At 38.1% G+C, this 920,086-nt stretch overlaps 1 protein-coding gene and 1 pseudogene across 2 annotated transcripts; one reads left to right on the forward strand and one right to left on the reverse strand.

The window, feature by feature from the left end:
• The first annotated feature begins 80,350 nt into the window (after nucleotides 1-80,350).
• On the forward strand, nucleotides 80,351-843,813 carry GRM8 (glutamate metabotropic receptor 8). 2 transcript variants are annotated; one of them, XM_086691127.1, is made up of 10 exons: nucleotides 80,351-81,165; nucleotides 235,853-236,069; nucleotides 435,373-435,508; nucleotides 435,963-436,117; nucleotides 437,214-437,351; nucleotides 564,163-564,363; nucleotides 704,443-704,579; nucleotides 760,801-761,736; nucleotides 836,219-836,520; nucleotides 843,239-843,813. In XM_086691127.1, exons 1-9 carry the CDS (start codon nucleotides 80,656-80,658, stop codon nucleotides 836,513-836,515), a joined length of 2,727 nt encoding a protein of 908 aa, XP_086547253.1. In that variant the 5' UTR covers nucleotides 80,351-80,655; the 3' UTR covers nucleotides 836,516-836,520; nucleotides 843,239-843,813. The 2 variants fall into 2 exon arrangements, with proteins under 2 accessions (XP_086547253.1, XP_025785562.1); XM_025929777.2 differs by having other exon boundaries at nucleotides 836,219-836,465.
• LOC112866800 (ATP synthase F(0) complex subunit C2, mitochondrial pseudogene) lies at nucleotides 815,239-818,081 on the reverse strand (annotated as a pseudogene).
• Nucleotides 843,814-920,086: the final 76,273 nt, after the last annotated feature.

A 920,086-nucleotide genomic window follows, 5' to 3' on the forward strand; every position in this document is an offset into this window, starting at 1 on the left:
GCCAGCATAATCTATCAACTTCATCTCCAAAATACACCTTTAATCTGTCTGCTTCTTTCCATTTTCAATGCTAGTATTTAATCCTGATGAGTATTTTTTCTCGATTACTGTGATAGCCAGTCATACCTATTCTCTCTGCTTCTACTCTTGACCCACCACCCACTTCGGCACATTCTTGGTAGAGTGGAAACAATGATCATAACTTGAGTAAATTGTTGCTCACAGGATAAAAGCTAAACCCCCTGCCATGGCTTACAGAGTGCTGTGTGAACTGACCCTTACTGTTCTCTCCACCCCCAACCATGCTCCCCTCTTTATTGCCCACTGTGATGCAGCTGCACTGGTTCCTCCCACATGCCAAGATCTATTTTGCACCTCAGGGGCTTAGGAAATGCTGGTATCTCTGCTTAAGCTGCTCTCCTTGGCTATCCTTTATGTGACACTTAAATACATCCTGAGAAAGCCCTGCCCACAGCATTGCTTGAAAGTAGTCCTCACCACTCTTCCCCCATTTTTTTATTTGTTTCCTTCATTACTCAATCCCTTTTCTCAATTTGTAACTTTATTTATTTGTTTATTTACTTTTTGTATGTGTGTCTGTTTCTCATTCTGGAATGAATGAGGGAAGAGACTGTGTCTGGATGTCTAGATTCTTCAACACTGTATGTCCAGCCCCTAGCACAACTTGGCACATATCAGATGCACAATAAGTACCTGTTGAAGGAACAAATAAACACCTTTGCTAATTTTTTGGTTGGGAGTTCACTTTTTATTGATTTCTAAGAGCTCTTTATATATTAAAATAATCAACTATTTGTTCAATATGCTGCAGACATTTTGCCCCTTGTCATATATGTACCAATTTAATTCATGATGTCTTTGATATATAGAAATACTACATTTTCCATTTAGATAAATCTATCTTTTCTTTCATGATTTCTGCTCTTGGTGATATGTTTTAAAAAAGTCTTCTCCATCTCAATGTTATATAAATATTTGTTTATGTTTTCTTTTCTCTTAATTTTTAAAGATTGAAATCTTTACTCCAAATGGAATTTATTTTTGATATAGATGTGATTAAGGTTCTAACTATTTATTTAGTTGTTGCATCATCGTTTATTGAAAACTCCCTCTTCCATTGTTTTAAACCACATTTACCAAATATTAAATTCTTAAATACACTTGGAGTGTTTTCTGGATTTATTGTTTGTTTGTTGGTTGCCTGGTAGTCTTCTCTATTCCCGAGCCATGCTGTTTTAATTACTGTCATTTCATAATTTGCCTTATTATGTGATTAACTTTTTAATGGGGCAAACGTTACTCTGGGGCAAACATTACTCTTCTTTTTCAGCTCTATTTGTGCATTTATTCTTTCAGATAAACTTTAGCTGTCTTTCAGTCAAGTTCCAAGAGAAATTCTATTAGCATTTTGTTTAGAATTGCTTTAATGTTATAAATTAATTGGAGGAAAATTGCCATCTTTGTAATATAAATTTCTCCATTCAGGAACTTGTCACATGTCAAGGTTGTTGAAGGCTTCCAAGGTATATACCAAGGTATACCAATATACCAATATACAATATACCAAGGTATATCCCTTGGTAATTTTGTAGGTCCTCCATATTTCTTGTTAATCATTAGATATGCCATATCTTTGTTGGGGTCATTTTCTCTTTATGTTTTATAACTGGTTGCTCCTTGGAGGCTCAAGCTATTGATTTTTGGTAATTCTTTTGAACTCTCCCATTAATCCTCCTAGTTGATTCTCTTCTAAGTAGACAATCATTTGAAGTGTAATTAATGATAATTTTCTCTCTTCCTTTACAATATTTATACCTCATATATTAAATAAATGATGGTATTAATTTTGCTTTTATTCCTGACTTTTGAGGAATGTCATTAGTATTTCACCACTTTTAATGTTAGCTGTTGGATTGAAATAGTGGTCTCCATTAGGTTAAGGAAATGGTTTCCTGGCTCACGTATGCTAAGCATTTTATTGAAAGTTGTTGAATTATATTAAACATATCCTGGGAAACTAGAGATGATCATATGGTTTTACTTCCTTGACCTATTATTATAATAAATCATATTAATAGATTTCTTAATGTTGGATTATTTCTGCATGAGATGCTTCCTATTTCATTATGGTGGGCTTTTTCCTCTTTCAGTATAATATAATAATGTTGAATTCAGCTTCTTACATTCTATGTAGGATAATTGCATTTATATTCATGGATAAGATTGGATGGTAGTTTTACATTTTTTAATTCTATTTTTATCAGCTTCAAAAAATCATCTTCTCTGCTCTAGATTAGTATAGAGTATAGGAATAGCTTATTCTTTGAGGATTTGGAAGAACTCACCCATAGTACTGTTTAGACTCCAAACTTTTTTTCAGGGTAGGTGAGTGGAAGATTACTCTGAAAACATTGAAGTTTTTCTTCCATAACTTTGGCCTAGGGAGGTTAACTACTATTTCTTGAGTATCAATTTAAAAAATAATATTTTTAGAGAAAATAATGCATTTTCATAGAATTTTAAAATCAGCAGACTTTTATATATAATTATTGCAATTAAAAATATTTTTCTCTATATTTATAGTTAGAGCTCCTTTCTCATTTCTAATTTTTTAGCTGCATTTTTCTTTTTTTTATTAGACTTGCCAGTCTTTTAAGTGAACCAACATGTAGCTATGTCATAAATTCTATTTTGACTATTTTTTACATCAGTAATGTAACTTTTACTCTTAATTAATTCCTTCTTTATTATTTTCTTAAGTTTGTTTTGTTTTCTTAATGTTTCTTTGTAATTGATGACTTAGTTCATTTATTTTTATTTCTTTCTTATTTAATAATAGGATATATAAGGCTATAAATTTACCTGTGAGAACAGCTTTGACTGCATCTCAAAAGTTTTGGTATGTAGTCTCTTAATTGTTGCTGTTTTAAAATAATGGATTATAATTGCTGTTTTTATTTCATTTTTGACTGGTGTTATTTAGGATAGTGTTGTCAGGTTTTGTTTTTGTGAATCCTGATTTCTTTTTAATAAAGAATAAATTTATTAATATTTATGTTGCTATTTTAATAAAGAGCTAACTTTGTTTGGAAAAAGTGAAGCTATCTGTGAAGTGGTCTTATCTGAAGTTATATGCAAGCATTACCTAGAGTTCCTTCTTACAAGATCCTCCCCAAAGCTCCCAACTAGTGGTGTCTATACTAATTATTGACAAGAGGGATTTTGCATACTAATACCAATAATTTACTGGAATTGTGATTTCTCTATAATGTCCTAGTTACTCACATAAAAGGCAAGAAAGAGCTTTCAAAATATTTATTTAACCCCAAATCCCATAATATGGAACTTAAATGATCATTTAATAATTAGAAAAACTCATTATCAAAGTATATGAACTCAAGAAGGATTTGAAAACTGTGAGTATGGAATCTGTCACAAAATTTTGGCATTAAGAACAATTTTCCTTTGGACTTGGAAAAAGTAATTTAAAAAACATTTATTTTATAATTACAAATGAGATATATGTACATAAATAAAAATTATCTGTAACTCTATCACTCAGAAAAAAACACTGTTAACATTTTTTATATTTTTTTCTAGGACTGTTTCTGTACATTGCTCTTTCTTTCTTTTTGATAGAACTGGGATCATATTCTTTTGCATCTTGGTTTTGTGTCTTCACTTGTTTTTTGTGAGAACTTTCCTATGCTCTTGGAAGTGTAGATGATTGGGAATTAATTTATTTCACTATTAGCAGTATAAGGATTGGGGTCTTCCTGCTGTGGTTTCCACTGCCCAGACTGCTTGCTTTTCCAACCTGGTCTTTGAAGACTCTCCTGGTAGTCTTCTATGTAATTTCTTTGTTTTTTAAACTGGAATGAGTAGTTTCTGTCACTTGCACTCAAGAACTCTGACTGATAATAAGGTTTTGTTTTGATTGATAGCATTTTCAACATTCTTGTGCTGAAAGAAATCTCATGCACATGTGTGCAGGCATGTGCATGTGCGTGTATGCATACACCCACACCCACACACCCATACTAATTTGGGGAATATTGCCTACTTTATTGGTGTATCTGGAGGTTCACGGCCATATTCTTATACTGAAGGCTCTGAGAAGTTCTGCATTAAAGTAAAAGGTTTGCTTTAAAAGTATGTATTTCAAACATTTCATTATAGAATACTTTTTTTTAAATAGAACTGTTAATATTTTTTATAAAACTTCAGGAAATACTGATTTTGTTTATTAGCTAACAACATTTTGATGGCACTTTCTCTTGGCTTCCACACAGCAGTAATAATTGAATTAGTATGGATAGTGTAAGTCTCAATTGAGTTAGAAAATAGGACAAGTTTATTTTCTGGTGCCTTTATTGTTGTGTATGAAGGAGGTAGTCCCAGCTAGGCCTGCGGATCTGATCTCAGGATTGCCCTCAGATCCAGGTAAGAGAGGCCTCTGTTTTGGGACTCATGCTTTACAGGGCCCTTGTTCAGTTACTCTTACTTTGCCAGGACAAATGAGTCTGGGGAGCCAAGGGAATATGCCCACCTGGACTCGGAGTCCTCTTCTGTAGAGTATATTCTGGGTGCCCAGAACTCCAAAGTCTCAATCCACACAGCTATCTGGAGCTTCTTCAGGTCCATCCTGTTGTGCCATCAGTTAAACACTCATAGGGCCCAAAAGTGGCCAAAGGATGGCATTTGCAGGGGTGTGGACACAGCTTGGTTCTGCAGGCTGGAGAGTCCATACAGGTGCATGTGAGGCCCCACACAGTGTGGGATGCAGCTGGGACTGTGGGATAGGGACCGGTTATGACTAGGCCACCGTGCCCCAGCATGGGACTCTGAGGAATCCAAGAATTCTTGATTTAAATGTGGTCTTCTAGGAAATTATGAAGATATATGTGTGAGCATAGAACAACAGAACTCATTTCATAGTTTTTCTTGGTGTGTAACTTTAAAATATTTGGATGTCTGAGACATAAGTCTCCATTTTACTCTTGCCCCCGCAAATATTAGGGGTCAGACTGGTGCTTGGGGGGCTAGAAGCAAAAGTTGCAATCCTGGGAGCAGTGGCACACTGGGAAGTCTTAGGGCCTCAGAGGAAAGTGGCCTCTGGTGCCACTTGGGTGATAGAACCTGGGTGCCATGACATTCAGCCTGATGCAGCCCTAAAGCTTGGCATGAAGCACTGGAGCCTTTTGTCTTGGAATGAACCACAACCTGGCCAGTATCTCAGTAGTGACCATAGACCTCAGTGGGTTAGCCTAGAGGCCCTTGCTCCACTTAAGGGTCTTAAGCACTCCAGAAGCATCCAGAATTCTGGGTTCCAAAAGCCTTCCCAAAACATGATTCCCCTCCCCGCACCCCCGTTGAGTGAGAAGTTCAGAATCAGATTCAATTTTACTTGGAAATTAAAGAAATAGCCCATCTTTTATGCCTGACTGTGGTGGCACGAGAGCCACACTTTGTAACAAGTGAAAAATGGTGCGAAAAGAAACACAGAGTGTCTTGGAAGAGTGAATCAGAGGGGCCTCCCTTGGTCTGGAAGTTCGGGTGAAGTTCTTGGAAGAAGTGCCATTTAGCTGAGAGGTGGACAATGAGCAGAGTTTCCAGGGACAGCATTCAAGGCAGGATAAGAGGAAGGACATTGCAAAGAGGAGAGGAGACCGTATGGGGAGGTTGGATGTGGGAGACAACGTGATGGATTAGAACTGAATGGAGGTCTGTGTGGTGTGGGAGTTGGAAGCAAGATGGACACTGTGGCAGGATAAGATCGGGGAAGGATTCAGAGGCCTGATCACATAGGGGTCTGTAAACCATGCCATGAGCTTCTTCAGGAAAACAACCAGACTGTTTTTTTTGGTTTTTTTTTTTTTTTTTTTTTTTATCTTCAGTGAGCTCGTGGTCTAGTGGAGAAAAAAAAATCCAGTAAGAAGATTATTATTATTATGTTTAATGTCTTTTTATTATTTGTTTTTGACAGAGGGTGAGCAGGAGAGGGGCAGAGAAGAGAGGGAGACACAGAATCCTTAGCAGGCTCCAGGCTCTGAGCTGTCAGCACAGAGCCCGACGTGGGGCTCAAACCCACAAACTGTGAAATTATGACCTGAGCCAAAGTCAGACACTTAACCGACTGAGCCACCCACGTGCCCTATCCAGTAAGAAAATTATTAAATACCGAGAGGAAACTGCTACGCTAAAGATACACGCACTGTTATCTGGGATCATGGAAAAAGGAGCACTTAAATATTGCTGAGGGACTCAGAGAAAAGTTTATTTTCAAGGACATAAGTGCTTGAATAGAACCAGAAGGACTGAGTGGGAGTTTCCCAGTGAACAAAGGGTTGGTGAAAGAAAGAGAAAGGAAATAGCCAAGGGCACAAAGACTTGGGGTACTTAAATTATTCCCCATGGATGGAATTAGGGTGTGTGCCTTATTACATTGCTTGGATGTTTTTCTCTGGGTGATGGCAGGTATTTACAGACCTCCAAGTAAGGACATGGCATGATTAGAAAGATCATTCCGAGGACAATGTGAAGGGTGGGTTTGCGGGACATGTAAGTGGTGCTGGAGGATATAGCAAAAACTTACGTCCGTAATACAGGTGTGAGGTGAGATTCCTGAAAGAGAGGGTTGGTAGTACAGGTGGGAAGAAGATGGGGAGAAGAGATGATTTGGAAATGGAAGGAACCAACAGGTTTTCTCAGATCTTTGTGTCTTACTCATCTCATCTCGACTTTAGACAACAGGCCATGAAAAAGAGGCCATTCTGGGGTCGCCTTGGTGGCTCAGTTGGTTGAGTGTCTGACTTGATTTTGGTTCCAGTCATGATCTCACAGTTAGTGGGTTCAAGCCCCGCATGAACTGCTTGGGATTCTCTCTCTCCCTCCCTTTCTACCCCTCCCCCACTCATTCTCTCTCAGTCTCCGTCTCAAAATAAATCAATATTTAAAATAAAAATAGATCATTCTGTGATGACCCCATTCACAGTAATGTTTCAGTGACTGATGACAGTTAGCTGTCCTTTCTCAGAGGACTTTGGATTTAAAAGAGTATGCCTGGAATGGGCAAGGAATGTGTCGAATGATGCGATTTCAGGTGCTTTGAATCTTGGCAGAAAGGTAATTATTGGATGGGGAAAGGAAGAAGAACCTATTGCTTCCTTTAGTTCAGTGGCTCTTAACTGGGGACACCTTTGCCCAGCCAGCAGACATTTGGCAGTACCTGGAGACATTTTTGGTTGTCACAACTTGGGTTAGGAGTGCTGGTGTTTAGAGGTGGGGGATGCTGCTAAACATCCCATGATGCATAGGGCTTCCCCCACCCCCCACCAAAATTTATCCGGCCCCGTAGGCAATATTGCTGAGGTTGAGAAACCTGCCTTAAATCATTACAAAGATGGCTCTATATTAAGACTTGTCCTATATCCAAGAATTACATAATTATTAGGTCGAACAATTATGACTTGAGGGATGAAACGATAAAGTGACTTCTGTTCTTGTCAGCTCTCCCTTTAGAGTGGTTCTGTGGGGCTTATTCTTGTCCTGGCCTTGGATAAAAACTTGGGCAGCTGTCATGAATTTTCTGTTCACCGTTACACAACGAAAACAGTCCTATATTCATTTTAAACCACAAAGTACGTTCTCAAGTCAGTAATCAAAATGTCTAGTCTCCTGTAATAATCAATAATCCAAGCTTGATTCAAAGTTGAGCCTTCCCCTAGTCTCTTCCCCAAAGGCTGTGGTGGAGGAAGAGGATGAGGAGGCTTCTCCCCACTTTCCAGGTTTACTGCTCCTACCTTCTCCTAGCTTGCCCAGCCTCTAGGGTCAGAGCACAGGGAGTGAGGAAGCGAAGGGGGCCAGGAAAGTTCTTAATGAGTTGAGAGCATCTTGAGTTGGTGTGGAATTTACTGGGCCTGGCAGGTGTTGACAGTTGATTCTAGCTCCTTGGATATTTCTAGGGGCCTCTCACCTAGAATTCCCTTCTGTGAGTCATGCACTCTCCCCTAGCACAGGGCTTCTTAAAAAGCCATCTGTGGTGAAGAGCCAGGATTTTTGGGTCTGTGAAAGAAAGAGAAAGGGAACAATAGTTTCCAATTATTTCCGATCTGCTGTGGACAGATTGTTTTGAAATATACAATAAAAATGAATTGCAGGTAAAATAAAATGAACAGACAAAAGACATACAAAATGAAACAAAGACAGAGAAAATATAAACACTCCTTTTAAATGACCACATTCTACAGACATTAAATTACTCGGTCAAAGTGCTATACAATTTTCTGAAAGCTTGCTTTCGATTTCTGTACTTTTTCAACATCATAGACCAATAACAAGCAGTCTATGGACCAGCACCAGTTCTCAGACTGAAGAGCACTGATGTAGCTCGTTGTTGACTGTTTCCCTAGTTGCCTGAGAGATGGCGACATTTGGCTTCTCTCCTCTGCAGCATGTCTGCTCCCTACACTGTCTGACTATCCTTCCTCCATTATTCCCATTGTCCCTGTCATTTGGTCAACAGAAAACATTAAGGCATCCTTTGCTATGACGTGGCCTCAGGGCACAGATTACCCAACGGGGCTGCCTCCTTTGGCTCACGCTCCCAGCTGCTGGCCAACAATTACTCTTTGGGTGTGGTCAGCAGAATAATGCGCCTCCTCACCCACCAAGGTGTCCACATCTGGTCCCCAGAATTCATACATGTTACTTTACATGGCGAAAAGGGTTGGGCAAAACAGACGTGATTAAGTTAATGGTTTTAAAATGGGGAGCGTAGCTTGGATTCTCCAGGTGTGCCCAGTGTAATCCTAGCTGTCCTTATAAGTGGGGGCGGGGGGGGGGGTGCAGGAAAACGGGAGAAGATGTGATGGCAGAAGCAGAGGCTGGAGTAATACACCAAAATAGGTGAGCAGCCTCCAGAAGCTGGAAAAGGAAGGACATTGATTCTCCTGTAGAGCCTCCAGAAGGAATACAGCTGCACTGACACTTTGATTTTAGCCTGCTGAGACTTCTTATCAGCAGAAAGGTAAGATAATCCATTTGTGTCATTTGAATCCACTAAATTTGTGATAATTTGTTACAGTAGCAACAAAAACAAACAAGAGTCAGACCCCAGCTCACTATAGCGCGGAACTTGGGTGCTGTGCTCAAAGTACCTCTACTTTGACCTGCCTGAAGTCAGACTGCAGTTTCATTTGTAAACAGCCCAGTGCTTAGATGCTTGGCGGAACTCCCCTGTGAACAGCGTCATTGCTTGTTTGTGAAAGAAATAAAAAAAAAAGCAAAACAAAAAAAATTTGAAGTCTGAACTGTGGTGGCAGTGCTTAATGACCAGTTTATCGGTTTTGAGCTGAATGAAAACTATTCCCCAAATTATAAACCTTAAATCTGCAATTTTACTTCTATGCCAACTCTTTAACGGCATTGTTTCTGTCTAAAAGGGATATGCAATTAGCAATTTAATTTATTTGATTGCTTGATAATTTTCTCTTATACTATTCTTTCATTAAAATACTGTCAAGTGTGGGGCGCCTGGGTGGCTCAGTTGGTTAAGCATCCGACTTCAGCTCAGGTCATGATCTCATGGTCCATGGGTTCGAGCCCTGCGTCGGGCTCTGTGCTGACAGCTCAGAGCCTGGAGCCTGCTAAGGATTCTGTGTGTCCCTCTCTCCCTGACCCTCCCCCGTTCATGCTCTGTCTCTCTCTGTCTCAAAAATAAATAAACATTAAAAAAAAAAAACAAAAAAAAATACTGTCAAGTGCTTTGTAGAAATCAGATTTAATGCAAATAATATAATTAATTCTCCTCTGTTGGCTTTTGCTTGTAGTGTTAGCAGAAATCTGAAAATGATATATGCAAACCCAAGTTTCTCAGGATAAAGCAACACTTAAAAGTAGTTTGCTATCGTTTTACTTACCCGACTTCTCACTATTCTATGCTATAATGATTATTAATCATTGTGCACAAGAAATCAATCGCAATGGCCTAATGCTAATCTTTCAAAAGCACTTTGGCTACTACATGGTTCCATTTTTTAAGTCAGTAGAAGGTCTGTGTTTAATAAAGGTAGACTGAGGCTCAGAAAGAACAGTGAGGCTAAGACTTCAAGTTCACAGCCCTCAGAAATATTCCTATTCATGCTTCATAATTTAGATATTTGCTGACTACTTAGAATGTAAGTCAGTGCATTAAATTCAATAGAATGTCAGAAATTATTTTTCTTGATTAATTGCCCAGGAGATATCTTTAGGTAATTGGGTGATCATCCTCTCACATGTGACTATTTCCAGGAGATGTCCACCTGAGCACTATATCATATATATAAAGTCAAGAAACCAAAGGGAGAAGTAGAGATATGTAAGTTGAGAAAATCCATCATGAAAGAACTGATCTCCTGGCTGATGCAAATGCTTTAGAATAATCAAACTGTTAAAAAAATGTCATGCTTTCTTTAAAAAAGATTTTTTTTTTTGATACTCTGGGTTCCCGTGTAAGTTGAAAAGATGATAAAGGAACTAAAAGAGAAATGGTTTGCTTTTGAGCTGTCACTGTTCTCGGGCCCCCATCAAAGAAACTCAGTTCATTTTGATTGAGCAAGTTAATAGAAATGAATGAAGAGAATGGAATTGAAAATGGAAAGAGAGTGTGGTTCAATAGGATAAGCAAAAGGGGTCGCCTGGGTGGCTCAGTCGGTTGAACATCTGACCTCGGTTCAGGTCATGATCTCACGGTCTGTGAGTTCAAGCCCCGCATCGGGCTCTGCGCTGACAGCTCAGACCTGGAGCCTGTTTCAGATTCTGCGTCTCCCTCTCTCTCTGCCTCTTCCCTGCTCATGCTCTGTCTCTCTCTCTGTCAAAAATAAATAAACATAAATTTTTTTTTAAAAAAAAAATTGGATAAGCAAAAGACTGGGACATATCTGACATCTAATAGTTTTGGCCACAGACACTACCTTTATCTTTTGATGCTGACTCCTTGATTATGAATAAAATGGAATCCGTGGGACTCCTTTAACTCTGTGTTCTTGGAGAACATAAGTTAATAAAAGCAAAATACTTACAATATAATGGGGCATTGAAAGTCCCACTACATTATATATTATGGTTAAAGACAGAAAGAGGGCCAATGTTGACAGAGAAAACAAACTGGACCTATCAGTTAGGGTCCTGTTTGAACTTCTATTATTCAAGGCTAATCTTTTACTGGTTTTCAGTACGAGTTTTTCCTTTAATTAATTAGAAACTTGGAGTAATTCATAATCTATTGAAATATCTACTCATAGACTAGAGCTTCACATGCTTTTATTGCAGAAATGCAAGTTATCAATACTTCTCTAGGCTGTGACCAGAAGCCACATTTTAAGTTGTCCCTTAAACAAAAATTCTCATTAAATGACGAAACATAAGGCCAATTAAGACCCACTGTTCTTTTCAGCAGTATACACTGCTACTACTCTTTAAGCTTCCACTTACATTAAATTTATTCCCGTTATTTTAGCCATATAGCAGAAAAGGGAATTTTATTTTATTTTATTTTATTTTATTTTATTTTATTTTATTTTATTATTTATTTTTTTTTTATTTTATTTTTTTTCAATATATGAAATTTATTGTCAAATTGGTTTCCATACAACACCCAGTGCTCATCCCAAAAGGTGCCCTCCTCAATACCCATCACCCACCCTCCCCTCCCTCTCACCCCCCATCAACCCTCAGTTTGTTCTCAGTTTTTAAGAGTCTCTTATGCTTTGGCTCTCTCCCACTCTAACCTCTTTTTTTTTTTTTGTTCCTTCCCCTCCTCCATGGGTTTCTGTTAAGTTTCTCAGGATCCACATAAGAGTGAAACCATATGGTATCTGTCTTTCTCTGTATGGCTTATTTCACTTAGCATCACACTCTCCAGTTCCATCCACGTTGCTACAAAGGGCCATATTTCGTTCTTTCTCATTGCCACATAGTACTCCATTGTGTATATAAACCATAATTTCTTTATCCATTCATCAGTTGATGGACATTTAGGCTCTTTCCACAATTTGGCTATTATTGTGAGTGCTGCTATAAACATTGGGGTACAAGTGCCCCTATGCATCAGTACTCCTGTATCCCTTGGGTAAATTCCTAGCAGGCTATTGCTGGGTCATAAGAAAAGGGAATTTTAAAGATCACTTTCACTTAGGTGTAGAAGTGATCCCTGAAATGACAGTGGAACCGACTCTTTTCAGACAGCCTGTAGGCTCCGAGGAGATAAACCCTGGACTTCCTGGAGTCCTCCACGGTTCATTCCTTTCCAGATGAGTTTTTTGTTTGTTTTACATTTTACACCCCGACATGAGTGGCAGTGGTGACATGGTGTCATTGGCTTTCAGCACACACACGGTCACAGTTTCTCATCCAGTCCTCTCGACAATCAAGTGATGTACATTGTTGGCACGACACGTTGAGTTTGATTAAAATTTTTTTTAATGTTTATTTATTTATTTTTATTTATTTATTTATTTATTTATTTTTTTTATTTATATATGAAATTTATTGTCAAATTGGTTTCCATACAACACCCAGTGCTCATCCCAAAAGGTGCCCTCCTCAGTACCCATCACCCACCCTCTCCTCCCTCCCACCCCCCATCAACCCTTAGTTTGTTCTCAGTTCTCAACAGTCTCTTATGCTTTGGCTCTCTCCCACTCTAACCTCTTTTTTTTTTTTTTTTTTGTTCCCCTCCCCCATGGGTTTCTCTTAAGTTTCTCAGGATCCACATAAGAGTGAAACCATATGGTATCTGTCTTTCTCTGTATGGCTTATTTCACTTAGCATCACACTCTCCAGTTCCATCCACGTTGCTACAAAAGGCCATATTTCATTTTTTCTCATTGCCACGTAGTACTCCATTGTGTATATAAACCACAATTTCTTTATCCATTCATCAGTTGATGGACATTTAGGCTCTTTCCATAATTTGGCTATTGTTGAGAGTGCTGCTATGAACATTGGGGTACAAGTGCCCCTATGCATCAGTACTCCTGTGTCCCTTGGATAAATTCCTAGCAGTGCTATTGCTGGGTCATAGGGTAGGTCTATTTTTAATTTTCTGAGGAACCTCCACACTGCTTTCCAGAGCGGCTGCACCAATTTGCATTCCCACCAACAGTGCAAGAGCGTTCCCGTTTCTCCACATCCTCTCCAGCATCTATAGTCTCCTGATTTGTTCATTTTGGCCACTCTGACTGGCGTGAGGTGATATCTGAGTGTGGTTTTGATTTGTATTTCCCTGATAAGGAGCGACGCTGAACATCTTTTCATGTGCCTGTTGGCCATCCGGATGTCTTCTTTAGAGAAGTGTCTATTCATGTTTTCTGCCCATTTCTTCACTGGGTTATTTGCTTTTCGGGTGTGGAGTTTGGTGAGCTCTTTATAGATTTTGGAGACTAGCCCTTTGTCCGATATGTCATTTGCAAATATCTTTTCCCATTCCGTTGGTTGCCTTTTAGTTTTGTTGGTTGTTTCCTTTGCTGTGCAGAAGCTTTTTATCTTCATAAGGTCCCAGGAATTCACTTTTGCTTTTAATTCCCTTGCCTTTGGGGATGTGTCGAGTAAGAGATTGCTACGGCTGAGGTCAGAGAGGTCTTTTCCTGCTTTCTCCTCTAAGGTTTTGATGGTTTCCTGTCTCACATTCAGGTCCTTTATCCATTTGGAGTTTATTTTTGTGAATGGTGTGAGAAAGTGGTCTAGTTTCAACCTTCTGCATGTTGCTGTCCAGTTCTCCCAGCACCATTTGTTGAAGAGACTGTCTTTTTTCCATTGGATGTTCTTTCCTGCTTTGTCAAAGATGAGTTGGCCGTACGTTTGTGGGTCTAGTTCCGGGGTTTCTATTCTATTCCATTGGTCTATGTGTCTGTTTTGGTGCCAATACCATGCTGTCTTGATGATGACAGCTTTGTAGTAGAGGCTAAAGTCTGGGATTGTGATGCCTCCTGCTTTGGTCTTCTTCTTCAAAATTACTTTGGCTATTCGGGGCCTTTTGTGGTTCCAAATGAATTTTAGGATTGCTTGTTCTAGTTTCGAGAAGAATGCTGGTACAATTTTGATTGGGATTGCATTGAATGTGTAGATAGCTTTGGGTAGTATTGACATTTTGACAATATTTATTCTTCCAATCCATGAGCAGGGAATGTCTTTCCATTTCTTTAAATCTTCTTCAATTACCTTCATAAGCTTTCTATAGTTTTCAGCATACAGATCCTTTACATCTTTGGTTAGATTGATTCCTAGGTATTTTATGCTTCTTGGTGCAATTGTGAATGGGATCAGTTTCTTTATTTGTCTTTCTGTTGCTTCATTGTTAGTGTATAAGAATGCAACTGATTTCTGTACATTGATTTTGTATCCTGCAACTTTGCTGAATTCATGTATCAGTTCTAGCAGACTTTTGGTGGAGTCTATCGGATTTTCCATGTATAATATCATGTCATCTGCAAAGAGCGAAAGCTTGACTTCATCTTTGCCAATTTTGACGCCTTTGATTTCCTTTTGTTGTCTGATTGCTGATGCTAGAACTTCCAGCACTATGTTAAACAACAGCGGTGAGAGTGGGCATCCCTGTCGTGTTCCTGATCTCAGGGAAAAAGCTCTCAGTTTTTCCCCGTTGAGGATGATGTTAGCTGTGGGCTTTTCATAAATGGCTTTTATGATCTTTAAGTATGTTCCTTCTATCCCGACTTTCTCAAGAGTTTTTATTAAGAAAGGGTGCTGGATTTTGTCAAAGGCCTTTTCTGCATCGATTGACAGGATCATATGGTTTTTCTCTTTTTTTTTGTTAATGTGATGTATCACGTTGATTGATTTGCGAATGTTGAACCAGCCCTGCATCCCAGGAATGAATCCCACTTGATCATGGTGAATAATTCTTTTTATATGCCGTTGAATTCGATTTGCTAGTATCTTATTGAGAATTTTTGCATCCATATTCATCAGGGATATTGGCCGGTAGTTCTCTTTTTTTACTGGGTCTCTGTCTGGTTTAGGAATCAAAGTAATACTGGATTCATAGAATGAGTCTGGAAGTTTTCCTTCCCTTTCTATTTCTTGGAATAGCTTGAGAAGGATAGGTATTATCTCTGCTTTAAACGTCTGGTAGAACTCCCCTGGGAAGCCATCTGGTCCTGGACTCTTATTTGTTGGGAGATTTTTGATAACCGATTCAATTTCTTCGCTGGTGATGGGTCTGTTCAAGCTTTCTATTTCCTCCTGATTGAGTTTTGGAAGAGTGTGGGTGTTCAGGAATTTGTCCATTTCTTCTAGGTTGTCCAATTTGTTGGCATATAATTTTTCATAGTATTCCCTGATAATTGTTTGTATCTCTGAGGGATTGGTTGTAATAATTCCATTTTCATTCATGATTTTATCTATTTGGGTCATCTCCCTTTTCTTTTTGAGAAGCCTGGCTAGAGGTTTGTCAATTTTGTTTATTTTTTCAAAAAACCAACTCTTGGTTTCGTTGATCTGCTCTACAGTTTTTTTAGATTCTATATTGTTTATTTCTGCTCTGATCTTTATTATTTCTCTTCTTCTGCTGGGTTTAGGCTGCCTTTGCTGTTCTGCTTCTATTTCCTTTAGGTGTGCTGTTAGATTTTGTATTTGGGATTTTTCTTGTTTCTTGAGATAGGCCTGGATTGCAATGTATTTTCCTCTCAGGACTGCCTTCGCTGCGTCCCAAAGCGTTTGGATTGTTGTATTTTCATTTTCGTTTGTTTCCATATATTTTTTAATTTCTTCTCTAATTGCCTGGTTGACCCACTCATTCGTTAGTAGGGTGTTCTTTAACCTCCATGCTTTTGGAGGTTTTCCAGACTTTTTTCTGTGGTTGATTTCAAGCTTCATAGCGTTGTGATCTGAAAGTATGCATGGTATGATTTCAATTCTTGTAAACTTATGAAGGGCTGTTTTGTGACCCAGTTTATGATCTATCTTGGAGAATGTTCCATGTGCACTCGAGAAGAAAGTATATTCTGTTGCTTTGGGATGCAGAGTTCTAAATATATCTGTCAAGTCCATCTGATCCAATGTCTCATTCAGGGCCCTTGTTTCTTTATTGACCGTGTGTCTAGATGATCTATCCATTTCTGTAAGTGGGGTGTTAAAGTCCCCTGCAATTACCACATTCTTATCAATAAGGTTGCTTGTGTTTATGAGTAATTGTTTTATATATTTGGGCGCTCCGGTATTCGGCGCATAGACATTTATAATTGTTAGCTCTTCCTGATGGATAGACCCTGTCACTATTATATAATGTCCTTCTTCATCTCTTGTTACAGCCTTTAATTTAAAGTCTAGTTTGTCTGATATAAGGATGGCTACTCCAGCTTTCTTTTGGCTTCCAGTAGCATGATAAATAGTTCTCCATCCCCTCACTCTCAATCTAAAGGTGTCCTCAGGTCTAAAATGAGTCTCTTGTAGACAGCAAATAGATGGGTCTTGTTTTTTTATCCATTCTGATACCCTATGTCTTTTGGTTGGCGCATTTAGTCCATTTACATTCAGTGTTATTATAGAAAGATATGGGTTTAGAGTCATTGTGATGTCTGTATGTTTTATGCTTGTAGTGATGTCTCTGGTACTTTGTCTCACAGGGTCCCCCTTAGGATCTCTTGTAGGGCTGGTTTAGTGGTGACAAATTCCTTCAGTTTTTGTTTGTTTGGGAAGACCTTTATCTCTCCTTCTATTCTAAATGACAGACTTGCTGGATAAAGGATTCTCGGCTGCATATTTTTTCTGTCTAGCACACTGAAAATCTCGTGCCAATTCTTTCTGGCCTGCCAAGTTTCAAAAGAGAGATCAGTCACGAGTCTTATAGGTCTCCCTTTATATGTGAGGGCACGTTTACCCCTTGCTGCTTTCAGAATTTTCTCTTTATCCTTGTATTTTGCCAGTTTCACTATGATATGTCGTGCAGAAGATCGATTCAAGTTACGTCTGAAGGGAGTTCTCTGTGCCTCTTGGATTTCAATGCCTTTTTCCTTCCCCAGTTCAGGGAAGTTCTCAGCTATTATTTCTTCAAGTACCCCTTCAGCACCTTTCCCTCTCTCTTCCTCCTCTGGGATACCAATGATGCGTATATTATTTCTTTTTAGTGTATCACTTAGTTCTCTAATTTTCCCCTCATATTCCTGGATTTTTTTATCCCTCTTTTTCTCAGCTTCCTCTTTTTCCATAACTTTATCTTCTAGTTCACCTATTCTCTCCTCTGCCTCTTCAATCCGAGCCGTGGTGGTTTCCATTTTGTTATGCATTTCGTTTAAAGCGTTTTTCAGCTCCTCGTGACTGTTCCTTAGTCCCTTGATCTCTGTAGCAAGAGATTCTCTGCTGTCAGCTATACTGTTTTCAAGCCCAGCGATTAATTTTATGACTATTATTCTAAATTCACTTTCTGTTATATTATTTAAATCCTTTTTGATCAGCTCATTAGCTGTTGTTATTTCCTGGAGATTCTTCTGAGGGGAATTCTTCCGCTTGGTCATTTTGGATAGTCCCTGGCGTGGTGAGGACCTGCAGGGCACTTCCCCTGTGCTGTGGTGTATAACTGGAGTTGGTGGGCGGAGCCGCAGTCAGACCTGATGTCTGCTCCCAGCCCACCGCTGGGGCCACAGTCAGACTGGTGCGTGCCTTCTCTTCCCCTCTCCTAGGGGCGGGATTCACTGTGGGGTGGGGTGGTCTGTCTGGGCTACTTGCACACTGCCAGGCTTGTGATGCTGGGGATCTGGCGTCTTAGCTGGGGTGGGTAGGCAAGGTGCACAGGGGCAGGAGGGGCAGGCTTAGCTTGCTTCTCCTTAGGTGATCCACTTCAGGAGGGGCCCCTCTTCCGTGGGCCTCTCGTCTGCGCTTGGCTCCGGCGACTCCGTTCTGCTAATCCTCTGGTGGTTTTCTGGGTTATTTAGGCAGGTGTAGGTGGAATCTAAGTGATCAGCAGGACGCGCGGTGAGCCCAGCGTCCTCCTACGCCGCCATCTTCCTCAAGGTCAGTAGCAGCTCTAATGTTTATTTTTGAAGGAGAGAGAGACAGAGCATGAGCGGGGGAGGGGTAGAGAGAGAGGGAGACGCAGAATCTGAAGTAGGCTCTAGGCTCTGTCAGCACAAAGCCCAACTGGGGGCTCAATGCGGGGCTGGAACTCACGAGCCGTGAGATCATGACCTAAGCTGAAGTCAGACGCTTAACTGACTGAGCTTAACCGACTTGCCGAGGTGAGACCACGGGCACCTCACCCGCATGCAGGACAGCAGTTTGTGGGCCCCGCGGAGGCTCACTCTGCCTGGATACGAGGATGTGGTAGTCCGTGGCCTCCACTTGCAAACCTTTCAGCACGTGAAGGTTGGCTTCGAAGCCATGCTGCAGCAGGACATGTGGTGTGGACAAGTTCTGTGAAGGCCGAGTGAGGTGCTGGTGACTGGAGACAGATGGAATGTGGGAAGCACAGATTGTCAGCCTGCTGCCTTCACGTGCTGCTCAGGTGTGGACCTTTGCCTGACTCCTTTAGGGACAAAGTTTTTGGGCCTTTGAGGGGGCTGTGGTTGGGGAGGTGTTCTGTCCTTCCCAATCACCAAATGATTCCCTGGTTACAATTCGGAAGGAAATAAATTTCATGCAGAAGTACATGGTCAACATATTATGGGTTGGGTGCTTAGAAGAGATAATGATTTCCACACTTGAAGAAAAATGTAAGCCCAGGCTTGATGAAGAGCTGTATTAGAAAGCTCATGCTGCTACATCAGAGAATCCTGTCTCTAAGACGAAACTTAACAGAGTTTAAAAGAAAAGATAGAATTCTCTTAAAATGTGTCTTGTCTGGAAGAAAGATCAGGTTGCTCAGAAGGTAGCCAGCATCCTCAGGGTTCAGGAATAGGCCTAAACTGACCAGTAAAATCTCAATTCTTCGTGAAAAATTCTTTGGCTAAGAATAAGTTTATTGGTCAAGAAAAAAGAATTCTTCAAAAACATTTCTCTATGATTCAGCGTTGAAAAGTTATGTACAAAGAAAAGCACACAAAGCAATAGGACCTACATTTGGAATTAGGGAATCAAGTATTCATTTTTAGGGAATAACTGCAATTCTACCCTTTCATACCAAGTAAAACCAAATGCTCTAAGGTACCCAAGAAGAATCCTTAAGAAAGCAAGCAGATGAAGCCATGGTATGTTTCTTCTTTTGGTATGTGCAAAATGACTACCTCTTGTAAGCCAAGCAAAGTCCCTGAAGGCAGAATTTGTCACATCCCCTGGACTAGGTGACAGATTTTTTTTTTTTTAATTTTTTTTTTCAACGTTTATTTATTTTTGGGACAGAGAGAGACAGAGCATGAACGGGGGAGGGTCAGAGAGAGAGGGAGACACAGAATCAGAAATAGGCTCCAGGCTCTGAGCCATCAGCCCAGAGCCTGACGCGGGGCTCGAACTCCCGGACCGCGAGATCGTGACCTGGCTGAAGTCAGACGCTTAACCGACTGCGCCACCCAGGCACCCCTGTGACAGATTTTTAAAGCAGTGAGGGAAGCTGGTGGGGACAGTCAGGCCTGGTGCAGGCCTGCCGTGAAGACATCACACATGAACTCATCAGAAGCTTTCTGCTACCTTTGAGTAGAAACTCCTTAAGTTCCAGTAGCTTCTGATTTTATGGAGGGAGACAATTATAGTGTGAGTTTAGCCAAAGTGGTTCGTAAATTCTAGTCAAACCCAGGTGTTCTTTGACCTGTCTTGAAATTATTCCATCATTGAAACAGTGCTAGAAAAGATCAAGATCAGGTGGGCACAGGTTTCTTGACACCTGTCTCTGAGTATAAAAGGAATTCTTTCAATAAGTATAAAATACAAATTCCACCTGATAAGAAAGCAGTGTTACTTATTTTTCTGTAGTCCCTACAAGGGTGGCATTTTAGGTTCCATGAAACGCGTTAGTTTCTCTGGAATTCTGAGTCTCACACAGCATCAGGCACCCTGGGGGAGGTGACTCTCTGACTGGAAGAATGAATGGTGCCGTGGCCCCTGGAACCGGTGGCATTTTTCATGGGCACGCAGGTGGATTAGCTGTGTCTCTTTGAGTCCCATTAAGTCTTGAATTTGTTCCAGTTATTGCACATACTAACCAAAGCGGGCTTGTATGCCTCATGGGAGAAGACTTAGTGATGCAGAAGAAAGGAGACACAATAGCTCCGAATGTGAAATCTTTCTCTGTTCTAGCACTAGTCCCGGGATGTGCTATTGTAGAGGACGTTAAAACCATGGGCTTGGGGTACCTGTGTGGCTCGGACGGTCAAGCGTCTGACTCTTGATTTAGGTTCAGGCCGTGATCTCATGGTTCGTGAGTCCAAGCCCCACACTGGGCTTTGGACTGACAGTGTGTAGAATCCCAGTGCTTGGGATTCTCTCTCCCTACCTCTCTCTCTGTTCCTCCCCCTGATTGTGCTCTGTCTCTAAAAATAAATAAATAAACTGAAAAAAGTGAAACCATGGGCGTTAGAGTCAGGCAAGTACAGGTGGTACCACTGGCTTGATGTGTGGCCTTGACAGAGTTACTAAGTAGCAGTAGTTTCACGAATAAAACAATAATAATAATAATAAAGGAAGCCCTATACACTGGGGCCATGTGCTTAGCACAGCATCTGGCAAATACTAAGTGCCCAAGGAATGCTATTATGAGTGTTAAGGTAAAGACAGAAGGAATTATTGTTTCCCCTCTGTAAATTAGGGAGAAGAAAATGGATGGAACACGAAAGGCTGGTGAGCACATGGAGCAAACAGAACTCTCTTACATTCGTGGTTGCTGGGGGTGTATAGTGGTACGATTACTTTGGAAGAGAGTCTGTCAGTTTCTCATAAGATTATATAGATATCTGCCCTGTGACCCAGAAATTTCACTTCCAGGTGAAATTCTAAGGGGAATTAATATGGCTACCCAAAGACTTGCAGAAGTGTATTCACGTCAGCTTTCTTCATAATAGCTAAATATTGGAAATATTTGAGGTGTTCTTAAGAGGAGGGTGGTGGTACTAACTGTGGTCAGCAACATACATATATTATCTATGGTATCTAACTGTGGCAGCTGCATCCATACATATGACATGCAACGGAACACTACTTAGCAGTAAAAAGGAATGGACTTCCAGTACTCACAAAAACATGCGTGAATCTCAAAAAACGCTATACTGAGTAAAAGAAGCTTTACACAAAGGAACACGGAAAGTATGATTCCATTTTGAAAAAGTTTTAGAATAGGCAAAACTGATCTATTGTGAAAAAAAATCAGAATAGTTGTGGCCTCTGGTGTGGGGCTGGGCATTGACTGGAGGGAAGCCCCAGGGCACTTTCTGGGATGATGTTTCTGTCCTAGACCTTGACAGGGGTTTGGGTTAGCCAGGTGTGTGCATTTGTTGATAAACAATAAATGAATTAAAATTTGTGCATTTTGGGGCACCTGGGTAGCTCAGTCAGTTGAGTGTCCGATTTCGGCTCAGGTCATGATCTCACAGTTTGTGGGTTTGAGCCCCGTGTCAGGCTCTGTGCTGACAGCTCAGAGCCTGGAACCTGCTTCAGATTCTGTCTGTCTGTCTCTCTCTCTGCCCCTCCCCTCCTCCTGGTCTGTCTCTCTCTCTCAAAAATAAATAAACGTTAAAAAATGCAAAAAAAAATTGTGCATTTCACTGTATGTAAACCGTATACCAAAAGGAGAAAAGAGTTATAAACAAATACTGAAGTCTAACTGACACTATGCAGGCTGACGTGCTCAGGAATGTACTAGTTACAAGTGTACTAATGCCTGCAATTTTGACACGCATCAAAAATAGGACAGGTTGATGGATGGGTAGAAGGATGGAGAGATGGATTGGTATGTTATAACACAAATATAGATAAAATGTTCATTGTTGGATTGGGGGGGGAGTGTACAGGTACAGTGTACAATGATTTCACAATTATTTCAACTTTTCTCTATATTTGAAAAGTTTCATAACAATATGACGGGAAAACATGGCATATTTACACTTGTATAGTGATCATGTTCCTCTTCCTGGAGTTGGGAGATCAGGGCATTCATCCTCCAGTTAGACCTGGTACTCTTTAGCTTTTCTTCTTCCCACAAAGTTCTGTTCTACTTGCAGTTCCCTCTTATCGGGGTTTGATTTCTGGATATTTCCTATGCTCTCTGAAGCACTTGAATGCTCTGGATGTTTCAGCCTCTCGGCTTCTCAGCTGTTACTGATGGCGGTTCCTTGGGCCCCTCCAATTCCTGTCCTTCGTTGATCTCACCTGTTTCCTTGAGTCTACTGAATTCTCCCACTGCTGCCCTGCAACCTGGTTCTGTCTCCACAGCCCGCAGACCTCACCTAAGAGGGCAGGGGAGGGAAGAACCCAGTCCTCCCGGCTGCTCGGTTTATCCAATCCCACTTCCTATTGAACGTGTGTCGTGTGTGCTTGAGGATGTTAGGCACCGGGGCAGCTCTTCTTTTACTCTAGGAGTTGGAATACGAGACCCACTGCACAAGGAAGGGGCTGTTACACTGGTGTGGTGTTGTGTAAGGGACACCCATCTGGAAGGGGGAACACCTGACTTCTTGCCTTGCTCTTTCTTCCATTAACTCATCATGCAACCCTGGATCAGTTACACTCTAGGCCTCGGCCCCTTAATCTGTAAGATGAGGGATGAGAGGAGAGACCCTGCAAAGGCTGCTTCAACACCGAAATTCCGAGTCCAGGCGGTCAGATCAATGCCCAGTTCGAACTTTGCCCTACGTGACCTTGGGAAAGCTCCTCATATTTTTTGTTGTTTCAATAAAACTTTATTTACAAAATAGGCAGTGGGCATAATACTGTGAATGTCCCTTTTTTTTTTTTTTAAGTTAACATATTTGTTGAAGTCTTATTCTCCTTATTTGCAAAGTAGGAGCAATAATTACAATAATTATTTATCGCTCAGAAATCTCCTTACAGATTGAAGTAAGTAAGCATGGAGAGACCTTGCACAAGTCCGGGCACACAGTACACGCCTCAGTGCTACTGGCTCCCGCTGCTACTACCTTTGCTACTGGTTCTCCTCCGGCTCCTGTTCCTCCTCCCACTCAGGAAAACCGGAAAGCTACCACCAATGCAGGTAGCTGCAAACAGCTTCCAAAGGCTTCCTGTTTCTTTTCCTCTGTTGGAGAGAACATTATTGTTATTTTTTTCCGTTTGAATAAAGTTAACGGAGATATCCTCTCTCTGATTTATGTTTGCTAGCTTTATATTTGCAGTGACTTTAGTGGGGGGGTGTGTTCTTTTATTGTTTGGCCATGTTGATTTTTCAGAAGGAGTATCATATTAAAACTAAGTACCCGTTTTAATTCCACATTCTCTTCGTAATCTTTCATCTTCTAAAGGCAAAAATCTTCATATTCTTTCTTCAGCAAATCATAAGGAGTAAACTGAAAAATCAATTCTTCTGAAGAAAGGAGAAAAAGAAGTGTTATTAAGAAGTAAAGAATAGTCTAAGGATGACTGAGGAGATCAATGGAACCATCGGAGATATTGTTAGTTTCTAACTAAAAACTAAACCATCCCCTCAGGCTGCTGCTGCTGAACATCTGTCCCCATTGGAATCAGTCCGCAGAAATTAGGCAGTGCCCATTAGCCTCAGCTCTCGGGGTCTCTGCCTTTTACCTTTCACTCTGTTTTTTGTTTGTTTGTTTTTTTAATGTTTATTTTTGAGAGAGGGAGCATGGGGGAGGGCCAGAAAGACAGGGGTCAGAGGATCTGAAGCAGGAGCCCCCTGTGGTGCTGAACTCACAAACCATGAGATCATGACCTGAGTCAGATGATTAACAAACAGCCACCCAGGTGCCCCAACAAGAACAACAACTGAGACCATTAATCCAGTTAGGTGAATGCAATTAAAAAAATAATTCTAGGGGCGCTTGAGTGGCTCAGTTGGTTAAGCATCCAACTTCAGCGTAGGTCATGATCTCATGGTTTGTGGGTTCGAATCCCACGTTGGGGTCTCTGCTGTCAGCATACAGCCCACTTCAGATCCTCTGTTCCCTTCTCGCTTTGCCCCTCCCCCACTTGCACGTGCTCTCTCTCTCAAAAACAAATAAAACATTAATGAAATAATTCTAGCGTAAGAAATGAGCTACTTTTAGCCATCCAATATTCTATACTATTTAGAAGCATTTGAGTAGAAATTTTAGAAGCCAGAGAGTACAACTTTTAACCCAAAAGATGAATTATACTTCTAAAATAAATAATAAAATTTCCAGAATGCTAGGAGTGTAGAATCATGAGTGAAAATAAGGTGGTAGTATTTGATCAGAAGTCCCTGATATACATAACCTTTGTCTTGGGGCAATCTGCCGTCTCTTCAAAGGGCTTGTGGGAAATGTGGGCACAGAGGACAGAAAACTGCAGGTGTCCACTTATAACGTTGGTGCCAAACCCTCCAGTGCAGGATCCCCTTGGCCGCCACCAGAGGCAACCGTGTATCTAGTACAAGGCAGGCTGAAAGCCTACTCTTTATCTGAAGCTCATTTCCAAGTCTCAGTCTCACCACCACTGGCAAGGAAAGGCCAGTTTAGAGCAAGCCAGCCACTGACCCCTCCTTAGGCCCTGTCAGGCTGGCACAGAAGTTCCCTGGCTGGGAGGTAGGGTGTATTTCAACTTGGGAGATACCAGACCCCAGGTTTCCCCCAGCACACTAGAGCCAGTTGGAAGTAAAGAAAGCATGGGGTGGGGGTGGAGATAAAGATGTAGCCAAGAACCCTACAGCTGTTGCTGGGCTTCTGAATCTTGAATGAGACTGAATCGCATCCTCCAGTGAGGAAGAAGAGTTGCAGCTAACGCTATTATTAACACAGCTCTGGACACTTCCTGAACTTACAGGTGAAGGCTCTCAGTGAGTCAGCTGTGGGAAGGGGAGAGGGAAAGTGAAGCAGGCATGAATCCTTTCCAGGGATGAATCTTTCTCTTCATTTTCATGACTCCCCCAGGAACTTGAGGGTGATGATGGCAGTATTCTGCAAGGGACCCCAAGAAGAGCCTCATAGAAAAAACACCGCAGGATTTCTCTGACAATCAGTCTGAGGAGGTATTGTCTCAGCCAAAGAGACCTTACTGACATCAGAAGGCTAAAAAGGGCCACCTGATTACATGACTCCTAGGGCTAGTGGGTCAGATTGGGAGCATCAGCACCTTTTCTGAGGAGACTGACACGGGTATAACATATAAGTTTGCAAAAGTAACAAAAAAATGAGATTTTTTTCTTTTTTAAAAGATTTAATACAGGATATCTTTCAGAATGAAATCTCCTAAGTGCAGATGAAATTTGAGTCGGTGTATCATCCAGCGTTTTAGGAATGAATGTATATCACTATGGTGGGAAGTATTCCTATGAGATACTTGTTTTAAAAGCAGACTGTAGGTCTTGTGAAAAACAACAATGACTAATGAATCAAAATATGGTACATATATGTCTCAGAGAGGTCAAATGAAAGCTTTGGCTCTAACCACAGATATACTAACTAGACCAATTCTCCTGGAGACATAATCCACCAGGAAATCAGAATATGGGGATCCCTGGTGAGAGACTTTTGTCAAACTAGTTATAAAATGAGAGGGTTTGTGTTAAATCTACAAAGAGGAGAGGTGACAGGAATTCCCATATTATTCCCACGCTATTTCTGAAAGCTAAGTCCATCAATCTTTTTTTTTAATTTTTAATATTAGAGAGAGAGACAGAGAGAGAAAGAGTGAACAGGGGAGGGGTACAGAGAGAGAGAATCTCAGATGGGTTCCACGCTCAGCACAGGGCCTGACACGGAGCTCGATTCTACAACCCTGAGATCATGATCTGAGTCAAAATCAAGAGTAAGATGTCACCCAGGTGCCCCAAGTTGTTATGATTAAATATAAGCTTGTAAAATGAAGCATTTCCTATTTTTAAATATTTATTTTTGAGAGAGAGACAGAGTGTGAGTGGGGGAGGGACAGAGAGAGTGGGAGACAGAATCTGAAGCAGGCTCCAGGTTCTGAGCTGTGAGCACAGAGCCCAATGGAGGGCTTGAACCCACAAGCTGTGAGATCATGACCTGAGCCAAAGTCAGACACTTAACCCACTGAGCCACCCAGGTGTCCCAAAGCGTTTCCTCTCGTATTTCTCAAGTTAAAGAGTACACACTAGAGACTCTGTACTTTACCCAGCCACTCTCACTGTGGGAAAGGACATTCAAGAGAGAAGAACCTTGTCCTTCCACCATGAATATCTCAGGGTGCTCAGGGTGAAGCCCCCAAGACTGTCGTGATGAAGAAGCCATCTGCCCCCCCCCCCCCCCCCCCCCACTGGCTGCTCCCTCACTGTCACGTTGGACACCTGTGGCTGGCAGAAGGTCCTCTGTTGTTTATGGCACATTGGGAGCACAGCTTGGTTACTAATCCCTTTTATTCCAATTTTCTCAGTAACGCTTTGTGATTAGGGTTTTCTAAAAATTGTACCACTAGTTACTATATGAGAACAGGCAGGATAAAAGAAATGGGGAAAGTCCACAGTTAGAAAGAAAAGTCTGAAGTTTTTCAAGGTGAAATGTTCATCTTGGCGCTATGAAATCTGAATTCCTAGCCTGCAGCTGAGAGGCGGGTGGGAAACAGGGAGAAAGAGACATCTGAGAAATACATAGTGAGGGTTTTGTTTGTGGCAGCCATGATATTCAGATAGTTACAAACTTCAAGTGGTCAAAAACATATACATAGCAGTCTTGAGAATCAAACAAATCCGTTCAAGGTAACTCAGTCACTGTCAGAGTCCTCCTTCCTCCACTCTTCCCCTTCTTCCCCACTGTTTACCTCAAGGGGCTTATCCACCATCCTGGCATCGGGGGAAGGCTTCTGGGCTTTCTCAATTCTCTGTGGGCATCTACATTTTTATGGCTCATCATCTGTTCTCTTAGGCACAAGCCATACATGGCAAGTTCCCCAGAAACTCAGTATCTCCCTCTCCAGATCTGGTCCCAACCAGGGCTCTTTTTGGGACTTGCTATTCTGAGTGTCGGCAACATCCTCCTGGTCCCTCCTGGTTAATCTGTGGCCTCAGCTAGGAGTCAGCTTGCCTGGAACACAGTTACTCCTCAGTAGCTTTGCTGACTTTCAATCCTCAGCTGCCTTTAGTGCCTCTCTGGGTTTCTTGGAGGCCCCCGGAATTGAGGTAGGGGAGTGGTATTTATCTCAGTCTAGCTCTGGTTCAGATGGCCACCTGCTGCTTCCACTCCACTGCAGCTGCAGGCTAGTGAAGGGTATACTGAGCCCCACCCTCCATCCAAAGACGATGGCAAGCAGGGCCCACCTCTGACTCTGGTCTCAGATCCCCAGCCTACTGGCTAATTTCTACAGCTCGTCCCTACGGTGTTTACCGAGGGAGCAGGCAGAGACAGCGTATGTCCTCTAGGCCTCTGTGAAATGGTTATGTACTGCACAATGGTGTCACATCTAAGAGAGCTCTATTCACATCATAGACATCACTGATTTGTACATTTATTATGACAATCTTCTGGAAAATAAAAGCCATGTGTCTTGAGGAATGAGCACTTTTTTCTAATTCACGCAGGCATCACATGGACACATGGTGGTTGTAAGTACCCAGCCCAATATGGAAACCCTCCTTCTCTCTCCAGAGTGCTTTCCCTGACCCGTATCTCCCCTGCATGTGGTAGCAAATTGGCTCTTAAATCAGTACACACCCTTTCCCATTCTCTGGCTTACTGTTACACCTAGAGTCTCTCAGCCTAGCTCTTGGTATTCAAACTAAGATCTTGAAATCCACCCCCATCAACCCCTTCCCTCTAAACATTCTTTCTCACCAATGCCTGGCTTTCAAAATGAAAAGTCAGAGCTTTCAAAGCTCTATTTGGAATTCAAAGCTGGGGATTTGAATTTGTTCATGCTGGATTTCATGACGGATAAAGAGAAAAATTTCTTGGTGGATGAAAGACAGGGAAGCACAGGTCTTGGCTAAGGAGAGATAACGAAACCATCACGGCTCTCTGTGCTTGTTGAGCTAACAGTACAGAAGGGGTGGGAGAGACATGGTCCAGTGACAATGGCAAGGTGCCGGTGGCCTTGGGATGGCAAGGGGGTGGGGGTCCTCTGTGCTGTTCTCACAAGACTTCATTCAGAGCGGGATAGATTTGGACCAAGGATGGAGAGCCACCACAACGATCCCATCTCAGTTCAAGTTCTGTTTATACCGCTCAGGTTTGAGACATGGCTTCTGGGAAACAGCCCCGTATGAGAGACATGGCCACAAGAAGCAGGCTCTTTCTGAGCACAGGGATGAGTGGTGTGAGACCATAGAGGAACAGCCATGAACAGAAACGGATGGAGCTTGTAATAGCCTCCGAGGCTCGCCGAGGGGCACATCAAATGCGCACCCAGGGTAGAACAGGCAGCAGGCTACTATGACTTGGATTCCTTCTAGCCCATCAGAAACCACATCGCCGGAAGTTTCTTTCGCCAGAGGAGGAGGATGTGCTATAATCACCTCTCCGTGGTACCTCCGCACAAGCGCTCCGCTCCCGCACCCGCCGCTGGGCTGGCCTCCTTGGTTTCTGAAAAGCACAGTCCTGCTTCCTGCCTCTCTGTTTTCTCTGCTTTGTTCCTACCCAACCAGCTACCGAGGCTCACAACTGAACTGCATTTCCTGGCCTCCCTGCCCTCACGCCAGCCTGGGAGGGAAGTGAAGTGTGAGAGCCTCATTATTACCTGTAATTCCAGAGAACTACAAAACCCTGCTGTGTTGCCACTAGGTTTGCTGTCTGGTTAGAACAGTCTTTTTAAGAACGTGAGATTTAGAAAAGAAAAAGGCGAAACAGCAGAAAACCTGTAATATTTTTACTATTGTTGCTGCAAATTTTACTCTACAATCTATGGAAACAAGCTCTTAACCACAGGACTTTTAAAGGTATGTTTTTTCAAGAGCAGCTAGCTAGAAGGTCAAGGTTAATTTTCTACCTTATTTAGGAATGCTAAGTATATAATGAACCTTTGCAAGTACAACTTCCATATATGGCTGTCATCTGAGTTCATGTCAGTGAAGTCCCTTATTGGTAAGTGTCCTCATGTGGGCCTGATTTTATTATCCTGGTTAACTGTGTCGGCCAGCTTCCGTGGGGAGGAGAGAAGGGAGGAGAACAGATAGGTATGGCGTGCCTAATGTGTGTGAGCTGCTGTGCTAGGTGCTTAACGTTTGTGATCTCATTTATCATCCCCAACAGTTTTGTGAAGTATGGATTACTCTGCCCGTTTTATAGGGGAGGAAAAGGAGGCTCCTCCGAGAACTGATGTGACTGGATCAAGGTAACACAGCTAGGAAGTAGGATTTGAATCCAGGACTGTCTGGCTCCAAAGCCTGGGATCACTTGGTCAGTATGTGGCCCTGGGTAGTCCAAAGAGGCCAACCTATTCCAGATTCTAGCATGTCATGATGTTTTAGCACAACTTTGGAAAAACACTAGTCCCCCCCCCCCCCCCCGTTTTACTTGGTTCCTAACGTTTACGCCAGCCCTGTTCTAGTAAGTGGTGTTACCCATACATCTTCCTAGACCCTCCCACCAACTCTTTTAAATACTAACCTAAGCCCCTATTTACAGCAGACACAATGTCACATCAAATAGCTTTAAGGGATTATCTAGAAAACGTCATTAAAGAAACCTATTACTTCTTTTTCAGTTTGTTTTATAATGAGGTCACTTATCTTTCTATATTAACAGGTGGACTTACTTCACTAATATTTTTTTTTCATTTCTTTCTTTTTTTAATTAAGTTTATAAGTTTTAATTCCAATATAGTTAATATACAGTGCTATATTAGTTTCAGGCGTACCTTCACTAATATTTCTTACACAGTAGAAACATTTTTAGGTTTCTTCAATACATTTATAGTGATTCTCCCACAACTCACCTCTCAATCCTGTTCATCTGTATCACCAGCAAATGGTCAGCTTTGAAACATTACATCACAAAGGACACACATGTATATTGCTCAGGGGACAAATACTACCCACTTAAGTGAACTTTGATAACACCTTAAAAAAATTTTTTTTAATGTTTACTTTTGAGAGAGAATGTGAGGGGGGAGGGGCAGAGAGTGAGGGAGACACAGAATCTGAAGCAGGCTCCAGGCTCTGAACGGTCAGGGTCAGCACAGAGCCTGAGGTGGGGCTCGAACCCATAAACCGCGAGATCATGACCTGAGCCAAATTTGGGTGCTTAACCGACTGAGCTACCCAGGTGCCCCAATAATACCTTTTTAAATATATTAATAATGATTTGTTATTTGTTAAATTATCAAAAAGCAAATGGACTTTGATAATAACTTTGATAGCATTTATATTTGATCCATGTAAATGAACTTTGATAGTATCTTTTAATATGGATAATGTCACTTGTAGGTGGCAGTGCCTCCAGAGAGATTTGCTAAGTCAAATGGTAAATTGTGAGTTATTTCTGTGTATGACTTGTACATTTTATTTGCTTGTTCTTTCTTTCATTCACCCAGTTAGCTATTTTATTTTCAAAGGCAAACATGGTCTGGAATACTGGCCAGTACAGTATAAACTTCAGTTAAATAAGCAAGCAAAAGATTAGAGCTTTTCTAATCAAGTGGTTACTATTTAATGGCTGGTTCATGTGATGGGATTAGAATACCACTATTAATATCCTGGACTAAAACTCAAAAGAGCCAGACTGAAAGGAAACACCTGTGTACATAGCCTTCCCACAGTACCTCTTTCTAGAACCCTTGCTTCAGGGAGCCATACTCACGTGCTGGCTCTGATTGTCACTTATATGGGTTGGAATGACAAGGGTCCCACTGGACTAGCAAGAAGGGCCTGTGTGTGTGACTTATTGCTGCTCAGAAATCAGTGTGTTTTTCTTGTAGGAGCTGACACATGGTGTAAGTCAGTAAGTTTCCAGCTTTGATGCACACAAAAATCACCTGGGATGCTTGTTGAAAATATGGATTCCTAGATCCTACCATAGAATTTGGATTTGACAATGTTGGGGTGGACCCAGGAACCAGCTTTATAACCAGCATTCATGATCACAAAGCAAATACCCTGGACTAACCTCAAAAACCAGCATTTTAAGCCAGAGATGACTCGAGGTTGGATTACTGAGATCTAGATCATGGTTCTTCCACTTACTCTATGACTTTGGGTGAGTTACACAACCATTCTATGCCTCAGTTTTCCAAATAAAAAGGGTGGAGGTAATTCATGGGGTATAAATTAAGTGTGTTAATCTACTTAAAGCTCTTAGGGATATGCAGGTATACAATTGATGCTAAATAAGTTTTTTTTTTAAATTTAATTTTAATTTTTTAAAAATTTACCTCCAAATTAGTTAGTATAGATGCTAAATAAATATTAATTGTTGTTAAGAACTGGAGGAAGATTTCATTGCTCTGGGACTTTTTTGAAATTTCTTTGAACTTATATTCTGAGATTTCTCAGCCCAGAATAGACCAGAGATCTGGTCATACGGTGCTCATACCTGCCGTAATTGGACCACCACTTGGGTGCTTTTGCTAAGGTATTTTTCCTTAGCTCAAGATTATCAGGGAGAGGGGCAACAGGGGGTCCATGGGGAAGCACATACCTCTGAGCTATCTGATGATGAGATACTTCCCAAATACATTATTTAGGCAAAGCAAAACCATGTGAACTATGTACAGAGCAAGATACTGCAAAGTGAATCTTGAAACAGGGGTCAGGTTAACAATCTCTTTACCTTTCAGTGTCTTTTTGTGTTGATTTCATATATAATGTCTAGGTTCCTCATAGCACCCTTTGGAGGACTAGAGAAATATTCCTACAAGCAGAAATCTTCTAAAATTATTATTTTTTAAAATTATTGTATGTTTAATGCACTGAGTGACTAACATGCTCCTTAAAGCATCACTAAGGAGTGAAAGGTCCCAGTTTCTGGCAAGAAGGCCAGTAGCTACGCAGCTTTCTACAGAGCAGAAGCATCTCCACCATAAACCATTTCATTAAAAATGCTACATACTTACATTGCCTGTTGCTTAGTTTAAATAAGAACATACGGCCATAGTCCATCTTGAACATACTGCTAGTAACTAATTTTAACATTATTATTCATGTATTTTTCTTGTGACAGAAAGAAAGAGTTTCTGCTCTTCAGGTTTCCTAAACGTGAAGACTTAGAATAGGACAGAGTCCCCATACATGCTTCTCTGCAACTTCCTCACTCATGCTCTGTACTCTGACTCTTGAATAGCAAGGCCCCATAACACATAGGGTTTCCTCTTCAGCTGACCACACAAGAAACAAGGATTAAAAAAAACAAAACCCAAACCCATGGTTCTTGGCCTTCCTGTCCATCTGCATGGCGGTGGTCCTGCATCAGTAGTGAATTTGCAGTGTTCTGGACAGAAACCTCACCACTCTTCATTTCTCACAAAAATAAAAGTTAGGGGATGTGGTGAAATTTTTCTGCAAACCTCTCAGAATACAGGATAGAGTTCATAACTTGTAAAGGATATGTTAACCTTTTTTTTTTTTTTAAATAATGGTTAATTTGAAATGTACTATTGATGTGTCTCCTGTTCTTTCTTTCATATAGCAAGTAAATTATTTGCTATCTTGGTTTATCAGTGATTATACCTCAGATTGTATCTCTGGAATAGAGTTCATCCAATAGTGTAGTCTTTTAAGATTGTAAACTAGGCAAATCTTATGGTACAGTTTAATCACTAGGCATTTATCCATGATCTACAATGTGTTACAGGGTGAGGGGATAAGAGAACAGGGTGTATTCTTTAAAAAAATTTTTTTAATGTTTATTTATTTTTGAGAGAGAGAGAACGCAAGCAGGGGAGGGGCAGAGTGAAAGGCAGACACAGAATCTGAAGTAGGCTTCAGGCTCTGAGCTGTCAGCACAGAGCCCAACGCAGGACTCGAACTCACAAACCTTGAAATCGTGACCTGAACTGAAGTTGGACACTTAACCAGCTGAGCCACCCAGGTGCCCCATAAGAACAGGGTGTATTCTTGCCTTCCAGGGGCTCCTAGTGTGGTAGGCAAGATAATGTGAAACTACTCAAATAATTCTGAGACAAGGAAAGTTTTGATAAATGCCATAATAGAGGTAAAAAATTATAATAGAAACATGATTACAGTATATGCTTTACTGTAACAACGAGCGTTTCCAATTAATTTAAGGTTTTGTAGTCTCAAAATTATAAAGCTAGAAGGATGTTTAGAAATTATCTAGTTTAAATCCTTCTTGTACAGGGTGGGTCTAGAATATCTTGTCATACCAAACAGTAAGACGGTTCTCAAAGGCTACTTTGGTAGTGTCAAAAGGACTCAGGAGTCAACTTGAAGAGGAATCCATTGGCCAAAGATGGGACAATTTGAGGTTTATTAAAGACAATAAACTCCATGGATTGAAACCATATGTTTCAATATGTTTAAATAATATGTTAAACTAATGAGTTCATGATGATATAAAATTATTGGTAATATTCAGAAGATGACAGGGAGGTAATTATCTTAGAACTTTTTTTTAAAAGGAAAGAATAAAGCATTTCTCATACAAACTATATCAGTGGGTACACTGGGTAACTAAATAGTAGATGCACTAAGCATCTGTTTATAAAAATATGCCAGCTGATAAATGAAGATGAAATGTAGAAGTTAGAATATCACCATTCTACTACTCCCAATGAATTAATGGATTTGGCAATGAGTGTCAATGGCTGCTAACATCACAAAAAGAGAGACAACAGGACCACCTACAGACTGACCAAAGGGATTGAGCCCAAGTCTGATCAAGTATTTGGATCCAGTTGCCATATGCAGGACATAGGACAGAAGCACATGTTGAACTGCACCAGACTGTGGGAAACCAGACTAACTGGTATGACTTCTCCATCAGATAACATGTGAGGGGGGAGAAAAACCCAGAAGGGAAAATCTATAGACTGAAAGACAATTTAAAAGACATTTAAAGTTTTTGAAAATGGGCAAGACTAAATTATTGAGTCTAAAAAAAAAAAAAAGGTATCTAAGGCAGTGCTAACTATCTAAGGGAAGATAGAGGTTACTTTTGGAGGGAAGGAGGAGGCTGTGATTGGGATAGGGAATATGGATAAGCTACTGGAGTGGTTGGCAAAGGGCAATTTCTTGACCTAGATGATAGTTACAAGAGTGTTTACTTTCTAATATTCATTAAACAATGCACTTGTGTGAGGTTTTATGTATCTGTGTTTCATTTTATAATAACAAGGTAAAAGAAAAGTCTAAAAAGCCTAAAGACTAAGCCTGCCCATCAATCACAGAGTGTTACTTTTCTCCCTAAATTTCATTCTGTGCCTATTTTTCAACATCTCAGCTCACTCGTAAGCTCTAATGAACAGGGTGATCACGTACCCAGTTTGCCAGGGACAAGTCCCAATTTGTTTATAGTCTGGAGTAATTATTAAATAGTGTTTTCTTTCTCAGAAGTGTCTCAGTGTGAACAGTAAAGTATATGGTCACTCTACTAATAAATAGCACTATCTCTTTTCTGTCCAGGTTCAGATCTATTGAGAATAATGCAGGAATAAGACTGATAGCAAAATGTCAGCTTAATAACTGATAAAGCTATTGGAGAATATAGCTCTAGGTCTTGCTAATGGTTTTGTTCAGGATTAGGCAGATTTACCACCTAGCTACAGGCAGCACAGAACAACCTTGCTGCCACTGTTCTTGCCTCCCATCCACAGCGGGGTGGGGGGGGGGCTGCCCACACCATGGACAAGCAGAGGAATTAAGAAAGGCCAGTAGTGTTGCTCCCATGGTGCATCCTCTAGTTTCTTTGGTCTTTGTCTTTTTACCTTTCATTGACTTGAACACTTTTGAAGAATATTGACCTGTTATTTTGTAGGATGTAATTCAATTTACATTTTTCTGATTTTTCCTCATTATTAAATTTAGATTATGCATTTTTGGCAAGAATACCACAGAAATGATATTGTATCCTTTTCAGTGCATCATATTGTGAGGCACAGAGTTAATCTGCCCCATTACTGGTGATGTCAACTTTAATCACTTGTTGAAAGAGATGTCTGTCAGGTTTCTCCAAAAAGTTACTCTTATTGCCATTATAAGTAATACAAATCATATGGAAAGATAGATACTTTGAGACTCTGTAATTATCCTGTCTCTCATAAAATTTTCACTCACAAATTTTAGCATTTGTCAAAATGCTATATTACTGTGGTGTTTGCCAACTAGATTTTCTTTCTTTCTTTCTTTCTTTCTTTCTTTCTTTCTTTCTTTCTTTCTTTCTTTCTTTCTTTCTTTCTTTCTTTCTTTCTTTCTTTCTTTCTTTTTAAAGATTTTACTTTTAAGTAATTTCTACACCTATCTAACCCATGACCCCAAGATCAAGAGTTGCATGCTCCACTCATTGAGCCAGCCAGGCACCCCTCCAAATAGATTTTCTATTTTCACGATCCCTGCACCCAATATTTGCTAGTTGAAAATCCATTGTACAGAAGAGATTTCATTTTACGTACATTCATATGTATGTATTTAATTTATTTATATTGCTCTGAACTCTGGACCTTTATTTTAGTCCATGGTTATAACCAATTACTCTCCTTTTTTGTTGTTGCTCTAATTGTCTCAGATCTGACTATTGGGAGCCCCTTCAAGTTGGGTACTGTGACCTTTTAACATATTTGAAGTTATTGCTATTTGAGACTAAAATGCTAAAAATATTCATTCAAATCCAAAGGGGCTCATGCCTGCTTTTTGGGACGCTGACTCTGTGGTCCAAGACGGCTCCTTAACAGAGTAGGCTATGCCAGCAGCTGAACCCAGGAGAGTCCCCATTTCTGACAGGCCATCTCACCTACCATAGCATTCCCATCGTTTCACAGGTATTTAGATCTTTCCTGGCCCCTTTCAATGACTCTATAGCTGTGCCAAGTGGCAGAAGCACAGGGTCCTTCCTTCGGTGCACTTCCCATGGCTGGTCTGGCTATGTGTAACCTAAGATAGCTTTCTTGGCAGGATAGCAAGAGGATGAAGCTTCTATAACCTCTGCTACTTCTTTGCCTATAAGTTGTTCCTAAAAACTTCATTTTGCACTTACATCATGCAGTGTCTATGCCCTGTCCATGCCAACTCATCCCCTAATGCAATCCTATCATTTAGATATATTCATGTAATAATTTTAAAGAATATCAAAAGTTGCCCCCTGGTGAAATTAATTATTATAAGTACCTCACTAGACTTAAGCTGTGGATGTTTTCACAATATTATATGTGACATTTTATACTGGTTTATAGTGTTTCTACATTTTAATGGCATAAAAATGAACACTACCCAAACACAATATTATGAAAGAGTAAAAAATGGATGAAAGCAACAGTAAGTCAACACTGAATCCAAGTACAATGTACAATAAAAAAATCACCCAGTCCAGGGGCGCCTGGCTGGCTCAGTCAGTTACAGCATGCAGCTCTTGATCTCTGGGTTGTGAGTTTGGGCCCCACATTGGGTGTAGAGATTACTTAAAATTAAAAAAAAATTACCTAGTCCAAATTAAGTTTTGGGAAACTCTAAAAATTAGATTATTTCAAGCATGGGCTATTAAGCAAATATTAACTGTACAAAATTAACTGTTTTTATGACAATGTTTTGTTTAATTTGGTTTTAATTTTTTGTTGTTTATATAATGGAACTTCACTTTTTATAAAAGAATTTTTTAAGAATTGAGAAGTAAGGATTACTTACAATATTCTTTTATAATGATTTTCATATTTTGTAAAGACTTGCTTTAATTTTTTAAATGCCTTACAGACCCTAATGGATATGTTATATTATGTTGGAGGTGTTCTGTGATGAAGGAGATTGAGACTCTTGACATCTTTTCAAGGAGGAAAATATAACACCTATTCAGAGTCAAAATCATATTTGGTTTTGTAGGGACTAAAAGCATAAAATGCAGTGTCCACTTTTGATTCAATTATGTAGTCTATGTGGAGGTATAGCCGGGTGGGGTTGAGCAGAGGCTCTGAAATGAGACCTGAATTTAGTCCTAAATCCCACAATCATGAGCTGCGTGACCTTAGACTACGTTCCCAACTTTCATGAAGCTTGTGTAAAATGGCAATGTTTGTAGGACCAAATTGGATAATATTCATAAACAGCTTAGCACAGTGAGTAGACCATAATGAGCCCTCTGTAAGTGTGAGCTGTTACCATGATCTGAAACCAAACAATTGGGCAGGCGTTTAATTATACATTTAATATGGAAGTGATGCCAATGAAAATGATCAATAGTTTAGTGGTTTTACAGAAACCTGGGGCCAGCTCCCTTTACATACATCAATGAATCTGAGATTTTAAAAGCTCCGTGCCTGGGGCATTCTCAAGGATCTCGACTCTCATCTATCATAATTAACTCCGTTGTAACCACTGAACTGACACAGTGGATTCATCAGTGCCTGGAAAGCTGATATAAAAAACACGTCATGGAGGCGTTCAGAAGGTGGAAGAACGTTATCCTGAGGTAGAGCAGAACTGTTGAGAAAAAGGTGTTATCTTTTCTCACACACGGTTTGACCACTTCAAGTTCGAATGCATGCGGGTTGATTTAAAATGCCTGGTAGTGTCATTTAGGTGTTTCTTAAAAAGGCTTTTGAAGACTTTACTTTAAGCTGTAACTTTAAAGCATGTGGAGCCAAACAGATGTTTTCGTGGACTCAGGGTGAGTAATGTCCTCCTGTGGCCTGAGTCATAACTCATCAAATATTGCTCTAGTGGCCTGGAAGAGGCCATATATCTCTGAGTATGCACTGGGGATGTACTTTAATGCCACAGGATCTGGTTCACTATCCAAAAACATATTTAGAGCTTAAAATGAAAACCCCAATGGGAAACCCATGCTTTAAATACATTTCTAGAGGATCTTCCTTAAATCAGCCAACCATTAACTCTCAAGGTGTCGATGCCATTTGTGCTCAGAACAAAGCTCTTGTGGGAACAGAATTGTTACTAATTTTAATTTTTCAGTAAATCCATTAGCACCTTTGTCCTAACGGTAGTGATAGCAGCTGAATCTTGGTGGTATGGGTTGTTTTTGTGTTGTTGCATATGGCTCCAGAGCACTTGTTTTGGTGTGTTTTTGCATTTTTCCATGAATTGCCTCAAGTAATTAGTTTAGTGGGATATTGCCTTGGCTAGTTTAACTGCTCTCGTAATTCTTGGAAATATTTGAAGCATGGAATAGGTATGGCCAGTCTAGCCTCCTTGTTGTTATTCTTCCCACAAAATGATCAGATTAGCAGGTCAATGAAGAGAAATGCTAACTTTTTAGCTTCCCATTTTTCCATCAGATATCCTTGATCACGGGGCTCAGGGTTATTATCTTAGGGGAGAGAAAAGTGCAGAAACAAATTCTTGACTTTGAACTCACAAACACACAATAGTTCCTTGATGTCTACAAAAGAGTGAAGGATTTAAATTGCAGAAGCCCAGGTTTTTGAAAGAGAAAATGTATTTTGAGTTCCAGAAGGCTAAGCGATGGAAGGATTCAGAGTATCAAGTTTATATAATAGACAATAGATTTGGAAAGACAGCATGAGAGTGAGAGCTAGTTCTTCTCCTAAAGGGCTGGGTGGGGATGCTGATATGGCTCTAGGAGCAGGGATGCCCCATCCCAGCCTCCATCATGGACTACCAGTGACACCATTACCTAATGCATCTAGTAGTTACTAGGTGGCAAGCGTCATTCTAAGTGCATTACATATTTAAGTTCATTTACTCTTCTCATCAAACTTATGAGATAGATCCCATTTTCAGGTGAAAAAACTGAGGTACAGAGTGTTCACAGTTTGTGTAGATAGACCCAAAGTCACAGTTTGTGTCAGAGCCAGTGTTTGTATTCAGGCGGTCTGGTTCTGGGGTCCTTGTTTAGCAATGACCAGTCCCTGGGGGAGGATGATAGCAGCTCAGTGTGTTGTGGAGGGTTCCAGGAGAAGGGAACACCTGTGCCTTGCTTCCTGGGCAAAGCCTGAGTGTGCAGCAAACCTCATGAACTCACTGTGAAGCAGCAGCAAAGCAGAGACAGCAGCTGGGCCAGTCTCGGTGAGAAAGGTTCTGATAGTTTGGAGTCTCCTGAAGTCCAGAGAACAGCCCACAATAATTTTCAGTGTCCCTGAGAGGGTTGTGGACGTGGCTGAGAGAGGTTAGTGGTAAGGGTTCAGTGTAAGCAGGAGCAGTGCAGAAAAGCTGGAGGCCATAATGCACACTTGCACAAGGGCAGGGGATGCTGTGGAAAGAGGCCAATTACCAAAGACCAGCAGGTGGCGGTCGTCCTCATCGGGTGCCGGTGGAGGAGCTGCCTCAGTCCTCAATGCCTGCCTCAGGCAAACTCACAGAACTTCACTGCCATTTCAAGAGAATGAAAGGGAGATGGTGAAATCCTGAGTTTGTCTGATTTTATCCATGAAATGACTGAAGAATTAATAATTTCAATGAAATTAGGAAGATTAACTTTCCTGTTGCAGAGAAGGCTAGGAGCTTGAGATAGAAGTTCAACTACAGGAAAAGTAAAGGCTATATTTTTGCACCCCTGATCATTGGCTTCTAAAAGCCGTAGTCAGTATGATTCCACTGAAATCATACGCATTCAACACAAGAAGCTACCAGGTGAACTTTCTGTCATGTTTTCAAGTGGAAAGTGCTTGGTGTTGGGCCTCGTTTGATGAGATGGACGCTCAGTCCCTGGCTTCACATTTCTTGTGCAGACACAACTCCTTGAAAAGCAATTTCCACTCAATTGCATTTGCTTTTCTACGGGCCGGAAGCAGTTAAGGGAAATGAAGGACATTTTGATGCCAATGTTATGTTGGTTACTGATACCAAATGATTTCTGTATTAGGAACACTGTGGTCCATATTGTGGCAGTAAAACTACGTCACACCCGGCTATGGATGAGGCTAATGTGTCAGTTTATAGACCTTGTATTCCCCAGAGTGCCTTGTAACTCTGTGAGCTGTTCCCAAGTGCTCTTGTTTAGATTTGGATCCCTGAGAGAGCTGGAAAATCAAATGAATAAGCACACAAGCATGTGAAGAGGTACCTGGTTAATTATGCGTCTCAGGAACTAGACGTGCTCCATTTCTTTTTTCTGTTTCTTTCATAAAGTTGTTTTTTTTTTTCTCTTGGTTGCATTTTTGTCAGAGAAACAAAAGGGGCTTCTATTTTCTGAATAGAGGAGAACAAATTACTTCAGTAGGAATTTATTGGCCTTGGAAAGAAGGTTAAATGGCCAAAGTGGGTCTGGGATGGACTCCTAAGTGAAGAACAGGCAGATTCTTATTGTTACCACAGCCATTTAATGTTTGCTGAGAGTCAGCAACGCAGAGAACTCTGTTCTGGGTTTAACACACAATTATGTCTTCGTTTTGTTGCTAGTAAATCATCGCATTTGAAGTCTTTTCTGTCAAAAAGCTCTTCTCTGAACTTACATGCGTGGTCCTTTGCTAAATCAACATGCTGCCTTGGAGCCAGGAGAGGCTCCGAGTTGTTCCATCATTCTATACTTCAATTTCTTCCTCCTTGCTAAAATGGAGATAATATCTGCCGCAGACACATATCACAAAGATGTTAGAGTAATTTGTGAGTTATTACCTGAAAAGTACTTTAAGTATCTTAGGAGAAAAGAATCATAAAATGTCGAGCAGCCTTACTTTCACACTGCCAACTAGGAGAGATTTCACCACCTAACAGGTCTCCCCAGGAACAGGATCGGAAGTTGTGATTTACAGGTCTCTGAATACACCTCCCACCCCCAATACACCTCATCCTGACGCATGGAGCCGCAAGACCCAGGAGTGCAGGCCCTTCCACCTGTGACATAATCTGTTTCAGTTCTCTTGTCTGTCCATTTAGAAAATGTAATTCACAGGATTGCCATATGGACTAAGTAATCAGGGTGCTTGCAAAGCCTTTTGCAAATAAAAAGTGCTACATATAAGTGAAGAATAATACTCAAGCACATGCATTTTGAATGCAGAGATATGGGTATTTGTCTGTTCAACCCTTTATTTGCAGGAAATGAATATGTTGGTTGAACTAAAGCCGACTACAGCTTTTAAGACGACAGCTGTGAGATACTTAAAAACATATGCTGCTTCACATTTTGTCTGCTTGACACCACCAGATTGAAGATTTAAAATGAGTTGCAAAGAAGTTCCAAGGTATTACATATTTTGAAGGCTTTTTCATAAAGGACACATCTTTGGGAAGTATAATTGACATATAACATTATATTAGTTTTAAGTACAACATAATGATTTGACATTTGTATACACTGAAATGATCACCAACAATAAATCTAGCTACCATCTGTCACTATACAAAGTTATACATATTTTTAAAGGGCACAATTATTAATAGTCTATTTTGCCAAGCTACCTCTGTGATGTGCCTGCCACGGAAGGTCCTACCAAACAGTGTGTCTGGTGGGTGACCAGACTTCCCTGGACATGTAAGGAAGTCTTCAGTCTACAGCAGGGACCGTTGTAATCCCAGATCAGCAACAGGGCCCCAAAAGTCGCACAAATCTGAATGCTGTTAGTTTGGTAGGACATGGTTCATTTTTAATCCCTTTATGGTGTTATAAACACAATATTTTTCTGTTATTTTTCTTAAGAGTTGGGGGCATACATTGTTTGCATTCTGGAGAGCTAATCAATGCCTGAATGTTATGGTTGCCTAGTAAATCCTGAAGAGAAGACCATCGTTGATAAAGAGTAGATACAGACAGGTGTTTCTTTCCTTGTGTGCTTTCCAACTTCCCTTCAAAACCCAGTGTCACTGAGGAAGATATTTTTACTCCCTAACTCTGAATTAGGAATATGTCTGACATATCATTGGAGCTCCAGAAGAGTTATTTTTTTGGTTATGTGTAGGGGGAGGTTCCCTGGCAGCAGACTCTGAAGAGCCAAAGTTCCAGGCCATTCCCTGTAGGTTCCAGGCCATTCCTACCAGTGTTCTTCTTGTTGGAGGACCACAGCCCTGAGCTTAGGAGAGGAGGTACTAACCAGTCATCGTGGCAATATTAAATCAGCAGGGAATAAAGGGAATGAAATAGCAAGTGAGGAGGCAGAGGGGCAGGTAAACTGGGGTGTCAAAGCTGACATCAAGGTGTGATCAAATGTGGGGATGGGAGAAGACCCTGGAGACTTGGTGCTGAGATTGGGAGGAGGTGTGGGTACAGGGTAGGAGTGGTCCAGTGAAAAAAACAGACACCAAATGCATTAGAAACATGGCCAGTGGTGGGAGAGGGAGATGGAAACAGGAATAGGCAACAGGGACAAAGTTCAGAAGTAAAATAAAAGTGAGACCTTTCTTGGAGCCAGGGAAAATGATGTGCCATGAACTCTGGAGTATAATTAATTCAATCCTCTGCTCCTGCATGTCACCAAGGACAGACAAAACAACCGTGAGGCTCTGGGATTTTGGCCCCTGAATCTTAGTATATGAATCTAGTAGTGTTCCCCAAGAATGGGGATTTAGCATTCTGGATTCTGCTGTACCAGATGTGTCTTGAACTCTTCTATCAGTTTCTGGCCTTTTCTCCCTCAAAGCATGGAGAGAAGGAGTGAGAGGCAGAGGCAGAATAGATCCCTTACCCTTTGCTCCTTCCTCCTTTTAAAACTTCTCCTCTCCTACTACTCCTGCCAACAGTCTCTCCCAAGTAGAAAACATAAATTCTATGCATAATATATACAATGGAAACAGGTATTGAATGGGGAGACAGTTTAAGAGAAGGGGGAGTAGAGAGGTGTCTATGTGGCTTTGTTGGTTAAACCTCTGACTTCGGCTCAGGTCATGATCTCACAGTTCACAAGTTCGAGCCCTGTATTGGGCTCTGTGCTGACAGCTCAGAGCCTGGGGCCTGCTTTGGATTTTGTGTCTCCCTCTCTCTCTGCCTCTGCCCTGCTCACACTCTGTCTCTCTCTGTCTCAAAAATAAATAAACATTTATAAAAAGAAAGAAAAGAAAAGGAAAGAAAGAAAGAAAGAAAGAAAGAAAGGAGGGGAAGTAGAGATTTGACTGCACTCCATATTGGAGGCTCCACTAGGCCAAGAGAGAATATTATTGAAATTAATTGGCACATAGATGGACAATTGCTGGATTCCATCATGCTTCTCTTTCTCTCTGTTTTTTCTTATTTTATAGACTGTGACCTCTGTGTTAAGATGGGTCTGCAGGTGCCCCTTGCTTTGGTCCCCTTAAAATTTTGAAGCTGAGGGAAACCAGTCTGGCAGATTGAATCATCCATCTCCTTACCAGACTCAAGAAAAGAAGTTCTGTATCGCTTCTGCTCAGGCCCAGGCCTTGAGTGACAGGGAGAATTTCTGAGATACTAACACAGTCCAGGGCAGCCCAAAAGGAAGCTCCTAAAATTGGGCTTTTGAGAAAATAGGGTGGACATTTGGCTTTTGGGTCTTTGGCAGCACTTTACCCAGAGGCTGGTGGCTGCCATAGTGTCCAAGATCCCTTGATGAGATCTGGCAGGCACAAATAATATTTCAGAGAGTATGTTGAAACTACTTAAATAAACTTCTCTAGCATTGAAGAAATGCTCATTCACAGAAAGTCAATAGGCTAATTATCCTTAGCTGTATATAGAAAGGCTCCCAAGGGCAGATTTGTAATTGACAGCACTTTGTCAGTTATTGTATTTATTTAACGGTAAGGAAACAAAATTTCTTTTAAAAATATCTTACAACTTTAATGGTCCCTCCCTGAATGAGAGAAAAACTGTATAGCTGGGATTAACAGCCCATCTTCACTTCTATGGAAATTTATAGTTGGCAAAGAATTGTCCAATATACCATCTTGTTTAGTCTTTACAACCACCCTGTTCAATGATAAGAAAAAGGGCTGTTAAGGGCTTTGTCCAGGGTCACGCAGCCAGCATGGAGCAGAGTAGGTAGGATCGTCAGCTTTCAAATCTTATTTCCTGGTTCTTTGGTGCATCTTACACTTAGAATGAACTTGAACAAGGTGAATGTCAAGTCCTCAGCTCTCCCTAGGCTCCTCAAGCTGTTACATGCACAAACTGTGACAGTTTGAGCTCCTTGAATTTCCTTTGGGAAACTCCCCAACATTTTTCTCTCTCATTATTCCTCTCTCCCTTTCTCTTTTTGTAAGAGTCTTGAGAGATTTTTAGAATTTTGTTTTGAGTTATTTGGCTATGAATAACTTGTTTAATTTAAAGGCTGGCTGTGATGTCTTAGCAAGCACAGTGAATGTACTCAGGAATCCCTGTAAGTGAGAATAATCTATCCTACGAGTTTTCAGATATAATAAAGATTTTAAGTATATTGGATTCAATAATTAATAGAACCCATGTAATGCTATATATGGTAGCATTATATGTTTGTTTATATTTATATAGCTACATACTAAGCGTTTGTTTTCATTTTGCAGTTTCCTTTCCCTATATTTTTAGGGATCACATATTTTCATAGGTCTTCAGAAAGCATATTTTCAGTTTTCTCATCCATAAATTGGATATAACAATGGTACTTTACTCATAGAGTTGTGATGATGACATCAATTTCAGTTAATAAGCTTGAAGTTCTCAGAACAATACCTAGCACGTGAGAATAATGATTAGCTGCTATTATTATTATTACTCCTAGCAGACAAAGGAGCTTCCATTATATACCTCACCACAGAACATATTTGTAGGGAGCCATTAATTCGACAATTTGAATCCTAAAATAATCCGTGACTACCAGTTTATGCTGCATATCCAAATAATTTTGGAATATAGCTCTGAAGAAGTGACATGATTAAAGAGAAGAGACTGTATAAGGTAATTATAGTCAAATATAGCAAGGGTATTAATGGGAATGTTTTAAGGAGAGGCAAAAATCCTCTCTTCCCGGTAGAGTAAGAGGATTAAAAGTATGGATATCCCGTTTAAAATATTGGCTTTGTGTTCACTCTCTGTGTGATCTTGGGTAAGTTATTGGAGCCCATCCATGGCTTTTATCTATCAATGGAGATATGAGTAGTGTGTACATTGAGGGCCAGGAAGGAATAAATGAGATGGTGCCATAATGCTTCGCCCAGCACCTGGCACAGAGTGATGGTCAAAATATTGGTTGTTAGAATTATGATTGTAAGCTCAGGGTAGGAGCCCCAACAGCTGTGATTTTAATATCTTTATATCTTGCTTATGCCAGTGTTTTGCAACCCTTAAAATCCTTGCCCATGCATGACTGATTCTTTGTCTTCCTGTTTTTTGAGATTCCCATACCGACTTAGGGGTGAACCTCCATTTGAGAATCAGTGTACAGTATATTCTTCATATTTCTTCCAGCCAAGCAAATGTTGTCAAGTATTGATATGCCCTTCGTAGCTTCTATTATGCAAATATATATACATATATACATGATATATTTATAGTTTCTGTAATATAGAAATATAATATTGAATAAATTTAAAAAACCTAAGTCACATTTTCTGATTTCTCTATCCAGTTTGTCTGAAATATAACCTATGTGTAAATAGGAGACAAAGTACAGCAGTTACTGTTTGTACTTTGTGTAAGAAATATGTAGTTGGTCTTCATCCCCATTCTAGTGCAGAGCATTTAAAATACTTGGAATTTTTTAAGTGATGACAGCCATAAAGGTGTCTTTTTTTATGTTAATTAGGTGACCTTGGGAACCCCACTTAAGGATGAGGGCTGGTTGCCTGTGGAACCAACCTTGTTATTAGAGGATTGGAACTTTCAGGCCTACCCCCAGAGGGGGTTGGAGATTTAGTTTGATGGCCAATGGCCAATGATTTCATCACTCATGACCATGTACTGAAGCCTTCATAAGAACCCAAAATGATGGGGTGTGAGAGCTTTCGGGCTGGTGAAAGCATGGGAATTAGGAGAGAGTGGAACACTTGGAGAGGGCATGGAAGTTTTGTGCCCTTGCCCCATACTGTGCCCATACCTTCTTCCATCTGGCTGTTCCTGATTTATGTCTGTTTATAATAAACCACTGATTTTTTAAGTAAAATGTTTCTTTGAGTTTTGTGAGCTGTTCTAGCAAATTAATTGAACCCAAGGAAAGGGTTATGGGAACCTCTGATTTTATAGCCAGTCAGTCGCAAGCACAGGTAACAACCTGGGTTTTCAACTGGCTTCTGAAGGGAGTGGGAAGTGGGCACTGTTGTAGGACTCAGACCTTAACCTGTGGAATCAGCTGCTATCTCTGGGTAGATAGTGTCAGAATTGAGTTCAACTGTAGGACATCCTGCTGGTGTTCAAGGTGCATATGTGGAAAACTCCCTTGTCTACATTAAAATTGGGTCCCAAAACACCTTTTAGAGTTCAGTTCAGTTTGCCACATCTTGGGAAAAAGCCCAAGTTTTCCAAGACAATTTACTAGTTGTCTATGCCTGTGTGTGTGTGTGTGTGTGTGATATTTAATGCATAATACTGTTGTAAGTCTCTTGTTTGAAAACTTTTGTCAAAAGTTATCTATTTTCCTTTTAAGAGAAATATACCTGTCCTTGATAATTGATGTAATTTCTATTATTTTTTTTCATCATGTAATAGTTTTCTATTTTAGCCCGAACTTCTTTTGTTTAAATGTGAAATTTGTGAGTCAAATATGGAAAATGGTATAAAAAGCAAAATTATCTTTAATTCATTACTCTTCAGTTATATTCATTTCCATAATAGGCTTCATGGTGAGAAAGTATTGACTTTAAGTCAGTTAATTTAGAAAGTTTTGTAAGAACTGAAAATCTGAAAATGGGGATAAAAGAAACAGGTAGAGAGAGCTGTACTGGGTAGGGATTGGTCCACCACCATGGGAAGAGCATATAGGACAGGTAAAAGCAAGTGCTCTGGAAAGGAGGAAAAAGTAAGTCATGGTTTCATGCAGTTGAGTGGGTAGAAATAAAGGAATGTTGGCATTAGAGGCCCCAAAAAGCATCACTAGATCTCAGTCACACAGACATGGAGATTTTTAATCCATGTCAGTAATTCCAGGAAACAATCAAAAGTGGCTACCTGGTTCCAAAAAGCTCTCTCTGCTTAAAAATCACTTTTGTACTGGGGCACCTGGGTGGCTCAGTTGATTAAGTGTCCAACTCAGCTCAGGTCATGATCTCATGGCTCTTCATGAGTCTGAGCCTCATGTCGGGCTCTGTGCTCACAGCTGAGAGCCTTGGAGCCTGCTAAGGATTCTGTGTGTGTCTCTCTCACTTTCTCTCTCTCTGCCCCTCCCCCACTCATGCTCTGTCTTTCTTTCCTTCAAAAATAAATAAATGAATACTAAAAAGATTAAAAAAATCACTTTTGCACTGATGTTAAATATAAAAATATCCCACAGCTCTACATAGGTGTGTTTCTGAGCCTCTCTGTAATATCTCAGACCATATAAAGATTATCTGCTCCTGAACTTATCTACAGATTTTTGCATTTATTTGCCTTACACAACAGTTTTCTGAAATGAGTTGCAAAGTAAGTTTTTATTATTTATTTATTTTTAATATGAAATTTATTGTCAAATTGGTTTCCATACAACACCCAGTGCTCATCCCAATAGGTGCCCTCCTCAATGCCCATCACTCCCCCCTTTCCACCCCCCCCCATCAACCCTCAGTTTGTTCTCAGTTTTTAAGAGCCTCTTATGGTTTGGCTCTCTCCCTGTCTTTTTTTTTCCTTCCCCTCCCCCATGGTTTTCTGTTTTGTAGCAACGTGGATGGAACTGGAGAGTGTTATGCTAAGTGAAATACAGATACCATATGTTTTCACTCTTATGTGGATCCCGAGAAACTTAACAAAATAAGTTTTTATAAACAAAATTATATATTTTTTAAATACTAGAGGAGCTCTCAATTTAAAAGAGCTCCAATAATTATTCTTTGATTTGATCACACCATAAGTTCAACTATATTAGGTTTTAAAAACAGGCAAAACACAAAGCAATTACAAGAGCTCTGGGAAGAGAGGATGAGAACAGAAGATTGTCTAAAATGGTTATAAATGGAGGGGGTGATGGCAGATTATATACATATTGGTTGGCAAATGCAAAATATCTCTGAAGGATTCACAAGAAACTGGTAACATTAGCTGCTTCTGGGAGAACGGGGTGGATGGGGGATAAAGACAAAGAAGATTTTTTTCACTGTAAATGCTTTTGTATAACTTGAATTTTGAAACTTGTGGGTATGTTAATTATTTCCTCCTCTCAAGAAAAGATGATAAATACTGTAAATTGGCTTTGTGAAAAGATCAGTCATTCATTTATGTATAACTACTTTTTAGGCCTTTTTTTTAAGAGAGAGAGAGAGAGAGAATAAGAGCAGGGTAGGGGCAGAGAGAGTGACAGAGAATGTTAAGCAGACTCTACGCTCAGCATGGAACCCGATGCAGGGTTCTATCTCACAACCCCAAGATCATGACCTGAATGAAAATCAAGAGTGGGATGCTTAACCGACTGAGCCGCCCAGGTGCCCCTTGGTGTCTATCTTGTGCCAGCCATTTTTCCAGGCACTAGATTAATCACAGAAGACTTTTCTGAAGAGGTAGTGTGAAAGCTGGACCAGATTGTGCCAGGCAGAGGGAGTAAGTACAGAACTCCCAGGAGGGAATGGAATTCAACCATTTTTGAGTTTGTGGTCACTATGTGTGTATTTACAAGCATGTGTGTCTGTATATACAGACACACATGCATGCACACACACACACATACATATACATACACACACTCATGGCTCTGACTCTGGTCCGGTCACTGGGATGGCAGGATCAGCATTTCACCATGGTGTTAGAGAACTGTGGAACTATAAAACCACTTCTGGATTCTATTTTTCATACCTCCAGAGTTTGGCCCTCCATAGCCTCCATAAATACCACAGATAACACTTGGAGGAGCATACTAAGTCTCCTCTCAAGAGGCAAGCCTGAGGTTCCTTTCCCGGTAGTCAGAGAGAACATTCAAAAAGGAAGAAGAAATGAGAGTTTTGGCCTTGTGCTTGGAATCACCTCTATGGATGCTCCCTTTGCATGGGCAAGGCATGGTCCCCATGAACAGGAGGATTTTGGAGAGATTTAATGAGACCAGGTAGGCTATGAAAGTAGCTTGTATAATAATGCTTGAAGTAGTGATTTTATTGTCTCCTCCAACCACCAATTTTTCTTCTTTAGGGTAGGTCATAAAGAGGGCCATGTGATTTTTGATTTTTTTTTTCTGTTTATTTAGCAACTTACCACAGGTCAGGTACTGCTCTAAGCACTTTATATATTAATTTGTTTTATCCTCTTAACATCTTTATTGGTAGTCCCATTTCACTGACAATGAAACTGAGTCCTAGAGAGGTTAAACAGTTTGCTCTCGATCCACACAGCTGGGGGGCACAGAGTTGGGTTTCAAACCCAGGCAGGTTGGCCTCAAAGTTGATGCCATTATTGACTATTTTGGCAAAGGAATACATTTAAACTTCCATATTTTCCATCTCAAATGATTTCCACTCAATTTTAGTACTGATGTAAACACTCTTAGAAAAATAATTTCACCATAGTGAGTACCAGCATTTAGATTATATGGCAATTAGAAGGGAGATGAAGAAGGAAGCGTATTAGCTTGTATGTTCAAGCAGAAGATTTGACCCAGCTTAGTTCAATTTTCCAGATGAATCAAAAATAAAAGGAATTAACACAGGGTAACATTTTATTGCGCTCATTTCTCATTAGATAAACATGTTAATATAGTGCAGTTTTGTCCTTTTTGGATATGAAGGTTTAATATTTAAAGGACCCATCAACCTCATACAAGTATAATAGCACAGCAGACAAAGGGTCTCCATTCAATAGCCTGGCATTTGTCTATTGCATGGGAGAAATTTTACCTTATTGCACCATTACACTTTATTCAGGCAATATTAGCAAGTACAATGGCCCGTAAAGAAAAATTAACTTTCAATAAAAATATCAGGAATGTAGTAAAATATGAGAAGTTAACACCCTTGCTGCTAGGATCTCTAAAATGTACCACAAAGTTCTAGTAGTAAAACTTCTTTGAAATACGTGGTACCCAATGAGAGAGTTTTGTGGAAAAATAAAATGTGACAGATACCTTTGTGCCCTTACTAGCTGTTCCTGAACCACTGAAGATTATGTGGTTCCTCCTAAATGCCTACCCATTTCCTTCATGCTCATATCTAACATTGTATCATTTCTCATTTAACTACGCAGAATTGAGAAAATGCATAATTTATAAAATCTTTCACTAGAATGTCAAGTGGCCTGAGCTGTGTGTTTCTAGAGCTGAATTTTCATTTCATGCACGGGTATAATGGCCTGTTACTGGAGGTCTAGGGCTCCTGCTTTTTCTTCAGACCCTGGTCCACATCCAGCAACACAGTTTTGCACCTAGATGTCAGTAGGGTGGGACTTGGCCTACGATCCAGTTAGGGCTGCATTCAGGTGTTAGCTTGGGAGTGTGTGTGCACACACCCATTCTCACACACACACACAGAGCACACACAGTGACCTCCAGAGAGATCATGCTGAGAGATGGTTACACAAATGTAGTAGAGCCCTTTGGCAAATTTTGTCCTGTTTTAAACCTCTATTGTAAAGAATAATCACTATAAGCCCAAGAAGAATCTATTCCTCTTGAAAATGATTAATCTGTTAACGTGTTTTTGGACTTAAGGTAATATCTTAGAATGTGCAATTGAAGCATATCGTTTCTAGTGATAGGTAAGGAAACATGATGCTGTGTCACTCCTCTGTTCAGAATCCTGCAACTACTCTCCATTTCACCCAGAATAGAAGCCAAGTCCTCAAGACGGCTTACAAGGCATCCCATCTTCATTTCCCCATCTTACAACCTTTGCTCTGGTTGTTCCCTGCTTGGAATGTTCTTCCCCTTGCTCACTCCTTTCCATCAAATCTGTTGAAATCCTTCTTTCTCAAAGAAGCCTACCTTGACCCACTTCCCCACCCCTGCTATCCTGATCCCATTTATCCTGCCTTTTTAAATGTTATATTTGACACTTTTACCCTAATGTATAATTCACTTATTTATTTTATTTATTGTTTACCACTTAGCTCCTTTTTCTAAAATGCAAGCCCCATGAGGACAGGGATCTTTTCTTTTTCTCACGGATGGATCTCAAGGGCCTAGAAGGACTGCCAGGTGCACAGCTGTTGCTCAGTAAATATTTGTTGAGTGCATGATTAAATTAATTGAACGATATCACAACAACAATCCTAAACACTATGATACCCATTTTCTAGATGAGAAAGCTAGGTCTCAGATTAAGTAATGTATCCAAAATAAAAGGAGTTACCAAGAGCCAGTGACAGGATCATGACAGGTCTGCCTGCCACCAAAGCCAGTGTGCTTTCTTCAGCACCAGCTTCACATCCTTTGTCATAATAGAACTATACTTGATAAAAACAGACTGAGTTATGGTTCGTCATGACATGACAGAGGCAATTCCACACAAACTGAGAGAAATTAGTGGTTTTTGTGATTCTAGTTTTGAACATGACCTTTTATGTAGTTTTGAAGTCTTGGGGGACCATGTGATTGAGGATCAGAAAGAGGGGATGATTCCAGAAAGCTGCATTATAATATTCTTGAATTTGCATATAAAATAAACTAACCTAGAGAAGAAGGGAGAGAGATTAAGTAGATGTAATCAAAAGGGATCTGAAGTTAGCAATATGGTGTTCAATTTGGATTTTATTTTTAGGGTCCTATTCACCCAACACGTGTTAGAAATTTCCTGGGGAGTATACTAAAAATACAGATTCCTAGGCTCCATTCTGGAAACACTGGTTTAGTAAATCTATAGGCCTAGAAATCTGCATTTTCATCAAGCTCTTCTGTGGTTTGGAAGCAGGTAGCCCAGATCACAGCCAGAAATCTGTCTTTAAGGCTTGTAAGTGAAAAAAAAAAAGTAACTTTAGAGATTTAGCAAGTCCCTAAAATATTCAGTATTTCAATTTTAATCCCTTTCTTTAAAAAAATGGAGGAGTCTGTCATATTAAGATACTCAAATTGGCTTAACTGCTCCCTTAAGGAGCCTTTGCCATTTGGTGGGTTAGTGATTGGAAGCTACTGACAGGGGTGGTGATTGAAATGCATAGTTCTCGTGTGCAACATGCCTTATGAAAATATTTGTTGACTTGAAATATAAGTGCTCTGCAACCTCTCTTGAAGAGCTCTCTAGAAATAAAATATAACAATTATTTTCACTACTGTAGTTAAGTTGAAATGTTAATGTCTTAAGCATCTATATCCCTAGGCTGCTCTCCCAAGTTCTACAACTTATGAAGGCCCTAGAAGGGTAGGAGTATTGAATCCATGCCTTTCACCATATAGAAAATTCTTCCTTTTTCTTGAACTCTTTGTTGTCACCATGGAGCTGAGAGATGTGCTTCAATGAAGACATGATTAAAATGAAGGCTAATCAATGAGTTTCCTAATAGTATCCTCCTATTTACAGTGACGTTCTGGTCAAAGCCCTCACACATGCACTCTCATTGCAGGTAAGGGTATGGTTGGCTCCCTGTTTTAAGTAGAACCTCATGGGTTTCAGTTTTGGAATTATATTACTGTAGCCCAGAGTGAGATTTTTATTTTAAAGCCATGAAATTTAATTTGTCACTTCATGAAGCTTAAGTGATCTTGGGGCTGATTAAATCAAACTAGATTCATAGGATGTTTTATTAACAAATAGGAATCCCAGTTCACCAAATTGCAGTGGAGGGACCACCACCCCTCGCTTGTTGAATGAGTAGTATGTCATCTTGGTGAGCACAGAGTTAAAGGGAGGAAATAGGGTGCTGCCGAAATGACATTTGATTTAGGTTAATATTAATTGCTGTGTTAGCTTTCTCCAGGTTAGGAGTTTTTGGTCCAAGTAAGTCCTGACTATATTTAGGGCACTCTCTGCTTTCTTCTGAGCTGGTACCTGTATTTATTTTGATGACTCCCTTTATCAGTTACTCCAAACTTTTTTACAACACCACTTCTTAACAACATTTAACAACTTATTTACTGCTATATTTTGGTGATTTACTTTCTGACCTTTAATTTTATTGGGAAACTCTGTCTAAATCATTCATAGTAATAATGACAGCACATGACCTCATAAAGGACCTCATCTTGACATGATCCCGAGGATCAGAGTGGACACTTGAAGATATCTAGCTGTTAGTGGTAGACTCTAGACTAAAACCCAGTCCTCTGATTCCTAGTTATGAACTCTTTAATTCATACTCTCCCATACTCCTATGTCTAACTGAAGATATGGAACCAGTTTTCAGCTGTGGAATTAAGTACAACTAAGTAGCTCACCTAGGAAGAGAACTACCATCCCGATCTCGTTAACAGTATTTTAACCAACGTAACCAAGTCTGAATGGGTTATCTCAGATTACAAGTTCATTGTAATTATTAGAGGGATGAGGAAGCAATATGTTCTTTGTGTAGACGTCAATCTAATTACTATAGCTGCAGAGATTTGTCTAAGAATTTTCAAAAGTTTTTATTGCCCATTTTCTTGAAATTTTCAAATATTAGTAATTGGCTTGGGTTTGGGAATTATTTCCTTCTTCAGTCTTAGAAAAGCACTGGCCCCTTTGAAGGCATATTTTTAGTATAGGTATAGAATTTCCAAGTTTAGTTTCCTTCAAACAGAAAGAGAACCATTACATTTCTTTTTTTTTAAATTGGTAAAAAGGTGTACAAAGGCTTTTCATGTCCCTAGAATTTGAAAACAACGGAATTGTCCAAAACAGTATATTTCCTCATATTTCCTAGTACAGAGAATATATAATATAGGCACTTAATAAATATTGTTGAATGAATGAAAAAATATTTACTTTGGCCACTGGAAAGAAGTACATGAATTATATTACTTCCCACTTCTTTGGTAGCACAGGATGAAAATAATGAGTCTCACAGATGAGAAGCCAGATATCAAAGTGGCTGGTTGTATTCTAGAGCCTGAGAACCAGGCAGAACTGTAGGTATTCTAGTCCCTAAATCACGAATGTTTCCCTAATGATGTATCATGAAGATCTTTGATACTTTTTTAAAGAGAAAATCAGGACTCTCATGCATATATAAAATCACCATTTACCAAAGATTTTATTTAATTCATTAATGAGGGAACCAGTAAGATGTTAAAACTGGTTCAAAGAACATTTGAGTAGCTAGGCATTTATAGGCAATACTAAGATAAGATTAAGGGGTTATATACAAAACTGGTTAATATCCAACAGAACCATAAACCATAGCCTCTCTGGTTATCTATTTTACCAAACAAATATCTACAAGTTAACCTCTGCATCTGCAGAGTTGTAAACTGGCCTAGACAATAAACAGCCAAGCCCAGCACTTTACTAAATGGGTTCCTAGTAATCTCTTTTTGCCTATTTCCAAGTTTCAGATACATTTCTGACACCCAGTACACCAAAAGTTTCTTACCATCACCGCTCTCTTACTGCCCATGCTGCTTCTTGCAATGATCCTTTCTTCCTCCTTTTCTCCTCTTTTCTGTTGCCAATATATATATTTCCTTCTAACTGAAACTCTATGTAAGTTTTGTCTTGAGTGACAGTGAATTGTGGCATTTATCTGTGCCTCCCCTTCTAGTCCATTGATACTCTTTTCTTTCATTCATCCCTCCATCTATCCATCCACTCATCCTTCCATCCTTCTATTCATCTGTTTTCCTATCTCATTTTTATTCATCGGTTCTCATATTTATTCAGCAAGCATCTGCTGAACTCCAATTATAGGTAAGGCATGTGTCAGGAGCTGAGAATGAGTCCTTAAGATATCATACCTATGTCTTCTCTGAATTCAAGTTTATAAACTAGTTGGTGAGACAAGCCATCCACTAAAATTATTTCACAAGAGTTATTTTGTTTGCCAAGACTAAAACAACGATATTTTAATCAAACATTTTTTCAAATGACTACATGGTCAACCCCAACTCTAGTGCTCTCCTATATGAACCTTTATCAATAGAAAGTTGTCACTTTGAAAGCAATGCTATAATGAAGACAGAGCTTGATTTGAAAATATATTTCCCACTGAGCTATATATATCAATTGAACAAAAAGAGAGTCTATTATGCCCTGGAAACAGGATGGGTATTGGGTATATATCTTCACATAACTTTGCTAAAATGCAAATCCTTCCCTGAGAAATGTACCTTTTTAAGCTGTGGGTAGTCATTTCAATTTTAGTGTAAGGGTTTTCAATCTTTTCTTAAGAGTAGATTGAGATAGAGAAGGTAAGATTATTTGAGCACCCAAGAGATAAAAAGAGACTCCCCTTGAAACAATGTAATGGACAAAATGGATGATAGAATTTCAATCATTAAAAGATTAATTAATTAAATAATAAATAAATTTATTTTTTAATTCCAGTATAGTTAACATATAGTTTTCAGGTGGACAATATAATGATTCAGCAATTCTACACATTACTTAGTGCTCACCATGATAAATATACTTTTAATCCCCTTCACCTGCTTCACCCATCTCCCCACCCACATCCCTTACGATAACCAACACTTTGTTTTCTATAGTTTAGGGTCTGTTTCTTGGTTTGCCTTTTTTTCCTTTGCTTGTTTGCTTTGTTTCTTAAATTTCACATATGAGTGAAATCATATATTTGTCTTTCTCTGACTGACTTATTTCATTTAGCATTGTACTCTCTAGATTCATCCATCTTCTTGCAGATGGCAAGATTTCATTCTATTTTATGGCTGAGTACTATCTCATTATATATAACATCTGTCTATCTATCTATTTATCTATCTATCTATCTATCTATCTATCTATCCCACATCCATTATATATATACTACATCTTTATCCATTTATCTATTGATGGATACTTGGGATGCTTCTATAATGTGGCTATTGTAAATAATGTTGCAATAAACAGAGGGGTGCATGTATCTTTTCAAATTAGTGTTTTCATATTCTTTGGGTAAATACCCAGTAGTGGAATTACTGGATCATATGGTAATTCTAGTTTCACCTTTTTGAGGAACCGCCATACTGTTTTCCACATTGGCTGCAGCAGTTTTCATTCCCATTAATAGTGCATCAGTGTTCCTTTATCTCCAAATCCTTGCTGACACAGTTTCTTATTTTTGATTTTTGCCATTCTGACAGGTATGAGGTGATATCTCATTGTGTTTTTGATTTGTATTTCCCTGATGATGAGTGATGTTGAGTATCTTTTCATATGTCTGTTGTCCATCTGTATATCTTTGGAGAAATGTCTGTTCATATCTTCACCCACTTTTTTTTTAACATTTATTTATTTTTGAGAGACAGAGAGAGGCAGAGTGTGAGCAGGAGAGGGGCAGAGAGAGAGGGAGACACAGAATCTGAAGCTGGCTCCAGGTTCTGAGCTGCCAGCTTATGGCCCAAGGTGGATCTCGAACTCACGAACTGCAAGATGATGATCTGAGCCGAAGTTGGATGCTTAACTGACTGAGCCACCCAGGCTCCCCTCTAAATTTTTTTAAAATTTTAATCTTCTGCCCACTTTTTAATTGGATCATTTGCTTTTATTTTTTGGTGTTGAGTTCTGTAAGTTCCTTATATATTTTGGATACTAACTCTTTATTGGATATGTCATTTACAAATATCTTCTCTCATTCAGTAGGTTGTCTTTTAGTTTTGTTGATTGTTTCCTTTGCTGTGCAGAAGTTTTTTATTTTTACGTAGCCCCAATAGTTTACTTTTGCTTTTGTTTCTCCTGCCTTGGGAGTCATGTCTAGAAAAACATTGGTAGAGCTGATGTCAGTTACATTACTGTCTGTGCTCTCTTCTAGGATTTTGATGACTTCAGGTCTCACATTTAGGTCTTTAGTCTACTTTGAGTTTATTTTTGTGTATGGTGTAAGAAAGTGGTCCACTTTCATTCTTTTGTATGTCGCTTTACAGTTTACCCAACACCATTTTTTATAGAGACTTTTTCCCATTGGATATTCTTTCCTGCTTTGTCAAAGTTTAATTGATTATATAATCATGGGTTTATTTTTGGGATCTCTATTCCATTCTGTTGATCTACGTGTGTATTATTGTGCCAGTACCGTACTATTTTGATGTTGCAAAAAGCTGATGTTACAGCTTTGTAGTATATCTTGAAATCTCGGATTGTCATACCTCCAGTTTTATTCTTTTTCAAGATTATTTTGGCTATTTGGGATCTTTTGTGGTTCTATGCAAATGTTAGGATTATTTGTTCTAGTTCTGTGAAAAATGCTTTTGGTATTTTGATAGAGATTGTATTAAATCTGATCTGTAAATTGCTTTGTGTAGTATGGACATTTTAACAATACTTGTTCTTCCAATCCATGAGCGTGGAATATCTTTCCATTTGTTTGTGTTGCCTTCACTTTCTTTCACCAATGTTTTATAGTTTCCAGAATACAGACAGGTCTTTCACCTCCTTGGTTAAGTTTATTCCTAGGTATTTTATTATTTTTGGTGCAATTGTAAATGAAGATTGTTTTCTTAATTTCTCTTTCTGCTACTTAATTATTGGTGTATAGAAATGCAATGGATTTCTGTATATTAATTTACTGAATTCATTTATCAGTTCTAGTAGTTTTTTGGTGGAGTCTTTAGAGTTTTCTATATATAGTATCATGCCATCTGCAAATAGTGAATTTTAATTCTTCCTTACCAACATGGCTGCCTTTTAGTTCTTTTTGTTGTCTGATTGCTGTGGCCAGGACTTCCATTACTATGTTGAATAGAAGTGATGAGAGTGGATATCCTTGACTTGTTCCTGATCTTAAGGGAAAAGCTATTAGTTTTTCACCATTGAGTATGAGGTTAGCTGAGTGTTTTTCATAAATGGCCTTTATTATGTTGAGATATGTTCCCTCTAAAATGACTTTGTTGAGGGTTTAAAAATTTTTGAATGTTTATTTTTGAGAGAGAGAGAGAGAGAGAGAGAGAGAGAGAGAGAGAGGGAGAGAGGCAGGCAGAGAGCGAGGGAGACAAAGAATCCAAAGCAAGCTCTAGGCTCTGACCTTTCAGCACAGAGCCTGACACAGGGCTCGAACCCATGAACCAGGAAATCACGACCTGAGCTGAAGTCGGATGCTTAACTGACTGAGCCACCCAGGAGCCCCTTGAGGGTTTTTATCATGAGTAAATGTTGTACTTTGTCAAATGCTTTTTCTGCATCTATTGAGATAATCATATGGTTTTTATCTTTTCTCTTGTTGATGTGATGCATCATGTTGATTGATTTGTGAATATTGAACCACTCTTGTATCCTAGGAATAAATCCCACTTGATTGTGGTGAATGATTTTTAAAATGTATTGTTAGATTCAGTTTGCTAATATTTTGTTGAGGCGAAATTTCAGTCATTCTTCAGAATGTGTGGGAGGGTTGAGGGAGTTAGTGTGGAGTTATTTTTTGGAGAGATAAGGATTGGTTAGTTATTTGTTGTCTGGTTGGTTGGTTGGTTAAAGAAAAAGAGAAAGGGACAGAATTGAGAGAAGGACACTGCAGAAATTCTACTCATACCATAGCTATCTGGGCCCTGGTTGAGGAAGGGAGTAGGGCAGGTAGAGAAAACAAGTTCTAGAAATGCAGAGGGTCTCATTGTCTTAATACAAACAGGTACTAACCTAAATATATCAAGGAGGTTGTAAAATAAGTCACTTAGGAGCCATCCTTGAGAAGCAGGTAGCTTAATCCTAGTTGAGGACAAAATCTAGGAAATCATATTTTCTTGTCTCTCTAATTAACATATAGCTGCTTTCAGCCCTGACTTATTTGGTTTGATGCAGCTTAGTGATTTGAACAGTTCTACAGAAGTAGACTGCATCTATTAAGCATTAAGAGTTTCCATTATTGTCCCTCCATTAAAATGTTCCCAATTTTGCTCCTGGAGGAGAGTATGTTGGAGGCCTGGGAGTAGGAAGACTGGGATTAAGGTCAGGTTAGCTTGGGAAGATGAGCTTTAGAGCAATCTTTGTCAGTTTGTTGGCATTGCCAAGAATTAATCCTATTCTCAAGGAGGAGTCTAGGTTGTTACAGGCTCCAAACCTTTTATTCATGTGTCTTGAAAATAAGATTGAATATAGGAGGCTGTAGCTAGGATAACTCTGTGCTCAAGAATAATACTTGATAAATGCTTTTGGGAAATGTAAATAAATTGCAATATTTACTTTATCTTCTTCATTCAAGTGTACTTATGGTTAAGACTTTGGGTCAGGTAAATTTAAATACTCAGTAAATGATAGAGTGTGATTTAGTAGAAAACATATTACCTTATATTTACCCAAAGGATACAAAAATACAGATTCCAAGGGGATGGGCTAGATGGCTGATGGCTATTAAGGGGGGCACTTGTTATAATGAGCATTGGGTGTTGTATATAAGTAATGAATCACTGAATTCTACTCCTGAAACTGATATTGCATCGTATGCTAACTCACTGGAATGTACACATTTCTTTGAAAAGAAAAAAAAAGAAAATATATTACCTTAATTTGAAAAGAACATTGCATAGAATAATTTACAAATGCAGAGAAAGAAATCTACAACACACACACACACACACACACACACATCTTATATACATCTTTAAAAATGTAAATGTTCTGGGGTGCTGCACAAAGAACTGGGCCATTGTCAGCAGACCAGTCTTCTACCTCTTTCTCTAACTCACTAGGGGACTTTGGGCAAGTCCTTGCCCTGCCCTGGACATTAGTCTCCTCACTATGGTTTGAAGGGTTTGAACAAGACAACCTCAACAGCTTTTTCTATCTTGGTGATTCTAGGTTTGGCTGAAATTTAAGTACTTTAGAAACAATGCTACTGTGTTTTGGGTGACTTTAATTCTTTTCCTTCATATTGAAGTATCCGTATGGATTCCCTCCCTGCCTTCTTACCCACTTCTTTCCTCTTCCTTTTTTGTTTTCTTACCCCTTTGTCTCTTCTCAAAGTCCAAGGTGAGAGTGGTTGTCCTCACTGATAGAGGAAAGACTCAAATTTCTTCCCCCAACAATTATGCATCTTTATAAAAGAAAGTCTTAGACTTTATACACTTAATTTTAGCTTCAGAGGTGAATGTGTGAGTGTATTCTTCTGAAAACAGTTCCTCAGAAGGAGCCACACTGGCAAAATGGCTGGTCTTATCAGATGGTAAGATGACCACCTACACACACTGCTGGTTGGGCAGAGCACCATCCCCAAGACATGCTACTCTTGTCTATTTCCTAAGGAGTTTACAAAATCCTCACCTGATTAACTTGGACTTGAGCACAGTGAACTCTCTAAATGTCTTAATGGTAGGACACTGAGTGTGCCTGAAATGTTTTCTGACTAGAGGGGATGTTTTGGCCTTGGAGGGTGTGGGGAGGTGTGAGCCCTTCCTTCACTTGTGGCTGCCAGAGCACCGTTCAGTGACATTCAGGTATCTCTGGGAGTTTTCCTAGTCAAGGCACTGCCGTGACATAGTCCTCCTTAAGCTGTGAGTGATAGGATCACACTTCAGAGTTTAGCAGCTGGAGGCCCTACACATGCTGCCAAAACAGTATCAGAATTGAGGTGAAAAGCTTAATTTTAGGCTTTTGAGAACTAGGCCTTTTTCTTTTCTTCAAAGTCTGAGATCAAACCGTTGCTTATCATCTTTTGTTTTTTTCACTGCTGCCAATAAAACTCTTTACTGCCATTCAACAGGATGTAACAATATATTTGCAATATAGATTACTGGAAACAGTTTAACCTAAGTCTCTCTTTGTACTGACTTTATAGTGTAAGATATTTTGAATCCACAGGTCACATGCAAAGATTTTAAATTTAGTTCAGATTTGATGGTCATGCTAATGTCCAGTTGGGAATCTTAGACTTAAAAAAAAAGACCCCTTTCCTCTCAACTGTGCTATTTTATACTCAAGCATAACCATAGAGATTCAACCCAACTATTATGTATGGTTTGATGTAGGGACTTGAAAACTTTTTTTTTTTTTTTTTTTTTATCAAGGGTCAGAGAAAGTAGTAAAAAGTCTATAGAAGGTTACACAAATTAAAAATAGTAGAAACAGGGGTTTTTAAAAAATAACCATCTGTTAAGGTTTTTAACTTAGAGCAAGGAACAGGAAGTTCTATTCTTGAAGTATTAATATATAATAAATATCCTTTTCTTCTGTAATAAGGTCACTTAAAGAGTAAGGACTGAAAGAGAGAAAAAGAAAGACAAGAAGAAAGGAAGTGGACAGAGAAAGGGTAGAATTAAGAGGTAAAGGTAGAGAAGGCTGGGAAAGGAGGGAAAAATGAGCAAGTCCTGGATACAGGGATGGAGATTTTGAATATGGGAATACGGATCCCTGTTCTGATCAACCGTTAACATGTCCTTGGGGAAAGATTACTCCTTCTCCACCTCTTGTTTAAGTTCTTGTTTTCATATCCCCTTATTGGGACCCGGCCCTGCTCACCAGCTATTATTCTGCACACAGTTCCCTCTCCTGCCCTTCCCCAGGCCCAATACCCTGTCTCACTGCTCCCCTTGGCTGTTGGACAGCCCTCCCTGTCTGCAGCCTGCATACCTGCCTGTGCCACCACTTACTTCCCCACTGGAAAAACTGCACCCAGAACTTGCCCCTGGAAATGCTCCTGGATTCTGCTTTTCTATCTCCACCTGGGAAATCCTCCCTCACTTCTAATTTAAGGCAATAAAACCCCAGATGGCTAGAGTCTTTCCCAGAGCTTCATTTTCCCTCCTCTCTCGCCTTCCCTCTTTGATTCCTTTTCTGCTTGCTTTCCTGCTTCCCTCTTAGTTTGAAATGGGAAAAAAGTTGAAGAAGTGCAATAATTCTTCCAAACGATGAACATGTTTTTCACTCTTCTTCCCTCCAATGAAGCTACCAGTAGGTATCAGAAAATGGAAGAAGTGAGAAGGAAGGAAGAAAAGGAGAAAATAGAAAGTAAGACTGCTGTTGGGTACAGGGGTACAGGCAGGAGAAATCCGTTAGTTTTGTGACAATCCAGAAGAAAAATAATAAAATTAAAGCTGTTACAAAGCAGTGGAATCTCTGCCCACTGTTGTTTCTCTACTTCAAAAACATATTCCCTCCCCACCGGGCATTAAATACAACAATGTATTAACACTGTCAGTTGCAGAGTTTATACAGTTATAAATGGTAGATGCTGTCCCTTGCTTAACAACTGCTCTGAATGCCTCATGGCGCCATGGAGGCACGGGCAGGCATATTCAAAGCTCTGCAAGCCTCACTGTAATAAGATCTTCAAAGCAACAATGCCTGTAGCAGGCAGACTTCTAAGATGGCTGGCTCCTGGAAGATTCCTGCTTCCTGGAGTTTGTGCCTTTGTGCAATCACCCCCTTTGAGTGGGGGTTGAGTCACCTAGTGACTCACTTCTAATGAACAGAAGAATAATGGCAAATGTGATGGGATGACACTTCTAAGATTAGGTTACAGAAGACTGTTTCTTCTATCTTGCTGGCATTCTCCCGATTTCTCTCTCACTTGCTCACTCTGATGAACTACTTGCCAAGTTGTCATCTGCTTTGTGGAGAAGTTCATGCGGCAAGGAATTTAGGGGTAGCCTCTGGCCAACAGCCAGCAAGGAACTGAAGCTCTCAGTCCAACATCCCACAAGGAACTAAATCCTGCCAACAACCACTGAGTAAGCTTGGAATGCAGATCCTGTCCCAGTCAAGTCTTGAGATGGCTAAGGTCTCAGCCAACACTTTGCAGCCTTGTGAAGGAGTCTGAGCTGGAGACTTATGTAAGCCAGGCTTGGATTCCTGAGCAGTAGGAATTGTGAGATAATACATATGTGCTGTTTAAAGCTGCTAACTTTTAGGGTAATTTGCCATACAGTTGTAGATACCTACTATGCTGCCTTGTAAAACTGGGTTCTTATGGTATCTCTGTACACCTGAGTGAGGTTCATGATTTGCTTACCTAATAAGCCACATTTTTGTACTTGAAAATAATGTTTTAGTAAGATTCTTTTGGACAATGGGAAAAGGAAGGCCGCATTTCCTAGAAGCTCTGGAACATACTCTTTTCTTCTCTACCCATCCTTCCTAGACCAGCTTGGTCCTATCTTCTCAAACTCTTAGAGCAGCCTGTTTTGACCTATATAGTTTAGCTGTTGGTTGTTTTCCTACATTTTCTCTCTATTACATAGGCTAAACTATGTCATTTTATGATGTAGTGGCTGTAACTTTGTAGTTTCCTGGGTCAAGTAGTTAATCATGAGTTACTTGATTATTAGCCTTGGAAAGAATCAAATAGCTTATCTGGATGCATTATTGTATAATTTTATTTGGTTATTACTTCCCGGTCAGTTGGTAAGTAGCAAAACAAGCCAAAACATCCTGTCACTGGGAGTCTCACGAAACTAATGCTCATTTCTGACATCAAATTGTCACAAGAAGTTTTTGTTACAAATTTAAAGCCATATGAAATGTAATACAAGTTGTTTCTTGGACAGCAGCATCCAGTAGCTAACATTTATGTTCTTTCTGTTTGCCAATCATTGTTTTAAGTGTTTTTCTTATCAGAACATAGGTTTCTGAGATTCAGATCAAAAATTTAATGAATAATTAAAGAGTAAGGTTTCAATAGTTTTTAAACCTAACAAACTGAAATAGAAGACTCAAAGTCACATTAGGGATTGAGTTACAGCCAGCAATTTTTACAGAGTGATTTGAAAATATGGTCTATATTAAGCTTTCCCTATAGAGCCTTGGAGGGAGCTAAGGTGTGTGTGTGAGGAGTGATGGTAGAGGACTGGGAGACAGAGGTGGTGCAGGTGGTGGCGTAGTCAGTGCTGGTGGTAGTGATGCAGGTGGAGGAGGCCATGGCGGGGTAGGTGGCAGTGATGGAGGAGGAGGCAGGGGGTGGTGTGGCTGGTAGTGGTGGTGGGGCAGTGGTGGTGGTATGAATATTTGATTCTTTCCAAGGTTAACAGCCAAGTAACTCATGTTCACTTACTGTATGCCCAGGGACCCAAATGAAGATACTGCTACTACACCATGAGAGAAAACAGTCCAGCTTGATAGAGGTGCGATAAGAGAAAAATGCATTAGGAGCACTTGGGTGGCTCTGTTAGGTAAGTGTCTGACTCCTGATTTTGGCTCAGGCCTTGATCTCATGGTTTGTGAGTTTGTGCCCCATGTTAGGCTCTATGCTGGCAGTGTGGAGCCTGCTTGGGATTCTCTCTTTACCTCTCTCTCTCTGTCAAAATAAAGAAACAAACATTTTTTAAAAAGAGAAAAAAAACGCATTAATATAAACAACAGCTAAATTGTGCGGGTCATATTAGGGTGTTCTAGAAATTTGGGAAAGGTTTTTGAGGAAAAGATAGGTCCAAGAAGGTCATCTCGCTGGTCCAAGAAGGATGAGTGGAGATGAAACACTGAGCATGTTTCCGTGCCAGGAAATATGGATCCCTTTCCTCAGCAAGTTCAAAAGAATATATATTTTTTGATACTTGAAGGAGATCATATAAGAGGAAGTGAAAAGCAACTCTCTTATCAGTAATAGTCTCCTTGGCTTGAAGATGTCTCTGGACCCAGTAAGTGGCTATTCAGGGAGGAGGCAAACACTGCAGTGTGCTACCTTTTCCTTCTCTCAGGTCAGGCTATGCCAGAGATAGGGAGGATTGGGCTTGGGAAGGACATGGATGTGGCCCTATGCCTCTGAGTGCACAAATGTTACTAAGGAGGGGCATGTAATCACGCTGAAGTGGTTCTTGGAGAAGCAAGGATATTGCTCTCTTGTGTCTCCTAGGTTAGTGGGGACACACTGCCACGTCCCCTTATTGGTTCATAAGCTTGGGAGTTCCCTGGGTGAAATCTGAAAGTGGTCCCCATTAGCAGGGGGCAAGGAAGCCTAAGAAAGAGGCAGAGCACTCCAGATTGTAGGTGGGAGGTGTAACAAGCAAGAGAACTTATGAGGCTTGTCTTGGGTGGTTACAAGTAGATCTCTGTGCCCGCATGCCAGAATCTTAAAATTTATACAGTGGCCTTAATGGGGTTCCGTCACGTATCCAGTCCAGATGGTCTCAACAACACATTACTCTCTCAAGGCTGTGTCCTTGAAACAGCTGCCAGCACGGAAATAGTAGGCAGAATGAACATTCCAAGGATAGGGGAAAGGGTAAGGAACCATGATTGCCTGGGTCCAGCTCATGGGTCAAAAGCAGTCATGTTCTTCCAATGACCTCCTCCAATACCACTTTATTAGTTAGAATAACAGCTAAGCGCTACAACAAACAAATCCTCAAATTTCAGTGACTCGACACAGTGAAAGTTTCTCACTCACCTGACAATTCAGTGTGGCTGTTTTCTGGTAGGCAGGCAGCATTCCTCAACTTGGCAATTTGAGGCCTCAGGGCGCTTCCATCTTGAGCTGCCAATCTTAGAACCATGGAGGTCTCTGCCTCTACCTGGAAGAAGGGGAAAGAGAGGCTATGGAAGCATCCGCTTGTTAATTTCCTCAGCCTAGAACTGGCACACATCACTTCAGTTCAATGTACAATGAGATACCTAACACAACAACTAGGTGCAAGGGAGGTGGGGAATGCTGTGCCTGTGAGTGGTGTGTGTGTGTGTGTGTGTGTGTGTGGTAGCTCCTTTCTGGTGACAACACTACACTATTGATAGAGGAGCATGAATCTTAGTTGAACAGGTGGCTGTCTTTCCATCCCCACATTACAGGTAAAAATTGATATATAGAAATGTTAAAAGTTCAAGATGTTATGACTTCTCTATCAGCAGAGTTAGGGCTGAAACTTAGCCTCTTTTCCTCAGAAAACACTGATGGAACCACCTCAGTTTAAAAGGAGTTTTAAAAGACAGGACAAGGAGCTTCTGTGACCATGGACAGATGTGGACAGCACTAAGGTCTGCCTCCTTAGGCCTTGCAAGTAGCTTTTTATATATTTAAACACTGCCTGCTGATTGTGTGGAGAATGCTTTCCTAAAAGCGGTAGATTTCAAATTCTAGTAAAAACATCAGAATCACCTGGAATGTTTGCAAAACATACACATCCTCTGGCCTTATCTCAGTGAGTCTGATGCCTACAGCTCTGGATTGGGCCCAGGAATCTGTACTTCTCCCTGGCTCCCTGGTGATTCTGAGGCAGGTGGTCCCTGGACCTCATGTGGGGAGACATTGCCTTGATCCATGTAAGCTTTGTGTGGTTTTCCTAATAGCAGATGTTGCAGATGCTGTCACCTGCTATATTTTCTCAGACTTCTGGATTACACGCTGCCTGCCTGCTAACTGCCAGCACCTGCATTTCTTTGCCGGCGGGCTTTACCTGGCCTCTGGAGGCTGGCTGCCACCCATGTAGTAGGCTGAAATTGCTGGAAATTAATACCATCTGTGAGCGGTTCTTAGCAACAAAGGACAGGAGTGGGTGTATAGCCTCTTTACCCCTTGGTTGGGCAACTCAGGGGTGTGTTCTACCCTGGCTTCCAGAGTTCTCCACTGGTGTTAAGTTCCATGGGCCCACGGTGGTCACTGGCTCAATAATGCACCCTTTATTGGCTCACTTCCCCACCTGATTACTGGGGCTTCCTTCACCTCTTCAATAAACTACTTGCCCTTGAATCCTTGTCCCAGGTTGTGCTTCTGGGGGAACCCAAATGAAGCCAGTTAGGGACTCATGTGCACTGGGCCATAGGTATCATTTCAGGAAATCCCTCCCATGACTCCTGCACACAGGTGTGAGCTGACTGTGAGGGTGAGGGGCACATCACTGTCATGGAGCTCATTGGCCTGATCAGTGTCACATGTCTGATCTTGCTTCCATAGCCAGTGCTTTAATAAACTGAGCAAAACCAACACGATACACTTACCACCACCTGCAGATGGTTTAGCAAGAAAAATATCGTCTTAATTTCCGAAAGAAACAAATCCCATTCCCACTTTCCCCTGTCAGTTTTGCTCCATGTGGGAGCTTCATGCTGTCAGTATTCCTCCTGGGTGAGTAGCCTGCAAAGGTTCCGAGTCTTAATGATTACCCCAAAGCAGAAATTGTGGCATAAATCTCCATGTGTGGAATACATATCACAGCTTGAGTTAAATGGACCCCAAACATATGGCATTGTTTTTTGCATTTTCTAACACATGGGCAGTTTCTCACATTTTAAATCAACTGAAAATGAGAAGATTATAGGCAAATCTTCTTGGAGGATTAACCACCAGGAAATATATTTGGCTTGCATAAATATTTGGGGTGGGATGGATGATGAGGTCAGACACCTTCTGAAGATACATTTCATATCCTATGTGATAGCCCAAGGAGAGACCAGGTGGATGACTCTGGAATTACCTGCCGTCTGGACTGCCCGGGCTTTAGACACTTTCCTCGTACACAGGCTGCAGCAGAGGGCAAGCAGAGCCATGGGGTTTGAGCTTGATGAATGGGGGTTGGACAGTCTAGTGCCTTTTTTGTGTGAATGTAACTGACAGGGACCAATGACTCGTGGAGATGCCCTCTCTTCCTCTGCACTGATGCTGCTGTCAGTCTGGGTAGATTATAACCTGTGTATGAGCTTATGTACTTGCTCTGGGGCCACCAGATAAACTCATTGAAAACACTCCGGAAGATGTACAATGGATCCGTTGTCTATTGATCAGATACCATGTAGAATTGGGATGATGGTCCCATTCTGAGTTTCAAGAATTAAATGTGGTGCAAAACAAATGTTCCCTAGGGGAGATCAATTCTGCTCATCTCTCAGAGGGCTGCACCATAAGAGGCAGCGAGGGGCACTTGGGTGACTCAGTTGGTTAAGTGACTGACACTTGAAGAGGCTCAGGTCATGAGCTCATGGTTTGTGAGATCGAGCTCCGAGTGGGGCTCTGCTGACAGCATGGAGCCTGCTTAAGATTGTCTCTGTCTCTGTCTCTCTTTCTCTTCCTGCCCCTGTCCCCGCTCATGCTTTCTCTCTCTCTCAAGATAGATAAACATAAAAAAAGCAACTTAGTTGTGCTTATTAAAAAAATAGAGGCAGTGATGTGCCTGTAGGACAGCAGTTCTCCGCAGGTGACAATCAATAGGCAAAGGAGCAAAGTAGGCTCATTAGGCATTTCTCCCCTGAGCAGCTCACTTAGCCTTGCCAGGCCTCCAAAGCCACAACCAGCTGTGCTCGCCTCATTTCTGAAATGGGCCCGCCAGAGTGCCAGGGTGCTGTCCTCCCTGCCTGCCCTGGCACAACAATCTGCTGGGCCCACAGCTGGCCTTTAGCAGACCCTGGAGATCATGGTGTGGTCAGCCCCTCCGTGGGCTCAGAACATCTTTAGGCTTGCTCTCCCTGCCCGCTCCTTGATGTCTCCATCCTCCAAGTGTATTAACGCACACATAGTAAAGGGTTTAGAGACAGACTCCTACACCCGCGTTACCTGTGATAACTGCTAAGACGTACATCACTGGTCTGCGGTTTGGGGTGGGGTGGCCTGTCTACTACAGAAATCAGGCTGCTGAGAAGGCACACTTCTGGAAGAGAAGGAGGGAGTCCTGCCTGTTGCTAAGAAAGTCTCCCCAGATTCATGTGCCGACATGTGACTGATGAGCCTAGCCAGCCCCTAATCTGATCTTTGTATCAGGGCTTCTCCCAACACCTCCTCTGCTCCAGGCCGCACAGCCTGCTGGTCACTCCCTTCAAGGCTGTGCTATACATTCATAGTGAATTGAGGCTCCCTGTATAGCAACTTGAGGACGGGGACCCAGCCTGCTTTCTCCACAGCCGCCTTCTTCCCTCCAGGTGTTTGTGATCATAAATTAATGGTTCTACAATCACATCGTCCTCATGTGAAGATGGGAGAGGGATGGGAAGGGAAGGCAGTGAAAGGGGAAAGAGTTCTGAGCTGGAAACCTGTAGACTTTTCATAAAGCCACAAAGAGGGTGGCTTTATGAAACAGGGAGGGACAGCTGTCTCCTCAGTGGAAACTTCACACGCCGATGCAAGTTTTGGGAAAAGCAACAACCCCCTGGAGGAAGTGTGTGTGGGGTTTGGAAGCCAGGCGGCTTTGATTTCTGGCTCTAGTACTTTCCAGCTGCGTCTCTAAGCCTTGGCTCCCTTCTTCGTCTGTAGAGTGGACTTAATAGATTATCTGGATCACCTCACGGAGTCGGTGTGAGAATGAAAAGAAGCCGGGACAGGATAAGCAACATAACAGGATACTGCAAGGTACTTGCGTTGCTCATGAAGTTCCTTACGCTCGGGAAGTTGAAATTCCTTGCAGGGGTGCCGAACGGGGGAAGCGGGGCTGCCTCGCACGGGTCTGTGCTCCCCTTCTCCTTCCTCCCTATCGCCCGCCGGCGGGTCTCCCGTCCCGGAGCGTTGCCACGCCGCCCGCTGGGCGGCGGGGAGAGGCTCACCTGGCGGCCTGGGCGCGAGCCCCGGCCTGGGGTGTCGGCTGCAGTGGCGCGCGGCCGCCTCTAGATGGAACTTTCTCACCAACACAAGGCGGCGCCGACCGCCGCTCCCCCGGCGCCCGGCGGCCAGGGGCTCCCGCTCGCGCGCGCCTGGGCGATAACTCCGGGGAGGGCCGCCGGACTGTGCACGTAGAGCCCGCGGGTTTCCCTCGGCTGGAGGCGAAGGGAATCCCGAGGTTCCCCCTCAGAAGCCGAGGAGCCGCGCGGCGCGGCGCCTCAGGAGTTTCCCGCCCCGTATCTGCGGCTGCTAGAATCGGCTCCATAGCACGACGGTCCCCGTGACCGCCCGCGCCCCCCTCCTGCGCAGTGCCCGCAGCGGGACCGTCTTATGTCCATGCTCGAGCTCCTGGGGCTCGGTAGAAGGCGGCCCCCGAAACCCTCGGGGGCGGGGGTGGGGGAGACGATCGCCGGAGCTGCGGGCAGGACAAATGGCCGAACGGCAGCGCCGCGTGAGGTAAACTTTGCAGGGGAACCGCGCGGCTGGCGGGCTTTACTTTGAGCATCCCCGAAAAGAAAGCGTGTGGCGGGACACTCGCCATCGACCACGTATTCTTCCCGGTGACCCTTTTCGGAGCTGTGCTCCTCGAGGCGGACCCCAGGCTCGCGGTCCTGACTCCAGGCTCCGCGTGGCCGTCGTGCGGCGCCTTCCCGCGCGGGTCCGGGCTCGCCAGGCAGTCGGAGCTGCTCAGCTCCCTCACAGCCATATTCCTCCTTCCATCCGCCCGCACTCCCACCCTCCCCGCCACCCCCCACCCCGTCTTTGAGTCCTCCCTTTTTTTGTTGGGGGCGGGGCGGGTGGGGGTGGGTTTTTTATGAGAACTATTGACATTTCTGGTCCCGGCGTCTCTGCGGGCTGAGGTGATGTAGCGCGGAGGGGAATCCGTCGGCCGAGCGTCCCTCTCCCTGCCGGCGCCGGGGCCGCTCGGAGGCGCCGAATTCCAGGGGGCTCCCGCCCCTCGGGGTTCCTCCTCCTGCCTCTGGAGGTGACTGGTTGGCGCGAAGCGATTGGCGATCCCGGACGCGATCCCGGCCTTGGCTCCCCGCGCCGCGCCGGGTGAATGGCCGCGGGCGGAGGATCGGGAGGCGCCGGGCGCAGACCAATCGCGGCCGCCGGTGGGAGTATCTGTTATTCACATGGAAGACACTTGGCGCCGGCCGGGCCAGCTCAGCCCCCTCAGCCCAGAGACCAGCCACAAGTGCGGCCGCGGTGCTCGCCTCACGCGGCGGCGGTGGCGGCGCTGACATGGAGCTGCGGGCCCCCCGCGGGCTTCCTCACCGCGCCCTCTGCGGGCAGCAGGGTAAGACGCGCCGAGCGGCAGAAAGAGGAAAAAGCGGAGCAAGTGCCGAACCACGGGAAGAAACGCCCCCCACCCCCGAACTCCCCCCAGAGATGGTGCTGGCGGAAAGAGGGGATCCCCGCTGCTTTATTCCCCTTTCCGTTTTCTCCTTTAAAACCGTTCAGTGCACAGCCAGCCAGGTGCACCGTTTCTTCTCCGATCACTTTGGTGATTTGTTTTTCCTGGGCACAAGTACATGGCCTTGCACACCGGAGTCTGGGAGAGAAGTGGCGGGCGGAGGTGACGGGAACTGGGGGCGAGGGAGACTGGGCGCCAGGGGGCGAGGGGCTGGCCGGGCATTGGAGCTTGATTGGGTATCTGTGGAGTTTACGTTGCAAAGAACCAGGCAGCTACTACCCCTCTAGTCCGCCCATGATGACATTCCAGTGAAGAGGTTCAGGAAAGAGGAAGGCTTAGCTGGGAACTCCCAAGGCTTGCAGATGTGATCCCCCAAAAGTTTAGTCGGCGAACGAGAGACTGAAGGGTGTCGGTGAGGGGGCAGGAGCGTCTCGGGTGCTCTGCTGGGGCGCGCGGCGGCAGGATTTTAAAGCGCTCTTCCTCGGCTTGCCTGCCCTGGGTGACCTCCTGGACCTGCCCTGGCGGAATCCGGACTTGCCCCGCCGAGATGACGAGGTACCTCCGTTCTGCAAATCTGGCGGGAGGGATTTCCGAAGTTAGAGGCTTCCGGGATGAGTTGGGGTAACCCCCGCCTTCTTGAGAGTGGGGCTGGACGAATGTCTACCCATCATCTAGGGAAGACGCGACTCGCGGGAGAAGCCGGGTGGTTTGGGGTTCTCCAGAGCCCCTCCATCCCCGCACTTCTGCCTTGACTTCGTGTTCTCCGAGTTAGCCCGACGAGGTTGGGATTTCCGCGGGCCCCCTTTTGTGGCTTTTGGGAAAACACTGGAGTTCCCTGTCCTGTGGGGGGGGGGGGGTGGTGGCGGTGAAGGAGGAATGGTCTCTAGGATCTTGAGTTTAAAAAGCGAAGGCAAATGCGCCCGACAGCTCCTCCGAAGCACCTGAAGCCAGCGTGGCCCCAGTTTCGCGCGGGCCCGCGCGGGCGTGGGCGCTCGGGGCAAGCCAGGTGGGGCGTGGGGTGGGGGGAGGCGCTCCCGGCCGAGCCGCGCGCGGAGGCTGGATCCCCCCGGCGCGCCCGGGGGCTGGGGCGGCGCCGGAATACCCCGGCGGCGCGGGAAAGGCAAGAGAAACCCGGTACTTCTAAGGCCCTGGGCTCTACCGGGAGCCCGGGTTCAACAGCCTAAGGAACTGAGAAGAAAGAGGAAGATGCAGCTGGAAGTGGCGAGCGGGGGCGGGGTGAGTGGCTGCAGGCTGAGATCTAGGTAGAGACAGAGTCGGAGGTAGAGAACCCTCTGAGCCACGCCAGTAGCGAGCCCATCTGCTCTGCCAAGCAGCTCAGAGATCCCTTGAGGTTCGTACAGTTGGTGAAAATGTAACAGAATCACACACACACACACACACACAACCAAAAGCAAACAAAAAACCCGTCTGTATGACAGGCTCCCTAGGTGCACATGAAATGCAGAGGGGTGTGAGAGTTGCCCAATTGCGCAAGACGGCACCCCCACGCTTCCCTGAAGAATTGTTTCCCTAGTGGCCCAAACTGCAGGGCCTGGGGTCAGACAGTGTCTGTGCTCCCGGGATGGTGGGGGTGAAAATAGACCCACCAGCCAGCTACAGTAGACCAAACCCCTCAGTCCCCGAAGCTAGTCCTGCTTGGGAAGGGAATGCCCTGTTTGCCATTTGAGGGTGATCCTTTCCCGCAGACCTGATGGCAAGGGAGTCTCTTGGACACCCAGGAGGACGCTACGATCTGGGCCACTACCGCGATTGAGTACAAAGCCAGAACTGGAAAACAGGGTTGGTGGTGGAGATATTGACAAGAAGTATCATAAACAGTAGAAATGCGTTCTGATAATAGCTTGTATTTTGCTGGAAAGAAAAAAAAAATAAAAAGAGAAAAGAGCCACCAGCAGGTAGATCTTGGATAAACAGCTTATTGCACTTGACTGTAATTTCCATTTTCCGTTATGAAATTGTTTGTCAATAATTGCAAATGGCTACAGAAACCACTTTAGTTTACCTTGGTCACTTGCTTGTGAATAATGTCTTGAAAAATCTCTGTAGGAGACAGAATCAGCTGTGTGAAATTCATTGCTTGGTTCTTGAAAATATGTGGTTTGATAATTTTGAAGAGAAAAGCCTTATCCATCAGGGAAAATGAAGTAAGGGTTTTAAATGTCATTTTCCTATTTCAGAGTCAACTACAGGTTGCATCATACCTGAGATAAAGAGAGAGCTTTCTTGCTTTTGAATCGGGAATATGGGAAGCAATAGCTCAGGAGCAGCTTTCTTGGAGATTTACCCAGAATAAAAAAAAAAAGATGCTGAGAACACAGGTCTTTGCTGTTATTTAGGCTCTATTTGTTCTGTTTGGTTTGTGCTGGCTAGTTCTGCCCTACCATGCTTCCTTTGCAAATTATGACTACTTGAATAATTCTAAAAACATCTAAATACAAAAGGAATAGATAAAAGGAAGAGTTGAACTCTAATGAGTGCAAGAGAAAGTTAGAGGTGTGGAGAGATTGTACTCTTTTCAAAGTTAGCTGAGCAGGTTGGAGCTGCTATGGGGCTCGTTTAATTGGTATTTATGCAGCAAACAACAGGCTGGCATTCATTTTGGCAACACTGTGTGCCAATCTTTGTGTAACAATGTTCCATTGTCTTCAGGCATGAGGCACAGTATACTCACTGTACACACAGGTTCTGGCTCACCACTAGTGGTAGCAATGATGTTTTCCCTTCTAAGTTTCTTTCTTACCATCTTCCTCGTGTAGTTAGAATGCCCAACATAAAGAGGACCTTGGACTTTAATCTGGGAAGTGGAGTTGCTCTGTCTCAGTATCTTAAAAAGAAGATGCTGCTTGGATTTATCTTTTAACTGAACCCATAGCAAAAACCTGGCCACATCTCCATGCCTGCAGAATAGGCTAGCTTTCAAAGGTTCAGGAAACTTTCTGCTTTCTTGATAGAATCTGATTGTACAGCATCAGACTCACACATGTAGTTTTCTCAGGAGGGACAGTCATGCCATGTTGTTCCAGGAGAAGATGTGAACAGAGAGTCAGCTGGATCACATTGTTTCTATCACAAGAACAGGTTTTCTGTCTGCTAGGAATTGAATTTAGATTTGATTTCCTTTTCCTTTCCTTTCCATCCCCCCCTTCCTTTTTTCCTTCCTTCCCCTCTCCCTCCTTCCTTTTTTCTTCTTGGCTCAGAGAGATGTTTTGATTTTCATTTCTACTTGGTGCTTTGACAAGTTGTGATAAATTCACTGACTAAGAACCTTGAGCATGATGTATTCTTATCCCAGGACCTGCCTTCTGAGTGGTAGGTACTGCTAATGGAGTGATGTGAGGGACACTGCTGAGAGGCTCCTGGTTCATGATAACTCCTGACTTTGGTTTGTTACATTACCTATTTTAACCACTATTAGATATGTTACTTTGGTAAAGAAATTATGGATCTCTTGGAAATTGTCTTATAAATGTAGATGTTCCAGTTGCGGGATGACACTAATGTATCTTTAGGTTTTGATACCTGTTAATGAATCAACTCACTCCCTGGGGAGGGCCAAGGTAACGGGAGAACCAGGTCTTAAGAGTGTAATCTGTAGGACACATCAGTCCTGAGGGAGGGAGGAGATACGTCTGGGAGAGGAAGGAACAGGTGAGCACAAGTGGGAAGATATAGGAGAGCCCAAGAAGAGTATGTGGAGATTATTCACGTGTGTTGCCAATTTCACATTTTCCAGGCATGACTATGTCTAAAGATGGAAATCTGGCTGTTTTCTGGCTAACTTTTCCAGTGATAATGACCTTCATGTTAGAAGCTGGGCATTATATCCTATATACAACTTAGGAAGGTTTCCTATTGTCCTCTTTTCACTGCTGAAGAATATCTTGTCACCACTTCCTTCAGAATAGCCCTTTTGATGCTTCAAGTGTCCACGACCTTCAGTTCTCTAGGTCAGATACTGCACTTCCATTGACTTTCCCTCTTGGGTCTTTCCAGTTTTCCTTTGGTCTCCTTTGACTCCTTAGACACATGACTTGTTAGGGTCTGGCCAGCTCTGAGTGTGATGGCAAAGTGGTTTTCCAGGTCTTCTAACATAAAACACAAGTAAAATATTTAAGTTCTAGGACTGATTGTTAAACTAATAGTATCCATGTACATTCTTAATGGCACTTGGCAGTTTATGAAATACTTTTATGTACATTATTATGTCATTTGACTTCACAGTCTTGGGAGGTGGCCGGGAATCATTCCTCAGTTTAGAAACAAACTAGTCCCAGGTTAAGTGACTTGCCCAATGCCGTATAGCAAGTACAGGGGGAGAGGGATTAGAATCAGGGACCTCTGGGACCCCAGGATACCACTCTCATGTCCACAGTATCCATCATGGTCTCCTGAACCCAAGGGGCATGAAGTAAGGGAAAGAACATAGCAGCAGTTCTGCACTTGAATTCTGGCCCAAGATTTTGGACACATTCATATCATCTTTCTGTTTTTAGGTTCCTCATATCCCAAATGGGGGCCGTGATACCAGTCTTACAGGTGTATTTTGTGAAGGAAATGAGATCATGTGTGTGAGGCTCCAGGTGTACTGTGGGCATTCCATAAGTGTTGGTTTCACTCCCTTTCCCTCTTCTTATAAGATACATACTATAAAAGTGGCTTCTCATTAGTTTAACTGTGGTCTTTTTATGCGATAGCTGTGTTATTGAAAAAACCTGCACAAATTGAATTCTGCTAAATCAGATTGCATTTTAAATGCATGGGGGATTTAGCTATTTAAGGGAAACCTGTGGTGAATTCTTTTGTAATGCAAATAATCACCTTCTAATTTATCTGTTTAGTAAGTTGAGCTGCTCATGTATCAGATTTTCTTAATATGGGGCTTGCTTGTACAGAAGAGCTTTCACAACCCTCTCTCACTGATGGGAAAAAGTCACTCAGCTTGCAAACAAAATCAGTTATTGTGTTCAGCTGGCAAAGCCTTGCTCTGGTGTTTGAGCGTAATCTCATTCCCTTATTATTAAATAATAGAATCTCAGAACGGGAAGCTGGAAGATACCTTAGAGATCACATGGTCCATCTCACTCATTTCACAGATGAGGAAATGGAAGCACACAGAGGTGAAGTGACATATTCAGTGTCGCCAGCCGGTGACCGTCAAACAAGGATCTAATTCCAGGCCTCTGTTGCCAGGGGAGGGCTCTGCCTGGCCCATCCGTGCTCTGGGGCACCCCCAAGATTCCAGGGCCACACACACATGCCGTAGCATGGGAGACGATAGACAAATGTGATGCATTTTCTAAAGCAACCTAAGAGAGCTTGCAAGTGTGGGCAGTTTCAATTGAAACTGCTAGATTTGCCATTTTGAGTTGATGACAATATTCAGCTTAACCTTTTTGTTAAAGAGCTGAATGGAATCCAGCATAGGGATGCTGTTTGGCCTTTTTAGGAGTAAAAAATCACAATTCTTGGCTAATGATATTCCTCAGTGAGGATTTTACCATACCGTGTCTTAAAAGCACTTGCCAAGTGCTGGAGGAGGATGTGCTGACAGACCTGATGGGTCCCATGTGGGAGGGTGGGTTTGTTCTCACCCTGGCGTCAGGCTCGCCAGGAACCCTGGTTGGAAGCAGAGGTTTGGACAAACTATACTTGATATTCTCAACCCTTTGAGAGATTTGGAAATCACCCTGCCCTGAAAATGCCCCCAGATTGTCTCCTCCTAATTAGCACATTATTTTTCTTCAAGGGCTACCCGTTGAAGATCTACACATTTCTGTAAGCTTTCAGTGGAGGGGAAGCACCTTCATCCTCACCGGTGCTTTCACAGCCAGTCTCTGCAGCACTGAGGGCTTTCTGAAGGACAGGACCCGTCCTGGGGGCCTGAGGATTTTGACTGTGGTGCCATTTACTAGCTCAGGGCTTTGGGTCATACTCAACCTTTCTTTTCTCATTTCTACCAGAGCTAATGGTGGGTGTATGAAAATTCATGAGCCACTGTGTTACACACTTGGGACTTTGGTAGAAGAGAAGGTGTGTAGACAATAAAGAGAAGCAGAATTCAGGGTCCTGGCCCTTGAGGAGCTGTCCTTATTGCTGGCCTTTCAGGAAACAGAGCACTCTTAGGAAGTCACAGACTCAAGTTCCAGCCAGAGGTCTTCTCCCCGGGCCAGCAGGGACTTTTGGTGAAGTGCTAATGATGTATGATGGTGTTCCTTATACTTAAGACTGGCTGGAAGGGAGTGAACAGAAAGGGCTTCGGGGGTTAATGGTTCAGCCTTCTCAAAGATCTTGAAGCCCTTCCTGTGGGCTCAGAAATAGTGCAAGGCATCTGCTCCCCTCAGAGGTTGATTTCAGGATTGCAGACCTCACACCTCCTTGAAGAAGTCCGTCAGCCCAGGTGAAGTTTGTACCCATTCCCAGAGGAAGGTCTGTTTGAGAGAAAAACTGTTTTATTCTAAATCTAGCACAAAGCATGAAGTAGAACTATTTAGTTTTATAGTACAAAAAGGTCATTATTTCTTTAAAACTCATGGAGCCCAAGTAGGATGAGTTTAGATTGAAGCTCACAAGAATTGCATAAGAGTAAGATTAGGCAATGTAAGATTATATAATGAAACTGAATTTATGTGGTTTTTCCACAAACTTTGAAATAGATTTTTTCCTTAGAATTTAAAAGGGAAACTAAACCTTTTCAGCTGTCGAGAGTCTGATTTTTATGACAACGTATCAGATTTTGATATAACTGCAATATTTCAGTATTTTGTAAGTAGTTCTGATTTTAATTTTAAAGTGACAAAATTCAGTAAAAACCTCACCAACTAGGCAAATATAGAAAAAGTTGCTCTCCATTGTGGAAAATGAGTTACAGACTAAATCAGCAATGACAACTCCTGTTTACTGAGCACGTACCCTGTGCCAGGTACTGTGTCTTCTGTGTGTGCTGCGTGACAGGTTCTGTCATCCCCTTACAGACAAGAAAGCCAAGCTTTAGAGAGGTCATGTACTAATAATTCTATGCTGCAGAGGAGGGAACTTAAGCAAAAATTCAAGTGAGCTGTCCAATAAATAATAACCAAGATGGAACCTCTTGTTTTCCATGTAAGTGCATTCATCCACTAAATAAAATGAATTCTTGCCTCACTGCTGCTCATCCTCAACCTCTCCTTAACTTAAATCTCTAAACAGACCGATGAGATGCTGAAAAGACTAGAAATTATTACAAACACAAATACTTTTATAAGAAACCCGATTTTATTAATTCCAGGACTGTACAGCCAGTGGAACTGGGTTAATGCCACAGGAGCAGGGAAGGATGTTTTGTAATTAACAGATGGACTGTTTTTATGTTTGTGTAATTGAAAACCGTTTATTCTCTTAAGTACTTAGGAGTGGCTTGGTGTACTGAAGAAAGGCTGGTCTTTGGAGAACAACAGGTGCCCTTCCCCTTCTTTTTCCCTTTAAACATTTATCCTTCACATATCCATTTACTCTGTGCTCTGTCAGAAGGGGTACGTTAAGGGTCAGCCTAGCCATGTGGACTTGGTCTCAATCTCTGAATTAGTGATCAGAGTTAATGAGGTTTTATTGTCTTACAACGGGTCTTCCTTGTGAAACTGTAAAACATAATCCTACATCTCTTAATGGGTGGCTGATGTAATTTATGGTCCCTCACTTAAATGGTTTTATCCAGGAAGTCAAGCTAACTTTCTAAGTGTTTCCTTTTGTGGAATGCCTGAGGTCAGGCTATTGTCAAATCACAGAATTTCTGAGGGAGAAGCAGCTGCTAGGAGAATGGAGCATGAGGGAGTATCATTCAAGTGGTGAGAAAAATCAGAAAAGGACTAAGTATTTTGGGGCAGGATGGAGGGAATCTAGGGCTTAGCCTGAGCCAGGAGGCAGGGGATGCTTGTCATAGGCAGAATAGAACCCTATCAGCAGAATGGGCCATTGGCTGTATTTCTGAGTGTACTCCAGGTATATGCTCAGAAATCCAGGGCAGTGGGCTATGGCGAACCCCCCTTTTCTAATCTGAAATTGAAGAAAAGTACAGCTTTCTCTGAAAGCTTTTGGACATATGTTCAGTTATCCTCTAGGGAGGCAGTATACTTTCCTTTGGGACAGGGAGTGTGGAATGAAAATTTTATGAACTGGAAATTAAACAAGTGAATGGAAAATACAACCAGATGTTGGTTGGCTAGGTTAGAGGAGAGTTGTCCAAATTTCAGGCTTCAAACATATATACATCAGAAACGAGCCTTCAATTAACCATCCTGCCAAAACAAGTTAGTGTTGTTTATTCTCTTAATTATACATGTGTTTCAAATATCAGATTCCCTTATGTTAAGTCAGTTTTTGCTTTCAGTTAAACCTCCTCAAAAGTCCTTTGAAAGAATCTCGTGGAATTCTTTAGGATTGAAGGTCCTAGAACAAACTTTTTCTATAGATTTGCTGGTAGATGTTTTCACTTTAGGTTATTTCTAATCTTGATGAAATAACTGTTTTCCCCACTGAGTCAGACAAAATTAAGAAGCTCTTCAATGGATCTCCAGCTCTGATTTGCTCCTAGTGATTCTAGGATCAAAGAGTGTTTACTTCAGAACTATAAGCATACCCATTGCTTCCACCCCAACAAATTCATAGGAATATCTTCACACATAACCCTCCCCATGTATTTCATTTTCAAGTCTTTGTTTTGTTATTAGAGAACAATGAGATAATTTATATGAAATAGCTGACGTTCTATGTTAAATCTTTTCACAAGCTATAAAACTTATACATTTTGGACTCCTCGGGTGGATTTCTTTCTTTCTTTTCTTTTGTGTTTGAGTAACCGCTTTTTCCCACTGGGCAATCTGAGGCACCAAAAAAATGAAATTAACAGATGACTGGCTTGTTGAATACATCACAGAAAATAAACTTTCATTATGATTTTGTGGACAGCATTTAAATGCTAAATTCAGACAGCTGTAAAAAGTAAAAGCAGATTTGAAAAGAAATAGTGCCATCAATCACAGGATTTTTACCCTCATGGAAATTGGATTTATTGAAATAAAATGGTAAATAAAAATACTTTCTGGCTTGGGAGAATCAACCTAGTTTCTGATACTTTTCTGTTTCCCTTGCTCCAAAAGTGTCATCAATCTCTCTGTTTAGATGCAGTGCAGCCAGGTGTTCAGAATCATAGGGGGACAAAAAAAAAAAAATTAGTTTCTCACTGAATAGGGGAAATGAAACAACAAACAAAAAAAGAGGTTGGTGTAAACAGAACTTAAACATATGAAAAATGTAGACCCGTTGAACTGAACCCTGTTTTTCCCTCCCCCTGCCCCCCAGGAATAATTCTACAGGGCTGACTTCAAGGACGTGAATTGTTGACCTCATCCCACCTTCAGAACCTCAGCTGTTATTCTAATTTTTGCACCATTCCAGGCAAGTTGACTTTATATGGAAATAAAATTGAACCTTAGGGGTCTGATGGAAATTCACTGTGACATTGAAATCAAGAAAACTTGCTGAAACCCACAGAGCCTTTTCCCCCATGGGCCCTGATGGTAGCCTCCAGAAGGTGCAGTCTCTGGTGGTGCCCCTTCTTCTGTGGCAAGAATAAACTCTGGGTCTTGGGTTGCAACACCACCTGTGGAGAAAATGGTATGCGAGGGAAAGCGATCAGCCTCTTGCCCTTGTTTCTTCCTCCTGACGGCCAAGTTCTACTGGATCCTCACAATGATGCAAAGAACTCACAGCCAGGAGTATGCCCATTCCATACGAGTGGATGGGGACATCATTTTGGGGGGTCTCTTCCCTGTCCACGCAAAGGGAGAGAGAGGGGTACCTTGTGGGGAGCTGAAGAAGGAAAAGGGGATCCACAGACTGGAGGCCATGCTTTATGCAATCGACCAGATTAATAAGGACCCTGATCTCCTCTCCAATATTACTCTGGGTGTCCGGATCCTTGACACGTGCTCCAGGGACACGTATGCTTTGGAGCAGTCATTAACATTCGTGCAGGCATTGATAGAGAAAGACGCTTCCGACGTGAAGTGTGCTAATGGAGATCCACCCATTTTCACGAAGCCTGACAAGATTTCTGGTGTCATAGGTGCTGCAGCAAGCTCCGTGTCCATCATGGTTGCTAACATTTTAAGACTTTTTAAGGTAGGTGAAGGCATTGTCTTTCTGATCATTGTGACAAGACAATAAACTGTTCTGGCTCCAACCACAGGTGTAAGAAGAACGTGAACATGGTGAAGATGCTCATAGACCCTCTCAGGGTCACCAGGTTACTCAACTAGAGGGTTCTGTGTCTGGGTTTATACATGTGTTGATTTAGCTCCATTACTTAATTGGATTAATTATGACTCTTTTTTCTTCCCTGAACAAACAGGTAATAATTTCTGTGACATGTTGAGTCCTTAACATCTTGGGATATCCTCCTTATTGATTCTCATTTTAAGTCAAAGCAAGTATTTTTAGAGAGTATAATGAAATCTTAGCACATTTTTCGTAAAACATTTCTATGGTGTTTGAGATATTATTAGATAATTTACTTGGTGAAGCTTCTTTAAAGTGGAATGCTCTGTTATGACAAAAGTTCCTGTATGAAGAAACAGTATTTATTACTAATGTGTGGATGGAAATGACACCCTGGGATATAAGATGGCCATAAAATTGTCAGGTTTATAATAGCTACAATAGAGCAGAACCTCATTAATTCAGACTGCTCTGATGCAGACTTGGAATAATTATATATAATTCATATTGAGTTAAAAGTTCAAGTTTAGCAGAATAATTCAAGCCTTTCTGATATAGGTTTGATGATCTATTACCTATAAATTGCATTTATATACTGAGTAAAATTGGCAAAATAAGATGGAATAATACTTTGAAAAGTATAAAGTGCCATAAAAATAAAGTTGTTGTAACTCACCACCTTTCATTAACTTTATCATTTTGTTTATCAATATCTATTATGTAGTGTTCTATAGGAGACAATTGTTTGAATTGAAAATACTTTTTACTGGTTTCTTAGTGGGACATGACTTTTCCAACTTATTCTGAATTAATGAGGCTTTGTTTTATATTGTGAGAAACTGTTCCTGTGCATATTATATTTAAAGATATTAAAAGAATATGGAGAAATTGGACAGGTGACTGATACAGTGACAAAAATGAACAAATTGATGGAAAACTTACTTCACAAAAAAGATGACAGGAATTGAATCGAAAGCTCTTGGTTTGGGAAATATCTTGGGGGACCATCTAGTCTGGTTCACTTTGTAGGCTGGAATCTTCTTTGTAACCTCCCCCTAAGTGGCCGTCCAGCTTTTGTATTAATCGCTTTAGTTTAGAAGACAGAATGCTAAGAGGCAGCCTAATGACCATTTTCAGGCTGATGAAATTTTCTGAAATGAGGATGCTGAGCAGAAGCTCTCTGTGTCTAAGGAGTATTGAAGAGGCACAAACCAGGCTTCAAGGAATGCTGGAGACATTTCGAAGGACATTGGGAAGAGCCTTTTGGCAATGATAAGGACACAAGATTAAAATAGGCAGCCAAAGGTGCTCGAATTTGTCATTTCTAGAATAATTTCTCTTGGGCTAGCTGACCCCTTGCCTGTACAGGATTTTCCAGATTTCTCACCACATCCGGGGATCTAGAATTTCTCCTCAAAGTCTCAATTCTGAGCTGCATGCCATTTTGTGCTCTGTGATGGTATCCAGTTTTAGCTACTTTCCCAGCATCTTTTTCCTTTCTAATTTGATTTGTCTTCCCAGTTGCTCCTAAGCATCTTTTTTCTGTTCTTAACTCAGCAGTTGTGGCTCAACAACACCCACATGTTACATTATGTTATGTTATGTTATGGTGTTACGTTTGTTATTTTGTTTTGTTTTTATTTTGTATTTTGTTTTATTCTGTTTAGTTTTTAGAAGTTTTAAATTTTAATCCCAGTGTAGTTAATATATAGTGTTATGTTAGTTTCAGGGGTAAAATATAGTGATTCAACAATTCTGTATGGTACTCAGGGCTCATCATGATAAGTGTACTACTCTTAAATCCCCATCACCAATTTCAACCTCCCTCCACCCTCTGGTAGCCATCAGTTTGTTTGCTATAGTTAAGAGTCTTTTTCTTGGTTTTTCTCTCTCTCTCTCTTTCTCTCTTTCTCACTCACTATTTCCTTAACAACACCCACTTTTTGAGAAGAGGGAAACCTTCATGAGCATCTTTTCCCTGCCTTCTGTTACCCTCCCCTTATATACTAAATTCTGGTTCCCAGCAATCCCATCATAATTCCTATGAATCCTGTCTCCTTCCTATAGTCTGATGGCCAGCCAAAAGTAGACAAGGATTTGAGAAGTGGGGTATTGGTGATAATTGCTTATTTGAACCTTCTAAAGATTGTAAACATTAATTTTACTATAGAATCAGCTTATCTATAAAATGGGGATAATAACATCGTGTTAGGTTTTGGGATGGATTTAATGAGAAAATACAGGTGAAGGGTTCCACCGGTACCCATGTCCTTTGCCTCCTTGAGCTGCCAAAGGGACCTTCAGGCCATCTGAAGGTTTTGTTTTTATGCGGTCTCAACCTAACTTCCCTCTGCTCCATTCTTCTTCATTGGCTGGCCAATTCTCTCCTTACTGTCTTGAATAATTCCGGAGGGACTTTATTTGACCAGGTGGGAGAATTACCATTGATTCCCTGGGCAGAGTCCAGTACTCCAGGTCAACTCTTAAGATAGTGGTCAGCACAATAGAGGACTGTTCTTGCCACCCTTGACCAAATCCTAGGGAGTGGGTGACTTTTAGCCACGAGGGGTGTTAGCTATGGTAAGTATCATAACTAAAATGAGTACACTGGCACAGAGTGAGCATTTATTATGTGGAAGCAAATGTACTTATCAATCAAATTACTGGGGCCTAAAAATTGTATCTTTCAAAAGTAAGTGACAGAATGTAGGTACTTAGCTTATCTTCCAGCTGAACCTAGAACCACATGAATGGGAACTTGATAATTGCAACTTATATTGTTTTGCTACTTTAATTTGCTTTGATGATTTATGTGAGACCTCCAGTCAGCACTCTACACTGATATTAATCATGAAATGATGAAGTCATCGGAATAGAAAATGTCTCACTTTATGTGTGAATGCATTCTGTTTAAACACGTATGTTGGGACTGCCATGAAATGTTAGAATAGTTAGCAAAGGAATGGTTAACAAATTAATGCATTGGAGATTGGCTTACAATTTCTTTTTGAAAAATAATAGTGTGATTAAGCCAAATGCTATGACTTGAATAAAAGTGAACATTTGGGACAGTTTTATGGCTCTTGGGCCGCTTCAGGACAGCGTAAGGCCCACAGAATCTAAAAAGATGTACAGATATCAATATATTGCCACTTATTCCTAGATTAATGGAGTTAAAAAAAGGTAGAGCATCATGGTTTGAAAACACACAAAAGTGATGATAAGGATGCAAAGGCCTTAATTAATGAATTCACTCACTGTCCTGTTTAACAATAAACATTAGTTGAAGGTTTTAGAGTGCAGCCAGAACCTGTTTTAAAATTGTATAGAAAATACTTGTGCTAAAAGTGGAAGTAATATCCAGATGTTTTAGTTGTCTTTTTTTTCGGACAACCCTGGAATAGCCTTGTCTTCACCTGCTGTATCTGCCTGGGCTAAGTCACGTGGGAGATAAAGGCCTCCAGGCATCTCCCTCTTACTTCAGCCTTGCTCCTCCTGTGGCAGCTTCTCCTGTACCCTGTATCCTTCTACGTTCTAATCAAAGCCTGGTTGCAAGAAAGGAGCTATGTATCATCAGTCATCTGCATATAGTATGTCTGTGTTTAAGCCAGGAAGATTCTATTTTCCGCAGGATCGCTAACAGCGGGATGAGATAAATTGTCTTTGTGAAGGGGGTTCAGGCAACTGTTGGAGAGGTTCATTTAGCTCCTCCACCAGAGACTATACCTCGTGGGTGGCCACCTCCTTTGCCCAGGAGCACAGCTGGCCCTACTCCTTTCTGGAGGGAAGAGATGTTGTTCTATTTTTGCTTGTCTTCCTACCAAAACCCAGAGACTAATGAAAAAAAAAGAGCCTTCTTAACTTCAGAGGTGAGTTGGACAGGGGGCTGGAGCTAGAAGCTGTCCTGTGGTCTCTGCCCACAGGACAATGAATGCTCTGCCAAACCAGTGATTTTCATCCTCCTGAGGTGAGGTTTACATGGCTCTCTCTCCTTATTGCCCTCTCGGGGTGTGTTGACTTATCAAAACCAACTCAGAGGCTTCTCAAATGACAGGACCCAGTGTGTGAGTATACGCCTCCCCTTCACCCCCAGGATCATTTCTACGGATTGAAGCGTTTCACATTTCTTAGGTGTGTTGGGAGTGAAAACAAGTTTGATAGCCACAGATGAAGACTTCAATGATCTGAACTTTTTGGAAGCACTGCTGTGCCTTAAAACACACACATGTCATATATGGGTTAATATGGGGGCAGAGTGGTCACTTCAGTGATTGTTTAATCCTTACAGCAAGTTAATGGTTTTAGATAATAGCAGTATCAATTAGGATAATGTGACATGTAACTGCAGAATAGCAAACCCAGAACTGCTTCACCCCATGTATCTAGAGGTGAAAATGCCACCCTAGTGGCTCTTGTATTGCAGAGACACCGATGAAAAGAGGGGCCGGGCTCTCGGAGATTATGTAGTTTGGAAAGAATTAAAAAAGAATTAGGGGGCCTTTTGGAAATGTCGACTGAGAAGCCCATAATTTAAATTATTTTTTAAAAAGCAATTTTGAGGAATTTTCATATGTTTTATAAAGAGCTTAGATTTCCCCCCTTTTCTAGAACATTTTCCAGCCTTTGCCTTTAAATTAGAGCAATTCTGTTCCTCAAAACACTAATCACATACTTACTTTGAGCAAAGATTGAACATTCTAAGTTAAAAATAACATCGATGCTTGGAGGTAACCATTCACATTAATGTCCATGTAGATGCAGCTGGGTAATAAAAGGACAATGTTAGATACAATTTCTCTTCCTTTTGTTTTTCTTTTTTTTAAAAAATTTTTTTTTCAATGTTTATTTATTTTTGGGACAGAGAGAGACAGAGCATGAACGGGGGAGGGGCAGAGAGAGAGGGAGACACAGAATCGGAAACAGGCTCCAGGCTCCGAGCCATCAGCCCAAAGCCTGACGTGGGGCTTGAACTCACGGACCGTGAGATCGTGACCTGGCTGAAGTCGGACGCTTAACCGACTGCGCCACCCAGGCGCCCCTCTTTTTGTTTTTCTAGTTAACTTTACCTAGAGAATGAACTTTCTACTCTTGAAGGATAGTTAAGTAGTCTTTAGTATCTACTTCCCAAAGCAATAAAATGAGACTTAAATAGAAATCCTCTTGTGGGTGGGATAATTTCTTTCCATGAGCAAGTGTTCTGGTTATAAATGGCTAAAACTGACTTTAATGTTAAGTAAATGAAGTGCAGTGAAATATCCCATTACCCTGGGAGTCTTCACCTACCTTGCTCTGTTTACAAAGGTGTTTTCTTCCAAGAGACTCTATGAATGGTAGCAACCACTTCCATAAAGACAAGCATTTTGCAAGTTTTTTTATTGCATATAATGGACTTTATTAACTGTAAACTCAGACGAAATAAATCTGCCATAGTTGGGCTCATCTTAGTTAGATGGACAGATATATGTGTCCAGTCAGTAAACTCAGCAGGAGGTAACATTTCATGTTAAATATTACTTGATGGCAAATAAATTGAAAGATGAACTCTTTAAGCCAATCCTTTGCTACTGTAGGAAGCTCTAATTTAACTTTGTAAGGAGCCCACTCACCTCAAATGAGAGATGATGGGTACTCTCTCTTACAGTGGCTCTAAGTGAGAGTGTTGGGGGAAGTGAGCATTGCCCCTGGTCACTGGCACTTCAACTTGGAGTCAGATAATAAATATTTATAAATATAAATGTAATACAGACTTGGTAATATCAGTTCCCTTCTTAAAACCCCTTAATGCCTACCATTAACTCCAGGATGAAGGTCTACATCTACTTTGGGAAGTCTTTTCTCACCTCTCTTGACTAGATTAAATTTCCTTGTTTACGTGTAACAAAGCTCCAGTAGGGCAGGATATATCTATGATATATATGAAGGCATGGATCTCTTGTTTGTTGCTATATTTCCAGCACCTAGCATGGACCTGTCTGGGAATCAGTAAATGTTTGCGAATGAATGAATGAATGAATGAACTGTATCTCTCTACCTCCTCCATCTACACTCTCTCCCTCACCCCACGCCCAAACATTGGAAATAATCTGTGTTGGGTAGATAGGACAGAAATGGAATTTTATTTGTTTTACTTTTATACTCTTCGAGAGAAAGGAACAGAAGGAGGAAGCAGTGCGGAAAGTAGGAGACATAGTATATTTTGGGAGTTACTATTTTCATGTGCTTCCTCATATTCCTACAAATCCACATTTTCCCTAAACAGTTTTTTAAAATTAAAAATTTAATAAGCAAAAGACATTAGCACATTCTCATTTTGAAAAGTTTAAGCAATGGATAAGTAAATAGTGTAAAATGGAAGGAGATCACATCTAAACCCATATCTATTAGTAAAATTATATACACAGACACATAATTTTATTAAAAGATATATGTTTTATGACTTTTTTCATGGAATAATAATCTGGGAGACATTTCCATTTTGTTAGTATAGTTCTGTGTCAGTAATTTTCAACCGTGGCTGCACATTAGCATTACCTGGATAGCTTAAAAAAAAAAAAAAAAAAAAAGGATGCTCACACTCTATCCGAGACCAGTGAAATTGGGGTGGGGCCCTGGCATTGGTATACTTTAAATAACTGCTAGGTGATTCTAATACTTGTGTAGGATTGAGAACTAGGAACCCCCCCCCCCCTTTTTTTTAACAGCTGCTTGGGTTTTGATTATATGAATAGACCATAATTTATTTAAAAAATCCCTTAGGGATAGGTTACTTCCCTTTGATTTCTTAAGATTATTTGTCATTTGAAAAAAAGTTAAAACAGTACTAGAGGCTCATGTCAACACAATAGCTCAAGTGAATTTTGGAACCATAGGGCCCCTTTATGGAACAACAAAGGGGCTGAATTAATGACTTACCAAAACACCTTGCTATAAGACAGACTCACAGGCACACATCACAGACTGTGGGTATTGATGACATTAAGTAAGAGAGTCAGTGTAGGGGGTCATGTGCTTGAAATGCTGAAGGAGCATGATGACTCTTGTTGGGTGCAGCAGATTTTAAACTTGGTGAATTTAAGTTAATCTTACTTTCCTTTTTTCTAGCTGTGTAGGGTCTGAAATCCTACAGTGAATTCTGAAGATATCTTAAGAGCTTGCTTAGTGATTAATGCCTAAATTTTGAGTATTTTAAATAATGAGGTTGTTTTGAAAGTAGTGAGGAATCTTTCTAAGAGAATGGCTTGTGACTGGATGCTGTCTGTCTGTCTATCTATCTATTCATTCTGCTCATGAATATTTGTTGAGCGGCTATGATAGGCCAGGTTAAGGTTAATCTTCACTGTGGGGCTAGAGAAGGAACAAGAAAAATCTATGTCCTCACGGGAGTTTACATTCTGGTGGGTGTAGAAAATATGAGGTGTACAAATAAATGTAGACAGAGAGTGACCATGTCATAAAGAAAATAAAGGAGGTGGGCAAAACAGGGCATGAGCTTGGGTGGCAGGGAGGGCCCCTCTGTGAGGTCACCATGGAATGATAGGACAAAGCCAGTCAGTTAACAACTAGGAGAAAAGCATCCAGTTAAATCTTTCTTTTTCTCCAAGCTGCCCCTCAACCCAGGCCCTGGTCTGAGAGTATCTCAAAGGAAACCAAGTCTTGGAGAATGAAGCCCCTGTCCCACCCCCTCTCTCCCCACCTTTATTGTCTAGGTATTCAGAGCCAGGATAGACGGATACAGGAGACCGTGATGGGAAGGGATCTACAGGGCCTCTTCTTTTCTGACTGTGACACCAGGGACACAGGTCTGATACCCTGCCTTTTTTTTTTTTAATATTTATTTATTTATCTTTGAGACAGAGATAGAGCACAAGCAGGGGAGGGACAGAGAGAGAAGGAGAGAGGGAATCTCAAGCAGGCTCCACACAGCGCAGAGCTGGATGCTGGGTGGGATCTCACAACCCTGGGATCATGACCTAAGCCGAAATCAAGAGTCAGATGCTTAACTGACTGAGCCACCCAGGTGTGATTCCCTGACTTTTGAGAAACCTGGCCCCTACCCCATCTCCCTCACTCAACTGTCCCTAAAGCCTCAGGCCAAGCCAGACCCCAGGGCTAAGTCAGCAGGTGCCACCATGTCGGGTCCTTAGGCCTCTTGGTGTCTCAGGAGCACTGCCTATGTGGGTGAGGTCTCCTGAGCATCCTTATTGATTTGAAGTCCAGGTCCTTGGGAATCCCAAGGGTGGGACCAGTCCTCAGGATTTTGGAGAACATGACATCACCAAAGAGGCTGACCCTTCTCCTAGCAGGCTGGACAACACCGTAGGAAGAAGGGAGCCTGGGACCTCGCAGGAGGGAGAGGGGAGCTGTGTGGGCACAGTGAGACTTCCAGGGTAGGTGGGCAGTCAGGGGTTGGAGGTTTCCAGGTCACTTCTTCCTGTCACCATCCCCTGTGTCTAGGCCAGCCATGTTGTGTGCGGCTGTGACCAGATGGACAACACTGATAAGAGACTTGAGCACAGCTATAGGGGCGGTGATCCAGAGGCCCACTTGGAAAAACCCACAGAGCCAACTCAAGGTCCCTCGGAGAAATTGAACAGGTGGAGGGAGCAGTAGAAGAGCTCATTTCCAGCACAAGGGATAAACAGAGCAGGCTTGAGGCTTGATTAAGGGTTCGAGAAGCGTGTCTGTGGAAATCATCCAGAAGTCCGCTGAGTGAGTAGAAGGAGGAGGTCGTGAGGGGACAGCAGGGCATTAAGTAGAAAGAAACGATGGCTAAGGCAATCCTGCATAGCCTTGGGATGGACAGGGCAGACGGGGTGGAATCAGGAAGCCTGCCCAAGGCACCTTGCCCTCCCGTTTGGTCTGGAGCCACCGGCAGCACTCACGGATGAAGTTAGGCACAAACAGGAAGATATTTTCACCTGGTGTCGTGGCAGCCCCCTTGCCGCCCCTGGGCCGCATCTGGAGGTGGCATCCGAGTCCCGGCCCCGCTGCGCCCTCACCCTCCAGCCCGGTGCCTCAGGCCAAGCCAACAAACAGTGCACAGGCCTCCATTGTCCCTGCCCTGGCTGCTATTTATTAAGAAGTTGTCTGAAAACCTCTCTAGAGCAAGTCAGGATACACACACACACACAAGGAAAGTCCTATGCTCTTCTTTCTACCTACCCATTCAACCTAATTATTGCAGTGGTTGGTTTAAAAACAATTATTGGCATTATTTTTTTAGGAAGTTTTAGGTTTACACCAGAATTGAAGATGGCAGTGGTTTTATTTGGTTTCAGAACAGGTTCTTCCCAGACTCTCGTCAAGATAACTTTTTGCAACCAAAGGTGTACCTTCCTAGGAAGACTTACAATCCAAAAGCTGTCCCCTGGCTCCTGCCCAGTAGTTCTCAAACTTTAGCATGCATCAAAATCACCCAGACGGCTTGTTAAAATACAGATTGCTGAGCCCCACCTTTCGAATTTCTGAGTCAGTAGGTCTGGGTTGGGGTCTAAGATTTTGCATTTCTAACAGTTCCCGGTGATGCTGATGCCGCTGTTTCACAGACCACACTTTGAGAACCACTGCTCCATATAAATCACTTGCTGGCTGACTTAGCAAGTAAAAGTACACAAAACAAAAATGAGATTTAACAATGTTCTGTCTGGCAGCAGACTTTTTTCTTTTGACTCATGCCTGGTTGGATTTCTGTTCATATTGGTCATAATCACAGCAGCTGCTATATGGATCCACTTTTAATTGTGTGCCCTTTTGGAAGTTGTGTTCCTTATTAAATAATGCATAGCTCAGGAGTAATGATCAGCATAATGGTCACTTGAACATGATTCCTAAAGCAGGGTCACTGAGATTACCACTTTTACTCATTTTTACTACCTGTGACAGTAGAGCAGACTGATTTAAGAAACTTAGACTGTAAGATACACATTAACTGGGAATTGAGAACAGTAAAAGAAGAAAGAGACTATGATTTGTCTCAGCTACCAGCAATTTGTCTTCAGAAACCATGACAGCTACCTCCTGATTCCCATTATGCAATGAGATTGCAAATAACATTCCACAGCAGTCTTAATCAATAGAGGGTCACAAGAGGCCCTTCTTTCCCCATGGTGGGAAAAAAATGGCCTTTTTACCAATTTAAGTGATAGAATACACTCTCTGGCAAAAGACAGAGACATCTCTTTTAGCTGTAATTGGGGATTTTCCTTATCTCTAAGCACTCTTCCTAACATAAAACATACACATAATCTTTGTGTATTTTAAGTACATGGTGAGCACCAGGCTGGTGGGGTGGGAAGGAGTCCAGGTGTAGCATCATCCAAAGCCACCTTTATCTGTTTCCAGAATGAGGCCAAACTCTGCTGCTTTACTCCATTAGGCCCAGCAAGCTAATAGGCATGTGTTCTCCACGTTGGTCATTAGTCTCCTTCCAAGACTCTCCTAGGCTTCCCTCTGTGCTTGGGGGGCGGGGTTCCTTGGTGTAACATAACCCCAGATCTATTGGTTATGTCCAGCTTCTGAGAATTCATGGGTCTGTCTCTGTGTCCCCCATAGTGCCACACTGGGCTTCCTTGGGATGTGAGGATGGTGATGTATTTTTGCTCCGGCTTCTCACCTTTGCTTCCTTTCAGGTAGACTGAGAGTAAACTCTAGCTTTGATTAGTGCTTGTACTATTTCTTACGCTTTAAGTATTTACATTGTGACAATTCTGTAAAAGTTCTCAAAGTAGTTTATTATCTTCACTCTGAGAACGTTTGAATTTATATTGTTTATAAAGTAAATGGCATTTCATACTTATGCAGATTTGTTGTGCAGATATTTGTGGCTTATAGATATTTATTACAAGGGGCTGTCTATTCACATTATAGATTATTATAATATGCTTATCTAGTGGTGCTGATACTCTTGAGTAAAACAGATTAATATGAATTATATAAAATAGATCAGGCTCTGAAGTCAGATTGCCTGGGTTCAAATTCTGATGTAATGCTTATTAGCTATATTACCTTAAGCAAGCTGGTTAATCTCTCTATCTGTAAAGACTAGATAATAATACTAATTCCTTCATAAGTTTTTAAATGAAGATAAACAAGATAAAGTGCATGGAGTCCTAAGCAAGATGCTTGGAAAATAGCACCATAAATGTTTGCTATAATGATAATGAGGAGGAAGATACTGATGTCCACCATCAGTAGGATATTCATTTTGAGTTATACCCTTTTTTCCAATTTCTCAACCGTTTGTCCTGACTTGCCTTATTTTGTGAACAATGGGAGGTTAGCATTAGAGGTGTAGTCATTGACCAAGAAACAACACAATTAATAGGTCCAAATAGGCTCTGGCATGGAGCAAGGCTATCTAGTTTTTCTGAAGGCTAGACATGAGACTGGGACCTTGCCAACTCCATGCTCCAGCCAATTGAGCTAAAAAAGTAGTGGTACTGTTATTCTTTGCAAATCCACGTGTTAGGTGGTAGGAGTCAGTTTTATTTAATAATCAGAAAACCAAGGGAAAGATTGGATGACCCAAAGATAAGCTGTGCTAATTTTGCTGTTGTTCCAGCACTCAAACAAAAATGCTACTAGGTTTCAATAAAAAAAAAAAAAATGAATTTTTCTCCTTTGGATTCTTTCCTGGTACCCCACTTTGAAAGTACAAGAGGTGGAGTTGTGGTTGAGGAGAAGCAGCTGGCTATGCTAGAGCTGGGTGGCAGCCTTTAAATCTGTCTTTCCGTTGGGGCGCCTGGGTGGCGCAGTCGGTTAAGCGTCCGACTTCAGCCAGGTCACGATCTCGCGCTCCGTGAGTTCGAGCCCCGCGTCGGGCTCTGGGCTGATGGCTCAGAGCCTGGAGCCTGTTTCCGATTCTGTGTCTCCCTCTCTCTCTGCCCCTCCCCCGTTCATGCTCTGTCTCTCTCTGTCCCAAAAATAAAAAAAAAAAAAAAACAAAAAAAAACGTTGAAAAAAATCTGTCTTTCCGGTTAGAATTCCCTTTCTTTTCTGTGTTTGATACAATGTCCCAACATAGAAGCACAGGCTCACTCTGGACCAAGAACGCTACCTTTTTATTGAGAGAGTAATTTTTCTTTCTCCTAGGGATGAATTGCATAGCATTTGTACCTATCACTTTCTGATACAAATGTCAGAAATGTAAGCACTGAAAGAATTCAGAGGTACTTTCTTTCGAAGTCGTATTCATTTTTGGATAACCAGAAAAATAGAGTGGAACTAAATATATTAAATTTGGACTCACACTATGACCTGTCTTTTTCCACCTATTTAAAATGTGAATAATTCAGTCAAACACCTATCAATTATGCCCCGGTAAATTTTCACTTCAAACATGGATAATTTACTCACATGTGAAAGGACTTCATAGGGAAAAAGAACTGAAATTTTCATAATGCAGAATTCTAGTGAGGTCTTGTTAGGAAGGACAGAATCCTGTCAGAGTGTTGGGAGATAATACCAAATAGTTCTTGGTTTAGTTCTTTAAACTTGGTAAGCGCTAAATCTCCTGTTTTCCGCCAAGAGAAGCAGAATAAGATGAAGAAATGCCAGCACAGTATTCACTTATTCACCTCCTTTAACAGGTGAAACAGGTAATAGTAAATCAATCCCCCAGCAGGTGTTTATTCATGTATTTATCTTGTAGGTGTATGCATCATGTTTGATACTCTAGGGAACAGCTATGAAAGTAGGTTTTAAGCTTTTACATTGCTTAGATCTAGTTGGGGAGAAATATATAAAATAACAACAAACGACATAAAACAATATTGTAAGGGCTATAGTGTGGTTCCAGGGTTTCAAAGAAAGGCTGACCTCACCTGAAGAATTCGCAGTTATCCGTCAAGGGTTCCTGTGGTAATGTGGGGTTTGGCTGGACCGAGAGGGATGAGTAGGAGCCTCTCAACCAAGAGACTAGGAGCGGAGGAAGGCTCTTCCAGGCGTGGGAAATCCCATGAACCTTTGACCTGATGCTGTTCAACTAAATGAAGACGGAAGTAAATGAAAACCATGTTCCTTCCTCATAGCATGTCTCTCCTATGATGATAAAACCTGAAAGGATTACTTTAAGAGTCTTCTGGGAGGATTCAAAATGAGGAAAGTTGAAGGGCTATTTTCCCTGCTCCCACTGAATACAAAATTTGGGACCTCTATTAAAATCCAAGCAAGTGTGTATAGAGCATCCAGAGAGCAGAATGCCCAGCCCCCAGTCAGGGGTAGGCAGAGATAAAGGGGCGAGTTGCTGTGGGATTCAAGGAGGGGGCTAGTGGACCCAGGAAAACCCTTACCCCCACCCCCATTCTTTGTACTTTGGAAATCCATGAAACATAAGATCAAAAAAATTTTTTTTTCATTTGTCACATGCATATCTTTTTTTTTTTAATCTTTATTCACTTTTGAGAGACAGAGATAGAGCATGAGTGGGGGAGGGGCAGAGAGGGGGACACAGGCTCCAGGCAGGCTCTGAAGCAGGCTCTAGGCTCCGAGCACTCAGCACAGAGCGCACTCAGCACAGAGCCCGACCCAGGACTGGAACCCACGAACTCTGAGATCATGACCTGAGCCGAAGTCGGATGCTCAACCGACTGAGCCACCTAGGCACCCCTGTCACGTGCATATCTTGACTGTTTATATTCTTATTAAGCATAGATATATAATTAATTGTTGAGAGAGAAATTAAATACAGTATCAGTGAATCAATTTTATTTGCCGCATTCCAATAAGGAAAGCCACCATCCTTGAGAGGCTCATAGTTTCTTATTTCTATCTTCTTGATCCCTCACTAAACTGAGAGTAATCATATCTGTACTTCCTCTGTTTCACAAAGTGGTCATAGATCTTGACAATGCAAAAATTTGGGGAATTTACAGTATTCTAAGTGTTAAGTGTTTTGAATGATTTGGATGTAGGTTCTAAATTGAAAATGGCGTAAGTGATTATTTTTCTTCTTAATGCTGCAGTACTTTAACTCGTAATTTCTACTCTTGTAACCCCACTGATTTAAATGGGAGCTAGATGTGAGATGTTGTGTTGTCTTTGAAACCACTGGGATAGAATTTTAAATCCTTGGATTTTTTTCCCCCTCTGCCCGAGGAAATGAAGATACTGGAAATTCCATTTTTTAGTTTGGATTACTTTATTTCATTTATATTCATGCAGCTAAAGTACCTAGTGAAGTATTGCATGTGTATAAATTAGTATTTACAGGTAACACCTTGCTGAAAATAAAATAGATTAAGTGGAGAATATTTTTCCCACAGCTTCCTTCTCTAACGAAAATAAAATAACCCAGCACCACTTCTTTTTTTTTTTTTTTTAATTTTTTTTTTTTCTTCAACGTTTATTTATTTTTGGGACAGAGAGAGACAGAGCATGAACGGGGGAGGGGCAGAGAGAGAGGGAGACACAGAATCGGAAACAGGCTCCAGGCTCTGAGCCATCAACCCAGAGCCCGATGCGGGGCTCGAACTCACGGACCGCGAGATCGTGACCTGGCTGAAGTCGGACGCTTAACCGACTGCGCCACCCAGGCGCCCCAGCCCAGCACCACTTCTTAACTGAATGCCCCATCTGTCACCTCATGCTGCTCTGAGCCAACACTGTCCTGGGAGTAGCGTGGGGCCAAGGGTCTACATGCGAATCAGGGTGGGTTTAAACACATGCTGGGAGAATTGGGATTTGAAGCTTCAGGCTTATATTTACTTTTATGTATTTCTCTGACTTATGGGGAACTAAAAGGAAAACCTGTATTTTTGGACTGTAATTACAGTTAAATTTCAGCCTGTACCAATCAGTATTAGGCCTAGCATATGATAAAAAAGCGGATATTAAATTAGTGATCTAACATACAGTAGTGGTCCAAGGTTGATGAAGAAATATTATTTTAACCCCTTATTTTTAAAATTTCACGATGTTTAAACTAATAACCTTAATATTTCATTCTAGTAAAGTGGTACAAGTTTAGGATTTTGAAGTTAAATAAATGTAAAACCTATAAATATGCTGATCACATCTACATGATGAGAATTATCCTTAAAGAATCTATTTTCTGTTAGAAAGTGATTCTTATTGGGGCACCTGGGTGGCTTAGTCGGTTAAGCATCTGACTTTGGCTCAGGTCATCTCATGGTTCGTGGGTTCAGGCCCTGTGTTGGGCTCTGTGCTGACAGCTTAGAGCCTGGAGTCTGCTTTGGATTCTATGTCTCCCTCTCTCTCTGGCCTTTCGCTGCTTGTACTCTCTCTCTCTCTCTCTCTCTCTCTCTCTCAAAAAATAAGTAAACATACAATAATTAAAAGGAAAATGACTCTTATGAAGGAAAAAGGATAGTTTTGCATTGTGCTTTGTTTTACGTAACTCAGTTAAATTCATTAGTGGGGTTCCACTGTTTTCAAATATCGTACTCACTAACCAACATTTAAAACATGTTAGGAAACTTGGTGCAAAATATTTTTTTCTGAAGTTGTTTTTCCTAGTTCTCCTTTAAAAAATTTTTTTTTTAGTTTATTTTTTGAGAGAGAGAGAGAGAGAGAGAGAGAGTGCAAGCAGGGGAGGGGCAGAGAGAGAGGGAGAGAATCCCAAGCAGGCTCCACATTGTCAGCACAGAGCCGGATTGCAGGGCTCGAACTCATGAACTTGTGAGATCATGACCTGAGCTGTAATCAAGAGTCGGGATGCTTAACTGACTGAGCCACCCAGATGCCCCTTCCTATTCTCCTAATACTTGCCATTATGGAACCTTAGAGATGGAAGTGATTTCTGAGATCTTCTATTACAGCTTTTCATTCAAAGCAGAATCTAATCTATTAAGATCCTTGGTACATAGTCATTCAGTGCTGCTTTTTGCTCCTCTTAACTGTGTCACATATGTCTCCACCCAACCCCCTCTAGAATATAATGTTCTTGACAGTAAGAAAGATGCCGGACTCATCTTTATGTTCCTGAGGGTGCCTGGCATGGTCCTTGGCACATAGTAGGTACCAAATGAATGCATCCTTAACTGACTTAACAATGTCAGTGAGGGGATGCAATATTCTCACCAACTGTCCACTCCATTTTGTAATGGAATAATTTTTTTCTTTATTCTGACCTGAATTTCTTCTCCCCTGTGAATAGTTTTCAGAATGATTTAATTCCATAAAGCATGGGGAAGCCTATCTAGCCAGTTGGACCAGATGAAGCAATCCTGGTGCTTAAGAGGGGGGCAGATGTCATGGTCAATCACTTCTACCCATTGGTCCTGCTCCTGTCTTCTGATACATCTCTTTTTCATGAGACATACAGTCCTTCAAATGTTTGCAGATCCCTGTTGTTCCTGAGTCTTGAGTTCTTTAGGTTCAAAGTTCCTATTGTTTACCTGCTCCTACTAGTAACAGCATAAAAGCTAACGTTTGAAAGCTTCCTATATACCAGGTGCTGTGCTAAACACTTAGCATGCCTGATCATATTTGATCCTTATCACAATTCCATCAGATAGCTATGGTTTTCAGATGAGGAAATGAGGCTTATTAAGGTTCCTTAGATAACTGACTTAGAAAGTAAGTGGCCATGCCATACTCAAACAGTGGTCTGACAAATGCAAAAGCTCATGATTTTAACCACTGTTTTGTATAGCCTTTCATACAGTATGATTTTAAATCCTTTCTGTTATGGCTTCCTTCCCCCTGAACACAATCCTGCTGGTAGTTTAACTCTGTTCTAAGTTAAATCCATTTTTCCTTGCTATTCTAAAAGATTGCTTTTGAGCAGAAGAGTTAACACACAGAACCTCAGCTCTGTAAGCCTTACACTTGTAAGCCTCAGTGTGGAGTGGCTGGAATGGCAGATGGGCTGGCCAGCACATCCTCAGTGGGCAGTGACCTCAATACAAGGATCAAGTCTGACTACCCATGGCCTCATATGGCCTCCCTGCTCCTGGAGTGGTCACACAGCTCCTTGGGAAATGTTGGGAAGTGTGTACTCCTTTAGCAGTGTTGATGGGAGCTTTCTATTGTTCCAGATGTTTTCCAAGGAGGATACTGGATGGGAAGAATTTATATTATTACAGATGGCCATAGCACTTTATGTATCAGGAAGTTTTCCATGGAAGGATGAATGTATACAAAATTATTCTTTGAAGTTAATGGCAGGATGTGGTAAAACTACTTGGACTTCAGGAAAACACTGAGAACATTAAAATAAATACATGGTTTGCACCTACTCCTTTCCCAAACTAAAATATGACGCACAACAGCATTTCCTCAACATGTGGGATCAAGTTCTAGATCAAATGCAGAGATGATTAAATGAACGTATTTGTATTAAGGTTCTTTGATTTACTCCTCATTTCCATTGAGTCTAGCTTTGAATGGTTGGGTAGAGATATTGGGACCAAAGTTTATGATACTATCAACATCAGAATAACAGACGATACATTTTCATAGATGTGGGGAGAGAACAGAGTTCCCATCCTATTTCCTGTACCTTGGCAGAAGAAGAGAATTGTTTTTTTTTCAGCCACTTTTGGGGGTAGACTTGGTCAGCAGCCCCTCTTGTCCATCAGGTAACCAGCCCCAGAGCCTCCTGATACTGCTGCTGTGTATTCATGGCTGCCCCCACCCCCTTTCTTCTTCTGTTAACCTGCCTTATTATTCTACCTCAAGGCTTCTTTAACCATGGTAGGATGTATTTGGTTATACGTTTACTTTGAAAACACGTTTGCTCTTTTTAGAGTTCCTCTAGATTTTCCTATCAGATAAAAACAGATTTTTATACCTTTTGTTTCCATGGTAATGGATTCCAGGACTACTTTAGAAAACGACTAGCTTCGTGTGCCAGTGGAAAGTTGGAGCATTATGGCCTAACACGATAAATACTAGCCCACCTGTAAGAGGAGAGCAAACTAGATAGAAACACTTAGAACCATGGTCGTGAGATAATGTGAGCATATTTTAAATGAAATCAGTGGAATTTGGAAAGCGAGTCTTGGCATTGCAGGCAAATGGTTTGGGAGCATTAGCATGAAATTTAGTGTTACTAATCAGCTCAAGGCAGAAAGAGCTTAATTAACTTGAGGCATTAGTTTTAAATTAACAGTTTAGAAGAAGCCGTAGAACCCCATTTCTAAATTTTCAGAAACTTTCCCAAGTTTTTACAAGGGTCAGTTCTGCTCTTGGGAAGTTGGAGGAGGATGTAGGCAGAGAAGAGCCTTCCTTGGGCTGTTTGCCTTTTGGTGAAAGGAAGATTGTTTCCAAAACCTCAAGGGAGACTACCTGGTATTGTCGGCAAATGTACCTTTTAGGAATCTGGGGTACAGACTATAACTCAATAGAAAATCTATTAGAGTTGGCTAAAGACAGGGCAAACATAAAAAGCAGATATTTTTCCTGGGAAAAATAGAGCTACTTTTATAAAGAGTCTTAGGTTTCTGAGCATGTGGAAGGGAAAGGAATAATAAGATTTTTGAGGTCAACCCTGACTGCCCCTACAAGCCTGCTTGTTGTTATAAGGAGGAAGAATGAGAGGGAAGAGGAAAGGCAGAGGGAAGAAAAGAGGAAGGGAGAGTGGAGAGGAAGATCAGAGGTGTGCACCAAGCTGACTGTGCTTATTTGGAAGGAGAGAATGAAAGTCCCTTTTGTCCTAATGCGGACTTTAATATTTAAAATTACCCTTGCCATTATTGAGGATATTAAGATGCTTTTATGTTGAACTGATTAAAATTACATTTGGAATAATAAATGGCATGTAATGTACAAATACCTTCCCCAGACACCTTTAAAAAGTTTTTTTTTAAGCATAAAAATCATAAACAGCTGTAATGGAAAGTTTCCAGAAGCATTCTTCTAGGAGACATAGAGTTGGGGGGCCGGGAACACGGGGACAGCAGATCTTATGAAATGTTTTACTATAAGACTGGGGGCTCTCCACCTGCCTGGAAGGATTCAGGACATTGCTTCTAATGAAATTAAAGGGAGGTTGAACTACTCTGGAACTCTATTCATTTTCTTCTTAATATTTCTAAGATTGAAGATGCCTGTTAATACAGGTCTTTTATGTATCTGGTAGGGAGAGTTTACGAAGGCTGATTGATTTTGATCTAGCTCATTTCTTTCAGCATTTGCAGCAGTGATCCAAATGATCACACTTGTTTTTCCCCTTGTCCACACTGCATTAGACCTTTTTCAAACCCACTTTATTTCCATTTCTCCTCCCCAGCAGCATGGGTTGCACACAAATGGCTTTTGTAATTGGAATGTAAATGTACCATCCTCTCCAAGGAGGGAGGCTCCACTTTGCTGAAGGTTAACTGAGACCCAAGGCTTGGCAAGGAGTTCTTTAGGGTATGCTGGCAGGTCAGCCTGTTGGCTTTGAAAAGAGCCTTCCATGAGTACCACTGCAAGCATTTACCAACCCACTGTAATTCCCAAGGGAAAGCTCTGTGGCTTCCTGGAGGGTTCCTTTCTTTATCTCCAGCCCAAATGGGTACCCAAATGGCAGACAGACTGCTCCCTCGTGAAAAGGTCTAGTTAACTCCAGATGACCCTGGTGTAAGAGAGGGAGTTGCCTCCACCCACTCCCACTTCTCCTCCGCAATCTCTCCTTTGCCCTTTTCCTGCTTTCCTGTGGGTTGCTTGAACATTTTATGGAATTCCATTTTAATTTAGAGTGGTGTTATTTTGATTTCTATTTTAGGGTATGTCTCTTTAAATAGCTTTTTTTTTGGTGGTTCTCCATATAACATTTATTTATACATAATTTTTCATAGTCTACTGGTGTTGATATTTTACCAGTTCCATTGAAGTGTAGGAACTTATGTCCCTTTACCCTCCCCCTTTTATCATTGTTTTAAATATGTCCTCTGCATACTTGAGAACCATAATAGATAGTATTATGATTTTTGCTTTATTCTTAAACCATATTTAGAAAACTGAAGAGAAATAAAATCTTGTATTTATCCATACTTTTGCTCTGTTGTTCTTTCTTCTTTCCTGATGTTCAAAGATTCCTTTTTTAATCTTTTCCTTTGTTTAGAGAACTGTCTTTAGCCATTCTTTTGGGTAGGCCTGTTACTTTTCCTTCTGAGAATGTCCTTCCTGAAGCATATTTTCTCTGGACATAGAATCCTGGATTGATTATTCTTTTCTTCCTTTCTTGAAAGCTATTGCACCATTTCCTTCAGGCCTCCTTGATTTCTTATGAGAAATCCTCTATAGTTAATGTATCGTTTCTCATTGGCTACTTTCCAGATTTTGTCTTTGTCTTTAGTTTTCAGAAGTGTAATGATAATGTGTCTTGGTATGGATTTCTGGGTTTATCCTGTTTGGTCTTTACTGAGATTCTTGGGTCTTCTTTTGCCAAGTTTGTGAAGTTTTCAGCCATTATTTCTTTAAATACTTGTTCAGCTCTACCCTCTTTTTCCCTGTTCTTCTGGGAGTCAGATGATCTATATTTTAGGACTGTTTTTGATAATCCTACAGTCTCTGAGTCTCTGTTCTTTTTCTTTTTTTTAAACTGGTCTACTTTCTCGCTATTCGATTGGGTAATTTCTATTTTTCTATCCTCAGTTCACTGATTCTTTCCTCTCTCCTCTCCATTTTGCTGTTGAGCCTGTCAATTAACATTTTTAAAAAAATTTCAGTTATGGTATATTTTAGTATCAAACTATTATTTGGTTCTTCTTTATATCTTCTCTCTCTTTGCTGATAATTCTTATTTCTTTGCCAAATCTTTCTAGTTTTTCCATTTGTGTGAAGAATGTTTATAATTATTTATTGATACCATTCTGGCTCTGGAGGGGGGTGCCTTGATACTGCTCCATGTGACCTCCACTTACATTGCTGGGCATTGGCACTGCAGAATGGTGATGGTAAAGTCCTGACTCTCCACTAGGCTCAACTAATACCCAACAAAGATGAAAATCCAGTCTCCCCATTCAAACTTCTCTAAGATCATCCTGGTCAGGGTATTGGGATACTTTGCTATAGTCTTGGCCTTTGCTGGTGTGGGACTAAAGTCTTTTCTGCAGTGTTTAGAGGTAGTAAAATGTTTATTACCTAAAAGTTTTCTATCTAAAGCATCTAGGCTGCTCCTTTCCTGGTTCTTTGGAGAGAGGGCCTTTTTATTTTATTTTTTTCTATATGTGTTAGAATTTCCACGTTCCTGGATTCTCTAGTATTTAGTCTAAAATATATGAGGAAAAAAAGAAAATCTAGGAACTCATCGCCATGTTATTCCTTGGGTCCTGAGGTCCTTAACCTTCTTTAAAAAGATTTTTTTTTAATGTTTATTTATTTTTGAGAGAGAGAGAGAGAGAGAGAGAGAGCGAGCATGAGCAGGGGAGGGGCAGAGAGAGAGGGAAACACAGAATCCGAAGCAGGCTCCAGGCTCTGAGCTGTCAGCACAGAGCCCGACGCGGGGCTCGAGCTCACAAACCATGAGATCATGACCTGAGCTGAAGTCGGATACTTAACCAACTGAGCCACCCAGGTGCCCCAAGTTAACCTTCTTGACTTCTCTTTACCTTTCAGAGTATTCTTATGTTTGTTCTAGATGTAATGTCCATGTTTTTAGCTATATCTAAGGGAGGAATAGGGAATGGTATGTTTACTACTTCTTCCTGTCAAAGGTCCTTTTGATCCTTTTGATCTGTATCCATGCCAGAAAGTCTTTGTATTGTTGCACTCTCTCAAGGCCAGGCAACATGGTATAGTTTTGAGAACACCCAATAATTCTGGTGTTCTCAAATTCAAGGAAACTTGGCTTGGAACAAGAATTGCTTCAGGATAGAACCAGCCTCAAGCACTACAGCAATGGCAAGGACATTTTGGTGAAGAGGCCCAATCACATGTTTTGTGGTTAGATGAACCTGGGTTCAAATCCTGTTTCTACCATGTAATTATATTATATATAATTATATAATTATATAACATTGATATGTTTTTTACTCTCCCTGAGCTTCATTGTGTCTACGTGTTGGGAGTAGAAGTGGCATATTTCTGGTGCCTGGTACACATCAGCTGCTATAAAAGAATAGCTACTATTGCTACAAAGCAGGTTATAAATTTTCTGGGTATTTTGTCAATAATCTGACCTCTACCAGAAGAGAAAAAGCTGAAAACCCAGTGAGGATGCTGTTTTATGTAAACAAGTCATAGTTAAATGATCTCCAGAAATGATGTCTTCCTGTACCAAATACTGTGTCCAATAAGAACTTGGAGAAAGCACAGTGGTTCCTCTAAGGAAGTGGAGTAGAATCATTTCAAAAGCAATGGGTGGCTTGTTGTTAAAGTTAATGCTGTGATGTATCCCCATGCTCTGTTTAAAAGATTTTACAATGCAAGAAGCAAATTAAGGGAACTTGGGGAAGGTTCCTCTGCTCCCTAAGGAGCAGAGCTGGAAGAATGAGTCATTGATAGTATTTTTAGACAATGTTCTGTTGCTGATAACTTCAGCTTGATTGTTTACTGACTTCAGAATGTGTCTTTTAGCTCCTAACTACAAGTCAGGTGAGAGCTGAGGGGCAGGAAGGAGGGTCTTAGTGCTTTTCCCAGGGGAAGGGTAGATTTCTAAGCTGGAAGGGACAAGGAGGCTATTCTTGGCTTTCTGAGTCAGTGGATTTAATGTTGATGGGCTCTAGATAAAGACAGTCCATGGAGACCTTTTGACCATTGTGGACGCTGAGCCAGTATGGCAGCTTGGAACACTCATGGAGGAGTGCAGCATCTGGTCAGTGTCCCAGACAGGAGATTCTTATATAAGTGATTTCTTAAAGAGCCTTCTCAGGAGAAAGGATGTGGTTTCAGGTGAACCTAGTGTCAACCTGATCCCATGAGATGCTCTGTAACATTAATCACATCAGAATCTAATCTGTCTTGAGGCACAGGAGTGAGGATTTAATATCCTTGCACCAATCAGTTCTTAGCTAGGGACAGCCTTGCCCTGAGTTAGGGATGATTCCCAGGCACCTTTGGGCAAAGTGGCTCTATTACCTAAGGTCAGTTCTCTGGAGAAGGTTACAGGTATGAGGATAGAAGTAGCACTAGCAGCTGCTGGAAGAGGGATCCCTAGGAATATGGGCGTGACTCAACAGAGCTTATCATGGCACCAGGTAAAAACCGTTGACTTGGGTAACAGAAGGTTTGGTTTCTCCCTAATTTGCAGTGTGACCTTGAGCGAATCATTCAATCTCTCTGCTTTATGTGTGAAAAAGAATTGGCAGAGGTGGACTCTTAAGGTCTTGTTTACTCAGGTGAGTTGATTGAGAACATTGGATTTAGTAAGACCTGGGCCTTCTGGCCTGTGGTCCATGGAAATAAAACCTTCAAGAAGACAAAGCAGGCAACTGTGATATTATTGCCACATAGCCTGAAACCCAGGGAGGCATCTTTGGGGACCTGGAAGGGAAGAGGCTTCCTTGCTTTGGAGGCTGGGACCCACACAAGCTTAGGGTCAGGGGCAGAAGAGGGGTATGGCTGGTGACCAAGGGGACAGCAAGGATGTATACATTAGAGACTTAGTCTGGAAAGCAGATTCTGGGTGGAACCAAGGCTCCTTGCTCCCTAAGTGGTTGCAGTGGGAATCTACTCTAGTTAGAAGTTTAAATAAACATATTTATCCTTGTATTTTGTAAACCTTTTTTTTTTTTTTTTGGTGTGTGATTTTAATTCCAGCCCTCTAATAAGAGCGCTTTTCATAATTTGAGTACATTATTAGCAACATTTTGCAATAATTCTTTGACTTATTACTGAAGTTTGTACGTTGGTCAGGGGAAAAGGCAGATGTTTCTGGATTTGCATATGTGTCCATATGCAGAAACTGGACAGCTGTAGGGAGCAGCAGGAGCAGGTGAGGTTGGGGTTGGGGTGGAGTGAAATCTCAGTAGTGTTAAGTTCTCAGGCTCTCTCTGGACAGTGGAGCTCCTACCTGTAATGCAGACAGTTTCCTTCTCTAGGATAGAGGTTTCTAATGAGGATATGTTATTGTAATATGACACAAGTGGTTGATACTTTGCCGTTACTCTTGCTGAAATATGGCATAGATTCTGCGTTGGTCTCTGAAACTGGTGGTTTCAGGAAATTATGTCAACATCCAACCAAATAAATTTCTGGGGAGGCTTGTTTTTTTCATGCAGGTCCTTTGATTACAAACCTTTTACCACTCTCAAACTTTAGCTTACCCTGCATACCCTCTCAGGCTGGAAACACCTTCACTGTGGAGTTGAATCTCAAACCAAATTGATTGGCTTCATAGTAGGTTATGGAAGAAGCCTTCAGCTGGCATTTTTTGGGGGGCATAGTCAGCTATGTTGGCTTTCACCCAAAGCCAAGCATTTATTGTCTGGAGTTGGATGTTTCTAAGAACTTTTCAAGCTTGGGTATTTATTAATAAAAAGACTGCATTGTTATGGGACCAGTATCTTTTCTCCATTTTTCAAAGGGTTCTGCAATCTGAGAAAGCTTCAGTCCCTTTCAGAGGGAGGAAGGTCTCAGCTTGATGCAGCAAAAGGAAATTCTGCCAAGGAGTGAGCTGCCTATTTGCATGGGTCCTGCCAAATTTGGGAGTTGCTTAGTAGATTGGCTTTTCCAAAGGAGAAGTCAGTTTACAGCCTGGTCAGCAGATCTGTGGTCTGCTGGGGCTTGTGAACCTCAGATGTCTCATCTCCTGTGGGTGGAGGTTTTGGGATGGACTTGGAAGCTCACAGGCATATTATTGGAATTTGTGAGGATGGTGTGGCAATGCTGCCTTTTCTGCTGACTCTCCTTTCTCTGGGCTCTTGAAATATCTGTGTTCATAAATAGTGGCTTACTTAAAATTCAAGGCACAACTGTAAAAATCGTTTCATTTAGAAAGAAAAATTAATTATTTTAAGTACCTCCTTAGGAGATTTGGTAAAAACATGACTTATGAAATAATTTTTGCCACAGAAGAAAAAGTCTTTACTGTATTTCTATATTTCAGTCTTGCTGTAGTTGACATTTTAAGGATGAAACTTCCTTGGCTGAGATGTCACCTGGACAGATATCACCATTTGCTACTAATGATGATTGATAGTAGTCAAAAAAGTTCTTCTGTGTCAAGAGGGCACTTGGAAGGCAGGTTATAAAGAGCAGTTCTCACCATCTAAAAGCATTTGTTATCACTCATGCTTTGATGCAGCAACACATTGCAGTTCTTGGCATAATGAGAGCCGGGTTTCAGGAGTTACTGCTGCCACCAAGTCTTACCTGCCAAACTATAAAGACAAACTATTTTGAGGATTAAAGGATGGAATCCCTTTGTGCTTTGTTGAAGCAGAACTGAAAGGTTTATAATGACAGACTGAATCATTAGGAGGCATGAAAGAAAAAGAAGCAGCAAGGCTGAAAGTATTCTGTGCTAGAAAAGAGTTGACGCCCTTTGAACATTTAAGTTCAAATAATGTGCCGTCCTTTATCTCCAGAGAGCACACTACTGACCCACTGTTGGTGGAGCATGTGCTATGGGTTGTTTTCCAGCAGAGAGGATATATTTTCTTCAGATCTGCCTCCGCATACTTGCCAGAGATCTCCTGTGGGACCAGCGCCAGGCACTGAGGAGCATGAAGGCATGAGAAAGTGGGGGGGGGGGTGCTGGATCATAATGGCTAATGCTTATTGAGTGCTTGTGATGTGCCAGTTTCCTTCTAAACAGTTTACATGGATCCCCTCAATTATTTTTCACAACTGACCATCTTATGGGGTAGGACTGCTTAATAGTCCCTCCTTACAAATGGGGAAATTGAGGCTAAAGAACTTGTCCAAGGGCAGCTAGTAATCAGTGCAGCTGGGATTTGAACTCATTGTGGATCATGCCAGGGCAGCAGCTCCTAAGCAGCATAACCTGCTACAGTCTAGTGAGCATTTGAGGACATGGATTCTGGGGTCAGAGAAACATGGGCTCAAATCCTGACTCCCTCAACTGGTTGGTCTGTGAACTTGGGTAGGTTATGTAACACAGTGAGGGCAAGAAAGGAGGTCAGAGAAACCTGCTACAGATCATGGCATATAATAAGCACTCAATAAATGCTAACCACTATTAGTGTTAGAGTTTCGTTTTTGCTACAGAACAGAGTGAAGCTAAGGGGTGGTGTTTCTGTACTTGAGAGTGCCTAAGAGAGAATTACCTGGGCATTCTTATTAATGGATTTCTGGGCTCCACTCACAACAGATCCTTAAGTCAGTCGGGTCTGAGGGAGTGGTGGGTGGTTTGACCCAGGGACCTGAATTTGTTTTTCTTCTCTTTCTTTGTTTCTTTTTGTTTGTTTGTTTATTTTTCTTTCCTTTCCTTTCCTCTTCTCTTTCTTTCTGTTTTTTCTTTCACTTTTTAATTTTAATTCCATTGTTAACATATAGTGTTATATTAGTTACAGGTATATGATATAGTGATTTAACAGTTCTATACATTAGTCAGTGCTCATGATAAGTGTACTCTTTAATCTCCATCACTTGTTTCACTCATCTTCCCACCCACCTCATCTCTGGTAACCATCAGTTCTCTATCGTTAAGAGTCTGTTGGTTTCTCTCTCTCTCTTTTTCCCTTTGCTCATTTGTTTTGTTTCTTAAGTTCCACATATGAGTGAAATCATATGGTATTTGTCTTATTCTGACTTATTTTGCTTAACATTTATACTCTCTAGCTCCATCCATGTTGTTGCAAATGGAAAGACTTCATTCTTTTTTATGGCCCAATAATATGCCGTTGTGTATATACACCACATCTTCTTTATCCATTCATCTATTGATAGACACTTGGGCTGCTTCCATAATTTGGCTATTGTGAATAATGCTGCAATAAACATAGGGGTGCATGTATCCCTTTGAATTAGTGTTTTTCTATTTTTTGACTAAATACCCAGTATCACGATTCCCAGTAGTGTGACTATTGGATTGTAGGGTAGTTCTGTTTTTAACTTTTTGAGGAATCTCCAAACTGTTTTTCACAGTGGCTGTACCAGTTTGCATTCCCACCGACAGTGCACGAGGGTTCCTTTTTCTCCACATCCTTGCCAAGCCTTGTTTCTTGTATTTTTTATTTTAGCCATTCTGACAGGTGTGAGGTGATATCTCATTGTGGTTTTGATTTGCATGCAGGAACCTGAATTTTTCAAAAGACCACTTGATATGGAACAAGTGGTCTGCAAATCTCATGTTGTGAAGCCCTGTCGTGTGGGAGTCACAGACCTGAGTCAGCTTCCTGCTCTGTGCCCATCCTGGCAAGGCTGACTGGCCACAGGCAGTGTGCACAACAAGGCCTCAGAATTGACCAAAATCCAGAGCTGCATTTTATCATTGATTTATGCATTGAGCCATAATCCAGCAATGGACTGGAACACAGATATTCTGTGGACTCTCTTAATCGTTAAAAACCAAAAATAAACCACACACACAAAATGTAACCATCAAAAGGATTTTGTGTTTCACAGTTTCAGTACTGGCCATGTTATAACGTGTCCTGGAGCAAACAGAGGAGTAACTGATGGATTTTGACAGCTGAGAGGGATCTTGGAGACTCGAGTCAAACTCTGATTACCCCGATGCTGAAACTGAGGACTGGAGGGAAAAGCAGCTAACTGACAGATCTCAAAGTTAGTTGGCAGCAAAGTCTACAATAGGACACTCTGGCCACCTCTGGATGAGGGGGTCACACTTGAACCCTTTGGGAAGTTCTACATTCTCTGAATTTAGGGTGACAGCATAAAGGAAGGAGGAGTATGTCATCTGCTTGCCACTGCATGTGGTCTTTTCCTGTCTGGATGCTTTTTTCCACCATGTCTAGCCAGCACCTGCCTACTCATTCTTTAGGATCTTTTGCATGCTGTCTTTTCTGGGACAGTTTCTCTGATGTCTCCCACACTTGCTCCCAATAGAGTTCATTAATTTCCCTTTAGCTACTACTGAACCTTATGGCATTTACTGCACTAACTGGAATTTTTTTTGCTACTTGTCTTATTTCCTGGGATGTAATTAAGTGGCACAAATGGAAGGAACTCTCCAATTCTTCACACTTGCAGACATCCCTGATCATTTATTCACTCATTCTCATCTATGAATGGAGCCCCCACTATATGTACCAGGTTCATGTAGAGAATACAGAGAAAAGCAAAGAATGGGCTTCATAAATGAGAAGATGCATAAAAAGTTAGATAATGTAAAATACCACTATGTACTATGAGAAAACTAGAACAAGGATGATGTAATAGATGAATGATACTGGGTGGTCAGGGAAGGAACTTCTCAAAGGGTCTCTCATTTGAGCTGAGACCGAGATGATGGGACTTGGGGTCCATATAAAGATCTGAGAGAAGAGTCAGTATTCTAGAGGAAAGGAAGAGTGTGTGCAAATGAGTTAAAGTAAGAATGCCCTAGGCATCTTTGAAGAAAAGAAGGAAGCCAGTGTAGAGAGAATGGAGTGTGCAAGAAGAGTAGTATAAGATGAAGAGTGGGACATAAGTAGGGGCACATCCCATAGGGCCTTGTAGGCCACAGTGGAGTGTGGTTTATAGTTCAGAGACAATGAGAAGCTGTTAGAGGTATTTAAGCAGTAATGTGGCATGGTGCAATTCACATTTTTAACAAGTCACTTTTATCTGCCAAACTTTGACTTGTCCTTAGACTCTTAATACTATATGCAGGGCAGTCTGTACTTATTGATCAGGAATTTTTAAGGAAAATTAAAAAAAAAACTCTTTAAAACACTGTTGCTAAATTCTTTGAGGGCCTCCTTCATGTTTTAATCATTTTTGTGTGCTGAGTACTTTGTACTGTGCCTGGCAAAGAGTAGATTCTTGGTGAATATTGGTTGTATGAATGAATGGTTTCTGAATTATTTTATGCCTTGGAATAAAAAAGGAGCAAGTTTCTATTCGGTGATTAAAAAAATTTTTTTTTAATGTTTATTTATTTTTGAGAGAGACAGAGACAGAATGCAAGTGGGTTGGGGCAGAGAGAGAGGGAGACCCAGAATCCGAAGCAGGCTCCAGGCTCTCAACTGTCAGCACAGAGCCCGACGCCGGGCTCAAATTCACAAGCTGCGAGATCATGACCTGAGCTGAAGTCGGACGCTCAACCAACTGAGCCACCCAGGCGCCCCTGTTGGGTGATTTTTTAAAGTAAGTCCACTAAGTGGTAGGTGGTAACATAATGTGAACATTAATTGGCATCCCAGCTTATCTCAGTTCACGTCAAACATTTTTTAGTTCTATAAAATTCAGGTATAGTTAAGCTGGAAGGTGACCAAGAGGAGGCTTCCAAAGCCCTGGAAATCACAACCAGATTGTCCCAGTAGCTTTTAAGTATCAGATAGAGAAGGCCTGGTGTACTTCTGCCTCTGGTATTATGACAGACTGAATGTTTTGTGAAACTCTCCTGATTACACACACTGAGGAATGCCGGGTATCATATAAAAATGTGTAGCTAAGCTCATAGAAATTTCAGATAAATTCACAGGGGCTAGAAATGGAGAGCTGATATCAGGGTTGGCTGCCTTGGGGGTGGGTGAAGATAAAAGGAACCTGCAGACTTGGTTTTGAACTGTCACACAACAGGGGGTGATTGAGGTAGATGGTAGAATAGGAGACAGAGTCTTGGATGCTACAGAGTAGTGAGTCAGGGCTGATTAAGAGCCTACAAAACTTGGAAGGCTTGAAGATCTGTATCTTTAGTGAAAAGAAGGACTGAAAGATCCATCTGGCAAAGAAATTTGCTGTGAGAAGTTGCTTGTTCCAGCCTTGGCTGGAAATGGGGTAATAAAAAGAGTTTCTCCTGACAATTCTGACCTCATGAGGATTTGGGGTTTAAATTTACATAATCTTCATATGCTGTCCAGGAAACCTCAAATGAAAGAATTGGGTTAAGATGATTTCTAGTGTGAGAGTGACTCAGAAGGCCTGGCAAAATCAGATGAGGCTCCTCTTTGGAGGAATATACCCATAGTTGAGGCTCTTTAGGAACCCCACAGACTGAGATCAGCCATGTATGAGTTCACAGTAAAAAGCTACTAATTATAGAGTGCACAAGCTATAAGTAGAAACAAAAAACAATAGAATTAGACTTCCCAAGGGCTTCAATATAAGAATTATCAGAGTTAGAATATAAATTAAGTATCCTTAAAATATTTATAGAAATAAAATACATTTAAAACATGAGCAAGAAACAAGAGGCTGTTAAAAATGATTAATCAAGGGGTGCCTGGGTGACTCAGTCGGCTAAGCATCTGACTTCAGCTTAGGTCATGATCTCACGGTTCATGAGTTCGAGCCCCGCATTGGGCTCTGTGCTGACCGCTCAGAGCCTGGAGCCTGCTTTGGATTCTGTTTCTCTCTCTCTCTCTGCCTCTCCCCTGCTCACACTCTGTCTCTCTCTCTCAAAATTAAATAAACATTAAAAAAATTTTTTAAAAAATGATTAGTCAGAATTTGAAAAAGAACCCAAATGAAATTCTGGAAATAAAGAATATTATATTTTAAATTGCAAACTGAAAGGGAAAAAAAAGATTTCACCACCAAGTTTTTTTGAAATCTGACTGATAAGGAGTTTGAATTTATAATACTGTTTAAAAGGTCTTACACATAGGGGCGCCAGGGTGGCTCAGTCAGTTAAGTGTCCGACTTCAGCTCAGGTCATGATCTCACAGTTCCTGAGTTCGAGCCGCGTTTCAGGCTCTGTGCTGACAGCTCAGAGCCTGGAGCCTGCTTTGGATTCTGTGTCTCCCTCTCTCTCTGCCCCTCCCATGCTCACACTCTGTCTCTCTCTCTCAAAAATAAATAAACATTAAAACAATTTTTAAAGGTCTTACACATAGAAAAGTATAAAAGCCATCATTATATAGCCTGATGAATTTTCACAAATTAAATGCACCATGTAACTAGTATTCAGTTTAAGAAAAAGAAACTCATCAGCATCTTAGAAGCCTTCTTCATGTGCTCTTCCAGATAATCTCCCTACTCCAAGGGCAACCACTGACCTGAATTCTAATACCATAGTTGGTCTCCCTGTATTTTTAAATGTTTGTTTGTTTATTTTGAGAGAGAGAGAGAGAAAATGTTCAGAGGAGGGGCAGAGAGAGAAGGAGAGAAAGAATCCATCAGGCAGATTCTGTGCTGTCAGCGCAGAGCCCAGTGCGGGGGCTTCATCCTACAACCACAAGATCATGACCTGAGCCGATGTCAAGAGTTGGATGCTTAACTGACTGAGCCACCCAGAGTCCTCTTGCCTTTTTTTTTTTTTTAACATTTTATAAATTTATATAGGATATACTCTTTTGGATATGACCTTTATCTGTCAACATATGAAAATAATAAAAAATATAAAATTCATTCATATTTTTCTATATAAAATATTACACTGTGTAAATATACCACAATCTGTTTACCCATTCTACTGCTCATGGGAATTTGGGTAATTTCCAGTTATTATTTATCCATTCCTGTTGGTTTATACCTAGGAAGGAAATTGCCAGGTCACAGAGTATGCATGTGTTCAGCATTAGTAGAAACTGCCTAACAATTTCCAACTTTTTTCTAACCCTGGTGAACTCTTGTGTGGAAATGCAACAAATAAAACCATGTTCAAAATGTCAAAACGAACATACAAAACCTGATGGAATGGATGGATTAACAACAGATTACACCCAGTGAAGAAAGAATCAGTGATTTGGAAGATAAAAATGAAAAATACCCAGTATGCAACTCAGAAAGACAAAAGGATCAAAAAAGAGATTAAGAGACATAAAAGGTAAAATTAGAAGACTAACATATCTAATTGAGGAAGGCTCAATGGAATTGAGTCAGAGAGAGGCTAAACATCTCTAATTCACCGTTATCAAACAAATGTACTACAGGAATGTAAATTTAAAAAATTTTTAGTATATATGTTTTATTTAACCTAATATATACAAAATAGTCATATTTCAATGGGAAATCAATATAAAAATTATTATTGAGACATTTTAAATTCTTTTTTTCCTACTAAGTCTTCAAGATCTGGTGTGTGACTTTGTACTTAGGAACATCTCAGTTTAGACCAGCCACATTTCAGGTGCTCAGTAGCCGCACGGGGCTAGTGACTACCAGGTTAGACAATGCAGGTCTAACTAATGAAGGTGTATAGGGAAGTGAAATTGACCACAGGCCACTAGGTATTTGGAGGAATGAGCCAGTTGAAGCAGAGTGATGTTTTGTGAAGGTGGGGGAATGTGGCTTAGTGTAACATCAGAGTGCTGGCATCAGGCTTTGAGTTTACACACATTCAGAGCCCTCTGTACACTTATTCTACCTTTCAACATCTAGTGAATTGCAAAATTACAGCTGTTGAGTAATTCAGAGCAATAGTAAACAATAGCTTAGTACAAGAAAAGAAATATATCATATCTGTTGAATTTACAGGGGGGATTTGGAAACTTGGAATTTAATTATCCTCATGCAGATTTGACCAGAAGCCTAAAGTGAGCATGTCTGACATTTACATCAAAGTTCACTGTATGTATTAATAGAAGCAGGCAATTGGATGTGCTTTTCATTTCTTTAGCTGTAATGATACAAAAACTTGACAATGAATACAAGTTTTTGTTGTTACCTTGGTTTTTGTGTCTCAGTTAAAATATAGCTCCATGACCTGGTGTGCTCATACCACACAAAAGCTGTATTATCAGGCTCTGAATCAAATACCTTATGAACTTGACCCAAATAACCTCAGACTTCCTGGGAAATTCTATGTTTGGGAAGATACGTGGTTGTAGTTAGTCAGTTGGGTCACTGTTGAAACAGCTTCAAAAGCAGTGAAGCAAGGTGCTTAGAACATCTGTCTAGCCCCTGGTATTTGAAAAGTAGTAATAAAATTGAAAATGTATTTTTGTCTTTAAAAACACCTTTAATGTGGTATATTTATTTGTGTAATAATAACACTTTTTATGCTGGCTCTGCCAGTCCAAAAATAGGGGTATGACTGTTATGCAAGGGACACCATTATATAAGGTTGTGATCTGTATGATAGAAAAAAATCCTTGTTTTTCCCATAGTCTGAGACCGACTCAGCCAAATAAGTGATGCCATATGTTTGATTACGAGGCTCACAGTAAAATTATTACTTTAGTCCAATTATCTAGAATGTTCGGTACTGACTTTGAGATTCTCTTTACATTGTTTTCAGAAGTTTATGAAACAGTTTCAGTCTAATGTAGAACCTATACTAAGTTGATCATTTTACAAAATATGTGAAAGCATAGCCATCAGATGTTGAACCTTCTGTTTGTGCCCATTATCTATGCAAAGGGAACTTTTCATAGCCAGTGTCCTCTTGAGGTATGAGGTTGAGTTTACTGGTGGTGCCGAAGATCGTCTAGTGGAAAGTATACTAGGAGTTAGAGTATCCGATTGTGTGACTGGAGGAAAGTCACTGATCATTTTACTTTTGGGTGCTTTTGCAATAAAAAAAGATTCCTCATATACATTAGGATTGGTAGAAATCATAGGGGTCATTTATTCTTACCTCACACCTAAATTGTTAGAACTCTCTAAAGCATCTGTGGCAGATGACCATCCAGCTTTGGCTTGAATGCTGGACTGGTGTTTACTCCCTTATAACACAGTTTGCTCCATCACTTGATATTTCACAAGTCTAGATCATTCTCCTTTGTATTGAGAGCTAAAACCATTTTAGCAAATGTCCAACTCATAACATGCTTGGGAGGTAAAGCGTTATACACTTTGAAGTTTTTTTTTTTTTTTGAACTTAGTTAAAAGACAGTATATCAATCAGCAGATCTATGTGTCTCTATGTTTACAGATGTGAGCCTATGTGAATTGAGCTAGTCTCATTCATGATGCCTAAATTCTTGCTGCTCCTTCAGCATCTCCCCAAACTGAAAGAATCAACATCTTTGTGGTGTGGCTTCATAATTTAGGCATTGAGCTACTTGGGGTTGTCTTGAACGTAGGGAAAAGAATTCTGACTCTCTAAAGTTGACCAGGAACCTTCATATTTTTTTAAAGCTGTTTACCTGCTTATCTTCAGGATCTAACATCTGAACTCTTAACAGGGTCAGGAATTCTCTCACTTCTGTTGAAGGACTTGCCAGGATTCCAGAGCCTTGTAGTTTTTTTTCCAGAGTAGAGATAGTGGGTGAATTACATGTGTGGGATCTCCTTGGTTCATTCTACACTTTCCACCCTGGCAACTCTGAGTCTAGCTCTGAAGGTTTGGAATTTAGACTCGGGCAGGATGGGACATAGCAAATAACAGAGCTGCAGAACCAGACAGAGGATACTGACTTCTCAGGGTTTCTGGTGGGGGAGGGTACCCTTCTGTGTCTGCTCAGTGTTCCTCTTTCACTGAACGTTCAACAGCTGAGATTGAGGCTGGGCTTCATACTGGACAACGTATTCTTGACTTTGGAAAAGGTGGTGGGATTTTAGCAAGCTTCCCTTCTGATTTGACACTTAGTGCTGGTTCTAGGATAATTTCTTCCTAACAGCTGCTATGTATCCCTGCTCCTTTTCAAATGAAGTTTCCAGGTAGATTTACTTCCTTGGCAGTCCCAGAGTGCAAACTGAAGACACAGTGTTTTGTTCTAGGTGCTAAATCTTGTGGGAGTGGAGAGAGGGGAGAAGCCTGAACTATATTTAAATACACATGGTAAATTCCTTGGCTCATGGTTGGCTGGCCCTTGGTTTCTTGAAGCACCAAGCAAAACCTCCATTTTAAGTATTTATATCCCTGATGTTGAAACAGACACACTCTATTAGATATTCCAGGATTAAAACTTCTGTGGGAAATAGAATTGGGAACTATGTATCCCCAAGGAAAAGTTAGGCATTCAAGGCAAAAACTCAACAGGAAAAAGAAAAGAAATTCAGGCGGCTTACAAGCTGGAAAACTCTGTGAAATGACTGAAAACCAGTGACTGCTACTATTATAGGCAGAGTGGGGCTCAGGAGAGGCTGGTGATTATAGATCATGTCAGGTGTACTGACTCCAGTGGCTATTAGAGGCCTGGAGAATGACAGAACTGTGCGGTTGGAAGTGAATAAGCAAGGTGATAATTATAAAAGCTTTATAATCACTTACTTCTGGGTCTGCCTCCTGAACGGGTCTTGAGTTCTGTGAGGGAGGTGGTATAGCAGGGTCGCAGTGTTGGGTACAGATCCTGGCTGTCTACTTGTTGCTCAAGTTAGTCTACATGTCACCATCTTAGTTTCATTATCTATAAAACAGCTATTCCATTAGCATCTTCCTTGCGGGGTCATAGCAGGGGCAGTTTGTTAATGGCAGGTCAAGTGATAGTATGGTGGCTGGTGCTTCTTACATGTCAGGCATTATTATTATCTATGTTTCTGTATCTCAGGACAGTATTTGGCTCATAGCTGGAATTCAATAAATGTTTTTTGAATAAATGAGTGAGCTTTTATGATTAGTGTTTTAATACAAGTTTCATCTAATTTAATTACTTCATTTAATTACTTCCATCTCCTGCTGGTTACTATTATTTGGTGTCCTATTAAGGCAAATAGAAAACTTTGGAATATGTTTTCTGAAAATAGGTCGAAATGCATAGACAGTAAATACAAACATTTTCTCTTAAATAAGAATATAAGCATTTTATAGAAAATGTATGCTCTTCTATGTGCTTCATCATTTTGCAAATATAAATTAGTATGCAGTTAACCATATTTCTCTCCAGCTCTGCTTCTCATCCTATTGTTGAATAAAAAATGGCAGCATTCTCTCTGGCATGTAAGCCAGAAATCTGGGTGTCATCACTGCCTTCTCTCCTTTCCTCATTGCCCATACCCATGCATGTTTGTGGACATATGAGCCATTTTATCTCCTGGTTAGCTTCTGAATTTGTCCCTTGTGTTTATCTCTGTTATCTTTGCTATTATTAGTCCAGCTATTGTCATCTCTTGTCTAAATTAATGTCATAGTGCCCTGAAGGATAATTAAGAAAAAGTCTTCTAGGAATGTCCAAGGCAACCAGTGTTTGAACTTCCTGCTGGCAAGCTCTCCAGTGTTCGTGCACACAGGATTTATGAAACTCGAGCAGCTTGGATTTCTGTGGGCTTGCAGAATGTTGGAGGTGCTTGCTTTCTCTCCTATTGAATTATGTACAAGATGACTGCTGCTGAAGCTAGTTGGACATGGATTTGAGGTGCACATGCCTTGAAGTTTTTCTGAAGTTTGCTGTTGTTGTGCCATATTAATTCCAAGGAAATCAAAAGGCTTCTCAGGATTACAGAAGATCTGGCTGTGAAAAAATTCACAAAGATAGGAAAATAATTTTTATGTGTATTAGAAAAACACAACTTATTTAATCCAAATTTAGTTAGCAAAGCCCATAGGTATCTTGAGGCTACTCTACTTAGGGCAGTTGATAGGCAGGGAAAGTCATATAGGACTATAGAACCCATCTATCAGAATTCAGAGGCTCAAAGTTTCTATATTGACTAGGAAAACCCATGTTAAATGGATCAGTAGTCTCAAGTAAGTTGTTTTAGGGGATTACTTTACTACATTTGGGCAAGATTATTGATAGCCTTACCAGAATGGTTAGAGAGTCTAGCTTTGCAAGGAATCATAAAGCATCTTGGTGGATCGCCATGACTGCACCTCACTCATGAGATCCAATTATTCTAACTCTGTAGGTGGCAATAGGAAGATGCTAGGATCTAGCAGTTGGGTGGAGAAATAAATTTGTCAGGAAATCAAATTGAGTGGTTTAAAGACTGGTTCTGGTGCTGATGTCCTTGATGCCAATGGCTCTCAGTTTTCTCATGTATCTGTAGCTGGCAGAATTTCCTAACAGAGTCCAGCATGGATTATGGCTTTTGGAGCATCGAGTTAGTCACTCCTATGGGGATGTGGTGGTCTAAAATGATGGTCACAAAATGACTGTTCTGATGGAAGAAGAGGCACCTGTTTTGTGCATGAGTGCCTGGAGAGAGGTAGGGAAAGATACGAGAATAAAGATGACCATAGGGAGTCTAGCTAGCTGGAAATGGGTAAAGGTCAGAAGGGGAAGGAGTAGTGTTTGTGAAAGACCATGTGAAAGTGGGCAGGAATGAACTGTAGTGCCCAGGTGACCAACTGTAACATTAGCAGGTGGGTGAGCCTTCATCTTTTTCTCCTCACCTGCCATAGACCCCAGGCAAGATTTGACACCCTGGATGCTCCTGGTGCCCCCAGCAGAGCACACTGGATTGCTGTATAGCAGCAGTGGAGAGGATAGCTCCAGAAAGTCAGTGATCTCATGGCGACCCTGGAGACATGGCAGTGTGCCAGCTCTCTTACTTCCTCACAAGAAGAGGACTAGCAAAAAAGGCCAGGGTGGAAGAACATAAGTGGTTGGTTTTGTGCTTATTGAATGTAAAATGACATCTGATACTACCCCCAAAAATAACTGAGGGAGACTTCAAAGGAAGCCTGAGCCCTAATAATTCACGGAGTAATGGAAATGTGACTACATTCATGTTCATGGACATGGTGAAACTTGAAATGTTTGGAATATAGACAGTGCATTAGTTATTTTACTATATTTTTTATTTCTGTTTTTGTTTGAGAGAGAGAGAATGAGAGAGAGTGCAAGTGGAGGAAAGGGGCAGAGGGAGAGAGAGAATCCCAAGTAGGCTCTGCACTGTCAGCACAGAGCCTGATGCAGAGCTCCATCCCACGACCCTAGGGCCATGACCTGAGCCCAAATCAAGAGATGGATGCTCAACCAACTGAGCCACCCAGGAGCCCCTACAATGTATTAATTCTAAAATGCTATGAATATGCTATGTTTACTAACATTCAAATATATGGGACAAAAAATTAGCACTAATTTACAAATGGATCACAGAATTTTTATCCTGAAGGAACTTTAGGAATCATCTGCTTCAACTTCCATATTATACAAATTAGAGCCAGAGAACAAAGGATGGGAAGTGGGTGAGCTCTGTGATGTTGGGCATGGGAGGGGTGGAGATAGCACCATATCCAGAGTTCCTGGGTCCTAGTACCCCTTGGTTTCAAATCAAGTTAGAATTCCAAAAAATTACTTAAAAATTTTTTTTAAGTTTATTTATTTAATTTTGAGAGAGAGCACAAGTTGGGGAGGGACAGAGAAAGAAGGAAACACAGAATCTGAAGCAGGTTCCAGACTCTGGGCTGTCAGCGCAGAACTCCACATGGGGCTTGAACCCGCAAACCATGAGATCATGACCTGAGCCAAAGTCGGATGCTTAACCGGTTGAGCCACCCAGGGCTCTCCCCCGCAAAAAATTACTTTTTAACTATAGTTTTATACCAGAGACATCAGTCGTTCTCTGGATAATAGTGTATATTTAAGAAAAACATTCTGAAATTTCGGTTCTATAATTAGGTATCAACATAAATTGTGTGTTTGATCACTTTATGTTTGGCATCTCCTTCCTGGTTGGTTTTTGTTATGAGAGAAATTTAGTGGTGGTTTTGCTGCAGAAGGGGACGCAGGCCTCAAATGTGCCAGCTCACTCCCATCTAGAGCCTTGCTGTGGTTATTTCCTCTATCTCAAATACTCTTCCTCTAAGTCATCTTAAAACTGTCTCCTCATCTTTTGTGGTTCAGCTCAAGAGTCATCTCTCCTTAGAGACTGTCCTTCATCACCCTCCCCTCCCCAGGCTGGTCATATCAATCCCAGTGGTTCTTAACTGAGGGTGATTTTGTCCCCCAAGAAACATTGACCAGTGTCTGGAGACATTTTTGACTATCATGACTTCATTGTGGGGTGCTAGTAGGTGGAAGCCAATGATGATGCTAAACATCCTATATTGTACAAGATAGCTCCTCACAACGAAGGATTACCTGGTCAAAAATGTCAGTAGTGCCAAGGTTGAGAAACCTTGCTCTAACCCATTCTCTTAGCTTTGTTTTTTTCAAGGTTGTACCACAATCTTACCTTCTTTGTTTACATGCTTTTCTATCTGTCTCCTCTCATCCCACCCCCTTGAATGAAAGCTCTACAAGTCCAGGAACTGGGTTTCATTCATTACTGTATATGCTTCCAGAACAGTACCTGGCACATAGTAGGTGCTCCATGAATATGAGTTATATTGATTGAATGAATGAATGACTCTGTTGCTACTCCTGGAAAAAGAATACACAGGGCCAGCTGCACTAGTGATGCAGCCTTTTCATTGAAGAAAGAAACCAAGGCAAAGCACCAGGTAAAATGAAATGGCTTTTTCTTTTTGGCTTCATACAATCAGGATCAGCACAGTTTTGTCTTTCAGAATGCCAACAAATGAAAAAATGGCAAAGGTTATTGAAAGCCAGTGGGTACTGCCTGTGTGACAGCTGTCAGTGCAATCCTGTAGCTCCTATAACTGGTTATCTAGGCTCAGACTGCAAAGAGGAATGGAAATGAAGCCGTTAGTACATGAGCTACATTTGGCAAAGAGTAACAACTTATTGATTCAGGCTGTCCAGGAAGGCCATGTTTCTTCTCTATGCCTTTTCATTCCTAGTCTGGGTTGAATTGAGAACACAAATTCTACTCAAATGTAGTAAAAGCCTTGTAATGTAAGCTTCTGGTCATGAAGAAATGAAAAGAATTATTTGAGGTACTCACAATAGGCCAAAGTTTCAAGATGATTTATTTTACCTGATATGTTACACACATACACACACACACACACCCATAAGACAAAAGAGCAACCCTGAGCTAATGCCAAATTAGAGCTGCATCAGTACAATTTTCTCAATAGAACTGAGTAACATTGAGTGCATCTAACTAGCAAATGTGATCAGGAGCATCATGGAAATAAAGACTGAAAAGTGCCTTAACAGCTTTAAAATTCACAGATGGCAAATCAAGTAAAAGATCTGTTTATCACCCTCTGAGCACTCTGTAAAATGCACATTCGAGGGCTAGGAAGTTTCTAATGGCAACTGCTGCACTTTTAGAAACCTCAGTGGAACCCTTGGCTCTCCAATATTAAGCTCTTCTAGTGTCTTGCTGCAGAACGAGGAAGCTGCTTTCCTGACCACACAGCTTCTGTATGACAAAACCACAAAGCCTTTGTGCTTTTCTAGGAGTGTCTGAAGGCAAAAATGAGAGTCAGATATGTATCATAATGCATTGGTGGTATTTGTGCCATGTACTATGTTTCATGAAGTCTTGCACAAACAGCTTGATATAGAATATTCCAGACCAGTGAGAGCTGCTTTCCAGTGTTTGCTTTTTCTGTCTGCAATTCAGTGGACGTTATGTACATTATCTGCACAGCTTGGCTACCACATTTTTTTTATGCCATGAAAATACAAATTAATTAATGAACTCCATAATCAATTAGAACTCTAGTACATTTTGACAATGACTCATTTAGCTATTTTACGTTTAAAAATTATTTCAATTTAACTCATCTTTATTTGTTATTACATATATTTAAATAATTTTATAAAGATAAAAATTTAAAAATTCTGCAGTTAGGACATTCCTCTTCTAGTCATGAGAAGTTTCTTCTGTTCTTTATCATTCTCTCCCTCTTCTGCCTTCCGTACTCTCCTTTGCCTCCTTTCTTAAATCTTCATGCATGGTTCAACCCTTTAAAATCCCAAACTTAAGCACCTGCTTTCTTAAATATTTGTTATCTAATATAAAAGTGTCCAATGTACTTGATAATATTTACCAATTTATAAAAGAAATATAATTTCATTTATAACATGGATCTCTATTAGATGTCCAGTTACAATACAGATCAAACCACATCTCCTGAAATAAAATTTATAGTGAAAATCCAATATGAAGCAGACCTCTAAGACAGGTCTGTCTTCTAACTGAATATATGAGGAAATTATCTAAAGAGTATAGGCCCAAAAAGCTTAGGCTTCTTTGAGCTAAAAAGACAAAGATATACTGAAGATAAGGATTCTTGATCCTACCTCTGTTCACCTCCATTAGGTCAGAGCGGATCTCAAAAGAAGGGAATGGGTGATTAATTTTTCATAAGCCTAGGATGAAAGGGCATACTTGAAGAGGTTCACGATCTTATATAAATGAAGGAGTGAACACTTTATTTGTGTGGAGGCAGGCTTCAGAGTCATGTGAACTTGAGTCCAAATTCTGGCTCATCCATTCATTAGGACTTGAATGACTACCCACTTGAATTTCTTGGAGTCTGTATTGGTAAAATGGGGATTAGTAACTAATGATTGCATGATGATTGTAAGGGAAAGGAATATGTACAGAAAGTGCTTACTTTTCTGACACCCAATAGGCATTAACAGTAGCGATTAGCAATATTTATTTGTAAACAAGTAAAATAGAGTGCATTAAGAATCCAGAAAGTTCTGTTTTTGTGGTGATGTCTATAATATTTGTGAGATAGAATTGATGATTAAGTATAATATACACACACAACGCACATGCACAATCACATACATCACATTCCCAGTCAGAGTTTGTTCCTGAGACGTCAGATTCAAGAAGCCATCTTTCAGCAACTGATTTTGGCTTCCCAGTGAAGGTACAACTTTTTATTAAAAAAAATTTTTTTTTCTAATGTTTATTTATGAGACAGTGACAGAGCATGAGTGGGGGAGGGGCAGAGAGAGAGGGAGACACTGAATCAGAAGCAGGCTCCAGGCTCTGAGCTGTCAGCACAGAGCCCAATGCTGGGCTCAAACTCATGGACTGCGAGATCATGACCTGAGCCGAAGTCGGATGCTTAACTGACTGAGCCACCCAGGCGCCCCCCCCCCGACCTTTTTTAAAAAATTTTTGTTTTTTAATGTTGAAGGTACAACTTTTTAAAGTCAGTGTCCAGGGGCGCCTGGGTGGCGCAGTCGGTTAAGCGTCCGACTTCAGCCAGGTCACGATCTCGCGGTCCGTGAGTTCGAGCCCCGCATCGGGCTCTGGGTTGATGGCTCAGAGCCTGGAGCCTGTTTCCGATTCTGTGTCTCCCTCTCTCTCTGCCCCTCCCCCGTTCATGCTCTGTCTCTCTCTGTCCCAAAAATAAATAAACGTTGAAAAAAAAAAATTAAAGTCAGTGTCCAAATGGCACATTTTTCTCTAATCCTTCATTAGATAAAAAGGATATACTTAACAAGTACTGGAAGATTAAAATATGTTCCCAATGGGGTGCCTGGGTGGCTCAGTCGGTTGAGCGTCCGACTTCGGCTCAGGTCATGATCTCACAGCTCGTGAGTTCAAACCCCGGGTCAGGCTCTGTGCTGACAGCTCAGAGCCTGGAGCCTGCTTTGCTTCTCTGTCTCCCTCTCTCTCTGCCCCTAACCCACTCGCATTCTGTGTCTGTCTCTCTCAAAAATAAATAAACATTAAAAAAAAAGTTCCCAAATAGTGTACATTTGGGACAATGTTCATTCCCCTTTTTATTTTTTAAGGTGATGACAACTCCCTTTTCATCCTTCTTATAAGTTGGGATACAAAGAGAGATGTGCCTAGGACAGTCTTTATAGCCTCTTTCACACATACACGGAGCAGAAGATGAAGGGGAAGATGAGTTCCTGGGTGGCCTTTTTTGCATTCCCAGTTTGCTTTTCTTCCAGGGGAGATGGACTTATTTCCTGATTCCACCCTCTTGGCACTCATGGAGAAGAAAGAATGAAAATTCCAAAGGGTTACTGTTTTGGAGGCTGTTTAAAAATGTGTAAATGTTTGACTGTTCTTACCACCATAATGCTTCCTCTATTTTCACTGTTGGGAAAATATGTATATTTTATTTGAACACAATAACTACAAAAGGAAATAAAACAATGGTCCCCTACATGTGTCATGATAAGTGGCTCTGGGTTCCTCTGTGTCAATCCTCTCATCAGATCATGGAGTTTATCAATAGAATCATGTTAAGATCACTGAACATATTTTAGCAAATCCTGACTCTGAATAAAGTCAAAGACTTGCTAGAAAGGCTTAATTAAGAGGGAAGCATTGAAAAGTATAGATTTGGAACACACACTCACTTGAGGTACAGTTCCAGACTAGCCACTTAACTAGCTATATGGCCTTGGTTAAGTTATTTAGTGCTGTTTTCCTCATCCTTTTTTTTTTTTTAAATTTTTTATGTTTATTTAGTTTTGAGAGACTGAGAGAGACAGATCATGAGCAGGGGAGGGGCAGAGAGAGAAGGAGACACAGAATCTGAAGCAGGCTCCAGGCTCTGAGCTGTCAGCACAGAGCCCGATGCGGGGCTCGAACTCACAAACCGTGAGATAAAGTCGGATGCTCAACTGACTGAGTCACCCAGGCACCCATTCCTCATCCTTATAATGGGAATGATACCACTTACACTTACCTTAGAGTTTTTATATGGATTAAATGAGATAACCCATGAAACACCAAGAACAATATTTCACAGAGTAGTTGTTTGATGAAAGGTTAACTTACTCTACTCTCCCTCATTATATCTGTAAAAAGAGACTGTTTCAGGGTGAATATTTGTATTTGTCACTGTCAAATGAGACAATATTAAAGCAATTTGTAAATATAAAACATCAACATAATTAATAGAGATGACAGGTTTTATGATCTTAGATAAGACAAAACTGCATATGTTGAGAACTTGTTGAAGATTCCAAATTAACTTTGACTCCCTTTGGAATTCATTAGTGATGGAGAGGTGAGTAGCTTTTTTGCACCCCTATATCCTGGGTCTGTTGCAGACTCTGAGCCTGGCATTCTCTCTTGTCCAACAAGAGAGCGGATGCAGAATTAAATACAAGAGAGGCTAATGTTTGGGAGGAGACAAGAACCCTGAATAAGGGTCCTTGCTCCGTGTTTATTAGCATCAGAAGGCTTACACATGTGATGGACGTGCAGAAAGAGACAAACAGTGATCATTAACTCAAGTCTGTGAGAGAAAGGAAGTTTTGAAGGTATGCGGTGTCGGGGGTTTGGGTTAATACAAAACAAAATCCCAGCTCCGAGCAGATGGCTGTTTACAGCAGGCACCAGGCACTGCATTGGTTTATCTTAACTTGCCTAGGGGATAAGACAGACAGAGCATGCTACCTCAGAGTCAATAAGGTACCTTTCTTTTGCTAATTAGCTCTGGGCAGTTTCACCTTGCTGCGGTGGTCTATCACCCTGTTTACCTGTGTACCTATTCTGGACACTTTCATCCTGTGGAAGCATCTCTGTGCTTTTGTTCTATGCTGGGGGCACTTTCACCCTGTTTACCTATTCTGGATGCTTTCATTCTATGGAAGCAGCTCTACACTTTTGTTCTATGCTGGGGCGCTTTCGCCTTGTTTACCTATTCTGGACACTTTTCCTCTAAGCCTTGTTAACGCATAAGTGCAAGCTCAGGGAATTCCTAAACTTATTCACCACATGGGTCAAATAGTGTTCCCTAAATTAAAGTCCACTTGGAACCTCAGAATGTGGCTTTGTTTGGAAATAGGGCCTTTATGGATATAATTGGTGAGGTGAAGATGAAGTCATGCTGGATTAGAATGGGCTCTAATCCAATGACTTCTATTCTTAAGAGAAAACAGAGACACAGACACACACAGCGGGGAGGGCCATTTGAATATGGAGACAGAGATTGGAGTAATCCATCTGAAAGCTAAGGAGTGCCAAGAATTGCCAGCAACCAATAGAGGCTGCAAGAAGTAAGGAAGAATCTCCTCCCAGAGCCTTCAGAGAAAGTGTAGTCCTGTTGACGCCTTGATTTCAGACTTCCAGCCTCCAGATCTGTGAGAGAATCAATTTCTGTTGTTTTAAGACACTGAGTTTATGGCACTTTTTTGCATCACCTCTAGGAAACGAATCCACTATACCTCCTCTCCTTTTATTGGTTTGAATTTTTCAAAATTTAAAATGATGTAGAGAGTATTGCTTTAACTTGCACATAAAGATTGGTAAAAGGTCTTAGAACTTTACTGAAATTCTTCTGTGGTGGAAATTAAATCCGAAATTATCCTCCTGTGAAAGCTCCCAAAGGATTTATTATTTTCAGGATGAACTCTGAGTTGGGGCAAATCTTTGAACTTCCAGATGGTCAGTCCTATCCCATTTGCTAAACAGGTACACTTACATAGATCAGAAATGGTGGTGGTGCTTGTGGGGTGTCTAATGAAACTTGACAGGGGGATATTCATAATGGGATTCTCCTTTTTAAAATTAAAATCATGCTCAGTGTATTGGCCATGGCCACAGAACTAATCTGAAAGTTCTATTTTACATCCCAAACAATTTTGAGCTATCATGTAAGTTGTAGAAGGTAGGGAACTTAGGCAAGTTTAGCCCATGACTGTGCTGGCACTTCCAGGGAGGGATTCTATTTTCTTCGTAGTATACCCCCCAAACCAAGTGCAGGGCCTCCCCCGGGCCTCTGGTAAACAGTTGTTAAGTCAGTGTGTGGTTGGATATAGGGAATGGCAATTGAATTGCATTGATACTTCCTGTGGGAATTGAATCACACATCCAGAACATCTCAATTACTACTCAATTTTAAATTGCTATAGAAGACCAAATAAATGCACAAATTTTGGTGAGATTTACATTTGTGTAGTCTTTCTAGGTTTCCCCAAGCTCTGGCTCACAGTATCTGTGATTAGTTGCTACCAAAGCTGTTTCTTTCTCTTAAGAAAAGTGTACATTTGCTAGAACCTCTACATGTAACTTAAAGCATTCCTGGTTATTTGACCTATATCTACGAAAAAGCAAAGCTGAAGTTAAATATTCTAAAAATCTCAGTTGTATAATGAACTGAGTAATATTTTATCTGAAGCCTTTTTTGTTTTTTTGTTTAGAGGATCTTTCTGCTTAATGTAGGCATTGCCACCATCATCATATTCCTCTGGCTAATTAAGATCCTGTGCAGAGCTTGGACTCAGGGAAAACAGGGGAATGGTTTGTGTTTTTCTAAATAGAGGCACAATTTATATCTTTTTTTTTTTAATTTTTATTTTTGAGAGAGAGAGAGAGAGAGAGAGAGAATGAGCGAGAGCAGGGGAGGGGCAGAAAGAGGTAGACACAGAATCTGAAGCAAGCTCCAGGTTCTGAGCTGTCAGCACAGAGCCCAGTGTGGGGCTCGAACTCAAGAACGGCGAGATCATGACCTGAGCCAAAGTCGGAGGCTTAACTAACTGAACCACTCAGGCCCCCCACCATTTATTTCCTTTTAAACAGTAGGTGGTTTCAGACAAGGCTGCTACAAGGTGGAAGGATGGTTTCAGGATGGAATAGGAAGAAATCCTATCCTCATGTGCCTCTATTCTCTCATAATGTGGCACAATATTTGGGAAACCAAGGCCTGGAACTGCCAGCAGTTGTGATACTGAAGGGCAGATCAACATTTAAAGGAGCAGAGCCTGACCTTTTTTATGCACAAGTCTCTGTGGAGACTTTATGAAAAGGCCTTGTTTCTCATGTTGCATAGAGGTGTCCATCTGTAAAAAAGGGACTGTCTAACTATTAGAAGGGTTTCAAGGTACTTTGTCACTTTCGTAAACTTGAAACAGGCCAAACTTTCTTCAAAGATGTCATATATTCTCATATTTTTAAAGCAAGTTTAATTTATACTTCATAAGCATTGAACAGGTTATCCATCAGCTATCATCTTTTTTAAAAAAGTTTTTTTTTTTTTTAAATTTTTTTTTTTTTCAACGTTTATTTATTTTTGGGACAGAGAGAGACAGAGCATGAACGGGGGAGGGGCATAGAGGGAGGGAGACACAGAATCGGAAACAGGCTCCAGGCTCCGAGCCATCAGCCCAGAGCCTGACGCGGGGCTCGAACTCACAGACTGCGAGATCGTGACCCGGCTGAAGTCGGACGCTTAACCGGCTGAAGTCGGACGCTTAACCGACTGCGCCACCCAGGCGCCCCTAAAAAAGTTTTTATTTCCAGTTAATATACACAGTTATGTTAGTTTCAGGTGTACAATACTGTGGTTCAATACATCCATTCAGCACCTGGTCCTCATCACAACAAGTGTATTCTTAATCCCCATTACCTATTTCACCCTTTCTCCCACCTACCACCCCTCTGGTAACCATCAGTTTATACTTAAGAGTCTGTTTCTTGGTTTGCCTCTCTCTCTCCTTTTATTCCCTTTGCTCATTTGTTTTGTTTCTTAAATTTCACATATGAGTGACATAAATCATATGGTATTTGTCTTTCTCTGACTGACTTATTTCATTCAGCATTATACCTTTTAGCTCTATCCATGTCCTTGCAAATAGTGAGATTGCATTCTTTATATGGCCAAGTAATACTCCATTGTGTGTGTGTGTGTGTGTGTGTGTGTGTGTGTGTGTGTGTGTACCTGTGTGTAGACACCACATCTTTATCCATTCATCAATTGATGGATGCTTGGGCTGCTTCCACATCTTGGCTATTAGAAATAATGCTGCTGTAAACTTAAGGGTGCATGTATCCCTTTGGATTAGTGTTTTTGTATTCTTTGGGTGAATACCCAGTAATGCGATTGCTACATTGTAGTGTAGTTTTATTTTTAATCTCCATACTGTTTTCCACAGTGGCTGCACCAGTTTGCATTCCCACCAGCAGTGCAAGAGGGTTCCTCTTTCTCCACATCCTCGTCAACACTTGTTGTTTCTTGTGGTTTTGGTTTTAGCTATTCTGACAGGTATGAGGTTTTATAGTTTTGATTTGCATTTGCCTGATAAGTGGTGATGATCATCTTTTCATATATCTGTTGGCTATCTGTGTGTCTTTTTTGGAGAAATGTCTATTCATGTCTTCTGTCTACTTTTAAATTGGATTGTTTTTTGGGTGTTAAGTTTTATAAGTTCTTTATATATATTGGATACTAACCCTTCACTGGATAGGTCATTTATAAGTATCTTCTCTCATTCTGTAGGTTTCCTTTTAGTTTTATTGATTGTTTCCTTTTCTGTGCAGAAGGTTTTTATTTTGATATCGTCCAATAGTTTATTTTTGCTTTTGTTGCCCTTTCCTCAGGGGACCTATCTAGAAAAAAAGTTGCTATGGCCAACGTCAGAGAAGTTACTGCCTGTGTTCTCTTTTAAGATCTTTATGTTTTCAGGTCTCACATTCAGGTCTTTAATCCATTTTGAATTTATTTATTTAGTTATTTGTTTTTTATTTGAGAGAAAGAGTGAGCAGGGGGGAGAGACAGAGAGAGAGAGAGGGAGGGAGAATATCTTAAGCAGGCTCCATGCTCAGTGCAAAGCAGTGTTTTGACCTGAGCCAAAATAGAGTCTGGTACTCAACCAACTGAGCCACCCATGTGCCCCCTATTTATTTATTTATTCTTCCAAGATTTTATTTAAATTCAAGTTAGTTAATATATGGTGTAGTATTTGTTTCAGGAGTAGAATTTAGTGATTCATTACTTACATGTAACACCCAGTGTTCATCACAAGTGTCCTCCTTGATGCTCATCACCCACTTAGCCCATCCCCCACCCACCTCCCTTCCAGCAACCCTTAGTTCTCTGTGGTTAAGAGTCTCTTATGATTTGCCTCCCTCTCTGTTTTTACCTTATTTTTCCTTCCCTTCCTTATGTTCATCTGTTTTTTTTTAATTCCACATATAAGTGAAATCATATGGTATTTGCCTTTCTCTGACTGACTTATTTCGCTTAGCATAATACACTCTAGTTCCATCCACATTGTTGCAAATGGCAAGATTTCATTCTTATTGATGGCTGAGTACTATTCTATTGTAAATATACCACATCTTCTTTACCCATTCATCAGTTGATGGACATTTGGTCTCTTCCCATTGTTTGGCTACTGTTGATAGTGCTGCTATAAACATTGAGGTGTATGTGCTTCTTCGAATCAGCATTTTTATACCCTTTGGACAAATACCTAGTAGTGCAATTGTTGGGTCATAGGGTAGTTCTGTCTTTAACTTTCTGAAGAACCTCCACACTTTCCAGACTTTCTTACACAATACATAAAAATAAATTAAAAAGGGGGCACCACTTTGAATTTATTTTTGTGTATGGTATAAGAAAGTGGTACAGTTTCATTCTTTTGCATGTTGCTGCCCAGTTTTTCCAACTCCGTTTGTTGAAGAGACTGTCTTTTTCCCATTGGATCTTATTTCCTGCTTTGTCAAAGATTAACTGACCATATAATTGTGGGTTTATTTCTGGATTTTCTATTTTGTTCCATTGATCTATGTGTCTGTTTTTGTGCCAGTACCACACTGTTTTGATTACTACAGCTTTGTAATATAACTTGAAGTGTGGAATTGTGATGCCTACAGGTTTGCTTTTCTTTTTCAAGATTACTTTAGGTATTTGGGGTCTTTGTGCTTCCGTGCAAATTTTAGAATTGTTCGTTCTAGTTCTTTGAAAAATGCTGTTGGTACTTTGATAATAATTGCATTACATCTGTAGATTGCTTTGGGAAAAGTAGACATTTTAATGGTATTTGTTCTTCCAGTCCGTAAGCATGGAATGTCTTTCCATTTCTTCATGTTGTCTTCAATTTCTTTCCTCAGTGCTTTACAGTTTTCAGAGTATAGGTCTTTCACCTCTTTGGTTATGTTTATTCTTAGGTATCTTATTATTTTTGGTGCATTTGTAAATGGGATTGTTTTCTTAATTTCTGCTGCCTCATTATAGGTGTATAGAAATGCAAAATATTTCTGTACATTGATTTTGTATACTGAGAATTTACTGAATTTATCAGCTCTAGTAGTTTTTGGTGGAATCCTAGGGTTTTCTATATATAGTATCATGTCAGCTACAAATAGTGAGTGTTTTAATTCTTGGGTATCTTAAGAGAACATGAAATGAAAACGAAAATATATCTTTAACACTGGACAATATAAGTCAGATGTCAAAACCTGGAATAGGATAATATACCAAAAAGCAACAGCAACAACTGAACAATGATGACAACAACAACAACAAACAACAAACAAAAAATTCAAAACCCAAAAGCTCCATATAGTATCTGACTGAAAAAAAAAAAAAAAACCTAATAACAATAGCTAGCATTTATTAAGGGCTTGCTCTGCACCTGTTCCCTGAGTACTTTACATGGATCAGCTCATTTAGCCTTCCCAGAAGCTATTGAGGACATATACTACAATTGCTATTGTTTTTATTTGATGGGAAGCTGTTACTCAAATTGGTTCAGAAATTTGACTAAGGCCACAGAGCATTTTTCAAATTCGGCACTGACTGCACACAGTTGTGTTCATAACGATCGATTGACTTTTGTCCAGTTTGCATGAATCATGTTGTGACCTATGCCTGAAACTGCATAAATATTGATGAAACAAACTAGCTTTTTTAAAAAAATCAAGAATCAAGGAAAACCTCGTAAGGCCCAGATAAACAAAAATATCCCTTTAGGTGATTCCACATCTAGAAAGCAAAAGATATATAGTATGCGTATAGTTCAGAGTTTGGATTTCAAATGCTTTCTGCTAAAGAAATAGTGCTGAACCTACACGTGTTATTGCCTGGAGGAAATGGATTTGTCAGTGTTTCCTTTGCCCACTTTCAGTACCCCAAATCTTTTAATATTAGATGCAATGACAAGTCATGTTGTCGTCTTTAGTTATGCCAACTTTTTATTCTATTCTCCCTAAGTGCTCAAAACTTTGTTTCCACAAATAAATGGGCAATATCAAAAAAGTACCTGGCATATTTTACTGTTTTCCTTCCTATTGTTTGCTTCTTTCTCTGAGAGATGCTTTACTTTTGCTATTTTTCTCCTTTTCTTTTTCTGACAGGCATGTTTCCTTTCTCACTGAGGGAGTTAAACTGTTTTGTTTAGTGACAGCAAAAAAAAACAAAAACAAAAACAAAAAAAACAAACCAAACAAAAAAAAAAAACTAAAGAAAGCAAAACAAAATACATACATAAATCCATGAATTTTGAGTTGTCAAGCATGTTAGGAAAAAAAATATTATTTCTTTGTTCACACCCTCTCTCTCACTAGGATGCATAGAGATGGTTAATTCACAACTTCTCTGAGATGCAAAGCTTGAAATAAACCAAAAGTTTGGGGCCTTTGCAATTTCTTTGACAATTGTCTATCTGCACAGGTTGTTGAGGTTTTGTGAAATTATCTTCTTAAAAAGTAGCTTATAAGTAAACATAAAGTTAAGTAATTTTACACTTGAGCATTTAAAAATTGAATTAAAAGTCTTTTTGGAAATGGGCTAGAAATCCTGGGAATTTGTTCTAAGGAAGTAATTCTATTGAGGCAAAACCAATGAACTAACCAAATGACCATCCTCAAATCCATATGTTTAAGGTGCTGCTGGGATAGAGATAAGCAATCTAGGAACAACCTAAATGACCATCATACATGAATTTATGATTACAATGATAATATTATCAAGCAGATACTTTTTTTATTGAATGCTTCCCATATATCAAGCACTCTTCTAGTCACTTTATATTAACTCATTTAGCTTTCACAAAAACCTTGTACAATGGGTACTACTATTACCATCCCTATGTTGTAGATGAACAAATGGAGGCACAGAGAAGTGAAGTGACTTGTCCAAGGTCAAACAGCTGCAAATGCTAGGATTCAAACCCAGGCTGTCTTTCTTGAGGCTGTGCTCTGAAGCACTTACTTTATTGCCTTCAAATGATGATAAATTAATACACAGGTTATTAGCAACACTAAAGATGGTAATCCTGAAAAAGTGTAATAATGTGGACCATATACAAAATCCTATGTTAATAGCCAAAGGATAATTGGCTGTTGTGTACATACACAGGCTCTTGATAAACAATATCTGTATGGACAGGGACTGAAAAGTATTATGCGATAATAAAGTGGTGGTTTCAGGAGATGAGAATTGCCTCTCAAGTTAAATGTCATATTCTTCATAAATAATAAAATTATATTAAAGCATATTTTTGTAGTTTTTATTTTTTGTATTTGTATTTGTATTTATTTTGCTGCCAATCCTATTGGTGATAACATTGCATATGTTTCCCACTAAGTAAACATTTCTAATAATATATAGAGATTTAGAAAGTGAATATCTTTTTTAATTTAAGGGTTTTTGGGGGAACCTGGGTGGCTTGGTCGTTTATACCTCTGACTCTTGATTTCGGCTCAGGACATGATCTCAGGGTTTGTAGGTTTGAGACCCGCCTCAGGCTTCCTGCTGGCAGTGCAGAGCCTGGTTGGGATTCTCTCTCTCTCTCTTTCTCTCTTTCTCTCTTTCTCTCTTTCTCTCTTTCTCTCTTTCTCTTTCCCTTCCCCTCCCTAGCTCACTGGCTTTCTGTCTCAAAATAAATGAATAAACTTTAAAAAAGAGTTTAAGGTTTTTTGTTTTTGTCCATTTGCCATTCACTCATTTATTCAACATTTATTGAATATTGGGTTTTTTGTACCAGGTCCCATTTAGGTGCTGGGAAGACAAAGATGCATAAAAAAACCACACATATGTGCTTTCAAGAACAGTCACTGTTTTGGAGGGAGGAGTGGACAGGCAAGTACATGAATAACCTCAAAAGAGTAGCATGAAATATTAGGAAGAGTGAGGTCTAGAGTTAGGCAGGAGCCTAGAGAAGTGTTTTTCACCTTTTCTGGTTGGGTTTATAGAAGGGATCCCAGAGGAGACAGTTCGAGTTAAGTGTGGAAGGAGTAGAGTAGGAAGTGGTCACAGGAAGATGGCAGGGAACGGCATTTTAGGTAGACGAGAGAGGGAGGTGAAAGTGCAAATATCCGTGAGAGAGAGAACTCACTACATTGAGGACTGTTTAAGTAATTCAGTGACTCCAAAGTGAATAAAGAGGATTGCTGAATCCAAAATGGTTTGTCTCCACAGAGTAGAATTCTGTTTTAATTTTAAGGTTAACTAATTTTATCCAATCTGAGCATGGGAATCTTGACTAACAATTAGTTATTAGATTTCCTTCAGTCCATATCTAGATTGTAGAATTTCTGAGGATGACAGAATTATTATTGTTTTGCATCACTGATGTCACGCTCCATAAAGAAGACTACATATAAAATGACATTTTTGAAGTTTATTTTGGATTCATAAGCAATAGACAATGGAACTGTTAATGAGTTCTGTTGAACATACTGTGCTAGGCAGAACAGTGGCCTCCCAAAGATATCTATGCCCTAATCCTTGGAGATTGTGAATATGTTACCTTTCATGCCAAAAGGGACTTTGAAGATTTAATTTAGATTAAAGACTTTGAGATGGGGAGGTAATCTGGTGGGCCCAGTGTAATCACAGGAGTCTTTAAAAGCAGAGAAATTTTCCTGGCTGTAGTCAGAGAGAGATTGATGGAATAAGAGATGCAATGTTGCTGGCTTCGAAAATGGGCCATGAACCAAGGAATGTGGGCTCCTGGAAGCTGGAAAAAACAAGGAAATATATTGTCTTCCCAGAGAGGAACGCAGCCTTGCTAATACTTTGATTTAATCCCAATGAGATCCATTTTGGATTTCTGGTACAGAACTGTAAGGTAATAAATTGTGTTGTTTTAAGCTACTAAATTTGTGGTAATCTGTTACAGCAGCATAGAAAACTAATATGTATGCTGAAAAAGAATATCATAGAGATATGTTTAGAATCCTGTCTTCTCAAGAGAAATACTTCATTGATTATCTATAGTTGATCAGATTACATAATTTACAATTAATTTTGTCAATGAAACAGATCAATCTCCTGCCCTAGTACCTTACATATTAATTTAAAAGTTGCCACTTTCTTTTTTTAAAGCACTGATAATTATTTATCATTGAAGTATAATTGTAATACAATGTTCTATTAGTTTCAGGTGTACAACATAGTGATTCAACAATTCTATACATTAATCAATGCTCACCATAAGTATAGTCACCATCTATCATCATTCATTGTTATTATAATATTATTGACTATATTCTCTATGCTGTACTTTTCATCTCCATGACTTATTTATTATAATTGGAAGTTTGTACCTCTTAACCCCCTTCACTTATTTTGCCAAGCCCTACCTCACACCTCCCCTGTGGCAAACACCAGTTTGTCCTCTGTATTTAAGAGTCTGTTTTTTGGTTTGTTCATTTGTTTTTTAGATTCCACATGTAAGTGAAATTGTATGGTATTTTCTTTCTCTGACTTATTTCACATAGCATAATACCCTCTAGATTTATCCATGTTGTCACAAATGCTGAGATTTTATTTTTTAAATGGTTAAGTAGTATTCCACTGTGTATGTATACCCCATCTTCTTTATTCATCTTTTGATGGATACTTGGGGGCACCTGGGTGGCTCAGTTGGTCAAGCATCCGACTTTGGCTCAGGTCATGATCTTGCAGTTTGTGAGTTTGGGTCCTGGGTTGGGCTCTGTGCTGATAGCTTGGAGCCTGTAGCCTGCTTCGGATTCTGCGTCTCCCTCTCTCTTTGCCCCTCCCCTGCTCATGCTTTGTCTCTCTCTGTCTCTTAAAAATAAATAAACGTTCAAAAATATTATTAATGGACACTTGGGTTGCTTCTATAACTTGGCTCTTGCAAATAATGCTGCAATAAACATAGGAATGAGTATATTTTTTTGATTTAGTGTTTTGTTTTCTTCGGGTAAATACCCAGTATTGGAATTACTGGATCATATAGTATTTTTATTTTTAATTTTTTGGGAAGCCTCCATACTGTTTTCTACAGTGGTTGCACCAGTTTACATTCCCACCAACAGTGCACAAGGGCTCCCTTTTCTCCACACCTCCACCAACTCTTGTTATATTTTGTCTTTTCCATACTAGCTATTCTGACTGCTATGAGGTGATATCTCATTCTGGTTTTGATTTGCATTTCCCTGATCATGAGTGGTATTGATCATCTTTTTATGTGTCTTTTGGTCATCTGTCTTCTCAGGAAAAATATCTATTCAATTCTTCTGCCCATTTTTATTTTTTTTTATTTTTTATTTTTATTTTTTTTTCAACGTTTTTTTTTTATTTATTTTTGGGACAGAGAGAGACAGAGCATGAACGGGGGAGGGGCAGAGAGAGAGGGAGACACAGAATCGGAAACAGGCTCCAGGCTCCGAGCCATCAGCCCAGAGCCTGACGTGGGGCTCGAACTCACGGACCGCGAGATCGTGACCTGGCTGAAGTCGGACGCTTAACCGACTGCGCCACCCAGGCGCCCCTCTTCTGCCCATTTTTAAATCAGATTTTTTTTTGGTTGGTGTTGAGTTGTATAAGTTTTTAAATTTATTTTGGGTATTAACCCCTATTGGATATATCATTTACAAATAGCTTCCCATTCACTAGGTTGCCTTCTTATTTTGTTGATAGTTTCCTTTGATATACAAAAGCTTTTCATTTTGTTGTAGTCCCAATAATTTATTTTTGCTTTTGTGTCCCTTGATTGAGGAGACATGTTCATAAATATATTGGTGAGGCTGATGTCTAAGATATTAGTGCGTATGTTTTCTTTTATGAGTTTTATGGTTTCAGTTCTCATTTAAGTCTTTAATCCATTTTGAGGTTTTTTTTGTTTTGTTTTGTTTTGTTTTGCATAGTATAAGAAAATGGCCCAGTTTCATTCTTTTGCATGTAGCTGTCCAGTTTCCCTAACACCATGTATTGAAAAGACTGTCTTTCCCCCATTGTATATTCTTTCCTCTTGATCATACAAGTGTGGGTTTATTTCTGGGCTCTCTGTCCTGTTCTGTTGATCTATGTGTCTATTTTTCCCAGTACCATACTGTTTTGATTACTATAGCTTTGTTGCTTAAAATCTGTATTGTGATCTCTCCAGCTTTGTTCTTCTTTCTCAAGATTACTTTGGCTATTTGAGGTCTTTTGTGGTTTCATACAAATTTTAGGATTATCTGTTCTAGTTGTGTGAAAAATGTTATTAGTTGTCTGATAGGGATTGCATTGAAAATGTAGATTGCTTTTGTTAGTATGGGCATTTTAACGATATTTGTTTGTCCAATCCATGAGCATGGTATAGCTTTCCATTCATTTGTGTCATCTTCAATTTCTTTCATCATTATCTTACAATTTTCTTTTTTTTAATGTTTGTTTATTTTTGAGAGAGAGAGAGAGAGAGAGAACACTCAAGTGGGGGAGAGGCAGAGAGGGAGGGAGTCTCTGGACAGAATCCAAAGCAGTCTCCAGGCTCTGAACTGTCAGCACAGAGCCTGATGCGGGGTTTGAACCCAAGAACCATGAGATCATGACCTGAGCTGAAGGCGGACGCTTAACTGAGACACCCAGGTGCCCCTCTTATAATTTTCAAAATACAGATCTTTGCCTCCTTGATTAAATTTATTCCTAGGTATTTTATTCTTTTTTGGTGCAATTGTAAATGGTTTTTTTTTCTTAATTTCTCTTTCTGCTACTTTATTAGTGTATAGAAACATAACAGATTTCTATCTGTTAATTTTGTATACTGCAACTTTACTGAGTTCATTTATTAGTTCAGAGTTTCTTGGTGATCTTTGGGGTTTTCTATATATAGTATTATGTCATCAGCAAATGGTGAGTTTTACCTCTTCCTTGCCCATTTGGATAGTTTTTATTTCTTTTTCTTGTCTGATTGCTGCAGCTAGGACTTCAAGTTCTATGTTGAATAAAAGTGGTGAGAGTGGGAATCCTAGTCTTCTTCCTGATCTTAGAGGGAACACTTTCAGTTTTTCACCATTGAGTATGATATTAGCTATGAATTCTTCACATATGGGCTTTATTACATTGAGGTATATTTCCTCTAAACCCACTTTGTTGAGAGTTTTTATTATGAATGGATGTTGTATTTTGTCAAATGCTTTAACTGTATCTAATCATTTACCTGTTATACTTTTATTTGTTAATGTGATGTTTCATATTGATTGATTTGTGAATATTGAATCATCCTTGCATCCCTGGAATAAATCCCACTTGATCATGGTGAGTGATCCTTTTAATATTATCATTGAATTTGGTTTGCTAATATTTGTTAAGAATTCTTACATCTGTGTTTATCAGGGAAATTAGCATTTGTCTCTTAAATCATCTATACCAACAAAATCTAACAATACATCATTAAAAGACTATTTCTCAGCATCACTATTTCCCAATTTAAAATACTTTTACCTTTTGACCCCTTTCACCCTTTTCTTGAACCTCCATTTCCACCTCTGGCAACCACCAATCTGTTCTTTGTATGAGCTTGTTTTGTTATTGTTGTTTTAAGATTCCACATATAGGAGAGAAAATAGAGTAATTGTCTCTCTCTGACATATTTCACTTAGCATAATGCCCTCAAGATTAATAGAGAAGTTACACACTACGAGTTTGGATGAGATGAAATATAATCTTAAGCAATAGTTTGCCTTCACTCTTACCCATTTGCAAATATAAATATGACTTTTTTCTCTTTAAAATTTGATTAATTGGGGCACCTAGGTGGCTCACTTGGTTGGGCATCTGACTCTTGATTTCAGCTCAGGTCATGATCGCAAGGTTGTGGGATTGAGCCCCACGTCTGGCTCTGCACTGAGTGTGGAGTCTGCTTGAGATTCTCTCTGTCTCCTTCTATCCCTCTCCCCTACTTGCACGTGGTCTGTTTGTCTAAAATAAAACTTCAAAAAAATTTTAAAAATTGATTAATTTACTTTTTCTCTTTAAGAGATTATTCTTTTTCTCCTTAAGAGGTAATGTTAGTTTGGAAACTATATTCTTTCATATTTATCTCAGCGCATTGACCATTTCAGTTTTTTGGGTGGATTGCCATAAACTCAAAAACATCTACCTCTAAAGGGAACATGTCTTTTTTGGCTGGTTACCTCAATTCCACATGGTCTTTAGTGATGGCTTTAGGACCCACCATAGCCCAGAGCCCTAGATACCCTCTCTAATGGTTTTGGCTTCTGGGCAGTCAAGATTAATTCAGGCACTGGGATATGGTATGTGGTTGATTTAATAATCATAGTGTTGACCTCATTTCTGGTACTATTCGTTAATACATAGAGTCTGATCTATCACAGCTCAGAATGTATTTTTTTCCCCAAAATAACCACACATGATAGGATCGCATTTTAACATAGTTCTACTACAAGGCAGGTGTTAATTCTGAATCCTGATGTTAGCATCACAAAAGGTTTTTGTTGATTTTTCTTTTCCAGAGACCATTATTTTGCCTGAAGCTTGTCTTAATTATTTCAAAATTTTTGATTTTTTGACACTACAACGTACCGAGAATAATGGTGTTTTCTGGGTTTGAGATGCAAAATTAATAGAATGTCAACTACAAAGTAAATCTCCTTTGAGAGGACTTTGTCATTATCATAATGATCATAATTGGCCATTATTGAGAAGAAAAATGTAGCCCTCTCATCTATTAATTAATTAATTATTAATTTCTTTATTCAGGAAGAACTCAAAGGAACATTGAAAGCATTGTGGTGGTTTCAAAGAAGCAACAAACAGTTTTTACCTTGACGGTATATTTCTGTTGGAGGAGAAAAATCACATTGAAATAGAATATAAATGAAATAATGTATGAGCAAAATCACTGATACGAAATTTCACTGTTGTGAAATTAGAAAACTGGAGACAGTATTGTAGGACAATAAAGCTAAGTGGGCAGAGGTAGCAAGACAAGGATTTTTACAGGCAAAAATCTTGAAGTAGGTCTTAAAGAAAGTGATGTATTATGAAATCAGGAAGTACATTGTGTTTTCTGATTTTAAAACATATTACAAAGCTACAGTAGTTAAAACAATATGGTACTGGCATAAAGACAAACAGAATATAAAGCCCAGAAATAAACCCTTGCATACATGAGCAACTGAACTTCAACAAGAATGCAAATGATACACAATGGGGACAAGATAGTCTTTTCAACAACTAGTGTTGGGAAAACTGGATATCCATGTGCCAAAGGATGAAATTGGACTTCTATCTTACTTCATACATAAAAATCAACTCAAAGTGGATGAAAGACTTAAACAAAGGACCTGAAACTGTAAAAATCCTACAAGCATATATAAGGTAAAAGCTTCATGACATTGGCCTTGGCAATCATATCATGGATATGACACCAAAAGCACAGGCAATACAGGAAAATATAGACAAGTGGGATTATATAAAACTAAAAATCTTCTTCACAGCAAAGGAAACAATCAACAGAGTGAAAGGCAACCTATAGATAGGGAGAAATATTTGTAAACCATAGACCTGATAAGAGGCTAATCTCCAAAATATATAAGAAACTTCTACAACTCAATAGCAAATCCTCCCCAACCCCCCCCCCCCAACCATGACAACAAACAAACAAAAAATACCTCAATTTAAAAATATGGGCAAAGGACTTGAATAGACATTTCTCCAAGGAAGACATTCACATGGCCAAGAGGTATATGAAAAGGTGCTTCAACATCACCAATCATCAGAGAAATTGAAATCAGAACCATGATGGGTTATCACCACACACCATTTAGGATGGCTATTATCAAAATAAGATATAACAAGTGTTGCAGGATATGGAGAAATTAGAACCCTTTACATTGTTGGTGGGTAAAATGGTACAGATACTATGAGAAACTGAGTGGAGGTTCTTCAGAAATTAAAAATAGAACTACCAGGGGTGCCTGGGTGGCTCAGTCGGTTAAATGTCTGATCCTTTCAGCTCAGGTCATAATTTCATAGTTCATGAGATTGAGCCCTACATTGGGCTCTATGTTGACAGCACAGAGCCTGATTGGGATTCTCTCTCCCCACCTCTCTCTGCTCTTCCCCTGTGTGTTCTCTCTCTCTCTCTCTCTCTCTCTCAAAGTAAATAAATATTAAAAAAATAGAACTACCATTTGGTAGTTGGGAAACAACCCGAATGTCCATCAGCAGACATAGGCATAAAGAATATGTGGTATATATGTGTGATGGAATATTATTCAGCCTTAAAAAGGAAAGAAATCTTGCCATTTGTTACAACCTGGAAAACATTGTACTAGGTGAAATAAGTCAGTTACAAAAGGTCAAATACCACGATTCCACTTACATAAGCTATCTAGACTCCTAGAAGCAGAGAACAGACTCCTAGAAGCAGAGAACAGATGTTTGATGCCAGGGTATGAGGGAAGAGTGAAATGGGAGTTGTTCAATCAGTATAAAATTATAGTAACACAAGGTGAATAAGATAAAAAGATCTGTACAACATAGTGCTATGATATAGTGCCCAAGTATTGCTACTTAAAAACGTGTCAAGTGCGTAGATCTCATGCTCAGTGTTCATAACACACACACACACACACACAACACACACACACACACACACACACACAAGGAGACACAAGAAATCTTTTGGAGGTGATGGATATGTTTATTACCTAGTTTGTGGTGATCATAACACAGGTATATATATGCATTTGTCTACACTCATCAAAATGTATACATTAAAGATGTGCAACTTTTTGTATATTAAGTTTACATCAATAAAGTGGAAAAAAAAGTGATAAACATGAATGAATAGAATGGAGATTGTGGAGACGGACAGCAAAGAGATATAGACAAGGAGAACCAAGGTCAATGTGGGGTTTATGTGCCAAAGACAAAACTGGGAACTATCTACAAGGAGATCACTGTTTGATCCCAATAACTGGAATGCCTAAAAAGATTAGGGAAGTCAAAAGTGAAGCTTTATTTTGAAATTTTTATATTCCATTTATCATTTCAATTGGGATATGGGAGGGAAGGAGATTTAGACACTTGTGTATAAATCACCATGTTACATGGAAATCCCTGGAAAACATAGCTTGACTTGTGTTTATTAATTCTTTTGACATAAAGTCTCTAAAAATGATTTTTCTTATGTGTGATAAGGAGTAATTTATAGTGACTTCCCTGGACGTCTTTCTAAAATCAGTCTCAATGCTTGGTATTTGCATTTTCTATATCCTATAATCAGTCTATCAGGAAAGCTAGTTAGATGAGGGAGTTAAGATTACTTCTTGTATATTAACCATCAAGAACTTTGTTGAAATGAGACTATTTTCGAAGTGTTATTTATGTTCTTAATTTTACAAATGTAATGTATTTGATGCTTGAGCTGGGATGCCCCAAAGTCAACTAGGGGTCTTGCATTTTCATTATGGTGCAAAGGAGCATTAAGGAACAAATTAATCTTACGGCAATGAAAGCTACAGGCTGAATGGGGGCTTTCTCTGAAGTCTTCAACTATTATTACATAAACTGTTAGGGGTGGAAGATAACCTGATCTAACTCCTTTATAGTAACTGATAATGATGATGATAACAGCTGAAGTTTACTGCCACCCATACATTAACTTATTAATTTTCACCATAATCCCATGAACATTACTCTCATTTTACAGATGAAGAAACCAAAGCTTAGACTGATAAAACTGTCAAGGTAATATAGGAAAGCAATGTCAGAGAGGATGTTTGAACTTACGTTTGTCGAACCACCAGTCTGAAGCCCACATTCTTCACTGTTATCCTCTACTGCTACATGATACCCTGAGGAGATTGAGGCAGAGAAAAGCTAATTACATTACTAAAAGCATAGGACTAGTGGTTTGCAGAGCTGGGGTAGAAGCTGCAACTTTGGACTAAGAGTCCTTGGAGGAACTCTGAGCCTGGGAATCAGCTGGTGGTAAAAGCTGGTCTTGCTCCTCCCTGGGTACCCTCTCACACCAGTGGGGACTGCTCATCTTGAGATGGGGGCTCATGTGACTTGATCATACTTCAAGTATAATTCATATTATGACAGAGATAGGATGTTAATGCTTTTAGGATTTTAATTACATTGAATTCTTTCTCTGTTTTTGTTTTATGATGCTTGGATTGATGATTAAAATCCCGAATATCCTAATGTCCTGAAAACAGATATTGAAGAAGAGCTTTTTGGATGGGCTGGGCTCTGACTTTAGAGATGCAGAAGCTTATAGAGGCAGCTTCCTAAACTATGGCAGTATTTTTTTTTCTCCTGTCTTCTCTACAAAGACTCTGTAATATTTGAGAAGGTGATTATGAGGATATATTCCATAACCACTGTTCTTGACCGTAAATATTAACAATTGCTCAGGAAAAGCCACAACCTCACTCTTTAAGCCTCCGGAAAACTTGGAGCCTTTTGAAATGTCCTGGGAGTATGACTTCAAATTAAAGTTGACATGGGGTCATATAGTACTCCATCTCACACTCTGGAGTCTTAGTCTGTGGAGTTAACCCACTCAGGGATCCACCACTATAAAGGAAAGTAGGTTTTGACTGAGTTGGGTTCTCCAGAAAATGATATGAAAATTTTAAGTTTCACTATAGCCTGAGTAAATAGTCAAACTCTTCCTCTTCAATCAATTAACACTTTTAAATGGACATTGATGGGGGTTATGCCTTACACATTTTCATTTACATTTGAAGGTTGTATATATTATGACCTTGTATTATTTTTGTAAGACAAAAATATTAAAAATTGAAATATAAAAATATATTGAAAGCACACAAATTTATGTTACATATTTCCTTCAAGGAAGGCTCAATGTTAGCCATTTAGGGGCATAGTTACACATTCTGACATGGTTTTATTCTTACAAAATATATAACCTGGGCTGAATGGGGAAGATGGCGGCGTAGGAGGACGCTGGGCTCACCGCGCGTCCTGCTGATCACTTAGATTCCACCTACACCTGCCTAAATAACCCAGAAAACCGCCAGAGGATTAGCAGAACGGAGTCGCCGGAGCCAAGCGCAGACGAGAGGCCCACGGAAGAGGGTAGGAAGGGCGGCGAGGCGGTGCGCGCTCCACGGACTGGCGGGAGGGAGCCGGGGCAGAGGGGCTGCTCGCCGGCCAAGCAGAGCCCCCGAGTCTGGCTTGCAAAAAGCGGAGGGGCCTGACGGACTGTGTTCCAACAGCAAGCGCGACTTAGCGTCTGGGAAGTCATAAGTTAACAGCTCTGCTCAGAAAGCGGGAAGGCTGGAGGACAAAGGGAAGGAGAGCTGCTGAGCCCCCGGACGACAGAGCTCAGTTTGGTGGGGAACAAAGGCGCTCGCCAGCGCCATCTTCCCCGCCCATCCCCCAGCCAAAATCCCAAAGAGAACCAGTTCCTGCCAGGGAACTTGCTCGCTCCGCGCAAACAACCAACTCTGCGCTTCTGCGGAGCCAAACCTCCGGCAGCGGATCTGACTCCCTCCTGCTGCCACAGGGCCCCTCCTGAAGTGGATCACCTAAGGAGAAGCAAGCTAAGCCTGCCCCTCCTGCCCCTGTGCACCTTGCCTACCCACCCCAGCTAAGACGCCAGATCCCCAGCATCACAAGCCTGGCAGTGTGCAAGTAGCCCAGACAGACCACCCCACCCCACAGTGAATCCCGCCCCTAGGAGAGGGGAAGAGAAGGCACGCACCAGTCTGACTGTGGCCCCAGCGGTGGGCTGGGGGCAGACATCAGGTCCGACTGCGGCTCCGCCCACCAACTCCAGTTATACACCACAACACAGGGGAAGTGCCCTGCAGGTCCTCACCACGCCAGGGACTATCCAAAATGACCAAGCGGAAGAATTCCCCTCAGAAGAATCTCCAGGAAATAACAACAGCTAATGAGCTGATCAAAAAGGATTTAAATAATATAACAGAAAGTGAATTTAGAATAATAGTCATCAAATTAATCGCTGGGCTTGAAAACAGTATAGCTGACAGCAGAGAATCTCTTGCTACAGAGATCAAGGGACTAAGGAACAGTCACGAGGAGCTGAAAAACGCTTTAAACGAAATGCATAACAAAATGGAAACCACCACGGCTCGGATTGAAGAGGCAGAGGAGAGAATAGGTGAACTAGAAGATAAAGTTATGGAAAAAGAGGAAGCTGAGAAAAAGAGGGATAAAAAAATCCAGGAATATGAGGGGAAAATTAGAGAACTAAGTGATACACTAAAAAGAAATAATATACGCATCATTGGTATCCCAGAGGAGGAAGAGAGAGGGAAAGGTGCTGAAGGGGTACTTGAAGAAATAATAGCTGAGAACTTCCCTGAACTGGGGAAGGAAAAAGGCATTGAAATCCAAGAGGCACAGAGAACTCCCTTCAGACGTAACTTGAATCGATCTTCTGCACGACATATCATAGTGAAACTGGCAAAATACAAGGATAAAGAGAAAATTCTGAAAGCAGCAAGGGGTAAACGTGCCCTCACATATAAAGGGAGACCTATAAGACTCGTGACTGATCTCTCTTTTGAAACTTGGCAGGCCAGAAAGAATTGGCACGAGATTTTCAGTGTGCTAGACAGAAAAAATATGCAGCCGAGAATCCTTTATCCGGCAAGTCTGTCATTTAGAATAGAAGGAGAGATAAAGGTCTTCCCAAACAAACAAAAACTGAAGGAATTTGTCACCACTAAACCAGCCCTACAAGAGATCCTAAGGGGGACCCTGTGAGACAAAGTACCAGAGACATCACTACAAGCATAAAACATACAGACATCACAATGACTCTAAACCCATATCTTTCTATAATAACACTGAATGTAAATGGATTAAATGCACCAACCAAAAGACATAGGGTATCAGAATGGATAAAAAAACAAGACCCATCTATTTGCTGTCTACAAGAGACTCATTTTAGACCTGAGGACACCTTTAGATTGAGAGTGAGGGGATGGAGAACTATTTATCATGCTACTGGAAGCCAAAAGAAAGCTGGAGTAGCCATACTTCTATCAGACAAACTAGACTTTAAATTAAAGGCTGTAACAAGAGATGAAGAAGGACATTATATAATAGTGACAGGGTCTATCCATCAGGAAGAGCTAACAATTATAAATGTCTATGCGCCAAATACCGGAGCGCCCAAATATATAAAACAATTACTCATAAACACAAGCAACCTTATTGATAAGAATGTGGTAATTGCAGGGGACTTTAACACCCCACTTACAGAAATGGATAGATCATCTAGACACACGGTCAATAAAGAAACAAGGGCCCTGAATGAGACATTGGATCAGATGGACTTGACAGATATATTTAGAACTCTGCATCCCAAAGCAACAGAATATACTTTCTTCTCGAGTGCACATGGAACATTCTCCAAGATAGATCATATACTGGGTCACAAAACAGCCCTTCATAAGTTTACAAGAATTGAAATCATACCATGCATACTTTCAGACCACAATGCTATGAAGCTTGAAATCAACCACAGAAAAAAGTCTGGAAAACCTCCAAAAGCATGGAGGTTAAAGAACACCCTACTAACGAATGAGTGGGTCAACCAGGCAATTAGAGAAGAAATTAAAAAATATATGGAAACAAACGAAAATGAAAATACAACAATCCAAACGCTTTGGGACGCAGCAAAGGCAGTCCTGAGAGGAAAATACATTGCAATCCAGGCCTATCTCAAGAAACAAGAAAAATCCCAAATACAAAATCTAACAGCACACCTAAAGGAACTAGAAGCAGAACAGCAAAGGCAGCCTAAACCCAGCAGAAGAAGAGAAATAATAAAGATCAGAGCAGAAATAAACAATATAGAATCTAAAAAAACTGTAGAGCACATCAACGAAACCAAGAGTTGGTTTTTTGAAAAAATAAACAAAATTGACAAACCTCTAGCCAGGCTTCTCAAAAAGAAAAGGGAGATGACCCAAATAGATAAAATCATGAATGAAAATGGAATAATTACAACCAATCCCTCAGAGATACAAACAATTATCAGGGAATACTATGAAAAATTATATGCCAACAAATTGGACAACCTGGAAGAAATGGACAAATTCCTGAACACCCACACTCTTCCAAAACTCAATCAGGAGGAAATAGAAAGCTTGAACAGACCCATCACCAGCGAAGAAATTGAATCGGTTATCAAAAATCTCCCAACAAATAAGAGTCCAGGACCAGATGGCTTCCCAGGAGAGTTCTACCAGACGTTTAAAGCAGAGATAATACCTATCCTTCTCAAGCTATTCCAAGAAATAGAAAGGGAAGGAAAACTTCCAGACTCATTCTATGAAGCCAGTATTACTTTGATTCCTAAACCAGACAGAGACCCAGTAAAAAAAGAGAACTACAGGCCAATATCCCTGATGAATATGGATGCCAAAATTCTCAATAAGATACTAGCAAATCGAATTCAACGGCATATAAAAAGAATTATTCACCATGATCAAGTGGGATTCATTCCTGGGATGCAGGGCTGGTTCAACATTCGCAAATCAATCAACGTGATACATCACATTAACAAAAAAAAAGAGAAGAACCATATGATCCTGTCAATCGATGCAGAAAAGGCCTTTGACAAAATCCAGCACCCTTTCTTAATAAAAACTCTTGAGAAAGTCGGGATAGAAGGAACATACTTAAAGATCATAAAAGCCATTTATGAAAAGCCCACAGCTAACATCATCCTCAACGGGGAAAAACTGAGAGCTTTTTCCCTGAGATCAGGAACACGACAGGGATGCCCACTCTCACCGCTGTTGTTTAACATAGTGCTGGAAGTTCTAGCATCAGCAATCAGACAACAAAAGGAAATCAAAGGCGTCAAAATTGGCAAAGATGAAGTCAAGCTTTCGCTCTTTGCAGATGACATGATATTATACATGGAAAATCCGATAGACTCCACCAAAAGTCTGCTAGAACTGATCCATGAATTCAGCAAAGTTGCAGGATACAAAATCAATGTACAGAAATCAGTTGCATTCTTATACACTAACAATGAAGCAACAGAAAGACAAATAAAGAAACTGATCCCATTCACAATTGCACCAAGAAGCATAAAATACCTAGGAATTAATCTAACCAAAGATGTAAAGGATCTGTATGCTGAAAACTATAGAAAGCTTATGAAGGTAATTGAAGAAGATTTAAAGAAATGGAAAGACATTCCCTGCTCATGGATTGGAAGAATAAATATTATCAAAATGTCAATACTACCCAAAGCTATCTACACATTCAATGCAATCCCAATCAAAATTGCACCAGCATTCTTCTCGAAACTAGAACAAGCAATCCTAAAATTCATATGGAACCACAAAAGGCCCCGAATAGCCAAAGTAATTTTGAAGAAGAAGACCAAAGCAGGAGGCATCACAATCCCAGACTTTAGCCTCTACTACAAAGCTGTCATCATCAAGACAGCATGGTATTGGCAGAAAAACAGACACATAGACCAATGGAATAGAATAGAAACCCCAGAACTAGACCCACAAACGTATGGCCAACTCATCTTTGACAAAGCAGGAAAGAACATCCAATGGAAAAAAGACAGTCTCTTTAACAAATGGTGCTGGGAGAACTGGACAGCAACATGCAGAAGGTTGAAACTAGACCACTTTCTCACACCACTCACAAAAATAAACTCAAAATGGATAAAGGACCTGAATGTGAGACAGGAAACCATCAAAACCTTAGAGGAGAAAGCAGGAAAAGACCTCTCTGACCTCAGCCGTAGCAATCTCTTACTCGACACATCCCCAAAGGCAAGGGAATTAAAAGCAAAAGTGAATTACTGGGACCTTATGAAGATAAAAAGCTTCTGCACAGCAAAGGAAACAACCAACAAAACTAAAAGGCAACCAACGGAATGGGAAAAGATATTTGCAAATGACATATCGGACAAAGGGCTAGTATCCAAAATCTATAAAGAGCTCACCAAACTCCACACCCGAAAAGCAAATAATCCAGTGAAGAAATGGGCAGAAAACATGAATAGACACTTCTCTAAAGAAGACATCCGGATGGCCAACAGGCACATGAAAAGATGTTCAGCGTCGCTCCTTATCAGGGAAATACAAATCAAAACCACACTCAGATATCACCTCACGCCAGTCAGAGTGGCCAAAATGAACAAATCAGGAGACTATAGATGCTGGAGAGGATGTGGAGAAACGGGAACCCTCTTGCACTGTTGGTGGGAATGCAAATTGGTGCAGCCGCTCTGGAAAGCAGTGTGGAGGTTCCTCAGAAAATTAAAAATAGACCTACCCTATGACCCAGCAATAGCACTGCTAGGAATTTATCCAAGGGACACAGGAGTACTGATGCATAGGGGCACTTGTACCCCAATGTTCATAGCAGCACTCTCAACAATAGCCAAATTATGGAAAGAGCCTAAATGTCCATCAACTGATGAATGGATAAAGAAATTGTGGTTTATATACACAATGGAGTACTACGTGGCAATGAGAAAAAATGAAATATGGCCTTTTGTAGCAACGTGGATGGAACTGGAGAGTGTGATGCTAAGTGAAATAAGCCATACAGAGAAAGACAGATACCATATGGTTTCACTCTTATGTGGATCCTGAGAAACTTAAGAGAAACCCATGGGGGAGGGGAACAAAAAAAAAAAAAAAAAAAGAGGTTAGAGTGGGAGAGAGCCAAAGCATAAGAGACTGTTGAGAACTGAGAACAAACTAAGGGTTGATGGGGGGTGGGAGGGAGGAGAGGGTGGGTGATGGGTACTGAGGAGGGCACCTTTTGGGATGAGCACTGGGTGTTGTATGGAAACCAATTTGACAATAAATTTCATATATAAATAAAAATAAAAAAAAAAAAATATATAACCTGTTAGGGAAATAGTATTTGCATAAGTATATATAGGTATGTGGATGGTAGGGAAAAATAAAACCTGTATTTTTTCTAAAGAGAGAGCACTGACTTCGGATGGGAGTACTCAGGGAAGTGGGAAATGAGTTGGACTCTAAAATATGGCTAAAATTTAGGTATGAAAGGCTTGAAGGTGGGAAGCACAAGATATATTCAGGGAATACGTAGGTCAGTCTGGCCAGAGCAGGGTCAGTGTTAAATGTTCACAGGGGAGGTAGAAGTGAAAGTGGGAGGTGTATACCGCCTGGGCTCGCCTCATACCTCTCCTCCAACACAGGGCTTTGGGAAACTTCAAGAATGAGGAGACGTTTTGTTTTAATAACATGAAGAATGTGAGGATGGCAACCCAGTCCCCATACTTGTTCAGACCATGACCTTCATTTTCAGCACTTCCAGGGGTTCTTCCCATGCTGTAAATAATATAAAATGCTCCCTGTCTTGGTGTCAGTATTTTTTATGTCTCTCAGACTTCCTTTCCTTTGTAAGCCCTGATGGGCTCCCTGAGACTGGTGATAAAGCGCAAACCTAGCAGGTGAAAGCAGATATGTCATAAATTAGTGTACGGGAGCTCAGAGAGCTTTGTTTGGAACAGTCTGGAATCTGAGACCACAGTTTGCAGTATCTCCCAGGAACAGATTTTAGAGTTCAGCTCCCTTGAGAAGTCATTCCACCCCACCCCATCTGCCTTGGGAATTTGAAAAAAACTGCAAATGGACTAAAATTTAAATGTAGCTTTAGTACCTATAACACACTTTGGTTAGCTATTCAAAATAACGATGCATAATTTGGTAGCATAAAACATATGTTCCTCTTTTATGCATTTGTTCTATTTACTTCCTCTGAGTTTTTATTTGAAAAGGTACTTCATATATATTCTGTGCCCTGCTAGTATTTTCTGATCAGAATATTGTGCAGATCTTTTCATGTTGAGTTTACCTATGATGTGGCAATACATTAATGGTAGCAGCAGTTGTTAAACACTATTTTACAAAAAAGGGGAGAAATGCGTTTCATCATTCTGCTACCACAAATTGAAACATACATGCAAAACCATGAGTTTTAATAAATGTGACATAAGTTAACAGAGCATGGAAGACAGAAGAATGGAAAATGGTGTCCTTAAATCAATTTAATGTGGTAACAACCCCAAACAAACAACAGATTGGGCTTCTTCAGCAAAACACACTAGAAGAACGAAGGTTGTCAGAAATTGTTCACAGTACATTCTTCATCAAATTGCAGATGAGATTATCTGACAGAATTAAGTACAGAGTCAGTTATGAGAAATTTGTCCTCTTGGTAGCTAATGTGGAAAATATTATTTATATTAACAGGCAAAATAGGCTGGCAGTACACAAGCAATTATCTAAATTTTATGGATGTGGTTCTGCCCATAAATCTGGGTAATGATGGCATATCTCTTATGGGACTACATTAACTTATGGGTTACCATAATTGTGTTGAATCAAGGGAATGTCCACTTGAAGATTAAGGCATTAGAGTGATAGCCAATAGCTGATGGACAGGCAAAAAGGCTCTGGTCATCAACAACAAAAGAAACTTTCCAATTAGCTATAAAGGAATGTAATTTGAACACTGACCCCTTTTATATTCATTATATTCTCTAGAACTATTTCATTGCTAGAAGGTTAAAGGATGTGAAATTAAAGTGGTCTCCTTTTTCATATGATAAAAAACAATGTAGGTAGTTAAACTGTCAAGTGCACTGAACCCAGAAATAGAGATTCTGATTTTTGCAAAGATGTAATGTTATTTCAACCTTCTTTCAGTTTGAAGCTTCTGATATTGCAGAATGATTTAGTCTGGGTCCTGATGTGAGTGAGTTGGTAGTTCCAAAATATAAACGTACATAACTGAATCAGATGAAAAATACATATCTAGGAATCAGATAGATTTTTGCCTTTGTTTTGTCAAAACTGTGAAAATATTTATTAATTAAAAAAAATTTTTTTTAACATTTATTTATTTTTGAGACAGAGAGAGACAGAGCATGAATGGGGGGAGGGCCAGAGAGAGAGGGAGACACAGAATCTGAAGCAGGCTCCAGGCTCTGAGCTGTCAGCACAGAGCCTGATGCGGGGCTCGAACTCACGGACCATGAGATCGTGACCTGAGCGAAGTCGGACGCTCAACCGACTGAGCCACCCAGGCGCCCCAATATTTATTAATTTTAAAATACTGAAATAAAATTTTAATTTACTCATAATCTTTGTTATATCATATGGTTATTTCAATTCTCCTTTTCTCGAAAAGTTAGGAAAATTTATCATTGCCATAGACTTACAAGAATGTTTAAAGTTTTTTATTAGTTCATAAAAATGTTTTACCAGGCCCCTTGAATAAAGAATACCCAGAGAGGAAAGAAATCAATTCATTCTCAGCATAAATGTTACTTACCTCAAGTGAATATTTAGCTAATTGTAATAACAAGATTGGAGTTAAAAAAATAATGACTGAACTAGATATTTATTAGAAAAAATAAGCACCTTCTTTCAATTGGTTTCCTAGTTCAATACTTGCAAATATGCCTGGCTTCCATCTTTGTAATTAGAAATGCTGTGGTTTTTATTTTTATATAAACATACCTGTCCTAGACTGCATCAGGTGGCCTCATGTCCTCATCTCTCCTTGCACTACTCCCTTTGCCATGCATGTAACCTTATAGTCCATTTCTACTGAAGGTGGGACATAATTCCCTGTCTTTGGTTTCAGCCATATGGCTTGCTTTGGCCAGTAGAATGAGATAGAAGTGAGGACCAAGATTTGAGCTTAGGCCTTAAGAGCCCTTGTGTTTCTGGGGGCAAGCTCCTCTTCCACTGCCATGAGCCTGTGACTAGGATAGCCCACTGGAGGACAGTAGACATGTGGAACAGGGCTGAGTAGTCCAAGTTGTCCAAGCCAAGGCCAGCTTATAACAGCCAACAGCCAGCGACTGTAGATACTGTAGGCATATGAGCAAACCTGGCTAAGACTAGCAGAGCTATCTGGCCAACCCCAGCTGACTGGGACATAAACAATAAATGCCTATTGCTGAATGCTATGGAGGTGTTTGTGGCTGTTTATTATGCAGTAGTATTATGACAGTAGATAACTGCTGTATTACATTACTTAAGCCAACCTTCAGAGGTCAAAATGTGTTGACTTGTATTTTTCTAGCAGTGCGGATGAATTGCTCTAAACTGTTGCTTTCTCCCTTCCTTCCTTCCTTCCTTCCTTCCTTCCTTCCTTCCTTCCTTCCTTCCTTCCTTCCTTCCTTTCTCTCTTTTTCTTTCTTTCAAGTTTATTTATTTTGGAAAGGGGAGAGGGGCAGACAGGGTGAGAGAATCTCAAGTGGGCTCTGCACTGATAGCACAGAGCCCAGTGCAGGGCCTGACTTCATGAACTGTGAGATCATGACCTAAACTGAAATCAAGAGTCGGACGCTCAACCGACTGAGCCATCCAGGTGCCCCTGGTTGCTCTCTTTCTAAAGGTTCTCCTAGTAGTAAAATTCAAGAGGGGGTTGTTTAACCCTTGGGGTCACAGAAAGGTGTTAAACCCTACAGGGCTCAGTTGCACATGAACCAGACAGGTGTAGTCTATGACCTTGTCTTCTTTTCACCTACAATTATCACCTTCACCTCCCTCCCTTTTTTGCTTCTATTTTTTAACTTTGCTTTTATTGCTTATAAATATTAATTAAACATTTATTTAATATCTCCTATGTGTCAGGCAGCCGTTGTGGGGCCTCACAAACTAGACTGAGGGAGGGTATGCAAAGTGCACTTTTTTTGAACCAATTAAGAAGAAATAATTTGGGTAAAGCATCAATCTGGGGATATTTGCTTAATATTTAGGCATGTGATTCTTATAGCAGGTTAAAAGAAAAGGGATAAACTGGACCTGGTACACAGGGCAAATGGGACAGAATTCTGCAGATCCTCTAGCAAATGGAATATAATGATGCCCCTCCTCCACTGGCCAATTCTAAATAAAGCCACTTCTCTGTGCTGGAGATGAATCACTGCATTCATGATAAGGCCCTTGAGAATTACTGTTGTTTACTGAAAGCATCACTAGCAGAAAGGTTTAAGAATACTCCACAGTTAAAACACAAACACATTTACAATGATGAGTGATGGAAAATAGCTTAAATCTGCTTAGGTCTGCAGGTCTTCCCAGCACATCCAATGTACTTGTGTTAGGTAGTTGGGGAGGGAATTCTACCGCTAGTAAGAGAACACTGAAGGTAAATGTTTGACCACAGTCCAAATTCCTATAAAGGCACTTTGAAGCTTCTAACTTTTATGGCAGTTTTGGATTTACAATATCATATAAAAACCTGGGCAGTGGAACCATGAGAAAATAAAAGTTTCTTTCACTACTTTGGAGGCTCAGTGTTTATATTATCATTTAAGACAAGATACAATTCAAGGGGATAGGAGTGTGGAGTGTTGATTGGAACATTGTTGTCAATTTAGCCCTGGTGGATTGATGGGGGAGGCTCTGCCAGGTCAAGGTGAGTGAGTGTCCTCAGACTGATCTGGATGATTTTGATTTGACTCCCTTGATAAAGTGAATTATTTGATTTATTAACAAACTTTGCTTGCTATTTGATAAGCACTGTACCAGGCTTGGCTGGAGGTGCCCTTGATAGATTGGTTGGAGAGATTAAACATGGCAATGAGAACAAGTTAGAAAAAAATGATGTCAGATATAGTATATGTACAAACTAACAATCTCATCATGTACAAAATAATAAAGCACAAATAGGAGTCAATTCAATGACTCCGGATGGCTCTTTGGAGGTGAAAGTTGGGCCTTCTGACAATGCTGGCTGGAGATTGAGATTAGTTGGCTGAGAGTATGTAATGAAGACTCCAAATGGGACCATGACACTGGCACAAGAGGAGGTGGTGAAAAGCATCTTGGAGCTTATGTCACCTCTCATGCTGGAAATCTTAGCAGAGCTAAGATCTTCTTATTCAGTATTTTATTCATATTTTTAAATACAAAGTTTTCACTATTACTGTTTAAGAGGCAGTATCATATAGGATCAAATTATCTAGGTTTCATTCTTGGTTCTGTCACTTACTAGTTATATGTCTTGGGCCATGATAACCAATGTGTCTCAGTTTTCTCATATATAAAATGGGGTTGTCAGTTGTGCCTTGTCATGTGGTTGTTGTGAGTATATAATGAGCCCTGCTTAAATACCCTATGTAGAAGTGCTCAGAAATGGTAACTGCTATTACATGTCAAGGGCCTGGACAATCACTGTGCTCTTCCTATTTTAGGCACTCAGTAAATGCTACTAGATATGAGAGGGCTGACACCAAGAAGCCTAGTGACAGGGGGTTATTACATGAGATCAGATAAGTTCAGGGGAAGAATGATAAAATCAGAGCTAAGGGAGCCTGGCGGTTTTGCTTAGCCCCATTCTATTATCATTTTTACAGATGAGCCACAAGTCTAAGGATATTTGTGTTAATCTGAGCCATTTGGATATTAAAGATAGGAGAAGGATGTGAAGCTATTGCACTGGAGAAAAATTGGGCTTGAGTGTAAAGATGAAAGGTGTCAAGGTAGTGAGAGCAGAAGCTGCGGGTTCCAAGGCCTGTAACAGGGAGGCCTGACACAGAAGGGGCTCTCAGGGAGTGGCATGTTGAAGAATCACACAGAGGAAGGTCCAGGTAAGAGAGAGAGAGAGGGAGAACGAGAGAGGTGTGCATGACGCAGAGGAGAAAAAATAACACCAAATGAGGATTTTAACAAAGGAGTTGGTGCCAGTAATGGTTCCTTAGCTGATGGCTTTGGAGGTCACCTGGGTGTACTGCTATTTGCTATTTGTATGGAAAACCCTAAATTTAATGTTATGACTTTAGGGGCTGGAGACACACTTTGATTTTATGGATAGACATGCAGTTCCTCTTTGAAATCAGATGGAAAAAAAACACTCCTGCTTGCTTTGACATGAGCATTCTTCTTTAAAAAATAGATCCTCGCTCAGAATAGTTTGGTATCAGCAATGGAAAATACAAGCTTGTATGTATAACATCTCAAGGTACATGATGTTGGCGTTAGTATAACCTAGATGCTTTGATATTAAATGGTGTTTATTTATTTATTTATTTATATATTTTTTAATATATGAAATTTATTGTCAAATTGGTTTCCATACAACACCTAGTGCTCATCCCAAAAGATGCCCTCTTCAATACCCATCACCTACCCTCCCCTCCCTCCCACCCCCCATCAACCCTCAGTTTTAAGAGTCTCCTATGCTTTGGCTCTCTCCCACTCTAACCTCTTTTTTTTTTTTTCCTTCCCCTCCCCCATGGGTTTCTGTTAAGTTTCTCAGGATCCACATAAGAGTGAAAACATATGGTATCTGTCTTTCTCTGTATGGCTTATTTTGCTTAGCATCACACTCTCCAGTTCCATCCACGTTGCTACAAAGGGCCATATTTCATTCTTTCTCATTGCCACGTGGTACTCCATTGTGTATATAAACCACAATTTCTTTATCCATTCATCAGTTGATTGACATTTAGGCTCTTTCCACAATTTGGCTATTATTGTGAGTGCTGCTATAAACATTGGGGTACAAGTGCCCCTATGCATCAGTACTCCTGTATCCCTTGGGTAAATTCCTAGCAGTGCTACTGCTGGGTCATTGGGTAGGTCTATTTTCAATTTTCTGAGAAACCTCCACACTGTTTTCCAGAGTGGCTGCACCAGTTTGCATTCCCACCAACAGTGCAAGAGGGTTCCCGTTTCTCCACATGCTCTCCAGCATCTATAGTCCCCTGATTTGTTCTAAATGATGTTCTTTTAAACAGCTTATATTTATCAGGAATTCAATGTGGAAGGAAGGTAGTTCTGAGTTCATTAATAAACACTGATTGTGTCCTCATTGTGTGTTCTTAGTGAGAGTAGGAGATCAACAAATGTTTATTAAGCAATGGGCTGGAAATGGGACTAAAAAGGCTATGAAAACTATGTTCTTGATCTCACTCTCTGAGTGAAAAGACAGATATATTAAGAGAGGCCTCACTGAATTGTGCAACACTTGACATTTCTTGGTTGTGCACAGACATGGAAACCAACTAGAGGGTCTTGAGTTGACATAACTCCATGGGTCAGACCTCTTGGCATTCTTGTACTTCTCAGATTGCTCACTTCGTGAAGTTCTCCCCAAATGAAGCCCCCTTGTGTAAGCTTCTTTCATGCCCAGCACAATCTCATGATAATTATAGGCTGTGCATGAAGCAAGGCCTAATCAACTCTTGAGTTGATAACTCCACAGAGGAGGTCAATCCTATTTACATTTCTTCTGTGTAAGATCTATTCTGTTAAAACTAAAGTCTTTGTCAGCAAATATATATGTACATATAAGAAAATATAAAATATATATACATACATATATTTATATATGTGTATATTGCATATTCTCATGTGTACATATTTTATACCTGTATCAATAAGGATCTAGGCAGGTAGCAGATGGGGAGAAATAAATAAAGGGACTCTTTCAAGGATGTGGGCAGGCTTCCTTGAGGGAAGCCAATAAGGGATGCTGTAAAAGTATAAAATGATATCACTCCTATTACGGAAGGTGCCTGGAGAGGGCCTATAGGAGATGACTGATTGCCGGGAACTATGAACTTTGGTAGAGGAATATGGCCATTGTTCACCCACAGCATAGTAGAGAGTTAAAAAAATAAATACTCTTGTTTTGCTCTCTTCTTGCCTTCTTATCTCCTGTGACTTGGACTTCACAGAAAGACACAGTGAAGTTACCCTTTAATGTAGACCATAAAGGTCATACCTCTGGAGCAGAGTGGAGAAGGTGGACAGTGTATCTGGAGAGGCAATGGAGAATATCTAGCACAATACTTGTTATATTTCTTGGTTTCAAATTTCATATGTGGCCATGTCTAATTAAGACATAGGGTCATTTCCCCAGAAGACAATAATAATTTGACATATTTCTGATTTATAACTTATCTAATTGGTTTTTTTTTTGCCAAGATATCTGCTCCAGTTATCTCTTTAGCCATGGTTTATCCAATTTCCATGTTTCTGTTCCTCACATCATCCCTTCTCGTCTGGCCCAGAGTTCTTTTCATTTTATGCTGTTACAGCATATTTATCATGATATTATATTCTCTATAGTACCAATATATACATAAAGCATATTCTTTAGTTTCCCCCCTCAAGGCTCAAATCAGTGCACATTATTAATTAAGCCTCAATATGCCCCAGTGAGATAGATAGTAATGCATACATAATAAGAAAGATGACAAGAGACAGAAATTTTATTAAGATGATTAAATGGGTAATAATTTCCATGTGTGCAGGCATAAAAGATTAAAACACCCACACCACACTGTATACATAGATTCTTGTTGTGGTCACTTATTGCTTAGACGCTACATTGCCAGGGATCTCGGATCTTCTCCTTCTTGGTCCTTCCATTACAGCAAGGTCTCTTGAATATTTTCAGTAACTGAGCTAATCAACTTGCCTAAGCTCAATGCATGGGTGGTTCTTTGGATAATGGAATGGGATGGGGAATTCCTCAGAGGTCTGGCTTGCACAAGTATGTAGTTTTATTTCATACTTTTTTTCTCTTTGCATATCAGTTTGGGAAGTTTTTATTTACGTATCTTCAAGCTCACTGATGCTTTCCTCAGTCATGTCTTGTCTACTGATGCAACTATCAAAGGGATTCTTTATTTCCATAATGGTGTTTTGATTTCTGACATTCCTTTTTGATTATTTCTCAGAGTTTCCATAGCTTTGCTTACATTACCCACCTGTTCTTGCATGTTGTCTAACGTTTTCATTATAACCCTTAGCACATTAATCATAATTATTTTTAGATTCCCTGTGTGGTAATTCCAAAATCTGTGCCATATCTGAATATGGTTCTGATGCTTGTTTTATGTCTTCAGACTGTTTTTTTTCTTGCCTTGTAGGATGCCTTGCAATTTTTTGTAAGCCAGACATGATATATCGGGCAATAGGAACTAAAGTAAATAGGCTTTTAGTGTGAGGTTTTATGTCAATCTGGCTAGGAATTGGGCTATTTTTAATGTTTTCTGTAGACATAGGTGCTAGATATATAGAGGAAGGAAAAGTCCATCCAGACAGATGAATCATGAAAGGCATTAGGAAGTATTAGGGTAGTTTTGTAAGGTGAATAGGATTTTGACATGTGGATTTAGGGTTAGATACTCTGGAATAAAGAATTATAACAAAGGTCAAGAATTAAGAAAGGGGAAGATTTAAATACCCCCAAATGTTCCCATTTGGCTACGTAGGGGAGTAGTGGGAATAGTAGGGCAGAGTAGGATTGCAGGGGGAGTTATGGCTAGAGTCAAATTAGACTGAGGGCTCAATTTATAAAGGGTCTTGAAACACAGGCTGAGGAATCTCTATGCTGCACCCATGCCTCCTTGAACAGTTACTAGGAAGGTTATACTTGGGTAGTTGAAAGAGCTTGGGGTTGGGCTAATGTCAGAGAACACACCCAACGTCAGCCAGCAAGGAAAACTAGAGGTACCACCAGGCCTGACATTTCTGTTATAGTGAATGTTAATATGTATAAGGTGGCCACTGCCTTATCTTCTTTCACAATGAATTTTTTTTTTTTTTTTGCTATTGGCTACATTTCTGATTTTTAGTAGAAATTATGAAAACAAGATTTTTTTCTCTTTACTAATATTTAGAAGTTTGTAATATAGTTAACACCATAGAAATACCCCATCCTTTAGAAAGTTTGAATAGGAATGAGGATGAGATGGCAAGTATTTTAGCATTTAAGTGCTGATTGTGGTGACAAAGGGTATCCTTAGGAGATACCCTCAGAAGGGTTCTATTTTACCTTTCCCAGTGGGTCTTAGGCTACCAGGGGCTTGTGATCTTACTTGACAATGTTCTTCCCTTTCAGAATCTGCATCTCCTGGGCTCTTTCTCCTCTGCTCTCACAAACCTGTTTTAAGGAAAGTGTAGGACATTAGTCATTTACAGTAACATGTAAACTAATTTTCCTTCTGGCTACATTACTTTTACATTTTAAGGGTCAACTCTCATTGTACAATTTTTGCTCCATGTTAATGATGTCAAGGCATTAGTGTTCAGGTGGAGACATTTAGTGGGTGATGGAGTCAAGGCAAGCTTTGCAGTGTCCTTAAATAATATCAAATAGGGATTTGCCATCTCTTATGAGACTTCCTTGGATGGAAGCCGTCAAGTGTGGTAAAGAGGCTAATCTATCACACGCAGTACAGAGCTCCCTGTGTGCCCATAGCTGACTGTCCTAATGGAAAGAAGGCATCAGTAATACAAGTATTCAAATCTGGGTTTCTGGAATATGAGTTGATGACACTGGAAAGTTGTTAGCTCAGAACTGTGGGCACTGGCAAGATACCTGGTGCTAGCAAACATCAGAGAAAGCTTTTGAAAATTAACATACAATGTCATATCAGTTTCAGGTGTATAACATATTGACTTGACAATTCTATACATTACTCAGTGCTCCCCATGAATGTGTAGTCACCATCTGTCACCATACATTATGACAGTATTACCGACTACATTCTCTATGCTGTACTTTTCATTTCCATTGCTTATTTATTTTATAAGTGGGAGTTTGTACACCTTGATCCCCTTTATATATTTTGCCCGTCCTTCCCCTTGCCTTCTCTGGCAACCACCAGTTTGTTCTGTGTATTTAAGAGTCTTTTGTTTGTTTATTAACTTGTTTTTTAGGTTCTACATATAAGTGAAATCATATGGTATTTGTCTTTCTCTGACTTATTTCACTTAGCATCCATGTTGTCACAAATGGCAAGTCTCTAAGTCCATCCAGTTGTCACAAATGGCAAGATTTCATTCTTTTTTATGGCTGAGTAACAATCTATCATATGTATGTATATATATACGCACACCACATTTACTTTATCCATTCATCTATCAATGGACATTTGATGTTAGAAAATAGCAGGGAAACCATTTTCTATACTGTTAAGAAATAATATTTCTTGTATTTGCTCAATCCTAGCCTCAAAGTCAACTTTCCATGGGAAACATGGGTAAAAATTGGTACCCATCTGATGTTTTTTGTCTTGTTTCTGACAGTCCTATGTTTGGAGGAGACATTAAAAAACAGTTGAGAAGTTAAAAGCCTTCCATTGTGATAAAGAAATGTTAAGAAATTTTACTGACAAAAGATGGAAGTGGAATGAATGTAATAATAGTCTCAAAAAAAAAAAAAAATCAACCAAAAAACAAGCATGGACCAAGAGGAGCAATTAGGCTACAAAGAGACATTGTTTAGTCATCTCTTCTGAAGGTGAGGTTAGGGTTAAGGGCAGGGCCTGAGGGCAAAGTTTTTCCTTTTATATTCAGAGTGGGTTGACTAGAGGTAGGAGCTGGCTGTGGCTGAAATTTTAGGCAGACAGATCTTTGTCCAGGAATCACCTTGCCTCTGCATTTCCCACTCCAGAGCATGGCTGCCATGCACATCTTCTGGCATTCCCTTTTCTCTCTCTCCCCTCATATCATCCTTATTCTGTACTAAAATACAAAATAAGACAAATCAATGGAAAAGATATTATAGCAGGACAGTCTACATACCTTCAGGAATATACATTCAGGACCTATTATCATTATAGTCAATTGTGGATAGAATGTGAGTTAATAATGAATATCTAAGTATTGAGGAGTGTGTGTGTCTGTGCATGTTTTTGACATTAATTCCTGCCTTATTGTCAGCTGGTTAATTGTCAGTTAACAAGGGATAAGTTGATTTAAAAAAATTTTTTTTAGTTTATTTATTTATTTTGACAGAGAGAGACAGCACAAGTGGGGAGCGGCAGAGAGAGAGAGAGGGAGAGAAACAATCCCAAGGAGGCTCACAGAGCCTGACACGGAGCTTGAACTCACGAAACTGTGAGATTATGACCTGAGTTGAAACCAAGAATCATATGCTTAACTGACTGAGCCACCCAAGTGCTCCAGGGATAAGTTGATTTGTATCAAAAAGTTAATTTTCTTAGATTAAACGTCTGAGAGCAATTCATAGTTTTAGAAAGAAGACTCTTAAAGATAATCAAAGAATGCAAAATAATCTCAAATGGTAAAAATCTCAGCATCAGGGCGGCATCTCTAGATTCTTAACCTCAAGAATGCCCCCTTTTTTTTAAATTTGTTTTTAACGTTTATTTATCTTTGAGAGAGAGCGTGAGCCAGAGCATGAGCAGAGAGAGAGGGAGACACAGAATCTGAAGCAGGCTCCAGGCTCTGAGCTGTCAGCACAGAGCCTGACATGGGGCTCGAACCCACAAACTGTGAGATCATGATCTGAGCTGAAATCAGACGCTTAACTGACCGAGCCACCCAGGCGCCCCTCAAGAATGCCCTTTCTAAATCCAAGAAACTTGATGTGGTGTTCACCTTCAGGAGGGCTGCAAGATAAGAACTAAGGGAAGAAAGGAACTCTTAGCCAGTTAAATTGGGTGGATTCATCTTGGAGGTGAATGTGGGACAGATGTCTTAGCTGGATCACCCCCATATCTTTCCAGGCTGCCTGAGGTGGTTGTTTCACTTATTTTAAGACTATGTGTTTACAGATTGTAAACTGGATTGTGTCATTCCTCTGCTTAGAGCCCTGAAATCCCCTGTTTTACCCAGAGTAAAAGACAAAGTCCTTTTAAAGGCTTACAAAGCTCTCTACAGTCTGACCCTCCTGCCTCTTTGGTATCATCTCCTACTACCTTCCCTTTTACTCTGCTTCGGCCACACTTGGCCTCATTGCTCTTCCTGGAGCAAACCAGGCATGTTCCTTTCCCATGGCCTTTGCACTGGCTGTTTTCTTTGCCCAGGTTGCTCTTTTCCCAGATGACCACACAGCTAATTCTCGTGTCCTTCATGTCATCTTCCCAATGACAAATAACTAAACCACCCTATTTATAATTGCAACTTCCTGGTGCTCCTGATCTATACTATGTGACATTTATTATTTTCTATAGAATGCTCAATCACCTTCTAACACACTACATAATTTACCTGTTTGTTATGTTTTTTTGTTGTCTGTGTTTTCCCATTACAATATAAGCTAATAGGGAGCACGAAGCTCACCCCAGCTGTATTCCTAGTACCTAGACCAGTGCTTGGTGCAATTCTGGGTGTTTAGTAGCCACTGGTTGAATGTATTTGCTGAATATATGAATGCAGATCTAGGTTGTTATTTTCCCTCTTTTCTATACCTTTCTAGAGGTTGTTTTCTTCTAGCTTCCATAGAATCTACCACCCTAGGCCAACTCACAATTTTGATGTAAATTGTGTTACAACTGAGACTCAGACAAAAAATTAGAAAGTCAGAAAGAATGTAAAAAAATCTCCAGAAAGCCTGTGGTGTATACAGCGTGTTTGCACTCAGAGTACCTAATTTTTAACCCTTTCTGCCTCTATGTGACAACATTATTATTCAAAATTATTTCATATGAAATGAAATGCATGATAATAATGGCTATCAAAGACATACAGGTGGTGGGTATATTTTTATTAGACTTCATGTGTATAATTGTGCTGGTAAAAAGTAAAAAATAGAACATAAAAAAGGGTTATATATGAAAAGGGGAAAATAATGGATTTTAATTACATTAATATACATTTAAAAGAGGGAAGTAACTTTACTTATTCATTGGTCTATGACAGTAATGAGTAATAGTAGAGTTGAATATCAAGTAAGTGACAAATCATAATAAAAAAGAAATTTTGACTTAAAAGATAGTATTGAAATTTAGTAAAATAATTTGTTTATGAACTAAAATTTGCACTTAACCAAAGATATTACATCTCATATTTTGCACTCTGTTTGAATTTGTTTTGAATAAAACTTAAATTCCAGTGATCCCTTGAAGTGATGAATTAATGTAAACTTTTTTTTTTTAACTCGGATGCTATCATTTTTATTTCTAATCTGTTTGAGTGTAAGAATATGGAGTATCTCAAGGGTTGGAGGGTTGGAGACACAAATTGTGCCCAAAGTGAGCCAGAGTGGTTCCTGAATCTTTATGAATTTACTTATGGAATGAATGTGTGTATCTGGACTGCATGTGTTTGGAGTCACCTATGTAATTGGGAGTTATCTGAATATCTTGCTTGTACATTATAACGTATATTAAGAGATGAGTAATAAAAATATGTTAATGTAAAGTTTGCATACATATTATGAAAATCCAGCAATAGCCATAGCAAACGTTAGAATGTATATAAGCAATTTTTGTTTGTTTGCTTTTTTTTTTGTGGAGAGGAATATTTTATCACTTACATTATTTAGAATTGCTGGCATGTGGTGATAATAACAAAGCAGACCAGTGTTTGGTCAGTTTTAATGTTTTTAAATTTTCACACCCATTTTTGCCTTCAACCCACGTTGTTCCCTTTTTTCCACCTTTGGTGTGCCACTGGAAAAAACATCTTTTTTTAAACATTCAGTCCCCACATTTATAAAAGATATTTAGGGGCGCCTGGGTGGCTCAGTCAGTTAAGTGTCTGACTTCAGCTCAGGTCATGATCTCACCATTTGTGAGTTTGAGCCCGGGTCGGGCTCTGTGCTGACAGCTCAGAGCCTAGAGGCTGCTTCGGATTCTGTGTCTCCCTCTCTCTCTGTCCCTCTCCTGCTCATGTTCTGTCTCTCTTTCTCTCAAAAATAAATAAACATTAAAAAAATTTATAAAAAAGAGTCAGTGATTTCCTTCTTTTAGTAAACTTTCAATTTTGTTCAACTCATGGCTGCAGATCATAATTTTTAATTTAAACACCAAAGGAGAAAAAAATCCTTTCTTTTCATCAGAGTGTTGTCCAGAAGATTAAAATGTGTCACACCAGGGGCGCCTGGGTGGCTCAGTCGGTTGAACGTCTGACTTCGGCTCAGGTCATGATCTCGCAGTTTGTGAGTTGGAGCCCCACGTTGGGCTCTGTGCTGACAGCCCAGAGCCTGGAACCTGCTTCAGATTCTGTGTCTCCCTCTCTCTCTGCCCCTCCCCTGCTCACGCTCTGTCTCTCTCTGTCTCAAAAATGAAGAAAAAACATTAAAAAAAAATTAAAAAAAAAATGTGTCACACCAGAGGGCACTTAAAGGTGAACCAATATTAATTTTAACATGTCATTTTAGAAGAAATATAAAGATCCTTTTTATGCAAAGAACTTAAACTAGGACAACACAGGATATTTTTATGAGGGAAATCTGTGTATGAGGTTGTGAGAGAGAAGAAGGCTGGAACTCTCAGGTATCTTTTCTCTGTGGTGTTTCAACTTGTGAGATTATGAAACTGTATTTTTGTCATTACTGAAAAGAAAACAGTGTTTCTCTCATATTGCTTTTTTTTTCACATTTAGAATATTCAGTATTGCATATGCTAGAGTGCCACCAGCACAGACGGTTACGTTGCCTCCTTTTCTGGCATCTGAGAATGTTCTGGGCATAAGCCAGTGTTTGGACGGCAGCTCAGTTCTAGAGCTCGTGTGGAACATGCAACAAAATGAAAAACAGTCCGATTTTGTGTGGACCTCATTTATCACAACTTTAGCAAGCAGTAACATTAATCTGAGTTGCTGAGTTTCTGGCGAAGAAAGGCTCTATACATTTATGTGGTCTTAGGTGAATTCCTTAGAAGTCCATCTTAAGAATTTAATTTCTAAGCTTTTCATGTTTCCTAATCTTGAGTGACTTTGGACCCTGTGTATGATGAAGAAGAAGGAAAAAGAAATCATAGCAAAGGAACAGGAAGTAAAGAGGAATTTTGGATAGCCAAGATGGTTGCCTGTGTTTATTACTTCACAAGGGAAAAGCCCAGGGACTCAGAGTTAACTGTCCACTATTATTTTATATAGGTAGAAATATGTACATTTTAAAATTCATTCCATTAACCCACTTACAAAGGACTCACAAGGTGACAATTTTCATCACCAGAGATTTTTTTCCCCCTTGGTGGAAATAAGCATCACATTTATCTTCCTAAACCTTCTGGCATTTTCTAACACAAACCCTTATTGTATTGATTCTTAGAATCTGAAATTGTCAGGAAAATGATAGTAAGGCTCTTATTACTTCTCACCCACATCTTGTTTCTCTGAGTCCTCCATTCCCACCAGTGAAGCCACTTACCTCCTTCCAGACACACACCTCCCCCCAGATTAGCAGTTTGTTTGGAATCTCCTCTCCCTTTGGCTATTTGTGGGAGAGAAGAGATCAAGGAAGAAAGAATGCAGAAGTGAAAGATGATAGAATTCAGTGACAGTGACTGATATAGAAGGAAAACGGGAACAGTAGCAGGAAAGCAGTTTAAAAGTGTGATTCAGACTGAAGGCAATTTCTTAGGGAACAATTAAAGGTGAAGGAATTAAAAGGCCAAGTCTGTGAAATAGCAGCAAGAGAAGAACCTGTCAACAGTGTGTAGAAGAAGTTGTGATGACAAAACACTGTGTTTGAAAAATTAGGTCAGTATGAAAAAGACAGTGTAGGGGACATGATAATATTTAAAATGGTAGCAAAATACAGCTTTGGAATGGATAGTTAGGTTTATAATGCAAATTTCTCTATTGACAGGTTGATAATCCAAGTTGGGATTCTAGATTATCTAGCTGGAAAACATGTAGTTCCCAAGTATTCGCAGTGTTTTGATATTTAAGAGTTCTTCCTTAGGCAGTGAAACTGGTTTAAAAACTAATTTCAGTATGTTCCTTTTCATCAAAATGTCACCTTCTTGGAGAGGACATTCCAGACCCCCTTATCTAAAAATGATGCCTTCCTCATTTTTACTGTTTTAGTTTCTTCAAGTACTTAGCACTATTTGAAACTTTAATATTTATCTTTATGTGTTTATTATCTATCTCTCCTGCTAAAAGGAAGCTCCATGAGGTCAAGAACTTACTTTTGTTTATTGTTGTACCCCCAGCACTTGGAAAAAGCCATAGTGGAAGCTCAATACATATTTTTTGAATAAATAATAATGTTAGCTAACATGACTGAATGCTTACTATCAGCCAATACCAAATAAACTCACTTAATGTTCTTATAAATCCCAATAAATACATACTTTTACAAATGCCATTTTACAGATGCTAAAACTGAGGCACTGAGAGGTTAAATACTTGCCCAAAGTTACCCAGTGACTGGTGAAGCAGAGAGAGTGATCCCTGAGAAGGAGAGGTCAATATGGTCAAGACAGACTTTACAGAAGAGATAGAACACACTGAGTTTTGAGATGGCTGAGTTGTTAAGTGGAAAGGGCCAGTTGTTGTTAGTATGAGGAAGAGCATGTGTAAGGCAGCTATAAAAGAAGTTTTCCATAAAGATTTGCCAAAAGGTACATTGTGAGATAAGATTGAGAGTCCATGAAGACCAGTTTGAAGTTGAAATAAATTGTTTAATTTTTAAAAAAATTACAAAATAATTTATTACATAGATCTTTTCTGAGTCGGGTTGACTGGTTCTCCTCGTTAATGAAGGTGAATTGGTGAGGTTTTACTATCTATTCCCAGTTTAGAAAGGACTGCAAACACATTATTTGAAAACTGCTTTTTAGAGATAGTTCTAGGCAAAATTACATAATAGGTGATGCTCATCTTGCTGATGTTCTCTGCTCCTCCTCTTCTCCTGTATCAGACCAGGTACATATGGGAAGCAGATAGCATACCCAAAAGGGGTGGTTAGAAAGAGGTTTTCCATTAAAAATCTTTTTACAATGTAAAAATTTAAACATGTACAATGGATAGAGAAAATTATAAAGAAGACCCATTGACCAATCTCTTAGCTTTGCCAGTTATCAACTCATGGTCAAATATGCTTTATTTCAGTATCATTTTATTCCTAAATATTTCAGGCTGTATCTCTAAAAGATAAAGACCACTTTTTTTTCTTGTCACATTAAATATGGCTTGTACATTATTACTAAAATTGATTGCTATTAAACATGGCTTTTTTAAAAAATATAATTTATTGTCAAGGTGGCTAACATACAGTGTATACACTGTGCTCTTGGTTTTGGGGGTAGATTCCTGTGATTCATTGCTTGCATACAACACCCAGTGCTCATCCCAACAAGTGCCCTCCTCAGTGCCCATCACCCATTTCCCCATCTCCTCCCCCTCCCCATCAACTCTCAGTTTATTCTTTGTATTTAAGAGTCTCTTATGGTTTGCCTCCCTCCCTCTCTGTAACTATTTCTCCCCCTTCCCTTCCCCCATGGTCTTCTGTGAAGTTTCTCAAGTTCCACACATTAGTGAAAACATATGATATCTGTCTTTCTCTGACTTACTTCACTTAGCATAATACCCTCCAGTTCCATCCACGTAGCTGCAAATGGCAGGATTTCATTCTTTCTCATTGCCAAGTAGTATTCCATTGTATATATAAACCACATCTTCTTTATCCATTCATCAGTTGAGGGACATTTAGGCTGGTAAAGACCACTTTAAAAAGCAGTCACAATATTACTATCACACATGAAGAAATGAATAATTCTGCAGGGCATTCTGACTGAAGGGCCCATTAACAAACAGTTAGATGTTGAGGGAATTCAACAAGGGATGGTGAAGCACCCAAGGGTTAGCAGGAGGAAGCTGGTACTACTTCCCTGTAGGCTTGAAGAGATTACTGAAATCCACGGAGCCCTGTAGCTGTAGAAGAGGTCTTTCTGGCAGAAGCTTTGGCTTTCGGTAGAGAGACAACTACTGACTACCCAGCAGAGAGTGGGGGCTGTGAACGTCTCAGTTCTACTCTGTCTTGCCTTCTCACTCCTGGAAGTCCTTTCCATTGACTAAACACAACAGGAAGCCAGAGGGTAGGCTAGTATGGTTTCTAGAAGTCAGCCTCCCAGGCACACAGCATGTTGGAGAAGGGTAGAGAGTGGATCCATAGCTGCATTTCATTGCCACCTAGCATTATCCATCTCTTTCTCTGTCACACACCTTCTTCTAAGGATGCCTTTTGAGGCTTGCCTTTGACTCACTACACAACAGACCCAGAATCTGTCACTTTGGGCCCTACCCTCCACCCACATAACTAAGGAAAATAATCTACTCTCTCATTCTGGATAAGCTAGCAGGGTTAGGTATTTTGGTAAAGAAAGTTCTTTCCTGTCCTCTTTTAAAGGCATTCCTATTTTCAAGCTGATCTTGATGCTGTGAAACAAGAGATCTATTTCAATATACCACCCTCAGCCATTGATAAATCAAGGCATAAGGGAGCTAGCTACTCTCTTTTGAACTTGCTTTTCTTTGCTGTGTTCCAACTAGGTTTAAAATATTTAGATGAGAAAAAGTAGTTCTGGTTCATTTAAGACAAGCCTCTAGTAAGAAGCAGTTTGGGGTTTGTTGTTGGAAGCCAGCAGGGGTTGTAAAATGCAGAGTCTAGTTAAATAAATCCTTTTACTATTAACTCCCTAGTAAGACAGGAGGTAGGGACCAGAAGAATGGCTAGTCTAGCAAAAGGAGAGAATAGGAATTACTTTAGTTAATTCTTGGTTACCCAGGCAACCATTCCCTGACTGGCAGAAAGCCATCTGGAGTCTTTTTCTGTTTGTTCGTTTGTTTGTTTATTGAGAGAGAGGGAGATACTGCATGTGCATGCAAGCGGAGGGAGGGGCAGTAGAGAGGGAGAGAGTTAATCCCAAGCAGGCTCCACACTGTCAGCTCAGAACCTGACACAGGGCTCGATCTCATGACCCTGAGATCATGACCTGAGCCAAAACCAAGAGTCTGCTGCTTAACTGACTGGGCCACCCAGGCACCTCTGGAGTCTTGATTAGATAAAAGAAAGAGATCTCAGGTCTTCCTTTCTGAGTCTTTATCTTCTGGCCTGGGAGAAAAGGGAGCAGGGGATAGATAATAGGAGAAAGCAAGTGGGGACCACCCCTGAATGGAGGTGCTGGTGAAAGAAGGGCAGTGGCTGAGGGAGGATGGCTACCTTCTCACCAGCACCTCCTTGTTGGGGCTGAGGGGGGATGCCAAAAAGGCTCGGAGCTCCTTGAGGCTGTCCAAGCAGCAAATGCCACCCAGAGCTCCTGTTCTTCACAGCTCAGAAGGTCTCAGGGCCTGAGAATATTCTAGTTCTGGGGGAAAACCAGGGATGTGGAACCACAGAATTTTTACACCATAAGGGAATCCTACAAACAATAAAAGTCCAACACGTTTCTAGTTGAAGAAACAGACCAGGAGGCTTAGGGACTCTTCAAGAATCATAGTTAGTGACGGTGTGTGAATGATGAGAGGTATTGATTTCACTGACTCTAGGATACACATTTGAACATCCCTGTGCCCAGAACTGTCTGCAGTTGATATGATAAGAAAGAATTGAGTTACAGTTTGCTTGGTAGCACTCTTTGTTTTCCTTTTATAATAGCACATAAAGTAATGGTGCATCATTTACTCAGTGATACCTTAGATCCCCTGAAATACGGTAAGTAATGACAGAAGAGTGCACCATTCTGCTGGATTCCCTTTAAATCTGGCTCATCATTATGATTGTCTTGTTTATTCACATCTTGGAGATTAGTCATTTAAGTTATTAACAGATTTTTTATTGGTAGAGAAAGTACATTCAAGTAAAGACTATGTTTTCTTTCAGATATCAGCTGTTCATGTTTGGAATACATCTCTTCTGCTGAAGTAGCACTACCACACACACACGCACACACACTCTCATAATGAGCTCACGCGTGCACACCCACATGCATTTCATAGTATCTTAATTGTCACTTCAACCCCCTTCCACTTCTGCCCTGACCGTAGATGACTGAAACTGGATGTCAGGATTTGGCGATGATTGGGGTGATGGAGGGATTGTGGACCATCTCCCTCAACTACTCCAGGGTTGTCCTGGCTGTCTTGATCTTTTTCTCCTCTTTTCTTTCTTGTCTCTTCTGCTCTCAAAGGTCAAAGACCAAATGGGTTGGGCTTATTTTATGAAGATGGGAACATTGTATGGTTTGTTATACCCCTACCTCAGGCTCATGGTTCTTCAAATTCTGTGTGGGGAGCTAAGTGCCACAATCATATTTCTTGCTTTCATTATTTTTTAAAGAAAAAAAGCATTTTTTTTTGTTTTATACAAACATGTTTTATACAAAGTATAAAAACTAAGCCAATCAGCAGAGAAGAAAATGAAAACAATTACCCTAATCCCATTATCCAGAGAGAACTACCATATTTGATTGGCTTTCCCCCATGTCTGACACCTGCTTGTTTCTTTCTACTAAGGAAACACAGATTGGGCTTTGCTTTTTGGGGGTTGGATCTGTTTGATTCCTGAGAACATGGTGGAGAGCAGGCAGGCTCAGTGAGGTGGGTGCGGTAGTAGGTTGTCTAGACCTCATTCTCACCTCATGTCTACCTGATTGGGAGGTGACCTCCATTCCCATGAGGGGGTCCCCACATGCTTCAAATCTCTCTCTAATTCATCCTGTAACCAGAGGCTCCTCTTTCACCAGATCACTGGTATTTCTAGCCCAGCAGCCTTTCCATAGCTCCCCTGGGGGGTGAGGGGGAAGACTAGCCCATTAACCTTGCCTCTCTCCAGATATATTATTGATGTGAAAGCTCAGAATTTTGCAGCTCCCCAGTGTAACTTGTGAGGGCTGTGTGGGAGTGTGTGTGTGTGTGTGTGTGTGTGTGTGTGTATGTGTGTATGTGGGGGTGGTGGTCGTGGCTGAACCTCCTTACACAGTGCCATTCAACTCCACTCCAGAATCTTCTCTTTCTTTCTTCATGTACTATTTTCTGAGGTCATGGCCTTGGGTTGTAGACTTTTGTTTGTTTGCCATGTTTTGGTCAATTTTTGTTTTTCATTTTTTGGGGCTAGTTTTTGTTTCATTAAGTTTGAGTAGAAGGAGATAGATGAGCCAGTTTATTCTGTTGTCCAGACCTGGGAGTCCTGTTGGCTGGTTTCCGTGCCCCGTTTAGTGTGAGTTTGGAGAACTCACCAACCACCCTTTTCCTGTAAGGATGAGCTCTAAGTATCTGAGAGCATTTAATGTTGGCTGGCAAGAAGTGTATATATGCTGCTTCTCCTTTGCTCTAGTATTACAGTAGTATTTTCTTGGAAGAAATATATGTTAATAAGCTTTAAAATGCCATTTTCTAGTTTTCTCATGCTTAGCCATTGCTTTTATAAGATCTCTTTATTAAATAGTTCTTTTACATTCCATTGGAGTATTTGTTCTTTAGCTTTGCTTTCCAACTGTGGAAGTAAAGTCAATTTTCAGAATCATCTTTTATTTGCAAAAATAACAAATTAGTATGCTTTAGCCTTTCAAGCATACTACAATATCTGTACATTATCAGTCCTTCTGGGGGGAATCTAGCATTTGGATTATTTTGTTTAAATTTTAGAATGTGCTAATTTAATAAAAAGGCCGGTCTTCTTTATCTTTGATCTATTTGACATTTAAATAGTTTTAACTTTCTTGAAAAAAACAGTGTGAAGATCAATGAATGGCCCTATACACAGGTACAGTCGGGGAGGGGGGAAAGCATGTGGTAAAATCACTACAATCTGATTTACTAAATGAGGAGTATGTTAAGGAGATACACATGGATTAATAATTATTAAAAAAGTTTTAAGGTCACTTTCAATCCCATCCTCTGCCCCCACCCTAGCCCAGAGACTTAAATGGTTTTCTACCCTCATGTATTCATCCTGGCATGTTTGACAACTATATTAAAATCGTGCCATAAGCTTTTATAGAACTGTTTTAACAATGCCATACGTTTAAAGGCAGTGGTGGGTTTGTCTAAAAGCTTTGCCAGTGTTTCTTTTTCTTCCCCCCATATTCTATGTAACAATTAATTCGCTCATGTTTAAAAATAGATGCTGGTGACTAAACTCAGCATACACTCAGACAGTGTTTCCTTTCCATTAATTTTTTGTGTTCACAAGTACTTTATCTTGCATCTAGATATTACCAAACAGTGACTAAATGGCTGAACTTAGATAAGTAATTTTAGACAAGAGTACGTGTATATAGATTAGATCTGTTATTATTAGTTTACAAAAAATGACTTGAAGAATACCCAGGAGAGCTGAAAGCAACGGCTGCAGTTTCCTTCTGCATGGTTTGCTACAGCTAAGCAGCTATATGCTCACAGTCTACCGTCTCTTCTTACCAAACCTAAATGTAGGAAAAGCATGTGTCGGCAGTATTGCCATATGACCTTTCTATTATGAAGTTTGCTTTATGGCATGTTTGGACACCAAGAGGACTTGTTTACAGAGTTTCGTATGCTGTCATTCTAGTTTTGGTTAGAACCCTTCAGAGAGGTTGTGACAAAGTTAACAGAAAGAGAGGAGAGAGTGTCAACTAGCTTTTTATTGCTGCCACTAGGGGATGGTGACAAGACCAGAACAGTACACTCAGCCATCTCTTGGGTCTGCACCCAAATGTCTGGACAGTCACTGGATTCCTGAGCCTGCCCTGGGTTCTACTGATAAGAGAGTGGACAGTGGGTTGCCATATATCTGAGCTGGAAAGGACGTCTGTGACTAGTCTTTCAGAGACTGGTCTCAGATTCTGTCTTATGTCCTTTCCAGTCTGGCAGGCTGTTAGCCCTGACCTGGCTTCATCAGTATCCTGAGATGGGGTAAGGGCATTAAATTTTTTTTTTAATGTTTATTTATTTTTGAGAGACAGAGCATGAGTGGGGGTAGAGGGAGAGGGCGAGGGAGATACAGAATCCAAAGCAGGTCTAGGCTCTGAGCTGTCAGCACAGAGCCTGATGCGGGTCTCAAACCCACGAACCATGAGATCGTGAGCTGAGCTGAAGTTGGACGCTTAACCGGCTGAGCCACCGAGGCGAGGGCATTTCTGAAAACAGCAATTTTAGGGCTATTAGACCTTACGAAGTCTGTGTTTATTTGTACAAACTCTTTAATTGCTGTCTTAGAGTTGTTTCCTATCTATTCCAATAAATACCAATTACTTCTTACTTTCAGCCTCTAATCATCTGTAATGGTGGTGTTTGTTTGTTTTGACTAGATCTCAGGTACAGAAAGTTAAGTTAACCATTCTCCTTAGTTCATAGCACATTGTCATCATTTATTGGTGCAAAGCCCTCTTTTTGTTGTATTTTCTTTCTCTTTCATCCTCCATGATCGCTGCTCCAATTGCCTTCTCTCTCTTGGCATTCACTCTGGTGCCCTTGCTCTATGTCTTAAATGTGAGGCGTCTTAACTGTGTGTGTATCCTTGTTAAGTCTCCATGTTGTTTTGCATGTGAGTGTGTTTTTAGTTTTCATCACTGTTATTGTACTATAAATCTTGCTCTGTTTTCTACTTTATCACTCAGCTCTATCCATGTAGCTGTGTGTTTCATTAATGTTTGGTTAGGCTGCAGTTACAACCAGTCTCCTAAATTTTAGTGTCAGTAACAGCACAGGTTTTCTTACTCATGTTACATGCTTATTGTGGATTGGCTGTGGATCTCTTCAAAATTACAGTAGATTTTAGACCTTCCACTAAATATTGTTATGCAACACATTAATAAAGGAGAATATGCATTACTGGCCAAAGCCAGATCCTACCCTGTGTCATTCCTGGTGGGCTTGAGGAGGGGAAGTTAATGATGTGCCCCAAGCTATAGAGGGGGTTCATAGCACCAAGGCCTGGACTTGAGCTTCACATTTGCTCTCTCACTAAAACGTTGCCCCTGAGTGAACCTGCCTATGCTTCTGCTCTGAGCCTTCCGTCTTCCTAGATCTTTTCTATTTTTAGCTACCTAGTTCTAAGCTAGGGCTGTGGAGGGGACAGGCAGGTGGAGGGACCACTCAGGTGCGGGATAATCAGCCAGATTCCAGTTTTGCCCTGAAGTTACCCCATGACTGCTGCAGGGTGGGGTGGTGCTGCTGTTCATCTGCCTCAGTAGTAAGAGACAAGTAAAGTTCTATAGAATAAAGAGAACACAACTCACAGGCACAGCGCCAGCCTATCTGTTCATACACTGCCCCTCCCTCCTCTGTAACAGCTGCCATTTTCTTCCACACCGGGTCACTATTAATCTTTTTCTTCCCAGAGTTTCCTCACAGTCTTTATTTGAGGTATGCAGATTCATATACTTTTCTTTTTCTTTGTGGCTTCTCTAAGGTTGGGCTAGGGGAGGAATTCAGTAGCTCTTGCATTCTGGAAGAAAAACCTTTAATGTTTACACATAGTAGTCATTGTGTGGTATTTCATGGAATTTCTGACTGTGTGTGCCAATACATGATTTTGTCAATGAGAGGTGAAAGATCTTTTTCTTTTAAATGTTTGTTTATTTATTTATTTTGAGAGAGAGTACGTGCATACATGTGTGTGCACATGCGTGCAAGTGTGGGGAGTAGAGAGACAGGGAGGGAGAATCCCAAGAAGGCTCCACGCTCAGCGTGGAACCCAACGTGGGCTCAGTCTCACGACTGGGAGATCATGATCTGAGCTGATATGGAGAGTCAGAGGCTTAACTGAGATACCCAGGTGCCTTGAGAGGTGAAAGATCTTAAAAAATGGTTACTTTTTCTGAGAAATTCCTCTTATGACATGGCAACCCTATAAACATAAGTAACCCCTGCTAGCATTAGCCACATGGTATAACAATGGTCACTGGTGGTTATTAAACATTATTCAGCCATCAAGAAAGGCTCAGCCCCCCATTTTCTACTACCTTCCTCTCCTGTGCTGAGCCCCAAGTCCCCCATGTTATCAAGCTAAGAGATCCCTTGATTTTCTTTCAATTGCACAGATCCCACATTAAATTAAAATGAGCATAAGAAGGACAGGACTAATTTCATTGTCTTTCTCTACTTTCAGACATGTGATTCTGGTCCATTCGTATGCATGCTTTATAAACATTATGTTTATTGAGTGGAATTTTGAAGACTCTACATGACAAAATTTGTGAATAAAACTTTTGTGAACCAAACTTGCCATTTGGTTCTAGATAATTTCTTTGTTTTTTTTTTTTTTTTTTTTTCTTTTACTTCCTACATAGGTCAATAGGGCTCAGCATACCAAATATCTACTTTAGTGCATTTTGTAACTCAGTATTACCTTGCTTAAGTACAGATGGTTTAGAAAGACATTCAGCTCATGACTGGGGTACACCCTTCTTTGATTCCCCTTGTGTACTTATTCAATGGATTAACTATTTTGGGAGGTATTTTTTTTTAAATGGTTCAGGAGAGTTAATTTATATATGACAAATCAAAGAAAGAACTATATCCCATTTCAAGAAAGCAAATTTTCCCAAACAATAGAGCTGAGATTTTAGAGTATAAAAACACCAGAAATTCCATGCTGGGTTAGATCAGACCAAACTAGATGTATCCTGTTCAATGCTACAACTATGACAAGGATGCAAGTGGCACTTTGTGGGTAAGTGAGGGGTGGCTGTGCCCTGCTGACAAGGTAAGTAGCTCTAATTTCTGCTCAATGATATGTTGGAACCATCGTCCTAGGTTATAGCCAAGTCCTTCTTGGAACCTACTTATACTTTCAAGTCTGTACCAATTCTCAGAATAAAGTTTCATGTTTGCCACCTGCTGTGTAAAGTGGCACTCTCTTTTATTTATTTTAAAGCCACTTTCTTCAGGCTTCGAGGGGTGCCTCTAATTCCAATATTTCTGAATTTGGAGAATGATCAGAGTCGTATTTCTTTTGTAATACTTTTAGGCATCTTTAAATGCTTATGTCTTTAAATCTTTCAATGCCTGTGTCTTTAAATCCTCATGTCTTTTGTAATGTTTTAGGCATTTAAAAATCAATACCAACCATCATGTTTCTAGATTGTTTGAGTTTTTAAAATGTGATAGAAAAAGTAAAGAAATCAGTGTTCATTTAAAATGTTTCTTTCTATCAGAAGTTTTATTCAAAGCCCAAATAGGGAATATATACAGTATGAGGTCCTGAAATCAGTGTACAAGAAAAAAGATTTAGTTCATGGATTGGAAAATGGAAATGTCAAAATGAATTGATACCCAAGAAATAGCCATTTCTCTGCAAGGTGAACGGTACACTCAATTCAACAAATATGCACTGAGCATTTTACTATGTGCCAGTCACTTTTCAAGTCACTGGGAGCAAAGGTTAAATCAAATGTGGTTTCTTTCAGGCCTTCGAGTGAGAGGAGACAGCCCATACAAAGCTGGGAACTTAAAACCTGTGGTGTTTCAAACCAGGAAATAAGGTGGAATAGCAGGAACATAAAGTACCAGGATGCAAGCAGCAAGAAGGAGCTAGAAGGGTTGCAGGTGGGGGAAGGAGCTGGATCCTGAGAGAGAGAGCAAGGCATGCGGTAGTATTTTTGAGTTCCAGGGAAGAGTATTCTCTGCAAAACTAGAAGTCTGGACTAGCTGAGTATTGGTTTCCTACAAAGCTTTTCTTCAAATTCCAGCCTGCAAAGCATAGAACCAGGGTCATGTAGTGGCACTGTTGATTCCCTTGATCCTGTTTCTGGAATCCTGCTGCCTTCACGAAGGCATTGAACAGAGGTGACTGGGAAGCCATCTGATCTTCACACCCATGCTCCCCAGGTCCCCTGCACTTGGAGCTCTCCTCACCTGACCTCCCCTGTATCACTGACTGGCCTTGAATGCAAAGTTCAGGCCTTGGGTTTTCCTTTCATATATACATTGGACTTCACTAACAAATCAATTGTATTTTTAAACTTTAAAAAAATTACAGTATTTAAAGTTTATTTGTACTCAGGTAATTCAGATGTTTGTCAGATCTAATTGAATTCAGGTAATATTTATACATAACTTTGTGCCAGGGGCTATGCTCGGTGCTGTGACACAAAATCAGGTAAGGCCTTCAGGAGTCTAGTTGAGTGGGAGAAATGGACATAAGTGGCTTGAGAAGTTTGAAACTCCTCTTAGTTCATGCTCACCAGTTTCAGATTGACTAATAGTACTCCGTGTCCCAGTTAACTTGCTCTGCAACATCCACAGTGACTGTTTCAAGTCACTACTCTCCCCACTTCCTATCATTTAACAAATGACTTTCTATTACTTTGCAGAGAAAATAGAAGATATCTTTCCAGAACCATCTCAGCGTCTACCAAACCTTTAAATCAGCCTACAGCCAAACCCACCTTTGCTCTTTTCCTCCTGTTATGGTGGCAAAGGTGTCCCTCCTAGGAAAGTTCCAGCTGTCATCTGGATTTGACCTTCTCCCACATTCTCATAGTCTCTCTGCTATCAATTTTTAAAAAGTGAATTTCTCTCTCCTTTACTATGTTTCTGATTGGCAGGAACACCAGGATTGGACTTACACTAGCTTCGCATGGCACTTGGGTTAACTGGGACTTCTTGCCTACAGAAGTGCTTCTGATGGCTGTGAAATATGCCTTTCCCATGGACTATAAATAAAATGAACCTCACAGTTCATTAATGAATTCTTCCTTTTCGGTGTCCCAAGCGATCCAAATGCTAAAGATACAGTATTTCACAGCAGGTTGTGTGACCTTTTATGTAATATACCCTTTAAGTAAGTGGGTTATGGTCTTGTGATTAATGTGAATTGATGTTCACATTGAGAAAATGGGAGGTGTTAAACTCCTTAAGAAACCCAAGAGCTTTAAGAGGATTTTTGTGATTCATGCTAATAAGACTGACTAATTTGTTATTCTACAAATGGAATGCCTGTAATTTAATTTTGATTGACAAATGTTGTCCAAACTGTTAAGAACATAAGTATCATACAGCATTTGAACTCTAGTTCTATAAAGAATGTCTGAAAAATTATTTTATTCATGGTTTTCTTCTTTACAAAATTTCTTCAGGGATCTTTTCATTGTTTTCTCTAAGTGTCATCAGCTATGCTCCCAATTGAAAGAAATAATTTCCGTCTCATAATACCTACACCCACAAAAAGAACTCAAAAATGTCTTGGAAAGGGAAAGGACACCTAAAAACACTTCAGGCCAACCTTCCCCTGGGATCAGTTATTGAGTACCATGGAGTCTGAATGTGGAGTTAAACTGAAATCAGATTAGGTTATATGTGGGTCTCAGTGGAATTTATAATCTGGCTCAAGCATCTTTCAAAACAGAATGAAGTTGTGGTTGATTAGGTTGGTAGAATATTACTTTTTTTTATAGGTACTCAATCATGATCATTTCTTGATTTTAGGGTAAATTGTATCCAGTGTTATTTTCTCACTTTACCCTCTCTGTCTTGTCACTTTTGCCCATTATCATCATTATCAGCATCACTACCACCATCATCATCGTCATCACCACCACTGATGCCATCTTCACCACCATTACCGCCACCACCACCACCATCACCACCACTGCCATCACCACTACCATTACCATCACCACCATCATCACCATCACTATCACCACTACCACAATCACTTTTGTCATGGTTTGAATTTCTGCATTCTTCCCAGTGTTTGTTGTCTGTTACCCTTAGACCAGCTCTGCAGGATGAGTTTTGTGCTTATTTAACAAGTGAAGAAAATAGGGTTCATAGGGGTTGATAAACTTGTTCAAGCTAGTTGATAACTGCTAACACCTGCATGGGAACATGGGCCTGAATGACTTTAACTGTCTAGTTTGTTTCCTTCCTGTTGCTTCCATTGTATCCCACCAGTCTTTCCTCTTCCTTCCTGTAGTTTTTACACTATATTTGTTAACTTTTCTCCTAAGGTAATGGGAAGTGGAGAAGAGATAGCAGTTTCCTTATTTTAAAGATTAAAAATAAACATGAAAATTCAACAATTAGCAAGTGAGAAGTAGTAAGACTAATTTAAAAGTGGCCTAGAAACATGTGATATTAAAACTTTTTTTAAATCTGCTTTGGGATACAGATGAGAAATGATAAACCTTCAGAATATAAAATAAAATTTACATTTAATACTGCCAACCAAAGAAAAGGGTAGCATGTAAACTTTTTTTTTTTTAATTTTTTTTTTTCAACGTTTATTTATTTTTGGGACAGAGAGAGACAGAGCATGAACGGGGGAGGGGCAGAGAGAGAGGGAGACACAGAATTGGAAACAGGCTCCAGGCTCTGAGCCATCAGCCCAGAGCCTGACGCGGGGCTTGAACTCACGGACCGCGAGATCGTGACCTGGCTGAAGTCAGACGCTTAACCGACTGCGCCACCCAGGCGCCCCTAGCATGTAAACTTTTATTGACACCTCCCAAGGTGCACACCTACCCTTACTTCAGGTTTATCATCCATAAACTAAGTGGAAGCAGTCTTTCCCCCTTATGTGCTTCCAGACTTCTTACCATGATGAAGAGTCTTTTCTTCTCTGTAAATACACAAGCTCAACTTTTGATGCATATCTATTTGTATTCCTTTTTTTTTTTTAAGTAGATTCAATGTAGATCTTGAACTCATGGCCCTGAGGTCAAGAGTCAGGTGCTCTACCAACTGAGCCACCCAGGCAGTGATCTATTTGCATTTCTTAAAAGCACAATAGAGAGCTATAAACTCAGAGAGTCAAGGAATATGGGATGATGATGATGATGATGATGATGAATGGCAGAAGTTGCAATGAGATTGAACACCTTTCAGAAGATCACCCGAGGTGTTTACTATGGAAGATGTTGATGGCCACTTAGTTTCATGTGCCTTTTCACAACCACCCATAGTTGGGTTTTTAGGTGTTTTTCTTTTGTGATATGTGCAGATCTTTAGAAGGGAGAGCTTACTTCTTACCAGGGTGCTGTAGTGGAGAATTTCTGGAAGCATATGGTCTGTATACTCAGAGGTGACCAGAATCCTTGGGTAATTGAGTTTATTGTAGAGGCATATAAGATAAAATTTTTTCTAGGCAGGCCATGGCTGGAGAAAAGTCTGGGACAGCACAGACTCTGAGGACTAAAATAGATCCCACAGGTCAGGCTGAGAGACCTTCAGAATATGGAGTCTGCAGTGCTGCCCTAATGAGACCTGACCTCCCACAAAGTCCTTCTGCACTAAGGGAGCAGGTGACCACACACTTAGTCATGCCAGCATATGTTATTCCCCAAGGAAGGAAAAGTGCTTCATTTTTGCTAAAACCTGATGTTCATTGTGATGCATAGCACATACCAACTGGGAAAGAAAAAAAACCCCACCTTGTTAAGAGGGCATTTCATAATGCCAGGCTCCTTACTTACTCTCACTATGAAGGCTGTCTTGTTTTTAAGGTAGGATCTACCTATTTTGGACATGCGTGTGTAGTAATATCTGGAAGGCTACTTCAATTCTGGACTTTATGAAACCCATCAGTGTTAACTGGGAATGATTGAGTTCACACTATGTAATAAAAACTGTATCTACTTTATTCACCTTGAATAGAAGGAGGCAGTAGGGCACACGTAGTTGCAGAGCAGGCTGGGGAGCCAGACTGCTTTAGAATCCCATGTGGTCACTTTCAGTGGTGTGTGTTAGATGACCTACACAACCTTTCTGGTTTTTCAGTTACCTCATCTGTGAAATGGAATAATAACACTTAGTGTCCATTATACTTGAGCTTGAATGAATGTAGTATAGGTGGAGTCCTTAGTTTCTGGCATACCAGTGCTAGGCACAAAAGAGCCAGTGGGGCTGTCAGTTAAATTTCTAGTTCTTCCACATTAAGACCAGGGATACTCTGTGCTTTTGTTTTCCTTACGCTCCCAGCCTCTGCTGGGCATACTGTGTATCCATGTTCTACTGTCTGAGGACACTCCCTGGTTTCATGGACCTGCCTACCTTTGAGGTTCCTGCTATTGCAATGCCTCCCATGTCAAACACCAAGTCTTTATTGGTTGTTTTCCAGGAGGTGATGTGTTCTTTCTCATCTGAGCCCTTTGCTCTATGTCTATCTTCTTTTCCATTTCACTGAGGCAATGCGAAGTAGATTTTAAACTCCTGTGACAGAAGAGTTTCTTTCTAACTGGTTGGTTTGATTGGGTAGAAATAGAGACACTTGAATTGACTCCTTGGTTATAGCCACTCAAGAGATATTCCTTGTAGATTACTTCGTGGCTGATATGGCAAAAGTCAGTGCTTCTCAAATTTCATTGTGCATTCTAATTACTTGGGGAATCTTATTAAAATGCAGATTCTGGGTCAGTGGGTCTGGGTGAAGCTTAAGACTGCATTTTCAACAGGTTTCCAGGTGATGCTGGTTCAGGGACCATACTTTGAGTAGCTAGTGGATGGGGACCTTAATGTATTGAACAATTGAGTTCCAAGATGGGTAAGAGTAGACACATTATGTCTTCTAGAAACAGAATTTTCGGTAAGTTTAATTTATTTAACCACTTTTTAAAGCTATGTTTTGGGAGCCAATAATATGTAAAGCTCTGACATTCTTTCTCAGAGTAAATAAAAAATATATGCTAGGAGCGCCTGGGTGGCTCAGTTGGCTGAGCATCCAATTTCGGCTCAGGTCATGATCTCACAGTTCCTGAATTCCAGCACCACATAGGGCTCTCTGCTGTCAGCGCAGAGCCAACTTTGCTTTGGATCCTCTGTCCTCTTCTGTCTCTGCCCCTCCCCTGCTCATGCTGTTTCTTTCTCTCTCTCAAAAAATAAAACATTAAAAAAATATGCTAAAGTCTTGACATGTAAATGTGTAGGGGTTCAGCATTACAGATAAAAAGAAAAAAAACCCTGTAGAGTTAACTGTGTGAGTTAGTTCAGAAGTACTTTTAAAGAGATGTGTTTTTAGCCCGTCTTGAAAGATACAGTAAATGTGGATTGAAGGACATAGGAAATGTGCTAAGTTAGGGCACTTGTAGGAGGCAGAGGGTGGACTTAATCCCTAGGGACAGCTGAAGAAAGGCAGGGGTGGGCTGGAGGGGACTTGTCCAAATAATAGACCAAGAGAGAACTGCAGCTCATCTGTTCTTAACAGAGAAGTTGCCCACCAAGCTAGCAGAGAACATTATGAGAGAGTTTAACAATAAGAATTAGGAAACAAGATCTCTAAAGTAAATCTAACCTTTCTACCCTTTTAGTGGGGCCTATCAGAGGATGCTCATCCACAACAGTAGGAAAGCAGCATCCTTACTCTCTGCACTTCTGCCAGGACACTTCAACTTTCAGTTTTGCCTGGTACCAGAGGGGGGCCTTCAGACCACAGACCACTTGAGCAGCATTGATTAGCTCTTTCTGAGGGCTTCTGTGGGCTGTCCATCTTTAATTCATTGGTCTGTTCATTTTACATTTAATATTGTTGAATTGTGTGACTATTATATTTGAACTTCATACTAAGGGTGTGCTGATTACATGTTTGTAATTAAATAGCAACAATAACAAAGAAAAAAAATAGCATCTATCTAACTTAGGGACAGATGCTTTCTCCTTGCCTGCCAAAGACCTTCATATATTGCAGGTAGAGAGTGGTGTTAGGTGATTAGTTTCTGTTCCCCTTTTGTCTTCCCAAGCAACCTCTCTTTTAATCTGGAGGCTGTTTCTCTGAGTTGAAGACAGTCAGGGACCTTCTTTTAGGCCATGGAATATTCTTCCAAGAGATGTGGGGACTGCAGAGATGGGGTGGGGTAGAAAATTACTATACATTGAGTAAACCCTCAAATGATGATGGGATTTTTGAATAACTGGAGGTTAACAGAGGGATGCTTTCTGAAAGGGAGGGGTTTAGTAGCCCTAGCTGTGTCCTCCTATAACTTGTCTTTGGTGAACTACCTGGATAATTGAATTCAATTTTTTTTTTTTAATTTTTTTTTTCAACATTTTTTTTTTTATTTATTTTTGGGACAGAGAGAGACAGAGCATGAACGGGGGAGGGGCAGAGAGAGAGGGAGACACAGAATCGGAAACAGGCTCCAGGCTCCGAGCCATCAGCCCAGAGCCTGACGCGGGGCTCGAACTCACGAACCGCGAGATCGTGACCTGGCTGAAGTCGGACGCTTAACCGACTGCGCCACCCAGGCGCCCCTTGAATTCAATTTTAATCTTGCCAATTAAAAGATAGGGATTTCGAGGAAGCCACATGTCCTGATCATCATATCCCTTCTGAATTCTCAACTAGGAAGAAACACCAGCATTTCCAAAAACTTGTTCTTCTTCCTCTCCCTAGTCTTGGTCTCTCAGTCTGTGGATGTCTGTCTCCTTGTTCTGCCTCCCTGAGCCAAGAGACCCCCCACTCTTTAATCTGATGCTCACTTTTCCACTGGAAAGCAGTTGTGAGTCTTGTCAAGTCAAATCTCTGGGAACTACATTGTCTTCCAGGGATTTGATTTCCCTGCAAGAAATTGTAGAGTGCTCCAAGCGTCTCCAGCACTCTCTTCAGTGACAAACACCCCCAGGCTACTCACTGTCCTCAGAGACCTATTTATTACTCAGAATTAAAAAAACAATTAAAGCAGAGCAGATTAAACAATAGATCAATAACTTTTAAACTCCAGATGTGACTTACTAAATAAACAGGGTGTTTGTCTCCCGGACATGCTCTCTGATGCTGGGTAGGGGCCTATCCTAGGACCCTCCCAGGGCCCTGTGTACCGGGGTGTTGTCTACCACCAGATTTCTCCTCTTTTATTCATAGCTCACCCTGTATCAGACAGTGTAAAATTGTTTCTCAAAGTCAATTTATCTTACAGATACTCCTTATTTAAAAGTAAAGTTGCCAGATAAAATAGAGGATACCCAGTTAAATTTGAATTTCAGATAAATAATGCATAATCTTTGGGTATAAGGATGTTCCATGCAATATGGGATAAAAAACAAAACAAAACAAAAAACAAAAACAAATTTATTTATTTATTTACTCATTTATTTATTATTTACTTATTTATTTGAAATCTGGCAACACTGAGAACAGGGCTTACTCTATTTTCTTGACGAGCCAATGTCTGTCGATACCTTATGTGTATCCTTTTCCATGGTATCACTCTACTTTGCTTCAAACTGTTGAATGGCTCATATTTATTTTTAAAAATAAGATGAATTAAATCTTATTTTGATTTGAGAAATTAATAATGCCACTTGGCACAATTAGCTACTCCTACTATGTTGCAAAACCAGGACAAGTCTCATTAACCTGTGGCAATATGAAAGCTGGAAATCACAGAACTGGGTTGTTAAGCTTGGAAAAATGGCTTATCTGGATTTAACAACCAAGCATAAATCTTTAACTGTTGAATCCAGTGTATAATTACTTTATATTATGTTTCTACACAAGACATAAACTACCATCTTGAAACATGTAATTGTTACATGACTATGCTGCTGCTTGCATACCACATGAAGAGAATATGGTTCATGACACTGAGAAACTTTACATGGAAGCTTATTTATGAATATTACATGACTATATATAAATACAGAAAAGGGAAATATTTCTGATTATGAGTAGCTTTTCAACTTTTTTCAAGGAGAAATATTTAAATCAGATTTAATAATTTCCATCAAGCTATTTACAGTTGAGAAAATTAAATAAAATGTCATCTGTTTAATTATTATTTGTTAACCTTAATTAAAATGTTAATTGAGTACACTTGTATGTGCAACATATTTAATGTGTTGACTTTTTGACAAAGGCAATGACAATGTTTTCTACCTTCTATATTCAAATGCTTAATTGTTCACTTAAGTATATTGGAGAAAAGACAAATATATTTCAGCAACAGAGCAGCATAGATTGAAAGGTCATTTTCCTGCTAGATCTGTAGATAGCAGTTCTGTAGGAAATCAGCACTTTAATCACCAGAAAGGAAATCTACCAGAAGTATGCATTTTGGTCTTTTATTTGCATATGAGAAAAAAAGGACAAAAATTAATCAGCCATAAAATGTCCATCCAGAATGACATTTTTAAGTAAAGAAATTGATTATGAGGAGATGCATTTTAAACATATTCTTGCCTCACCAACAGTCAGAGCAGGCTAAAGGATGATGAGGACCTTTATATTCTTTTATATTGACGTACACTTGACCTTTTCATTTGACAACATTTGAGACATTTGTTTAAAACAACATATAGACCTATGCTGCAAAATGGGTTTGAATTTTCTTTTAGCAATGGTTATGATTTCTCTTTTCTATGCAAATCTATGGTACTGACCTCTGTTCAGTAAATAAACATGCTGGTTGTGTTTTGCAAAGCAAAGGTTTCTTGTATATCAGCATAAAAACAAAATGGTTCCTTTTCAAATAATTTATGAAGTGCAATGCTTTCCAAAAAGAACATCAGTTAGGCAGTAACATCCACTGTGCGCCTATCAGCAACCCAAGCAATTTGGGGATTAAAGAAACAGATGATGGAATAGACATAACTCTCTGTTCTTATAGAATTTAGAGTTTCAAGATTTCTTCTCCCTTGCTCCCCACCCCCAAAAAACTTACTCTTTTTTTCTTGATAAACTGTAAGACTTTTATACCTAGTAGAATGAGATGAGTTAGTGCTTTTTAGGAAGGAATAACCATAAGAATAACAAATAGTGTTTATTTAGTACCTACACTTCTAAATGCATTACTTATAATATCTCATTTAATCTTCAAAACAATCCTCTTTGTAAGTACTATCATTATTCCCATTTTACAACAAATAACTGAGGCACAGCTTTCCCAAGGCTGTATAGCTATTAAGAGATGGGGTTGGGAGTTGGGACCAGATATTCTGGACCTAGAGTCTATTCTTTTATCTCCCCACTATCCTTATGGATATTAAAAGGGTTTAGTGCAAAGGGGTACCTGGGTGGCTCAGTCAGTTAAGCCTCTGACTTCGGCTCAGGTCATGATCTTGCAGTTTGTGAGTTCAAGCCCTGCATCAGGCTCTGTGCTGACAGCTCAGAGCCTGGAGTCTGCTTCAGGTTCTGTCTCCCTCTCTCTGTTACCCTCTCTCTCTCTCAAAAATAAATAAACATTAAAAAAATATTTAAAAGGGTTTAGTGCAAGAAATACCAAAATGTTTTGTGCAATCAGATGTTTAAACTTATTGAAGTAGGAGAAGGTACTTGTGTGGACACTTGAGTGTTAAACTCAATGGTTTGTTTTATAATCTTCATCAATGATCATTAAAATATTAAAGTATTATAAAGAGCAAACAAGGGGAAGCATAAGTTATAAGGTAAGTTTTCTAAGAGTTCATCATTTTTTCATACATAATGAACCTTCTGCTGTTAATGAGGATACAATTAGGAATTTTGTGGACCTCCCTAGCATTTGTTAAAATTTCACCTTTGCCATTTACTAGGCAAATGATCATGGACAAATTATTTAACCCTGTATGTTTTAATATCTTCTTTTACAAAATGCAGACACGAATTCTTCCCTCACAGAGTCATTGTGAAAATTAAAGACAAGCACATAACCCAACATTGGGCTCATAGTGGAGACCCACTAAACGTGAGTTACAGCTGCTACAAATTAAATAAGCAAGTCATTATGTTGAGAAGTGCCAAATTGGACATGACTTAGTACCTACTAGGATAGCTCTGAAGAGATTTAAGAAGAATATATATAGATATGTTGTTTAACTGACCTAAGAGAATAAGCTATCACAATTTTGACAGTTTGCCTGTTACTAGCAGTGAATATTTATCAAAAATTAAAGTGAAACTTCTTTGTCTGTTTAGGAAATATACCCAAAGAGCTGGTTCATTTTGCTGTTTTCCTTCCCTTGCAACCACTTTATCTATTAAAATTGTGGGAAAGAGACACAATTAAAGCAGGAGATGCAAAATGGAGCAAAGAGAGGATGGCTTCAGGAAGCCATGCTTGACCTCGAAGGCAAGCTTGGAAGGTGCAAGGGGGAATGATTTGGACTATTCTTTCCACTTCAGCCTGTCTAGGACTTCCCAGTGTGGTGGGGTGATTATTGGGTGCATCTGCCCTTAGGGAGTGGTGGAGGGAATGCTTGGGCATCTCTGTACTATAAATGGTGGCTTTCAAACTTAAAAAAAATTCCAGGATGCACTAAGAAATACATTTTACATTTCTATCTAGTCTACTAGTATGTAAGCATCACGATTACAGGGATCTTTATCTTTTGTAGTCAGTGACGTATTTAAGTGTCTAGAAAAGTACGTGGTGTATTGTAGGTGTTCAATGAATAGTTGTTGAGTACCTCTCTGTTGATCATCTGTTCACCACTTATCTACCTAGGCAAAGAAGTTTTATGGAACATTCTTACACTTACTATTTGCTTATAACATATTCTGAAGTTTTCTATTCCATAAAAAGAAAAAAGTGAATTCAAGACCTACTAAGTTAATTTCAGTACATTTCCTGGGGAGAGAACCTTAATAGGTCTTCTTTCCAGTTCTCTGGATTATGATCGGTAATTGGAAAAGCACTCTCATTGGAGCAATTGGCTTTGTGTGTAAATTGACTTGTGTCATTTAGACTTACATTTCTACCTTTCTTGCTGTCACAATGCTTCATTTAGCTTGGGTATTTCCCCTGTCCATACACTAGTGTGGGTACTTAACCCTAATCACGCTGCAGGGTAGTAGAATAAGTCAAGTAGCATTAAAGGTTGTTGCCCAACTTCTGGGAAGTTCTGAAAGTATTTGCTGCTCTCTAGTGGGTTTCGTTTTTGTGAAGTCTCCATGTAATTATTAATTGTGTAAGTGCTACAGCCCAGCCAGGGCCAGTGGCTGACTAGAATGGTTTGGATGCAGCTGTCCATAGAAGCAGAGGATTGGAAAGAGTGACCTAGTAAGATTCTCTCCACAGTGAACATTCTTTCTGTCCATGCAGTTGCTGAAATTAAAATTAATTGTTGGGTGGATTTTGACACTTTTAAAGTCTTTATTTTTGATTCTCTTTCTGAATTGTCTATACTTAAATTTTATACTCACTGTAATTATGAAGAAGGGAGGAGAATGAGGTAGAAAAATTGATTCATTTAAGTGTTTTGCTAGGAGTGAGACTCGCATGTCTTTCATTTCTTGAGAAAATATGTGGAAGTAAAAAAGATACTGTATTCAAATATTACATTCATTGTGAGAGGGGCACTGGAGATCTTATTTCTGTTAGTTTTCTTCACCCCTAGAAAACCAATCTAACTAGATAAGGAATATTCTGTCTTTTTTTAAGCATCTGTTTATTTATTTCTATTATTATTTTTTAATATAAATTTATTGTCAAATTGGTTTCCATACAACACCCAGTGCTCCTTCCAACAGGTGCCCTCCTCAATGCCCATCACCCACCCTCCCTTCCCTCCCACCCCCCATCAACCCTCAGTTTATTCTCAGTTTTTAAGAGTCTCTTATGGTTTGGCTCTCTCCCTTTCTAACTTTTTTTTTTCCTTCCCCCTCCCCCATGGTCTTCTGTTAAGTTTCTCAGGATTCAAATAAGAGTGAAAACATATGGTATCTGTCTTTCTCTGTATGACTTATTTCACTCAGCATAACACTCTCCAGTTCCATCCACATTGCTACAAAAGGCCATATTTCATTCTTTCTCATTGCCAAGTAGTATTCCATTGTGTATATAAACTACAATTTCTTTATCCATTCATCAGTTGATGGACATTTAGGCTCTGCTAGGAATTTACCCAAGGGATACAGGAGTGCACTTGTACCCCAATGTTTATAGCAGCACTTTCAACAATAGCCAAATTATGGCAAGAGCCTAAGTGTCCAGCAATATTCTGTCTTAAGGTTTAAATAAAATTTGAGTGAACTAATTAGAAGAGCTAACTGGATATTCTAGTGTCTACCCTAGGTTTGAGTGTCATGGCCTACTTAAGGTAACTATAATGTTGTGGGGAAAAAACCTAGATCTGGAAATCCTCCAATTGCATGTGTAGGATGGACACTGGGGAGGGGGCAGGGTTGCAGAATGACCGGCTGAGGATGACATTTAGAGGGGTTGGTGAAATCACAGGTGGTAGCAGCCTAGTGCTGCTACTGGCATCGTGTAGGTATAACAAGGTATAATGGGCATTGTTGGCTGGTTGTGGAAGCTCAGTGATAGCCAACTCTAAAGTAGATGATATATGTGATTCTAGGAACAGACAAAATAATATTAGACTGACAATTCCATATGCATACAGGTAGTCACAAATTTTAAGTCAGAACTGGTAAAAATAAATTCAGGATCCTGATCATAGAGGATCATGGCTTCTGAGACCAATTATAAAAGTATAGGAATAAGGCAGAACTTAAATTATCAACACTGCATGGTGAGTGGGGACTTGTTTTCCCCCAGTTCAAGGCATATGCCTCATTTTCAAAGCTGAGTTACAAGGATGTGGTTTAGTGAGACATAGTAGGAGTGAGAAGACACTGACTATGAGAACATTAGGTTAATGTCCATCCTTGAACAAGATCAGTCCTTGAGAGATGAGGTTGGTGGTGAGTCCATAGCTGGGTAGAGTTCAAGGGTACCAGGTGTTCAGAAAAGGAAGATGGAAAGATAGGAACTAGACAGGGCCTGGTACTTCATTCAAGGACACTTAGTACACCACCACCAGAATAAGAAAGGGCACTTGATGTCTGAATGAGTAAAAAACACAGAGACCTACAGTAACATGAAATATCTTTTAAATAGTTGCAATTGTATTACATTTGTACATGTAAGTATTACATTTGCCTCTTAAAGACCCTTGATATGGGACAAATTGATCAAATAGAGCAGTGATTCTCCACTAAGGGTGATTTGCTCATCAGGGACATTTGATTGTGTCTGGAGATGTTTTTTTTTTTTTATTTTTTTTTATTTTTTTATTTTTTTTATTTTTTTATTTTTGGGACAGAGAGAGACAGAGCATGAACGGGGGAGGGGCAGAGAGAGAGGGAGACACAGAATCGGAAACAGGCTCCAGGCTCTTAGCCATCAGCCCAGAGCCTGACGCGGGGCTCGAACTCACAGACCGCGAGATCGTGACCTGGCTGAAGTCGGACGCTTAACCGACTGCGCCACCCAGGCGCCCCTGGAGATGTTTTTTGATGGTCACTACTTAGGGAAGGAGATTGCTATTGGCATCAAGTGATGTTGCTAGACATCCCACGGTGCACAGAGTAGTCCGTTACAATAAAGAACTACTGAGTCCAAAATGTCAGCAGTGCTGAGACTAAGAAAACCTGAAATAGAGTAAGATTACTACTATGAAGTCTTAGTCGAGTATTGAATTTTTATGAGCAATACAATATTATAGGTACAAATAAATTAGTTCTAACTTTGTTGTTGGCAAACCATGACTCTATCAGAGAGTGAGTCTGACTAAGTATATTGCCTTGAGGTGCAGAACCACCCAAGCAGCCAGCAGAGTGGCACTAGCCTAGCATTTGAACATTTATTTATCTAGGGGTCTGTGAGGGAACCTGCACTTCTAGCACGAGTGGTGAACTGTCTCCAATTGTAGCCTTGTGTCTATGGGATTTTGTGTAGTGTTTACCAGAGGTCACTCAAATCACTTGACCTTTCCAGATGCTCTGACTTTTGCTTTCTTTGTAACTTTTGATGGAAAGAGACTGAGGTTAAGGACTTGTGCCTTTCTTTTTTTCCACAAACCTCTGCCCAGTGCCTCAATCTTCATCTACTCTGACATGGGCTTTCCATGAACTGCAGACAAGGGAAAATAATAGTGGATGGTGCTGATGAGGGGTTGATAGTGATGTCCAGTATGGTAAGTTTAAAACAAGCAACTGATTCCAAAGCTGAAACTTAAATTCATTGTCCGGAGTGAGTGACTATTGCTTGAAGAATATGTGCCAGGATTATTTCTTAACCAGTAAGTCTATTTAGCCTTGATTTTTAGGTAGTTTGCTCATTACTGTTACCTTGCTGATATTGTTGCTTTCATGGCCCCATTGTTCAAGATGGTACCACACAGATGTGACAATTGCAAATTACAGTGACCAGTAAAGTTCGCCTTGTACCTGATGTCCTCATGTCACATTTTGTAAGTTTTCTCCTGCGGAACTAAAAATGAGCCCCTCAATAGGTTTGTGAGACATTCAAGGCACTGACAAACTTAGCATTCAAACTGTAGTGTCCTGTTTCATAGGAAATGTTTCTAGATAACTCACAATCATGAAAGTACAAGAACACATTACTTTCTCACTGCCCGCCAAATCTGGGCTGATGGGCTGGAAAACAGCATGGCAAAGTAGTTTGAGTTTGTGGTTTTGGAGGGAGACACATATAACCTCGAGTCCCAACCCTGCCATTAAAGATCTATAAGAACATGGGCATGTTGCATCACATCTCTGTGCCTCAGTTTCCTTATCTGTGAAATGGGGGAAGTTGTTGTGAGGATTAAATAATATATGTGGCTCAGCTGGCACAGTGCCTGTGTCATTAAGAAACAAATAAGTGTGGTTTTTGTCATCACTGCTGTTATCGTTAATTGTGTTGAGCCATTCGCAATGGCCATTCTGATTTTCTTACTGTTAAAGACACTGTGATCTGAATTGGGTTTTTAGGTGGGGCTGTTGGACACTCTTCTGTGCTTTCCTTGCTAAAGATGTTTTGCCTTTTTCCTTTGGGTTTTCCCTTCAGACTGTCTTGATGTGTAAAGGTGTGTGTGATACAAATAAAATTTAAAAATGTATAGTGAGGTAGTTCAGATTCCAAGAAACAACTGCTTTATTCATGTAAATATTAGTTATGACATGGAAGTGTTATGACTCCATTCAGAATTGTGCTTAACCACAAAGTCATTCAAATCCTGGCCTGGGGATCAGCAGATGATTGAGGATCTAAAGCATGTTTATAGAAATGAAAGGCCATGAAGATTTGCCTGTCTGGGCTCCACATTGTAGGGCTGGGGCAGAGGTTCTCAGCCTCAAGTGCACATACAGCAGAAGTTCTCAGCCTCAAGTGCACATACAGCCAGTTCGCCTGGAAGGCTTGTGAAAACTCAGGTGTCTGGGCCCCCTGTAGGGAAAATAAAGGTTCTGCAGGTTGCTAACTGATGTGGCTCTTTCACAGATGTGAGTTGAAAGTATTCAAGTCTCTGGATGGATGGGCCTCCTTATATAAAAAACAAAACCAAACAGAGAGAGAGAGAGAGAGAGAGAGAGAGAGAGAGAGAGAGAGAGAAATATTTCAGAAGGAGAATGAGTGGGAGTAGGGGATGGAGGTTAGATTACATGCCTTATTTGTTTGGAAAAAGTAAGTTGGAGAAGGGCTTTGCAGCTCTGGACTGAAGGTATCATAGAGGTTCAAACTAAGGGTGTTGAAACCTCGTCTATGCTACCTGTTTTGTGCACACTTTGTGGTGAGGAGACTGAAGGTGCTGATTATACTTTTGTATGAGATTGGGCCACCAGTTTGGAGAAGGGAGAGAGAGAGAAGGAAGGAGGAAATACAGAAATAATCTGATTTGTGCCAAATAGCTGCTCTTATTTGGCAAGTGTTTAAAAATTAGGATCTCATTTTTCAAAAAGGAACGAACTTGAACGGTCAGTGAAAACTCTTAACTTCCTATAGGTTTACAATCTGGCAAAAATATTTTCATTTCTTTACTTTTTAATAAAGAATCGTAAATGGGGAATCAGTTATCTAAATTTTTACTCAGAAAATTTATTGCATTTTGAATAAGAAAAGAAGCTCATCTGGTATTCAGGACCACAATTCCATTACTATTATCTTTTTTTAATAGCAAAGAAAATTAAATTTTTGGAAAGGTACCCAGATGAACCAAGAGAGTAAAACAATAGGGGAATTTTAAATTTCAAATTTTAAGTAGAAAAACAACAACTGATTGTCACAGCTCAGTAAGTTTCCACCTACATAAATTCAACAAAAACAGAGGGAGAAAATTTAACAGGTTAAGAATGAGCAGTCATCATTTTATTTGGTCTACTTAATAAAATATGTTAATATTTAGGAGAAGCCAGCTGCTGTCACCAAATATAAGTAGCAGTTGGCTGGGTTCTAGAAGATGCCAGGTATGTGTTAGGTCCTGAAGTTATAGAATTGAATATGACACAGCCTCTGCCTCTAATGGCCCGTAACGTAGAGAGGAGGAGAGAACATGAGTAAATAATGCCTATATAATGTGGGAGATGGGGCTGTGGAGATGTCTGCATGTTATTATGCATGATTAGCTGCAATTCAGAGTGCCTGATCTGTGCATTGTAACAGAACCCAAATTCTTCTGCCTGATGCACAGCAAAGCCAATCACTGAGACACTGAATATGCAGCAAGGAAAAGGTACAAATATGAAAGGCAGCCAAATGAGGAGATGGGAAGGCAAGCCTTAAATCTGCCTTCTTGAAGGAGGAGATGACAAGTTTTTCTTTTAATCATAGGGGTTGGGATTATATACATATTGATGAAAATGGTGGGGAAATTATAACTATTCATGAGGAAATATGGAACATGTGCATTGAGCAAACAGGTATGTAACATACATCCCATGTTCACTTTGGGGTGGAGGCAACACATTGAAATGAGGCAAAATGAGGCTCCTGACATTAGTCAGAAGATCATCTTAGGAGAAGGAGAGAGACTATGCACATGCTCGGAAGAGCTGGTACAAACTGGATGGGGTCTTGGGTTCATTATCTCCGGTAAGGAATGCAGGGCCTTTCTTGTTCATAGACTGAAATCATGTCAGTGACCTTCAGTCCAGGCTTCTGCAGAAAGAGCGAGCAGATTTGTTAGTGGGGCCTGAAAATAAACAATAGCTGATTAGGGAGAAATAGGTCTCTGAAAAACAAGCTTTAAATTTCCTGTAGTTGCAACCTCATTAACCCCATGGGGCAGGGTTTCAGGATCGTGCTGAAGATGATCTATGTGGTGTGTATATGTGTGTGTGTAAACTCCAACTCCCACAAAGGTCTTACTTTTATCCCCATTTTACACATGAGGGAGTCAAGGCTGAGAGACATTAAGCTGTCCAAAAACATAGTTAGTCTTGTCAGAATCAAGATTTGAACTTGGATTTCAGAATGACCTTGAAACCTCTTTGCATTGTAATGCTGTATATTTTACCCTCTGATCTAATTCTATATACCTTCTGTCAAGCTAATATGCAATTATTCATTTTTCCAGGTAGATCTGGAAACCTCCTTAGATTGCAGATATTTTAGAAATTGCTTACATGTGATGGGGAATTTACTCAGGAGCGAAATATTAAAAAGGAGAGCTAGAACACATAGCATTTGCAACCCAAACTTCATTGCCTAGTACACGTTTCCCTGGAAGAAGAGATGTGAACGTCCATTACATTCTCAAATGCAGATACATCCTCCACATTAAATGAATGATATATTTTCTCTTTTAGAAATGTTCATTGCCTGTGCACATACATGTTTGTAGAAATAGTGAGTTGAGACTCAGACACAGCAGAGGTTGACATATTTTCACACAGTTCTGGGTAAGTTTTGTAGCTGATCTCAGGTACTAGGATTTGAAAGATTTGAATCAAAAATATATCCCTTTAGTGGAAAGAGAGAAGTCTCTGGTCTGCCACAACCTACTAAATTTATGTTTTAAATATCTTCACATTTTATATTATAAAAGTTCTGCTGGGCTGTACTTTATAACACATAGTTGAATGCTACTATTATGGATGCTAGCTTCTTTCCTGGAGGTGGAATGAATACAATATAATCCATTCTGCCATAACATGAGCTATTAGAAGTGATGCTTCTGGCTATTAGGGGTAAATCATATCTGTGGAATGAATTAAGAGTTGAGCTGTTTGCAGTAGATTGGATTTGCCCATTTCACAACTGCATTCATTAAATCCAAATTTGATGAAAGCTGTTCATATTAAATTTGATAACCCCAATTCTAGCAAGTTACACAAATTATAAAGCTCTTTGAAAATTCTGTGACATTTGTGTTATTTTTGTCCTTTAATAACTAAGTCATTTTAAAATTAGGTACCCATACTTAACCACATGTTGGTGGAAACACTTCATAATTTATGACTGTTATTGAATTAGTTCAGAATTCAGTGCTCTTTTCTGATTCTATCTTTATGCTTTGACATTGAAGAATCTAAGATTAGTGAGTAATTTGTTTTTCAGTGGAATTTACTGAACTGTTGAAGAATTCCTACGATGTGCACAGCACTGTGCAAGGTGTAGTTTGAAGAGGAAAAAGAACTAATCCTCACTTTCTAGAAATTATTGTCCACTGAGATAATAATAAACAAGAGATTGATTCTGGATATTTCCTCTGTTATTTGTCAGAGAGAGGCAACCTCTTTGGATCTCACCACGTGCGGAAAATGGCCTATTTTTATCATATTTAAATTCTCCTGGAGAATAAGAATAACAATTCTAGATGAACAGAGTTCACTGTGCCCAACTACTTCTAACAACACCCTTGTCCCTGGTTCTTGTTTAAAAAAAAGTAAATTACCCATTAAAGTCTTTATCTCTCAACTCTGACTCTTTTTTTTTTTTTAATTTTTTTTAACATTTATTTATTTTTGAGACAGAGAGAGACAGAGCATGAACAGGGGAGGAGCAGAGAGAGAGGGAGACACAGAATCTGAAACAGGCTCCAGGCTCAGAGCTGTCAGCACAGAGCCCGATGCGGGGCTCGAACTCACGGACCGTGAGATCATGACCTGAGCCAAAGTTGGACGCTTAACCGACCAAGCCACCCAGGCGCCCCAACTCTGACTCTTAAAGTGAATTCTTCTCATCTATTTCCCTGATCCAGTCCCATCCTGAACTGCAGAACAAAATTACTTCTAGAGGGAAGGTTAGGGAAAACTTAGTTGAAATTAGTAAAAAGTTTTTATTATGAATATTTCAAAACTTAGTTTCATTATTTTCAGAATTCTATAACAGCTTAAATAATACCTTGAAAGAATTGCTTGACATATTTTCAGTTAGAGGTTTCTGTAGATCTGCTTTCATGAATAGTTAAAAAAATTGACTTGTAATTAGTTTACCTAGTATTCACATTTATTTATATGAAAATCGGCATGCTAGATGCCTCAAAATAATTTTTCTTCCTTTGAATGGGTTAAATACTATTTTCTAAAAATGTTTCCATCCCATTAATTTACTGAGTAAACTTCTCCATTAGAAATGGGTGATAAAAGCATAAACCCCAATTCTGCTAGCCCAACATCTTATCTGATTCAGTGATTTTCTTTAATACAACTGGTAGTATCATTGGTAAGTTAGATATAAAAATCCCTCTGCCTATTAAATTTTCATCATGTTAACTTTCTCCATTGGTCATCCGTTTAATGTTTTTTTTTTTTAAATTATTTCTGAAGTTTGCAGAAATATTAGCCTATTACAACATCTTTGTGAAAGTTCAGACCCATGTTTAATGGGCCCAGAGGAAAGCTAGCTGAAATTTGGATAGACCTTTTACTTAGCTGAACATTTTATGCACTTAGAAGATACATCTTTTGCCTACATTTTATAGTTAAGAGCTTAAAGTTTTTTTCATATGTAAGGAAATGCTCATCAGTTAACAGTCCAGGAAATGTCACAAGCATTTCTTTGACAGTTACAATGTTTCAAAATATTATGGTAGCAAGTAAACAATATTCATTTTATTTTTTATTTCTTCTCTTTAAAATTGTTTTGACTTTCTTTTTTTGAAAAAATGTTTATTTATTTTGAGAGAGAGAGAGAAAGTGCATGAGTGGGGAGGGGCAGAGGGAGAGAGAGAGAGAGAGAGAGAGAGAGAGAGAGAGAGAGAGAGAGATTGAGAGAGAGAATCCCAAGCAGGCTCCAGGACATCAGTGCAGTCAGATACAGGGCTCTATCCCACGAACCCGGCACGACCTGAGCCAAAATCAAGAGTCTGATGCTCAACGAACTGAGCCACCCAGGTGCTCCCTGACCTTATTATAATTCAGATTCTATTTTGGCTGCATTTGCTTTTGACAGCAACATGTTTTAGTTCATTCTTGAAATAATCCCACTTGATTCTCATACCTCCTTCACTGAATCATAGCAGATTTAATGGCCAAATTAGGTTCATTGGAATTTGTGTAATGGGAGTTTATCAAGTTGAGGTGATATTTTATGGAGTGAGATCTGTAGCAAGGTATGACTATGTTTCATATTGATCTTTGAAGTGTTGAATAAGTTCATTGGAACATTGTAGGTATTTTTTCACCCATTTTTCCTCAGTAATGTCTGTCAGTTTTTCTTTTTTAAAAAAGTTTGTTTATTTTGAGAGAGAGAGAGAGAGAGAGAGAGAGAGAACACACACGAGCAGAGGAGGGGCAGAGAGCGAGAATCCCAAGCAGGCTCTGGGCTATCAGCGCAGAGCCCAATGTAGGGCTTGATCCCATGAACTGTGAGATCATGACCTGAGCCAAAATCAAGAGTCAGATGCTTAACTGAATGAGCTACCCAGGCACCCCATGTCTGTCATTTTTTCTTAAGGAATGAAACTTTCTGAGTAGAATGTCTTTAGCAGTGAGTTCCTAATTTGCCCACGAGTTAAATCATTAATAAAATGTAATTATAGTAGCAGCTAATGTCCAGTTGGTACTTTTATGTACCTGGTTCTGTTTGAAATACCTCACATATATTATTTCATTTGCTCTTCATAGTTAACCCTGCTTTCTGGAAAAATGGGAAGCTAAGGGTTAATACTGTGAAGATGAATGGAGAAAATATCCAAGTCACATAGATGATATGAAACAGAAGTAGGATACAAACCCAGAATTTGCCTGATGCCAGAGTTCATGTGCTTCATGATCATACCTCAGTGAAACTACTTTCCTTGGAAATCCTTCTTCTTAGCTGGAAATTATAGGGGGTCCTACGTCCTAATAAATCTCTGCAAAATGATTTCAATATAGACTGCAAAATGGTTTCACTTCTTTGAAGCATTAGAAGGTAATGATTATTTTTTGACTAGGTTATTATTCATTAGCATATACATCAAAGACAAGAAAAGGCAAAAATGATTTTAAAAAGGTCAGTTTTTAAATTTTTTTTAAGTTGGCAGGGGTTTATGGAGTAAATTATATTTTTAAGATATGCCAGTATTACTCTAACAAGGGTCTTTCTTTGGATATGTGGGTCTGGGGACAAATCATGCTGTGTGTCTTGCTTTCTTCAATAAACATTTAGGACTCATCTTGTCAATCTGTTTACTGCAGTCATAGAGGAGTTTCCTGTAGGATCTACACCCTGTCCTTCCTCAGGGCCTTTGTACTGGCTTTTTCCTGCACTTGGAAACCTCTTCTGCTGGTACTTGCAAAGCCAGGCTCCTTCTTGTCCTTGAAATCTCAGCTTAAACGCTATCCCCTCAGAAAGTCCCTTTCTGACCCTCAACTGAAGTGTGACTCCTCATTATTACCTATCCCACATTCTCTTTATTTGTTTGTTATGTTTTCTTTAGCTGTTGTCAGTTTGCTGATTCTAAGCTTCTTGAACCAGGTCTGGCTTATCATTGTATCTCCAGCATTGAGCAAGAAGCATGTAATAATAGGTGCTCAGTAAATATTTGAGGAATGAATGAATGAAAGAACAAACGAATAGAGTTTGAGAAGGAAAAGAAATAGGTAAAAGGAATAAAAATGTAGTGAAATTAACTTTTTAATTTATAGACTGAGCAGAGTGAGTAGCACCAAAACGTGTGGTGGGGGACTCTTCCTTACCATGTGAAGTACAGACTTGCCTTTTTCCTTTGAAACTGAACAAGGAGTTACAACATTATCCTCTGAGAAATAGCTGTGTCCCTGGTCGCTTCCTTTAACAAGGCAAGACCTTGATCCAAATTCCAGGCTTCAGATTTGCTGTATCCCAGAGAAGGCTGGTTGTATCTTGTCATAGATAATGAAGATTGGTCCAAAGTGTGTAATATAGATTCTACTTTGCCCCTATTTTTTTCCAAAGACTATAGATTTTGAAATCAATGACATGTCATAAAGTGCCATTCTTTATTTTGAAAAAAGCCATTATTATAGTTAAAAATTAAATTCACATTGCTCATTCTTTTGCATTTAAGAGTTCAGAGCTGCATAGTTTTAGGGAGGAAAACATAATTAAACATAAGTAACAGATGACAGGAGCAAAGGATAAAAGGAGGAAATGTTAAGTTATAGTAGTAATATGGCAAGAAATAGGCAATACATGTCTTTTTACCGTAAAGTCACTGTGGATGGGGCCAATCCATTCCATCTTTAAATTCTGGATTGGAGAAAACACAGAGATGAGAATTATGGCGGTACTGATTGGATAAAAATATGTAAGTCATACTATTACTTTAAGAAAACGGTGTAAGGAGAAAGTTGGGAATTTGAGGTGGTGAGATTCATTAAACTAGAGTCCTTGCAGGTGGGTAAGAATGGAGAAAGTGACAGGAAGGAGACCCTCACTAACTGAAGGTCTCTGGCCCTTACCTGTGAATCTATTTAAAACGGGAAGCAACTTTTTAAGGTAAACAGTAGAAAAAAATTGATTGGGGCTTTATCTGAAAAATAAAAACAAAAATTATGAGAATAATTTTCCCTGAGACCTAGATATTGTGTACAGTTGTCTACACTTGGCCTAACTGTCCCAGAGGTCAAAAGCCAATATTAGTGGTATTTTCATGTTATGACAACCTTGCTTCTCCATGCAACACCTTTGTGGAGGGAACTTGGATAACACATGCTCAGTTAATTAAGAACTCTTGTAATTCTCCTAAGTCCAAACTTGCTGTCCTCCTTGTTACTAAGAAATGACTAGAAGACCAGGGATCTTCAAAATTATCCTGACTGGTGACAAGAGCATTGCAAATTCAGAAAATTGCAAAAAACAGAAAATTGTTTAAGCCATGTATTAGTCTGACAGGGCTGCTGTAACCAAGTACCACAAACTGGGTGGCTTAAATAACAGAAGTGTGTTGTTTCACAGTTCTGGAGTTTAGAAGCCTGACATCAAGGTCCTGGACAGAGTTGGGTCCTTCTGAGAGCTGTGAGGGGTCTGCTCTGGGCTTCTCTCCTTAGCTTATAGATGGTCATCTTCTCCCTGGGTGTATGTCTCTCCTTCTTTGGATGTCTGTCTCTGCGTCCACATTTCCCCTTTTTATAAGGACACCAGTCATATTGGATTAGGGCTCAGCTCGTTTTAATTTGATCACCTTTGTAAAGACCCTGTCTCTAAATATAGTCCCATTTTGAGGGACTAGGGCTCAGAACCTGGGAGTTTGGACTCCAATATATCTTCTTTGGGAGTACACAATTCAACTTATAATAATACACTGTTCTTTTTTTTCCTGCATAAAGGCTGTGTCTATAGAACTCAAAATCAATTTGAAAGGAGTTAAATACAGTGAATTGCTAATGTAATGATTTATGAGTGAAATGAATGCTTGTTGTTGTTTTAAGCCACTGAGCATTGAGGTGATTGGTTATACAGCAGTGGATAACCGATACCATGATCACAGTAAAGATTCCTCTAGAGATTTCTCAGAGTTTGGAGAAAAGGGATCAATGTTTCTGTGCTATTATATGTTACAAAGAAGGGTTTTGGAAAAAAACAGCATTATTGAGGTATAATTGATATACAGGGAATTACACATATTTAATGTGTGCAGTTTGATGAGCTTGGGCATGCGCAACCTCCTATGATACCATCACAATTAAAGTAATAGACCCATCTAATGCCTTCCCACAAAAACAAGGACAAAAGCAAACAAGGGCGTTTTCACAGGCTGAGTTGGAGCTCAGATGTTGCTAGTGTTACAGCCTTCTTTCCAAATCAATTTCCAGTCATTATTATTTTGAGAAATCTTGTTTTGAATATGGGAGAGGGTTCTGATTAGAGGTAGTGCTTTGTAGAAAAGAAGAGAGTAGAATTAATGAAGGTATGGCATTATATCTTTTGCTTCCGGTCCCTTGCTTGAGTTTGAGCTGACAGAATGCAAGTCTTTATGTAAGACTTTGCAAGATTCCGAGCATCGGTATATCTTTTTGGGACCCTAGCTAACACAGGGGGGGCCCTGAGTTGGTCCTAGAAATTTGGAGGATAGTGGTTTGGCAGTATTGGGAGAACAAAGGCATTGGTTTTCTCGAGGTGGGCACTGCTTCAGGGGCATGAATGGTGGTATTGTGTGTTCATAAGTGGGAGCCAGGACAGAAGGAAAGACATGGCAGTTGCCTTGGGCTACTTCAAAGACTGGTTTGTGAGTGTATATGAGACATTTCTCTGGGGACTTCTCCAAGTCTGGTCCCAGGAACAGCAGGAACTTGTTAAGAATATAAATTCTTAGTACTTTCCACAAAGCCATGGGAACATGGTCTAGTATAGAATCTGGGAGAATGGGAGAGTCAATGCCTTGTTGGAGACCTTCAACCAATGAAGTAGGGAGTTGGCAAATAAGTGTCCTAGGCTTCTGTCATTTAGAAGGATAATTATGAGGTAGGTCCCTTGCAGAGTGGAGTCCCAGATCCCCACAGTTCTAATCAGGTAATAATATATCCTTTAACTTCTTCATCTCACCTTCCCAACTAATTTATTCTTGCTTTCTGGACTCACCTCTTGAAAAAGCCACCTGCACCCAAGTTCTTGTCTCAGGCTGTACTTGAGGGATAATAATAATCTGACAACAGTAAAGATACCCACAAACACTTGCATTGATCTGTGAGAATATTCTGATTTGTGCTAAGTATATGGATTCCAAAACAATGTTTAGGTTCCATGCCAAACTGAGCAGCTCTATGGGAGGAAAGTGGGCTCTCTTTCACCTTAGTGGATGTCCAGAGTGTTCCTTAAGGAAGAGAAAAAACTCTCTACCAAGTTTCTGGCACAGGGGAAAATAACTACATCCATGGCTTCCAAGGCTAATCTTCAGATTGATTCTTTCATTGGTTTAGCTTCTTGTGGCTTGGGAATTAATTTCCCCACTGTGTGCAATTTTCACTTATTGAGAAAGTTAGTCTCTTAGCAAACTGTTCCTTGGTGTGTCTGGATAAGGTTGAGAATTGAAATCTTTAGCAGTTTAGCGAAAGTGTTTAGGAGTTTGATCTTTGGTTCTTTTGAATATTTAATCTGCATGAGTGTTGTAGGAGGTCATTGAGAGGACATGACTGTCGGTTGATCTGGGAGCTAGACTGGGGCTTGTCACCCTGTCCCCTGTCCTTGAAATGTACATTCTTCTCACCATTCCCACACTAGGAACTGTTTCAAGGACAAGTCTTGAGAGAATAGTGTGTTACTGACGCATCTTGACTGAATATATGATAAACCCCATTTAGGCCCCTGTCTCAACTTTAAAGATTCTGGAAACAGGAGTGGAGATCTACTCGTCTATGGCTGCCAAAGACGAGCCTCCTATATAAGTTCCCTTGCTTATTTAAACCTGCTGATATGGAGTGGATAACCTCTTTCTTTGGTCTCTCCTTGACCTCCATGTACTTGGGCCAGTTTCAAATTTCACCCGGGGAGCTTCCAAGGTTGTGAACCAACAACAAGTGTATATATTTTTCAGTGTATAATAAATTGGTGGTTAAAATTATTCTAAAGAACATGGAGTTTGATTTTATGTCCAGTAATTTAGCTCCTCAAAGATATTAAATACTTCTGTTTTGATATGGGTGAAAACAGTTCAAGGGAAATGAATATCTTTTTTACAAAGTAAGGATATTAGCTAATAGCTGCAGCAGGGAATGGTAAATGAAATTCTTAAGCCTTGTTTATGCTTCAACTAAAAGAATATTTTTTGTTTGTACCTATGATTCTATAGATTTATTAAAGATGTCAGGATTTGAAAATGTTGACTTTACCTGTGCTCCTGTTATGAAATGCATCATGCATGAAGTTATGGCATACTTATGGACATTTTTACATGTCATTTCTTTCTAGGAAGAAACAATTCCAATTTATCAAGTTGGATTTGGTGAAGAAGGAGTCATTATATATAACTATATTATTATAGGACCTAAGTTCCTATGGGTATTTTTCCTTTTTTCCAGTTTCCCCCCTTCATTCAGATTTTAACAATTGTTCAGGTCTTTTCTGGGTGTTCTGCTATGGCAGCTGCCATTGATAATCTGATTGGGAAAGAAAAAATTCTGAATGTAAATATAAATGATGCAGTGCATATGGCAGGAAATATTTTTTCCTACTTGTTCCTAAGAAAGTTATATAGTATAATGGAAAGAATGTAGTCTTTGGAACCCAACAGATTCTAGCTTAAACATTAACCCTTCATCATTAGCTGTATATGATCAAAGGACAATTATTTAAATTTCAGTTTTCTTACCTATAAATTAGAGATGATATCTACCTTATAGGATTGTTATAAGACATAATATATATAAAGTGCCTAGAAGACCTACAACAAATGGCAAACACTATTATTGTTACTAACTGCATTGAAAGGAGCTTTCAGATAAAGACCGTTCACTTGGTAAGAGTGAGTGATAAACCCTGTGCTTGGCCAGCAGGTTTCCAGGCTGTATAGAAACAGTGGAATAAACAAAACGACTCAGTTTGAAGGTCTTGACATCGGACTTTCCTCCAAAGAACTCTACTACTAACTTTATAGTATGATAGTCAAACCTGGATGTTTTTAGGATGCTTGGAGGAACTGTTTAGTGTCATCCTAGAACAGGGAATATGAAGTTTTAAAAGTTGCCTAGGTAATTCTGATAATCAGAAAACTTTGGGGACCACTTCTTAAGATTCAGACCCAGCTCTTCCAGACTAACTTTAGACATCACTGGGTGAGCGGCTACTAATTCTTCTTAAGACTTTTTATCTTTTGGGGCATCTGGTTGGCTCAGTCAATTAAGCCTTCGACTTCTGCTCAGGTCATGATCTTGTGGTTTGTGAGTTTGAGCCCTGCATCAGGCTCTCTGCTGTCAGCACAGAGCCCTCTTCGGATCCTCTGTCCAACACCCCTCCCCGACCCCGTCCCTCCCCTACTTGCGTGCACTCTCTCTCAAAAATAAATACACAGACTTATCTTTTCTAACTATGTTAACATGATTCCTTAATATCATCTAAAGCCCAATTCATATTCAAGTTGTCTAAATTGTCTCAAAAATGTTTTTTGCAGTTGGTTTATTTGAATCAATACTCAAATGAGGTCCACATATTGCGTTTGGTTAATATGACCCTTAAGTCTTTCTTCTTTTTTTATACCATTGATTTGTTAGAGACTCTGTGTCATTTACACTATAGAGTATTTCACATTTTGAATTTCTGATTCCTTCTCATGTGTTCTAAAATGCGGAACTTTTGCTCTATCTTAATATTTAACATAAGCTGGTAGTTTGATATAGAGGCTTGATTAAAGTTCAATTTATTTTTGGATTATTATATTTTTAGTGTGTTCCAATTTATTGCAGTTATTATTCTTTTTGATGAAAATTATCACATATTAGGTCAGTAAGAACTCCTTCATATTGGCTCCAGTGTCTTTTCATACAACTCAATTAATTCTTGATAATATCCTTACTTTGTGACACAATATGTTGTTCCAGGTTTATCTTGTTGTATATCAGTGATTCAGTGGTTCCTAGAAGGACCCTTCTTCATTTCCGTGAGGAATGGTAGTTAGAGACCACAATCTGAGTGGCCAGGAGAGTTCATTGCTACTTCATTGTCATTTCATTTAGCATTTTCAGTAGACATAATTAGGAAATACATATTTAAAAAGAACTCATCAGTGTAGATCAACATTTCCAATTCAAATTTAAGATTATAGAATATTTACTTAATATCCTTGATTTTATACTTGTACCTCTAGTCTTAGGCTGGAAATTTGAAAGCTTTCACCCTAAGCTGTATAGTTGTGCTGGCTCTCAGTTTATCTGCTTTTATATCCATGCTTCACCCCTCCTTAGGTTTGCCCCATGTTACAGGAGGTTGATCCCTGCAGTCTGTATTTCTGTGGTTCCCTGTCAGGTAGCTTCCAGTTGATTTTTGTTAGTGGGGGCACTTGTAGGAGATTGGCATGTGGGAAGGAGAAAGAGTTCTAATTATTTGTCTCTTTCCATATCTGCCTTGAAGTCAAATGATTAATGTTGATATAAGGGTCTCCTCTGAAGGCTCAGCTTCTCCTGACTAGCTTGCTGAAGGTTCACCTTTTATTGGCTGACCCTGGCCACTGGCTCTTCTCCCTCTCTGTCTCGCTTTGGCATGGTAGTAGCTTCCTCTTGGTGCCAATCTTTGGGTAGTCTCACTGTCCTCTGGGTTTTTACCTCTCCTGTCACCTATGTAATGAATTTCCTTCAGTATAGTCTTTCTGTTTTAAATACTCAAGTGGTTTCTAGTACTTGGTTAGTTTCTGATGCAGTAGTGTTGCTGAATTATTTAACACTTTATTTTACCAACACAGTGCTGTGAATTTTTGACTGCTTGGAGCTTGCAAACCAAATCCTGACAGTCATTATTATCATTATCAGAAGTCATTCATTAATCATAACACTGTGGGTATCATTTTATACATTTATGATTTTCCTTTTTAATCACAACTGTTAGCCTTTGTCTAATTATACTTCCCCTCTGGCTCCTGAATCTGCCATTCCCACTGCTATCACCCCACCACAGGCCATTATGACAGACTCCTTAAATTTTGCAATAGCTTCACAACTCTCTCCCCACCTTCAGTTGGTGTATTCTCCAGTCTATTTTAAAATATGCTGCCGGATTTATTTTTATAAAGCACATCTCTGATAATGTCACACCATCACTAAGAAAGAAAATCTCTTGTGGCTCCCCATCAACTACCAAATTAAGCACAAAGTCTTTGTGCTGGCCTTCAACACTCTCCATAAAATATTCCAAAACTTACTTTTATATTGAGTCTCTTATCATACAAACCATGCTTCAGCTTATCAATCCATTGTCATAGAAGATCCTTGGAAGTAAGAAAGATATCCCTGATTTTGCCATATTGAATGGGCTGTTTGAAATGTCTTATAGAGCAACCAAGTCAAAGTGGGATTAAGGGTAGTAAACAAATTTGGGAGTCACCATTTAGAAATGATTCCTTCTGCATTTATTAGTTGTAATTCTTCTATATAAAGGACTTTCCTTAGTTCACTATGTAATTGCTCTGAAAATGAAGATTAAATATTTGATTTCTATACCATTTATTATCAAATTTCAGTGTAGTGATTTGGTGGCCAAGCAACTTCCAATGGTGACCAATGTTTCTGAGTATTATTAGGAATTCATGCATCACTAATATTTTATATATTTACATTAACTTTAGTTATTCTTCTTCTTGATGCACATTGTCACATCCTAGGTAATGAGTCCATCTCTTTTAAATTTTAAAACATAGAGACTACAGTGAATAGGTCCTTAAAGATAGAATGACATTCACCTTTTATAGGTTTGTTTATTCTATTCTGATTTCTGGGTCCCTCTGGACTCATTTAGAAACAAAATGTCAGTGATTAGAGAAGCTGCTTACTCTTAGAGAAGGTCATCATTGACACTTTATTTTATCATTACTATGGGCTCACTTGGTCTAATTTTGTTCTTTATTGTAGACTATATTCATTCACTTATTCATATTTGTTGAACTTTTTATTACTAGGTACTAGGGATATGGTGGTAAACAAGATGGACAGGGCTACTGTTCTTGTGAACCTTAAATTCTACAGGGGATATACAAATTAAGCAGTAAATTATAGAAATAATAATATAATTCTAATAGAAGTAGCTACTATTGAGGAGAAATGTAGAATGTCCTGAGGCTTTCCTGAAGAAGTGATGCTTGAACAGAGATTTGAAGGATGAGCAAGGATTTAGATGACGGGAGTATATGAGCACAGAACACAGAAAGTAACAAGGCCTTAAAGAGGGAAGTAACAGTCCCTTCAAGGACTGAAAGAAAGGCCACTGTGGCCAAAGTGTGGAGATGTACAGGATGACTGAAATAGCTTGGAGAGGAATGCAGGGACCAGGCCATGCAAGGTCTTCTAGATCATGGTAAGGACTGTATAACTTTTTAAAAACCTATCATTATCAGATCTGTATTTGGCTGGAGCATGGAAAATACACCAGAAGGACACAGGAGTGCAGAGATGCCATACAGATTTGGATGAGGGATAATGAAGTGTAGGACCAGAGAAGTGCCAGTGGAGATAAGATATATCAAGACGCTGAGATATTTTGAAAGTAAACATAACATGGTGATTATATGAATATGAGTGTGGAGGGAGATGGAAGTGGGAAAGTATGATACCAAGGTTTCAAATAACTTGGAAAGGACTCAATTTTGAAGGGTATGGACTAGGGCGGAAGGAGAAACTGGGCACTGATTTAAGAAAAATCAACTTTATTAAAGAGTAGTATGCATTTGCTTTAAGTGGATAGTTTGGTGCTTGCTTCGGCAGCACATGTTCTAAATGTATAGTTGGATGAGTTTTGACACAAATCTGTATACCTGTTTAATCACCACCACAATTAAGATAGAGAATTTTTCCATCAATTAGTAAGTTTCCTCTTGCCCTTCACAGTACCCCCACTCTGCTAGGGTCCTGGCCAATCACTGATGTGCTTTCTTACTAGAGATTCGATACGTCTTTCTAAAATTTCAAAAATAGGAACCATAGCATATGCAGTCTTTTGGGGCTGTCTTCATTTTCTCAGTATAAAGGTTTTGAGATTTGTCTAGGTTATGATATATATGAATAATTTGTTTCTTTGTATAACTGACTTGTATTCTATTCTGCTATACCACTATGCATTTATCCATTCATCTGTTGATAGACATTTAGGTTGTTTTCAATTTTTGGCTATTCAGAATAAAGCTACAATGAACATTTGAGTCCAAACCTTTATGTGAACATATATAATTTTTTTTAAATTTTAATTCCACTATAATTGCAATACAGTGTTATATTAGCTTCAGGTGTATAATGTAGTGATTCAATAATTCTAAATGTTACTCAGTGCTCATCAAGGTAAGTGTACTCTTAATCCCATTCACCTATTTCACCCATTTCCCTACCCGCCTCCTCTCTGGTAACCATCTGTTTGTTCTTCACAGTTAAAGGTCTATTTCTTTGTTTGTCTCTTTTTTTTTCTTTGTTTGTTTTTTTTCTTAAAGTCCACATATGAATGAAATCATATGGTATTTGTCTTCTCTGGCTGACTTATTTCAATTTAGAATTATACTCTCTAGATCCACCCATGTTGTTGCAAATGGCAAGATTTCATTCTTTTTTATGGCTGAGTAATATTCCAATTGTGTGTGTGTGTGTGTGTGTGTGTGTGTGTGTGTGTGTGTGTAGTATTTTGTTTTTTCATGTTTATTAATTTTTCATGTTTATAATTTTAGCCATTCTGACAAGTTGGGGAGGGGCAGAGAGAGAGGGGGACACAGAATCTGAAGCAGGCTCTAGGCTCTGGGCTGTCAGCAGGGAACCCATCATGGGCCTCAAACTCACAAAGCACAAGATCATGACCTGAGCCAAAGTCAGATGCTTAACCCACTGAGCCACCCAGGTACCCCTAGTATTTTCTTTATCCATTCATCTATTTATGGACACTTGGGTGCTTCCATAATGAACATATATTTTTATATCTCCTGGATAAATATATTTAGTAGCAGAATTCCTGAGTTGTATGGTATGTGCATATATTTAATTTTTATAAATATATATTATACAAGTATATATACACATATTTACATACATTTATTAAAGAAACTACCAAATTATTGTCAAGAATGCTTCTATCATTTTGCACTCCCACCAGCAACATTTGAGAATTCTAATTGCCTACATCATTGACTACACTTGGTATTGTTGATTTCTAACATTAGCCATTCTAGTGGCTATGTAGTGGTATCTCATTGCTTGTAATTTTAATTTTTATCTCCCTGAAGATTTTTCCATTTGTATAGCTTCTTTTCTGAGTTTCTGTTCAAATCTTTTTCATTTCAAAATTAAGGCTGTGTTCTTATTGAGTTATAAGAGTTTTTAAAATTTCTGTGTAAAGTTTTTTTCCCCTTTTTTTTTTAAACTTAAATTTTAGTATGTAAGATACAGTGCAATATTGGTTTCAGGAGTAGAAATTCAGTGATTCATCACTTACATACGACACCCAGTGCTCATCACAACAAGTGCCCTCCTTAGTACCCATCACCTTTCTACCCCATCTGCCGCCCACCTCCCTCTATCAACCCTCAGTTTGTTCTCCATCATTAAGAGTCTCTTGTGGTTTGTTTCCCTCTCTTCTCTTTCTCCCTTTTCCCATATGTTCATCTACTTTGTTTCTTAATTTTCACATATTAGTGAAATCATATGATGTTTGCCTTTCTCTGACTTATTTCACTTAGTATAATACATTTTAGCTCCATTCATGCCATTGCAAATGGCAAGATTTCATTCTTTTTGATGGCTGAATAATATCACTCTGTGTGTGTGTGTGTGTGTGTGTGTGTGTGTGTGTGTGTGTGTATACACCACCTCTTCATCTATTCATCAGTTTATGGACATTTGGGCTCTCTCCATAGTTTGGCTATTGTTGAAAATGCTGCTATAAATATTGAAGTGCATGTACCCCTTCAAATCTGTATTTTTGTATCCTTTGGGTAAATGCCTAATATTCCAATTGTTGGATTATAGGGTGGTTCTATTTTTAGTGCTTGAGGAACCTCCATACTGTTCTCCAGAGTGGCTGCACCAGTTTGCATTCCCACCACTAGTGCAAGAGTGTTCCCTATTCTCCACATGCTTGCTAACATCTGTTGTTTCTCATTTTGTTAATTTTAGCCATTCTGACAGGTGTGAGGTCATCATGGTTTTGATCTATTTCCCTGATGATGAGTAATGTTGAGCATCTTTCCATGTGTTTGTTAGCCATCTGGATGTCTTCTTTGGAAAAGTGTCTTTTCATGTCTTCTGACCATTTCTTAACTGAATTATGTGTTTTTTGGGCATTGAGTTTGGTAAATTCTTTGCAGATTTTGGATACTTATCCTTTATCAGATATGTCATTTGCAAATATCTTCTCCCATTTGGTAGGCTGCTTTTAGTTTTCTTGATTGTTCCCTTCACTGTGCAAAAGGTTTTTATCTTGATGAAGTCCCAATAGCTTATGTTTTCTTTTGTTTCCCTTGCCTTTGGTGACATGTATGGTAAGAGATTTCTCCAGCCAAGGTCAAAGAGGTTGCTGCCTGTGTTCTTCTCTAGAATTTTGATGGTTTCCTGGTCACATTTAGGTCTTTCATCCACTTTGAATTTATTTTTGTGTATGGTGTAAGAAAGTGGTCCAGGTTCATTTTTCTGCATGTCGCTGTCCAGTTTTCCCAACACCATTTGTTGAAGAGACGGTCTTTTTTCTTTCTTTCTTTTTTTTTTTTTTTTGAGACTGTCTTTTTTCTATTGGATATTCTTTACTGCTTTGTTGAAGATGAGTTGACCATAGTTGTGGGTTCATTTCTGGGTTTTCTATTCTGTTCCATTGATCTATGTGTCTGTTTTTGTGCCAGTACCATACTGTCTTAATGACTACAGCTCTGTAATATAGGTTGAAATCTGGCATCTTGATGTCTCCAGTTTTGTTTTCTTTTTCGGGATTGCTTTGGCTAGTCAGGGTCTTTTGTGGTTCCATGTAAGTTTTAGAATTGTTTTTTCTAGCTCTGCAAAAATTGCTGGTGTTATTTTGATAGGGATTGCATTAAATATGTAGATTTATGTGGATTACTTTGGGTAGTTTAGATGTTTATAAATGTTTGTTTTTCCAATCCATGAGCATGGAATGCTTTTCTATTTCTTTGCATCCACTTCAATTTCTTTCAGAAGTGTTCTGTAGTTTTCAGAGTATACATCTTTTAACTCTTTAGTTAGGTTTATTCCTAGGTATCTTACTATTTTTGATGCAATTGTAAATGGGATTACTTGATTTATTTTTCTGATGTTTTATTATTGGTAAATAGAAATGCAACAGATTTCTGCATGTTGATTTTATATCCTGCAACTTTGCTGAATTCATGTATTAGTTCTAACAATTATTTTTGGCGGAGTCTTTTGGGTTTTCTACATACTATATCATGTTATCTGCAAATAGTGAAAGTTTTACTTCTTCCTTGTCAATGTGGATGCCCTTTATTTCTTTTTGTTGTCTGATTGCTGAGGCTAAGACTTCCAGTACTATGTTAAATAGTAATGGTAAGAATTGACATTCTTGTCTTGTTCCTGACCATAGGGGAAAGGCTCTCAGTTTTTCCCCATCAAGGATGATATTGGTTGTGGGTCTTTCATATATGGCTTTTATGATATTGGGGTATGTTCCATCTATCCCTACTTTGTTGAAGGTTTTTATAAAGAATGGGTGCTATATTTTGTCAAGTCTGTGTAAAGTTTTATGTCAGATATCTATTGCAAATGTTTTTCCCCAATCTGTGATTTACCTTTTAATTTAATTTAATTTTTAATTTTTAAAAAAAAAATTTTTTTTTTCAACGTTTTTATTTATTTTTGGGACAGAGAGAGACAGAGCATGAACGGGGGAGGAGCAGAGAGAGAGGGAGACACAGAATCGGAAACAGGCTCCAGGCTCCGAGCCATCAGCCCAGAGCCCGACGCGGGGCTCGAACTCACGGACCGCGAGATCGTGACCTGGCTGAAGTCGGACGCTTAACCGACTGCGCCACCCAGGCGCCCCTAATTTTTAATTTTTTTAAGTTTATTTATTTATTAAAAAAATTTTTTTTTCAACGTTTATTTATTTTTGGGACAGAGAGAGACAGAGCATGAACGGGGGAGGGGCAGAGAGAAAGGGAGACACAGAATCGGAAACAGGCTCCAGGCTCTGAGCCATCAGCCCAGGGCCTGACGCGGGGCTCGAACTCACAGACCACGAGATCGTGACCTGGCTGAAGTCGGACGCTTAACCGACTGCGCCACCCAGGCGCCCCAAAGTTTATTTATTTATTTTGAGAGAGAGAGAGAAAGAGAGAGAGAGAGAGTGCATGAGCAGGAGAGAGGCAGAGAGAGAGAGAATCCTAAGCAGGCTCTGCACTGCAAGCATGGAGCCTGACATGGGGCTGAACCCACAAACCGCGAGATCATGACCTGAGCCAAAACCAGGAGTTGGATGCTTAACTACCTGAGCTATCCAGGTACCCTGCCTTTTAATTTTATTAATGATACTTTGTGAAGAGCAGAATTTTTTACTTTTGATGAAGTCCTTCTTAGTCCTTTTGGGTGCAATAACAAAAATACCATGAACTGAGTATGGGTGCTTTATAAATAACAAACATTTATTTCATATAGTCATGGAGGCTGGGAGGTCCAAGATCATTGTGCTGGCAGATTCAGTGTCTGGTGAGGCTGCTTCCTAGACAGTAATATTGCATGGCAGAAGGGATGAGTTAGCTTTCTGGGGTCTTTCTTATAATCCCAATCATGAGGGCTCTGCCTATGACCTAATCACCTCCCAATGGCCTTAGCTACTAAATAACATCATGTTGGGATTGACATTTCAACATATGAAATTTGGGAGGACAGAAACATTCAGACCATAATAAAGTCTAACATAATTTTTTTTAATGGACTATGCTTTTTGTGTCTTATGTAAACATCTTTGCTTAACCCAAATTTATGAAGATTTTCTGTTGTTTTATTCTAGTAGTTTTATAGTTTTATTTTGTATGTTTAAGTGTATTATAAACTTTGAGTTAATTTTTATGGATGGTGTGACAGTGAGGTTTATTTTCTTCTCAGTGAGGGATATTCAGTTGGTCTAGAACCATTTGTTGAGAAGATTATCCTTTCTCTTTTTGGTCTTGTCACCTTTTTAGAAACTCAACCTACTATTTCTGGACTCTGTATTTTATTCCATTCATGAAAAGACATGATGTATTCACTTTGTTGATCATTGCTGTCTTATAGTAAGTCTTGCAATTCTTCAAGTATGTTCCTGTTTTTCAAAATTATTTTAATAATTGTAGATCCTTTACATTTCCATGTAAATTTAATTTTTTAAAAAAATTTTTATTTATTTTCGGAGAGAGTGAGAGAGAGAGCGAGCAAGCAGGGGAGGGGCAGAGAAAGGGACAGAGAGAGAGAGAGAGAGAGAGAGAGAGAGAGAGAGAGAGATTGAGATTGAGATTGAGGGAGGGAATCCCAAGCAGGCTCTGTGCTGTCAGTGTAGAGCCCGATGTGTGGCTCAAACTCAAACTGTGAGATCATGACCTGAGCTGAAACCAAGAGTCAGACGCTTAACTCACTGGGCCACTCAGGTGCCCAATCTCCTAGACTTTTGATTGAGATTGCATTGAGTCTCTATATCAATTTGGGGATAATTGACATAATTATCAATTATTGACTAGTATTTAGTTTTCTAGTCAACGAATACATCATGTCTTTTCATTTACTTCTTTAAATTTCCTCAGCAATATTTGTAGTTTTCAATGTTCATGTTTTGTATATATTTTGTCAAATTTATCCCTAAGTATTTATTTTTCAATGGTATCACAAATGATATTTTTTAAAAATTTCATTTTTCAATGTTTTTTCGTGGTGTATAGGAATTTAATTTATTTTTCTATAATGACCTCATGTTCTGTGATATTGCTAAGTTTACCTACTCATTTTTTAAGCTTTGTTGTAGATTCTTTATGATTTCTGTGTAGATGATTATGTTGTCTGCAAGTAAACACATGTGTTACTTCTTTCTTTTCTCTCTCTATATCATCTATCTATCTATCTATCTATCTATCTATCTATCTATCTATCCATTCTTTGCTTATTCTATTGTGTTGGTTAGACTCTCACATAATGTTGAATAGAAGTGGTGAGATAGACATTTTCCCCTCCTCTTAGGGGAAAAGCATTGAGTCTTTCAACACTAGGTATGATGGAGATATATTTTTCCAATTGACATCTCTTAGCATGTTGAGAAGATTTATGTCTAGTCATAATTTGCTGAAAGTTTATGATATATTTATTTAATCACATATTTATTTTTCTTTGTATCCTGAACAGGTATTAAAATGCTTTTACTACATCAATTGAGATGATTATATGGTTTAATGTTTATCCTGTTACTATGGTAAATTGATTACATTCTTGGGATAAACCCTGTTGGTCATTGTTTATTATCCTTTGTATATATTCCTGATTTAGTTTGCTAATATTTTATTAAGGAATTTTACATAAATATTTATAAAGAGTATTATACAGTAATTGTAGTTTTCTTGATGTGTTTAGTTTTGGTATAAAGATAATGCTGTCCTCATAAAATGAGTGCCATCTCTTTCCATTTTTTGAAAAACTTTGTGTAGAATTGTTTTATTTCTTTCTTAAATATTTAAAAGAATTTACCAATGAAGCCATCTGGGTCTGAAATTTTCTTCATGGCAAAAGTTTTAATTATAAATCCAATTTCTTTAATATTATGGTGCTATTCAAGTTTTCTATTAAAATTAAAAAAATAATTTGTGTCTTCAAGTTATAAATTTGTCCATTTCATCTAAGTTGTTGAATTTATTTGTATGACATTGTTAATAGTTAATAGTAACCCTCACTATGTAGAATCTATAGTGACATTCTCTTATTTATTCCTGACACTGGTAATTGATGTTTTTTTTTCTTAATTAGTGTAGCTAGAGTTTATCAACTTTGAGGGGATTTAAAAAGCAATATGTTTTTTTCTTTTTAAAAGTATAACTTATTGTCAAATTGGCTAACATACAGTGTATACAGTGTGCTCTTGGTTTTGGGGGTAGATTCCCGTGATTCATTGCTAAGAAATAGGTTTTGATTTTATTGATCTTTATTGTTTGCTTTCTATTTTTATACACAAAGACATGATTTATGCTCATATCATTGTTCTTTCTTTCTTTCCTTTTTCTTCCTTCCTTCCTTCCTTCCTTCCTTCCTTCCTTCCTTCCTCTCTCTTTCTTTCTTTCTTTCTTTCTTTCTTTCTTTCTTTCTTTCACTTTGGTTTTAATTTTGTTTCTGTGGCAACTTAAGGCCAAAATTTATTTAATTGATTTAAGTCCTTTATTTTTTTCTAATTTTTTAATCATTTAAAGCTATAAATTTCCTTTAAGGACTACTATATCTGTATCCCCCAAATTATGATCTGTGGTGTTATCATTTTTATTCAATTCAAAATGTTTTCTTTTTTTGTTTAGATTTCTTCTTGACCTATGAGCTCTTTTTGTGTTTAAATATCCAATTATTTGAGGGATTTAACAGATATCTGCTCATTATTGATTTCTAATTTAATATCATCATGGCCACACAATAGATTGGATATAATGTCAGCCCTTTAATAATTTTTTTTTTGTTTTTTTTTTTTTTTCAACGTTTATTTATTTTTGGGACAGAGAGAGACAGAGCATGAACGGGGGAGGGGCAGAGAGAGAGGGAGACACAGAATCGGAAACAGGCTCCAGGCTCTGAGCCATCAGCCCAGAGCCCGACGCGGGGCTCGAACTCACGGACCGCGAGATCGTGACCTGGCTGAAGTCGGATGCTTAACCGACTGCGCCACCCAGGCGCCCCCCTTTAATAATTTTTGAAAGGTGTTTGCGACCCAGAATATGGTCTATTTTAGTGAATATTTCATGCACACTTCAAAAGAATGTGTATTGTGCTATTTGTTGGGCAGAGTGTTTTATAAATGTATTTTAAGTAAACTTGGTTGATAGTATTATTAAAATCTTCTGTACCCTAACTGATTTTCTGTCTTCTTGTTCTATCAATTCCTGAAAGAGGAGTGATAAAATCTCCAATTGTAATTTTAGATTTATTTACTTTTCCTTTGAGGTCTGTCGGATTTTGCTTCATACATTTTATAACATGTACTTAGTTTCATATAAATGTAGGATTGTTATTTTTTTATTATGTTTCTGTCATTATGAAATGTCCTTCTTTATCAGAACATATTCCTTGTTCTGGTCTTCTTTGTCTAGTTATAGCTATTTTAGCTTTCTTATGATTAGTGTTTCTATGGTATATATTTTTAATTTTTTTTTTTTTTTTTTTTTACTTTTAACCTCTCTGTGTTTTTGTATTAAAGTGAATTCCTGTGTTTTCTTCAGCTTTATTGAGGTATTATTGACAAATAAAATTGTAATGTATTTAAAGTGTACAGTGTATTTAGTACTTAGCAAAAGAGTCCAGGGGAAAGCTATGCAGATTTCTGGAGCCATTTCTCTGCATAGCTTCCTCTTCTCTGGTTCTTTGACCTACAAATTTCTGTCACGTTAGCTTATTTGAACTCTATTTACTCAATTCAGTGTGATCACCTTGTCCTGCCTGACATATCCCTTCTGACTCCACAGTGTAGAAGGTGGCTCCTGACAGAAAGCCAGGGCAATCATATGGCTCAACTCATTTTTTTCCCTTTCTCAGAGATTATAGTTTTGAATGGCCTATTGTCTAAAAGTAGTTATTTCATATATTTTGTTCAGTTTTCTAGTTGTTTACAGTAGTGGTGGGGTACAGCTGGTCCCAGTTATTTCATCATGCCCAGAAGCATGAGTCTATGCATTCAATTTTGATCATATTGAATTTAAGTTAAGTTTGAAATTTCTAAGTGGAGGTCCATTATCCGTTGGTGCTAAGCTTTGCAATTTAGAGAAGAAATCTGGGCTGAAGAGATAATCATTAGGATGATATCACCTTGTAAGAATGCAAAGATGTGAAGAAAATTGAGCTTTGGGTCAGGCTTCAAGGAACTTAACTTTTAAATTCCAGGCAGAGAAAGATGAATTAGTGGACGTGAGAAAGAAGGAACATCTAAAGAGGTAGGAGAAAACTGGGAGAACATGTTACAGAGGCCAGGAGGGAATTGTCAAGATTTTCATGATGCTGGTTCAAGTGAAATGAGACTGAAAATTGGCCATTCAGTTTTGTGACGTAAAAAGTTTTAGTGACCTTATCCACAGCAGTTTCAGGAGAGCACTGGGACATCCCGGAGCCAGATTTAATGTCGAGAGGAGAGTGGGAAGTAAGACAATGGAGAGGGTAAGTTTAGATAATTTTTAAAAATTTAGTTGTCAAGGGACACAAAAGTTAGCTTGAGAACTCTAGCTAGATGAGAATTTCAGAAAAGGTTACTTTTTTTTTTCTTTTAAAAAATGTTTTCTTTTTAGATAGAGAGCTTTGAGTAAATAGAAATGTAGGCGGGAAGGACCCTGTTGAGAGTATGAAGTTAATGATTTGAGAGAGAGGTGATATTCTCTACTGTTAACAGCAGAAAGCCTGAGCACAAGTTGAAACTTGATATTAGATAGAAAAAGTGACATGTCATTTTGTAACAGAAGGAGGGGAGAGGGAATAGGTGCCCATTAAGTCAGGTTTGTAGGTTTGGTGGTGGGAAATTTATCTTTAACTTCTGGCTTTTATTTGTTATGAGAAAGAAAAAAGATGTATTCTAAAAAAATATTTGAAAAATACTTGACCCATATTGACATAGAACAGAAGAACTTTTGAAGAAAAATTGATAATGTTTAGTCAGAAACCATGGGCAGAATAATGCAGGTAAGTTTGTATAAGTCTCGATTTGTTGATTACAACATATGCCTGATGGTTAGTCAAGAAAGGACTCAGCAATCCAGGAGACTGGTTGGGTGGAATGAAACTACCCTGAACCAAGTCTGTACCAGTCTAGAAAGGTGATCACCACATAAGTAGGTCAATGGTAGCCTCTTAGCAAGAATGGAAGATTGGAGAGAAAACAATGGCTTCTTTGACTGTTCCTTCCCTTTCTAAAGGCTCCCACTTCTGTCTCTCCTCTTTTCAGGTTTCTTTTCCTGTTTCTGGTGTTTAATCCTCAAGCCCCACTGCTGTCTCCACCCACCCTCTTCTCCTCAGTCTCTAGCCTTATTACTTTAATTATGGTTTGTAATCCAGTATTTAACTTTCTTCTCACTCTTCTTTTTTTTTTTTTAATTTTTTTTAACGTTTATTTATTTTTGAGACAGAGAGAGACAGAGCATGAACGGGGGGAGGGTCAGAGAGAGGGAGACACAGAATCTGAAACAGGCTCCAGGCTCTGAGCTGTCAGCACAGAGCCCGACGCGGGGCTCGAACTCACGGACCGTGAGATCATGACCTGAGCCGAGGTCGGCCACTTAACCGACTGAACCACCCAGGCGCCCCATCTTCTCACTCTTCTTGACCCCTCTCCTGAAAATAGTCTCTTCACTACTTAATTGAAAAATCTTTTTCCCCCCATCTTTCAGCATTTCCAATTCTTTCTCTTCTTGTGTGTTTTTCCTCCTTTTTTTTTTTTTTTAAAAGTCACCTTGAATCTGACTTGTTGTTTCACTCTTTGTATGTTTAAGAAAAAAAAAAAGTCTACATTTTCAGTATTCCCAGTCCTAATTTAAGGTAGATTATATTCCTTTTTTTTTTTTTAACATTTATTTATTATTTTTGAGAGAGAGAGAAAGAGAGCAGAGGGACACACAGAATCCGAAGCAGGCTCCAGGCTTTGAGCTGTCAACGCAGAGCCCGATGCGGAGCTTGAACCCACAAACAGTGAGCTCATGACCTGAGCTGAAGTTGGATGCCAGTCAGGTGCCCCAAAGTAGATCATATTCTTAAATGTCATTATGAACTGCTTTAAATGTTCCCAAATTTTATTCCTTAAAAATAAAAAAAAAATTAAAGGGCAACTAAAAATCAATGTATAAATCTCATCTAGTTTGAGTTTGAAATAGTATTATTTTTAAAGAAAGAAATGCCTGAAAGGTTTTTTGTTTTCTTTCTTGCTTCTTTTAAAAAAATGAGAACCCAATGATATTTACATACAGTCTCTGGCAAACCATTATGAAAACATTTACATATTTAGATTATTTAGAAAATTAGAGAGAATTGGAAAGGCAATAAATGTCTTCATATATCTAAGTTATGGTCTATGAAAAAGGAGTTAGCTCTTCATAAAAAAAATGAAAGTGTATTTTCATTTAAGCACCAAAAATGTGGGAAGCTTTTGAAAAGCAATGTTACCAGGTAGGCTGCAGATATTAAAAATCAGGCATCCTGAGTTGTTTTACTGTCACTACTAGGCAATTAAGCAACAACATATATAGATCATCTACTGTGTACAAAGTACTTTCCTAGAATCTGCTAAAGAATAACAGTGTATCCCAGAGTCTTAGCTCTCAAGTCCATCCTCTGATAGGGTAGTGGTTGTAAGGAATAAATTTGTTCTTTAAAACTCAAGTGCAAGAAACTTTTTTCTTCTATATTAAATATCCAGCACTGAGCCACATTGACTAGTATGTCTAGAAATTCAATCATTGTCATATTTGGGGCCTATAGTTCAGTTTCCAGTGCTATAAGGATGTTCACTGTGGAGATGCTCAGTGTAGCCCCCATGGGCTATTCAAAGGCAGTGACTCTGTTCCTTCCATGGCAAGCATAGGTAGAGGGCTTCTTTGATGAGGTTCCTGGGTTCCCAGACACTGGAAGGGAGCAGAATGAAGATCTCCATCATTCCCAGTCCCTGATAAGGCACTACTCTCTCCCTCCATTTCCAATTCCTTCTCTTCAAACCTTGGGTGATCCTCCTTCTCTAGATAATTCAGATATACAGTCTCTATAAGCTAAGGCTTCTGAAAACAAAGCCTGTTCATCTCTAGGGAACACAGGCTTGATTGCTTTTGTGGAAGGCACAAAAGGAGAAAAAAAAAAAAGAAAAAAATTCTTTCATGGTTCTCCTAGAGCTACAAGAATCAGATAAAAATGAATGTCACTAAATTATCCTGCTGCATGTGAATGCTATGGGAAGTTCATTGATGACAAGGTACATTGCATCTTATATTTGACTTTCAATCATGCAGCCTTTGTCAAATTTTTATTTTTCAAAAACCTATCTGTTATTTTCAAATAAGTAAGAAATATATTTAAAAACTTCTTACTGACTCAACATTTGACATGATGTATTCACTGGTCTATAGATTTACCATGGCACTAAAAAAATAAGCTTCATGCCAGCATTTGATGCAAGAATTGAAATATAATACTCTTAAAATATGATTATCACAAAATACGATATTATGATAGCATATCATATATTATGATATCACAAAATAATTTGTGAGTAGTGGGATATTGTGAAAAGACATTTCTAGCTTGTTAGGAGATGTTGTTCACCTTAGGGTAAGTGAACATCATGTTCAATGCACCAACTTCTTCATGAAGTGAGCTTAGAGGGAGCTTTTATATCTCCTCATGATGATAGCATTAAGAAATACCAAAATAATCCTTGCAATGAATGCATTTAAATCCCTTTGAGTATGATGTGGAAAATTTTCAAAAGAAAATACAGTGCTCCTGAGTACACATTCAATGCTTTAGATTAGAGCAGTGCTTCTCCAACTTTATTGTGCACACAAAACACCTGGAGATCTTGTTAAAGTGCAGATTCTCTTTCAGTAGGTCTGGGATGTGGCCTGCAGTTCTGCATTTCTAAGCAGATCCCAGGTGATAGTGGTGCTGTGCTGACAGGACTGAGCAGCAAGATTGTAGAGAAAACTTCATTGACTACAGATACTTTAGTCAATGCTGGTAAATCAGCCTTTTGCAATGTGGATATATCTTTCATACCAAAGCACATGGGTATTTGTTTTTCCTCTCAAGGAAATTAGGACCTTAATTAATAAACATTTTTTAGGACCTAAATTTATTTTTTAAAAATTTTCATTAATGGTGGCTAACCTGACCACTGAAAGACACAGGAAAGATGAGGGCCAGAGAAGGCATATCAAAGTCACACATTGTATGCTATAGGAGGAAAACATTCAGTACTGCATTGTTAGAAATTGTTACATACAATAAAGTATGTAGCACTACATAAATTTGGAGCCAGGCTGATTGGCTCAATTGGCTGAAGTCATGATGTGATTTGAGATCTTTGGTGTACCAGTTGGTTTCCAGTTTATGCTGGTAAAGATGTGGTAAGTTTTGGACATGTTTTGACATACCAGTTGGACACTCAAGAAATTTCAAGGACATGGGTCTGGAGCTCAGAAAAGAGATTTATACTGAATGTATAGATTTGGAGTGGGTGTGAAGTGAAAGGAAAACGGGATAGGTCATATTCTAAAGAAGACTAACATTTAGAGGAAGAAACAAAGGAATAATAGCCAACAAAGGAGATAGAGATTCGGGAGAGTGATTTTTCATAGAAGCCAAGTGATGATATTGGCAAATAGTAGGTACTTAACAAATGCTTGTTGGAATGAAAACAAAAACCAAGAAAAAACCAAACAAACAGAAAACCAGACTTAACTGGGCTCATGAGCACCTTGTACAAAGACCACTGAATTGTTTGCTTTTCCTAAGCATATTCTTTCATATGTTTGTTTTCATCAAATACTGTTCTCTCTGCCTGGAATGCCCTTCAGTCTTCTACCCTTCCTGATTTCTGACTCTGCTAACCACCCCCTGTTGTTCTGTACATGTTTTCTCTGGCCTTTGGGCCTCAACTATCCCCTTTGCTCCTGACTGCCCTTGTGGACCTGGATGATTGCTGCCCAAACTGCTCAAACTTTACATGTGCCCACATTCTCTGGCCAATTTGCTGGTACCTAACTGGGCTATAAGCACCCCCGCCCCCCACATAAGGGACTATAGCAACTGAAAGAAACCAAAGGAGGGATCATACTTACTGATAGTAAATGTTAGTATTTCCTTTTCACTATGATGCCCTATGTGGTGATGTTTGGTGGTGTCCAAACTCTACCTGAGGCCCTGAGAGACTTGTGTATGTGACCAGAAGAGGTGAGAACAAGAAGCTGTGGTTGCATTTTTAGGAACTTGAGCAGTCATGGAAAGCAGAGCTACTGAAGAATCAACATTTTAAAATAGATCTGAGGTAGTAGAGGGTAGAGGTGTTCGAAAGATGAGTCAAGATTCACACTGCCTAGGTATGAATCCCATTCTACCATTTACAAATTATGCAGCCTCAGGCAAGTTACTTAACTTCTCCAGATCTCAGTTTTCTTATCTCTAAAATTGGGATAGAACACTTAGCAAGTTCTTGGCTGCACAATATGTTAAATAAATGTTGGCAAAACCAGCCAAACACATACACATGTATTGGTGTGCGTGCATACATGCACATACACAGAGTTTCATTAGTTAGGTGTGCGGGTGGGATAGGACACGTAAAGGAGGTTTATCAACAGCAGTAAGCTAGCCTCCTCAAAAGAGAATTGTGGATGGAGCAGAGATGTAAAGAAAAGGGCTAATCAGTATACTTTGAAGAAACTTAATGTGTTGCCCTTTGGATACTAAGATGATAATGATCTTGCTTGGCAGAGGAACATGTGCTTGGCACATTCTCCAATATGTAGTGGAATAATAGAATATGAGTCATTTACATTCTTTCACCTATTTGCTATTTTCCAATGATGGCCATTTATGAAATCAACTATTAGGACTTTGGAATGTGGTAGGTTTTTTCCCTATGTAAATGGAACTACACTTAAGACCTTTAACCTCTTTTGCACCCTCTTCTGACATACTGAATTGACCAGCTTAGACAGCATAAAGGAAATGAAAATTTCCAGTCATACTTGGTGTTCAGAATCAGTACTTGAATGCCAACTGGGGGATAAATAATCAGTTGAAAACCTGATATCAGTGAACGTGGGTAATCACTGAAAATATAAGAAATTGTCTACTGGGAAGCTTATTTGCACAGACAAATGTCCTTTTCAACATTCTACATTATGTTCAGAATTCAAATCATATATTATTGAGTGATAAAATGCCAGTCTAAATGGAATATTTGCCAGCGTAAGGTTTATTGACTTCAATTTGTTGGTTATAATTACTAACTTTTAATTTTTTTTTTTAATGTTTTACTGCTGATATGCTTGGGGGAAAATTTGAACCACAGTGGTGATTGCATAGCAAAGAAATCAGCAGAAGAGGAAAATTAAATCCTAGGTGATAGTTTAAAGTCAACAGTGATGGGAACAAGTAGGCGGGAGAGTTAAATTTTTAAGTGAGTTAGAAAATGAAGCTAAGAACGTGCCATGGCATTATTTTGGTTTTTCTAATGTAACAAATCATAACATCAATTTTCATACTCACATAAAAAAAACTTCTTTACAAAAATTTTTACTGTCCTAAGGAACTGATTGAGAAGTTTTCCCTATCTTTTGTTTAAAAGGATACTTAGAAATAGATTTCATTTCAAAATCCCAAACTGTTTGAAAACTTTTTCGAGAGGTATGTTTTACTCTGGAATACAGTGGAATCATGGCAGTAGTAGTAAGATATAATGAAATCAGAGAATGATATTCTCTTTGTCTCCCTAGGATGCTGGGTCACTGAGCAGAGTTTTCAGAGGTGGACAGATCCATTTATTTCTTTTTCCTCCTCCTGAGAGGTGCTGAAAATGTATATTATCTTGTAAGAAAAAAAAGCCCAAATTATTCTCCTCCTGGGTTATTTCTAACCTATTTCTCAGGTCTTTTGAAATCCTATCCCAAAGACTTCACTGCCTAAGTAAAAATGAAGTGTTTCTTTTACTTTTCAATCACTTATTTTCTTTCCTAAAGGAAACAAATATTAGAGCTTATAACTAATATAAAGTATGCATTTATTTTTTCCTGGGCCCTTCCTTGCCTTAAAGTTGTTTATTTTTCCTGTGTGCTTAGCTTGTGCTGGATTTATCCATTCTTTCATCTCCCATCTATCCATTACTTTGTTTATTCATTCCTGACCCTAATAAGCCTCAGAGTCTATGAGAACATAACGCAGTTTCCTGCTAATAATTACATAGTTATTTTCTTAAATAGTTCTGATATACAAACCCAAATTATGCATATACTGGTTGAAATAGTATGTGTAAAAAGCATGGGGAGTAGTGGTCTTTGTTATAATGTTATTCAGCTTGTGGCAAGTTTCTAAATTGAAGTACCTGTTAGTTGACTGCCGCGCATTGCCCCCCTCTCCCCACCTCCTCACTATACGAATTGGGTGGTTTACACAGCTGAAAGAAGGCTGAAGTGAGAGACAATCTGTGGCCAGTGTTCAGCGTTTCTTCCCTTTGCTCCCTCACTTTTCATGTGTCAACTTACTGGCATTTCCTCAGGGAAGCCTTCCCAGTCTCCCTCAGAGCAGATGAGCTACCCTGTTACTCTTCGCAGCCTGTACTTCTCATTCGCAGTGCTCATTACAGTTGCCGTTAAGTGCTTTATTTGGGTGATTGTTTCTTTAAAGCCTGTCTTTTTCATCTGACCGTATGCTTCGTGGGGGTGGAAGGACCATGTGTTATTTACTGCCCTATACCCAGAGCCTGTCATGGTGTCAGGCATGTAGTGGGAGCTAGTTTACTGAATGGACTAATCAAAAAGTAACCATTAAAAAGACATTGTATTTAATTTAACCACTAATCAGAAAAAGTGCGTGTCTGAATTAACCTTTTTAATTTGCAATTTTGCGTATGGTTATCATTTTCTAGAAATTACAGTGTGCTGAAATGTATGGAAATAAGAAAAAAACAGTGTTCACTTATTTTTTGAGTAAGGAGAAACTGAAGGTCAGGGGAAGTCATAAATTAAGGGAACTATAGAACTAGTTGGAATATTAAAGTCCCTTCCTTAAAAAGTGAAGGTTTTAAATCCAACTTGCTGTTAGAACTTTTGGATGAATATATGCAGGGTGGTTAGGCTTAAAAATTCCCACACTACTAGTGACTTGATAGATTATAACAACTCTTTCCCTTAGGAGCTACTGTGCTTTCTCATTGTAAAATGTAATTAGCAGATGTAGAAAAAGTTTATTAATCTTATAGGGTATAATTATGGTTGTTTATATGTAAATTCTTTCATGTTCACGGATTGCTTGTCTTTCATTTTAAATAAACAGGTTAGAAGTCAAATGTCATTACCAATTTGATTAACATCATTACAGTTCTTTTTCAAACAAGGAATTTCTTCTTTTTCTTTTAGCATCTTTTTTGTTTTTTTAATTTTATTTATTTATTTTTGAGAGAGTGCGAGCAGGGGAGGGGCAGAGAGGGAGAGAGAGAAAGAGAATCCCAAGCACTGACAGTGCAGATCCCAGTGTGGAGCTCGAAGTCAGGAACTGTGAGATCATGACCTGGGTTGAAATCGAGAGTGGGATGCTCAACCGACTGAGTTACCCAGGCGCCCCTACTTATTTTTCAAAAGAAATTCTAACTTAACTGGCTAGTTTTAGGGTTGGAATTTCCAATAGCCAAACCAAAATGTCTTAGTAGAGATGTTCTGCCAAAACTATTTGAAATCATCAAGTTATAAAAAAACAACATAATATAGGAAACTGGAAATCTGCACAGTTGTATGTAAATGTACTTAAAGTGTATAATGATCAATGATGAATGATACCTGGCATGGATAGCATCTGCTTGCCCCTCATATCCACCTTCTTTCTCTCTTTTGCCTTCTGTTCACTGTCTTGGGAGAAAATTCTATCCAGACAGGATCAACAGGTTCTTTTTCCCCTTGATTTTCAGTGAGTTTGGTCAAGGAGAGGGCCAGCAGGAGGTCAGAATATAATTCTTTTGAATCTCTTTCTGTGGAATTATCAGGGACTGGCTGTGTCTCCCCTGGGAAGCCACTGTTTTTGTCGAGATGGCTTTCATTCCTGACTCCTTCTGGTTTCTGTAGCTCGTCGTGCCCAGAGGTAGCAACTGCTACCTGACTTCTCACTTTTACTGGATTATGGCATTAACTGCCATTGTCTATATACTGCCCCTGCCTTGAAAATTGTCCCTTTATGAACCCTCCTGGAGTTACCCCAATTTGAATGTGTCACTTCCCTGACTCATACAATACCTTTGAAAAAGTGGGGAGAAAAATGTACCCTATTACAATTAGTAGGATATCTAAATGGATTATCTGAAACCAAGAAATGACTTTGTAAGTGTAATATATATATATATATATATATATATATACATATATATATGTATATATATATGTATATTTTCAAGTATACATATGTACAAAAATGCACTCTTTTTGTTTTGAAGAAAGTGTGCCTCCTATGACTAGCTCTTCATATATGCCTCTGAAATTTCAGATTCACATCAGTAGCAAGCCATCTTTGAATTATTTATCTAGGACTGAAAATGAATTGACTTTGTCTCTCCTCTCTCCGGTTGGCTTTATTATCGATGCTGTACATTTGTGAGGAGGAAGGTTCTGGTAAGGGGTACAGTCTGCATCCTGGCCCATAATGGAATTAAACTTGTGACCTTAAACCTACCAGCAGCATGCTATACTCAGCTATGTTAATTAACCACAGGCCCTGTCAGTGTGGTGTGTAGGTAGAGTTTGCTTATTCTGGAAGAGCTGATATTGTGGAGAAGTATAAAGATAGAATACAGTGAAATCTCTCTCCTTGTCTCTTTCTTTCTCTCTCTCTCTCTCCATGGCCTCCACAATTTCCTATTTCAATAGACTTCCTCTCCTTTTGCTAAGCTCCACTGTGTATCAAAACACAAAATTTGTGTCCTTCTTTGAATTGACTGGGAATTCAACTGAGAAGAAAGCCAGGAACTGAATTTCACATTTGGCACTAACTTATACAAATAGGAAGATTACTGTCTGTCTACTGTGGAGGCAGGATTGCTTTGAGTGGGTCTTGGTTTGGGAGAGAAATAGTACTTCTTCATGTTTTGGGAAAAGCAAATAGAGGGTGGTCATCACTCTTCACTATTATTCCACTCTTTGGCTCTACTTTTCTTTTCTCCTTTTCCTTCTCCTTATTCATTTTTGTGAAGTTGAGAGGAGCAAGACAGCTCAGGACAGTGTGAGGAAAGGAGGGTCAATGCTAGACATTGACTTCTAGCTTCAGCTTCTTATTTTTATGTAATTTCTGATTATAAATTCATGTTTTGTCACAAGGAGCTAGTGACTTTAATACCAGCAAAGTAGTCACATCTGAAATGACAAAGTTAAATGGCCGTAATCATTATACTTTCCTGGACCTAGTTCTGTAAAACAATAAATCCATCCCAAGGCCAGGTGGCAGGAAGCTCTCATAGTGATGGCTGCTGTTGCTAAGGCCAGCATCACTGAAGAAGTGCTCAGACAAGCACTACCCCCTGAGGAAAGAGCATAGCTTCAAGCTGATCTTTCACTGGAGAAAACCAATGATGCTATTGAACAGCACGAGGAACCCACCCCACTAACCTTCTCCACTATTAAGTTCAATAATCAATGGGCAAGGTTGTTTGTAGAGATAAACAAGAACAAAAACCTTTTTGGCAGGAATTGATGATAAAGAGGTGTGTGACTCAGCTCTTAAATTGTCTTCTGTCTACAAACCTGTTTTTAGATGTATATGAGTGTCTTATAGGAAGACTTAAATTTACCAGGATTCTGAGGGACTTCCTCTGAACTGTGCTTCAGGTGGTTCATTGCTAGTCTTGTTGGGGTTGTCTTGGCCCTTTAGGGATCTTTGATGAACCAGGAAATGAGAGATATAGATGCAAGATTCATAGTGTTTTGAACAGACAAGGCAAGTTTTATGCTAATCCACAGTATTTTGATATGTGAACAATGGGAAACACCCATAAGGCAGCTGGAGTGGAACTGTAAGCTTCTTGGAGCATGAATGAGTATTTATGGTGTCTTAAAGTTCCTCAGCCCCTTTGCATCTCGACAATACCCCATCATACCCTCTCAGTCATGTATAGTAAGACTCAGTGATGACAACAGGGAGAGTCACAGGCCTTTAAGGGAGATAGAATCATTTGCAGCCCTGTCTAGAATGTCCATCTTACAGATGAAGATAAGCAAGAAGGGGCAAATGATTTTAAAATCTCTGACTTTGGTCCTTGATTAGAAGTGTGATTTTTATGCTTCTTTAATGACAGATTGAAATGTTAGCCAAGATAGTTATGAAATTTTCATGGCCATTTTCAGCATTTCAAAAAGCTTGGTAGCAGTAGCCTGCCTCCCTATGATGAGCCTGCACACCTACAGCTGAAATGGCACTTGGTTGATTTGACCTGGAATTTTATCACCTCAGCTTGGTAACAACAAATATTTCATGCTGATCAGAAGCTTTAGCAAATGAATAGATCTTTAAGTAATAAGGAAAATGGGAAATGGATGAATTTTTCCTTAAATAGTTTTATAGAAAAATCTTTCAAAATCATAATACTTGGAGAAAAATAATAAAAGTAGTCCTTGATTGATAGATGGATGGGTTAGTTTTTTCAATATATATTTATTGAACTTCTACTATGGGATAGAAGCTCATGTTACAGTTGTAAACAACACAAAGAACACCCGTATAGAATCTACATTTTAGTAGAGGAAACAGTATACACAAATTAACACAAGTTGTGATCAGTATAATACAGGAAATAAATAGGGTAGTGAGGTACTAGTGGGGGTGGGGAGATCACCATGGAAGTGGGGGGTCAAGGGAGGTTCATTTGGGTATGCGACATTGGAGCTAAGGCTGAATGAAGGATGAGGAAAGCCTGGAAAGACTTGAGAAAAGCATATGGAGCAATAAGCATGAAGTTTGGAGAGCAAAAAGGGCTTGGCTGGGTCAGGGAACAGAGAGGAAGCTCCTGTGGCTGGATCAGGGGAGTGAGGGGAAAGATGTCAGATGCTAAATCTACAAGGATTCTGTAGCAAGAATTTTAGGCTTTATTATAAGAGCAATGGGAAGATATTGAAGGATTCTGAGCAAGATTTTGATATTATGTGATTTTTTTTAAAGATCAGTTTCATTACTGGTGTAGAGTAGATTTAAGAGGGTTAAGGAAGGAAGCAGGAAAAGTAGTCCTGTAGTTTTAGGAATCCAGATGTTGTAATTCCTTGGACTAGGGTGTGGCTTTTTAAAAATATTTATTTTGAGAGTGGAGGGGAAGGAAGGCAGAGGTGGGTGGAGGGGGAGGAAGGAGAGAGATTCCCAAGCAGGCTTTCACTCTACAGGGGCTTGATCTGTGAGATCATGACTCGAGCCTAAGTCAAGAGTTGGATGCTTGGATGCTTAACCGACTGAGCCACCCAGACGTTCCAAGAGGTGTGGCTTTTTGCTTTGCCATCACTGGGGCATGACTTGAAATGGCTAATGGAATTTTAGAGGTCCTGTCCAAATTCTGGCCAACAGGAAAGAGGGAGGTTCATGAGAAAGACATGCCTTTTTCCTTCAAGTCCATTTTTCAAAAGTTACCCTGAACCACTGCTAATGATCATAGCAAAGAAGGCTGGAAAAATGTTGTCTTCTGAGCAGCCAAGTCCTAGGCAAAAATCTGAGATTCTGTCTAGAAATAGAGAACAGTCATGAGAAGACCAAAATCTCTGCTGACTTTCATTTAAAATATGTACTTTCTATATATATTTGTTTATTTTTATCAAAATATCCAAGAGGCTGTAACTGAATTTCTTTTTTCTAGAGTAGAACTTTTGTTTCCTTGAGTTCTAAGTCAGACTTTTGGTCTTTCTTAGGGTTTATAAGGCCAAGATTCTTAGAATGACTAGCTTAACGTGGACTGAGTAACTAGTTTTATTAACAGCTGGGCAAACATCACATAACTTCCTCAGACACATGGCTGTCTGTTAAGAACTGGACTGGAAAACATTTAGTGTGGACTTGAGGCTAAAATGGTGCCTCCTAATTACACACTACATCTCAACCTTAGGACTCATTTCTACCTGCACAGAAATCTTATTAACCAGTGACATGGGCTTTGGGCCTCCTGCTCTGCCAAACAGCTGGTTGTCTGTGGAATATGGAGAGGAGGGGTGGGCTTCTTTCCCAGAAAGGGAGGCCTAGCCTGGTCTCCTTGCCGTACAGAGAAAAGAAACCTGGGATGTGTGTGGGCAGGTCAAAGAATGAAGGCAGAGCCTGTTCATGACTCTTGCCCCACTAAGTGTAGAATCTGACCTCTTGTTCTGTCTTCTCTCTCCTTTGGGGAGAGTAAGTAAGAGGTAGAGATCTAGGTAGAAATATGCATTTTATAATTCCCCAAGGGTGAGGTTAGGGGTAGGAATCTCCTCTTCTTTTTCTTTTTTAAAATGTTTATTTATTTTTGAGAGAGAGAGAGAGAGAGAGCACACGTGTGAGTGGGGGAATGGCAGAGAGAAAGGGAGACAGAGGATCTGAAGCGGGCTCTTTAGTGACAGCAGACAGTTTGATGCAGGGCTTGAACTCACAAACCATGAAATCATGACCTGAGCTGAAGTCAGACACTTAACTCACTCAGCCACCCAGGTGCCCCAGGAAATCTCTTCTTCTGTGGGCTCAAGTGAAAATGTAGTGGAAAAAGAAGAGGTTTTTTTCTAACTAAACCAATGTTCCTAACAAACAAATCTTGAGTTGTGCAATTAATTGCCCCAGATATCCTTTATTTGAGTAATGGAAATATGGCCTTAATTTAAGTGCTACATATTCTTATGAAAACTCATCGCAAGGAAAATAAATGATAAAAAGCAAAATGAAAAAAAAAATGAAAATGATAGTTGTTTTCAAGCGATGCAATTTCATGTGATGAGGCACTGAAAGATAAAGGAAATAATTGTGTAAGGACAGTGATAGAGAAGGCTGGAAGGGACAATGGATGGAGAAGGGCTGAGAAGTTAGGGCAGGGCTGAGGGTAGGGAAGCATGAGAGTGGATGTCTCTTCTACAGAGACCTGGAAGTGTGGGTGTATTAGTCAGGCTTCTGGCACACTGAAGGGGTCATGGAAGAAAGGTTAATAACAATACTAATTATAAGGTGTGGGCACAATTAAAGGATCCAACACTGGATAGGAAGTACTCAGAAACTAGCAACACTGGGAAGATCTAAAGGGGCAAGAGTACATAATGGTCACTAAAACTTTGCAAGAGCTTTAGCTGTAGATGAAGGCTTAGGTAGAGAAACACCAAGTTGGTGGGGAAGGAGTTGGGGGAATCAATACTCTCACTTCTGTCCCCTGCCCTCCCATCTCTGTTGGTGTCTCCTAATGACCATACTCAGATGGAAGCCTGAGGTGAAGGAACTCAAGTGAGATAGTCACAGAGCAGATTCCTAGGACACATTGCAGGAAGGAGAAGGAACAAGAAGGACGAATGGAGAATAGCCTATCCAATATTTTGATGGGATTCAGGGTAGAAGGCTGTGGGGGAAGAGTCTGCACCAAAATTCTGCCACAGTTCAATTAACTAATTGTCTCCAAGCATTCGTTAAGTATTTTCTCTGTAAGATGCTAGGGATACCAAATTAAGCAATAGAGAATTTGTCCGCGGGAGGCTTCTAAGCCAGCACACAGTCATGGTTGTATTGTCAGATGATGGAGGCTATGAGAGTGAGGAACAGCAAAAGACAGCTCTGCCTGAGAGAATTAGCAAAAGTTTCCCAAGGAAGAGGTGACTTTTGAGCTGGATATTGCATCTGGGCAGAATGGGCTATAGAGGGAACAGCATGGGCAGAAGTGCAGACACTGTCAGGGCATGACAGGGAAGGTAAGAGGTTGGGAAGAGGATAGGACAGAGTCTGATATCAGGGCTTGGTGATCCAGAAGAGTTTGGATAGTATCTTTTGAATGGGCAAGTGAGAGTTAACAGAGGCTCATGAAGGATGTTTTTCTTCCAAAGAATGAGCTGATGCAGAATGCTTTCCCTCACACCCTGTTTTCTTGGTACATTCTCCTTGTTTTGTTTCTCATTTATCTCTCTACTTCTGTCCCTCACCCACCACTTGTTTTTTACTGTTTTTTTTTTTTTCTAGTAGATGAAACTCCAGGGTGAAGGGATTCATTAGGATAGATTTAGTGTAGGGAAAAGAAAAAGTAACATTCCAGGTTTTAAAAAAAGTTTTCACTTCAGTTGTCAATAGGGGGTTAATTTGAGAATAATGCACAGAAATTAAAATGTTTAATGAGCCAATGCTTAGTGGTCAACCACAATAAAATTAAAATGAGATGTGACTTCATGACAACATGAAAAGCTATCTTAAAATATGATCAGTATGTCCTGATGTCTATTATTGTAGACTGCAACCTAGCCAAAATTGAACAAGTGGAAAATCAAACATGTACTCTCACATTACTTTTACACACATTGATCTGCAAGGAGAAAACTCCTCAAGACTTTGGGGAGACAGTCCTTTACCTAATTATTCAAACAACCATTTTCTATCTGCACTTTTATTTTATATACCCTTTACACCTGTTTAATTAATCCTAAACATGATGCTGACTGCTAATTAAACAGCCCCGAAAGTGACTGACTGAAGGTAGTAATTTGAGATAATTAGTTTTGGTTTCAAACACTCAATTTTCACACTTTGTGCTCATTTTTAGAAAGGGGTGGCTCATTCTTATAGGCCAGGTGGGGGTTGTGTAAGTCATTTTACTGCTGGACTCTGAGTAGCTGAGGAAGTGGGAGGATTATTATATACCCAACTAGGGTATATATCCAAATAGGACAAGGAAATGGTATAGTGCTATAGAATTTGCTATAGAATGCTCCCCTATGTCCTCCTACACACACACACACACACACACACACACACACACACACACACACACTCTCACACACACTCTCACACATGCACAGAATTCCTTCTAAAGTGAAAGTCAGGCTGCCGAATCTCTTTCATTAGAACATAGAAATGCACATGCTCCTGATCTTGCGAAAGTTTTATTCAGTAAAAGATAGATCTCACCGAGTCATTCATTGTCTCTTTCCAAGGTTATTTATAAGCAGGCAATAAAAGGTGAAAAGGGCCCAGATTTGGTGTTCAGTTTGAGATTTGAAGGGGTGTCCTTGCTGAGTAGTCACGTACTAGAAAGGCACAAAGTCTAATCAAGGGAACAGTCTGCCAAGATAGGGCCAGTGTATCTAGCAGAGAAAGCAAAGGGGCAGGAGGAAGGCAGGTCAGACTGTTTTTTATGGTCTCACGATGTTAATAAGCAAGTTAACATAATCCCACCAGAACAGGATTGGACAGAATTGGGAGTTAAATAGGCTAAATCATTGTTACAGTCAGTATAGATAGATACAGGTTACACAGAAGCTGATTGGATCTTGCAGCACCCTGGAGAGCTCCAAGCACATTGTTCTAACTGCTCCCTGGGTAACTGAGGCTTTTATATCTTGGAAAGTTTAGTTTTACTTAACTGGCCATTGGTATGGAGTAGGACTCTCTAGACCTATGAAAGGTTTTTCAAATGTTGAGGGCTTTTCAAGGATGTCAAGAGGAGAGTCAAAACCTCCATGTGGACTGGGAATTATCTGGCCAGGGTGTGGTGGGTGACAGATTCCAGACTATGCAACCCTATGTGGGAAGATGGAACTGCAGCCTTTTTGATATCTTAGCACTCACGTTAATTATGGGATCTGATGGATAGCACAGTTAATTGCTTTATGTACTAGTCAAACCTGAGTCTTTAACCAAACAACCTGAATTGGGCACCTTGGAGTCATTTTGATCTCTGAATTTTCTCACTACGGTGTGGCAGCAGAGGGGTGGTGAGATGCACTGTTACATAGCTCATGCTCCCAAATAACCCTTCTTTCACCCTTTGTACTTTCATTGGGTGATCCCATGCACTGTCATGGCTTTCACTACCTCCTTCACTACGCCCCCACCGTTCTTTACCTCCAGTCTTGAAGACTCTTGAACTCCATATCCTCAATATTATTGCCTACTTTTTAGTTGCTTTCATTCATACCATAGGAGGATCCAAAAAAGCAAACACAAAATTAAACTCATCATTTTTGTCTTCTAAATCTCCTCTTCTTCTGTGTAGCTTGGTAAATAGCAAACATCATCTGCCCAGTTACCAAAGCCATGGAACTAAGAGTCATTCCACATTTCTCCTCATTACCTACACTTTTACTTGATTTTTAGATACTTACAGGTTCTACACCCTCCCCCTTCCCCACCCCTCTCCATCATTGCCTTAGTTCAGTTTTCATACTTTCTTTCGTACTTACATACTTTCTAACTGGTTGTCCTGCATTTAGCATGGCTTTCCTTTAACTTATCTCTAAGCACAGTGTAGGCTCACCTGCATTAGATTGTTCTGGAGAGCATAGTAAAGTGCAGATTTCTAAACCTCTAGACATACCAAGTCAGAATTTGCTGGAATGTGACTACCTAGGTATACACTGAAGTTTGAGGGCCGCCACTCTCTCCACTGCTGCCAGGTGAACTTTCTAAAACAAAAATCTGATTCTGCCACTAGCTTAGTTACAGTCATTCTGTGCTTCCCCATGCCTTTGTGATAAAATCCACACTTTTTGTCATACCTGACTAGCACTTTATCTGTCCAGCTTTGCTGTTTTATTTCCTGGTGTTTCTCCCTTGCTATCCTGCATTCCCACCGTGTGAAACGCTGCAATTCCTGGAATCTACCATGCCCCTTCTTGACTCTATGCCTCTGGACATGTGGTTCCTTGTGGCTAAAATGTCCTTCCCTTCATTGTCTGCCAGATTTCTTGTGTCATCTGTGCCCCATCTAGCCTGAATGTCCTTCCACTGTGCTGCTTTAGCGTCCATGTGCTCTTCTATACTAGCACTTTTCATTGGTAGAGTAGAAGTCCTCACTTGGATATATGAGTAAATGTTATATTTTACAAGTTTTTTTGGGGGGGAGATTTGTGGCATGTAGTTAATTTGTTACTCACTTTGAATTTATGTGGGATGAATGACACAGGATTCCTAATTTTGAAAATCTGGCAGTTCACCCTGTGTATGTCAGAAAACATTCTCTTTTCCTAAAGCAATTACAGTATAGATTCCTGTTTTGTGATTTTGTTTGGGTGGGGAACTGGAAAGATTTTTCTATTAGAAAATACACAGTTGGTATTCCCAAATCTTTTTGTGATACTCAATGATTATATCAGTAAATAGTGAATAAACTTGCAAAACTATATATTTAAAATAATTTACCAAAAGCAATAATCTTAAGACTGAAATGGTATCACGTGTAAAAAAAAGTCTATTAAATTCTCTGTTTGTAGTCATGTAACCTTCATGACCTAAAGCCAAAGACAATTTCAGAGGTGACCTTTCAGATATGTGTATGTATTATACCTTCATTTTGACCGCATTTCTGTACCAGAACTTGTCATTTATGATGTAAAAAAGAAGCAGCAAAAAGCACACAAATGTTTTGCTTTGGCTTCAGAACCTGAAGCAAAACTAAATTCATTCTTGCTGTTTAGAAATGTGTTGTGAAAGAAAGTGATCCTACAGACATTTATATAATACTTTCTAATTAAATCGGTGGTCACAAAACCGTATTTTGGCTTCCAGCTGGTATGTTTAGGTTATTGGCTATTTAGTCTGTTGTGTCTTATTTAGTCTCATTGTTTGACAAGGTTCCTCATGGGTTGAAATGATCTGTCATTTGTTTTGCAGATACCTCAAATCAGCTATGCATCCACAGCCCCAGAGCTAAGTGATAACACCAGGTATGACTTCTTCTCTCGGGTAGTCCCGCCTGACTCCTACCAAGCGCAAGCCATGGTGGACATTGTTACAGCACTGGGGTGGAATTATGTGTCAACACTGGCTTCTGAGGGCAACTATGGAGAGAGTGGTGTGGAGGCCTTCACTCAGATCTCAAGGGAGATTGGTAAGCATATATTTATCAGATGATTATATTTGGAGGTGACAGACTGTGGAAGTCTGAGCATCTTTAAGTGCTCTCTGATCTGTATGAAATAATTAGAGCTCCTATAGATGCATGGCCTAGGCTGTCCACTGTCAGGGGAAGTTGGGTTTATTATAAATGATTTTGTTGTTCATGGTCTATCAAGGTGACACTTTGGTGCTAATTTAGGAAGTAGAGCTCCTGACTCAGGCGAACATTTTTAAAAGTTGTCTGTTTTGACGAGGGAGTTTGCTGGCACATTAGAGCCACTGTAAATTTGAATAAATGACATACTATTTGATTGTTCTAGATGGAAGTTTACATTAGCAAGTCATTAAATTAAAAAAAAAAAAGGCAGTGGAATTTAACATCCAACACTAGAGGGATTAAGACTGGTAATCATCTTAAAACAATACTGAAGTAGCCCCCAAGGCTATACTTCAGCAATATTCTTATTGTCATATTTGACTTTGTGCATTTTTATTCCTACCTTATACTCTGTAGCTTACATTGGAATGAAGAGCAGTATGTAAAACGTTGGTTAGAACAAGGTGCTGAAGAGCTCTGTCCTGGGCTTTTTTCAAGGTGCTTATCCAAATCTCTATAGGCATTTAACTACGTGTGTGTTTAGCCACGAGGTTGTAAATCCATTCCATTATGTGAAAAAACTGGAACCAAACAAAAAACAACTTAGAGCACAAACCTTATCGCTCACTGGTCAACAATATAACTTTGTGGGTGAAAGGAGACATATTGTTACTTAAAAATACTATCATTCTTAAGAGACTAAATGTCCATCAACTGATGAATGGATAAAGAAATTGTGGTTTATATACACAATGGAGTACTACATGGCAATGAGAAAGAATGAAATATGGCCCTTTGTAGCAACCTGGATGGAACTGGAGAGTGTTATGCTAAGTGAAATAAGCCATACAGAGAAAGACAGATACCATATGTTTTCACTCTTATGTGGATCCTGAGAAAATTAACAGAAACCCATGGGGGAGGGGAAGGAAAAAAAAAGAGGTTAGAGTGGGAGAGAGCCAAAGCATAAGAGACTCTTAAAAACTGAGAACAAACTGAGGGTTGATAGGGGGTGGGAGGGAGGGGAGGGTGGGTGATGGGTATTGAGGAGGGCACCTTTTGGGATGAGCACTGGGTGTTTTATGGAAACCAATTTGACAATAAATTTCATATATTGAAAAAAAATACTATCATTCTTATTGAGAATTGCTGAATAAAATGTAGGTGTTTTTCTATGAGAGTACTAACAAAATTTTGTGGAAAAATTAAAGTGCCCCCAGCTGTTTTTGAGTAACTGTTTTTGAGAGTTTGAAGGAAGAAATTATATTGATAATTTGTTGTCTTTCTTGGAGACTTCAGCTCAGGAAAAGACCATGGAAGTTATTTGGGCTTATCTAGATTAGTAAGGACAGAGTCTAAAGTTATATTATTGGAATAAGGTTTCTCTGGAAAGACGTGAAGATAGCTGGGATCTGTTCTTCTGCATATAATAAGGCATGAGAGTTTATTATACACAATGGTTAGTGTGTTTAACAGTTCTCCCAGAGTTGTGCTATTGAAGAAAATGTAGAAAAGGCCTGGTGCTGTTGGACAGATTGGGTTAATTGATTTAATCAGAGAACTGTCCACACCTCTTGTTAGTGTCCATGATACCATAATCTTTTTCTGTGAAATTTTAAATTATGTTGTTATTGCTATAAAAATGATTCAAGCATTCAATTGAACTTCAAATGATGACAAATTATATTATCTTCTTGGACTAGAATCCCAAGTTTATCTTTAGAGGAAATGCCCACTCAAATGAAAACAACAGCTTCTGGAAGCAGGGTTAATGCATTAGTTAAGCAGCTGATTTCAGTACGACCAGAGTGATAATTCTACAAGAGAAGGAAACTAATAGAGTATGTATTGGAATGATATATTTTTTGCAATGATCCTGTACATTCTTCAACTACAGGTCACATTTTCTGTGCATGAAACAGATTGCTATGAAAAATTCAATACAGGACATAATTTGCCAGTTGTTGCAGAATCTGATAAAATGCATTGTTCCAAAAGTTAAGTGAGATCGCAGTTTTATTCTTTTGACTAAAAAAAGAAATACTTAGTTTTCACTTTTGGGGAGCATTGCTATACTTTGGTAATACTGTCACATAAAAGGATTCAGATGGTACGTTCATTATTCCTGTTTCTATCTTAGTCATTAGTATGGGAGAAAATAATTTTAGTGCCTTGTGTATGCTCCTGATTAGAACAACACATTTCTTCTATATCGATCCTTTCAGTATTCTGTGACTTGATTGGTTGTCCATTCTATTTCAACACTCACTTATCTGGGGAATGGAGGAGGGCTGGATTGTCAATTAATATGCAGAATACTGAAAAGGCCAAATTAGTACCACACTAGAGTATGCCATGGAATATATTAAATATCAAAATCATCCCTCATTTTAATGACAAAGATTTTTATCTAGAACAAAAATAGCTGAAAATTAAACCTTTTACATGACAATGATATTAATGGGAATAGCAAATGGTAGCAACTTAACCCATTCTGAAATGATCTGATGACTCTGATGGAAATTCATTAGTTCTGTAACATTCACTTCTCTTACTACAACATTGGTGACATTTCTGTCACCATGTTAGTAGTGTGTTTTAAAAAATCTTAGTATCTTGACTGAGAAGGAGATGTATAAATTCATTTGGTGGAGTGTCTGCCTATTAGTAAAATTATATATTTTCCCAACTCATAAATTTTCCTTTACTCTGCTGTTCAGAATTTCTCTCTTTAGAAACATTGATTGCTAAGAAATTTCAGTGTAAATTGGGGCTTCCAGTGTTTCCTATCTTATTAATTCAGACAGATCATAATGGACTGATAGTGAAATGAAAATCTGTTTAGTGATAAATTGCTTGTATGGTTTGATTAGAATATTTTTCATTTTAACAAATCGGAGACTTGGGGGAGGTATCTGTGAATCTCCAAGAGTGAAGAAAATGAGTGAATGATGGTCATGAACACAGACATCTGTGATGGCTCTTATCTAGCCAAGATCCTTCTAAGGGGAGTGTGACAGGAGTTACTTAATAAAATAAAGACAAGTAGTCCGTTGATGTCCTAGCTGTTATAGTGTCAGCCCAAGGCATTCCTGACTGTAGGATTTTTTTGTGGAGAGGGGAAGGCAAAAAACATTTGAGATCAGCAAGTAGCACAATTTGATTGGAGTGTAGTTTTTATCATGAAGTATGGGATACAAAATTGGAAAACTTGACATGGACACATAATTGAGTATTTCACCTCATAGGTAATTTTATTCTTTATTTTCTAGACAATGAAGGAAACTGCTAAGGAGAGAGTGATGTATCAGAATGTGTATTTAAGATTGTATTAATGGGAAATGGAAGATGGGGAGACCAGTTGAGAGGACTGTGCAATATCAGTCTTGACTTGATATAGGGCAATGATAATGGAAATGGAAGAGACAACAGACTGGGAGACATTTGTGACATAGGGTCTATGGAACTTAGCCATTGATTGGAAGTAGAGCTTGAGGGTAAGAAAAAATTAAAGTCGAACTTGAAATTCTGAACCTGGGCAATTGGGAGAATGCAAATGCCACAAATAGAAAAGAATCAGTAAAATGGAGAAGTTGATTTGGGATAGGATGGGAATAAATACAATAAATTGTAGGCACAACACATATCTTTTTGGAGAAAAACAACAAAGAACATTTGTCTAGAGCTTAGGAAGGAACTGAGATGTAGGCCCAGAGCTCATTCTCACAACATTTATTATTAAAAATTTTTTTAATCTTTATTTTTGAGAGAGAGAGAGAGAGGTATGTGATACTAAGAGTTGGTAAAGATGCAGAGAAAAGGGAACCCTTGTACATTATTGGTAGGAGTGTATATTAGTGCAGTTGTTATGGAAAATAATCCAAAATTAAAAATAGGACTACTATATGATCTAAAACTCCTACTTCTGGATATATATCTGAAAAAAAAAAAAAGAAATCAGTATGTCAAAGAGGTACCTACTCTCATAGTCATTGTAGCACTAGTCATAATAACCAAGATATGGAGAAACCTGAGTTGTCTATTGATGGATGAAGGGATAAAGAAAAAAAATATAAGGGTCATATTATTGAGCCTTAAAAAAGAAAGAAAGCTTGCCATTTGGCACAACGTAGATGAACTTAGAGGACACTATGCTAAGTGAAATAGTCAGATACAGAAAGACAAACAGTGCTTGATCTCACTTATATGTGGAATCAGAAAAAGTCAAATTCATAAAAGCAGAGAGTAGAATAGTGGTTGCTAGGGGTTGGAGAGTAGGAAAAATGGGAGGATGTTGGCCAAAGGGTACAAACTTTCATTTGTGCCAGATGAGTAAGCTCTGGAGATGTAGTGTATAGAATGGTAACTATAGTTAACAATACTGGTTTGTATACTTGCTAAGAGAGTTGATCTTAAGTGTTTTCACCATACATACACACACACACACACACACACGTGCGCGCGCACACATTCACACACACACACACACACACATAAATAGTAACCATATGAGGTAATGGACATGTTAATTAGCTTGACTGTGGTAATCACTTCGCAGTATATACATATTTCAAAATTTTCATTTGTCAATTACATTCAGTAAAGCTAGGGAATTGGTATAAATGGGGAAAAAAAGTATGGGAATAATGGCCTAGACTTAGCAAATCTAAGAGTATGACAGAGTCTCTTCTCTTGTTAGGTTTGTAGCTATTGGGGGGACTCTCAGTCTCCTTTGAAAAAGATTTCCATGATGGGAGATGGTAGGGATTCTTGAGGAAAAATTCAAGGATATTGGACAGATTTTCATACGAGAATAAGAACTTTTGCCAGTGGGCATAGCTGAACACGTATGGTACAATGACAGAGAATCAAGGAGTGTCCTTGAGAGGGGGGTGCATGAGTTCCTTAGGGCTGCCATAACAAATTACCATGAACTAGATGGCTTAAAACAACAGGAATGTATTGTCTCACAGTTCTGGAGACTAGAAATCTGAAATCAAAATGTTAGCAGGGCCATGCTACTTCTGAAAACTGTAGGGGAGAATCCTGCCTTACCTCTTGTAGCTTCTAGGTTTTGCTGGTAATCCTTGGTGTTCATTGGCTCATAGAGGCATCATTCCAATCTCTGCCTCCATCATCATATCACAAGCTTCCCCTTTCTTGTTCCTGTCTCTATGTCTTATCTTTTTATAAGGATGCCCATCATATTGGATTAAAGGTCCACCCTACTCCAGTATGGCTTCATCTTAATTGCATTTGGGATCACCCTATTTCCATTTTGAGCTCACTTTCCATTCCAGTTAACATTCTGAGGTACTGGGTTTAGGATTTCATCATATGTTGTTGGGAGACACAATTTAAAACCCATAACAGGAGGGTAATAGTGTAGATGGGTATACTTAGGGAGATAACTTGCAGTAAAAGGAATGGGAGGTAGACCAAGAGGTCAGTAGGTTAGAAATGAGGATGTGAGGGGTGCTAAGTAGACAGAATTTGGTTAATGGAGTAGCCCATAATAAAACCAGTTCAGAAGTTCCTTTTGGAATGTTATATACAATTTTACTCTCCCTATCCCAACTACTTGGATGGATAGAATGATCTAACGGATAATTCAGGGTTCCAGAATGGGGTAGGTGGTAGCATCTAAGAGTGTGGCTTTCCTAGGCTTCTAGGTAGTTAAGAACTTTCTAGTAGGATCACAGGGGGCACTCCCTGTACAGTGGTGTACTGGCTGTTCAACCTCCCTGCTGTGTAATTCCAAGGTACTGTCCTTTTGGTGGCACCTAGAAAATTGTGGACATCTAGAGGGTCCTTTTAGGCCTAATTGATTTCTATTTTCTCCTTTGGGCTCTTGTGACCTGAGGGAAGGGAATAGCTCAACTGCTGCTGGTTGTTAAGACTTATCCATCACCCGTGTTACACACCCTTAGTTGTTAAGACCACAGTTTTCAGCTTTTGTCTTATTTTAATTATTTGATATGATGTTTTCATTGATATTGTAATAAAGACTTTCAGAATATATTCTTACATTTTTCCATCATAAACTTTGGGAGTTGCAGGTTGTGACTTCATAAATGACTTCCTTGAGTCTTTAGACAGGCTTTCACTTGTCTTATTATATTATTTTAAAAAAGAAGACAGGATAATAAATGTTAATGCTACCACTATCATTATAAGGGGCAAGAAAGCTAAAGCTTTATCTTTGAAGATAAAAGGAATTTGTGAAAGCATTATATCTTTTCACTGTGGATTTTTACAGTATGGCAAAACCCCTCCTTTAATCAGTCATGTTTATGAATGGCTTATTGAAGGTGACAGGCTAGTGAGTCGTCATCACACACATTACAAGGGGCAGAATAGACCTGATTCTGTCAAATCTTTTACCATACGTGACTTTTTTTTTTTTTTTTTAATTTGCAAATGCTGGAAGCTTCTGACTATTGTCTGACATGTGTTTGGAATCTTAAAATCTCAGAATTGGAAGGGGTTGCAGAGGTTGTTGGACTGGCACAATCTGAAATGTTAATGCAATAAACCAATTTAATTAATTTTTTTTGTATATAAAATGACTGACACTTGCCAATAGTGATTTATTTTTTGGCAGAGGTCAAGCAATAAATTCAGGGAGACTTCGTTCCTAGTATACAATTGAAAAGTGCTGATCATATTTTTAAAGTAACTCAGTAGTGTTTTAAAAGAAAGCATTTTTTTCCTCTTGGGTTATAAACAAGAACCAAGTTTCTATTAGCTGAAATGGATTCACTTCAAGATTAAAACAAAGTATTTTCAATGACAGAAAGAAAGGAATACATAAAGAGCAGCTTTTTTCCCTCAGATGTTCATTGCTTTGGAAAAATGACTTCCAGCAGGCAAAAATCAATTTGACAGAAGTATTAATGTTGTAAAATACTATGAATGAAAGGAAACATTTAAATTCAATTGAAAACTTTACTTTATATTCCTACAGCTGAGTTCCATTGATAACACCACATTTCAAGTTGCAAATCATATTTAATTAATATTAACACCAGGTAATTGGCAAGAATAACTTCAAAGGAGGGCTGAGGAAATTGTAAATTGGAACTGCAGGTGCAGTGATCCTGCAGAAGCTTTATAGGGATCCAGAGAAAGTGTATATGATTTTAACAATTACTGCAAAACCTGATCAAATAGAGCATCATTTCAAAGCTGTTCTTCACCCTGGCCTTTCTTAATATTTAGGGCTTAGGAACTGCTAACTAGCAGCAGCTGCTGTTAATGTGAAATAGCAAATAACATTCAATAAGCGCTTTCAAACCTCTGGTTCTGACGCTGTAGTTGAGTGTTTAGTAAACACTGGCAGTTTTATGTAGTGGAACCCACCTTGGAGTTAAGAACTTGTTTAAATCTGTCTTTTTCAATTATGAGATTTCGTTTGAGGATTAATTTTCTTGTCTGAAAAATGGTTGCCCTCTTCTCAGTGGTCATCAAATGATATAATACTTGTGAATGTTATTCATAAACTCTAACACGCTATTTGATATCAGGTGTTACTGGTGAAAGGAATGGGGATAATATGGATTTTTTTTCCCCAATGTGTGGCAAACCTATATATTATGAGAGTGGTAGATGTATGGCCTGGTGTGTGGGATAAATAGCCAGAGAGGGCTTGGCTTGATTGGTTAATCACCCTCAAGCTTATTCATATGCTTCCTGAAAGACCAGGAAGATCAGAAAGGAGGATTTTATTGGGGTGCCTGGCTGGCTCAGTCAGTAGAGCATTAAGAGATTCTTAATCTGAGGGTTGTAAGCTCAAGCCCTGCATAGGTGTGGAGCGTACTTAAAAAAAAAAAAAAAAAAAAAAAAGAGGGGCGCCTGGGTGGCGCAGTCGGTTGAGCGTCCGACTTCAGCCAGGTCACGATCTCGCGGTCCGTGAGTTCGAGCCCCGCGTCGGGCTCTGGGCTGATGGCTCGGAGCCTGGAGCCTGTTTCTGATTCTGTGTCTCCCTCTCTCTCTCTGCCCCTCCCCCGTTCATGCTCTGTCTCTCTCTGTCCCAAAAAAAAAAAAAAAAAAAAAAAAAAAAAAAAGTTGAAAAAAAAAAAAGAAATATAGGAGGCTTTTGTGTAGCTTTTCCTCTCTGTTCTCTTTATTAGTTCCTCACAACCACCATGTAAGTCTTCTACCTTGAGTCTTATTCTTGCTACTCCTGTCACAGTATTAATTATTGTGTCACCTGGCAGTTGTCTTTGCTTGGGTCTGGTTGTTTAGTTGCCACTTAGAAGGGTTGAGATATCAGGATAAGTTTGGAATATCTTGCCTCGTCCTCAGCAATTTGCTCCTGTGGGTCCCTGTGGCACCACTTGGCACTCTGACCATAATGCCAGTTTCTCTGTTGATTTGCCCCTGTGGGCCCCTATGGCATCACTTGGCGCTCTGACCATAATGGCAATTTCTCTGTTTGTCTTCTGCTAAATTGCGCTTTTCTCAGGGGAAGGACCACCCTCCCCCACCCCTCCATATCCAGCAGAGGGCCTGGAACATAACTGATGCTTCAGGAATTCCTGTTGAGTGGCCATGTTACCATATTCATTGTTGTGTTGGTTTTGTGAGCCTAGAGGTCAGACTTGCTCAGGCTCTGGGAACTGAAAGGCAGAGATGTTTCCAATAATGGCTTATACGTTTTCTTTGCTGATGTGTAACCTATACGGGAAACTTAAGGGGCTTCCATACTGTTAAGCCACTCAGAATTTAATATTTTCTTATTGGCAAATACCAAAGCCTATAATTTGTAGGTACAGACCACACCCAGTCCCTTAGGACAGACAGTGCTAGGGAGTGATTAAATGCTTCTTTCACTCTTGGTTTGAGTTCCAGATTTTTCACATCTTAGCTGTGAGACCTTGGGTAACTTAATCTTGTTGTGCCCCAATTTTTCATCTGTGGAATGGGTTTAACAACTGTACAAGATGTGAATGAGATCATAACAACGTGTGGCACATGGTAAATGCTCAATAACTGTCAGCTTGTATTGTGTTAGGAACTCATTATCAACAGTAGGTGACCTGGGAGTGGTCTTATTGCCCTGAGCCTATGTCCTTTTTGCTCAATGAACAAATACGAAGGCACAGTGAGGTCCAAATAAGTGTTCAATTAAAGGCAACCAGTACTCCTTATTCTTGAATCTTGCTTTGTACCTCCTGGCAGTGACCAATCTTACTATTATTTTTTGGCCTAATATGTTACTTACAATAGTGTTGGCACTAGTTGAATGCATGAATTAATTAAATACCAGCATTGGAACACTGCTCATTCCTCTTCCTTTTTCAACCTACACATTAGTCTCTTCAGCCTGTATTTATTGTGCACACACCCTGTGTCAGGTCACACTTGCGCTAAGCTTTCAGGATACAGAGATGAATCATGGCTTCTGCTTCCATGCTGGGCACTGTGTATCAGAGGATTCAGACAAGCAAACAAACAATTACAAATGGATGTGATCATTGCCTTCACAGAGGCATCATTTACAGGCATTGCCCAAGAACACAGGGCCCAAAAGAGGGTGTCCTGCAGTTCATGTAACAAAAAGAACTTGTGTAACATAGCAGAGGGTGGCAGTCTGTGGACCCCAAGCTCCAAGAAAGTTAGGACACCATGTGATGTGAAGTGAAATGAAGTTAGATAACTTCAGCAGAAGCATAGTTTCCCATGAAAGAGGCAGCACAAAAAATTGAATGTAGACTATGATACCAACTTTGTAATGAATGTTGTGTGTATTTGTGAGATGTTTAATATGTATAAAATGCATATAGTTTTTGACAATTTTTATTTCTTGATCTACTGATGATTACTTAGATGTATCCATTGATGACTTGCCTTCTCCTGTTAGCTCTTCTTCTCCCTGATCTCTCCTACCCAGCATCACCTATGCCTTTGGTAGTGTTTTCATTTTTGTTCAGTTCCTGAGTCTGAACCGAAGGGCCAACAGTTTGTCCTCAGCCTCAGCCCACAAGCATACAGGCTTTATAATCTTTTGGCCATGATGGACACTGGTGGTGGCCCTGGGGTGAGCCCTGAGCCTGTCTCTAGGTCACTGCAAACTTATAGTGTTGTCCTATCCTTGATTCACGCTCTGGATCCTTGGGACTGGGGCTCTGCCCCAGACTCTGGACTCTGAGGTTTGGGTCATGACACACTGCCAACTCCTTGTCAACTCTTTCATATGACTGGTTGGAGGTGTTCAGTCCTGCCTGTATTCTCGCCCAGCTGCTGAGGTCTGATTCTGCACAAAGCCATTGAGGATAGCCCTGCCTATGGAGTGGGCCCCTGCTATGTGCTGGGGTCCTGACCCTCTCTAGCTTGTTACTTTTACATTTCTCACATCCTTTTAGTGTCACATCACTAGAATAAGGGAACTTAGCCTCAAATGATGGTTTAAGGTTCTTTTTCAGAGACTCCCAGGCAAATGATTGAAAAGGGCCAGAATCTGTCATATCAACAGTGTGGTCCCTCTTTTGAGTTATTTTTTCCTGCTACCTAACTCTCATCACCGATTATATTAGTTTTCTGGAGCTACTGCAGCAAAGTATAACAGACTGGGTGGCTTAAACAACATCAATCTATTGTCTTCTGGTCTGGAGGCTAGAAGTCCTAGATCAAGGTATCTGCAGGGGTGGTTCCTTTAGAGTATCGGAAAGGAGTATTTGGTCCATCCCTCTCCCCTAGCTTCTGATGGTTTGCTAGCAATCCTTACTGTTCCTTAGCATGTTGGCATATCATTCTGATCTTTGCTTGCATCTTCATATGGCATACACTCTGTGTGTGTGTGTGTGTGTGTGTGTGTGTGTGTGTGTGTGTCCAAATTTCCCCTTTCTATAAGGACACCAGTTGTATAGGATTAGGGGCCCACCCTAATCCAATATGACTTCATATTGGGTGACCTCATATGATTATGATCTCATCTTAACCACATTTGCAATGACCCTTACTTAATTACAACTGCAATGAAAATAAATGAAAATTGGGAGACACAATTCAATTCATAACACCAACGATAGCTGCTGAATTTACGGAGTTCTTTCTGAATTGAGCCCACATTTGACCTGGTCCTTTGGATGGATACTGCGCTTTGGGCTACTCAAGTTTCTCCTGAGGCATCAGCTTCTATAATCAGGTTAGCTAGCCTTGTTTCCCCTTGTCCTTGCCAGCTGGTCTCTACATGGCTCAAAACTGAATGCCCAAGTCATGGCAAGAGTGTGCTTCTCCTCCTTTGCCTAGCCCTAACAAAATCACATTCTTTTGTTTCCTTTTCCAAAGTCATTTTCTCATTAAAGCCATTCTGCTTGGAAACTCCAGCACTAGATGGGAGCTTTAAGATGCAATTTGCACTTTACTGTGTCGATAGAAGAACATAATATAAAAACACCCTTCTGCAGATATGAAACAACATCAGAATCTATTTATGTCATTTTTGAAGGCCTGAAAGAGTTAGCCTGAGAATTAGGAGTGTGTTTTCCCAGTTTACTTTATAACTTATCAACTAAGCAATAATTATGGTTTCCTTGAAAATAAATGGCTCAAGAATAGTACAATCAGAAGGCTATGAAATGAATAGTTTATTGAAATAGGTGCCAATTATTTCAGGGGTTGTGTCCCTTGGCAAAACTGTGCTGCACAGTCTTTGTTCTCTAACATCTGCATGGTTGACAGATACTGGGCTTCTTTCTTCGCTTCTTTCAATGTTACCTGACCAGAGCCATTTCATGACTCACTGGGGGCCCCACAAGGGGAAGGCAGGGGAAAAGAGAGAAAGTAAAACTCAAGTCAGCACATTTTGTTTCTTGTTAACAGCTCTGGGAAGAGGCTTGGTCAGGAAAGGAATTTTAAGTAATGATTTAAACATATCTTCTGGCATTGTGGCATTGAGAGAGGAAAAAAAAAGCCTCTTGTAGCAGTTCAGATACACTTCCAAGACTGTGGTACTCAGGGCCATGTGACTCTGGGGCCACATTTGCATCATGTATCATGGCTGGCATGCGCATAATGGACTATTAAGGGAAAATGGGATGTACAGAGTACATTGCCAGCCTTTTGTGTTTGATATCGTGAAGGGCAACCACTGTGTTCTGTTTCAAAATGATGCGTGATGCTATTGCCAGAAGGAATCCTACGTTAGATGGAACTATTTATGTAAGCTGATCTGGCAATTTATTCAATAAATACTTGGGCACCTACTATGTGTGTGGGCCCTGTTCTAGGAGGTTAGGGATATGGCCCTGGACCAGTCAGACCTGGTTCCTGCCTTTGTAGGACTTCTAGTCAAGATTACTGTCTTTACATTTCTCATGTCCTTTTAGTCCCCTATCTCTAGGCTCTGGGAACTCAGCCTAAGCCAAAAACAGTGTGAGATGCTTGGGACTGGGGGTCCATGAAAATGATGAGAACGGGCCTGAGTCTGTTATATCAATAACTAGATCCCTTCAGTGTTCTTCAGGTTTCCATAGCATGCTGGGAGGGAAGGGACATGTGTTTGGAGGAAAAAACACACATGTGTATGTTTGTGTAGGTAGGAAGAGGGATAGACCTGGACAAAGGAAGGAGACAGGCCCGTTCACTGGGGACAGATGTTCAGGAGTAACACCAGATGTGGGTAGGGTGAATGCCATTCAGGCATGCAGAACATGGATCAAGAAAATTATGGTTCCAGATGAGTAATGTGAACTTCCTGCTGTGTGGCATGCCTGGGATTCCTGCCTTCCTTACATTGGTCTGGTTAATGTTTCCTTGTTCTGACAATGTTCTCAGATTCTTTCCTGGAAGTCTTCTCTGGTCTCCCTCTCCTCCTCCCAGTGAAGTTTGGGTTCTTTTCTCTGTATTCTGTGGAATAAAAATGAATCCAGACATAGATAAGGAGAGACTTCAGAAGAAAGACTATTGCAATAGAGAATGACCCTATTTTAAAAGTAGAAAAAGTCTTTGCTTTTACAGGGTAGAGAGGAATAAGCAAAAGCTTAATGGAAAATTTTAAAGGGAAGTTTGGGTAAGCAAAGGAGAAATGACCAGTGAGGGCTGATGGGAAAGGGTCCTGCTGTGGTCAGCTGATTCCCAGGAGAAGCTAATGAGGGGACATGTTCCATTTTTCAGTGCTTGCTCAGATTTGGGGGCAGATAGAGCTCAGGGGGTATGTAGGAAGGAGAGAAGCCTGGCCTATGTTTTGTCAAGACAAAGTAGAAGGTGAGAAGTGGGCAACTATGAACACTTGGTCAGTTTCTAGATACCTAACAGATAGATATCATACCACTTTGTATTTTAATTACTTCTTTGCCTTCCTTCAGAGGTAGAGAGTATACCTTATTTATCTTTGTATAGTACTATAGTTGCAGGGTCTAGAAGATACTCTGAGAATCCTTGTTGAATGAACAGATAAATGAGCACATGTCAGGTGAGTGTATCCTGGTGATAGGATATCAGGAAGGAGGTAGTTTGGAGGACATAGGTATATGGACAGGCTAGCCGTCCACATGGGAGGGGATGGGCCTTCCCCAAGGTCAGGATTCAGCATCACATCCTATCTGCTGGCACTTGGGAGACTTGGAGTCTGGGGCTCAGGATTAGGTCTACAACAGGAAATTTCATGGGAAGGAAGGAGAACTAGGAAGCCAGAGTTAAAGCCAGTTTTAAGTTGGGAAACTGAAGCAGTAGCTTAGGTAGATGACAGCAGGTCTGATGCCAAGATTGATAAATTTGATTCTGAGAACCAGAACCGGACAGCGGTTCTGGTGGGGCAAAGTTGAGTTAAGGCCCAAAGCTCTGTGAGGTATGACAAATAGGGCAGATGCAACATCAGAATATGTTGAATATATTACTCCTCTTTCAACTGCCTTTGAGTGTTCTAGGTATGTAAGTGTATGGCATAATTTATGACTGTAAGATGTCCTAAATATGAATTCTAGTATTTAGAGCCATGACTTTGGGCCCTGGGGAGCTTGTTTATTCATGATTCATTTTACAAATGGTTGGAGCCAATATGAGGTTTCAAGGACTATGCTAGGTCCTGGGAATTCACATATCTGGTCTCTGGCTTTAAGGGGCTTAGATTCTAGTAAAGAGATTGATCTTAAAAGGAAACCAGTAAACAAGCTAATAATTATAAATTCAAGATAATAATTATAAATTGTGTCTTATTAAGAAAGAAGCAAATGCACATTTATAGTTTATTTGTGAGATATCTGGGAAGCTGGTGTAGCTAGAACCCAGCAAGGAAAAGAGTAGCAGCTCATGAAATAAACATCAGTCAAGGGTGTGGTTGACTGGTTTTGGAGACCATGGCAGGATATGTGGATTTTATTCTCAAGCATTGGAAAACCTTTGAAGGCATGATTTGGAGAACGGCATGGTATAATTGAAATTTTAAGGGGATCATGTGTAGAAACTGGATTGCAGGGCAAGACAGAAGCCAAAGATGAATTAGAAATTTATTGCAGGCAAGGCCTGAGGTTGGCTTGGACTAAAGTGGTGGGGGTAAAGGCAGGGATATGTGTGAAATGGCTTAGGTACCAGTAGAGTCGAAGTCCCAGGCCTGGGGGGAATGAGGTGGCTTGCTGCTATAGGGAATTAAGCCATTGAAACAGAAGTCCTTTGAGACATGTTGGCCAGCATCAAGGTGTGTTCTGGAGAACTGAAATTGGGATGGGTGTCCCAGATGACCTTGTGGCTCCCTTAAAAGGATATTTCTGTGGCGGGAAGTCAAGTGAATTATTTCCTGACAAAATTTCACTTCAACTAATACTTAAGTGAAAAAGAACAAAAAGGCAAGTGTCCCTCAGGTTGCTATTATCTTTAAAAAAACAAAAACAAAATCCATTTAGAGATCTTTATTGCTATTTTTCCTGAGTGCTAGAAGAACCTGAAATTTAGAATGTTCTTGTTAATAGTTTCAAACATTTTCCTCTTAATTCATATTTCTTGTTGCTCTTTTACTCATATTACTGATTCATTTTAAGACTCATTAATCATTATGCAGTTTTCTGAACATTTTTATGCTCTTGTAATACAGTGGTGATTCTGGAAACACTCCTGGGTCCACATAGTCAAGGGTCATAGTAATGGGTGATTTGACAATTTGGTCTCGAAAATTAGGCTTAGTCCATCTTTTATTTAGAGTATACAAAATTATGATTTGACCCAATGACTTTTTATTTGCAAATTCCAACATGCATCATATATATTAAATGTGAATATTTGCTTACCAAAGTCTCAATAAAGCTTCAATGGAAAGTGGAGCCTCTCTTGCACACTGCCTCCACCCCATCTTATTGTCCCCAAATCCAAGACTCTCCTTAGATAATTCACTGAAAGGAGAAGGAACTAATATTTATGAGTGCTTACTTTACATGTCATTTAATTGAATTTTCACTATGCCACAAAGCGTATTTATACCTATTTCATAGATGGGAAAACCAAGGCTCAGAGAAGTATGTAATAGCCCAAGATAGCCTAGTTAGTAAGTGGTAGCACAGGATATAAACCCAGGGTTCTCTGACTCCGAAGTTCATGTTCTTTTTACTACCACTTGCTATTTCTTTTTTGAGGTTGCAGACTTTGATTTCTGTAGTTGTGTCTCCCATATTTGCCTTGCCAAGCTGCAGGGAGAACAAAGGGCCAATGATCTTCAAATGGCCTAATTTCTTACCTTTTCTTCTCTCTCCTCTCACTCACTGTGTTTCATGCCACACCTTATGACCTGAACATTTTCTAATGTCCCTGTGTGGATTCTCTTCTATTTTCTGGAAATGCTGTATCCCCAGTGTCTTCCTGCAGCTATTTTCATTCTTTAGGACCCAGCATTAAGATACTTAGGGAAACCTTCCTGGATTCCCTTAAGCAGTGTTAGTTCAGCTCTTTTCTGAAATTGCAACCCTTTGTACACATCTTTAGTGAAGAGAGAATTTATTTCACTGTCTCAATCTAGACTCAAACTTAAACCAATGAGAGAATTTGGGGTTCAGAAACTTAAAAAGTCTAGGAGTAAATCTGACTTCAGGTAGGCTTAGCTCCACATTTTAAAATGAAGTCAACAGGAACGAGTTCCAGCTCTGGGCTCTGCTTTCTTTTGTGTTGGCTTTATCTTCAGGTTTCTTCCACGTGGTGGGAAGATGGCCACCAGCAGCTGTGGGCTTACATACTGCCAGCTTAGCAATTGTATTAGTTTCCTAGAGCTGCCTTAACAAATTACCATACACTATATGGCTTAAAACAACAGAAATTTATTCTCCTACAGTTGTGGATCCAGAAGTTGGAAATCAAGGTGTTGGCAGAGTTGGCTCCTTCTGGAGGCTCTGAGGGATAATCCATTCCATGCCACTCTCCAAGCTTTTGGTGGCTGCCAGCAATTCTTGGCTTTCCTTGGCTTGTGGCTGCATAACTGTAATCTCTGTCTCCCTTGTTACATTGCCTTTCTATGTGTTTGTGTCTTCTTTTCTATTTCTTATAACAACACTTGTCATTGGATATAGGGCTCACTTTAATCCATAATGATCTCATCTTGAGTTTCCTTTCTTAATTAGATATGCAAGGATACTTAATCCTAATAAGGCCACATCCTAAGTTCCAGATGGACATATCTTCTGGGAGGATACCATTCAACCCATTCTGGCAATGCTAGTGGAAATGGTGTACTTCCCTCCCATTAGTTTCAGCAGAGGTCCAGGCTTGGCCCCACCATGTTGGGTTATAGTACATCACTCTAGCAACCACTGTAGTCTAGGGGAGGCACTATTCACCTTGGCCAGACATAAGTGGCATGCCCATCTGGAGCTGGGGAGAGAAAGGTGGGGTAAGCTCCACTTGAAACATATGGTCAAAGCCAGAGAGAGGGGTCATTCCTCAAAGCTAAATTGAGGTGCTCTCCTAGAACAAGGAGAAAAGGCTGCCAGGCAAGGGAATCCCACAGATGTTTGCTGCACACACTGTGTGGTGCCAGTCTGTTGACATCTTTGCCTCCCACCTAGACTGTGACCTTCTCAGGGGAATCAGCAACCTGGTCTGATTCATCAGTGCCTGGGGCATGATAAAACTCTATCAACAAATGTTAAATTAAATTACAGTAGCTAAAATTTCCCTGAAAAATAGGACTTAAATGTAACCATGAATCATAATATTTGTCAATAATAGGTTTGGCCTCCATCTAAATGAAAACAAACAAAACAGCTTCAAGGACAAGAAAAGGCTTCTGTTGAGGTGTTCTCCTCTACTTAGAAAAAAGATCTGCATTTTGTCCTGCCTCTCTTGGCTCTATTATATTGGGAACTAAAGGTTTAACCTGGGGGTACCATGCTCATTGATGGGAGTCATGTCTACCTACCCAGAAGTTGTCTGTGGCAAGATATAGACTGCCCACCACTATCACTAATGTATTACAATCTGTGAAAATAGCACAAATCATATAACAGCCAGAGAGCTGCCCTAATAGTGCCTCTTAGCTATAGGCCAGTTGTGAACACCAACTAATTAGACAGAAATCAGAGGAGCTCAGGTCAGAAGGAAAGAACTAGAACATTTTGTCCGGCTATTATAAACATGGCTCAATCCCCTATTTTCAAAGAAGATATTTTAGTTCTTTTTATGGTTTATAAATCAATGACTTTTTAGTTTCTTCCTTAAAAAAATGGAATTTTCTGTGGAACTGTCTAGAAGTATGGAAGCCTTTTGCGTTCTAGAAGTCTTGAGGAGAGAAAGGCACTCTGGGAAAGCCCTATTATTGAGATCTGACTTAAAACATGTAAATATAATTGGCATATTAAATATGATCCATTATGCACTTGTTTTAAAATCGCAACTTCTTTATTTTTATCAACTCCCTTATTTTTCTTCTTCCTACTAGTTCTTTAGATGTGATGGTCTAGTTCCCCCTGCACTACCCTTTGGAGGGTATCTTGGCCTCATACTCTTAGTTCTGTAGTCACTACTAAATATATGAAAAGTCTCATTTCAGTTATTGAAATGTCCAGTCCAATGGAATAAAACTCTGAAATTCAGCCAAACTGAAAGTTTCTCCCCTCCAAAAGCTTGGAACTGCTTTAGGCTAGACCCCTGCAGTAGAGAAGGTGGTGGGGCTGTGGTTGGCTTCTTCTCTGCTGCCCTTCTGTACTTTTTCTCCCTGTGCCCCAGCTTTGAAATCCTGGAGTGGTTAATAAAGCACCAGCAGAGGTAGGTGTTCCTGGCTTGGGATGGCTATAGTACCTGCCCTTAATTCATGGTGTTTTTTCCCCTTTTCCCTATTTATATTTTCCTTGGAGAAACCTTGTTTCTCCCTGGCTTTTGGTATAGAGCCCTCTATGTGGGCCACCATATGCTTTGGACCTTGATCTGAGCAGCATGAACTTGTGAGTTCAGCTTTTCTCTCCCTTGCTTGTAAACAAAAATCTGGAGGTAGGACTTGATTAATGAAGGTGGAACAGGAAACCCCAGTATCTTTTATGTATGCTACAACAGGAGATGTCCCTTGGTCGCATTGGATAAGATGTACTGGGCACTGGCTGTGGGTAAGGCACTGGGACAGGCACTGAGGAGGGACACAGAGATGGATGTGATATGAGGTAAGATTCCAAGAACTTAGAGCCAAGATGAGAGAAAAATGTTTTCTGGAGAGAGATACAGGTCATGAGCTGTGTAAGTGCAGAGGATGAGGTGGCTGTTTCCAATCAGGAATGTTACGGGAGGGTCTTATGGAGGGGATGCGTTGGGCTGGGTACTGAAGGAAGAAGACATACGTGTAGATGGAGACCAGAGGGCAGACATTAACATTTCAAGCAATATGTGTTTCATAGAGTTAAAGATTTCCATTGATAAACATACAAGATTGTGTTGGAATTCTCACTTATAAAAATAAAGTTTACTTTCCTTCCTCTGGCATACATACTGTTGTTTTTTCCTCACTTCATTTTTATGATCAAGAAGAACCTGGTCCATCAATGGGATTTGTGTTTCTGATTTCCCAACATTCCTGGTATGCATTGTTTTATCTTATACCTTTTCCATGTTTGTTGTAATAAAGACTTGTTATTCTGTTCTTACTTTGAAACATTCAGTAGTCTGAATGTCATTGTCACTGGAACTGTGGTGTTTCCTTCACTAGCCTTCAGTAACAGCGATTCCCAAACAGGGACCAGGATGGGTGGGTGTTAGTGATGGAACAAAAACACTTAATGTCTTCAGAATTGGCCATGGTGATTAGGGCCTGCAATCACTGTTTTCCTCAGTAATTACCTTCTCATCCTTTCTGTAGCTGTGACACAACTATGTCATTTTTTTATTTTAATGACTTACAGAATCTAAGGCTTATTACAACAACTTCATGTCCCCAGATTATCAGTGGCTTTGTGTTTACAGAGAACTATAAAGCTATCTCCTCTATATTGAAGGTGACTGGTGGTTTCATGTGTTCTTATAACTAACATGGTCTAGAGTATACCTAAGCTCCCCAGCCTACTCCCACAGCTCAAGTGCTCCAGTGCATAGTTGTTGGAGACAGCAAGAAGACCACAGTTCAGCCTATTTCTTTAAAAGAATCTACCCCCTAACCTGTTTTGTCTGACGATCCTTGTCTTTGCAAGTGCAGCCAGTACTAGCTCTGTACATTTTCATTGTTCTGGGAATCATTTCTTTTTTGGATAGTGACTCTCCTTGGAGGTTGGGAAACATTTTTTTTTAATTAACTCCTGAAAGATAAAAAATATAATCCTTTCCAAGGAAAAAAGGGCTACTTGCTGTATCTAGATACCTTCAATGATTTTTAAGCTCTGTATTACATTATGAGATTATAGGCTTTTTTTTTTTTTTTTTTTTTTTTTTGCTAAGAGGTGAGGGGACCACAAATGTGATCTGCAGAAGGTGATATTTCTACTAAGGACTCCCATTACTTTTATAATAGTCTCATATATCCAGGTACTGTGTTGTCAGGTGTGGAGGTTACCAACAGAACACAACACTGTCTTCTAGGGATTTATATTCTAGAGGAGGAGTTACTTTCAGTGGTTGGCAAAGTGTGTATTGAGGCTCTGGGAGGGCATGTATGAAAGTACTTTATTTTGCCCATAGATCTCAGGAAACTCTTTCATGGAATGATGATATTTGAACTGATTTGGGGATAAAAGGGGCTGGCATTTGAAGCAGAGGGAAAGAGCATTTGCAAAAGTGTAGAACCAGGGAAGAATTTGGCAATTTTAATGAAGTGCAAATGCTTTTGCAAAGCAGGGTGTAAGGAATATGGGGGTTTATGGGTGGATGACGGGAGATGAGCCTGGAAAATAAATTAGAACAGATTGTAAGAGAGCTGTTTACCAAACCAAGGAGATAGTGCCATTGAAGGATTTAAAACAGGGCAGCAACATGGCGAGATTTGTGTTTTAGGGAGGCCCCTCTGACAGCAGGTTGAAAGATGGACAGGGAGACACAATCCATCTGTAGGCAGCAAGATGAGTTAGTAGGTTATTGTAATAGTCCAGGCAACAAGTGACAAGGCTTTAAATAAGGTTGTGGTAGCAAGGAGGGAGGTGAGGTGACAAATAGGAGTCCTGTTAGGAAGTAGAATCAGTAGGTTTTTACAAACAATTGAATGTACAGAGTGAGAGAAGAAAGATTCAGAGATAACTTTCAAACTTCTAACAATTATGTGGATAATTGTTATTAACTAAAGTGAGAAAAACAAAAGGAAATGTTTTAGACTAAACTAGTATTTTTAAAAACATTATTGAATAACTCACTTTAGTAAATGCACAGATATAATGGCCAATTTTATCTGTCACCTTGGCTAGGCCATGGTGCCCAGATATATGGTCAAACATTACTCTGGATGTTTCTACAGGGGAGTTTTGGATGGGATTAACATTTAAATCAGTGGATTTTGAGTAAAGCGGATAGCTTTCCCTAATGTGGGTAGACCTCATCCAATCAGTTGAGGGCCTGAATAGAACAAAAGATGGGCTTCCCCCAAGCTAGAGGGAGTTCTGCAGTAGTCTTCAGACTTGAATTGCACCGTTGGCAGCTTTTCTGTGGCCAGCCTGCTGGCCCACCCTGTAGAATTTGGACTTGCTGGCTTCCATAACTGCATAAGTCAGTTCCTTAAAATAAATCTCTATCTAGCTACCTGCCTGCCTGCTTGCTTACTTACCTACCTATCTACAAATCCTATTGATTCTGTTTGTCTGAAGAACCTTGACTAATACAACAGGCTTTGTGTGCATTGGTCTGGCAATGCTCAGTGATACCACTATGTGATGACATTAGGCAAGTGACTTCTTTAAGACTCACTTGCCTTATCTGTAAACTGAGAATAACAAAAACCTATGGTTTTTGTGATTATTAAGAAAGGTAATCCATGTAAAATTTTTTAAACTTAGGGTCTAGCATGCAGTAAGCTCTTAATAAATGTTTGCCATTATTATTATAATCAAGGAAACATTTCCACATTAGTGTTAATGATAATAACAGCTCAGATTGTTACCTTTCCCAGGAGGGATTTATGTGATAATAGGGATCAGAATTTCCCATTAGAAGAATTAGCCTCTTAGCTTAATGCTTTGCACATTAAACTAATAGGTAAATATCCATAGAAGGGTTGAATTATTTCCTGGTACCAATGAGAGGGATCAGAGAACCACAGCAGATTCAAAAGGGAGAAACTGAGGGCCAGAGAGATGAATGACTTAGTAAAGGCCATAGTGTGAGTTAGTGGAAAATTTAGTACTGGGACTCAGGTGTTCTGTCTCCTGTCTAGTGCCCTTTCTCCTGGAGCAAGGGTCCCACCCTTGAAACCAGACCATGTAGCTAATATCCAGGCTGCCAAGCCAGCCCAATTTAGAGAGAGGACTGCATTTTATTTTCTCCTTTGTGTAGACAGGATAGGCAGGATAGGTACCTGATGGCTCATTTGATAAAATCCTTAAAGGGCCTATTCCTGAATGGACCAAAATGTATAAAGGCATTAGTATTTTTTTTTTTAATTAAATAAAAATGTTCTCAGGCCTGTCAGCCTGTATAAGTATTGATCAAAAAAGGGCAAAGAGTCATTTTTTTTTTTCTCTTCCTTTTCTGGTGAAACACTTGCACACACACTGTGTGCTTACCATGGGCACACCAAGTCAATGTTTACTCTCACTTTAAAGTTTATTTATTTATTTTTGAGGAGCAGGGGAAGGGAAGGGGAAGGGCAGAGAGAGAGGGAGACAGAGAATCCCAAGCAGGCTCCATGCTATCAGTGCAGAGCCTGATATGGGTCTGGAACTCATGAACGAACCATGAGATCATGACCTGAGCTGAGTTAAGAGTCAGAGGCTTAACTGACTGAGCCACCCAGGTGCCCCCTACTCTCCCTATAATTTCCTGCCATTTGTCCTCTTCTCTACTCATTCTAGTGAGATTACTTTGCTGAAGATTATCTCTCAGAGGCCAAGTCCAAGGCCTTTACTCAGCTCCTTTCCTTCTTGAGCCCTCTGTATCACCTACCAATGCCAATCCCTTCTTCTGGAAACTGGCTCCTTTAACAGCATGCAGAACTCCCTCCTGACACCTTTACCTGACACTCCCTACCCTAATGGTAAATGTTTCTGAGGGATCTCTTCTTGGCAATCTTGTCCAAGCTTTCACTTTCAGCTATCATCTGTGTGTGGATGACTCCCCAAATGGTATCTTCATTTCTTTTTCTTTTTTCTTTTTTAATTATATGGTTAAAAAATTAGTTTTACTATGAAATTTATTGTTAAATTGGTTTCCATACAACACCCAGTGCTCATCCCAACAGGTGCCCTCCTCAATGCCCATCACCCACTTTCCCCTCCCTCCCTCCTTCCCCTTATTCTCAGTTTTTAAGAGTCTCTATGGTTTTCCTCCTTCCCTCTCTGTAACTTTTCATTTCTCATGTCTCATCCAAGCTGTAGACTCATGCTTTTTCATTCATATTCATCTTCCTTTTCCCTCCTCCCTCCCATTCTGTGCCAGGCACAGTACTAGAGGCAGGTGTTGCATACGAATGCTGTGTTTTTTTTTGTCTTCGGAGCCCAGGTTAGCAAGGGGACAGTCAGATGTTGGTTCATGCAATCACAGCAGTTCTAACAGTTTGAAAAGTGCAGATGAAGATGTGCCTGGGACTCTGTGGGAACATAGATAAAGTAAGATTGTGAATGATTAATTCTGTCTGGGCAGGAGTGATGGCAGGATTGGTTCCATAAAGCCAATATAAGTTGAATTATGAAGAATGGGAAAGTATTAGCCAGGTAAGAAGGGCTCTAGGGACCATTCAGTTGCACAGGGATTGAGAGGCATGTATTTGCCTGACAAGTTGTTCAGTGTGACTGGGCTTCAGGAATTCAGGATGGGGGCTGGGGAGATGGGTAAACAAGAGAGAATAGGCTGGGAATATGGGTAAAGGCCAGCTCAAAAAGGACCTTCTGTGCTGTTCAAGGGATTTTTAAGTGTCTTTCAATGTCTGTAATTAGCATTTTATTCTTAGCTCTCAGACTGAAGTGATACTTTACTTCAAATATTTCTGTTGACCATATTAAATTTCAGCTAATGAGAGGATACCTACTGGTGAGTATTTTGTTTTACATACTGAGTTCATTTCTGGTAAAAGGAAGAAAGGCTGCTTTTGATAGCAAGCCTTGGACCAAATCCAAAGTTGGCTTAAATAATAAGTGCATCAGTCTTCCTACCTAACAAGAAGGCAGGAGGTAGGTCAATTCCAGGGTTTGTTATGTCAATGCCCAATGAAAGTAGCGAGGATTTAGCTTCTTCCATTTTTGTGCTCCACTATCCTTAGCATATGGGCTTTCTCTTCTTCCTTCTGTCCTCATTGTCTCATTGTAACAGATCAAGGTATTTCATGTAAATGGCAACATCTATAGAGAAACAAAGGGAAATTATGGATATTTCCTTCTATTTCTTTTTCAAGAGCAAAAAAATCTTTCCCAGAAACCTCCAGAAGAATTCCTATCATGCCTTTTTGACCAGAATTCTGTCACATGCTTCTTTACAATTCAGTACTTAAGTAGGAAAATAGAAATACAATGATAGAATTAGATCATGCGTTTTCAGTGGTGGCAGAATTGCCACAATTGGGACAAAAATTGGTGTGGGTTGTGGAGGGGTTTTGTTTTCTGTGCTATTACAAATCACCACAAACTTAGTGACTTAAAAACAACACAGACCTATCTTACAGTTCGGGAGGTCAGGAGCTTAAAACCTGTCTCACTGAGCTATAATTAAGGTGTGCACAGGGCTGTGTTCCTTCTGGAGGCTCTAGGAAAGAATCAATTTTCTTGCCTTTTCCTCCTTCTAGAGACTGCCTGCATTCCTTGGTTCATGGCTCCCTCTGTCCATCTTCAAAGCCAGCAATGACCAGCTGAGTCTTTTTTATGATCCCCTCTTTCTCTTTTCTGATCTTCTGCTTCCCTTTTCCCCATTTAAGGACTCTGTGATTGCATTGGAGGCACCAAGATAATCCAAGATAATCTCCCCAACTAAATTTCAGCAAAACAGCAATCTCGATTCCATCTGCAGCCTTAATTCCCCTTTGGCATATAACCTAACATATCCACAAGTTCCAGAGATTAGGGCATGGAAATATTTGGGGAACCATTATTCTGCCTACCACAGGGACAAAAAAAAATTCTTATATTTTACAATGTTTTGTTGTCTGCAAAGGCCACAGTATATAAATAGGTGTACAGTAGATCTGTGGTATTAACATTTCCTGTGGAGGGAGTTGGGGAATATTTGAGGAAAAAAATGTCTACAGAAGGTTCTGTGGGTGGGCAATGAGGGAACGAAGGCTGAGAAATATTGAGTAAGACTAACTAAACCAAGATTTCCAGCAGGGCTCAGGAGGGGCTAGTGTGCTCTGAAGTCAGTGCTACCTGAACAATCTATCAGCAAAGAGGAAAGGGAAATAGCTTTTGGGTATACAAGTAAGGAAGAGCTGCTTCAGGGGCATGGTCTAAAGCTGAGGCAAGAAAAAGGGTAATTAGTAACCAGGTAATCAGCAGAAAGCCATTAACTTTGGCAGGGATGAAGTCATGCAAAATCCAGATGGTTTCTGCCACTGTTTATTCTTTCTCCTCACTATTTTTGATTTACTTTTATTTTTATTTATTTTAAAGTGTATTTATCATTTATTTTTTGAGAGAGAGAAAGAGCATGTGTTTGTGAACAGGGGAGGGGCAGAGAGAGAGAGACAGAATTCCCAGCAGGCTTCACATTGTCTGCACAAAGCCTGATGCAAGGCTCGATCCTACAAACATGAGATCATGACCTGTGCTGAAATCAAGAGTCAGATGCTTAAAAACTGGGCCAACCAGGTACTCCTGTTCTTATTTTATTTTTAATTAATATTTATGTATGTATGTATGTATGTATGTATGTATGTATGTATGTATGTATTTATTTATTTATTTATTATTTAAATCCAAGTTAGTTAACGTATGGTGTAATAATGATTTCAGGAATAGAATTTGATGATTCATCCCTTAGTTATAACATCCAGTGCTCATCCCAACAAGTGTCCTTAATGCCCCTTGCTCATTTAGCCCATCCCCCCATGCAACACCCCTCTGGCAACCCTCAGTTGGTTCTCTGTATTTAAGAGTCTGTTATGGTTTGTCTCCCTCACTGTTTTTATATTATTTTTGCTTCCCTTCCTTATGTTCATCTGTTTTGTATCTTAAATTCCACATATGAGTGTAATCATAAGATATTTGTCTTTCTCTGACTGACTTATTTCGCTTAGCATAATACTCTCTAGTTCCATCTGCATTGCTGCAAATGGCAAGATTTCATTCTTTTTGATTGCCAGGTAATATTCCATTGTGTATATATATACCACATCTTCTTTATCCATTCATCTGTCAATGGACATTTGGGATCTTTCCATAATTTGTCTATTGTTGGTAGTGCTGCTATAAACATTGGGGTGCACATGCTGCTTTGAAACAGCACTCCTGTATTCTTTGGATAAATACCTAGTAGTGCAATTGCTGGGTCATAGGTTAGTTTCTATTTCTAATTTTTTTGAGAAACCTCCATACTGTTTTCCAGAGTGGCTGTACCAGTTTGTATTCCCACTATCAGTGCAAAAGGGTTCCTCTTTCTCTCCATCCTCACCAATATCTCTTGCCTGAGTTGTTAATTTCCCTGATGATGAGTGATGTTGAGCAGTTTTTCACATATCTGTTAGCCATCTGGATGTCTTCTTTGGAAAAGTGTCTTTTCATGTCTTTTGCCCATTTCTTCACTGGATTATTTGGTTTTTTGGTGTTGAGTTTGATAATTTCTTTACAGATTTTGGATACTAACCCTTTATATGATATGTCATTTGCAAATATCTTCTTCCCAATGGAATGTCAGTTGCCTTTAAGTTTTGCTGATTGTTTCTTTTGCCATACAGAAGTTTTTTATCTTGACCAGGTCCCAGTAGTTCATTTTTGTTTTTGTTTCTCTTGACTCTGGAGACATGTCAAGTAAGAAGTTGCTGTGCCGAGGTCAAAAAGGTTGTTGCCTGTTTTCTATTGGATTTTGATGGCTTCCTGTATTACATTTAGATATTTCATCCATTTTGAGTTTATTTTTGTGTATGGTGTAAGAAAGTGGTCCAGGTTCATTCTTCTGCTTGTCACTGTCCAGTTTTCCCAATACCCTTTGCTGAGGACACGGTCTTTTTTCTATTGGATATTCCTTCCTGCTTTGTCAAAGATTAGTTGGTCATACGTTTGTGGTCCATTTCTGGGTTCTCTATTCTCCACTGATCTATGTATCTGTTTTTGTGCCACTACCCTACTCTCTTGATGATTACAGCTTTGTAATACAGTTTGAAGTCCAGAATTGTGATGCCTCCAGCTTTGTTTTACTTTTTCAGGATTGCTTTGGCTATTTGGGGTCTTTTCTGGTTCCATACAAATTTTAGGATTGTTTGTTTTAGCTCTGTGAAGAATGCTGATGTTGTTTTGATAGAGATTGCATTGAATATGTAGATTGCTTTGGGTAGTATCGACATTTTAACAATATTTGTTCTTTCAATCCATGAGCATGGAATGGTTTTCTATTGTTTTCTATCTTCTTCAGTTTCTTTCATCAGCTTTCTATAGTTTTCAGTGTGTAGATTTTCCATCTTTTTGGTTAGGTTTATTCCTAGGTATTTTATGGTTTTGGTATAATTGGAAATGGGATCGATTCCTTGATTTCTCTTTCTACCGCTTCATGATTGGTGTATAGAAATGCATCTGATTTCTGTACATTGATTTTATATCCTGCGACTTTGCTGAATTCATAGATCAGTTCTAGCAGTTTTTTGGTGGTGTCTTTTGGGTTTTCCACATAGAGTTTCAGGTCATTTGCAAAGAGTGAAAATTTGATTTCCTCCCTGCCTATTTGGATGCCTTTTATTTCTTTTTGTTGTCTGATAGCTGAGGCTAGGACTTCTAACACTAGTTGAATAACAGTGGTGAGAGTGGACATTCTTGTAATGTTCCTGATCTTAGGGGGAAAGATCTCAGTTTTTCCCCAGGGAGCATGATATTAGTGGTGGGTCTTTCATATGTGGCCTTCATGATCTTGAGGTATGATCCTTTTATTCCTACCTTTTTGAGGTTTTCATAAAGAAAGGATGCTGTATTTTGTCAAGTGCTTTTTCAGTGTCTATTGAGAGTACCATATGGTTCTTATCCTTTCTCTTATCAATTAATCACGTTGATTGATTTGTGGATATTGAACCAGCACTGGATCCCAGGAATAAATCCCACTTGATCGTGGTGAATAATTCTTTTAATGTATTATTGGATCTGGTTGGCTAGTATCTTGTTGAGAATTTTTGCATCCATGTTCATCAGGGAAATTGGTCTTTAGTTCTCTTTTTTAGTGAGGTCTTTGTCTGTTTTTGGAATCAAGGTAATGCTGGCCTTGTAGAATGAATTTGGAAGTTTTCCTTCCATTTCTATTTTTTGGAACAGCTTCAAAAGCATAAGTGTTAACTCTTCTTTAATGTTTTGTAGAATTCCCCTGGAAAGCCACCTGGCTCTGGACTCTTGTTTGTTTGGAGATTTTTGATTACTGATTCAGTTTCTTTACAGGTTATGGATCTGTTCAAACTTTCTAGTTCTTCCTTTTTCAGTTTTGGTAGTTCATATGTTTCTAGGAATTTTTCTGTTTCTTCCAGATTGCCCAATTTGTTGGCATATAATTGCTCATAACTTTCTCTTATTGTTTGTATTTCTGCAGTGTTAGTTGTGATCTCTCCCCTTTCATTTGTGATTTTATTTATTTGGGTGCTTTCCTTTTTCTTTTTGATCAATCTGGCTAGGGATTTATCAATTTTGTTAATTCTTTCGAGGAATCGTCTCCTGCTTTCATTGATCCGTTCTACTGGTTTTTTGAGTTTGATATTATTGATTTCTGCTCTAATCTTTATTATTTCCCTTTTTCTTCTGGTTTTGGGCTTTCTTTGCTGTTCTTTTTCCAGGTCTTTTAGGTGTAAGGTTAGGTTGTGTATCTAAGACCTTTCTTCCTTCTTTAGGAAGGCCTGGATTGCTATATACTTCCCTCTTATGACTATCTTTGCTGCATCCCAGAGGTTTTGGGCTGCCGTGTTTTCATTTCATTGGCTTCCATGTACTTTTTAATTTCTTCTTTAATTTCGTGGTTAAATCATTCATTCTTCAGTAGGGTGTTCTTTAATCTCCAAGTATTCATGGTCTTTCCAAATTTTTTCTTGTGGTTGATGTTGAGTTTCATAGTGTTGTGGTCTGAAAATATGCAAGTTATGATCTAGATCTTTTTGTACTTGTTGAGGACTTATTTGTGTCTCAGTATGTGATCTATTCTGGAGAATGTTCCATGTGCACTTGAGAAGAATGTGTATTTTTCTGCTTTAGAATGAAATGTTCTGAATATATCTGTTAGGTCCATCTGGTCCAGTGTGTCATTCAAAGCCATTTTTTCCTTATTGATTTTCTGTTTAGATGATCTGTCCATTGTTGTAAGTGGGGTTTGAGGTCCCCTACTATTATGGTATTATTATCAATGAGTTTCTTCATGTTTGTGATTAATTGATTTTTATATTTGGGTGCTATCACATTGGGGGCATAAATATTAACAATTGTTAGATCTTGGTGGATAGACCCCTTAATTGTGATAAAACACCCTTCATTTCTTGTTACCATCTTTATTTTAAAATTCAGTTTGTGTGATATAAGTATTGCTACTCCAGCTTTCTTTTGACAACCATTAGCATGATAGATGGTTCTCCATCCCCTTACTTTCAATCTGAAGGTATCTTTAGGTCTAAAGTGAGTCTTTTGTTTTTTTTTAAAATTTTTTTTTTCAACGTTTATTTATTTTTGGGACAGAGAGAGACAGAGCATGAACGGGAGAGGGGCAGAGAGAGAGGGAGACACAGAATCGGAAACAGGCTCCAGGCTCTGAGCCATCAGCCCAGAGCCCGACGCGGGGCTCGAACTCACGGACTGTGAGATCGTGACCTGGCTGAAGTCGGACGCTCAACCGACTGCGCCACCCAGGCGCCCCTAAAGTGAGTCTTTTGTAAGCAGCCTATATATGGGTCTTGTTTTCTTATCCTTTCTGATACCTTATGTGTTTTGATTGGAGTGTTTAGTGCACTGACATTTAAAGTGAATACTGAAAGATATGAATTTTGTGCCATTGTGTTGCCTGTATTGTTGGTGTTGTCTTGTCCTTTCTAGTCCTTTTGACCTTTTGTTTTTTTTTGTTTTGTTTCATCTTTTCTCCCATCAGAGAGTCCCCCTTAAAATTTCTTGTAGGGTTAGTTTAGTGGTCATGAACTCTTTTAGATTTTGTTTTTCTGGGAAACTCTTTATCTCTCCTTCTATCTTGAATGACAGTCTTCCTGGATAAAGAATTCTTGGTTGCATATTTTTGTGATTCAGCATGTTGAATATGTCCTGCCACTCCTTTCTGACCTGCCAAGTTACTGTGGATAGGTCTGCTGCAAACCTGATCTGTCTTCTCTTCTAGGTTAGGGACTTTTTTTCTCTTTCTGTTTTCATAATTCTTTCCTTGTCTGTGTATTTTGTGAATGTGACTATGATATGCCTTGGTGATGGTCAGTTTTTGTTGACTCTAATGGGAGTTCTGTATGCTTCTTGGGCTTTGATATTTGTATTCTTCCCTAGATTAGGAAAATTTTCTGCTATAATTTGCTCACATAAACCTCTGCCCCCTTTTTTCTCTCTTCATCTTCTGGGACTCCTATAATTTGGATCCTTTTTAATAAGTCACTGAGTTCTCTTAGTCTTATGTCATACCCATTTGCTTTTGTTTCCCTCTTTTTTTCTGCTTCATTATTCTCCATAATTTTGTCTTCTGTATCACTTATTTGCTGCTTTGCTTCATCTACCCTTTCTGTCATGTCATCTATTCATCCAACCATTTTTAATTTAGTCCTGACTAGATTTTACTTCTTTTGTCTCCCCAGAACGGGATTCTATGTTTTTTTTTCAACCCAAGCTGGTATTCTTATCATGGTTGTAAATTCCAATTCAGACATCTTCCTTATATCTGTGTTAATTAAGCCCCTGGCTCTCATTTCTTCCTGTTCTTTCTTTTGGGGTGAATTCCTTCATTTTGTCATTTTGGAGGAAGAAAGAAATTAATAAAATAAAAAGTTAAAATTAAAAAATTAAAGACAAAACAAAAACTCAAATAAAGGAAGCTAAATCCTAGGTGTGATTTGGTCTGTTTGTTGAAAGAAGCTTGACAGAATAGAGAAAAAAGTGAAAGAAAAAGAAAAAAAAGGTAAGAAAAAATTTAAAAATTAAAAAATATGTACAGTAAAATAGAATAAAATGAAATAGAATAAAGTTAAAAAAATAGAAAATAAAGTAAAAAATGAAAAAAGTAATTAAAAAATATTTCTCTTTCTGTATCCAAGAAAAGGAAAAGAAAATAAAAACCCAATTTATTTTTTATTTATTTATTTTTTTAATGTTTATTTATTTTTGAGACAGAGAGAGACAGAGCATGAATGGGGGAGGGTCAGAGAGAGAAGGAGACACAGAATCTGAAACAGGCTCCAGGCTCTGAGCTGGTAGCACAGAGCCTGACACGGGGCTCGAACCCATGAAATGTGGGATCGTGACCTGAGCTGAAGTCAGTCGCTCAGCCAACTGAGCCACCCAGGCACCCCTAAAAACCCAATTTAAACAAAAACAGAAGGAAGAAAATGAACTAATAAATGAACCAACAAACAGAATGAAACCTGAATGAACTTACATCCAGTTTACCCCAGAACTGAAACTATGAAGTACTTTATAGTCTGTACACTAAGCAGGGGAGGGATTTCTGCTGGTCTTCTAGGTGATACACTTGGAGGGCACAGTTGGGAGGGACTTGGTGTAATGGATCCATTCTCCACTAGGTGGTGTTGCTTAGCTTACTGGCCAGGTGGATCAGTGTGTGCATGCATATGCACGGAAGAGGTGGAAATGGCTTCACCCAGCTTCCTAGTCTCTGGCACAAGAACTCCGTGCTCTTACTGACTTGTGATCAAGCACCCTTACTTTGTCTCAGGCCTCTGTCCACTCTCCACCTCTACCCTGTCCATGTCCAAGCCATCCACCTGCAGGTGGCACCTTGCTCCAGAGTATCTTAGATGGGGTTGTGTTTCAAAACCCCACACTTCAGAGACGCTGCAGCTTGGACCCACATCAACTCTCTGGGGGAGGGTCTTGCTGAGAAATGGCCCATGCTGGCATGCCCCAGAAAACATTCCTGTGGTCGTGCAGTGGCAGACGTTTAGAGATTATGGCAAATCACAACACACATAGCCAGTGCCAGATTTCACAGCACTTAGGTGTCTTTGCCTCAAATTCCATCAAATGTGGTGGCTCTCTGGAATCCACTGGGACCTTTGCCTGTGGGGAGGCCATGTGGCCTCTACCAAATGCTCTCCAAGTAGGGTAACTGCTTCTCCCTGTGTGGCACACGGACCCCTTGTACGCTACTGCCTGCTCCTGGGTTTTCTCCTTACTTCCTTACCAGAACACTGCCAGACACTCTGGAACTTCAGATTCTGTGCCCCACTATTTATAGAATCCTGATGGTATTGAAACCCTCTCCTGTCTTCCCGCCAGTGGTTTTGAGGAACAGATTTCTTGTTCAGTCTCCTGCAAGTGTTTTCTCTCTCTCTCTCTCTCTCTCTCCATCTACCTTTGGGGGAGTATTTTTCCTGCACTCTCCCGATGTGCCACACTCACCTCCTTTCTCCCCACAACAGCTCCATACTCACCATGGCTTTTCTCTCTCCCAGTTCACCTCTCCTTCCAAGTTCTGTGGCTCAACTTATACAGATTGTTGTGTTTTTCCTCAAATCAGTTTCCTAGGTGTGCAAAATGGTTTGATGCTAATATAGCTGCATTTCAGGGAGGGGACAAGCTGAGGCTCTCCATGTTGCTCCGCCATCTTGATTACAGTCTATTTTTATTTTTAAATAAACAGAATGATGAAGTATCTATCTTTAGAAAGCATCAAAGTTTGATTGTCAGTGATTTTCTTAAAATATAAATGATATTTCATAATACTTCAGTTGTGCTTACATATGTCATGGTTGGATGGCTTGATATAACAATACTTGGTAGATGGTATCAAAATGGTTGATTAGACATGTTTTAACAATTTTATTTTTAAATAAGTGCTCTTCTTTCTATATGGGCATAATTCCTTTTTTCCATTTTACTGATTATTTATCTAAAAGTTACCATTTGAAATTCTATTACTTCATGAACTGCTCACAAAGCTTTGGAAAATTACTGCTAATTCTAAAATAATTGTACCACTTATCATTACTCAGTCAAGAAAAATGGGCATTTATGTATGCTTTAGCAATATTTAGATAGGCTGTTACACCTCTTTCTTTAAAATAGTCCTGATTGCAATGCAAATTGCAAGCTGTGATACTGTCACTGAAAATTGGAATAGCAACAATCTCGTCTGGTAGATATTCTCTGTTGACAGTGGTACTTCTGATAGCTGTGCTTAGTCATCTTTGGATCTCTTTACTAAGACCACCAGTGAGTGGTCTTTTCAACTAAAGCCATATCCTGCAGTGTCATATAGTCATTCCCATTGCATGTGTGCCTTCTCTGTTTAACAGGAATTATGGTTGTTCTCTGCTGCCAATGCAGTCTCTACCATTTAGTCAGTCTTGGTGCTGAGATTGGGGGAGCTTCTCTTTGAGCATTGAACCCAATTCCACAAACATTATTAAATGCATATTCTATGCCAGGGTATATACTGGTGGGACTAATAGGGAATGATCTATACTGCTAAGCAACTATGGTCTGACAAAATGGACAAATAGAATGGTGGTATGAAAGCCCAGATGGAGGAGTGAAAAGAGAGATTAAGGAAAGCTGCAAGAGGAAGTGATGTTTGATCTGGATCTCATTAGGGAAACTGAAATAAAACATGCTATTTTAAACTATAGCCACTTTTGGGGCGCCTGGGTGGCGCAGTCGGTTAAGCGTCCGACTTCAGCCAGGTCACGATCTCGCGGTCCGTGAGTTCGAGCCCCGTGTCAGGCTCTGGGCTGATGGCTCGGAGCCTGGAGCCTGTTTCCGATTCTGTGTCTCCCTCTCTCTCTGCCCCTCCCCCGTTCATGCTCTGTCTCTCTCTGTCCCCCCCAAAAAATAAATAAACGTTGAAAAAAAAAATAAACTATAGCCACTTTCTAAGGAGGGTGGAAAAAATTTGGATAAGCCTAGAACTGCATTTGGGAATAGAACTGGCTACAGCCAAGTTCTCTAGCTAAGAATTTCTCAACCCTCAGGATTCTCAGTCCCATGGCATTTTGGGCTGGATAATTCCTTATTGTGGGAGTCTGTCCTGTGTACTGTGGGATATTTAGCAGCATCCCTGGTTTCCACCTACTAGATTTTAGTACAGGCACCTCAGTGCGACAACCAAAAATTTCTCTAGTCATTTTCAAATGTCCCTTGGGGGTCAAAATCACCCCCAGTTGAGAATCACTGTTTTAGATAGCAGAATGAGAAGAATACAGAATCCCAAGCAATCCTAAAAGGAGGAGGAAGGGAGAACAATGGAATGGGAGAGAGGAGTAAAAGAGTCAGGGAGATGGTGAAAAGTTAGGTTACCAAGGAGGGTTACCTGACAGTAAAAAATTTCTGGGGGAGGAAAATCAGAAAAAAAACAAAAGCAAAGCAGGCATGTCTACTGGCCTGTTTGAAGTGGTTTGCATTGTTTGATGTAAATGGCCTCCCTGAAAGCTTCTTGTACACATGTCAGTGTTGGGAGGGTGGTTTCGTTTGGTGGGAATATTCAGAAGGGACTTGATTTCCATGTATGGTGTAGAACAGGGAATGTCACATTTCCCCCGTAGCTAACCCATAACTGGAAGTATTTGTTAGAAAAGAAGCTAGAACCATAGACAACCTCAAGGCTGGAAACTGCTCTAGAAATCACAGCAATCTAGGGGAAGTCCAGGAATGTACATAGAGAATCAAATGGAAGTTTAGGCTAAAACAGTTTAGATCTCAAGGAGGGAGGAGCACCTCTGTTTGAAGTCTGGGTTATATGGGAGAACACATGAGTTAGAGGAATATTACTTATGATAAACTCTGGCATTTTCCTGGTGGAACACCGGAGGGCCAGAGTGAGCACACAGACACTCCCCAGGCCTCTGTATGTTCTTCTTCTAACACAGGTGCCCTGCTGAACACAAACACACACATACACAGGCACATACACACACTCCATTAAAGGTTTGGCCTGGGAAAAATAGCATGGATAGAGAACAATTCAGAATAACAAAGGCTATTTAAAGGGAGAACAGCACATGCGTATGATGTGTATGAATAGTGGTTGGAGCATTAGATGGGGAGTCAGGAGACAGGACTTCTGTCCTGGTTCACTCTAATTCTCTGTGTGACTTTAGGAATCACCTCTCTGGATTTTAGTTTCTTCCTCTTCAAAGACCTTGGCTGGACTAAATAGTTTAACTATAGATCTTTCCTGCTCTAGCATCCTATGAAACCATGAGAAACTTAAAGCATAACTGATGTGACCCCTGTTCTCCACTTGGACGGGATGCTTGTTTATAGTGCCTGAGCCAGACCAGATCAATTAATGCCAAACTCAGATTTGGGATGGACACAATGGCCAAGAATGGAGTAAAGAGTCCTGTTATGGCCTGAACCTTCAGTCAGCTACCAGATGCCTGGAGGATCCCTATCAGATACTGTTCTTTAGGGACTCCTTAAAGGACATTAAAATCTGAGTGTTTTCATGGGAGAAAATAGGAGAAACAGAAGAGAAGAATAAAAGCTGCTTCGTCAGCAGGCACTAAACTTCCTGAGATGGGTGTCTCAGAAGCTTCCTAAAGCTGCTCCTGCCTACTCTCAATCTTGTGGATGCTCTCTCTTCCTTATGCTTTCCTGGGCTTGAAACCTCACTCCTTTCAGTGTTTATTCATTGTTGATAATGATGACTCAAAAACTGGCCTTGTCTTGATTCTCTGACCGTTTGCTGTGCTTTCAAGATGGGTCTGAATGTGGGACAGAAGTAGAGGGTTTCTGTTCCTGTTACATATTAAAGTATTAAAAATCTATGCTCAGAACACAAAGTATTTTTAAGGCAGTGAAAGTACTCTGTATGATATTTTAATGGTGGATACATATCAGTATAAATTTGTCCAAACCCATAGAATGTACAACACCAAGAGTGAACCCTAATGTAAACTATGGACTTTGGGTGATAATGGTGTGCCAGTGTAGGTGTATTAAGTATAACAAGTATACTGGTGGGAGATGTTGATAATGGGGGAGGCTGCACATGTCAGGGGGTGGGCAGGGGTTATATGGAAAATCTCTGTACCCTCTGCTCAATTTTGATGTGAGCCTAAAACTCTAAAACTCTCTGAAAAAATAAGATTTATTTTGTGAAAGTCCATTTGCCTCCTCCTTTGGTTTTTCTCAGCTTTTTCATCCCTCTTTGGGACTCAGAGCTGCCTTAATGAAGCTTTTACCATACTATGGGAAGTTGTTTACCAATTTATGCTTTTAATGCAGCTGTCAGACGCTCAAACTGTCTGTTAGCCAAACTGGCTTTCTACCAACCACCTTTTCCAAGCTTCTGTCTCTTAAATACAATGTTTTTGACTAGATTAAGCATATCAAACAGTCTTTTAACACTTTTAAAGCATGGTATTTGCCACCACATATTTCAGTTCAATAAATGTCTTAGCACTTCTTTGCATAAGGCCTTCTGCTGGATACTATTGGGTTGTATAAAGATGAGTAGGGTGCTATGCCCTTTTTAATTTGATCTCCAGTAGGAGCTTGGGAGGTATGTATGGGTGAGTGAGTTGTTTTGCTCTTGTTTCATGAGCACTGGCACAACCAGTTAGTCAGTACTGACTATTCACATGTCCTGGTCCCCTGCTCCCTCTCTGAATAATGGGGGGAGTTCGCTTGGCTACTGCCTCAAAAACAGGGCAGGATTATATTCATTAAGTAAATTCAACAATTCTTTAAAGGCTCTGTATGTCATTGGTACCCACTTTACCTTATTCCATCCCCAAACCAAGAAGGTGGATTTATCTCATAGATGATGAGACAAACAACCTCATTTGTTTTTAATTTCTCTGTTGTTATCATACATACTCCCTATCCCATTGATTTCCAACTAAAACAACACATGAATGCATTTATCAGGTAAATGCATTACTGTATTCACACCAATTTTCTTTTAATCACTTAATTTCATTTTACTAAACTAGTACAGCTACATTTTCTGCATTGTGATCCACTGGCTACATTATTGGGCTATCTAATTCTAATGCACTTAAGACTTAAGTTGAAGTAATGCTACATTTTATTGTGGAAAACAATACTTGTTGCCCATGATTTTACTGTGTTAGGGATCATGCAACTATTGAATGAAGTTACAGTGTCACCTGGTAGAAATGTAAGATGCTGGCTCCCACCATTCCATCTCCCACCTCTACTACTTAGGGCTTTACGAAGAACTTGACTGTGGTCAACATTTCCTAACCTAGAAATCTTTAGAAAGATAAAGTAAGCCCTTCCTACAAAATGGGCAGGGGACCATACTTTAGGTGTGGCTATCTGGGGGTAGAAAATACACCGATAATGCTGAGAGTGAAATGAATTTTAAGAATACACTAAGGGTGAGTTTGAGTGTTTGTTAAAACATCCCACCCAGAGAGTATTTATAAATGGACACTGACAAGCACCTGAAAAGTATCTGAAACTTCAAAGTTTCTAATCAAGAGGTCAGGGTGTGGCCCTAGACAGAGCTTGACTGTGTCAGTTATTCAAAACTATGGCAGGGTTGAAGATGCTAACATCCAAGAGAAGAAGGTGCTGAGAGAAGATGGAATTAATGTAACATTTAAAAGGAGGGGGAGAGCATATAGAAGGCAGTAGTGTATATCCAATGTTGTTAGGAGAGGACCAGTTGACTGGATGGAATCTTATAGCCCCATAAGCAAGGCAACTGTATAATGAGGAAAGATGCTTTATGGTGTTTAAAAAATTTGCTGGATGTACAAAGCTCAGGATCATCACCCAGAGAAGGGCAAGTGGGGACATCCCAGAAGCTTTGTCCCCAGAGGAGGAGTAACACCCTGCCTCATTTCCTTCCAATATTCACATCTGTGACTCTCTGCTGTCCTTGTCCTCTGCCTATATTGTACAATTTCATGCTCAGATGTGATGCATGAATGAAAATTGGAAATGTAAAAAAAATGGACTATGTGGAATTAAATTTTCATAAATGGCAAAAAGACTGAGTTTTACATTAAAGTCCCCAAAACCTCCCTCCTACTCCACCACTGGTGCCTGTACTCTAGATTATAATTAATCAGAATACTATTTTATTGCTACGTTCTATTATTCTATAAGTCCAATATTGTTGAATATCAGATTAATTCAGCATACCATTGTATTGCCATCTGGGCTTATCAGTAGCAACTACTTCCATTTCCAAGTCTTATTAAACCAAACACATTACAGCAATTTGTATGTGAAACTTTCCAGCATTACTAAAACTTTCATAGTACTGGAAACACAAGTTACATCAAAGTATACTCCTTTGGTTACCTAAGGTTTTACTAATGTTACAGTCCTATCTGCAGAAGACTTTTCAAGGACAAAAGTTTGTTACAGAAACTTCAAATTATTTAAGAGCTAGTTACTTATACTCAATAGGATTTTCTGTCTAGTTGGAGGAACACAGTCTAGCACATGCATGAAAAATGTGTGAGGGAAGACTTTGTACTCAAGAATCTGGGCTGGTGTTTCCTCTGGTCCCTGATCTGGTGGATTTTCCCCTCCTCATGACTACTGAGAGACTGGGTGGCTCATAAAACTTGAACTCCAAAATGCTTTCCTGCTGATTCTACTGAAACCAGTTTTTGCTGGGTCTGCTTTAGTTTCATAGACTTCAAGGAAACCAAGCCATGCAGCCTATACAATCAGACAAAATAAGATCCCCTGGCCTATATTTATACCTCTTACGGAAGAATAAGTAGAAACTTCTAAGCTAATAGCAACCTCTGAGCCCCTTTGAAAGTGTTCATCTTCTCAAAGTCCATATCCATCTTAAAAGTATCTTGAATAGCCATCTTTGGGGTTTTACTGATGGAATGAAGACTCTTTTTTCTGTACTTACTCATCTGCCCCCTTTGGAGTTATGGTCCATTACTCTGTTCTTCTTGTTTATGTAGTCAGACTGACCCAGAGGCATTTGGGTTTCCACCCTGAAAAGCTTTTGTGTGGCTGACCCTCATCAGCTGTCAAGTGACTTCTCCCCTAGTAGGTCCTTTCACCTCTAGAAGCTCTGTTCCTTGCAAAGGTTTGCTCAGTGGCCTGGAATGAGTGATATTTGTTCCTGCCTTCTGGGCAGAGGAAGCCTGCTTTCCTCCAGCTGTGGCAGTGATGAATGACTGACTTCTCTCTCCTTATTTTTCTTTCACCTTGCCTCCTCTCCTCTAGAAGTTGTCTCTCTAGAATACTACTTTTTCAGAGAAAATGAAGGAGGTAGCTTATTTGTAAGCAGTTGGTGGGCTTACTTAACCTCCTTTGGTCCCCTGCCAAAATAAAGTAAGGGAACTAGAATAGCATCTAACCTTATCTCACCCAGCTTTAAGAACTGGCTAAAAATAATACTTAAGATTTATCATGTGGGCTGGGAAAACACCGAGAATTTTCTATCCTAAATTGTGCTTTTTACCTCTCTATGAACACTTTGTGTTTTTTTTTTAATGTTTTAAGATAGCACTATATTTTTATTCTTCCATTGATTTATTCAATCTTGCTGAATTAATAATCATCTCCTAGGTATCTATGAAATGTGTGGTGGTAAGGCAGATGCTACAAAAGAAATATAATATGAAGGTTCAGGATTTAGTTGCTGATAGTATGGAGCAAACACACATAAACCTGTTTTGAAATAGTACAGGGATTCAGCTCAAGGACAAATGATACAGATATAAATGCTAAAAAGTTTCAGAAAAAAGGAGATCAATATAATCTGGAGTGATTGGAGAAAAAAAATCCACTAACACAGTGAGACCTTTGAAAGCCTTAAATGTCAGGCTCAGGGGATTGCACTTTATTCTATAGATAATGGGAAACTTTTTGGAAATATGTTAGCACTCTCAAAGCATCTTGCTGGGAGGGGTGAGCACACAAGTACACTGTGGCTAGGAAGGAAGTGGCTCAGTAAAATGTGAATGAAGACCCTATCCAGACAGGGACAGGCTTTTGAGATTCTCAAATACAAGTGTGATGAAAATGAAGGAAGGGAAAATGCTTGTCTAGCTGAGATTAGAGGGTTCATTGGGTAGACATAGATTATATACAGTGATGGTTGAGTGAATCAGGTATTGACTAGGTGAGCATGTTCAGGGAGGCATGGATACATCAAGCAGAATGGGGGAAGCCAGGTGAAAGCCCTGGAAACAGAGCAGAAGCCTCACTATGTTTCAAGGGGCAAAGTGGCAGCTTGAGTAAGAACTGGGTGATCAATGGGAATGGACAGAAATTGATGAATTCAGGAGATAATTTATCAGCAGTATCAGTGGAATCCAACTCAAGGCAAAGCTGGGCATGTGGAAACAGAAAGGAAAAATCCTGAATGAAAAGACAAGTGTTTCTATTTTTGCCATACTTTGTTTCACTTGCGGGTCTGATATTCAATTTGAAAAATCTTTAATAGAGAGGAGGCCAAGGTGATTTATTTCTGCCAAAAGAAAAAAAGAAGTCTAGAAAAAGTCATCTGTGAATCTCAGCTGTGTCACCATATTTTAAATCTATTAATTTGATTTACATTCAGAGACAGCATTCTCTTTTGAATTACAGTGTTTTCCATTGTTTCTGAACTGAGTTCCACAAATTAGAAGAGGAATAGGAAAGACGTCTGAGTTGCCAGGCAGGGTTATTTCCACCTCACTTTTGATCGCTTCCAACTAATGAAGGCCCCGTCAGGGGCTAATAAAGGAGGCTTGTTGTGGGTGATGCAGAGTATGTAGCTCTAAATGGTCTTAAATTAATATCTGTTCACCTTCATGCTTGACTTTAAGCCTAATGACATCAACATACAAAGAAGGCAGAATGAGATGGTCTTAAATCATTATCTGAAAACCAAGTCTGTAAGAAAAAAGTCCAGTTTTAAGCTAATTAAGGGATACTGCTGAATACTCTAGGATATCAAATTAACCATTAAAAACCTTTGAAAGTTGAGTTGAAAATGAGAACTTTTTTCCCAAATCTTTTGAGATTCAGTTTTTGAAGTGAATAAAACTCAGAGCTTTTTAGTTTTTTCCCTAGTCATGATGAAGAGAACATTAAAAGACATTTGCTTAAACTACTTACATCAAATCTAAGAAGTTAGTTTGGAGAAAGAACTTCTTTGGCAGCGTTGTTATTTTCTGTAGGAGAGTTAAGTGTGGTCCAGAGCCTGAAACTTGTAGAAAACACAACCTACAGATCTTGGTATATGGATAATCTGGAGGGTAAAGTCAAAGTACTTATTATGATGCATCATTTAATGCTTTTAGAGCCTTAAGACAAATTTAACTGGTTCATCATATTTCTTGGTTAGAATTATAAAGTTACTGAAAAGGACAAAAATTCCCTTTTTTCTCTTATACAGCTTAATGGCTAAGAGTATGGGATTTGAAGTCAGGTAGACACAGGTTCAAGTCTTATCTCTGCTGTTGCCACCCACTCTGGGACCCCGGGCTATTTTCCAAGTCTTAGTTTTTTCATCTGTAACATGGGGATAATCCCAGGCCCCATAGCACAGAATTATTGTGAGTGTTGCACAAATTTATCTGATCTATCTATCTATTGATCTATTGACCTATCTATACAAGTATAATATATATCTAATAGATTAGATTAGATTAGATCTAATATATATTAGATAAATTTGATATGTATTTGATATATATTAGATGTAGTATATATATACATATATACATATATATACATATACATAAACATATATAAAATATGCTTGGGTCAGTCCCTGGTATATGGTAATAGCTCTTAATTTTCAGTAGTAATAAACATCAAAATTAAAAATAATCCGTCTGCTAAATTGCATTTTTTTCAGCAAGTTCTGATGATGCATTCTGGTTAATGGTGACTTGGAAAGTTGTTACATGGACAAGATATGGGGAGAATTATTGACTGTATTGACTTTTATACATTATTACAGAAGGAACTGATTTCTGTCATTTTTATTGTTATTCAGAAATGGTGAATCTGTCATCTTCTGCTTGATGCTTGTATTAATGATAAAAATAAAAATCAACTTCAGAGGTGTTTAAGTATAGTATTCATCCTTCTATCTGACAAATCATGATTTTGTTTAGAGGATAATCAAATCCAGTGAGGTGCTCAGAATGGGGCTTGTTGTATATAATGATTCTTGTGTAGAAACAAGCTTATTTATAGACACACACACACACACACACACACACACACACACATAAGTGAGTAAATGGATTCATTGTCCAAGTGCCTTTTAAAACTTTTCAAGTACAAACATCAGGTTGCCTCTACCAGCTATCCACTTATTTTGATAAACGGAATTTTAAAAATTTAGATTTTGAAGGTTAAGGTAAATGTAAAAGACAGAGAAAATGAACAGAATTAGTTCCCTGATGCTGCTACTGAGATTAGTAATCGATGGTGATAATGAACATTTTTTTCCAAATTTGAGTGACCTATTTTTTCATTTGCAGACAGGATATTGGAAGGGGAAAATGAAAGGGAAATAACTAACATTTATTGAACATCTACTAGTAACAGATATATTACCCTACATTTGTTATCTTATGTAATTCTCATAAACATCCTATGACTTCTGAGCTATCCTGCCCATTTTTCAGATGAGGAAAGTTGGTCTCAGGTTGCAAAACAAGTCAAGATCCTATATTTAGCACATGGAATAAATGGGTGCTTCTAACCATGATATCATACTGATGCTCATTTGTGAAGGAATATCATCTCCTTTAGTGAAATGAATCAGTGTATTAAGTATCACTAATGTTGAGTTCTGAGAGAAGAACCTTCTGATGGAAAGAGGTGAATATCAACAGCTCTACGTCTCTCCTGGGGTTTTCTCATCTGCTTATGCTGATTGTACAACTACTACCTGGGCAAGTCATATTCTCAGCTTCCTTCCTTACAAAGCAAAAGGATTTCCTAAGTACAAGGGGATGTTTCTTAATATTTGTTATACTAGATGTAGCAGTGTGGACCGGCTGCCTGTGGATGATATTTGCCTTCCAATGAAAAGTGCTTCAGTGTTAACAGAAACTCAACTGAGTGCTACGTTTATATGTTTTTAGTAAAAGGCGAAAGATTTATGTGATCTGAAGAGAAACCGGAGTATTAAGTTTATATGTTTTTAATAACACATAGAGATGTGTCCCTCTCAAAAGCAGGAAAGCCCTGTAACTCTGGTGATCCTTCACTCCTTATGCCAGTGTTGCAGTGGGAGCTCTACTCTACCCACACATGTTCAAGTATAAAGTGGTGCATTCCAGCTTAAATGAAAGCAAGGGAACAGCTGATCACTCAGGCTAGCAGAAGAGCACAAAGACAAGACAGGTGAGGAGGCAAGGTCTTTTGGGTGTCTTCTTCCCATATTGCTCCAAACTCTTGTTGTGTGGCCATCTGTGCCCCAACTGCAGACTCATCCGGTCTCCTGCTCTGGGGCCAATCTTATCCTCAGTAGAGGGTCAGTAAAAGCTTTAATTTAGTACTCCTGGGTTGCACATCACAGCCTCTAGTCTAGTTTTGACCTTGTGTTCTGACTCCAGTGATGCAGCTTTTGCTCTGTTCCCGGGAGCAAGTCCTCCTCCATATGTGCCCCATTTCCAGTGAGAGGGAAACCTCAACCCAAACCTAGGGAAACCAACCTGATTTGTCCAAGACTGTCCTGGTTTTAGCACCAGAAGTCCCGTGTCCTGGGAAATCTTGCAGTCCCAGGCATCTGAATGGCCAGTCACCTTGCAAGCCCCCATCTGGATAACAGGGCTAGAATCCCCTCGGCACTAGACCTGTCACTCTTATTGTTTCTTGTTAAGTTTGAAACCTCAGACTGAATTGCTAAAATGCTCTTTAGTTATTGGTGAGTACATTAATAAATTGGATTTGGGATTCTGGCTGCAAGTTCCTTTAAAGAATGTGATTTTGAATATCAAACCACCAATGTCTTTTGAACATGAATTCTAAGTGATTAAAATTTCAATTCATAAAAGAGTGGTGTTAGTACCAGTTTTTTTTGGAACTTATTCTTGATGAATATGAGGAGGTGGAAGGGATGGGGAAAACTCACGTTTGACCATATTAGGGTAAATGTTTCATTTAGTTAAAAAGCATGCTGCTCTGTTGTTTGCTTTCACTGGTCTAAAGGGATCATGCATGTACAGTTATCTAAATATGTACAATTATAAATCATATCTCCTCTTGTTCTCCCTAAATCACAAGGCACTTTTGCTGGAGCTTTGTCTAAGAGCATGTTTTATGTGGTCCCTAGAGTGTTGTTATTTGTAAGCAACAAAATTAAATAATAACGATTGAGATGAAAATAAAGATTATTTTAACAAGATGATTTATTATGTAACTGGTAAAGAAGGGACCTGACATACATTCTAAATTGAATGGAGTTTACTTTTGCTGTAAAAGAAGTGTCAGCTTTATCTAATGACATGTTTAATTGCTTGCATCTAATGCAGGATAATGTCCTTTAAAACAAAGGGGAAATATTTAAGCATAATGAAGAACTCTGAAGAGCAGATTATAGAACTCAAGCATTGCTTTTATCCATCATAGGCAGTCATGGTTAGAGGAAGAGAGGGAGTGGGGGATGGGGGGGGAGAGACGGAGAGACAGAAAGAGAGAGAGGAAACTAATAAAGAATATTCCAGATAGTTTCTCAAATCAAGCTAAATATTGAGTGGGCAAAACTAACTCTCACAAAATTAGCTTACAGTGAGACAAGGCTCTTTTAAGAATTTGAAATAAAGAGCAATTCTTGATTGGGTAGAATTCTGTTTGCTGTTTACATGAACTGTCACATGGCAAGAATCATCTTAAACAGAATAAGTACAGCACCTGTTACTACCAGATGTGTGGCTTCATTGGCTACAGAGATGATGGGTATACATTGCAGAAATGCTTGCATGTGCTTTGGTTCATAAGAAAATGAGCATTTTTGCTCTAGAAATGGTAGCCTATGATCCTCCTCTAGCAAGGGCTTACATGGGAAGCCTTGGCCACCAGTGAAGGGTGGCCAAGAAAGATGGAGAGGGGAGCAGAGCCATAGCAAAGGAGAAAGCCTGCTTGAAAAAGCCTAAGGTGGCATCAGTATTTATGACGCCACAAGAGAACTGTGGGTGTGGAAGACTACAGATTTGGGGGGGAGAATCTCAACTCCATTTAATAGTTAGGCAGCTTTAGGCAAATCACTTCCCCTCTTTGTGCCTTGTTGTCTTCACCTATCAAATAGGTGGGGTCAATAATACCTCTCTCACGGGGTTGTTTTGAGCATCAGATGAGATAATGTCTGAGAAAGTACTTTGTAAATTCTTAAATGCTATACAAAGGTTAACTATTTTCCCATAATGTGGTTTATAATTGCATGTATTTAGTTATTCCATGAGTCACTATGTTACCTCCAAAAGCTAAGGCCTGATATAAGTTATTCTGTGACACAGATATTAGTCCTCTCCCTGGGTAGAAGCATTATAAAAGGTTAGCACTATATTAAGTAATAGATCTATTGCTCCACTAAATTATTCATGATTATGTGTTCAGTGAATGATCAGTTTGATTGAAATAATTGTCAGGTGTTCTCAGGGCTCTGGAGAGGAAGCTGGTAAATGACATAAGGTTTCTTCATCGTGATGACTTTGCTTCTATTAAACATTAAGAAAAACCAATTAATGAAATCTGTGAAAAAAAAGTTACAGTCTGGAATGTTAAAGGAACTATCCTTTCTTTAAAGTATTTTTTTTTCAACAAATCAAAGCTTTTCAGTAAAAGTTTTAGAGTGGTGAATGATTTCAACCACTTTCTGAAGATTAGTTTTTGAGTGAGAAAGAGAAAAACCCATTCCTTTTTCACAAGAAAAGATGTGTTAATTTTGTTGTTGTTAAATGAATGAATGAATGAATGAATGGATGGATGGATTTGAGTCATTTTGGCTAGGAATTTCAATAGTTGTTGAAAAGGCTCTGTTGATCCTTTTCTCAGAAAATAGGTGCCCTCCATTTCTATCTCTGACTTCTCCTGTGGGCTCCAGAATCATGACAGTGACAACCAACATTTCTACTTGGATATTCTGTTGTTGTCTCAAACTGCTCACGTCTAAAATGAAAGTAATTTTCCCCTCTACTATCTCCATCAGCACAAACACCTGACATCCCCATTTGTGTTGGTAGCCTAACATTCTGCCCATGTCTCATGCAAACATTCTTTGGAGTTGTTCTCATCTTCCAATACCCTCTAATATTTCTTATATGCAATATGTTCACAAGTCCCAACTTTTATCCTGCTGAAAATATCTCTAGTTGGACCCACATTCCCCTGCCCACATCCCTTGCTATCAGCCTAACTCCAGCTTTCATGCTTATAATGTCAAGACAGCTTGGACTCCAATTGCTGGCTTCCTCAAATTCCTCCTGAATCTTTCCATAATACCACTTTCATCACACCATTACTTCTTGTATAAATAGCAATGACCCTCTATTGTGCACTGTGTCAAACTCAACTCCTCTCTTGGGGTAGCTTTCTTTGTCATGTGTTTCACTGGATTTGCTAGGACTCTGCTCACACCCGGGCTTAGCCAGTTTCATACATTGCCTGTTCTCCCTTGCAGCTCTGATTATCTAAACTCCTTGGGATTGGCCTTTCCCCTACAGGGACCTTGGGAAAAGCCCCATACAGGGGGCAATATGGTGTTTCAAATATTGAGGTTCATCAAGCCCCCTAACTTCAATTTGTGCTTCTTTCCTCAGTTTGTCCTAGTCTGGGACACTTCCTCCCTATTGTGAAAAAGCAATTACATCCTGTATGGAAGTGCAGTGTGCCATTTCCATTATGGTGATGAAAACATTTTCTTCAGCAGTGACATATGCAGCCCTGGATCTCTGCAGACCAGGTGGGAGCCAGGATAACATTGGTAAAGTCCTAGTCATCAGTAAAGGTATCAGACAATTGGCAGTGAACACCCCAGATGGCAGAGTAAAGTCTGGGGGACACAGCAGAATTTGAGTGTCCACAATCATTAGCACAAGGAAGAAGGGTGTTGGGAAAGTAAGATGGAGTTGGGGCTAAGTATTCCCCTGGAGAGGGTCCCAAAGCCAGAGATTATTAATCATGTTGGTAACTTGATCCATACCCACTCACCTAGAAACTACAGGAAAATGATAGTAAGTTGGGTTAATTAAAACAAACAAACAAACAAACAAACAAACAACACAAAAAGACAGAAAACAACCAGTGCCCAGCTCATAGAAACACCTAAGATTAGTAATATTTCTATTGTTTAAAAATGATGCTTTATTGGCTTAATTCAAACAGCTGAATTTTGTGATTTGTGTTGGTTAACAATCACGTTCCTCTTCAAGATCATTAAAGATGTTACTGAATTAAATAACATATGTAAAGCACCTAGCTGTTCTAGTAGCTAGCAGGTCTATAATAAATGAAAGTGCTCTTACCCTTCCCTCTCTCTGAATTAAATAATTTAAAGAAAATTATTCACATAGCTAGTTAAAATTAAAAAATCTCCCTGTTGACTATTTTGTTCCAATTTACATTAATCTGAAAGATCCTCAATAATTAGAAGAAAAGATATAGGTAGGAAGATATAAGGGTATAGAAAAGATATAGGGATAGGAAGAATGAGTACAAGTGTTTGTTATACCTGTCTCAGATATAGGTGCAGAATACATATCTCAATGTAGGTATAAAATATGGAGGTAGATAGGTTCCATGTTAACACTTCCAGCCCCCACTCCCAGGCTTGCTCCATTGCTATATAACTGAGGCATATTTGCACAAATGAGCCCCAACTTGAGAAAACTAGTATGTGGAACTCTGAACTTGTAAAACAGACAAGTACTACAAAAGATTCTTTGCACTGAAAGGTATAAACTTAGTGTAAGGTTTCTGCCACATATATCCGTTACCTAAAATGATTTTTATCTGAATGAAAATGCATTAATATCCATCTGAATAAATCTGCAAAAACAAAGAATTTCTGCTCTTGCTCTTCTTGCTTTTCTTCTGGATTTGGAATTTTTAAAAAAGGTATACTTGGGATTCTTAGAGAAACAGATCTTAGGTTCATTAGCTCCATAGACTACTATTGTATTCCATTGGGTTCTCATTCCATTGGGTTCTGCAGATCTTGTCCCCCATATTCTCTATATTTTATTTTCTAAACTGTATCATTTATCTAAATAAACTTCTCATTACATCTTGTTTCTTTACTATCCTAGTATGATAAAATTTTGTATGTTTTATACATGAGAATGAATTGGTATTTGGAAATTTTCTTCTCTCTCACCACTTACTCTTTATTGCATGTCTTTGGGAGTCTAGGTGCTAATCCTCTGCTTTTAATCATTGTATAAAATAGGCATGTTAATAAATATATATTATATATGTATATTTGACATGGTTTAAAAACTACATGTTAAAGCCTTTATCAAATTTTAATTAAACAATTGCTGATTTCCAAAAGGATATGTGTATATCTAGCTTAGAAATGACATTTTAGAAATGTGTTTGAAAACTTGCCTCTTAGCATCATGCAATTGTCAGAAAAATAAAAAGGCAAGTCTTTGGGGGCTGAAATCCCCTAGAGTTTTTATTGTCTTATCATATCTTGTTTTTAAAAACCTTTGGAGGATTATGGTAGCAGGAGAAAATACTTACCAGTGGCTTTCATGTGGGACCAAACATCTACTTACCATTGACTGGGGTAAGGTATTTCTTCCATAGTGTATTAAAAAACAAATATTCTTCAATGCTTATTTTAAAAAGGTGAATCATCAGTAGGGATTTTTCCAATCCATCTTTATGTACATACCAGAAAAGAAGTTACCAAGATCTTTGTGGCTAGTCAAATGCTTTCAAGAAAACACAAGTGACTTTGATTTCCAATTTTTATTTGGTTATGAAAAGAGAATAACATATTTAGCCTCATGGATAGAAAACTCTCCTAAAAGATAACTCTACTGCATTGATGTAGTGTGTTTAACAGTCATCTAGAAGCTGTTTGTAATTATGATGAAAGATTATGGTAATGTTAGTGTGTGAGTCAGTACCCCTCAAAATATCATTTATATGAATGGATCATTTTGAGAAAATATATACAAAAGGATGAATCAGTCTAATACTTTAGGGTCTCTCATATGCCCAATTTTTTGCATGTGAATCAGAATTTTTTTCTCCTCTGCCTACTCATTTTTCAAAATTCAAAAATGTTACCTCCTTTGTAGGATCCTCTTGGCAACTCCGGATATTCCTTTTCCTTTCTGAGTCTCCAGAATACTCTGTCTTACAATCATTACAGCCCTTAGCAGATTGTCTTGAAATCTTGTTGCTTACCTGTCTCCATTATTGCTCTGTAGACTCTTCAAGGTGACACTTTATTCTGCTTGCCTTGAGCTCTTGTACCTAGAACAGTATCTGGCACTTAAGGACTGAGTTAATGAAAGAGAGGCATTGAGATTATGCACACAAACTGCATGTGATATTTAATGAACTGGTAACTACATCTTTTTGGAAGAGTTTATAAGTAAATTCAGATAATGTTCGGATATAGTCTGGATATGTCTCATTCAACTGCCCCATGTTTATAATGGATGCTAACACTGAGACTCCCCTTGTCATCAGGCTGTGTCTTCCAACCTTACAGAAATGTTCCTAGTCAAAACTACTGGTTCCATTTGCCTCCTGTCCTCCGATTACTTGCTATTTCAGAATGTTATAGAAGAAGAATGTGGGGAAGGAGGAAAGAGAATTGGAAGAAGGTGGATGATGAGTGCAAGAAATGAGGAGCCAAAGAATTAGTTTTCTTTTTTCATCAGCCCATATGTTATCCTATCTTATGACCTGAAAAAAAAGAAGAGACTAACATATGCAAATATTTATCTCTAAAATGTGATTCATGTGTTTCTAGTTATGGGCCAAAACAAGTTAACAACCCATGAAAACCAATGGCTCGTAACTTTCGTATACTTTCAAATGCTTCTATGGTAGGATCCAGTAGGTTTTAGGAGACCAGAAAATGATTTGTGAAGTCTGCTGTTTTCTGCTACAGACCAGGAGTGTTGACAAGAGCAAAGAAAATCTTTTGCTCTCTCTCGCCCTTCCTGGGGCCAGGCTGAGGGAGTGCTGATGAATTTAATTTGATGATATTATGCCATGACATTGTGTCAATATGCGATGATGTGTGTGATGGCACAGCGTCATCACGTGGTGACGCAACATCATGACATAAGACATCACAACGCCAATTAAAGACATGACTCCAGGAGGGTTTTTTAATTGAGCAACAGATCTACAGTTATTTGACTGAGGACTTGAGGTACTATAAGACAGTGAGGAAGCTGAACTGTGAATTATAGACTAGAAAATGTTTCTTTGCATGAACCATGGCTCTTTTTTTTATTTGTATATGGCTCCTTCCAGAAGTTGTAACCCCTGTTCTTGCAAGGCAGTTTTAGAAATCAAAATATAATTTTGTTTAATGGACTGCTTCTATCATAGGTTGTCCCTATATTAGTTTTCTTTTGTCTGTAGAATATGAGCTGGTGCTAAATTTAAATATAATTTCAGAATGAGATAAAAAAAATAAAAATCTAGTCTTCATTTGCATATTTGTTAAAAGTTTTTTTAGTACTTCATAGAGCTCCAGGTAAAATGATTTATAATTGAAATTACTTTGTAACTAATATCTTTTGTAGGCATACATTTCATAATAATCTTTCACTGAGATTCTCATGGTATGAAAATACTAAAGAGAAGAAATAACTGGCAAAATATGGTTTACTTTGCGTGTCTGTGTGTGTGCACGCACGCACATGCGTGCATATGTGTGTGAGCATGCATGCATGCATGTATGTGTGAGATCTTTGGCAAGCGTTTATCTATTTTGTACCTCAGTTCTACCATTTTTAAAATGAGGATAATGTATTTTTTCCCTGATTTTAATAGGGTTATTGTATAGACAAGTTATATGCTCTATGTGAATGTTCTTTGTGCTCTTTGGAACAAATGTTGTTATATAAATCTTGGGTATTATGAAATACTTTCTCTAGAGCTACATAGACTCTACTTATGAAGTTGAAATTAAATGGGGAAACATTTGTTAAGTTAAAACTGAGATGGGTTTTACATTTGATACTTCATCTTGACTTTTTTCCTGATTGTTTCATTTCTAGATTTATGTGTTCAGAAATGAATCGGATTCTGAAGTAGAGGTGATAGTGATATACACAGTTTTATTTGTGATATTTAAAGTGTTGGGTCACTCGCTGTGTCTGTAAATGTGGATATAAAGGTGTCTGTTTCTCACTGGTGAAAGGAACTTTACACCCACATCAGGGAGAATTAGTTCCAACAGAGGTTCACAATTCCCTCATTCACGTGTGTTTTGGCAGTTTACAATCCACAGAATACTGAAAAAGCTGAAGGTACTACAGTGGTTCTTTGCTACTTCTCATTTTACGTGGTAAAGTGAAGAGATTGTTTGTTGTCTTAAAATTCACACTAGCTTCATCACTCCTCTGTAACTCCAGTAAAAATGTACTAAAATTTCATGCCTTCTGAAAAATGATACATGACTTTTAGATGGAGTTTGAAATGGTAGCTGATTACTTTTGAATACTCCAGCTCCACTGGTTGCCAGCTCACATCTGCAGCAGAGGAAAACAATTAGCAAATTTGTGAATTAGCTTTAGTTTACACATTAAACAAGCAAAGTAATTCTTTATAACTTTAACCAACAGTCTGTGTCTTGATTACAGGATATTGTTGCTCATTAATAAATGGACCTATATTTAGATTTTGCCAGTGTGTATGCATTTCATTTGCTTGCATTTTGTATCTTAGTCACCATTTTGTACCAGTCTCCAGGACTACCTACATAATTTGTAGGGTCCAGTGTTCAAAAATTATTGACTTTCAAGACATTGACAGTAGAACATTAAACCAAGTGTGTAACCAGTCTGGATATAGAGCCTTGAGTGAACTACGCAGATCACATGCCCATGTGGCCCTGCCAGTCATGCATTTGACAACATTGAGTTCTATGGGCTGACCCGGTTTTTGTCATTTATGGCCAGTTTGTGTGATTCTCTAGCTTTGGTTAGATTTTTTAAAATGTTTATTTATTTGTTTTGAGAGAGTAAGTGGGGGAGGGGCAGAAAGTGAGGAAGAGAGAGGATCCCAAGCAGACCCCAGCACTATCAGTGCAGAGCCCAAAGTGGGGCTCTACTTCATGAACCATGAGGTTATGACCTGAGCATTAGGAGTCAGACGGCTGAGCCACCCAGCCACCACTGGTTGGATTTTTTAAAGATTACTTTTGGACTATTCATAATACTCACTTTTGTTTCTCTCTAGATTGTAATTACTTTGTTATGGTTAGTAAATCTCTATTGTAATTTATTGCTTATCTGTAATCAAGAATTCAAAGCAACATGTTACCAAAGAAGTTCCTTAATAACTTGAATTAGTGTGGCCTAATTTAAACTTGGGAAATGCCCAGGTCACATGAAAGCTGGATTTGTCAACATTAAAACAAAAACTATTATGCTCAATAGTTTGTACAATACAACTATGCACTGAACAATGTGAGGTTACGGGTGCCAATGCCCTGCACAGTCAAAATCTGTGTAACTTTTGACTCCCCCAAAACTTAATTACTAATAGCCTATTGTTGATTGGAAGCCTTACCAATAACAGTCAATTAACACATATTTTGTATGTTATATAAGAATATATATGTATTCTTACAATAAAGTAAGCTAGAGAAAAGAAAATGTTGTTAAGAAAATCATAAAGAAGAGATGAGGAGCCTGGGTGGCTTGTTTGGTTAGGCATCCGAGTGGACTGTTGATTTTGGCTCAGGTCATGATCTCATGGTTTGTGGGATTGAGCCCCATGTTGAGCTCTGCATTGACAGCACAGAGACTGCTTGGGATTCTCTCTCTCCCTCTCTCTCTGCCCCTCCCTTGTGTTCATGTGCTCTCTCTCTCTCTCTCTCTCTCTCTGTCTCTTAGTAAATAAAGTTAAAAAAATAAAGTCATAAGAGAAAAATTATAGTACTGAACTGTATTTATCAAAAAACCTCTATGTATAAGTGGACCTGCACAGTTCAAATCCATGTTGTTCAAGTATCAGCTGTATTCAGAATAAATGCTGCTAACAAGTACTTATAACTGTTAAATCCTACCTGACTTAAGGTAAAGAATGGATCATTCAGAAGTTGGAAAGGTTTATTTGTACAGAAATCCCAGACTAATTGTTTTATTTTATTTAAAAATTTTTTAAAAATGTTTTTATTTATTTTTGAGGCAGAGAGAGACAGAGCATGAGCAGGGGAGGGGCAGAGAGACGGGGAGACACAGAACCTGAAGTGGGCTCCAGGCTCTGAGCTGTCAGCACAGAGCCCGATGTGGGGCTCGAGCTCACAGAGTGTGAGATCATGACCTGAGCTAAAGTTGGATGTTTAACCAACTGAGCACCCAGGTGCCTCCCAGACTAATTATTTTTAATGGTATTTTCCTGACTTTTGATATAAGGACAAGCTTTCCTCCCAGAATTTTTTTTATATTAATAATTTACTTCACAAACATTATTTTCCTTGGAGATCGCAAACTGATCCTATTCCCCTCTGAATTACTTCAAATTTCAAAGAGTAAAAACCTGAAGTAATGAGGCTTTGGTGTTTATTCCTCTTTGAAAAAAAAATCATGTTTGTTTTCTATATGTGTGTACATGTATTGGGGAGGGGGTGGGTAGTAGATTTAACTTCAAACCATATCTTGCCAAGACTCATTAGTAATATGAGTATTTTTTTAAAAAAAAATTTTTTTTTCAACGTTTATTTATTTTTGGGACAGAGAGAGACAGAGCATGAGCGGGGGAGGGGCAGAGAGAGCGAGACACAGAATCGGAAACAGGCTCCAGGCTCTGAGCCATCAGCCCAGAGCCCGACGCGGGGCTCGAACTCACGGACCGCGAGATCGTGACCTGGCTGAAGTTGGAAGCTTAACCGACTGCGCCACCCAGGCACCCCAGTAATATGAGTCTTTAAATAGTCACCTTCTTTTTAGGCAACTTGTAGATGGTGAATTTATTTTTCCTTCAGGTTTATAAGGGGCTTCAAAATTCATTGAGACAAAACTCCCACTGATGTTTTAATCCCCTATGCAATATCCCACAAATAGATGGTTCAGTCTATTCTCCCTTTATCTAACATGGAGGAAACTCACAATCTCATAATCCTATCCCATAAATGTCCTTGTTATGCCAAGTTGCAACCTGTTTTCTTTGGACCTATTGATTTTCGTTTGACGTCTCGGGGTCTTTCAGAGTAAGAGTATTTTCATTCCACATACCACTTTAAAAATCTTAAAAAATAGCTATCATATCCTTCTTTAGTCTTCTTTCCTCCAGATTAAACATACCTTTTCTAAAAAAAATTATTTTATATGTTGAAATGTCTCTTCATCTGCCGTGGGGCCCTTCTGGTGTGAGAAACTGAATGTCCAGTTGCCTGCATCTTAAAAAAATTTTTTTTAAATACTTATTTATTTTTCAGAGAGAAAGTGTGTGAGTGGGGGAGGGGCAGAGACAGAGGGAGACAGAATCCCAAGCAGGCTCCAGGCTCTGAGCTGTCAGCAGAGCCTGACGTCGGGGCTCGAACCCACGGACTGCAAGATCATGATCTGAGCCGAAGTTGGATGGTTAACAGACTGAGCCACCCGGGTGCACCCAGTTTGTCTGCATCCTTAAGGTTCAGTGCCACTTTGTCTGTTATCTTTGAGGTTCAACACCAAAAGCATATACAATGTGGAAATACATCACCAGTGTCAAGAAGAACAGGCCCATGGCCTCACTTCTTTTAAATACTTTCTTTTCTGTTATTGCAGAAATTTCATATTTCTAATATTGCCAAAGGTGGTACCAGCATTCAGGTAGTCATACTGTATTGCTGATTCATACTGAATTTACTGTCAGCTAAATTTCCTATGTCTCTTTTAAGGGAGTTGCTAAACCATTTTTTAAAAATTCTGTACTTAGGAAGTTTCTTTTTGGATCTTAAACTTATCTAAACCATTTTTTAAAAATTCTGTACTTAGGAAGTTTCTTTTTGGATCTTAAACTTACCTTTGTTAAATTTCAATTTGCTTGACTTGACTCATCTCTTCATCCTGTCAAGTCTATTTTGATTTATAGAATCCATTTATTATCCCAGTATATTTTTTGTCTCTTCACATTTTAGAGCCTTTCTGTCTGTTTGTATAAACCATTGGTAATACTTGGGAACAGAAGAAGGTCAAGAAGAGAACCCTGTGGCTCAATTCTTTGTCCAGGTTGAGAATCCTTTCTTAATCACTAGCCTTTTGAGTACAGTTGTTCCACTAGTTCCTAGGTGTCCTAGCATCCAGCCTACATTTCTCCATCTTTTCCATTTGAGTATGAGAGACCCTTTCAGGTCTCCCAACACACATTATTGACTGTGCTTTCTGACCAGATTAATAGACCCTCAAAGGATGTTATGAAGTTGGTGTATGTAACTTAATATATTAAGAAGTTTGGTGAAGATAAAATGGTACCACAGGTAATTCTAGGTACCACAAGGTGGTAAAATTAAAGTGTGTTTATCTAAGTGAGAATAAGGTCTGGATAGATCCCACTAATTATCATTCCAGACCCCATTATTTTAGCTTTGTTTTTAATCACCTGAGAGGCACATCAAAACAATGAATAATACAAAATGTCAGGGGAGTACTGAAGTAAGAGGTATAAAGTTGTAGGTAAATGTTAAACGAAGGCTAGAAGTTGTTAGAGTGATACACAAGGGTGAAGCTCTTGAAAAGTTTATTTAAAAAGCATGTGTCTATCTTTTGGGTATTAATATTGTCACTGAGATGCACCATGACAGACTTAGAATCCTAACTAGTATTTATAGTACTATGATCCATACCAGGTAGGAAGTATATGCCTTTCAGTAAGAATTAAATAAGAAATTGTTGTAAGTACCGAGCATAGGCTCTGACATAGTATGAACTTAATAATTAACCCTATTAATTAATTCAGCAAGCATTAATTATATGCTATTATGTATAATAATAGAATGCTGGGCACTTATTTATTGCATGACAAATGTGCAGTGTGTATTGTTTCTTTCTGTTAAAATATATTATTATATACAAATAAGTAAATATGTATACATGCACTACATTGAATATAGCTGGAATCTACATGATTCATGAAAGAATTTTTCATTTTTCCACCAAAAATTTGAAGATTTGGACTGAGACTACTTATGTAAGTTTAGAACAATTGGTTTATTTGGCCATTCCATAGAACCAAAGGATTTCAGAGGTTGGAGGGATCTTATAATTAACAAAGTCTCATTTATACATACCATAAATTAGTAAACCAAGGCCAAGAGATGATTTCTTAAGACTATTTAGTACATGTTAGGACTAAAACTAGATTTGCTTATTTTTGACTTACATTACTTATCAGTCAACATGAGGTATGTTTCCTACCATATCACACTAATCAAATGCTTCAAAAGAGTCCTGGAACTACACTTGTGAGTGATAAGGGTCACAAACCACAGGGCAGAAAATGCCATCCTTACCTGGCCTGCTGATTTGAATATGCAAATTAGCAAACTTAAAAAACATGACAAATCTTGGTGGTGAGTATAGTTGTGTATTTGAAATATATTGTAGTAAATAGTAAATTAGTAAAATTGGTCACCCTTTGTAGGCATAGTTCATCAATATTATGATATTCATGTTACTGGAATGACTGATCACATTCAAAGGCTCAATAAACAAACCTAGTTGGACATGGAATTAATTGCCCTTGTAAGGCATAACTTGAGGGAAGCTCAGGTGAATCAATGGACAATGAGAAGCTAAGCTCTCCTTCATGTAAAAAGTCAGCTAATTGGTTGTGTTGAATTGTATCTGATGTTGAGGTGGGGAGACGAAGTGGGGATGATGCTCAAAGAATAGGGATAAAGTAGTGTCTGTTGTGAAGTTGATTCAGAATTCTCCTCCACTTGGTAAAATCCACTACTTAGGAAATCTTAGGGAAGATTCTCCTTCAAGGAAAGGTTACTTACAAATTCAAGGTCATTTTCTAAATCCCACACAGCTTGTCTGTGTGCCAAACTTTTCTGGTTTTATTTTTATTCTTTTTGCCTTAAGATATATCTTAGAACACGGGTTTTCTGAGTCCTGCTTTGTCGTATGTTATTAGCTCCCATCCCAGTTGCTGAGGCCATTGTAAATGAGGGGGCTATTAGTGGGGACAGATGGACAAGGAACAAGGGCTGAAGAGGCGAGGCTGCAGCCTGTGTGTGGAGAGGAAGAAGGCAAGGGGCTTGAGCTTTTTCTATCTGAGCACCAAAATAGATTAGAGAGGGTAAAAGAGGCAAATAGATTTCAGAGGTCACAGAATTCAACTTCCTCTGTTTTGCAAATGAGGAAACAGAGGGCCTGAGAGAGAAAACAATCTGCCTGATACCAAAGATCTGGTGTTAGAGTTGGTCTTAAAACTCTAAGTAAAAACATTAAAAAAAAAAAAAAAACAAAACCTCAGGTAGTTTAAATAGCATATTCCAACTGATTTTTAAATAAAAAAATTTAATGAAATATTTCATTTATACAGACAAATATAAGAATATGAGAAATGTCTGTGTACCCATCTCTCCTCATGTCAAATCTTAACTCACTACTATATTTTGTTTAAATAGTTTAAGAAATATTAAGCCCTGTTAATACCCTGATTCCCTTTCCTCTTGCCATGTTGCTCCAGAGCTAACTACTGCCCCAAATAGGCTGCTTATCATGTCTTTTATCTCATTATTATGATTTCACTGCATGCAGACATGACACAAACAATACCAATATTTTACAGCATGTTGTAAACATTATATAAACATCAAACTATATGTATTCTTCTAGAACCTGCTTTTTTGCTCAGCATAATTTTTTTTTTTTGAGATTTCTTTGTGTTGAAACATGTAGCTTCAATGAATTCATTTTAACTCTGAGTTTGCAAGCATACTACAACTTATCCATTCTTCTCCATTGCTGGGCATTCAGGTGAGTCCTGATTTTTTGTTATTAGAGACAAAACCACAGTGAACATTCATATACATTTCCTTTTGCACTGGTGTGAGTATCTCCAGGTCAGTGTCCCTGCTGGTGGACTGTGAAAGGGTTATAGTAGGTGCTCAGGCCAACACTACTGAACAGAACCTAGGGCAGCTGGAGCTCTGGGCTGATGGCTTCAAGCCTCTAGCAGTTTCATCCTCTTAATATGGGGCATTGTACAAATACCATCACTTTTAAATGTGAAAAGATTAGGAAGAACTGTTCTAAGACAGTGGTTCTCAGACATTCGCATGTGTCAGAATCATGTGGAAAACTCATTAAAAAGTACTGGGCTCCACCTCCAGAATTTCTGATTCAGTAGGTCTATAGTAGGGCCCATGCATTTGCATTCTTAACAAAATTCCAAGTGATGTTAATGCTCCTAGTTTGGGGACCACATTTGAGAGCTACTAGGGTATATATATTTAGGAGTTGAATAGGAAATTCCAATTGATTATTCAAATGTCTTTGCATTATTGCAAAATATTTTACCATAATTAGCATATAATATGATCTAGAATATAATTTAAAAATAGATATGATATGATTCTGTAATTGAATAGCTTGGTATTTGCAAGCTTTTTTGTGAAGAAAGATAAAAAGTGTTTACTCATGCTCAGAAGCAACTTCCCCCATAACTGTAAATTTTGCATTTCGAGTGTTTGGAACCAGGGAGAGGGCTCTAAAAAGACAATTGAATGAGAAAAGCAATCCTCCCTTCCTTCTCCTGTTATCTTTATGGTGTAATCAATAGGGTACATCACCATTCACCAAGGAAGGAAACACAAAGGGAAATGTTACCATTAAAACATTGTCAGTCCTCAGCAAAGTTATAAAGTACCAGAATGTTCTTTGATGTGTTACCTCCTATGGGTCAGTCATGTCTCTCTTGAGGTCCACTCCAGTTCCTACCTCTTTTGATGTTCTGAGCACCCAATTTCAATATGAGGGTTGTGGGGGTTTCCCACACAGCACCAAGCAATTTTAGGGATACCAGCTGGGTGTCCTACAATTCAGCTCAATTCAGACACTACTCTGAGATAGCGTCAGATCCCACAGGTTAAGGGCTTAGTCCCATAAGACTGCCTCCCTACTCCCACTTCAGAAACCAGTGGCAAGCCCAGATTATTATCTGTACTTCTGACTGACTAGCTATAGATTAGAGGTCCAAAGACCCCTCCTCTGGTTTGATTAATTTGCTGGAGTGGCTCACAGAACTCACAGATTTGTTTACTCCCTAGATCACAGGTTTATTATAAAATAACTCAGGAACAGCCAGATAAGAAGGAATGCACAGGGCAAAACATGATGCTTCCATGCCCTCTCCAAGAGCATCACTCTTTCCAAATCTCCACGTGTTTACCAACCCAGAAGCTCTCTGAACCCCATCCTTTTTGTTTTTTTTAATGGAGGCTTCATTATATAAGCATGATTGATTAAATCATTGGCCACTGGTGATTGAACTTAATCTCCAGCCCCTTTTCCTTCCTTTGGAGGTTGGGGAGTGGAACTGGAAGTTTCAACCCTCCACTCACATGGTTGAAGGTCCTGGCAACCAACCCCCATGTGTAAGCCTGGGTCCAAAAGTCACCTCATTAACATAACAAAAGACACCTTCATAGTTCTCATTGCTTGGGCAATTCCCAGGGTTTCATTTCAGAAATGGGGATGACGATCAAATATAGATTTCATATCTTAAATTATAATATCACACTGTTCCTCCCAATTCACCCCATCCCAGTGTTCAGGCTTCTCTGGAAAGCTATCTGCAAAACTTTTCTCCCTCTTCCCCCTGTGTTCCTTAAGAGACATTTGTTTCCCTCTTATAACTTCAGTAAAAAGAGACCAATGAAATAAAATTTTTTGCAACCAATAATTTAGATTGATAGGCAGAAGTGGTATGGAAGGGATCTCTACCCTTATCTCCAACCCTCATACATACTTGAAATGGAGTCATATTGTGACTTTCATGGTTCCCCATCTTAGTGAATGACTGTTATATCTAGCCAGTCAGAAAATGAGGGTTCATTGTCGGCTCTTGCTTCTCACTCATCCGCTACACTGTCCCTATTGATTTGAATCTGTTCACCGTTGCCCACCCCACAGCCCATACTTCTGCCTACATCGCCCTGTCCTCTGCAGGATTACAACAGCCTCCTAAGTGTGCTTCATTCTTGTTCCCTTCTGATCCAGTCTTCACATAGCAGCCCTACTGACCTCTATAAAATGAAAACTAGATGTCACTCCACTACTAAAAATCCCCCCTAGTGGTTTCTCTTTGCTCTTAGAGTTAAATGGAAACTTTTAGCCAGACCTGACCCAGCCCCTGACTGTCTCCAGCTTCATCTCACACTGGTACCCACTTTGTCCTGCTTTCCGTCAGGCACACCAAACTTTTTTCTTTCCCCAAAGCATTAGATTCACTTCTGTATCAAGCCCTTTGCTGTTTTTTCTCTTGAAAGGGTCTTTCCTTCTCCACCTATTTGCTGTTCTTGCTAACTAGCTTGTATACATCCTTCAAGTTGAGCTGAAACATCCCTTCCACAGGGCAGGCTTCTCTGACTATCCTCTCCCTCCCACACTGGGTTTAGTTCTTGTTAAGAGCAGCCCTGCACCTTCCCTTTTCCTTCATGGCTCTCCTAATACTTCTAATTATGTATTTATTATTTGGTTTTCCTACTAGGCTGTAAGCTTAATGAAGGCAGGGGTCTTGACCTTTTTATTCTCAGCACGGAATCCCCAGGGCCTAAGATAATGCCTAAGGGCCACTCAATACATGCAATAAATGTCTGTGGCTGATTGATTTAAATTCTTTACTGGTATATTGATTACATACTGTTAAAGAGCAAAAGTCAACTGAGTAAATTTGAAGATCTAATTGACTTTATTAAATGATTCATAAATTGGGGAGTATCCCATCTAGCCAATAGAGGGTAGCTCCCAGGAGTTGTGCAAAATGGAAGGTTTTTATAGGAAGTAGGGTAGGGCAAGGAAGTTTTTAGCAAAAAAAGAGAAAGGATTGTTCCGGGCAAGGTCACTTTTCCTTAGGGGAAGAGCAGTGGGTCCTATCATGCAGATTACCTCATCTTCTTTTGGGCAATGGAGAGGGCCCATATGACAGAGTAGTTCATTGGTACTTATCAGAAAATTCCTGAATGGCCAGTGGTAAGACTTATATTTCTGGGGAGGTTAAAATAGCAGTTAGGGTGGGTATTAAGCCTTGGTTTCATGACTTGGTCTAAGACCTCTTTTTGGGCTTGTGGTTTTCTTTTTAACAATAAACACATATATATTTAAATTTCTCAAGATTATGTACTTATAAACCTGGGTCAAAGTGGCTGGTTTAAAAGCTCAACATCTGGGGTGCCTGGGCGGCTCAGTTGGGTAGGCATCCGACTTCGGCTCAGGTCATGATCTCACAGCTTGTGAATTGGAGCCCTGTGTTGGGCTCTGTGCTGACAGCTGGGAGCCTGGAGCCTGCTTCAGATTCTGTGTCTCCTTCTCTCTCTGTCCTTCCCCCACTTGTGCTCTGTCTCTCTCTCTCTCAAAAGAAATAAATGTAAAAAATTAAAAAAAAAAAAAAGCTCAACATCCATAGAATAGAGATCAAATTTGTAGGACCTATTTTTATGTTGTTTATGTTTTATGTTGAATGTCTGGAGCCACTCAATTTGTTACTGAAGAATAAATAGAAACATTTCTATAGCAAACCCTTCTCTGGCTGTCTTTCTTACCAGTAATACTACAGAAGACAACATTTCAGTATGTAAGACAGGATTTGAACTTGGGAATGTGCCTATCAGTCAGGAGATTTTAAAAAGAAAACAACACTCAAGTGGTAAAGTGACTTTTAGAGAATACAATCTGAGATTTTATAGGAGAGTGGGAACATGATGTTGGCTTCTAATTTCTAGGGCTAAAGTAAGTAAATCTCCAGGTCCTCAGGTTTATTTGAAGCAAACCTAATATTTGATAATCTAGGTTTAACCTTCTTTAAAATAAGTAATTCAAGAACAAAATGTAGGAGTCTGGATCTATAGCATCTAAGTAGTTCTCATTAAAAAGAAATATGATTTATCTAAAAATCTATGAAATATATAATAAATATAGAGGCTGTTTATAGAATAGTCTTGAGCAATGGAAACTTGATCAAGGCAGAAGGGCCCAAGGTCACACCAAACCCCTGGCTGAATATAGACAGACCCATCAGGCAACCCACCTCAAAATATCGGGGGAAGGGAAGGGGAAAAAATAGTTTCAAACAGAGAGGGAGGCAATTTAAGGGACTCTTAAATACAGACAATTCACTGAGGATTGATGAGGGTAGAGGGGGAAAATGGGTGATAGGCACTGAGGAGGGCACATATTGGAACAAGCTCTGGGTGTTGTATGTAAGTGATGAATTATAGGAATCTACTCCCAAAGGCAAGAGCACACTGTTTATACTGCATGTTAGCTAACTTGACAATAAATTATATATTAAAAAATATATATCCATAGGCCCTAACTGACCAATGGGCTATTTACAACCAGTCGCAGTTACCAAAGAAGGGAAGATTCCATGTCTGTCACCATACCTCCTCATCTTCCCCCTTTAAAAATAGCCCCCATGCACTGCCTCCTGGCAGATAGCCTCTCCTCTGCTGTCTGCAGCTGCTCCCTTGTGGTGTATTCAGTAAACTTCTGTGGCCTTTGTTCTGCCTCAGGTGAATTGTTTCACTGCACTGCCACTGGCTTCCACCCATCGTTGCCCCACATTTGAGGGCTCGTGGGAGAGACACCACATTTAGATCCTACGTATGTGATTAATTTAAAATCATGCAACTCTTGAAATAATTATGATATAATATCATACATTAAATAATGATTATTTACAAAGCACATTCCCATAGTGAAATCCATGCTGATCTTGTAACCGAACTTTGAGGCGTTTGTGGCTTAGGGTGCATTAAATTGAACACAACGCAAGGAAATGTTGAAAGCAACAGACTTTGTATTACTTCTTACAAGTAAGGGGACAGAGAGCTGCCAAAGCACTGTCTTTGGTGGGGTTAGTACAGGAAGCTTTTATTCAGTGTATTAGGTAGCAAGGGCAGGGAACTTGGCTTGGACACTAATGTTCATCTGTGCATGCCTTGTGTTTTTTAAAAAAAATAGTGGAGGGGCTCCTGGGTGGCTCAGTCAGTTGAGTGTCCGACTCTTGATTTCAGCTCAAGTCATGATCCCAGGGTCATGGGATTGGGCCTGCCTCAGGCATGGAGCCTCCTTGGGATATTTTCTCTCTCTCTCTTCCTCTCTCTCTTTCTCTCTCTCTCTCTCTCTCTCCCTCTCTCCCTTCTGCCCCTCTCCCCCACTCACGTGTGCATTCTCTCTCTCTCTCTCTCTCTCTCTCTCTCTCTCTCGCTCAAATTAAAAAAAAATGGAGGAAAATTCTGCCCATAGGAGATTTTAGTATTATAATAAGCTAAAGGTAACTTCAGGACAACTCAGGGGGGCTTCTGCACAGGTCGTTTGCTCCAGTCCTTCTCAAATTGGCTTACATAAGAGGCTATCAAGCCAGGCACACCTAGCAAGGGGTTATCAGGTAGAACACAGAGTTAGACACCTCCTTGGCTGGAACTGTTGGTTCTGCAAAGCAAAACACATTCCTTGCCTGCTTTTGTACCTTCTCCCCCGTCTCTTTCTGCTGATGGCTTCCAGCTGTCTTATTTGAATAACTTCCCCTAGCAGCCTAGCTGACAATCTGACTCTGGATAACACCCATTGACCTTGGACAGACTCTAGGTTTGAACCAGCTTGCTTTATAGTAGCTGTGTGACCTGTCAAGTTATCCATTTGCAGCCTTAGTTTCTGCATGTACAAAAAGGATATAATACCATCCATCTCATCCAGATGTTGGGGCATTGAATGATATGAACTCTCCCTCAATTTTGCAGTGGCTCCCTGAATGGCCTTGTAGCTTCTACAGCTGGTTGTCACCATAATAGTCAGAATGATCCTTTTTAAAATTTGCCAAATCACTTAACAACTCTGCTCAAAACTCTTCAGTGGCTCCTCATTTCCATTAGAATAAAGCCTACAAGGACCTCCTCCATCATCCAGCCCCTGTAGTGTTTTTGATGTTATCTATTCTTTCTGCTCCATCTGTCCCAACCATGCTGGCTTCCTTGCCTGAACACCCCAGGAACACTCCTGCCATGGGCATTTTGGGTTTCCTCCCTCACCTCCTTCAAATCTTTGCTCAGATGTCACCTTCTCAATAAAACCTGCTGACTGCCCTGTACCACATTGTACTCCTACCTCTCACCAACCTCCTTTCTTACACCTCCTCTATCTGCTCTTTCTCTATCATTTATTATTTGTTTATCTTTTATTATTTGTTTCCCTCCATTCAGTTGTAAGCTTCATGACATCAGGAATCTTTGTTTAGTTCACCTTTGCATTTCAAGCTCCTAGAATAGTACCTGGCATATAATGTTGAATATGTACTAGTTGAGTGAATGAATTTTGAATGAAAGTAATTTAGTATAGCACTTGGCATATAATAGATATTGAAGAAATACTGTCCCATTTTCTTTTGATTTAATCAGAGGAAGAGATTTTTGTATTGCTTTTTTAAAAAAATATAGAAGAGTAAGGTGAAAAAGAATAAGGGAAGAAGAAAGGAAAAAAGAAAAGGGGGAAAGAGAAAAAAGAACTATTGACAGGAGAGGAGGTGGAAGGAATGGAGATTAGGGAGCTAGAAAATATACTTTTTCAAAAAGCCTCTTTGTCCTGCTTCTCTGCTTGTTGCTCAGCCCCCCAATATAGAACGTAACTTGTAGGAAGAGGGATTTAATACGGTGTATACTAGGGTGGGCAGACTTTTTCTCGAAAGGGCCAGATAGTGAATATTTCAGGCTTTGTGGGCCATTTGGTCTCTGTCAAATACTCATTCCTGTCTTTATTATTTGAAAGCAACCCTGGGTAATATGTAAATAAACAGGTGTGGCTGTGTTCCAGTAAGCTTTTTAAAAATTGCATTTAACTTTTTTTTTTTTTTTTTTACAAAACAGGCTGTGTAGGCTGTAGTTTGCTAACTTCTACCCAAAGTATATTGTTGCTAAATGTTTAGTGTAAACTACAATGTAGGGATTAAGTTAAGGAAAATCTAAATATCTACATCAAAACCCATTTACAATAAAAACTCCCATCAAATTGGGAATGCAACGGGCCTTCCTTAACCTGATAAAGAGCATCTAACAAAAAATTGTGGCAACGTAAATCTTAAAGGTGAAAATTTAGCATATATATTTTAAAGGGAGTTAGACAGGAATGTTCTTAATTCCTGCTCTAATTATCATGATACTGTAAGTCTTGGATAATATAGTAAGACAAGAAAGAGAAATATTTATAGGAATAGGAAATAAGAATGAAGAAACTAAGTTCTTACTTGCAGATTGTATCATTATTAAAAAGAAAATCTAAAGTAATGTACAAACTATTTGAACTAACAAGAGAGTTTGCAAGGCTGCTGGACATAAAATCAATTTACACAAATTGATTTTTCTTATAATAATGAAAACTAACATTTACATTTGATTACTATGTGCCAGGCACTTTGCATATATGTTAAATTATTTTCCTCTCATAACCACCTCATGAGGTAGCATAGTTATTATTCCCATTTGGAATTTGAGAAAACTGAGTCACGGAGAGATTAAAGAATTTGCCCATGGTGACAGTATGTGATGAAATTGGGGTGAACTGACTCCAGATTTGGTAGCATTGCTTTTCTTCCTCTTATACACCAGAAATAGCCCATTAAAAATGTAATAGAGAAAATGCTTTTCATGCTATCAACGAAAGCTATATGGTCCTTAGGAATAAATGTAAGAAAGATCTATATAACCTTATGGAAAAAAAATATATATTGAGAGACAGAAGCAGACCTGAAAATTAGCAAGATAATACTATTTATTTAAATGCATATATGGATGTTTCAGTATCACAATGTTGTATAGTGTGTGTGTGGCATTGTAAGAATGCCAATTTTGAAGTATACAAGTAAAAAAGCAAAAAGCAAGGATTTGCCTATATATTGATTTATAAACATTTTCAGTACATGGCACAATTTAGAATTTGGAGTTAGCACAATGATAGACAAATAGATCAAATAGAACTGAATAACCAATCTGTACAGAAAGGACTCTTCATTGAATTTTTTCTATTAAAAAAATGAAATTAGGCCACTACCTTACAACATTTATAAAACTACATTTAAGATGGATTAGAAGACAAATGTAAGAGTGTTATAACTGTATATAGAAAATATAAGATAGATAAATAGATAGTAGGAAATACACTTATAGTAGGAAATACACTTATAAGATGATGGATAGAATATCTTTATGACATCAGGGTAAAGAAAAACTAATGGATTGGACTACATAAAATTAGAAATCTTCTGAATGACTAAGACCTGAAAACAAAGGTAAAGCTGGACTATATCCTGGTAGAAGCTATTAGTATATATGTCAGCCTAAAGACTCCTATAAGTTATTTTTTAAAAGGCAAATAATAAGTTAAATAGAAAAATGAGTAAAGAATATGGATAGGTCCTCCATAGAAGAGGAAATCCAGAGAGCCAGGACATGTATGAAGATACACTCAATCACGCTATAGTCAGGAAAATGTAAATTAATAGAAAACTGAGATACGTGTAACTTTTATGTGATTGGGAAAAGGAAAAACAAATCTGATAATGCCAAGTGTTAATGAGCAAGTAGGAAAGCAGTAAGAGTGAAAAGTGGCAAACCTCTTTGGAGAGTAATTTGATAATATCTAGTAACGTTTAAAGTACACGTATCCCATGACCCGGTAATTCTGCTCTAGGTAAATGCCTTAGAGGGACTCCTGGATGTATACATAGGGTTTCATGCGATGTTGTTTACAATATCAAAAAATGAGGAATAGCTCAAATAAACCCTAGTGCAGAAATAGATAAATAAATTCTGAAGCATGCATAAAAAAGAATATTCTAGAAGTTAAATTAACTGAATTCTATTACTCATTCAACAAATATTTGTTATGCATCAGCTATATGGCCGACACTGTTTACGTGCTCAGGATACATTATTGAATAAAACAGAAAAAAATTCCTTTGTTTCTTTCGTAGTCTAATGGTAAGAAAGCAACATATTATAAACAAAACAACTGAGTGAACTTAATAGCGTGCGCAAAGTTGATAAGTGCAGTGGAACAAACTGATCAACGCTTATAGATTTTGAAGCCATATATTTGAGTTGATAAAAGAAGATTTTGGGAAATAAAACAAAAATCTAAAGCAATCCTCTGTAACATTTACAGGTATGTATAAATGTGGTAAAATGAAAATGTACTGAATATGCATGAGATTCATGGTGTAGTGTCTGACTCCGAGGAGAGAGAAGAGGGAATGGGATTTAGGAAATATAAATGACTCCATCTGTAACTGTTTTAAAATTTAAAAAATCTGAAGCAAATATGACAAAATGTCATTTGTTAACTTTGGATGCTGGGTACATAGGTGTTACTATATTTTCCTTTGTACTTTTTTGTACATTAAAATAAATGATCGAATATAAAATGCCCCCAACTCACAGAAGCAGTCAGTAAAAATCTAGCCATCGCTGGGGCACCTGGGTGGGTCAGTAGGTTAAGCCGCCGACTTCGGCTCAGGTCATGATCTCGCGGTCCATGAGTTCAAGCCCCGCATCGGGCTCTGTGCTGACAGCTCAGAGCCTGGAGCCTGTTTCAGATTCTGTGTCTCCCTCTCTCTGACCCTCCCCCGTTCATGCTTTGTTTCTCTCTGTCTCAAAAATAAATAAACGTTAAAAAAAAAAAATCTAGCCATTGCTGCTGTCATTGCTATAGTGGTTCTCTTTCCCTCATTGCCCACAGCAGCCTTAGACCTCAGCCTGCCTGACTCCAGTCCTGGCTGGATTTGGCCACTGCATTAGCTCTGCTGTGCTACTTGACAGGGAGGGATTTGGAGTTTTGAGCCTAACTTTGTTACTTAAATTAAATTCCATGACAACTGCTTGGTTTTTAGCTAAATTCTAGTTCTCATGCATAATTTAGGTAAATTGCTAGTAAAGAATTTCTTTTAATTACTTTTAATATCTAAATTGTACTAGGACTTTTAAATAGACTCCATGTAAAGTCCCACATGGAGAGGTAAATATGTCTTTCTAAGCTTGCTTACTCTAGGGCAAGGCTTGTCAAACCATCCAGATTGATCTCTTGTAGGCAGGTGGAGTTGAATGGAGGGTAGGCTGCCCTCTGGATACTGGGGAATGGGAAATCTTCAACTCTTGAGCTTGCTTCTGCTTCAGAGATGTAGTTGTGTGTGTGTGTGTGTGTGTGTCTGTGTGTGTGTGTGTGTGTGTGTGTGTGTGTGTCATTGTGAGCATGACTTCTGCTTCAGAGATGTAGTTGTGTGTGTGTGTGTGTGTGTGTGTGTGTGTGTGTGTGAGTGAGCATGGCAACCCAGGAGGTAATTTCAGAGGCGTGTCAATGACTCTGGGAACAGATGCCCTCCTCTGCAGGTGCTGTTGGTGAGTTCTGAATTTCCCCTCCCCACAATGCCATCACGTCATCACAGAACCACTGTGTGCCTCTCCATGCCTGAACAAGGGGTTGGGCCTGGCTTGAGAAACTTAGGTTTTAAGAAGAGAGTTAAAAAAATAAATTTAACATGACATATGAAAAAGGTAATGAAAGGAAATCAAGTTTGTCTTTCATATCTTCCAACTCCCCTTTCAGAATGCTGTGCCCCTTCTCTTGCAGCTTTTGGCCACTGTTCTTCCAGAATCCCAGTGCCTCACTGTGCCCCACATTACCTGGAGTCTTTTCGAAATGACTCCAGAGCCACCTATTTGTAATAGATTTTATCTTTAAAATTATTTTCTTCTTTCCCTTTCCACAACCCTATTGCCCCTTGTACCTTTGCATTTTATCTCAATCAAACCTGTTGCCCCTGTGTCTTTGCACTTGCTATTTCTTTGCTCTTCCGTCTGGATAGAATATGCTTCCTTGCTTTCTGGTGCTTCACTTGGCCAGGCTCCAACTTGTTGTGATCCCATTACTTACCCTGCAGCCACTTATTCTTCTCTGGCTCTGCTCTGGAAGCTCTTTATACATAACCTCTATTACTACATCTCACACATTGTGCTATGATTGCCTGTTGATGCATTTAACTTCCTCTTCAATAGTAGAGAATATGTTTTATGAATTTGTGTTTCTCCAGCAGGTGGCATAGTGCCCAACTTTGGGCACTGAATGAATGAATGAGTGAATGAATGAATAATGAGAGAACAGAAGCTTCCATTTTATCAGTATCAGGTAAACAGTGATAAATTCTGAACTGAGATGATGCTGGTTTGGGGGAGTCTGTATGTCATATATTTCAGCCCTCTCTTTCTAAATACTGCACTGTACTGGTATTGTAAATGGAAGTGAAATGAAATGCCTCACACTTCTCCTTCTTACAGAGCAACCTTGTCCTGAAACCTGCTGATCCCAGCCCTCTGTGCCCCATTTCCTTTCCCTGCTTTTGGGGTTCACTCTGGATTCTGGGGACTTCAGAAGAGCCTCATTGTGACTTTCTCCTCTGGGTAACTTACTCCCTCCTTATGTGAGCATAGACATGCTAACTACAGTCATTTACAGGAACTACTTCCATTTATTATTAACCACCATGAAACTCTATAATTCAATACGTGTGCAATTATTTATTTCTGTAACATGAACTGAACATCTACTCTCAGTCACTATGCTTGGTAATGAAGATGCAAAGGTTGGGTTTGCATGGCAGATTAATTTGGTTGCATTTTGGTTTTGATTTGAATCTGACAAATTCTGTATTCATGCACACTTGTTTTTTTGTGTTCTGTTTCTCACATAGACATCTCATAGCTTTAAACAAGCAAACAAACAAACAGGCATTTTGATCCTCTTTCCAGAGGAAGGCAAGCTCAAAAGGTATGGGCTGAGTGAGTCTATGTAATCTTGGGTCCAAAGCCCAAAGAAACACCTTTGATCTCCCCACTCCAGGGTCAGCCTAACTAGGTTGTACCACCTGTAGCTCCTTCCTTTGGAAGCTTCTTAGCAGGATCATCATGATCTTTTTTTAACATTTTTAACTTGGGTAGTTGACATGTTTTTTCTTTCCACAAAAACTTCAGTAGTAATTTGCAGGACAGTTCTCTTCCATGTGACCAGAATTCTTCAGTCAATGGGGTCTGACTTCATTGATTTTTACTTTACAGAGCATAGAACAATATTTGTGTCTGAGGGGGAACAAGAATGTCCTAGAGCTTCACACAGTAACCAAACTGCAAAACTGGTTCATTCAGTGGAAATTCCTGTGGGCATTTATGTTGTCTGAAGTAAAGTCCTTCCGGAACTGTCTAGAGCTGTGGAGGTCTTCCAGTGTGGACAGCCATGAAATTCACTTCACAGATTTCCAGATATAAGGAATGTAATAAACTGACAAATCCAACTGCTGTGCTGTGAAATCCAACACTAATGCTCTCATGAGCAGTTCTCAGCCAGTGACTGAAGATGGCAGGGGTACCAAAGCATCCCATTTTGGGGGGGATATAGTACTCTTCTATGACCTTGCCAAACTTGCCTTAGACTTGTACTACTGTTTCAGATTTTCCATCCTTCCTCTCTCCTTCCTTCCTTCCTTCCTTCCTTCCTTCCTTCCTTCCTTCCTTCCTTCCTTCCTTCCCTTTATCCTTTACTCAGGATCAGACCAGTTTTGTGGGTTCATGGTTCTCCCAGCTCCCTCTTCATTTCCTTTTATAGGAGTTTCCTAGAATGTATGAGTTTGCTAGGGCTGCCATAACCAATACTACAGACTGAGTGGCTTAAATGACAGCAATTTATTTTCTCATAATTTGGTGGCTGGCAGTCTAAGACCAAGGTCTAGGAAAGGTTGCTTTTACTTGAACCCTCTCTCCTTGGCTAGGAGATGGCCATCTTCTCCCTGGGTCTTCATATGGTCTTCTGTGTCTGTGTTCTGGTTTCCTCTTTAAAAAAATTTTTTTTTAATGTTTATTATTTTTGAGAGAGAGAGAGAGAGAGAGAGAGAGAGAGAGAGAGCGCCCGCGCGAGTGGGGGAGGGACAGAGAGAGAGGGAGACACAAAATGTGAAGCAGTCTCCAGGCTCTGAGCTGTCAGCACAAAGCCCAAAGCAGGGCTCCAACTCACAAGCAGTGAGATTATGAACTGAGTTGAAGTCTGACATTTAACCGACTGAGCCACCCAGGTGCCCCTGGTTTCCCCTTTTTATAAGGACATTGCTCACATTGGATTAGGACCCACCCTGATGACCCCATTTTAACTGAAAGAACCTCTAACCTCTTTACAACTTTTTAACATCTTTAAAGACCCTATCTCCAAATGCATTCACATTGTGAGGTAATAAACATTAGGACTTTAATATATGAACTTGGTGGTGGGGGGAACACAATTCAGCCCTCAACACCTAATAAATGTCTTTCACTTTTAATCCTACTTTGGTGTTTGGGGGCATGGACCAACACACCCAGACTCCCTATCTGGTCTCACAGAGTTCAGATTGCAATGCAGTGAGTTTGTTAATCCTGTGGAGCACTGAAGCAAGTGCAGTGAGGGCTTTCCTTGCCCAGTAGCTGTTTGGGTGAGTTCCCAAGGTCTTTACCTTTAACTCAGACTTTCAAACATTTCACTTGCTTTCACCATATGCAATATGGCAAGTTTCACCTATGGTGATTGTAATTATATGAATTTACTAACAACTGTCACTATTTTAGTTGTCATCTGATCAAGTATAGTCATTATTTTAGTAGGCTCAAACCAAGAAGGTGAAGAAATACCTCTCCTTAACTTAAGTACTCTATTTGAGCAAGGAATATAAAGTTTGGTTGTGTCATCCACTGTTGGTGATTTCATTGTTCTATTTTTACAATAAATCATTTTTATTACTTAAGCTGTATATGCAGCTTTATGGTTTCTGAATTTTTCCTTTGCTTTCTTAAAAACCAACAGTCAAGATATGAATATATATTTCTGTAGGTAAATAAATAAAAATAATGTTTTAAAGTTCTTTTTTGTAAGAGTTCATTCAAAGCTTGTCTTATTTCATTATAATGTAATAGGTACATTAATATGAAATAAAGAGTTCTTTAAAAACTTGAATATCTTCTATATCACAGAAAACCATTTTTCTGCCTGGACTGGAATGCCCTTCCACCAAATTCATATTCTAAATTTTCTTTAAGGCCAAGTTCAAAACCCACTTTCTTAATTTAGCCTTCTTATTTTGGCTTATTGTTGTTGCAAATCCCCTCATCTTTCTATAAATCATGTGTACTGTAATCTTCTTACATATTGTCTTGGATTTTTTTCAAGTGGTTTCAGATATGTGTGCAAACTCTGGTCCTCATAGTGAGATTATCAATTTCCAGGCATCTCTTGCTTTGTTATTTAGATGATAAGGAAAAAACAAAAGGAGTATAAGATATGGTTCCTGTCAATGTCTCCCTTAATGTTGGAAATTGTGAGCAGCAAATCTTGAGGCCCAACTGACAGGAACCAATTTTTAGCATGCAAATCAAATGCAATTTATAATAAAGTTATATATATATATATGTATAATACCATGCTAGTTATTTTGCATATGGTAATTAGTCATAAATGGTAAATATATTTCATATATAACTGTAATAGCCATTTCTTTTATATAGTCAAACCATGTTTTCAGTTTTTCTTTTCTTCATTAATTCTTAGGTCTATATTAAAAGCATCAAGAGTTGGCAGGGTTTCTTTTGCTGATATTATATATAGTGCAATTTTAAACACACACACACACACACACACACACACACACACAAAGCTGGAATTCAGCATCTGTCTATCCGTGGTTCCTTGGGATATTTGTGCCCTGATGGGCTGAAGTACTACTGCTTCAGACCTTGCTTCTGGAAGCTCCTCAGTCTGCCTTTCTGTCCCCTCATTTGCAAGGTCCTGATTGTCCCTGCTCCTTGATCACTTCTGCCCACTATTGAAGTTGTGGGGCATAAAACCTTGAAGCTGAGGCTTGGGCTGGTGGATGCAGCAGAAAGTTATACTTTGAAAAAAAAGGAGGTGGGGGTAGGAGTGGGGGGGTTGATTAGGATGCCAGTTAAGGTTGTGGCATGAAGTGGGGCACAGACATAGCAAGGGGGACTGAAAAGACCATTATTTCACAGTCTTTGGGCAGAGAGGGAAGAAGTGGGGGTGTGGGTGGGGGGACTCAGATGGGCACGAGGCCTGGGCTTCTGCCTTCATGACAGGGGCTTGGAAAACTCAGTGACTTCTCATTCTGCTGGGCTTGCAGCAAGTCCTGGGATGCAGCTCCAGGGGCCTTGTGCATTTACTCGAGCAAGGGTTTGTTCCCTGTAATCCATGGACCGTAGTCCATCTTCAGATATTTAAGAGCTCCTAGATATGTACTCAAACATGTTGGATGGGAGTGTACATTTTTCTGGAGAGAAGATCTATGCATTTACCAAAGGGGGTCTACGACCTAAGAAATGCTTAAGAATCATTTCACTATCATGTAAAATGAGTTTTCAAAATCCATTTTTGAGCAGATGATGCTGGGGGAGGGGTGGGGGAAGATATGAAAGCACAAATATTTGGAATGGAGAGGTTGAGAGAAGCTCCTCTCTGTCGGTTTATCCTTTCATTTATCTATTTTAAATTAAAAGCAGGGGGAGGGGCACCTGGGTGGCTCAGTCAGTTAAACGTCTGACTTCGGCTCAGGTCATGATCTCACAGTTCGTGGGTTCGAGTCCCACATTGGCCTCTGTGCTGACAGCTCAGAGCCTGAAGCCTGCTTTGGGTTCTGTATTTCCCTCTCTCTCTGCTCCTCCCTCATTCATACTTTGTCTCTCAAAAATAAATAAAAGTTAAAAAAAGTTTTTAAAAAGGAGGGGGAAAATAATATAGTAAATGTGGGTCATTAAGTAGGATCTGGAACAAGATAAAGATGACTATAAAATTTGTCACTCAGGATAGGTCACAAATTCAGCTCTAATCCAAAAAAAAAAAAAAAAGCTTGTTAGCTAAAAATGCCATAGGGTCCATAGGAAAAGATAGAACAATTGCTTTGGAAAAATTCTGTCCTTGGTACTAAGACCAGACAGGATTCTCCCCCAAGAATCTTCAATGAAGGGAACTTGGCAACGTAACAGTGTCTTCACCTCTTCTTAACTGTGGACCCATAGTTGAATCCCACAGATCTGGCTATTTGTCAAGTTCCCATTTGGCTTGATCAATAAGAGAGCCAACTTTGTGGCTCTATAGTGGGCCAGTACGATGGGGGGGTCCAACTGCCCAGTTCTTTGCTGCTCTTGCTTGTACAGTGGGAGTATATTTTCTAGCATATAAAGTGTATATATGCTTCAAGCAGTCCTGTCAGATAAAGGATTCCTTCCACCTGGTTGATGGATGGCTACCCTATTGGGTAGCTATAGATTCACATTAAGATTATAGATTCTATGTTAAGACTCACATACTTTAACAATAATGCTGGGAAAAAGGTAAACATCTTCTTAGGAAAACCGAGGAGGCTTTGTTAGAATATGTGCCTAGACAGAAATCTAAACCGCTCTGAGGGATCCAAGAAAGACTTTCTGTTTGTATCATCATCAGTAAGTTCCTTAACTTCTCTAGGCCTGAGGTTTCTAATATGTTAGATGTAGGTATTAGAACTGTTGCTATACTGAGTGAAACAAAGCATAGAACACTGGACAACTGGTAGAAATCATTTCTTATTTAATTGATCACAAAAAAACCCAGTTGGACACAGCTTAACAAATGTATTGGCTGAAATCTCAAAGAGTTTAATAATCTTTGTAGTAGGTGATACAAAATATATACTGATAAATACAGAGCAAGCCAGCAGTTTGTAATTTAATGCTCCAATATCTGGCATAAACCACAGAGGAAGTTAGAAGAGGGAAATAACTGTCAAGTTGTCAGGGAATGCTTCATGGAAGGTGTGGCATATGAATTGGAAGTGGAAAAGGCTCCAGTGGAGAGAGCAGAGTAGAGAAGCTGTCTGATAGGTAGGCATAGCAGTGTAGACATGGGAAACTGGCTCCTTTGGGGGAGTCACTTAACTAACCTTATTTATAGGGCCCTCCAGACAGGATGAAACAAGTAACATTTAGAAATTAAGAAATGTGACAAATTCCCATCACACCACAAAGGCAACTTGCCAGGAACCATGCCGTTAACTGATTGCCCACACTATCCAGACCTTGAGACTGAACAAAGTGGAAGATGGGTAGGAGGCTGCCCCTCCCTTTTGAGAAGCTTGGTGTTTAGTGAGAGAGAATAGATTTCTAAATAAGTAATTATCCTGCAGAGTATAGAAATGGGAAGTGAGTGCTGTGGATGACTGCTCCAGGTGGCCAAAGAGGATATGGGAATGCAGTGTCCAGCAAAGTGACCAGCCAATCAAACAAGTCAGTCAATCACTTGGTTAATGTAGGCAAACAACGTGGGCTTGAGTAAATGTTTCACTAAATTGACTGACTACTTGAGCGCATCAACCTAATCAAATGTTTGCTGGCATCATATAGACATAGCCTTAACAATGCAAATGTTATTATAATCCCTTGCCTTTGAAATAATTTGATAGGACTTTCCAAAGAATCTGAGCTCCTAGAGTTGTCTGGTCTTATTTTGACTTTCTGCCCCATGGTGAGAAGAGAATTATTTTTTATGGAGTATCATACACTGTCTAAAATACAGCTCTGCAAATATTTCCAACACTGACATTATTTCTATGATTTAAAAAGTTGGAGTTGAAATCTTTTTTTGAAGGCAAAAATTCTTTGCCTGGTTGTTCATTGGGAACTGATCTAAACCGAGCTGCTTTAGTTTATGACCGTAACCACCTTCCTAGGTTCTGCTTTTAAAGCTCAGCAGATATATTTTTTTTCCATGTCCACCCTAACCAAGGACTTTTAAAATGACTTGAGTGAAAGCTCCGAGTTTTATGGGCTTTCCTACAGTAGTGCTATTTTTAGGATGGAAAGCAGGATATTCAGTTCTTTTCTTTATCAAAAAACAAACAAACAAAAAAACAAAAAACAATTTTGTCTCCATGATCCACTCTACAGCAGTGTGCAAGGTTATTTGAGGGATAGAATGAGTGCAATTTTGTTTTATTCCCTGGAGCTTGTACCATACAGTGAAAACAGTGGATTTGTAGAAGGTCACAAGTGTACCCCTATGATGTAGATTGTGTAACCGATTTTGTAATCTGACTGTGCAGCCTCCTAGTCACTCCGGAGTGAACAACAAGCACAACTAGACAGCTTATCATTTAGGGTTGGGATGGAAAGGGAAAGAAGGCACAGGGAGAATGAGGGTTAGGATAGCAGAGTGACTGTTGGTTGATTGTACAGTAGGATAGTGGCTTTATCTCTTAAGTTTCTTTGGGGGGCAATGTGTGGTAGGCTCAGGTTATAGGGTCTCTACTAGGGGCTTTTGTCTTACTGTCTTTGTGATCACACTAGATCTATTAAGGGACCGTAAACTCAAATGCCTATAGAGGCGGGGCCAGATTACATAAATGTATCACATCAGGCCAGGTGTGACACAGTACAACAGGGAATAGTATTGCCTTTGGCAAACTGGGGAGCAGATACTCATTTGTGTGGAACAGTGAAGACTTTTCTGCAGGCTGATTTTGGCCACTGAGCATTACCAGTTTGCAAGTCCTGAATTAAAGTGCGTGACAAGAAAATATATTTATATTTCACTGGTGAGGAGATGTGCAAATTAATTATGCAGTGGTGTTCATGTGTAGTTTGCCTTCTGTGTCCATCTCTAATTTGATTAACGAAATGAGGAAACAGTGGATAGGGATATTCCATCTTGGAGATTCAGAATTTTCATTCTCTCAGAAAACTATTCCATTAGACCATGGCAATGAATCTTCCAAGCTGTAAGTTTTGTTGTATGTCTTCTAGACAGCATAATTTGTGATGCACAGTTAGTGCTTATGGGGAAATAATTGAATAGATTAAAAGCAATGTGTTTATACATGTGATCTTAGCTTTCATTATTAATGAGTCTATTCTTTTTAATGTATGTGTACAGAATTTATATCAGAGAGGATTGTTCTGTGGGTCATCATTGCTATATATTTTAAAACCTAGAGGTTGTGATTTAATGTTTAGGAAGTCCCTTGTAGCTAGAGGTCTGTGGGAGAAATGTGCATAATTTTTTTTATAGTCAATAAAATGCCATGATTATGCATATGGGATTTAGAGCAGAAAACCCAACTTCCCAAGTTTGAATTCTGCTTCTAGCATTTCTGACTTAGAATACTGTGAACAAATTATTTAACCTCCTTAATCTTCAGCTTCCTTATCTATAATTTGGTGTTTTTGTAAGGCTTAAATGAGATCGTACAGATAAATAACTAGATCAGTCCATGGTCCATAAGAATTCAATAAATATTTAGATATTGCTATTATTACAATTATAATTAATATTATTAGTGATATAGCTGTTGAAATCTAATAAAAGCCCATGGAGACTATTTGGAGTAAGTCTCAAGGGTATATAAGTCTTAAAATATAGAACCTTGGGAAAAACTGGAAAAAAAATGTAAGATTTTTAGACCAGAGAAGATAAGGCTGAAGAAAGAGAACATGCTTTTCAATCTGACCAAAGCATATGGTATTCTATGGGCTAAAAGAATTAGAAGTTGACATAAATATTTTTACAATTTTTGGGTAGGGAAGACATCATAAAAAATCAAAAGACAAGCCAATAGACTAGGAGACAAAAAGCATAACACATAAACCAAACAGAGGATACTGTACATAAATAAACTATCTTTACATTCAATTAATAAACAATATCCAATGAATAAAAGCACAAAAATATATTGAGGCAGTTCATACGTAAAAAGATGTTTAACCTCACTGTGGTCAAGAAAATATAATTACAAGATACCATCTTGGCAAAAATCGGGGCGCCTGTATGGCTCAGTTGGTTAAGCATCTGACTCTTGATTTTGGCTCAGGTCACGATCTCACGGCTTGTAGGTTCGAGCCCCACATTGGGCTCTGCTGACAGCTCAGAGCCTGGAGCCTGCTTCAGATTCTATGTCTCTCTCTCTCTCTCTCTGCCCCTGCCCTGCTTGTGCTCTCTCTCTCTCTCTGTCAAAAATAAACGTTAATTTTTTTTAATTAAAAAAAGGATACCATATTGGCAAAAATCAAGTGAAGGAAGGCTTAAGGTAATTTCTAGAAACCCACTGATACTTAGAATGGCCTTTGAGAGAAATTTTGAATAAAACTCTCCAGATTGCATAGCAAAGGATCTTCCCCAATTCAGCTTTCAGTAGAAATAAAACAACAATAAAAAAGAAAAAAATCAAAATTTGAAAATAGAAAACTCTTATCTTCCTTATCTTATAAAAAAAAAAAAAAAAAAAAAAAACAAGCTCTTTCTCTCATCCTCTCTCATTCCCAAATCTGGATGCCATCCAGATTGGGAAAAGTGGAGTTCTAAGAAGGGAACAGATGATTTGAAGGCTAAACAGTCTTTTTATATTTTCTTAAATTTCCTATGTTCATGCATAGTTAAAGATTTGGGCTATTTATCTCCAGTGGGAATTAAGATTGCTATTGATTTTTTTAAGTACCCCAAATTGAGGCAGTAAATGAACCTTTGCAAAGTACAGGGCTTCAGTTTTCTTTAAGGAGTGTTGCTAGAAAGATGGTACGGACAGTCTTTTTTTGGCGGTAGCTTACAGAACTCAGGTGTCCCGGAAAGTATATCCTGGGTGGGTGAAGGGCAGAGGTGAAGCATTGCCCTTTCTGAAGTGCTGCTAGCAGCCAGACAGCCACCAGTGGAAATGAGCTGAATGTGACAGAGTTGCAGGGCAGAAATTCTGGGGTAAATAGTGATACATGATTAGGGAAAATGCCAAAGCAGAAAGTGTGAGACCTGTTGAAGAATAAATGATAACTCTTTTATTTTAAGTTTATTTATTTATTTTAAGAGAGAGAGTATGAAAGAGAGCGAGAATGAGCAGGGGAGGGGGCAGAGAGAGAGAGAGAGAGAGAAGAGGCTGATGCAGGGCTCCATCTCGAGAATGCTGAGATTATGACCTGAGCCTAGCTCAAGAGTGGGACACTTCACCAAGCTATCTAGGTGCCCCAAGGTGATCTTACTGATAGATCATGGAACTGTTGTAGGTGTACCATTTTTTAAATTTCTCTAGAGCATTTCTAAAAGCTCCAGTTTTGCAACAACAGAGAGGGGGAGGGGAGAGAGAGAGAGAGAGAATGAATTAGAATGTGGGCTGCATGAGGGTACCATTAGGCAGATTTAGGTAGATTTGCAGTTGGATAAGCAGCCATATTCACAAAGTGCCAGTTCTGAAAGGGAAGAACCCCCTAGGGCTCTCTGATTGACTCCCTTCTCTGTAAATCGCTGGGGGAAAATGTGGCTTAAATGAAGATAGAAAATATGTTTGTCAGATTTGCAAATAATGACAAATTGAATATCTCAATATACTTTCAAGGTTTTAAAAACCTCTAGGGGCGCCTGGGTGGCTCAGTTGGTTAAGCATCTGACTCCGGCTCAGGTCATGACCTCAGGGTTCATAGGTTTGAGCCCCGCATCATGCTCTGTGTGGACAGCTCAGGGCCTGGAGCCTGCTTCGGATTCTGTGTCTCCCTCTCTTTGTCTACCCCTCCCCCACTCATGCTCTGTCTCTCTCTGTCTCTCAAAAATACATAAACATTAAAAAAATTTAAAAACCTCTAGAAACTAGAACAAAAGGACAAAAACAAAAGGAAGAAATGTAATAGAGCTAAATGTAAGTTTCAACATTTATGTTTGAAAAAGCCACTTAAGCCAGTGTAGGAGGTGAAGGCCTGACTTGACAGCAGTACATATAAAGAAAATCTGAAGTTTGTTGGCTGCACATTTAATGTGAGCCAACTATGTTGTTCCTTCACTGAAAAAATTAACCCCATACAACAAGTGCCCAGATCTCAATGCAAGTGTAAGCTGTTTTAACAGAAAAAGAGTATCTGGCTCTCAGGAAGCTATAGTCCCACTGCTTGTCACTGCTAGACCACATCCTAAAAGTAACATTAGTGCTTTGAAGAAGGGCAGCCAAGATGGTTAAGGGGTCTGGAAACCATGTGTCTGTCATGAGAATCCTGGAGAAGGAAAGGAAGGAGTCAGGGTCATCATCTCTATCAGGGAACATTTAAAAAGGATGCCATGTAGAAAAAAAATAGTTGTCTGTTGTATTGGGGAGCAATACAGTAAAATGGATATATATTTTAACTAAAAATGAGATTCTTTGATTTTGAACTACTAAGGCTATGCAGCCTGCTGTGGGCTTCATTATGATATAGTTAAGTTCTCATTTAGTAGGTTTCAAAACAGGATTCATTTAACAAATTTTTAATGAGCACCTATTATGTGTCAAACACTTCTATAGGTGCTGAAGGTAGACTGGGATGGTGGAGATTAAGAAAAGAATGAGTGGAGCTTGACAGAGAGTAAACCAATACATGGCAATGTTGTTTTCCCCCTTAGCCTTGGAATTAGGGTTTCAGCTCAAAGCTGAGGACCTGAAGAACTAAGTGCACCTCCAAGTTCAAGGTGCTGCTGACCACTGCAACAGCCCCTCTGCAGTAAGTCCTGAGAGGCATCAAGTGAATGAGCTTGGCCACTAAACCCAGTCAACATAAGAAGATGACTGAAAGGATGGGAGTCAGCATTTTGGGGAGTGCATATTCAGAGCCTGGCTATTCCCTTTTTCCTCGTGTGATGAGAAAAGTCCTTTGCCCTCCTTGGAGCCAAGTGAGTGGGACGTGAACCAATATTGGGGGTGCTGCCAGAATCATAGACTAGCATCTCATTTCCTGGAAGAATCTGTAAACCTTTCTTTGCTGCCACTGGAGTAGAGTGGCAGAGGAGAAGAATTTTGGAGAGTAGTTTTGGAGCCTAGTAGTAAAGCTTGCTGTTCTTTTCCACCCCTGATCCCTCGCTAAAGAGAAGAAAAAGTGGGTATTTGTCACACACTTCTGAAGATTAAGGGGGGGGGCTATGTCTAAAGATAGACTCTGGAAGTCCACTGGCAGAACCCAGGACAGGGGTGAGTGATGTGCCTGGAAAGATGGAGCAGTGTTTACTCCATCCTCGTTAGTGGTAACCTTCTAGGTAGCAGGGTGGTGGTGGTGTGTGTGCAAGAGGACTGCAGGTGTTAGGGTGGCTCCACTTATAGTCATCTGGAGAGTAGCCAAATGCAGGATCTGGACCATGTCTCGGGGCTCTTAACTTGGAGAAAGACAAGGTGTCAGGGCTGCTATCTTGGAAAGGTAAAGGAGAGGGTGCTTCCCTCAAAAATATCACACCCCTTTTCAGCAGGTTCATAGATTCACCTTAAATAAGAAAAAGACACAAAACTTTTTTACCACCAGTGTGTGTTCAGACACATAAAAAGATTTTGTGAAAATAGTGGGGAAGGTTGTGCATGTGTGTGGGCAGGGGCGTATGGGAACTCTGTTCTTTCCGCTCAATTTTGCTGTGAACCTAAAACTGCTCTAAGAAATAAAGTCTATTAAAAAATGATAGCTTATCTGACAAGGAGGCTTCCTCTCTCTCAAGGTTGTCTAGAATTGATATGATTTTAATTGTTAAACGAAAGCAGCTATAGCTGTTTCTACTGGAGCAAGGCTAGCTCCTGTATTTTTCAGAATGATAAAGATTTAGCTAAACAGAGATAACAGAGTTCGCTTCTGGCCAACTATCTTGTGGACTGTCTTTGAACAGGATATTGACTGCTAGTGAGTCATACATGACTTGCAAGAGAAAAAATAAGTAAATGTTGCAGATAAAAGAACTCCAAGAAATGCACAAACATGTGCCTCCATAGTGCCTGGCATGTACTGAGCTCCTAGTGCATGGCGGCTCATATGAATGAATGTGCAAATGAAGTAGTGAACTAAAAGGGGCAGCTCTTGATCCCTAAACCAGCTCATGATGGAACTAAAACACCACACTTTAGTGGGGAGGAGGTTGGAAGAAAAACATGGTCATATCCCAATAGTCAACCGGAATAGAATAAAGGAGAGAGAGAGTCTCTTTATTTGTACAGAAGCTCTTGTCCTGGGTGTAGAGGGTGAGACTGAGGTTCCAGGAGAGTCCAGTGTCTGAGGGGAGAAGGAGGGAAGAAGTGGAGAAATGTGTAAAAAGAATGGATTTCACTCTATTTTCCACTGTAAGACACTATGTCTAGCCTGTGATGGGGAAGGGGAAGAGAGTGGCTTTGAATTAACTTTGTGGTGGATATTTGAAGTGAAGAGATTTGAGTCTTAAATACTGGAATGAGACTGCTCTTAGTCACAAGTGGCTGAAAAGTGGAGTTTGAAAAGTGGCACAAGTGGAGTTTGGCTAAGATGCCATATGGTACCAGTTTCCTCTCAAGAAAGGAAGACTGACATGGTATTGTTAGGGGCAGTGTTTCATGTTTGTGTCCCAGTAAGTGGTGATTTCTCCACAAATAGGTTACATAAAAATGAAGTCATAGGGAGAAGTGAAGGAAATGAAATAGAATGGGTAATAGAGTATAATGAGGGAACAATGGATGGAAAGATGGAGCTTTCTAGGGAAAGGTATGGGAGAGATTTCCCTGAGGAAGTAGTCTCTGGGCTGAAATCTTTGTGGAAACAAGGACCCAGACCTGTGAAGACGCAAGTGGTGAGCTCTATAGACAGAGGCGCCAAGGCCCTTAGGTGGGAACAGGTTCGGCCAAGGGCAGAGAACATAAACAAGACTGGTGTGATGAGGAGGAGGGAAGACATCCCATAGAAAGATATGATGGATTGGTTCCTGGGAGGCCTCGAAGGCCATAAGACGAAGTTGGACTTCCTTTTCAGTGTGAAGTTAAGTCTCTGGAGGGTTCACTCAGGAGAGGGACATGGTCTGATGTACGTGGTAGATGATTTGAGTGCTGTGTGGAGAACAGAGAGAATGAGGGCAAGAGTAGAAATAGGGAGACTAATTCGACAGCCACTAGCTCTATTGTCTCAATTAAAATAGAGAAAAAAGTATTAAATCTCAATTGCTAGTGTCATCATTAATGATGAATAGAGAAGAGCCCCAGGAAAACAGTGGAAACTCCTGCTGGCTACTGATGGATAGATAATTTTCTCTGTCCCTCTGTTTAACTGTAAAATAACTGCTATTAAAATAATAACACCTGCCACATTTTGAGTGCTTACTATGTGCCACACCTTGTGCTCGGCATGTTAATTCATCTTACCTTATTGAATCCTCACAAGAATATGCACCAGAAATGCTGTAGAGGAGGTGGCAGCTGTTAATAATCAAATATAAGACTTGACAAGCTATCAATTTAGTCAAGCAAATGATTAACCATGCAGTGATTTGAAACCAATTCCATATTTGACTAAATTCCATCTTTTCTAAAAATGACTTTATTTACAGGCTTAGCCTTGGAGAAAAGACTTTCATATCAAAAGGAACACTTGAAATATTCTTCTCTAGATGCAGAGATATTTTGAAGTCACAGGCATTGTCAGGAATACATCTCAGAAAAATTACCAAATCATTTTCTAAAATGCCCTTCAGATGTTATGGTTTTTAATATTCTGAAATTTTGTATGTAGAAAACCCACATTGAAACTCACTATTTATAGAGGGTCTCACTTTAATGAACAAACAAGATCTCATGGAGCTGTGCAAACACTGAATGAAGGATGACCATGGATTTAAAATTGGAAATTTTTGTCAGTCAAGGAGATTTTTTTTTTTTTGGTCTGTCTCTATGAATTCAATTTTACAGTTTTTACTTGATGAAATGATCAAAGCCTTTTGCTTCTGAGCTAACATCCCTTTGAAATGTAAAATTAATAGTTTAAAACTTAAAGGAGAAATAATCATAGTTTTAGGTTTCAGAATATAGCCAGTTGTGAATATTTGGAAAAAGCAATTCCTCCTTAAAAACAAGTTTCCAGGTTTAGAAATTAACCTCTTTTCTCTACAGGTGAAAGTCTTCCTGTTTGTTCCTTTTGCATAGATCTGTGTGGTTCAACCGACAGTGTGAAGGTTGTTGGCACTAATTGATAATGAAAACTTAAGAAATACGTTATGCCATAATAAGAAACTATAAATAATGGATGAATAAACAAAATTCATAAACATTTTGATTTCATTCTAAATAAAGAAAGAACATCATGATAAAAGCATAGAAAGCCTGTTATGAAGGAAATGGCTTGGAAAGCCAATGCACTACTGAAAACATAAAGAAGTATTCCTTCTGAGTATTAGAGAGAAAACGTACCCTTGAAGCAGAGGGGTGCAGTCACGTATAAATGGTAGCACATTCAAGAGCAAGGGACACAGATGCGTTTCTAGAAAGTCAGTGAGTATTTTTATATCTAATATGTTATTACCATAAATTGAGTGCCTACCTTGTGGTGGGCTTTTTTCCAGGTACTGCAAAATATGTTATCATAATATAGATATTATTATCCCCAGTGTATAGATGAAACATTAAGTGGGAGACTTAGGTTTTGAACTCAGGTCACTATACTGCACTGCTTTTTAGGTGCTGTAAAAAGCTATGAAATTTGGGTGGTTGGTGAAATAAAATGTATAGAGAGGTATAATATTCTGCCGTTAAAATCAATGGGATTTTATTAACTAATAAAAAAGATTCTTAGTCACTGATATCTTCTTTCTTTCCTGGTTTACATGCTTCCTTTTAGAAGAAATGATCTTAAAAACCAGGCTCGTTCTGTTCTTAGTTGCCTTTTTGTCAATGACTGAATCTTTTGCTCTCCCTCTATCTCTCTCACTCCGCAAAGCCTCTTCATCTCTCTTCTCCTGCCAAGGAAGGATGCAGGGAGCAGTCTGAAGAGATTTGGGTTGGATAGCCATGATGGTCATTAGAATTTAAAAAAATTTTGTATTTTATATTAGAAATTGACATTTGCAGTAGAAACTTTATTATATACTTGACTATCCATTTTTTAATGAATTAAAGTTTGGACTGATCCCCCAAACATCTAGACAATCCTTATAATATACAGTGGAACTGTATAGTAGTTTGAAGAACTACTACTTCAAAGATTGCTTAAAATTTTTTTTTTCAACTTTTTTTTTTTTTTTTTTTTTTTTTGGGACAGAGACAGAGCATGAACGGGGGAGGGGCAGAGAAAGAGGGAGACACAGAATCGGAAACAGGCTCCAGGCCCTGAGCCATCAGCCCAGAGCCTGATGCGGGGCTCGAACTCACGGACCGCGAGATCGTGACCTGGCTGAAGTCGGACGCTTAACCGACTGCGCCACCCAGGCGCCCCAAAGATTGCTTAAAATTTTGATATTTACCATGCAGTAATCCATACAGCCACAAAAAAATTTGTTGAAAAAAAAGAAATACCATCAAAACAGAGAAAGATAATAAGTGATACTCTTCCAAGAAGATCCAAACATAGTATTATCTATGAATTACTATCATGTTTGGGCTGTGAGCCAGCTAGTTCTTGGACAAAAAAAGTTGGAACTGATAAGTACAATTTTAATATTGTTGTCACTTATTAAAGGCCTAAAGCATAGGACTTAGGTTCGGATGACATATTGTTTCACCAAAATTCAACTCAATTATAAAGCTGGTATAGAAGGAAACAAGGTATATAAAAACCAGAGAGTTTTATAAAAATTGCCCATATTTTTTCGTTGTATTTTGAAGTGTTCTTTTTAATCTGAATCTAATCTTGTAATGTATTTACAACGTCAAATGGTCGAATTTGGTTCAACAAACTTAATAAGTAGGAATTAATGTGGCTAAATTCATCTATTTTCTAAAAATGTTTTTGTGTGACTGAGGTCCCTGTGTTATAATACCTGCAAAGTGGTAGGTTTTCTAGTGACATTATGGATGAGTATTGCCTTTTTCATTTATTAAAAAAAATTTTTTTTAAAGTTTATTTATTTATTTTGAGAGAGAGAGCAAGAGGGAGGGGGGAAGAAAGATAGGGAGAGAAAGAATCCTAAGCAGGCTCCATGCTTCAGTGTAGAGCCCAGTGCAGGCTCAAACTCATGAACCATGCGATCATGACCTGAGCAGAAACCAAGAGTTGGACTCTTAACTGAATGAACCACCCAGGTGCCCCAATATTGCCTTTCTCTAAGTAAATTCTACTTAGGGATATTTAATTTTGGTATAATTTCACAGATTTAGAAGATCTACCACTTTGACTTGTTGATTGAACTGGATTGTTAACAATTAGATTGATTCGCTTTTTTCTTTTATACCACCACTATATAGCTATAGTGACTAAATTGACCAATAGTATTTAGTTGACACTCTGGAGGTTTGCCTCACTTTGTTTTCACCTTTATTAGTAGAAAAATTGCCAAGGAGAGGAAATAATTTAATAGTTTAGGTCTGAGCTTATTATATTTCTTAGAAGTTCATTTCTGTTAAAAAAAAAAAAAAAAAACCAAAAACACCTAAACCTGTCTTTGTAGTACTTCTCTGCTTTCAGGTCCTTGAAGGAAGTAGTTGGTGAGGTGTAGGGCTTTTAGACCGGTGATGAGGGCAGGGTTTTGTTGGAAAACATTCCTGGCCATGGTGCTCTACAGTGTGGAAGCCAAGACTTCAGTCTCTCTATTTCTCTTAGTCTCTGGCTTTGGCTCTGTCTCTGTCTCTCTTCTTTAAATAATAACTGCTGCATTTGCAATACTTGTGAATGTAAGTGAGGGTAAGTGGCTTTTGCCTATAGCAGCCTTTTGAAAAATATGAAGATATTATTCCTTGTAAGCATTTAGAACTGAAGTTGAAAGACTAGAAAGTGTTGGCAATTGTACATCACACAATTGCTTATCTCTTTTTCGATAATGTACTGTTCAGCACAGCATACATTCCCTTAGGAAGCTCAGTGGAATTGCCCTTTCTTCCACTTAGAAAGGGAGCTTTAATTTCCTTCCTGTATCCTCTGAATGGTAATTGGACATTGAGATTGTTTCCTGATTTATAATGATGATTAGGGCAACAGAGGAATAATACAAATTTGGCCACTCTAACATAAAATAAAATGAAACATCCTCTGAATAATTACAAGGCGATAATGATGGTTCTCCTCTCTCTCCCTGCCACCTTCTTAGGAGAGAACCAAAGAAGCAGCACGTTTAGACTAACAAATGGATTGATGTTTTGAGACTGACCAAGGAAGTGCTACCATTCATAGTTATTTCCAGAAAAAAAATTCTCAGTATCCATAAATAGTATTACTGTTTCAGCACTAGGATCCTACTTACAATTGTTTTACTCTCACTGTCCCTTATCTGCCAGATTGCCCTGAAAGGAGTGAGATAATCAGAGAGACAGCCCATCAGACTCATCAGGGAGGTGATGCTTGGTAAGGGACTCCCCTCTGGTCTCCCAGGGGAGATTTTTGCAGTGCTGGTTCAAGCAGAGGGAGACAGAGAGCTGAGGGGCAGACAGCTGTGAATGTAAGGGTCACAGGAAGATGAGAGCAGGGGGATTCGTCAGGAAGTATCGATACCCTCATCCTTAGCATTCTCTGTTCAGGGCTGTGCCCAGAAATATCCTCCACCCCATGTCTACAGGACAAAGAAAGTGAGTCCTCAAATTTCTTTTCTGTGAACTGTGCTTTACGCTTTATGATTATGTAATACTGGCTTAGCCTTTTGAAAATGGGAACAGTCCTTAAAATATTTTTTATATAGTCTGCATGATGTTCCAATAATGGCTGCAATTGATTTTTTACCATCCTCTCTATGTTTATAAGCCTTGCTTTGGAATTTAAGTAGAAACCTTCTCTTCATGTTGCACTTAATTAGGTCAGGATCTTTTCTGTAGAACAGATTTTACTAGCTTTTGCTTCTGTTCCCTTTAATGAAAATTCCTCAAATGCAGTTCACTATAGGATGTGGGCAAAAGAGAAAGGAGGTAATGTTTGTAGAGAGCTTACAGCAGTGAAGGCCTTTGTGTACACTGTGTTTGTTTATAAAGGATCTCGCATAATACACAATGTAGGTATTCAGGAAACTAAAGCTTAGACAGATTGGGTAACTTGCTTTAGGTAATACAATTAGCATGTGATAGAGCAGGATTCAAATCCTAGACTGGACACACTTTACAGTGAATTCTGTGCTATAGTGGACAACACTGTAGAATGTGCCAGTGTAATGATTCTTGGTCAAGCTGGCCAGAGCTGACTTCACATATGCTTCAAAGTGGGAGTCTCATGACAAATCAATGTGTATAATTAGGAAAAGGAAAATGTTCAAAACCAATCCATGCTTTAATAACTAAAAAAGCACTGGTCTTCTGCCAAATTGACATACATTTTTGGAACCAGAGACTCTAAGATCCTCCTTTATATGCTACTTATGATAAATAATGCCATTTAAATGTCCACCACCTGCTACAGCACATGGCTGAGTTGTCAGAACAACACTTCCATTACTTCCTCAGATGGTCTTGATTAAAGTACAACGATGGAGAAAAAAATTTTTTTCAAGAAAATGTTATGATGTGACAACTAGATGTCTTTAAATATACCAGTTTTCTGTGGTTTACAGAAACAACTTCCAGGGGATAATTTTTACAGTTCCAAAGCATTATCCTAAATCATGCAGCACTTATTTCTTTGTATAGCTTGATTATCCCACCTATTTGTGGCAATAACAATATCCATTCTGTAAAAAGGGACTAGAAATGGTCTTATATCCCTATTTCTGTCTATGTCATCTCTACTTTGATCATCCTTGACGTTGATAACTTCCCTCTCCTCCACTCCATTCCTGTACCTATTAGGGATTACATTTGACTGCAAGTAACTGAAACTAGTCTACACTAGCTTAATCGTATGGGATGTAGCTTTCTCTCATAATACAACGCCCACAGGTAGAGGGTCTGGAATGGGTGCAGTGGCTCCAGGATGTCATTGAAGTTCCAGGCACCCTCTGGCTTTTGGTTCTGTCACCCTTAGTATGTGGCTTTCATTCTTATGGTCGCCCTACATTACAAGATGACATGGCTGCTTCACTTCTGGCCTCACAGTGCCAGTCAAGGTAGGGAAGAGAAAACCAGGTGCCCACATGAAGAAGCTGTGCTGCTAATTGGAAACCAAAACTTTCCAGAAAGCCCCAGCAGCATTCTGCTTATGTCAGAATTGTCGTAAAGTTACCCCTAGCTGCAAGGCAGGCTGGCAAAGTTAGTATTTTAGCTGGACTCATTGCTATCCTAAAAAACTTAAGGTTCTATTTAGTAAGGCAGAAGTGGTGAATGGATATTGGGTAAACCATTCATTAGCAGAGTCTCCAACCCCAAATCCCACCCTGAACTGCCTGCTTACACTTGGCTTTGGGATTCGAGTGGAAAGAGCAGGAGAGAAGGAAAGGAGTCTCCTCTCCAGATTTCCAGGGTGTCTTATTGCCCCGCACTGTGTGTCTTATTCTTCTCTTCCTTAGTGTGTGACATCTTCACTCCCTCTGACTTAGGTGATCACTTTTCTTTCTTTTTTTATTACTCATTTGCCAGGTAATGTCATTTTCTCAGGGCAACCTTCCCTAACACTTCATACAACATTACACAGCTCCTTTTTTTTTTTTTTTTTTGTATATTCCCAGCATCTGGACCTTGTTGTTTTCTTCTTTTTGGAGCTTTATCACAATTATTTGTATTTGTGGAGTTGGAGGGGGGGGTGTAGGGTAAGAGAGGATCATGCTATCTGTCCAATGTCTTGTTCTTCTCTCTACTAGACTGTAAACTCCATGAGGGCACAGGCCAAATTTATTTTCTACCTGGATACCCCCTTCCCCTCCTTCAATGTCTAGCACAGAGTAGATGCTCAATAAATATTCATTACATTAATACAATAAATTAGTAACAAATGAATAGATTTCAAGGCCCTTCTTTGACCTGCTGCTGTTCCTTTTTTTAAATGCATCTTTTTTTTGTCGTCATCCTCCAGTTCTAATTTTAAGTGTACTATAACTACTCTCATTCACATTTACCCATTCATCGATACTTCTTTTTGTCTGTCCCTGCCTCTGTCTCTGGATTCTTCTCCCTCTCTCTCAGGGATGTTCTCTTTACTCACAACTCTGCATGTGTGCCAGTCCTTTTACTCAGATCTCAGTATCCCACATCCAATTGCCTACTACTATTTAACTGGAATGCCTCTCCGTCACCGCACACTCAACAAATTCCAAATGACACTCATCAGCTCCCCATCTCAATTTTCTACATTTGGAAAGTGATGACCCCTTCATCTAGTTACTGAAGCTTGAAATCTTGGTGTCACTTGTGACATCATTTATTTATATCATTAAGTTGCTGTTTTCTTTACCTGGGCAAATAGCTCTAGCTGTTCTCTATTCTCACTGCTGCTGCCCTGGTGCACATTGTGTAGGCTTGTGGTTACTAGTACATGTGAGAGGGCATGTCAAAGGTGACAGGAGTCAATTGACCAAATGCTCCCCACCAAGCATGGGGCAGAGTGGAGGCTTTTGCCAGCTCACATTGCAGTGTATGCATTTAAGCACCGTGTTCTGGTACTCATGCCTCATGGCACAAACAATTTGATAACCTGAGATTACTCTGAAATAAAATTTGAGTGGATTTAGCTACTTAAAGTAGGTGGTACATTTTAGGATGATAGGTATAGACAACTTCAGCAGTATTGATGAAAGATCACAAAATGATATTAAAAAGCTGCAGAAGTGTAGTTGTGGTAAAAGGATTTTGTAAAGACAGATTAGATGTTCCCACTCAATCAATTTCATAATGCAGAAATTAGTGGAAATTTATTGAAATTAATAGGTATGAAATTTAGAAAAGTTAGCACAATTGCTTTACAGATTATCTCATTAATCAAGATGTGCATTTTTCTTTTACAGAAAAGTAGTGAATCATGTGGATGGACTGGATGAATGAATGAATATATATGGCAGTGTTTCTATGATGCCAAAATAATTGGTTCAAACGGAAGAATTTTGACAAAATTTTTATTTAGCCTTTGCAGTCTAAAACTGTGACTGTTGTTGGGGAGCAAAAATAGTATATGAAACACCAATGAGAAAACAAAGCCACAGGTTAACATGAAACTTGGGAAAGCATTTTGCTAAACTTTCATGGCTTTAGATTGATTACTCATGCAGTATTTTAGAAATTTAGTGAACACTTTCCACATTACCCTACCAATTTCCTTGAGAATGTAAGTTTCTTTAGGATTTTTTTCCAGTTTGGATTGAGAAAGAGCAATGGTTTATGATATGGTTCATTTTTTAGTTCGCTGCATTTGTCAGATTGAAATTCATCTCTGTCACCATGTTGTTCTTTAGGATATGTTCTTTTGATAGATAGAGGTGTAGATATATAGGGCATGGAGGCAAAGAGGCATAGCTGGTATCAATAACAGGCTCACATCACTCTTAATTTCCCTGACTTTATACCTTTTCCCTTGCTTTGCCATTCAAGTATCCATCTGATTATAGGGATTTCATGTCGAGAAATGTATTATACATGGGATCCATGAAACATTTGTTTTCTTTAAGATTTATTTCAGCTGATTCTGGTTCTTTTCAAGAAACTAGCATTGGAATGTACGAATTAAAACCATGCGCAGATTCCTGCCATAGTCTTACTCCCATCGGAGGAGTAGTACTTGAAAAGGAGACCAGGGACCAAGATTCTATTCCCCTTTATTGGTGAATGTATTTCATTTATTACTTTTAGAGATTTTTGTCCTCTGGACATTTTCATGTTTTTTTCCAATAGGATAGAGTAAATATTATTTGGAGTTTCATCCATCATAATAATAGAAAGCTACTGTCATAAGGAGAAGCTTGCTGTTTGAGAACTGGGCAGTGTTAAGTCAAAATCTAAGCTTGTTTGTATGACAAAAAACAGTGAATAAAAGCCTTGTAAGAGGTGCCTAATTTTTTTCTTTGGACCTCACCTTCATGAATGTCTCAAAACAACTGGTTATAATTCAGTCAGTCAATTCAACTACAGTCATGCAAATTGGTTGTCATTATTTGGCAATAAAATTGCTTGAGTAAATTCTTCCCTTTTTAGCTTGTTGGGCTGTTTTTTTTTTTTATATTCACAGCTAACCTTCTCTACCTTGATATATGTCACCATAGGAAATCTATAAATATTTCCTACGTGAAACAGGAAAATTGGCTCTATCAAAAAAAATACAGTAGCAACCAATACTGAAGCTAGTAAAACATTCTGTTTATAAAGGGTTTTCCCTACTGTTTTTATGGAGGTGGAATATCCAAGGGTAAGAGTAAATAGCAGCCAATATGATCTTTGAAATGTAATATGGTACTTACCAGTGCCAGAATTATAAGCAATCAAAATTTAAATCATGTCTATTGCTGAATAACCCATTTCTTATAGTTTGAGGTCAACAGATGAGAGGAAATTGTTTTTGAAACTATAGGGTCCATTTGTAGGTTACCCACCTAGTATCTACCTCCTTTCTTCTCACCCAGATCTCTAATTCCCCAAACATCCCAGCGCCATCCAATCAGCATATCCCAATCCTCTGGCCACAGTAATTGGTGTGAGGATGATCATGTGACTTGATAGGAGACATGATCTCTCCTCTGGTTTCTCTCTCCCTCTCTCTCCCTCTGTCCAGCTCTCCCTCTGTCCAGCTCTCCCTCTCTCTATCCATTTCCATCCTTCCCTTCCATGTTGGATGTATATGAGGTATTTAACAGCTTTCTTATACTGTTCAATGGACTTTGAATCATAAGAAGGCCAGTCATAAGGTGAAGTTGACACTTAAGTGGTCAAAAAAAAAAGCATTTAGCTGATTTAAAAATCATCTTATTTAAAAACAGGTGGTAAAACTAATTTAATGGCCTATAATTTCTTTTCTTTTAACATAATTTATTCTCAGGTTAGCTAACATACAGTGTATACAGTGTGCTCTTGGCTTCAGGAATAGATTCCCATGCTTCATTGCTTACATACAATACCCAGTGCTCATCCCAACAAATGCCCTCCTCAATACCCATCACCCATTTTCTCCTTTCCCCTGTCTCCCCCATCAACCCTCAATTTGTTCTCTGTATTTAAGAGTCTCTTACAGTTTGCCTCCCTCTCTGTTTGAAACTATTTTTCCCCCATCACTTCCCCCATGGTCCTCTGTTAAATTTCTCAAATTCCACATATGAGTGAAAACATATGGTATCTGTCTTCCTCTGACTGACTTATTTCACTTAGCATAATACCTTCCAGTTGCAAATGGAAGGATTTCATTCTTTCTCATTGCCAAGTAGTATTCCATTGTATATATAAATCACATCTTTAGTCATTCATCAGTTGATGGGCATTTGGGTTCTTTCCATAATTTGGCTATTGTTGATAGCACTGCTATAAACATTGGGGTACATGGGCCCCTATTAATCAACACTCCTCTATCCTTTGGATAAATTCCTATTAGTGCTGTTGCTAGGTTGTAGGATAATTCTATTTTTAATTTTTTGAGGAAACTTCACACTGTTTTCCAGAGTGGCTACACCAGTTTGCATTCCCACCAATAGTGCAAGAGCATTCCCATTTCTCCACATCCTCACCAACATATGTTGTTTCCTGAGTTGTTGATTTTAGCCACTCTGACCATTGTGAGGTGGCACAGCAAAGGAAACAATCAACAAAACTAAAAGGCAACCAATGAAATGGAAGAAGATATTTGCAAATGACGTATCGGATAAAGGATTAGTATCCAAAATCTATGAAGAACTTACTAAACTCAACACCCCAAAACCAAATAATCCAGTTAAGAAATGAGCAGAAGACATGAATGAACACATTTCCAAAGACATCCATATGGCCAACAGACACATGAAAAGATGCTTAACATCACTCATCATCAGGGAAATATATTTCTTTACTATATATTTAAGAAGACTTAAAAAAAAATTTTTTTAATGTTTATTTCTGAGACAGACAGAGCATGAGTGGGGGAGGGGCAGAGAGTGAGGGAGACACAGAATCAGAAGCAGGCTCCAGGCTCTGAGCTGTCAGCACAGAGCCCGATGCTGGGCTCGAACTTTCTGACTGCGAGATCATGACCTGAGCTGAAGTTGGATGCTCAACCAACTGAGCCACCCAGGTGCCCTTAAGACTTTTAATCCAAATTTTGAATGGAAAACTTTTCAAATTAATAATAATAACATCATCAGCTATTGAGTTATAACTACGTGCCAGGCATTGTACTAAATAGTTTATATGTTTTAATTTATTTAATCTGAAAAATCATATTATAAATTAATATGCAGATGAGAAACTAAGGCATTTCAATTTGCAGATGAGGAAACTGAGGCATGACATTTAAAATTTTTTAAAGTTTATTTATTTATTTTGAAAGAAAGAGTACAAGTCAGGGAGGGCCAGAGAGAAGGAGAGACAGAATCCTAAGCAGGCTCCACACCATCAGTGTAGAGCCCAATGCGGGGCTTGAACTTACGAACTGTGAGATCATGACCTGAGCCAAGATCAAGAGTTGGATGCTTAACCAGCTGTGTCACCCAGGCACTCCAAAGACATGAAGCATTTAAATTACTTGTATAAGGCATAGAGCTACCAAGTGTTCAAGTCAGAATTCTGTCCCAGAGGCCATACTTTTAACCTACTAAGTCATACTAGACCTTGAATTTGGGGGATCCTATTCTGAAGACCATTTAGGTCTTTGTCCTGAATATCCTAAAAACAATGCTTAGAGGATAGTTTTGCAGATGCAGCTTTTGAGACACTAGAGGAATTACAACTGTACTAATGGTTGTATAATAAATGGGATGAAAAAGGTAGTGGTGGTGTAGTAAAAAATAATTTGGCCATGTGAACAAAATTCACTCCACTGTCTTGAGGTCAGTGGTCTCTGTTTGCTGTTCTCTCTTCTAGTATCCCTAGGCATCGTGTCTTTCCATTTTTGACCTTGTCATTATCAATTACCATGTTCTGAGAATCCAGATGTTGCCTTGTCTGATTAGCCTCACTCCACTCTATGAAGAATGATCCTTTACATTTCTGTAGAGGCCTATAACTCACCAAAAGTCTTCTCATCCATGATCTCATTTGGGCCTTTAAACCACCCTATGTGATGGCTACTGTACTCATTTTCCTTATGTCTTAGGTACTTAGATGTCAATTTGCTTTAGGTTAATTTGCATTTGTAAGTGTGTTGCCCTAGGAGTGATTTTTGGTTCTATGTTGCAAAGGCTCCTGAACTTACCACAGGAGTACAAGCTCCATGAAGAGAAGAGTTGATTATGAATTTTATGTGCTTGACTTTCCTTTAGCAATGTGTCCTATTGGTACAAAAAAGATAACTTTATTAAGTTAATATCTGAAACAAGGAAACATATAGTTACTTTTAGTGATGTGGAACTGGCACTGGCTTTCCAGAGGTTTTTTTTTTTTTTTAATTTTTAGGTTTATTTATTTATTTTGAGAGAGAGAGAGCAAGCGGGAGAGGGGCAGAGAAGGAGGGAGAGAGAGAATCCCAAGCAGACTCCATGCTGATTCTGCAGAGCCCAGTGCAGGGCTCGAACCCATGAACTGTGAGATCAGGACCTGAGCTGAAACCAAGAATTGGACACTTAACCAACTGAGCCACCCAGCCACCCCCTGAGTTGATTGTTAAATACTGAGGAATTTTGTTAGCCAGTTGTTAAATTGTTAGTAGTTTGAAATCTATGGTGAGATTATTTATACTATGAAAATTGGCAGACTGCGTATTAGGGCTTCTCTCCATCCACTCTCACCTGCAAGAGAGCCCATTTACCTTGAGACCTCTGTGTACAACCATTCCTTTGGTCCACAGGCAGCTGTCCCAATTTCTGCTTTGTGGATTAAGCTAATGGCCATGGCCCCTGGGGAGAAGGTAGAGGTGAAGTCACATGGAGATTGGTCTCCACATCTTTGCTTTCCTGAGACTCTGAGCAGAAGATGACAGTTTATGTTCACTGTAGAAAATCAAACTATAGGAAACTGTCAGAGAAAACTTGGTCAGGAAGCTCAGAATAGGCTTCACCAGAGGTCTGTCTCCTTCCCTGCTCCAGCCTGTGACTCTCTCCATTCATCTTTGATTGAACCAGTAAACTGATCTAGCTGTGGTAATAGGGGTCTCAGAGACTGTAACAGAATGCTTTGCGTTGTAGGTAAAAGAATTCCTGATTAAAAGTGGTCTAAACCACAGGGATTGTTATTCTTTACTTAGTAGAAAGTCTGGAAATAAGAGGCCCAGTCTTATCAATGGCCTTGATTTGTTTTGTTTTCCTTGTTTTGTTTTCCTTCTCTGCCACCCTCAGTGTGAATAATGTTCTCCTTTTGTCTACAAGGAGGCTTTGATAGATCTGAACAATAGGAAACTAATTAACCACCCAAACCTTCAAGAACATCCTGGATTTGTGATAGAAAGTCCCCCTTTCTTCTGCTTTTGCCTTAAATAAAGGGTTTAAGGAATAAGAAGGAAATGGCACATCTTATGGAATATTAAAAAGAGCCTAACAGTAAAAATAATTTTGAGGTATTCATTTCCAATTAGCAAGAAATTCTAGTGATTCTATGTGATGAGAAGTTAATTAAGGAAGCCAGCAACCCAAGACCATCATAGAAGCTGTAGTAAGAACTCAAGGAAATACACTGCAAGAAGAATAAGCAAAAGCTTTCATTATAACATTTGAGACAGTAAAATGCTATTTAAGTGGAATTGATGACTCAAATGGCTGCAATTATGTAATATTGCAAGTTTTTTCACATTAAAAAGGTTTTTACTTTTATGGGAAGCAAAATCAGATGAAGCTGCCACATGGGACAGGATATCTAAAATCATAGGAATTAGTGAGCACCCCTGCCCTAAGGGATTTGTTCTTTTTTGTTTTCCATTGCTAACACAGTGCCTGACATACCATTTCAGTGTTGACTGAGAAGAAAAGACAAGGAAGGATGTAGATAGTAACTATGGTACTAAGTGGGGATTGGCCATGGCAGAAGGAGACCAGGCACTGATTATCAGAGCTGAGGTAGATAGACTTCAGATGGAGTTGGGGGGTTGCAGTTGTTTGGACCTGTATTTGCCTCATTTGCTGCAGGAGGAGCTGGATTGGCCCCAGAATTTGGTGAAATAACCATGAAGGCAGAGGATGTCAGGGATGGATCACTATCCCCACTTCCTTTGTAGGGCCAGCTTTCTGGCTTTATCTCTTTGACACCAAATATTACTTTTCCTCCCCTACTACTGGTGGAAATGAAGTAATGAACCAATTAAAGTTGATTCCCAGGGTCTGGGAAGCCTGGGTGGCTCAGCTGGTTGAGCACCTGGCTCTTGGTTTTGGCTCAGGTCATGATCCCAGGGTTGTGGGATCAAGCCCCACATCGGGCTCCATGCTGAGCCTGGAGCCTGCTTACGACCTCCCCCACTTCTCTTTCTCTCTCTCTCTCTCCTCCTCCCTCTGCCCCTCTCCCCTGAATACGCACCCTCTCTCTAAAATAAAAATGAAAATAAAAATAAAAAAAAGAAGTTGATTCCTGGGTGACTGATATTTGTATTTCCTGGCCTGATCAGCTATTTCGTAATCCTTTTGAGAAGAGGGAGCAGTCCATACAAGTGGAAGGCTGAGTTAGAGGGCTGCCATAGTGTTTATGCCCACTGTACCATCAGCTTCAAATGCATTGGGGAGGCCTCCCATGCCAAGGTGGTACAGAAAATGCCACTACATAGGATGTAGAGTACAAAGAAAGTCTTGTAATCTTTCTGTAAGATTTTTGGTTTTTTAAATGAAAAATGATATGGGATGTGTGAGTACATATGGTACAAAACTTTTTTTGGAAATCAGCCTTCAGTGTATCAGAAATGAAGTGTTGAACATCAAAATCCATTTTCATATCAAGAAATGACCCTTTCTTGGAACACAATAGATTTTGTCTTTTTCTGTAGAAGTCCTCCTAGACTTCAGTCATAGAGTAAAGAGGAAGAAGAATATAAATGCAGGTCGTTTACTAAGTATATTACAGTTTCACTACTCTACTCATCCTAAGGAAGATATACACATCTAGTAAAGATAAGAGGCACCATCTATGTGAAGGATTGCAGCTTCCTTCCAACAATTTTAATTTATATAATTAAACTTCAAGTTATGTTTTGTGTGTGGGCTTTTATATTAAATGCAAGTGTTCAAGTTAGTACTGTGGTAGTACTGTGACTTTATTTTACAGATTTGGAATTCTTTCCTTTCTGGAGCAGCATCACCTCTATCACAAAGAATATGTGAGAGGCCAAGTCTGCAGAATTTTATAAACATTGCTATGGGTTTAAGGTTGTGCTGTTTTGTATTCCATGAATTTGTTATTGAGTTTCATAGAACCTGACACTCAAAGGAAATGTCTCTTAAATATTACCTCTTACTGAATAATACATTGCCTTTTCCTGAAAAGGCAATATATGAGAAAATGAAACAGTATCTAGGACTGTAAGTAAAACTCAAGGACAATATTAAGTAATAATAACCAGAGGATAATCTCCTTCAGTTCAGAATCTTTGTTTAATAATTATTTCCCTCCCTATCTTTCTCTTCCTCCTCCTATTCATCTTCCTTTTTCTCCTTCTTCTCTTCCTTTAATTAAATCCTACACAGCAAGTGGCTTTGCATATCATAGCTACTCAAGAAATAGCTTTTGAATAATGAGTGGATACTTAGGTCTTTTTATCCTTTTCCAAATCTGGCTCACCATGGCGGATGTACAGAATGATTGATAAGCATTTGTTGAATGAAGTTTTTGAATTATGGACTTTTTTTTCTCTAAGGGATTTAGTCTTATAACTTCCAGGCTTGTATTGTACTGAACAAGAAGCTGTCAAAATATTGTTGAGTTAAGGTTTCGATGGAATCACCTCAATAAATAAAGAGGAGTCATTTAGAATTGACACAATGATATGCAAATAAATACTAGGAAAGGGATTGAAACTAATTTGTTCACCCAAGTAGATGGTTTTCCTATTATAGTTTTGTATTTAATTTTTTATGTATTGGTTTTATATATATTTACTTCCCAACACCTAGCCATTTTTACCACTGTCATGATTTTTAGACATACTTGCTTACCACCTGTACAGTTATTACTCAATATTTTCTTTAAATTGGTTCACTTTGTATTCTAAATTTACTTAAAGAGAAAACTTTATATTAGTGCTGTGAATAGAAAACCAGCATTCTCTGCTGAAAACAGAAGGCAACTATAAAAATAAATATAATGTGATGAAAATTACATTATTAAATTATGGTCAGCTCCTGTTGCCTGGAGAAAGCGCCTGTTGCTTGGGATAAATTTTCTTAAAAAGAGAGTTGTCAAATGTTAGAGAAGTGTTAGAGACATATAGGCACTGAACTGAGACTTTGTCTGTGGCCATGTTATTTATAAGGATTGAAAAACAATCCAGAGAAGAATAACTTCTCTCTACATTGGGTCAAATATAAACTTCAAGAAATAAAAAAAGTCAGATTTTTCATAATTCCAAATTAGTGGGGCTGTAATTTGTGAAATTTTAGTACAATACAATTTCTGTGATAAAGTTAAAATATTCTCTTCATTTTAAATTTCTTTTAAAACATTTGACTTAATACAAAAAAAATTAAGGATATAATTTTATAGTGAAGCTTCCATTTTCCTTCCATGATTTTTTTCCTGGTCATATTAGTAATGTTTAGGTTTTCTATGAAGGTACCATGTGCTGAGTTAGGTTTATGCTTCCTGTATCATTGGTATTTCATAGGCAATGCCATTCTAGGTAGTGCCCATGAAATTATGATGTTTGGGAGAGTAAATTTTTATCAATACTTTAGTATCACATGGAACTCGCCCAGCAGAGAATAGGTCTAACTGACCAAAATTCCAAATTAATGCAGTCATCGGTAATGAATTTTAATATATAGGTTTTGAAATACTTTATTCTTTAGTGATTGCTTTGGACTGGTTATCTCAACATTGATAAAGATCATTTTAGGTTGTATCTAAAAAACAATCAGATTGCCCTCTGGATTGAATGAATTGATTTCTTAACAGGTAAAGTAATAGTCTGTCAATTCAGTCAACCCCCTGGTGGTCAGTCACTTTAATCAAAGTCAAAATGATTTTGTGCAGAGATGGAAAAGAAAACTTGTAAGTTCTGTGTTGTTGATCTCTCCTGTCACTTCAAGAAAAGCTATGTGGCTCAAAACTCGGCTTGGAAAATTTAAATAAGGAAGAAGGCAAATGAAAGATGTGATTTAGAAATCTCAGATATGATGGTGACGTGTTATGTAATGCTTTCTAATGAGAGTTGCATAAATGATTTATCTGATGCATGTAGAAATATGTTTGGAATTCTGAAAAAGTCAAAACAGTTGATTTTCAATTGCTTTTTTTTGGATGAGCGATAAAATACTCTACCTATGCTACATGAAAGATATCCTACAAATGTATGGGAAATACTCTCATGACCAATGATTGATGCTTTATAGTAACTGGTAACAGAGGCTGTTTTTAAAGTGGTCTTGGAATTTTTAAGTATTATTTTACACTATTAACAGACTGAAAACTAACAAATGAAATTTATATCAAGCACAAATGCTATTATAAGACAAAAACAAGGGTTAGGTAAATGTTTTACTTTTAAGAGTTAATCAGAGCAAACACTGAGAAATTAAATTTCATCATAAAATGTAAATAGTTTTAAATAATTTAGAGAACAGCAGCACATAGTTTTCACAAACAGGGCGCCTGGGTGGCTCAGTCAGCTACACATTTGACTTTAGCTCAGGTCATGATCTCATGGTTTGTGGGTTCGAGCCCTGCATCAGGCTCTGTGCTAACAGCTCAGACCCTGGAGCCTGGGTCAGATTCTGTGTCTCCCTTTATTTTTCTTTTTTTCTCTTTTTTTTTTTGACGTTTATTCATTTTTGAGACAGAGAGAGACAAAGCATGAACGGGGGAGGGTCAGAGAGAGAGGGAGACACAGAATCCTTAGCAGGCTCCAGGCTCTGAGCTGTCAGCACAGAGCCCGACGCGGGGCTCAAACCCAGGGACCACGAGATCATGACCTGAGCCAAAATCGGAGGGTTAACCGACTGAGCCACCCAGGCGCCCCCTGTGTCTCCCTTTCTATCTGCCCCTCCTCTGCTCATACTCAGTCTCGCTCTTTCTCAAAAATAAATAAACCTTAAAAAATTTAAAAAAATACATCACAATTTAGTACCCAGTTCCTGAGAAATGAGGGAGAATTTTAATAATGCCAAAACTGTAAGCATGAATTTGTTTTAGTATGTAGATAGTTGAAATTTTGGCCCGTTTATCTTCTTCCTTCATATCCTCATGTCCAGTGTTTCTAAGAGTTTCTAGAAGGAAGCTTATTATTTGAATCAGTCAGATGTAACGTGGAGCAAGATGAGGTTTACAGTTAAAATTCTTCTTATCTGTCATTTTAATGTTAACAGGTTATGTTTAACCCTACCTAGATATTTGTGCCTATGTGAGTAGTTCCAGAAAGAAGCCATTTACTCTTTATACCATACAATCAAATGCATCTTTAAAGCCTCTGCCTGAAAGATAAAAATGGAAAACATAGTAGAAACTGTACCTCTTAGTTTGACTTTCTTTGCTTGCTTGTCTTTCTTTGCTTCTTTGTCTTTATATTTCAGATAAAATCCAAAGAAACAATTAATCTTGACAAGCAGTGTGGGTGATCTTCAAAAATTGGTTGCCTACTATAAATTTAAAAGAATTTGGTGAAGTCACTCTTTTAGGTATAAAAACATGTTTTATGGCAATGTAGAAGCCTGGCAATGCTCTGAAAATTCTTTGTTAAATCTGCAGAAGCTACTGGAAGTTAGAAACTTTAACAATAGCTCTGTTACAATGAATTCTCTATTGGGACATCTTTGACTTGAGTCCTGTATTCTTTTTGGAGTTGCTTGAGCAATAGCTTATGTGTATGGATTTCTGTTAAGGAGATATTTGATAACATATTTTAAGATATAGTTTCATTTGGCATCTTTATAAAAACCATAAGAAAGCTTTTCTGAACTATGATTATAAGAAAATTATCTTGGCCTGGAACTTCCTAAGAATGCAAAAAAAGTTATTCTCCTTTATTAAGATGTTAATCCTTACCATATTACCCTGTGGTTGTCTGAAAGAATTCACTAGTGATAAAACATTGCTAGAAGTCAAAAATTAATAGTAAAATTAATGAAAAAAGTTATTAATATAAGTAAAGCAGAGTGATGGGAGGAATCATGGATTCTTCCTTAAGGGATAAAATGTTTTCTTGTGGGAGGATTAACATTTTTTTTTTAAGAAATAAAGCATAAAATAGCACTAGAAACCTTCATATTTTTACCACCCATATTGAGATAAAATCTCTCTTATAGTCATGAGTGATCACTGTATTCTGTGTTTTTTAAAAAGTGTGAGCGATAATTAAAAATGGCAATCCATTCTCTTAAGTGAAAACAATTGCTATATCTACCACATAAACCCATAATTTATATTAATTTCATATACAAATAGTTTTGAGATCATTTGGGGAAAGTGATAGTCCTTAAATAAGAGGATAAAGAAAAAAAGAAGATAAAGAATTTACAGCTCTCCATATTTGCTAGAAAAAGGAGTTGGAATTGTTTCTGTCTGAGATAAAATCTTAGGGATCTACCTGATACCAAAGATCCTACTCTACTTGACTTAAGCTGGCCAAACACAATGAAATGGTAGATAGAGAGACATATAGGTAGATAGATTTAATGTAAGGGATTGGCTCACAAAATGATTATGGAAGCTGAGAAGTCCCAAGATTTGCAGTCTCAAAGTCTGCAAGAGAACAGCTGCAGTCTGAGAAGCATGAGAGTCTTATGGTGTAACTTCCAGCTCAAGTATGCCAGGCAGAGAGAAAATTCTCTCTTGCCCAGTCTTTTGATGCTTTCAGGCCTTCAGTGCACTGGATGAGGCTTACCCTCATTGGGATGGGCAATCTGTGTTACTCAGTCTATCAATTAAAATGTCAGTTTAATTCAGAAATACCTTCACAGTCACACCCAGAATCATGTTTAACTAAATAGACACCCTGTGACACAGTCAAGTTGACATGTAAATTTAACCATTGGAAATGATGATAAATATTGGATTTGCAATATTTTGAAGGTAAAACCCATAGGACTTTCTCATAATTCAGATCAGGTTGAAGAAAAGGGATAATTAAAGCTATTTGATAATCAAAATTATAAGTAATCAAAAATTACACTTAAATTTTTGTTCTGAAAAACAGTAAATGGTACTACTTGTAACTGTGATGAGGGTGATTGGGAGACGTTCAAATTTATTGAAGATAGAAATACAGTTTTTCTTTGGCCATTAGTTTAAGAAATCTATTAGACAACTACTAGAAATATTAAATTGCCAGTAGTAGGATATCAAGAGTTATGAGCTTAGGGCACAGATGAGAGCCTGGAAATGGAATACAAAGATTAGAATATGGACTCTAAAGACTATATAATATCTATATGGTTTGGGAATAATCAGCATATTGTTAATTATATAATACCATGGAACTAGGTAAGATTATCCAGGAAGAAATAAACATAAAGAAGATAGGGCAGCCAAGGACTGAACTCCAGAGAATGCTAACTTTGGGAGCAGGAGGAGTTAGCAATGGAAACTGAGAAAAAGTGCCAAAGAATTAAGAGGAAAGCCAGTAAAGTGCTCTTCACTCTGAAGTGAAGTAAGTAAAGTAATACTTACAAGTGAAGTATTTCAAGAACAAGGCTATTATCCAGTAAGTTAATACTTTTGAGAGGTTGAGTAATCTGGAGACAGATGGGGCAAGAAGAAGGTTGTGGATGATCATGATTTGAGCAGTTTCATGGGAGTGGTGGAGACAGAGCTTGATTGGAGTAAATTAAGAGTGAACAGGAACAAGTAAGACATTCTTTTCCCAAAGGAGAAGCAGAGAAGTAGGGAGAAGTTGAAGGGACAAATCAAGGAAGTTTTTTTGTTTGTTTGCTTTTCAAGTTAAGAGACTTTTTAAATAGCATGTTTACATGCTAATGAAAATGATCCAGTTGAGAGGGTAAAACTGAGGAGGGAGTGGAAAAAGAGAAGAATTCCAGGAGCAAAATTCTGAGTGGGTAAGAAGGACAGAATCTGGTGCACTGTGGAGGGTTGGTTTAAATGGGCCAAAGAAAGGTTGGCTGTTGAATCTGGGGGAAAGACAAAGTGGATGGGCCAGATGCAGTTTGGTTAGAAGATTCAGTGATGGGAAAATGAGCACTTTTTTTCCTGATTGTTCTTAGTTTTTAGTAAAATAGAAGTCAAGGTCATCAGCCAAGACTGAGAATCAGAGGGAGGAGGGAGTTTTGAGGGTTTGAGGTGAGAGGAAAATATGTAAGGCAAAATTTTGGCAGAGTGGAAAAATGAATTTACCATGGAAAGATATAAAACTGCTCGGTGGTGATGAGATCTTTCTTGAGATTTGTGATCATAAGTTTACTTTAAGAAAATGAAGAATTTTCTTAAAATTCTTCCTTAAAACGTTTATATGAGATTGGGTAACTCAGGTGAGTGTTCTTCTCCAGCCACTTTGGCTGTCAGGGTGAAGCAGGAAGTAGATAGAAACTTGGGTTTTAAACAGTTTGGGTTTTGCTAGGTGAATACAGTGGAGAAAAAGAACAAGGAGTATTTGAGTTGCTAAAAATAGTGCCTGGAGTAGTGGCTGAGAAGTTTACAGTGAGCCAGTTGCTAAAATCCTAATGAAATGCAAGGGAGTGATTGAGAAGAGAGTAGATAATTGTAAGAGACTCATTGCAGATACGATTGTACTTGGCAAAGTCACTTAGATCTGCAACTTAGTGGAAATTATGTCTGGTCAAGAGAGTTCACAGCCTGGCCTTAGGGGGTTTAAAGCAATATCATTATAACCATCAATTAGCTTACAGTTTCATTGTTTATTATTAGTACTTACACCGTGCAAAGCCACACATTATCTGGAGGAAAGAGAAAGTACAGTCTATGTCTTTGGGGAATTGACATTCTACTAACAGTGTTCTGGCAGAAAAGATAATTATATGTAGAAAATGATCCACAATTGTTTTGTTGAGTAAAGTATATTTGTTGAGTAGAGTATATTTAAGTGGGAAAGCAACAGGCACACTAAGTTATTTCCCTGCTCTTGTGGAGCAGGATGTAAATATTTATGGAACACAGACCTTTTTTAATCAGTAGCACAGTTGGGCCTCTGCAAATATGAAGTTCTCTTTCAAATACTTCAAATTAGAGACAAATATCAGGCAAAATCACTGACAGTAAAATTCCCATATATCAGGTATTAGCAAATATACTCAAGAATTCATGTATCTGATTTGTGATCAATACAAATGGATAGTGATTTTTCTCTCTCTTCTTCCTCTTCCTTCTTCTTTTGTAATGATTAGGTCACTAGGAAAATGATAAAATAGTATCTTGGCATATCCATAGTCCCTTTCTCCTTCCCTCTGTCCCTTCCTTTTTTTTCTTCATATTAATGAAGCTGTATTGCTTTTGTGAAAATAAAATGTGAGAAAATGTGTTTACCTTTTTTTATTTCATGTGCTCTTTATTTTCTTAATACAAGAGAAGTTTGTACTATATCCTTGAATACTGTTTTGGTGCATTTATTGTGTTATCTACCTTTTCTAAGCCTTCTATTTATGTTACTTCTCTTATAATTGGTTTAGTTTCTGTATTTTTTTCCTCTGCATTCACTGTGATTTTCTCAAATGTTTCCTCTAGTGAGTAATTCAGTTTTCAACTTTGTCTATTCAGCTCTTTGATCTTACTAATTTATTTGTTATTTTGTTAGCCGTGTTCTTTTGACCCTCACTTTGTTTCCTTACTTCTGCAATCTTTTTGTTTCATTTTGTTGTTCCATCGTTCGGTTCTTGAGCTTGTTTAATTGAATTCATATTAAGATAATTTATTTTATAGCATAAAGTACTCACAGTGAATTTTCTGAAAAATCTTTCTTAAAAATTAAGAGCCACTAATAAAAAGAGGTGCTCATATTGTAATTGCAATTGTTGATTGGATTCACCTAGTTTGAATACCTTTTAAATCCCTAAAAATATTTACTGAGAATGAGGAGTCATACCCTCAAAACAAATTGTTTAAACTCAACTAAATAGTTAATTAACTTTGACATATATAGAGAGAAAAAGCTATAAATAAACATTATACAGATCTAACCACAATGTATTCTGGGATTAACTGTCAGTTCCACTCATTAAGGCATTGGTGAAACCCTTAATCAAGAGAAGCTAAGAGGGTATTTCTGGCTGGTTGTGGTTGACCCTCGTGTTAGTCTCCCAGTTCCCTAGCAAAGACTGATCCTTTCTTGCATCTCATGCTGACCCATACAAACTTATGTTAGATTGGTCATTTTCAAGACCAAAACCAGATACAGTTGTGAAAAATTGTCAGTCTGTCTACCATTGTTGAACGTTTAGACTCTGATATGTTACTTCTCCATCAGCTCAATTTCTGTAGTTCAGTTATCTGTTCTATTTGACACTATGCCGTTCCACACATTAGGGATTGCTCCCAAGATTTGCAGTACTCTTTCAATGTACAAGTTGCAAGGTTTCTTGCCACAAAATGTCTTCCCTTTCTTTACATTGTGGGAGAGTTTTAAAGACCTTCTTTGCGTGGGTGGGAAGGGACTAATTTTCCATCTGGATGCCACCTGTAAGAGTTTACACCTTTTCTCAGAAGAAATTTAATCTATAACAGCAAACTATTTCATGTTCTTTTAAGCAATCTGAGTCTCCATTCTCCAGGAGTTAAGTGTAAAGATTCTTTATGGGTTGCTTTTCTTGAATGTTAACTGTTTATAGAATCAATGCCACTTATATTTAAAATGTATTTAACAGAAGCAAGGTCAACAACCAGTTATAAATTGTCCCATACTCATGAGGGACAGTTTGAAGAACGTATATAGTGACTAAGTTGAATTTGATTATGTATTTTATTATTATCAGCCTGTCTGTCAACCCACTTCAAACTAATTGGAGAACTAAAAAAAAAGTGTCTCTGGCAGAGCAATGAAACAATGAATCCATTAGAGCAGTATTTCTCAAACCATGTTTGAAAGTTATCTGTACTGGAATCATCAGGAAGGTGTTAAAAGGCATATCCTTAGACTCTAATTCCAAGCCCATCCAGGATTTGGGCTAAGATCATGAAGTGTTTGAGAACCATAGCGAGATTATCCGAGAAAATGGACTTTATTAAGACATTTAGAAAAGTTTTGGGATGAATTTTTATCTGCACAAAGAACAAAACATAAACCACCACTTTAGTTATGCTTTTTCTATGTTTTCAAATCATTTCTGGTTAAAACCCAAGGTTTTGAACAAATTCCTAAGGGACTATCTTGGAGGGGGTTATTAAGAATTAGTACGCTGTCCTGGTTAGGGAAGCAATGCAAGTGACAAAAATACACAAACATCTTATCACCCACAGATGATAATTTATACTAAATAATGTAGCTTCTGGAGAGCTGTCCATGGTATCGGCTTTCTGAGTCCTGTTTCAAGGACCACCTGCAAAGAATACCCGTCTTCTTTCAGGAGGAAGATACTGCATAGATATTCTCCTGGCTGTTGAGCTCTTTACCTGGAATACGTACACTGATGGTAGGAAAAAAATGTGAATATTTCCCAGCTGGGCATGAGGAAGAGATTGCCCCTGGTGCTGCCAGTGACTCAGAATTCTGTTTATCCTCACACTGAATTTACACCCACACTTCAGCTTACCTGTGGGTGTGCTTGGCTATGTTGCTTTGACAGTCCATTTTGTCACAGCCTTGGCAAGTACATGCTGTGGGTTTAACAATGGTTGTAGGTATTTATTTCCACTTTTCAGACTTTTATTGAGGTGTGATTTACAATAAAATGCACCTATTCTAAGTATAGAATTAGATGGGTTTTGACAAGTGAATACATTTATGTAACTACCACCACAATCAAGACATGGAATATTTTCATTACCCAAAAAGGTTCCCTCATGCCACTTTGCAGTCACCCCCCTCTTTTACCAGCCACAGCCTTGGGCAACCACTGATCAGTTTTCTGTCATTATAGATTTTTTTCAGATTTCCATGTAAATGGAACAATACAGTATGCATATATTCTTTTGCTCAGTAAAATGTTTTTGATATTTATCCATTTAATTGCATGTATCAATGGTAAAATGGCCTATTTCTTCTTATTGCTGAGTAGTAGCCCATTGAACGGATATATCACAATTTGGTTATGTATTCCCTTATTGCTGGGTAGTTAGCTTGTTTTCCAGGGCTTTGGGCTATTATGAATAAATCAGCTATAATTATGGGATTTAATTCCTCTTGGGATTGTGGGGTAATATGGCAGATACATGTTTAACTTTATAAGAATCTACCAAACTGCCTTAAAAAGCCATTACAACATTTTGCTTTCACACCAGTATGATGTAAGATTTTCACCTGCTCTAGTATTTTTATTTTTAGTCATTCTAGTGGGTTTGTAATGATATCTTACTGTGATTTAAATTTGCATTTTCCCGTTGACTAGTGTAGTTTTATATTCTTTGTTGTAGTTAGTGGACATTTGTGGATCTTCTTTTACAAAGTGTGTTCAAATCACTTGACAATTTTTATGTTTTTAATTTTAGAAAAATATTTATTTTGAGAGAGAGAAAGAGAGAGAGAGTGTGAGTGAGAGAGAGAGTGCATGAAGGAGGGGACAGACAGAGAGTAAGGAGAGAGAGAATCCCAAGCAGTGTCTATAGTTAACACAGAGTCTGATGCGGGGCTCAAACTCACCAACCAAGAAATCATGACCTGAGACAAAATCAAGAATCAGACGCTTAATCGACTTAGCTGCCCAGGTGCCCTTCATTTGACAATTTTTAAAAAAAGTTTATTTATTTACTTTGGGAGAGAGTAAGAGAGTGTGCATGAGTGGTGGAGGGGCAGAGAGAGGGAGAGAGAAATCTCAAGCAGGCTCTGTGTGCTGTCAGTGTGGAGCCCTACGTGGGGCTCCAACACACAAACCATGAGATCATGACCTGAGCTAAAACCAACACTCAGACGCTTAACTGACTGAGTCACCTAGGTGCCCCAACAATTTTTAAAATGAATTTTTGTCTTCTTGTTAGGTTGTAGGTTATTAAATTCTGGATACAAGTTCTTGTATCCCCACATACACATACTCCACACCACTTTATATATGTGTATGTATTCATATGTGTGTGCATATGTATATTATATATATAATATGAGCTATAATAAAATAAAAATATGTATTAAATATGGATAAATTATATATGTATATATGTAAATATATAAAAATATAGATAAATGTTTAATCCCAGTTCCTCCTGGTTTGTGGCTTTTCATTTTCTTAATTGTGAAGATCATATTTTAATTTATGTGTAGTTCAACTACTCAATTTTTGAGTTTTGCAAATTATTCTATTTAGGAGACTTACAGTTTTTGTTTTTACAGTTTTTACAACCATAGGTCTATGATCCATTTTGAGTTAATTTTGTGTGTGATGTGAGGAAAGATCAAAGTTCATATACAGATGTTTTACACCATTCATTGAAAGATTTCTCTCCCTATTGAATTACCTTGGCACTTTGTTGAAAATTAATTGATAAAATATGACTCTATTTCTGTACACTTTGTTCTCTTCCACTGTTCCCATATCCACTCTTACAGAAATACTACACTGTCTTAACTGTTGGAGCATTATAGTGAATCTTTAGGTCAGGTAATGTAAGCTCTCCAACTTCTTCTTTTCAAAATGATTCTGGCTATTCTAGGTCTTTTTTTTTTTTTTTACATTTTTATGTATATTTTATAATCAACTTGTAGATTTCTATGGAAAATCTTCCTAGAATTCTTTTGGGAAATAGTTTTCTTTATAATAGTAGATATATATATAACATAAAGTTTGCCATTTTTCCCATTTAAAAAAAAATTAAGTGTTTATTTTTGAGAGAGATAGAGACACAGAGTGTGAGCAGGGGAGGGGCAGAGAGAGAGGGAGACACAGAATCTGAAGCACGCTCCAGGCTCTGAGCTGTCAGCATAGAACCCAACGCGGGGCTCAAACTCACAAACCGCGAGATCATGACCTGAGCTGAAGTCGGATACTTAACTGACTGAACCACCCAGGTGCCCCCATCTTGCCCATTTTTAAGTATTTAATTTGGTGGCATTAGTTATATTTACAGTGTTGTACAGCCATCACCAGTATTTCCAAAAATTTCCGTGACTTCAAACAAAAACTCTGTGTACCCACTAAGCAGTAATACCCAATACTTCCCAGCTCCTGGTAATCTCTAATCTACTTTCTGTCTCTATGAATTTGCTTACCCTAAATATTTCATATAAATGTAATCATACCATATTTGTCCTTTTGTGTCTGGTTTATTTTACTTAGTAATAGTGTTTTCAAGATTCATTCATATTGTAGCATGTGTCAGAATTTCATTCATTTTATGGCCGAATAGTATTCCATTGTATGTATACAGCTTATTTTGTTCATCCATTCATCTGTTGAAGGACACTTAACTTGTTTCTACCTTTTGACTGTTCTTAATAATGCTGCAGTAGACATTGGCATACACATATCTGTCTGAATCCCTGTTTTCAATTATTTTAGGTCTATATCTAGGAGTGGAATTTCTGGGCCATGTGGGCCTGCTGGGATTTTAATTGAAATTATGCTGAATTTGTAGAACAATTTGGAATGAATTGATATCTTAATCTTAACAGCTTTGAGTCTTCTGATCCAGGAACATGGTATATCTCTGTCTTGGCTTGGACTGTCATAACAAAATATCATAGACTAGATGGCTTAAAAAAAGAAATGAATTTTCTTACACTTCTGGAGGCTGGGGAGTTCAAGGCCAAGGTGCTAGCAGAGTATATTTCATGGTGAGGCTTCTTCTCTCTTGACTTGAAGGCAGCCACCATCTTACTGTGTGCTCACATGACCTCTTCTTTGTGTATGGAGAGAAACAAGCTCTCTTATGTACCCTCTTTTAAGGGCACCAATTTCATCAGGAGAGTCCCACATGCATGATTTCATATAACCTAGTAGCCTCTCAAAGGTCACATCTTCAAATACCATTACTTTGGGAATTAGGGCTTCAACACATGAATTCTAGTGAGATACAATTCAGTCTTCAGCAATCTCTGCATCTAAATCTTGTTTAATTTTCCTCAGTAATATTTTGTAGTTTTACGTGTACTACCTATGCACACATTTTGTTAAATTTGTTTCTTAGTATGTCATGGTTTTTAGGTGCTGTTTTAAATGTATTTTTTTGTCTTATTTTCGATTGTTTGTTGTTTGTATATAAAAACAAATCAAGTTGTCAGTTGATCTGATATGCTGCAATCTTACTGAATTAACTTACTTGTTTTGGTGGCTTTTTAAAAAATTATTATTCTTAAGATTTTCTATATAGCCAATCAGGTTGTTTGTGAATAAAGATAGCTTTGCTTTTTCCTTTCTTATCTGTTTGCTTTATATTCCTTCCCCACCCCTGTGCTTTATTGCACTGGCTGAGACCTGATGTGAGTAGATAGATATCTTTGTCTTGTCCCCAGTCTTATGGAAAGACCATGCAGTCTTTTACTATTAAGTGTTATATTAGCTGTAGGACATTGATTTGCATTTTTATATTTGTAGCTAATACGATCAGCTTATTGGCTACATAAGGCCTTTTCCTTACCCAGATTCTGTAATCAGTGATTATGGTAGCTTCAGGCCCCTTAACTCAGTTTCAGTTAGAGAAATTCTTATTTATGTATTTTATATATTGAGCTGCTGTATAATATTTTATTTTCCAGGTTTCACGGCTAAAAATAATTTTAAAATTACTGGCATAATGTCGTGCTATTGACTTTTATTGAAGTTCAAAGCAGCCACTGAACCTCATTGATGAAAATACTGTGTATTATGAAACTCAATTTTCCTTGAAGAAAGGCTCAAAAGATAAATTCCTACTGGAATTTAGTACCAAGACCACACTTAGAATTAGTATATAAAAATATTACAGATCTGCTTTATAAAGTAATGAAAATTGCTTAATCAATTATATTTTCATTTTTGCCTTAGTCTCATGGAAGCTCAGGGATAAATTTTGTGCATAATCACAGTGATTTTTATATTTGCATCATCTCTTCCAGGGCTTTGATATGTTTTGATTTTTTTAACAATCTTAATCTATTTATGTCTTTTGTTGTAGGTCAACCCAAATCCTATTAGAAAGGATTTCGAAGTATAAATAATTATCTCTTTTTGAATTAACGAAAAAGCCATTTCATAAAAGAACCTACCTTTTAAATATTTAATTAGAATAAATACCTACCTTTAAGAGGCTTAATGGAAAGCTATAAATGGAAAGTCTCTAGGCTTGGGAACACAGTCTTTTACTGGCTTGGCAAGATAAGCTTCCAAAGAAACAGTTGGAATGATGATCATGTTGAAGTGAAGCTAAAAATGTTTATGACTAAAACAAAACAAAGCAAACACCAGAGACCTGCTGTTTTCTTCAGTGATCCCAGACACATGGTTGAATGTCCTGAAAATAACCGAATAATGAGACACTAAAGATTCACAATGCCTCAGGTTTCTGGGTGATGTGGTAAGAGAAAGTTATGGGGGAACTGCAGGCCATTTCAATCTATCCTTGTCCTGAGGAAAATAGTTTACTTTTCTGTGACAAAAATTTAAATTATAATTATTATTAGTTGATATTTGTACCACTTACTTTAATCACACATGAGTATTATTTGTGCATTTTAATGCTAATTGTAGATGTCTTGACCTAAGAGATATAACCGAATGAGGATTATAAAGAATTGAATTCTCTGACTCCCTAAATATTTAATTTTTGTATGCAATTATTTGGGAGAAAACAAGCAACTTTTACTTTTAAAATTTTTTTAAAAGTAATCCTACACCCAGTGTGGGGCTCAAACTCACAACCCTGAGATTGAGAGTTGCACAGTCTACCACCTGAGCCAGCCAGCCAGGTGCCCCACAACTTTTATTTTAAAAACATTCCTGGGGGCTGATGGGGGGTGGGAGGGAGGGGAGGGTGGGTGATGGGTATTGAGGAGGGCATCTGTTGGGATGAGCACTGGGTGTTATATGGAAACCAATTTGACAATAAATTTCATATATTTAAAATAAATAAATAAATAAAAATTCCTGGGTATGTATATTATAGTATTACAGTGTGCTTTTAATGTTTGAGAGTAAGACTGTGTGCCAAGTGCAATCCAGTTACTTTACATGCATTGTTTCATATTTTTTAAAACCATAATTCACAGCAGTTCTGTGGGAGCAATTATACTTATGCCCATTTTACAGATGAGAAACTGAGCTTAGAGATACTTAGAAAATTGACAAAGGTTGTTATTAGAAAAGGGCAGAATGAGGATTTCAACCATTTCAACCAGAATTGTAGTTGGAAGGCATTTAACAAAACCTTTTTTTTTTTTACCCCCCTCACATCAAGCTATATGAAGGTAGGTGATTGCTTGCATTGGTTTAGTTGCTCAATAATGCTATTATTTATCCTCTGTTGCACTGTCCTTGGTAAGTTGACTTTTCGTGTTCATACTTTTTGCTTCACAAAATGTACCATGCAGTTCCAGGCATCATATGTTCAGGATAGGAAAAAGGGGGACGTGGCAATGCTAGCCACATTGTGTCACATGGACACCCTCGGCTCCAAGAGAGGCAGGAAAAGTAACCTTTAGTATTCCTAACTGCAGAAGAAGGTGGCTGGGGCCTGAGAATGCCTCTTTGGTTGGCCAAACAACAGTGTCTGACACAATGAATATTACATGATGCCAGTGCTGTCAGATTAGCACTAGTGGAATTTGATTATGTATACATTTTAAAGAGATAAAGAGAGTATTTCACTGGAAGTTTTAATTCAATTTTCCAGCAGAGGGCTTTGGGATACTTTTCTCTGCCTCCTGTCCCCCATTTTTACAGTATTATATTATCTCTCCTAAACATGCCCTTCCAGTAGATATAGAAGTGGGTATCCTGCCAGGGTATGAGAGCAGCAAGAAAGGGGTGGGAACCTGGCCCCTGCTCTGGCTTATAGTTTGTTTGTTTGTTTGTTTATTTATTTAAAAATTATATCACATTTTATTTTTACAGATTAGTTGAAACCTATTTAAATGTAGTAAGTTCTTTTTTAAAAAAAAGTTTTTATTTTCATTCCAGTTAATTGACATATACGTGTTATATTAGTTTCAGGCATATAATACATTGATTCAACAATTCCATATATCACCCAGTACTTATCATGACAAGTGCACTCCTTAATCCCCATCACCTGTTTCACCCATTCCCCCCTACCAACTCTCCTCTGGTAACCATTAGTTTGTTCCCTGTAGTTAAGAGGCTGTTTCTTGGTTTCTCTCTCTCTTTTTCCCTTTGCTCATTGGTTTTGTTCTTTTTTTTTTTTTTTTTTTTTTAAAAAATTTTTTTTTTCAACGTTTATTTATTTTGGGGACAGAGAGAGACAGAGCATGAACGGGGGAGGGGCAGAGAGAGAGGGAGACACAGAATCGGAAACAGGCTCCAGGCTCTGAGCCATCAACCCAGAGCCTGACGCGGGGCTCGAACTCACGGACCGCGAGATCGTGACCTGGCTGAAGTCGGACGCTTAACCGACTGCGCCACCCAGGCGCCCCTCATTGGTTTTGTTCTTAAATTCCACAAGTGAGTGAAATCAGATGGTATTTGTCTTTCTCTAACTGTCTTATTTAGCTTAGCATTATACTTTCTAGCTGTATCCATCCATTGCAAATGGCAAGATTCCATTCTTTTTTATGGCTGAATAATATACCATTATATGTGTGTGTGTATATATATATGTGTGTGTGTATATGTATATATATGTATACACACACACACACACACACACACACACACATATATATATATATAATCTCACATCTTCTTTATCCATTCATCAGTCAATGGACACTTGGGCTACTTCCATATCTTGGCTATTGTAAATAATGTTACCATAAACATAGGGGTGAGCATATCCCTTTGAATTAGTATTTTTTAATTTTTTGGGTAAATACCCAGTAGTGTGATTACTAGATCCCAGGGTAGTTCTATTTTTAATTTTTTGAGGAACCTCCATACTGTTTTCCAATTTGCATTCCCACCGGCAGTGCAAGAGGGTTCCTTTTTCTCTACATCCTTGCCAACACTTGTTGGTTCTTGTGTTTTTGATTTTAGCCATTCTGATGTGTGTGAGGTGGTATCTCATTGTAGTTTTGATTTGCATTTTCCTGACAATAAGTGATGATGGGCATCTTTTCATATGTTTGTTGGCTATCCGTATATCTTCTTTGAAGAAATGTTCATGTCTTCTATCCATTTTTAAATACAATTATTTGGTTTGGGGGGGGGTATTGAGTTGTATCAACTCTTTATATATTTTGGATACTAACCCTTTATTTGATATTTTGTTTAAAAATATCTTCTTCCATTCCGTAGGTTGCCTTTTAGTTTTGTGGACTGTTTCTGTCACTGTGCAGAAGCTTTTAATCTTGATTTAGTCACAATAGTTTATTTTTGCTTTTGTTTCCCTTGCCTCAGGGGATCTATCTAGAAAAAAGTTGCTATAACCGATGACAGAGAAGTTATTGCCTGTACTTTCTTCTTGGATTTTATGGTTTCAGGTCTCACATTTAGGTCTTTAATACTGGCTTACAATATGGTTGGGAGATGAGGCAGACATGTATTATAGTAGAAAGGATACCATGCAGCATGATTGGAGGTGGAGATCTCATTTTAATATTATCAAAGGTATAAATAGGGAATAAGCTTGAATAAGCATACATTGTTAATAGAATTTAAGATGGTAACAAAGAAGCAGAGTTGTAATTTATCATTTTGTTAACCTCTAACTTAATCATCAGAATAGCCTACGGGCACCTGGGTGGCTCAATTGATTAAGTGTCCAACTTTGGCTCAGGTCATGATTTCACAGTTTGTGAGTTTGAGCCCCATATCTGGCTCTGTGCCTACAGCTACCTCAGAGCCTGGAGACTGTCCTCAGATTCTGTGTCTCCCTCTCTCAGTGTCTCCCCTGCTCTTTCCCTCTCTCTCTCTCTCTCTCTCTCTCTCTCTCTCTCTGTCTCCCTCTCCCTCTCTCAAAAACAAATAAAAAAACATAAAAAATTTAAAAAAAAATCAGAATAGCCTAAAAGATAACAAAATGTAAAAACAAAAAAACAGAATCAGTCAGAAAAGACAAATACCATATGATTTCACTCCTATGTGGAATTTAAGAAACAAAACCAATGAGCAAAAGAAAAAAAAAGGGGTGGAGCAGGGACGAGAGAGAGGAGAGAGAGAGAGAGAGAGAGAGAGAGAGAAAGAGAAAGAGAAAGAGAAAGAGAAAGAAACTCTTAACTATAGAGAACAAACCTCTGGTTACCAGAGGGGTGGTGGGTGGTAGGATGGGTGAAATAGGTGATGGGGATTAAAGAGTGTACTTATCATAATGAGCACTGAGTAATGTATAGAATTGTCAAATCACTATATTATATACTTGAAACTAATATAGCACTGTATGTTAACTATACTGGAATTAAAATAAAAACTTCGTAAATAAAAAATTGTTAAAAAAAGAATCAGTCAGGAAAAGTTAAGGCAGTTAAGGAAATCTCACTGAAATTAATAGCTATTAGTAAAGTTATAGCCTCTCTTGGTTAATTGATCTAGTTAGCTTTAAATTTTTTGCCTTAAGATCCTCAATATAATCCCTTCATTTAAGAAATTCACTTAATATTATAAGGGTAGTAACCAAATGCCTATCTTCATGTCTATACCTCTGGAAATTTTTATAAATGAGATATAAGATATAGTTTTATGTGTTACAGAGAGTTACCTGGGGTCATTCATTCATCAAACAATCATACATTGATGCAAAGTCAATGCAAGGAAATATATCAGCCCCAGAGCTACAGGATTCATGGTTCTTTTCTTTAGGAGCTTGTAGTTTAGGAAGGAGTTGGTCTTCTAATGACTATGCAGCTTCTCATTTTATGGACCTATGGCCAGCCCTATGCCAAAGTCCATTTGACTATTTCAGTGAATTGATGCTCAAATTAGGCAAAAAATGAAAAATGAACAGTTAATCAGAACATTCATACTGCATGTTTAAACTGACATATACCTATGTATGCTCTTGCTATCCAAGCTAAGATATAGAATTATTTATGTCAACTCCAATTCTGTTCTTCCTTCCCATGCATACATTACTGCCTAATGCTGTTAAACTTGGCAAAAATATCTGGAAATTACTAACTCAATTTAAAAAATTCAGTTTTATTGCCAGAAAAAGGACTCATATAAGTATAATCAATAGAGTACCTAGCACATAATAGGTAAATAATTAACAATTTGTCAAGTAAATGTTGCTGAATGAAAATACATCATTGTTTCTCTGTAGAACTGTATTTTCCAAGAGTAGTAGGACTTTTCTAAGAAATTCACCCACTTATAAAGAGGTAAACATTTTAGAAAAGTTATAGTTTGTGTTCATTAATAAGGCTAGTTAGGTTCAAATTATTGTACCTTGAGAACTTCTAAGGCAATTTTCCTGGAAACAAAGTGGTATGTGAAAGGTTTCTCATGGTGTATCGAAATCCTGTTAAACTGACAAGGTGTTTTGAGGTCCTTTGCACAAAATGACATAACGTCATTCCTCATGGAGAGCAATGTGCTAGCTGGCCGTTGTTTTCTTGCTGCCAGGTTTTGATGGAAGTGTTTTGTTATAGTAGCTTGGCATATAGTCTTTGCCTTTGAGCTTGACATGCTCAGTGCAGTTGTTCTGGCAGTTGTTCAGATGAGGGACCTTAGTGTCTTTAAGTTTCAAACACCCCAAATTTTGAAAGCTCTATGCCAACATGGGGGTGAACCATCCATTAACTTATTTTTCTTTAATCATTCCCTTTAAATCACAAGCCAATTTCAACACACTTGTCTATTTTGAAATTGGAATGTATGCCTACTCCCATGGGTAAAGAGAAGAAATTTATTATAGGTGCCATAACTTGATAAGAAATCAATTTAACTCTTTGTCTGCTGGAGGATTTATAACAATGCTTTATCAGCTCAAGGTACACATTGGAGCTGCAACTGTGAACAAGACATATTCCTTGCCCTTAAAGAACTTAATATTTAACATACAGAAATCATGGTAGGTACAGCCATAGAAGGCTCAAAGCTGGGTGGGTACACAGTAGGAAGGTACCTTCAATCCAGGGCGTGGGGGATCAAGGAGACCTTTGGTGTTTGCGTGGGAACAGCCACAATATTTCTAGGTTCAAATTCTGACTTTGCCATTTACTAGCTCTAGGGACTTGAGCAAGACACTTAACGTCTCTTATGTTGAATTTCCCCGTTTGTAAAATGGGGATAATGGCGTTACTTAATTCACAAGGTGTTGATGAGGATTAAATGAATTAGCATTTATAAAAGACTTAGAACAGTGCCTGGCATAGCAAGTGTTATATGTGTTTGTTAAATAAATACTGTCATACAGATACAGAAGCGTTTAAGCACAATTAAGGCTTTGCCTGTGACCTGTGATAGAACATACGTTTTCTTTGTTCTCCTAAGTCAATGCAATTAATTCCGGTGACCTGAAGCTCCTGTAAAATGGTATTGGGAAATGGGTGAAACATTGCTTTGCTCTGATCTAGTATTGTTTAGGAAAATTGTTTATATTAATTTATATTATGTTGTATATACATGTGTGTATATTAATAATTTTGAACATTTTTCAAGGGATCTGCGTAGCAAATATGAAAGTCTATGTAGCTTCTCAGGGACTAGTACATTTATGATAACAGGAACAGTAATTGTTATGCAGAAAAAAGTAAAAAGAAAGGGTTTTAGTAACTTTATTTTTAAAATATGTTTATTTATTTATTTTGAGAGAGACTGCACATGTGGTGGGGAGGGGCAGAGAGAGGGAGAGAGAATCCCAAGCAGGCTCTGTGCTGTCTCGTGGTATATTACATGAGCCTGACATGGCACTTGATCTTGTGAGATCATGACCTGGACTGAAATCAAGAGTCAGATGCTTAACCAACTAAGCCACCCAGGTGCCCAGAGTTTTAGTAACTTTAAGCATCAGTTAGCTAGCATGGTTAACTATAGTATAGTTGTAAGGACATACTATATATAACTATAAGAATTATTCAACTGCAATAACATATGACAGAAACATAAGATAGAAAGATTAAAAAAAACACTTCCTTTTCCTTGATTGCTAGAGCAGGTTATGATAATAATAAATGAGACTTGACTTTTCTTTTACACATTTAACCCTCATAAAAAAGGAAATAGGTATTTCTGAAAGGTGACTAGAACATTCTAATAAGGAATCTTTCTTTCTACTCAAATCCCAGTTTTGCTGTTTGGAAGTTTAAAATACATAGAAGATAAGTATTTCATTTGAGATTACAATAAAGTAGTGGGTTAAAGACTCGAATGTGAGACCTGAAACCATAAAATTCCTAGAAGAAAACATAGGAGATAAATTCCATTATATTGGTCTTGGCAGTGATTTTTTGGACCTGGCTGCAAAAGCAAAAAGAGCAAAAATAAACAAATGAAACTAACAAGCTTCTGTACAGCAAAGAAAATCATCAACAAAATAAAAAGTCAACCTATTGAATGGGAGAAAATATTTGCAAGTCAAATATCTGAAAAGGGGTTAACATCCAAAATATATAAAGAACTCATATAACTCAATAACAAAAAATCAAAGAATCCAGTTCAAAATGGCAAAGGACCTGAGTAGACCTTTTTCCAAAGTAGACCTATGGATGTCCAATAGGCACATGAAAAGATGCTGAGTATCACTAATTATAGGAAAATGCAAGTCAAAATACAATAAGATACCACCTCATGCTTGTTACAATGACTGTCATCAAAAAGACAAGTAACAGGTGTTGGCAAGGATGTGGAGAAAAGGGGACTCCTGTGCACTGCTGGTAGAAATGTAAATTGAAGCAGCTACTATGAAAATGGTATGGAGGTTTCTAAAAAGAATGGAACTGCCAGATGATCCAGCAATTCTACTACTAGGTATTTATCTGAAGAAAATGAAAACACTGATTTGCAAAGATATATGTACCCCTATGCTCACTGTAACATTATTTAAAATAGCCAAGATATGAAAACAACCTAAATGTCCATTGATAGATGAATGGATAAGGAAGATGTCATACTTATATACAAAGGAATGCTACTCAGCCATATAAAAGAAGGAAATCTTGCCATTTGCAACAACATGGATGGACCTTGAGGGAATTATGCTAAATGAAATAAGTCAGAGAAAGACAAATGCTGTATGATTTTACTTATATGTGGAATATAAAAAAGAAAACAAATGGACAAACAAAACAAAACAGAACTTATCTCACAGGTACAGAGAACAGAATAGAGGTTGCTAGAGGGAAGAGAGGCTGGGGAATGGTCAGGATGGGTGCAGGGGGTCTAGAGGTAAAAACTTCAAACTATAAAATAAGCAGGTTGTGGGTGTGTAATGCTAAGCACAGTAACTACAGTTAATAATAGTGTACTGCATATTTGAAAGTTGCCAAAAGAATAAATTAAAAAAAATTTTTAACGTTTATTCATTTTTGAGAGAGAGAGAGAGAGAGAGAGAGAGAGAGCAAGCAGGGCAGGGACAGAGAGAGGGAATCACAGAATCCAAAGCAGACTCCACGCTCTGAACTGTCAGCACGGAGGCTGACATGGGGCTCAAACCCATGAACTGTGAGATCATGATCTGAGCTGAAGTTGGACACTTAACCAACTGAGGCACCCAGGTGCGCTGCAAAAGTTCTCACCATAAGAAAAAAAAATTGTAGCTTTGTATGGTGACAGATAGTAACTAGACTTATTGTGGTGATCATTTCCCAGTGTATATAATTATTGAATCATTATGTTGTACACCTGAAATGAATATAATGTTATATGTCAATTATACCTCTTTATTATAAAGAGTTTGATCTTTCTATTTTATATCATCCTAGCTAATGGTGAAATTACTAATCACCACTAGATCCTTTGGTTAAAAGCTGAGATGATTTTGGTTTGTGGATGTTGATCCAAAATTTGCCTGCAGAAAGTCATTCAGTGACTTACTCAAGCTTTGAGCTTGGGACCTGATGGAAAAAGACACAGTGTAGACTTTACTTCATGTGGGTGGCAAGGATATGAGAAAGGTATATGAAATTGGCCAAAATAATGCTGAAATAGTTTGCTTGTGCTTCTTAAAACTACCATTTGTTCAGTGAACTCAGTAAATTATCTCTAAAAGCTTCCTCCGCTCCCCGCGTTGTGTGTGTGTGTGTGTGTGTGTGTGTGTGTGTGTGTGTGTGTGTGTGTGGTGAAAGAAGAGTTTGTGGGTACTGCGAGAGGAAAATGATTAGGAAAGTTTTAAGTAGGTAAAACAAAGAGACATAGGCAGGAATGTAATATGTCATAGGAGCTGAGTGGTATGTCAGCCTAAAAAACCTAATATCATTTTCAGAGATTAAACAGGTTACGATTCTTATTCCCAAATGAATCTTCAGTTTTAGCCTTATCTTTTCAAAGTAATAAGTTCATGAAAAAGAAACTTGATTCTACAGCCAATAGGGAACCAGTGTGTATTCTTGTGGAGTAATTACCGGTCATTATTTTTGTTATTCATATAGTATTTATTTGTCTTTCTTCTATTGAACGCTGAGCCAACCACTTTTCCTAGGCTGGTTGGGGAGGTATAGGAAAAAGAATTCACATGGCATGGGAGATGTGGAAGAAAGAAGTATGGGAGGTAGAGATGGCTTCTCCAATGGCAAAGAGGATGAGAAATGCTACGAAAAGACCCTCAGGGCCTCCAGAATGGCATAGGAGAGAAACTGTTGCTTCAGAGAAGGGTTCTGGGCATAACCAATGGTGAAGCTCTCAGACACAGCCCCAATCCCAGCCCTATATCCAGCACCTCTGACCATGGCAGCTCCAACCCCAGTATATTTAGCTGCTGGGTCAGTGTCCCTTGAAATGGTGCCATTTTGGAAGTTGCTACTGGAGATAAGTGAGATTGGGGAAGATGGGGCTGCCAGGCTGCGGAGGCTCTCATTTGTCGTTGTTAGTTCTTTTAGCACCAGGAGTAGGTAGTCTCAGCAACTGGGAGATGATCCCAACCAGGGAGGAGAAGAAGATGAACTTGGCATAGGCATACATTTTCAGAGGTGGGGGCCATGGCAAGAGAGCTGTTATCCAGTGCAGAGAAAACAGAGAGGGGAAATCACAGGCTATTTTATGATTAATCATGATTTAGTGTGAATGATTAATTGCAAGGAAGGGAAATTGAGACATATTTTGGCGAGGCTGTTTTAGTAATTCAGGTATGAGTAATGGCAGTTTAGATTGTATGTCCCACTGGAAATAGAAGAGATACATTAATTCAAGAGAAATTCTGAAGATCTAATGACAAGATTTAGGAAGTTGGGAGTGGAGTCTTCCAAGAGGGGATATGTAGTAGTTTGTTGTACTATTTGGGAATATAAATAGTTAAGAGCAGTCACACCAAAAATGTGGTAACTGAAAGTATAAAGCCTGGAGAACCCTTGGTGAGGGAATCAAGGACATGGGCAAGAATTAAGCTGTGGGCAGAAATTCTACAGAAAAAAAGACCAAAACAAACAAACAAACCCACTAGACTTAAGTATATCCTAAAACCATCAGTGTTTGCCATCTGAAGAATGTGAAGAGAAAGGCCAACTGCTGAAGGGATGGGCTCACTTCAATGAAACAAAAGCACCTTGTTACTTTGAGGCTAAAAGAGAGATACACTAGCACTGAAATTCATAACAAATAATCTTTTCTATTTGCTGTTTACTTGTTTATTATTGGTTTTCCCACTAGAACATAAGCTCCATGAGAGCAGTACCATGTCTGTTTGTTCAGGATTATATACCAAGCAGCTAGGAAAGGAATGATAAATATTCGTTGAATGAATAAATGAGTAAACAATTACACACTCAGACCTTTAGCAGAAGATAAAGTCTGCTTAATTTCAAAACCAAGGTTTGCCTAAGAACAAAATGGGATCCTAGAGTAGCGCTGTCCAATACAGCATGATGAAAATGTTCTATACACTAACCACTGGCCACATGTGGCAGTACAATAAGGAGCTGAATTTTAAATTTTATTTAACTTTAACTTAATGTGTTAAGTGAATAGTGGCTATTGTTTTAGATAGTACAGGTGTCTAGAAAGCCATATATGAACAGTGACTATTGTTTTGGACAACACAGGTGTATAGAAAGACTTTACCAGCTAGGAAAACCTGCCACCTGCCAGAACAGAGGCTTTGTCAGGGGCTAGAATCAGACTGAGACTTGGAAAAAGAATCAAGAACTAGCTGTTGGGGCTATTTTTATTAATCTGTAGCCCAAGGGACAAGAGGAGTCTTCCAAGCTCATATGAGGTCCAGGCCAGTTCACCAGGGAAGGAGACCAGGTGGGTATTTAGGGCCAAAGCCCTAGTTAATAATAAAGTTGGGTTTACTGTAACGATCTTTATGAATGCATCTGTTAGGGAACATGCTGTGCATGGTAGAGACTTCTGTATATGGCTGAAAAGAATTCAGGATTTAGGGATTTTGGTCATCTTTCTTTGTACCACAGTAAACATTAATGTCATTTGATCATTAAAATATGGGCTAGGTGTATATAATAAACTCAAAGCAAACACTCAGACATTCAAGAACTCACAGTATGGAAAGCAACATTAAAAAAAATTATATTCAAGTTAGTTAACATACAGTGTAGTCTTGGCTTCAGGAGTAGAACCCAGTGATTCATCTCTTACATATGACACCCAGTACTCATTCTGGAAAGTGCCCTTCACTCGTTTAACCCAACCCTTGCCCCCTCCAGCAACCCTAATTTTGTTCTCTGTATTTAAGAGTCTCTTATGGTTTGCCTCCCCTCTCTGCTTTCATCTTGTTTTTCCTTCCTTTACTCTATGTTCATATGTTGAGTTTCTCAAATACCACATATGAGTGAAAGCACAGGATGGCTAACGGACACATGAAAAAATGCTCAACATCACTCATCATCAGGGAAATACAAATCAAAACCACAATGAGATATCACCTCTCACCTGTTAGAATGGCAAAAATTAACAACTTAGGGAAAGCAACATTTCTGAATATTAAGGTACAACAGATACTAAAAAATACTTATATATTTTAAAATATTTATTAAATCAGAGAAATATTTATTATACTATATCTAATTTATATTAGATTTTTGAATGTTCTGTGGTTTTTGTTTTAGTGGATCTACCTGGTTAGTTACAGCTTGCTTAGGCAAGTATTAGAATTATTCTGATTTCCTTGAGCTTCCTGTGACTGGGCTGTGGGAGGAGGAAGGATTTGTTCAGGAATGTGTTAAATTTGCCTTGTATTCAGAATTCACCCAATAATAATACATATCAATATCATGTATTGAACTGTGTGTAGGAGCAGATGTTTGGCATGTTTTCAGGCTACTTTTGGGAATAGTTTCTATTGAAGAAAGGAGAGTACACTTCAGATCCATTCACATAATTTATGAAAGTGAATAGGGATTTCTCATAAAGGAAGAATGCTGGGCATACTATTATATTTAGTAAGATAAAGTGTGCTGTGCACAAATTCCCAAAAAGTCAGCCAGTATCACAGAGGACAAACAGATATTAATACATTCCTGGGGAAGGAGATTAGTTCTCTAAAGAGCAAACATGCAACGAAATAGAAGATTCTCTTAGCATTTCCTGAAAACTTGGATCACCTCCTGAGGCTAACCATTTGTTTTCATTGTTTTTATAAGGGAAAATCTTTTGCAAGAACCTACTTTGCACCACAGAAAAATGTTTGAATATTGGAATCTTGAGGTTGAGAAGGACTTTCAAAGATTATCTAGTCCTATCACCTATTTATGCGTGAGTTAATTTTGTACAAGCTGCGCCATGGTCTTCCAGTCAGGGCTTTAACATCTCCTGGAGAAGGTGGTCAGTAGCTCCATCCTTTGAGAATTGAGCCATTCCATCTCTGGGGAACTTTGACATTGAATTGCTTTTACAGAATCTATTCTGCTGCTGTGTTGCTATGTGCCTTCCCTTCATTTGTCCTACTTGTAACATTTTTCTTTTTTCTTTTCTTTTCTTTTCTTTTCTTTTCTTTTCTTTTCTTTTCTTTTCTTTTCTTTTCTCTTCTTTTCTTTTCTTTTCTTTTCTTTCTTTCTTTTTTTTTTTTAAGAGAGAGAATCTTAAGCATCTCCAAGCTCAGTGTGGAGCCCAATGTGGGGCTTGCTCCCACAACCCTGGGATCATGACCTGAGCTGAAATCAAGAGTCGGACACTCAATCGACTGGGCACACAAGTGTCCCCTATTTGTAACAAATTTTATGATGACCTCTCTATAGTCTCACCCAGGACGTTGAGTAAAATGTTAAAACAGAACGTAGGAAAGAATCTTTCTATGATGCTTAGAACTTAGAACCAGACTGATGTTGCTCCATTAGTTAGCACCGTCTCTCTGGGGATAGCAGTTGAAACTGTTTATGACTAATCTTCCTTAATATTCATGCACTCAGCTTATTTACTTACCTTCTAATATTTTTTCCCATTAAATTTCTCAGGATATTGAACATGATTATCAGATCTCCAAGGCTAAATATACCTGATTTCTTGAAGAATTTCTTAGCTGTTACTGATTTGTTGATTTGACTGTTTGTACATCTCAGGTCACCCCAGAATGTACCCAGTTTGTCCATACTTATACTGTAGTACTTCAGAAGTGGTCTGGACTGCACAGAGGCAAGTGGGGCTTTTGCTGCTTTTCATGCAGTATGTTCCCTCTTCTGTTCCCTCTTCATGTTCCCTCTTCTTCCCCTTCTTTCTTTTTCCCTCTCCTACCCTTCCCTACTTTCTTCTCCTTTCCCACTGATTCCGTACTACCTTTATTCATTCATTCAATAAACATTCCATCTACTGTTGATTCATATTAACCTTTCTATAGACTAAAATCTATAAGCAGGATTGCTACTAAACCATTGCTACTGTTCATTCTTTACAAAACAACTGTCCTCTTTGACTTAATCACCTCATTTAAAATTTATTTTGATTACTTTTCACCTTATTAGATTTAGTGCTTGTCTAACCTGTCAGCTTCTTTTTCTAGCCTATTTGAGTCATCTAATGTGGTCACTTTTGCTTCTACAAATTTTATGATGTTCTCTTTATATTCTCACCCAGGACATGCAGGAAAATGTCAAAACAGATGGAAACTAGGAAAGAATCCTATGATGCTCAAAACCTAGAACCAAATTGATGTTCCTCCATTAATTAACACCCTTCTAGATATAGCTATTGAAAATGTTTGTGACTAATCTGCCTTTTTATTCATGCACTCATTTTACCTACTCCATTCTGTCCACAAGGATAAGTTGAAAGATCTTCTAAAGGTCTGTCGAAAGGTGATGTGTGCTAAGTGCCTACATTTTCTGTAATCCTAGAAATTATACTAAAGAAGGAAAGGCCATTTGGCTGTTATTCTTTCCTTCTGAAATTGTTGTGTTGGCCTCTTTGTAGCATATTTTTCTTAGGCTAGCAATACCCTAACAGACACAAAAGACTGAGAGAAGGATATTGGGAAAAGTTGAACATTCAGATAATTATTAGAGATGGTAATGGCATTTTATGGGAGTGTAAAACATAATATCAAAATGCTTTGACGTATCAAGTGAGATCCTCTACTTTCTAATCAGCAGAGGATTTGAAATAATTGCTGTTTTTGTTAAAACAAATCAGAACCTCCAAGCCGTTGCCAATGCTTAGTTCTTAAGACTTTTCTTATGTCTTCCAAAGAACTGAAAATATTTAAAGTCAGCAAATACACCAATGACATGAAGCTTCAGGAAGTTTATACACGTTTTGAGAAAAATAGATGAGGTGCACAAAGATTCCCTCAGTAATGATAAATCCTGTGGAAAGGTCAAATGAGTCAGTTGGATATTACAGCTGGTAGATGGAATTGAAGAATTACAAGATCAATCTTTGTTTTCTTGTATGGAAAATAGGAGTTGCATTCATTGTGCAACTAAACCTTTAAGACAGAATCAGTTAAAAAGTACTGTCTTCTAGATTTATAGTAAAACAGAAACTAATCTCCTATAAAGATATTACTGCTTCCTCCCCTCTTACATTGACAGATATTCTCAATAACCAGTGTGACTTGTGTCTAAGATGTCATTATTCAGGTGGCTGAGTTTCATATTAAATTATATTTTACATGTGCAATTATTTAAATTATGTAGGCATTTTTGTTGTTTCATGATATCCTATTCTGTAACTAGAAACATGAAACTTTAAGAACATCACAGTTTTAAAAACATTATTTTGGTAAATCTTTAATGTATAACAATATGAGCCAGGGCCAACAGAGGCTTTCAAGGTACAAAAAAGTATTTTTGGAAATATAGATTTCATTGATTGTGTGTGTGTGTGTGTGTGTGTGTGGTTCCAATACAGTGAGAAAATGAGAAAAATCATCCAAACTCATGTATTTTTCAATTGCAGTTATGATTGCTGTAGTTTGTTACTATTTGGACCTTTAAAAAATGTCCTTTGTACTCCCTGACTTATACATCTTATGTACGTTTGTGTATCTGGATTGAGTCCTAATTAGAAAATTAATAGTTTTGTGATCCCATTCATTTAAGGAGACACTGGGTAGTCATAAGACAGGAAAGAGTTGAAATGAAATTTTCATGGTTGAAAATTTGCAAACACAGCTATGGTTTTATTTCAACATTTCATTAGAGATTTACATTCTTAGAATTTTCAGGAGCTAAATTAATACTATTTTATTTTATTGTTATAATTTACTTGTGCATGGAGACTACTAGAGACCATTTACTAAAGTTATTAGAAATTGTAAGCTCTCAGAGCACCTGGGTGGCTCAGTGGTTTGAACGTCCAACTCTTGATTTCAGCTCAGGTCATGGTCCCAGGGTTGTGAGATTGAGCCCTGCCCCGGGCTCTGTGCTGAGCATGGAGCCTGCCTAAGATTCTTTCTCTCTCTCCCTCTGCCCCTCTCCCCTGCTCTCTCTCTCTCTAAAATATATATAGAAAGAAAGAAATTGTAAGCTCCCAAATAAAAATGCCAGAAGATTTTTCCCTGTTCTATGTTATGTTACAGTATGAATGCATTTCCTGTGGGTGAGAGCATTAGTATAAAGTTGAAGGAGGTCATATGCTACTAATTTTTCATCCTAGGTTTTTAGAGTGAAGGGAAATTGCAATTACCATAAATATGATTAAATAATCAGATTATACAAAACCAGCCTCTTTTCCTCAATACTTTACAAAGTACAATTTAAAAATCAAGATGGAAAATAAAAACTTACTACAGCAAGTCTCAGTAATGTGTGGGACCTTGACCACCTTTCCTTCTCTCCCAAATGTGTGTCATGTTTTGTCTTTCTTGAAACTCTCCCCAATACTCCTTAAATCTCAGGAATGGAATTTATGTTTATGAAGAAAAGTCTCTCTTGGCCTGATACCTTCTTGCAGACTGTACTACAGTCTCTTCTGATCTGATTGGTCCTACCAATGGATTGCTTTGTTTTCATCATGTGAGTAACTGTTATTCAGTGGGAGAAGGAGGGTAATATCAAGTGGCAATATTTTTGTTTCATCAAACCAAGTGGCAATATTTTTGTTTCATTAATAGCCAATGGAATTATATGATGGGTCATGATATAACTGTGTTATAGATCCAGGGCTTCCAACTGTGGGGTCTCTTAGCTTTGAGGCATCTGAATTTTGAGTTTCCTCTGCAGCTATCACATTGACTAGGTCAGTGTTTTTTTGTTGTTTTTTTTTTTTTAAGTATTTATTTATTTATTCTTGAAAGAGAGAGAGCACAAGCGGGAGGGAGGGGGCAGAGAGAGAGGGGGACAGAGGATCTGAAGTGGGCTCTGCACACACAGCAGAGAGGACAATGTGGGGCTCAAACTCAGGAACTGTGAGATCATGACCTGAGCCAATGGTGAACACTTAACAGACTCAGCTACCCAGGTGCCCCAACTAGGTCAGTGTGTTTTAACCATAATCACACATCACGTAGTCTGGGAAGCAGCCCAAATTCACATCTGTACCTAATGTATTTTATCACTTCCAGGATGTACATTTTTCACATTTTCTCATTTCCATAATATGGATGTACTTTCTGTTATCTTAGTCATGGTATAATTGCAAAATTTCTTTCTTAGCAGTACATAAAATAATGGCCTATCTTACATTAGTGGTATCTTATATTCTGATATCAGAATCTCTGAGGGGGACAGTAGCTCATTGTGTGAATTTAAACAGAAATTTTACCTGTTTATCAGCTAAGTCTGATACACACTGTTAGCTATAAATACTTTGAACTAGCTCATAACATTTATCCAATAACAACAGCAATAATAATAATAATAATAATAATAATAATAATAATAAACTTATCATTGTCATGTATTGATTTTTCTTCCTGCCAGGCACTGGGCTAAGCACTTTCCATATTTTTATCACATTTAATTCTCACAATAAACCTATTGGATAGGTATTATTATGTCCACTAAGTGGATCAAGAAACTGAGGCTTAAAAAGATGAAATAAGCTGCCGAAGGACATAGAGATAATTAGTAAGAGAGCCATGATAGGAACCCAGGAGGGTTTGACTCCAAAGCTCTAACAAATACATTGTATGAGGTTCTTAAAGTGTGGTCTGCAGACCCGCATTATGAGCATGCCCTAGGGCCATATTAGACATGCAAAGTTTGGAGCCCTATCCCAGACTTAAGGAATGAGAAACTCTGGGAGCTGGTTCAGCGCTGTGTTTTAACAAGCCCTCTAGGTTATTCTGACACATCCTAACGTTTGAGAACCACTGTTATATAGTACAGAAGTCTCATACAAAAGGAGTAGGCATTGCTAATAAAGATAGGACCTAATAAAGTTTACTGGATAGCTGACTGGCTCATATTGTAATCCTAAGATAATGCCATATTTGCAAGGTTGACTAAGCTCTTAGTTGCTTAATAACAAATAAAATTGCATTTGCTTAAATGTGCTTTAATTATAGTTCCCAGTAGGCAGAACTATGGTAACAAAATATACTAGGCTCTAATGTTTTTTGCATAATGAGCATACTCAAAGCATTTAGCACTAATGGATTACAATTCCCCATATATGATGGGAAGACTGTAGAAGGACCACATGCCTTTTCTTTGGTCTGACATCCTCATGTCCTCAATCTTAGTCTAATCCTATTATTTCTTTTCTTCAAAAGTACAGAACACAGTATCTTGTTCCAGAGAGGAAAGGAGGAACTGACAAGATTCCTCCTTGTATTATCTTGGGTTGACAGATTGGTTAAATCTAGCATTTGTAATGCAGATAGAAATAAACAGTTTCTGAACAAAAGCTGATTAAAGAATTTAGTTGAAAAACAAAGAACTTGCTTGCATAGTGAAAAAAAATTGATTGACATTAAGGAATTAAGTATCCCGAAAGGATAAATAAATTTGATTCCAAGAAGCAAAGGCAGTTTAAAAAATAATATGCCAAAGCGACAAAGTATGGAGATGCCTGGTGAATATGATTATGTATGCCCAACATCAATACAACTATTTGAAAAGCACAACATTCAAATAGTAATTTTTTTTTTTTTTGCTCTGCATGATGCAAAATAAGCAATTTAATTTTTCTTTTTCCACTAAATTGACTGGCTCTTGAATGCATTGTTTGACCCATAATACTGTATTATCCATGGTATTTCCCAGATGACTGAACTAAGTAGATGTCTTACTGTTGTTGGTTTTGTTTTTTGTTGGTTTTTTTTTTTTTTTTGCTTTTGTATTTTTTTCCTCTGATATGGGGATGAGGATAATGATAATTGGAAAAGAGGAAAGAGAAAAGCACAGCATTTGTAACTTTGTAGTGGAGATTTTAGAAGCATGAGTGGTCCTCAGCCTAGAAGACCTGGTGTTTAGCTGCAGTGACCTGTTGCTGTCTCCACGGGCTGATATGCACTTAATTAGCATGGATTGGTGCCTTATAAGTAGGGCCAAAGGATCCAGAGCTTTGGTTCAGATTCTGAAATGTTTCCTTTTTTATATCTGTTTCTAACTTTTCTCTAATGTGAGACTTGAATCTCAACGTACACCCTGATTTAAACCCAAGAGCTGTTTCCTCCTGCTCATTGTGAGGTTCCTCCTTTTTCTGCCTTAAATCTCTAGATCCCTGCCCTGTATACCCTGATCCTGTGGCTGCCTGTGCTTCTGCTCAGTTTGGATCTCAGCACTGGCAGTCCAGAACACCTGTCCAAGCCTTGAATGTTGCCTACAACCTCCAGTTTGAGCAACCTCTTGGAAATTAGCCCTTTTCATAGACTTATGGGGGAGAGGGAGCAGTGTAGTATACTGGTTAGTGCATGTGCTACAGCTGGCCTGTAACTGAGGCTCCTATTGGCAATTTGCTAATTTTGAGATCTGGAGTAACTCCACTCTGGGCCTGTTTCCTCATCTACTTCATTGCCAGTAGTGTGTGTGTGTGTGTGTGTGTGTGTGTGTGTGTGTGTGTGTGTGTATTCATACATATGTGTATCTATGAATGCATTTAGATGAATGAATGCGGATGAAAATAGAATAATGTATTTAAGACATTTAGCAAAGACGAATACATCAATTAAGAGTTCAATGCATATTTCCCATTAGTATTATGGATTTTTTTGCCTACCCCTTGGTTATTTGTTTTTAGCATTGTTACCACCCAGTCCCCATGTATATAAACTGGTTGCTGGCCATGATTTCTATCCTGTTGTCTAGTCTTGGCTATCCCTATCCCACAACCTTCCACAATCTGCCATTGAGAGGCCAATGCAGATTTAGCATAGATCAAATAATTTTTTAGAAAAATTTATTGGTGGCAAGTAAGGGTTATCTGCATTGAGCCATTGAATCAAATGGTTTCCAGTCTGTACAATATGAAAAACATTTTAGGAGATTTTCTTCTAAAATTCTTTGAGAACCTTTGTGGGAGGAATTGCAACACAGTCCAAATGTTTAATTCCATTGTTCTGGCTTCCTGGGTTGAGTAAATAGTAGAACTCAGGAATACTAAAGCTTAACTATTTACTGTGGAGTCTTGCCTGCTTCTTAATTTGGGCAACTCTATTGATTTAATCATTGGTTTGGGTTTTCAAAGGTTGGCTTTGGCTTGATCTTGCAACAGCAGTCAGCCAATCTAAGCAATTTGTCATCATTATAAAAAGGATGCAGAGGACGACCCAAAAGTGGTAAATGGATTTGGAAGTCATTGCAACTAAAACTTAATGGAGTTGGATGATTAGATTATGATGGATACAGAACTGTTTTATTGAACATGATTTAATGGCTTCACAATTTTCTTTTTATTTCTAGAGCATTTACAAACTTCTGAGTTATCTAATAGATAAATCTTAGACAATGGTTTTATACCATGATGATGACACAATGGTAAACTCATATATTACATCTAATGGATATCAAAGTGGTAGTTTCTCCAAGACCAATATATGTCTATAAGACATTTTCATAAGCTGAAGTCATAAAACACATTTACATCTTCATATGTATCCTGTGCATTTATAGGTGCACATTTAACAGTACATGAATATTTATATATTCACACACATGAATTGGGATTTATTATGAGTGCTGAATATGAAATTGTAAAGTCATGGAGGCTTAAGGCAGTTTCTTCAAGACCTACTTTTGCTTGATTATGATTTATTAGTTTAACCTTAACCAGTTATATATTAACAGTACTGTTGTCTCTGAAGAGAAGACTATTATTTCAAAGCTTATTAGGACTATATGTGAATTTGGACCTATGTAAGACTATGCATTGGATTAAAGAAATAGTATATGAAATACTGTAAGTTTCTAAACATGAAGGTTGTTTTCTGTTTTGTGAATAAGCATGTTAAGATGCCTTTAGGCATTTTTAGGGATGCATTTGTATTTGGGAAAAGAGGAAGAAATGATTTTCTAAATAAAGAGAAAATGAAGAAGGCCCATGTAGTGTGTCTGAGATTGCTCTTTTTTATTTTTCCCAAGGAAGATAGATTTAAAAGGTTTGCAGATAACCTTAGCTTGTAGAGTTCTTACTCTGGCATAGGTTACTGTTATTTGTTGAATTTATAGAATTCATGTTTTATTGAACATGAATGGTTATATATGGGTTATATATGGGTTATACGTGTGTGTATGTGTGTGTGAGAGTGTGTGTGAAATCTCAAATATCTTGAGCATTGTGAATAAATGAGGCAATACCAATACCTCCCAGACATCTATCTCACCCATGGCCCCAGTGTAAGGTATGCTTATGGTCCAGACATTCTGTGTTTCAGGATGAATCAATCCAACAGCAAATGTAGTGTGAAGGAGTATCATGGAGCCGGGCTCCACTCTGTAAGCCCCAATTTTTTTCTGTCCTGGGGGAGATCAGAGTGGTAGGGTTGGACCGTAGAAGTGACATTAAAACATTACAATAGACACTTAACAGCTCTGGTTTGTGAACAATGGGTCCTTCACCACTACTTCCAACTCTTGTCCTTGCCCCATCACTCTTGTTCTTCAGAGCAGACCAGAGCCACACTGGTCTGTCTCTCCCAAAGGCAATTTATTTCTCGTCAATTTATTCTTTCTGAAGATCTAGGGAGGGCCTTGGGCAGCACATTATCATGTCTATTGGCCCAATTAGCTTGTTTTACTTAGGAAGATAAGTTTAGCAAATCAAAAGTTTCCTGGCTCGGTCAAATATATTAGTATCTCCAATTATTTTGCTATTTGAACAAAACACGTTCACTCCTAAATCCTCAGTGTAGCACTCATGATATATATGTTTCTCTCTTTCAAGGGGAGGTAATCATAATATTATTTTGTAGGAATATTTCCAGCATACAAGCAGATACCTGCTGTTTCCCTTTCTTTTAAGGTGAAGTAATCACAGTTTTAAGATATCTCTGTGCACCCTTACTTAATGCATAAATCTTCTTTCTTTCTTTTTTTAGTGCATTAATCTTTTCTTTTATTCTTGTGGAAATATATTTTGGCTCTTTGTTTGGTCCTACAAAGTGCCATTTCCTGTTTTAATTTAACTTGAAGATTATTTGGAGTACTTACTATGTGCCAAACATTGTGCTGGGTCTGGAGAGAGGAAACCAAAAGACATGAAGCTGCCTGAAAGCAGCTCACAGTACTGCAAGAAGAGGATTACCTTTTTGTGCTTAATTGTCTATAAGAGTAAGTGTAATGAGAAACATGTCCTCAATTCACCAGGTAACACTGACAGAAGACCCTTGGGGGATTGTCAGGAAGAGCTTCATGAAGGAGGACCATTCTGAGCTCATTTTGAGCAAATAAGGGAACGAGGATATATTAGTTAGAAAAACAACTTAAGATTTGGGGGTCCTGGAGGCCTATTCTTATTTTACAACTATAGTAGATAAGTAGGAAAAAACTTCCTCGAAAGTTTTCATACTAAGAAGTATATTCAACAGTAGAAAAACAGATTCAAGAACATTTGTACTCATATCACAAAAAGACTCATAAACTTGGAATAAGTCTGAATTACTACGCTTTTCTCCACAAATATAATTGAATAACTAGGAAAACATTTTAATATATACAGTGCATTAAGCTAACAGATTAAGAGAACTTCACTTATGAATATGTCAGTTATTTTTATTTATTTAGACAATGTATTAAGAATTTAAAATTTTCTGTTAAAATCTTCTTTTCTTTAGTAGACTCCCCCCTATACATAGAGCAAAAGCAAATTGTGGCTCAGCATCTATTAGAAATTCTAAATTCTGAATTAGGTTCTGATTAATGAGGTTTTCATGGTATCAACTAAAATACCTTTTGCTCAGGTCACTGAAAACTGCTTAATTGCCCCCACTCAAAAAATACTCTCCAGTCTTGATCTGACGATATTTAACAACCTCTACCAGCTAGCACATGAATAGTACCTCTTTATCAGGCTACTGATTGTTGTTCTTCCCATCTCTGTTATTCTGCTGCATTTTGTTCACATTTTTATTTGAGCACTTATCACAGCATTATGCATACTTGTTGTAATGTCTCTCCCTCTCTCATACAAGTTGTGAGCTTTGCGATGTTATTGTTGCATCCAACATTCAGATGAACAAATGGCAACATTTCATGTTTGTTAACATTCTCAGTACTGTTTTTGATAAGTTGTTGTCAACTTTGGCTGCTCATTGAGATCACCAGGGGGCTTTAAAAAATATTGATGTTTGGGTCTTACTCCCAGAGATTCTGAGTCATTGGTCTGGAGGTGTCCTGAGCATCCACACTTTTAAAAGCTACCTAGGTGACTCCACTGTGCAATGAGGTTAAGAACCACTGATCTAGTCCTGTGCTGTCCAATACAGTAGCCAGTAGCCACATGTGGCATTGAAAACTTGAAATGTGGCTTGTCTGAATTGAGTGTAAGTATAAATACATACACCAGATTTTGAAGATTGAATACAAAGGTATAAGATATATCAATTTTTATATGATGACATAATGGGATTGATAATATTTCAGATATGTTGGCTTAAATAAAATTCGTTTAATTTATATTAATAATATAAATATATATATATATAAAATAAATATATAAAAATAAATATATAAAAATAAATATATATATATATTTTTTTTCTTGAGAGAGAGAGCATGAGCAGAGGAGAGGGGCAGAGAGAGAGAGAGAGATAATCTTTAAAAAAATTTTTTTAATGTTTATTATTGAGACACAGAGAGAGACAGAGTGTGAGCAGGGGTGGGGCTGAGAGAGAGGGAGACACAGAATCTGAAGCAAGTTCCAGGCTCTGAGCTGTCAGCACAGAGCCCATCATGGGGCTCAAACTCACGAACTGCAAGATCATGACCTGAGTCGAAGTCTGATGCTTAACCGACTGAGCCACCAGGCACCCCAGAGAGATAATCTTAAACAGGCCCCATGCTCAGCGTGGAGCCCCATGCAAAGCTCAATCTCATGACCATGAGATCATCAAGCGTTGGACGCTTAACCAATAAAGCCACCCAAGGACCCCTAATTTATATTAACACTTTAATTAGTAATAATGATAACATTAATTTAATTTCACCTGTTTTTTTTACCTTTACTAGAAAATGTAAAATTACATATGTGACTTGTATCATTTTTCTATCGAGCAGTGCTGAGCTGTATGAGAAGTTTCTTTTTTTAAAAATTTTTTTAATGTTTATTTATTTTTGAGAGAGAGACAGTGTGAGCAGGGGAGGGGCAGAGAGAGAGGGAGACACAGAATCTGAAGCAGGCTCTAGGCTCTGAGCTGTCAACACAGAGCCCTACGCGGGGCTCAAACTCATGAATCTGAACTGAACTGAACTGAAGTGAACAGACCTGAACTGAAGTTGGACGCTTAACCGACTGAATCACCCAGGCACCCCTGTATGATAAGTTTTTTAAGTGGAAAGAACAGAGATGTTTAACAAAATACATAGTTAATAAATGGTTTCTGGCAAGTTAATTGATAGTGTTCATGGTTTGTACAATTTTTGGTACAACAGTTCCTCTTTCTAACTATATATATTTAAAGTAATTCAGTCAATTGATAGTATTGATTGTGTGAGTTGTAGAAATTACTGTGCTGAGAAGAGAAATAATGCTTGTGATTGAAATGGAAATAAACTAGGGATTCTATGGTATCATGGTGTAAAAATGAAACAGAGTTGTTGAAAATGAGATAGTCATTTGAAACTGAACAAAATTAGGGGGAATTGAGAATATAGAGTGCTATTTTTGTTATTACCATTGTGTCATTACACGTAAAACTATTCTTCCTAAACTGGAGTCTGTCTGATGTTTAAAATAAACAACAACAAAACCCTGAGTGAGTTATTTGGCTTACATACAGGAAAGATGAATAAATTATACATAAACATATGCAAACATTTATGTATGTTTACAAAGTTTTGAAAGCTGTATATGGGAAAAGAAGTTAAAGTCAGAGATGTCCAAAGTTTTCAGGAGTAGATAGATGGCTATAGAATTGAGACCTTAGACAACATAACTATCTTGAGTATTGGGCATGAAACTCAGTTTTGGGGGAGAGTACAAAGGGACAATTTGACCTATAGGGCAAACCACTGGACAGAGCAAACATGTGCGTTGTTGGAATAACACATTTACTGCAGGCTTAGATGATCGGGTTATCATGGTGGGCAACATTTGCTCTAGCCCCAGGTATTCAGAGTAAACTATGTTAAGTGTTTTGAGCAGGCTCTTATTGAAGGGGATTGGTTAAAATTGGAAATTGCTAACTGTGAGTTATTAAGAGACACAGTATTCATAAATCAATTGTGGTGCATTATATTCTAGTCCATTGCCAGCATTCATTTAAACATAAACTACTGTATGTTCTATTCACAGTAGTACAAATCAAAAGTTTAGACTACTTTAACTTGTTCTACAGTGTTTGTATTTTGTTGAAAGAAATTAAATACTTCTTTTGGTTTGGTTTTTGATAAGCTTGAAGGGTAACAAATTTGTATTCAACAAATTCCTAGGGCTATAATCTTATTTTTGCTTTGCTTCTCACATTCTGACCTTATGGAGCAGCATGGGGTGTTTTAAAAAGCCAGCCTTTGGCATCTAAAGTGACCTGGTTTGAATATTGTCTCTATCACTTGCTGTTTGACTTTGGTTAAATCATGGGTTGACCTACACAACCCTTAAATTCCTTGACCTTAATACCTACTTTACAGGGCCATTTAGGAGAGGTAATGTAAAATGCATCGCCTACCATATGGCAAGTCTTTATAAATACTATAGTTGTTATTGCAAGGTTGAAAACCATTTTGAGAAGGATAGTTTTTGTATAGTTAAAAATTGTAATTAAGGGGTGCCTGGGTGGTTCAGTTGGTTAAGGACCTGCTCCGACTTCAGCTCAGGTCATGATCTTGCAGTTCGTGAGTTTGAACCCTATGTCTGGCTCTATGCTGATAACTTGGAGCCTACTTCAGATTCTGTGTCTCCCCTCCCTCTCTCTCTGCCCCTCTCCTGCTTGCACTCTGTCTCTCTCTCAAAAATAGACATTAAAAATTATAATTAAAGTTAGTATTTTATATGTCAACAACCTTATTTCTACTTCTATCCCCCAGAGTTTGGAAGGAGGAGAGGAGGGGTGTAGAGAAGGGTTGAGAAGGGAGAAAGAAGGCACCTGGCATCAGCAAGAAAACTTCTCCATTTATAGTTGGACACTGGGGAGTTGAATATCCTCTATAGTGGATACAGAGGAATATTTAAGACCACAACAGTTGAGTGAGGAGGTAGAGCAGAGCTGGGTGATCCTCTGGTGACCAGGCAGCTGGTCACCAGAGGATCATACAGAGGAATATTTAAGACCACAACAGTTGAGTGAGGAGGTAGAGCAGAGCTGGGTGACCAGCTGCCTGGTCACCAGAGGATCACCCAGCTCTGCTCTACCTCCTCACTCAACTGTTGTGGTCTTAAATATTCCTCTGTATATTAGCAGATGCCCAAGCAAAAAGGGCTTGTAGCTGGGGGTACTTCTCCTTCCCCTCCCACCAGCCTAGGGACAAGTGTTTTCCTTCAGGTTCCTGGGATTCTATTAATGTGCTCCCTGATGGATAGTTTGTGAGCAAACATTACAAAGCATTCATCCTTGTGATTTTCAGAGTTTGAGACATGTCAGGAAGCACCTGCTGTGTGGTGTTCAGAGGCAGGGGTAAAGCCAACACCAGCCTGCTTACCCAGAGTCTGGCACGTAGTAGGGATGCCGTAAATGTTGATAGAATCTGAATGAATGCACACATCCTGCACTTTATAGCCCCCATGAGTTCTGAAGCATGAACAATTCAAGCTAAATTCTAGACAAATGAGAATCTTGTTGTATTCCCTTACACATGGTGATGGTGTAAGAGAGGAAAAGAGAATGGAAATCAATGATAAATTAAGCAAAGGGTATTAACTTCCAAAAGACAAGCCCTTTAAATGCCTCTCAAAATTCTGCATTTGCTTGTTTTACAAAATGCTTTGATCAATGAAATTCAGTAGGTGAGGAGTTTCACACTTAGCGATTCTTTCTCCAAAGCCTATTTAGGATGAACCAGAAAATCTTTCGCTTTTTTTTTCTGAGCTTAACCTTTTTACATAGAGAAAGGATTTCTGTTATCTTCATTTAAAGCAAGACTTAGATAACTAAGATCAATTGAGTTTTGAGAGCTATATACTTTGTCCTTTAGCTATGATAATATGGTCAGCACTGTCTTTATGAAAATGAGGAAAGAATTGTTTGATGTGTGAATATTTGCAAGAGAAGAACTGGCTCCAATTCTAGGCATCACATTTGTTTATGTGTCCGTCATCCATAATAATGAAGGAGAGGTATCTCCTGGAGGTGGGAATGTTCTTTGCTGAATTTTAAGTATTGCTAAACCATTTAACAGGGGGATTTGGAGTATCACTCAATTCATATAAAAAGTGGGAGCAGCAGGAAAAGAACAAAGTTAAATGGTACTATTTTCAAAATAAGAATAGTTTTGATTTTAAAATTTATCTGCTCAGAAGTGACATAGTCCAATGCATTTATATATTTCAATTCAATTTCTTTTTTTATATGTATCTGGGAAATATCATACACAAATAATTTTTCTGTGTCTAGAACAAAGCCAAATTTAGGTCCCAGTGTAAAGCTCTAACATTTTCTTGGGTCTTCCCAGAATATATTAAGATGATTGCTTCTAGTCATCTTAGGATATGTAACTTCAGTAACTATAAAATAATTTCACTTTTAATTCTGAACCAGCATTCTTTTTTAAATGTTTGTTTATTTTGAGAGAGAGAGAGAGAGAGAGAGAGAGAGAGCGTGCGCAGGATCAGGGGAGGGACAGAGAGAGAGAAGGAGAGAGAGAATTCCAAGCAGGCTCCATGCTCAGTGCAAAGCCCAACGCAGGGCTGGTTACCACCATGACCCTGAGGTCATGACCAGAGCCAAAATCAAGAGTCAGAGGCTTAACCGACTGAGCCACCCAGGTGCTCCCTAAACCAGCATTCTAAGAACAGTGTTGTCTTTGGACAAGAATACTGTTTTTAATTAATTATTTTTTTCCATTCCTAGTCTAATAAAAAATTGTTTACTTTTGATAGCTAAAGCTATGCTTTCTGGTTTATGTATGCGTTTCTTCAAAAGCTAAGGGATCTCAATTTTTTTAGGAGGAGTTTTTCATTTATTTATTTACTTTTTGCTTGAATCCTTGAAGAAGCTGAATGAAATAGCATTGTATTAGTAGAGTTGTCTTTATTTGTAAAGACTTCTGTTAACTGTGACACCATCTCACTCTGTTCTGAAAGCAAAGATGATGCATCCCTGCAGCAGATTTTTTTTCCTCACCACCGGTTGCCAGGTTCTTGTCAGGGTAGAAAAATTGGAAGATTGATTGGTGTCCTTTTCTTATTCATTGATTTACTTGGGTTTCTGGCTGACTGATGTATGTGTAGCATCAGATACCACGGATTATCTGTGTGAGAAGAAAAAATAAAGAGCTCAGTAATAAAAATTATAAGGACTATCATTTGTTAAATGCTCCAATTTTCTAGGTACTGTGGCAAGTGCTTTGGACACATTGTCGCTTTCAGTTTTCTTAACAATTGCATCTTACAGATGAAGAAGCTGAGTTTAGAAATAATTAATTTATTCAATGTCACTCAGCTAATGAGTGATGAAGTTGATTTCAACCTAGGTTTATCTGACTTTAGAACTCAGACCAGATGGCTTCTGATCAAATTATGATTTATGATCAAATTAAGCTCAAGATATTTGAGCCAAGTACTTTACTAGGCACCATGGAGTATGCAAAGACCACAAGTTTAGAGTCCCCTAGAGGAAAAAGATGTAACAATTGCAAGCAATTTTTAGGTTTTTCCCTTTTGCTGGAAATCTCTGGATCTTTCAGCCCCAGGAAGTATACCTTTTCCCTCCAGAATTTGGGTTCCATGCCCATTAGTTCAGATGGAATATAATGGAAATATAAGTTTCTATGACTTTCTCCCAAGCGCAGGACAGTGTTGTCATCTTTTAAACGAGGAATTGAAAATAGTCTTTAAATGATTTCCTTTGTTCTTCAAGTTCACTTTTGTCAAATTTTGCCTGTAAACACTCCATCATTCCTTCTCTTCCAGGCCTCTGAAATGGCTTTGCTTGGGAACTTTCCATCTCTGGTCTGGTCAGTTGTAGTTTTCCTTCTAGCAGCTGGCATCATTCTCTGTAGTCTGTCCTTATTGCTTCTTATCATTGTGGCATTTTTCTCTCAACTAAGATCAGATCAAGCCAGTCCTTACAGCTCTGTGAATTAGAGCCCACAGTCTCCACTCTCCTTCAAAGTCTCTTCCCAGGGTTATTCCTACAAGCTCACTGCCCCCATCACCTTTCATCTTCCAGCTTTCTCCTTCCATCTGCCCACGTTAAATTTCACCGTGTTTTGGAAGCTTTTGAGGAGTTGATAAAGTAAATTTTGAGTGTAAGTGTATTCTCCATGTAGGCCACTCCTTCACAGTTTTGATGACATTGTACAACTTTACTGAATGTACTTTGTGAAATAAACTGGGTCATATGCTAAATATTTGGTATTTTAGTGCATGGAGTTGAGGGTGGGGATAGGTAGAGAAAACCTTCAATGCTATAGACAATGGCTCTTCCCCATGTAGATTCTTCTTTAAGAGAAGAGATCCCATGGTTATCCAATTCTTTGCAGGAAGTGGAGGGGACTCTTCTATTCTAGGTTTTCTACTTTTTATTTTCAGCTCATATGTTTCAGTGCTTACTAATTTTGTTCAGCTCTCTAAGAACTTCCTTACCTTCTAGGCACAAGCTCCCTCTACATCAATGCGGTAGTCTAATCCTTCTTAGGCACCAGCATCATCTGTGGGATGTTTAAAAAGTGGCCACATAGGGGCGCCTGGGTGGCTCAGTCGGTTAAGCGTCCGACTTCGGCTCAGGTCACGATCTCACGGTCCGTGAGTTCGAGCCCCGTGTCGGGCTCTGGGCTGATGGCTCAGAGGCTGGAGCCTGCTTCCAATTCTGTGTCTCCCTCTCTCTCTGCCCCTCCCCCGTTCATGCTCTGTCTCTCTCTGTCTCAAAAATAAATAAAACGTTAAAAAAAAAAAAAGTGGCCACACAATAGTTCCTCCCCTGTGCCTCTGGTTCTATGATTTGTTACCCAGGATTGAGAGAGATGCATGTCTTCATTGGATGGTCTTCCATTGCATAGATTATTTTTCTTTTTCCAGATCTATCATCATGATTCATTTTCACAGTGATAGTAAACTCTGCCTTGAGTGAAGAATTCCATTATAAGAGAGAGGAAAAGATAAACTTTGCAAGTTTAGTTAAGCCTAAGAATATACTTTGCTCCTAGTATATTCTATGAAGATTTCTAACATGATTCATCTCTCCTCATCAGTTATTGATCCTTCCTATGACGTGCTTGTCATTTTCCCTGTGCAGGTTCCTGTAGGGTTTAATAAAGGAATCACGATGTGGCCTCTTCAGTTATATTTTCTTTTCAAAAGGGAATGAATGCTGAAGAGCACAATGGAAATTAGCATTTATTGAACATCTACTAACTGTCAGACACTATTTTTGGTAGTGTTATATACACTATTATGTTTAATCAAATAAGAAACTCTGGGGTAAGCATCATCTTTTGCCTTTTGTAGATGAAACTGAGACTCAGAGAGATAAAAAAATAGTAGAAGAGTGGAGTCCTCTTAACTCTACAATACATTGTTTTTTCTCTCATCATAGTTCCTTTTTAGAGACTTTGAGACCTCAAAGGTGGCTGTCCATGTATCTTTCTCCTCTTTCTTCTCTAAAACTAATAATACCCTAATTTTATAGTGATAAAGCTTAAATTTTATAAAGTATTTTCACATGCACATATTTGTTCCCATAGTTTTAAGGTGGCATTTTTGTTCTTAGATTATTGATAATATCACAAAATTGTCTGAACTTGCTTCTCTCTGCTGAGCAGATCACATATACATGTGCAAAGGCTGCTGTTTAATCTACTCAGCTCTCAACTTGACTGCCTCAGGTTCCTTTGAAAGATCATTATTAAAATGGGAGTGTGATGACTAGAACAGAGTTCCTATAGTTACTGGGAATCTCCTACAACAGACATTAGTGTATACTTTTGAAGTTGATGAAGTTGCCAGTCTGGTCTCTTATTAAGGAAACTAGGAGGGAAAATTGAAGACCCTACAGAGAGTCACATATTTTTTAGAGGTGGCACAATTAAGCAGCAATGTAATGCAGAAGAAAAAAGTCCTTAAAATGTTGGAATCTGGAGTTTATATGTTTGACTAGGGAAAAGGACCCACTGAGAGTTGGTAACGGGAAGACAGACTTGCATTGACAGGAATAATTAACCTCTGGAGGCCAGATAAAGAAAAAGAACTCATTTGAGTCTGGGAACACTCTCAAATACCTATGAATACCAGCTATAAAGACTATGAGTCATTTATGTTGATCCTGGCTCCAGGGAAAAAAGGGATGGTCTTTGGATAGTGCTGGTGTAACTGGAGACTTAAAGCCCCCTTTATTTATTAATTTTTTTACCCATCTAGTCAGCAGAATGAGTTGATAGTGATTCAAGCAATTTTTGTTGAGAACCTTTCTGCTGTTCTGGTTTTTGTATCCAGCCAAGAGGAAAATGTTATTTTACAGCCTTTGTATTGGTGTTGATGGGTTCTTAGGAGAGACTTCTGGAGAACATGAAGGTGGAAGGGGCAGATAGGACACTTTGAAGAGAAGAGCTTAAATATTGGCTGCTGTCCAGGCACAGGTAATCTTGGAAGTGATTGTAAACCAGCCTCTAGACAGAAATATTTCACTAGAGGTCCCTGTCAATTCTTTTTTTTTTTTTTTTTTTTTTTTAAGGACTAGTGATAAGTGTGTTCTTAATTTACATACTTTCCTTTTCCTCATTTTTGTTTGGGCTTATCTCACTTGTTTCACTCCAATTCTTTTGCCTTTTATTCTGAATTGAAATGAAAAATGAAATGTATAAAACATTGGAAGAAAATTCTGTAAGTGCTCCTCATTCTGAAACCTGACAGTAATTATTATTAAGGCATTACAGGAAAATCTTACAGTGTAATTTAGGGATTCTCAATTTATTCACAGACTCTTCTTCTCCCTCTACCTTGCTTAGCAAAGACATTTTCTATCTTTCTGATAAAACCAAACTTTGCTTTTTGACTTGTTTGCTCTTTCAACAAATACTTTACTCAATGTGAACATAATAATAAAGTATTACAATAATAAGAGTAAGCATTTATTGGATGCATAGTACTGTGCTAGGTACTGTATAGATATATTTACTTCCCACAACACCCCTATGAGAAAGTTATAATTATTATTATCCCATTATATAGATGAGGAAACAGAATTAGAGAAATTAAATAAATTGCTTGAGCACCACAGTGAGGAAGTGGTGTATCTATGGAAAAATCCAGGCCTGGAAATTAAATTATAGAATCATTTATTCATTTCTCAGAAGGGGGAGGGGGAGTTGGCAGATAAAATATAGGATACACAGTTAAATTTGAATTCCAGCTAAGCAATGAATAATTTTTAGGGTAGGTGTATCTCAAATATTGCATGGGCATGGACATCCTGTATTTTTATTTGTTAAATCTGGCAACACTAGGAACACATGACTGCAAAGTCATTTTTGAGCTGGAAAGTTCATTCAAGGCCATCTAGCTCTAGTGTCTTAGTATACAGGTCAAGATTTTCATATTCCCATGCCTGGCAACAAAGTGAGGTTTAGGACTTTGCCACGCTGCCTCTCTTAATTCCTTACAAGTTCTTAATTTGACTACCAAGGGAGATTTCCTCTGTTGTTTTGAAGAGTGTTTTATCTCCTGTCTTTTATTCTGAATTGTTGTCTGGAAAGCAAATCTTTGCAAACACTTTGCCAATAATAACATGAGCAAAAGTGAAGGCAAGGAAGGAGGAAGCAACAAGTAGAAGTTACTGGCTGCCCCTGTGTACCAGTAACACCCAAGATTCTTTCCATATGGTATCTGCTTCAGTAGAAACAAGAGGCATGAGTATAATGGCATATATTAAACATCTACTTGTCCTAGTCAAGTTTCTTTTAAGACCTTGGCCAGGGGGGTCCAATTTGAATGACTACTAGTGTTATCAGAGAATGAATAAATAGGAATGCATTTTATAAAGTAGTCTTCCTTTTAGCAGATAGTAAATTAAAATGTTGTATAATCCACTGGAGTTCAATATTGGGTCATTTTCTTCAAAGAAGAGAGAGGTATTAATTAGTCTGTTGCTTGGAGGCTTCATTATATATGCTTCATTCCCTTTGCTGTTGTAACAAACAGTTCCTGGGCACTTGGGCCCTGACTGATTAACTTGCATAGCTGCCTCTTGATAGCTCTCCTTCTGGCAGACACTGTTAAATAGGGGAGATGGGATAGAGGAGTAGAAAAAAGAAAAAAAAAAACAAAAATCAAACCTGGCTTTTTCATGATGTGAGAAAGCAAATAAGTGCAACATCTCAGCAGATGGAAGTGAAATGAGCTGCCCCTAGTTGTCCGTCTTAGCCATAAGATTCCTTTGGGCCCCAAATCAAATGTTAATAGGGGCTTTTCGTAGCTGGAGCTGTAAACAGCTAAGAGGTGACAAAGAGCTTCTTGAAGTCCCATATTTGGGAAGGGGAAAGATAACTCTGCTGAAACTGGAATATTAAGATTGATCATAGTTGAGGAATAAATCTCTTAAGCTTGTTGAATACAAGGGGCAGAATTGTTGATTAAGTTATAACTGCCAAAAAGTAGGAATTTTGGACCAAATGTAATTTTCCTGTTATTATTTTCACATTAGAGTGTCCCCCCACTCCCTGCAAATTTGGTCTTTCTCCTCAAAATAGATTTACTTCTTCAAAAGCATTTTCAATTCTGTTGGAGAAAAGACAGTATCTTTTCTTGTAACTTTTGATATTGAACTGTCTTTAAACTTACAGAAAAGTTGCAAAACTAGTACAGAGTTTCCATGTATCCCTGCCCTAGCCTCCCACAAAGTTAAAACCTTCCTTAACCATAGTCAGAATCAAGGAAGTAACACTGGTGTAACACCAATAGCTAAAATAAAGACCATATTCAAGTTTACCAGGTTTTTCACTAATGTTGTTTTTCTGGGATTCCATTCAGTATCCACATTGCATTTATTGCTTTTCTTCTCTATGGTCCCCTAAAATCTGTAACAGTACTTCACCTTTCCTTGACCTTTATTTTTTGATGAGTATAGTAGATCAGTTATTTTGCCAAATGTCCCTTGATTTGGATTTATATAGTGTTTTCACAAGATTGGTTTGAGATTATTTTTCTCAAGAATATCGCAGAAATGATGTTGTGTCCTTCTCAGTGCATTGTATCATGGGGTTCATGATGTCACTATGTCTTGTCATTGGTAGTGTTGACATTGATTACTTGGTTAAGATGGTTTCTGCTGGGTTTCTTCACTTGACAGTTACGACCTTTTCCCTTGTTATTAACAAATATCGTGGGGGAAATGCTTTGAGACTATGGAAATCCTTTTTTCTCTTCAAACTTTCACACACTGATTTTAGCATGCAATGGTGGATCTTGGTTCTGTATCCATTGTTACTATGCTATTTGCTTCATGGTTATTTTCCATTTCTCTCTTTACTTTGATATTTATTTATTGGAATTCTGTAGCAAGGAACAGCTTTCTCTCCCATCTATCTAGGTAACTGATTATTTATATACATGAATATTTCTATGGGCTATAATCCAATATTAACATGCATTTTTACTGTTACCTCAGGGTTCACTTTGTCTTCCCCCTTTATTTGTAACTTCTTTCTCCAATAGTGAGAAATCTGGTTCTTGTTTTCTATAATACATTTACTTATTTAATTCTAGTGCACACATAAAATCATTTCAAAACTGTTGAACTCTACCCATGTAAGAAACACACTTACTGACTACATTATGGTATTTATTTAGTTATTTTGTCTTTAGCCTTACAGTATCCAGCCAAGATACTGTTTTCCAGTTATTTAGATTAGTTTTATTATTCCGTACCCCTTGAGTGTGGTTTTGTGATTCATTTGTGATGGAGTTACATTCATTTGTTAAGTTTTGTATTTTTGCATTGCATTTTGCTCCTCATCCAAGTTTTAATTTTTATTGCTTCGGGGTTTGTGAAAAATATGAACCATAACTATGATTCTTGGAGCCAGAGCTTTAGAAAATGATATAACTAGAGAAGTGTCACTCTATCCTTGTTCCTGCTATCCTATACCCATTCTCCCTTCTTTCCAATCCTTTCATACTCCCTGTATACAACCAATCTCCTTACTTTCAGGTTAATCTTTTCCACATTTCCTTTGTACAAATGGGTACTTTCACATGTATTTTCTTATAATAACATTTCTTTCACAAAAGGTACTATAGTAGGGATATTCTCTTGTACTTTGATTTTTCATTTAACAGTATATCCTGGAAATTGCTCCATATCAATGCATAGAGGTCTTCCTTAATATTTTTTACAGCTGTGTTGTGCTTCATTGTATAGCTATATGACAATATCTTCTTCGTGTACCACTTTCTGTAGGAGAAAGGAATGCCAGTTAACAGGGTTAAGGAGGCTTAATATTATAACAACAAGACATGAAAAGGGAAAGCTTAAAAAAAAACTTTAAAATGGAGCAAACTGGGCAAAGTTGGTAAATATAACTGTTGTATTTATATCAACCCAAGTGGGACAAAGCAGAAGTAATAATAGTTTACTAGTTTAACATTATTATTAGAGGTGTCTTTGCATGTGTCTGTGACTTTTTGTTTGCACCTTAGCATGATGATTAAGAACAATCTCTGCCATTTTTGTTTGGACCATCAAAAGTTTTAGACTTTTACAATTAACTGGAGACATAAATTTGTTATGAAGTTTGGTATGAAGTTTGCTATGAACTTCATTTTGTATGAAGTTATTTAATATCCTCATATCTTATCTGTAGATATGTTTCTCTTATCTGTAGAATAAGAATATAAGAATGACCACCTCCCAGAGTTAAAGTTAAACCATGGGAAACAGTACAGCATATGGAGCATGGTGAGCCAAAAACTGGGAATGATAACCATTACTGTGTTGCTAATTGCTCTTATATGTTATACTGATTTATGCTCTAAGCCGAAGTTCTTAATGGTTTGGTTTATATACACAGCTGGTAACACTAGGTATCTTTTAGTAGTTAATAGCTATTTTTATGCCAAGAGAGGGCAAGAAAGAGGAGGGAAGGGAGAAGGAAAGGCAGAGAGAGAGAGAATACATTGGAAAAATGAAGTTATTCTTAATGCTACTAAACAGAGAAAATTACTGCTACAACTTTAGTATAAATGCCTCCAGATAATTGTCTATGCTTATGTACACAGTGTCTTTTGATAAAGATGTGTATATTTTAACCAAACTGGTATTGTACTCCATAGGAATACTTGTGTCTTTCATCATTTAAAATTTTATTGTGAATATTTTTCTGTAGTATTATTCTTCTTATCAGAAAATTTGACCAGATCATTCTGTCACTTCTTTCTAACATCTCGTCAATTGAATGTAAAACAAAATAGAACAAGTAGGGGGACAAACTAACCAGAAAATACATACATACATACATACATACATACATACATACATACATACATACATAAAAGCTCAGTAAATTTGGATGTCTGAAATACCTGGCCCTCAATTCAACCAAGTCTGTATTTTCATAAATGTAACATTTGCCAAATACTTACCTATAAAAGATATAGTTAAATTCAATGAATCAATCCCTTGCTTTTTAAATGTTTGTGATGTTAATTTTAGTGGTATTACATAGTGGAATTAACCTCAACTTTAAACCCACGCCTTTGATCTTAAAAGCTTGACCGAAGCCTCCAGGCTTCCTTTAAGGTTGCAGTTCTAAAAGAAGCACTTCCATCACAACTATAGTTTTTAAAAGTTGTAAGTCAAGTTTCAGAGTTTTGAGGAAGAATTATTTAGGTAAAAGTCCCTCCTTCCCTTAACTCCCTCTGCTCTGTTCCTCTTTTCCCACCCATCCTTATTTCTGTCTCCATTATATAAGAAGTATTGCAGGTGTATGAAGATTTCCAGCAATGTAGAAGATTTAGCTTTACTTTCATCTTTTTTTTTTATTTATGAAGACAAGAAATGAGTGGATAAAAATTCAGCAAAGTTCCCATCTAAAGGGACATTCGTAACCCCATCTCTTAGCTCTTTCAAAACCACCATGAGGTAGGAGGAATGGTGGCAGATATATTATTTTTTCCATATGAAATATAAGCCTGTAACATGTATTTTGATTCCAGTATTCCTTAACATTTTAAAAGAGGGTCTACTTGGTAGAAGGAAGAAAATAATTTTTTAAAATTTTATTAGCTACTCCAAGGGTAGATCTGACCCTTTATTGAGGTTAGACTAAATCTGCTTCATAAGAATGTAAGAAATGCTGCTATGGAGCAGAGGAGAGGGCCTTTAAGTTTAATATTTTATCATTTGAGGTCTCTAAGAGGGGAAGGAAGGGGGTGAGATACCAAGAAGAATGCTTCTAGGACCATCTGTCAGGTTCCAGACTTCTTTAGGAATAGACAAGGTGCTTGATTTCATGACACTAAATGATAATAATCATAGTTATGGATTGTTGAGTGCCTACCATGTGCCAGATCTGTGCTGGGTGCCTCACATGCATCATTTCATTTAATATATATCCATGACAGGAGGCAGTTACCTGAGTCTTGGAGAAGTCAAATAATCTTGTCAAAGTCACATGGCTATTAAATTAGTATAGCACTAGCTAAGATTTCACTCAGGCTTTTTGGACTCTTTACTATTTCAGTGCTACCTATGATTAGTCTTATGGGTCTCAGGGATTCCCTAGGCCATGCTTCTTTTAGGATCAGCACAGCTTTTCTTTACAGATCCAGCTGTGAGCGGCAGTGTGCTCTGGCCTTAGGCTTGGCCCTGCTGAGAACCCTGAGAATCTCCAACGCCTTCCCCATGGGGTCAGGTTTTGGATGGAAAATGGTACTTTGGGGCTTGAGGGAACAAAATCCAGCAGAGACAAGTGGAAAGAGCAGTAGGCGTGTGTTAGCCTCCCACTGCTCTCATTCCTTTCCTAATCAATTGTTTCTCTAACTCATTAGCTGGATCTGCTTGTCTCCTCTTCGTTAGGATCATGCTCTTGGTCGAAAGCAAGGATAACTATGTCCTTTACCTGTTTTCGTCTTTTATTGGCTCACTCCTTACCTCCTTAGGCAAAAGCCATAGCCTCTTTCCTTGGCATGATCTATTCTTGCCTATTTCTTCTCTCATGTCTCCTGACGTTACTGACTGGTATCTTAGGTTCAAGCTTATCCAGCTTACAGTCTCCCAAACGTGTGTGTGTGTGTGTGTGTGTGTGTGTGTGTGTGTGTGTGTGTGTGGTGTGTATGAGCATATGTGTGATGTATGTTGGTGTGTATATGTGTGTGGGTATGGGGTGTATGCGTGTGTGTGTTTAATTTTTTTAATGTTTTTATTTATTTTGAGAGACAGAGCAGGAGTGGGAGAGGAACAGAGAGAGAGGGAGACACAGAATCAGAATCAGGCTCCAGGCTCTGAGCTGTCAGAACAGAGCCTGATGCAGGACTCGAACCCACGAACTGTGAGATCATGACCCGAGCCAAAGTCAGATGCTTAGCTAACTGAGCCCTGTGCCCCTGTGTGTGTGTGTTTTAAATGCCTTTGCATATGCTATATTCTCCGCTCTATCCTTCTCTGCTCTGTATGCCTAAACTCTTTATTTTTAAAAATGCATCTTACTTGTCTCCTCCTCCATGAAGCTTTACATGTCTCTTCAAATAGATATTATTTTCTCTGGATTCTCAGAGCATCCCACAAACACCTTTGCCTTAGCACGTGTGACAGATTCTTTCATCCTTCACTTGCACCAGATGGTGGGCCCCATGAGGGCAATGAGTTTGTCTTAGGACTCCTTGGGTCCTTAGTGCCTAGCATAGTATCTAATGAGTGCTCAATAAGTCTTTTTTGAATGGATTCATGGATAGACCAGGAATTAGAAAACATAAAATTAGAACTTAGGCTGCCTGAGAAGACTTTGTATGGCTTTTGGTAAATTATAGGAGCTTTCAGGGCCTTAGTTTCCTCATCTATGAGGTGAAGATGTTGACCATAATTAAAACATCTCTTCCTTGGAGAACATACAATATTGCCAGTTTAACAATGAAGAATAAAGGAGCTTCTGATGGCAACTTCTTTTCAGTTTGCTTTTGGCTAAAATCTTCATCTCAGTCCAAATTTTTCAAATGAGTGATTTGGATTGAGAGAAAGGACACCAAAATCTATGGGGACTAAGGAGGAACGAAAAGGTTACTTTTATGATTGGAAGGCCTCAGGGTTTGTTTCACTGTCAGAGGATCATGGGACATTTAAATTGGGAGAAACCTAAAAGATAAGTCATTCAACCTCTTTATGTAGGAAGGAAGGAAGGAAGGAAGGAAGGAAGGAAGGAAGGAAGGAAGGAAGGAAGGAAAGAAGGAAGGAAGGAAAGAAGGAAGAAAGGAAGAAAGAAAGGAAGGAAAGAAGGAAGGATAGAGGAAAGGAGGAAGGAAAGAAAAAATTAAGACCTAGAGAGTTCAAATAACTTGCCCAAAGTCATAGCAGGAGTTTGTAACAGAATGTATCCTCTGGATTCTCAGGTACCCTCTGTCACACCAATCACTTGATCTATGTAGGCAAATAAGATGCAGAATAATACTGTTTGCTAAGAAGGGCTCTGTGCTGTAGTTGACTCAGTTTGGAGCAGACTTAATGACTTGATTTCTCTTTCTATTCATGTTGGCTCAGACTTTACTGCCAAAAACAGCACATGTTTATGAACAATCTGTTGTTTGCATCAGTTAGAGAAACTTCATGAAGGGCAAACGAAGGCATATAACACACTATGCTAGATGATATGCTACAAAATTCCACTTGAGGCTACATTGGTGGGGCTCCAGCTTCATGGAAGATAATGTGAACATCTTCTAAATAAGAAGCTGTATAGTTTGTGGGAAAAATAGAACAAATCCTGATGTCACACCCTAATAATGACATTAATAATATCATTGGAGTTGTTACATGTTGTGTCTAGATATGAATCAGCAGGTTACTTTTGCTAGAATGGATGGACCTTTATTCCATTCCTAAAAATCTCATATATAGTGAATGCATGTATTCACTATTAAGGCATGCCCAAACCACTGCAAATGTCAGTGGCTTAAGACAATAAACATTTATTATTGTTCATGAGTTTACGGGTCAGCTGGACATTTCTTCTGGTCTCAAGCTTCTGTATTCACTGTGAGTCCAGTAGGCAAATTTCTGATTTTGATTTGGTACTCTTATATGTTTGGGGAATTAACCATCTGTGGACAGGTGTAGAAAACTTTTGGTTGGAATAACTAGGCTCTCCTCCACCTGGTTAATCATCCTCCAACAGTCTAGTCAAGGCTTTTTACAAGAATGCAAGCCCAACCACACAAGAGTAAGATCAAGAAGTATGACAGTCTTGGGGCGCCTGGGTGGCTCAGTCAGTTGAGCGTCTGACTTCGGCTCAGGTCATGATCTCACAGTTCGTGAGTTCGAGTCCCAAGTTGGGCTCTGTGCTGACAGCTCGGAGCCTGGAGCCTGTTTCAGATACTGTGTCTCCCTCTCTCTCTGACCCTCCCCCATTCATGCTCTGTCTCAAAAATAAATAAACATTAAAAAAAAATTTAAAAAAGAAATGTGACAGTCTCTTGAGACCTAATCTTGTACTTGGCACGTCATCATTTCCTTTGCATTCTATAAGCCAAAGTGAGTCGCAAGCCCAGCCAGAGTCAGGTGGAAGGAAACCTCAAAGTTATAGGAAAAGGCTATGGATGAAGAAATATCATTAACTGGGAATTAATGCAATCAATATACTAGAACATGTGAGTACCTATTCATAAATATATGAACAGCACAAAATCCAGTAGAGTAATACAGAAAAAAATCCCTCTTGATCCTCTTTTTCCAGTCTATTTTCTCCCCAGGGTTAACACTATTAAAAATTCTCTGTATTCTTCCAGGCTTGTATGTGTGTATATCATATATAATATACTATATATACATATGCATACAGTGTGTGTACATATACATAGTGTAACACATAGTGTATATACCCTATACAAAATTATTAATAGTATAACTATTTTTTATATAATTTATTTGTTGGTCATAAGCTTGATTATGTTTTAGGGATATATATACTCCATTAACAGTATGTGTAGCTCTGAATAGACTTTATAATACACTTTTATTTAAAAGTTAATTGTAAGAGGGGCGCCTGGGTGGCTCAGTCAGTTAAGCGTCTGACTTTGGCTCAGGTCATGATCTCGTGGTTTGTGAGTTCGAGCCCCGTGTTGGGCTCTGTGCTCTTTTCTCATAAAGGGAAAGAAATAAAATACTGCAGATAGAACATACCAACATTTATTTATTGCTTTCTCCAACATTTAGGTTTTCTGTTTTTCACTGTTCACTGTTGCAAACATTTCTGCAGGGAACATCCTAGTCACATGTCCGTGTACATGTGTCAGAGTTTCTCTAGGGTCAACACCTGGGTGTGCAATTGCTGGCTTTTAGGTCATGTGCATCTTCATCTGTATTATATATTCTCAATTTGTTCCCCAAAGGGTTGGTACCAAATTTGTCTTTCACCAGCAGTGTATTAAAATTTTCCCTATCTTAACCCACAATTGGTATCAGACTTTTTAATATTTATCATCATGATAGATGTGAAATGTCATGTTGTTAGTCATTTTACCTTTTTTTAATTATTATTGAAGTTGAGCCAATTCCAATATACTTAATGGAATTTGGGGGTCTTACTTTTGGTGAAATACCAGCACGTATCTCATTTGGCTTTTTCTTATTGATTTTGTAAGTCCTTTGTATATTCTTGATACTGTCTGTATTTTAAATACATTCACTTATCCTCTTTCAGTCTGTGGTTTGTCTTTTAGCTTTGTTTGTGTTATCCTTTGGGTATCAAGATCATAAAAAGCTTGACTAATTTTTTGTTTTCTGTTTGCTGGAATAGTTGGAATTTAAGATAGTAATGGCAAATGTCACTTCTGAATTTCCTTTTCTATTGTTTTAACATCTTTAATAATTTAAATCTATTTAGAGTGGAAACTAAGCTTTACTTCGGCATGCATGGGCAGGGGTGCAGTTTTTCTTGTCTTTTCTTCAAGACAGGGGAAGACCTGGTGGGCCAGGTGCTCAGTTCTGGTTCCCCACTGGGTCAACATCCAAGGCCAGGACTCTAGGCCTGACCTTTCGAACCCAGGATACACTTTTCACCTTTCCAGCCACAGCTCTAGCTCACAGCCCTGAATTTGACTTCCCTATTTGTTTATGAGTCCTGAGAATCTTCTATCTTTCCTTCAAGTTCAGATGATGCTATAATATTCATTTAGGTTATGTCTGATACAACTCTCCATGTGTTTGTAATCAGAAGGTCCATGTCAGCTTAGTCTGTCATCATGTTGCTGGGTGTTCTCTGGAGAGGCTTCATGATTCTGATGGGGGCTTTTAGTGTTTTGTGGATACAATACTAACCTAAGGACCTCAGTTTTATTGGCATGCTAATAGTATTTAGCCCAGGAAGGGGATCCACTGAGCTAACCTGGAAAGATACAGAAAGCGGTAATGTACCTTTTCAGCTTAGATGTTTAATCTTTAAACTTTTGTTAAGCTCACCATTGAAACGAGTCCTTTAGAGAGAAAAGTGCCTTCCTTAGACAAGGGAAAAGCTCCTTTGGCAGATATTTGAGTAATGTCTAAATCAATGCATATGTGCGTGTGAATTTGTCTATTTACTCTGTTGAGCTCACAGTTGATGCACACTTGCTTGTGGCACTTCCTGTGAACATGACTCTGTAAGCCTAATTTCAGCTGCCCCACCACCTTTTATATAGAGACCTCAACTAGAGAGGGGAAAGGTGGATAAGATTTCACCTTGGATTTCCCCAAGAATGATTCCACCCTGTTAAAGTCAAATGCAGCCCAGGGCAATGGTTTAATGTATTTGAGATGGAGAAAACTGCAAAGCCATAAGTATCCAACAACTTTTGGGTAAAATGATCTGTAAGGTTTGTGACTGACTTTGACCAATAGCTGTATAATTCTGATCTTAGCCTTACAGCGGGGATCTGAGATTTGAGTACATTTTACTTCCTTGCCTCATCAATACCACCACACCTTTCTGCTTAAGATCAGTGGCAGTGACTTCTCTCTGCCAGTGCCCATGAGACCAGGCTCCTGCTCTGTAATACACAGCTTTTGGCTGCCTGCTCTAGAAGCAGAGACAGAGGAGCACCGGACTCAGAGCTTTCAGCATTTGTTGAGACTTACTTTTGACATTCCTTCTGAGTGGTTGTCAGTTGCCTGATATCTGGATTCCTGACAATTTGATGACCCTGACTGCTAGTATTTGTCAGTTTCTTCAAAACTTTCCTGACCATTTAAGTGTTCAAGGTTCAGGATTCCTATGCACATACCAACCTGAGAATCTCTCAAATCTTGCTACTTAAAGTGAGGACCAAGGACCCAGCATTGTTGACATAACTTGTGAGTTTATTGCCAATGCAGAATCTCAGGTCCCTCCCCAGACCTAGTGAATCAGAAATTGTATTTTAATGAGATCCAAAATGCATCATATACACTGTAACTTCAGTTGACTTAATTTCAGTTCAGTACCTGGGTATCATTATCTAAGAGGGTCCTTTTTTTCAAAATATGTACCCCACAAAATGATGGGGATAGCTCCCTTCACCTGCCCAGTGAGTGTACTCTCGGTTTGATGATCAATGTCACGAGTCCGTGTTCTTGATGGAAGCATGGCTCCCACCTGAATGTGTGAAAGAAACAGAAGTGAGAACTAAAGAGTCTGATCTTCACTGTATGTGTGTGCTTCTGACCTTTACCACAATCTGATTCTTCTGAGTTTAACAATATTTGATTGTACCTCCCCAGCTCTGATTACAATAGGGACTTGCACTAGAATATTCACATTCTCTTTGTGGTCCATACTCTTCACCCCTTCCTCCCAATATAATGGTTGAGCAACAGCACAGACCCAGGCATTTGGCTTATTGTCATAGAGCACAGCAAACATCCTCCTGTGTCAGGTCCAAGACCTTGGCCTTCTTAGTACTGACCTATAAACTAAGCTTGCTATTGCAATGTTCCTCATCAAGTAATGAGTGCCTAAGCACCTACTGCTTCCAATTAAAGTGAACTATTGGCAATATGGTCTCAGCCTTTAGGCGACTTTTGCAGTCTGAAATGGGGAAAGGATATAAGGAAGGAAGGACAAAAGGCATGTAGAATGAAAAAAAAAAAAAGCATATAGGCCTGCAAGGTGGTTATCTTGACCACATGGTGACTATTTCATTATCAAGAAATTTTGGATTTTTAAAAATAGACATATTCTAAATAGAATAATGATGGATCTCAAGGCTATTGTCCTCAGTTGGGAATGTGGATGTTTAAAGACTTGTTTGCTCATGTAATCAAGCTATCCAGAAAGTAGTTTTCCAACATAAAAAATTTTAAAAGTCTAGAGGGATCTCAATGTCACTACCTAGAAAACAATTCGTGAAATTAACAGGCTTTACTAATTGCCTCCATTTTTTACTCCAATCCAGATGAGAAGTATTGCAGAAAGATATGACAAAGTGCATTTTAATTGTAAATCAAATTTCAGTTTTTAAAGAAAGGGAAGTTTTTCACTTATCCTATGTATTTAGGAGAAAAATCTATGTCTTATCTGATATGAGGGAAGGAACTTAATAACTGTTTTTTTTAAATAAATGTTTCTAGGTAGATATAATTTTCATTTTTAATATTGATTATTTATAAATCCAACAAACTTTGGAGTTTATAACTTCTGTCACCACAGTCACATTTGAATGTTATCTTGTTTGCTACTTTTCTGGAAGTAAAAATTAATGATTTAAAAAAATTATATGAATTTGTCCTGGTAATAATACAGATTCATATAAACATAAATAAGGGCCCTTTCTAGGAAGGGCTTTAATTTACTTGTTTTGGTTATAGAAAGACTGTTTTTTTAGAGACTGAAGAATTAGAATTGGTCCTGCTCAGGTTGAAGAGATCCACTGAATCCCTATTGTGTGTCCTTTGGTCCAGTGTCTCCTGAGCATATGGTGAAGACAGTGCAGGGCCTGGGAAAGTTTCACCAGTGAATCAGGCAAAGAGGTTGTGAGTGAGTAAGGGAGACGTAACATGATGTGAACCATTTTAATACGGAAACAGGAGTGAGGGATTGAGGGAAGGCTCAGTGGAACAGGGACAAGTAGACTTGGTTTGGATGGATAGGTAGAATTTGAACATGGATCACATTCCTATATAAAAATCTCCTGCGGAGATGGTGAACTAAAATGTGTGAAACTCTGTGCCTCATTATCATTGCCTTTGTTTCAAGGTAAATGCAAACAAATAGCCTGAAAACTGGCCAAGCAAGCAAATAATGATATACAAAGCCCCCTTTCAATCACATAATCTGCAATGATTACACAGTGGGCACTGGCTCTAGCCTGGGCTCCTAGCCGTGACAACTAGCCAAGCAGCAAACAATCCAACTGGACAAAGTCGAAGACATCCTCAAAGGAAGAGAGAGGGAAAGAAAAAATAAGACCCCAAATGACAATCGTAGAAGACAGACGAGACTTTATAAGGGGATATTCCAGCATAGACAGAAGTCCTAGAATAAGACTGTGCCTACATAAGGCCACCCAGTAGAACACTTTAATTGAAGTTCTTCTTTAATTTCTGTTTTGATATACTGTGGATCAAGGGCTCTTGTCTGCATGGTGACAACAAAGATGATGGATTCTGGTCTTAATTTTTCTCCCACTAAGGAGTGTGACCTGGGTCCACACACTGCCCTGGGGTCTGAGTGAAGAAGGGCACCAGTATGGACCGTTTCATGAAGTGCCCACCACATGCAGCCAAGGTGGTTCTAGGGACAATGGCATTAGGAAACGGAAGCAGATGAACTGTGAAGCCACTCAGCAAGCAGCTCCACAGAGGAAGAAAATCAGCTTGGAAAATTGGGTCAGACTGAGTGGTGGCTATAATCAGAAACCTGCAAGAAGAAACACTATAAACATGTTTCCCTGGGCAAGATGGATTGTTTTAAAAATAAAGATGAAACAATGGATGAAAAGAAGTGATGCTAAATATCTTCTATGCTGATGGAAATGGGATGAGGAATTGGAATTATAGGTGGGTGAAGAAAGGTTCTATTTTAATCCAGAAAAGAAAAATCTCATTTTTTCTTCAAACATGCTTTGTAATTTTAGGTTTATCTCCATGTTACGGGTGGAAGATAAGGACCCCACTCCACCCTGGATGTTGGGTTGGCCGATGACACTAATTGTCCTATTTGGCTCTCTGAAGGCTAAGAGGCCATTTTCTCTGCAAACTTAATTTTAGTTTTGTGAAATCATTACGTCTTGGAGGCTGCTGGGTGACACAGACTGCTGTAATTACTACTTAGCCAAACTTGGAGTGGTCAGCTATAGACTGTGACACTAATAAGAAACAACATTGCAGATACAGTTTCATGTGAGGCATTTAGCTTTGCAGAGGGGAGAATCTGTGTTTCACAAATGCATCCCATCCCTGGACAAGAGACTTGCAAAAAAATGTTTTGGCATTGATGGAGATTGGGAGGGAACGTGCTTGGGTGATCAGTGTGACCCATTAACATGATAAAAACATAGCACGAAATGTGTGCCCCATAATCAGTGGGTCTCAAACTCATGTGAGGGTGCCATTGTTTTATGATATGGAAAGTATTTTTCTATTTTGTATATTGTAGCAATATGTAAACCAATAATAAAGTTTGCATTGCCTATGCTTCCTTTATGCTAGGCATTGTAGTGAACATCTTATGATTATTATCTCATTTAATACTCATAGCAATCCATGAGGTAGAAATTACTGTCTCCAGGTTACAGGTGGGAAAACCTAGACTCAAAGATGTCTGGGGACTTAGCCAATATCACACAAATAGGAAACAACAGTTCAAAGACCTGATGTTTCTTATTTAGGTGGTTGCAAACATAGAGAAATGAGAGTTTGCTTCTCAAACCTAGAAGCTGTTTTTAAGAAAACCTGTGAACCTGATTTTTTATCAGTATATTTATTTTAATACATTGATCATACATACCATGCTAAGATATAAAAACACTTGGTAAATAAATATAAGTAAAATATAATACAAATAAATTACTGATTGAATTACTGCTTTTCCTTGAAACCTAAGGCACATTTGTGGCTTGCCAACCTGAAAAGGAAGTCAGTCTCACAGAAGACCGAAGGTTAAGATGCCTGGCTTGTAATTGTGACCTTTTCACAATCAGGTGGTAATTAATTTAGACCATGTCTATTGCAGTCTTACAATGAACTGGGTATAAACAATGAACTGCATTGTTTCTTTTTATTCACAGGAAAGTGAGACACAGGCAGCTGAGGCTTGGGGAGTCTAGGTTAGAGCTCAAGGTCAGAGAGCTAGCTATTGGGGAGTTAGGATGCATAACTGATCTTTTTATCTTCAGGAGCAGACCTCTTAACTATAAAGGTTACTGCCTTCCTGGTATGTGATTTTCCTTTCTGATATTTTGTGCCAAATATTGGGACAAAATTCATTTTTTAAGTAAGTTACCTCCCCCTTTTTTTTGAATGGAATTTCTTCTTGAATAGATCAAATGGCCTTCTATTATTACCTTTAACTTATTGAAATAAAAACGAATGACTTAATTTTATAATTCCTTTTATTTCTGTAGGTAGAGTATTGCCAAACCGTGGTTTCACTTATTCACATGGATTTTGTTAGTTGTACTCTGATGAAGGCTACTAGGTTTCAGTATACTCCCTACTTCATCTTAGGACCTCCTCTTTTTAAAATAACAGTTACTATTTCTTGGCTCTTAGCTCATGCATATGGATACACAGTTTATACTTTGTACTCAAATCACTCTGATTCCCAATTTTCCACTAGATTAATTAGGATGCAGGCTTTGCTGCTATAAAAACAAGACTATTATTTTAACAGTGCCTCAACAGTATAGACATTGTTTAGGAAGGCAGTTCAGAAAGAGTAGAAGGCTCCACATGGCTCCAAAAAGTCACCCAGAGACCCAGATTCTGTCTTGCTGCTCTGCACCTCCAGGGCACTGTACTCCATTGGTCACAAGTCACATCCCATTAGCTGAAATCTAGTCATGTGGCCATGCCTTGTCAGCTACAAGAAGGTCTGGGGCAGTGTAGGCTCAGGCTGAGAGAGTTCACAGCTCTCTGGGAGTTCCCAACCTAAAAGGACAAGAAAAGAAGGGACACTGGAGGTAATTAATAGTCTCTGCCATAGTTTGCCTGCTAGCATCCAGGTACCCCTTCTCACTCTTCTTCCCATTGGAAGACATCCTTCCTTCCTTCCCAAAGGAGACAAACCAAAGTCCATCCAATTACTGTACTCAGCTGAGAATCCAGGAACTCTGGGATAGGTTCAGCCTCCCTGTCAGTTCAGATGTGGCTCTGGTGAGCCCTGCATTAAAAGATGAGTTATCTGCTACACAATCTTCAGTTGGAAAGGACAGAATGAGAAGTACCTAGCTGAGTCTAGTTCGTAGCAAGTACCACATTTAGCTTGGCAGTCCTTGTTAGGCCTTCTTGGCCACCCCCACCTTGCTCTTTGGGAGCAGCCCCTCTGTCCTTTGTTTTTGGTGGCCCTGTCTTTTGTGGCCACATCTGTGGTGAGTGTTGGAGAGTATCCCCTCATTGGGAGATGTTCTCGTTTTACAGCCTGCTTTCTATGGGTGCAGATTTGGGGACCTGAGATTTGATATAGTAAACAATCACTGGCTTTGTCAGGTAAGCTTTTGTTTTCTTTGGCAGTGCAGTTTCCTCAAATATTCCAGGCATTTGCTTCCAGTGTGTTCCATGTGAAAGCACCTTTGGCTGTAGCTCTTAAGCTTACAGATTCTACCTTTTTATTTACTGGCTCCAGTGCACAGCTCATTTTAGCTCTCCCCCTTAGTTTGGGGCTGCTGCTGTGAGATCATCTGATGCAATGGGCTTGAGTTGGAAAGCTACACCTACACCATTTGAATCTTTGTGGCTGGGTCAGCTCCCATTGTGTGGAGTTTCTTGAAGTAGACTTTGAATGACAATCTTATCTTCTACTACTTGGAGAAGAGAAGCAGTTGACTTTACTATCAGGGGTCGGTCACTAGCTTTTCAGCTTTCAGTATCTGTGTCCACACTACCTGCTGCCTGGTCACTAAGCCGCTGCCAGTTATTTTCAGTTTTGTTATGATAGTACCCCGTGTCTAGGTAGCAACTCTCTATTAGGGTACAAGCTAAGATACTATAATAAAGAGACCCAAAATATAGACAAGATACAAGTTTATTTCATTTTCACTTAATGGTCTCAAGGTTGGCAGGTAGTCCAGGATGGGTCAGTACTTCTGCTCTACAACATGGATTAGACACCTAGGTCATTCTGTTTGTTTCTCTGCTCTGTCCCAAGGGGTTGCTCTCAGCTACCACACTGAAGCTGGCACACACCATTCATCCCCATTTCAGACTTCAGGAGGTGGGAGAGTGGGACATAAAATGGAGGTAAACAATGTTCTTATGGAAACATGTACTGGAGTTACATGATCCTTCCCAGTTACAGCTCATTGGTCAAAAACTTAGTCCTGTGGCCATACCTAGATGCAAAGGAGGCTGGGGAGAGCAGGGTAGGGTGATAGTTTCTAGCAAGGCAGCTACTATTTTTTTTTATTTCTGGATTTTTTTTAAAGATTCTGACTTTTGAATACAAATACGTAATATGTATAAAATGAAATATACTTTTTAAAATTTCTTTATTGAGGTATAATTGACAAAGTTATAAGAGCTTTAAAGTGTACATTGTGGTAAATATATATATGTACATATATATATCCATATATGGATTCTTCCCATTAATTAGTATATCCCTTACCTCAAATATTTATCTTTATAAAAATCCTTATGTGAGAGCATTTAAGTTCTACTCTCTTAACAAATTTCAGTTATACAGTGCAGTGTTACCAACTGCGTAAAATGAAATACACTTTAAGCCCCTGTGTTGGTGCTGCTAGCCAGAATTAAAGTTCTACTCCTTTAAAATATGAGATGAGTTGAAATTTACTTTATGTTTTTTTTTTTTTTAATTTTTTGTAACCTTTATTTTTGAGACAGAGAGAGACAGAGCATGAACGGGGGAGGGGCAGAGAGAGAGGGAGACACAGAATCGGAGGCAGGCTCCGGGCTCTGAGCCATCAGCCCAGAGCCCGACATGGGGCTCAAACTCACGGACCGCGAGATCGTGACCTGAGTTGAAGTCGGCCGCTTAACGGACTGAGCCACCCAGGCGCCCCTGCTTTATGTTTTAAATGCATGCCTCTAGGATATGTAAAAATGGGAGAGGATTTGGAAACCTGGGCTAAGGAGGATGGGAAAAAAGATTCCCCTAAATAAAATTCAGAGGATTCTATAATGAGCAGGATAAGGAAAGAATGGATCCTAGAGAGTCAAAGAATCTCTACTAGGATCCTGGTAAATATGAAACAAAAATAAAATGTGGCCAAACTTCTGGCATGCTCTTAGATACTTTCTCCTTCATGAGGAATCTATCCATTGTGGAAAATGATAGGAAAGAAAAATGTCCTCCTGGTCTTCTTATTCATTCATATCTCTCTCTGTGTTTTTACAAATATTATGTGAATTGAGTGTTAAGGAAAAAATACCATAGGGTAGGTAATCAACTGTTTTCAGTTCAAATATCCATCATTTGTTGAATTCCTTCCAGCCAACCACATTATAATTCCATCACTGACACTTATTCATGTGTCTGGAAAGGTGCGGTCATAATTATAGTAGCATGATTTAGGTGTGTGTGTGTGTGTGTGTGTTTGCGTATGTTTTTTTCATCTTTTTTTAATGCTGACATTGTTGCCAACCCCCAAGGAGTGATTCAGACTTGTAGTAGTCATATGTGCACGAAAGCGAACATGCTTATATTCTGTTGCATGAAGATGTAAAAATAATGAGCTAGGTGGCCAGCTTACTCAGTCTGAATCTCTGTTGCCCCTGAAAACACTGAACCTATAGATAAAACTGCTTTCTAAGTTTATATTGGGGAACAAGATTTATTTAAGCTCAGAGGAAAAGGAAAGCACAGAAGACTCGTAGTACCTAGAAAGTTGTAAGTTATACACATGTATTGTTTTCTGATATGGTAAATCCATCTGGATGCCTGTAAGCAATTTTCTCTTTACTCTAGTGGAATTCTGTTTTCCTCCCCTACACACACAATTGTCAAGATTTGTTTCTGGATCTTTATGAGTGTGCATATATGAGCCTTTGCTTTCCTCTCTTCATTCACTGAGTCAACAAGTAATTGCACTTCTGATGCTCTGGCCCTTGTCCCACCCCAACCTGGAAATTAATCTCTTCTCTATTCCCACACCACATCTCCTTGGCTCTGATGATATACTTTGCTAATTTTTTGTCAGTTTTAGTTGCTGTCTTCTTGCTTGGGTGTTGAGGATTCCTTGTTCCAGTATGTCTGGGTTTCCGAGATTCCCTTGCTTCTGAGCAGGGATGGGTCTCAGCTAGATCGTGAACTGTGCCTTTAGGACCCCTCTTCCCTTTCCTCTTCTTTCTGAATCTTTCCCAGTCAAGTGTTCCTCTCCAGCACAAACTCCTGTGTGGTTTAAGATGATCTGCCATGAGCATAATACTTCTTTGTTGTTAAATGTTTTGTTTTTAACATGCATGCAAATCTTGCATTCTACATCTCAGTTTATCCATTTGTTTAAGTAAACAAATAATTTAAATTACTACCAGTTAAAACATTTGTCTCCCTCTGCCTCAAATGTTCAAGTAGAACTTAATTTGCAGGAAAATAAGCCATATTTATCCTATGGCTTTGCACAGTCTTTTGGCACATGGCTCCAAACCTCCATGGAATCAAAAAGTATTATAGTTTGAGGAGCACATATTTTCTTCATCAAAGAAATTTGATATGAGTTCAGGGATATAAGTTCAGGGATATATTTTTTTATTATATCTTATTTTTTATTTTTTCAGCTTTACTGACGTATGATCGATAAGTAAAAATTAAGTATAAATTAAAAATGAAAACTGTATATATTCAAGTATATGTTTTGATTATACACATACATTGTGAAATAGTTACCACAATCAAGCTAATTAACATATCATCTCACAGTTACTATTTTCTTTTTATTTCTTTCTATTTATTTATTTATGTTTTTGTTGTGAGAACATTTGAGATCTATCCTCTTAGCAAATTCCAAGTATATAGTATAGTATTATTACCTATACTCACATTGCTGTACATTAGATCTCCAGAACTTGCATAACTGAAACTTTGTACCCTTTGACCAACTTCTCCCTGTTTCCCCCTCCTCTCAGCCCCTGGCAACCACTGTTCTACTCTCTGTTTCTATGAGTTTGACGATATTAGTTCCATACATAACTGAGATCATTCAGAATTTGTCTTTCTGTAACTGGCTTATACCACTTAACATGATGTTCTTCCAGTTCATTCATGTATTCACAAATGGCAGGATTTATTCCTTTTATAAGGTTGAATAATATTCCATTGTGTGTGTGTGTGTGTGTGTGTGTGTGTGTGTGTGTGTGTGTGAGTGTGTGTATCTTTATTCATACTTGACAGATATTTAGGTCGCTTCCATATCTTGCCTATTGTGAAGGTCAAGGCTCTTTCAGAAGCCTAGGAATCATACCACAGAAAAGATGTCTCAGATTCAGTTCAACCAATTCTAGTCTCTTCCCATGTCTTGTGTGGCCCATGTAAGTGTAATTGCCTCCTTCCTGACCCTAACTACAGATACAAGGGACCTGAGATCTCTTTATCTAAGTCCCAAGAATAACCTCATATTATTTAGTGGTCTGTTGACTTTAATATATCCTGTCAATAGAAGATATATTTTATTTATTTACTTTTCAAAATTTTTGGTATTGCTACTTTCTCTGGCCTAGAAATTACTTGCACGTTCATTTTTAACTCAGTGGTTTAACCTCTGTGTATACCATTATAAAAATCAATTTTAAAAAGTCACAAGCATGCTGTGGAGACCCATCACTAAATATTTTTTATGAATGATTTAGAGAAGGGCTAAATAATTACATTTTGTGGCCCAAAGACCCTCAGTTGATTAGATAGAGGGATTGAACATTTCTATGCCTTTCTTAAATTATGAATTTGTTATACATTTATAATGTAAAAGCATTTTGATAGCATAGTTGAGACCTCTGGGGGATTTTGCCTCCACCCACAGTTCTCTAAATTTGGCTTCTTAAGTATTGGGAAGGTACCTGGTTAAGTGTAAGTATGATCATCAAACAAAGGGAATATGTCTTTCTCCTAGTACTTGAGAACAAGGGGACAGAATGAGCATGTGTTGACATATATATCAAGGGCTTAATGAGTAACAAGGGTTAGAGTGACTTTTTTTACTCATTCACTCCACATATATTCACCAAGCTCCTCCTGTATCTCAAACACCGTGCAGTGACCAGAAAAATGATAATGGATAAAATAGACAAGGTCCCTGCTCTCATGAACCTGGTGGGGGTTACTCCATATTTATCAAAGAGTTATTCCATGGCAGACATTGCTCTGCCACCTTCACATATACTAAGTATTAATCTTTTTTCTTTTAGGAATGTCTGTTATTTTTATTTATTAATATTTGTTTATTAATATAATTTATTGTCAAATTGGTTTCCGTACAACACCCAGTGCTCATCCCAACAGGTGCCCTCCTCAATGCCCATCACCCAGTTTCCCCTCTCCCCCACCCCCCATTACCCCTCAGTTTGTTCTCAGTATTTAAGAGTCTCTTATGGTTTGCCTCCCTCCCTCTCTGTAACTTTTTTTTCCCCTTCCCCTGCCCCATGGTCTTCTGTTAAGTTTCTCAAGGTCCACCTATGAGTGAAAACATATGGTATTTATCTTTCTCTGACTGACTTATTTCACTTAGCGTAATGCCCTCCAGTTCCATCCATGTTGCTGCAAATGGCCAGATTTCATTCTTTCTTATCTTTACGGTAACCTTTGTGAGGAATGGAATATATTTATTTATAGCTATTTAGTGTTGGAACCAAGGTTTGAACCATAGCAACTATCTCCATAGAGCAATGTCTTGGCTTCACACTGTCCTCTTACATAATCAGCCAGTATGGACAATGTTATCAGCCTATAAACTATGATAAGTGTTAAGAAAGAAGAGTACCAAATGCTAACTGGGAGTAGTAAGGGATGTAGATTTAGAGAAGAATACATGAAGAATGGTTAAAAGTTGCCACTGAGGTATGAATGGAAGAGAGACTGGCCAGGTAAGAGTATGGTATGTTCAGCTGTGCGTTCACCACTAGGGTCGTTCTCCAGATAACCTTGATCCAATCATTAATCTCTATGCTTTTAATTATTTTCAGGATGCACTACAGACAGTCCCTGACTTACAACAGTTTGACTTATAATTTTTGACTTTATGATGGTGCAAAAGCAATACACATTCAGTGGAAACCATGCTTTGAATCTTGAATTTTGATATTTTCCTGGACTGGCGATATGCCGTACTATACTCTCTCAAGATGCTGGGCAGTGGCAGTGAGCCACAACTCCCAGTAAGCAATGCAGTCATGAGGATAAACAACCAGTACCCTTATAATCATTCTGCTCCCAAACTGTTGTTTTTCATTTTCAGTACAGTATTTGATAAATTACATGAGATATTCAACACATTATTATAAAACAGGCGTTGTATTAGATGAGTTTGCTCAACTGTAGACTAATGTAAGTGTTCTCAGCACATTTAAGGTAGGCCTGGCTAAGCTACAGTGTTCAGCAGGTTAGGTCTATTAAATGCCTTTTTGACTTAGGATGTTTTCTTTTTTTTTTTTTTTTTTAAATTTTTTTAATGTTTATTTTCGAGAGAGGGAGAGAAAGAGAGCACAAGCAGGGGAGGGACAGAGAGAAAGGAGGACAAAGAATCTAAGGCAGGCTCCAGGCTCTGAGCTGTCAGCACAGAGCCCAACGTGGGGCGTGAACTCATGAGCTGTGAGATCATGACCTGAGCCCAAGTCAGATGCTTAACCAACTGAGCCACCTGGGTACCCCAGGATATTTTCAATATTTGATGTGTTTATTGAGATATAACTTTATTGTAAGTGAAGATGATCTGTATTTTCTTACATTGCCCTTAACACATATGATTACAACTCAACTGAGCCCACTACTTTCTTTCATTTAAAAGCTTTGCTGGGGTGCCTGGGTGGCTCAGTTGGTTAAGTGGCCGACTTCAACTCAGGTCATGGTCTCACGGTTCGCGAGTTCGAGCCCCATGTTGGGCTCTGTGCTGACAGCTCAGAGCCCGGTGCCTGCTTCATATTCTGTGTTTCTGTCTCTCTCTGCTCCTCCCCTGTTCTCTCTCTCTCTCTCTCTCAAAACAAACAAAACAAAAACCAAAAAAACCCCAGAAAAACACAAACCCCCCCCCAAAAAAAAACCACATTAAAAGCTTTTGAAGCCTGACTCCTTTACAGTGTTTTCTTGGGAAGAGGTAGAGAAGTATGTTTTCATTACTTGCATCCTGCTGGGAGTTAATCCATGTTGCAGCTGTACTGGTGTCCAACTTGCCGTCCAGGTTTGATTCTGAGGTTCTCATCCCTGTAACTGTGAGAGAATGGGTCTTTCTAAAGAGGTCACAGGACCTAGTTCCTTAGGGAAAGAACCTTGGGTTTTTCATGATCAGAACTGTCTTCACCCTGGTGGCAAACTCTTTTCTGGATAGAATTTGTTGTCACAATTGTGACAGACCTCTTCATTTATTGTTTTTTACGATTATACAACTCCAGTACCTGGACTCTTTCTTTAATTCATTTCATAGCAAATCTAGTTTTAATCAAATATTCATAGGATCCATCTCTTCCTCTTCTTGCCTCTCCAATCTCAATTGTAGGAATTCATTTTTGATAGTCCTTTTGAATTTTTCTCCATTATATGACCTTACAATATTCCCTCCTTTCTGGACACAGGGCATTGTCATTCTTTTAAAAAATATGTCCTAATATTTAAGGCTTATACCTCTTCAAGAAAATCTTCTTTGATTAACCCAATTCATTAAACTTCATTATGTCTCTAGGCACTCTTGTATGCTATTTACATAATATCCTTTGAACTCAGTAATCTACCTTTATACACATGCCTGTTATGCTCCCTAGCTGGATTATGTACTCTTCAAGGGTGAGAACTATGCCTTTTCTTTATAATTCTTCCACAGAGTACTGTGTGTTGACCAACTGTGAATACTGAAAAAGATTTCCTAACAACAGATATTATATTAATTCTTTATCAGTTGTCTGTGATTTGCTCTGCATGGTGCCAACCTTGACTTTAGTTTGTCAGCTAAAAATCACCCTTGATTTGGTATTAACTAAGAATAAGCAGTTTGTTCATTGATTGACTTTCTTACCTTCCAGTCTGTGGTGTTGGCATTGAAGAGTGTTAACCTTTACATACTTTGGATTTGCACTGCCTTTAAAAGTCCAAATGCTGCCATGAACAGAACAGATCCTTAAGAAAAGACTCACAATAAAGCCCAACCAAATAGCTGACCTAGTGCATCAGAGATGCTGAGGAAAATAGAAAAATCATTTATAGCTCTCTGTTGGAGATGCTAAAGAGATTCCTACATTGGGAGGGTTGACCCTAAATAACCCTGAAGTTTATTTCCAACTAAGATGCTATTTTAAAATTTAGAAGAGAAATTAAAGAAGAGGGTTAAAAGGAATGTTAACTAAGTGAGTATAAAAATGAGGTCTTTGGAATTTGTTGTGAGGAGGTCAATAGTTATTTTCTGTTGTGTTAGATGCTAAGTGCTGTGTGATGCTTTCAAAGCAACCATGATAAATTATTAAGTATCTGTAATTTATTACCCACATCAGGGAATAATATATTGCATTGTGAGCTGATGTCACTAAACAGTGCTGGCAGAAGCATTTGGCTACATATTGCACAAGATTGTCTGAAAAGCAGTGGACTCATTAGTATCTCAGATTGTTGCAGGAGTCTGTGTTTTCCTTTTTATGAGTTTTTCAATTTCAAACCGGAAAATGAAGAATTGTAAAGACATATTATTCAAGTATCCTGGTGAGACTTCTGCCCTCTGAAATTATTGGGATAATCACCAGTGTTTTCCAAGTGTAAAAAAAGAAGGACAGAACATGGCTCCTATTTAAGACAAATGTTTTATGAACTCTTGATAAATATATATTTGGGCTTTTGACTTTTCGGTTATCTATGGCTGACATGAAATGCTATTAATCTATTGTTTGTTAACCTGGTTACAAGCTGCATTTTCTATTCTCCTCAATATAATTTTACAAAGAATAATTCACACGGAGCATGCAAAAGCATGCCTCAGGTAAGGATTAATTCATAAAGCCCCTGGAGATGACCATTTTTCATAGCATCTTCACAACCTGAGTGTTTTCTTCTGCTGATTCAAAGCACATCATTGAATTTGTTATTTGGAGGAGAATAAAAAATATTCTTGCATTTTCCTTCCTAGCAATTATATAGGAACCCTTGTCATCTTCTGTGGCTTGTTACCTCTGTAATAACTTGGAAAATCTTTACTTTATTTCATATCACTCCCCAAAATTGTATGTATGTATGTATGTATGTATGTATTTATTTATTTATTTTTCATTTATTTATATTATTTTCCAGTTTAATGCTTTTCTTCCTATGTATTCTAAATTTCACCAGCATTCTAATGTGTTCAACATCAGCTCTACTTACAGACAAATTATTCTCTTGCTCTGGAGAGCTTTCCAGAAAACTTTAAAAGCTTCTAACAACCTCTTCAAGCAATGAGCTGGCAGGAGAGATGAGGAAGGAGAGGTGAGGGGTATATGAGTGACAGATAGAAGGGGACAGTGGAGGCTTAGAAGGGCAGAGAAGTTCAGAAACGGGCCAGAGTGTCACCAAGAGCAAGATTAGGAGTTTAAGACAAAGCCCAGTTGCCAGTTGAAAAGTAGGAGACCTTTAGGAATTCTGACTATGAATATCATTTATAATGCTCTGTTCACATGAAAACATTCAATAATTGTTAGTGATCAGCTCAGAATCTTTTTTTAAAAAAATGTTTATTCATTTTGGAGGGGGAGAGAGAAAGAGAGAGAGAGAGAGAATGAGCACATACACACGTTGGGGGGGCAGGGGCAGAGAGAGGAGGAGAGAGAGAATCCCAAGCTGACTCTGTGCTGTCAACACAGAGCCCTACACAGGGCCTCGATCTCACGAACTGTAAGATCATGACCTGAGCAGAAATCAAGCTGGATGCTCAACTGACTGAGCCACTCAGGCGCCTCTCAGCTCATAATCTCAACTATAGTTTGTAACCTGTTAGAATTTTGAAGGGAAAGTAGCCATGCAAACAAGATAGAATAACAATTAGGATGATAGGGTGATGGAATTGGCTTATCAGGATGGAGCGAAAACTTGGTTGAAGACCATCTATTATCATTTAATATTGCACTTTCCTAGTCTGGGACCTCATCTGAGACCTCATCTGATACTCATGAGGCAAAGACATATATCACAGTGATAAGAAGTACTGGTCAATACTAGAGCAGTGTGTCCTTTCAAAAGAGATTTCTCCATGTACTTGGAGACTGCTGATCCCTGGCTGAATTGCTAACCCATTATGAGCAAATTATTTTCTATATATGCCAGGCATTGTTCTAAATGTTTTGCCTATGTTAACTTGTATCAATTCTACGAGGTCAATACTGTAAGTTCCCATTAAGTTGAGAAGGAAAAATGAGACACAGAGAAGTTAAGTAATTTGACTAAGGTCAAACAGCCAGTAAATCATAACTGGGCAATTGGGCTGCAGAATCTGTATTCCTAATCACTGTTTTCTCTTGTCTGTCCAACATAGCCCAGTAGGGTCTTTGCTCCACACGAGTCACGTTCTAAGTAGGTGAGAACACAGGGCCCTGATTCCTTTCATACTGCTTCTGTCAACAGAGAGTCCACATTCATCTTTAGCTCTTATACTCTTGTTAAAATATATAAAAGTGTGTTATAAATTGTGAAGAACAATGACAGTATTATTTCATTATCTCCCAAACAGGTAAACTTGCTCCTTAAGTCCTCTTCTTCCTTAAATTTAAGTTTTATTTTTTTAAAGCTGTAGGGGTATAGAATCTGCCCAGCCCTGAAGGGCACTAGCCACATGTGGCTATTGAAATTGAAATTATACCCAATGAAAAATGGGGTTTCTCAGTCACACTAGCCACATCTCACATGCTCAGTTACACACGTTGCTAGTGGCAGCGCAGCAATAGAACGTGTCCATCAGTGAAGAAAGTTCTACTGGGTGGCACTAGACAGATTACAAAAGGTAGTGTTTCCTTTTCTAATGAAGCAACAGAGTACTTCTATCACTGTAATATTGGACCATCTTATTTTTGAATCGTTGTCTTCATGCTTATAGAATAAAGAGGATATGATATCTCTTCCCTTCACTTTTCTTGCTTACTTCTTCCCTTAAATAAATACACTTGGTCACTTTCCTCTTTTTCTCTGTGTCTCTTGTTTCAACTCATTCTTCCATTGTGAATATGTGTGAAAACAAGTGCCAGAGCCCATTAAGTGTGTCAACACCTTTGCCTCTGGGCAGCCTCCTTGCAGACTTGCTTCCTTCAGACAGCCTTTCCTGACCGCAGGAGGACCCTCTGAGATGGGCAGATTGGACCTGAGGCTCTGCACCACCCTCAAATTCAATTTTTCCTCGAAGGCATTCACACTTTTTTTTTTCTTTCTTTTTCTTGTTTTTTTTTTTATCTACTATGTATTTGTCTATTATTAGAATGGACCTCACATTTAATGTACACGACAGAGATAGTATCCAGTATTCTATTCAGTAAATCACTCAAAATCACCAGTTTCATGGATGTTTCAGGCCACCAAATACTTTAGCAGTATCTTAGATATTTAATAGGCCCTTTGCCCAGTCGTATGCAGCAGAAATTTCATAATAGTCTCTAGCTTTTAAAGGTCACAACAAACAGAATGGACTTTTTGATAGGTACTATCACTGGAAGACACTGAGCACAGACTGGACCATTCATTCATTTGTTTATTCGTCCAACAGACACAAATTCACCATCACTAACAACTAACTCCCTGTTGCAGGGCCCTGAGGATCACTTAAAGGCACATCTTTTTTTTTTTTTTTTAATGTTTATTTATTTTTGAGACAGAGAGAGACAGAGCATGAATGGGGGAGGGTCAGAGAGAGAGAGGGAGACACAGAATCTGAAACAGGCTCCAGGCTCCGCGCTGTCAGCACAGAGCCCGACGCGGGGCTTGATCTCACGGACCGTGAAATCACGACCTGAGCCGAAGTCGGACACTCAACTGACTGAGCCACCCAGGCGCCCCTTAAAGGCACATCTTAACCTTAAGGAGTCAATAGGCTACTTGGGAAAATCAGTAGCTAAATAGGTAATCATAATACAGTGGAATAAATGCTCTGACTTGAGGTTTCCAATCTGTTAATGAGATTATGAATGACCAACCAATACTGACAGGATGTGGGGTTAGGGAAGTGGTCCCCTTACATGAGTCTTACAAGATGGTAGATATCTAGGTAAAGACCTTCAACCGAATGACATTTGGGTGTTGAATGGGTGTGGGGTTAATGGTGAGACAGGAGACTAAAGGTTGAGCTAGATTGTGAAGAGCCTTGTTATGTGTGCTATGTCACCAAGTTCAAATTTTGTCTTGGAAAAAAAAATGGCACACTATTGGAGTATGTAGGCAGAGGAGTAACATCCATCATCAGATTGTTATTTTAGACATACACAATGCCAACCATTGAACTTGAGGCAGAGATACTGGAGAAGTTATTGTTGTCATCCAGGTAAGGTCTGCGGAGGGCTTGAACTAAGGCCATGCAGGGGAGACAGAGAAGAGTGGGCAGACTTAAGAAGGATTTGGGGTTTGAAAGGATTTGGGGCAGATTTAAGAAGGATTTGGGATTTGAAGGACTTAGTAAAACATTGAATGAGGGCAATTAAGCACAATGAGGAGTTGAGGATAATCAAAGATTTTGCAAAAAGTTCTTCATGGATGAAAAAAGAGGTGAAATTATATCGATAGTCCTTTATAGGACTATTGGTCATAATTTAAAAATTATTAACTTTCAGGACTCTGACAACTCTGACTAATTATCATAAAATATAAATATAACACTTCAGTAGTATGGTGGGATATTCTTTTTCAGGTATTTTGCTAGCAAAACATTAAATATAATATTTAATATTGGCAAGGCTGCTGTGCAATCATACAGTGCTGGTAACAGTATATGTTGGTATAAATCTTTTGGAAAACAACTTAGCCATATATACCAAAAGGTATAAAGCATATATAAATATGTCCACTTTGCCATGAAGTCATATCAAGAATATTCTTCAAAAGATGAAAAGAGCTATATCAAAGTAGCGTGTATTGCAGTGGTGTTTAGACTGTGAAATATTGGTCATGACCTAAATGTCCAGGAACAAGAAGAGTGAGTGAAATTGGTTTTGTCAATTCCGTGGGGAACTGGATAACTAAGAAAATAATGACTATCCTGACCACCCAAGAAACTAATGTGTGCTAACACCGAAACCACATCTTCTTGCTCAAAAACTGGTGTTCTTGCTGCCACTGGTTTCCATGGGAAACCAAACACAAGAAGTATAGGCACATTTGTAAAAAATGATGATTATGGATTTATGTGGATTAAGACTGAAATCAATCATGAGTTTTTATAATGCTAGGATGGTAAGGTGATGGGCAGTATTCCCTTGCATTTTTTTTCCTGTAAACTTTGCTCTTTTGGTTTTCATGCTATGATGCCACAATGATACTAGAACAGTAAAGAAAAATAACAAAACAGTTTTATTTTGGTTTCAGAATTGTACTGTTTAGGTCTTCAGCTTTTCCACAAGATTGCTTGTTATTATCCTTCCCAATTTAGAAGAGTTGGTATTTAATAATAGAACACATGTGCAGCAATTCTAGTACCGCACTCTGCTTTCTAAAAATTCATTCAGCACAAACTTCACAGAAGCCCACCTACACTTTTTGAGCTATTTAGTTTTTCACAGTTTTATGCCCATGTTGTGCTCTAGCACCCATGCAAAAATAAATGGAATGCTAACTGTTCTGCAGAAAAATAGACAAAATGTGTGCGATGAGCTCCAAAAATGACAAGCGAAGTGTTATTTTTGGATATTTTTCATGCTTGTTAATAAATGTAAAACAGAAAGAAAAATATTCCTGTATTTGAGGTCTTGCTGTTGTCCTATGTCGCATACCACCTGCAGTTATTAAGAACAATCTCCTTTTCCTTCAGATGCTTCCATGCCTCTTTTCTTTCCTTCTCTCTTCTTTGCCCACTTTTTCCCATTTCTCACATAAATTGTGATCTTGCCTGAGTCCAAAGACATTTGCTGGAGACTTATTTTCCTGGAGCACTGTGAAGTAGTATTTATTTGGATATGGATTTGGTCCTCATGAAAGGCATTGACCTCTTTTTCCTCATTAAACTTCTCACATAAATTGTAAGCTTTGAGAGGCTCCCGTGTTCATTAATTTCCTTTGCACAATGCTGTGTCCAATTAGAGCCTGATAAGAACCTGGTTCTACTAACACTATCAGTGTCTAAGAAGATTAGTGATTTTTTTTCTTAAAAAAAAAAAAAAAAGATACACAGATTCAATTCAATGGGACAAAAAAGAAGGAAGGAAGGAGGGAGGGAGAGAGGGAGGGAAGGAAGGAAGAAAAGAGGGAAGGAAGGAAGGAAGAGAGGGAGGGAGGGAGGAAGTAGTATGTGAGGGTTATGGATATTCCTTGGTAGAGTGAGAAAAGCCTGTTACTAGAAAACAGTGTAACAACCTGATTACACTAAATTACTGTATCTGGGACACCCAGGAGACCTGTAAGGATTCCATAGAATAATCCCCATTGTACAGTGACATAATGCAGGGAAAGAATTTCACATTTTTGAGTTACATGATGTTCCCAATTTTATGCCCAAGTCAGTTGGTACAAAATCCATGAGATTTAAAATGAATATTTATTATTTGATATTAAAATGAAAGAATGACTGATGAATCCAGTTCTTTTTATTTATTTCACCCCTTAGGTCTCAAATTCTCTGAAAATCAGGGTCTGGTTTCCCGTGCCCCATTCCCGGTGCACAGTACTCAACACCAGACGTTTCTCCCCATTGCTGATGTTTCATCTGCCTTCTTCCAGTGTGAGTGCTAGAGCGAGGGGCCTCTTCATGCACATGTAGTCTAAAGGTAGGCAACCCATTGCTGTTGGAAAAGAAATCACTGCAAATCTTTTCTGAAGAACTGAGATACAAATTAATTCCCAGTGCTTCAATGCCTAACATATATTTTAAAGACACACATACATGTATTTGAGTCACAGATTATTGAAATCTGTGACTTATTTCCCACATAGGATTCATAAAATTTCAATTCTGGATAGATTAGCTAAAATTTTGCCAGGAAGCTCCTTCATACCTTCTCATCTCTTCCCGAAAGCAACTTTTTGAGGGCTTCAAACCCTATTAGAGGAGTTTGGAGGACAGCCACTGGTATGATTTTTATTCCTACCCTCCTCTCTTATGAAATACTATTGAACAGCCACCAAAGTTATTATAAACCCATGTACCTGATAGCTGGAATACTAGTGGAACCCCCACCAATGCCCACAGCTACAAATAACAACCTCTGGGTCTTCCTGTGTTCCCCTCTACACTGTGGCCACTTTGCCCATAGAGTTTAATTCCTTTGTAGTCCTTGAAATAGTCAAATAAGATTAACTGCGTGATAATTATGTCCTTATTTGAGAGAATTCATTTTCTTTATCATAACAACAAACATATTAAATTGCTAATAGGATCCAGATAAAGTGTTAGTTGTGGTTTTGTTTATTTTTTAAAAAAATGTCTTATTTATTTTTTGGGGGGGGAGAAAGAGAGAGATCATGAGTGGGGGAGGGGCAGAGAAAGAGGGAGACAGAATCCCAAGCACAGAACCTGACGCGCGGCTCAAACTCAACAAACCATGAGATCATGACCTGAGCTGAAACCAAGAGTCAGACCCTTAACTGACTGAGCCACCCAGGTACCCCAGTTGTGGTTTTGTTTAAATGATAGGTCCTTTATGTCATTAAAAACAGCTAGTGCTGTATCTGAGAAGAATCTTTGGAATTTGGGTAGGAAACAGAACTTATGGACACGTTAGCTCTGACTGAGATGGAGGCTGATGCTTTAAACCCTGGCAGCGTGGCTTGTCATGTTCTCATTAGCTATTATTTTTGTCAATGTGCATTATTGCATAAGTTTTGGTCCTAAGAAGAGGAAACAAGCATCTGTTATGTCACCAAAAGCAAACAAAACACACAAACCAAACTCCAAGTAAGTAAGATGATGCAGGCATACGTATAAAGATGCAGAAACATTTTGAAGAGAAACCCAGTTACAGAGGATGCTTCCTTTAACAGGTATGATTAAAAGCATCTTGTCATCTTCAACCGTTTTTTCTTCCTACTTGATGACCTTAAAGAGCAGAGCCCCAAGCATGTATTTTATCTAAGTGATATCATATGTAGTGCAGCTAGGCTTAACAAAAATCAACAGCTACTCCCCTCCCACTTTTGAATCTTGATCTTGTAGAAGATTTGTTTTCGACTCCTTTGGTTGTTTCTCTTGTATTTGTCTCCATATTTCCATATGCTACTATCTTGATTTTTTAGTTTTCATTTTATTGTCTCCCTACTATGGAAGATGCTGACTCAACGCCCAGCCCCAACACATAGATTGCACGTGAATGTGCATGTAGACATACATACACTTCTCTAATTCTTCCAGTAGGATTGTGTCATAATTTTGGTCCAATTAATATTCAGTGTTTATGCCATCATGACTGTACACATGATGTCACAATTGATCTAGATAGGGTACTAAAATAACATGTCTCTTTTTCCACGTATGTTGTTTTTCCTGGAATTAATAATTCTTTGCTTTGCCATAAACATGGTTTTTTATATATTTATTATGAGTCCACCCTCAAACTCTAGCAGAGCTGTACATATTCTTTCTGTACAGTCAAACACATCTAGCAGTCCATCAATTATTTCTTTTTTCTTGGAGATACTTCTGGAGTCTTCCATCTTTCTGCTCTAATCTGGACTGGATGATCTATAGACCAGTTGATCTGAACAACTTCTTCATAACTTTGAGAAATCCTTTTAACTTTCCTGTGTTCGAGTACCTGTTACCTGGATTTGGAATCATCCTCTTTCTTGTTTCTTCCTTGTTTGGCTAGTGTACATCCTCCAGAAGCTTCCTTGAAAGGGTACACAGGAAGTAAAATTTTTTTGAGGTTTCTCCATGTCCAAAATAAGGTTTGTTTTACCAAAATATGGTTTCATTTATAGCTTGGGTCGTTCTATGTTCATCTTGAATAAAACTCATCTTCCTCATGATTCTGACAGTGTTGCTTTGTTTTCTTCTGACAAGTAGTACTGCCACGGGGAATCCAGAAGCCATTCTGAGCCTTAATCCTTTTTCTGCACTGTGTTTTTACTCATAAGTGCTTTAAAATTTGTGCTAATGTTCCTTTACGTAGGTTTTCTCCCTTTATCTTTCTTCTTTTTTCTTTTGGTTAAGTAGTTGGTGTTTTTAATTAAAAAACTCCTGTTCTTTAATTCTCAGAAACATTCTTTTATTTTTTTGGTAATGGCTTCCCTTTATTTCCTTTTTGAGACTTCAACATTTGAATGTTGACTCTTCTAAATGAATTCTCTTATGTCATGATTATTTTTTTCATTTGTTTTACTTTCTAAATATTTCCTCAACTTTCTCTTACATCTCATTTATTAAAATATTTCTATCTCACTTATCCTTTTAATTGCTAGGAGCTCCTTCTGACAACATTAATGTTCTTTTTTTTAATGTTTTTAACGTTTTTATTTATTATTGAGAGACAGAGAGACACAGAGCGTGAGCAGGCGACAGGTAGAGAGAGGGGGAGACATAGAATCTGAAGTAGGCTCCAAGCTCTGAGCTGTCAGCACAGAGCCCAACGCGGGGCTTGAACTCACCAACCGTGAGATCATGACCTGAACTGAAGTCGGTCGCTTAACCAACTGAGCCACCCAGGCACCCCTGATGACATTAATATTCTTGAAGTCATCTTCTGCTTGTGTTTTGTTTCTGTGTTCTCCGAGTTCTTCTGTTCTGTTTGGTGAGATGTTAAGAATGTGGTGCTGCCTTGCTGTTTGGAAGCTTAGGAAGTGTGGCAAGGTTTGCTGACTGGTGGCCTTACTGTAAAGTAAGCTGCTAGACATGGTTATTTGGTGGGAAGACATCCAAATGAGTGTCAGTGTGTTGTTACCTTTTGGCCAGTTTCACCAGAGAAGATTCCTCCAATTTTCTGCCTGGAGATGAACATTAAGCTTCTGAAGTCTGAGTGCCCAGCAAGGATAGAGGCCCAGGGGCTCCCCATTCAGCCTGCAGGCTTTCACTTTATAGCAACTTGCTCAGTCCTCAGCTGTGTCTGGTGTCCCTGAGTTCATCCTCTATAGAAAGTGACACTCTTATCTTCTGTGCAGAGGGACTGGAATTTAAAAAAAGGGTCTTACAACTATTTCACCTGATTTGATTTTCAACCCCACCTCTGGAGTCTCTGGACCCTCCATTTTCAGGGCCTTTCTCATGTTGGGTAGAGTGACAGCTTTGTTTCTGTTGGCATCGGCCCCATCCCCACGCATTGTGGGCTTTTGTTTCATTTTTTCTGCTTTGGTAAGTCAATTATGACTTGGCCATCATCTACTTTTTACTTTCATAACACTGATGACATTTGTTTTCCTCATTTTATACTCAAAAACTTAGTTGGATATTTGGAGTTGGAGGAAGTGGAGCTCAAACAAACGTGTTCTGTGTTCGTACTTAACCAGATGCCAGGCCACACAACAGTTCTGTGCTGCTACTGCTGTCCTTTAGTGAGTCGGGTTAGCAACAGTGGAAGGGCATATATCCACTGACCTGGCACAATTTTCTGGTTTTTGAAAGGGGAGAGGGTGGAGTAAGAGAAGAGAAAAGGAGAGAAAGGAAAGGAAAGTGGAGTATGGTAAAGAAATACGAGAGGAGAATGAAAACATGAGAGAAGAGTTAGCTATCACTAAATAGTGATAGGTGAATGGACAAATAGGCAGGAAGATGTCTCCATCTTCTTCATGACTAGGCCTAACCCCCACTCTGATTTCATTCTTATTGAACTGACAAGGAATTGTAGTGCTTCCATGAATGGCCTACAGACCCCAAGCACTTGACTAAGGCTCTAATACTTTTGTAAAATACTCAGTGTTTTGTTTTGTTTTGTTTTTTTGGCTTAGCATCTCTCTCTCTCTCTCTCTTTTTTAATATGAAATTCATCATCAAATTGGTTTCCATGCAACACCCAGTGCTCATCCCAACAGGTGCCCTCCTCAATACCCATCACCCACCCTCTCCTCCCTCCCACCCCCATCAACCCTCAGTTTGTTCTCAGTTTTTAGGAGTTTCTTATGGTTTGGCTCCCTCCCTCTCCAACTTTTTTTTTTTCTGCTTCCCCTCCCCCATGGTCTTCTGTTAAGTTTCTCCGGATCCACATAAGAGTGAAAACATATGGTATCTGTCTTTCTCTGTGTGACTTATTTCACTTAGCATAACACTCTCCAGTTCCATCCATGTTAAGTTACCCAGTCATGCCCTGACTCATAACGCTAGGCTTCATAGTTTTTATTTGAACAAGTTTTGTGTATCCTCTAGTCTTTCTCTTGTAGGCTTTTAACAAAGTGATTTATTGTATTTTACATGATGTTCTATTCCTGTATTGGAACTTACATAATTCACAGTACTTAGGAGAGGCAGTGTATGTGGTATATTCATAGAAACACAAAATATCAAAATTCAAAGGAATCTTGAGATCATCCTGTTGAGCACCTTTCTTTTTACGAATGAGGAAACTGATAGCCAGAGGGGCTAAGTGACTGCCCAGGGTCAACTACAGAGGGAATGTAGGCACGGTCCAATATAGGGATGGGAAAACTGTATCACGTCATGAGTGAACTTGTTATTATGATAGAATCAGGTCTTCTGTCATACTGTTCATATATCAGGACTTTCTGATCACAAGTCAAACTGCTTTTCATTTTATAGATTTCACATGCTATATATGGTTGAAAAATAATGCATTTGTAAAGAGCATGAGTTTTAGCTGGGAGTCATTGCCTGAACAGAAATTGTAGAAATTATATCACAGAAATTTATGAGGGAACAAATTGTTATCCTTTTGTCATTTATGGTTCTGATTGGTTTTCATTTTTGTGCTTGGAAGATGTTGGGACTATTGAAGGCTTAATGTTCTTTTCTAAGAACCCCCATAGATAAATGATATAATTTAATGCAAAATGTTATAACACCCCTGCCAAATTTTCTTTATAAGACTGAGGATATAGAAGTTTTTTAGTTTCAGTGAAAGACTGTTAGTGAATCCCTAAACGATATAACTTTGCCCTGGCTTGTACATTTTCATAGTTTGCAATAATAAGAATAAAATGTTTAGAAAACTATTCTCACAAGTTCTGACATGTTTTGACATTGAAATAAATAATGCCATGTATTTAGCAATTTGATTAGTTTTGATTAAAATTTATTGAACCCAGCTGAAATCCTTTGTTCTTAGGATTGAGGCTTTGCTATTTCCCCTTCAAGGGGCCATTTTAATTGTTATTTATTTATTTTTTGCTGTATTCTTTCCACCCCAAGATGAGTTGTCTGTTTCTTATTGTGGAAAAGTGAAATTAAATCCCCTTTTGTACACAAATATGGGGTGTTTATCACATCATATTTAAATTATTAACGACAATCACATTTTCATGGGAAATACCAAACTTTTCTGCTGATAGGTAGTGTTCATTAGAAATAGATTTTACTGGTTTCTGGGGAGCTAAATCAATCATAAGCTCACTTCTGAAATGTTTTCTGACTTGCTGATCCCGGTGTGTATCGATGTGCTATACAGCTACTCTTTACACTTCTCTGACCGTCTATTCCCATGGTCACTTGAAGGAGCCAGTGAATCTTATTCAGAGTTACTAGATTCCATTCTCTTGGTCCTGTGTCCCGAGGTTACCCTGTATTTATTTATATATATATATATATATATATATATATATATATAAAATATATTTTTATATAATATATATATATAATTATATATAATATATATGTTTATATATAATATATTTATATATATTATAGATTATATATTTATATTTTATAAATATATATTATATATTTAATATTTATATATTATATATATTTATATAATTATATAAACATATAAAAATATATATACACACACCCTGTATTTCTCAAATCAAATTGTAATTTTTGTTTTTATATTGTGTTATTTACTATAAGTATGTTAAGACCAGGGACCATGTCTTATTCATTTTTGTAACTCCAGATTCCAACAGATCACTCAGTACGTAGTAAGGGCTCAGTTAATTCTCTGTGAATGACAGCAGACATGGCTGGGTTTGTGGGGAATAGATGCATGAAGGATACTTTTTTGAGAGGGTGTTAATGAATGAAATTTCTGCCTGACCTAAACCAGACCAAATTCTAAATTACTCAGTCCTGATAGTATCAAACATTGGAATTTTCATTTTGATTATACTACCTTACCTATTGATGCTGTGTTTAGTTATATATATTGAGATTTAATGACCAAGAAGACAATTATTGAGAGAATTGCAAAGTACAGTAAGTATACTTAGCTATTAGAATTAGGTTTATGAGGTCTTCACTCGAGCTTCCTAGCTGTGTGATCTTAGGGACAGTTCCTTCAATATAAAAAGAAGTTTCTAATGTTTACCTTATTCAATAGCACTGGGATATTATGAGGGTGAAATGAAATATTAAAACATGGTGAACTAGTGTTCAGTGAGTCATTATTATTATTTTCTATACTAAAACGGATTTTTTGGGGCACCTGGGTGACTCAGTCAGTTAAGCATCTGACTCTTGATTTTGGTTCAGGTTATGATCTCATGGTTCCTGAGTTTGAGCCCCACATAGAGCTCTGTGCTGACAGCATGGAGCCTGCTTGGGATTCTGTCTCTCCCTCTCTCTGCCCCTCTCCCACTTGTGTACACGTGCGTGTGTACTCTCTCTCTCAAAATAAATAAACTTAAAAAATAAATAAAATGTATTTTTCATTAAGGAAAAAGTAGTAATTGATTTCATTTGTGTATGGGGGAATCTTGCATCGCAAGTTACTAATTGTCCTCTATTTTAGGAAAATCTAGTCCAAAATTTAACAAAAGTGCTTTAAGCTTTTACAACTCAATAGCAAAAACACCCAAATAACCCAATTTAAAGTCAAATAAGTTGAATAGATATTCCTCCCAAGAAAACATACAAATGGCTACTGTGTATATGAAAAGATGCTCAACATCGCTGATTATCAGAAAAATGCAAATCACTACTACAATGAAATATTAATTCACACCTGTTAGCATGGCAATTATCACAAAACAAAACAAACAACAAACAACAAAGTATAGCAAATGTTGGCAAGGATTTGGAGAAATTGGGAACTTGTACATTGTTAGTGGGAATGTAAAGTGGTACAGCCATTATTTAAAACTGTGTGTAGCTTCCTCAAAAATATTAAAACTAGAACTACCATATAATTGAGGAGTGTCATTTCTGGATATTTATCCAAGAGTTGAAATTAGGATCTCAGAGAGATGTCTGTCCCATGTTCATTGCAGCATTATTCACAATAGCCAAGGTATGGAAACAACCTGAATGCCTTTTGACAGATAAGTGAATCATCAAAATGTGTAATATACATGCAGTGGAATGTTATTCAGTCTTCAAACAGAAGGAAATTCTACTGTTTGTGACAACAGAGACTAACCTGGAGAATACCATGTTCAATGAAATAAGCCAGTCTCCGAAGGACAAATCCTATATGATTCTGCTTAAACGAAGTGTCTAAAATAGTCAAACTTGTAGAAGCAGAGAGTGGAATGGTGATTTCCAGGGGCTGGGTAGAAGAAGAAATAGGGAATTGTTCAATGGGTATAAAGTTTCAGTTATAAAAGATGAATACATTCTAGAGACCTGCTACACAATATAGTGCCTATAGTTAACAACACAGTATTGTGCACTTAAAACTTTGTTGAGACAGTAGATCTCATGTTACTTAAGTGTTCTAAGTACAAAAAAAGGTGTGTGTGTGGGGGGGACAAAAGGAAACATTTGAAGATAATGGATAAGTATTATTATCCTGATTTTGGTGATAGTATCACAGTTATATACTTATGTCTAGACTTATCAAATTGTGTGCATTAAACATATACAGTTCTTCTGTATACTGTGTATCAACTATACTTCAGTGATGCTGTTAAACTTTTTAAAAGAGAGTCCTTTAAAAAATTAAAATGTAAATGGCTTGCTATCAAGAACATGCATATTCCTTCTCCTCTCTTTGTAGTCCTATTTGAATCCAGGAAGTTAAATATATAACTATATTTTTAACCTTTTTATAACTCAAACACATAGATCAAATCCTGCTCTGGAAAATAGTCTTCTATTACCTAGAGAAACAATACAAGTTCTTGCATTTGCTTAAAGAGTGAGTTTCTAAATGCTTTTGGTGCTTATTTTTGTTCTCAGAAGGCCATTTCTTAGTTTAGTCACTACTGTACATTGGTTGTGGTAAAACTCTTGCTCTAAGGAGTTATTTAGCTAAAATAATGACAATAGAGCTTTCAGTTCCTTCTTCCTTAAGTAGAGAATGTTATCCCCCTTTGAATATTTGTTGAAAATGCTGCTTTGAGTAAAGACCACTGATTAAAAGCCAATACCAGGGATGCCTGGGTGGCTCAGTCAGTTAAGTGTCTGACTCCTGGTTTTGGCTCAGATCATGATTTCGTGGTTTCATGAGTTCGAAACTTGTGCACTAGCAGCGTGGATCCTGCTTGGGATTCTCTCTCTGCCCCTCCTCTACTCGTGCTGTCTCTGTCTCTCAAAATAAATAAATAAACTTAAAAAAAAAGCCAATATATAATACAATTCAAGTATGCTAATAAGTAGAATAGGATATTACTTGGGTACTTGATAGAAGAATGCTCATGGTTTGCAAGTTCTGATAGCTGCTCTTGAGATACTTTTGAGAGCGTACTATTGGCAGAAGCTATTTGGAAATGACTTTATGCTATATACACATATAGATGCAGAGATGTTTTGCAAATGATGGTATTTTTAATAAATATGATTATCTCTTTATTAGATCACTCCACTACCTTATGAAATAGGAGCTTCTTGTTCACTCACTTATTCAATCACGCATCCAATGAATGCCCACACATTTCAGGCTTTACTGGACCCTAGAGATATAATGAAATGTAAGCTCTGTGAAGTCAGGGGCCTTCTCTGTCTTGTTTACTACTGTGTACTCTATGTGTAAAAAGCATCTGACAAGTAACAAGTGTTCAATAAATATTTGTTGAATAATTGAAGAAGAGTGGATACCACTGATGTTCCTCCTCCCCCCTCAGTAATTAAATTTAATAGCTGTAATTCTGTAATGAATTCCTAATCTATAACTGAATGACTAGTTTCTAATTTAACTGTAATGGGCTTAATTCACAGTCCAATACTATTTTTTTTCCTAGTCCAGAATGGGTGAGAAATTTAAACAGTGCTCACTTTGATTCCAGTAATTTTGGCCTAAATGTTTTTCCAGGAAATGGCCTGGAAAATATGAAATTATCTTCTCTCATAGAGTCTGTTCGTATTGTACCTTTGAGCATTTACAGGGAGGTAGTTTTATCTTTTGAAACCTTCTTGTCATATTGTTGGCCCCAATATCTGGTCATCTACTTTAAAAAGCAAAAACAAACAGATAAAACAAAATAAAAATGCCCAAACACTCCAAAAATAGTACTAAGAAAATAATCCAAAGAAATACAAATGTGTACAACTCATTAGTAAAACTTATTTAAAACTAGTCAAGTCCTCCTTCTTCAACTGTTTCTAACCCTACATTTGCTTTTTTGACCCTACAAAAAATCCTTTTTTTGCCTAGCTCCAGAGATCCTTCCAGCCTGGAGGGTGTGCTGTCTGGTCTCCCTGGGTTCTTCTCCTGTTCTCTCTCTTCTTCCCTTCCCCCTCACCCCCCATGTCATTTCTCTTCTAACTGCCTCTACTTCCTGGTTCCTTCCTTCCTTCCTTCCTTCCTTCCTTCCTTCCTTCCTTCCTTCCTTCTTTCTTTCTTTCTTTCTTTCTTTCTTTCTTTCTTTCTTTCTTTCTTTCTTTCTTTCTTTCTTTCTTTCTTTCTTTCTTTCTTTCTTTCTTTCTTTCTTTCTCTGAATGTTTCCCACATACTGTACCTACATTGCCTTAGATATTTACAGCTTTTAGGAGTAGGAAAAGAACACATAAGAAGTTTAGGTCTAGCTTGTGATGGGCATGAGTTTCCTTTCTGACTGTAAGACTTTCTACAGTTCACAGCCCATCAACTAGAACCTCAGGTAAGAGTTATTATTCTGTGTACATTTGGGGAGTGAAGTTTGAGGTGTTTTGGAATAATGTTATAGGTAAATATTGCTTGATGAAAATGAGTTACCATTTCTGTTTGGGGTTTGTCAATTTTGATTTAAAAAATATAAAACTGATGTGTTTTCTGTGACAAAAATTAATCTGTTGAGTACTCATTCAATTCCTTATTTACTCATAGTAATGCATTTGGAAGATAGTAGCATCCCCACGATGTTCAGGTGAGGGACAGAGGCACAGAAATGTTACATAACTTACCCAGAATCACTAGTCAGTAAGAGATGTGCCAGGATTTAGAGCCAGGAAATCTAGCCCCAGAGAAGAGATTCATAACCACTGTACCACTGTGTTCCTTTGAGCAAATATTGGGATCTGTGATGAGTCGTGGCTGAGTTAGAAAGCCAAGTATGTATGGTCACTGACCGTGTGAGACTCCCTCAGCCCAGTCCTCCTGAACATCAGTGTCTCTGAGATACCATAGACAGGCAGGAGGTGGGCAGGAGATGGCTATCTGTGCCAGTCTTTTTCAGAGTGGCTTGTCCCTGTTGCTAACCTCGATGGGACACATAGGAAGTAGTATTTGGCTCATGCCTTTTTTGTACCAGAAGTTTCATTCCCTTATTTCATTGCTTCTCAGAGTCCCTTTAAGAGTCTACATGGCATTTGATATAGGAAAAGGGATAAAATGTTTTACAGAGAGAAAGAGAAGGAGAAAAAGATAGAATGAGCACAGATTTAAGTACAGTTTTGCTGTTTTAATCCATGTTGGTAAAAATAACACTTTTTCTTTACTGTGATGTGTGAGATAAATCTTCTCTTTCCCAAAGTGCACTTGAAGCTGACAAACGTACACACTCGGATCATACTGTGCACTTTTCTGCGAAGTCCCAGTTGTGCACCACATATGGAGGTGAAAATATTGTTACAAAAAGTGTGATTACACTTATTTGAACCTCAGAACAAATTTTAGTCAACTATCACTAAAGGACCAATTACATTAGACCAAGTTGCTATTTTACTTATATCTCCAGAAAGATGGAAAGAAATGATACCAAGGGTAATTAGGGTGGAGACTTGTGATAGTATGATTTATAATAAATATGTATTTGGTTTTTCTCCTATTTTGGGGACAGAACTCCTATGAATCATGGAATCTTCTAAGTGATGAAAGTAATAGAGGTGTCTTTCATTATGTTAATGAGGTAACTCTGGGAAAGCCCTTAGGTCACCTGAGGACTGGGGCTGGTTTCTGGGAGAACTAACAGTGTGATTAGTGGGTTGGAACTTTTAGTCACATTCCCCCGCCTCCAGGAAAGAGAGAGGGGCTGGAGATAGAACTCAATCATCAATGGCCAATGACTTAACCAATCAGGCCTATGTAATGAAGCCTCCAGAAAAACCCAAAAGGACAGGATTTGGAGAGCTTCTGGGTTGGTGAACACCTGCAGATTGGGGGAGAGTGGCACAGTCAGAGAGGGCATGGAAGCTTCGTGCTCTTTTTCCATATCTTGCCCTATGCATCTCCTTCATCTGGCTATAGTCTTACAAAACTGGTGATCTAGTAAGTGCAATGATTCTCTGAGTTCTGTAAATTGCTCAAGCAAATTAACTGAACCCAAGGAGGGGTCTTAGGGACCTCTGATTTATAGCCAGTTGGTCTGAAGTAGAAGTAACAATCCAGATTGTGACTGGTGCCTAAAGCGAGGTGGGAGAGCAGTCTTAGAGGACTGGATCTACACCTGTGGGATCTGATGCTGTCTCTGGGTAGATAGCATCAGAATTGGGTTGAACTGTCAGATAACCAGTTGGTTTCCAGAGAATGGATTCCAGAGAATGGAGACTCCTCCCCTCTCAGGAATTGAAACTGGGATCTGGACACTTTGGAGAGTTTATGTGTTTTTATTGTCTTTAAGGAAAAAACAAAAATTGGTTATTTGGTTTTGTTCATTGCCATTATCTGGAGGCACATTCATAAGAAATAATTATGTAATAGTTTACTATGTCACATTTTTATTTGACCCAAAATGGTCAATTACAGGCAATTTTTTATGCTCAATCAAAAATTTTGACCAGTCAATTTTTACCAAGAGTCTAGTCATTCTCTCTGACAGTTAATAAAATGGTAATTTTGTTGATTTGTTTATGCGCCAAACTGAAGTCTGTCATGCAGATCTAACAGGTTAGACAACCAGAGACTTGACCTAATTTGCTTAGAACTTGACAGAAATTGTGAACCAACCAACACTGGTAATAATCATGTTGTTTAAAAGAAATCACATTTTATATTCTGTACACAGCTTTGTAAGTAATTTCATTCCTAATAATTTAATCCTCCTCGATTTTCATCACAGTTGGAACTTAGTGCTGTGACATTGTTTCTTGTTTTATTTTTCTCCTTCCACATTATTAATAGAGATTTTGTTCTTAAAAATAAGCAACAACTGAAAATGTGATACTTTATCCTTTCAGATTGCTTTCACAAAACTTCTCTATTGAAATACCAGGGAGTTTTATGATCCTAGTTCTGTTGTCTAAGTTGGCCTATAATTCCAGTTTTGTGCTATTTATATAGATTGCCTTTGTGCAGTACATTTCTTTGTGCAATACAGTCTCTTTGAAGAGTTTTGAAATTAAACAATAACATTTATTAATTATTTGACATATACTATCATTTTAGAGATGCAATATCTTCATTTCTCTGTAAATTTTAATTTGTATAAATGGTGAATGCCCCTTCAAATCCCCACTTAGCAAAGGCCTGCTGACCTTGCCATTGGGAGGGCTATACTGGCCCTTGAAGATTGCCTGGCTGTAGAGAGCTGCCCTGCCCAATTTTCTAACCCTACCCCTACCTCCACCACTTCAGGACGGGGCCCACATTCAACGACTGATTCATGTGAAAGTATAATGCCTTGGCCTTCCTGCTCTAATTTAAAACAACCCTGGGAGCCATTCTAGCCTCGGAACTTCCTGTGATGTTGGGAGCTTGTCACTGGGCCATCGCCAGCTGGACTTCTCTGCTCAGTGCTGCTTCCTTGTTGGGCCCTCCATAGAGTGGAAGCCAAGAGCAAATATGCATTTCAAGCTCCTTCTAAGGGTCTGCTTCCTGGGGAATCCAACCTGTGAAAACACTGTCTCAGACACTTTAGATTCCAGCCTGTCAACAATCTATAGGCAAATGTTAAGTGAAAATGTGGCTGTTTCCATAGCAACCTTTGCTTCTTAATAGTTGCTACCACTAATAGTTACATAGTTTTTACTACTGTGTTATTCTTTTAAAGAGTTAAACTCTAATTTTCAACCCAGGTCTTCAAAATACTTATAGACTCTCTTTGAAAAGAGACTTGGATCAATAGGGTGGGAACTGGGGGTTTGAAAAGGAAAATGTGAGTAACTTTTCCCATTCTCTCATGTTGAAATTGCCCCAGTCACATCGTGTTGACCAATAATAGATGAAAGGTGAAATGTAGCCATCTTATCTATTGGCATAGACAAGTGGACAAGTAACATTTCTCAGAATTTAGGATATCTGATAATATTATACAAAGAGTGGAAAGGATTCAAGAATGTGATTGGTTGACAATCCCATATTTTAAGCCTGAATATCAACTGTCTCCACTGTCAGGTTCAGTGATGGTGCTTATCTGGTCATGATGATGAGGATTATTAACAACACTAATAATGTACCACATCTGTATAGACCCTTGTTAGATTGCCTTTTTAAATTTGGTTCTCTTGATATCTCTGGGAGATGGTTTTTATGAACCTTATTACAGAAATGAGGGAACTGAGAGATGAGAGCTTTGTCTCAGGTCACACAGAATCCACTCTTAGGCCTTCTGATGCTAAGTCTGTTTTCTTCCTCACTCCAATATCTTCCTGCACTGGTGAATCAACTCATGAATGTACCTTTCATCTCTCAGACCTGAGACATCAAGCTACTCACCCATGAAATAAAGAGATAAAACTTATGAAATGGAATTATTTACAAACTTGCCCTTGAATCAAGGAGAGCAAATTATTGTGCCACCCTACAGATGAATACACTAAAGTTAACATGGTATTCTAATTCTTGGAACCCTCATAAAAATGGTTTTGGGAAACGGACCCATTTCAGTGGCAACTTGCTCTGAATTATCATGGTCCACGTTTTTAACTTCTTTTATGTCACTTATTTTTAAACATATATTTACATGCATCCTTTTGTTTCCTGACTTGGCTGAGAGATGTTTGCAGGCAGAACTATCTCATTGTCTTTCTCTATACCATCAGTGCCTATTACAAATCTTCCATCTATTCATTGAACAAATATTTGTTGAAGTCTCTATGTACCAAACATAGTGATAGGTGATAAGGATATGGTGGTAAATGTGAAAGACAAGGTTCAGTATGCATGGAGTTTATAGTCTAAGATGAGAAAAAATACAAAATAAAAGAATACAATTACTGCAATGCAAAGGAGAAATGGAATACAAAGGACATCAGCAAAGTCTTTCTGAAGACAGGCATTTGCAGGGATAATTGGAAGGTTTTGAGGGTGGACTGGTTATATACTGAAGAAGATTAAGTCAGTTCTAAGAAATCTGTATAGATTCTAAGTATCTTAAGTCCTATTTTTTTTTTAATTTTTTTAACGTTTCTTATTGAAAGACAGAGAGAGACAGAGCGTGACCAGGGGAGGGGCAGAGAGAGAGGGAGACACAGAATCTGAAGCAGGCTCCAGGCTCTGAGCTGTCAGCACAGAGCCCGATGTGGGGCTCGAGCTCACAAACCACGAGATCATGACCTGAGCCCAAGTCGGATGCTTAACCGACTGAGCCACTCAGGCACCCCAGTATCTTAAGTTCTTAATACTCAATAGAAGTACTGCATTTATGTAGCTATAAATTGACTTATAAGGGGCAACCTGCTGGGTTTCTGGGTTTCTTAATGAGTCTTTAAATTTGCTTTATTTTATTCATCAATCATTTGTATCTACTAAACCATTAAGCAACATGTATAGTTAATTCTGGATAAGCAAGATGATGGGAAAAGTCTAGACTTGGATCAGACCAGGATCTGAACCTGCGCTCCAGCCTCTTACTGGCTGTTTACACCCCTGTTTCTCATTGTCCTCGTCAAAAATATGGTGATAATACCAACCTTAGAGTGCTGCCATTAGGACTAGTGAGGTATCAGTGAATGAGACTGAGAAAGAACGGTTGTGTATGTTACAAAGTGTATGTAAAGCGTTCAGTTCTACAAATGATCTTCCAATTATTATTAATAATCAAAAGAAAAAATTACACAGGCAAGGAAATCAAACAGCAAATTCCAGAAAACAACCAATTATAAATTCCTCCATGCAGCATTATTTTCCTACACTTCAGGAAAGTGCTAAGCTTTAGAAATTATTTCATGCAGAACTGGGCACACCTGCAGAACAGGAAAGTTGGTGTCCCTTGAATTGCATGCAGTCAGAATTCTCTCAGGGTAAGATATGGAAAAATAGATGTAATAGACATGTTCTTTGATGGAGGGCAACTCCTCTTCCTCCTGCTCATGCCAGGAGTCTAAGTCAAGTCTGAGAGTCTCTTTAAATATTAAAACATTAGATAATGTAGGAAAGGTATTGTAGGTATTATAGGTACAGGTATTGATTGTAGGAAAACATATCTTTCACTAAGCCTGAATGTTTGACTAAATTTCACTGGTAGTTGACCAAACTCTCAACAGTATATAATGACTTCTTATGAAATCATGGGCCTGTTTTGAGGGGTGACGATAATTACTACTGCCTTTTGATATAACCTATGCAATTGTTTTTCATCATTAGATAATTTTATATTCTTATCTGGCTTTTCTTATGTGTACATCTTGTCGTTCAATTATATTACAAGATGCTGAAGACACAATCTTTGAATGTCTGTAGCTCATGAAACATAGTAGACCTTGAGTGCTTATGAATGGATTAACTGTCGGGCTTTTTGACTGATGTGAAGATAGAAAGTGTGAATGAGTTTCAGAGCTAAGAAAAGAATCCCAATCTTCTAAATGCAATCACTTGGGAAGTAATACAGTCCACAATTTAATAAAATATCCATAAGGCATCAAACAGCAAAATGCCATGTGGAGCAGTTTCCTTATAAGTATTTGTTCAGCTGAAATAAATTAATTGTGTGGTCCCCTCTTTCCAGGAAAACAAATTGACCAGGCTGACAAATACGAGGCAGAGACATAAAAAATATGAAATGAATTTAGACTATGTAAGAATCCAACCTAACTCAGCTTTGTACGAACAAAAAGTTTAATAGATCCTTAGTGAATGAATAAATCAATGAATTCAGACTAAACTATGTCTGGATTGCCTGTTTGTCTCATCTGAAATAGTCATAATAAAATTTTTTTTCTGTCTTCATTTCTTCCGGCTATGGAGTCAGTAGTAATCTCAAATGATACTTAGGGTACGACATCTCTTTAATGGGATGCTTAAGTAATCACAGCAATTTAATTAAAAGGGCAGTCATGTTTTAAAACAGCTAGTGTTCCCTAGAGTGTTACAGTTTTGTTTTCACATTCCTACAGCTACCTAATCCTTCCATTCATCACAGTTTTCTGTTTATTTGTTTTTTTATTTTTAAAAACATTATGCAGTCTTCAACTTACCACTAGACTTTGTCCTAAAAGTTTTCTCCTCCAAATATGCGGTCACTCCTTTCCATTCACATTTGCTAGTTCCCTCTCCAATGCTAGTGGTTTTTCAGAGCTCCATCATTCACCTTTTCACCTGTTGTTGATTTAAATATTCCTTCTGAGTGACCTGTTCATTCCTGACACTTCAACTACCTACTGCATCAGCACCTGACAAAACTGTAATTACATTTTCCATCTCTCTTTAGTTCCAGACCAACGTCTTCAATTTGATGTTCCATGGGTACTTCAAAGACAACCTGTCCTGAATCAGAATCATTCTTTTCTCCTCTATGTACCTTCTCACCCTCCTGTATTGCCTGCTTGTTTAATGGTGGCATCACACAAACTGGTCACAAAGGCCAAAACCTTAGTGTCATGCTTAGTGGTTTCCCACAACCTCACTGCTTAGATAAAATCAGTACAGTCTAAATATATACAATTTTTATTTGTAAATCCTCCCTCAATAAAGCTGGAAAAAATAGTTTGAAGCTTCATTGATTCTAACTCAGATTCTAACATCTCTGTCTACTCCTCCTTGGCACCAGTAGCATTGTCTCAGGCATCATTCTCTGTGGCCTCTTCCAGTAACTTCTTAATGGGGCTCAATACCTCCTGTTCTTTCCACTCCGGTTTGTCCTCTGCATAAGTGACCCTCATCCATTTTTCCTCCATGAAAGGCAGTGTTCACAGATGAGACCTATTTCTATGGGCTTCTTAAAAGGTGAAGAAAGAATTACAACCAATCCCTCAGAGATACAAACAATTATCAGAGAATACTATGAAAAATTATATGCCAACAAATTGGACAACCTGGAAGAAATGGACAAATTCCTAAACACCCACACTCTTCCAAAACTCAATCAGGAGGAAATAGAAAGCTTGAACAGACCCATAACCAGCGAAGAAATTGAATCGGTTATCAAAAATCTCCCAACAAATAAGAGTCCAGGACCAGATGGCTTCCCAGGGGAGTTCTACCAGACGTTCAAAGCAGAGATAATACCTATCCTTCTCAAGCTATTCCAAGAAATAGAAGGGGAAGGAAAACTTCCAGACTCATTCTATGAAGCCAGTATGACTTTGATTCCTAAACCAGACAGAGACCCAGTAAAAAAAGAGAACTACAGGCCAATATCCCTGATGAATATGGATGCAAAAATTCTCAATAAGATACTAGCAAATCGAATTCAACAGCATATAAAAAGAATTATTCACCATGACCAAGTGGGATTCATTCCTGGGATGCAGGGCTGGTTCAACATTCACAAATCAATCAATGTGATACATCACATTAACAAAAAAAAAAGAGAAGAACCATATGATCCTGTCAATCGATGCAGAAAAGGCCTTTGACAAAATCCAGCACCCTTTCTTAATAAAAACGCTTGAGGGGAGCCTGGGTGGCGCAGTCGGTTAAGCGTCCGACTTCAGCCAGGTCACGGTCTCATGGTCCGTGAGTTCGAGCCCCGCGTCAGGCTCTGGGCTGATGGCTCAGAGCCTGGAGCCTGTTTCTGATTCTGTGTCTCCCTCTCTCTCTGCCCCTCACCCGTTCATGCTCTGTCTCTCTCTGTCCCAAAAATAAATAAACGTTGAAAAAAAAAATAAAAAAAATAAAAACCCTTGAGAAAGTCGGGATAGAAGGAACATACTTAAAGATCATAAAAGCCATTTATGAAAAGCCCACAGCTAACATCATCCTCAACGGGGAAAAACTGAGAGCTTTTTCCCTGAGATCAGGAACATGACAGGGATGCCCACTCTCACCGCTGTTGTTTAACATAGTGCTGGAAGTTCTAGCATCAGCAATCAGACAACAAAAGGAAATCAAAGGCATCAAAATTGGCAAGGATGAAGTCAAGCTTTCGCTTTTTGCAGATGACATGATATTATACATGGAAAATCCGATAGACTCCACCAAAAGTCTGCTAGAACTGATACTTGAATTCAGCAAAGTTGCAGGATACAAAATCAATGTACAGAAATCAGTTGCATCCTTATACACTAATAATGAAGCAACAGAAAGACAAATAAAGAAACTGATCCCATTCACAATTGCACCAAGAAGCATAAAATACCTAGGAATAAATCTAACCAAAGATGTAAAAGATCTGTATGCTGAAAACTATAGAAAACTTATGAAGGTAATTGAAGAAGATTTAAAGAAATGGAAAGACATTCCCTGCTCATGGATTGGAAGAATAAATATTGTCAAAATGTCAATACTACCCAAAGCTATCTACACATTCAATGCAATCCCAATCAAAATTGCACCAGCATTCTTCTCGAAACTAGAACAAGCAATCCTAAAATTCATATGGAACCACAAAAGGCCCCGAATAGCCAAAGTAATTTTGAAGACGAAGACCAAAGCAGGAGGCATCACAATCCCAGACTTTAGCCTCTAGTACAAAGCTGTCATCATCAAGACGGCATGGTATTGGCACAAAAACAGACACATAGACCAATGGAATAGAATAGGAACCCCAGAACTAGACCCACAAACGTGTGGCCAACTCATCTTTGACAAAGCAGGAAAGAACATCCAATGGAAAAAAGACAGTCTCTTTAACAAATGGTGCTGGGAGAACTGGACAGCAACATGCAGAAGGTTGAAACTAGACCACTTTCTCACACCATTCACAAAAATAAACTCAAAATGGATAAAGGACCTGAATGTGAGACAGGAAACCATCAAAACCTTAGAGGAGAAAGCAGGAAAAGACCTCTCTGACCTCAGCCGTAGCAATCTCTTACTCGACACACCCCCAAAGGCAAGGGAATTAAAAGCAAAAGTGAATTACTGGGACCTTATGAAGATAAAAAGCTTCTGCACAGCAAAGGAAACAACCAACAAAACTAAAAGGCAACCAACGGAATGGGAAAAGATATTTGCAAATGACATATCGGACAAAGGGCTAGTATCCAAAATCTATAAAGAGCTCACCAAACTCCACACCCGAAAAACAAATAACCCAGTGAAGAAATGGGCAGAAAACATGAATAGACACTTCTCTAAAGAAGACATCCGGATGGCCAAGAGGCACATGAAAAGATGTTCAACGTCGCTCCTTATCAGGGAAATACAAATCAAAACCACACTCAGATATCACCTCACGCCAGTCAGACTGGCCAAAATGAACAAATCAGGAGACTATAGATGCTGGAGAGGATGTGGAGAAACGGGAACCCTCTTGCACTGTTGGTGGGAATGCAAATTGGTGCAGCCACTCTGGAAAGCAGTGTGGAGGTTCCTCAGAAAATTAAAAATAGACCTACCCTATGACCCAGCAATAGCACTGCTAGGAATTTATCAAAGGGATACAGGAGTACTGATGCATAGGGGCACTTGTACCCCAATGTTTATAGCAGCACTCTCAACAATAGCCAAATTAAGGAAAGAACCTAAATGTCCATCAACTGATGAATGGATAAAGAAATTGTGGTTTATATACACAATGGAATACTACGTGGCAATGAGAAAAAATGAAATATGGCCTTTTGTAGCAACGTGGATGGAACTGGAGAGTGTGATGCTAAGTGAAATAAGCTATACAGAGAAAGACAGATACCATATGGTTTTACTCTTATGTGGATCCTGAGAAACTTAACAGAAACCCATGGGGGAGGGGAAGGAAAAAAAAAAAAAGAGGTTAGAGTGGGAGAGAGCCAAAGCATAAGAGACTTAAAAACTGAGAACAAACTGAGGGTTGATGGGGGGTGGGAGGGAGGGAGGGTGGGTGATGGGTATTGAGGAGGGCACCTTTTGGGATGAGCACTGGGTGTTGTATGGAAACCAATTTGACAATAAATTTCATATATTAAAAAAAAAAAGGTGAAGAAAGAGAAACATTAAGTTAGGTAGTTAATCACTTTAAGTATTCATAATCTTCCACAGCACCTGCACAAACTATGCATGACGTGGCCCCTGTCTACCTCTCATCTTTGTCTCACATTTCTCTCTCTCTCTGTCATTCATTAGCTCAGATGGCTCTTTCCTGCCCTTTCACATGCTGTTCTCACCCATTGTGTCTTCTTTCTGACTCCAACAACACTTTAGGGAGACTTTTCCTGAACACTCCTCCATGTAAATTAAATGCCCTTGGTCTTTCTCATAGAACTCACCATAATTTATAATTATATACTTACTTTTATTGTTGTTGTTGTTTGCATTCAAGCCTGTTTTACCCACAATGTTTCTATACTCTGAAGGCATAAACTGTGTCTATTATATTCACCATTTCATCCACAGCCCCTGTGCAGTAGGGGCGTGCAATGAATATTTAATGAAACAATGAATCAATCACCACAACTATTAATGGCATATTAGTAGGCTAGCTATCTACAGGCTCTGTCTGCGGATTATGGGCAATTCCTACTCCTGAAGAGTTTAATAAGAGCATTGCTGTCATAGGGATAACTTAGACCATGCTCTAACTTATAAGAAATATAACCTTCAGTACTCTAACACTGTTAGCATACATTATTGCTACACATGGTATGTCTGTCCACAATGGCCGTTGTCTGGCTACCAGACATTTCTTCTTTGTTTGGCTACCTGAGGTTTCTTCCCAAGGCATACAACTCATCATGTAATTCTCCTGCTTCTGAATATTCAGTGGGTTCCCATTGTTTTCAAGATAAAGTCCAAATTATTTGGCATGTCTAACAAAGTCATTCTCAAGCTGGGCCTGGCCATTCTTTCCAACCTCAGCCCCAGCCAGTCTTGACCATAGGCCATGATCAAACAAGGTTCTTTCATACTTTTGCCTATACCAGAAATGTCCCACTTTTGTTCCTAGATGGATGTCTTTTTGCTTTTTAAAATCTCTTAAGCACTTTAGTTACCTCTTCCTCTGTGTTCCCATTATGTAAGTATATCCTCTTAATTGTAAAATTTACCTCATATTCTATGATAATTTATTGGAATGACTATCTCCCAGACTAGATGGTATAACTCCTGGATTAGATTGTGTATCCCCAGTGTCCAGCCCAATACATAACCATATAGTGGAACATAATAATGTTTGGGTGACTGAATTATTGGCAATTGTTTGGAAGTAAAAATGTCATTACCTACTGAAGCAATGTTATAAATGGTGCTTTCTCATCTGACTCAAAAAAAGCCTATGTAAGCCATAATGCAACTGAACCATATTGCTAATATTCATTTTTCTTCTAATATTAGAATATGTTCACTTTCTACTCTACTGTAATTGAGGAACCCTGACAGGTGGCAGAGGTCATTTCTAAACTTTTTTCTTTGGTTTCTCATTGCCTTAGAAGGAGAGACCAAAGGAAGAACTCTTCTTTTCTTCCTTCCTCCCTCCCTTCCTTCCTTCCTTCCTTCCTTCCTTCCTTCCTTCCTTCCTTCCTTCCTTCCTCCTCGCCTCTCCTCACCTTCCCTGCCCTCCCCTTCCCTCCACTCCTCTCCCCTCCCCTCCCTGCCCTCCCTTCCTGTCCCCTTCCCCTGTTCGTTGGTTCCTTCCTTCCTTCCTTCCTTCCTTCCTTCCTTCCTTCCTTCCTTCCTTCTGTGATAGAGGGATGGGATTGCTGCCATTTTGATTTTCTTGGTGGAGACATAATGTCAACTGAGGGTCTGCATCTTTGGAACTTGCCTGTGTCTCAAATAGTTTTGAAGACTGCTTGTTTCATAACATATCATTTTGCTGATACATAAAACTTTCGCTGTAATACTATGAGCTGTAAAATGAAATTAACTTTAAAGCAGGTCTACAAATAGATAAAATAGCAAAAGGATCCTTTTACTTAATAGGTGGTCTCACCTATAAGACATTCACACTTTTTATTAATCCAGGCACTTGTTTTTCAACTTAACATCAAATGAATCAAAACAGCCATTCTTCTTTGCACTCCTTGACTGTCATTACACATTTTGTACACTTTAGCTTTATTATAGACATCCACAAAAATAATCTTTAAGCTTGGAAAATAAAGCAATAACCCTGATGTATGATTAAATGATTGATGTCATTTATTTGATATATATATTGTAATGCAACAAACATGATTGCTTTTAATAGGTGAGAATGAAAGTTTTGAAAAACATACTGCATTGAATCATTCGTTTTTATAAAATAGCTAACCTCATTAAATTGGTTAATTAAATAAGTGCCATTTCTGAGTCACTCTCTCTTTTTAAAATAGGTGGTGTTTGCATTGCTCAATCACAGAAAATCCCACGTGAACCAAGACCTGGAGAATTTGAAAAAATTATCAAACGCCTGCTAGAAACACCTAATGCTCGGGCAGTGATTATGTTTGCCAATGAAGATGACATCAGGTGCGGATTAATTTTCTTCTTGATGTTGGATCAGATGTGCAATCCACATCCTTTTTTTTTTTTTTTTAACATATTTCATGTTCAGTGTAAAATCTTGTGAGATTTCACAGGAATTGCAGCGTTCTCATGCAGTTACAGCCTTCTGCTGCACAGAGACACAACAGCCTTCTAGTTCCTAAGTCTGAAATGTCTATAAAGTAAAACTTGGGGGCTGAAAGAAATGAGACAAGTAAGGATGATAGACAGAATAATGTGAGTGAGGTTAAGGATAAGGCTAACTAGCAGGTGTCAATATGTTTCCTTTAGAAATGATAAGACTCAGGCAGTTAGTGATTGACTAATTGTTTAACACTGACCTACTGAGTGTATATAATTCAATATATCTGGTCTTATAACATTCATAAGTGTGTTTCTTGAGAAATATGGTATGTTTTATTTCTTTTTATTCCTGTAGGAGGATATTGGAAGCAGCGAAAAAATTAAACCAAAGTGGTCATTTTCTCTGGATTGGCTCAGATAGTTGGGGATCCAAAATAGCACCTGTTTATCAGCAGGAGGAGATTGCAGAAGGAGCGGTGACGATTCTGCCCAAAAGGGCATCAATTGATGGTAAGGACAAGCCATAGAAAATTTGTTTCATTCCAATTGAATCAAAACTCCAAGGCAAAACCAGAATACCAGCATATGATGAAATGTACCCGTGGTTGATGATTCTGGATAGAATTTGTAATTCTGATGGTAGAAATGCCAAGACAGTAACTATTTAACTCAATATATATTTTTCATTAGAAAAGAATACCCATTAGATTTTTTTCTTTAAAAAAGGGAGTTATAGTTGGCCTTAGATATTTCTATGATGTTAGCCCTTTCCGTGATGTTGCCCTCTAAGCTTGCGCATTTCCATGGCATAGATGATGGTTACTGCATTGTCATGGGGAGAGTATTTGCTTTCTATAAAATGGAGATGTGAGACTGGGCTGACCCTATAGATAAGTAAATGCAACAGCAAACATATGGAGCTTCCCTGAGAGGAAGTTTGTCTCCAAGATATCATTTCCAATCGTCTTAGCAGTGACTGAAATTCCTACCTTCCCCATTATCTTTTGGAGTAAAACATTAGTTCCAGGTGATCTCTCTTTTATGAGGTGTCACCCAAGCAGGCTAACACATTAGCCCGTTACCCATGACTGCATAAGACTACATCAGAGCTAGTTAGTTTATTGGATTAGCTGAAAAATGGAACATCTAGGACAGATACATTTTGGGTCAGGAAGAAGCATAGCAACCTGGAACATAGACTCCTCTGAGGAGAGAGAGAGAAGAATGAGAAAAGTCTGAGTTGGTTCTGAATATATAGCAGAATGTCGCTGGTCACTGTGATGTAGAGGAGAGGGGGAGGTTGTGATGATGACATTAACAGGCCCTCCTGTTATGTTCATCTATACAGCCAGGTGACTCAATGGTGAAGAGTGAGGGTGATGATATTATCTGTTGATTACCCTTGGCTTTTACCATATGGGAAGACTAATTTCTGGGCTATTGGTTCTTCCCCATTTGTTAATACGTTTTGGGTTTTTTTTTTTTCATGCAATAATCACAACATATTCATTCAAATGTCTGACATAATAGCCATTCAAAAGCTCTGACAGTATTTGGTTTTGATTTTGAAAGAATATTAAAATCATACCTTTTCTCTCTAAAATAGGGTTTGATCGCTACTTTAGAAGCCGAACTCTTGCCAATAATCGAAGAAATGTGTGGTTCGCAGAATTTTGGGAGGAGAATTTTGGATGCAAGTTAGGATCACATGGAAAAAGGAACACTCATATAAAGAAATGCACAGGTAACCAGTGAAATGTTTCCCTTCGTGCATTTGTTTTATCATTAACTGAAAAATGAAGTTTTTCTATATGGACAATGATCAAAGTATCTCCTATTTCTTCAAGTTTCTTATCAGTTTCTCAGCAGGATTGAGCATACACTGATCATTCAACAAACTTATGTGTATTCATTGGTTCTTACAGTCAACAAGTATTTCTTGATCACATGCAACGTGTCCAACACTGGTGTGTTTGAATTCTATTTAGAAACATTTATTGAGTTTCTACTATGGGCAAAGCACTTTAATAGGCTTGGTGGGATATAGACAAAAAAATCAAGAAACAATAGTGGTCTCCAGGAACTTAACATGTAGTTAAGATGAAGGATCATAATGCATTGCTCTAAGACAGCGGTTTTCTTGCACTATTTCAATGCATGTCCCCTGTAATATGATTGTCCCCCATATCCTGCATAGCTCTTGCAGCTATGATTTTTTTTATGCTTTACCTTCTGTATCTTGTGCTTAAAAATAATAGTGATATTAAATGCGCATATTTTGAATGTAAGAACGAAACATTTTTTTAAATTTTTAAATAACATGATTGTGTACATAGAACCACCTATGGAATTTTAAAAATTACTTAGAACTTAGTCAATTTAACCAAACCACAGATACAAGGTCAATATAAAAAACCTTTTTCTCTATCTCTATCTCTATCTCTATCTCTATCTCTATCTCTATCTCTATCTCTATCTATCTAGCTGTCTATAGTTTTTTTTATAGAAACTAATATGTGGAAAATGAAATTTAAATAATACTGTTAATAGCAGGATCAAAAACCATAAAAGATTAGGGATAATTTTAACAAAGATGCATAAATCTTCTGTACTGAATACTACAAAACTTGAGTGAGCATTTTATAACTATATACCCCTCCCTCACCTACTCCTTGTTCTCATGTTTTGATATATCCTCCTTTCCCTCTGATTATTTCATTTGGCAATAGCTGCTCAGTAGAAGACATAATATGATAAGTGCTAGAGCAGACATAGAATGAGGCTGGGGATGTGAAAAGTCGGCGGCATGCTGTGGAGAGTCTGACTTTAGGTTTCCTGTGTGCCAGGCCCCCTTCCAGGATCTGCAAACAGAGATGAGGTCTGTGCTCATGGGGCTTACATTCCAGTGTGAGGAGACAGACAGTAAAGAAGTAAACATATAAATGAAGAGATACTTCCAGATGCTGAGATGTGCTTATGGGAAATACAAGGGGGATAAATGCGAAGGGCTGACCAGGTGGTGTCGGCAGGGAGGGTGGCCATTAGGCTGTGCAGTCAGAGAATGCTTCTCTAAGGAGGTGACATTGAGATGAGACCTGAAGGGCAAGATGTTGTCAGCCATGTGAAGATATGATGGCAAGCCATTCCAGGATCTAGGGCAAGGCTCTTGTTCAAGCCATAGCGGGGGATAAAAATCCCCCACTGGAGTGGGGGCTGGAGTGAGTGAGGCGGCTGGAGTGAGTGAGGGAGGATAGTAAGTAAGAGGGAGAGTGGCTGGGGTTATGTCATGCAAGTTCTTCAAGTTCTTTCCAGAAACCCCAGAGCTGGGGATTTTGGGTTTTATTCTACCTGTAGAATAGAATTATTCGAGGCTTTTTGTCTAGGGCGTTGCTCAGATACCTGTTTCAAACAGATTTTTCTGGCATAAGTATGAGGAGGATTGCAGATCAGGAGAGAGGAAGGTGAAAGATTAGTCAGGGCCCTTCCAGTAGTCCTGGTGATAGGCAGTCACAGCCTAAACAGGGATGTGCAAATCAGGGCAGAACACAGAGGAAAAAAGTCCTGGAAAGTAGTATTTACAGCAAGTATATGGTGAGTGACTAGCAGTGGGGTGGGGGTAAGCAATGGAGATTCTGAATGTAAAATCTCTACCAGCTAGGACTAGGAAAAAGGTAATGTAATTAGTTCGCAGAGAAGACAATGAATGGTAGGTTGGGAGGGGACAAACTTGAATTTGTTTTTGAGATAGCCCCATGGAACTGCCCAGCAGGTGGCAGCATAAGGTCTGAGACCCCACAGAGAATTCAGCACTAATAATACAGGTTCGTGTGTGGCAGATGGAGACTTGGAAGTTAAAGGCAAGGGCAGGGATGCAGTTGCCAGAACTTTTTGGAGCAGAGCTGAGGGATGATAACTGAAGATTCTAGGAGAAGAATCAGGAAGGGCAGCAGAACATGATGGGTTTGGGGAAGGACATGCCCTCCCAGCGTGCAGGAGAAAAGATGGGGTGCGTGCAGTTTCAGTGCTGCGGAGAGGTATGGCTGAGGAATCAGGAGTGTGACAGACTCAGATCGTGAGGTTCTAAGATAGAGCTGGAATAGAGGAAGGGGAGGAAAGAAGGATTTTTTTAAAAAAGTTTGGCAAGGAAAGAAAGGTATGGTAAAACCCTTCAGAAAGAAAGAAGTGGGGTTACAGATGTTTCGTTTAGGGTAGGGCACATTTGAGCATCTTGTCAGATAAAAATAGCAATCAGAAGGAGTAAAAATTAGCTGTGGGATAGGATCTTGACAGAAACTTTAGGAGAGGCATCAAGAGGGAGGTGTTACCTTTAAATAATGTGATTTAGTTAGGGGGAAAAAAAGGTACATGTAAAATCGTATATGAGCAGAGGAGGAAAAATCCCATCATTAAAAGCTAAATTTGGACATAGATATTGTGGAACTTCAGAAGATGTATGACTGTAAGTTTAGGTTGGAAAATTCAAAACTTCACGGAAGAGGTGAGAGTTTGATAAGAAAGATTTAAGAGAGAACATCAAGATGAGGGAGAAGATGGGCCAGCAGCAGGGCAAAGGCACAGAGTAGCACAGGCCATGGAGATGTGTACGAAGGACAGTGAAGAGGTCCAGCTTACTGGAAAGAAGGGTGCATGTTAAGGAATAATGGGAAATAAAGAAGGTCCAGTTTATAGAAGGATTTGAAAGGGGAGTTTATGGAGTACCTTCTGTGTTTTCATTCAGGTATATTTTACACTGTGCTTAATTCTGACTTCTGAATGTTACTGTCTGTGTGCAGTCACATCCTATCATTTAGATCATACTAATGAAAGTCTACCATTCAATGAAGTAATGAAGTGGATGAACTTCGTTTTATGTATTTATAACTAATAACTAGGAAATTAGTTATAAAGTAATCATAACTTTTTAATAGACTTGTTTTCAGAATAACAAGTTTCTCTAAACTCTTATTAGGGGTTTGAGGGGTACCTGGGTGGCTCAGCCAGTTAAGCGTCCAACTTTGGCTCAGGTCATGATCTCAGTCTGTGGGTTCCAGCCCCAAGTCCGTCTCTGTGCTCAGAGCCGGGAGCCTGCTTCGGATTCTGTGTCTCCCTCTCTCTGCCCCTCCCCTGTTCTCTCTCTCTCTTAAAAATAAATAAACATTAAAAAAATAAAAATAAATAAAAAACAAAGTTGATGTATGTTGACATCCTTTTAGCATCTGTAGATGGTGTATATCTGATATATTATATCAGATTATATAAACAGATAAATATATCTGTATATATTTCAGGCATAATACTGACTGAGGTTGTGGTATAGTCCACACTTGATGGCATGTCTGCTTCATATTCCTTTTATTTATTTGGCTAAAATTGTAAAAGTCTGTCAGTAAGACCTATGTCCAGTTCCTTTAAAATGGTGTTTACTCCAAGTAATTGTGAGTGATACTGAAATAACTTGTCTCTGGGTGGGAAAGAAATAAATTATGCAATGTTCTAAGTTAATTTTCTTGAAGTGGTAACACGTGAATATTTCCAGATGTTGAGAGATGTTTGTGCCCCAAATTACCATCAAAACGCAGTTTTCATCTCTGTTTTGGGGGAGGAAAGATGATCTAACACGTCAGTGGTCAAATTAAGAAGGAAAATCTATGGGTATTCATGGAGTAGAGGTGTCCAGGGTTCGAAAATTATTTATATTTCCAATTTGTCCAATCCCACCAAATTCAGAAATGAATGTATACAGATATCTGTGTTTCAAAATTTGGACTTTACAGAGTTCGTGTTTAACCATCCACAGTGAGTCAAAAAGTTAGAGAACTGTGTGAAAGAGGATATCTATGAGGGACTTTTTGCTGCATTTAGGGTATCATTTGTGGGTTATATTCTGAGTAAAATTTTACATTAGGCGATGATAATCCGTGAACGTAATTATTCGCTTCCATTGGGGGTGATACTGGCAATGTATTTACATGGATAAAAGAGTGCTTCCCAGCAGGGTAGGGCTTCTGTCTTATCAATTTTCAGGAGATAGAATGTCTTCAAGCAGTGAGGAGCATCCTCTTCCTAAAATTAACTTGGTGCAAACAGTTTTCTGAGATGATTTCCCCCCCTAGAATCTCAGGAAAGCTTTCAGAAAGATGTGATATTACTGTTAACTTTGATATGCTGGCCAGATTCCAAAGTGAAGCGATTCCTACCATCCACTTAGCTATTTATGTGGTTATTATTGCTTCTGAGAGCTGCTGAGTTCGGAAAGCTACTACTACTTAATCCTACTTAAAATTCCCTTTGTCTTTCTCAAGAAGAAAAAAAGGATTCTTTTGTACTTGTTCTCAGTGGTGATGGGTGTTGTTTTATAGACGTTTATCTGACCTCTCTCTCCTTTTCCTCCTCCCTCTCTTCTTCTACTCTCAGCTTTAATGCCTCTTCACTCCTCACAACCCAGATGCCCACAGCCTCCCTGCAAAAATGTGGGTCTTCATCATCTCTGCCTGTCCTTGCACTGGGTTTCACATCCCCGTTACCCCACTCTGGCCTCTGCCTAAGCTCCTCTTCCACTTTCCCCTCCAACACCTCACTTTTTTCTTTTTCCTATCTTCTCTCTGCTTAGTCCCCAATCTACCTTTTTTTGGTCCAGCAAGAATTTCATGGGCAGTGGGAAGTTTTTCTTTTGAGGTCTTGCTTGACTTTTTTTTATGGCTGTCATTCTGATTTCTCATCTTCATAGTGAGGCCTGACAGTGGATATTGCAGGGACCGGGGTACGTACAGTCAAGCTGCTCCCCAAAGGCAGGCTCCCTCTTGGCTCATACTGTGTTCTGGCCTTCATTTCTTCACTGTGAATTGTGGATAGCTCTCTCTGCCCTTATCAAAACAACATCTGTGACCAGGCCAATAAATCCAGTGGGCTCCATGTAGCATCTTCAAACCTTCTTTTGCCTCACTCACCCCTTCATTCACTTGTTTATTCATTTTGGATGACCTGTCTTGTGCCAGACACTGTGCTACAGATACAGAGACAAAGAAAGGACCGCTTTTGCCCTCAAATTGCTCGCACAGACATTCACACTGTCTCCCGGCATTTGAAGTGCTTTCCTTGTCTGTTGGGTTTTAATCCTTAGCCAGGAGGTTGGGGCACTGCTGCCTAGCCTGCATATGGCTGACACTCCAATGCTAAATGGTGGTGAACATATGCTACTTGAAATGGCCTATTGATTCTTATTTATGATGATAGAAATAGTGGTAATGGAAAAAGCAATGCATAAATATGTTTCTTCCCACAAACAAGCAGTTCTGTCAGTGAACCAAATAGCAGGCTCAATAATTAGCTCCCTGAAAGGCCTGTCAATTTCTTTTCCTTTTTTTTTTCAATTTATTTTCTAGTGCCAGAATAACTAACTAGGTAACTTTTCAGGTGTAACTACCTCTCCACAGTCCTGTATTTGCTTTGAGAGGCTATAGAAGGTGGAAACTTTTACCCATTCACCCAGGACTCATGGAGACCATGTGAGTGAGTTGGGTGGTTAAGACAAAGGATGGATTTAGACAATTTGATTTGGTGACCCAGAGTGAAGGGAAACTAAGATAACTTTCCCTGTGTCAAAATATGTTCTGCCACCCTTGTATGCCCCTTGCTTAGAGGAAAACTCTTTGGGTGGCAATGTCTTTACATTAGCACCATGAGGTGGCTGTTAGCCCATATGCTCTTGTTCTTACTGAGTAAAATAGCAGAAATCCCAGAATGACTTATTTATACCACTTCTGAGCTTCCATATTAGAAGTGTGTGTGTGTGTGTGTGTGTGTGTGTGTGTGTGTGTGTCCTCATTAGGAAATTTGAAACTGGGAAGCTTAATTACTAAATTTAAAGAAATGTACACAGATGCACCTGTATCTCCAAAATCTGTAGTGTAGATTGCAAAGTTTGCCAAATCAGGAACCAAAAATACTCTGAAAACTTAAAGAAATTATACTGTCAGTTATAAATGCACATAGAGGAAAAGGAGTTGGAAAGGTCCATACAGATCATTTTGCCCAATTATTTTTTTTCAGAAAAGAGAAGGAAATTGAGGCCCATCTGGTCTAAGTGAGTTGTCCAAAGCCCTATAGCTACCTGTAGGTGATGGTAGGACTTAAATCCATTTGACACTTGTTTCTTTCCTCAATCCTCTCCTGCTCAGAACGCCTTTCCTAGTGAGGGTCTGGGTTGTACAGATCCAGTCCACTATTTTTCCTGGTATAGTAGCCTAAATGTTTCCCCAGTGATCACTGAAGCTTAAGTATTTCCTCTTTGTGAAGCTCCTTGACTACTAAGGAGCTCAGACTGATGCTCTTGGTCTGAGAAGCACCAATACTACTGGAATTTCTATACTTCTATAAAAGTGTAACAAGTACCCTCTGATTAGAGTAAACTTCAAGGGCACATCAACTCTCACATTTTTCAGGTAATAACTTAAGACAGAGAAACACCCATTCTACAGAGCCAAAATGAATTTAGAAGTCTAGGAAACCCTTTCTGCAAAGCATACAATGGACTCTGACCTTAGCTTGATCAGTTGAGAGTCACACAAATCTGGATGAACGTGATCTCTGGAATACTGCCCTGAAGGACTCAGAAATGGAAAAGAAAATATAAACAATCAAGGGACAGTTAAGCGCTTTTGAGAACCAATTATTTGAAACATTACAGTAAGACTTGGGTCAGTGAAGATGAGGGAGGGGGAGAAAAACACAGAAAACATTAGAAGAAACGATCTTTCCTTCAATGATTATTAAACTTCAATTGAGGGTCACTTAGGTGGCTCAGTTGGTTAAGCATCTGACTTCAGCTCAGGTCATGATCTCATGGTTTGTGGGTTCAAGCCCCGCATTGGGCTCTGTGCTGACAGCTCAGAGCCTGGAGCCTCTTTGGATTTTGTCACCTTCTCTCCCTGCCCCTCTCCCACTCACCTCTCTCTCTCTCTCTCTCTCTCTCTCTCTCTCTCTCTCTCTCTCAAAAATAAACCTAAAATTAAAAAAAAGAAACTTCAGTTGAGGGAAACAATTCATTACAACAAAACAAAAAAAGAAAGTATATACAGATGGCTCAACATTAGGAGAATTTAATATCTTTCCCCCTGCTCCCTGAAAAGAGTACAAAACAGTTACATGAAAGAGGCTAATTATTCGTATTACAAAAGGAATATTTTCCAAGAAGCTTTACCTTGGGATTCCTTTAAACCCATGGGATTTGAGGGAATCACATGGCTGTTATGACTTGATGAGATAGAAGAGATTTACCATAAACTCCTAGGAACACATCCAATCAAGAAGAACTATCTAGCTGAATAATAAATTGGATACATTAAGACAAAAGAGACATAAAATGAGGTGTGATCAGAGTTTACTAAGGCTCATTGAGAAGACTTCCTGGAGAGTCTTATTTTTGGTTAGTTGTGGCATTTATTAAAACTGTATCATACTAAAAATCTCCCTCCCTCTCCTCAAAGAGTTTATATCTTATAAAAAGATAATGAAAATATTAAGTGATTAATCTATAAATTTTTAGTAGACAGGGCCTGTATCCTCAGGACTAAGAATATGCTTAGCATTAAACATTTGTTAAATTAGTTAAATGGTCAGAAACAATGGTCAAATTGTTCTCTTGCTCTACATTCATGTAGACATATTGCTGAGGCCTAATTTGGCATACATTTGGCTGGCAAATATTTTAATTGTTGGAATTAATTTTTATGTATTTTTAATGAAACAAAAAATTCAATTCAAATGGATATATTAAAAGGGTCTTTACCATAATTTAAGAATAAAATTAACTCTCCATTCATGAGTTTGGGACCTATGTCTCAAAGAGCCTGCTTGGGATTCCCTGTCTTCCTCTCTCTGCCCCTCTTTCTCTCTCTCTCAAAAATAAATAATAAATAAATATGTTTAAAAACTACATTTATATTATGTGGGGGGAAATATCGTGTATGTGTATTACTTCCGATAAGGTAACAGAAAAAAGATAATTTGGAAAACACGATAGAGAATGTCAGTTGAGAATACATTTGTTTATTCAGTGTAATCATATTTATTAGTTTATTAGTGTGTTATTGGTTTTCTTTCTCCACAAGAACACAGGCTTCATGAAAGCAAGGACTTTGTTTTTTCTCTGTTGCATCCCAGTGCATAGGATGGCATCTGGAAAAAATAGGGCTTCCTTAAGGTATTTGTTGAATGAAGAATGAATTCAATTCAGCTTATGTATTATCTACTCTTTGTCAGACACTGTCTACTAGATGTCCAGGGCAGTTGGTGAACAACACAGAAATGGTCTTTGCCCTCATGGGGCTTACAATTTAATTGAAAAAGTAAATAATTGAGTCATGTCCCTGCAATGACATGTGTTGTGGTTGGTGAATGGAGTGGATATATCAGGGAGACCTAATGTAGTGTAGAGAAGATGGTGTCATTTAAGTTGAGAGTAGAACATGAGCAGAATTTAGACAAGATGAAGAGGTGATCAATAAGATTGTTGTTTCAAATTGAGGGAAGTACAAAGGTCAGCACACAAGAGAAAGGATAGTAGTCTGAGGAAATGACAAGTTCAGTATGGCTATGGTAGAAAGTAGGGTGGGAAAATAGTAAGAGAGGATAGGGACCTAGCCAAGGGACTGGTCAGGTAAGATTTTATATGCCTCATGAGGGAGTTGAGGTTTGTTTTGAGAAGCAATGAGTAGGCACTAAAAGTTTTTTTTTTAATTTTTTAAAGTTTATTTGTTTATTTTGATAGAGAGCAAGAGTGGGACAGGGGCAGAGAGAAAGGGAGACAGAGAATCCCAAGCAGGCTCTGCACTATCAGTGTGGAGCCTGATGCAGGGCTTGAAGTCGCAAACTATGAGATCATGACCTGAGCCAAACTTGGACACTTAACCAACTGAGCCATCCAGGTTCCCCATGGCACTAAAAGATTTAAATCATATCAGTGAAATAATCAGATTCCCACTTTATAAAGATTATTCTGGTTTTAGCCTAATGCTGGTGAAGCATAGCACTGAGCAAGGGAAACCAGTTAGATATTATAGTACTTCCTCTAGAGATGAGAATGGCCCAGGTTATGATGGCCACACTGCACTGGGGATGGAGAGAAGTGGATGGACATAAAAGATATCTAATTAGTTGGTTATGTGAGGCTGAAGGTGAAAAAAGAGGTCTTGTTGTAATGAGAAAGTTGGGACTATTAGCCTTTAAATAAGACTGGGTGAAACAGACCCAGCAAGTATCTGGAGAGCAAATTGTAGAAGGCTGGAGTTGGAAGTCAAAGGACTCGGCCTTTAGAGATGTGTTGAAGAAATGACCCTAAAATTCCAGGTTTTCTGGTAATTGTTCTCAGACTCTATAGGTAGACCCCCTTAGGACATATCTATGATCTACAACACTAATTCCTTCCCCAGTGTCTCTGTAGCTACAATTGATTGGTTTAAGGTTGGATACCTGACTCAATCTGGACCATCAGAGTCCTTCCAAGGGTTATTTAAAACTGGAACTGAAGGAAGAAGCTCAGTGCCTCTTGAGAGAATGGTAGGAGGCAGTGCTCTGAGATATGAAGCTGGGGAGATTGTCACCTTGAGGAGAAAGTTGTTCTGGGAGAATGATACTGGCATGTAGACAGAACAGAGATGACAAATGGAAAGAGTTCTGACTGTGATCAAGACTTTAACTGTGCCCTTCCTGCAGGTATGTGAGCTAGTTCAAGATGCCTCTAATTGAGTTTCCCCATCCCTACTTAGCAAAACCAGCATGCAGACTAGCATATGATAATAATATGGGGGAAGATATGAGGAGATCGTATGCATAAAGTTCACTACCTACTACATAGCGAGTGCAGCAGGTACTGTTGCTTACTTATCCAAGAGTAGTTTCCCTTTCTCCTAGGATAGCACCATCCAGTAGACCTTTCTGTGATGAGAGCAGTTTTCTATATCTGTGTTGTCCAAAGGGATAGCCACTAGCCACATGTGACCACTGGTTACTTGAAATATGGCTAGTGCAACTAAAAAAAATGAACTTTATACTTTATTTAATTTTATTTGATTTACATTTAAATGTCAATAGCCACCTGTGGCTAGTCTCTGTCATATCAGACAGTAGAGGTTTAGATTGACAGACGTATAGAGCAACAATTTTGTTTTAGTGTAACTCCATGTAGCCCAGTTAATTCTGACTGGCCTGGTCTAATTATGATGGTCCTATCTTGCTTGCCAGTGCTTGCTTGAAAGAGTAACTTGTAATATGATTTTGGTCAAGGAAATAGAAGGGGAAGTCTTCCAGGACCCTTCAGGGAGTAGGAGCAGAGAAGTCCTTTTGTTCTGGTTATTGTTATAACCAATTGGTGCCTGGGCGTGCAGAAGGAAAATCATGTTGATGATAGCACAGTAGGAAAATAGAGCCTCATCACTGCTGACATCTTTGAACATCTGAATTGGCCAGCCCTGGAATGCCCTTCCATTCTTGTGATAGGAGATAATAATAAATCCTTTCAATTTTAAAGCTATTTTGCATTGCATTTTCTATTATTTGCATCTGAAAGCATCCTAACAAATATAATGTATTATCAATAAGTGAAAATGATTTATTTAACATGACATGAACATCCCTCATTTGAAGAAGATATGAAAAAAATTAAAATGCTAAAATCAGGAGGTTAATATTTGTAATACAGACAAATTGTTTATATTAAGTGGATTCACCACAGGTTTCTTAAATACTAACTTCCCAGCCAGTGACTTGTGATTTGATTTATTAAAATTAAAATGATACACAGCTTTTCAGCAATATTTCACCAACATATTTCTATGAGAATGCTCCTTAATTTATCAAAATAATTCGCCTCTGAGTTCCTTTAAGCAACATGCTCTCTAGTCTACAAAAATATTATCTTACAGATGGTGGTGGTGTGCTACTTGCCATCCAGGCAGACAGTACTTTAGCAAAGATTTTTCTTTGCAGTGTAAGTGAAAACCTGTTCAAAGGGCTTGCAACTTTATCAACTAAATCATAAGACCTAAGAGGAAGTAGATGTTCTATTATGTTTTCTGTGTCCAGTAAAATTCTCAGCCCCATTGGTAGACACTCAAGCACTGCATCTTAGCTGTGTGATCTTGGGCAAGCAATTTAACCTCTAAAAATTCATGCTGAATGCTAATTTTTCCTGTCTCTAGATAGGAATTTTACCGTCTCTAGTGGTGGTTGTTATCAGTGGACCTTTTATGAAGTCCATTCCTATGGCTCTGGTTCTCTCTTACGTTACCAAAATGCTTTATAGCTAAAACATTGAGCTTACATGTAGAACTTGTATTGTTTTTAGAAAATTCTTTTCTTTATACACCTCTCCACTGTGTCCCAACAGTGAGCTGACTTGGCTGTTTGCTGGGAAGGGAGGTAGTATTCTAACCAACAGTGATGTCATTTCACCCCTGTATTACTTTCCATTAAACCATTGACCCATACAGAACCTTTCAGTTATGGGTTCATTTGCTTACATCACTGATCAATGGTTAGAATTGTAGATTTTCATTTGGGAAAATGATTAATATCTTTCATTAAGGGCATTAAAATGTTGGTTTGAATTTCCCTTTTGTTCATGGTTCATGAAACACCAAAGCTTTCCCTAGCTTTCTTTGCTATGGGAGGTTTTTTGATTTTTTTTTTTTTTTCCTTAAAAAAGTAGCTCTACATCTGTTTCTTACCCAGATCTTTTTCAGAAAGAATATAGGCAATATTAGCTAAGCAGTGAGACAGGAGCAATATTCAGTTCTTTGCCAAGAGAGATCCAGGATTCCAAACATGCCGATTCAGCAGACCACAGTGAGATTATCTAAAACAGAAGAAAGGCTCAGGAATCCATCAGAGTATGTGATAATTTAAATAAAATTCAAATCCCACCAGCCAACAGAGAATCAGGGGACCTTGGAGAAGGAAGGAAACTTAGAGGTCATTGTATCCAACATTTTGCTGAGCTTCACCTCTCATAGTGATGTAAAATGAGGACAGGGAGTGCATAGAAACACTTGGGTTTTACTGATTCAGTAGAACTCATGAAGGCTTTTATTGGTGCAAAATGAGGCTTTCTCAATGACTCTAAATAGGCTTATTAGCAGCACATAGAAGGATTTCCATCGTGATCTTCTCTTTGTCCCTAGTCAGAGTGAGGGTGCAGGTCTGAAGCAGCCTGATAGCTGTGAAAGTGAAATGTACCAGCAGATCGGAGTGCGGAGAATGGGCTGGTTGCCAGCTTTGGGTTCAGCACACTGAAGAGTGTCATTTGTCTGAGCTACTTTTATGGAAACAAAAGCCGTCTTTTGTGTATTTGTACCTATGAAAGGGAGCAGTGGTGTAGCTGATTCGCAGTAGCAGAAAAACAAATAATTCATATTGGTTTAGGATGTCCACCTACCCCCTCTTTCTTCAGGAGCATTAGTGTACATTTCAATACATGGCCAGCATTCTGGGAATTTAGGCTGCTTGCTTCCCAGAGGATTTTTATTAATTGGTATGAAGGTTTTATTCAGTGCAGTCCAGAAAACTGTTTAGCTTTTTCTCCTGGGCCTCCTGACAGAAAATGTCCCTGCTACCGATTTTTTTTTTTTTTTTTTTTTTTTTGGTGGGATCAGGCTACATCATCCCTAAGACTGACACAAAGCCCACTACAGCCCGCTATGCTGGCTGCATGACTCACATCCTTTCCTGAAGGGCCTCAGGTTTGATTAAATGTTTAAATGACCTTTTAGGACAGATGATTATGAGGAAGGGCAAACAATTTGTTCTTCCAACTCTTAATAACTTTACTATGTATTTGGGGTAAGTATAGACAGAGTTAGGAAGTGTGTGAATACTCAGGTATCATTGTAGATGAGGGTCACGATGATGATAATACTTTTTATTTGTTTATTTTTAATTTTTTTTACATTTATTCATTTTGAGAGATAGAGACAGAGTGCGAGCAGGGGAGAGGCAGAGAGAGAGGGAGACACAGAATCTGAAGCAGGCTCCAGGATCTGAACTGTCAGCACAGAGCCCGACGTGGGGCTTGAACCCACGAACAGCAAGATCACGATCTGAGCCAAAGTCAGACGCTTAACTGACTGAGCCATCCAGGCACTCCAATGATGATAATAGTTTTGATATATCAGCAGAGACTAAGATTTGTCAAAAGAGAGGCAAACTCAGCATAGTTTCTCATCGCCACCCCCTCCTCTCCCTCTCAAAGAACACACGGAGTGTGTTCTGTCATTGGTGACTTTCTACCCACACAAGAGCTCCAGTGTTCCTCAAGGACCACAACCCTGTGGCCAGGGAACTTTGCCCCCTGAGGATTCTCTGGGAAGCTCAGTACTTATTATCTTTCACATGGGGAGTGTAAGTCTAGAGTCAGTTTACCTCAAGGAGATCTCCAGGCAAACACTGTATATGTTTGTAAAGTACACATAATCCCATTATTCAGTCTGTCCTTATAGAATAAGTTGTAAGGCTACAGGTTTTACTTCCTAAGTTTTAGGTATCTATCTCCAGTTGATTTTTTTTTTCCTTAAAAAAGTAGTCTCTCTTGGATTGATTTTCAGGTATATCCCATCCTCATTTCAGGGTCCAGATTGAAAGCTTCTTTTTGGAGACACCCAAATAGTCTTAATCCACTAGGCTCTTAGCATCCAGATCTCTTGAATGTCTTTGGCCCTTTTCTCTACTTCTCTGGGACACTCATTCATTGCCACTCAGAATAAATGCTAGGCAAACATCAAAGTTTAACTTCACATTTTATGTATTTTATTACCTAGGAAACTGGCAGCATACAAACTGTAGTAACCTAGAGATGGGAGGGTGTTACTCAAGAAAGTCTCCATATGTAATGTATATGTATTTTTGGATAACAAACTTTTGACTCTATAAGACAAACTATGAAGTTTTTTTAGAAAAATAAATATTCAGTGACTTTGCACTTATGTTACCATGCTATCATTCTGTAGGCATTAATGAATTCATGTGGACTACTCAGAAATTAATGAAATCTGTTTATACTACATATTTTTCTCGAAGAAGTATAAAATTATACTTCTCTGAGAAGTATAATCTGGCATTTTACTGCTCTGTTTTCTTCATTTGTTGGTGTGAGTACTTAACTGATCTTAGGAGGAACTAATGGGTATCACAAAGGGTATATGTAATTCTTGTCAATAATGTGGAGAAGCTCAGATTTAATTTTACAATTTATGTTAACATGCAGCATGACCCTATCATCAATGTCTCTGTGTTACAACATCTGCTGTGGCTTCATGATAGATAGAGACCCTGTTTTGGAATGATACAACTTACGTAAAGCAGAACATCATTGTACCTGAACAGGGTTACTTGTGGTTATAAAGAGTAGGATGAAGACTGTACCATTATAATCACCCCATGCTATTTATAAAGCACCTTGAGAGAAATGATATTGTGCCAAGTGCCACAAAGGATAAGAAAATGCAGCCCCCTGCCCTTCAAAAGCTTACATTTCCAAGGGAAAAAAAAAACAAGCTTGCCTTTGGTTTCATATAAGAACCTTTATTATTATTACAAATTAGGTTTCCTCATTGTGTTTCAGAAAAGCTATATTTGAAGATAGATGATAGCTAGAAATGCCCCCACACCCCCATGCCACTCCTAATCCCTGAGGGTTTAAAACCATTCTTGAATTAGTAAATGTATTCTATAATTAAAAATTAAATCCAATTTGCTTATGAAATCATCACCTAATTTCTCTATTAAGGCTAAGTTTGCTCTCTGTTTCTTATGCTTAAATGTCCCATGATTTCCTGCTATGGAAGACAGCAACAGATTCCCCTGCTTATCTTGAAAGAGTTGGGCTCTTTTTCTAGCTCTTTATCTCCTAGATCTGTGAAAGGTATTTAAGTGCTGATTAAGACAGTTAGGGCTAGGGTACTTGCTCCTCTGGATATTCTAAGGGTACAGAGGACAGGAAGGAGCCGGGTGGGATTGGGGGGTAACCTAGGACTTATTTTGTACTCCTTTCCATGTTGATGGCTACCTCTTGTTAGGAACTTTTATTTTTATTTTAAATATTTTTAAAGTTTATTTATTTATTTTGAGAGAGAGAGAGAGAGAGAGAGAGAATATCCCAAGCAGGCTCTGCACTGTCAGCACAGAGCCCAAAGCGGGGTTCAAACTCACAAACTGTGAGATCATGACCTGAGCCAAAGTCAAGAGTCAGAAGTGTAACTGACTGAGTCACCCAGGCACCCTAATTTTAATTTTTTTTAAGTTTGTTTATTTTTGAGAGAAAGCAAACATGAGTGGGTGAGGGGCAGAGAGACAGGGAGAGAGAGAATCCCAAGCAGGGTCTGTACTGTCAGCACAGAGTGTGATGCAGGGCTCAGTCTCAGGAACCTCGAGATCATGACCTGAGCCGAAATCAGGTTGGAGAACTGGCCAACTGAGCCACCCAGGTGCCCCCATTTTCCTTTATTTAAAATGATGAAGAAAGACAAAAGAAAAAGTGAAACATTTATTTAGCTACTGATATCCAGTGGTTGGTTGAAAAAGTATTTAGGTTGCTTAGTTTTTATTTATTTATGAATTTCCTATATAAGTATTTCTATCTTTGACCGATCAATCTGCCTGTTCAGTTTTTTTTTCTTTAATTTTCTTTATTTAATCCACTGGTGAGTGGCATTCAGGGTTGGTTGTGCAAAGTGTTCCCACGTATCCATCTTTTAAGGACATATTCCTATATGACTCAGTCAATTTAGATACAGTTTTTGTGTATGTGCATTTTGTTCTTAATATATTGCATTAGTAAATGACTGCTTCCATATTGTTAACCAGTGCTTATGAGGTTGATGATTTTTAACCAAATTCTAGGGAGCGGAGTGTAAAAATCATAGCTTATTTTCTTGCTGTGTAGGATCTTATGACAGACACACTTGATCTTTCTTGCTAAAGTGTCTATATTGTCTTTAATCTGATTTTTATTTTTTCATTAGATATACATATTTTCATACAATTGGATTTTTAGAATATATGGTTGAAAAATGTCTTACCTTTCCATATCTCTATTGATTCTCTCTCTCTCTCTCTCTCTCAACCAAGTTTTTGGATATATATCCAACAGATAGGTGTGGAATTCATCAACAATATAATTTCAGACATGATTTATTTTTTGTCAAAGAATTTCTTTTGTTTCTCTGAGTTGGCTTCTTCGACTTGGCATGATTCTGGCTGAGTCCTTCTTTTATTTAGTGTTAGAATTTTTGTGTACTCATTTGGCTGCTGCAAATCCACCTGAAATGCAGCCTCATCAGAATATAGGTCTGCAATTATCCTTCTTGGTACATAAAACACTAACTTTTTTGTAGATTTGGAGGAAATATAACAGATTATTTATCCAGTATCCATTTTTTTACAGGTTAGGAAATTGGAATCAGTTGGAATAAGTAATTTGTCTAAGGGCCAGAGAAAGGAACCAGGACCAGAAATCCCATATATCTCCTTATCTTACTGTATATTGCTGTTAATGTGGTCTACTAGTCTGAATGATGTAGGCATACCATTCTATTTGTCTTTCTGCCTTCAAAATAAAAGAAGGCCCAGTTTGTTTACTTTCTTTTATCCATTCCACGGTTGAAGTGAGGCTCAATATTCTATTGTAAATTCAGAATATTTATCTCGGTTAGAATAATCACATCTAAGAAGATGAAGGGGACTTTGAATCATCTATCTAATCCAAACACCTAAATTAGCTGTGTAATTATTTGTCTATGAGGCCTCTTGAGTTTTGTTATGGTGTTTTGGATTCAGGCCAATCAGAAATGACCCTTGGGTTCTGATTCTATCTAGTCAGTCCCTTCTTGACCAAGGAGAACATTTGGGCATGACATGTAGTTTTTATTGCCCTGTGACTGACTCTCATTAGAAATAGCTACCTGAGGCCAGCCTTCGGGTCTATTTTGATCTAATTATCTTATGGATATAGTCTTTAGTGTTCTCTTTGACCTTTGAAGACTGCCCCAGGGCATAGAGAAACTACAAATACCATTGAGATTGGACAGTGTCTCAGTAATGAGGATACTATTTTATATTCTTAAGGATAGATGCTTTTTCTCTGTGGGATGCCTGAGTAGGAAATTTTTATTCCCAAACGTAGCCACAACATTCAAACATCAGGAAAGTCTCCTATTACAGAAATTCTCCTGAAATTGAACTCAGAAGGATCAAATTGTTCCCAGTACAGATATTTGACCTTCTAAGAATAAAACCTTTTCCTTCCTTCCTTCCTTCCTTCCTTCCTTCCTTCCTTCCTTCCTTCCTTCCATCTTCCCTTCCTTCCTCCCTCCCTCCCTTCCTGCCTTCCTGCCTTCCTGCATTCTTCCTTCCCTCCTTCCCTCCCTCCCTCCCTCTTTCTCTCCTTGTTTTTCTCTTTCCTTCTTTCCTAACTTCCTTTCTCCTTCTCTCCCTCTCTCTTTCTCTCTTTTCCTATTTATTTATTTATTTATTTATTTATTTATTTATTTATTTACTTGTTTGTTTATTAATACTTCTTATAGCAGAGATCAGTGTAGATTCTTGTTCCTTTCTACTAAATATAACATACAATCTTTATAAATGTTCTCCTCTCAGCTTTTAAGTTCCTTTTTCTAGTGGAGTCAAATTGCCCATAGATTTTTATAGGCTATCCTAGTATTCTTATATCTTATTATTTAAAATATTCAAATGCTAACAATTTGTAATCAGAAGAAGTTCAAAAAGCAGAATGGCTTCTTCCTAACATGTTTAGTGATACAGAAATGACAGCCAGAATACTTTTGCACATTTTCTTGTGCCTTTTTTTTTTTTTAAATCAAGGAGGTTGAATTAGAGACATAAAGCAAAATAAGCAAAAACCTAGAGCTGTAAATTTCTGGGTTAATCCAAATACATAAAGCATTAAAAATGTCAGATACAAAGCTAGATGCAAACTGACAGGGAGGAAAAAAAATCTGTTTGTGTACTTAAAGCCCCAAACCAAAAACAAAATTAAAATTTGTGCTGACCCTTCTCCCTTGGGGCTGCAGATGTCACTGCTGTCTTCTGTCCAGGGCACCGTCTGTTACTGAGCGGAGGAAAAGAAATGGCATCCAAGTCACTGGTGTAAAATAAAATAGTCTGCTTGCCAAGTTCTAAAGATGTCCTGCCATATTTTTTAAGGCAAGATAATGCAGGGTGGAGGTGAGCTACAAAGGTGACCACTAACATGCATTGATTCTTATCTTTGATAGTTCATTCTTTTATTATGAGAGGTTTTATGAGTCAGTTTTATTATACTGACTAGTTTTCATTTAGTCAGTAATAGTAGTTACCATTTATTTAGTGCTTATTGTACTCTGTATTTTTTATACATTTTTATTTTAATATTCAGAATAATTCTATAAATGGAGTATTATTCTCATATTAGAGATAAGGAAGCTGAACCTCTAAGTAAATGAAATTGCTCAAAGCAACACACAGCTGCAATTTCGATGAGGTTTGTAGCTGTTTCCTCACTCTGGATGCTGGTGATCTCAGAAATTGCCACCCTTCAGCAGGCGACAGCTTAGCTGGAGAGCGTGCAAGTTCTCCACCTGAATTGTTCCCACCCATTTGCCACCTTTCTGTGTCCTTTCTGAGTCCTGGGAAGCTGACCTTTGAAGACTGCATGACCAAGATTCTCTTTCCTTTGTCTTTATCTTGGGTTTGGCCAATGGAAGGCACTAGAAGGATATTGGAGGGTGAAAGGAGATAGATGTGGGATGTTTCCTATCTATGTCCTGCTTTGACCCTGTGCCCTGGCTGTGGTGGTGCCCTTTCAGGCTATCATTCTCTCTAGGCCACCCTTTTCCATGCTTCCTGCTTCCCCAGCTCCTGGGGAAATGCTACCTCCTTTCCTTGTCTCTCACCCCTGTCAGTAGTATTGTCATCTCACTGTTGCTGGTGTCTGGATGCTTCACCATCTTGTTTGTTCCTTAACTCTGTCTACAATTTGGTAAACAGCTCCTTCATTAATATCTCTTCATTTGAACCATCTGGGATGAATTTTGGCTCCTTCTGGGACCCTGACTAATACACAGACTGATAGTATACCCAGATGAAAATATGTCAAAGATAATTTGCAAAGCAGGTTTAGCAGCTCTAAATTAGGATCACTACCGTGCCAAAAGGCACAGATAAGAAATTTGATTTTTTTTCTTTTATTAACTAATGTAGAATCCACCCCAAGGAGACATGAGAGACTAGGGTGGTGCGAGGAGGAAGACTTTAAGAGTCTGTTTATATACCAGGCTTTAGGGAATTGTGATAGGTTTTGAACTTGTGATAAAAGCTGTCTTTGGGGAAGATTTTTCTAGCAGCCATTTGCAGGAAGAGTGGAAGTGGGGAGAAAAGTTGATGGCAAGGAGAAGAGTTACAAGTCTTTTAAAATAAGCCAGTGGTGAAGTGACTGGAGCTAGATTTGCATTGTGGCTGCAGGTATGGGAAACAAGGAACGAAAAATAGCAAAAGAAATATCACTAGTATTTGAGTTTGCATTCTTGTCCATATGATGCATTTGCTTTAAGTTAGTGTAAGCTCTTCACATGTGGAGGGCCCATATGCCTTGATGTAAAATTAGATCAAATTGCAGAAGTTAAATTTGGAATTAAGGTAATATTTTGTTGTAGTGAACATCATTCTTCTTTCTATCTCTTGGACTTTATGTGGAAGCACTTAAAGTCCTCAGAGGCTAATTTCAGTTCAATCTATTTATTTAAAAATATTTTAGATACTTAATTTTCTGTTTCCAGATAATCAGACTCCTCAACTTGAAATCCAAGGGCACTATAGGCTTCAAGCAAATTGCTTCTGCATTAAGACTATTGAACTTGGGAGAGTAATCCTATAAAAGCCCTATCATTGCTGAAATGTTTTCCTAATCGTGTATTCCTTCTGAATGTTTATTTGAAACTGTTCTCTTTTGGGGGGGGGTGGTAAATGAGCTAATATGTGTTAAATTCTAGCCATTCATTCATTCATTCACTTAATAAAAATTTTAGTGAATAGATATCAGGCACATTTATGTTTTACACAAGAGGACTTTCATTTAATATTCATCCATTCAATCATTTGGTCATTTATACTGAAAAGGTTATAGACTTTGGAATTAGGCAGGCCTGGATTTGAAACTGACCTTTGCCATTTTCTGGCAGGGTTGTCTTGGACAAATTATTTTTAAGACTCCTTTTTGGGTTATGTAAGAATTTTTATAAAGAATCTGCATCATGACAAAGAAAAGGCATTCAAAATAGGTGAATGTAATCCTTCTATATCTTACCCCTAATTTAACTTTATATATACACAAAAATACATGAGGTTCCAAGATAGATAAATTAATAAATAAATGGAAGTATGATACTCACTCTTAAGTGTAATTGCAAACACAAGACAAGATGGAAAACTGTTTAAGTATATTAGAAAATTAATATAATAAAGAAAATACAATGTAACTTTTTCTTCTGTTGTCTAACTGGTATAAAATTAATTCCTTGAATCTCACATTTTGTCAACAAATATGATACTGTATGTTGTGATATATTGCTTTGCCTTGAGAAGGAAAAAATAATTATAGCCATAAAACATTTAAGAAAATTCTGGAAAATAAGAGTAATAGAATTAATTTTTCAAACATTTCCCAAATGCACTTTAAATGGCTTTCCTGAAGGAAAGAGAGGGGGGAAAAAAGAACATGCAGATATAATTACAGATAAGACCCATGCATATTATTAGTGGACTTAAAAATAATCATGCATATTCATAGCTAAATTGCTAATTAACATTCCCAGAATTTTTGTTTAATACAAGCAAGTTATTTTAATGGGGTTAGGACAAAAACAATATGATAAATATCTAAATATGTGGCTATTTAACCAACACTGAAAACTTAACTAAACTGCCTCTCCCCCTCTCATAAACAATTAAGCCTCATTATCATGTTTTTTAAAGAATAAAAAGGGCAAGTAGAAAATAGTAGATTGAGATCTGATGCTTTGAATCTTTGGTGATTATTGGTGAGTTTTGAAACCTCAGGGGGTTCGAAAGAAAGGTTGATAGAACTTGGAGGCAGAAGGGTTCCAGATAGGGCTGAGGTCCTATCCCTGTCACTAAATAGCAATGTGAGCTTTAGGAAGTCTCTGAACTCTCTCAGCCTCTGTGAAATGGAGCTAATGTTTCCTGTAGAGCAGCCTCAGAGCTGTTGGGGGAAATCAGATGGAAATGAATTATGCCTATCAACAAGTTTTATGAACTATAAATTACCTTATACACTTAAGGCATTTATTCATGTATTCACTCACTCACCAATGGAGCTATGCCTAATATTAAGCATATGGGGTGGGCATTGATATGGTGAATGAGATGGAGGAAGCAGTGTGTCCCAGTGATCAAGGGTATGGACTTTGAAGTTAGACAGCATGGACATGGAGTGATTCAGAGCTCATCACCCTGTGACCTCCCGTCTGAAACTTTCATTTGGCCAATGACATCATCATCTTAAATCCAATTCCTTAACGTTAATATGGTAAACACTATCTATTTCACAGGGGAGTTGTAAGGATCTGAGAAACATCAAGCACTTAGCTTTAGTACATGGAAAGTACTCAGTGACAGTTGGCAGATATCAACTCTTCAGACATTTTAATCTTTAATCAGGGAGAGCAGACGTTCACACCAATAACAATAGAACAAAGCAACATGGGCAAGAGTGGTACAAAGAACGTTTGTAATAGAGCTGTAGCACCTTCAGCTGGAGTGATTGGTAAAGATTTTGGAGACAGGCAAATATTTAGCATGAATCTTAAAGAAGGGGTCTTATTTGACTAGGAAGTGATAGAGTGGGTGGACAGCATTCCAGGTAGAGGGAGAGGAATGAACTAAAACTTAGAGGTGAGAGAGACAAGTAGTCCAGCTGCCTAAATTAGCATTGCCAGATAGAACTTCTTGTCATAATGCAAATGTTCTATAAATGTGTCGTACGATATGGTAGCCACTGGCTATATATGGTTATTGAACACTTGACATGTGGATCATGTGGCTGAGAAATTGAATTTCTAATTTCTTTCAATATTTATTAATTTAAAATCTGCATGGAACTAGTGCTCATCTAGACCATAGGACACATGGAGAGGAGTATTGTGTGGGAAGATCCAAACAGCTTGCAAATTTGGAAGAACTTCCAGACAAACAAGTTTAGATTCTAAAATGGAATCAAACATATTTAGAAGCAGGAGAAGCAATGAATGAATGAATGAATGAATGAATGAATAGATAAATAAATAAATAAATAAATAAATAAAAAATAGCAAAGCAGATGCAAAAGTAGCTGAGTGGGAAAACCAGGAATGAATGTTGAAGAAAGACTTGCCTTGCACTGTTAGTTCAGAGGCAAACTGGTACTGCTAAGTTTGTTAGATTTGACAATTCAGAGATTATTAGTGATCTTTAAAAGAAAAGTTTCTTTTCAGTGGTGGAGGTGAAAAGATTATTACAAGGATTAAGGAGTTAAGTATGCTGAGTAGGTGGCAATATGGAGCATAGTCTTCTCTTTGAACAAGTTTATGTTCCTAGTGTTAAAGAGTAAAACATTGCACACTAAGTTAGTTTCAGCAAGTACTGTATAATCATCAAGTAAGTGGAGTTCATGCAGGCAAACTAGGTAGTTTCAATGCCAGGTGTGAAATTACAGTGGTTTAGATAAAATTTTAAAGCAATTCTACAAATAACTACTCTAAGTCATGACATTTTTAGGCCACATTGAAAACATTGGCTGAAAGAATACAAACAGTGTTGAAATCATAATCAAGCCCCTTGCTGAGCTTATATTTTGAACTAAGGATAGATTATTCTCATGCCCTTAATTTTGTATGATGAAAAACTTATTTTTTCAACTTGCCCAACACAGATAGGTACCAGGTAAATGGGGAGGTATGTTCCCATGGATATTTCAAAAAGAGGCAAACCAAGGACAGATCTATTTTGTGAAAGACATAGATTTTCTTATTTCTCATGATTAAATGACTACAATAATTCTCTCATTTCCTCATTTATCCTCATGAAAATCACTTGGAATACTTGATAAACATTCAAAATCTTTTGCCCCATTCCAAACTGATCAATATGAATCTCTAAGGGATTAGTTTAGGGATCTGCATTTTTAATTAGGACCCAAGTGATTCTTAAGTTCAGGCACTTTGGGGAAATACTAATGTATTTCATTTATTCACCATTTCAACAAACATTGATTGAGCATTTTCCATGTGCCAGGCATTGAGCCAGATACTGGGACATAAAGATGAATAAGACAATCTCTGGCCTTATGAAATTGTCCTGTTGGGGAGATAGCAAATGCTATTATAGACTAAGTGGTTTGGTAGTATTGCAAAGGGAGCACAGAGGGGAGCAACTCAGCCTGGGGAAGGAAGGTCATGGAAAGTTTTACTTGGGGGGGGAGGGTAGATAAAGTATGAGTTGAGTGTCAAAGGAGAAGTCCTCCAAATGGAGGAGGAAAGAGGAGCGTTCTGTTCAGGGGAAACATCACACAAAAAGGGAGGAGAGTGTGTTGGATCTGGGAGCATTCAATTCACATGGCTGGAAAGTAGGCCTCCCATGAGAGAGTGGCCAACGTAACTGGAGATGGAGGCAATGGCCAAGCACAGAAAGGAGTTTCTAGTTATTCTCAAGGTGATGAAAAGTCATTAAAGTGTAATGTGGGGTTGATGAGATTGGAGATAGGGAGACCCATTAAAATACAGTAATTGAGGTGAGAGGTGGCATTGTCTGACCTAGGGCAATAGCCACAGAGGAAAAGATGGAGACATTTTTGAGAAATAGTTGATGATTTATTATGCATGATATAACCAGACAGTAGTTGACCTAATTCTTTATTAATGCTGTCTTATTGAGATGAATTGGATTGCTGAACAATTGATTGTGTAGATGGCCCACATGATGCATTTTGGCCATGATGAGGAACATATAATTGTTTGTTCATAGCTATAGTCACTGCTTAAATTGGAGTGCTCTTGGGCAAGGTTTCTAATATTAGGGCTACATCAACATGGAGGAACTATCGAGGTTTACACAGCTGCCTCTGTGGTTATCTCAAATTCTTTGATTTTACGTAGGTGAGGAAGTTCTTATTGCTTACTACCTTTAAGTTCTTCCTAGTATTCTGGCCCTTTAATGCTTTTTCCTGTTGGTTTTACCCTCTGTGGTTACTTATAGTTGTAATACTATTCTATTTTAAAACTTACTTTACAGCTCTTTTTAACCCATCACAAATTTAAATTAATATACAGAACATGCAGATTTCCAAAATAAAAATGAAATAAATGAATTATTTTTGAGATTTTTTGACACCTACTAAAATATTTGAAACAAATTTTGAAAGGTGCTGGTTTATAGTGATAATATCTGTGGTGATTCAGGAAAAGAGGCACCGGACAACTTAATAAACAGTTTGATAGAATCCAAATACATGGAATCCAATTACTGACACATAGAACACAAAGCATAACAAAGTGCACGGCTACCTTATGATTTGTAGATATAGTTTACAAGTTGAAACTATTTAAGGATTCAAAGCATTTATGCAAAGTATGTGGTTGTTAAACATTTTAATACATTAATTCTATTGTGGAAAGCACTATAACATGAAGTATTTAATAGTTAAAATGGTCAAATGTATTTCTATGTTTATACAGTGTGCATTCATAGGAGGAAAGTGAGTGACATAGCAAGAGCATTGCTCTAGAGAAGCTGACTAAAACCAGGGAATTCAGAGTGAAGAAGGCATGTGTTGGGATTCTCACGCTTTCAGTGCATAAACCTAGATGAGTGGGTTTACCACCCTGAGCTTCACTTTCCTCATTTGTGGGATAATGCTTACCTTACAGGATTGTTTTGAGGATTAAATGAGATGATACAAGTAAAACACTTGCTATGGTGGCTGGCTCATAGTATGCTCAGTATAAAAATAACAGCAATTACAAAAAAATCAGGATTCAAGATTCTAGTTGGACAAGTCATGTTTTTTCTCAGGGTCTGAGCCTCTTTAATAGTAAAATTAAGCAGGTGGGTTGGGTGACTTCTAAATTTGATGATTGGGGTTAGGATTTGATGAGTAAAAGGAGTCACATCTGGATTTTTGTCAGAAAATGTATCATTTATTTTTAAATTGTTTAATGTTTATTTATTTATTTTGAGAGAGGGAGAGAGAGAGCGAGCAGGGGAGAGGCAGAGAGAGGGAGAAAGAGAGAATCCCAGGCAGGCTTTGCACAGTCAGCACAGAGCCCTATTCAGGGCTCAATCTCAGGAACCATGAGATCATGACCTGAGCCGAAATCAATAGTCAGAAATTTAACTGAGTGAGCCACCCAGGGACCCCAGAAAATGTATTATTTCAAAAGTTGTATTTTACCCTGAGTCACACATTCCTGTACGGGCACTGAAATGTATTTAATCTGAACAGATTTAAAAGCTTCAAGAATGGTGACATGTTAATTTTGAAAGCATGCTAGCTATCCAGCTAAAGAATTCCATGTGACTGTCAGAACTTAAAAGAAGATAATTTAACAATACAAATGATATTTAAGGAATGAAAGTGACTGACACTTCATCAGAAGCAAACAAACAAAAAAAGTATGCAGGCAAATTTTACATTTATATTTATTTATTCATTTATTTTCTAATTATCCTAACAGGGCTAACCCATTATAAATCAGTGCCCAAATAAGACTGTTTGTTAATTGCAGAATTTTTACAAACTATTGACTTAGAAGAAATGTAAAGCTTTGAAAACTATTTGAATTTTCATATATTTGTGATGATAGTTGGCAAATGTTTGACATATTTGGAATAGGTGAAGCCAATTATTTTTTGAGAGTATGGAAGAATTTTTTTTTGTCTCAGAGAGGTTGTTACGTTGAGAACCTGGACGTAGAGACAGCTGCTTAAGACAAAACACAGCTCTAGAAAAGGTGAGGTCAGGAACTGACATATTCACATTATTGGCTTATTTACCCTTAGCTACATCCCATTAGGTTGAATTAATGATAGTTCTCTGCTCATACTCATGTAAGTGTGTCTTAGGCCTAAGTGTGAATTACATTGGTTGGGCACTTGACTCTGGGTCTGGACTTCTGGCATTCAGATCCTAGCTTTGTAACTTTGAGAAAGTTACTTTACTCTCTGAATGTTAGTTTCCCCAAATGGGAAACAGAGATAATAGTACTACCTTATAAGGGTTTGTGGGAGTTAAGTAATATATACAAAACATTTGGGCTAATACTTGATAATGCAGTTTATAACCATCGGCTGGTTTTCCCGCTCAGTTATTAACGTCAGTTTTGCTTTTATTAAGCTAAGATATAGTAGAAGTTTCTCTGTCTTAAAGGAAACTAATATGCTCAGTAGATTTGCTCAGATAAAGGAAAAAAAATGCAGGTTGTTTTTGAATTGACTTGTCATTTTCATCAAAAAGCCAAATTAAGTGCACTATGCAGACACAATTTAGGTTGAAAGTGCTCCTCAATGAAAGTTATCACAGGTGAAACAATAGTAATATATGTCAGAAGAGGAAAAATTATCTCTCAAACCCTGTGTGCGTGTGTGTGTGTGTGTGTGTGTGTGTATGTGTGTGTATGTGTGTGTTTTAAACCATAGTAGAGAGTCTAAATATAGAGCATGATAGTAGGCACTTGGTAACTACTTGGTAGATTCTTTATATTACTCTGAAAATTTTTTATAATCTGAGTACTTTGTAATTGTGTTTAAAAAAAGAATTTTGGAAAAGTTATCTTAGTTTTCTCCCTCTAAAATCTCTGACATATGCCTGATGGATATAGATTTTCATTTTAAAAATTAAAGAGGGGCTCAAATGAGTTTAGTTATTTTCTTCGATGATGAAATGCTCCCCGGAGGTGGACCAAGAAGAGTTATAAATCTTTGATGCACCTATGTAATATATGCAGTGCACTGCTGAGAATATCTAGTTTTGAGGTTTCAGTGGCAGAAAACCAACTGCAGGGAATCTGGATATTCTAGCACAGTTCTGACCTTAAATGTTTTATCTGCTGAGAAGAATAATGCAGTTTCAAAATGTTAATGTGGTTTCAAAAGAAGATGAGGGTCTTCCTTTTTCTTTCCATATAACTTTAATAACACTGTACTAAACAGGTTTAGGCACTGGTATCCTTAATTTTAAAACAGAGGGTCCTTTACAGTACTGCTGCTTCGGGTGACCTAAACAGAGTCTTAGCAGTAAAAAGAGTCAATGCTCGTAATATTTCCTTTGGTGCTGAGAAACGGCCTCTGTGGAAGATAAGGTGGGTCTAGAGTAAAGAGACAACAGAATGGGAATGACTTTTGTCCTCCATGATCCTAACCATGTGATCTCTTCTTTCCGAAACCACTTTGACATTTCAGAATGAAAAGGGAAAGAAAAGGAAAGGAGGAAGAAGAAATGGGGCAGAACAACACTTAGAAGAGTTTGCTTGTCTTCAAACCTAAGGACAGGGAGTTGAAGTTTCCCAAAATAGCAGCACCACTTTTCTTCCCTCCATCCTATGCAAACAAACACCAAGACCATGAACAGAAGCAGGTTTTCATGCTAAGTCACAGACCAAGCACCCAGGTCACTTAAGACCTATACAAGTTTACCATATGAATGTCCTTTGGTCTGAGCTGACAGTGATGGTAAATGATTCATGCAAAGAATAGAGCGTAAAGGATAATGTGGATCCATGAATACATCTTATGAATCATATGTACGAGTGTTTTAGTTTATCATGATAAACTGCAAAATTGTCTCTTCTGTTTAACGCTTCCCCTTTTATTGAACACTTCTAGTGCTTACTGCATGGACAAGTGTTAAGTATCTATAATATTTAGAGATGAATTTAATTTCACTTTTACAAGTAGTTTTTAGAACCATCTTTCTTATAAACTGTAACACAGGGGCGCCTGGGTGGCGCAGTCGGTTAAGCGTCCGACTTCAACCAGGTCACGATCTCACGGTCCGTGAGTTTGAGCCCCGCGTCGGGCTCTGGGCTGATGGCTCGGAGCCTGGAGCCTGTTTCCGATTCTGTGTCTCCCTCTCTCTCTGCCCCTCGCCCGTTCATGCTCTGTCTCTCTCTGTCCCAAAAATAAATAAACGTTGAAAAAAAAATATAAACTGTAACACAAAACAAGCAAAATAATTTAGTAACTCTTCTTTTATCATATACTGGCAACATCTTTAACATCTAGAAAAACTAGATGTTGCAATATTAGGACTTGGTTGTCCATTATATACACCGCAAAGTGAAGCAAAATGGATAGAACATATAGAACAGTGGTTACTTGTCTTACCATAAAACCATTGGCACAGAGCCCTTTGCACTCGCTTCTCCTCCCTTGTCCGCTGAGTCAGTGCACACACACAGTACATACTGCTCAAAGAGCTGGTTTGGTCATTCCATTTTCAAAAGACACATTTCATACGAATTTTAACAAAAGGGTATTTATAAAATGCGTTATTTCATGATCTCTACTTTAAACATAAATCAGGCACTTCAGAACATCTAGAGTTATTAGTTGTTTCAAAAAAGTACTTAGTATTGTTAACTGGACAGGTGTGAGGAATAAAATGCACATGCAGAATGATGAGAAAAATATGAGAGTGCTTCCTAAGTATGACAAGAATGGCATAGTGAACTGTATTATTCCTCTCCATTGTCTTTGGCTTCATCACCTCTAACCTACTGAACAAATGTGGACCTGTGTGGCTCCTGGCATCTCTTGTAGAACTGGTCCAAAAATTCCATTTCCAAAAGTCAGTTTGAGAAGACATTGTTTTTCCATGATTTCTTCTTGCTTTTTATACTTTCAAAAGGGCATTTTTAAGATGTGGGATTTTTTTCTACCATCCATCAGAATATCTCTTTTTTTTAATTTTTTAAAGTTTGTTTATTTATTTTGAGAGAGACAGAGACAGTGTGAGTAGGGGAGGGATAGAGAGAGAGAGAGAGAGAGAGAGAGAGAGAGAATGCCAAGCAGGCTCTGCATTGCCAGGACAGAGTTCCACTCGGGGCTCTAACCGATGAAACTGTGAGACCATGACCTGAGCCAAAACAGAGGTAGAGGCTTAGCTCACTGAGTCACCCAGGTGCCCCGCCTTTTTTTTTAAACAAAACAAAACAAAACAAAAAACCCACCATTAAATTTTATTTGACAGTTACATATATCTTGGGCTGGGGAATATAATGCTTGTGTGTATAAATTTCTTTTTTGTTGTTGTTGTTTCAAGTTTTTATTTAAACTCTAGTTAGTTGACATATAGGGTACTACTTGTTTCAGGAGTAGAATTTAGTGATTCATCACTTACATATACATTTAAAGGCCCAGATGTTGCAAAATAAGGGTCTATAAAAAAAAATGTCAGCTTTATAGAGGTATAATTGACAAATAAAATTGTAAGATATTTAAAGTATATATAGTGATGGTTTGATATATCCATACATTGTTAAAGGGTTCCTCCCATTGAGTTAATTAACACATCCATCACTATACACACACACACACACTTACACACACACATATTGGTGAAAACACAAATTCTACTCTCTTAGCAAGTTTCAGTTATACATTACAGTGGGTTTTTTTTAATACAGGGGAAACCTGAGAACAGCTGTTTCATATTCATTTTATATATATATATAATGAATATATACAGACCATATATATATTATGTGGAATATTTTATAGATATAGAAATATACATAGACATAGACATAGACATAGATATAGATATAGATATAGATATAGATATAGATATAGATATAGATATAGATAGGTAGCCTGTAATTGTTCCCAAAGGGTGGTGGGTACCCCCTGTTGGCCAAATGTGGTTGGCTGTCTTACCACTTCTCTTTTCCTGTGTCAGGTCTAATGGAACAGTCTGGCTCTTGAGCTGTGCTTCTTCCCCTCCCCTTGTCTGGGGAGCTGGTCAGGGTGGCTTCTTCTTCACTAGGGACACTGGGATCACCCCAGGTACCGGATCTGCGTGCCTCTGTGGTCTGAGGCTGAGGAGGCTGAGCTCTCAAGGCCCAGTGGCCATTCCTCTTGGCCAGGCATGCCCCGTGAGGGAGGTGCCATTTCCTCAAGGCCGGTGGGGGGCTTGGGTGACCTGCGGCTGCAGGCAAAGCTAGGGCCCAGAAGGCAGAGGCTTCAGGTTCATAAAGGCTAGGTCCCAGGCAGGTCCCGGGAGGAGGGTGGGGTGCTGCTGCCTCAGGGCCTGGGCCTGCCCTCTGGCTGCACTGCACTAATTAACCACACTCTCTGCCAGAACACTTTTGTTTTCATATTGCCTTCTTTCTCTAATGAACATTTTTAGATGGTAAGTACCTGAGTCCTGATGGTAGGATTTTGTGCTGCAAACTGTTGCTAAGATTGAGACCCTTTATAAATACTTCCAGATGTATTGCTGATTGATTCCTACCCTTGAATTCCATTTAAGATTGTGTGCCTGGTTGGCAAACTGCATCCTTTTTAATACAGGGGCATAATAATATTTGTGTCTTGTGTGGTGCCCCCCCCACCCTGACCCGTTCCTTATCTTTGCTTCTTCCTTCACCTCAGTTTCCAAGTCCCCATATCTCTATTCTCTGGTTTTCTTCACTTCCTTTCTCTCCTTTCATTTCTCCATTAGCATTCTTACCATTTTTTGCCCCCGTTGACCTTTTAGAAAGGGTCTTTTGTCTCACCCCTTAAATCTCTCATTTCCCACCCCCCCATATTGCAATATAGAGAGAAATGCAAAGAAGAATTATGAGGATTTACCATGTTATGAAAAAATTTCATCCTTTCTCCTTTGCCAGGGATTCATTACTTGAAAATATTGACATCAATTTCCAGAAATTCATAAATGTCTCCAGTCAATACATCTAAATTTCAAATAAACCTCCAGTGGTTTTGGTAAGAAAGTGTCCAATTTATTAGTTTCCTTCATTTCTTGCAAATAATGTCAGTGAGTTTGGAACAAGGCTGCATCAGGACAGTGTAAGAAATCAGCCTATGTAAATGAGCTTTTTATTTCCTCAGGACCCATCTAGTGACTCAAGTTGGTTAAAGCTTATGGAACTTTGTAGTTCCTGGTGCTTCAGGACTGCCTCCTCATCTTGTCTCAAAATTGGAGTAATGATAGGTACTTTTAGTTCCGTTGACCATAGAAAAACATACACACCTGGAAATATGTAAAAGAATCAGTATTTCTGAACTAAGATTTTATAATTCCATGCTTTTTAGAGAGATCAAAATATCAAGGAGCCTGGTAATCACATCATCTAATATTGCTATGATAGCAATTATGAATAGTAACCCCAGATCTGTCTTTTTCTGTTTTTGTTTTGTTTTGTTTTGTTTTGTTTTGTTTTGTTTTGTCAGATCATTCATGCTCAGAGAAGAACTTTCCAGGTGGTAGCCGCCTTAATACTACTATGCCTATAACATATGAAAAAGTAATTCAAAATGATCAAGGACTTAAATGTAAGCTCTAGAACTGTAAAACTCTAAAGCAGGAGTTACAGAATGAGAGAATAGAAAAATATAGCTATATAGAACAAAATGGGCCCTTAGACTGAAGGAACAACCAGGTCCACTTAGACACATCACAGGAAAGCTATGAAATGCAAAGACAGAAGAAAATCTTTAAAGATACCAAAGAGAAAAGACATTATCCATGATGATACAGCAATAAAGTTACTGGCAGAGTTCTAATTAGTCAAATAGATGCAAGAAGACAGAAAAAAAACTTTTTAAATGTTGAGGGAAAAATAACAATAGTTATAAGTCTATTCTCAAACTATCATTTAAGAATAAAAAAATGAAGATATTTTATATCATATAAAGAGTTAGAGTTTGCCTCTTACAGACTCTTCCTGAAGGAACTACTAACTTTAAAAGAAGGAAATTGATTCTAGAAATAAGCAATAAATTGTAAGAACCAATGCTTTTCAAAAAGTGGCTAGCATTGGTTTTAAATAAAGTGGAAATAAAGCTGTAGACAACAAGGATGTATTTGAGTGCTTGGAATTATGTGGAATTAAGGATGTATTTGAGTGGCTTCCTAAATTCTTTGCATTGCTCAAAATAAATATAATAATAATAATTTACTTAACTTGTCATTATATAATTGTGTATGTTAAAAAATTAAGGTCAACAGTTAAAAGAATACAAGTACAATCCATAGCTCATAAATCACTAGAAGCAAAAAAGAGTGTGCTATACTAAAAAGTTGATCAAGCTGATGAAAAACAGAAAAGGAGAAAACCTAGAAACAACCAAAAGGATGGAAATAAAGAATACAAAATAAGTTGGTAGAAATAAGTATAAAATATCAATAGTTACAGTATAACTCAGCCATTAAAACATAGAAAATCTCAGATTGTGTAAAATGTAAAACCCAACAAAAAAGCAGTGTATTACAGAAATACATGCACACACATATATGTATATGTATGTACACATACATATACATGTATGAAAATGAAAAGTGATTTGCTACCAGTTTGAACAAAAAGAAAATGAAAGATGGTATAGTAAAAGCAAAAAAAGAGAATTTATTGGGGTGCCTCAGTGGCTCATTTGGTTAAGTGTTCGACTCTTGATCTCAGCTCAGGTCTTGATCTTAGGGTTATGAGTTCAAGCCCTACTTTGGGCTCCACGCTGGGTGTGAGGCCTACTTTAAAAAAAGTAGAATTTATTGTAAAGTATTAGTAGAGATAAAGAGAAATATAAATTAATAAAAAATAATTCATCAAAAGATAAGGCAATTTTGAACTGAAATGAACTTAGAAAGTAAAAAGCACAGTAAGATGAAATTAAAAAAAAAACTATAATCTAAGTAAGAGATGTTAACACATCTCTCAGAAGTTAATATATTAATTAGACCAAAGTATGTAGAAGATTTGAATAACTCAGTTAACAAGATTGATCTCATAGGTGTATATTTAATTGCACATTCAACTAATGTGAACATCTGTTCTCTTTGAACATGCTGCATTCAAGGCAATCTGTTTTGGAGGTTATAAGTGCAGATTCTGGAATTTGACTAAGTTTGAGTCTTAACACCACAACATACTAGGTGTGCAAGGTGGTTAAGTTACTTTGTTTTGCTATGGCTCAGATTCCTGATTTGCAAATTATAGGTAATAATAATACTTAGGACTTTTGCGAGCTTTAACAAGTTAAAACATGGTGAACTGTTTAGAATAGTGCCTAACACATGGTGAATATTTGACTAATGTTGTTGGTATTATTATTACACAAGGTCTCAAAAAACCCACAAAATTCCATGAAATAAATTCAGTAAAATTAGTCACCAACTATAAAAAAATAGCTCAAACTCTCTCATATAGCTGGAAATTGAAAAATAGACTTCTAAATAATTCATGAGTTAATGAAGAAAGTAAAGTAGATATCATACAATATTTATAATTGAATGACAGTGAACGTAGTACATATAATAACTCCTGGGATGCGGTAATCACTTAAAGGAAGGTTTCCGGTTATAAATGTATATATTAGAAAATAAGTCATTTGAAAATAAACAAATGCAGATTTAACTTAAGCAGTTAGAAAAGAAACAGCAGAGAACCTACAAAGAAATGGAAAGAGGGAAATCATATGAAAAGGAGCACAAAGTAATAAAATAGCAAACAAAAACACTACAGAAATCATTAGCAAAATCCAAAAGATGGTTTTAGAAAAGGGGGTTAAAATAGACAAGACCATGGCAAAATTGATCAATGAAAAAAAGAGCATACATAAACACATATAGCACTATGAGCATTAAAAATGATAAATTACCCATCTAGTAAAGATTTTTAAATCTTCAGAGAACATTCTGAACATGCTATGCCAAATAACTTAAATAACATGCTATCTTAGATTGACTGAACACTTTTCTAAGAAAGTATAAATTTTCAATATCAACAGAGGAAGAAAGAGAAAATCTGAATATACTAGTAACAGTTTAAAACATTGATGGTAAATATGCTGTCCTCTTCTTTAAGGATGCATGCTGTCAGTTATTTATTATAGCTAGGTCCTAGCCTATACAATGAGACAAAAGGAACAGATACAGATTAGAATATAAAAGAACATAGAGGGATTAGAAAATAAGTAATAAGATTATTGTTTACAGAATATAAGTGTATACGTAAGAAAATCCAAGAGCATTTACTGACAGATTTTAGAAGTAGTAATTTTGTTGGGTATAAGAATTATTTAAGAATCTTTTTATACTATAGAAACAAATATCATTACATTAAAAACTTCAAAATGGCAATGATAGATAGGAGTTGCTTATAAGATACCTACTTATTAATTTATTTTTTTATCTTTATTGTAGAACAGATTAGAGATCTCAGGAACTGACCATATGGGAAATTAAATGAATAGGATGGTATTAAAAATCAGTGAAGCAAGAATAGATTATTGATTATTTTGAAGTAATTTGATATATAAATGGACAAATAAAATTAATTAGGTTCATACCTCATATTTTAAAACTGAAATCCAGACAAATTTAGAGATATACATTTGGAAACAACATTTAAGCAAATTTTGTAGGAAAAAAAAGTACACACACACACACACACACACACATCCCTGCCTTGGAGTAGTAAGTGATTTATTTGAAAACATCTGTCACCCCCCCCCCCCAAAAAAGGACACAAACCAAAAGGGAGAAGATGCATGGATTTGAGAACGGCAAAACTACTTAAAAAGTACTGTGTATTAAAAGAAACAGGGATGCCTGGGTGGCTCAATCGGTTAAGTGTCAGAATCTTGATTTTGGCTCAGGTGGTGATCTCACGGACATCTCTCAGTCCTAAGATTGGACATGTGGAGCCTGCTTGGGGTTCTCTCTTTCCCTGTCTCTCTGCCTCTTCCTTGCTAGCTCTCTCTCTGAAAATAAATAAATATTTATAAAAAAATGAACAGTTAAAAGGCCAGCTACAGGCCAAGAAATGATAGTTGAATTATATATATTTGAATCTTTTTATACAATAAACGAAACAAAAAAAAAAAAAAAGAAAGAAACACTAGGTTCCAGTCTATATAAATAACTCCAAAAATCAGTAGGAAATGAAAAACAACTCACTCAGTAGAATAAAAAGACAAAAATAGGAGCCAGCAGTTAATAAACATGGATAAATAAGTGGCCAGTGAACATGTAAATGCTCAAGTTCACCAGTAATCAAGATAATACGGATTTTTAATAATCAAGGACATGTACTTCTGTACCCATCAGATAAGAATTTTTTTTTTAGTATTGGCAATAACAAAGACAGGAGAGGTTGTAGGGAATTGGAAACCCTCACACACCATTGGTGGGAGAATACATTGGCAAAACCACGTTAGAAGGCAATTTAGCAATATCCGGTAATGTTGAATATTTGCATTCCATACTAGCGCTAATAATTCTTCTAGGCATACAATATAGGGAAATTCTCATATAAGTGCCCATGGATATTCATTGCTACATTGATTTTAATAGTGAGAAATTAGAAACAAAATAAATGAGCATGTATAGGGGAAAGGAAAAATAACTTGCGGTATATTGCATAAGACTCAGGTAAATGAACTAGATCTTCATATATTGGCCAAATCTTGAAAGCATAATGGTGATAGGAAAAGTAAAAGTATGGCATGATACATACCATGTATCATGAGTATATATATTATGAGTAGATACATATGAAGGAAAATAAAAATACGGATGGGGAAGGATATATAGCAACTTCAATACTGTGCTTATATCTGGGGGAGGACAAAAGGGGATTGTAAATGCATGGTGGTGGGTATGTGAGTATTCATATAACCTTCTCTCTATATTTTTGCATGTTAAAAATTTTTTGCATTAGCGAAGTCCCAGCCAGTGTGGCGTCCTTATGAGCTGCTAAGATCAAACAGCAGGAAAATAGCTGGCTGGTGTGAAATGAGAAAGACATGTCTGAGCATGGCTGAAGGCCATGGAGGAAAATTCACCGATAAAAGATTTATAATAATTGCTGCAGTCACAAGCCATAGAGCAATCTTAACATGTCTACCATATCAAATGGATTCTTCATTATTTATAAGTCTTTTCAGTTATATACTAATATTCACAGGTCATGAAGACTATAAGTGATTTTATTTTCAGAAAAGCAAAAAGATATCAATATATTAAAAAAATATAGTTAAAAAAGCAAAAGAGCACCAATATATTTTTAAAAGTATAGCATTGTCCCAATATCCCCAACTTAAGTTACATGTTTTGGCCAGTAAATGTGTTCTGTAGAATGGAGTAGAATATTTGAACTCAGTATGCTTCTAATTTCCATAAATAAATCCGTTGCAGTTTAAAAGAATTGGAGTTAATATCTACAAACTGGATAAAATATTAGTACATTTTTTAATGAGGTTATGTTTATGCTTCTGTTATAACAATATTTGTTCTGTAGTCATTTTAGTCTGTGATTATTTATCCATAATTGATTATACACTTTAATTTCAGAACTACATCTATATTACAAGTATCTTAGTTGAAGTAATCCTCTTCTAAATAAAACTTTTACCAAAATACATGTCTTAAGAAGGAATAGATTCTTAATTATACATATAAATAATTATATTTCACAGTAGTACTACCAAGTCTATTAATTGCTTTCATAGCTGATTTTTATTTAAGGCACTTAGTTTAAAGAATAGCAAGAAAGCTCATTTGCCTTGCATGAAGCAAGCAAAGGAAGAGAACAGAAAATGAAGTTAGAGGGTTAAGGGAGTGTCCAGATCAGTAGTCAAATGAAATAGTGAGTGAACCGTTTTAAAAATAAGAATAGGGGCGCCTGGGTGGTGCAGTCGGTTAAGAGTCCGACTTCAACCAGGTCACGATCTCACGGTCTGTGAGTTCGAGCCCCGCGTCGGGCTCTGGGCTGATGGCTCAGAGCCTGGAGCCTGTTTCCGATTCTGTGTCTCCCTCTCTCTCTGCCCCTCGCCCGTTCATGCTCTGTCTCTCTCTGTCCCAAAAATAAATAAACGTTGAAAAAAAAAAATAAGAATAGATGGCACAATACAGAGAGATGGGAATTTATAATTTGGGTATGAATCTAGGCTTCATCATGGACTTCTTACATGGAAGTAACTTAACCTCATTTTTCCTGTTTCCAGTCTGCAGAAATGGAGCTCATTGACCTCACAGGGTTGTTTTGAGAATTCAGTGCAGTAATCCACAGAAAATATTTCAGAGTGCTGGTGTTAGGTGCCAGTCTCAGCCTGTGACCACCCAGTGTTGTGGCTGGACCAGCCCTTGTGGTTCTTACAATGAGTATAAGTCACCTTGTAGTAATCGCTCTTAGGAAACTTGGCACAAGTAAAAGGTTTTTATTACTTACAAGCCCTCTAAATCCATGGCACATCTGGGGCCACATAGGAAGGGGAGAGAGAGAGACCAAGAGAGAGGGAGGTGGCTGAGTTTGTGCTTTTATTGTGGTCAAGGTTGGGGCCTGGGGTTCCTCAGGCTCACTTTTTATTGGTAAATTTAAAACATAAGACTGGGAATTTAACGCTCAGGAAGAAAAAAACAAAACAAAACAAAACAAAACCCAAGGCCTAAACTGGTCAGTTATTGACACCAACCAAGATCAGTAAAACAAAGGAGTCTGGGGGTGAGGGGAGCAGTGTGGCCTGGCTCTTTATCTAGTGTGTGGCTGGCAGTGTGTTTATTTGAGAGACAGCTATCTTTGAAGTGGATGCCTGGCAATGGAAGCCTAGGTCATGTACTTGCATTACAAAAAAAGGGAAAGCCCATCTGTCAGGGCTTTATACCACAGCTGGACTTTAATAGTGTCCAATACATGTATTACTTCCTTTCGTTCCTCCCAGTTTACATATTCTTTTTCCTCAATTTGTAAGGGCAATGGGGAAATTCATATTACTTAAGGGAGAATTATAAGCAAAACCAACAATGATCCAGGATTTATGATGGGAGACAATAGAATCTTATTATCCATGTGGTAAATAAAGGATTTATGTATTTATTTTGGATCCATAGTCTTCAGAGTGCATAATGGGTAGACCTCACTCAAATTGTACAAAAAAATTTTTTTTGCATATATAATTTTTTTCCAGATGTTTCCATCCAAACGTGCTTCAGACTGTCAAAGAACCCATGATCTCCTAAAATATTAATGTGCACTGGCTCTTAAACATGAATGGAATGTCCTTTATAAAATAAAGAATGTTCTATTGAGGAAAATCTGTGATACCTTTCACATCAGGATAAATTCAGGTCTCCATTCCAAGATGTTAATTGCACATACATTAAAAAAAAAAAAAAACCCATTTCTCTGTCCTTCCCACCATTAAAGTGCAAGTATGACTTAGGCAGGTCAATTAGTCTTAAGCATGAGTTAATTCACTGGGAGTGTGATGTGACATGATAAAGCGCTTATGACATGGAACTGGTTTCATTTTGTCCAATTTTGTCAGGAGAAGCCCAGCTTTTATTCATTTATTTAATAAATTTTATTTAAAAACCCACTCTGTGCCAGACATCTGTTCTAGGCACTGGGGCTGCTGTGTATCAGAGAGAAAGGAAACCAACAAACCAAGAAGATTTTAAATCGTAGGTGTGGGGGAGTTGTTGGGTGGCAGAACTGTGTTTTTGGGAAAGGTGTGTGTGCCATGATGGAAACCAACTGAGCTGTTGTAGGAGAGGCTACTTATGATGTGGTGTCAGGGAGAGGGGGCCTTATATGCCATGTAAGAACAGGGAAGTACACCCAAGGCAGAGGACATGACAGAGGCCTTGACTAAGGGGGAAAGTATATGACACAAAGAATAGAAAGGAGCCAGTGTGTCTTAAGCATCCTGAGTGACAGAGAGACAGGGAAGAGGTGAGTTTTGAGGGGCAAGCCAGAGTCAGAGAATGCAGATACTTATAGGCCAGGATTAGGAATTTGGGTTTTGCTACATGGCTAATAGGAAAGAATTAAAGAATTCTTGATAGAGGAGTGACCTGATTTAAGTGTTGAAACTGTGACTTGTAGTGCTCTGTAGGAAATGGAGTAGCTATTATAAATAACCAATAGTAGGTGTAGGGAGACCAAGATATCATGTAAGATCTATCACCACCAAATATGTAACAGATCCAGCTTCATCTTTGACAGTGAGGGCTGAGGGAAAGTGTTAATTATCAGGTTTTTGGCTTTAATAGCTAGGCGATTGGGAGTACTATTTTCTTTAATGGAAAAGACTAGGAAGACTCAGATTTGAGTGTGTGGAGGGTGGGAAATTCTGTTTTGCATATATTAAGTTGTAGATACCTACTAAACATCCATGTAGTGACAGAGTTTAATATAGGAAACTAAGGTGCAGAGGAAATGTATGACCTGCAGATGAAAATTGAGAATCAACAATATACAGTTTGATTGAAAACATGGGACTAATAAGGCATAGAAGCAAAGAGGGCCTGCATAGTGCCTCTCACCTGATGAGTTTTGCTCTGAAGGAAAGTAGAAATGATGTTGTGGGTAGAAGTAGGTGTTAGGTCAAGCCTGGAAGGTGTTGTTGTTGTTGTTGTTGTTGTTGTTGTTGTTGTTGTTTAGGTGAACTGTGTAAGAACATTTTTGTAGGAGTATGGAAATGACCAGATTTTAGGGAGTAAATAATGGTGCTAAGGGAAAATGGCTCACTACTCTTATCAGAATTGAGGAATTTCTTTTATCAGTGGGTCATACATTACACCTCCTTTTTTTTTTTCCTGCTAAGTATCTTACAAACTCAACACCTTGACTCTCCTTACCTGGGTAACTAAGTAGAAATGGTGACTTATAAATTCAGCTGCCACCTCTGCCTGCAGAATCACAGGCAATAGCACCATTTGGTTCGGAGGCTATATAAAGCTTAGACACACTTCTCCAGGCACCAACAGAAGCAGATACCATCCCATGTGGTTGGGTTGTGGTAGCCAAAGAAGTTTTCCTATTATTTATATTCTCTCTTGTCTCTTGTAGAAAAGGCATAGTTTCTCTTTGGTGAATATTAGGTAAATTTTCAAGATCCTTTGAGTCAAGATCTCCCCGTTCAAGAAAGTTTACTTTGCTTTTGCCCGAGAGTAGATATACCATGCAATTACAAAGGACTAGCTTATCATTAAGACCTGTGCATCAGGAATCTAGTCAGAGAGAACTTTTCCAAAGGAGAGGAAAAAAGCATGCTTATTCCCCAAATACCATAAGACAAGAGCTAATTGACCCAACTAAGAATACCTCCTATAGGACAGAATGAAAGAATGCATGGATCTTATAGAAGCTAATATGTCATGTTTGATGGGTGTTTCCCATAACAAGAATCACACAGCAGTATGAAACTTTACAACTTCTCCCTGATCTGAGGGTTTTAGAATTTCATCACTGCCTGGTTTAGGTGGTGACCGAGCATTTGTATTTGCTCCTATTTCCAAATTTTTGCATAAAGAAACCCACCCTCCAATGAATTAACTAAAATGTTTCTAGTTTCATCTACATCATGGGGCTAGGCATAACGAGTTTATTCACTGTTGTGATTGACTTTCTACACTTAGTTGTATAAAGGAAGATATCATCACATAACAGAAGTCATCCCTGAAGCTACCCCAGACAAGATTAGGAGAATAACAAATAAATGCAAAAGAGAGGCAAGCAGAAATAGCACTATTTTCCTCTGAGTTCTGATCACTGAGCTCCAATTCCATATTTCAACTGCATCTACTCAGATTCATTAGAACGGATAGCTGAAAAAAATTGTGGCAATGTTATTTTCATTATTTGATTTTTTAATTTACAGGCATTCCCTACGGATATCACAGTGACAGCAAATTTATAGAGTGCTAATAAAAAGGATGCACTGGCTGAAAATATTTTAAGATATGATATTTCTTGAAGTAATTACTCAAACCAGTAAGGCCCATAGCTGTTACATTCTGTATATTAGCCTGATCTCTCATTAATTATTTGAGTTCAGAAAAAAAAAAAAAAAACAAAACTGAGAGGAAATTTACTTTTGGTAGATTTTAGTAATATTTAGGAACAAATTTAAAAAAAAACTGGAGAAAGTCCATGCTTCTTAATCTTTAAGACCATTTTTCTCATTTAAAGGAAGATTCTTCATTCTCTTGTTCTGAAATGTTTTAAATTTCTTGAGGTCATTGCATCTTTAATTCAATTAAAAATATGCACTATGGGAGATGCAAACATAAGGAATATTCTTAAGGAATATTCACTTAGAGATTAGCTCTAAGGCAATGGTCTGAGAGAACTCTGGCTAGCTTCAGAAGCCTAGAGGAGAGAGAAATTGCTTTTAGATTAACAACTAGGGAAGACTTCACAAGACAGCACTTAAGAATGAAATAAGTATGGCATTTGCATAAATATAGATGAATGAGTAGAAGAGCATTCCTGAAAGATTAAACCAGAGATTCTCCAAGTGTGACCCAGGACCAGCAACCTCAGCAGCAGCACCGGGGAATCTGTTATCAGTGTAAAATTTTGGTCTCTATCCCAGACCTACTAAATTACAAATTCTGGGAGTGGTTCCAGTGATCTGTGTTTTAATAAGTTTTTCAGATGATTCTGGTGCATGCTAAAATTGAAAACCATTGGATTAAACTACTCCGGTGAAAATAAGGTAGGAAAGATAAAGTGTAGGAGTGTTGACAATAGTGACTCCATCTTTGGCCCTCCATCTTATTCATTTCCTCAAAATGGCCTCCCTCAGGGCTATGTGTTCCAGGCCCCTTGGAGGTTAATGTATGCCCTGCCCAGAATGTAGTAAAGCTTGTTCTGATCTTTCCTATAATGGTTAGATAACTAGTAGAAGTAACATAATTTCTTCCCCTCCCTCTCCTCTGGCACACAGATGGGGCAACGGGTGTGTTAAATGTTAAATCCTTTGATCTCACCACAGTGACCTCTGCATATTCCCTCACCTCCTTGCTTTATAAAATCTGTGGATTAAGTTCTGGACTTTGCAGAGGGTATGTGCTTAGCACCTGGATCATCGTCCACATGATTCCCCTTGTCATTAAGTTACCCTGAATAAAACTCTGTGTATATGGTATGGAGTGGCTTGCTTTCTTCTTCTTCTTCTTCTTCTTCTTCTTCTTCTTCTTCTTCTTCTTCTTCTTCTTCTTCTTCTTCTTGGTCTCAAAGTGCCTTCTCAGCTTGGAGGATACTTTACTGTTCCTCTTCCACTTTCTAACATAAAGCCATTTCAGAGATGGGAGATACCTTTATTTTTCTGGGCTTTATGGTATAAGAGGGGCAATAGTGAAAGAAAAAGATAGATATAATGTAGATTAGAGTTATTTAGAACATTAGTGTTAATGCTTTGGAGTTCTGGCTTTATTAGCAGGGGGGAGCCATTGAGTACTGATAAGTAGAGTGACATCAAACTTGAAATCAAGAGTTTTTCCTGAAAGCAGAGGATAGGATGAAGAAGAGATTACAAATGGAGAGACCACTTGGGAGTTACCTGCATTTGTCCTGGTAGAGATGGATTATGGTGAGAACTAGTGTGAAAACAGAAATGGAAGGGACTCCAGGGAGAACCTGTTCTGACCCTTTTCACAATGGTGAATAATAGAGAGAGGGAAGTAAAATAGAAATTAAATGAATACAGTAAAGGGAACAGATATGAGTGGATATCATTAATTGGGTTTTGGAAAATTTTTTTTTTTTTTTTTTTTATTTTTTTTTTTTAAATTTTTTTTTTTTTAACGTTTATTTATTTTTGGGACAGAGAGAGACAGAGCATGAACGGGGGAGGGGCAGAGAGAGAGGGAGACACAGAATCGGAAACAGGCTCCAGGCTCTGAGCCATCAGCCCAGAGCCTGACGCGGGGCTCGAACTCAGGGACCGCGAGATCGTGACCTGGTTGAAGTCGGACGCTTAACCGACTGCGCCACCCAGGCGCCCCTGGAAAATTTTTTAAATGTTTATTTTATTTTTGAGAGAGAGATAGAGCACGAGTGGGGGAGGGGTAGAGAGAGGTGGACAGAAAATCTGTACAGAAGCCAGCTGATAGCAGAAAGCCCGATGTGAGGGTCAAATTCACGAACCGTGAGATCATGACCTGAGCCCAAGTCGGATGCTCAACTGACTGTGCCACCTAGGCGCTCCTGGTTTTGGAAATTTTAAGTTGTCCTTGCAGATATTGAGGTAGAGGTCTCCAGGGGTCAATTAAAAATGAGCCTAGAGCTGCTCTGTCCAATAAAACCACATATGACTTGAGCACTTGAAGTGTGGCTGTTAGTACGTGCTGCAAGTATAACATACACACTGAATGATGTGCTGTCAGTATAAAACTTTGAAGACTTAGCACCAAAAATGTAAAATATCTCAATGACTTTTACATTGTTTTTGAAATAATATTTTAGATATACTGGGTTAAATAAAGTATATTAAAATTAATTTTATCTCATGTCTTTTTACTTTTACTAATGGACTTCTAGAAAGCCTTCAGTGACACTTGTTTTTCTCATTATGATGCTACTGGTCAGTTGGTGCCCTGTTTCCGTGAGAGAGTATGTGTTTAGGGGTAGTTTACCCTAAGTCTGTAATGTACTTGAATGCATGTGATTGGATGACATCCCAAAGGAAGAGAATTTCAAGGGGTAAAGAAGGGCACCTGTGGAGAGAATCTTAGGGAATTCTCAATTACAGACAACAGGAGTAGGCAGTTAAGGGGCAGAGGCGTTCATAGCTTCCTCTCCTACATTTACTAATATGATATGTTATATTTATGTAACTTTTTTGCTGAAGGAATAAGTACATGGATAAATGAATGGATTAATGAATGTTTACTTACTTCAAGTGAACTCTTCATGCTGTTCAGCAATCATACTTTGTGTCCTTAGACCCTCATTAACTTTCATTCTTCTAGACAACTGTTCCTTCTCTCTCTCTCTTCAAACCTCTGACCTCCAAGTTTTTATGTCCCAGCCTCACTGTGAGCTGTCTGCTGATGATCTTTCTTCCCCTTTCAGTGAGAACCAGAAGTAATCAGAAGAGAAAGAATCCCTTCCCCCAGGCTTCATCCCCACTCACCTCCTTTGGTCTGCACACCCCAATAGCTGTCTCTTGTCCCTTTCCTGAGGAGGAATCGTCCATGCTCCTGCTAGCCAGCCTAGGCTCCAGCCTAGGCTGTACACGCAGGACATGGCTCCAGCAGTTCATTTGTCTCCTGCATCGTAATTTTCCCCTTTCTACTGAATCCTTCCCGGTAATGCAGAAAGAGTGGTATTTCTCCCATCTTAAAAGGTTTCCCTTTGGTCCCACCTTATTCTCCAGTTATTGCCCCTTTTTATCTTCTTCCCTTCACATCAGAATATCTTGAAAGTGTTGACTGTGCATGCTGCTTCCAATTTCCTTTCCTTATTGTCTCCCGAATCTGCAACAATCATGATTTCCACCATTCAGCTGCCCTTACCAAGGTCCCTGATAACTCTCAACTTGCCAGATCTGTTGGTCAGTTCTCAGTTCTCAGCTTACTCAAAAGTGCTTGACACAGCTGATCATTCTCATCTCTCCCCTCAGCTTCCAGGAGTAAATGGCAAGATCCTTTCTGTGACAGGCGTAATGTGGACCTTCTGTCTGACCTCATTTTCTCCTGCCCCCACTCTTACACCCTTCAGCTACACTGGCTTCCTTGCTGTCCTTTGAACACACTAGAGAATCACCCATTTATTGTTCAGGCCTTCACGATTGTCTCTTCTGCCTGGAATGTCCTTCTCCCAACTATCTCCATGTATTACTTCCTCATTTTTGTTTGTTTTGATTACTGCTGTATAGACAGTGCTCAATATTTATTGCATGACTGCTGTATTGACATCCCAGGGATGGTGGACACTGGGGGCAGCTAGAGAAAGGAGTATGGCAGGCTGGAAGATTCGGCTGAGCCACCCCTCCACAGGCTGGAGGTATTGATGTTAAATACTCACAGGTGTGATGCTGTGGGTGGCAACACATCCCCTTTCCGGTTTCGTCCTTGTTTGTGGATGCAGTTCCCTACCTCTAGTGTATGCTCAGGCCAGTGGAAGCCTATCCTTCTGAGTCACTCCTCCCCACCTGCTCTGGAAAGTGGCCTGCTCTGGCCATTCTGTGTGCTTGCTTTTGATTGTCACAGACCCTAGGCAGCATGGCTTTGCATGACCCATAATGTTTTCCTTTGAACTAGACATCAGCACATGGCATTTTGTGTTTCCTTTCCTAGACGTCATTAGACTGAAGTTGAACTGGGGAAATGGCAGAATGTACCATTGAGTGAGGGTGGGGCGAGGTGCATCTAACTAAGGTGGTAGTAGTTCCTCTGTCAGTAGCTTACAGGGCCGCAGGGGCAGGATGGCACCGAGTAAGTGCTACTCTCTGATCTCTTTTTTCCCCGCTCACACTAAATTGTCCTAGTTTCTCATTAACAAAAGGAAAAAAGTGAAAAGAGCTTAAAGTAAATAGATTTATAGAACCAAACTAGAAAGAGCAGGCCTTACTTTTGTTCTAAATTGTGACATTTAATAAAACTTTTTAGGGGTGCCTGAGTGGCTCAGTTGGTTAAGTGTCCGACTTTGGCTCAGGTCATGATCTCGCAGTTCGTGAGTTTGAGCCCTGCTTTGGGCTCTCTGCTGTCAGCACGGAGCCCCCTTCGGATCCTCTGTCTTCCTCTCTCTCCACCCCTCCCTGACTTGCTTGCATGCACTCTCTCAAAAATAAGTAAACATTTTTTAAAAACTAAAACTTTTTAGAAATCTAAAAGCGTACTGAGGGTACTTTCTTTAAAAGAATTTTCAGCTGTTGTGTTTGCAAAATCCAGTGTCATGTGATTTATCCCTCACACAGTCCAGCTACTTTACCTAATCTTTGAATCAGGCTATATGTGTGCTATGTGATCATACTTCTATATATTTCTATATTTATTTTATATATTTATATATCTGCATTTGTATATTTAAACATTTACGTTTATAAAAAATTAGATAAAATTCCACCTCAATGAGTATTTTTAAGCTTTGGATTGATCCCGATAATGATTGATCGGTTTTAAATTTAGTTCAGATGACCTAATGTTTCTCTAAACAGCTTAGAAGTAAACTGATTGACTTCGCTAACATCTGCATTTTTTTTCCAAGTCAAAATATCAAGAGGAAACTGCTCCAATAGTTGGAACATTTTGTGAGTGTAGGCCTCAAGTAGAGGTTTCTGAAAAAGAATGAATCACCTGGAGGAGTACCAATACTTCCTGCCACCTCTGTTTCCTTCAGCTGTTTTAGGTTAACAGTAATGTCACTTGACTGGCCTAAGAGGCCGTAAGGATCTGATCACTGCAGACAGTGCACTGCAGACCGGTGCATCGTTTGATCTATAATATGTAATAACAGATGGTTTTTTTTTTTTCCTTTTAACTCTGTTCCCTTTCCTTACCGTGGTCAGTTTTTACCTGCCTGGTGTGTATCTTAAGAGACCTCAGGTCACAGAAAGAAAAGGTGAGGTGTGCAGAGACCCACTTTCAAAGAAAGGAAGCCTGTTACTAACTGTTAGAACTCGTTCTGGATTCAGAAAAAACTTAAAAGGTGACCAGTCCCTTTAATGCATGGTCCGTCTACACAAGTAATCTTTGACACGAGATCATATATATTTAAATTGATATCATTGTGCCTTGGTGGGTCTCTAGTAGCTTCAACAAAAAAGGGAGTTTAGTGTAAGGATACAGTGGTGGTATATTGAGCTTAAGGAGGGCACTGGGCTCAGGAATGGGCAAGAACCAGAGGCAGTGCACCAGCAGGTGGTACTTCTGTTTTCTCTTATTCCCTTCTCTTTATCTGCGGTCTGTCATTTGCCTTTCCCCTTGCCCTTCTCTTCTTCACTTTGTCTCCTTTATAAAATGCTTTACCATGTTGTAATAAAAAAGAATGGATTTTTACTGGTTCTGGTTGAGCAGGCACCCATGCTTGTCCATAATCTGGGGCTGTGGCTGATTAGGCAAACAAACAGAACTGTCAGGGCCTTACAGCTGTTAAGATGTGTAGACATTGGTAAGAAGATTGGAGAAGGAGAGGTGGATACTTCTCAAGAAAGGAACTGGGAGACATTATGTCTGCTGTAATACCTTTCTGGTTTAGTGAGCATTATGGTGGGCAGGAAATGAGCAGTTCCCAGGTTTGACCACATCTCATTGTGCCTTTGTCCCTGTTCCCTAAGAGTTGCTGGAAGGATATCTGTCCAGGTTATAGTTTCCAAAGATGAGCCCACCAATATATCCTATCACACATGCTTTTCCTACAATGTAAATTTGATACTTCTCCATGGAGAGGTGAAGTCCACGTTCTCTCCCTTGAAATTGGGAAAGCTTATAAACACAACAGAAGCAAGGCATAGTTTTTGACCTAGGTAATAAAAGCGATATGGCTTCGTCCTACCTCTGTCTTGGACACATGTCTTGAAAGTCCTGAGCCAAAATGTAAAAAGTCCAGCTATCCTGAAGCAACTATGCAGGAGAGATCATGTGGAGAGACTGCACAGAGGTAGAGATGCCCAAGGATCCCAGCTGTTTCAGTCCTACTTTGAGGACTTCAGATAACACCAGCCCCACACCTCAGAGTGTCCTACCTCATGCCAAGTGAAACAGGGATGAGGCGTCCCCTTCAAGTTGTACACAGATTACAGACTCAAGCAGAATAAATTTTGCTGTTGCCTTTAACCTCTAAGTTTGGGGAGTTTGTTACAAAGCATTAGATATCTGGAACACTTTTCCTGTCACCTCTCACTTTTAACCTTTCTATATCACCAACCTACCTTAACAGTTGTCTGTCCCCGCCCCACCTCCCATTCTATTCCCTTACTTATACTGCATAGAAAATGAGAATTAGGGTATATTAGACAAAGCAAGGGAAGATTCTCCAGTGAATGCCAAGTGTGAAAGATATCATCAATTTTATATTATTGACTTCAACCAACCTTCTATCCTAAATAGAATCATGTTTTCTTTTTTTTTAATATGAAATTTATTATCAAATTGGTTTCCATACAACACCCAGTGCTCATCCCAAAAGGTACCCTCCTCAATACCCATCACCCACCCTCCCCCCCTCCGACCCCCCATAAACCCTCAGTTTGTTCTCAGTTTTTAAGAGTCTCTTATGCTTTGGCTCTCTCCCTCTCTAACCTCTTTTTTTTTTTTCTTCCCCTCCCCCATAGACTTCTGTTAAGTTTCTCAGGATCCACATAAGAGTGAAAACATATGGTATCTGTCTTTCTCTGTATGACTTATTTCACTTAATATAACACTCTCCAGTTCCATCCATGTTTCTACAAAAGGCCATATTTCATTCTTTCTCATTGCCACGTAGTATTCCATTGTGTATATAAACCACAATTTCTTTATCCATTCATCAGCTGATGGACATTTAGGCTCTTTCCATAATTTGGCTATTGTTGAGAGTGCTGCTATAAACATTGGGGTACAAGTGCCCCTATGCATCAGCACTCCTGTATCCCTTGGGTAAATTCCTAGCAGTGCTATTGCTGGGTCATAGGGTAGGTCTATTTTTAACTTTTTGAGGAACCTCCACACTGTTTTCCAGAGTGGCTGCACCAGTTTGTATTCCCGCCAACAATGCAAGAGGGTGCCCGTTTCTCCACATCCTCTCCAGCGTCTATAGTCTCCTGATTTGTTCATTTTGGCCACTCTGACTGGTGTGAGGTGATATCTGAGTGTGGTTTTGATTTGTATTTCCCTGATGAGGAGCGACGTTGAACATCTTTTCATGTGCCTCTTGGCCATCTGGATGTCTTCTTTAGAGAAGTGTCTATTCATGTTTTCTGCCCATTTCTTCACTGGATTATTTATTTTTCGGGTGTGGAGTTTGGTGAGCTCTTTATAGATTTTGGGTACTAGCCCTTTGTCCGATATGTCATTTGCAAATATCTTTTACCATTCCGTTGGTTGCCTTTTAGTTTTGTTGATTGTTTCCTTTGCTGTGCAGCAGATTTTTATCTTCATGAGGTCCCAATAGTTCATTTTTGCTTTTAATTCCCTTGCCTTTGGGGATGTGTCAAGTAAGAAATTGCTGCGGCTGAGGTCAGAGAGGTCTTTTCCTGCTTTCTCCTCTAGGGTTTTGATGGTTTCCTGTCTCACATTCAGGTCCTTTATCCATTTTGAGTTTGTTTTTGTGAATGATGTGAGAAAGTGGTCTAGTTTCAACCTTCTGCATGTTGCTGTCCAGTTCTCCCAGCACCATTTGTTGAAGAGACTGTCTTTTTTCCATTGGATATTCTTTCCTGCTTTGTCAAAGATTAGTTGGCCATACTTTTGTAGGTCTAGTTCTGGGGTTTCTATTCTATTCCATTGGTCTATGTGTCTGTTTTTGTGCCAATACCATGCTGTCTTGATGATTAAGCTTTGTAGTAGAGGCTAAAGTCTGGGATTACGATGCCTCCTGCTTTGGTCTTCTTCTTCCAAATTACTTTGGCTATTCGGGGCCTTTTGTGGTTCCATACAAATTTTAGAATTGCTTGTTCTAGCTTTGAGAAGAATGCTGGTGCAATTTTGATTGGGATTGCATTGAATGTGTAGATAGCTTTAGGTAGTATTGACATTTTAACAATATTTATTCTTCCAATCCATGAGCACGGAATGTTTTTCCATTTCTTTATATCTTCTTCAATTTCCTTCATAAGCTTTCTATAGTTTTCAGCATACAGATCTTGTACATCTTTGGTTAGATTTATTCCTAGGTATTTTATGCTTCTTGGTTCAATTGTGAATGGGATCAGTTTCTTTATTTGCCTTTCTGTTGCTTCATTATTAGTGTATAAGAATGCAACTGATTTCTGTACATTGATTTTGTATCCTGCGACTTTGCTGAATTCATGTATCAGTTCTAGCAGACTTTTGGTGGAGTCTATCAGATTTTCCATGTATAATATCATGTCATCTGCAAAAAGGGAAAGCTTAAATTCATCTTTGCCAATTTTGATGCCTTTGATTTCCTTTTGTCGTCTGATTGCTGATGCTAGAACTTCCAACACTATGTTAAACAACAGTGGTGAGAATGGACATCCCTGTCGTGTTCCTGATCTCAGGGAGAAAGCTCTCAGTTTTTCCCCGTTGAGGATCATATTAGCTGTGGGCTTTTCATAAATGGCTTTTATGATGTTTAAGTATGTTCCTTCTATCCCGACTTTCTCGAGGGTTTTTATTAAGAAAGGATGCTGAATTTTGTCAAATGCTTTTTCTGCATCGATTGACAGGATCATATGGTTCTTCTTTTATTAATGTGATGTATCACATTGATTGATTTGCTAATGTTGAACCAGCCCTGCATCCCAGGAATGAATCCCACTTGATCATGGTGAATAATTCTTTTTATATGCTGTTGAATTCGATTTGCTAGTATCTTATTGAGAATTTTTGCATCCATATTCATCAGGGATATTGGCCTATAGTTCTCTTTTTTTTACTGGGTCTCTGTCTGGTTTAGGAATCAAAGTAATGCTGGCTTTATAGAATGAGTCTGGAAGTTTTCCTTCCCTTTCTATTTTTTGGAATAGCTGGAGAAGGATAGGTATTATTTCTGCTTTAAATGTCTGGTCGAATTCCCCTGGGAAGCCATCTGGTCCTGGACTCTTATTTGTTGGGAGATTTTTGATAACTGATTCAATTTCTTCGCTGGTTATGGGTCTGTTCAAGCTTTCTATTTCTTCCTGTTTGAGTTTTGGGGGTGTGTGGGTGTTTAGGAATTTGTCCATTTCTTCCAGGTTGTCCAGTTTGTTAGCATATAATTTTTCATAGTATTCCCTGATAATTGCTTGTATTTCTGAGGGATTGGTTGTAATAATTCATTCATGATTTTATCTATTTGGGTCATCTCCCTTTTCTTTTTGAGAAGCCTGGCTGGAGGTTTATCAATTTTGTTTATTTTTTCAAAAAAACGACTCTTGGTTTCATTGATCTGCTCTACACTTTTTTTAGATTCTATATTGTTTATTTCTGCTCTGCTCTTTATTATTTATCTTCTTCTGCTGGGTTTGGGGTGTCTTTGCTGTTCTGCTTCTATTTCCTTTAGGTGTGCTGTTAGATTTTGTATTTGGGATTTTTCTTGTTTCTTGAGATAGGCCTGGATTGCAATGTATTTTCCTCTCAGGACTGCCTTTGCTGCATTCCAAAGCATTTGGATTGTTGTGTTTAATAGAATCATTTTTAAAAATGAAAGCAGTATGCTAGTTATATAAATATCATTTTGGGAATAGTTACAAACCATGCATTTATTTTTTTAGGTTAATATTTAATAAATAGAGAATATGGGTTTCTTGCATTTTAATATGTGGTGCAGTAAGAAAAAACATCAGAATAAGGATTGTGTTTTTGATACGTATGTGGTCCTGGCTTTGCCATGCATGGCCTTTGAGAGAATGGACTTAACAATGTATACAGCTCTCCCTCCCTTTATGACCTAAACTACTATGGCCCTTATCTTACTCTACTCTTTTTATTTTTTCCTTCCTCCTTTCTTTTTTTTTTCTTTCCCCTTTTTATGTCTCTATATAGCACACCTATGCTTTTGATGTTTTTGATTAAGAAATAATTGGGAAGTCAAATTTCTGATGTTGATGTTGATAAAATATGATCTCTGATTGAATTTATGAATGTCAAACATGTAAAAATGAGCCCGTTCAACCCCAGGATTATATAGGTCTATGCTCTATACCAGAAATTTTATTATAGAAAATTTTTGTTGTTTCCTTTGAAGAACATACTATTCTCCCTGTAGGCTATATATTTCAGTAGCCAAACTTTTCCTTCTGTTACGTTGCTTAGACACACAGTTTAAAGATAAGATGCCATTATGCTTAAGTTAACACTATGTGATTATTTGGAGGAGGAAATGATTTTGTCTGTCTGAGTGAGAATTTCAGTGAAATACTAGGAGAACACCTTTCTACATTTGATTTATTGGTAAATGTCCTTGTCTCTGAGTTATCTCTTATGTAGTTAAGTTCTTGAGTGAAGGAACTTCATGTGAAGTTTGAGTTTTAATAGGTTTGCAAAGTTTCCTTGATAAATTCCTGAATGTTAAATATCATGCCTCACTTCTCCATGGTTTTCTGTGATTCCTGGTTCCATATTTAATATCTATATGACTTGGGCAACTTAACTGATCTTCCTGAGCCCTAATTATCTATACAACAGTCAAGATTTTTATGGAGATATATAATACATATATAAAATATATATTTTATGTATCACATCTTTTATGTAGGGAATGTTTAAATATTATATTGAGCTGGCCATATATTAGGAGATAAAATTAATAATCTTTTTTTTTCATAGGAAGAATAGTAGAGTCAGTGATAATAATCTACCCTGCCCTATACCCATCCACTCTGCACTTTTTCTTCCCATCTCCCTCCCTATATGGGCCTCAACCCTCAGCATAAACCTCTATCCAATGCATGCCTACTCTTTCATTATATTTTGAAGTCTAAATGTTTTCCATGAGAACAGATACTTCACTAATGATAAATTAGCAGGAATAAAGTAGTCATGGCCAAAAGATACAACGTGGTCTTCAAAGCTTAATGAAATAATGTAGATTGTGTTAAAATCAACTTTCAGGTAATTGATATCTGATTATTCATCCTTGTTAGCCCCCATACTCCTATCGCTGAGAGGTCCAGTCACGATTTCTTGCCAATGGCCCAGATGGAAGGCAAAAGTGTCAAAGTTGGGTAGAAATGGTGTGGCCTGTGAAGTCAGGCCACTTTGGGTGCAAATTTTGGATCCCAGTTAATAGTTATAATAAGCAAGTGCTGTGGACTGAATTTTATCTCCTCTCTTAACCCCCCTTCCCACCAAATTTGCAAATTCTTATGTTGAAGTCCTAACCCCCAACATGACTTATTTGGAGATAGGGCTTTTAGTGAGATTATAAGGATAGGGTCTACATCTGATAGGATCAGTGGCCTTATTAGAAGAGGAAGAGAGAGAGATCCTTCTCTCTTCCTGAACACACTTGAGGGAAGGCCATTTGAGCACATAGTAAGAAAGCAGCTACCTGCAAGTCAGGAAGACAGCTCTAACCTGGTACTAAAAGCAGACTGTGCTGGCATCCCGATCTCTGGCCTCCAGCCTCCAGAACTGTGAGAAAATAGATTTCTGTCGTTAAGCCACCCAGTTCATGGTATTTTGAAATGGTAGCCTGAGTAGACTAATACAGCAAGTGACTTAACCATTTACCTCTTCATCAGAGTGGGGATAATAAAAATACCTAAATCACAAGATTATTATGAGAACTGTAAAAAGTAAGTACATAAGGGCTTGGAAGTTTAAAGGAAGGAAGAAAGGAGTTTGAGCAATAATATAATTGTACATATTTTTACACGATTGCAAAACAGATCTAGTTACATATACCCAATCTGGTGGATCAGAGTCACCCAGAATGCTTGTTAAAAAATATAGGTTCCTGAACCCCATACTGGACCTAGAGAATTAAAATCTCTGCGATGGGGCCCAGGAATCCAGAGTCCCGGGTGATCTTCTGTATACTAAACTTTAGGGCTATCAACTCAAAAGAGTGGTATGCTAATCAGAGTCTCAAGATGTTGTTCTACAAATGCTTAATGTCAGGAACTCAGATTAGAGGAATCTATGTCATAGATGCCAGTTGACAGAGAGAAGATTAACAGAAGTCATATTCTGGGAAAACTGCTATCAGAGTCTGCCTTTGCTATTGTTAATCTACTCGTGAATACTTTAGATAAGCCATGAAGGACAGTGGTTGAGTGCTGGTTATAAAATTAATTAAGATAATATAGCAAGATTACTATGTAATTTTACAAATTGTTACCCTATTTAATATCACATTTTTGATCAATATTATATGAGAACATAGTGTGTTCAAGAAAATGAACTGAAAGAAGTTATTGCTCATGTTTCTTTATCTGTGCTGTATTGAATAAATCACTAGCAGGTGAAGTTGACTTTTGGTAGGCTGAACAGAAGAAAAACATCAGTACTGTTCCCTCCCTGGCTCACAGAAATATTGACTTCTTTTTTAGTGATGCTGAGTCTCATCTAAATGATTAAATCTTTAAAAAGAATACCCAGCAAATGGTAATTACAATGCCTAATCCACCTCCTCACATCTTCATGCAAGACAATATTTACTCTGGGTTATGTGTTTGCCAGAACAATCATAGCCCAGCTTTAGCTGGTGGGTGTTCAGCTGTCTCTTTGCCATGCATTTTTGCAAGACATCGTGAAGACCCAACAGAAACTCAGAAGCTTTGTCAATGGTTAAAAATGTCTCACTAAGAATAAATTTCATATATTGAAAAAAAAAATGTCTCACTAAGAATGCATTAGCATTTCCACTTGGATTTCAATTTTACTTCTATTTTTATTCCAATTAATTTTAGCTTCCTTCTCTCTTCCTTCCTTTACTAATGTACCCAATCTCACATGCCATATGTGATAGTGAGCTTTGTTATTTTATAGCCCCATTTAGTTTATATAATATAATGGGTTTATTTTTTATTGAGCTTCTACTCTGTATCAGATGCTGTGCTAGTTACTGAAGTCCACATCTGCCAGAATCAACATTAACAAAATAGGAGGAGGGCTGATATTCCAAACAATACCTGGAGCATATTTGTTATGCACTTGACATGGTTATGTCAAGCATTATGTGTTATGGACAGTTACCTTCTTTTATAATATATCTGTAAGTTTCAATATCACTTTTGTCCTCCTTGAACAACTGTTTGCAAATTAAATGCTTTTATTTTTCTCTTTCAAGTTGCCCATCCATTTTTCATAATTGTATTAGTGTCCTATTGCTGCTGTAACACATTACCACTACTTGGTGACTTAAAACAGCACAAATGCATTATCTTACATTTCTAGGGTTCAGAAGTCTGAAATCAGTCTCATTGGGCTAAAATGTGCCATCAGGACTGCATTTCTTTTTGGAGGCTTCAAGGGAGAATCTAGTTTTTTACTTTCTTCTTCTTCTTCTTCTTCTTCTTCTTCTTCTTCTTCTTCTTTTTTTTTTGCCTTTTCCTACTTCTTATAGGCTGCTTGCATTCCTTTGTTCATGGCCCCCTTGCATCTTGCAATGACCAATCAAGTCTTTCTTATGATACCATCTGTTATGACTGAATGTTTATGGCACCCCAAATTCACATGTTGAAGACCTAGCCTCCAATGTGACTGTATTTAGAGATGGAGCCTCTTAGGAAATAAGGTTAAATGAAGTTGTAAGGGAGGGCCTTGATCTTATAGGTTTAGTGTCCCTATCAAAAAAGACACCAGAGAGCTTGCTTCTTCTCTCTCTCTTTCCTTCTCTCTCAATCTCTCTCTACTTGCATGCAAGGATGAAAGGCCATGTAAATACATAGCAAGAAGCTGGGTATCTGCAACCCAAAGAGAGAGCTCTCACGAGACACCAGCCATGCTGGCACCTTGATCTTGGACTGCAACCTCGAGAACTGTGAGAAATAAATCCCATCGAAGACACCCAGACTGTGGTGTTCTATTATGATAGCCTGAGTCGACTAATACACCATCTCCCTGGTTCTGGTTCTTCTGCTTCCCTCTTCCCCGCTTAAGGACACTTGTGATTATATTAGGTCCACCCAGATAATCCAGGATAATTTCCTTCTTAAAATTCAGCTGGTTAGCAATTTTAGTTCCATCTATGACCAAGTTTTCCTATGTAGTGTAATATATTCACAATTTCCAGGGATTGGGGTGTGGACATCTTTGGGGGGACCATTATTCTTCTAACCACAGTATGTGATTTACTTTCATCCTCTCTCTCTCTCTCTCTCTCTCTCTGTTTGCTTTCAGAGGTTAAGTGTTATTTACTAAGTCTTTTTCCTTTCATCGTATTGTTTTGGGTGGGAGTGCCTCTTCTCAGCAGTTTGTGACTTGAAATCATCTGCTTCCAGGGTTAGATAGATAGTTGGGATAAAGGCCCATCCTGGTTTTCAGTAACCTATAACCTCTTAAATACCTTTTTGATGACTCTCATCCTCATTTCTCTTTCTGCATGAGGCTGTCCTGGTTCCACACCCCCACCCCCACACTGGGTCTGTTGCTGTGCCTTTGTAGCCTCTCCTTGCCTTTTAGAACCTTTTGTTCTCTCTAGAGAGTGTTCTTTTCTCTATCCCATTTCAATATAGACATATAAAACTACATTTCCATTTTTTTCTTCAAATTATTGTGTTCTTTCTTTTTAGCAATAAATCACAAAAAGGTTTAATGGTTAAACAATTTGCTGGTCATACCTAAATTTTTCTGTCAACGTAGGTGTGTAAGCTTCCTTCTTATAGTAATTATCCATTCCCCCCAGCAACATTTCTTTTTAAACTAAAGGCCACATTTCATTCATAGTTCTTTGGTTTTACATAGTATCCATTTTCTGTCCTGACCTCTACATTAAATATAGTTGTCATGTCCTCTTCTAGATGGCAACAGTTTCTCAGACTTGACTTATTTTCGATGACCTTGACAATTTGATGAATACTGGTAAGGTATTTTGGAGAGTGTCCCTCAATTTGTGTTTTCCTGACGTTTCTTAAAAATTTTTTTTTTTTTTTTTTTTCAACGTTTATTTATTTTTGGGACAGAGAGAGACAGAGCATGAACAGGGGAGGGGCAGAGAGAGAGGGAGACACAGGATCGGAAACAGGCTCCAGGCTCTGAGCCATCAGCCCAGAGCCCGACGCGGGGCTCGAACTCACGGACCGCGAGATCGTGACCTGGCTGAAGTCGGACGCTTAACCGACTGCGCCACCCAGGCGCCCCTCCTGACGTTTCTTTATGATTAGTCTGGGGTTATGGGTTTTCGAGAGGGAGACCATGGAAGTTAAGTGCCATTCCCAACATCACTAGAATCAGTAATTTCTCTGAAGAGCTCTGGTTATTTTCATTGGAGAATGAAATTTAAAACCAAGTTCTGGTATTAGGGGTGCCCACTGCTACTGGGGGTATCGTTCTAACCCTCTTAGTCAGTGGACCGAGCTTGGAAATGTATGGATATATGCAAATCTCTGTACATACATGTATCTATAGTTATTTCTATATTTAGCCATCTGCATCTATATTAAACTGAACATGAGTTCATATTGATGTCTCAAACTTCAATCTATCATCACATGGATCATTCTAGCCTCCTCTCCTTGCTTATCTATAACTTTCTACTCCAACAGTGAGCTCATAACATCCATCATCCATGTATAATGATTTCAGAATTGTTAACCTGTACCCCATGAAAAACAACTTTATCACCTAGAATACAGTGTTTAGGTACAGTTCCTTTTTTCTTTAGTAATTTCCAAAGTTACTTTTATCACCATCAGTTAACCTCACCCTCTTCAGGGAGCCTATATAGTTGTAATACAATTAGATTCTCTTGTTACAGTCTGCATTCCATACTGGGATCCCCGACCTCCTTTTTTTTTTTTTCTTTTTTAATTCATACATTAAAGTTTACTCTTTAATGCTATAAAGTTCTGTGGGTTTTGACAAATGAATAGTGTCATGTGTCTGTCACCTCAATATCATACACAATAGTTTCACAGCACCAAAAATACCTCCTGTGTTTTGCTTATTGAACACTTCCTCCTCTCCAAACCTCTGGTAACCACTGATAGACTTTCCAAGTGTCATGTAAATTGAGTCATACAATACATAGCTTTTTCAGACTAGCATTTTTCATTTAGCAATGTGCATTTAACATTCATCAAGGTTGTTGTGTGGATTGATAATTCATTTCTTTTTATCTCTGGAGAGTAGTCCATTGTGTGGATGTACTAAAGTTTATTTACCCATTACCTTTTGAAAGACATCTTGGGTATTTCCAGTTTTGGGTGATTATGAATAAAGCTATTATAAACATATATTTGTATGTATGTTTTTATGTACATAGTTTTCAAATCATCATATTAAATCCAGCAATTGCCAAATCATATCCTTAGATTATTTTTAGCATTATAATAAAGCACAAAACTGTCTTCCAAAGTGATTTTATAATTTTGCATTCTCACTAGTAATGAATGAGAGTTTCTGTTACTTCACATCCTTGCCAACAATTGATATTGTAAGGTTTTGGGTTTTTTTAGCTATTCTAATAGATAGGGTATAGCATCTCATTGTTATCTTCCTTAGCAGCATCTGAAAGATGTGCTAAGCAGCTACAAATGGCCAAAAGAAGAGAAGTAAACTAAAAATGGATAGTGGTGGTGATATATATGCTTTTAACATGGATGATTAGTTTGGGGATAATCAATTTTCTATTCTGTATTACTTATTCAACTTATTTTCCTGGCCTGGACTCAATGAGGGACTTACATTTAGGAAAGTGGGGGCTACTTAATTTTTTTTTAATTAAAAAAAGGTTTTTTTTAAGTTTCTTTATTTTGAGAAGGAGAGAGAGAGGAAGAGAATGCACTAGCAAGAGGGGGAGGGGCAGAGAGAGAGGGAGACAGAAACCCAAGCAGTCTCCATGCTGTCAGCACAGAGCCTGATGAGGGGCTTGATTCCACGACTGTGAGATCACAACCTGAGCCTATATCAAGAGTGGGGCACTTAACAGACTGAGTCCCCCAGGTGCCCTGGGCCTACTTTAAATAATAATATATTAGAGATTTACTCTGTTATATGTGGGTGTATATCTGTATTTATATTTGTACTCCCCTTGTCTTTCTTTCTATATGTACTATGTATATATGTATGCATATATATAATATCTTCAGTTTTCTTTACTTAGCTACACATCCGACTCCACTTATTAAGTTCGACAAAGAAGGGCATAAAGATCTAAGTGGTAAATTAAAGACGTCTGCACAGGTGTTGCTACTCCTATTATTGAGGAGTGGAGTTTAAATTCATTCCCTTTGAATTTGACCTGACTTTAGTGACCTGTTTAACCAATAAATGTGGTGGAAATAGCATTCTGGGAATTCTGAGGCCATCAGAAGAAGCCTTACACTTTCTGTCCACTCTTAGGACATTTTATGTAGGCCACTCTTCTGTACACTCTTAGGACATTTTCTCTGGGAACCCTCGCCTGCTAAGTAAGACGCCTGATTACTCTGAGACCACCACATTGGAGAGGCCTCATGTAGATGCTGCAGTCAACTGTCCAGCTCAGCCTGCTCCTCTAGCCATTTCTACCAAGATTCCAGAAATGTACATGAAGCTGGTTTGACCTCTCTGGAGCAGGCCAGCCAACATCTGAATACCATCCAGTGACTTCTGTCTGTGTCTCATGGCACAGATGAATTGCTCAGATGGGCCCTTCCTAAATTCTATAAAAGTATAAGAGATGATAAAAAGATTGTTATAAGCCATGAGACTTTGGGAGTGGTTTGTTATGTAGTAGGGGATGACCAGAATAGTACCCAATGGCCTTCTGGGTCTGAAAGTTAACCACACAGTACATGCTAAGGCTCATGCTATGAGATTTTAAAGCAGTCATAATGCCAATCAATGCATGCGTTGTTCTATTACAGAAAATAAAGGACTTCATTTGCAGGCACTGCCAATGCCTTTAATCTTCACATACACAGATACTTACCCCAAATGAAATATATCGTATTTATTAAATTTTCAGATCTTCCTGATAGGAATGAGAGTGAATATTGATTATATAAACAGAAGCTCTAATCTCATCTGCTCTGATCTCATTTGTGACATAAAATTAGTGTATACTTTCCACTGTTAGAATGAAAGTATGGTGAAAAATTATAATTTTCCTTTCAAAAATGAGTTGCCCAGTATTCTGTTTCATTTATATTAAAAATATATGTGGTATTTGGAAAAATTTTCATAGTGAAAAGCTGTGTAACTGAAATTTCATTTTTAAATAAGCTCAAAGGTATAGATATTGATACAATACAGGTGTCTCTTTGAAACACGTGGTTACAATAACACAATGTAATGAACAAGAAAAATGCACTTAAAAATAGTACTAAATTCTCCTCCAAGAAAAAATAAAAATATTGTCTCATTAAAGTGTTAAAGAAATTAGGTACTATAAAAGTCACTAAATATTCTAGTTCAAGAGGAAGGAAAGATAATAGGGTCAAGTTTTTAATGAAAAGGCAATAGAAATAATGCTAATTATGATAACTTGAATTGTGGATGCCTACAATATACCTTTCTATTCTTGGAAATAAAAAGATTTGCTTAGAAAGTTTGCTAATATAAGACTATAGCAGAAATGCGTAACCAACTTAAGTTTAAGGGACATTTTTTTAAGAGCAGTTGCTAATTCACATAAAAATAACATATGTTGATTACTTCTTAGCCTTGAATTCCATCACAGCAGATCCCAGATGGATGCTTGATTGGTTCATATAGTTTGATTTATTATACATAGTGGAAAAACTAAAATTGCATTTTAAAAAATTTCCCGCTCATACAGATATTTCCATTTATCAGATATCATGAAGTAGTTGGTATCTCTAGAAAGCTCAATGTTGGACTGATTGTCTGATGTAAGAATCTGAAGAGTAAGTATGTACATTAAGCCAAGGAATGTCTCTGGATTCTTATGCACAGGCTATAGAGTGACTTGGTTCATGAGAAAGTGATCCTGTGCATAATTGAATTAAGGGCTGCTTGAGCTTCTTGTTAGAGTTATTCGATGTCAGAGATCACTTTAGGTGAGCTGGAAGTTTTACTAAAAGAGTCAGCCTTTAGTCCTTAGCCAAACTGTGAAATGGACAAAGTGTGCTTTTAGCCCAGTGAGCTTTCCCAGTGGTTCTCTTGTGCTCCCCTACCAAGGGTATCTACTGTCTCTATGATTTCCAGGTTATCCTTTTCTCCTCCAGAATTTATAATTCTCAGTATCAAGTTTTGTCAGCTAATGAAAATATCATGCCTAAGTGTAAATGTACTCCATGCTTTTAATCCTTTAGCTGTAACTGCATCATCAAGAAGAGACTACTTTAAATTTTTTGAGGGGGGGACGGGCAGAGCGAGATGGAGCGAGAGAATCTTAAGCAGGCTCCACACTCAGGGTGGAGCCCAATGGGGGGATTGATCTCATGACCCTGAGATCATGACCTGAGCCAAAATCAAGAGTCTGAGGCTTAACTGTCAGAGCCACCCAGATGCCTCAAGAGGAGACTATTTTAATATCTGGATTTTTGGGGGGCGCCTAGGTGGCTCAGTTGGTTAAGCCGCTGACTCTTGATATTGGCTCGGGGCACAATACCACAGATCATGAGTTTGAGCTCCACATCAGGCTCTGCACTGACAACATGGAGTCTACTTGGGGTATGTCTCCTTCTCTCTCTGTCCCTCCCCTACTTGCTTTCTGTATCTTTCAATCTCAGTGATTCTGTTTATCTAGAGAAATTCTTCTCAATATTCACATGCATATAAATTATCTGGAAAAACTTTTAAAATCCTATTCTCATTCAGTTTCTGGGTTGGACTGGAGATTCTGCTTTTCCAACAAGTTCAGAGGTGGTGGTATACCTGCTTTTCCATGGAGCATGGTTTAAGTTGCAAAAACCTAAGAGCACGTTCCCTGCCTCTGTTTTCCCATCTATCAATTGAAGATAATGTCAAACTCATATGGTTATTGCAGGTGTTATATGATTTGCTTTACATAATGTGCCTGGTACATTGTGCTTGGCCAAGACTTATGCAGTATATCAGGGTGGGGAGGAGTAGTGGTACTACTATGATGATTATAAGAGTTTTAATAATATGTTGGAGACATATTTCAGGCTGAAGGCCTTGGAAATAATTTTCAGATGTAGACGCTTACTTGGATGCTGAACACTGTCTTCAGGGCAGCCTGCCAAAAACACCTGAACCTTGGGCTTTTCCTGAGGGACAGAGCACCACCTGGGTAGTTGCTCAGTACTCCAATGACTCAAGACCATAGGGCTTTCTGAGAATCCATGTTTTAGGCTCTGTGGTCTAGTCAATACAAAATGCCAGCTGAGTCAACATTTTCTTTCACAGCTAGACTTAGATGTTTTGAGTGGAGATTTCAGAAGAGGGAAGCTTGGGAGAGGGTTTTGTTTTATTTTGTTTATTAGTATCTATAGGGTAGGAGCACTATTTTTTGAATATTTAAGGAAAGAGAGATATTTAAGGAAAGTGCATTATTGGCTCTGGTGTTAACACAATTGTATGTGGAAAATAGAAGTACAGTATGATGTTCATCTCACCTTTATCTCTAGCGATCTCTAAGAACTTGAAATGGAGCAGTTTCTTTCCCCTTGGTAAGAGATAGTGGCTGGGGAAGGTTATGAACCACTTCTTTAATGTCTTTGGTTGCTTCCATTACTCTGTAATTCCAGGAAACTCTTATAAGTGCAGAAAAAACTGGAGTTTCGGTGCCTCATTGCTGAACAAGCAAAGCAGAGAAACAAAAGAAGAGAGGTGATATTACCAATACTTGGCCGTGTCACTGGAGTCTTACTGCCCAGATTTTATTGGCTGATTTTTCAGGAAAACATTTTTTTCTCTTGGGCCTTTTTTCCAAGATGCTATTTCTAAAAGGTCAGTTATTTGGCATATCACTACTACTGCATTTTAGAATGCAGACTGCATCAAATTAGAATAAGCTAAAAATTACTCCAGCAATTCACTCAGTACATATTTTTAATGATATTATTTTTAAGATTGTCTGTTTAAGGGCACAGGTAGTATTTATGATTGAGCATCTATCAAAATTTTCACTTTTGCAGCAATGGTTATCTTTCATAATCCATTTGAAATAGCCTTCATGGTCCCTTTAACTTTAAGAGGATATGGTTTCCTTCTTGGATTTTTTTTTTTTAAGGAGGCAGTACAAGTCTTTGATTTTCTGCAGTCCTGCTTGAAAGATGAAGATGTCAAGACAGATGACAGCTAATGAACTGAATGCTCAATAGTTCATCACCTTGGTTTTTCCTGAAACCATTTCTTGTCCTTGCTTGGTAAATTGAAATCACTTGACTTTGTTGCAATACCTGACAGGAGTCAAATCCCCAAAATATCCAGGCAGGAGTAAATTCTTTTAGCATCACAAATCTTTTGCTGTCTGGGGCTATTAGGCCAGTGGGTTGAGGTATATAGAAAAGATGAGACCATGGTCATGTTCCGTCTGGCACTTGTTGGCTCCCTTCACTCTGATAGAAGTGCCCTAGGACCATAGATCCTCTTACCTTGCCATTTGAAGAGGGGATGAGGTGAGAATTGTGCATAGATCAGCATAAATCAATCTCCACTCTTAGAAAAATAGCACAGACTTATGATCGGCCAGTCATATCATTTTGATATGTAAAGTATATGTATAATTTTCATGTTCATTCAAATAGTTGTTCATGTAAAGGTTTATTTGAATTATAGAGCGGCATGCACCCTATATTGTTTTCTAAGCTGGTGAAATAATCCACATAAAAAGAATTGTATTAAGGGAAATAAAGTTAATCAAGGTTTTGAGATACCTAATGTGATATCAACTTTAGATATAAATTACAAAGAATCATTGGTTTTTATTCACAGTCTATAATATTCCTTAAATACCAAGCTTTATTAGTACTAAATATGAGGCCTTTCTGGATATGTCTATACAGTGTTTTAGCAGCTAAATGAAGACTATAATGGTCAATTAAACAGTTCTTTGGGTTATGATCTTAATGTCATAAAAGTAATAATGCCTTAAATTTGAATGGCACTTTCCAATTTTGCAAAGTGTCTGTGTAAATATAGCCCAGATAAAAGATGGAGAGGTTATGGTGTCATTGCCCATATTTATAGATAAGAAAACTGAAGCTCAGAGAAGTTAGATGACTTGTCTAAAATAACAACACTATTAAGTGTCAGACCTGGGATTTCATTAATTTAACATCATTTATTAAGTGTTTATGCTCCTCACCATACGTAAGCCCTCAGGAAGAGAAAAATTAAATAATTACACAAATGTATAATCACACATGTTAATAAATGTTTCAAAGGAGAAGTAAGGCATACTCTGAAAGAAAGTGGGTGCCTGATTATGTGGCTTAGGCAAGACTAAATTTAAGGAGTGACAGCTGCGTGGTCTGGGTCACATGATAGAGGGAGCCAATGGGTGCCCAGGCTGGGGAGGTGGCCTGCACAAGTTTGAGGTAGGAGAAGGGAGCAAAAAGCTCATGTAGGGCAATGTGGTACATGTCCTGGACTTTTAATTTCATTGTAAGTTACACAGGAAGCAGGTGGAATGCCATGATCAAACTTGAATTAGGAATTCTGCTTCAAAGTTTAGTGGATGTTTTCATCATACAACATCTTTCTTTTGTAGTGCCCCAATGGAATTCTTGTTTTCTTGTCTTTATTTGCCTAATGTTTATACTATTTTTTTTTATATACAATCAGTATATGGGAGTTTGATATATTGGCTCTCATTGGTGGTTTCTGCAGTTAAAAAAAAAAAAACTCTTGCAGGGACATAATTCTGGCTAGGAAATTAATATAAGGTTCTAGGGAGGCTATCTTTCATTCTCTGTGAACTTCAGTAATGTGGAATTCAGCTTAGATTTTGATATAATTCTTTCATTATATTAAACAAATGGTTGTATAATGCTTTGGATCAAAATGGAATAAGCTGACCAAAGAAGGAATGTTTTTAAAGCCATGGGATGATGCCCTTGAGTGGTTGTGAGCTTTATCTTTTGCCTCCACTCTCATTCATCAGTCTTAACAGCCTGTATCTAGATGTTGAACAAGTATTCTGGCCTGGAAGATGGCCCAATCCTTTTAGAAATGAGTTTATGTGTGTGTTTTAAAGCAGAGAAGTGCATTGTGTTCACTTTGAAGTTGTTTGCTTTAAAGTGACCAAATTTTTGTCCTTTGAATTAATTTCCTAAAGTTTTAAAGAGACATTTAGGACTCATAGATGGGATCATCCACCTAATTTTTGTTTTCCTGAAGGAATCTGTCTCTGTGCCTTATGACATTTTGAGACCAGTACTTACAAATAACCTGGGACCAAAATCCAAAATGAATCTAAATGTTTGGAAAACTTCACATTTTCAAAGAAATTAAATAAAAATTTAAAGATATAAATATTCAGTTTAATTTCAACAATAATTTATGATTGCAAACATTTTTTATGTTTATCAAACTTTTCCCCCCTCCCCGCCCCCGCCAATATGCCAGTGATAGCAAGTTCCTAGGCACCTACAACTTGCGTAATAAATTTTTATTGTATTACCTGAGTCCTACCTTTATCTTAGAATATTTTGCTAGAATCATCAATAGGAGCAATTTAGGTTGGTATTTAGGAGTACTTTACTTTTTTTCTAGTTTTATTGAAAAGTCATTGACATATATCATTGTATAGCTTTAAGGCATACAGAACGATGGTTTGATTTAAACGTTATTATGAAATGGTAAATACATACAATAGGTTTAGCTAACACCCATCTTCTTATATAGATACAATAAAAAGAAAAGAAGAAAAAAGGAAAACAAAATTTCTCCTTGTGATGAGAACTGTTAGGATTTACTCTTAACTTCCCTGTATATGCATAGTTTAGTAGTGTTAGCTATAGTCATCATGTTGTATATTACATCCCTAGTACTTATTTATCTTCTAACTGGAAGTTTGTATCTTTTGATAACCTTCTTCCATTTCCCCCTCCTCCCACCCTTTGCCTCTAATAACAAGTCTGATCTCTTTTTTTATAAGTTTGATTTTTTTTTTATGATTCCACATATAAGTTAGATCAGATCATACAGTATTTGTCTTTCTCTGTCGGACTTATTTTACTTAGTGTAATGCCTTCAAGGTGCATCCATGTTCTTGCAAATGGTAGGATTTCCTTGCTTTTTAATGGCTGAGTAATATTCCATTGTATTTATATACCACAACTTCTTTATCCATTCATCCACTGATGGACACCTATGTGGTTTCCATGTTTTGAATGTTGTAAATAATGCTTCTGTGAGTATGGGGTGCAGGTATCTTTTCAAATTAGTGTTTTTGTTTCCTTTGGCTATATTCTCAGAAGTGGAATTGCTGGATTATATAGTGGTTCTATTTTTAATTTTTTGAGGATCCTGCATACTGTTTTCCACAGTGGCTATACCAATTTATAATCCTACCAATGGTGCACAAGGATTCTCTTTTCTCCACATCCATACCAGTATTTCTTATCTCTTGTCTTTTTGATGATTGCCATTATAACAGATGTGAGGTGATATGTCATTGTGGTTTTAATTTGCATTTCCCTAGTGACTCGTGATGTTGAATATCTTTTCATGTATCTGTTGGCCTTTCATATATATTATTTGCAGACATGTCTAATCAGGTTCTCTGTCCATTTTTTAAACTGGGTTGTTTTTTTGCTATTGAATTGTAGGAGTTCTTTGTATATTTTAGATATTAATTCCTCATCAGATATATGGTTTGCAAATATTTGTTTTCATTCCATAGGTTGTCTTTTTACTTTTTTGATGATTTCTTTTGCTGTGCAGAAGTTTTTTAGTTTGATGTAGTTCTATTTGTTTATTTTTGATTTTGTTGTTTATGGTTTAGATGTCATCTCCAAAACATCATTACCAGGACCAAAGTCAAGGAGCTTTATTCCTGTGTTTTCTTCTAGGAGCTTCATGGTTTTAGCTTATATTTAAATCTTCAACTGTAAGACTTAATTTTGATTTAATTTTTGTGAGTGGTATAAGATATTGATCCAGTTTTATTCTTTTACATGTGAATACAATTATCCCAGCACCATTTACTGAAGAGATGATCTTTTCTCCATTGAGTATTTTTGGCTCCCTTCTGAAATATTAGTTGACCACATATGCTTGTGTTTATTTCTAGGCTCTGGATTCTGTTCAATTGGACTATTTGTCTGTTTTTGTGCTAGTATTGTACTGTTTTGATGACTATAGTTTTATAGTATCACCTGATAGCAGGAAGTGTGATGCCTCCTGCTTTGTTTTTCTTTCTCAGGATTTATTTGGCTATTCAGGGGTTTTGTGATTCCGTATATATTTTATGAGTGTTTTTTTACTTCTGTAAAAAAATGCCATCTTGATATGGATTGCATTGAATTTATATTTGGATTTTGGTAGTATTGACATTTAAAAATTAATTCTTCCAGTCTATGAACGTGAGATACCTTTCTATTTATATGTACCTTTTTCAATTTCTTTCATTAATTTCTTGTAGTTTTTAGTATAGATATCCTTCACCTCCTTAGCTGAATTTATTCCTATGTATTTAATTATTTTTGATGCTCTTGTAAATGGGATTGATTTCTTTATTTTTTTCAAAAAATTATGTTGTTTGTGTATAGAAATGCTACTGAATTTTGTGTGTTAATTTTGTATCTTGCAACTTTGCTGAATTTATTGTAGATTTAACAGTTTTTTTGGTTGGCTCCATAGGATTTGCTACATATAAAATTATGTCATCTATAGATAGATACAATTTTACTTCATCCTTTCCAATTCTGAGACCTTTTATTATTATTTTTTCTTGCTTGATTTCTCTAGCTAGGACTTCCAATACTGTATTTAATAGAAGTGGTAAGAATGGCACCCTTGTCTTGTTTCTGATCTTAGAGGAAAAACTTTTAACCTTTCACCATTAAGTATGATGTTACCTGTGGGCTTGTCAGAAATGCCCTTTATTATGTTGAGATATGTTTCTTTGTTTGGAGTTTTTATCACTAATGGATGTTAAAAGCAGGTCTTTACTTCTAAAGAGGAGTTGTCTGTAGGAATTATACTTCATTATTTTACTGGCTTGTTCTTTTACTAAACATAGCTTGAGTAGATCCAGTAAATGATTTAATAATAAGCAGCATTCCAAAGGCATTCATTTTCCTTTTACTTGAAACATCAATAAGGACAACTTGAACTTTTGTAGGGAAATATACAATAAACTAAAAGTAAATTTAATTTTCTCAGCATTATAATTCTGTTTTTTTTTTTTTTTTTTGGTCCTTCCCTCTTATGCTTGTGAACAATAATCATTTTAAAGATCATCATAATATGGGTGTTGCAAAATACTTTGAAGCTGTTAAGGTTATGATTTCAATGTTTTAAAAATTAAGCTCCAGCAGTTAAATCTTTTAAAGGCTTGTCTATTCAGGATTTTTACCTGATCATACCACATTATCTTTAGGACAGTTGAATCAGCAGTTCTCCTTGTGACTTTTTTTCTGCATGTTATCTTTTGTTTGTTTGTTTGTTTGTTTGTTTGAACCACTTATGACTATAGCTTTCCCTTCATGTTTAGCTGAGAAGACAAAGTAAATTAGTAAATAAAAAAATCACATGTTCTTAAATATAATCCTCACAAGTTTTTTATTGTTTCTCTTTTAAGAGAATTTTTCATGGTATCATACTGTAAAGGATATGATTTCTTGCTCAGAGTGAGCTCTTTGACTAGACTGACCCCATTAGCCTACACACAGCTGTATTTACCCAACTGGCAGTCAGTTCCCATCTACTGCTTCTCTTGAAATCCATCTTAAAAACTCATCTTTAGATTGGATATGAGGATATGATCTAAGTTTATTCTTTTTTATTTCCCTTGGCTCAAAAATAGTTTTCCAAAGGTCATGGAAATATAGGTGGTTGTGGAGATTGGACAATGAATACATATACTTTAATCAAATCAAACAGCATTTTGCATTTAAGCAGATGGGTCTATGTTGGTGTTTCCTGGCTCTGGCACTTAGCATCCATAAGACAGTCTGTCTGATCTCAGAACATTTCTGCTCACTCCTTGAGGCACGGCACAGGGACTTGTAAGCAATCCCTTCCATCTAAAGGTAACCACAGTGTGGTCAGTGGCCCCTTGCATCAGAATTCCTTGGCCTGCTTTTAAAAGTTTTCCTTGGTCACCTCCCAGATAGAATGAATCAGAACCTCAAGTGTTGTAGGACGGGTGATCTGAGTATTTCCCTCATATCCCATAGTAATTCTTAGGCACATTAAAGTTTGATGACCAGAATTACAGACTGAATATTTATGTCACACCCAAATTCATATATTGTACCCATAAACCCCAGTGTGATGGGTAAAGAGGTAAGATTTTTTGGGATGTAATTAGGTTTAGATGAGGTCATGAGGGTAGAGCCCCCATAGTGGCATTAGTACCCTTATAAGAGGCCTAGACACCAGAGCTTTCTCTCGCTGTCATGTGAGGATTCAACAAAAAGACAGCCATCTGCCAGCCAGGAAGAGGACCCTCTCCAGACTCAGATCATACTGGCACCCTGTCTCTAACTTCCCAGTCTCCAGAACTGTGAGAAATAAATGTCTGTTGTTTAAGCCACCCAGTCTATGGTATTTAGTAACAGTAGACCAAGCAAATGAAGACAACCCGTGTCCTAGGGGAAATTTCCTTTATCTGGACATTTGGGTAGCTTTATCCTTTAGGATGAGGATGAAGATTTGGAGTACAAAGAATGACTATTCAGAGATTAGTTTTTGCATATAGTAGTTGTGTCAAGTTTTCATGGTAGCTATTGTTATTATCAGGTGTCTTCATACCCCTCCTTTATTACCTCTTAAACTGCCCCTTTCACCAGCTGCCCTTGGTGTAAAATGTTTTCAAAGCACATCTCAGGTGGGATTTGAGCTCCTAAATGTTTCCTGATTCCTAATCTGTCTTTGGGCAGCCAAGAGACTAATTGTGTAAGAATCCTTATGTTTCTGCAGAGTTAACTGAATTTACTTTACCATTAAATTTGAGAATATCACATGACCTCCCAGTGTACATTAAAATTAACAACATTCCTTTAGTCTTCAACACAAAATTGTGGCATATTTTTTTTGAGATTCTGCAAAATTCATGAACTGTCATTGAATTTTCTAAAATTAAAGCAGCATGTTAACAAATGGCAGTAAATATGATTTATGGGGTGATATAGACATTCAACATATGCTGTAGCTTTTAATTTTTGGTTATTACCATTAGCTAGGGAATCACTGCAAAGTGAGAAGAAGCACTGCTAGAAGAAGGTTTTTTATAAAATGAAAGTACCAAAAGTGCATATTTTTTCCTAAGTTTTTTGTGAAGGATAGTTGTGTGGTTTAGGAAATTGAAAGTCCACAGCCACTTTCATATCCCTTTTTATAATAAAGGTTTCATATTGAATAGCTTTTTAGTTAATGTTATGGTTATATCTAATTACATGACATGTAAATCTAGGTGAAAAAATGAAAATATGTAGGCAAAACAGTTATTTAAGTGTCAGTAAAGAAAAATAGCTTGCTATTTCAAAAGCTTTATAATGTTTAGTATATATACAGTTATGTTTCTTTTTGCTTTAACCGAATAGGGATTGAATTTAGATACCGAATATACAAATAGGTTTTAGAATGACCTAAATAGGGGCACCTGGGTGGCTCACTTGGTTGAGCATCCGCTTCTTGATTTCAGCTTAGGTCACCATCTTAATGGTTTGTGAGTTTGAGCCCTGCGTCGGACTATGTGCTGACAGCACTGAGCATGTTTGGGATTCTCTCTCTCTGCCTCTCCCCTGTGCTCACTCCCTGTCTCTCAGAATGAATAAATAGACAATTAAAAAAAAAGAATGACCTAAATAAATTCAAGGAAAATGCCTTTATTACAAATTGTTAATGTAGGTGGAAGGTGTTTGGCTGCCTCTTCCTAGTTTTATAAGGTTGATAGGCTATGGCAATCATCCTTTCCAATGTGTACCATTATCATGACAGAACACAGGTCTGAGTGGGCCAGGGATATGATCCACTCACTATGGAAATTTTTGGGAAGACAGCACGGTGTGTGTACCAGCTTCTGGATAAAAGAGAAGCAATGATCTGGGTTCTAGTCGTGACTATGCCCCAGGCTTCAGGTTCACCAGGCTTTTGGCACATAAGAGGTACATGACAAATGCTTGAATATGAATTTGTGCAGTTATACAAATCTGCACTTACTGAGATGGCTTTCTCATCTGTAAATGAATATAGAACATTTAATCTACTAAACTTCCAGAGATATAGACTCTCAAAATGAAATAGAGGCTAAGTTCAACCAACCAAATGTGTAATAGCCAAGGGCTTATTTTATCTATGAACATTTCATTTCAGTGTAACAATTTCAAAGTTTTGAATTTTTAAATTAATGTTTATAAGTTGTCACTTAATGGTACAAAGTCAGAGTTTGTTTTTTAACATAGTTCTCTTATTTTACCAGGTCCTGTGTATTTAAGTAGACTTCTAAGAGCATAGCATTTTTGCAATCTTCTGAGGTCATTTGTGGCAAGAACTCTGGATTTGAATTGAGACATAGGATAATCTGCCAGTTATTAGCTGTTTGAGTCTGGACAGGTTGTTTAATATCTCTAAACCTTAGGTTTCCTATTTATTAGGCATAATAATAATAATAAAGAAAATAATAGCACCCTATTGAACTACTGTACATTTTAAAGAAAGTCCTGTTTAGGTAATCACTTTGTAAACTCTGATGCAGTAACACAGTGATCATCCTAAATTCTGCTGTTTTTTAAATGCTGTCCTGAGGAGGAAGGGCTTCTTTGAAAGTGTTCTGTAGCAGAAAAGTTTCTATGAATCTTTATTCCTAATGCTCATTCAGCCAGCTTTGCTATCTTCTTTAATTTAACTACATATGGTTTAGGGAGGAAGGATCCAATATAATGGGATTGCTAAGAGTTGATGAAGGCTGAAATATTTCAAAATATTTCTTACTATCCAAGAAAATAAAGAAAATAGAACACCTTGTATTCTTGTTTTTTTCCTAAAAAAGATACTCCCACTCGTATCTCAAGTTATAAAGGATCCTATGGGGCTCCTGGGTGGCTCAGTCAGTTAAGTGTTCGACTCTTGATTATGGCTCAGGTCATGATCTCATGTTTTGTGAGTTCGAGCCCTGTGTAGGGCCCACACTGACAGTGCACAGCCTGCTTGGGATTCTCTATCTCTCTCTCTCTCTCTCTCTCTCTCCCTCTCCCTCTCCCTCTCCCTCTCCCTCTCCCTCTCCCTCTCCCTCTCCCTCCTTCTCTTTCTGCCCCTCCCCTGCTTGCACATGCATATGTGTGCTCGAGTGCTCTTTCTCTCTCTCAAAATAAATTAAAAAAAAAAAAAAAGAATTCTATACATTTGGGACAGGTGCCATAGCAGTCATTATTGTGACATGCCAAACAGAAAGAGTAAATGAATGACCCACCCCTTCAAGCCTGTCAGAGGCTAAGCCACAATCTGTGGCTAATGTAGCCCTTTAATGAGACATATTGGGATGCCAATGAGTCCTCTCCTCCCATTTACATGGCACCTTTCTCCCAATCAACAAGGGGGAGGTAAAAGAGAGAGCTGCCATCTTTAGACAGCAGTGACTGTCTGGAAAATAAGTCAGTGAATTTTTAGAGTAGAGTATGTTTTATTTATTGATTTCTTATCTGCCCATTGACTTTGGCCACTGATTGATTGATTCTTTCTTTCTTTCTTTCTTTCTTTCTTTCTTTCTTTCTTTCTCTCTCTCTCTCTCTCTCTCTCTCTATATATATATATATATATATGTATATATCTATATATATCTATATATATATACATAGATATATATAGATATAGATATAGATGCAATGATTGAAACTAAGGCAATGATTGAAACAAACTCTGCAACATCTCTTGTTATTAACTCACATAGATTGTCTACCATTGGAAAATGTGAAGTGACTCACTGAGGGATGAGCACTGGCTATCCCAACCTAGAACATAATAATGGTAATAATGATAATATCATTTTAATGCAAATGGAATTTCTTGTCTTATGTAAAAATGAATGGAAGTATTTTTAGAAATCTTATTTTTTTATTTGTCAGATAGAACCTAAACAAAGAACTGTATTCTTTTTATGCAAATAGAGAGTTAAGACAGGTTCCCTTGTGTATCCCTTACACCCTGCTGTTTTACACTCTCCTTTCCTCTCTCTCTCTCTCTGTCTCACACACACACACACACATACACGACATAAATACATTCTACAGAAATCTTGGAAATCCACCAATCAGTAGTGATAAAAAAAAAACTGGCATTCTTAATTTCTGCCATACTGTAAGTAGTCATGACAGTGACTCAATTGTTTAGGCACTATTAGATTTTCTTAGATGAGGGCAGAAGGTACAATGTAATATCAAAAACACTGTCAAGGGATTTTTGGGCATTGATTCCTTAATAGGTGGCAGAATAAGCCCAGAAATGTTGGAGATGTACTAGAGAGGCTGTGGGTCCAAACAAAAATCTCCTAATTCCTCAGCCATTATGACAGGACAGAATGAACTGTAGGTTGGATGCAAAGACAATAAAGAAGATGAGTAACTAGTTGAATGACTGTACTAGCAGGCTGCTGACTAACGGATTGTTATAACCTATGTATGTAAGCTTCCAGTTGTGTGTCACAGAGCTCTATCCTGTTTTTTCCTACTTTTTCATTGTATTTGGGTCCCTGATGTAGATGAAGATTAAGAAAACATTCTCATTGAATTTGCATGTGGGAGGGATGCCAAACTCAGGGCCAAGATGTGGTTGCTTGTTCAAATCTTGTGTTTTTTAGGTAAAGGCTTAAGCTGCTGAACCAGAGACTCTGATATACAAGTCATTTTCTTTTAAGCAAATGAGTAAATTGCAAGTGCGACTTGTATTCACACTCCACTTACAGGAACATGGTTACACCTCTTCTACCTCTTGACTACCCAGTACAGTAGCGATGGCCATTCGAGGCTACTGAACTCTTGAAATGTGGCTGGTCTGAACTGAGATATGCTCTGAGGGTAGCATTCACATTGACTTCAAGAACTGAGAATGAGAAAAGGACACCTGCTATCTCATTAATACTCTTTATATTAATTACAGGTTAAAATTATGATACTTTAGATATATTGGGCTAAATAAAATATGTGATTAAAATGAATTTTACCTCTTTTTACTTCATTTAACATGGAAACTAAAAATCCAAAAATCACACACGTGGTCCTCATTGTATTTCCGTTGGGCAGTGTTGCATCCAGCTGATGGCCAGGAGCCCAGGTTAAACTGTAATACTGTGCAAGAATAGAAGAATGGATTGAGGTTACAACTAAAAGTCTGTCTCACTACTGCACTTCCAGTGTCTCACAAAATGTCTCACAAAATGTATTTAATGCTTGCTCAGTGTATCTTGATTTAAGGAATAATTGAATTACTGTGTTTGGATCCCAGAATATATCAGACTTGAGTGATGGGCCAGATTCAACAGAGTGACGTAGTGTGTCCTAAATTTTATCTGTACTACTATAGAACTGGGGAACGAGCCACAGCAGTATGTTTATATAAAAAACATGGAGATTTTTCTTTTGTAGTCAGCTCAATATATGTCAATTATGTGGTGTGGCCACCACAAAATCTAATGGCATCTTAGACTACATTAATAAAAATTTACTTCAAAGGACATATAACATTCTTGACCTACTCTCTACTTTTTTGAGTTTATATCAATAGTGGCTTAGTAGGTTTGAGGGGGTTTTCTGAAACGTAAAACAAATCATATTTCACGAGGCTAAGCTTTAGGATTGGTTGGGGGATATGTTCAGTTTATGGTTCCTGTAGGATATCCTATGGAGATATCTGGAACACAGTTGTATTTGTAGGAATGAAAATGAGGAGAGAGAAATGCGTTGAAGGTATAAATGTGGGAATTGTCTGTATAAGGATGGCAAGTAATACCAGAGACATAGATGCCTTCCTCCAGGGAAAGTGTCTAGTTATTACTAAGCACTCTGACATTGAGAGGAAGGGTAACAGCAGAGGAGCCAGGAAAGGGGACTGAGAAAAGCACTCAGGAAGGTCAGTGATAAATCAGGCAAGCGCGGCATTGTGGCAGCTGAATGCATGCGCTGAGAAGGAGAGAGCACTCGGCAATGTTGAGGCTACCGTGGGGCCTAAGAGTGAAGGACCGAGAAGTTTTTTTTTTTTTTAAATCAAACTGCTGAAGGGTTGTTGGTGTCCTTGATAAGAGTAGTTTCAACAGACTGATGGAGACTGAAGTCAGTGAACAGTGGATTGAGAAGCAGGTTAAAAGAGACGAAGTGGGAGCAGTGAGAGGAGATAATTCTTACAATTTTTTTCTCTGATGTACCAATATCATGAATCTCTTGATATGTCCTGAGAAGGACACTGTCAATTCTGTGGAATTTTACTAAAAATGCAAGAGTTTTTCAAATTGTAGCATTAGAAAACATCAGACATACCCAAACTGAAGGACACAAAATTCTACAAAGTAACTTAATTGTCTTCCAGAGTGTTAAGGTCATGACTCGCAAAGATAAAGGAAGATTCCAGGAGACCAAGGAAAAATACATCTAGTTGCATGGTGGGATCCCAGATTGGATCCTGGCGCAGAAAAACACCATTAGTGGAAAAACTGGCGAAACTTGTATAAAGGCTGTAGGTTAATAGTGTTGCACCAATAATAATTTCCCGGTTTTGATCATTGAGCTGTGGTTATGCAATGTGGCTGACATTAGGGGAAATTAGGCAGAGGTTACACGGGGGCTCTGTACTACCTCTGCAACTTCTCTGTAAGTCTAAAATTAGTTCAGAGAAAGAGTTTTAGAAGTTTTGCTCTAAATAGAAGGAGAGAGATGGGGGATGGCTGGAAAGAATATGATGCCAAGGAGAGTTAAAATGATTAGCAATGTGGTGAAAATAACTGATATTTTCTAAGAGCTTAGCATATGCTGAGCACCATGCTAAGTGCTTTGTGGAAATTTCTTTCATTCAGTGTTTATGACTATACTATCGATAGACTTTACAGGTAAGGAGAAAGAGACATGAATGAGTTTGATCATGATCATACAGCAGTGAGTGGCAGAGCTGAGATTTGGAGCTGATTTCATAAGCCAATGCATTATGTGTCCTCTACAAAATCAGAGTGAATTTGGTGTGTTTGAATGCGTCAGGGAGAGATGCTATTATATGGGGTGAAATAGAAAAGGCAAGAGAAAGAATGGATATAAAATAGAGGGTGAAATCCAGAATGTGGGTGGAATATAGACTGGGATCTTGAGGAATCCGTGGTAATAATAGTGGAAGCATAACGAATAGGTAGAAAAGGAGTAAATGTGTAGGTTATACTGACTGGGGATTGGGACAGTTATTGTTGGGTGGTCTTTAATTTCTTTTGTGAAGTAGGAGCTGAGACCAGAGGCTGATAGGTCAGAGATGGCAAGGTTGGAATTTGGAAATAGTGGAAAGTTTTTAAGACACCCAGTGTAGAAAGAAATAAGGGGGGGGGGGGACACTGGTAAAGGGCACAAGCAGGATGGCCAGGGTGTGCTGAGAATGAGCCAGTGAGACCCCACACCCAGGGGTCCACCTTCTCTGCAAGGGTCCAGCTTTCTGTGACATGTTCTGTAGTCTGTGCTGTGGACTGTTGAATTTATCCAAGACTGAGTTTTTAGCCAGGTGGGTGCCACAAAACTAATTGATCAAGGAAGAGGAAGATACATTAAAGTCAAATTTATCTGTGAGAAAAAAAAAAGGTACATTCATCTCGGGTCACCTGGGTGGCTCAGTCAATTGTGTCCAACTCTTGATTTCAGCTCAGGTCATGATCTCTTGGTCGTGAGATCAAGCCCCACATCCAGCTCCATGCTTTGTGTGGAGCCTGATCAAGATTCTCTCTCCCCCTCTCCCCAGCTCGTGCTGTCTTGCACTCCCTCTCTCTCTCTCTCTATCAAAATAAAAAAAAAAAAAGAGTACATTCATCTTGATGAGCACTGAGAAATGTATAGAATTGTTGAATCATTGTATTGTACACCTGAAACTAATATAACACTAATTTACACTGTATGTTAATTATACTCTAATAAAAACTTTTAAAAAGAAAAAAAAAGAAAGAATGAATATACACAAATCTGTCTAATGGGAATGAGGTGAAAATAGGAGAGGGCTGAGAGGGAGAATAGAGTTGTTGTCAGTATGTTTCAAACGTTTGCATTTTTCCAGTAACTAGTCAGTGATGAATGGCTTTCATATATTTATTGACTGTTTTTATTTCTTTTTGCATGTTATCTGAAACTCTACTTTTTTTTCCAATAGGGACTTTGTTTTTACTATTATGTAAGATCAATGTATGTTTTAAGAGTATAATGTAGTTATTCAATCGACAGATGTATTTCTTTCAATTTTGTGGCTTATATTTTTATTTTCGTTCTATAGGATTTTATTTAAACCTATAGATCCATGCTGCCCAAAATAGCAGCCAATAGCTACAAGTGACTACTAAATTTAAACTCAATTTGAATTTAAGTTAATTAAAATAAAAAAATTTAATCCTGTAGTCTCACTAGGTAAATTTTTAGTGTCCTTGTGTGCTGTAACTATGTGTGGCTGGTGGCTTCTGTATTGGACAGTGTAGCTATGGAACATTTCCATCAATGCTGAAAGTTATATTGAACAGCACTGCTATAGATTTTTTTAATTGGAAAAGCCAGCACTGCTTTCCTGATTGAGGCCTGCCTTTAGAGGTATACTTGGAAAAATCTTTTCTATCCTCCAATATAATATAAATGTCGATTTTTATTTTTGTCTCGTATTTCTATACTTTAAAAGTACATTGACATTGCTAATATGTTCTGCAATATATATTACTGTATTGTATGAAGTAAGGTCTAACCCATATTTTCTTCAAATTTTTGACTACAAATCCCAATAAAGTTAAATGAAGTTGAAATGACATCTGTATCATTTAATGAATACTTATATATTTGTGGTTTATTTATTGGATCTCTATTATATTACATTGATTTGTCTGTCAGAATCAATTTCACATCAGCGAATATTTATCAAGGAGATTAATATGATTAAGACTAGACATGATAAATAGTTTAACACAGAGGTAGTTGACAGAATAAATATTTATAATACTATGTGAGTTTGTTCATAGGAATGGGAAATAAAACTCAGTGTAGTTACAAAGGTTGTTAAAGTGGGCCATAATACTATTTATTAATAATAAATATTAATAGTACTATGATAATACTATCCAAGTGTAGTTGCAAAGGTAGTTAAAGTGGGCTATGTGTTTGGGAAGTTGGGAGGAGATTAGGATTAATGTGATGTGATGTGTGCGTGAGTAGGGAGGAGGAGGATGGGAAAGTGCAGGAAGACTAAGGGGAGAGAAGCTGGTAAAATGTGGGGAAACTAAATTGTGAAGTATTCTGTATGTGACACTAGCTTGTCAGCCATCCTGACATTTGTTCCCCAGGAGGATGGATCTCCTGGTTGTTCAGTGAAGGATCAGTTATTCGGTAGGTGGGCACAGAAGCAAGGGAACTCCCTCAGACCACTACTCCAGTTAAAATTCTGCTGAGAGTTGAGGAGGGCTCGAACTAAGGTGTTAGCAACAGGGCAGATTACAGAGACTTTTAGGAGGTTGAAGTGACAGGAGCTGGTAATAATTGGATGTGGAGGGAATCCCTGATTGAGTGATATTCCAAGATATACCTGTAGACTAGAGCAAAGCTTGCCTCAGATTCTGCCAAAAATGAGCCAGTTTCCTGACATGAGGAAGCTGAATATTAGGCAATATGCCATTCACCTTATTAGTGTCATTTCCTTGTCAGAGTTCTCAATACCTGAATATGATTTCCTTCAATTTGAATATAGTTGGAATTTAGCTTGTAAGAGTGAGTATCTTAATGCTAGAGAAAAATTTACTTACTTTGGTTCATCATAGTGCCAATATGAATTCTGATAAGAGTTATGAAAATTTACAACTTTTAACATTTTGGATGACCGAGAGAATCTTTTATAGAATTTATTTGAGGCAGACCAAATAAACTAAGAAGAATGGTATTGTTATAGTTCAAAGATTTGACATTTGATATTTTCCATTGTCAGTAAGGGTCTAAAAGTTAGTTTAATGACAACAAGCCAGAAAAGATTATCTTTTCAGCCTTCAGTTACATCTTCTGGTTTTTCTTCCTGGAAAATATTTAACAGAACAGTTGATGTTATTCACTTAAAGAAGATAATCAAATTCTAAGTCAGTAACCCAGAAATTTAAATTTAGATTTAACTGGTTTTAGGGCATGCTTACACTAAGGGTCTTAAATTATGTCTCCTAAGATTTGTGGGAGGAAAATATCTAGAAGCCAATTTTATTATTTTTCAGGTGAAAATAAGATATTTCTATTAGTAATTATATTTGACATTTGACTAATATATTTTCTATGAAGAAATTTAAAATGTCATAGTTTTGGGGAACAAAAAGATGGTTACCAGAGGTGAAATAGGTGATAGGGATTAAGGAGTGCACTTGTGATGAGCACTGGGTGATAGAATTAAAATAAACACTTTTTAAAAGTCACAGTTTTAGAACATTCTTCTCTTTTACTATCTTTTTATTTCTGAGAGGAAAACAAAATTTTCTTAAGGATTTTTTGTTTCATTTCATCATTGCTGTTATTTCCCAGAAAGAATTAGAGACTATGATTCACTAGTTGAATGACCTCTGGTTCTAAAGTGGGGTTTTTTTCCCCATAAGGCTTGTGAAGATTTTGGGATACTGTGGGATTTACTGTAGTTTGGGAGGAAAAAAAAAGGGGTGTCAAGAAGAACAGAGAGAAAAAAAATCTGATGAAATACGTATATAGAATGAATCTAAGATACTTTCTTTTTATCCTTTTAAAAGGACATTTTACTTACCTTGGTGAAATTAAATCTTTTTCATTGAGGTGAATTATTGACTCATAAAAACAGGAATGCTCAGACGAGTTCCCTTCATCCACTCCCCTCAAATGTTTGCTTCTGAAAATCAATTGCTCAAAACTGATGATGGCAAAAGTGGTCAGGATGTGTTTAGAGGATGATAAATGATAGGGAAGGACTTTTCGTAAATATGCAACCTACAGGATATTTTCTCAATTTACGGGTAACTGTACATCGATAATCTTCAGTAAATAAACTGAACCTTACAAATGAACCAGACAAGCAAAAATTCATCATCCCTTGGGTAAATTATTCTGAGGGAACTGGTAAATATTTTGAAAATATTTAAACGTATATTTACGGCACTGATTAAGTGAATCCTCATACATATTCTCTGTGGTATCATTTTGCTATAATTCTTTTACTGTATTAAAATGAACTAAATAGCAAATATTATACAGTCTACTCTGGGTTGTTTGGATATTAAGAAATTGTAAAGAAACTCACCTAAGGCAGTGAAGATAGGTATTAATAGAGACAAAATTCTGTCCTAGTTCAAATCTTCCCTCTTGACAAAAATATAGAATTCAATTACTGACCATCCATTTTTATGAACACCATTTTAAACAAAAGTAAAAATGAAAAAATGAGCCATAAACGTGTGGCAACAATTGAAGTGTGTATAAATCAATGTTGAACTTCTCACCATATTAGATTCGAAGTACAAGCAAGTAGTATTATATAATATTAAGGAATTCTTTAGCAGTGATAATGTTATTATGGTTATATTTTATAGAAGAGTCTTTACTCTTTAATGATGCATAATGGAATATTAAAAATGAAATGACAGATGTTTGGGATTTGCTTCAAGTAAAATAATATGGGAGGGAGAATTGTAGGACTATGGATGAAGAAGATTGTGCATGAGTTGATAGTTGGTGAAACTTGGTGATAAATACACGGATTCATCATACTCTGTATACGCTTGAAACTGTGTGTGTGTGTGTGTGTGTGTGTGTGTGTGTGTGTGTACACACTGATGTTAAGAAACGGCATTTGCAGTGGAGTGTGAATGTGTTATATATATTCCACTGTAGATGTAGTTTCTTAACATCAATGTGAGGTAGCAAATAGCAAGATATGATTACAGTCTGGATTGCAGAGTATAGCAAGTACAAAAGCCATCGTCTTCATTATCATCATATCAGTGCTCATTGGACACCCTTGTGCCAGACCATGGGACAGATATGTTCTGTTTTATCAGATTTAATCATCACACTATATCTATTTAGGTAATAATGTTATGCTCACTTTCCAGATGAGAAAACTGAGGCTTAAAGATATTTAACTCCTCCAAGGGTACAGATATCCTAAAGGGCTGAACAAATAGTTCCTAAGCTATTATTGCATTTTCTACATTGCAAGTATACTTGCTAAAGTTTGGGGTGCTGGATTGCCTGTGGACAGTGTACGAGTGTGTGAAAATAAATGAAAACCACCCAAATGAGAACAAACAGGCTATTTATTCAGAGCTGGTTATGGCTTGAGCCACCACCACTTGTCTTTGTCAGAGATTCAGAGATAGTCAGGAGAGTGGTTAAACTTTATACTGAAAAAAAGAAAAGCGAGGGCTCTAGGTAATTTCTGATTGGACATTGTTGGCATGGAGAAACTGGGAGTAGGGGAACTAGAAGTGGGGTATCTGATGTGATTGGTTTCAGGAGCAGATCTGGCTTTTTTCTGGTTGACCCTGAGTTGGAAGTGAGAACAAAAACAGGGAAGCTGGCTGAGGCTTGCTGCAGACATTGTAGGTCAGGGTTCTGTTGTCATTATGGTCTGATCATTGTCCATTTGTATATTCAGCCCTTCAGCCCCTGCTTTGGGTTATTCTCTCACATACAAATTTGTGGAGAGCTAGAGATCCAGATTTTCATCATTCAGGGATTGTTTGGACATTCCTATAGTCATTGTATCCCAAGATCTTTAACTTTTTGTTTCTGCATCATTATGAATATCATTTAATGATTTAATGCAGAGAAACATTTAAGACTCTAGGTAGAATGCAATAGACCAGCATCATGATCACTCTGACAAAAACAAAAACAATAATTCCTGTGAGATGTTTTGGGACTGGGAACTTTGATTGCCTAAGTCAGGCCATGAGAAAAGATTCTGTAAGACATTAGCATCACATTAGAGATCCAGGTACATATCCCTTAAGACGAAGTAGAGGCTGTCTACCTTGCCTGCTTCAGTGACCTATGTACAGCAAGAAGGATTAGCAATGGCTTAGAGACCACCGTGACTAGAAATAAGAAATCTAAAGCAATGAAATTGTTCATTATTACTTCTTCCAATGAGTTGAGACTGATGTGTATTCTATCTAGGGCAAAGGTGATATTGTAATAACTTCTTCTAGAGTTAATGTTAAGTTTCTTTCTTTGCTATTTGTAGAATTTCTACTTTGGGGAGCAATGCCCTGATTGTTCATCTAAACAGTGAGTCAGTGATTCTCCTAGGTAGAGTGCTTGAATAATCAAAGGTGGCCTCATTTTGGAGCTAGTGTTTGAGTTGGAGTTTTAAGCCTTAGTGGTTTTTAGAATTAGATCCTCCATGTACAGAAAAGCCTAGGCATACTGTTCTGAAAGTATACGAGGTGTTGGTCTGAGGCAAACAGAACCATGGTCACAAATGAAGTAGTAACAGCAGGAGTATGTGAAGAACCATGAAAAAAAATATTTTTTCATTGCATGAGGATGGAACCAAGACCTTATGTTAGCTGGGTTACAGCCCTGAATCCCTATTACTCTCTTCCAGGTAGCAAGTAGTTGGCTTATCATACAGTGAAGACTATGAGGTTCAAACTTAGACTTATCTAGGGTTTGATCAGCAGATGATAATGATTGGTTCCTTTTCTGGATAGAGGGACAATAGCCAAGTCATAGGTTGATTTAAGGTCATTTGTCCATGTGGGTACAAATGCAAGTGCCATCAGCTAGAATTCCTTATGGTCTCATTTAATTGCTCAGAGGTTTTTATCAGGGGATCTTATTATAGATGACTCATCTGGTAATCTGTAAGATTTAGGGTAGTGCCTACCGTTTGGGAGAATCTAAGAATGTCAATAAAATGATTATGTTTTACTTACCAAATTTCATTATAATTTTAATAGTAAGTTTAGTAAAGAGACAAAAAGGATATAGAGGGCCATTGTGAGTGGATGACAAACAGGGGACTATGAAAAATGAGAAGAAGAATGGTTATAGGCAAGAAGGTGAAACAAAACAAAACAAGAATTAGACAGAGTTCTTGGTCAGAAGAACTGTCTACTATTTGAGGTCATGTCCTTTTTATTAAGGTTTTGGGTCAGCTGTTTCCAACTCAAGACTGGCTGCTTCCATGAGATCTTTGAGAACCTTCAGATTAAGAACCCCCATTAGAGTAGCCTTCCAATTGTGTTGCTTAGAAGCACTAAGAACTGTTTCTTTTGTTGTTAAACATGAACCCAAAGATTGACTTCCTGGTGTTTCACTATTTTTTGTTAAGAGTATCTGATAAGATCCCTCCTGATGAGGATCAAGAGCATTTTCTTCTCATGTCTGTTCCAGTAGTCAGAATCTCCTGGCGGAAGATCATGAAGAGGCTGTTTAGAAAAATGTTGTAGGAAGACAGCTTTAACTTGTTGGTGATAAGGCTGGGTTTGTTGTCATGAGTCACCTGCAATGTTTTGTCCTTTCTTTGTGCAACAGGTCTTAGTATCATAGGCCCCTAAGTGAATGGGTCTTTAAGTTGTCAATTCACAGGTGGAAAGTGATATGTCCCTGAAGGGGCTGGACCATAAAGCCATAAATGCTAGTGGAAGTAACTTTGGCTTCCCAAAGGAGGCTCGTGGGTTCCTGAAAATTTTGTTAATTATAATTTAAAGATGTCATTTTTTCAACCTTTTTAGAAGTTTGTGGTGGTAAGGGCAATGCAATTTTTGAGTAAGGGGATAATGCCTTACAGATTTCTTTTAAAATGGTTCCCATCGGGGCGCCTGGGTGGCGCAGTCGGTTAAGCGTCCGACTTTAGCCAGGTCACGATCTCGCGGTCCGTGAGTTCGAGCCCCGCGTCGGGCTCTGGGCTGATGGCTCAGAGCCTGGAGCCTGTTTCCGATTCTGTGTCTCCCTCTCTCTCTGCCCCTCGCCCCTTCATGCTCTGTCTCTCTCTGTCCCATAAATAAGTAAACGTTGAAAAAAAACATTTTAAAAAATAAAATGGTTCCCATAAAGCATATGCCTTGGTCACTTATGTAAAAGTTGGTATGTTCCAGGTTATAAACACATAATAAAGGAGCTTTTCAGTGACTTTAAAGATTGTAGCTTTTTAGCAAGGACATGTTTTGGCCTATGCTAAAAATAAACGTACATTAACTACAATATATCCCAATCTCATGGAGGATGGATGGAGGATTAGTTGTATCCTACCTTTATAGTTTTTCCAGGATTGTGTTGTTAACAGGTGACACATGACCTGAAAATATCCTCAACTGCCTTTATAAATTTTCTCCAACAACGTTGATTTAAGATAGTAACCAATTTGTCTCTACCGTAATGAGTAGTTTCATACGGAAATTTAGCTAACATCCATTTGAAATTATTTTGTGCCTCCAAGCACCTATATGGGGAGTGCCAGAGATGATCTGAGTGAGAGGTACAACCAGATTTTTCCTTTCTTCTTTTTTAGGGACTTTTAACATTGATATTTCACAATGGCCTTTTTGAGTCCCTCGAGGGACTTATCCTTTGAGGGTTTAATTAGGATCATAGCCTTGGTGAAGGCTGCCTGTTTGGTAGAATGATCTATTACGGTATTTCCTTTAGCTTCCATAGTATCTGTCTTTGCATTGGCCTCAACTTTTATAATAGCCACCTCTCTAGGAAGCATCTAAAAGTTCCCTAACTTGTCCATTTTTGATGAAGTTCCAGCAGAAGTGAGAAACCCCTTTGGTCCAAAGCATTCAAAAGTCATATATTATTCCAAATTATTCTCTGTATATGTGTTTATTTTCTGGTCTTTGCCTGGATGACAGGCTCTAGTAAACATAACGAGTTCTACCACCACAGTTTATTTTATGTTGGTTGGAAGATTATATTCTAAAGGAGAATTTAAATTAGTCACAACATCTCCTTGATAACCTCCAGTTTTCGTTTTGAGATATAATCCATCAATAAATAATAATAGGTTAGGGTTCTCCATGGGAGTCTCTACTAAATTTGAGTAAGATATAGGAAGTTCCTTACCTTAGATAAGATAATCATAAAGTTTCTCTTCTGGTGGGTGCAAGAGAGTGTCAGGATTAGGCTATTATAGTGGTGAATAGTAATGTGAGAAAGAGTAACGGTCTCATCAGCAGTTAATTAGCTAAAAAGTATGGTTTGCTCTCTGTCAGTAGCAAGGCCTGTGTTGTGTCAGGAACCACAAGGTCAAGATAGAAACCTGGAAGTAATTCAGCGGAAGCATTGGCAAGTTCTGCACTGGCAGATATTGTCCTGAGACAAGGAGGTTAAGCCTTTGCCACCAGATCAAGGGTAAGCAATAGACTTTTGATGGTTCTCATAAAGTTGAGTTGAAGTCTCAACTTGTCCAGATCTCTCATGAACAAATAGATAAAAGATATTTTAGTAGTAAAGAATACCTAGGGAAAGAGGATTTTAAAGAGCCTTGTTTTAAGGCTTTTTTTTTAAATTTTTTTTTCAACGTTTATTTATTTTTGGGACAGAGAGAGACAGAGCATGAACAGGGGAGGGGCAGAGAGAGAGGGAGACACAGAATCGGAAACAGGCTCCAGGCTCTGAGCCATCAGCCCAGAGCCCGACGCAGGGCTCGAACTCACGGACCGCGAGATCGTGACCTGGCTGAAGTCGGACGCTTAACCGACTGCGCCACCCAGGCACCCCTGTTTTAAGGATTTTAAACAAGGCTTATTTGTGTTTGGCTTCTCAAAGGAGAGGATCTGTTTCAGAGGCCTTCATCAATTCATAGAGAGTTACTGCAATCCCAGAAAAATTTGAAACTTATTATCTGCAGCATCAGTTAAACCTAGAAATCTTCTAAATTGTCATTTTTGTGTGGGGGCTAATGTAAGCTTGCATAGTCTTTAGTCCATCAGGAGAGTTTTCCCTTCATAGGTAACTTATACCCTAAATAATGGACTCTGTTTTGACCAAACTGTAATTTATCTTTTGAAATGTTATGTCCTTTTCTGCTAAGACTGAGAGCAAGTAAAATGTATCCCTTTTTATAGACTTCATTGTCCTCTGAAAAAAGTAGGAGATCATCTACATACTGCGTCAGAACTGAATTACAAGAGGAATTTAGGTCTTTAAAGTCTTACTTGAGAATCTGGAAAAATAGGAGGGGGTTTGGTGAAGAACTGTCCAGGTGTTTTGTTATCCTCTGCATGTGAAGTCAGAAAAGTATTGACTTTACTGGTCTTGAGGCACACTAGAAAAGGTAGAGCAGAGAGCCACCCTGAGTGAAGCAAGTGTTTTCATTTGGAATTGATAATAGTATGGTATTTGGGTTATGTACTAATGGGAAGTAAAGGATAATAATTTTGTTGATGGCCCTGAGGTCTTGAACAGATCAATATCCTGTCTTGTTTTATTTCTTTACTGGCAGGACAAGTGTTACAAAGGCTAGTGCAGTATGTGAGAAGGCCTTTGTGTATAAGACTTTTGTCTGTAGACTTGAGGCCTGTCTTTGCTTCTGGCTCCAAGGGATATTGAGGAAATTCGGATAACTGTATGGTTGAGTCCGTCTGAGCTTCAGTAGGTTCCCCCCCAATAATTTTTCCTGTGTCAGTGGAAATTTTCACCCATACAGTGTCAGGCACCAGATTGTCATAGGTAGAATAATAGGTCCCCTAAGATGGCTGCATCCTCATCTCTGGCACCTGTGACTATGTTGCTCTATATGGCAATGGGGAGTTAAGTTTGGAGGTAGAATTAAGGTTGCTAATTATCTAGTCTGGCGATGAGGGTAGCTGAGATTATCCAGGTGCTACCAGTGTAATCACAAAAGTCCTTATGAGTAGAAGAAAGAGATTTGAAGATGCTGCATTTCTTCTTTTAAAGGTGGAGGAAGGGGCCATGAGCCAAGGAATTCAGGTAACCTCTAAAAGCTGGAAAATACAAGGCAATGGATTCTCCCCTAGGACCCTCTGCCAACACTTTGATTTGAAGGAAGACCCCTTTTGGAAAAAAAACAGAACTGTAAAATAATAAATGTATATTGTTTTAAGCTTGCGGTAATATGTTACAGCAGTAATTGGAAATTGAAATAATGCATGTGTCAAGACCTTTATCTGGAGCTGTGCATCAAATATAATGGAGGAGTCAAAGATACATCTAGAGTAGACACAGCTTGATTATAAATAGAGGAGTCCTCTGGAACCTCATGAAATAGCCACTCTGGTTTCCATTTAATATTATAATTTCATTTTCAAAGTAAGTCTCTTCTTTTAAATTTGGAGAGGTAGTTTTGCAAAGCAGGAAGAAATGTTATTCATTCAAAGGCCCAAGGGTTACAGTTAAAGACTGAAAGATAAGGAAAGCCTATGCATTTGTTGAAATATCTACCACCTGCGTGGTGTATTTACTCTGAGGAAGAGGTTGAGCAAAGGTGGTGGGGTTTTATAAAGAGTAGTTTGGGATACCTGGGTGGCTCCATCGGTTAAGCATCCAACTTCGGCTCAGGTCATGATCTCACGGTTCATGGGTTTGAGCCCCGTGTCGGGCTCTGTGCTGACAGCTCAGAGCCTGGAGCCTGCTTCAGATTCTGTGTGTCCTTATCTCTGCCTTTCCCCTGCTCACTCTCTGTCTTTCTCTTTCAAAAATAAATAAACATTAAAAAAATAAAAAAAATAGTAGCTCTTGTATCCACTGGGAGGTTGACCATACATATTTACAGTTAATTCATCTTGAGTGTTTAAAAGGTAAGGCAGAATGTTGGGTACTTTTTCCTTCTTCAGGGCATCCTCACTTATCTGAATTGAGGGATTATTCTTTGACTTGTTGTTTCTTTTAGAAGATGGGACAATCTTTTTCCCAGTGTCCTTGTCAGTGGGTGATCAATCAGAAAGTGGGCTACCTAGCTCTTTGATCTTCAGGACCATAAGTTTATTTGGATCTTGTCTCGTTTTTGCTCTTAACCCTTTCGAAGTGTTCTGTGGGATATTGTAATTCAGGTGTCTCTATCTCCAATTTCAGGTGTAACTCCATTGACAAAATTACATGAAAAGATTGATGTTATATCTGCATCTTTTTTTAAACTCTCAAATGTTGTCAAAGATATTTTCTAGTTTATCCTGAAAATGTCCTAAGTTTCATCTTTTCTCTGTTCACATGATTAAATTATGGTCCATCATATCTTATTGGAAATGTTCAGGTATGGCTCTCATGAGTCTTCGCCCTATTTTTTCATCCTTTTTGACTTTCAGGTTTACTGTGGAGAGAGAGATCCTCTTGGTTCCTTTTTGGGTCAGTCCAATCAGCTTTTGCCACTTAGGATTTAGCATCTGAGGGAGGTTCTGACTGACATGTTTTTAAAATGATATAGGTCAAATATCCATGGGTCATACTCAAAAAATTCTAAATTATTCTATGAATAATTTCTGGTCTTGTCTGGGTTTAGGGAACTCCTTAATGAAATTGCTTTTAATTCAGCTCCTATTTGACATAAAATTTCTAGGGTGGCCTGCATACCTAGCTCTGAAAGGGGTAGATCTTTAGAGGCAACCTGCATTTTAGGATCTTAGGTGAAGCATTGGGAAAGTGAGGGCCTCTGGATAAGGGGAACAGGAGGGAGGAGAGGACACAGGAATTGAAGGAGAGAGAAGAATAAGGAGGAAGAAGGAAACCTAGATATAGAGAGGCAATGAAGGACAAGGATTTACCAGGAAATGAGTCTAGCGTATTGCTTAAGTCTGTCAAATTACTCATTCATTCTCTCCAGAGAATCTTTTAAAGAAGCAGTTTTTGAAACAGAATTTTATTTGGAGGCTTCTGCACACCATCCAAGAAATCCTTCTCATTGGGCTTGAGAAATCTTAACTCCCTTTTTCCTAAATCACTTCTCAGATGAATTCTGTTCAAGTCAAAGTTTCCCTAGAAAGTCCTCTGAAGGCCCAAATAATCCTTGGTGAAGTTATGCCACTTAAAGAGATATGCCCAAGAATTAGGATCATAAAGAGAGCGCATGGATGAAGCAGAAGTTTTTCTTAGAGGAGAGGATTTAGATTTGCTCAAAAGCTAGGCTTGTGTACTTCATGTCTCAGGCCCCCGACCTGTTGGCTGCCTTTAAAAGCAGACCTGAAAGTCTTTGCCTCCTGGCAGTCAGAAAAGCAGACAGAACACCCTCTGCGGATGAAAGCCAAGCTCTCAGGACAAAAAACTGAAATGGAAGCAGGACCTCATCCAGTTTTATCAGTGACCCACAGCAAAGTTTGTCCTGATGGAAGCTGGTCTAATGAAAACCTAAAACTTTCTGGTCTATGATGCTTGCTCAAATAATAGACTTCTAAGGTGTATGCTTGTGTTCTGCCCTGTGATTCTCCTTGATGTAATGTTGTTAAGAGTTTATGATAAACAACACTTTTAGACAAACATTTTAAGATGGCACAACACAAGAAGCACAAAAGAAAGTAGAAAGGCATGAATAGTAATGACCTGCCAAAGATGTCAAACAAATGGGAACTAATAAAAAAAACTTGGATACCAAACATAACAAATAGCTGAGGAACTCAAAGCAAAGAGAGCAGAGTTCAGAGCTTGGGCTAACTTACCACATTTGTCTGTAGTCAATAAACCAGAAGCAGCAAGGCACAAGGGATATCCATGGGTACCGCCCCTGAAGAAAACCTAGGGTCAGCAGCAACAAGCAGTGCAGGTGGTATCTCAGTGGACCCTCCAGGAGTTCTGTGGAAATGACAAAAGACTGTCCAAATGTGAACAAACAGAAGTATTTATTCAGGATTTGCTCCAGCAAGGGTGGCAGCCATAATCACTTATATGTTTTTTTGTCAGAGACTCAAAGATAGGGAGGGGAATGAGAAAGCTTTATACAAAAAAAAAAAAAAAAAAAAAAAGGTGTTTCTAGTTAGGCCCTGATTGGGCATTATTAGCATGGAGAAGCTGAAAATAGGCTAACTAGAGGCAGGGCATTTTGTGTGCTTGGTTTAGGGAACATATTTGGCTTTCACTTGATTGGTCCTGAGTTGAAAGCAGAGCAGGGACAGAAAAATAAATAGGCACCCCAGTCATTAACTTGGTCAAGTTCTGACCTTTCTGGACCAATTCCTGCATAAGGTGTGGTTTAGCTTCCCAGGCTGATTGCTATAGGGCTTGTGGATCAGAGTTCTGTTGTCATTTATGGTCTGGCCATTGTCTGTTTGTGTACTCAGGTTCTCAGATTGAAGAGTACCAGAATAGGTTTATTGTAGAATAGCAATGAATCTTTGCCCATATTGCAAAGAATCCCCTCTTGTCATCTATCTATTTGGGGTGGGTCCTTATAGAATAATTTCTAGCAGAGCAGGATAGAGCTGGGTAAGTTTCCTAAAGACCTAAAAACTGTTAATAGACCTTAGCATATGTAGAGTAGATCTTGATGGAAACTTGACTAAGCCAATTCTGTCTTCTCTCCCTTGTATAAATACATGGAGGCAATTCAGCTACAACAGCCAGGTTGTTGCAGTGCTCCCCTGAAGAGAGAGGGTCACTGTTTCTAGTTCAGACTGTGATGTTGTTGGCTTCTAAAACAGAACAGCACATTTATAATGAAGATAAGATGCAGGCATTTTTGTTAAATGGATTGTGAAATGGAATTACATCTAAGTTTCCTGTAAGCTGGGACCATTACATAAAGGGGTGGATAGGGCACCAGGGTGGCTCAGTCAGTTAAACATCTAACTTTGGCTTAGGTCATGATCTCACAGTTCATGAGTTTAAACACATCAGACTCTGTGCTGACAGTGCAGAGCCTGCTTGGGATTCTCTCTCTCTCTCTCTCTCTCTCTCCCTCTCTCTCCACCCCTGTCCTGTTCATGATCTCTCTCTCTCACACGCAAGATAAATAAACTTTTTTTTTTTAAAAAGGGTGGTAGGGTTCTGAGAGCAGTAGGTTAATGATATAACTGTTACTTCAACTGGCTAACTAACCCAGCCATCTATGGTAGGACAGTAAATGGAGGAAGGAGGCAATGAAATGGAATAGAGTTGGAGAGGATTTGTAGAAAACAAAATGCTTGTGTACAGGCATTTCAGTATGTTTTGGTCATGTTTGGCATATGTTTGGAAAGATAACTAAAAGAGAAAATGACCCCACTAGGTAAGAATTTCCTTAAAGTATTAGATATGGAACGGGGGGAGAGGGGACACTAATCTGCCCAACAGTGCAGGAAAAGCCATGGGGTTGGTAAACCAGGCCAATGGAAAACGACACAGTCAAGAGCTGTAACTGCAGAGTGCTGACTGAGAGGGCAGGGATGAAGTTGAAATCAGTTGTAAAAGGGAGAAGGTGTCCCCTTGCTAATGGGATATAGCCTTGTCCTGCAAGGACACAGAGGTGTGATTAGGTTGGGAAGGTAAGGTGGGTCTGCTGCTGCCATTTTCCCATCTGAATGTTCACATGGAGGAAAAGGTGCCCAATCAAGGGCTTATTTTGAGTAATGACAATACATAGCATTCCTGAGGGCTTACTATGTGCTGAGCCCAGTGCTTTACATTTAGCGCTTCAAACACATATTCTCTCATTTAATCCTGAGTCAGGTATATTGTAAATACAATTTTACAGATGGAGATACTGTAGTTTAAAGACATTAAATAATCTGCCCAAGTAAATGGTAAACGATTTAAACCTGTGGCTTTTCAACTCCAAGAACATAGCTCTTGATCACAGTTGGTCGGCATCTTCACTGAGGGATAATTAAGGACATTGGCTTACATGGCTGTGGTGGCCATAGAATGATGCTTAAATATTAATAACTAGAACATGTGGGGTTGGAAGTAAGGTGATTAAAAAAGGCTGCATTTTAGGATGTAGAAGAATATAAATTCTGGTTATAGAATTTATAAAAAATATTAGTTGAAAATAAGGTATTGGGTAACTGGGAAACTCAAAAATACCTATAGATTTTTTTTCAACTTTGATTTTTATTTGAAAAATGCAACCTCACTTTTTTTATTGAAGAATAGTTTGACACACAATGTGATTTTAGTTTCAGGTGTACAACACAGTGATTTGACAAGTTGATGCATTATGTTGTACTCACCACAGGTGTACCTATTGTCTGTCACCATACAATGTTATTAAAATACCATTGACTGTATTCCTTATGCTGTACCTTTTACCCTCATGACTTATTCATTCCACAACTGGAAGCCTGTATCTCTTACTCCCCTTCCCCCATTTTGCCCATCCTCTCTGCCTTCCCCCATCTGGAAACCACCAATTTGGAACCTCACGTCTAATCAACTTCCTATGGTACTTATACGCACTTATTGTTAGAAGTCCCTTCTTTCCTCTAAGTGCTGGTATCTTCACAGATTGTTTTTGTGTTTAGAAAGAATTAAACTAGACGTCATAGGGAGAATATCTATGGGGGTACCTGCAGTCTGTCTAGGGACACTTACCTGCGAGATTACTCATTAAACCAATGTTGCCATCTGCTGGTAACTTCCCTGAACTGCAGACACAAGGTTCCAGGGTCCTTACTATTTAGTGGGCGCTCCAGGGATGGCATCTTAAAGAGAAGCAAATCATGACACCCCAAAAAATTCACAATGAAAAGCCAAAATAATTTTGGGCCTCCTGGGCACCAAGACAACCACCAACTTATTTGAAGAAGATTTTCATTTAGTAGCAGGGAATTGGCCATTTGGAAACCTGTCTCTTTGACCTGCCTCTATAAATATCTGTCTGGATCTCCTGTTCAAGGTCAGTAAATTCTGCCAAGAACTACCTGAAAATTTATTCCTGTTCACCAAGTTCATGGTCCACAGTCCATGAGTTTAATTCACATGATGCTTCGATTATGTGAACGAGCACTATTCTTCCTTGAAGGGAGTAGTTATAGTCACCATTATAGTCTCTGCACATTTTGACCTTTGTGATTTCAAATGACACAAGGTTTTTCTTTTATAATTAAAAATTTTAATTTTATGATTCTATCTTGGTTTGCAGCACGCCTTCCAGTGATGCTGTTGTTTCTGCTCCAGCTTTGGAGGAGAATGGCCACATTTAGGAGTAGCTGTAGTTTGAAGGGGTTCAGGTGCTCTGGCAGGCCAAGTGAAGAGGTTGGCCAGAGAAACCACAGGGGCGAGGCTCACTCAAAAGTTCTTCTAACATAACAAGGGAAACTCAGAAATATCATAGTCCTTTGAAACCTTACATAAATAGTATATTGACATATATTGCTTATGTTAGCCAAATAAACCATTAGGAAACTTACTTGCTAGAAGTCAGTTACAACCCATGTTGACATTTAATTGTCTATATTTCCTTGAATAGTTGAGAAAGTGGACCAAGCAATGGAATCAGAGTCAGAGCAAAGGAAATGATACCACTGTTGCCTGTCTTTCCTCCCTCTGTAGAGTGGGTCCTGTCTACCTAACAAAAAGACAGGGGGCCTCTTTTTAACATTTTGTATGCTGGCTCCCATTCCCCCCACCATGTAAATATTTATTGCTTTAAAAATTTAACTAACGTGTGTTATAATTACTAACACATATGTATTATTTGAAATTATATAATACAGACAAGAAAAATTTAATATCCCATTAAATGCCACCCAAATATTATGCTGAATATTCTAGTGTCCTATGCAAACATAAGCATGTTGTTATGTTCATTTTACATAAAACTATAAGAAAAATATTATGGGTTAACCTATTTTATTCTAATATAGCAATATATCATGAACTACCTTTAAGTTAATAATTATAGATGTAGCTCATAAATTTTCATGGCCACGAAGTATTCCATTATACTGTGTCCTCTATTTTTGGTTGCTTTAATAAACAACAACTTTATATCTGATTAAGATATATTTTTACAGGTGGCATTGCTAGGTGAAGCATATGAAACACCATTAGCATTGTATGGGATATTAATAGGGGAATAATATAGGTTTAAGTGTGGCTTTGAATTGTATTTGACATATGTGAGGTTGAGCACGTTTTGTAAACATATTGGGTGAATGTATTTCTTTTCGAACATCTTTTCATAACTTTTGCCATTAAATCTCTAAAAATTTATTTCAGACCTTTCTAATTTTTTTATTTCAGCTTTTTCCATAGATAATGTTATATCTTTTCCTCATCATATGTTGCAAATATTTACCCCAGATTTTTATTTGCCTTTTAATGCTGCTGATAAATGTGGCTTTTTTGCATTTTACAAGTTTTATATTCAGGTAAATATATCAATTATTCCTTTTAAAGTTTCTGACTTTGGCATAATGCTTTAAAATGTTCTCCCTGGGGCACCTGGGTGGCTCAGTTGGTTAAACATCTGACTTTGGCTCAGGTCATGATATCATGGCTTGTGAGTTCATGCCCCTCATTGAGCTCTGTGCTGACAGCTCAGAGCCTGGAGCCTGCTTCACATTCTGTGTCCCTCTCTCACTCTGGCTCTCCCCTGCTCATACTCTCTCTTTCTCTCTCTCTCTCTCTCAAGAATAAATAAACATTAAAAAAATTTTTTTTTAAAAAGGTTCTCCCTCAAGTCAAGGTTATATTAGCACTCTGTTTTTCTTAAATTTATTTTTTACATTAAAATCATTAATTCATCTAGAATTTATTTTGGTGTACATTTGAGAGAAGGATTTAACACTTTTTCTCCCTAAATCATTAGCTTGAACACCACTTAAATGATCCCAGAAAGCTGGATATTCTGTAAGGCTTCAGGCCCTCCAAGTATTAACTATACTCTGGTGGCAGATTAGGGATGATGCGAACAGCAAGCCCAGAGGCCAGCTAAAGCAACAAATCGGCATGTAGTGAGAGAGACAGAAACATTAACTCAGTATTTAATGTTCTACATTTCTCTGTCTTTAAATATAAGAGGAATTACTATTGATGAACCGGGGCATGGCTGCGTTACACTTATAAATATTTAAATAAGAAAAACAGGGGGGAAATCTAAAGGCAGTGATTTCATAGCAGAGGAGTGAGAAAGAAGCCTGCCCGGTGAGTAGATTGAGGGACTTCTAAGGGGAACCTCGAGTGCATTAGGAAGGACACTTTGATGAATGACAGAGGCTGGTCTCCTTCCTGGGTCTGTACAAAGCAATGCATTAGGATATGATGAGATCTGTAGAGCTTATGGTTTTTAAGGTACCACAAAGTAATTTGGTAAGGCAGAATATTTTCAGCAGCGTTAGTCATCGTTATCGTCATTGCCATCATGTACAAAAAAAAAAAAAAAAAAAAGAAAAATGAAAACAATTTGAAAGTTAGAGTTTGTATTTGAGGATGACCATGTCATTGAACCTAAAAAAGGAATATGACTTTATTTTCTGATTTTGTACCATATGAAATGATTCTTCCAATTCTGGGTATATCTTTGGAAGAGACATCAGGGTTCAATCTGCTCCTTACCTTGGCTTCTATTTCCCTGGGTTGGAAAGGAGGAGAAGACTGGCTTCTGCAGCTTTGGGCTGGTTTGTCTCAATTCTGATCTGCCTCACGCAGGTTCTTAAGTCTCATGGAGTTAAGGAAACCCAGCCTACAGGGAGCAGTTTGGATAGGTGAGGAGGCACGATGAAGGTATTAGTAATAATTATTCCTAATATAATAACAACAACCACAGTTATGGAATACCTACTAAATGACAATGTTCTATTCTACATAAGCAACAGTACAGTTCCTAGTAGCTGAGTCTCCTACCTGGGGAATATGCCTCCTGCAGTCCAGGAAGGAGGAAGAAGGGATGGAGGTACTACCTTTGGAATGCATTTCCTAAGTACAAAGAAGTCTCCTTGTTACTTTACCATCCTTTTTTCTTGTGTGCCAAACTGGGAATCAAAGAGGTACTTTTAATTAGGTTTGGATGACCCTACTGCATGGGTATAATCATGACTACATCATTGTTATTGTTACTGCTTCTTGTTCCTTTACGCTTATATCCATTTTACTCATTTTCATCAGATTAATGTTCCCACACCACTGCCTCAGTATTTGCCATCCTCTTATTTGTCTTATCTGGGATGTTTGTTGAAAATCGAGATTCCTGAGCTCACCTTCAGCTTTAGCATCCCAGGTGATTCAATTAAATACTGGGGCAGTACTTCTCCAACATCAGTGTCTACAAGAATCATAGAGTTTGTCAAAATGCAGATTCTGACATAAGAGGTCCGAGGAGGTCCTGAAACTGCATATCTGTGGGCTCCCGTATGGTGTTGCTGCTTCTGGTACCCCAATCACACTTTGGGTAGCAAACGGCTAAATTGTCTAAACTAGTTATTCTGGCATTTTGGGCCTTCTGTGTACTTGACCCCTTTTCAGCTCTCTTTATGACTTCTTCTTCCTCCCCACGTGGCATCTCTGAGGCAGTCAAATCAGTCTCTCAAATGTTCTCCAATAATACTAGACAGATTGAACTTTTGCTTCAAGTTCTCATCACTGCTGTTCTTTCTGATCTCCATCAAACAAAACCAGATCCTTCTTGGAAGACCTTCCCACTCTCACCTCATGGGTAAGGTTCTTTTCAATAGCCCCAGGCCTCTGAAGTTCCCCAGCCTTCTCTAGGAATGCCAATTGTCTGCTCTTGGGGCAACAATTATACAATTTCACACTCAGATAAATGAGGAATTCAGTTAGGTAAAGCTAGTCTTGTTGAAGTGAACTGCTTATTGTCTCCACACTGCTTGGTCTCCACACAGTTGCTACTAGGCAGGAGCCAAGGTTGACACAGAGCCAGTTCAGCCATATTTCTAAAGCCAAAGCTCTCTTTATCATCCCTGCTGATGCATAGGATGTCCATCTCTGTAGTTACCTCTAACTTGAACTTGTCATTCAAATTAATCCTAGGAGTGGGGCATGGAGGACATACAGAAATGACCTATCAATATGAGACAGGCATAACTAATGTGCCCCTCTCCCCAAAGTAAAGGAAAATATTCATACTTTTACCCAGTTTTCCTTTGTTTTATAGTTCCAGATCAACTAATCTGGATCTGTATTTTGTCCATCAGGACTTTTCTTCATGTCTTTGTTCTGTCTTGGTGAGAGGCAAACACCAAAGTCCTTTTTCTTAATCCCTTGTTATACACTTTGAATTTGTCCTTGGCCATTCCCTTTGCATCTATGAAGGTGATGAACACCACACAATGGGAGAAAATGCTCTAAAATATTAATCTCAATATAACGCATAACAAGTTGAACTTGGCACTATGTAAATCTGGAGAAAAATTCTGAGACATTCTTTAATGCAGAGCTTAGAGTATCATGATGTCATTTGTTCTCATAGAGGCATTTTCTTCTTATATTGTTTTTGGGGATGTAAACTTATCTCCAGATAAGGCAATCCTGAATCTCTTTCAAATGCTGTTAGTGTTTAGATATACTTTTAGGCATGAAATAGACTTGTCCAGTATTTGTTATCTCCTTATTCCTCCTTTAATGTGGACATAAAAATGTATCCTGAGATAGTATTGGGCTTAAGCAGACAAAAGTTCATGTTGGTGTTAAGGGAGAAGAGAAAGGGCAGTAAATTTTGAGTTGCTTTGTTGTTTTACACTATCTTAGTGCTAGTTATGGATTTTGGAATAATATTTCATGTTCTAGGAGTAGTTTTTATCCAATGATTAGACCTTCAATTTTTCAGCACTTTTCCCCAGAATCTCTTAAGGTCAAAAATCATGAATAAATCCATGCTTGATAGACTGAAAGGTTTTAGCTTCAGAGAGTTGTCAGTAGACTTCAAATTGGAGCAGTCTTTCAGTTCTGTTACTTGCGAGTTATTGATAAATTTTCACACCACTGGCTGCAGACCTCATGAATATATTCATGGACCATGGTGCATGGCTTGGTATTTAGAAGAATCCAAAATGTGATTCTTTAAAAAAAATTAAATTGAGCTGGGAATGTTATTTATGATTGAATATTTAAAATAAATAATTGCAAATTAAGAATATGTGCCATTGTCCTTTTAATTCCAGATTAAATGTGAAAATGTAAATAATAAATTATAAATCACGAATGATGTTCTTAGGCCATTCAGCTTAAGCCGTCTTTACTAATGCTAATCACAACACAGATGAAGTATTTATAAAAATTAAGAGGTTTAGCACGGTAACTCTGATTAAATTCTAACCTTTATACTGATAGAAAAGTTAGGGGAATTATAGACTGTGAATATCTAAAAATTAATGAACTATAATTCTGATAATAACTGATAGGATGGGGGATAGGAAACCTTCAGATTTAATGACCATTTCTGTAGTTTACAGTTCCATTTGAATTATTTTTTCAGCAGACAAATTGTAATTTTAAAATGTCCAAGTCATCTCTCCCACTAAGAGAGAACACAGCACTTCCTTTTATGAAGGTATGCCTTGAAGAGTGGCAAGATGGTGAACTCATGGCAGGACCAAGTCGAGATGAGCTATACCCCAACTGATCTTCCAAAAATGTTTGTTGGAATGTGAATTGAATGTTTATTTGCTACTAATGAATATAATGCCCATGAGAGGGGAGTTACTATTTTTGAAGAGCACTTTAAAAGGAGAATGTTAGCTAACTGGTTTTATGCTATGTATTCCCAGAGATCACCATGTTAATGCTCTCCTGGACCCAAAATGGAGAAAGGGGCACACTGTGAACCTGAAATGAGGTGGCATCTTACATATAGTTGTTGTTTGTTTATTTTTTTTTCAACTTAGTTGTTTGGTGTATAAACTAAGTCAGCAAGTTTCTATTAGACAGTGTGTTGTAATTATTAGTGGGAAATAGTTTACCAGGAGCTTTGATATGTAATCATCTTAAATACTACCATTATAAATACCACCAAATCCTGGGAGACATGTAGGTCAATGTGATGACTGGCTTGCCCAGTGTATTATTATTGTCACAGACCCAACTTAGCGAAGGGCATTTCAATCATCTTCTGGTCATTTATGTTTCCTCCTTTGGTAAACACTACATTTTGAAGACATGGGCAGATTATTACCAAATCTGGAGCTATTATAACAGATATAAAAATAACTTTAAAATTCCATTTTTGTTGTGGGAACTGAGATGACTGCTGATAAGTGTTTGCTGGACCTCTACTTTTTAATAACATTTCCATGAAATTTGATATATGGGGCAGTCTTTTATAAGGAAAAAAGCTTAAAATGATCATATGCCTTTCCACTCATCCATTTGGCAATTTCTTCCTTCATTTACAAAAGTATGTAACAAAGATATGGTCTGATAAAATTTACTTAGCCCCTGAAATCAGTTATTTGATTAGAATTCAGCTTTGTGTAAATTTCAGTCTTTACAATATTAACTCACTCATGTTGAGAAAACTTGCAACCTGAAATTATTTTTAAGATAATGTCATCAGATTAATGATGATATATTCATTATTTTATTTTATTTTATTTTATTTTAAATTATTGTTATTTGTGGATTATGTTGGCATTTTAAATTTAGAGTGACTGCAATGAGGGAATTCTACCTTTCCAGAAATTTTGGGATTGTTCTTTATCAGCCTTTATTGTTCCAACTTCACCAGCTATAGCAACATATATCATCAGTAACCTTCATCTTCCTCCTCACTCTGTAACCCTGTTACAAATACAGATAATTTGGTATCTGTGTTTATTCCATCTGGGTCCCCATTTATTTGGACAACTGGGAAATTCTGAAGGCTTCCAGCTCTTTTTTTTTTTTTTTTTGTGGAGCAAATGGCATTAATTTTTCTGCTACTTTATAAACGCTCCAAGTTAGAGTGGTATCAGTGAGAGATGTGGCTGTTATTTCTGACTTCCCTCCTGCTGGGAATCATGGGGATCCAGAGAGGAGTTTGTGACTTCAGAAAACAACTTACCAATTATGAAAGAGTTTAGCTGACCATGGAAACCAAGTTTTAGGGCCCCGTATTTTATTTAATATTTTCTAAGTGTTTTCTTACAGGAAATTCCATCTTAAAAATGTAGATTGTTCCATAAATAAAACCTAAGTTTTATGTTGATGCTTTTCATTTATTGTGTACCTAATTTAAAATTAGTCAATTCCTGTGAATTTTTTTGGGAAAACAAATGAGTCAGTGTGAAACAGATATGTCACTTAATGTGCCTGCTTTTGAGCTAGAGAATCTCAACTCTGCCCCTGTTGTCTGAGTGTTTCTATAGTTCCCTATTACAATGTCTTTTAAGCCTTCGTTTAGAATCCATTGTTTTTAACCTCAACTGCTCAATTGACTCAGAGGGGAGCTTTTTTTTTTTTAATATTTTTTTAATATTTATTTATTTTTGAGAGAGAGAGACAGAGTGTGAGCAGAGGAGGGGCAGAGAGAGAGGGAGGGAGACAGAATCAGAAGCAGGCTCCAGGCTCAGAGCTGTCAGCACAGAGTCCAATATGGGGCACAAACTCACAAACCTTGAGATCATGACCTGAGCCAGAGTCAGATGCTTAACCGACTGAGCCACCCGGGTGTCCCTCAAAGAAGGAAGCTTTTAAAAATTCTTATGCCTGGGCCTCATCCCTTGGACTGCCAGATTTAATAAACAAAAATACAAGATACCCAATTAAATTTAAATTTCAGATAAACAACAAATAGTTTAGTATAAGTTTGTTAAATAAGCATGTCCTGTATTTTATCTGGCAACCTTTCCCATAGCTCATACATGTTGGTTTAATGGGCTTGGGGTGAGGTCTGGCCATTGGTGTTTTTATACATTCTCCAACTGAACATAATTTACAGCCACCTTGGGAACTATTGGCTAAGGTAAACAGTGTTTCACAGACTGCAGTGGGAATAAGAGTCCACAGCAGTCTTTGTGAAAATGCAACTTCTCAATTCCCCTCCAGTCTGATTCACTAGGACGGAGTTGAGGTACTTTAACAAGTATCCTAGCTAGTTCTGTTGCAGGTGGTTTGTGGACCACACATTGAAAAACACTGTTTAAGGGCATATTAGCAAGCACTGTTATTTCTTTTTCTTAATATAAGAGTGTAACATTTTTTTAAAGAAAAATCTCATAATAACAAAGTTTCAGGGTACACATAATATACTGGTTACAAATGGACACTCTTTATATATTAGAATAAGTGATATGGATTAGAAAGATGTTTCTCAGAAGAAAAATAAAAATCAATGTGAATTGTGTTCTGTTTGCTATCATTTCTTATGTAACAAGTAAAAAACAATTATCTTCTAAATTGGAAAATAAGTCTTTGTGACGACAATATGTTAACCTTAAAGAGTCTGCTTTGCTGGGGCGCCTGGGTGGCGCAGTGGGTTAAGCCTCCGACTTCAGCCAGGTCACGATCTCGCGGTCCGTGAGTTCGAGCCCCGCGTCGGGCTCTGGGCTGATGGCTCAGAACCTGGAGCCTGTTTCTGATTCTGTGTCTCCCTCTCTCTCTGCCCCTCGCCCGTTCATGCTCTGTCTCTCTCTGTCCCAAAAATAAATAAATGTTGAAAAAAAAAAAAGAGTCTGCTTTGCTAAAGGACTCTAATCTTTGCTAACTGGAAAAAATGACCTTAGGAGACTCTGAACCCGAGGAACTGACACTAACAATTTGGGATTGGTTGTAAACTCATACTGAGCAAAATGTCTATGAAAATGCACTCTACAAGGTTAATAGGCTGATATTTTCAAGATTACATACAAGGAAAAATAATGTAGATAATTAACACTGCTGGTGCCAAGGGCTGTATTTTTCATTTCTTAGGTAGTTTCAGTAATAAAAGAGCAGAGACATTCTGCCTTATTTTACCTTCTTTGTTTTGGTGATTTCTGAGTTCCAAATTGATATTTTTTTCCTAAGACTTAAAGAAAACCCAGGGAAATAAATATCATGTTTTCAAGGACTATATAAACTGATGTAAATCTATGCTGCTGTTAATGATCCAAATTATTTCCTATGGGTGTGATTTTCCCCTCATAATCTCTTAATGCATTATTGATTAACCTCAAAACCTATTTTATATTAGTGAGCATTTTCATATAGGATTGACCCCCAGTCACTTTCCATGGTTCTTTTAAGTACTGTGGTCTTTGGTAGGTTGACTCCTTTTCCCCCCAGCTTTCTTCCAAATATGGAAATATCTTAGATTATATTTTCTAAGTTTCTCTACTTTGAACTATTTTAGCAAAACTGAACAGTTATTAGTTGCTTTTTATTGCAAACATTTACTAGCTACTCAGCTCAGCCTTTCTAAATTGTGGCATTCTGACTCTGCGGATTAAAAGGCTACTGTTATTCCTTTTGTTTGTTTGTTTGTTTATTTATTTTTGAGAGAGAGAGAGAGAGAGAGAAAGAGAATCCCAAGCAGGCTCCACACTGTCAGTGAAGAGCCTGATGTAGGGCTTGAACTCATGGATTGTGAGATCATGACCTGAGCCAAAATCAAGAGTCAGATGCTTAACTGACTGAGCCACCTAGGCACCCCTAAAGTCACTATTATTCTAAGGACACTTGTGATGGCTTTTGTGTCCCAGTTGTGTTTGCGTTCACTTTGAGTCTGGTAAGTTCTCTCACTGATGCTAATAACTCACATACAGCTCTGTACAGTGTTCATGATGACTTTACATACATTTTTTTTAATTTAGTCTTTTCAAGAGTTGTATGGAGGGTTGCCTACGTGGTTCAGCTGGTTAAGTGACTGACTCTTGATTTCAGCTCAGGTCATGATCTCACCTTCTAGACTGAGCCTCATGTCAGGCTCTGCACTGACAGTGTGGAGCCTGCTTGGGATTCTCTCTCTCTCTCTCTCTCTCTCTCTCTCTCTCTCTCTCCCTCTCTCCCTCTCTCTCTGCCCCTTCCCCTGCTTGCTCCCTCTCTCTCTCCCTTTCTCAAAATAAATAAATAAACATTAAAAAAAAGAGTAATAGGGAGTGCACAGGGAAGAGGTAAGTATTAATCCTGTTTTCTAGATCAGGAGACTATGACTCAGAGTTTTACCTGGCAAGCGCTGATAAGCCTGTAAGTACTAGCATTGTCCCTTGAACACAGTCCCTCTAACCTTTCCACTCTACCATATTATTAGAACAGACCAAACTAGGCAAAAGAATATAAAAGGGCAGTGGGTAGCTGTTACCAAGGAAACTGTTACTTTAATTTTTAAAGTATGGATCAGAAAGGAAGTAGAAGAAGAGGACACTTTTCATCATAAGTAGAAAAAGGAAACAATCAAGTAAAGATTTAAAAGCTAGCTGATGGGAAAACTGCCTCAACAAAGCTTCACATGGCGTGATTATGTACAGTACACTCTTCCCAACTCCCTTCTGTTTCTGGGAGGCAAAAAAAGGGTACTGGTGGATTAGCATGAACATGAAAGAGTGTTCTGTAGTTCAAATTATACTGCAGGGAGTAACATGATGTAAATTCTATAGAGTGGACCTCAGTAGGAAAGAAGATGGAAGAATGAGGAACGAGGAAAGAACTGGTGTGGCCAAAGGTCAGTACAGAATGGGCCAAAGAAAAAGTGGGCCCAGTCTGTGACTGGACATTATATTGACAATTGGTGGATATTGTTCTCTTTCCCTCAGTCACTGGAATGGCTTAGACAGAATGAGTATGCTGTTCGTAGTCTGAACGGAAACATCACCTGATAACTTACATACAGGGCTTTGAAAAAAGAAATCAGAAAAATGGCTTTATTTTCTAGGACTGTGGATGTGTTTCAGGTTGAAAGGGCTTGAACTCTAAAGGTTGTGGTAGTAAAGTCTGGGCAGACAATCAGGTTCAGAGGAATTAATGATTAAGACTTGAGAGTAACATCGAATAACTTTTAGATGCTGTCAGTGTAAATGGGAAACTCTAACTTTTCAGTGAATCAGAATCACTTTGCTAAAACACAGATTGCCGGGCTGAGCCCAGAGTTTCTGATTCTGTACAACTGGGCTGAAACTTTCTATTACCTTCCCTGACAAGTGGTGCTGCCATGGTGGTCCAGGGATCATACTTTGTAAACCGCTTGAGCATTGCTTTGATTACTTTGGGCTTGCAGGGGCAGTGGGTATTGGTTAAAAGAGAACAACCATTCACTGTAAAAAAAATTTTTTTTTAAATTCCTATCAAGAAAACAGATACGGTTCAGATGTGGAGAGCCTGCCAGGACTGGAACAACCTGAGATCCCCATTCAGGCCTTCCCTTGTTCCTTGTTACAGAGGAGCACACTGTGGCCATGACCTTGGCCCTCCAGAACAGCATACGGCCAGACACTGGAAAAAAGAGCAGCATTTTCCACACAGATCTTCTAAGTCACCACTTTGGAAACATTTCACTTGTAATCTGCAAGCTCCTTGGAAAATATATTTGCGAATACGAGGCATTCCTGATTTCTGCAGTGAACCCAGCATCAGCAAGCCTGTGCTTGCACTGAGAAAGAATGCACAATCCTCAGGTGTGCCTATGCAGTACCTCTGGATCCGTCTCTCCATCTTTCCAAAAAAAAAAAAAAAATGATTTCCCTGAAATTACGTGTTCAATTTCAGCATACTGATTAATAGCCTGATTAAAATTGAGGTTTACCTTTAGAGTCTTTTTTTTTTTCTTTATGGAATTCAGTTAACCACCCCTATAGTTCTTCTGCCCATGAGCTATGCCCAAGGGACTATTTTTCACCCGATGGCAACAAATAATAATTGTGAACAAAACAGTTTGATCAACTGACGAATGGATAAAGACATTGTGGTTTATATACACAATGGCATACTACTTGGCAATGAGAAAGAATGAAATATGGCCTTCTGTAGCAACGTGGATGGAACTGGAGGGTGTTATGCCAAGTGAAATAAGTCATACAGAGAAACACAGATACCACATATTTTCACTCTTATGTGGATCCTGAGAAACTTAACAGAAGACCATGGGGGAGGGGGAGGGAAAAACAAAAGAGAGGGAGAGAGCCAAACCATAAGAGACTCTTAAAAACTGGAACAAACGGAGGGCTGATGGGGGGGTGGGAGGGAGGGGAGGGTGGGTGATGGGTATTGAGGAGGGCACCTGTTGGAAGGAGCACTGGGTGTTGTATGGAAACCAATTTGACAATAAATTTCATATTATAAATAGATAAATAAATAAACAAATAAATAAATGAAAGAAAGAAAAAAAAAACAGTTTGAAAGATCATTTCAGGCTATGATTTTAAACACAATGCTGTGAACTGACAGTAGACATTACAGGTTGGTTTCTCCACTTGAGCTCCTAAGCAAGGAGAGAGAACGTCTCTTCCTCGACTCTGTGCTTAAATTGAGTGTATTCAAACCTCAACATTGAGTTACCACCTTGAGTTGGCAACCTCCCTTGTTACAGCAATACTTTAAAAAAGGCTGGTCTGGGAGAGCTGCCTCATATGAAGCAATACAGTCAGTGTTTTGCATTAAAACCAGAAAGTAGAAAGGTAATAATAACCCTAAAAAAGAAGGTCTGTGTAGAGAATGTAAGTCAAAGAAAATGTGGACAAAGAAAGCTGGTAGCAAGTGACGATATTCCATTATCTAAAGGTGGCATCTCAAACTAAGTATTTTTTTAAATTAAGAATGTCATAGTATTCTTATGAACTGTTTGCTGTACTAAATAGGTCTCCTCTCTCTCTCTCTCTCTCTCTCTCTCTCTCTCTCTCCCCCCCCCCTTCTCTGCTTCTCTCTCTCTTTAACGTAATAACTGCTTGTATGAGATGTAGGAGTCATTGATATTCAGACACATTCTTTGGATAGGGATAACACTCAACATGAAGAAGCAGGGCACTTTAGGATGCACATTTATTCCAACAGATGCTTGAGCTCCTTTTAGAACACTGGCACTGTCATTTATCAAATGGCACCCTAGTGATCTCAAAGAGTTAATGAGAATCTCAAATTTCGTACTTACTTCCCCACAGGAAAGGCATCTGACTCACATTCTGCAGTCTAGCAAAGCAGTTGGAACCCCTGACATTCACATCGGATCGTTCTCCTCAGAGCCCCAGATCCTCACCTACCAAGTCACCAGTCATGCCTGTCTTCCTCTTTGCATCTACACCTGAAGGGCATCACTGCTGCACTTCCCCATTCACCTTCACCCGTTTGGACTCTGGACCATTCTTGCCATATGTTCCCACCACCATTAGTGCAGGCCTGGCTCCAGAGGTGGTCTCTGACTTGGCAGTTTCTCTTTACCCTGTGATTGCCTTGGCACAACCATCTGAAAATATAGCTGATTCACCTCTAGGGTATATAATCATAATTTTCAATGTAAAACAGTCTTTTAAATAAAATAGTGATACAACGATTTAGTACAATGACTAATACAACTACATGAGTAAATACTAATGCCAACCCAAATATCCAACATTTAATTTAAAATGTTGCTATGACGGGATATATTATCTATTACATCTTTATGAAGCCATGGAAAGGTAGATTCCTCTTTAAGAAGGACAGTATTTCCATATTTATTAAATAAAAGTAAATTTCAGTACGCACTTTGATGTTGTCAGTCATCTACTTTTTTTAAAAAAAGGTAGAACATCATTAACAATGTGTTTAAGGATATTCTCCTCCACACGGTGCATTCTATACTCCAGACTTCAAGTTAGGAAACAGGTTAGTTATTTAACTCTTTGGCCAAATTAAAAGAGAGCCTTCATCTTTTGCCTTTTCCTGATAAATTCATCTCTGAGGCTGTGCGACATAATCTATATAGCAGATCTTCTCTAGAAAGTTACTATATAGAAAATGTAAATGGCTGAAGTAGCAGAAAGCAACTCACACTTTCTATTCCACTAAATGAAATCATTCCAACAAGTCATGATATCAGATAATATCCACATAGCTTAGAGCCGTTTTCATATTTTTATGTTTCTTTAGGCTTGTTATTCATTGTAAATAAGAAGGTACTTTCTCCTAATGCTTAGCTTTAGTTGTTTTAAGCCTGTGTTATTTATCATGCTCTATGGGATTTTAACGTTTAGAAAAATAAATTAGCTTCTATGGAACAATAACCTATACACCTGGTCTGGATGCCGGTGCTGATAAAGGGAGCAGCCACCTAAGAACCATGGGGTCTCCATCATCTGTCAGGGCTGTGCAGATAAAAAGCTTGACGATCCCTTACATTTATAACACAGAAGCTGACTGGGAGTTTCTTGCTGTTTCTTTATGTGTTGCCGTGTTTGCAGGGCCACAATTATAAACTGATTACAGCTAGAGAAAAAATGCTTCCATTGTTCTCCCCACTGAATAGTAATTAGTCTGTTTATTGTGTTTCATTGCCATTTTTTTGGTTGTTGTTAGTCTTTTGAACATTATTAGGCTATCTTAGATTTCAGTATGGCTTCTGGAAAGCAGGAAATGCAAAATAAGTACAACGTATGTAAGATATTTATAGTGATATCTTATTGTATGTTCTAAATCATATTGTAGAGAAACTAAGTGTGTACTAGAAACAAGACGTTTTGTTTTCCTGTCTGTAGTTGTTTGAACCACATCTGATGCTCTTCTCTCTCTCTTCCTTGATCACATAGGTAGTTCAGAAAAGGCTGTTTCAAAGTTAGAATGCCATATGTTACAAGATTTTGAATATGATCTGGACAATATGATTTCTATTTTTATGTAAAGAACAGCTTATCTTGAAGGCTGCATTTACATCAGCTAAAAAGGAAAACTATTGGCAGGTTTTTTGGTCTATGAGTTGATTTATTTACTTATTTTTTTGTTTTGTTTTAAATTGACCGCATCGACCTGATTGCTGTCTAACAGACATAATCTGTGAACTCATCTCCTAGACTCTAGGCCTAATTAGTCTAAATGCTTTCTTGGTTTGCTACTAATTATATGCTTAACTGTTTAGTTATGATAGAGCCCATTTGAAGCGTAAAATAGAATTCATTCTTCATGTCCTTTAATGTAATTGTATTTTATTTTATCATGGCAATAGACAGGGATAAAACAATTTTTCCCCATTCTAGAGCATAGGAAATATTTGAGTGACTCTGAATATTCAGGACGATGTAGAATAAGTCCATTAGGAAATGTCAAAAAGCATATAAAGTTTTGGGAACCAGGAATGACATATATAAAGAATATCTGAAAGATTTTTTAAATTTTTTTTGTTTTTCTGGGGTTTTTTTCCAAATTTTCTTTAAATTTTCATTAGTTAACAATAGTGTGGTATTGGTTTCAGGAGCAGAATTTAGTGATTCATCACTTGGGTATAACACCCAGGGCTCATCCCAATAAGTGTGCTCCTTAATGCCCATCACCCCTTTAACCCATCCCCCCACCCACCTCCCCTCCAGCAACCCTCAGTTTGTTCTCTACAGTTAAGAGTCTCTTATAGTTTGCTTCCTTCTCTTTTTCCCCCTTCCCCTATGTTCATCTGTTTTATGTCTTAAATTACATATATGAGTGAAACCATGGTATTTGTCTTTGACTGACTTATTTCACTTCACATAATACACTGTAGCTCCATCCACGTCGTTGCAATGGCAAGATTTCATTCTTTTTGATGGCTGAGTTATATTCCATTACACACACACACACACACACACACACACACACACCCCACATCTTCTTTATCAATTCATCGGTCAATGGACATTTGGGCTCTTTCCATAATTTTGCTATTGTTGATAATGCTGCTATAACCACTGGGGGTTCATGTCCCCTTTCTAATCAGTATTTTTGTAACCTTTGGGTAAATACCTGGTAGTACAATTGTTGGGTCGTAGGGTAGCCACCCTGAATGCACCTTATCTTGAAAGAGATTTTTTTAATGAAAATAATTATACACTTTGCAGATGGCTTTTGCTCCTTTTTATAGATTTGACCAAAGAGTCACTGAAGAAAGTAAATAGAGCAAGTGCATTTTCTAATCTGATACTTTCAAATAGAAAGAATTAGATCAATATTTCCCCCTCATCCTTAGTCAATTTCATTTGATTTTCAGCTGACATCTTTTGTTTAAGAGAATGAAATTGATAGCAAAATAAAATTTTGGGGAATTTCTCTGAAAATTAGTGAAGCTACTAAAAATTATATTTTAGTAGAATTTACCTCAGTTGAATAAGTTGCATATTTGGGGTATGATGATCTACAAAATAAGCAGAAGAGATCAAATATACAAAAATAGAGCTAAGATATCTACCAACTTAATAAAGCACACAAGTATGTGCCACGGCATGTAAAAGCCAGGGATGATTATGAAGAAGTTAAGAAAAGAGCAAAACCAATAAATAGCAAATTAATTAGGAAAGAAGATGAAATACCACTTGGAAAATTGATCACAGAGAATGGAAATTTCTCTTTATCATTTTGCAAATATAATATGAATAAAAGATCTTGAAGGGCATTTCTTTCAATTAGATTACGAAGAAAAGACAGTAATTGACTTGATATTTTTTTCTGTACTTATTTTGTAATAGTGAATTTTTACTTCTGAAGAAAGGTAGAATTTTTATTAATAAAATAATATGTAGGGGATTTTTTTTTAAAGTTAAATGTGCTTACACATTAAATTTCAACTGTGTATCAAAAAGGAGTATTGTAAAATTCAGTCAGAGTTATTATTACTCCCTCCACTCTTTTTGTTGACTCCTGGAAATTTGAGAAGAGGGTCATCATTGGGATAATTGAAATAAATGGTCATCTAAATTAGGTGATTGTTTCCAACCTACAACCTACTGATGATTTACATTAAAGAAATGAAGGCATGTAAACAAAGTCCACTCAGTGTGGAACACCTTGAACATTATCAACTATTTAATATCTCTTTGCAAACCAATTTATCTTGCTGATGCTGGGCACTTGTTGGACAGGGATGAGGGGAAAGGATGGTTATTTAAAGGAAAAAAAAATGATCTAGAAGCCTGCAGAGGCTTGAGGCACTGGATACTAACTTAGTCTCCTTCATAAGTTGGTTAGAGTCCTAACTATGCGAGCAGAAAGAGCCAATAGTGTGAGCAAAATAGCATTTGCAAAATAAGAAAGATACAGCACTGAAAACTACTCTGTCTGTAAACTTAACTGAGAAAAAAAATGAAAAACAGACATGCAGATCAAAAACACTTTGTCAGGTTAATCTGATCTTCTAAATTAGACCAATATATCCAGTTGATTGACAAAATGTCTATACATGTTAATTGTAATAACTTTAGTGAGCTCTTGAGTCCATTCATTTATTATATTTATTATTAGGCTATACAAGTGTGGAATGGAATAATTAGTCTTCATCAAGGAACATAATTGGCTGTAGGTTTGTACTTACAAAGCAAAGGACAAGAGGCTGCCACAAGAAGTGGCTTGTAGAGGTAGGGCCTAAATCTACTCATAACTTTTCATGGCCCTGGGAAAGACCCTTTGCTATGGGAATGACTAGCATGGAAAAGTGGATAGAGGACACTAACATATACTGAGATGTTACCGGGCACATGGAAAGAAAATGACAAATGAAAATAAACTGGTCCCTGCTCTTGCAGACCATTAGTGACATTGTCTTAAAATCAGATAGGATACAGAGATGATTTTAAAAACCGCAAAGAGGAGAATGCCTTGAAAGGTTTTCTTTTCCCCTTGTTTATTTTATAAACAACAATTGATTTATTTGAAGAACATCGGAATATTCATTAATTCCGTGAGTAGGTGAAACTAGAAAAGGTGTACTTGGGTTAAAAGGTATTTTAAAGTCAAAGGTGTAAAATCTGTAATCCTAAATTACCTGCATCTATAAAAGGGGACACAGATTGTAGTTTTCATTTGATTGACTGCTTGTAACAACACTCGAGGTAGGAGGTCATTTCCTCTTATTCACCAATATAGACGCTGAGACCAACAGAGGTTAACTCATTTGCTATAGTTAACAGAGCTAGTAAGTAGAGGGATTTCTATCATAAATTTCATATTTTTCCTACTGTTTCATACTACCTCATAAAGACCAGTATAATCAAAATTCAAAATGTGGTGAGTGGGTTATTGTCCTTGAGTTTAGACACAAAGAGATCATGGTTGTATATTATTTAGGATTATGTCCAGCTATAAGTAACAGGGAAAATAGCACTTGTTTAAACAAGACAGAACTTTATTTTTCTGTCTGATATAATCCAGAGGAGGCAGTCCAGGAATGCTGCAATGGCTCTTCTTTACTCTGGCCTAAGGTACCTATGCTTTTTAATACTACTCTGTTATCTCTAGGGTGTTTTTCCTGGTTCCAGAAGGCAGGTAGAAGTGCAGTTACCACATTTGCCTTTTAAGTGGCCAGATGGAGAAAAGGATGAAAATAATAGAGACAAAGGGTTCATATCCATGTCTTTTAAAAAATGTTCCTGTGGGGCGCCTGGGTGGCGCAGTCGGTTAAGCGTCCGACTTCAGCCAGGTCACGATCTCGCGGTCCGTGAGTTCGAGCCCCGCGTCGGGCTCTGGGCTGATGGCTCAGAGCCTGGAGCCTGTTTCCGATTCTGTGTCTCCCTCTCTCTGACCCTCCCCCGTTCATGCTCTGTCTCTCTCTGTCCCAAAAATAAATAAACGTTGAAAAAAAAATTAAAAAAAAAAAAATGTTCCTGAAAGTTACCACCCTGTACATTTGTTTACAATCCTATTGGCAGCTCTTTTTAGACACAAAGGAGTTTGGAAAATTAAGTCTATTCTGGTCAGCCACACGCCTACTAAAAATCATGAATTCTAATACTGTGGAAAAAGTGGTGAATTAGTACTGAGGTACAGCCAATGGTCTCTTCCCAGACAGCGTTGATGTGTGGTTGGGCTAGAAGACAAATAGAAGTCAAGATGTGAATGGCAATGAGAGAGTAGAAGCCGAAATGCTCTTCTAAGAAAAGGTTGGCTCTGAAAGAGAGGGTGGTTTACCAAATGACTCCCATACCTGAGTCTGTCTCATTCGTAAAAGCATTTGATTGAAAGACTATCATAAAACTCACATATTAGAAATGACTACTTCATACAGAAGATGAGCACACAGGACTGTCATAGAAAGTCAAAGGCCAGATGTTTACCAAGTGCTTAGAGTCATGTTAAATGACATAGGTCTATCCAAGGATCTGGCAACAGGTTTATATCTTAATATAAATTCACTATGTTGTACCTGGGCACATTCTTTTTTTGTTTAGACCTGCATTGTAATGCAAGACAGTTTGAGTAAGACTATAAAGCAAGACACAGTTTGGAGTGTTGGCTTTACAACTTACTATGTCTGTGACAATGGGCAGGCCTTTTAAACTCGAGACTCAGTTTTCTTTTCTGGAAAAAACAATGGGAATAATATAACTTGCCTCATGGAGTTATTGCAAGAATTATGTAAGAACATATCCAATTTGTCTAGCATGGTGGTTGGCTCATAATAGAAATGAGAAATGTTAGGTCTCTTCCTCTCTGCTTCTAAAAAGAAGACTGTTTATGAACATTTATACACTTGAGCCATTATGTCTAAATGTTTCCTTTATCATAGCTCCCTGTTTCTATCCAAGTCCTTGATGGTAGTAACATAATTTGGGGAGTAAAAATAAACCACTGAGAACAGAATCCAAAAAGCAGATTTGTTAGAACTAAATTTAAAGAGCATCTCAGGCTATGATTTTCACATTGGTTCTAAATATATCAAATTTCTATTTATAATTTTTCGCACAAAATGTGTTTTGATATTCAAAGCATGCGATAAAAGTTTAAAGATGAAAATATTTTCAATTCTTTTTTGCATTTGCATGTATTGAAGGTTTAAAGATGAAAATATTTTCAAAAAAAATTTTTTTTTGGCATTCGTATACAGGAGTAATAATGAGAGATTCCAAAAGGTCATGCTCTATCTCTCAAGGTGAGACCAGGGCTTGTGGCCAGAACAGACCCTTGGTGGTTAATTTGCTCCTTATGGGGCCAGAATTCCACTTCTGTTTTGGAAAGTTTCTAGGTCTAGATAGGACTCACACTAAATCATGAGTGATAATTTAGTTTATATGTAATGCTTAAGGACATCACACTTTATATTAGTTAGATTTAAAAAAAATAAAGACTTGTCAAACAGATCTACCCCTTTTCCACCGTAAGGTAAGTTCCTAGTCAAAAGCTACAATTTTTTTTATCTTAGGCAACAGTGTGTAGGAGTTCTGCTTAATAAATACTGATATTTTATTGTTTAGGGAGTGATGAAATACAGCCACAGTTTCCTGATTTATGAGGGTTTTGAAATGAGTACTTACCTCATCTTGGATCTGCTGTTTTAACACTGATGCAGTTAGTCTCAGATGGTCTGTTTCCTCTATTATGGAAATTATCCTACCAGCCCATGTGGAGAGAAGCAAGAAGCAAAACACCCTTACCGATATCTACCTTTTATGCACATTTATTTGAACATAAAAATAGAAGGCATAGCTTTTGTTTATTTGAAAAAAAGTTTTCCCAGTTGTATTTTATTATATCCCATATAGTTTCCTGGAGTGGCACTTCACAAAATATTAAAAAGGGAAGGCTTTATGCACAGCTAATTGGGATTATCTTATGGATATGTCCTTCTTTGGAACGAAACTCAGTTCAGATTGGTTTAACAAACATTGATGTTAACCTAAGACAGATTTGGGCACCGTGCTATGCCCAGTGGGTATTCAGAGGATGCAGAGCCAGCCCCTGTCCTTCATGAGGTTTCAGATGATTGAGAGAGAAAATAATATTTAGAAACAAGTTGTAAATCAAAAATGATGACTGAAAAATGAATCCTGCTGATTCACTAAATGCAGTCTGCAGCCTCTGTGTTTACTGATTCCTGATGAAGACTTGAAATGAGTGGACGGTCTGCATCCATGAAGATGTCTGATAGAAGCAGAGGCTGATTGAATTAATTGGAAGGCAACAAGAGAGGTCATCTTGTCTGGTCCCTGTCCCTATGAAGGATGGCATAGAAACTCTCCCAGACAGATTGTGACCTGCTTTAATCAGCCACTGGCATTATACCCACGCCTGTGCTGTGACCCTTAAAATTGGGAAGAAAAGTGAAAGACCCAGTCAGTCACCCAGAGGATTGACCACATTGCACAGAGGCAATGATTGTTTTCCTTTTTCATCTGGGTGCTCCAGTATTACACACAGATGCCCTAAAATTTTCATTTAAAGAATATGCATCTTATACTTACGGTACTTCTGGTTTTCTTTTTTAAATTGAAATCCCTGTTATAAAGCCCTTTGCTTTTCTATTTTTGACACTTTCAGCCAAAAAACATGGTTCTTTGAATGTTGTTGGTTTTCACCGATAATCGTTTTTATGGTGGCATGAGAGAACGTTACGGTAACCCACACCTTCTTGTTATTCACTTCTTCTCATAATTGATTTAATTAATCTCTTTCAAGGCTTTCAATTCCTCATGGACAAAGCCACTTTGAGATACCCTCAAGGTTTACTTATCCTCGATGGAACTTAGTTACAAAGGGAGAGAAAATGCAGCTGAAAAAGGCAACATGATATAAAGGGAAGAATCGTGGAATTCGGTGGTAGGGTTCTGTTTCTAGCTGTGCCTCTTCATGATATGTCAGACCTGAAAAATCCCTCAATGTTCCTCTGCCTCAGTTTCAACATTTGTAAAATAAGAAGACTGGACTAGGTCAGTGAGTTTCAAACTCTTTTTGATTAGTGATTTATTGTGTATGGTAACCCCGTACACAGGTGCCTTTGCAACTGTAATGACAGTTTCAAGAAACAACACTTCCCATTACTATGTGCAATGCACTGGTTTCTGTTTTCTAAACATATGCTGTTTGTGATCCACTACAGTGATTTTAAAACCACTGATAGGTCATGTCATGAAGTATAAAAAGAGCAGACAGGATCATTTTGAAGATTGTTTTAATGCGAGCATTCTTATTTTATTAATTGCAAGTTTTCGGGTCTCATTGTATGTGTTCTTATAGTGGCATTATGTCATTGTTGACAAAATTTTAAGAGTGAGAGAGTAGGGGAGTGGGAAGGTGGAACTAGAGAGAGTGGAAAGGGGGAAAGTTCTGTTTTCCTGTGTGCATGCTTAGTGCAGACTGTCTTATTTACTGTTCATCTTTTTTTTTTTTCCCAAAGAGAACGTCTGAGAGAGTATGATTAATGACTTGCAAATAGAATGACTGAAGCCAGTTGCTGACCGGTAACATAGTCTTGGAAATAATTCCTGGGCCATCTCTTTTCCCAGTTCCTGGGTTGTAGTTCACATCCTAGGGAGTTTGTAAATAATAATAGAAATAATGAACCCCAGGAGAAACCTTGACCTGGACTTACAAATGCCACAAATCAGGCAGGGTACATTCCTGATGCACTAAGGGAGCAGACAGAATTTTCAGGTGCAGGCTAGTGGGGTTTCCCTGGCCTATCTTAACAGGAACAAATCCACCATCTTCATCACCCATTAGGCAAAAATGTGATTATCTGGTGGGAGGGACAATATATTTCTGGCCTAGACAGCATCGTTGGTCTCGTTGAGCAGCAGGGTCTGCCCAGATACATAAGCCAGAAACCTAGAAGTCACTCTTGGCAGCACCCTTTTCTTTAGCTCCATCCAAATCCTTTTAATTATGTCTCCTAATGTCTCAAATGCATTTATACTTCTCCATCTTCATCATCACCTTAGCCCGTGCCACCATATGCCCTTGTTCAGATTATGAAACAACCTCCCAACCAGCCCACTCTAACTACTCTTTCTTCCTTCCTGTCTTCTGATCCAGTGCTCTTTTTGAACTGGAAACCCAATTATTTCACCTTCCAATGGCCTCCCACTGCGCATAGGAAGAAGACAGATTGATTCCAGGTAGCCTGCAAAGTCCCTCAATCTGCTCTACCCGCCTCAGGCCTCATCAGGAAGGCCACACTCCTTCCTGCCCAGCTCCAGCTACCTGGGCATTATTTCAGCCCCTCATACTCTTCTTACCCCTTGTATCACTAGGCCTTTGCCAGTGCTATCACCCTGCCTCTTGTGCTCCCCCTGCTTCCCTTTATCCTCTAATTCACAACCATTTTTCCATTAGATCTTAGCCCCAGGTGTCACTCCATGACATCAGCGATGAGGTGAGTTTTAGTTTACCATTGTATCTAGCTCAGTGCTTAATATATCACACAAGCTTACTGAATGCTGATAATAAGGTAATAATAACAACATCCCCTTATACAGTATTTACTGTTTTCAGCACACTCTTCAGACTGCCTTATACAATTAACTCAATTATGACAACAATCCTATGGGAGAGATACTTATTATTCCCATTTGACAGATAAGGAAACTGAGGCATAAGAGATTAGAGACTTTAAGTCCCATAACTAGTACATGGTGTTATGGATTTGAACCCAGGCAGACTGACTGCAGAGTGGTTGTTGCTAATCATTGAACTAAGTTGCCTCTTTCATATTTATTGAATGAGTATATGAATATATATCCTGGGTTCATGTTGGGATTTCTTTTGTTTGTGTAATTGGAAGAGTATTGCACGCTGTAGAAGCTTAAGTATGTTGTAGCCCCACAGAACAAATAGTTGTGTTTATTCACTATATAATGAGCTAGATGCCCTGCATTTTCTCACTTAATTCTCACTACAGCCATGCATCATAGGTATAAATTCCCATTCTGTGAGTAAAGAATAGGAGATTCAGGAAGGATCTCAAGTCTTGATCTGTTGATATCAGAACTCATGCTTTTTTTTGCGTTTTTCTTGTATTTCTTTGTGAGAGATAGAATTTAATCTGGGCCTTCTATGTTGCATAGAGTTTAAATAAGGGGAGAAGAAAATGTTGAGCATTAAGAATGAATTGAAATTTAATTATACCAAGATTAACCAGTTAAAAATAAAATGAAAAAATAAATTGTTTCATAAAGCTAGAAAACACAAAATATCGAGGGGTTTTAAAAAGAAATGCATGAGTGACATAGGATTCCAAAAGGAGATTTGAATAAATGGAGACACTGTGTCCCCAAATGGGACACTTAATATTGCAGCTATTTCAAGTTTTCTGCAATTAATTTTAAAAACCAATACAATTCTAATAAAAGCTCCAGTTTTTTTGGAAGTAGCTTAAATAATTCTAAAGTTTATTTGTGAGAACTATCAAGAATTTCAAAAAATAAGAGTATTGATAGAACTTTCATGAACAGATGGTAGAGCTTATTATAAAATTACAGTAATTGTAACAAAAAGGTAGTACTGTATTGGCATGTCAAGAGACAAGTGGCCTAGAGCAGAAACTCCAGCCATATATCCAAGAAGGTATAAGAGTTTGATATGTGTTAAAAGTGACATTATATAAATTAATGGGGAAAAGAATATTCATTCAATAAATAGTGTGGAAGAATTGGCTCATAATTTGGAAAACAATGTTAGATCCCTACTTTGCACCAAATATCACATTGAGTATCAGAAAACAGTTAAATGCAAAACTTGAATCCATTCAACAAACTACAATGCAAGTATCAAAACCGTGCTTTCCTACAATACCGGGAAATTCTCACTATGGGTGAAGTGAATATAGCATATTAAAAATATATACACAGAATCTTCTTAATTTTTAAAAATAAAGAGGGAAAATAGAGAAATCCTGCTAAGGACATAGATCACTATGCAAATCGTGTTTAACATGGTGGGCTAATAAATATTCTTTATTTTCTTCATGATACTTTTTTCTCATATTTCTACTAATACTGATTAGCTTTTGAAATCAGAAAAAAATAATTTAAGGCAGATTCTAAGCCACATTTTAAGGTCTGCAATGACTATATAACATATTTTGTGGTGGGAGGGGGCATTATAAGTCCTGTCTGCTAAAGGAGATTTATGGAGGGAAAATTGGATTCTTCTATGGGAGAGTTTTAATATGCTTTCAAGAGAGAAACTCTGCTACTAACTATTGAGTTAACTCTGTCAATAATCTTGTACACTCTTGAATCAAAATTTGTTTCTGATATGCAGGATCTAAGATAATTATGTAGAGAAATGCAACTATCTGAATTTAATCAAATGCCTTTTCTTTGTTTGGGGACTTAGGGATATATCTATGAAATAATTTCCTCTTCTGAGCATCTTTTTTTAAAACTGGTTGTTTTGCCTGAAGATACACTCTTAATCTTAGTTGCCTCTTACCTTAGGTTTTTCAGGGTTTTAAAAACCCTAGGGCATTGCATGGAAAATTTAACACCTGAAGGGGACACCTGGCATGTGCCTGAAGCACTTTCCATATCCTGCCAGGCACACAAAGGAGAGAAGTCATTGTGGGCTGCTGGAGCACTCTTCAGGGGTTGATTTACAAGTGTCTCGGATGTGTCCTCAGGCAGCTAAGAGCCTTCAGTTCTTGGGACTATATTTAAATTGCAGAAGAAATAGAGAGCAAGTGACTTTCAGCAGAGGACCCTTATCTTCTCATTTTCTCTGCCGTTTGTAAATAGATAAGGTATTGGCTCAAATTAGTTCATTAGTCCAATACATCTGTTTATACAGGTCCTTGACAAAGCCTGCTGCAGAATGTACAAAGCAGAATCTTAGGTGTAGAATTCTCTTTTGAGCTTGATGTTACTTTCTCGGAGAAATCTGGCAGACACGTCCATGCATATACACTCTCACCTTCCAGAGCTAAAATATTCTATTAATTTTTATAATATTAATTTATAAGTTTTATTAGCTTTGGTTTTCACCACAAATATCTAATCATCTTGCTTATGAATTTCAGTTGTATTATGCCGATTTTATCTCATGTGTATGGCTGAAATCTATAAGCAAGATGAATTGTTTATACTTCAGAAAAATGTTATATAAATGTATTTCCCCTTTTCGCATATCTTAATATAAATATTGCCATTTGTTAATATTTATTAGTATTTCTGTAAAAGTGTATATTATTTTATAATATTCTTTAATTCCTGTTCACTACTCTTTAAAGGTACACACACACACACACACACACACACACACAACCTCTACCTGCTGCTTCACATAGGATACAAATCAATCATGGGTTTAATGGCTAGAAGTTAAGCAGAGAAGGGAAAGTTAAGCCCCAGTTGGAAGAAACAAAATTTCACAAAGAAGGAGGAGGTGTAATAGTAAATGGCCAAGGTTTTGAGTCAGACTTGACTACCATTTACTGCCGTAACTGTGTGATCTTGGGTGAATTATTCAGCTTTTTGAGGCTTAGTTCCTTTATTAAAAAAAGGAGTAATAATAATTTAGGATGAATGAGATGCTATTTGTGAAGGATCCTGTCCATCTTAATTATTTGCATCCTTTTACTATTCTGGCCTTATTTCCCATAATTGGTTTCTTTAACCATTTGATCAAAAGAACTGATACTTTTCTCCTTCATGAGGAAATAGATTTGATATATAGCTCAAGTCTAAGAGGAATGAAAATGTAGTGACTCAGTTAACCAGACTGACAATACAGGTAAAGAAATCCAGGCTGACGTTTGGTATTTTGTTAGTGTGGAATTTCCAGGTCTCAATGGGAGCCCAGTTACTTGATATCCCAAACTGTTTTGAATCATTTTTACTGGTATTTTTTCACTCATACCATTATGCAATCTTGCAGTGATCTTAGTGAGTATAAAAAGAAACAATAAGAGAACATACCCTAGGATCCAGAACCTTAGAACTGAAGGGACCCTGATTGATTATCTCGTTCAGTCATCTAATTTCTACTGAGAAGTAAACAAATGCCAGACAGTTCATAACTTGACCAAGGACACAAAGTCAGCGGGTCATTCTCTCAGAACTGGATTGCAGGTCTTTGACTTCTCATACCATTGGTCTCAAGACAGTGCTGCAAATGGTACTTTACTCCAAAGCAACTTAAATTCTTGCAATGTCATAAATAAATGATCAGCCATATTACTGTTACATGATTACTCTAAACATTTGGATCTTTTGCTCTTTAAATAATTCAACAAATTTATATAAAGTCTATATACTCCGTTAGAGGATATAAGAAATACTGCAGAGTATTAAAAATCAGTTATTTTAACTGAGGTCTTGATACAGTAGGAGAACTGTCAGAAACAAACCTTGTTAACCTGATTTTCCAAATTCTGTTAATGCTGCCAGTGTTCTACTACCTAGCCTCAAAACCCCTGGGTTGTTGATTGCCTTCAACCCTTACTCCCATATTTAATCAGGTGCCCAAATACTGTCAGTTTGACATCTGAAATATATTTTCTCTCATTATTTTTTCCCCTCCTGTTTCAACTTATATCTGCCCTGCCTCCCAGCTTGTATGTCTGCCTTCAAATTACATTTGCTTCAATTTAGTACACACATACTCCCAGAAACATTTTAAATATTGGTCATGGCTCTCTGTTTCCAACTGAACAATATTCAGTATTTAAGCATGGCATTAAAGATCCTCTAGGATTTGATCTGGAATGCTATATTTTTAAAAATTAAATATCAGTGCTCCAGCCTAATTTGGTTTGACAGCTTACCTGAAGTTTGGAGGCTGAGAAAGAGGCATCCAGGAAGGAGTGAAGAGAGTTACAGAGTGAACATCTAAGTGAGTCCAGCGGTGGGAGAATTATGTTACATTCAAGGACCTACACTGGAGCTGGGAGAGGCAGGGTGGTACAAGCAGAGGAAGCTGGAAAGATGGGGTGTCCCATCACAGAGGTCCCTAGGGCAACTTTCCCAGCTGAAGGCCCAGGCTTCGTGAAGTTCAGGAATGTGCCCAAGGCCAATTGCCTTGAGCCATTTAGCTGGAACCTGAATCTAGGTCTGCCCCACTGGCCGGTCTTCTTTCTCCGTAGCCACCTGCCTCTCTCAGTCAGTTTGTCTTTCTGCCTCACCACGGGGCCCATGTTCTCATCTCCTGCAGTCTGGGGTTGCACACACTACATCTGTGAATCCTACTGCTTTGGAGATATTCCCGTATAATTGAATATGCTTGTGTTTCTATCCCATCCTTCCCCCATTGTAGCCTTGAAACCAAGTCAGTTTAAATTCAGTAAAAGGTGTCTTATGTTGGCTAACTTGATAGCGACTCCTTGTGCCGTTCTTTCTGGTTCTCGCTGATTGTCCCTGGTGTGGTTCACTGATTTCAATCACCCACTGTGCAGTTAGTACATACGTGTGAGGTATTAGGAAAGCTTGATGTAGGACATGACAGTCTTTTCTCTGGTGCATCAGGTAGCGAGGCATATGGAGTTGTTGTGGAATTCAGAATGACTTGTAAATCTGGTCCTAGGTGCATAAATGTGTTCTTAGCAGCTCACAGATTCTCTTTTTCCTCCCGGCATCCTCTCAACAGTGACTGCAAGAAAACAATTTAATTCTTTAAGATAGTTCCTGCATACTTAAGAAAAAGTCAAGGGAGAAACTAAATAAATACTTTTTAACCTGCAAGTTTAGAATGTGGGATTATTTCTGCTAGGACTATAGTAAAAGATGAACCAATTGGATATTTGGGTTCTCAGGAATAAAACAACTGAGAGGACTTCCTTTTTTTTTTTTTCTTCTTTCTTCATTGAATCGACTGGTTTATTGGCTCATCATTACATTAACATACTTTCAGGAAAATGAAAATAACCCTAATTTCAATCTGTAAAACTAAACCATACCCTGAGAAATGAGAAATTTTTAGAAAACCAAGCTCAACAGCTATCTGTCAGTCAAAGAATTTAAAATTCATGTCAAGCTCATCTTAGGAACTCACATTGTCATAGATACACACTTTGCAAACGTGAGCAGACTTGCCTTTTCAAAACCAAGAAAATACATGGTGATGTTCAAAAGACCTTAATTGAGGTGCATGTGGTACTGCTTAGACCAGTAGGGACTTACTCTGTTGTCCAGGATCATGAGATACAGTCAGATGTTTTAGATTTCATTAATGAAAACATAAAACAATCTTGCTATAAAATTTATGAGGCTGACTTCATCTCTCACCATGCCAAAACTTTGCTATATGCTGTTAATTTTAAGCTACACACTAAAGCACATCACAACTTTACAGTGTTTTAAATAGATGGCTGACATATAGCCTTTGACAATATTTAGCACTTTATAGCAATACATTAGTGCTAACTTTAGAAACTATAGCATAATGAAACTTTACAGCCAATTAAGTTGATGAGTCACTGTCAGCCTCTTAAATTCCTCTTTAAGACGAATAAAAAAAGCAAATATAGGATGCAAGGAGCACACTGCAGCTCTTGTAAAATCTTTAAGTGTCGTCATGAAGTTGAAATGTTAGGGAATAAAAAATATATTGTCTAAATGGCCCGGAAATAAATAAAATTATTTCTTTTAAAATTTAGAAATGGTGATAATGTTCAGTCTTTTAGTTTGTCACCATGTACTTACATAGATTGATGGAGTCTTACAATGTTCATTGACTCCCTTGACAATGGTCGCTAGACAGCCTTCTGAACTTTTATTAAAAAAAAGAAGCGCAAAGTTGGACATATTTAATCTCCACCCATACTACTCATTTATAACTACTTAAGGATAAATAGTTTGACAAGTGAAAACTTAAATATGTCCCTTTCATAATATGCATGGTATTTGAGAATTAATTATAAATCCATTATGTATGAAGTTGAAATTGTTTTAGGAAAAATCAAGCAAGAATATGCTAATAAATTAGGGTATCTCCATTAAAATTTATCAGGAAACTATTGTATATAACTTTATCCCAATTATTGAATGTTGAGAAATATCTTTATAAATTGGTAGTGAGGTTGCAGTAGCATTAAAATAAAATCATAATATGTTAAATCCAGAACTCTTTGGAATAGAGTAAATTTAAAAATATAAAACATTCGTATACAACTATCTCTTACATGTATTGCATGGATTGTGAAAATTTTCCAAATTCTTTAATGTTCTCACAGCCATTTCTTTCTTTGAATCAATTTGGCTTGGGCATTTTTGCCATTTCTATGCCTGCTGTTCATACTCCACCCAGTGGTAATAGAGATAAAGAAATTCTCTTTTCTTTAAAGTACACAAAAGAAAATAAATCAGAAAAACAATATTCACAGAAGTGTGGTGTGTGGTGTGGTGTGTGTGTGTGTAGCAGAGGGATTTACAGAGCAGAATTACAAAAAACATAACTTGGAAATTTAATGTTACAGACTTAATGTGTCCCTTCCAAATTTATATGTTGAAATTCTACCCCCTAATATGATGGTATCAGAATGTGGGGCCTTTGGGAGGTAATTAAGATTAGATGAAGTTTTGAAGATAGAGCCCTCATAAATGGGATTAGTACCCTTAAAAGAAGTCACCAGAGGGATGCCTGGTGGCTCAGTTCGTTGAGCCATACTCTTGATTTCAGCTCAGGGTCATGATCTCAGGGTCGTGAGATTGAGCCCTGTGTCAGGCTGAGCATGGAGCCTGCTTAAGATTCTCTCTCCCCATCTCTTTCTGCCCCTCCCCCACTTACTTGCTCACATGCACATGCACTTTCTCTCTCTCTCTCAAAAAAAAAAAGTCAACAGAAGTCTGTTCTCTTCCATGTAAGGGTATAATAAGAAAATGGAAAATGGCTGCCTGCAACCCAGAAGACACCCTTCACCGGCTGTTACCCTGAGTCTGAACTTCCAGCCTCAAGAATTATGAGAAGTAAATTCTGTTGTTTATAAGCCACCTGGTCTTTGGTATTGTTATTGCAGCTTGTACTAAGGCAGTTAGATGTCTGTATTTGCAAACTACAGATTAGTCATGTCCCCACATTGGGAGATGCTGATTTGGTAAATCTGGAGTGACCCTAAGGAATCTGCACATAAGAAGATAATCAAAAAGTGAACAACTGCTCTGGATGCATATCTTCATTTCCAGTTATTAAATCAGTGATGCAAAATAAATGAAACTGGGATCTTCTTATAGACATAAGGACCTACCCTCACAGTAGTTTTTTCCATCTTGTATCATTACGTTTCTGTGTCATTTTGCCTCTTTTTTTTCGAAAGCAACCATGCTGGTCTACATAGGACTATCTAGGGTTTGGTCCTGTATCCTGAGACCAACCTCAATTCTGGACTAACCAGAGCGGCTGGTCACCAGATAAGATCATTAAAGAAACAACTGCATTTTTTTGGTTCCTGTGACCATTCTTCAATATTTATTTATGAATTGTCTACTTTGTGTTTAAAACTACAGGAGAGAAATTTTTAGCAGAAGCTGAAAGGGCTGTTTTCATAGGTCACTTAATGACATTCTGGACATAGCAGTACCCAGGAGACAAAGTGCCACACAGAGATAGGGAGAAGATAGTGCTTCCATACCCACACGGATCTTAGTTTAGATCATACAGCTAATGCAGGTTGAAGGAATCAATATACCTTTTGGCACCTTGTACGTGCTCTTTGTGAGAACTGATCTTTCCTCACTGCTTCCAAACTTATATAACCCTCAATTGGAGGTTTTAGGGAAATGAAGTAATTCCCTATAATGATAGCCTGGTTTTAGATCTATTGAGATTGACATAGAAACAGACTACATAGAAATATGATAGGCAATTGGAAATGTGGGCTAGCAGTTAGCTGACAGGAAAGTCCTAGAAAACTAATTTATCAGACTGCTAGAGTCTATTATGAATTAAATTGATTACTATAAGTTGATCTAATGTTTTGGACTCTAAAACCAACCTTTTTGAATTCAAATATATATGTCTAGACCATAGAAATAGTGATAGTTAAGGTGTTGAAAATGAATGGATTATGAGGTTGGACAGAAAAAGGGGACTCAATCTTGGGGAATGGAAAATTGAGTCATCAAAAAAATCTGAACAGACTTGTCTAAAAAGGAGGAACAGAATTCAGCATTATGACAGACTGCAGAGAATAGGGAACCAACCAACAGCATCTAAAGGATCAGCATGTAACAAGTGATTAAGACCAGAAGAAAAGATGTTCAGTGATTAGATGGATAGAATGAAGGAATTGACTGTCACATTTATCTACAAGAAAATCAGTGGTTTTATCAGACTATAAAAAGTCAAATAGAGGGGCGCTTGGGTGGCTCAGTTGGTTAAGCATCTAGCTCTTGATTTCAGCTCAGGTCATGATCTCACGGTTCATGGTTTGTAAGTTCGAACCCTACGTGGAGCCCCACATCAGGCTGTATGCTGACAGCATGGAACCTGGTTGGGATTCTCAATCTCTCTCTCTCTCTCTCTCTCTCTCTCTCTCTGCCCCTCCCCTGCTCATGCTCTTTCTCTCTCACTCTATTTCAAAATAAATAAATAACCATAAAAAGATAAAGAAAAACCCAAATATAAAACAGCCATTTTAATTCAGCTGACTAATTCGTCTTAAGAAAAATATTTGTTGAACTTAAAGACTACTTATTTTTTAAAGGTTACCAAGTGACCTCCATGGGAAAGTTTCAAGTGTTTGCTTTAGGTCTCTCCAAGCGTTAGCAGATGTATAAAGTTTGGTAGGGTATGGAAATGCTGGGAGATCCTTTTTGGTTCTGACCTCAATATCATTTCTGTAATTTTTTCTTGGGCACATTCTTGCCATTCACCATACTTTTCAGGGGAATGAATGAATATTGGGCTCCAAGTCTGAGACCTGGGAAGGCTTCCATATCTGCCCTCTGTGCTCAAAGTGAACTTCTCCTCCTCCATGAGTCTCAGTTTCCTCATCTTCAAAATGAGAATGTTGGATTACAACTAATTATACATTATCTGATTTTAATATCAAATTTACATTCCATTTTAAATTGTAAGCTTTTATTAAATATTAAATGATAAACACCATGCTAAAGGCAATCCCCAAAGCCAATTCTCAGCCTTAAATATGCCCAAACACAGGTACAATTATTCTGAATGACAATTAATTTGAGAGCTCTACATCCTTTTAACAGAAAATTAAAATAGGAAATTGATGAGGATTTAATGTACAGCATGGTCACTATGGTTAGCAATACTGTGTTGTATACTTGAAAGTTCCTATGAAGGAAAGAAAAGGAAAGGAAAAAACAAGGGAATAAAAGGTTAGTCTATTAGGTAGTAGATATGTTAACTAACCTTATTCTAGTAATCATTTCTTCTTGAACTGAGTTCAAGAAAAAAAGTTAAGTTGAATGATTCTTCTAAAGATAAGTGGGTTACTTAAGGAAATACTGTCATTTAATATATACAAAAAGGGCGCCCAAGTAAATGAAGCACATTCAAAACAAGAATAGATATGGGAGGAGGGAAAAAAGACCTTACTTTGAGACACTAATTAAATGATGATCCTAGAATTGAAGTAGATGAAAAGGACAAAGTCTGCACATTTTACTTAAAAGATCAAGTCACAACCAGAATGTTATGTAATTATTAGAATGTACAATGTAATAGGACTCAATAAGGTGGAAATAAAGATAATGAAACTATATGTTTTTATTTAGTTAATATCTTTTTGTTGCTAATGGAATAGTTTCTGTTCTTTCCAAATAAAAAATTCAATACCCAGTTTAAAAGCCTGACTCAGTAAGTATAGGATTAAAATAATTGGGAGTAAAATCAAATAGTTGTGTCTCATTAAGTGTGCCTTATATGTGGAAATCTTAGCCCTAATGCCATATTTTAGTGGATCTAACACCAATTGATGGTTTTTTTTAAAATTTTTGCAGGGCTGGAGAGAATTGCGAGGGATTCATCTTATGAACAGGAAGGAAAGGTCCAATTTGTAATTGATGCAGTATATTCCATGGCTTATGCCCTGCACAACATGCACAAAGATCTCTGCCCTGGATACATTGGTCTCTGCCCACGAATGAGTACAGTGGACGGGAAAGAGCTACTTGGCTACATTCGGGCTGTCAATTTCAATGGTAAGTTACAACCTTTTTTTTTTGTCATTAAATACTTTAGAAGTGACAGAATCTGTCCCCTCCCCCCACTAAATATAGAAGACACACAGAGTGGGAAGCACAGGATTAGAAGCAGTTCCCCTTTTAATCAGAAGTGTGAGTTTTTCCACCTGCTTTTAAATCTCAAACATATTTTCTGTGCTCCTGAAAGAAACATTAATCTGCTCCTGAAAGAAGCAGAAGTTAAAAATAAGCCTCTATCAATCAAAATATTCTACTTAAATATCACTATTTCAGAAATAACTTAGGAGACTCATTTGGAACCATTGACAACAGATTAGATTTCTTTTAAAATGTTTTGTTTGTATCATTATTAGAGAAGGAATTGTAGATATTTTGTTTGGAAACTGATTTTAAGCTTTTTAAACAGTAAGTTGACCTGAGGAAAGTAGATGATTTGGAGTGGCTATACGTTTACATTCTAAAAGTGCCATGTTAAGTTTCTGCATTTTCTCTTTCCTTGTATCACTTTCAATGATTTGGTCAATTTAAAGCAATGAGCTGCATTGTGTAAGATAGAACCACATACAACGCAGGGTAGATGGGATTTGCCTCCTGCTGAAGCAGAAATGCTGCTTTCTGTAAGTGTCACAGAAACTGATACAGAATATGCTGGACCCATAGTATTCGGCTAAGAATAGCCAAATGCCTGTCTGAAGTGATGGAATTATTGAATGCTGCTGCTCTTTCATGAAAGTTGTAATGGTTGCTGCCCATGATTTTGACCATTATTTTCAAATAAAATGTTAGAATGCTCTGAGCTGTCTAATTCTTTCTGTTTGGCTGTAATCCACACAATGGACATGCCTCTGAGCCATGCATGGCGCTGCACTGTCCATCATAATACACTCCAGTGACCTCAGCTGCCAGCCTTTCTCAAAAAAGCACAAGGTCATCTTCAATTTAGAATTCAAGTGGAAACTTCTTCTTTTGCTTTGTGCAGGCAACATGAGGCAAAATTTGGTTTACATTCAACACAGAGTATCCTCGTTTTCAGCAGAATTTTTGTGAGACATTACATAACCATCCTTTTGTTATGAATATAAATATTAAGGGAATTTGAAAATAATTTTCTTGCAATTATAAAACTGAGCAAAGGAGGGGTATTATAATGCAAGGTTATTTATCCTTACATGAGGTTGGGAACACTCCATTTATCCATGTAGTTAGGAGGTGTGAAGAGGAACGCAAATGAATGTTTTCCTCAATAACTGAAACTCACCTCCAGACAATGGGAAAATCTTTAAAGAAATACCAGATTAAAGTATTTCAAAGGTAAATTACCAGCTTCTCTCTTACCTTAATCATAGATAAAAGCCAAACCCTTCCTTGATGACTTCTATTATTATACCATACTGTAATATAATGATGCTATTAGAGACTATTAAAAACATCTTAAAGCCTAATGATTATTAAGACAATTTGCCTCTAGACTTCAGTGATTTCTGAGTTCTTCTGTCCACTTTTTAGTCTTTTTCCCCCTTTCACCTTACCACAGTGCTGTTTTTGTGATTGTTTTGGGGGCTGATCTCTTCCATAATTTGCTTCTTTCAACCTACTATGGACAGAGAAGTACATATAAAATTTCATTAATTTAGTCGAGATGTATTCATTGAGCATGTAGACTGTGTTAAGCATTCTGATAGGTGCTAAAGATACACTACTAGTAGTCAAAGCAGATATGAGATTCAGAATTTCTTGGGGGAATTTAGATGTGAATCAGAAAAGCACACAAAGGGATAGTAATATAATCTGTAATGAGGGCTAAAAGTAGAGGTGTGCTGAACTGAGAGTTTGTAATAGGGAAACATCCCTCCCTACTCTAGGGAGTTGGGGACAGGTGAATCTGAAGGAAATGAGTGTCAGAGAGAAGAGTAAGATAGAGCATGAGAGGTCTTATAGGCCATTCTTTTGTTTTTTTTTTTTTTAATTTTCTTTTTAACATTTTTTTTATTTTTGAGACAGAGAGAGACAGAGCATGAACGGGGGAGGGTCAGAGAGAGGGAGACACAGAACCTGAAACGGGCTCCGGGCTCCGAGCTGTCAGCACAGAGCCCGACGTGGGGCTCAAACTCACAGACCGCGAGATCATGACCTGAGCCGAAGTCGGCCACTCAACCGGCTGAGCCACCCAGGCGCCCCTTATAGGCCATTCATGAGATTTGTTCTTCATCTTGAAGCAACAGGAGCCCACCAAAGCATAATAGAATTGTGTCTGATACAAGAGTAAGTATACTCCAGATGTGAGGATCACATAAAATACATGAATTTTAGTGTATGAACTTAAAATAGAATCTCTTTGAGCTCCCTGGAGATTTATTTTGCTAATGGCTTGAAACTTGTCTGTATTCCAATAACTGATGATACAAAGTAAGAGACTTGAGCATACACAGATTATCATGGATTATATAATCCTTCTGAGCTTTAGTACTTTTCAGGGAGTTCAAAATTTTTTTTTTAACATTTATTTATTTATTTTTTTTTTTGAGAGACAGAGACAGACTGTGAGTGGGACAGGGGCAGAGAGAGAGGGAGGCACAGAATCTGAAACAGGCTCCAGGCTCGAGCTGTCAGCACAGAGCCTGATGCAGGGCTCAAACTCACAGCCTGTGAGATCATGACCTGAGCCGAAGTCAGACGCTCAACCAACTGAGCCACCCAGGTGCCCTGGGAGTTCATCAATTTTTAAATTTCATTATTGGCTTATCTGTTAGTGTTCACTAATTATTAATTCCCAGCCTGTTTGTGATAAAAAAGATATACAAGGTGGTTCAAATAGAAGTATACTATCTATCTATCTATCTATCTATCTATCTATCTATCCCCTTTAAGGAGGAAGAAAGAAGTATGGTAACCAGAATACAGGACTACATCAGGTTCTGAGCTTCCAAAGCAGCCAAAATATAAAGAGACATTCAGTGGGATACGTAACTGTCATTATGTGATGGAAACAAGCCTCCCTATTTTTTAAGAGAGAATTAATTCTCTTGGAAACTATTTCTAAATGAAATGTATCATATGGGATTTTAACAGCCTCATAAACAATGTTATTTAACAAAATTTTACTGCAAAAGCAGAAGCTTTCTCTTTGGCTGTTTTGTACTTATACCCACAATCAAAGCCAAGAATGTAATGCTTCTAACACTGAAGGGTATTTTATTAAAAGAGCTTTCAGGAGGAGGGAGATAATCTTTGATCTAGATTTGCAATTCTTTCAAGCTCAGATGATATGGGGATTACCATATTCTATTAAGAATAAATGAAGAGCTTTTCCCTTATAATATGCTTTTCAAACTCTGTCTTCAAAAGAATGCTACTCAGAAGTCTAACATTTCAGCCAGTCAAAATAAGAACCACGGGATTGAAGGAGAAGCCATAATCTTGGACTCTCCACTTCCCCTAGTGCTACTTGCCTGTCCTAGATGTACTTTGAAATGTACCAATAGCTACATGGAGTGCACATCAAATCCACAGACTGAAATATCCTTTTTCTTCACAGGGCTTTCATAGAAACTGAAAGTAGACACCTAGAATGTGTGCTGGGAACTTAGCTAACAACTATTACATAACGCTGACTGAGTGGTTTGTGTTAGTGATGGTCAGTGTTCTCACCTAGTGAGATAGCCAACTCACTTCCCAAAGCCTGGAGGTAGGAGGGGAACCTTGGCCAAACCCCAGGTTCCTTGAGATCAGTTTTGAATATTCTGAAGAGTTGAGAATGTACTTGACTAGACCCAGAACTGCTTACTGTACATGACAACAAAAAATTACTACATAATAAAAGTATTCTTAGCATAGCTATTACCAGTTGTCAAAGAATGAGCTTTGTAAGGCAACTGTCAATTTTGTCTAGTGTAGCCTTCCAGGTTTTCTGTCAGGATCACTGAGCTACAAAATGTACTCTCAAGTTATTTAAAAAACTGACCCATTGGATGGAATTATTTAGTAATACCCCTTTCAATATTGGATAATGTCTACCCTAAAGTGTAATTTCTGAGTAGAAAAAAAAATTGTTGTTAAACTGGTTCTTTCTGGCATTAATGAGATATTAAGGCAAGTTGCTTTTCATGGTTCCTTTTAATTTGAGACTGTAAAACACTGTCATTGGTATGAAGGGAGACTCTTCTTCCAGTTGTAATAGCAGGAGGTGAAGGACCCAGAACAGCTGGATGCTGCACAGACCATTGGTATAAAATTAAAGGGAACTGTTTAAAACTCAGTCGTGCTGAGATTGTAACCTTGTGTGTGGTATGCCTAATTAAGCAATGGTTTAAAGATACTTGGTTTAAAAGGTCATGCTTCTTCCAGTCTATTGTTAACTGAGAACATAACAATCATCTTGGAATTTCGAATGATGAATGATTAGTATTTCAGGCCAGAATGATTCTAAACACAACTAGTTAAGGGTGAAAACCCTTAGTAAAACTATTAAACTACAAAGTACTATTTCCATCAAAGACTTAAACAACAATGGTGGTTTAACTGAATTTAATCACTCAAACTGATATTTTCTCATCAACAGAAAACGTGAACCATATTCTGCATGTGTATTTTAAGTACATTCTGAGTCATAGCATATCTGTAATTACTCATGTGGTCATTACAACTTTTCTCAACCTATCCTCTGTACTCAGGGAGCCAGAGGGAAACAAAGATCTGCCTTTTGGATTACTTTTATTGCTACCACTTGAACAAAACACTGTTTCCATAAATTTTTAAATCCAAAGATTTATCAAAAGAAAAACACAAAATGAAGAGAGGAGTTCAGATTTTTCAGGAACTTAAGCAACGATGTCAATTCCTTCCATCTGGTCTATAGGCAATAAAATATTGATACTTACATCTTGTATAGAATCAGGGATTTTTCTGTTGCCATGAGAACCTTATTTATCATAAAGAAAAAGTGTTTGATAGAATTCCAGTGGTATCTCCTAACCCCTTTTCTCTGTATTTGAGCTCACATCAGGGGCAGGGCAGGCACAGCAGCATACTAATCAAGAATCTTTGATTGTAGGTAACAGAAGCCCCTTAAACTTGCTTAAGCTAAAAGAAAGAATTTATGGGGTGCCTGGGTGGCTCAGCCGGTTAAGCGTGTGACTTCAGCTCAGGTCATGATCTCACAGTCTGTGAGTTCTAGCTCTGCATCAGGCTCTGTGCTGTCAGTTCAGAGCCTGGAGCCTGCTTCAGATTCTGTGTCTCCCTCTCTCTCTGCCCCTCCCCAACTCACGCTCTGTCTCTATCAAAAAAAAAGTGAATAAACATTAAAAAAAATTAAAAGAAAGAGTTTATGAAGGTATGTCAAGAAACCCCATGGCTGAATACAACAGGGCCTAAGGAAAGGACTGGTTATAAGAACTAAAAGCTGGCCAGAAATCCTAACATGTCTCTGTCTGCTTTGTTTCATTCTGTTTATGTTGGTCTTCCCCATTTTTAGGTCCATAGGGTAGGTAGCTGAAGGCCATCTACATTTCTAGAATTTAGCAGCTACTTCTTCAGGGCACCTGCTAAAATTAACATGTACATATTTCTAAGTCCCAATTCTAACTTCTTGGAACCTTGAATCTCATTAGCCATACTTAGGTTGGATGTCAGATTGGTTCCAAATTATCAAGGAGCAAGTAGGACAGACTTGGTTGTCCTGGGGCACTCTCCATGGTTGAAATACTTATTTCTAAATCCCAGTTATAACTTCTTGGAACCTTGAATCTCATTAGCCAAACTTAGGTTGGATGTCAGATTGGTTCCAAATTATCAGTGGCAAGAAGCAAGTAGTGCAGACGTGGTTGTCATGGGACACTTCCCGTGGTTGAAAGGGACATTTGGGAACTTTCTATAAGTGACTTATGGGGAAAAGTTGAGCAAAGTGAGCAGAGAGGTGAAAACCTGATAGCGGTGATGCCACTGCGATCTCAGAATCTCATTGCTTCTTTAAGGGTGTGTTTTTTTGTTAGGCCAGAGGAGACAGTTAAGAATCACATAGAATCTGTGAGAATCTGAGAGAGGAATCGACTCTGGAATTTTGTAATGCTGGTCTTTGTACTGTGGTTGAATTTCCTGACATGAAGAAGAATGGTCAGCTTCTCTGAACTCACCACTGAGATGGTGGTCTAACCATTTCAGTGCTCAATATTCTAAGGAAAATATGTGAACACTTGCCTGATTACAGAGACTAGGATAGAGGTGGAATTTACCAGCATCTTATTTCTTTTTTAGAAACCTTATTGATTTCAGGTACTTAATGCAAATTTCTATTACAATGTTGAGTGTCTCTGAACACTGTAGTCTGATTCTGAAGCAAATTTGTTTGCATAAAATACCTTTAAACTATCTAAAAGAAATAAGTATGACTTAATATTAGGAAGTGTACTATAAACACACTAATAGGTTAAATAAGACAATGATGAATATCTCCTAAGATTCTGTAAAGCTATTTGATTAAAATACATCCCTCATTTCTGTTAGAAACACAAAAACATTAACTAGTAATGGAATAAATGTTTAACATGATAAAGTTAGACTCTTAGACTTCAACCAATTATATACTTATAGTTGTTATTACTATTAAAGAAATGGATTATTCCTATTACCACTATAATTAATATTCTATAAATTTTTACCAAAGTGATAAAACATGAAACAAAAATAACAGAGATGACTACTAAAAATGAAAAAGTAGTAGTATGATTATTTTCAAATGATTCGATCTCAAGGCAAGACACTGAAAAATATATTAGAGGTACTTACTTCAGGAAGATGATCAAATAAAAAATTAATATTAAAAACCTGAAGAGCATTCCTTTATACTAGTAAGAAATCATTGACTAATATGTGGGAAATGAAACTCTGCTTCCTTTGCAAAAATATTTAAAATACTTTGCAATAAATTGAACCAAAAAATATGAAAGACCTATATGAAGACAACTTTATTGAAAGACATTCCTTGTTTGTAGACAGAAAAACTAATTATAAGAATAATGTTAAACTTTTCTGAGTAACCTGTATTCAGGCTTAGTATAATTTCAACCAAAATGACAAAGGAGTATTTTCTGGAATTTGAAATAATATTTAAAATTTTAATTGTGAGAATAAATTAATAAAAATAACTGAAATGATTTTGAAGAGAAATTTATTTCTACCAAACATTTCATATTTAACCCTAATGATAAGCTATAATAATCAATCCAGTATGGACTGAGTGCTGAATAGGCTTATGGTATATGGAACCAGACAGAAATAACCAGAAATATATAATGATAATAAATAAATCAGCTTACACATATATATGTACATATTTACATATGAATTTATGATGTGATAAAGATGAAAAAGGGAAAGGACATTTTATTCATTGAGTATCAATTTACAGTAAGATCAAGTGAGATGATTCCTCCACATAAGAGTATTATCCACTTGGAACTTATTTTATTTTTTATTTTTTAAAATGTTTATAATTTACTTTTGAGAGAGAGAGCTCACACATGTGCATGTTTGTGCACAAGAAGGTGAGGAACAGAGGGAGAGGGAGGGAGAGAATCTTAAGTAGGCTCCACGTCCAGTACAGAGCCTGACCTGGGGCTCAGTCTCATGGTTGTGAGATCATGACCTGAGCCGAAATCAAGAGTTGGATGCTTAACTGACTGAGCCACCCAGGCATCCCAGGATTTATTTTAGACTTCAGTGAGAAAGAAGCAAAAGAAAAAAAATAGAAGACAGTCCATTAGATTTGAATGGGGAAGCTTTTTGAGTTGGAAAGTGAAGGAAATTATAACAGGAAAATAGACATGTTTGATTTAGTAACATTTTAACACTGTCAGATGTTAAAAATGATCATAAACACAGTTTTAAAACAGAATATAAAGTAAGGCATATATTTGGGTTATTGTGTCAAAGGATAATATCACAAATATAAAAAGAGCCACCAATGATGACATCTTGAAGAAGTCAGTTGGCAAAACTCGTAAACATTAGTAAACATTTGAAGAAATGTTAACCTTCACTAGCAATCAAATAAAGAACATTTAATCAACAATAAAATATTGTTTTCTACCTATCAAGTTTACAAAGAGTTGAAAATTATAATAGTAATTATCAAAAGGTAATTATATTGGTTCTTCCAAATATGCTTGGTGAAGGTGGTATTAGTGTAATTGTTTTTCAGAGAGTATTTGCTCAGCACATATCATTACATCTAGAAATATATTCTAAGGAAAATATTTGAAATAATTGTATTTACAAGAATTTATTAAAAAACAAGAAAGCCAAATCACACTTTTGTTCTGTTTCTAATTGAATCCACCAACAATATGTCACATAGAGTCATATTCTTGTGTGTTGGAATCCCAGGCTTTTATCTGAGCTCTGCCATTCACTTTTCTTCTGTGTTGTGAACTTATCTTGACCTCTTAGCTTCACCTTTTAAATAGAAGGATTATCCTAAAATATTCTAATCTTTGAAATCTCTTCCAGCTCTAAATTCTCTACATACTCTTAAAGGTAAAGGTATATTTTTAAAACACAGATGCCTATCAGTGTTCTTATTGTTGTCTTTTTTTTGTTGTCACGTATACTCATTTTCATCTTTATGAATCATTTATTTATTCACCTACATTTTATTGGTAATCTTATAAGGTTTGTAATGAAAGAGTTCTGTGTTAGACATCAAGAATACAGGGGGCGCCTGGGTGGCGCAGTCGGTTAAGCGTCCGACTTCAGCCAGGTCACGATCTCGCGGTCCGTGAGTTCGAGCCCCGCGTCAGGCTCTGGGCTGATGGCTCAGAGCCTGGAACCTGTTTCCGATTCTGTGTCTCCCTCTCTCTCTGCCCCTCCCCCGTTCATGCTCTGTCTCTCTCTGTCCCAAAAATAAATAAACGTTGAAAAAAAAAAATTAAATAAAAAAAAAAGAATACAAACAAAGACTAAGAGGCGCCTCGGTGGCTCCGTCAATTAAGTGTCCGACTTCAACTCAGGTCATGATCTCACGATTTGTGGGTTCGAGCCCCACATTGGGCTCTGTGCTGACAGCTCAGAGCCTAGAGCCTGCTTCAGATTCTGTGTGTGTCTCTCTCTGTCCTTCCCCTGCTCTGCACTAGTCTCTGTCAAAGATAAATAGGTAAGTTAACAACAACAACAAAAAAGAATACAAAGACTAATGAAACATGGTTCTATACGTTCTCAGATGTCATAATGTAACAGAGGAGGGAAACAAACATGTTACCAACAAGAATTCAATTTGGTAAGTGATATGATAGAGGCATGAGCATATAAGAACCCGATGTAAAGCTGAGATTAGGAAAATATATAAGGAGAGCCTCAAAGAGTACAACACATCTGGTTTAAATTTAAACACAGATGGAAAGTGACATTTCTTAGGTGGACAAAATGGGGAGAAGGCATTCATGGCAGTCCATCAACTGATAAATGGGTAAAGATGTTATATATATACATATATATATATATATATATATATATATATATATATATATAAAATATTACTCATCCATAAAGAAGAATGAAATCTTGCCATTTGTAATGATATAGATAGAGCTAGAGAGCATTATGCTAAGCAAAAATAAGTCAGTTATAGAAAGACAAATACCATATGATTTCACTCATATGTGGAAACAAAACAGACAAAATAGAAGGTAGGAAAAACATGCATTCTAAAAAAGCTGAGCATCTACAGTGTAAGAATTCAAGAGTGTGACATGAGAGCAGCCTGGAAATGACCAGATGAGCTTGCTCTTGTTTAGAAATCTCTGTCATTCTAGTGTTTGAAGGTGACACAGCAGGCAATAGGAACCTGAAGCTTTTTGAAGAGGACAGTAAAGTGCTAAAATTTCTGTTTTAGAAAAATAACCTTGGCAACAATTTGCAGACTTGAGGAAGTGAGATTGAAGACAGGGGTGGTTAGGTTAGGAGACAGTTCGAGTAGTCCCTATGAGAGAACAGTACCTGAAATGGGAAAATGAAAACACAAATGAAATGGAAAGAAGGGGGAAGAGGGAGGAAAGGAACATAGAATTATTTGAAGGCTGTCTCTGTTCTAGGCACTGTGCTTTGACTAAAAACCAAGAGATTTTTAGAGATATATTAACCTCCCCAAATGATCTTTCTTTGTAACTGTAATAATTGCATTACTGGAGTTAATGTAGTATTTTAGTATATATGTTATTGATAATACTGGCTTTTTATCTATTTCTATAAGTAAAATATGAGATATATAACATGTCAATATGTGGAAAAACTGACATGAAATGCCATCTCTAGAAGCTTTACCACACAATGTCCTTGTGATTAAATATTATTTATTTAGTAAATAGAGATAAAACAAAGTCAAACATGATGAAAGTCAAGTGTGTTTATCTTACATATAAATATCCTTTTTGATGATTACCTCATTTGAAATAAAATTAAGAAAATAACTACTGTAAAAGCATGGATTGCGAGTAACTTGTCTACAAGTATTCCACAAGATGAGCAAACCTTTCTAATAAATTTTAAGTTGATAAACGAGAGATGTCTTGCAATATGAGTAGTACCCCAGAATGAATTATGCTTGCAAACCAAGGTTTTACTGTATTAATAATTTTGAAGTATTTTATATAATTTATTTTTGAAGGTGAAAGTTTGCAGGTAGTAAAGTATTCCTGGAAATACTGTATATATTTTTTTCAATATTTGAAATTTATTGTCAAATTGGTTTCCATACAACACCCACTGCTCATCCCAAAAGGTACCCTCCTCAATACCCATCACCCACCCTTCCCTCCCTCCCACCCCCGATCAACCCTCAGTTTGTTCTCAGTTTTTAAGAGTCTCTTACGTTTTGGCTCTCTCCCACTCTAACCTCTTTTTTTTCCTTCCCCTCCCCCATGGGTTTCTGTTAAGTTTCTCAGGATCCACATAAGAGTGAAAACATATGGTATCTGTCTTTCTCTGTATGGCTTATTTCACTTAGCATCACACTCTCCAGTTCCATCCACGTTGCTACAAAGGGCCATATTTCGTTCTTTCTCATTGCCATGTAGTACTCCATTGTGTATATAAACCACAATTTCTTTATCCATTCATCAGTTGATGGACATTTAGGCTCTTTCCACAATTTGGCTATTGTTGAGAGTGCTGCTATAAACATTGGGGTACAAGTGCCCCTATGCATCGGTACTCCTGTATCCCTTGGGTAAATTCCTAGCAGTGCTACTGCTGGGTCATAGGGTAGGTCTATTTTTAATTTTTTGAGGAACCTCCACACTGTTTTCCAGAGCGGCTGCACCAATTTGCATTCCCACCAACAGTGCAAGAGGGTTCCCGTTTCTCCACATCCTCTCCAGCATCTATAGTCTCCTGATTTGTTCATTTTGGCCACTCTGACTGGCGTGAGGTGATATAATACTGTATATTTTTTAAAGAATTGAACATGTAAAAATAAACAGACTTATTTGAAATTAGGTAATTTTTCAATTTCTGATTAAGGAAATTTTAGACTGGTTATAAAATATTAATCCTACAAGTTAAGTCATCATGAAATTTAACAGTGTAAATGTACCTGCCTGTGTTTTCTAACTGAATAAGGTTTGATAAACCTTTTATAGCCATAAAGAACAAGGTTTATTAATCTCACATTTCTTCCCTCAATGTATAAAGAGTTAAATGGGGGCCAAGATGGAGCCAGCATCTAATAAAAGCTTGAGACAAATCAATAGCATTGCCTTTGTTTTTCCTATGGTCCTCCATAGCTTCACCCACTGCACTGGGCTTCTTTTACTCATTCTTTGTTCTTATAGTTCCTGAACTTCTTCATCATGTGCAAAAAAATTACAAATAAATGATAAGTAAATCCGAGAAAGAGATGAGATGCTGTGGGCTTAGCAATTGAGGATTAAGGTCTGGTCTTGGGTCTAAACAGGGATATACAATAATTCTTGAATGAAGAATAAAAAAGTAGATGAAGGAGCAGGAAGGATTTGGAGCAGCAGGAAGTTTATACTTGACAGTTTGTATTTACATAGTGATTAGAAGCACAAGCTTTGTACTCAATTTGAATCCAGTGTCACACCTCTCATTACTTTGTGATCTTGGTCAAGGAGCAAAATCTCTTTAAATCTTTGTTTCCTCATCAATAAAATGGGGATGATAATATTTTTCAGGGTTCCTGTGAAATCTAAAGGTAGGGTAATAGTACATAGAAAGTGCCTAATAAAGAGATAGATATAATGTATTATATATGAAGGATATTTTATCAATAGAGATATAATGATTAGTACTTAGGTCATCTTATGAGGATGATGAGGTGGGTGGATTGGGACTGAGCACTTGGGAATCTTCAGAAAGAGACAGAATTAAAAAGCACTATATACAAGGATCATTATGGGAATGAACAAGACAGATGGAAATGATGCTTCTCACCATGGCATCAATCAACAAGGTTTCCCCAGCAGTGTCAGCTTCTTTGATATAGGAACAGAAATGTGATTGTGCTCACAACATTCTCAAAGTAGATGGGAAAGTGCTTTACTACTGATATGGGCATCTGATGAGTATAGAGTGGATCAAATGGGGCTCATTCTCTCATTATTTCTTCTGTTTCCTTTAAAATTATGTTTTTTTTTAATGGAGGAAAGAACTTAATGGGATAGCTCCCATGTTATTAAGGGTAATTATTTTCTAGTGGTATTTTGCTTCAGAAAGAATCTACCCGAAAATTATAATGGAGACTTGATTATTTTTCTCTTTAAGGTTATTAACTCTTATAATTACATTAAAGTTTAATCAAGAAGTTAGTTTGAAAGTGAAGGATATGAATGAGAAAATTCTTTTTAATTCGGGTGCCTAATTGTTAACACTTTTGGGATTTGGGTTTTCTCAGTCTTTGGAATGTGTTTGAAAACCACAACTATAAAATATCTTGTCTTTTGGACCATATAAACACCTTTGACTGTAGCTAAGGGAACAATTACCAAATTTTATTTAAAAAAATATTTATGGAGTGTATATTAATTACATTTATTTGAAAATGTCATACACATGAGTGTTCATTGAGTGTCAATTATATACCTGAACTATGCGATTTGTATTTTGTCCCTCTTCCATTTTTCACTTCTTCTTTTCCTTTCTTCATTTTCCTTTGCATCTTAAACTTCTTTCCCACTCCTTTTATCCTCTTTTCATCACAGTAATTCTCTATTTGCTCTTGTGATCATTCACTAATCAATATAGTGACAAGTGGCTAGGAGCATGAGCTTTTGAGTTGAGATAGAGATGAGCTAAAATTCTAGCTCTCCCACTTAGGTGGTAAATCCTTGGGTAAATCATTTATATTTTATAAACCCTTATATTCTCATCTTTGGATGGGAATAATAATCATACCTACCTTGTAGTGTTACTGTGACCATTTAATGAGAGAATTCACCCTTAAGGGCTTGGCACAATGCCTGGCACCTTGTGAATAATCAACAAGTCATAACTATTATTTTTTTCCTTCCACCACCTGACAAGAATAAAGCCTCTGAATATGTTTGCTGATTTTCAACCATACACACTTTAACACCCCTTAGATCACACCCATTCATACACATTCCCCCACACTTTAGATTTCAAAGCATCTGGTAACTCTCTTAGAGTCAGTAATACTGCGTTGTCTGAAATTAATTAACTTCTTATTTCTTCAGGGCTTAATTAACCTATTTTTAAGGATTGTCAGGTTTTTTAGTTTACCTTTATTCTCTTCTCTTGGAGTTACCTTCTGAGTCCATCATTTCTTATTAGCACCATAGGGTGAGGTATAGGAAAAAGAGGACATAAAGCCCATACTAGTCCATTTTGTGCAGAGCAAAACGACATAATAGGTAAAGGGGTGGAGGCTGTTGCACGAAATTGTGTTCAGAGAATGTGTTCGGGAATATACCTCCTATGTTAAGAAACTCTTCAGAAACTCGCTTTGACATAGGCTGTAAAGGAGACACGTATGACCTGTGCAAAAAATTTAGCTGGAGGTCATTGGGCACTCTCAACTCCGCTAGAAAGAACTGTTGTACAGTGAACAAACCATTCTGTTGTCTGTGCCCACAAAACACAGAAGGATGGACTTCACATTATAGAATTAGTTAAAACTCAGAAGTCCTATTCACTTTTAATAGTAATTCAAACAGGAATGAAAATGCACATTTTGGCAGGTAGTAGGGGTCTGGTAAAAGTCTCCCAGAAAGATATTTACTAATTCCTACCTTACTCTTCATCCTGTTTAAGAAAGCTCTAACACTCCCCAGATCTTCTGTTTTCCTTGCTGGATGTCTAGCTTACACAGGCGTCCCTGTGATTTATCCTAGCTCATGAGTAACACTAAGAAATTCTAGCCTGTTGAGTGATACATCCAAAAGGCCATTCCTCCCGGGTCCTTGGAGCTCTCTTAATTTCCTTTTAGATCTCTATCCTCATACTAACTGCAGTCTTATGTAAACATTTCTGTACCCTCATTTCTATCCCCTCTTTGCTTCTATCAAAACTTAATGAAGAACTAAGTTTACTGCCTTCTTTTTTTGACTTTTGAAAAGGCATAGCAAAAAGTCTACAGCTCCATGAATTTTCACAAACAGAACACCCAGACCAATATCCAGAACACCCAGCCAAACCCCAGAATCCTCCACTGGTCCCTCAAAACCCTCCTGTGCTCCCTTTAGTCACTTTCCTGACTTCTAACAGCATAGACAAAGGTTACCTGCCTTTATACTCCTACAAATGAAATTATGTAATCTGTACTCTTTCACATTTGGCTTCATTTCACTGCAATTTTTAATAAAGAGGAAGTAAAGCACATACCTATCATTATTTCTCTCTATTAACATTAGATTCAGTTATTTAAATTTACTTTGTAATATATTCAGTATTTAATTTTTAAAACCCAAAGAATTATTTTATAAAATAATAACATTTGATATCTATTAATGAGGTTTAAAATATATGACAAATTAAAATTTTAGTACAATACCTATAATCTCCTAGAAAGTGGTAAAGAAAATATTACATTCAAGAATCTTATGTTGGTCATGTTCTCATAATTTTTTGAAATAGTAGACTTCCAGAAGTTAGGTTCATGGCAAAACAGAGTGGAAAGTACAAAGCGTTCCCATTTTGCCTTTTGCGCTCACCCATACACAGCTTCCCTCATTATCAATATCTGGAACAGAGTGCTATATTCGTTACAGTCGATGAACTTACATTGACACATTATTATCATCTGAAGTTTGCAGAGTTCATTTTTTTTCTAACAGAGAAATGTGTAGTAAAGGTTATATTTCAGAGCTTAGGGAAACCAACAAGGAAAGGTGCTATCTTCCCGGGCTCATAACAGTGGGGAGATTTACCACTCTAGACCTAAAGGAACAGGGTAAGAAGTGGTTACTAGAATCTGAAGAAACCAGATATACCTATAGGTGAGGGTTGCCAGGTAAAATCTGTGGCATTTAGTTGAAGAATGTAGTCAACTGCTCAGACCACACAATGAAGGAAGCAGAAGAAATACTTCTCTCTCCTCTCTTCCTACCTATCTATCTTTTGCTCTTCTCTCTTGTTGTAGACAAACAGAACAGAAATCAAGAAATCTTTGTTGTAGACAAACAGAAATCAAGAGCCCAGTTGACACAGTCTATAAAACTTTTGCGTCCCAGGTCCAAAGCAGGATGAGGGGTATTTTGGAAGGATAACAGGAAATATCCAGCAGAGTGAATTTCTCTATTAAGGAAATATCTTTTGCTCCTGGAATAGTTTTATACACAACTGAAATCGAAACTAAAAATAGCATATGTAACAAGTTGTTAAAAAAGATTCCTTTTTTTTCATTTTTTAAATTTTCATTCCTTTTGGAAAGGAGCTGAACTTTTGAAATTGCCCCCCCCCCAACCCCATATTGTTTGCTTAGTTAAATCTCTGTGACAAAAATGTTTGTATGTGTTTGGGTATGTAAATATAACTCTGTGGATAGAAGCTACATTTTGTTCCCAGTTATCAACTCAAGAATAGTGATTCACCTTTAGGCTATTATGTACAGTCATCAAAATACATGTAGAGTTCATTCTTGATGTGTATTCTATGGGTTTTGACAAATGTATAATAACACGTATCTGCCAATATAATGTCATACAGAATGGTTTCACTGCCTTAAAAATCCTCTGTGCTTTGCCTGTTCATTCGTCTCTTCCCCCAACCAATGGCAACCACCAATCTTTTTACTATTTCCATAGTTTTGCCTTTTCCAGAACGTCATATAGTTTAAATTAGACAGTATGTAGGCTTTTCAGATTGGCTTATTTCACTTAATAATATGCATTTAAGCTTGTCTTTTCATCATTTGATTGCTCATTTCTTTTTAGCACTGAATAATATTCCATTGTCTGGATCTACTACAGTGTTTTTATCTATTCATCTATTAAGGGACATCTTGGTTGCTTCCAAGTTTTGGCAATTATGATCCAAGCTGCTATAAACATTTATGCGCAGGTTTTTGTGTGGATCTAGGTTTTTTTAATTATTTGGTTCAATACCAAAGAACAGGATTGCCAGATCATATAGTAAGATTACATTTAGTTTTGTAAGGAGCTGCCAAACTATCTTCCAAAGTGGCTGTACTAGCTTTGATATCTACCAGCAATGAATGGGAGTTCCTGTTGCTTCACTTGCCTTGCCAGCATTGATTGTTGTCGGTGTTCTGTATTCTAGATATTCTAATAGGTATGCGGTGGCCTTAATTTGTAATGGCTTGTAATGTTAAGCATCTTTTATAAGATTATTTTCCATCTGTAGATCTTCGTTGTTGAGGTATCTTTTCAGGCCTCTTGTCCAGGTTTATTTGGGTTGTTCATTTTCCTATTGTTTACTTTTAAGAATTCTTTATGTATTTTGGATAATAGTCCTTTATCAGGTGTATCTTTTGTAAATATTTTCTCCTAGTCTGACTTGTGTTCTCATTCTCTTGGCGTTGTCTTCTGCAGACAGGAAGTTTTAATTGTAATGAAGTCCATCTTATCAATTATTTCTTTTATGGATTATGCCTTTGGTGTTATATCTAAAAGGTCATCACCATATACAGGATCATCTGGGTTTTCTCCTGTGTACGAGTTTTATAGTTTTAATTTTATTTTGAATTTGAGTTTTTTTTTTTTCTGAAGGGTATAAGGTCTGTGTCTAGATTTATTTTTTTGCATGTAGATGTCTGGTTGTTCCAGTACTGTTTGTTGAACTTACTTTTTTTTTTAATTTGGTTAGAGGTCATATTTTTGTATTGGCATCAGCCAAAATCATGGTTCTAAAATATTATTTTTTAATTAATCTCAGAAATTATTATAGAAAACAGTTTCAGCTGACTCCTTGAAGATTTTTGTTCATACTCAATTGTTTAAATGTCATTAGAAGTAAAGTCAAACATTCTTTGTGGCCCAAATGTAATTGTGTATGTTATTATTGTTATGGTTGTTTCTGTGATTATTGGGGCTGAAGGGGCACAAATATAATATTTAAAAAATGGTGAAAGAAATAAAATCAGTAAAATTGAATTGAGAAACTACCCAGTGAAAATATTGATACATAGGACTTATACACTGTTCAGATGTTGGGCATTTGAATAAAGAATATGGATATTAACTGTGACTCCTGAAGTATATTTCACCTTCCAGGAAACAGCATTCTCATGACTGTTTCAATTTTAATCAGGATCATGAAAAAAATACTCCTCAGTTGCCTAACTCCATCCATCTCTACCCTGGCAAGTGGAGAGAAGGAAATTATACTCTTCCAGCTACTTCTCTAGGATAATTTCAAAATATACAGAACATCAATGTAGGGCCTAGCAATTTTTTTTTCTTTAGTGTGTAATGCTTTTGTTTTACCGGGGAAGAAAGCACATTTCTTTTCCTGATTTAGCTGTTAATGACAACATGTCAGAATTGTCACAAATTCGAGAATCATTGTATTCTAGAATGCTAAGAGGCATTTGAGAAAACTTTCAGTGCTTTGCACATTGTACACATTTCTGGAAATAAGTGCTCTCTGATTTTTCTATCCCCATGTTTATCTTTTAAAACGACACTGGTCCTCTGTAAAAAAGCGTCAGACTACGTTTCAGGACATTTGTTTCCCTGTAGTAGTTAAATTAGAATTAGTTCGGCATATCTTTTTGATCCTACTCAATATACTTCAACCAAAACCAAAAAGAGAACTGACACTTTTTATACACGAAGTATTTGGGATAAGGCAGGGGAATGGCATTTTCCCACTATTAAAGTCTGCAATTAACTAGTAGATTTGGGAGAGAAAGATTTTCCTTTCTTCTTAAACACGCTGTATATGGGCACAAACTATCAGATATTGTTAAAAAACAATGAGATTTTTATTGCAATGTTTGCATAATATTTTCTTTTTATACCTTTACAGGTTGTGTGCTTCATCAGTTTGAACCATCTGAGCCTTTAAAGTGAGCAGCAGATGCGTAATTTAAATAATACTTCTTTGGACAATTATATGCTAATGTATGAGTAAACAAACACCATTTCCTGTTGGATTTTTTTAAAGCATTACTTGAAGTCATCTTTTGGCTTTTGAGCATGATAGCAATGTGCTTCACTGGTATTGAAGCAGAAAATAACCAGTCCATAAATTTTCTAGTAATCTCCACGCACAAATGTTTATGAAAATTAAATACCACCTTTAGCAAACTCAAGGATGGTTTCAGCTGAATAGCTTTAAGTTCTGCAACAGATATAACTAGAAAGTAAATTTCTAATCCCAAAAGTTTCTAAGTTTACAGTGGACTACACACACACACACACACACACACACACACACACACGCACACACACACACGCACATACATACACATACTCCTCTTTACAGAAATAAAGAAAATAATCAAAAAATAATAAAGTGACATGGTGGAAAAAGAAAGGATATGTTTCCTTGCCATTGTCAAAATAAACTTTCTAACTCCATAGAGGTTAAGGAAGAGTAGAATTTTTTAATTGCTTCATATCTTTGAACAAGGACTCAGATAAATCAAATGACATTTGAGCTTGTGTTAACTTTGTCTGGCATTTACAAAAAATGCTTCCAGAGCCATTTCACTACCTATTTTATTATTTTTTGTTAATCTTAAGAATTGACAATGCTAAGAATCAGAAATGTTCAGAGTATTGTGATCAACATTCATCTTCTTTACTACATTTTTAAAGTGTCATAACTTAGGCATGATGTGTTTGTAGATGAGTGTAATGCACTATTTGAAAATTTTAGCGATTTACTGCAGATTTTAGATACTTCATTCTTAATGGCCCATATGTTCAGCTTAGGTAATCTGTGGCCTCATTTGATAGTACGAGGCACCACGCTTAGAAATTCAACCTAACATAAAAAATTAACCCTGCACATGCAAGAGTTCTTTGAAATCATAATACCTGATTAGCTTCTCCATCTCTGTCATTTGATATGAATTAGGAATCAGATGTTGAATGCCATGGTGTTCTCCAGTGATATTTCCTAAGGTTTCAAATACTTCCTTTTGTGAATCAAGGAATATGATTTCTTAATCACTGTGGTTAAAAAGACTTTTCATGGTTTTCTGGCAAAGACAATGTCACAGAGACATAAAATTGATTAATTCCAGCATGGGTTCAGATCACTTGAAATGTAGAGTAGTAGGGGTCAAATAAAGTGAGCTATGTACTGGTTAGGGAAAAACAATTTAAATGCTTAAAACTTTAGCATATTTTCTGTCATCAGGGACTTTAAATCACCAAAATTCTATTAGTTTTTGGAGGTGAAAAATAATTTTTGCATTTGAGATTTATATTCAAACAAATGTATATGTGTAAAAATGATAAGCCCGTAACAATAATTTCTCAGATGTTTTATTTTGTATCTCAGTGGAAGTTTTCTTTTGATGATAAATTTTAAGTTTATCCATATTGAGTTTTTTTAGGGCTAATTACTTTGAGTTGAAATATAATAATAATCCTAGGCATCTTAATGCTTTATATCTTAAAGTACTTTTGTATACATACAAATAGGATATATATATACACATACACATACACACACACACACACACACACACACACATCTCTCATTAGCCCTAACAGTCATATGTGGGAGGAAAAGTAAGTGGGTGTTCTTATGCCATTTGATAACATAAATGTATAAAAGTTAAGTTAAATATTCAAAACTTGCAGATAGGAAGTTAAGGAATTGGGACTAGACTGAGAATTTTCAATTCTATGTTTAATCCTCCAGATATCAAAGGAACTGAAATAGGTCATTGTTCTCAAGGCAGCCTATTAAAATTGCTCATTCTTCATTCATTTACCAGGTTATTTATTCAACAGATTGCTAATGAATGCCTACTCTGTACTATCTTTATTAGGATCATCACCAGCAGTGGCACGCAAAGGGCAGTCCCTGCCCTCAGGAGGATGCAGTTCAGTGGGGCAAGCAGTTGTTTACAAATAACTACAAAATGTGAAGTATTAGGGTGCTGACCTAGAGACTATCTTGGGAGGAGGAGGGCACGGCTGATTAGATAGAGAAGTCGGTGACTTGATGACATCATCACGAAAGTGGTGGTACTTAAACTGAGACCTGAATTCTGAAAAAGACAAGGACCTAGGAAAAAACTAATATAAAAGTCTTAAGGCAGAAAAGAGACTTTTTGTCACTACCATGCTGAATTCTTCTGTCAATGGACTCAGATCCTTTTTGCTAGAAAGTATGTTACTTCCCCCAAATTCTCAAAGTGGCACATGTAGTGTAAACACTTAGTGGAAACTCAGGAAGGCCTCCCAGGGTGTAAGCATGTGCTCTACGTGAGCTTGCACTCCATTCCACTGAAGTTGGGAAGTACTGATTTTAAACATGTTTTCTTTAAAGTTCACACTGTGAACATGCTACTACTGAAGAGTGAGGAAATATTTTGTCTTGCAAATATTTCCCAGATGATAATATCAGTGGTTGGCAAGTATGCTATAGCAAACTCTATCTGGTAATGATTAGTCACATGTTAATTTTCACAGCAATTTCAACAACTGCTGTGAGCTTATATGGAAAGCAAACTGTCTGCACTCTGTGTCATCATTGAGTCCCATGTGCCCAAGGAGAAAGAGGTTGGTTTGGATGGATCAGATTTGAACTTTGATGCTGTGTTCCTGGGTGGAGTCATCTTCTGGCCAAAAGCAGTAAACAGGGCTCTCAGTGGAGGGTTCCCTGGAAGAGCAGTGATAATGAGGTGCTGGGATGATCTCTCTAAACAGACCAGAGCCATCTAGCTTTCGTTCTGTAGATGTGTTTTCTTGCTATTGACAAAAGATCACCATCCTGGTCTGAGAAGGATAGGGGCAGGTTGGCCTCCTTCAAGGCAAACCAGACCTTGCTTGTGTAGCTGGTTCGTTTTCTCAACTAACGTATGGACAAGGATTCCTCCATATCATATTGTCTTCCTAGTTTGTGAGGTTCCACCATGGAGTTTGTGGCCAAAGTCACAGCTAATAATGCAGTCTAATCTAATCTAATCCAATCTAATAATAATAAGTGACTTCTTTTGTATACTTTATGCATGTTTCCTTGGAGGCCTTTATAGGAGGAGGATAGGTTAAGCCAAGACAGACCTTGTGTATTCCCAGTTTTCCTATCCAAATAATCTCTTCAATGCAAGTCCTTTAAAGAATCTCAAACTAAATTTAGGTTAAGATAAATTAAAATACATACACACATGCATAGTGCAAACATAAATACATGGTATAGAAGGTTGTAATAGATATAAGAAATATCCTTCTAACATAATGTTTAATTTATCTCTCTCCATTGTAACATAAACCAGGAAATTAAGAATACAGCAATAACAAAAAATAAAGAAGCCTTACAAAACTGAGAAGTAGAGGATGACTCTGTTGACTTTTTAAAAAAATTTTTAAATGTTTTTATTTATTTTTGAGACAGAGACAGACAGAGAGAGACAGAGAGAGACAGGGGAGGGGCAGAGAGAGAGGGAGACACAGAATCTGAAGCAGGGTCCAGGCTCTGAGCTGTCAGCACAGAGCCTGATGCAGGGCTTGAACTCACAGACCATAAGATCATGACCTGAGCCGAAGTCAGATGCTCAACCAACTGAGCCACCCAGGTGCTCCATACTCTGTTGACTTTTAAAGTTATAGTAAAGTATAACTCCTGGATGTAAAATCTGAGTTTTGTATTTTATTCAATAGCATTTTTCTTATTTCTCCTGAAATTTCCAGTGGAAAAATAGGCTAATAGAAATACTAACATTTATTCAGTCCTTCTGATGTGCCAAGCATATTTTTAAGCATCTTTTGTGTATTACCCCATTTAATCCTCAAAATAATCTGATGAAGTAGGAACAATTTTTATCCCTATTTCTGCAGATGAGGAAACTGAAGTATAGGCTCTAGTTTACTTACCGAGTAAAGTGGTACAGCCAGGACTTGAGCCCTGGGAGACTTACTTAGCCTAGAGGTGCATGGCTAATGACTGTGGTGGTTATGGTAATTACTATGGTAACCACCTGTAATGATAACTGCTATTGTAGAAACAGAGGGAAACTTATTAGTGAAAAAACTGTGTATTTAAAAGAAAAAACAAAGAACATTTGTAGTTTCAATAGAACAGTGGGACTCATGGAGTCAGATTAGTTCTCTGTGGCTATGCAGGTGACGTGAGACAAAATGAAAACTGACTGGAGGAAAACCAAAACCAATAAAGGTCATTTCTGGGACCCCTGGCTGGCTCAGTTGGTACAGCAGGTGACTCTTGATCTTGGGGTTGTGAGTTCAAGCCCCACATTGGTGGAGATTACATTAAAAAATAAATTAAAAACCAACAAACGTTGTTTCCAAGAGTTGGAAGACAATGAATAAAATAAATGTGAAGTCAAGATAAATCTTTTGGAAGTTCATTACAGTCATTTATGAGTCTTGGATATTAACATCCATGACTTTACTGAGGCTGAGAAATGGGCATTAAGGTTCCTTCCAGCCCAGTAATTTTTACCCTATAAGCTTCATTGCTGTAAAATGCACATACAATGAAGCCAACTAGTTTTTTTTTTAAAAATTTTTTTTTTCCAACGTTTTTTTATTTATTTTTAGGACAGAGAGAGACAGAGCATGAACGGGGGAGGGGCAGAGAGAGAGGGAGACACAGAATCGGAAACAGGCTCCAGGCTCTGAGCCATCAGCCCAGAGCCCGACGCGGGGCTCGAACTCACGGAGCGCGAGATCGTGACCTGGCTGAAGTCGGACGCTTAACCGACTGCGCCACCCAGGCGCCCCGAAGCCAACTAGTTTTAAGTGTACAATTTGATGTGTTTTTTATGAATGAATACAATTGGATAACCACCCCCACAATCATGTTATTGAACATATTCGTCACTCTTGATGGTCCTTCCTGCCTCTTTCAGTTCGTCCCTCCCTGGAAACCACTGATCTGCTTTCTGTCAGTATATTTTTGCCTTTTCAAAAATCAATACAAATGGAATTACACATTTTGCAATTTTTGTATCTGGCTTCTTCTACTTAGCATAAAGCTTTTGCAATTTACCTGCGTTGTGTCTGTCAATAGTTCATTGCCTTTTTTTTTCATGAATATATCACAATTTGTGTTTCAATTAACTGGTGGATGGAATCTGGATTATTTTCAGCTTCCTCCATTATGAATAAAGCTTCTACAAACACACAAGTACAACTTTTGTGTGGACATATGCTTTTGTTTCTCCTGGGTACATAGTTTGGAGTGGCATTGCTGGAATGTATGGGAAGAATATATTTAACTTTATCAGAAACTGTCAAACTGTTTTTCTGAAGTGACTGTTCCATTTTGCATTCCTAACAGCAACGTATGACTGTTCCAGTTGCTGCACTCTTCTCCAACACTTGATAATGTCAGTGATTTTAATTTTAGGCATACTAGTGGGTGTATAGTGATTTCTCACTGTGAATCTACCCTGCATGTGTTCATTTCTCTGATTACTAATTGTCTTATGTATTTTTCCATATGCTAATTTGCCATTTCTGTATCTTCTTTGTTTCTTCAAATCTCTTACTCATTTTAAAAACTGATTTGATTTATTTTTTTAAAGTTTATTTATTTTGAGAGAGAGAGAAAGAGAGAGGGGCAGAGAGAGAGAGAGAATCCCAAGAAGGCAGCACAGAGACCGACGCAGGTCTCAAACCCATGAACCAGCCGTGAGGTCATGACCTGAGCCAAAGTCAAGAGTCCAGGGCTTAACCAACTGAGCAACCCAGGCACCCCTGAATTAATTTCTTATTATTGAATTGTAAAAGTTCTTTATTCTAGAAATGAGTCTTTTATTTTATATAAATATACACAAATAAATATGTATATATATTTCACACAAATATTTTTTCTTTTTATTTTTATAATGCTGTCATTTGACAAACATTTTTAATTTTGGTGAAGACCAGCTTATCAACCTTTTATTTTATGCATCTTACCTGTTTTGTCCTAGCTAAGAAATTTGTGTCTAACTCAAGATTACAAAAGTTTCTCCTGAAAGTTTTATAGTTTTACCTCTTACATTTACGTCTATGATCAATAGAAAGGTAATTTTTGAATATGGTATACAGTAAGGTTTGGGGTTCATGTCTTAAAATATACTCATCCTGTTGTCCTGCCACCATTTTTTGAACAGACTGCCCATTTCCCATTGAATATCCTTTTGCTGAAAATCATTTGAACACGTATGTGTGAGTATATGTCTGGACTTGCTATCTTGTTCCATATGTTTATATGTTTATGCTTATGCTAATTTCACACTGTCTTGATTACCATAGCTTTAGGTTAGGTTTTGAAGTCAGGTAGTAAATTTTTTATTTTTAAAAATTACTTTGCTAGTCTGTCTTTTGCATCTACATTATCAATTTTAGAATTTGTCAATTTGTAAAAAAAGACCTCTATGATTTTAATTGGGATAGAATTGAATCTGTAGCTCAATTTGGAGAAAACTGACAACTTAAAAACACTGAATCTTTTCATCTATGCACATGGTATATCTTTCCATTTATTTAGATATTTTTAAATTTCTCTCTATGGTGTAGTTTTCAGTGTAAAGATGTTGCACATATTTTGTTAAATTTACACCAATAATTTCATATGCTTGATAGTCTTTCTTGTAAATGCAATTAGTTTTTTAAATTTCCATGTCTAAATTCTTGTTGCTAGTAGAAATATTAATTTTTGTATTCTCACTTTCTATGAAGCAATCATTATTAACTTACATTTTAGCTATTTTTTTTTTTTTAGTTTCCATAGGCTTTTCTACATAAACAATCATGTTGTCTGTAAATAAAGACAGTATAACTTTTTCCTTTCATATATGTATGCTGTTCAGTTTTTCTTTCTGCTTTGTAATACTGACTAGGACCTCTAGTACAATGTTGAATAACGGTAGCAAAATCAAGCATCCTTGCTTTTCTTTATCTTTGTCTGAAATAATTCCATCTTTTACCATTTGGTATGACATACCAACCTGGATAAATCTAGAAAACATGAGCTATATAAACTAGCTGCAGTATAGTGTGACATATGATACAATAAAACTATAATTATATAAACATTAATACATAGGATATATTTCTATGCAGATAGACAGACACATGTATAAAATGAATTAAAACATACATAGGAGTGACAAATACCTAGGATGGTGGTTATCTCTGGGAAGCAAAGAGGAGAGGAGAGGAGAGGGGTTGGAAAAAGTTCACTATTCTTCAATTGTATTTGTATTTCTTTCTTTTTTTTCACCTGAAACAAAACTAAAGGGAAGAGAAAAGAACAAGTAGTGTTTCCATAATTGGGGAAAATAGGAAGAACTTTATAGGCATGTAATTAGTATCATAAGAAATGTAAGCATGAAAAAACTGGACAGGATATTGTAAGTATTTTTTTTTTTTTTTTGGTGAGTAATGAGAAATAAGATTGACTAATATGTTGGCATGAGAATATGGATATTAGTGAAAACCAAGTAGAGTAATTTAGATCTGCTACTGTAAGCAAAAGAGAGTCGTTGTAGTTTCTTGCTGTGTTATGAGGATTATATTTCTAGTAAGTTATCATCAAATGAATTATTTGGTACTGATTGTAAATCTTTATCTGAACCAAGGGATCTGATCTTTTTAGAGGGACTAGCTGAACAGGTCATGTAAATGTATAAAATTGGAAGGAGATTAAGACCACAGAAGATGGGGCTAGTAGCTAGCAAATGTATGCCTTTCAACATTTTTAAATTCAAATGTAAATGTTTTGTTTGCCCAACAAAATATTCTTGCAGAGGGAGTTATAATGAAGACAGTAAGAGCGTATCATACACAAGTCATCTGTCTCTGTAAAAGTAACATCAGTACATAACGACTATCTTTTGTTACCAAGCATTCCGAAGTAAACTGAAGTGTGATTTGACATTTAATCACGCTGAATGTGTACTGTGTGGAGAACAGTGAACACACACATTGGTGTTCAAAGATATGATTCGACTAGCACGGTGCTCTATAAAAGCTTATATTTCAATTAGGAGTTAAAAATATAGGCATTAAAACTTAACAAGCAAAACAAACTAGTATGAATAAACATATGTGTTCTATGTTTCCTTTATATTCTTTGTTACAAAATATGTACAAAACTAGAAAATAGAAACACAATTTTGATTATGTATACCTTGTGTGAAAGATAACTGCTCATCAATATATTTTGTGTTTTATTGAGAATTTTAGATGTTAAAAATGTTAATTTAACTTTCTGTTACTAATTATAAAATTTTTAACTTTTAGGGCAGTAGTTATGATGTCTCAGTAAAGCAATAATATCTAAATCAGAAAATTTCATTGTTTATTCCATGCAACACTGAGTGAATTTCCTTTTTATTGATAAATCTATAGCCTTCCATTCTGAAAAATGTATAATCTTAGGTAACATTTAATAACTCTTATGATTTATTGATATAATTTTTGTAATGTGAATGCTGTGTTAAAATAGGGAAGTATTTCTGTGGCTATGGACATACTTCAAAGGTTAGTTTTTATTATTTTTGTCTAATTCACAGGGAGTGTAGTATTTAAAATATGATTCAATTCTTCTAGATTTTCCTTTTGAGGTTTTCCATGGTAAGTTTAAAAATATATGTACATTGTCTATTTTAAATAACCACATTAGAATTCTGATTATAGCATTTTATGATAAGGGCCTCTTTGCCATTTTAAGAAGCAGTCCTCTCTTAGCTTTCTTTAGGGAGATGAATGTGTGCAAATCAATAAGAGAATTTTCAGAAGATACAAGTGTACAATCTATCTGTTACTTAGTTTTGCTAATGAATTACAATGAAGTCTTAAGTAGAGTATATACTGAATATATGGAATATAGTCAGAATTGCTTTTTATTGTGAGGATGACATTTAATTTAATATTTGGAAGGAGAGAAGTAGAAGATAAGCAACAATTTATGAAAATTCGGTGTACAGGAAGAAATTCAATAATCATGTGTTAGGGAGAATAGGTTTACAAATAGAGGTTGTACCATGGAATAAAATCAAAAGGAATGAAATTTCACAGCTATGATTTGCCATCACAAAAGTTAAAAAAAAAAAAAGCTCTTCATGTTTTACATTTACCTAGTGTTAATGTTAGGGGAAAAAGCAGAGCATAAGGGCAATAATCACCATTAATTGAGCATATGCAATTTAGTGAATGGTTTCAATTTTGGACATATTAAAGCTCTCGGAGGATCATCCAAGTGAAGATGTATAGGAGGCAGCTACCAAATACACTCAGGCACACAGACACAAAGTCAAACACACATCTTTCAATGTGGAAGAGAAATGGGAATATATAGAAAGATATATCATTATATGGATAGTGATGGAAACTGAGTGTTCTGATGACAGGACCCATGTCTTATGTTTTTATTTTTCCCTATTGCACCTGGCCCATAGCAGGAACTGAGAAATAGTTGTTGAATAAATGGCATATAGATCCTTGAATCTGTATAGCAAGATTCCTACTCAACAGAAAGAGAAATAGCATTGCCAGAGAATTTGTCTCTTTTCTATCAAGTTATGTAGATTCCTAACATATATTTTCTAAATCAGAAGTTTGCAAACATTTTGGTCCTAGAACTTTTACACATAAAATTATTAAGAACCCCCAAAAGCCTTTGTTTTTATGTATTATATGTATTGATTATCCACACTAGAACTTGAAAATGATAAAATTTAAAATATTTGTTTATTAATTCACTGAAAATCATAATAAACCAACTACATTTTGATATAAATAATGTTTCAATGAAAATGGTTATTTTACAAGAAGAAAAAGTTTTATGAGAAGAACAGTATTTTTGACACTTTTACAAATCTCTTTAATGTGTGGACTAATAGAATAGAGCTTGCATTCTCATTTCTATTGCATTCAATCTGTTGCAATTTGAAATTCTAAGTGAAGAATATTGAAAAAAATCTGGTCTCTCACAGATACGTAGTGAAAGGGAAGAGTATGCTTTTTATTATTTTTTTAATGTTTATTTATTTTTTGAGAGAGCATGAGCCCTAGAAGGGCAGAAAGAGAGGGGGATAGAGGATCCGAAGCAGGTTCTGGACTGACAGCCCCAAGCCTGACACAGACTCAAACTCATGAACAGTGAGGTCATGACCTGAACCAAAGTCAGGTGCTCAACTGACTGTGCCACCCAAATGCCCCGAAAGAGAAAAGTATGTTAATAGCTTTTTTAGGTTATCACTGATACCATACCACAATTTGACAAATATTATTTCATAAAGGTTAGTTCCAATTTAGAATCTGAGACTATATCATTCAACTTAAAATCTATTGGTCTATGTTGTGCTTTGAATGAATCCTTTAACTATGAAAGATTTTTAAATTTTTCGATAACATTGGCTCACTGAGTTACACATCTGTTTCAACTGTTGGAACACTTTATTACATAATACCAAAACATTATATTTGTTTTTTTAAATAAAGTTTATTTATTTATGTTGATAGAGAGAGCATGAACAGGGGAGGGGCAGAGAGAGAGGGAGAGAGAGAACCCCACATAGTGCAGAACTCGATGCAGGGTTCGAACCCACGAACCATGAGATCATGACCTGAGCCAAAATCAAGAGTCTGACACTTAACTGACTGATCCACTCAGTGCCCCAACATTATATTTGTTAATATCACCATCAATATAATCAGAAAGTCTGATCAGAAATAAGTCTGATAAGAGTTGTGGGGGATGCTGATTTTCACTTGAAAGCTCAAGATTTATCATCGGCCAAAATTTCTAACAGGTTTACTTTGTTCATTTTTGAGAAAAACTTCCAAATACCCAAGTCCTGTAATTGTGGTTAATCTGTCAGTAGTTTTCCAAGTAAAAATGCTGTGCCATTTACAAGGTGCCTAGTTCCAATCCCAACTGGAATGATCACATTGGTGCCCCCGTCACCTCACCTTCCTGGAGTCAAACATCATCCTGTCTGTGACAGAAGTGCTCTGTGTGTACTTTACATTTCATCATGCAAGTTATTATGAAGATTTTTATTCCAGTCAAGACATTAAAAATCAATAAATTTTACTGCTTCATCAAAGCTATTCCTCAGCGAAACTGTTTTTTGGTTTCTTGGTTTTGTTTTTGTTTTTTGTTTTTTTTTTTTACTGCAAGTGTGTAGCAAAGAGGAATATACCGACAACTAGTATAGCTTGGCTCCACTGCCTTCTTCATACTAAGATATCAGCAGTTTTACCCTCCATTGCCTTTTTTTCCCTTTTATTTTAACCATCAGTGCAAATATCAATATAGTAGAAGAGGCAAATACAGCTTTAATAATGCTACAAAAATAGTTTCTACCTAGTGGATCACCTGAAAGGGGACCCTGAGAGGCATTCGTCTAAATAATATCTCTGCATAAGTATTATTGTATGTAAGAGGAAGAAAAAAGTATTGTGCAAGTAAGTAAATGCTACTGTTAGAGAAGCAGCTCAAACATTATTTCATCATATAATTTCTTTAAGGAATATCAAGGTAGAGAAGATGTTATGTTTAGCCATGGTTGGATTTCCTCTTCATTTTCACACCAGGTTTCTTCCCTTCCCTTCCCTTCCCTTCCCTTCCCTTCCCTTCCCTTCCCTTCCCTTCCCTTCCCTTCCCTTCCCTTCCCTTCCCTTCCCTTCCCTTCCCCTTCCCCTTCCCCTTCCCCTTTTTGTTTGTGATTGAAATCTAGTTATGTATAATTTTAAAAACTTATCAAAAGGGTCAGTGTAAGGTATCATATGAAAAGTGGATAATTTTCACAGCACCTGCACTGAAAAATTAGTCTCTGTCCTGGGATATTACCCTGTATGTCTTCAAATATTAAAAAATGAAAATGGTAGGGGTGTCTGGGTGGCTCAATCCATTAAGTATCTGACCTTGGCTCAGGTCATGATCTCGCAGTTCGTGGGTTGGAGCCCTGCGTTGGGCTCTGTGCTGACAGCTCAGAGCCTGGAGCCTGCTTTGGATTCTGTGTCTCCCTCTCTCTCTGCCTCTCCCCTGCTCATGCTCTATCTCTCAAAAAATAAAAGAAAACATTAAAAAAATTTTTTTAAATTAAAATGGTAGACATTTTATTGGATCTGCATTACAATACATTAAACTATAAAATCTTTATATGGGAGAATGGCTTTTTAAACTGCCAATCAGTTGCATCCGTCCACTAAAATCTTACTACATATGGCCTAGACTCAGTTTTGCACTAGTCTATTTTTCAGATACTAAAGATTTTACACTTTATTTTTCAGAGCATATTTTCATTTAGTGTGTGCCACAAACTGAGTTAAGGGTGTCATGATGTGCATCACATGTTTGAAGTGGGTTTTGTTTTGGGCTCTATCCATGGCCATGGTGATCTGCAGTGTATACATATTGTTTCAACAAATTTGTGTTGAATATCCACTGCATGCAAGAGGGCAGTTCAGTCTCTGTGAGAAAAAAATGAAGATATGTAAGATAAATTCCCTCCCACCAGGCAGCTTGAAACCTAGTGGAAAGTCAGCCACTAAAAATTGCCAATTATCAAGATATATCAGAATGAATTAGTGACTAGGATTAGTAATAGAAGTATACACAGATAATTGTTCTGTGGGAGCCCAGTGGAGGGAATGATGCATTCTGACTGGGAAATTTACGGAAAGGAGAAATAGCATTTGGCCAGGTTTTATAGGAGCAAGTTAGATTTCACTGGGTGAAGATGGAGTTTGTGGGTTACATTCTAGGCAGAAAAAGAGAGCAGGAGTGTAGGCACAGAGAAGCAAAATACTTGGCATGTTTGGTAATGACAAGTTGTCAGTGGGACACAGTGGGACACAGTGGGAGAGGTAGTTGAGAGGGTGGTCTTTTAAGTAGTGGCATGTGTGGTTCTGGTAGGGGCGATGGTAATGAGCAGAGGTTAATCCTTGAAATGTTCACCCTAGATCTTTTTTTCTTTCTCCATATTTATTGAGATATAATTGTGTACATTTAAGGTGTACAGCATGAAGATTTGATATATGTATGTATTTCAAGGTGAAGACCATTGTAAGATTAGTTAACACCAGTTGTGTGTGTGTGTGTGTGTGTGTGTGTGTGTGTGTGTGTGTAGAACTGTGAAGATCTACTCTCTTAGCAACTTTCAAATATTCAATACACTATTGTTAACTTGGTCACATGGCTATGCACAAACAACATTTTGGGGCACAGGGCAGCTTAGTCTATTAAGCTTCTGACTCTTGATTTCTGCTCAGGATGCTCAGGTCTTGATCTCATGGTTTGTGAGCTTGAGCCCCATATCAGGCTCTGGGCTGACAGTTCAGAGCCTGCCTGGGATTCTCTGTCTCCCTTTTTCTCTGCCCTTCCCCATCCCCACCCCCCTCCTGTCCCTTGCTCACATGTATGCTCTCTCTCTCTCTCTCTCAAAAATAAATAAATAAATAAATAAAAAGAACTTATCTTATAACTGGATATTTGTACCCTTTAGATCACCTTCATCCATTCCCTCCTCTGCCTCCAGCAAGCACCAATCTACTCTGTTTCTGAATTTTGTTTTTTCCAGATGCCACATACAAGTAAGATGATACAACATTTGTCTTTCTTTCTCTGACTTATTTCACTTAACATCAAGTTTCATCCAGGGTTATAAATGGCAGGATCCCCTTCTTTTTTAAAGTTGAATAATATTCCCTTATTTATTATATATTATATATTATATATTATATACATACCATGTTTTCTCTATGCATTTATCCATCAGTGGATGCTTAGGGTTGTTTCCATGTCTTGACTATTATAAATAATGCTGCAATGAACATGGGAGTGTATCTCTCTGATATAGTGATTTCATATCCTTCAGATATATACCCAGAAATGGAATTGCTGGATCATATAATAGTTTTATTTTTAATTTTTTGAAATACCTTATATTGTTTTCTACCTAGGCATTTAAAAAATACCAACTGAAAAAAACAAAAACAAAAAAAAAAAATTTAAAAAAAAATAAAATAAAGGGGCGCCTGGGTGGCGCAGTCGGCTAAGCGTCCGACTTCAGCCAGGTCACGATCTCGCGCTCCGTGAGTTCGAGCCCCGCGTCAGGCTCTGGGCTGATGGCTCAGAGCCTGGAGCCTGTTTCCGATTCTGTGTCTCCCTCTCTCTCTGCCCCTCCCCCATTCATGCTCTGTCTCTCTCTGTCCCAAAAATGAATAAACGTTGGAAAAAAAAAAATTTAAAAAAAAATACCAACTGTAGGGACACTGGATATTTTAGGATTATTTTACAGTTATGAAACATGCCTTCAAAATTCTCGTCTGTCTTGGCTTTTAAATCTCTGATGGTATATGGGTTTCTGAGCACATCCAGTGTGGATGCTTTCTAGCCAGATATAAGGTTAAAAAATGAGAAGGTAATATTAAAAATTTTTTTTCTTGGGTTAGTTTCATTACAAAGGTTTGATCTAATCACCACAGCAATCCTAATACTACTGGTAATAATGCATGCACTATCTCATTTACTCCTTACCTCTATCTATTGTGGACAGTCTTGGAATCCTCTTTTCAAAGATGAGGGAGGAACTTCATCTCAGAGAAGTAGGTGGCAGAGCTGAGATTTAAATCCACTCCTAGCTCTCATGCCATACTGCTTCCTATAGTCTTGTGGAAGTGGTTCCTATTATTATATCCTCTGTTGATAAATAAGGAAACTAAGGTACAGGGAGATTTAAATAATTTGCCTGTTTCATATGCTTTCACAACTGGCAAAGCTAGGATTTTAGCTTCTGTTTGCTGTGCCTGCAAAGCCTTTGTTCTTTTCATGACATTATGCTGTCAGCTTGTGTTGGACTTGTCTTACTTCCTGAGGACATTTCAGTTCTCCCACATATGAAACTACAGTCATAAGAAAAATCCTGGCTTTTTCTCAGGGTTCACAGAAAAGCAACTGATGCTTACAAATTGTACAAATACACAAATTGTATATTAAGTTCATCTCTGAATTACACAAAGCTATTGTATGATAGGTCTCTCATCAGAAGACCAAATGCTTGGACATTGATTTCTTCCACTTGCAATCAGAGTTTTTTCTTCTTTTTTTTTCTTTCTTTCTTTCTTTCTTTCTTTCTTTCTTTCTTTCTTTCTTTTCTTTTCTTTTCTTTTCTTTTTTTTTTGGTAGTCTAGTTTAGTGATTTCCATGCATTGAAAGCAGCCCCATTAGAGCAACTTGGGAACATTGAACACACACACTGACACACACACAGACATGTTCCTGGAATTGTGATTTTGCAAGTACCAGGTGGTGCCCAGTAATCTATTTTCTAAAAGCTTCTTGGTTGAGGCGGTATAGTGTAGCGGTAAAAAGCTGGTCTTAGAGCCAGATCTAATTAGCTTTATTCCCAGCTATATAACTTTGGCAAGTTAGGTAGCCTGTCTGTGCTTCAATGCACCATCTATATTTGAGTTCCCTACATACTGTGGTTGTTATGTGCAGCAGGGTTTGAGAAACACAGGTCTAGAAGATATGATAATTTAGATGGATATCAAGAGGTGGGTGAGGAAATTGCGTGAACTTGAAGTATTCTTCCCTGGTTACGTGAAGAGAAAGAGAACTATAACTGAATATACCCAGTGCTGTTGCAGAGCCCACTTATATTCAGTATTCATTGTTCAAATACTATAGTAAAGCAGCTTAAGTTTAGCTCTATCAAATTAAAATCAGGGTGATTTAGGTGTAGAATAAACTGAAGTTCATTCTTCAGATGCTTACAACACAAGTGCTTAGTAAGCACATTAATATTGCAATCCAACTGCATGAGGGGCATTTGACCGAATTAAATGAAAAACAACACAACAACAATTCTTAATTACCTTGCAGCATATACTTGTATGCAATTACACACACAGCTTTTCCTGAAGCGAATCTATTTAGCAATGCTTTTATAGACTATAGGACCTTGGAGCTCATTAAAACCTGACAAGTGGTTCATTTCTATAGTGAAGAAATTGAATACCAGAAAGGTTAAGATGACTATATAAAACCTCACAACTGGTTAGTTGCCAAATCAAGGCTAGGAGTCAGACTTTAAATTTTTTTGTTCTAATCAAGATTATAGTAAAATTAGTTTTTATTAAAGTAGTTCCAACAATTCAGACCATTCACTCTGCCAGACTGGCTGGGAGATGCTGTGTTGTAGGAGAAAGAAAACAGGCTTGGAGTTTTTCAGACCTCGGTTGAAAGGCTCTCTCATTTACTAGACGTGTGGCAGGGTACATAACTTTGCTTTTCTGAGCTTCAGCTTTCTCCTCTGTAACTGTAGATTACAATAAAATTCACCCTTGTTATTCATGGGTGTAGCATTTGTATGTTCCTATATTTGAGAGCAACTTCTAAGTTCCATGATGTGTAGCAAACCATGCACTTCAGAGAAGTGAATTCCTTAGCTAATGACTGAGCATAATCAACTCTGCAGATTTTCTTTTGAAACTATAAAAATCTCTATCTCTTTATTTAAAAATAAGCTTGAAAAGAAAGTCAACTGGTGGTGATGATGGAAAAGAAGAGAAATGAGAGGAGATCTAATAAAGTCATGTTCCGTAGCAGATAGAGAAGGTTGGCATGTATTAAAGAGTAGAATATCAAATTCTATACTGGTTCAGATCCAAGATATGACTGATTTTGCCATAAGTTCCATATGCAGAAACTAAAGGAAGTGATTCCTGAAACTGTTTCAGTAAATGCTGTCATCTTTGCAAAATAACTCAAAGAAAATCAAGCTTGAGTGCAAATTGAAATTTAGGTTATACTGTGAAGATACACGCAGGAAACAATTGAATTAAACATGATGTGGTTTTAGAAACCAGAAGCCTGCCCACAAATTTCCATATTTGAAAATGTAGCAATTTGGAAAAGTATTGGAATATATTGCTAAAAAATGTAACCACTACAACTACCTGATAGTTATGAGGATCATGAGATAAAAAATATACATCTAGCACATTGTCTAGTATATACCTTTCATCAATAATAATTATTATTATTTCTCTATTTAATCTGTACAAATAAATTTTACCATATAGGCAAGTATAAAGTTTATATTTGCTATCATTTTCTACATAAAGGATTAATCAACTGCCCTTATTAATTTTCTCACTAAACTAACTCATAACTTCCCCCACTTTCAACTTCTCATTTTCGTAGTAAAAGTTAAAGCACACTTCACTACAGGGAGATGTTAGAGTGGTAAATGTTTAGCCTTAGTATTGTCCTTAGAATTTTCTTGAAAAAAATTCAGTTTTATCTAACTGTTGCTTTATTGGTGGCCAATTACAAAGTTTGGTATTTTCACTACAACAGCATCGCTGCTTGAAATTTTAAGTGACCAAGTGTGATAGCTGGTCAGTGTACCTACCTGCCGTAACAGGAGGCATCAGGACAAATCTACTCTGCAAAACTCACCTGTGGCAACAGGAATCTTTCAGCACCTTTTCCGATCTTTCAAATCAAGAATCGCTGAGTTTGAGTCAGAGATAATAGAGTTTTCCTTCCAAACCTATCAGACTAAGATAGGCAGTATAAATGATTTGTTCAAGGTCATGGAAGGAGTGCTTATTTGAGTCTGGACTTGTGACCTGGGAGCCACCATTAGTGTCAGATATTAAGCATGGAGTTCCCTTTTTAGCAGTAAAAGCTTAGTTGAAGAAAGAAAGACTTTTTTTTTTTAAGTATGCATAAAGTACCTGCATTTTATTCAAACATTTGTAAACGGCCATTGATCTTTTTGGCAAAACTAATTCAATTTTATATTAGGAGTTATATCCTAGTGAATAAAAAATGGCCTATGTTAATAGTCAGAGGTGATGATATCAGCCTGTGGCATGGTGTTCAGTGAAGCATCTCCTATGATTGATATCAGCTCAGGTCTTGGGAAGCATCTTTATTGTTCAGGAGTTAGGTAAACAGCATGTTAATTGTGTGACTGGTTGTTTTCATCATCCTTAACGTTGCCTGGCATTTATTTATGTAAGCAGTGTATAGTTTGGAAAGGTGCTTTGGGATCTCTCAGGGTGAACAATGCTGTATAAGTGTAAGTCACCATAATTATTAAAAATGTATAGGTCGTATTAAACTAGAGTTAGAAACAAACATCCATAAAAACTACAAGTAATTATATAAAGTGATTATATAAAGCAGTTGTGGGAGAATTAACAGTCTGAAAAGGCAATGGTGAGAGGTGATTTCACTACAAAAATTGAGAGAAATAGTTTAAAATTTTTTTAATGTTTATTTATTTTTGAGGGCGGGCAGAAAGAGAGGGAGACACAGATTCCGGAGCAGGCTCCAGGCCCTGAGCTGTCAGCACAGAGCCCAACGTGGGGCTCAAACCCATGAGTAGTGAGATCATGACCCGATCTGAAGTCAGATGCTTGACTAACTGAGCTACACAGGTGCCCCAAGAGTGATAGTTTAAATCTCTTGGGAAGAATTACTCTAAAACACCAATGTTAAATATTAGGTGACTAAGCAGGACACCATGATCTTAAAAGAAATGTAAGATACAATGGGGTGAATATTACATATTTACACTCTAGTAGGACACATTGTGTTTTCATGAATGGCATGTATGTGCAACACGATTTTGAGTAACTTTGGAAGTAAACTTCAAGGGGATTCAGTACAATTCCCAACTGCTGCTGCTATTGCCAATATTTTATTACAACTTGTGGCATCAGAATAGAAAGGGGAGTGGGGGATAATATATCTTCTGTTTCAATAAAACTGTTTTCAAAAGACATCATTTCTTTTCTTTTTTCTTCTTTCTTTCTTTCTTTTTTTTTTTTTTTGTTTATTTTTGAGAGAAAGAGAGAGCACGAGCTCAAGGGTGCAAGTCGGGGGAGGGGGGTGGAGAGAAGGAGACAGAGGATCTGAAGCAGGCTCTGTGCTGACAACAGAGAGCCTGATGTGGGGCTTGAACTCAGGAACCCGTAAGATCATGACCTGAGCTGCAATGGGACACATAACTGACTGAGCCACCCAGGCACCACTAAAAGACTTCATTTCTGTTTGAAAAGGAAGTTGCCAAAATATGCATTGTACAAGAATTAGATATGATAATAATGAGTCATTTTAAAATTAGTGGTTGATATGGAGCATGTCCTAATCCTTCTTACCTTCCCTTGACAGACTCTTTGGAAAATTGGTATACACGGTGTCCACACTCTCTATTTCCCTCCTTAGTGCCTAGAATCTGGTTACTTCTCCTTTCCTTTTATTTCCTACCACTGTTTCCTTCAGATCTGATTTCCACATTGCTAGAGGCTAGGAACGTTTGTCTTGCTCATCCAGAATGACCTCTTTGAAGTATTTGAAATGCTTAACTTTCTTTGGTGTTTCTCTTCATCAATTTCTTTGGATCTCCTCTTCTCTCCCTCTTCCTCCTTTTCCTCATCTGTTCCTCTAGCAATTTTTTGTGGTCTGCCTACTGCTCTCCCCTCAATTTAGGGTTTCGCAGGATTCTATGCCAGTACCTCTGTTCTTTCTACATAACATCCCCACCCTACCCCCACCGTAACCTTGACCATTCCCATGGCTTCAGTTACCTCTTCTATATAGTTAAGTCCTGTATCTCTGACCTAGACCGTTCTCTTATCTAGCTGCTGTATTCTGCACAGATCCACTTAGATCTTGAACCCATCAAGTTCAAAAGTAAGTTTATAACTTCTCACTCCAAACCTATTCCTTTGCTCAAATTTCCTATCTACAGCATCCGCCTAGTCGTCTAAATCAGAAATCTTGAACCAGTTTAGATCCCATTCCCTACATGCAGTGTTTCACCAGTACTGAAATATATTCTGAATCTGTTCTCTCCCATAGATCTCTCCCACCTTAACTGAAGCTATTAAAATTTCTTGCCTGGATTATTGCAATAACATCTCATTTCCCTATTTCAAGTTGGCTCTCTTGTCAGTATATCCTCCATAGAGCAGCCAGAGGGCTTGTTTTCAAAACATTTATCTCATCACAGTTTTCTCTTGCTTAAAGTCACTAAATGGCTCCCAACAGCTTTTAGCATCCTGTCCCAAATCCTTGGCTCACACATCACATCCTCCCTGAAAAGGTTCTTTTATTCTTTTTCCACAAGTGCCCCTCATTCTGAGGATGCTGGACTGTGATTCTGTAGACTAATCATGTTATATCACATCTTTGTGGTCACTCATATGTTGTCCCCCCCCCCCATTATTTAAAAGAGAATTCTCCTGTCTTTGATTCAAGTTCAAGGGTCATCTCTAGAAAGCCTTCCCTGATGTGGGCTCATCCTCATTTGCATTAGTCTGATTTCAGTGTTCCTCTTCCATGTCCCTGAATCAGTAGGTTACACTCACTCTGCAGCAGTTGAATTGCAAATTTACTTGTTTGCCTCTTCCTAGACTCTAGTTTTCTTGAGGATAGGAATCATGAATTATTTGACTTTATATCCCATGGTTTGGTTTAGTGCTTCATAAGTACTATCCAATAAATGTTTGCTAAATGAGTGAAAAAAATTAATGGGCATTGGGAATGACTGTTTTGTAAGTCTGGCAATTGGTCAAGAAGGGAATGGAGAAATTACATGCTAGTGAATATTTAGTGTTAAATTTAATATCATGTGAGTGGTTATCTTTAGAGGGAAATGAGAAAGACTATATTTTATTGAAGTGGTACTAAGTTGGAACATAATTATGAATCTCTAAGAAACTTGACAGCATTGCTGTAATGACAACATTTCCCAATCAGACGAATCTTTGGATATTTGTAAATATGAACATATTTGTTTTCCTATAGAAAAGCTATTTAGAGTAGTGATGGATTGCACTTTTTCGTTTCTGTTAAGATATTTTGACATCATGTAGCCTCAGAGATAAAGAGTAGCAAAGGTTAGAATTATTTAGGACACTTTATCCCCTAAATATAATGGGAGGGACATAAAAACATCCAGATTGCAATTATAGACTCATAACATTGACACACATAATTAATGAATGACCTTGTCCAAATTACAGGATGGACTGAATATATCAAACACAACAAATGGAAATGCTTTTGCTTGGTTCAGTGGGCTATGTTTACAAAGTCTAGGACATTTTTGAATCCTGTTTTGGGGGGTTATGTTTACACATCATTTAAGCAATTGAAGATAAGCTAGAATTCCAATAGGTGCATGGCTGTAAAGGTGTTACACATTTCCAATTAATGAGAAGAGCCCACACGTGCACACATGTTGTACATTAGGTTGTTTTTGATTTACCACGGCACATTTTGGTGGAGGCCTTCCTGGACCCTGGTTCCCAAAGAGATCACAGAATTGCTGTTCATATTGCCCAAAGTAAGCAGAGTGGTGCTCCATGTGTGAACATGCTCAATTTGTGCTGAGCCACAAGTCTTTTGTACCCATAGCTTACATCAGCCTTCTGGAAGAACTGAACATTAACAATCTGTGCACTTCTGTTTAAGGTATTGTATACAAATATTGGGATCTTCTGGTTCTTCAATCAGATTTAGCATTAGCAAGGCTTCATTCCCATCCAGGGAAAGAAAGACAGTTAGTGCCCAGGTGTCACTGTTTCTGCCTCAAGCTTTTTAGTGTTCCGGAGAATCCATTTCCCCGCAGGTGCACAAATGGGACTCACATTGTCTCCATCTGTGTCTTTTATTCTATGTCTTTCTTTGTTCTTGTGACTAGAGTTTTTGAATTGTGGGTGCCATCTAAAAAAGAATCTTTGCTATTTCTTGATTTGAGTATGTTGTGAGGGTGGGGCTTTACAATACTGAACAGGTTTCATTCTGAAATATAAATAATTCATTAGAATCTTGGTAATAATATGGTGTCCTTTGCATATGAAGAAGATGACAACAGTCTGTTTACTTAATTATTTTCTTAGGAAAAATTCTTAGACATGTAATCACTGCTTTTAAGATTCTTGATAGATGTTATCAAATTGTCCTACGTTGTTATACACACAATAGTGGTGGGTAGGTGGACCTATCTTTTTGTACATTATCAAAACTAAGTATTATTATTTTTTATCTTTATCAATACCAGACGTTGGGGCACCTGGGTGGCTCAGTCGTTTAAGCATCCGACTTCAGCTTAGGTCCTGATCTTGCGGTTAGTTTGAGCCCTGCATCTGGTTCTGTGCTGACAGCTTGGAGCCTGGAGGCTGCTTTTGATTCTGTGTCCTCCTCTCCTCTCTCTCTCTCTCTCTCTCTCTCTCAAAAATAAACATTAAAATTTTTTTTAAATACCAGATATAAAATTTACTTTATTGTTTTAGCTTGCATATCTTTCATTCCTAATGAGCTTGAAGGTTTTTATATACTAATTAGCCAATTGTATTTATTATTTTGCAAATTGCTTGTTCATTACTTTGCCTATTTTGGGGGGTATTCCCCTGTTTCCTATTGATCGGTAAGAATCTCTTTTGGACTGAGTACATTAACCCTTCATCTGGCATATATTTTACAACTTTATTTCTGTAGTTCATTCTTTCATGTATGGTGTAACTTGCCCGACAGCACTTTAAACAAATTATAAGGTAACCTCCATCAAGATTTTTTTCTCTACTTTCTGTCTTTGTGTTATGCCTAGAAACGTGTTTTGACAGTCCTAAGGAAAATCTCCTGGGAGAGGCCTGGGTTCTCCAAAAATATTATCTTTCCATGAGGCTTTTCTTTTTGTACTCCAAACTCTCAACTAAATTATTTGTAATCTGAGTACCTCAAATTGTAAGTCAAATGATGCGAATTTATTGTAGTACTCTAGTTTGAATTAAGATCAGTGTTATTTTGGATTAGAAGTAGATTTTAGTGGAACGGTTTCAGAGGACTGTCCATCACTTGTACATGTAGGGGCCAACCTGTGAATGTTTGATCGCTTATAGGAGGCATGGCTACTCTGAGTTAATTCCAGGAGGCAGGGAAATAGCTCTCTGCTCTTCTTTCTGGGACCAACAGAAACATACATGTACACATGCATGCATGCGTACACACATGCGTGTATTCTGATCTCTGCCATCACAATTCTGGAATGCTATTTCTCGTCTCATCTAGTGAGATGAACCCGGCCTTTCTCCTAGATGTACAACAACCTTGTACCTACTTGTATTCCATTCCTGTTTTTCCTACATTCTCCAGCTCGTTTACAGCAATCACTGCTTGAAGACTATCAAAAATCTTTCTCTTTGCTGAGGCTGGAGACTCCCACCGCTGCCTCTAGGGGTGCAGATCTCAATAAGTCCTTTTGTTTTACTCATATCTGATGGGTTTATAGTCTCCATCATGTCTTGTTCACACTGAGATCTTTCAACTAGGAAATTAGTTTTAAACTAGACTAAGTCTATCTATTTTCAGAATTATCAAAAAATATATTTTTTCTTGTAGCTTTTTCATGATTCATTCTTTTATAATAAAGCGTTGAATTCATCCTCGTTTTATATTGTAAGATATGAAGTAGACATCTAACTTTTTAATTTATGTATAGCCAACATTGTTTATAGAAAAAGCCATCAAGTTTTTCAGTGATTTGAAAAGGCCATTTTAATCAAATTCTATATTATTACATTTTCTGGATCTGTTTATAAATTTTCTGTCCCACTGATCTGACTACCCATTTTTTTTTTGTGCTAGTACAACTGCTGTTTTAAATATTATAGTTGAATTTATGTATGTTAATATCTGGTAGAATGAGTTGTCATTAGGATGAGTTTCAAAATTTTCTTGGCTTTTTCTTATATAATTAGGTACATTGCATAAAGTTGCTACAAAAAACTGAATTAAGATTTTCTTTAGAAATAGGTTGAATCGGGGCGCCTAGGTGGTTCAGTTGATTAAGCATCTGACTTGGTTTTGGCTCAGGTCATGATCTCGCAGTTCATGAGTTTGAGTTCTGCATCAGACTCTGCTGGAGGAGCAGAGCCTGCTTGGGATTCTTTTTCTCTTTCTCTCTCTGTCCCTCCCCCCCTCTCTCTCAAGATAAATAAATAAACATTTTTTTAAAAAAAGAAATAGGCTGAATTTACAAATCGGCTTGGGGAGAATACTGGATCTGTACTAGGTAGTAATGCAAATTCTTTTTATTCAACTTATGTGGGGCTCTCAATAATATATTACCAGTTTTTGATATAGTTCTGGAAAATTCTCAATAAGTTTCTTTATGAGCATTTTATATTTGCTGATGTTATTATTAAAGGGATCTCTTCCCCATAGTATTTTAAGGTGATTATTATAAGTGTATTAGAAAGTTATTAATTTTTTTTACATAAGGATTTTGTAGGTGGCACTTTTATTTACTATCTAAGTGCTTCTAATGGAATTTCAGATGATTCAATTATCTTTTCAAGTCAAAATTCACGTTAGAAAATGGGGATAATTTAGTCTCTTCCTTATTTATATTATTTTAGTTCTTTTATTTGTCTTGTTGCATTGGTTAGGACATCCAGAATGGCATGCAACACTGATTGTAATACTGGGCATCTTTGTTTTGACCCTGACATAATGAGAATGACTCTAATATTACGTTTTAGGGGGATATAAAGCTTGTTTTTGATCTCTGATAGTTACTGTTGACTAGGCCAAAAACAATTTCTAATTTAAACTATTTCTGAAAACATTATCCATATGAATTTTGTCAAATGACCTTTGTGTCACTGACTTACAAAACAGTGTATATTTTCACTTACTTTATTAATAAACTTATTAATTTTTTCCTTTGTGTCTTTTTGTGTAATAAAAACTCTTTAGATATGTATGGTATATTGTTCTTTTATTATAATGCTAGATCTAATGATTACTTAATATTTAGTATTTTTAATATTTAGTATTTTAGTGAGAATTTTATACATTAATATTCATAAGTGAGATCTAGTTGTAGGACTTTTTTTAATGTTTATTTATTTTTGAGAGAGAGAGAGAGAGAGAGAGAGAGAGAGTGGGAATGGGAGAGGAGCAGAGAGAGAGGGAGATACAGAATCTGAAGCAGGCTCCAGCCTCTGAACTGTCAGCACAGAGCCCAACATGGGGCTTGAACCCATGAACAGTGTGATCACAACCTGAACTGAAGTCGGACGCTTAACCCACTGAACAACCTGGGCTCCCCATGACTCTTTTTTTTTTAATCTTTTTCCTGGGGCACTTGATTCTTGATGTCGGGGTTGTAAATTTGAGCTCTGTGTTGAGTTTAGAGATTACTTAAAAATAAAATTAAAAAAAAAAATAAAACCTTTTTCCTAACAAGTCATTTTTTTTTAGATAGGAAGAAAAAAAGAAAACATAGCTCATCGCAAAACGTATAGCCTGACATTAAAATACATTATATTATGACGTCAATTTCATGTGTATTATATATAATAAAGTGAAGGAAATAATTTAACAAAGTAAAAGCAAGAAAAATATGTGCTTTGTTAATCTTTCTTTTGTTACACTTCCACTCAGCCAAATCAGTGTAAAAATGTTTTTTAATAATTCTGATGTTTTCATTTCACTTTATTAGAAAGGACATTGCCCTTTATGGGTGAAGAAGAAGAAAAAAGACAATCACTAAGGTAATTTAAACATTACTGATTTATCTGGCATATGCCTTTAAAATAAACTGGCTTATTCTTCACTGCTTAATTACTCTTAAGAAAATTCCTATTTTTCATCTCTTGACCCTTTGATATGGAAGACAATGATTCGATGGAAAGTAGAAAGCTGCTATGTAAAAAGACAATAATTCCTCATTTAAAACAATTAACAATGATAAAGCAATAAAGGTACTTTACTCATATCACTACTTTGCATGTGTAGCTAAGCTATGATACATTTGATCAAGCTTCCAACTAAGCAGAAATACTAATTCAAATGAACTGCACAAAGTAAGATGGATAAATTTTAAAATTGTATTTTATAAAAAAGCTCTCTACATACTATAGTGATATTTTTGATAAAACAAAAGAAAAATGTTTTCTTCCTTCATGATTTAGGCCATTATAGATAGCTTAGAGAGGATGACTTCATTAATATATCTTCCTTTGAATTGGGATATGAGTAGATTTTACTACTAACTTTTAAACTGAAACTCATACAAGATGCAAAATTCAAGATAATAAGTAGAATTTGTTCATTAAAGATTGAATTTTTCTTTGATAACTTAGAGATAGTTGCTGTTGCTCTGAATAGATACAGAAGATTTAATTATATAATTTCTTAGATTTCTTAATGGAGCTTTTAATTTTTACAACACATTTTTTTATAATTGGTCTTTTATCATCCTTAATAGCCTACCTACAGTTATTCAGTTACACTGTAAATTAGTTTATTTTAAATTATATTAAACATCTAATATGGTGAAAAAACATGATGGTACTTATTCTGGCTACCTACTAAATTTGGTTAATGACTGTATAAAAGGAATAACTTCTGATACACTTAACTAATTAGGCTTTTGGTATTTTTAGTATGAGGGTTAGTCCTTATGGTAGCTTCCTAGACTTTATACCTTATGGCAATTTTTCTAATGTCAAATGAAGTTAGGTCCCAAATATGAAATGTATATTACCTCTTATGCAGAGAAAGCTTTTACAGTATTGCACTAAGAATCCCTCATTTAAAAAGAAAACACTCCATTTTTAACAATACAAATGATATACTAATTGATTAGAGTTATTTTATTTTTACAAATATTTATTAGAAAAAAATGAGAAAATAATGTATTCTCACTCTGTTTGGGAAAATACTTGTATTCACGTTTTATATGAGTATATACGCATTTATCATAATACCATGATTATATAATGATGGTGCCTATTCTTAGTGAAATAAAATAATCTAAATTTGAGTGCTTCAAATGACCTATTACTGGTATGAAATTGTGGAATATAAGAATACTATGTATGAAATAAAGAAATCTTAAGTAGAATATTGGAATACCTAGAAATAGTCTATATTGATAATAAAATGTCAGAGAATGCCTAAGTTCAAATGAGAAATTTCTGGAATGGAATTTATTTCTCCTCTGTTTACTACCATTGGGAATATCCAGGCAATATTCCTTTCATTTCTTCTTATTAAAAGTTTAGACATTAAGGATTAAAGAAATATTGCAAGGTAGCAGGTAGAAATAGAAATCAGGAAACCCATAAAGCGATTCTTCATATTTCTGAGATCATTCAAGCTCAGGGGTAAATATTTAGGTCAAATTTGGGTCTGCACTTAACTCAGTTCTACAATAAGTTCTCAGGATGTCTAATGGTTTTTTTCATATCCTACTCATAATGGCATCAGACCTAATCAAATGTGATCTCAATGTAATTAATCAGTAATAAGCCTTACCAGCAGAATGTTAGGAGAGCACAGGTTAAAGAATGATGAAAACATTTTTACTTTTACAAGTGTTTCCAGTTGGCGAATTTGGTTTAATATTAAAAAATAATCTAAAACCTCCGTTCTTTGGGGTCCCTTTAAGCAAATAAATGTATTCAAAAAGAATATTTTTAATATAAGCATAGATGTATAATTTAAATTATAACTTTTAATAGTGTTTATTAAAAAAATATTATAGTGTTTATTAAGTGATTATATTCAAGACAAGAGACATTATATGTAATCATCAAAAGATGAATTTGGTAACTAAATTAACTACATAGCTATTACCGTCAAATGTACATAGTTAGTAGATGACATCAGTTTTTCTGTGCTCCGTGCCTAAAATATACTGTTTCCTTAATTTTATCATTTAATAAATAACCTCAACATTACCTTATTTTTTTTAATGTTTATTTATGTTTGAGAGAGAGAAAGTGCAAGCAGGGGAGGGGCAGAGAGAGAGGGGGACAGAGGATATAAGAGGGCTCTGTGCTGCCAGTAGAGAGCCCAATGTGGGACTTGAGCTAAGGAACTGTGAGATCATGACCTGAGCCAAAGTCAGACACTTAACTGACGGAGCCACCCAGGCGCCCCAACATTACCCTACTTTTGATACTTCAGAATAGTATCTTTCTCCATATTGAGTCTCACATTTAAACAGTTACCAACTATTGCATTTTCCACCACACTATTTCTTGCCATTTTCCCTTCTCTCCTTCTAAAACTATTGCGATAGCTTTCCATTTTGCCTCCCTTTTATATGGATAACACAGGTTAATGCCCCTTAGCTACTTCATTTTTTATGCTCAAAAGTTTTCATTCAGTTCTTCATTACTGACGAAAAGGTTTATCAATTTCCTGGACTGACATCCAGGGTTCCCCATGATGTACCCCCAATTCACTTCTCCAAATTTACTTTCTAACATCGCTAGGGTGATTTTTATAATTCCAGTCCAACTAGTATATTTATTGTTGCACAAATTTTCCTTCATCCCATATCTTGAATCATTGCTCATGCATTTTCCAACTTCAAAAGTGTTCTTATTTTGTATTTTCTATCCATTTAAGTCTTCATCTTTTATTTCCAAACCTCTGGTCAAGCTATCCAGCCTTCATTTTGATCGCAACTTCTTCCTGCTTCTAAATCAGTGCATTGCCAATACCATTTCTTTGACATAAATATGGTCTATGTGTAGATCTATTGCTTCTCAATAATTTCCATGAGTGTCAGATCATGATTTGAACTGAATAGAAAAGACTCAAACATTGCTCTTACGTTACTGCTTCTAATAAGTCTTTGCTTTTGACTCTTCTCTCATTTGGTCTGTATGTTCCATTTTGTTTCTCCTATTGAACTTTTTTAGTAGAAAGGTAGTCTTTCTAAACTCTTATGGATCTGAGACTGTATTTCTGTTCCCTTCACTTAGCTGGGTATAAACCCATGGGTCTTAGACTTTTGCTACTGAATTGGTTAGACTTGTTACATTGTCTTCTGACATTTAATGCAGTACAGTCTGATTTTTCTTAACTAGAGAGTTAAGGTCTTTTGTTTTGCCTCAAAGCTTGAAAGATTTACTTTCTTATCCCTGTAATTCTAAAAATAATTGCCAGTTTGTTTAGGTGTAAGATGTTAGAGGTTCTGTGGGATTTCAGGGCTTGAATTCTTGTTTCTGAGATCTTGGGTGGGGAGAAATCACAGATAAAATGAGGCAATCACATGCAAAGTGATGCATCACTTTATTTAGGACTTCTCCAGTACTCAATATCCTCCAAATGTGGGATTTCTAAACTGGGAAACACAGCTTATACTGTGGGACTTAGTGAAGTTATCTGCTTACCAGAGTCCACATACCCAGCCAGCCACACAGACGATAGCAGCTTCCACAGAGGGCCAAGCTCCAGGAATCTCCCACTACATGGGAATGGGAAATGAGCATTTGGTAGGCTTCCTCTCTTTTGAAGAGCAGGAACCAACCGCCTTTTCCCATCAGTAAAATGTGCCAAAGAATGTCCTGGGCTCCATCCAAACCAGGGAGTGCTTACTTTTTTGTGGAGAGCTATGAAGTAGATGAAAAAAGTAGAAATGGGGGCAGCTGGGTGGCTCACTCCGTTAAACATGTGACTCTTGATTTCGGCTCAGGTCATGATCTCATGGTTCATGAGATGGAGCCCCACTTGGAATTCTCTCTCTCACTCTCTTTCTGCCCCATGCATGCTCACTCTCTCTCAAAGTAAATAAACATTTTTTTTTAAGTAGAAATGACCTCTTGCATTTTATTTATTTTTTTTTTTTTTTAATTTTTTTTTTTTTTTTTTTTCTCCAACGTTTATTTATTTTTGGGACAGAGAGAGACAGAGCATGAACGGGGGAGGGGCAGAGAGAGAGGGAGACACAGAATCGGAAACAGGCTCCAGGCTCTGAGCCAACAGCCCAGAGCCCGACGCGGGGCTCGAACTCACGGACCGCGAGATCGTGACCTGGCTGAAGTCGGACGCCTAACCGACTGCGCCACCCAGGCGCCCCAACCTCTTGCATTTTAGACTCCCTCCCCATCACACTTTTAAAAACAATATTTAGCCTATTCTTCCATTGGTAATTATCACGATACTTAAAGAGAACTTTTGATTTCTTCCTTAGGAACTCCAAACATTTTTAGCTTTGATTTTTGTTCTTTGCCCTCCCCATTCATCATATTCATTCTAGTCACTTCCAGCACTTTTGTCTCTTTTCTTTCTATTCAGAAATAGCCTCTCAAGTCTGCTTCTATATTCTTAACATGGTTTCTTCTCCTGCCCTTTCAGGCCCTCACTACCCTCTAATTTGAATTATAATAGTGCGGACACATATTTTTTTTTTTCTTACAGTTTTTTATTTCTCTCATCTCTTTCTCTCATACTATTGTCCTTTTATCCTCTTTTTATTCACTCCACAAAGTGTTCATTAAGCATGTATCTTTTACCAGGCATTGTTGTAGACCCTGAAATATAACAATGAATTCCTGAAATTAATACTTGCTGAATGCTTGGTCTATTCCAGGTACTGTTTTAAGTACTTGCTTATATCAGCTCATTTAATGTGCCCCATTACCCTATAATGTAGGTTTCATAGATTGTCAGAGGCAAACCCTGAGAGAAGCATTTGCGTGCAGACACTTTAAGTGGGAAGGGATTTCAGGGAGGACTTGTAAGGGAGTGGCAGACGGAGATGGAGAAGGAAAGAGAGCCTTGACAGGGTGTGTAGACTATGGGCAAACCTCTGGTATAGAGATGGCTTCAATGTTCTGCCCAAGGGGTGACTATGTGGACATATTTATCTTCAGACTTTCACTCATTATAGTGTGGAGTTTTAACTCCTTGGCACCTCTGGCCTACCCTGCACAAAGGGTGAACACTTACTTTCTCTAGGCCAGAGGACACTTTCCGGCTGAAGAGTGTAGGTGCTGCAGCGTGAAGCCATCTGACGGTGCAAGAATGGTGCATGCTGAGGCATCGGGATGCTAATCACATCAGCTACATTTAGTACTGAATGAGAAAAATAAAGCAAAGAGAGAGTAAGTAACTTGCTTAAACTCACACAGCCAGGAGAGGTGGTAGATCCAGGATGTGAAGTCAGGCCTTTAATCACCATGATACACTGCCCTTGTGCTCAAGTGCTGTTAAGATTATGCCTACTTTAAAGCATGGGCGATAAAGGGCAATAAAGAGTGAAGGAAGCTGCTGTTCAACAGGAAGAGCCTTTCTGAAGAGGGCATCTGTGTACAGAGCCGTGCTCAAAGTGGGACATGAGCCTCAGGACCTCAGGAGAGAACCTTACAGTGTGGAGAGTGGCATATTTAAGTAAGCGTATTTAAGATACAGCAAGGAGAGCGGGGTCGCTGGAGCAGGGTGAGTACAGGGAAGAATGACAGGTAGCCAGGGGCCTTATCTTGTAGGGCTCAGATGCCTGTGTAAAACTTCCTGTGTTTTAAGCTCCTACATCACTAATGCTGTTCTTTCTGTTTCCTGTTGAGTACATCAGTTTTCTAAGATGTTCGTCTAGTACCGCTGTCGAAATGTTTTCAAAGATCTTCTCTTCCTATGACTTTTCAGAATCAAGTTCTTTTTTCCTTGTTTTGGAGTGTTTTCCAGAGGCACTGTGTGTTTCCATTTTCTTGTTTGTACATTTGTGTAACAGGGACAACCTCTCCAGAGCCAGGACGGGTGTGTTGCTTTTCTCTCTACTCCTTTGTTTGGCCTTTCACAGCCAGAGAGTACGACAGGGGAATACACAAAGCTCCGAGCCCGGTTCCTCATATCTAGAAGGCTTTCCTTTTCTGCAACATTACTGCCCTGCAGTGGGATCTTTTCTTCTGCTCCCCACTATGAGCGAGCCAGCTGGGGTCCATATTTCTTCAGGAAGTAAAGGGAAATTAGTGGTTATGCACAGATGGCATCCTGGGCGGTGCTGTAGGCAAAGGCACAGAGAGGAGGAGTTCTGTGGCAGGGCCCTGGATCTGCGAAGAGGGGCACGGGCGTGGGGGTGTGCAGGGCAGTGGTGGTGGACAGAGATTACTTCTGCTGCCTCAAAAGGCAGTGGCTGTGCAGCAGACAGCTTCTCAACAGTTATTTTCTTCCTGGCATTTTGTAGAATGCGATGGTGTTCATGAGCACGACCCACTTCCCTGTGGGTCTGTAGGGGTTTGTGCGTTTCCTAATGCGCTAGAGGTAACTCTACCCCTTTCCGAATTAGTAAATCATAACAGAATGCAAGCACTCGTGTAATCTTAGATGTAATTGTACTCAAATATATATAAAAGAATATTAATAAGAAACCACACGTTTCTTACCTCACAGCTGGCCTCAATGCCCAGACACTCAGTTTTCACGTTGTCAAAAATCTGTCATGTCTTCAGGGTAGTGGGGGGCATATATGGGGTCTAGGAAGGCAAACAGCAGAGGGAGGACCAACGGTCATTTTGGCAGCATTTCTGGTGAGTAGATGTATTTCACGGGCATTCCACTGGGTATACTTTTAAGGCCACGTTAAGCTATTTAAAAATTCTCTCCAGATCCTAGACTTAGACTTACCGTAGGTACTTTCAGTAGCTGATATTATTTGTTTTTCATTTTTTTTTTACTTCTATGTTTTTTAGTGTTCATACTTATTTTAGTGGGAAATTGGAAAGGCCCATATCTGAGACATCTGCCTAGATGGCAGTTTATCTCACTGACTTTTTTTTTTTTAAATCTCACTGTGCCAATTCAATAAAACTAGATTTTTTATTTAAAGTGCTTTAGTTTCAAAAACCATATTTAAAAACCTATATTATTCTGAGGCAATAAAATGCTGAATCAGATATTGTTCCTGTATTTTATAGCTCTCATATATTAATTTATGAATATCAGTGATTTTTTTTTTAAAGTATGTTGTCAATCTACTTATATACCTCATACCCCAATCCCCAGAAGTTTATAGAATATTTTAAATACTGTCATCTTAGGGGCACCTGAGTGGCCCGTTTGGTTTAGTGTCTGACTCTTGGTTTTGGCTCAGGGCATGATCTCACGGTTTCACCAGTTCCAGACTGCGTCGGGCTGTGCGCTGGCAGTGTGAGCCTGCTTGCGATTTTCACTCTTCCTTTCTCTCTGCCCCTCCCCCACTTGTGCTGTCTCTGTCTCTCTCAAAATAAATAAATAAACTTTAAGAAAAAAATACTGTCTTATTGAACTTACGTGTTGATATTCATTAATATGGGAATATACTTTGTATGTATCATAATGAATTTCATATTACAATATTTTGCTTGAATACATTTAGATGCTAGCTAAAATTATTTCACTTTTGTGATTCAATAATTACATATAAGTATGTGTATATTTGTGTAGTTATATTATTAAATAAAATATTAAATATATTAAAATATGTGTGTATGTTTACTAATAGTACATATATTTAAATAATGTTTTATAGATTTTATATTATACAGTAAATTGAACATAGATAATTAAATACTGTGATATACTTGGAGGAAATATTATTTTGTTAAAAAGGAAAATGATACATGCAGAATATATAAATTTATATTTTCGAGTGCTTAACAATATATTTTATGAGTGATGACCCATTACTCATGCAAGCCAGAAACAAGTTATGTCTAACCCTCTTGGAGCAGATTCTTGGGTGGCCAGTCCTGATTTCATCAGTATTTTCTTCAGAATGGGAGGTTTGTCTGGCTTACACTTACAGTTTTGTTTTAAACTTATTTCATAGTTGTATAGCTCCGGCGTGGGATATATCGATTTTCATGAAAACCTGAGAATTTTTTTCTGGGAGGTAGGAGAGATACTTTCCAATGCCTCCACTGTATTGTGAAATAGAATGGACTCAGGCCCAGAGGCAGGAAAGGGCATGGGATTCCTGAACGGAGTTCCCTGGAAGGTTACGACAGTAGAACAATTAGGACTGGAGCCCAAGCCCGGTTCTGGGACAGAAGGGAGAGTAAATGATGTAAAGAGCTGGTTCCGGGACCGCCCTGCCTGGGGGAAAGCCCTGCAACTCAGAATATTGGCAGAGTAGGAAGTGCTCGTGTACACAGACACAAAGAGATGCAACAGGCCCTCTGGAGTCTGGATCCCTACGCCTGTGAAAGGCTTTGGACTATCAAAGAACTGTTGGCTCCAAGTAACCGGTCCGGTCTAGCAGGTAAGCCACTGAAACCTACCCTCAAGGAACCACAGACCAAAGGATCCATGATAGCCACCAAAATCAGGAGCGGGCTCATCTCCTACTTTTTTTTTTAAACTTGATCTGCCAATGATGACGATGATGATGATGATGATGATAGCGGCTGGCATAGGGTTTACTTTGTGTCAGGTGGTCTTTTGAAAGTGCTTAATATGCATTAATTATATTACTTCTCATAAATATGCCGTGAGAAAGTATGTCCATTTAAAAGGTGAAGAAATTGAGGCACAGAGAGGCATATTTAAATGCGCAGCATAGTAGTTGGATGAGTTGGCCTCCTCAACTTATATTCTGACTTCCAGGTCATCCCCTGTGTCTATCCAGCAGCCAGTGGATCTTCTGCTGCAGTCAGTGCATTAAACTAGGAACGAACCACATTGAATTCTTCTGTATTCCCCCTACTCCTAGCCATATTATTAAGCAACATAGAGATTGTGGACCTTTAGCAGGGGTGGTGTAAGCCTCAGAAGGGACTAACAGGGCTTCCTGCTGTTATCTGTGGGGTCCTGAGCTTCACAATCAGGGGCCTGACTGTTGCATGTGCTTTGTAAAGAAAGTTGCCCTTAGACTGAAATATGCATGCATCATATGTATTTATGCCTGTGATAATTCGCGATCTAAGTTAAAGGTGGCACAGAGAGCAGATAACTTTCTTTCATGATTGAGTATAATGAGATTACTCTTGAAGGGACCAACTTTGTTCAAGATGCAAATCTAGAGGTTTGTGACTAGCTACAATCCGCCTGGCTGTTGATAACTTGTAGACTGTGTGCTTTGATGCTTTCACAAAATCTCCAGTTGTCTTGAGCAAACATCTGCTCTTGTCATTTCCTTTGCAATTCTTTTTCACAGCATGTTACCTCATCTGAGAGAACCCACAGACTATAAAGGCTGACATGAGGTACTATCCGTTTCTAGCTACATGTAAGAATGTGCATCAATTTAAGTAACTTTGGATATCTTTTTATTTCATTTCTTCTCTTCCCCAAGCCCCATTATAAGCTGCCAATGATTTTTCATTTCTTTTTTAAAGTGCTGCTGAAAATCAGTTTTGAAGACTATTATCGGAGACTTGTATTAAAACAATCAGAATCCCAAATCATTTTTTTTTTCTAAAATAGAAGCTTATTCTGCATATGTGCATATTTCCAGCTTCTCCTTTTCAGGCACGTTATTTTAAGATGTGCTTTGAGCAAATATGTCTCTAAGTTATACACATACACACCCGTAAAGGAGGCAACGTAAGAGGATCATCATGAGGCATCCCTAAGATACCCGTAGTTGTCAGGATGGCCAATTGTTGTAATAAGCATTGACAGCATTGCTCAGTGGATTCACATGATAAAGGTTGATTTCTTCATAAACATCGCAGTCCAGTGCAGGTTAGTGAGGCTAAGGAAGGACCATTTGCCCCATGGAGTCAGCCATTCGGGGACTCGGATTCCTTTCTCACAGTGACTTCGCCATCTGCTAGGGCTTCTCAGTGCTCTGCTGGATCTTTGCACCTGGCTAGTCAATAAGGGAAGACAGTAAGGGAAGAGCACATGGGAGATCCAGCAGGATGTCTTTCAGAGGTGGGCCTGGAAGGGTCATGCAGCACTTCTCACATTTCACTGACTAGAACTCAGTCATGGCTGCACATAGCTGCAAGGGATACTGGGAAATGTAGCTGCCAGCCCAGGAAGAAAAGAGATACAGTTTAGTGAATAAGCTAGTGCGATATGTCTCATTAAAGAGAACTCATCCTAGTGGCTGACTTGGTTCCTATCCTCTAACCCCGGAAGGTAGGTCTCTTGTGAAGGAGGGATATAGAACATATTTCCTTAATCACTTCACATAGATACCTGTGTAAACATGTATTCCCTTCATGTAAATGTGAATGCTTAGAGGCCAGAGGTAGCATCGTGTCTAGAGGCCCTTCTTTTAGTAAAATTAACAGTTCTTGTTTTTTTTTTTTTCCCTCTCATCACCATTTCTAATCACTTGTATTTTTCATCCTGACTCTGATTTCTTCAGCATTCTCACATTTTTTCCTACTGTCAAGGGTGGCTGAACGTAGGTAGGTGTTAGGAGAAAGGCAATTTGGTTAATTGTAAAATTCTCATAAACTCCCAGATGTAAAATCCTGCTGACATTCATGTTCTTATTCCTCGTTCAGACGTGTTCCAAGTGCCCCTGCAGATCACTGTTTTCAGGGCAACTGCACTTTCACTTGCCCGTCCCTGTAAATCCAAGGCTGCACACAGTGTGGCTGTTGATACAAATGCTGATTCCCTTGATCTGTTGGTATCCACTTGTCTAAAGTGAGGCTCTTTCGGTTTGCCTCTGAGCATTAATAACTACAAATTCCTGGGCCTGTGTTCTGATTCCACGGCCTTCTGATTTCTAGTATCCATGGGGCTCTCTAATGCGTGCCTTACCCATTCTTAAAATGTGTATCTATTTTTGAGAGAGAGAGTGGGGGAGGAGCAGAGACCGAGGAAGACACAGAATCCAAAGTAGCTCCAGGCTCTGAGCTGTCAGCACAGAGCCTCACGCAGGGCTGTGAGGTCGTGACCTGAGCCGAAGTCAGATGCTTAACCGACTGAGCCAGCCAGGTGTCCCACTCATTCTTTAATCCAGATTAGTTTGGGGGGCTTCCATTTCCCACCCCTAGCCTATGCTGCTGGCCACCAGCCAGATCTAGAGTAACTTTTCAACTGAAGCCAACAGTTAACAGCAAAAGAAAATTGCTAATTGACAGAATTAAAAAAAAAAAAAGTGAGTGGAGAGGAGAAATGTAGGCGGCTTCATGAAGGAGGCATAATTGTGAAGATAATTCCTGTACCCCTTCACATCGTATTCTTGACTGCCACCAGCAGTGTTCTGTTCTGTTAGACCTTTCATGTAACACATCCCCAGCTCTAGAAATGGGAGCAGGGAAAGGAGAGCTCTTACAGTCTTTCAATTTCTATGTCTTTCTGTGGAAACAAGGGAACCTTTTCTGATAAGAGGGCAAGTGCTCTCCAAGGAGAGCACTGTAAGAGGGGCAGCCTGACCTAACTTTACGTATCCACATGTCATCATCCCAGTTTCAGATTTTATATCCAGGGGAAGTATTCTTGTGAAATGGACACCTAAGGGGCCCCTGGGTGGCTCAGTCAGTTAAATGCCTGACTCTTGGTTTCAGCTTAGGTCATGATCTCACGGTTTGTGAGATTTGAGCCCTGAGTCTTGCTCTGCACTGACAGCACAGAGCCCCCTTGAGATTCTCTCTCTCCCTCTGTTTGCCCCTCCCCCTCTCATGCTGGCTCTGTGTGTCTCTCAAAATAAATTTAAAAACAAAAAAGGAGACCTGACTCTTCATACATGTGGATTAGAGCCATTTGCTGGAAATTGGAGGAAGTCCAGCCCCTACATGCTCCAGGGATCTTCAGAGAGCTGCCAGTCATGATTAGTCACTAATTCATTAGTCAAGAATTAGTTACCTCATTCTTCCTGGAACTAATTTTAGAAAGTCCTCCATCATTTCAGTTTCTTTAGACCGTCATCTCCCCCATCAGTCCCTGTCCTTGATCTGTTCTTTCATGCTGTATCAGGGACCACTAGCTGTCAGCTAATTTTTTCTTCTTCATGGGCACAGGCTACACTCTGTTTCCCAGCCTCCCTTGTATGTAAGTGTGCCCATGCCTCAGTTTACCTTCAGTGGAAGTGAGTACATGCCACCGAAGCCCAGCATACAAACTTCTCTCATGCTTTTCTTCATGCTTTTTCTCCTTCTGGCTGACTTGCCTACTGAACAACAGATGACCTTGGAGCCACATAATGAAGCAGGCAAAGAATCATCATTCTGGGTCCCTGGATGACTGTGAGAGCTTCCCCATTACTCTAAACTCTGGCCCTAAACTATTACATGAGGAAAAATTGTTCTTGTTCTTTAAGACAAAGGAATTTTGAGGTTTATTTTATTTCAGTCTGGCCTATCTTAATTAATTCAGAAGGATTGGACTGGGCTTAATTTGGTGATTTTGATACCAGGAAATAGCCTAGATTAACTGTAGCTGTTTCTTCTAGAACTATCCAGTAAAGGTAATTTTGGTTCAATCTGGTCTTGGGTAGGCTTCAAGTCTGTCATGGATTTACTTCTTAGGAATTGAAGTGATTAAGTAGACATATAACTTGTGATCCGTTTTCATGCCACCATTTATTCTTTCTTTGTGTTTGTCTTCTTTATTTCTTGCCCATGTGCTATGGCTAACTACTTAAAACTTTACAAAAAATCACTGAGAAATGTATTTTAAACATTTCTACTCTTGAATCTTTTTTAAAAAAAAATTTAATGTTTATTTACTTTTGAGAGAGAGAGAGAGAGATGGAGAGAGTGCAAGCAGAAGAGGGGCAGAGAGAGAGAGAGGGAGACACAGAATCTGAAAACAGGCTCCAGGCTCTGAACTGTCAGCACAGGGTCTGATGCGGGGCTTGAACTCACAAACCGCAAGATCATGACCTGAGCTGAAGTCAGACACTTAACTAACTGAGCCACCCAGGCACCCCTCTACTCTTGAATCTTATATCTATCTTATCTTATCTCTGATGTCTATGCCTTATGAGAATCTGAAATTTACAAAATGAACAAACTTAAAGAAAATGTTATTCATGCAAAAATGTGCAGTTGTTGCATATATTTTTATATATGCATTTTTACTTGCATTTATTAATTATTAATTAGCATTAGTAATACATATTATCATCTGAACCAATGGGGTAGATGAGTGACATATGTGTTGTTTATGGATGCTGTAACAAGTAACCACAAATTTAGTGATTAAAACCACACAAATTTATTATTTACAGTTCCTGAGGCCTGAAATCCAAAATGAGTCTCAATGGATTAAAATCAAGGTGTCAATAGAGCCACGTTACTTTATGGAGGCTCTAAGAAAAATTCTGTTATCTTGTCTTTTATCGGTCTTGGAAGCCATGTACATTCCTTGGCTCAAGGCCCTCTCCCTCCATATTCAAAGCCAGCAACGATGGAATCCTTTTCATACTGAATCACTCTGACCTCCATATCTGCCCTCCTTCTGTATTTTAAGTACCCTGTGATTACACTGAGCCCACCTGGATAATCCAAGATAGTCTCTCAGTTGATTAGCTTCCTTAATTCCATCTGCTACTTTAATTGCTCTTTGCCATGTGATATAATATATTCATAGTTTCTGGGAATTAGGACATGGACATCTTTGGGAGGATACAACTGTTCTGTCTACCACAAGTCCTGTACCAAAAGTACTTGGATGATAGCCATGTCCTTAATGATTGTAAAGTCTCCACAAAAGAACAACTATGGAATGATAATACTGTGATAGAAATGTATCAGAATTTATTGTAATACATAAGAAGACCATTGAAAACAGACTGAGGTCAAGAAGAGAGAAGATATTGTCATGGATTCATTCTTGGTTAAGCTTGGTTGATTTAGTGAGAAAGGGTTGGATTAGCTAAATATAAGCAATGGCAAGAAGAGTGTGAGAATTATCTTGAAGGCCATGAGAAGCAACAAACAAAGACTTTTTAGAGTATAGAGTGGCACAAATAGTTTGTCTTTTAGAAGGATCATTCTTATGGCCCCTGGAGGGTTGGTTAGACAGAGATAAGACTAGAAGTAGGGAGATCTAAAACACTTTGACAAACATCCAGTGACTGATGATGAGAGAGTGGCGCTGGAGACAGAGTGTGGGGCACATTCAAGAACTATGTAGGAGAGATTCTCTGGCAGTTGGTAATGCTTAGCTAGACAAAAGAGAAACAAAATAGGTTCTAGAGTAACTTGTTTTTTGTTGTTTTGTTTTGTTTTGTTAGGAAATGGAAGTGTTAAAAATAAATATAGAAGGAACAATAGCTTTCTAGAGATAAAGACTTTTGTTTTAGATACGTTGAGTTGAATTCCCAATGGGCCATGGGCCATTCAGGGAGAAGTCCAGTTGAAAATGAAATAAATAAACATGGAGCTCAGGAGCAAAGTTAAAGAAATATAGTTTAAATGAAGATTTGATGATCTGGTGCCTTCTGATTCATGATACCCCGTCAGGGGTGGGATATTGTCAGACACATGTGTCGATTGGCCATCTCCTGATTTGGTTCTCCCTAGGTGTCCATTGGTACAATTCATTCTTTCACATCAAGATTGTAGAGGTTTGGGCCTAGCCCGTTTCTCAGAAAAGCAAACAGGAAAAAAAAAATCAAAACAACAATAAGATACATAAAACTAGGTGAGGATTGGACCTAGAAAAGAGGCTCTATTGCTAGTATTTTCTCTTCAGAAATTGGAGAGTAGGGTAGAGGTAGAAAGAGGAAGCACGTGACAGGACAATTTAACACAGGTGTAGGGACACCCTGCTCACAGATGGAACTTATCTTACATGAATGTTCGTTAAATGAAAGTGAATCAACAGGCAGAGGAGTGCGCAAGAGGACAAGGCTAAGTAGAGGGAGACAGAAAAAGAGAATGAGAAAAAGAAAACACTTTAGGCCAATTGAATGTCCTGTGACAATAAACTGGTGATGTTGATTTTCTGATGGATCCAGGAAAACTGTGTTCAAAGTCACTTCCAAGGAGGAATTCCAAAATAGTGTTCTGGGCAATGAGAACAGCACCAAGAAAGTGTTTAAACTCTCAAAGGGTCACAAAAGGACATGTTTCATTAAATGCATGTATAATACAGTACACTTGGTACAAGAAATCCGTCTCATTTCTTTATAGCCTCATTATGTTCATTTTTTAAAAGCTTAAAGGACAAAGCAGTGCTTTAGTGACGGCTGCACTTCACTATTATAAGGCAGAGTGCAGGGTTTAAGTCTGAATTTAAAAGATTTTTGATTGTGTAGATTCAGGATCAGACCCCAAATTGTGTGCCTTTGAGTTTGATCACCATTCAAGCCAAGCTCTGTGGCTTTTGACATTGTGAAGAAATAGTGACAGATCAAAGGATAAAGAGAAAAATCACTGCAGATAAAATTCGGTTCACACATTTTAAAGGCAGGTATATCCTATATACCATTGAGGTGCAAGGTCAAGCTGTTAGTGCTGATGAGATGGCAGCTCAAGAGAGCAGAAAACATTTTATGTTTTGATGACAGTGGAATGACCAACACACTGATCTTTAATCCCTGTGTTTGCTAGAGGGGAAAGTGAAGGAAGGCAGCAAAACAAACACAAAGCAGTTTACCAAAAAGCCATCTGTACGTAAGCTTTGAGTCTCCTCAGACTCTTCTTAGAGATGCCAATGAAAAGTCCATCCCCTTCCAGTGAAAGTGTTCTTTTCCCTCATTTGTAAAAATGAGGCAAAAATTATAAGGACATATCTTTGGTTGAGGCAGCATTACTATATTATGTTAAATTCCGTTTTTATTATATATCTATAATATGTTTTTCCTGATTTGTTTTATAACCATTGAAATGTTTATATTAATCCTTATAATTAGAATTATGAAATCTTGGAGTTTTAACAAGGGTGGTGAATGTTAGAAGCCATTTAGTTATTCTGTGCCATTTCCTAAATAATCACGCAGCAAGGGTTATGATTAATACTTAAACTTTCTGAGTGGCTCAGTCATTTAAGCATCAGACTCGATTTCGGCTCCAGTCTTGATATCATGGTTTGTGAGTTTGAGCCCCATGTTGGGCTCATGCTAACAGTGATGGGCCTTCTTGGAATTCTCTCTCTCCCTCTCTCTCTCTACCCCTTCCCTGCTCTCTCTCTCTCTCAAAATAAATAAACATTAAAAAAACCTTAAACTTTCTTTGTATTGACATAAAGTGCCCTGTCAGGGAGGGAAGCTATCGGGAGAACGATGTCGGCACTAATAACCACTTGCTTATTTCAGTGATAATATTTGAGGATCAGATGAGTTAAATAGATGGAAGGAAGGAAGGAAAAGAAGAAAGAAAGGAAAAAAGGGAGGGAGAGAGAAGGAGGGAGGACAGTGTAAGAAAGGGTATGTTCATGAGGAATAGACAAAAACACTGATTTTCTAGGGGCACTATAAATTAGGGAGAAGTAGAAATTATGAATGTTGCTTTAAAAATATAATATTGGAATTTAGAGAGAAGAAGTAAAGGAAGAGAAAAAAATAGAACTTGCTGTAGAAATCAGTAAACACCTTGTATTTCTTGATTTCTTTTTTAAAGATTCAAGATTGCCTTTTATCCTAACAGCTGCTGCTTTGAAGAAAAAAAAAAAATCCACCCACTCCTCAAGTCTCTATCTATTTGTAATTTCCCAGCTCCCTGGAGGCCTGGTGAATTGTGTGGCATTTTTCCAGAGAAAGATTGCCCAGCTAAAATCTGTAGTGTATTGCAGCCTGGGTAAACTTCAGCTATCACCGGGCTTTTCAATAATACACCTCTGTAAGGTATCTCAGTGGTTCCAAGGTATTGTCATCTTTCACACATGTTGACTGTCACAGACTACAATAGTGTACTTTCATGGGAATGGACTGAAGCCTTGATGAAATCATTTACAACCTACTTTATGACTCCTTTTAGTACAATACCTGAACTATGCCACTCAAGTCACCTGTATTTGATTGCAGCAGAATTTCTACAGGTTTAAAACTATTCATACGCATGAATGCTTCATTGAGTAAAGATTTCAACTTTGACCAATTCATAAAGTATAGAAAATGAAATCTATGTTTACTTTGCATTAAGACTGTTAAAATATGCTTATATATTGAAAGGATCCAGTAATATAAAAATGAGCAATGCATACTGTGACAGTTTATTGAATTGTGTGCCAAGAATTATGCAAAATGCTTAAATATATTATTTATTGATTTATTCTTTACAATAACTTTGTAAAATACATATTACCCACCTTATAGGTAAAAATTCCAAGTTTCACAGAGATTAAATAACTTTCCTAAAACCTCCTACCTCTTAAGTGGCTAATCTAGGAATTGGACTCATGTCTGTTTGACTCCAAAAGCCAGGTATTTTCATTCTCTCACAATGGATATTATCTACTATATATTAATTTTCTTTTGAGGCACAGAAAAGTAACTGCAGGAAAGATTATCCGGAGAGGCTAAACATTTTCTTTAAAAGAGGTAGGGAGTATAATCATCTGTGTGGTTAAGTGCAGCAGGTTATGAAAAAGGTTTAAGGCCACCTCCGTGAGAAATGTCTTTGGGCATCTATAAAAAGTTATTAACTGTGGTGAGAGCCCAAATGAAAGTGGATGATGGCACAAAGATATAATGTTGTAGTCACTGGAACCCTGTAGCTGTCATGTAATTCTGGACAGGAAGCATGCACAAAGCATGGACAATGGAGCTGATCCCAGAGGCAAATGATTCTGGAGACTGGAAATGGAAGATCTAAAGTTTGCATCTTGTTGCATCTACTTCTGACTCTCACTGGAACATGATGCTCTTGCAAAGGAGCAGAGGAGACACTACCCAGATGAGTCCTGGCCTCCACCTCAAACCAGCAAAGGAATTCACAAGCAAAGGGGCACATCTCATCACTGCACATTCTTTAACCTGACCCACTCCAGGCTTTGGAATTTCTAAATCAAAAGCCAAAACCTCTGTGAATCAAATATTTCCCCCAGTGGATGTCCACTCTCACTGCTGTTATTTCACATGGTACTGGGGCCACAGCAATCAGACAACAGAAAGAAATAAAAGTCATCCTGATTGACACGGAAGAAGTAAACTTTCACTGTTTGCAGATGACGTGATACTCTATATAGAAAACTCAAAAGATTCCACCAAAACAAAATTGCTAGAACTGATACATGAATTCAGTAAGGTTTCAGGGTACAAAATCAATGCACAGAAATCTGTCGCATTTCTATACACCAAAAATGAAGCAGCAGAAAGAAAAATTAAGGAATCAATCCCATTTCCAATTACATCAAAAGTAACAAGAGGAATAAACCTAACCAAGGAGATGAAAGCTTTATACTCTGAAGACTATAATACACTGATGAAAGAAATTGAAGATGACACGAAGAAATGGAAAGACAGTCCATGCTCATGGAAAGACAGTCCATTGGAAGAATAAATATTGTCAAAATGTCTAGGCTACCCAAATACCAAAAGTATTTTTCACAGAGCTAGAACAAATAATACTAAAATGTGTATGGAACTGCAAAAGACCCCAAATAGCCAACGCAACCTTGAAAAAGAAAAGCAAAGCTGGAGGCAGCACAATTCCAGGCTTCAAGTTATATTACAAAGCTGCGATGATCAAAACAGTATGGTACTAGCACAAGAGTAGACACACAGATCAATAGAGCAGAACAGAAAACACAGAAATGAATGCACAGCTAGATGATCAGTTAATCTTTGACAAAATAGGAAAGAATATCCAATGGGAAAAAGACAATCTCTTCAACAAGTGGTCTTGGTAAAACTGGATAGCAACATTCAAAAGAATGAAACTAGACCACTTTCTTACACCATACACAAAAATAAATTAAAAATGGATTAAAGACCTAAATTTGAGGCCAGAAACCACAAAAAAATCCTACAGGAAAACATAGGCAGCAACCTCTTTGACATCAGTCATAGAAACTACTTTCTAGATATGTTTCCTGAGGCAAAGGAGACAAAAGGAAAAATAAACTATTGGAACTTCATCAAAATAAAAAGCTTCTGAACAGCAAAGGAAATCAGCACAACGGAAAGGCAACCTATAGAATATAAGAAGATATTTGCTAACGAAATATATGATAAAAGGTTAATATCCAAAATATATAGAGAACTTTTAAAACTTAATGCCCCCCTAACATGAATAATCTGATTTAAAAATGAGTAGAAGACATGAATAGACATTTTTCCAAAGAAGACACACAATGGCCAACAGACATATGAGAAGATGTTCAACATGGGGTGCCCGGGTCGCTCAGTCGGTTAAGTGTCTGACTTTGGCTCAGGTCATGCTCTTGTGGTTTGTGGGTTTGAGCCCCACATCGAGTTCTGTGCTGACACCTCAGAGCCTGCTTTGGACTCTGTGTATCCCTCTCTCTCTGCCCCTCCCCTACTCACACTCTGTCTCTCTTTCTCCAAAATAAATTAATATTAAAAAAATTTTTTTAAAAGAAAAGATGCTCAACGTTACTGATCACCAGGGAAATACAAATCAAAACTACAATGAGCTATCACCTTGCACCCGTCAGAATGGCTAAAATTAACAACACAGGAAACAACAGGTGTTGGCAAGGATGTGGAGAAAAGGGGACCCTCTAGCACTGTTCTTGGGAATTCAAACTGGTGCCGCTATTTTGGAAAACAGTATGGGGTTTCCTCAAAAACTTAAAAATAGAACTACCCTATAATCCAGCCATTGCACTAATAAGTATTTACCTGAAGATTACAAAAATACTAATTTAAAGGGATACATGCCCCCAATGCTTATAGCAGCATTATCTACAATAACAAAACTATGCAAACAGCCCAAGTGTCCACTGAATGGTGAATGGATAAAGAAGATGTGTTATATCTATACAATGGAATATTACCAAGCCATAAAAAGAATTAAATCTTGCCATTTGCAATGATGTGGATGAAACTAGAGAGTATAATGTTAAACAAAATAAGTCAGTCAGAGAAAGACAAATACCATATGATTTCACTCATATGTGGAATTTAAGAAACAAACCAAATGAGCAAAGGGGAAAAAAAAGAGAAAACCACACCAAAATATTCTTAAGTATAGAGAAGAAACTGGTAGTTACCAGAGGGAGGTGGGTGGGAGAACAGGTGAAATAGGTAATGAGGATTAAGAATACACTTGTTGTGATGAGCACCAGGTATTGTGTGGATGTGTTGAATATTGTACATATGAAATTAATATTACACTGTATGTTAAGTAAGTGGAATTTAAATAAAAATTCAAAAAAAACCCAAGAAAAAACAAAATTTTTTCCCTATTTCAGAAACTGATCCTGAAATATTCAAGTATAAACACAACTGGTCTCAGAAGAATGCATTTTTTTAATACTTCCTAATATGGAACACACTTAGCCTTCTTTGTGGAAAAATGAGAAAGTACAAATAACCCACTACAATTCTGAAAGTCATCACTATTCAAATTAAGGGATCTAGTGAATTATGTTCTTATAAAAGAGTTACTTCTAGAAATAAGAAAATAGATATCTTAAATTTATTTTCTCAACATGATTTCTTTTTTTTTTAATTTTTTAATGGTTATTTATTTTTGAGAGAGTGTGAGTCGGGGAGAGGCAGTGAGGGAGACAGAATCCAAAGCAGGCTCCAAACTCTGAGCTGTCAGCACAGAGCCTGAAGCGGGGCTCAAAACCCCAAACCATGAGATCATGACCTGAGCTGAAGTTGGACACTTAACTGACTGAGCCACCCAGGTGCCCCTGATTTCTAAGTAAATAGAGATTTCCATGAAATTATCCAGATTTCATAAAGGAACTGGTAACTTAAGATCTATTATTATTTTTATTAAATAATTGCTTTGTGAATTTTTTTAATAAATATGTAAATTGGTAATATGTAGTGTGGGGTAATGTGTATTTTCAAACATTAGATGTCACAATCCTTTCAAGTGGAAATAAAGGCTACATTGAAAAGGATAACTCCTCAAAATTGTATGTAGGGAATGCATGGCTTTTGACCTACTTCATTTTTATTAATTATCTCTTTTTAGGCAAACTTGTTCATTGCATAAAGGAGGACAATGGATGGCTGTGTCCACTGAGCTCTGTCACTCCTATCGCTCATGTCCCTGGATGGCTCACTCGCAGTTCTGTGCAGCCCAGGAGGCTCCTGCTTCTCCCCCATCCCACCAAGCCTGGACCTCTTAGTTAATCACATGAATGCTTTCCACTTCCAGTCTCTAAAATCATGTGCCCCCCGGGATCAGCTCCGTTGTCCAGGCTTTGTACCTGTTCCCCATTCAGAATTACATGACAGCCACAAGGTTCCAGGGACTACACCATTATCTCTTTGTGCCATCATGCATTTTCATTCAATCTCTCACCACAGTCGTTACGTTTTTATCAATACCCAAAGACGTTTCTCACAGAGGTGGCCTTAAACCTTTTTCATAACCTGCTGTGCTCCCAAGCCGATGATCTTACTCCCTACTTCTTTAAGGAAAATGTTTAGCCTCTCTAGGGTCATCTTTCCCGCAGTTACTTTTCTCCACCTCAAAAAAAAAAAAAAAAAAAAAAAGTAAGAAACTCTTATCTTCTTCCTGCTCCCCTTGACATGTTTGTTTCTCTTCACCAATGGAGAAAGAGCTCACTGGCCTTGTTTGGAGAATAACCCTTCCACTCATGTTTATGTCCCTGCCTCTTCTCTTCCATTGCTTTTGTCTCTCAATTGCTCCCATCTCTTTGGTCTCTCCCTCTTCACTAATACTTTATCCTCTGCCTACAAATATTCTCAAATACTCGGTCTATGCATGAGAGGGAGAATGAAGATTCTTGGCTCTTGAAGTGTCTGGGGACAGGCACAAATGGAATGGAAGTTGTAGTAGAAGTTTTGAACAACAAAGGGTGAGTGACGGAGGGTAGAGGTGAGAACCAAGGAAACAGGGGCACCTAGGAAAGGATTATCGGAATGTTGGGCTTGATGCATCGTGAAATCATACTTTCTAGCAGCACGCACCTTTGGGACTCTGGGAGAATAGCATAAGCAGATGCCACAGGGAGCAAAGGGAATTATAGAAAAATAGTATGTATTACAATCCTAACTGATCTGTTTCTAAATTTCAGTGCATTTCTATAGAGAAGTAACTTAGCTGTCAGATACACTTCTCTGGCTAACTGCTTCATAACTCCAGATAGTTATGGAAAATGTTGCTGCCAACTTGATTTTTAAATTAGCCCAATTAGACTGAACAGTCAGGAGTCTAAGACTGACTATATATAAGAAAGAGGGAAAAAAAATCTGTTTTGAAAAAGAAATCAGGCTAGCCTTTTAGGAAGGAAACAAAAATATGCTTATTAAATTTGCATGTCTAAATTTAAATGTTTCTTAATCCAATTCAATGGTGTCAGATTATTTTTAAAGACCTACTATGTGTCTAGCTATTTAGATAATGCAAATATAATTATGACAAAGTGATCTGTTTCAGGTGGTAGGATTTAGGCACATGAAAAAAATTAGAGAACAGAGTTGAAGCATAATCAATTGTGAAAATATATGCTCAGTTAATAACCTGAAAGAGTGGTCAGAAGAGAGAAAATCAGTGTTGGCTGGAATTATCCATAAAGGAAATGGAAAAGAAAAGCCAATGGAGGGGGTAGGAAGAGTATTAGAAAAGAGAAGAGCTCTTGCGTGTTGGCCTGGGAGATCTAGTTTTCAGCTGTGGGCATATGCATAGTGGCCTGTTGTCATTAGATTTGAATATTGGTATTGGGGAAATACGAATGGAGGCAAACAAATACTTTAAAAAGAGAGTTATCTTATCTTCAAAGTTACTTTCTAGGGCACTCTTTACTCGGGACCCCAAACACTTCTGGGCAAACCTTTCTATAGTACATTTCACAGTAGAGTTTCATGGTCAAAAGCATAGGCTCTGAGGCCAGACTGTTTGGGTTCAAAGCCTGGTTACACCATTTAGTGAGTTACTTTGAGGAAATTATTCAGTATTTCTGTCCCTTAGATTTTTTCATGCATGCAATGGACATCATGAGAGAACCTACCTGATAGGGCTACTGTGAAAATTGAATGACTTGATATATGTAAAGTGCTGAGCACATTGTCTGGCACAAAGTCAGCACTAAGTGGGTACTGCCATTGTTGAACTACCTTTGGTGCTTTGAATGTACCCCCTATGTACCACTAGAACACTCCTATCGCTTCCAGTTTGCTTACAATTTTGACTCATACTTAAAATTCTGAGAGTGAGTATAAGGACTTTAACTCTTATTTTTTTAAAAAAATGTCTAATACAGCATGACTATAGTCTCTTCGTAGGGGTGAAAATTAATCTGCCTTTGCTGCCCTGGTGAGCCACCTACTCTAGGTTCCTGGTTGGGGAGGGTTATGAAGGTATGGTTGTGAAGATTTATCTACTAATTGCATAGAAATTGATTGTTATGAAGCGATTGATAATAGGTCTGCCAGGTAGGCATGATATAACAAGGACCAAGGTCTTGAGCAGTTTATTTACTTTTGCAGTAGACATGGAAGATATTGGGAATGGATTGAACATATTGAATAGTGGGGGCCATTGGAAATAAGGGTATGAGGAGAATGCATATGATACTTTTTGGAAAACCAGACTTAGAGTAGTTTATGCTCTCTAAGGCAGTTACTATTCATGTTCACTTTTTTCTTTAGCATGGAGTTTGAGTAAGGATAGATTCTGAAAAAAATATTGGCCTACTGTGATGATCAGTTTTATGTGTTAACTGGGCCACGATGTGCCCATAACTGGTCCACCATTATTCTGGGTGTTGCTGTGAAGGTGTTTTTGGATGAGATGAACATTTAAATCAGTAGACTGAGTAAAGTAGATTACCCCCACTAATGTGGATGGGCCTCATCCAATCAGTTGAAGGGTTGAATTGAACAAAATTGCTGACCTTCCCCCAAGTAAGAGAGGATTTCTCCTGCCTGACTACCTTCAAATTGGGACATTGGCTTTTTTCTGCCTCCAGACTTGAACTGAAATATTGACTCTTCCTGTGTCATGAGCCTGCCAGCCTATGAACTGGAGCTAGACCATCAGTTCTCCTGCTTCTCTGGTTTTTAAACTTGGACTGGAACTACCCCATTGGCTTTCTTGGGTCTCTAGCTTGCTGACTCACTCTGCCAATCTTGGGACTTGTCAGCCTCCATAACGCATGAGCCAATTCCTTATAATAAATCACTTTCAATATGTATATTGAAATACATATATATGTGTATTTATACACACATCCCGTGTGTGTGCGCATGTGTACAAACATCCTATTGGTTCTGTTTCTATGGAGAACCTTGATACACCTACTTTATAGATTTTCCTAATGCAATAGGCGATTTCTGTCAGATCCACATGAATATCAAAACAAAAAGAAACACCATCCAAATGTTACTTGCATGAGTCTTCTTTGTACTAAATATTAGCAAACTTAAAATTAATATCAACCCTTGCAATTATGTGTTTTCTCCTATCTTAAAATAACAGAACTTTTATCTAAATTCATTTTCTAGTGATATATTTAATGATTACTTGGCTTTTCTTTATTTACATTAGATTTTAACAAGCTGGACAACCTGTACAATAATAAATAGTTTGAAGTTAATCTAGTGAAAATTACTAAAGGAAAAAACCCCTCAGTTACTGCCATTCCTAAATAAATATGCCAAGACATTTATTTTCTTTCTTAAAATAAACAATTTCATCTTAAAGTCTGAATGTTTAAATATTTTGAGGCTCTCCAATATTTTCCATCAGTGAAATCTTAAGAGTTTCACATGTTTCAATGGCTATGAATTCAACTAATACGTTCATGACAAAATTTTAGTATAACATTTATATGTATATGTGTATATATATTTGTTTAGGCATGTGCACAAATATCTATATATGTACATATAAATATAGCGATAGGTGTGGCAACACATATAGCTATGTGTATTCTCTCTGTAAAGATTTCAGGCACACAAATATATTTAGGTGGAGATAAAGTATATGTTCAGAGAATGACTGATATAGCCAGTTTCCAATATGTAGTAATCATAAAAACAACCACTGCCGCAACAATGTTGATGGTTATGGTGACAAAAGTTGCAAAGGGGATGGACCTGGCAAGTTTATACAGCGGCAAGGAGGTTGCCATAGAGGTACATGGTGTCTAGTGATATTGTAAATGTGTTTATAAAGAAGTGCAAGCTGGCTTCTCTAGGTGGTTATAATAGCAAGTTGAGAAGACTGGAGCTGATCACCTCAGGGTTACTGGTCTGGGTTGGGAGTATGGAGTAAATACAGAGCAGAAGGTTTGTGGATGACCAGACTGTCTGATTTAGTTATTTGTTGGTGATAGCTAGGCAGGGGAGGTCTAGACTTTACTGGGTCCTAGGGAAGTGTTCATGAATCCTGGGGAAAGCACAGGGGCCATGGTTGTGGGGTTAATAGAGTAGAACTGCCAATGGTCTTTGATAATAGCCAACATAACAAATAAGTGCTTGGATGCACTGTGCTCAGAGGGTTTTTTCCTTGACTCTTGTGCTAAAACAATTTGACCTGGTTCAGATGAGGATTTCTAGATGGAAAACTGTTCTTTTATAGACTCTTATTTACAACGTTTCCTTGACATAGCCCCTTGGATGTCCAGTTAGCATTTCAAATTCAGCTGTGAAAAAAAATCTTGATACCTTGAACACAAACTTATTCTATCCCAGGAGTCCCCATTTCAATGAACTGTACCATAACTATTCTTTGATTCAGCTAAAAGCTGTGCACTCACCTTTAATTTCTCCTTTACTTCACTCCTCCTCCTCTTCCTCTTTGTCCTCTTTTTGTCCTCTTTCTCCTCCAACAGCTCTGTAACTAGTCTCCCTGCTTTCTTTTTGACAAGGAATTCAGAATAATACTCTCATTATTCAATCATGCCTGATTGAAACTCTTCATTGACTTTCCAGTATGCTTAGGAAAAAATCTGAACTTGATCTCACTGACATAGCCCTGATCTGATCTGTGTCCCACCCCACATCGTACTTTCTGTTCCACCAGTTCACTCTGCTCCCCCAGCAGCCACTGTTTTATTCTTTGACCATGTTAAGCCCTTTTCCAGCCTCACTACCCTCTTCACCTCCTGTTTTCTCCTGCCTAGAATTCTTTTTTCCAGATTTATCACATGGCTCCTTTTCATCCTTCAGGTGTTTATCACTTAGCAGTCTTTGACAGACAATAGAAAATACTCCATGTTTAGCAGAAAGGAATCTAACATGATAAATTAGTGCTTACAGTATTTTTGGAAGGGCTTGGGAAAGGAAGCTCCAGGTTAGGCCTTCAGAAGTGACTCCAAGAACACCATCCCAGAACCGGCCCACCAGATCTGCAACATCAGGAAGCCACTGTAACAATTAGTAGCTTTAGGATTGCATGACCATAACCACTAGCAGGGGAAGGAATGGGACTAGCCAAAAGAAACCAGGGCATACAGTCAGCCCTGTATTTGCTATGATCACTATTCTCTGACAGATTTATCTTCTTAGGTTGCCTCAGAGAGTTCTAGATGTCTCTACCCTGGTATACTCTTGTTTACTTCTGTCGCCTTCCAGTCTCCTGGGAAGGGGTTTTGGTTAGGGGGACTAGAATAGCAATTCTCTACTTCTGGTGGCATTTCTATGAGTAAACAATTTTTCATAAAACTTGACTATTTGGGCTTGATTTTAGATCTTGAAATAATACAAAAAGCAAGGTTATAGTCTTAAGATTTCCAATGCCATTTTAAACAGGCTATTCATCAATCACTGGGAGAGTTTACTAAAAAAAGAAGATTTTTTTTAAATGTTTATTTATTGTTGAGAGAGAGAGAAACAGAGCACGAGCAGTGGAGGGCAGAGAGAGAGGGAGACATGGAATCTGAAGAAGGCTCCAGGCTCTGAGCTGTCAGCACAGAGCCTGACACGGGGCTTGAACTCACGAACTGTGAGATCATGATCTGAGCCGAAGTCAGACACTCCACTGACTGAGCCGCCCAGGCTCCCCAAAACAGATTTTTTTAACTTCCTTCCTAAACATACTGATTTCCATGGTAGAGCTCAAGAAGCCATTCATTATAAGAATGACCCATGCCTGTGGAGATTTGAGAACCGTGAGACTAGAAGTCTCTGAGGTACTTTCCATATGTGGTACAAGGATTAATAAGTACCTTTTACATATATAGTCACTGGCATTAACTAGGTAAAAGCTATAAATGGGCCAGCAGTGGGAATTGACAGGTCACCGTGCTCCTAAGTGGTTTGCATGTGGTTGCAATACAAGGTGGCCCAACCCAACATTCTGGGCCTGCAGCTGGGATCAGCTGTGGCTAAGCTGATCCCCAAAATAGCTGACTCATTTCGTTGCTTCCTGTTTCTCTTATTGTACTTCAAAATGTTTGCAATGGAGAGCTTTCCACACTGTCCAGTGCACTGCAAGTGCTTGATAATTACTAGTGATACATACATGGTTACTAAAAAAAAGGAAGGGAAGGAGGGAGAAAGAGAAGGAAAAGAAGGAAGGAAGGAAAGAAGGGATCCAGTAAAGAAATAGTGTGGAAAATGTAACGTAGAAACAAGTGTACTATTCTTAGGTTAGGATGCAGTTTTTACTTAGGAAGATAAACACTTAAAGTCTCTTGGGAAGAAGATGGTATTATGTCCTCCGTTGTTTTATGACTGGCCAAAAAATTAAATTTTATTGGAATGTTTTTCAGGCATCTGAGAGCTTAGGTAGTTTCTTTTTTGACTGAAGATAACTTAAAAATAAATGCAATAGACATTTTTATTTTATCAAATACTGTTATAGCTTGATGTGAGAACAGCCTTGGGCAGGGTGAACTAAATCAGGACTGGGGTTCTAGAGGCCTCTTTACCACACTTATCAAATTATGTAATTTACTTCTCTCAACTTTTTAAACTCTAAAATATAGATCATAGTAACTTTTTTTATTATAAGGTTGTTAAGAGATTCAAGTGAGCAAATGAATGAGGAAGTGGTAAGAATTATTTACAAGTGAGATATAAAACGATTACTTGGCATTCTTGCAGAAAGAAGTTTTCTTAAAAATCAATCATTAATTGCTAGAATGTAGAGGCATGCTATATTCAATTTTATAGTCTTAAGCCTCATTTTCATTAAATTGAATTCTTGGTTTCCTTTAGTTCCAACATGGTTTATTTCAGATACTGATACATGAGACAGCTTTTTATGTTGTTAGGGATCTAGAAATTATGAATTTCCACTTGTTCCATGCTCTATACACCAGCCTCCTACATACTGTAATCGCCATGTATGTAAAGTTGAATTGGATGGTCAAAATTACCCTACTATCTTAACAAATGTGTATCTTGATTCTGATGTTCTTCTGTCTCACTGTGGACCCAACATCAGTTCAGTTAACATCCTCCACCCCCTTGTGAGTGATGCTTACTTACTTTGAACAGATGTTACAGTGCCTGGGGAAAAAAATCAGTTTTTCAATAGACCTAGACCTAATGTCTTTTAGGTATACTTTCCATCACACTACTTTGAGCCAGTATTTATCATTGCCCTGAAAAACATGCATGTCAGTTAGGAGGGTACAGCTAACTCGGGCAGGCAAGCCCCCAGTGGGTTTACAGCATTTCTGGGGCATGCTGGCTCTTTATCTGGAGTACACTGGCTCTTTATCTGGAGCCTGCAAATGATTGTTTGACGTACACAGAAGGGAGAAGCTCAGCAGACACTGAAAATGGCACCCTGGGGCCTGCAAAAACCTTCCAATTGCTTTAGGGATGGAAAAATACAAAGATGCAGAACCATAAAAGTCAAATTCAAAATGTAACAGAAAAATGAAAGAGGAAATAGAAGAGGAAGAAGGTGATAACAAGAAATGGATGAATTGCTCTTTATTTTGCAGTTTTATCAAAATCATGGTGGGGGGAGGTTGTCTATCAGCGTCCAGATTCCTTGGGCATCTAATGAAATCATCGTGGATTTGCAAAGTGCTTCACAATTTACGTTTTTGAAAGCAAGGGGATTTACATTTGGCATCAACCCAGCAGATACAAAATCGCAACTTCAGAGCTCTCATAAGCTTATTTTTATTGAATTCAATCGTCATAAAAGCAGTACAGTTACATGAGGGAAAGTATGGAAAAATGGCTTCACCATGAATTTTGATAGCATTGTTGAATCTTTAAATCTCCTGTCATTCCGGTCATTCTATCATTAGTCTTTTCCTCTCAAGTCCTTTGATGGCAATCGCGTTTTACAGATGAACCCATTAATTCACTGGAAGTTAAGTGATTAGCTCTGCTTGGCGGTCAGGTGCAGGGTTAAGATTAGATAAAAGTCCCTCGGGTTCTAGTGATTGCTAAACTCTGAGGACAGTGACCTGCCTCATTATAAAATCAGACATCCAGAAATCATCCACAAGTTTCTTCCATCACGTTCAAAAGAAAGGTTATTACCTTTACAGAAAAAAAAAATGCCTATGAAGATTTTAAAGAGTAGTTGCCCAAAATATGCTTTTCTCCTCAGAAGATGACATTATGATTCAGAGAGAATTTCTTGTTTTTTAAACTTACTTAATGTTTATTTATTTTTACGACAGAGAGAGAGAAAGAGAGCGAGCGAGCACATGAGGAGAAGGGCAGAGAGAGAGGGAGACACAGAATCTGAAGCAGGCTCCAGACTCTGAGCTGTCAGCACAGAGCCTGATGTGGGGCTCGAACTACAAACCGTGAGATCATGACTTGAGCCGAAGTCAGACCCTTAAGCAACTGAGCCACTCTGGTGCCCCTATTTAGAGAGAATTTCTTGAAGTAAATGTAAATGTATTTCATGCATGTATTTCATTTCATGTATTTGTGCAGTACACATATAATTAATATTTCAATATTTATTTGACCTGCTAATGAGGAGCTACAATAGGCTCCGTTTGTGTTCCAAAGATATGTGGCTCATAGACTGTCTACAGTTATCGATTAATTCATTGCTTCATTGTTTTAGTCATTGATTTATGGTAGTCAGTAATTATTACATTGAAAAAAAAAGTTTTGTCAGGAAAGGTTTAATGTTGCAGTAGCATCAGCTGGATAGAGTATTAATGTGCAGAGAAGCCTGGGTCATTCAGGTATAAGGAAAAATATGACTCTCTCCCAGATAAATCTCACATATAGAAAAGCTTAGTATATGTGTAGTTATTAGTATATACACAGATAGGCCTGGAGTGTTTTGTGACACAAATGCAACTGAAAAACAATTATAAGTCACATATTGATAAGTTAAATAGGTTAAATATTAATAAAACACTATATTATAAAGGATAAGCATTCCCTTGTTAATTTCCCTGCAAATTTATGCTTGTTTGTTTAGTGTTTCTTGTGTTTGCTTAGTTTTTAAAAACTTGTTCCAGAACAGTTATATTACATTTCAATCGTTCTAACATACTCTTCTAAAAACATGGTAACACGGGGCGCCTGGGTGGTGCAGTCGGTTAAGCGTCCGACTTCAGCCAGGTCACGATCTCGCGGTCCGTGAGTTCGAACCCCGTGTCGGGCTCTGGGCTGATGGCTCAGAGCCTGGAGCCTGTTTCCGATTCTGTGTCTCCCTCTCTCTCTGCCCCTCCCCCGTTCATGCTCTGTCTCTCTCTGTCCCAAAAAATAAATAAATGTTGAAAAAAATTTTTTTAAAAATAAAAAAATAAAAACATGGTAACAAAGACCAAGCCACTACATATACTTGAAAAATTCCCCTTCCATTAACTGTAGGAGAAAAACAGCTCTTTAGATTAATTGTGAGGGTTTCACCAGAGTATTGCCTGATTAAAAATGACCAAAAAAGGACCAGCCTCGGAGACTCTAACTTGACAGGCTGGATACTTAGCATGTTGGCGAAGTAGTTCTCTGGGGGTAGTTCTCCATTCTGTTACATTAGTATAAACCTCTGGAATTTAGCTCAAACAATAGCTGTGCACAGAGGAATAACTTGCTTCCCTGAATAACAAACATTTACTGCATTTGCCTGCATTGTTTGTCACCTTTTTTAGTAGGTATTTTATTACTAAAATAAAAGAACTTTTATGGAAAAATTGCTCTGAGGTGTGGACCATGGTGATCTCGGGGATCCAGCCATTGCAGCCTTGAGTATAATTTCCACCCCAAGGTTGGGTAAGAGCACTTTTGAAGCGATGTGAGCGGCACTTAAGCACCGTTTCTATTATTTTCATCAAACAGTGTTTGTAATGCTTCTTGGTTCCTCCCTTGTTAAAGCTTCCCATTAGTAACTACTGATTGATGCTCAAAAGAGAGGGAGATTACAGGGAGATAAGTATTGCCTACTAATTCCTCTAAATCTGGGGATGGGGAGAAAGGTGTGAGTAAATGTTATAAACGTTTCAAAAGAAAAAAAATTACCTGCAGAGGGGAGATGTGCCGATGCATTATCCAGACAACAAAAGCACTTTTCTTCATATTTAGTTCTTAAGTGGAAATCCCCTTAGTTCTGCAGACCTTTCCTCACTAGCTCAGCTACAGTTATAGTCCGTCCCAGTCAGTCACCACCTGCTTCCGTGAGCCCCCCAGCCTCCCACCCCTGGCTTCTCTTCTTGCTGTCAACGCCCTTCCTCCATTATCACCTCTTTTTGACCTCAGAAAATAAATGTGCTCAAGTTTCTTCTCTCATAGAAGAAAAGTAAATAAATAAAAACACCTCCTTTGGTTTAATTCACTAGACAGGAAGAATTTTTTCACAATGTACACGATGTATACTTTAAGTATCTTACAGTTTTAATTTCTCAATGATACCTCAAAACTAAACACACACACCACACACACACACACACACACACACACACACACACGCACACCTTCTTTAAGCCTCCTGCCTACCTGGGTACTGTCTGACCTTTCTCAGTCACAGTTATCTTTAAGGGATGGGGGCTTCAGCCACCTTCTGCTGTCTCTGCTGCACCAGATGCTGAAATAGGTGTTCCCAGTTTTCCTTTTTCTCCTCATGGTGGCATGATACTGTTACTGATCCTGCTTTTATTTAATATTTTGATATTTTGTTCATGGAATTTTGATTTTTTTAAAATTTTTCATTAAAGTAGTATTTATCTTGGTCACCGAATTTTTTTTTTTTTTTGCCCTTTAGTATTTGCATCCAATTGAGAGTCCACCTCATTCACCTCACTCCAGTCCCAGCCCTGCATGTCCGCTTGAACATTTGGCAGGTCACTCAAACTAATTATATCTATCTTCAATCAAATCTCCCTCACACTGTGAATGCCATCCCATTTTACCTGGCTGCCAAAGCCAGAAATCTGGGAAATCCTAGACGTGCCTTCACTCTTTCCCTTCTCCCTGTCTCCTTAACTGTATAATCTACAATCAGATTTTGCCTCCTTTAGTTCTTCAGTAGCTTTTTTCAGAGTAAGATCATTTCTTTTCTGAGTTGCTAGAATAGTCCTTTATTCTTTTTTTGCCTGTGTGTCCCCCATCCTTCTTCAATGACAAGGTTGCAGCCAGAGAAATCGTTCTAAAATGCAAATCTGAGCATACTCTTTGACTACTTAAAATCCTTCAGTACTTCCCATTGGCCCAGAATGAACCCAAACTCCTTAGCAAGACATATAAGAACCTTAATCATTTGACCCTGTTAAGCCCTTCATTTTCCCATCTTGCCACTGACCAATTAAGACCTTCACTGGAATATTTGCAGGGCCCTTAATGGGCTATTTTCCTCACAGTTTTGAGCTTTCTAATGTGCTAGTTCATCTGTTTCCAATTCTCTTCCCTTAACATTCAGTTCATAGCTCACAATCGCCAGGAAGTCTTCCAGATGTTTACAGTCTGAGCGAGGCATTCATTCCATCTGCTGCTATCATTCAGTGTTTCCCTCTCATAGCTCTTACACTGCTTCCTGGTCAGTCTGCTCACCATGCTAGGAGCTGCTTGGGAACAGAGGCTATATCTTTTAACCTTGTGTCTCTAGTACATAATATAGCACAAATCTTGGCACAGAGTAGGTATCTCCCAAATTATAGAAGATATCAGTCTGGGTATTGTTTTTTTCTTATTTCTAGAACTTGTTATTCTTGGATAAAGTCATCTCAACCCCTCTCCTCCCTACCCCACCCTTGCTGCTCCTGGAAAAGTCACCCCATTCAGGCAATAGAATCTAGTAGGAATGGAAAGAGATCCTTAAAAATCATAATTTTTTCAGAGGCGATCCATGAGGCAAGACTTGCGATGCAGGCAAAGGCTAGAGTTCAGCATTAGATAGGGCCACACAGATTGTTTCTCAATTTTAAGCTTAGACCTCTAGACACATGACATTGTCAAGGCAAGAGACCATTGTTGGTCAGTTGAAATGCTTCTGACTGGACTTTGGAGCTAGACAGGAATTGTATGGACCTCTAGTTCAGGTAAGGAATCTAGAGGGACAGACATATCTCAAGGATCTGATTGACCCAGACTAATATAATTTGCTAGCAAATGCATGATAGCGTCATTAAATCTAACCAGGTTTGCATAAGCAGAACCTGGATGAGAAACAGAGATCTAAAATAAGACAATACATTTCAACACTCAAGAGCTTTCTTGATCACTTTAAGGCATGCTAAGAATTTTCTGTAACTATGACAGTTATGAGACAATTAATGGAATACTTTGCAAATCAACTGCAAAAAAAGGAGGAAAAAAACTGCGTAAGAAACAGCTGAAGTAAAAAACGAAACTGCTATAAATACAGATAATAGCTCCCATTAAAAGTGTCTTCCAACATTGGAAAGTTTAATCATAGTTACACTCAAATCATTGGTTACACTCTATTTCACAGTTATCCAGCTTGGGAAAATCTATGCACCATTAAATATGATAGGTTCAATGTTTTTTTTATAATATCTGGTCAGCAGTGGAAATTTTTGTTAGCTAATTTCATTAACAAGTTTCAGTTTCATTTAATTTTAACAATAACAATTAAAAAGCAAGTATTATAAATTTTTCACTCTGTAGACAACATTAAAAGTAAAATTAGACTGGCTTATACAGGAATAGATCCTGGAATATACTAGAATTGAATTTCTGAAAAAAAAAAAAAGTAGTATCACAAACTTGTGTGGAAATAATGTATTTTCCTATTTGAAAAAGGCTCAAGCTTCACTCTCACCTCAAGCCATAAACCAGTGTAATTCCAGCGGTATCAGATCAGGGTCTTATGTGCAATAACAAACCATAAATCAACTATTAAAAAAAATAGAGGTTGTGCATTTCTAATCTGTAGAAGGGAAGGAAGTTTTATAAACTTAAAGGAACTGAGAAAAATAACAGTTTTAATTAAATAAGAAGCTTAAACACTATGAACAAAGTTAAGAAAAAAATACCTAGGAGAAATATTGCTTGAAATAAGAGAAAAAATTAATATATTGAATTTTTACAATGGCCAACCTGTCTCAAAATCCCAAAATATCAATCAACAAAGAACATATTCAAGGGGTTCATGAAAGAAGCTACAGGACTATTTATGAAAGCTTTTAAGCTTTAGAAGTAATCAAGCATATTATAACTTGAGACACCATTTTTCACGTATGGAATTAGAAAATATACCCAGAAGAAATATTTTGGGTTGACGAACAGGTACAGAGATGAGAGCCCTCTTTTCGATGCCTGGCAAAAGATGAAATAGTTTCTAAAATAAAGAAAACTTCCTGGAAAATAACTCGTCAGCTATTCTCTTTTTACCTTTTGGTTCAGAAATACTGCTTCCAGGAATTTTACTTTAACAAGTAACCTGAAATTAAAAAGTATTTGTGCATAAAGATTCTTCTTAAAGCTTTTTATGTTAGAAAAAAGGGATACACCAGTGGCAATAAATTGGAATGTAATGCAGGCATTAAGGTTACAATAATTTAATGAGCAGAGAGCATCCTTGTAAGTATAGAATGCAAAGCATGAATGTGGGGTATGCGTAGTACTTCTATATACCCAAACACTGAAAGAGAAATGTTGATGCATTACAATGAGCACAATATGGCTGGTAGCTTTATTGTTAATTATTATTGTCTTCTTGTATTTTTCTCTATCTCCTTGGTTTTTCAAAAGGGATGTTTATTACTTTTTCAAATTCGGAAAATGAGCATTGCTAATGAAAAGATTTGGTCAAAAATGGATCACAAAGGAATAATGTTACTATAACCCTCACTATTATCCACCAGCCTCCAATAAATTAGCATATTTTTTGTACTTGTGTTGACAACTTGTTTTTCTGTTTTGTCATTTGTTATTCCAGTAAATGGCTGTTGTGTTCTTTAAGGGAGGTGGCATGTCTAATTAATGTTAATGAGGTTTGAGGTGATTATTAAGTTATTTACTTTTCCCCGTCAGCTCTTCCTTGTTGAGGGTTTGGATGCGGAGGTAGGGGGAGGGGGACACCATTCTCTGTGCTAAAATAAATTAATGAGAATAGTTGAATAAACAAAGCATTAGGCTGTAAAAGGAATTCATCCATAAAGTATGACCTACTAATTTTCTGATCTTGTATCTGTTTTACAAGATGATATTTAGAAGGTGATTATTTTAGTTTTTCAGGATTTGACATTTGATGGGAATCAACTCCTGAAGGAATAACCCCATTAAAGTAACCTTAACTAAATTCAAAGTTAGTAAGGAACTCTTCCATGGTAGGGAATGGAGAAAAATTGCAGTTTTGTTTTGTTTTGTTTCCAGTTAGAGCAGTGTAAAATTCTATACACTGCAGTTCAGAGAAGCAATATTGAGTGTAGTCTTTGAGATTCTGAAATATTCTCAGTTTACTGCTCAGTGCCATAGTATTTTTCCATTATGTGCTGCTGGAAGAGTTCAATCTTCCCAGGATGGCATATTGAACACACCTTCCAAGTGGAGAAGTAATACTGTGCCCTGAAGACAGACACCTCCCTTCTCAACACCTTTGACACATGTCACCTCATGTTGACAGCAAGGCCATAGAGAGTGGCCTTTGCAGTCACTGTCCTTGGTGGATGACATGTAGAGGCCTTTGGGATGCAACAATTGGACACTTCCTCACCGTTCTTTTTACCTCTTGATTCTATAGCAAGTCTGTATATTTGCCATTATTCCAGAGTTTGACCCAATTATAGAAGAACTTCAAAGGTTGTGGTGTGAAAATTAAATTCTGGTACTTGGAGTGTTTTCCTGACTTCAGTGATACACAGTAGACATTCCCATCAAATGTCAGATCTGACCACTGTTCAGAGAGTGTTAGCTGTCCCACTCCTATGTCAAGGTCCCCCTCATAGGAGAAGCCTGACTCCTCCATGTTGTGATTAGGCAACGTTATGCTCCAGTCCCATCTCCTCCCCATCCCCCACTGCCATCTCAGAATTCCAGAGCTCTGGTCTCTCTACACTACCTACTCCACAACTACCACTGAGAAAAGGCTTTATACACTCCTTTACACGTAGAGCTAAATATCGGTTAATTTAGAAGATTTCGGTCATTCTTGGTTGTATTTGCATTTAAAAAGCCCCAAAGATCTGAGTAGTCTAAAGGATTAAATTCCCATTGAGTGGAATTCTTTGAATTGCCTGTAGAGAGTATTTCAGCGGCTAGTGCCTCTTCCTCCTTAGCCAGCTCTGTTCTTGAACAAGGGCAGCATGATGTAGAAGCTGATAAGCCCCATTCACTCTCCTGCTCACATGCTTGCTTTTCTCCTTGCTGGGCCCTGGGCTCATCCCTACAGGTGCACAGACTGCATCACTGTGTGACCACGTGAAGTCTCATTTCTCTACTGTTGTCTTACCCATATCTGAAGTTTTGGTCCTTCTGGCCAGCCCTAGTAGCAGTGGCAATAAATTCAGAAGCATATCTATCCAACACAAGAATTGGCCCCTGCCTTGACTACTTTGTACAATTAGGGTGTATCCTTTATATTTTCCTCTGGACAGCTTCCTTATAATAACCAGTTACTTTCCCAGCTCACAGTTCTCTCTCCCTGTCACCATAAACAGAAGGAGACAGACCCCCACCTCCCCAATATTTAATCAATCCACAACTGTTACAGACAGATACATTATTTCAGAGTTCAGACGTACAGCAACAGGTTTATCCATGATCACTCAGAGACATCTACTCATACATTTGGTATATTCATAAATTGTGTATGTGTTTGTGTGTGTTTGTGTGTGTGTGTGTGTATGCAAACATAAAGAAAGTAGCTGTTGGGTTATTTTTACCAGTGAAAATGCAATCTACAATTGTTAGTGGGATAAATTTGCAGAGGTAGATATACCTCTGGCCAGGCCCTCCCTTTTTGCTAACATCCATTCCAGCCACCCTACCTCTGATCAACCTTCCCCTCCCCCCATGGCACTTTCTATTCAGTTATATAAAGGGTGATTTTGGTTGAGGCCAAAACCATGGCATTGTTGTTTAATTGGGAATTTGAGTCTACTTGGTTTTAATTATTTCAGCCATAACTAAATTTTCTTCTATTAGCTGTATAAAATAAGCCCTGTGGTAAGCATCTTAAACACATTATCTTCCTCAGTCTTCACAATAACTCATTATTGTAGTTGGCACAATTCCTATTTTACAGATTAGGGTATCAAAGCTAAAGATGGTTGTTACCTGTCTTGGATCACTGTTGTGCTACAGGTGGAGTCTGTAGAATCACACGGGCAAGGAACAGGGCTTATTGGGGAATCTTACTTGCTAATGTCAGTAAGAGAGGTATACATTCCCAGAGTCTTTCAACATCCCACTAGAGAAGTGGATAAAAGGCCAGCCCTCTGCTGGATACATAGTGGGCTTATGTTCTATTGGAGGAACATTGCCCCTAACTGCTCTCTCTTTTTAAGGGGACGGGGAATGAACAACCTGTCAAGACAGTGCAAATTGATTTTTTTGGATGACATTCTGCATTTAGTTGTCAGCTATTTATTGTAGAGAGAGAATGGGGGAGGGTCAGAGAGTGAAGAGAGAATCCCAAGCAGGTTTTGCACCATCAGTGCAGAGCCTGACACAGGCCTCAACCCATGAACCATGAGATCATGACCCGAGACAAAATCAAGAGTCGGATTCTTAACCAACTGAGCCATCCAGGGCCCCCTATAGGATCTGTCAAGCTTCTATTTTCTTCCTTTCTGAACACAACTTCCAAAACCCACTTTTATTGACATCCTGCTCAGCTCTACTCCACCACAAGACAACCACATTTCTGTCCTTAAGCTTTTCCGTAAACCACAGGGAATATTTATTTTAAGTGAAAATATGATTCTAAATCTTTTACCTTTCCTTAATTATACCTATTCAGTGATCAATAGAACCCTAGGTATAAGATCACAACTGAAGCCAAAATCAAGAGTCGGATACTTAACTGACTGAGCCACCTTTCTTGAAAACTTTCTTCTGTCAAGAATACTGCTCTCTCAGCTTTATTAGTAAGAAAGAGGAGCCTCTGTATTTGTTTCCATTGAGACCCTTTCCCACTACCATCATTCAACAATTACTCTCCTTGGAAGGTCCATGCCCTCCTTCTATAGCACTCTCACCCAGGTCTTATAGGCATCATTTATTTCCTTTTAGAATACTTATTTTTCCCAGTAACTTCAATGATAAACCACATGATTTCTCTCATTATCCTCAATGATTCTGAAATTAATAGAAGCATCATAGTTACTCAATTTTGTTAATTCCAAATAAACTTTGTTTCCACCTCTGTTCAGCCATATGTTGCCAGGCTATATTTAGAAACTCTGGGTCATCTGGTGTATTGGTCTCCTATTTAAGGAAGGTGAAAAGTGTTCTTCAGAGAAACAAAACCAATAATGTGTAGAGAGATATATATACCTTAATGAATTGGCTCATACAATTATAGGGGCTGGTGAATCCAAAATCTGCAGAGCGGGCCAGTGAACAACAGACCCGGCAAGCTGGAAAGGGCTAATATTGTGGTCTGGCATCCAAAGCTAGTCTGGAGGCAGAATTTCTTTGTTTTCTGGGGGTCTCAGTGTTTCCTTTAAAGCCTTCAACTGATTGGATGAGACCTACTCACATCATGAGACATAATCTGCTTTATTCAAAGTCTACTGATTTAAATGTTAATCACAACTAAAAAATATGTCACAGCAACATCTATATCAGTGTTTGTCCAAACAAATGGACCCCATAAGTTAGCCAAACTGACACATGAAATTAAACGTCACATCTGTTATGGTTCTCAATGGTTCTGCCATTGAGATCATTAATGATACTCTCTTGATCTGAGTTTCCTGCTTCAGGAACCACTCTTCAACATTTTATCTCATTTTTCTATATATATTTTTTGGACAGCTGCTCTAAATATGGTTATCAAAGTTTGATCCTATTCTATTACCCATTCTTCCTTCACAATCTCATTTATTTCCAATGTATGATCTGTCAAGTTTTGATTGATATTTAGCCTTGTTATTTCATTCTGTTCATTGGAAGACCCCTTAATTTCCTGGGAAAAAATGAATGTATATTCAAAATTTACCTTTACATGACCTTTTCTGAGTTCCCATTTCTCCTAGGTATAATTAACAATTCCTGCCTGTGTTCAGTGGTACTCTGAATATATCTATCAGAGAACCTGCCACAAGGACTTTAACATAAGTCTCCTCCTACTGGACTTAGGAAAGGTGAAAAGGCAAGCCAGAGTGTGGGTTGCCTTGCAATATATATAACAAGAGAAGTGCCTGTATATAGTCTGGAATACCTGTTAAGAACAGAATTTGACAGATCGTTGAGAAAAAGGCAGAGAAGCCAATAGAAAAAAAAATAAGCATGTAATTTGAATGTATATTTCACAATAATTTTAAATACCATTAATAATCGAGGAAATACAAATTAAAACCACAATGAGATAGCAATATCTATCTATAAGAATATATCTATATCTATCTATAAATAAAACTGAGAATATCAAGTATTGGCAAGGTTCTGAAGCTATAAGGATTCTTATATACTGCTGGTAGGAGTGTGATTGGTTCAGCCACCCTGTAAACCAGACAGGCATTACCTATTATGTCTGAAGACAGGCATACCAACTGACATACCAATTCTATTCTTAGTTACATACTTAATGGAATACACATCTCTTTGTATCAGACATATTTAAAAGAATAATGTTTATAGTAGTGATGTGCATAAAACCAAACTAGAAATAACCCATCTGTTCATCAATACTGGAATAGATACACAAATTACAGTGTGTCTATAAAATGGAATACTATTAAGCAATGAAAAGAAATGAAGTACTTATAACCATAACAGTGAAAATCAAAGTAGCCAAATCAAAAGTAGCCAAACAGATAAACTGATTCCATTGGATAAAGTTCAAATAGGAAAAAAAAAAGTTTGATTTTATTTACATGAAGTTTAAAAACAGGAAAAATTAAACAAAAAGGCTTAGGGATACACACTTAGGTAGAAATGATAAAATGTAAGTAAAGGAACATATTATCTTAAAAGTAAGAGTGCTTCTCTTTAGACAAGAGGAGAGAGTTGCGACTGGGGAGAGCATAGGAGGGTCCATGAGGGTCCATGGGGTGCACAGTGGTCATCTGAAAATGCCAACAGTGTTCTGTTCTATCTCCCAACCCATGTGGTGGTTACACAGATGTCTATTTTGTAATTCATTAACGTGTATGATTAGGTTTTGTTCAGTTTTCTCTGTGTGTATTATATTTCATAGTAAATACATATTATTTATACTTAACTATATATATCTTTTTTTTTTTTTTTTGGGACAGAGAGAGACAGAGCATGAACGGGGTAGGGGCAGAGAGAGAGGGAGACACAGAATCGGAAACAGGCTCCAGGCTCCGAGCCATCAGCCCAGAGCCTGACGCAGGGCTCGAACTCACGGACCGCAAGATCGTGACCTGGCTGAAGTCGGACGCTTAACCGACTGCACCACCCAGGCGCCCCATATACTTAACTATATGTATCTATTATATTTATCTATAATATATAGATAGTATTATATATAGATAATATATCTATTATATTTCTCTATATATTACATATAGATAAAAACAGGTAGAGGTGAGCTATTAGAATTATAGGGGTGTAATTCTTGATGGGGACAAGACAAACCAATGATTTCTGGCTGGTTTGTCACATACCTTTGAGCTGAAGGAATTGACAATAGATTCGTTGGGATGTTGGTACACTGTTTTCCACTGAGATCCCATGTAGAAAGGCAAGTGAGGGTGATGTGAAAGTGCCAAGCTTTTCGACTCAACAACCTGTGACTAACACAATAAGGCTCACAAAATGCACAGAGCACAAGGTGCATGGGCTCCCAATTCTCAAACTAGTAGAACACCCAGGCTTTTCCCAGACTCCCTAGCCAGATAATCCTGAGAATCCACAGTATTGGTCATGTTTTACTGTGAATCTGTTCCTCTTGTCACAGATCCGCTTCCATGTGCTAGAAAGCAGCAAAACCTCTCCAGGCCAGACTCTTCACGTGCTGCATCTGGGCAGGCCACTTACTAGTTTTGCTGCCTCTGATGGTGTCCCCGTGCAGTTAGTCTGATAGGCCTACAGATACGGGGGACAACCAAGCCGTCCTCTGATAACTTCAGTGTGTTGCTAGAGGACACGTCCGCCGCGTGTGCAGAGTTCTGCCACTCTGCCTAAAACTTCATCTATCAAAATGTGAACTAGAGTATTCTCTTGCGTAGGGTCATGTCAGAAAGAAACAAGTTGTAGCAAAAGTTACTGGGAACCAAGGGCGATAATACACAAAATGGGCCGTTTCCTCCCTCCCGCTCGCCTTTCTTTCATCCACAAATATTTACATGCCAGGCACTGCACTAGGTAATGTAGAATACAGTAGTGAAAAAATTCAATGCCTCCCTTATTTCATGGAGGTCACAGTTTCCTGCCTTTTGACCTTATTTTGGGTTATCTAAAAATCTCAGAAATGTTTTAAGAATTATCTTACAGAAAAGAGAATGCAGTCCAAATGTATTTTCTCCCAGGGGGCCTTTAATCTACTACTAACTCATCATTCATAAATAAAAAGAGCAGTGGGAGAGAAGGAGCTACCCATCATCTGAAGACCATGTCTTTCCAACAGAAGCAAGTAACCTCTAGACCCTTGCCTGGGCAAATATATCTATTTTGTCTGTGCAACTTATGTCCAATGTAATATATTTAAAGTTTGGTTTAATATCAAGAAAGGAGCATTGACTTTTATTTAGTTAATACAACAAATACTTGACAGTCAATAAGATGTGTATATGAACGGGTAAGTGGAGATATGGGGGGAGGGAAGACAAGATATAAGGGAGAAAGAGACACCCAGGAGGAAAGAAGAGAAGAGAAAGGCTTACTAAGTTCTGAAATGTCTTCACACTTCACACTGAGAACTGAAGAATGTGATTACCTTATCGCTGCCCTTTGAAAGTCTAATTAATTGTTTAACAAGAGTTTCAGCTCTCTACTGCTGTCCTCTTGAAATATCGGAGGTTTCAGTTAGCCATTGCACCAAACATGGAGGGATATGAGATAAGGCGGTAGCAGAACAGACAGGACAAACGTTAACCTAAGCCTGGTTGAATTTAAATTAGGGCCTTGCTGGGAGTTGTGCAAGCCCCACAATAGGCCAGTTGTGGTTGAGTGGAGAGTGGGAGAAAATTGTGGATTCGGTGAATGTGGAAACTGTGTCTCTCACAGGGGCAGGGAGCACACACTTCTCTAAAGGACCAGGTATTAAATCACTTAGTCTTACAGGCTAGACAGTTTCCATTGGGACTACTCGACATTTGCCCCATAGCCCCAAAGCAGCCAGAAGTAAAATGTAAAGGGATGGGTGAGGCTGTGTTGCAACAAAACTTCATGTGCTAAAACCAGCAGGAAAAGGAGTGCAGATTACACTTGGCTGAACCCCATCCTAGTGAATAAGAATACAGGCTTTCAGATAGCCTAGAGTTCAAGTTAAATCTGCCATTTATGAGATCTGTAACCTTTGCCGAGTTACTTACCCTCTCTAAGCAGAAGTTTTCTCAAATTGGGGACAATAACGCCTATTTTATAGTATTATGAGAATTAAATCCAATCATTGATAAAAATCATCTAACACAGTGCCTGATGCATATTATGTTTTCAATAAAGGGAGACTATTGTTACTCATTCACTCATTCATTCGTTCATTCAGTCATTCAGTTGGTCCTTCGACAGGTATTTAGTGAATGCCTATTATGAATCAGGCATATGGTAAGGTTGGGATACAGCAAGATAATGTCTATCCAGGATCTGAGAAATCACATAGGATAGGAGGGGAAATGGACATATGCACAGGTACTTATAGGGTAAGGTGATCAGTGCTAAGAAAGACGGTATAATTCAAAAGTGTTTTGGGAATTAGTAAGGGTGTATCCAGCTTAGTCTTGAAGCTTCCTGGCTTTGAATGATGCTCTTTATAATTGGAGTATTTACTAATTTATTTCTAGATATTGGGTTTGGGATTGCTCATAAAATCAAAGTAAAACACATTAATAAAGCAGGGGTAAAATTATCCATGAGAATTTACTAAAAACAATGAACATGGTAAATAATGGAGAAAGGAAAAAATTATCTCCAGAGTGAAAAAAAAAATAATTGTGTCTTTGTGGAATATCTATCTGGATACATAATCATTTACGAGTAGAAATATGGATTTGGGGAAGGGGTGATCATTCAAGCTAACTTACCATTTGAGAAGGATATTCCTACATCTGCCTCTAAAAATATGTATCTAGCAACTGAAAGAAAATACAAGTCAGTGTGACACCTGGGAATTTATATCCTCAGAATGAGGCAAGATCCCTACTCTGTCATAGGTGATTGGTCGGTTCCATTTGGAGGAAACTTCTCAGACCTGCACAGCTTTGAGTGTCAGCCTAGTTTTTCTTTTCCTTGATAAGGAATAGGTGCTGGGATAAAATGTATGCACCATATGTTCTGGATACTTTGCAGTCTTATGCTCATGTGTCATTGTCAGGGAGTAGCACCTGCAGCTTCGGGGTCATTGGAAGAGCACCTTTGTAGATTCAGCTCTTGCAATGGGCAGATGACTGGAAGTGGTGGACAGATCTCAGGGGGTTGTGGACATAGAGGACAGACTACTCTCTGAAGGGGGCCAGAGCTGGTGATGATGCCAAGGCTGCTGCCACAGAGCGGTGGAGAGCAACTTCTGTCAAATAATGAGACACCTGGTGGGGAGTCCTAAAATAATAAGGGGAGGGCAACTTGTTGGGGTTTGCTGTTTTGCAGAAGAATCAGCTGAAGATAAGGCATAAAAAATATAGGGATTAAAGAGTCAGTGAATTGGTTGCCTAACTCATTTATTTTCTCTATGTGCTCACTGTTCCTTCAAATATTTCTAAAGTACTTATTCATTCTAAATTCTAAATTCTAAAAATAAATATATATTTTTTTCTTATCTTAAGCAACCATACAGGGAAAAAAGGGAAAAGATGGTAGTGTAACTCACACAAATGTGTGTGTGTGTGTGTGTGTGTGTGTGTGTGTGTGTGTGTAGGAATTAATAAAAGCAAATTGATAGCATAAAAAGGAACACACATTTCAGGTGTCAGATGACTGGTCTCTTTTGACAAGCACTGAGGGCGTTGCTCATTATCACAAATGATACTGAATTTCACCCAAAAGTTGGAGGTAACAAATATATCTGGGTGAACAGCACAAAGTGGGCTACCTTCGCATCCTCCTAAGCAAAGCACACTACTAATAATGTTAGTCAGCAGTATGCCAGGGCAGATAGACAATGATAAAATGGGTGTATTAGTGATAAATAGGTTATTTATAGGAGTTATAAATCTGAAATGCTCCTGCCTTCCTTTGCAATGTTAAATGGATTGTGTTTCATGGCACAGAGGGGCACGACCTCACTATCAGAAAGAAATTATTGGAAAAATACACATATCAATATTTAATGTGTGTGTATATACTGCATTTCCTCAATTCTGTTATCATCTCCTGCAAATTAATTAAATTAATTCAATCAAATTAAATTTTATTTAATGATCATTTTTCTATATATAAAAAATGGCGTTAAAGATACAAAATAACTAAAAAGCAAGTTCCACTTATCTGGAAACTTGAAAATGTGGCAATAAGTGCTTCTTGATCCAAGAAATGGGGTTTATATATATGTTGTCAACACTGTTGTTGAAAGATGAGCAGACGGTCAGGCAGGAGCGAGGGAAGCCTATAAACAAAACAATCTTCAACCGACAATCTCATTGTCAATGTTCAATAGATAACCACTCAGTAGAAGACTTGCCAATTTATAGCAGAGGGATAGTCCTCTCATGCTGTAAAAGACTTTAGTTTCAGTTCCAGGGTGCATCTCACTAGCTATGCAACCTGGGTGAGCCTCCTGCTCATTAAGTCCCACCTTTAATGAGACCTTCTTAAGGAAGTAGCCTCGGGAGGTACAGATTGGGTTTCATCACCCCATTTTGTGTTTTTTTTCAGCATCTCCTGCTTCTCATTTATGGCAAATGCAATGATAATTAAATTATGTGTGTAATTATTTATAAACTGCATAGTCAAGTAATGTGGATCTCATTCATTACTGTATTTCTAGCTTCTACCTCAGTGCCTGGCATATGGTTGATGCTCCAATTATATTTATTGAGCAAATGAAACTATTTCGCTCTCTAGGCACGGGTGTTTCATTAGGAAGATGAGAACATTACACTAAAAGATCTCTACAGAGCCCTTCCTGCTCTAAAACTCTGTGATTAATTAATTTTATTTTAATGTATCCTCATTTAAAATTCTATATCAGAGGAAATTCTAGGTTTTAATTGTAAATTGTTTGTCCATGCATTCAAAAATAATAGTAGGTAGAATATCAGTTTGGGAGAGATTTTCTGTGAAACTTTCAGAGGTGTGAAAATTAAGTTTTGAACTAATTTAAAAAAATGGACTAGCAGAGTATTCTCCCTTGGACTATAAGCCTCTCGAGGGGAGGAGCCATCTTTTTAATTTTAGTACCTAGCTTGGACCCTGGCACTCAATTTTTATTGAACTAACAAGGGAGACTGAATGAACAGAATCGTAGGAAAATAGGAAGAAACAGTGTAATGGAGAACTTTGTGGACAGAAGCCTCAGGAATTTGAGAGAAAAACAGGATTTTATTATTATTTGTTTAATGTTTATTTTCTAGAGAGACAGAGAGAGAGAGAGAAAGCAGGGGAGGAGCAGAGAGAGGAGGGGACAGAGGACCTGTAGTGGGCTCAGAGCTGACACCAGCAATCCTGATGAGGGCTCAAACTCAGGAACAGGGAGGTCATGACCTGAGCTGAAGTTGGATGCTTAACTGATTGAGCCACCCAGGCGCCTCAAATCTTTCCTTTTTAAAGTTCTATTTATTTTTGAGAGAGAGAGAGAGAGAGAGAGAGACAGAGCGCAAGGAGGGGGGTGCAGAGAGAGAGAGAGGGAGACACAGAATCTGAAGCAGGCTCCAGGCTCTGAGCTGTCAGCACAGAGCCCGATCGGGGCTCAAACCCACGAACCGTGAGATTATGACCTGAGCAGAAGTCAGACACTCAACTCACTGAGCCACCCAGGCTCCCTAGAAAACAGGATTTTAGAGAAAGGTGCTCATCTGGGAAGCTTTAATAAGAATGGTTTACAGAGTTTCAAAGACATCTCTGAATTTAAAAAGTTTTCAAATTGTTACAATAATATTTGTATCATCTAAATTTACAACAGCGGAGGAAACCTAGTGTTGGATTGGAGGCCTCTCCAACCCTCACCATGAGTCAATTTATAAAAACTCACTCTCTTCCTGAAATCGAGACACTTTGCAACCAGAGGGTGACCCAGGGTATCAGTCAGAAAGAAGGCAGCAGCAAGCACAGGGAAGACGAATGACATTTTCCAGGTAGTGGAGTGCCTCTTACTGAAAGATCATTTACACCATAGAAGTTGTTGGGGTTTTTTTGTATTTTGTTTTTGTTTTTTTCTTTGTTTATATAGAATACTTCTGAGTAGTGCTCTTAGTTTATCAGAAAGAGGGGAACTACCTCTTTAAAAGTGCTTCATGCAGCTCAGCTAAAGATATTTCCCTTTTGTTACATTGTTATTTTTCTTTGGCTTGCCTGGAGAATCTTTCAGAAGATTCCCAGCTTCACACAAATGTAACACTCCATGGCAATTTAGGGTGGAAAAGCTTCAATTCAGCTACTCAACAGTTGCAAAGAGAATTCAAAATCAGATTCCTCCACCATATTATTTGATTTTTCTTCCTTGAATTCAGGACACTAATCTAGAACAGATATATCTTGAATTAAAAAAAAAACAAATATAGGGGTGCCTGGATGGCTCATTTGGCTAAGTGTCTGACCTTTGTTTTGGACTTGGGTCATGATTTTGTGGTTGTGGGATCAAACCCTGAGTCGGCTTCACGCTGGAAGCCTGCTTGGGATTCTCTCTCTGCCCCTTCACTGCTCACTTGCGTGCTTTCTCTCTCTCTCTCTCTCTCTCTGAAAATAAATAAATAAACATTTCAAATATATGTAAAGAGTAGAATTCAACATCTTTTTTTTAAAGATCTACATAAATCTTATCCCTAAAAGCAGTTTTCAAAAAGAAATGAACAAATCACAAAGTTATATACCAAATCTTAGTGTTGCTCATGTTTGGGTTTCATCAATGTTGCTGCTTCAAACCAATGACATCCACTGATCTCTTTATCAAGGAAAAAAAAAATCAGTCAATCAACTAACCAGTTTAATTTTAATCATTCCTAAAAGTCTATGACTTATTCTTCCAGTGCCTTCTATTTCCCACATTTCTGTCATGGCACATGTGAAAAATGATGACGTAAAAAAAGAAAAGTAAGTAGGAAGGAAAGAAGGAAGGAAGGAAGGAAGGAAGGAAGGAAGGAAGGAAGGAAGGAAGGAAGGAAGAAGGAAGGAAAGAAAGAAAGAAAGGAAGGAAGGAAGGAAGGAAGGAAGGAAGGAAGGACGAAAGGGAGGGAGGGAAGAAGAAAGGCTGCTTGAGCCTGAGGTGCTTGGCCTGGAAGTTTCTTTCTTGTCCTGGTACCACCACCCTGAAGATGAAAGGATTGACCCACATCAATCTTTTCACTTATGGTACATCAGTCTGCTTTAGATCTCTGCCTGGAAGTGTGACCAGAACTCCGATTATTTATTTATTTTTTCAATTATTTTTCATGACCCAGGTTTTGTGCTCAGGTATGTAGAAACCTAATGACAATTGCTTAGATGACTTTCACCTATGTAATTTAGCTAAATGGTCAGCAGCTGTTCTCGTTGCCATGGTAACTTGCTCAAATGATGTTTCCGCCTGTCTGGGGATCACATGACCCTCTTGGGCTGGTCAATCGTACCTTCCTTCTTTATTATACTTATTACATTAAATTATAGTTATTTTGTATTTTATATTGTGAGCTCTTGGGGGCCAGGAACTACATCTAATTATTTTCCCATTATCTAACACAGTGCATAGCACCTAGTAGATTTCCTAGAAATCTAAGTTTGACCCACTCCAGAGTCTGACTGAACATAGCTAATGTGAAGCTAGCAGCACTGAGATGCTTAGAGTGAGCATTTCTGTAGATACAGATTAGAGGGTGGGAACACCCACTGCCGGAAGACAATATACCCTCCTATTTAAGGGAGAAAGAATCCCAAATAGATCACAGAAGATGTTATCACCTGCATTTAAGGATTATGACTAGGGAAAAACACACTGCCTTTTATATCCCTCAGTTGTTATGACACAGACAACTATAAATCTACCTAGTTGCTATTTGGGGATTATCAAATCTCTGGTAAGCAGTACAGTAGAGCTGGAATATGGATTTTGTTGAGTCTGAAGCACAAGTAGGGGAAGGAAATAGATGGGAAGAGGCTGGCAGGTTGAAAGATGGAATGAGAATCAGAAAAGATTGAATTATAGTGTTTGAGTTAGGTAGAAATGATGTTCAACCTGAGTGCAGTTTATATTACATTGAATCAGTTAATAGAATTGAGGACAAAGGTCTATATTGATACATTTAAGTCCTCTATTCGCTGTGCAGTATCAGTGAAGAACGCTAATAGAATGCCAACTAAGATTAGAGGAAATATTAATAATACAGAATACTTCTCCAGAGCATCTAGTAAAACCAAAGACGCTCTGAGTTGGAAAGTATCTTAGAGGTCATATAGTCTACTCTCCCCACTAATGTCTCTTTAAACTTTTATGTTCAAGACATACTTCTGAATGTTAGAATCCAGAACAGCACATTCAAAGGAATTAAAGCACTCAAAATAATAACTGATAAGTTAGCAGTTATTAAAACTCAGCATCTACCCTGACAAATTTGACAAGCATATAAGCTTGCCCTTTAAAAGGCAAAGAAAAGCCCCCCACACTGTATCTAGCAGTTCACTCAAGCCCCACATATGTTTCTATGAAGACAGTAGGAGGAGGAGAGTCTTATGTCCTCTTCTGATCCTTTCTTTGTAAGTTTCCCCTTCCCCCACCCAGTGAAGCCTACTCAGAGGGATCCACCTTGCAAAACAACCCTGCATGTCCTAGAAGTCCATTACCTCCCATTCGAGGTCTTTTCCCTACGTTGTCCAAGGATGTTGGGGGCACACAGTCTACAGATGGCATGAATTCTGTTTCCAGCTGCAGGTGAAGAAACAGAAACTTTTTATTGCTTTTCATGGCCACATGTTGCACTTGGGCCCTGACCTCTGCTATGGTGATATCTTTGCTCGTCTGGATGCTGCAACACCATAGTGGCACGTAGCACTGTTCACATATTAGCTATTGCTATTGTTATTATTGTTATCGTTATTATTTTAATGGTATATTATGTAATATATACTATTATATATTGCATTAATATAATAACTATTATATCAATAATTATGATAATTGTTATTTATCATTATCATTATTATTAGTTCACAGTTCTTTAACCTAAGTCTTTGAATAGATTTTGAATGTTTTGAAAATATTTCTACGTTCCTATTATTGGAGTTTTATTTTAAAGGCAATATGGAGATACATGGAGAGATAATGTAATATTCCCAATGGGACATAGGGCAGAATACCATAACAAGTACATTAATATTTCTTCAAATAAATATATGAATATTCATGTGAAGTTGGAATAGATAAAGACTATAACTAGCCTTCCCTTTTTATTTCAGGTCAGGATTTGGCAACAAATTAAACATTTTTTGGTTTTCTAGCTTTTTGGGTTTCAGAATATAGATAAAGGATTGCAAATCTGTGTTATTAGTGCTATTGTATAATAGCAGTAGGGGTGGCTCAGTCGGTTAAGCTGACTTCAGCTCAGGTCATGATCTCGTGGTTTGTGCGTTCGAGCCCTGCATCAGGCTCTGTGCTGACAGCTCAGAGCCTCGCGCCTGCTTCGGATTCTGTGTCTCCCTCTCTTTCTGTCCCTCCCCTGCTTGCACTCTGTCTCTCTCTTTCTCCTTCGCGAAGATAAATAAACATTAAACAAATTAATTAAAAATTTTTAATTAAAAAAATGACTGTTACAATTCACTCTCCTGATTGTTCTCTGCATGGTTCCCAGTTTGTCACTATGTTGCTTAAGCTTGAGGTACCCAGATTGAAACATATTATTTTGGGTGTGACACGCTAGGCTCAATGTAGAATTGCTGTGTTACCCTCTTGATTTTGATATTAATGTTTTTGTGGCCAACTCACCACAATATGATTTTTAGCCAACAAAACCTTTATTTCTTTTTCACATGTGCTACTATATAATCCCATGTCCTTTCTTGTTTTTGTTCAACTTGCCTTTGGAAAATAAATTTCTCCCTGTGAAATTGTTTCTCCCCATGAAATTTAATATTAAGTGTTGGCTCATTTTCCCAGTCTGATGAGATAATTTTGGATTCTGACTCTGCCATCTCAGTCTCTGCTATTGCCATGCATCAGATGTAACTTTGATCAGCAGGTCTTAATCCAATTTGGTGAGAAAAATATTGAAAAGGACAGTGCCAAGGGCAGAGTTAATGTTGGTCATTAGTGACCATTAGTCAACACTATTTGGAATAGTCATTCGACCAATTAAAATTCAACAAACTGTATGGCAATTCATATTTCTATCCTCGCCTCTAAGAATATCAAGAAGAACTTTGTCTGAGGTCCTGTTAAAATCCACATTTGATCTGTCTACAGAAATCCCATGACATGCACTAAAGTTGCTTGAATAAAGAAGGAATTAAGGCGGAGTTCACCTAATTTAGTCTTTATAAATTCATGTTCCCTCTCAGTGGCTGCTTTCTCTCTCTCAAAGTCATCACAGAAATCTGTACAATAATCTGTCCCTCAGATTATCAAGTCTGGTCTATTCTTTAGTCTAGATATAATAACATATCCCTTCTTCCCACTTTGGAAAATGAGAACACCTGCTCATCTCAACTTCACAGCACCACTTCTGTTCTGCACAGATTCTCAAAGTTTATTGAAAACAATTAAATGTGAAATACCCTTGGCATTCTGATATATGTGCAAGATGACCATATAATTTATCATTCCAATAAAGATATTTTTAAAAGAGAAGGGAGGTCTATTAATAAGTATGCCAGAAAGGCAGGCATAAATGGAACTGTATCAGGGAAACCAGGATGTACGGTCACCCAAAAATGAGCATGGCTGAGAGTCTTTGATGCATTCAGAATTAGAACGTGCCTTTTACTGTCTCCTCTGCCAGCTATGCCAATGGTTCCAATGGTGCCAATGGTGCCAATGGTGCCAATGGTGACCCTAACCATCTTTAATTGACAGTTGTCTCCCACCCAGAAGAGAAAGGGAAGTAAAACAGCACTCCACCCACAAACACTCATGAATCATGCCCTCTATGAGGAGCACAGGACATTTGCCTTTCTGGCCCTTCTTGAACTGGATGGTACTTTAAAAGTAAGAAGAAGGTGGAGGAGGAAGAGGAGGCAGATGCGAAGGAGAAGGTATTTCCTGCCACATATATTTTTCCAAGTCTTAGCCTTTTATGTGCTTTAGCTTTCCTGAGTCTGTATTTTACAAACACTCTTCTTTTTACTATTTGTCCTTCTGTCGTGTGCACTAATGCTCATGAAATTGGAGGTCATTGCAGATTCCTGTTGATCTCTTTAGATATGTCTTCTTTCTTCTTCCCGCCTTTTTCTTTGTTTTGTGAATTCTTCGCAGAAGGAAAACTGAAATTTCTTCCTGAATAGCCTAATGAATCCCTTCAGCTTCCCTCCATTTCAGAATCTCAGCTGTGATTTCATCCTTCCCTTTATCAGGACTTTTTGAAGTCTCCCCTCTTGACTTCTGTGCTGCTGATTAAACTTACCATCCCTGTCGTCAGCTCTCCTGAGCCTTAGAAGGTCATAGACACATTTTCATATGGTTTTTGTCACATTCACACTCCCAATCTACTTGATGGCCAGAATTAATTTGAAAAATAGCAGTTTTCCTCATTGCTTATTCTATCTTCAGCATAATTTACACATTTGTATTAAGAGATCCCTTTTTAGTTTTATTTTCCTTCAAGCCTCCCAATCCCTGGAGAAAGTAAAAGCACCCAAGGAACCTGTTACAAAATGTAAATTTAGAGTAATTTCCTTAAGGTGTTTACTGTGAAATAAAAACCCAGTAAGGTAGGAACACGAACACGGTATTTTAATAGTTAATGACAGGGCTTTCCAGCGATCTATCAAAACATATACTTTGCACACGGAATCATTAAATAGGGGATGGGCCAGAAATCAGGCCACTGTGAAGGTATGGCAACTTTTTGTCATTAAAGTGGTATCTATTGATTTGAAACAAGTTGTTAAGGAACTCCTTTTTTCCTTCTATTTCTATGAGGGGCTTTCTACTCTGTTGGAAAGAGTGGTATAACAGTAGCACTTTTGGTATCTCGGTCTTCCCACTCACTTAGCTTCCTACTGGACAGGAATGATGACTGACTGGGTGAGACAGGTAGGAACCCCCTGGCCACCAAGCCATCCACTGCAGGGCAGAGGCGCTATAGGGAATAGTTGTTGGCATTTGACTGCCATTCTCAGCTTCTAGAGAGGTATGGTTTCTTCCTCCTGTGGTAATTAATGGATGAAGCAGGGTTTGCATGGGTGGACTGACCATCATCCTGTGATGAATCAGGGTCTCATGGGTCTGGGGGGCTAGGTTTAGGGAATGATTTAGGGAGGCTCAAAGTATTCATCAATGTGGTCTTCACAAAGAAGGTTTAAACACCTGCTTTCCTTTTCTTCTTTTCTTGCTTCCTCCCTCCCTTCCTCCTTTTCTTTCTTTCTTTCTTTCTTTCTTTCTTTCTTTCTTTCTTTCTTTCTTTCTGACATTTGGTGCTGAACACTTATACTCTACTGGACAGTGATTAGAGTTAAGATAGGATTTAGACAGAAGAGTTCATCTTGGACTTTCTCTGCAAGTATTTGCAGGGAACACTTGGGGTGCTCTTTAAAAGAATGACATTTTCATATACTTTTGCTAATTCCCTCTTGCAACTTTAGCCGGGAGTTTTGGCAACCTGATTAGTCAAGGGCATTTTCTGAAAAAAAAAGAATTATTCTGGTGGGATGGTTGCACTGATAGTAATTAAAACAGTTTCAGCCATACTGATTTTAATATTGTAGCAGTGTTGTATTACTAGCCGGGCAGATCAGTGGATGTCAATGAAAAGTCTAGAAATGTATCCAAACATGTATAGTCACTTAGTGCATAGTGGCGGCATTTCAAATTAGTGGGACACAATAGGTATTTTTCAAAATATAGTGTTCAGGCAAATTTGGAAAAATTTAAATTTAGGTTTGTTTTATTGTATTCTACAAGATTATATTATTTGTAGTAGGGAGTTAAATGATCTCTAGGGTTTATTTAGTATTTATTATATGCTAGGCACTATGCCATGTACTTTACATGGATTACCCCATTTATTACTTTTAGCTGTCCTACCAGGTAGATACTAATATTAATCATATTTTATGATGAAATTAAAGCATAGATCAAATTAACCCTCAGATCAGTGGGGGCAGAATATAGCACTGAGTTAACATGCGGATTAGGAATGGCTTCCAGCCTCTAAGCCCCAAGCTCATTACACCTTGAGAGAACTAGAAAAAAACTACTGGTGAATATGTATGTGTGGTTGTAGCATGCAGGAGATCTTTCAAAACTTGACACCGAAACCAGAAACCATGAGGGAAAACATTTAACTTCATAAAAATTTAAAGCCTCCTGTATGTAAGAGAGTACCATAAATGAAATAAGACAAATTAATGGTATTTTAAATAGCTATGGCAGAGGATGGCTTAATATAGTTAATACATAGAGAGCTGTTTCAAAAAGCTTAGTACCTCAGGAGAAAAATGGACAGGAGACTTGAAGGCAATACACAAAAGAAATGCAAACAGCCCAAAACATGCAACATGATGAATCTTACCAGTAACCAAACAAATGCAAGTAAAACCAAAGACATTAATCCACAACTTTATTTGGAATAGTGGTAATTTCAAGACCCAATTTTTTAACTTCAGGGAATTTATTAAAAGTAATAGAATTTCCAATAGACTATAAAATAACGTTTTAGGATTACAGTCTGAAATCTTGTAAATCTTGTATACAAATGTGCAAGTAATGACAAGTAAAAAAAGAAAGCATTTGGGTCCCAATTTTATTTATACGCAAGGCGCAGATGTACATATCCATAAAGTCTGGTATGTAACACACCAAACTGTTAACAGTGGTTGTGTCTAAGTGGAAACTTTAAGATTGAATATTTCACTTTTGTTTTTATTTTTCCATTTTCCAAATACTCGGTAATGTACAGCTGCCACATTTATATTCAGGAAAACATATATATATATATATATATATATATATATATATATATATACACATACACACACACATATACATATATACATACACACACACATACAGTTTGTGTACAGTTTATGAAATAATGGCTTAAATCCAGGGCCACCTCAGTATTATTTCCCTTTTCTAGCTCCTTTTAGTTTACAGAGATCGATCACATATATTTTCTGGTTTAACAGAAATGCTACCCCAACTAGGTTCCCGCTGCCATTTGTATGTAAAAGCTTAATTTTCTGTTCCATAGATTTGGGGAATAAGAGAGTTCTTTTTCAAAGAATCCATTATTAGAGTTTCTGGTCTCCTTCTTTGTTTAAAATGGATCCCTCCCTTCCAATATTAGCACACATCCTCCACAGATTCCCTTTTGGGAAGAACCAAAGGATTTTACTACAGTTGATCTAAAAAGCAGCCTTCACACAGAATAGCTTGGTAACTCAGTGCCATACTGTTGACTTTAGCCCAGGTTTGAAGCATTGAGGAGACTGTGGACAGAGCTGATAGGCAACCGGTGTGCCTCCAACTTCTCAGATTAGAGGATGCTCTCAGGTCCCTTTCAAGTCTGACAGTTTGAAACCCTGTTCTCTACTCATCCAGTCCTGCTCATTGGTTCCACTCACTGGTTCCTGTCCTTTTTTCGAATTCACTTTACTTCCTCTCTCTTGTCCAAGGCCAGGCAATTCTCTTCAGATTTCCTTTTGTCCCTGGAGAGGCATGACCTTATCTTTTCTGGGATCTGTTTCACCACATTTAACTTCTGTTGAGAAGTGCTTCTGTGACTCGGTGACCCACGTCTCAGCCTCGGAAATTGTATGGTCTCAGCACACATGCCATCAAAGACAACGGGCTGAATCTCACCTGATCTTTCTGCCTGCTTTTCTCTAGGTTTTCCTCTAGTTCCATTAAATCCTTTCACAGCAGAGGAGACAGTTCCAGGCTCCAGGTCATCAGCTTCAGGCTATTGCTTCTTCTTAAAAAATTAACATAACTGTTAACATCTCTTTACCTAATTGTAGTTGGTTGTTTCCTGCTGGAAAGAGGACAGATCTATAGAGGATGAGGAAGGAGCTTTTCCATAAGCCACAGGTCTTCTTTCCTGCCCCCTTTCAATCACACTTCATAGCTGTCTCTGCTGGTGGTTCTCCTCATCTCACTCCACCTCGGACTGGACAGTTGGCTAAGTGATTGAACTGAAATGTTCCGACGCATTCCAACCTCACACATTATCGCATGTTGATGCGTGTGTAACAGTTGTATTGAATTTATAATTTTTCACGGCTAGGTTAAGTAAACATTTCCCCCCTCTACCCAGTGGTCCTAGGTCTGTGGAGTTCAGGGGTTCTGAAATTCCCAGTTGCTGAGGGTAATAGAGCCTGGAACTATGTTTTCATGCCTTCTGATTTTATATCTTATATTCATAAAAACATTTAATTACCCTAATAATAAATGTTAGAAATTTATACTTAAATTTTTTTTTGCAAATACAACATAGTTATTATCTTGTTTATAAATTGGAATTGTAACATTTGGGAGAAAAAAGTGGAGTTTTACTACTAAGAAAATATTTCAATATCACTAGTCTGTTTAATGTCAAGCAAGCATTTTAGACTCATTTTTATTTTCCAAAAGGTTGTTTCTGTGTGTACAGACATAGCTTAACTAAATCTCCATGATTCCATAGTAACTATTCAATGGCTTATCTTCCTCACCTAAAAAAAAAAAAAAAAAAAAAAAAAAAAAAAATGGAGATAACACCTCAGGGATCTGTCCTGAAGAAAAAATAATGGAAAGCACTGTAGCACTCGGTAAAATATAAATTGCTGCGTGAACATTACTAAATCATAGCCATCGCACTGTGTGCATAAGCACTTTTCACTTGGGTTCCTGGCTAATGCATTAATCTGTTAATGCCAAAGGTTAGACACTGCAACCGATGTCAGATGTGGATGAATTTGTTTCCCTAAGTACATGTAGCCTCCAAAGGCAATGCTTACTGATGAGAACCAGCACATTTTAATTTTTTAAATAGAAAAACACAGCTTGTCCATGAAAGCAAAGCACCTCCAACAACCAAAGGTATCCCTCCTCGGTTCCACCTATTAACTGTCAGCCCCTTCTCGTGGCTGCTATTCTGCCTGGTGGGTCTTGCTTCCTAGATGGTGACATGAGGAAAGGATCACAGTTCTTAGATCTCTCATTAACTGGCATGTCAGTTGATGCCCCCAGGAGATTATGCTGGCCTTTGACTATGCCCCTCTTTCATATTCCTCACTGTTTTGAGTGCCAACAGAGATTAAGGTATGGGGGCACAGTTTCTAGGCAACCCAGTCTGACTCTCACGGTTGTCATTAACTTTATGTCACTCTCCAAATCCCCCAAATGTGGGCATTTAGTACCCATTCATATTATTTTATGATTATTATTTCTAGTTTGAATTTGGGACCCCCACCTCCCTCCTAAAAAGGAAGCCAATAATAAAAGTTTAGTCGGCAGTTCCCTGATTTTGATAACTGGTAGACTATTCAAGATAGCTTTTATTATTTATGTCATACTGCCAACCATAAAGAAATGGTTGAACACAATATTTATGGCCTGTAATAGGAGAGAGTACTATTAGCCCATTTCTGTGCATTTCTGTAAATACAGTTACTCTGTTAGGTGCTTTTAATGCTGTATTTCTCCCATGTGCCATGCTTTGGAAATGTATCAATTTGGGATTCAATTAAATCACATGTAATAATTCTTGATATTATTCTTTTTTTAATTTTAATTTTTTTAATGTTTATTTTTGAGAAAGATAGAGGGACAGAGCATTAGCATGGGAGGGGCAGAGAAAGAAGAAGACACAAAATATGAAGCAGGCTTCAGGCTCTGAGCTGTCAGCACAGAGCCCAACGTGGGGCTCAAACTCATGAACCGCGAGATCATGACCTCGGCTGAAGTTGGATGCTTAACCAACTGAGCCACCCAGGTGTCCCCTCGATGTGATCATTCTTATTGTGACTGAGCAAAAGAAAGTGGCTTTTTTAGATTTGGACCAGCTACTTGATTTCTAGTCCCTGTTCATCTCAGATATCATCTGATAAATTAAAACAACACCACTGATTCAAATGCCTGGTATATATTCACAATAATATATTCCAGAAAATGTTATGTTACGTGTTCATTTATTGATAGAATCGGTCAGGGGTAATCCTGGTTCAGGATGAGTAGCCAGTAAGTGGGACCCAGAAGGATGAGGTTTTAAATTTTACATTTTATTTCATGCAAATATGAGATGCAGTTGCAATCTAGTCTCATAGGGTAGGTGGGTAGTGAATTTAGTGATACAGAACTATACCAGGTGTTCTGACAAACTGAGATCCAAATATAATGTTGAATGAATGACTGAGTGAGTGAATTTGAAAAGCTATGGATATTCCAGTTGTCTTTATGATGATATGAAAGTTAGGAGAAGTACATTTAAACAGAATCAATATTCCACTTGAAAAATAAAATCTTCATTGCATCCTGCATTTTTTTAATGTTTCTTTCTTTCTTTATTTTTGGGAGAGAGTCCGAGCATGAGCAGGGACAGGGCATAGAGAGAGACAGAGACAGAACCCGAAGCAGGCTCTGCACTGTCAGCACAGAGCCCGACGCGGGACTTGGACTCATGAATTGTGAGATCGTGACCTGAGCTGAAGTCAGGCCCTTAACTGACTGAGCCACCCAGGTGCCCCATTGCTTCCTCCATATGACACAGCTTCCCGACTTTTCCTTTCCTGCCCCCGTTTCCAGAGCTCGGTTTCTCTGAGTCACTCCCTGCGCTTGCCAGAGTCAGTTCCTTCAATCGATGATGATTTAGCATCAGTCCCTGTGGCTCTTCCTGGATTTTTTTTTTCAACTGAATAGTAATTTTTTCCTTTAACATTTCCTACTGCTTTAATTTTCACTCCTATTTTAAATTCTTCATTAACTTTAATTAAGCTTTCTCAAGGCTTAAATACCTGTAAAACTTTTAAAAACTTAATCATTTGATTTGCCTGCTCAGCTTTCCCGGTCTTGCCTAGTTTTAAGACTGTTAAACCTAAAATTGTACCTGGGAGATGGTGTGATCACAGAGGGGAAAGGAGATGAGGGCATTGTTAGTGAAAGTTTAATGATGAGTTTGGCTGGAAAAATTTCACACTTCAGTGTTCTTTGTGTTTCATGCTGATAAGCAGCTAATAATTTTAAATGCCTTCATTTTGGAATTAATTTATTTAAAACACTTATAATTTTCAAGTCCACATAAATACTGGGTACAAGTTTACCCAGTCTAGAGGGAAATGAACCTTACATTGTCCTTTGAAAATTTTGTTGCTTACCTCAGCAAGTCTCTTTGATTTTAATTCTGTAGACCATTAATTATTTTCTTAAACCTGCCATAATTTTTCTGATTAAGAATTTGGAACTGGAGGTTGATCTTATGGACAAAGCATTCCATTTTTCTTCAATTTATAGAAACTAAAGCCAAGAGAGGTTAAATTTGCAGAAGCAGGTAGTAGCAAAGCCAGACCAGAACCTAGGGATTTGGCTGTTTTGGGGTCTGTTTACACACCGGTCACCAGGGATGTTCACTTTACCGTAAACCATGTAGTCATGCCAATTGATCTGAAAATTACCCTTGTCACCTCACATTAACTCAAGTCCAGATATAGAAGAAGCATTAGAATGCACGTGCACCTGCATAGGGCTCTGGTTATTTCTAGAAATGGTTATGAAGAGAGTTCACTTTAATTCTAATGGATGGCATTTTATCTTGATTCTAGGGGAAGTTGTAACCTTCTTACAATCCTGCAATATGAACTCTAGGACTATGCCATTGTGACTTTTAAATCTAGCAGTTGTTTATAGTCTGTTATAAGATTTAGTGAGAATTATCAAAGGATATATTTTGTATCATGAGATATCCCTGGGTCCAATTATTTCCCCCTTCATACCCACAATGGTTATTACCAAGATAAGTTCTGTTGCTATTTCTAAGGAAGATAAATAAAAAATACAGATTGCTGTTTGATTAGAAAGCAAACAACCCTATTGAACTGAACTATATTAAAATAAATACCAAGAATATTCATGGGTATCCTTGTTACAGATTATTTGCCCTAGACTATTATTTTTGTTTGTCTTGTGGCTTATGAGGTTTCCATATATCAGATAAGCCACTTCTTACTGTGAGCCATAGAGGCAGCTGAAAGTGAGCCACTTTGATATGAGTAAATATATTCTATGGTAAGATTTCATGCTTGTAGAAACTGAGGTTCTTATCTATATAATCGTTACAGTTGTCTTCTTATTTCTGTTGGAGTTACCTTATTTAACGTAATTTGAGGTGAAATCAGTTATTTTGATGCAATTGGAAAAGAGTTCTATCTTCTTGACAAGGCCACTTAATTGGCCATTTTGGTCAAATTATTGATTTGAATGGCTTTTACCCCAATTGAATGCCCTATTTTGGTCAGATTCACCCCTCCACTTCCCATACACACGCCCACAATGCGTGATTGCAAGGGGTTGCAGTGGAGAGAGATGTAATAAAACCACATTGGCATCCCTTGCCTCTCTTGACCACTTTTAAACCCTTTTGATCCTTACACATATTAAGAATTATCCCTGGAGAGCCCAACTTTCTATTCCTCAGAGAGTTCTTATTGTCCTTGAGAACCCCCACTGCACTGGGGCTGAGGTCAGTGTTCCTGTGGCTAATCACTAACTGAGATGCATGTGTCACCGAGGAAAGCTGTTCTTCAAAATGAAGTGATTCCTGACAGTGGGAAGAAGGAGTTACAAAGCACTGACCTTAAACCTGTAAGAGTAAGAATGTAAGCCCTCTTAAGTAGTTCTCCTTCCTTTGTCTCTGTCATCACATCCAGATATTCACATTTAGGACTCACATTTATAATGTAAATGAAAATAGTAATGATTTACTTACATAAGAAATGCACCAAGGGGCACCTGAGTGACTCAGTCATTTAAGCATCCAACTCTTGATTTTGGCTCAGGTCAAGATCTCAGGAAAGAGCCAGGAGCCTGTTTGGGATTCTCTCTCTCCCTCTCTTTCTCTGCCCCTCCCCTGCCTGTATGCAAGTGCACATGTGCCCAGGTGCATACTGTCTCCCTCCCTCCCTCTCTCTCTCTCAAAATAAATAGATGAACTTAGAGAGAGATTGAGAGAAAGAGGAAGGAAGGAAGGAAGCAAGGAATAAAGAAAGGCACCAAATTAACATGTTAACATGGCTTCTAAAAGCCTATCACCCTGAGGGTGACTTCCCACAACCATTTTGTAAGTAATTTGCAGATGAAGTCCCAGATATATATTGTCACTGTAGGTATAAGACAGGAAAAAAATATTCCAGTAACTATGGTGGGAATACAGAGTTTCCCTGTGTTTTCCTTCGAAGGATTACATCATCCTAATAATCAGGTTTTGAACATCACAGTCATTATGCAACATTTGTTAATATAAAGATAGTGTTTAAGTGACAGTAATTCTTTTCCGTCTAAGACATTATCTGTATGTTTTAGATAACGGGGTTTGAAATACCCAACTTGTTGGTATCCACCAAACAAATTCCTCCCTGATCCAGAGGCATTGAGTAATCTGAGAAAATAACTAGATTTTAAAGAGGTGAAGTGAGGTCAGAGAGTTCAGGCCCTGGTGAAATAAATGGCAGAGTAGGCATATGATACAGTTAGAGAGGTAACCAGAATCCAAATCGTTCAGGGCTTTGAAAGTGATAGTAAGGGTTTTGAATTTTTTCCCATGTGTAAGCAATGAGACACCGTTAACACCTTTTCAGCAAGGGAGCGACATTACTTTTGTTCGGAGAAATTTACTTTGCTATGAGGAGAATGCTTTGAAAGAAATCAAAGTGGGAAAGGGTGAGAAATTTTAAAATCAGATGTTTTGGTTCATTTGTGAGATAGTAGCAATTGATTTAGGGTGGTAACAGATAGGAATAGAAATGAGTAGACAAATTCAAGATGTATTTTGTAGGCAAAACTGACCACTTAGAAACTGTGGAGGGTAACAAAAAGAATATGCAGTTACAGCTTCCAGGTTCTGGATTTGTGATGCAAGCCGTTTGGGATGGGGGAGAGGGAGATCAGTAGTTCAGTTCTGCACATGTTAAATTTGAGGTGGCTCTGAAATATCCAAGTGAGAATGACAAGGGCATAGCTGAATATATGAATCTGAAATTTGAGAGAAGAATAAGTTGAGTTAGAAATTTGACTGTTTTATCAAAACTTTTAGTTGCAGCAACAAAAGTCAAACATGGCTAGGCTAATTCACCCAAAAAGAGATTAATTTAAAGGATAGGGGGAAGTTCACAGACTTTGTAGGTGTACCCTTTGGCAACAGCCCCCAAAACCACCCTGCAAAAGTTGTCTGGGAAAGACAGCAATACTTTCACCTGGGACAAAGTCATGGTGGCTTGTGACATGGGTAGTACCAGCCTGTATATGCATGCAGGGGACTAAGCAACAGTCTTTTTTCCTCTGACAAGTGTTTTTTCCTGAAGTACAAAGTAAGAGAATGATTAAGGAAGAATTAACACCAATAATAAAGCCAATTATAAAAACTGACAATTTTTTGCTATATGCCAGGTATGAGATTAAGCACTTCACATGGTATATCATGTAATCAACACACACACACACACACACACACACACACACACACACACACCATTAGAGGGAAATAATTGCTATCCTCATTTATAGATGAGGAAGTTTAAAAGGGTGACCCATCCAGTATGTGGTAGAACTGTGATTCCAATTTACATAAAACTCTGAACTCATTTTCTGAAGCACGGTGGGTGTTATCAAACAGCTGAGAGGCCATAGAAAGGAAGAACTGGTAAGGATCTTGGTTAGGCAATGTGGATGCAATTTCTTGACTTTTGAAAGGGAAGTTTCAATACCGGGGGACAGAAATAGCTACAGAGGGCTGAAGAGTATAGGAAGATAGGATAGTGAATGGAGAGAGACTTTTTAGGCAACTTGAGAATTTTGGCTAAGAAGAGAAGTGGAAAGATAAGGTCATAGCTGAAGAAGGATCAGGGTATCAAAGGAAGACACTTTTTCTTCTTTCCTCCTCCCTCTTCCTCTCTTACCATCTCTGCCTTTCCCCAATCATCTAATGAACTAATGTACAGTTGAATGCTGATGGGTAAGCCTCTGTAATAAAGAATAGGTTTAAGGAGGTAGTAAGTGATGTGAGGACCTATGAAGAGGCTCTGCAGCATATGGAGGAGGTAATGATCAGAGTACGTTGAGTGGAGTTGACCTTTAACGGAACACACACTTTCTCTCTTTTAGCTAGAGAGAAATAAAGGGAAAATTTATCTGTGGAATAAAAGTGGCAGCTAAGCTTTATGAGTTTTGTTTTTGTTGTTGTTGTTTTCCAGTGAAGTATAGGGTAAGATCATCAGCTGAGGCAAGAGGAAGGTGGGGATAGTTGGGGACTTAGTAGAGGGGAGAACACAGGCAACAATTGTTGAACACAATGAGAGAGAGCCAGCTGACAGAAATGTAGGGAGGTTTCCAGGCAGTGGTGAAGTCTTTTGAATGTTCTGATCATGAAATTAAAGTGAAAGTAATCAGAAAAGTTGTTTTATCCCTCTATCCCCAGAAAGAGATTTAAAAGCTGTAATTCTGGGTAGAGTATGGTGAATGGACTGGGGACTGAGTAAGGCTCACAGCAGAGAGATATCACCATCTTCATAGAGAGTAACTCTGTGCTTTGGGAAAATGGCGATTTATTACGACATTGTCTGGGTGTGATCCAGTGGACCCTGGTCATGGCTATCATTGTACAGAACATATGGTTCAGACACTGAGATAGATGCTCCCAATTAAGCGGCAAAACAGGAACATACACAGGCAATTATAGTGCATTAAATGAAATGTACTCACTGGAGAGAGCTTGGGGAGTTTTCTTTGTGAAGTTCTTCCCCCATTTACTTCAGCATCTATCTACTGACATACGCCCATTAGCCAATCATCCAGGCTAGTTCTCTCATCACTTTGAGGAATTCATTTACTTTGCATGTATAGAGGTATATTTTAAAAGTACATTAAGTACTTGGTATTCAGTGTAATGTAAACATTTGGTTAAATAAATAGTGTCAGCTAACATCCTTAGCGGAGAAGTAAGAAAAATAAGCAAATATTTCCATTGTGTTATTTTCCCTTTCCCGAGGATAATTAAACAAGACATTTTGCTTTGATTTAAGTGTTTAGAATCAGAAAAAAACCCTATAAAGTACCTCTGAACCTGAAAATATTTGTGAAATCTGTTCACATTTTCGTTCACGAAGGATCATCATCAGTGCATAATGCTTGCCTTTAACGACCAGCAGTTTGTCTTGAGAACTGAACGTTAAACTGAAATAATTCACTGTGTTACCAATTTGTCTTTCACCACTGTGGGAGTTAGAAGGCATTTGGATATTGGCTGCAACATATAATATTTGTATATACAGCTTTGCAGAATAAGGACGATTCAGGCATCAGTTGACTCCAAGTGGAGTGAGCTATACACAGAAAACCAATAATTGTTTCCATGAGATTTTGATTGAATAGACTAATTTTCAAGAGGAGAAAAATCATGCTCTTTTGCAGCATGATTTAGGTGCTTGGGGATGTATCGTTTCTGTCCACGGGAAGCATTGCCATATGGCCATGGCATCAGACATTTTTAATCTTTGAAAATTAGATCTTGAAGTAGAAAAGCCAAGGGATGAAGTGAATTCTCACACTTTGTCTGCATTTCTTCCAAAAACTCAATCAGATTATGATGAAAAATAAAGAACATTAATTAGTGAAGAATGAGGCTGCTGTTGATATATACTAATCAGAGTAATTTATGATTAAAAATTTTGAATTCAAGGGGTGCCTGGGTGGCCAGTTGGTTAAGCATCCGACTTTGGCTCAGTTCATGATCTCACAGTTTATGGGTTTGAGCTCCACATTGGGCTCTGTGCTGCCAGCTCAGAGCCTGGAGCCTGCTTTGGATTCTGTGTCTCCCTCTCTCTCTACCCCTCCCCCACTCACACTCTGTCTCTCTCAAAAAATAAACATTAAAAAAAGTTTTAATTCACAACATAAATGTGTATTAATATTGGAATTTTTTCTAAAAATAAAGTTATTCACAGTGAACCCTTAAGGACAAATTTTGGAATTATAACATTGATCTAAGATACCACCTAATGTAAGATCTACAATTGACTTAATAATCCTATTTCTGGGAAAGAAGAACCACTATGCTAAATGTACATTATGTTTTTTAACTTATCTCACTTTTCTGTTCATTCATGCACATGATTTTATTTGACTTGATTCTTCTGTATCACAATTAACATTTGAGTCTAAGCCTTCATCATATTCACAGCCTAAATATTCTGCATGATCTTTGGCCTTGGACAGCACAGTGATGAGCTGCTCTCCAAAACCGATGCTTATGATCTTGGTCTCTTTACTTGCCTTAGGACTGACAGAATAATTTTGACGCATACTGAAGAACACCAGGTTTTGTTTGCATTTCCTATTTGGTTGTACTCACGGTTTCGATTTTTTTCTAATAGAAGTATGTATTGCTGGATATTAAACAGTTTCTCTTGAATATCTGCCAGAAGCTTTAGATGGTTACTGAGTTTTCGTCTCTGATGAAATTCTATGGGTATTTAGAGCTTCTCTTCGTTTTTGAAGTCTTATGGTGTATTCCAAGATATTAGACAATTTCTGTTGTCTTTAATTATCCTTCTTCATGTGTATTACTGATTTTCTTTGAATAACTATTCATATACATATGTATGTATATGCATGTACATAGATACACAGTTTTATTTACCTGTGTATATCTTTTTTTTTCTTAGAAATTAGAAAGCACTTGATTTTGGACTTAAAAGATAACATGAGAGTACATTTACTCCCCAGCAGTGAGGCATTGCTTCAAACAATGTTAATAGTAATGACAGCTACCATTTATTGAGTACTTGTTATGTGCTGGATACCTTAGCTCTCTATCAACATTAACTCATTTAATCCTCACACAGGCCTTATTGTCACCCCCAGTTTACAGATGAGCCACAGGGAATAAAATAAGTTCCCCAACATCACATGGCTCCTGAGTGGGGGAATCAAACCATGCTTCGGAATCTAACACCTGTATTCTTGACCACTAACAATACTGCTTCTTAAAGAAAATGTACTTCCTTCAACTCTCTCTCTCTCTCTGTCTTGTTTGGTATAACAGTGATTTGCTTGAGTGGTTATCATTACATCATCTCTTTGTTGACATTTTAAGTCACAACTAGAAATAAAAATTTAAATTTAAGTTCAAGTGTGCATGGTGCTACCAATGAAAACAACTTGACTGTGGTGACAAATGGATGAGTATCAAATACTTTTAACACAAAGCCAAGGTGTATAAGTTTCTCTTAACACCAATTGTAGGACATCTACTGATTTAAGGAATGTTAATGTGTGGGAAATGTGTGTCTTAGATGCAACAAAACACAGTAATAATAATTAAGAGCTACCATTTATTCAGTGCTTTCTATGCATGGCACATAATGCCACTGCCTACCCAGAATCCACTCATCTGGTCCATTTTCATATAACCCAGTTTACCTTTGAGATAACAATGTGCTCACAACTTCCAGCTAGAAGGGTCATGTGACGGTTCAGACCGATGAAATATAGCTAGGAGTCAGGAGGTTTAAGCCTGGGGAAGATTTTTTTTCTCTATATAAAAAGGAACAATTTTGCCACAGTAGACATACATTCTACATCCTAGAACAAGTCTCAGTTTCTCTTACCTTTGTGCCTCAGTTCATGCTGATGTTTATTTCACCTCCCCAAACTCACCTACCTTCCAGCCTCTGCTACAGGATCTCAGGTCATAGTGGAAAGTGCCCTGGTGAGCAAGTGACCGGGGTATGTTTTTCCAAATCAATTAATCTTGCTAAGCTTTGTTTCTTTTCTCACCAGAAAAATGGGGATTAAAACTATTTATTTGTCAAGGATGTGAGAATTAAATGGAATAATGTCTGAAAACTGCCTCATATGGTACCTGGCACAAAAAGCAGCTTCTCCAAGAAGCTTTCCCATGTATTGAGCTCTTTCTCCCCCAGGGCTTCTCTGCACCATGCTTATTCCTTGTCTCTTATTATTTTTTTCTTTATTTTGATTAATAGCATCTGTGTTTTCTTTACCAACTAGAGGATGCTTCTTGAAAGCACAGGCCCTCCTTGCTCATAGTATTTATGTTTTTATTGAACTAAAAATATTGTTGTGAGACTTCCGGTTTCCAGTTCCACATATAAGGAGATTGGAAGCCAGAACTCTGTCCTAACACTGAGTAAAAACATGAACGGTCAAAAAATCAACAGTGTTTCTATAATCCATAAGAAAGAGGGGGGCATTGCACAACATGGGGCCCTCAATTGGAAAAACAGGCAAAGTGAAAGCAAAATAACTTTTATTTTTCTTATTGTTAATTGATCTAAGTGATAAAGTTTGTTCAAAATAATAATAGTGACAATATGTATATATGTATACATATACACATGATATATATACACACATAAGCACACATATAGAGCATATATACATAGAGAGAGAGACAGAGAGGGCGATTGTGCATACAACCCAACTTGAATTTATTTCACAGATTTGCAGACCTATCATCATTTGTTTGGGGTTCAGAATAGTAGATGATCAGTTTAAAATGTTAAAAAAAATTTTTATTGTTTTAAACATTAAATTGCTTAAAGTTTTTTAAAACGTTTATTATTTCTGAGAGAGAGAGAGAGACAGAGCACAAGCAGGGTAGGGGCAGAAAGAGGGAGACACAGAAGCAGGCTTCAGGCTCTGAGCTGTCAGCACAGAGCCAGATGCAGGGCTCAAACTCACGAACCGTGAGATCATGACCTGAGTGGAAGTCAGAAGCTTAACTGACTGAGCCACCCAGGTGCCCCTTAAAAGGTTTTATTGAATAGTCACAGATCATTGCTCTAGGGACAAAGAGAGCAAGTGAACAGATCTAAGCTAGAGAAACTCTGATAAAGTATTTCCAATGCTAACAGAGCGCTGTAAAAGTATGATTGAGAATTAACTACAAATTGATGTTGACTATACAGTCCTTCTGCAGTGACAAGGGTAATCAGGAATAAAGCAGCTGATATGACATTTTATGTGCATTTACATCAATTTTCTTTTAAAATTAATAATAATAATAATAATAATAATAATAATAATACAATGTATTGGTCCACACTAGACAATGAAAAACCCTCTTGGTTAGAAGTGATTAAACTTTATGATGACACATTCGGCGGCAGTATGTTGTAGTTATTACGAAGTTGACATGAGAAGAAGGGAACTGAAATATAACTTGGGGCCTTTCTTTTCCTCATGAGCTTTCCCCACCTGTATACACCTGAGGTAAGGATGGTGAGCGCAGGAGAGAGGGAGAAGGAAAAAAGGGAAGGGGGAAAGCTGTGTGGGAACGTTGTTCCGGAACAGCTTCCCAGTTTCAAAAGATGACCGGGATGGCAAAGAGAGTGAAGAGTGGGGAGTAGGAGGGGTGCCTGGGTGGCTCAGTTGGTTAAGCTTCCGACTCTTGATTTCAGCTCGGGTCACGATCTCACGAACCACAAGATCATCAAGCCCCGTGATGGGCTCTGCGCTGACAGCATGGAGCCTGTGTGGACTTCTCTGTCTCCCTCTCTTTCTCTGCCCCTGCCCCATCCATTCTCTCTCGCTCTCAAAATAAATAGATAAATAAACTTGAAAAATTAAGTAAAAAGAAAAAAGAAAAGAGGGGAGTAGACACACTGGAGAGAATTCAGTTCAGAGAGTTTTTCTATTGATTTCCTTTAGGCTCAAAAACTACAGAAAAAATATGTGTGCACGTCTTAATACCTATCCTCTTATGTCCACACTGAGAGGAAGACATAGAGAAACAGACAGACACATAATACAAATACACAACTTTATACTTAATATGCATAGATATCAGAATAGTTTATTTCTTCTCAGATATCAGTTTACCCCATTGATGTGATTCTAGAAAATAGACTAACTTGCTTTAATCCCAGTTTGAAATGATATTTTCTTCTTGGTTTTCCTGGTTCTCACAAGATTCTCAATAAACACTTTTCCCCCCATGGCAGATGGACTCCAATGCCATAGTAAATATTTTTCGCCTCTCTTCCTCACCGTCCTGTACACTAGAACCTCAGCCATTAATGGCACAAAAGGCTATCTTAGGTTCTGATCAATTTTATTGATACGTTATGAAATTCTTTAAAATTTTTTCTGTCTCAGTTGTACTTTTCTGATGAGTACTTAGGCTCTAAGTGAGGCAATTGGAAAGATTTCATATCCCACATTTCTTCAACTGCTCTATTACAGCCTGTGTGCTCTGGTTATGTGTTAATAGTTTTCTGACATCTGAAATCACAGCCCCATTTGAGCCACATGGAGTGCTTTTATCTCAAAGGGATTCAGCCTTAAATACAGATGGGCTTGTCGGCATGGTCTAGATGACATTTTTATAACCTATAATGTTCTTCAGCAAGATGTGGTTAATGATCCTTCACATCATCCAACCAGAGAGCCCTGGGTTCCTGGCGGAAGGTCGCGTTCATATCACAGCTTCTGAGACTGCTCAATGCAAAGTTATTACAGGAGGAACGGGCTAATGAAAATGCAGGTATTGCTACATTATTAATTTTGCCATGATTGGTGTTAATATTATTGTCTCCTGTTTGTGCCCTTGTCATGCTACCTTATTTTAGCCTAGTTTTATCTTTTGCTTTTGGAACACCAACCTTGCTAGGCTCGGAGCGAAAGGAATGCCCCCTGCCAGTGCTTCCTCTTGCTTGGCTATAACTGCAAAATGAGCTAGTCCTTCTGGAGAATGACCTGCAGAAGGTTTATGGACCCCCTACTAAGGTAATGAGGCTATTCAGAAAACTATCGTGGGATGTACATTGAAGCCAAGAGATAAGCCTGTGAAATACCTGTGATACATTGTCTCTAAGTCCTTTCTATTTCTCCTATACTCTTCTCAGATTACTCTTCACTGGGCCTTTGGACCACACACTGCTAGCAATAAATTCAATAAATGGCTATTAAGCATCTGCTTGTGTAAGGCACTATGCCATGTGACGAGGGGGAATATATCCTTACTTCGTACAGTTCATAATGTGTGAGACACAGATGTACTACATGGTCAGTAGATGTACTTCCATGCAAAATAAAAATTGATGTGATAGAGATGCAAGCAAAGTGCTAAAATGGCATGTGTACAAGAACTTGAAAGGTGATTAGGAGTTTGGTAATAGAAGAAAAGACAGATGTAGATTTCAGGCTGTTTGAAGAGCTTGAGCAAGTTTGGGAGACTGGATGCTCTGCCTGGGGACTCTAGTGTGTAGTCCGAATGGACAGTGTGGCTAGAGGACATTGTGCGTGAGACTCAATGACAAGTGAGGCGGAAGGGACAGTGAGGTCAGCCTAGAGTACAAAGGTGCGCATGGGGGTGCTTGCGATGTCGGGTAAACAAAACTGCCTTCATCCTATTGGCAGTAGGGAGGCTTTGGAAGTTTTGAGTAGCATGATCTGAGTAGTGTTTCAGAGGCATCACTCTGGTTGGTGGAGGATGGCGGGCCACAGTGGCCAATTAGAAAGTTCATGTGCTAGATGAAGTTTCAAAGGCTGTAGTCAAGGTATTGGAAAGAAGGAAAGATATATGAGAGAATTTTCAGAAGTTGAAGATCATGCTTCATGAAGAAAGTGAGATGAATATTCAGAGAAAGAAGGAGAATAATTCCAGAGTATCTAGACTGGAATGTTGTGGACATTCTGTAGTGCCACCTATAAATACAGCAGAGAAGCAGAGTTATGAGGCAGGTAAATGTCATCTTAGGCAGATGCTAATGGTCAGTACTTCACAATTGCTCTTTGGTCCTGCTGGCACTATTTATGGTTTCCCATGTCATTTTGTAGTGCCTTCTTGCCCACCCAGGCTGCCCTTTTAATACTCTGAACTACCTTTCCGGGAAAACTGACTATTGGGGCACCTGGGTGGCTCAGTTGGTTAAGCGTCTAACATTGGCTCAGGTCATGATCTCGCAGTTCGTGAATTCGAGCCCCATATGGGGCTCTGCTATAACAGCTCAGAGCCTGGAGTCTGCTTTGGATTCTGTGTGTGTGTCTCTCTCTCTGCCCTCCTCCTCCTCTCTCTCTCTCTCTTTCTCTCTCTCTCTCAAAAATAAACATTAAAAAAATTTAAAGAAACTGTCCATATGCACCACACCGCCAGAATCCTGCACTGAGCTAATTAAAGATAATTATCCAGGGGCGCCTGGGTAGCTCATTTTGTCAAGTGTCCACTCTTGATTTCGGCTCAGGTCATGATCTCACGGTTGTGGAACTGAGCCCTGCACTGGGCTCTGCAGTGAACGTGAAGCCTGCTTGGGATTCTCTCTCTCCCTCTTTCTCTCGGCCTCTCTCAAAATAAATAAACATTTTTTTTAAAGGTAAAATTACATGTGCTGATCAACAAGTTCGTAGGTTAGCCTCTCAGAGAAGTCCTACTGCATTTTACATGTAACCTTCTGCTTAATCCAAATAATGATGCCAGTCGTGGGAATTTTCTACCTTGTGCTGGAGCAGTAGGAAGATAACCGGAAGAGTCTAGGTCATATAAGGTGCATCATCTCTTTTGTTTATGAATGGAGTTGGCTCTTTATAGAGACATAACTGAGGGAAAGAAAAGTATGAGTAAAATCGAACAGTGGTATTTAGGCAATCCAGGATTACAAAACAAACAAATATATTTTAGCACCCGTTAATAGCTTATTTTCAAAATGGTAAATGTATCATTTCTTTTAAAATAACATATTTGGGGGCGCCTGGGTGGCGCAGTCGGTTAAGCGTCCGACTTCAGCCAGGTCACGATCTCGCGGTCCATGAGTTCGAGCCCCGCGTCGGGCTCTGGGCTGATGGCTCAGAGCCTGGAGCCTGTTTCCGATTCTGTGTCTCCCTCTCTCTCTGCCCCTCGCCCATTCATGCTCTGTCTCTCTCTGTCCCAAAAATAAATAAACGTTGAAAAAAAAAATTAAAAAAAAAATAAAATAACATATTTGTTTCTATAAGAATAACATATTCATGTTACAAAAAGGAGTGTGATGTAAAATGCTTCACTTTTTTCAATGTGTACTTCCGTCGGGCAAATTGTTGATTAAACCAAACATGAGGAGATAGGAGGAAGAAGGGGCTAATATTATAACTGCTAACCATGACCTACTTTTATAAAGATTTTCCATTTCTTTCACAGGTGCTTCCAGGTAAATTTGCATCATCAAACTTCAGGGGAATAATTGTTCATGTTGGATACTTTTGTAATAGAGGAATCATGTCCTCTCCTGCTGAAATGCAGCCACCTTAGGGGCAGACAGTAATGACCACTTGAAAGAGCATAGACTGCTGTAAACAGATTAAGCATAGAAGTGACATGGATTATGAGAGACTTTAGGGGACTTTGAGGCAGCTAGAACATAATTACCCAAATTAAATTTGGCCTAAACAACAGGCTAATGCCTCTTTTCTTGCCCCACATTTCAGGGAGACATTAATGTTCTATGTCGTAATTTTCTATACAAGGAAAAACAGGCATTTTTGAAGAAAGCAACAATTTCTAAGCCATTATTGTATTGTTTTTTGGCTGTTTGGTTTCTGGAAATGTCCAAAGTCCTTGTTTATTTATTTGTTTATTTTTTTTGTTTGTTTAAAATTGTGATAAAATATACATAACAAAATTTATCATTTTCATCACTTATAAGTGAACAGTGACATTAAGCACATGTGCATAGTTGTGTGACCATCATCACCATCCATTTCCAGAAAGAGTCCTTTCTTTTGTTCCATAGTCATTTATGTTTGCATGATCATGTATATTTAAGGAACTGTGGTTTTCTTTCTTTTTTTTTTTTCTTTCTTATTTTGCTTTTTTGGTAATCACAGCCTTTCCCCCACCCTGGATTTTGTGACTGCTTCAAAAATAGGTTCTCCGGGCACCTGGGTGGCTCAGGCTGTTAAGCATCTGACTCTTGATCTCAGTTCAGGTCTTGATCTCAGGGTCGTGAGTTCAAGCCCCGTGTTGGGCTCTGCCCTGGGAGTGAAGCCTACTCAAAAATAAATAGATTTTCAATTCAAAATGTGTTTCCCTCAGGAGAAACATCTTCCTGAGAGAAACATAAATCATACATCCCACCATTCTCGATAGAACTGACCCCGATTTGAAAAACTCAGGAATGCATGACTTCTTTAGGATTGTGCTGCTCATGCTTTAATTATGAGCCAGTTATAATTCTGGCAATTTCTACTCAACAGTGTTGAGCTGACATCCTTCTGCTTCACAGCAGCTTCAGAGGAGGCTACTTTTCGAGCAATTTTAATTCTCCCAAATGTTTTTAAAATTAGTTTATTTCCTAAGCCAGTAAACATCTATCTTTAGATAATCTGTGTTGTGCCCCATAAAGTGAGCATAGACTAGGGCAGTGAGTCAACTCCCATGGTATTCCTTTGGAAAAGACTTTTGGAGGAAGGATCTAGCATGTAGATGGGAAAACAGAGCACAACTTGATCAGTCTGTCTATTCATTCCATAAAGCACAATAAAATACCATCAACAAGACTTTTACTGTCATGATTCCTATGAGTTTTGAATTAAAGTATTTATTTCCTCCAGAATAATGCATTTCCACATGCACACTGTTTACTATTATAGGTGGTGTAAAAATTCCATAAAGCTCATTTATAGACCTCTCAAGAGACTACGGAATTTAGGTGACTATCCGTGATGTGTAGATGTGAAGGTGCAAACTTTCCTTGTTGATATTATAACTATACATTGTTAGACTTGTAGGCTCTTGCTGCACAGAGCATGGTCTTCAGATCAGCAAAATTTTCATCACCTGGGAGCTTGTTAGAAATGCAGACACTTAAAGTACAGTCCAGACCCTCTAAGTTAGAATCTGCCTCTTAAAAATATACCAGGGTCATTTGTGTGCACATTAAGCAGTGTATGCAAGGAGGGGAGAGAACAAAGTGTGTGTGTGTGTGTGTGTGTGTGTGTGTGTGTGTGTGTGTGTGTTTGCATCCTAGAATAAATCTTGGGGCTTTTTATATAAAAATATATAATATTTTTATATAAAGATCATGACCTGAGCTGAAGTTGGACACTCAACTGACTGAGCCACCCAGGCACCCCAGGGATTGTTTTTTTTCAATATCTGTCGACATACTGAGAAAGAATGTAGATCAAACAATAAGCCATGGTTGTCATTAACTGGTGATAGGTCACTAAATGGGCAAATATTTCCTTTTTTTTCTCCTCTTTTTCTTTCTTTTGCTTATCCCTACTTTAAAATTTTCTTTAGAGTACGAATATCTCTATAATGAATATTTCAAGTTAAAAAGTAAAAACATCAGCAGTGTTTTCTAAGACAAATATTCAATTCTTTTCATCTGATATATGATGATGTACTGCTTCCTCCTATTTGTGATGACAAAGGTGGACAGTTACAGGAGTTTTTATTTTATTTTTAACGTTTATTTATTTTTGAGACAGAGAGAGACAGAGCGTGAACAGGGGAGGGGCAGAGAGAGAGGGAGACACAGAGTCTGAAACAGGCTCCAGGCTCCGAGCAGTCAGCACAGAGCCCGACGCGGGGCTCGAACTCACGGACCACGAAATCATGACCTGAGCCGAAGTTAGACGCTTAACTGACTGAGCCACCCAGGCACCCCAAGAGTTTGGTTTTTAAAGGGCAGTAAATAGGTGAAGATGTCTTACTGGATATTGGCCCTTGGGTATAGTTTCCTTCTGTTGATACCACAACAGAATATGCTACGGACCAAGAAAATGTAAGCATTAATTTTTTCCCCTTTCCCAATGAAATCTGATTATTGGTTGTTGCAAAATAGCATTGCAACCTACCCTTTAGATTTGGTATAACTGTATCAGTAATGTCATTATCGCTGAGATAGTGAGGAACTTTAGAAACTAGTGTGGCAGAAGTTAAATGTAATGGAAAATGAAAGCACAGAAATGTAGTTACAAAAGTTACATACTGTTGAAGATAAAAAATCATAAGTTTTTGAAAAAAAACTTTTTCAAAAGTTTTTGAAAGCTACTTTCAGTTATTAGGCTTTTGTTATATTTTTCTAACCTCCCAGTTTGTATTTGAATTTAATTAGGGTATAAAGAACAAATTAATTCATTATAAGGTAGCTAACAGGTACAGATAGAGTTTCTAGATGCCTTCAGATGATAGGGAAAGGAGAAGTATACCTTCTGATTTTTTCTTTAGGTAAAAGGGACTTGCAGGATCTTGCTGTCTAGTATATATTATATACACTATTCTCCTAGGCTATTCTCAAGGTTTAAAATGCAAAATATATATTGTATATATCTAAGTTTCTGAGGGTATTTTAGTCATAAAGTTAAGTGCTTCTATCAACTTCTTAGAGCTCAATTTCAGAAGACATTTAAATCCGAAAGCATAAAAGCATTTAGCAATTTCAAGAGAAGCAAAACAGAGCTTCATAAAATTTCCAAAGACCATTTTTGTTATTGTTCTTTTCAGACATTTGTTTTGGAACATATAGAACTTTTCCTTATGAATTAAACAAAATTGGGGAATGCCATCACCATTAACCTGGAATCAGCTTTCTAAAAGAGGAAATGTTTATAGTTTCAGTGGTGAGTTTTTTAAACCACTTCATCAAGGTATGATTATGATACAAAAAGCTGTACATATTTAATGTATACAACCTGATGAGTTTGGAGATAAGTATACACTGGTGAAACCATCACCATAATCAAGGTCATAAACCTACCCATCACCTCTGAAAGTTTCCTCTTGCTGCTTTTCATGCTTCTTTTTTCTTTTTTTTTAAGTTTTTTTTTTCTTTTATGGTAAAAGCACTCATAAGAGCTACCCTCTTAGCAGATTTTTAAGTATGCAATGCCACATTGTTACCGTAGGCTACATGTTGTACAGTAGATCTCTAGAACCTATTTATCTTGCATAACTGAAACTTTGTACTGTTTGACCAGTACCTCCCCATTTCTGCCTCCCTCCAGCCCCTAAAAACCACTGTTCAGCTCTCTGGTTTCTGAGTTTATGATATGTAAATGCTTGTATGTATTTAGGAAATCTAACGTTATTTCAATAAAGCAGAAACTTAATTATTTCCTCATCTTATTACTAGAGTGAGTGGACAACTCATGATTGAGCTGAATGGCATTAGTCTGATGCTCTGTCAGGTGTGTCTGTGATCCCAGTGTCAGCCAGTACAATGTGAGGGATCGGGTCTCTTCCCTATATGTGAAGGGATGAACAGATACGTCACAGGTGTTAAATATTTGGATATGCGACTTTACCTACTGTGCTAAATTCTGGTAATGTGCCAGAGTTCTTAGGTAGAGGTATTTTTAAAATGTGAGATTCATAACAGGAAATTAAAAATATATATTTTCCTCATAGTTTATCTGATGTAAATTTTTTTCTGGTTTTGAAGGAATATATTCTGTCATGTACAGAAATTTTAGTTTTATTCATAGGAACAAAGTTGGGCCTCAACATAAGGCAATAAAGCCTAAAGTAAAGGGTCAAGTGGGCTTAATGCTTTTGATTATTACATTTTCTTCAATTTGGTGGGATTCAACAGATCAGTTTCTCAATTATCTAAATACAGAGTGAAATGCAGAAATTTGATGTTAATTGTCAATATGAACATAAATAGCTATAAGTCATTAACTCTTTTCAAATGGGAATTCATATTGGAGAAAATGAAATACCAATGCGATTAAATTTTTCACACCCTTGATTAAATCAATGGAGGGGAAAGATAATTTTTTTTAGTTAATTAGTAATTTGGCTGAACAACATTATTGATCTATTTTACATTCATAGACATGGCACTGAGGAATGAAACTATAACGATTATTGACAACATACTATCTTTTTCAAATGTTATATTTTCTAATCTTTCAGCCACCTTATGATGTAGATGATACTTCATTCAGAAGAGGGAACATGCACAGTGATAGTTTCTCAGAGATCTCATGGCTGTGGCATGTTTGATCCAAAGTCTTTGTTCTTTCTAACACTATACCCTTCTTCCTTCAGATAGCTCTTTGGTCATGACCGTCATATTTATCATTTAACATTCTGTCATGAAAAGTCAACATTAACATCACTGCCTTAAAGATAAAATCACTAATATCTCAGGGATCATCTTAAGTAAAGGATAGCCTTATGTTTGTGCATATCTACAATGTCAAGCAATTAATAAGTGATGATGTCAATGGAGCTGATGATAATGTGCAGTCTCTCTGGATGGGCAGGAAGGCCAAAGGAAGAAGGTTGACATGCACCTGGTTCTAGCTATCTAGAAGAACCAGGCTAGGTTATAAAACACTGTCATATACTAATTTTGAGCTTATACTCAGTAGTAAATATGAGAGGCAGATCTCTATGGAGCTTTAAGTCAACACTGAGATTAATAGTCTGGAGCTGAGTTTTGAAACACAAAGGGAACAAGGGAAATGAGATGTCAAGATTCTCAGTCTGTAGGATTAGGAAACCCATTCCAGTTGATGAATGAGAAAGAGGAAATAGGCAGTCTAGAGAAATTTCCAAGGCGGGGGTCAGATATTCCTCGTGACTTATTTTTTGTGGTGCTCTGGACTTGGATATGGAAATGCTAGGTGCAGTTAAAAAGAGAGACAGGTGATAATGGCCTGGGCATAGAACTGACTTTTTATTTCCCCAGACATATTCAGAACCACTTTAAAACACTTTACTTGTTCTTGATTCCTTAATTAGTTTTCAATCCAGTGTCTTTCCATAAAACAGAATTTTAGAATGGTAACAGGTTGTTTTTCTAATGGTCATGAATAATACACCCTCTTCTCTTTTTGAATGGAACCAAAGAATTTATTCCTAATTAAAGCAATTCCTAATTATCGCATTCCAGTGTAAGACTATAATAAATAATATACTGGCAGGAAAAAACTCTATAAACATAGCTTTAAAGCCTACCTTTCTGTTTTAAGGTAAAAGAGTTACCCATTTCTATACTTGTAATAAACACACTAGAAAATATGAGAAATTTATTCTTTTGTAATTGACATAAATGCTAAACTGGGCTATTTATAAAATGGAGACACAAATCCCTGAATAATATGGATATACTACATGTACCATATAGTTATTGGTTCAAAAGTTGTTTTTATTTTAATCAGAAAGATTTTGTCATTCACGTGTTCAAGTAGCTTATATTTGCAGACCCAGAGAATATAATAGAAGACCCAGGAACATCAGTGCTAGTTATCATTAATTATTTTTTGTCAGGTGCTAACATCTTTTAGACAAAAATAAGGCAATAATATTGGGGGTCTTCTCAGAAATAAGCTATCTGAATGACCTGATGGTGAATTGCTTTTTTTTAATTTTTATTTTTTAGAGAACCAGAGTAACCGAACTAGACTTTCCATTATTTCTTTTCAACTGTGTAGGAGAGAACATTAGTGTCAGCAGGCTCTGAGAGCTGCTACTTTTTTTTTTTTTTTTTTACATTTATTTATTTTTGAGAGACAGAGAGAGACAGAGCACTAGTTGGGGAGGGATAGAGAGTGAGGGAGACACAGAATCCGAAGCAGGCTCCAGGCTCTGAGCCATCAGCACAGAGCCTGACACGGGGCTCGAACTCACGAACCATGAGATCATGACCTGAGCCGAAGTCGGACACTTAACTGACTGAGCCACCCAGGTGCTCCTGAGAGCTGCTACTTTTATCTGCTAATATCTGTGTATGTTAGCCATTGATATGAAGTGTAGTATTTACCAAAAAATGCCTTTATTTCTTTTCTCCAGGTCTTCTGTCTTTCCCATATTTTAAGGAAAACAGGTTTTTTTTGTTTTTTTGTTTTTTTGTTTTTTTTAATAAAAATAAGACATGTGGACAGGAAATGAAGAAAATAATAAAGAAGAACAGGTAGATCGGTATTCTTTTCACTAACCAAAGATAACTTTTTTTTAGTGCTTTTGTTTCAAAAAAATATATATATATAGTCTATTCTATCTGTATATTCATCATCAGTCTCTCATCCATCCATCTATTCATCTACCTATATTACACATATATAGGATAAAGCAAGATGATAAGTTAACCTGTAACTAAAAAAAAAATTAATTCCAGTATAGCTAACATACGGTGTTATATTAGTTTCCCCTGTCCAATATAATGATTCAACAATTCTATGCATTACTCAGTGCTCATCGTGATAAGTGTACTCTTTAATCCCCATCACCTGTTTCACCCCTTCCCCCACACCTCCTCTGTGGTAGCCATCAGTTTGTTCTCTATAGTTAAGAGTCTGTTTTCTTGATTTGTCACTCTCTTTTTTCCCTTTGCTTATTTGTTTTGTTTCCGAAATTCCACATATGAATGAAATCATGTGGTATTCATCTTTCTCTGACATATTTCACTCAGCATTATACTCTCTAGATTCATCCATGTTGTTGCAAATGGCAAGATTTCATTATTTTTTTTATGTCTGAGTAATATTCCATATATGTATGTGTGTATATATATAATATAATAATATATATATTATATTATATTATATTATATTATATTATATTATATTATATAATTATAAATAAATATATATATATAATCTCTTCTTTATCCACTCATCTGTCCATGGACACTTGGGCTGCTTCCATAATCTGGCTATTGTAAATAATGCTTCAATAAACAGAGGAATGGATGTATCTTTTCAAATGAGTGTTTTCATATTCTCTTAATCTGTAACTTTTTAAAAATTAAGACATAATTCACACTCCATATAATTCACCAGTTTAAACTATACGATTTAGAAGTTTTTAGCTTATCCATAGGATTGTGTGACCATCATCAATACCTAATTCCAGAATATTTCATCACCCCAAAAAGAAACCTTATGCCTTTTAACAGTTCCTCCCCATTCTCTGCCCCCTCCAGCCCCTGATAAACACTTAGACTCTATAGATTTACCACTTGTGGATATTGTACATAAACAGATCATACAATATGTGGCCTTTTGTGACTGTTTTCTTCACTTCCAGTGATTTCAGGGTTCATGCAGATTGTAGCATCTACTGTCCTTTTCATGGTTGAGTATTGTATGAATATATCACAATTCATTTATCCATTCATCATAATGTCCATTAGGGTTGTTTCCACTCTTTGGCTATTGTGAATAATGCTGCTATGAACACGTATGTTCAAGTTTTTGTGTGAACAAATGCTTTCAGTTCTCTTAGATATATACCTAGGAGTAGAATTGCTGAATCATATGGTAACTCTATTTTAACTTTTTGAGGAATCGGCAAATTCTCTTTCACAGCAGCTACACCATTTTACATTCCCACTGGCAACATATGAAGGCTCCAATTTCTCCAAAAACTGACCAACATTTGTTATTTTCCATTTTTAAAAATATACTCATCCTAGTGGCTTTGTATAATCCTTTTTAAAGCTTAAAAATATGCTGTTGAATCTAAATTAATAGTATGCCTTTCTATTATAATTTTAATGGCTACATTGTATTCCATTGTATCCATGGGTCATTATTTATCCTTGCCCTGATTGAAATAATCTCATATTGTTTTCATTTTTCCTATAATAGAGAACACTGGACTAAAGATTCATATATTTGTGTCCATTTAGGTTATCAACTTTTTTCCATTATTTGAATACAGAAACAATAGTACAGTTGACATGTTTATAATATGCCTGCCCATGTAACATATCACCTGCCCAAATTTATAGCATAAATTTCTATTATTGGATCAAATAATAAATGTACTTTAAATCTTGAAAATTTGCTTCCAGCATGGTTGTATCGACTTAAATTTTTATCAGCAGAACATGAAAGTGTCAATTTTATCCTACCTTCATCTATAATATTTATTCTTGGACCAAATGGGAGCATTATTATCCCATTAATGTCTTTTATTACTACTTAGATGGAACATTGCATATATTCTCACCGTAATGGTTTATATCACAACTGTTTGTATTCTCCTAGTTGTGCCACAGTGTTAAATTTTTCTTATATGCAAGAGCTCCTTGCATATTAAGAATATTAATCCCTTGTTACATTTCTATAAGTTGATTCTTTTAAAAACTGTTTGAAATTCAGAAATTTTTAGGTTATTAAAATTATCAATTATTTCCTTAATATTTTAAATATGATGTCATGCTTAAAAGACCATTTATTCATTTCAAGATTATAATTTTTTATGTAATGGAATTTTTTATGTAATACAATTTTTTGTGTAATGATAAAAACTTTTCGTTCTCTAAATTTCCCTCTGACGGCAGCCTTGGCTATATACTTCAGGTTTTGAAGTATATTGCTACCTGTATGTACTACTCTATAATTTTAGTTTTAGTTTTCTCTTTATCTGAAGAGTTAGTTAACATGAGTGCTTAATTGTTTTTTCTAAATCTCTAGGAATTTTTTTAATTTTTATCTTCCTTGGTGTTGTTTTAACTTTTCAATCTTTTTAAAGAGTAGATTTTAAGTTTTATTGAATAGTAGTTAGAGAATATGAATTAAGATTTATGATAATTATCCATATTTTATTTTGGGCAGAAATAATACTGTTGTAAATGTTTCATATGTATTTGAATGTACAATATCTTATTTAATAGTTATTGTTTTTATCTGTTTGATAGTCAGCTTCGGAAAGGGATATATGAAAGTCAGACCATACTTTTTAAATTTATGAGTTTTTTATTTACTTATATGTTTTACTGTTTCTTTTAATGATGCTCCAAATTGTTATGCATGCAGCATCAAATGGAAACACCTCTAATCACCATGGTAACATAGACAATTCACATCTATCACAGTGGCCTAATATACATTGACAGTTTGTGTAATTAGAGAAAATCAGGTCCATTATACATAAATGATGTGGTATCCTTTCTTTAATTCAATACACAAATTATTGTCAAAAGTGAGTAGCCCTCTCCTAATTTGATATTTTATCCATTTTTTAAGCACTTAGACGTCTGTTCCTATAGAGTTGTCTGTATTTGATTGGCTCATAGCAATTCTGCAAATATTAACAAAATATTAATTCTGAAATACATGGAAAGGTGGTACATTAATGATATTTCAGACTAAAACCTGAGATAAAAGAACAATTTGACAGTGAGCAAGAAATGAAGTAGTGACTCATCTGGTAAGAGGTGAATTTTAGCCTTATTTTACTCCTCCAAAAAATCTTCATGATGAAAAACTGAATAAGCTTCTTGGCTTAAAAATATGTGATCCTAATCCCAGACAGTTATAGCTTATAAACTGGGAATTCTGACAGAAGTTTGACTAATATAAAATCTAAAAATATACAGAAAAGCTGCTTTGGAGAACTGGGTTGAGGCAATTCTGTATATGACCCATTTTGTTTGGGTACATAAACCTATAGGCAGGATTCATATTCCCCAAGGGCATAATAACAAGGCTAAGTATAGCATTCAGTTAATTCACAGAATTACACAACAGTTGAAGCCCTTTTTTTTTTTTTTTAAATTTTTTTTTTCAACGTTTTTTATTTATTTTTGGGACAGAGAGAGACAGAGCATGAACGGGGGAGGGGCAAAGAGAGAGGGAGACACAGAATCGGAAACAGGCTCCAGGCTCCGAGCCATCAGCCCAGGGCCTGACGCGGGGCTCGAACTCACGGACCACGAGATCGTGACCTGGCTGAAGTCGGACGCTTAACCGACTGCGCCACCCAGGCGCCCCTGAAGCCCTTTCAATAGACCCTTCCTTTAAAGATATTTTTAAATGTGAATCTCTCCTTTTTCTTTTCTTTCATTCTTTTATCTATTACTTCTACGTGTCCTTCCTTCTGCTCCCTTACTCCCTGTTTTCCTCCCTCTCTCTCTTCTCTCTTTTTCTCTTTCTTCCTTTTGGCTCCCTGATTCATGATACATGCTCATTATTAATCTATGCAAGGTCCATTTTCATTTATTTAGTTAGTTGCTGCCTATTTCAAGGGAAGTAATAAGCATTTATGAAAATACTGTCCCGCCCCCCCCCCCCCCCCAAAGCTAGGATTTTGGCAAAAAGCTACACTCAAACATATATTACCGTCACCAACTTATCCCACACCCCCATCCCTCCTGAACAATCAATATTTCTACCTTTTAAAATGGGTTTGTCTTGCTTATATATTCCCAGATAGCACAACACTATAAGTTTTAATCATTTATACCTTTATAAAATATATTTTTGGTACTTACTTTTTCCACTTAATATTATTTTGCCAAAGTCCATCTATATTTATGATCGTCTCTGTAGTTCATTCATTTTGACTGTAGTATTATTTTCCATTGTGTGAATATTCCATATACCACAATTCATTCACTTTCTTGAGGGTATCTGGGGTGATTCCAGGTGAGTTCTACAAAACATTCAAGGAAGACATTATTACAATTTTATATAAACTCTTGCAGAGAATAGAGAAAAAGGGAATATTTTCTAGTTTATTCTCTGTGGCCAATATAAACCCGAAATCAAACTAAAAAGGACGTTCTAAGAAAAAAAATTACAGCTCCACCTCACTCATGAGTATGCATGTAAGGATTCTAAACAAAATATTCACTGATTGAATTCAACAGTTTGGAAAAAAAAATTGAAATCAAGTTGTATCTGTACCAAGTTTCCATGACATAATATTGAATATATATACATGTAACTCATTACAGTAACAAATTAAAAGAAAAAAAGATTATCACAAAAGTTGCACAAAAGACATGCCTAACATTAAAAGTGCATTCGTGATAAAATTATTAATACATTTATTATAATGAAAGGAAATTTCCTAAACTGATAAGAAGCACCTATAAAATGCCTAGATCAAACATAATCTTAAATGAGTAATGTGAGAAATATTCTTTAAAAAATGGGGGAAGTACGGGGCACCTGGGTGGCTCAGTTGGTTAAGCGTCTGACTCTGGCTCAGGTCATGACCTCTGGGTTCATAGGTTTGAGCCCCGCTTCATGCTCTGTGCAGACAGCTCAGAGCCTGGAGCCTGCTTCAAATTCTGTGTCTCCCTCTCACTCTGCCCCTCCCTCTCTCTCAATCTCCCTCTCTCTCTCAAAAATAAACATAAAAAAAAAAACCTCTTACCAAAAAAAAAAAAAAAAAAAAAAAATTAGAAGTACAAGAATGTTCACTATTGTCACTTCATGTCAAAATTGTTTTGAAGATCCCAGGTAGTGCAATAAGAAAAGGGTGGGGCAGAGTTGGAAGTATAAGCATTGTTAAGGGAAAAAGGAAATTATAACTGTTTGCAAATAACATAATACTTCACATAGAATTTTTTTAAATTTAGCTATAAATCCTTAGGTATAAAAACAGAGTTTTTCAGAGGTTTTTCAACCTAAAAACTATTTTAACATTTTGAACTGGATCGTTCTTGATTCTAGGTGGCTGTGCTGTGCATTGTAGGATGTTTAGTAGCACCCCTGGTCTCTTCCAGCTGTCACCCGTAGCACCTCTCCTCCAACTGCAACAACCAAAAATGTCTCCAGACATTGCCAAATGCCTTCAGTTGAGAACCTCTGGGCAAGATATGAGACTAATACAGAAAAAAAAAAATCAGCTGCCTCATATATACTAACAGCAAAGCAGTAGATAATATAAATTTAGTGGTATCATAGAATATTAATTACATAGGAGTAGATCTACAAAAGATGGTTAAGTGCTATGAAAGGGAAATGATAAGGCTATGTTAAAATTTACAAAAGAAGACCTAAACAACTAAGAGACAACTCATGTTCATGGATAGGAAAATATTCTAGAGATACTAAATTTTCCCCCGTTGATTTCTAGATTCCACATATTTTCCAGAAATCTAACCAGAATTGTTCATGGAACTTAAGATGGTTCTAAATTGTATGCAGAGGAGATGTCAGAACACTTCTGAGAAGAGAGAATAAGGAGTGCCGACCCGCCACACCAGCATCAGTCTTATTATGAAACTTTAGTCATTTATATAGTATGATATTAGGTCAAGACAGACAGATGAATTAATGGAGGAGGAGAGACGGACCAGAAAAAGACCCACTTCTCCATGTAACTTAGGTATATCCAGTCAATTGGAAAAGGAGAGTATTGCTAAAAACTGATTATCAATATACGGGAAAAGTGACATTTCCAGCTTCACCCCACCAATCATCTCTGGGTGGATTAACAATGCAAATGTGAGAAACAAAATTTTAAAAGTCGTAGTAGACGTTCTTAAAAATTGACAAATTTGCAAATTTTGGATCTAGATGGCAAAAGTATCTTTCTTTTCCAGCAACATTGGACTAGACAGTCAGAGACCTCCTCCTAGCACAGCAAATTTGAACAGGCAGGACTGTATGTACTCAAAAACTTCTCTTTCATAAATGTCTTCATCACTGTTAGAGATACAATGATTAATTAATAACATAATGGAATTTATGTGTACAAATAAGTATATATAAGGTATTAAATACTCCTGAAAAGAAACAATAAAGATCTTCAGTTGCTCAAGGTAAAGAAAGGTTTTCTGCGTCAGAATGAAAATATACTGAATTCAGAATATTGCAATACACTGGTTTGTTCCCAAATTCCCCTTAAGATGCATTTATCTTGCCTAATTATTACATTATCCTTTTCATCTTTTCCCTTTAAGCAAACATTTGATATTTTAATAGTTTCTGGCCACTTTTTTTTAAAGAGATTTTATTTAAACTTCCTAATTTGTCTGCTTCCCTGAGGTGAGTATCTCTAAATAATGGATCTTTTCTTATTTTGAAAGTTCAATAAGCTTATTTGAAGACTACCAAAGCAATTATAGATTGTATTTCTATTTCTCAAATAGTGTTCATTAATGATAATGACACTTTGCATTCTTAAAGCACCTTTAATGCAAGGATCTTAAAGACATTTCCACAAGAGAAAGTGCCATTGTCAGTTTAATTTCTTAATGAAAAATCAAGAAGGAAGGTTTGGCCGAGAGACTTAGAAATGCTATTCAGCCATGTTTCTTGTCCTATTTATTTCATACACCAAAATAATTAGTTAAAGAAAATAATTTTCAACACAAAAAATTGAAAGTAGGCATGTCTTTTTCATACTTTTCTATTTAGTTTTTATGAAAACATCCAATTGAGTGAGTACTTTAGCCAAGGTAAATGAACATGGAGGCTATACAGTGAAAATCTGGAGTATGGCTACACATTCTGGATTCCACCTTAATATTACACATGTGCACACTGCATTAATCAATATTAACTCTAAAGGAGAATCTGAAACAAGTTACTCATCCATGCCAATACCTTTGATATTCAGTTGTAAAAATCTGTATTGTCCTTAAAGCTTTTGTAGTGATATGAAGGGAAGCATTTATTTCCACATTTAACGTAGCATTAGTTATTCATTTAATAACTATTGACTGATAACCCACTTTTCTAGAAATGGTATATTTATAATTGCTATAAGAAATAGACTCACGCACTGTAATGGCTCAAAAAGGAGAGAGGTTTGTTTTTTAGCTGGATGAATGGGTTACTAGTGCAGACCTTCTCCAAGAACCCATGCAGGAATCCAGGCTGTTGCAAGCTCTGCCACCTTTAACCTGTAGCTTTCCTGGTTGCCCGGCATGGTATTTCCATTCTAGCCAGTCAGAGGGTGAAAAGATCATAGAAGACCACTCCAGAGGCTTTTAATGAGAGGCCAGAAGTATCACTTGTGTTCACATTCCATTGGCTGGAGCTAATCATTTGGCCATACCTAACTACAGGGAAGAGTGGAAATGTAGCCAAGCTACGTTCCCAAGAAAAAGAGAAAATGGATGTGGGCGCTCAGCCAACAGTCAGTGCTACACATATAGTAGTGAATATAATGTAAAAATGCTCCACAATCATGAAGCTTACAATCTAACAATATGTAAGTTAAACAAACCACATATTTATGATATTTGTAAGAGCTTTGAAGGAAATAAAGTGTGTAAGAGTGAGGGATAGGGAGAGGAAACAGGCTAATTGGGGTGTGGTGATCTGACAGAACATCTTGATGTGATATTTGATCTGGGTTATAAATGATGAGAAGGAACCAGTCGTGTAAAGATTCAAGTGGGAATAATATTGGAGAGAGAGAAAAAGAGAGAGGGTGAGAGACTGAGAGAGAAAGAAAGAGAGGAAACACAAAAGTCCCGAACTAAAGCAAACTTCATGTGTTTGGACAGAAAACCCAGTGTGGATGAAGTATAGAAGTGAGTAAGATTGGAGAAATAATAAGGCCTTCAAAGCCATGGTAAACATTTTGTGTTATACTCTAAGTGAAATGGGAAGCCACTACATGATTTTAAGAGGAGCTATATGATATGATTTGTGTTTCAGAATATCATCACCCTGGCTGCCAGGCAGAGACTGGGTTGTTTGAAATCCTGGATATGTTTTGGAGATAGAACCTGTTAAGCTTTTGTTTGTTTTTAGTACCAAAGCATTTTGGATCTTATTTTAGGATTTTATCTCCAGATCTGGCATCCACTGAGCCAGACTTTGGTGGATCCATGCCTCCTTAGGGGAGAAACTAGTCAAGGGGGTTCAGTTTAGTTCAAGTGGAGGCGAGCAGGATTCAGTGCATTTGAAGTTGAAATGGAGATCAGAAGAGTTCAGCAGTGTACTTCTCCAAAGCTTCGAGGGTTAGGGCAATGCCTGCTGAAATGACTTGTCTTTTAAAACTGTCCTGTTTGATATGGATGGCTATGGAACACTTGAAATATGACTAGTCTGAATTACAATGATCTGTAGGTATAAGGTATACACAGAGTTTTGATGATTTGCGATGTAAAAAAATGTGAAATACCTCATTAATATTCTTTATATTGGTTACATTTTGACATCATATTATTTTGCATATATTGGGTTACACAAAATGTATGATTGAAAATAATCTCATCATTTTTCTTCTACTTTTTTAAAACTTCTTTAAAGAACAGCTTTAGATTTCCAGAAACACTGGGCAGATAGTATAGATGGTTCTCATATTTCAGCCCCCCTATACACAGTTACTCCAATTATTATTATTTTATTATTATTATTATTTATTTTTGAGACAGAGACAGAGAGAGACAGAGCATGAGTGGGGAAAGGGTGAAGAGAGAGGGAGACACAGAATCCGAAGCAGGCTCCAGGCTCTGAGCTGTCAGCACAGAGCCCGACGCGGGGCTCATGAACTGCGAGATCATGACCTGAGCCGAAGTTGAATGCTCAACCGACTGAGCCACCCAGAGGCCCCCAGTTTCTCCAATTATTAACATTTTGTATTAGTATTGTACATTTGTTACAATTAATAAACCACTAATGATACATTGTTATTAATGAGAGCCCATACATTCATTCTTTCTGTTTTACAGTTAGGTAAGGGTTTTAACTTAGGTTTTGGCTTGATTGAATAGATGGGCAGTTGTTAGCTACTTACTAGGAGAGGAAAGACTGTGAAGGATATGTTTGGATGAAAAAGAATCAAATGTGTCTAGATGCATGAAGTTTAGGATTATTATCAAACAATCAATGGAGTTGGATAAGTCTGCAGTCAGGGATAGATGTATAAATTTGAGACTCATCAGTGGAGGTATGAGGTTAAATTTCAAATTAAAATTATGTGAAGGGGTGCCTCGGTAGCTCAGTCAGTTAAGCATCAGACTCTTGATTTCGGCTGAGGTCATGATCTCATCGTTCATGAGATTGAGCCCAACGTCCGGCCCTGTGCTGACAGTGCAGAGTTCTTGGGAGTTCTCTCTCTCTCTCTCTCTCTCTCTCTCTCTCTCTCTCTCAAAATAAATAAATAAACTTAAAAAATGGTGTGAAGAGTTAGCAGGAAATAAGACAATGGAGAGAGTGAAGACAACTCAGCTAAAAATTTCTGTTTTACAGTTAAGGAGAGTGGATAAATGAGGCAATAACGTCAATAATGGAGTTTTTGCTTGCCTTTTTTTTTTTTTTAAGATGAGAGCTATTAGAACTCATTTGTAAACTGAATGGAATACTATGGACAGTCTAAATCTGTTGATGTCAAAGGAAGAAAAGATATCTGTGTACGTGAAGGTGCATGGAGAGTGAGCCGTGAGGTCCTTGCACCAGGAGCAGGGCATGCCTGTGACTGGAGGGATGTGTCCTCAGTAGGAGGGAGGTTAATACGAGTGTAGATGCAGGTACCTCATAGGTTTTGTGGTGGATTTATGAGGGAGTTTTTGTCTGACTGCTGCTTTTCCTCAGTGAGAACGTATGAGACCAGCTGAAGTGACAAGGGGAGGGAGATGTTGGGTATGGGAGGCATGAAACAGTCTGTCATCCAGAGCAGGGAAGTGGACTCACTGGCAAAGTGTGGAAGGATTGCAGAACAATGTTGACTGAACACTTCAGATCTGAGGTCATGAATTTAAAGTAAGACCAGACAGCAGGTTGGGACTAGATGAAGCAAGTGAGGTGCCTAATGTGCAGCATTTAGGGAGGCACTCACTCTCATAGTTGTGCTTGAGGCTCCTGACCTGCCTCAGTCTAGTCGTGGCCTTGCCAGACATTAAAGCTTTATGATTTTCTCAAACAATATTCAGCTGCTTGAATATAGGTGAAGAAGTTATACAATTGAGTTCAATCATGATTGTGATTTGGCAGAGGAATAAAATTGGTTGGAAGGAGATCATAGAACCTGTGTGAGAATAAGAAGGAAGGGAAACTATCATGGGGGGGGGAGTATAATGACAAATTGGGTTGATAAATGAATCAATAAATTTAGGGGATCATAGAATTGTCACAGTGGGGGTGGAAGGTGGTATCCAGGGAGTGAAAATTGGGAGATGATGCAGTTCCTGGCAAGGACAACTTGTAGACTGTGATCATGATAGCGGGTGGTGAGATACATGACAGGGATGACCACTGGAAGTGAGGAATGCCTCCGCTAATGCAGAGGCCAGGATGCTGAGTCATCCAGGTGGATGACGAGACCACCAAGAATGATAACAAGAATAGGGATGGAAAAGGATACGGAGTCAGATCTAAAGTCTTCAATGAATAAAGGCTGACTGATATATGTAAGAGTAATATGACTGATTCCTAAATAATTAACATATAATATGATTCTAATTCAAAGGCATAGGTCTGTTTATTGATTGTAATAAATACTTGATAAAATAAATCAGATAAAGAAAAGGTGAGCATGAATAATTGAGATTCTGTTGAAAATTGCTATTTCATATGGCATTTTGGTCAATGACTTAAGTCTCACATATGCATTCTTTTAAGGGAGCCAAAGCTCACTAAATCAACTGATTTCATTTTTCACTTTCTCATTTTTTTCGTGCTTACCCGGTAGTGTAGGTTGTTATGAGAAGGAAAATGGATAAAGTTTTGTAGCAAGAGGGAGGAAGGAAAGTAATAAACATGACAATAAGCTGAGTGGCTTACACTTATAAATATATTTATGATATTTGCCCATAAAGACGAATGAATTATTCTTGCATTGCATTTGGCATTGTGGAAATAAGCTAATGTAGATCAAGGAAGCATAAGTGTAGGCAAAGGAACGGATAATGATGATGATGGCTTCCATTTATTGCACACCTATCGTGTGCCAGCCACGCATTAAGTGCTTTACATACATCATCTCATGTAACCCTCGTAATAACCCAGGGAGGTGGAGGTTATTATGCTCCCTTGATGGTTGAGAAAACAGATTTAGTGAGGGTAACTTGCCCAGATCACGCAGGTAATTGGCAGAGCCAGAAATCAAACTCAGTCCCCGAATCCCAAGCTTATAGTCTTCCCCAGAACAATGTTCAACAGAGCCAACATTTGCAAATAAAATCTTCATTGGATGTATCATTTTTTTCCTACAAAAACATATCGAAGTGCTTGATATGCCTAGTAATAAAAATAGATAGTTTTTTCCAATGCATTTCTTATTGAGCAGAAAATATTCCAGGAGATATATAGACTCTGAGAGTGGTACCTGACAAGTAAAAGTTACCTCACAGCTCCACATTGTTTGTTTCCATTTCTCTGCTAGTGCACATCACTTAAAAAGTTTTTTAAAAAATTAATACACTTAAAATTTTCTGAAATAACTAAGTCTAGGGGATGAAGTCTGGGAGATATATATCTAAATACATGTATATCTAAATATATTTCTTACCTGTGTTGTTGGTAAATCATAATAAAGTGATCGATGTATTGAGATCAATGTATTTGTCATTTAAAATTTTCTTCTGGACAAAATGCCAGCTGTTTCAGGGGTGGTCGGATTCATACAAAGGATATTTTAAATTTCTTCTTATAGAAATTAGTAAACAGCATGGCCCCTTGTAGCTATCAAAGGTGTTGTTGGTTACATAAACCGCAGAACCAGGGTAATCATCTGAGACGAGCCAATGTGTAATGGAATCATTCTTTCTGTGAAAGGGTTGAAGTAATTCAACTGCAAGCCTAGCCCCAGATCAGAAATCAGATTAGTAGAACAAGTTGCAAGAGTGGTTTCTAACATCAGACTGATAACAATGTGAAAGGGACTCATTTGGCCCCTTCCTTAGTGACTATAAAAGATGAGAAGTGACATACATGCATTTCATAATGGTATGAAGAGAGTAAGTATGGATTTACTTGGGATCATTAGTGAGGGTCTGATTTACGCTTTACTGTAATTTATTGATTGCTCACTCAGTATGAAGCACTGTATTTGGTTCAGAGCCTACAAAGATTAGAGATACACTCTGCCTTTGGAAGGCAGAGGGTCTACCCAGTGTTGAGCACATAACAGGCTCTCAGTAAATATATGTCGAATAAATGTTTTGAGTGGGTATGAGGGTGAATAGTAAAAGTGTGTGGAGTGTAGCGAGTGATATGTTAGAGCAGGATAGCATGCAAAGAGGCACTTGGGCTTTCGCTCCAGGTTTAGAAGATCAAGCTTCTTTAGGTGTGACCTTTGAGCCACATCTTGGAAGGAATTATATAGAGAAGGTATAGGAGGAAGGAGGAAGTGAATTTATGAATAATAACATGTACAAAGACAGGATGGTAAGAAGGAGCATGGTGAATTTAGAGAACTGGGTTTTAGGTATAGGTGGCATTCTGCTGAAAGAGGAGAACTAGTGGGGCACCCAGGTAGCGCAGTCAGTTAAGCGTCCAACTCTTGACCTAGGCTCAGGTCATGATCTCGTGATTTGTGAGTTCAAGCCCCACATCAGGCTCTGTGCTGATGGTGCAGAGACTGCTTGGGATTCTATCGCTCGTTCTCTCTGACTCTCTCTCTCTCTCTCTCTCTCAAAATAAATAAATGAACTTAAAAAATTTAAAAAAAAAGAAAAAGGAGAATTAAGATTAGTGAGGGTGACTTGAGGAAAGCCATATATGATCACTGAGAAGTTCCTATATTTTCATATGGGCACTGGATCTCATACACAGCATTTCCATAAAACCATAAAGGAGATAATAATTAATACTTATATAATACTGTGTACTAAATATTTTACATATTTTAACTCACTTTATCGGCACATAGTCCTCTGAGATAGGAAGCACTATTAGCCCATTTTAAAAATGAGACACATGAAATACAGGGAAATTAAGTAACTTACCTGAGATCATACATCTAATAAGTGACGGAGCTGAGGTTTGAACTCAGTGATCTGGCTCCAAACCCAACACTCCTAGCCATTTTAGTATATTACCTCTTAATACAATGTCAAGTTCAGTGTGGGTTGTTGTTAATGGTATTTGAAGTATTTCAGTGAGTCAATTATTATTTTTGTGATAATGCAGCTCTCATTTATTTGCTTTCTGATAGACTTTCTCAGGTTGGAGAAAAGAGATGTAGAAACAGCTGACGCACCAGGAATTATATGCAACTCAGAGTACATTCATGAGAACGTGTTACATGAGTGGCTTCCTTCTACCTTTGGTATCATCATGGTTAAAAAGATTGAGACTGCTGTTGTAGAAGATTGGAGGTCATTCAGTAAGGGGTGTAACATTGGGGATTTTAGTTAGAGAAGTCAAATAGTCCTTTATTCATGAAGAATATGGCATGATAACTTTTTGACGTGGTATATAGATGTCAGGAATTGTTGATGACGTTAGTGTGAAATCCATACAGATACGTATTTTTCCATCCAGGAATCTCTTTCCCATTTGAATTTCCATTATCCTCTGTCTAGATATCACTTAAAGAATTTTCAGCATCCTATCTATTCCTCTGCATTGGTGCATACTGGAAATACTGATGGGGTGAATAATAATCGTAATAATAGTACCTCATTACTCCATGCATTGTTCTGTGCACTTGACAGGTATTTGTTCATTTAATTCTTACAACACCTCTATGAGAAAAGTGTCACTATCACCTCCATTTTTCAGGTGAGGACACTAGGATTTAAGGGTTAACATGCTCAAGGTCACTAGGAGTTCTGTTTTGGTGACTTGAGGTCACTAGGAGTTCTGTGTTGGTGAGGAATGGCAAATGGGTTTCTGCTTGAGTGTCTAAGGAGTAGCTAAGATAGTACCAGTTGATTGGACAGCTCCTATTTTATTCCCCAATTCGTCGTTTCTTTCTTGATTTATATATAAAGCCATTTCCCATATGAATTAATAATAATAATTTAAATGCATACAGCTCTTCTAGGACTTCAACACATGCTCATGTTCATTGTTAAGTCCCCACGTGACACTGAATAGAAAGAGAGATACAAAGTCTTGGAAATAAATGGGGAGGTGGAGTTCGCATGGTCATGTAGCTCTTGACTCTCAGACTAGTGCTCTCTCCTCCATGCTATACCATCTCTTGTGGCCTTAGCAGTTTTGCAGATGCTAGGTATCTGTGATCCTATCAGAGATTTCATGCTGTGTCCAATTTTATGAACATTCCAGAGAACAGGAAATTGGACATCTCTCCATTAAATACTTGGAAAGTATCCTAATGGCTGCTGTGTGACTGTGGTTGTATTTATTTGCAACTTATTGTCTTAAGTCATCGATGTTGTTTGATAAGTTAAATGTTTTAGAATTTTGTGATTACTGGCATTTGTTAAAAATTCTGCAGGTAATGGGGCGCCTGGGTGGCGCAGTCGGTTAAGCCTCCGACTTCAGCCAGGTCACGATCTCGCGGTCCGTGAGTTCGAGCCCCGCGTCAGGCTCTGGGCTGATGGCTCGGAGCTTGGAGCCTGTTTCCGATGCTGTGTCTCCCTCTCTCTCTGCCCCTCCCCCGTTCATGCTCTGTTTCTCTCTGTCCCAAAAATAAATAAAAAACGTTGAAAAAAAATTTAAAAAAAAAATTCTGCAGGTAAAGAACTCATTATAAAATGGGAGTGTAGAGAGTTGATATATGTAATTATTTGTAGTGTATATTTTGGGAGAGAATAGGAAAAGAGATAGCGAGAAGGAGACACTTTCTAGCACAGCATAGAAATTAAATCCAATATGCTATGACAAGCAATTCAGGGAGAGAAGACAGGCACAAAGAAAAGGGATTGGTGTTAGGCGAATTTGTTGAGATAGCAACGAGTAATCCAACAAGATGAAGCAGGGAAATGGGCGAAGCTAAAAGCTGTTACAGAACAGGAAGTTCTATTCAGATTGTGAGGCTACTCAGAATAAGACATGGAAATAGCAATCCCTTTCTACTGTTTTTTTAAATACTTATTTATTTATTTTGAGAGACACAGAGAGAGAGAGAGAGAGAGAGCTAGAGAGAGCATGAGCATGGGAGGGGGAGAAAGAGGAGGAGGGAGAGAATTCCAAGCAGGCTCTGTGCTGCCAGGGCAGAGACCCAGGTGTGGCTCAATCTCACGAACCGTGAGATCATGACTGGAGCCAAAACCAAGAGTCGGTTGCTTAACTGACTCACCTGCCCAGGCTCCCCACCTTTCTCCTCTTAAAACCCGTGATTATGTAACACTTAATAAGTGGAAAAGGAAAAGTGAGCAGAAGCTATTAAGAGAAAAGTTGAAAACTTCTTAGAGAAACGAGAGTTTAGAATATACTAGATATCTTAAGTCCTGCTACCCTGCCCCGGTGAATTGGGGGAACTTTTACGATCCAGGACTTGCCAGCCATCACTGTCTTGCCCATTGAGAGGTTCCCAACGATGGCCCACACTGATATACTCTTGGGCAGAGGTAGCAGAAGCTTAGAAGAGAAATTGAATGGGGAACTGCTTCCGAGCGGAGTTCAGGCCAGACTGAAGCAAAACTCCAGGGAATTTGGCTAGGATGTTTTCCTGCCAGAGTTTGAGTTGCTGTTTGTAGTTCATGTTATATAGTAGGTGTTATGCTTCAGGACGTTTACACTCTTCTCTATTGACTGTCATTCTCTGTAGCGAGGATGGAATATTCAGCCTATCAACTTCTATTTATTTAACTGTTATGTACATTGCCTAACTTGGATACTCACCATTTACTTTCTAATGTGCATAATAAAGCATGTCTTCTCCCTGTATGTACATCTGGGCTTCTTTTTGTGTAGAAGATATTATGCTATCAAGAATGACCTTGTATGGATTACAATCTTTGTATCTCTTACTACACACAATATATTTTTATCTACCATTCTTTCTTAGAGAAAAATAAGCTCAGTGGGCTATCTTACTAAAACTTTATTAACATTGTTTTGTAAACATTTATAGGTAGTGCTGGGACACCTGTCACTTTTAATGAAAATGGAGATGCTCCTGGACGTTATGATATCTTCCAGTATCAAATAACCAACAAAAGTGCAGAATACAAAATCATTGGGCACTGGACCAATCAGCTTCATCTAAAAGTAAGTATCAATATAAATTTGCATTAATGGATATAATTCTCAGATAGGCAGGCTTTATTTTTAAGTTTATAATACAAATTTTGTTAGAATTGATTCTTATAATTAAGTTTTCAGAAAATGTGTGATTTTATCCTTCCTTCAACTTTGAAATGTTATGGAAAATCTTAAATGTCTGTAGAGAAGTCTAGTATCTATAGGGATTTAACGAAAGATCTCATTTCCTTTTAAGTGACTGTATTAGGGAAATTTTGTCCTTTTCTGAAAGACCCACTTGTTTACGTGTTGGTACACTCTGTGTGTGTGTGTGTGTGTGTGTGTGTGTGTGTGTGTGTGTGTGTGTTGTGGGGGGGAGGAATGACAGTGTGCCATGAATAAGTTTAGGCTTAAAAATAAGTGTATTTTACCTTTGCCACATCAGATATTGAGACCTTATGACCATGTCTGATTGATGGAAGTGAATCATGACCTATATTTACATTACCTCTTTGATTCACAACATCAGAGAAAGTTAATGTACCTACAGGTGATGGTCAGATCCTTTAACAGCCTTACGGGCTGCCTGCTGTCCCTACCTACCTGGCGTGCTATCAAGACCCAATGCCCACAGACTTGGCATTTCCTAGAAGTGGCCATGTGAGGAAAACTTGAAGAACTCAGCTTAAGCAGGGTCCCAGGGCCTGGGGGTGGTGCCGAAGGTGGCTGGGCATTTGCCTGCCCTGGTGTCACCAACACAGGGGGCTCTGTCTCCTACTGCTGGGTCTGGTGGGGATCTGGTGGGGGTGGCGTGTAGGATGGCTGTGGGGTGCAGGAGGTTCATCAGTTTTGCCTGGCTGGTGGCAGCCCTTCAGAGGGGCTTTCCTAGGGGAAGGGTCTGCGGGGACATTGGAGAGAGCTATGTGGTGCCAGCACCCACCAATTATAAGGGGCTCTGGAGCAGGAAGCCAATCCTGAACCTGAGAGATAAGGGGGGCCCAGAAAGGGAGCAGGACTGTTAGTGGCCGCATGGGGAGGGTGTTGGGGTGATTGGAATAGCATCTGTTCACCACTAGGTAAAGAATTATTTCACATTTTAACAGCCATGATGTGATAGCAGTGCATTGGCTTCTTCCAGTATAGAGAAATAAGGAACGTGCCCTATAGTCTCAGCTAAGGATTGGCATTCATTCATTGAGCATGTCTTTGACAACTGTAATATAGGACTATTTACAGGGACTTAGCGTTTCCTCTGTAGACAGTCAGGGACTTTGTAAATGCCTCAAATAAACTACAAACATATTCATGTACTGTCTTATTGTTCTAATATGTATTTCATTCTTTCCCATAATGAAAGTATCTCTTCTTGATCCTCAAAGCCATCATAACACTGTGAGAATTGAGTTTATTTCCTAAATGAACAATTAAGTTCATTTCCTAGCCATCCCTTACCCTAGCTAGAAGGTAAAAGCTTATGATGTACACGAGGGTGGAGATTATTCTTGTCTATATGTGTGTAACATGTTCACATGTGCTTTCTTGTGTTTGAACCCACTCAAAAGACATCGAGTTGGTAATTTTTAATACAGCTTTTTACTTCTGTATCTCCAAAGAGAGCTCCTTAAGTGGCATGCTTATGCAGCATCAGTCACCAAAGTTTTCAAAAAGGAAGCAGATGATGAGAAATAATAAAACTAGGATATTTATGATCTACTGTCTCTGAAATGACTTCCTGATAATTATCATGGTTTAGCTATCAATAATGCACAAAGACAGCTTATATTTCTAACTATTGTTGTGCTTTGTAAGACCACGTATCTGCAGTTAACTACATGCAGCAGCCTGAAGAAACCTTATCTACTGTTCCGTAACCCAAATTAACATATATTGAAGCATAGTTTTTATAAGTCTACAAGTCATTAATGCCAATCTGAAAATCAATAGATTTTTGTCAAAAGGTCTTTTGATAGTAAACCTATGTGAAATAAAATAATTAAACATGACAAAGAAAATTTGATATGGGTTAAAATAGGTTAGCTACTTTTTATCTGATATTTATTAATGCTAAACTGCCTATTACATTCTTATGACTAAGGATGTACATAGCAAAGTTCAATGGTTGAAAAATATGTCCACTATACTAACATACCTAAAACATTTACACAAAAAGTATATATACACACATCTCTCTATATATGTGCATGATATATTTGTTATAAAACTTCATATTGAATCTCAAGCTGTTCTTTAATGTACATTTAACAGTGCATGAGAGTTTTATGTTTATTATTGTGTAACTATTCATAAAATATATCAAAACAATTTGTAAGAGTTATTTCTTATGCATGATTATGACCATTTATAACTAGATAGGAGTACCAGCTTTACTGAAACAGAGAGAATGTATCTCTGAGAAGAAAAGTAAGTAAATTAGACTGTGGGGAGAGGTTGTAAGTTAGGGTTGACTTCTGGAGTATAGCAGGACAAATTGTTTCCCCTTGGATCAGTGACCTGTTTGAAGCCCGAGTAGGGGGTGCTTGGAAAGTGACCAGTTTATTAAAGTCCTGCTTGGACATTAGTCAAGGCATCAAACAAATGCTTTGCTTCAGTTTTATCACCTGTAAAATGAACACATTAGTAGCCCCTGTTTTGTATGGCTGTAATAAGAATTTAATGAAATAATATAATGAAGCATTTAGTCCAGGACTTGGCACACATGAAATCCATAAACATTACCTATACTTAATCCAGTGTCTCATGATTCTACATGGCCAGTGGGAGATATGGTAATCGATGTGAGTAAAACACTGCTCATTACAGAGGCACTTGAATTTGCTTTAGAAAGTTATGAGAGAATCTCTTCATCAAAATGCTGACCATTTGTCTCCATAGCCCAGTGTTTCTTCTTATCTTTATTATTGGCCTTAATACTTTAGAAAATCTATCTACACTTAAAAAGTAACCTTTAAGTGAGATAAATACAAACTTTCTATATGGTAGCATATGGCCAGGTAATGTCAGCTAAGCAATTGTTTTTTGAATGGACTTGATAAATTCATTCTGTGCACATACACTGGGCTAAGTTTTGGGACTAGAGTGAATATGTAGTTCTCAGGGTGCTCATAGCCTGGAAGGATAGACCAGCACTCAAACCAACAATGCCAGCGTAGTGAGGCAGGTGCATGGATGAAGGTGTGTGCAGTGTCTCCAAGCAGCAGCCCAGGGAGACTTTCCTAATCCAGCCTGGCTGCCGATGACGGATGTGTTGAGGGCCAGGGGAGGATACTCTCCCCTGTGTCCTCCCATCTCTCCTTAATCTGTTAAACCAGATTTACAGTAGATTTTACACTCTGAGCTGTAAGCATTTATCAGTCAGTTATTGGATGGAATTCTGCTTCAAGGAGCCAGTTTTTCTGGCTGAATTCAAGCATGGGATGATTTTGTACACAGCCTGTGTACGATGAAGCATGTATGAATGTGACAGATTTGCCCTGAATGTACCTTAGTGGAGTGAAAGAATTTTTTAAACAAGTAGGTTATTTTTTTTTCTTTTTCCTGGAAAATTATGAGGTGTTTTATTTCCTCAAAAGCATTGTCTTTATTGTTCCAAATATTATTGCTTCTTTTTCTTTATGATGGAACTAACATATGTTCTTAATGTAGCAACTACAATCAGCGAGTACAATTGTTTAGTTTGATTTAGGCTTTCTATTCAGTGCCTCAGTCCGTGCGTGAAGGGCGTGTTGTCTGAGAACGAATTTGAACAATTAGGTCTCTCCATTTTGTTAGACTGAATGTCTCAAGAGGCAGGTGGTCCTTATTAGTGATTACAAAACATATTGTAACCTCGAGGTTCCGAGTAAACAGCAGAGCCTGAACTGCGGGGAGAACAGCCATATGCTGCTGTAAGTCCATGGGGAGAAGGTATATGGAGGTTAATGGATGTACCTAAAATAACTCTAACTCAGGGCTCACTTTTTTATACTTCCAACCAGAGCTTACTGGTTTTTATTTATTTTGTATTGTTTATTTTTTGATTATGGTGGGAATGAGGCAGATGGTTTTGCTTGTTTTATTGTTCTGTTTTCTTCTGTTTTTATTCAATTAAATAATTTGGAGATAAATAATAGTAGTAAAGGATAGCAACTCTATAAGAGTGTCTCAACCACAATTATTAGTGGCACCGTGTCAATTGGGAAGGGTGATTTGAAGAATGGCTTCATTGACACTGATTTAATTTTGAGTGGGTCACTCCATAGAAGAATGTAACTCTTCACAAGGCACTGAATCCTGTTCCTCAGTTATCTCATCTGTTAAGTGGGGATAATAAATAGGCATTATGAAGATTGAATGCATTCGAATATAGTGGTGAAGAACGAGACTTCAAAGTCAGAAAAAGGTTTGAATTCCAACCTTCCATTCATGAGTCTTAGGCCCTGCGCATGTTATTTTAGCTCTTTTAGTCTCAGATTCTTCATCTGCATGGAAACAATCATAACTACTTCACAGAGTTCTTGAGATAATTAAAGGATTAATCACATACACAAAGATCGTAGCTGCTTGCCACATAGTCAATGTTAAGTGAATATGGTAATAATAATTTGTTTTGTTTTGCCACAATAACTAGTCTACTACTGAGGACCTATAGTTTCAATCTAAAATTCCATACATGCAAAGTCTTTTTTGACTTTATTTTGATGTTTTGAGCAGGGATTAACTTAAAAAGAAGTACATACACCATGATAACTTTTCTGTGCCTGTACAATAAATCCAAAATGTTCACTTTAGTATTAAAAAAATGGGCTGCATGCTTTGGGGACAACCAGAAACTTGAGCAAAATTTTTGGTGTTTAGCCCAATTAAATCTGTCTTTCCTATGGACATGTAATATATATCATTTATAATATAATATTTTAATTTAAATATATTTTAATATAGTATTTAATTATATGTATATCTATTTGCCTGTAGATGGTTAGTCAGTTACATGCTGTACTGGAGTTTCCTCCACTTTCTTGGAATACAGATAGAAAGAATTCCTCAGTGTCCTCATTTGCCTTGTGGGTATGCTGTTTTGGATAAACATTACAAGTTTTTAACGAAAACCATTGGATTCATTAAATAGAGGAACAGCTTTTCAATAGTGAAGGATATTGAAATAGTCTTGAAGTAAAGATGGATTGAATGGAGTTGGAACAGTGTTTGAGGGGAGACTTGACCCTTTATTTGCTTGGGCTCTGAGAAGCCATGCATTGTCTCTTTGCCTCGATTTCTCCATTTGCAAAGTTGCCTACATTTAGAAATGCTCTTTCATATCACTGTCAGTGCTTATGAAAGATAGCTCACCCTGTGAGGCCAGCTCTCCCTTTCCCACAAACCATGAATGTAGAGTCAATTCTCTGAGACCTTTCACTACATTCTGACAGAACTTTAAATGCCACTGTAGTTCCTGTCTTTATACTCCATTCGGAAAAACTATTCTGCTCCCATTCTGTACAACAAGATGACTAGTGGTCAAACTGTATTTTTGTTTATTAGATTCAAATATATTCTTTTTTAAAAAAGTCATTTTGGGGTCAGTAGTTATATCTCTGTTTATGAGAAAACAGCATTTGGTAAATTCATGTTTTTGACAAGTTGAGCAAATGCCAAGGTAATTAAATTTTAACTATGTTCTTGCTAGCCCAGGGTAGGTGCTCAGTAAGTATTTGTTAAATGTCATGAATAATATGCTGATATTTTCTAAATACTGACTGAATATGGGACAATGATCCGAGATTATTGATTAGGAAGTAGACTTGTACACAGTTTATTTATTCAGTGGCGGCTCCCTGCCAGGCAGGATGCTAAGCTGTTGAGGAGTACAAGGTTCAATAAAATAAACTTCCAGATATTAAAAGATTCGCAATTCATTAAAGGCAACTATATGCTTGAGTAACTACAATAAAAGCATAACTAGGAACAGATTAAAGAACAAACTATGAATTCAGAAGGTGTAATGATTACTTCCAACTATGAGGAGGATAAAGTTTCTTGATTCATGAGATTCAAACTGATCTTCAGTTACTTTGGTGGCCAGAAATGGTTGCGAGAGTGTACAGTCCATGGAAAAAGCATCCATCCATCTCCATCTATTCATTCATCCATCCATTCCAGAATAAAGTGCCTCCAACGTGCCACTGCTGTGCTAGGTGCTGTAATGATATAGAGGTATGTAAGATTCAGTTCATAGGGTCACCCCTAAACTGGTAGCACTAAGTAGGAGCAGAATCCAAGGAAATGTCTCGTTCATGAGTCCACAATGCATCCATCCATGTTCCTTTATTCTTGTCTATCTTGAGCACACATTCTTACTGGTAAAGTAGGATTAGTGTTCACTGAGAAACATTCTGTCTTGGTCTGGAGACTGGGAAATTGGGAACTGTTTTGATCCAACTGGTTTGCGATATCCCCATGGAGACAAGTTGGGAAGACCCTAGTACTTGGATGGCCTGATGAGAGAAACCTGACTTCAGAAGGCCCCTACTATTTGTCCTCAGAGAAGCACTGATAATTTAGGGCAAAGAGCATGTAGTACTTGTCTTTGAATGTTTAAAAATTACCACAATGTGGGTCTCACTCAATATTCATGAAATAAATTAAGGAACTCAAAAATAAAAGTAGTGTTATTTTTACAAGACCATAAAGGTGAGCTAACCATAAAGTATTAATCTGGAGATAAGGTATAACCTAGAGCACATGGGGTAAGGGTAGAGTTCAGAGCCATAATAGTAATCAGGAGTGAAGTCAGATACAAAACCCAGAATGGAAAATCTAGTTCAGGGTACATCTAATTGAGCCCCATAAAGAAGAAGGGAAAATCCAAAGTCACACACAAGAGCAAGAGGAGTGTGAATTGGGGGCGCACATAAAATTCTGAAGGACTTACTGTTACTATTACCATTGGCTTTTATTCCTGCTGTGCCATTTGCAGAACTTCCTATAGCCTGTAGGACCTCAGTGTTGCTTAGTGGCTTCAATACTTACCTTGAAGGGACAATATCCATTGCTGCCTGTCTGACAGATTATCTCTGCCTTATCTGTCCATGTACATGGTTTGAGCCTTGTTCCATAAGATATTTAAAAGGATGTAATAAGATACATTACATAGTAGGATAGACAAACAAACCAGGAAATTACGAAGGAAGAATAAAGAGACTTAATAAATTTTAGTTAGTAGTCAAGTTTGATTTCCTCGTCAGTAATTACAACCAATAGATTCACCTAGGCTGCTCAGTAGAATAAGAAATAGTCATGCTGATATTTTAAGAACAAAATTATGCCATATAAAAATATAGTTTCCCAAATAAAGTGTCTCCAATGTGCCATTGCTGTGATTTTTTAAGAATACACAAATACATGCCATATAAAATATGGTTTAATCATATTAAGATTTGAGATGCTGGAATCCGTTATCTCAATCTTGTTGGAGGCAGATTCCTGGAGTAACCTAATAGTATCCAGGGAATCTAGTAGTTTATCAGGGAAATATAAGTAGAGCATTAAAATGTCTATCATTATTGATGAAAAATAGAAGTCATTAGCGCTTAAATAGCTATTTTTATAAATAATTGTGACAATGACACAGAAAAGGAAATGAAAACTAAACAAAATGATAGAGATCAAATTAGAAAAGGAAAATCAAAAAAATATGATGCAAGTCAAAGAAGGACATAACATAAAATACAAAATGCTTCTTTATACCAACACCAAAGATGGGCAAAGGAAGATGGTGATTCTAGACTTTTATGGGGATAATAAAGTAATAAAAATTATAATAAATGGCATTTTAATCCCTATTCTAGCCTTGGGAGGAGTAAAGTAAGTACAATTTTAACATGATGAGTAGAATAGGAAAGGTTAAAATAAGGTTATAAACATAAAATGATAATATAGAATAGAGGAATAACTGGTAAAAAAAAAAGTCATTTTCTTATGGTAAATTTGCTAAAATATATGTGAACCCTGTATGCTAGGGTACTTTTAAAAAGCTCAATGGACACATCAGTGTTATTTAAAATCTACAATGTGCAAGAGAATTACAAGTAAGAACTGAAAAGTATTATATATGAATAAAATATGTTGCCCCCAGATATAGATAGAGGTCAGTAGCTGGTAAGGGCATGAAACTAAAAAGAATAAAGTTAGTGTGTCTGTTGACTGAATCAAAAATTTAGCATGGCATCTTTCCTCAAAATTTCCACTATTTAAGGAAGGAAAATGGAGACAGAACCTGGATCTTCCCCAAAGTCCCTATACCATTTTACTGAAGTTATTGATCATTATCACCAAATGAAGTTCTAGAAATGTACAGTTCTATATCAACTCGGAGGTTGAGACATCAATCCATAAATAAATGACAGAGGGATACAACAAAGACACATAAAAGTACCAAATTTTACTATTCTTTGATTGCTTTTGTTCTAAAATCATTTTTAAAATTTTTTTTTAAAAAATTTTAAATGTTTTATTTATATTTGAGACAGAGACAGAGCATGGGGGGGGGCGGGGCAGAGAGAGAGGGAGACACAGAATCCAAAGCAGGCTCCAGGCTCTGAGCTGTCAGAACAGAGCCCAATGTGGGGCTTGAACCCACGAACTGTGAGATCATGACGTGAGCTGAGGTCAGGCATTTAACCAACGGAGCCACCCAGGTGCCCCTAAAATCATTCTTAATTAAACTCATTTTAAGATGATTGCAGATTCACATGCAGTTGTAACAAATAATAAGGAAAGATCTCATTTCCCCTTTGCCTATTTCTCCCCAACAATAACATCTTGAAAACTATAGTGTAATATTACAACCAGGACATGGACATTTATATGGTCCACCAATTTTGTCAAATCTCCTCAGTTTTATTTTTACTCATCTAGTGTGTGAGGGGGTAGTTCTGTGAAATTTTGTTACCTGTCTTGGTCCTTGCTTCTACCACTATAGTCAAGATACAGGACATTTTCATCACCACAAGGATCCCCATGTTGCCCTTTTATTGCCAGATCCATTTCCCTCCCATACACCTCCCCCCAGTACCTGGCAACAACTCAAATGTTCTCTATTTCTACAAATTTGTCATTGCAAATAAATGGAATTATCCTGTATGTAATCCTTTGAGTTTCAGCTTTTTTCATTCAACATAATTCCCTCAAAATTTATCCAAGTTGTGTGTCCCTTTTTGTTGTTCAGTATTATTCCATGGTATGGATATACCAAGTTTCTTTAACCATTCACCCTTTGAAGGATACCTGCAAAATAATTATGAATAAATCTGCTGTGAATATTTGTTATTTTATGTAGAGAGAAACAAGGAAGAGTGATATCTTATCTCAGAACTGAATGAAATTCATTTTTATATGACAGTTTTAGACTTATAGTTAACCCTTTAATATAGAATATTTCTTGAAAATAAGAAAGGGAACATTACACCTTATCCTTATACCTGGGATAGTGATGTCTTAGACGTGGTAAACCTACCACAATTGCAGTAAACGTACCTAAGAAGAAAAAGTTCTCGTTTAAAAACAATGCCACATAGGTCTAGCTCCTGTTAACATAGTCGTGTGTGAAAACAGACCTGTATGCTTTCTTCTCCTGCTTCTACTTTCCATCCCTGTCTGTTGTGTTGTGTTGCTGTCTGTGGCACTAAAATGAAACTCTTAGAGTTTCCAAGAATTTCAAAGTTGCCCCTGCTCTCTATTTCTCAAGTTGTTTTAACACTCTGGTAGGCTTTGCTGTATTAGTTCTCATTTGACTGCTTTGTAGCTATCAGGTCAATTGGTATATGCATTTCTCTGCATTCATGCCATGTTTTTAGATTCCAAATATCAGACATGACTTCTGGATTAAGCTATTTTATGATCTTCAAGACTACTGATCTAAACTCTTGTGAAAATGTTCAGAGGGAACCCAAAGGGACAGATTACAATGGAAATCTCCTACTACAAATATACTTTGAGCTTTGGTGTGTGTGAATTAAGTTTTTTAAATTTGTGCAACGAATTACCCTATCCTTAATATTAGTTAATCAAAGAACCAGTTGATTTTTATAAATGGTAGCTATAAAATATTCTATAGGGGTGTGATTTCATGTTGTCCAAGGCACAAATGGACTTGAAGAACAGACCCTGCCATGCCCCGTGACAATACAGGATGTATCACCAGAGTTTAGGAGACTGGTATTTAACCTGGACTCTTACTAATCCTGAGACAGATTTGTGCTTTATGACTTAATGTTTGGGGCCTCAGTTTCCATGTTTATAAAATTATGAATTAAATATAGCTTTTCACTAAAATTTCTTCCAGATCTATTACTTTCTAATTGAATACTTCAGAGTGTGAATGTAATGTTATATGTATTTTCCTGTTTATTTACTTATTGTTTTTTAGATGAAAAAAGTACTGTAGGGGCACCTGGGTGGCTTACTTGCTCAAGCAACTGACTCTTGATCTCAGCTCAGGTCTTGACCTCAGGGTCCTGATTTCAAGCCCCATGTTGGGCTCCACGCTGGGCATAAAGCTTAACGAAAGAAAGAAAGAAAGAAAGAAAGAAAGAAAGAAAGAAAGAAAGAAAGAAAGAAAGAAAAAGATAAATGTACTGTAAAAAGGTGTAAGGCCTCAATCATTCATCTATATAGAAGTGATTCTACAGTGTAAACCTCACTAATCAGAGGTCTTATGTGATTATTTTCAATTTGGGGTACTTATTTAAAGAAGCATGGCTGCTTACAGCCTACAAAACTATAACAGAAATGAGAAAGGTTACCTTTGTTTTAATAAAAATGTAAATATTACTAATTAATTAATTATATTAATTAATGGTACTCATTGTCTTTTGATTTTGCAGATACACGTTTTTATAATATGCTTGAAAAATAGAACTGTGCTATAGGGAAGCTAAGTTTATTCTACTGAATGGGCCGAAAATCAAACAGGGCTAAGTAGAAGTAACTAATGTGATTTGAGAAATGCTTGTTTATTTGGAAAGCACTTTTCAGCAAAGATAAAAGAGAGCTAAGTTCTCTGTGAAGAATTAGGGGACGTCACGGTAGAGAGGAACAGGCCACATCTGAGCGATAGATGGGAGCTAGGCTTATTTTTGCTCCCATAAAAAGAGGGAAATAAAATATTTTCAGAATTCCCACTGCGCTGTCTCAAATTCTGTTGCATTCAGCTTGTGACATTGAGACAATGAGCCTACAAGTATTTATTGCCCTTCTACCTTGTACACAGTAAGCAGCTTTATGTTTAGAGGTAGATGTATCGGGACTCAGGCACAGTGATCATGTCTCCATTCTGCCTTTGTGCCTGTTTACCCATTTTCTGGGTCTCCCTGGACTTCTTCCCACTCTTTATCAGGTTTTCACTATTTGTATGTTCAACTTTTCTCCTGAGATGAAGTTTCGCATCTGTTACTAGCTGGATAAGCAATTACTAGGCGTTGCATGAAAAATTTTTTCATATCCTTTAAGAGATGCTTAAGAAATAATTGGCCTTAGAAAGTTAATACCATTCTACTATCCTGTGACACAGCCTCCCACTGGACAATTGGCTCATTTTTCTGGAGTTTGTGGTGACTCTGAAAATTAAAAGATAGTCTCTTACAAAAAATAAAAAAATAATATTTTTTTTTTTCTAAAAGTGTTGGAAACTTGAGGCTGAAACAACTTCCAAAATGGTAACTGTGGGTCTTGTCCAAGTCAGCATTTTCTCAAATGCCTTCCTGGAACACTGGTTCCACAGGATTTTAAATAGCTGCTATATATGCACACAAAGGCTCTCTGGTCAAATAAGTTTAGGGAACATTAGGACAACTGTTTTTGTTTTGTTTTGTTTTCCTGCAATACTTGTGGAGCCTTTAATATGCTAATGCACATTATGGCTGACTGAGAAGGAGGCATTGAATGTACTGTTGAATAAATTGATTTGACCGTGAATCCCTTTTTTATTTGAAGAACATTTTGTGGAACTAATATTCCTTGAAGCTCACTTTGAGAAATGTTGGCTTAAGATGAATTTTCCACCTAAGTCGACATTTACATTTATTAACTCATTTAATCCTTATCATAACCCTAAGAGTTAAGTTACTGGTAGAATGACCATTTTTAGAAGAGAAAACTTAAGATTAACAATAAGGGGCTATATTGAAGATCGCTCAGCTAGCAGAAATGTAAGTGAAATTCACGGGCACACACAGCCTACTCCAGTGTGAGGGCTTTTAGGAATACTGAAGGAGAATCAAGATGACATGGTGAATGATTGGACATATGGGAAACCAGGGAAAGGTGGACTCATGATGCCTCTGAAGCAAATGAGAATGCAGGAGAAAGACTTTAGGGATAAGGCTGCCATAGGAGAAAGCTTCAAGGAGGAAGTCACCCTGAATCTACTTGGAGCTTGAACGTTCTGGGCATGGGACATGAAGGAAGGCACAACATGGAGAGGGGGTAGACTGCACATAGGCAGAGAGGGGGAGTCTAGGAATTTTCATAAAGAACAGAGACAACGGGGGCCTCTGGGTGGCTAGGTCTTTTAAGCATCTGACTCTTGATTTCAGTTCAGGTCATGATCTCACTGTTAGTGAGTTTGAGCACATTGGGCTCCTGATCACAGTTCAGAGGCTGCTTGGGATTCTCTCGCTCCCTCTCTCTCTGCCCCTCCCCCCCTCAATGAATAAACTTAAAAAAAATAGAACAGAGGAAATAGGAAGGGGAATCATAGAAGATCTATTTTAAAAGCGAATTTTCAATTTGGATCTCAGCTTTTGAGTGTGGGTGTCATCAGTCACTGGAAGGAAATGACCTGATCACACTTGGGCATTAAGAAGATTAAATGCCATCAGTCTACAAAAAAAGGTGGATTTCAGTGACAATTGTAATTTAACAATGCCACTTGACCATTTCCATTTTTAGTACATAGGCACACTTTAGATTTAGGGCTTATTGGCCACAAAAAGAAAATTATCCTTTATTCTAACCACAGCTTTCTTTGTAGTTTCTCAAGTGGGCTAAGCAGGTTAATAATTATTTCTATAATGTTGGTTAATAACAGAGTACTAAGCAGATATCTTATAGTTTAATTTTTATGAATTCCCGCCTTTTTAGCATATGTAAGTGAATAGTACAGTGAACAAACTCAGGAGACATTGTGGCTGAGATTTTAGTGCAGTTGACAAATTATAGACCCCCCTGTGGCATCCCAGAAAATAGACAAGTAAAATTTCTTTTGCTACAATACCAACTGATTTTGCCTTTTCCACACAAAATTCCAAAAAATCTAGTTGGCCAATGATGAAACATTCCACCAGCATCAGAGCAAAGCCTCGTTGTAATGTCCATTGCCTGCCGTATGCTTAATAAAATGTCACTGCTCCAGGATAGGCACTGACCCAGTCAGCACAACAACAGCTCTGAAACCTTTCCTCATCTGGGAAGCGGAGGCCTCTATTATGTACCAGATCCTATTTTACTGAATCTTTTTACAGGTCAAAAAGGTTTTGTATGTGAAAATGCCTTGTAAACTTCAAAGTGCTGTAGAATCATTAGCTCTTATTTGTGAGGACCATAATCGTTTTGTGTAGAGGATAACAGTCACACAAAGTCAATTTGGGGGGCGTCTGGGTGGCTCAGTCAGTTAGGCTTCCAACTTCGGCTCAGGTCATGATTTCACCATCTGTGGGTTTGAGCCCCGTGTGGAGCTCTGTGCCGGCAGCTCAGAGTCTGGAGCCTGGTTCGGATTCTGTGTCTCCTTCTCTCTCTGCCCCTCCCCTGCTCATGCTCGCTCTCTCTCTCTCTCTCTCTGTCTCTCAAAAATGAAACATTAAAATCAACATTAAAATTTTTTTTTTAATTTCAACTTTGTCACTTTCTCATTTGGAAGAATTTTTGACATATATTGAGGTATGCATAAATTTAGTCAGAATTGGATTTGCATAGACTTCAACAGAACTGAACTTCTAATATTTAGTTTCTTCCAGTTTTTGTGCTTCTTTTTGGGTGTGTGTGTGTGTGTGTGTGTGTGTGTGTGTGTGTGAAGTTCAGTCTTTTACCCCAGGGCCCATGGAAAATTCTGGTACTGCAACTGGCACACAGAGTAGGTTCTCAGTAAATGTGTGTTGAATCTGAAAAATTTCATTGTAGGTTTGTCACTTTGCCATTTCTCCCTTACTTCATGTGGGTAAGGCCAGATGGAAAGAAAACAAATACATTTTTTTTAAATTTTCTTTTTGTTTTAAGCTTACTAATTGTTCTATAGCCGATATATAAAATAAAATACTCATAACATCAGAGAGCTAAATTAAAGACCAAAGTTAAAAACAGTAATTGTTCACGAATGTGCCTTTTTGCAGCCTTTCAGCAAATCATATTTATTGGCATGTAAGAAATAGCTGCCCTTTGTAAGGGAGCTCTCACCGTTCAGGAGCGCACCTCTGGAGCATGGCGGCCATCTGCCGCTGCTCCCTAGCGGCTGCCCTAAACTGCCCGGTTGTCTAAATGTTGAGTGGAAGAAGAGAAGGGAGCAGCTGTTCTGGAGCTTTGTGGCTGCCTCTGCCCTCCTCCTCACCGAGCAGATCTGCAGCTCGGCTCTTGGAGCAGGAGATGCACTAAGGCGGGCTGTAGTCCTCTCCAAGCTCACGCCTCACGCAAACCACAAACCTCTTCTCTGCCATCGTTTATCCTTCTCTCCTGTCTCTTGTTCCCGTTCCTCCTGCAGGATGCTAAGTGCGAATGGGGTCAGGAGACTGAGGGGCTGTGCCCAGAGTGGTGTGGGATTCGGGCCAAACTGTATTCTGCTTTTTGTGTTGCTCCTTTTATTTTCTTTGAATCAAAAATTCTTCCTGTGTCAGAAATATATGTAAATACCTCATGTCATGTAGCTTCAAACCAATCCACTGTGATGACATGGCTTCTTTTTATGTAACAGAAACAGTAGGAATAGAAGACGATTAAGAGTTTTTCACTCTAGGGGCGCCTGGGTGGCGCAGTCGGTTGGGTGTCCGACTTCAACCAGGTCATGATCTCACGGTCCGTGAGTTCGAGCCCCGCGTCAGGCTCTGGGCTGATGGCTCGGAGCCTGGAGCCTGTTTCCGATTCTGTGTCTCCCTCTCTCTCTGCCCCTCCCCCGTTCATGCTCTGTCTCTCTCTGTCCCAAAAATAAATAAAAAACGTTGAAAAAAAAATTAAAAAAAAAAAAAGAGTTTTTCACTCTAGTCTTCTCTTTAAGGAGAATCATTTTGCTGTCCATAATCAGGTCTGTGAATGAGGGGGGAAGCAGGGAATCATTGAAATAAGCTTGACTGACTTATATCGAGAAACCAGAGAAAGAAATGAATGTACCTAGCACATGAGAGGTAGAGGAATAAAGAACGGAGCACGGGCTGGTTTGGTGGGAGATTTGAAGGTTAAAAAAGAATAAGAGAGTTTTTTGAGTACCTGCTAAATGTGAAAAGTACATCCACAGAGAGACAGAGAAGGGTGGGAGGGAGGGAGAGGGACAAGGCAGAGAGAGAGAGTGAATGAGTGTTTGAGATCAAGAAACCTGTAGCAGAAAGCATGCTTAAGGGGGTACAAAAGGATTTTAAGAAATTGTGCTTGGTTAGATGTGTTACATAGAGATTCATCTTTTGGAATTGCTGAGAAACTTCCATAAATCTTTAAGTTGCTTCCAAATTATTTTTTGGATATTTAGTCACCATGCTGTAGTGCCATGAGGCAGCTGAGTTTTCTGTGGTGATAGTCTTTGAATGTAAAGTGTCTTGCCTAGTGTTTTTTAGAGTAAATCATTACCTAGAAGGTAGATTGGAATAGGATTTCAGTGTTTTACAGCTTGGAAATTTCAGAGAAATTTCCAAATGATTAGATGTCATCTTTTGTTGTCCTGGAACACTATATCAGAGCTAGAAGGAAACTTGAACTCCTTCTCTGATATTAGAATAATGGTTTGGGATGGTAATCTGCTGTTTGGCTTTGGACTACTGTGTGGATTCTTTTTGTTTTGCTTTGTTTTTGTTTTTTTGTTGTTGTTGTTTTCTTTTCTTTTTTTTTTTTTTTTTGACTCAGTATTAAGTAAATTCACTAAATTGAGACAGCATAAGAAGTTCCTTTAGGTAGTTTCAGATTGGAAATTAGCTCTTTAACCTCACCTCATAAGATACCAAATACCTTAAGAAATGAGAGACCATTTAGAATGGATGCAGGAGGTCTGGCAGCCAAGTGTGGATTGGCTTATGGCTTAAAGACCTGCACCACTGAGTCTGTACTCGGAGGAGTTAGACTTGGATACCAATAGAGATAGTAGGGATCCTTTCTGTCCTTGATGGCCAAGGGCAGAAAAATAGGCCTCTGAGTTATGGGGAGGTTTCCTACTGAAATAGTACAGTTATGGTAAGCCATGGATGCCATAGAGCCGGCAACTACAGGATTTGGCTCTAGGATATTTTCCTGGATTCAAAGACTGCACAACCTATGCTTCTGAAGAAGACTGTCCTGCTGATCTAGAAAAGGAGCTGCAGAGTCAGTGGGGGCTGGGGGTGAGATTAACTTGTAATTAGGCTTTGATAATAAGTATTGATGTCTCTACCATCCATTCAGACTGGAGGGAATTTATACCCTGGGCCTGTACAGTCAGAATCTTCACTGAGTTTTTAAGGAATAAAAAAATGTTAAAAATATCAAAAAAAGGTGGGAGCAGAGAAATAGAGACAAGAAATAGTGTGGGCTGATGTTTGAGGAATTTCTAAAAAGTTTTTAAAAGAAGGAAGAGACTTAGAGATATTTGCAAGCACGAGAGACATTAAAAACTGGGGAAAGATGACCTCATACGTTGTGCTCCATGTTATGAATTCAGCCCTCTTTTAGTACTTGTGAGTGACATCAATACATATCTCAATCACTTTTCATTATTTTGGTGGAAATTACGTTTTAAAAATTACATAATATTGGACCCAATTCACATGGTGCATTGACTTTGCAACTGTTAAGGATATTTAGAGCAGAGGAAACTGAGGCTCAGGAAGTAAAAATGACTTACTCATGAGTCTTTAGCTATAGCCCTTGACCAAGATTCCAGCAGCTTATGCTGTACAGTGGCTACCCCCATTGGCCTCCGTCATGTGTCTTATTATTAACCACTCTAGGAGAAAAGTAGGTGGAGGCCTGGAGATGAAGGGCTAATGGTTGGGTGATGAGAGAAATATATTTGGTGCAAGACCTAAAATTCCACACGGCAATTAAGGTGCCAGAGTAAGAGAGACATAAATACAAGAAAAGAAAAGAAAACTTACCTTACTGCCTTGAGACATAGAATGATCTTTAAAGGGGTTGGTGCCTCATAAATGTAAGACTTTCATAGTCAGAAATGTAAGGGTATCATGGGGCCCCTGGATGGCTCAGTCAGGTGAGCGTCCAACTCTTGGTTTTGGCTCAGGTCATGATCTCATGACAGTGCAGAGCCTGCTTGGGATTCTCTCTCCCTCTCTCTCTGCCCCTCCCCTGCTCATTTTCTCTCTCTCTCAAATTAAAAAAATAAACTTTAAAAAAATGTAGAAGTATCATAATAAAAAATATAGTGTATGTATTTAAGCAAATATAATGTTCCTGAGTCTCACATTGATATTTGATTAGTCAGGGTGGTTTGGTTAATATTTTTCTTTCTTTCCTCAGCTTTGAAAACAAGACTCATGGGTCAGGTAGCAGATTTTGTTTCAATCCCTAAAGTGTCTGCTTTCTCTCCTTACAGTGTGTGGTAGCTCACAACTAACTGGGGGGAAAAGAACCACCAGAGAATTTAAGAGGATAGCAAGTAAGCTGGTTCTGAGACAGCTTGGAATTCAATAGGGCTGACAGAAGACAGTGAGTCATGTTATGCTATCCTGGCCTAATCGAGTCAGTATTCATCAGGGAACCTCTGCACAGGAAGTGCCGATTCCACGCCTTAACAGCCAGGGCAATCGATAACATCAGACAATAGATGTAGTCTCTGGGCCAGCCTGCAGAACAGTTCAAAAAAAGGGAGGCTGCTTGAAACAAACAAACAAAAAAAAGTGCACTGCACTTTGTGAGTGTCTAATTAAAAAGAAAGAAAGAAGGAAAGAAAATGAAAATGAAAGAAATGGAGTTCTAGTTGTCCTGAGGAATTTCAGGTCACCACACACTTAAAGACTTCACTGTGTAGAAAAAAAAAAAGGCAAGGTTAAAAAAAAAAAAAAAGCAAGGGGAAAAAACAGAGTTAGAAAACACATCTGAAGATTCAGGTAGTTGATTTCAAACAAAGGCCAGGCCTGAAGGAAGGTACAGCTTTATCACTGAACATGCGATAGGTGGGAAAATCCTAAGAAAGTGCCCCTAAGAAAAGGCACTTTTACATCCGGCATCAGAATGTATTCATGGTGAATACGTGGCTTTCCAAATTTATCACATCCTTTTCTTAAATCGCCTCGGTCTGTGCTCAGAGTTCCTTGACTTCCTGCCATGCCTTCACTTGATCATGATAAACTCTGTGGTTATCTGCTAAAGAGCTCTATACTCCATCTGAAATCCGTGAGTTTGCTTATGTCCGGCAATGATGAGATGTTTAATATTCTGCCAGTAACAATAGTCATATTTTTGATGTAATGGTTTATTTATTAAACCAATAGTTACTATTTGGTGTTAGCGCACTGAACAGCATCATTGTCTGAACCCAGAATTATGAACTTAGTTTCCAGGTATTTGGTGATGATGGGGATGCAATTTGAAATGGTGTTTTAAGTTTGGCTTTTAAATTTATTTTGAAGTTTCTGTTTTAGAAAACTGCTTGAAGTGGGAAGTAAGAATACCTGATTGTACCTCTCCAGACCTTGGACCCAGTGTAAAGAGACAATCTCTTCTAGGTGTTTACCAGTTCTTTGTGTTTGCTCTTGTTTTTTGTTTTTTGGGTTTTTTTTTTTTGTGTGTGTGTGTGACAACTCCAAATATTATTTTCATATCTTAAATCCTTCATTTATAAAGTTATCTATACATTAGGATAAGAAAGGTAAGGACTCGGTTCACTTTTGCTACCCTTCACTCTCTCTCCTTCTCCCTGTGTTGTTATGGTATTCTGTTGAGATTCTGGTTTTCCTTCTGGTAAATTTTATAACCGTGTAAAAATATACCTAAGCCTCTATTTCTGGCTCCAGTCTTTTGAGGTATATCTTATGACACAAATCTCAACTTTCTGCTTTATAAGAAAAATATATTAAAACGTGCACCCTTTGTGATGCTTTTTCTTCTCTTGTATACAACCCATTTTTTGGGGGGCCCCACTTTCACTTTCACATCATTAAGTTGTTAATATTGACAGTCTGTTCTGTGAGGACAACCACTGCTCCTCTTTCTTTGTCCCTAGATTGACTCCAAAAGTAGAAAAGGAATAAACATTTACATTATTATGACCCTGTACATATTAAGACTCCATTTCCTCCTCCAAAAGATCTGATGCCATAAAGCTGGGCCACGTGGAGCAGAATGTTCTGGCATCAAGGTCAGATGGGTCCTCTTTTCTTATGCTCAGTCTATTGCTTAACACTCAAATGTATTGTTATTTGCTTTATATTTAGACTTCAAAAAATATTTGTCCTGCTTTTCCAATCACCATTCTGCTTGTTTTCTCTTGCATATTGTTCTCTCTCTTCCCCCCTCTCTCTCCCTCTCTCTCTTTCCCACTTTCCCCCCCTTCCTCCCTCCCTCTCTCTACATTATAATCATGAGTCTTTCTTCAACCACCTTAGAGATTTCCCTTCTGGACCTCTCTGTCTCCCTGTTCCCAGCTTTACTGGTTACTTTCTAAGTTTGTTGTATAACTGCCCTCCCCTGAATTCCCTTCTTGGATAGAATATCATCTCATGAATTTCATGTTTTCCTCTCACATAATTTACTTCCTACATTTTTAGGATATGTCTTCAAATAAATTCCCATGCTAGGGTCCAAGGGAAGAAAACTCTCAGTAAATGTCTAAAAAATAGTTTTATTCTGCCTTGTACTTAATTGATGGCTTGGTTAGATCTGGAAGCATTGATAGAAAATTATTTTCCATCAGAATTTTGAAGGAATTACTTGGTTGTTTCTAATATTCATTATTGCCAATAAGAAATACCTGGGGTGATTTGGTGTCATCTGTCATTCCTTGTATAGGGACTCAGTGCACCCGTGCAGTATGAAGATTCATATCCTCAGCACCGGAACATTTCTTTGTATTACTTATTAGATATTATACCACCCCTCAATCTTCTCTGATTTTTCTTTTTGCAATTCTGTTAACCAAACATCGTACCCAGTGGGATGACCCTTTATTGCTCTTACATTTTCTCTCATATTTATCTTTTTGCTTTATGCATTCTACATGTTCTCAATTTTATCTTCTAGTCTTTCCAACTTTTAATTTCAGCAATGATACTATTATCTGTAATAAAAGCATTTTTGATCCCTGGTATTCACTTTTAATAGCATCCTATTTTGTATTTATGGGTGAATTTTCCTCTTGAAATTCTATAAATACACTATTTACAGTTTTTTAAACTTCCTTTTCATTCTGTGGAATTCCTCCCTTTCCTCCAAGATCACACAGAGACTTTTCAGTTTGTTTATGTTCTGTTCTCTCTTTCCCTTTTCTGCTATTTGGTGATAGCTGGTTTAGGAAATTCCTTGATAATTGGAATGAGTTTCCTCTGCTGCTGTGAAAGAAGATTGACTTTCCTCCTCCTGAATCTCTGATCTGAAGAAGTCAGATCAGGAGTTCTGTGCAGGTGAGAAGTGTCGGGGGGTGGGGGGCAGCATATCTCTTGGTAGTTGAAGAGGGTTTTTTCTCCTGAGAAGGGCCAGCGCACACACTAGAAGTCTTAGTATTCCTGGATGTTTGTTTGGTTTCTTTAAGGAGAGCCCTCTGGTTTCTTGCCTATAAGTAGTTGCCAGTGGAATGGAATGGACATCTTATCCTGATTCTGTAACATAGACCGTCAGTGATGCTGCACATCTACTATTTTCAGCACAGTGTTTTAATATCATTTAACTCTTATAAAATTCAAATGACTTGCTGTATCTGGGTGTGATATCTTCATGGAGTTTCCTTTGAGCAAGTTGGTTTTCTTTGAAGCACCCTAGCAGTATATCTTAGGTTGTGAATTCTCCGCTTATTTTTATCTATCAACCAATCAACTTCCATTTTCTATATTTCTGGTATGTATTTAAAATGTCCTCTGTTGGTGAAAACTCTCTTTATGTTTTGTGAGATTACATAGTCTCCAATGACTTTATTTTTTCTTGCATATCCAGAGGGATCCTGCAGAGGGCTCCTGGAGTGATGGATTGCAAATTCATGGCCCACTCCTTATCCTAGTCCAGCAGTATGAATGTGATTTGAAAGCAACCTCATGAAATGTTGTCTTAGTTGTGAAGAGATGATTGTCTATTAGTTGTGTAGGTTATTAGATTTGGAAAAGAAATGGCAGACATCACAGGAGTAATATTTAAATCTGGTCATGACTTAAGCGGCCAACAGTCTAAATATGTGTTGTTAAGACAAGATTTTGTTGGGATATTCATGGATGAATATATGAATTAACTGGACACCTGCTTTCCAAAAAGAGTTCTGGATTGTGTTTTTGCTCTTCCAAATGCCTGGTTTTCCTAGGATGAGGTAGCCAGAGGAAGTGGTAACTTATGGAAGGGGATATGTAGCTTTATAATTTAGCATCAGTGGCATTCAGGGAAAAGAAGATGTTTTTCAAGAGCTCTTTAACCTTCCAATACACGGATAATAGGAATAGTTCTAGATTAAATTATTCATTACCACTTATAAAACTTCTTTAGAGACTTCTAGTCTTTGACAGTGGGCAGATTGCTTCCTAGGAGTGTAGAAGACATTTTGAATTTCTAATTTCTAGTTTGTTTTATATTCATACAATGAAGTTGGCTATTGCAGCTGGAGTGGCTTAATGCTTTGAGCCCTAAAGTTATAATTCAAGAAATATCCTACCTGACAGATGTTTAGGACTCATATCTCACTCCATACTCACTGATGCAAAGACTTTTCATCCAACATTATTCTATACTGTCTCCCAGAGGGGGAATGCAGGTGAACGCTAATCAAATATAAGATAACTAAAGGCAAGAAAATATAAATATGTGATGTAGAGAGTAAGCATGAGGCAAAGTGCTGATTGAAAAGAAATGAGATGGGGAAGAAGCTGTGGGTGGCAGGGTGGGGGGAGCAAATAGAAACCAAAAGAAATATCAAGTTAACTTTAGGAATCAAGGAGATTGGAAAAATGTGATGCAGTCTGGAGCCAGGAAAGGGTTAAGGGGAAAATCAGAATTTTCTAGTCTTGAAATCCAAGTAAATAAACAATAAACTCACATTTCAGGTGACTAGAGAGAGAACATTTTACCACGTGTGTGTGGGGGTGGGAGTGGGGGTGTGGGGAGTTGTTCTTAGAGCCCTGATTGAAAACTGGAAGCATTTTTAAGGACTGGAATTTAAAAAAGGATAATTTCTAGGATTGATGTTGCTTAGATCTGGAAACCTGGACAACCTGGGACTGACTTGGGTGCCTATAATTTCCCTTTCTGTATTCAGCTTGGAGTCCTAAAACTTTGCAGTCAATAATAGAGTAGATATTCCTTTCTAAATGGATAGGCTGTGTTTTGGGATAACTTACATTGTCAGAGGACTATAGAAGACACACTTTACCAGGGATTAGCGGGAGAAAACACTTGGCCCGTGCCATTGTCACGCAGCAAAATGGACTGTCACTAACTAAAGAAAGCTTCCTCCACCTGGTTTCATTCAACTTGTGACAGCATGTTAACACTACCTGAGAAGTAGTGGCCTTTCAGTATTTGACTGGCATCTCTGAGCTGACTGCAAAGTGCTCCTTTCTTCTTGCAGTACAATAAAATTAAAAATAAAATTCACTTTCAGCAGGTTTGTCTCTTTTTGAACCAATTCAGTGTATCTTGGGAGAACAAAAGTTTCATTCCATGGAACCTGTCAGGAGTATTAAATACCTAAACTGGAAAGCACCCCGTTGCAAACAATAGTTACTTGGTACTTTTGCCTGCTTCATTGTGGGGAGCAAATTAGGGACAGGGTGGCTTGTGGCTACATTATGTAAAACAAAAAAATAGAACTAGATTAAGAAACGACTCAATCTTTAGATGACCCACTGTTTTGAGAGAAGAAACAGCATTTTCCTTATTAGATTCTTGTGACTCTTTTATGTGTTCATTCGGAGCAGCTAACATTTGAGGCATAAATGAAAAAAGAATAATTTTGAAAAGTATGATAGAGTGGCATTTTGAAGAATCATGAGTAAGGTGCTGAATCACGGCTGTTTCACAGCTAATTTGCAAAAGCATTGTTCTCTGGTTTATTTTCAGGGATTACACGTCTTGATTTGCTCTTCTCCCTGATTTCCCTTTCAATACTGTCAACCTTGACAGAGATTTTACATTTGCTTAGCACGTTTCATGGAGCTAGATCCAAACCCCTTTGTCATGATTTCCAACTGATTAAAGAGCTACAAACAATCGTCATAATACTGAAGCCACCAGATAGGCTCTAGTATTACCCTTTTTAAGATTTAATTTTAATGTTATAAAAACCCTATGGAAGAATGGTTCCATTTACTTCTTAACCTGATCAACATTTTTAACTTCAAGGTAGACATTATTAAATGAGGGAAATTTTTATAATAGTTTTTTAGTAGGCAACAGATCCATGATCTTCATATGAATTTAGGGGAGTTATCATTTACCCCAAAGTCGACTTTTCATTTAAAAATCTTCAAAAATTTGTAATTATATGAAGTTAAAATGATAGTCCACAGAGGGACAAGAGAGAGAGCCATGCAGTTTTCATGGGGAAATGTAAACCAGAGAACTGTATGTTTTGTATGCTGATCAGATAACCCTAAACTGTTTTGTTTTTAAAATTGACATCAGCACTGAATCACCTAAATTAACAGAATTTTTTTCAATTAAAAAAATGAAATCATTTAGAAACATTTTATTTATTGGAATGTATCTTTTTTTTTATCAGTGTAAGTATGAATAATGTATTGATGTTATGACAATTCACAAAATCTTAAACAGAGTCTTGAACTCATGTTGGAAAGATCTGAGTCAGGAGAAGATAATACTGTTTTGAAGCTTCATTCTTTTTTTGCCTTTTAGGTCATCTCTGTTCTGTTTCCTTGTTCTAATTTTGAGACCCTCAAACTGATATACAACAGCAGCCAAATTTCTTCCTTTCTTGTTATTATAAATGGTTTACTAAATAATTTTGATTTATGGTGTTATAAATAAAACATTGTTTACTTCTTTTTTTGTCCTTTAGAAAAGTTGAGTACCAATTCATAGCTTTCTGATCATTTTTGTCTACCAAAATGAACTCAGCATCATTTGGAATGCAGTTCACATCCTATTCAAAGCTCTACCCCTCACATTTCCAGTGTAGGCTAGAGCTATTATTTTGGTCAACTTCAGTGTGAGTGAGGGCTTGTGGGCAGGGATTGGAGCAGGTTTGTGCGTACAGGTTGCTCTTCTCCTTTTGGACATCTTATTTCCCTCTCTCTACAGATGATTGGGGGCAGAAAGGAGCAATAGGTGAGACTGAGTTCATCTTATCTAACTGGAGGTCCATCAGTAGTGGGGAAATACCCTTGTTCTCACTCTGGTTCAGTTTGGTTCCATTCACTAGTGATGTTGGCTGACAGTTTCCAAATCAGTGGTATGTATGATTTCCTTGAGTTGCGTTCAGCCTTGACCTCTCACATCTTCTTTGATGAGGAGCCTTTTAGAAAACAGCCATAATATCCCTTCCTCCTTGTTATTGATCAAAATCTCTAATCAAAACTCTTTGACCAGGAAAGATGCGACTTGGACTCATTGTGTGACTCAGAGGCTGCTGGAAAAGCCTATGGTTCCTGCCTATTATCTAACGTCTGTATATATATTTTTTTCACATAAAAGTGAAGCCATTTGAATTAGTAAGTCCTTTTCTCCATCTCCAAGGTCTTGGAAGCCACCCACTATCTCTAAATATAACCATAATCATTGCCCTAACTTTTTACTCTGAACTGGATGAGATACTGTTACTGTAAGTTTTTATCCCATTTTTCAGGCTCCTCCAGCAAGCCTCCAGCCTTAGAAATTTCTAGCAGTAAGCATTCTCTCTGTTGACATACGCCTCACATTTGTTGGGACATACATCAAGAGATTCCAAAAACCTATCACATCATCCTTCTTTCTAGTGGTAAACCCAGATGTACCTGTCAGATCTGTTGCTCAGTGAGCATCCACTCAGAACATATATTCATGCAGATACCAGTAGTCTCTACAAGTGGTTTGGTTGGCAAACCCTCATTCTGAGGAGGGAAGCCAGTAGCCTCTACTGTGCATATTGCCTTTCTCTCGAAGCTGGTGAGTCTCAGATGGATGCCCTCCCCACCAATTTTTTTCCCCTTATGAAGATAAAAGGTTTATGGTTAGGGATGAAGTAGGGGCATTCTTCCTTAAAGTGGGGTGCTTCTGGAGCATCTTGGTTGATCTTCAAGATAGCTCACTGACTCTTTTGAATGTAAATCAAAGGCAATTTGGGGGCAACTCTTCTTGGACCTTTCAGCTTCGGGTCTTGGATTTCTGGGGTAAAGAAAAAGTTGCATCCAATATTCTGTTACAATATGATTTCTTAGTCTTTTCACTGGTGGCATGAGAGGCAATGAATGTTGCTGGCTAAATATGCTCCTTTTAACTTCATAGGGAAAGCAGAAATTCTGATATTATAAAAAATTTTTAATGTTTATTTTTGAGAGAGAGGGAGAGACAGAGCATGAGTTGGGAGGCACAGAATCCAAAGCAGGCTTCAGGCTCTGAGCTGTCAGCACAGAGCCTGACATGGGGCTCGAACCCACAGACCACAAGATCATGACCTGAGCCTAAGTTGGACGCTCAACTGGCTGAGCCACCCAGGTGCCCCTGAAATTCTGCTATTATAAATAAGAGACTTAAGAGAATGGCTCAAAATATCAAGAATTTTAAAATACCACTCATTGGTGTCATAATTAACTGAGGGTGGAGTGCAATGCCTGTGTACTGTACAGGGCCAGATGCCTTATCAACTGCATTATAACAAAAGGAAGTACACATAAGTGACCAGAGAGCTATAGGACTGCCACATTAATTATAAAGGGCTTTTAAGCCTAAAAGCAACATGCCCATGCATTGCACCCTGGGAAGTGCTGTAACATTTTGAATATTTGTTAGCCACTTACTTAATCATACATTTCTTTAGTAATTCTTTGTTTTGATCATCTTTTTGAGATTTAGAGCTCATTCATTTTAAGATTTTGCTTATTTTTTTTAATTTTTTTTTAACATTTATTTATTTTTGAGACAGAGAGACACAGAGCATGAGCAGGGGAGGGTCAGAGAGAGAGGGAGACACAGAATCCAAAACAGGCTCCAGGCTCTGAGCCGTCAGCCCAGAGCCCGATGCGGGGCTCGAACTCATGGACTGCGAGATCATGACCTGAACCGAAGTCGGATGCCCAACCGACTGAGCCACCCAGGCGCCCCAGATTTTGCTTATTTTTAAGATAAGTTATACCTAAATTTTATTTCCTAATTTAGATTCTTAAGTTTTGTGCCATGTGGAAACTTTAGTTTACTTTTACTGAGCATTTCTTCAGCAATAAACACTTGGTATTGCATTTGTTTGAATGAAACTCAATGCAGTAAATGTTCCACATGCCAGGACTCTCTGGCCAATCAAGGCTTAAACAATTGATTAGAAAGCTAACCAGCCATAACCAGTCACCCAAAGTAGTTTGAGATAAACTGGAAGTGAGCACGTTCCTTTTATCACAAGAAAATGACAAAGTCTTAGTGATGCCTTTGACACAAATAAAATATTTTCTCATTTTTAATTATCAAGAATTATAAATACTTCTGTATCTTTGGACAGCAAGACACTTTACCTCTCTAGTTTGGTTTTTTTTTTTTTCATGACCCATCCAGTTGACAGTTTATGGCTTTATTATCAACTTTTTTATTTTATTTTATTTTATTTTATTTTTTTTAACGTTTATTCATTTTTTTGGGACAGAGAGAGACAGAGCATGAACGGGGGAGGGGCAGAGAGAGAGGGAGACACAGAATCCGAAACAGGCTCCAGGCTCTGAGCCATCAGCCCAGAGCCTGACGCGGGGCTCGAACTCACGGACCGCGAGATCGTGACCTGGCTGAAGTCGGATGCTTAACCGACTGCGCCACCCAGGCGCCCCTCAACTTTTTTATATGCACTTTGTGGATCATATTGCCCAGTTTCAGGGCTTTGAGAAATATTTTTTGTAATGCTAAGTCAATTGGCTATATTATTTAAAAGTGTAAAAGAAAATGCCTTATACATTATACACCCATTTTAAAGAAGAATGAAAGAAAATCCACGGATAGGAGAATTTATCAACCATTGCTCTTGACCAGAATATTTATATTATCATTTTGCTAGTGATATGGTAGAACATCCTGATTTGGGTTTTGTTTTACTACTTTTGTAGTTTTTTTTTTCCCCTAAGGAGGTACAAGATGGAAGATGCCAATAATAGAAATTATGGTGGACCAGGTGAAATCATGGAATATATACTCCAATGTGTGGACAAATGGTGGGATCAGTAGATCATGCAATGCGTCTGTCAAGAGGAGGAAAGTTGACTAATAAAGTTTTAGATGGGGCTGAATTCTAGTATTGAAACTCACATTAAGGAGAGGAGCTGGGGAAGCTCTCATAACTTCATTGACCACTATAATAATTAAGTTAAACACAAGATTACCATTTGTTGATGTATTTTGTTAATATGTTTATTTAACAAACTTGGCAAATACACAGTTTATCCATCCTCATTGAATATCACACGGTCTTCATCCTGTTCCTAAATACTATCAACCTCAACATTGTTTAATACTGTTTTCGAAACTGGAATGTTGATACTTCAAAATGGTACCTATAGAATTATTGCAGTGCTTATTTGTGGTTTCCTTGAAGAACCCTGTGAGAAAGAAATCTATTCACTATATAAGACCTAACTACGCATCATGTTGTTTTTATCCAACGAGGACATATTTTGACCAATAAATCCGCCCCGTGCTATTTGTTTTTTGACACTGTACTCTTTGATATTTTGCTGGTTCATTTCATCTATATGCAGAGAATTATTTCCATTTATTTATTGACTCATTTATAAGTAACAACAGAAGCTGGCTGAAAGTACTTCTGCCGTTTGAGATCTTGAGATGTAAACAAATATCTTTCTAAAATGTGTGAATCAAGAATGCGATAGTTTTATATAATTTTTTCTCTATTACTTTCTACCTTTCCATTAAATAGATCAATATTATTTGAGGACTTTTTAAACGAGATGGAATCCTAGCAACTCATTATAATTAGAAGCTTTGCTACTAACTTGACGTCTAGTTACAAATCAATGACTGCATAATCACTAATATAGGCTAAAAATTATATGGGTTTGAAAACTTCACTGCCCAACATTTTTATGTTCTTTCATCTGAAATAGAAGTTCAGTCATGCCTTTAAACAGGAAGCAAAGGCAGAGCAGGATGTAAGTTGCTGCTGATAACGTAAGTGCAGATTAGCTTTAACCTCTGACAATGCAACTTTCTATCTTTGGGTTAGATTCCAAGTGGCAATACATTTGTTGCTTTAGCTCTCTCAGATCATAAAATGATCATGTCTGTTGACATGATTACACATGATGCTATTCACAACTATCCAAAATTTCAAAGAAGAGCATAATATATCCAATTGCAAGTGGAGGCACATGTCAGTTTCAGAGGCATTAAACTCACTACTCCTACATGGAGGCTATGCAACAGAAAAAATAAGACCAAAATTTTCAGTTCCACTTTAAAATAATGGTTTACACTCCTACCATGTGGAACCCTGATGTGTATCCTCAAACATTCCTGTACAATTGGGAGAATCACCAAATCATTTGAGCATTTTTTAGTTCTGATGCTTACCACATTCTCTCGCCCCACTCTTGTCTCATTATAAGTTTTTAAGCCACTGAAATGGCATTTTAGAAGGAACTGAGGCACAACCAGATAATTTGATCCATTCAAGAATTATCCAGCATGACAGTAATTGAGATGGGGTTTGAATCTTCAACTGGTGTTGAAATTACTAGTAACTGACACTTGCTTCAAGATCAGTATGGGACTGACTTTGCCTTTCCAGCTATCTGCAGCCCGTTCCTTTGTGAGCACTACTCATACCACTTACCCGCCATGATTTGCTCTGGCAAAATGCCTGTAAGGGGGCCTTGCATCAGTACCATTCCCTCTTTACAAAGGTGGCAACAGGGCATCTGAGCCTGGCTTTGTCACACATGTTAGATTTTTTTTTTTTTTTTTACATATTTGCTGTCCTTGTGACACTGTACTCTGGGCATTACCTAGTCTCCCCCAAATACAGCTGTTGTGGCTGTCTTCAGATTTCAAACTTTTCTTCTTCAAAACATCCTAACACGGAGGAGATCACCAGTGAGGCGTTGCCGTAGTCTACTGTGCTTGCCACTCTGTCTAGAGATAGCGAATGTCACAGGAAGAGATCTGTGATCCCTTCTCTAGGACGCAGCCTCCCTGCAGGCAGCTCATTTATCAGGACAAGCACAGGGCTCTGTTTTGTCTTTCTCTTTGTACTTCTTCTTTATGCTGTCCTCTAACCAGGCCTCTTCAAAACAATACCTATTTTTGTATCCTTTTTTTTTTCAGGTATATATATATGGATTCTAAATAAAGCCAAAGACCCCAATGAAGCAGCCTTGGCATTTATACCTGATTAGAGAAAGAAACTAAGGGGAATGCAATGGAACTGACACTCTCTTTAGAGACAAATGCTTTTTTGGAACAACAACAATAGCAACAAAACACATTACATTAGAGTCTTTCTTTTTCTCTTTCTTTCTTTCTTTCTTTCTTTCTTTCTTTCTTTCTTTCTTTCTTCTTTCTTTCAATACTCTCAAGCATGAGTGATGTTTGCAAGACTGGAAGTTCCCTCTGAAATTGAGGAAAAGTTTCTCACTAAAACTTATAAAAAGCATGTACACTTTTTTTCTTTTTGAGAGAATTGCTTCTCCCCTGTAACTCCAGCTGCATTGTCCTCCCTGAGACCTGTTTTGAAGCTTTACAATCCAGGTGCCAATCTGAAAACCACAAAACAGTAACTTTGTTTTTAACTGCTTGCCTCACTTTGAGAACTGAAATTATTCAAACATGCATCTGCTCTCATGAATAATTTTGTTTCATGGATACAAAGTGTTTTGTTTCTCATTCAAGTGACTTTAGACAAAGGGTGTTATTTCTCCAGCTGTATGTATCTAACGCAAAAATAATTTATTACTTGGAGAAGAAAGGGTAAGAAAGCACTCAAGCTGGGTTGTGTGTGTGTGTGTGTGTGTGTGTGTGTGTGTGTGTGTGTGGCATTTCCAAGATGAGAGTTATGCTCACTTTTCAAATGGATGTGTTTGGTTCCTTATAGACAGAGCCATTGTATTTTATTTTCATATTCTGAGATATGACTTTTCCTTGGCATGTCCTTTTACAGCAAATCAAATTGCTTTTCATGGGCATTACCAAATTTTAAGCAGAGAGGATTCAAATGTAGTGTTCCAAGTGGAATGCATTTCTTGAGAGCATTTGTATTCCACCCTTATTTTACTCTAAGAGGAAGAAAGTATCTGGGCATTTACAGCTGTGCAAATAAACAAACATCAAACATAAAAACAAAGCAAAACTACAAAAGCTGAACAATCGTTAACAAACTGCTAGTAGGGACTCATTTAATGACCCAAAGTGCCAAATATTAAAACCCTCAGAATAAGTTATTTGCCTTCAAATTATTGTAATAATTATAATAATTAGAAAAATTATAAACAATAAACTGATCATTTGAAGCATTGACAAGATATGGAATATAGCAAGTGTGGTAAATGCTGGTGTTGTGATCATTATTCATTTCTTTTTAAAAATTTTTTGAATATTTTATTATTTATTTTTGAGAGTGAGAGAGACACAGCGCCAGTGGGGAAGGGGCAGAGAGAGAGAGGGAGACACAGAATCTGAGGCAGGCTCCAGGCTCCAAGCCATCAGCACAGAGCCCCACTCGGAGCTTAAACTCAGGAACTGGGAGATCATGACCTGAGCTGAAGTCGGACACTCAACCGACTGAGCCACCCAGGCGCCCCAATCATTATTCATTTCTAATAATTAATGGTCATAGTCCTTTAGAGTGGTTTATGTGTGACAAGGCAGGGATTCTGGTCTTTTGATGTTCCCAGGATTGTATAAGCTGATAGTAATGAAGTAGGGTAAATCTAGCCAGATCCTGTGGGATTCTGCCTAGCTCTTAACCCAGGCTATGAAGATCATCTCTTGGCCTGAAGTTTCTTTCGTCATTTACATACTTGGCTCCTTAGCAGCTAGCTATGAATACCCTGTTTGCAACTTGGCACAGCGTTGGGGGATGAGGCTGTAAATTGTTCCTTACTCTGTTTTATTCACATGGACCAGATTAAGCTTCCTTTAAATCTACCAAGAAGATAAATTGCATCTGTTTTATTCTATTGGTGTTTCTGTTCTAAATAATTTTATTTATATTCATTGTATTTGTTTGGATTTTGGGTGTTTCCTTGAGCTTTGAGATCATAATTTATTCTAACTGCTCCTACCCCTTCATTTTGAGTTATAGATAATGCATTCTTCATTTCCATGATGCTCTTCTAAGAATAAGAGTGATCTATGTCCACAAATTGGAATCTCAAATTCCAATTTAGTCTTTTCTTCTTGCATCTATTTTATTATTCTTGAAACAGGAAATAGAGAATTATTTAAGAAAGTCAGATATTAAGCATGGAATGTTCTTCTCGTATTCTAAACAAAATTATATAATTCAGTGCCTTGGAAAATAATCCATATGACAGTAAAGAGGAAGACTGAAAAAAAGTCAGAAAAGAGAGAAATGAAAAACTACTTCTGAAGACTCATAAAAATAATTTTAATTAACTGTATTTTCTATTCTGATTTCCTCTTTAAGGTAGAGACCTATTTCCAAGTTGTTTTATACAACTTGTGCTTTGTCTTTTTGTTGTTACTGTTGTTCTTTTCTCCTATGTCACTCCTTCGATTTATTCTTTAGTGGTTTCCCCAAAACTTAACTTTACATGTTTTTATTTTTATCTACAAAATTTTTTATATCCTTATGCCTGCACTCATATATTACTGATTACAGGGATGCAACTCTATTCCTTCAAACTGAAACCAAAAAGCTAGGCATTTTTAAATGCAATTCATTTTAAATCTTATTTGAGAGAAGATATATGTATGCTTATGTAAATATAAAACATTGTCAAATTATTGTACATGGGCGTGCCCAAGATAAGCTTTGAAATTGAAAAAAAAGTCAACAACCAAAATGTACCATGAGATCTGGGACAGGAAAGGAACGCCTTTTTCACATCATCTGTGGTTCAGTGAGTAATGGAGCTAATTGCCCTGCCATTGGCAATCCAGGATGCATTCAGCTTCTATCTTGAGTTTATGTGTATTCTTATATTTTTATTGATAAGCTGTCATTGATTTGCTTTCCAGCCATAGCCATAGTTACATGTGTGCAATTTTCAGGAACATTATCACCTAGCAAACCTCTGGAGATAGTAAAACAAGCTTGTATGTTGGAATGTGATGGAGTCATATTTATATTGTAATCAATACAGTTGGGTTAACCTCTAAGAGCTTAATATTTGAGTCTGGGTTCAGATTGCTAGGCTGGGCTGATGTATGAGAGAGTCCGTGTCAGGCTTTGGGAGATAGACACACACTGTAATCCACGGAAAGCAAAGTACCACGGTGAGATTCATTCATTTATATGGGAAATTCACCTTTCAGAATTACTTTTGATCAAACAAAATATTGTTTCAGGGAACACAGGGTAACAAAGCTGACATTTTAATATTCTATATCCACTTTTGAAATGACAAAAAGGATATATTTGTAGAAATGCATCGCCGGTTTAACAAGTGTACAGAGATCTCTGAATCACTGAAGCTGTTTGACATCAAGTACCAGTATCACTGTGCTTATTTAATTAATATCACCAAAAAGAAAACAGCCATAGGATTTGTCAGTCACACAGTAGTGAGTCTAGAGCAGTGATATGCCAGAGCTATACATATTCTGGAAGAGAAAATTTATGCAGAGGATGGAACATTTGAGTTTTTTCCCAATAATTTGTCTGTTGTTTTTTATAGTTATTTTAGAGTAGGACATATAAAATAGAACATCTCATTCAAGCGGGAAGTAGGGGAGATGTGAAATAGATTCGAGAAAGAGGAGTGGCAGCAGCCACAGCGATGGGCGGAGCAAATTGATACTTGAAGAGGGTGACTGATGATGGTAGTTGGTGATGGTGCTCACCGTGCCCATGAGACTTACCCTATTTTAGGACTTCTGTGGGTATTCATAGTCAGTCCTCACAACATCACTTCAAGTAAGGTTATTTTTTTCCGATGGAAAATCATTTTTATTGACATCCCACCAGCTGCACAATCTGCTCCTGACATTAAGCTTCTTCTTCCTTTGCAATTTGGTCCAAGAATGCTTTCTTCTCCACAGTCCGGAATCAGCCATGGCCAAACTTGGAGGCGGTGTCGATGAACTTAAGGTCAATTGAAGTAAGGTATTATTGACCTGTTTTCACAAATGGGGAAACTGAGGCTCAGAGAACTATGTTTAGTAAGTTATAACACAGAGGTTTTAATCCTGATCTGATTCCAAATCCTGGTGTGGGATCTGATAATTTCAACATCTCTGCTGTGTCTGGTTTTTGTACTTGTTCTGTCTCTTCAAGTTGCGTTGCCTTTTGGTGTGCCTGGTAATATTTTCTTGATAGCTGGACAAGATGTTCTGGGTCAAAGTTGCTGCTATAAATAGGCTTTTAGTAATGTGGTAGTAGGGTGTGGGGAGGAGAAACGTTGTATGGTTTCAGGATTAGGGCCCAGTCTTTTAAACAGCCTGTGCCTCTGGATTGTGAATTTTACAAATGTTTCTCAGTGCCCCCAAGAGCCTTTTAGTGTGACAAAATGGCTAGAGTGGGCTGCAGGTGGGTACTCCCCTTCCTCCAGGCCAGTTAGGCTCTGATAATACCCCAGCAGGTTAGGCTTTGGTTAGCTAACCTGGTTGACAGTTTCTGTCAGGGCAAGCCTTGTTAAAACAAAAGCAAAAACAAAAAAACAGTATTCTGGCATATTTAAAAATGGTTCCTTTTCCCCTTCTCCCTTCAGAGAGGATTTTTTCTCTGCTATTTACTGTGAGAACCTCGTTGAGATCTTGGAAATAAATCTCACAAAATTGTGGGGCCCCCTAAGACTGGGTGCCGCTGAGTTTTAACTCTTAGAGTTGTCCGCCCTCAATCTGTAGCAATTATAGTTCAGGTTTCTCTACTTCAGTACTAGTCCCCAGTGTGGTTTCTGTGAGGGTGTCTCTGGTACCATAAGCTGTGAATTTTCTCTGTTTGCCTTTTTGTCACTCCAGTCTCGAGGACAGTAATATGCCCTGTGTCCTCACCCTTCTTAGAAGCATTGTTGATTGCTCAGTCTGTTAAGCTTTTTATTTATTGTTAGGATGGAGTGGTAACTTCCAAGCTCCTTACATGTAGAACTGAATAGTAGTATTTTGATAGCCCGAAATGGAAAGATAGTATTCTAGGCAGACACAAAACAGGACTAAATAGAGAAAGAAAGCCAAAATATATTTTCAAGAAAAATGAATACAAAAATTGAGTGAGGCATCCAATTCCTGAATGGGCCTTTTATGTAACACTCAAAAGGTAGATTGGGACAGACGGTTTGGGGGCTTAAAGTTGGGTTACCAATTTTTATTTTTGCTTTGTGTCAGTGAACAGTCATTGTAGTTTTCTATCAAGGAAGGAAAAAAGTAAAAAAGGATGTTTAGGGTATTATTAGTTGGCCCTGATTCATATGTGGAAGATGGATCACGAGACAAAGGATGGCTAGTTGCAAGCCTATTATGGTGGTCAGGAAATGACATTATGATAAATGACTGTGTAGGGCTGGACAAAACAATGGGTGCATAAAAGACAAAAAAATACCTAGTGGCTGATGCTGGAGATGAAACTCAACTGAACAAATTTAAAGAAATCAAGAAGGAAATTCCTTAGGCCAGCTGAAGATTACAGTTTCAGACATGATCAGCTTTATGTCCCATGTTTCTATTCTCTCACAGCGATTGGTCAGCAGGCTATTGGAAATGCAGTAGCTGGCAAGGAACAAGCTCAGGATTGAAGTAGAACAATAAGATATTTGAAGCCAGGGGAAGAATGGGGTTGGGGGGGGTGCATCTGATAGAGAAAGATAAATTGGAAAACTTTAAGGATAGAACTTTGGACAGGGTTAAGGGAAGCAACAAAGACAGAGAACCAACATTTATGACAATGAGAGAAACAATAGAAATAGTGTTCAAGATGTCAAGAAAGGAGGGTTTCCAAAAAGAGATGGGTTGAAGAGAGGTCAGTGGACTTGAATGCTGATGTTTTCTCATGTAGCGTTTCAGGTGAGTACATCGCGAAGGCTAGTTTGCCTGGGGATGATGGTGCACAGGGCATAAAACATTGTACAAGATTAATCAAGAGAGAAAGGAGAGAAAGAACACAGCAGCTGGAGAATACAACTATGTCACAGACTATTTTCAAGGTCTGGGAGATCAGAGTATGTTTATAAAGCAGTATAGTGTTATATTATGTTATATTATACTTTATGTTACTATATTATATATTAACTATAGTATTTTCTTATCACCCCCCCCTTTGGTTTCTTTGATTACATCTGTAATCTCAGAATTAAGACTGTGTATTTAAGATTTTTCCTTTTGTTTTTCCCCAAAATTTAGGCTCGCCAGATATCTGTAAATTTTATTGGCTATCCCATAAAAAATCTGTTCTTAGATGTTGGTTTTAATTAATTCACCATTATTCTGTCTTCTAAGTCTTTAATGTGTGCTTTTATTGTTATTAATTCTCCACTCTACTTTTCTTAGTTTTATGTTGCTATTTTTGCTTAGCTTTTAGAGTTGAATACTAAGTTCATTTATTTTTATTATTTCTTATTTTATAATAAAAACATTGAAGAATACAAATTTTTGTTTTAAGTACAAAACACTGTATGCAGCATTCTCACTCTCTTTTATTTCTAAATGGCCCTAATTGCAGTTTTGACTTGACTTTTTGAAGAGAGTTATTGTTTCATTTCTAAGTGGTTGCATTTATGTTTATGACTTTATCTCTAATTTTGCTAGAAACTGTCATCAGAAAATGTGATCTAAACAAGGTCTTTTCTCTTAACCTATTAAGAGTTTATTTATGACTAATTTTTTAAAGTTTTTATTTAAATTCCAGTTAGTTTACATACAGTGTAATATTAGTTTCAAGTGTATAATATAGTGATTCACACTTCACTGCAACACCCAGTGCTCATCACAAGTGCTCTCCTTAATCCCCATCACCTAACCCATCCCCCCACCCTTCTTCCCTCTGGTAACCATCAGTTTGTATGGAAGCAGCCCAAATGTCCATTGACTGGTGACATGAGTGGATAAAGAAGAATGGTATATATACATACAGTGGAATATTATTCAGCCATAAAAAAGAATGAAATTTTGCCATTTTCAATGACACAGATGGAGCTACAGGGTACAATGCTACATGAAATATGTCAGAGAAAGACAAATACCATATCATTTCACTCATATGTAGAAAGCAAACCACATATTTTTTTTAAGAAACAAAACAGATGAGAGGCACCTGGGTGGCTCAGTCGGTTCAGCGTCTAACTCTTGATCTTGGCTCAGGTCATGATCTCATGGTTCATGAGTTCAAGCCCCGCGTTGGGCTCTGCTCTAACAGAGAGGAGCCTGCCTGGGATTGTGTCTCCCCCTTTCTCTGCCCCCCTGGCCCCCTCCCAGTCACACACATTCTCCCTTTCTATCAAAATAAATAAATAGGGGTGCCTGGGTGGCTCAGTTGGTTGAGCATCCAAGTTCGGCTCAGGTCATGATCTCACTATTTGTGAGTTTGAGCCCCACCTCAGGCTCTGTGCTGACAGCTCACAGCCTGGAGCCTGCTTTGGATTCTGTGTCTCCCTCTCTCTCTGTTCCTCCCCCACTCACACTTTGTCTCTCTTTCTCTCTCTCAAAAATAAAGATTTAAAAAATAACAATAATTAATTAATTAACAATAAATAAATACTTTTTAAAAATTAAAAAAAAAATAAACCAAGGGAGAGAAAAAGAGAGGCAAACTAAGAAACAGACTATTAACTGTGGAGAACAAACTGATAAGTCATTTTTAAATACATGTCTTCTGAGCTCTAGAATTTATCAATCTGCCATTTTCCTAACATTTCTTTTTCTTGTCGTTGTTTGCTTTGTTGCCCATAAAAGTATGTCTGTGTTATATTTTCATTGAAATATGGGGGTTTGGGGTCCATATTATTGTAATTGTATTTTTTGGTTTACACTCTTATGTTTTTTAAAGCTGAACAGTTGTAACCAGTTTTATAACTAGATTTACTCACATTTTTGTAGATTTCTCAAATGCTTCAATAGTCAGGGCAACGTCTTTTATATTATGATTCCCTTTCTGAACTTATCAAGTTTGTTCTAATTTTCCGCAGACTGGATTACATATCAAGCATAAGTTTTCCAATGAAGTATTTATTAAAATGCCATGCTTTCTCAGTGATAATATATCTAACAAAATTTTCCTCTAGTTCTAAAATGTGGAAGAAAACTTTGCAGGTTATTAATTATATGATCATAAGTTTCTCCTAAAAATATTATGCTTTTTTTATTCTGCATTTGTGTTGTGGTGGAAATGTTTGAGACCATTCTCATTTTTATTTTTTACTAGATAAGCTTTTTTAGTCTTGTTTGATTTGTTTTGGGCTTTTCTTTAATCTTGTACCTCCTTCCAGAATGGCTTATGTTTAATCAGTGTCCTTTGCATTAATTTTCCTTTCAATTATTCACATAGAGGTCTTTTGAGCAGAGAAATCTTTTCTTTCCTCATACCTTTGATTATATTTTAGCATAACAATTGTTTTGGTTTCTCCAGTAGATATGTTAGTTACCTATAATTTTCTCATACATTCTGTCTTCTCTTTTCTTCCATATTTTCTAGCACTGTTTCTATCTCTCTATTTTTTTTTCTTCAGTGGTTTCAGGAGTTTTACAAGTTGTTCTCTATGTCATAATTTGATTTTGTGCAAATTATACCCTTTATGTCAGTGTTTCCTATATGGATTTTCTGTTGGCATTTCATTGTTTGTTTGTTTGTTTGTTTATTTTTGAGAGAGAAGAGAGAAAGAGAGAGAGAGAGAGAGCGTGTGTGCACATGTGAGCAGAGAGAAGGAGAGAGAGAATCCCAAGCAGGCCACACACTGTCAGCCAAAGACTGACACAGGGCTCGATCTCACAAATTGTGAGATTGTGACCTGAAGTTGGCATTTCATTTTTAGCTCTCCTCTGCTTCTCTTTTTCTCATCCACTTTTTTTTTTTTTTTTACAGTTAGGTTTGTTAACTTTTCATTCAACTTGTTCTTAGTTAAAATGTTTATTAAACTTTTCTTGTACACAGGATTTTTTTTAAAGTCCATTGGTTTTACAAGGCTTATTTGTATTACAGCATCCCCCCAATATACTGCTCCTATGTTTAGATGACCAAAGGAGCTACATTCAACACTTAAACTGTTCCCTGATATGTTTTACTTTGTATTTCTAAATAACATGCTTACATTTAATTTCTACTTCTTATTTTTCTGCCAAGTCACTTTACTGACTTCTCATTATGGGATAGGAGGAATTATCTCCTTAAAATAAACTTTTAAAAAAGGAGTTATCTCCTTTCTACATCTTCTGCCATAGAACACTTCCTGTTCTATCATCTTCCCAATATATTTATACCATAATGTGTATACTGTCTATATGCCTTGAGTGCTTTTGCTTTCCTGGAAAAAGTTTTTGTTGTCCTTGTAGCTAATAATCATCATTTTAAAATTGTTTAGTTCCTTAGCATTTGGGGTTTTTATTGTGTGTGCTGCTTTTTATATACTTAAGACCAGTTCATTCCCAAACTTTTCTCCAGAGGACACGTGGTTAGCTACATACATGCTCTTAGAGACGTCTCTCCTGCTTCTGGAATTCAGATGGGTACCTAAGAGTACAGCATAGTTTGCATCTCTGAATATCCCTTTATCATAGTTCTGGTGATTTTCCTCACATTTCTTTTGTGTCGTGTGTCCTGTTTTCTGTAACCCAACTGCCCCCTGCCTTCTTTACTTGTCTTGTTTAGGTTTAGCACATCAACCGATAGCTTCTTGAGGCTGACAATGGAAGTCATATATTTTGGAGAACTTGCATATATAAAAATATCCTTATTTTAACATTGTGCTTAAACAACATGTTGCCAAAATCTAGGTTGGAAATCATTTTACTTTAGAATTTGAAGGCACTACTTCATTTTTCCTTCCTCTCAGGCCATTCTGATCTTTTGATTCTTTGTAACTTTTTCTCTTTTCCTTTTTTTTTTTTTTTTTTTTTTTCATGTAGAGAATCTTTTAAGGTTTCCTATTTGTCCTCGTTATTCTGAAGCTCAACAGTATATACCCTAATATGTGTATATTTTATTTATTGTGCTGGGAACTTGGTAGGACCTTCTAATCTAGGATTTCACATACCATTTCCTTCTAGGAAAATGTTTTGTTTCATAATCCCAACTCCCCATTTTCTTTTCCTGGATTTCTTATTATTTAGATCTTAGATCTTAGGGCTCCTGGATTGATCTTTTAATTCTCTCCTGATTTCTTTCTCTATGTCTTTTTGATCACTCTCTAGGAGATTACCTTCACCTTCTAATTCTTCTGTTGCCTTCCATTTCTGAAATTATAATTCAGAATTATAATTGTATTTTATATAATCATAATTAATTATAAACAACTATGAATTATAATTAATGTAAGTATATTTCTGTAATAACTATTATAGTTGATGTATGAGAGTTTTTATACCCTCTGAATGTTCCTTTTTTCCTTACAGAAACAACTTTTCGTTTTACTCACAACATTAAAAAAAATCTCTGAAGCTTTTAAGTTTTAGATGGTCTTCTTTCCAGGCATAGCCTCTATTTTCTCAAATTGGGTTTTTTTCCTCCTGTTTGTTTGATTAAATGTCTATTTTACATGGTAGGAAATTTTTCGTGCCCAGTGATCCTTGAATTCCACTCATAATTAAGGGTGCATTAAAAGGCTGATTAAAAACTCTGCACAAGAGTATGTTTGCCAACAGTGGACATCACTGGGAAATCACCTAGTGTCAGAATGTTTAGATCTTTTAGACTGATGGATCTAAAAGTCTCCCAAAGATGGATCTTTTAAAGCCTCTGATTGGAGCATGTAAGCTAGGCTGGCAGTACTCGGTGAGCCAGGTAGGGGAACAGGATTGGAAAACTCATGATTCAATATTCCTGTTTTCACCGGCCACTCAGGCGCCCCAAATGTGGTACCGGATTCGTTGTGCCAGGTGTCCTGTATCCAAGAGACCCTATGTTTTACCTTCTTCAGAGAGTAAACCTCGAGTCTTCTGCCAAGTTAGGGGGAAAGGAAGTAGCCCAGCTTCACAAACATCAAATATTTGATCACATGGTTTTAGTGTTGAATTCTAATCCCTTTTAAATTGGCTCTTTGTGTGCATAAATGTTGCTTCATTCATTTTTACATTCCTAGTGCCTACTCTGTTGATTATATTGTTATTGAAATTCACATTTTTGAATAAGTGAATAAATTATTACTTTGTAAATTGAGGAAACCCTTAGCTAGATAGGGCTGGTTGGAAATGTTTCTCTTCTGATGTCATAGAGCCCCTTTTCTTATTATGTTGCCTTAATTCACATATATTGTTTGTCACTCGGTGTTGGAATAAGCATGTCTTAATATCATGTCGGCTTTTCCTACAACTTTCAGATAATTCAGTTTTTATGTCTGCTGTTATTCAGAGTTCACATTCTAAACAAGTCTTTACATTGTATTTCAAAAGCTGTAGTTACCGCTTGATCCTATTAACTGCAGCACAGATACAAACAATTCTGGAAAACATTAAAGTGTGCCGTTGTGAGTCATATTCCCCAAATATGCCATCCATAGTCTCCTATTCTACCATTCAATTTCTCTTTCATTTCTGTTCTTTTCTGCTTGGTCACTCTGCTCCTGCTGAGTCCAAGTGAACTCTGTCTTAATCTCTCTCAGTCTTTGCATTCTCCTCCGCACTCCTCAGGAAGAACCTTTTGCCTCTAGGTTTGGGGCTGAAAGGCAACATCAGGTTCTCTCCATTTTTCAGAAGTCATTTATTTTTATACTGTGTCTCAGTTGTGATAGCTCTATTTCTCTCTGGCTGCAGGAGCCTTTTTTTGTTGATGTTTAGCAGTTTCACGTCTATCTCTATGAGGGTAGAATATAGAAAGAACCATGCAATCCCTAAGAATTCGATGTGGAATAGTAATGTTTTTAAGTGTTGTCTTCCGTTTTTAATTCAAATAAATGACCAAATTTTGCATATATTTATGGACTATATTATACGCACTTTTCAGGCAGGAAGAGTACTGTATAAGTAGTTTGAATAAAGTATGCTAAACTGATAAAATAAATTTTATGATGCTCTTCTTTGGAATGAAATAGCTGGAGATAGTGTTTCACTGTAATGATTCTGAGGGGATACGATTCAGTAGGATTAAGTATAGTTAAACCATGAGACACATGCTTATCTTTTCTTAATGTTTATTTTTCAGAGAGAGAGAGAGAGAGAGAGCGCACACTTGAGTTAGGGAGGGGCAAAGAGAGAGGGAGACAGAGCATCCCAAGCAGCCTCCATGCTGACAGCATGGACCTCGGCCTGGGCCTCAAACTCAGGAACTTGTGAGATCATGACCTGAGCCAAAACCGAGAGTTGGATGTTGAGCCAACTGAGCCGCCCAGGTGCCCCAAAACAAAGGTTTATCTTATCCCAAGGTCTTTGCATTGGTATGGTGTGAACAAATGCTTTAAATTATCACCAAATACTTTTGCCTCTTTTTTCTCAGTCTGATTTAGACTCACCTTTTCTTTTCTATTTCCAGTAAACTGACTGCCCGGGTTTTGCTCATTCATCTCCTCTTCTTGTCTAGGGCCTCTTCTGTCTATGTGCCATATTCCTTCCACGTGGACTATTATTTCAAACACTGCCCTTGGAGGTAATAAATGCGGAGGTAATAAAATGCTGTGATTGAATGTGTGGTTTCAGGCCCCCTCCATCATTTAATAACTATAATGTGGGTGAGGCCAGTTACCTATCACTCTGTGACAACTTAAACAAAATGGGATACCTAACATTAAACATTTAATTGCTTAGGATGGTTCTGGCACATAGTATCCTCTCAATAAATGTTAGCTATCATTGTCACCATCATCATCATCATCACCACCACTTTTTTTTTTATAGAGTGCAAGTCGGGGGGAGGGTCAGAGGGAGAGAGAGGGAGAGAGAGAGAATCTTAAGCAGGCTCCATGCTCAATGCAGAGTCTAACACGGGGCTCAGTCCCACTACCCTGGGATCATGACCTGAGCTGAAATCAAGAGGTGGATACTCAACCTACTGAGCCACCCAGGTGCCCCTCATAATTATCACTTTTGTGTTTCTTTTGCTTAGCAACATGAAATGGTGTATCACTGAAAATAATTCACTCCAAACCCTTCACCTTCTGAAGACATTTACTTCCTGGAACTTTCCATTGGTTGAGTTAAATATACATTGAGTGATATGGGCTAAGATGGAAATAGAGAAGTGTTTTGTACTGAACATCTATTATATTGTTCAAACTATTGCAAAATGCTTTGTAATAAATTATCTTAGTTGCTGCATGCATTAATAATCAGCTTAGTGTAGGAAAAATAAGAAATGTAAATAATTAAAGGAATATTCTTCAAGTTTACAAAATTGCCCATAGAGAGTTTTATTCCTGAGCTGATTTTCATCGTATTTACTTCTACTTAGTAGTGGCAATGAAGGATCTGCTTAATTGAATTTAGTCATCACAAAGTATTGGCATAATGTATTTAATGTGGCTATCTACATATGACATCTAAGTCACATTTTAAGATCTTGCTAACTTTTAAATTAATAGTATGAACAGTTTTAAATAATACTAAGAAAAGAACTAACATACCAAATCATCTGAGGAGTTCAAATAGTCACTTATGTAAACATTCAGGTGAATTAATCCTATATGAAGAGAAACCTAAGAAAATTATTTGAAACTAATTCTGGTCATCTAAAATATAATTATAAACATAGTAACACATAGTTGTAGGTCTATGGTTTATGATCAAACCATAGAATTCAAAGTAAAATTTTTATCACAAATTTAAAACTAAGAAAAAAAAATCGTTCAATACTATTGCTACAAATACCACATTCTACCTGTATATTTGCACATGCACTATGGAGGGGTGAAACTCTGTCATAGGGTTAGTGTATCTTATTCATCCAAAGTATTGTGGGTCTGACTTCCTATACTCTTCCCTGAAACCATTCATTCCACAACACACACCCCAACATGCACACTTAAAGATGCCATCCTCTCCAAGCTCAGAGCCCAGGACAGAAAGCACTCATCTGGCTGGTTTTCTCTGCATAGAGATGGGTGAAAGATGGGCATCTCATGTGGCAGTTACCAGGAACTGCCATTAAGAGTTGAGATTGTGGGGGCGCCTGGGTGGCGCAGTCGGTTAGGCGTCCGACTTCAGCCAGGTCACGATCTCGCGGTCCGTGAGTTCGAGCCCCGCGTCAGGCTCTGGGCTGATGGCTTGGAGCCTGGAGCCTGTTTCCGATTCTGTGTCTCCCTCTCTCTCTGCCCCTCCCCCGTTCATGCTCTGTCTCTCTCTGTCCCAAAAATAAATAAACGTTGAAAAAAAAAAAAAAAAGAGTTGAGATTGTGGGTGGGGGGGTGCCTAGGTGGCTCAATCCGTTAAGTGTCTGACTCTTGAGTTGGGCTCAGGTCATGATTTCAGGGTTCGTGAGTTCCAGACCCACCCATCAGGCTCTGCATTCACAGTACAGAACCTGCTTGGGATTCTGTCTGTCTCTCTCTCTCTCTCTCTCTCTCTCTCTCTCTCTCCACTTCCCCTAGTTGTGCTCTTTCTCTCAAAATAAATAAATAAACTTAAAAAAAAGAGTTGAGATTGTGGGAAAATAAAAGCAAGAAATAGCAGATCTGGATGAAATCCAGATATGGTGGCTTTTTGTTTGTTGCTGCTAACATAATTTTTGGACAGAGCAGCTATATTTAATTATAGGTAGAGAATGAGGACCTTTTCCAGTGCTGCCTCTCAGTCTTAAATTGAAATGTATGTGGGGTCTCCACCTGCCTTTTACATTTTCTGTTCACAAAACACTTTCACAGATACTAACTCATTAGATCTTTCCAATATGCCTGTGAGGTATGTGTCAGAGTGCATAATTCCCCCAAATTAGCTTCTCTAGGGGTATGGATGAAATAGACACCACACAGATTGAGGAAAGAATAAATTTACTACCCACATCTGCCTACTGCCTAAAGCCATGCCTATTCAAAACACTGAATGGAGAGTAATTATAATCATAGCTGTATTTATTGTACATTCTATTTATTAATCAATTTATGTATTATGAAACATTGACTTTCTATTGACTACTAGGTTTTAAAACTAAAAGGAGATAAAAAAAATATCTGACCTTAGATTATTGTGCTCTCAGTCTAGTGGGGAAATGGACACATGAACAGATAATCACAATATAATATCAAAGAGTTATGATAAAATACATAATTAATTATAATGAAATACAAGGGAGAAACATACCTACCTGCCTGGTATGGGGTAGATAAGAGAAGACTTCACACAAAAGCTGAATTTTCTCTCATGAAGGTAACTAGGGACGTTCCCTTTTCAAATCCTATCCTCAGGAAATTTGTGTCTTTGGACATCACTAACCATGTCTTCATTCGTTAAATTATCTATTTGGTTTCATGGACCTTGGACTATATTCTTACCTAATTTCCATCTGGCCATGTTGTTTTCATCCTCCTTTACTGACCTTGCTGAGTCTGCTCCTTAAAAGTTGCTCTTTCCAGGGCTGCTTTTGTGCCGTCTTCCCTTCACGTTATCCCTGTTTCTGTGGATGAGAATTCACTAATAAATATTCATGGTCTCAACTGCCTTGCACATGACTGTGCCTTTGAAATCTTTACCTCCTGCAAACCTGACTCATGAATACAGCTCAAGTGTTCATCTGATTTGTGTGTTTCTTGGCTTGGAAGCCTCACTGGGATTTTGAGCTCCTAGAGAACCAAGTCATGATCTACCTTTTAAAACCAGTCATTCCCTTGGATGCCCCCATTCAATGAAAGGTACCATCATCTGCTCATTCTTTCATTCCTTCTTCCTTCACTCAACATATATTTTTTCATACCTATTGGGAGTTAGTCACCACAATTGGCTCTGAGATGCAACAGTAGAAAAACAGACCTGGCTCTTACTCTTCTGAGGAAAATAAATTTTAAATTACTGCTTAGCAAAGTATGGTTTACTAATTACATCTGTCAGAATCACAGGAAGAAGGGCTTTTAAAAATCCCAACCTGAGGTTCCTTCCCAGACTTACTGAATTGTAATCTTTAAGAACTGGGGCCCGGGGATCCATATTTTAAGTAAACCCCTTAAGCGATTCTGAGGAACATAACCTAACATTTATAAAACCACTTATTTAAATAAAAAGAAAACCAAACAAATAAATACATAATTACATACTATAAGCTTCCACTGAAGGAGACTACAAGATGCTGTGTGAATGTGTAATAGGGGAGTCGGGAGGATTGATACGTAATGGTCAGTCATTAACTGGGAGTTAGGGGCAAGATCATGCAAGGCCCTGTGGCTGGTGATTGATTAGACATGAGGGGTGGGAGTCAGTGAATGCTAAGAATGACTCTTAAATTAGATGCCTGGATGCCATATAATACATGTATGTATATAATGCCATATAAATATAAATATATAAATATATATATATTATATATATATATATATATATATCAGTGAATAGTAAGAATGACTTTCAAATTGGGTGTCTGGATGCCATATATGTATGTATATAATGCCATATAAATATTATATATATATATATATATACACACCAGAGAATGCTAAGAATGACTCTCAAATTGGGTGTCTGGATGTCATATATGTATGTATATAATGCCATACAAATATAATATATATATATATGTATATATGCATATAATGTATATAACATATATACATTATATACATATATATGTACATATACATATATATGATATATATAATGTGTGTATACATTATATACATATACATTATGTATATATTATATACATATACATTATATATGTATATACATATATATGTATATAATGTATATAATGCCATACAAATATTATATATATACATATATATATATACATATATATGTGTGTGTGTGTGTGTGTGTGTGTGTGTGTGTATATATATATATATATATATATATATATATATATATAATCATGCCATTATTTGCTTAAAATCCTTTAATTGCTGTCTATGGCCTGGAGAGTAAAGTCTGAAAACCTGCTTACAGAGCCCTTCCTGGCCACTCTGCACCCTCAGATTCCTGTTGCCCCCACCTGTCACCTGGAATTCTGCAGCAGCCTCAGTGTGACTGGTCTGTCTCGAGTCCTGGACTCCATCAGTCTTCCCTCCATTCTGCAGCCCACGATTCTTCTAAACAATGAAACTCACTACCCCTGTCTTTGTTAGAATCCTCCAAAGGATCCCTTGACCACCTGTAAGATAGCATCCAAACTCTTCTTGGTGGCTCATGTCCTTCATGATCTCACATCTTCTTTGCCACTCTACCCCATGCTTTAATCTACATGCCTGACATTTTTTGTACCTTTAGTTTCTCCGATTGATGTGACTTCTTGCCCCTGGGTCTTAATGACCTTTTTCTTTCTTTCTGACCCTGCAGGATGTTCTTCTAGCAGCACCATTTCCTCACCCCTTTTTAGGGAGTCTCATATGGAGCTGTGACTTGCTCTTTGTGTATCTCTTTCCCTACCTACACTGTCTCTGGAGGTCGGGGACCATGTCCTTGTCACTGTTGGATCCCTACATTGAACCTGTGTCTTAAACAGAGTGAATCTGCAACATGTTTTTTTTATGCAACAAATAATACCCTGCGTTAATAGTACCTGAATGTATCAAGTTAAATAATTTGCATATTTTTAAAAATAACAGCTTTACCGAGATCACTCACAGGCTATGAAATGTATCCTTTTAAAGTGCATAATTCAGTATTTTTCAGTATATTCACAGAGTTGTGCATCTATCACCACTACCTAATTTTAGCCACTTCCATCACCACCCAAGAAATTCTGTACCCTTGAGCACTCACTCTGTTCCCTTCTCCCTTTAACCCCTGGCAGTCATCAGTCTATTGTCTGTCTATGGATTTGCCTCTTCTGGACATTTCCTATAAAGTAAAATCATACAATAGGTGGTCTTTGTCATTGATTTTTCTCACTTAACATATTTTCAGTGTTCATCCATTTTATAGCCTATATTAGTACTTTATTCTTTTTATTTATTTTTAATACTGTATTCCTTTTTTATTTTTAATATTTGGTTGTATAGATATAGCACATTTTGTTTATCCATTCATCAGTTTATGGACATTTGGGTTGTTTCTGCTTTTTGGCTATTATAATAATGCTACCCTGAACATTCTTTTATAGGTTTTTATGCGAACATATGCCTTCAGTTTTCTTGGATTGGAATTGTTTAGAAGTAGAATTGCTGGGTCATATGGCAACTCTATGTTTAACTTTTCAAGGAACTGCCAAACTGTTTTCCAAAATAACTGAACCATTTTAAATTCCCATAAGCAATGTAAAGGGTTTTAATTTTTTCACATCTTCAATAACACTTGATACTGTCTGCACTTTTTATTATAACCATCCTAGTGGATCCTTTGGTTGTATTTGCATTTCCCTGATGACTAATGATGTTGGGTACTTTTCATATGCATATTGGCCATTCATACATCTTCTTTGGAGAAATGTCTCTTCAATTCTTTAACTCATTTTTGTTTGGATTATTTGTCTTTTAACTGTTTAATTCTAAGAGTTTTATATATATATATATATATATATATATATATATATATATATATATGGTCTATAAAAATATATGGGTGATAAGTATTAAAGAGGACACTTGTGGGGCGCCTGGGTGGCTCAGTCGGTTAAGCGTCCGACTTCAGCTCAGGTCACGATCTCGCGGTCCGTGAGTTGGAGCCCCGCGTCGGGCTCTGGGCTGATGGCTCAGAGCCTGGAGCCTGCTTCCGATTCTGTGTCTCCCTCTCTCTCTGCCCCTCCCCCGTTCATGCTCTGTCTCTCTCTGTCTCAAAAATAAATAAACGTTAAAAAAAAAAAAAATTAAAAAAAAAAAGAGGACACTTGTGATGAGTACTGGGTGTTACATGTAAGTGATGAATCACTAAATTCTTTTTTTTTTATTTTTTAATGTTTCTTTATTTTTGAGAGCTCAGAGACAGAGTGAGAGGCGGGTGAGGCAGAGAGAGAGGGAGACACAGACTCCAAAGCAGGCTCCAGGCTCCACACTGCCAGCACAGAGCCCAACGCAGGGCTCGAACCCATGAACTATGAGATCACGACCTGAGCTGAAGTCAGACGCTTAACCGACTGATCCATCCTGGTGTCCCATAAATCACTAAATTCTACTCCTAAAACAAATATTATACTACATGTTAACTAACTGGAATTTAAGAATTTGAAAAAATTCAATATATACTCAGATGCCTTAAAAAAAAGTAAAATTTAAATTTCATCTCATGATATATATATATATGTTCTTATCAGATACACAATTTGGAAATAATATTGCCCACTCTGTGGGTTGTGTTTTCACTCTCATAAATGCATCTTTTGAATCACAAAAGGACTTACTATTGATAAAGTCCAATTCATCTATTTCTATTTTGTTTCTTAAGGTTTTGGTATCATGTCTTGTCCCAGCACCTTTTGTTGAAAAGACTATTTTTCCTCATTGAATTTTCTTGGCATCCTTGTTAACAATCAATTGCCCATACATGTGAGACATTATTTCTGGGTCCTTAATTTTATTTCATTGATTGGTCCATCTTTATGCCAGTATCATGCTGTCTTGATTACTATAGCTTGGTAGTAAGTTTTAAAATCAGGAAGTGTGAATTCTCCAACTTTATTTTTCACTGTCAAGATTGCTTTGTCTATTCTGGGTCCCTGACATTTCCGAATGGATTTTAGGATCAGCTTGTCAATTTCTGCAGAGGCCAGATGGGATTTTGATAGAGATCATGTTGGATCTGTCAGTTAAAGTTTAGGAAATGTTTCTGTCTTAGCATCTTATCCATGAACATGGGGTTTCTTTTCACTTATTTAGGTCTTCTTTCATTTTTTAAAATGATATTTTATAGGTTTTGGTGAAAAAAAATTTGCACTTTACTTGCTTATTCTGAAGTATTTTACTTTTTTGATGATAAAATTTTATGAACTTTATTTTAAATTGTCCTTCTAAATAGGATAAATCTGCATTTTTAAATGTTTATTTATTTTTGAGAGAGAGAGAGAGATCATGAGCGGAGGAGGGGCAGAGAGAGAGGGAGACACAGAATCCAAAGTAGGCTCCGGGATCTGAGCCATCAGCACAGAGCCTGACGCAGGGCTCAAATCCACAAACCACAAGACCATGACCTGAGCCTAAGTCCGTTGCTTAACCAACTGAGCCACCCAGGTGCCCTGAGAAGTCTGCATTTTTAAAAGTTATATGGGTATGTAATATTATATAAAATCATCACTTTAATATAGGGATCCTCTCACATGTAAGTATTAGATTTTCAAAGGACCCTAATAGTACTCACCACTTTGAAAATGAGTAGAAAGCTATGTGTGACCCAAAGGAAATGGATGAATATTAAGGAAGCAATATATACTCATGTATTAATATATATACCAATATACTGAGAAACTTTATTTTGAGTTGTATTATCAGGTTAACTATGGAACATGTATTCACTCATATGTGAATCACGATTCACAAAATACACGAAAGTTTGACATTTTAAATACTTAGGCTAATTAGTGCACTTGTTAAAGCTACAGATTATGTGGAAATTAGTAATTAAAGCTTTTTTAAAATGCCCAGTTTCACTGGAAATATTTGCAGATATGACATAAAGTCATATGAAGAGTTGGGTGTTTGAATCCTCGGGTGGCAAACTAGTCACCAAAATGATTATCGATACTGTGCTTATGTATAGAGCAAAAGGAAAAGAGGTAATTCAGAATGGTATGACTGGTTATATCAGTTATCTGTTAGTATTTAAAATGTTCCCACATGTATAGTAATCACATCAGTGAAGATACCACTTAAAATATGGGGAAAATACTATAACAGAGGTATATTGAGTAAGGATTTTATAATGAATACTGGAAATTATTATTTATAATGGAGCCTTTAATTTGGAAACATAGTCTTTTTGTTTTTCGAGAGATACTAAAACTACACAGAAGAAAATTGTTCTGAAAAATAATGTCTATTTAAAGAATTTATGAATAATTACTCTAGGTTGATTGGTCTGAAAAGATTAAAGGTTAAAAAATAGAAGCACAAGGGGTGCCTGGGTAGCTCAGTCAGTTGAGCATCTGACTCTTGATTTCAGCTCAGGTCACGATCTCACAGTCGTGAGATAGAGCCCCGTGGCAGGCTCTGTGCTGAGCATGGAGCCTGCTTGAGATTATTCTCTCTCTCCCTCTTCCTCTGCCCCTACCCTACCTGCACTCTTTATCTCTCTCTAAAAAAAGAAGAAGAAACACACTCAGAAAGTTTTGGGTTTTTGGCTGTTGGTGTATTTGTCTACAGTAATAATTGGATTTGACAGCAGAAACCAGTTGATGGCTCATATTCTATGAGATGTACTGGCTTGGAACGTACAGAATGAATCACTGTTGGTAAACATTGTCAAGACAGGAATGGGTTATGGTTTTGTCCCCGGAGATCTGTCTATATAACTATCATCCATTTGTTAGACTATATATTTTAGAAAGAAACCCTAATCTAATATCAGAATAATGTCAAAGACAAGGAAGGCAAATTTTAAAAATGCATGGACACTCATAAGAAAGATGGTATAATCTGTTAATAAAGTTGCGCAAAAGGGCTGAATGATCTTTATTTATGCTTTATAGTACAGCTGTGAAAATTAGAGGTTGTTTAATTTACTCTCAGTAAATTAGTAGTATTGTTTTTAATCACTGTTTAACATATGCAAAATAAATTATTTATCTCAAATATTAAAGTATTTATAAGATCATGATTCAACTATTTGCTATTTATCCTTCCCTGAGGTATTGGTTGGTTCCCAGACCTCAACTATGGCATCAAAACACAGTACAGTTATATATAAATAGATTCCTTGATGAAAATGGAGTCATGTGTATGTATCACGTTTACAAAAATATAATTAATATATAATTGTATTTTATATATTAATTATATTATAATTATGATATATAATATAATAATTATATGATATATAATATAATTAATATATAATTATATAAAATAAATATAATATCTAATTACAAAAATATAATTAATATATTAACAAAAGTCATATGTAGTGTTTGACTGTGGGTGTTTTTCTTAAAATTCTTAACTATTTAAAGTATTGCAGTATTTCCCATTATCTTATAACTCTATTTTTTATTTATGAAAAATAATTTTCTATTCGTTCAGTACACAGAAATTGATCATGGAAAATTTAATATTTGGCTCCTAATGATAAATATTTATCCTATGTATTGAGGCTTATCTTATATAAGTGTATCTCTTTGTTAACAAGTCTTATTTCCTTGTGGAAAATGAAATGTATTAAGAATTAAAGAATTATACATGTGGTTAGAAAGCTGACCTTTAAAGTCTCTACCAGTCTTGAAGTTTAATGTTTTTGAGATATTTGGCTGCCTTTTTTTTTTCAATAACCTCATATGTCTATAGAAACCCCAAACAAAATGCAATTTTGGTTTTACAATAATTAGCTTTGAAATATAACCTTCACAAAAGTATTTTATTATCTTTTAGGAGTCCATTAGGGTATAAAATCAATACTTTTGCCATTCTGTGGAGCATTTCATTTTTCTCAATATTTTCAAGAGAAACCACTGTATGTTTCCAATTTAACTTTTTTTTCTTCCCTAATGGAATTCTATACATAAATAAAATAGCTTTTCTAAATCTTTAAAACCTAATAGAAAATTAGCTGGGTTGTGATAGATTGCTTTACCTTTGTGGTGAAAAGACAGGCTAAGAGCTAATGGTTTTGAGTGTCCTTATGACACATCAAGTACCACTATTTTCTCAAAGGAGAACATTTGAAATTAAACAGGCATGAATTTTCTATTCCACCTCGAGTAAGGCAGAAGCCAAGATACTGTTTATGACCTCATCTCAGAAATTACATGTATGCATTTCTGGTATGTACTATTGTTTACATAAATCAACCTCTGCAAGTATTGAGCTTGGAGATTATAGCTCTCTATCCTCAATCATTCACCCCACATTCAAGAGAAGAAAACATCCTTAAGTGATAGATCTATTCATGAGAATAGTCTCAGTTGCATGTTCCCAAAGAGAGGGAACCATAAGGTGATGAAATTATATTGCCAAAATGAGCCAGTTTGGGGCATATTTTTGGTAAATGACAGGCGTCACTGCCTTCTGAGTAGAATTTCAATAGAACGTTACACTGGTGGTGGTCACAGAATGGGGGGATAAGCTTATTTTGAGTAGTATTAGTTTTCTATTGCTGTGTAACAAATAACTATAAAATTTAACACCCTAAGACAGTAAAACATTTGTTATCTTACACAGTATCTATTCAGAAGCAGCTTATTAGCTGAGTGTTTCTGGCTCAGTATTTCTCATGAGGTTGCAGTCAAGGTATCATCTGGGGCTGCAGTCATCTGAAGGCTTGAGTGCAGCCAGACAGGTTGTTTTGTAGGTGGTTCCCTCACATGCATGACAATTTGGTGCCGGTTGTCGGCAGGTGGCCTGAGTTCTTTACATTGGGCTTCTTGAGAAGTTCTCATGACACTGTGGTTCTTCCCTTGGGTTGAGTGATCCAAGAGACAGCAGGGCAGAAACCAGAATATTTTTTCAGAAATATTCTCAGAAATCTCAGAATAGTCTCAGAAATCACATGTAATAATTTCTGGTATGTACTTTTGTTTACATAAATCAACCCTATTCACAGTTGGAGGGGAAATACATGAGTTCACAAATTCTAGGAGGTGAGATTATCGGGAGCCATTGTGGAGCCAGAACACCATAGGATATGGTAATTCTTCTTTTGGGTTGTTAATAGAGCTGGTCTTGGGGAAAATAAGTTGTGTATTGTTTTGTTTTGTTTTTTAAATGTTCTTTGGGCTCCCATTTCTGTGCTTCTTTGAGCAACCTTCTGTTACTGGGTCCCAGTACTATCAAGTTGACCCCTTCTTCCTCCGGGGTCTGCTGTGGTGTGCTTCCTATGGTTAACAAACAAAATTCAGATGAGTAAATTAGAAGATTTCATTGGCTTTATTCAATGATTCATGAATCAGGCAGCATCTCATCTAGCAAGTAGAGGTGTGTTCCAAGGAGTTGTGCAAAATGGAAGATTTATATCAGAAGGAGGGTCAGGCAAAAATTGTAAGCAAAAGAAAAGAAAGGATTGTTCCAGGCAAAGTCACCTTCCCTTAGGGGGAAGAGAAGGTCTTATCTTTCAGATTACCTCATCTTCCTTTGGGGAATGGAGAAGGCCCATTGGCAGACTCCTTGGCATCATCCATCAGAAAATTCCTGACTGACCTGGTTAAGACTACATTACTGGGGAAGGTTGAAACTGCAGTTAGATCTAGGTAGTAAACGCCAGTTTAAGACTTGGGGCTTTAACCTACACGATGCCATTTGGGACCTTTGGTTTTCTTTTGTACACTGTCCTTCCTTTCTCACAAATTCAGCAAATATTTGAGGGCGAATTGTGTGTCAATCACTGTTCATAGAACTTACCATTTATAGTAGCTACTTTTCGTAAGAAGTTCTCTCCTATGATCTATAATTCCAGTTTGTACTATTAGTGTCCTGCTAAAATGATTGTGTTTCTAATAAGGTAAATGTGGTATTATGATTTATAATAAGAAACATATGGTCTTTGACCTTATTCCTGACACAAACTCCTAAAACCTTTGGAATTTTCTGTGATAAGAGCAATAAAGGTGTCTTAATTATGTTAATGAGGTGACTTTTGGAAACCCTCTAGATAACCTACGGTTGGGGGCTGGTTGTCAGAGGAATCAACCATGTGAGTAGGAGATTAGAAATTTCAGTCCCACCCCAGACTTTTGGGAAGGGAGAGGGGCTAAAGGTTGAATCGATGCCAATGGCCACTAACTCAATTAATCATGCTTATGTGATAAAGTCTCCATCAAGTCGCAAAAGGTGGGAGTTCAGAGAGTTTAAAAGTTGGTGAACAGGTGGAGATTTGAGGGGAGTGGCATAATCAGAAAGCATTGGAGTTCTGTGCCCTTTTCACACCTTCCGCTATGCATCTCTTCCATGTGGCTGTTCCTGAGGTATATCCTTTTTATAATAAACTGGTAATCTAGTAAGTAACGTGTGTCCTAGTTCTGTGAGCTGCTCTGGAACAGTAATTGAACCCAAGGCCAGTGTTGTTGGAACCTTCAATCTATAGGTCTTTCAGAATCTGCACATGTAACAACCTGGACTTATAGCTGATATCTGAAGTGGAGGGGGCAGTCCTGCAGCCCGAGCCCTTAACCTGTGGGATCTGATGCTATTGCCCGATAGCTAGTGTCAGAATTGAGTTAACTTATAGGATGCCCGGCAGGGGTCTAAGATTGCTTGGTGGTATGGGAAACCTCCTCTTCCCTACCCCATACATATTGAAACTGGGTCCAGAACCTTTAGTAAACAATCAAAGAAGAGGTCAATGATTGGCAGAATACCCTTAAAATAATATTTTATTTTAGTAGAGGTATTCTGTGATTTAATCCAAAAGAGGAAGGTGGAACCTGAAGACTGAGTAGATACTAAGCACCTTAGGGTGACTTTCTCATTTATACCAGTTTCACTGCTTTAAGCCACTTATAAGACTACTTTTGTTCGATTAGAAACATTGCCATCAAGCTATCTCATTCAGCGTGGTCTTTTTCACAGCGTGGAAGTGCAAAACTGGGGGAAATAAAAGTCTATTTCATGCTTAAATGGAGGCAAAAACATTAATATAGTTATCACCACAAGAACATGAGGATTATCAGAGATTAAAGTAGTGAATTTTCCCATTTCCTTTCAAAACTGACACAGTGTAATTTGAATTTCCCTAAATATGGTGAAGAGCCTTGGATCACTCTTTTATATGTATGTTTATATCCTAAGCCAGTGTTTCAGGGACTCTGGCATTTATATTTGTGATTAACTCTAAAACCTATTTCCATTGGGGCTTTTTTATTCCTTTCCCTTTCTCTCTCTCTCTTTCTTTCTTTCTGTTTTTCTTTCTTTCTTTCTTTCTTTCTCTCTTTCTTTCTTTCTTTCTTTCTTTCTTTCTTTCTTTCTTTCTTTCTTTCTTGAGTTTCAAAACTGTTTGGGCCAATAAATCTTTCTACGAATGTCAGATTGGTCAACATTGAGAAGGTAAATGGAAACTAATCACACTCATCAAGTTGATGATATGAATGATTTATTGGACCCAATCATTTAACACTTTCAAAAAGTCAATATTGGGGAAAGAAATGGGGCTCTTATTATGGTAAACTGTATTTGCGCTGTCAGCACTCAATGATTTATTACAAACCTGTGGCTAGGATTAGGATATTATAAATGGGGGGGGAAATGGAAAGCTCATTAATTTTTTATCCCCACAGGTGGAAGACATGCAGTGGGCTAATAGAGAACACACTCACCCGGCGTCTGTCTGCAGTCTGCCCTGTAAGCCTGGGGAGAGGAAGAAAACAGTGAAAGGAGTCCCTTGCTGTTGGCACTGTGAGCGCTGTGAAGGTTACAACTACCAGGTGGATGAGCTCTCCTGTGAACTTTGCCCTTTGGATCAGAGACCAAACATCAACCGCACAGGCTGCCAGCTTATTCCCATCATCAAACTAGAATGGCATTCTCCCTGGGCTGTGGTGCCTGTGTTCGTTGCAATATTGGGAATCATCGCCACCACCTTTGTGATCGTGACCTTTGTCCGCTATAATGACACACCTATTGTAAGGGCTTCGGGACGAGAACTTAGCTATGTGCTCCTAACAGGGATTTTTCTCTGTTATTCAATCACCTTTTTAATGATTGCAGCACCAGATACAATCATATGTTCCTTCCGCCGGATCTTTCTAGGACTTGGCATGTGTTTCAGCTATGCAGCCCTTCTTACCAAAACCAACAGAATCCACCGAATATTTGAGCAGGGCAAGAAATCGGTCACAGCGCCCAAGTTTATTAGTCCAGCATCCCAGCTGGTGATCACTTTCAGCCTCATCTCCGTCCAGCTCCTGGGAGTGTGTGTCTGGTTTGTTGTGGACCCCCCCCACATCATAATTGACTATGGAGAACAGCGGACTCTAGACCCAGAGAATGCCAGGGGAGTGCTCAAGTGTGACATTTCTGATCTCTCACTCATTTGTTCACTGGGGTACAGTATCCTCTTGATGGTCACTTGTACTGTGTATGCCATTAAAACGAGAGGTGTCCCAGAGACTTTCAATGAAGCCAAACCTATTGGATTTACCATGTATACCACCTGCATCATTTGGTTAGCTTTCATTCCCATCTTTTTTGGTACAGCCCAGTCTGCAGAAAAGGTAAGTACAAGAATGCATATGCCAACCCTTCTCTGGATTTAACTTCTTCCTTTAGGATGCTTTCCCACTTTTCTTTTGGCTTACTTATATTCTCTCAAGATGATTCAGTCTATTTTATTCTTATAATCATGAAATCCCTCAAGGTCACTTAACTTTGAATATGTGTTGACTAAGGTTGATTTTCCATGAAGAATGCTTTCATGTGTCCACCTTGGCAGAACTGAAAACTGAAAGATCTCACATTACTTTCTGGGTTTCTCTTCCCAGGTCTGTTATTTACTAAGATGACTGTTTTTTTTTTTTTTTCCTAATGTTAATTAAAAATGAATGGGAGAAAAGAAAGTCAGACATAATTCATAGGGATGAGCTATCCCAGAGATATCCCATTGCATGACAAATGCCTCCTTTTCTGGTTGTAATGTGACTCTGGGAAAAAGCTATTCCTTAATAATTATGATGGTTTTAGTTATGGAGGCAGAGCTTATAGTAGAGCAACAACCACTACAAAAAAAAAAGCTGAAATGGCTTAGTTCGATCTGTGCCATCTTGCTACTTCCCTTCAGCCTCCATTCTTATCACTTTTCCATATGGGAAAGGTGATGTTGAAGGATTTAAAAAAAAGATAGCAATGGGCAGTTATACAAAAAGCAGTTTCTAATTTTTCAGAAGGTGAAGATCAATTAAATCTCTTAAAATAATTTTCTTTTGCCACGAATCTCCAATTAACCTTTCTCACATAAATCACTGCAAGTAAAGAACATCTATATGTGAAAGGGAATACGTGCTGAACTGGATACATGTAGTTTATGTCCAGAAAAGCAGAGAACTAAAGTTAAACATGAATTCCAAGCTTTGGGTAGTTTAACGGAGACAAGCTGTTTTATAAAACAAAGGCAAATGCTATCTTTCTGAATGAATAGTCCTTCAGCCCTAATGTGCATATGAAAAAGTTATTCTCTCAGAATGAGGGTTTAAAGATTCTTCCACTCTCTGTCATCAGAAGTTAGGAGGAAATCAAGCATCCTGGGGGCAATTACATTCCCTAGTCTCTAACATTCCAAGTGAGGTCATGCATGACTCTTGAAATCCCAACTAATTCAGAGGAAAAAGTACTCAACAAGGGCACAGAGAGCTCATTAGTATGAGCATTCATCCCTTACTAGATCAATGTGGCTTTCAACCATGTTTGGACAAAAAAAAAAATGTACTTCAGCAAACTTGCTGCTGAATAGAAAAAACTTACCATGGGTTCCAGACCTGTGACCTTTCATGAGTGAGATGGTCTGATAGAAGTCCATGAATATTTTATGTAGGACCAAGCACATGGCAGGAAAATAAAGTAAGGCAGTTTGACGCTCTAAACCCAATAAACATTATATTTTGACATATGTAGATAGGAATTTATTAGGATCAAACTTGTAAATTTGACTTAGGAGAGAATGCATGAGCTGGAAAATAAATCTCTCAATGTCTGTTGGGTCTGTTTTGATATAGTTAGTTGAACTAGTCAGGGCAAAACAATATTCTTCAGAGTCTGGAAATGTCTGCATTAGGTGAATTATTAATAACATTAAGTGGTACTTGTATTTGTATTTGAACCTAGGACTGCCTTTTTAAATATACTGTTTTATCTGAAAAGGGGCCATAAGTAGTTTATTTTGCTTTCTGGGTAATGAATACTTACCCAGACAAAATCTCCTGAGTTCTGACATCTAACTTCCTTTTCTTTTTCTCTCTCTTGCTTTACATTTTATAAATGATCCTCTACTCTTACTTTTCACATTGTGACTTTCAAGGGCAGTGGGGGTAGAGCAAATACAAATAAGATGATACGTCTGTTTGCATAAGTCTTTCAGTGCCTCAACTTTTAGAATAAATAAAATCATGGTACGACATTAAGCAATTAGTATCATTACAGCAGTGCAAGCATGCATTATACGAATAAGCATTCTTAAGGTATTCGAAAAAAGGTGACCATTGTCTCTCCGAACTAGAATCCTGCTAAACTGGGGCTGTCCCTCAGCAGCAGTGCCGGAAGAAGGAAGAATTTCAGGGTAAAATGGGCAGGAGAATACGCTGAGGGCGGGGAGAGACGGCTGTGCCACCGCGCCGTAATTGCCGCTGAACACGTGTCTGAGACCTGGAGTTTGTGTGTATATTTTCAGGGACAGACATTTCCATGCCTACAGAGGTCTGACTGAATGCTAGACACAATTCATTTTTTTCTTTCTTAGCTTTGTGGAATCAAAGGAAGTCAGAGAAGCACATTGTGAGACAAATTAGAAAATGTGTTAAGTGGATTTATTTTGTTTTCATGATATAATGGAATGTGGAAAAGACTGAAGAACTCAGTAAGAAACGCAAATTGTGGGAATCTTCAGAGCATTGTAATGTCCTTAGATTATTTAGTCAGTCTTAGGAGCTACTGAATTTAGACAGGCTCTGCATCAAGAGCTGTAAGAAGCTAAGATTTGGCTACTGAGGTATTTTATAGAATACAATTATGTGTCATCCTAAGGCTTCACATAAAATTTGCTACCTGCTTGCTATTCTCTGTCAAAATATCCTTACTATTCAAAACAGTACACAAAATGCACGAGAAGATTTCTTTTTCACGTTGCTAAAATAGTTGACGCCGATATTAAAAGTGAATAAAATTCTCTATCTCTAAAAAAAAAAAAAGCTTTATATAAGTGTTATTGACTTGGAGGACCAAAGAGCTGGTCAGTCCTCCATTCTCATTTCTAATGCTCAGCCAATTAGCCCACGTTATCAACTTGAAGTGTTTGTAGCAGGCAATACACACATCCATTAATTCAGTAGATCCTTATTGAGCATTGTGTCCAGTATTGTGCTAATTATTGAGCCCGTGTCAGTCCGCTTCCCTGAGCCTTCCTTGTAAGGCTCAGTCTGGCCGATACCTGCCTGACGCCTGCCAGCACGAGCAAGGTGCCAGGCTCAAAGGCAGGAGAAGATGAAGCTCAAGGGCAGGGGAAGATGGTGAGGAGTCAGATCTGAGATGAGAAAGCAAACAAGAGAGGTATGCATCCTGTAACTGTATGTCAGTGACATAGAATTCATAACACAGGAGACCGCAGAAGAGCAGAATTTCTTTCGGTATGCATTTAATTATGCTTCTTAGAGTAATCTACAAAAGAAAACTCATCTAACCATACAGGTCTCTCTGAAATCATAACAGAAGTAGGAATAAAAGCTAAAATTAGTTGAATAATTTAGACAGATGTTTTGGAAAACCCCTGGGTAAAATCAAATTATAAAGGTACATTTTAGCATTCATAAAGACAGACAGCTCTATGAAGTAAGTCTTTATTCAATGATAAAACACCATTTAATTTCCCCACCTTTTTTTTTTCAGATTTTGAAATCAAGTTGAATCATGTTTTTCCAATAGAAATTAATGACATAATTTATTAGATTTGTACCTACGGCTGCATTCCACTAATTCCTAGTGGAATTTTCTTTTCCTATAGAAAAGTGGTGTGAAGGAAGGGTTGACACACTGAGGCATGGTCATGGACTCATGCAAACTCTCATAATTGTACTGAAAAGACAAAAATAATAAAATAGAATTAGTGCAATAGACAGGACAAGAATCCTCAGGGATGGTGAGGGGCTGTTAGGATGGCAGAAATCTCTTGGATACGTATTTTACCACCTCTAATTGCACTCATAAAGCCAAGGTAATCAGACAAGGGTTATGACATTGCCAAGCTGCAAAGAGCACAGTGCTTCAACCAGATCATTGGGTGGAAAACAAACAAAACACCCTCAAAGCAGAAAAGAAAGCAAAACTCAAAAATTTCAAAAACCCCCATATGCTAAAGCAACCTTTCTTCCCTTGGTGCATCATGGTCCAGTAGCTCAAGTCAGAAACCTGGGAATTGTCTTAGACTCCTCCCTCAGCACTCTCCCACTCTTTTATTTCTTCCTCTCACCTGCAGGTGTCATCCTTGAAAAATTCCTGAGGGGAAAGAGTATCCATTTAATGTATATCTGAGTGAATATGTCTCTTAACATAGAGGCTTTCATGTAGTACCTTCTCAGTGAATGCCTACTCAATGTGTCCACAGAGTGCCTTGCACAATAGCGATCTAATATAATACTGTAATGCTTATTTATGATTTCAATTAGACTGTGATACAATGGGAATCTTATATCTTCATCTTATTGTGATCCCCATTACAACAACTTTTTTTTTTCAGGAAAACAAGTTTCCTCATTCTAATGATGGGCCATATGCATTTCTTTTAAAAAATGTTGTCATCACTTATTCTGAAATAGGACTGCTAAATACGTAGGGAGAAAGGCAAAAAGGAATTATTATAGTTGTCTTAGTTCTGTCTAGAATACAGAGAACAAATGGGATTTGGTGCAATTAATCAAATACTTTTGTCTTATCATCCTTCCCTCGTTCTTTTACTGCATCTGTCTGTTGAAGGGCAGAAGAGTATGGGGGTACAGAGATGGATAATGGGAGTAAGGAAGAGCTTAAGCTCTGGAGAAGGTGGATGTGGGTTCAAATCCTGACTCTGCTAAATTGGCTGGGAAAACGTCGGCAAGGGCTATACTTCTGAAGGTTGTAATAAATTCTCCTGGAGAATGCAAATTCACATGGAAAGCAATATAAAGCAGTCACTTGCCATCTGTACCCAGCCCTACTCTAGAACTCAAGCAGACTTGAGCTCATATCCTCTAGAAAAGGCAGGAAGATGGGTGACTTCAATAAAAACAAATGCTTCTTTTGTCTCATTATGGTGTGTTTTTTGGTACTAATAGATACCTCAGGGTAGTTTTGCTGAGAATGACATGATATGAGTCATGACAGGTGTTTAGCATGTAATAAGTTCATTCCTTGTTGGCTGTTACTATTATTAGGCTATAATTTATGAGGACAGGGATCTCATTTGGTTTTGCTCACCATTATATCCTCATCACCTAGTTGAGGACTGGGCCAGCATAGAGTCTCAAAAAAAAATGTGTTTAACGACTGAATACATTCATATTTATCCAGATAGTTGTCTCAATTTCTCCAGCCTTTTAGACCATGTCTGTGCAGCACCCCCACTCAATGTGTTTTCTAAAATATTAGAGGGGCGCCTGCGTGGCTCAGTCGGTTAAGCGGCCGACTTTGGCTCAGGTCACGATCTCGCGATCCGTGAGTTCGAGCCCCGCGTCGGGCTCTGTGCTGACCGCTCAGAGCCTGGAGCCTGTTTCAGATTCTGTGTCTCCCTCTCTCTCTGACCCTCCCCTGTTCATGCTCTGTCTCTCTCTGTCTCAAAAATAAATAAACGTTAAAAAAAATTTATAAAATATTAGAGATTTACACCAGGGTGTATATCATCCATATTAAGTAAATTAAAGAAGGCAACAAGATCTGTAGGACCCAGCGAATGGGAAGAGAGGATTGTTCCTGCGGCAATGCGTAACTGACTTCCTATATTTAGCCAGAAATACTGGAAAGTGTCATCAGAAATCAATTGCTGAAATATGTTAAATTTGAAAAGTGAGTAACTCTAACAAGAGTTGTGAAAGGTAGTTCTGAAAAGAATGATAAAATTACTGCTGTAGGGAAAAGTTGAGATGAGAAAAGAAGAGCCTGAGAACCCTGTCAATATCACCTAAACGACGATGGAAGTGATTTTTGGAATAGATCAGACCAGAGTAGTTCTCCAGCCACACCTGTCTCTCAGCATTGCTTCATTTCCTTCGACAGGAAGGAAGTGGAAACAGGATAGATTTTTTCTTTGCTAGTCAATGTACTGTCATTTGAAGCAGATGCCTTTGAAGGCTTCAAATAGATGCCGCGGTTTCATGGCATCTATTATCGTGATACCTATTTCAGGTATGGTGGAAGATTGTGTCCAGACGAGATGAGTCATACCACACTAGCATACCAAACCAGAGTTGCAGTCAACTCCAGAAGGGGAAAACCAAATAGAAAAGGGAAAAGGAAAAGCAACCAGAAAAGAAAACATTTATGTAATCTCATTTACGCACTCAGTTAAAATGATATGCTTGTGAAGACACAGAAGGAAAAAATGAAATAAGAAGATTCTAGGGCACAGCGTAGGCAAGCCTGTTAAGTGGCTCTCCTAGAGAAGGCTGCCTTAGTCAGGCTTATTACTTTTTTTCCGGTTGTGCTCCATATTACCACTGCAGAAAATTGCCAACTTACACATTTAGGGCAATTCTTTTGGGGATGCCTATCTTATCTGACAGCATAAAGAAATATTTGCTCAATGAACCTTGCTTAGATTCCATGATCCTACTTTTTTGGGCTCTGAGGATGCTGTGAGGCCTCGGGCTACTTAATTTAAACATTTGGCTGTTAGTGAGACTGTGGTATTTACACATTCATCTTTTTTTTTTTTAATTGAAATTGAATTTGCAAAGGGTTTGAATTTTCTATGCCCAAATTATAATAATTTAATCAACTATACAATTAGATAGTCAACCTGGGAACTTAGTCCTACAGCTAACTCATCTCATTAAAATGGTTTAGCTTTCTTAATATGTTTAAAAATCTAGACTACTAGATTTGATTAAGACTAAAGTGTGAATTTTTTCAGTCATAGTGACCATGACCTTATTTCAGAAATGTTCTAGGGGAATGCCATACAAATAGACTTAATTTTTCTTCTATATAGACAGAACTTTAATGATACCCCAGACTGTTGATAGTACAGAATGCAGTGACTAATTTACTTGTATAACTTCAGATTGCATTTTCCGTGATTCAGTAGATGCTTATATCTTATGGAGCACACAGGGTGCCAGGGAGAGCAGATTGCAAGCAAATAGTTCCTTTTGGCTGTAACCATATCACATTTGTATGTTATGAAATTATTTTTTAAATCTCTAAATGCAGCATCATATGGGTTAGTACCACCCACCCCAAAAGTGTAGAAAATATTTAACCAAATATTAGTATAAATTCCAGGTTATCAAAAGTAAATGCAAAGCAGAGTTATTGGCATCATTAAAAGAAATATAAAAGAAGAAACTTAGTCTGGCTTCTGGTTCACAATATGGGCTGGCATGCACATATATATCCCTTCCCTCTAAGGCAACAGTGAAATTTAAAAAATAAGAAAGAAAAAAAGAATGAAAGAAAAGAAAAAAGAAAAACAGGAAGAAAAAGAGGACAGGAAAGAGAGAGAAAATGGGAAGAAGCCATTATATTTTTAGAGCCAAGATAAGGTAGAACAATTTGGGAAAAGTCTGAAAAATAAAAGTCAAATGGGTATGATTTATAGAGAAATTAAAAGAAGGAAAGCACAACCCAAGAGACACAAATGGTTCTTACCATGACAGTTTCAAATAATTTCTAACCCTGGAGTCAGCATAAAGACCTGACATGGGCATGGGAGTGACCATCAGCAAAATTATTTAAAAAGCTACATTTCAAAATAGCTAGTCCAAGTGAGCTTCTCACTTTCCCTTTCTGTGCCAACTTTTTAAAAATGTTTATTTATTGGGGTGCCTGGGTGGCTCAGTTGGTTGGGTGACCGACTTCAGTCAGGTCATGATCTCACAGCTTGTGAGTTCGAGCTCCGTGTCGGGCTCTGTGCGGACAGCTCAGAGCCTGGAGCCTGCTTCGGATTCTGTGTCTCCTTCTCTCTCTGCCCCTCCCCCACTCATGCTCTGTCTCTCTCTGTCTCAGAAATAAACATTTAAAAAGTTTTTTTTTAAACAAGCATTTTAAATAAACACTTAAAATTTTTTTTTAATGTTTATTTATTTTGATAGATGGAAAGTGAGCAAGGGAGGGGCAGAGAGAGAGGGAGACAGAGAATCCCAATGAGGACTCAAATTCATGAACCCTGAGCTGAAACCGAGGGTCAGATGCTTAACTGACTGAGCCACCCAGGAGTCCCCTCCTTTCTGCTCCAATTTAACAAGGAGAAAGATTACAGGTATTAGAGAATTCTACTCTCAAGAATGGGAATTATCTGATGGTAGGATTATGTTAGTCTACTTGTGTGGGTATAAGGTACTGAGAAAGAAACCACGCAGAATTTGAAGTAACTTTATTTCAGACAGACATGAACAGGTGGGCAATAAGAAATACATCTTCTATACAAGATAGAGATATGATAAAGATCTCAGCTCTTAGATAAAGTTCCTCCTGTGGTGGGTCGTTTTGTGTGCCTTTATCCATGCATCTTCAAGAGAAGCCAGCTGGGTACAACTGTCACCAACGTACACAGGTGTGTCGTCAGCCCTCCCATCCAAGGAAAATGGACCCCACCAATAATCCTTATCAACCAACCTGGCCCTACATCATAATCATACAACAGCCAAGGATGTCATGGTAACTGAAGACCCAATGTCGTTGTTTAAAAAGACACGTACACGCATATAAACACACACATACACACAACAAAACCAGAGGTAATTCAGAAAACGCAAGAGAATTTTTAACAACAGAATTTTAATGAGTGTTCCAGAGAGAATCCAGAGAATATTGAACATACACACATGCATAGGTTGCTGTGGAAAAGATCAATCAGAAAATAAGAAAATGATCCTAGAAATTAAAATATGAATGTGAAAATAAAAAGCTGAACAGTTGAATGTAAATCCGCGATAGCTGGGGTTAAGAGTGGAGATATGAAGGGTGAAATCAGAGGAAGAACCAAGAAGAAAAGGAGGAAAGTGAAAAAAGGAAATCTGAGCAAAAGTTAGCACACCGTGGGGTGCCTTGGCGGCTCAGTCGTTGAGCAGCCGACTTCAGCTCAGGTCATGATCTCACAGTTCATGAGTTCAAGCCCAGCGTCGGGCTCCGTGCTGACAGCTGGAGCCTGGAGCCTGCTTCTGATTCTGTGTCTCCCTCTCTCTCTGCCCCTCCCCCACTCATGCTCTGTCTCTCTCTGTCTCAGAAATAAACATTAAAAAAAATTTTTTTTTTAAAAGCACACTGTGAGAATGGATGCAGGATTCTAAAATATATCTAATAAGCATTGAGAGGAAGAAACAGACAAAGAAGGGAAAGAAATGGCCAGATAAAATAAAATAAAATAAAAAACTAGAAGTTTCACAAATTGAAGAAAGACAATTTTTAAAATTGAAAGGCCCACACATCTCAGTAAAATTGCATTAATTGAGGGAAAATTCTAAGAACTTTTTGAAGGGAGAAAAGATACATACAAGATATGAAAACCAGACCTCATATGCCTCCCTGGATTCTAGAAGGCAATGAGCAAAGACTTTCTAAGGGAAAGTATTTTAAACTTACAATTGTATAGCCAGCCAAACTATCAATCAATGTGAGGCTAAAAATGTATGTGGCTCAGGAAATCTGATGCCTACATATCTCATATATGAATTATTCTAAATGTTATCCAACAAAATAAGAAAAGCATATCTGATATGAGATGAGTAACAGTGGCATTTCATATAACCTCGAAGAAACAAAGGTATTTAAAAAGGGATTATAAAAGGATCTACTGGACCCTAGTGTCTAATTACCCTTTAAAAGGTAGAGTTTTAGTAATTATGGTTATTCCTTCTCTGCAAGCCCAGTCTTGCTACCTGGATGAATCTGAAGGGACTAACATTCAGTAGCCATATACAAAAATCACTTACTTTGTTAGAAGAAATCTGGAAACGAAATACAGAAATATGGAAGTGAATATTAACAGTGTAAGCCCTGTTAAGTTAAAAATATTAACACAACTTTAAAAACTTGGGTGATGACTAAAGAGGGGCAATAGAGAAGTTGTGTAGGCATATTAAGTCACTCACCTTTTACTGAGAGCAGTCAACAGATACAATCCAAATTGATAACCCAAGAGATAAGTGCATGATTTAAACCACAAGAAAAAACAAAACGAAACAAAACAAAAAACATCCTAAAATGTGTTAATTCTCTAGAATAGCATCAGGATATGGGAAGTTGGGTGATGGAGGGTTTTTATTTGAGAAATACTTAGATTTTATTTCATTTAATAAATTTACTTGATAAACATAGAATTGACTGCATAGAGAAAGGTTTAAGTGAAAGTCTCAGGAAAAACCTTTCTAAGACAACATGAATGCATATTCTCATATTGGGGCTTTTGGTATGTAATGTGTATTTTGTGAAAAATCTTTCAGATGCAGAAACGAGTGAGGGATTTTGAATTTGTAAAATGACGTGAGATTTTTTGATCGTCACAGTTTATAAATTCCCTCTTTTTTAGGATTTAGTAATGCCATTACTAAATAAATATTTTTTAAGGGCCACAATTTAAATATTTGTTTACAGTCAGTGATTACATTTGGTTAGAAATAGTTGTTAAATGGAGTGCCTGGGTGGCTAAGTCGGCTAAGCATCTGACTTCGGCTCAGATCATGATCTCATGGTTTGTGGGTTTGAGCCCCCGCATCAGGCTCTGTGCTGAGAGCTCAGAGCCTGAATCCTGCTTCAGATTCTGTGTCTCCTTCTTTCTCTGCTCCTTCCCCACTTGCTCTGTCCCTCTCTGTCTCTCAAAGGTGAATAAATGTTAAAAAAAATTAACTTACAAACATGTGTTAACTGCTATATGAAGGGACCTTTGCTTGGTGTTTAAGAAAAGATGAGTAAGAAGTTTGCTATCAAGTTGTTTAGGGTCAAGAAGGTGGCCAATCCAAGCACATGGATGACCAATACAAGGCAGAATAATATAAATTGAGGCAAAGTGCCTACTCTGAGGTCTTGGGGACACAGACAGAGAAGGAGGAAGGTAGCATATCCTTTTGAGGGATCAAAAAAGTCTGCATGAAGGAGGTGGAAATGAAACAGGTTGTGTGTAAAACCTGTGACTGAAGGGAGTGTTCACCATAGTCACAGGGAGAGGTGGGTGATCTATCCATCCCAACGTACCCTGTTGTTAATATCACTCCTGTTACTCTGAAAAAGTATTTTGGGCACTAAATTATATTGTTACTCATACAATACAATCAGATAACTGGCAGCCATTTTGTGGTGGGACTTAGGCCAAGTTTGTACCGCATTTGCTAGGAACTGAAGTATATTTGAATGTTTCTGAGCATGGATGTATTCTCAGCACAATTCCATTTTGTGAGATTTGTCTGCCCAGTGGTGAGTCAGATGAACTGTAGTGTGCAAGGATAAGAGAAAAGACAATAGCAAGATTATTGAAGAAATCTAGGCAAGATATATTGGGGGCTTGACATGTGGCAGGGGAAAATAGGAGAGACTCATTTCCAATTGAATTGGGAACGGAGGAAGACAGAGTAGGAGGTGAAGCCTTGGCACTGTTTGGTCTTGTGATTCCTAACATTCTCTGTGGCTGCCAGTAGGACTCTGTCTAAAAAAACTTAAAGCAAGTCTGTGGTTTTTCCTCTGGTCTGAGCTAAAGGAGAGAAAGCAATTCTTTTCAATTGCTAATGACTGCATCTAACCAAGTATGGAGAAGGATATTTGGGCCAAAATAGTGAAGTTGGGTAAAAAATCAGTTTGTGGGGACAAAGGCAAAGGTAAGGATACAAGGAAAAAAATCTCTGTTGGACTATGCTTTTCAGTAACCAAATCTGCTACAACATTCAAATGAATTTTGATAGTTGAAATGAAAAAGCAAATTTGTTAGAAATAAAAGTTAAATCATTTCTAAATGACTATTAATCAATTTAAATATATCATCACTTCTGTCATTATGTAAATTTGGGTGTTAAATGGATTTTATATTCCAGTAATCTTGGGCAAATTTTAGGGTAATTTTGGTTTTCTGTTTGTCATGATTGTGACCAGATTCATTCAGTAGTTTTTCCTTTACTATATATCCCCTTTTTGTATAACTTTGGGCACCTTGCATACAAAAATCTGAAGAAGCCAAATTTCAATTATATTTTTTTCTCTCTAAAATCATTCTAAAATGTGATGTGGTGAATCCATGTGGTAATCTGCAAGGTTCTACATTGCAGCAGTGTTCTAAATCTTGTTCACAGGGAGTGATTTTGAACCAATCAAAACCTACACCACTAACTGTAAGTTTATTTGTGTGTTTGTTTGTTAAGGATGACTAGAGGTTGTTCTCATTTTGAAAAAAAAATCTTCTTAGTTCAAAAATTGCAATCAGTTGAATGTTCTCATTGGAATTTTAGACTCGCTGAGTTATTTGCTCAGTCAAGTTATCTCCAGAAAAGTGCCAAGGACTGTAATGTTTTCATCTGTCCGTTGGCCCAAATCCTGTAGACTACAGCTCCTAGTATAACCTTTGCGAGTGTATACCAACACACAGATTTCACACACCATATACACACAGCTTTGTAGAAGATTTCATGTTCTCAGGCAAGATTAAATGTCATATGTTTCTCCTACCAGCTGTTTTTCTCTAAAATTCTCATCCACACAAATTGAATTGAATTGAAAATAGTATTGGTGGATTGTGAGCCTGTCATAAAACCATAAAGTGTTTACATCAGCAGCTTATCACCGTAGCACTGTCCTTTCTTCAACACAACACTTTCCCCGTGTTAAAATGTCCAATCAAACTGCAATGTATTGAACATTTGGTTAGGAACTGAAAGCATGAAATCAAGAATTATATTTGGAATGAAAAAGAAAAATATGTGTAGAAGGTGGCAAGAAAAACAGCAATGACTAGAGACAGTCCATACCATAGCATCATAAAGAATATATCTCCAAAGAAAGCTCTCAAACTACTTCTACCACACTTATTATTTTATAGTGCATTTATAGAGAGAGCACGCAAACATTTGTGATTGCAATGATACCACCATCTTATGTTCTATCCCCTCCCCTGCACTCTGGGAAGCCCTATCGCTTGGAATCTCTTTGTGTTTCTTTGCCTCCTTGATCTCATCTTCCTTCTGCTCAACTTGCCCCTGCTTTTGGCCTTTCTCCCAGGCACCATTCCCGTGGAGCACTCGTCATTCACATGGCTTCTGCTATAAAAGCTACACTCGTGTTTTTGAACGGCTTTCTTAGTGCCTGCTCTTTTACATGCACGCAAATGTTGAATTAAACAATCCCAAACCAGAATCTGAAAGCAATCCAAAACCCAAATTGTGAAATTAAGATATCTAAAACCCAAATTTATCATGTTTGAAACAATCGCTATTTAGTGAATGCCTCCTATGTGCCAAAAACCAGGCTAAGCGCTTTATGTATAAATGATCTCCTTTCATCTCTAAGAGAAGCAGAGAAGTTAAGAATTTTTGCGACCATGAGGTGTGCCTGAGGCTGAACCTATTGTGTTTGACTACAAGTCTCATGATTTTAGCTGCTGCTTTATATTCTCCATTATGCGTAATCTTCATGTTTATTCCCCTCTTGTATCAACATTATCTGTTTTTCAGAGCTCCAAACTTGAGAGCTAGCACAAGATTTCCTCTTCCCTTTTCTCATTTATACTCTGTCAACAAATTATATTACTCCTTTGAAACTGCTCCTAGATCCATTCTTTCCTTTCCACTTCTAAGGCCAAATCCTTAGTCTAAAGCTTCTTCAGTGACATAAGCTGACCTTCTGGACTTGTACCTTGAGAGTGACTTCTAGATTTCTGCCATCTGATGTTATTCCATATGCTTCTTCTGCTTTGTCACTCTTTAAAAAATATTTACTCAGTCAGCCAATTTTACTTAACACCTTTATTCTGCTCAATGCTGAGAACATTGAGGGATGTGGCCTACCTTCATGCATCTAATAGGGGAGACCTCTTTTAAACTGGTAATTATAGAATAGTTACTAAATAAAAATTGTTATAGTTGTTACCAAAGATGCTAGGAAGGGTTCTTTTTTTTTTAAAGTTAACATGTGCATAAAAGGAAACTGAAAACACAAAAAGCAAAAAGCAAAGTCATCCATAATCACAAGCAGTTTACAGTTTGACTTCTAGGTCCCAGAACTGGGCTATGAAGGGTTCTTAAACTAACATTATTTCCTATTGACCATTAACTTTTCAAATCTTGTCTTTCTACTACAGCCTTTCATTTCAATGAAACCAGTGTTCTTACCAAATCAACCAATCCATAAAAATCTTCTTTAACTTACAAAACATTACAGCTTCTGAGCATATATGGACTCTCTCTGGGTATCCATTATTTTACGTTTCCAAATTTGTGTTCTGTGTTCTTGGAGCATGTATGCATCTATGGTTGTATGTATGATTGTATTCCACAAACCCTCTGGGCAGAGAGAATAAGCATAATTCTTTTGTGTTCTTCCTGATTCTCACTTCTTGCTAGCCCCACAATGGCTGTCAAAGTAAGTTGCGAATAGTTGTCAGCTAAAAGGTTGCTGTTGAATTAGATGAACAGGAAAATGATACACATTTTCAAGCCAATTCTGAGTCAGTATGTGCCAGAAAGTGAGTTAGACAAAAGTGGGGATATATTTGGGCTGAATGGTTCTTATCTCCTTCACATCTCTGTAGCCTTGATAAAGCAAGTTATCTCCCTGAAACTCAGTCTCCTCATCTATAAAATGAGGGCTTGACTAGGCGACCTCTCTTCCAACTTCATTTGGAATGTTAGAGCCTAGGGAATAACTGCCTCCAGGATTTTCTCACATTTCTCTGAGGTCCCTAATTCTAAGATGCTCTCATTATAAAAGAAAATTGCCAGTTACATAAGAAATGGCCAAGCACTTGGAGGAGTGACCTAATTTTTAAGCAAATGCATGTGAAAATTATTATGTATATGTAGTGAAGGATGCAGATTAATGCATGAAGCATTTCAGAAAACAAATGTGCTTGAGGCAGCCATCGGTCTCACAAACCTTAATCAAGTGCATTCACATCAACATAGCACGATACAGAAGTATGATCCAGAATCTGAATTACTTTTCCAAAAAGCCCTATGGGGCATGTACTCACACCATATGTTTCTTTCAGTTTTACTGAGATATCTTAGGCAGGAAAATGAAAAAGGCAACTCAATACTCGATATTCCACATTAATTTATAAATTTCTTTGCTCTCTAGTTGAAAAAACAAACAAGAAGGGAGAGCTAGAAGATACAGCCGACAGTAGACATCTTCTAGTTCATCTGATTTTGCTAGTTTAGCTTTTATGTACCTCTTCTTTGGCACATTCTATTCATCATTACTCCTTGTTTATCATTCAAATCATTTCCCCAGCTAGAAATACATGAGCCACTGGCTGGAAGACTTTGATGTGACCCCAGAGAAGTTAATGTGTGAAGTAATCTCTTGTTAGAGATTGATTTTGATTTCACCTCACATTAGTGAGTTCCTTATCCCCTTCTACCACATTTTCTTTGTACTTCTAGTCAATGCAGTATCATAAATCCCTCTGCCACAATGCCTTAGGAAGAGAGAAGGAAATTATGTCTACTAAACAGCCCTCTTGTGACAAATTATAGCGTTGGTAGCAAGAGTCAGTTAAGTTTCCTTGTATACCTGTGAATTTTTTCCCCATTTTATTTTTTTCCCCTAATTTCACTCATCCTGTGGACAGTGGAAGAAAGCTGATGCTTTCAAGTTCTTTTGTAACTGAAAAATATAAAAGCTCTTATTCTCTTGAAAAGTAATTTATGATAGTTTAAAGACTTAATTCAAGTATGGAAACCGTGTAGGTGACAAGAGTTTTCTTCCTATTGGTGGTGAACCTTATAACACCAACAGAGAAATATATATATTTGTCTTGAAACATAAAGGACATATTTCTAGTGCAGAAAATATTTTAAGGTCAATTCTAACTAACCACAATGTGTAGTAGTTAGAAATTGGGCGCTAATTTAAGTAACATCCTGAGAAATTAAATTGCATTCAGTCTAGTTGCATGGGGGCAACATGGTATGGTGGTTACATACAAGTCTTGCTTTGACATTCTGCATCTTCTTCCTTCTCTACATTTTGTGCTAATGCATTTGGGTGCTTGAGACATTTTAAGTTTATATTCTTATTATGTGAATCTGCCCTAACTATAGCACCCTATCCTTTTAGTGTAGACCTAGTCCCAAGCAGATAATAAATGTTTCATATTTTCATCTGGTTTAATGGATTGGGCCTAATTATTCAATACCAATTATTTCATGATTTTGTATTTAAAGTCAAATTATTTTTATGACTGCAATATGACTCTAAATAGTACTAGAGGAGATGTTACAAGTTTGTTTATAAGTTGTTTTATTTTTGTTTTTGTTTGTTTTGGTCCTATTCCCCACTCTTTAATAATATATTCTATCAGGAGATACTCATTAACTGTGTGATTTAAAAAGAAAATTGAGGGGTGCCTGGGTGGCTCAGTCAGTTAAGCATCCGACTTTGGCTCAGGTCATGATCTCACGGTCTGTGAGTTCGAGCCCCACATCAGGCTCTGTGCTGACAGCTCAGAGCCTGGAGCCTGCTTCAGATTCTGTGTCTCCCTCTCTGCCCCTCCCTTGCTCATGCTCTGCCTCTCTCTGTCTCAAAAATAAAGAAAAACATTGAAAAAAAGTTTTTAATAAAAAGAAAATTGCTCTATTTGTAATATATGATTAAAAGCATGAATGATATATTTTATGGAGGAAAACAGCCTCAATTTAATGTCAGTCAATGGAAAATACCTTGATAGTGAAATTCACTTTGATATCATTCCTAGATAAAGTATATAAAGGTCAAACCATTTTTGAATTTACAACCCTCATGTTATAAATTCCTTAAGCATTACTTCTTTTTCAAATTGCTTCACATTCTCTTTTTCAAAATATTACGGTAATTTAAAACTCTTCTATATGATCTGGTATTATACCAAAGGGTCCTTTTTCTTACCACTTCACTACTGGTTTCCTACTGTGTGTTAGGAAGGCATGGATGCTTGCTTAGGTTAGTCTCGTATGCCAAAGAAGCATGCTTCCTTCTGATTCCTGTTAACCAAATATTGATTTTCAGTCATTTAAAATCTGAACAAACTCCAGCTTTTATTTGAAACCATTCCAATATCATCAATTGCATTCATATTTGGGTTTTAGTTTCCTGTAAGAGGTCTTACCAGATGATTCCACAAATTCTCTCTCAGTTCTCCAGGGGAACAATGTCCAGAGTTTCTTTTATCGGTGCTTTTTTAGCAAACCGTAGCTTACAAAGGGATTCTATTTTTCTGAATAGCTTAAATTCCCTTTTTCATATTTTATTCCACAGTTTCAATATTTTCCCTTCGTTTTGGAATAGTTTGTCCATTTCAACTAATCTCTCCCACTGCTGAAATGAAATCACACATATAATAACAATAAAAGAAGAGCTATATACCTGTATTTTAAAATATAATTTTGCCATAACATCCTGAAATCTCAATGCCTTCGAATAGTAAAGCAAATTTGGAAAATTTTATATGTATAGAAGGAAAATTATAAATATTTATCATATTAAAATATTCTGTTTCTGTATGGAGTGCTGATAAGCAAAAAATATATCTATTCCATTTTACATCTCAGCTCAGTATATATTAAGTCATTTCCTAAACTTACTTTTTTTAAAAAAAATATAAGATAGGGTTGTCAGATTAATTAAATAAAAATTCAGATAGTCAGTTAAATTTTAATTTCAAATAAACAATGAATAATTATTTTGTATAAATATGTCCTGTGCAATATTTTGACATCCCAAAATATTATTTATTTTTAGCTGAGATTAAAATTCAACTAGGTGTCCTGTATTTTGTCAGGCAACTCTATACTAGGTTGATTAGACTAGATTTATGAAACAAAGATAAATAAACACGAAGTTAAAATCTTCAACTTATTTGCTGTAAGAATTTAGTAAAGTTTTATGTGTATATTTAAGGCACAAGAACATTAATTAACAGTGCAAATATGAGTTTAAGTTACAAGAAAAAGGACATCAAAATAGACCAGTGTTCCTTGGATAGGTGACTTTAAAGCTTGATGACTAATAGTTGTGGTGATTGGAACAAAGGCCTCCCACAGACGTGGACATTCTAATCATTGGAACCCACGAGTGTGTTATGTTACATGGCAAAGGGGAATTAAGCTTGCTAATCGACTGACTTTAGAATAGGTAAATTATCCTGGGTTATCTAAGTGGGTCCAATGTAACCAAAAGGGACCTTAAATACGGAGAGGGAGATGGTGTCAGTAATGCCACCTGACAAAGGTTCCACTGGCCATTGCTGGCTTTCAGGATGGAAAAGAGCCAAAGAATGCAGGCAAAGAATGCAGGCAGCCAAAGAATGCAGGCAGCCTCTAGAGGCTGGAGAAGACAGTGAGAGACCTCCAGAAAGAAAGCAACCCTGCTGACATCTTGATTTTAGCCCAGGGAGACCCATTTGTATCTTTTGACTGCCAGAACTGCAACATCAATTTATGTTATTTTAAATTACTGGGTTTGTGATAATTTGTCACGCAGCAATAGGAAACTAATACAGTAGGTAAATATTATGTATAGTCGGTGACTCCTTGGGTGATTTTCTGCTGTTTTCAGATATGGCATACCATTCCTTAAAACCAATTTTCTTATAATATTAATAATAATGAATATGTAAGTATGTTTAATATTAAAATATTTTTAAAGTATAGGGAATGCACACTTTGAAACATAGTATATTAAGCTGATATGCTGTACATTAAACATTTTAATTTACATAAACGCATGTGCATAGTGAGTGAAGCTGCTTTATCTTTGCATTCTTTTTCATATTTAAATATCTTATTTATTTGGCACATACAAGATTGGCTTATATTCTTTACTGGCACTTTTTCTTGAGTAGTAAAGAAATACTAAATTTAAGAAATGTGTTTATTCCACAAATGTATATAACAATAAAAAGAAAAGGGCAATGAAATATGAATTGCCTTCCATATCTTCTAAGTTCATTAGTGTGATAATCTCCCTTTTTTAAAACAAAGTATATACTTTATTTTTTTTAATTTTGTTAACGTTTACTCATTTTTTTTTAATTTTTTTTTTCAACGTTTATTTATTTTTGGGACAGAGAGAGACAGAGCATGAACGGGGGAGGAGCAGAGAGAGAGGGAGACACAGAATCGGAAACAGGCTCCAGGCTCTGAGCCATCAGCCCAGAGCCTGATGCGGGGCTCGAACTCACGGACCGTGAGATCGTGACCTGGCTGAAGTCGGATGCTTAACCGACTGCGCCACCCAGGCGCCCCACGTTTATTCATTTTTGAGAGACAGAGAGAGACAGAGTGCGAGTGGAGGAGGAGCAGAGAGAGAGGGAGACACAGAATCTGAAGCAGGCTCCAGGCTCTGAGCTGTCAGCACGGAGCCTGATGTGGGGCTCGAACTCACTGACCGCAAGATGATGACCTGAGCTGAAGTCCAAGGCTTAACTGACTGAGCCACCCATGTGCCCCACAAAGTATATATTTTAGTTATAAATATAAAACACCCACCTTATAGGAAATGGAAAAATGGAAAAAAGAAAAACAAAGGCACTTAAATCCTACCATCTAAAGTAATTGCTGTAATCTGAGAGAACGTTTTCTTCCAAAAGTAGGTTTTAAACACTTTTGAAAGAAGATTATGTAATATAGCATCTATGGATCCAGTAATATACCAGGTATATTTAAATTTTTTCCTGATAGTAGACATTACTTCCTTTGAATTTTCACTATTATAAATACATTGGAAACAAATTCCTTATCTAAATATGATTTTCTACAATTTTCATTGTTACTTCAGGATAAGTTCCTTAAATAACTATAGAATAAAACAATAGGGCAATTTTGTGGATCATAATGTTCTTTCTCAATGTAATTCATAAATTAGTGATACTAATTCAAACTGGTATCAACACTAAAGAAAGTTACAGATTTGGTGCATTCTTAAAAGCCTTTGTATATATAGTACTGACTTTGGGTATGCAGATCTGGCTTTGAAGCCTAAAGTTTCCGAAGTCCGAATTGTTTAAACTCTATTGTACACCTTCCTTTTAAGCATCCTCTACACCTTCATTGAACTGGGCAACTATAAAACCACACAGAAATGGAAATACACCTTACCCCACGGGGGGTGAAGTCCTATGGCTTATTGGTATTGCAATTCCAAGTCAACCAGAGAAACACAATCAGATGGACCACAAACTCCTCTGCAGCACTGCTGTTTAAATGACTAACTACTGAGCTCCTTGAGGCCTGGCATCCTCTTCTCTTTATCTCTGTGTTCCCTGTACCCAGCACAGTGCTTGACACATAGTAGATAGGCAGGTCATTTTTGTGGAAGTAATGAACCATGCATAAGTGCATGAACAAGGCCAACTCTATTCTCCCCATGTTGTTTCTTTTTAGAACCTGATCACGGAACTAGTGTTCTCAACACACCCTGAGAGAATGTTGAAAAACACTGTACATGGGCACTTTTCATTTATGAAGAGAGGTGTACATTTCATAATACACACCTCTGACTGTGATGGATTTGGCATGGTATGTAATCTATTTAGGTTGATTGAGAATTCATTGTGGACCTACCGGCCTCTAAACCTCCTTCCTCTCACTACCTGGTTCCTCAGTGTTTTCATTCTTTTTCTTTATTTCATCACCCAGAAAACACGTTCCACCTGAGCTCAGACCCATTTGTCTAAGGATAAAAGCAAAGAGAAGAGAAGAGAGGGGCTGATCAAGGAAAGCACAGACCGTGACCTGATGTGCCGGTCAGTTGAGGGACTGGAGGTGAACATTATACTGACAGTGTTAGTGCAGACTGGGAAGCGGTTCTGGGAACCTGCAGTTCCCAGCTGCATGGTTCAGTTCTGTCATTCCCAGCCCTGAACTTCCCTGAGAAGTCCTGGTTTAAGAAATACTAAACCTTGCAGCGCTTGGATGACTTGGTCAATTGAACATCCAACTCTTGATTTTGGCTCAGATCCTGATCCCAGGTGACCGGATTTAGCCCCACAGAGGGCTCTGCCCTGCACATGGAGCCCTCTTGAGATTCTCTCTCTCACTCTGCCCTTCCCCTGCTCGCACACGTGTTCTCTCTCTGTGTCTCTCTCTCTGTAAAAAAATTAAAAAATTAAAAAAAAAAACAAAATAAAACAAAATACAATACAATACAATACAATACAATACAATACAATACAATAAAAATACTAAACCTGAAATGAGGCTGGTAAAGCCAGTGATGGGAAGTCAAAGCTTTTGAGTTTGGGTATTCTGAGTTTCCTCAGGCTTTGACAAAACAACCCATGTGGAGCTTCCTGTTTTGATGCCTCCACAGACAGGTGCCAGGGTTCCTCATGGAGAAAATGACCCAAAGCTTCAGGATGGGGACTGCACCCATTCATTCAATAGCAAGTTGTTCTTTTTTTCCCTAAAACAAACTCTGTCTCCACCATTTGCTAGCTATGAGAGTTTTAGTAAGTGATGTAAATCAATTAAGCCTCATTTAAAACGACCTGTGTATTGGAGGCAATAATTATCTACCTCAAAGGGATGTTGGAACATTGAATTAGATATCTTTCAAGTGGCTGGGAAATATTAAGCACTCAATTAATGGCAATAATACTTACTTTTAGTATTACTTGGTTATATTGTGGTTTCCACACTGCATTTAACTTCATAATGTCCTCAATTTGTAATTGATTTCACAACTTAATGTGGGGTTTTATTCAACTCCCCCTTGTATGTCCAGTTTAAATTATTTATGATCATATCAGCCATTCTGTGGACAAATACACACTTTGTGAAACTCACAAAATGATATACTCTGTCTCCTCGAGAGTCTGTCTTTCTGGTAGCATAAGCAACATCTCAGAAATAAAAATCCTGTAATATCACATTAGCTATGCAGCTAACCATTCTCTAACCAGTCATGTATCTATTCTAATATTGTAACCATAAATTATAAGAAAAAATCATTAAAAATAACATTTTTCTCAAATATTTATTTTCTTGCCCCTGTTTTCTGTGTCCCAATATGCTTCCCAAGTTTATTCTGAAGTCATCATTTGTCTCCCCACCCCACCCTCCCCAGGATAATTAGGAGTCAGTAGAATTAGTTAATTTGTTAAGTCCCCACATGTAGGTTTGTGTCATGAAGAGACAACTATATATAGATCACCTTGGTCAGGTCTGTGTAGAGCCACTTGCATTGGTTCCCTCCACTCATATGGTTTTGGTGTGCGCAAACACAATTATTGTCTGATATTTATTTACTAATAGTACTGATTCACTTAATAGAACAGAATTCCATATAGTTCATGTCATTCTAGGATCACAAAATTTCTTTTAACTTTTCAATGTTAATTATATTAGAGAGAGAGAGACAGAGTGTGAGCAGGGAGGGCTAGAGAAAGAAGGAGACACGGAATATGAAGCAGGCTCCAGGCTCTGAGCTGTCAGCATAGAGCCCAACATGGGACTCAAACCTCAAACGAGCCACGAGATCATGACCTGAGCCGAAGTTGGACGCTTATCTGACTGAGCCACCCAGGTGCCCCTATTTTTTTTTTTAATATTTATTTATTAGAGAGAGTGAGAGACATAGCATGAGTGGAGGAGGGACAGAGAGAGGGAGACACAGAATCCGAAGCAGGCTCCAGGCTCTGAGCTGTCAGCACAGAGCCTGACGCAGGGCTGGAACTCACAAACCACGAGATCATGACCTGAGCTGAAGTCGGCCAACTGAGCTACCCATGTACCCCACAAAATTTCTTTAAATTTTCCCTATAGATGTCATCCATTCTTCAAAACACATGCTAGATCATTTATTTGAGAGGCAACTCATTTGATTTAACCAACATAACCTCTCTAGTTGATGACAGTAAACAAATCTCATTCATTTATAATACCAAAAAAATGCATGTATACAAAGATATAATGAAACATGAAATTTAGGCCAAGAGCTGAAGTTAGAAATGTGTTCTTCCTCAATTACAACTAATGGATACTCTAAGGTGAGGGTTTACTAAACATGCTTACGTGTTGCAGTCCTATACTTGCCCTTCCTGTACAGATACTTTTCAACAATGATTAAAACAATAACAATGAAGGAGATTTCCTACTGAAGAATGACGACGGAGAGAGGGAGGACCCAGAGCCCAGAAAAGATATCTGGATTGATAAAACTGGGGTTATTGTTGAACATATTGTAAACTGGGAAAAATTGGGGGTGAATCACACACCAAGTAGAGTCATAAAGGGGGAGCGGTTAGGTATAGCAATGTTTCTTGCAAAGAGAGGCATGCCCCCACAGAAGGAACTGTTACCAGGAGCAGATGCTTCATTCAGGCCGTGGCTATCATTCGGAACCTGGTCAAAGGAAAGTTGATACTTAAATACTGCCAAGAATGGAGGGAAAATGTAAATAAATCGGATTTCAAAAAGAGAAGAATGCAGGAGGGTAGGCAGAGAATGTACTGATCCAGAAGCAGTTATTGACCCCCTGCTATTTGCATTTGGGCAACTCAGAGAAGTTCCCCAAAGGAAATTACAATGTATTCAAGGTTACAGTCACTAACAACAATCTCTAATTATGTAAGAAAGAAGGATATATCTATAGCCAATATTTATTGAGTATGCCAGGCACTGATGTAACAAAATGTTCTAAATGTATTAACCCAATGCATCCTCACACTGCTGCCATAAGATGTGTGCTGTTATTATTCCATATTATAAGATGAGATGGGTAAAGAAATTGGCATGTAGAGAGGAAGGGGTGAAGCTAGGTAAGTGGCAGAGCTGGGATCTGAAGCCATGCTGGCTGGCTTCAGAATCAGTTTCTTAATCACAGTGCAGTCTGCCATGAGGAAAATCGTGTGGGGAAAGTAAGAGGCAGGAGAAGGACTTTTTTGATCTTGGGTGATTTGGAAGACTCCATTGAGAACCTGTTAGGGTTGGACTAGCTCCCTCTCCTGTGCTTCTGTGATGTCTTTTGTATGTCTTGCCCATGTAATATACTGCATTGTATTTTACATACTGGTTTGCGCCTGTCTTCACCACTCGATTGTTATTTCCTTGAAGGGAGGAATTGCTTTTCCTTTATTCATCCTTGTTAACATCCTTGTTAGTAGAGGCCACACAGAAAAACATTCAGGAACTGGTTCTTCCAATAAACAAATTAGTGAGGCTTTAAAAGACGAGTATGGTTTTCAGAGGTAGAAAAGGGCTTATTGGGAAAGAAGAGTCCCTTCTGGGAGTTTTCAGTCAGAACAGTCAGAAGATCTAAAATCTATATTGCTGGGGAACCAGGTTGCTCAGTCGTTTAAGCATCCGACTCTTGATTTTGGCTCAGGTCATGATCTCATGGTTTGTGAGTTTGAGCCCCAAATTTGAGTTTGGGATTTTCTCTTTCCCTCTCTCTCTTACCCTCCCCCTGTGCACTCTCTCTCTCTCTCTGTCTCTCTCTCTCTCTCTCTGTCTCTCTCTCTCTCTCTCTCTCTCTCTGTGTCAAAAATAAATAATTAAAAAAATTAAAATAACATTGCCAAAGCAAAGATTTTGCAAGGGACACATTTGAAAGAAGCATCATAAAGTGGGACAAGGGGCACAGAAAAGAAACAGATTGAGACGGTAAAGCTCTGTTTACTTAAGTTTTCCTGGCTTGACTCTACTTACCTTCACCTACAGATTAAATACAATTTGCAAAGGTTTAGAAAGTGCCCCTCTCTTGCTCCATTTATCTTGGGGAACACTGGTCTTGTCCAAGGTTCTGAAGGGTTCCCAAGCCACTACAATCCTGGACTGCCTTTGAGCCAGCTTTAGATTGGGGATGTGTGGGGAAAACCTAACAGCATATAAATTCTATTAAGGAATTTCATGGAAATATCTGCAGCCTGTCTATTCAAGAAGATACTGAATGTGTTGAATTGGGGCCCGTCTAGTCAATGTGCATGTTGATTAGTGGTTAGATTAATTAGTAACCCTACACAATTAAGACACTAGGAGAAATTCAGGTGATGAGAGAAGGAAAACAGAATGGCTGTGTTTTTTATATATCTGCGAGTCTGGTTATACAACAAATCCATTTCAGTCCTAGTCAGGGTCTGCTTACATCCGTCCACCTGAAAACCTAACGGGTTACAAGGGTTGCTTCTCCTATTCCTTATTCCACTTTGGAAATTTGAAACTGAAAAATTACTCCAGCTACACAGCTGAAGACCTTTATTTTTCCTTCTTCACGCGAAAGACCTCTATAATTTGGCTCTACTGCCAGTTATCATTACTTGCCAGCTTGTGAATTTGATATTTTTGCACTATATTTAGTAACAAAAACTTAGTTATTTGGAAATCAGTGAGCAAGAAGCTCTTTCCAGCACACTTTTGCAAAATTTCAGGCACAAAATCCCGTCTCCTTTGTAAATGCTGGTAAATGTTTTATTGGGACAAATTAACCAGGAACAATCAACTGATGCCATAGTTAATTCATTTTTATTACATACACGTATAATTTTAGCAGAATAATTGGAAAATAATTGGTGAAATGATTGATGAGCAGCATAAAGCTTTATATGTCTACTGAGACATAAAAAATTAAAATAGTTATTGGCTGCAAAGTCATCAGTACACCGATGCTGTTGTGTAGACCTATCATCATTCTGAATGTCATGAACAGGAAAAAATAAATCAGTAGGAAAAAAGTTCATGTTCCAAGAAAGGAAAAATTTGACTCATACTACCGAAAGCAAACCTGGATTAAGACGAAAACGGAAAATTTATAGTGAATGTCAAAATGTTTCATTTTAAATGTAATAAGGTGTGCCTGGTTAAGATGTAGTATGAAGAGATTGACCAGTAATTAATTATGAAGCACTGACAACCATAAACATCTATATGATTCCTTGAAAATAGAATTTCCATAAATCACATCTACATTTCCAAAATGGTACTTAGGTCAAAAGTTTTTGGGCCTTTTCTTTTTGGAGATGCCTTACTCAGATATTGTCGACCGAAACCCCATGAGCAAAATGAAATGGGAAATGACAAAGGGAAATACTAGTGAAGAGAGGCTAAGGTACATTGTGGTAACAAAACAACCCCCAAATTTCAGTGGCTTCTCAGAACAGAGTTTTAGTTTTCAGTCCTGCAAAGCCTGCGGTGACCCTTGAGAGCCACTCTCCTCCATTGGTCACTCAGCAATGAAAAATGCCTCCACCAGGTGATCTGCCGTCTCAGCGTGTTACCTCCACAGTCACTGTGGCAGAGGAAGAGAGAGCTGGAAGGTCAAGCGCTGGTTCCCAAATGCTTCAGCCCGGAAGTGATACATGCCACTTCTGTTCCCATCAGCAGTCTCACCTAGTCATATTGTCCCCTTTCTGCAGGGAGCCTGGGGAAGGTGGGTGACCACAGCACTGTTTGGTGAGTAGTAACTATCTTGCCATGGTGGTTAATTTTACAATTCCTTAATGTATAGTGGTTTTTCCCCCACCTTAATATATAGTTCCTATCAGAAGTATATATCAAGCTAAAAGATTTAAACTCTAGTCTGTAAATATGCCAAGTGTGGAATACTTATGGATAAAGGGCCATCATATTTGGTTGCTAAAAAGAAGGCTTCTATGAAAATAAAAAAGTATGATTTGGTCATTATTTTCTCTCCAGGTATTTCTAGCTTTCTAACAGCATGCCTGTGTCAGTATTTGATGTTGTAATAAGTAACGTGATCGACATCTTTTGCTTTCTCAACTTCCATTAAGGCGACATTAGGCTAATTAGTTATATGAACAGTCTCATATCTGGTCAGTTGGTCAGAGCCCTAGCTCATGTTTATCTTATATTCTTGTACTCTGGCTCCCCTTCCTCCATCTTGTCCCTCTCTTTGTTGTTTTCTTGCTTTCTTTTGCGTGTGGGCTTCATTCTCAGCTGCAGATATGCTTTCTCTTTATGAAGGAGAAAAGGCTAGTAATCCCAGATCACACCCTCTTAGTTTACCAAGTCCAGCGGAAGGAGAAATTCTTTCTCTGAGAATACTATACCAGTTCCTGGGTATCACCCTGACTGTTTCTGCTTGAGTCTCACTCCCTAACTCTTAACCAGTTTCATTTGCCAGAAGAATGCAGACCTAACGAAGGATTTGGGGCCCAGGATGATGCCTGTGATAGACGGCCCCAAAGGGCCTTTGCCGTGATATGCAAACCTAGAATGCAGATCAGGGAACTGTTCCCAGAGGAACGAGTGGGACTCTTCAACCTATGTCTTCTGCATCATGTGTGATAACTACATCTACTCTTCTAACTCTGTGTTTATGTCAGACACCCCAGTATTAAAGTATACATTAAAGTATACATTCAAATAGCATTTCTATGTCTTTAACTTTTAAAATATATTAAATAAGCATCAAATAGGGGATAAGAGCATTCTCAAATTATTTATGAAGAATAACTCCTAAGGAATAAGAATCTGAAGGTCTATTTTTGGCTGTTACATATATTATAATTATAATTTATATACCTTATATAAATTATAAAATATAGAAAATATAAGTACATATAATATATAATTATATGTAATAATTTTAGAACACTAAGAATCTGCAAAGGGTTTTACTAAAAACGGTCTTAGTACATGAACCAATGTTTTCTTCTTCTGTCAACATTTTACCAAACTTTCTTCTTTAAATCAAGTACAAATATTCATTTTTTCCCTTTAAAATGGGAGTTTTTTGGTATAGGCTGTAGTGTTTTATGTACTAGAAAGAGAATGTTTGCAATGAGTTCTATCTCTGACACCTTTAAGTGGATACTTTTGGAAACTCCCTTCTCTCTCCCGTACACAAATCCTGTAGGAAGGCTTCTAAGCAGCATTTGCTTTGCTAGCACTGCCCTTGCCTACCTGATGAACAGGCTTCCATACTATGTTATCACTTAGCTTATAGAGGTAGACTGTGCCTTTCACTGCCAAGGCATTCAAGAAAGGGCAGTTAGCTCTTTTCCATTTTCTCCCATTCCCCACTGATCATGAAATTATGAATCTGTTCTTTTTTCTTTCTTTCATTCTTGGAAGGAACATTCGCAGCCCCGGCTGCCCAAATATTTAAAGGCAGTCACTTACTCTTATAATGGCAGCTTCTTCATCATTAAGACAAAGAGTTGATAATTAATCCCAACAGGTTATGTGGTAACATCAGTCCAGCCTTGCTACTGGACTTGCTCTAAAAGTAAACCAGTTCTAGTCATCAAATCCTGAAAACACTTTAGGAGCCTCTGTTATTTACCACAAATTGATCACCCCTGTCACAGGCACCCTGCCACTGCGCCCTGGTCTTCCCAGCTGATCCAAGTCCAGACTGCCGACTATTTCTTGCCCAGACCTAACTAAGATCAACCCATCCCAGACCTCACTGATGCAGCACGCTCCCTTCTTCATTAATTGTCACACTGTGATACGCACTCCCAGCCTGCCTCACCTGCTTCCTCGCTTGGTATTTGGATCTCCTGATGAGGTCACTGGGTCTCTAGAACTTTCCCAACCTGATCTAACCTGGTCTGAGTCATCCAGACCCCAGGATGACAAGTGCTTGTTTTTTCATTGAATCTGCCTTTTACTTACTGTTTTCTAACACATATTATCTCTGCCACTGCTGCTGACCTGTCAGCCTTCCCTTCTTCCTTTTTTTGGTTTTCCTATTTGTGTTTTTCCCATTGACTTCCCAACATTTTCCCAATGATTTCCCATCATTCCTTTCTCTGTGCTTCTTGGGCTTCATAGGTTAACTAATTTCAGTGTACCAAGTGTTGCTTTTAGGGTCTCGGTTCTCAGCTGTAATCATATGTGTGGTCTGATATGTGATGAATCCTTTTGTTTCCCTTCAAAACGATTTCTTTGTCTGAAAATTCTAAGGCTTTGGAAGGTTGATTTTTGGATAGCCAACTTTTCAGTGCACCTCCATATAATGAAGCCATGTTCCTTCAACTGCTCTATGAGTTTTAAAACGCCCTTTTCCAACTCTGTACTCATTTTTTTAGAATCTGTAAAATGGAAATACTAAGCATTTACTTTTCTAACTATCCCACAGTCAAAATAAATAATTCATGGAAAACTTTTGGAAATCCTTTCATAAAGAATGTGATGTGAGTACAAAGTCTTACCATTATTCAAATAAGTATATTACTACCAGTTGGATGTGAACAGAATAGAAAGCATTCAGAAAGGAATCATAAGAATACAGTACTAAAAATGATTTATTTTTTAAAGTTTAGAAAAATTAAATATGGTTTGATAAACAACAACTAACGAGGCATAACAGATGACAAATAACTTAATGGTTTACAAAATAAGCAAATATTCACACAATGGTACTTTGATATAATGCAATTAAATTAAATCGAATCCCCTTTGGGTTGATATAGTACCTCATAATTTATATTATAATGCATTAAAAGCTATATAAGGAAGACCTTCTGAGGTGAATAGCAAAAACTGAGCTTCTAGTATGTAACAATTGCTAATGCTTACTTGCACTTATTACTATGTGCCAAATGCTGTTCTGAGTATTTTTCATGCATTAACGTACTGATTCCTCACAATTCCCCTAGAAAGTAGTTACCATTATGCCATTTTACCCTGAGGAATCTGAGTGCAACTGGTCCAGGGTCACACAATCTTAGGTGGTAACTAATGGAATCAAACCCAAGTTGTCTGTCTCCAGGATCCACGCTCTTAATCATCCAGCCATACTGCCTCTGTATAACATAAAACATCATGCTTTAGAGGTTCTTCTCCAGCCTCTATGAACATTCCTTCTCTGTGACTTTTGCTGGCTCTTCTCTCTTTTCCTTAGTCTTAAATTTTGGTGTGCTTCCTTCTAAGTTCTCTACTTTTCTAACTCAATATTCTTTGCTTGGGTTTTTTTTTCCTCCTTCCTGATGTTGTTTCCTAAATGTATTATTTTGATCTCTGACCTTCCCTTTAAGCACCAGAAGTGCATCTTCAGTTGCCACTGAACATATCAACTCATATGTTTAGAGGGTATTTCAGGAAGAACGAATCAAAAATGGAAATCATTGCTGTCCTTCAGTTTCTAATCTCTGCTAATGGCCCACCCGCTGACCCCAGGGACCCTTAACTCCTCTGTCTCCTCCATTCCCCACATTGATTATGTTACCAGAATCTCTGAGTTCCAAAATTCTCCAGAAACCTTTTAAATCTGGGCTTATTTCTTCATTTTGGCTGCGTCCAGTGGGTTCAAGGCTTCTTTATCTCTCACCTAAACTAACAAAAATCTATCCATCTCCTGACCACTAACTCCCTTTGCCTCTAAAGTCTGTCATCCACTCCACATCCAGTGTTCCTTTCTTAAAAATAAAACAAAAGAAGAAAGAAAGAGAAAAAGAAAGCCTTATGTATTAAAAATCTTTATGGATTTACTGGGGTCCAAACTTCCTAGTGCTGTCTCTCCCAAGTCCACATCTCTCTTGAGGCACCAGCCATTCTAAATTTTTTATTGCTCCTGAACATGCTTTTTCTTTTTTTTTTTTTTTTTTTTTTTTTTTAATTTTTTTTTTCAACGTTTATTTATTTTTGGGACAGAGAGAGACAGAGCATGAACGGGCAAGGGGCAGAGAGAGAGGGAGACACAGAATCGGAAACAGGCTCCAGGCTCCGAGCCATCAGCCCAGAGCCTGATGCGGGGCTCGAACTCACGGACCGCGAGATCGTGACCTGGCTGAAGTCGGACGCCCAACCGACTGCGCCACCCAGGCGCCCCGAACATGCTTTTTCTAAAAGACATGTTCCCTATTCTTCTTGCCTGGAAAACACCAAATTTATGGCCCTCTAGCCTCTTTCTTTTCTTTTTTTTTATCCTTTTTCTTATCCCTATCAAAATTAAACTGTACCAAACTTAGGTGCATATATTTGCCACTTGACTGAAGCTACACTCAGTGCAAAGACCATGTTGGATTCATCTTGATAACCTTAATATTTAACCAGATGCTAAGCACAAAAAAGAAGTTTTAAAAGTTTTTCCTGAGTCAAAGAATGGATGGTGTTTCATGATTTCCCTTTCTAACACAATTTGTTGTACCTAAACACTGTGGCCATAAGATACCAACAAAGTTGGGGGCACCTGGGTGGCTCACTTGGTTTTGGCTCGGGTCATGATCTTACAGTTTTCTGAGTTCAAGCCCCACATGGGGCTCTGTACTGGCAGCATGGAACCTACTTGTAATTCTCTCTCTCCCTTTCTCTCTGCCCCTCTCCCACTCGTGCTGTCTCTCTCTCAAAATAATTAATTTTAAAAAAGATACCAATAAAGTTGTTTAACTTCTATGGGGAGGGAAAAGCAGTCATATCAGTTATAATTTTTATTTAAAATGGTCAAATTATGGGGCGCCTGGGTGGCTCAGTCGGTTTAGCATCTGACTTCGGCTCAGGTCATGATCTCACAGCGTGAGTTCAAGCCCCGCATAGGGCTCTGTGCTGACGGCTCAGAGCCTGGAGCCTGCTTCAGATTCTGTCTATCTCTCTCTCTGCCCCTCCTCCACTCACACTCTGTCTCTCTCTGTCTCAAAAAGTGAATAAATGTTAAAAAAAAATTAAAACAACAATAAAAGCAACAACAACAAAGCTGTTAAATATTGGGTAAATCAAAGTTGTTAATTTGGGGCATTGTTTACCTAATTATCTTAGAGGGAGTTTTTTGTTATATGCATACTATGCTCAGTCTGGGTCCAAAGAAAGAAAATAGAAACAACACTAAGTGGCAAAGAAAATTTTAAAAAGAGAGCTGGTTACAAAGATGTTCGGGCAATAAAAACTGAGAGGGAACACTAAAGAAATAGAATAATACATTCAAGAAGGGGCTTCTACTCCCTGGGGCTGGAGAAATAAAGGGGAAAAAACTAGGGTTTTCAGAGACTAGAAGCTGGGGGAGGGGCCCTGTGGATTTATGATTCACGGTTTGGGTTTGCTACTTGGTGGTTCAGACTCCTCAGGACTCAGAGGAGTTCGGTCCTTCAGAGCTGGAACTCAGATCTCTGAGAAAGGAGCCATGCCCCATTGCTGCGGGTACCTCAGGAGCTTGGAGAAGAGCTCCCTGGACTTAGAACTCATTCTTTGGAGTAAGAGTGGTGCCCAGCTGGCTAATTCTTATAGGGAATACACAGGATGACTCTAGAAGCGAAGATGAGAAATGGAGACCAAGCCAAATGTTGCTGTTGGTAAAGGTCACTGCTGGTCACTCTCAGGAAGGAGGAAGTCCCCTCTTCTCTCACCTTGTTTTCCAGTCCCCCTCCCATACCCGCTGTTGGCACAGCCAATCAGAACTCCAGAACAAGGAGAAACAGAGTTTACAAAGTTGCTCCAGCATCACAGACCAGAGTTACAGAAGGGTGGGTTTGTGGCTGGGAGACAACTTCATAACCTGAAAAGGTATAAATCTGAATTCTGAATAAATCTCCCCTAAATTCTCTCAAAATGGAGAGGCCTACATTTGTTTTCCCAGAAACTGAAAAAAAAGAAGATATATATCTATTAACAAAATAAATATATATGCATTTGTATTCATGTCATGATATCCTATTTTATGCCAACAGTAAATGTAGAAGAGATTCACTATAGGTCAATAACTTTGATTTCTTCTAATTAGCAAGTTACCTTCATCACTTAATGCAAGATAAATACATAATTTATGACCCATAATCAAATTTCATGTAATAAAAGGCCTAATTTGACACCATAGCTACATTATGTCCATTAGAGCTCATCTTTTATAGGGATTGCCAAAGTGAAGCATGTGTGTATTAGTGTAAAACAGGGCAGAAGGTGGAAAAAGAGAAGTAAATTATTCTATAAATTATTTAATATTAATTGCCAACTCATTAATCAGCCAAAAACAGTAGAGCCAGCCAACAGTGCCATTTACCCCACTTTCCTGGAGACACGGTGTCTCCTGTGTGGATGAGTGTTTTCTGCAGAACGGTTTTTAGTTTCTCTGGCAGTGAGCCAGAAAGGGGCTTCTTAAGATGAGGTCTAATTCAGTGGGGCCCTGGAAACCAGGCACTCCTGCTGGAAGCTGATCACCTGAGGCCCCCACCAATGCTCAGAGGTCAAGATGCTAATAACTCTGCCATTGTGGTCTTGACCCCAAGACTGGGCTTCTCTTTGGCCCGGGATTCCATCTTTCTTTTATTTCATCCAACACATTCAGCACACATACACAGTTAAGGCTTTGTTTTGTTTTTAGAAAACATTCCCGGCAAGAATCAGAAGCATCAGAAAAAAATGAGTTTCTTTTTTCTTTTTTAAAGATTATTTATTTACTTGAAAGACACAGAGACAGCATTGGTAGGGGAGAGGCAGAGAGAGAGGGAGAGAGAGAGAATCCCAAGCAAGCTCTGTGGGGCTCAATCTGTGAAACCATGAGATCATGACCTGAGCTGAAACCAAGAGTCAGGTGCTTAACCGACTGAGCCACCCAGGTGCCCCCCCCCCCCAAAATTGAGTTTCTCAAAGTAGCTGCAGCTTCAGTATGCAAAGCTGTCCCTCCCTGTACTCAGCTCTCTCCTGTCCTGTGGTAAAGCCTGAGAATGTTTATGGCCTCAGAACCCACCTCTCATTATGAAATCCTCTAACCCTTGGGGGGTCTGTGTCTAACTTCTTTAAATTTACAGAATCTGTCTCTTATCTTCTCTAGGACACATTACAAGGTCAAAGGACTTCTTTGTCTTAGCCTTGATTTCCTGGCCCTCATCTAGATATCTATTGCATTGTGCTCTGATCATTTCCTTGAACTTCGTGTTCCTCTCAATGATAGGAGGTTCCTACCTAACCTCTACCAACAAATGCCCACTTGGGGGTTCTCTCTCATGACTAATCTGATTGCAGGTCTGCCCTTCCTCTTTGATAGTCACTCTCAGTACCAAAGGTTACAACTGCCTATCATTGAAGACTCTTATTTCTACTTCCGTACATACAGATTTAACCCCACATTCTGGTAGAAACTCTCACATATACCAATTATAGATATATTGTGATTTCTTCAGAAGGGATAGAAAATATCCCACCCAGAAGAATTTTAAGATTTTAAACCAATTCTGAGTTGTTGAAATGATTGAAATGGAGCAGGGACATCAAAGCTAAGGAGACACCCCAGGAGAGGCAGTTCTAACTGGGCCTGTCTGATGAGAAGAGCTGCTTACCCTCTCTTTGTAAATGAGTAAATTCAGGCTGATGCAGCTTGAAAATGCCAAGTTAGGAGGCAGTGTGCTAAGGAAAAGTTCCTGGATTTGGGAGATCAACATACCTAGGTTTAAAGGATGGTCCCTTCATCTACTGTTTTACATTAAGAATCCCATTTATATTGACTGCACCAGGTTTCCTCATCTTTAAAGAGTTTTATAAGATTCTTACAAAAATGAATGAGGTAGCAAATGTAAAATTCAGAGCACTGCTAGCCTAGTACACAGTTATGTAATTAGGAACATTTCCTACCTTCGTGCCTCTGTCTTCTTCCCATGTGCTGCTACATTTTTTTTTTTTTTTTAATTAGGGGGTATTGTTGACACTATGCTGTTCTTTATTCTATCCTTACACTGAAATTGGCCATAATCACTATTCTCACTACTCATTAAATTCCTTCTATGTACCTGGTATTTAGTATTGTCTTATTTAATGCATTCTCAATGGAGCAGAAAGACAGAAGTACATTTGCTGATATCCATTAACAGGATATTTGCCAATAATTGTCACATGAATGGGCTGGACTAATCTTCACCCATTAGTTCTCAGTATCATGATTTAGCTGATGGTTGCTGTCTTTGCTAACACAACTTTTGGTACTTTAAGAATCCCTAATTGGGGCGCCTGGGTGGCTCAGTCGGTTAAGTGTCTGATTTCAGCTCAGGTCATGATCTCACAGTTCATGAGTTCAAGCCCTGCGTTGAGCAGCTGAAAGCCTAGAGCCTGCTTTGGATTCTGTGTCTTTCTCTCTGTTCATGCTCTCAAGCCCTGCTCATGCTCTCTCTCTCTCTCTCTCTCTCTCTCTCTCTCTCTCAAATAAATATTAAAAAAAAGAAAAAAAGAATCCCTAATAAAGAAAACTGAATGAGAAACTAATTTAAAATTTTTATTACTCAGCAAGCCCTGTGTATTCATACAATCCCTTCTTCAACTTGGAGATCCCAACTCTTATCCTACTTTTGAGTTCCTGGATACTTGGTTTCTACTCCAAATACAGTCAATTACCAAACTTAGAATAAAAATTATCAAGAACTGTAATCCTTTTTGATGTGTCAAATCTATTCTGATCACTATCATTACTGCAGCTTTAATGGTGTCTCCTGATTAATAGATTTCAATCTATCAACCTCACTTAGTTCTAAAATATTTGGACCTTCTTCATTCCTACTTAAATTTTCAGTCTCTAATTTTGCCATTTAGTTACAAGCAGACTTTAGCTTGCTAACCTAGCTCTAACCCACCTTTCTGTTCTACAGCCCTCTACCGACTGACCTCTGCTTTGGAGACCACATGTTTTCAGATGGCTCACTGAGTCCTGCTGTGAGACTGTCCTATTCTCACTTCTTTCCTAACCTTTTGGCAAGAGCCACAGTCTCTGCCCCAGTGCTGTGGCACAGTTTGCAAATGTTTTTATTGTTAATGGTCCACATCCACTTGAAAGAATAAACACTTATATCATATATAAAGGCTGCATTTTTCTGTTTGTTTAATGGATTTGTAACTTAGTGTTTTTGTTATTCTAAAAGGTCCATTATAAATGCTCACTGGAAATTATTTATGCTGTGAACTTAATTGAACAGTCACCTATTTTAACCAAATGGATAGTATTTCCCAGTTTTCGGTTTGCTGAAAATTCAGGAACTGGATTTTGTACATTCTTAAACATTTCATTTTGTGATTTTAGTAACCTAGGCCAGCAGAGTAGCAACATGTTTTCAAGAGATGTGTAGTTTTATTTTTTTTTTTAAATTTTTTTTTCAACGTTTTTTATTTATTTTTGGGACAGAGAGAAACAGAGCATGAACGGGGGAGGGGCAGAGAGAGAGGGAGACACAGCATCGGAAACAGGCTCCAGGCTCCGAGCCATCAGCCCAGAGCCTGACGCGGGGCTCGAACTCACGGACCGCGAGATCGTGACCTGGCTGAAGTCGGAGGCTTAACCTACTGCGCCACCCAGGCGCCCCGAGAGATGTGTAGTTTTAAATTCTGTACTTTCAATCATTGGCAGTGGCATTCAAATGTATAGCAATTCTGTTTTGGAAGACTTCAGTCCCTTCTTTCCTTCCTTCCTTCCTTCCTTCCTTCCTTCCTTCCTTCCTTCCTCCTTCCTCCTCCTCTCCCTCCCTCCCTCCTCTCTCTCTCTCTCTCTCTCTCTCTCTCTCTCTGTCTCTCTTTCTTAATTTTATTTTTTTGGTGATGCATTACAAAATGTACTAAGGGCTCTTTGACATGAAAGGAAAACAAAGTATAGTACACATTTGCCTGTCTTCCCCAGGCATTTTCTTAAGGAGGGCTTATCTAAGTGCCTGCAAACAATTCCTATGCTACTGTACTATCAGTTTATATCTTGCTGATTTTGTTTGTTTGAAGAGATACCAGTATAAATTATGAACACAAAGGCTTGAGTATTTATGATGTGGTAGATGGATGGGCTATTAAAGGTACCCTGAAAATCATTAGACTCAAGTGTATGACATTGACATGCTACATGTGATTAATTAGCAGACAGTCTCTGAGAGTGTTTTTTTTTTTTTTTTTTTTTTCAACGTTTATTTTTGGGACAGAGAGAGACAGAGCATGAACGGGGGAGGGGCAGAGAGAGAGGGAGACACAGAATCGGAAACAGGCTCCAGGCTCTGAGCCATCAGCCCAGAGCCTGACGCGGGGCTGAAACTCATGGACCGCGAGATCGTGACCTGGCTGAAGTCGGACGCTTAACCGACTGCGCCATCCAGGCGCCCCTGAGAGTGTTTGAAATGATATTTAGATTACACAATACTAAGTACCGTGCCTATCTATCTGACCTAATGTTTAGATTGCTTCTTTAAAAAATTATGACAACTTACGATACTTTACATCAAAAGACTTGTAAATGTATGAGAATCACAATTATGTTCCTCTCTTCCTATAGATACTAAACCAGTTGCAAGATTAGTACAGAGTTATAAATAAATAAGAAAATTATCATCTTCATTACTAGTAAATATGGGTTACAGAATGCAGCTTGGATCTGAGAGCTGAATGCTGGCTTCCTAATATCCTTCCCTTCCCCAGTGGCCAAGTCCGGTTCTGGAGACTCATTATAAGACAGCGGGCAGGTCTGCAGAGCTGAGATTTCCCCTGCCAGTCATGCTGTAGGAAGTCATTCCTCATGACAGCAGTCACAGAGAGAAGAATGTGCCTCCTACAGCCAACTGATTCCAAAAAGAGAGCCTGAAAGTAGCTGAGCTGTGCATTCTTAGTGCTTTTGCCTAATCTTATCGATCAGATAAATCACTCCATCTTTCAGAGGGAGACGTAGGGGAGGTATCTGGGTTAAAGAGAGATAGATTAGGGAGACCTCCATGTAGAGTTAGTAGTTAAAAACTCGAAGGTGTCCTTTATTATTCTAACTTAGAAAATGAAAAAGCAGCCTGATAGCTGCCTTAGTCAAAAGCAGCACACAAACATTACTAATCATCAGGGAAATGCAAATCAAAACCACAATGAGATATCCTTTTTTACCTGTCAGAATGGCTGGTATCAAAAAGACAAGGAATAACAAGTGGTGGTGAGGATGTGGAGAAAAAGAAATTCTCGTGCACTGTTGGTGGGAATCCAAACTGATACAGCCACTGTGGAAAACAGTATGGAGGTTCCTCAAAAAATTAAAAACAGAATTACCATATGACCCAGTAATTTTACTACTGGGTATTTACCCAAAGAAAATGAAAACACTAATTTGAAAAGATTTATGTACCTCCAAACATCCATCATCTAATAAATGGATAAAGAAGATATAATATAATATAATATAATATAATATAATATAATATAATAATATATATTTATATATAGTGACATATATAAATATATATTATATTATATATATATGAATATGCACAATGGAATACTACTCAGTGATAAAAAAAGAATAAAATCTTAGCATTTGCAACAATGGGATGATACTAGAGCATATTATGCTAAGTGAAATAAGTCAGAGAAAGACAAATATCATATGATCTCTCATATGTGGAATTTGAGAAACACAACAGATGAACATAGGGGAAGGGAAGGAAAAATAAGATAAAAACAGAGAAGGAGGCAAACCATAAGAGACTCTTAAATACAGAGAACAAACTGAGGGTTGCTGGAGGGGCGGTGGGTGGGGGGAGGGGCTAAATGGGTGATGGGCATTAACGAGGGCACTTGTTGGGATGAGCACTAGGTGTTATATGTAAGTGCTGAATCACTGGGTTCTACTCCTGAAGCTAGGACTACACTATATGTTCACTAACTTGAATTTAAATTAAAAAAAAGAAAAAAAACCCCACCATATATGCATTTTATTGTGTTTATTGAGGCATTATTTACAATAGCCAAGATATGGAAGCAACTTAAGTGTCTTTATATGCAGATAGCTTAATAATATTCCATTGTATATAATATAATGTATATAATACAATGGAATGTTATTAAGCTATATATATATATATTTATGTATATATATATATAGAGAGAGAGAGACACTTAAGTTGCTAACTTAAGTAATAATAACACATTGTATTATATACAATGGAATATTATTAAGCCATAAAAAAGAATAAGCTCTTGCCATTTGCATCTACAGGGATGAATGGACTTAGAGGGTATAATGCTAAGTGAAATAAGTCAGTCAGACAAAGGCAATTACCATATGATTTCACTCATATGTGGAATTTAAGAAACAAAACAAAGAAAAAAAGAGACCAAAAAAGACTTAAATACAGAGAACAAACTGGTGGTTACCAGTGGGAGATGTGGGGGTGAGGGGTGAAATAGGTAAAGGGGATTAAGAGTACACTTATCTTGATGAGCACTGAGCAACGTATAGAATTATTGAATCATATTATATATCTGAAACTAATATAACACTGTATGTTAATTATACTTTAATTACAAAAGAAAAATAATAAAAAACAAAACAAATTAAATTTTAAAAAGCAGCACAGCTAGAAACCTGTGCTAACGCACACATAGGTTCATTTTCTTCTCACACAGAGGCTGCCGTAGGATTTTTTTCAATGGCTCAGACCCACCTTCTGCTAAAATCTGTTCTTCAGAGAAAGATGATCATTGCTCTCTTAGCACATCCCTATTAATTTTGTTGGTACATGCTACTCTTTTCCTTGCCTGGGAGAAACTTCACTCAATGTCTCTGACCCAGTGTCTCCGTAGTCTTATGGTCACTGTTCTCCTCTGCCCCTCTGCTCCTCTGGCCTTGCACCACGTGGCAGACATTCTGTGTTCTATACCTGGACTGCGGCCCCCAGTCTCTCCTGGTGTTAGTCTTACTGGTGGATTTTGTAACATAGCCCCTGGTTTCTTAAAGTCCTATGCTTTTTAACCCCCTTTTTCTTGGGGAGGAGAGTGGATTTTATCGTAGAACAATTTTATCAGATGAAAATATTTTATCCACTTTCTAATAAAAAGAAAACAAACAAAGAAAAAACCCTCAACGATCTTCTCCAGCAAATCCGTAAACAAACAGAACTTCCCAATACTTCCTTCTTCTCATACAGACCGGTCCTTTTCAGACACACTTTACATTTATGCTAGCAAAAATATCTTTATGGATGTTAAGAAGCATTTCAGGCAGTGTTCAAATGGATTTATCATTAAAATCACTTATTTGTAATTTCTGATTGCTAATATTTTGGCTCAACAGATACTCAGAATTCTAGTTTGTATGTCAGCTTTGCCAAGGAAAAGAGGTCCACCTGACAGAATTCTCAATTTTGAGATTTATGTATAAGGAATACCTATCTGTAAGTCTGTCTATATCTTGATCTATAAAATCAATGATTGGCCTATCATAAAACTTCCTAGGTGCAATATTGGTTAAGTCTAATGTTTAAGAAAATAATTTTATTTAGTTAAATATTGCCATGTAGTTGCTAAGACCCAATCATATTAATAAAGAAGTAGCAAGAGCAAAGCTTCAGGAGCAGGAAACCTGGGGTGGAGGCTGACTCGTAAGATTCGTTGTGTGATGCTTGCTTTGTGTAAGTCAGCTCTCCCCTTTATAGCTCAAATTTCACCAGGTATAACATGTGAATAATAAGACCTGACTTGTTGGTTGTGTTAGGATTAAACTAAAAGAAGATAATGAATGTAAAGTTTTTAGTATTGTTCCTGGCACAAAAAAAAGTGCTTTATAAATGTTAATTTGCAATTATTGTATTTTTAAGGCTTGTGGAGATCTGGCATAATTAATATGATACAATGAAAGAAATGCCAGTTTGTTTTGTTATTCTTCTCTAAAGCCAACTTATTTATTTGTTTATTTATTTTAAAAAATCTTTTTTTTTTTTTTTTTTTTTTTTGGTGAGAGCTCAAGTGGGAGAGGGGCAGAGGGAGGGAGATAGAGGATTCAAAGCTTGCTCTGCACTGACAGCAGCCGGCCCAATGTGGGGCTTGACCTCCTGAACCTTGAGACACGACCTGAGCTAAAGTCACGCAACCAACTGAGCCACTCAGGTGTCCCCAACTTCTCTATTTAGACATCAATTCAAAGAGACAAACAAACGAGGAAGTGGGTCTTGTGGAAACATACATAATCTGGACACATGATTAAAATGTTCTGAAATTTACTGAAGGCTAGACTAGAAACAGAATCTTTTCATATCAACTGATTTATTACCTTCTTATATTTCTGAAGTTATTACCAATCATTATTTTATTCTGTCAATGGTCCTTCTGATTGTTAACCTTATTCTACAAATAAGACATTTGTAGCTAAGGATACATAAAATAAATTGACCAAGTGTTTATGGACTCCGTAGGAAAGGAATAATAATAAGAATTCACATGCTTTTCATTTCCAGTTGACCGTTGTTTGTATGATGCCCCATTACTTCTAACAGTATGAAACTTCGTAAAAGTTACTAAGTTCTGTACATTTACATTTACATACTTATGAAATGCAAGCTCTCTAAATTTGTGAGTCATCCCTTTCCTAAACTGAAGCTTCTTGAAAAAGTACATAAAGTATTTATGATAATTCAAATGACAAACAACAATATGCATTCCATTGTACTTGCCTGTAAAACGAAGATAATAGAAACACACTATTTTACGACTTGTTTCTTTTTGAACATTTATAATAGTGCTGAATTAGGTTTTGGTAAAATAAAACAAGAAGATGGGCTACATTGAGAAAATTGTCTATGGTCTATGGAGAGGGAAATTATGTTTCTGTGAAATGGTATGTAATTTTATGAAACCCATAAAATGATGCTAGTACTTCCAGAACAATGCTTACTTTTGGACCCTCAAAGTGAACTAATCTGGTTAGAAACTTCCAACCTCAGACCTCACAATGGATAGGATGCACATAGATTTAAAAAACTTCCTTAATCATTTGAACTGTTATTCCCAAGGGTATTGCATATAGGAGTTCTTCAATTTATGTTTGTGACTATTGACAAAATTGGTGTCGTATAGAAGAAATAGTATAACTTTGGAGTTGAATGGTCCAAAGATACCCACATCCAAGTCTGTTATACATTAGCTATGTGGCTTTGGGCATATTAATCTGTCTAAAACATCATTTCCTCATCTTTAAGATGAGGACTCTACCAGCATTATTTCAGGATTTGATGTCATTTGTGAAGATTCTGGAATGTAGTGCATGTTTCATAAAAGCTGGTGATTGTCTGAGTGTGGGTTTCCCTGAAAGCAGAACCTGAGACAAAGACTTGAGTGCAGGCAGTTTATTTGAGAAGAAATACCAGGGAGTGTAGGAATGAGGGAACATGGTGATTGAGACAGGCAAGGGAGCGGAGTAGAGTATGTGTAGAGTCCATGACGACCCATTCCCACCAAGACCTCTGAAAATGCAAACTACCTCTCCTGCTTATCCATTTGCATAAAAGGAAGGTCAGAGCACTTGTCTACTGGCATAGTTCATATTCTCTAAAGATAGTTTTTTCCCAACTTCATTTTAAGAACTCACATGCTTATACTTTTTTTGGTCCAAGTGTGTGTTTATGACCACAAAAACTCTAAGTCTTGACTTTCCACTGTTTAGTCTTCAGGATTTTGTGTACAAGATGGAACACTTTATTCAACAGGCTACTGCTGTCATCTTCAAAAGGACAGTAGTCAGAATGGGGGAAAGTGCTCTTAGTAGGGACCTGGATGAAGTGAAGGGGTGGTCACATTAGAGAACCTGAGTATGGTAAGAAAGAGGACACAGAATGCTTTTAGAGAGAGCTGGGGGTTGTAGAGGATGAGGGTAAAACTTTAAAGGAGAAAAGATAAATCTGATGATTTTTATGATATCTTTGTGTTTTCTGTATAAATCTGTATCATCTCTTCAGAGCCTTGTCATTCCTGAAGGCTTTCAAAGTAAAGGCTCTCTGCTTTATATGGGTTATGTGTGAGCTGTGTACATATGTAGTTCTTAACCAATATTCAAGTCGTCTTCTAAGTGGAGTATTGTGTACCTCAGCTGTTTTTGGACTGAACACTCAAAGATATCTCACTGATGTGTCAAGTCCTCCTATAGGAGGATGTGTGTCTAGCCATCTTATACCTGATACTAATTTGCAATTAATGTGCAAGTCTCAGGGTAATAGTTAACACCAAAAGATTGCATTTGAATGCTACTTTGCTTATAAGAAAAAAATTCTCATAAAATTTCTCATTTAAATATCACAGTGAAGGGGAGCATTTTGCTGTTAAAGATACTGGGACCCAAGTTTTGTGGCTGCTCTAAGTCCCTATGGTTTCCTCAGTCCATTATGTGTGGACTCTTAAAGGTAGATTTTCTATCTCCCAACGCAGTTTTCTTTCCACTATACATAGCTATGTTATCATAATATTTGTATGCCATGTCCTCTACATTGCTTTGTAAATTGATATTCCATATCAGCTAAGTACATCTCTGATATTCCTTGATTACCCAAAGAACATATTTCAAAAATAATTCATATTAATTTTTTTTTGCATAAAGACACTTACATACATAGTGTAAATACCATGTACAATACATATATGTATTTGTGATCTACCCTAAAAATATTGAGTTATAAAATTCAAACTATTATTAATATCTTTATTTATTATATGCTCAACTCTGGGCCGCGTACTATAGTGAAGTAGGAGGAGTTATAAAGTGTCTAGACCTAGATCTAGACCTATAGGTCTACAAAGGGATTTATTATAGGAATTGCCTAACCCAATTATGGAGACTGAGAAGTCCCATGATCTTCCATCTACAAGCTGGAGAACCAGAAAGGTCAGTTCCAATCCAAAGAACCGGGGGGGCCAGTGGTATAAGACTGAATCCAAAAGCCCAAGACTTGGGGGGGCTGGGGGCACAGGGTGGTATAAATCCTGGTATGAATTCTTAGGCCTAAGAACCAGGAGCATTGATGTCCAAGGGCAAGAGAAGATAGATATCCTGGCTTGAGCAAAGACATAAAATTCGTAGTTCTTCTGCCCTTTTATTCTATTCAGGCCCTAAATATATTGGCTGATGCCCACCCATATTGGTTAGGGGCATCTTCTTTACATGGTCTACTGATTCAAATGACAATCTCTCCCAGATGCACACTCACAGACATACCTCAAAATAACATTTATCTGGTCATCCCTTAGCCTGTCAAGTGGACACATAAAATTGACTCCAGCATACAATTATTTGTCTAATCCAATAATACAGAAATACATTCAGAAATGTGGAATGGAAATGAAGTAGACTCGATGTTGAAAGATGGAAAGGTTTACGTATAATGAAGATAGGGAAGGGAAAGGACATGGAATTAAGAAGTGAGAAAAAAGGTGGTTTTTCAAAGTGATAAAATTAATTTAATTCAGTGGTAGGATGGAACCAGATGCATATATGAGGCTTTGGCAGAACATTTTTCCAAGTGTGGCCTGAGGATACCTGGGGGTCCCCCCAAATATTTTACATAGCTGTGAAGTAAAAACTATTTTTATAATAATACAAAAATATCTTCTTTTTCACCAGGTTGACCTTTGCACTATTGATGCAAAAGCACTTGTGGGTAAAAGTGCTCATTCCTTAACATGAATCAAGACGCTGACACCAAAACTGTGCTATTAGTCAGTATATTCTTCACTTATATTTGGGGTGGGGGGAAGCAATCTCAGTTGATTGCTATTGAAGAAGTAGTCAGAATTCCTCATTTCATTAAATCTCGACTTACCAGGTTTCTACATAACAAAAAACGAAGCACTTCTAAACTTCCAAAGTTGGATGGTTGTCTCAAGGAAAAACTCTTATGAGATTGAGTTCCAAGCTGAACTAGCTGCTTTTTTTCATGGAATGCCATTTTTACTTGGAAAAATGGCTGACAGATAAATTATGGTTATTCAAACTTGGGTATATGGCAGATATTTCCTCAAAAACGAAGGGAGTAAGCTTGTTACTTAAAACGACTGATGTTATTTGTTGCCAATAATAACATTTGAGGTTTCAAGCAAAAAGTGGAATTTTGGAAAACATGTACTATCACCGTGAGCTTGATAGCTTTTCAACTCATAAAGAATTTTCTGACGAGATAAATGGTGTTGTTAACAAATGTAATTTTTTAATAATGTATAATGAAATGTGTCAAAATGAAAGACTAGTATAGCTTGGTGAGCAAAGTTTTACCCAGTAATAAATACACGATGTTACAAAATCGTACAGGGATGAAAGATCCATTCAAAATGCAAAAGAGACGAATGGATTTTAATGTAATAGTATACGGAAAGTTTATTGACATTGTTTCAGATTCTGTGTTACAACTAACCTTTAAGAAACTACTATGGTTGAGTAATAGGGTAATATCAAAGAAGAATATCGATAATTATCTGTAAAGGTTATTAAAATACTGCTCCATTTTCCAACTGTATTATCTATGTGAGACTGAGTTTTCTTTATATACTTTAACCAAAACAACATAGAACCATAGACAGCATATAGAAGAAAATAGAATCCAGTTGTCTTCTATTAATCTGGGAATTAATGCTATTTGCAAAAATGGAAAACAAAAGAAAACAAAAGCCACTGCTCAATGTTCTTAAGTAATATACAAATTTACTTGTGTATTTATTTATGATATTTTGAATAAATACTTTTCAAAAAATATGTTTACTTTTGAAACATATAATGGGCTAAACATTTTTTTTAATTTCATAAATACATATTCTTTTAAATTTCTCTTTTAATTTCAAATACTGTAAATATTGACAGCTAGAACCCACGTAAACAAAAGCACTTAGGTACCCTCAATAATTTGTAAGATTTTAAAATCTTGAATCCAAAAAGGTTGAGAATTGCTACTTGGGCAGAAAGGTAACCATGAAAGATTTTTGAAACTTCAGTTTTGTCTTACTTACACCCAGCCTTTATACTACAGTAGGGAGCTGTGGTTTTAATTCCTTTTTAAATCTCCTTAAAGACCAAGCTCTTTAACATTCGTTTCATATAAAAGCCCCAGTGAAAATCCCTTAGCTTTCTTCCCCAGACACCACTAACCATTTTGTGTATTACAATTACTTACGGAGATGAAGGGCAAACTCTGCTATGCTATTACGCACCCTCGTGCCTTTGCTCCTGTTCTTCCCCTTGACTGGAAAACTCTTCATACCCGCCCCCCCCCCCCCCCCCCCCCCGCCCTTCCTATCTTTAACTTGTCTATCAAGATCTATTTTGGGCACATCTCCTTCAGGAAAATGTAACTGAACTCACAATCAGGGTTCCGTGCTATTTCTTTGTGCTTCTATATCTCAATTTTAGCATTTTACATATTACTGTGGCATTTTTGCTTCTGTATCTGTTTTCTCTTGTGATTAATAAACTTCTTGAGGACACAGGCCTGGTGACTAATACATTGCTGTCACTTTAAAATGCTTGCTTGCTTTAAATTTTCTTGCTTAATAATGCTTAATAAACGATAATAAATTATTGCTTTAAAATGATATAATAAAATGCTAATTAGGAGAGTTAATCGTGTAACAGCCTTCAAAATGATTTTAACTCAAGAGGATCAACAATATGACTTAAGAACAATTCTGATGAACAAAGTGTATAACTCAAACTTTCTTTTTCTCCTCGTTGACGCACAGATTAAGTAACTTAGTTTTGTAAAAAAAAAAAATCTTTAACAATAAATTCATGCAAACACAACTTTACTCAGCTTTCCAAAGAAGGAGGCAATTATTTAATATCTTTAATAACATATTTATTTTACAAAGGCTAACTCTGGCATTTTAAGGTCATTGTTGCAAATTTGATTTCATGAAAATCTGTGCAAGAGTTTTTAAGGGAATAACAATCATATTGACTTGTTATAGGGATCATGACTGTTTCGACCACTATGCTAATATTAAATTAACGAATAAGCTAAATTTAATTTCTTATTTGAATTAAATGTGGTCTTTAAATAGTAGTTACGTTTAACAATGAGCACTTTCTAAGTGTTCACCAACCTACAAAGAGGCAACTTTACTTTTATCTGGACACAGAAAGGGCATTTGACTGCAGGACTGATAGATAAGTGCTTATCATTCATATTTCTACACATTAATGCCATTGGACTGCATGCAAGGAGCAACAGGTACTTGTTTAATCGCTTTTCCAGGTGTCTTTCTATTTAAGCTATTACCTTCGTCATCATGAGTGACTATTAGCATACTGCCTGGGTTGAGTTTCCTCAGCTTTTTTGCCCAGGGCTGCCCTGCTGTGGCTCCATCATTGGGGTAACCAGCTGTTACTTATTTAAAGCTTTCATCACTTTGTATGACAGAAGAACTTAATTATGCCCTGCTTTGGAGATGTTAAATGAAATTATCTTCAAAACAAGTGCACTTCATTTAATATTTTTCTCCATCAAGTACTTGAACTGTGACATTTACGTCATAAGCACTAGGTAAGCAGACACTTTATAAATTGAGGCCTTCAGATAGAGTAATTATCGTTGAGGCAAGAGCACGGCTCTAAAGTACCCGAGATAAAAATTGTGGTGGCTGATGCTCAGGTCTGTATAAAAGGGTTTGGGGAAAATGAAAATGTGATAAACAGATAATGAGCTGCAGTTATCTACACTGTGGACCAAATGTTTTTCAGATATGGGGTGGGGTCGCACTCGCGGTTGTTGTAGTCCCTTTGGTGGATCAGAAAATCTGTTGAGGATGAAGATGGAAGGTCAGCTGGTGGTTAATAATATATGCAATGTTCGAATGGCTCCTTTGAAAAGTCTGTTTAGTTGGAGGACTACATTTCACTTGGGAAGGAGGAAAATAGAATATTCCAAATCGTCTTAGGAGAGCAACTGAAACGGATTAAATGTGTTTGACGTTGCTGAGAGGGAAGGACTGAGCAACGGTCATTTGGATTTGCCAACACGGAGGTGAAGTTAAGTGCAGTTTTCATAGAGCCTGACTGGAATGGGTTCAACAGACACTGGGAGAAAGGCAAGTGGATTCAGCACGCAGAGATAACAATTTCACTGAATTGTACAGCAAAATGCCGAAAATGAAGATTTTTAATGGTTGGGAATTAGCAAGGGCAATCATCAGAAGTGCTGCCCCTTAACAGGTAAAAGAGATGGACTCTTGCTCACAAATGGTGAGCTGGCCTTAGATCGTGATAATAGAAAAGACAGAAGTAATTGTTACGGAAGCCAGTAGATTCAAATGTGGTTCAGAAGTATGTGGAAGTTCTCTGTCCTTTCTGTTTTCTCAGTGAAATAACAACCAGTTATCAGATAAAGGTGAGAAGAGTGGGTGTTGCATTTTGAGGAAGGGGATGTAAATTCGCCATGTTCTTGAGAAGTGGGGCAGCGATTTCACAAGAGTCTAATAGCATTGAAGGAGGCCTAGTTGAGGCCTACCATCAATAATTTAAAATGAGGCCAATTTACAACAAGCTCACTTTTAGCTTTCCAGTGGGTGCAGGCATAAAAGCCGCAGCGAGTTATATTTAAACAGGCTTGGGATTCAGTTTTCTGGAATGAGCAATGACAGGAGAGAGGAATAAGGGAGTGGAGGATGTTTGCCAAGCAATGTTTTTAATGGCAGCCAATGAAATCCAAGACATAAGGAAGGACTAGAGGAATGGGAGAGGGCTTAAATACTGGTGTACTGTTGGAAAAAGTCAGGTTGAAGAATGATTAGCACTGGTACATACAGAAGGAAGACGCTTGAAAGAGTAGGACGGTGGTCAGAGCTTAGAATGCTGTAAGCTGGGACTTTGGCAAACGTGCAGTTATTATGAAAGCAAATGGGATGAAGAGCACAATTATTGCAAGCAAGGGATGCAAGAAACTGAAGAGGCCATGGAATTGGACCAATGTAGATTTAGATACTGGTATCGACAATAGTGGGAGAGAGAGAAATAATTAGTCTGATAAATCTTCAATATTACATAAATGGTACTTTGTCTCCTTTCTTGTTATTCAGCATTTTTATTTTGTTTGTAGCAGTTGTGTCTGATTTGAGGCATGTGACATGGGCAAATATTGAAATTTTATGGTCAATACCACATATCCAAAATGTCCTACAGCACTTTATGGTCTTTATGGTTTATGAGATGATTTCACATGCATTATCTCATTTTATTTTCATAGTTATCTAGTGAGACAATTAGAGATGGTATTGTTGTAACAGTTTTATAGATGAGGAAATTGAAGTTTGATGATATTAAATCATTTGCCAAAGTTGGTATGGCTAGGAAATGACAGACTTTCCGTGGGAATACATTCCACATTGATATGTTTTGAGAGTGTTAAAATGGAAGAAATTTATTAAATATCAAAACCAAATAGATTTATCTCATCCTTTGATGGTTTTATAAAAGCCTGGCCTTTGCATGAACATTTTTATGCAATGAGAATTTATGCTAAGAAAATGTATTATTTTTAAATTCAAAGACACACTTTAGTTTGGTGATAAAATATACTTTGATCTTTTTTTTCTGTCCTTTCCTTAAACACTGAATGTTTTTATTTTTTAAGAACTTATAGTATTCTTAAGATGCCTTGGTTATTATAAGGCAATATGTTATTAAGAATGTACATATTACTTAACAGGTGCTACACTAACCATTCTTATGAATAAAGATATAAAAGTAAGTAAAATACTGGAAGCAGCAATTCAACAGAACATTAAAACACTTACAAATGGAGGGGCGCCTGGGTGGCGCAGTCGGTTAAGCGTCCGACTTCAGCCAGGTCACGATCTTGCGGTCCGGGAGTTCGAGCCCCGCGTCGGGCTCTGGGCTGATGGCTCGGAGCCTGGAGCCTGTTTCCGATTCTGTGTCTCCCTCTCTCTCTGCCCCTCCCCCATTCATGCTCTGTCTCTCTCTGTCCCAAAAATAAATAAAAACGTTGAAAAAAAAATTAAAAAAAAAAAAAAACACTTACAAATGGAGACGATAATAAATATACCAGGGTATCTAGTTAACTGGTCAAATCATAAAAGCCTTAAGATCCTATCAGTGGACCATGTAAAACAAAAACAAAACAAAACAAACAAAAAGACAACCCATGAAACTTTCAATACCTGTTATTTTTTAAAAAACAAAAATATCTTTGAGAAAAATAATAATAGAGAGATGTTCCCATTTTATAATGAAGTGTATGCATCTTAAAAATTTAGCATCATTCATAATGATGAGATTCCAGAGGGATTCTTGACAAAATCAGCAACAAAAGAAGGATGTTTATTTGCATCAGTTTTATTTAGAATTTGTCCAGAAATTTAGGCTGGTGCAATTAGACATTAAACAGAATTAAGAGTCCCAGTTCTTGACAAGGAAGAGGGAAAAGTATCTTTCTTTCCACCTACCATATCCCTAGAATATCAAAAGACATCAAATAAATGCTTCTTACATTAATAAGAAATTTTAGGGCACAATACAATGACCACATACATTATAAATAGCAAACAAAAAATCAACATCTTTCTTCTATCCTACCAGTTAGAAAATGTAATGGGTAAAAAAAATACCCCATTAATAATGGAATCATTAAATTCCAAGAATAATTCTAATAAGAAAATATAATAAAATCTAACTTCTTTTTTTTTTTAATTTTTTTTAACGTTTATTTTTGAGACAGAGAGAGACAGAGCATGAACAGGGGAGGGGCAGAGAGAGGGGGAGACACAGAATCTGAAATGGGCTCCAGGCTCTGAGCCATCAGCCCAGAGCCCGACGCAGGGCTCGAACTCACGGACCGCGAGATCGTGACCTGGCTGAAGTCGGACGCTTAACCGACTGAGCCACCCAGGTGCCCCAATAAAATCTAACTTCTAATAAAAATATAATATAGGATAATAATTCTTTTTTTTTTTAATTTTTTTTTCAACGTTTTTTATTTATTTTGGGGACAGAGAGAGACAGAGCATGAACGGGGGAGGGGCAGAGAGAGAGGGAGACACAGAATCGGAAACAGGCTCCAGGCTCTGAGCCGTCAGCCCAGAGCCCGACGCGGGGCTCGAACTCACGGACCGCGAGATCTGTGACCTGGCTGAAGTCGGAGGCTTAACTGCGCCACCCAGGCGCCCCTAGGATAATAATTCTAACAAGAAAATTACAGGATTCCGTTCAAAGAATGAAAACAAGATTTGAATAAAGTATGCATTCTGTAGACAGGAAGACTGAAACAATGTAAAAAGCCAATTCTTAAAGTAACCAAAATTCATTAAAATTGATATCCTATAACTTAAAAATCACTGTTATCAAATTAGGAATAGAAAAAAAAAACTTTCTTAGGGACACCTGGGTGGCTTAGTCAATTAAGCACCCAACTTTGGCTCGGATCATGATCTTGCGGTTCAAGAGTTCAAGCCCTACCATCAGGCTTTGTGCTGACAGCTCAGAGCCTGGAGCCTGCTTCAGATTCTGTGCCTCCCTCTCTCTCTGCTCCTCCCCTACTCACGCTGTCTCTTTCTCTCTCAAAAATAAATAAAAATTTTAAAAAAAGAAATAAAAGAAAAAAACTCTCTTAATTTGATAGCGAATAGTTAAATAAAATGCAGCGAAAATCCTACTTAATGGTACATTATTGAAAATTTTCTCCCTGAATTCAGGGGGAAAAACAAAGATACCCATTATCACTGTTACTCAGTGTCATGATCGTATTCTTACCCAGTGTAACATACCAAGACAGACAAATAAAAGGCATAAAGTTTAAAAAGGAAAAAAAACTCTCATTATTTACAAATGACATGAATTGTGAATATAGATATTCTAAAGGACCCTACGGCTAAGCTGTTAGAATTAATAAGTAAACGTAACAAGGTCACTGGATATAAGCCAATATATATAATTAATTGTATTTCTATATAGAAAATGAACACATAAAAATGAAATTTTATAAAGAATTTCTAATAACATAAATACCAAATACCTAGAAATAAATCTGACAAAAGCACATGATCTCTATCCTGAAACTACTAAATAATATGGAAATATATTAACAAGAGGACCTAAATGAATGGAAGCATATAAAACATTCCCAGATGGGAAGACTTAATTTGCAAAGATATCAAATATGCAAATTGATCTATATACTAATGCAATCCCAATCAAAATTCCAGTAGGTGTGTGTGCGTGTATGTGTGTGTGTATGAAAATTGAACTGGAATTGTAAAGGCCAAAGGGTATCCAAGGAGATTTATCATCTATTAATGTGTCACCATCTATCTATCCATTTACCTGTCTATCCATCATCTATTTATTATCTATCTAGTCTTAGAAGTTGGTTCTGCTTCTCTGGTTGAATCCTGACTGATATGATCTATAAATGTTTTTGTTTAAATAAATCCATTTCTAGTAGTAATTCTAAGGAAGGATTATAATCAAAGTAAAAATACCTGAGCAAAAGATATCCATAAAGATGTGGTGGAAGTAGAAAATATGTAGTAAATGGGAGATAAATGAGGAACTAAAAGTTCAGGCTTTGAAATACAGATAAGGAGTGATGAGGAAAGTAATTTTAGATAATATGGCCCCAAATAGAAACAAAAATCTAAATATATAACACCAGGATATTAATTTAATTTGTTGTCAACAGGAATGAAATTATGCAGCTATTAAAATTTGATTAAGAAACATGGAAATTATCTAAGAAGTGCTTTTGAATGTTGCCAAATACTGAATATTTGCAGTATTCTAATTATGTCAAATGTATGTTCATTTAAATATAATATAAAAACATAATTTACCATATAAAATGTAACAACTGAAAGTTTTTGTTACAAATGAGTTAACTTTCTAAAAGGGAAATTAGCCTCATGCAAAGGTCACAATTTCCTAAAGTAAAAAGAAAATATACGGTAACAAATTGTATGTCTTTTGACACACCAAAATTCACCAAAAACTGCATATTGTAGAACTCTGAGTTATCAATGGACTGAATGCATATAATGTATAGTTCTTTTGAAGTAAGATAAAGTTTATAAAGAATTTCTTATTGGCCTTGTGTAAATACATTGATAAATACAAAGTAGTGTTCAAAAGGGTTGCAAAATCAACAGTAAATAAATAGTCCGTAAGCATATATTTGCAAAGAGCTACTCAAGTATTATGTTCCTAAATAAAAAAAAAAAACTGATAGTTTTAAATTTTTATTTTCTAATTCATTGAGATAATCCCTACTTCAAAGACAGGAGTAATTCTCTATGAGGGCAATTAACTTTACTCATTGTCATGTTCGAAGAGTCATGCAAACCCCACTACAATCATATTTCTATAAATTTGTCTGGTCAACAAGGGATATGGCTTACTCGTTCACTTCATCCACTCCCTCAGTGGCAAGAGGGAGCTACTAAAAGGTGGTCTCATTTATATCCTTTCATTAGTTATTCTTTGTTGTTTTAATAAAACACACACATATACATTCATGTACCTGCAAAATGAAGGGCATATCTCCTTTGTTTAGTTTCTCCTTCGTTTAGTTTGTAAAAGCAATTTATACACAGTGTAGAAAATTTTAAAAATTTAGACCAAAAAACCCGAAAGAAAGAAATATTACCCATGACTCTATTGCTCATGAATAGTGCGGGCTAATGTTTTGGTTTCTTTCTAACTTTGGTCTTAGAGGTAAATGTCTTGAGATGGTAGCATAGATTCAGATCTGCCTCGACATATGTTATTCTTTAGATTATTGTTTCCCATGGCTATGCCATTATTTATGTATTCTTCTATTTTTGGTCATTGGGTTATGCCACTTACAAAAATTTTAATAATTACTAATTATCATCTTTGCAAATAAGTCTTTGTTCACATATATGATTTTGTTTATTTTGTTTTTTCTTATTGATACGGTATTTATTTGTCTTCCCTCTGTCAAACCCTGAGCCAGCCATGTTCCCCAGACTGCCTGGGGAGATATAGGAAAAGGAGCAAACAGGGCAGAGGAGACACTGGAAAAAGACCTATGGGAAGTAGAGACAGCTCTGTCACATGGAGAAGAGGACAAGAAAGGCCATCACCATCCAAAAGAGTCCCATGGCCTCCGGGAGGGCAAAGCCCAGAATGGTGTAGGAGAAGAGCTGTTCAGGGAGGGGCTCCTGGCATAACCAATGATGAGGCTCCCAAATGCAGTCCCTGTCCCAGCCCTGGAGCCAGCCACCCCTACCATGGCAGCCCCAGCCCCAATGCACTTGGCTGCTGTGCCCTGTCCCTTGAAATGGCGCTGGTTCGGAAGCTGCGGCTGGGAATACGTGAGGTTGGGGGGTGTGGGACTGCCAAGCTGCCAAGGCTCCATCTGTCAGTGTCTCCAGTGGTTTTAGCGACACTGCAGACAGTGACTGGCTCAGCAGCTGAGAGGTGCTCCTGACCAAGAAGGGGCAGACTAACTTTGCACTAAGGGACTTTGGCAGGAGAGTTGCTCCCAGTGCAGAGAAGACAGAGGGGCAGGGGGCAGGAAGAGCAAAGGTGATTTTATTTTAAGCAGAATGTATTCCTAATGAGAAATTACTGTCTTGGAAACAACAGAGAATCAAGTTAATATTTTTCATTTTTTTCCTGCTATTTTAAGTATTGATAGTAATAACTTTTCTTAGCAAGGAATGGATAGGTTTACCCTAGTTGATTATCAATTTTCTTTTATGTTTTCCCCTTGAATACAGTGGGTTTTGTTTTTGTTTTTTAGAATTTATGAAACTTTGCTCCTTTTCCTTTCTTAGAGCTATAGAATCACTGATCTGGTCAAAGGGATCCCAGCTGTGGCACTCACTAGCCCTGTGACCTTGGGCAAGTGTCCTAATACTCTGCACCTCATTTCTTCATCTGTGAAGTATGGATAAGCATTGTACCTCCTTCAGAGAGCTGTGAGAATTCCTATAAAGCGAAAATGCATGAGAAGTGCTTATAAAGAGCCTGGCACATAATAAACACTATTGTAAATATTTATTATTATCCTAGGTTTGGGGGAGCTCTCTCCCTACTAGTACTCTCTTTGGTTTTGTTCCAGTTAGTAAGGCTCGCTTTCTCCACCCTGACTAGGGTTTTCTGAGTTCCCCACTGAATCATGATTTCCGCAGGATGACCTGATCTTTACCTCTAATTACCTCTTTGGCTTGGTTGTATTGTTTCAGTCTTACTGCCCCTGATCAACCCTTTGTGAAAGCCAGATGTTCCTAAATTCCTTATATTTAACAGAAAAGCTGAAGGCAGGAATACTTGAGGGAATATATTGCTACTGAATACCATTAACAGCCAACCATTGTATGTGATTTCAGTACTTTCAGAATGCTTTTTTATATAGTATACATAATCAACCCTGTTAGCTTATCAGGTCAGGAATAATTTTTCCTGTTTTACATACGAAAAAAAGACTCATAGAAGTTAATTTATTGGCTCGGAGTTATCGTAACCAGGGGTGGCAAAGTCACGCATTTTAACTTTGGCTTTCTGACTCTCTTCATAGGATGGCCTTTCAACTGCACCAAATTGAGTCTCCAGAATATATTAGTTAGGCTTTGCTAGTGAATGCTGCTGTAATAAACAACTCAAAAAAAAAAAAAAAAAAGCAACAGTGGTTTATTTGTCAGCTGCATTGCTTGTCAGGGATTTATAGTTGCACTGCTGAAGGACAGCCTCCATCTGGAATATAGATTCTCTTGGCAGAGAGAACAGCAGGAACCAACCACTCGATGCTTACAGCTTCCTCTGCTCAGGCATGATGTACATTGTATCTGCTCACAACTTATTGTTGAAAACATATCACATGATGAGCCTTGATAAAGATGAGATGGAGAAAGAAATCCTTCCCTGAGGAGTGGTTCAAAAATATGACAATAAGCAAAGATGTGTAATCCTTATGGGGAAGAGTGGAGTAAATAGTTAAGGGCAATAATATCTAAAAGAAAATCATGAATTAAAAAGGACACAGAGGGAAGTCTATGCAATAGAAACAAAGTATAAATGTTAAAAAAAGAAGTAAGTTATAAAACTTGGACAAAGTTTACTGTGTGAGGGAAGATTTCTCCATAATTCTGTAGCTTTTTTTTTAATTTTCAGAGATTGGCAATAGTTGTTTCCAGTGACAAGGAAGTTGGTTAGAGGCAGTGTCAGATGTGGACTAGCTGAGGGAAAGAGGTCAAAAGAGAGAGCTGTACATCAGGCACAGGTGCTAAGTTGCTGACTTTGGAATTTTAGACGATTAATTTGACGGTCCAACTTCCCTTTGGAAGTGCTGAGTTATATAGGTTTACTTTCCTGTAAACTCCCTCAGGTACTGAAACCTATATAAAGTGCCTGAAATGATTCTTCCTTGAAAATTTAATAGAAAACCTAGCTTGGTTCATTCTTTCCTAACCAAAGAGCAAGGTCACTGAACCTAGGAATAAATTTCATGGCTTGGGATTATATTGATAGACTAGACACTTTGTTAGAACGTGGTAATGATGTTCTCAAGGTCGATCATTACAATCCATCTGAGGATATTGTTAATTCATTTTTCTGACATAGCCATAGACAGTATCCTTCACTCAGCTCAGCCATCACACATTAGCCAGAGGGGCTGACTGACCATTTGGTCAGTACAAATCCACCACCTGCAGAGAAATAACGCAGAGTGATGCTCTGAGTACCCACTGTATTTCCCCCTCACATAACAATATGAAGCTGTTTCTGGCTTCCTGGCTGCTCTCCTCCATGTGGTCATTCAGGAATCCCTATTGATTCAGTTTTACAGTCTTACCGTCCTCCAGTACCTCTTTAGCATACACAGCGAAAAGGCGAAAGGGGAAAGGGCCGCGGAGAAAGTACCCATACCTCTTGGTTTCTCATTGTGCATTCTATAAAAACACTTTTATGACATTCGTCCTTTATTTTCACGTTATATTGGTTGAAAACTAGTTAAAAGGTCACACTGTTTCTAGCCAGAGTTGCCCCTGCCTGATCAGGAACTTCCCAGAAACAACTCCATAAAATAGAAGGAGGAGCACATGTTTTGATACCTATGTTACCCCCATTATCCCAATTTAAACTATGTGTTTTTTCCCTCAAAATGTTTTCCTTGTTAAGCTACCATATTTATAACTTTGCACCTAAAGCTTCTTGGTAAGAGTAATAAAAGAAAAAAAAAAAAGGTACAGGACTGTTTTTTCTATAACATTAAAAGAGAGAGTACTGAGAGCCGTTTCCTCCATGGCAGTTAAAGGTTTCACTCGGGTGTAGTTATTCCGAAGTCTGAAGCATCAATAGTTTGAACATATTTGGAAATCAGTCTATCAGATTTACCAATGGGATAATTTGTCCACGTAATTCTCCATGCCTGCTCTGAGGAACACAGTTTTAATAATAGCTTCCAGATGGTCCTCCAACTTAAAAATAGTTTGTTTCAAAATTCTGTTTATAGTTGACTTGTGGTCTTTGAGGTATTATTTTATACACACAATGGTACATATGACAGTTGTCTTTATGCCATCCATAAAAGTTTATTTAATCTATCATCTAATAGGACCTTGGCAATGAAAACTATAGCAAATATTGTTGTTGGTAATTAACATAAAAACCTACACATGTAAAGTCATTTTCTGAATATAAAATATTTAATTAAAAATGTTGACACTATAATGTAGAAAACAGCTATTATAACTATGCATACTTTATTTGATATTAGCTCGGTTTACTTTTTTATTATTTAGAAAAATACAAGTTGCCGTACTTTATTATTTAGGATAATCCAGGTATTTTCACACTTGGAAAAGTCCACATTCTATCACGGTGACGTATGATCAAAGTTAACAGCCTTGGTTTTAAAACACTTGGAACCAGTCATAATCAGTTTTATCGCAAAAGATCCCTGAACACATTTACATTAATCCTGGTACCTTAACAGGCTGTCTGGCAAGCCATTTCCTTACAGAAACATGCATTATGAGAAATGAGAAATGCCCATCCCTTCTAGATATTAGATACTTGTCCTACCTGGGCAACAGTGCTCACATCACTGAAGCCTGTGAATGCAACTCTATATTTATTCTAAGTGAAAAATAGAGTGACTTAAAGAAAAATACAGGCTAATGTAAATAATCTCTTACCCAAAACCAATATATTAAGCCACAAGTGTTTTTTTTTTTTTTAATTTTTTTTTTTCAACGTTTATTTATTTTTGGGACAGAGACAGAGCATGAACGGGGGAGGGGCAGAGAGAGAGGGAGACACAGAATCGGAAACAGGCTCCAGGCTCTGAGCCATCAGCCCAGAGCCTGACGCAGGGCTCGAACTCACGGACCGCGAGATCGTGACCTGGCTGAAGTCGGACGCTTAACCGACTGCGCCACCCAGGCGCCCCAAGCCACAAGTGTTTTTTACAACTTTTATTCCAAGAAACCAAAAAGACTATTTAAGATTCTGGCTGTGATCATGAGTATGAGTGGCTAAGATGGATGGAGTAAAGGACAACATCATTGCAAAGGAGGAGGATGAGGAAAATAATCTAAGTAATATATCAGGGGATGGAACAGACATGTACATGGATGTGGAATTTATCCAAAATAACCGCATTGCTTGTAAGAGTAAGAGGATGAATGAATCAGTGAAAGAGGGCAAATGATGGCAACTATAGAAACAAGAAGAGAGAGGGTATACGGTTGAATGTTATGACAGTTAATAAGGCAAGATATTTGAGGGAAAGGATGAGTCTGTAATGATCCAGAAACAGCAAAGGGGAGTATGGAATGCCCTAACCTATTGTCTTCCCTGAGGGATATGGATCAAGGAAATAAAAACAACCATCACTTGAGAGACTGGAAGAGAAACACTATTTTTAGGAGGAGAGAAGTTTCAGTGAAGGCTGCAGGGTAGAGGCAGGGAGAAGAGACTAGGGCTATGGAGCAGTTTGTTGGAGAATGGCATTACAGAGCACTGTAAAGTTGGTTACAGGTGAGGGTAGGGTAAAGAGCTGAGTGAGTTTCAAGAAAGTTCCAGTATTCTGCTCGATGGTTCAGCAGAATATTTAATGTCAGAGCTCATCATTTTGGATGCTGACTGACAACGAGAAGAGTAATTTGGTGATTTTACTCTCAACAAAGCAACATAGGCCCCCAGGAGAAGACTCAGTTAGATGCCAGTGAGTCAGGCCATTCAGGACCTAAGCAGTGGTTCAGTTGATCTGTGTGGAGTCAAAATGAATCATCTGCATGCAGCGTATCAATGAAGCCACTTCTGGAACCATGCTTTCTGGAAGGGGAGAAATCTGAGATAAATTCTGGGTTCAGTATCCCAGGAGAGTTACCTGCTTGAGATTTCTGATGGATTGATGGCTCTAGAATATGCTCTACAAATTTCATGGTTCTAGCTCATACTTCACAATCTCTTCTTCTAACTTACCTCATTTGCAGGACTATGCATAGGATAATATGAATGTCAAGAAATAGTCCTGGTGGCTGGTTGAAACTACTGTGGAAGGGACCTTGAGTTAGTTTCTAGAAACTTCATTCTAAGTATATGCCTCTGCTAAAGCTGGACAAGGTTTTTCAGCTTTAATGGGATTGTAGAACAACCAAGCTCTCTTTCACACCATAGAGTTTATGGAATAATCTGTAGGAAGAGGAACTTTTAACTGTGATAGAAAAGTGTAAGCCTTCTGAAAACATTCTCCACCTTTCACTGGTTGTTATTTGATAGCCACAACTTCTTTAGGCTGTGATTGCTGGGCGGGTCGATGTCTGAGACCCATTTGAAATAATTCTCTTTTCCTGAAAGCTGTCATCACTACAAATGACTGAGCTTCCAACATGAGGTACTTAGTGCCAATTTGTGTGCTCAGTACACAGTGAAGCAGATCACTGGTCTGATATTAGTAGCATGACTTCACCATGGCTAGGCATGAAGACTTGGGGAGGTCACCATATGTATTGGTAAAGTTCTGGTTTTCCTGAATGCTTCTGCCATTGCTGGCATTCAGGCAGATCCACGTGTCTGTGTCAGGCATGATAGGCAGTAATACAAAGTATAAAACAATATTAGATCTGAAGTATTTCCTCCATAGAAATCTGTCTAGGACACCTGGGTGGCTCCTTGTTAAGCATCTGACTTCTGCTCAGGTCATGATCTCATAGTTGGTGAGTTCAAGTCCTGCTTTGGGTAAGCTTGAGCCCTGCTTCGGGTGAGCTCATGCCCCACTCCAGATGAGTACAAGCCTTGCATCAGGTGAGCATGAGCCCTGGGTGAGCCCCACTTCTCTCTCTCTCTCTCTCTCTCTCTGCCATTCGTTCACTTGTGCCCTCTCTCTCGCTCTCAAAAAAGAAAAGAAAAAAAAGAAAAAGAAAAAAGAAAAGAAAAGAAAAGAAAAGAAAAGAAAAGAAGAAAGGAAATCTGGCTACTTTGACATTCATCTGTGTCTTCTGGAGGCGTCAGTTCTAGGAACAAGATTTCCTTACACTGAAAGACACTCCTCTCTGGATCGTCCCAGAAATGGTGATATGATGAAGTCAGAACAAACAGAACATAGGCATTGGACATGTACATGACAAAAGTAGGCAAAAATATTGCTGGAGCAGAGAAGCCATCATCCCAGAGTTATGGAAGATGCCATTCATCAGAGCTTGGGACACAGGGAAGGTTTTGAGTCTTTGAGGCTAAGTCCCATATGGAGTCATAACCTTTCAGAGAGGGCTATATTTATCCTTTCCCCAACTCACCTATCTTAAGGCTCATCTTAGTAAAGCAGCCAATCTTAATATTCAGGCTCTTCATGGGGCGCCTGGGTGGCTCAGTCGGTTAAGCGTCCGACTTCAGCTCAGGTCAAGATCTCGCAGTCCGTGAGTTCGAGCCCCGTGTCGGGCTCTGGGCTGATGGCTCAGAGCCTGGAGCCTGCTTCTGATTCTGTGTCTCCCTCTCTCTCTGCCCCTCCCCCATTCATACTCTGTCTCTCTCTGTCTCAAAAATAAATAAACGTTAAAAAAATTAAAAAAAATATTCAGGCTCTTCAGATCCAGTCCATGGATAAGGGGTGAGTGAAGACCCTGCTCTGCAACTGTAATTAGTCTCTTCAGCTCTCTGGAGAAGGGTGCTCATCACCATTTTCCTCCTTTCCAAAAAGCAGGGAGACACAATAGATTAGAAGAGGATATGGGATATCAGGAAAACTGTTTCTGCCACTACATTTCCTGAGAACTTGGATCTCTAATCTGAAAGGGACTGCACTTCCTAAATTCTTAGGCACTACCTATCACAAGATATGATTTGCCTCTCTCTCTGTTTTTATCCTATTTTTTCTTCCTTCCCCTATGTTCATCTGTTGTGGTTCTTAAATTCCACATATGAATGAATATGATATTTGCCTTTCTCTGACTGACTTATTTCACTTAGCATGATACACTCTAGTTCTATCCATGCCATTGCAAATGGCAAGATTCATTCTTTTTGATTGCTGAGTGGTATTCCACTTGGTGTGTGTGTGTGTGTGTGTGTGTGTGTGTGTGTGTGTATCACATCTTCTTTATCCATTCATCAGTTGATGGAAATTTGGGCTCTTTCCATAATTTGGCTATTGTCAATAGTACTGCTATAAATATTAGGATGCATGTGCCCCTTCGAATCAGCACTCCTCTATCCAGATACCTAGTAGTGCAATGGCTGGGTTGGAGGGTAGTCTTATTTTTAATCTTTTGACGAACCTCCAGAGTGGCTGCATCAGTTTGCATTCCCACCAATAGTGCTGAAGTGTTCCTCTTTCCCTGTATCCTCACCAACATCTGTTGTTGCCTGAGTTGTTAATTTTAGCCATTCTGACAGGTGTGAGGTGGTATCTCACTGTAGTTTTGATTTGTATTTCTCTGATGAGTGATGTTGAACATCTTTTCATGTGTCTGTTAGCCATCTAGATGCCTCCTTTGGGAAAGTGTCTATTCATGTCTCCGTTTCTAATATATATTAAGTCTGCTTTAGCTGTATCTCACAACTTTTGATATGTTGCATTGTCATTATTATTCAGTGCAAAATATTTTCTAATTTTCAGCGTATGTTCTTCTTTGACCTACAAGTGATTTTGAAATGTGTTGTTTAATTTGCAATCATTTGGTGCTTTTCTTGTATCTTTTGTTATTTATCTCTGCCCTAATTCTTCTTTTACCCTAATTCCATGTTAGTCAGATTAACATACTCTGTATCAAAACTTTAAAATTTGTTAAAAGACTACCCAGAATATGGTCCTGTGGTAAATTTCCTCTGTGCAATTTAATAGACTATCTTTTGTTAGTCTTTGAAAAATTCTTGACCATTATCTCTTTAAGTTTTTTTCTTTTTACCTACTATATCTCTCTTTTCTGGGACCCCAAATTCATCTACATTCAAATTTTGTATCTTCTTTTATATATCTCTAATAATGTTTTCTGTATTTTAAAATTTTAATTATAACCTCTTTGCTTCAATATGGACATTTTCACTGAGCTATCTTTCAGTTCACTAGTCATGTTCTCTACTGTATGTGACCCATTGTTAAACTCATCTATAAAATTCAATTATTACGTTTTAAAGTCCCATCATTCTTTGACTCTTAAAATACATATGTATATATTTCAGTTTTTAAATATACATATTCCAGTTATGTGTTGCTTTCAATATATTTATGTTCAAGTTTTTGTAAACTTTTGTCTGAGAAGTTTAGTATCTAGATCACCTGTGGCATCATTACTACCTTCTGAGATTTTTTTCCCCCTTGGTTTTGGTCATTTCTTCCTGTATCCTGGCATGCCTGGTTGGTAATCTTTAAATGAATACCTGACTCTCTGCATTAAAAACAATGTAGATGTTACAGATTTCTTTTTCTTCCAGAGAAGCTTCAACTCTTTATTAGTCAGCAATTAAAATAGAAGCATTTCACCTTGTTATAATCTGGGACCAGGATAATTTGAGGCTACGTTTTGGTCTTTCTATGGGTTTGTCTATTTTTTATTTTTCTTTTATCCTGGAAGATATCTGCTCAGATATATTAGCTAAAAGTCCAGGATGCTCATGATTACCCATCCTAATTAATGGACTTGAATTCCAACTTTTATTTCCCTTGCACCATGATAAGGTTGCATAGTCTGTTTAGCTTTTTAGCCTCTGAATCTGAATTATGTTTGATTTTTTTAGCCTGTTGGGGTTCAGCAAAGTCTCAAGAAAAAAATCGGTGTAAAATATCAGGTTCATCTCTCTGTGGTACCCTGGAGTCTTGGGTGCTCAAGTCTGGCTGCATTGGTAACCCTGAATTCCAGTTTTTGTCTCCCCAGCCCCATGAGACTGCTGAAAGGTCTTTCTAAAGATTTCTGCCCTCGAACACTCATACATTGAATCAGCACATTTCTTATGGATAAAAGCAGTGGAGAATTCCTGGCTCACATCAAGGTTTGTGGTGTTTTGTTTTTTTTTACTTCCTAGGATCTTGGCCCCTTGAGTCCTGGCTGCCTTGGTTCTTCTCTGATGCCTCCAAACATATTCTTTCTTATTTTTTTTAACTTTATGATTCTTCTATAGTTATTCTTAGTGAGTGGCTTGGTTTGATTATAGCTGCTCCTTCATAATCAGAATCAGAAGTCCTTCACCTATAGAAATTTTAATTTTAATGACAAAAATGTTAACTTTTATGATATTGATTTGATACTTTTTCTGGATACATTATTCTTTCAAAACTTTTTAAGGATAATTATTTTTACTTCTAAACTGTTCTTGTATTAACTCTATCGAATCTATTTCCTTGGGTGTTTATTATTCTGTTTGTGGAGCTTGATGCTTCTTTTTCATAGTGTTGGTTCTCCTTAAAAATTTCTAATTCTTGTCTGTCTGTTCTTCTGTACAACTGATTCCCAGTTGTCTGACTACTGTGTTGTCCGTAGCCTGTGTCTGGTGGCTGTGAGATGGAGTGGTGTCTGTGCCGGAACAGTGGGTTGCAATTGTCTCCTGATGGAAGGGAATCCTTGTCCCTTTTGGTGGTCGTGGTTCCAACAGCTACTTCTCTGCTCTGGCCACTGCAAACTCTTTAAAAAGATTAATTAATCCAGCTCTTTTGGTTCATATTTCCAGCTTGATGGTTCTGTTAAGTTCAACAAGATCTAATCATAAGAAAGAGCTCTTCTAGGATCAGCAGTGAAGTTTCTTATGAGGAAAGTAGCTGGCTGATAATAGCAGTCTTAAAAAAAAACACACACACACCTCTAAATGTTCAGTTAGGTATTAAGTCAAGTGCTTTAATGGAGTTTCTTAATTTTTAAGAAATTTGGCCCAACTCTATTAGAAAAAGGATGATTTTCTGATTTGATGTGGTGAAGATTCAAACCATATTATTCCTGCTCTTTCACATCTCTGTGTATTGATCGGAGCCATTGTGTGTGGTGAGGATATGGGCTTTCAAGTGAGACAAACCTCAGTTTAAGCCTCAGCTTTATCTTCATGAGTTGTGTGACTTTGATAATAGTATTTAAGTTCTCCAAAATAGACCCACTCTTGAATTAATAAAATTATTGTGAGGGAGTAATAGGCATAAAATATTTGGCATAATGCTGATATCTTATCCTCAACAACTAATAGCTATTGTGGTTGTAATTGTTGTGTAGTTCCTAAATTAACCTGTTTAATCACCAGAAATCTTTGAGATGTTATTAGTATGTTTAAGCACAAACTAATTATAATGACAGAACTTTTAGAACTCTTTGAGTGATATTAATTCTCCACTTGTGTTAACATGCTAGGGCTCCCATAACAAAGTACCGTAGACTGGGGTGCTTAATATAAATTTATTTTCTCATAGATCTGGAGACTAGAAGTCACAGATCAAAGTGTCAACAGTCCTGGTTTCTTCTGAGGCCTGTCAGGGGCTTTCAGATGGCCACCTTCTTTCCGTGTCCTCAGTTGCTCTTTTCCTCTGTGCACACACATCCCTGGTGTGATTTGTGTGTCCTTATCTCTTCTTCTTATAAGGACACCAGTCAGATTGAATTGGGGTCCACCCTGAAGACCTCATTTTAACTTAATTACCTCTTTAAAGATTCTATCTCCAAATACAATCACTTAAGGTTAGGAATTTGACAAATGAATTTTGGGGAGGACACAATTCAGCCATAACACCATTCCTCTTGGTTCTTAGTTACTATATTAATATCACTAGGAAAAAACAATAGTATTTCTATAATATCTTATGTCTTCACAAAAGTTCCTGCACTGAGGTACTGATTTAATTCTTTTGGCTTTATAAAAGGTTATATGGGAAGTATCTAGTTGAACCAAGATTTAGCACCTTTTACAAAATTATAGTTGAACCACTTCCATACTGTTACCAAACTTCCTTCAGTAATGCAACCTAAATAATAAATTTCTCCTATAATTTAAATTCCAGCAAAGGATTAACATATATATGTGTGTGTGTGTGTGTGTGTGTCTGTGTGTGTGTGTGTGTGTGATTATATAGTTCATAGATAAAGTTTGTTCTTGCAGTAATTGTTTCCTGTCCCTTCTTTCTAAAGAGTTTTAAACTGTTGTTTATTTGTTAATATTATATTTATTATATTTGTATTTGTTCAAATAGATACTGTTCAAATCATTATAATTAAAGGTATCTCCCTTACTCTTACTCTCAGTTCTGATCATGCTGTTGCAAAATGATAAAAGGCTAAACGATAAAAGGCAGCATGAAAACAGGAGTCCATGGAGGGAAATATAGAGAAAAATCCCTGTAAAAGAGAAGCCAATAAACACACAACAAGTAGATGCCTCATATTCATTTGCATATATCACAGTAGAAAATGCAACATCATTGTTTGAGAAATTATTTTTATTATGTTTCTATGAATAATACTATGTAGAATAATTGAAGATTAAAGACTACACTTTATTTAATAACACTCTACTTGAAAACATCTACGTTATAACATGTCTATCAGACTTTAATAAAGAATAAATTACTGTATTTACTAACCCAATATTAAATATCATGTATATTTAATTATAAACACTCATTATAAATCCAATATCTGTTCTTCCTCTTTAGAGGATCATGAGTTTCCTTCCACTTGTCCTTTTCTACCCTTGGCAGAGCTAATCTATTACTTATTGGTTGACGCTTTATTATTCTGTGCATCTCGTTCCCACCATTCCCAATAAGTCCAAGGTTAAGGATTCAGACCTCACGTGTGAACCAACTCAGTTCTGCATCCAGAGGCTTTGCCCTTTGATTTGACTCGTGATTTTAACATGTGTCAGGACCAAAAGGGGATGTGATGAGAGACTACAAATGGGTCAGAGCAAACCCATGTTCCTTTCCTCTAATGAAAACACAGGGTAATGTCTCTGACTTGTGGGTGGGTCAGCAACACTGATTTCTACCTGACAGGAGAAGCACAACAACTCAGGATGGTGCTTTTTCTCAGAATGAAGCTAGACTATGAGTCTTTGAATGTGCTGACCCTAGAGTTTACCACAAGCATAGGCATATTTCCATATGAATAGGTATTTTATGCCTGTATCTTGTGTGTGTACATGTGTGTGTTCTTTATTCAAAAGGTTAAAAATTGTGAAGCTAATTTTGAGAGAGCAGTACTGTTAAATCTTACTGTGTGAGGAATGGAGGAGGATGAATGGAGGACAGGGTCAAGGTTAAGTTATGACAATAATAGGCATAGCTTATTGATACTATATGCTGGGTGTTGTGCCAATATTTTATATCCATTGTCTCCTATAAGTTAGGTCTATGGAAGCTTATAAATCCTGGGAGTGAATTACCCTCAGTTATAATGTTTTACATGGGAGAGGGATCCAGAGCTGAATCCAGAGTTCTCATATTCCCAGATGTAGACCACTGACTTTTAATTTATATTGTCTGTTGTTGAGAACAATATTGTCATACTTACAGTTTAAAAGAACCATCCAAGAGTTGCCGTCCCAGCCTAGATGTTGATTTGAGAGGGGATGGAACCCTCAAATTTTCCATTTTCCAGATTTCAAATCTGATTTACTGATCCCTTCTTGAAACTACATTAGTTGTTTCCTTTAACTGCCAAAATCAAGAGTAAGAATATGCAAAAGTATGCCAACCAAGTGTTCTTGGTATTGAGTTTATACAGTGAACAAAATGGGTAAAAATCCTTGTACTCATGTAATTTTTGTTCTAATTAAGGGAAACAGACAATACATAAATTAAATTAGTAAAATATAGAGACTTTTGTGCTAGAAAATGTTAGATTCTGAGAAGTAAAATAAAGCTGGGGATATCTGGTGGAGGGTGGGAGTTATAGTATTTACCAGTGTTTAGAAAACTTGTCACTGGAAGGAACAGTTCAGGAAAGACCTAAAGTAAATGAAAGAGCAAGTCTTCAAATGTAAAAACCCAAAGCAAAAGCATGGTTGGTATGTTCCAGGATCAGCCAGGAGGCCAGAATGGTGGGAAGAGAATGCATGAGGGAAAAAGTAAAGCCAGGTCTGTTCAGAGGAACTTGTAGGCCATTGTAGGCACACCATCAATGGGAAGTCATCATGAAGTTTTGAGAGTAGGGTGACTTAACCTGACTTGTGAATAATGGGATTATTCTGTCTGCTGTGTTAAGATCAATCCAATGATCAGATGGAAGAGAGCAAGAGAATAAGAGAAGTCAACAGGACAGCTCTAGTGATAATCCAAATAAGACATGGGTTTGGCTAGGACCAATGGACTTGCAGTGGGAGTAATAGAAAATGACCTTTCTGAACAAATTTTGAAAATGGAATCAATAGAATTCTTCATAGGTAGAGTAAGAGTGTATAAGACGAGTCAGGAACAATTTCAAGGGCTTTGTCCCTTGGAAAATTCATGATGGAATCCCCTGGATTAATTCATGACCCAAAAAGCAGGTTTAGGATGGGTTCGGATGCTTGTTAGTTTTATGTATACATCAGATATCCAAGGGGAGGACCCAGAAGGCAATTAGATTTCCTGAGAGAATCCTGGAATTCATCAGTACGTAAGTGGTTTGTTAAGGCAGAGCTACCTATATTACTTGTAGGACCTGGTAAAATTTGAAAATGCAGGTCTACTTGTTCAAAGATTATTAAGAATTTCAAAACAGTGACAGCAGAGCATGAAATCAAGTATGAAGGGACTTCTGAGTGAAGAGGCTTGCATGCAGGTGGTACAGTCAGGAAGCCAGTCCTGGTTTAAGGTCATAATGCCAAATATGATGATCAATAGAGCAATGTGGAGAGAGACAGAAAGAGATACCTAAGGACTGAGGTCTGGGGTGTCAATATAAAAATGACACAGACGAGAAAGATCCCTCAGAATTGGCTGAATAGAAGAAACCAGCAAGGTATTTGAACTAAACAGAACAGAAACAATGGTAAAATGTTTGATAGAGGCTGGTGATCATTTACCAGCATCCAAGCTCAGCCAGAAGAGTTGAATTCTTGTCTCTGGCACTTGCTGTGCCCGGTTGCCAGGGCAGTGTTACTAGTGTTTGGATGTTGCATGGATTGGTTGATTTAGGGCTTTTACCACCACAAGGCAAACTTTTACAAAATTCTTTGTAAATTTGCCTGTTTAAAAACTTTTTTAAATATTTTTAAGTTTATTTATTATTTGAGAGAGAGAGAGAGAGAGAGAATGAGAATGAGCCAGGGAGGGTTTGGGAGAGGAAGACAGAATCACGAGCAGGCTCCATCCTATTAGTGCAGAGCCCCACATGGGGCTCAATCTCACAAACTGTGAGATCATGACCTGAGCCGAGATCAAGAGGACACTTAACTGACTGAACTACCCAGGTGCCCCTAAAAATTCTTTTTAAATAACTTTCAGTAATGAGACTTTGAGATCCATTGACTGAAGCCTTGCTTTTCAGCAGAAGAAAATCCATTTTTTAAAAATGTTTATTTATTTTGTGAGAGAGAGAGAGTGTGGGGGAGGGACAGAAAGACAGGGAGAAAGAGAATCCCAAGCAGGCTCTGTACTGTCAGCACAGAGCCAGACGCAGGGCTCGGAACATGACCTAATAAGCTGAAATCAAGAGTTGGACACTTAAATGACTGAACCACCCAGGTGCCACCAGAAAATCCATTTCTGGATTCAGGTGCACTCTGGAGGGGGTGAGTGGATGAGGGAGAAGATAACAAAAGCAGAGAAAGGCAGGTTTTTAGTGTTAACATATCTTCCTAACTGGTCAGACTGTGTACAAAGCAGCCAAGTAGAATCTGGCCGACTGTAGCAAAAAGTGAAATTAAACCATCCCAAGGCAGAAATATTCAGGAATAAATAATGAATTTGTTTCTTATCACATGGCACAAACTTGCCTTGGGTTTTAAGTCACCTTAGTTGCTAAGGGGTTCAAAACATACCAGGTGGGATATCTGAGTCTATGGAGTTCTGTGTGCAGGCAGAAGACTGACCTTTTTCTTGAAGTAATATAATCCCCTCCCTCCTCAATTTTTCCTAGGGTTGCTAATAATTCCAGGCCATGACCTACATTCAGTAGACACTGCATGTGCACAAATGACCCCTTTAGAGAATGAAGAGTTACTATACTAGGTCCCAGAAAAAGGTGTCATGTTACTGTGCCCCATTGTACCAGTTCTCCCTGGCTTATCCTGAGATCATTTAAATCTGCTTCAGTTCATCTGACTCTTTCAGGTTCAAAATGTCCATGGGGTGTGGAGGCAGAGGAAATGACAGGCTATCAGTGGATGTAACAGAAAGACACTCCCTTTCCTCCAGGTATTAATATTTTGGAGTGACAGGGGGCAGAAGGTGGGGCATAGAAAAAAGTTGGAAAAAAGAAGGCTACATTAACATATCCCGTACCATTGTCAGCATCTCTCAATGGATTTATGTTGGTTATAGAAAGTTAACATTGTTCCCTTCTGCTTTCTGGCGAGCTGTAACTTTGATACAGGGAGACAGTGTGTTATTCTAAGACTGTAGCACAGACAGTGAATATGGCCTTGGCATCAGCAAATAGAGTTGACTTTTGGGCAAAATTTTATTCTGCCTGCTTTGAAGTAAGATTACAAAAGCCTTTTCCTTGACATTATATAGTTAAAGCATAGCTGTCAACTATTCACTAAACAAAACTGCTTTGGATAACTGACTCACAGGCCCCTCTCTTATCCTGTATACCTGGAAGGATGCTTTGTCAATGTCCTATTAGATTCAAAGTTGTAGGGTAAATGATCTTTGTTCAGCTGCTGCTATTTTGCACCTTTGAGACATTTTGTAAAGATTATGTCGTTCCACACTGTAACCCTTCTATGAGAAAAGTATCATTCCCCCCCCCCCCCAACTTCATAGGTAAGAAATTAAAGGTCAGAGAGGAAAATAAGATCACACAGCTGTCCAATTGTCAGGGAAGTTATATTAGAGTTTGGATGGTCACCTGGTCGACTGACTTGCAGCTTTTCCCACCCACAAGGCAACTCCAGAGTTTTCTGTAAATGTCTTTATCTTAAAAACAAGGACAAAAACTGTAAGTGGTGGTCTTCCTTTCTTACATGGCTCAGATAATTAGAATTTTCTATAGCTATACAGAAATCTAGGAGTTTTTTGGAATCAAATGCTCATTTCCAATATTATAATCTAATTTCTCCATTGCTTCTTAAATATGGTAGATATTTGGAATCCAATAACCCATGCTGTTGAAGATCGAGTTTCTCTAGAATGAGAGCAGGTGGCATTTTTATTTCTTTGTGTGTTTTGCTGTTGTTGCTTTGGGTTATGTATATTTGATGTTTTCATTTCATTAAATACTCAAAGATGAAGTTCAAAAACAGTTTACTCACAGTGCAATGAGCTGTAACAAATGGTAGGCCACTGTAATGTTGTGGATTTTAGAGTACAGTTTTGTATAGATGCTTTTTCTGTAGTAAACTCACATTAAAATTTTTCAGAAGCTGTTTTTTTTTTTAATTTTTTTTTTCAACTTTTATTTATTTTTGGGACAGAGAGAGACAGCATGAACAGGGGAGGGGCAGAGAGAGAGGGAGACACAGAATCGGAAACAGGCTCCAGGCTCTGAGCCATCAGCCCAGAGTCCGACGTGGGGCTCGAACTCTCGGACCGCGAGATCGTGACCTGGCTGAAGTCGGACGCTTAACCGACTGCGCCACCCAGGCGCCCCTAGAAGCTGTTTTAAGAGAGAACATAAGTAAGATCAGCATTCTGGTGTAATTTCAAAGCGCAGTGTCTGATAGAGAGCTTGGACACTAAGAATTTTGGTTTGCTAAAAGGATAGACTGCAGTAATATATTCAGTATGGAAACTAACATCCAGAATCTTCTTCCTGACTAATATTTAGCAAGATTAAATTTATTCTGTATTATAGAAATCATTCTGAATAAAGGAAGAAAATTACCATTTATATGTATGGTAGCAGAGAAAATTTACAACGCTTTCGTATTTATGTATTATTTAGGCTAGTAGTATACATTTTAGTAAGACCAACATAGTAAGACATGTTAAAAGATTCCAGCTTATCAGTGTGAGTATTCTCATCATTTCATGTCTGTTTGACCTCTAGGGGTTTTTTGTTGGTTTCTTGTTTATTTTTTTAAGCTAAATTGAGTTGGCAGGGTCCAACTGGCACAAAACTTGATGGTTACCTATTTAAGTGGCTTTGGGATATTTATGTCTGTGGTTTGTATTTGGCGATATAGTTTCCCTATTTTTATGTCCTCTCTATATAGCCTATTTTCTGTATAGGCTTTTTGAAGCAATGCTAACTGGAGAATAAGTAGAAATTTAGAGAGGATTAACCAACATTTTGAAGTTCAAGAGTATTGAAAATGATAAGTTGCTTAAAAGTAGGTGGCAAAGCACTGCTTTGGATTCTATGTCTCCCTCTCTCTCTGCCCCTTCCCTGCTTGTGCTCTGTCTCTCTGTGTCACTCAAAAATAAATTTTTTTTTAAATTTTTTTTTTCAACGTTTATTTATTTTTGGGACAGAGAGAGACAGCATGAACAGGGGAGGGGCAGAGAGAGAGGGAGACACAGAATCGGAAACAGGCTCCAGGCTCTGAGCCATCAGCCCAGAGCCCAACGCGGGGCTCGAACTCACGGACCGCGAGATCGTGACCTGGCTGAAGTCGGACGCTTAACTGACTGCACCACCCAGGCGCCCCTCAAAAATAAATTAAAAAAAAAAAAGTAGGTGGCAAAGCATAGGGAAATTTATGAGGTTTGAAGGCAAATATCCACATTTTATTAGGACCTTCTTGATTGTAGTAGATCTTTGGGATCTCAAATTTAACATGGGATTTCACTTATTGGCAAGAGAGGTCATGAAGTATAGTAATTTATCACTTTGCTGAAGAATGTATTTGAATCACGTCTCTATTGAGGCTGATGTGTATGAGCCCAACCTAGAATCTGGATTCATCCCATCACTCTGAGTTTTTTACTTAAAAGGTCTTCAACCATGGGTTGTAGCCATGGCTGATGTCCATTTGATGGAGTGGGAAAATTTGGAAGGCATATTCTGTATGATTTGTGTAAATCAGATCTTGTATAAACCCGATCTTCTTAATCAGGTTATGTACCTAAGAACAATGAGAAGTTTCTCAGGAACTTTTGTGTGTGGAATCTTGTATAATTTCTTAGAGGTTTATAAGGGGAAAAATGTAGGCTACAGTCTCTAAGGAAGTTTATACCCTAGTTATGCATTTCATATAATTTCCTACAAAGTTCACATAAATCACATAGTTATAATTACATAGTTATGCATTAGTAAGTGTTCCATTTTATTCATTTTTCAACGCACTAATGCTTTGAAGTAAAATAAGCAAATATTATAGGGGCGCCCGGGTGGCTCAGTTGGTTAAGCGTCCAACTTCAGCTCAGGTCATGATCTCACAGTCCGTGGGTTTGGACCTGGAAGCCTGGAGCCTGTTTCAGATTCTGTCTCCCTTTCTCTCTGCCCCTCCCCATCTCACACTCTCTGTCTCTCTCCCTCTCCCTCTCTCTCTCTCAAAAATAAACATTAAAAACATTTTTTTAAAGAAAAGGAAGAAAAAATTATAACATTACAATTAAGATTTGTCATGGAGGACTTCTTGGAGGAAGTCAACTTTGAAACAAACCCATCTATATCCCCTTGTTCAAGGGTATTCCATACTCACAATGAGATCTTAGGCAAAGGACAACCTTAGTGGTAGATGGATTGAACAGTAAACTCAGTAAGCTGCATGGTGTGATTTCACACACAGGGATAGTCTCTTAGTACTGGTGCCTAAGTTCTCCTCATAGTTTGGACAGTTCTTTACCTCACAGCTTTGTCATCTGTTGAGAGAAGTACTGATTCAGCCACTTGCCTTTGAAGGCAAATGTTTTTTGATCTTTTATTTAAAAGGACACAATTACTTTGGCTCCTGGGGATTGCCTGATATACAATGACAACTTTACATTTTCAGAGGCATTTTTAGAGTGAACAGATATTAATGAGGATCATTTTTTGAAAAAGGGGCCCTCTAAGAGCCTCTTTGTGGCTTCAGTATTCCAAGTTATTTGGGGGAAATTCTATTTTGAGCTCAGGACATGAAAACCGGAAGTAGATGAAAGGGTTTTATTTTTAAAGATGTGATATATACCTACAGTGGAATATTATTCATTCTTTAAAAAGAAGGAAATCCTGCCATTTGCATCAATGTGGATGAATCTAGAGGACATAATGCTACATGAAATTAGCCAGACACAGAAAGACAAATACTAACGGTCCACTTATATAGAATATTAAATAGTCAGATGCATCAAAGCAGAGGATGGAACAGTGGTTGCCAGGCAGAGGGGAAGGGGAGAGATGTTGGTCAAAACACACACAGTTTCAGTTATGCAAGATGAGTAAGTTCTGGGCATCTAATAGGCAACATGGCAACTATAGTTTACAGTACTGCAGTATGCACTTGAAATTCACTAAGAGGGTAGATCCTACCCTCACCACAAAAACTTAGAAAGAAAGAATGAAAGAAAAAAAATCATAACTTGGTGAGGTGATGAATATGTTAATTACTTGATTGCGAAGATCATTTCACAGTATATATGTTTATCAAAACATCAAGTTGTACACCCTACATACACAGTTTCTGTTTTTCAGTTATAACTCAGTAATCCTGAGATATAAAAAAACAAAGATTAAAATACTATCATGTCTGTTTTCATACCGTAATGAAAAAACCAAAAGCAATGATGTTAGTTTTGGATTTTTCAGCTTGTTGACCTCTAGATCATAGGAAGAAGAATCTACCAGAGTACCAGAGCACTTAATTTCACTGGAATAAGTATAAAGAATGAACATAGGAGAATTTTCAAAATGCAGGATGCTAACCCCAAAGGACAGATTTAAATCTTGGAGGAAGGTGTCTTATGTATTTTGTAAGAGCACCCACGTTTATTTTGATATGATGCCATCATTGAGAAACGCTCCGGAATTGTACTTTAAGGGGGCTATTAAAAATCAGCCCTTAAGGCATGCTCATGATTTATCAGGTTTGATGGCTGGAATTAAGTCATGATGTGAAGATGCAAATGCTAGCATTATTCAAGCACTGGTGGACAACAGTGATGTTCTGGAATATTCTACTCCCACTCACTTCCACCATAACTTTCTAGGTTAAGTTTGTTGTTAAAAGAATTACACTTGACCCCTTGGCCCTATAATAACCTCTCTGAAGAAGGGATGTGTAGCATAAAATGTTAATCTTTGGCCAGAATGGCTTTGTTCCCTTTCTTATATATGTTTAATTATAATCTAATAAGGCAGCTAAACTTCATCAGCTTGTTTGTTTTAAAGAATTAGGCTTCATAAACAATACAACTTTACCCATACTTGCAGGGAGGGGGATAATGAATTGTTTGAGTATTATTAAGAGCAATTTCTATAAGTACCTTCTAGAGTACCCTGACCAGAGAAGCTGGAATAATTACAGAAAATGGTTGTGCTATTTGCTTTATCTTATATCAGGCTTACCGACATTGATTCTTTCTGTTTTTCCTCCCCTCAGATGTACATCCAGACAACAACACTTACTGTCTCCATGAGTTTAAGTGCTTCAGTGTCTCTGGGCATGCTGTATATGCCCAAGGTTTATATTATAATTTTTCATCCAGAGCAGAATGTTCAAAAACGCAAGAGGAGCTTCAAGGCTGTGGTGACAGCTGCCACCATGCAAAGCAAACTGATCCAAAAAGGAAATGACAGACCAAATGGAGAAGTGAAAAGCGAACTCTGTGAGAGTCTTGAAACCAACAGTAAGTCATCCGTAGACTTTCCGATGGTCAAGAGCGGGAGCACTTCCTAATAGATGTACGTTGAACATCTTCTTCTTCTAGTCTTGGGGACTGTGCTGCAAGGTTCCAGGAGCATGATGGTACTTGCACACCATAAGACCACAACAGCAGTTAGAACCATTTGGTTAGAACCAAATGATTTTAAGGCGAGTGGCCCTTCTTCAGAGCATAACCATGCACACAAAATCTCTTTTTCAAAGCATGACACTCATGTCTCCCTTTTGAGGCATTACCAAGCATCTGAAGCCTAGAACTATCTTCCACTTATTGAATTACCTTTTAGTACTTACGAACTACCTTCCAGTCTTTGTTAGTTCAATATTGGTTGCTCTTTATGGGTTTATTGGTTGCTTAAAGATCTTACGCAAGTAAGTTATATGCAATGTAGGTATTTAGGGAAATGAAACAACTAGTGAGCCAGCATGTTAGGTTAAATTATAGTTAATACTTATTTTCCCCAAATGGCCCCTTCTTGGACATATTAAGATAATTAGAGCTCTTCTCTGAAAGCCTCATGACCCTGAAAATCCTCTGAAAGCCTCATGACCCTGAAAATCCTTTCTGCAGCCACCATTCCACTTGTCCTTCCCTCACCTACCTTCCTCTTCTGTGTAATCACCCCTGAAGAAGCACATGGTAATGATACACCAGTACCAAGCTAACCCAGTAGAGTTTAACTGGTCCCTCTTGGTATCTATGGAAGAGTAGCAAATAGGTTGAAGATCTGTATTATAAAATACCAGATAGGGGCGCCTGGGTGGCGCAGTCGGTTAAGCGTCCGACTTCAGCCAGGTCACGATCTCGCGGTCCGTGAGTTCGAGCCCCGCGTCGGGCTCTGGGCTGACGGCTCAGAGCCTGGAGGCTGTTTCTGATTCTGTGTCTCCCTCTCTCTCTGCCCCTCCCCCGTTCATGCTCTGTCTCTCTCTGTCCCAAAAATAAATAAAAAACGTTAAAAAAAAAATTAAAAAAAAATACCAGATAGCTGAGTATAGCTAAAAATATATATATATATAATCTTTATATTACATTTCTATAGATGGGTCAAAAAATATAAAAGCTAAGGTTCTTGCATTAGACCTTAGATTTCCTGTCTTTTGGAAATACAACATACGTATCTAACAATGAAGGATAAAACCCTATGCAAAAATACTCTCTTCCTCTCAGAATCTTCCAGGGGGCTGTATTCCCTATTCTCTGTACTTCTGACATGAAATACAGAGAAGATTAAGTGTGGATCTTATTTGATTTAGTGATTCTAACAACACAGAGTCTGCACTAGATTTATAAGCCTTTCCTTACATCAAGATTTGCAACTAAACATTGTCCACTCTATTGCCCCACATGCAAAAATGGGCTTAAAAGATAAATATGGATCAATTAGGCTTATTGGCTACAATAATTCCAAGTCTTTTTGGAATTATTGGTCAGATTTTCTGGGAAGATTGCCTTCAGCTCACTAATAACTAAATTTAGTCTTCTTGTAAATAAAGAAGCCTTGTAAGAATTCCACAAACATTCCCCACGTATTCACCTTTCTGCAAACATGAAACCCTAAGAAACTGCAAGAGAAGTCATGATAAGGATGGGTTTTTGTAGCAAATGGTTATAATCATCTTTGATTATAGGTAAGCAATTTAGTAATAATGGGCCTATTTGGTCTTTTAGCAAAAGATGCACTATAACTACTATCAAAAACGTCAGAGTTCAATGCTTGCGATTTGAGGGCAGAATTTTACCTGTGTTTTTCTACCTTGAAAGCATCAGTGCAGCAAGTTAAAACTCATTGTAGGATGCCAGTGGACTTCTATTGGCCAGCTGTTGGCATTTCCTACTATAACTCATCACCGTCTATAGTCGGACTTATTTTTTAGCAATAATCCAGAAAACTTTATATAATATGGTTGCAAATGGGAACAACCAAACATACACTGAAATAAAATTGGTTACCCCAGATGGACTTCTGGAAAGTGGTGGGAGAAAAAAGTCAATAAACTTTTTCCACACTTTAAAAAAATAAATAGGTTCCCTGAAGAGGAATATTCCAAGCTCTGATAAAGATTCATCCCATATATAATTGAAGTAAGTCTCATATGTTTCGTTGTCCTTCTGTTATTTTCTGTTGATGTTGAAATGGAAATTATGTAGCAAGCATGCATTTCCCTATTTTCTCTGAAATAAGAATGAAAGGTTTTAAATGTAGGGGCTGTATGGAAAGTAAGCCTGTACAATTCTGGAGGAGTCAGGTGCTCACTTTGGGAAGGTAAAAGAAAGTACAAAAGGTGAATCAAGGTAAAGCCAATTGTTACCTGAAAGACAGTTAAACTGTACTTTGTGACTTTAGTATATTCATCTTGTATAGTAGTTTGGATTTTGATAAATTGGGTCCAGATGATGTGATTATAGTGTATACATTCAGGAGAGACAGTGTATGAAAACTTCACAATCCCTCTCCGGGTAACCATTGTTGACCTTTGTTCACTTGCATAAGAAACTTTCATGGACTCCATGTGTTCCCATGACCTTTACTACATGTCCTAGTGGTTTTAATTGAGGCAAAAGTCTTCTAAAATCACATTCTCTACAAGTATCAATAACCCTAATCACTTAAATGCAGAGCTTTTCTTCTAAAAGTGTGTCTCATGTCTTTAGAAGTAGAATTGAATATTGGAAAAGCCTTTGTCCTTCAACTCCCTGTAACTAGGACCATACCTCCTCAGATTTAAAATAGCTTCTCTTGAGATGGGTGGAGTCCATTCTCAGGTCTCAAATCAAGGGCTAATTAATCCACTGGAACAGTATCCATGTTGCTGCATTCTCATACTTTCTGCTATGAGACTTGTGAGAAGTCACCATTACTACAGTGAGGTGATAGTGACACATGAGAAAGTATCTTGTAAACTACAAATCACCATATAAGCAAGGTAGACATGTCATTGCTGCGTTGAAAATGTAGATTGCTCTGTCATTAATAGAAAAAGACGTAAAAATCAAAAACTACTATTTTAGCATTCCTCTTTCTTCTTTTTAACATGTGGAGGATTTTGACAATTATGGCTACTATCCCACTGTTGAGATTTTTTTTTTCTAATTACCAATGTATTTATGACATACATGCAATAATGCTTTTCCTTCTGGGGTGCCTGGGTGGCTCAGTTGGTTAAGCATCCAACTTCGGCTCAGGTCATGATCTCATGGTCCGTGAGTTCGAGCCCTGCATTGGCCTCTGCGCTCATAGCTCGGCCTGGAGCCTGTTTCAGATTCTGTGTCTCCCTAGTTCTCTGCCCCTCCCCACTCATGCTCTGTCTCTGTCTCAAAAATAAATAAACATTAAAAAAAAATTTTTTTTGATAACGCTTTTCCTTCGTGTCCATGAAGTCTATAAATCCATTACACTTAGAAACTTCATGGTAAAGATTATTTGTTAATGCCAGAAATTCTGGCCACATAATTAAGGTCTTAAAGCTTCAAAAGCTATACAAAGTATAAGTAATGTGAAGCGTGAAGGGAGACCAATGAGTCCATGTTAATTACTGAATTTGCAGAGTACTACATTTCACAAAGAAGGTCAAGTGTTGTTCCATAAAAGCGTGTGGGAAGGGAGTTAGAAACAAAGTTGACTTGTATGAATTTATCAACTGTACCCAATTAACAAATGCTGTTAACATGGTATTCCTTAAGCTATGTTCATGAATAATTCATGAGCACAGCTGCTTCTGGAGGTGGAACTGCTTTCTGTAACTTATGAGCACAGTGTGGTGTCCACAAGGCAATTCACTATTGCTGTATCCCCAAACCGATTGTCATATAAGCTTAGTCACTGCCACTGTAAAAACTCCCTAGTAACTCACATGTACATCTCTGATCCATTTCACTCTGTAATACTTCCAGGATAAAGATTCTCACAAGACTTCTGCCTTCCACACTCTGTCCCTCATCATTGTTTTCAACTTGACTAAATCATCCATGTCCACAGCCTTTTATCTAACCATTAGAAAAATTAAGATGACTTTCCTTTTGTAAATTACAGTCTCATTTCTCAGTAGAATTCTACCATCTTTTTCCCTGGAGATAACTTCAAAGAGTTCAAAAAATGAAGTATGAGTCTCAAAGTTGGAATGGTCCTTGAATGGTCTGATCCAAATCACTTTCTGTTAAATTAACATCTTCTGAATACCATCTTCTTCAAGGTCTTTTTGGCTCTTGTTCCTCTATTTTGGCCATAATTTTTCTTTGCAGGTATCTACACACTTGATAAATATTTCCTACATTTTTAGCTACTGTTGAGGATATTGAAGAGGACAGGAAGTTGAACAAGCATTTTGAGGGTTATTTTTCTAAGTCTTATGACAATTTTTCTTCATCTTTCTTCAAAGACTATATGAAAGTCCTTCACAAACACAGTTGAAGTACAGATTTCTGTGTTTGTGTTTCTTACAGGAAATTTAGAGATATATGAGAGCATTATGTATTTAGAAATAGGGGCACCTGGGTGGCTCAGTCAGTTAAGCATCTGACTTCGGCTCAGATCATGATCTCGCAGTTTGTGAGTTTTAGCCCCTCATCTGCACCATCAGTGCAGAGACTGAGATTCTCTCTCTCCCTCTCTCTCTCTCTCTCTCCCTTCTCCACTTGTGCACACACTCTCTCTCTAAAAATAAGTAAACTTTAAAAAAAAAGAAATGAAAAATATTTAAGCGCACAAGCATGAAAACCATCGTATTTCCCTTCATGCCAAACCCGATGTAACAGACATGTAGTCTTTTGGAAGGGGTGAGTAGGAAAGTAGGATTCCATAGTCATTCTCCCGCACGGCAGCCAGCCGCTTCTCCACCAACCTACTTCACCTCCATCCTCACAAAAACCCAGAGTTGTGGGTTTTGGAACAGTGATGAAACTGAGGCCCAGTGACTTGGTTCACTGATCTTTTTAAGCTCATTTTATAAGGAACAGAATGTATTTAAAAATTTTTTTTTTCAACATTTATTTATTTTTGGGACAGAGAGAGACAGAGCATGAACGGGGGAGGGGCAGAGAGAGAGGGAGACACAGAATCGGAAACAGGCTCCAGGCTCTGAGCCATCAGCCCACAGCCTGACGCGGGGCTCAAACTCACGGACCGCGAGATCGTGACCTGGCTGAAGTCGGACGCTTAACCGACTGCGCCACCCAGGCGCCCCCAGAATGTATTTTAAAACCAGGTCTAAAACCTCCTTCCTTTCCATGTGCCACAATAACCTAGAAGTGTGAGCAATGGAGATGAGAGAAGCAGATATGACAGCTAAGTTGGGCACGAATCTCATAATATTCAATGAAATAAAAAATAGTAAAAACATGTATGCTTTGGGGCTCTTGAGTGGCTCAGTTGGTTGAGTGACCGACTTTGGTTCAGGTCATGATCTCACAGTTCATGAGTTAGAGCCCCACGTTGGGCTCTGTGCTGACAGCTCAGAACCTGGAGCCTGCTTTGGATTCTGTGTATCCCTCCCTCTCTGTCCTCTCCCACTCATGCTCTGTCTCTCTCTCGCAAAGAAAAAATAAATATTAAAAAAAATTATTAAAAAAAAACATGTATGCTTAGCACTTCCTTAGACTCTCTGCATTTATTTTTTTCTGACGGTGAACTTTGATCTCAGTCTCTGGTAAGAACTTGTCTGGTCAATTATGATATTGATGTAAATGAAAGTGGAATGAGTCTGATTGCCAGTTGTTTCAAAGGAGGAGCTTTATAATGTGCTTATTTAATATTCAAGAACTAAATAATTCTCTAAAAATCTGTTTCATCCTGAATTGGATTTATGTAGTGAAACATACACATGTTTAGCATCATTTCATATCTTTCCTCTTATGATTCTGCATTCCAGAATCCCACGGAAAAATAGGACATCACATATGAAATTTAGAACAGAGATTTATTCCATCACATCTTTCAAAAAACCAAAGGAATTATTTGGATTTAAGTTGATATTCTCTGAAAATGTAGGCATGAGTATAAATTTGAATTAGAATACTTTGTTATTCATATTTTTCTAATAATCCTACAATAATAGGTTTTACTTCATAGTGAGTTGGTACCAGAACAATTAAATATTTATTTCCTTCTTTGAGCCTTTTTTATTTTTAAGCATCTCCATTTGTATCCTTTGTTGGAGCCAGAACATAAATATGTATTGGCAATGCACATATTTACTTTAATATTTACAAATATTCCCTGTACTTTATATTTTACTATGTTCTCTTCTAGAGTCTAAAAGCATTATTTCTTTTTAAGTGGAAAATACTCATTCTCAAAGCACAACTAGTTACACTTACCTGTTTTTGGTCATCAAATCAGACTCAAAGACTTGATGTCTTTTACTTAGGTTTGTAAACGTTTTTTTGTCTTTTGCAGGACAGATAATTTATGTGTTATTTCATTTTTCATATTGTATATCTTTGTTACTCAAAACACACATTTAAATTGAATTTCACCTAAATTTATTAAAGATTAGGACTTTTCCATTTTTAGTTTTCTGCTAAACACTTATACTATAAATAAGACCAGTGGTTTTACAGATTAAAATTGCTGCTGCATTATTATTCCTGTGATCACCGATTTCCTACTACATGATTTAAAAAGTAACGTGTAAAAACCAAATATCATAAAAGTGATGATTATAGGATGTGAATTTTAAAATCATTTTAGCAAAACAATTTATTACTATATACTATTAATTTGTCTTACTTTGTCTTAACAGCTTCCTCTACTAAGACAACATATATCAGCTACAGCAATCATTCAATCTGAAACAGGAAAATGGTAGAATATGAAGAAATCTGGTACGTGATCTTAATAAACATGACACCACCAAAACCCACTCCTGGAGATCTCTGTAGACTACAATCAATCAAATCAATAGTCAATCTTGTAAGGAACAAAAAGTAGCCATGAGCCAAAAGTATCAATAAACAGAGTGAAAAAAAAAAACATTTTATACAGTACAACCAATGAGTGTCGAGCTAAAATATTGCTTACTCATAAGCAGTTTAAAAAAAATCACAAAAGGAAAACTAATGTTAGCTTGTGAAAAAAAAATGCTGTTGAAATAAACCATGTCTGATGTTATTCTTGTAAGTATTTTTCTGTGATTGTGAGAACTCCCGTTCCTGTCCCACCTTGTTCAACTTGTATAAGACAATGAATCTGTTTCTTGTAATGGCTGACCGGATTGAAGCCCTGGGTTGTGCTAAAAATAAATGCAATGGTTGACGCATGCACTTTTTTTATACAAATAATTTATTTCTAATAATAAAGGAATGTTTTGCAAATGTTGAGAGTTGTTTCGTTCCAGTTTTAAAGACAAGGAACACTCTTTCCAGTCGGCATTTCTGCTGTTAGCTCCTGAGGTAGAAGCCTTAGTACTCCATGGTAATACAACTTCCTCAAGGACTGTGATTTTGTACATTCATGTGTACATGAAGAAGACTGTCTTTTATTCCTCTATTAAAAAGCATTATTTGTGTAAGATTTTGCGAATGTTTCAAAATCGATGTGGTACCTTTACATAGTAATTGCTTTTTTATGAATAATCAATCAATAGCTTGAGGTAAATTGCCTCAAGTATTATAATTAATGAATGAGGAGTTAAACTTCACTACAGAGAATGTAATTTGAAAATCACCATCTAAAAGCATATGGTAGAGGCACTGAAATTCTCCATTTTCTAAGTCAAACCTTTCGCATAACAAGAGGTTATAACCAGGCTCTTACCGGAGCCTGGTATGCATTGAAATCTGTGAAGTAATGGGCCTTCCCCAGTACATTCCTCAAAGCACAGAATTAGCATATTTATTCCCTTGGCATCACTAAAGAAACCACAGTTCAGATAACATGTCAATGCTTTCTTATTTTCCAAATGAAAACATTCATTGGTTCATAGAACAGTATCATTAAAGACAGAAAACAGGAAGCCTATGTCCTGCTAATAAACCATGCTAGGATGGGTAAAAGAAGCCTGTTAAAGTCTTTCAAATCTGTTACCACTTTCGTCAGGGGCTTCTCAGTTCTATACAATCCCAGACATCCATCAAGTCAATGGGTCTCTGCAATCATTTTGTTAGTAAATGTTCTCTCTGCTGACTTAGCTTGGATGGCTCATTGCACTCCTAATAGATAAAAAGAACGATCTATGCTCTGTACCTTCAACCCAGATATTGACAGTCACTTTATTTAATAGAGACTTGAAGTAGCACAGCTCAGGCTCTTTCACCAGGTAGTAACATTTCCTAGATACCTACACAAACGGAAAGCTGCATACAGAAGGAAAAGTATACTTACTGACCTCTGGTTAAGTTTCTCCTAATAGTATTTATTTGTAGACGATATTTAAATCAAGGAGTGAGAGCATTATTTTCAAAATTGCAGATAATCTGAGTTACTGATAAATACAATCCTGTAATCAGGATCCTAAACCCACCTCTAGGTGTGCCTTTCTAGATAAACATAACTGAAAAAAAAATCATATACTCATGTTTAGTATATATTATTGTGCCATGTAGCTGAGAACCAATAGCCATACCAAGAAAAGTAACTGTAGCTGTATTTTAATTCTTAAATTGACACTTTCCTTTGTACTGAAGATTATTAGTGGTTTTTAAAGATTTTTGACTTAATTTTAATTGGTAAGGATCCATATGTTTGGTTGAGAAAAATGCTTGAATGTTACAAGCCTAGCATTTCTTTCAGAGAGCAAAATTCAAGTATGTTTTCACTTACTAATTGACTCTAATCTCGGTAAGTGGATGCAACAGGGTAATTATGAGAGCGGAGCTGGCTCTCAGGCCAAAGGTCGGTTATTATTTTTTTCAGGGCTTGAGGAAAAAAAAATATTAAGCATAATTCATGACATTTCAAAATTGTTCTTCCTATTACAAACTTACCAATGGCTTATTTTTTCTCGGTACTTTTATAAATAATTGATACGTGTTTGGTGTTCTACAAAATCTTAACTCACAACAGAGTTGAATAATAGTTCTTAGAGATGTATATATCCCAATCATCCTTTACAGGTTACCTTGGGGGAAATTTTTCTTCCTGATGAAAATGATCACCCTCCCCAGGCACTGGGAGGATAAACACCCACATTATAGCAGGAGCTGGAGAATTCTGACCTCCACTGTGTTTTTGTTTTTTTTTCTTTCTCAGGGATTTCGCTGAGGGCTCAGGAGGCAGTCCTATAGGCTGGCACAATGTAGGAAGGCATCCTGTAAGGGGAAGGATTTAGCATGTGCTAGTAGTGGTTCATAAGTCCTATGCTTTAAAATGAACTGCCTGTGTACTATAGATAAGCAAATGCAAAGTTGCATGGAAAAAACAGTATTATATTCTTCGGAATCGACCTTGTGTTTTATTCTGGCCAAGAAACGTCGCATCTAATCTCAGCATGCCAGAGGGAATGCTAACAATGTAGCCCAAGGTAATATTCAGCAAATGTCACTAGTAGACAGTGAGCAATATATTAGTGTGACCTTGGGCCAAATCTGACCTCCATTTAAAACAAAAAAATTTAGCTCATACTAGTTAATATTTCAGTGTGTCTAAATCACTGACGGTTGATCTGTCCCAAACTACTTTTCTTTGTAAGAACAACTACTCATTTAAACTTGAAGGATGATCATGAATAGGAACTGAATGGCTAACTTAATTTTTAGATTTAAAAAAAAAATTTTACCAAAAGCATTGTCATTTCAGATGAACAGGATTTTACTTTTTTTTAATTTAAATTACCATAATATAGGAAGTCTCACTAGGAACAGAAGTTTGTATCTTCTATATTTTCTTCTCCTCTTGACTCTATATTCTCTATTATTTACTGATGACAGTGTCGAAAAACTATTAAAAATCTTCAAGATTACATTAGCTGACCCTGATATTTATTCAGTCAGCAAGGGGAAGGAACAGCATTCTTAATGTCTATTATGAAACTTACCAATCTCTCATTGCATTTATTTAATTTCCTTTAATGTCCATCTTTTGGAATAAAATTGCTAAAAATAACAATGTCATCCAATCGTGGGAATAAAATTGCTAAAAACAACAATGAAGTTGTATGAAAGGATGAGCGAGAAATAATACCAAATAGTAGAATATGCTAATCATACATAATCATCTTTCGAAATGTTTCTTTTGCTCTGATTATGGTTCCCCTTTGATCAAGATATGAATAATGAAGAACAACTTGACCATAGCTAGAAGAAAAGATTTCCTTAAGAAATTATGTCTGTGAACGTTTAGAAACTTGCTGATGGTCACTGTTGGGAAGTGCTACATTAAAGGCACAGCAGCACAAAGCATAACAGTAATTGTTTTTAAAATGTATTTCCTGTGACTATTCTATTTCAGTTTTCTCCTCTTTAAAATTTTTGCAGTATAACCTTTGATGATGTTGCTACCTGTGGCTGCCATTGTTTCTTATTTAATTTAATACTTCAGTAGGACATTCAGAATATTGTTCTCTCTGTTGAGCTCGGTGTAAAGTCTTGTATCAGATTTTGACTTACATATCTGCTTTTGGAGTGATAAGGGCAGAGGAAAAAAACAATCTGCAAAATATTTTTTTTTCTAATTGCCTACTGTTTAAGTAGCTTAGGCAGAGCTAACTTTGACAAATACTTGTTACACAGTCATGAAAGTCAAGCAGAGACTAGGAACTATGAAGAAACAAGAATGGACTGTGCTATGACTTGGGTGGGAGGTAGGGGTGATGTGGTTATAAAAAACAGGAAAGATAAATGACAAATGTAGTATTTCCATTTTCGAAGTAAGTGTAAAATTATTTACCAATGAATTATAAGTCCCATTAAGTAAGCTTACTAGAACACAGAATGGCGTTTGAGAGCTAATGAAGAAACTTAGGATATTAAAGCATAATTTTGAAAGTTAAAAATATAACTCTAATACGGAGGTAAAATAAAGTCAAGGATTTTATTCAACTCATTAACAAACGAGGGAACCAGTAAGATGTTAAAATTAGTTGAAAGAGCATTTGAGAAGCTAGTAACACAGACACCTATCTGAATATACAGGTGGGTAAGTCCAAGAGCTGGATACAAAACTAGTTTCGTGTCTCATATAGTACAATAAACTATAAACATTGAGGTTTTCTATTTCATTGGACAGATACTATTTGAACCTACTCAACAAAAATCAACAAATTAACCCCTGTACCTCAGAGCTGGGAAGTAACCACACTGACAAATCTAGTGCTGCACTGAATGAATAACCATTAATAGCCTTTGCCTATTTCCAAGTTTTGGATTTTCTGATGAGTCATATTTCAGTGTTTTACTTCCCCTAGTTCCAAGCATTATGTTACCAGTAGTTGTATGATAAAGATCCTACACACACCTAAAATCATATTAAGAATGATCTAAGTGAGTAACGGAAGAGCTCTGGAATGAGGCTGTGTTTTAATTATTCTTTCCTGTCTTTACTCTTTGGAGACAGAGTAATTCAGAGGCTGGATAGAATTAGATGATATGGAGGATAAATGTGAATAAGTGTGTGGCTGCCTTCAGCTAACAGTTCCCTATCTGACAGTTCTACAAATAATCTGTGAACGTGTGACTTCTTCCTTTTGCCCCCTGGGTGCTGTCATCTCTAGTGAGCATTTTCCCTCCCTTTCTGTAGTATATTACCCTAAAAGGGGAAATGTGCTTTTCAACAGTATTTCTGAAGATGACAAATCACGGATAATCTACTGTGTCTACATGCCTACCTCCTATTTGTTTTTGGCTATTAAATCTGGCCTATCCTGACAAAGACTCTTTGAGGATCCACTGGCATCTTCCAGGCAGCAAGAATGAAATCTCCTCAGTTAAAGGGTGGGAGTGGAGAGAGGACAGGTGTATGAAGAGAGCTCTGCTTTTCCAAAATATCCTAGAATTTAAGCACCCCATCTTACCCCCTCGCTTCCCTCTGGTGCTCTGGGCTCTGCAGAGCAGGTTAACGGTGGGTGTAGGGACTCTCTCTGTATATGGAACCCAGTTTCTGAATGTAGTACTAAAAACATTGGCACTCAGTGGTCCCTTTTATGGATCTTTACTAATATCCTGGGAGAAGGAAGAGAGGGGGCCGTATGAGGCAAAATTATAAAATAGATGAAATGTGGTTTATTGATTTTTTTCTGTTTTTCTGTTGTTTTTTCTTATAACGTTCTTGAACTTCTTTATGACCAATATCCTCAGTGTATCTCCTAGGTACTCAGAGATCCCCTTTTCTCACTTTCCATCTTTAGACTCACTAATGTTTTCCTGTGCTCCAGTGCCTCAATCCCAAATTACTTTTCTAGTCAAAGAGGCACATCAAAGAGGCATATTGGAGGCCCCCAGGGAAGCTACTGTAGCTGGATTTTAAGCAATGACTTAAAATATAATTAAAACCATTTATTCATTTTCTTTAGAAACTCCTTACTGAGGATGTGCTATGTAGCCAGTGTTATAGGTGCTGAGAACAGAACAGTAAATTAAAAAACAAAACAGAACAACAACAAAAACAACCCTGACTCTCGAGGCATTTATATATCTGTGGGAGACATAAGGAGTGAACAATATAAATATAAGATAAATATAAATATAGGATGTGTTAGTGATAATACTGAGAAGAAAACCCAATTAAATCCAAGAAAGTGGATAGGAAATAGGTTAGGTAGTAGCATTTGTAGAGCAGAGGGTTGAAACTTTAGGTTGAGTGGCTGAGGAAGGTGACATTGATTAAAGGCCTGAAGAAAATGAGGGACTGATGTGAGCAGTGTCTTGGGGGAAGAGAATTCTAGGCAGAGGGGGGCAGCAAGGTGACAGGTCCTGAAGCAGGAGCAGGTCTAAACCAGGGCAAGGTGAAGGGTGGGGGGTGGGGTGCATTACAAGATCTTGTGGGGCCTTGTAGGTTACCAAAAAACTAACTTTTACACTGAGTGACAGGAGTGTTTACAGAGTTTTGAGCAAAGGAGTGACATAAAGGGTCCTAATTTTAATTGAGTATTTAAAAAAGTTTTTTTATGTTTATTTTTGAGAGAGAGTGTGCGAGCGGGCACATGTGGGTGCGAGCAAGTCGGGGAGGGGCAGAGAGAGAGGGAGACAGAGGATCCAAAGCAGACTCTGTGCTGACAGCAGAGAGCCTGATGCAGGGCTTGAACTCACGAACCAGGAGATAATGACCTGAGAAGTCGGACTCTTAACCTTAACCAACTGAGCCACCCAAGTGTCCCTAATTGAGTCTTTCTGACTATTGAGAGGAGGTTAGCCTCAAAGAGGCAATAGCAGAAGTACAGACACCAGTCAGAAGACTGTTGGATGATCCCGGGTAGGGATGCTCTAGGGTGGGGCAGAGCAGAGTACTGGAGGTAAGGAAAATGCTTCAATTCCATGTATATTTTGACAGATCTTACGAATGGGTTGATGGATTAGAGAGAGAAAGGCCATTCCAGGGCTTCTGAGTTGCTGAAAGAGTGCTGTTGCTTTTCACTGAAATGGGGGAGATTTGAGAAAAACGAGTTGAGGGAAATATAGCTCCTTAATTTGCATTTTTAAAGAGGCCTGGATCATTAATTAGAATAGCTCTAGAAATCCTGGGATAAATTTGAGAACAAGAAATACTATGAGAATGAGTGTTCCCTCTGAGATATTTTCAGCAGGGTTTCAGATCCTCTTCCGATGTCACCAAACCCTATTCTCTTCTCTCAGCTCCCCATCTCAGACTAAATCCTGAACTGATTTTTTTCTTCTTCCTAGCTTCCCTCTACAGGCCTTTTGTATCCCAGTTCTATTGTGGTTATTTTCAAATTTGATTATTGCTGTAGTTGTTTTTGATATTGTGTTGTTTTCTCCAAGGAACGGAGTGTAAGCTATTGTGTCAGCTTTCAATCCCTTTCTATTTCCTTGGCTTCTGGTTATTTAAAAATGAATGGTGCGGGGCGCCTGGGTGGCGCAGTCGGTTAAGCGGCCGACTTCAGCCAGGTCACGATCTCGCGGTCCGTGAGTTCGAGCCCCGCGTCGGGCTCTAGGCTGATGGCTCAGAGCCTGGAGCCTGTTTCTGATTCTGTGTCTCCCTCTCTCTCTGCCCCTCCCCCGTTCATGCTCTGTCTCTCTCTGTCCCAAAAAAATAAATAAACGTTAAAAAAAAAAAAAATTAAAAAAAAAAAAAATGAATGGTGCTCCTCAGGATCTAGTACAGGAAAAGTATCCTTTACCCCCAATCTTTTATCCTAATCAAGACTCTTTCTTTGTCCAGGAAGGTCAACCGCCTTCTCGAGAAGCATAACTTTCTGCCTGGAGCACAGGATAAGTAAATAAGGGGAGAGTGGCTGAAATTATAAACATGAAGGGCTGCAGGAGTATACTACTTTGGTTATGTTGTCTTCTAGGATACAAGCTTCCTAATTTCAAGGGCTTGCCTTTTTTTTTTATTCATTAGTTCATTCATTCAATCATTCACTTATGCACTCTTCCAATAAGAACAATGAGAAAAGTCCTATATTCCTGTGTAGAGATGTAAAACCTTACTAGCTGGGAGGGATGGTAAGACACCTCATAATGATAATTACAATAATTACCATAATTGTTATTATAATAGGTAAGATTAGGATGCTCCTAGTTTATGTCAGACAGCTTGCTAAATGCTATACTAGATTAAATCCTGCAACAGACTTGTGGTATGGGTATTATTACTCCTGTTTATGGATGATGTGATGGAGACAAAGGTTGATTATCTAATTTGCTGGAGATTAAATAGCATATAGGTGCAGAGCTTGCATAGAGCTGTATAGTATCAGACGGCATGTGTCGGCTGAGAGGACGTAATAGGGGTCAGCTGGGAAAATTAGGCATAAGTCTATGACAGAAGTTCCTGGAATCCTCTGATTTGATTTCAGATATCAATATGCTGTATGCTACAACCTATTCTAAGAGAGCTATCCAACCTTCTTAGCTTTGGGAAATATATTTAGAGGGAGGGATACCCTTTAGATAAATTCAAGTTATCGGCAACATTTTTTATTTGATTAGGAGTTTTTGTTTTTACTGAGTTGCTTCTAATGTGCAGTTCTTAAAGTTATCCATGCACATCACAAGACCAGATATGGAATGTAGCCCTATTTCCTCATGGTTCATGATTCCTCTTGTTAAAAAAATTTCAAATACTATGAAAGAAATCAGGGAAAAAAATGACAAGACTACTTGGGGGATTTATTTACAACTTAGGGTTAAGTTCACCTGTCAATTTAGTTTTATAGTTTGCTATATTTAAAGTAACTTTATTCAGAAAGTTCATTCAAATAATTTGCAAATGTGTTATTATACCAGTAGGATGGCAAGCCATGATTGTTTCTTTCATGCACAAGTAGTTTCTTGGGTAACTAGTGCATGATCTCCTTCATAAGATATACATTATCATAACATCTTTCAGATAGAAAGATCAGAGCTGAAGATTGCTAAAGTTCAGTGTCAAATCATCCACCAGTAATTGAGCCAAGAAAAGAACACAATCCACAATGCTGGGCTAATACCCCCCTCTCTTAGACCACATGGGCCCAGATTTCATCATTCTGCCTTCAACGCTGTTATTACCTAAGAGCTATTTCCTGGGCCCACAACCTTAGTATCATTAGCAGAAGATGTTTACATTCTTTATTTTTTTTTTTTAATTTTAGAGAGCGTGTGTGAGCTGGGGAGAGGGGCAGAGGGAGAGTGAGAGAGAATCTTAAGCAGGCTCCACAGTGCAGAGCGCAACACGGGGCTTGATCCCACGACCCTGGGATCATGACCTGAGCAGCAATCAAGAGTCAGATGCTCAACCAGCTGAGCCAACCAGGCACCCCAGGTGTCTACGTTCTTGAAGTCTATTAGAGTGGAAACTCGTGGCAAAGCGAAAGACAGAGACCTTGCTGTTTTCTTATTGGATGATTGCTTTCTTATTCTTCCAGGTAAGAAGGAAGAGGGAAGTGTCTGCATACTCAGTTGCCAATTACCTTTGCTCCTACTATACTGGATTCGGGAATCAATTTGGGAAAAAGGTTTTCCAGGTGTTTTCAAGTTGTAACAGTCTGAATCCATCCAGTCCTCTCCCACATATCCTCTGCACTACTCTCTCTCTCCTACATACATGATGTTTTTTAAGAAGCAAAAACTAGACCCAGTTTGAGTTACGTAAAATGGAAATTTCAAATTCAAAAATCGTTATACCGATTTATGGATTGTAGCTGGATTTTAGAACATATGTCTTCTATCAGCAGGAATCTGAGATGTGAAATAGATCTTTAATGGATCCCTGGGGCTGCTGGATGGGCACAATAGTCCATAATGACTTTATGGAGTAGGTCAGTGAACCAGAACACGGAAGGGTTTATGTGATAGGCCTTAACCATTAGGAAGAAGCTATAAAGTCTATTGTAGCAAAAACCTCACTCTTCGGAATGTACCTAAATACCAATTTACACAGTAGGGATTTTTAACTAACAGTAACAGCTGTCCCCCACTAAGGAGATATTTTTTTTTACTCATAACCAATAAGAGAAGAATTTGGCTGCTTAGACATATTTAATTTCTAAGTATATTGACTGCATGGTATTCAAATATAATTACCATATTTATGGGTCTCATTCTGCCTACAGAATATAAAAGTGACATGTTTAATATGAATAATAAAGAGAAAATGTCTTCTTGGTATATTCCTTATTGCTGTCAGCTTTAGGAAGTGTGTTCAAATATGTTTTAATTTAATTTTCACCATTAATACATAATAATGATTCCTTCTTTCAATCATTATATGTTCTGAGGTTAGCATTAAAATCCAGGAGGAAGTGACTCATGCTGAATTAAACTAAATAAATATTGTTAAATCACTTTGAACATGCAAGAATGACAAAATTCAACCATGGAACTGAAATATTTAGTGGAGGGATTTTGTTTAGAGGTTCTACACAGGTCACTAGCATTCCTACATGCTGAAAAAAAATTTTTTTGAACTTTTAATAGCTGGATAAAATCCAATTATTATCACATAGACTATACATACTTCTTTTCAGTGAAAAATTTAGCAGTAAATATTTGGATTATTTTCTAAAATTGTATGACTTTTTTTTTAAACGTTTATTTTTGAGAGACAGAGAGAGATAGAGCATGAGTGGAGGAGGGTCAGAGAGAGAGGGAAACACAGAATCTGAAGCAGGCTCCAGGCTCTGAGCTGTCAGCACAGAGCCTGATGTGGGGCTCGAACTCAACAGACCACGAAATCATGACCTGAGCTGAAGTCGAACCCTTAATCGACTGAACCACCCAGGTGCCCCATAAAATTGTATGATTTTTAAGGCATAATTTAAATACTATGAGTATGACATAGTCCCTAGACCTACCAAGCTGGCTGGCATCATTTTTTTAAGCATAAAAATATAAGGAAAAAAAGAGTGTACACTTCATATGATGAAGATTTTGTAAATGAAAATATATAAAGCCAGGGTGTCTGGGTGGCTCAGTTGGTTAAGCACCTGATTCTTGATTTCGGCTCAGGTCATGATCTCATGGTTTGTGGGTTTGATCCCTGTGTCCAGTGAGCTCCACGCTGAGAGCACAGAGTCTGCTTGGAATTCTCTTTCTCTGTCTGGCCTTCCCTCATGCATGCACATGCTCCCTCTCTCAAAATAAATAAACTTTAAAAAATAAAAGCATTTATTCTTTAAATATACATGTATGTATGTATACACAGAAAGAGAGAGAGAGAGAGAGAGAGAGAGAGCCTATATAAATATATATGGGTATGTCATTTTACAGGATAGGCAAGAAGCTAACAGAGAGCTCAGTTCTCATGTTTCTACCACACACGTACATTAACATCTCACCATGCTGGGCACTATCAAAGGACCATTTAAGAACTAGGCCTTTTAAAATAACCTATAAATCTGTAAGTCTAAAATTACTTTAAAATAAAAGTTTTTAAAAATCCATAAATCTGCCTCACCTCTCTTCTTTGATGAGTACTCATGAGTTCCAGAAGTTTCCATTGAGGGTAAACTGGGGCACAGATATTTCATAAGCCAATTAAAATGAAAACACTTTATGGATGGTTTTTATCCAGTGTTTCTCCAAGACTGAGCAGAACACCACTGCATCAGGGGCAACAGGGATGTGGTTTAAAATGTCGATTATGGGGTGCCTGAGTGGCTCAGTCGGTTAAGTGTCTGACATCGGCTCAGGTCATGATCTCACAGCCTGTGAGGTCAAGCCCCGCGTCAGGCTCTGTGCTGACAGCTCGGAGCCTGGAGCCTGCTTCAATTCTGTGTCTCCCTCTTTCTCTGTCCCTACCCTGCTTGTGCTCTCTGTCTCTCATAAATGAATAAATGTTAAAAAATAAAAAATAAAATAAAAGGTCGATTATGAAGTCCTGTTTAAGACCTGCTGAATTAGAATTTCAGGGTATGGGGTTTGAGAATCTGCATTTTAAATGTGTACCTCTGAGCATCTAGTGTTCAGTAAGTTTGATGACCACTGGGTTGGATGAGTTGGAGGAACCTTTATCCTATAAATGGCCCATGAACACAATGCATTTTAAGTACAGTTTTTGTTGTCAAATTTTACTATTTTTTAGCCCAACTTCTGTAGGTTCTTTGTACTACACTCTAATTACTTATAAGTGTATGAAGGTTTTAACTATGAAATTATAGTAGAGTTTTCAATGGCCATGACCATTTATGATTCCTATATGACATGAAAGCTCTGTCTTGGCTTTTTCCTTGGTCTAAATGAAAAGTCTTTACCATACAGTAGTGATTTACTTTTCTCTAATAAATTCTAGGGCCAATAACATCTACTTTTCAGTCTGGCAAACTAGAGAAGGCTTTCATCTAATCTTACTCTACACCCCCTTCCCACCCCAGACAGTAGAATTACACTTAAACACTCAATGAATAATAGGGGTCATTGTCCCACCAATAGTTTGGTCTTGTATCTCAAGCAAGAAGTAAAAATTAAATACAGTTTATCATGTTGTGGCTTCCTAAGGAGTAAATATGGAATGGCCAAATGTGTTCAATTCTAACTATTGGCTATACTGTGAGACCACTTTATGGGAATTACAAATTATTCTTTAAGAATTCCAAAAATGTTGGGGCGCCTGGGTGGCGCAGTCGGTTAGGCGTCCGACTTCAGCCAGGTCACGATCTCGCGGTCCGTGAGTTCGAGCCCCACGTCAGGCTCTGGGCTGATGGCTCAGAGCCTGGAGCCTGTTTCCGATTCTGTGTCTCCCTCTCTCTCTGCCCCTCCCCCGTTCATGCTCTGTCTCTCTCTGTCCCAAAAATAAATAAACGTTGAAAAAAAAAATTTAAAAAAAAAAAAGAATTCCAAAAATGTTGAGCTGTGTGCAAACCTAGGTTTAATATATCCTCTCTCTTCTTTGTCCACATTACTGCCTCATGTTACCAAACTTTTTTCAATGGTCTGTGGAATGCATTTTTGCACAAATAAAAAGAAATGTATGTACTCATACTGTGTTTTTTCCAGCACTCTGCCTCTCTTTGACACAGGATAAGAGTTGTTTAGACAACAGAAGCTCCCTCTATGGAGAAGTCAAACTTCAGTAAACCCTTTTGAAGAGGGACCTCTTTTCTAGTTGAATAGTTGGAGAATGGTGTGTGGTTTGGCATACCACTTTCTTTTCTCAAAAACACCAACCGTTACTTTTTCATTTTGGTGATTATAATGCATAACTCACTCTTTGGAGGCAATGGAATCTCATTCAGCATTAAAATAAGCACTGTGTTCATTCAGACCATGAGAGGAAGAGTTTCATATCCTGTAGTAATCAGACCAAATCTATCGTTTCGTATTTGGGGACACAGAGATAGTGACAAACGAGTATAATCAGATGAACATGAACTGAAACCATTATACCATAGGAAATTCTGAAAAAGAAAAAAAAAGTGGGTTAAGTTAAAAGAACAGACTTCTAAGTAAAAAGCAAGAAGACTGACTTCAGATACAGATTGTCCTTAGAAGTGAATCTGGTCGAAGTATCAAGGCAGATGTAAACTGCCTTGCTGTGTGTAGCAAAGTTTCAGATGGAAGCTATATGGCCATCCCTAAGAAATTATGTGCAGAAATTTCTTGTCTTATATCATAAAGTGTGACTAGATGGCCCCTTAGATTATTCTAGCAATTATGAGCTAAACATCTATATAGTACCAATCACCCTGCCAAGGGCTGCAAAGAGCACAGAGGAAGAAAGACATCTATATTCTCAATAGTGATGGAGTTTAGAGGAATCCTATGAGGTTTCAAAATGGAGAAATATTTCATCTCTAAGAATCTCTGATTTGGGTGTCACTTTTGAGATGCACCAGGTGGTTACCATTGTGACACTGATTAAGATAAAACACGATTAAAGTTTGCCAACTCTAAATAACCTGGAATCAAATCATCCTAGGTATCAGAGAAGTCCCCTACTCTTGAACAAGTAACCCTGATAACAGAGACTGATATGGTGTGTACAGAAGAGTGTAAGGTGTTTTTGAAGAACAATTTAAAACTTATCTGCTCAATGACTAATCATATACCAGCCTGAAGTGGGTCTCTTTCAGGTATATGTGTGCATAATTCACCAATAAATAAAAATAAACAGTGTAAAAATGCAAATATGAGCACATTAGAACCTATTAGAAGGTCTCACTGGTTTAAATTTTAACAGCAAGCCATATCGATTACCTTAAATACTTTTCTGACACTCAGCCTAGTTAGTGTAAGTTTCAGGTCTCTGGAGAGGGTCACCTCCAAATGGTTTGCTATTCTTTTCTTTTCATTGTTTTTAAGTCCATCTGTCATTTCTGAACAAAGCATCATGAAATGTTTTTGAATACTGTCATGTGACTTTTAGTAGGTGGATAGTGCTAAGCTAATCCATGACAACCCAGGAACGAGGGAGATAGAGGAAGCCCTACCCTAATCCCACTCTCCTTCTGCCCTAAATTTCCTGTGGATGTCTCCTTATTGGCTGAACTCAAGGGAGCTCCTCAATGGCTTCCATGGGGGTTAGTCTACAATACAAGCCACAGAACAGAGTGCATACAGATAGAAAGTGCTTCTAGAGAGGCAAATGGAATAGATCAGGCACACATGCCCAGTAGTTACAAGGCTGTCTTCTATGTAGTTGGGGTACAATGGTAAAGGGAAGAGTTTCTGCCCTTTGGCAATCAGACAAGTGAATAGTTAACTCCATAGTGCTGGGATGGGCATTATGTTAGAAGCGAGTACCGGGAGATCTGGAAACGAGGAGGTACCTAACCTAGAGTTGCTTCTTCCTCCTACAGACTGTTAGTATTTGAATACAACCACACTTGTCATAAAGATAGCACAGCTTAAAGATGAAATGCGTGGCAAAGCAGAGTTTCTAAGTACCATGTCTGCCTTCACGAAGTTCCAAATCCAGGGAGACTTTTCTGAATATAGCTGATTATTTATACAAAAGAAAAGTATACATTAAACTTTTTCTAAGTTGATATTTAATATCTCATGCCTACATCTACTTTAAACTGCAAAAAAAAAAAATGAGAGGAGAAAGAAAAAATGTTTTGTTATTCCATGAGTCAAGTATAAGTTATGATGAATTTGCCAGAAAGTAAGTTGAAGTCTCTTTTAGGTTGGGAGATGACAAGACAGATATTTCATACGGCAGAATTTTGCTTTTATTTCTAGATCTCAGACCCTTGACCCCAGAAACACAAGGGCTCTGGATTTTGTGAGACTACAAAACAATCATTTAGCCTTTGGGCCTTGACTGCTTTATCTGTAAAATGGAAGTAATAAGACTTTCTATCTCCTTCAGAAGGCCTCAATTTTGATAACTAATAAAACATTTTGAGCTCCTTGGAGATCCGCCACTAGCTGGGATGAAGTGGGTTATTATAACAGCACTTCTTGAACTATTGGTACTTACAGCAACCAAAAACAAAATATATCACATCCTGTTGAAACTGCCCTTGGATAGGAAGAGTGCAATTATCCAAGGTTAAAATTGATTGCAGAGTGTCTGTGAACATCTGGACCTTTATAAAGTGTGTCTTTGGAGCCTTAAGATATGTGGACTATTTACAAAAGTGCTCTCGTAGAAAAAGTAAGCATAATGCACTCTTCCCGTCCCTACAGCTTTTGAATGTGTGGTAGTGTCAGAAAGCTAAAATTCCTTTTCCCTTGCAGTGTCAGCCACCAGCAATGCTGTCATGTTTACGTGAGAGGATGGAGGTGGCTTTTTCTCTTTGGGGGGAGTATCATCAATGTCACCTAATTTAGACAGAAGTGGCCAATGTAGAAACAGCACATGTTGTTTCAGGCAACTGCATTTCAAACTCAACTATAGCAGTATGTGTGATATGAAATCAATGGCAGGTTCCTCATTTATGAAATGAGACCTATGAATCAAACTCTGGGAGCGAGGCCCAGGCTGCTGTATTTTGAGAAGGCCCCACAGCAGACTGATGAGCGGCTCATTTTCACATGAGCTCTACTGCAGCAGGTGATTATCAGGTTCTCAAAGTTAACTCCCCCTGTGTTCAGAAAATAATCTTAGGCAACCTCATATCTTTCTCCACAACCTCTTAAGACTTCCAATTCAACCTCAACTCGTCCATGCCAAGGAAGGAAGTTTGCCTGGATAGACCAGTCATTGGCCCAGAAACAACCCTTTCAGGCTCTGCCTCTCCCACAGGCATGGGGAAAATGGCAATGTCATGGGGGACAGTTCTGTTTTATCTCTTATGGGCACCGTAAAACAAAAGTGTTTGGTTGACTTGTTTCTGTCTTAGCCAAAATCCCTGAGTCTGAAATACAGCTCAGAAAATGAAGTCATAAGATCGCCAGGGGAGAATAGAATTTATAAAAAAAATGGCAACATAGAAAGACGAGAGAAAAAAAAAAATAGAAGCAGTATTTGGGTCCTGTTCTTGGGAACCATTTAGGGATTATTTTAAAGGCTGCATTTGGTTAGGAGACTAGGAAATGCTGGATCTTGCCCTTGGCCACAGCTGCTCCTCTAAGAGTTCCCTGGGAATACACACACACAGACACACAGACACACAGACACAGACACACACACACACACACACACACACACACACACACACACTACTGAGCTGGCAAAGAAGCCAAGACAACTTATTTTTACCAACTGGAGTTTAGACCCCTAAATTCCAAAGCAAGACCTAAAGCAATTGTTCTCAAAGTATGGTCCTCAGACAAGTATTATAAGAATCATCTGGAAGCTTATCAGAAAAGCAAATTGGAGCACCTGGGTGGCTCAGTCGTTTAAGCGTCTGACTCTTGATTTCAGTTCAGGTCAGTCTTGCAATCTGTGCTGTCAGTGCAGAGCCTGCCTAGGATTCTCTCTCTCCTCCTCTTGCCCTGAGAGTGCTCTCTTTCTCTCTCTCAAAATAAATAAATAAACTTAAAAAAAAGAAAGAAAATAAATGCAAATTCTCAGACCCCACCCAAACCTACCAAGTCTCACATTCTGGAATGGGGCTATTCAGTCTGTAGTTTAACAAGCCCTCCAGATTATTCCGCTGTGCTGCTCAAGTTTAAGAACCACTGATTTAAGGAACAATAAAAACGGCCAATGGGATCTTCCATCCCTGCTTTCTCCAAAATCTATCTCAGATCTTTTGTTTTTAATTCCAAATGGTGGAAGAGGCAGCTGCAGAGTCAGAGGAACAGGAACAGGAGAGTAAGAGAAAGCATTTACTTCACTGCCTTTAGAGGCTATCGGTGTGGGCCGCGTGCCCCAAAGACCAGGAAGTCTTTTCCAAAACAGAGCAATAGCTGTTGAATTGACACAACCATGCTTGGGGCGGAGACAGGGAATTCCCTGATAACCTCAAAGGCAGACTCACCATTGTGCTGGGTGGTACAGCATTTTTGGAAAAAACTTTGTTGGTTTTCTTTACATTTATTTTACTCTCTATGTTGTTTGCGTTTATAATGATAGGTGAATGAAACACCATAATCTTTAATTAAGAATGTAGGGCTTCTAAATATCTTAATCTTGTCCTAGAATAGAGGTGGGAAGGAAGAAGGGAGAGATGGCACTCCGGGAGATTATGAGAGCTAGCCAGCAAGTCTTCTCCCTTTTGGGCATCAGGCATTTATTGCCTTCTCACCATTCAAGTTTGTGGATATTTACAAGCATTATCTTTGTGCTCCATATTCACTGACAGTACTTTAATCTGTACTCTCCACCCTGAGTAACACTTGAGCTCACTGGGTAGGAAGGGCCTAACTAGGGATTGGTTTCCTCTGCAGCATGAAGTGAGAAGTACTCAGAGAAGGTCTTGGGCTCCCCCTAGAGGTGTGCACCTCTTATGTACTCAGATGCCAATTCTCATAGGGCGACACCTCTTGCCAGTCATGCCCTGGAGAGGAAAGGGAGGTTCAACCCACCGTAGTAAATTGCTCAAAGTCATGTAACTTGTGACATTGCCAAGCCAATGATATTGCCAAGTCACAGCCACAGGTGGCTATTCAATTTTAAATTAATTAGAAATTCAGTTCCTCAGTTGTACCAGACATATTCCAAGTGCTCAGCAGCCACGTGTGGCCAGTGGCTACAATACAGGCAGTGCAGACGTAGAACATCATTATGTAGCTGCAGGTTCAGGAGGGGAGCTACAGCTGAGGTGTGGCAAGAATCTAATGTTAACAAGAAGAAGCCCCATACCAGGGAAGTGACACTACAACATACAGATGGTAGCTAGTGTTTTCAGCACAGAACAGACGCTCCTGAGTTAAAGGTCCAGTACAGGGGAAAAGGAATTCTGCATCCTGAGCCTGAAGTGTTTCAGGGACGCGGCTTTATAACCATAGAATCCTCCATGATGAACAGCTTCTCTATGTCGCAGAGTTCTTCTGCCTTATCACCCAGCAGAGCCTCTGACTCTTTCTCAACCAACCCTACTTCCTATGCTACCCTACATAGTTCCTTTACTTTGTAATCCAAGACCCTGCTCACAGGTAAACTCAGTTAAACAAACATAAGTAGGTAACAGCCTGATATTCCTATTTACCTCAAGCTTATTGTACTTCTTATCCTGTCTCTCTCTTTCCCTGGTCACTGTATGGATTCACTTTGGAGAAAGAAGGAGCCATTTATCCAATAGGAATGGAAGGTCAACAGATCTTCCAAGTTTCTTCCCAACCCTTCCCCTAGATGAGCACAGCAGTAGGAGAGTACACTGAGTGAGGGAGTCAATTTTATAAGTAGACTAGTAAGTGAAAATCATTTAGCAAATACCAGTAGCTTCCCTGGCAGCTTTTTTTTTTCCCTTTGCTTATTTGGCTTGAAGGCCTTTATGAGCTCTACCAGTCCAGTCCAATTTAAGTGATCCGCTCCTGGAATAAGATGATTGCAAAGCATTATGCCATGCTATGTTTCTGAATTTGCTTATCAGCAACTCTGTTTCTGAAAAGATTGAAGGGCAGCACTCCCTGTAAATATTAACTATTTTAGGAAAAATGAAATCCATAATCATATAAGGAGTGGTTATAAAATTATAAAACTGAACACCCAAATCACACACCCAATCTCATTAACTTATAGCTATATCTTGTAAATACACATGTATTCTCGATGTCAGATTTACATTCCTTGCCATTCATACAGAGTACAATACAATTTAACAGGAATATGTCGGATAAGAATTAGAAGGCCTTGATCATTAACAAAATAATAATTGGCTACAGTTTTTAAATGTAATAAACAAAATACAATAACTTCTACAAGTTAGGGTCTAAATCTGTGTGTAAAAATTGAGTAAAGACAGGCACAAACATAGTAAGACTCCTCCATATTGTACTAACGGGGACACAAGGTAATCAAATCTGGGAAAAAAATCTGAATTATACTTTAAGAATGTGGTCTTGTTACACTCAGAGCAACAGTAATATCAATGACAACAAAATTACTCACAAGAGAGCTCCAGGTACCGGCTGGCCTCTCTTCATCAGCAGATTTTACTGCAAAATGAATACAGGAGTGTTTGATTGGTTACGACCAGAGGGCTAACCCAGACGGCTGTTCAGGATCTTTCCAGGATCCCAGCCCATGATTGCAAGCAGTAGTGTTTAGTTACATAAACTAATGTGATAAAATAGTGAAATACTGTCCTTTCAACTAGGTTAAACATATTTTCTATAATGTTCTTTACGTTTTGCTTTTTGAAAGAGAGTAAATAGAGAAATACAAAAAGACCAGGTCAAATGATCACATTTCACGTTAACGGAATTGGAATTAATCCCATTCTTCTCTGACTAAATGTCTCCAGTGTGTGTACCTGGGATAAGACATGGTTGAGGTCTGGCTCTGTGTCAGGTAACTGTTTTACAACCCCTTTAACCTCCAGTGAGTGGTTCCAAACCTCTCCAATCTGAGGGTCTTTCCTTCTTCAACCTCTGCTGTTACACACACAGTTGTAGTTTCCTTGCAATCTGTGCACAACATGTGGCATTAACCCAAAGAAATTTAGGGATTAGAGTCCATTTCTTACTGAACCGAGTTGCTATTTCTTCAAACCAAAAGCAGAGCAAAATTCTTTTTATTTTGCTATCACTAAAGAGACTGAAAAATTTTCTGGTCATGATTACTTGTATATCAACCTGAAATCTTTCATATTGGTCTTTTAATTTTATACCTCAAGGACACAACACGCAACAATTCTGTAATACTCTCAATTCCACTTGTTTTGCCATTGACACATTGAGATAAGTTGTGGCAAGAACAAGATGGGAAGCCAAAGACCACTCCTAAATATGCATTTCCCACAAAAATCCTCATGACAGGTGATCTGTGGAACTTGTCATACTCTCATAATATTGAATTCTTTCAATACTGGTGGGAGGTGGAGTTCCGTTGTCCAGCATGGTGGGAGGACTTATAAACAAAAGCCAGAGAGCAGAAAAGCAGCATCTTGACTAATTTCTCGATTAAAAAGACTTCTCTGGAGCTTACATTTTTTTCTTTTGCTCCATGTAATAAAACAGGGAAGGAGTAGAAATGATACTGTAAACATTAAGATCGGAAAAGTTACATACTCAATGGATATCCTGAAAGTCAGGTGACAGTTTTCACTTTGAGGAAAATGAAACAGTAGGTAGAGAAAATAAATCCATTATAGATAACAATTGAAAGGGTACCCACTGTCTATTCAATATTCGGCTTTCATGTGTCACTCAAGTGCCAGATTTTGGAGAAGACTGGATCCAATTCACAAAGGCTGTCTTCTCCATTTCAATTGTTGGTCTGACGATAAACTGGTCAGTCCAGTCATCAGTCAAACAATTCAGTTAGTATCTATATTTAGATTCAGAATACAATCCTCAAAATACAGAGCAGCATTTCTAGTGATTTTATGACTTTTAATCTGACATTCATCAACGCAGGACACTTCAGTGCATCTTGTTAAAATGGCTGCAAAATTTTGGAACTCTGCCTTAATGACAATGTCAGCTGACCAACAATAAAACTTCTTTTAATTAGGAAGGTTCAAAAAATGCTCTAACCTCATTGTGGGTGGTCTCTCCATGACAGACACTGTTTCACCAGTTTCTCTTCTCCCATATGCTTGTCAACTTTACAGCAGCCCCCGCCCACACTTGGTCAAGGTTTATGTTCAGCTGCGTCATTCAAGGAAGTATGCCAGACTGAAACATGGGGAAGAAAAAAAGAATACGAACATGACTTTGGGGATGAACAAATATCCTATTGATATTCAGCTACAGCTTCTGAAAATGTTCACAGGATGTTTGGAAATTGCATTTCTAAATGTTATGGGCTTCGGGTCTTTCAACCATGTAATGAATATATATTTTTCTCCATTTATTTATTATTGGTAGAAACTGAGTGATGGACTTTTCCACTACTGCCCCGTCCGTGTTTATTTTTCCATTGCCCCAGTCAGCATTGTTATCTGACAATGCAAAACAAGTTACGTTTGAGCTGAATCACAGAGGCAATCCTTCTTTCAAAGAATTTTCATCTGTCACCATCATCTCCACTAAAATGCACAACAGGGAATGACAGAATGATTGGTTTTATCTACATTTTGGTATATTTTTCTTTGAATGGCAGCCCCTGAGAACACAATTTTCAAGATAAAATAACAAAGCTGTGATTATTTCAAATGGCAAGGTCTAATGGAGGATTATAAATTATTGCCTAAAGTGCCAAATACTTTGGACCAGTAGCTTGAAATTGTGTTCTGGAGATTGTTTGGAATGACTGCTTCTCAGAATCTCTTCGCTGAAGAAAATGAACTGTTTCCTGAAAATGGCAAATGACCAAAAACAGAAACAAATGAACAAACAAACAAGCAAACAAACAAAAACACTGCACAAAATAGCAAGGTCAAACTAAATTCACCTAAAATGGACTATATATTTCTCTTCATATTAGTATCACTTAATAGTATTTGTCAAAGGTAAGTGCCTTTGTTTTCTAAAAGGAAAAAGATTTGTTAAAGTCTATTTTTGCTTTACTTTTTCAAATGATAAAATTCAAACACATTTGCATACATTTGATACATTTAAAATATATTTATCATGAAATCCTAACTGGAGGCTCATTATAACAGGAAGTACTTAAAAGTTCATGAAGAAGAACTGTACGATAGATGCTAACAAATTTGAGATTTAGCTACTTAACTATGATGAATTCACTAAATAAGACACCTGTGTCTTGGGCTTGGGTTGAACTGAGCAGCAGCAGTAGGAGACCAGGCCAAAAAGATGATCAAAATTACTCAAATATTTTGGTTAAAACCCTTCTTTGGCTACCACTCACATCAGAACAATAACAATATTTTCAAACCTAAAGGAGAATATTGCTATGCAAAATCATCTTGCTGTTAAAATGTAGCAGTGGGTTGCCTGACCATCTTTCCTTCTAAGTTGCTTTCTAAATTAAAGAAGCAGCTCAAAATGCTGAAGGCAGCTCATAACCTACAAAATCTGATCTGATGACGTCAACCACATACGTCAGCTTACTCCCTGTTGATCTATGACAGAGGACAATATGGAGGGAGATTGGTATGATTGTCTTAAGACTAAATGATCTGACTTCAGTGAAAATATTTTGGCAATCTGAATGAGCAATAAATTACAGACTCCACTGATCCCCCAACTTTTCTGTCCCCTGCCAAGATAAAACATCTTGGAACTCAGCGATGCCAACACTGTCAATATTGACTCTGTCAAAACAGAGGGCTGCCCAATTTCCTAGCGATCTCTCAGCTATGGATTCAGCCAATCTAGATGGGGCAGGCAGAAAAATAAAAGTTTTGGATCAAAAATACCTGAATTCATGAATTGGATTATTGTGAATTCAGTATATTCTGCTTTCCTTAGCTAGTGAAAGGCAAAACATTACATTGCTTTTGGGAACAGACACGATTCTTCTAGCTATCTGTGGAGAAATGGCTGTGCAAATTCTGAATGAATGATTGTAGGAGGTAGTTTATGTGTTGGCTAGCATATCACTAAGATCAAAAAGCTAAGTAGTTGAGTACTTTATGAAACAATATTAAAATTGATTGATGGTCACATATATGTCTGCTTTCTGGGCCTGAGATAAAAGGAAAATGAGGCTTTCTCCTGATTCTGCCTACATTAAGTGTGGCAGCTCTTCATTTCTTACTGTATCTATAGTGTGGGCAGCAGGGAGGCAAGGGAAAAAGAGAAAGAAGGAAAAAATGTAGTGAGAATAGATGTGTCAGGAGAACAAACAAAAGTGAGGAGCATCTTTGAATGATTTTATTCTATCTGGAGAAACTGAGACATTATAATAAGACCTTAAAAGTAGTTTCTGCATTTTTCACCCCATTTCAAAATATGCATGCAGTTCAAGAACAATAGAGAGAGAGGAATTTCCTGGCAATGATTTTGAGCATTTGAATGGGCCATTGAAAAATCTTTATGGTAAGAAACAGTGATTTAAGGTGTGCTGAATCTTATAGTAATACATGAAAACTATGGTGATAAAAATGATATATATATAATATATATTATAATATAAAAATATATAATATATTTTTAAAATATATATTTTAAATACATATATTTAAACATATTTTTTAAATATCTATATTTTAAAATATAAAAAATATATAAAAATATATAATATATATTTTATATAAAATAAGTATATATTTTATTTTTATAATATAAAAATATATATAATATAAATGTATATAATATAAAATAAATATGTGTGTGTGTGTGTGTGTGTGTATATATGTGTATATGTATATGTATATGTATATGTATATGTATATGTATATGTATATATACACATATATGTGTATATATATATAAAGGGAAACTAAGACGGTACTATAGAAATCAAATCATCCTGGGGTGCCTGGGTAGCTCAGTAGGTTAAGCCTTTGACTTCGGCTCAGGTCATGATCTCACCTTTTGTGAGTTCAAGTCCCATGTTGGGCTCTGTGCTGACAGCTTCGGATTCTGTGTCTCCCTCTCTCTCTGACCCTCCCCCACTCATGCTCTGTCTGTCTGTCTCTCTCTTAAAAAAAATAAACATTTAAAAAATGTAAAAAAAAAAATCAAAGTCCTATACAGTTGCCAAATTTTGCCAGTACAACTAAATAGTTCTAAAAAAAGGATCGTTTCTACCAAAAATGAAACATGGTTTTCTTTAAAACTAGGTTTCAAAGAAAAACTGTTCTATGTAGTTAACACTGTACATTTGAGGGCTTTTAATCTTATTCTTCCTTAAGTAATTATTTCTCTTATTTTCTTTAAGAAAAAACGCAAGTTGATTTACTCTCCGCCAGCATAAGTGACAACACAGAATGTGGCTAGTGACAATCTGTCCCCTTCTCTTTAAAAACATGCTGAATGGAGAAAACAGTTAACTGTAGAGCCATAGCCTATGGACTAAAAGTCGGTATTACATCTGTGTCTGTCCAAAGACAAGCACCCTTCCGCAGGCCCTCTTTTGTAAGAGGGGTGTTTGATGAAATCAAATCAGTACTGGAACTGAGACCAACTTCTCTGGATAATCTCTGATGAGACAACACCATGATTAGAATTAATGATGATGTGGAAGTTGAAGTTCAAAATTTTCAGATGCAATAAAAATGAGCCATTTTAAAATAAATCAATGAAATCGATTAAGCAAAATTTTGGATACTCAGTGGAACTCCAAGCATAAAACAAACAAATAAACAAACAAAAAAAAAAACAAAAGAACCCACAAAACTTCCCAAGGGCAAAGATTTTCTTCTGTTTTATTCACTAATAAATTCTAAACTAGAACAATAAGTACATGGCAGTTACTTAGGTAACCTAAGGATTTGTTGAATGAGTAAATAAATGAATAAATACTTACAAAATATTGAAGTATGTGATAAGAATAAAATATTTTATTTGTTCAAACAATTTATATGGACTGTCTCCTTTAATATAACTATCATATTTGGTATTTAATAATATTACCCTCATTTACATGTGAAAAAAACCCAAGGCACAGATGATTATGTGGTAGGGTCCCCTCCCCAAGTAAAGAAAAAAAACCTCAAGGCAACCTGGCTATCTATATGTGTACCTGTACATGACAACATCCCTCATGACCTTGTAACATGAGACCACTTAATCAGGCTACATGTTGGTGTGTTACCATCTTTGGGAGACAGAGAAGTAAAAATCATATAAAAAACTAAGCCATGTGGCATTTGGGGCTCAGTTCTTTGGGTAGGAACCCAACTGAGCAGTGCCAGCAGGAATAAAGTTCCTTCCTAGGAAGAAAGGCCTCGGTGTCACCACTTTTTGTGTGAGAATCCTGCTGCAATTAAGTAATTCACTTAAAGTTATCACCTTTTATTTGTTTTTTCAATTTTTTTTAATGCTTAGGTATTTTTGAGAGAGAGATAGAGTCGAGTAGGGGAGGGGCAGAGAGACAGAGACACAGAATCCAAAGCAGGGTCCAGGCTCTGAGCTGTCAGCACAGAGCCCGATGTGGGGCTCCAACCCACGAACAGTGAGATCATGACCTAAGCCGAAGTCGGACGCTCAACCGACTGAGCCACCCAGGCGCCCTAAGTTATCACCTTTTAAAAAATAGTAGTGCCAAGATGTCTGACTTCAAAGCGCTCACTCTTAACCATTTATCACCCAAGATGTGATGCTTCCCTTTACCTAATACTCATCTTTCCAGTACAGGGAAATGTAAGTCAAAGTTGATTGTTAAACACCTTCTCTGGAAATATGTCAAAGCTCAATGATAAATGTGTCTAATACATCTGCCATTAATGATAAGATTTAATACCTGATGCTGGTAGTTCTGTGAATTTTTTTGACATATTCATATAAACTAGCATAAAAGCTAACAGAGTTATTGTTGGTTGATCTAACTTCTCAGTCTTCTGCAATTTCAAAAGGATTTGGGACCATAAATATTCATATTGCAATACTAAAAATAGAGCTACAGTCATCTTTCCAGGGCACCTTGAGAATGCTAAGTTATCAGTCTACCCGTCTATCACTCGTGTGAAAGCCTAGTGCACATTTACAAAATTTAACACCTTTCAAAGGGAAAAAAATAATAAAGTAACAGGACTGTCAATTTTTCACACCATGGGTCCTAGGCAATCAGGTTCATCTTTTGACAACGTTCATTCCTTGTTCTAGCCAAGCTCCCATTCCAGCTGCACCTCGGTGCCAAATCAACTGGATGCCGACCAGCCTAATTCTCTCTTGGAACCAGAAAGAACTCAACATGTGATTAAACAGGGAAGAATTTCTAATAACGTTCAGTTGTTCCTCATCCGGGTGAACAATGTCAGGGATCACTTAGGCACCATATTAATATCAAGCAGTACACCAGCACTACCAGTGAAGATGAGAAAGGGCATGTCCTTGCTCAGCCTTCACAGCTTGGGCCTGAGATTTCATAGTAGAAAAGTGTACTTTCCCTGAGACTGAATCGAGCTTCACTCGCCAACTGTGTCACTCGTTTCTCCCTTGTAACTTTCAGTGTTCGAAGACAGGAGATATGGCTCTTCCATTTGCATAGTTTTACTATGTTTTATCTGAATCAAGAAAATCTCAAGATCTGAAAATATTGAACTTTGGGGACAAGTTATTGGCCATCTAAACTTGACTAGAATTGAGTCAGAAGTAGAAAGATCACGAACCACAAATAAAACAATCATCTAAAAGAAATCAAGAGTGGAATACTACAGTCTGCATATAATTAAGAAGAGAGGAAGGCAAAGGATTGTATTAAATACCAAAGCTTTCTTAGTGAGGCACGGCAGAAAGCGCCTGGGGACCTTCAGACCCAAAGAGGTCAACTATGTCATTCCCTGCCAGACTCTGATGGGAGGGAAAATCTGCCCAACTGCTGATTCATGTTTTGTTTTTGTTTTCAAATGACAACTGTTTTGGTAGACTTCTAAATGTCCCTGAATATTCATTATCTTCCTCTTATATAGTAATAGACACCCCAGTTTTTAGCTGGACACGTGCTCACCTGAAATAAAGACCATATTTCCTATCTCCATGTAGCTGGTATGAGCATGAACCTTCTCTTCTCTTTTTTACTTTTCCTCTGGTTAAAAAACAGATATGAAAATAAATTTGCCCAGCTGATTTCTGATGAAGGAGAAAAAACAACTGGATGAAAAAGGAGTCTTCTTAACCATAGGCATCAATTTAAAAAAGATATGAACATTGACCTAAAGCCCCCACTTTACACAAAAATTTCACTCAAAATGGATCATATATACAAATGTAAAATATTAAAACTATAAAATTTTTTTTAAAAAATAAAAGAGAAAATCTTCATGGTCTAAGGTTAAGCGACAAGTTCTTAAAGGCATGATCCTTAAAAAAAAACTCAATTATTGGACTCCATACAAATTAAATAGTTTTGCTTTGTGGAAAATCATGTTAAGAAAATGAAAAGACGAGTCACTGATTTGCAAATCGCATTTCAGATATATGAATCATATGCAGAATATATAAAGAATTCTCTAAACTCAACAGTAAGAAACCAAACAATCCAATTAGAAAAGAAGCAAAAGATTTCAACAGACATATCATCAAAGAATATATACAGATGGCAAATAAAAACAGGAAAGGATGTTCAACAATATTAGTCATTAGGAAATGCAAAATAAACCACCATGAAACAGCACTACATATTTGTTAAAATGGATAAAATTAAAAAAAAAACATATTGATAATATCAAATGCTGGTGAGGTTGTGGAAAAAAAAAAACTAGATCTCTCATACATTGGTGGTGGAAATGTAAATGATACAGCCACTCAGAAAATTTGTCTGGCAAATTTGTCTGGCAATATGCTAAACATATACTTGCCATATAACCCAGCACTTGCACTTCTGGGCATTTATCTTAGAAAAGGGAAACTTATGTTCATACAAAAATCTGTGCATGAATATTCATAACAGCTTTATTTAAAATAGCCAAAAACTGGAAATGACCCAAATGTCCTTCACTGTCAATGATTAAGCAAATTGTGTGCATCCAGATAATGGCATAATACTATTTGGAAATAAAAAGAAATGAACTATTGATGCATGAGACAAATTGGTTCACTCTTAAGGGCATTATGCTGCCAGAAAAAAGCCAGCCTCAAAAGTAAACATACTGTATGATTCCATTTAGATAGCATTCATGAAATGGCAAATTAAAGAGATGGAAACCAGATTAGTGCTGCCAGGGGTTAGGGAAGAGGAGGATGGATAGCAGGCAAGTACTCTCTAGTGCTGGAACAGTTCTGTATCTTCATTATAGTAAGGGTGGTTATATGAATCTATACATGTGATAGATTGTCATAGAATGAATTACACAGATGTACAAAAAAATGAGTACAAAAAATGGTGATACCTGAGTAAGGTCTGTAGTTTAATTACACTGTTCTAATTAATTTCCTGGAGTTGATAATGTTCTATAGCTACGTGAGGTGTCACTGTTGGAGCATCTGGGTGATGGGTACATAAGACCTCTCAGCACTATTTTTGCATCTTCTTGTACGTCTGAGTCTATATTTCAACATTTTAAAAGTTTAAATAAAACATCCCTGGTTGTGCAGTTCCTAAAGCAAATCATAAAAAAATTAAACACACAATTAAATTCCACGGTCACACAAATCTTTGTACTACTCATACATACGCTATGATTTTCCTCTCCTTTAACATGAGAGTGTTAACAATGTGGGATGAGAAGTTTCGATTTCAAGAGCTCATGGATTCTTACCCACTCTACAGAAACCTAACTACCCCTGAGTCTGAGTAACTAGCTGGCTCTGGACTATGACAGTGTTCTTGATAGTGAAGTGACTTATATCCAATATTCCATCCAGATCTCAGAGAAACCTTTTTCATACATTTAACCTTACACATTTAATATTTTATCATTTTATAATTAGCTCCCCATTTCTTTTTTCTTCACTATTGTGCAATTTAGAAAACTGAGCTCATTCAAAAGACTACCCTATCAAAATGGCGCTATTTAGGGTCAAATCTTTGGTGTCTTCCTTTCAATACAAAGTGGCTGATCTCAGTGGGTGATGCTGCTTTGTGATTCTGAACATTTTGTACTAAGTAGATTTCATCCTTTGAACGATTTTACATTTCATTCTTTTAACTGGAATTAAATATGACTCTCAAATGAAGGTTTTTGCATTATTATTTTAAATAGCTTTTAAGCGTGTGCCATGCAATCCAGAATACAGGATATAATACTCCATCCCTATATCCAGTGAATTCTGGATGTATTTTTGACCCAATAAAAAATTTTCATTAGAAAACTTAAAGATCACAGAAGATGTAAACCTTCCAATTAATAGGTTAATACAGTGTTTTCACAGCATAGGACAGTTTGATTATCTCAGCTAGATACTGAGGTTTTCATCTGCCATAATGGAATACAGGTACCTAGTAGTCATGTCTGTCTACCTATTTGTTGGAATCTATTTTAGTTATAATAAAATATCAGAAAATCATAATTTCTAGAAACAGAAATGATTTAATGTGTCCCATTAACTAGTTATATTATTAGCATCTTTAATAATAGAATGTTAATATTTTCAGTACAATTAACACATAAAAATTTCAAAATTTAGACCAGTAAGAATCCCTTGGTAAATGATGCCTCTTATCAAGCAGATATGGTCTTGTTCTTTTCATGTTTATTTTCTGAGTGCAGAAAATAAATCCAACAATACTATCTTTCTCATTCATTAAACTTTTGTTGAGTGAATAAATAAATGTATGCATGAAGAAAATAAACAGTTGTGGCAGAAGCTTGCCCCCTGTCACCATGCTAGCTATAACCCCAGCATGTCTTCTATAGAATAATAAACTATTAAAGATGTATGAGGTTTGGGCAAGGTTGGATAATTATTTTCCAGGGAAATTTGGGTATGAGTTGATGAAAGGACTAGCCGTGGAGAGAAAAATTATAAATCCATCAGAAATCTACAACAGATTGCTGGAGAAGAAAAGCTTGAGCCGGACTCTGTACAGACACAAACTAGTTTGAGGAAATTGGTTAAAACAAGTAAGTGGATATTTGGGAGGTACATATGAGTATTTAGAAAACAAACATTTTTAGCTCTTCACCATTAAAATAAGTTGTTCTTTGTGCAGTTGTCCTTTTTGTTATTAATATCTTTAGTCTCTTTGTTTTCCCAATCTGGTTCTTTTTTTTTTTTAATGTTTATTTGTTTTTGAGAGAGAGAGAGAGAGCACAATTGGGAAAGGGCAGAGAGAGAGGGGGGCAGAGGACCCAAAGCAGGCTCTGAGCTGACAGCAGTGAACCCGATGTGGGGCTTGAACTCACATACTGTGAGATCATGACCTGAACCAAAGCTGGGCACTCAACCGACTAAGCCACCCAGGCACCTCCCAATCTGGTTCTTAATAAATTTCTAACAGTCATGTTACAGAAAGCAAGTGTTCTGTAAATACTGTCCTATAGCTTTGTACTTGATCTATTCAGGGCTTTCACAAATCATAGATATTTTATTCAGTTTTGATGGCTTGGCCATCATATTCTATGCTAATTGTAGAATTTCAAACCAAAAGTTATTTTCAAATTTTGGATTATAACCCAATTAGATTCTGCATTTTCCCACTGAATAATCCATACTTCATTTTCAAGTAAGTTAGAAAATGTAATATTGTGTGGGATGGGTGTATTTCTAGAAAACGAGACAAAATATTTGGCTCTTTTCCAAAAGTATCTAAGGGTTTTAAGAATTCTCTGTCCTACATGGGAAGTTGTGAATGATTTCTTTTTCTCTTTTAGGAGAAAGGATATTAAATGAACAATTCAATGTTTTAAGTGTTTAGAGTTTTTTTTTTCTATTCTTTAAGATAATTAAGGTGCTCTGAACAATTCCCACATGGAGCTTTAAAGGTGAAATTCAGTTAGATAATAAGTGAGCTGACTAATAGCTCCATACCAGCCATATTCAACTGAAGTCAGTTTATGCATCCTGTGTTTTTTGTTTCTAACATATGGGGCTAAGAGAGGACACTGTCAACTCATCCATAACTCAGACATATTACTGAACTCCATATGCAAATCGGTTTAGATATTCTCTGCTGATTTCCTTCACACAACTATTAATTTTAGGAATAACTGGATACTAACTAGCTAGTAAATAATTTCTAATGTAGTAAGAGTATTCTAGCTGGGATGAGATCCAAGTATTTATTGAAGCCTAAATGGTTAGTTGTAAAGGAAAAACAGCAGTTTCAAAGCTGTCAATTTTTTCCCCATATTCTCTAGACTATCACATTTTGGATTCAATTTTGAAAGCAGATTGCACTTTAACTTTGGGAGAGAAAGGAACAGCTTTTATAGGGCTCCCCCCACCCCACTAAAGTAAAAGTCGATATTTCAGTCTGTAAGGGAATATTTAGAGGTAAGGAAAAAGCCAAATATTAATGAAAATATGCATAATAATGAAAAGTTTGCTTTCTTTTAGATTAAGTTGCAGCTTTGTTATGGTTTACATTCAGGGAAATAAACACAATGAAATAACATAAAACAATGGAAGAAAGCTTTTGTTTCCTCACCAAGAACTTCATAAAGGGTGAGAGTCTAGACTTCAGGCAAGGTAGCCAGAGAGAGGGAGTCCACTCCTCTGTGGTTGGTGAACTGGTTTCTTGAAATTATAGTAGGCTTGGTGCTGAGAACATAGCCACCCAGTAGAACCTGTAGAGGTACATGACTAGTAATATCCTTTGTTTGTTGGTTGGTTTTCTTAATCCACTTTTGTATTTCTTTATCTTTCCATCATCTCCAAGATTTTGGTGAGTTTTTGCTAAAAGTGAGAGTGAAGTGTGATAATGTCTTTGGAAAACTAAGACAGGCTTTGATGTTGTCCTTTAGGATGACACAGTCTGGGAGACAGGCAGTATCTGAAATTGGCTTGGCAGTCTATGAAGGCAGAGGAGGAATAAGTGACCATCAAGATGCGTAAAACACAAATGCATTCATCGGGATTTCTCAAAAACAGAAAGAGGCAAAGACTTGGCTTCCTCTGACCAAACCAGAGGCAATGTGGGTATCAAAGAAGGATGATCTAGAAAGGCTGGAGAACTTGAAGGTGGGTTTGCAGGAATATCTGGTTAAAAAGGTCATTGCTGAAATGAATAAAGAGCTAGTGTATAGTTAGTTGACATTTAATAGATACTGTTTACTGAGCTAAACTGTTTTTAAAAAATAAATAATCTTGTTGAGCTTCGACATACAGCTTTATGTGAAAAATACATTTTAACTACTAATGATATTATTTTTGAGGCACATCTACTTGAAGCACAATAAGTAAACATTCTGTGATTAATCGGTTCAAAGATTCAGTTTGAAGAGAATGAGACTAACTATATACCCCATGGGCTTAAGGCTTTAGGACACCAAGGCTGTGCTGATAAGAACAAAGCTAAGTGATTAATCAATCCAATGAATTAGATTAATGTAATCAGTCAACCTGGATAATACTCGGAAAATCTTTTTCTTTTTCTCAACAGCAAGTATTTTTGTCTGTAATTGTTCTTAATCATTCAAATAATTGAATTAGCTATTTTGCTCTACTTGTATGAATGACTTCTCTTGACTTAATTTTTTTCTCTTTAAGTTTCTAATTTCTGAAGGTTTTCTACCATATGTCCTGCCTTTGTTGGTGGTCATCCAAAAATTGTTCTTGTGAGGTGATTTTCCCCATAAAATCTGTATCACTTCAATTACCTGATGTTTTCCCCCTTTCTTCATCATGTTGGTATAAGTAAGTTCAGTGATAACCAACCATAGATTGTGACCTTGATTTTCCTTTCTTAAATCTCACTTTATCTTCTCCATATATTTTTCATTTACTTTGTCTACACATTTATCTTAATTAGCTTGCAATTCCTTCCATTAAGTATATCTCTATCAATGTTTGCTGTGACCAGGACAAGTGGTGGATAACAGTGCTATTTTAAGTAAGTATGAGTCAGATAACCGTAGCCCCAGGAATGTTATATCTTTTTTTTTTCCTCCTTGACAGTCCAAGGACCAAGAGAAGGACAAATGAAGTAATTAGAATGAGAGTTATTCCTTCATAGTAGAGGCAAGGTCAAAGTTGTTCTTCAAATTCATTTGAGTGGCCATCAGGAAAGTCATTTGTGGCTGTGATGATAATAAGATAAGTCAAGTGTTTAAATAACATTAAATGAAAATGAGATATTTATGTAGAAACCCTTTAGATTTTGTTGAAATATATCTTTATTTTGAGTAGATTATGAGGTAGACTCATGACAATCCAATCATGCAGAAATTTAAGAAAAAAAGGCAATTGCTTCTTTCGCTAAGATATTGTATTAGACTGGGGAGAAGTAACCCGATATCTTATAGCATTTTATTTTCCTATTTCCCTTGTTTGCATGAACATGTAGAGAGTAATATTAAGAAAAGGAACCCAACTTTTCCCTCCTATGGTCATAAAGCTCCTGTAAGAGAAATTACCCCCCAAATGGATAGATTATGTGGTTCATAGAGGACAACCATTTCTGACAGTAATTCATAAATATGTTTAGACATTCACATTTATAACTTTGTTAATCTAGACGGTTTTTGCTCAGATCTTACTTTATTTTCCTTGCAATCTGTGTGATTTGTTGACTCATCTCTACTGTTGTACTTTATAAGATTCTTAAAGAAATGTTTGCTTTATTACTATAAATTGTGATTCTGTAACTTTCATAAATCCTTTTTCTTACAAAATGAAACTATAGTTCAATATATCCAACTAACTCCCACTGTTTGTTAAAAGATTAAGTACAAGTAATAGGGGGATACAAGAGAAAAGAAATATATAGGCTAAGCAGAAACATCTTTTTGAATAGCAAACTGTGGCCACAGAATTTTTTTAAAAAAGTAAACCTATCATAAGATTTTAAATCTGCAGGAGATATTAGAAAGGATTTTTCACCAATCTAGAAGTTGAAACTCAGAGATCTTATAATACTTGCCTCGAGCTATCGGATCAGAGTATAATCAGTTGTCAGGGTTTGCGCCTGACCCGAGGCTTAGCCAGTAAATGGGTGGAAAAGACAGAGATAGAATTTACTGTATGTTAAACTTCAACCTGAACCTCTGGTTGATGAGGACAGCCTCCTATCAAGGCTCTAAAAGGGGAGCAGGGTCAAAACTCCTCCTTTCCTCTGTTATTTGTTACTTCTCCCTGTCCAAACCAAAGCCAGGTGTGTGTGATAAGTGCGTATCTCTCTCACACCTGCCTCTTTAACCTCTCACTATGCTGTGCCTTAGGGCCAGGGATAAACAGTCCGTTTTATCTTCTTCTCCTTTCACCTATGCCTTAGCCTCCTCCTGCCTTTGATCAGCAGGTCTGGGGACCTCATACTCCCAACCCACCACTTCATTACTGGGAGACTCTGTGAACGGAGTCCTCCAGCTTTAACCTTTCATGTATTGAATATAATAGAAGAGGCTGGACACTCTTCTCTCAAGAAAATGTCTTTGTTTGCAGGGCCATTGTCTCACTAGAAAATCCTAATTTGAATGCCAAAAGTGAAATATTGTTTCCTTTCTTACTCTAGGTATTCCTAGAAAACCCTAATGAAGCCCCAGAAAGATAGATGCTTAGGTTAAGCTCGAAGAGAAATGCAGTAAAGAAAGCACATTAATGATTTTTGAAATAGAATTCTGATAATATTTATTTTGTAAATAAACACAGAATCCAGGAAGAAATCATTAGAGAGTGACACCTAATGCAATATTGCTAGTAGTTACTAAACTAGCATCTCTAAATGCCTTCAATCAGAAGTTACAGTCTAGTCATGGAGGACACATTTGAAAACAGATCATATTGCTACTGGAATTATGCCTAAGAGGCATCAGAAAAATTGGGACTCTAATAGATTTGGAACAGTTGGGTACCTGGGGAGACTGAGAGGGTCTTTCTACCTCAGAAGTTGCATAACCTTGCACAAAGAGCTGAAACCTACTAAGTGGATCCAGCCAGGAGGTACTTAAATGGTTCTTTCTAGTTCTGTCATTCTGGGGGCCTCTCATTTTTATGACACTTCCAGGGGAGACAAATTCCAAGAGAATGTTCTCTTAGGATGAAAAATCAAAGGCTAGCAACTACTCAAAGAAGTCACAGTCTTGGCCTCACCCCTTCCTACCCTTTTAGCAACTACAAGTAATCAAAGCCATTTTAAGGCTTTTATGTAAGCTTTAATTATTTTCCTTTGCCATGTACTTTTCACTGGAGAAAGCAAAATTTACCTAATCAGTGGGCTGACACATAGTAACCAATATCTAAATACAAATGAACCTTTGGGAGAACAAGGAAAGGCTTAATATGTGAGGATCAGCCCACCTGTAGAGGCTTATTTTTTAGTGCTTAGATCCCCCAAGCCCCTCCAGATGCCAACTAGTATAATTGTGTTTTTAATAGCTCTTGTGATTTTAACAACCTTGCTTGTACAGTTTTTTTTTCTTTCTTTCCTTTGTGTGTGTGTGTGTGTGTGTTTCTAATCTTTTATGGAAAGATGCTTCTGACATTTGCTTCGATTTTTTTTTCATTTACTTTCCATTTATGCTCTTGTTCTATTATTTCTAGGAGGTGGGGAATCAAAATTTTGAATATGATCAAGGCTATTAAAAGTGTATGTACTTCCACTGAAAATTCTTTACCATTTTGCTCTAGATGCAGGCTTCAGTGTGGAAATATAAAGGGAAAAACTTAATGTTTACCAATGGTATGTTGCCCTTTGTTTTTATATACTTTTAATAGCCTGGGAATTGTGGCTATAATCCTAATGCCACCTGAATAAGGAAGCTCATATCTATGTAAAAGTTTTTTATATGATATGATATTGGAAATTGGTAACAAAAAATGATTTGACAGTGAATAAAATTGAAAATAAATAAGGCATTTATAAATTTTTAATTAGATAATTATACACCATAGATCATTGGCTTAATGTTGTTTTATGACCCTGTCATTTGCCAGGATTTCAACTGTAATTTCTTTAGCTTTGAATCAGGGACATCTTGTACCACGATTCCTTTGGTATACCTAACTTTTACAAAAGCGATGATTTAGCCTTTTTTTTCACTTGTACATTCATGAAAACATCTTAATGGCTATCTTATTATGATAAAGAGCTCAGATTACAAGGCCAGCTTCTCTTAAATCTTGCAAAGAACAGTTTATTTATTTATTTTTTTAGCTAGCATTAAAAGAGCATTCTTTTTTTAGATTTAAAAATGTTATGAGGGGCGCCTGGGTGGCGCAGTCGGTTGGGCGTCCGACTTCAGCCAGGTCACGATCTCGCGGTCCGTGAGTTCGAGCCCCGCATCAGGCTCTGGGCGGATGGCTCAGAGCCTGGAGCCTGTTTCCGATTCTGTGTCTCCCTCTCTCTCTGCCCTCCCCCGTTCATGCTCTGTCTCTCTCTGTCCCAAAAATAAATAAATGTTGAAAAAATATATATATATAAAAATGTTATGAGATGTCAAAAACTTCGAACCTAGTTACTAATTCATTCAATAGATATTTATTGAGCACCTACTCTGTGCTAGTCTCTGTTCTGATCTCTAGAGTTAGAAGAGGAAAACTAAAGCAGGTAATCAATCTGGAAATGAGAGCTCAGTTCTGGGCACCTGCATGCAAGGTGACCATGTCAGCTGGGATAGAAAAGGTCAAGGAAATAAAAATGACAGTTTCCTTCTTTATTTCTTGATCTGACCATAGATTTACTTTTCCAAACTTTCTTTCTTTTTGTTTTTTTAACTTCTGAAGTGTAAGCACAGGTACAAAAACATATATAAACAAATATACAGTTCAATGAGTCTAATAAGATCAACACCCTACTACTCCCACTCAAGTTGAGAAGCAGAATTATGCCCAGAACCTCAGAAGCCCTCTATATGCCTCACCCATCACTATCACTTCCCTCTACACAAAAGTAGCCACTTTCTTTAAAAAAATCACATATTTGCATTTCTTTATAGTTTTATCACCTAAATATTCAAGCGACTAGAACAAAGCCTTGCAAGTTGCATGAATTCAGTAAGTTCTTAATTTAAGTCCCTGATGGTGCATTCTCAAGTGTGCATCCTCCAAAACTATATTTCATCTCACCCATTTTTAGGTTTTTGAGGTTTTTTTCTTTTCTTTCTTTCCTCTTTCTTTCTTTTTTTTTTTTTTTTTTTGGTGATTGGTGGATGTGTCTCTTATGTCACTAATACTCTACAGTTTTTCCTTCCATCCCTTATTTTCCTGACAATTTATTTTTTGAAGAACTAGGTCCATTTGACCTATAGTTTTGAATATTCCTCTGTCCTCTGTATTTCCTGCAACTTGGCAGATGATGTAGATGTCTGATTAGACTCAGGCTAGGTCTCTTTGGCAACACTACAAGTTGTATTGTGTTCTTTTATTAGGAGGCATATGTAGTTTGGTTGCCCTTCTTTTTTTTAATATTAGTAGCTGTGAATGTCATGACCTAGATCCATTAATTTGATGGGTGTTGTAAAACAGTGATATTCTACTGTATCATTTATTTTTCATTTATTGACTGGCATAATTCTATACATAGAGGCTCTCCCTCAACTATTAATTTGGAATCCAGTAACATTGGTAATGCAGGATAAATATTTTCTTCTTTTCTTTTATTTCCCATATGTCACAATGAGAATATTGGACCTATCTATGCTCCTCCTCAGTAACCTGCCTGATGTGCTTTCTAGTGCAACCATGTTGGCTAATAGTTCTCCTGTTCTGAGACCCCTCACGTACCCCTGCTTCTTCTCACATGGATGCTAACACAATGTCCATTTTGAGTCTGCTGGTGATGTTTTCCCTTCCACTTGTACTTTGGAATGCATGGAAGATACTGTTTCACCTAGTTAACTGTAAATGTGCATTAATTTGGGGGATTTTCTCGTGGTGATTCTGACTGTTATTATGAAGAGTTTTAGGGAGATACACAAACTACGGGGCCCTGTCACCATGTTCTTTGCAGATTTCCTCACTTTTTTCAGCTTTGTGTTCTCCCAACTTCTGTAGTCCCTTCTCTACGTTAAGCCAAAAGCCACCCAAAACTGCCATTTTGCCCCTTGTTAATTAATCCTTCAACTGAGCATCACAAACTATCTTTCTGAGGTCATAGTCTGTTGTCTAAAAAAATAAACATTTTTATTGATTAAACATTTGTATTGATTACAAATACATTCCTTACAGTTGCTTTCTTCTCACTAGCCTAAATCACTGTCTACTAGATGCCCAATAAGAATGACTTTGGATGATTACTGACACTGTGCATGTCCCTTTGGCATTTGTTAGTGTTATAAAAGAGGGCAAAAATTGGTCTGGATACCAGCATCTCAGGAAATTGCTGATACTATATTTCCCAGATGGACAAAATGGGAACTGGGGCATGACTTTCTTTAACCTAGCTCCAAAGTATTTGTTCTGATTAAAGTACACATAAGGAAGAAAAAACCCTCCTTTCCCAGAGCAACATTTCACAGTGGCCTGTTGGTTAAATTCCCATTACAAAACAGCATGAAAACCAAACACGTAAAACATGATAGGGCAATAGGAGAACTTTATCTGGGTTAAGGACATAAATTGTTTTCCATAGTAGACTTGGCTTTCTCTTCTTTTTCAAAGGGTTGACTTTGCATGAAAGGATATAAAGTTTTAGCCCATTCCTCCTTGGGATTAGTCATACTTATTTGCAATGACAAGCCAAGCTTAGGCATAGTGTCTGAAAGCATGAAGCAAAGGGAAACTAACTGGATGCCTGACCCTCATGAACACCAAGATCTAACCAAGCAAACTTACTGAAATACAAGTAATTTTTAAAAGAATTAGCAGCATGTTATCTTTAATGCAAGAACCAAGTTACTAAAGTCATATTTATTCATTTAAAAGTAAATGACACATTTCTATATGCACCAGGAAAACGTGGTCCATGCTGAATCAAATTAAGTATTGCAAGCCTCATGTTTATAGATATTTCTTAATTACAAATATTGCCAGGAACCACTCTTTGATCTAAAACCTGTCAGCCTTCATTGAATTACAATGTAATTTACTTCCTCCATCCCAAAACGACCAGTTTGTGTTGTAACATGATCTTCTAATAATGTGATCTAAAGTACCTGATCTAACAAAATTTGATTTTTATGATGAGCAGATATAAAAATAGTGAGGCAATATTTTTGCATTGAAAAAGACTTAAAATGCCTTTCAGCTGATGAACTTGCTTTAGGTATACCTACATTTCCAATGTCCCTGAATCCAAGCAGTTGATGATAGTGACAATCAAAGTCGCAAAGTACTTACTGACAATGATTTCATTATAAGGATCAAAACCATGGCAAAGTCTGTAATATCATGTGGTTTTGGACTCCATCTGAAACATGCATTTGATAAAGCTGTTTTAAAAGTCAGTATACCCAGAGTCACCTGGGTGGCACAGTTGGTTAAGCGTCCTGACTGCTGATATCAGCTCAGGTCATGATCTCACAGTTCATGAGTTCAAGCCCTGTATTGGGCTCTGCACTGGCAGAGAGGAGCCTACTTGCGATTCTCTGGCCTTCTCCTGCTCTCTCTGCCCCTCTCCTGCTCTCTCTTTCTCAAAAAAAAAATTAACATTAAACAAATTTTTTAAAAAGTCAATATGCCCAGATCCACATGTAGAATCATATCACTTCCTTCCTCTTCAACCTTCTTAAATGTTGTTATGTAAGGAATTTAACTTCTTAGGGTAACTTTCAAGGTATTCAGTTATTTGGCTTCATCCTGATTTTGAAGGTAAATAATTTTCTGGGAAGTTGGACAGCTGGGGAGTGGAGAAAGGAAACAAAGGATGCCAGGCATTGAAATTGCTTTTTCCCTAAAATAGAATATGATCTTGTCAATGTTAAGTAGAGCATAGGGTAAGAAAGCCCAGCTGTCTGTAATTTTTTCTATTGAAAGCATAAAATGATTGAATACATTTTTCCTGAAAACTGATGAGAATCCAAATTATAAATGTACTGGGATACAGCAAAAATTTAATATTTTCAGATCTGAAAAATTCCTACTCTTCTTGTACAGAGTCATTGGCGGCTGATTGTCATCCCCACTGCACCCTGGGGACAAGGGTGGCATTCTGCGAGGGTAGTAAAGCCACTGTACAAGTATTTTGCATTCTTTGCCTAAAATAACAACAACAGCAATAGTCATAAGGAACTTATTCTAAATTTATGGGTTGAGTCTTTTTATGTTCTTACAAATTCCCAATCCCTTCTGAGAAGCTGCACCTACCCTGCTTCATCTCAGGATACGGCGTGTTCTTTGTAACCTATCCTCAGTCACACCATTTCCTTCCTCTGTGTTGGTTCATGCTGCTGCCTTCTCTTTTAACGTCCTTCTTTCCTTACTTCATAACTACATTTCACTTAAACTTCAAGGTTCCCTTAAAATGCTGCTTCTACAAAAAAGCCTTCTCGTGGTGGTATTTTGACTTTGCCTCTGTTCCTGCATTTACGCGATGCTTTCCTCGTACAGAGGTTAAAAGATTATGTGTCTGGGAGCTGACCGCGCTGTCATTTCTCTATCCTCACAGCTGCTGTCATACAGGTGCCTTTCTCTGGGCAGTTGATTAATTATATTTACAATGCTGGGACTTAATGGGCCAGCATATGCGGGGGCATCTTTCATTGCAATGGGATCCTTCTGGACAGGGATATTTCCCAACGATGAGACTGTGAAAATTGCATTTCAGGGGATGCAGGATGGTAATCATGAGAAGAGGTTGTTTGTTTGTTTGTTTGTTTACCATCTTAAGGTATCCAACTCAGTGATTTCTAGAATATTCACAATGTTGTGAAACCACCTCGACTAGCTCATTTTAGACACCATCCAACACCCCCAAAAGAAACACTAAACCTCCCAATTCATCCTTCACCTCATCCCCTGACAACCACTAATCTACTGTCTATGTCTGTGGATTTGTCTATTCTGGATATTTCATGTAAACTGAATCATGCAATGTATGATTTTTTTTGTGTCTGGCTTCTTTCATTTAGATAATGTTATCAAGGTTCATCCATGCTGTAGTATGCATCAGTACTTTCTTTCCTTTTTATGGCTGAAAAATATTCCGTGGTACAGATGTACCACATTTTGGTACAACAGCTGATGGACATCTAAATTGTTTTCACTTTGGGGCTACTGTGAATAGTGCTGCTATTAACAAGTTTCTGTGTGGCACATGTTTTCAGTTATCTTTGGTATATATCTAGGAGTAATACTGCTGGGTCATATGGTAATTCTGTATTTAACTTAGTGAGGAACCCCCACGTTGTTTTCCACATTGCTGCCCATTTTGCATTTCCATCAGCGATGACTGAGATTTTTACTTTCTCTACATTCTCACCAACATTACCAACACTTGTTATTTTTTTCCCTTTCTCCTTCTTCTTCTTCTTCTTCTCCTTCTTCATAGCATCAATTCATGTGCTTATCAGCCATTACATACCTTTTTTGGAGAAATGTCTGTTTAAATCCTTTTTCCAATTTAAATCAGGTTATTTGTCTTTTTATTGTTATGCTGTAAGAATACTCTATATATTTGGGATTCTTGGCCCTTCCCAGATATATGATTTGAAAACATTTTCTCCCATCCATGGGTTGTTTTTTAATATCCTTGTGGTTGGGTTGCCTGGGTGGTTCAGTCGGTTAAGTGCCGGACTTCAGTTCAGGTGATGATCTCATGGTTCGTGGGTTTGAGCTCCATGTCGGGATCTGTGCTGACAGCTCAGAGCCTGGAGCCTGCTTCAGATTCTGTGTCTCCCTCTCTTTCTGCCCCTCCCCCACTCGTACTCTGTCTCTCTCTCTCAAAAGTAAACATTAAAAATATATATATATATTCTTGTGGTTTTGGTATCATGTTTAAGAAACCATTGCCTAATCCAAAGTCCCCCAAATTTATGTGTATGTTTCCTTCTAAGAGTTTTATAGATTTAGAGCTTATATTTAGCCTTTCATCCACTTTGAGTTCACTTTTGCATATGATGTGAGGTAAGGGTACAGATTCATTATTTTGAGCATGGATATCTAATTGTCCCAGTGCCATTTGTTATAAAACCTCTTTCCCCATTAAATGGGGATAATTTGTATAAATTTTCTAATATCTAAATTGTCTGAAATCAATTAGGCCATGAATGTGCTGAGTGCCCTTATAAACAAGACCTAAGAGAGCTCTCTCCCTCTTTTCACCCTATGAGGACATAGTGAGAAGATGGCTATCTATGAACCAGGAAGAAGTCTCTCACCAGACACCAAATCTGTCATCACCTTCATCTTGGACTTTCCAGCCTTCAGAACTGTGAGAAAGAAACTTCTGTTGTTTGTAAGCCAACCAGGCTATGGTATTCTGTTATAGCAGCCTGAACTAAGACAACTACCTTCAGGCTACTATGATTTTAATGAGAAATCAGCTGTTAATTTTATTCGAATCGCTGTATATGATGAGTTCCTTCTCTCTTGATATTTTCAAGACTTTATTCTTTGTCATTGGTTTATAGCAATTTGATTATGATGCGTGTGGATCTCTCTGAGTTCATTTTACTTGGAATTTGTTGAGCTTCTTAGATGTGTACATTAATGTTTTTCATTAATTTTGGGAAGCTTTTGACCATAATTTCTTCAAATATGTCTACCTCTTTTTCTTTATTAATATTTGATACAGATTGACCTCAATTGCCCCTACTCTATATTCTTGACAGTGATTTTAATTGGATAAAGCCAAACACTCATACTCCAATCCCAGAGAGTGGTTCGTATATAAACAGCCCAGTTTGGTAAAATAGACTAAGGAAGATGTTTTCTGGAAATGTGGCTTATGTGAGCTTCATATCTTTCTATACGAACTACTGGAAGAGATGTTTCTCTTCTGGGTAGTATGCTTCCATGTTGCAATGTTACAATGAGTAGCTTGATTAGAGTGCCCCTGAGGAGGGAATTGCTAAAAGGAAGATAGAAATATGCAATTGGAGCCCTGAACCTATTTGTTTTTTTAAGCCTCATTAAATTGAAATTCAGAAGGTTTGTCTGTGGGTATGTGTCTGTCTGTGTGGTAGTTTGGAAGAAAATAGGCTAAAAAGTAAGGTTTTAGCCGAAAAGATGAATACTTGTGAAAATTTACTAAAAGTTTGTTTCTAAGCATTATGGAGACATCTATGATTTTCTGTGTGAAGAACAAATTCTTTTTTTAAGACAAATGTCAAATTATATACTTCTGCAGTTAGAGATAAAGGAGACCTAAATTTTGGAGAGCTAACATCCTGAAAGTTTTAATATGCAATATAGTCTCTATAATCACAATGGAAGGTGTAATCGATTGAAGACTGTCAAAGTTAATTGCAATATGAATGGTCCAGAATGCCACACTTCATGTCAAACTGAATCTGACTCTTTTTAAAAGGTAAGTTTGGCTTTTAGTTGGCTTGAAGTCTTCCCCAAAGCAGGACTTTCCAGTTGAAATCTTTTCATTGTGAACAGGAAGAGAGTGATGTGCTTGACACAGCCAGATGAAACACATCGCATTGCACCTGACAGCCAAGAAATCTAAACTGACAAGAGCCTTTTAAAAGAGTCATATAAAAAGTGGACTTGGAACTAGGAGTGCAACCAAGAGACACTGGTGTGGCCTTGGGCACAACAGGGGAAATTTTCCTTTTTAAAACATCTTCTTTCTCATGTGTCTACTTAAGGAACTAGGTTGTTGCTTTTTTTCCCCCTCTTATTTATAGCTTCTTAGAGAGCTTCAGGTATCCAAACTCGAAAGGCAGAGGCAATGAACTAAAAGCATGCATAGAGTTATACAACCTATTATTTTGGCTTTACTTTCTATAATTAAAGATGAACCTAATTTTCCTTTGCCTCAATGACAGTAAAGAATGAAAGATACAATGTTATATACCACATTATTTTAACTATACTTTAAAGATAAAGTTGATGATTTGCCTCCCCCTCTGTTTTTATCTTATTTTTGAAGCCCTGTCTATGTTCATCTATTTTATTTCTTAAATTCCACATATGAATGAAATCACATGATATTTATCTTTCTCTTACTGACTTATTTCACTTAGCATAATTCATTCTAGTTCCACAGAGAAAAAACTGGAGGGGTTTCGGGTGGGTGGATGGACTAAATGAGTGATGAACATTAAGGAGGGCACTTGTTGGGATGAGCACTGGGTGTTACATGTAAGTGATAAATCACTAAATTCTACTCTGGAAATCATTATTATACTACATGTTAACTAACTTGGATTTAAATAAAATTAAAAACAAGGTTTTTAAAAAAGATAAAGTTGATTCTCTCCTCTGCCTCAACGAGAACAAAACCAATCTCCCTATCCTTCCACATAATATTGACACTGTTACCTATTCAGCTGGGATGCTAGAAGAGTCACTTATTCCATTACCTAATCACTGAGCAAATTCTGTTGCTTGTGTATGTAAATATATTAAAATAAAGTTATTTATGTCTATCTCTGCCACTTCCTCAGTCCATATAAACATCACTTCTTAACTAATATGCTAATTAATAGCTATATTCACTAAGTATTTTGAACTGTCTGCTTCCCAGGGTATATCAAGAATGTATTTTCCACCCTATTTAAAGTTAGGCAGAGCCATGGGACTTTCTTTGGCCAATAAAATGTGAAATAATATGTGCTATTTCCAGATGAAAACTTTAAAAGTCAATATTTAATTTTCCCTCTTCCCTTTCTATACCTTCACAATTAAAGAAGCTCAGAGATGGAGCTTTCCCTGTGCTTGTTACAGAAAAAAATGACATGGGCAGTCCCCTTATTGACCCTTAATGGCCATGTGACTCATTCTGGCCAATGAAATATGAGCAGAAATGGCACATCCCTTCTAGGCTGAGAACAGTGAGTCTTCTCTTACTCTCTCTGTTACTTCTTCAAGAATAATAATGAGCCATATATTAAGAAGTTGTTGCTACGATACTGTAGTGATCTCTATCTCTAAGCAGGAGACCTAATCTGCAATGGACTTTGTATGAGTAAGAGATAAACTGTATAATGATAAAACCTTCAACTTACCAAATGATATAAAAATTCTAAATGTGAGAGGCACCTGGGTCGGTCAGTCAGTTAAGTGTCCAACTCTTGGTTTCAGTTCAGGTCATGATGTCATGATTTATGAATTGGATTCTCTGTCTCCCTCTCTCTCTGCCCCTCTCCCACTTGTGTGTGCGCTCTCTCTCTCTCTCAAAATAAATAAATAAACTTTAAAAAAAATTCTAGAGTTGAATACATCTAGTAAATCAAAATATATAAAGCTAATACTGATAAAACTTTAAAGAGAAGTTGCCAAATTCATGATCATGGTCATGCCAAGAATCACCTTAAACGCAACAGCACATATTAGTGAAGAAATTGAATATTTGAACAGAACAATCAGTAAGTTTAATTTAATAGACCTATACAGACCCCTGCACGGAGCAATTAAAGAACCCATAGTCTTCTCAAGCATGCAGGAAGCACACATAAAAATTGAGCATGCACTTCTTTATAAAGCAAGCCTTATGAAATCCCAGAGATTGGTATCATAGACGCTTGCAGAATATTGAAAATAGAGAAAACATTCAGTTGTGAGCTGGCTTAACCTAGAACCTTAAAACCAGGCAAGGACAATGTATGAAAGGTAAGCAGTACAGATCTCCACTTATTTGTAACCTCTTTAGCAAAATATGAAAACAACAAACTTAGGAACTTACACAAAACAAAATCAAGTATCATCACTGAGTGATATATTACAGGAATACAAAGGTGGTTATTTTTAAAAATACTATAGGGGCCCTGGGTGGCGCAGTCGGTTAAGCGTCTGACTTCAGCCAGGTCACGATCTCGCGGTCCAGGAGTTCAAGCCCCGTGTCAGGCTCTGGGCTGATGGCTCAGAGCCTGGAGCCTGTTTCCGATTCTGTGTCTCCCTCTCTCTCTGCCCCTCCCCCGTTCATGCTCTGTCTCTCTCTGTCGCAAAAATAAATAAACGTTGAAAATAAAAATTTTAAAAATACTATAAATGACATTCATCATGGTAACAGATAAAAGGAAAATAATCTGTTACCTCAAAAGGTATAGAAAAAGTATTTGATATATTTCAGCACCTATTCTTTTAAAAAATTTTTTTAACATTTATTTACTTTTGAGAGATAGAGACAGAACACAATTGGGGGAGAGGCAGAGAGAGAGACACACACACAGAATCCAAAGCAGGCTCCAGGCTTTGGGCTGTCAGCACAGAGCCTGATGCGGGGCTCCAACCCACGAACCATGAGATCATGAGCTGAAGTTGGACACCTAACCAAGGTGCCCCACCGCACCTATTCTTGATAAAAAAATAATTAGTAATTTAGGAAGAAAAGGAATTTCTTTCCCCTGTTAAATTATCTACATTAAATTATTCTACAGTAGAAATATGTTTACTATTGAAAGCTTTCTCATTCAATCAGGGACAAGCAAAGATAACAACTATCACTGCATCTCCTCACTATTTTACTGGGCACATCAACAAACATAGCAATATAAGTTAAACAGACAAACAAAAAAAGATATATGGTCAGTCAAGGAAAAAACAAGACTGTCAAAACTGTCCATTATCACATATGATAAAATTCTTTTCGTTAAAACAAAATGTTCAGTTACAGAACATAATTAATATGAACAAGTGTGGCAAGTTGGCTGTATATACAATCAAAATAGAAAAATTAATTATATTGATACCTATTAGCAGCAATGACCAACCTTGTACTCCTCTCAACCAATCTTGGACTTGCTGCTCAGTATTTTGTTGATGAAACCAATCTGTTTTGCAGTCTTATATTAGATGATCTGTTGTTTCCCCAGTTCTGTCATCATGGCATATATAGAAATAATAATACTTGCTTAGCAACCTGGAGCAAGTGCACAAGGCTATTCCTGGCAGGAGGGAACAAGCCCAGAATCATCTGTGGCATACAGTTTTTCATATTGACAAACCAACATAAAGCTTACAGAGTGCTTTCATAGGCATTTAATAGGCATTTTATCTAGCAGGTAGAAATAGACAGTCATCTCCAGTGAAGTTTCTATTTAATAGACCTGCATAAATGCACATGTATACCTGTCATCTGATACACTCTCCTTGCAACACAGCGGACTTAGAACTGATTGAAAAAAACTGTAGTTAATTCCTATGATGACACCTAACTGACTCAGAAAACCATTATTTGCTCCCCCCAAATCTTTATTTTTGCCATATATATGAAGACAATGTTTGGACCAGGTACAGGAGTACTCTCCAAATGACACAGGCTTCAAATGCTCTTTTCATCTTAAGCCCTATGAGAGTGCTAACTTCAATATTTGTCAACATTAGGCAGTTTCAGATAAAGTGGATAGTACTGAGATCTGCCAATTATTTTATAAGCTTTGCAACAAAACTTATTTTTTAAAAACACAACTGAACAATTTCCTTTTCACACTAGTTTTTGTCTATGAGTTTATAAATTTGAATGTGCCTTAATGTAAAGAAGCATATGATCCATATTTTAATACCACTTTAGCCGTGACTCGAGGCCGACTGGATGTATAAAATATTAATGTCGAAACAATATACACACTCAGGATTGAAACTCCTGAGGTTTGTAAATCAGTTTCCTCCATTCTCCACATTTCTTACCATTCAAAGGATTTCAACCTATGTCAGAACTTTTTGTCATCTATTAGGAACTCAGCGGCTCTGGTTTGCTTGCTTCATTTATCTGCTTATTTTTGGTCTCCATTTATCATTATTTTTTAACAGTTGTCAGCATTAAATGTGATTTGCCACATCAGCCAACTTACACAGCAAATGCAAATCCTTTTGAATTTCACTTGCAATTTCTGGACTTCCCCAGTCATTTCAGCTTTGCTTTATCAGCATCATTTGATTTTCTGCCATTAGGGACAGTTCTCAGAGATTTTTATTGTTTTAAAGGAAATAGAAACTAAAACAGGCATGTTCAATTAGACATGGTTCTTCAGTGTCACACAACTAGGGCACTTCTGTTTCAACAGCACCATTCCAGATCACTACTAAGACTTTCCTACTGGGGATGGATAATACAAAATAATTGCATTTTTCATCCGATTATTTTTTTATCTAAATTTTGATCCAGTTTTGGAGCACAACATGAGAAGAGTCTATGTAGGCACACCTTTTAAGTTACCTGCATATTGTTCCATTACAGCATTTAACTTCATGTTTACCTTTTAGTTCACTATTGTTTGATTTTTATTCCTGACATTGGCAATTCAGAAGACATTTCTCTATGAATGTCCTGACATTATATCATTATTTAGAAATATAGCTTTTTGTTTGGTCAGTATTTCCATTTTTAGCCATATCTTTAGATTCTTAATAAGATGTAATATTTAAAAAACTCTCTGAGCTTCAAAATCAAATTGTTTTATGCCCTTTGTCATAGATCATGGTTATATGTGTTGAGGCATAATTCCAAAGCTGGCTGAGGTATAAAACCACATACATGTGTGTGTATGTGTGCGTGCATGTGTGTGTGTGTGTGTGTGTGTGTGTGTGTGTGTACTTCCTTTAATATATGCAGTAGCAAACACATTTAAAACTTTATTTAAAACCAAGACAGAATATCCTAGCTAAATGTGGAGGAGTAAAGCTAAGATCATAAAATCTCTTAATTCAAAGGCCTAATAAAACTCACCTAATTAGAAACACAAGCAAAAGAAATTAATTGGCAACGTCTTGATCATACACCCTTAAACCATACACTTCAAAAGTGTTAACCCGTGAAAAGCCACAATTGGGTCAAAAGGGTGAGACTACAGACACTCTCCCTTGGCCTACCTCTTGTCTCCCCTGATATGTACATGTTGTACTTGAAGTTGTTATTAGAAAAGCACAGTCCTTTCTTGGAGAGACTGTCACAGACTTCCTTTACATCACTGGCCGGAAGTGGCAGCATGAAGTCTGGGGAAGGGGGGTGGACAGCAGCCCCGTGCTTGGCTTCGACATATCCTGAGCCTCTGTCTGGGACCAGGTGCATCACCTGAAGAATCAAATGGGATTCTTTTAGCAAAGTAGGGGAGGTGCATATCAGGTATGCAACTCTGCATCTATCATACCTCTTTTGTCCTAATTACAGAAGACAACTACGGTGGTTTATCCCTTTGCTCTTTCTACTAGAGGAACTCAGAATGGCTGCTGCAGGGAGACGGGAACACCGGGGAAATAAAACAACTAAGATTCAAGAACAGAAACATAGAGCTTATGGTTCTGCATGGAATTGGGGGAATACCCCAAACAACATATATCTCTGTGGTGAGCTGAAAATTGAACCACCACTTCCCAAAGATATGCACATCCTAATCCTTGGACCCTGATATGTCAAAAAAGAAAAGGACCTTAGTAGGTATGATTAAGTTAAGAATGTTGAGATAGGAGATGATAATGTATTATTCAGGTGGGCTCTAAATGCCCTAAGTCCTAAATCTCTGTCAGACTGGAGCAGAGGGAGAATACACACACACACACACACACACACACACACACACACACAGATAAAGAAGGCATTGTGACAACAGAGGCAGAGATGCGGGCATAAGCCAAGGAATACCGAAAGCCCCGAGAAGCTGAGGGAGGCACTGTGAACTTTCCCTCCACGTTCATGAAAGCACTCTGAAATGACTTAACAGGATTTACCCAGACACAAGTAAGGTATAATGTGTTATATTAATAAAGAGGTATAAAATCATTATATAAATCATTTCCCATTTTCTATCATAGGAAATTTGCTTTCATTGTACTGAGAACATGCTTCTATATTATGAGATTTATGCTGATAGCAAGAAAAAAGTTTAAAAAACAATTTTTTTAATGCTTATTTATTTTTGAGAGAGAGAAAGAGCCAGAGCATGAGCAGGGAAGGGGCAGAGAGACAGGCAGAGACTCCAGGCTCCAGGCTCTGAGCTGTCAGCACAGAGCCGATGTGGGGTTTGAACTCTTGAGCTGTGAGCTGAAGTCAGACGCTTAACTGACTGAGCCACCCAGGTTCCCCAAGAAAAAAAGTTTAAAAAAAAAGGAAGAAAACTCTTAAAAAGACACTCTTTTAATTAAGCAGATGAACTTTAGGCTAATGTGATGGTTAACACAACTGAATAATGCCTTGTTGTCATGTGGGCAACATGGAGTGCCATGTTAGAGAAGGCTGAATTGTAACTACGAGTGGGTCTGCCCTGAGTTGATAAACATCTCCAAGTATCATATAAAGATACTAACTCTAACTGAATCCCATTCAACAGCTACACTGTGTGATACAACTCTCAAAACTATGTAACAAACAAAACAAAAATTATTTTATAGTTTCTATTCTTTTCCATAAGAAAAAAATCCTTATTTTATGGACTTTTCTCTGCTTCCTCAATACGTATTCTTGTAACACATACATCTGTAAGAAGCTTAGTCTCAATAATTTGTATGTACTTGGAAGTTAGGAAATGGGTGAGAATACCAGAGGACACTTGACAATAAGTTTTTAAAAAACGTTCAGTACCTATTCGGGGAGGCCTGAATAGCCCATCATATTTATTCAAGTATATGTATGTGACATATGTATTAAAATACAGTTGTTTTCCCCCTTGTCCGTCCCCCATCAGATGCCTGAAACCACAAATAGAATTAAACCCTACATAGGGGCATCTGGGGGGCTTAGCTGGTTAAGCGTCCAACTTCGGCTCAGGTCATGATCTCACGGTCCGTGAGTTCGAGCCCCGCGTCGGGCTCTGTGCTGACACCTCAGAGCCTGGAGCCTGCTTCTGATTCTGTGTCTCCCTCTCTGTCTGCCCCTCCCCTGCTCTCATTGTGTCTCTCTCTCTCTCTCTCTCAAAAATAAACACTTAAAAAAAAAAGAAGAAATCCTATATATACTATGTTTTTCCTATACTCATATACCTATGAAAAAGTTTAAAAGTTAGGCACAGTAAGAGATTAACAACAATAACTAATAATAAGATAGAACAATTATAATGAAACTACACTGCAATAAAAGTAATGTGAATGTAGTCTTTCTCTCTCAAAATATCTAAATATCTTACTGTACCGTACACACCCTTCTTCTTGCGATGATACGAGATGGTAACATGCCTACGAGCAGAGAGGAAGTGAGGTGAATGACGTAGGCACCGTGACTGACGTAGCATTAGGCTGCTAGGTTCGAAGAAGGACCATCTGCTTCTGGATCATGGTTGACCTTGGGTAGCTGAAACGACAGATAAAGGGGGACTACTATGTTGTTGAACTAGTGTATTTTGAAACAAGCAAACATCCTGTGTGCCTTGAATAATATTGTTGCTTTAGCAACAAGACTACTTGCCTTTAAATATATCTGACATTTTTAGTCCTATGCACTCCCAAAAAATAAGGGATTTCATATTTATGGATAAATTTATAGAATCCTAGTTAGATATAAAGATAGAATAAAGTATTCGTATTTGGGTATCTTCAAAGTGAGCACCTATTTTCCCTAAAATTTGGAGGTTATATCACATTGCCAATTATATGTGAGCCAGTGAAGCAGTTTGGGTGTTTTTAATTATTATTCCTTGGGAATCTGTACTTAAAACTGTTCAGAGAAACGATTGCCTGACTGAAAGTCAGAAGACTTCAAGCGTAAAACTGCTGAAATGATCAAGAATTAATGGAATATTCTAAATGGGTTTGTGTGCTGGTCCAACCACAAGGGGACGCTGGAGGGCACTCAGCTCTCAGCAGAGGTGGAAGCACACAGGGAGCAAGTGCAGGACAGAATTCACTGGGGGAACCCAGAGCAGGAAGGAAGTTATACTCAGGATCAAAATGTTTACAAAGTACGTGAAGAACCTTACTAAATCTAGTGGAAAGGAATCGAAAGAGGAAAAATTAGAGGTGAGAGTGAAGAATTTAGTTTAAAGAGATACTGGTGATTCTGGCAGACTTAAAGCACTTGAGCTGGAGGGAAGAACCAGATATGGTAGATATGCAAGTGTGATTTTTTTCTTCCAACCTTACTGAGACAATAATTGACATGCATTAGTGTGTAAGTTTAAGGTGTACAACATATTGATTTGATACACTTACATATTGCAACATGATTACCACTGTAGTGTTACTTATATATCACAATATGATTATCTCTATCACATAATTATCTTTTTTGTTGGGGGGGGTGGTGAGAACACTTAAAATCTACTGTCAGCAATTTCCAGGTATACAATATAGTACTGTGACCTATGATCACAATGTTGTGCATGAGATCCCCAAAACTTATTTATCTTCTTACTAGAAGTTTGTACACTTTGACTAACATCTCCCTCATTCTTCCCTTGCCCCCCAACTCCTGGCATTCACCCTTCTACTCTGTTTCTATGAGTTTGCCTTTTTTTTAGATTCCACATAGAAGTGATTCGTATACAGGAGGCATAGTCCTCTAATAGACTATATCAGAACTTCTCAGAGTGGGAGGAAAAGGAATAAAGGACTCCATATGCATTGATAAATAATACTGAATAAAATTTCATGTGAGAACAAGCTGAGTAAAGTTGATATGGAGAATATATTTGACATGCTCAGAAATAAAGGCACTAAATGAGATGAGTAATAGAGAGAATGTATATATGAAATAATTATGTTGAGCAATGCATCGCTGATATTGGCCTCTTAGCTATCTCTGAGCAAACTTCGCTGATATGTTTTTCAATGAATGTAAAGCGCACTGGGGTCCTCCACAAGATCTATATAAAGTCTCTCACGTTGCAGTGGACTTATTGTTATTAATCGTCCAAACAGGAATAGAGTTCATTTGAGCTCCCATTTGCTAAGAATGAGACAGCCTATCTATTTTAAACTATATTATGACTGAGTGGTCACAGCTGAGAGAATGGATTAGGAACTACCTCAACGTGGAAAATAAAAAACTCATTATCTTAATTTTCTGTTAACAGGTCTTTTGAGTCCTTTTAATCACCACTAAGTTGATACGGTGGCAACAAAAGTTAATGGTGAACTAGGTGAGAATTCTGACTTTGTCAAGTGGCTAATAAAGTTATTCTTTCACAGAACTGGGTCCACAGCTTTTTGGAGCTTGCGAGGACAGAGATGGTTTTTAATACTAGAGACTTAAAATGGAAGCATCTCCTTAGCTTTCCTGAAGACTGCCTTTCCTTTAGGTGATCTCTGGTGCTTGAGTCTTTTGACTGGGTAATTTATTGTGTTTTCTGTTATGAGGATCATGCTGTGGCTCATCCAGTCTTTGAGCAAAGTCATTTATTTTGATGCCTCATCATGTCATAACAAAAACTACTGCAAATACTTTTACTTTTTAAACTCCAAGCTTATTCTTCATTTTACATGCAAACGACGTAAATATATTCCAGACTGAAAAGCCCAATTCTGTCTTTTTCTTTCTTCTCTTCTGCCTCATAAGAAATGGAGAAATATTTCATGGAATAAGACTAAAGTTTAAAATATGTGCTCTTTTTGATTAAACATTCTGCCTAGTTTGACTGGAATCTATGCTATTAATCTTAATAATTCAGTAAACTGAGAGATGAAGATGTGTTCTTAGTGTCATCCATACATTCTGTATCGGGTCCTACATGCTAAATGTGGTTTATATAACTCCCTGGGAGTGGCTCACAGAGAGTGATTATTCTTAAAAGATCACTCAGGTAAAGGAGATCAAGAGGGCTTAAGTAAAATCTTGAAGGATTTTCTTTAGAAGATGGACATTAGTGTTTACCTAAGGAAAATCAGAAAGATATATCCTAATATAAGCAATCTCACCATCTTGTTTGGGCTAAGCTGAAGGTCAACTGTATAAACTTTGTGTATACAAAATATGTATTTCTTTTATGGAAGTCCTATATTGCATTTATGATCCTTGACCTATATCATCAGCACAACAGAAAGGCTTTACTGCAAATTAAAGAGAAAAAAAAAGCATTTTGTTTAACCCCTGCTTTATCAATTGTAAAGTTGCTGGGTTGGTGAAGCTGGATAAAGCAGGAGCATGTGCCCATACGTTGATACATAAAAATGTCGACTCCAAGGTCTAAAAGAGGTCTTTAGGTCATATTAATCTCAATGACCCTAGGTAGGAGTGGGAGTTTCAATCTCTGAAGACTATCAGAAAGATGGTGAATACTCTTTCCCTGATCTGGATGGAGGCTACACAGGCTTGTAGAGTGGTCTTCTCAGACTTATCCCATCAGTGCTGGTTCTCAAGGATCTCCATTAACTGTTCCCACTTTTTACCTGCGTACCCGTTGTCTCTCTGGACTGTCAGGCAGACCACATCAGTGTCATTCCCTGGTACACGGCTCATTTCTGCCCCTCTAATCTTTAATAATATTCTTCATACTTTGAATGAATTTTCCCTTTTCTATCCCACTAAAGAAATCATAATGGTATTGTATTCACCTAAAAACTGGAGTTAGCGCAGATAGAAAAATTAACAAAATGGGCCATAAATAAAGCAGAGTTCTGGCAGCACTTATACTCACTTAAGGTCGAGCTCATGACACCATGGTATCTTCTGAACTAAAAACTGTTTTCTTCTGTTATTTTGATTTTTTAAAAAATATAACCTATATTACCATGTTAGGAATGTTTTCTTAGTCCTTCATTGGCACATATGCAAAGGTTATTTAACAAAATGTGTTTTAAAACTCATTCAGCTATAAAAAATGGGATCATTACCAGTGATAGCATCTATTAAAATTTCATCTCCGTGACTGAAAGGAGATCATTAAACGTCAACAATGATCTATGATTTTGAAACATACCTGCATTATTTTTCAAATTGTACTCTTAAAGTCCCTCAGTGAAGAAAATAAGAGCAATGCTTAGTTTTTCACATTATTATCACTGCAGTCCTAACATCCTTATGTCATAAAATGTATGCAATTTTAGAATATAGGAAACTATAGAAAATAAAAGTCATCTATATTATTATAAAATGTAAGAAAAAGTGTTACAATTTGGGCGTGTACCTCTCAGAAAAAATGTCTAGAAATTACGTTAAATATGTGTTTCTAGGAATTATTTATATTTTATCAAATTTTATAATATGGTGTTAATATATACAAGCTGCTTCTTCAGCTTAATAATTGATGACTGCCCTTACATAATGATATACATTTATAACTTAAATGACTTCCTAGTATTTTGTTGAATGAATATATCATAGTTAATTTAATGTGTCCCCCATGTAGGACTATTTAGTTTGGCTTTATTTTAAGTAAGTTGCAAGGGGCATGTTTATAGCTTCATTTTTGTGATATTTACTTCTGTATGATATATTTCCACATGTAGAATTGCCTGATAAATAAGTTTTAGTTTTTTGCTGTATTTTCTCAAAAATATTTCCCACAAAGTGCTTTAATGTATACTCCTAATAGAAGTCTACCAGCATTCATTTCTCACACATTAATACTCCTCTGCCTATTAGGATGGTTTATGATCAGCTTATACATATTGTCATTTCAGCATATAATCAATACAAAATTTGAGATACTTTGAAGTCCTTTTTCTTACTCAATCTTTGAGTCAGTGTGTATTTTTTTACATCTACCATGTTTCAATTCAGGCACTGAATTTTAATTGGATACTTGATTCATGTTTAGATTCAATTAAATTTACAATTAAAATGTATTCACATACTCAAGTTGTTCGAAACATATTGAGAAGTTTCCCAATAACTGAACTGAGTATCAATTAAAAATTTTTAATTTAAATTAAATCAAATTAGAATTCAGTCACACCAGCCACATTTCAAGTGCTCAAGAGCAACATTTGGTCCGTGACTACAGTACTACACAGCACAGGTCTAAGGTCATTAGTACAGTCAACATGACCCACACGGTCTAGCGTCTCCCATAAATCCTGTGACCTTGTTTCTACCGTTCCCACCCTCCAGCTTTCCCACTCTTCATGGAACACAGCAGGCATCTCGGGAACTTCGTGGTAGCTATTCTTTCTGCCAAAATGCTCTTTCCTCAAATATCCTACTGAGTTGCTATTACTACTTTACATCTTTGCTGACACATCCCCTCATCAGTGAGAGTTTCCATGACCACGGCTGCTCCCTTCTCACTTCTCTATGATCCTTATCTGGGTTGTTTTTCTCCTACTACTAATTTCCTCTGGTTATTGCCTGTCTCCCCACAGTGGAATTCTAAGCACCGTGAATGCCGGGCATATGCTCACTGCATCCTCAGTGCCTGGCACATAGCAGATGTTCAAATATTTGTTTAATATGATGAAAGATAATTTATAACTCCTAATTATTAATAGGTCTTGCGTGCATGTCTGTGTGTGTGTGTGTGTGTGCACATGCGTGTGCTCCTGCACACTACTGCTACTTTTTCTCCCTCTCTTCCTTTTCTTTTTCCTTTACTTTTCATTATGATCATGCATCTTAAGAAGAACTTTCCCTTACCATATTTCTTACCATGTCCCCTATTAGCTCTCCTACAAAACCTTAAGGTTTATTGCTGGGCAAGTGGGTGAGAAATACTTTCACTTCAAATATGGGCTATGTCAGCCTCAGACATTCACATAAATATGCTTAGAAATTAAGAGCTCTTGGCAAGAGCTGTTCAGAACAAGGATTACAAAACAGTATGGCCCACAGGTACGTTCCACCATATAAATGAGGATACGTGATTTAAGACAATTAATTATCCCTCATGTCTTCTGTTACACAAAAATCAGTTATTCCCAAAATAGAGCTTATCTATGATTCTGGAATAGATAGTAATTACAACCTCATGCATATATGTATTTTAGCACTGTTTGCATAATGAATACTTGGCTCTGAAGAGATCATATAAACTTAGAAAATTATATCAATAGTATTAAAATAAGGACAAATCACCAATAGCTCTATCAGTCATTTGTCAATCAAAAAAACTTAGATCATGTTTATAAATATTTAGTATAAACACTAGTAATTTAATATAATGCAAATTTTTAATTATAATAAAATCATAATTACAAAAAAGCTATCACCATTTTCAGAAAGCTCTTTTCTGTTTTGCTGTATCTTTTACAATCTTCTTTCTGATGTGTTTCCATGGATAATGCAGAAATTAATAAACTAATTTTAATGAATGAAACACATTTTAAAAATGTTTATCATCCTAAGACAAGTTTATGTATGTCAATACCTTTTGTGATATTGCATAATTACTGTCCTAGGGGACAGTCTTCTCATTTGTCCGTTTGCTTAATAGAATCTTCAGTGAGTGCCCCAACTTCTCACTGGGGTAATGTCTTCCTATGGCTACCACTGCCTTTGTTATTTCAGGATGAGTTTCTTTAATGCTTTCTAATTAAATCTCTATTTGAAGACTCTCAAGGGAGTCAGGTCGTAAAGCTGATCATTTGTAGTGAAATGGAGCATATGGAATGTGTGATGTTGGTCTTAGTATCCCTGGAAGCTCACTATTTGCCATGGTTTGAATTCAAGATCCAGCTAAACTCCATTTTAGCAGAGCTCACCAATAACCAGATTAAACAAAAAATTAGAATTGCATAGGGATTTGTTCCTTGCATTACGTTTCTTGGCATCACCCAGTTGGTTTCTAATGTGTCCTTCCCACACTTCCCTGCCTGGTAAGCTTCTTTTATAGTAAGATGCAGGGCAATTTACATTTCTTCTGGAAAACTTTTCTCCAATTTTCACCAGCAGTTAAGTTTCTCACTCTGAGACATTACTGCCCTTTGCTCATAGCTCTACGTGTCACACTTCAGACACTTGTTATAACCTACTTATCTGTTTCCACTGCCTAGAGACCTATGAATCCTCCCCCACCACTCTTACTCCCTTCTTCCTTGTCAGTCACCGAGTACTAGCACTCCATCTTTGGTACGTGTGGTAGATAGAATAACGTTCCCCTGGAGATGCCTGCACCATAACCTTACGATTTGCATACACACTGTGTAACTCTTCGTGCTTCTCATTCTTCACGTGTAAAGTGGGGGTTATCCAAGCACTTAAGAGAATTTTGGGGAGAACGCAGTGAATGACATATATACATCAGCTCCTGCATCAAAAATGCAATGATTCTGAATAGTTCTTCACCCGCACTGTCTCATTTGAGAAGTGCAAAACTCCATGAGGTAAGTCTTAACATTATTCCCAATTGCAAATAAGGTCACTGAGGTTTAGAGAAGCTAAGTAATTGTGTGAAGTGAGGATCAGAGCTTAGAATCTCAGCAATCTAGCTCCAGGATGGGTTGGTTTACATTACTTATTTGGATGACATATTATTCTTAATTCAGAAATAATTTTGTTTTTAAAATTTGAGATTGATTTTCCAAATCAAAGTGCTAAACCTTTATATATCTAACAAACTGAGATCTCTTAAAGAACGGATGGCGGGGTGGAGCACTTGGATGGCTCAGTCAGTGAAGCTTCTGACTTCAGCTCAGGTCATGATCTCTCTGCCGTCAGCACAGAGCCTGCTTTGGATCCTCTGTCTTCCCTCTCTCTCTGTCCCTCCCCTGCTCAAGCTCACTATCTAAAAAATAACTAAACATTAAAAGAAGAAGAAGAAGAAGAAGAAGAAGAAGAAGAAGAAGAAGAAGAAGTGATGGGATTTGGAGGAAGGGCAAGGACAATGTAAAGTTCCCAGTGTAATAATGATTGAGCTGTTCACACTTCAGAGTTAGATTCGGAGCAAAAACATTCTCTGAAGTATGGACTCAAAGTGACATATTATAAGGGTGAGTCTGATGTTCACCCTTGGGCCTCGGATTTGTAGCATGAAAGAATCATGCATACTGAGAAGTCAGTAGCTTATGTAGTAAGTAAATTTTCCAAGAACCAGGTAATGTATTTCTTTTAAAGAAAGGAGTTGACTTTTAAGTAAGAAGTTGGACTCAAATAAAATTATTCCAAGGGCGGGGGGGAAGAGGAGTTGGCCTAAGTACCTTGGGTGTTTTATTTCTCAGAATTTGCATTTGTTCTTAATGAACACATTTTACTCTGTTTATAAACTTTCATTTGGACACAAATAAAAATGTTCTAAACTTACAATTTATGCAAAATATTCTAAACTTATAACTCATGAAGGTGAAAGTGAGATTCAGCAGGTATCTCTCTTTCACTGATCTCTTTCTTCTCTCTCATCTCCCAGGGGAAAAACTATTCTGACTTATGATGTTCACACTTTTACTACAAAGGTTGATAATACATTTTTTTTCAGATTTTAAAATTTAATATATAAGGTACTACCATAGTCTGAATTGTGCCTCCCTGCACCCCCATTCATATGTTGAAACTCTAATCCCTAGTGTTATGGTATTTACAGGTGGGATCTTTAGGAGGTAATTAAGTTTAGATGAGTTCAAGAGGGTGGGGCTTGATGAGGGAAGGAAAGGCAAGCTGACAGGCCAAAACCTGCCCCCCCCCCCCCCCCCCCCCGCACCCCAGGTGGGAGATGTGTGATATTCCTCTGGCACTCCTGACTGCCCAAGAACAAAGGAAAGGGGGAAAAAAATGGTTAACTGATAGAGATCGCAGTCCTGAAGGACCTAAAAGTCTCCATCACCCCTCCATAGTGATGTGGGAAACACAGGCAGAAGGAAATGTTAGATAGAACTAAATTTCCTTATAACCTGCAGCCCATTGACAAATACTTGAGGCTGGCAGAGTAAAAGGTTTCTCCAGGAACTCCCTGCTGTCTTAATGTTAATGCTTTCCTAGAGGGAAAAACAACCTTAGCTTGACAATAGCTAGGCCTCCAGTATCTTGGGAGTCCTTTTTAGCATATGAAAATCTCACTGGAAACTTCCCCTGGACTTCTCCCCGCCCCCAACTCCATAGTATATAACCAGTCTCTCCTCAGGGTCCTGGGGCAGCTCTTCCTGCCCGTCTGTCCCTGTGCTTCAATAAAATCACCTTTTTGCACCAAAGACATCTTCAAGAACTCTTTCTTGGCCATCAGCTCTGGACCCCACGAACACCACTGTCACCCCCCAAAAAACCTCTTCGTGGCTCACCATGAGATTAGTGCTCTTAAAAAGAGACCCCTGAGAGTTTGCTTCCACTCTTTCTTTCTCCCCCCTGTGAGGACACAATGAGAAGGTGCTGTTGGAAAGTCAGGAGGAAGGTACTCACCAAGAACCGAATTTGCCAGCAGCTCCATCCTGGACTTCCCAGCCTCCAGAATTGCGTGTTGTTTAAGCCACTGTCTGTTGTGTAAGCCACTCGGTCTATGGTGTGTTGTTAGGACAGCCCAGGCCGACTAAGACAGGCACCAGAATGTAGTCTTCTGCAAGTTGCCTGAAAGACTGCTTCTTGGAGAGACTAATCCATGATGATATTCTTTACTCTTGTTCATTCACTTTTCCTTGTGATGCAGTACTGCATTAGAGACTATATTGTAATTCATTTATTTTTACTTTGATGGTCATTTACATGGCTTCTATTATTTTCATTTAAAAACCCATGCTGTTTTGAACAATCTTATGCATCTTTTTGTGGACAAATGACAATGTCATCGGTGCACAGTTGGTGGTGGAATTTCTATATTGTAGTGTATGTATGTGTCCATCTTTGCTAATTTTTGCCAAATTGTACTATAGAGTTAAAAGTTCTTCGCATCTATGGCAACAGTTGGCGGTGCCATGTTTTAAAAATTGCCCATCTATTAAATGTGAGATGGTGGGGTTTTTTTTCTTACCGTGATTTGCATTTAATTTTCACTAACATAGCTGCTAAATATTTCATATGTTTTTAGCCATTTAGACTTCTGCATCTTTGAATTTCCTGCCGGTATCTTTGCCTGATTTTCAATTCAATTACTTGTCATTGTCTTAATGATTGAACGAAGGGACTGAATTCTATACTTTAAAAATATCCCCAGGGGCATCTGGGCAGCTCAGTCAGTTAAGCATCGACTCTTGATCTCAGCTCACTCTTGATCTCAGCTCACATCATTATCTCACAGTCCTGAGGCGGAGCCCCAGTATGTCGGGCTCTGGGCTGGGTGTGGACCCTACTTGAGATTCTCCCTCTCCCTCTCCCTTCCCACTTGCACAGGCGCATGCACGCAGGTGCTCTCTCTCTCCAAAAAAAAAAAAAAAAAAAATCTCTAGTCAATATTAACTGATTAAATCTCCACAGGAAGAACTTTTGCTAATCTATCAGTGGTATTTAGCCTCCTACCTAAAAACCTGAGTCTCCAGGCTAGTTTTTTTTTTTTTTTTAAAGCTTACTATGTTTCTCACATATTAGGGGAAAATGTATTTACCAGTAAAAGAAAAATTGTTATTTTACAACACACGTGAAAAACATCAAAGAGAATTTGGCACCATAACTTTGATAAACTCTAGAGTTTCAGTCCACCAAGCTTTCAGGAAAAATACTGAATCCAGTCACTGTCGAAGTGATACATGTAACAGCACTGAGACTACTTTAATGTGTTTGCACATAGACACTACTAAAGCTCATCACCCCTGAAACTTCCCTTTGTATGAACAGAGATTAATATAAGTGGAAAACTGTTTTTTTAAACAAGATTACTAGCACCAAAGCAAAATAGAACACAAATGTTTCTAATTAAAGAACCAACAATTCTTATTTTACTAACACATAGCCTGTTTTTCTTTTGTGAGAGCAGTGTATGAACGGTAGCCTGTTCAAGTGTTTAAAACATGAGTGAGGGGCCAACGTTTCCAATTTTGCTTCTGTCATCTGTCTTTTAAAACCAGAGCATCCATCAGTGCAGAGTCTGAAAGGAATAATGCCAATAAAATGAGGGGATCCTCCCTCCCCACCCTTTATTTTTCCCCTGTGGCTGGTTGTAACACAAGTTTCTCTTTGGGCTCTGTGGAATTGCTGACATAAAAATACAGGGAGTTCCTAGCAGCAGGGGCAGGTCAACGAGGCACCTACCTCCCGCTCTTCCCATCTTGTATTGGTGGCCACGTTCTATTACTGTTCCCCTTGGCTCATTCACCACTGGGTTCTCCTCCACAAGGGCCCTGGGGTGTTTCTAAGCTACATTTATTATTCATCAAATACTAGGGTTCACAGTCCCTGACTGGAATGAAAGCAATCTACATGTATCTTCCTTTTACATTTTGCAAAGAGGTTTGATTTTATCCCTTAAAAACATGTAGGTTTTGTAATGATAATAATTTACATGATTCAAAATTCACAAGGTACAAGGAAAATGCTGCCTCTCACTTCTATGTCATCCCTCTTCCTCAGGCAACCAGTATTAATGGTTTTACATGTAACTGTAGCCCTATTTTTATTTCTTATCATATATATAATCTTTTCATTTTTTTAAATTTATTTTGAGGGAGAAAGTGATAAAGAGAGAGCACACAAGCGTGGGAGGGCCAAAGAGAGAGGGAGAGAGAGAATCTTCAAGCAAGCACCATGCTGTCAGCGCAGAGCCCCACATGGGGCTCGATCACATGAACTGTGAGATCATGACCTGAGCCAAAATCAAGACTTGGACACTCATCTGACTGAGGCACCCAGAGACCCTGAATCTCTTCATTTTTAAAGAGACATTAGCGTGATATTCACATGGATATGTATTGCAGTGGGCAGAATAATGGCCCCCAAAGATGTTCATCCCTAATCCTTGGAACCTGTGACTATGTTCTTAACACGGAAAAAGGGACGTTACAGATGTGATTACAGGTATGTACCTGGAGATGGAGATATTATTTGGATTATCCAGACGGGTACAATATGATCACTTGAACACTTTAAAGCAGAGAACCTTTCCCAGTTATGGTCAGAGAGAGGCATGCCCACAGAGGAAGATTCAGAGTGGTGTGAGGTTGCTGCTTTTCAAGAGCAAGGAAGGGAACCATGAGCCAAGGAACACAGGTGACCTCTGGAAGTCGGCAAACGCAAGGCAACAGATTCTCTCTTGGGCCTCCAGCAAAGAATACAAGGAAAACAGCCTGAGCTACCCAGGGAGGACCCAGCCCTCTGTATGACCTATAGAAATGTGAGATCATGTATTTGTTTTAAGCCTCTAGGTTTATATTCATTTGTTATGGCGGCGGGAACAGAAAGCTACCATAACACATTTACCTTGTGGGTTTTTTTTCCATTTCGAAAAACTAAATTCATTCCATATCAGTACATAAAGAACTCACTCAGCTTAAATTTTTCCCCCCACAGGTGCATAATATCCCATCATATCATTAAACCACCATCACAGGTACTGAAGGCCAGTCAAGTCTCTTCTGCTATTCCAAATGGGACAGCAGTGGCATATCCTTGTGTAAGTCCCTATTCTTACACATATCAGTTATTAGACAGAGCAAAACTTAAGAAATGGAATTAACCATTCGATGGGAATGCACATTTTTCTACTTTGATTAATATTTCCAAGTTAGACTCCTTAAAGGTTGTTTCAATTTACATTCTATGTGCTGTTTCTACATACCTTTACTATTACAGTATGTTACTGAATATTTATATTGATCTACTTGATAGCAGATAAACAGAAACCTAGTTTAAATGCATTTATCTCTTGGGGTGAGGTGGGATGAGAATCTTTTCATACGTTTAAAAGTTATTTTTATCTCCTGTTCTATGAATCTCCCCCTTCTTCTTCCTTCCTCCCTTCTTCCCTCCCTCCCTTCCTTTTTCCCTCCCTCCCTCCCCCCCTTCCTTCCTTCTAACCTTTCTTCTTTCTGTTTGCCTGTTTTTTTTTTTCCTGCAAGGTTGATGGATGTTTTCTTATTGACATATCAATGCTTTATATCTCCTAAAGAAACAAATTCTTTTTCTTTTGGCTTTGCTTTTGGAAGTTTTATCAATGCAGGCTTTTGTTTGTTTGTGTTTTCAATGTATGTCCTCAGGGGTGCCTGGGTGGCTCTGTTGGTTAAGTGTCTGATTCTTGATCTCAACTCAGGTCATGATCTCACTGTTTGGGAGTCTGAGTCCCGTACTGGGCTACACACTGTCAGTACAGATCTGCTTGGGATTCTCTCTCTCTCTCTTTCTGTCTCTCTCTGGCCTTCCATCCATGTTCTCTCTCTCAGTAAATAAACTTAATTTTTTTTAAATGTATGTCATCAAATTTATGAATAGGTTATGTAATTTTCTTAGATTTGTGGTTTTATTTCATATTTGTTAAAAAATCTTCAGCAATATAACTGCTTTACACCTCCATGGATCATTTAGTATTTTTATGATTTCAAAATTGACATCTTTCACTTATTTTTTTATGATGCAAGTGATGAAAAAACTTTACTTTTACTTTCTTCCAGAAGGCTATCGAGTTGTTCTAACACCACTTATTGAATACTACACGTTGGCTTTTAATATGATTTTTAAAAATCAACTTCCTTTAAATCAAAGTTTTCAGGTTTAAAAATAGACATATTGCCTACACCTAAAAGATTTTAGCCTCAATTTACATTAATTGCATTAATATTTATTAAGCTCTTATAAAGGACTAATATATGTTCTGTATTTTTATGACTGGATAGATAAGTTCACATATCTTGGAAAGAGATATAGTAGACCCCAACTGGGTTGGCCATTCAGCTAACACCAATTTACAAAGTGCCCATATCTGTCCTACAGCTCTTTCTTCGAGAAATGGTTCCTATTCTCCCTGTTCTAGTTCTGGTCTGATTGTACTGGCAATCATGGTATCTTACCACTCTAGACACACATTTAAAAATATAATTTGTCTTGGCCTAGTCACTGAAAGTAATTCATCATCCAGGTAAGCTATTCCTGAGCTCACTCCCAGATGGCCTGAGCTATCATGGCAATGAAAGCCAGGTATGTAAACTCCAGAACCCAAGTTTCTCTTCCCTGTCACTTCTTTCCAGTATATTATTGGAACAAAGCGGGGGGAGAAACTTTCTTCCATAATTCCGTTCTTTCCCTTCCCTTTCATTAATTGAGCTTGATGATTCATCCATAAAAGCTTGATTAACCATCATAAGGAGACTTTAGCTTTTAGAGCACAAAACCTTAATCATGCAGTTCTAGGAGGTAGAAAGATTTCCTCCCATCCTGGATAAGAGTAGGCATTATTTTGTTACTTCCTGATAATGACACTTCCAGGAATGGGCAAAAAAGCTTCTTTCTAAAGTAAAAAAACACAAAATATAAGATGAATTATTAGCATTTCAAAAGCTGGCCACACCCATTTGTTTGAAGGGGTTTTTCTCTCCCTGAAAACTAGGCCAATTTATCAACTTTGCATCTTAGGGACCTAGTACAAGTACAGAGAAGATACTTGGTAAATGTTTGTTTAATAAATAAATAGATGCATAAACAGCCCCTAGTTGGAACTATTTCCTCTGGGAGAAGCTAGCAGAGACGACTCACTGCCTTTTGCTTAAGTAATTTTTCAAACCATTCTTTGCTATTAGCAGTACACCCTGGGGGATTTCAACTCCATGGCTCTTCCTATTGATGATTCACTGCCTTCTTTTTGTTGTGTCCTCCCTCCATTGCTCAGGGCAATTGGACCATGCTGTCCAAGCCATCCTGGGCTACTTTAATTAGAAGCCACAATTGCCAGGAAGAAACATGAGCTTAGCATCTTCTGGTTTCCCAGAACATTATTCAAGAAAATGACTTTTCTCATCTCTCTTAGAACTCTCCGTTTGCCCAGAAATGTTGATTTTCTTCCTGGATAGAGTAAATATAACTGGGTCCCAACCCTTTGGCCCCACCTACTGCTCAGTGGTAAAGGCAATAGTTCCTGAACTTATTTATACCCATGAAGCACTGAACAGTGATAAGAACTCTAGCCAGAAGTCCTGCATGTATCCTATGTAAGTGTACATGGCCTGGAGTACTGCTTTCAGCATTATTTGAGAAAGGGGACACTGGAGGGATGAGAGTTGTATTCCTTCTCTAAAGCAGAAGATTTTAGTTATCCACACAGCTTATTCAAAAGTCCTGTTACAAACTCTGGCTGGAACCTGAGCTATGCATTTTGGAAAACCTCTCATATGATTCTGATCGACATGCTAATTCTTACTGTTGAGTGCTTATCACAATGAGTCAAAAAGTTGACTTTAAGGGTTAGCTTTGCCACCCGTAAGTTTTCTATCCACAGACAAGTTCCTTAGCCATCATGATCCTCACTAATAAGCCAGAGAAAATACTGCCTCTTTCCCAAATGTTTGTGAAGATTAAGTGATAGAATGCATCTATAGTGCATAGCACATGGGAATTCAAGAAATAAAAATATTATTATGTAAGTAAGTGATCTGACTCTATTCCCAAGGAGAAGATGAAAGATGTATCTGTTCATTATGGTAGTGAACAGGAATAAACATCTTTTAGAGAAAGGTAGATCTGATGCTACTTTAAAAATGTTTTATTCTGGAAAACTTCATTTGGTCAAAGGATGGTCTTAGAGTGAAATCCAATAAAATACAGGCTAAGTCCATGGAAAGAACTATCACAGAACCCAATGAAATTCAATTTAACTCTTTACCTAAGCTTATAAATAAGTGCTGAAGTTGCCTTTCTCCATTTAAAGTGCTTTCAGCTAAGACAAACCACTCAAATCCTTTTATTTTCCTTTAGCCGCCCTTAAATGAACACCTTAGTTATTTCTGACATCTCTAATCCTACCTAGAGTCCTCCATACATTCTATAGCTGGTATTTATTTTCTCCAGAGTCTAATAGTTCCTGTCTTTCTATAAGATAAATTCTGAAGCCTCTTCCAGATTTCTTTCTCTTGTTTTAAGTCAGAGAATTTACTTCAAAACTCACCATGTTTCCAAGCAGTAGACCCAAGCCCCTTCATTCATAAAAGGGACATAAAGCTGGAAGAAAACTTGCCTCACTATTTTCTAACTAAAAGATGATAAAGCAACAATTATGGAATCCATACCTGGTGATTAATTGGAAAATCCTGGGCTCCAACATGGAGGGCTGTGACAGAGGAAACATTGTAGGAGTGATAACTTCAGAGGGATTCCGACTTAAAAATATTAATGTCATAAGCCAAGGAATTGAATGTTCTCCATGCCATTCCTGCTGCTCAGAGCAGAATCAAGTTCGTCAGGGATGGCATTCACACACCAGAGCTACAGCTTAGAAAGATAAATTTTTCTTCCACTAACAGATGCCTGCACCAAATCTTTCTTTTCTTTTTGAAGAATCATGACTTAGAAGAAGGGTAATAGTATATCAATTAATTGGTGATAAATTAGAAACATCAATAAAGTGGCACATATATAGCTGTTGAAGATTATAATTTAAATATGCTCTTTGAGCACTGGTAGATAGGAGACTGATACTTCTATGAATAGAAAGTTCTAACTAAATGTGGCCACCTTGTTATAGATTAAATGATACATATAACAATATGGTGCACACTTGACAGAGAAAAACAATGAGAATATACATTTCCCTTAGTCACTTTTGGTTAAAGATTTCAATAATTCTGTAATAATGAGAAATTCAATCTATGCTATAATAGTTCTAATTTTATTATGTGCATGTGGGTGTATAGTAATTCTTTATCACATTCCATAGTACAGATAGTCCCAATTAAATTTCCTTGGTGCTTTAAAAAGTTTCACCCCAAAATAACTTCCTCAAGTATTAGTTTGTATTTTAAAAATTGCATTAATATACATTTTAATTTAAAAATAACTCAAATTGTTACCTTGAATGCACAAATTATATGTTGTCTTCAACAGCACCATTTTTTAAACTTTTAATTTTTGTGTTCCTCCTTTTTTTTAACCAAAAATTAAATCAAAGTAATACATCACAAGAATATTGCTTAAAATTTTAAATTTATTCAGTCTTTTAATAATTATTTGAGTTCCTACTATGAGTCAGTGATTTTTCTAAGCATTGATAAATTCAATAATAAACAAAACAAAAACATAAAAAAACCTTATCCTGATGAAGCTTATGTTCTAGTTGTGGCTCAGATGATGCAGTTATAAGATCTATGAGAAAAATAAAATGAAAGGGTTAGAGAAGGGTTATAGAACATGGGAGGTTTGGGGGGGAATACAGTAACAGATACCCAATTTATGTCTTTCTTAAAAGATCAAGCCCACAAGTACACTTGTTTCAGATTTCCCTCTTGATAAACCAATTCTGTGTATTTTGTTGTAATTTGATTTCATATACCATTTCTCAAAAGTGTCTGTAATATATGATGATGACTTAGTATTGGCTTCTAATGAATTTAACTTCTGATTGTTTCTGAATCTTATCTATCTTCCCATCTTTTCATTAAGATACCTAAACCAAAGGAGAAAATGCATCTTACAGTTAATGGGTTTCTTTAATCTCTTTAATTCACAATATAACTGTCTAGAATGCACCAGACATTAGGCTAAGACATTAGGTCATAAAAAACCTCCTGCATGGCTGGGAATACATACTGGGTTGCAATGCAGTATGATGAGAACCATAATAGAGAGAAGCATGAAGTCCCATCAAAGTAGAAAGTAGAAAGGAAGGAGTGACTCATTAACAGAAGTAACCAGAGAAACAGATAATGTTTTAGAGAAAAGGGGAAATCTAAACTCTCTGGAATGATGAATAGTCAGGACATTCTAATACATGCTGTGTACAAAGGCATAGAGCGGTTAATTTGGTGGAGGCATCAGGAAAATTCCAATAGTTCTACTTGAATTTGAAATGAAGAGTTTCTGAATGTCACGAGTTTGTTGGGAGGGGAGTTGAGTGATAAAGAGCAAATATCTTGAAAACTTCAAGATTTCTAGGCCTTGACTCCAGTAGCATCTGCCTTGCTTATATCCACTGCCCTGTCCATTGAAAGGGTGCTAGTTTTCAGCACTATTTCTATGTTGCAGGGCCCTTTTGTCCCTGAAGCCTGCTTTGCCAGGGTACAGCAGGTCAGAAAGGCTGGGGAATTACTGCTTCCTGAGTTCACTGCTTATCCAATGCTCTCAGTAGTTGGTGTTAAAATACTTTTACTTCCTTGCCTGTATAGTGGGACAACCCTGAGAAGAGTGTTCTACACTGGCTCTTAGAGTTCCTGCAGCTAGGTTAGGGTCCAGTTCCTCGTAGCCAAATCCTCAGGATGGGATGCCAGCACTAATGATAGTAAGTGGCCATCCTGTAGCATCACAGTTATTAAGATACTCACCCATGCTGAACTGTGCTGGGTACAGGTTAAAGTGATGCATTGCTTATATAGTATTTCTAGTATTTGAGAAATACTGGGGTAATGGCAATTTTAAGAAGTGTGAAATACGTGGTTGTTAAGTGTCACTGAAACAAACAAACAAACAAAAAATAGCAGGCTAAAGTCAGTCAACTCCCAATTCAAGGCATAGTGGGAAAGCCAGAGGGTCTTTGGGCACCCTTTAAAGAGATTCTTATCTTTACAACCGGAGAGAAGTATGGGTTGAAACCTAAATTTCAGATAGTTTTATGACATTAGTGGATTTTCAAACAAGTCTGAATTCAGAGTCCTTGTTAGTCTTCTCTGCTCAATTTAGGGCCCTGAGACTTGGGATGGGAACACTAGATGGGTGTGGTTCAGAATGCCGTCTCATGTTTATATACCAAGAAACATTTTATGCTCTGTGGTAGAAGCATTTCCATCCCTGGAACTCTAGTCTGGTGACAACTAAAGTCGTGGAAGAGGAAAGCACAAACTTCCCAAAGGAGTCAGTAGGAAGAATGATGAGATTTCCTCTTATGCCTACCCTTTGACTCCAAACCCACGTCTTCTAATCACGGTTGGTTCAAAGTATAGTCTCATCTTGACTGATCATGTATAATTCCAAAGCTAGCATCTCAACTCTACTTTTAAGGGGACACTCCAGTGTTCTGCTGGATGGGAATTTCCTGGACATAGGGTAGCATTGGTGGATTCTCTGGTCATGTGCCCACTGTTGTATCCTGCCTCCAAAATGAAATGGGTTCATTAATACAAGACTACATTATGTAAGATCAAATGTCACTAATTAGGCACTCTATGAGCCCTGGGGTAGCAGTGACAGTTGAAGCACTGATGGCAGAGAAGATAAACTCATTGGACCTCTTCAGATCCAATTCTGACCCATGTTAAATTCAATCTGTCCCATCAGTGATGTTTGAAATTGGTGGTCACTCATTATTTCTGGAAGAAAAAGGGCAGGGGGAGAAAAAGACTTACAAAGGAACTGTAGTCAGATAAGATATACCTGCACCTACAGTTTCTCCTGAGGAATTGATGTTTATCATCTTCCTTCTCTACCAACCATCATTTTCCTCCAGTCCTCAGATCTTTATCTCTGAGGAGTCTGAGGCTTTGATTAGCATTCTGTTGGTAAGGTGTTGCTGCAGTTGGCCAGCCATGGTTATCACCACTTATAAAAGCACCAAGATCCTCTGAAGGAATCAATCCCTGAGTTCTATTCTCCACACAGCCTCCATTACATAGCAGCAAGTCTACCTCCTCATGGAAATCAGGGTCAACTACTGGTGGCAGTAATTCTGTTCCTTCTCTTCCGGTCTGCTGGCATGATAAGCTCACAATAATAGAAATCATATGCTCTCTTTAAGGTGAATTTGCATATCTCTGCTCTTTTTCATTGTGGTATGATTTTATAGTTTAACTATGAGAGGATAATTTTACTTCCTTTATTTCCAACCATTTGAGACATGCCCTGCAGATCACAGTTCAGTTTCACTGGAGATAATACGTGAGCTGGCAAGAAATAATTCTGGAGAAGGAATTGGAGACCAATTTGTGAAGGAGTTTAGAGTTCACACAGTAGGCAACTGGATGCCATGGAAATATTTTCAGACGATTCAGAGACAGGTCCAGGTATGTGATTCTGAAAGCTAATTGCAGTGGTTTGGTGGGCAGACACTAGAGGAAGCAGTCAAAGAGGATCTCAGTGGTCCAGTTGAAGGGCAATGTGATTGGATAAAAGGGGATGGGGCAGATTTGAGAAATATATTCCAGGAAAAATGTTTAACTTTGGTAGCTAATTGTGTGTGAGGGCTAAGAAAGTAAGGAGAGCCCCAATGGAATCAGGCTTCCTCTTGGGGGTTATGTGTTGTCTTAGTCTTATCTCTCAGCTTCTACTGCTTGTCACCCAGTAAGCACCACAAGACTCAGAGAAGTCCCAGGACTCCTCTGAGAAATGAGCCATTTGGCTTTATAAAACAGGATATGGAAGAATGTTAAAGCAAATACTGGTTGAGGTACCAAGATACAATAGAGAGACATCCAAGAAAGGTACCGGAGTCATACATTTCTAAGGCTTTAGCTAAAATTAAAAAAAAAAAAAAAGTTTCATGGTTTTTGCATACATTCCCCATATCTTAGGTAAAAACTCCAGAGATTGTTGGGAAAAAACATTTCTGAGAATGATTTTTAAAATGTGTTTTAGCCCCTACCCCTAACCCCTTGTCACTACCACTAAAGAGGGAAATATGTTGTATGTGGTAAGTTCCAGCTCCTCATCTCAAGACTATGGAGAGGCAAATTTGATAGATGTCTCCTGAAGGTGGAGGTGGTGGTACACTTGATAGACTGTTGTCTTATTCCCATTACATGTAGAGATGACAGATATACTCACTAACTATAAACAGCAGGACAAAGGAGAAATTGCTGAGTTAGGAATGAGTCATCAGTCTACTCCCAGGATTTGTCAGAGCAAAGGGTTTGAGTGTTTCCTGTGAGTATGAAAGAGAGCAGTCTGAGGCTGCCTTGAAACAGGCTCTTCCATTTAAGGGGCTTGTGAGACTTTGGTGTTTGGATGAAAGAAGGCAGTTGGAATTAAGTGTATGAATTAAGTATATGAATTCATGGAAGCAATGGAAATGAGTGAAATCATTCAATAGAAGTCTGCAAATTGGAGCAGCTAGGTGGCTCAGTCAGTTGGGTGTCCGACTTTGGCTCAGGTCATGATCTCGCAGTCCGTGGGTTCAAGCCCTGTGTCGGCCTCTGTGCTGACAGCTCAGAGCCCGGAGCCTGCTTCAGATTCTGTGTCTCCTTCTCTCTCTGTCTCCCTCTCTTGCACTCTGTCTCTCTCTCTCTCTCTCAAAAATAAATAAACATTAAAAACAAAATTTAAAAAAAGAGTCTGCAAATAAAATATTGGGTGCACTGACAATGAAGTGATGAGACAAGACTTAGACGAGGTTAGGAGGACAACAAAGAACTCTCCCTAAGGGGATAGATTAACACTCCCACAACTGCTTGTGGTTACTGCCCTACTTTATTTTCTCTGCACAAACATACCTTGAAAGAGTTGCCCATAGTTGCTACTCCTATTTATTTATCTATTAATCTCTCCTCAACCCACTCTGATCAGACTTTCCTCTACACCACTCCACTGAGAATCTACTGATGAAGGCCATTACTGTCTATGCGAATGAAGACCACCAGTATTATGGGTGTTGACAATTGCAATGGTTATTTCTCTGTCCTTCCTTATTTGAATTTTGACTGTCCTTCAACACAGCTGACTACTTTTTTCTTCTCTTGGCTTTGGTGAACCCACACTCTTCTGATTTCTCCTACCTCACTGCCTGTTCTTTCTCAGTCTTCTTTATGGGACCTCCTTCCTTTACTCGAAATAGGAATGTAGGAATGTACCCAGGATTTGATCGTGTCCACTTTCCAGTTATGGTTACTCTTTATCCTTAGATAATATTGCCTAGTACCTTGGGTTTGGAGTGTCATTTATGTGCTGATGATTCTAAGTTGTATCTACAATATAGTTACCAAATTACTAACTTGATAGAGCTAGATGGATGGCTAATAGGCATCTCAAACTTGTCATATCCCAAACAGAATTTGTTTGTACTCTGTGTGCCACCCACTCTTCCCTGCCTTAGTTAACATCCAGCCAATAGCCACTCAATTCCTCAAGCCATGTCCAGGAGTAATTTTGATTTCATTCTTTCCTGTTTTACATCATCCGATAGATCATTAAGGGGATCTTAACAGGCTTTTATTTCTGAAATATATCCTAAATTCCTTTACTACCCACCATCCCAAGTTCTATCCTCCTTGTGCAAAAAACCCACAATATCTTGCACAGATGACTTCCATAGCCTTATACATATTTTTGCAGCTTCCACAAATGATTCTTCATAAGGCACTTCCCCATCACTCACTGCACACATGGCTTATGGATCATCACATCACATAGACCTTTTCTGACCACTCAGTCAGGAGTGGTCATGCAGTTTTATTTCTCTGTCATTGCATTTTCTTGTTTATTGTTGGTATTTTTTCTTTTGCTTTTTTATTCTCTCCACTCAGTGTAACCTATTAAAAAAAAAAAAAAAAACAGTGATATTGTGTCCCCGTGTCTAAAACAATGTCTAAAGTACAGTAAACACCCAATAAATATATGTTGAGTAAATGAAAGAATGGATGAATAGCAGAAATAAAAGGCAATTTGTATAGGATTGATGGCTATGTCAGAAATATTTGAAACGTTAATATTTCAAGACTTTATACTTGAAATGGAGAAAAATAATAATAAAGTGGAAATTTAAGAAAGAGACAAGCTAGGTAAAGCTTTGCTTGTTGGTTTTTAAGAATAGGGAGAAAAAAAGCCTGAATCCATGTGAATTTTATAGGGAAGGAACCAATGAAGCAACAGTTTAAGATAATAAAAGGATATAGGATGAGGAATGATCCTAAACAATCAGGAAATACCAGATCAGAGCTGCTGATTTTTACTGAAGGATTAGCCTCAGAAAAGGGAAAACATGGAAGATCCTGCCTTCTTCCCTATTTCCTTCCTTCCATTTCCCTCTCAACCTTTCTTTCCTTCCTCCCTTTTTTATTTCTTTCATTTCTCCTGCTACAATTCCTGTTTTAGTACTACTATAGTATCAGGTGCTGTGAAATAGATAGAAGATTTAATTCGAATAAAAACAGAAAGCAATTCTGACAATAGACTAGAAGGAAGAGAAATTGCCTTTATGCCAGGGAAATTAGTAGCAGCATCCCTAATGGGTTTATTATAGCTACTCTATTAGTCACAAATAAAGGAAATGGACTCTGGTTGATTTAAACAGAAAATGAGAGGGTTAGAATTGCAGGGGGGTTCTCACAGAGCCTTCAAGAAGGCCAGATACCAGTTAAGGCAAGAGCCAAGCAAGACAGAGCCAAGACAACCCAGGTATCACCTGTCATCAACTTCTGCTTCTGCAACTGGCACCACTCTGCTTATCCTTTTGTTGCTGGGCTGCAGTACTTGTGACTCCTGTCACCACAGCACTGGGCTCTGCACTCTACTGCAGGGACCATCAGAAATCCTTCACTCCCTCAGGAATCAAACGGGGTCACGCTCAGGTCACATAGGACTCAAAGGGGAAAAGAATCTTAAGCCTTTCTTGCTTCTATATGGGGGAGTGGATCTGCCTCTTTTTTTTGGATTTCCACACAGATGATTATGGACCCTGGTCATCCCAAAAGTCAAATACTCCTTAGAAGTAGTTCCAGAAGAGGGACCTTGTATGGTGTGAGGGCAGAAGTGACTCTGGCTTCCTGGGCTCTTGTTCATAGCTTTTCCTGAATCACTATGTGACTTTGTATAAATTATCCTTACTCTCCAGGCCATTGTTCAGCTCTCTATAAAATGTGAGTGCTGTTTCCACATGTTTGCTAGCCCTTTCCAGTGCTAAGATTTTGAGATAGCTTCTTAAAGCTGGAGAAATACATCAGTAAAACAAGTCATACTCAAGTTTGCAGCATTTTATCACTTAAGACCCTTCTTGGCAGGCCCTTGGGGGGGTAACATAGAATGGAATATCTTTATTGGGTATTATAAAGGTAGAAGAATACAAATGAGAAATGGTAAAGGTTGGGCAGATATACACCTATCAGATGAACTGAAGTGGGACTCAGAGACACAAGGTGCCAACACTGTGGTTACATTTATTCTCCCGAAGAAGGAGGTGAAAAAATGCCAGGGGAACCAAATTTCCTTCTTACATAGTTCAATAGAAACAGGAAAAATAACACAATATAACAGGCAGGATATGTCAAGCCAACACAAAACTCAGCTGGAGGTAACAGGCTAAATACAATTCAGGTTTCTGTTCCACAGAGATGTCTCAGAGCCTGAAGTTCAGCTAAGACGCGCACAGACTATGAATGATTCAAGACTCATCCTTGCGACATGATCATCAAAGGCCACAGAGGAAAGCATCAAGAACACTGAAAGTTCAAATTGCCCCGTATGTTTTTCATAAAGTGAAGTAGAAGACAGTGCACTAGAATTATCTTTAGGTCTTTGGTGGTTTAATAAATACACTGGAGAAGTAAATTAAGTCAAACCTGAAAGGCAAAAGAAGACACCTCAACATTGTATTTGTTCATAGTACCCAAGAATGTGATCACTCATTCTGGCTGACAGACAAGGTAGGTAAATTCAAACTGCAACTTTGAATTTATCTGAGATCTTATTGATATTTTCCAACATAGCAGATGCTGATATCTAAGGGGAGAATCTCTTTCTCCTTACAGCAATTATTTGGAGTAAGGTACTCAGTTTAAGAATTGATGAAATGTAAAAGAGACAACCAGTTAGTGATGTACCAGGAGATGATCTTTTAGAAAAGCAGCTACAACCTCAGTTTTCTTACAAAATACTTATTTGATTTATAGCTTGACAAGAATGCTTTCCTTTAGATGAAGAGTAAGAAAAATCTGAATAAATTCAGAGAGATAGGTATTTCCTGTAGGCATTTTCTTGGCTTCTATCTTTTCTTTCTTTTCATAATTGGGGAGTTTTTACTCATGAATACTTTCTGCAAAACCAAATTCTAACAGCAAGCAAGAAAGTGTTTGTTTGTTTTGTTTTATAAAACAGTATTCTATGATTGCACTAAGGCAACCAAGGCTTTGGGAAATATTGTGTTATTCAAGAGAACAGAGAGAGTAAAAATAAAGTGATAAATAGATAGATGCTTTCATGGCCCATGGACCTTCCTGTTAGGGATTCAAACTTGAACACAACCACATGCATCCTTCAATCATCACAGTCTAGTGGAAGAGAGTGATGAGTTTCCAAAAATCATGCAGGAGCACTGTGAAGGAGTTTCCCTAGGGAAGGTGCCAGGATACTACCATGGGAGGGGGACCCACCAAAGAGGAAGCAGTCAACATGATCTTCCTAGAGGAGGTTACTCCTCTAGGGGAGTTTGACTTTCACATTGCAATGCAAAAAGAGACTAATGTTTCCCATTTCATTATGTGTATTCAGGCATCAGCAGCTCTTACAGTTCTGGTCCCTGCCTATCTTCCCAGTCACGTGGCTTGCGACTGCTCACTCATAGCCTACACCCCAGTCTCTCCTAACCCAGCACACACCCTCACATCTCTTTACCTTTGCATATACCAGGCGTCTAACCTTGAATTCATCCCACCCTCCATTGACCTGTGTCCCTCCTAGGGCTATAAGCACCCCAGGACCAAAATCGGCTACATCATTAGCTCACGTTGCAGTATGATGTACACCACAGGTGTACTTGTGGAAGACCAGGAAAGATGAAAAGGGCAGTGTGGACAGTGGGTAAAACCAGGAGCTCTGGAGGCATAATGGTGAGTTTTGATTCTTATATCTTCCACTAACTCTCTGGATAATATTGAGCAAGTTATATAACCTCTTCGTGACTCAATTTCTGAATTTAAGATAGGATTTGCATGAGGATTAAATGAGATAATACATGTAAGTCTCTTAGAACAGTGTCTGAAAGATGCCAACCATAACTGTTAGGTATTTATAACTAAAAAGTTCTTGGATGAATATTTGTGGCAGAGACAGTATTTATTCTCAAATATTGCATTTGCTTTTTAAATTTCCCACTACCTTTACAGTTAGACAGGGACATACAATGAATTCTAAGAAACAGGCTATCATGAAAGAGCTAGTAGTGGATTCTCCAAGCTCTCTGTTCTCTTGCCACAGAGACCAC

The sequence above is a fragment of the Puma concolor genome, chromosome A2 (genome assembly GCF_028749965.1).
Source record: "Puma concolor isolate L17-30 chromosome A2, mPumCon1.1.hap2, whole genome shotgun sequence".
Classification (NCBI taxonomy): Eukaryota; Metazoa; Chordata; class Mammalia; order Carnivora; family Felidae; genus Puma; species Puma concolor.

What these genes read in the sequence shown, in the direction of transcription:
- GRM8 (XM_086691127.1), top strand. Translation starts at nt 80,656, where the DNA reads ATGGTATGCGAGGGAAAGCGATCAGCCTCTTGCCCTTGTTTCTTCCTC. An exon ending in TCAGATCTCAAGGGAGATTG is followed by an intron (nt 236,070 to 435,372) that starts GTAAGCATATAT and finishes TTTTTAAAATAG; the next exon opens with GTGGTGTTTGCATTGCTCAA. An exon ending in TCGGGCTGTCAATTTCAATG is followed by an intron (nt 564,364 to 704,442) that starts GTAAGTTACAAC and finishes AAACATTTATAG; the next exon opens with GTAGTGCTGGGACACCTGTC.